A 1,128,525-nucleotide genomic window follows, 5' to 3' on the forward strand; every position below is an offset into this window, starting at 1 on the left:
AGTGGCTCCAGCAAGCTTGTGCTTGCCTGGAAAGCACAAAGAGGTGGCTGCAAGGGAGAGGCAGAGCCCTTGGGGTGCTGCAGGAACGTTGCAGGGTTCTGCCCTGCTCGTAGCAGCCCTAGGGATGCGGCTGCCTAGCTGCTGGGCTTGGCTGCCTTAAGCTAAGTGTGTGCAAAGCTTCTGTGCAAGCCACAGGCAACTGGACCCAGGTAGGGCGTTGGCACAGACTTGCCAGCTCCTGGCATCCTGGGAGGAGGGCAGAAGGAACTGGTGTGTGTATAAATGCAGAAGATGCTGAGGAAGCACGCACCACAGCTGCACCCCAGCTCAGGGCCACCCTGGCTGTGGGTATGTGACAGCAGGAGTGCAGCAGCGGTCTGGCTGCATTGCCACCTGCTGGTGGGGACAGACCCATTCCGAGGCCACCTCCACCCAAGCTTAGATGAGGGCAGCTTCGAAGCCCACTCCCATGCCAGGAGCAAGCCTAGCTGGGCTCCAGCTCATTCCCTGCGGCATGCAGTTCAGTCAGATCTGCTCTCCCCCTCCTGCATTTGCAATCTGCTGCCTTGTGCTCAGCTGGATTTTATCTTCGGGCACTTGATAGTGTTGTGAGCTGTAACTCCTGGGGGTTCAGTCTGGTTGCTGGCCTTCAGGTCAGGGCTTCCTTCCTGGGTGCGGCTGCAGGGACCAGGGCAACACTTTGGCTAAAGGGCTTGGCTGCTGTGGGCAGGAAGATCCAAGCAACCTATGTTGCTGTACGTCGGGCTTGGAGCAGGATTTGTGGTCTCACTGGGACTAACCATGTTCCCTTGGTTGCTACGGTAAGAAAACCCCACTCAAATTTGGCCAAGTTGTTGTCCTTTGGATGAAAAAAGTAACTAAATTAAGAGGGGAAGGGGAAAGGTGAGATTATGGTGGGGATGCTGGAGAAAAGTGGAGTCTGGCTGGGTAACTCATGTAAAAGAAGCCCTGTGCCAGTAATTTTCTGCCCTGTGTGGCTGCTTCTCCAGCAGCAGCTTTTTGGGGCCCCAAGCCTGCCCTGTACCCAAACTGAGTGTGGGAATGGGAGATAAAGAAAGTTGGGCAGAAGGAACAGTAACAGATCTGTTCCCTCACACTGTCTCTGCCTTTGTCACCTCATACATCATACATCACTGAGCCTGCTGTCATTTCTTGAGAGCTGAAACCACAGGAGGGTTTTGCGGGGGGAATGCACACCTGCAGATGCTGTTTGGCTAGCAGCATCTGGGATGTTTTTCATCTTATTGGTAGCACAAATGGAGCTGTGTGGCAGTGCCTTCAAGCTGTGGTTTTCATTTATTTCTTGGGAGTATGCAGCACTAGGTTTTTAAACCAAAACAGCACCATGAGTAACATAACGTGTAGTTCTTAGTCGGTGGTTAAATGTGTAAGCTTCTGACTATGAAGTCTATGCAACTACGGTCTCAGCTTGTTGAAAAGAGAAAGCACCTGTGATAAAGCTGCTTTGGACTGCTGCAATGACAGGGTCAAAACTGTCTAGTGTCCCAGCAGCATTTAGCTGCTAACAGCGTTCCTGTAATCCACAGGCACTGTCCAGCTCATGGATGCACCTGGGAACATTTCAGCAACTTCACCAGCGTGGTGGTTGTTGCATATCCTGATCTCTTCAGAAATAAATCCTTGTCACAAAGCGGAGGGAAAAAATAACCCAAAGCTTGGTCATTTTAATATTTTACTGAACAGCACTCCACTTGTCAGTTGTATATCAGCCCTGGTGATTTACCTGACCCATGTATGAACCCTGGGATGCAATGCTGCCACAACATCAGGCTGCATGAACCACCTCCTCTGCAAAAGGCTGGGTTTTGAAGAAGGTGGCAGCCTGCAGGGAATGCTTTCTACCCTTTTCGGAGATTCTTTCAGGTCTGCCTACTCCACTGTTAAAGAAGAGACTGCCCTGTCTTCAGACACACACGAGCTAGCTGTGAGCATGCCAGCTTTGGTCCTCAGGACAAGTGCGCTACGCTGGCTGGAGAGGGCTCGGACTGCTGCTGCTGCTTCACACTGCTGGCTTGGAGGCTGCCCACGCCGCCCTGTAGCTGCTCACCTGCTTGTAGGTGGCCTCGGGCAATCATCAGCTGCGCCCTTTAAAGACCAAACCCACGTCCACCCCTGTGCGGGCCATGGAGCTGCCATCAAACAGCACAAGGGAGTAAAGTGGAGTCAGTAAGGTCCGCTGTACTCAGCACTTGGGTCATGCTTGGTGCTAAGAAAGTGGTTGAAGGGGTCGGGTCCCCGACTGCCGCAAATTAGCGTAGCATCAGCAAAGGACAACAAAACATATTTATCCCTTGCTAGTGTGCTGACAGGCCAAACCTATTTAACCTAGGACAGATTTTCCAGCTGGATGGGTACATTTTGCATACCAAACTCCAGGAAGCAGTAACAAGTGACTCAAATTAACCAGGTTCAGGAAAGCTTATTAAAACAAAGCCTTTAAACAACAGCTACACAGGTAACAGGCTAAACACTGACAGAACTCAGTGGAATACATTTCTTTTCCTATGCTGCTGCTGGCAGCCACCTGTAATATACATATACAGTTTTAAAGAAAGATTGCAAAGTAAGTTTTCAAAGCTAAACAGCAGCAACCACACCAGCAAGCAGTCTTAGCTTACTTAAATTGGAGTTTTCCATTAAATGATCAATGGACTTGCACGGCAGCAAGTAAGCACAAAAACTAGTGGATTATTTATTCGTCTGTCACTGGAAAAAATGCACAAAAGAGCTATACATAAGAGCCTTTGCCTATAAAGCAGACAGGTGTAAATTCTGAACGAAGTTTTGGCTTGTCAGTTCCAGCTGCACCACTTGCAATCTGACATTAAAAAAGCATATATAAAGGCTCCACGGCCCCTCATATTCACTTCTTATGGAGCAGCGCAGCTCCTAAACTACCTACTCCATGGATGGTCAGAAAGAAAACACTTAAAAGCGCATTGCAGGGCAATGGTCTCAGTATTTCATCTTTTGTTTTCCAAAGGCAACTTCCTGGAACTATTTGTCAGCACAAAAGAAAAAAAAAAATTAAATTAAATAGGCAAAGTTACATTCAATATAAGTCTTTCTCCCAGAAAATGGGATACAGAAAATAGCAAAACTTTCTAGCCAACAAAATACTGTACATTTTTCCCCAGCTCCCGACTGCAGCCCCACATTTTCAAGAGACACCAGCAAACCCTGCATTCTGTGTTTTAAACTGAAACAACGCAATGAGATGACTAGAAATATTAGAGAACTTAGCGTGCCCTCCAAGGGATGGATGTATGTTCAGTTAGGTAAACAACGATGAGTTTGGAAGGAGGAGAAAACAGCTTTGTACTGCTCTTCCTAGTGCAGAAGGATTCAGGCAAGGAGCTGCCAAGCTCAGGTTTAGAGTTCAAATGCCGGGAACTTGGCCTTGGTTGGCACCAGCAGGTCAGCAAGAAAGTAAATGGTTCCAGCCATTCCTGAGAACAAGAAAAAACAGGCAATGTGCTTCAGGAGATTCTGTATGAGCACCAATGCTATTGGTTATCTAGGGTGTGAATGAGTCAGGAAGACAGAAGACAGGAAAACGTTTTCAGAAGGACCTAAGATAATTTCCAAAGTCTGAGCCTAGGTTTCCCAAGCAGCTTAGGTACTTCTGCAGGGAGAGCATTTTGAAGTTAATTAAATGTTGAAAAACACCTGGGAAAACACGATGGGTCTCCCCTCTTCCGGCTTTACCTGGCTGAAGAATCTGAACGTCTGCAAAACTTTGGACCCCGTGATACTGTTGCCTCAGATCCTCACTGATGCATCTGCCCTTGTTTGTTGGCCTGCAGCAGAACTAGGGAGACTTAGGTTACCTGAGGAGCCAGTTCTTTCAGCAACACCTGCTGATGGCAGACTTTTGGGGAGCCTTTAGCAGGAGTGACAAAGTTCTACGGGAGCCAAAAAGGCCTACAAAAGCGGCCCCACTTGTTCTTCACTCATGTTTGAAATAGAACTGGAAAGCCCATGGAGGATTTTAATCCTTAAAAAGGCACAGAGGAGAGACTGCCTGAGAAACCAGGCTATGAGTTACCATATGGCAGACTTTGGCCCACACCCATTAACGAATTCCCCTCAAGATCTGTGTGCAGAATCTGTGCAGGAGGCCCAAGAGGACAAGCTGCTCCCTCCAGCTGGAGCTACTGGCCTGTCTTACAAGAATCTGCTTCTGTGAAAGGGTAAAATCAGTGAACACAACTTCCCTCCCATTCTTTATGCTGAGTTTTGCAAAGACCTCAGTGGAACATGTATTCATTTTTTTTCAGTGCTGGACTGGCTCAGGCCCAGGAGCAAAACACAAGCTTAGAAATGGAGGTTACCTTCAAAGAGCGAGAACGGCGTATCTGGAGTCCGACACCCGTGTTGACCATAGCTTAAACACCACTCGGCAAACTGGGAAAAGAGGAACAAAAAGCATCTAAATTTTCTTGGAGATGTGTCTTAAAACAAATACCACCCTCATCTTCACATTATCCCTTTGCAGAACAAGGCTTCTGCTGGATATTCCTTCTGTGCAGGCTGTCAGGCAATGACTGCGCTGCTCAAGGACTATGCTGGTGGAGCTGGTCAGAGCTAGCTGCACTTCTGCCATGCTAGAAATGAGGCTTCAAAGGAAAGGGCCGTGATGTAAAATATGCAAAAGTGAATAATCCTCTCTCCCTTCCTCACGCAGGCTCTCACCTTGCAGGCCCTGTACAAGTATTTCATGTTCTGAGTGAGGTTGTACAGTGCTAGGAAACCGTAGGCATTGCCAGCCGTCCCATGACAGAGCCCGTAGCCTTTCTTCAGTAACCCGTACTGCCAGATCACTTCTGCGCACTGCAGGGCATCATTTAGGTACTGCTGTTCCCCAAACACCTGTAGAGATGAGAAATATTCCTCCACACTGAGCCAATTTCCTCCACACAGAGAGAGCATCCCTGTCAGGAGGCCTGGGTTAATTAGCTCCTCTCCTGCTTAACGGTACGACTTTGCTGCCTGTTTTGGAGGATGTTTTGATGTGATGAATGGGGCTGTGTGACCGTTACTTACCATACTACTAGCTATCACCATCAGCCACCTGCAATGGGACACCCTGCAAGGCTGATGGGTTATTTTCAGGAATAAATTAAAAAACATAATTTAATAATTTAGAAAACAATATAATTATAAAAATCATTAAGAAAATGAAGTCTTTAAAACATGATCTGCTTCAGTCAGTGGGCCCTGCAGGGTGATGATGTTATTTCTTTGTACGAAGCCATCCTGCCTTCAGTCGGGGGGGGTCTCATATGTTTTCTGCATGATGAAATTCCACATTTAGGGGCCCCCAAAGGATCTTTACAAGATTTCCGGTACCTTGTATGCCTGGAGAAGCATGTAGATAACACCCGGTGCCCCATGGCACCAATGGACGAGTAGGTCTCTGGTATCATCGATGCAGGGAGGGTAATTGCCCGATGGGAACTTGAGCTGGCAGACGTAATCCACGCTGGGTTTGACTGCGTTGTGCAGCTTTACTTGGCTCACTCCCAGGCCAGGCTAAAAGAGAGAAAGTGTTAAATCCAGGAGACCATTCTGTCCCTCCCTAAAAGGTCCAAAATCCACCTGAAAGGTAGAAACAAAGCCACCTATGGCTATGTCCCTTCTTGCTCCTTGTAAATGAAGTGTTTTCTTTAGTCCAGGCTTTCACGTGTCCCAAGTACCTGCTTGGCCCCAAGCTGCCCTTCAGCAGGGACTCGTTCCCAGATACCTAATGTATCCCCAAAAACAAAGACTTCCCCAAGAGTGTGATGCAGCCCTCAAAGCAAGAGAAGAAAAAAGTCTTTTCCTGAAGAAAAGGAAGAATAGTCTCAGGTACCCGGCTTTGGAGTAAAGAGCTAAATTGTATAAAAACAGCATTAAGGGTGAATACCAGGAACGATTCCTAGCACCTAGAGCACCTCAGCTCGGAGCTGCTGGGCCAGCCCCTCTGGCAGGCTGTGATGTTGCGTTTTCACAGATGTTTCTAGGTAATTGCAAGGCAGTGACTTCACCACTGACCTCAGACGAGAGCAAGGGAGAGGCTTCAGTGTCCTCTCCAAATGAAAACTGCACAGCTCTGACCTCCTGTGGCAGGCTGCAAGGAGGACTCCAATCTAGGTATCACGCAGTTCCCAGGCTGATAACTTGGAAATTAAAAAGTCAGTACTTGTGCTGTAAAAGCACTGGAGATAGGAGTCCAACATCCTCCTCTCTGTGTTCCCCTTGTCTGCTTCCCCCAAGGGTTTTTGTACGTTATGTTCAGCTCATCTATGCTCTTTGTGCTTCACACAGCATGGCATTTTATGGGAGACTCAGACTTAAAAAAAAATTAAACAGCCTAAAACTCAGTGCAAATTTGAGCTCACAGCACACTGCTGTCTTCCTTGCCCCCAGTCAACTGTTCTTTACTCCTGGGCAATAATCACCTGCCATCCTCTTCTGCAAATCTCCTTCTGCTTCAAAAGCACCAACGACCCCTTACTCTCTGAGTCATATAAGGGAGTTAAATTCACAGGAACTCCGCTCCTGTATATAGGCATTAACTTTGAGGCTCCTACTTCAGACCTGAAAAAAAGCTCAAGCCCTTGAAACCTGGTGAATTTTTTCCACCTGCTGTGAGTTAGGTCTAAAAAAAAAAAATACCCCAAAAAACCCACACCTATATCTATGAACCTTGCTATGTTAAAATAATTTGCATCGCTCAGTGGGCACGCTTAATGCTTTGAAGATGCAATGTTGTTTATTGCTGTTATTACAGAGCTTAAGCACTGTAAATTTATGCACAAGGTGACCCACACAGGGGAATTATCACGCTGATTTCAGAGCTAGGGAAGGGAAGATTCCTAGAACTCCACTGAGTCGCACAAAACTGTAAGAAAGACAGCATCAAAGCAAAAAGGCACTGCAGCTCCCAGCTGCTTTATGGAAGTAAAAAGTCCCACCACTTTAACGTTTAGATAGAAGGCCTGATTTTGGAAGGCATTTCCCACTTTTCTCCTATGCATATAATCTCTTTCACCGTGTTTTTCTTACAGATTATTGTTCTGTAATGATCTGAGATTGCTCCAAGTAACCAACTCAACCAAATAATGCAGAAAGCCTCCAGATACCAACAAAGGGAAATACATTATAAGTAATTAATACAAGGTAGGGATGCTCAGACCCTGCTGACTCACAGGCCTTCACTATGTGAAAGTGCTGGTATAACACAGATCCTACAGATTTCCATGGAGGTGGAAAAAACAATCTCACAAACTTGGAGAAAACCATCAAAACTGGTGATACAAGATCAAACACAGGAGTAAGCCTCTCAGGCAAGGGGTCTTGCCTAGCCTGACACCACCATGAGCCTATTCAGATGCCCCTCCTTGTAGGAAAGTGAAACAAATGCTACCAGCCTCTTCCCTCCAGGTGCCTCTTACCTGCATGAGATAGTAATAAATCCCAGCCAAGCCATGGGCCGCCCCGATGTAGTACTCCTGGTACCACTCGTACATCAGTGGGCTCTTAGTTGTAAAATTCCTCCTTTTGGCCAAGCTCTCTCCAGAGGCCACAACTGCTTCGCAGACCTGTGGGTGGGAGGAGATGTGGATGAGGGAAATGCTGCTGTCTTGGAGCCAGCACAGTGGGTATCCTGATAAAGAACAAAGCTGCTGTTAACTCCCCTCGCGCAGTGGGGAGCGTGGGTGGAGTGAAAGTGATGTCAATTCAGTCTGGGCATTTATATAGAGTAAGGGGGGGAGGAGGGGATGTACTGCTGCTTCTCTTAAAAAGAACAGCAGCAGGGAAGCCTCAGTGTGGTTTCTCACTTGTTGCCAGAATTGTCTGCATCTGGCACTGATTTTTTACCTGCTTAAAGGTGAGCGGGATGGGAAGAGACAGCTAACAAATCAGCAGGTGGCTAATTCAGCCTCCACTGTTGAGAAGCCATAGTACCTGCTGAATGTGACTTTGAGGGATCTTTTCCTCTCCAAAGTGCTTGTTCACAAAGAGCAGTGCATAGAGGTAGCCCATGCGGCCATACAGCAGTTCGTCTGGCACTCGAGGGTCAACCTTGTGTAGGTGGAGCAAACTATAAAGAAAAACTCATGAGGGAGATCAGAGGACAGTCAAAGCCGTGTACACAAGCAGTGAGACCAGAGCTAAAAAAAAACCACAAAACAGTTTGTCCCCCAGTCCTGCCCACGCCCTGAGATCTGTCAGACAAGTCCCTGTGTCTCAGCGTCCCAGTTATGCAAGGTGCAAAATCTCTCCTTCTCCTCTGCTTTTTGTTTGGCTTATTGCTTTAGTCTGTTTAGCTCCCTGCAATGCTGCATGCTAGAAAGTCAAGCTAGTGCTGCACATATGTGAAAAAAGCTCACCCCTTATTCTCCAAAGTCCTGATAGCAAAGCCCCTTTACTGCTATGCCTGCAGGTGTCCAGAGCTACGCTGTCAGTGGAGGGAGAGGTGCTTGCGTGAGCTAGAAATCTAGGTAAGAGGTGGGGAGAAGCACCTGGATACGTTGTTTAACATCAAGCTTCTGTAGGACATAGAAGAAACCTTCTCTAGGAAGAGTTAAACAACAGTGGACCGCTCAGGAGAATATGAGTGCTGTGGGCTGCCTGTGGGGCAGCCCCACAATGACAACTGCTGGGCTGGCACCAGACTTTAGCCCACAGCTGCAGAGTGGGAGCTCTGCTGGAGTCGGAAACTTTCTGAGCCATTTTTCTGTCTATTATCATGTTGCAAAGTTGGTGATATTTCTGTTGTGCTAATGGTGACAGAGCTCTTCAGGATGGTACTCCATAGTCCAATTCACTCTCAGTGCAACTCTTCTTTTTTGCCCCTCTCCACACCACCCTCACGGCTGGATGTCCTTCCATGTCAGAGCAGCAGGCAGGGCTGTGCCTGGTTCTAGCTTTATTTTCCTGTTCATCTCCAAGAAATGATGGCACTCTGAAAAATGCCATCACTTTTGAAACACCACCATAAGCAGCTTCAAGGCTGTTTCTTCAGCTGATTCCTGCTGTGGCTGCAAGAGGGAAAGGGCTAAAACACGAGAGCACTGTGTGCAGGGCTTCCCCATCACAGCAGTGTGAGGAACAGAAGAGGTGCTTTGGCAGCCCTTGCTGCCAGGCAGAACTAGGTGCTGCAAGGGAAAGAGGCAAGCAAATGTCCCCCAGAGCACAGAGAAGATGCTGGGCTCTGACTCCTTTTGGCAGGAGAGTCTCCCTTGGCACTGGACTCAAAGCGAGCAGAGATATCAGAGGAGAAAGGAGAGAACAACATCTCGAGGTGGATTGGCCCCGTCTCCTCTTGCATCGCTCCCTGGGGAGGTTTCTCACAGACTAAACCCAAGAGACAGCTTTTGCACACAGGACTAGGAATAATCAGGGTCCTGGCAAGCCTATCTGGCAGGGATCCTGCTCCTAGCTGCATGGGCTGAAGGGAAAGCCCCTCTGCTTCCCCATGTCCCCTGTCCCCATGTCCAAGGAAAGCAGATGACAAGGAGGGCTTCCAAGGAGGAACGCAGCGCTTCAGCAGACGGGCTGTGCCCAGCGGCAGGCTGGTAGGAACAGATGCTGTCTGGTGACGATGCTCAGCTCTGAGGATGTCAGGAAAATGTCAGGTGCAATAGCAGGAATGGGTGGCTGCATAAACAGTAACACCCATGCTAGGGATTTTCAGCAGTGTGCATGTCAAATCTTCTCTTACTGAGGAATCTGGAGCAGCTACTCTTCTTGCTCCCTTCATGTTACTGCTTCTGCTTCTAGCTGCCTTCCCAGCCAGGGCCATCAGGGGAGAAGCTTACCAGCAGTTTCTGTCCTTTAGATACATGGGGCAGGGCTGCACAGCATGTGTGCAGTGAGAGACACCCAGGGTGCTGCTGTACAGACTACAATCCGAATGTGTTTCTCAGGTGTGAGGGGGTAAATCAAGGGCCCTGAAAGAAAGAGCCACTGCTCGCAAATCAGCCTGTTATCTCAACTGCCAAAAATCACTAGTTTCTGGTCAGAGGGAAAGTGAGGCAGCTGCAAAGCAAGGGGGGGGGTTTGTACACCACTGGCTCTAAAAGCACACCTCTGACCTGCTGAAATGGTGCGACACAGCAGGGAAAAGAGCTCCTGGAACAAAGCTCAGATTTTCACATGGTCTCGGAAAATGGGCTGCCCTGAAATGTTACTCTCCAGAGCATAAAAGCACATTTCTTGGTCATGAACTCATTTAGGCGAGAGCAAGGGGAGAAGAGAAGTAAGCTCCCGTCTTTCCCACTGCAGGGAGAACCTGGCTGATGAATTCTCTCCTCAGTACCCAAAGATGAGGTGCTTTAAAAGGCAGAACAAAATGGAGAGAGGCTCTCCTTCTCCACAGCTGTAACAGAAGTGCACCTTCCAGACACTGCATAACTTAGCAACCCTTCTGGAACTAAACAGCATATTCAAAACCCACTTAAGAGCTTTGATCAAGGGAACTATTTCTCAAAGAGAAATACTCTCTTTTTAAAGGTAGCATGGTCAGGCTAACTGCTCTGGGAATTGGTGGTAGAGCAAGGACGGTGTAAATGTTCCTTCAAAAATGACACAATTTTCTCTTTCTTCCTCTCAGATGTATGAAGAAACCCATTTCCAAGGCTCTTCCCTCATTATGCCATTAGATGGCAGTGCAGGATTAATCACGAGTTTCCATTCTGCCACAACATTGTAAGCAGAACAGGGATACGTGAGGGGAAGATCTACAGCAAGAAAAATCATGGATTTTCCATAACTTGGGGCTTATGTACTGACCACAACTGGCTGGTAATGCTTGACAGATCGGTTGCCTTGTTAGCAAATATATTAATCATAGTGAGATTCACCACTTTGACACCATCTTAAGCAAAACCCAAACCACAGAGTATTTTAAGAATAAAAAAGGGAGATCTGTCTTCAGACTGACCATATCTATGTAATGAGGAGCTATTCTTAGTTGAAGGAGTGGGAACTGGGTGTCCAAGTCATACCAGACCCTCAGATAGCCATCCATGGTGTTTTTAATCCATATCATGCATGACGTGCTCATGGCTGTTTTAAGGACATTCAGCGTCATTCTGAAGTGCCTGGGTTTTGTCTTGTTTGTGTGCTGACCGCTCATAAACAGCATCTCTACGCAGGGCTGTTTCTCACCCTCTTAAACTTATCTCCCTTAAGCAAGAAAAGCTTGCAACTGCAATCTCCTCCTCTCTTTTTTTTTTTTCCTTCCTTTGCTATTTGCTGATCTGATTGTAGGACTGCTTGTATGTCCTGTTTTTTCTGAAGTATCCAACAAAAATACATTTGAAAACAGTTGAAGAAAGGCAGGAAATAGAAATAAATGAATCATAACCAGCTGCATTCAGCAGCTGAAAAGGATGCTGTCAATCATAGGTCTAAGTCAAAGCCAACTAACAAATACCAAGTGGAAGCAAGTGACACGCTTCTCCTTTTTATCAAAATGGCTGTGAAGCTAAATTTAAGGGTTCCGAAAAAATCCCAAACCTCCCATTATTTTTATTTATTTATTCTTTAATTTGGGCAATTTCTTCCCTGTGTTACCTGAATTATTTCTAAAGTGGCAACGACAGCTAAGCAATATCCTTGCTCCCCTACCTGCAGCCCCAGCCAGGCAAGCTACTTCAGGGCAGAAGTTTGCGTTGCCTTGCTATGTTAATGGATTCCCTGCCTCTAAGACTGTGCCAAAATCTACTCAGGCTTGGAGGAGAGGACCTGGAACAAGCCCAGACCAGTTCTACAAGCAAGTGCAGGATGAACGTCAGGTCGAAGACATAACCACGCGTTTTACCGAGTGATGCAGTCTTCTGACTGCTTCTGGTTCTGCAGTTTGTGGTAGACGACAGCAGCCACTGCCAGAGGCCCAGCGTCTCCGCACAAGAAAGTGATGGATCGTCTCGTCAGACAGCTCAAGCTCTTCTTCACGTACTCCTGGGCCACGTGGAGGTAGGCTGGGTCTCCGTACACATCATAGAGGTGCAAGTACAGCAAGGCAATGCCTGCAAAAGGAACACTAAGATTGTAACCCCCAGAAAAGTTTGCATCTTAGTTGCACCTTGGCTGCTTTAACAACCCCAAAAGTCTGGCCCTCAGCCTCATCTCAGGTGCAATCCCCTGCTGCAGCATCCACAGCTTCTTTTCCTGCTTTGTGACCTCTTTGTGCCTCATGCTGCTCCTGAGTGGGCTGCAAGTGGAGACAAACAGCAGTGTCTGACCCAGGAAGGCCTGGAGGACAGCAGAGCCCCTGATACACAGGTTACACGCTATTTTAGTAGTTGGGAGCAAAAGAGGAGACCTAGACAAACCCATCTAAACCTACGAACTGCACCTGGGACTGTGTTGCAAAACAGTGGAATTAAAAAAAAACAAACCACCAAAACAGCAGAAAACATCAGGCAAGACAGAACTTGTGGCAGAGTGGTGCTGAGGTGTTTCCCTGTCTCAACTGCTCTTTCCCATGCCAGGAGGTGAAGGGCTGGGTCCCTTAGCTTGGATTTGATTAAAGTGACAGATCATCAGCACTGAGAAGCATCCTACCTGGCTCTATTTTTTTTTATTTTTACCCTTCCCACTGGGAAGTATCAGCAGGACTGCTACAACTCTGTGGACACCAGCTGCTGATGAGCAGGTCCCGAGCCCTCCTAGAGGGGCTAGTGCATCCTACTAAAGGAAAGAAGCTGCACATTGTTGTTGAGAGTAGCCCTGGTCTGAAAAAGATAAGCTACCTGGAATGCTGGAAACAGCTGCATGGTCTTCCCTGGATGTTTTCAGTGGGGTGGGCAGTTACAGAAACAGCTCTGCTACTAAGAAGTCGCATCAATTGCTATCCCTGGACTCTGTCTGCCCTGCCTTCATCCAGCTCTTGAAGCTTTTAGTATGTAACTGTATTTGAAAGGTCTGCCACGTTCAAACATCCTTCTGATCTGGAAAGCATCCTCGAACATGCATTGGAGAAAGCTACTGGTCTGTATCCCCCTGAGAAAGGCTCCTTTCTCTCCTCACCAGCAACCATTTCTGTGAAGCCATGGGTTCTGTGTTTAAGCCTAAATTAATTGAGCCAACCTCCGCAGATTTTGGTGTTGCAAGGCGGGTAGGGTAGGAAGAAACATGCTGCAAAATTACTTCATAAGGTACCGAGGACAATTTTAAATTTAGATCACTTTCTCATTTTGCATGGGTAATCTCCAAAGCTTCGTGCTACAGACAATTCAATTTCACATGTATATTAAGGGCAAATTTCCATTTCCCACTGAAGTTAATAACCTTGTCCTCTCTCAAAGCAGTTTAGTGTCAGTATTTCCAGGGAGAGAAGCCCAGCTGCATGGTACCATCACTCAGGTTTATAAGGACATGGACATGAAGCCCTTCTTTAAAGAGAACCCTCCTCTTCCAGCCAGCAAATGCAAAGCGACTCTCCTTGATTTATTTAGCACCTAGCACAGCCTCTAGGCTCTTAATAGGCCTGATAGCTGTCTGCGCACAACTTGCACTCTTGAGTTATCTGCTTTAATATACAACTTTTTGCTTTCTAAGTAGCTTTTATTCCCACTGCCATCATACCACCCTAATTATGTACATAACTACCACACCAAGAAAGCTGCTAGGACCGAATTCCAAGAAAGTAAATGTCTCACCATTGTTTTCCTCTGACTTTGTTGCCTCTCCTCTTTTAAACATTTCTCACCATCCTTCCCTCCCAGCCCAAGCATTCTCCAACAATCGCTCTTTTGGAGAAGACTCCAAAAAACGTTAACCTGTATTAAGGGATGGGAGTAAAACCTTTGCTTGCCCAAATCATTTGTCTTTCCTTCTTCTTTAAAAAAGAAAAGCTGTCAAACTGCATCTAAAGACTATTTTCTCAACTCATGCCTCAAGGAACTCAAGCTCCCAGGTCGATCAGCAGGGCATGGGGCAGTGCTGCCTGCAGCTTGCTCTGTTGCTGCCTGTGAACCCAGAAGTAGGGAAAATCAGCAGAGGAGAGCAGGAGCATGCACAAAACCGCGGTGTTTACAGATGTATGTAGAAGGATATAAAACGCAGTCACCTGCGTGGGAAATGTTGCATACTGACCTGCCTGCCAAGATGCAGATGGTCATTTCAGAGGCAATGCAGTTTGCAGACAAGAGTTTCCCCAATGGCCTTGGCTCAAGTAAGCTGTGCTGCTCTGCAGAAGTTAACCCACAACTCTGCCTCAATCCCTCTCCAATACCTTCCTCACCCCAGCTGTGAGGTTTGTAGGGTTTGCAGGCTGACATGGTGGGTTTTTGGTATGCTTTCCATGCCATACAAACATTGCATCCTTGATCAAATGGGACCCTGCAGACAGTGGATCTGCTCCACTGCCATGCACCCTGGAGGTCTGTGTTCAGTGTCACAGCTGGAAATGTCTGTGACCTGCTTTGGTGACCTCTGAGACTCCTGATTGTTCCCAGCAGAACTGCCACACTGCAGCTGTCATCTGCTACTGCCAAAATTTTAGGGGCTTTGTTCTGTTTATCAGTTATTATTGGTCTTTCCTCTCTATACTTTCTCCAGACTTCATTTTTTTTTCTCCTTGCAGTGTAAGACCTTGCTGCATACCCACATGTGGCAGAGAATGCATCAGACATCACTTGGTGGTGCGGGACAGTGGTGAACATGTGAGCTATTGACAGCACATCCTTTTAGTAGGTCTCTGATAACCAAAACTGCCGTCCCTAGGGTGCAGGGAGCCAATGCACTGGAGACAGAATGACCGAGACACCTGCTAGCTGCAGAGAATCACGAGGCAAAAATCAGGTCTGTGTATCTCACATCAAAGCCTGTTTATTTAACATCTTCATTAGGATGGTGAGCAGCATCTCTCTCCTCTTGCCATCCTATATGAGCAGATGTAGAGGGTTGCTTTGTGTTAAAGACTTCTTTTGGGGAGGCATAGGAGGACACTTAAACGTATGCACTGGGAACAGATGTGTTTGCATCAATCAGCTAACGCTGATGGTCCTGATTTTAGAAGCCATTACCTCCAACAGAGCAGACATTGCTGTAGACAGAAGACAAGTTCTTGCTGAAGAGCTAAAGCACTGCAACAGGCCGAAAAAAAACCTCAATCATATGACCATTCTGTTGGTCAAACAGAAGTAAAGCTGTGTATGGACTTCCCCCCAGGTTCCTTCTGTTGGGTTGCACTACCGCTGCCAACAGTTCTGCTGGCGGGAGACAGCAGTGAGACAAAGCTTCCTCCTCGTGCTGGATGAAGATGAGAGGAAGCACTGCTTGGTGTCAGCTCTGCTGCAGCCCCCTTGTTGACAACACCAGCAGGGACACCCATGAGACTGCTCTGAATGCGCCTCCTTTCCTTTGTGAAAGGACCACGCTGGTTCAGCTGCTGGTGCCTGACAGCTGATTCCAGTTCAGGTGCTGGACAACACCAGCAGCTGACCTAGCGTGGTCCTTTCACAGATTTCCCCAGGTTGCCACAGGAGGAGATTTCTGGGTCACTCAGCCAGCCAGCACCCTTAAAGCAGGATGTCAAATTTAGAGGGAAGAAGCAGAAACTGATCTCTGCACATAGCAAGAAAGCCTGATGGTTTTTAGTGTGAAACCTGATGACATTTTAATGAGTTAGGCATGGGGTAAAAGTTACAGAGGGAGTGGAAAAGCTCTACTGCCCAGCTCAAAGGATAATGAGCAACTTTTCTGGTGCAGAGGTGTGGGATGTTATCTCACACTCACAAATGCATGCCAAAGGCGTGCTGAATGGGAAAATGAGCTGTCTTCTATAGAGGGTCTATAGTCCTGTGTTTGAAACTGCCTGGGGGCTCCCAGGTGCATTTTATTGCAGCTTGCCTTCCTAGTGTGTTGTGGGATATGGGGTGTCTCTCAGGATCCCTCAGCATCTCCGACAAGAAAACCTGGTAATAACACTTTTGTAAAACTTACTTTTCTCCTTCCAGGAAAAAAAAAAAAAAAACAAACAACGACAACCCTTTACCTCATCACCGAATCCTAGAAGAGGCTGGGTTAGAAGGGACATACAGAGGTCATCTGATCCAACACCTGGAATTACAGCCAACTTCAAAATTACACCTCATTGCTCAGAGCCTTGTCCAGTCTAATACTGAGCATCTCCAAGAATGGAGATTTCACAAAAACTACCCACCAGGCACCTGGCAGGATGTGGGTGACACAAAGCATTCTCTTCTCTCTCTTCAAATGCAGCCCCACTGCATCTTACTCTGTAGGGATTATCTGAGCGTTTCTGTTTTTCTGAACAGAGCTGTAAGGGGATGCAAGTTCTCTGGGTTATGAGGTTAAAACTGGGATATTACATTGAAGTGAACGAAAGGCATTTTTCCAGAACCTTTCGTGAACTGGTACTGTCAGAATTTCTACTCATTCTTAAGTCGCTTTTCTTTCATCTAGCGTGCCCTTTGAAGAGTCCTTTCAAAAGGCAGCTCAGCCCTTCTCTTCTCCACTTGCCCAGAGGCCAGCCAAAAGCTGCAGCAGGGGCAAGCCACCTGGACTCACCGGTTTGGTTCAGAGGCCCTCAAGCTCTAAAAGCCATGACTAGTATGCTGCTAGGGAAGGGAATGCTTGCATGGGAAACAAATCCCAAAAGCACTGCCAAAATATGCAGGCAGGAGAATCTCCCCCTTTTACAACATTTCAGAGGGCAGACCACCCCATCATCTTGGGACATCAACAGCCAACAGGGAGCAGACTCAGGAGCTTCCTAGCTTTGATTGTCAGCAAAGAGGTGACAACAGTGAAGTCTGACTTGTTCCATTTCTTTTCCACCATCTGTCCTTCCAGTCTAGGTAGTCTTTCAAGCACAGCTTCCTGCGCTACAAGAAAGACCAACACATACTGGTAACTCTTAGGCATCCTCATGTTTGAAAACAGGCAAGGGCGTCGTACTTCTGCAAGGATTTGAACTGCTTCTGATTCAAAATTAACTTAGGGCAGTTTACCTTTCCTCAGTCAATACTTTGATACTAGTGAAACAGATGAAGACTGCAAAAGCTTTTGCAGCAGTCTAGCTAAACTGATTATAAGACAAAATGGAACACAACAGCTTGAGCCTGATCTACAGCCAGGCACGTACCAGGCTTTGCCTACAGGGCCCTGATCCCTATGGGGAACTGAATGAAACCGTAACTAGCAGATTCAAACGTGTTTTGAGGGCATTCAGCTGTACACTGGATAATCTGGATCCGAAGTGCACTGTCACTGCCTCTGAGCTGAAAATGCAAGTCCTACCTTCCCTCTGCTCCAACTTCACGTGCCAAGAAGCTGTGGCTGCGTGGGGGAGCAGGGCTCTCAAGTGTGTTGGGAAAGAAACAGGCACCAAAGTAAAATGCCAGCATATGCTGCATATTACGGGGTGTAATGTAGTACGCTCAAGTATGTTACATTTCATGCAGAGTTTACGCTAAGAGAGGCACATTTCAAATCTCTCTTATTAGCGGTCACAAGAGTACGAGTTGATTTCAGGCTGCTGGGCAATGATTTACATGAGAAGATACTCAACAAGCCTCTTCTACTTAAGCAATTAAGGGAAAAAGCTGCTGTCTTGGCCCAATTAATTTGCTCTCTGGAAACCAGCACTGAATAAATTAATATAGCTAGGATTAGAAAAGAAAGGAGGATGACTCGCATACAGTGTAATATCTGCAAACTTCACTTCTCTGGCTGTGACCCGCAGGAAATCTGTCCACAGGCTTTTTCTAATCCTATTAGCCAAGGCAAGAAGGTTGTATGCCCGAAGAGGAATGATCCCAGGGAGGAAAAGAAAAGAGAAATGCCTCTCAAGAAATCGCTTTCTAAAATAATAAAAATTAATAAAAAAAAGAAAGCAGAAATCCTACCGGAGCTCACAGCCACTGTCACTTTCCAACATGAAGCCCCTTAAGGCCACCCTACGGAAAGAAAAGTGTTTACCTTCTCCCTGCAGACTTTCAGAGCACACCTAACATCAGCTAGCTGTCCTCCTGCTTTACCTCCTGAATTCCTCTGGCCAGAGGTTGACTCTACTGCCAAGCCAAGCAGTGTCATCACACCTGAAGGCCATCATCACATCCAGAGCACTTTTCACATGAAGGGAGCTGAGGGAAGGCTGAACCCCTCTCTCCCAGGATGAACTCAGCCAGTACTGAACAGAAATTCACACGCAGCAGCAGCAAAGTGCTGCCAGGCAGCAACTGAAAAGAAAAAAAAAAAAACAACAAACAATAGACTTCTCCCACGCTGGAATTCAACAGTGGCATGGTAGCATTTCTTATGAACTGTGTTGGAGTGCTCTTAGTGCCTGTTTACCTTACCAAAATTTTCAAGCTGCCATTTCTGGTGCTGCTTTCACCAAGCTGCAACATTAGCTTAGCGTCAACACAATGATCACTATTCTTCCAAGCAAACTGTTGGCATCAAGTTCCATTGTATCTAAACACAAACCAGCCACGCCCAGATTATAACATGGAAAATTACCATTTAGGATTGCAGTGTATTGGGGAAAAAAAAAAAAGCCACGACAGCAAAAAAATCCTGCAGCAGTCACAAAAGTAACTGCACCTATCCCAAGATCCCTCCCTAGAGCCTGGCACAGTGCAGAAAAAAGCACCTTGAAAGCTGACAAAGCACACAGCAGAAGCCAAAAGCCAAAGAGGATGAGGCAGAGAAATGTGTCCTCCCTGGCTCCAGGGGGTAGGAATAGGGTGGAGAAGGTAGGGCACGCTCCCAAAGTAGGGAGAACACATTGAAAACGCACCACAGGAAAAAGACAAGCTCCTGGAAGCTTAGGATAGAAGAGTTTGTGCGAAGAAGGCTTCCATCCATAGTTATATTTGGATTTCCGCTCTCTCTAGCAGCTCCAAGAGCAGAACTAGCCCTGGCTGAGTGGAGGGGCACTACCTGGGGAGAAAGAGTGGCGCAATTTGACAAACAGCATCGCAAGATAAAACTCAGCCCAAACCAAAAAGATGGACATTAGCTCAGGCTCTAAGCTCATGACTGCCACTCTGCAAGAAGGCCTTACAGGAGAATGGCCTACTATGCATATATGCGTACTTCACAGAGTAGTAATTGTAAATACCCTCACCTAGTTCCTACATTTGGAACTAGTCTCTTCAAAGGCTCCAATACTTGCTCTCAAGAAGATACGTTCCAATCTTCTGGCTTTATTTGTTGCAGAAGTTTGGCACTGTTACTCAAGATCTAGTCTTACTTACCCTGCAATGCTATGGTCTTCCCTCTGCAGTTTGAGTTCTGCTGCCAAAAAAAGGTGAGTCACTGAACGACGACCCCTTAGTTTAACAGATTAAACCATCATGCGGGAGAAGTGCCATTCATGATACAGATCTACTGTCATCAAACTACAAAGAAACAGGGGCTGACTTAGCCTAACCTTGAGGACAGCTTCAGCAGGGTCAAGCTCCCTTCAGACCAGATGGCCACCCTACCTGTCCAGCCAGTGTAAGCCGTGCAGTCCTGTGGGTCAGCAGACTTGAGGCCCCTCTCCATCTGCTGGAGCAGCTCCCTTATTTTGTTGTTCAGACGCTGCGTGAACTCAGGTGTCAGCTGTGCAGAATCAAGAAACACCAGAGAAAAGCAACATCAGCACACTGGGGAAGGACTTGGTAAATGGCTGATTGCATGTGGAAGAGCCGGGGGGGCACACACCAGGGATCTTCTCTAACTACTAGTAGCATTTACCTCCTAGCAAGCATCTGAGAAGTCTTTGCTGGCAACTGCTACCCCACCACCACCAGGGCCATGCCCTGCCCTGGGGCTGCAGTGCCAGCACCTGTAAGGCCTCAAAGCCATGCTGGAGGAAGATAATTTCTTCTCCTGGCTTTAAACCATGGCCAGGCTGGAGATGGGCAGGTTGGAAGCTATCTTGGAAGTCCTGGGCACCTTCTTCTTTCTGGAAAGCTCTGCTGGGATAGGATTGTCAGGTCTTTAACCTCTCAGGAATAACTGGGCTACCACACCAGAGAGAGTGAAAAACCTACAAAGGGTTTCCGTTACCTCAGGTTTTGCTAATGTCACAGGAGATGCTCCGATAACTGCCCACCTTGAAGGAGGACACAGCGGTCGAGCTCTCACCTTACCATGGGCACACGAGGACCACGACACCACACACACACATCCTCGCCCGCTGCCACCCCCCTACAAACAGACCCTCAGTACAAAACACAGTCACCGAGATCACAACACCTTTAATTATGCTTCAAAAAAAGAAGAGAAAATCCACATCTTTTTGCTGTTATTTAAAAAGGCCCACCTTGTGAACCACCCCAGGGCAGCCCCCCCAGCCTAAGGGGCTTCTCCCCGCAGCCACCGCCGGGCGCGGGGCCGCGCTGGCAGGGACTCGGCGGGCGGCCGGGGAAAAGCGACAGTCCCCAGCCGCTCCCCCTCACCCAGCCCGGTCACCGCATCCCCACTCACCCGCCCGGCGGCATCGAAGTAGCCAGTGGCCAGGGATTTATCGTAGTCCGCATAGGGGTTGGGCAGAGCCCGCTGCGCCATCATGGTGCCGGCCGCTCGCTGCCCGCCCCGCCCAAATGGCGGCGGCCGCCGTGAGGCTGCGGGAGGCCGGGCCGAGGAACACCGCCCCACAGTGCCAGCCCCGGCCCTATGGGGCTGCGTGAGGCTTCGGTCGCGGTCTGAGACACCTTGTGGGGCCGATGGCGTGGGATCTTAGGGTTTTAGGGGTCCTCTGAGGGTTTGGGAGCCATTTTGGCTGGCTAAGAGGGACATAGGACTGGGGAATTTGTGGGCCCCTTGCAGCTGTCTCTGGGGGGTTTTAGGGATCCTGTGGGACTCCCTGCAAATGTTCCTGTGGGGCTGGGGAACTCTGTCAGGTTTAGGGGATGCCTTTTGGCTGGACCTGTGTCATTTCAGGGTCCTATCTAGCTGGTTGCGTGGGGTTTGGAGGCACTGTGTGGTTTACGGCACCATTTAGCTGTCCCTGTGGTGTTTAGGGGGCCCTGTGAGGCTTAGGCTGTGTGGTAGCCGCATGAGGTTAAGGGTCCTGGTGGGGTTTAGAGGCCCCATGTGTCAGGTCCTGTGGGGTTTGCAGGCCCTGTGGGGCTTGAGGCTCCTTTCAGTTGATGCCAAGGGATCTGGGGGCCCTGTGAGGGTTTGGGAGCCATTTTGACCCTCTCTGAGGGACGTGGGGAATTCATGGGCACCTTGCAGCTGTCCCTGCAGGGCTTAGGGGCCCTGTGCGACTGAGGGGTTCTCTGCAAGTGTTCCTGTGGGGTTTGAGGTACATTTTGATTGTTTCAGTGGAGTTTGGGGACCCTGGGGGGTTTAGGGGATACCTTTTTGCTGGACCTGTGTGATTTGGGGGCCCTGTCTAGCTAGCTGCGTGGGGCTTGTAGGTGCTGTGAGGTTTGGGGCACCTTTTGGCTGGCCCTGAGGGGTTTAGGGGCTTCCATTGGGTTTAGGGATCCCCTTTTGTCTGGACCTGGATATTTTGGGGGTATTATGTGGCAAATCCTGTGGCATTTAGGGGGCCTTGTGAGGCTTAGGACGCATGGTAGCTGCATGAGGTTAAGGGGCCTGCTGGGGTTTAGGGGCCCCATGTGGTAGGCCCTGTGGGGTTTTCAGGCCCTATGGGGCTTGGGGGCACTTTGTGGCTGACCCTGTGGGGCTTGGGGTTCTTGTGGGATTCAGGGAATCCCTTGTGGCTGGCTCTGTGGTATATGCGGCCTATTGTAACTGACCCTGGGATTTAGGGGACTCTGGGGGACTTAGAGGCCCCATGTGACTGGCCCTGTGGATTTTGCAGGCTTTGTGGGGTTTGGGGCTCCTTTTGGCTGATCCTGAGGGGTTTGGGGGCCCTACAGGGCTTAGAGCCCCCATGCAGCTGCCCCTGTGGGGTTTGGGGCTCCTTTTGGCTGGCTCTGAGGGATTTGGGGGCCCAGAGAGTCAGGCCTTGTGGCATTTAGGAATCCCTGTAGTGTTCAGGCTGTGTGGTCAGCTGTATGAGGGGGTCCTGTGGGCTTTGCAGGCCCTATTGGGTTTTAGGAGCCCTGTGGGGTTTAGGATTCCCTTATGGATGTCCCTGTGGGATTTGCAGGCCTTGTGGGATTTAGAGGCCCCTTGTGGCTGGCCTTGTGGGATTTAGAGGCCCATTGTGGCTCCATCTTTCAAGCTTGAGCCCTGTGGGGTTTCAGGGGCCCCAGTGGGGTTTTGGGCCCCACATAGTTAACCCAATGGAACTGGAAGCCCCGTGGATGTGGTACCTGCCTGATGCAGGTGGTGACAGAGAGTCTGTCCCAGGAGCACGCGTTGGGCCTTGCTCTCCTCCAGCAGCAGCACTTCTTTACCCTGCTGTGGGGCCAGACACAGCACAGATCTCCGCTTGCTGCTGCTCACTTCCAGTGCTGCTGCTTGTTGCCTGTGCTAGCTGAGCTGCATCATCTCTGTGACAGAAAGGTAGGTGACCATGACTTCCAGCCCTGAGCAGTGCCACCTGTCCTGCTTTTTATCCCAAATGCCCCGTAGCAGTAATGTCCTGGTGTTTGGGGTCTCCCTGCAGCCCTCCTGTGATGTGTGTCCCTGTGCACCATGTAAAGTGAAAGTCTGTGAGATGGTGTTCATTAGCCTGAATTGGGCTAAGTTGCCCTTACGTGCTGTGTTTCTGATTCTGTCTGAGGTGATACTGTTCCCCATTCCCTTTCTAACCCTGCAGACCTTTGGCACAGCATGGCAGCCCTGCTTAGGGTCTGGCTTGCTGAAGTGCACGACTTTTTGGTGGCTTGTAGAGAGGTCTAAGTGCAGTGGCATCCTCCCATGTGGGAGCTGAACCCATCTGGGTGGGTTAGGGGGAAACATCTGCTTTAAGAATTTTCCTTTTGGTGGCGGTCAGGAACACCCATGGGAATGCATTAGGCGATTGCATTCATGTTTGGGGCAACTGCTTTATATTAGGGATTCTGGTTTTCTGACCGTATGTCTGTTTATTATAATTTGTAAAATCAGAGCTCAAAGAAAAAAAATACTGCAGGGAATGTTGATAAACAAGCACAAAATAATGTAGGGCCAGGTTCATAGCCTGTGTTAGTCTTCCATCTGCAGGTCAAAATTATATTTCCTACCTTCCTTCCCCCAGGCACAGTTCAATATAAACTTTTAGTGTAAAGAATGCTACTTCAGCTTTAGAATCTTTGTCTTATCTTTGATTCCTTCCATATTTTCTTTTCTCTTCAGATCACTTCAAGAAAAAGATGCTTCTCCCCTACTATGCTGCATGTTCTCACCACCAACTGAAATTTGTTTCAGTGTTATTTTCTAAACGTTTGTGGTCACTTTAGGCTTTGATGGAGTTCTTGCCCAGGATAAGTCCAGAGTACCTCACTGTGGCTGTCGCTTGGAGCCCAGGTAAGTGACTCTTAATAACTTGCCTATGCAGAATAGGGCAGGAAAGAAGCAAATGAGGTGAGGGAATCTGTTCCCATGTTCTTACTGCAATTTCAGTCACTTTGAGGTGTTAGGTTGTGGAGGGGGGGACTTTCTTGTTTTTTGCATCTGAAAAGGGTCATGCTGGATTCATCGGGAAAAAGTGATGAGAGAAAATATATTCAGAACACATCTAGAAACTACTTTTGTGTGGAAGCAGCTGTCAGAGTAGACAGAGAAAATGGAAAGAAAACAGGCTTCAGTTGGTCTTCCTGGCAGTCCCATCCCGAAGTTGTTTTTAGAAAAAAAATCTCTGTTCCTGAAGTGACTTGCAATCAATGGCTGAAAAGATGTCCCAGAATCTTTCTACAAGTGAGAAAAGAACAGCGTTTAATATTTCCTTGTCCACTGCAACAGCTAAAATACAAATCTTTACCATGTTTTAGCAGCATAAGAGTCCTGGGTGTTGGTGGTCCCTACCAGACTGGTAGCGTGCCTGTGGGTCCTGTAGTTACGTGACTAAAATTCATGTTTCACTGTTCTCCCTGAAGAAAGCATCAGGATGCCTGAGTGTGTGTTCCTTCCTTATCCTGTGATGATGCAAATTCCAAGTCTCTGCCAGTTGTTAGAGCTGCCTGCTGACTACCTGGCGTCCTGCCTGAGGACTGGCTGACCCACCTCCTGCCAGAGAGGAAATGGCTCCTCCTGGGGGCTCTGTTGGTAGGCATCCTTTGGGTTTGTAACCTCACCTACAGCTGATCTCCGGTCAGCAGATGGCAGGTTGGGCAGTGTAGATGCAGACTTGCATGTGGCCTTTCCAAAATGGTGGTTTGGCATCTACCTCTCCCGTCAGGGTCAGACTGACCTCAGACAGCGGCCTCCCTGCTGTGGACCAGATGGGCTTGGCGTGGTAACCCCATAACAATAATGCAAGGCTTGCTTGTCCTGGTTTTGTTACTGTGTGCTGGATGTGAGGGAGTGCTGTGAGCAAGGATGACTTGTCCTTCGGGGCCTCCTGAGATAGAAAAAGGAATTTGTGAGGCTCCATGTGGAAGTGTTTCACAGGGCATGGTCTGTGTGTGTGTGGGGGGGTATCAAAGAAAACTGCCCAGATAAAGCACTTGGGTGGTGGGAGGAGTTTCACCTGCTGAAAATCACCCCGGGGATGTCTTGGGGCTTTCGGAGAACTACTGCAGTACAAAATTTTGTAGTTACGGGATGGGATCAAGGTTGTATTCATCTCTCTATCTCTGTTTAGTTTTTTTATTTTTGTGTTGGCTCCTTTGCACTCAAGCTTCAGGCAGTACGGGGTAACATCATGAAGCTTCCCATCTGCATTGATCAGCCTCTCTTACACATTATTTATTAAGCAACATCATGGATAAAGTTACTACATAATTAGGCTTGGAGTCCAAAGTGTATGAAGACATATGAAAGATCAAAACCAGAAATGTCCTTTTCTTCCTTAAAAATTACAATTAAGAATATCGGACATTGGTTTCTCTGTAATACTGTGTATAAAACAGCGATAATTCTAGGAAAAATGCTATTCTTTAATACTAGAGTTCTGGTTCACCGTATTTGATCTCAATAAAAACCTCAAATTTATATTAAAAAACTGAAATTTTTAGTGCCATTCTGAAGCTAAGAAGACTTGCTTTTGGAAGGTAAAACAAGTATTGTATCTTGGCTTTATGATGACAAAATTTTTCATTTTAGAAGGACATCCAGCAGGGGGAAAACTATATTTTATTCTATTGGATTCATTCTTTCCAAGTACACTGTAAGCATGATTGCAGGTAGCATTGATTATTTTATTTTAGCTGCTTCTGTGAAGAGATCAAAGCCTGAGTATTGGTCAGAGAAGCTGAGCGAAGCTAGTCAATTATATTGATAGTGTATCTGGGGCAAACCTTGCCATGTCCTGCCCCCATTTATTGGGGCCAGATGGTAAGTTGAGAATTTGGTTAAAAAAAATAATCCCATCTATGCACACACAGTGGTGGGCTTTGAGCAGTGATTTTCATCCAGAAAAGAGACCTCGGAGATGTGGTAGGTGGTTCTACAAAAGCACCAGCTTTCTGCTCAGCAGAAAGTCAGTTTTTATTAGGAAGGGAAAAGAGAACAAAACTGAGAGCGCTGTTATGTATGTTGGTGGCTCACCTGCTTCTGAAATACCGCGTTTACTTCCTATCTCAAAAAGCGTGGCAGAACTAGAAGAGAGGTACAAATTACAGAACTGACCAGGCCAAAAATAAGTTGTGTGGAATGGCTTAATGTACACGGAGTAAGTATCCATGCTTAGGGCTGTTCAAACTGAAAGAGTCATCTAAAGCGGGTTCTAGGTGATGTCTGTAGTCTTTAAACAGCATTGCAAACCTGATGGGGAAAGGTGGCACGCTGGCTTTCAAAGCTAACAGACGTCAACTGAAATGACGGAGCAGCCTTCCAAGGTGAAGATTATTCACATCGTTAAGCTGTGGCAGGCTGTTCAGTGAAAACATACCGCTGTGCCTGTGCACAGGAGGCTCCTGAGCCACGGAGTTAGGGGATATCGCTGTGTGCCTTCACTATCCTGTTCCCTGAGCATCTGGCATGGAAGCTGGTGTGAGAGGATTTCGGTATGCCTGACGCTGTGTGTTTATATTTTGCTTTACATGTTAGTCTGGGTAGAGCAGTTAATAGCCTAAGGGCGTTGTAATGGTCTGTCTCCGTGCCAGCAGCAGCCGCCTCTCACTCCAGCTACCAACGCATCCCTAAGTGCGGTGTGGGTAGGTGTTAGCTGCGTTGCTGTGGCTGTGCCCTGCTCTTTCGGGGCTCAGCCACTAGGTGCCCCTGTCCCACAAGCAGGAAGCCGGAGGAGACTTTGCGGTGGGAAAGCAGCTGCTTCGTGTGGCTGTTTTTGCAGTAAGCAACGAGTGGAGATCAGTGGTTCTGTGCATCGGGCCACGGCTCCTTGGAGAAATGCATGTTGCAGTCCTCTGTGACATTTTGTCATTTGTCATTTCCACCTCTTTGAGGCATCAGCCTGCAGTGCACCCTTCGGTTAGGGTGGGAACCCATCCTTTCTTGGTGAAGGAGAGAGTTTGGAGAGCAGACCTGGGTGAGAAGAGATTAGGAAGGGCTACATGTGGGCAGAAGCAAGGAGAACCAGGCAGAAAGCTGCCGAGAGATGGATCAAGCTCTCTGTTTTGGTGGTGAGGTCAATGCAAAATACATCTGGAAGACAGTAAGTCTTGCTGTGACTTTAGTCGACTCTGCTCCCCGGACAGAACTGACATCACATCAGATTTATTTTGCTTTGCTGTGATGACTAACACAGTTCTGCATCAGACATTTACATCTTCAATGATGTCTTTAAAGTTCAGTGTCAGGATTGGATGTGATCACTGATGAAAACATGATATGGGTATGGCTCACTGCTCAGCCTGACTCTGTATTTGACATCTGTCTGTACCTGTGCTCACCTTTGCACGTCTGGAGGGTGAGCAGTGCACGAGCATGACTGTTGTCTTGTTTGCTTAGCTATATGGACAGTTTAGGGTGGCAGTGACCGGGGTCTTCATGACATTGAGCAATAAAATTAAGCTTGACAGGTGACCTAAGGTCTCCAAGTAGCGCTGAAAAGCCCCTGGTGTTTCATTTGCTACACTATGAAGGTACCTGGTACCGTATGCCTTGTAAAATAATGTTTTGCTCGCAGTGTGCAAATGTTTTTGGGGTCACATTTTTAATGAACCTTCAATATGGAGTGCCTGCCCCCCTGGGACACCCTGGCAGTGTTGCAGGGCCTTCTCTGGCACAGCAATTCTTCAGCACCCGTGCCAGTATCTTGATGTTCATTCTCCACAGCCACCACAAGGGCAATAGGTTTGCCTGGACTTGTCCTGGTCAGTAAATTTGTGGCTTCAGGTGCCAGGTTTGCCATTCAGGAAGGTTTTGAGTATCTGCCGTGAAAGCACTGGGCACTCTGCAGTTCTCTGAAGGTCTCTCCTTCTGGATCTTCTCCCAGCTGGTGCGCTTCGTGAATATTGTGGTCAGTGTTTTCAGAGCTAGAAAGAGAAGAGAAGGCAGCTGGTGAGGAAGAAGGGATTCCTGTTCCGACGCAAAGCAAGCCAGAGCAGGTGGTGTGCAATCAGCATCCTGCTGCCCGGAGACTGGTACTGATAAAATCCATAGCTCAATTTCAGCCCAAAATGTTTCCTCACAACTGGTATGCTAGAAGTCTTGCTGTAGCTTACAGAGGCTCTTCTGGCCGCTCTCCCTCCTGCAGGTATGGTCAGTAAGGCACGCCTGTGAGAGGCAGGTAGTCGTTGGCATCACTGGACAGCCCCTGTGCTGGAAATAGCTGCAGTTAGCTGTGTCAGCACACACAAGCCCAGAGGCAACTTCTAAGGAAAAGGTTTCAAATCCTACCCTCCCGTCTGTCTCCTGCTGAATACTCCAGGGACTAATAAGCTGAGAACTTCTGCTGAGCTCTTTTTCCCATAGCATGGCTCAGCTTGGAAGGGACCTTAAAGATCATCTGATTCCAACCCTATGATTCCCAACAGAATCAGAATGGCTTGGATTTGCCCCATGGTTCATAGCGGTTCTCTTTGCAGAGACTTTCTAGTGCTGGGTGTGCCCCCGTTACAGCTGGAGGCTTCTTGGAGCGAAGCTGGGCTTGGAGTTACCTGGGTTGTAGAAGATGGAGGTGGCGGCGTTGTCCTTTCTGACACGTTTAACTGCCTTGCTGGTTTTCCAGGACTGGAGCTGTAACAGAAGCGTGCTGGGATCACTGGTCGTAGTAGCTGCTGGGCATCTCAACAGGCAGGCACAGTGCGGCTCCTCTTCCTCAGCTGTGGTGCTGGGCCTGGTGCTGCTCTGTGCACTGCTGCCCTTTAGGCATGGCACAGAAAGAAAGTGGATGAAAAGGGCATTTCCCAGGGAAAAGAAATTTAAAAAAAAGCTTTGCTGGGGCTGGATCTCTCTCCAGGGAAGGAGCTGCCCCTGACCAACACACTGCTGAAATGCCAGCGTGGACATGGACGTGACCTTGGAGAACGTGGTCATACCTCGGCTGTGCAATAACCCTGTGTGGTTTTTCTCCTCATGACAAGCAAGCTGCGGGGCTGCTGAGGCTTTCTGGGGGGCTGGTCCTGGCTGGCACGTGGCCATTCCAGCTGCCTGCAGCTCAGCCCCGAGCTGTGCTGCCCGTGCCAGGGTGCAGCACCAGCAGGACATCTGCTGATGGGTCACTGCCTGGAACGCAGGGACAGGGCTTGCTCTGTGCTGGAGAGCTGCTTGCTGCTCTTCTTTTATGTATTTTACTATGTTTTTGTTTTCAGATGGGCTTTTTAAAGCTAAGCTTTTAAGAATTGAAAATATTTGGCAGCTCATAAAGTTGCTTGAAGCAAAGGGGCAGTTTTCTTGCCAAGTTTCCAACCTCATGGCTTTCAACCTGACACAATGTTTCATCTCAGTTCACTTTCTTGTGGCCTCTTCTTACAATGCAGATGAATTGAAGAGAAATGAACTGCTTGTGGTGTAGGTGGACATGTAGTAATGAAGATATTTCTCCTTTAGGATTTCTGCATCCCTCCCAAGGTGTTTTCAAATCAGCAAGCTAACAAGAAGAAACCTGATGCATATGGAGGGACTCTTCCCAAAGAAGGCTTCTGGATTCAGGGGGCAGCAGAGTGCAGATTTTTGACATTTAAAATGTGAGCCTGTCTGCAGGTTATCACTCGTTCACTTGACTAGATCGGTTGATATTGTTTCCTTTTGGAATGAGGAAAGTACAGCGACACAGTCCTTTACTGGCAGGCTTGGAGCAATCTGATGGAATCATTCCATACGTGTTATTTTAGGCACGTATAGGGCGGGAAAAGGGAGTGTGCAACACCACAGCATTTCCAATGTGGTGAGTTTGAAAGCTGATGACTGTCACAACATGAAGAATTTCTCAGTCCTTAGTTTGCTTGGATGATTTTTAGTTATTATTTATTTGCCCTTTGGAGAAACCTAAAAAAAAGTTGCATTGTGACATTTCTGGGGGGATGGAAGCAACAAAAGCAGGAAATTCATCTTGCTTTCCCTCCTGGTCATTTGTGAAGTGGGGGAGAGTATCTGTTAGCTGACTGGCAGGATGGATGAAAATATTGTCAGGGACCTTTACTGGAGATCTCTGTGGCTAATGTTAGTAAAATGGATGTGATCCCAACAGAAGGAATGTAGTTTGAGATTTAGCACATCTTTAGCTGCTTCTTGTGGAACCCATTTCCCTGGAAAAGGCAGAACTAGCTCCAGAAGGCAGACTGAATGGGCTGAGGTGGAGGTATAATCATAGCTGATGCTGGCATGGGTGCTTAAACGCAGTTCTCCATGTTTCTTGTAAAATCTTTGGGATTTTTTTTTTTCATCTGGGTTCTTGCTACTGAAGCAGCAGCCCTTCCTGCTTCTCCCATCCAGTTACTGAATCTTCTTGTGCCTATGAAATCTCCTTTTGTTGTAGGAAGCTCATGGAGGGATGATTGTGGTAAACACAAAACTAGAAGCATTTGGGGTGTACCAGCAGTGCTGTTCTACTTGCTGGATCGCACAGGTAAATGTGTTAGGGGCAGAGCTCTGATGGAAAGTGTGTTTTGCCAGGACAAGGTGTTGTGGCAAGGGTCAGGAGAGGAGCAGGGCTGGGGCAAAGCCAGGAACTTGGATGAGCAGAGTTGCTAAGCTTCATGCAAATCAGCAGAGGAAAAAGTTTGGGTCTTTTCCAAGGTCATTCTGAGCCTGGCTTGAGACCAATTTCTTCTGTTCTTGATGCTGGAAATCAGACCCATGCTGCCTGAAACAAGCTTCCAGATTCTTCAAAGCATACTCCTGGGGGTGCCATAGCTGCCGGGGGGTTGTGAGGGGCGGAAGGGAAGGAGAGAGAGAATTGGGTTGACTGGAAAAGTTAAATGTGATGGCAGGAGTGCGTGACTGGCTGGCTCCCTGACTGGAACAGGAAAGAGCTAACACTCATGCAAAGCACTCCTGCAGCTGACACTCCTAATGACGTTTTCATCCACACTGCCCATTGCCCAATGCGCTCTTTCCCGTGTCCTTTCTAAATCTTGTGTGCTTAATTCAGATGGTGCTTTCTGTTCCTGGGACTTGCTGCTCAGAGGAAATGTGTACATGCTATTCAGGTGCTGCCACTTCCGAGGGATCCACATTTTTCAGCCTTTGTTTCCTTCCTTTATTTCCTAGAAATCACAAGCTGAGGCTCTTCCTAACCACATGGCCTGTGTAAGCCAACTCCTGATCTTTGCTGAGGTCTCACAAGCACACGTTGTTGTTGAGACCTCTGGGGTTTGACTAATGAGATGAAAACTTTCCGAGCATATTTAGCTCTTGTGGATTTTGTCGTCTCATTGCATTAGATGTGGTAGTTGATGATTGCTTTGGTTATAATGGGTTGTAGCATGGTGGAACCCATAGGAAGTGGAAATAAATTAATGAAATTGATTTTATTTATGGCAGTAGATAAACTTGAAAATCTGAGTATTTAGATGACTTAAATCAATACAGGAAAGTGAATGTGCTACTTCTGTTCTGCTTTCCTTTACAATTTGATTGCTTATTTTGCTAATATCTGGTAGTGTTGTAATTGCACCAGTTCATGAAGTTAACTAGCTGAACACTTGACTCCTGTGTTTAGAGCTCTCAACTGAAGTAGGCATGGACAGGCAATTTCAGTCAGTGTACATTTGATATATTCACACCACAGCTTTCACTCTCGTGGGGCGGAACCAGTCCCAGATTTTTTTGCTTTTTTTTTTTCCTGATAGTACCATACTGTGTTGATACTGTTGTGAGTGGCTGTGTAAGGAGTTCAGATGGCTGTTGGGGGAGCATTAACAGATGGGCCTCTTCAATGTCTCCAGCTCTGTGGGAAGAGTTGCTGTGCTCTTATGCGGGGATCTCTGTGTGCTCGGTGGGAGAAAAGGCATCTTGCTGCTTCAGCCTTGTGAGCTGGGACTGGCGTTCCCTAGTTTTCCTCTGTGATCATCTGCTTTGTCTGTCCTGAAGGTGAATGAGATGACGTGGTTTAGTATTTCAGATCCTGCCTTCCTCAAGTGAACAAAGAGCTAGGACCCTGCTGCCTTTGGGTATAAAATGGATTTCTTCCCATGGGGTGGTTAATTTAAACCCTGCTGAACATTGGTTAGTGCCAGAGTGAAAGGAGTGACAAGGACACCCCAGTGCAGAACATCTGCAGGAAAAGGCAGTCTTCACTGCACCCAAAGCCTCCAGCCCTGGTTCCGCTCCTGTGCCCTCTGTAAAGGTGTGCAATAAAAGCCCCTGCTCAAAAGCACAGATTCTGCTTAAGCCAACTGGCCTTTGTGGGGAGAAGCCTGTTTCTGGGGGTTCCTCTAAGGAAAATGCTAGTGCAGAGGAGTGTGTTTGTTGAAGGGCAGAAACATTAGTATATACTGTTGGGTATAACACGTGATCAAAGTGTCTCCCATCCCCATGGATGATGATGCCGTTACACAATTAATTAATTCCCTTACTCTTAAAGTTTCTTCGTTGTTATAAAGATATTAGCTGAATAGACAGAGTTGCGGTTCTTGGCTTAAAGTCCTGAAAGCTTACTTGAGAGCCTCAGTTATTTTTTCAAACTTCTCTGCTCTCCTGCCCTAAAAAAAAACCATTTTCCAGTTTGTCAAAATCATGTCCCTTCTCTCCTTCCCAGCTAAATGGCATTATAGATCCATATCACCTATGTTTGCTGTCCTGTTTAAAGAGAGAGCCAACCTCGAGCAAGTGTATCTGCTTAGTGCTTAACTATCTGTAAGTTGAAGCAAATGCTTCAGTGCATAGCCCTGTGTACAGCATTTGAAGCTTTTTATCCTATTTTTTTCTCCCCCAGAGTAACCATAGGAAGGGGGGGGGAGGGGGGGAGTAGGAACAAGAAGAATTAAAAAAAAATAAATTCAGTCAAACAAAAAAACCAACCCAATTTTGCAAATCCTTCCAGTCTGGGGCACCAGGCATGAAGCAACAAGGCAAGTGCTGATTGATCAGGGATGCTGTATATATGGTAAGAGGCCAAGGCCACGTTAAGTAACACCTATGAAATGTTAACTTATGCTCCTACCAAACCCGGGAACATCCAGCACTGCCTGGGCTGGTGCTAAAGGGGGTAAAAGGGGAAGAAGGGAGGAAAAAAAAAGATACAAAACTAGGCTGGAGAGATGATGTGTATTTCCTTTTCAAAGAGTAACTATTTCTAAAAGGGAAGATTAAATGACTCTTAAGCTTTCCAACTTTGGGAAGAAACTTTCTGTGGAAAGCTTTCCGTATCTTCTCACATGACATTTGTTGCAGTAAAAGAAACGTTAGAGCCTGTTATAGCAGAGTATTTCCTGCTTAGGATGAGTTTGGTTGAATGAGGCTGGGAGATGAAATTTACCCAAATACTCAAGGTATTAGCCCAACAATTGGATCTGGACGCATATTCCACTGTTTCAGTGGAGCTGATGTGTTTTCCTGAGCCTAGGTTTAGGCCTGGCCCATCCGTATGTGCTGGGACCAGCAAGCATGTTGTTTTGGGAGCGTTTTAGTTAGTACAGGGGCTAGGTAGCAATAAACTGGCCTAGCAGTGGCAGTTACGGTGAATTGGATTTCAGAGCTGGCTGTGATGCCCTGTTGTTCTAGGAAACGTACGTCCATGACATGCTCTTCTGATCTGGTTCTCTTTTCTGGTGGATTCTTGCTCGCTCTCCTCAATTCCTGGCTTCCCTTTTGGGTCCTGGTCATAGCTCTGAGGTCCCAGCCCCGGGGTGGGTTGTGATGGGCCTTGCCAACATCCTCTGTAGACTTCCACCATGAAGTTGGACTGACCAGCCTGTACCACATCAAAATGTCCAGGAAAACAATTCGGTCATAAAAGTTTTGGTTTCAGTGAAGTTATGTTTAACTGGGGAAAAATGATTATCAAGTCAAAAAGAAAAACAAAACTGTCCCGTGTTGTCCCACAATGTGTGCTGGTGTGAATGTGCGCACACAATTTTGAGTGCATAAGTTAGCAGCTAAGGGACTGCTTACATTGTGTCCTTCGTTCCAGATAAAAATCTATTTATTTACAGTTTAATCAAGGGCAAGGCAGTTTTGTTTTCCTTTCCTGGAGCAAACACTGGGGTGTGATAACCTATCAAATATTCACCCATGATAGGACAGCCACAGAAGGCAGTGAGCACAGCACGGATCTTGAGCAAATGTAGCTAATCTTGCGTTGTAAGGTCATGTTATTTTTAAACTGGGTAAAGAATGAGTAGCGCAGGGGAGACAGTGTTTGTGCAGCCCTTTTGATTTGTTTTTATTTCTTAAAGCCAGTTTGGCCTTTTTAGTGGTCCATGGGAACAAGCCAGTGGAGTGGCTGAGCCTCTGTAACCACAAGGGAAAAGGGATGACTCCTAATCCTGGCCCTCATTTGTAAAAATGTCTTTTTACAAAATGTCAGGGAAGGAGAAATCTTGCGGGCTTCAAACATCATCCCGTGAATAGAGTTCAGCTCTGGACTGAAGTCAGACACTGCAGGACTCCTATCTGGGTGGCTCTAGGGCTCCTGGGGCTCGTCTCCCTTAGTTGTATCCCTGTGAAAATAAGAGTTGTGTTTGAGGTGTGGTGCTCAGCTGGGTGCTGGGAGCAAACTGCACTTTGTATGGTCATTATTACCCACGGGCAGTGCTCTTCTGGCTGCCCTCAGTTTTAGCTAAGTAAGGGTTTTCTGAAGCTGGCCTTTTGGAGTAATTTCAGATGCTCTAAGGGTTTGCTTTATTTTTGTTCCAAGTCAGCTGATCTAAAAGGAGCTGCTAATCCCAGTGGCAATGGAATTCGACCCATTTTCAAGACTTTGATTCTTTTTCTCTTGCTAAAGATAAGAGCCTTATCTTTGTCGAGTTTGGGTGAGGCATAGACTCCATATTCCAGACAGCAGATGAGCACGCCCTGAGATACTCAAGCCTGAAAGAAAAGTTTAATCTCCTTGAAAATGGATTTTCTCTAACCTGAGAATAGATATAACAGTCTTGTTGTCAAGCATTATATAAACCTTCCTGGTCAAAAGCTGTCTGGATCACAGCTTGTATGCAAAATTTGGAAAAGAAGGGAGGTGCCACAGTGGGTGCAGTTAACAAGAAATTTATCCTTTATTGTTTTGTACAAGCTGTCTCTTTATGTGATTTTGGTTTGAGATTTTCAATTATTTTGTCACAGTATTTTTTTTAACCTTTTACAAAGTCAGAAGTCTTTATTGTTGTTTAAAAGGATTACATAGGATGTTAAGTGAGAGTGTCACAGGGCCCTGGTGATCAGTGACTGTGTCCTGAATCCCTTTCGTATTTGCAGCTGCCCCTGGATACTTTGGTTATTTGGAGGCACGTTTCCTTTGTTTTGTGAAACCATGCATTGGCCATGAGAGTATGTTTCCAGAGCTGTTTACCTCGCAGACCTAAGTTACTACTAGCTGTCAGCTAGGCCAAACCAACGTTTCTGAAGAGAAGTGAAACTGCATTCCAGATTGGTTCTGATGCTTTTTGACATGTCAGTTTAAACAAACAAACAAACAGAAAAACCACAATCAAAATCTTCATTTATTTCCTAATTTGCTTTTTTGGTTTCTGTTTTGAAAACAAAAAAAGGAAGGAAATTTTTAATTTAAAAGGAAAATTATGTTTCTCTATTAAGAAAGAAAGAAAAAGTTCAGCAGAAGTTCAAATAACTACTTGTCCAAAATCTGATTTCAGTGAAATGTGACAATTCTCTTTTAAACATTTGTTGTTGCTGTTGCTTTGTTTCCTTGGATTCCTAAACTTTCGTTCAGAACTAGAAAGATGGTTTGAGTTAACAGTTGCTGTGTTTTCCATCCAAAAGTACGAAGGTATCTGTTTTCTTCAGACTGAGGCATTCGAGGCAAAGACCTATGAGGAAAAAGAAGCTGAATTTTGCCCTGCATCTCAAAGCCTTGCCAGCCTGAGTTTTGTGCATCTTACTGAAAGAATAATTGCATGTTGTGTTTTCCATTAATGTAAGTTGTCTCAGGGCTCAGAGCTGGAAGTTCTCCTTCACCCAGACACCCATGTTGTTGTCAGTGGGAACTGCAGCACTGGGATTTAGGAATAAAATTTCTTTGTGCTGTTAAAACTGGATTTCGCACTCTTTCATATTGAGTATTCCCTTCTGCATTGAACTGTTATGTATGCTTCAGTAAGATTCTTGCCATTTCTCATGCAAGGTCTGCTCAGCAGAGACGGGTGGTTGGAATGTGTCCTTGCAGGGAAAAGCATCAAATAAAAAGAATATGAAAACAAGGGGAAAAGGTGGGAGTCAGTTCTGCTGGTGAACTTGTACAAGCCAGTTACAGCTGTCAATAAAAGCTTTACATCTTTGTCTTTGGAAGCAGGTAAACTGCCCTTGTGTTCTCTCCATATTTAGCTGTTTTTGGCTAGTAAATACAGATGATAGGAAATAAATGAGAGTGAAGATAGAAAAAGGCAAACAAAAATTAAACATCCGATCGTGTAATCGATCTGAACTTGCTATCATTATGATGGCTAGGAGTAAGATTTTTCCAGATGGTTCTCCCTAACAATTTTTACTCAACCATGTTATTTTGTAGCTGCTTTTCTTCAACAGGAGGGCCTTTCTCAGAGACACTCAACTGAAAAGAGCAGAGCCGATCTTTTGAAACTCTCACGAGGTAAAACATTCGTCATGAGGAAACAATGAAGTGGACTTGTGGAGGACTGCAGAGGATGGTGCCCTGATGCATTTTAATCTGGTGGGTGAAAAGCTGCATTTAAAAGTTTATAGTTAAATGCTGCTGTGCTTACAAAGTCGTACGTGACTCTAAAGAATAGACCTGGTGAAGGCATCATGCTTATTTGTAAAGTAAGACATCAGCTGCCCTGTCAGGCTGATGTGTTATTGATTAACAGATCAGAGGGATCACAGAGATTTTTGAGGAATTACAGAAGTGTGCTGTAAAGCACCAAGGCCATCACTATGCTGCAGGCAAAGTCCAAAAACAAACAAAAAAAGCAACAATTCATTTGTTCATTTTTACTTTGTGTCATGTTCCTGTAAGTGAGAAGTAACTGGGGAAACTGAATTCCTGCAGACATGGAGGGAGAGTTCTTTCCTCTGAATCACAGGACCATTTAGTTGGGAAAGACCTCTAATATCATCTAGTCCAACCTTGAAGTGTGCTCAAGGGAAAGCAGCTTTCAACGCCCATAAAAAATGTGGTGGGCAGGAGGGTCCCATCAAGTAGCTGGGAGAAGGTTATTCATGTAGAGAAACCACAGAAGGAAACGGAGTAAAAAGCCAGGTCTCAGGGGCTGAAAAGACTAGGGAGAGGACAGGGCAGTTTGCAGCAGCACAACAACAGAATGGGGTGGCTGGAAAACAACCTGCAAGCAAGAGTGCACCTGGAAGGACACGGTGGGAAGCCAGGTGTAGGCGCAGTCCCTTCTTAATTCCTGTTCTTGCTTTCCTTGGTGCCTGGGATTGTTACCAACTAAGAAAAATAAATCATCATGGTTTCTGTTTGATCGTTCCTGTGTGTTTTTTTTAAATCAGTTTAGGATTAATTTGGTCTTCTTTGGGAAGCTCAGGGAAGAGTAAAGTTTTGAGAGAGTTCTAGGTTATTTGGGCTATTGTTGCATCAATTCTCTGCTCTGCTGAAACTGGAATAGTGCAAGGAAGGCTCACAGTTTACCCAAATGCAGTCAGGTCAATGATAGGATAATAAGTAAAAAAAAAGTCAACAATCAGCAATGTTTGGCCTTTTGGGTAACTGTCAGTCTCTCCATCTCTGAGTAACAAGCAGGTGGATTTTTAATAAGCTTTATTTGGCTTGTCACTAAGTTAGGCAAGCGAAGACAGTGCTTATCAATTTTTTATGCCACATGAAGGCACTCTGAAACAATAAGAGAGCACACAGGCTTCAGAGTGTACTGGTTACTCAAAATGCAGCTGAAACGGAAGAGGAACTGCTACAGGCAAACTTTGATCTCTCTTTTAAATCTGTATGTAGTAACTTCTGTCGAAGGACCAGTTGTCAGGAACTGTTGGGTCCCAGGTGTTGCAGAACAGATCAGCCATTCCCCCAAATCCTGACACACTAACTTGCGTGTATTGTTCTGCCAGCTTTCACGAACTTTCCCAGTCATACGTCTGCAGGTGTGCAGTGTAGTTCTTGTGAATTCCCGATGGCAGGGCAGTGCTAGGCTTGCCTTCGAAGCAGGTGTGGTGTTGAGCTGTGCACATGCAGGAGGCCTGGTGCTTCCACAAAACTTGAATCACCATGTGCAAGTTCTAGACAGTCAGTCTGTACAGGCAGAGAATACAGTCGGTGTTTCTAGCTTTGCAGAGACCCTGAACGGGTATATAAAATCATCAGCTTCTGCTAATGCAGGATTTTTGTCTGGAAAAGAGAGGATCTGGTAAGACTTGAATGTGCAATCGTTTGAAATGTAACTTTTTTTTTTTTAATCTTCTGTGCTGTGGTTGGAACTGTCCTGAAATTCTTTATCACATCTACAAACCGTTTTTACTTTTTCTATGAGAGCTTAAGTTCTCTAATAACGGGCTGATACTGTTTGGCTGGACTTCAGGAAAAAGGAAAAACATCAGGTGACTTGGTGAGGGTGAATCAGAATGCAGCTTCCAGATCTGAAGGTCTTCTTTTGATCTCCTGTGAACTTCTCCCATTAAATTTTAAAATGGTATTTTCCCCAGACCTCGTCTAAAATACAAAAAAAACTATGTGGGGGAAAAACATTCTGGCTGTCACTTAAATAAGAGAAGTCAGGAGAGCCAAGGGGTAAGGCTTGTACTCGATTCTTACTCCTTTCAGCTTCTCTTCATGTACTCAGGTGAAGATCAGCCCTACTTTTCAAATTCTTGGCTTGTGGCACTTTGCATCACAATTACTGTGGTTTTTAAACATTGTGGGTTTTGCTTGAAATGCTTCGTTTGATCTGAGATTGGCTCAGAGCAGCAGATCTGCAAGTGTGACTGAGCATGCTTTCTCTCCTGCAGCAGTCCAAGAGGAACAGGTGACAGGGGATGCCTGGATGCTCTTAGTTCATTTGCAAGGGAACAAGATAATTTTAGGTTATTTCCCCCCTCTGCTATACCAAAAATAAAAAGTTGTGCTCTCTGAGGTAACATATTTGATAGAGCTGTTAGCAGTGTGCTGTGGGGGAAAAAAAATGTTACCTATCTTAAACTTAGTGTTGTATCCACTGCAGTGATCTTATTTGATAAACACCTGATAAGAAAATGGATGGGAACGTTAGCATAACTCACGTGCTTTTGAAACTTTTCCTCCAAGTTCCTTGGGAAGCAATTGGACCTTCCCTTGAAATGGAAGGCAGCATTTCCAAATCACTTTGAGGGCTTTTCTGCTAGCTGAGGGGAGGAAAGCATTTGTCTTGTTCCCTGTGGCAGCAGAAAATTTCATTTTTGCTTCCTACTTCAACTACTCTGCTTTTCCCCTCACGATTTTTGGAGTGTGTTTTAGTCAGGGCAAGGCAGGGTGGTCAGAAATCAGATGTGGCCTGACAGATGGCAGGGGAGATTTTCAAAAGCATCTGAAGGACACTTGGAAAAAACTCCCCTCTGATCTCAGCTGCAAGGAGGGAAGTCCAAGCAATTCCTGTGGGCTGCTTGTTCCACTGATCCCAATCCCGGGGAGATTTGTGCCACTGGAGCTCCACTGAGTTGGAGGCAGTTACTTGGGACTTCCACTGGCGTGGAGCTGGGCCAGCGTGCCTACAAATGAGCTCTGATCTCTTGTCTTCCAATAAGAACAGAACGGATCATGGGATTTATTTATTTATTTTATGGAGAACTTGGAAAGGACAGTCTTTTTACTGTAATGGCTGTAAAAGTTGACATGGATGTGTGAATAGACCTGTTACTGGGTTCTGCAAAGGCAGCTAGAAATTGCTAACCTTGAGTGGGGAGTGTGTGGTAATCGCTGGAACAGGCACAGTCTGGAGAGTCTTGGCTTTTTTCCCCTTCTGTCACAGACTTGAAAAGTTGCTCAGAATTCAGAAATTCATAAAATTACCCTGTCTTCATTTTCAGAGTTGTAATCCAAATTTGCCCTTTCAGCATTAGGAGTCTCCATGTGTTTGGAGAACTTCCTCTGAGTTCTTCCAGAAGAAAGTACTGGGCTGTCCCTGCACATCCCAAACAGTGTAGGTCTGGGGAGTGCTGGCGGCTGTGCAGAAGTGTCTTGCTGCTCTCCTGCTCCTGGGTTTACTGCAAAGCGCTACGCTGATGTGGAATAAAACAGTGCTAAGCCAGAGCGAGGGACGTCCCCTGATGGGCATGAGTGAAATCACACAGGGCAACTACTCCTGTCTGCCATTGCCAGCATCTGCCACCGTGATGCCAGGCCTGATGTGATCTGCTACTACTTCTGCTGCAGGGAACATTGCAAAATGGCAGGTTTGCAGCATTTCCCTCCATGGAGGGCTGTTTAATTTGGCCTGGTGACAAGTTCTCCCCCCTTTTCCTTTCCTTTACCAGACACTTCCTACTCTCCAGGAGATAAGTGCTTGCAGCATGGAAGTCCTGCAGAGCTTGGTGGCTTCTAGCAGAGCTTCCCAGCTGTGACGAGCAGCTTCAGGAGCTCCCTTTTTGGGGTGCCACCTAAGCAGGGCCTCAAATACTCTCTGAGCACTTATTTTCTGAAAATCAGGCAGTTGGTTTTAAGCCTCTGAAAGCGTAGGCACTTAGTTTTCTTTGAATATCTTAGCCTTGGGGATTTACAAAGCTATAGACCATTGACTTTGATTTTACGGTACAGTGGTACTGTATGATGAATTTCATTTCTGGTGTTTTTCACTTGTAAACAGTAAGAAAAAACCCTTCATTTTAATGAGCACTTTCCTCTCTCTGCCCTATTCCCTATCTGTGTAGGATATAGAACAAGTGAATTTGAAACAAAATGCAGTCTGCCTTTCTCTAAACAGCTATGCCAAATAAATCCAATGGTTAGGAAGGCTAACTTTTGTTTACTTTTTTTGTGTAATTTCCTAGCATCCGAGCTGTTCTTGTCTGAGTGATCATCTACCTTCATGGCTTTACATTCCTGGCTTCTCTGATATGTGTCCTTCCTCCTCAGCCCCTGTCCAACCTTCATTTCCTGAAGAGATGATACAAATTCAAGTTGTGTACTGGCAGGCAAGTTTAAAGCCTATGTGCTCTGGTTGCATTTCCAGTAAAACCATTGGTCTCTGCTTTCCTTTCTCCACTCATCTATGTGATTTTTTTTGTTGTTTTGTTTTTTACCATCACCTCTACCTCTACGGAATATATTTGTTAAATGCAGCACATATTTAAGATCTGTCTAAGCCACAGAAGGCCTGTTTGTACGTTGACAGGCTTTTCTGAACTGAGGCTTCTGTCAGGAATACATAATACGTAAACTGTTGACTCTAAGGCTGGTAAATTATCTCTTTTTAGTGCACTGGCAATGAAATATATGGCTTGGATGCTTTTTCCTGGTTTTGGTAGAAGTTCCTTTTGTCTTGCATTGGTGGTGGAAGCTTTGGAACGTGGTTCTTGCACTGAAGGAATAACCCTCCTGATCTCAGAAGGTCTGAGGTGGGCTTTATCAATCAATTCTCATACAACATGGTTGATGAAAGGGAAAAACAGCAGGGTAAAACCCGTAGTAGTAGGGAATGTGACATCCTTGCTGTGGAGGTGATAAAGAAAAGCATTTTTTTGGCTGTTGTTCCCCCATACGGCACTTCATTTATAATATACGGCTGCCACAAGAGATCTGAGTATGTACTGCAGATCCCTGACATATTGAACCCAGTTCATGATGTGGTCTTACAGCTGTTTTCACCTGGCAAAAGGTGCTGCTCTGTCCTTTTTCTGCTCACTCCTGTCCATCTCCGTTCATGAACGGCCTCACAGCAAAAGGAAAGGGTAGGCTTTTTAGCTTGATCTGTCTGCGTCATGCAGCCACATTAAAAGTCCTGTGGTGGAAGGAGAAAGTGAGGAATTGGCAGTCAGGGTGTTTAAACTAGTAGCGTGGGCTGATTCTGGTTCAAATACACGTGTACCTGGCGCTCAGTGTGACTTCCCTGCTGGTAAAATGGAGTGCAGGATTCGCCCTTCGGTATAGCCATAACAAAGGGCAGTGCTTGTAACCTTCCAAACACCATGTGTGTAGCAGCGTAAAGTCAACGTAACGTGAATTGTGGCTTTAAAAGAAAACTAGTTTCTGAATTGCATGTGTGAATGCACGTGTGTTTGGATAGTAAGATGACTTTTCTTGTGCAAGGTGTCTTTGCAGTCCTTTCACTTATAGCTGTACCTCTGTTTTTTGTACATCTGTTCTCCCATGTGCATCTCCAACCTGGATCACTACAGGCTAAAGCCAAGCATGCAGAGGACTATTTAACAACAAACCAATTCCCAGTTCCCTGTAGATCTTTGCTGAATAAATAAATTCCATGTTTCCACATCTCTCAAGCTCCTTCTATGAGTCAGAACGATTGTCAGGTATCTTCCTGTTGGAAAAAAGTTTGTCTTTCCTAAACCATGCTCTAGTCCCCAGGAAACATTGTTGGCTTGCTTCTCTCAACTCTGCACGCTTGTAAAGCTCATGGTAAAGCTGAAGTCCTCTACAGCCTGTCTTCCACCATATTTCTATCCATCCCTTTCCATTGTCTGGATTCAGGCTTTTCCTATGCTTTTCTCATCCAAGTCTCCACTATGCTTTCCATCACAGAGGGCACCCAAGCCCATGGTCCTCTCTTCTGTCTTTTCTTCTGTGTGCCATGCTTCAGCTTGGTGCTATAATGAGCTGTGCAGGAAATGCTTTCATGTGATGCTGGCATCAACTCAGGCTAATCTCAACTGTGTACAGAGAAGTCCTAGTTGGTACTGTTGGTGATGAGAAAAGGTTACCTAAATCCTTCAGAGCAGCATGTGTCCAGCTGCGAAAAAAAGGGGGGGGGGGGGGCGCAAAAGAAAAAGCTTTTTTTCCTTGCTCTGTGCTAATTGAAGCTTTGGTCGGTCGGGTTTCAGAAGATGGTGCACCATCTTAGTTCATAAAGAATAATAATGTGCATGCTTCTCCCATAGCCTTTGTCTTCATTAGGCATTTTCCTCTCTGGCTAATGAGGACCACGATTCTGAAGACTACAGTGTAGGGTTATAGGAAATATGATAGTTCCAAAGGCCTGCGGTCAGTTAGGAGATGGAACATTTTGCCTTATTTCAGCTGTTGTCCAGTAGCATTTTGACAAAAGGTGTTTTTCCTGGTGCAACTGTTTATTTTTCCTATTGATGTCTTCTTCATTTTCTTGGGGAGAGGGGGCAGTACTTTGGGACCTGCACTGGGGCTGCTGGTGGCTATGTACTCAGAATAAAAGGACTACAGCTTTCTGCAGAATTCAGTCTTCCTGTTCTCCATCTTCCAGTACAAGAATGCTTCCAGCAGTCCCACTAGCTAATGGTGGACCCCAGATCACATGTTGGAGAGCACTAGAAAGCACACTATGGACAGAGACTCCTAATTTGCACAGACCACAGGCTGTTACAGGTTCTTGGTCTCTTACCGAAATGTAAGGTGTGTGTTTTGGTGTGTGAGGACTGTCTTCGTCGCTGTGGGTGCAATTTTTTTTTTGCTGTTCTTTTTTTTTTCTTTGCTGTCTTCCAGTAGGTGAAGGTTGTACCTGGCCTGTGACACAACCCCTGCTCACAGACAAAGCTAAAGAAAAGTGTTGCAAGGGCTCTAAGCAAGCACCCCTCCAAGGAGGGGCGGGAGGAGGTGGGGCTGCACCAGAGACTTTTAATGGCAGAATAAATGGGAAGGTGGAGGGCAGTGCTGTACGGTCAGTCCACCAGCTGTCTCTGTTCTCTTCCCCTGCATTCTGCAAGAGCGTATTATCTGCACTAAATCTTGAAGAAACACATACAAGTGGATTTTTTTTTTTACTTTTTTGTTTTCTCGAAACTTCAGTTACCCATCAGCAACTCTCAAGATGACAGGAATTTTGACAGCTTGCAAAGTGGTGAAGACTTTGAAAGGCAGATTGGAGTTTTGCAAAGTGTCTGCTGATCACTGGAGTTTCTCAAGGACTGGTACCAGGTTGTTGAGCATCAAGGTAACAGTAACTGCTAACAGGGAGCTACTGTGGTCTGATAGAGGTGTTTGGCATGCTGAGAGATAGCTCGCTGCAGATAACAGGGTTTACATAGGCATGTAAAACTGAACTGAAGGAGATTTGTCTGAACCTGAAGCAAAGGGTTTGCTTGGCTAAACAGTTCCATTAGATAAGCAAACACTTTTGTGTAGTCTGGAATGAAAATTATAGGGTAAATAGCACCAAAAGGTAGAAGTTCAAGGTTTCAGTTAATTATTATATAGTATTTTCTCTACAAACACCCCACCTTTCTATAGGACTGATAGCCTACAGAGCAGTTCTTTCATTCCACGTCATCATGAATCAATTAGATATTTAAAAGCAAGCATCACTTGAAGCATGCGGGCCATCCCAGTGGGTCCATGTAGGATCCATTTTCAATGTCTTGGAAACCAAGCTGGCTCAGCTTAATCAGAGAAGTAGATGGCTCTTTTTGAACGCATCATGGTATCAGCCCTTGATTTTAGGGGCTTGAACCCCTCGGTTCACACCCCCGGTTTCTTCAAATGCAAAAGCTGGATTTGACCAGCTTCGCTAGTGCAACTCAGGCGGGTGCAGCATGGCACAGTGGGGAACTAGGACTTTGTGAATTCCACAGTACTCGAGGTGCTTTGGCACTTTGCATGGAAAAGGGGCTCTTGCACGTTTCTGTTTGTGGATCACCAGTGTAATAGGATTAGCAACCTGAGGAGTGATGTTTCAGTGGGTAGTGGGGAAAATCTCTGGGAGATTCGGGCTGTGGATACCCAGAGGGTGCCACCTTAGCTGGTGGGTGGAGTAGAGGCCTGATTAATATCACTTCTGTCCACTGAGGGCTCAGGTTTCTCTTGCTGGTCCCATGGGCACTGATTTGCAATAAAAAGTTCTCTGAGCTCCTGGCAAAAGATGTGTTACTTCTTAAACGAAAATTGGCTGCAGAGAAAAACTGAACTAGGAAAGAGGCATCACTATTCTTATTTCTTCTTCTAGTGTGTGAGTTTTCAGTTCAGTTTTGCCTCATGCTTTTAAAGACAGTTTGTTTTGTTGCCAGTGTAGTTGTTAATGGACCCGTCTTCCCCTCCCTGAGAGCGCACAGCAGTTGTGAACTGCTACCTCGTTCACCATCTTAAAGCATAGCATGGTAATCTTCCCCTTCCTCTGCATTTAGATCTGGCTGAGAAAGATGTTTTTCCTCCTTGTGATTACAACAGGAGTCCTGTTTGGGAATTGTAAAGCCACCGAGGGTACCAGTCTTTCCTGCAACACTACTTGACGAGAATGTAGGTCTCTGATGTGGGAAGCAAGTTCCTCTGCAGTTCTGCAGGCTGCTGAAGCTATGTTGATTTGACAAAAATACATTAAAACTATACAAACCCTCATGTAGGGCAGTGCCATTTCTTACATCAGCTCTTCCAGGGCAGATGCCAGCTTCTGTGCCATTTTGAAATCTCAGCACTGAGCTAGAAAATGTCTGTTGGTGTGACAGAGCAACGCACTTCCAACCACCTCTCCTCTCTGGGCTTTTTGCTTCAGATTGGAATGGGCCAGGAGAAAATGGAGACACTTTTACTGCCAGTGTTGCTGGATAAGAGGAACTGTGAATGCACTGAGAGGTGCTGTTGGCAAAAATCAGTGTCTGAAGTATAGGAGGCCAGGTTTCCTACTTCGTAGCTTGGTTTATCACTGCTGACAGAGTAGAGCATCAGTATGCTGATGTTGTGTATCGCAGAACAGGTGTCCATGTAGATGCACTTAAGTCCCTGCAGATACACTAGACACTGTCTAGCCATCTAAGCAGGACTGAAGAGCTCTGCTGGAAGGCCATCCCTGCTTGTCTCTTGCCTTTGATAGCTATCTCGCTGCTTGGAGCTGGTTCAGTCACTTCTGCCGTGTTCTGTAGAGTGCAGCAGCTGGAAGTCTTGTGATGCAGAGAGAGGTGAGTTCACAGGCACTTCAGCCTGTGGCTATAAGTCTGCTACAGGAAGAGGTGTCTTCTGCTGGTAAAGCTGTGTAGCCCCTGGTTAAGATTGATGGTTCAGATTTTGATGAGATACCATCTTACTTTATACATCCCAGGATAATCCTGGTAGGCATCTGTAGCAGGCTGGATCTGATGTGTTTTTCTACTGATGGATTAGCTCGTGAAGTTTGGATTTGGCATCTTAAATGACAGATTGATGTGTTAGGTGGATGTTTTGTCACTCATTCAAGGACTGCACAGTGACAGACCCACAGGGTCATACCTCGTAATGCTGAGGTGCCCAGTTAAGAAGTTTCAGGCTCATGGAAAATTGCTGCTCAACTCTGATGGAGTTACAGCACCAGCTGGTCTAGCGTCTACCTAATCCTGTGCTTGTGAAGTGAGTGCTCAAAGCCAACACCACCAATTTCAATGGCGAGGAGAATGAATATATGTTTTAAAATCAAAAGACAAGGCCAATGAAACCCTTCGGAGCTATTTTAACCTCAGTGTCAGTGATAGCAAACACCCCCCAGAAGCATGAGACTGAATGGGGCCTGCTTGTATTTCAAGGTGTATGACAGGACCTATTGCAGGGTATCCAAGACCTAACGTGCACTACAAGTGCTGAGTCCAGTGGAGTATCTGCACAGTGACTAGCTGTGGTGCTAGCCAGCCAGCCCCAGAGGTGTCTTTCTGACATTATGTGCTGTGTTCTGCCTTGGCATTGACTCTGGGGAAAGCTGTTTCCATGTTGGACATGCTTATTTGAGTTTAATACTTAAAGGAGTTCGTGCTGCCCAAGTGGATGCTTGACCTCACAGAAAGCAACAGGGTTGATAACTTGTTTAATCTGAGACCTCAGTTCTTATTTCTAACTCCGCCTTTGCCAGGGGCCACACGTGTGTTTGAATTCAGAATCTGGTACACAAAATGTTGAACCTTTCCTGCTCGGGGCTTTTCTTTAAGGCAGTGCCAGGCTCATATACCTCCTTCTATGGCACATACAGAAGCAGAAGTCAGAGATTCTCTAATAGACATATGCAAGCAGTAAAGCAGCAGGCCTGAGGGAGAATTTAAGGATAAGTGGTCCTAAAGGGCCAACCTATTGCCTAGCTTTGCCTAGGAGCAAGGTGGTTGACTGGAATTGTGACACAAGTGGCTGAGTAGTGACTTACGGCTGGGTTTGGTGTTCCAGCCATCATTAAGGGTAATGGATATTGGTAAGAATTTTGGAGAAGGTTTGAAATGCAGAGTAATTAAGGTGTGTGGGCTAGTGGCGGTATAGGTAATGATCCTATTCTTGCATTATTGTAGGCTTAAATGAGTGTTTAGTTGCCTTTGATTGCTCTTTCTCAGTAGGCTATTCTAGGGAGCAAAACAAAATGCAGTGAAAACATAGTTCTGATCTATGTATAAGCTAAGTAAAGTATTAGAGAGCATGAGGGAGAGGTGGTAGGTTTAGTAGAGTGCCTAATATTTATTCTCCCAAGTCTGTTTTCTGTCCAGTTAAGCTCAGCATATGTGAGGAAACATCATTGTACATGAGCAGTCTGAGATACGGGGACTCAGAGGTTCGTATTCCCTTACTGCATCCCATCTGTCAGTTCTGCAGGAGAGATGGAGCATCCATGGGTGGAAGGGGGGCACGGGGAGCAGAGCTGAGACCCCTGTGGGCTCTCCGTAGGGCTGCTTTGCATCAGTGGTTTCAAGGTAATCACACTTCTTTGTAATTCAGTAATGGGCAGAGAGACCGCAGCTTGAAGCTCGTATCATTTAATGCTCATCTGAGGCCCGTGTAGTTATATGGGGATGTAAAGAGTAGTATGAGCAATAAATAGGTGGCTTGTAACAGTATAGCCGGCTCAGTAAGGAGGGGATTGGGAGAGCTATAAAAAAGAGAAAGAAAAAAGCACGCACCAGGAGCAAGCTAAAAATATAGCTAGAAATGAGAGGGAGCAAATTTTTGAGCACTGGCTTTAGAAACTATTTCAGATGACTGTAAAAGGATTCTTCAAATACGTTTTGAGGCAGGTGGAAAGTAACTGAGAAAATGACTAGGAAGCAGAGAGATGGGTGAGGAGGTAAAGGATAACTCACGTAATTCTGCTCCTCTCCCTTTGGAGGTGAAACTGATGGGGCTGTGTGTGAAGTGGGGCCCGTTCCTCCAGAGATGGGGGGAAAAGGGGGATGCTCATTTCCTCAGGTGCTTCACGACTTCCACTAGCTGCCTTGCCTGTCTTGGTTCCCCTTCCCCCTCTGATTTTTGTCAGGAACAACTATCCATGGCATTGTTGTGAACAGCCTTAAGAAGTTTTAAGAGTTCAAGTTGTAGGAAATGTGACTTTTCTGCCCTGGTATCTGTGGGGTGGTTCTGGCGTTGCTTTCTCTTTGACACGGACAGTAATGGAGCTAATCCAAAGCTTCTCCCTGAAGTTAGCCTAAGTGTGAATCATCTTGGGGATATACAAGACCTTGAATTGGCTCTTTATTCCTTTTTTGTTCCTTTCTACTTGTTAATTTTAGCCAGAAGCAAATATGATAATATGTATTTAAAGGAGGAAAGAAAAGGCTGGCAAAGGAAGTTGACTGTCAGCAATGTCCAGATGGATCTCCAGCCTGTGATGACATAGTACGCACAAGAAGACATTTTTCTAGCAAAGATTGTTGCTGGTTATTTGGTCTGGAGAGAGTGCAACGCAGCCCTGGCACCAGCCTTCTGCTGTGCTGGAAATCTGGTGGCTTTGGGCTTCTTCTGCACTTGTGATAAGCTGCCCATTATGCAGCCGGCCAGATCTGCGTGATCTGTGTGCTGAGAAGCGTGCCAGAGGCTGTTGTGCTGTGTGGAATCGTGGCCTGCCTGAGGAAGGAGGCATTTCCCCACCTTTGTGCTGCAGGGAAGTAAACTGGCCTGTGCTGAGAGCAAATCCCAGCTGTGTCCCTGCCACACACCAGTGCCCTCTGTTCTGGGCATACATCTTTTGCAGCAGCCCAGCGTTCAGGGGTCAGCTTGGCCTTGCCAAGACAAGCTGAGGGATTTCTTTGGAGAGGAAAAACTTGACTTCCTTGACTGTTTACTCTGTGAGGCACGTGTGGAAGAACGAAAATTACCTGCTTGCTTTCCAGAACAGGCGTTTATGGCAGACACACTTTAAAAAACAAATCATACTGCAGAACTTTTTGGATTCAGCAGATCTTTATCATCTATTTTGTAGATGGGAAGGGCTGCTAGAGCAGGGAAGCCAACAGAACTAAATTCATTTATTTAGTTATTTTTAACTGCTACAGTGCTTTTACCTCATGTGTGAAGTGCTTAGTGAAGCGGGACCTGAGCCAGCGAACTCTTCAAGCTGCTTTGGAAAGATGCACCAAATCTTGCAATGCTGCAGCAGTCACCCTTTCTGTTAGCCACCTCCGTCCTTAAAGCTCTTCAAGAGCTCTGCAGCCTCTCTGGAGAACAGGGACCTCTGCTGAGTTAAAGCCTCTGGTGTGTAGGAGAGAAACGGGATTGCAGCGGGGCTGTGAGTGGAGGAAACATTTAAGTTGGGACTACAGCGGAGGTCTGTACTAGACGGCATAGGGATGCTTCTGAGGAGTGGAGACAAAAGGACCTCAAGGCAACTCTGGGATGTTTGTTTATTTCTTGCTTGTTGGTTTGTTTGTTTTTTTTTACAAATGAAAATCTCTCCAGCTAATCCCCGATTGAGCCAATTGGCCTTTTTTATAGCCTGTAAATCACTTTTCACATTAAAAACAAAACTGAAAAGACAAGGTAGGCTGGCAGCTGAGGGATGTGGTAACACCTCTGCTGGATATGTAGGCAAGAATAATTGCTTCAGAAATGCTCAACAAACAAACTAAGCTCTTAATTAAGAATAATAAATCAAGGAGAGGAGGGATCCATCTGAACATCTATCCCTTCTGTAGCTGAACTTGCAGGCAGGTTATGGTAGCTCAGGGACATCCCTCTGCATTACCTGAACCCTGTGTAGGGGCTCTGATAGTACAGTGGGGCTTCTGTTTGGCAGAAATGATTTCTGTGCTGGTGTGGTGCAGAGACGGGCAGGAGGTCTGCGGGAGATGCCTGCGAACTGCCAAGATGAGGGCGAGACTTGAAGGTCACACTAATTGTGCTGCATTTTAGCCCTCAGGAGCTAGATGGGTTTTAGATTTCCTGGTCGTTCCCCCATTGTGGAGGATCCTGCCAGGCTGTGTTTGCAGCTGTGGCTGGTTGAAGCGATGACCCAACTGGCTCTGGGTGCTGAGACTTGCCTGAAACCGGAGTTGATAATTGGGTAGACTCCAAATATTTGCTCTGCTGAGGGGAGGGATCCGTCTCTTGAAGTCAAGCCTGAGGGAATCTGGTTCTTACAGTCACTCTCTCATGTTGGTAGTGTGGGCTGGATTTTGAGCAGGCTTCAGAAGAGGCAGAAGTCCTGCCCAAAGCTCAGTCTGAGGCACCCAGGTGCTCTTCCTCCATAACACCTTCAGTATGTGGCAGCTTTCTGTGGTGAGAGGCTTTTAAAGAGATTAGGGGGCTGGCCAACCTGTAATTCTTATTTGGGCTAGATCTAGGGCCATAAAAATTGTATAAATAACTGTGGGAGGATTGTGGTGTTGCTGACTATCCCATCCAATCATACAAGAAGGCTCAGAAAGTGATGGCTAAAGCTTTTGAGAATGACTCGATGTTTGACATTAATGAGGAACAAATGCAAGGCTAAAACCATCCCAGATGCACAGAATTCAATTACTTAGCAGTGTAGTTTGATTTTTTTAGTGTATTTTGCAGTACATTAGTAATTGATCTGTGCAGTATTTATAACTGCAGAAGAGTTCTAGATGAATGTTTGCTGTGATTGTTACAAAATGTTCAATGCTGGGGCTGAAATGTCTCCTTGCTGAGATTGTTCAACTGATTTACAGCTAATGGAAAGTAGCTCTCCTGCTCCTTTCTACAGCAAACTGAACTTAATGCTTCTTTTTAATAAGATTCCAACATAAGGAGTTCTGTTTAAAAAAAAAAATACAAAAAAAGAAACCCAGACGCACCCTGATATGAAGGTAAGAGCTACTGCCTGGTGGACAAACTTGGTGGACGATCAAGGAGATTGATCCCCTCCTTCCCTGGCTGGGGCTTGCTGGAGGGAAAAAAACAAAAACAAACAAACAACAGAAGTGTGATCTAGAGAGCTGATACCAGTAACTTGCTGCCTCACAGCATTTATTTTAAATTCAGGCACTGTACCTGTGTCTCCTTGCGTGATAGGAAACCTGATGCTGATCAGCAAAAAGCAAAAGCTGCTTCTGCCTTCAGCTCCCAACAGCACTGCTAATTTTGTTAGGGTTATCAAATTCTGGCAGATTATCCCATCAGAACCCAGCATCCCTTCTTCTTGGTTGGGACTCCATTCTGCTAAACACTTTTTGAAGGTGTTGCTGCTTATGGGAAGCTTTCCTCTAGGCTGCTCATTAGGTAGCTACCTCTCTGCCAGGACAATTTAATCCTATCCCTGAGGTAACTGGGACCATGAGTGTCTGATCCATGAGCTCCTCTCTTGCCGTGTCTTACAGCAGGATGGACTTGTATTGTGAATTTTGCCTTCTGACGCCAGTCCGCCTATGCATGCACTGCTTTTTAGTGGCTTAGCTGTACGGTTACAACAAAAGTTAAGCGCCTATAGAAGCTCGTGGCTGGATGAGAGCCAGTGTACTCAGCAGTGTACTAGCCTTGAGCAAACACTGAGGAGAGGCAACTCTTTTCCTACAGAGTTAAAATATTGGTTAATTGCAAGATACGCTGAGTGAAAGAAATGAACAAAGCGATGTGGAAAGAGCCAGGGTGGTCCAGTAGTAAAAGGAGCTCATGCTTTGCTCATGGTGAGGTTTGTCAGCTTCCTTGCCACCTCTAGGAGCACGATGTTTAAGTGTTAGAAAGAAAAAGAGCATCAGACTAGTAAAAGAGACAGTACCTTGGCAGCTGGGAATGGGAGGGGGGCAAAAATACATACAGCACGAGGCAGGAAAGGCAAGTGTCCTCGGTGTGACTTGTGTAAACATCAAGCCTTTTCCTCCTGTATTTGAGTCTCTTCATGTGCCTTTCTCTAGGCGCAGACAGCGAACTTGGTGCTGAAAGATGGAACGAAGATGAAGGGCTATTCTTTTGGCTATCCATCCTCCACAGCAGGGGAAGTCGTATTCAACACTGGTATTTCTGGGTAAGGCAAAAGCAATTGAGAAATAAGGAAGAAAACTGTTTTGGGAGCTTGTAAAAGTGTGAAAGGGGTAGTTGGTGCAGGTGCTTTTCTCAAGATTATAGGGTCCCAATCCAAGCAAATGATGTGCTGTACAGAAAACAACGTGCTCTAGGAATGCAGAGAGGGAGCCAGTTAACAGTAAGACTTCAGGCAGTCCTCTTGCATCATCACATTTGTGCTGATGGGCAACTTTAAGGACTCGTATAACTAACTGTGATAGTGAGGTGTGGAGAGATCTGCTCGTCTCCCCATGAAATGCAGCCACTGCTGAGTCAGAGCAGAGTTACTGGTGAGTAACACAAAACGAGGACAGCAAGAACCTTCATCTGATGCGTCGTTGTTCTCCCTCCCATTTCCAGATCGAAAGTAAAGGTTTGAAGTATCTGCAGCCTCCTGAGTAATGTAACTTGGCCTCTGAGTGCAAAATTCTTAACTCCTAATGTTCCTAAGTTGGGTTCTCATACGTGAACCATCCATCTTGGTGTGTGGTGGCTCACAGCACAGCTGGGGCTGTATTTGAGCCCTCTGCCCTTTCCAGGGATAGGGGAGGATCAAGTTTGTTCCTAACCTGGCATGACTGCGTGTCCTCTCAAGTGACAGAAGCTGATAGCTGGCTTAGGATTGCAACCCAGGGCTGCGAAGTTGAACTGCTTGAGCAGAGAGAAAGCTACCCAGAGGATTGAGGCTGTTGGTTAGGAGCGGGGTATGTTCTGGGGGGGTGAGACAGCTCTGAGGCTGCTGGTGCTTGAGCTTTTTCTGCAGCTATCCATAGCTGTCTTTGCCTGCAATCTTTCATAATAGTCTTTGCCCAGCTGCCTTGTATTCCCCAAATTCTGCTCTCCTTTGGAGAAAACAGTACTCACGGGATGAGTTTTAAATGATCTCATTGGTGAGGATGTTAAATAGCTGCAGAGGGGAATCTGTTTGCAAAGTTTTGCATTAGGAGGCAATTATTTAAGTATTTTGACAGCACTAATTACTTGCTTTGTTAATATACCTGCCAACAAACAACTGTTTAATATAGATCAGAGTGATGGAAGGCACCAGAGTTCTCTTCTCTGTGATGGATTATGGGCAATAAATCTTGTCACATCACAAAAGTCAAGGAGGACCTGATGGATTAATTTCCTCTCCACATGTTACTGTGGCAGCAGAAGCTGTTTGCTCATTTTCTAGTGATTTGGAGAGGATGCCTGTGAAATGAGAGATCTCTTCTGTGCTGGGGAGCATATGGGGATGGAGAGAACATTCAAAACATAGGGCTGCATCTTCAGAGTGCACTCCAGGAATGTGAACTCAATTGGCTTAGAGAAGAGGAGGATAAGAGCTTGCAGAATTGCTGCAGGTCATAAAGGTGACAGGATTTGCTACCAGTCGTGGCACTGCTGGCCAGTGAAAGAAACCCTCCGGCTCTGCCTCGTGCTCGTGAGCACAGAGATCAAGACCTCACGTATCCGAAGGACCCCGCTACCTCTCTTCCCTGACACAGCAGGAGGCTAAGTGCCTGTGAGAAGGAGGTGCTGTGCCAGGGCTGGGGCCTTTTGCAGATTGTCTGGGCTCGTAGCAATTAGTCAGCACAGCCAGCGGGAGGCTAGTGCAGGGGTGGTTTTGCCATGGCTGGTTTTAGGTCTCAGACCACTGCTTTCTGTGAACTGGGTGTTTCTAGACCGTGGGCGGAGTCAGTGTGAGCTCTGTGCGGAGAGAACTGGTGTGCTGCTCTGCACCTTGTCTCCTCATCTGGACTCCCACGTCCTGATCCGTATCAGAACGGGGAGGCAAAGCACTTTATGTACACCTAGCTTTCAGGTCTGAAGTAGCTGAAGCTGGCTGAAATGTTGTCAGATTACCCTAGACTAGAGGCCAGAGAGCAATGTTTTGGGGGTGCAATGTTGAATTTTCATTAGAAGAGCACGAGGATGAACTTCTCAGAAGCGTTTGAAATAAAAAATCCTAGCGTTTAGAATGGGGCAGGGAGAGGAAGGGGGGAGGTTTTCAGATGAGAGAAGAACTACAACCCGTAAAATGTTACCATGTTTGCATCAGCTCGGTAAATGCATTTGTCTCCAGTGTGCCACTGTGTGTGCCTCACATGATGTTCTGAGAGAACTGATTGATGGGAGTTTACTGAAGTCAGGCAGGGCTTTGGGCAGGCACAGCAGGGGTTGGACCTCGCAGCATCTTTGGAGCTCCTGCTCCCATCTGCTCCTCTCTGCTCCACGAGCGTTGTGCCTGCTTGAAGGGCATTTTGTCTTAATGCAGAGCTGCGCCTTCATAGCCCAGCTAAACCCAGTGGCTCTCTGTCCTTGTTTGCTGATTACAAATAACGTGCAAAGGTTAATTACATTGCCTTCGTCATTAACAGAGGCTTTTGGAAGCATAACCAATTGACTCGGAAGGAAAGCGAGATGCTAAATGTGCACGTCATGCGCTTGCTGCAGTTCTGTGATCACACTGCACTTTGTGTGGCTGTTTACCTGCAGCAGGAAGTATAGATCTGAACAGCAGGGGAGGCCTACCTGGAAATATCTCATGGCCATTGTTGATTCGATGTGTCATTTCTCAGAGCTGGCTGGTGTGCTGCGTTGTATGTATCTGCCTGCAACCATTCCGGGTTTTGTGAAGAGTTTCCCAGTGTTTGACAATTAATCTGCTGGCAGTAAGTCCAAAGCACCATAAAAATGTCTCTTGTGACTTGCTGATATCTGGTAGATGGCTGGAGTTGCCAGTTATGTACTGTTTAATCAGTGATGACAATAATAAATTATATTTTGTATAGGGCAGATTCATTCTGCAGTGTCTTGATGCATTTGGCTTAATATCTATATGGATAAGTTCATCTGTTTCTAAATTACAGCTGCTTTTGACTAGAAAGACAGCAAATGCTTAACAGATTGGTGCAACAGTATGCTAGAGTGTAAGGGAGAAAGTGAAGGGCTGCTCACATTGAAGCTGCAGAATTAGGGGCATGAGTAAGTAGAACATATTTACCCTGCTTGGGGTTGAAAGTGAGACAGGACCAACTGGATCCACTGGATCAAGAGCTGATCCAGTAGACTATGCAAAAATTGTAGGTTTGATCCTCCATTAAATTCCAAAAACCTTAGGTTCAGTCCTCCGTTGCAGGAGGATGTTCCACTGCACTTGTAGATCTGTCCTTGCTGAGAACAGTGCTCAGGCAGGTGCTGGAATAGAGTTGCAGTCTCTGGGGCTTCTTCCTCTGGCTAAAGATGAGGGCTTTGGGGCTATGGGACAAGCACGGGCTGCTGAATCCCAAAGCGTTTTCTTCAGCCTGCCTTCTTCAGAGATACATAAACCGCCTTCAAAGCACATAGGGATCTGGTCAGGTGGGACGTGGGGTGTCCCGTGGATGGGATCCAGGAGATGGCCTGGAAGGGATGTCAGGCCTCTGTGCTGGGAGAAGCTGCAGAATTGGTGCCCTGACAGAGCTTGCTGACAGAACAGGTAGGAGGAAAGAACCCAGAGAAGTAGTGAGGAATTGTAAGGATGGTTGTAGCTGCTTCCCTGAGCCCAGAGAAAAAGACGGATGTTAATTAATCTGCCTGTTCCCTCGTGGAAAGGGCAGTTACAGCCCCAGACATCTGAAGACTACAGGCTGGGGAAGGGAACAAGACTGGGCAAACAACTGCATTGTCAGCTGGCTTTTCAGTTTGAGCTTTCTACCCCTACTCAGAGGGGAAGTTCTTACACCACGTGGAAGGAAGGGATGGTGATGACAAAGCAGTGGCTGCATGGGGTGCCCAGGGAATGGCCAAGCCCCAGCTGTCATCTGTGGTTCAAGCGATATGTTAAATCGTAAGGGGTCCGAGTCGAATAGCTCTCGTGCTTTTCTTCGATGAAGCAGGAGAAGCAAAAGCCTTTCCTTGTTCTTGGTGTCAAATGCTTAATTGCAGATAGCAAAGATGAGGTGTATTCACAAGTGTGCTTGCTACTAAGGATGTTTTCACATAACTACTGTTTTTGTCTTTTGTCATATGAGAAATCAAAGCTGTCCTCTCACTGGCTCTTTTATTTTCTTTTCAACTCCAGAACAACATACTTTTTCTTCTGTTGCTTCTTCATCTAGATACACTGAAGCCTTGACAGATCCCAGCTACAAAGGACAGATTCTTACTCTGGCTAACCCCATTGTTGGGAACAGTGGGGTGCCTGACACAGCTGCCTTGGACGAAATGGGCCTCAGGAGGTTTCTGGAGTCCGATGGAATCAAGGTAATGGTGGCAACGCAGGAGCTGAGCGAAGGACGGTGCTAGCAGCCTGAGTGTGTGAATGTGTGTGCGCATGTGCAAGAATTTACTGGCACCTCATAGAAGTTAAAATAAATCAAAGATACTCAACTTTTCTCTTTCTTCCTCTGGGTGTTGTCTTCTGGAGAAATGCTGGCAAAAGGTAATCACTGTGCTTTCTGCATCTGGCTATGCGCTGTCTGGAAGTGGTGTGTTTCCCCTCAATGGTACAAATGACACAGTTTTTGTGAACTGCTCCCCTTGATGGCTCTTTTTTTCCTCACATTCATGTCTGCTTCATATTTATCTGGGTTTGTCCAGGACTGGTTTCCACAGGGAGAGCAAATGCTGTTAAGAATGAGAAGTTTCTCTGTGTAGAAACTCTTTTCCATATGCCTGTTCTGCCACAAATAGGGGAGGTGATACCTGTGTGAAGAAGGCTGTCCTTACTAGTGCAGGAACTAGTTTGTGCTTTGGTGACAGGGCACATGGGCTAAGATCAGGACTGTGTCCACGCTGTTGTGGCAGTACTGAAAAATGAAATAAAACCCGTGTAATTGCAGAGCCAGTGAAATGTTTTATCTGTCCTGAGGTGAAATGACTCCTTTATAAACTATCTAACTCCACTGGAAAATGAAGTTGACTTTTGAAATGAAATGTCACTAAGAAAGTGAAAAGCTTTCTTAAAAAAATGAATCAAAATGGAATGTTTTGTCTTGTCTTAAACTTCCATTTCCTTTCTAACAAGAACTGTTTTCTTCTTTCAATGTAATTTGCAGTTTTAGTTACTTGGAAGCCACACTATTCTATGGATTTCATAATTAAAATGGCCTGGGTACATTAATGACAAGCTGCTGATGTCTTCACCCCTTTGCCTGGTATCTCTTCTATGCTCTCCCACTGTGCAGTATCAGGTTTGCTGTCTTTTTGTTCTGTCAGAACAGCCACACCAAGTCTGCCTGGCATTGTGTCTTACGTGATATGGTTTGCAGTGGATGAATGTACCAGAAGGCACACGGCTAGTACAGAGTGATTCTTCACTGCAAAATCACATTTCTTCTCTCTGCAGGTTTCAGGTTTGCTGGTGCTGGATTACAGCAATGAGTACAGTCACTGGCAGGCTGCAAGGAGTCTTGGGGAGTGGTTGCAGGAAGAAAAGGTGAGAAATCCAGGGATAACTACGTGAAGAGAACAGGCCTGTGTGTCTGGGAACAAGGGAAAGAACAACCAGCTTTGAGCTGCTAACCACTTTTCTCTTGAGATGTCTTCACCAGTCTGTACTGGGCTTGTTCTGTGTTCCTTAGTTCTCTGGTTCTTTGGGGATGTTTGGTTCTTAATAAAAAAACAATCCACGTTCAATTATATTCCAGCATCTCATCAGATGTTTCTGTACTGCTGCTCCTAGTGACTGCCACAGTGGTAACCTCGAGCTGTTAGCTGCAGGAAACCCTCTGACTCGAAGCGGCGGGAGTTGAGGATATGCCAGTAGAGTGCAACTGACTTGTAACAGCTGGGAGGGTTAGGTGCTCAGGAGGAAGGAAAAATGTGGCTCAGAAATGAGACCAATATTTGCCATATAAGCTTTTTATTTTGAGCTTTCTAGTGCAGAAACTAGAAGTCTTGAAGAACCAAGCTATTTATGAGTGGGGAGTAGGGAGGAAAGGTAAAGAACTGCAAGTGGGGCAGCCTTGGCAATAGAGCTGCTAAGAGCCAGAGCCCTTTAACAAAGGGCACGTTCTTCTCAGCAAAGTGGTCTGGCTGTTGTCTTCATGTGCCTTAGCTGCTTGTTCTCTAACTTATATTTCTCTTTTGATTTCTTCAGGTGCCTGCTCTCTATGGGATCGATACCAGAATGTTGTCCAAATTAATTCGTGACAAGGTATGATCCCCTTCCCTCGATTCAGTTTCATTAACCTTGCTGTTTTCTGGGACATTTTTCTAACAGTGCAGCAAACCTGAGGTAGCAATGCTACTGCTGGGTTGCCTTGACCTCAGGTGCTGCTCAGATCCCCATGCTCTTCCAAAGGTTCTGTGTTTCTTATTCCACATGAGAGTGAACCAGCACGTGCTGATGTACATGAAACTCCTTTGGTAGTTGTGTCAGACACAACAGGTAGTAGTGTCACCTGCCTGTTGCCTCAGGTAGTAACAGAGATGGCAAAAATTCTGTGATATCTTGTGCATGTTAGTTCATAGACAGCACCAGCTTTGGTCAATGGAAACTTTCCGGTCCCTCAGAGACTTAAGGAATGGCTACGTTAACCTAACCTGGATTCCTAACTCAGGCTGGTTTTCTTTGACTGAAACCTTTCATTATTTTTAATAGCCATTACTTTTCTCTGGTTTCTGAGAGCTGACAATTGAAGGACATCAGTACGATTATGTTACTGAATGGAAGGTGGTGTTAAGGTACTTTCACATCTGCTCAGTGATCAAAGCTGTTCTGAAGGTAAATTGTTGTGCCTCGGAGGCTTTTCTTTTGTAACGGATTATTTGAAGCTACTCTTTTCTTCAGTTGACCAGTCTGCAATCTGTAGTGCAAGTCCACTCCCCCATTCATTCCACAACCAAAATATGAATGACCCAGCCTGAATAGAGGAATATTTGTGGAAATGAATTCTGATGGGAAGATAAGGGTTTGTCCTGCTCTTACAGACAGCAGACAAGTGCAGTTTAATGCAATGGAAAACGGCAATACATTTTTCTGCTTTCTTGAGACATACCGTTTAATGGATCCATGTTCCTTTCATCCAAAGTAAATACGCTTTCAGTGTTTATCCAGTAGCTTATCAGACAGTGTAGAGCAGTAATGCCCATTATAGTGGGACTCTGAGTGGTATTGGTTTATGGCTTTTAAAATAGTGGATAATGTAGCTTTGTCTCTTAGACTTCTCAGTCAGATTAGGGAAACAAACAAAAACTTTATAACTAGACATGGAATGAAATATTAATTGGGGGAGAGAACAGGGCTTTATTGTGACAAATGCAGAAATGAACAGCAATTTGTTAAAGCTACTCTAAAGATAAATGCAGAGCACCATTTGGCTGAGTAATCCAGTGGCAAGGTAAGACAGACTATTAGTGAGAAAGGCTTTAGGGCTTTGTCATCAGCTTTTACGGGACTGGCTACGCAGTGGCACTCGGTAGTTTCTGTGGCTCCCAAGAACTTGACTTCTTTAAGGTGATGCTGACTTGCTCGGCTGTGATGCACACAAAGCAGTTTGGAGCACCTTGTGGTGTAAGATGCCACCTCAAGGTGACGAAGAATGTCAGTCACTGTTAAGATCTGTCTTCAAAACTTACCCTTAATAGTGCACATGGCAATGCAAGGTCATGACACTTCCCTGTCTTAAGAAGCTGGCAAGGATACTTCAAGTATGACCAACCATGGAAGTATCTCAAGGAAGCATCACTAAAGCCAATGAGCAGTCCCAGCCTTCACAGGGCAAGCTGAATGTCGTGTGTTTTATCTTGACGGTGTGATATGTTAAGAGTTATCACAAAACACTGACTTCTTCTGCTTCACCATCCCCTTCCATCCTTGGAAAGTTCTGTATTGCACACCCTGTCCCCATGCTGAGAAGAGTTTAACCCTAGGTTAATCCCACTTATTCCAGGAGTGGAGCAAAGCCAAAATGGGGATTTTTTTTCCACTGAACTTTAATGAACAGAACACAGAGTAGGATGTGCTGCTGGCAGATCAAGGGTGTCCTAGCTTCTGTGAGGTGATAACAGCAGTAAAGAGCAGAGCTTGCTGGAGGTGATTTTTTTTTTTTTAACAGATTATTCAGCGAACAGCTGTGCTGACCTGCCTCCCACACAGCTTTGCTTTTACAGCTCTGCTGCCTTATAGCTATCCAGAGTATGTGGCTGAAGACCTCTCAGTGGGTGTCTAAAACCAAAAAGCTGCAAACTGCCTTGGGGATTACTCCCAGATCTTATTTGGGGATCTGAAACCTGATCCTCTTGGAAGGCAACCTGTTTTACTGTTATTAGACGGCTTGCCAAGCTGTTTACAGATTTTACTGGTGGCACTGCCTCTCCTCAGAAGAAGGATGTTGAAATTTGTTTTTAATACTAGGAAGGGATCATAAACTTCTGAAGATGCTGGAGGTGGCTATAAGCTGTCAAGAAACCATCTCTAACAGCTGTTCAGGTTGCTGTGCCTGTCAGCACCTTGCCCCAGTGTTCACAGCTTCTTTACTTGTGCTTCTTTGTTTACTGGTGTATTTCCACAGGGCACAGTACTTGGGAAGATTGAATTTGAAGGTCAACCCACAGAGTTTGCAGACCCAAATAAGCAGAACTTAATTGCAGAAGTTTCAACAAAGGTGAGAATTTTTTCTAGTCCCAGGTCTATGCACTACAGGTACTAACTGCTCCCCATTTGCTCTGGGGATCATCCAATTTTTCTAAACAATCTGGGGACCTTTTTTAAACCATTCACCTTTCTAGAGCTTTGGAGGGCTGTGACCTCAACATGGTCCTTGTATGGTCCCTGTGGCTTACTAGGTGCTGTGCTGAAGCTGTAAAATAGGCTACATTGAGCTGGATGTACTCTGAACAGTGCTCTGATCAGGGGACTGTCTGTTCCGAAGACAGGACTGAGAAGTATTGGGGATACAGTTAGACCTGGTGTGGTGGGCACACTTTCAAACAACTAACCAAAAGAAAGGTTGCTTTACTTGAATGAATTTCAGGAAAGCTCACATTTGATAGCTTGTGCTCAGGCATAATTCTGTTGAGGTGATTCCAGAAGGTATTTGTAGGCCTCAAAAACAGACCAGCATAGGAGTTCCCTGGCTCTAATATTGCTGGCATTAGCTGCTTTTTGTATAGCTGTGAACTGAACAGCAGCTATGTTTGTACTCCTGTTAGCAGGACATGCAAACTGTGCTCAACCACAAGCTGAGAAGAGCACTGTAACTTACCAGGTCATAGTAAACCAGGCTTACACTAAAAATGGTAACAGTTCTTCTACCAATGCAAGGATCAATGTCTTGAATCGTGGACCCTTTGGGGTTTTAATTATAGGATAGAGTGCCATAGGTGCATTGACTGAGGTGACAACTGAGCATGAGTCCCATTTGCAAATTCCATGCTTACTGTGATGCTTGCAATTCCTTTAAGATCACTGAGGCTGTGGAAGAGCTCTGCAAATAATTGCTTGTGTACAGTTCCTCACACAAGCTGATGTGTGAGTGGCATGGGTGGGAAATTGAAGTGCAAGCCTGAAGCCAGGCTTGGATTTACAATACTAACAGGTTACCTGAAATGCTACTGGAATGCACAGGCAGCCTTGCAAGTCAGGGATCTCGCCAACTTATGTCATGCCTCCACTGTATTTTGAGTTAGGTCCTTGTTGCTACACGGAAATATGGCAGTTGCTTATTGAGGTGTTTGTGATCTGTAATTGCAAGATGCAGGTGAAGTCATTTTGAGCAGTAACTTAGCAATAGGTAAGGTTGCTGATGCTAAACTCAGCAATTACTAAGACAGAATTGCTCTAAAGATGCTGAAAATGGCTTCTAAAAGGCGATATAATAAGATTAACGGAGCTTTGGTGATCTTATTATGTTTATAACTTCATTTTGTAGGCTTAAAAAGCAACATCACAAATGAAGCTGACAATGAAGTAAGCTGTTCAGTGTTGGTAGTTACTGGCCAGGATAATCTATCTGTTTCTAAACAGCTATTTTTGTGTTAATCAGAATACAGTAAGACCTGCTCATCAGTTGTACCTTTGGAGTGATTTTAATCATTTATTTTTTTCTTCCTGTCCCCCACATCTTTAGGTATTAGTGATATAGATTCTATAGACTAACACTACTTATACAGGGCAGGGAATGTAGAAAACTGCCAGTGTTTTGCAGGAACTTTTGTTGGAGATTTATTTTGGTGCCTGTGATGTTCGGGGTCGTGGAGCATATGAGAGGTATTTAAACGCTTGAAACTAATAGGTCACTTCTATCTACACGTATAGTCCCATGTAGTCTTTTTGCTGTCACGACTGTTGCCAGCAGGAGTTTCTCTTCTCCCTGACTGCTGGCTCAGAACCTTCCCGCATCATCCTCTCAGACTGGGAAGTTTTTTATAGGTTGTGCTGTGACCACATGAGGGAAATCCTCTGGCTTTAGAAGGAATATATTTTAACAGTTCCCTGCTTGAGTTTCTGGTCTAGCTTCTGCGTAGGCATACTCTCGACCAGGTGTAGGGGTCAGTGCTCTGCAGTACAGAGGAAGAGTAAGTGTGAGAAGTGGGGGAAGGCTTGTGAAGACAGCAGCACCTAAAATCAGTTGGGAAAGGTGTTAACAAATCATAGCCTAATTAATTGGACAGGGGGAAGTTTTGAGGAGGAGGCAATTAAAATAACTCAAAGAAGTTTTGTTCCACAATTCTCTCTGGCCCTTAGAACAGCCAAGGAGAACATCTGAGGGAGATCTTTGGTTCATAGTGTTTCACAGATTTTTTTTAGTAGGGGTGTTGTGAGGAAATGAGGAGTCCCCAAAAGGGAGATGGCTTCTCGCACCCCGGCTCTTTCACCTCTGCTCCTGAAACGGCAGGCAGTCACTCCTGATGATGATCCGAGACGTCCTCACACAGGACATGCACTTGCTTCCATCTTTAAAAGTCTCTTCTTGTTTTTTGAGAAGAAAACAATTAAAACAAGAACTTAATTAGGATAACACAAGGGGAGGGACTGTAATATGCTGCTAAAACTTCATCCTCTACTCCCTGTAGAGGGGATGTTTTTTCCTTCTGGCTGGTCCTAATCTCCCTTGAAAAGATTGTTTGTCACCAGCACCATGGCATATTGGGAATGGTCTTTAGCATCTTTTCATAAAGGGGCCCAGCTGTGAAATTTGAATGCCAGGGAAGCCGATTAAAAGGGAGTTTTTAGCTTACAAAAAAAAAAAAAGTGGTGTATTGCACAAGAGGAAGGACACTTTAGATAAAGTACACTTATGAATATCAACTTTCAGGAGCTGAGAATAGCTGAAGGTAAGCACAGAGTTTGCTTTTAGAAAGTAGAAGGCTGCCTTATATGCTTATTGGTGAGCGGCATCCCATGCTGGCACTAACTGCAGTTGTATAACCAGTAAAATAATTCAGCAGGCGTCAGAAAGAAGCTGTCCATAAAGATCCCAACATCAGTGCTAGAGCCATCTCTCAATGTCTCCATGTTGCAGTATCAAGACCCATAAAATAGATGGTGGTTTGGCTCCATCATCTTCCATCCTGGTTGCAACCAGGAAGGATAAGTGGGTGTACTGAAATGGTCCAGAGGCAGGGGATGTGTAGTGACAATTTACTTTGTGGGATGGGAACAACAGCTGGAAGAGAAGGTGCCAGAAGTGTAGTCTGATGTGTACAACTGCTGGTGCCACATGAACATATGTGATGCTCAGTGGCACCCACTGGAGGTCTGTCGCAGAATATATCATATCCAGCCACGCCGTGCTTTGGTCCTGCTGTGACTGGAGGCTCAGGGTTGTGTTTAATGTGATGGAGCCACAGCTGGTGGTCGTGAAGCAGCCTTGCTCCACTGGCATCAGCACGATGACTTCCCTTCAGCTGGAAACCTCTCCCCATGTATCTGGCAATTCGACTGGGCTGCAATGATCTGTGAGAACTGACTTGCTACTTCACTGCTAATGAGGTGAAACACTGGAAAAAAGGTTGTCATTAGCTATGGAAACAAGTGGTTTCTTAGGGATTGCTGTTACTGCTGTAATCAACAGTATATAAAATGGTATTGTAACTTTTATTTTAACAAAGAAAATATGAAGTGTTAACATGTGTGGTACTTCTGGAGATTTCTTTGTAAGTGGACTGTTAAGCACCAGTTGCTGCATGTTGGTGAAGAGTTATTTTGCTGCTCACCTTCCCTGTGTTTTGGGGGGCAGGAGGTGATCTGTCATTTACAGCATGGCCTTTCTTTTTGTAGGAAGTCAAGGTATATGGCAGAGGGAATCCAATTAAAGTTGTAGCAGTTGACTGTGGGTTGAAGTACAACATTATTCGTCTGCTGGTAAAGGTAGGTCAGTGCTTTATATCCTTATTTCCTGTTTTGCTTTGATAAGAACCTTGCCTGTACTTGGTAGCTTTCCTTTCGGCTGGACACATTCATTCCAGTAGCAGTCTCCCTCCTAAAATGAGGTACAGGTGGTTTTGTTTTTAGGATGATTTTTATGGACTGTGAGGTGTTTTCTGAATTTGATGCATGGTATTGAGGGGGGTGAGGAAGAGGAATTGTGCAGCAACCTTTCAGCCTTGAGGAATCCCAGAAAGATGATCTTTAGAGAAGCTCTGGTGCCTTGTCTCTTAAGAACAACCAACCCAACATTGTCAAAAATGAATAAATGGGAAGAATTTTGCAGTGAGAGTGGTTGGTGAATGGCTGAAACAGGGAACCAGAAAAGTTGTGGAATGTCTGTCCCCGAAGATGCTGAAAACTGCCCTAAAGTGGAAGTCACCCCTGCTTTGAGCAGGGATTGGACCAGATGACCTCCTGAGCTCCCTCCAGCCAAACTGATTCTTTAATTCTAGGATTCTTTGAAAATCTTTTCCTATTGTTAGCACTGAGATGAAGCAGTCCTTACTTCTCTAGCCGTACAGGAGGAATGAAGGTGGTGTCCTCTTATTCTCTAGATGCACAAGGTTTACTTGTTTTCTAGTTACTGTGTATGTTCATCCCCTTTTAGGTGTGCAGGACTATTGCTGGCATGTTGTAGAGGCTGAGAAGCCCTGTGTTAGCAGTTAGGATGAATGCAATGTGTAAAAGTGAATGTGTTATTTGTGTATACACACCTCTTTTGCATTCAGTTACTAACTTTTGATCTCATTAGTGAATTTCAAAAATACTTGGCAAACACTGAGGTGGCTCAAAGATGAAAAATCGTAGCAGGCTTGTGGAAATAATCTGGACATAATTAATAATAGCCTCGTTATCGTTCCTGACAAGGGAACGGCTGAAATCCCAACTCAGCCTGCAGACGTGCATTCATTTGTTCCTTTGCTCCCCTCATTGCTTGTCTTTCCCTTTGATTTTCTCCCAGCGAGGTGCCGAAGTACATCTGGTTCCATGGGACCATGATTTTATCAGCATGGAGTATGATGGCCTCGTAATTTCTGGAGGTCCAGGGGATCCGATGAATGCCCAGGAGGTGATTCAGAGTGTCAGAAAGGTAGAGTATGATAGCCACAGGCCATTTTTTCATGTTTATTTGCCTTCTTTTCCAAGTGTCTGAGGTCTAAACAGTTGGTCCTTCAGCACCTTTGTGACCTTGTGAAAGAAGAGCCTTGATTTCACAGTGCTCCCATTTGAAATAATGTCATGCTTTAATGTAAAGCATCCTTGCTCATTCCCCTTGAGTAGACCGAGACACCAAGCTGTGCTCTGAGCTTTCCCTCTGAGGAGAGGAGGAATCTTTCCTTTATAGGCTGTTGCCAGCCTTGCATTCCACTCTTCCCCTCTCCACTTCCCAAAGGCTGTGTGGCTGCTGTGAGGGAAGTGCAGCAGGGCTAGGAGCGTAGCTTGGGTTATGCTGGAAGTGCTGAACAGTGACACTCCAATAGCTTTTGAAAACCTTTTCATTACAGGTGCTGGAGAGCAATCGCCCAGAGCCTCTGTTTGGAATTAGCATGGGGCATGTGATCACTGGAATAGCAGCCGGAGCTACTTCCTACAAGATGCAGATGGCCAACAGGTACGGCATCTCGTCTGCTCCCCGGGGCCCAGACAGACCAGCTCAGTGCTGCACACACAGCAGCAGTGCTTTGCTTCAAAGTGCCTTAACAGGAGCTAGCTTGGCAGTAATGTTATTTCTTCATTCTTGCCATTCTCATCTGCCTTTAATTTAAACTGCCATGGTGTGCATTGCTTTTTTTTTTTTGAAGGTGCTTCATTGAGTTTGAGTAACTGGTCCCCCACCAAACTGAAGGACAGCAAAGTTTCTCCCAGGATTTATCATTTTGAGAATGGCTACCAGTCTTGAACAGCTACTGCTGAACTGCTATGTATAGTTCCTCAGCTATGAGTCCCTCCTAATTGTGGCTTTTAGACATATCCAGCACTTCTGTCCTCTGTTCTGTGACCCTTTCCTTCTCCCTTTCTCTTTCAGAGGACAGAACCAGCCTGTCCTGAATGCAGTGAATGGACAGGCCGTCATCACTGCTCAGAACCACGGTTATGCCATCGACAGCTCTACCCTCCCACCTGGCTGGAAACCTCTCTTTGTCAATGCCAATGATCAAACAAATGAGGTGAGTGCATGCTTTCTAGATAGCTACGCATAGCAGCCTCTAGTAAACAAAGACTGTCTCACTTTATTTTCCCTCCTTGAAGCTTGCTATCAGGTTACAATTAGTCCTCAAAACTAAACTTGATGACATGGCCCTTTACTCGGGGTCCTGCCTTACAGCCCCAAAGGGGGTGAACCATTATCTCTGTCCATGCTAGCCCAACGCGTAGGACTGCAGCAGTGACCTCACGATTTCCCTGGAAGTGCTGCCTTATTAACTTCTGTGACTTCCACACTGCAAGGGTGCTAGCCTGTGCCACTGTAATGTTGTGTCAGTTCTGTTTTATACTGCACAGAAAAGGGATATTACTGGAGTCTGATTTGTTTTGTTAATGTAAATAGAATCCAAAGGCCTAAAGATCAGGAGGGAGACAGGTAACTGCCTCTAGAGAACGATTTACAGGATCTGATGAAGAGGCCTCATGCCAAGTAATGCTCCGTGTGGAGGGGTCTTCTGTTTCGTATAAATGCCCCACATTGAGTCTGGCAGAATGGACAGTGCTGCTCTGGCATATCCCGGCTATACTTTGCAGGATCAAGGAGCAGTAATTTCCAGCTGATTGTTTGAGAGTAAGATTGTTGTTCATCACTTCGTGTTGTCTTTGTCCTTGCAGGTGTATTTAAGCAGAGACAAATGTTGCCAAACAAGGTATTAATACAAAGGATTTACAAGTGTCATTCAGTTTTTGAAGTGACTTTGTTTTGGCTGTGTTGGCACACTGAACCCTTCCATTCTCAGGCCTTTCATGCTTGCTTTAGCTGAATTTTGGGGACAAATGTCATGGTGTTTTTGCTTAAATCAGGTGGTAAGGCTGGACATGCTTCTTCTGGATCTAGAAGCATGATATTCTTTTATGTGACCTGAACAAAGCATTTCTGCAACCCCCAAAGCAGCATCAGGCTCCTAAACCTTTATAGATTTGTCCATATGGTGGAGAGGGACAAGAGACATTGCAGTTCTAGCATGGGGTGCACAAACAGGAACAGGACTGGATGGGCTCTCCTCTGCAGTCTGCATTCCTCTATTTGGAAGAGAAGAAACATTTCCTGTGACCGACCTGACACAACACAGTTGGACAGAGCCAGCACAGGTTTCTAAATACTGACAAGCCATGGAGTGAATATATTTTGAAAAGGTGTTAGTACAGAACTAGAAATAACATGAGCATTCAGGGAAAATGTGGCAGACTCAGGATGTTCTTTACTCTGAGGGCAGTAACTCTTACTGTGGGCAGGAGCTCATCTCATATCCCTGTCTTATCCCTGCAGCCCGGGATGGCACTGTTACTCTGTAGGAGCTGCTGGGGCTCCTTTGCCCATTCGTGAGGGTAACAGGTTTATATCTGAGCTATTTTTTCCGGGATTCTCTCTTAGAACCTCGGTTTCTTCCATCTGGAATCAGGGGCCATGAGCAGTGACAGCTACAATGTAGTCTGCCAGTGGACTGCACTGCCTGGTGCTGTCAGGCCATGCAAATGAGAGATTTGTTTTGCCTGGCTCCAAGTGGAAATACAAGCACCATCTCCAAACTCAGCTTAGGTCTTTCATACCATTGCTCATCCAGAGCAGTGGTCCCACTTCGTCACAGGCCTGCAAATGACCCAGGGCATGGCCTCGTGTCAGCATTTGAAGTGAGTTATGGAAATATAAAGAGCATGACCAAAATTTCTTTCTTCTGTAACAGCACCAGCCAGATCAGAGCAGTAAAAACAGTGAAACAGCCTTCTTCAAAGTGATCTTTTACTTGCTTTGCATGTTTTTGCTTCTTTGCCTGGTCCGGGATCCCCTCTGGAGGGAGACCAACCTATCTGTTCTGCTAAGTGCATGCAATTTAGTAGGGTTTGCTACTGTAATGGAAGTGATGTCTCTACCATGCTTCTCAGCCACGCACAGCTCAGTGGGTAATGCACGCATTGGAACATGAGCAGAAGAGCAAAAGGCTCCATAGTAAGGCTCCTCAAGTAGGACATAGTTTGAAGACTGTGCATGAAACAGGTTTCAATTTGGCAGCCACTATAAACATCTCAGCCCCTTGGCCTTCAGTGCTTACAGGGATAAGATCTGGCTTTCTGCTCTCTTGCCTACTTGCAAAGAGTCATCTACGATGATTGTTTTTATTCCCGCAGGGAATTATGCATGAGACCAGACCAATTTTCACAGCACAGTTCTACCCAGATGCAAATCCCGGGCCTACAGACACAGAGGTATTGTATGAGGATTGATTTGGGCTTGCTTTTAGGGGGCCCGGGGAGTGCAGATACGTATCAGCTACAATAACAAGTATTTATGTTGTCGATGGTCCTAAATCTTGTTTTCAGAGAAGTCAGAATCCTCACAGAGGACCCAGTCATGCATAGGCTTGTGTCTGCTTAGCTTGATCCACAGCTAATTACAATCAGCAGCAAGGCGTCTATTGACTTCTGTGTGCTTTGGATCAATGATTCCATTCACATGATGTGCATGCTTTGAGTCCTGGTGGGATTATTTGTGTGTTGGAAGTTACTGAAGTGCTTAAGGCTTTGCAGGATCAGGCTCAAATCTCTTGTACCTGGGGCGATTGCAAAAGGAAAAGGATTTCATCTTACAGAAAAAACACTAGCCAGATGTTTTGTAATAAAATCATTAACTTTCTAATACATTTTAGTTCCACTTTCAAATTTTATAATTACTGTAGAGTTATGTAAATGAATTCGCACTTCCTCACTCTGGTTCTCCTAAGTGAAATGAAATTTTAATCCCCCATCTGTGACTTCGCACAAATTCTATAACAACTGGTTGCATAGTCACAGAGTATGACTAAGCAGCAGCAGGGGATGTGGAAGGCAGAGAAAGTGCATCTGAACAGAAATACACTTGGCGTTTCTTGAGAAGGTGGAAGAATACGTGGAAGTGCTTATTTTAATCTTAATTTGATGTTGTTGATTAAACCTGCAAGTAAATCTCTTGATATCAAGACGTTTCCTACCAATCTGACCTGTAAATCTCAGAGAATGTGAAACAACCCTCGGCTCTGGCTTCTCCAAGTATGTGCACTTCCACTGCTTGGATGGATTTGGGAACCTGGACCCCTTGTGGGCCCCATCAGTCAGGTGCAGTCACAGCGTGCCTCGCTGTGTCCTGCTGCTGCTTCTCCTGTGGGATGAGGCACATGGAAGCTGGAGAAAACTTCCCTCACAGCTGCTCTGGGATCTCCTCTGGAGGGACCAAACAGCTGACACTTAGACACACCTGTTCAGACCCCAGCTCTGTAGCAGACTCCATTCCACATGGCTCGCTTGAGCTAGTTAAGCATCTGCTTTTCTGTATTTTAGCTTTCAATGCACACTCTTTCCTTATGCTGCCAGCCATATATAAGCAGAGCTCACAGACATGATTTATAAGTGTTTTCTCCCTGATATGACCGCACTTTCTTGAATGCAGCTTTGTCAGATACAGCAAAGTCATTATAAATAATGGTCCCCTCTTCTCTGGTGGTATGAATGTGCCTTCAGAAGGCAGCGGAGCAGAGTTGATAGCTTGAGCTCACAAATGGCCTGTTTTTTTTTCCTTCTTTGCATATTATTTGTTTAGTTCCACTTTGGAGATTAAATTCATGTGTTTATTTTTCCTAGTTCCTGTTTGACTCATTTATTTCACTGGTAAAGAGAGGGAAAGGCACTACCATTGCTTCGGTCCTGCCCAAGGCTGGAGCAGCAGCTTCTAGAGTGGAGGTCAGTGCACAGATGCTCTTTGTTCCTGCCTGTCAGTAAGGCTAGAAGCGTGCTGACTCCTGCTGAACCCACCGTACTAAATGGCATAAAAAGCAGGCCATGGAGGTCAGAGGATTCCTCCCTGTACAGAAGGCCTGTCCTAGAGTCATCTAGCTTTTCTTGTGTTGTTGACTCCCTTTTCTTTTGGAAATTTGTAAGATCTGACATTTTGTGTATTTTTCTTTCTAGTTCTCCCAAGAAAGGTGCTCTCACAGCAGTATAGGAGGTGCCCAGGGGTAATCCAGCCATGAGATCTTGTGCCAGCATCATAAATTGATGCCCTGTTGCTTGGCAAAGAAGTCTGAAATACCTAGCGTGAGCTGAATTTCAGACAGTTTTGCTATCTTAGAAGGCAGCTGGACTTTGTGGTCAGCCAAAATGAGGCATGGTTGTCTATGAGCACATGATAAAATTAACACATGTATTGCATGCCTTATGCATAAGCTGTGTTTCTCTAACCAGAGGGATATGGGACAATTCCTGTAGAAATATTCTTACAAGTAAAAACTGCAGAGTTCTTGGAGGTGACTTTTATTTTCTTTTTAGAACTTAAGATTTTTAATTTGAGACTGTTCTGTGCTGCACAGTCTCTGTTCATTTTGCTATCCACCACCATGGGACTGACTTTTTCCATACTGTTTCACACCTCTAGGTCTCCAAAGTTCTCATTCTTGGATCCGGGGGCTTGTCCATCGGTCAGGCAGGGGAATTCGATTACTCTGGATCTCAGGCTGTGAAAGCCATGAAGGTGAGACAGATACTTCAGAAATGCTAACTTTAATTTATTTTCCCTTGTCACAGTGAATGTTTGTCCAACTCTGTTATTGCAGGGGCAGGGAAGCTGGCAGAACAAATAATAAAATTACCCATTTTTGGTTTATGAATTTGTTGGTTGTGTGATCTGAGTTAACCACTCAGAATTATCGACTGAAGAGCGACATTCTTGAGGTTTCCATTTCAGCCTTCAGATGGTTTGTTATTTTTGTTGTGTGACTGATCACTCCAGGCTTGTCATATTGTCCTGCACTCTGGTCGAATGAAGAGAAGGAATATGGTTAGCAACACCTGAGCTGAAATCACTGAAACTTGTGGTGTGCTGACAGTGCAAGGCAGACAAATAATAACAGCAGCAGAGCAGTTGGCTGCTATCAAGACCATTATGCAAAAGATTTTGAACCCCTTATCAAAAAAAATGTGTTTATTTTAAATGGAATGAGTGCTTTAAAGTTCACATATGCCAAGTTTTGTTTCCAGAATGAATTCATAATTTTGAAAGGAATAAATGAAAAGTCATCCTTTTGGATGACTTTTGTCCAATAAACTTAATATCCCACTTCTGAAGTCCCCTTTCTGAAGCCTGGAGGGCTTTATTATTCTCCTAATTTGAAGAAGGAGAGACTGTATGGGTCCGTCTGACAGAATCAGAGCAGTTATAGCTGCTGCCCTCAGACAAGGTGATTACTGTGATCTGCACTGAAGCTAACTAAAGTCAGGGCCATTCTATTCCCGTGCTGACCCTGGAGTCAGCAAAGGGGAAAAAATCAATTACAGTAATCTTAAATACAGTCTGGGGTAGGTCTGCATCGGTCTTAATGTTACAACACATCTTGTATTGTATGTGCTTTGTGTCCTGTATTGCTATTGCTGGCTGCTAGCTTGAAGTGTCCATGTTGTCAAGATGATGACAAGTTAGGAGTGGAGGATCCCAGAGCTGGTGAGTGCAGATAATGACCTGGGTTGGACAAGAGGCCTCTCTGTCCCTTCTTCCCCTTCTTTTCTCTTTCATCCTTCAAACTCAGCTCTGGTTTGTTGGGGAAAAAAAAGTGTTTTTTTTTTTTTTGTGTGTGTGTTGTTTTATTTTTTTAATGATAAATCTCCCTAGCTTGACCTCCCACAGTGCTCTTTCCCTTCCTGCGGCCACCAGCCAGCTGCTCTGATCTGCTGCAGGCTAATCAGCCATTCCAGCAGCAACGCTTGCTCTTCCTGACCTTGCCTCTGGCAGTGTGATTTACAGCTGCATGCAGGAGAGAAGGCAGTTGGTCAGTAGCTGCCAGGAGAAAGCTGCAGAGCATGGATGGGAGAGAACAGGGACAATTAACAGGAGACAAAAAAAAAAAAGAGATTTCTTTCCCCTTAGACATCTTAGTTTTATTTTCATTTAAAAAATCGATATTGATTCTCACTGCTGGATGTTCTGATTCACTCTGCTATGCATTGCTGTTCTTCCTAGTCTGCTGGATGCCAGGTCCTTACAAGAAGGTGCTGCAGTTTACATTCAGTCCTACACAGTTACGTGTGTGCCTCTTTTTAGAGTAAGACCCCATGGAGCTGGGGCTGCCCCAGTCGGTGAATTTGTATTTGCAAGAATGTTCATTGAAGGCAGGAACAAACTATGGAGAGGGAGGCCAGGAAGCATCTGTGAACAGCGGAGCGTGGCTCGTGGTCATCTGAAAAATCTTCGTGATTACTTGGGCTGGCGATTCTCCCAACTGTTCTGTGTACAGGTGGCTATTGCACAAAAGGAAGAATACTTCAGGAAGACTCCATTATTAATTTGCTGTTTTAATTAAGTTGTGATAAAGATCTCCAGCTAGGATGGGTGGACATTGTGCATAGTGTTATGTGCATACAACAACAACAAAAAAGGAAAATTAAAAAGGCAGAAGTTGAAGGAAAGGGTTACAAGGGCAAACAGCAAGTGGATTAAAATCTAGAATCCCAAATAACTAGGCCTGGGGATGTGATATCAGTAAAAACTTCTCTCTTAGCACAGTGGGCATTAATTCTGCTCATTAATTATGTTCCTCATCACTGCCAGCTGGTCCTTAAGACACCTTGCCCCAGATAAGTAGGAAAGAAAAGGCTGAGATGCACAGATACACCAGCTTATTGGAAAGTGCTGTACCATTCCCCTCCCTGTTCGTTGCAGCAGAAGTATAGCTATGAATTTCTGAGCGTATTTATTAGAGAAGAATGTTATGGTCAGTGAGCTACCCTTCTCCCTCAGCACCTGCAAGAAAACTACCCAGTTTGGAGTCCTTAGTCTAAAACTGAAATCTTTTCTGTAAGGATTTTCTTTTTATTCCTTTCCCGGCTATGCACATTTTCAAGGAAAGCACAGTTCTCTGTTCAGTGGAAAAAATCCAACTTTTCTTGGGGAAAAAAAAGCATCAACAGAAATTTACAGTCAGTCTTTAAAGCAGTATTTTAAGTTATCAAGGGAAGAAGAAGAAATGTTACCCAGTAACTGAAATAAGTAATCAGAGAGAGCACTGAGTAAGAATCTCACTGCTCCAGGTGAGCTGTGTATTTGTTTCCCCAAACCAGTGGATCAAGCAATCTCAGAATGTTCTTGTGCTTTCTGTGAACAGAAGAAAAATAGTAATTTCTGTACCAGTCCCAGCAACTCTTCCATACCACTTGCTTGAGGAACGGTGGCTGACTTAATCTACCAACTCTTTTCCTCTTTCTTCTTACCTTTCTTTATTTCTGATCACAGTTCCTGTTTGTTCTGAAGGTTTCCTGTCTTGTTTCTTAGCCTTCACTATTCCTATATGTCAAATATTTCTCTTAAAATGTATTTTGCATCCATAGCTAGCTTTGTTTGTAAAGGGTTTATTCATCTGTAGAAGTTTATTGCCTTACCAGACATTGTTGGAGATTATAATGAGTTCCCATAAAAATGAGGCGTGCTTCCCAGTACGTCTTTTCAACAAAGCAGTAATGTGTTGCTCTTTATCTGCCTGTGGTTGGTGTGTTGGCTTTTTTGGGGGTTGGTTGGGTTTTGTTTTTTATTTTAAGCATGACCATATTCTGGCCTCTTTAGCCAAACTTGGTTGGCTTCCTCTTTATGCGCTGATATTTTGAGAGTAAGAAGAGTTGATCTGCCTGGCTCTGTCTTAAACTTTTCCATTGTTGAGCAAACTGTAGTGAAATTGCATCTGCAGCTGAAAGAGCTGTAAACCTCTTACTGTTATAGCAGGAAACATGATAAACTTTATTATCTCTTTATCTCAGTTTCTCATCTGTGATAGAGAAAAAAGGTTATAAAGTTTTGGCTAACCTTCCTCTTGCATATAGAGGCAGAGTTTATCTTTTAGTGCACACAATATCATGAGGAACCAGGCTTTCTACATTCTGCTGTTGATGGAGCTGCTTGTTGAACGCCTTCTGTCCTTGCTGCTGCTGTTAGCTCTTTTTCCATGTAGGCCTACCTAGCTTTAATGCAGATTTTCATTTTTTTAGGAAGAAAATGTGAAAACTGTCCTCATGAATCCTAACATTGCTTCAGTGCAGACCAATGAGACTGGCATAAAGCAGGCTGATGTTGTCTACTTCCTCCCCATCACTCCCCACTTTGTCACGGAGGTCATCAAGGCAGAATGCCCTGATGGATTAATTTTGGGCATGGGTGGCCAAACAGCTCTCAACTGCGGTGAGTACAGTACAGATGCCTCGGCAGCCCTTGCTGGCCAACTCATTGCTCTCACCACACGTTCAGCAGACTCCTCATGTGCAAATGTGCAAGACCTGTGTCTCTGTTGTGTTGCCTATAGGCACAGGCAGAGATGCTGACCATGGCAGAATGAGTAATTGCTAAGCTATGGACGTAGCATCTAATCACTATTTTCAGTACTTAAAAGTAAACCATTCTGGGAGCTCATCTCTTGGTTACCGTAGCTGAATTGGGGGTACTCAGACCATGCAGGCAGAGATCAAAAGGAAAGGTTAGCTTCAGGTTAGTCCCCCCCCGGGACTCCTTGACCCTGGCGGGAGGACAAAGGGTCTGGGAAATGGAGGGCTCCCCCCTGGTTGATGAGAGAGTGGTTCGGGAGTGTCTGAGTGGGCTCAACGCACACAAATCCATGGGTCCCGATGGGATGCATCCACGTGTGCTAAGGGAGTTGGCAGAGGTGATCGCCGAACCGCTCTCTATCATCTTTGAAAGGTCCTGGAGAACAGGAGAGGTGCCTGAAGATTGGAGGATAGACAATGTCACTCCAGTCTTCAAGAAGGGCAAGAAGGAGGATCCGGAAAACTACAGGCCAGTCAGTCTCACCTCTGTCCTTGGAAAGGTGTTGGAACAGTTTGTTCTGGATGCCATCTCCAAGCAATTGGAAGAGAAGAATGTTATGAGGAGTAGTCAGCATGGATTCACCAAGGGGAAGTCGTGCTCGACCAACCTTGTTGCCTTCTATGATGGCATCACCAGCTGGGTAGATGGGGGGAGAGCAGTGGATGTCATCTACCTTGACTTTAGCAAGGCTTTCGATACTGTCTCCCATGACATCCTGATAGCAAAGCTGAGAAAGCGTGAGATAGAGGAGTGGACAGTTAGGTGGGTTGAGGACTGGCCGAGCTCAGAGGGTGGTGATCGGCGGCGCAGAGTCCGGCTGGAGACCTGTGACTAGCGGTGTTCCCCAGGGCTCGGTGCTGGGTCCACTCTTGTTCAACATCTTCATCGACGACCTTGATGAGGGAATAGTGTCTGCCCTCAGCACGTACGCCAGTGACGCAAAGCTGGGAGGAGTGGCTGACGCGCCAGAAGGCTGTGCTGCCATTCAGCAAGACCTGGGCAGGAAGAAACCAAATGAGGTTTAATAAGAGCAAGTGTAGAGTCCTGCACCTGGGAAGGAACAACCTGACATATCAGTACAGGCTGGGGGACGACCTGCTGGAGAGGAGCTCTGAGGAGAGGGACCTGGGGGTCCTGGTGGACGACAGGTTGACCACGAGCCAGCAGTGTGCCCTGGTGGCCAAGAGGGCCAATGGGATCCTGGCGTGCATTAAAAGGAGCGTGGCCAGCAGGTCAAGGGAGGTGATCCTGCCCCTCTACTCTGCACTGGTCAGGCCTCACCTGGAGTACTGTGTCCAGTTCTGGGCTGCCCGGTACAAAAAAGACAGGGATCTCCTGGAAAGAGTCCAGTGGAGGGCCACAAATATTATACGGGGCCTGGAGCATCTTCCCTATGAAGAAAGGCTGAGAGGCCTGGGTCTGTTCAGCCTGGAGAAAAGAAGACTGAGAGGGGGAGATCTCATCAATGTGTATAAATACCTGAGGTGTGGGAGACAGAGGGATTTGGCCAACCTCTTTTCAGTGGTTTGTGGGGACAGGACAAGGGGCAATGGCCACAAGATAGAGCACAGGAAGTTCGCACCAACATGCGAAAGAACTTCTTCACGGTGAGGGTGACGGAGCACTGGAACAGGCTGTCCAGGGAGGTTGTGGGGTCTCCTTCTCTGGAGATATTCAAGGCCCGTCTGGACGCCTACCTGGGCAGCCTGCTCTAAGGAACCTGCTTTGGCGGGGGGGGTTGGACCTGATGATCTTTTGAGGTCCCTTCCAACCCCTTCAATTCTGTGATTCTGTGATTCGTTTAACCGTCTTGCAACAGTATCCACCTGTACTGCTTTGTCTCTTAGATGACTGCCAAGCAGTAACTTTAGTAGTAATCCAGTGTTTCTTAGATTTTAGGGAAGAGATGTTTGTGTAATGGTTCTGAGTTCTAATATTGACAAAGAATAATAACTGTATCTGTTGATGATGCCAGACAAGTGGTCAGGTAGTCAGATATCTTCTGAACGCTTTCTTCTTCATTTACCATCAGCCCTCAAAGCTGTGGCTTTGTTTGCTCTGCAGGAGTGGAACTCTTCAAGCAAGGAGTCCTGCAGCAGTATGGTGTGAAGGTCCTAGGTACATCAGTTGAATCCATCATGGCTACAGAGGATAGAAAGCTTTTTTCTGATAAACTGACTGAGCTAAATGAAAAGATTGCTCCTAGCTTTGCAGTGGAATCGGTAAATCAGACAATTTTGAAGATGTGATTACTATTATTGTTGCCAGAGTTATTTAAAAAAAATAAATATTTCTAGTTTTGTTCAGTGAAAGCTAAATACAACTGTGGATACTGTAGCTTGTGCACTTTCATCGGCACTTCATGGGGATTGGTGCTGGTTCGCAGTGATTTATAATGGATGAAAATGCAGTTAAGCACTTGGAAGGCCTAATCTAATTTATCCATTGAAATGAAGAGTAAATTAGGGTTGGGTGACTTCTGTGCGACAGTACAAAGGTTTAGAAAATTTCAGTGGCCACTTTTTTTTTTTTTTTTAAATCTTATACAAGCCATTTAGGCTTAGGATTTCAAGTCCTCAAAAATCCCTAGTTCTGAAATCCCTCTTGAGGTTGAGAGTGTGAAAAAGTAATTAGTTCAGTGGAAGGTATGTTTGAGTTTGAAGGAAACAGTCTCAAACCAGGATGTCTGTCGGAAGGGTTATTCGATGCTATAGTCTGTGAAGACAGACCAGGTAAGGACACGAGAAATCAGTGAGGAAGGCCACGGTGAGGACAGAAGTCACCTTCTTGAGCCCATGTTCCATTTTTTCTGCTGTTGGGCAGAACAAAGTAATGTTAAAATGCCAACATCGTTCTTTTCATTTTGTCTTCAGACAGCTGAATGTCTTATTGATGGGATTTCCAGTTATCAGAGTAACCTGAGTTAGTTGACTTTATTTATCTGAGTTGTTCTCATTGTCTCTGAAATGTATTCCCATCTCCTTTAAGATTGAAGATGCTTTGAAGGCAGCTGAGAAGATTAGCTACCCTGTCATGATACGTTCTGCTTATGCCCTTGGTGGTCTGGGGTCAGGCATATGTCCTGATGAGGAAAGTTTGCTGGACCTTGGTACTAAGGTAAGTCTGCGATTGCAAGTTCTAGGACTAGTCTGGACATCTGATTTTTATTTATTTTTTAATAGGTATTCACCTGATAGTCACAGATACTGGAGTTGTACATACCCTGCCTTTCATCTTACCTGTAAAATGTTATCCTGATTCCTTCTAATGCCCTTCTCTTTTTTTTTGTAATTCCTGCTACTGACTTGGGTAATGAAAATGGTTAAACTAGTCTTCATCTGAGCAAGTGTTTCAGCAATTTTAGTCTGGGAAGAATCATAGTGAATTATTTTCACCTGCTTTCAGGAGTGAATGGCACATGACAGATGTCAAGGAAGTCGAAACTTTGAAGAGCTCAGTGATAATGTAGTGTCAGAGTCAGAAGAGCTGAGAGACTTGGGCCTCTATTGTATTTCAGTCTAAAGTATTTTTCTAAGTCAAAAGCTGATGTAAAAATTTAATGGGATGATGCTCTTCATAATTTGACATCTACCAGCTGTGTTTGGCTGTGAAGAAACAACTTTCTGTTGGAAATCTGGGATTGTTTTCTTTAAATTTGCCGTGAAAAGTAAAATAATTTGGGAAGATCAAAAAAAAAATAAAATGCTTTTTTCTTCCGGCCCCAAATCCTGAATTTTAGGAAATAAGTCTCCATCAATGTCTTTAAAATTCCTGTTTTTCTCTCTTCCTGATTTTCTAACCTTCTTAATCTTTCATGTATCTCTAGGAAGAAATATTGCTGATGGCTTTAAGAGCTGTATGTGAAGATAGCTTTTTTCTTCTTTCTCATTTACACTATTGTCATGCAAACAAATTCTGGGGCCAGTGTACATAGTGTTTAGCAAACATCTGCTTAGGCAATGCCTGTCCCCGGGAGGCTCAGTGGACAGGACTGACAGATGCAGGAGGTGGCAGCGGATACTGTAACCCTATCTTATGGATTGATGGCTGAGGTTGGAAACACTTCACTCACCCAAGCTTACACACGGTCTTCTGTTTAGAGGAGGCAGAAATTCATCCAGAAAGCTTGTGAGTGCAGCTGTCTGGAAGGTTTATATCAAAATCTTTTTCCATAAGAGAACATGGTTTTGATCAGCACTTTATCCTTTCTGGTTCAGAACATCTCCATTTTTCCATGAACAAATGTAAAGCAATAGCTTTTCATAAGCATCTTGGTTTTGTAAAATTTTAGGAATGGAGCAGTTTCATATTTTAGGAAAATTTTGGTCTTTCTGAAACTTTATTTTTATTAAAAGTCTGATTCTGTTTTACTTTAAAGAATTTCATTTCTTTCAAAATTGATACTGAGAGCTTTAGCATTCTGAATGAAGAACCATGTTTCAAAATTGACAGTGAAAAACAGTTTGGGTGTTTTTGGATTAGCTCAACTTTAGTTTCTCATTTCAGCAGCCCAGCAGAAACACTCGTCTTCCCATTTCAGCTATGGAGATGGTCTGCAGTAATTTTGTGAACCAGATTTTCAAACACTGGACTCTGGGCAGGTTCAGACAACTGAACACCTGTGGGTGTATTTCTTCACAGCACAGCTAGCTCAAGTAACCTGGCCTTGAGTTCGTGTCTCCTGCATCAGCTCAGTTTGAGTGAGAGGAGGCAGTAGACAGTACCAGAAGAGAAGCATAGATTGTTCTACAAGCACGGTTAGGTGTTCCTGATACATCACCACAAATTCAGTGCCTCCTTAGACTGGGTGAAGTGCCACTCTTCAAACTATTTCTTTTTTTCTTGTGCGTGAGTTTGGCAACTGTCCTAAGGGTAGCATTTGAATAACAGCTTGAGCTGACTGCAGAGGGGACGAGGCTGAAAACTGATTCATGTGCCGCATTAAAAGAAGAAGCTTTGCTAAAGGATGGATTGATAATGTGCCTGTTGCTTTCTAAGTTTTTAAGCGAGATGTGATTAATGTTTTCTATCTGCTAATATTAAGGCCATTTATTCACTTAGATTATGCTCATTTACCAACAAACTGTATTTTTCATTTTTGTCTCTTGTGCTGAGGAGTGCTTGCAAGATTAGTTTCAGAATAAATCACGAATCTTGCTTCTGGTTAGTATGCCAGTGATAAGCAACATTATTAGTGCTATTAATTAAGTAGTGTTTGCTGGCACCCACACTTCCCATCACTTAGTCATTTAGCATTCTGCAGAGTTATCCCACTGAATTCCCATGAATATCCCGTGGGGCTGCCTATATGCACAAACAAAAGCATGTGTCTATTGTGTGATTGGAGCCTTAGATATTTTTGTATTCCTATTTGTTATTTACATGCCATTGTGAGCCCAAATGCCCTGCTTTTTTAACCATTTGATCACATAAATATTTTCTGTGCCTTTCGTATAAAGCTAATGATTTTTTTCTGAAGAAAAGCATGGAGTGCTTGTCATTGGTGCTATGAACTTCACTTATATTCATCTTTCAATTTTCATGTTGGCCTGGGATGTCTGGAGAAGAACAGAAGCCTTGAATATGTTCTAACAAGGTGTAACAAAGCGTGATCTAACAAAGTTTTCTTTTCTACTGTTCATTTTTTTTTAACATATTCCTAGGCATTTGCAATGACTAACCAAATTCTGGTGGAAAAGTCAGTTGTTGGCTGGAAGGAGATAGAGTATGAAGTTGTGAGAGATGCTGTTGATAACTGTATTGCTGTCTGCAGTATGGAAAACATCGATGCCATGGGAGTCCACACAGGTAGGCTTGGGCATAGAGTGGCTCACTGGAAATTGCTCTTGTTTATTTTTATGCAGTAGTTTATGTAGATGTGTCGATGAAGTGGGCTCTAGAAATGCTCTTCAGGTCTCTGATGCAGCCAATTAGTGTGTAAAACAGACATTGTTAGGCTGAACCTGTCCCCATGATCTCATTTTTCCTAAGATGGCGTTTGGCTTCTCCAAAATCCAGTTCTGGGACTCTGACTATCTGTATTTTTCATTGCATCCACACTTTTGAATGTTTGTGATAACTTCATTACTGGCAATGGGTTAGCAAAGGAAGTGACCTATGTGGCTAGAATTTTCTGTTGCTGAACTGCTTCTCATTTTTCTTCTCTGCTACCTTGTGACAAACAGGGGATTCTGTTGTAGTGGCTCCAAGCCAGACACTTGCTAATGAGGAATTTCAGATGCTGAGGGATCGTGCCATCAAGGTTGTCCGACATTTGGATATTGTGGGAGAGTGCAATATCCAGTTTGCTCTGCATCCAACTTCCCTGGAGTACTACATCATCGAAGTTAATGCCAGACTCTCAAGAAGTTCAGCTTTGGCATCAAAGGCAACAGGGTAAGTTTATCTAAAGAACAATCACAAAACAAACAAATGAGCAAACAAAAACTGAGTGGAGAAGATCAGAAAGAGAATTAAGGCAATGACTTGGTTTGGGGTATTATTTAAATACGTAAGTAACAGCTGCAAGGAAGAAGAGCTCTTGCATTGGCTGTCCATGCCATTAAGACAAAGAGGTGCAAGCTTAATTTGCAGGACGGAAGACTAAAGGTGGCTATTAGGGGCAACTCTGTAGCAGTCAGAGCAGTGAGATGTAGATTCCTGCATGGGAAGTTTCTAAGGATGGTGGTCCCTGTCAGCACCTCCTAGGAATGACCCTGGGAGATTCAGTCCTGCAGGGAGGTGGAAGAAGGGGTTAGTGAGCCTTCCAGGTCCATTTCTGCCTGCTGATGCTGTTGCTGCAAATGGAAAAACTCCCAGGAGGTGTGTGGGTGGAGAGCCCACTAGCTCTCCTTACAAAGCATATCCACTGTATCCATATGTTGGCTGCAAATCATCTCTGGGACCCAGAGGACACAGTTATTAACGAGCTGTCTGTCAGATTGATGCAAGTGGTATTGCTAGCTGCTTTGTTTTGTTGGCTAATCATAAACTAATCAAGATAAGGATGGTCAGAGCAGGCAGTTTAAAAATTGGCTTCCTAATTGCACTTTGCAGATGCTGTTGAGAGGTGCAAATTAATCTGTAATTTGCAGTTTTCAACAACTCCTGTGTTGTTGCAGTGCCATAGCAGAGCTGAGATAAGCCGGGATGCTGGACAGTGGGCGTTGGATTGTTTTCTTTTTGGATGACAGACTTGCAGCAAAACATACCTGTTTGTGTGGTCTCACTACGGGCATGATACATCTTTAAAATGGTGGCTTTGTGGATATTAAAGTGAGATCCAGACCTAAGTAGGTAGCTCTGCAATGTATTAGGGTAGGAAGCAGTACCCTTCTGTTGCGTTGAGGAGGGACAATCACCACGCATCTGGGATTCTCAAAAAACAACCAGGATCTCGCTTTTGAGTGATGCACTGGAAAGGCTGAAGCTGCTTGGGTTTCAGGCAGCTTTGCGCTGAGAGCTTGGACTCACTTTGGGTGTGATGAAGCACTGGGGGATTTCTGAAGAGCTGTTGCAAATGGATTGTGTGTGACTGGAAGCACCTCAAACAAGTCATTGTGAAACTGGCTTTGATGGAAATGTTGTAGGAAAATGGTCCTGAGGGAGGGAACTGTTTGTGCAGAGGAAGGTTCCAAAAAGCACATTTGGATTAGGCCTGTGACGCAATGCGATACCTGGATTCATCGAGCTAGAGGCTTCTTGCAGGTGGTGCTGGTGACTGGTTACCTCAAATATCCTTTCCAGTGAATGAGCAAAAGACTCTGGAAGATTTATGGGGAAGGAAATGCTTACAGTGTCATAGTTAGGAAGTTAGGCTGAGGGCTGTTTGATGTATACAGCACCTGATACAGAAGTGCTCTGGCTGCTTACTCAGTGTGTATTTTATAATGGAGTGGTTCTGCTGTCAGTACCCGTCATGAAAAAGTATGTGGCGTAAGGAGAAGATGTGGGGAATATTGCAGGTGATTTTTCAAGACGAGACTTTCCTTCTAATATTGGAATAAAGCAGCTTGTTTGCTGATGAGACTTTTCCAGCCAACTGAAAATTGTGAAGGATGACATCCTCAGCAAAATGAGAATAACAGGTAGGTTTACAGGCTGACTGCATTTCCTCCACTCCAGCTGGGCCAGCTTTGCAGACTGGTTATCTCCATTCCTAATGCCATCCTTGAACTAAGTCTAATTCTTTGTAGACTGTTGAAGCCCCCAGTATCATTTTTTCCTCATGTGATTCCTGTGTTCAAATGAAAAGTAACATTTTTGAGGCTTGGAGGAAGTCTACAACTTTCTGCAACAGTGTGGGGAAGTCACCTTTCCTTTTGAGGAAAAAGAAAAGGGAGAATAAAGAAGGGGCAAAAAAAATGAAGTTCATTTCCTTCATCTGCTAAATGAAAAACAGGAAAGGAGAAACACTGATCTCCCAGTTTTGGGGATCAGTCAGCCACGGTACCACACCAGGTCACTTGTGGTTGGTTATAGTACTGTGTATCAAACACCTTTTAACTGGGGTACAGGGCATCCTGTTTAGAGGGTCTGTCCTTAAGACTCTGGGGCAATTAGTCTGTGTTCTTACTGGTAGACTGCCTGTGACTGCAACCAAGCAGGAATTATGTCACCTAGCCACCAGCAAAGCATAGTCCAGGCCCTCAGAAGCTCACTATTTGAAGAAAGAAGAACAAAACCAAACAACTCATAGTTCTAATTTTACATGTGCGAAGTGAGGCAGAGGGGAATTAAGAAGTTGGTGGCAAAACCCAGGAACCTGATCCAAACGTCCTGAACTTTAGGGCTGCAGCTTAAGCTTGGGGCTCTGCTTTCTTTTCAACAGCTGATTTGTATCAAGAGAGTGAAGGCATGCAGGGTGAAATTCTCTCTGTAAGCTGATCTAGGAAGACGGTCTGAGTTTACACTTAACAGAAATGTGCCAGGAACATGGAACTGTTACAATTTAGTATTGCAAATACTTTAAATAAAGGAGGTTGAGGGGTTTATGACGTTTCCTTGTCATTTGAAGTACAAGCAAAATGCAAAAGCAAGTACTTCCCACTCTACTGTTCTCTACCTTTCCTCTGTGGCAGGTATCCGTTAGCTTTCATTGCTGCCAAAATTGCCTTGGGGATCCCCTTACCGGAAATCAAAAACGTGATGACAGGAAACACCTCGGCCTGCTTTGAGCCCAGCCTGGATTATGTTGTTACCAAGATACCCCGCTGGGATCTGGACCGCTTTCAGGGCACCTCTAACCGGATTGGAAGCTCCATGAAGAGTGTGGGGGAGGTGAGTGTGAGATGCTCTCCTTCCCTTCCACTGTACCACTCGGGAAAGACATTTCTCTTTCTTGAAAGTCCTCAGGATATCTATCTTCCTGGGCCCAATGGCTTTTGAAGACATTAATTCCATTCAGATGATTTGTATCCAGTACTCTATTTAACTGAAAGGAGTTTGGGCTGTATAATCTTAGATATCACAGTGAGGATTCATAAATGGTTTGACTATTGAAGGAAGAGACCACTTTGGATCACCTGAGGTTTGCTACATTCTTGACACTCATGACAGGACTCCCAGAGTTCTTTGTTTGGAGTTCTGTAGTGATGGTTAATTTGAGTATAACTTCAAGAACTGTAGTTTAAGATTTTCAGTGATGTAGATGAACAACAGCTCATAGTTGTTCCCGTAATTATTTGTCCTCCCTGTTAAATCCATATGCCAAACGTTGGCCTACTTCTGCTCTTGAAATCCAAACACAATGTGTGATATGGCTCTGAAGTTCTGACTTATTTATCTTCATGATTAAGTCTCTTATGTCTGGAACATGATAGTGGGACTTTTAAACCCTGATTTTAAGGTGTCTGCGACAATAGCAGCATTTTCAGACCAAGTTTTAAGAGGGAGGGAAATGGATAAATTACACTCTTAATTAGTTAATTACATTATCAGCTACCAAAGCAAAATAATTAATTTTGTGGTTTTTTTAGCTGCCTTTTTTTCCTAATGCTTTTCAAGTAGCTATTTTATTAAATTATTTTGACACGAGACCTTCCTAACATCAATTCTACCTTGCTCACACAATGAGCCTTCATCACAATTAGAAGGATTAATTAGAACTTCGTTTTTCATTTGCAGTTTTGGCTTTTAATGTCAATGAGCTTTTTTTCAGTGAGCTGATGCCTACTGATATTAACTCTTTCTGCTTAAGGGTTTTTTGGACTGTTCTGTAGAGCTGGAGCTCCTAAATGCAGTTGTCTTATGAACCATCAGCCGTATGGCCATCACTTGCGGGCCATAGCCATTTACAGGTGGAAAATACTGACTCCTTCCTGTGGCTGTCTATCACAAAAGCAGAACCACGTGAATCCCCTGTCCTTCTTATCCTTCTTAAAACAGGATGTTGGGTAAAGAGAGAGGGGAAAGAGTCCTGACTGTTCTGGTCTACCATTGCCGGGGGTGAATTGACACAAGGATGGAGAAGCTTAGGAGATGCAGCTTGCTGCTGGCAGAGGCACTCACCAAAAAGACTAGTCTCCGGGAGGAGAGGGTGTCTGCAAAGCAAAGGGCTTCTTGCAGCGTTGTCTCTATTAGTATGGCACAATCATCTTCCTAGGCCTGAACCTGAAAGCAGATGGCAGCACCTACTGCATTTTTATTAATTGAACAGTCTGGCTTTGCCTGTTTTGTTTTTTGTTTTTTTTCTTCTCCAGAGCTCTGTTGTGCTGGGCAATGGGCTCGGAGCTGTGAGAAAAGAGAAAACAATATTATTTTTTTCTTTGACGTTTTTCAACATTGTGTTTGAGAAGATTTTTATGTTGTTAGGGTTTTGCCGCACTGGGAAATATAAATGTAGAAATTTGAGAAAGGGCTCTGTTACCTCACAGATTTCCACAGAGAAAGTCTCTTTTTCTTACTGGACGTGAAGTCAAGATTGAAGGTGGGAAACCCCAGTGCTGCTGTGCCAAGGAGGAATAACACTTTAAGAGAGCCCTCACAGGGGAGTGTCACTGTTAAATGTAATTTACAGGAAGAGAAGCAGATTTCTTCCGAACCTTAAAATTCCCACTGTGAGTTTCTCCCTCTAACAGGTTGTTAAACAGAAATATCCTTCTGTATTACTACACCCGTGCTGCTGCATAATGCTTTCCGCTACTGCAGCGCTTCAAAGCAGTTTATGAGGAGAGCAGCAATTGCCTGTATTTTACAAGTAGGGAGACAAAACCAGATAGGAGTCACTTGTCCAAAACTCCCTGTCGGTAATTACTGGCAGAGGCAGGCCTAGCAGTGGGACTCCCAAGGCTCAGCCAGGTACACCTGTTTTAAAGCCAGTATGGCTATCTTGGGGAGCAGGTTGAAGGCTGTGAGCTTTCTGTCTGTCCATCCTTGTGGTTTAAACTTACACCCATCTGTTACTCAGGGGAGAGCTGGGCAGCAGCTCACCGTTACTGATGTGCTCTCCCTTACAGGTTATGGCTATCGGCCGCACTTTTGAAGAGAGCTTCCAAAAAGCCCTGAGAATGTGCCACCCCTCTGTAGATGGCTTCACTTCACTCCTGCCCCTGAGTAAAGCCTGGCCAGCCAGCACAGATCTCCAGAAGGAACTCTCTGAGCCATCCAGCACTCGGATATATGCAATGGCCAAGGTAACAAAAGATCAAAAGCCCTTGACTGATGTGCCTTGAATGATTGCTAACGGCTTGGGTCCACTGAGGTGGCAGAGGTCAAGCATTCCTCACCCCCTTGCTTTCCTCTGTCAAGCACACTTGAACTGTTTGTGTAGCATCTTCGCTGCTGCTCAAGTCCAGGTAATCTCTATCACGCGTAATTTCTTCTGTAGAGCACAACAGCTGGGGGGATATATTTCCTTTCTCTTGCTGACATCTGTGTTTTCTTGGATCTTCTGTATTCAGGTAACATGTTTGCCTTTTGATGCAATCCAAGTCCATGCTTGTTGTGTTCCTGTGTCCTGGCAGTTCAGTCTGTGGCAGTGTTGGTGGAAATCTGGATCGCTTGCTTTTGTTTATTTCTATAATACACTTGCTTGCTAAATGCTGGCCAATATTCAGCCCTTATTTGCACTGGTGGAAGCTACAGTCAAGTTGGCCAGTTTGGCAGATTGCCATTCCTTTTATGGAAAGGGATGAAGGAAAAAAACGAAGCGAACTGAAACAAAGGACAATGGAGTGATAAGCTGCAGTCTGAGAGTACTGTCTTTTTGCAATTGTTGCATTGGTATGGGCTTGAAACTTGAAAGCAATTAAGACTCCACGTTAAATTTAGCATCCAGGAATCCCCTGTTCTTTGAAACAGGCTCAACTTCTTCCCTAGTATTCTTTAACCTGTCTCCTGTCACAGTAGGCAAACCACTTCATCTTTCAAGGTTTCTGGGTAAGCGTTCATGTTACTGTAAGAGGAGCGAGGGTACGAAATTATTTCTGCCTTCAGTTCCATGGTGTTTGCCTGTCTATATCTCATGGTAAGTGTGGGGTTAGTCAATGTACAGAGTAGGGGCAATTTCACCTCTTGGCTTTTCTGCAGTTGACTTGTCCATCTGCCCACACCGTCTTTGAAGAAAAGGGGACAGTTGTCTTCTATAGCTCACACTTAAGACATTTTTTTTGTTTGCAAACCTTTTTTTTTTTTTTTTTTTTTTAGGATCAGAAGCCTTTCTGGTAGGAAAGCCCACTTACTGTGTTTTCTGTTGCTGACTTGGCATGGCAGAGTCTTTAAGACCCTTGTGCTCGTGTAAATAACTCATTACTCCAGTGGGGAGCTGGGGTTGTACTGTGTCTGTAAAAAGGTTTTCATGGTCTGAATGAAAAGCACAAGATGTTCTGTGGGCGTACGGCTTGTCCAGCTGTTGACTCTTGCTTTTCGAGCTGGGGAAATATGCATCTTCATAAGTGTAGAACATCCTTCAGCAGCTGCGCTTGGTCTCTATTACAGCTTTCTCTTGCAACTGAGGGAAAATCTTTTCTCATCTCTCTGAGTGGCTCAGGGGGCTTTTATAAAGGTTAATCTTAGCCCCATGTTAACACAGGGGATTTAGGCAGATAAAGGTGAGTTAGGGCCAAGCTTAACATTCTGGGTGTTCCCAGCTGGTGGCATTTTCACTGTCAACTATCAAAAAAAGCCAGATCAAAGTCTTAATCCCTCCCTGTAAAGAGCTGCCTCTGTCTGACACTGTGCACTAATTCATCTCCATTAATAACTGAGGCGAGCAATATCAGGAAGGGGTATCTCCAGCAGCTGAGGCAGTGGGCCTGGAAATCCCTTTCCAGCTTGCTGACATTTAAAAGCCAACAGCTAGTCCCTATTAGCCCTCAGCTTTGTTTGAAACCGGATGGAGCCTCATTGTGTGTCTTCTCCTCCCCTCCACAAGCCCCACTTGCCAGCTCTCCAAGGCTTTTTGCTCTTTCTCTCTCTCTCTCTCTCTCTCTCTCTCCTTTGTCTCCTTGACTGATGAAAACAGTAACTGTTCAGGTGAAAGAGAAGGCAGTTCAGCTGTCATTCAGAGTTACTGCTGTTGTAGTGAGACTCCCTATTGTAATGTGTTTTTTTCAAAAAAGAAGAAAAAGGCCACTGGGAGAGAGGCTGAAATAGATGACAATTGCTCTTTGAGCAGTGTCCAAGTGCTGCAAGGGTGTAGCTGCACCTGATGGGCAAGGAGGGCTGTTTGGGTTATGGCTTTTTTGTGACTCTTAGGGTTTGTATGTAAGTAGATTTATATGGACTTTTTTTTTGTTTGTTTTATGTGGACTCAGTCTGTACTGTTTCACACAAGGGTCATGGTCTCATAGGTGTCCACGCTGCAGACATGTTAGCTTACACTCGTGCTCCCATCCACGGACAGCTAAATACTTCCTCTGGGGAGCAGGGATGAGACAGAAGGAACAAGGGTGCCCTAGAGACAGCACGGGTGGCTGAGCTAAACTAGTAAGGTAGTTTAGTTTCTCTTCCCCTCCTCTGATGAAAGAGAGGTAGGCATTTGTTTTCTTCGGTTTCCCATGAAGGACTTTTAAATAAAGTATCCTAAGCAGAATAAGTGTGTGTGGTCACGTTACCTGTGTGTGTGTGGCTCAGCAACCCATGACTGAAGGTTGGAGATCCCAAAACCATGCCCATACTTTGTGAAAACAGGTGGGCAGAAGGAATCCCACTAACATTGCAGTGTGACCTCACCCTCCAAACACCCAGTGGCTGTTGGGTGCTAAGGGCAGGCTATTAATTCAGTCAGCAACTTACTACCTCTCAGGACAAGAGAGGGAGGCCTGGGCGAGCAACCTGGGAATCCTTTAGAGAAAGCAGAAGTTTCTTTGAGGTGGTGTCAGTATTTTGCAGTGCCCTATGAGAGAGCTGTCCCCATCCCAAATTAAATTCAGTTATTTAATGTCACCATGGAGCACAGCAGTGACATGGCCTACATTTCTCTCTGCTACCATAAAATCACCCTATCACTGCACCAAAGCAAGCGTTGATGGTACGACATCGTGTCTGCAGCCTGGTGACTGGGAGGAATGATGCCGGTGTGCAGTGGCTGAGCTCATCCCCGGATTACTGTTGGAATTTTCTTCGGTGGCGTTCCTCTGGCTTTGTTCCAGGGATGTTGCCCTGCAAGAAAACAATTAAGCACGGTAACAAATTAATGAGCCTGATTTCTTCAGCTCAGCGAAGATAGTGTGCTGGTATTATCGTCAAGGTTGATTATGGTTGTTTTATCAGGAGAGTTGTAGCCGTACACCACTGGTGAGACCCAGGAAGTATCAGTGATAGAAGATAAAACTGTATCCATGCTGGGGCACTGTCTAACAAATTTCTGAGTTTTTTTTTTTAAAACAGCGTGGTGTCCTGTCAAATGCTGTCTTTTGCATAGCTCTGTGAGGATCCTTTTAACCCCATTGTGCGGGTACTTGGATAAATATTAGAAATAAATAAAACAGCTCCAGCAAGACCACAGCTACAGCATAACTGTGGCTGAGTGTCACCCAGGACTGGACTCTCCTTCACTTCAGAAGTATTTCAAGGCCATGTGTTCTGAGTCAGTCTAGTTTTTCAAAGGTGAATTGAGACTTACGCTCCAAAGCAATGAGTTGCTCCACAGCTGAGAATCTGGACCTTCCTGCTTAATATTTGCAGGTATGAGGTGACAGTGGGATGGAGATTTAAGTGGCTTGGGGGTAAGGGGTACAGTTGAGGAGTCAGTTCTGCAGACTGAACGTGCCTGGCCAGAGGTAGTTAAGACACATACTCAGTGGCCACCAGGCCTTGCTGCCATCAGTTGAAGTTTGGCTGCTGGCTCTGTAAAAAGCAGATCCTTCAGCTCTTCAAACAGGAGCCAGCTCTCGTTACCGGAGGGTGTGCAGAAGTGGCTTGGTCCCTCCCTATGTCCTGCCTGAGGGGCACATTTTGGGTTCCCCTGGCAGACCTTTGATTTGTTGACCTGTGCCACTACGTATGTCTCTGTTCCACAGCTGCTGCTGCTGTTTGCTCTATTTGCGGAGCGTGTATTCATGCATGGTTGGTGCTCTCCTCTTTTTGGCAGGCTTTGGCTAACAAAGTCCCTGTGGATGTCATTCACAAGCTCACGGCCATTGACAAGTGGTTCCTGTATAAGATGCGTGGCATTGTGAACGTGGAGAAGATCCTGAAGGAAGCGAACAGGTAAGAGAAAACAGCTTTGTCCTAGGACACGTTGCTCTTACTAGGGGTCTTTCTGGTGGGAAAACCGTGATAGGCCCTGGGCACTGATGCAGTTGATGCTGAGGAGTTTATTTTGGTGCTCAGTGTAAGTGGAGTTGCCTTAAACCCCAGCTGACTGCCTCACCCAAACTGAGGAGATGTCTGAGAATGCTCTTTTGGGGAAAAGAACTTCGAGGGTTCGGGCATCTTGCTGCCCGTGGGGATTTTGTAAGTGCTGGTTTATTTTGGAAAATCCTTACTGCATCTTTGAGGCTGGGACTGGGGATGTGGATGGCCTGCAGTAGTAACAGCAGGCTGCACTCACGTACCTAGGACAGAGTTTGCCTTCCAACATGGGACTCATCCGGAATCACAGAATCATCTAGCTTGGAAGAGACCTCCAAGATCACCTAGTCCAGCCTCTGACCTAACACTAACAAGTCCTCCTTACTATACCCGAGGGTCAAATGCAGGGCTTTATTTGGGCCTGGCTGATGGATTTTTAAATTTTTCTGCCTTGCTGTGATCATGTGGTATGTGTTCATGTGGTACGTGTTGCTTTAGCACTGCACTTTCAAACACCTATAATTTCAGACGTATTTAAATGTAAATCTTCCTTCCTTAAGACAAATGACCATCTAAAGCTAAGTCGGAAAGATAGCAGTAAATTAGAGTGCTCAGCTATATTTCAGTTCCAGCCTCTTGCTGACTTGAGCTTTCCCTTCATGGTTTATGAGGTTGGGAGCACCTCCTTGCTGAGTTACTGGCTGCGTGTTGGCCTGCTTTTCTGCTTCGCATTTTTGTTGTCTTAACCACGATTCACCACATGATGGCACTGGGAGCGCACTGTAGCCAGCGCGTCACTAACTTCATCTGCTGTGATTTCTGCTTCTTTGACCAGCTGCACGGTTTTAATTGAGCAGCTCTCGGTCTCCTTTGCCCCCCGGAACAAGCTGGATCTGGAGCTAAACAGAAATAAATGTGGAGGGAGATGTCGGAGAGAAGGAGTAGCTTGATTATTTACAGAAGTCTGTTGTTCAGCTGCACAAGCTTTTGCCCTCTAACATCTGTGTCATGTTGCATTTGTCTTGAATGCCTTAAAAATATACGTGCAGCTCCTGATGAAGGAGAAAAAGAAAAAAAAGCCCCAAATCAGTTTGATTTCCTTGCTGTTGGAGTGGCACATTCGGGAATGGTGCACTCTGGACCCCAGAGGTTGGTCCCAGCCTCAGCTGCTCTAAATCCACCATCATCACTCCAGAGATGCTGATCATGCCAAACTGCTCTTTATCACTGAGGTTCCTTTCCCTTTCTCTGCTATGGGTGGCAGGAAATAATAGTTCTAGTAATGCGACGAGTAGCCAGTGCCATCCCACGCTGTTTTTCATCCTCCTGGTGACTAAGCAACAGGCTGCAGAGCTGACCTGCTCCAGCAAGCCCTTTTGTGGTATCCAGCCTTGCCTTTGTATCACGCAGCCAGTGTTGTGTCCCCTGTAAGTGGATTCATGCAACGCGGCTCAGGTGTATGAATACAGTCAGTTTTATTCACTGGTCAGTGCAGCTTTTCAGTCTGGCATCCTTACTCAAACCTTCCCAAGAAAACTCTTACCTCGCAGACTGCACTGAAGAGTGGGGACGGACTGTCCGGCTACATTATGCTGAAGGCACAATGGCACAGAGACAAAGAGCTGGGAAAAAGCACTCCTGACCCGAGCTAAGAGGCTGGTCCAGCAAGCCACATCAGGAAGCACATCTCCGCAATAGCCAAGGGAAAGCTAATTGAGTGATGCAAATGAGACTTGGCATTCCTGTACTCCTCCTGCAGCCAGCTGTTTCCAGTCCCCCAGCATGCCTGGCATCGAGTTTTACCTGTGCTGTGGGATTATTTCCAATTGAAAAGAACGGGCTGTGATACAATTGTCGCTCCAAATCTTTGTTGTTGAAATACAGTTACCATAAGCAAAAGCATTTTGCTGTTCCCAGGCACTGCTGCTGGTTACAGACAACACTTTTTGTTCAGCCGAGCCCATCCTTCCTTTTTGTCTCCTGGTTGGTTTGGGGGTGCTCTGTGGCAAGATTTTGGACGTAGTTGGAAGAACAGCTCTGTCCAGAGTCTTGGTTTGGGCCCAGCAGCGCTGTTGTAGAAACTGGTAACAAGGAGTTGGTCTCTGCCAAGAGGAAATTCAGAGCTAGAACAAGCAGGTATGGCAGGCAGGTGGGGAAGGGGGATCGGAAGCAGAGGGAGACCTTTGTGAGCAGTTCAGCAGGCAGCACTCTCACTGCGTGCTGCCATGCCAGACCTGCATGGAGTGATTAAAAAGGTAGCACCAGGCCTCGCTGATTTATGCAGGGAAGCTGTTTCCATGTGTGAAGTGTTATATGGAATAACGTTAGGGGGGCAACAGACCTTTCTAACTTACAAACATTTGTCTGTTCTCACTGTTGTCCTGGCAAGGCCAATCATTTGCAGAAACAGCAGAAATTGGGAAAGGCACCCATTGCCTCACTTACGTTTGTCCCAGCAAACCTCTTTCCAGGGAGGATTGGACCTGGTACTTATGAGACTGTGTAGGTTTGGTCATACTGCAGCAACGTTTCAATTCAGCTCTGCTTCTGGGTCCTCTAAGATGGAGGAAGCGTTGCTTCAGGTGTTGCAGTTTGTCTGCAGGAAAGCAAATGGCCTGAGTTGAATGGGGAAAAGAGAGACATTTTGGGGGTACCTTCAAGAATATCCAGTAATATCACACACATCAAACACGTGTTTCTCCTGTGACCTTTGTATTTCTCATTTTAAGTCATGACTTGCATTGTTGTTGTTTTTGTCTGTTACCTTCGTACCTTCAGTAAAGAAATCTTAAGTGCAGCGTGCCCCACTGCACTTACATGTGTACATATGCACATGGCAAGAAAAAGCCTGATCTCATGCTGCCAGTCCATGACTGGATAGTGGTGGACGGAGCAGTGGCGTGCAATAGGACGTGCAGTTAGCAGGAAATTCTTTCCCTAGGTGTGGCCTTGCCCGTCTCATGAAAGAAAATGGAGGGGAGGGCCCTGGAGTGACCCCAGTGGCTGTTTGTCACACTGTCAGCTTGTGATCGAGAAGGAAATTTGAACAGATGACATCTAGGTGTCTGAGACAACCAGGAGTGAGACGGGACTTTAAGGCCAGGGTTATGGATGGGCGAAAAGAAGGGATAGTGGGGTCCAGTTCTCTCCTGGGGTAAATCTGAATGAGATCTAGGGGAGGTTGGGCCGTCTTGCAGTAGTCAGAAGTGTGAGCATAGTGCCCCAAACGGAACATTTTGGTATCGGTAACAGGCTGTCTAGTTGAATTCCAGTGAGAGAAGAGGAGCATGATAAACCCCCACTTTGCAGTGGAGCTGTGAGTACAGACAGTAAGGCTTACCCAAAGTCTCAAAGACAGTCTGGCAGAGCAGGGAGCTGAACTCTGTCTCCTTAAAGCTCAGGTTAATATTAATAAGAACAGCAGATCCTCCATTTTGGTGGATAACAAATTTGCTAGCCCGCTAGCAGTGGGGAATGATGACACCACTGTAGTTTATAGTGTTGTACTTCAGAGTTTTGTTCTGGCAGAGAGCGTGTCCTTGCTCTGTGGACAGGGAATAAAAACACCTCCTGGCCTGTGGTGTGTTTGAAAGGGGTAGGTGCAGCCCTGAGCGTTGCCCTTCTCCTTCTTCAGGAGACACAGGCTCGGAAGTGGGGAAGCAGAGGAAAGTGGGAGTCCTGCCTCAGCCCAGTGTTTGGAGCCAGGTGCTCTGCTCAGCGGCCCGTGGTTTATTGTGAATTCCTTTTAGAAGCCTGTGTCTGTGAAAGGTGTGTTTTGAAAGCACGACTTGATTTCAAAATGTTGCTGTGGTGGAGTAGCCACAGCATTACAGGTGCTGGAATTAAAGCCCAGCTCCAGCAGGTGACTCAGGAAACAAACCAGAGGAAAAAGCAGACAGGCCATCGATAGACGGTGCTGCTCCACAGTGGTTGTTGCACATCTGCTCTCCTCAGGAGCAGTTTTTCCGCTGACTTGGGTGCTTTTGGGACAGGTCAGAGAGCCCAGGTCAGATCTTGCGTGGGTATACAGCAGAGCGGGCCCAGTGTCTCAACACGAGGCTGCACGGATTTGTGCTGTTTGAGGAGCTGTTACTGACATATTTGTTGTTTAACTAACTGGGAAGATTACTTTTGTCTTCCAAGTGAACTGGAGGGCAGGGCAGACTGAGGAACAAATTAGGAATTCAGTGTATGAGGGGAATACAGTATAAGTAGTCATTCAGCGCTGTTTGTGCTTTGTAGGATCCAACGCAGGATACTTTCTATTTGTCTTATAGAGCCATTGGTGTAACTTCACAGCTGTATTTTCCTTTAAAGCATCTGCACGTCTGTGGAAACTCAGTATGCATTTTCTTCCCTGATACTCACGATAGCCTGGCATTGCTCTTCAAAAGCCTTGGGGGAATCTCTGCTTCCAGTACTGCACATACTGCTGTGGGGAGTCTGTAGTGCAGCATCCCAGCAAACACCCCAAAGATCTCTCTTTACCTGGGGTGGGAAACAAGCTTGGAGGAAGCATCTAGGACCCGTTTTTTGGCAGTGTTGCTGTTTGAGCTGCTGCTTTAGCACATTGCTTAATTGTAGGTGTGAGTCGTTCGGGTCTTAGGGCACAACGTGAGGCTGTAACATTACTTAAATCGAGAATCTCCACGAGATTTATTAGCCAAAGATGTGAACGTTAAAGATGCAGAGCACTGAAGTGGTGATAGTTCAGTGAGTGAAGCTTGTTGGTTTACAGCTCCTGCTTTCCTGAACCCCCCTTTGGCAGCTTTTTGAGTTTCTCAGGAGGGGAAAGGTGGTAACAATCTGTCTCCTTGAGAAGAGAAGCAGGGAGGAAATTTACACACCAGTCTCATTATTTTAGTTGCAGGATGTTCAAAATTGTGTAAGAACATCAGGAGCATCAAGGAAGCCATTAGGAGTCTTTAGTGGAGAGGGACAGAGAGGGAGAGAGGAAGAAGACCTCTTTGTAGGCAGTCCACCCTGAAATCAGGTAGGCTCCAATTCTGTGACACTCCTGGGTAAAGAAGAGATCCCTCAGGAATCTTGGCTCCAGCACTTCTTGCTTTTGGTCTGCTTTGCTTGCAAGAACCAAACTGATGTTGAATTCACCCCCTCCAGGTTTAGGGGGAGCTGAGCTCAGGACTAAGCCGGCTCACCTGTGCAGATCCCCCCTGTGTGCCCGTACCACGGGAATAACTGCTGGGATAAACCAGAGGTGATCTGCAGGAGTGTCCTATGGGCGTACAGGGCAGGTGTGAACCAAAGCCCAAACGTGTCCCAGATGCTCACAGCCCAGGCTTTGCCTCTCAGTTCACAAACTGGTCCTGATTTTTATTTTTCTCTTAAATTTCGTTTTATTTTATTTTGCTTAAGGCTCCCTAGCATGTGCCTAGGTAATGTGCAGGATGGGCATAAACATGACAACGTACCTAAAATGAAGCAGAGCTTGATCTGGGGGCTAAGAAGAGCGCTGCTTTCCATATGGAGCTGGGGCTTTCTGCCAGCCCGTTTATTTAGCTTTACTCCTAAACTGGTGGATCAGATGAAAGCCAGTCAAGTGGAAGAGAGGGCCGTGCCGGAGCGAGCAGCCTCTCCTGGTAATTGCAATGCTGCCAGCATTCTTCCAGTCAGTTAATAGATTTCCCCAGGTCCTCTGTGCCAGGTGAAAATTTCCTCATTAAGGGGAATTTATTCCATTTCCTCTTATCGTTTGTTATCGAAGAAGAAGGGAGTAGATGGTGTTCCAAAGATGACAGGGTAGAATTTTAAACAAAAAGCAACAAGTCAACACTGGAAGCTGAAAAGGGGCACGAGCAAGATTTGGGAAAGGCTTATATTGTTTATAAACTGAGAAATGGGGGGGTGAACTTGGCTTTTTGAGAAATGAACGGCCACTAAATGATTGTGGCAGCGTGGAAGAAGGTTGATCGTCTGGTTTTGAAGCTCTGACGCTCCGGCCGTTTTGCAAAGGTGAATGTTAGGAGAAGGAGTGTTAGAGGAATCGTGGCCATTTCATCTTCCCTTCTTTCAGAATTGATTATAAATTAGTGAGGAAGTTCAATCTTTAGAAGTCTTTTGGCCTGTGTTTGAAGAGTAAGTGACGCTCCAGGGGAAGGTGAGAGGCAGCTGTGTAGGACTGGGTCATGTTTCTGGGAACAGCCAGAACTGAGATTTCCTCTTCTCATTTTAGTGCTGGATTTCTGGTGAGCTCTTGAAAGGGTCATACACACTCAAGCCTTCAAAGAGATCAGCCTGATAGTGCCCTTTCTGGCTTCAGTGTCCCCAGCAAGTCTAAAGGGCTGGGTGGGAGCAGAGGCTGTGGGAACAGAACTAGGTCAATGCTGGATCTGAAAAATCATCACCCCTTCACCTCTGTGTGTCTCAGTCTTGCTATTGGCAATATAATCATCACCCTACCGACTGTTTGCATGTTTCTTGATATTTTTCACATGGAAGTTGGGATGTAAATGCTAAAAATCATCAGTATCAGGAAATGGAAATCTCATGGCAGATCATCGTTTCAAGTAGTTGGAAAGCAGCACTGCTGGGTGTTTGACTTGTGCTGATTTTCTTTACCTGTTATATGGCAAAAGTCTTGCTTATATCCACGGGGTTCGGTTGTTACTTCAAACCTCTCCTGCCTCGTAGTGATCCTCGTGTGTTTCCTCTACATTAAGCTGCCTCCAGGGCAGTGAGAAAAGAGGAAACCTTTCCTGCCTAGGTGCTGCTTGAACAGACCTTCCCACCACATCTCTTGTATTAAGGATGTGTTGAAAGCCACATCTCTTACCTTTATCATGCACTGGGACTACTAGAGGAAAAACTCAGTTTCATCTCCCCTTTAGGTATTCAGCTTTTCTCTTGCAAGCTGGTTGGCCTGTGCAAAACCAGTTCCCTTTTTGCATGAACATCCTAACCCGACAAGGATGTGCCAGTAAATGTCCTGACCTGACTCGAGCTGCTAGCCCAAGGCAAGGAAATCGTGTTGCAAAATTATCACTGCTGCTTTTCTGCCCACCCTGCTGATGGGGAGGACAATGAATGATATTGTTATAATGATATATTAAAAAAAAGAGTTGAAACCAGCTGCAAATGAAGGCAATTTTCTTTCTGTTGCTAATCGGATGGCAGCCAGCAATGTGTGTTTCTGAGACAGAAGGGAGGGAGAGCAAGGGAGCAAACATGCATGGGAACTGGCTCGTCAGGTCTGCTCACTTGTACTTAAAGAATGCCGAATTCAGGAGAGGAATCAAACGTGGCTGCATCCTTCCTAACAGCTGGCGATGGCTAGCATCTGTTTTGCCAGGGAGTTGGCAGATTTTGCTTGCTGTGTTCCTATTGTAAAGCACTCATCCATGCCTTCAGTTCTGGCGTTCACACTTCACGTAAGAAGTCCTGCCTCTGAGCTGTAATCAGAAAGGAGGAAAGGCTCTGGAGAAGCAGGGCAGTTGTTGCAGCGGAGGAGTCAGCGCATGGAAACTGCAGGCTTTAATTGCTGGGGTGCTGGAAAGCGGATCTGTCTTCGGGAAACCTTTCTGCTTTTAGGACTAGATCCAAATCCTGGGAAGCTTACCCTGCTGGGTTAGGCAGGACCATTTCCTTAAGAGAGTAGCAAGGAGCAGGATCTGCTGGAGTAAGGAGTGATGTGATGGGGGCAGTTGGAACTCCTACCCAGGAGCTTGAACTCCAAAGTTTCTGGTCCCCAGTTCTGCTTTCAGAATTAGCTGGCTCGACACTTCTGTGCCTCTCACCTGTTTTGCCTGGCTTCACTGAGGGCAGTGGAGCTGCTCTATAAGCTGAAGTGGAAAATCCAATGACTCTTTCATGCTTCAGCTTCCTGACACATTCCAATAAAGCGGCCTTACCCCTCTCCTCCCACTCAAATAACATAATGCTATTTATTTAAAAATCCCATCAAGCAAAGGACATAATTCAAAAGCTCTGATTTAGGAAAATTGCTTGTTTGTTAATCATTTCCTTTTTCCTGATTCAGAGCTTGCTTGCTCATAAAATATTGATTTATTGGGCAGGCAAGGATGCTCTTGGCAATGAAGATGAAAAGCAGAAGTGCTGATAAAAATACATAGGCTTTTTATGATTTCTAAAAGCTAAGCTTAGAAAAGGTAGCTTAGAAACAGAGACAGGCAGGAACTACCAGGGGTATAGGTGGAGTCAAAACAAAGTGAAACAAAAAGAGCACGGGAGAAAAAAGTGTGCGATAGAGGGAATAAAGAGAGGATAGAGAAGGTGGAAAAATCAAAACAGACAAGAAACCATCGAGCTGCAGAGATGTCTGGGGGAAAGCAATGCATGTGAAATAAACAGCAAAAGTTAGGAGCGCTAAAAAGTGGGAGAACAAGAACATATGGAAGTAATGAGGGACCCTGAACAAAGATATGAAACCAAAAAGAGTAAACTGGGGCACCTTATCTCCCTCTCCCCCCTTTTCATAATGCAAGAATTAGCATAGGCGACATGGGGAAAAAGCCTGCTTGAGACTGGCAAAAGGGAAAAACCTACCTCTGCACGTGAGCAGACGAAGGCCATTTTTGCTATGCATCTCTGAAGTGACATGGTTTTTCGAAGCAGCGGCCGTATTCGAATGCAGAGCAGCCCAAAGAGCAGAAAGAAGGGCGTGTTTGGGATGAATTGTGGTGCTTTGGGGCAAGTTGTCCCACAGCTTGGCAGGGTCATGGGACATCTGAGTGGCTCACCCCAGAGCTTTAGGAATTTCACTGCTTTGTGTGTGGTGGAGGCGTGAGCATTCACGGTTACGGAGCCAGCACAGTGGGGTGAGGCCTATATTTTAAAATTTGGACTGGGAGGAGGAAGGTGAGGGAGAGACTCAGTTAAAGTTCAGACGTGGAGATGTGGGGATAAGGAATCCAAGAAAGGAACCACTGTGAGTCTTCTGTAGAGGCTGTAATGGTAAAAGGCCACACAGACATGGACATGGTGACCTTATAGTAGCTTGGTGGAGAATGCTGCTGGGGAGATCGCAGGCCTGGCATGAGTCACTCCTGTCTCAAAGTGAAAGAAATGCTTTCATTTTCAGCATCACTAGTCTGCCTGCAGGCTTTTTCTAGTAAGTATTTGCATGGGACATCCAGCCCAAGAAAAGATCTTTTGTGTATGAGGAGTGCATGGCTTAGCAGGGTTGTCTTCCTTTTCTGGCCTTCATGTGCATGCTCCTGTAGTGACTGCCCCCCAGTGCAGTATGGGAGACACGAGTACTTGTATGTCTTCTAAGTATTGCTGTAAAGCTTCATGCATTTTTCTTTGTTTGTTTCATACCAGTGAAGCCATTCCAGAAGAGACCCTGAGGAGGGCCAAACAGCTCGGCTTCTCGGACAAGCAAGTTGGGAAGTGCCTGGGGCTGACTGAACTGCAGTGCCGGCAGCTGAGACTGAGGAAGAACATAGCTCCCTGGGTGAAAAAGGTACCGGGAGAAACCTCACTCTTTGGGGTGAGGGCTTCTAAGGGGGCAAGGAGCAGGAGGCTTCTCTGCCCTTAGACACAGTCGAGGTAAACAAAGTGAAAACCTAGGCTCTGTTGTCATCAACGGGAGTTTTGACATTGACATTAGAGAAGAGCAAATTTCGCCCATCTAGCTGTTACCTCTGCACTGCACGCCTTAACATAGTGCCATCCATCTATAGATTGAACATCCCCAAAGAGATACAACCTATTTTTCATTTTCTTTGTGGCTGAGGTGGAAACACAGCTACCTGGCTTCAGAAAAAGGCTGAGAAGACTGATACTGGCCCACCGTGGGGTGACAATGTAAGGTGTAATATGTCTTTTGTCTTGGTAGTAACTTTTTACAGGGTAGCACTTTATTTGAAGCGCCCTATTGTTTATGGGTTCATTTGCTATTCATTGTAATAGTACTGAGTGTAATGAGCTCATCTAGTATTCATGGCAGTGTCACAAATGCTTTGCTAGGTGTTCTGTTGCTGCATTTAAGGTACGGTGGTATTAAACTGCCACCAGCTGGGATTTTTGTCCTTAAAGCGGGGGGGGGAAACAAACCAAGCTACTCAATGTTTCTGAAAAAGCCCATCTGTATCCTCAGGCCCAATTCCAGATGCCAAATCTCCTTCTGTTCCCCAGCTGCTGTTTTCCTTCTTTGTCCTCACCTGGCCTGCAGGAATGTGCCTGCTCTTGCACTACGTTCCTTCTTGCACATGGCACTGCAGTGCGGGATTGATTTGTGTGCCAAGGTACCCTTAATAAGGTCATTTGACTTACGCAGCAGTTGTGGCATCAAAGCATATGTTTCTTCCTGAGCCATGAAGTACAAGTTGCAGCATTAGCAGCAGTAATGAGCAGCAGACACTTACACAGCGCTAATGACGTAAGGTCACATTCTTCATTATTCACAAGGATTTGCGCTGCCAGTGGGGATTCATGAAAGTACTTGACAATTGGAAAGATTTTTAAGTGGTAGCATGTAAAAATTCATGTCAGGGCTGCTTTAACATTGTTCCCTGTTCAGTATGCTGTGTAGAAATGTTTCAGCTGTTCATTCAGAAAATTTGAGCAGTAGGGTGACCTAGATGGACCAGTTACTGTGTATAACATGCAGTAAGTAGTTGACACAAACAGTTTGAACAGCCTGGTAGGCAAATGATTTTTCTGGACTCTCTGGTAACTAATTACATAGGAGATTGTTGAAAACTACATATAAGGCGTGGTTGAAAATCACTCTTGCTTTGTGCACCATTTAATTACCAAAGCAAGAGGTATGTTCTAACATAACTATGGAGTACTTCCACTGCTGTCTGCTGCTCGGGGTGATCTCAAAGTGTTATTGTGTGTATGTTTGTGGTCAGTGTGTGAGTAAATGGAGCCAAGTGTGTAGTGTGGAGATCCAAGATGGCATAGCTAAAGAAGACAAAAGACCTGGATGAATAGAGGTCTTTGTAATTAATACTGCCAAACTATTCAGAGAATGAGGAAGGCTGAGACAAGAAGGGATTGCTAGAAAAAACTTCTGGGCTGTGAAGATGTTTTACCAAGCAGGTGCAGCGCTAAGTTTGCAGCTTAGAAAGAGATGGTAGAGCCTCTTGTTGGCTGAACTGCAAGGCCTGGGGGCAGGGCAGGCATTTGCTGCATTGCCAGCACATCACAGTTCAGGTCACTTTCTGAGGAAAGGCAAGGTGGGAAAAATAGTAAGTCAAAAATATGAAAAGAGGAGGGGGGGAGGGGGGGGAAAGGAAACAGTACATAAGAGTCTTGCACTGGACAAGTCACAACCCCTGCTCTCCTCCCCTACAGATCGACACGCTGGCGGCAGAGTACCCTGCAGTAACTAACTACCTGTACGTCACGTACAGTGGGCAGGTAGGTGCATTTGGGAACAACACTCTCGTTGCTGTCTAGTTGGATCTCTTTCCCCTGTGCTGCAGTATTTCTGGAGATCTTGCAAAAATGCCTCAGTCTCTGTAGCAATTATTTTGAATGCTATTACATAGAATCCTCTTTCAGCAGGCCTGGTACTGTGTCTTGCCTTGTGATCCAGTGCATTTGGTGTTAATGCTCCTGTGTTGTTATGACTCTGTCTTGTAATATCTGTACTGATATCCTCTGTGCACAGGTCAGGTGCTAGGAATGCAGAACTTGTCTCACTCATCTCGTCCTAGCATTTTTTTATGAAAACTTGTAGCTCCTTGGGCTGCTCGGATAGCCAAGTCAAAGGTGCTGGGTCTCCCTTGGTTTGGGTGCAGCACCACTAGCTCCAGTGGAGTAGCGCTTCATTTACACCGCAGTAAATTAGATCAGACTTGAGCCCTGAAGGATCAGGCTGTTGGATACGGGCTGAATGCCAGAAACTGTTTGTTCTGAGAAGCACGGAGTTAGGTGCTGCTGAGTGCAGGCCCTAATGACTTTTCTCCCTCCCTCCTCAGGAACACGATGTAAAATTTGATGACTGTGGAGTGATGGTGTTAGGCTGCGGACCATATCACATAGGTAAATCTTTCTTACAACTCCTCTGTTTTCCTTGCACCCCCAAGCCTTCTTTGGATATTCCTGTGGTTCATTTGTTCCTCTTCTCATATGGTGACAAAACCCTCTGGAGCACAGTGCACAGGACATCAATTCCTAGCAGAAAGTTTGCCTTTTACACTTGCTTGGAGACTTCATTTCACGCCCTGGAAAAACAGGAGACTCTTTGTTACTTGAAACTCAGGAGCATGTCACCTGGTTGTGATTTCCACAAAGTTTTAAAGAATTTTTTTAACCTTACTTTTGGCAAATGTTAAGGCATTCAGAATCTGATACCTCATATGGAAGTTTGCTGCTGCTGCACACATCTCAGATAAGTATACTGTCAGCTCATGACTACATTGTTGTACGTTATGCATTTTAATATTTTAAGTATAGGTGACTACAATAAAGATTTGGATAACTTCAGCTACTTTTGAGTAAGCAATTCTCTGTATGCAGCTTGTTTCAGTCCACTCAGATGATTGTGCAGCATAAGAGTTTCCTCATGGCTATGGATATTAGGTAGACAGACCATGCTGAATTCTTTATATGACTACTTTTTCTTTTCATGGATCCCTCCAAATAGCTCACTATCATTGACAAGAAAAAGATTGGTTGTTCTTCAAAAATATTTTTGCTCTGCATCTCGCAAGTAATGGTGATGGGTTTTGAAAGCTGAAACACAAACTGCATCCATTTGTTTTGCTTGGATGGATGGGCCACGTGGTGTGCTCCTGGTGCTGTTGGTAGGATGTCTTTTTTAACTCAGTTTCCAGTGTGAATGTTGAGATGAGTGAAATCAGGAGGAACGCTCCAAGATTGCACTTATTTTGTTGTGAATGCTTCTGCCAGTCAACAGGCTGTGTACGATGGCTGCAAAATGTGAACATGAAAAGGATGGCGGTATTGTTTAGTAACTTGATCGAATTTATGCAAATGCATTTTGTGCTGTTCGCCTAAAACTTGTAATTGTTTAGATCAAGCATTCACATCTGATACTGGTCTTATCTGCTCTGTAGCTGATTAAATCAGGACTTTGAAAGAAGATCAGATCAATCTTTGAAAGAGATTGCAACTAAATAAAGCCTGCTAATAGGGGAAACCATTACTTAACACCTCTAAAAGATTTTTTTCTAGGTGCTCTAGTCAGGTTGATTCTTTTTCTTTGTTATCCTCTGAAGGCAAGTGAGCAGCATGCTTGGCTTTGCTCTGCACCTTCTGAATTACAACCATAATTGAGTGGGATCAGCTGAGTGTTAGCTGTGGATTGCTTGCCCCTCGCTTCCTGCCAGGAGGGTATCTCCTGTCCTCTGCAGGGAACAACCTGATCAAGCTTTGTCTGTGTCAAAGGCAGGCCTGAGAAGAGTACAAATAAGCAATTGCACTGAGCCCCTTGACCAGCAGAATGCTGTTAATTGTATGGTGTACTCAAACATAACGCAGTTGAAACCTGAAAGTGAGTTCAAAACCAGGCCTGTACTGTAGTAATTACCTTCTATGGAGCAGCGTCTCGTTATGTTACACGAGACATTACAAGCATTACTAATGATTTGCTGTCTTCACTTTTCCCACTGCTTGGATATGACCCTTACTTGATGCAGCTGGATTTGACCTCTGCATGTTCAGCTGTTTTCCCAGGTAGTATCCAAGGCAGTCTGCTGGGGACTGCAGGTTACCATCATGACCTATATTTGAGGTTTCTTATGTATAAGAATGCCTGCATAATTGAGGTGGAATAAAAAAGGTGAACGGTGACCTTTCTGGGAAACATCCTGTTTCAAAATTGATTTCCCTGTCTTTTCTGTGGGGTTTTAGCTGAGGCCCAGGCATGTTTTGAGATCCCCGTTTGACAGAAGCAGGGAAATAAATAGTGTGCTTGTCAGTGAGTGACCTGTGCCAGCCATATGTTTGTAACTAGGTGTTGTGGAGGCAGCAATTAAGCACAGCTTGAATTTCCAATGCATCTTGTCACACAAATATATATATATATATAAATATTGTATCAGTGGTTAACGATCATGTAATGACTGTGAACATATCACGATGAGGTCAAGGTTTTCTTGTAGACCGTTAGCATAACCATTTAATGATGCTCTTTAGTATGCATCATTCTCTGTTTATGGTACCTCTCTTGGATGTTTGTGTGCAGAAATTTATAGGATGGTGGCTGTTACCTCATGTCTAGACTCTGGCACTGCCTGAAGCCTGCAGCATTGCCAAAAGTTGTGTAGAGCAGGGCACTTACAGAGTGCCAGTTGACTCCCTCTTTCTGCCTTTCCTTTGGAGGCAGGCACAGTGCTTACTCGGAGTTCAGAACAGTTAGGATGTGCCTGCCCCAGTGATGCCACAGTTGCTGAGGCCTTTAAACCAAGGTAAAAGGATTGCAGAGTGGCTTCAAAAGTTCATCCATCAATTTGCCTTACCTAGAGTCAGTGCTTGGGAAAGTCAAACTTTGTAATTTCTCTGCTTGGTTAACCACACTCTGCTTTTCTAAGAGGCAAAAACCACTCCAGTCTTCTGTTTTCAAAATAGCATCTATAAAAATACTTTGCGTTTCCTGGAGTAAACAGTGCTGCCTTGTAATGTGCACTCATTTTGGTCACCTCTAGGTTCTGCCTCTTGAGTCCTTCTCAAAGTGTGTCGGCTGAGAGGCAGCAAGAGCTGGAGGAGCTGAGCAAGCTTACCTGATGCTCTTGGAAGACCATGTTTGGGGATGATTAGTTTCCATGGGAGGACAATTGGATTTCTTGCTCTGAGCTGACAGGAGGCACTGTTGGCTTTTTTCCTCTTTTTTTTTTTTCAGCGTGAATGCTGAGAACGTCTGTTTGTTTTCTTCTATGCATCTATCCTTCCCTTGCACACTTTTCTGTCTCCTGGCAGGCAGCAGCGTGGAGTTTGATTGGTGTGCTGTCTCCAGCATCCGCACACTGCGTCAGCTTGGCAACAAGACCGTCGTGGTGAATTGCAACCCGGAGACGGTGAGCACGGATTTTGATGAGTGTGACAGACTGTACTTTGAGGAGCTGTCATTGGAAAGGATCCTGGACATCTACCAATATGAGGTAAAGAAAAGCAGAAGCAGCAACAAAAAGCCACGAAGTGGCCCAAATTTTTCAAAATTAATGTCACCAGCTTGCTTTGGCGGAGCAGCTGTGGGCAAGGAGGGGAGAGCTTGCTAGCTAAAGCTGTTTGGTTTGGATCCCAGTGTTGCATTTTACACATCGTTGATGTTCCTAGCAGACTGCTCAATAATGAATGCCAAATAAATATTAAATTATTTTGCAAGATGCCATATTGTGCAATATTTACAAGCAGATTTAATTTGCTGCACAGTCATTTATCGCACAAATTGTTCTGCCCTTGCAGTGCTGAGCTTTAGCACTTAAGTATATCCTTGACTTTAAGCACAAGTGCTCCCCCTGAAGCAAACAGAACAACACTTCTGCGTGCTCAGGAGCTTGCAGTCTTGGGCCTTACAGTACAGTAGCAGTGTGGTGAACATCATCGGCGTGCAGGCAGGCCAGAAGGGCAACTGAATCACCATCAAACTGAAAGATGGGCTGGCTCCTGATCCAGATATTGCCCTTATCTGCTGGGAGTTTTCAAGTGCTCAGAGCTGCCAATACTAAGAGACAGAGATGAGTCCCAGGGAGATTTGGTGATGGGAGGGTACGTGGTGAAAACAGGTGGTTTCACTATGGAAAATTTGTATTTCTAGCTGGTAACACACTCATCTTAGATTTTATCACTGAAGTTTTCAGAGGTGCTTGCAGGAACTTTAATCTTCCTTGAAATTCAGTGTGAGTTGTAACTTGCTGAAGCGACTTTGAGGAGCCCAGGTCATATTGAGCTTGTGATTTTTCTTGTCTCTTTTCCAGTACATGCCAATTTGAGCTCAGCCCTTTTGTGAATGGGAGATAGTTCTCAAAAAGGTTTTATAACCTGGCTACATTTTGATCATTCCCAAATACAGGACCAAGCAAAAGCCCATCACAAGTCAAGTCCCAGTCCCTAGGCTCTGTTCTTAAGCCATTTGCAAAATACTTTAGGGGGACCATTTTTAGATTGCATCTTCATGCTTTCTTTTTTCCATGTTGTTGTACCTCTTCTTTAAATTTTCATAAAGACAGATGCAGTTACTGCAAAGTGTTGATTTAGGGTGGGTTAAAAGACTCTAGTGGCTTGCTGGAGTCTTAAAGGCTAATTTTTGAATGCTTTAGGAGTATCCCCAAGGCCCAGCTCTATAATCATTGAACTCTTGTTTATTTAACCAAAACTGAACTTCTGAACTTGGGGCATGGAGCAAATTGGTGTGACAGTTTGTCAGAGAAATAACACTGATGAAACACAGCATCTAATTACTGCAGGATCAAAAGAGAAGGTAGGCATAGGTGATGAGGAGCAACTACTCATTTAAACACACAGTGCTGGCAATTAGCAAGTTGGGTAAGAAAAATATGTGAAAAGAATAATGCACGCGTATTGAAGCTTGCAGCATCCTGCTTGTTGCAGCAGGGTTTGGTGAGTTGGAAGTCACGTTTCTCAGTCTGTAGACTGACCTTGCTTATGCTGGGATGTGCTGTGGATCTCCAGGTCTAATAGCAGCATGCTGTGCTACCTGGAACTGAAGGGGTTTGCTCTGGAGACATTAAACCTGTTAGGGTCTGAGTCTAAATGTCCAAAGTTAGGGTGTACTGTCTAGTAAATCCCAAGAAGAAGAATAAGTACTTAACTGTTTTAGAGCGCTTCTTAAGTAGTGGCCACAGGGAACGGCATCATTATGCCTAATTTGCAAGTGAGGAAACTGAATCTCTGAGGAGGGGAGAGACTGCACAGAGTCTGCCAAAGGATGTGGGCAGACCTGGGGACAGACTCCAGACCTCCAGCAAAGTATAGACTAAAATACACTATTTGCTGTGTCATTTTTTAAAAATGAGTGAGCCGATTGCTAATGCCCTGTTAACAGAGTATTTCCTCAGGCAAGTGCAGCTGGAAGTTGGTCCCTACAGAAACAACCAAGTTAAAAACTTAGGATTTGATTCTGAGATCCCTCAAAGATCCTGCAAATAACCTCCTTCCTATCCCAGTTTAGTATGGAACACATGAATGGAACGCTGCCAGGGTTTCAGTCCAGGCTTTTAAACTTTGCTGCTAATTAGCTTCCTCTAGTTTTTCAGTGTACAATAAGTAGTGTCAGTGGGACAAATACTCTAAAAGTCCTGGAGCGTGGGTGCACCCTAGGTAGAACCACCAGCAAACAAAGGACAAAGCCCTCGTCCCCTAGTAGGGGTGATGCATCAACTCTCTAAGCGCTGTTAGGATTAACATCAAACCTTGGGCAACTACTCCCAGTTTTCTAATTAAACAAATTAGGCTACGTTGAGAGGTGGGTTGACTAATGAGATGATGGGGACCCCAACCTGCCTTCCAAATACTGCTCATAGCTTGGCACGGTGCTGTCCCAGGGACGTCCTCAGCTGCTGCTCCTCTTTCTGTCCCTTGTGTCCTCACATCTCCCTCGCTAGTTGACATCCACAGCTGCTCTGACACACCAGAGACTGAGCTCTGCAGACAGAGCTGTGCTTTGGAGGGAAGTTTAATTTACTGGGAACATGCAAAGTTAGGTGGTAGTCTGTGAGGACAAGAATTAAAAAAATATAAGATTAAAAAAAATTCCTTCCCTCAGATTTATTGGCTCTTTGTTTCCAGAGAAGATGTTCCCTTTTTATTTTAATATCTCTCTGCTTGAGGGCCTCTTCTGGTTCTTTTTCAGTTTCTAGGATCATTCTGAAACAATTCATAAAACTAAAGGAGGCTCTTAGGTACAATTTTAATGGTCTAATTTGTTTTCAAACTCAGGGAAAAAGAAAACCCAACTCTATTACTAATGACGTAAAAGCAAGGTAGTAATAAAAAGAGTGATTTTTATAATAAAGGGGAAAATAATTCTCCCCAGACTTCTTTCACTAGATTATGTACAGTGTATATTTTAAAGCTTTCTGTTGGCAAGGATGTTATTCATTTTCTTTATAATTAAAATATGGCTGATGACAAAGTGATATGCGGTCGAGTCCGTTTTCAGTCTGCCCGCGTTCCTGAGCAGCGCAGACCTGTTCCCTGCCTGGGCAACGGGCTGCTCCTTGGGCAAAGGCATTCTTTGGGAAAGAAAAGCAGAATTTTGAAGGAAAAAATATGCAGCAGCTGGGTCTCAATTTATGGGTCTTTTTGAGTAAAAATGAGCACCTGATTCTTTGCTATCTGCTTGAGAAGCCATCTCCTCTGTCTCTTTGGAGACCCCGATGCCATCCCAGCTTGGACGTGGGCAGCGTTTTGATTTTAGGGGTTCAGTGGCTGGAATTGTTTTAAAGGAAGAAATAAGCAGCAGCTGAAGAGAGGCTGTTAGCTGGGACATTTGTGGCTGAAATATGTTTGGGATACATTGTGATGATGGTTGACCTTGGCATCAAAGCTAGTTTGGGTTGTTATCAAACCAGAATGGTTCCAAGCTGCAAGAAGGGGTTTGCTTATTTGTTGTCTGGTTCTCCTCCATATGGGATGCTAAGTAGTCCAGAGACTGGAGATAAGTTCTGTATTTTGGATGGCTCTGGAAGCTTGAGGGGGTTTTAGACCCAGTAATGAACGGATTTTTCTTCAGAGCTGGAGAAGGAGAGCTCTGATGCCATGGGAAAGCCCCAAGTGAGCACCAAACAGCTTCTGTCCCTGCCCCACCCTCTGCTAACGAGGTGTTTTTCCCTCCCAGTCCTAAGCTCTTTCAGATGGCTGCTGTTGGCTAGCAGCTGCACGTCATCCCAGAAAGGAATGCATGGAGAGTAGGAAAAAACATCAGCTCCATCACTGTATATTATTAGCATGCGAGGCAAATGAGTAATCTTGTAGACCTTGGGATAATAAGTGCTGTTTAAATGCCAGGCTTTTTTAGTGGATTCTTATTATGGTAGGAAATTATCCACATTAAAGTTAAGCAGGGTTTGTTCTATCATTTATCATCTGTTTTTTTCTGAGTCACTTCTAGTCCATCCTGCTCACAGCTCACAGATCTTCCACTCTAAATCCCTTTCAATCCCTCATTAAGAAGTTCCTCTTCCAGGAAGGCCAGTGGGGTTAACCTTCTTCAGGAAAAACACACTTGTTAATTAAAAGAACATTGATACTGTAAAGGATAGAGCCAAACCGTGGATCACTGCGCATTGGATGTTGATTTATGCTTCTCATTTGCTAGAGGTGGTTGAAACTGTGTAAAACATATTTGGTTCAAAGGAGCCCATCACTACAGCTGTACTGCAGGCCGGATTCTCCTTTGGGCAAAGTTTCACCAGCTTTAATTTGGAATTAAAGTGCCCATTATTTAATTACCCTGAATTATTAAATGATCTAAATGTAATTCACATCCTTATAATCGTTGCAGGTTCTCCAAAGCCTGTTATTTTTACCGCTGAAAATTTCCCCACCAAACTCTACTGTACTTGAAAGCCTTCAGGGGTTTATGTAAGGAAAAGAGGAAAAAAAAAAAAAGCCATATTTGCACCCGAAGGAGGATGTACGTTTACGAGGAAGCTCAGCTGTCTCCTTGTTATTTGACGTTTATTATTTCCTTGCTTAAAATGTTGTGGTTACCCAGCCACAAACACAAAATGTGCCTTTGAGGCTGGAGGATGCTGTGTCACCTGTCCTGACTCATCTGCTTCCGGAATTTAAGTGCTTGCAACCAACCTGCATGGCAATGAGCATGTGTGAGAGTTCGGCTGAAATATTTTTTACTGTGGAGTGTGCTACCAGCAACAAAGAGCTAGGCACAAATAATGAAGACAAATTAAAATAAAGAGCTGAATGTATCCTGACTCACCACCACGGGCTGCCTGGTGGGTTGGGCTCTGGTGAGCTAGGCCCTGCTCTGTGCAGGACAGCAAGGGGTCAGCAGTGAGGGCTCCCTAAAGCTTGCCTTCTGGGGCTAGGGGAGGGTGTTTGCTTAGCAAATACTGCTCTTGGCATGGGAGGGGGAAAAAGAAGTCTTCCAGTTGTTTTCTGTTGGCCCTCTGCTGGAGGTTACTGCCTTGCAACCCTAGTACAAAAGAGTTTTTGTAAACGTCTGCTGCTCTGGCAGTCCCTGGCCATGGGAGAGGCTGCTTTCTCTGAAGAGCTGGTCTATGAGAGAAGAGGACCTAAAACATCCCGTGTGGTCATGCTATGGTGTCCAGTGGCTGCAGCAGGACTTGGCTGAAGTGAAGGTCTCCATGTCCGCACATGCAGGAGGAAGGGAGGGAGACTTGCCCCCAGTGAGCAGAGCTGTGAGTTTTCTTGCAGGCTGTGATATTCTTGTAGCATGGCTCCTTTCCTCTGCAAAGTGAGAGAGCATGTGTCAGCTCTGTGCTTGTTCTCACTGGGAAAGCAGAAGACCCCAGACATGACATGAAAATAAGGTAGTAGTCTGTGGTTCTGGCAGAAATGATAGAATCTTGGTTTGATATCAAAAGGGATGTGAACACTGCAGACTCCTTTGGTTTCCTGGGGAATTTGACCTCAAGTTACTGCTGCATGTTGATGACATCAAGGAGGATAGTGTGTTTTTAGAGAGGCTACGCTCTGAATCAGACTTTGCAATCTGGGTACCTCTGGATCAGAAAAGTTACCATCTGCCTTTACTCATAACAATCTAAAAATGAATAATCTATGCGCTGGGTCCCTAATTATAACAGTTTTTAATGTTAAGCTAACTTGGACGTGACTGTGCTTCTTTCTCTCTGCCAACAGGAATGCAGTGGTTGCATTATTTCTGTAGGTGGGCAGATTCCCAATAATTTGGCAGTGCCACTGTACCAGAGTGGAGTGAAGATTCTTGGCACGAATCCTTTGCAGATTGACCGGGCAGAAGATCGCTCTATTTTCTCAGCTGTTCTGGATGAGCTGCGTGTGGCCCAGGCTCCCTGGAAGGCAGTCAGCACTCTGGTAAGTTGGGAAATGATCCGGGAAACGATAAAGTGCCTAGGTGTTGCGAGCATCTGCTGGAGGGACCAACTTACTGATACGTTTCAAGATTCTGAAGATATTTGACTTTTTTTTGCTATCCATGTTGAAGAACTTTTTGATCCTTGCAAAATGCTGCTGTAGCTCAGGTATGGGAGGGGAATGGGAGCTGGAAGGGAAGTGTCTTCATATTATCCTCACACATCATGGGATATATAACCAGCAAATGTTAGCACCACTGTCAGGCTACTCTGGTTTATCCTGCTGGCCTTGAAAACTACTCAATTACATGGAGATTGCAAAGGACTAGAGACATGTCAGCACCTTTTTTTTTCCCCAGTGAAGCTCTATGGACAGGGAGGTTCTGAAGAGGACAACTCTGGAACAGAGAAGCTGTGTATTCTGTTCAGCCCAGCCTGTAGTCCCCTACATCTTTCTTTATTTCAAGTGCAAATGCAGTTAGAGTGATACTATGGAATGTCTTCAAAATATGTTCTTGTTCACAGCATGTTTTCCCTCCCTGTCTTTAGAGAGATGCAGTTGAATTTGCAGGCTCTGTGAGTTACCCATGTTTGCTGAGGCCTTCCTATGTTCTGAGGTAAGGCTCAAACATCAGAGCTCGTCAAGCTGGGGGGTATGAAGTAAAAAAGCCTTTTTGAGTCAAGGGAGAGAATTGTTTTAGGGGACTTGGAATACACTGTGCTAGGTACATGCAGCATAGAGCTGCCAGTCTTAACAGGTGGAATGACTGCCTGTACCAGTAAAGGGAGCCAATGGTTCCCTTATGTCCATCAGGCACAGATCAAAGGCAGAACACAATCCTAAGAATGTTTGTTTAGCTGAACTGCCTTCTTCATGTCTGAAGACCAAAAACATGAGCCATCTGGGATACTCCTTAAGGTTCCTGAGCCTACGTGTACAATTAAGCCAGAAGATTGTTTGCCACCAGGAAAAACAGAAGGCAGTGTGCTGAGGCCATTTATTGGGGTTGACATCTGTTATCAGAAAATGACAGCATGTCTTTTGAATTCGGCTTCTTATTTGCCAAGCTTCTCTGCTTACAGGCATGTTTTATGTCCCTACACTGTGGCAGCTGTTTTTCTTTAAATAGACATTGTACAGAACTGCACATTTCCAACAGCTAGACTTTTTGAAGAAGTTACATCAGTGCTCACACAGGTTTTGAATGATCACTCTTCTCTGTGAGGAGTTTCTTCATAGCTGACTAGGCACAAAGAGGCAGTTTGCCGGGCACAATTTACAAGTGCAAATAAATTGGAGACAGGATCCTTTTCATATGAAAAGAAACATATCAAAATGAGGAGACACAATATTCATTTTCAGGGGAGCTAAAAAAATCTTTTCATTTAAAACAGGGGAAAAAAGAAGCATTTCATATATGTTCAACCTCAAGAAAATATCTTTTAGAAGACTGCTGATTGTGACTTTTCTATTCAGTTTCTGAAGCTTGCAGTGGAGTTGCAAAGCAAAGTTAAAAGCCAGCACTCTGATCAGGAGGACAACTTAGAAAGTGCTCCTGATGTCACTTTCTAGATTTTTAGGGCACACTCCTTTTAGCCTGTTGTTTCCATTTGTATCAAATTAAGCATAGCCCCTTTCCATGTAAGTATTTCTTAACACAGTATTTCCAAGGTATTTTGAGCATTTCAAGGTTAGGGGAATTTCAGGGAGATGAAACTGCAGAATGTCAAACTTGAAGAAATATAGAGTGAAAAGCCCTTGCACAGCATATAGCCTGGCCTCTATTTGCAGAACAGCAGCAGGTCCACAGCTAGACTTCTTCATCCTTTGTACAGATATGGCCTTTAATATTTGCCAGTTGCCTTTGAAAACTAAATGCATTTCCCCACCATTTATGTACCGTGTGCACCCGTTCACATCCTCAGTGGTGCGGCTGACATAGGTCCCTGGATTTAATTGAACTCTATTGATCTACATCAGCTGAAGTTGTAGTCCAATAAAGTATAAGCATGTAGGTACTTATGGCTATTTATCTTAGGTTCAAGGGCCTGATTTCATGGGATAGGTCCTTCCTTCACTTTTCCCCACAGCCTCTGTGGGCATACCCACCAAAGCAAAGGGGAAGCTGAGTGGCAGTAGTAGAAGTGAGCAATGTTAGATCTTAAGAAATAAATTTAAAAAGATCCTGCCTTTCAAAGGGACTGAACTACTGTCAATCCATGTTCTCCCAAATCCCTGTCTGATACTACAGAGAGCTACATTTCAAAGTAGCTTTCAGACACCATGTCTGTATCTGCTGTGCCCCTCCCCTATAGTCTAAGAAGACAGCCAGCAAAGAGCAGTCAGTTGTCACCTGCATTTGTATTGTCACAACCATCACCAGTGGCCTGGCCACTGAAGAGCAATCAGGCTGACAGTGGGCAAAGAGTCTGTTTTGTCATGAGCTCACAGCTAAGCCACGCAATATGGTGAAGGAGGCTGGATCTTGAGCGGGGATATGTGGTTGACTAGCCACTTTCTCCAGCTTAGGGGGAGCTTCAAAAGCTTGGGTCAGAAAGGGGATTTCCCAGCAGTGCTAAGGCTGCACAGCTCCAGTTCGTTGCGTGATTTTTCGTCATGGTTCTGGAGGTCACCTGTCATCTCTGGAAGGCTGGTGGAGGTTCGTGAGGTACCAGCTCTGCCTTTCTTTCAGTCCAGAGTAGAAGGAGCAGGTAGCTTAAGCCAGGGTCTTGCTCAGCTAGCCTGTCACATAAAGGTAGTTGTGCTGGGGTGTCTAATGCTGTAATGTCTCCCTTACCATCATGAGGGAAGATGATCTGGTTTTGGTTTACCTTTTTTTTTTTTTTTTTTTTTTGCGGGTCATTCTTACAGTGGGTCTGCAATGAATGTAGTATTCACCGAAGATGAAATGAATAAGTTCTTAGCAGAAGCCACAAGAGTCTCTCAGGTACTGGTATTTGCCCTGCCACTGCTTTTGCTTTTTGTGTTTGCTGTGTTTGTTCCACCCGTGCTGTGCTTTCCTCCTGTTTCTGTATTGCTTTTTCCCAACTCTCTTCCTTGCCTGGGGAGGAGCCAGAGAAATTCAAGTTTGACCCCTCCGTTCATTCCCCAAAGGGTGGATCTTGAATGCAGGAACCTTTGCAAGCTTTTGCTATGGCATTTAGCTCTCCAAATCACGTACTGAGTTTCCGTTGGTACAGAAGCAGACTGGTGCTTGCTTACTGTTAATCCAGTGGGATTACTGATCTGCAGAGTATGTAAAGCAGAAGATGAAAGGTGTCAGTTCTAAATGTTTTTAAAAGTTATTTTTGCTTTTTTAGTGTCTTTCTTTCCAGCAAGGGGAAGGTTTTGGTCTAGAACACTGAAATTTAGAAAAGAAAAAATCTGAGCAATTTCCCAAAGACCTGAGTGCTTCTAAACATAGTAAAACAGCTCAAAGCCTGAGTTTTTTTTCTATCCTTGCTATCAGTGTTAGTGTATAAGGGATGTTTGGAGAGCTGAGAGTGTGGGAGGAGGAAAAAGAGAAATGATTGAGCTCGAATGAACAATATACAGAATTTGGAGTCTGACCTTTCAACAGCCTCAGAGTTTGGCTTGGCCTTTTGGCCTGTTTTCTTGTTCCCCCCCACCTCTCCCCCATTTTTTATTTTTGTTTTTTTTTTTTTTTGAATGATCCCTGTTCAGAAAAGTGCTGTAATGCCATAAACACTGCTCTCATGGGGAATCTTGGAGTTAAGTAGTTAGAGGAGCTCTCTGAAAACACAACTGGCTAAGGAAGCAGACACATTGCTGCTTACTCAGAGGATTTCTTAGGTGGTGGATTTCTTAAGTTTGAGCAAGAAGAAAAAAAAACAAACGTGATTTTTAAATGTATGAGGCAAATGATGGAAGTTTAACCTTTTGGTAAGAAAAGAGCTAGTCAAATGGAGAGACGTTGCAAAGCAGTAATATCCTGAAGGATAGGTTAATGTGGAAGAAAGAAGACCACTCAGTTTCATTTGCAAACAGTGGTGGAAAACAGATTTTCAGCGATGCTCAGCCACCCAAAACACTGAGCTTCTCTCTGTGCTTCATTTGTATTTCCCCATGCGCTCACAGAAACAAAGCAGACAGCAGTGCTCAGTGGGACAGAACACTTTCTGTGGGCATCTTTATGATGGTAGTGCCCACGAAAGTAACCCTTGGTCAGCTTAACTTGTCACAGCTTGATAAACTTTAATTGGGCAATGATGCTCTTCCTTGCTGAGAGGTCTGAGCCCTGGCACAGGAGGCCCCATGGGGAGCTGAAGGAGAGGAGCTGTGGGAGCGTTTTCCTGGGGAAAAGAGTGGGTGTTTGCATGGGGTCCTTGGGATGGCCAGTCCTGCTGCACAAATCAGGCATCAATGCGTGCTGCAAACACAACCAGCTGTACTTCGTGGCCACACCGTGAGGTTTTGGGTACTCTGGCCTTGATCCTGCAGAAAAGTATGCTAGATTTACATGCTAAATCTTTGCTAGTGTAGTCAGACTGCAAAGGGAAGACTTCCTTCTTCGTGCAGTATATTTGTACTGACAACAGCCTTAGTATAGTAGAAGCTAAGCAGGCAAAAAGCACAACAGAACAAAAGTACTGTATTCTGCTTCTAAATTAAGGAGTTTTTTTTTTTTTAACTTCGTCAAGGCTTTATAGGCCGTGACTGGTTCCACTGAATTACCTGTGAGCATAGAACTGAATGTGAGCATCTGTGTGGGACACAGAGTTCACCTTTCTAGTTACAAAGCGTTATCTATTTTTGCTCCACCCAACAAAGCATCTCCAGATAAAGTGCCTGACCTGCGATGTGTTGTTTTAGCCACTTTGCAGTGATGGTGTTGTCTCATTATGGTGTTTATGTTGTCAATAACAGTCCAAACTTCTTGCAAGAGTTGAGACAGACTGGAATAGACAAGGTTGTGTGCACATATAAAATCTCCTGGTGAAAAACTGCAGCAAGACAGAAAGTTACACGACACAGGCCACTAAATTTATGAAACAACATAGGCTGTGGCATTGTCCTTGCCTGTGAATTTACCCTTGCACTGATAAATGTAAGGAATTGTGTCTTGTAACTTTTGGAGTTGCTTTATATTTTTTCAAGAGGAGCCTTTTGAGCATGCATAGGCTGTCATTTATTCCATTTTATTCTCTAATAAATAACAGACAGTTAATAGTGGATGGGACAGATAAAATGTTGAGACGTAAAGCTGGCCTGGAAGAACGTGGATTAGATTTTTAACCATCTACTGGAGTGAGTGCCTGGGAGAAGAAAGCATTGGAGAAGTGTGTGCTGGCATCCCAGAGACAGGCAGAAGGAAGAGGAAGGAAAACTGTGTATACCAGGGAACGTGTTGAAACTCAAGGACGGGTCATTCATGGCCAGCTATAATTAGTGGCAACTTCTCCCTGGGAGACTTAAGAAACCGGGCAGATAAATGAGAAAGGAGTAGATAGGTTGACTAAAATATGTGGTTTAACTGAAATAACAAAAGGCAAGTGAGGTGCCCGTGAGGCTCGCAGACAAACTGAAGATCTTAGAGGTAAGGAACATCTTTGGGAGACAAGATCAGAGGTCCCTGGATCCATGCAAGTGTTCCACTATGTTCCTTCTGTCATGGTCTCACCTAAAAGCTCTTTGCATTTTTCCCCAAATATTCACTGTCATGGTGACACTTTATGGAGTGCTTCAGTGGCTTTGGGGAAATTATGCGAAGTTTCCCCCTATTATTTCCTTGGCAAAGTTCGCTAATCTTTGGAAATAAGGATATTAATAGATTGGCCTTGTGGGATTCTGCTTCCAAAGGTTTTGCAGTGATGAGTAGTGAGCACTTGGATGATCCACAAATACTCTCAACTAAAAGCTTGCTTCTTTTGGTTTGTCGTCATGACAGGATCACCCTGTGGTACTCACTAAATTTATTGAAGATGCCCGTGAGGTGGAAATGGATGCTGTAGCCAAGGCAGGAAGAGTAAGAACTTTTGCTTTTCATTAATATTAAACTTTTATTTTTTTTTAAAAGATCAACAATTTGCAAAAATATGTGGGTTTTAATGATTTATTTTATACAGCCATGGATTTGTGCCTAGAAGAGAAGAGAAACAAGAAAAGATGAATTCCTCTGAGGTCCAAAAACATTATGCTTGAAAAGCTCAGCCTACCTTATTGTATACACCTAAATAATTGTTTTAAACATTGTTTAACCACATGCCTGAATCCTTTAGGATATAACTTCTATTGGATTCACAAATCACTGGCTTCACAAATGACTTGTATCAGAATTGTCAGCATGTTTTACAGTATTACCACAGTTTTATTACTACAGCTTCACCTTGCATGTCGTTACTAATCAAATACAGTTTTCCCAAAAACAACCTCACAAACTTGTCATTTAACAGAAATACTGTTTTCAATATTCATTTTTAACCAACAGACAGGATCATTGTCTTTTTTGGATATCAAGGTAGTGCACCTTGATGCAAGTCATTTAGCTTAAAACCTTAGGGCCTGAGTTTCCCCTGCTTGGTTTTTCTCCACATTTAAAAACCCCATGAAAGAGTAGGCAAATGTTTACAAATGATGGGGAATGACAACTTGTTTGTGTTTGTGGCAAGGAGAACTTAAAGAGCTGGTTTAAAGCCTAATGAGGCCTTGCCTTCTGAGTCAGCAGTGTTAGAGGGGGTCATAGGATCTCCAGACTGTGGTAGCTTCTATCATTTTCAGTTTGCTTAACCACAGTATGAAAGACGCTAACATGATCCTCTTTTTCTTATGCCCTGTGTCTGCTGTAGGCCTGTTCTTCCCAAAATCTTGGGAGATTCCATTTTTGACCCATCTCTTTTGACTTTTGGATAGAGCTCTATTCAGGAGACTGCTGCTCTGTACACAGCAGAGGGTTTGGACTTGGGGGCACAGTTCATGAGAGTGTGTGAGGGGACTAATTACTGTATCATTATTGTATGCAGGTTATCTCGCATGCTGTTTCAGAGCATGTGGAGGATGCAGGTGTTCACTCTGGAGATGCCACTCTCATGTTACCCACACAGACTATTAGCCAGGGAGCCTTGGAGAAGGTAGGTTTTCCTCTTGCACTGAAAAGAAAAGGAAAATAAGAGTTTGAATCACCTTTCTCCTTGCTTGGGAGAACTTAGAGGAATTCAGGAGAAATCAAATCAACAATGCTTTTTAAATGTCAATATGATTTCTGCAAACATATGATTTAAGTGTGTACCCTGTGAATGGCTCTACTGTACATACTGCACTGTACTGATCAACTGAATTGTACCCCATTAAATTTAGGAGTAGAGGTACATGCTTTTAGATTTTTTTTTTCATCCTTTTTAGGACAAACTTTCATAGCAGTGGAGGAGTGTCTAATTGATGAGTATGCTGTGGTCCGCTTCTCCTAGTCTTTAAGTGATTAGGTCAGATGCATGAGTTTATAGCTGCCTGCCTTTTCTGGAAGGGATTTTGGAATGAATGAACCTCACCTAATTTTGACTTGTTCCTCTTTGAAGAATAAACCTGGTAATACAGAGTTAGCTGTCAACATGCATTTTCGAAACAAAATGTGCAGTCCTCTGTGACGTCATCCTGCCTGTGTTCGAACTCTATTTATGAAAATATTCAAGGCCTTGCTTCTTCTGGAAGCCATCTTCTGGAGCCAAGCTATTCAAACACTTGTACTGAAATGGTGTGATTTCTTGACAACTTGGAAAATATGGCCATAGCGTTTTCTCCCAATTTGTTCCAGAGTATTTCTGCTGACACACCTTCCACTTATCTGTGATAGGACAGGCTTGTTGGTGGAAGACTCTTGGGGTGCCTGTAATAGCAAGTAGTTAGTCTCGAATGGCAAAACATCATCATTCATTATTTCACAAAGAGAGTTATACAGGCTCCAGTGTGCAATGTAGGAATTACAACAGACAGGACAGGCTTTTATTCTGTCTTCTCTCCCCTTCTCACATGCACATGAAGCTGCGTTTTTACTTCTGCCCTCAAATGGAGCCCCAGGCTCTGGATTACCAGACAGATTTGACACTGTTTGCTTCTGAAAGATAATGCTCTTGCCAAAATGAGGGTATAGTGAAAAGCTATGCTATAGCAGAGAGATGGGATTTAAAGAAATACACGTGAGGTCATTTATTGACTTGTGGCTGCTTTGTAGGGTTTTATTTCATATATAATAACCACACACATACTGTTTTTTGTAGGTAAAAGCTGCTACAAAGAAGATTGCAAATGCATTTGCCATTTCTGGTCCGTTCAACATTCAGTTCTTGGTGCGAGGCAATGATGTGCTGGTAAGAGCTCTTGTGACTGTCGAAGGAAATCAGACTCTGCTCTGGATAGCTCGGTGCGTGGTTCCTGTAGTCCCTGTCACGGAAGCTCTGTGGCAGTCCCAGCTGTGGGTTTCTAACCTGCCTTGTCTGATGGTGTGTGGCTCACCTGTGTCATCCCTGTGACACGCAGTTCTCCCTGCCTGGCTGGGGGAGAACATCCTTCCATGCCTGTGCAGTGCTGCCACTGAGAGCGAAGTGAGTCTGGTTGCATTGTCTGCCAGCAATATCTTCATTTCACTGTAGGCTTTTGTCCTTCCACAAATCATCAGTGTTTAGTGTGATGGACAGCACTGAGACCTGTGTCTCATCCTATAAACTGCATATCATTGCTTTCAGCTCTGTTATACTCTCTGATCTTTAGCTGTTTTGATTGTTAAGATAAGTCTTCCGTGTCAATGGAAAGACAGACAGACAATTTCAGAGTTTAAGCCTTTAATATAAGCTGTTAAGATAGTTTCCTACGTAGTAAGGTCTTAGAAGCTATCAGTAAGAGCAGTACGGCAGATGTCTGACCCTTTATGGGTAACAGTTAGCTTTCTGTGGCTAATGGAGGAAGGTCAGAGGAATGCAACAGTTTGACTGAGGAAGCAGTGAATGGAAGGAAATTCTGCCATGGTATAGAAGAGTACTGGTGAAAGATTCTGTTTGGGCTATTAGTTAAGAAGAATGTTCTTAACTGTTCTTCACCTTCCTGAATAACCATGAAACAGAAGAAACTCCACAGAGGGACAGAATGGAGTCTTTCCTTCCTTGCTGTCCCTCAGTGGTGTTTGCCTTTTCTCTGGATAACCCCTCTTTTTCCTCCTGTCCTGGCTTACCTAGTCTTGCCCTGGTTCATTACCCCTTCATTCTAACTTACAGCAATTTCTCTCTTGCTAATGAACTCCGTGGTGTGCTTCTCAGCAGGGTGCAGAACTTCTGTTTCTTGCTTGGGTCACTGAATGACTCCCAAACGTAGATGAGGAAAGTCAGTAATGAGTGGTAGCCCAGGCATTCGGGAAGTAACATTACCATGGAAAAAGAAGGTGGGCTTCTAAAGCTTGTACCTAATACAGGTGCATAAATTCCCTTGCTTCTTGTGCACTATTTTAGGGTATGGTACAACACAATTTCCAGAGTGATTTCTAAATTAATCTGGGGTCTAATTTTCAGACAACAGAGCTGAAACTCAGCTGCGGAACCCTGGAGTCCTTCTGTCTCAGACTGTCCACTTCCCATTCCTCATTGGTGTCTGTAATACCAAACACCATTTCTGTGCCTCTTATTTGGCAATCTGAAGAGCATCTCTGCCAAGAGGAGTAAGGACTGATTTCCAGAAACATGAAGTAATCTGTTTTTTCACTGCACAGTGCCTGACCCTGGTATTTCTCCTTTATAATCCCATCAGGTGATAGAGTGCAACTTGCGGGCTTCACGCTCCTTCCCTTTTGTATCCAAGACTCTGGGTGTGGATTTCATTGATGTGGCCACGAAAGTGATGATTGGAAAAGAGGTTAACGAGTCAACCCTCCCCACGCTGGAGCAGCCCATTATTCCCTCCAAATACATTGGGATTAAGGTATGGTTTCAAAAAGCACACAAAAGAACAAAAACAATGTCAGCACTTATCACATTAATAGGTTATAGTATTGTAATGCCTGGAGAACAATTTACTCATTAGCCAAGGGCCAAATTGACCCTTTCCAGTTTCTGTTACAACGTACATCGGGAATTTTAGAGACATCAAAGGAAAAATTTCCAGTGCTTATTAACAAAATCAATCTCCTTTTATTTCTTACTTTGAACCCACTCAATTATGTTTCTAAACTGCCTGAAAAATACGTACTTGTGGGATTGAATACTGAAGTTCAGGCTTTTTTGTAACGCTGTCTGAAATATGTTTGGACATGCACAAATTTATGTTTTGAGTACCGCTAGATTTTACGTTCAGGATTTGGGGTGTGGGCTGTTGGATGCATAGGATCTCCCTTATATGTATGACCAATTAGTTAAAGGGGGTGAAAGTATTGGATCCTTTGCTTTCAGTGGGGCCAAGTTTTCCCTCTTCTTAATTACTGAGCTTATACGGCACCCAAGATACCAAAGTGTACTTTAGATGTTTTTGAAAGCTTGGTGGAAGAAAAAGAATTAATTGAAGTACCTAATCATAAAAATCTAGAACAGCAGTGCAGAAAACATGATTGATAATGAAAATTGTTCATACAGACGCTTTCCAGCTTTAATAGTTCCCATAGTAAGTGAAAACTGAGGAAAAAGAAAATAGCTAACATCTTTCTGCTAATAAAATCTTCAGACCTATTAAAATACAAGCCACATCCATGACCCAAGCCATCTCAGGTTATTGGCAAGCCAGTTAGCCTGGAAGTAATTTTACATTTTATTTTGATGCCACAGATGAGTATTTTTCTGAAATTCTAATCTGAGATTTTTTTATTCTTGAGTCTCGTTTCTATAGATTTCAATTATTTAGGCTTAGGGCTCCTGTGCTGTTGTTAGCTAACCAGTCAAGAGTTTGGTTTCTCCTGGGAGTGTGGGCTACAGAAAACCCAGCTACGTTCTTGAAAACTTCACTACAAAGGCTTTTGTACTGCTGGTGTTCTGTATGGATTTGTCAGATGTAAAAAAACTGATAATGCCTTTGGAAACGCTAAACTTTGAAAAATATTCCTGTTAAACCTGGTTCTTGTTATTTGAGCGTCATATTTTTTGTCCTCTAATGGTTTTATTGCTAGGAATATTTGCATGGAAATGGAATTTTGTTTCTCCAGCAGTTCTTAAGTGCTCTGAAAAGAGAATATGAAACTGGTTTCTTTCTCGATGTAGCTGCTCCTTTGTGAATTTGAACTTCCACCATTTTAGCTTTAGTGACTGAAATACTGTTATGCCATGTTTGCTTTCAGAGTGACACAAGTACAGCCTGACTAAGTTTAAATCCTGGGTAGAGCATCACTGACTAAGTTTTTAAATAAGATTTATTTGCAGTACCAGAGTCTGTTCCTGCTGATTCACGTTCATGCTTGTGGCAGACAAAAGTTTAGGGAACTGGTTGGAAGGCTTTTCTTGATTGTTCCCTTTCAAGGCAAAATATGCATTAAAAATGATCCACCTTGACTGTCAGAGCTTAGCTTAAGACTGTAGAGTTGGCTACTGTAAAATTTTTCCCTTACAGGAGAAACAAAACTGGTCTAAAATTCACCAAGACAGGTGATGTTTATCAACAAACCTTTCTCAGAGAAATTCTGCTGTCACATTTTAGTTGGTCATTGTTAGGTGTTGTGAAACAGCATCTGTCTTGTCTGCAGCATTACCTCAGAGACTTCCAAGCACAGAATTGTGTCTCTGGATTTAAAAGCAGAATATTTTCTAAGCATCAAGGATGTTGTCCTAATGTAAATACCTGTAGTAGTTTAAGATAGAGAAGCTCTATAGGAAGTTATTTGCTAGCAGCAAGTTGTTTTGGAATATCTGCAACATGTGGTCATTGGCTTTTTATGAGGGAGTTGTTTTGTTTTGTTTTTTTTTGTTTGTTTCATAGTCAAGTTAGATGAGATCTCAGAGGCTAACAAAGACTGCAGTGTCCTATATCCTCAGAATAATCATGAAGATAACCAGGAGTTATAACATATCCTTATGAAAGGTCAGAGAAGTAGTGATACGTGTTTTTTGGAGGAGAGAATAAAAAGACGTGAAAATTGTTTGCCAAGATTCAGCTACTTTCCACCAAAAGAGTGTGTTCCTGTGGAATGGTTTGATCCTGTGGATGAAAATTTCTCCCGGAGAAATGTTTTCTCAGAAAAACTTACTTGCTTCAGATAGTATCTCTTCTTGTTTCATGAATTAAACACTTCACACACTTCATGTTTCAAAATGTGTCTTAAAAATGATAGTGGGTTATCACAGATTAGAAATCTGCCATCAGGATGTGAGCGAGAGAGCAAGATTGCAATAGTTAAGAGGAAGATTTATTGGCGAAATAGGTGTTTATTTGTTCCAGTCCATCGAGATGCTGGGGAAGCTCCTTTGCCAAGTACTCCTTTGCTTATCAGCCTTGACCAGCGCTTCTTTTGGATTAATTCATGTCTGTCTCTTTTTGTCGCTTAAAATGTAGCTGTTTTTTTTTTTTCTGTACTGATCCATTAAATATGGTTCATCCCCTTCTCACGCCCACCCTCTTTCTCTTACCAGGCCCCGATGTTTTCCTGGACCCGACTGAGAGATGCTGACCCTGTTCTGCGATGTGAAATGGCCTCTACTGGGGAGGTATCTTTTAGATTTTTTTTTTTAACAGGTCGTCTGTAAACATGAATCTTTGAAAGTGATCTTATTGCTGCCTGAATCACAATGGCATCTGTAGCTTCTTCGGAAAATTGAAAACATCTTTCTTATCTGTAAAAACACATTGTCCTGGAAAACCCGATTGATTCAGCCACTGGATGTCCCTCTTTACTTGCATGTCGACTCACTGACTTGGACCTGGTTGGTGTGACAGTCTGGAATGAGTTTGTCTGAGAGCTGTCAGGTTCTGGGAGGTTCTCAGTGCATCAGTCCATTTTATTAATTACCTGCTTCCTGACAGAAAAGCAAGTTCAGCTTTCCAGCCCCCCCTTGGCACATACCAGAATAGCAATATCGAGATTCCAGGTCACAAGCCTTTGGTCTTGGAACATGCTAGTTACTTAAAGGCAACAACTACACGTGGGGATATTTTTGTTGTTGCCTGGTAACCATCAAGACATGTCCCAAGGCGCAAAAGGTGAGAAAGAATGAATAAAATGCAATGGTTGCAGTTTTGGCTGTCAGCAGGACGAGGGGGAGACGGGGCTGCTTTACCCGCTCTTTCTGCAGCAGGGCTGTGAGGTGCTTCTGAAATGTGTCTGGCATACAAACAGCACACTGTAAAGGCACAGAGCTGTTCCTCTTCCTGAATAGGCTCGGCACTGATGGGAGCCCTTACCTTTCAAGAGGTACATGTTTCTGTATACACCTTTTGAAGAGATACTAGCTCACATGGAACAAAGAGGTTTGTTTGAGTTCTTCCTGATCTACCAAGAGCTTCTGCAGACATATCCAAGATACCTCTAAACTTGCTTGCTCAGTTACTTCTTGAGAAGAGTTGCAATAACAGATTTTTCTCTGGAAAGCCCACTTGGGAAGTGATTAGATCATGAAGCTATTACATTAGGTCTTCTCTGCCATAGCTAGGCAGGTAGCAGAGCCTGGGCAGCTTCATTTGACATGAGCTTGGGTATGTCTCCATGAGCTGTTTTTGTTAGAAAAGACTTACCCTTTTAGTATGAAACTTCATTAGACCCAAATAGATGGTTAGAACAGCCTTAGGTCTCCTACATCTCTCCAGAATTACTTTATTTTGCTCTTTTTAACGTGTGGGAAATCAGTATTGCGGAAGATTTCCTTTCAATGTAGTTAATGGGCAGAAAAAAGCCAAGTGACTTCCTTATTTTCAGAACAATAATGACTACACGGAAAACATTTGCCCCCATCCACCCCCAAAAGAAGGAATAAAAATGTAACTAAGGGCAAGAATTATCCTTCTGTGCTTTATATGGAGTCAGAGATTACCTTGGTCATAAGGGAGGGATTATTAACTTTTATGAGTTGGAAAGATCCATATTCACAAATGCCATAAAATGTGACAGTTATGAAGGTCTTTCTTATGAGTGAAGTAAGGATAATAACTCTCCTTGGGTAAAATGCTCAATTATTCCTCAAAGACATTTTTAACACACGGCTTGATTTGGGCTTGAATTTGTCACGTCTACCTGGGAGAGATGTGTTTTACTGGAAGTCTCGGTTCCTATAACAGTAGCAGACACAGTCCTGGAGGGTCCCTTCAAGTTTTGTGGGTGTTTTGGTCCCCCTGTAATATTAGGTAATCCTCTCCTGGCAGGGTGAAAGCCCCTGGCTCAAGCATATAGGGTAGGACTCTCCACCATCTAGAAAGTCTAGGAGATGCATAACCCCTCAGGAAATCAGCACAGCAGAACATACTGAACACTCAAGGGTGAGTTTTTAGAGAGAAGCTGAGAAACAAGTTGTCATGACTTTTTTTTCCCTCCCTTCCCTTGTGGGATTTTTGTTTGTATAGTGTTTTTTTTTCCACTTCAGAAGATCTGGCAAATCACCATTTGTTCTTTGTACGTGACATTCTGGTTTTTGCTCACTGTGGTAACAGTGAGACCATGAATGTGAGGGCTCACTCTGTGATGGGAAGGACCATAAGAGGAAAATGGGAGAGCAATTCTCAATCAGCCTCTTTATCTCATCTGTATATGTGTGTAGATTTGTTATTTCAAAGAGAAAAAGCTGTGATGCTTTCTGTTTCTGCCTGTTTTTCAACAAGTGTGGAGTTGGCCAGAAAAGGCAAGGGCTGTTTTTTTTTCCTAAACTTTCAAAAAAACTCTTTCTGTCATCAGAATTCCAGATTTGGGTAAGGAACACAGCTCAGTTCTTGCAGAAATCATTATCATCTGATGGTCTGTAAGCAACTGAACTCCACAGGCAGCTCTGAGCGATGGAGAACTGCTAAATGACTGTTAATGATTTATCAGGTTTTTACTTGTAAAAAAAAAAATATCTTATGAATTGGCACATTTCTTTTTGTTATTTTCTTCAGTACATACTGGCATTTTGCTTGAATTTCATGAGTTTGTGAAATTCTAATGGAAAAACATTTTTATTTATTGTGGCTTATCTTCACAAGAAACTTCCAGGAGTGCATGACAGCACAAGTGCAGTTTTATCAGAGTTTGCTGTGTCCACACACAGAAGCACGCCTGCATGCAGAACACTCACTGGTATTTAAGCATTATATAACATTAAGCATTTTTAATGCACTTACAAACACTGGAGCAGAAGCTGTGTGCTGCATTCACATAACTCAGCAAAATCAATTGCTGTTACTCCTTGGTGTGCCGTTTGAAACTAAAGTGTTGTCTATTCCTTCGTTATTGCTTCATTAAAATTGAGATTTGTCTGCAATGATTTTCTGATTTATTTTTTCCCATGCCTGCAGACTCTGTGCAGAAGCAGTCTTATTCTGCCTGAAGAAGTCAAAAGAGCATATTTAAATATTTTCATCTTGTTGTTTTTTAAAGCACTGTTCTTGGGTTGTTTTTGTATTTATTTTTTCCCCCCTCATGCCTTCTTCTTTGTGCCTTTTCCTAGGTTGCATGCTTCGGGGAGGATGTGTACTCTGCCTTCCAGAAAGCTATGCTTGCCACTGGGTTTACGTTTCCTAAGAAAGGAATTTTGATCGGAATCCAGGTAACTCCTAAAAACCAAAGTTGAGGAAGGACTGACAGAGGAACTGAGTAATTGTTGTCTTGTTTTCGTTCACACGTCTGTGAATGTGTTCCTCTGCAATCTGTCTGGAAGTACATTGAGACAGAGGAACAAACACAATAGGGAGATCTTTACTGGGGCTGGCCCAGTGTTTTTTCCTGTGGCTCCTGGTGGTTTCTACTGAAAGCTGCAAGAGTTTGCTGAGGGCAGGACCCTCAGATCACTGTAAGCATAGGCTTTGAAAAATTAGAAGCCACCTTTCTGAAAGGAATAATGCATAAAGATGATCTGTTCATTGAAACCAATTGAAACCGCGTCCTGTCAGCGCACTGTTTCCATATCACAAAGCTGGACCTGCCAAGTTTTCCCCATAAATGGCAGATTTAATTCCAGGCAGAGCTGAAATGTCATCCAGCAGTGCGAAAAACATGCTGCTGCTAGGTTATTATGTGGCCATAACACTGTCAAGCCACCGTACCTCCACCAGGTATGGCACTGTTGCATTCCTCTCCTCACTGGAGTCACGACAGAAATTTTGGGACCACATCTTGGATATATACCCTACAGGTCCAGTGACTCCATATCAGAGCAGACCTTGGAGTCTAGGGTTTCATCTCTTGCTGTCTACATCCCTCACAGTTGCTATACGTGACGACAAGTTAAAACAGTGTAATTTCAGGAATGTCCTCCAGTGCAATGGCTTCTGCAGAGAGCCTTTACTTGAGTGAGTTCCCGATAGGTTAGCTTTAGGACAGCCCCATTCTCTTCATAGTGTTGTGTCAATAAAAAGGATATGCATTTCAGGATGGAAAGGTGGCCAGGCAGAAAAGCAAAAAGGGTTAAATCCTTATTGAGGCATAGTTACCAATGGTAGGGGATGCTGTGGGTAGATAGACTTATAAACTTTGAGGTGTATGTATGTTACTCAAAAAAAAATTAATCAGACATTTCCTCTGTAACTATAACATTCTTGGGCTGCTTAAAGACAACTGAATGCCTCCTGCCATATCCCTGTTGTGCTGGTAATAATTTTATGCCATGATTGCATAAAGCCAATAAACAAAAAAGTAGAGCCCATGAATTCTCCTGTCAGACAACGGGGGTGTGAAAAATGTGTTGGGCTGTCTGTTCCAGCAGGGGATGTAAGGGACGTGTGTGAAAAGTGGCCAGGAAGGAACATGACTTCTGCTAACACAGATCACCACTTAGTCCTTAAAAAAAAAAAAAAAAAAAAAAGAAAAGAAAAAGAAAAAGATACACAGATTGAAGCTGTTGCTCTAAGTTACATCAAATTAGCAAAAAAGTCTTTGCTTGCTACCTGCTTTAAAACTTCAGTATGAGACTCTGGGTAGTTGATGCCTGTATATCTAATCACTGCAGTACTAAAAAAAAAAAAAAAACCAGGAGAAGGAAGAGCCCAGTGTCTAAAATTTAAGCTTATTTTCCTGATAACAGCTAAAAGGGAACAGGCAGCAGAGAGTAATTTTAGCTGTGGAAAGCATTTATGTAGCTTTGGTGTCAGTGTCTCTTAAACTGAGCCAAATGTTCTTTGTACAAAGGTCTTAAGGAAAAAGTAATAAAAAAATCAACCCCAAAAGCTCAAGCCCACAAACCTTTTAAAAATAACAAGATTCTGTCTTTTGTAATGAGTGGTTTACAGTTCATTTTCTTGGGAAAGAGTCTGAAAAACAACAGGTCAATTGATGAAATGTCTCTTTCCATCTCGGCATATTTCTTACATAATTAAACTCTGAAACAAGAAGTGTAAAGGCAGTGCTGAGAAGCAGCTATTGCTGTACCACTCTGGAGTTTGTCGCCTACCTGCTTTTCAGTGGTCTGCTTGAAAATCTGCCAGCTCTGCAGACAGAGAGGAGAAATTAAACCTTGTAAGAAGGGAAGGTTGACATCCTGACCTGGACCCGATGCATAAGCTGTGAGTGGTCTTCCCTCAGTAAAGGCTGGAGAAAACAGAAGCCCCTCGCTGCACAGACAGGAGGCACAGGTTGGGCAGAGACCGCCAGCAGCCTGGTTCTTGTTTTAATCCCAAACATGAGGTCATACGCTTCAAAGTGCAAAGGTGGCAGTGCATCCTCAGAAGGGAAATACAGGTTCAGAAGGGCAGATACCAGGACACCAATCTCCATGACTGCTCAATATTTAAGACTGCATGGCTCTGAGGGCTGATGAGGTGGAGACCCTGGCTTTCAAGCTGCAGGTGCTATTATTTCCTCTGCTGTGGATGGTCAGGTCAAAACTCCCCTTTTGGAGACTTCATTACTTTATAATTAGCTACTTTCTCTGTTTTTTTAGGCTGGATTTTTAGGTCTTTCAGGAAGAGAAATAAGAAGCCAAATGGTGGTAAATTCTGCTTCCCTCAGAAGTGTCTGGTTCAACATACTGAAGTTATTCAGTGTAGCGCGCATTTTTGTCCTCAGTATTAATTATGTAGGGATGGGAGGCAGTTGCCTAAGCGAGGACAAAAGTCACATAGATGCAGTTAATAATAGTAGAGAGGAAGATCTTAGCTTCCTTGCAAATGTTCTGGTCTAGGGTATTTTGCAGATCAAGAGTAGTGAACTCAGGTACTGTACCCAGCCTTGCTGAGAGCTTTCCATGTTGATGTACTCACAGTTTGCAATTCCAGTGGTAATCCTATTTCAGTAGCCACTCAAAACTATTGCTAACAAAGCAGTCATCCTCAAGATCAAGCGGGCAAACACTCCTTCACATCTGCTGGCCAGCACCAGCTGGAATGGCGGCCAGCCTGGACCACAAGCCCCCTGGATTGTTCCTCAGTTGTGAGCACTGCCTTGCATTGCAAACATCAAGGTTCCCCAGAATTTTAGAGGCCTTGTGCCCTCCCAGGTTAAATGGGGCATGGCTTTCTTGTTAGACGAAAGAATTGCTGCCAGTTTGTGAGAGATGATAATCTGACCTCTTTTCTTTTCACAATTCAGAGAAATCTGTGATGCTAAAACCCTGAGTCTGCCATCAAATAATTTATATTTTATGCAAGAGGAGTTGAAAAGCTCATTTTATTTTCTTTCCTGATTGGGCTATTCAGCGCTATCTCTGGGAGGGAGTGCATCTGTCTTACATCTGTGGTGGTGACCACGAGATGCGGAAAACACTAATGGAGTATTTTATTTTTAAATCCCAGCACTCCGAGTCTGTTGTTTCAAGGTAACCTTCTCCCTTGGTTCCTTAAGTATGGAAAGCGTAGCATGCTCCACGGCGGATTTGGATACAGAATTCAAGATGAGCACAGAAGATGAGCTGGCTTCATTTTGAGCCTGATCTTAGTGAGAACTGGCGTAGTGGTGTTTAAAGAACTGAGGATGTAGCCCTCTACAAATAGCAAGGCATGCTAGCAAACATGAGAGAGAGGTTATAGCAGAACTTTTGCTATAATGGAAAAAGAATACAATTCTTCTGCAATAAATATCTTCCACTAAATAAATCTGCTTGTACTTTTCACCTTTAGTAACTAATGGCTTCTTACACAAGTTCTCTCAGTCAGCTTGTAAATCTGAGGCTGCTCAGATGCGAGCTGACAGCTGTAATTTCTTTTCATGGAGAGGCTGTTTTATGTGTCACAAGTGTTCAGTACATGTTTGATATAAGTTTATAATACTGTTGTGAAAGCCAGCCCCCTGACCAGAAGGCAGAACGGTTCTCTCTGGCTGGGAAGCTGCCAACCCTGTCACACTGTATATTTATATTCTCCAGTTAGTGTAGAAAGCAGGATGGCTTCAGAATGAGGTTCTTTCCAAAGCCTATACTGCTCAAAAAAAAAAACCCTGTTGACTCATTTTCTTTGTAGGAAATAGTTCAACCTTCAAAATGTTGCACTCAGCCATAAAGGTTAAGCCATGAGTAGCTTGAGAAGGGAGCTTGCAGTAATCTGACTTGCAAAATGGCCGTATGAGGCTGAAGTTATAAGCAAGGTTCAGCCAGGCTTGGCAGTGAGTAGGGCGTGTGCTGCTTCTGATCTTTTCATTGCTGTACCTTCAACGTCCAGACAAAAGTTATGCTGGGATCAAATGTTTGCTCATCAGTTGCTCTAAAGTGGCTTGTTCACATGCAGGTGTCTACAGGAGGTCATCTTATCTCTATTTCTTCTAAATGATGTTAGATCTAGGTGTGCAGCCTGAATCTTTCACGGGTGCCCGAAGTACCTGGCATTCACATCCTCATGGGAACAGGGTGTTCCTGTCTCCTGAGTGGTTTTGTGTTTGCCATTTCCATGTGGCCATGGGAGTTAAAAATGAACTTGTGTATATATGGGCTCTTCGTCATGGTAATCTGCAAACAGAGCATCCATAGGCAGCCCAATGCCTGTTCATGCTGTTTGCCAGAATAGAAGGCTAAATGTTTGAGCAGTGTTAGAAAAGATGTTTAATTAAGAGTAGAAGAGACTCTGGTTTGTGTATTTGAGAAGACAATTACTCTAGTATTTCATATACAGGGCTGTTTTGTAATTGCAGTAGAAATTAATATGGGAACGCCCTGGTGTTGTAATGAAACATGTCTTAGCTGAGAGTGACTCTGGGCTTTGGGATCCAGACAGTTTTCTTGGAATGGCACTGGACAGGCATGTTCAGCCATGTGTGCATACACATGCTGAGTACAGAAAGGTGTATTTGTCTCTGCACAGGCTGGAGGAACTCTGTGTTGGCATACAAAATCCTGTTTCTAAATCCTAGCTTTGATACTTCATCTAATTATTTTCCTTTTTCAGAAGTCCTTCCGCCCCAAATTCCTCAGTGTAGCAGAACTGCTGTGTGAGGAGGGCTTCAAGGTAGGTGGTTTCAGTTATTTAGAGCTAGAGAGTTTTCAAAATTTGAAATGTACTCAGCCTTCCATAGGAATGGGAGAACTTGGGAGTTTATTTGGAGACAGAAAAAAAGGAAACTTTCGAAGTACAACAGGGATTTTTGGCTGAGTGATCTGTCAAGTCAGTAGGTATCACCCAACTAAAAGTTTTCATGATCATTAAATTGAACAAGCAGGCCTAAGTCACAAGTCATGGCAAGAACAACCCTGGCTCTGCTATCTGCCAGCAGCCAGGGTGTCACACTAAAAAAAATAAGTTTTCCAAGAAACAAACAAACAAAAAAAGCCAGGAAGAGGAAGAAAGACTTTCTTGTTATATGGAGAGAAAGTCTTCACAGTGCTTCATCTTCAGTGATACTCACAAGCTGCAGACGTAGGAAATTTGAGGTGTTTACATCCCTTTTGTAATTGCATCATTTTGAATCCACATACTTACTGAAAGTTAACAACATGACCACAGAAGACTGGGGAGAGGTTTATAGTATTAAGTATTTAAGCACTATTTTCCTCAGTGGCATTAGTGTAACTACTGGATTTACAGTTTTGCCTTTCAAAACTTAGTGCCAGGCAGAAGAAAAAAAAAAGGGCAAAAAAAGTCATAAGCAGTTGAACGTAAGCCCTATTGAAATTCAGAGGGATTTAGGTTTTCCTAAGTCACTTAACAGTTTCTGGATGTGTTACTACTATTCACTGACTGTCATCCATCAGCAGACAATAGATAACAGAAAGTTGGGAAAGTCATGCTCTTCTGTGTGTGTCTCTTTATGTGGAGAGATGCCCTTGTGATGAAAAATGCCATCCAAAATCACCTCTGACAACAAGATTTGTGTGTTGGGTCATACTCACATGAGTTAAATGAAACGTTTCCGTATTATGAGGCACACGGTAACCTTTTCTTTTCCCTCAACAGCTTTATGCCACAGAAGCAACCTCTGACTGGCTCAATGCAAACAGTATCCCAGCAAACCCTGTGGCATGGCCATCACAGGAAAACCAGCATCCCAGCCTCCCTTCAGTCAGGAGGTAGGAGTGATTCTCACCTTGTTGAAATTGCATTAACATCCAGGATATCAAGTACAAGGGGCAAATTTGTGGTCCTGTTGGGATCACTTATAGTGATTTAACGGGACTTCAGGATTCAGTGCAAAAATTTTACCTGATCGTGCCTGGAATTGGGACAGCAGGGAGGTTTTAGCTTAATTAACGGACATCTCGTTGAACAGTCCTATTTAATACAGCATGGATGTATTGCTCCATGTTACGTTTCAGTGCAAAAGTATGTGGGATCTAGATATGTAGCCTGTAATAACTGTCCATCCCACCTTTAACAGAGTTGTTCTGAGCTGTGTGAAGGCCGAATATTGCTTTGTATCAATGAATAGAACAGAAATAAAGCCCAAATTCTCGAGTCCTGGCTTAGTGCCTCAACCCTCCCTTCTTGGGATGTAAGACTTGACATCAAAAACCAAATGCGAATGAAAATTTTCAGTGTTGTTTACCTGCATGCCTTTGTATTCATCACAGATTTTCATTAAGCAAGATACACTGTGATACTATCTTGTGCATTGTTTCTTCAGGCTGATAAGGGATGGGAAAATAGATCTGGTGATTAACCTGCCCAACAGCAACACCAAGTTTGTCCATGATAATTACATGATCCGGAGGATGGCTATTGACAGCGGGATTGCTCTACTCACTAACTTCCAGGTACTTCCCATGTTGTTCTTAGTCACAGGAGCCTTCAGAGCTTTGAAGCACTTGAAGCACTAGATTCCAGTATATTTGGACCCTCATTATTTCTGATAAATAATAATGTGCCAGAAAATCAGGGCAACACAATTGCTTGAGTGTATTTTCCTTTTGTTATTATGCAAAATAACATTGCTCAAAATCGAACATAGAGGAAAAAATTATCTTGGGTCCTGTAATGCAGCTGTAATTGTTGCTGTATCATTTTCAATTCAGAGCAAACTTATTGCACAGGATTCCCTGCAACATGTTTAAAATATGTACGGAAAGAATTTTTTAGTGGGGTGTTTTTCTAGTTCATGGTTCTTAAAGCTTCAAGCAGGATGTAGTTGAGCTTTCTTGAATGACCCATGGGTCAATCCAGTTCCAGAGTACCATCCAAACGGAATTGCTGCCTGTGTATTTAGTCCTGTTGTAGTCCCTAGTTGCAAGTTGTTATGTGTTTGTAGCTCCTGACAAACCCCATTCACGTACTGATAGGGGAAGGCATATTTAGAAATGAAAGTGGGACTCCTGCTGCCCAGGGTAGCTTGACTTCCTTTGCAAGTGGCTTCAACTGTCACAAAAAGACCTCATCTAGCTCTCACACAGCAGCCAAATTCCCCTTGATTTCACTGGGCACTGATGTAGAACCCAGTGACTTGAGCTTGTGTCCAGCTGTGCAAAATCTTCTGCTGTGATTGGAGTGAGTGGAGAGCAGAGGGAGTGCCAAGCTCTAAGTTCCTAGACAGGATAATGCCAAACATAATTAGCAGGAATGGGGAATTGAAGACCCATCCTCTGCCTCCTAGCAAAACACACACTGACAGCCAAAACAGGGCTTCTAGCCAAAATTTATTACCACACCTGCTTGATGCAGGTGAGCACTTTTGATTACAGAGTTTGAGTTTGAGAAGAACAGCCCTGTGTTCTCTTAAAGGCTTGGGTGGTAGGGGGAACAACAGCTCTCACGGGACAGAACCGTCTTGCCAAAGCAGCCCAGCAGCTCTACATCCCTCCAGATGGGCAGGAGGGCTCCAGCATGCTGGAGCCAACAGCTATGTGAAGCCACCTTGAAATTGGTATCAGTATGGATGGACTAGAGGAGTGGACCTGCACAGGGCAGTTCCAGGGTGACGGTGTAGAAGTGTGGTGCCTGCTCTTAGTCTTCTGCAGAAGGCTTTGCAATGCTCAGTCCTCCTCTGCTTTGTATTGACAGGTGACAAAGCTTTTTGCTGAAGCTGTCAAATACTCTGGGAAATTGGACTCCAAGAGTCTCTTCCACTACAGACAGTTTGACAATGGAAATGCTGCATAGAAGAGCTATGTCCAGCCTGCTATCTTACTGCTTCTGGCACCATGGGAGAGGGGATCTCAGATCGTACACCTAACCGTGCATTTTATAGCATCTGCACTGTTTGTCTTCCCAGCTTACACAAACTAATTCCCAGTGAATACTTCTGATTGTTCATTGGAAACCCATCCTCTCCTCAGCCTCTCCACCGTCTTGTCTCCATTTCCACTTAGGAACAAATATTACTTACTAGATGGGTAGATCTGGACACCACCATAGCAGAGGAGATGGAAGGAGATACAAATGCTCCTATATGGGAGTAGCTTTTGATGACCAAGCCTGTTTCTTAGAAAGACCTTTTTTGGGTCCATACTCCCAGCTATTCTCATGCTGAACTGCTGTAGCCTGGCCCCAAACTTCCATAGCAAGGTCTGTAGCTCCTTTATATAATATATACTTCATACAATGATTAGAAATCCTCCTGCTCAACTTATACCATGGACACCTGTCATGGTACAGAACTGCTGAGGGTGTTGGGTGTGATAGAAGCTCTTTAAAGATAAAGGAACACAAATTCCCCACGATTCCCTGCAGTAGCTAAGGGGCATGATTCACCTACTTTTGTTTGTTTTATTAACTCTGGCTAAGCATCTTCTTCTGCAGCCTGCAGATCTGATGAGAGACAGAGGCTACATGTGTGTACTGGAATTGCTTCCACATTTTGCTTAGTCCTTCAGGCTGTTATTATTACTATTTTTTAAATTCTAGCTCATCATTCTGAATTCAAGCTGCCATCACTGTATCATAAAAGCTCTCAGCTTTGTGTCTGGCTTCAAAAGTGGGGAACTCCCCAAAGACATCTTTGTACTGTGACTGGGCATTAAAATTGAATCTTCTCAGAATGAGGTGAAAGTGTCGCAGTGCTTTAACCCTTGCAGCTAAGCGACCCCTTCACTTTCACTCCAGCCTTCTCTGCTGCTTTTTCAGCTCTAGCAATGCCTGCAAATGCTGCCCACAGAGCAGACTCCCACTGTGCCACCTGTTGCACATTCTCATGTACTGGTAGCACAGCAGAAGGCTTTAGCAGCTCCATGGCCAACAGTGCTTCATCCTACGTATGTATGCAGCAGACGCTGTACCTGCCCCTAAGTGTTTACCAGCTAGGGTCCACACATTTGTCTTTTTTCCCCCATGTTGCAGTATGTGCACAGTATACCCTGGAGCCGGAAGATTCAAAGTTGGACTAACGCTAAAACATTTCAGGAAGGTTACTAAATCTGATGAGAGCTGTTACTGAAAGGTGCAAAGGAAGGGACAGAGGCTGTGATGACTTTGGGTACCCTGGAGACCCCCGAACAATTGATGCTGAGTGCCAGGACCAAATTTAGAGCTAGGTGTAGACTTTATTCCTGATCTGGTTGATATTCTAAGTGCTCTGATTGTGGGCTTGTCGTCAGGACTAACTTCTGCGATGAACACAATCCTGTCTGCTGTGCATAGGGAGAGCTTTTGCACTTCTAGAGTAGAAATGTTATTAAACAAACAAACAAAAACAAAATCAAAAAACAAAACCACCAATCCAGAAGAGGCCAGAGCCATCAACTGTTCACCCATTCAGCTGTGAAAGGAATGACTAACGGTGCTTAATGAAGCAGTACTCTCTAAATGCATCCTGCACTTTTTTTTTTCCAGTGGCAAAAATCCCATTAACAACTGGTGTCATCTCACATCTTCCCAGCCTGTCTTTACCTCTAGTACTGAACAAAGTGACATCTTCAAATGTCTGTATTCTCTTGTTCTTTTTTTTCTATTTTGTAACTTTCCTCGTGAGCTGAAAATGAAATAAATGCCCTGGATTGTCACAGCCACTCATTCTTGAAATCTTCATTTTTTTAATAAAAAGGTTTGTTGTTTTTTAAGCACTGATGAGAAAGCTCTACGTGTACATCTATCTATACAGTCCTGTTATTTATTGCAGCAGCTGCAGGTACTTAAACCAGAGCTTCTTTGGTGTCCACAGACTCTCATAAAATTAGAGTGGAATTTAGTAGAGAAACACACCAGGGCTGAATATATGCTGAGTACTCTGTAATTATGCATTAGGGTTAACATTTTGCTGCTGGTGCTAAACACCAGTCACTTTCCTGCTCCTCCAAAGCAGGTGTCACTAATACGCTCCCCACTTAAGCAGACCCATACATCATCCTGAGCTGTGCTTTCCTACATCTCCTTTTGGTGTCCCTTCTCCTTCCCCTGCTGAAGAAAAAAGTTTTTGTTTCCCCCAGCTGATGTAAGATAAACTGTACCTCGTGTAAAGGTCAGGAGGAGCCAGGAAGTCATCCCCAAGCTTACCTTGTGCCAACACTGAATGCTAATTTTTTCTCTATATCCTTTTCTTTGCAGTAACGAAGGGGCCGACACTATAGGAAAATTTTTAAATACTTACAGTTGTTGGGTTCAATGCAGATGTGTAAAAAAAAGTTACAATTAGTATCTTTTTTACCATGTTTATCTCTGCTTTCAACAGATTCTGCCTTATAAATGTCTGTCTTATTAATCTTGTGGAGAGTGACAATGACTGATGAAAGAAGATACTGTTCAGAGCAAGAAAAGGCCATTTGCTAATCTATGAGCTGTCAAATTGTTTTATGCTTTTTTAGTGTCTTCAAAAAAGGGATGATAAAGAGACACGTGAAGGTATAAGAGACTGAAGCACAACTTCTGAGATCAGCACAATAAAAGGTGGCAAGAGCCATGCTGAAATTAGGTTCCTTCTTATTTTAATAACAGGGATGTGTTTTTCTCAGTAGTCTATCTGCTGAGTCACTCCCTGGAGCTGTCTCTCTCCAAGGGTGCTAAGTGCTAGGAAGCTCTGGAGGCTAGACTTAGGGAGGTCAGGGTCGTCACCCAGTTCAGCTCCCTGGATTTACTCCTCTGCAGTTAGCATCATTTAAATCACTTGGAGATTGGAGCAAAGATAGTTTGGCGTATTGAAAGAAAGAAGCAAAGAGTGTAAGAGAGGGAAGACAACTCTGTGCTATTACTTTCTGCTTTCTTGGCAGAGGTCTTAGAACACAGGGAGAGGAAGGTGTACGCTTTATGTAAGCGAAACAAGCAGTGGAAATCTTGGGAAACTTATTTACTTCACTTGTAACTATCAAAATCAGGTTTCTGAAAGTCATAGGAAGTACACAAGTAGGAAAGACTTAATGATCTGAAAAAGCTCTTGGCAGTGAGCAGAGCAATGCCTTGTTTGGCTTTCAGGTTTTGCTGGGCTGCATTTTTAGTTAAAAAGCCTGTTTGTGCATGGGTTCTCTATGCTTGCATCAGAGGCATCTAGCAGTCTGGCTGGGAGCTTACCACCTCTATGTCTGTATGGTAAAGTGATTCATAAAAGCAGGGAAGGGATTGTTAGCACTATACCAAAACCCACAGCTGCAGTGTGCAGTATCAGCGGCTTGGTGCGTGCCTTCTGCCTGTATCCCTGCCAGATGCAAACAACCACGAGCAGGAAGTTGGGCTCGGGGAACAGCTGAGATGAGGTGGTAAAAGGAAAGAGCACCTCTGTCTCCTCCTGTTTATAGCATTTATAACACCAAATCATGGTCAGAGCAGCCCTTGACCTTGGGAAGCTTTCAGCAGACATAATTACTGCTGTTGTCTCTGCAAGGACAGGAGGCACTGCAATGCTATATGAAGCATGCAAGTGCTACTGCTGTAGCCATCTGCAGGACGTTGAGATCTGCTGCCAAATATTACCCAAAGCTTCTGGTTTTGTTCCTACTGCATCTTAACGTGTAATACTGCATAATGCAATTTATAGGGAATAATCTAGTTACAGTGGAACATTTGTTTCACTCTTACCATTGAATAGAATTTAAATACGAACCTTTTAATTTGTCCTAATTAAATGGAGAACATGATATTTTGTCATTAGCTAGGTAGGCTAAACTCTACCTCATCCTCATAATTAAAATATATTGAATTCAGCAGAGTGATAATACCAGTTGAGATAAACTCTTTTAATTCAGGGAAGTTTGCAAAGATGAAACTGAGAGACAAAAGCATTTGTTGCAAATCACGTTCGAGCGTTATGATAATGTGCTTTAGGGAAATGACAAATATTTGTTAGGGAGTAAACCAGTGCTTTGGGGTTATCACAATCTTGGATGAATGCTCTGGTTCATCTAAACCGGTATCCAAGAGCAGCAAGTACCAACTGCTTTACAGGGAGCTGTGAGGAGTGCTGAGAGTTTGTAGTTCTGGCACAACTCATTTTACCAGGGTAAGTTTCTTGTTATTAAAGGTCAAGCTTTTACTCCTGAAGCATGAAATTTCTTAAACACTCCAGATCTGGTTTCTGTCAGTCTCTACTGAGTTGCTAACACTGGTGCAAAGCCAGCATAATGTGCTGATTTTATGCTGCTTTTAGCCTCTGGTGTAAATGATTGCCCAAGTTATTTATTAAAGAGAATCAGATGCTTTTTTTCAGGAAAAAAAACATTTGCTCTTCCAGTTCTAGACAATCTGGTTCTTTTTTCTGACTTCCTGAGCATTACTAAATACTGCCAAGCTCTTGTACTCCAAGATCTCTTATAGTAATGAGACCTCATTAGAGCTTAAAATGGCCCCCTGCTATTCACCATCTCTGAGAGAGAGGCATTATAGTCCATGCCCTTACGACAGAAGCATCTTAGAGCAACTTTTGGAAAAGTGGGTTATGTTTTGACTAAGCATCATGTGGCATGGGATGAAATGTTTGCTACCTTTCATGATTCATTGGAGACAGAATGGTGAAGATGGGAAATACGATGACATGGTCAAAAGCTGACCTTTGCTGAGGATCAAACCTGAGCCTTTAGTCAAATTTTAAATGTATTGATGTGGCCAGCTGAAAGCAAATACATAGCGTGTTCTTACTGCAGGCAAGTCTGAGTTCTTAGTGTATCCTAAATAAGTGTAAAAGTCTTTCATAGTGCTTCCAGCAGCTATAAGGGTACCAGTGTTTATCTGTTTTGCAGTTTAGCCTGTTAATCCTGAACGGAAGGCCTCAGCAGTCCTGTATCATTGACATCTCCTTCTAAGATGCTACATGGACACCCAGCACATAGTGCCTCAGTAATATGGGGAGTGTCTCCTGTGCAGTGTTCATGCGGACAACAAAATACGGCTGTTAGATCTTGGCAGAGGTAAGCAAAGGCGTTCTGTAAAGGTGGAGAGGAGGAGGTATGTGCCCATGATATCACGGACACCAGTAACGTGTAGTACAATAATTAACTATCTGAACACTGTGCAGGTAGACAGAGAAAATGCAGACTCCTAAGGGCACTTAGGCACAGGTCCCAGAGGGCGTAGATAAAGAGTATTGGGGAAGAAGGACTGATGTTTAAGCTACTGGGCAGATTCCAGATTTGTTAGCTTACATTTATTAGTAAATGCTTTTAAGTCATTTCTGATAGATACAATAGAATCACAGTTTGAAAAGGCTAGAAGATACTTCAACTGCAAGAGAAGTCAGGCTCTGTACGTATCTGGGAGAGAAAATGAGTGGAGCATCAAAATGAGACATACCAGAGTTTAACTGATGGTCCTTCTCCATCCTCGTGCAGTTCAGGCTGGGTGAGAGGAGATATGCTGCTAGACTGAAGGGGAAATAGTTTATTTCAAACTTCTCAGTGCCATCAGGTCCAGGGAAAGAATGAATATGGGCCACGGCCCTGTCACCCCAGAGCAGGAGCTACTTGCTTGTGCTGTGTTCCGGGCTAGCAGCAGTGTTACTCCCCAACCAGAGCTCTCCTACAGCTCCAAAATGAGTGCATGACGAAAAAACCACTTGCAATTTCTGTTCTTACTAGCATGAATGTAGCTGAAATGAAGCTGGAGACATCCAGCTGTTCTGAGATGGGAGAAGAGTACCTCTGAACACATAATAAAGATCTGAAACCTCGGCAGAAAGGAAAATGCCAATTATACGAAAGCATATCCAAGAGCTGAGTTGCTCAAAGATTGTTTTTCTGTCCTGTGTGAATCTAACTAAGTGCAGTAGCACCATTTCATGTATCGGTGTAAGCAGAGTATAATGTATCTTAACTAAAAGATGATTTTTTTTTAATTAACTGTAGGAAAAACAGCCTCAACAAATTCTGTTCGCTATCTGCCATCAAGAAAAGCCTATTAACAATAATTGTTGGGTTTTTAGTTTTCAAAGAACCCATAATTAAATTTTATTGTCTCATAAGTGATTAGAATTAATTGCTTCCACACAAGCTCTGGTGCTCATTATCTGCTTTAAATTGGGAGTGGCTTTTTGAAGGATTCCTTCATTTACCACAATCCCTTTCTGTTATGTTCCTCACAGAGTAAATCCATTGCTCTGAGGAGTTACAAAAAAAAAAAAAGACAGGTGTTGATTTATCTTCTTCAACAGATTGGGATTAAGTGAACAGAATGGCTTCTCCCAATGTTTAAACAGAAATATTTTGTTTTGCAGGGCAGGTGATGGAGAAATCCACTCCCACATGGGTTAGGTTTTCACACTCATGCATTAGGACTGAGTGCCATATTTGAATTCTCCTTTAAGTGGTTTTGTGGTGCTAATCTGAGGATTAATCCTGCGTAGGGGAGAAAATGTTTTACACATTTGCTCATGTGCTGCAGTGTGGTAGTTGGCTTTAGTTACACTGTTACACTGATTTAAGACCCCTTTTTCACTAGTTTGCTGGGCTTGACTCTGCCCTTCCAATCCTTAGAGCTGTGCCTTTTATTAAACTTGATTTTGGGTACTGGGTGGGACTTGCAAATCCTCCAGCCCTGCCATGGCACCAGAGTATGCCTTGGCAGACCAGCCACATCTCATTCTTTGTCTGTACTCATCCCTTGCCTGTTGGGGTTTGCCTGAGAAAGCTCCTACTGCCCCTTGATTTGCAGTGTCCAGGGCCCTTCTAGCCAGCACGAAAGGATCAGGGTGTAATTCCTGGTCTTCCCCTGTTGCATGGCATTCATTTCACTGCTTGTGTTCCCTTCCCACCCGGTAACTGTTTGTATTGGAAGGTGTCTGGAAAAGGAACTTGGTTTTAATCCTACGTTAGCTCTCTCAAACACTATCTGGGCAGGCCAGGATCCCAAGCCTCCTGTCCAAGAGTCTCTAACCCACGTACCAGCTTCCAGGAGCCGCAGGCTGAGGGCAGTGCTTACAGCAGTGCTCCTGGGGCTCAAGTGAAGAGCAGGGCTCCTCGTCCTCACGTTTTTTTGTGGGTTGCTCTTCAAAACACACATCCTGCAGCCTTTCCCTCCACGCACAGTGGAACCGTTTTGCCTTACATCTCTGATATTAAAGTGTAGCAACAGGCAGCTGTATAAAATCTATTTAGACAGAGAACCCAATCCAAATTCATCCCTAGGCTACTCACATGTGGTTGTTCTCCACTGCGGAGAGGACAACTTAAGGATGCCTGAATCATTAGAGGGCACTGTGTAAGGCATCTGGTGAAGGGGGTTGTATAAGAACTGTATAAAATAGAATATTACAGTGTTTAATACAGTGTGACTTCACTCTTAGACTGTATTTTTAGAGGGTTAGAGTGCTTTAGAGGATGAATTTAGAAGGAGATGTTTTCTCTCAATCCAGGATGCTGCTCTTATGGAAAAATCCTACACAATTTTCATACACTTGTCATTATAGGAATTATATGGGCTCTTTGTTACAAACAAGGAAAATATAGCAATGACTTCCTTCCTCTGAATTGTGATAACTCCTGGAATTGAGTGGATTTAATTTTATAATCTGTCCTGTAGAAAGTTATTACTGTCTATTCAGCTCCAGGACACAGCAGAAGGTATGAGTGATTTGCTCTGTAGAAATGGGAGTATTAGGGGGTAAGTAGCGTAGTCACAGAGAATTTATGTGGACAGCTTCCAGTCCAGCTGAATTACTTATGTGAAGATATTAATAAAACTAGTTTCATTATGTGTAAGAGGCAGCGAGGAGTGCCCTCAATTGCTCAGTTCAGCCACTAATCTGTCAGCAGGGGCTTGGGTAAGAAGGAGCCTCAGGAAGACCAGGAGGTGATGTTCTGTAGGGAACCTTGCAAGGCTGTATGCGGAACATGTATTTACAGCACTTTGTGATTTAGCAGCATCACACAATCACTTTGATACCTGCGGGAGAGGAAAAAATGATAACCTTGAGCTCCTCCACAAGGAACTGAGGTCTGCAGAAGTTACCAGGTGGCATCTGGAGACAACCTGGCCTTTGTTGCAGTGCAGTAGCTGATGGAGTGTGCGTGCATTGCACATTGAAGTGCCAAGGAAAATGAGCCAGCTTCATGGACTGTTGTCTTTGGGGAACACACTGGCTGTTGGGACGTGTCTCTGACTCGGTGTCCTCAAGGCCACTTAGGTCTCAGGGCCAGCTCAGAGTTACTCCAAGCTCACTCCCTGGTGATTCCCCATCCCTTTTCCATGCCCCTACCTTTTTATCCCCCCCGCGTCTGTCGATTGTGCCACCAACAGCAATTCACTTTTCACTTCCCTACAAACCTTGCTGCAGGCAAGTGACTGCTGGCATCAGCTGAAAGAGCAACGTGCTGTTCCTAGGGCAGTAGGTATAGCCCAGCAGCTTGGCTGCCAAGAGGGGGCAATCTCTTTGATGACTTCATTGCCTTAAGCAGGTCAAACATTTCCATTCTTACCTGGGGTCACAGGGATCTTTGTTACCCCGGAGCAGGGTCCCAGAGCGAAGCTGTTTTTCTGTTTTGCTGACTGGTTCTCAGGCGCCCAGGGCCCATCTCTGTGGTCTTTCCTCTAGGCTGTGGTGCTGGCATGCCACAGCAGGCTCTGATGGGGGGAAAAGAATTCACACAGAAATCTTAACTCCTTTCAATGATTTTCTTTTTTTCCTCCAGTGTCTCTGTTTCTAAAGAACACAAGAAAACCAGGAAAATATTTAAGTCATCTTTTGAGGGTCATTTTTGTTTACATTTGTCTTAAAAACATAAAGAAAGAAGCTCCTAAAACCAGGCTCTTCACAGTAAAATGGGTAGCAAATAGTGCCACTTTAGTAAATGTTGCCATTCATTTTTCTATAAGTTACCAATTTATACTTCTGAATGTGGTAATAAAAAGAGATAAAAGGCCAGAAGAAGGAGGAAAAACTTGGAAGGTTTATGTTTACTGCCAAGCATTTGTTTTTATGTTTATCTCATGGAAAGTAACTCCGTATATCATGATAATTGACTTCACCAAGTACCTTTGGGGGGGTGAAAAAACAAACCTGCTACAAAACAACATCTTGTGTGAGAGGAGACTGTGCATGGTTTTTCCACTAAGTAAAACATTCTCCTTTGAATCAATAGTTTAAGCTTTTTACAACGTTCCTATTTTGTGGTTCATTTGCCCAGTTGGTGGCTGAGAACAAGCAAGGTCATGGCATAAATAAAAGCAAAATGTTTATAGTTCCCTTAAACCCCAAACAAATCATCGCTTATCTACCATCACTCCAGACTAATTGATTCCTGAGAACTTTATGGAGCGAAGGCATTTTCCCCCCACTGCTTGCTTCCAGCAATTTGCTTGTTCCCATTTCAGCTGCAGTGATTTGCAGGCAGCTCTTCGGTGCTCCCGACCAGGAATTTTGGACCAGAGTTGGCAGGGGCCATTCGATTTCTCCTTGGTGTCGTGGGGCTGGAAATTAGAATTGTTGAGCAGCTGAGACTGAATTTTTCCATTGCTCAACGCAACAAAAGCAAGATTCATTGCTGAGCTATTTTGGAAACAACATTTGTGGCAGCTCCTCTCTGAGTCAGGCCGGAGAGCAAGAGGATGGGATTGTGGCAGGCAATAAAAAATCCCTGCTGCTCCAATAAGGACTTTAATTGCTCACCTCGTTACAGGTGAGACCAAGGGAGGCTGGCAGCAATGCCAGCTCCAGCACAGCTGTGGAGGATTTGTCTTTCTCAATGATGAGTGGAAAAGGCTGTAAAAATACTGTACAAGGTTGGCTAATAAACTGTATTTTATTAGCCATACTTATTATGAGTGTTTACGGGCTAGTGTGCTGATAGGCATTTTGATGAGGTAGTACTCCTTAATTGCAATCATTCTGGGATTGCAAAACAAAGGCTGGAAAGCCAGAAAGCTGGAAAACATAGCACATGCATATGTCAGGTCAAGATTTATAGCCAGATAGTGAATAGCTAGCTTGGCAGCAGGTGTTTTAAATTGTTACAGCATTGGCTTCGTCAAGTCATTTGTGGCTTGTTTAAAGCAGATTGATGGTGCTGATGGGCAGATATGTGTGATTGCAAGGAAAATGCATTTATCTATAGGTCTCCTTGGAGCATCCCCTGGGGTCCTGTAGCAGACCAGTGAGCTGATGATGCTCTGTTGTTGTTTGACTTCTGTCCTATTCCTGGTTTCCTTTGGTGTCGTTGGGGAATGCAGACAAAGAAAGGAAAGCCCTGGGCAGCCTCCCAGCCCACTTGATGCAATGAACCCCTTGCAAAGTTGAGAGTTAATTTTTATTTTTTTGGGTCCTAGTCCAACACCACTGAGTTCTAACCTGGTTTTCCTTGTCTGGATTTATGGTACAGTTTACCTCTCCTAATTCCTGCTAGTGAGCTGGCCTCTTGTAGGTTGGAAGCGTTTTCTAGAGTGCTTCCAGCCCGTAATAGCAGCGAGCTTCCTGGAAGTGCCGCTTGGTGAGGGGTTGTGGTGTTCCTGTGTGTTGGCAGCGTTTTGTCTCAGGCTATGATATACCAGTAGCAACAGTCCTCTAATCAAAGTAATGACAAGCTAGTGGGAAATGAAGATTAATCTGAGAAGAGGCTCTGTGAAAACACCTTCCTGCTTATTGTCTTTGGCTCTCTGCTTATTGCCTCTCAGTCACACAACCAAAAATGCGCTCTGCTTACAAGCACAAAGGTTTTACTGAATTTTTCTCATTGTGCATCCTTTGTGCCCTCCCTCTTTGCTGGCAATCCTGCAAATCCAACCTGAGCCGACAGCCTCCTGCTGGTTTATTTACTCTTTATTCCTAATCTCCGGTAGTAAATGTCCTGCAGGCAAGTGACATCCTCAGTGGCATCTCTGCAAGCCCGTCGCAGGCTGACGATTCACCCAGTGCCCCCGCGTGGTGCTTAGGGACAAGCTGTGAGGCATGCAGCCAAGGAGCAGCTCCCTTGTCTTGGCCAAGTCTTGGCCAAGGCAGTCGTGCGCTTCTGACAGCTCGCCAGGAAAAGCGCTGCGGCAGCAGGTAGCATTCGGGGCAGTAGTCACCTAGGACCACGATTTTAAAGAAATGAGGTATCTAATGATGCAGATCAGTGGAAGTTGCATACTTTTGTAAATCCTAATTTGTACCAAAAGCTATTTTGGGATTCTTAATCCCATTCAGATCTGTTTTTTCATCTCTTCTCCTCCCTGATAAACAGGAAAAAGCAGGTATTCCCTGTTCTGCTGAAGAATGCATCTGTGAATATCTATACTGGGGATGCAGTTTCTGACCTGAAGCCCAGTAAATCCTCGTGGAAGATTTTCCATTAATTTCTTTGGGTTTGATGGAGATCTCAGAGGGTGACTTACCCAGATATGAAGGGATCAAACAGATTTACAGCTTCTCTTCTCTCCCTGAGCTGACGCTCCTTTCACTGTTTGCATCTGGGAAAAGAAGCAAGAACACACACACATATATATATACACATATGTCCTAATATTTTAGGATATAAGCAATGGCTTTAGGCTGTCATGGGAACATGGTGCATTCATGAATGGAGTAGTAGGTGCTCAGTGTGCTTTGCTGTGAAGCACATAGCACAAATGAGGTAGTCATCCAGGTAAAGATGTGGGCCATGCTACCAAACATCTCTGTGCTATGACAGGACAGGCAGCACCCAATTTCTGGTTGAGCTTGTGAGGAAATTTGCTTAGGGTGTAATTATGCTAAGCAGATTTTCACCAGAAACGCTTCTGCAGCATTCAAGTGGCTGATCGATAGGATTTGTGTTGTGAGGGCTTTTTTGTGTGTCTAGTTTTGGCAGCATCTTAGAGATTGCATGTGACTACTCTTATTTTGAAAAGAAATTGCTGTTCTCGTTAAACTTCAGAAAGTGGTCTGGGAAGTGGGTTTGGTTTTACAAATGCAGCAGAAAAGTTCTCAAATCTCTTAGTAAGAGTGCTGCAAGATGGACTATTTCGAAAGCTGACAAATTAAAGAAAATTTTCAACAGCTTTATTAAAATTACTTCTTTTGTCCCAGCGCTTTAGCATCAGGTCCTCAAACAGTACAAATAAGCAGAACAGCTGGACCATCTCACTGACACTGTACCAAAACCAACCTCTTTCCTCCAGTCAACTGCAGAACGGGCTATTGTTCGTCATTAACTCTGAAAGAGAAGGAGACACTTTATTGAATCATTGATACTCCATCTTTTCTTAAAGGTCACCTATATAAATATGGAGTAAGTTCAACCTTGTGCATTTGTAGGGCAGCTGGGAGTTATTTTTTGTGAGAACAATTCATAAAAAAAAGAAATCCAGTAGAACTGTCTGCATTTCTCACAAATCAGATGCTCGTTTCCAAATGGATAGTCATCGTGCTTCTCTTTTCAGTTCGGAGAGTGAAGTGGTCATTTGTCTAGCTGAACAGAGAAGGAAAATAACAAGAAGGGGAATTAGGGTTAGGACTGTCAGCCTGGAAGTACTCTAAAACTTGAAGTTACAAGCAAGTTGGTTTTGCTTGTTTGATGAGCACGAGAGGATAGTGGCCATATGTGTTAACATCTGCATGGGAAGATCAAGGACTAATCAAGCTGAATGAATGAGACTCATACAAGTACAACTCCATCTCCCTCTGTATGCTGTGTGTAAATTTGCAGGTGGCCATTATGTAGGATGTGCAGTAAGACTCGGTGATCTGCAGAGAAAGGGTTTGTCAGACTTTACATTTGAGAGAAGGAAAAGATTGAGACTAAACATCCAAAAATATAGATACCTTGTGGGAAAGTGGACGTTGCATGTCCACGGAGTATGCTGTACTGTATCTTGTGGTTTTCAGCACTGTTGACAGCAAGGGAAGAAAAGGAAAAAGTCTGCATGGCAAAACCTCAGAGGGAGCTTGTCCTTTGCCTAGAGGAGGTTGTGCTGCTCTGTGAGGTTCACGTATGTGTAGTAAGTTGGTGATTTATAGTCCATAGTCCTAGAAACCTTGGCACCCAAGTATGTGTCTGACTTCACTGAACTGCTTAAAACCTCAGCAGAATTCTCCCCATAAGGTCTCAAACCTGTCAAACTGAGCTGAGCTCTTCTAGTAGGCCACATTCTTTATGACCCAGCCTGTGCCTGCAAATTCACAACGATAGTGCTAAAAATATCATGCCTCTTTCTAGAAAGTATTGTCTTAAGGAAAAATAATACTGTTGAAGCCATGCTAGGATGTGTGCAGTGAAGGCAGGTATCTAAGATAAAACCTCCTGAGTGTAGCTTGCAGTCATTCACAATCGTTTTCAGTGAGATATGAAAGAGGAATTTGACTGGGGTTGATGCAGTGCTTTGAGGCTACAAGTAGAGAAGAGATACTGAGAGACTGAATCTCGGGGCTGCTAGGAGTTATTACAGAGATGTCACGATTGACATTGGCCTAGCAGGGCAAACTGTGGTGTAATGGGACAGATTTCTTCTTCCAAGCGTGTGCGACCTCCACGATAGTGAATGTGTGAGGACAGGACTTTGCCTCTACAAAAAAGGTTATATACCAAACGGCAAGGGATGCACTGTTACAAACACTGAGGATTTGGAGAAAGTACAGAGCAGGTCAGAGCCTGGCCCCTAGGCTGCAGCAGCCTTCTCAGTCTTTCTCTCTGTCACTCCAAGGTTCAGAAGAGGCTTGGGACTACTGAGAAATTTTGAAGCTGGTGGTCTGATTAGCTTGAAATCCCTCCCCCAGCAGTGTCCCTGCTTACAATTCCTAGCTATCCAACAGCTACTTTCTCACAGATTATTGGCTTTTCGTGTTGCTCAAGTGCAGCCTTTTCATCAGATCGCATATGTTCTGATCACTTTCTGGCAGTTTTTCTTATTGTAAATAGAGCCCATTCAGCCACGGTTTATGTAACCACCATCCAGATAATACCCTCCTAATGACCACTTTCCATGGAGAAAAACAATTATATCTTTCCCCCTTTCTGCAAGTTGCATGTGAGTTTGCCACAGAGCCAGACATGGCCCCACTATTGTCCTAGTGCAGATGGGTGGGAGCCACAAAAGCCCCAACTGGAAAATTCCCAATCTCTGGCAAGAGCATTGGTTTCCTTCTTTCCTCGTTAGGGGTTCCCACTGAACAAGCTGGACAGAAAAACCCTTCTGTACTTTCAGACTTCCTCACATGCTTGAAGGGACATGGTTTCAGGGGGGTTGTGGAAATTAGAGGGTTTGTGTGTAGTCAGCATGCAAACGGGAAGCATACCCCAAAGTCTGATGGTGTTGTTTGCATGGCCTGCGAGCTCGCTTTTGCCATAGGAATGCACTGCTTGCTTTTAAGACGACTGACCAAATTCCTCACCTGTAGATTTGGCTGCTTCAGAAGGGAGGTGGAATACTCCTGGGACTTCTGCTGAAACCCGTGTGATCTCAGGTCACCCAGAAGGCAGTGATAATTAGCCAAAATATCAAAAGAGGTGCAAGAATTTAATTGTGTAACTTTCATGCATAGCCAGGAAAATTGAAGGAGGAGGGCCAGAAAAGTCTGAGCAAGGGTGGTGCCTTCCCACGAGCAGTGCTGGGTGTGCTGGTACTGGTCTAATGCCATCCTTGCAAAGGTAAATGGCATTTGGCTGGTTTTAGAATAGGCACAGTGGCCTTTTGTCTGCTTGCAAAGGGTGATACAAATATTTTCTAAGAAAGAAAATGCACGTATGCAGATACAGACACGTGATTGTGGACATTCAGAAAGTGAAGTGCCTCTCAGAGGAATACTGATGTGTTTAGATGTTATTTTGGTTCTAGAGAAGCAAGGCAAATTGGGCATTTTTTCCCCTCTCAAGTCACTAAGTGTCCCTGCTTAGAAAGTGCAAAGGCAAGCTCTCAGATAAAGCCAAACAGAAGGGAAGTAGGGGGAACCCAAAATGGCTTTCAAATGCCTTCATGTCAATCAGAAAAACAAAGTTAATTCTCCTTCTGTCCTTTTCTGGTGGGAATAACTTATTTGCTACTTTTTTTTTGTGGGAAACTCCAGACCCCTTGCAGACAGTGCTTGTTGTCCTTGCTAGAAGAGCACAGATTGCTTGTTTCAGCAGAAAGCACGTGGACGAGGCAGAGCTCCTTGCCTCAGCCTGTGGATGCATGGCCCGAGGCTCTCAGTTTTGGCACGGGGACCCCAGGAACCGTGGTACGACCAGGACTGACAGCCTGGCTGCAAGTAATGCATGGCAGAGGTTTCCAATTAGGCAGTGAGAGAGACAAAGGGGAATCACATCTTGATACCTTCACCAGTTGTTCATCATGAGAGCCCGCTCTTCCTCTGCTGCTCTTCCTCGTGTTCGTTTCTTAGCACTCCATTGTAAGTACTGTGCTGTGTGCCATGCCTGTGCCCCTGGGGAGGATCATTACTGCCCACAACACATGGGTAATCTGGAAATTACATGACCAGACAAATGTTCCCCCAAACCGAGCAAAGCGAATCACCTATTGACTGCTTTGGGCTGCGGCAGGAAGCTCGCAAACTGTCACCAATGAATTTTAATGTGAAATACTTATAAATTCTTTTATATCTTTAACATTCTGTGGAGATGTGGCTGATGCTGCAGTTCTTAAAATTGCACTGAAAACGTGATATATGGCATACACAATGGTCCAGAATATTTCAGTGTGTCTCTCCGAGTCACTGCCAGCATGCTGGGGATGTTTTCAAGGTAAGTCTGTATGGGAAAAGCACTTCTGGCTCGGTGGTGCGGGTGTCAATGCCAAGCCTTGTGACGTTGGATCACAGCTCTCGTTGCTTCCAAATGTCCTGTTTCTGCTTTGTTGCATTGCCAGTGATGCCCCTGTGAAGAGAAATCATGGCCATACCTCCTTCTTGGGCCAGATGGCCTCTCAGACCTGAAGGTTGGGCTCTGATCTCACTTCCACAAGGCTGGATCCACTGCAGTGTCACGTCACCCTTCGTCTTGCTCAAGTCTCTCAGCTGATGTGGGTAGGTGACAGAGAGCCCCAGGTATGGCTAAATGATCAACGAGGTGTTTGTGGCTTGCTGCAAAGCTTTAAATCCCTCTGTGGGTCTTGCAGTGAATAAAACCCTGGCAGGAATTAGCCCCAAATGACTAATAGCAGCTGGCTCAGACAAAGGAGTCGGCAGCACTCAGGCTCACAGAGAAACAGCAGCAGGTTTCTGGTCCAGAAAAAAAAGAGGGAAAGTGAACCACAGGGCTCTGAGTAACAGGCTGGCAGAGAAAATATATCCCCAACAGCAAATGATTTAAACAGGCGCACTGATTTTGCTGCTCTCTTGTGTCAGCGTCATCTATCTGTTGCTTTAGTTATTTATTTATAAGGAGGGGGTTTGCAGGATAGCAGCCAAGTTGTAGAAGCTCCCGAAGCCCAGGGGATTGATTTTTATACTGCAAAGGTTGCTCCTGGCAGTGGGTCCCCCCAGTTGGATCAGACTCTGGCCAGCGAGCTCCTGAGTAGCGTGACCAGGATCCAACCTTGGGTTAGCTGGGCTGCAGCATCTTGCTCTGGGATTCCTGTCACGCTGGGCAGAAGCGCTCCCCTGTTTTGCAGATTACTTACTGCATGCCTTGTGAAACCCTCACATGGCTTTGTTCCCAGCATTTGCCCCAAATTTCAGATGCAAGTGGAGGTAAGAGAAGTTCTGATCCCTAATGTCGGTGCGCAGATACCACTAGTTGAGGCTGTCCCTACCCAGGTAACTTGGGCACAGTCACAGCTCCGTGCAGTGACTCCCCAGGTTTGGGTGGAAGATGCTGGGCAGTGCTTTCCAAACTTTTCCAGAGTTTTCAGATCCTGTTCTGCACTCACATGGCTCTATGGCAGAATAACCCTATCTGGTCCTCTTCCAGCAATCCCCAAGCTGGCCGTAACAAACCAACTTCACATGTTGCTACCAGGTAACACGGCAGCCCTGGAACTGGTAGAACGAGGTTTAACCTTAATTTACCCTTTATTTTATAAAGTTTTACCTCTCACTGTAGTCAGAGTACAAAGCCCTGAGTACAACACCTCCAATAAATCCTGTTCAAGATAGGCACCTCTTCCCAGCCCAGCTCTGGCTGTAAGAGAAATGGGTGATGATGAAGTCTTGTGTTTGTTCAGCCCTGTTTGGAATTTACAGCACTATGTAAATGATTTATTGCAGCCGTAAATAATTGATGCCTCTGGAAATGGATTCCTGTCAACAATACATTCAGACCCAGGCCTTCGTTTCAGCCTCATGGTGGCAATATGCATTTAATGGGGAAATTGGCCTGGTTGCTTTAGGTTCTTATTTATGTCTTGAGATGTAGTGCTTATAGAGCTGGTGGTGGTCCTGTCTGCTGTAAAAGGCAAGCTGTGGGGTGGGTGAACATACAGAGTCTGGGATGTCCTGTGGGTCGTGGCCTGCTTTGTGGAGGGCTGACACAGCTGCTGCGTGGGCTTTTAGCTATTCTGCGAGCCTGAAAAGTGGAGTATTCCCAGGAAAAGAGCAACCCCAGAAAGTCCTGACTGATTGGGGTGCACATAGACAGGGGAAATCCTTAAAGAAAATCTTTGCCTCTCTTCTCATTTCCACTCAGCCAGCCTAAGCTTGAGATGAAGACTCCTTTACTTTTGTTTCCCCTAAAAAACTTCTAGTTTTGAGACAGTTTCCTTTCATATTTGTATTTTGTTTTGGTCATCTCGTGTTAAGGAGGTTGGAGAAACATCTACTGTGTAGACCACGGCATGTCAGCAAGAGCTTCTGGACAGGAGTCTTTGTCTTGCAGGCCCAGAGCTGTTGCCCTGTTACTAGATTTGGTTCCTATCTGCTTCTTGTGGTGCCAGCAACTTCTCTTCTGTTGGCTGGCACTGGATGCTCCCTGCCAGCCTGAAACCAGGACCCTTGAGGGCTGCGGAGGAGCTGGCTGTTCCCCTCTAGGGCAGCCACAGTCATGGGAAGACATCAGCATGGAAAATACAGGGATATTGAAATCGTTCAGGAGTGGGCATTTGTCTGCAAACTCCGCACCACCATGCAAACTGACCGCAGAGGAGGAATTCAAGGAAGGAAAGGTTCCTGGCCAGGAAGCACAGATGTGCTGGGTAAGTTTGGGTTTTGATACTTACATTTTCAGCCACATTGACCTGTGGCCTCAGCTGTGGCAGTAAGTGTAGTTCTGTGAAGTGAAACACACTGCTTATGTATTTTGGAAGCTAGTTTAAAAAGCTTGTATGGATGTATGAATAAATGTAATAGAAAAATAATTCAACTTGTCCTCTGGAGTCAGTAATCCCAAATAGCCAGAGGTTAGGCATTTCACCTAGTGCCTGATTCCTATTTTCCATCATCTCATTAAGTGCCTGGTTTTGTGATGACTGCAACACATTACCTCCAAGGGGATTAGCACACTGAATACAGAGTAACTGAGACCTTGCGATCATTTTATCACAAATATCAATGGAAGGAAGGAAAAACAGTTATTTTTTTTTTAAACAAGATGCTTCAAGGGAAGGAATTGCCTTCCAAAAATAGAAGCCAACACTTTCAGAAGACACTTGTGATTTTAAGATGTCACTGTTTGATACATAACTTGGTACATCTTAAGGGCTGCAGATTTTAGAGAAGTGATGCCTGTCTTCACTGTGCTATTTACTGAGTTGCACGTAGGGACCAGCAAACAGTGCAGAGAGAATATAAACTTCAAATTCTTTGATCCAAGGGCCCAGCTGGGAAGGGATGAGGTCTTCCCTGGGTGTGCCCCTGGAACATGCCCTTGGAGAAGTTGGCCTGGCCTTCTGAGTAGCACGATGCCTTTTCTGGAGCTGCCTGAAACAAGGTGGAACAGACTTGATGCTCCAGGTGGCTTTTTTGCTTTCTTCTTAGGCACTCCTCAAGAGAGGTTTTTTTTTTTAATTTCATTTTGCTTGCGGCTCAAAGCAAAGCCACCTTTGAGCCCAAGGCATGAATAGATCAGCTGAGATTGGTCTGCTGGGGGCTATTCTCCGAACCCTTAGCCCTCCTTTTCCTTTGGGTAATTTTCTGGCTGACCAAGATCCAGTTTTCATTATTTTCTGTTATATGCATCATGCTGGTGGGTTTGTCTTTATTACAAGTCTTTCTTCTTGACCTCTAGGAACACTGAGGCACAGCGAAATGCTGCTAAAGACTCCACAAATCGTATCATGCCTACAGCACCTGCTGAAAATCCCTCCAAATGCTACCAAGAAGAGTCAAAGGGAATTCAGTACATTACCCCAATCCTAGCTTTAAAACAAGCAGGGTAAGCAATGCCTCACTAACTCAAGCAGAGGCAAATCAGGACATTTCATGGCATTGCCACCCATGCAGCCGGCTTCTGACAGCTCACAGCCTTGCTGTTGCGTTTCGCTGTTTGCCATGTTGTTGTTTTGTTTTTTTTGCTTCCAGAGATAGCTATGTAATTGTAAGCCCGTGGTTCCCCTGGGTGTTAGGTGCTCACATGTGTGCTCTTTGCTCCCGTCTGCAGCAAGAAGACAGCCGTGCCAATCCTAGTAGACAGCTCCATGCAAGTATGGAGTGAACATGAAGCAAATCCATGAACGAGGCTTCCCCGAGCGGTGCTGGTGGCTCAGTGACTGCAGCTTGGAGCCACCGTGCTGCTGATAGCTCGGTGACAGTTTCACAGGCTGTCAGTGACCGTTGTGCCTGAGTGGGCCAGCTGAAGGGTAATGGGATTTAATTGCTCTTTGGAGCAGAGGAGAGAGGGATTTTTCTTTTTTTTTCTTTTTTTTTTTTTTTTTTTAGTTTTGGCACTGTGGGATGCATTTAAAAAACTCTTAATGAGGTGAGGCTGGAAGGGGAGAGGGAGTGGAAATGGAGATATGCCTTTGTGGAGTGGGATGGAGCAGCTTCAGAAAGCAAAGAGAATTTCTTCGATGCATTTGGAAGTGGTTTTTGGACTGCAGGATTGATGTTCACCTGAAGCAATTGGACCTGGAGAGTGGAGCAAGGCGGGTTTGTCCTGTTGAGAATCTGCCCCTCTTCTCTTTGTATGCCCACTCCTCCTTTCCATTCCCTGTGGCTCCCAGGGATGAGGCTTTCACCACGGGCACTGCATCAAGGCTGCAAGGGCCCTGCTGCCTTTGGGCTCCCGACTGGTTTGACGTCTGGGGGACTCCGTGGGCCTGTTTTACTTCCATCCCACAAACCATCTGTGCAAACCAAAGAAATCGCACGGTAATTTAATTTGACTCCATTTCATGTGGTTTGGGTCTGTCTGTGCAGGGAGGAAACGCTGAGTGCATTGGCAAGGCAGCACAGAAGTGAATCCGACCCAGCGGTAGCACGGAGCCCCTGTCCACACAGAGTCTGGCACCAGCACAAGCTTTCAGCCTGCCCCTTAAAACTTCATCTCGAGGAAATAAAAAGAGATGTCTTGGCTCCGTTCTCCCCCAGCAAGCGTCCTGGCAATGGAGAAAGGTCGGTAAGGGTTTTCCCTTCCCTTCATCTTTCCTGTTCTTCTTGTTTGGCACGAGCAGCCCTGGCAAATCCAGTTTATTTTTTCATTTTTTCATTCTTGGTGGTGCAGTCGAAGCACTAACTACTGCCATGGGAAACGAGCAGTTGTAGAAGCCTGTGGGGACCTGGGGCCACCGACGGATTGTGCAAGTCAGGAGAGTAAAGGAGCAATGCTTTCCATACTTAAAGGTACCACAAAACACACTGCTTTGGATGAAAGCATCCAAAGAGGTTTCTTATTGGAGAAATGTTCATCTGTGTGATGAATATTCGTGCTTAGGTGTTTTTCAAAACCCTTTGCTATTTCCCTTTTTTAAGAGTGGGGTAAAAGAAATTCATTATCTGTGTTTAAACATTTCTTCCAAAAGCACCTTTTGAAATGCAGGGCTGTATTTAGCTTTACCCCCTGGCTTCTAGGTAATGGTTGTATTGTGTTTTGTTTTGTGCTTTTAAAAAAAATAATTTATACCAAATTAATCTCTTACGTTTCCATCTAGCCAGGAGATAATGAACTTGTATGATGGTCTTTTATGGTGTCTGTTAAATACTACTTTTGAAGCAAACTGTGCTAATGACACGGGTAATTAAACCTCATGCATCAGGATATAAGATGACTGGTGGCAGGCTCCGGATGGCTTTATTCCCACTGTCCCTGGGCCAATGTGGCTACGCACAGATGCCTGGAGCCAGTGTGTGGAGAAGTGTAACATTTCTCTGGAGCAGTGAGCTTTAGAAGAAAGTCTAGGGTTAACAGGGGCTAAGACATACCCCTGATCTGTCCCAGTGTGCCAGATGCCTTGAGTAAAGGTCTGGGTGTCTCTATAAACCTCAGTTCCCTGAAACGTCAGTCTGGGTCCTGGCAAGGGGATGCTCCTGCCTGGAGCAATTCCTGCATGCTTTACTGCCACGAAACATCTTTGGCAGGGCCTTGAAATTAAAGGGTGGCTCTTTCCGTGTGAATATTAAAGTCATCAGCTCTATTAGTCTATAGTAGCTGAAACAGTCTCTTTGGCCAAAATTAATGTTCACAGCCATACAGGCACTGACGGGCACCAGGAGCATCCGTGTGCAGATCAGGGATCAGTTGGCCCTTTGCTATCAAGAGCAGAGGGATGACAGTAATGAGAGCTGGTGGAAAAATCTCACCCTGGATCTTCTGTTTTCTAGCTTCTTTGGCTGTAAAAAGAAAGTGGAGCTCACGGTTTTTTTAATATTGCCTAGTAAATAGGTAGAGATTAATTCCCATCCCACAAAAGACAGAGCTTCAGCTTAAGAGAAGAGCAAGCAGATCATAAGCTGCTAGGGATGGGATACATGACTTGTTGGGGAAAGTGATAATGTTTCTTTCTTGACCGTTTGCACACTTTCCTCCTACCCCCAGCCTTCCTCCCCCAGATAGTTAAGACTGTTTAAGGGCAATTGGTGTCACCTATGTATGTCATTGACCTGTGCTTGCTAGCACTGTGGAGCATCTATATATAATATATATATGGGGCATATATATACAAGCTTATTTTACACAATTCAGACTAACACCATTCTGGCTGGGGGTATCTGTATCAAGTGGGCACTAAAGATAGCATCATTTAATTGTCTGGAGCAAAGAGAAAAGCAATGAAAAAAGCGACCCAAGGGAAAAGATAAACTGTAGATAAGTTTATATTTTCTATTCTGAACAATAGATCAGAGACCTTCTGTAACAACTACATCAGCATTTATTGTGTCTCTGATCCAAAAGCTGTCTGATAAATTCTAGCTAATTTCCAGACTTGCTTTAGAATGAAGCAGCGATCTCTTCTGAACCTCTTTTATATGCTCATTTTTATTGTAAAGCTGTAAAGTAATTTCTTTTAAATTATTTTTATGATTTGCCTTCTAATGTCCTCCAGCATTATGCCTTCGCCCATCGCATTAACTGCCACCCCGGGCTGCCACCCTGCAGCGTAGTCCTGAATACTGAAAGGCAGCACCAGGCGGTGCCTCAGGAGTCACAGGGCTGATAGAAGCTGTCACCCCTGTGCTACAGAAGGTGTGTAGTCCTGGTCCCCGTGTCCTCTGCAGGACTGGATGGCAGGCTTTCCCTGGCAAGGCTGTTCTGGCTGTATCTTTGAAGATACTGGCTGGAGTGGGAATTAGGCATGTAGATGCCTTGAGGCGTAATGTTCTTTCCTTTGTAATTGAGTCCTGCCCCAGCTGAAGCTGCTAGACACTGTCCTCATAAGAACTCAATAATATTTTCTAATAAAAATAGCTGCAGTTTTATCTTGTCATTATTTTATTACAAGTACTTGCAGCCAGCATTTTTAGACCATATTCTGCTTTATTTGCAAGAATTCATTATTAATGTTGGGTATTAACTCTTGCAATGTATTCCCTTAAAATATTTTGCTTTTCGTAGTTATATGCCCTACACCTTTAAACTGCCACTGTGCTTTCAGTCAACAAATCTAACCAAACCCTGCCTTCTGGTTGTGAGTCTTGTGCATCAGCCCCTGCTTCAGGAGCCAAGGGGGTTTGAGAGCTGTAGTGTAAGTGAGGCAAACCCAAAGCCCCAGAGGCACAGAAGGGTGCAAACTCACATCCTACCTGAGAATGAGGTGGTAGGGTCAGCTCTTCCTTGTCCTGCCAGGCAGAAAGATGGGATGTAGAAGGGAAAGACTTACCCAGTTTGGAAGCCAGGGACAGACATGAGCCTCCCCTGAAATGAACCAGTGGGTTGTGGCCTTCATTCTAAGCCCCAAGCCTGCAAGCTGAACGTTGGCAATGCCATGTCAACCACCTCTGAAGGGCTGAAGTCTAAAAACCAGCAAAACAAGACGCTCTCCTTCCTCCCACTCCCACACAGTTTCTGAATACTGTTACAGGGGATTCTTCAACACTAGGAAAAAAAAGGAAAAAAGAAGGAGCCCTTTCAAGGACTTGGTTAATGGCCCAGGGACTGAGCTATGCCCCAGGAGACAGAGCTGTCGTTCTTACACAAGAGCTGCAAAGGCTGCTGGAAAAGCACATGTACTCAAGAATATATTCATTATGGCTTTATTAAGCTCTATGCTCATATGCTGAAAGGTAAGGACAGAGTTGTACTAGTTGTGATTTCTTATCCCTTTTTCCCCTTCCTCCCACCTGTTTTTCCACATTGTAACCTGGAGTTCCTGGTGCCCACCAGCCCGGTGAACTTTAGAAAGTAGAAAAAGTGATCCTGTGTCAAACAGAAAAAATCACCTTTCCCCAGTGGGAACTGCTGAGGATCTCCTGTAATAGAGTGTAGGTTCAGTGAAGAAATAGTTGCTGTGGTTTTATAATATTTTGTTGGGAGAAGGGAGATGCAGCCCAGTGACACATCTCTAAGGACATGCAGCCTAATTAACCCCACATCTTTCATGCCATCTGCTGAGCTGCAAAGGCACTGAAGCATTTTTATTTCCTCCTTCATGTTGCTGTGCAGAATTCATGGAGCATCTTTGGACCAGGTGCTCTCTGGTGCTGGGGCTGGCAGTATGATAGCACAAGCCTCCACCTTATGGCTACAAGCCCAGGGAGAGGTGTGCAGTAGTTTTCTTCAGCTGTATAAGTAAGAGAGAAGTTACATATTACAAAATCAGACTGCTGGATGTTGTGAAGGTTGTGTCACTTTGTGATGAAGCCAGTTCTTCTCTCAGGAAGGGAGGGCAGGATTTCTGAAGTGCTGAGCAAGGTCATACATAACATCTTGTACTGGTGGCCGTTCACAGAGCTGTGTTTGTGCTTCCGACACCCTCTGCATGCAGAACCCCTGGAAACTCCCGGAGAAAACGGGACACCTGTGGATTGGGATACTCTGAGGATGAAATCAGCGTAGGGTGCAGAGGCTGGAAGACAAGAACTTTGCATAACGTGATGTTAATTTTGTTTGCAGTGTTCTTTGCACACAGCATAGTGTCAGGTTGATGAACCAGAAGTTTCACCTTCTCAAGTTTAACTTAGAAGACTTGAACTCAGTGTAATCAAGTATAAGCTTTTTCAGCTCTCACCAGCGAAGAGTAGACGTTCACATCTCAATCTCATTATCAGCCATCTCTGATCGGATCAGTGACCTGTGGCCAGGTGTCCCAGAGAGGTAGTATATAACTAGAAAACACTTTTCTTCCCTTCATTGTGCTGCTGGTTAATCAGTATAGCAAAAGGAGAAGCGGTTTGAAATGCTTTAGGCTGTTTTGTCATCATCAGTGGTGGCAATAAGATACCTACTGGGAAAGAAAATGGGTTAGGGGGACACTAAAAAGCTACGTGGTAGAGGAGAGTTTCTCTTTTGGAGCATGGTAGTTTGGCCCCAGTGCCATGTCCCTAGGCTCAGGAGGATAAGGCTTAGAGACTTGCTATTTATCTTTGTGTGTCTGATGAGCATTTTTAAGTAGAATTAGTGCTGTGGCTGCTTCCAACAATGGGTCTTGGTTGCGTGGAGCTAAGGGTGGGATGGGAGCTCCAGTTTTGGGGATGCAGTCTTGTTTCCAGCTGAAGTTTAGGAAGCAGAGTGTGTTTCCTGAAGCCGTTACTTCAGTAGATAATGACCAGGTCTCACCCAACTGAAACCTCCTCGTGCCTCAGCAGCTGCCTTCCCTTCCTGGGAAATGATGAATTGAGTAATCTGTGTTGCCGTGCTGCTGGCTGCGAGGTTGTAAATCGCACGCGTGTGCTCCCAGAAATATGAGATCCCACATTGGTTTTTAAAGAACTGCCGCAACAGTAACGCTGATAAAATCTGCCTCTCGCGGGGAATGCGCGCTGAACCACAGTCTGTGCTCAGACAGGCCCATGCATCAGCAGGTGACGAGCGCACGCATCCGACAGCAGACGCTTCCCTTTAAGGGCTGCTGAGCCGAGTGAAATATCTCTCCCCGAGACATTTTGCGGTAGGTTGGCGTGTTACTGTATGTGAACTATCGCCAAGGCGGTTGCAGGCAAACAGGAGCCATTTAGAAATGAAATGGGAATGAAACAAATCATAGAAACAAAGGCTTTCTGATTCAAAAGGATGCCTTTGTCTCTCGGCCCTGAGCATCACCGCGGATCGAGTCGGTAGCTGCCGCGTTGTCCATCTTCTTGCTTGGCTTGGCACCAGTCGAGACCCGAGGTCAGAAATTCACATCAGCAAAGCCGCAGACGTAGGAGTGCAAGAGCAGCAAGCTCATTTTTATCACCCTCAGCAGCGACTTAGTGGGAAGTCGGCAATGTCTGCCTCTCAAGGCAGAGGCTCTGCTTCTGAACGCGTGCCTCGTGCTGACAGCTGGGCTTCTCTGGCAGGAAAAGTGAGCTCACTGCCTCCCTCTTGTCCTCCGGGGGCCATGCTCTCCACTCATAACTGCACAGTGATGAGAGGTGGGGGCATTTCAGCGACTTCCAAAGGCTTGGGTTTTTTTGTTTCATTGGTTAGGGAAAACCCTGCAAGATGTTGTACTGGTGTAACTGGGGGAACTGGGAAGGGTTTGCCATGTGATCCTGGTGCCAGCAAGAGGACCAAATACCGACACGAGCCCAAAGAGAAAACACGAGGAGTGCTTAGCCCTGGAAGCCCCTCTCCTGGGATTGGCAGCTGCCCGCGTGCTGCCTGGCAGTAGCCCATTTCTGCTGGAAGTGCTCTCTATTTGAAATGAGCTCCTCTTCCAGAGTCGCCCATTTGGGTTTCCTGTTCATGGCTACCTCCAATTTTGTCAATGTGCCTGGTCTCATGGGTGCTAAATGCCCTGTCGTTCCTGCCTGCAGTCTAGCCAGGGCAGATTTGTGTTCCAGAGGGAAGTGAAAGGCAGCAGTAACCCAAAAGTGGGGATGCCATTTCACTCTTGGGCTGTTAGAACTGTATTTGAGAGCTGCTGATCTAGAAGAGAGCCCATCTCCATTTTGGAGGTTTGCAGGAGCCCTGACCTGGGCTCTGCTTTTGCTGGAGATGGTGTTGTGGGCTGGCAGCTGTAACAGGGCACACCTGGCAGTGGGGGGAAAGGTCCCCTCCTGGCATTCATTTCTGAAGAAATTTTCAGAAATGAAAAAATAAAGTAGGAGCAAAGAGAATTGGCTCCAGCCACCACAGTCACCACAAAGCTCTTTGTAGCTGGGCTGCAGCTAAGGGAGGAGCGTGGGACCTGGACTAACAGGGAAAGGGAGGTGATACCATACTCTGGGGGCTGCACAGGGTTGTTGTTTGCACTGGAGGCTTGGCCTCACCTCATTCCTCTGGGAAGCCACAGTTCGTGGTGTGATCTTGAACAAGGCCTCCCAGAGGCTGGCTGTCACCACCCAAGGATGGCTGGAGTCCTCCTGCTGCGTCAGTCCCCCAAGGAGAAGCCCAGGCAGCCTCTTAACTGCTGATTTGGCGATACAGTCCGGAGGGGGACTGAAGGAGCCCAACAAACCCTTTGCCTGCCTTAGCAGCACAGGGTGGAGCATGGCAGCAGCCCGTGCCCTCTCACAAACCACCGCCCGCCCCGTCTGACTGCTGGAGAAGCCGCCGTAGCACTGCTAGAGGGAAAAGTGACAAAGCCCCCATTGAAATGTGGCTTTTTCGAGCTCTCTGAATGACAGAAAACACCTGACATCCTGCGCTGGGGAAGGCTGCCTCACTCTTTCAGCATTCTGACAGGGGCATTAAAATGTATTTATAACAGCTGGGGATGGCTTGCCCTGAGGAGTGAACTTAATTCTTAGTCTGCCAGGCACTCTGTTGTGAGTGACAGTGATTTGTCCCCTGTGTGTTCATTCTCCTCCTTGCCCTCTTGCGTTCCCCTCGCGTTTCATAAAGCTGTATTTGACAGTCTAATTTCATATAACTAATAACATTATGTAGTGAAATGAGCTTGAATGTCCATTTCTCTGTTCAGCACTGAACTACTTGATGAACACTGGTCTTCCCACCTCTCCTGTACAGTCATTGCCATGGTTAAGTTTTCTGATCTCCCTTTAAAACAAATATTTGGATGAAAGAAGCGCTTCGACTTCTTTCTTCCGCACGACTGAGCCAGGGATGTGCCTCACACAGCTGAGAGAGGCGTGAGCTTTGATGACAAGCTGCAACAAGTAACTAAACACAAAGCTAACCTAAAATTGGTTATTTTAATTTTTCAGGTAGAAATCTTGACAGTACACCACAACCTTACCAGATCTCGATGTGTGAACAAAATAAGTGTAGAAACCCACTGAAAGCAGAGAGAGGGCTGATGCTGGCTTTGACAGACAGCAGGCTGTGCCTCTACAGCTTCTGGTTGTTCCTGGTCACCCCATCCTGCAGCCACAGAGATCTGGAGTGTTTTACCCAGGTGAGAGCGACCTTTCTTTACTCGGATGTGTGGTGTTACAGCCCCTGGGGAGCACAGGAACAGCTGTGGCAATGCAGAGCTTCAGGTTGGTGTGGGATGCCCGAGACAAGTGACACTTCTGGTTGCCTAATTTAGAGGGATTTTCTTAATAAGACTCACCAGGAGGTTTGTTGCTGAGGATATATATTCCACACAGGCTCTAACTGCAGAGAAATGAGTAATGGTTTTTGTAACAGCTTTTTAAAAAGATTTTGCTCTTGGCCACCAAAATACCTTGGGGCAGTCCATTCCACTGACTGAGTCTACGGGGAGAAATTTTCTTTCAGTAGCTCATCTTAATATAGCAGGGAGATGAATCTCCTTCGTATTGTGTGGAAAAGGTGCTAGCAAGAGCATATGTGTCATCATCAACTTCTTTATCCTGCTCTTGATGCTCTAAACTTCTATCATTCCCTTATTGTCCTCCTTAGAAATCCCATCTGCATCCACTGTCCCTGCAAGGAAGTTTCAAATGCAGGTCACTTCTGAGGAATCAGAACTTGCCAGACCCATTTTGAAGCTAATGCTTTTAAAATCCACCCCTTCCCCCACACTTTTTTTTAAATCCCCGAATCTTTACTTTTCTCATCACATTGCACCTATGAATAATTTGTTTTGATCAAATCTTCCATCAAATTCTTTTCAGCTAGGTGCAACAAAGCTCTTTGAGTGAAAAATGCATCTTTTACAATGTAACCTTGGCCCCTGGCCTCATTGTTTCCCAGCCTGGCTCAGCCATGGTTTCTGAATGTTAGCGTGGATTTTCCTGACAAAATACAGAGAGGAGGCACAGCTCAAAGTTGGCAGCCTCACAGACCTCTTCCATTCAACAGAACAGGGCAAATGACTCTGCTTATTACCTGTTTTGCAGGATATCATGGCACATCCTTCAGAAATGGGAGAAAGATATGGTTTTCTGCTCATTGCCTGTACCTTGCCATGAGAACACAAAGGGCTGTGGCTGGTAACTGTGCAGCGTGCCTTGCTCACCTGTCCCATCTCAGCATATGCAGACACACTTGGATATCCACACTTGGATATACGAGGTGGGTTAGCCCTACGCTTGTGTACAGCATGTGATAAAGAGAATTAAAAGCATGGAGGAGGGGATAGATGGGAGCACCCCAGCAGCAAAGCCATTTGCCCTCTGCCTTGGCCTTTGCTCCTTGTACACATGGGCTGAGACTCAGAGAGAAGTGGTGGTCCCATCTGATGTCTTCAACCACCCCTGCTCTATGGCTTGTTTATAGCCACAAAGAGGGTGAAATGAATTTGGGATATAGCTGCAGTTGCCAGTACTGGTTTCTCCTGAGCCACAAGACACTGGATGTTTCCTGCTCATTGAGGGATTGAAAGGAATGGGGATAATAGCTCCTCAGTGGAATTTGGGCACGATCTGCCTGTATGTTGTCCATCTTCTGCAATGCAATAAAAATGGCTTTAACTGAGAAAGAAGATCCCATTTGCTAGGCATTCTCTAAACAAGTACCTGCTCCTGCACCTGGAGATTTACAAGTAGCCCAAGGATAGAAGGGGGAGAAACTACCCCAGTTTATGGTGAGGAAGCAGAATCCTAGCAAGAACAAATGTTAGTTTTAATAATTAGTATAGCCATGTGGAGTAATTATAAAGATGGCAAGTGCTAGACTGTGAAGAGGTTACCTTCTGATGTTTCCACTGACATCAGTTCTTTTGGCTGGCCTCAAAATCACAGTTTATACGGCCTAAATTAGCAGAATTGAGCTGCAAAACTGAGAAAAGCTGCGGATTTTTTTTTTCTATTCTAGCATTCTCTATAAAGTTGGCTCAATGTTTTTTTCCTTTCACGTTCATTAATATACATTCTAAATGCTTAATTTAGAAACAGACACAGTCCTTGATCACCGTCCTGTTTACATTTCAACATTGCACTCGGAGCAAAGGGACCCCTCTTGTACTTCTTCTCCCTCCTCCCCTCTCCAAGCTTTGTCACCCTCCTTTGGGATCTCTTTTCAAAAGATCAAGAGTAGAGAAAAGGCTTCAGATGCCATAAATATTGCAGGAACCAGTGTTCATCAGAGAACGGCCTCCTTCAAGATCAATATGTCTTCCTGAGGGGGCATTCAGTCCTTCAAAGTAAACAAGCTGGGAACATTAATTCAAATGCTCTTATACTAAATACATATACATGAATTAGCCTGTGTGGCTGTGATAAATAAGTGTTATAAAAGTGAGGTAAAAACAAACCACACGTGAGAAAAAGCAGACTCTGCAAATTCACAAGGCACAAGCCAATTTCTACTGTAGATCTGATGACCGAGATAATTTTGTTAAGGGGATAAAGAGAAGTTCTCTTAACCTTTGTGAATAGATTGATCTGGGCTATCAGAATCTTTTCCTGAGAGAAGGAAAGCCATTATGCTGACGTGTAAGTCGGGATATTTGGCAAAATGTGCAGAATTTGCATTTTGCAGTCTGTCATTGTCTGTGTTTGGAAATGTGGTTGTTTCTCGGAGGGAGGATGGAGATGGGGTTACCTCAAGGAGGGAAGGAAAAGCCTATGTGTCTTTATTTCTTTCTGTGCCACAAATGGAAAACTGGCTCAGACTGAAGTCGGGATTTTTGAGCAGGTTTTTAGGCTGCCAGTCCTCCTGTGTGACTGCCCTGTGATCAGAACAGGAGCCTGGCATAAAGACTTGGCTTGAATTGGAGTTGGGCTGTATCTTTTGATTCTTTCATGATTGTAATAGCAACTTCCTTCCTCCTGGGGTCATAAAGTACCAGGACAAATGAAACTTGTTGGAGAAGGCATCCAGGGAAATTCAGGAAAATCAGAATGATCCTGAATGGACTATTTGGGCCTGTTTGTGTTCATGGTGGTGTGTGTCCCTCAGTGAAACCCCAGTCTCCTGCAGCTCCGGAGGAGGTAAGTGTTCTTAGGCTCCGTGTCATTAAGCCTAGACAATTGTTTCAAGAAATTTCCTCCCTTCTAAAGTATTACAGGAGAGAAAACAAAGAGAAATGTTTTGGTAGGGACAATAGGTCAGTCAGAAAAAAAATGTTATTAATTATGACACATTAAAAAAAATAAACATTTTAGACATGAATCTAAATGAGTATGGGAATTAGCAGGAAAATAGCCTTGTGTCCATTACTTCAGATCAGGCACAGCTGTTTATTAAAAAAACCTCACTTCATATGTTAGAAAACATGCTGGCTGGTGGCTAAAGCATGGGGCAAGAGGGGTATTTGTTGTTGTTGTTGCTGTTGTTTTGGTTTTTTTTTACACTGCTGTGGTCTGTGCCTTTTTTGGCACCCCTAGATTTACTTAATGAGCCACTAAAATGGGAGTTTCAATTCATCTTAACTCTACCTTTAAACTAATAGGCTGAAATCTCCAAGAAGCTTTCTTCTGGTGTTTCCAGTTCGGGGCTGTAACTCTCTGAAAGGAAGACTACGTGGATGTGAAGCTGCTAGCCAGGAGAGTCAGTTTTCATGTGGTCATTCTGGTCCTGACATGCAACAGATACAATTCAAAGGAACTTCATACAGGAGGGACAGAGGAACAAGCGGCAAATCCAGCAGGTCTGGTAAAGCGACTGTGAGTTATTCTTTGGCCTTGGGCAGCTCCACAATATTGAAGTGCATTTTGTTCATGGCCTTCCATCTCACAGATCCATCTGCGCTGCCTACTGCGATGGGGATAATAAAGGCTCCTCGCACATTACCCAGGGTCTGTGATACAAAAAGGCAAACACTCCTTCTCTCCATCAGCCTCGTTCGACACCAGTTTGTTGGAATCGGTCTGTTTGTTTAGAACTGTGTCCACTCTCTGCTTCTGAAAACGTTTGACAGTAGTGTTCCGCTGAAGAGTGTAGAAACAGCCATGTGTGCAGAATATGTGGAGGAGTATCAATTCAGACTAAAATCAGTATAATTACATATATTTCAATCAAGAACTCAGAAAATATTTGCAGTGTTGTGAAAAGGTGGGAGGGGATATTTGACTAGCTTTTGGACTTACTGAATGGACATATTTTACACTCTCTATGTGTATCTCTGGGAGATCGCTTGCTGAATTTACATCGTTCTCCTGCAAATAAGCCGTGAGACAAATTAAAATAAAGTAAAAGCATCCAAACAACCTGGAAGGGAGGTGTCTACTGCACAACTTATTGTGCAGGATAAGCATACGTGTCTCGCCAAGCAGTGCACCATCATTTGTTCTTTTGTTAACTCTAGCTCCTACTCTGTAATCACTGTTTTACTTTAATGAAAGCCCTTGATAGCTGCAATTCTTCCTTCCCAAATCAAATTTTGATCCAAAGCCTCCTGTAGTCAATGCAAAAACTCTTGCTGACTTCAAGGGTTTTGAGTCAGACATTAGTGAGTTTTCTAGACACAGAGAACAGCAGTTACAGCTTCTCCATCCCACTTTTCTCCCGTTCTTTCTCTTGGCTTTCATGGTGATGAGCTCGCAGGTGCTTTTCTGATGTGGTTTTTTCTTTTCAGAGGAGGAATTCCCTGTGCTCCATCCAAGGACAAAGAAACATGACATGTCCGTATGGTCAGTGCTGGCATGGAAAGCCAACTCTACCTGAGCAATGGGCTAATAAAATGCAAGCCACCTGCCTGGAAGCTGTGAAACAGGTTAGGCTGGGTTTGTGCCCAAGTGATTTAATTTGCTGCTAAAAATCTGTTCCTCAGGTTTAGCAGAGCAGTGGGTTACTGATACCAGTCCAGCAGGGAGCACATCAGGCTGCTGAAGGCAAAATGAGGCTTTGGAGAGCCTGAAAGCTTGATGACAACAGGCCAGATCCCCACCTGGATTAGCTCTGCACAATGCTGCCCTCGAAAGTTAGTTTTGTCTTTTCAGTTTTGGATTTTCAGTCTATAGAGAGCTGGGCTCACCCAGTCCTCTGAGGCAATGTAAGACAGGCCATTGCTTGGCAAATGGGACAGAGGAAAAAAAATGCAGCAAAGGGTTTCCTGGAACTTGACATTCTTTTGTAGTTCTGGTTTCTTCAGTTGGCTCCTGCTACCTCAGTGCTGTGACTACAGATGTGGGAGACACAAGCAGGCAGGCTGCAATTTAAAAGGTTAGCTGCAGAAAGAGGTGCTGGTGTATGGACAAGCAGAAGCCAACACTAAAAAAGGTCAGCTATTTAAATGGCCTGATTTAAATAAGGCACACGTCAGGCTGTACTGCCCCCAGAGGAGATTCCTTGTGTGAGTTTATGAACTCTGGGAAAGGGGCCAAGTTAGCCCTAATTATATTTTGTTTAATCAGCTCTTTAAATAGCGAACTGTTTTCTTGGCTCTCTTCCCCCAGCGAGATCACATCTTTATACTCTTGACCTTTTTATTTTATGCAAGAGGCTCTCTGGTTGGTTTGGACCATACTTCTGAATCCAGACAAGTCAGCTGCATTTAGCTTGCTCTTACATCACCTCTCTTCTTGGAGGAGAGAAAGCCCAAGGTTATTTATTTCCCATGTTCTCACTATTCAAAAATACAGAATTTCATTTTTTTCCCATTTTCACTATGCAAACTCAGGAAGGCCCTCTGGATTAAAGGGCAGTATGTCTAAAGTTGTAAGATAAGTAGATTTCCAAACAATACCAGGAACATCCCATATCTTTTGCTTTGAGCATTATTTGGAGAAAACCACAGCTCAACTATGTTCAAATTAAGTATTACGCCTCCCTTCCAAAGCTTCATCCAGCTGTGAAGAAATGACAGGAGAGCAAAGGACTTAACTCTCTGAAAGGTCCATGCAGTGTGCTTCATGGGAGTGTTCTCCACCATGAATACCGAGTTCCACCCAAATTCGGCAGGGTCTAGAGGTGTACTGGTTGAAGAATAGAAGACTGAGGTGATGTTCTTGCCTTTTCCACTCCCTGGTTTGGGAAGAAGTCAGATCTGGGCCCTGTGTAGCTTTCTTTCCAAAGAGCTTAATATTGCAGGTTTTATTATGGAACCCACCCACTGGCAGATAGAGATCTTCGTGTTATATCTTCATGTTTGGAAGATGGAGACAGTCCTATCACTGTTGTAATTTTCTTCAGAGTATTTCTAAGCATTTCAGTTACTTCTCAAGAGCTTGGAACACAATTTAATAACAATTGTGGATTTAACAAGAACAAGAAACTACAGAACAGCAGCCAGGTGGATTTTAATCTGGTACTTCAGTTTATCTTGTAGCTGGACTCTTGCTTAGCATTTGGAAGTGTTAGCAATGGCCTTTTAGATCTTTTGCCCTTGTCTGGGAGCAGTTCCTCTGGCTTTCCCTCTTTAAAAGACACATCCTTACAACAATTTAGTCCTCAAACCACCCATCTCATCTGGTTTTTAGTCCTCAAACCACCCAAAGAGATCTTTGCTATCTCACCTCTGTTTTGATGTGCTTCTGGTTACAGAAATTTTGAAAATAGGGTTGTCAGAAAAAGCCAGCTACCACCATTGATACTGTGGAAACATGTCCAACCAAACTGTGCCCTCTCTCTGCTGCCTTCTCTGCATTGCATGGGGTCGGGGAGGTTGGGCTGGTCTCTGGGAAGGCCACCACTCAGACTGCTCTTCTCTCTGTGAGCTCCTTGCTGGACTCAGCAGCTCATGTGCATTAAATCTTCCCCTCCGCAGTGCTGCAGGATGCTGAGTGGGGCGGTTTTGCCTCTGCTCTGGCAGCAGGGTGGGATTCTGCTGTCTCAGGAGGGGAGGCCAGAGCTTGCTTGTGCACCAAAGCGATGCATGGCCTGAGAAGTAACCAGGCTTTTGAAGAGGAATGAGCATCGCCATTTGAATGTCAGGACACTGAGGTGCTCATGGTACAAGTGCTGCTTTCTCAGTTCAGAGATCTAGGGTCTGCCATACAGAACAGCCAGTGAGGCATCTGGGAGCAGAGGGGCCGTACATACCTGGTGCTTGGCCAGAAGGCCCTGATTTCCCCCTGTGCTTCCAAGGGGGAGCAGAAAGCTGAGAAGTGCAGCAGTGGCCTCCTTTCCTAGGCAATCGCTGCCACTGCCTTTCTTCTCCTTTCTCCCTGCCCTTCCTCTCGTGCTGATGGGCACCTTTGGGAGGCATCTCAGGGAAAGGCAGTATTGTTTCCACAGGATTGGTAAATGCAGCTTTCCTAAGGGAGATGTCTGTAATTACTCAGTACCACGTGCCCCCGTCCCCTTGCCTGTGCACATCCCATTTGCACTCTGCTCCTGGGGGGACAGACGGGCTGAATGGAAGGGACAAAGCAGCACCAATCTGTACTTCGGCAAGAATAGTGGAAAACAAAACCAGCCTGCACTGAAGGGGTCTCCAGGCAGGGGAGGGAAGTACTAGTAAAAACCATCAGCTTTGGAAAACAGCAGAGTTCCCCCGCACCACACATTCCCTTCCCTGTGTCTCCGTGTCCCAGAGGAAAGCGGCTCCACAAGGCTGAGCCTGACTGCGCCAGGCCTTCCTCTCCCTCCTCAGCAAGGCAGGGCAGGCTCCAGGATTAGTTATGCATCTGACTGTGCCTCTAATAAACTAAATGTAATTAAAAAATAGAGCAGGGCCATTGCATTTTAACAGCTTGGAGCTTTCCCTGTGGAAGGATCAGCAAACAGTGAAGGAATATGAAGATACAGCTCCCCGGCACCTGCTGGGCAGCCTCTGTCAAGATTAACAGCATCTCGCCAGGTTATTAGAGTGAACATGAATACTTTGGAGGCTCTGTGGGTAGTTATGGTATCACGTTTTATTATCTTCCACTGAAATGAAATTACTTATTGTAATTGCTTGTCAGTCACAGGCCAACAAATCTGACAAAGGGAAGCTTTTGTGAGCGGGGAGCAGGAGACAGGAGGGAGAAGATGGACTGAGCCAAACTCTGCTCTCATTTTTTTGTGGAAAGTGGAGAGAAAATATAAACAGGGAGGGAGGGGAAGGGGGTCTGTTCGTTTCTTTACATAGTGAGCCGAGACAATTCTGACCAAATGACCTAAATTGAGCAAGTGTCTGTGGGAGCTGGGAAGGGAAAGAGTGAGCTAACCCCGGGCTGTGTGTTAGGTGGGGTGGGAGTGGCTGCTTTGTGGAGAGTGCATCAGCCATGGCAGCCCAGCAGAGTTTCTTGACAACATCAAATATTTTGACTCTTGGAGGCACTGCTGCGGTTTGATGCTGGGGGAACACCAAGCAGCAGGAGGTGTACGCCTCTCATGTTGCAGAAATCCGAGTCAGACAAGAAAATGATCCATTTGGATTCACTTTTGGATGGCTCGGTCCATACAGTTAGACTTAAAGGAGGGAACAGCAACTGGGAGCAAAGGTATTGGAGGCAAAGGGGAGAGCCGGGGAGTGCTGCAGGTATTTGGGAGTGAAGATTGCTGCTCCAGCAGATCCACGCGCTCCTTTGAAAATAGCTCAGGGAGCCAAGATTGCAGGAGCCCAATAATCACGCATTATCTGTTACGGCGCAAGGGAGAGATGCGATCATTTTAGCTGCAGGCAGTCAGCAGTTCCAGCCCTACCTGGAGAGCAGAGCTTGCTGCAGCTGTTGAGGCAGCAGTCACCTTTGCCATGAGAAAAGCATCTCCAATACTTGCCCCAGCAGAAGGCAAAGGCCTCAAGGTGCAGTTAAGATGAAAATGTGCTGCTGTCAAGGCTGGTGGCCACAGTGCTAGCCATTTGCCAAGAAATTGCATAAATCTGCCAAGTAAGTAACCATGTTACTCCAGCATTTTGAAATCGTTATAGTGATTTCTAATTTGTTGTGACAAAAAATAATAATTTGGAGGGACAAAATAAAGACAGGCCCTCCCTCCAAATCTCCAAGTAAAAGGGTGACTTTGAAAGGGCCCTGTGTCTTGTGTGCCAGCAGTAGCCACAGAAAAGGGTTAGGCCACAGGAACAAGGCAGTCATGTAGTACTTCCTGAGTCTTCATACTGTTTTTTGCCTTTTGCAGCTTCGACTTCCAAGTCAGAAGCATTGTGGTTTTGCATTGATGATGCTGATATACCACCACTTTATCCAGTCACTGTTAGAATGGGTTTCAATTGTAGGATCTGTAGTCTTCTGTGGTATTTGAAGTACGTCTCTATTTATTCTAAACTTGTTACTTCCTGACTTCAGTTGATGCCTTTCAATTCCTCTCAAAAGTAGCAATGGTCACCTAACTCATGAACCAGTTTTAACCATGGGAAATGGCTGCTTCTGGCTTATTCACATGCATAGAAGCAAAACATAGCCGTGCACCTCACAGACCATGTTGGAAGTCCAGCATCACGTAGATCACCAGCCCAGATGGTTCTTCGGTGCCACAGTTGAAGGATACAGTCCTGCATTTACAGAAATGTACATGTATTAGATGCTGTTCCAGAAGCAAAGTTCCAGAAGCTCTTTAATTATTGTTTTGTCTACTGTATTTAATTTCCTAGTGCATGAATCCCTGTCTTGAGATAGTTCTTGTTATGTAATTGCTGTTAACGATTAGAGCTCAGCATTAATTAAACAGATCAGTTTTCATTCTCAGACATTTTAGTTAAGATGCCTTTAGGCTATTAGACTGGGAGGGGGTTCTTTTTTTTTTTTTTTAAAGCATGTCTTCATTAGAGCTTATGTTTCTTTTATCTGCAGATGAGGCTTCTCTGCTTCGCACTGCAACACCAACCAGAGTACTATCACATTTCCCGCCCCCCCTAGCAGAAACTAAGCTCCAGTATTTTATTAGAGACATAAAGGGTGCCTAGTGATACAGTTACAGCTCATACATTTGTTATTTTGGTTCCTGTCCTACTGGCTGATTTTTGAATCATGAATGATAGTAGGATATCGACATACCAATTTTACATCTTAATCTTAAAACTAGCTGTATGATGTGCACCGGTGTCTTTGGCTGAGCTCTATTGTTTAACAACATCACCTCCTCCTTTTAAGTTTATTCTATGATAAAGCCTCTAAATGGACTGCATATAGTAACAATTGCAATTTGTTTTTTTTAAATAAAAACAGAGGAAGTCATTGCAGATGTTTGGATGTCATGTATAACACAATATGAAAAATGTCCTGTGATAACACCTACTTGCTCCATGTGAGCATGTGACTTGCATGTGAGCTACAGCAGGCCCTGATGAAAGTCGTGCAATTCTGATATAAAGTGGTGGTAAATCCATCACATTCCTATGTTCCTGTAGTTAATTATCTTCATCGCTGAAATTGTGAATCTTATTTTGAATCAGAGGCCCTATACATTTTCAATTTTTTGGTCCCTGAATCTTGTAATTTCTCTGTCTGATGTATGTAAAGTTCCCTAACCTAATGGAAATCTTCGCTATCATAAAGACAATTGTAGGTGCTCAAGTGTTATGCCCAATTTGAATTTCAAAACGGAAGTGATTAAAACTCTGTATGGGGAGGTTTGAATGTTCTAGAATTTCATGATTTTAGTAGGTAGGACATGATTTTAGAAGGTGGATTGCTTCTGGAATGAGATAAATGGTATCATCTTTAAGGGGTAGGAGTTGGCTCTGTAAGTGTCCGATCAGAGGATCTCACTGAATGAGCAGGGCCAGGCTGATTACATGTCCTATGCTGCTTATGCCATGCTTTTCCAGGAATGTAGGCTGTTGTTATCTTCCTATTTCTTATTTTGTTGTTTATATTATTTTCCTATTTTATTGTTATTTCCTATTGATCTTTGGGGTAAAGATGATAAGGTTTGATGTATCATTTTGTGCTGGGTAAAGTATATAACAATGTGGACATCTTGTTAACTGGGTATTGTGCTTTATAAGGTGATCTGATAGCCTGTTTGGTGTGAACTTGCTGACCGTGCTGCTTAGAGTCTGCTTAGAGTCTTGCCTTAAGTGGACTTTGAAGAAACCAGTAAGAGCTTGGGTGTGGCTGTGAGTGTAGAAGTGGGTCCAGATTTTCTGCTCTTTGCAGCAATGTTTATCCTAAGAGTTCTCCAGCTGACACCAGATTCCCCAAAGTGCCTTACATCTTGTGGCTCACAGGATTTTGGGAAAGGAAAAAATATAAAAGCAGCAACAAAATACAACCTTTCCTTGGTTTTCTGAATATCAGGTGACAGAGGCCACCAGCAACAAACAAATAAGAGAGCTGACAAAGTACTCCTGAATGCCACTGTCCAGCCAATTCCAAAAGTGAAGGGTTGTCCTCAACATTACATACTTGTAAGTACTTTGTCTTCCTTTGGATGCTTGTAAATCATATGGCAAATTTTTCCATTTCCTTACTGATTTCTGATAAGGCAGTTGGACTAGATAATCTTTGAAGGTCCCTTCCAATTGAACTGAACTGTTCTGTTCTGTTCTATTCTATTCTATTCTATTCTATTCTATTCTATTCTATTCTATTCTATTCTATCCTCCTTTTAGTCTTGTTACATAATACAAATTACAATTTACCTCTTTCTAGTTTCAGTCCATTGCATCCTTCTACAACACACAGAGCTTGGTCACATAGTGCACCTATTCACCTCCTAAACACTGATGGCTACTTGTAGCTGTACATATTTTTAACCTTCTCTTTAACATCCCCTCATGCACTGGTCTCTACCTCATAGAGGAGATTGTGTCAGAGTCATTGGCTAAATGTTGGGTTTGTTTTTGTTTGTGTGGGACAAATATCCACACTACAAGGCTGGGTTACAATTTCACCTCTCTCGTTAATGACAGTCTTCATGTTCACACTTTCTACATTAGCAAACAAGCATGTGGTATAGTAAAGTTGAAAAAGAGCTAGGCTGGGATTCTGGTCCTTGCTTTGCCCAAACGCTATAGCCAGGGCAGCCTTCACCGTCACAGTCTAACCCCAGGGGCCTTTTTTAAGGCTCAATTAAGTCAACTGGGACCATTGATTTAAAGTGATGAATTGGCTTTTCATTGCTCATGCAGGCAAGGTTACTCAACTGCTTTGCAAAATAAAGTCCTCTGGATGGAAGTAATGGCCAGGAATATAATCTCATCCTGATTCCCTGGTATCTCTTTCCTTATTTGAAAAGATTTATGTGATTTTTTTTCTTAATATCATTTCCCTCAGAAATGAAATTGTAACCAAATACATTGTGATACAGGTTTCAAGGCTCATTTCCTTGGTGGATAATCTTAAATCTCTATTGCTCTAATTCTTTAACACTTTCAGAGTCAGTAAATTACAATTTGGTGACAGCAGTTTTTGCTGAGATTTTATTATTTATTTATTTTTTACTGTAAGGTGTCTTCATAATGAGGGGACTGCCATGATAAAATAGTTATCTGGTATTTTAAAATTATTGTTTGTACGTGTTTTACCGCATATTCAAATGAATTGATATAAACAGTGTTCTCTGTTTAAAAGGAGATATTTAAAGCTCTTAGGAGCACAGCTGGCTTTCTTTTTTTTTTCCTACCTAATCAGATTAAGTGTAATATACAATGCTTTTCTGTAAAGAAAATTGGAATGCACTTCTCATCAATTTAAGAGGAGCCTGTGGCAGTGTTTAAAAAAATAATTAAAAGTTGTTCTGTTTTGAGGAGCCAGCCTGAAGCGTGGATCCTCCTACACACGTTTACATTTCTAAAGCCTGCCTGTGAGACAAGCAAGTACTTCTCTGAAATGCCTCAATCCTGCTCATTCACACCAGTGGTTTGCACTGTTGGCAGAGCAACTGAGAGTAGTGGGGGACTGGCCATACTTGAGAACACTCCAATGTTACTGATTTGGTATTTATTATAAGGCTCCACGTTGAGTTCCCCTCTTGGATCAGGAAATTTCATTGGGGGAAATCAGAGCATTTGTAATTAAGCCTCTTTAATGAGATCTAGTGCATGGGTTTCTAGGTGTTCGCTGTACCACAGAAGCAAACCAAACAGTAGACCAGGCAGAAGACGCAGAGAGGAAAAGGCCAGTCCAAAGAACAATGCAAGTTGCATATACCTTTGGAAAATCAACTGGGACTTTGAAGATCTGCATTTCTAGTCTCAGTGCCTCTTGGCATTCTTGGACATGGGCAAAGCGTTTGGTCCCACTGCTTTCAGTAGTACCTGTCTCTCTGAAGATTGTGAGAAGCCATTGCTATCCTGTCAGCTGACCATTCGGGGGCCAGAAAAAAAAAAAAGGAAATAAAAAAATTGTTCGTAGGAGCACTAAAGGAACTACTGCTTTCACAGGTAGTCTTTGGTTATTAAGAAACAATGTCCTTGCATTTTTATAGGGCTTGATGCTCTTTACTTGCCTGAAGACTTTTCCTTTCTTTCTTTTGTTCCCAAGGAGTGATTGTGTAGTTGAAATGTGTGGCATCTTGCTGAGAGCAAGGGGACTTAGCTATGTTTTCATGCAGACAATGCAAAGAATGCATGAAATGAGAAATCAAATAGGTGCTCTGTCTAAATTCTGTAGGTCTAGTGAAGGATCCTTCTTGAAGAGCAGTAGGTAAGGGAACAAAGTAAGAGCCAAAGAAATTGAGCAGCCTTGAAATTGGTCTACTCTCCTCTTCATGTTCCTGGGGCTAGGGACACTACATTTACACCGAGCGGTGTTCTCTCTAAAAGAAAACTAAATGGGGCGTGAACAGCAATTCAAGTCCCCAGGGAAATATAAGGAAACTAAATCAGATTGAGCATGTAGGAAAGAATTGTCAAAACCATCCCAGGTGATAGAGTTATGGGAGAACAAGGAAGGACGTAGACAAATGTGGAAAGGAGAAATAAATGTTGGGTGCTGGGAAGACTCCTGTGTCAATCCAATTGGTACCAAGGGCATCCTGACCTTCCCACAAAGGAAGGAAGTTGTTGGAGAGACTGGTGGCTGCTTGTCTTCAGCATCTTCAAAAAACAAAGCTGAAAAAGAGGTAGGTAGTTAAAAATGACAGCTAGGTAATTCTGACTGCTTACTAAATGAATGTCCTAGCCCATGATTTGCATGTGCCAGGTGAAGAAGCAGATGAGCGTATTTTCTGGTTACTGAGGGAATGAGATGTTACGTGATGTCACACTGGCCATGGCCAATATGTGTGTGCACTCTCAGGCCAAGTAAACCCAGCCAAAACAGGCTCACTCCTCTGCAGTCATTTCTGGGTTAGAAAAAGGACTATTTTATGTTCCAGACAGGGATCTCAGTTAAGGACTTCCTACTCATATGCCTCATATGCTATCCACAGATCCAGAAATTGAGATCAGTGCATCATTTGTAGCTATGACTGTGAGCAAGTCAGATTGCACAACTGTAAGAAATGAATTCTTTGTCAGTGAAATATATCCCTTTTTACTGGGCTATCTCAAGATCTGTATCTCATGTAAGTGCCACCTGTTTTTTGGCCTTTGCTAGTGGTGCGAATTTTCCAACAAATGCAGCTGTGAGTATTATAATTCAGAAAAAAAACACTTTCTGGGGAATGAGAAATCCCCCAGATGGATGACAATAGGTAGTCTGTTTTGTGGGAAGAGCATCACTAAATCCTAAGGGAAACCCTTAAATGGTATCTTTGGATGAGAGAAATGCAGGGAACAAAAGCAGCTACGCCCTCCTTGTAAGGCTACTTAGAGGTGACATTTTGAAGAAAACTGCCTATAATTGAAAGAGACATAAGAGAATGATCATGAAAAAGGAGCACCCTGTACGTGTAAGCAAGCAGGTGCAAAAATGAGAGTGGCAAATCCCTCCTCCCTTTCTCTGCTCCTCCATCCGCAAATAAGTTAAAAGATAAATTGTTTAGAAGGGAATAATGGACATGATGAATTAAAAATGAAGTAACAAAGATTAGAGAAACAGTGCACAGAGAGAAAAAATAAATTAAAAATACACCTGACTGCCATTGTGTGAAAATCAAGATCCATCATCTAATTGTGTACTTCTCTGATAAGTATAAGGGGTGGTATTGCAGATGGGTCTCCAAGTTAGCCATGTGGTTATGTTCAGAGCTGGCTGCAAGCTGGGAAACCCTTCTTGCAACCAAGTCCATCTACAGTGAGTTTGTATGGGATGGGTAAGTTTTTGTTTTCCATCTGAACTTGAATACATTATCTGACCTATTATTGAAATGGAAAGGGAATCCCATTCCATTCCAAAAAGAAGTATCTAATCATCTTGGATGAACTGCAGTGACAGTTTACAGCTTTATGGTTCTCTTCCTGTGTCATGGCTCTAGGCAGTGTGTATGAGCAAGCCTCCAGAATGTGCTTCTCCTCCAGAAGGACTGGTTTTGTTCCCCACAGGAAACGGGAGAGTGGGGGGAAAAAAACAAACAATAGTTACATTTGGCAGGGGAAAAAAAAAAAGACAACAGGGGGAGCTTTTCATTCCTGAGTAGCTATTTAAATTCAGGGCAAGAGAAGCCCAAAATCCAGAAAGGAAACTCTTGTTTTTCTCTGGTCAGGACACAGCATGGAATGGAAGAGGTACAAAAAAGGCAGAGAATATATACAATTCCTGCAGGATAAAGGTCTTGTCTCAGTCAACATTTACTCTCTGGATGAAGGAGATGAAATCATCCCAAATGTACACAGTACTCTATCTCTTCTTTATACCCTTTCCCAGAGGTACAGTCTGAGGTGTTTCAACCTGCAATGGTGGTATTAAATTGCAGAGTACAAGGATTTTCCTGTGCTTCCTTCTCTGGCGGAGAACAGTAGGCCACTGAGTAGGTTTTAGCAGCATGGATGAGCTCTTCAGTATCCTCACATAGCACTCTGAAAAGGGGGTTAGAAGAGGGGGAATCACTTTAATTGTGTTCCTTGTCCCAGATGGTTGATTGATTTACAAACACAGCAGATCATGTCTGCCAATGCCAGCCCAACAAGCAGTTGGAGCAGTTGGTCTAGTTAGATGTAGAAGTGGCTCAAAATTACCAGTCTTCATGTTTACAGTGATGGGTTTTATTAAATATTTATGTCCAAGATGCTGTCCTCCTCCAGAAAAAAAAAGTCAAAAAAAATCGGCTGTCATTTTGATTGAAAATAGCGGGGGACTACTGTCTTTAACTGGTGAGTTGGCTAAGCAAATTTAGCAGTAAAGATTTTTATAATACTTCAACTTTTCATTAAAAAGTGACAAATTAAAGGTGATGAAATCCTGCAGAACTTCTCCCCGGCTTTGCTGCTGTATTGCTTGGTTCTAGGAATTGCAGCAAAAGAGTTCCATAAAGCCCTTACACCACAGGGCTGGTGCAGGACTTGTGTGTTCACCTCTTGCCTTGTGTAAGATAACTGCTGAATTCAAAGTTGTGGAAGCATGGTTAGAAAAAATAACTTTGATATGTTTAGCATAAATCTGTGAACCAAACATCCTTTCAACTATGTGTTGTCCAGGTATTTTAATGCTTTCATTGTATTTGAATTTGCAATGCAATGTCTTGCTGCTTCTCTGTTGCTGTAGCTGTCTTGAAGGAAGAATTCAGTCCAGCCTAAATTCTTGCTGTTGGTACATTGCTGATTTCTAAGAGGAGAGAGCAAAGGTTGTTTTCAGAGAGGTTTCAGAGGAGTGTGTTTATTACATGTATTTCAAGCAGATATTTGCAGCCAGTAATGCACCTGCTTACCATAAATACTGAAGTAACAAGATGTCCATAAGGCAGCATGATTTTTTTGTCCATAGTATTGTATAATCATAGAATGGTTTGGCTTGGAATGGACCGTAAAGATCATCTAGTTCCAACTCCCCTGCCATTGGCAGGGACACCCTCCACTGGATCAGATTGCCCAAAGCCCCATCCAACCTGGCCTTGAACAATTCCAGGGATGGAAGTGTTTTTCTCCTAGACCATGACTGTAACAGTGCAAAATTGGCTGCCCTGGTGTTTGGGTAAAAACAGTGTTTTGGCAAATGGTTTTCCTGAGAGCCCAAGTATTATATATATTTAGTCCCTATCAAATCTCTGAGATTTTGTATATGCACAGATGCCTTTCAGAAAAAATCCTCCACGAAACTCTGTCTAAATATTTCCCATACTTGCTGCTTCCCGCATCCAGCCAGCCACTAATGCACTCTCCTGCACATCGCCATGTTTACTGCAGCCAGTCTCCAGACTTCATCCAGACAGAACATGCTGAGAACAGGCTGAAATATTTTGGAATGTGTACAGAGACATGTGAATTAGATTGAACCAGACTACGCAATAGGAACGACCCCTCTCTTAGAGAAGAGGGCTAACTGCTGTCTGTGCTGAGATCAAACAGCAAGAAGAGGGGTTAAGAAAGCTGAGTTTTGAAGTAATGGGGTAATAGGAAAATATATTCAGAATTAATGTATTCATATAAATATTGTACAGTAAATTATTTGCCAAATAGCATTCATTACTCTGCAGCAGAGGTCAAATAATGAAGAAAATGTATTTGTGAATAAATTATTCAACAATTAATGCAAAATATAGCAGCTAAATTATTCACAGAGACTAATTCAACCAGTTCTAATTCATTTCCACTTTGAAAGTGTTTCTAGGTACATCTACAGGAGCATTTCAGCTGGGGTCATGAGTGCTTTTATGAAGCATGCAGTTCCAGCATGCATCGCTGCATGGCCTCAGAAGCTGGATTTGGGGCAAGGTGAACTGGGAGATGCCCTGTTTTAACCACCCCAGCACGGTGAGCCCAAGTGATGGGAAGAGAGTTTGAATGGGAGCCGCTGTCTGGAGCACTGCTTTGGTATCAGTCCATTACTCCTGCCTCTGCATACTGCAGATTGCTGAATTTCATTCGCTAAGACCTGCGTAGAGCCTGGTAACTTTTGTTTAACTACATAAATCCATAAAAGTGTTTATTTTTGACTTGAAGACACAAATAACCTATTGCTTTCCTGGGCCATTTCTCCTAGTGTTTGACTACCTATGTATTGAAAAAGAAATCTGCATATTATTGTTAAATTGAATTTTGTTTCAGGAACATCTTCACTGGAAGTCATTATGCTCCTTCTTGTGAACCAAATGTTTTTTTAGTGAACCAAACCTTCTCTGCTTGTGGATCTTAATATACCTTTGCAGTTCAATAAGTGGTTCGACCTCTGTCAGCTTCAGCCTGCCAGATCATTTCTCGGTCCCTGAAATCATGGATCCTCTTTGCTGGGTGTGTTAGAAGAGAAGGTAAGCAGACCTCCACAGGGTATTTAATTACTAGTTTGACTAATAACATAGACCTGGAGTAGTGGCACTGCTTCTATTCTATGTAGCCTCTTTGTTTTTTCTAAGGTGGGGAATCCTCAGCCCCATTTTGGATGGTGTTGTAGCCAATCCCCTCACACAGAGCCCCCTGACTTCAGGTTGATTTTTAAGGGCTGGTGGAGAAATGCATGTCTGAAGGGCTGTGGGAGGAGTGAGGATTTCCTGGTGCTGCTGTGATGTCAGTCAAGTTAATAGGAGTGCAAGATGGAGATAAGAATTACATGCGTATTAAGGAGGTTACGACATGTCAGCAAAGATGACTTAAAAAATGTCATTTGCCACAGTTAATTGCAGTTTATAATAACAAGAAGCAGTTCGTGCTTCCTTGAGGTAAAATCTGAAGGCAGAGGAACACAAAAGACAAGCGTTTTGTATTCACACATTTCAACGCCCTGTATCCCTGGGTAGGAGTGAGCAGGCTGTCCCGCCAGCCATGCCCACAGCTCATGGGCCCACAGCCCACATGGGTCACTGGTGGACTCTGGCTGGCTTGAGGCCATTTTTTGGCTTTAATTTCATTGTGGTGAGTCAGGGTTTCTGGGCACCCTGCTGAGGATTTGGGCTCAGAAGGGGTCTGCACACAGGTAGGCCCCACCACAAGGCTGGCGGCCATTTTGTGCTCTGCGCAGGGGCAGGCTGCACGCCGGGCCTGTCTGAGGAGGGGGGACGTGGGGAAGGCGCTCCTGAGGTAAATGGGCACCTTGGGCAGCCCGTGCCCCGTCTGCAGCTGCTCTGGGGTTGTTTTACGGCTTCTGGAAAGAAATAGAGTGAGAATTGACAGGTTATCTAATGCTGTGTGTTAAAACACAGAGCTCTGCAAGGTCTGGGAGCAGGCTGCCGTCAAAGGCATGAGGAAAATGGCACCGGAAGAGGTGAATTTCTTTCTGTTTGTGGTGGTTTCCTTCCTCAGGAAATCATCAGTGACCTGTGATGTATGGTGGCTGCTATCAACAAGCTTTGTTTTCTTTTGAAATCTGCCTACTAACACTGTTTCCAAGTGTTAAATACTCGTAAAACCCCAACATTTTTAAACCAGACATTTTTCCAGAACCACATATGCATGTTCAGAAGGGCCTGGAAACCAGAATCTTTGTGAATTTTTGGCCAACAGCACAACATTGCGAGCATTTGTTGATAGCTGCTTCCAACACAGACAGGGCCTGGCGAGTTACATCAAAATACCCTGGCTTTCAGGAACTGAATCTGTGGTATTTATTTGGATTTACTTTTGGGATATGGGATTTAACATAGCCTTTGTTTGATATAGTGGGAATCTTACCTGAATTGAATGAACAATTTTATCTTATTCTCTATTTGAAGGGCATACCATTTTAAAATGGCTGCAGTCTTTCAAATTTCCTTAATAGATATATTTTTAATTTCTACCATACATCATAACAGAAATTTGGAACAGGTCACTTGTTCCATTGACACAATTTCTTATTCCCACTGAACTAGAATCCCCAAATTTGCAGTATTCATCTAGGCCTTCATTATGTGCCACTGAAGTATAATGAATACACAGATGCCTCAGCAGCAGACCCAGATGCCTTGCAAAATAATCATGGAAATTAACCAGCCCAGGCAGGAAATCTACTCTTGCCCTTACCATGATCGTATTGGTATTAATCAGGGGGAAAAGAAGCTATTAACTGGCTCACAAAGAGTATGAAAGAAATTATTCATTTCTAGTGAGTGAGATGCTGGAGTTTTCACTAGAAATCTGTGTTTTATGGTCTCAGAAGAACCACAGTTTGTGCTGCTGCCCAGACTCTTCTCCCATGGCCACTGTGGGCCTGGGGTGAAGCTTTTCAGCAGGAAAGCCTGAGGACAGGGTCTCAGCACTCAGTGACACGGGGGCACCAGCACCTGCTTGGGATGTGCTGCTTTATTCAATGCTTTTACAGGAAACTTAGCATCAACTTTTGTATGAAGAAATGCGTTAGGCTTCGTAGCGTTTCATGCTGCATTTTTCAGAGGTTTCCCAGCACTAAATCTGCTTTTGTGTTGCAGGTATCGGGAGTAACTGCTGAAGTCTCTAGTGCTACAGCAATGAAATACTGAAATTGGGTGTCTGAAAGAAAAGAAATCTGTTTCAGCTGAGCTCTGGCTCAAAAGCGGGTTACAGTGGCTTAATGAATTACCCTGTGTTCGCTGAACAACATGTGTCCTTACGTGAAAGGTGAGATAAAGCTACGTTAGAGAAAGTCTATTTCATTAAGGTTTAAAGCAGCTAACCTGTGTTTGCCACATTCTGAGTGTATGTCTGGCTGCACTCGGGTGTCTGCCTGGTGATCAACAGATGGCAGTGTTTCTGTGCGGTGGCAGCGATTCTATTGCTGGATCTTCATTTACCAGAGTGTCTGACAGAAGGGTGCTCTGACTACACAGAAATATACTTTTTATAATCAACTCTAAGAATATTATGACAGATGATTAATAATCTGACAGCAAAGTAACTATTTTTAATGGCTTTAACTGAACACTTTATTTCATCTTTGAACCAATCCTCCCTGTAATCCCATTACTGCAATAAAAGTTTGGGTAGCAGAATATGTACTGTCTTGCTCTGCCTGCAGTGCCTTGATGAGACCTGTGCTGGCAGGAGCAACGTGTTCAGCACTGACACAAAAGCCGCAGGGTAGAATTGACCTGCTGGAACACTTCAAAATTTATTTGAGGTGGTTCAGAATTTATTCTTTATACTTTTACCTTTACTGCTGAAATTTGGCAAGTGTGTTAGCAACTTAGTTAAGGACGTCTTAATTAGCCTTGAAGCAATGTCTGTTTCGTTTGGTGATTTTTGTTTGTCGATGCCAGAGGTGTGAGGATGTACACCTGATTTTTAAATGGGGACACTGAGGTGTACACAGTTCGCTCCAGAGTGCTGTTTTTTCTATTACTCAAGATATAAAATTTCATGCAGATTCTGCTGACTGAATGTAAATCGTTAGCAAAGTGAACATGGAGCATTCCCAGCAACTTCTGTGAGCTTTAGATGTGATTTTGCTGAGCCAAAACCTGCTCATTGGTAAATAGGCATTCTTGGTAAGGCGTCTTCTACTAGTCTGATCACTGGTATAGGCTTCTTTACGCCTGGTTTCCGCAGTTTTCACTTGAGAATCTAAAACCAAGTCCAGGGGAAACTTGTATTCTGATCCTTAGATAGAGCTTTTGAAAAATCATAAACAAAGCCACTCCTTGTCTTTAGAGACCTGTGTACCTTTCAGCTAAAACTATGGCACTTTAGCAAGAGGTTGAACTCTATAATTAATTATTTTTTTCCTGTACTGTGTGCCAGCATATAATGTGTGTATTTGAAGGGGGAGGGGGGAGAGAGGGTAATGGAATATTTTGAATGATCATTGGTAAATGTTACATTGTACATGGCTTAAATCTAGAATGTGACAGATACTGCAGCTGGCTGTGATTCAGGTAAGGAATATGAATGATTCACGAGGTTGGTAGAAGTAGAGTAGGTAATTCTTTCATCTTGATCATTTTCTCCCTGAAGCCAAATATCTCGCATACAGTGACAGCTTTGTAAAATAGTGTGATGGCCAGTAAGGATAGGGGGAGCTTAGAAGAGACCCGCTAAAACAGATTGGATTTGGATATAAGAGATGAAGCCTGTCTCTCTTTGTCTTGCTCTTTTTTTCTTTTTTCTTTTTTTTTTTTTTCCCTTCTCCTAGCATTCTCACTGGGCACGCAGGGAATTGTTAGGAAGGAAAGGTAGCTGGCCTAGAATGCTAATATCTCTGCTTTGATAAGTCTGAGAGATGTTTTAATTAGGAAGAGGATGCAAAGACTTAGAAGAATGTTGTTACTCATGTAATTTGAAAACCCTGGAAACAATCCTGAGTGGCAATAGCCTGAGGAATAAATACAGTTTATTTATCTGGCAAAATGTAGCCAGATGTAGCATATATATGGGGGTTTATGAGGTGGCCTGATAGGAAAATACCTGTGTGATTCTCTTTCAGTTGGCTGTTTTCCAGACAGAAGAGCCCTAAAATGCACTTAGCATGTTTTTAACTGCTGCTGCCCTGAACCTTTTCACTTGCTTTAACAATGTAGATAAAGAGCATCATTTTAAGCTGAGCAAAGCCCATAATCTAGCAGACATGAGATGTAATCCATGCAGGAGTCTGTGTGGTTAGCTGGAGGAGAGGGGATCACTTGTTATGTGGCTGAACATCAGTACAATTCATTGCTGGAAGCCAAATCTTGCCAGAGAGGCTTCTTGATGCCAAACCTGGCCATACCAGCCCACCAGAGGATTGCCGGTCACATCAAGAAAGAAAGACTGTCTCTGCACCAGCCTTAGTGTAAATGACATGTTTGGTTAAAGGTTCTCACGTCAGAAGCATCTTGTTCTTGTGATCACCTCGAAATCGCTCAGTACTCTTTATAGGATGATTTAACAGGACTTTACCTCAGTCTCTGTCTCTACCTCCTTTTTCTTTGCTTCTCTTTTTCTTCCTTTCTTAAGTCACCCTGCCTTCTTTTCGTTTTCCTTTTTTTTTTGTGTGTGTGTGTGTGTGTGTTTTGTTTTGTTCTCCTGTCCTGTGTTTTCGTTAGATCTAACCTCAGGTCACCAGCACAAGGCTTTCTCCAGGTCACCTTCTTTGCATCAGAAAGAGGAGCTTCATGAGCCAGTGCAAGGAAGGCATTGTTGCCTTCCCTCTTGCCTGCAGTGAGCTTCTCAATACAATGATAAACTACTTGTATTAAACAAGAGAATAAGAATTTTGAGGCAATAAATAAATCATCTCCCTGCAGAGCAAATTGGTAAACGTGAACAGGGTAAGCTTTAAGGACTTCCAACCTCAGGAACCACAGTGCGCATAAGGATTTGATCCAACCCTGCTGAAGTCAGTGAAAAGAATCCTGCAGGCTTCTGGGAGCTTTGGATGGGGATTTGTGATTTTTGGAGAAATGTGGACTATCAGTATTCTTATTCCCCTAGCTGCCTCCTACAAAAAGCTAAGCAAATCTCGCATGGTCTGGTTTCCCTCTGATCACCAGCTGGCACTCCGATCCTGCAGTGGCAGTAGGGCAAGTGGCAAGGTGGATGTTTGCAAATACCAGTAATACCACTTCTCCCTCCTTCCAAATGTTCAGTGGGTTATTTGAAATATTTTGTTTTCTGCTGCTTGTTAAGTTTTACATTTTGGCAATTTACATTTTGACTATTACTTTCAGTGACAGCACTTCAATCAATGTTTACTGTAATTATGAGCTTTGTGAGCCTGTAATCCACAATTTTGCATTTATTCCACCAGACGTTTGTTGGTCATGTCATTTATAAAGATGATCAGAAACTCAGGTTTTCTTTTGGACAGCGAAAAAAATAGCAGAGGTATTTTGAGAGCTTTGGCCTTTAAGGTTGCCTTACTCTATCTCCTTTATTGGCTCTGGTCACAGAACTTTTGTAGTGGGATGAAAGCAGACCTTACTAGAGGGAAAGGCATGTTTCTCAGCAAATCCACTTGCAAGAAAGCTCAAAAGCAATTACACTAGGTAAACAAGAAAGGGTGTTGTAGATCTTGTCCCTTTTTCTAGCTGGGTTCTAAATGCAAAGCTGATGGGATTATTTGATTTCACCCTTCCAAATCCTACTGTGTGTTATCTTTGCAGAATGACTTCTGTGTAATCTTTAGTGTGCATAAATACATATTAACAAAACTGATGCAATGAAAGCAAAATGGCAAGCATCGAAAGCAAAGCATTATCATGCAAACATCATGATTTATTTTTTCCCTTGAAGGCTAAGCCCATTGGCTTGTGTACTGCAGGAATTTATTATGTTCTTTCTCCAGAGTGGAGATTCATAAGAAATCTAATGTGGTACGGAAGCTGAACACATATTATTGGTTTAAAGGAATGAAGAAAGCTTTGTGTGGTTGTGATCATGATTTTCACCTGATCTAGTTGCATTTGTTCTCCTGATTTCTGTCAGATGTTAATCATAGAGCAGACTGGAGGGATTCCCTGCTTTGAGAGCTCCACCTCTATTTTCTTGTATGTGTCTGTCCTTGTGAGTCTTGCAGTCAACATATACCATAAATTTCCCCACCCAGTAATAAAGTGCATGCCATGTTCTAGAGGGCATGATGAGAACTTTCATCAGAGATTCCCATGGTACATAATGGGAGTCTTTCCCCTTTCTTCAGGGGAGTTCGTAGCAATCAGCAGGAGGAGGAGGAAATGCAAAGAGCTGTGTAGCAACCATGATGACTCTTCATTTCTTCCCAACTGCCATGCAGAGGGGCTGTAGTCCCTTCTTTTACAAGCAGATGGTGCCATGGCTTCTGGCCTGGAGTTTTTCACTTCTTTAACTCTGGAGTGTAACTCCTCAGAAACATTTTGGAAGGAAGCAAACAACGTCCTCTAGAATCAAATATACAAAAGGAAATTAACTAGATGTCTCACATTTCTGCATGCAAAGTAAAGCAAAAATGCTCCAGGAATTAAAAAAATGGGTTACAAATGCTGATTCCATGCTGGTGTCAGTCAAGTGCGTTACTCACTGAATGAGCATGCCACTTTCTACTGTGTCCATCTTCTGCCTGTGACTTGTACTGTGATACAGTGGGCATGCAACCACCTCTCCATATCTGTTGTTCAGGTACCAGCCTCACCTTCCTTATCCAATTGAGATGAGGCCCCAAAGTCATATCTAGGGAACGAGAGCTTTTCTTCCATGTAAAAGTTGAGGGAATAATGCCTTACATGATTTGAGTCTTGCATTTCCGATTGTGGATTTGCTTTTATGTTGGTGGAATATATTGAGGTTTAACGGCTTGAAAAACACCGTCTCCTCTGGATTTGCTTGCACGTTCATTGCTCATCACCTTGTGGTATGCAGTTTGCTCTATGGAGTAGCAGTAGTGCTATCAGTAATATCTAGTGTAATTAGCATTTGAAGATAGGAACGCTGGATTCAGGCCAAGCCACTCCAATTTTGCATCATGGCAGTGATAAACAGGAAAATTGCACACGCATGACATAATTTCACCTTAGGCTTGGGCAGCTTTCTAATTCCAGCACGATGGACCTTCTGCTGTCAGGGTGGATGAGGGGTGCAGGTCCACCTCACGGGCAGGAAACGCACCACGAGTACCTCGCTGCAGCAATGGCATCGCCATGCTCGTGCAGCACTCACATCATTCATAACTCTGCTGTCCAACTGCATTTCAATTCAGCCCCATTTGACATTTAAACATCTCACAATAGTAAATTCTATAAGGTGCCCACATGCTGCATAAAGTGGCGTCTTTCATTTGTTTGACTCTGGCACGCTGGTAATTTTATTGCTTGAACTCCTACTCTCGTATTATGAATCAGAAGAAAAAAGGAGAGATGGATCATTTCCATATTATGCCTTTCATAATCATAAATACTTTAATAAAATTGCTTCTAACTGTACTATAAAGTGAGAATGCAGATTTAACAGTGATTTACAAAAGAATTGAACAAAAAAGACCGTGTCTTTTTTTTTTTAATTCTTTATGATGGTTAGAGAACAGGAGAAAGGATTGGAGATGTAATGTTTTTTAACTTAATTGTAGCTGGAATGGAGTTAGAGAGAACACTGTGGGTAAAATAACAATTCAGTCAAAATGTTATTGTATCAAAGCTGGAGAGTTTTGCAGAGGCATATTTATTTCTAGGATCTTCTTGCTGGGGACTCTTGGGTCTGCGGCAGAAAGCAGTGTTTTACACGCTGACCTCAGATGCAGAGAACTTGTGTTGAAATTCTTTTTTTAGGATGAAGGAAAAATAAGAGAAGAAAAAAGGGGCTTTTAATTTGCAGTCCTGGAACTTTGGACCCGGGATTTTTGCACTGCAGATGTTCATACGTGTTATTTTAGAAAAACAGGCAAATGTATGTGTCCTCTAGTCTGGCAGGAAGGCACATTTTGGCATCTTAACTCTCACCTTGAAATAGCCATTACTGCCTTCTGCTCTGAGCCCTTCATCTTCTCTGGCTGTGCTGGGGAAGTTTGGGAAGCTCTGGGGGATGGCTGCAGAGCATTCCCAGTACCTGGGGGGTTCAGTCAGTTGTTTAGGAAAGATTTCTGTTAGTATTTGTTTTAAAGTATGGCCTAGGGGACCGGACAAAATTTGGATTCTGTGGTGCGGAAAGGGGGGCCCTTTCCCTGAGGAACCTGAGTCATAAAGTAGGTGAGGCAGAAAGCGCATGGCAGGAGGGAAATGCTCTCCTGGTTTTATAGAGGGGAAATGGAGATGCAGAGATATATAACGATCACCTCGAGCTTGACGGGAGCCTGCAGCTGAGTCAGAACTGCAGGTCTAAAATTGGCCAAGGCTCAGAGGAGTCCTTCAGCTCCTCCTCGAGCCTGGGGAGCCCCTCTGCCTGCCCCCTCCAGAGACAGCCAGGAGGTGCCTTGCAGTCAGCCAAGGCAGGTCTGGGGGCAAGAGATGCTCCTTTTATGTTTTCTGGTTTATTTCCTTATGCCAAATGGAGGTAAGCCATGCTGACTGTCCTAAAGCTCCTGATGAAATATACCCACCAGGTAGTAGCTGTGGCACCATGCAGATGAAGAGCTGAGAGTCTTTCAGCTGTGTCAGGTGAGGATGGGGTTTCAGAGAGGTGGAGGACAGGGCAGAGTCCTCCCCTCTTCTTGCTTGGGAGAGGACAAGGCAATGTAACGTGGTGACTCCAAACTATGAAATGCAGAAGTCTTAGCTTAGCCCTTCTCAAAACTATTGCTGCGAGTCCTTTGTAGACAAGTGCCAGAGAGTGGTGCTGAATATAGTAGGATATTATTAGTATGATAGTAAACTATGAATATAATGCAAATAATATTCATATAATAAAATGACTGAATAGCACAATAGAAAGTAAAGACTCAAGCATGAATCCCCAGCCTATTTTCACCCCCAGGTATTTGTGTACGTAGGTCTTTTCTCACACCTGCAGTCCACCAGGGCATACGTCTGACTACGAGCCCCCTTTCATTGGGCTTGGCAGCTGGCAACAGAAGGACTTTGGACTTCTCCTCTCAGCTTAGCAAGAGTTTGCACTGACTTCGCTGCAGCCAAGACTGCAGCTGGCACTGGTGGTTCGTGTCACTGTCAGAAATCCTTAAGCTGGGTCCAGAAGTGCCATGCCAGCGCCACAGCACTTCCAGGTCAGGGACAAGGATTATGACGCAGGATTATGCCAAGCAAGGAGGCTCTTTGTGCTTTCACAAGAACAGGGAGAGCAACAGCTATTTGTTACTGATGCGTTATCCCCATATCTGAGTGTTGATGGAGGGGGGAGGACTTCACTGCCCCTTCATTGCGTTTGCATTCTGCTCACATTGCTTGGCATGAAATTCTGCTCTGCTGCAGTTCGTGGGGCTGTTACCACTGATAATAAGATTTCACCCCTGGTACTTTCAGGGTGACCAGGGTTTGTGTTTGGTTTCCATGCAGAGATTTGAAGGACACGAGAGCTGGAAGGTGGGCCCGTAGCTCACTTTCCTTTTCCTTTCTGCAGGGCTAAAGAGAAACAGCTCCTCCTCAAAAATACCAGCTCTTCAGATTCTTTGGCTCTTTGCTTACCGTGAAATAGTCTTGATTTAAGGGACATTGAAGCAGCTGGAGTCGGGTTGATTTTAGACCTTTCTGAATTGTTTCCTAAATGTAATGTAAGTTGCAGGGAGAAATTTACAGCTGTATGAGAACAGGCATTTCAAAATGTCAGATTGTGTCTGTAAATTGCCATCTCTGGTAATAAACCCACCTGTCAAGTAACTGGCAATCGTAGCCTACTGGTGAATCTGATTTTGCTGTATGCCGTTTCTTGAATGAATCACAGACTGAGCAAAACTAGCAATTCTTTCTCATATTCTCGACAAATTTTTGGAAATTCAGGTGAGAGAGCAAAACTGGAGCTATTAAGTTAAATTCCCCAACTACAACTCTAGGGAAATAAAATTACAAAGCTATACCGTTAAGCACTTAAATCAGAAACTCTTTAAAGCAAGATTTATTCTTCAAACCATCTTCTTAGCCTGGTTGTATGCATAAGAAACAGTAGCCTACAAAATCGTCCTTTAAATATTTGGTTCGCCCTGGATTATTTTTCTTCCCGAGCATTTTGAGCACACACATGCAGTGTGATGTCTGATGGGCTTTAATTCTTTCAGCTCAACCATCTGATCTGAAGAGGGAAGCAAAATTATAGCCATAAAACTGTACCCTCTGATTCACCTTCCTGTTCTATTTATGATTTTTGCAAGTGGGATGAATAAACTCCGTAGTCAGCTTTCAGATGGGCGGGTGTATGGTGAGCTCGTTTCTCTGCACGTGTTCTCCAAACAGAATAGTAAATCTGCCTATTTTTGAAAACACTTCACTGCAATATTGTAATTATAATTCTTTTGGCATGTTTGTGTTTAAATGTGGTATGCTGGAGGTGAATGAGACTGAAAGGCACTCCTGGAGTGGTACCCATGAAGGTCGCTTGTAAGTTAATTAGAAGTCAATTACATTAAAACACTGAAAAGATAGCAGAGGTGCAAGTCCTCTGCATTGGTAATTATCCAAATCTGCTACTGGCTTTTCTTCCTCTCACCAGCATACCCAAAAAAAGGTAACCAGGAGAATTTGCAATGGGCTGTGTTTTTAAAAGAGCAACAATATCCCCCCCAAAATGGCTGATTTTCAGAAAAAGCGTGCCTGTTTCTCTGCTTTAATGGTTGCTGGAGCATCTGCCGCCCAAATTGAAAATAAATAAATAAATAAATAATATGTATATATATCTTGACCCTGAAATTCTGCCAGCATCCTAAAAAAATGATCTACAACTTGCCCAGATAGGTGGGTATTTGTTTGCTAGTTTTGTTATTTTTGATTTATTTGTTTATTTATTTATTTATTTAGCAAGTATTCAAGCTCAAGCATTGTCACTGCTTCCTTGGCAAGGAAAACCACAGCAAAAACATTGTCCCAGGATGTAAGTGCTACTGGCTGCATGTCAGGTACCAGCAGCCAGAGGGGGTCAGCCCCATGGTTTGCAGCTCTTTGTCCTCTTCGAGGCTTTGCCTGACTGGTGAATCTTACAGTGTGTATCAGTAAGTGGTGGAGACTCTGATATGGAAGGATTTATCTCCTTAATAGTATCTTGTTTCAGCATATCTCAGTCCTGGAGACTTTCTGCAAAATTGTGTGATTTCATTATTTATTTTTAGCCTCCAACCACCCCTTGCATGGTGATACTTTCTAGAGCTCTTCAAATTTCCATCAATAGTTCTGTGGTAAAATCTTTGTAGGGAAAGGGAGAAAAGATATGTTTTCTTTATGCCTTTGCATCAAATTTGGCAAGGAAAATTGATGTTTAACTGTATCTCTCAGGTTTTCCCCACTGAAGTTCAGGGGGATCCTGCAGTGCTGTTGCTCCTCTTGTGCAGTGGAGGAAACTGAGCCAGGGGAACTGAGCACATACAGGAGGCCAGGAAGGTCTCTGAACTGTGAGCTGCTTGTCAGCTCTATCCAGGTGCTCCCCAAAAGGACGTTCATTTGGGCAGACGGAACATCAAGATGTAGCAAATAATACACAAAACGGGGGCTGAGGGATTTAACCAGATAGCATCTTGTATAATCACTAATTACAATATATCCACAGCCTAATAAAGAACCAGATTGAACAGAATTGGGAGACACGCCAGCTCGGTGCTGTGCCAAAAATCAGCCTGGCATTTTAAACCCCATTTCGGTCATTCTTTCCCACTCAACAAAGCACTTTTACATGTGTTTACAAAATGCTTTGTTGCTGTGGGATGTTAAATATCCATGCCTGTGGTACGCTCCTATCCGCTCTCCTATACACGGTGCTTCACCTGCTGCGATGTGCTGGGGGACTGTTTTAGCACAGTTGTATTGCGGCAGAAAATGATAAATCTGGCCTCTTTAGGAGTGTTATAAAAGCACTTACACAGATGACATTCCTGAAGCTCAGTAATAGCACAAATGTATTGAGAATGTTTCTCAAGTATTTAATGATCTCATAGATCCCCCTCCTCCATCTCCTCTCTCACCCTCTACTTGTAACTTCTAGCAATGGGGATGGCTGCGGCAACAGAAAATAGATTTTTCCCTATTCATGATAAAGCATGAAAATCCAACTCACCCAAGGGAACCTATGAAATCACATAAGCTTCAGACATCTAAAGATGCTACAGATTTTACTGAGAATGCAAATGCTCTGGTGAAGCTGTTTTAGATGTTCATAACAGCAGCTTAATTCAATTAGCAGAGCTGGGAAATGCTGCCACAGCCGAAGAATGCTCCTAACAGGCATGCTGCCATTTCTTATAGGAAACCTAGTGGGCTGGGGATAAAGGAGAGCGAATCTTTTAGGGAGTTCCTCTAGGAAAGCTGCTGATCTATCACATACTTTTGTCCCTTGTTTGCAGCCCAGCCTGACAGGCTGTCGGCTAGCAAGTCGTCTGGGTAGTGGGAAAGGAAAGGTTGGGGAATGGCATTTGTACTGGCAGTGAGCCTAGAGAATATCTTAATTCTAGCAGGGTGTGTTTGCTAGTGCCTCTCTTCAGAGCCACAAATGTGTGCCTCGTAGACACACCTGACGTGGTATGTATACATAATAATCCCGAGCACATGCTGGCAGGTGTGTTTGCTAGAGATTCACACTGCTGTGCATGCACAACAAAATAGGTAACGTCCTTAAGCTGTTTGTAGCAGTAAGGCTGTAAAGAATGAAATCGGTTCTTCTCTTTTAAGTGACTCCACTTTAATCCAGCTGCGAAACAATAGCAGGCTTTATTGGTGCAAGGGGACTTCCCTTGCTCCTTGCCTGTGTAGTTCCTGTTCTACAAATCAATAAGAGACTGCAATATTTATGTGACATCTTGAAGTCCTCTATACAAAAGCTCACTCCAACAACAAATGTATGAAAATTCCCTCCACTTTATGACCATTAGAGCCTTCAGCTGGGAAATGTCAGGAAAGGACTGCTCAGCTGAAACATGACCTGCAGTTTTTCTTGAATGAAAGAGACATTGATGTTGCTAAGTATTGATGCCCTCAGAAAGATGTAGCTAAAGAGCATTTTTATTTACTTCACAATGTCAGCCTCTGTGCCAAGTGAGCGCCCACAAATTAAGTCATCATTTACTAATGACTCTAACACAGAAATAACCAGATCCTGCACCAATTCTCACCTCTAAGATTTGGGGAAGATCTCTGTTATCTCCACTGGAATAGCACTGAGAAAATGGGAGGTTGGTTTATGTGGGTCTTCTTGGTAAAGACCTAGATTTACTAAAGCTGTGCCATACGTTCTTGGTAAGGTTCTTGTTTTGGTCATCTGCTGTGTCTGTTACCCGATTCCCACTGTTTAATTTCTCTTGTAGATTAATATTAACTAGTGCTGATTGCATTTTTTATTGAGACATTCCCAGAAAAGAGGGGATGGGTGGAAACCCCGTCCTGCCCTCATATCTTGCACTTAACTTAGACCTTTAATTCTAGTATTGTTAAGTGTTTTTAGACCTAGATCAGAACGAGCAATTAGTGAGTGAAGTACAGCTATTGCAGAAGAGAGATGTAATATTCCTGTTTGCTCTTTTGCAAATGCTGTGGCATCTCAATTAAAGATGGTGGTGTTTTTTCAAAAGCTGCTGAACAGACTATTTTTAGATCCAGAATCTGGCACAGCCCACTAATGAGAGGTTTGTTTCTTGCTGCTGCTAGCCATGGCCTTTTTTTTTTCCCCCTCAAAACTTTGTTTAAAAGCCAAGTAAGTAAATATTGCTGGGCTCTTGCCTTTTTAATCTGAATATCAAATCATTCCCATGAGGAGCTTCTGTGTCTTCTTGTACAGCTGTACTCCTTAATAATCAAGGGCCAGCATTTTAAAGTGACTGTTACTTCTACATGCTCTAAAATCTGGGTGCTTAGTTTGATGTGTTTTAAAGGGCTTTTCAGATTAAAGGGATTTTCAGAATGTCCCAAGCCACCCACTATTGAAAAATGAGGTTCTGACTGCACAAAATTCCTAGCCAAACACTGCTGCTTTTTTTGTTGTTGTTGTTGTCTTATTTCATTTTGTCTTCTCGAGCATACCAATCAGATAAACTTGCATATATATTTATTTACTGCTCTGCTACTGTAAAGTAGAGATGCTGTAGAGATACTTCTACCATGCCCAGAAGCTTGGCAGAAGAAGTGAACTCCAAACTGCCACTGAGCAAGAGGTGGTCACAGCACTCATTTCCGAGAGCAGAACACTTTGGGGTCAGGGTATGGCCCTGCCAGTCTCTGCCAGTTTTGCCATCAACTTCTGAGGCATCTGGCAACGCCTTCAGTGGAGCAGAACTGCTTTCAGCCGGTTGATGCGGTTTTCTGGGCACCTTTATTTGCAAACCATAAAAGCATCTGCAGCACGAGGATGCTCTTACCACCAGATTTTCACCCGGAGTAAATCCCTGCACCCCCATGAAAGTCAGCAGAGCTGTGCTGATTAATGCCAGCTGAGCATCTGACCTTTACGGTACAACCTGCTGAATTCCTGGGCAGCGCCTTGATGCTGAGGGGACATTCAGCAGCTGCAGGAGATGAGGGATATGGCTAATGGGCTGTCGTAAAGACTCCAAAGCTTGCCAGAGAAAAGTGCTTAATTTCAATCACTCTCATGTTTAATACTGCATAATGGAGACAGTCTATCACCAGCGAGGCTTTTTACTAGTCCACTGCTGTTTCAGTGTTAAAGAAAGTATGGTTCATAGAAAGAGGCTTCTGCTGATTTTTCAGACTGTATGTGTTAAGATGAACAGCTTTTGATTTGTTGTGGAATTAGTCATTTAAAATAGATGGTTTCATAGTTAAGTGGCCTTACTCAGCGTGGATCACTGTGTGAAAAGCCACACAGAGCCAGCCTCACTTGGTGCTCCATGTGAATCTGGAGCAACACTTCATCAAAGTCAGTAAATTTAATTTAAATAAAGTAAATCCAACGTGAACGAGTCTGGAATCGAGGCTCATGTTTTCAGACATCTGTGGTGGTTTCAGACCCGGCTGAAGGCAGCTGAAAGACTGCCACAGGGTGATTTTAACGGCCCACAGGAGAGCACATCTATAAAGATGATGGAGTGGCACTACTCATTATCTGCAAGCTCTGAAGGTGAAATAGATAAACTTCACAGCAAAAAAAGAGAGCAGGACCGCGGGCTGTTTGTAGGATGTGTTGATGCAAGGGGAGGTTTCCCAGGTACTCCACCCGGCGTAGAGCACAGCCCTGCCCTTGCCTCATGCCCTAGAAGGTTTATGTGGGTACCACAGGGGTCCTACCTAGGTGCATGGGCCCCATTCCTAACGGGAGTGGGAAGAAAGCAAGAAAAGCATCTGGTTATCCAAGCAAGAGGTCACTTCAAAAATTTGGGTATGTGTTTGAAAATGTCTGTTACCGCCTTTTCTCCGCGTAGCTCCTGCTGCCTGGCCAGATGGCAAGTTGATTAATAGCCCAAGCAGCTCTGATGGCTTTTGCCAAGAGCTCAGGAGCGAAGCGATGCTGTGGTTTTGCATTCCTTTCTTCCTGCCCTCACTGGATGCAGTAGCAGAGAGCTGATAGCAAGGCAAAGCAAAGCACATTCATATGTCCTCTTTCCTGTGAGCAAAACTGTGTTGCCAATTTGTTGGAGGATTTCTGATTAGCAGATGCTGGCTAGAAAGACTTGGGCATTGTTTGCAAGTGGAGAGATATGGAAAACCCTGATGGCATTCAGTTCTGTTGATTTAAATTTAACCTTTATTAATTTTTTGTGAGCGATGCCCATTTACTGTGGAGGAGCAGAGCCTGAATTGCCTTAGCATGCTGGGCTAGGTATAAATCAGCTTGCCTCCCCGACAGCTAATATCCACCAGCCAAGGATCTGCTTTATTACCTTCCAGCTCTCCTGTGATAGTCAGATCCTGCACAAGCAGCAAGCTCTCCGGTGGGCTCAGGCAAAGCAGGTCCTTCTGGAAACGTTGCTTGGCAAGTGATGGCTAGCACAGTTCTTCCCCAGCATTCCTTGTGCTGACCCTACAAGTGCTCCAGGTGGGTTTGCTGGGATGGACGGAGCTGCTGCTGGTTCTTCTGTGGCCAGCAGAGACCTCAAAACCCCCTGTGACTCTGGAAAATAATGAGGTGTTGCTGTGCATTCCCAGCACTGGATGCAGCATGTGCTGGCGATGTGGCTGTTACCTGTGTGTGCGAGTTAATGACAGGGGACCAGAGACTGAGGTTTGCTGGTTGTGTCCCCGTTACTGGTGGTAACCGTGCTGTGGAGACCCTTCTTTGGGCCCTGGCCAGTCATCCGGGCAGAAGGTGCAAAGGTACAAGTTGTCTTCTCCTCATACATGACTGTTTCTCAGCACAAAAGTTCAAACCTTGCACGCCCGGGTGCCCGATGATTCCAGCGAGTGATCGATGAGCAGTGAGGGTTGGCTGCTGCCCTTGCATCTTCCACTGCTTTTTCAGTCTCAGAGTTGAAGGCGTGGTGCTAAGGTAAGCAGCTCCAGGGAAATCACTGTTCCCTATTTTCTTCCCTCTCACTTATAAAATTAAAAGGCTCTTGAAGCTTCTGATCCTGCAAATGAGAGCACTGCTGGGAATTTGAGTGCATCATTGGCTTTATTAGAGCTAGTCCTGAAAGTAAATTTACTTAGGTGTAGTTAGTGTTTGCAAAGGGAGGTTTTGCTCCTGTAAACTGTCACGCAGGGCGAAGAGGACTTCAGAAGCATTTTGAGGTAGAATTGAGTCCACAACAAGTGCACCTCTAAGTCATCTAGAAGCTTGTAACCTTCCTTAAAGGCTAGCACACCTTCAGAGCAGCGAGCTTCCCCCACACTGTGTCTGCCAGCACCTAGTGCGGGGCCCAGGTAACTGTGGCAGGGAGGAGCCGGCTGGAAGCGTCGGCTCGAAAACTGCAAATGCTGCATTCAGTCTGGGTATTGCTGACATAAATACGGCCGATGAGCATCTCTGCAGCTGCCAGCGCATTTACCCCAAATCCGCAAAGCCAGCATGACAGGGCTGCGTCTGGTGTCTGTCCTGAGTCACGTTGCTTCATCTTTTCATGTCAGGACTGTTTTCTTTTCATTCTGTTTTAGGTTAGTGTGCCAAACATTTCAGCACGTGTAATTTATTCCAAAAAAAAAAACAGCACTTGGATGATGAAGATGTGGTCCTAAGTGATTTTGAAGTGTGAGGTATAGCAAAAACAGGGTAGCCGATGACTGCGATACTTCTGACTCTTCTGGGTCACTGTGGCATTTCTCGGGAGTTGTATGCGGGCTGAAATAAAGCAGGTGTTTAGTCCATTTTGATAAGGAAATGTCAGCTTCAGTCTGTGACAGACAATGAAATCAATAAGCTTCACAAAGCACTGAGCCGAGGAGCTGGCCGAATAAGCAGAGGGTTGAATCCCACAGCTCCGCTTGCGCCATCGTAGCCGCTCTCCACCACTGCGAGGGCAAGGCGGTGCGCCGGGTGCTGGCGAGGGGCTGTGGGATGTCGGGTGCCGCCACAGCGCACAGCCCTGGATGCGCTGGCCTCAGGCAGCTCCAGCTCGGCTGGAACAGACCTCTGGAGCTCAGACGTTTCTTCAAAGCCAGCGCAAACTTCAAGGCACTCGGAGCGGTTCTGTGCGGGAGGAGGGCAGGAGTGCTTTGCAGACGTCTGCTGCAAGGCCTTTGTGTCCCTCGAAAGCCAGGAAGCATGCAGGCTTTTAAAGTGGGATCTTTTACAGGGTCTTTTGACTACGGTCATTAAAGCTTCCTAGAAAATTCACAGGTGGGGTTATTTTTTTGTCACTTTGAGTCCGTTATACAATGAAAATCAGATATATATCTTTTCCTTAGTCCTCCCTTCTTAGCATTTTCCCCACTGCCTTTTCTTTCCAGCACTCTGTAGCTTTGGGGGTGTGGGGTGGGACAGAGGGAATCCCCGGTTTTGCCAGCCTCGTGAATCTGGTGGAGTCAGGGCACTTTCTCTGTTCTGCTCCTGTGCTGCACGTATCAATGAAGCAATGGGCAGAGATATCATTAGTCTCTCCAGCTGCTTCTGCCCTGGCAAGGAGACATGACTGAGTTCTCATCTCCAAATCTTCGCAAGGGCAGCACATCTCAGAGTGCAAGCAAGGGGAAGGCCAGCTCTGAGGATCAGTGAAGATCATTTTAAAGTTCAAGGGAAAGGGTTTGTTCATCCTGTACTCTGCATGGCTGGTGCCCCTGCCTGTGCTGTGTTTTTGCCTGCCTTGCTACGTCACGTGCTTCTCTTCCCAGCCCAAACACCAGGTCAGAGAGGAGGTAAGGAACGGAGGGACCCACTCACCAAAGAGGATGCAGCCCTTCTGCGCGGTGTGGTGCTTGGGGAGGGCGGTTTGGGATCCAGGCACCTGGTCCATCCCTTGTACAGATCTGAGCACTGTAGTGATTTGCATCCCGTATAGTAAGCCAAGGGGATTTCAGGAAAACTACTGGAGCGTGTAGGAGGATTTTGATGTAGGGGGTATTATAGGGTCAGTTGGCCCTCTCTAGCTGTGGTGTGACTTTGTCTCTCACAAATGTTCTTGGGGTTTCACACAACGTCTTCAAAGTGTGGATACAACTTCTTCTTTGTTGGCATTTTTGTCCCCTCCATTTTTCTTCCTTTGATAAAACCACTGGATGGGTGGACTCTGGGCTGCGTCCTGTTCTCCTGCTCATGAGATTCACACTCTTCTTTCTCCGTGGATGCCAGTAGCATTGCTCTGGTTCACCCTCTTGAGGTGGGAACAAAATCAAGCTGTTTATCTATAAGGAGGCTGTGGACTCCTTTCAAAATAATCTATTTATCTTTTATTAAATTGCTGTTCAGGGCTAAATGCTGGGATTACTTTTTCCCTTTTTCTTTCTTGCTGGCCCTAGGGTCAGAGGGTACTGTCTGAGCAGAGCTTCTTGAAACAGCAGCCTCTGGTGAGTGGCTCCTGCTGCCTGCACGGAGAGCACTCAGCAGCGCCTCTCTTGATACTCAGTGGTCTCCTGCCACTTCCAAACCTCTGCTGCACGAGTCAGCACCCAGGCGAGCATGTTTGCACTGCCTGCAGCAGCACCTCTGCTGAATCTACTGATCAGTAGGAAATGCTGCAGCGGTGCGCGGTGTCCTTCGTATTGACCAGCTGATGGATGCGCATACACACGTGTGCACAGAGCTTGGGGCCGGCCAGCCTGCCAGTGCTAGAAGCACAAACACCCGGAGCTTCATGTACCAGAATGGGAAGGACAGGCTTCATACGGGGTTGTCTTAGTTTCCGCTTCTTATGTTCCCTGCTCTGTGGGAGTGTGTGCAGTTTTATTAAACGTAGCGTTTCATCTGTTGTTCCTCATGCGATGCATCCACATGCCCACAGAAATGTCGTGCTCATGGCAGGCTTATGAAACACGGCCGAGCAGATTAGATGCCTCAGTGTTCATGTGATGCAAAGTCTGCTTTAATTTCAGCTCCTTGGCTGCCATGGGTGACTCCAAAGAAATTTCCTGGCTTGTTTCCTACACTGTCATCTACCTTAGGGTGTTCTTTTGTTTGTTTGTTTTTTATTTACTAGCTATTGTCCCTTTCAGCAGGACTGTCTGAGGCTGGATGAAATAATACTGAGGACTCTCAATACCAGCAAGTATTACAGTTCCAAAATTATTTTCTGACATTAAATAATGTGTTATAACCTCATTTTAATTTAGTTCCACCTTCTTCTCTTTTCTCTTTCCCCTTCCCACCCTTCTCCCCCTTTTTATAATCTCCAGTATTCTCTGTACACAGGAAAATGTGCGTGATCTTGTCACAAAACCAATTTCTTCTTTTTGGACGATAGAATAGTAAGATTTCCTTCTGCATCTGCAATAATAACATAATTAAATAAAGTAATAATCATAATAATTCTGGTGTTTTGCTGTGATAATATGATGGTCATTGCTAGTGTGATCAGCATGGAGATGTCTCACTGCTAGTAAATATTTGTGATTAGCAGGGAGCTCTGTTTTTCTTTGTGCTGTTTTGTTGTTTTTTTGTTTACCCACTTTTTTTTTTAAATTCTATTTCAAAGAAATATAGAAAGGGCCACTGGAAAACTTCCTGTACCTGAAACTTCATTACCCACATTACTCAGCCTGTGAAAATTGAATTCCAGCCAGGTTCCTTCTGGCTGTTCGTGGACCTTTGCGGCTTGAGGTCTTAGGCATCGACATGCTGAAATTTGTAATGAACAGCCATTACTTATGGATGGCCTGGATGTTTTCCTCACACCAGAAGGCTTCAGTCATTCATGTTTCACATCCTTCTCCAGGGACGATGGGCTGGAGTGACCTTGGGCAGTGTGTACTCTTTGCTGCTGGAAAGGTAATTAAAAACGAGAGCTGGTAAACAGGGCTGTGGCTGGCTCTCAGTCGCACAGGAAGGCAGCCACCACTCCTGTATTGGATTTCTTCCTGGCTAGGGAGAATGTGCATGAACGGGAGCTTAAGCTCAGCGTGTTCTGCTAAATCCTCACAGATCATCAGCAAAAGTCCTCTCCTTGCTGTCTGCTGAGATGGGGCATGAGGTGGTAGGACACAGGAGCGTGCCTGTCTTCTGTTTCAGCTCATCCAGCAGCAAAAAGTAGTACACGTTGGAGCTAATATCTGTGTCCAGCTTTTGTTTTGTTTTTCATCTGTTGCTGTCTGAGTTGGAAGGAGTCATACAGGGACAGCGTTTCCCAGAAGCTCTTCTGGCACAGTCTGATTAAGTAATAATGCAAAAGGTATGGAAAGGAAGTAATGGGCATTGCTCCCACTAGGGCTTGCAGTGAAGATGAAGTGCTCTCAGCACTTGTGCTAGCTGGGTACTGAGCTGCTGCCATTACAGTGAGGATGAGCAAGGTGGCTGGGGGCTTGGACACCGCTTGGGTGATGAGGTGCATGGCCTGCAGCTGGGGGCTCGGGGCAGGAGTGGAACAGGCACATTTTGGCTGCCGTTGTCCTTCTGCAATTTGTTCACTTATTTACTTATTAACTTGCAAAAGATGCGTTTTGTGTCACGGGTCTCTGCTTGGAAAGAGGCACAGCCGAGACCGTTTCTGCCCCAAAATATTGCAGCTCCTTTCAGCTCCCACAGAAACAGCAGGAGCCTGGTACCACTCTGCTCGGAAGTACTTCGGTTGTAAGTGTGTCCACCTAGCTTTGATTCCTGGAGATGCTGAATCTCCGGGTTCAGGTTCCCAGCAACCCCCCCGACTGCTTTCGTGGCTCGGCATCCTTTCAGAAAAAGCCAGCATAGGGACGAACAGCCTGTGTGTTTTCCCTCCCATCATGCAGGTGAGCTGCACTGCAGAGTGGGAGGGGTAGCACATATCTCAGCGGGGCAGTGGGCACCAGCTGCCTGGCACCCCCTTCCTCCTGCCCCAGTGCCCACTGGAGTGCCAGTGCCGTGGAAGCATCTCTCTGGCCCCATAATTAAATCTCAGCAACTGCCTGGTATTCTAGAGCCTGTCCTCCCAGACCATCAAAAACCCATCACTCAAGAGGGATCCTATTAATTGCCTGTGGAGATGAGCAAGAGGCATATGCGGTAAGGCGTGTCGAGCTTGCTGCTCCCAGCCCACTGAAATTTGCTTCCAGAAGGCTGCATTTAGTGAAACTGATGTGTGGGGCCAGTGAGGACTCGCAGCTGTAATTTGCACTGCCTAGCATGAGTCAACAATGATGGGATGAAATGTTATGGCGGGGTATTGACCTCTCGCTGCCGCAGTTGTTCTTGCGTTTGGAGTAAACAAATGTTAACGTGGAGGTGGTGTTTCTCTCATAAACAGGCAGCAGGGATGCTCGGATGCTGTTTTGTGACAATGAATAGATCACGCTGAAAACAACAGATGCTGATTTCAATAAAATAATAGCATTTTCAGGCAATGGTTTTCTGCAACTTCAAAGTGCTTTGCAGGCCAGAATTAATAAGCTGATGTTACTGAGGGTTGTTGCTGCACAGCACAGCAATAGACCTGTTTCATTGCTCACTTCCAGTTTAACCCCTGTTCCTTACTTCAGCTAACATAAACTACTTTGCACAAAGGTGGCTTAAAAAACCCGTTGTACTGGCTTTTATGAATGGGCAGAACTCTGAATGACAGGGGTTCCAGATGCATTATCGTATCAGTTATTTAGTAATCTGGCTGATGGACAGCCCAGCGTGGTACTGAGCACAATGTGTGATCTGCAATTAATAGAGAGGTCTTTTTCAAGTCCTTGCAGTTGGAGAATGCTGATTGTTCCGGCCTCTGGCTCAAGCTGCAATCTCAGCACTGCTCTCAGCTGGGTGAATTTGTGTACTAAAATTGCTCCCTGCCCTGATTCACTATTCCAAGATCTCTGAATCTCAGACATTCCCTGAAGAGCAACAAAAAGCTAAAATGCAAAATTGAACAGGACAGTAGACTGGAGAATACAGAATGAGAATTTTCTTTTTCGTGGTAGCAACATGGCAGCAGATATCTGTCTCTATTTTTCTATTACGTTGGGGAAGGAAGAGAAAAACCGTTCTTTTGGGGTTACACTGTAAACACACTGCAGATTGAACAATTGTTTGGTAAGTAATTTGGTACAGAAGTCTGGTGGAAGACAAACAGTTTAAAGCTGTGTATCATTGCACAAAGAAAAGCATCAGTAAATGTTTCCTTTTCCATCCACCATTTTACTTTTCTCAGGGGTCTGGGACCTCTCTATCCTCACTGCCAGTCATTTTCCAATACTCACACCTCCTGGTTAGTGAGTCTTCATCGTCTGGGAAGTGCCTTTTCCTCCCAGATCTGTTCTGCAACATAAACGTTGCATGTAATTGAATAAAGAAGTCTGTGAGAGGTTTTGGATCAACAAGTAAAACCTTCTTGTAATACAAGCTCTGTGTTTTGCAGTCCCTTTTCCTGGCAGTGAGGTGGATTTCCTGACCCTTCGTGTGTGAGGTTGTTCCAGATCCTTGCTGCTCCAACGACTGGAGATGCTTTCCCCTTCTTCCTAAGCAGGTGCTAAGTCCTCCCTTCCATAAATGCAGCTGGGCAGGTAGAGCCATAGTGAAGTTGTGACCTGTGAGATGGTCTGAGGTCAAAATTAACTTGTTACTTCAGTGCTTTGAAGGGTCTCATATTCATTGTGTAGTGGCATCACTCGTTCCTTGTTTCATTTTTTCTGTTGTTGTTGCTGAAAGTTCTTTTATTATTTATCTACATTTCCTCTAGAAGATGTGCCCAGGTTTATTGGTTGGACAGCCCGGGCTCCATATGCGGGGAGCACTCCTGCCCTGCAGCAACAACAGCTTTATTGGCTTTTGAAAAATAAAAGGCTCAAATGTTTTCGGAGACCTGCAGATGGCACTGCTTTATTGGGCTATTTTAGCGCCGGTCGCATGTCCCTCTGATGGGCTCTGTGTAATCTTCAGTCAAAACGGCTCTTCTTGCAGCTGAAGTAAATAGTTCAAAAGCTCTGGCTGTGGGATGTTTTTCGTTAACAATGAAAAATAACATGGAAATTGCTAGGCGCCTTTCCCCTTCCTCTTCTTCAGGTGGTTTTGTTTTCTGGACTTCTGTTCTTTTTGAGGTTTATCTTCAAAGGGTTTTCAACAACTTCTCTGTACAGCTATTTTTTCTCCCCCTGACATTTCCCTGTGCCAATTAAGTACCAAACTGGCTGCGGAGTTATAACCTCTCCCTAGGAGGACCCTGCTAGCAGGGATCGGGGAGGGAGCTTTTTTGTTATCAGTGTTTCCTGGAAGATTCCCTCCACCCGAGGCAGAAATGCCCTCCTTGAAATGGCAACATCAAGGACAGAGTGGTAGGGATGCATCTCACGTTGCTGGTGCCTGTTTCCTACTGCTGTAATTGCTTTTTTTTGCACACATTATTTGGTTCCTGCAGCTTTTCCTGCAGGTTTGCTAGGTTTTGGGGCCATACATGAAGGGTATCCCGAATACACAAAGACAGAGCACTGCTGGCCTCATGCTTGCAGCTCCTTGACCACCCTGCAGCAGCACCCTGGTGATACACGTTGGTTTCCTGGGGTGCTTGCCCAGCCTGCGGGAGGCTGCTGCCTGTGGTGCTTGGTTCTCCACAGGGCAGTCCTGCACCCTCCAGGATGCTTATCCCGGTGTCTCCCAGTCCATTTTGATGTTGCCTTGTGTCCTGCACCATTTGCAACACGGAGAAACCGTGACTTGCTCAAAACATGCTGACATTGCTAAAGTCTGACAAGCAAATGGAGGTCTATTTTCTGTGATTGCTCTCTCTGGGATTTCATGGCGGCCAAAATGATTTGTTCGCTGTTGCAGCATTTAACAGAGGCAGCAGCTATCACATGTGAGGGATCTGCCATATTTCCCGAGAGTCAAAATAAAATTCATCCATGGTGAGGTGTTCTTGGTTGCTCTCCGTGCATAAATCCTCCGCTACCTTGCTTCAAGGTCAATCGGGTATTTCATGCCTCATAAGTGATTTGCTTTGTCAAGCGACTGGGAAGTAATGCTGCCCAGACATATCAAATCTCTGATTTCAGTGCTTATATTTCTTCTGAATGGAAACACTTGAATTCTGCTTTGCTTCATCACCGATATGACTAATAACATATGCACACGAGCGGCTATGGACAAGCTGCTTTCGGGATGACGGCCCCACAGCCGTTTATAGGGAACTCCATTTTGTGATTGCAGGTGGAGAGCTGCTGCCTGCATATATCCAGTTTTTTCATGTCTAGCTGTCTGGTGTGGAATAAATGTTTGAAATGCACTGGGGCTCTATTAGCACTCCTCATCTGGAGGATTTGAAAGGGAAGTTTCATTTCCGTGCTGCCAACAAACTCGGTGGAGTTGGCTGTTACACTGCAAAGTTTAACCTGCAGCATGAAAGGCAAACTTTCCACTTTTGATGCTTTAATGATTTTCTTGATTTCTAAATAGATTTAGTGTGGTTTTGTACATTTGTACGCACAAACTTAGGTTTGAGATTTTTTGCAAATCTCAGCTCCTGGAGACAAGTGATCAATGTGCAAACATCAGGTTCAGAACAAAAGGAGACTAAATCCCTGGGCTGTGAATAAAAGCCTGAAAGCCAACAAATGGTTCAAGATCCACAAGGCAGTCATCGGTAAACGCAGAAGCAATATCTTGGTCTGAGTGTTACAGTATCGGCAGCATCAAGTTGTTGAAAATTTTTCATTTGGACATGGCTTTCTTATGTAGCCAGTCATTTTCATGACTGCCACGAGTTAGAAGTTAGGTCACTATTAAATAACGGTGTTTTATTTCAAAGATTTCTTGTATCTTTGCCAAATTTAGGTGGGCGGTAAGCTGTACATCCTTGCCACAGTGCCTGCAGGATATCAAATCCACATTCTTGCTATGGTGATGACAATTTTCTGCAGGCAAAAGAACCATCTCCAGAATCATCACTGTTATTTTTTAATCTTTAAAACAGCTTTTCCCCCCTTGCTTTATTTTGGGAATAGCTAAACCGTTACAACTGAAATCCCCTCTCTTCCTCCAACTAAAAATGCTGCCTTGCACGGCACCTGTCACAGAAGGCTTCAGTCTGAATGGGAGTAGATGAACAGCGCTAATAACTAAATCAGGACATTGTAATATATTGGGAAAATTTTCCATAACAGTAGTAATCAGTGAACTTTGCCTTCAGTTGGATGGGGTCAAGCATTAAAATACTTCTTAGTTAAAAAATTAGTTAAAAAATTAAAATACTTCTTAGTTACTTCTTAGCCTTTCAAAAAAAGCCCTTCACATAATTTTGTCATCCTATTTTTGAGTACTAGAATGTAGAGATACAGAGAGAGGAGTAGGTGAAAGACATCCAGAAACATGAGCATGTCTAAATACATTTTTAGGGGCTCGATGCCTTTAATTCTGTCTCTCTTCTGCTGTTAACCTCACTTGTCCCATCTTTACTTAGGCAAGACCTGGAACACAGATCTTTTGTCTACTCTTCTCAGTGTGTACACTTAAATTTGTAGAAATTTAAGGTGGGAACAACAACCACAAAATTCTCGTCTTCCTACTGCTTCCTCGTTGTCCTTTCTTTTTTTTCTGAGGCATGCAGAAATGCTCAGCATTGAGCAGTCTGCTACTTCAGCAACTGGCGGCCCTCCTGCAATGCTTCTTCCCATCATAGCTACTGCACAGGTAAACTGAACTGGTGAAGGAGTTGGGAGGCACAGGGCTGTTTCTCAGCAAGTTCTGCAACACCAGGTCCTGACAATCATACAGGCACTAGCAGAGAAGGCCTCCTTACAACCGCCGGGGAACTTCCCCCAAGGAATGATAGAGATGTTGGTGTGCAAGGAGTGCACCTGTGAAATTCAAGACACTTCTGCCTGTGAATATTTTCTTGGAGTCATCTAATTGTATATGAACGTACAAGGAGGAGGACAATGCTGCTTCACCCTCCTTCACAAGGTCTGGGCTCCCACACTTGGAGGCTTGGAAGACTTGGGGTCAATAACAGACCTTTAAGAGCACCACATAAGAAATGCTGTAGCTTCGAGGCTTGGGCTGACCCACAGGGTCTCCTTCCCAGCAATCACAAGTGGGCACAGCTGCAGCAGGGCAACAGGACCCTGTCCACAGCCCAGCAGAGGATAGCTACCCTCGACTGAGGGTAGCGAAGGCCATGGCACAGCTGCAGTAACGTGCCTGCCTTGGAGGATTTTCATTGTAATGCTTTGGGAAATTCCTGGTTTGGGAGAAATTTTGGAAGGCTGCAAGTGGTAAGAAGATGCCAGCAACACTGGCATAGATGCATGTTTTCTCTCCTGGCTTTAAGCTAACGTCAAGAACAAATATTGTTTCAAAGGGCCATGCTTGATTTTTATATCTGCTTAAAATCTTGACTTACAAATGGGTTCCTGTTATATGCTTCTCTAAAAATTAGATTTAAAAAAACCTACCTTTTGAAGTTATTGACTTGCCAGCCCTGTCACTAAAGCCGAATTGAATCTAGCACCTCCTGATTGTTATCAACTGTTCTTGGTTGGCTACAGTGCATGATTGGTATCGATCTTGTGGGAATAAAACTAACAATGCTTTTGTTTTTGGATCCGGAGAGATATTTATCTTTTCATCTGTGACTATCATTTTCTATAAAAGAACGAATTCATGTCTGTAAATTCACACTGCAGTTACACATTTTATTATTTTCTACCAATGATTTTCATTGGAAGTATTGAGCAAGACACTGTGTTTTTTTGTTGTACAACTTTCCACTCTGTTTTTGTCTGGTAATGTTCCTGAGAGCTAATGGATATCGATACGTAGGATTCTGGGAGATGAAGAGGGGTGAAATCCTTTTAAAGCCTCGGTCTTCATCATCTATCAGAACTATATGATGATTTAGTTTTTATTGCATATATATTTTATTTGTACGTAGTATTTAGGTCAAATGCACAGCTCTTTAATGAGTGTATTGATTATCAGGTTTATGAACCTATCAAAAGGGGGGAAGAGACATAAATGTAATAAATAAGCATTACTCTTAGTTCATCCTTTCCCATCATGTCTATTCAGATGGCTTTTCTGCATCAAGCTCTATCTGAAAAGGGGGAAAATGGTCAGACCCCCGCAAAGTGCCAGGGCAGGAGGTCCCTGGGAAATGGAGGGAACACAGCAGCTGCAGGTGACCAGATCCCTCCATCTGCCATGTTTGCCCCTGTTACACCTAGCAAACCCAAACTGCAGGACACTTCAAGAGTACCGTGTGGCTTTGGTGGGATGAGACAAAAGGAGGCATCCCCCCTGTTTTCCTTAGCTGTTTGTTTGCTGCCAGCCTGGGGGAGTTTGCTGCCTGGACAAGGCTGCTTCTCACCACGCAGAAGCCTTCACCTCCCTGAGTTTGGTCCTTCCTTAGGAGCACATCACTGGACTGGGGCTGTAAAGTCCTGCCTGGAGCCCGAAAAGAAACCAGAAGGTAGTGAGCTGAGCATACAGATCACTTCAATCTGATGAGATTGTCTATGCTGTAGAATGAAAAAAAGGTTGTTTTCCTTTCAGGCTGGGTGTGGAAATTACCAAAGATAATTTGTTGTATCATTTATTGTAGTATTTGTTGCTCTGAACTCTTGAAGTTTCGTAGCATCAGTTTGAGTTTCATTTAAAATAGTTCAAAAGGAGCCCATGTCATGGAGCAAACTGAACTTTCCGTGAAGTATATCGATTTAATGGGGTTGGTTGGATTTACTTTCCTTTCATTAAGATGTGCTCTGCCCGATATGGCTTAATGGTTATTTACATATTAGGAAATAATATGTTATTTCTAAATTCATTCATGTAATTTCTCAATTCATGCATGTGTAATAATAACTTTTAACTCATTTTATGTCATTTCCAGTGAATAGGAATTTGAACACTGCCTCCCAAGATGCCAGTGCAATTTTGCTCATTGACCTAAATGCTGTACATAGAGAGGAAGTGTAGCCAGCAGTTTTCTGAGACATTTTTTTTTCCATCAAAATGATCTTTGCTAAATAATTTTTCTGGGAAAGTACGGGACCACAAAATTATCCCTGAAGTGCCACTGTCCTGGGAAGATGGGTTTTTGATAGCACATTATGAAAAAATATTATCAAGTGAACTTCATGTGGCACCAAATGAAAGCACCTTGAAAATGTTGTGCTGTTTTGTGGTTCAGGTGAACACCTGTAAAATTGTGAGCAGGTCAGGAATTGACTGGAAGCGTCTTCTGAATTCTTACTACCAAAGGGACAGTAACAATGGAAAATAAAGGCTGTGCTCACAGTGTAGCAGTGTACCTTTTTACACTGCATAATGCCATAAGAGACTCTGAACGATAGGCAAATCTGAGGGGGGGAAAAAATGGAAACTGCCTGGAGGAGGCTGTGATAAGAGTTTCAAAACACCTCTCTGAATTCTGCATTGCTAATTTCTTCGGTTTGTTTGTATGCACAGAGAGAGCTGGTAAAACAAGACAGAATAATCTGAATAATTGCTGCGAATGGCAAAACATGCAGTGAGGAGATATAATGAGAGATAGATGGTACGTTAATGTGTGAGTTGCAAATGTTATCAAAAGGTTATCTTCAGCTGCTGGTGCAAGCAGACAATGGGAACAGCAGCAGTGGCTCTGAAAGGAGGGCTCGTGCAGGAGAAGAAATGAAAAGAAATTCTGAGTTCCTGGTTTTCTGAGCTTTGCATATGGACTTTGGGAGTTCAGACAGCTTTCCCCATGTGAAAGGTTTGAATGATCAGTAGGAGATAAGGAGTCGATCTTGAAGGCTGCTAGGAGAAATTCTGGAGTGGTAATATTGTGCTCTCTGCTGCAAGTACCCAAAGGTCGTTAGTTGGTAAGCACTGTGAACATTTAATGACGTAACTTGATGTAAGTTTCATTGCCTTTTGGTGGAGGAATGGGTTCTTGGGATATGAGATAATTACACTTCTAGGTTTTCCTTCATCATCATGGATGTTTGAAACTACCTTTTAATGAAAATGTAATTTCCTAATCCTGTGAGTCTAGGAGCTGAGGTTTCCAAACTGTTTTGAGAGCCAGCATTAAGTTTGTAGCAATCAGGAGTGCCGACTAGTAGCTGTGGTCACTTTGTGCCTCTTCAGCCCTTATAAAAAGCGACCTTCCCTGTAAGAGAACTGTGCATAACTCATAGTACAGTCTGATAAACCAAAGTCTGTCCCTGCCTTGAAAACATGCATGTCTCAGGCAGCAAAAAAGTGGCTGGAAATAAGGCAGTAGAAGAAGCCAGAAGAAAAACCAGGTATAACTGCTGTTTGGCGTAATGGCAATTCTTAATTTTTTTTCTTCTTCTTTTTCCTTCCACCAAGGAAAACCATACTGTGTGAGTCGTGTGGCTCCAGCTGAGGACCGAGGCTGCTGTAACAGCAGTGACAGATCTGTGAACAAAAGTTCCAAGGAAATAGAAGCTTCAGAAGAGGCTGTTGGCAGGTACCTTGTTGTTCTGGTCTCCCAAGACCTCTTGGTCATGGCTATACATGCCTGTGTTTCCTCATTCCCTCAACATTGCCCTCTCCCATATTTTTTTTTTGATGTTTTTTTCTACTTTGCTAACTTCCCCCAATCACAGAATCACAGAGTGTTAGGGTTTGGAAGGGACCTTGAAAGATCATCTAGACCAATCCCCCTGCTAGAGCAGGAACGAAGCAGAATTTTCAGTTCTGATAGTTTGTGACTGTTTAAGACAGGCAGGGAGCTATATTTTGGGGCAAATTTTAAGTGCAATTTCAGTCAACCTGAAGCTGAGTTTGGGTTTGTTTTTCTTTGAACGAGATACACAAAATTCTAGAGCAAATAACCTGCTGGGAAGTTTAGCAGTTAGCGTATTTACTCAGTCTCAGCAAGTCTCAGGTTGGTTTCTAGCTTGCTGTGAATCCTCCTTTTCCTGTCCCTACCAGAGGAATTCATTTTCCTAGGGCAAGGTGTCCTCGCTCTGTCTCTCTGGCATTGTTTCTTCAGTAAATCAGTGGGCAGTCATTGCAGTCAGTGCATTCAGCGACGTGTCCTACTCACACTGCAGCGAGTCCTTCCCATGCCCTCTCTCTTTCCACGCTTTGTTCCATCACACTGACCAGCGCGGTGGCCAGAGGTGGTGGAGAAGACTCTCTCCAGAGTCCCCTTGCAGAAGAGGGCCGTCATTCACATAGTGGTTAAAACAGCCAGGCGAAAGGCAGGCTTCCGGCCTTAAATCAGGCAGCAGGTTTCCCTGATCCACCTTATTAAAGTTAGTATTGCCTTTCCTTTACACGCGAGCACGCAGAACAAAACATTTCATTTCCGAGCAAATGGAATGTCAAGTGAAATGATGTGGTGGGGGGATTCAGTTCTGCAGAGATAAAATAAATAAAATTTGATCCAGGGCTGTTTGTTTAATTTTTTATTTCCTCTCTGTATTTTTTGGTTCAGCATCTGAACCAAAAAGCCAATTCTTCCTACAGCTGTTGCATTGAGGGGGAATACAGATGCAACAACAACCATATCATTTTAATCTGAGCTTGTGATTTAGAGGTGGCAGTGGCAACTTTTGTGATGTATGCAGATGTCTAAATGCTATTTTAAAGAGTGTGATAGAAACATGAGTATTTGACTGTTTGTCGTTTGTTCATAGGTTAATTGCACAGAAAAATCCAGGCAGAGAATTGTACATTTTAAAATAGGAATTATGGCATTTGAACGTGGAAATTTAAATTAGTTTCACAGATTCTGTTATCTGACTTGCTTGTGATCACACACATAGCTTGGCCCACACAGCACCACAGTAAATTGGGTATTTTGGTAGTGGTGATTTACAGTGTGTTTTGAAGCAGTTTGTTCCCTCTGGATGGGAGACTGCCGCCCTGGTGCTGGGGCTGGCCTCATGCAGCGTGTCCCTGGGGAAGGCATCTCTGCTCCACGTGTGGCAGCAGTGCCCAGCCCTGGGCAGGTCACTTCTGCCACCTCGTGCCTCAAGTCTTGGTCTGTGAAATGGGCTTGTAGCTCCCTGGCACACTAGGTGAGAAATCCAGTAGCCCCTCAAATATACATAAAGGGGCCTGCTTCTTTGGGTTTAAGGCAAAACTGTTTTATTAGTTGTTTTGCATTTACAGCAACGAGTGGGGATATCCTGCCTCCCTGGCCTTGCTGCGTGCCTCGGGGCAAGGCAGGGGGCTCCCTGCAGGGCCTGACCATTTGTCCTGCCTGCGGGGCTGTTTGGAGATGAGGTGACATTGTGTAACCGCTGCTAGCTCCTTTTCAGCCATCAGGCTACTCTGTAATTCAGCCTAATTCTTGGTTTTTATTTTTTTAACAATTATTGTTGTAGGAAGGCATTATGGCACTCCAAAAAAAGGGGATAGGTGGCCTGGGGATTGTTAGCCTATGTCTGTAAATCCAAGTTAAATACAAGGCTGTAAGAGACTGAAATCATGTGCTTCTGCAGCATATGCTGTGATTTAGCTCTGTGCAGCAAATGGAGCCCAGAGGCCGAGCAGGGATCCGTACCCTGCCCACTATGTTTGCGACCAGAAGTGGGAACCTGGCCAGGTTAAGGATGAGGGTGTCGAGGCAGCTGCTTAGGTGGGATTCCGGGGAGGAAAGAAGCACAAAAAATATTGTGTTGTGGGTAAGGGGAAAACTAAGGCTGGGAGCAGTGTGGGATTGTAGATTAGGGATAGAGTTGGAGCCGTTGGGAGTTCCCCAAGTGATGTTAAGGGGCTGATAAGTTTCTGAGAGAGGATCAGGGTTGGCCTTGTATAGATTTTGCTGTTAGTTTCATAATTGCTCTGTAATTATTACAAAGAAGCTGTAATATTCATTTGTAAAAGCCTGGTAACCTGAAGAGCTAAGTGATGCAGCCTTGCAGCAACCCTGGAGCAGTGAGAGTCAAGAGTTATTGATCCAGACATCCCAGAGGCATTGCTCCTGTTTCAATCAACGACAACTTGATTTCACAGGGTCCGTGGCTTCATTGCAAGTGCACAGATGTTTGGCCCTCTTTTACGGTTGCTTTGTGACCAGTTTAGAGGCTCTTCTCTTTAGGTTTATCATGTAATCTGTGGAGAGAGCGTCCTCCAGAAGGCAATCTGGGGCTGTGAGTCATCCCAGAACGAAACTCGTTTCTGTTCACCAGCAATGGAGGCAGCCCAGGGGATAGCATCGAGTCAGGCTGAGTGAGTGCTCCCCACAGCAACCTTCTCCTGCTCCTTGCTCTGTTATTTTCCCATGAACTTTCATGAACAGTTTTACCAGTACAGGATGAAGCAGGCTAAGCAGGCTTTATGTCAATATACTTGGTATTTTTTGTAGTTTTGTTGAATGTTTTACTGCTGGGGAGCACTTCACATTCCATTTTGGGTGCGATGTAGTCTAAATCATAACGACCCTCCCTTCATCCGGGTATCAATGACCTCTGCCAGTCCCGACAACTTATTTGGGCTTCTGGGAGCAGCCTTTAAGTGTTGCAGGCTGGCCCCAGAGATGCTGGAAACTGAGATCTATCCTCAGTCTCTTCTCGTGTTTATTGAGCACCTATATCCAAGTGGCCAGTTGGTGGCCAGCTTTGGACAGCTATCACGGCTAAAAGCACTTCTGCAGGTGCCTGCAGTGGTGTGGGCACTGGGTGTCCGTCCCGGGCTACTCTGGGCTCAGTTAAACTTCACCCTCTTCTCTGCCAGGAAATGGACACTTGAGCAAATAAGGGAGCATCTGGAAGCTCAGTTCTTGTTTTTCTTGGCATTTTCCAGCTGCAGTTGATCTATGTCTGAGGAAAGCATGTAGCTCTTTGCTATTTTCTGAGGTGGCTTGGCTTTAGTCAATGGCTAGTCACAGAAGCAATGCCAACTTAAATTTTTCTTATGAGTCCAGAAATCCCTGTTTAATTAAATATTCCAAAGCAACTACTGAAATCTTTAGAGGCAATTCCTGTTTCTAAGACATACTTAGTGCAGTACAGTATTCCCAATTATGGGAAAACTCACTGTAGGCAGCTCTTCTTTAACTTCTGAAAGGGTCTTGTTCCTTTTAAAAACCTTCCATTACTGTCTAACTGCACTGAAAAATTCTCACTCTTCAGAATTATTTGCAGTGTATTTCAGAAGAATACTATGTCATTTATAATCCAATGAAAGCCCTACTATTGACTCGGGGGTAGTCTCCATTAAAATATTAAATTATAGAACCTGTCTAAAAAATCACTAGGAGAGATGCATTAACTCCGATTATTTCGATAGGTCAGTGTGACTCTAGTTACAGTGGTGGGGCACTGCAGTCTCGATGCCATCCCACGGCTCTTAGTGACAGCAGTCCTGCTCCCACAGAAACGAAAAGTAAAATCTCAGCATTTCCAAAACTCGGAGCCCCTGGGAATTTTACCATGCTCAGTGAGTTCAGAAGTTGGCATCTGTTGTTCCTAATTATTCCATAATAATTAGTGATGCAAATCCCACTTGGGGAGGATCTTCCCTGTGCTTTCAGAAACTAACAACAGAAGACAGAGCCCTTGGAGCCGAGGTTCAATGCTCAGTGAGGTGATTATGCAGTTATGTTAGTAAGGCATAGAAAGAGTGAGCCAGCTGCCTCCGCCGCTCCTGATAACACAAAGAATGATATTTTCTACTTGTTGTGACTTCAAGACAAAATGCAAAGTATTATCTGATGCATCAGTGATTTACAGCTGAGAAAGTCTATGTAGACCTAATCATTTTTGTTTTTAAATACCCAGCTACCCCCCCAAAAAAATGCTAGCTACGTTAACACAGCTGAATATTAGGATGATTTCAGATGAAAATAATTTCCAGTGTGTTGACAAAATTATTCCAGTAATTCTGTTCTTGATGATCTTATCTCAGATTATGTCTGTCAAACCTTACCGTGAGAGAAGATTTGGGCCCTCTGATTCCAGTCTTTTCAGTAAATGTTTATCTCAACTTTAACATTCTTGTAAGGTACAAAATTATATCTTTATTGTGGAGTTACAGTAATTACAGTATATCTCGAGAGATTGCGAATCGTTCCAAAGAGGACAAATGCTGTCTGAACAACAGTTATCCGTAGTGCAGGGTCAGAATAGCCTGGGTAGCACTGGAGGACCATGCAATTTGGATTTTAAAATTGGACATTAAAAAACGTTCTTCTGTTGTTTCTATCCCCAAGAAGAGGTGGATCTGATTTTGGGCTACAACTTCCAGGGGTATCTGCACTGTCTCATCTCCAACGCGGTGGCCAAATTTTACTCTTGTTGAGGAATGGCTGTTGGGCTTGCAAATAGAGAGGTGTTGCTATCTCATTGTGCCAGCCCATCCCTCTATCCCCTTTTTGTGTCTCTTTTTAAAATTGTCTCTCAGTAATATGTAAAGTCTGATTAGCCCCAGAAGTGATCAGCTGTCTAGATTGCATCAGGAAATTTCGTATTCATGCAAAAAACTTAAAACATGCTTCTTACTCTCTTAGATGATTTAGTTTCAGTGCACAGTGTATCTTCACTGTGTGACTGTTGCTGTCTCATGAAAAAACAAGAGGTCACAGAATGACAGCGGTATCAGCTTGGGGAGCTCTCCAGATGTCTCTAGTCCAGCCTCCCACTTGGAGCAGGACCGTCACTAAGTCAGCCCTGGCTTTCTCCAGCCAACTCGTGGAAATCTCCAAGGGCAGGCTTTCCACCACCTCTCCGGTAGCTGTTTCAGGGCTGCACTACTCTCTTCGTGAAATGACTTTTTCTAGCATCCAGTCTTGACCTCCTTATCAACTTACTGTGGCCACCATTCCATCTTTAACTGTCTGCCCCTGCCAGGAAGAGTTTGGCTCTGTTACCTTCATAACTCCATTCAAGTGGCTCTAGACAACTCTGTCAGACTGAACAAGGCTCTCCTGCCTAGGTCTTGTTCCCTGAACCCTTCTCCCTGGTTGACATCCCAGCACTGCCTGCCATTTGCTGATGATGCAGGAAGTATATATAGCCAAAAAAGCTATACAAGAAACAAATGCTTAGTACTGGATGCAAAGAAGAGAACCTGAAATGCAAACCATGGTTATAAAAAAAAAAAAAAAAAAAAAAAAAAAAAAAAAAAAGAGAGAAAGAGAAGAAAAAAAAGAAAAAAGGAAATGGAGACTTTTGAATATCTTTGACCTGCTGAAGTTACTGGAAAAGTCTGCCATTGACTTCAGTGGCTTTTGAGCCATGCCTGTGCAAGACCACTGCATGGGGTCCTGTTTTCCCATTCTTTATAACTTCCTAGCCTGTTGGAAATCCCTTAATTCTGCATGTAGACAACAACAGGACATTGAGATTCTTTCATTTGGACCCTGAACAAGATGTCAGTCACAGTGGTCATGCAATCAGAGCCCTTTGCCTGAAGGTTATACAGTGAAATTCAACTTTCTTACCTGCCTTTGTCAGTCCAGGCTCAGGATTTTGGTTCCTACACAGCAGGTAAGTGCTTTATCTGGCTAGCCAGTCTAACTCCTGTTTCTGCTCTGCAGCTCTCTGTTTTTCACCAGATATTTCATTCAGGACCTGAGGAATCCAGACCACAATGAACACTATTCAAACTTTTAGCAGTAAATAACAGATGCAATTTCAATGAGTCAACATTTTCTGACAGAAGTAAAATGTGATCAGGAAATCCCTGACCTGATCTAAACCTTACTGAAGTTTTGTTCAGTGTGTAAATTTTCTTCATTGCAGAGTTGTAAATCATCATTTTACTACAGACATTGACAAATTCTGCTCTCCTGATGCAGAAACAGTGTTGCCATCTCTTCCTATTAATTTTCATCATCTTTCTCATAGTAATTGTTGTTTTAAATCTCCTTCACCTAAATTCCTCTGAGTATTGCCTTGGGGTTTGTTTGGTTTTGATTGTTTGTTTGCTTGGGGAGTTGTTTTCTTTTGTTTTAAGCATGTTTTCTACCCATAAAAGAGAAAAACTTTAAAACCCAATTGAACTGTAAGAAGCAAAAAACAAAGTGTAAATGAAAAGAACAAATACCAATGCTCCCCTTCATTTTTTCAGCCAATTTCATCTAGCTTTAAAACATTTCAGTGTAGATACCAGCAACCTCCTGTTGCGAGTCAGTGTAGGATTCAGAGGATGGCACGCTATGTGTGTCATCTGCATCATCTACCTCTTACTAGACTGATGCTTTATTTCCCATGTAAATACTGTGACATTTTCCCTCTCTTCCCTGTTCTTGCTTGGTGCTGGCTGTTTTGGTTATGTAATTAATTGCAGAGGTATTTATTAAAAGAGGGTTTTTCTTTCAAGATACTTGGTCCAACCTTTGCTCTCCCCTGCTGTTGTCGTAGTAAAGCGCACTTCCACAATTAACTGTTAAGTGGGGATGTAAATTAAGCTGCTGGACTCACAGATAAATGAAACTGTCACATGTATAATCGTAGGCAAAATGGCTAAAATTTGAGCCATTTTCATTGGCCTATTATTGCAGTTTTCTATTGCTAAAATAATAAATCATTGTTTCGAAAGAGGTATGTTCCATATGAGAGAGAGGAAAAGAACTATTGCATATGCAATAAGGTAGGATGTTGGGAGATTTTTAAGCAGTGCTTTTGTATAAGAGAGCTTTGGCAAGGCCCCAGGCCCATTGTAAGTTAGAAAATAATTGTTTCAATGGGATGCAGTGCTGTGCTGGGTGCTCTGCCAGGGTGCTCGAAGGAGATGCGGAGAGCGAGTGCGGCGTGTAGGCAGGCTGGGGAAGCACCGGGCTTATGCTCTACCAATGCCTGCTCCCAGTTGGTGCCCAGGCTGGGTCTGTAGCTCCACGTAAAGTGTCCCTCAGTCTTGTCTGCTCAACTGTGAGTCTCCTTCAGGGTCTGCATCTTACCACGCGCCTGTGCCGTAGTTCATTTGGTGATTTGCATTGGGACATATGGCAGCACCGTGGTATAAAACACAGCAAATGACTTTAAAAATTCTTGGCAAGCTTTAATTTTTCCCCCCAAAGTAATTCTTCCGTAAGGTTTGTTTCTGTTTGAAAGCAAGTGTGGGTGTATTTGATCATTTCCTTTCTTGTGCGACATCCAAGAGACTTATTCATATGCCAGGTGACTAGAACATATCTTTCACTTAGAAGTGAAATGGGAACAGTTTGGTACCTGCTTTTGATGCCTTTTTCAGACCACTGTGTGTAACTTTAGCCTCTCTGTTATTGTGCAGGTATTTGGAGCACTCGGTAGTGCTTTTCTTGGTATATCAACTGGATGTTTTGATTAGTTAAAACTTCCATTTGAGGAAAACCCAAGATTAGAAATTCAAGTTTCATTAACTGTGCCTACAGCAGAAAGTCATCAGAGTTTCAAATAGGTCTCAGGAGCACAAGAAGCTATAAATCATTCAAGCTCGTTAGAAAGTTGTTTAAGCTCTTTTGTTTATTATCCTAAAATTCTCTATTGTGCAGTATTTTATCCTCTATGTAAGATCCCTGAAACTCCACATTATTATGAAAAACAAATGCAGGTCTTTGTAATTATTTGATCTGTTTCATGGGGGAAACTTTTGAGATGTCATATGAAGGACCTATATTGCACGTAGAAAAAAAAAAAAGACATTAGGCAGTTTTTAGCAAAGTTACTGAGGATATTCAACCCCTCAAAGAGAGAGATGTTAGGGAATTGATGGAAGCCCCTTCTTTAGAAAATTATGCCACTTTAAGGAGTCTCCAGGGGGTCACTCCAGCATACTGTTTGCTTCTAAAAGTACTGACCTTAGTGTCTCTGTTCACCCTAAAACTAAAATTTAAACCTTAAACCTTATCAGTAGTATTGATAAAGGAACCCTATCCCAGACTGCAATTCCAACTTTTAATTGGGGAATATTACATCCTGTAGGCTCTGAATAGGTCCAACGCAGTTGCAGATCCAATTCAATATGTGAAGTGTTTGGTCTTTCTGCAATTTCCCAATATTGCAATTTTCCCAGAAATACTAACAGATAAAGCAATTTTAGCTATTCCTCAGTGGCATTCTCTGTACTGATTTCAGGCTCTTCTTGAAATGCTAATATATCATCCTCACTGCTGTACTCTTGCAGCCTGTTCCCTGAAGGGGATTCAGATTGCCTTCTTAGTAGCAGATTATTTCCTGATCACATTTCTTATATCAGGGAATCCATGTATTCAGCAAGAGACTGAAGCACAGTGATCATTTTACAATTTAGCTTTATCTAGTCATCTATTAGCAAGTCATATGATATTTCAAGTCGTTTTAGCTTTGATGAGGAAAAGAGCTCGCCAAGACATTAATCACTCAGTAGTTTGTATACAAAGCAAATCAGTGCCTCAAAGCATCTGAATAAACTACTGTGTCTTTGCCTAAAAACCAGATATTCTCTCTATCAAGGGCATTGGAGGATGTTAACAGATGCCTTCCTGTGTCTACTTTGCTGGACCATTTAATGCTAATCTAGTGTTAGATTACCTTTCTGAAACTGCTAATAAAATCTGTTACATTACTGTGTTTAGCTGAGGCCCCAGGGCTTCGGAGATGAGATTTCTATCCACTGACAAATCATGGCTGGGTGAAAACTCAAAACAGATACTATTCTGCATCAGGTGTGAAACACACTCGCATCCTAATCCTCCCAAATGATGCAGTAATGGAGAGATGTATAAAACGTTTGTTTATTCCACAGAAAAGATTTCATGTGGGGATGAGGGCAGGGGAATACATATCCTTGAGCTATATGCAATTGCAGGAAGGCCAAAGTGGATGTGAAATGCTTTCTTTCTGGTATGTTAGTGCTTGGCACCCAGGGAATGCAGATTTTAAGGCCCATATACCATACAAAGTGGTAAAAGCTCAGACCCTATTTGTTTTTCCAGCCCTGCTGGTCTCACTGGTGCAAGCAGTCCAGGGAATTCAGGAACCCCAAATGGAAGAGGGTCTTGCTAAGAGATTTTCAGCTGCCATAAAGCAGTATCACTCTTATGCCTCAGTGTAATTATGGCTGTTAAACTTCTGGGGCAAGTACTGCAAGAGTCAGTAAGTAAAATGGACCCTGGAGAACATCTCTCCATATGGCAGCATGACTGGAAGACGATGAGATTTTTCCAAGACTAATGTGACCCATCAGAGCTTTGTGCTCACATTATTGATGGAGTTACTGTATTGCATTAACTGCCAAAATGTCTTCCCGCTTAACAAATGACAAACTGCGTTTTACAATATTGGTATTCTTGGACGATTCCCCTGGAAAACATCTCAGATTCCTTCGTGCAGGGTGCCTTTGGGGGTCTTTCATGTTTTGGATGGCTAGTGCTGGCTAGAGCCCAACAGGAATGCAATTTGGAAGGAAGCCCCCGAGTTTGATTTTTCACAGCGTTGTACTTGTGCAGCCCTTTAAACCTGGGTTCTGAGAGCAGGAAACAAAACACCTCCCAGGCAGAAAGTCAGGACACCATGCTGCCTTTGTTCACTCTGTGCCTTTGGAGTGCCACCTGAAACTGGAAACCAGCAGGAAAGAAAGGCTGCTCTTTCTGCTTTCCGAGCCATGCATCCAGTTCCTTCTACTTCAGATGGCAGCAGATGAGCTACTCATCCAGACTTTCTTTATAATCTCTGCTAAGAAACAGGCATTTCTACAGCATGATTCATCTGATCTACCTCAGATGCCTGCACTAGGAGGAGGTGGGACACACTGCTTCCCCCTGCCACCTGTGAAGGGAGGCTCTGCATGCCGAGTTCAGAGGTAGGCATCTAATCTCCTATGACAGAGATCTTAGCCCATATGTTCAGACCCTTCCCCTCACTATCTTGCTTGGACCTTTCAGAGAAAAAGGCCTTTTCTGAGTCAGACTGTACGTGTGGTTTTTGGCAGCTGAGCACTCCAAAACACAAAGCCCAGTGCAGGGTCCTCAGACTTAGAAGAGGAAATTCCCAAATTAAAACCTACATTTCTAAGTCTTGCTTCTTTTGGAGGAGATGTGCCTATCCCGGTGGCATCAAGGATCCTGGCTGATGTTCAGTGATGCTCTTCCAGCAGAAGTTCTGAGCTCTGCTGTGGGTGAATTGCCCTCCAACAAAGCGGGACCCCACACCTGGTGGGATGTTGGTTCCCACTGGGTGCTTCCACAAGGAGACAGCAACTTCCTTTCAGAAGCGCGTGTGATAAGTATAGCTGTGGGCTTGATTCCCTATTGTCCACCCTTGTTACAGCAAGGATCAATCCTACACATGGCAGTTTTCTGCCAGACATTTTGCTTCAGCAGCCCAACCCTCTCTCGGCATGGTTTGCCTGGGTGGCCAGGCTTTCAGCTGGTTGGCAGACTTTGCTGTGACTGTAATGGGAGAAAAATGAAGAATGACTCAAAGGCACCCGCTGAAATAAAGAGCCAAATAGCTTTGTTTATAGAGGGGGAAGGAAATTAAGGGTTGGTGTGAAAAAAGGCTGGGAAATGAAGTGAAGATAAACTAGAAAAAGGCAAGCAATCAGTAGACTGGATGGTCTTTTTTTGTTCTTGAAAAGTCTCTGCTCTTATGAATACCGGTGACCCTTGAAGGATCTCTCTGATTGATGGGACAACTCCAGCTAAGTGGGGAACACAGCTGTACATTTTTCATAGATCCTAGAGACAGGCCTGCTATCAAAGGCTCGGTAGCAGCTTGGATGGCTCTTTTCTAACCCTTATGCACTGCTAATAGACGTTCTGCAGGCTGCCAAAGGAGGGATAATGAAAATCAAGCCAAGGGAGGTCTAAAAACCTCATTCCATCAAGGACAGTGTCTGCTGTGTGAATTGTCAGGAAAGGTTTAGATATTGGCACAGCCTGCTCTCCTGGAGGCAGGACAGTCAGGCAACTGAATTCTCCATAAATTTTCCTGTCATTCATCTGCCAGTAGTATTTTTCAGAAAGGCTGCTGTTCCATCCACGTACTCCCTTTTGTAATCGAATGATGATTTATTATCTAAGCAATGAAGAAAAATATATTGCCTTGGAATTTATGAATGCGTAATGATATGTAAGCCATAATAATGAATCACTCCTTTCCCTCCCCTCCCTTCCCCATGTATATTTGGATGTTTATTTCCATATAAATTTCCATTTATTTATGTCCTCCTAAGTTCTCCTTCACAAAGGGGAATTCCCAAGTTAAGGTGCTGGAGCGTTTGAGATACCTGAGTTAAAGAACAAACAAACTGCATGCCTGCCAGCTTTTTACTTCCCATCTGTACTTGTTTCCCAATTCCTGATCCTCATCTGAGCTATTGCTGTCGCATCTCCCTTGCCGATGTCATTTTGACTCATGCAACTATTTTTTGCAGGTGTGGGTGCGGAGCATTGCCCAAGTGTGAGTGCAGACTGAGGTAAGCCATACTCCTTGACCACTTGGCTCCTGTTGTGTGGTCCAGCATGGACCAGACCAGGCACAGCCAAGTGCTGGATCCCCCACGGGCTGTCCTGGCGAGAGGTGCCCATCGTGTGTGCCCTCTATGCCACAGTGTCACATGCCTTAAAGGCTGTCTAGTCCAGAGTCTTAGGTATTGCTTGTACTTGTAGCAAGACTGAAGGAGCCAAGAGCCTAACATATCCCAGGCTGTGAAGAATAAGAGAAAAAAACCTCCTCTAACACCCTCGAGGGAGCAGTGTTCGAGAGCAACTGAAGCCTGCCGTGAAGTGGTATGACCCTGGTGATGTGACTTGAAGTAACTCCAAATTACGTGCTGTATTCAGGTGTTGAACTCAGCTATCGTGAAGCCTAGCCTTCAATGCAGGGTTATTTTTTCCACTTTAATGCATTATTCAATCTGGACCCATTTTGGAAGACAAGGCAGTGTTCAATGGCAGAGCCATTACGAAAGAAGGAATCTGTCTGAACTAGGTTGAAAATTGAGGAAGTCGATTCAGTGCAATGGCCTTGGCCAATGCTGCGCTCCACAAGATGGGGTACATCAGAGTAATTCCATGATGGGGAGGAGTGACACTGGTGAAACCACACCTGAGTTCCCCTCCACACACCCTCCACAACCTCTGCTACTGTTTGCCAGGGAAATTTCTAGCTAGGCTGACTCTTGTGTTTATTTTCTAGAGTTATTTTTGCAAACTTTTGTGTGCTATTTACGAGCTTCCCCAATTGGTTACTGTTATGCTGGGCTTGAAATTTAGTTAGCAAAATGTATTCTTTTATGCTGGAGATGTCAAAAGAGCTTCATGGAGGTTAGAGACCGAGATCTACCAAAATTCAGAAGAAGCTGGGTAGCTAGCACAGAGAAATGTCATTGGCAGTCCCTGGTTAGGCCATTTTGTTGTAGTTGGTATATTCAGAACATGTCACAGAAAAAAAAAAAAATTGTTGCCCATAAGAGCTGTAGGGAACAATCCCACAGTTTTGGCTGCTCTGTTAAAGTCTCATAAGGCAGGATAGACAATGCAGCAAGCTTCACCCCTGGGGGGCTACAACACGTGGTTCTGAAGGGATTAATAAACCCACTGTATTTCAATAGGTGCTGTAACAAGACGGTATTGCAAAAGTGTCTCAAATACTGAGTAGGACTTTGGCCAGAGGCAGGCTCTTCAGTGTCTGGAAGCGCGCACACACAGGCGCTCTTAGCTCGCTCAAGACTAAGTTGGTCTTTAGCAAAATGAAGACGTTACTGGAAAAACAAAACTTTATCCGTCCTTGCAGGCTGCATTTGCATTTGAATGGTTTTTATTCTTTTCATGCTCATAAAAAGTGTTATATTAAATATTAATATGGTATTTTTCTTGTGTTACTGTACACTTTCCACACACCTGGAAATTAACTCCATTGTAACCACAATAACCTCCCAAAAGAAGACAAAAAAACCTGTTTATACTAGTGGAAGAATATTGCAAAAGCAGATTGAAGAGTTTCATTTTTCCACCGGCCTGCCAAATTCCTTGACTGACATTACTAAAGATATAGGCATGACTATCTCTATGTTCCTTTATTATTAAAATGCAGCAGAACAACAGGGCAGGCAGCGCTTGGTAAAACACAGTGATAAGACTCCTAAAAACCTGCTTAACAGCCTTATCTCATCTCAGGGAGCTTCGCTCTCTGGAGGTAAGCCCAAATGAGCACGAACGTTTTGAGTCATGCTGCAGGGTGCCTTGACCCTGGCTTTTCTGCAGGCCTGGGACCTGTGCATGTGTGAGAAGGAACAGGGACCACGTGAATTCACTGGCTGGCATGCTGAAGGCACACCAGACATCCTTGTTCATGCTGCCATGATCTCCATGGCAGGCAGTTGCTGTTGGTTCTGGTGCGGTGCCTTTTGTGCTTTATGCTGGCTTGAGCAGAATTCAGTGCACTTTGCTCTCCATAGCAATACCAGTGCTCTGATTGTTTCCAAGTTTTTCAGCATTAGGTTCTCGTATTTCCAAGCAAGACATGAATATGTACATTTAAACTTGAATTTGGAGCAGCACGGAAAATGAAGAAGGCAATTTTCCATAGGTATAATGGACTTTGGACACATAGTATCTAAAAGTACAGTAATTGCATTTTCATGCTCTCATTATAAAATCTACCAAGGTATCTCAGCTGTCATCCCTCATTAAAGTGCTATTTTATCTGCATGTTGGCCATGGAAACTCCATGTCCATGTTTTAAATAAAAATAGGGAAAAGATTCTCTTGAGTGGGCCTGGTTTGCAATTTATACATTGCATACTGGCTGACTGGTCTTGTTGGGTTGACCTCACAGAGAAGGGAAAAGCTGAAACAATCAAGATTATCCCTGCCTGATAAGAGAGGAACTGCTGACTGGGCTCAGCCACGTGTTTGATTGCACATGCTAAGCTAACAGACTATAGTATTTACATGACTTCACTAAACACTTAAATCTATTTTGTGGACAAAAGGATTTTAAGTTAATTTATTTTGTTGAGAGAATAATTTAAGCAAATTAGCATTTTGTTGACAGAATTATGATGAAATTCATTTTGTCTACATAACTGATTGGACAGTTAGCAGAATGCATTTTCTTCACAGAATCCAGTATGTGCCACGACTGTCAAATACGGTTTCCTCCACGGTTTCAAGTTGTTCTGTCAACAGAATGAATACAAAATCCTTTTGTCTACAAAATGAACTTAGGTGTTAATTGTTTGTCAATAAGGAGTGCAAAGCCAAATGATCCTCTGTTGAACACTGATAAAAATGTACAGGGGTGTGTGTGCAGGGTTGTGTGTGCGTGCAGACATGCACAGCTGTGCCCCTCGCTTTATTGTCAGAGTCCAAATGTCACAAAGCAAGAGCCTGGCAGGGAATGGCATCTGATCCACGCTGGGGTTAGGCATGGTCTGGGTATTACGGTCGTGTTGGGAGCATCGTGAGGAATTAAGTAGTGTAGAAATGCAGAACACGGGGGCTGGAGAGCTGTCAGTATTGTTTCTAGCAGGGATTCAAATCCTCTCTCTGTGAGCATTGATTCTGGCTCTTCTTGGTATGGTACAGCACACGCGGGATGCAGAGGTTTTCCTACCTGGAAGAATTGTATCACAAATAGATGTGGCAGATGAGGAGCAGGGAGAGGATGTGTTGTATTCAGATCATGCTGGCTGGGAGCTGCGGCTTAATGAAATGAACTCATTAGTTTGAAGTCCGATGGGGAAACACCTCTTAGGGACCATGAATTGATTTGAATCCTGTTGAGTGCACAAACCATCCTCTCCTTCTGGACAGACACAAATTAAGGAGGTACACCATGAACTTTGTGCCCATAAAAGATGGAAATTTCACTTAAACCCTGATTTTAAACACAGTTGGGCTCATCTGAAGCCCACTGATGGCTTTCATTTTATTTTTGCCATTTTCTTTTTTTCTTAGTTTTGAAGACACACTGTTAGCAAGTATTCATATACTCAATTTTGAAGGTGCCATCTGGGATGTCAGCTCTCAGCACCTCTTGGGTAGACCAGGGAACATAATGGAGAAAATGTTGTGTGGTTTTCTCTGAAAATATTATATTTTTGGAGCAGCCTGCCTAGCAATAAATATCTGGAAAGGAGCAAGAAAAAAAAAGAAATATTCCCTCATTAAAAGTATCATAAAAATTGCACAAAATTATTTTTTTTCCTTCCCCTCTCCTCCTTTGTGCTTTTAAGAGGGTTAAAGTTAATGGAGGGTAGAAAAAATATGAAATAAAGCTATGAAGAAATATGACAGTGTCATAGTGCAACATCAAAGTTCAGCCCTCTAATATGTTTTCATGTTCAATCAGGACAAAACAACCAACTAATCCCCAAGTTCATTTATGCTGCTTAAAGTACCCTGGCTTTCAGCTCTGCTAATTGTCAGAAAAGCCAAAAGGAAAGAAAAGCAGTCCATTTTCAGCTGTGTTTTGTCTAAATATTCTAGTCACTGCCAGGGTTTTGAGGTTAAGGAGAGGTACATCGGGTATGGAGAGGCAAGGTTAAAGGCATGAAGGTTGTTTCTCCTAATGAGGTTTGTCATTTACAAGGGCATAATCATCTCTGTTTTCTGCAAGGGAACATTTATGTCAAAAGCACTATGTGAGACACTGTTTTCACGTTCTTTTGCAGAATGTGACCTTTCAGAGAAATGCAGACCCATACCTGACAGTTTAGGGCTGCTCAGGCACGGCACGTGTTGCAGCAGCGCTGGCGGGGGCTCAGCTGACGGTGGGACCTTCCAGCTAACGTTGGACACAAAGAGCAACTGACCTCACATCTCAAGGTGACAACTCCAGTGGGGCTCAAGTGCCCACTTATTTATTATTTATATTTATTATTTATTAGGTGCATTTTTTACAGAGCTTCCAAAACGTTTTGTTACTGGCTTTTGCCTTTTGCGCCCTGGTGTGAACAACTGGTCTGTGGGGCTGAGCAGGAGCAACAGTTGGGGTTTTGCAGTTTGATTATACCATTTACTCACACTTCTTCGGTTGAGTGCATTATGCTGCGTCCTGCAAAGAGGCACAATTGCTCTTGCTGCGGAAGGTAAAGCAAATCAGATGTGTCAGTCTCCCTTGTTGCTCAACACAGCCACTAATGACTGCAGCATATGTTGCTGCTTCCCAGGCCACTAGGAGCTCGATGCATCTGTTACTCCTGCGGGAGTAAAGCCCTGATTGTCAATACCATCATCCCCATGCTCTTTAGTCAGCAGAACCATGGTGATGTTAGCCCTTGTGTTAGCTGGTCCCAGGGTGGCAGCTCAAGAAGGATTGTGTTGGAGAGGGAGCGCTGGGAAACCCATGGAGTATTAGGTAGCAGCTGGGGACCATGATACACTCATCTGTAATACGCAAATGATGTAAGCACCTCACAGAAATCCCAGCCCAGAAATAAAAAGGTTGCAAATTGCAGATGTTATATTAACATAGGTTTGCAAAGCACTCACTGGGGGCTGCAGGCATAAACTGTCCAGGTAATAAAAAAACACAGTGCTAGTGCTGAGGGACCTCTTGCAAGCCAGGATTTTCAAAACCATGTGGCACCTGTCACGTGGGGTGTCTGTAAATCTGGTCAGTGTGCTATGAACTTAACACTGCAAGACCGCATGCTTAAAATGGCCCATACAAAATGACGAAAAGGGCTTTAGTCACCTTTGTATTTCACATACCTCCTCACTGCTCATCGACTCACATATTTGCATACTTGCCAGCAGATCACACTGCATTTCCTTTTTGCTCTGAGGTCAAGTCTGCGGTATAGGCAAAGTCCCACCTATTCATAAAACTGATTTTGCAGCCTGGTAACTCTTCAGGGAGAGTGGGATTTTAATGCAGGCAAAAGCAGGACAGTTGGAAAAATAATAAAAAAAAATCTGTACAATGTGCTATAAGGAGGAGAGAAGGGAGTATTTGCTATTAAACTTATGTTATATCTTATAATGAAAACAAAATTTAAGCCACTAGAAAGGGCAAACACTACTCTCTTTTGCCTACATGAATTTTTGCTAGTGGCTCCAGCATAATCATCTCCTAAATGACTTGGCCTACATTACATCTTGCTTTCTAGGTGAAACCGTAAGTGTCACTTTTGTATGTAGAGGTGATGTAACAGACCTCCTCAGTATATAAATTATTACCAGCTTCTTTTAAGGCCCTAAAAACTAAGTGCATGAATGACTACAGCTTCTTAGCAAGGTCTACCTGCAAAGGTCATGTAGCATTATTTTGAGTGTAAACCACAGAAGTGGTTCCTGGAAAGGCTGTGTGGTATTTTGATATGAGGAGCATAAATGGCAGTAGTTATTCCACGTGTATCAGAAAGAATGGAGATGCATGTGGTTAACAGCTTTGTGTGCAGCAGAGTGGTTAGATCACCCTGGCTGCATGCAGGCCACCAGTTGTTTCTGCTTTTCAGGGCATTTGCTCTTGTTTTGTCCGACAGAATCCCAAACTAATGGAGCTGTCACTGTAATCTGACAGGTAGCTAACATAAAAAGGGGGCAAGATACATGACTCAGAGAAGCACTCAGTTGGAGCTATCTCATTATTCACATGCAGGAAATCAATCAGAGAGTGGTGTAATTTGAAGGAAAATAAAATAATATAATATATGTATACTTCACAGTCTATACAGGTGAGCATTTTAAACCTGTGCTGGAGAGCTTTTCTTGCTCTGAGGCATTTTTTTCTGCTGTTACCACAGGGAATACCACAGGTTCCACTTACCTGGAGCTGTGTGTCTGCCAGGACCGTCTCTCCATTAGACACTCCCAGCACCCTCACAAAGCAGCTGATATCCTCTCTGGACCGCTCAGCACCAGATTAGAGTCCTGCCACCAGCTCCCTGTGTTTGAAAGGTAGTGGGTGCACACCTGGCAACTGAGGGTCTGGAAATGTACCACATTAAACTCTTCTCAAAGCAAAACACATTTTCAAACTCACCTTTAGCCTGATTGAGGCCCCACTATACCCACTTTTGGGAATGTTTTTCATTCTTAATGACCAAAGAAATAGCCTACCTTTCTTTTTTGGCAAAGAGGGCTCAATTATTTCATTGAGAGGGGCAGCATCAGCAGTGTTAGCTTTCTTCTCTTTTTATAGCTTAATGAAAAAGCATAAGAATGATGCTTAGAAACAATAGGGTTGACTCATAAGGGATGACTGTATGTGACTCATAAGATGTGAAATTATTCCAGAAACTTGAAGTATATGTACATGTGCTGAGACTTGGACTTGGGGGGGTTATTTTTCGTAACTGGAAGAAGAATACTTACTGTGTATTTTGAGATGTGCCTGACATACAGTAACATGTTCTGTACAATTGTATATGTGACTAATGAGATTCCGTGGCCTTTCTATGATATTCCCAGTCCTTGAGGAAATTGAGCATTAATGATGCTTTCCACATCCTTTGCTTTAACTTGGAAGGCTACTGCGGATGGCTGATACAGGGGGAACTGTAAGTTTCTAAAGAAACTTCTTTTGATACAGATAGCATGAGAAGGAAGTTCCCAAACCAAGGGTTAATCTAGGAGGATCCACAGAATTGTCCTAGGGTTTTTGCACTGATTGGCGCCAGCTTTGCCAGTTTGCTTTGGAAGCTAGGAAAGCCTGACTGAGATGTCTGTGCAAGGGAAGTTACACCCTGAGGGTTAATGGCTGATCTCTTTAAGCAGCACAATTACGCACCAAGCATCCCTGAGTGACAAAGATACCTTTTCACTGTTGCAGCCTAACAAATCCTTTTGATCCCTTAATTGTCTCGTTCAATTAGAAAAGAAAGATGCCACTTGCTTTCCCTCTGCTGAGCATGTCCTTGCGGTCAGTTGGGTGCAGGCATCCTCGGAGCAAGACTTGGGGTCTGAGCTGGACAAGCACTTACCCAGGGAGCTTCATTGGTTTTCCAGCCCAGAATAGGCATTTGCAGCTTTTCATTACCATGTGTTGGCAAGAAAATGGCATTGGGATAGATTAATGAAATGAGCCTGCTTGAATGGGGCTACTAAGCTATCGATCAGTTTCCCCTAAACCTGCTTGGTTTTCCTGGGTCATAACTGAAGCTACTTTTTCCTTAAAATGAAGAAAGCTCATGGGATTACATCTGCCAACATTATTTTCAGATACTGTGACATGTAGTGGCATCTTGTCCCATTAATTTGCAACTTGGAGAACATAAAGATGTTAAAAGAATAGGTCATGGTAGAAGGGGATAGTTCATAACACATCTGAATTTGAGGGACCTGTTATTCCACTCCTCTCAGGTTTATAGTTTCCTTTATTTGGCTGCCTATGACACAAACAGCAGCTTTTCCTCATATGCATATAGGTCCTTACTCACTGCCCTTGGACTCTGTGCCAAGGTCCTGTTATTGAGGTGCATGAACAACCTAACCTTAAGGGAGCATGTCTTTGGTATGGTTTTGATTTAAAATTAATGCTTCCTGTGCCACATACAATTGTTTAATGTGGGTTGTGGGGTTGCTATCTGAGAAAACCAACCAAGTTTGCAGTTAATGCAAGCAGCTGAGTTACCTTCTCTCCTTTTTTGAAGAGCAATCAGGTGGGATGGGAGGGAGACCATTGATGAAACTCAGGTGGTCTTTAGGCCACATCCCAGGTGACAGTCATTTCCAAAATGACCTTTGTATGTTGGGCTGTGCACATGCTTGGGTGGGAGGAGAGCACACAGCATTTTCCTGCAGTGCTAGAGGAGCTGATGTGAGATCATAGGTTGGAGGATTTTATTGGGAAAGTTGCACCCTGTGCCTGCCCAGAGAGCCCCAGCCTGGCTGATGTGGTTCTGAACATGCCATGGGTATGTGTTAAAGCACTGGTCACCTCTTCTCTCTGTACTCCACTTGCAATTGCTTATCAAAAGGAACATGAAGAGGCTGTCATAGTAGCATGCCATGCTATAAATAATGGCTTTGCTGTGCCGAATATGAGCCTTTCAGTGACTGGAGCAGAGACGGCTGCTGACAGAAGGCTGAATTGTTCAGCAACAGCAGACACCAGGATTAAGTGTGAGATTTGGAAACTGCCTCATAACTTGCACAGGAATGTTAATGTGTGACATCAAAGATCATCCGTGTTGTAAGGCATTCATTCTCACAGTGAACTTGCTGTAGGTAGGATTTTTCTCCTGGAAAAAAAAATTAAGAACACAGATTTGTGTAACTCTTTCCAAGTTCCTAGCCTATTTTAAAGATACGGTCTGTCGCTCCCCTTTACTGCATGCAGCCCTTATCCCAGCCCTAGTCTGGCTCCATTCAGCAATGCTTATCATCAAGTGGGCACATACCCAATACAGATGGTGTTTTAAAGAACAAGGTGTCTTCTGAAAAATCCTCGTGTTATAAATTTACCCTCTCAGTCAAGTGTGTGTCTGGCACTTGATTTGTCCACCAAATGCATGTCATACACAGAAACTTGTGCTCACATTGGGATTTAGCCTTTACTGGAGAGCTCAGGACACCTAGACTTGCACTTTGAGGTATGGACAGCTGGGGCACGAGAAGGGGGGAACCTGGCAGCCCCTCTCGGCAAGGAAACTGCCCCAGGCTCTACCCGGGGTGATTTGCTCTGGGGCATCCAGCCAGCAAGGTGCAAGTCCCAGCATGGCTACTGCTGTTCTGCTCAGAGTGGCCCTGAAGTGCTCAGGGCACCTGAAGCTGGGTGTACGACATCCTCATTTAATAAGGAAAGCCACTCTGTATTAACGACACCAGCTATTATAACTGACTATGAAGATCTGCTTAGATGGGAGAGGATGGGATGTGACATGAAAACACCGATGTCCTTGGTGCTGTTTTGCTTTTTACAAATAGCAAATCTAATGTCTTAGAGACTTTGCAGGGCACAAAAGTAGCTTTCTGTGGTAACTTGTTTGGAAAAAGTGACCAACGTTAGATCCCCATGGCAGAAAGTGCAGCAGTCCAACAGCTTGATACAGTGCTTACAACCACGGGTTCGTTCCTTCTTGCCTGTACCAAAATCAGTAAACAAAATTTATATCAACAGCATAAGAGATTTGGCAGCAGATCCAGCAGGTTTTAAAACCTTGGCAGGAGTTTAAAACCAATCAAAGTAAACCCACATTATTTTTTTTTTCATGAAGGCATTCATTTCAATTGTATCTCAACATACATTTGTACATGTACGGTGGGGGAAAAAAATGTTATCCTCCATTTTCCCTTGCCTAATTCCAGTCCATTATTCATCATTAGCATTGGTCAAAGAAAAAAAAAAAAGAAAATTTATTTATTTCAGGGAATTTGTTGAAAATCCAGTCATGCTATTCATTGTTTTTTAAAGGCTAATCATCATCAGCAGATCTGATGAAATATTTTGTTGCAGTTTTAAACAAGCAGTTACTCTAATCAGTGATGGGCTTTGTAACCTCGTCACCTTCTTTCCCTCTTCTTCAGCAGAGGCTTTTAGCAAGCACTTAACTTTTCCTACAGCCTAATTTCTCTGCTGTTTTCCTTGAAGACTGTCCTCTCCAGGGACGACTTTTAGAGAGCAGCCCCTTCCCCACACAGGTGCCTCCACCGTCATTACGGCAGGTGGCACCAGGTTTATTTTCAGGTGCCTCAATTCGTTGGATACTCAAAACACGAGCATTCAAAGGCCTCGCACCGGGTGGGTTTATGGATTTGGATGCAAGCCCTTGGCTGTAGCAGGTTTTGCAGCCCTGAGGGCAGGGCTCGCCTCAGGGTCGCCATTTGGGAGCGCTCACGCGCCTCTCCTCAGGGGCGGTAGGGCGGGAAGGCGCGACTCCTGCTGGCCACTGACGGTTCTGGAGGGTTCTGGACATTTCTGTCCAGTTCTGGACGGTTCACGGCAATTCTGGGCGGTTCTGTCCATTTCTAGGCAACTTGGGGCAATTCTGGGCGGTTCTGTCCAGTTCTGGGTGCTTCCAGGTGGTTCTGGGGGGTTCCAGCCAGCTCCAGAGTGTTGGCTGATGCCTCTGGGAAAGGGTCTTGAAGAAAGGGAAAAAAAAAAAAAAAAGCCACCCAAACCAGCAGGAAACAGCTGAGGGAACACAAAGATCAGTGGAGCAGGTGCTCCAGGTCCAGGTGTTGGAGAGCCCGCTGTGGAGCCGGGGGAGAGCATGAGGAGGAAGGAGCAGCAGAGGGGAGCCAGTAGGGGCCAGCTGTGGCCCCACACCCTGTCCTGAGGCACAGGTAGGGGTGAGGCTGGGCCCAGGTTAATGGGGTGTGAGGGGAAGGCGGCCTCTGGGTGCTGGTTTCCTTTCTTGCTCTGCAAATCTGTTTCAACTGGCAACAAACTAATTTTCACTCAGTCTAGTCTGTTTTGCCCCTGATGGTGGTTGGTAAGCGATCTTCCTGTCTTCGTCCCAGCCTGTGAGCTGGTGGGCACTGGAGTGGGCTCGCTGGGGTGGTGATCGCAGCCCCAGCGCTGGCGGAGCTCAAGAAGCGTTTGGGCAGTGCTCTCAGACACACGGTCTGATTTTGGGTGGTCCTGTGTGGAGCCAGGAGGTGGGCTTGAGGTTCCTTATAGGACCTTTCTAACTCAGGATGTTCTGTGCTTCTGCTGTCTCCCCTGACCTCTTTGAAGAGAGAAGGTAAGGCAGCGGCAGGGGGCGGCTGGCAGCCAGTAGGGCTGCATGGACACCACAAAAATACAGGGGGCTGTGGTGTTCAGAGGGGGTCACCCTGCCTGCAGTGTGACAAAAAAATGGAGGGACCATTTTCTCCTCTCCTGGTGCACAGATGGCAGCTGGGGTCTGCTTGTTTCTGCCATGGTAGAGGACTGTGCCTGGCAGAAGCTCAGCAGTTGGTTTTCAAGGTCTTCCTAAAGTCCTTGTGCTTGTCCAGGATCAAAATAGACCTGTTGGACTATGAACACTTGTTCTGTGGCTGATGCTTGGCTTTGGGGTCTTTGTTTCTGTCTGTGAGGAACCTTGAAGGGCTTTGAAGTTGGAAGCAGCGTCACGTTCACTGGGGTGCAAACTGCGTATTGACACTTTAAAAGCTATAGATAAAGAAATATTAATGAGGAATAAGCTATGTGGGTTGAGGGTGGGCTGTTTCTGTGTTAGATTTCCGCAGCACTTCAAAAGGCCTGAGAGAGAATAGTGCCTAAGGGTTTCAGAAATGAGTAGCTATTGTTTTAGGGATGAAATCTTATTTCTCACAGGAAGCTGGGAAGCAGAGGCACACGTCTTTGGGGATATCACAGATACAAAGAGCATTTCTGTTCATGAAGTGCCCTGGTCTGCACTGGACATAGTCCTGTAAGGAGTGACATCAAAGCCTACCTTTGCCTACTCAATATTTAAAGCAGTCCATAGTAGTTTAACAGCATAGCAAGCCATGAATCTACTATCTACATACAATTCACATGTTGCGTGTATGAAATTATGTATGTGCCTCTTTATAAAAGTATGAAAATATTGTCAAACCACTGCAATGTTCCTTTCCCTTCCTAGCAACTGGCTATGCCTCCAGATAATTTAATGATGTATTTACCATCTTAGCATAAATGAGTAGAAGATCCTAATAATAAAGGGTGGAATTAAGGTGATACTTGGACGAGTCTTGTGGGGGGGTGGACGGATGACTCCAGGTCTTTTTAATCACAAGAGGAGGGGGACAGGTGGCACTGAAGGCCTTACCAGGTGTGCCTGGTCCCGGTTATGAGTGTCTGGTCTCAGCACAGTGGAAGGGAATATATGATAGCAGGGAAGAAGTAATTTTATTCAGGTGGGATCTGACCATGCAGTGAGCAAGAGGAGGGTACAGAGCCATGGAAGAAAGCCTGGATGAGAAGTGACCCACAGCTAATTCCAGGGCTCCTGCCTCCACTCGCGGAGTCAAGCTAACTGTTGCTGATCCTGTGCAGGGCCTGACCCTGTAAGAGAGGATTGGAGCTGCAGGTAGTTCAATAAGGATTTGTCTCCTGCTTTTTTACAAGGGGTACTTTTTTTTTTTTTAATATATGTATATATTTTTTAAAAGTGCAATGGATGAGGGGAAGGGTTAGGCTGTTCCTTAAGCAGTGGCATAGCCGGGGATGCTGGAGGGACCAAGAAACGTGTTGCGATGTTACTTACTGTGGGGCAAGGAGGAGAGGATTGTTGCCTGCCACCCTGCAGGGAGAAGTACATGCCTCCCTCGTAGATCTCCTTTTGCCTACTCTCTGAGGTTTGGGGATAATTTCTCAATTTAAGGGGATTCAACTGCCACTTGTGTCAGGGAAGACTGAATTTACATGTTATGTATATCGAGTATCTTACCTGTAAGGGAAATGTTGTCTTGTTTTCATGCCAAAATGAGAAAGACACAGATAAGCGTGGAGGTAAGAAAACTTTCGTAGGCAAAAATAGGTTCAGTATTTATCTAGTGTGGGCAGAATGCTGGGAACAACTGTGTGTGGATTACAATAGATGTGTCAGTGCTTTCTTCGCTGTGGTTTCTGGAACTCACAAGCTGTTTTTAGTTGGTGGTAATTTTGCCAGACTTTAATTGCTTGGGTTAATCTTTTCTACAAACACAGCCGTAGGCTGGTATTCTAAAATTCCTATTATCTTAGTCAAGGCTGTTCACCTGTTTTTAAAAACAGGGCATTGAGAATACTGCTCTGAACTACTGCGCATCCTGAAAGATTCTGGAAGCTTGTTTCTGAGCAGCTTAGTTGGTGGTGGCTGTGGCACCCAGCGTGTGGCTTTCTGCTTTGCTGTGCAAAGTTAGACTAAGCTTGGTGAAGTGTTAGGGGAATAAAGTTTGCGCAAGGTGGAAAGACCTGTTGGTTTTAGCAGGGAAAAGCCTCTGAAGAGTTGAAACCATAGGAACACGTGCTATCCCTTTCCATCTCTTAGCAATACCTGCGGGTGCAGGGTTCGCTGCCACCAAGTGACTGCCTGGCCCAGGGCTACAGTGCACAGTCAGGGTCTGAAAATGCTGCAGCTGCCTGCCCCAGGAGACACCTTCAGTGCCCTGTGGGTCTGCATTTGTGGGTCCTGCTTGTTTTTGCATAGTTCCAATGCAGAGTGGAGGGGGGGCAAATAAAACTAGGCTTTAGTGCTGGTGTGCTGTGGCCTCAGTGCGTAATGTTGCAGTCCTAATAATGATAGTTACCGTGATCCCAAGCTTGTGCACAGAGTTGCACTGGGGTCAACTTTCAGCAAAGCTGCTCTGGTGCTGAAGTTCCTTTTTAAGATAGCTTGGACTGGAAAAGGGTCAGTCACTCACAGCTTCAGTACAGCCTTTCACTCTCAGAAGGGTTCACTTGTGCTGTATCAAATAGGAAAACAGTTTGAAATATGCAGTGGATTTTGAATTATAGATGTCCAAAGCCTGCAGAAACCACTGAACCCCTCTCACTTATCATTTATAGCATCGGATCAGAATGCTTTGATTCCCCAGAGAAGGTCCTGAACATATCATGCTTAAAATTTAAAGGCATCAGGAAGGCATCCAGAGTCTCTATCTTCTTGCTTCTGTTCGTTATTGATTTGCTTGTTAACACTGTAGATAGATTGAACCGAACCCAAACACACTTGCACTGTGGATCCTAAGCGCCGTGTGCCCTGTGGTGGGATGGGTGTGCTAATTGCTGCCATGGGTTCCTGGCTGCCATCTCCTAGTGGGCTGGTTGCTCCAGATCAGCTTGAGCTGAGTGGTGCCAACGCCACTTCTGCAGCTGGAGAAGCTCCTCAAAGCAGAAATATGCAAATCTTACTCCGCGCCAGGACCAGAAAAGATCCTCTGCAGAGCAGTAGGACTTTGTCTTGGATAGCTTTCCCCATATCTGTGGGTTCACTTGCCAGGGTTCTTGACTGCAGGCTTGTGGCTATCTGGGTGGCCTCCAAGGGCACGTATTTCTATAAAGGGAGCAGATGAGAGAAAACTTAACCTAGCTTTTTCCTCTTCTGAGGAGGGGGAGAGTGAATTGTTTTCTGGAAAACATGCAGAATGCAGGTGCTGACCTGACGTTACACATCCTAAAGCTGTGAGCAACCTCATTGCACATCTGTGCTGACCCTGCTTTGAGCAGATGTTGGACTGGAGAGCTCCCGAGGTCCCTTCTACCCTAAATGATCCTGTGATGCTGTATGCCTCCCAGAAGTTTCTGGTCCACATCACTCACCCTTTCTGCCACAGGCTTTGCATACTGAGTGGGACTGGTACCGAGCAGAGATGGAAGTGCAGCCAGGGTATGAGGGACTTTCACCAGGTCCTGGGTGTCCTGGCACCCAGACCCACGGGAGTGTCCCACAGCCTGTGTTTCTCTCTGCAGGGCCAGGTTTATGGCAGGGGTCGATAGTGAGAAGAGAGGTTCCTGTGCGTCTCAGAGCCCTAGGAGGGAATGGGTTTTCTCTTTGCTACAGCCCCTCTTTCCTTTCCCTCCCAGGTGCTTGGTCTGATATTGGCAATGCAGCTGGAGTAAGGCCTGCACGCTGTGATTATTACCTGTGATTAAACCCTGAAGGAAAAGGACAGCTTTTCCACATGGGATGCTGGTATCATCTGCTGTGAACAAAAGGTAGAAGTCAACCTGTTCAGGAGCAAATCAGTCTGGATATTTGTCACCCTTCCTGAATTCTAAATTCTGTCTTTGTGCATGCAGTTTATTCGTTCCTTTAGTCCCTATTCATCTTCCCTCCTTCCCCCTTTTTAAAACTATTTTTCAGATGCCTAAATGAGCGGCTTTGCAAAACACACAGTGTGTTTTCCTTATGTTTTTGCCCAGTCTAAGAATAAATTATAGCTTAAACTTGGGAATGCTACATCTGTCACTGGTTGTAAAGCGGCCTTGAAGAATTTTGCCTTGGCAAGCCATAATTGCTGATAACTGCTCCTTTTATGCAAATCTCGGCGTGCGTGGGACTGCTAATGTGGTGGTGGGCTCAGCAGAGGCACGCAGCTGCAGCAGGCAGGACAGCTTCGCGGGCGCTGCTCTGCATTGCAATGGGATGCCCCAGGAAGCTGGTTTTTAAATAATTGTTAGGTTAGATATCTGTAAACAAGCTCTGTGGTGTTGAATCCAGCCCAGAAAAGCTGACTTGTTTAAATTCCTCCTCATCCCTAAATTGGTCTTCTGCCTTTTTTTAAAAGGCAAGGAAATTACCTTTTGAGCTGTGGTTGCTTTTATTGCCTGGCTCCCTTGCCTTTGGTGGTAAATACAACTGCAGTACGATCGCACTGCCTGCCAGCTCAGCTTGTGGAGCTCTCGCTGAATTACTACTCCCTTCTTACCTGCTGCTCCCTCATCATGGGAGCACTTACTGCTTGGCAGAAGCTGGAGGTATTAAGTCATAAGGCTGCCAGTCCTATCTTTGGCCTCCAGATGTGGTTATGGTGCTGAGCGCGTGGCCTCGCAGCCTCTGAGCTGTAGTAACCACTGCATACCCTGCAAGAAATAAGGTGACTCACCATCTTTCTGCTCCTTTAGCAAAAGTGACTGCTTAAGGGGTGGTAGCTGGGAAGAGCATTAAGGTAAGGCTGTGTGCTTTGCGGAGCATCCTTTAGAGCAGTCTCTTTTTGCTTTCATGCTTTGCTGAAGTATATTGCTGGGAACCTGACCACACAGTTAGCAGGCTCAGAGACAGGTCCTGTCACAGTAACATCTCTGAGCATCATGTGCAAACCATTAGCTAGCTGGCATCTAGCTGCCGAGGTATGCACTACCAAAACCGGAGTGATTACAGAGCACAGGGGGGCTCAGTGCAGCGCATGAAGCATATGTTCAATGCTACATAGCTAATAGTACAAATTGTAAAACCTGACTTATCTGGAAGGGTCAGCAAGCAAGGCAGCTGGGCAGCTGCCTGGCAGTTGTGTGGCTGTGTCTCTGCAGCCTCCTGTCAAAGGCTGATTCCAGCATGTGGATGCTCCGCTGGGGCTGGCACTTAGCATACTTCTCCCCTTCCTCTTGCAGGGTACAACAGAGGTCCTGGTTGCCAGCGCAGGATGTGATGCAGAGGTGTAAACCCAGCAGGAGAAAACAGCTCAGGTTTGGTAAGTCTTTGTTCTCGGTTTGTTAACCAGGGAATGACTGAGTGGGTATTTGTTGTTTGTGCTGCAGTGGCACTTCCCTGGGTGCTGCTGTGGGAGGCTCCTCACGCTGGGAGGTGGGATGCTGGGCATGGATGTGCCTTGCACGTGAGAGCCAGGCATGTGGTCTCAGGGAAGGAGAGGGCTCTGCGTCATCAGCTTGGGAACGTGTCCTCCAGCGTGGCCCTGCTGGGAAACTGCAGAGTGAAACTGGCTGCTGAGTGAAACTTCTGCCCCTTTACAACCACTTGTAACCCCGAGTATGACAGATAACACTCTGCTGCAAATCTGTGTGGAGCAGTTGCCACAGGGAGGGAGATGGGGAGCTCTCAGAGGAAGCCTGAAATTAGACATCACCCAGATGTTCTGAATGAATCCAAGCCATGTGGTAAGTAAGCCATTTAAAAATACTTCAGGAGAGAGAGGCTATCCTTCCTTTTTACATGTGATGGGGTTGTTTTCCTTGGAGAGTGTGGTGGCACTCTATGGGACGCAAGGTAGTGCTGACCTCAGTGTGTGCATCTGCTGTACAGGGATATGTGTTATCAGCTTGCACCCCTGGGACTTCTGTTAGCTGGCTCCATTTGCATTACCAGCAGCTCGCAAGAGCAGAGGCAATATTTTGTTGCTGTAGTTGAGTTTGGTAGGTACAGTTATCAATGCCACCATGTTTGTGTCTTCTCATTTATCTGTTCATGGCCAAGCTCCTCCTACTTTGTCAGATTTCACTTGGTGAAGAAGAAATAGGGTCTTGATTGTACTCCAGTGTCTGCAGGGAGCATATCAGCCTGGGTAGTTCCTGCTGGCTCCTGCTCTGTTTCCATTGTCTGTGCTGCAGCAAGCTCTTTGCTCCTGTTTGCTGGCACACATGTGTGTGATACCACTGCTGCAGGCTGAGCTGGGGTACAAAGGCCACAGTAAAACACAAATAGCACACCTTACTTTTTCCTGGCTCTTTGCATCCATCTGGGGGGTGGTTTTCATCTGTCTGTTTACAGCACAACTGCATGAAAACTTTGGGGCAGCATTGCTGTACAGCAGCATGATGTGTGGGGCAAGGACGGAGGATTAAGATTAAATTAGGTTGTTACCCCCATCTGGTCCTCGTTCTGCCTGCAGTGCTTTCTGGGTTTGGGCCACTAATTTAGCTCTTGCCTGTGAAATTGAAAGAAGATGCAGGTCTTATCACTGCGCTGTTGCATCTGTCAAACTTCATACAGTGTGTCTGGGCTTCTTTGGAGGCAAGGTGCACACAGTTTGAACCATGCCTTTGCAAAACAGAAAGCAAAGGTGACAGTGGGGTCATCCTTGTGAACCCTGCTAACGAACTGATTACTGCCTTTCTAGTAGCTAGAATAGCAATGGCGGAAAAAAAAAAACTGTTTGAAAGCTTGGAGACAAAAATCCCTTGAAGGCAGGGTTTTCACAGGAAGGGCTGAATATGAGGTGAAATAAATTTTACTGTGATTCTCTCCACTTGTTCTAGACATGTAAATATTGTATGGGTAGCCTATATTAATTACCTAGGGGTCTTCATTATAGTCTGAGGAGACCAGGAATAGTTGGTAGGATTATGCCCATTAAGGAATGATTATACCCATTCTACAGATGCGCCATATAGATTCACAAAGGGAATCATTTTGCTTAACAAAAGTTCTGAGGTTATGGTAGTTTGGAGTCCTTGCTCTTCCCAGCAGTATCTCCCTGGCATAGGAATGCACCAAGCATTTTGCTTGGAGACTAAAGGAGAGCGTTAAGGGAAAAGGAGTATTGAAGCTTGCCAACCAGAAATGGTGTCTCATGTACCTGACAGAAGTCAGTGCCATCAGATGTCTTGGCTGGCAAGCACACAGCAAGACAAAGAGAAGCATCAGATCTTTGTGTGGTTAACAAAACAGTCAGTAGTGAAAGGGGGAGGACTTGGGGGAATTCTGAAGGGACAACACTCATGGTTAAGGCTACCAAACAGCTTGCAAAGGAAGAACGTTCCTTTGTAAGGAAGGAATTTCCCCCCAGCAGCTTTTTCTGCAGCACTGATTTCATTTCTTTTGCTCTGGAGAAGCTGGTGTGTGTGCTAGCTCCACCAGTGTTTGTTCTGAGTCACAGTGGTGCTCCTTGGGCCTGGCGTTTCAAAGCCTTTGCACTGCTGCCGTTACAGCACACGATAGATTTGCCTGGAGGAGAACATTGCATGGGCATACACTGAAGTGTGACTCCAAAATGCTGCGTTTAATATTGTCTAAGACCCCTGCAAAATATAATGAGAGCAGATAGCACATCTAGTCTGTTCCCCTAATAACCACGTATTCTTCAGCTAGCAGTAGCTCTGAGGCAGGTTTCTGCAGGATGATGAAATTAAGTAGGTAGTTTAAAATTCCTGGTGTAATCATTGATTTTTCCTGTTGAGACAGTCCTGGTTTAGACCAGGAAACCAGGGAGGTGGGAGCCTTTGTGAGCTCCTGTGGCAATGAGCAGACCAGCCAGGGCACCCGTGTGTAAGTGGAGGTTACCTCTGGGCCTGGAAGATCACCACAGACCTTACTGGGAGCTCAGTCTTGTCGCCCACGCTGTGTTTAGTGAAGAGGTCACTCAAGCGAGACAGAGGAAAAGATGCTCTCGATGGTCCAGCTCCCTGACTACAGTAGTGCATGTAATTATCTGGAAACAAATAGGGCTGTAGATACCTCCCATAGTCACAGGCAATATTGAACAAGTGGTCTGCTTAACGGGGGCTGTACATACAAAACCATCAGCCTATTCAGCTACGTGGATGACTGGGCCCTTTTTATGTATATAAATCTGCAAATGTGTAGTAGGTTGTAAAATTTATGAGCACTTCAGCCCTTATAAATTTTTATCAAGTGTGGCCTTTAAAACCAAAGGTTTTTATTAGTATTACATGCACATTTTCATTATTGTTAACCCTCTGCTCACTCTTTGCATTATGGAGGGAGTGGGAGTAGGGAGAGAAAATAAACCCTAAAGAAAAGGTAAAGAGAAGATTTAGTTCATTGGATGAAAGTAGTGTAACCACTTTCAGGCCCACAGATTGGTGGACTAAGGCCTGATATTAAAGATTATATAATCCAGATGGGAAGAGTTTGGAGGAGGACATTCCCATTAAATTTTAACTGCCCGATGTAGTGTCGCTAAAATAAAATGTGTATCAAATAAATCACTGTTTACTATAGCTAGATGGAAATCTAATGCTTTTTTTTTTTTGGCAAGAATTTAACTCAATAAAGAACGTAAGACATGGTGAGGTTGAAATAGGCTGGCCTGACATTTTGAGGAAGGGAGTAGTAACGTAAGCCTTAATTCTGCATCTTGCTGCTCCTTCTTCCCTTTATCTGTGACTTGGATGTCACCCAAAGGAGTCCAGCCAAAGCACATGCAGAGCTGGGGGTGCCTGAGATCAGGTGAGGATGAAGCAATGTAGAGCAGGGCTGCAGGGCAGAGGCACTGCAGATCACCAGGGACCCTGGGGAGAGTCACAGGGGTACACAGGACATTGGATTCTCACAGACTTGTTGATGGGGCACAGAACCTTATGCCAGTGCAGTGGGAGGATAGCCATGCTCTGTTGCAGGCTTTGGATCAGTTCTCATTCCCAGGAGTGAAATTCATAGAATCATGGAGTGCATCATATCGTAAAAGTTCATCATATGTTCTCATGCCTCTGTTTGTCTCTCTTCCTATGCTTGCTTTTTCTTCTGTGGAGTGGAGTCCTTTTTTTTTTTTTTTGGTAAAGGAAAAACTGCTAGGATTACGTCCTATTACTTAAAGTGCTTGTTCTGCTACATGTACACGGAAATTTAATTATATTGGGCATATGAAAGATGCATGAATGTTTGGTTTTGGGAAGTATGCCAAGGATATCTTCTGCATGTGTAGCTGTTTGATGTAGGCTTGTGCATGGTAATTGAATTACTGATCAAGTACTGTATCAATGAAATAATCTTGGTAAATTCTGTGTACTTGAGTAACTATAGCCTTGAGGCTGTAGTAATGGGAGTAACCCTGTTACTGATTTTTGTTGTTGTTGAATGTGCATATTTCATACCTTTTAGTAAGAATGCCCTTTATCTGTTTCTGTGTCCTTCAGAACTCAGGTTTTTCTTTCAGTCACTTGTGAAGGGTTTTCCTGTCACTGCTTATACTGGGGGACTTCTCAGATGTCCTTCTCACGGCCTGCTGCTGCCTTCCTCCTCAGCCACAGGGAATTCTGCTGCAATGTTGCTCCGGTTAAACACTCTCTCTGCTTTCCCCCTCCCCATCCCACGGCCCTTGTGGGACAGGAAAAGCAGGACATTCTCTTTTTCTTCTCACTGCTTTCCATACAAAAAGTCCTCGCTCTAATTCTCTGGGGTTTTGTGGGAAAGTCCATTTACATCTCCATTCTTTCTGCTCCATCTGTCCTTATCTACCCTTCACATTGTCAGGGAGACTTCCTGTTACAGGGCAGGGACATGGCAGTCACAAATGTGTCCTCAATGTGTCCCGGGTGAATTATTCCAGGCCAGAAGCGTGCATTGTGCCAGATGCGGGCTCACAGAGAAGTGTGTAACTCCTTACTTCATCTCTAAGAGACAAATGGGACCAGGAGAAGTGAGTCCATGAAGATACTGTTATTATTAGTATGGTTTCAAAAGTAATTAGTTTGTCTTTCCCCTCCTTTCTTGTATGTTATTTCTCTCCTCTCCACTAGGCTGCTCAGTAGGTAGGCTCTGGTGCAAGGGGCAGCTAAACTGATGTTCTTCACAATGTCACTATCTAAGTGCAGAAAAAAAACATCTGAAGAAACAGCGTCATCCTGGGATCACTTTCTGCAAACTGTTGTTGCAGATGCTGCCAGACAGCATAGGATGGCAAATATAGTAGCTCATGACAGTAAATCCATGTAGATAAGATGCAGCCCACTTCCATATGAGGACATGTATGGTATGCGGTGGATAGACTTGGGTAAAAGTTATTTTGCAGGCCTTCATTATGGAGTTGATCCGAATTCCGAAGTGAGGTCTGAGCACTTACTTTGCACTTTTCTTAGAGCAAAGCTGTTTACTTCACCCTTGTCAGTACTAGACATGACTTACAGTATAAATGGCGATAAACTACATGACTGATAAAGGTCATTCAAACTCAGTTTTGGACATAAGCATTATACATGAATTCCTATGGTATGCCATTGGCAAGAAAAGTGGTCTTAAAAATGGACCCAGAGCTTGTGTCTTGAAATGCATGATTTATGAAATGCACTCAGTCGATTCCTTTTGATATTTTAGAGACTGAAGATTTTAAAGAAAATGTCTGACTTCTTGAAATCATTCATTGTTCATTGCATTATGCATTGTATTGTTACAAGTTGGATCTGATGCGCTCCTTTAGCAGCTATAGTCCCTGGTGGCATGTTTCAGCAATTTCTTCATGCTTTCAGGAGGTTTTCCAGTAAAACTGAACCTCAGCATCATGCTCAAGAGATGAGGTGTGCAGAACCTGCCTTTGCTCAGCTGGAGCAACAGCGCTTGGGGATGTATTAAGAATTTCTCTTGGATGCAGCCGATGCATGGGGAATTGAGTGACCACTCTTCAGGTTTCACAAACAAAAGCTTGCCTCTGGATGAGAACCGCCTGATCACTGAAATAAATCCTTCAGTGATTAGAGTCTCCTGGCAAGAGCTGAGCAGGTCTTGGACTGCACAGCCTGGCTTGGGAGGGAGGAAGAATGTCAGGGAGATGTGGTGAAACCTCTGCTTAGCATTGCGCTGCCCTGTCCAAGGGAGAATCGCATGCTTCACTTTGTTGCTAATGGGTCTCTTTCTGCAGTTGCAGCTGCCAAAATCAGAGGGTCGGGTTTTATTCTTTCTCTGGGTCTTGTTGCTTTTGTTTTGTTTTTTTTTTTTCTTTTTTTTCCTATTTAAATAAAAGAGGAAAAAGAAAAATCAAAATAAGCAATTACCAGACATGAGTATGCTTCCACTTGCTGCTTCTGTCCACATTTTTGAGAACTCAGATGCAAATTCCCCACTAGCAAGAAGAATCCACTGTTAGTTCTTTGATCCCTATTAGGGCTGATGCGTGAAACAAAAGAGGGAGGAATGTTTGATTTTCTTAAACTTAGATGACCCTATAAAAGAGACACTAGAAACAATGTCTTCACTAATAAACTGAACAAAAGTGATGTAAATACTTCCAAACACCAGTTTCTAGATAGTGATCTAGCAAGCTGAACACTGCAACTGTTCATTCTTTGAGGTGAGAAAAGCCAACGTTTGACATTACATCTATAAAAACATCTTGTTTCTTGTCACTGATAGTAGGTGGTGCAGGAACTTAAATTTCAAACTGTTTTTTTCCACCTTCTTTTCTTTCCCAAACTACTTTTTGTGGCATTCCACCTTGATGCAATCAAACTATAGTTTCATTCACTTCTTTTTAATGTTTCATATTAAATAGAGCAGCCAAGGGAGAAAAACAGTCATCTGAGGCTATATTGTATCATTCTTGGTCCACTCCTTTAAGTCTTTGTTTTTTCAAATCTTCAGAATATTTAATTGCGTTTTCAGGTCAGGATGTTGTCAGGACAGAACCTGTAGTGGTTGCTTGAGTGTGGAGGACACTGCATGTGACGGGACGTCTCGGTCTCGCCTTCCTTAACAAGGGTGCAGGTGTGAGCCTCCCAAGCATCCATCAGCACTCGCCCTCTCCCTGCTTCCACAGACCTGGAGCAAGTCTCTGTTTTCTCCTGCTGCTTGTGTCTCCCAAATGTAAATGAACACAAATCTCTCGCAAGGGAGCGAGTGCTGCACAGGCCTGCTGCATCACCAGCATCTCTAACTGCTGAGAGGATGCCTGACCTCAGAGGAGCGTGTTGACTCAGAGCAGCAGGGGGCACAACCTAGCTCTCTGCGCTTTCTCTGTCTGCCGTATTAACTTGATTCAGAGTGGCAAGATTATGGTTTGGGGACTGCTACCTAAACACCAGGCAGAAGGCAGTAGCAAAGGTGCATTTATGGTTATTTTTACACAATTCCGTGGCCAATGAAAATTTCTGAAGTCTGTATAATGCTTTTCACCCAGGGTCACTGATGTACAGATTCTGCTAGACCTTTAAAATCAGCAGTGCCTCGGGCTTAGTGGTGCTGTCACTTCCCTTTACCCCTGGCTTTTTCCCAGTCTCGTACAGTTCAATACTTGCATCTCCCTCACCACTGCTGTGCAATTTGGCTCCAGTTGCACTAAAGCCCTGAGGCCAATTCTTTATAAAAATCAGCCAGTAGTATCACTGGGTGCTGTTAGTTAAAATGCAGCTTTGGCTAGCTTTTTGCCACAAGAAAACATCCCTGTATGACCTGGGCCTTGGAAGGGGTTGTCGTGCAGCTTCCCCTGGACTTCTGTGCCATCTGGGAAAGGGGAGTGAGACTGTGCCAGACTTGTGCCCTCTTCATTGCCCCTGTCCTCCTTCTTGGAAGAGGGGTGGTGCCCCTTGCAGGTAGGCAATCTTGCTCCTGCAACAGGGAAATAAATTTTCTCAGTGTTAATGAGATTTTGAGTCCCTTTCGTGTCATGGGATGTAATTTTAATAGCACCCAATTATCTGTTTTTAAAGATGCCTTTTAAACTATGCCTTCTCAAGAGGCTTTAAAGAGGCCTCCTAAAAGGCTGTGTTTTTTTATTTTTAATAAAATGAAAGTTATTTTATACTCCTGAAAATGCTCTGATTTCCTATTGCCTCCCACCTAGAGAAGATGGAGAAGAGATGCCCAAGAAGATGAGCTCTGCTTCCTCCTTTGGGAGCATGGTGAAGGGCTGGGCAGAGCTGGCGCTGCTGGAGCACCCCTGTGCTGGCCTGCGGGGAATGTGTCTGTGTCCTGCGGTGGCCGGGCCACAGGGGCAGCAGAGATGGGCTGGTGTTAGACTGCCCTCAAATCACATTGTACCTGATTATTATTTGCAAGGTTTCCTGAAGAGTCAGGATGTTTCCAGTGCACAAAACTGGCATTGAAGATGTGTTAACTTCACTAACTCTTTTCAGAGATTTATGGCAGGTGTTTTAAAAAGGGAAATAGATGGTAAAAATAACCAGTAATAAAGGAAAGAGAAAGAAAAGGAAGAAGCAGCTCCCCCTCTACCCAAACCCAAGAAGTTAAATTGTTCATGCAGAGCTATGAATAGATTTCAGGGAATTGCCGTTTTGAGGGATCTGCATTATTCTGAGATTAGAAAAAGCAGTAAATGAGTTTGTTAAATTTCTTGGAGATTCTGTTGTTGTTCTATATGTTAATTTCAATTTCTAATCTAATTAAAGTATTTAGTTTAAAAGTGCCGTAAAAGGAATTCTTGAAATGCTTTCCAAGGCGTATTTAAACATTAAAGAAAACAAAATGACAAGCCTTGTGATGCAGTGTGTCAGGTATGTTGTCTCAGAAGGAGTATTTCAAATAAGTGGTCATGTTTAAAAACCTATGTGAACAGCACCCTTCAAAAGCCTGTGGTAGAAAGGTAGTCCATGGAGATTGCTACTAGAGAAAATATTGCGCTGCTGATGCTTACTTACACTTTCCTCAGCAAAATGAGCTAATGAGACCGCTTCAGCTTTCTGTGCTCTTATGAATGCTAACTTCATTGTTTAAAATGTAAATAAGAGTGGGAATGTTATTAAATAAACATGGTAAACAGTTTGGCTGTCCCTTAGGGAGTGGTTGCTACTGCAGTGTCCAAGTGGAGGTAATGGGCAGGTTTAGTGAAGGGAAGCTATCATTAGTGGTTTCATTTCACATGGAGATTAATAACCATACTTTCTATTCCTTTCTTGTTACATTAAAATTTAGTTACAAAAGCAAATAATCTGTTTTTATGGGATAAAAAAAAACCAGGAGAATAGAAGCTCAGGAGCAACTGTCTTGGGGTAACGTGCAGAAGGATGCAGTTCCTAATGCAGATAGAGGAAAACATTTATTGGTTTCTTCACCCTAGAGCTGACTCAGTAGAAAAGTCTTGGCTAAATACGTGCTTGTTTGTGTGTATGTGTTCTTAATAAAATCTTTTCTGATTCTATTCTCCTTGCAGTTGTGGACTGAAGACAAATATCACTGATAAAATGAAGGTCAGCAATTTAACAGCTTCTTGCAGAAAAGATTTTGAGGTGAGTGAAATTAACAGTTATCTGAATGAGATATTTTGCCCATGAGGAGCTGAAAGCTCAAAAACTCTAATGTCACCCATAGGCACAGTCAGGATTTTCCAGAGTAGCAGAATTCATAATTTTGGGAACAAACAGAGGAACTGGGAGCTCTGTGACAACTCATGGAGATCTGAACTGATACAGGGGCCAGTTGTGCAAGATCATGCTCTAGCCTGAAAGCTTTTGGCTCTAGTCTCTGATTTACCAGGGAGATCAACTGTTCGAAGTGCCAGAGGATTTTCTTTCTATTCAGTAGATGTGAAATACTTAGAGCTAAGCTAAGTTTCAGATCCTGCTGGCTCTGAGGGTACAGGGACAAAAAGTGGGAGGTTGTAACAGCAGCTGGACTGGGACAGATCAGAGGTACCCCAGGAAGATCCAGGGAACTACAGAGTGGTGAGCTTCACCTCTGTGCCTGGGCAGATCCTCCTGCAAGCAGTGTTAAGGCACATGTAGGACAAGGAGGTGACCTGAGACAGCCAGCATGGCTTCACCAAGGGCAAATTGTGCCTGACCAATCTGGTAGCCTTTTATGATGGAGCAACTGCATCAGTTGACAAGGGCAGACTGACTGATGTCATCTCCCTAGACTTCTGTAAGGCTTTTGATACTGTACCACATGGCATCCTGATCTCTAAATTGGAAAGATACGGATTTGAAGGGTGGGCCATTTAGTGGATAAGGAATTGGCTTGCAGGCAGCACCCAGAGAGGGGTGGTCAATGGTTCTATGTCCAAGTGGAAGCTGGTTATGAGTGGTGTCCCTCAGGGGTCTGTCCTGGGACCAGTACTGTTTAATATCTATCAGCAACATAGGCAGTGGGATCGAGCGCACCCTCAGCAAGTTTGCAGATGACACCAAGCTGAGTGGTGCGGTTGATACAATAGAAGGAGGGGATGCCATCCAAAGGGACCCGGACAAGCAGGAGAAGTGGGACCATGTGAACCTAATGAGGTTCAACAAGTCCAAGTGCAAGGTGCTGCACCTGGGCTGGGGCAATCGGGGACATGAGCACAGACTGGGTGAAGAATTGCTTGAGAGCAGTCCTATAGAGAAGGACTTGGGGTTCTTGTGGACGAAAAGCTTGACATGAGCCATCAGTGCATGCATGCTGGGGTTGTTCAGCCTGAAGAAGAGAAGGCTCCAGGGTGACCTCATTGCAGCCTTTCAGTACTTAAAGAGGGCTTATAGAAAAGATGGAGAGCAACTTACACGGGCAGATAGTGATTGGACAAGGGGAAATTAAACTAAAAGAGGGGAGATTTAGTTTAGATGTTAGGAGGAAATTCTTTACTCAGAGAGTCGTGAGGCCCTGGCATAGGTTGCCCAGAGAAGCTGTGGATGCCCCATCCCTGGAGGTGTTCAGGGCCAGGCTGGATGGGGCCCTGGGCAACCTGGTCTGGTGGGAGGTGTCCCTGCCCACAGCCTGGGGTTGGAACTGGGTGGGCTTTAAGGGCCCTTCCAACCCAAGATATTCTGTAATTCTCTAATGCCTGTCTGGGCTGTCACTGTCAGGGGTCTGAGCTAGAGGGCACACAGTAAACATGACTTTGGGGAAAGTCACAAGTGGGAGACTCTGTTCCAAAGTCTTTCTTGCTGACTACAGGCTGCAGAATTTAAGTGATGCTTCATCCATCTGGGACAAAAATTGTTACTGGAAAAAAATTATATTACCTGTACCAAAGCAGCGTCTCGCAGAGGATACTAAAGGCAAGTGTAAAGCTGGTTTAACATATGATACGAGATAGTTAGCAGGAGAGAGTTTTGTGTGAGGCAAGGGCTGGGGAGCAGACACTAAAGGTGGAAGCTGCTCCAGGCCGGGACTTGGTCTCTGACCCCAGACAGCGCTTCCCTTTGGGTGACTGCTCCGGCTTTATGGCTGCAGCTCCCCACTCTCACTTGCTCAGACTGTCGTCTGGTACTGTAAGCTGCTTTTTGGGAAAGAGAGGAAACAAATTCTTCAAATGAAAAAGAAAGCAGAAATGTCCTGCGGCTTCCAAACGTCTGTGCTGTGCTGTATAGGAGGGTTAGTGCTGTCTGGGTGTATGCCACCAACTGGTGTTTTTACTTTGTTTTTACATTTGTTTTTCTGAGTGTGTGAGCAGGCTGTGACTCCTGGGAAGCAGTGCTGCTTTGTTGGCTTTGGGTTACAGCTTTGGGAGATACAGGCCTGTGTGAACAGCAGGAGTGCTGCTTGTTTTGGCTGTAGTTTGTTTTTAAGATGAGGTTATCCCAGGAGAGGCAAACACTGGTATGGGCTGAAGTTTCTTCAAATAAAGACTGGCTCGTATGTGGTTGGAAATGTGGGTTGGTGTGGTCGTGTAACATGTTTGTGTGTGAGGAGTTTACTCTGCTCTATCTCTGTTTGGGGAACCGTGTCTGCTATCAGCTGGAACACAAGCAGCATTTGTAACAGAAGAAGGTATGAAACTGCCTTAAACTGAGGTGGCTCTTAACCCACGAACTCGGATATGAATTAAAAGCAAAACTTGGAGTATTTTAGGATGGTCAGGCCTATGGTTTTACTAAGAATTTTAGGACTGCTGTAATAGAGACAACAAGGGGCTAAATTTTCGAAAAGTGCTCTCAATATGTCCTCTCAGTTTCATTATTTAAAAACTTCTGTGTTTAAAAAGCTTCTTTAATGAGGGTCTCAAAATACTTGAAAAAAAAATTCAAAGTAGCAAAATTCTCAGTTATGTTTTCATCATTTTAGGCAACTCCAAATCTCAGGGGTATTATGTCACTGCTCAGGTCTAGGTCCAACCACTGATTATCTGGATTCAGTAACTGCTGATCAATACAGCGTGTGGCTCTTGTGCATTATTGTACTGAATAATAGCAGTTCATAATCTGTATAGCTCAGTTCTCTATTTTGTGGCTCTAAAAATTAATACAGCTTTCTGCTCAGCAAATGCTATCATCACCTTCTAGTTGTCAGAGTAGTTTATCTGCTACTAGAGTAGGATACATGCAGAAATGTTATTAAAAATCTGGTATCTTCAAAGAGAACCACAGAACAAATGTAACGACAGTCATAAGCATTTGATATTTTCAATGCAGCCTTCACAAATAAGCTGCTCAAACACCATTTTGCTGCAAAACTGTAAACTGTTATGAAGTGCAAACGTTCCATCTCTAAGTAATGAAAAGGAAAAAAAGAGAAAAGAAGCTAATCAGATCCATCAACGCATGGTAGGTAAAACATTAAAAGGCTTAAACATCACCTGTATAATAAATGCTCTTTATTAAAGTCTTTAGATAAGTAGCCTGGCCCAATATGAGCTAACTGGGGTCTTAAAACACATCTGAAGTTGTTTTTTTTTCCTGTCTGTATGACATTTAATGAGAGTGCAGCTGCTTTTTATAAATATCTTTCAGAGGGCTATCAGTAAAGGGCCACAGTACTCTAATTTGTAGTTGCTGGGTCCCTAAACCCATCCATAACATCGTCTACCGCTGTCTGCCATGTGCCTTGCTTGCCCGCAGAGTCCCTTCATTCGTGACCACTTGCCTGCAGCAGGCTCCTTCCCTGGGAGCCCCGTTCTGTATAGGGTAGCAAAGCTGCACCCATGGAAAATTGAGTCTGAATTTGTTCAGAGCCTCTTGGATCACAGCAGACCAGAGAAAACAAAAATCCCTGTCTGCAGAAAGCATGCGGCTGAGCAAATGGCATTTACAGACTCTTGTAGCCTTTCTTCATGGTTTCAAGCTTGAAAAGAAGCGTGCAACGTTATTTCAGTGTGAAGTAAGAGAGACCATTTCCAATGTGGTCTGCATATCTGTTGGCTTCATATAAAATGCTAGGCGCAAGTCTGTAAGGCTAGTGGGAAGGGTTTACTACTGAAAGGTTGTAAAAATAAAAGGATTTGTAAAGATTCTGTCCTCTCATGTGAACTCACTGGCTTTGTGATCGATGTGCTTTACTTCCATGGCATGCTGTAGTGATTTGTAAACATTGGGATTGCTTATTGGACCAAGGCCCATCAATTTTTGCCAGATGAAATGAGAACTGAGCAGGTTTCGGCCAGTCCTTCCGAAGAGGTGAAGGTGGTTCTCTGTGCAGTCCTGTTACCTAGCTGGGCAGAGGGCTGAAGTTGTAGGACTTGGTCCTGCCTCCCCCGAGAAGGGAGCAGACAAAGGCCCTCTGCGAGGAGCTCTGCTAGCCCATTTCCCTCTCCCAGTTAATTACTGGGAGAAAGAGAAATGACAAGAGCTGCCTGATGTTTAACTGTAAACTAACCGGCTAGGAAGCCCGCTGTCAGTCTGTCCTGCTTTCTCCATGTATTTTCTTGATTGTTTTATCTGGTGATGCTTAGTATTCTTCATTCCTCTGTCATCTGATCTGTTGGATGATACTAGCAGACATCAAAAGCAAGGATTTTCTCTCAGAAACCCTATCGAGGACAGCACTGGCTTGATGTAGCAGAAGCAATAAGCTCTGCATCTGCTGGCGTGCCATGAGAACTCTCTTATCAATTAGTCCGTCACTTGCAGCTTTGTGCCGGCTTCCCAGCCCTGTGGCATGTGCTGGTAATAGCAAAGTAACGATGGAGATAACTCTGCTTTCTGCACTGGTAAGGTTGTTTTGCTGTAACTTCCTCCCCCTCTGTATTTCTCTGCACCTGTTTTCTCATCATCTGTACAGCTCTTTGGACAAGGACCATCTTAGAATTGCACGGAGGGCAGTGGTCATATGCTAAGAGCTGGGTGAAAATCACTACAGTGGAGCTTAAGTGTTGACATGCCCGTGGCTTCTGGCCAATTAAGTAGTCCTGGTCCCTCCTTGTTTAGCACACCACCCGGTACAAACAGTCTTAATCCCCCACTTAACATGCAGCACAGGTGCAGGAGTTTTGCTGCCCAGGTCTTGGTTCTCTTTCTGATGGAAATGGCCACATCCAAATACACAACACAGCTGCACCAGAGGCCAGGTAGGTGTCCCTCTGAGAGTTTCTGCCTGGAGGAAGGCAGGACAGGGGTGGGCTGCGTTGTGCCCGTGCGTGAGGTGCTTGGAGAGGGTGACAGGCTGCCAGCGCATCCCCAGCAGTGTTTTCCAGCCCCACTGTTGCAGGTCCAAAAGCCCTTCCCCAGGCGTTAGGGACTGGGGGTGAGGGAGACCGTCACCCTGCTCCTCCCTGCGAGCACCCCGTGTTGGAAGGGCTCGGGGTGTTGGGTGGCTGCGTGGCAGGGAAGGGCAGCCATTAATCCCGGCGGTAACAATAGCATCCGTTTCTATTTTGAGAAAACAGAAGTATTGAAAATTGATTTTTTCAGCTTTTAGAAAATTGGCCAGTTTTCTGGCCTGTCCCTTGACAGTTACAACCTAGTAGCTGTTTTTTGTGGCCTTCTTAGAAGTAGCCTGGTCCTACCCCTGGTTTCACTCCCGGGCAACTGAAAACCATGGCTGTCAGCATTGCTGCATGTGAGAAAAGGATTTCTTCTTAACTGAAAACAAGGGGCTGGAGGCCTGGGACTACAAACTGGCCTACTTAGAGTGTATACTGAGCTCCCTGAAAAACAGTGTTTTATAGAGTTGGTCAATAATAAAAAAAAAGCCCCAGCATAACACTATTAACTGCCGCTTGGAACTGAGCATTATGGGTTGCAGTCTAGACAAGCTCACAGACTTCCCCAGATCAATCCCATTCAATTCCATGCTGTTTTACAATGATTCTTGTAGTTCCCACAGATTTATGTGTTTAAATCCTTTTTCAAAACACATTAAAAGCTGAGCTCAGCCTGGGTGAAGGTAGACAGAGTTCCCACCGGAGTTTTTAGTAAGTACATTGCTTTGGCTTACAGGCCTGTCTGCAGGAAAGTGCTGCAAAGCGTTTAGCCTGATGCGTGTAGTACTAAAAATGCCATGGACAGGGTTCTCACAATATAAGCATGTGTGTCTTGGGATGGTTATCCCCATCTTGTTCCAGGTAGAGAGCCAGGTAGGTCAGCATACTGCTTGTTTTCTTCTTTACACCGGCAAGCGTTGGCACAACGTGCTCTTCATGTAGGCTGGCAGGGGTCATCGGCTAGCAAATGTGACGCCCATTTACAAGAAGGGCCAGAGGGTAGACCCGGGGAACTATAGGCCTGTTAGTTTGACATCAGTGCCAGGGAAGCTCATGGAGCAGATTATCTTGAATGTCATCACGCGGCACTTGAAGGGCAACCAGGCGATCAGGCCCAGTCAGCATGGGTTTATGAAAGGCAGGTCCTGCTTGACGAGCCTGATCTCCTTCTATGACCAAGTGACGCGCTTGGTGGATGAGGGGAAGGCTGTGGATGTGATCTACCTTGACTTCAGTAAGGCTTTTGACACCGTTTCCCACAACATTCTCCTCAAGAAACTGGCTGCTCGTGGCTTGGACTGGCGTATGCTTCGTTGGGTTAAAAACTGGCTGGATGGCCGGGCCCAAAGAGTTGTGGTGAATGGAGCCAAATCCAGTTGGAGGCCGGTTACTAGTGGAGTCCCCCAGGGCTCAGTGCTGGGGCCGGTCCTCTTCAATATCTTTATCGATGACCTGGACGAGGGGATCGAGTGCACCCTCAGTAAGTTTGCAGACGACACCAAGTTAGGTGCGTGTGTCGATCTGCTCGAGGGCAGGAAGGCTCTGCAGGAGGATCTGGATAGGCTGGACCGATGGGCTGAGGTCAACTGTATGAAGTTCAACAAGGCCAAGTGCCGGGTCCTGCACCTGGGGCGCAACAACCCCAGGCAGCGCTACAGGCTGGGAGATGAGTGGTTGGAAAGCTGCCTGGCCGAGAAGGACCTGGGAGTACTGGTTGAAAGGCAGCTGAATATGAGCCAGCAGTGTGCTCAGGTGGCCAAGAAGGCCAACAGCATCCTGGCTTGCATAAGAAGCAGGGTGGCCAGCAGGTCTAGAGAAGTGATTGTCCCCCTGTACTCGGCTCTGGTGAGGCCGCACCTCGAGTACTGTGTTGAGTTTTGGGCCCCTCGCTACAAGAAGGACATGGAGGTGCTCGAGAGGGTCCAGAGAAGGGCAACGAAGCTGGTGAGGGGTCTGGAGAACAAGTCTTACGAGGAGCGGCTGAGGGAGCTGGGGTTGTTCAGCCTGGAGAAGAGGAGGCTCAGGGGTGACCTTATCGCACTCTACAGGTACCTTGAAGGAGGCTGTAGCGAGGTGGGGGTTGGTCTGTTCTCCCACGTGCCTGGTGACAGGACAAGGGGGAATGGGCTAAAGTTGCGCCAGGGGAGGTTTAGGTTGAATATTAGGAAGAACTTCTTTACCGAAAGGGTTGTTAGGCATTGGAATGGACTGCCAAAGGGAAGTGGTTGAGTCACCATCCCTGGAGGTCTTTAAGAGACGTTTAGATGTAGAGCTTAGTGATATGGCTTATTGGAGGTCTTGTTAGTGTTAGGTCAGAGGTTGGACTAGGTGATCTTGGAGGTCTCTTCCAACGTAGATGATTCTGTGATCCCTGCTGTGTGGCAGGGAAGCTCAGGCTGCATGCACACAGGTCGCTGTTTCATCCCCTGTACAGCTTTGTTTAAGGACATTGATGCTGGCTAAACGTGTCCAGTGGAGTGCTGGATGTTACCGTGATGATCACCAGGATTTACACAATCCTTTCTAGAACACCTGCATTTAATGTCTTATATATAATACAATTCTAGTAATGCATCTTTGTCTCTTTTTTGTTTTATTTTCCTGTTCTGCGCTGGTAACACTATTTGAGTTCTCAAAGCAACAGGGTGGCTGGTTCTCTATATTAGAAAAGCAGGTATTTGAGGAAAAGCCCTTTGTTCACTGGCTGCCCTGTGCCCCTGGCAATTCAGCCCATACTCCTGGCCAGCCTCTGGCCAAAGTTAATCCAGCTCCTCCACTAGCTGCTGCAAACTTGCTGACAGGGGAGCTGAGGTGAGGGCAGTCCTCCCAGAGAGTGTTCCCTGGGGTTGCATCAGTGTCTTGTCTTGTCCCATCTGTACCAGCGCTGTCCTATTGCATTGTGTGGATGTCTGCTACGCTAATTACTGAGACCAGAGCTCCTCATTTGCTTTGGGACTGGAAAATTGTGGGATACAGTGCAAAGCACTGCCTCAAAGGCAAGCATGTTATTTCAAGATGGAGAGGCTCAAAGCCCGCTGCGATCTCAGATGGCCACGTTCTGTTCATTGCTAAGGAAAGTAGGAGAGGGGAAGAGAGACTCTGGTTGGCAGCTTTGAACGTCTCAGCTTAAAGCTGAGGAGTCCTGCTAATGAAATGGGTGGCATCTGTTGGCGTGGAAAATAAGAATTTTATTTTTGAACTAACATTCTTTGACTAACATAACATGTGCTTCCAAACCTTTTTTTCTGAATAGCCAAATAATGTGACATTTCCCAGGAACAAGTGTGACTTTCTCAAAGTTTTCATGTTCTTCATATTTTCAGCCTATATCCCCTTTCAGGCCTGTATTATTTGTCAGACTTGTCTCGAAGCCTTTCTCTGTCTCAGACTCTCTGTGTGCTAGTAGTACAGTTATTTAACAAGCATGGTATTTGTTTGTGTGCGAAGCTAGAATGCTTTCCTGGCATGGGAAAAAGCTCTGCCCCAAGGAGTTCAAAGACTAAGACTAGAAAGGCTGGACTATGAAGATAATAGACCGTTAGTCGTTTTGGTATTACAGCCTGACTCGAGTGACCAGATTATATTCTCCTGCAGCTGCAAACCCCCTGCTTGACCTTGGACAGGTGATGCAGATCCAAATTGTCACAGATAGGTAGACAGCAGTGATGTGGGCATTGTATAGCCCCACTCATCCCTATAAGAGGGCTCTGCTCCCACCTTCTTGGAGCACTTCAGAAATAAAAAACTTTCATATGGCCAGACCTCCAGATACTGTAGCAACAAGGAACAGATGAACTGCATTAGCTGGCATCAGGGAAAGGGAATCTCCTATGCAAAGGACCATCATTTGTTGCAAGCTGGAATTAATTTTTAAAACACAAGAGAGGTGGTTATGCTGAGAGCTCCTTCACAAAGCAAATTGGCATGTATTGAACCTCTGCTGGCACAGCTGAACAGCTTCCTCAGCCCAACCTTCGTCTTCTGTGCTGATGGATTAGCCCTTGCAGTCAGTGCAGGGGTTTTGTACCACATCGGCAGGCCAGACAGAAAGAGGAGATTGCAAAAAAAGTGTCAGAGGTATGAAGCAGAGAAGTTCAGATAAGACATGAATATTTACAAGACATGCTAAGGAGGGAGACGAAAAGGTGACCAGTAACTTTAATCCACGAAGAAGCTTTGTGAGGTGTTCAAGTATGTAGTCCATGCTGTATATTCAGCAGAGGTAAAATCTTTTTCTGCAATCCTCTATCTTTCAATGATTGCCTCACTGAATTTGGGTGGGTGTAATGCTGTGTTCCTTGCCAGTCAGCCTGGAATTGGCCATCTATCCAGTGGAAAATGACCACCAAGCAACAGCATTGTCTTTCCAAACTAGGGGTGCTGCCTGGGCTTTGAATTTGCGTGGCAGGCAAGATGCCCATTTCTTAATCAGGCAGCCTCAGTTCAGAAGGAATAGGGTTAAAATGAAGGCCAAACATACGGGAGTGAATATGTTCCTTTCCTGTAATACAGTCTGTCCTGCAAATCTCTTGGGGTGAATGATAGACAAAACTGGCAACATAATAGAGTAGTAAGGGACTACTTAGCCCAAGTAAAGTGGCAGAGCAAATAGGTCCAGGGCTAATGCTCTGCGTTTTGTATGTATACCAAGAATCATACCCTAAGGACTAGCAGGAATAGCATGTAGGAGATGTATCAGTATTACAGTGTTCCTTTGAGCATCCAAAGACTGACATACATTGACCACACAGCTGGGTAGATGCTGGCCGTGGTGAGCAGGCTGGGGAGGGCTGTGGAAGTTGCCATTGACAATTGGTATTTACAGTGCACTGTTCCCTCTTGTCTTCTGTTCAAGAACTCTGAGAATTAAATGGTTTTAAGCAATTGCCTGGTCTGTAACAATTGATTAAACATTTATTAAAACATCTATTAAGCATGTGTTACCCCTTCCTAAACCATTTATTAAAGGACTGCTTGTGCACTGTGTGAGTGTGTTACTGTTGCTATCCATATACTCCAGCGGAGTTCTTTTGGGCGTAAAGAAGCACAGATGATAAAACATCTCATTATGTATTAGCCATATACATCTTGGTTGTTTCTTCCACAAGGAAGACAAGTAGCAGAACAGAGTGGTTCAAGGAAAATGTGCCTGCAGCAAGCTGTCTCAGAGAACATTTTCTGTGAAAGGGGCCTTCAGTTTTCATTTTAGTGCAGCATGTGTATGCAGTGAATGAAGTAAAAATTCAGGGAATGGTCCATTTTAAAGAGTTAAAAAGGACTAGAAGGTCAAACTAATTTTTAGGTGACGTATATTGGGTTTCTACCTCATGTTATTTAATTAAATACAGTATTTTTGTAATGCCATTGTATCCTCTTTAACTACAATTTACTTGGTTATAGGAACCTTTGAAACATCTGCTGGCAAAATCTGATGAGAAGACAGTAGTGTGCTTGAAGCAGAAATTCTAAGAACGAAACTGTAGCCATTTCCAAGAGATGATAAGAAGATGCAGCTCTTCACAGGGAGGAACAAGTAGGTAATGGACTGTTTGTGGGGTCTCATTGTTACTGCTTTAAGATACAGGTCCAATGCCAGCATTGCATAAGCCATGATCTCTGCAGCCTGATGAAAGCAGGGACCCCCTTCACACATCTTTAGCCTCTGGGAGTCCTCTGCTTCTGTTGGCACCAAAGAGTGGGTCAGTTTGAAGTGCTTCTTTTTCTCAGAGTTTGGTTGTGACTAACAGCATAATATTAACTGACGTCTCCTGTAGAAGCTGTGATTTTTGTTGTGATGAGTATTTGCACATGGAAATGGCCAAAGTACCCCTCAACAGAAGGTTTTCTGCGCCTCTGATGGTCAAAATGTGCTCTAGGGGCAGGAATACCCATTCATTCCTGGATGAGACCCTGGAGCCTACCCAGTATGCCTTCCCTTGGGGTCCTCTGGTGCTCCATTGCCTTTCCACTCTTTCTTCCCCTGGTGACTGCCTGCAGGAGGCTATGACTCACTCCCTGTCTTTACCCTTCTCCATGAAAAAACACACCTCCAGGAGTCACAAGGTTGATCCTTCGCTGCCGTGTTATGTTAGTGATTTCAGGGGGGCAGCTGTACACCACCATGGGCCCTCCATGTCTTGTTGCGTGGGAGCACAGTCATACCAACTGGGCTGAGGTCTAAGTCACATTTTCTCTGTCGTACTTCCCCAGCTGCTGACAGGCTGCTGCAGAGGGAGCTAACCTAAGGAAACAAGGAGAAACGTGTTGCTTGCTCCCTCAGAATTTTATCTTAACCATTAACAGAGACTAGAGTTAAGTCCTGACATCCTGTGTGAAGTGATTGCTATAATGGGGAACATTCTCCTTAACCACCCGGAAGCTCTGTGTTGGTGTTAGCACTGTGACAGTCTATTAAAGTTAAAAATAAATGCTGCTAATGTGGGCAGACTTGTGCAGTAGTGTTGCCCGGGCTTTGCGCAGTGTGGAACCACAGGTCAGCTTAGCTCTCCGTGCCACACAGCCTGTGCGAGGGTGTGGTACGCCTGGCAAGGCAGAGGTGGAAAGCACCTTGTGGTTTGTCCATCCTGCATGGGCCGGGGCTGTCAGGAGCCATCCCTCTCTGCTGTTGGGCAAGAGGGGAATCTCTCTCTGTCATAATTAGATCCTCATTAGCCCTTGGCACAGCAGAACTAGATGTATTCTGTGTGGAAGCATGTGATTTGCACGGGGGGTTGTTCTTGAACTTCACTTTGACTTTACACCTATCTTACTCTCTGAAAGTCTTCCACAAAGATACGGCAGAAATCTGGAAGATTCTGTTTTCACGTAAATAGCAATATAAGGTGTTAGAGTGCTGAATGCACTCTGTGATGAGGCCAGCAGTGAATGTTCGCAGGTTTCAGGTATTTCCATTTGAATCCTTATTCAGGTGGCTTTGAGGGAACCAGCCATAACGTGCCTGAATTTCCAGTGCGGCCTAAATAAAAGAGAAAAAAAAGTTGGAAGCTGAAGTAATTAAAGTGATAGTTAAGCCCACACTGAAGGAAGTGTGGGGTGCAGAAAGTCATGTGCCTTTTTTATTTTTTCTGGAATTTTCCTTTTGTTGCTTTCTTTCAAGTGATTTCAAAGGCTTTTCAAAGGGAAGATAAGTGCTGTTCCTAAGTTACCCTCCAAGTTAGGGCAGTTGTGGGGGATTTGTTTCACCTGGAGTTCCTTGCCCAGCCTCCCAGGGCTCAGGCCCTCTGCCTCAAAACCTGCTGCCCACTGGGGTGTCCATCCATGACATGAATGCTGCTGTCTCTCTCTCCTGACTGTCAGGGTCAAAAGCAAAGACTGCAGATCTCTCTCTCTTCTGGCCATGCCTCTTTGAAAGGAAGCTGAAAACAAGTTTATTATTGCCTTTTATGTTTTCGAATCATAGATCCAACATCCTCCTCTGACCTCCTCCTTTTGCCTGCTGTGCAATAGGCTTTGCTAAGTAGTAGCTGGCACCCTTCAAAAAAATGCAAAACAATATTCCCCTTGGCTTCCTCGCTGGATCTGCCCACGTGGGTAGTGCTGGGGCTTAAGGCATGGTAGTCACAGGGGAGAGGAAAGAGACTGAAATGTTTCTTGGGCTTTAGGACTCACTGTGCTCTCAGGGGGAAAAAAAAAAAAAAGCATCAGCAAAGCAGGAAGAACAGTTAATAGAATTTGTAGGGGAGGCTTACAGAGTACAAATTAGCCATTGCGCCAAATACCTCATTTGATTGTTTTGTCATGCACTGGTTTTCAGTATTGCTGTTGCTGGTACCAAGCAGGAAATAAATGAAAACAAAGATGCAAAAGGAACATTTGTGTATGAATTAATTCAGTTGTCTCCAAAGCTACGTCTGTTCTTATATTTCAAAAGCTGCAAAAAGTGCCTGGATTTTTCTTTTTTCCCCCCTACTTCTACAAGGTCATTCAGGCTTCCCACTTTCTTGTTTCCTACCCCATTTGTATGAGTGAGCAGCGTACTGCTTGGTCAATACGTGGGAGTGCAGCTCTTACTGGAGACAACTCGAAAGAAGCTGGTATGACTTTTTTTCCCTGAAGCCGAACCCTTTGCATTGAACTAACATCATTTTACCAGTTTTTGGTGCCAAAGAAATGGAGATGTAATTATGGGGAAAACCACAAAACCTTTTGCCGCCTCTCAAGTCATTGAGCTCAAAAAAGTATGAACTGAAATGAACAGAAGCTCATCATTTCTTTCTCAATGAAGTGTCAGTGCCTCCACACATTCCTGCAGGACCTGTGCACAGAGACTTGTGTAGGAAGGGCAGCCTGCGGTGGATGTTAACATTAGGGTAGGGCTGGGGAGGTGATGGGCACCAGAGTGAGTGTGGGTGGTGTTTTGTTTTTTTTTCTTTTTGCTTGAAGGAGGAGGAAGAGAGGCAGATAATCACCTCATTCCTGGTATTGTTAATGATATTCTAGAGTCAAAGACATCAGTCCAGAAAAACAACCAAGCAGATAATAATAATAAATAGCTCATGTTGATGGTGGCAGGAGTATTTGTTTACTGTGAAGTTGAGCATGAGCTCGTCTTGCTGGCTGTATTCAGGCTCACTTTAAAATGTAAAGCATGTGCAAGTAAAGTTTTACAGAGCTTCTGCTGAGGAAAGGTTGGGAGCTGAACCAGAAACCTTAGAAATTTGTCTTTTATTTATTTCTTGTATGTTTTTTAGGTAGTCGTACATTACTTTGTGTCATAGCATAATAGAATTGATGTATTTTTATTTTCAGCTTTCTGCAGAGAGTGGGAATTTAGTGATGATTGAAATATTTAAGTAGTAGCTGCCAAAAATTATTTTAAAGAGAATTATTTAAATAGAGTATCATTTCATTCCAGTAAAACATGCCAGTAATGGTCATGTATATTTTGTAGAATGCATGTATAAATACAGAAGTGAAGGAGAAGCATGTTATTTGAAACTCATAATCTTTGGATGTGTTTGTTTTCAGTCTGTATGGGAAAGAAAGGAAATGTTGACATATCCAGATACTCTGCAGACCAGAAATCCTATCATCTAGCCAAGTCTACTGGTTAAAAGGAAAAGAACAGTGAAAGACAAAAAGTAGAAAGTAAACTTTACTGAGAAAAAAACAAAGTCTGAGGAAAGATGAGAGAGGGGTAACAGAGCTTTTTTGAAAATTAATATTCAGTGTTAGGCAAAACAGTCTGTGAAAGAACAGCGTGGTATTCCCATAAGGAATCGAGAGAAGTTCAGTTCCGCATATTGTACCTTTTCATGTCATAGTCAAAGCAGATATATGCCATATATATTTATTTTTTATTAATAAATGATGGCTGGATCCTGCCACTTCACTTGCAGCAGGTGAACAGTTTTACTGAAGTTGCTTCTCACTGACTGTAAGGTCTGTTTACATCAACCCGGGAGAGTGTAGCAGCCCTCAAAGTTACTCAGATCCACACAATATGGGTGAGGGAAGCAACTTCAGATCGAGTTTAAGCCAGATGTTCTCTACTTCAGCCTGGCAGAGTGTAAAATAGCATTAAGGGCAGGAATTCAGTGCCCAGGATGGGTGTTTGTGGATCCGCACGTCTCAAGGTCTCTCACTCTCAAAATGCCCACAGAAGAGGCTGCTGTCAGCCTTCACACAGGGCAGTGTCGGAAGAGCAGAGCCCGTTTCAGCAAGTCGTCCTTTCCTGTTCAGGTCACTAGTGGGACTCACAGAAGTACATGTTAAAAGAAACATTACTGATCTGTCTAATTCCAGACTTCCAAGTGAAAGTTGAGGTCAGTTATGAATTAGCCTGGTTGCTTGTGTCCAGTTGTCTTCGTCCAAGAGAAACAAATGGCTCTCAGCACCAGGAGCTTTCTTTCTGCTCAGTGAGAGTCTCCTGTCTGTGTTAGAAGTACAGATGCAGTGCAGGGTCTTAATTTGAGTCTGTTCTGCCCCTCTGGAGGAATGCCCACAGGTAGTTTTCCTAGCAGAGGGTTCAAAGGCCATGTATGTGCATATGAATACACTTGGGTCAAACCTAATACTCAGGTCCTTGCTCCGCTAATGCATAGTCACACCCTGGTGATAACGGCACTGTTTATTAAGGCACCGTGTAAATGCTCAGAGCAGGTATTGCTGGAGGAGAGGGCAGAGGCACTGCAGGGTGATGTTGGTCGGGATGGTGTGTAGTGATCCAGGGTGACAGCTCCTGCCTAGAAATCTCAGCGATACGTGCTTCTGCTGCCTCGGAATACGCAAGTTTGAACTGTGTTATTAGAGGAAGGGGTGGAAACCCTTCTCTCGGTAGTATTGACAGTGCTGATTACTCTGAATGCAGGTTAAATAGACAAGTACTCCCTCCCCATTCAGAGCCCTGTTCCTTGCTTTTCTTTCTTTGTCCCCATTTCTCTCTCTCTGCCTCCTGACTGAGGCTGGTGTTAGAGAAGCGCTTTGATTGAGCAGCCATGCAGTTTGTGAAGAACAGTGGGGTTTCTGGAACATCTTTCTTCTTGGAACATTACAAATTAATCACCACAAGATTCAATGATTTCAGCTGAACTTCACATCTTTCCACTTAATGGATAGCAAATAATGGTCAAAACAGGAATAAAAAGATTAGTTTGACTCTCACTGAAGTTTCTGCTACATTCCTTCACCTAGAATTTAATCAGGGACCTGACTGAAAACTCAGTGAGCTGACATGAAACACTGACTTCACTTGAGTTGTCCTCAAGCCCTGGCAGTATTATGCCCTTGGAAATGAAATTTGAAGCCTGAGTTTGAGGACAAATAGGAGGAGCACTGTAGAAATTGGAGAGGTAGGCCACTTACTGTCTGTGCCATTATTACTTGGTATGACAATGTTTATGGTCTCCCCTCATTCCTGTAGTCTTCATTAACTCACCCACCCTTTCTTCTGTATGTTATTACCCTCTTCTGCCCCCCAGATTTATTTATTTTTTTCAGTTGTTCTTTTGGTCTGAAGGTAGGGTTGATAGTCAGACATCGTTCATCCAGGAAAGAGACAGACATTGAAGGCTACAGAGAGCTCCAAGCATCTGTCTCTCTCTGCAGAAGTACAGATGCACTGTACCTCTATGTTGTGTGGCTCGGAGATCTCAAAGACCATGTTTCCATTCTTTACAGCCCCTCTTTTTTCCATGCCTTTCTCTTGCCCTTCACTGTCACTGGTGCCTCCTGCCTGCTCCTGGGAGTGAGTGCACAGGGAAATGCTGTGGGCTCAGTCTTGGAGGTGGCTGCTGCCAGGCAGCTGAGTGGGGTCTGTGGGGTGATGGAGCACCCTGGGAAAACTTTGGTGGTTCATGCTTACTCAGGGAGGGATGAGGTGCTTGTTTCTCCTGGGGCAGGCCCCGTATCCCCCATCATCTCCTTCTCTGCAGGCCCAAAGTCAGCGTAGCTGCAACAAATGTGAGTGAGTTTTATCAGCTGCAGCCAGCTGGAAGCCTGGCCTTGTACCAGATAACCACAGTATAACTCAGACTGCTTTCCATTCTCCCCTGCCTCTCCCTCTGTGAATTAGTAACCGTAAAGCACAGCTATGGGCAGCAGCAAATCTTTCCGTAATTTCTGCCTTGCAAAGCCAGGTAACGGTCCAGGTTTATCATCCCCTTTCTCTCCCCCTCTTTCTTGCTCTCTTTTAGGGACAGGTAACAATAATACTACACATTACATGTCCTCCTTACAGCTAGATAACTAATGATTGCCATTATATCTCTGTCAGAACTAGGTAACTGCAATACTCTTCATTATATATCTGTCTTAAAGCCAGTAACAGCAGTACTCTAAATTATGTACCTTTCTTCCTTTTTCTCTGTCAGGCAGGTAATTGTTATGCTCATCTTTATGTGTCTTTCCTGGAGCTGTAATAGTTTTCATTGTATCTCCTCAGAGCTTATTATGGTAATGTTCCTTACTGTATATTTCGGAGTTAGAAGCTGATATTTTTTAGAGTCACCTCTGTAGTATTTTGCCTTCTGTATTTCTTACAATTTGAGTAATTAAAATACTACTCTTAGATTAACAACTTTGAGAAGGATTCTGCTTTTCCTCTCAGGATCTTTCTAGGGACTGTCTTGGGGTTGGAGAGGTGTCCTGTAAAGTGGTGTCTGTGCCCTCTTGATCCCAGGGCTGGGCGGTGCCTTTCCCCCTTTGGATTTCAGCAGTGCCAAGTTGCTAGGACTGGGATTTTGGCCATGGAAGATGCCGAAAAGGCTTGGCATCCTCTGGCACTCGGGGACCATCCTTGGACACTGCCATCTCACGTCTCCACATTTCCATGCCCAGTATTTTGCAAATTGAGATGCTGAGTTCTCTGAGGAACAGGTTGCTCCTCTACAGTGCCTACCACAGTTTCTCCTGATTTTGATTTCAGTCTTCTTTCTTATGTCATAATATAAAACCTGTTATGCATGGGTAACTGACACAAATTTCACAAACTTGGCTATGACTCCTTGATTATTATTAAGAATTATCTTTCTGGGATTTCAGTGTTTGCTCTTCATTTTTCTTCTGACAGTATGATGTCTCCTGTGAGGACCTGATGGAGCAGAAATAATACTGTGTTTTAGGAGATCTTCCTCCTTGTAGCATGTATACTAAACAGGTTAATAAACCAGTAGCTGGTGATCAATTTATGTAAAATAACTCTTAAGCAGCAAGCCCGATCTGAAAATTACTTGATAAACTATTCAGTAAATGTTATCTGCATAAATAACACACAGGAATAAATTGGAACCAGTTTGAGACCATAAAAGGAGGGCTACATTTGCAGCATGGTTCAGAGACTGTAAATCAAATCAAACCAATTTTGTCTCCTGTTCCACCTTTTATTAGATAATCAAAATTCAGATCAGTCTCATGAAAAGATTTCCTTGTACTGCTTGAATCTCATAAGTAAGCCTGGCTCTACTTGCAAGTGAGTACCACCTCTAAAAGAGATGGAAACAGTGCCTGCTCACATCCCAAGTGCGAAATAGCTGGGAAGTAAAATACATTTCAAGAAACATTTTGTTTGAATTTTGAGATGAACTGGAGTAGAAGGTGCTTAGAAAAGTGATGGGAAGTGGCTCCATGTTAGAGGCATAACACATGGAGAACTCTTAAACTTCATGGGAAATTAACAGGCATAGCTGAAGTGGGTAATTTCAAGAATGCAGCCCTAGGAGTTGATGCGGACCTGCGAATAACATTACATCCAAAAACTGTGTTATTAAAATTAACACATTATTGACTAGCATGGAAAAAAAAATGACAGAGGAAATCCGTCAGCAGCATGAAAGTCTGATCATGACAGGCCAGCTCAAATGGCAGGTGTTGTGCAGCTTGGCAAGAAGCTGCAGGATCTCGGGGACGGCTTGGAGAAAAGAGCTGCTGCAGAAGAAACAAGTTCACTGCGAAGAGCACTGCACTTAGGAGAAGGGCCTCTAGCAGAGGCAATCTAGTGAAGCCAACTTCAGCTTAGACAAGAAAGATGTACTGGCAATATTTTGTCATACAGAAAAAAATTAAATTCTTACCCAGAATAAGGAGAAAAATAATTGAAATCTAGTGTGATTGTGAAATTCCCTGTGTGGTAATCCAATCTGGAGACAATCAGCCACGGACAGCTTTATCTGTCATTGCCTGACAAGCAGAATTTCCAAAGCAAAATTTCCAAAGGAGCCAGCAGCGATTGCTGTTAGCGGCATATTACGTCATCTGTCGTAAGGGCAGAGCCGAGCACCTCCTGTGGCAACTGTTCACGCATAAACTCATGTTGTTGGGACACAAGGGTGTTTGCTGTAAATTGCTGTTGGTTTCACTGGGAATAAAACACGCCCTTATAAAGTTGCTAATAGACCACACATTGACCAACTGTAACTTCCTTGGCTCTGTTTGCTTACACCATCAGCTGAAGACTCTGCATTAGGCAAAGTTTAATATGAAGTGACCAGCTGGGATCTCTAGTGGACAGGGCTGTAGATGTGATGAGCTTGAAAGTAAGATAACTACGTGCTGCCCAAGATGATGCACTTGTCTGTGCCTCTCTTTCTTGAATGAGATGTTTCGATGTCTTATTAGCCCATCGGTAGAACAGGATTGCAGGCACTCCTGTTGTGGAGTGATTGGCAGTGAGAGGCTGCCTGCTTGCAACAGAACTTTCTATGTGAAATGCTCAATTTATCGAACCGAATCAGAGTGTGAGTGATAAGAAGTATCTGCAATACAATTCTGCACAGTGCTCTGCACAGCCCATACCAGGCCAGTTTTAATTATCCCCAGAAACTAAACCAGACATGAGTTCACTTGGCCTGGGGCCTCCTAGGATCTGTGGTACACAGCACCAAACAAGGAGGTTCCCTGCCTCAGATGAAGCCCTGTTATGTTACAAAAAAAAACAAACCCTGCTTAGTACTTGTTACGTTACACTGACTACGTTAAAGGAATGATTTATAGGTACAGAGAAAAAAAAAAATAAGGCAAAGTGTGTGTCTTAACAAGGTCTACCAAGGTTACAAATTCTGATAAAAAAAAAAATCATTTACATTGAGGTATTTGTTTAATTTATTTCAGGTGAGGTCAAATCTTTGATTCTTTCTTTAAATAACTGGGAAGTTTTTACAGATTCTATAATGTGTTCAAGGTAGGTTATGCTTTTGCAAGAGAGCTGCAAATACTTATGTTCTGATGGAGGTGGTACTAAACAAAGAAGAGTTACATAAATGCCTTGTAGCATAGGCTTCATGTGTTAGGAATATTAAAAATAACTCCTCAATGCTCACAGGGTCTTATTTCAGTAAAGCGTGCTATGTTTTCCATCCTTTTATGCATGACTTCAACTACAAAACCATTATGGAATTGAAATGTATCTGAATATCCAATCTATAATGCCCCTTGGCAAAACCCAAGTGAAAATAAGGGGTCCAAAGAGGGAAAATGCATTTAATATTCATATACGGATTGACTATATAGTCAATACACCGGCTTGCCTTGTTGATTAGTCTTAAGTGTAACCGTTTTGTGTCCAATGTCCATAAAGCAGCAGCGAAGCAGCAGACAAAAAATGACATTTTCTTAAACAGAGAAGTGGTACCAAACGTAAATCTGACTTTGCACGTTTTTGATTGGCAAGATACATGGTTTGAGGCTTTCTGTTACGAGACCAGGCCCAGCTTCGAACACCTGGATGCAGTCTTCCTAAGGATTCAGGGAGGGTCTTGAAGTCACGCTCTCTTAACTTTGCTTTCCAATTTTATATGAAATGATAGCAAATCTCTTCCTGTCCTTTTAGCCTGGCTTCTCGTGTAAAATGGCTGTGTGTATGACAGTCTGTCCTTCATTGCACAATAACTTCTGAAGTGGTCCAGCTTCAGTGACATTTCCCCAGAAATCAGAAGCCTCAAAACATAATATTCTTATAAGCATAATGAGTATAAACAGCTGGATGAAGAAAGAAGTGTCCTCCACTGCAAAAAACGGTTGCAGTACAAATTCCTCATAGGCATCCAGGAATTAGGAACCATGAGAAAAGTTCAGGATAGAGCCCTTTTATTCATAAACATCAAAAATTTTAACCACAAGACATGGACTTACAGTAAAATAGGCTGTTATACAGCTGTATGGGATCTTTTACCTGTTTTCTTCGCTAGTCTGGGAAAATATTTTTTAGGTTTCAGCATAAGATTTGCTCCTATCTGAGACGAGCAAAGAGGATTTGCCAGGGTGGGATAGGAATGCAGTACCTTTGAAGATTAATGTGCATATGCAAACCAATTCCTCAAAAACTCAATAGACACGTGATTCACAGAGCATGCAGGAGTAATTGCAGCTGGATTGTAGTCCTGAAGAAAATGAAATAATTCTGTTGAAGAGTTGGGTTTTGCTTTTTTGTTTTTCTGATATATATTTTTAAAATCTAATTAATTGGGAGGTAGAGAACAGAGAAAGATCTCTCAGGGCCTTTCGGCCCTGTCTGGAGAAGAGGAAGAAAACCTAAGCAAATAAAAAATCTTGACTATTAAAGACAGTTTTAGGAGTTGCTGGAAAATTTGAATACCACAAATTACTTACGGGCAACAAATTCCCATGTTTTTGTATTCACAAAGGCCATAAAACTAACGCAGGAAACTTAATTTTCCTTAATCTCAAATACAGTGTATAAATCAAATACTGTTAACAGGAACACTGTTTTTAGCACATAAAAGCCTCTGAGAACTTCTGACTGTTTAAAATCTCCCACGTGCACGTACCTGTGCTTTCTGTTATCTTTCTCCTCTGCATGGCAAGCACTGGGTGCAGGCTTCCAGTTTTCATCAGACATCTCCGAGCCAAAATACACTGGGCTGGTGTCAGTGTAGATGGTTGGCACTCGTTTAACATAGCAGCTGAATATGTAATTATATTAGTTTGAAGTTTTACTTTAACTAGGCAGTTTTACTTTTAACAAGGCAGTGTTAATAGGTGTTTCATCTTAATTGCTGCCAGGACATGAGAAAGGATGAAGAATATTGGGGGAAGGAGTAGCCTTGGGACAGTTGCTGTGGAGGTAGCGCTTGGCTGACATAGTTTATGTCATTCAAGTCGGATTTCAGTAAAAGGTTTCCAATTCTGTTAAATAGGCCCAGCAACCAACAGTAAGGCTGAGTCTGTGTAAGGGAAAATCTCTTGAAATTAGTGTTGCAGTGGAAAGTAGATCATCAAGATATTTCAGGTTAGGAGTATGGTAAATTTATGATTCCAGAAGGGAAGGAATGAAGAGAGTAGTTTTCTTCTGCATCTGTCATAGCCCACAGCGAAGAGAGACAAGCTAAAGTTATAGCAGACACATGTTTTCCATGTGTCCCTCACGGTAAGGCTAGGGTTTCTAAAAGAAAGAAATGAGAAAAAAAATTGTGAATAATTTTTTCCGTGACCCTAAAAGCTAAGCTGGGAAATGGCATTTTTGAGAGAGAATGGCTTTATATGAAGTAAATTGTCAAACAGGACTGTTCACTTAGGTGCAATTTACCTAGTATTAAGGTCTTGGGTAGGATCTCTAAAAGAAAACAGCATGCTTTTATCCCGTATATGTATGTTTGTACTTCTGTATGGAATTCTCTCTATATATATATTTCAAGCATACATAAATATATATTTATAGGTATGCATTTAGTCTTTAGAGTTGCGATGAGAAGGGCCATTTTTCTGGAACATTTTTCTTGCTCTTGTTTCATAGCCTGTCTGTCACGGTGTAGTCGAAGATAAGGATGAAGAGGAGAATTGCTCCTCCAGCAAGGCACACAAGGAGTGCTGCTAGAGGTGAGTTTACCAGCTGTGAAGATAGCACAAAAAAATACGCTTATGGAAGGGAAAGACTTCTTAGATGTTTTTGTAGAGGCAATGCCAGCCCAGATTTTTTTTTTTCCTAGGGTTATGGTTAGGGATTTAGAATGAAAGCAGATGAGATCATTGTCTACAGATCCTGTTGTCACCAAATAAGATCAAATAGTTTTCTGTTGGTTTAGATACAGATGTTGCTATTGTGAATACGTTTTTCACTGTAATTAGAAATAAGGTTTTTAAAATAACGTGATGTGTAGAGCAGTTTTCATCCATGCATGGTACGATTTAGAGGAAGAGCAATCCTTGTAGGATTAAATGCATTTATACTATTTTTTGTGGGGGCACTCCTTACCTGGACGTGTTTTTTGCCAGGGATTTAGAAGGAAAGCAATGAGGTGTGAAGTTTCCTACTGATTATTTTATGGCCCATGGAATTAGGGAGAAAAATGGTGTCTGGTAGGAGCAAGCGGCCTCAGATTAGTTTTGATGCAGGGACTGCATAACTGAGTATGGTTTTCTTTGGGATTGCAGAGACAGGTGGAGTGCAGCTTTCTGAGAGAAAGGTGATCCTCCGTGACTTCTGCTGTGCCCAAGAGTGGGTTTTGTATGAGCTCTGCTGACACAAGGTAGGGGTTTCCAAAGGGGAGCAGTCAGGAGAGCATTTTTCTTCTGACACTGTTGGAATTGGATCAAGAGGGCTTCTAGGAGCAAATGGTGAATTGCCCTGGTGCTTAGAGAGAGGAGAGAAAGGGACAGTTGCAGGAATGGTTTCATCATTCTGCTGGGGCAAAACTGTTGTGGTTTTGGTTTGCTTGGCTTGCATTAGCTTTCTGGTCTTAGAAAAGGACCTCTTAGCTGTAGCAAGTGCTTGAAAATTCTTTCATGGTCTATATAGATTCATAAATGGGGAGCACGTCTGTGGGAGTGCATGGCTTTGTATTCGTATTGGTGTAGACACTGTTTAGTTTAGGTTTGCTTTCATTAAGTTTCACACACATCAGGTTAGGGTTTCACAAAGGAATCATCATGCAATTTTCCTCTTACATTTTTCTGTACTCTGGTTGTTAGAATGCAGAACAATGCTTTGTAGGGTTGAATAGATATTCTTCCTTTATTATGTATACCATCCATGCAGGTATATTTTGGTCAAACTTAAGGATAGACGTCAGGTTTCAGAAAGAATCAATTAGGAGAATGGTTCTCCACTGATGCTGTTTGACCCACAGCAGGTACCAGTTCTGAACGAGGTGATGTTTTTTGCAAACTGTAGTTACTTGAGTTCTGTTTTCCTCAGGATTTAGGTTACATGCATTAACCTGTAACACTATGAAAAGCAAATACTAAAGGAAGATGATCGGAATGAAAAATTGTATTGGAAGAAATGAATAGTTTTGATTCAGCTCCGTGAGCGATACTTTTTATGCTGAGTTTATGATTGACATTGGAGTTTCAGAAAGGGAGCAGGGAAGACTTCATTTTCTTAGAGCTGAGCATTCCACCCAGTTCAGATAAGGACCACTGTTCACAGGGTAAATGGCATTTACTTCATTTGAAGTAAATATCAGCCAGCCAGGTTTTAAAGTATCATAGGATTTAGGTCCTAGAAACAAGAAAAGAAAACTCTGGTTTTCTGCTGCTTCTTGTATCGGATAGGCTGTTTGGTAGAAAGCTTCTCCCAGTGCATTCTCTTGAATATGTGCTTGAGGATTTGGGGTTATTTCATAGCAGAACAGGACTAAGGGAGTGCATATATTTTTTGTAAGTCTCACTATTGCACTGCAGTTTGTGGCACCCTCCATCTGACTGAAGCAGATTACCTTTGAGAGAAAAGGCAAGAGGAGGAAAACCAGGCTGGTATGTTTCCAAGGAAAGCCATAGTGCTTGAGACTATGTGCTGAGACATAGCGCTGAGAAAGGCATCTCTAAAGGCTGGGCAGCCAAGGGATATGGAGAACCAGGAGCACTGGTCCAGGGAATGATCTCTCCTCCCCAGAAAGCCAAATCATACTCTGAATGAGACCCAGGGGTCAGATTCAATGTGTTTGCCCTGTGTCTTTCTTAAAACTGTCTGGAGGAAGCATTGGGGTGAGGGTTGCCCTGCTATCGTGGAGTCCTAAAGTGACAGAAAAGCAGGTGAGCTCTGTGTGGCCCTGCAAGCTCAGCAGCATGATGAAGGCTGGTAGGAGCATGCAGCATCCAGAAATGTGTGCAGAGAGGAGGTTATGAAGAGTCACTAAGAAATTGCTCTATAAGCTAAAGGCAAAGCCCAGAGAATAGAAAGGTGCAAATACGATAGCATTGTGGCATGGTTGCACCCAGGGGCTGATTCCAGGATATTTACTAGATTGTAATTGGCTCTAGGGTTATTAATGTGGGTAGTATGGCTTAGTAACTCCTAACACACTGAAGCAGGGACTGTGTGAGACCTTGCAAACCGTGTTGCCATCACAGCTATGCTTAAAGGCTTAAAGGCCGTAGAGCTTCCACATTGGCAGCAGATTTCTAAAAGTCCATCAATGAACAAAGCCAGTGAAACAGCTGAGTTCACCGCTGTCCTAATCCCCGTGATTATAGCAGAGTAGCACCGAGATGTGCTGGAGTGAAATGAGATCATTAAAAAAATAGCAGTAACTGAGCAGCAGCAGATGTGTCAGCCCAGGGAGGTAGCAAGAGCTACAGCAAGGAAGGGCAGGGTGGTTTGGGGACAAAGCCTGTGATATCCAGAGCTCTCACAAATGCTAGTCATTTTTAATGGAAGCTGCTGGAGCTCAGCAGCACTAGAGCTTGTCATTTCAAAAATAAATGCTGTAAAGGTAACGTTATGCCCTGTTTCAGAAGGAAATGACAACAGTTTCCCCTTTGGAAGACTTCCCAGAGCCAAGCTGACGATTGAGTTTTGCATGAATTAAGGCATATACAGATTCATTCAGAGGGGCAGTGAAGGTGAGAAATAAATGCCTCAGAGACGGAAAAAAGCAGAGACAGATGTGGTGTGTATGAGATTGGCAGCCCTACACAATGCAGCAGTGTAGGCACTTGGCCTGCCCAGAAATGTAGAGACTGAGTCAGAAAGCTATCAGAGCAGTCCTCGTCATCCCTTGGAGGTCAGAGAGGCTCTTAAGGATGGAGCTAAGCAGTGGACTTGCCTGCCAGCTACATCCTGCTATACTACAACAGCTAGCAGGAGGCAAATAGCATTGCAAAATTATCTCTGAAGGGGAACCATCTGAGCAAGGAGTTTAGAGACAAAGTGTCGGACATACAGGCCAGCTCTGAAAGAGAGTCCTCAGCCTCCTTTCACATTACACTGGGTGAGATTCCTGTTAGAAGTAGCCCTGTGGTGGATCCGTTAGGTATTGCAAAAAATGGTGAATACGTCTGCAGCCTTTACTGCAACAAAGTTCTCTTAATCTTTTTTTTATGCGTTTTATGGGAATTTGCAAGGACTGCTCCAAAAAACACATGAGCAAGGCAGATAAATCTGTCTGTGGTTTTGTGTAGTGTATGCAGTTGGTTTTCTGTAGAGGTTTCTAGTTGGATGTTATTTTGGGTAATATTGATTGGTGTTGTTTTGCTTTTGAGCCTGGCCAGGGTTTTGTAAAATCATACCTGTGTGAAATGAAGTCCCTCCTTTAAGGCTGAGAAGGGCTGGAACAATGATGGAAGAAAAGAGCTTTATGATTTTATTTTTTCCACAGCTCTGGAAAGCACCTTGTGCTTTTCTAAGTGGAAAGCTCTTATAAGAGCAGTGCTTTGGGGACAAAAGACAAGCCTGGAGGGCAGTGACCCAGCAGCCCCGCTTGCTGCTCCAGGGGCTGGTGAACTCAGTGGGGAGCCTTCCCTGAGCAAAGCTGTCCCCAGTACAGGGCACTCAGGGACACTTCACCTCCCCCTGTTCCCCACACTGCACTTTCTTAGTCTTTTTGCACCATTCCTTCTTCAGGGCACACACAGATGAGGCTCTATTTTGTTAGCGGTGCCACATCCTGCCTCAGCATGTACCACCTAACGACATCCTTGTGGGGGGGTAAATATATTTTATTTCTGGATGGAGAACTCTTTTAGATGTTTCTTGAATTACTGGAAGGTACTGCTTACCTGTAACAAAATGCATTAGTCGTATGTACAGCCAGTTCTGCTTCAGAGATTTCTCATTTGGCTATGATCATTTGGGTAAGTGATCTGTGATATGTACCTGAAGAGTCCTAGAAAATCTTTTACTGGCAAGTAAGACGTAGCTCTGACCTTCAGCAATTGGGAAAAATAGGGAAATGGAACTTAACAAATATATACATGTTTTTACAGTGGCTCTCTTTTTATTAACTCAGGGAAGCCATTTTCAAAATTACATTTCAGAGCTTTTAAATGACCATTGTCTCTGGACATGTCATTATTTTTGGCTTTTCAATATATATGTACTGTATTTTCTCCACAGCATACATTTTCCGGTCTTTTTTTTCTTGTTGGGAGAAATATTGATTTATTCAATGAAAGCTAATTAATTTAGGAAAAAAAAAAACACATCATCCACAAGGGAAGAACAGAAAGCAGGAGTATTTGGGCAGTGCATGTTTAATAGAAATCATTCTTTGTGTAGTTGATTACATTGAGGTTAAAGGGAATAGAATTTGGACATCAATTTGATCGCTGACTGAGGATAAGGTTTCCTGAATCTTTCTACACACCAGCAGCTGTATGGACATTGAAATGCTGCTGGTCTTCTGACACCAATCTGTGTGTTAGGTTATGGTCACAAATGCACTATACTGTATTTGTGTGTTTGGTGCCCACAACGTGTTTCATGCAGGATTTCAGCAAATGTCTTGAGAAGGAAAGAGTGAAGAAATCTCTCTCATGACATGCAAAACTCTTGGCATGATGAGATCCCCATGCTTGGTCGGGGTAAGAGATCTGCCACTCTTGTGCTCATTGCAGCTACCCAAGCCCCCGTGTGTGGTCCTGCCTCTTGCAGGTTGAGTGCTGGTCTGAGGTTGGTTATTCTTTGGGTGTTTGTGCCTTCTAGTGGTTTGGGGTGGAAATGAGGCAGGCAGGGAGGTGCTGGGAAGGGGGTTTGACTGCAGCCAGTCGGCTGCACTGTGCAGAGGGGTCGGGAAGTGCTGCTGAGCTGCAGTGCTTTGGAGTTTGTATTCACCTCCTTGGGCTGGAAATGGCTGTAGCACTCACAAGAATTTGGTTCTGAGTATAGAAATAAATATTCTGTTCTATACGGTTCTCTCCTGGGGGCCAGACAGATGTTTTATCCCCCATGATGACTTGTTTCCCCTTACTCTGCTGTGCTGATACAGTGAGTTGTGGGGCTGTGCTATGAACCAGACCACCGAAACCTTCTGGGTGAAAAGACAACCTCCTTGCCTGAACCTCCTTTTGTAGTTCATGTTGTTCCCATAGACATGGTGGGTGTAAACAGATAGCAGACTTTTGAAGACAGTGAGGTGTTATTGCTCTGAATTACTGATAATACACAATACAACAAGAATTTTACTGGCTAGTATGTATGTATGTATTCTAATACACACATATAGTTTATATGTATATTCCTAGATTTGCATCAAGCTTGGGGCTCACACAATAGCCAAAAGATGGTTAGTACAAGATCCCCTTGGACTGTAGGGCCTTGGAAGCATCCAGCACCAACACAGCTCGTCTACTCCTGGGAAATGATCTTCTCGTTTGCAGGCGGTAAAGCTGCAGTTCCGGTAAAACTTGAGCACAGATCCTGTTTGTTTTATCACTGTAAGTGGGGTTGGCACTGGAGTCAATGTTACCTGCCTGCTTTGGAGGTGTGCATAGTTTCCACTGGGGGACTTTGGGAGAAAGATATGAAAAAGGGGCATGGAGGTCATGAAAAAGGGTCATGAGGTCACGAAAAATCCTCTTTCCGTAGCAACCTGGATGTTAGATCCTGAGGCATACCCAGGCTCAAAGGTGCTAAGTGGGTCTCCGAGTGCTTCGGGCACAGCCTGCCCCAGCACAGTGCTGTGCCTGCCCCACTGCTGGCAGCCCACCTCATGAGGGGAGATGTCCAGCTTAAAAAGAGCCTGGGGTGGGAGAAGAGGGTGATGTTCAGTCGGATAAATCCCCGATCTGCCCCCTCGTGAAGGCAGCCTGCACAGCAGGCTGACGGGCAGCCAGAGGCAGGGAGAGGAAATATTCTTGTGCCCCTCCTGTGGCAGAGGTCCCATCTTCAGAAGCCACCCTATTTCCCCAGACTCTACATCTGAGCTATACAGGTGCCTTTGCTGTCGCAGAAAGTGCTGGGAAGGTATGTTTGTCTTTCATTGTGTGTGTGGTTTTTTTCTTATTTTAGGTATTAGTGTTTGTTCTGGTTTTCCTTTTTGAGGGGGGAAATTCTGTCTTGCGGAGAGATGAAACTTGACATGCTGCAATAAACAGCCGGTGGGCTAGCTATAAATTTAGACAATTTTGAAAACTTGTCATACCGCTTGTATTCTGGAGTTGTGCTATCTATCACGTTGGGTTAACAGAGAGCTGAAATAAGGGCTAGCTGCATACTGGGTGATCACAGTAAAAATACCACAGTGACAGTGGGCACCACAACATTTTCTAATGCAGTGTTTTGTCTTATTTTAAGGTGACCTTAAAAACAAGCCTGTATGAAGGAATGTGTAGGTTTAACGCAAAACGTGACTGAAATGGATGGATGTTTAAGAAGCTCCTTAGCCCTGCCAGGTGGCCCATTAGTGCCTAGCAGTTATATGGGCAACCTCATCTTCTTCATCTTTGTCACTGCTCTTGAATCCATCGAGTTTTGGTCCACAGTATAATAGCAGCCTAAGGGACTGTCTCTGGAAAGTATTTTATTTTATACTCTCAATCCAGGTGGGCTTTTTTTTCAGTATGACCTCTGGAGCATAGTACAAAGATTGAGGTAAATTTTCTCTTCTAAAAGACCAATAGTCTTTGTCTAAAGACAATCTTTGTCTAAAAGACAAAAGTCTTTGTTTGTGGCCAGAACAGTTCCTTCTATACCTACCTCCTTCACTGTCTGCTGGAAATGCCCCCATGCTGCACCATTGTTAAAGCAGCTATTTGCCAGTATGTGCTGATGGGAATCACACCAATTATCACCTGAGTCACTGGGATTGTTCAGGGAATCTCCTGGCTAGGTCAGTAACTGCAGTGAGGCTGTGGAGCTGGGCAGGGAGGGGAAACGCTTTGAATTCTTGGTGAACTTTTTTGTCTTGGATGATCCGAAAAGGCCAATCCCTCTCACTTCTTCATCAGGTCATATTTTTAATTCCATCTGTTTTTATCGTGATTTATTTTGGAAGAGATACAGAGGCATTTTGGAAAAGATGAGGAGGGATTCAGCAAGACAGTATGGTTTTGTTCCTCTGGTTTTCTTGCAGGCCTGCTCATTTTGAAGGGAAAAAGTAGAAAAAGGCTGTTTTCCAGGAAACAGATTTACCCTGCGAGACCTGAGACATTTTAGAGAAGGGGTTGGTGGGTTGTAGAAGTTTTTGCGTTTTGTGTAAAGGCTTGGCAAAAGTAGAGTGAATTATTTTAGGCCCCAAGATGAGAATATATGTGCGAGAGCTGGTCCCAGAGTTCATGAGTGGTGGTGCTTAGGTTAAGGAGCTAATGTAGAGCTTCTTTCAGAACTGTATTTGCAGTATTTGTTATGACAGGATGTGGTACTGAAAGGTCTACAGGGTTTCTAAGGCTGCATGTATCTTTTTATTTTTTTTTTTTGTGCCGTATGTGAGACAAAGCTATTAAAACCCATTTCTATCACAGTCTGTTCCCAGCATCACAAGGTGTAAATACTGTTGCAGCTAAATTTGATATCCAATATTTTGGTGGTGTGCAGAGGGCTGTTTTACCTGCTTCTTCCTGACTCTGAAACAGCACCATGAGAGCCATACATTCCTCTGCCAAAGTCTAGTTTAGAACTGTGAGAAGAAACAAATTATCCTTTTCATTCCTTTACGGAGATTCCTTTAAAGTGCCTTTCTCCAAATGGCTCGAGACAGCTTCCCTACAAACAATTAAAATAAAAAGAAAACCAGCAAGTCTTGAAACACAAAGGCTAACCAAAATAAATCAAAACTCATCTGCCTATGCAAAGTAGCCTTGACTAAAGCACATACTTTCTTATGAAGTGTAATTTACCAAATACTTAGATAAACAGCAGTAGTTTGTCTATTTTGCAGCATCAAAGGATTTCCTACATTTCTTGATCTTACTTCAGCTAGTACCAACTCCTCTCCTTAGTTTAAACCTGGAGGGGGTACTTCTCTTCAGAATCGAGGAATACGCTTGAAATGGTTTGAAATAAATGCAGGAGATGACTTTACTTTTTAGCTCAGTGTATATAAGAGATATCCAGTAGGATATAAACCATCCTCCAGAAGTGTCCAGCACCTGATGAATCTGGGTTGAACAGAGCAGCCTGGACATGCTAGGAGGGAAAGTGGTGTGTCAGGGGGAGCCCAGGCCTCCTTTGCTTTCAGTAAAGCTCGAATGCTCATCTACTTTCCAGGGGAGAGAGTAGAATGCACTGGGAAGATGAAAAATTTTGATGTATATAGAGAATAATAATATTTTTATTCTCCCTGGGTCTAGGCAGCTTGGCTGAAGGGGAGGAATTTGGACATTAGCGACAGCCCAGCTGATGTTAACAATGGCAGCTCTCTTGACTTCCATCACAACAGGTAGCGCCAACTGAGAACGGAGGCTGTGTTTGTAGCTCTTTGAATGATAAACCAGCCATCTTCTCTCAGTGCTGCTCCCGTCATGAGAAACCATCTCCCGGAGAATTGCTGGGAAAATCCACAAATGTGAAGGACAATGGGGTGACAGGAGGGGAGGCTGTTATGTCACCAGTGCAGAGGAGCTGCTCTGTCATCATGGGTGGCTGTGCAGGGAATGGGATTTCTCCAAGCTGAGACATGGTCAGCCCCTTCGCGCCACACGGGAAAGGGAGGCACAGCTGAAGCCTTTCTCCACGTGGTTCTTGTGATACGGGTGAGCTGAGCTTTGAAAGTATAGTAAGGGTAAGAAATAGATTCAGTTACTTGTGGCAGCCAGCAGCACAGGAAGCAGAGGGAGATCAGGTGCACAGGTTTGACTGTATTATCACTAAATACTGTGCCCTCAATTATGTATGTAGTGGAGAAGGGAAAGCAAGTCCTTTTTTTTCCTCCTTAGCACGAAGAGAACCTTCATTAGCTGTGCCTTGACATGGTGATTTCAGCACCAGTGCCTGCATTAAGATTTCAGATTTTATTAGGGCATCTAGCAAAGACAATAAGCCAAAGGATTTTCTTTCTTTTTTTTTTTTTTTTTTAATTTAAAAATTAGATGCAAATGCCTTTATGGCGGTATCAAAATGTGTTGCAGCTACAGTATTTCCCAAGTAGAGGGTAGAAGTTATTTACAAAAGCTTGTTTCAAAGGCTAAGGGCTCTGCACCTATTATCTTGTGAACTTCCTTAGATGACAACAATAAAAAAGGACAGACTCCTTTGTTCGGCAACAACCTGTGAATGGAATGAATTCAGGAGAGACACTTTGCTAAGGCAGCAAAGTCCTCAAATATTACAGGCAGTGTGCCAAGTTCAGTACAGCAATTGCATTCACAAAGGCTACTAAGAAACAAAGATAAATGATCACTTAGTGCACCAGAAGTGCTTATTTTCTCTTTCCCTTTTCCTCTGTTTCCCATGAAGTGTGAAGAAATGCTCTCACTTTGTAGCATTTCTGCTGGTTGTTTTAGTTTTCACATGGAAATCTACAGGTGTAAGGATATTCCTTATGCTTCTTCTCCTGCTGTCAGTGAGGCTGTCAACTTTGAGAACATTGGGGTAGAAGTAGGAGTGGATCCTTTCTCTGTAACTAAAAAATAGTCAGGCTATAGGAAGGCTGCAGCTCTATAATGTGCTCCGTGTTGTGCTCCCATGTGTTTTGCAAGAAGATGCTGGTTATTAATTGGAAAACATTAAAAAACAGAAAGACCGCTGCTTACCTCAGGCATTTCTTATGGTAAATACCGTAAGTTCTAAAGATGTGTTTCTTTACACTTTGAAATAGGTGTTTCAAACTCCAGATTTGGAGTTTCGAAAACTCTTGGAAAACTCTACCTTTTCCCATTAGTTAAAAGAGTCCCATAATGCCTCATGTTTTCTTCCCATTAAGTGCTCTTTCCACATTCCTGGAACAGTTGTGAAGTTAAAGGGGAGAGCACGTCTGTCAAGGGATCCTCCCCTCCGGTGCTGGGTGAAGATGTGGCACTAGAGAGTCCCACTTGCCTGTGCTGGTGCTGTGAAATGACAAAATACCTCTGAATTGGTTCAGATGCCTGGCACATAAAAGAAGAATCCCACTGGATCCTTTGGGTGAACAACCCTGCTCCTCTTTTGTGGCAAAAGGAATCCTGTTCTTAGTGGAAGGGTTAATAATTCATTCTTTGGACCTAATTCACTTTTGCTTAAGCCCTTCTCCTGCACAAGGAAAGATGTATCATTTTCTATTACCTACCCTATCTAATCCCAACCTACGTATTCCAACATGGAATAGGCAAGATCTGTATTCATTTTGTCAGTGGTAGTCATAGAAGGCAACGCATGATTTTGGGTCACGCTTCTCAAAGAGCATATTCCCAGATGAGCCCATAAATTCTGTATCTTAAAGCCTTTAGCATGTGGTAAATTTCCTTTCCTAGGCAGGTAGAAAGATGAGTCATAAGGTTTGAAAATGTAGATGGAAATTCATTAGGACTGGCAGAGAATTATTTGGATTTCTCACCTTTTGTTGGGTCGAGCTGGTGAGTTTTGGGTTTGACAATGAAAGATCTTGAGGTGTCTCACCAACGTGTTTGGGTATTTGATGTTTCAGCCATCCTTGAGAAATACCATCAGAAATTGGTCCGTATGGGGACATGTCTGGTTTGGAGTTCACAAGAGAGCTGTTGCCAAGCTGGAGCATGTCCAGTGGAGGACTGCGAAGGTGTTTGGAGGCTGGAGCACACCTGGCAGGGAAGTTGGAGGGGTGGGTTTGTTCAGCCTGGAGGGAAGAAGGCTTTGGGGGATAGGGTCAACTAGCTGCAGATTGCTGCTGCTGAGGGAGGGCAGTTACAGAGGTGGAGGTGCTAGACTCTTACCAGGGATGCACGGCGACAAGACGAGGCAGCAGGCACAGGTTGCAGCAAGAGCAATTCTCGTTGGGTCAGTGAGAAAGCTGTTCACAGCAGGAGTGGTTAGGCAAGGGAGCAGGTTGTTGTACCTGTTGGTCCCAGTTCCCCTAGCCTGGTGCGATTTCCATCACAGATTTTGAGAACTCGTCCAGAGAAGGTGCTGAGCAGTCGGGTCCTGGTCTGAAGTTAGCCCTGCTCCAAGCAGAGGTTTGACTGGAGAACTCCAGAGGCCCCTTCCAACCTGAATCGCTCCATGGTCGCTTGGTTGCATGCAGTGAGTGCGCTGCACATTGCGCACATTATTGTAATGCATGCTTTAGCCAATGGTTACAGCCCTTCAGCAAAGGCAAATAAGATCTTAAAGCAATATTATCATCACTCCTAATGAATTCACTTGCTGTGTAAATATTTATAAAAGTGTAGCTTCCACAATGTAGTGTTGTATTTTCCTAAAGATCTCTGGCTAGAAACAAAAGCCTTAAGAGCTCCCCTGTCCCTACTTAGCACGGCACTCTTGGCTTGATAGCGAAACCTGCCCGTTGAGTGCCCATCTGTATTCGTTCTGTCCCCCTGAAGTGCTAATCCTGTTTATCCTGTTGCCATAACCCCACTAAGTCTATTTATTTGCTGATTAGCACTAGGCTTTATTATTTCCTTTAAGTACTGACAAAACATGCTGAAAACAAGGTGTACACATGGCAAAATTTGGATAAACAGAATTATCAAGGAAATGCTAGAGAAAGTCCAGGACACAGCACCAAAGATGCTGAGGGAGGGAGAGATGTCTGTACACAGCTATTAGTCTTAGCTGGAAATCAAGGGGAGATTTAAGTGAATAATGTGGGAAAACTGGGAATTACATAGGTGCCTGAGATAAGGGACTTAGATTTTTCATCTCATGACAGCTGATCAAACTCCACTTACTTCAGTGGAACTGCACCGATTTATTATAGCTGAGGATCTGCCCTTGTGGTTTGCAAAATCACCTGTGAATATGTAATGGGGATGGCTTGTGTTTCTTCAGAAAATCTGAGACCTTTGAAATAAATATTCAGCACACTTCATCTGTTGCTAGAGGAGGACCAGTTGCAGGAGAATGGAAGGACCTCATACAGCATCAGAAATGACAGCTCGTACCAGCGGTACCCTGTGGCTTTAGAGTGACCTGGAGAATAAAGCAGCACATAGCATTTTGTCCTGTGCTCGTTCCTGTGTCAAGCTGATAACCTTTTCTGAGTTACCATGGAGCTTTTAACAGGCAGATGCCCCACCTAGTTTTAAAGACATCAGGTTATTGTATCAAGTCCCTAGTCCAATTTTTTCAATGGTTAATTACTCCTCACTATTAAAGGAAGATAATGCTTAATGAGGCCTGAATTTATGTGGCATCATCCCCTGCCCACTGGACCTTTTTACATCTTTGTGTGCTAGGTTAAGGAATTGCTGCTAGGTTAAGGAATTGCTGGTGTCTGAAATGTTCCCCCTGGATGGTTGGTTAGAGACCAGCAAGATTTGGTTAAGCTTTTAGGTTTCAGTTGTTGCTTTCTTACCAACGTTTATGTCTCCCAAGACAACAGGCTACACAGCTTTAAAGTTGACTATGCAGTCTGTGTTTACCTGGCTGAATTCCACCCAAACCCTTGTTTCCATTGGCTTCAGCCACCTCTGGCCCTGCAGGTCGAATTAATGACAACCACAAACATGTCTGGAGACAGAATTTAAACTCATGTCATCCAAAATAAACCCTAAACAAGGATGTCAGGGTCTACTCCAGACAGGATTGTCATAGCTTGTTTGGGGATTTCATTTGCCTGTTATCTCTAATTCAGTTACAAATAACAATTTCCTAAAATCAGTTCATGGGAACATACAGAGACGCTGTGCAGTAGTAATGAATTCACTTCGTTAGTGCAATGAAAATAGCAGTTGTCTTAATGAATATGGAAACATATTTATTTAATGCAGACTTCTGGTGGCAGACTTCTGCACTTTTTGGAAGTAGATAATAGACGTGTTATCTGCCCAATTTATTCTCTCTTCCATTTTTCAGTCTTGTGGTTTCTTTGGTAAATTTATGGCATTAAATGATTGGAACAGCTTCAGTCTGACCCACAGAGCAAAGCTGAATCTTACAGCTGTTCTGTGTTGCTAGCTCCCCACAAACCAGTCCGAGGGTATCAGTGCCTGTCTTCTACTACACTTGTGTGGTCTGCTAATGCAAATAACAAACGTCAGAGGATGTTCACTGCATATGGTACCACCTTTGGTGGCAGTACTCAAGCCTGTTCCAATTCAGATATTCATATTTACTGAGTTTTACCACTGGCTTCACTCTCAGTGCCTCAAACTCATCTTTGGGGAGGCTCATCTTTCACATGAAAAAGCATAAAGTGCTTTTTCTCCATTTTGACAATTCGAAAATGGTCAGCTAGATTGAAATTTGGGCCCAAATTGGACACGAATATATCATCTGCAAATACATCTCTTAGGAAGTACAGCTTTGCGTTGGGCATGGAGGGGTCAGACAAATTTTAGATCATATCCAATGTAGATCATATCCAAGTATCCAGAAACAAAGGAAAATTGCGATGAGTGAGAGGCAGGGACAGGCAGGGAAAGAAAGAAGATTTGCTCCTGTCCTCTCTTGGGCAGCATGCTGTCTCTCAAAGGTACTGATTTACCAGGAGTGCAAGCCAGGGTTGCAAGAGCTACATAGAGCAGGAGGATATTTTGCACCCTGGAGTTCACTGGACCTTATGTGTGGCACCTCTTACTTGTAGACCAGCAGATAAATATCGCCGTGTATTTTTAGCATCTTCTGCCATCGTGCATATGAGGCAAGAGAATGCCCATTTGCTCTCTACACATCAGTAGTTCCCCCCGGTGAGTGTTAGGAGTAATTAAACTGGCTGCTCCACAGTGAAAAACACATTGTAATGCCTAATTACAAGAACTTCTGAACTAGAAGCCATAAAATGCCTGATGCTCCCCACCTCCCTCTGACAAAGGTGTTACTGTGGGACAGACTTTGCCACCTTTCAACTTCCATGGGGAAGTCTTATCCTAATTGCCCCGACGTGTGCAGCGGTGTTTTCCCTGTGGGAAGCTTCCTGCCTTCATTTCATTGGAGGTCAGTAGGGACCTGCTGGGGCTGAGGAGGCAATAAGAGGGAATGTGAAAGGTCCACGTCCTGCTGTCCTGCTGTCCGTCAGTCTGGGAGGCACTTGCTGGCCTCCTTTCCAGCGTAATGGGCAAATGAGGCAGCGGTCTGGCTGCCTGCAGTACCCAGCTTCCTCTAACTCTTAAAGAATGCAGCAGAGTGCGATAACTTCCAGCGCTAATTGCTGACACAACCTAAATTATGGAGTCATAAACAGAGAACTTTTAGTATTGCATGGGGGATTATTTACAGTAGAGAAGTGTGTGAATACTGAATTCTCTGAGTGATTTCTGGGTGGATTTCACATTTAACTTACGATAACCACCTTGATAAAAGCCTTGAGAGAATAATTCCATCTTGTAGCTTTTTCATGATTGCTATTGTACGGGTTATAGATCTTACACTTTTCATTTAGATATGCTAAATAGGTTTTCTCTTCCATTAATAATGAGAAAATTTCCCCTTTTTGTATGCTTTTCAGAATTAAAATTAGTATTAACATTATTTGGCTATCTGGTTGTGAAGGGAATTTCAATGATGTGAGCAAGAAAGTTAATTTCATTTTTAAAAGAATATTACTGGGTGAAGAGCCATGCAAAGGAGAATTTATGGGATCAGTCTTCTCTCCAACACATTCATGAGTGGTCTACAATTCATTTCTTTTTGTAGAAGAAAAGTTTTGGACAACCCCAGCAAGCTTAATGTTTAAGTTTAGGCTGCTGAAACAAGCACGTTTTTGTAGACTGTTTAGAGACCTCAGATTACAGAATCATAGAATCATCTAGGTTGGAAGAGACCTCCAAGATCACCTAGTCCAACCTCTGACCTAACACTAACAAGTCCTCCACTAAACCATATCACTAAGCTCTACATCTAAACGTCTTCAGGGATGGTGACTCAACCACTTCCCTGGGCAGCCCATTCCAATGCCTAACAACCCTTTCGGTAAAGAAGTTCTTCCTAATATCCAACCTAAACCTCCCCTGGCGCAACTTGAGCCCATTCCCCCTCGTCCTGTCACCAGGCACGTGGGAGAACAGACCAACCCCCACCTCGCTACAGCCTCCTTTAAGGTACCTGTAGAGTGTGATAAGGTCACCCCTGAGCCTCCTCTTCTCCAGGCTAAACAACCCCAGCTTCCTCAGCTGCTCCTCGTAAGACTTGTTCTCCAGACCCCTCACCAGCTTCGTTGCCCTTCTCTGGACTCTCTTGAGCACCTCCATGTCCTTCTTGTAGCGAGGGGCCCAAAATTGAACACAATACTCGAAGTGTGGCCATGCCCTGCCTCAGTTTCTCCTGCACCACAGCAGAAATGAGTGCAGCAGCTTACAAGTGGTCCCTGCTGGATCAGAGCAGCTCTTTCTGGAGCTTTCCAAACTGACTGGGCAGCTATTTTTGAGTTTCATGGCTTCTTTGTGTCGCTGTTCCCACTGCCCTCAATGGACATCTGGCTTCCTGTGATGTGCCTGGTAACTGATTTTAATGTTTTTTAAAACAGCAGTTAGCAAATATGGCACATTATGGCTCTCTGGCATTAAACAACGAACTCCTTTCCCTGCTCTTTGTTCCCCAGGTTCTCCTTTCAGTTCCCATCCACGGAGCAAAATGTGGGCTCTCCCTGGGGAGCCCAGAGGGGAATGGTTCCTGGGTCCGTAGTTACTGTGTTAGTCCAGTGACAGAGCCTCTCCTATCCATTCTTAGCCCTGCTCTGAAAGGCCTTATCCCATCCATCACACGAGTAGAAAACAGGCTTTTTGCCATACCTGAAGGCTGTTAATGCATCCTGCCTCAGTTTCCCCCTTTTAGGGTAAACTGTTCAAATTCTTACAGTCCTTTCTTCCGAATGAAAGGAAAATGGAAAAAAAATACATCTTTTTTTCCCTTTTTCTCTGGACCTCTTACCTTGTTCGGCACTCCCAGATGGCATACTATTTTCTAGAAATGCAGAGCCCAAGTCTGGTGCTTCAGCCAGTGCTTTCCCCCTGCTGGAGAGAGCAGAAGGATTGCTTCATGTACCTCACAGGCAAAACAAACCCTCATTCCTGTTAAAGAGCATTCTGGTGTTTGGGACTAGAGCTCTCATTTGTTAAATCATTTTCAATTCCAGGTCTGTTCTCCAAAGGATGTGTTGCTCTTCCTCGATTGGCATCATCTGCAGACTTAATAAGCACACTCTCTGTTTTATCATCCAGATCATTAGTGGAAGTGTTGAATAGTCCTAGACCCAGGGCAGCTCCCCGTGGAGCACAGGTCCATCCCGCTGTTTTGTCAGTGAAACACTGGTAACAGCTTTCCATGTACTGCTTCCCAACCACTTTTGCATTCTTCTGCAGTATGAAACTCCCTAGCTTCCTTAATGCAGCTATGAGAATGCTATAAAAAACAGTGTCTAAAGTTAGGATATATGACATCTGCTGCTGTTCTATCTACAAAACCTATCACCCTCTCACAGGAAGAAATTACATTGTTTTGACACAATTTGTTCTTTAGAAACCCATGGTGGCTGCTACTCAAGTCCTTCCTTCTCCTAGGTACATACAATGCAATGTGTTCAATTATTTGTTCCAGTTTGGTTTTTCATTTTCTTTTCCCAGGATTTCATGTTACTCCTATGTCATTTTTCCTTTCAGAGAAGGAGCCGAAATCAAGAGCTGTGGATTTGGAGGAATGGACACTGAGAATGCCCGTCCCACATGTCAGTGCTGTTTGAGGTAGGAAAAGGGATGGTTTTGTGCAAGGGCCCGAGGCAGGAGCTCTCTGTATGAGTTTGCCACATTTGCCTGGGTGACAAATTTGAGTGACCTAAGGCTCTTTGCAGAAGGTTCACAGATAGGCCTCCCCCGCTCACACAATTCTCACTAGTGTTTTCCCTTTTTTTTTTTTTTTTTTTTTTTTTGCACTCAAGCTGTGAGTCAAGGACTACCAGCACAAGAACTCAAAACTGACCCTGATTTTTAAGTGTGATTTAGTTTCAGGTATAAACTTCACAGGCAGTTACAAAATGAAAGCAATCTGTTACAGAAAATGGTGCTGTTTTCTCTCTTTTCCTCAATTCCCTCCCCTGTAAACGAGGTCAGGAATGTTATGAAGCTAACATCATTAATGGTTGCAAAGTGTTTTGAGATCCCTGAATGGAAGGGCTTATATAAGTGGGAAGGTCTTATTAGGATAATTATAATTGCTAACTGCAGTGGCACGATATAGATCACTTAATGAATTATTTGGCTTTTTCTTTCTTTCTCTCTCTACCCCTCGGCTCCCCAAAGCAACATAAACAGACCGATTTTAATTGGCAACCTTCATTTCTAGCAATTGGATTTTTCACTGAAGTTCAAACGCAGCAGCAGCATTTAGAAAATGCAAGTTGGTTTCAGATCAATTGGAATTTGCAGGGCCACAATAAAGAGGAAAATCTCCACAGTCTTTCAACTAGAGAAGCACACACTGAACTTGCCTTTTGAATTATGAGCACTTCTCTCTCCATTACCTTGCAGTGTGTTCACTGCAAGAGCTGTCTGTGCTCAGCTGTTGACAGATGCTTGTGGCTAATATGATGAAGGTGAATTGATGACTTAGGCTGGTGACTAACATGATATAGCTAATGGTCTCTGTGGAGGAAAAGAAATCCCCTTTATAGCTTGATCTCCCACTGCTGTGATTTACTCCCTCAGCTTCACCAGCATTTCACTTGTGTTGGTTTGAGTGTGTGGTCTTCTAGAATTGACCTAGAAGTGGAACGAGGAAACCAGCCGTTGCTGTTTTATCAGGACTTATACAACTATTGGTAATTAGCTACCTTCCTTCCTGTAAGACAAAAGTCTCAGCTGCAGTAATTGCTCATGTTCATCCCTATGACTGAGAAGTGCCAACTTAAAGCTTTATAAAAATGGCTTAAGAAAGCCATTAAGCTTTAGGAAATTATGATTCCCCTTGTAGGTATTACTGCCTTGCAATCAGTAATATCGGTGCTTAAATCAGTAAGGGTTTACGTGTTGTTGAGTCCTGAAAATTGTTTCTAATGTGCAGTGTGGACCCATTTGGAAATGTGAAGTGCTTTGGCTGCTGTAGAGATCACCTTTCTTTACTTTCTTACTTCTCATGGGTTCATTAGGAGTGGTGCCAGTGTTTGTTGGCCCATCCATCGAAACACAATGCATTTAACTTGTACAATTGCCATAACAAGTAATTCAGTACTTCATTATTACTACTATGATACAATATCTATCTGGAACGTATAGCTACAGATTGGTCCCTTTCAGCTAAATGGCTTTCAAATGTGCAAGGAGTGAAATCTCCACTCCGTAAAACAAATAATGTGGCACAAGAGGTTGTTCCCTAGCTTTTCAAATTCACCTTCATTCCTGCTGTCACCATGGGGGGAATCACAGCTCTTACAGCATGAACCAGGGGCTCCTGGGCTGGGCTGTGAATCCTGGTGTTGAGAAAGTGCCTTTGCTCAGCTGTGAAACCATGAGGGATGGGTTACTTTGTTTGTCATCGCCTGTCCGGGCTTTACGCTCAAGGAGCTGTGAAAGAAATCCTCAGCACCCATGAGCAGCCTGAGGGACTGGGTGGCCCCGTTCTGCCCGTGTTTAACCACCAAGCTGAGAAATCCCTGTGGAATGCCTTAAGGTGAGGTGACATGCAAATGAGCTTATTTATGGCAACGTCAAAGGGCGGTGATGACAATTTTATATGTCCTGAGTGGTGTGGCATAGCCCTGTACTAGGCTGGGGGAGGAGACAAGTCCCAGTCTGTGTTTGCTGTGGTATCAGTGTTTTGTTCTGCACAGCGCTGACCACCCTTCTGCCCAGCAACAAAGTGAAGCCACAGCTACTAGTTAGTTCAGCTTGCAAGAGCAGCTGAAGTTGTTCATGCACTATTCTTTAGGATGTTGTGTTTGCCTCTGGATAAATCCCAGTGGACTGGGTCATGCTTTTAGAACACAGGAGATGTCAGATGGCTAAATCCTAAATTGTGTCTCAGTGTCCTCCTGAAGCAGCAAAATGGGCTGGGTTTTGCCTGGTCCCCTTCCCACCCCAAGCACACACTTGGCAGAGAGGATGATGTACGCTGTAGAGCTGCTGTCAAGTTTTTCCTAAGACAAGTTAAAAATTTAAATCTCTCTGTCTTCCTTCTTAAAGATAAAGCTGATGTTTACAGCCCCTGGAAGCCCTTAGATAAATGTACTCTGCCCGTGTTGCCTGCCTTGAATCCAAAATGCTACAGCAGGAATCACATCCCACACAAGACTATTAGCTATAGTCTTGCTACAGCAGAGACCTGTTGCATGTCTAATTAGCTTTGTATCTCGCTTGTATGTGTGTGTGTGTCAAAAAATGTCCTGACGTGGAAGTCCCAGAGTATCACTGGGTCTCTGGGCGATGCTGCCTCATCTCTGCTCTCTGTTCAGCCTCACACTTCCCACCTTGTGCATGCTATTCACTGTAATGTTCCTGTTGGGCTGGGATATTGTCTGGACCCCTTGGCAGGGTTTAGCAGAACATCTCAGGAACAGCTATGGGGACGTTTGCTTCGTGTACCTGTGTCTGCAGTTAGCTATTTTACTGTCAGAGCCTGGGGGCTGGGGAGATGCCTGGTGCCACCGTGTGCTGCTCTGCTTAGTGTACCCTGGCTGTGGCTCACTGCTGCCCCAGCAGCCCCATCTCCCTCCAGCCCTCCTCAGCTACACAGAGGGACGTGCATCTGCAAGGCAGCCCTCAGTGGAGAGTTTGGGTACCTCGAGATACCCAGTCTGAGGTACCCTTGCTCTGGTCAGCCATGCCAAATAACGGGAGGAAAGAAACTCCAGCTCTGTCTGTGTCTCAGAGGGGTGCACAACATGGCTTCACCTTCACTAGACCAGGTGACAGCAACCAGCCTAGGACCCTCCTTACTTACTCGGGAGCTTCAGTCATCGCTCCATCTGCAGGAGCGTACAGCTGGCTCCATTGCCGCACTCACAGGGTCACACACATACACGCCGTGGTGGAGCATAGCAAACTGGGCAAGAGCCTTACGGTATTATCCCCAGAGTGTTATCCCCGAGACCCCTTACAGTGTCCAGCTGGGTAGCTTGAGAGAACATAGCCTATGTGTTTTGATTTGGGTGGTTCCCACTGTTGCTAGTCAGCCTGTTTCTATGTAGATAGCGTCAAGGTGGGGTGCAGAGCTATATAAGCAGCACTGTGCCTGGCATGGGGAGCGTTTCTTTGTGTGAGAGGTTGCCAGTTGTGGTGACAGATTTCAGTTTTTCTCAACAAAAGGTTATTTTTGAAGGCCTTTCCCTCCAATGGAAACAGAAGGTTTTAATATTGAAGGTACATTGCAGTTTTTAGAAGCAGAGGAAGAAAGGGCTTTGAATGGCCAGTGGTGGCATTGTGCACTGTAACCAGTGCCACCAGTCTCCGCGCTGAGCTTGTTTTCCATTAACTGCTTCATCTTCCCGATGGCTCAGCGTCATGGAGACCTGCGTGGCGGAGCAGATTGCTGTGGTTACAGTCTCAGTGCCAGTCCTGGGGGCTCCAGGCACTGTGAGTGAGAACGAGGAGGCTTTTAATCAATTTGGGGACATGCTGCCTTCTCTTAGCATGGAATATTCCTGAACCCTTAAAATACTTAGTTTTTTGTTTTGTTTTGTTTTTGTTTTTACATTGGTTCTTTCACTGAGAACTCAGGTGGCTTTGAAAGGAAGGTTTGACTTCTGCTGTTCTGCAGAGGTGATGTGCTCATAACATCCCTCTTCACCTCCTTGCCCAGCTTTTAGGGCTTTAAAGAGGAAATCAGACCAGGACTGTGCATCAGAGGTGGGCCGGTGGATGGCACATCCAGGTGGTCCTTCCTGCTGCTGGCCAGAGACTGCCCAGAGTAGCTGCAGGAAGAGCACTTGATAGTGAATATTCCGGGCAATGGAAGAGAACTAACATCATTTACTGGTTCAGTGGGGACCTGGCAAGCCCCAAAAGGGGAAGAAGAAATTTTTGAAATTTCAGGTCTTTCTGATATTCCCCTTTTTATTTATTACTGTTAAAGACATAGGAAAAGCCCAGCCAATTCATTTGGTTTGCAAACAAAAGTTGTTCATTGTTTTGCTTTCCTTTCAAAAAGAGCATTTCTTTATTTAAATATTGACCTACCAATTTACAAGGAGAAGAGGTTTAGAAAAAAGATCAATAATTTGAAATTGAGATGAAGGATTTTGCATTGGACTGAATGGAGCATTTTACCCAAAATGACATTTTGAGGTGTTTTTTTTTTTCCTTTGGTTGGCTGAAAGATCATTCTTATTTGGACTGGAGTTAATTGTTTTGTTTCAGCATTACAGACTGCTGCATAATTCCAGAGAGACACAAGCAGGGGAGACTCCGATAATTGTTTATTAGCTATGGACACTGAAGCTAAGGGAATTAATTCTTAGACTGGGAATTTTTTCAGCTATTTTCCCATGCTTTATGCATTTTGGCTAATCTCTGTTTCTTGCTCCCTTGCACTAACCTTCCTTCTTTAAGTACCTGCTGTAACACTGCCTATGGTGTAACTGTGAACCATGCAGCATTTTTTTGTTTTCTCTGTGTGTGTTTGTTTTATTTTTATTGCTCCAAGTGCAAACCAGTGGAACTCTGAGGTATCTCCAAGGAGAGGGAGGCAGGGATCAGGAATGGGTATCAAGTGCTGCTGGCTCGTCTGTGGCATTCCTGAAGTTGTAGCAAACTGGACACAAGCAAAAGTAAAGGGAAATTATGAACGTTAGATGCGTTGCCATGGCACTTGGGGCCAAAATTCAGTTCAGGGCAGTGTTGTGCCCACCAAGAGTGCAAGAATTAGTCCCTGTTGTGGACACCTTGTACCCTAGGTAGGTGCTTTGGGATAAATATGTAAAGGGAGTGTGTTAGGTGGAGCTGCAGTACCGGGATATGGAGGCAGTTGCTGGGAGTTCGAGGGTCATCAGCAGTGCGATGCCGGTTGCAGGGCCCAGGGTGTGTGTGCCTGTGCTGCCAGGAGGGACAGGATGCTGGGAAGGCGCTGCAGGAGAATCCCCACTGTCCTCACCAGTTGCAAGCAGAAAGCCAGAAGGCAGCGTGCCATTTCGTACAGTCAGCCTGCTGTTATCCTGATCTAGCATGACAAATTGGTGTTCCCAGAGTGGCAGCAGAGTAATCAGACTGTGACAAATGGTTTACTTAGAGCAATTTGTTTTCATTTTACTGAAAATTTCCGCAGTCTTAACAAAAGGTTCCCCCCTCCCTCCCTACTTCCACCGCCTCCCTTCTTCCTTTAATGGCATTTGCATGATGTTGGGAGGGGGTTTTGGATCTGACCTGCGAGAGGGGAGCGTGGCAGCTGGCAGGTCACGATTCTGGGGACCCCAAACTTCCTGTGTCTGGAAGGAGTTGCTGGAGGCATCATGCTGGCAGGGACAAAGCTCCCCATCCCTTTGCTGCAGGGCTGTACATGTACTTTTCATCTGCCTGTCTCGCATGGGAGCTGAGCTGCCTCTCACCTTCATCAGGTTGGTTCCTGGTAGATGAAGAGGGTGTGTAAGCGTGGGTCCTGAGGATCCGAAAAAGGTATCTGCCAGTCTGGCACCTTTCACAAGCTTGAAGAACCAGACACGGCACCATAGCAGTGATGTAGCTGGGAAAGGGGAGCTGTGTCTACCTGAAGCGTGGCCAGACGAATCTGCTCCATCCCCATTCATGGCACAGCTGGATCCGTCTGCTTTGATGCGCCGCCAGAAGGGGAAAATGGCTGAAGTAAAACAATGCCCCAAAAGCCCTACTTAATTGGAGGAATTAGGGAGTGTGTGGGTCCCTGTCTTGCTGGTGCCTCCAGCTGGCCCTGGTCCTGGGCACCTCTCTGCCTTTTCTGCCTGGGTCTCAGCCCAGTCTTGTGTGGAATTTTTCAGTGCCACGGTGCCACTGCAAGGTTAAAACTTGGCTGGATTTGCCTGCAAGCCCTTCTGGCAGAGCTGAGCAGTGGGTAACCTGCACTGCCCATGTAGCAGGGCTCCACTCTGCCCTGCCGCAGGGAAGTGATTGCCTCCAGCCTGACATAGGAACAGGCTGAACTCAGGCTTCTTGTCTTCTGCCTGCTCCAGTGTCTGTAATTTATAACTACCTGCTGATTCCTGGTGCAGCTCTTGCAGTTTCAGCAGCCGGTGCTTTCTGTGGGCTGCAGAGAAGGGAGACGGGCTGGGGCCAGGGGCTCTATGCTGTGGTGAAAGAGGCCGGGAGGGCAGGAAAGGGTCAGGCCAGTGGCAGGGGACTGTGCTGCCGTGGGTGGTCTTAGGACATGGGTTATTGATATGACTGTCCAGTGCCCACCCAGTACTGTTCTCTGCGATCACGCACCAGGATGAACTTGGAGGCAAACCTTGACAGTTAGACCTCTGCCATCCAGCTCTTCTCGGGTTCTGGCTTCTTTCCTGCCTGGTCCTTTCCCAAAATGTGTCACTGCCCGGGGCAGGGTACTTGTGGCTCTGCAGATGCGACGTGTTGCTGCACACCTTTGAAGCAACACCTGAACCCCCAAAACTAATGATTTGGGGCATGCTGGGGTGCAAGCCTTGCTTCTAGGCAAGTGGTGGGCCTGGAGCACTGTGGAGTGAAGTGTTGGAGCCACAGATTTTCTCCATCACACTGCCTGTAGTTGCTGCTTTTTTTGTGCACGCTAATAGGATGAAATGCTCAGGCCACTCTTACTTATACGAGTGGTTGGACATGACGGTCTGTCTTGCTTTCATTTGGCTCCAACGTCTGCCCGTAGCCTCAAGGGCTTGACTGGGCAACCTGTTGCATTAGGTGCTGGTACCGTGGCTTGCATCCCTGTGCTGCTGTGCAGGCACCAAGCAGTGCAACGCAGTCACTGCTGCGTACCGTGCCGCATATTCCAGCCACCAGAGGAGACCATCAGGAGCCTGGCAGTGTAATGGCTTTCCTGGAATGAAATTCCCATTCTGTTGGCAACTTGTTCTTTGCAGAAACCCTTGGAAAGAGTGTAGCGGTGTGTAACTGACTGTTGCCTACTGGAACGTGTCCCCGGCCTTGGGTGGAATGTACTTTCTGGTATTTGCGCATTCCACAAAATGACTTAAGTAAGACCATTATCACAGCATGGATTTTGTAATGTATTAGCAAACATAATAAAGCGATGGAAAATTACTTGCACTAATCGGACATCAATAAATAGGCTCAAATAGTATGTTTGACTCTCAATTGGAGTGAACAATTTATCAGCTGATTAAATCTGATCATTTTGCACAACCTGCCAGTAGTTTTCCAGTGCATGTTTTTACTGTCCATATATCTCCATTAGATTGACAGATTTGGGTGGTTCAGAATGGTAATAGTCAGGGAAATGCCATGTGTAAGTAAATACGGCTGGATTTACAGCATCGGGGCACCGCTCTCTGGTAGCTTAAGCCAATGTGGGGTGATGTTACATATTTAAATAATAGCAGCTCTGCATCTCACATATGATCTCTTAAGACCTAGAGAGAAAGAAGGGAAAAAAAAAAAAAACAGGCACAGAATGTAACCTCACAGATGCTGTAGGTCGGGCAGGAAAGCTGCCCGGAGCTCCTGTGGTATTTGCTGGGTATAAGGAGAGCAATGGGGTGTAGTGGCAAGCAGAGCAGCTCACAGCGCTCAGCATTTGAGTCCCATGTTGCTGGTGGCGATACGTCCTGGTGGTGAACGTCCTTCAGACACCGTCTGTCTGCCTCCATGCTCCTCTGTCCCCCTCTTCTCTCACTCTACCTGCCCCCATCCATGCTTGCACACTGTCTGCACACACATGGGGATTTTCTGAATGTCGTAGTGTTTGCTTTCTTTCCTTGATGTTAAACTCTAGTTCTCTTTCACTGTTTGAATATAAAACGTTTCCCTTGATGACACAGCAAAGCCTGTATTTGGGCACAGAATCCCACATGGATGCAAAATTTCCAAGGAGATAGGATTAAAAAAAATGACGTCTGCGAACAGAATGAAATATTGGATGGCTGTGGAGTCCTTAGACAAAGTCTTCTGAGAAGTACGGCTTTACTGGAGGCCAAATCCGAGTGCCTGTGCCCTGGTTTGCTCTGCTTGGCCACCCCATCCTATACCAGGCAGACGAAGCTGCTGCATCCCCACAGCTTTAGAGGCTGGTGCAGGATCCTGGGGCGCTGGTCCTGCTCCAGTGCCCTGTGGCAGCAGGACCAGAGCTGGCATCATGCCCTGGTGTGGGCCGGTGCTGGGGAGCTGCGTGGGGCCAGTGGGGGGAGGTGGAGGCCCCTCTCCTCAAATACGTGCAGCTTGCATTCGGTCTGTGAGGTTGGAGGGCAGTCAGTCGAAAAGGGCGATGTTGATGCTTAATTGGTCTTTACTCAGCAAACAGGCTAGGCGTACAGAAATGCAAATACAAGTACTCTCCAGATCTGTTTGGCTGCTGCTTTTGCACTATGGGAACGTACCAAAGACCTGAGGAACACCGGTTGCAGTGCTTGGTGTGATTGTCCCAGTTCTGAGCTCCTTTGAGAACCCTATCAGTGAAACTCCCACTGTCTTCCCTTGGAGGAACGGGAGAAACTCAGCATCAGACAGTTTAGTTTGCAGGGTCGCTTAGCAGTAATTTAAGGGAATTAAAAGGAAAAGCATCAATGGGATGAACCAGTCAGCCAGGGAGCATTTGTACTGCAGGGCCAGCTGCATGGGAAGCAGGGCTAATAACTGTTGTCTTTTCCCTTCACATTTGTAGCTGAAATTTCCCTGCTAGCCCCAAAGGCCATCAATTCAGTTTGTGACTAAGAAGGAAGAACTGGGAGAAAAAATTCAGCACCAGATTAGTACTTTGGTTAGGGACTTTCCTGCAGGCAGATAGAAGTGCAGGTATAGACTAAGTCTAAAAGTCACTGTGTATTGCTGAATAAAAGCAAGCGTATGAAATGCACAGCTTTGGCAGGTTGATGAGTTAATGTTAGCATTATTATTTTGTACTGGGAATATTTCCTGTGCCTGCTTCAGAGCAGTGGCAGATTAGTACCCATAACAAGCAACATTTTTTAGGAAGAAAATGCATTTTTTTTCTGTATTATATTGCTGCAAAATTAGATCCCAGCCAGGACTGGCACAGAGCAGGGAAATCCTGGGGAGCTCCTAGGAAGGCACAGTGGTTTTTGAAAGGAGGGAGGGTCTGGATGCGCCAGGAACAAAACTGTTGTTCTTCACTCAGTGACAGGGTTGCTTAGTTAGAAACCCAGCATAGTTTCTGTAGCATTTCCTTTTTCTTTAGAAAATAGTCACTGTTCAGATTAGCCCGAAGCACAGCGTGGGTGAGGGTTGTGGCCAAGCAGGGAAGGAAAGGCCAAAGCTGAAGACCTGGCAGAGCTTTCTGCTGCTTGCATTTCTTCAGCTCAGTCCTGGCCCCAGCCTCCCGGAGGGAGTACTGCTGCTGCCTTCAGTGGGCCTAGCTTTTGTCCAAGCCTCTGGATAATTAGCACCGCTGACAGCATTATTCTCCTCATGTACACAAGCCAAATAATCACTGTCGTGCGGCTCTGGGCTGGCAAGCTGGGACACTCTGGGGATGTGATTCAGAGCCTGGAGCTGTGTCTTGCCTCTTGCCAGTCCTCACACAAGAAGAATTAGTTCAAACCCAGATTCACTGGATCAGGTCTTCCAGGAAAGCACAGAAGTGCTGATCCAGAGCAGTTTCTGTTCTTCCCTCCCTGGTTTTGTGTACACTAATGAAGCTGAGGGGGGTGTTAGCCCTAGCACATGCCTCTCTGTCTTCTGGTCATGATTACTGTGATATGAGGACTGGTTCTTCCAAAATGTCTTTCTTGGCTTGAAGTGGACAGTGTGGATCATCTCTTCCCTCTCACATGGAGATTAAAAAATGTTATCTTTTCCAGTTGATGGAGTGGAATGGCACGTGGGAGTATGTGCCAAGCAGGTCTTGAGAGAATGCCTCAGAGTTCAGGGCCGGAGTTCACAAGCTCCAGCATTTTCTTTACATCATTAAATATCAATCTTGAGGATGCTCCCTGGGTTTTGTTGCTTATGCATTGCTAGGATGACATTTGACACTTCAAGTAGGAAAGACAAATTGCAGTCTTTGGCGAAGCTGCTAAATGTTCATCAGTTAGTGATGAACTAGTTAGTGATAAGAAATGGATGCTCAGATGTTTGGGTAGTATCCAAAGCAAACGGATAAGGTCAAATCCTTTACCCATCCGCCTCAGCACACCTCTGTTGACTTAAGTAAGTGGGGTTAAGGCAATTTACCTGCTATGTACCTCCAAAGAGTATTTATTTCCTGATCTGTTCACAACAAGACCAGTCTATAGAAGACTGACTTAGCTGTGAATATGCAGTGTGTTCAGTGCTGACTCCCTGCAGGCTCCCATGTGCATGCAGGCAGAGTTCACTGCTCCCTCACTGCCCGAGGACATTTCGGCGTCTGTTTGCTGTGTGCTTTTCTCCTTCAAGCCTACTGGTGGGTTTACATGTCCCCTCTCTTCCTACCCTGGATAAGGAGACTACAAGCTTCTCAATCAACAGTGTTTTGTTGTCATCATTTAGAAAACAGAGACTAGCTGCAGGTAATGCCACAGTACGTTTGGACTCCTTTTAACGTGACACCATTTGAAATTGGAGGGGAAGGTGGTTATGTAAGGAAAACCACTAGGTTTTGGGTTTGGGCATCATCTCCCCAAGGAAGATACTGCGTTTGAAACTCAAAGAAAATGTTTCCAGTTACTACAGCCGTAGAGCCCAAAACCTGAGCCATTTAGCACAGCCAAAATAATAAACTCACAGGACTGAGGCAGAGGAGGAGAAGGAAGGTGCTATCCATCTCCTACCCTAGGCTGCTTGGGGAGAGGTGGACCAGGGAACGGGGATATGGAAAAGTGTATTTTGTCTCATTTACAGCCCAATTATCATTGACATGAGAGCTGCAGCAGTGCACAAATGTGTTTGCTCCAGGGACAAAACAGAAAAGGCACATTTTTGGAGTGTAGCATTGGTGCTTTTGCCCAGCATTTGCTATGGTGGGGCTCTGACCTGCCCTGATACAGGAACAGCTGGAGAAGGAGGATGATGTTTAATTTCACTTGTTACCCAAGGCTTGAATGCTCTTCTTCAGCCTTGTACACCTATCCATTATATGATCTACAGCCTGGTCCCTCCAGTGACCTGCTGAAGCCACATTGGCTTTAGCGCAGCATCGCTGTCTTCTAACATTGCTTTTAGGTTCATGCATGAAGGAGGGATGAGGGTATCACAGGAAGGCCTGATTTCCAAAACCTGGAACAATATTATTGGAGAGCTCTGGAGGTAACTACGGTACTGAGTAAGCCTGTGAGTTTGCTGTTTGAGCCTTCACCCCCTGAGGTGCCTGACTGTGCCTGGCAGGAAGAAGCAGTGGCTGGGTGTGCAGTGTGGGATTTGTGTCTCCTAAAGACTTGAGAACATACCAACCATCAAATCCAGAGGAGTATAAATAACACTGAAAAATGTAGACAAATAGTCGTCTTCATTCCCTCCAAGGCGGGGAGGACTGAATGTCTGAAATGCGGTCTGAAAGAAAAAAAATCTTCATTTTTACTCTTTAATACAATAAAACTGAAAGCAGCCCACATTGTCTCTGAAATGGGAAGCATGAGACAGTCAGTATTACATTTTCTTTCTGGATGCAAGAAAATGACCTTCATAGCTCACTTGAGGCTTTGTCTCTTTAGAATTATGGGCCATTTCCTTGTTAGTGGTAATAAACTACATTATATTCCACTTCACACTGATGGGGTCTTTCTACATAAAGCTGGGGAACTTCAAAAAAAAAAAGAAAAGAAAAAGGAAAAAAGGTCAGTGAATTTCAAAATGTGCTTTATTAAAAAGGATATAAAAGGGAGAGAGCTCGTACCACTTCTCAAATGTTATGTGTTGTATTAATAAGCCATTATGTTTTAAACACTATTTGTAAGCGACGCGCACATATCGTTTGGGGTGTTAGGACACCGTGCACATGGGTACCAGACGTTCAGCACGCAGAATGGGCTGGGACAAAGACCAGGGGTTCGGAGGCAGTGGCAGCTCCCAGTACCACAGCCTCTCCCAGATTTTGGGCCCTGTTTTTCAAAGACCCTGCCTGGGTAGCAGAGACCAGGACAGTGTGTTAGTGCAAGCCAGAAACCCTGGTGAGTTGGTGCTGTGCCTTTAAATAATGTTCAGAAATCCCCTTATTTCCCCTCTGCACTTTTGGCCTCCCGACAGGCCTGTAATTAGCACAGATTTTTCACATTCGTGGATAGATTGGAAATTTGGAAGCACTTAATGGAAGAGGTCAGTCACCTTGACCAGGCTGAAATTGCCATTAGAGGATGTCTGCGTGCTCCCAGGGCTGGCAGCACACAAATACATGAATATTAACGTGCTGCATGCAAAAATGCAAACACCGTTTGTAACATGGGCAGGGCTAGGACCTTGCGTCCAGCATGACACCAGCCCAAGGGCTTTTGCATCTTCTGGGGACATTTCCTCCTAGCCTTACTCAGGCAGGGCTTGCACACAAGCCCAGTGTCTAGAAATAGCTGCTTTGCGAGGAGCTGGGTTAGGACATGGCCCCAGGTCCAAATAACCCCAGATTAACCACCCCCTCATATGAGCTGAACCAGAGATGAGGTGCAAGCCCTGCATTCCTTTGTAGTACTTCCAGCACCTCTCCCACCACAGCTTCTGCATGGATCCCAAGGGTGGTGGTGCCAGAGCCTGTTTGCCAACAGGGTTTTGCCTTGGGGAGTTAGTTCTGATGGGAAAATAGGCCATGGTTTGGTTTGCAGTCAGAACCAGGAAGCTGGTTTTCCTGCTGCAGATGGTGTGAGCAGGACCAGGGGACCAACCCGCCTCTGTGCTTAGCCTGGGACATCATTTTTTGTGTTCCCTTTGGTTTGCTGACAGCTGCTGGGGTTTCCGTTTGTGTAGCACTGGTAGGGGAAGCTGCCTCCAGAGCCTTACATGTAGGCTCGAAGTGATTAAAGGAGTCCTGTGGAAATAGAAGGAGGTATGGGAAGCATAATGTGATTTCCTTTGTGTCCCTATAGTTCATGAGTTTAATGTAGATTTCTAAGACACTGGGCAGTAAGTATACAATGTTATTTTTATTTATCTGTTTTAATCTCTCAGACTATTTTAAATTATGATGGAAGTAAAATAAGAAACCCACACAGCAAATCCTCCAAACAACCGTTAAGTTAGGAGAGCTTGGATCCTTTCATTTCCAGATCTCCTAGGTGCAGTTAATACATAATGGGAGAAGAAGCAGGTCCCTGGCAATAATTATGCAGTTTTGAATTGAAGCTTATGATCCTAGCAGCAAGGATTCTAACAGTAAGGTGCAAAACAACATACCCCATTCTTGTAAAAAAAAAAAAACCACACACAAGAAAAACAACATGTATTTTAAACATTTACTGTGTGTGTTTAATACTAAAAGTGATTATAGCACATTGCTCTTCACCTTAATTGTTTGGCAGATGTCACACTGTAAAAGCAAATCCCTCTCTTGCGCTTCTAGAATACCGTGACATTCTTGTGCTGCCAAGGAGCCCCTGCAAGGTGCTTACAAGGGCCCCTTCCCTGTAGCACAGTTTGTGAGTATTTCATAAACCTTTCTACACCAGAACATCCTTCGGGGATGAAAAGATTATTTTATTCCAACTTCTTTTCCTGCTGGAGAACCGAAGGACGGAACAAGCCGCAGACCCCTTAAGGTCTTCAGGTGCATAAATCTCCTGTGACCAAGACAGAAGTTCAGCACACCTAACTTCAGGATGCGACTGACCAGAGGGTTGCGCTGGAAGTTTAATTGCCCTTAAAAATCAATCCTTAACCACCCAACCACTTTGTTGCTTCCCCTTCCAACTCGCTGCAGCCCTAAAGCTGGCTTACCCATCAAACGTAGAGCTGGAGCTCCAGCAACGCATGGCCAGATTTCCACAAGCCATCAGTGCCAGTTATTTGAACATCTGGCACCATTTGGATCTAGTGTTGTTTTCCTTTTTTTTTTTTTTTTTAAATAATCGTTCATAGCAAGCACACCGTGTTTTCATTAGCGTAGAAGAAAACCAAGTGTGATGAGCTGCTCTTCTTACTGAGGAGTAAAGCAGAGTAGAGTAAGGCCCACAGCACAGCATGGCCAGAGCTGTCAGAGCAGAACTGGCAGCGTTGTGATGAGCTGGATGTTAGGGCAGGGCCAGGGGCTTCTCCAGGACTGGCTTCTCCTCCGACTGCCTGTGAGGGTGCAGGGACAGGATGCAGCAATATGGTAGGTCACCACCAGGAAAGAAAATTCACGACCTTCAAACTCATTGCATGTGTGAAAGTTAGTGCCTGGCTAGCGGTGCTCTTTGCTGTTGTTTGCTGGTTGTCATTTATAGAGTAGAGCAAATAATCAGAGCTAGCGCTGTCTCAGGAGATGCCTGATTCCTTGCAAGATCAGGTTCTGAAAACAAGGAAAGGACTTTATATCACATTGACTGTCATCTGCACTCTCCGCTCCACTAACTGGATTTATTGTAAGGCTGCATCAAACAAATGGAGTCATAAGCTGCACCAGCCCCAAGGCGCCTGGATGAATTAAAACATCCAAGACAATGACGAATGCTGCCAAAGGGTGTTGATATTGGGCTGCCAGACCTGTGGTCTCTGGCAAAGCCCAAGAAACAGCCTTGTCACAGAGGGACTCCAGAGTTACCGTTCTCAGTGCTGGGCGGGGACTGAATTCCCCTCTCCTCTGCCTTTGCTATCCGAGTGGCAGCCACGCTCTGCGGTACAGCATAGTGCCTCTCGCCACGCTGTAGAGAATGAAAAGCTTTACATCTTGAAATTTATCTTCCACAGGTCTCACTGCCTCCTTCCCTCTGCTGCTCCAAAATTCAGCAACACAAAATACAATTGAGAACACATGGCAAAATCTGGAGGGCCCTATGCAGTTCCTGCTGAAATCAGCAGTGACAGAGAGAGCTCCTTGTTGCCGAAATGCCATGACATCGGGCATGTGCTTGTACATTGTGGGCTGGGCTCTTTGTGTGTGTCCATGCATGTGCATTGTGTGCTGCTTGTGCTTATGCAGATATGTACACTTAAAAGAGATGAGTATCTGTTAATCTCCAGACAGCAAATATATATATGTATGTGTACATATGCATATATGCGCGTGTGTGTGTACGTGCGCTGCTACCATATGTTTAAACTGGCATAAGGCCAGGCCCACACATCTTCATAAAGTCTGTATCCCTGCATGTGTACGTAAAAAGCCAGTCTGCTTTCAAACTGCAGAAGCCAGCTCTAGATGGAAGCTGTAATGCAGACCGTTGATTTATAAGACCTTCTCTCTTGGTGGCTGTTTGTGTAGGATTTCCGTGTGAGGCAAAATCTGAAATTGGTGATGGATTGTTATCTGCCAGGGTGCAAGGAGAAAGCGCCGTGTGTAGCCCCGTTGGGTACAAGCTCCTTGTGCAGTGCTGTTTTATTTGACAGGTGGCAGCGATCTGAAGGGAGACTTTAATTTGAGAGAGTCTGTACTTAACAGTAGCGGTCCAGAACCCTGCCATGTCCTTTCCATTGACCCCTTTTGTTTCAAAAAAAATGATAAGCCTTTCGTAGTGCTGGGGGAAGCCAAGGAGGGTAACAGAGTGTATGGACTGGCAGCAGCACTGGCCAGGCCCACCCCTGGCTGACTGCAGCCTTATGCTGGCAGCCCAGCAAATGATCCCTTGCTGGGGACATGGCAAAGGAGAGGGTTTTGGGCAACACCGCCCTCAGGCACGCGGCTCTCACCTTGAAGCAGTGACCCCAGGGAGGCTGAGAGTGGGCTCCCAGTCTGGGGAGGGAGCAGAGCTCACGCATGGGCCCCGACACTTGGAGAATTTCTCAGTGTAACAGCAAGGTGGGCAGTGCATCAGCTCCTACCCACATGAAGTGCCATCCATTGCACCTATGTCAGCTGTGCTGAATTGGTCATGGAGCCGCGGCCATGTGGTGCTGCACGCTCATACACAGCCCCATTCTCACCTGGTGTGCATCTTCCCCATCCGCATCCTCCTGTTTGCCTTTTTCTGTGTACAAAGAAATCACTAAGGGAGAGATACATTTCTTACCAGCATCATGCTGACCCCATTTCTCCTCCCCCCAAGCCTTGAAATTAATTAAATGATGTCACGCTTGATTTTATCTGATTTGGAAGCAATTCATCACCCTTTTGCTGGTTCTATTAGTCCAGGCGATCAGCACATTAATTCATTTGTGAGACGAAGCTCAAGGGTAATTACAGTGAGGAAGCTTAATGCCTAAACGTGTTAATGTCTGTAATCAGAACTATTTTCTCAGTGCGAAACAATTGTTAGACAATTACACTTGGATATGATTGCCCTGGTAGGCAACAGACGCTGTGTCAAGAGGGGAATAGCAGAAGCTTGTTTTGCAAGTACTGTGTTATCAGCAAATTCATCTCTTTGCAATCTCTCTTCTCCTGGATTCTGCGCAGCTGCCCCTCTCTCAGGTTTCGCATTATTAATTAAGTTGAAAAGTCAGCGCTGCCTCTTTTTCAGACTGGGCAGTGTGGGGCACAGAGGAAAATAGACACCTTTGCTTTTTTCTAACATAAATGTCACAGGCTTTGGCTTCTGGTGTCCTTGTTTATGTCTGCAGAGAGAAAGCATGGCTTTCATAGGCTGCCCTTTGCCTCCCAGTAGGCCCGATGTGCTTTTTTTTTTTTTTTCCATCCAGCAATCACTGCTTTCCAGTCAAAAGAAGTCTAGGTCTGGATGAATTTTGGGGTTGAGATTCTCCCTCTCCTGCCCTTACAGAGGGCTCTTTGTTGACCTCACGGTGGGGAAGCGTCCTGCCAGGGTGATGCTGGACCTACCTTAAAAGAAAGGTGATTGAGGGACCCATATGGGTACAGTGGGACCACACAAGCATAGCAAGGGGGCACAAAATCTTTGTTAGGTTGGTTTTCTCTGCTCTCCCCTCCTCTGCCTGAGCTGTCGGTGCACTTGTCTGACCAGAAAGCTTCTAGTTTTGTGTCAGGCATCCTAAACATGTTTTTGCCCTTCATGCCTAGCTCCAAGAGGGAAACAAGGAAACTTAGAGCCAAAATTACAAAGTTCTGCTTTTAATAAAAAGACACCTGCCCAGAGAGTGTCAGGAAGTATCCCACCCATGGGATCACCCTGCTTGTGCACCCAGCACAAACCACCCTTGTTTTACACTCGAATAACCCTGCCTGTGCTGCACAGCAGGCAGGTGTATGCGTGACATACATATGTGTGACATATGCAGGACAATGACAGGGGCCACGGCTGGGGGAGAGGCTCAGGAGTGTAGCCGTGAGCACGAGGCGCATGCAGCGTGGACCTGGGGAAGGTGGGGGAGCCACCAGCCAGTTCAGGGTAATTCAGCCTCGTGGGACTGCTGATCACCACAACTTTATCCCTTCCTCAGGCTGGTGTGTGCCATGTGCAGGCAGGTTTAGTTCAGCCTCTTCCCTCCTGGTATTTTCCCCTCTCACAGTGAGGATGAATATGCTGCAGCTGGATGGTGCAGCTGGGCAGCAGGACACCGGGGGCCCCACAAAGTCATTCCTCTTCCTCCCCGGGTAACCACGGTGACCTCTGCTGTCACCAAGCGAGTCCAAGCACTTGTGCTCTGCCGCTGGGGAGAGATTGTATTCCAGCTCACCCTGGAGGTCCTCCAGTGCGCCGGGCACTGTACCTTGGAGAAATTCTCATTTGGGGTAATGTCCTGTGCACCGCTGGCCTTGAAAAATGCATTTCTTGGTGTTTGAAGAAAAGCCTGTAGCTGCGCTGTGGAGTGGCAGCGTCCTCAGAGGCCCCTGCATTAGTCCTCAGCAGCAGGCCCAGCTTCCTGCCACAAATGAGGCAGAGGAGGAAACGAGTTGGCCATGATGTGTTTTGCAGATAAGGTGAAGCTGTGCCAGTGACAACCACAAGAAGAGCTCTCTGCTCAGATGGTTTCAGAGGCTGTCTACATCCAGAGAAAGGTAAGAATAAGTGTAAAGTTCCTGTTGCCATTAGAGATGAACAAATGTTTGAGAGAAATCCTCGCTGGTCTCCAGCTGGACAGGGGCTGTGGCAGTGACCTTCTCCTGTCTCCACAACCAATTTACCAGGACTGGAATTAGCACCTCCATGCTTTTCCAAAGCCTAGAATTTAACAAAACCATACTGGGGTGCTCCAAAGAGGTGTGAGTCCTCTCCCAGCAGCATAAGAGCAGGATGGGAAAGATGGCGTGGCCCAGGCCATTGCAGACCAAGCCCTTTCCTTGCCACTGACTTGCTTCAGTGAGAGCCTTCCCCGTCCAGACTTGTCCCTGCTCAAGTCTTTGGGCTGTTTCACTTAGGAGCTTCCCAGGAAAGACGACCAGCGTGCTGAGGGTCTCCTGCAGTGCCTCGCGTGTTGTGGCGGGTGGGAAACCAGCCTGGAGGGGACGAGGTGGCACAGCTTCTCTGGTACAGCATCCTGGGGACGGTGGTGACTCAGTTGCTGTCTGTCACCCCAGTGCAGTCTTCCGGGGCTCGCTGCAGGTTTGTCAAGGAGCACAGCACAGCAGGCACAATTTGTCAAAATGGTCTGAAAACTGACAACATATCTCTGGCATTGAGTGAGTTTTTAAAAAAGTAACATTCAGGGTAATCTGACATCTGTTCTCAGACAGCTATCGGGTCTGACAATAGGGAATGTAAGCACAATAGGATGTCACATGAAGAGGTCTGAATTTCACATTGTTTCTTCTCCTTTATGCTGGAATAACTTCTTAGCAGTGTAGAAAACCTACTTCTCACCCTTTCACATTCTCCTGGCAGATCTTTGAATATTAATGCTGTCTCTGGCATCCATGAGTCAAAGCACTCTGTGCTGGGTTGATGAGGGTTGTAGGACATGAGCGACATCCTCATCTCCTGCACAGGCAGCGAGCAAAGTCCCCGGGCTGCAGTGGCACCTCATGCTGCGGTACAGGGCAGCACTCACTTGGCAGGACCCTGGCCTGGGAATCGGGAGGCCGAGATTTATCGAGCAGCTCTGGCACTGGCTTGCCTTTTGTCCATGCTCTGCTGGTGACGTCAAAAGCACGGTGACTGTTCTTTAGAGAAGCACTGAAGTTCAGGACGGTTGAGCTCATTGTACCATCCAAGCCCTTCAACTTCTCCCTCTGCTATACCAAATGGCAAGCAGGAGCAGGAGACACAGCCCCACCATCATGTTATGGACCCTAATCCTCAAAATTAGTCCCAAGTTACTGTAGGTACCATTTAAAACTACAACATTCAAACAATAGCTTCTGAAATATTCACCTCCTCCTCCTCCTCTTTTTGTCCTTATTAAAAGCTATTGAATATTTCTAATGTGACAGGAAACATCCTCTGTTGTTTCGCCACTATATGTGACTGAAATGAAGCTGCTTGCCTGCACAGAGGTACCACCTGTGAATGCTTTGCTATTCTGGGCCCTGTACAGGTTGGAGCCTAACTTATTTTAACTATTGCAGTCTCGGCTACCTTGTAAAGTTCTTCCAGGCCATTAAAGCTTGATGGGGTTTTACCCTCTCAGCTAACAGAGACCCAGAAAAATACATGGATTCTGTTAAAATACAAAATGCAATCGGTTTAGTCAATTAGGAGATGAACTTCATCCTCTCTCCTGTGTTCGCTGGTCAGATGCTTTGAGATCCTTGCTGCCCACCAGGACATAGTCTCCTTCTCTGCCACCCTTTTAGACAGAGGTCATGGAATAACAGACATGGTAAGGACCTGGGGGGCAGCTCGGGTGTAGTAAGTCTGCATTTGATCAGCACTGGAAAATCACCCAGTCGTTACTCCTGCCTTCCATGCACGATCATTTTCTCCCTTGCGGTTATAAATACATTCAATCAAAATGAGCGTGTTTTACTTCTCTTTGTAAACAATGCAAATGCAATGCAAACATTTCACTGTCTGCTGCTCAGTATTTCTGCATAATCTGGCAATCCTGCACAGAGCAGATAAAATGGTAGGGAAGGAAAGTTCTTAGCTCATTTCTCTTTTCTGGCAAAGGCATTATGTCTAATGGCAGGACACTCAATCTGTCTGCCCGTGATACGCAAACATTTCATGTCTAAGTCTTGCTGTAGTGTCACCTCTGTTGGGGTCCTGGGAGGTGTTGCAGTCCCTGGTTCCTGCCACAACTCCCTGTTCCTGGTTGGAAGCCATCACCGCCCCATCAAACACCAGTTTTAGCAAATCAGCAAATTCAGACAGGAAAGTCTTGAACAATTACTTCTTTCCTGCTGCCCAGCTCTCAGCTCGCTGCCTACGTGCCATGATGCACAGCATGGCAGTGTTTTGGCAGGGGGCTTTCCTTGTGGGCCAGTTGCCTGTATGTCTGTGTGTGCACTCATTGCTCAGGCCCCCCATTCAGCTCCATAAATCACCCTGCTGCTGGCCGTAGTGTGGCACAACCTACAAGGTGCAAACACACCTTCTTGCAAACCTGCAGCTGCAGCGCATCCTGACAGGGAGGCTGGGGGTGTCTGCCAGCTCCGGGTTTCCCTGTAGCATCAGGGCAGCAGCTTTATACATGCCGTGTTACAGCCAGCAGGCAGGTGGGGTGGCTTTCATAGCGCCATGGAATAGAATCATAGCGGGCTTGTCTCTACTCAGCGTTAAACCACATTAAGCACGTAGTCCTTACGTTCATTTTTCCTTGGTTTGACAGGACTCCAGGGTGCCACAACTCATGTTTGAAACTTAAAGCAATGATGTGGCATTCAGTGCAGCTAACGATGGGCAGCCTGACCCTGCCAACTGCTATGTTAAAAAGTAATGGAAGAAGAAACCCAAACACCTATGGAAGCTGTTCCACGCATAGCAGAGGAGGTACAAAGGGCATAAAAGTAATACGGTAAGCTGCCCTTCAGGTCACCCGTTAAGTGTCATAAAGATGGGCCAGTCTGGATGTTTCCCAGCTCCTGCAGCAGTAGCATGGACCACGAGTTTGCACCAGGAAGTATCCAGCTCCCTCCTTGTGCAGACGGCTCATGGCATAGCACCAAGCCCAGAGACAGGTGTGGCGTGCCCCAGGCAGGCTGTGCTTTCCTGGCCAGGTCTTCTCCATCCCTTGGTGCTGCTCCATGCTCCTCAGAGCCTGCTTAGGACCGCTCACCGCTGACCGAAGCAGTATCGGAGTAGCTGGGTTCAGCTGCCAGCAGGCAGGGTTTTGCTGAAGCTGTGTACGTGTTTGCTTTCCTTGCCGTGCTGCGGTGTGCGATGCCTTCAGCCATGGTTCAGCTGCCAAGGAAAGCGGGGGGAGCCCCACGGTCCCCAGCCCCAACTGGACCAGCAAGGTCAGAGGGAGAGAAGCAGAGACACAGAAAGAGGCAGGTGCCAAAGCTGCAGGCCGTGAAAGAGATCAGCTGGCTCTTCACGCTGTACAGCTGTTTCTTTACCCCTCCTGTCCTCCCCTGTTCCTGTCCCCTGCCCAGTCCCTGTCCCTGCATTGCCAGGAGCACACGTTGGTAGAAAGGTCTGAAAAATCAGGACCATTTCTAGTCTGTGGGAACAAAGGGTTTCCTTTGTTGTAATTCCTCTGCTCAGCTCTGTGCAAGGCCCTCGCATGGGGCACTGCGACACACGCCCTGTATAATGGAGACAAAAGCAGATTACTGTGGGGATGCCTGAAAAGAAACTGTGACTTGTTCCCTTGTTGCTACAATCTTGTTTACTTGCTGTGCTTTGCAGGAAGCAATTCATACAGGTTTCTTTTGCATAACAATAGTAAAGGCTTTTTGTGGTGAAAAAAAAACAACACCACAAAATAGGGGAGAAGAGGGTGAGGATTTATCACAGAGGCGAACACAGCCTTGCCTGAAACAGTTTATGCTGTTCATGGCATTTATGCCAAATGAAATGATCAGTTTCTGCTTCCTTAATGTTGTCTCCCAGTGTCATGGCCCTGATGCAGCATGACAGAGGGCTTGAGGTGAAGGGCGGGAGGCTCAAAGGCAGTGTTAAACTCATTTCAGTGCTGGCCCATGACAGGAGAGAGCAGGGAGAGAGGGCAGCAGCTGGGCTTTGCTAAGGCTGGGCTGCTGCACATCTTGGCTTGGTGTTGGTGGTTTGGGTTTGTTTTTCGGCAAATGCTTGGAAGAAAGTAGGCCTGGGTTAAAGGTCAGGTTTAACATGCTCTTGGTGTCTCTTGTGTTTCTGCAGCCTCGTCTTGCTGCCTCCATCTCAGCCTGGCCATCTGCAGTCCTGGCACCTCTGCAGCAACTCTGGTGGCCTTCAGCAGTGTGCACAACAAGAGAGGCACTCAGCTTAGCAGGGCTCTTTTCTGCAAGGAAATGAGGCTTTTGCAGTTGTGCTGGATGTTCATCAGCTGTTCTCCCTGGAGAGGTGAGCACACACAGCAGGTTGGTGGCACGGAGCGGGCGTCCCTTCTGGAGGTGCTCCCTGAAATGAGGACCTCAGCAGGTGCCCTGTCAGCTGAGGTTAAAACCAGCCGTGCCCTGCTCTGGCACATGCTGCCACTTTGCAAAAGTAGGGGGAAGACGGGTTTGAATGGACAGTTGAAGATAACATGGAAAAAGGTTTTTAAGTCTTGCCATGTGATCATTTTTAAATAGAGACACACACAAAGACTCAGGATGGCTCTCAGCTGGGCTGAGTGCATCAGAGGCTGCACCCAGCTGCCTGTTTTTGGCAGCATCCCCTCTGGGAAGATGCACAGCCCCCCTGTGGTCCCGGGGCTCTTCCAGGGGCACATTGCTCTCAAGGACATTCAAGGCTCTGCCCGTGCAATTCAGTTTAATCTCATCATGCCATATCCCCCTTCTCCCGCTTTTTTCCTCCAGCTGTTGTTTCTCTGGTTGCTGGGACAAGTTGAGGCTGTCCCCATGCCAGTCTGGGCATTAAATAGCGACCCCTGGCCTGGTGGCTGCGCTGGGAGCTGGAGGTGGGTCAGGTTTGGGAACAGCAGTCCCCAGGTGAGCACCAGAGGTCAGTAAGGAGCAAAGGCCAGAGCTGTTCGGTTTGATGTTTTTGGCTCGCTTTTGAAAAACCTTCAAAATCAGTTTTGCCCAAGGAAGGAGCAGGTCGAGAACAACAGATCCTGCCTTGGGGCTGGAGGGAGGGGGCAGGGACACTTTCACAGTGCCCCTGCAGTGTCCCCAGGAGCCTGCCTGGGACATGGGGTCAGGGAGCTAAAACAACCCCACACCTGCAGCCCCTCCATATCACCAAATCTTCAAGAGGCTCAATCAAATGTCTTGACTGAGTTATTCCAAAATGCTCCCGGCATTCCAGCTGGCAAACATTTGGTGATGCTGTTGCAAAAATGACTCAGGAGGACAAGTTTCCAGCTCAGCCTTCCTGGGCTGAGAGATGTGGGCAATACGGAACGCTCCAGCCACAACCTTTCAGGTAAGACCTCAGCTACACCCTCTCACAGTACTGGTCCCAGCTAGCTGTTACACTTGCACATTGAGTCTTTTTTTTTTTTTTTCCCCCCTGGGATCCCCACAGAAGCTGCTCCTGGGCTCTTTTTCTACTCAGTTTATTTATTCTAATGTGTTGTCCCCAGATAGCCTTGCCTTTACAGGCAGGTTTGTCTTTTGCAGCTTTTCCCAGGGCCTCATTGCACTTTAACTAAATCAAACTTAAAAAAAACAACAACAACAACAAAAACAACCAAGCAAAAACAAAAAAAACACCACCAACAACCACCAAGGCATCGCAGCCTCACAGTTAAATACAAACATACACGGGAGGCTCAGGCCTTGAATCTCCTGGGGTCCATTGTGCCACTGGGCCCCACAAGGCCCCCATGGTCCCCATGGTCCCCATCCCAGGTCCAGCCCTGGGCAGCACCCCCCAGCCTTCACTGAACGCCGAAGGAGCTGGCATTTGAGGCTGGTTAAAAGCTGAAGAGCCGAGGCATTTCCTGGGAGTGAGCTCTTTGCACAGCCTGACTCTGCCTGTGTGATGGGCACTGTGTAATCCTGGCAGAGGAGTTTAGTTGAGAGAGCATTATGGTCAGACTAAAGTAGCCAAGGGGCAGTTCATTTGCTGCCTTCTGGTCTTCTGGTTTGACTTTTTCTAGCATCAGGCAGCAATGTACAAAATATTTCCCGGGCCACTCAGAGATGTACACGAGATGTATTCAGCCCCTGTGACTTAGCAATAGCTGCCGTGACTTCAGTGGTGCTGTTTGTTGTGGGGTTTTTTTTTTAAAAGTCTTCTGTTTTTTTTTTTTTAACTTGGTACAATCTTCTGTTTTGTTTGTTTTAAATGGGATATTCATCGACTTCTTTGCAGCTTTACAGTTGTATATTTTGTAAATTGAGTGCAAGCTTTAAAGAGCTTTCTCTGATTTGTGGGGCTGCTCCACTGCTACTGAAATGTTGACCCCCCCCCCCCCCCCCCTCCCCCCCCCCCCCCCCCCCCGCCTATGTGGTCCCAGACTTTACCGCCAGTGGTACGGGGCCAGCAGCTGCTGCTTGCTTTGCTCTTGGTGAGTGCAGAGCTCGGCAGCGCGCTGCCCGCCCGCGCTCAGCACCCGGGGTGCAGCTGAGCTGTGCTGGGACAAAATGCTGCTGCTGCACAAGGCAGCCAGGGCTGCTGCTGGAAGCCACAGCCACATGCTGGGCAGAGCTCCAAAGCCTGCTGCTGGTGTGGTTGTGGTGGGTCATCCAGCCCTGCAGCTAGTGTTTTTCTTTTCTTTTACTGCACGATCAACCTTTATTCAGAAATGAGTCTTCATGTCTGAATAATTTCATATGCACTTGCCCATCTGTTTCATGAAAGACATGGATAACCTCGTGCAGCATGAAACTGCCTGCAAAAGCTAAATTGTGCTTGTCAGCAGCAGCTTAAACACCTGAATTTAATAGCCTTTGCAGGCCTTGTCTGAATGAGTGACAGAGGGCTTTAAATTAATATTGTTTCAGAGGAAAATAGCTGGTTGATTAATCTTTTTTTTTTTTCTTTTTTTTTGGGGGGAGGGGCAGGTAAATCAAACCCACCTGGTGACAGTGAATTGGGGTGGGAAGGGTGTATTTAATAACAGACTCGTCTGTCTCGTGTCTGGAATTTATTTGTTCTGAAGCACTGCTAAACTTTTACAGCAATGATAGCAGGAGGTTTTCATGTTCATATCTCAGACTTCGCATCAGACACCATTTCCTCCACGCCGTATTAGCTCAGCCACAGCCTGTGACAGTGCACGTCTCCTGGTGCGCAGGAAGGACGCAGTGCTGCAGCAGCAGCCAGGGCTCGGTGCTCGGGCCCTGCTGGGTGCCAGGTGGCCACCCTGTCCCCAGAGCCCTCCTGGGAAGGCAGGGGCTTCTGGCAGCACACCTTCCTGCTGGCGAGCAGGACTTCAGCAGTCCCTGGGGAAAATGCGGGTCATAATCCCTCATAATTCATGGAGCATGCATGCTTAATAACATAAAACTGGCAGCTTTGCAGCAAGCAGCGCTGGCACTAAGAGCTGTGTTCCTGATGCTCTCCAGCTGACGCCTTCGTCTGCCTTTGCGGCGTTGACTGAAACCAGGCAGGCCTGTTCAGAGAGGTGCCACGTGAGCACCTGGCACAGCAAAGGGAATTGTACATGGCTGTGAAATGACCTTTCCAGGCTAGTGGGTATAAAATGTTGAGGTCATTCCTGAAACAAATAGTTGCAATCCAGGGAGACTGGAGTATTTTAAAATGCGCCTCAAAGAGCCAAATGACCTTTACCGTTTCGCACTAAATTTAAAATGCTCTCCAGAGTCCTGGTAATGCAGTTAGCCAGAGAGGCAGATTCAGGGCAGTGAGAGCATTTTGATGTCGGGTGTGTGCCAGAACCCGAGGGATTAACTCCAGCATTCACAGCAGACAAGGTGCTGGGAAGGGGCCATGGGACCCTGCAGGGTGGGTGCTTGGCTGGGGGTGTGCCTTGGGTCAGCCCCTTGGGTGAGGGCTGCATGCAGCCACCCCAGTTTTTAGCTGGCTGTGAAGGTGCAGCTGCCAAAGCTAGCGTAATGGCTTGGCCAAGGCTGCAGTGGTGGGAGGGTGGGTAACACAGTGGTGTGCAAATACTTATGCAGTCTGCATGCTTGAATGTGTTTTTTTTTTTTTTTTTTAATTGTATTTAAGGCATTGGGGTTTTGTGTTTTAATAAACTGCACCCTCCCCCCCCCAGCGAAGCTGTACACCAACCTGACTGCGGCTGGGGCTGCCATGGGGTTAAGGCGCTGCAGCAGGTCCCCATGCAGGTGAGCTGGCACACAGGGCAGCAGGACTGAAACCATTCACAGGCTTTGTGCGCATCCCATGATGGTCACAGCGCAGAGCCCTGTGACATAACAAGGTGGTGTTGGTGTTCCGGACACCCAGCGGCAGGGAAGAAGGGGGTTGCTGCTGGAGCTGGCCTTGGTGTCATGGGGGCAGTCCCAGGCTACCCGCATTGGAGTTTCAGTCATGCTGTGCTCCCAGGCTGCCATGGCTTTGGGGTCTGCTCAGCCTTGCTGACTCTTGGGTGGCACCCAGCTGTCCTCCAGATGCTCCCTGCCTGCAGCTGGGGAGGCCGCCCCACAGCTTGCTGGCCTTCACCTGGCTCTGGGCCATCCCGTGTGCGGGTGCCTTTCCATTTTGCCAGGGGGAGGGCCAAGCTCCCAGCAGCCCCCCAGGCAGCGCCGCCTGCAGGTAAGGACAGGGCCACCCCAGCCCAGGTGCCCTGCGCGAGGCTTCAGCACCCAAGGCCAGGACAGGAGCAGGGGCTGTGTTGCTGGAAATGCTCGATCCCTGGGAACAAATTCCACATGGACACAGAGGCGTTTTATTTCATATTTTATTGAATTTCATTTATATTAAATTAAAAATATATTTCTGACAGATTCATGTAACAAAAAGGCAGAACAGTTTTCAAATTGTTCAGCTGGGATGAGCGTGGGTTGATGCAAGGTGGGTCGCAGTCTACATTTGCCTTAACAAACAGATAAAGCTCTACCCCAAGGACCATGAGGAGAAACTCGGGACTGCACACGGGGGAAAAAGTATAACCACACAAAAGAGAAGATCCACAGGCTTCTCCCCAGCCTCCAAACAAGACAAAAGGGGAGGGGAGGGGGAAAAAAAAAGAAAAAACAAGAAACCATGAAAAGAAGGGAAATTATGCTAAAATATGTACCTAATATTAACCCAGGTCAGTAAGTATTTTAACAGTGCGTAATCCTCAATAGCTAAAATATGAGAAACAAAAGGTTAAAGTAACATTACGCCACACACAATTGGCATACCCTACTGTGTAAGCAAGTGCAGAAAGTCTGAACACACCACAATAGTGCTAAAACACAGAATCACACAGAATGCCAAAAATGGTATTTCTAATCAAAACCAGAGGGTGGGAAGGGAAGGAAAGAAAAGGGGAGGAGCGGCATAAATCACAAGCAAATTACCTATATACAAATCAACCCTAAGGACAATTATGTTCCAAATAATGGTGTCCACAAGGAAAATAAAAGCAACATTATCCTTATTTACAAATGCAACTAGCTGTGTCTTTAACAAGCTATAAAAATACTATTCACATTTTCAAAGTAACATACAGTAGTTTTTGTATTTTTGTTTCAGAAAGGCAGCTAACTCTGAATGCATCACTCTGCACGAAATGAGCGTCTTCCCCAACATGCTGATGCTTCTCTTCTTCTGAAGGTACTTCATAAGGCAGAAGTAGTTAGTGTGTAACACCTCTGTGCACTATAAACACATGGAGAATTGCCTAAAAACCCTCCCCATCCCTGCTTTGCCTATCTCCCGGCAGGCAGCTGTGCTGGTTTGGGAGGTGCTGTGAGGGGTGCCCACCTCGCAGGAGCTCTGTGCTCTTCCTGCTTCGCCTCCCAGACCGGGCCCAGCCTTGGATTTTGAGGGGGCAGCAGTGTTGTCCTCCAGGCTTGGGAATTTGAGCCTCACCAGGACGAATACCTAGTTTGAGACCGCAAGGTTAAGAAATGTATTTTGGAGAGGTTGTTTTGGATAGTCTGTTTTTAGAAACAGACTTCTTTTTCCCCTCAGTTTCCCCTCCATACACTAGGGCTGCTACCTCTTTAGAAATTCTAACTTAGGATGTTGGGGAAATTTCAAAAACTAGGCCAAAAAAAAAAAAGGTTAAAACCACTATGAATAATGTACTGAATGTGCACCAATTTACAACACGAAATGCTATTAAATAACGGTGATTTTTCTTTGATCTGCATTTTCTCCTCAACATACCCCACCATGAAGACACATACCCAGCAAATACCTTCAGTCCCCATCTCCAAAGGAACACTGGTTGTAGTGCATTCAAAGTTAGCTACCCCTTACACAGCTGCTCAGTTAATAATCGACCCATTTAACAACAGTACCAGTTTATGCTACATATGTCATAGTACCTTACCTCAAAAGAACGGCATACATATCTACACTTATAAAATACCATTCACAGTTTCTTACTGTGGTTATCCAAAAAGGGTTAGTCTTCAGAGTGCTATGGACAATACAGTGCTTTTATCCCTAAGAGGGCTCAAAGCCTGGGCAGGGCGTGGGGACAGTGGCTCTGCGGTGACAGCCAAAGCTGGATGTATGCACGTGCCCTGGTCACAGCAACCACCCCGAGCCGTCAGCAAGAGGGTGCTGTGTAAGGTGCACCTCTGCCCTGGTGGCTTCATGCACGATGCGCTTGGAGCACAACTTCATGGCTTTTTTTTTTTTCACTGGGGAGGGGAAAGAACTGGGATGTAACTACTCGCATGGCATAATACCTTACAAGCCTCTCTTTAACCCCCCCCCCCCCCACCAAGGTCCAAAGGGCTCTCTTAAAATAAAGGAGAAAAAAACCATAGCACTGACTGCTCTCACTTCCTCATTGGGAAAGCAACCTTAGCTGTCCCTCTCACACCTCCTCCTTTCTCAGCACAGCCCCTAACTGGAGGATGCCTTGGGTGGGACCGTTTCTTCAGCCTGGCACTGGTCACAAGAGGCACATGGCTGCAGTTCAGGTAAGTAAGTCCCACCGTGTCCCACCACCGCCAGGTGGGCTTTAACACCCGCCAGCTTCCCCAGAAGGTGCTCCGCATTGCCCAGCTCTACACAGTGATCACAGCTGATGCCACAGGGCAATGAAGACAGCTGTAGCTTCAGTCCTTTCCCCAAGAGCAGTGAGCCTACTAGCATCATCAAGTACTACTGCACAGAACAGTAGGAGTATGTGCTAAAATAAAATAAGGGTGGACACAAATCATTTTTGCACATTTCAAAGTGGTGCTTCTAACTGTGGAACTTTGTTATTTATTCCTGGTTTGTAACGGTGGCTATTTCTACTTGCATACCACTTAGCAAAAGAGAAAAAATGAAGTGGGGGCATGCTCCAAGCAGCCAAGCTGCAGAGGCTGCCCTGGTGGATGACCGTGCTTCCTGTCCCGTGAGGAAGTGTGAACCCTGCAGACCCCCAGGCCCTGCCCATTCACAGCCCTGGCTTTCTGAAGTAACATTTGAACCTAAATCCAGGACGTGTAACAGACAAGCTGTTTTGTCAGCAGCAGAGGTTTACAATCCAGGGTAATGGGAACATTACAACTGACAGATCTAGAAATGAACAGTCTTTTTATGTTATTGCATGTAAAAACATCTTTTAGAAAATACAGAAGAATTCCGGGCGATTCTGTCTCCTTTGAGGTGATCTTTAAGAGCCAAAGAGGTTACTGATAACCTGAGGCCTGAGTCCGGTTCTTGCTAAAACCTATTTTCTACCAGTCCTCCTCATGCTAAAGAGCCTTCAAAGCAGAACACCTACTTGAGCTTCCGAATTTTGAAATCTGATTGGGAAATCAAGGTGGAAAACCTGATTCTCCACTTGTGCAGAACAAGGGAAAACAGAGCCCAGCAGGCGAGTGGTGCCCCTTTACACTGAAGCAGATGCCCCAGCTGCCAGTCCCTGGGGCAGTGACGTTAACTCCCATTCCCTGCCACTGAATGGGTGGACGGACAGACACATGTACCACAGTGGCTGTTGGTTTCTGGAAAGATTCCTGCCCATGGTGCACAGGGCTCCTGAAGGCAGCCAGGCTTTGTTACCCTGGGAATTGCAGGACCAGGAAAACCTAGTTCTGACTTGTACCAAAGCCTCCTCATCTCCTGCACAGCCCAACAGAGCCCACGTAGGCCCTTTGTTTGCACCACCACCGTGACACAGGACACCTCCACAGACACCCCATCAGAAAAACAATACCAGATTTTTTGTTAACACCTGAGTTTCCCAAGGTCTAGCCTTAAAAAAAAAATAAAACCAAAGGACAAGAAACAATCAGGAACACACATACCAAAAAACCCACCCCAAGCTTTATTTCCAGACCCATGTCACAGCTGGCACTCCCCACCTGGACTGCCCGGCTCCAGCTGGCTGCAGCAGGTTTTGGAGCAGCTGGGGCCACGCTGGTCTTTAAGAGCTGCTGTTTTCCTTGTGTCGAGGCTGAGCCTGGTGGTGGCTGAGGGCAGGGGTATGCTCCTGTGTAATTCCCACCCAAATCTTGATTGGAAATAAGCGCTGGATCCACTGCATGTGTGCAGGCTGCCTGGCCCCTGCAGCACATAAACACAACTGCCCCTAACACTCAATTTCTGGGCTTACCAGAAGTTGCCCTGTGGACAGGAAGGGAAGATCTCTCCTCATTAACTCAGAGAAACACAAGAAATGAGATCACTGCATACAACTCCCACAGTCAAGAATTCATTTTCTACTAAGTGGTAAAAACCAGGGTCAACACAACTTTATTTATTTCTGTAGAAAGATCTCTGGGCTGAGCTTAAGGTACCTGACACAGATCCATGTGGTGGCTCCTGCTGCTGATACGCACTCAGATTTATTTCCATTGCTTGCTACCTGGGAGGGATGACCAGTTTGGAAACAAGTTATAAATACTCTGCTACATCTGAGCAAATGGCCGTGTAAGCACATCTCCTTAGCTATTGTACAGAAAAATTTGAAAAAGAACTGAAAAAGGAAGTCAGGAGAAGTTGATTTCGGTCAATTACGTTACAGCAAATCAATCCAGCTTCCACATCTGTTTGAAATAGCCCTCAGCTAGGCAGGTAACATCTAAGACAAGTATCACTGCGAGAGATTAGGTAAAATAAGCTGTTGTTCTCCTTCATTTAGCACGTGTGCTTTGTGCCTTGGACAAAGGCTGATACACATGCAGGTATCTGCTCTTGAAAAGTTATTCACTGCTCTTGCATCGTGCATGCTATGATAAGCAAAGGGAAAACATTTATAAATAGGTGTCTGCATTATAAAATCCATAAAAACTGACAGTGGTGTGTATAGATACCATTGTAGAGCCAGAGAATTTATCAGAGCTGGAGAAAATAATTCTGCCCATGCTCTCACCTACTGCTTTGTGCTGACAAAATGCAATTTGTGGGTGGAAATACCCCTTTTTTCCCACAAACCTGTGAATATTCCTTACAAAGCCTGAACTTCATCTTTCACAATGTAATAGGTGAATATTTGCCCTGATTTTCATGTACATTTGAGTTCCTTGCTCCAAAATACCAGCTATAACCACTAATGCAAACACACGAGTTATGGCCAGGCAGGTGTTTTTGCTGATTAGATTAAAAAAGCCAGTTTTGCTCTTAGTTTCACTGTTTTTCCTTTAACCATGGTTAAACTCAATTTTTGGCAAAGGGACAAAAACCTACTATTTCCAAGGAACTTCCGTTTCAAAGGACAGGTGTACGCTTATGGGCTGTGTTATTCTCATTGGGAGGAAGAAAATGGTTAACCAGGTGCTCAGCACCATGCACATCCATACACTGCAACAAAAGACAACTATAGGCGCAGCAGGAAATGCAAGGAACATTTTTGGCAATTGCAACTCAAACCAAAAGCTCGGAAAAAGAATGCCCATCTGTTAAGCTACAGTTTGTTGAGTTTTCCATCATCACAGACTGCTGTGTTCATTGATCCCTTGTGCTCTCTGCTATTCAAGGTGCATTGAGCACTGCTCAGCCTCACTTCAAGGAACCTCTGTGTTTCCACAATACCTAATATACTACATCATACCCACAGTCAACAGTTAAATTGAATAAATAATTCAAGCTTTCTAAGACGTGTTAAATTGTTAAAGAACACAATTATTTACATATTGACTATTCTAACACCGGTACTACTTAATTATCCGAGAAACAAACAGGCCTTCACCTTCCATTAGCAGCTACACCCTAGCACCATCCTTTCAGGGTTTGGAGATGTGAGCATCTCTCCCCAGTAGCTTTTGCATGCCCCTCTTTGAATTCAAACACAAGCTTACTGCCAGGTTTTTTCTCCATTAGGAGGTACTCTGTTATAAGGCCTTGTTCAGGGACAAACCATCCCATGCCTTCTCCCCTCTACTCCACCTACCTATATCACCTAAGCTGCTGCCACACTGTCAGGCATCTGTGCTCTTGCACCGGTCCTTGTCCCCAAGCAGCTTGGCAATTGCTGCCCAACCTCCCATACCTTTGGCCATACTTCAGATGATACCATGAGCACTACCAGCAAACCTTCCAGAAGCAACGTCTGCAGGACTTCATGCCACAATTCTGCCACCCAGCCCCTGCCCAGTGCCTGCCTCTGTCTCCTATCATGAGTGGTTACGGGAGGGCGCTGGGAGGAGACAAGGTCTCTGGGACGCGTGATGCTCACGGGCCATCGATCCACCTCAGTGCTCCGTGGGTCACTTTGTTCTGCCACCACACACCGCCTTGGTACCACCTGGCCCAACATCTCCTTCCAATAGCGTCAAAGCTCCATACTTGTCCTTGCTGTTTTCGGGCTCCCCAGCTCCGTACTGCATTTACAGGTCTAGCACCTGCCCCGCAGCTGGAGTGCAGCTCAGCTGGCTCGAGCTGGCCTCAACACACGCGGCGCAGAAGCAGGTTGTTGGCAGAACCAACCCTGATGACATGCATCTGCTTTCCACATCCAAGCCTACCAACCAACCCAGGTTTGAAATCTCTTCATACAAGCTGACCCTGAGCCACCAAGATTTGGGTAAATAGTGCATGTCTCTTACTCCTTCCTCTGCTCCCTTATGATTAAAGGTGGCAAGCTGTTCATATGGCAGGATTCTGGAGGAACTTGGTACAATTTCCAGACCACCAGATGTTGCTGGTTTTGTTTCCAGATTACCCCAAGATCTTGACTTTAATAGTACTGAAGTGCATAAACTGAAATACTGTTGCATCATTTAACACTGCCCTCCAACTGGTATTTTTCGCTTAAGATCGCCCTCCAACAGATATTATTTCTTCCCCTTTAAAAGCCTTAACGGATAGAGACACAGACAGATCTACAAGGGTACTTAATATGTCCTTAAGGTTTTCAGTGGGAACTAGGTATGCAAATGCTCTTACGCACAGGTCTCGGCACATCAGGAGCCAGCCATCAGTGTCACTGGCCCCTTCTGCACCCTTCCCAGCTCCATCTGCCTCAGGTCGCTAAAAGCTTTCAGCCACAGTCCTAGATGTTATTTCCAAACAGAGGAGGGTGTGTATGTGGGGTGTCTGCCTAAAATCTGAGGCTGATGAAAGCAGATCTAAGTGCAAGGAGACTGAATTATACTTATTTACACTTTTTGACTGAAAGCTCTGCAAGTCATGCACATTTTGACTTCTCAAACCTCGTATGCGCTTTCTTCTGTGCAAGAGTAATCCTCCTGTTAGAAAAAAGCATTCTGTGCTGTACTGCAAGCCGGAGCAAGGCATTCGTCTCCGCTGATCCCTTTCAGGGCTTGCTCTGCTGTCTGTCACGTGGCAGCAGTAAGAGGTGGTTGCTCCATCACTGTATTCTCTGAAGCAGTCAATGCAATGGCCTCTCTGAACTGGTGGACATTGTTCCAAAGACTTGGTTTGCTTCACTTTGGCATTTCCACAGTCACCCTTTACATATAATTCACTTTTTTTTTTAACTTAAAATTATTATTCTGTATTTTGCTGGTCACTTCCATATTGCTTCATTCAAAATCCAGAAAACAGTTCAAATAAAATCGGAGCTTAAGTGCAAACTAACTTTCCAGTGAACTGCTATGTGCGTTTTCTCCAGTCCAGTGTCTTTCTTCCAGTTTGAAGCACCCTTCCCACCGCCACCCCACAGAACACCAGCAGGCTTCATGACCCATACCGAACTCTCCAGTTCTCCATCTCGTCCTCAGTGTTGCCTGACAGCATCCCCTACTCCTGTCATGATTGCAAAGAAGAAAAAGAGGGAAGAATTTGTTTGGGTCTGTTTACGTACTTATGTTCAGCTGGTATAAACAGGAAAACAAAACTTTTTACATATAAATCTTGATTTCTTGGCCTGTCTTTTAGCTTCAAGAAGAACAGGTTGGAGATGGGGTCTTGTTACTCCTTTCTGAAAGGATTTTTCTCTTTAAAACATTTGTCCTGTTGGCAGATATACAAAAATGGTCATGTCATGCACCAGTTCTGAGCTGGAGTCCCAGTGGTTACCGAAGTGGCACAAAATCATGGTGTGGCTCAGAATAAGGGTTTAGCCGGCTATTAGAGTCACATCATCATTTCTTAGAAAGCCACGATGAAGATCTGAACGATTATGAAAAGCCAGGTTAGCCATTTCCGGTTGCTGGGATAGAAAGTGTTAGAGAAAGAAACTGGATTCTCAATCTCAATTACAATGCTATCACACGTGATATAAAAAATGTCCAATTTTCCCCCTAATAGAAACTGCATTGAGATTTCCAGGAATGCTGTACAGACTCTCATCAGTTCCTCCTGACAGAGACAGCCTCTCTGCGGCTTTCCCTGCAGTGGCTGGGCTGAATCACTGAGAACCAGTTCGACAGCAGGAACACTGCCACTGCCCTTACTGGTACTGCCTGGCTTCTCCGACCGTCTGACCCTCAGATCTGCGGGAAGCACCAGGTTGTACACTCCTCCTTTCAGTCTCTTTCCTTCCTTCCTTTCAGGTTCCCAACCCAATCTGCAAATGACTCCAAGACATCCTTTGACTTGGAAATATCAAAAATGAGTGAACTGGCAAGAAGAGGAAGCTCATGGGAGAAAGAAAGGGAGGTAGGGAGGGGAGAAGAGAAAAGGAGAGAGAGAAAGAGTGAGGCAGCTAGAAGGGGTTGCCTTTCCACTTCTGTAAGACCGTGGTTACTACACCACTGTATTTCTGTGTCTGTAGGGTGGCGGGGGCAGCACAGTGCCAGGCTTCAGGGAGAACTCAGAGAGGTATTCAGGATTCTCTGCCACAATGGGCCGGATCCGTCCATTCTGTTTGTAAAAGTATTTTGTGCTGTACTCTTGCAGGTAGTCCGGGTGCTGGAGGGTGCTTCGTGGGGGCAGGCTGTGATTCCAGTAGTCTGGGTTGTCAAAGGCCTTCTTGGCTTTCTCTGGCAAATTGTTCTTCAGGTACTCAGCATTTTCCAAGGTGTTTGCAAAAGTGTTGAGGTACAATGGCTCATTCACGTACTCATCCTCGGCTTTGGGCTGCCCGTTTGGAGCGTTGTGGTACTCTGGGTTGTCCACAGCTTGGAGATCTCCATTCTTTCGTCGGGAGACAAATGGGTTCTCTTCCACTGGGTTTAGGTAATCTAAGGAAAGATAAAAAAAAATCAATAAGCAAAGAGGGAGAGTTGTCCATCCATGTAGCAAGCCACCTTTTTATATAACTATGAGACTGCACAGGAAGCAGCCTGAGGACTAGTGCATCCTTCCACCCAGCCATTCCACCCAGCCATTCCACCCAACTCCAGATGACATCAGGTGCCAACTATGTTGAACACATACTTGCTAGAAGTGAAAAATTTACAACCTGAACAGCCAATATGGGTTAAAATGAAGATCCAGGACGCTGGGAGATGGAGTGACTCATCTAAATGACTTACAAAGCTGGAAACTGAACTACAGCTCGCGCTGAGCCATAGCCCATGCCTCATCTGATCCTGGCCTTCCTGTCCGAGTAAGATCTACAGAGCCAAACACGCAGAGATACTTTGTCTTTGTGGCTGACTCTCCATGAAGCCTTGGATGTATCTTCCATCCAGAAAGCTGTACAGAAATCTTAGTTAAGCCTCTCTGCACAAAGAGCATCCCCAAGGGCTAACTTCTAAGACAGCTTCATTTCTAACAGAACAATTTGCCTGATTAAAAACCTTCCATCCCTGAAGGACAAAGGGCCTTGAAGCATTATGAAAAAAATGATTCAAATGGGTCCTGGAAAGTATACGAGAGTGACATCAGCTCCAGAAGAGGAGCTGGAGCAGGTTACATACAGCTCCTTCAAAACACTTGCTGTGGATTAACACCACAAAAAGCTCTGGAGATAGGTCCAGACAGTGCCCTGCCCTGCAAGGAAATGGGCCCCTGCCTGCAGCTACTGTGTCCAGAGGGCCAAGGAAATGCCTGAGAAAGGACACAGGTGACAGAACTCCCCTTCCCCATACAGCGCTGCCGTGCTGCATGGAGATGAGAGGGTGGCTGTGGTCCTCACTTCAACTCTGTTTTTTTCCAGGAAGGGGCCAGAGATACTAAATGCCAATGTTCAAGGCTCAGCAAGATTATTTTGAACATGTAGCTAAAACTTTGCTGAATCAGTAAGAGGGAACAGGCACATATGGCTTGCCAAGAGTGCAGTAGGAACTCTGAAGCAATGCCAACCATATTGTGCTTTCATCTGAATCCCCCAAATGGCAGAGCGCACGCAGCATTGTGACCACACCGTGACATCCCTGAGTTTGTGCCCGGTGAGACAGGAAGGAGGTGCTTTCTCCTGGGCCGCCACTACTGCCTCCCGGAGGGCTCAGGCAGCTCCTGTGAAGCATTATGCTGTGTGTACAACACCTGTGTACGCTGACACTGCAACAAACTCAGGCACCAATCCCTTATTGCAAGGCCGACTGCTGAAGTGCAGAGCCATGAGTGCACTCCCACAATTGCTACTGCCCTGGGTCAGTCCCAGGACTCCCTCTATTTCCACCATGTAACACAATGTGGCTTCCAAATTCTGAAGCAAACCCAGTAGTTACTTGGCATTTACATCTGCATTAATTAATTTATTTAAAGCTAATGCAAATGTTTGAAAGCAAATCACTAATGACACATCCCCTTAGAGCAAAATGACTGCTGTCACTATTTACAAAGAAAAAAATGAATGAAGGCCAAGTGGGAAGTGTAACACTCCGAGCTGGCACAGATCTAGGCAAACTTCACCTTGCAGTGATCTCTCTGAAGCACATCATGTTCTTTCAATCCTAAACTTCCCCTGCGTATAAAATGCCAACTGTGTGTATTGGTTCTGTGATATGTTCAACGTGACATTTACCAAGCACAATGCCACGAAGATAAAGAAGATCAATAAACAAAGCAACGTGGAGACTACGGCTGGCCAAAGAAAGATTCTTCTCTTGGAGATAACCAAATATTTGTTCTTGGATAAGAAGTGAGTTTGTTGTTCATTTTTTGTTTTTAAATTCTTCCTCATTCCTCTCTCATTCCTTCCCAGAAACAAAGAATAAAGGAGGAAATACCAAAGCTAACATAGCACAGTTCAGTCTTTCTAAGTAGAAAATTAAGCAAAGAAAAGGGAATCCCTCTGCAAAGAAACATTCACCAGGTCAGAATGTTTCAGTCTTGCTGGGTTAGTTGATAAATCCATTTTTTGGTGAGAAGGTCCTGATACAGAAAAACATAAAATGCAGTCAGGCTAGACTGGGATCTTCTCTGGAAAGACACATTTTTACCTGTTTTAGGTTTGTCTCGCATCGGTGTCATGTACCCATCCTCATCCAGCTCTCCCCGGATGACCCGCTCAGGTATGAAGACTGTGGGATCAGCGCTGTACCTCTGGGTGCTGCTGTCCTCTTTTGCCAGGGTGGCCACTTGTTTTCGCAGTGTGCCGTTACAGCAGCTATCTTCAAAGATCTCTGCCGTGGCCCCTTGAGCAACTGGGGCTTCTGGGATTACGCAGCCAGGAGCTCTGTATGGCATCGGCACTCCTTGCTCTGCAGCATAGCCGCCATCTCTATACACAAACTGGTTCTGTTGGAAAAGAAAAGACAGCATGAGAAAGGAGGCTCCAAAGGGAGGCAAGATTCAACAGCAAGTCATGTCTGTGGCTCCCGTGGCCTTCCTGTCACATCTGCCCAATGATGCATTTCACCAGGCAGGAGAAGCCTCATCCACCCTGCAGACTGCTGCATTTCCAGCGCTGCGGGACCAGCAGCAGCACAGGCTCCACAGCAGGCCAGCAAAGCATCTGCCTGCCCAGTGCTACTGAGCTGGCTTCCCCCCAGGGAGGCACCACCACTGCAGCAAGGGCAGCAGGGAAGTGAGCTGGCTAGAAATGGGGCTAGAAAACTTGTCTCCTACCCAGACGTGGAGGTTGGAGATGAACAGCTCCAAGAGGCAAACGGAGTTTCTCCTCTTCTATTATTTTGGCAGCATCCCAGAACAAAAACCTTAAACCTTATGGTAAGGAAATCTTCTGCAAAGGGGGCCAGGGAGAGGGGACACCATCGTCTTTGACCTGTTTATTCCCAGGGGGCTACTTTTAGGGTGTCCTGCAGCACCAATCACCACCCAAACACTACGTAATCCCATCAGGCAGTCCATTTTGGGCTGGTGAGCCGTGCTCTCACTGGCACCTCAATGCAATGGTTTGATGCCACCTACCATATTGCTTGTCAGCAGGGGTGTGCAAGGAAATTTTGACATCATGACCTATAAATAAGAAGGAAAAATGGACAGATTCATCCAAGTGTGTTTCCTAAATGCTTTTTCAAGAAATGTTGGCAATCCTTTTGTGTGTGGGTCCACAGAGCTTGTGGATGAATCCAGGCTGAGTTCAGAGACCCCTGACTATTTGATGGCTTACATACCCACACTGCATTCACTGTTGGCTTTTGAGTTGTGTATGTAGGAATAAGGAGCTGGAAACAGACAACAGGTAGTGAAGGAAGGAGGAAAACCTAAAGGATGAAGGTTGAATGTGAAATACTTACTCCTGACATAGGGGTGTAGGCAGGAGGAGGGCTGTGTCCAATTTCACTCTAATAGGAGAGAAAAATGGAATGATGGATACTTAAAAAGAGATTACATGAATGAAACAAGTCACATGAGCTGTATGAGGTAATGGGGAGAAACATGCACATCAGATTTCCTAACTGAATCCAAAATCCAAAGAATTAAATGATGACAAATGTCTCACCAATGTCAGCAAGTTGTGTGCCCACCTGCCTCAGGGAGGGCTGCCACATTCCCCTTGATGGGTAAGAGCAAGTGCTGTGTTAACACCTACTGACAGCCATCCATATATTCTGCAAATATCTCCTGTCTCATTTTTGGAAAAGCAGAAAGAATGACAGATGGTGGACAGGGCAGCAGAAGTGAGAAAGCACCTAGCTCCAAGCAAGGCTTCCTATCCCAGGGACAAAGCAGGGAGGGCACGGGACTGTCATTAGTCTGTCACAGCTAGTTTGAGTATTGCTGGGAAAATAATCCTGAAGAGCTTTGGGAAGCCCAAATAGAACAACATCCCCTGGACTTCCACTTGCCAATGTCCCATGGTCCTGCTTTCAACACATATCACCCTTTTAACTTTAGCTCTGTATCACATGCTAACAGATTTTACCAAGAATTATAGAGGCTGCAAATCAATGTCTCCACGCAGAGATCATCATTTTGAGATAGTTTTTTTGGAACCATCTTACAATGCCCTGTGGACCTTGAACTGCTGTAACATCAACAGCACAGAGACTGTATTTATATCTATTAGTGCTGCTCAGAACTGGCCTGTTTCTCACTAAGAAAATGCTGATTTTTGGAGGTAAATCAAAATAAAACCTTTTATTATCATGTGTTTTGCTACTGCCAAAATGCTCACTTTGATTTCAAGATCTGTTCTTCATAACTACTTTGTTTCTAATTTTGCTTCAAAAACTTCATTGCATTTCCCTTATCTCCTAATCTGGGGAGAGAAAAAGCCAGGATTCAAAAAAAAAAAAAAAGAAAAAAAACACCAAAAAAATATTATCAAAACCCAAAAGGTTTAAAATTGAGACAAATGAAAAAAGACCACTGCTTCAGAAAATAAATAACCACCCTGAGAACACTCCACTTCAGAAAAAAAAAAGGTTTTCAAAAGCAACATCCATACAAGAAACATACCGAAGTTAGAATACACACTTCCTCAGTTTGTAAGGATGGCAGATAACACAGTCAAACTTATAAACTTCTTGCCAAAACATCAGGATGGAGATGATGGTGACTATTATCTTCCGTTATTTAAAAAGGGTTTTGGTTTAAGCTAAGTATCCGTATCAGGGAAAACCTTTAAAAACAAACTTTTTTAAAATGCTTGCTGGCTACCTGCCTTAAGCCCATTTCTATTGATCAAACATGCTCATTTGCCAGTATCAGAAAAATTCCCACAGCCATTTTGTTACTCAGATCCAGCACCTGGGGTCTGAGGCATTAGTGTGGTGGACAAGCCCTAGTTAGGGATACACTTTTCTCCATTTTCATGAAAATTCATTGGTGTTTAGCCAAGCTATGACCTTCTAAAAAATGCTCCAGGTTGCAAAATACAAAAGTGCAGGAAAACCTCTGTTAGGTGAATTGCCTGTCTGCCCCTTGTTGTCAAAGCCTGAACAGGACTCTCTCCGTACGTGTTTTGTCCCAGGGAAATAAGGTTCTGGAAGGAAGTGATGGAGAGGACCTTGCCTGCAGTCTCAGAGAACCCCTGCCAGTGCCCAGGGAGGAGGAGGAGGAAGAAGAGCTGTGAGGCTCTCAAGGAAAAGTGATGCTGGAAAAGCTGGCACCAGTTACGTACAGCGATGATCAGGAACCAGGGAACGGTGGCTTGCAGAAGATCATAAAGCAATGGCCAGTGAGAGAGACTGGGAGTCTCCTATGATTTCCAAGGTGGCTACAGACCTCCAGAGAGTGTGAAGAGCTGTGACAATGCTGTGGTAGTATCGAACGCAGGTCAGTAGAGTTTGCTGCTGCCCAAATGAGAAGCATGCATCCAATTTTCACAGACACAAGTGAATATAACCACTCCTTTCCTATTTGGTACTACGCAAGCTGTCTTAATCACCTTTAGTTTACATCCCTCTGTTTTCACAGAGGCACCCCCATGAATTTCCACTTGCAGTTCGCTGATTCTGCATGCGTAAGGGGAAGGCTGTAAGGGGAAGGCTGTCTTGAACTACGTTTAGTTCACAGCCCACAGGGATCTCTTAAAGGCAACTTACAAAAGCAAGTCTTTTGTCAACGGCCTTGACTTTGATACGCAGGGCTGTGTGCCTCTGCCAGTAAATGTTTAGATGATTAAAAATTAAAATTAATTCTGTGCTAGGATAGCCACATCATCTATCTATGGACATGCTTTGCTCCACCCTCATCACAAAAGGCTAAACCCACCGTCCTATCTTTAGATTTTCTTGGCCATGATTCTAGCCTTTAAGTACATACTATGCAAGTGTAACAACATAATAACATGCCCTCTTAGAATAACCCTGTCCCAAGACATCAGGAAACAACGGACCAGCATTAACACACTTACTGCTATTTTTGCTGATAAGACCCTCCCCAGCCAGTGAGCTGCCAACTGAGATCAGGGTAATGGTATTTTCTTCATGCCTCCCCTTTAGCTCTGTACTAAACATAGCTGTCTTGCAACAGCTTCTCTTAACACAGAACCTTACAGCTTGGCTCTTGTCAAACCGCTGGTGTCTGCACCCATTTTAATTCTATACTGTTTTTCCCCATGAGCTAATACCCTGTGGCCACTGTTCCAAAAAGAGGAGGCAAAGAAAACAGCTGCGGTGCCAATTAGTGGGGCTGAAAATGTGATATAATTGTTTAAATGTCTTTAAATTGCCTGCTAATTGCAACGTGATGTCATCATTTTGTAGGCTTCCAAGATAAGTACTGAAAGCCCCAGCCAACTTTTATTGGTCGGTACACGAATCACACTGTGAGCAGAAAATGCATCTGGATCTTACCAAGAAAAACTTAAATAGCTTGATTTGTATGGGTGAAGCAGTTTACTTTGTTCTTTTTTTTTTTTTTTTTTTTTTTTTTTTGATTCAGTTGCTTTTGCATTTTAAATGCTATCTTGAAAGAGTAGCCTATGTTCCTTTACTGAGAAGACATAGGTTTTTGGATTTCTGATGCTGAAATTCTGACCTGAATGATCACTGTCTCTAGCTTGTTGTGATGGGACAAGGACTTCAAAAAAAAAAAAAGAGGAATCAATCACCCTTTTGATAGTGTAATATGTGTTGTATCTGTTAGCTCCACAGTGTACACATCCACCAACACTAAAGCTCTATGCAGCCTCCAAAAGGAGCCCAGCATTTTTAACTGTCCATGAGCAGCCCTAACCAGAAATGCCTGAGATTTCTTTCTTTATACTACATGATTCAATTTTCGGCACAAACATGACATCGGGGAGAAACGATTAAAAACAAGCAAGTGTGCCCTAAAGCCTTTTTAAAGGCCCTTTGGTATTAAACACCAGTGATGTTATCAACTATTGTAACAGCTAATGCATGTGTAAAATGAGCCTTGATAAAAGAGAGGTAAATAACACTTTCGTGAATATTGGCTTGTGTTATTGCTTTCTATTCATTAATTGCATTTTCCAATTCCTTGCTTCTGAAGTCTCCCAAAAGTAAATACCTCCTCCTTCATAGCAAGGACATAACATTGCTGGCTGCCTATTAAACCACAATGAAATCAAAGCCACGTTGGGTCCTGCTGCTTGTATGTACGCGGTTGTGTGCCTCTGCCTTACCTCTTTTCATTCGGGTCCGGCGTTGTGCCTGGAGGATGGCACCCAGGGCCGTGTTCCCGCTCCTACCTGCACCGCAGCTTGCCTGCACCAGCCTGATGGTGACCACGGCCTCCTCCAAAGCTGCACCCGATGCAGACTTCAGCTGGAGGAAGTGCTGAAGGTCAGTGACAGTGCTGCTGGGGACTATGGGTGGTTGGAACTATCACCAAACAGGTGACAACTTTACTCTCCAGCAGGATCTGGCACCCCCACGACTTGCTTGCTAGCATAGCCTCCCAGCAGCACCCTTAGTGCTGCGAGCTTGTTTTCCCTGAACCTGCTGAGATTATTATCATTCCTTGTTCTTTAAGCAATCTGCTAAACTCATGTGACTGACAAATTTCTCTTTACTCAAGGCAAGGCTTTAGTAAAGTGCACACACACACACCTGAACCCAGATAGTGCTCCTGGTCACACGAGCACCCCTTTCACTCCATCTGCTCTCAAACACGAAAAGCACCGAACCAGGCAGCAGGAGCAGAACACTCCCCCAACCTTCTTAGTCCCCACACGTACCGTCAAGGGGCATCTCGTGGTCCTTGCTTCAGGCAACTCAGTGACCACCTGTTTTGATTGAGCTCTGTGTGCACTTAGAAGTAACTCACTTTCGTCTTTACCTGATTAGAAACCAAGCCAAACCAGGTTTATCTGATTTAAAACCAAGTCAATATCCAGGCTCAAGTCACCACACTGCAGCCCCCTAGCATAGCAGGTCGAGCAGATCTTGCTGCAGCAGTTTGCCCAGAAAGAGGACAGCTGATTAATGCAAGTGGGTCTGAATAATATGCTCGGGATGCTCTGGTGGGGCTGCAGGCAGAGCACACCATGCAGAGCCATACCACCAGCCCTGAGCAAATTCCAGTTACATTTCAAGGGAGCTGCCTGGTATTTACAACTGATCTGAACTGAAATTCAAATAGGAAAGACCACTGCAGGAGAGCAGCCATGTCTGCTCAGGAGCAGTCCTGCTTCCCTCTGCCCTGCCTCTGAGAGCAAACATGTCTGAGATGAAAATCAAAGGGAAAAAAAAACCTGTACCACAAGACTGTTGTGTAATGCTACACAGAAATTAAATGCCGTTTGTATAGTGATGGCTAGAGGGCTTTGCAGAGCTCTGGAGGTTTGTGGTCCTAGCCCCTGCTCAGAGCCAAGCTGTATGTAAAATGAAAAGTGCAGCCTGGCTTGACAAATCCAGCAGACCACTCACATTTGCAGAGTCACACACGTTTGTTGCTCCACCAGCACTCACGCTGCTTCCTCAGGTCTGGAGAGAACAGGTGTAGGGAACCATTCTCAAGAGGAAAGTTTTGCTTCCTGCTGTCAGAGCAGCAGTGAGCAGAGGCAGGAATGCTATACACACAGGACAGCTTACCCCACACCAGAAGACCCCCTTGCTGGCAAAGAGCTGGTGCACAGGTAAAATGGATGTAGTATGCTGGTGATCCCTGCGTGGGTCCTGCAGGAGCTGAGGGTACTTGAACTTCGGATTTTGGATGCTACCACTTGGTATCTTCAAGCAAGCCTCAGGGCTCACATACAATTAAATCTATTGACTTCTACAGGGATGGACAACTACCCTGACTTAAGGAGCACCCATGAGACTATGTGAGCTTTGTAGTTCATCCTCTCCTCTTCTGAATCAGGGAAGTTTAATTTTCTACAAAAGTTTCCCACCACTCCTTCCTAAAGATGGGTAAGTCTGGAGCATGAGGCAAACCAGAGAATCCTCAGTGCTACTGGAAAGGATTGCTGTCTGCAGGTATGGTTGGAACAAGGTCTGGGAACACTGAGGTCTATGTTTTTTCCTTCATCGGCTCGCTCCTTCCATGCCTCCACCGCGGAACCACAGGCACTGCTCAACTGGTATGCAAAACGAGATCAACCAAGGGGCCCTGGGATGGTAAGCTGTCACTTCTTTGCAGCGCTGGCTGGACACAGAAGTTCATGAGTCTGACATTCCTCATGCTCTCTCTTCTGTCCAGCCCAGGCTCCTCATCGTACTTAAGAAAACTCCCTTCTCCACTAGGCACTTTCTCTAGGCCTGTGAAGAAAAGTCCCCAGGTGAGACAGCTTGGTATCAGGTATGGGTCATCACTGGCACCTTGCAGCACTTTAGCACACAGAAAAACAATCACAACATACTGGAGACGTACATCTTCTGAAACCAGTTTGGGATCTGTGCATGTCTCACATCGGTTTTCTCAAGCAGACAGACAGAAATATGTCCTTGGCTCAATGGTCATGAAGTCCCACTGGGGAGCAATGAATCTCGGTTGGAAATTACAAATTCCCAGCCACTTTTCCAGCATTAGCCTTTTTCAGAATATGGGTAAACATTTTAACTTGAATATCTATGCACTACAAATATAGAAAAAAGTGTAAAGCACCATTCTGTGTTAGCTCTCATCTCTGATGTCTGCCCCTTCCACGACCAAGGTATAATCCATCCAGTTTAGATCAGTGAGATGAAATTGGAAAAACAAACAAAAAAAAAAAAAACAACCAAGGACTAAGTCTTTTCTGTATGTATGCTTTTTCTGCTTGCCATTTGTCAGAAAAAAGGTAGGATGTGCAGGCAGTGTAAGCTCACAGAGGCTGCGGGTATGACAGAAATATGCCAGAGCATGTCCAGGCAGTATGGTGGGTTTATGACATTCCTGAACTTATTCAATATCAGTACAGGCAGTTCACTGGTGACCTGGATTCAGTTCAGTACTGACTTAATTAATAGCTGCAGGTGACTCGTAGATAACATCTGTCTGTTTTCAGACTTACAGGTTCTTTTACAGCAATCCATGCACAGTGGGATGCCCAAATTTCAACAGAGCCTTCCAGGAGTAATATGGTATAGACTGTGAACAGTAAATGGCATAAATCATAAATGAAACATGCCTAACATTCTTGGCATAGGGGTATAGGAAATGAGATACCTAAATACTGCACAGACTATTTCCTGTGCTATTACTGGAAAATACCAGACATACACCCTCCTTTTTCTGTCTAAAACCTCACCAAGTAAGGGAGTCAAGGATTAGAAGACGGCTGATGAAAATAGCCCATTAAGAGATGCAAGATGTGGCCACAAAATCGTTTCCAAGCACACTGGCACGGAAACATAGGTGAAGTGCTCTGCCATAGCCCCACCTTCTGTACCTAGCTTGTGAATAAAAGCTGTGCCCTGCTATATTGGGTCAAAAATCCTCCATGGAACCACCCCCCAACCTCCAAACTTCCCAAACCTTTGTCTGCCTGAGCTTCAGGAGGGTTGGCAAACAGACTTCAGCTGGCAAAATCTGCGATTTGACATAAGCATGGCACAAGAGTGAAGATGCAAAAATTTCTTTCCCCTGCTGTTTTGTATGAACACACTGGAGTGTCAAGCAGACAGGAGAGCAGGAAGAGAGGCAGCTTGCATGTGTCTATCTTCCTCCTTCAGGCTCTTTTACTCCTGTATCCTCCCTGTCACCCATGACTAGTTTTCTGTCACTCCTTTTCTTTAATACACACTCTTGAGACATTTTGCAGTAAATGGCCCCTTTTAACACTGGGCCAGTTCCCCACTGTTTGGAAGAGATGACGTACCATCGCCTAGCTACTCACACAGTTCTCTGAGGGAGAGAAGGGTCCAAGCACTGCTCCTGCTCATGTAACATCTGTCCAAAACACAGGAGCAGTGGCAGCTCTTTTTCTGTACAAACCTAGAGCTTCAAATCCCCAAACAGGGAAAGGATGGGGAATGGGACCTTAAAGCCCACAACAGGGCCATGATTTGTGATTGTGATATGGCAGACCAAAAAAAAAAAAAAAAAGGCACAAAAGAAAGTTGATGAGCAACACTCTGAGCAGCAGCCCCCTCCTATGCTGTGCGCTGCATCGCCATCTTCCCCAGTCTGTTTTATACAGTAATCAAAGGATATTCTGAGCCTCTCAAAATGCCATCAGCCCTCATTGAGAATGAAATAGAGCACATCTCCACTGAAGCCTTTACAGCAGTAATCATTACAGCATGCTGGCCTGAACAGGGAGCTCTTACAGACAAAGATGGGTTTTAAAAATAAAATAAAAAAGCCTCCCTAAAATCTGAATAGAAACTTGATGATAATCTCCCAATTTTATTATGCAAGGGGGAAAAGAAACCCGTAATTGTGCACTCTTGGTCTCTTATAGCGAAGAATAGGCTTCTTGATGAAATGCTGAGTTGATTTAGAGCAGGGCTGAGGTTCTGGTGGCAATAATACTCTAGAAGAAATAACCATCCAACTGATTTGGATAAAATAATCATTTTTTAACATTCTAAATCTAAACTTCATCTGTGCCTCCTCCCACTTCTCCCCACCACATCTTTTGGAGAGTCTTTTTATAGTTTCCATAATTTTTCCTCCCCCCCTTCCAAACTACAGCATTTAACAAGAAAGACAGACTCTTTACTCTGGCTAACAAAAGGAATTTTAGGCTGTGTTGGCATTTATCCCCACTGAATGTAAGTTTAGAAAGTACAGTATTTGGCACAGGATGCTCCCGAGTCCTCCTGCTACCTTATGCTCCAGGCGTTATCACACGAGTCCCGTCGCTGTGGGATGCTGTGGATGTTGCTCACCGGCTCGTGAGCACCAACCATCACGGGCAGACAGGTGTTTAAATGACAACTCCTTGGAGCCTTGCCAGGTGCACTTCCAAATCACAATTCCTTGTATTTTCAGGTGTGGTTATTGTTTTAACAAAACCACGAACACGATTCCACAGAAGCAGACTTCTTCACTAGCAATTTCTGTTTCAAACCCAGGCACTGAAGGAAAATTTTCTCCCAGCTCTCATAATTATTTCCTGACTCTTAGTCCATTTTTCCAACTACTGAATTATGTAGAGTTGTTTAGCTTGCTTTTTTCCAAGAATGCCTCATCAGTGAAGTGTAGAAATATTTATTACTTATTCTCTTTATATCTATTGACTTTTTTCTTTTTGGGAAAGAAAATGGATCAGCTGTGAGCTCTCTTGACTGTTAACAGAGCCAGCTGCTATTCATGGATTAAGCAGATGCTGCCTGATTTTAAACCAGTTTATACTGAAGCTCAGTAAATTTACATGTCAGATATCAAGGTTTGAAGCAACAGACAGCTACTGTCTCTTCCACTGATTCCACTGAGTGTTAACTCGCATTAGGTCTCACCAGGAGTACTGTGAGTTGGTGACTTGTTTTTGAACATGCATTAAATTCATAGAAAATATATGCTCAAACCCAAATGCCAGCCAGCACTTTCAGATTGTCTGACTCTGTATGCCTGTATTCAGGAGCCTGCGTTCCGACAGAAAACAACTAAGACGTTTAAAAAATCCTGTTAAAAATTCCTGTTTTAAGGCACTTGACCTGCAAATCACGAGGCAATTTAAGAGGCTGGTCCTGATATTCTATTCAGGATGAGAAGGGCTTGGTCCTTGAGAAATTTCACTGATTTCAGCTGGCCTGGCTGCAAAGCAAGAGACTAATTGCCATAAAACAGGTTTCAAAGATTTCTCTGTGAAGAGCTGGGCATCGTCTATTCTCTTTGAGTTCTCCATATGAATTTTCTTCCTTTTTCCTCTGGCAAACTTAGCACGCTTTAAAAAGATATTTAAATACTCGTATTCTAAATACACACATTTTGAGAGAAGCTTTCCTTTTTCATGTAAATTATTAGACTGACATGATTTTTCATCTAATGTATTTTACAGCCTATTTTTGCATGTTTATTCTTCCTACTTCATTCACCCTGAGCAATGGAATAATGTTGACTAGTGCCACTCTGGTATTAGTCCTGCTTTTCATGGACTATAAAATGGCCTGGTGCTATCTACATTTCTAACAAAGACTAGAAATAGACACACTTTATAGAATACTTGCCAGAAGAAGAAAGTTATTGTAGGTAACACATTTGTGATGGCTGACTAGGCACCAACAAAACACGAACAGCTACTGAGAACTTCATAATGGAAAAGGCAGAGCAGAACAGACAGGAGCCTCCCACCACCAGGATGTCATTAAAACTTAGGGAAGCACAAAACAGGAATGAGAGATCTTCCAGGAGAGCTTGGTGGGACTTGGAGAATTACTTTGAAGGTTTGATGGCAGCAATTGCAGTATTTGGTACACTGTTAAATAGACTCTACTAGGAAAATAAACAAAATGTAGTATTTACTGAAAGATACAGAATGGATTCATACAGAGCTTGAATATTCCTAATGAATCAAACAGTTTTTCAAGAAGCAACAGAGCTAAAAAAGAGGTAGAGTCAATGTAACCTTCTGAAATGCTATGAAACCCTTTGATACAACCTCTAGCTAATTTGCAAGTTCATCAATTATTGCAACACCTGCCTAAGGAAGAGAGATCCTTGCAGAAACACAAAAGAAAGACTACCAACATTTTCAACATTTTTGATCACCTTTTAAGGAATTAGACACTGGACAGAAAAGTAAAACAACAAAAATAACAACAAAACCAACAAACAAAAAAACCCACAACCCAACCCAACATGAAGCATGACATCTAAGGAAAGATTTGGTTATTATTTGGGGGAAGATATTGCAGAAGCAGAGGGATGGCAAATGACACAAACAAACCTAATAAAAAGGAAACATCAGTGGTATTCTGCCCTAACACCAAACATGTACAAATGATGCTATCCTACTCAGCCCCTTAGGCAGAAGAGATTTCTGGTAACTGGCAGTTCCTTAATCTAGCACAAAAAAGGTGTTTGGTGGACAGTATTGAGATCCAAACCCTGCATAAGTCCATGTTAAATGCCCACTGAGACTCTTCTAAACTGTGATGTATTTTCCATCCCAAATGATACAATCAAGATAATCTTTTGGGAAGACAAATTGCACCTCAAAGAGCATTTCTGCACTTGAAGTAGAAATTGGGAAACAAGTCCCTGGCTGATGTTATGCCAGGAGGCTAGACAAAATGCTTGTACGCCTCCATCTAGCCTTGATACCTCTTCATACAAATTATCTATTGACTTCGGGATGAAGTAGTTTTACTGCTATCAGCCCCACACAGCCAGGACATGTCTGGAGAAAAAGTCCACTCAAGAGCAGGGTCAATTAACTGCCTTTTCTTACAGGAAAAGAAGTGAGGACCAGGAAGACACTGATTGCTACACCAAAGCCCTGGGCACAAGGAGAATCACAAACAAATCATGACTCCCTCATGAATTCCGCTTTGCCAAGTGAAAAGGATGCTAGCTTTCCCCACCAGCAAGGCCAGTACCCCTCATACAAGCTCACCTGTGCTGGCACACTGGGAAGTGCCCTTCCAAATCCTTACTGCTCTCCCAAATCCCTCCTTCCAGCTCCAACTGAGGAGAGTGGTGCTTACAGACCCCACCTGCTGGATTTCAGTCTGTAAGGGAGGTCATTATTAGACCTCAGATCTGATCTTCTACCACTGGAGCACTACAGGTACCTAAGAAATTCAGCCCTGTTACTTAAGAGCCTAATTAAAGTCACTGAATTCCGGCAGCCATCTCGTTGGGTGAACAGTCCCTGTTGTCCGTGATAAGCTTTGGAAGGGAAGATGCCACACCAACATGAAACGCATCTAAAATCACTAACAGCCTTCTCCTTTATAATTCTGTAATTTGGAAATGGCTACTTTTCAAATTCAGAAACCAGATCAAATTAATCATAAAGGTAACTCCTTGCCCAGTTTCTCTCTGGAATGATCTTTTTATATACAGACACGTACAGATGTTCAGCCATGAGACATTCCCAGCCCTAGAGCTGTGCCAGGACTGCTGGGGTGGCATACCAGACACTACTCAGGGAACTAAAAGCTGGCTTTTGGCATACCAGACCCTGCTGTAGCCAAGCGGAACAGTCTCCCTGGACATATGAATTAGACCCCTCTCCTAAAAAACTAGCTTGATACTTAATTGCAGTGTTGGCAGACATTCCATGATACACAGCGAATGGAGTAAAATTACAGAGACAGCATCAGTGAGTAACAAACAGTATAGACGTTTTTCAGGAGGAATTTGCCAAGGATTTAGAGCAAAAAGCACCACTGGGTACACAGAGTGCTTTCTGTATTAGTTTTATCTCTGTGCACACAGGACAGTACTTGTTACAAATACCTGAATGAATCATCTAATGGCTGTGAATGTAGGACACTCAAGCACTAACTGGGGTACCGTGCTCCTGGAAACACTGCTGAGGATTCAGTTTATCTCTCAGAAGCACAGACCTTCTAAAACTCCATGTTTCTAGAATATCTCTAGACAACGGAAAATAAAAGCTGGAAAAATCCAAAGAGCTGAAATTGCAACTGAAGAGTTCAGATGCCATGAAAGAATTCAATTTAGCTTAGGATGCTAATTTTTATTTCAAAACTGCATCAGTCTCGGGATGGACTTTGTAACACAGGGCACTATTATGGGCTTAGAGTGTGGGCAAGCTTCTGCTCCCGGCAGCACAGGTCCTAAAGAAATGCTGGTACGAAGCCAGTCTGGGTGTGATGCAAGTGCTGAAGCTGTGCCTGCGCCTTGCACCTTCAGTACATCTCTGTAATCCCTGGAGGAAGAAGGATGTGGCACTCCCTGTGGAGCTGGAAACTTGCCACGAGGTTTCCCTCCTTCCAGCCCTCTTTCTGTGAGCAGCAGCTCTGTGCTACCAATTCACATCCAAATAGCTCTCACATGGGAGGGAACAGGCACATGCTGCTTTATGCATCCAACCAGTGCTTTATGCTCAACCAGTGGCGCCTCTCCCAGGCAAAAGCTGCAAGGATTTAGGACTGAGATCAACCCAGAGAAACTTCAGTACTTTCTTTAGAAAGTAAATGCCCTTTCTCAGGCCTTTGGAGCCTAAGAGTGGGGAGGCTTATCATCTCACTGCTTTCTCACTGCAAACTTCTGTCCCCAGCCTGTGGTCCTGTAATGTTTGAGTACAGCCGTCAGAGGAGTACAACACCCTGCCACCATATAACCTGCTTCTCCTTCACTAAAATGACAGTCAGAACAACTAGGATGTGAAACGCAGTATCTTTCAAGCTTCTCATCTCTGAAAATGACAAGAAGATTATGTAGCTCTTTGTGTGTTTTACTTCACCAAATTGCCTGGCAATCTCCCCATAAAATTGAATTTGCCAGACGCAGTGAACACAAACTACCTAAGCTGTATCAATTCATTTGGCATTTAAGGCTGCAGCTGTACCATAATGAGTTTGTGTAATATTAACGTTCACTATACCAAACAAGCACGAATTGCAAACTATCCAAAGGAAACACAAAGAAAGACATAATCGGGCAACTGCAGGTGGAGAGATCTGCCTGCATGTCAATTCTGTGTGATTCTTATCGCTGACGTTCCCTGGTACTGCACTATATACAGTAAGTGCACAGTTGCCTTATAGGACCTACTGGATATTTTGTTTCAAACCAACACTAATCTTCACAGGAAGAACAGTTAACACACCAAGAACCTGAGTGTTTTCGAAAAACACAAAGGCACGTAGCTTTCTGTACAGAGAGAACACAAATGTACTACATCCAGAAAACAACAACAACAACAACAAGAACTTCCAGCAAAAGAAACCAGGAATGCAAAGATTCTGTGGGGCTTTTGATGCAGCCCCAAGCCCCTCCAGCAACTTTGTGCTGTGGCCTTCCTGCAGTCTGGAAGTGCATGCCTGTGTGGCAGTACTAACAGTGCATTCAGGAGATGCAGGGCTGTTAGCAAATAAAACTGAGACTTATACTAATGTGAGACACTGGACCAGCCCCTCTATATTATAAAGGTTAATATTGTTACAGGTCAGAAGTCAGTCTGCAGCCACTCCAGCAAGTGCTATTATAAATCAGCTGGGAATTCAGCGGCAACTTCTTTGCCCATCTGTTCTTTCTGCCTTAAAAATTACCCGTCCGTAAGGAGGCTTCTGCAAAGAAGAACACTACGAAGCTGGAGGGGGTGCAAAGCCACAGAGCTGAGTGTGAGCCTCCTGTGCCCCAGCTGCCCTCTGTGAGTTAGAAAACCTTGCTCAGAATCTGGAAACTTTTGGCAAAGGGTAATTCCAGATTTGTTTAAGTGTTAGACTGTCATATGATTCCAGAGAAAAATTCCCAGCAGTAGGAGTTACTGAAAGCAGGATACAGAGTTGCTATTGTCATTAAATTGAACTGCAAAGCAAAGCTCCCGTTGACTAAGTGGGACCAGATCACAGTCTCAAACCAAGATGGGAAATTGCAAGCTGCAGAGAAGAGACATCACATCAAGAATGTGATGGAGCCTCTCTGTGTGACAAAATGAAGGCCTGGGGTCTCCTTCTGCAGTTCTGCTGACTTCAGGGGGATCACATGTGCAAGCAGTGTGGCTGCAGGTTGGGCAGAGGCTGTGAGAAAGTTATTTAAATTTTCGCACAATAATAGTAATACATTTCTGGGTTTGCTTGCCATGAATTTCTCAGTGGGAGCGTTGGCTACCCTGTGTTGGTCTAAGTGTTGGTGTACTCTGCTGTGTAAAACAAAGTTACAGTGATTTACAGCAGTGCACAAGTGAGCAACTTTTGAAGGTAACTATTGTCATTTCCTCCTTTTCTCAGAAGCTGGCAGCAAAGGAAACAGAACCTCCCCAGAGACAGCTGAAGTAAAACTGACTTATTTCAGATCAGCGTCAGCCCTAAAAACTCTCGTTGCAATAAAGGGGAAGTTTCTTGTTTATTGCTAAATCATGCATCATTCGCCTCTGCACTGCTGTCTAGCGATGCAGGAAAAGCACTGGGTGAATCCAGCTTAGCCATTGGGACTACAACCCAGCCTCTTCCAAACACTTATCAAGTCTCCTTGCCTTTAAAAACAGTAGCAATTTCCTTATGAATTTATCGGATATTGTTTAAGGTTAGGCTTTGTCTTCCTTATTCCAGAATAATTTACTCAGGAGAGGTGAAAGAGCATCATGCAGAGTACAGTCAGGACATGAATACTGACCTGGTTCCAGCGCTCTTTGCTCCATCACTTACCTCCTCCCTGCCACACATGGTGTAATCAATGCATGGAATCACAGAATGGTTTGAGCTGGATTCAGACCAGGGTGTGAATCTGGGACTATCTACACTATGGAGAAATGTTTGATAGAATTCTAACCCATATGGAATAAATACCAGCATTTCAATGAGACTGCACTTAATGTTTCAAAATGGGACTTTCCACTAAAGGCAGAGTGGAGAGAAAAATCCAACCCAACAAGGGAAGTCCCTAATTACGGAATATATCTGATGCTTGTGCAAATGTCCTTGCATCAGCAATGACATTTCACAATTTCTTAGTTTTGTGAGAAGGGGGGGCATCTACTAACTATAAACTATTAAAAGGCCAGAGCCAAATGCAGCACTGGGCAGAGGTCAGAGCTGCAGACAGGAAACTCCAGAGTGAAAAGGAATTCAGGAAACGTGCACTCAGGTCCCACATACAGCAGGGCTCCTCTCATGCTGTGGCATTTACAGCAGAATTAATTTCACCAGACCTTGTGCACCAGGTCTGAGACTGCTCTGGAGCTGTCAGCAGTCAGTGGATAGAGAGAGACACCTCCAGAATGTGACTTATCCCACTGTAAATGTCCAAAGCGAGCAGCAGTCATCACCCCCTGGATGTTCAGGTGAAGAGCTTAGATTGTATCTCTATCTTTTTGATGGTTACGGTTAAGCGAGCTGAATTCCACCTGAATCCTCTCTGTGCCTCAGTTGTCCCTGTAAAATGAACATCATATCCTTCCGTAACAGGGATGTTACAAAGATCATCATGCCAAAATCTCTGATATGCTCAGCCAAAACCCATGCTTGTGGAGGCAGGCCCTGAAAGCATCACGTATAAACAGGGAAAGGGGCTGGGTCTGAAATCTGGCTTGAGACACAAAAGCAGCATTATCTATATATTCCAGCTGCCCTCAGTTACATCAGTGCCAACCCTGTCAAGACGAAAGGATTGCAGGGACAGAGAATGAGAGCTATGTACTTCCTGGCCAGGATGGTACACAACTGAGAAACGACACTGCCTGACTTCACAAGCTTCAGCTGTGCTTTCAAGACAGGCAGTTCAAGTCGAGCCTTTGTTCACTCAAGGCTGAGCTATTAATTCAAAATTCACTTGGGCACAATGAACAGGGAACCCAGTGACAACATTTTTATAGTCACTCTCCTTACAATGGAAGCTTGTAATTCCCAAGGCAACTCTCACCTGTGTTTGATTAGTGTACTTAAATCTTCACCTGTGCTTTTATAATAACCAGTATTTTCCGTCAGAGCTTGCTCTTACCCTGTTGGAATCAATTCTTGTCCTGGAAGTGTAGATGGGAGGAGGGATATTGAAGGCTTGAGGAACAAGATACTCTTCAGCATCCATCATATCTTCCAGGTCTTCTTCATCAAGAAGGTTTTGAAAGAACTTACTGTCATTTGGACTTGGTAGTTTCATACGATCATCTCCCTGAATAGGTTGTATGGAGAGAGGAAAACAGCAAAGAGATGGATTAATTTCCCAACAGGGAACTTAGGCCTTCTTCATGCCCTAGCAGCCAGGCTGCAGGGACCGCACATGCTGTTTTGTTTATTCTAAAGCACCACATCCACATCATTTGATTTTTTTACTGAGAGTATGATGACAGAAAGGGAATAACTGCATAAATCAAGCAAAGCCTTTTTTTTTTTTTTTTTTTTGGCATTATTGTGACCGAGCTTTTGTTCTTTCTTCCTTTTCCCATACAAGCTCAGTTTCTGACCCAAATTCTGTCAAGGTCTGTTGTATTTTGTGAAATATCTCAGCTATTTAGGCTTGCATGTTGGGGAAAATAACATGGCAACTGCTGTGTTTGGATGTTTGCTTTATTTTCATTTGTATTTTTAGGGACTCGGTGGGCTAAATTTCCCTCTCATCCATATGGAAAGTTCTGCGGAATGTAACAGAGCTGAAAGCAATAAAAATCAAACTGGGTAACAACAGCAGCAACGATGATAAGTATTTTTTATTGAAATGGCATCTACAAGCCAGAGAGGCAAATCATGGCTGTGCTTTGCTCAGTGCCAAAAACCATCAGAAAAGGCAGCTCATGCCCTAAACGCCTAACTGCCCATAGAAATGATACTAAATTTAATTGCATGGATCAAGAGTGGCCTCCCCCTCAAGAATTACTCTACCACGTGTGAATTCAGCAGGGAATCATGGCTGCACTACAGCATTCATACAGACCTGTTTAAAAGCTCAACAGCAAGCTCATCATTCTTGATGGCCTCTGGAGGGAAGGGGGAATCATAATGGCAGAGATACCAGTGCAACAGAGTTACCCTGGTTTCTCTTCAGGATGTACATGGCCCATATTGTCTGCAATGATCACTGGAGAAGCTTAACGGGAAGGAATACCCACCAGACTATATGTAGTTGTAACAAGGGAGGGAAAGGCAGGGGAAAGGAAGGCGGGGAAAAGAGATTTTGAATGGGGAAACATGTCCTATCTAATGAAGTATTTAATCAGACTGATTTTTTCAGAGTCACTCATAACAGCTGAACCTACGATTTAACACAGTGGGGAATACCACAGGAGAAATAAAGCACCGTAATTCTTCTTGACCAACATTTTACTTTTTAAATTTATTTTATTTCTCCTCAGGTTGCAGGAGAGTAGCATATGTTGGCACTGTGCAATAATACACCTTTAGCAGGCTAGCATGCCTACAAAGTGAAATGAAACGCTGTATGATGAGACTACCACTAGTCCCAGAAACAGTCAGGAGGCATGGAAGTGGCAGCCTGTACTTCTGGAGAATCTTCAGCTAGGAAATCTTACCTCAGCGTGAAGCTAAGAACCAGCTGGACTTATCCCCACACTGTACTCCATGATGTGGAGGCGATATATGAGTGTAAGAGTAGCTGTGTCGAACTGATTTCACGCTTTGGTCTCTGGTGTTTCAACATCACCCTACTTTTAGTTTTACTTTACTTCCATTCGCACTGCTCACACACTAGGACTATCCAAGGACTTTACCAAATGGTCAGATTCGTTTCCCATGGCTTGAGATTGAGATGTAATAAACACATAGCTCTAGGTTTCTGCAGGGTGTGGGAGCAAAAGAAAAGTCTCTACACATGCCTGTGTGCAGGGTGTACACGGTTGTAGCTAGATTAGTGAACAGATGTGTCTGTGCTGGTATTGCCACTGTCACAGTGTGGTTTCATGTGATGAAGCATGTTGGTGTGTATCATACAGCCTGTGAAGCACTACAAGCTGCACAGAGCCTACACAGCCTCTCCAGCATGAGGCACCCATATGACACAACTCCCTGCCTTCTGAGAAACCTTCATGTTTAGGCTATGCAAAAAAAAAAAAAACCCACAATCTCAACAGTGCAGGGAAGTTTCTTTTCAGGGTAATCCCCTGAAATTTAGCCTAAGCAACTGCACAACCAAGCAAGTCCTTGCTCTAAAGTAAGTCCACTGATGGATAATTTTTTTCTCCCAATTTCATGAGAGAATGCAAACTACTCAGCAGCTTGCAAAGACAGAGCTTGTGCACGTGCTCACAAACACAGACTTAGGAAGTGAACTTCAGGTGTTTCTCCTAACTTCTGAGATACCGACACTGGCTATTCTACTTTACTACTGTATAGTACTAGTCACTGTGTTTGATTTAAGTTCAAGAGCATTCTGAACTCCCAAGATTCAAAGGCAATCCCCTTAATAATCTGGTTTGATAGGCAGAATTCTTTTCTCTTTTCCCCTAATGTTGCTTACCTGAATTACCAGGTACCTTTGAGGGTCTCGAGCCATTCTAGAGAATTCAGCAGCCAGCTCCTTGAATTTAGGCCGACTGTCAGCATCGATCATCCAGCCTGGGGACAGATCAAAGACAACAAAGTAAGCGGTTACTTGTCAAGGAAAAAAAAGCATTAAGTTTTTAAAAATGCACAAGTTTGAAGTGAAATGATGTCCTTGATAGTTCTTGCCTAGAGAAAAGATGCAATAAGGAACCCGGGAAAACCGGAAAGACGGAACTCTATGATGCCTCTAAAACGGAAAACATCTGGTCCCGGCCAGAGGAGACTGGATGTTCCACACTGCAAGGGTTTCTTAATTTGCTCTGAGTTCCTGTTCCCCATCCCCAAAATAGAGTCAGTAACATGGCCTTGTAATTTTCTGTTTTTGCCCGTTTAGATGGCAATTCTGACCATCTTATATTATGGATCTGCCCAACCTCAAATATAATTAATCCCCGATCTCATCTGAGCCTAGTGGGTTTATTACAAAGTTACTGCTAAACACATTTCTTTTAACTGAACTACTGTTCCACAGTGGTTTACATTACAAAGAGCTGTTTGACACTTCTATAGGACGACTGACTTCCCATCCTGCCTTTCAGTTAATTCTCTATTCATGTATCTGCATCATTAACACAGACCTCACACAAGGCATTAGAAGCTATTTTAATTGTGCATGGGTGATTCTTTGGTCCTTCATTCTCCCAGAAACATTCATTAAGAACAACAGTTCTCAATCTCTTCAAGTGTTTTCTGCAAAACAGGCAAGTAGCATAGGCAGTCACTACTACCAACTAGTTTATCTCAGCGTCAGCTTTTTCTAAGGGAAAATTCTCTCAGCAACTCCCCAAGAACACGTTCTCATTTGTCAGCGAGGCAAAATGAAGCAGGCCTTATCTCCTTCATAGCCTTTAACTGAAGAAGTGACCAAAGCAACAACAACAACAGAAGCTATTATAACTTATAAAGAACTCCACACACGCATTCCAGAACAGTCAGTCTGCTAGGACTTCCTTTTGTTCTCTGAGAATAACCTCATGCTCATTAGAAATCCTACCAGCTTCGATATATTTGCACTTGACCAACATGAACCCCTTGTACAGTTCTGGTGATTTCCCTACCTGCATGCACTTATGTTAAAAGGTCTGTGATAGTTCAAGCACCTTTCCTCTCTGTTTCCCAGATCTGCCTGAACATGTTGAGACTGCTAATTGTTGTATGCATGGTTCTGCAACATTTATTCATAAGTAACAGGAGAGTACTGGTGTACTAGTCTCCATCCTGAAGTCACCAAGATATGGTTTAATTGTTTGGCTTCTTTAGTAAGACTCAAAGAATTGTCTTTAGGGTAGGAATGTGATATGAAGGAGAACTGATCTATTAACTAATACAAACAACTCTTTTCTAAGTAACATTGTTGGTTACCAAACGCCTTCTGTCCTCGTATCAGTATGTAACAGTAATGGATAGCTGATGTAGAAAAGAAAATCCCTCTCTACCTCCCTATCACAACTACCTGGCTGTAGGAACCCAAGGGGGTTGGCAGGCACCAGGCAGTGCTGGTGATTCAAATCTTGCCCATTTTTGGTATGCAGAGCCTGAATTACATTAAGCCACACTGAAAATTCCCCCACAGTACCCTACTTAAGTGTTTGATGGAGTCATGTTATTCCCCAGTCTTTGAACTACCCTGAGAACAGTCCTTTATAGGATATGGGCAGTTCTTTACTGTCGTAAATTTCGACGTGTCCAAAACTGAACCAGCCCATACTATAGATGTGGTGTTCAAATTCTTCACCACTACTAAGCAGTGCAGAGCTCAATACTTTAACAAAGGGTTGGGGTAGGAAAAGAAGAGATGAAATTCTGCACATTCCAAATGCAAACTCCTGAATTAGAGAGGGTGTTCACACTACCAGCTTCATGAACTGCTAGCAACTCTAGCTGTATTCAGAAAAAGCTTATTTACCTCTGTTAGTGTTATTTTCTTTGTGTTTTTGTGTACAAGGCAAAAGGGAAAGGTCCATAGAAGATGGATGAGGTAGCTGTATGTTAATCTCACTTAAATTAAGTCAGAAACACCAGAGAGATGTCCCTAATTCTTTTTAAATTAGAAGCATAGCCTTGGAGAATATAGTCACTAGTGTAGGTATCTTGAAGATAAAAAGGGTAGGAAGAAACCAACTACAAGTTGTTTTCCATTTTTGCTGAAGTAAAAATATCCATAAATTTTTATATTGGACTAAGAATGACAGATCTCCTTTCTGTATTATTCCTTATATTAATTTTGCTTTTTATTATTACTATTACAATCATCAATCCTTTACTAACAATAAAACATTCACGCTTTCTTTCCTCACTATTTGGAACTAGCATTTCTCCTCCCAACCTTCACTGGCTTAGTATCCATGTACCATAATTATGTTTAATACTATCTTTTTTAACATCAAAATCAATTGTCATGGAAATGACAAGGGTTTACAATAACAATGACACAATTTTGACTTCACAGCAAGAATTTGAGATAGCATCTGACAGTAATAAGAAGCTAACTCAACCCTTCACGGCTGAATTCTTATATTTTGCAACTGCAAAAAATGTGTACACAGTATTTAAATGGAATTTACTGTATCTTGGGAAGCTTTTGTTTTGAAACAGCTTGCACTATTACCCAGCACTGTCAGAGAATATAGATGCAAATATTCTAAAAGAGGATTCCTCTCACACTGAACATGGATATTAAAAACTACAATTACTTACATTTCACCATCACCATATAAACATCAATAGTGCAGATTGGAGGCTGGGGCAACCGCTCTCCCTTCTCCAAGAGGTCAGGGATCTCTCGAGTTGGGATCCCATCGTATGGCTTTCCACCAAAGGTCATAAGCTCCCAGATAGTGACTCCTAGACAGAAAAGAAGAGTGTTAATATTTGAAGTCATACTACTTAGATTGCTACCCAATTTCTTACAGCTTGGTATTGTGGCCCAGTTCTGGACTGCAATCTCTTCATTACCAGGGCCTGTGAAAATACTCAAATTTGGTTTGCCATTTAACAAGCTCCAGAAAATGGTGAAATGGCACTTACTGTTAGGCTACAAAAGCAACTTCCCTCATTTTTATTGGCATAAGAAGCAGATTATAGACCTGAAGCACAACAGAAAGGTCTAAGACAAATAAACATTGGGAAAGTAAATGGATGCAATATTAAAAGAATGTATCTTGCTCTTTTATCATATCAAAAAGGCAAATGAATAGCTGATGTACGCTGTTATTTTAAAGGGAAAAAAACGAAGATGTTCCCTAACTCAGAGCATCAATTTCTCACAAAGGTACAGCACTGAATAGTGTTATGTCATTGTCTTTGCCTTGTAAGTCATTCACAGCCACTTGTATTATTATTTTTCCTTAAAACACCTTATGGATTTGAGTTATGATACTGCTGTGCTTCAAAACCAAGATTCTCTTTTTGAATAGCCATAGGATTGGTTTTGGCATCAGAGCTGGAAATAAAGGTCATATATCAAAAGCAACAATTTGTCACCAAACAAAATCTTCAATATTGAAAATGCTTCTTTCACACCGGTTTCTTTGGTTTTGTTCTTATTTTATTGCAAAGGTCATTTAAAACATGCCTCCAGATCAGTAGCCATATTTTGACAGCTGTCATACTAATGTGAAAAGCAGTGGGCAAAAATACATTACGTATAAAACACGTATTTAGTTCACCCTCATTCACCTCTTTGCTGATGTTCAATAACTGTAACTTGTCTTTTTGGTTTTGTCCTTTCTGATTATAGATATTCTAGGCTTCCTGCATTTAAAATGAATTTCATAAATGGAGGCATATTTTTTCTTAAGTGATACAGGTAGTGCAGAATTTGAGTAGAAAGAGCAGCTTTACATGATCAATTTAATTCTCATATTTTTTCTTAGCTGAATAGAAGAGGGCAGCTACTCAGTCACAGCAAACAGTGTCTTTTGCTGCTACCCACAGGTAGAAGTGAGTAATGAATAGTTGCATGGCTTTTTGTTTCAAAATGATATGGCAACAAGAAATGCAAATAGGAGTCTGTAAGCCCTAGATACATTCCACTTACAAAGGTATATAAGATTTTGTTAGTAATACCTGTGTGAAATAAACAGGCAGAGAGCTAAACACATGTGGCACAGAAGTTCATCTGGATAACACCGTTTCCAACATTAAATGAACATCTCATTCTCAAAGGTTATTTTTGTGTGTGTGGAGTTCACATGAACTGACTAACCAATTCCAAAGTTATCTGTGAAATTAAACCCATGCGTGTTTTAGTTAGCTTGGAGAGACTGTCTCTTTCTCTTGCTATATTTGCTCTGTATTATGGCAAATTCCCTTTTATCTGACTGTAGGTACAGAAATTCCCATAAGTCTGAAAATATTTTTTTGACATTCATGACTTTTATAGTTAAGATTTTCAAAGGACTGCTGGAAATTATGACCTGCAGCTGTATTTTTATGAATCTGTGGCTAAGCTGAAAGAAGCCTTCTTCTGTCATAATAATCATCCAAATTTCTACCTGACCAGACCTTACGGCAGTCATCCCAGCAGGGATGTACTTTTTGTGAGCAGGGAAGTAAGGTAGGAGACAAGTAACAATTGCTATTTAGAGTTACACATTATTTAAAAAAAAAAAAAAAAAAAGTAAAAACTACTAGAATTAACTCCTCTTTCCTTTCTGAAAGAAAAAAGGCTATCTGTAACACAGTAACACAACTTGGTTTAACACATTACAAGATACACTTATTTAAACTAATCACATGAAGATTTACCGTAGCTCCAAACATCGCTCTGATGGGTAAATTTCCTGTAGTGTATACACTCCAGAGCCATCCACTTAATTGGCATCTAAGAAAAGACAAGAAAAATGCAAGCTTAGAAATACAATATTAAAACAATAAAGCTGGATCGTGTATGTACGTAACAGCTTCCTCCCCATTTTCTCTTTCAAGTGCAAGCTTAGAGAAAAAACAGCACTACCCTGCAGCAGAGGAAGTGGTCGTCCCTGGGCTCTAGAATGGACTTTGACTCAGCGAACATACAGAGGTGACAAATGCAAACCAGTTACCTGCAGAACTTTTCATACCATCTGAATTTCATTGATTCAGGTACAGGAGAACAACTCGCTTTTTCATCATGCCTGTGTAAAGTTGGGAACTATGTAAAAATTCCATCCAATCCCCTTAAAAAGTGCAGCAGAAGGTAGAACACAGAAGCTCTTCTGCCCAACAGTTTGCAAAACCTGGCTCTGCTATCTTGATTGCTCTCTAATGAGGCTAGTTAATAATGCAACGTCCATAATACTTCACAGTCTACATAATCATCATCAGGGTAAACAGGCAATAGGGAGGATTTACTGTGCTTAATTTCTAACTTGTAATATTCATTAGGAACTTAGCCTTCCCAATTGTCTGTATCATTACTGCAGTGAGAACTGTTGCTCTACAAAACAAGTCAGAAGTCCCAAGATAGCCTCTGGCTGTGAATCATCACTGGGGGAAGCTTCTCTCTTTCCTGATAGGAAAGGGTGTGTAGGCAAATGCAAAACTCGGTTTGGAATTAGGGTTCTCCCTCTGGAGTTTGTGTTAAAATGAAATTCCTGGTGTTTTCTATTTCTGAGCTGGGCCTTTGAGGCACAGTCTTGAAGTCCAGTTATTTCTAATGGACAGACACTTAAGTGAATCTTACCTGGCATGGACCTGTACTGGTCCCCTCTGATTTGGAGCTATGCAACATGTAGTGGAATAAATTGAAGAGAGATCTAACTGCATGCAAAATCTGAACAGATGGTGGGTGTAAAGGCAGAGGATGTGTCTTCTTTCAAACCCTTATGAAAACACCTTCCATGAAGTTGACTAATGAACATAACCTATACAGTTATGGCAAAAATAGCGCTCTATTAAATGGTGGCTTAGCACTTGCAAAGACAGTTCATCCTCCTCCACCAAGTTCCACAGAAGCGTACTGCTTTCATTCCCATTAAACATGGTTGGGTTGTTTCAAACTGGAACAACTGTTAGAAAAAGCAAAGCTGCATTGTTCATCACAGGATAACTCAGCCTGGAAGGGACCTCAGGAAGTCTTGAACCTCAGGCTCAGAGCAGGATCAGCAATGAGATCAGACCAAGTTACTCAGGGCTTTAGCCAGTCTAGTCGCAAAAATCTCCAAGGATGGAAACTGAGCTGATCTCTCTCAGCATGCTTACAATACAATGTTAAACTGCAAGTGTTTTCTGGATCTAACAGCATATTTCTGTGGAACTGGGAAGTGACACATCTGATGTGTAAATCCAGCTCCAGAACTCCCAGCAGCATGACTGGCCTCACAAAGTCCAAGACAGGATATAACAGCTGTCAGGGGACAGCTGGTTTGGAAGGACCAGCTCATTTTCTGTCATTCACTGCCTGATGGAGGCAAGAGACAGAGAGGAGGCAGAAGGGTTATTGAAGAAGGGATGAGAGAACTGAAAGCATCAGGGAAGAATGCCAGAACTCCACCTTCCTTGCCAGGAGGTCTCTTTACTGGGGGAAATGGGGAAGCACTGGTGACTCCTCTCAACCTCTCCTCATTGACTGAAATGCTGATGTCACCCATGCAACAGCTGCCAGGGGCAGCAGCCACACAAATAAGGCAGCAGCCCAGCCAGGAAAAAAGCACAAACTGGCAACAGCTGTTTTTCTCACACAAGGGCATAAATGAGCACAGAAAAACACAGATAGAAAGTACATGGAAGGCAAAATGAACACTGGGGAAAAGGAACGACAGGAGAGGCAGAACCCCTTGGGATTTTGTGACAGGTTGATACGTAGAATTCCAAAATGTTGAGGGAGCAGCTGACATCAGTAAGCAACTTCAGCCTTCTGAAATTTTTAATGTATTAATCTGAAAGCATTAAAGCTGGGGCAAGGCACTGTATGGAAGTTCTGCTGTATGCAGAAAAGTAATATGGGAAAATATCTGGTTTCAAAATTATCCTGAGGAAAGCTTTTTAGTGGCCTGGCATCCAGCATGGTATTGCAGACTTGAACTTGGATGTGAGAAATAGCATCCACAGGCTCTTCCACGGTGACAGAAGGGGTGGCTCTTTGCTAAGCAGATGTAACTCTCGTATGCTACAAAAACAAGCATGGACTGTGGCCTTCCTTTTTGTTTTCCGTAAAATAACCTGTCTGGGAACCTGGGACTGCAAGTTGTTGAGGTCCATACTGACCAGAGAACGGGACTTGGCAGAAGTGCCCTAGAACATCAGTCACTCATTGAACTGACTTCAGAAGTCTTCAAGACAAGATACAAAATGGAACTTATGAGCAAAAGCTAATGAGTGTGGAAACTGTTCTGACAATATTATTTCTGGACCTGGAGAAGTTCACTGAGGAAAAATGAGCAGCTTTCACTTGTACAGTTCACTGCCAGAAGACAGGGCTTTGCTAAGTCACTGTCAGACTTCCTTACAAAGATACAGTCTGCTGAAGATACACCATCCTAACAAGTAACTTCAGCAGATTTCTAACAGTGGGATACGTTTAATTCCAGACAAGGAAAATCCTCACCTTCCCTCCATCAGCATTATACTCCTTCTCATCCCCTTCCAGAAGTCTGGCCAGGCCGAAGTCAGTGATCTTCACGTGGTTTGGTGATTTCACCAAGACGTTACGGGCTGCCAAGTCCCGGTGCACAAGTCTCCTCTCTTCCAGGTACATCATTCCCTGAAGGACAAAGAACAGTAAAATAATCTTACTTTTTTCTTTTTTAAAAAAAGGAATCTTGTAGGATCTGGTTCCTTTAATATTGTTCACAGTAATTAAGTAACAAACAGAAATTCAGCATTGCCCTTGCTCTGAGCAGGAGGTGGGATCACATGACTCTAGGTTCCTTCCAATTTGAACGATTTTATGGTAATTGCCAAAAACTAACAAAACAAAACAATCAAACAAAAAACAGCCACTGGTATCTTACTCAATCAAGTTTAAAACCTGGGAAGGTGAGACAAAGGAACTAAGTATTACAGTCCCTAGTTTTCAGACAGGAAATCTGAAGACCAGAAAGATTAAGTGACTTAGCCAAAGCCGTAGGGAAATTTGGCCAGACTAGGAAACAATCCCAGATCTTCTAAGTTCCAGGCAAGCACCCTCAGTTCAAGACAAAGCTTCTTACCGAATACTTTGAGCTGGACACAAATTTTCAGTACTCAAAGTGGATTATAAGGAAAACAATTTCTTATCCAAGGGTTGCAATCCACTTCCTTTTTTACTTCCTTTAAATGTTGCATGTAGTAGTATGGTAAGTCACTAGATCAATAGATGTTTGATTTTTCTTGTTTGTTTTGTTTTTTAAATGAGCATATACGTTCTGGTACAAGTACTTTCATTAACAAGCCCATCCAGTTGCTTGTACATTTAAGGAAATATGCCTGGCCTTAACCTTTTTCTTACTGTGATGAAAGACAAACCACATACCGTCAGTATGGCACACAGTTGAACACCACAGCTTGGTCTTACTAATTATATGACACATAAAGGATAGTCAGGTAGGGTTACAAGCCTGTTATTTTTATTAAAAAGCATTTATGACATTAACCATCATTATAAGAACCTACAGATGAAATTACACACTTGATAATTACCCTTAAGGTATCTCTTAATATGTTAGCTCTGTATAATATATATGGTAATTTTAAAAAAGTCATTGTTGAATACCAAAGAGATCATATTAGCCCGTAATACAGATGATAATTCAGAAAGTCACAGGCAGTGATTAAAATAACCAGATTACTCAGTGTCATGGGCTGGATTTTATTCCCTCTAGCAACAAAAGAAGCTCACAGATCCCTATCCCTCTAGATGTTAGGAGGACGGTGCATATGAGTAAGCCACTGCTAATGGTCACCACGCCAGAATGCAGCCCTTTCTGACAGAGTGTGGATGTCTTTATGAAAAGCATCAAGTGGAGCTCTGAACTGCTCTGGCATTTAGGTGAAATATTTCAATGCAAACACCACTGAAAGATTTGAGAATGTGTGGGAGATCATTTGGCATAAGCACTATTTCATTTGTTAAAGTGGTAGGCTTTGCTACACGAAGGTGGTTTGAAAGAGGACACAGGGACTCTTTGGCACACAGCAAACAGTTAACTGTTTTTAAAAGCACTGCTCGTTGAAGCAAATGCCCTCTTGCCAACTGCAAATCAATGCTTTTGGCTGGTTCTGTTCTGAGAACATCACAACTCTACATCTTTGAAAGCTTAATGGCTTTTGACATCAAATTAAAACCCGTTGGAAAAGGACAAATAAATCTCAGAGGTCAAACAGTTGTGAGTTACACAACCACATCATGAAACCAGAGGCACCAATGGCTTAGCAAAACAATTGCCAACTGAAGAAATCCAACCAGAAAAAGACCACATGGTCAAACAGCAACGACACAGTGTAACAGAGGAATGACAACCACAAAAGTGGTCCCGTAAAATCCAGATGAGAATTCATATGAGTCCTGGTTTCGCATCTCTGATGCCAGACAGTAGCCAGAAATGCCTCAAGGCAGCATCAGCACTGCTCAGAAGAAGTACTTTGTGAGGCGGGTGGAGGACGGTGGCCTCTCAGCCTCACGTCCCTGCCTGGCATCTTTCACTGCAACAACAGAGCTTGTCCCAGTGCAGCACGTCCAAGGTGCTGCTTACACTTCCTTTCTACTTAGTTTGGGAAATAACTCACATTTTTAGAATGAACAGAAGTACTTCTAAAGCATCAAAGACTTGAGAGAACTTCCCAAATCCTTATTTGGTCAAAATTCTCAGAAACACCTCAAAATGAGGGGGAAGAAAATGAAAGGCCCAAACTTGTAGAATGGTATTTGCAAGCAGAACTTGATGAGGACACAAGACCCCAGAGAATCTAATGAGAGAGTTCTGTTGATATCAGAACACACTGGACCCAAATAAAATTAACATTTTTAATACATTAATTTGTACCTATAATCATTGAAATTATATGAAGATATTGCAGATTTCTTCTGGCAGAAAAGAAGAAACAGTATTTCACTCTTGTTCAAATAGATGGCTTCTGCCAAGGTTTACCCTCTCATCTTTAGCTAATGATGACAGGAATGGATGATAAGGTGTCTAGAAACATCCTTCACTGAAAGAGTTAAACAACCAAACCCTTAAGCATGCCTTCTTAGCCTGATTTTACCATCTTTACATACTTAATTGTCAAGCATGTCTTAAACCTGTAGAGTAACACTTTAAGATATTTCACTGTTTATTCTACTCATTCATTTCAATCTTACACTATTATTAAGTACTTTCGTAGTAAAACTACATTTATTCAACCTAATATCATATTATGTTATGAACTAGACAGATTTCTCATCAGCAACCTGAATACTGTTCCTAACCAATACCACACCTGTTTTTTTTCTTCTGTGCAGGAGGAAAGAAATATCTGTGTATCATCTTCCTTATAGTTTACTTCACCTCTGTCAAACAAGCTTTTCGGGACTTTTTCCCACCTGTGTTATTTGCAAAGCCAAAAACAAGCTGTGTAGAATTGACAGCTACAAAATCCTCTGCAGGTCCATGACCTGCAGAAATGTAAATGCTCTTAGGAATACCCTGTTGTGAACATATTTGATTTTCCTGCTATCCTACCAACAAGTTCTAAAGGTGGATGGTGTAGGTGTAAGAGAAGAAGTGTATCTATAATTGTTTTCAATAAATTAGATTATACAAGCAGAATGAAAACAATCTAAAACCAGGAAGCTTACAGTATTCACTGCAGCAATAGTGTCAACACATATACTGTGACAAGAATCATCATTTGAAGGCATTTTCAAACCTGGCAGGAAAAATGCTCTATACGTATCTGTAATCTTTTTACATGACACACTGAAAGGGTAATGAAAAAAATACCATCCGTATTACACAGCTGGTGCCACCACCACCCAGCAAGCCTATGATCAAATACCAACAGGACATTTTATGAGAGTTACAAATAACCTTAGACCCAGACAATGAAAAGGGATCTGTTTGTAAAAATGACACTTTACAGCCTGATCCAAAGGACACCATGCTGTGCAATTTGCAGTGTGATCTGCGAGGCTGGGGTTCTCCAGCTCCACTCACGACTTGGTACATCCAAATTAGAGCTATGCAGATCTCAGAATTATTGAAGTATAAAATGTCCAGACAGTAATAAATGTCACACCAGTATATTCATCAGAGTATCCACAGCAGAGTGGGACTTTTATGTTGAAACCACCAAGAGGCAAAATGCCATTAAGCCATTCAGGATCAGTTGTCCCCTTACCTCTGAGGCCAGATTCATCTCACACAACCGCAGCCATCAGCCATGAGCCACCCATTGCTGATACTTCCTCATCCCCGTCATGACACAAGTTTCCTTGCAGAAGATGTCACTAGAAATGCAATTACTGCTAGGACGCCTTAACATGAAATCACTCTCTGAATCAGCACCTACTGCTATTAAGAAGTCAAACAGCCACTGCAAAAAGCTGAAACACAGATAAGTTGAGAAAGCCCCTTTGGAATTGCAGTATGAACAAGGAATAGCCTTTTATCTTCCTCAGCTGCACCCCACTGCAAGAGTCATGTACTATGACAAACCTGTGCTATACAAATCCTTACCTAGATATATGTAGCATTAAAAACACCCAGATCCTTTCTATTCACGTGATAATGCAACTGTGAAAATGTAAATTCTCCTTTCAGAAACACACAAATGCCTTTACCAAGGCTTCAATTAGTGCTAAAGGTCTTTTGTCCTTGCCTGCACAACTACTAACCTGACCTGGCCGGTCCACGTGTTATACATTTCACACAGCACCAGGGAAACTAATAGCAATGCTGAGGGGCAGAAAAACAGGCTTTAAGTGAAGGCGGCTTTGTTCCAAGAAAGGAGGTGGATAGGAAAGATGTAAATGGCCACTAGGAGCTTAACTCCACTAAGAGTTTCCTTCCTATCACTCTGCAGCCTTGATAATTTTCTGTATAATAGCTAGGGGAAAAAATCAGCAGCAAAACTAGCTGAGGTGAATCCCGCTCTCTTCCCATTGGCTTACTCTCAGAGCTGGCTAGGAATAATACAGAACAGAAATTGCCTTGTTGAACAGACAATGAGTTAGTAACTGAGAGCTACAGAAGAAGAAAGGCTTTCTGGTTTTGTTATGGGTTGTTTGTGAAGTCTCCAGGACTGTGAACAAACAGATCAGGTATGGTCATTTCAGGACAGTCAGGTATGGCCATGCTCTTTCCACAAGAAAAATGACAGCCCGGAAAATGAGGTAATACGTAAATGGCAACAAACAGAGGTGGGACAGTGGAAAGGAGACTGTGTGTCAAAAAAATCCGAGGGAAGAGAGAAAAAAACATGATGGGACAGTTCTGTGACCTACCAAGTGTTGTGCTGCAGCAAGAAGTATCAAACTGGTTCATAAAATACAAGGCCTTCCAGTGCTGCGGGCATCTGTAGAAGACTATCACCAGCGTGGAGTTTAGTGGTGGAAATAAAAGAATGAAAGGACTTTTAAAAAAAAGCAAAATGAAGCTTTTCTGGGAAGTTATGACTCTGTTCCCTAGGATCTCTTGCCTTTAAGATGTGGTCACAATTTGCTGTTTTCTTACTTTACCACCAGCATTATTTTCTGCAGCTATCATTTGTCTCCCAGTTCCTGAGGGCAGTTTTTGAGCGCAGCCTCCATTTGTACAGCTCACAGTGCTAAGAGCTGCAAGCACAGACTGTTTCAGGTGCTGGTTTTTGATTTCTTTCACTTCCCTGGACTTTTCAGAGTCCTACGCTCCAGCTGAGGATGCTTCTGGATTCCTTACAAAGGTTGCAGCTGCAGTTCAGGGGATGTCCAGCTCTCCGAATTGACTGAGCCTCAAGTGAGACCTCTTTCCATTAGGCTCATTTCAGGAAAAAGGGTATTCATTACTCAGGACAAATTTTAAGCAGGTATGTACTTTCATTAAATGCAAAGTCCCTTTGGGATAATTACCAGAGATGAACTGAAGTGTGTTGAATCACTAACTAAAGTTTAAGCATATACATATGGCTTTGCAAGATGCGAGATTTAATTTTGCAAGACAATTCCACTGAACAAAATAAGTATAGAGATTCACCTACCCCAAGAACTGTAGCAATCAATACTAGCAGGCAGGTGTACTGTAAACACTTCCTTTGTGTGGCTTTTCGCCGATTTCAACAATAAACATTACTTTCTCTCTACACAGAGAGAATGTTGATCTTAATCCATCTTCAGCAAGCATAAGGAAATTAAGAACAGACTTTCTTCAATAATAACTTCCACCCAGATAAGCCAGCACACATGGCAGATCCATCAAACAGGTATGTGAAGAAGAAAATTTTAAGCCCAACTCAAATCTCATGGACATTAGTCTCCAGCCTTGGAGACTGCCCTCTTTTCATCATAATAACTTAAGGCTAGCTTAATAACAGGAATCACTACAGAAAGCTTGAAATGATCATCTTTCCCCCTGCTCACCCCATGGAAGAAGTATAATTTTACCCGGGGCTAAATATGCTTTCAAGGAAAACGCAGTGCCCTTTGTTGTCATGAGCAACCAGAATAATCTAAGTAGCTGTTACTCCAGAGATAGCTGTGGGAGGGAGAAACTGACACTGCTCTGAAATACACTGACTCAGCTGCAGAGGTGTGATTTGGTATGTAGGTCTGCGTGTGAAGCTGGGTCTGAAGGCCATCCTCACAGCCAAGGGGAAGCGAGGAATGCTAACAACTTCAGTCCAAAGCTGGCAGACTGAGCTGGGGACTTGCGCCTTGTGCTATGTGCTCTTCCACTGGATTAGGTGCCAGGGTTTTCTGAAAATGTCCAGAGTTCAGCCAACTCAGGTAAAATTGGCAAGGGAGATCCACTGCTGCATCCTGGCCTGGGTTGTTGGCCTTTCTGGTAAATGGTAGACAAAGAAAGCTTCTGTGTAGCATAGTACATAGACCTGGCCAGGAGCAGACAGTGAAACTTTGCAAGACCTGCATGCTGAGCTGTGTGACATGAGCAGCGTAAAAGCTGTGTATTCATAGCCACTGATAATCCCTTTTCTCAGATTCCTGCAGTGGCTTTGCTAAATGGCTCCTGGACTACACGGTTCAGAGAACAGAAAAGCTATCTCAAGCCTATCTGTACTTGACTTAGGAGACAGGATGCCAGCACAGCTGGATTATTACCCCTATGGAAAGATAACTAGTATAAATACAACTCCTGGGCATCTAACTCAAGCTGGTTCTGCCATGAGAAATTAGCAGTGATGTTCTGCACACAGGTTAATCCTGTATCTCTCTTCTGTCCGCTCACAAACAGGAGTACGATCACACATTGCCCAACTCAGCCGAAGCACAGTCGGCTTCTTACCAACCACAGGAGAACACGTGCTACCTGTGGCAGTATAAACATGCTGTCTACCCATCAAAAGAACAAACTTTTGGGGGGAAGAAAAGTCTATGCCCAGGTCTGTGCTCTGCATCATGCACCTGCTGCGGTATATCTGATCCAGAAATAGGATTCCTAAAGCACGATTTACTGCTTTGCTGAGCTATGGCCCAGTGCACAAAATAAAAAAGATACTAAGGCATAACTCATCAAAACAAAGTCAAGAAGCAAAAAGGAAGGGAAAGAGGCAATGAGGCTAAAATTTAGATGAGAATTACAGGACAAATGCAGGCTACTCCACAGTGACGTGTGATTCATAAAGGGGGATGAATAGGAAGAAAAAAGAGGAGAAGCAAGTTCATAAGCTTATGGCATTTCCAAGTCTAACTGACTCTGCTGAGCAGCCATTCTGATGGGCCCAGACCCCCTTCAATCCTAAATTAAAATCTCTGGAGCGTGTCTTCTCAGCCCCTTCAAAGCACAGATAAATGGGTTACCGCTGAACTGAGGTTGTAGAGTCCTTAAAACTAAGCTATCTGTCCCAGGTGGGTGTTGAGTTCCTAAGGTGTCATCAGAAGGAGAGATCGTTCCACTGTCATCATCAAACATCTCCCTTGCCTGACCTGCTGCGAGAAGTATGAGTTGTCTCCCTGCCTCCCTCAAATTATGCAGATATCTAGATGAGCTGGTGCTGAACATAAAAAGTCTGCAAAGCACTTCATGTTCCTCCCATGAAAGATGTTAAATAAATATATAAAGCAGCATAAGTAATGAGAGACAAGGCAGGCATTTCAATACTGCCCGCATTTTGTGTCTCCAAGTTCTGGTCCCATCTACAGGCACAGCTGCACAGCTGCTACAAGGGCTTTAGGAGTGGAGAAAACCATTCATTCCTACACATGAAATTCCTCTGGGAAGCTGTGGAGTTGCATCCAATCTCCATTTTGCAATTGACCCAGACTCTTATCACAGTGGTTCCTTAAGACAACTGAGCCCAAGGTGCTCTCTTACAGCAGTTTCAGAGCCTCCACCCTGAGCAAGCCAGGTGTGTGACATGTCCCAGCCTCCTGGGCTGTGTGGACACAGGCTACAGCAGTCTCCTGCAGTACCCTCCTCCTATTCCCAAAGTGCTCAAGAGGACAGGCATGTTCTCCTTTAACCTCTGAGGAAAATGACCACGGCTCAGCTTACTGCACTGCAGCCCCAAGAGGTGAAAGAAATTGCAGCTTGTGGCTCTGCTTATACTAAAGGTAAGTAAGTAAGGACGCAGTAATGTGGATACAGCTCTGCAGCTCCTCCACAGCCTCGCTAGGCCAACAGAGATGAGATGCACAAATATGCTGTGCAGCAGAGACATGACAAGAGAGTTTCTGACCCTCCAATTACTGCCCAGGACCAACAACTGTAATAGCAAAAACTTAATAAAGTCAGGGACTCGTGAGTAAAGGGTCACCCTGGCACTTTGATAAAGTACTTAGCATCTGATGCCTCCCTGCTAGCTCTGCAGTATCTGCTTCTCACAAGGGCCTATGAAGGTGACCACACAAACCAGTCAGGTGTTTTCAAGAGACTGTCATTTGGGTGCACTGCCCATGCAAGACGTGAAAAAAAAAACACAAGACAAATGTACCGAGGGTCCCTGTGTAAACAGAGGAGCAACTGCTCAGACAGATTTCTGTTCTACCACAGGGATGCCCTTCCCCAGGTGTACCGAAGGACCTGGGCTCTGCGAGTCAGAATTTAATGCCTGCTGTGTCTGGTAACACTAACACAACTCACCTTCGTCCAGCAAGCCGAGAAATACTTAGCACTGCTTCAGCTGTTACGTGTTGCCAACATCCTTCTCTGTAAAAGAAGCCTTTAAGTAAGAACTGCCTAACAAACCAACTTATCACTGCAAAACTCCCCTTGCTGGGCAGTAAATGCTCACTGCCAAGTAACTCCAGCTAAGAGGCCGGCAGGAACACAGACCTTATGACAAAGGCTGGGAATTACTGTTTCCAGAGTGAATTCTGGTAACTTGGGCTACACACGCCAGCAGCAGAATGTACCTGTCCTCTGATCTGGGGAGTGCTCGGAGACTTCAGGTGTCAGCTCGCAGTGGGTCACCAACTCCTGACAAGTGCTTGATGCTTTTCAAAGGGGCAGCCAAACGGAGAGCTATCAGTGCGTTAGTGGTTTCAAGGAGTTTCTAACTGCTGTTCTCTCTCAGCCTCAATGCTAGGGCTAGCTGAGCTCCAGCTCCTTGCTCTGAAGCAGCAGACAGACCGAGCTCGGAGGGCTGGCAGTATCCGGAACAACGCATTGCCTTTCCCACCCCTACACTGCCCTCCTGCCAATACAATTACAATCGGGAGAGTATATTGTGTAGTGCGTTCACTCTCTCCAAGAAAGTGTATTTAAAATGGATTACTTCTGCTCCTTAGGCAGGCGATCAATAGAGATGTGTAGTGCAGTAAGTACAGAGATGTCTGTGGGCTGCAGCACTTATCCTTTGTGTCTCTTCAGAAATTAATTAAAAATCAATGAAGTGTGCAGCCTATTAATAAGGAGCCTCCACATTAACCAGTACAAGCCCAGCCTTCCCTCAGTTTCAGAAAGAACGCAGCCACCATGCAAACACATCAGAAACTGAGCAGTGCTTCAGACAGCACGGCGAAGACTGTGACCTTGCACTGCTGTGCCCTGTGTCTGGCTGCGCTGCGATATTCTCAGCTTTATGCACCCCTAATAAACTATTGGTGATTTGTTTCAAGCTGGTTAAACAGGCAGACTTGGGGCAAGCATTTAGTCTTGAGAGATACTGTGCTGGCTTTCTAGCTAACGGTTGTGACAAAGCACAGTCAGCAGCACAAAGATCCAGCAACCACCTAACGGAGGGCTAAATGCACTTTGTAATTCCTGGAGGTCACCTGTGGGATCCAAGAGTAGCTGACGCATTCAGCTATCTGACTTCTTTTCCAGCAACCTGAGGACTACACCTTGCCACCTGCTCAGTGCTTAATTACAGCGAAGGATGGAATTTGCCTGGACTTAAAAGCATCTGGGCAGGGGCTGGAGAGAGACATTCCTGTCACTGGTTTCCAACAGTCAGGCCCCTAACTCTGCTGCTCCTTCACAGTCCAGCGTGTGCAGCGTTAGCACACAGTGCACAAAAGACAGTGCAACTTGTAATAAAACCAGCAGTGCCAGCCCAGCCCAGGGTCCCTGTTCAGCAAAGAGCAACACATAAACAGAGCACGAGCTTTTCCCTGCTTCCTTGAGATGAGCTTCTAATAATAATAAACTATGTTAATAAACACAGTAATATAATAAATAAACACAACGTTTAATAAACAAGGTTTTAGAAGGTGAAAGACCAAACGGCTTAATGGGACAGAGCCTGGGACTGCTCCTAGGTCTTGGGAATCCCTAGTCCAACACCTACCTTCTCTTATTTACAAGCCCACCTTTTACAGTTTTTTGGGAAAAAAGCACTGACCCAGTATCAGGTAATCATTTCCCACTGGAAGTGCACTGATCGAATGACAGTATCATTTGGATGCAAGGTCTTCCAGTACTCACCTTAAGCTGCACGTTAAGGTAATAAATATGTGACAGAACAGGTCTTTCCTACACTCCATGTACTCTGCCCATTCAGATGAGACATTTCTGGACAGCTGAACTACTTATTTTCCCCATCTCTTGGGCAGTGCCCACTGAGCGTACAGGGAACGCTGCTACCTTGTATGTTCAGATGAAAATCCTGCAACAGGAGCACACAGCAGCTCTCAGCTTCGCACAAAGCAAATATGCACATAATTCCACCAATGCTGCTGGAATACCTGAGAGGGGAGTTTTTTACCCTTTTTTTTCTCGTTAAGCCCTATCGATTTTTTTTCCCCTTAGCAGACACAGCATAGTTGGGGCTGAATTTCTGAGGCTGGCTCCTTTACTTGAGAGATGCCCCTGAAGCACACCCTGCTGCAATGGCTCTGTGTGACCACTTCTGAAGGCATCATTTCTGCATAAGCAGGCACCCAACAGAAGGGAAGGGCTGCTTCTAGAGGAAGCCACCGTCTTCACAAACTATTCCACTGCAAGAACCGCTGGGCTCTGCAGGAAGAAAACTGGACCGGGGTATGTTTACCTTCTCCTGATACCATTTTCTTCTCACGTGAGCACAGCCAACAGTCAGACTACTCTATATGATGGCTTCTGCTTAGGATCCCAATATTGTTTTACAAAATAAAATGGTCTGAATTTATTGCAGATGCTTTTGATACTCTGATTCAAGTGAGTTCTTGAATAAATTAAAGCTTTGAACTTCCAAACTCTGTTGCCACTGGGTTTCTGAGCACTTCTTAAAAACCCACATCACAGGTAACCATAGTTACCTATTTCATACTATTTTTTTTTTCTTTTCTAATTGAGAAGCTTATGACAGCTGACAGAACTGGAGAGACCAGCTACATAAACAGTGTGCTAGCTAATAATGGCTGGAGAAAACTGCTAAATAATCCATTAATATTATTCAATAAATCCAGATGAATGCTAGAATGGGGTGGGTGAAAGACAGAAATTTGATTTTGAGAGACAGGTATTTGCCCCCAGGTGAAACGTCACATTATTATTAATGCTTCGCAGCATCGCTGTGTTGACAATGAGAGCCCACAGAGCATGAGTCAAACTGCCACTGTGCCCCGTGAGCTACGTGCGCTCAGCCTGAGCATCCTTTACTGTGTGTGGGGGTTAATCATTAGATACGGCTTGTCACTTTTCACTTCAGGATGCTGAGGAAGATGTTTGTAACAGATAATTTATCAAGAGCTATATGAAATGGCCATATCCTCCTTGTGCTTACCACAGCAAAGCACAGTGACTTTGCACTTAGGAAGGAAGCTAGAGCCAAGCACTGCCTCTTCCCTGCACGATAGCAGCTCAGCCCTCCCTACACAGTAACACCCGCTCCGTGGACATGTGGGGATAAAGCATCCAGAGCAAGGTTAGAGAAGCCCTTACACTCTGACAGGCATACGTCACTCACACTAAGTAAAGCCTACTTCTACCCTTTAGAAATACGGAGTGACTCGGGTAATTACAGAGCATGGACTGCAGTAATGTTCTGTGCTGTACAGTTGCTTCTGCAAAGTGGGTCTACTGCTTTACCAAGAGACCATGATCCTACACAGATGAGAAAATATTTCTGAACTTGTAAAAGCCTAAAAAGAAGCCTTCATAATGTCTTCAAAAGAAAACTGGTTATCCTTTTTGCCTGCATCCCAGAAATACCTAAATGCGGTTTGACTCAAGCTTTCAAAAGCCATTCCGTTTTACGGTGAAACCCAGCATTACAGATTTCAGTTCCCAAATTTGAGAACCTTCTCAGGGAGTGAGAACTGGCTCTTTCAGTTGATCTCTGTACACTTCCTGGCTACAACAAGTACTTCAGGTAAAGCTCCATTTTTGTCAAACTGTCTCAGGAGTCATGGATGCCATGATTTATTCAGAAAGAAAGAAGACAGACTCATGGCTTTGACATCTCCAGATTTCAGCACGTGGGTGGGTGAATACATTGGAAATGTGAGAGCTGCTGAGCTGAAGCAGGTGACCTGAGTAGAACTAAGAGAAATGAGAACAGGTGCGTTTCCACTGACACTAACATCCCAAGCGTCTCAAGACTCAGCTCCTGAATCACTGAACTTAAGAGGGAGCTTTGCCATTTATTGCAAGAGAGGCAGGTTCAAGCCCTGGGCCAGTGCTGTTCCCACTGTGCAATACCAAGCTAGAACCTGCAAAGTGTGTCAAAACGGTTTTTAACCATTGGCAAAGTAATTCACCAGGGAAGCAGAGGAAACCTCCCCCTCCTTTGGGATCCTTTAGAGTCCCAAATTCTGAGAAGACTGCAAAAACTCCTATTTGACCTTTCTCCCCAGCAGTAAATCTGTACCTTTTTGCCACTCATTCTAAAGCACAGCCAAGAATTTGTGTATGATTACAATGACAAACTGCTAGACCTGCCTGTGGAGTCTGTGTATCCTCGAGCAGTCAAAGGCCTTTTAACAGGAATCAACTTCTGTCACCAAGACCTTGTGGGACTGGCTGCTAACACCCAGCCTAACAAGCTGTCCCTGCTCCTCCTGCAGTTCTGCAGCAGCATTTCCATGCTCAGACTATTGCTCCTGCACTGTCAATCTGCCATACAGCCAGTCATTTTACACGAAGATTCTTCGTTAGCTATTTTCTTACTACTGAAATGAACAGATTCATAAGAAAGGGTTTGCTTACAATAAAATTATTGCAGTGTCTCCTGTTGATTTTGTTTCATTTGCATCAGGTCCAAATACGTAGGAAATCTCTGGGCAGTTTCCACACCTCTCCTGGCTCCAATTTTTCTGCCATACCTCTGCCTCTTGGCTGCTCCCCTCACAGTTTCCTCCCTCTCTCTCTAACTGTCTGGGCGTTTTGAAGGCTTGCCTGTAGAAACTCACCATTTCCCCAAGGACCCAATCATGCTGGTTTATTTTTTCCTCTTCAATTAAAACTAACTGGCACCAGGCTTAAAATGTTTCTGTATCTTGACAGAAACACATTGATTAAAACAGAGGCAAAGGTGCAACATGACTCTCAAACAGAAACACCTTATAAAAGCTCTTTGCACTAAGGATTCTTTAAACACATGGCAAGGAAGATTTATCTATCACTGAGGAAAACATAAAAAAATCACATCAATAAATGCTGCACAGTCACCAGGTGCCACGGATTGTAATGGTGAGAGCTTCTTTTCTAGAGGCACTGAGAATGCCTGGAATCACATATACGCACTTATCATCTACCTTTTGCACATAATATTATTATTAAAACTCATCTACATATGATTCAGGCTCTGCCTCTCTAGAGAACTCATATGAGCCCTCCAAATTGCACCACTAAGAAAAATCACTTTCAACACATCAGTGCACATAGCACAGGTCATACATGCACCTCCAGTCCCAGACCCTAGTAATAATTATGACTCATTTAATAACTTCTAGCCAAACACATACAATGAATGGTACCAACAACTTCCCCAAACCTCTGCTACATCTGCTGGGAGTCACAGCAATGAGTTAGGATGGAATGCAGCGGCTGGAATTCTTTCAGAGCTCAGAAATGACCACTATCCATTTTCACATGAATTGATATTTACAATTTTTTCCCCATTTGATCTACTTTTAGCTTGGTTTTCTAAGGAATCAGGCTGGTGCCATCATGATGTGTGTGCCTCTCTGTCCCTCTGCAGGAATTTTTGATGCCTTTGATGTGTTTCAGCCTGATTTGGCACGATGCTTGTCTCAAAAGTTTTGCATTCTTATGAGTTTCCTGAAAGCAGATAAGCAAGGAGAGGAGAAAGACTGCAACAGTTTTCCTGCTATTGTGATCACAGTCTTTCCTGGGCACTTGAGACTCCAGATAAGAGAGAAACATTATTGGGGATACTTTAACTAGCACTAGGAACATATTAAATTCTAGATAACCTAATCATGAGACATAAATCATAGGCAACCAGCTCTCAGCAGCTCTACTGCTCATAAAACTGCTTTTCTTAAGAGCTCCAGGGGGCCTCGTTGATCACAAATTCCGTGAAGTTCTACTGGAAGAAAAAAATACAACCCTATTTACATACACTTACCCAGACTAAAGCTAGGGCTCGGTTTACCTACTCTGGGGAGCTGCAGGCCAGCACCCGACTCTCTACAAGATGCTGACCCCTCTTTCCTTTCAGTTGTTAATAACATTAAAGGACAGCTACAGAGGTGCTAGCAATGGGGTCAGGGAGTGCCTTTCTTCAGGAAAACTAGGAAGAGTTTTGCCCTTTACAAGGCAATTTGTCATCCTCACCCACCTTGTCTGAGCTCTTGTTGTATGAAAACAAAGTATGGTCCCTTACGTGGTGGTATTCCACACGGATAGTGTATTTTCAGGAGCACAAAGATACAACCAAGCACTGCTTCCAGTTATGAACTCTAAAGCTGAAAGTACAGGCTGGGCATGCAGCTTAGGAAAGCCAAGGCTGGATGCAGTGCAGCTGGTTTAGCCTCATGCAGTGTGTAGGTACGGAAGGAGCTCAGGTCTTCTTAGCCTGGATACACCATGGCAGCAAGACAGGACCCTGCAGCTGGATCAAGCCAGGAAGTCCTTTATGGTGCCATACTGCACTGCACAGTCTCGCCTGACGGTCACAGTTCCCACTGACTTGTGCATTTCTGCACTGTCTGCCAGATTGCAGAGGGGATACAACCTGCAGACCTTATGACCTGCAGCATGATAACATCCCCAGACCACAGAAAGGCTTCATGAAGCTTATCACATATTTAGTCCTCCTTGAAGACCTTGAAGCCTCTTCCAAAGCCAGCTCAAAGCCCCCTCTGAATTTTAGAAGGCTTTGAATCAGTCAGTTTTGGGAGAATTAGACAGACTTCTTACAGTGAGGCCTCTCTAAAGGTCCTGATGTGTCGTGTTGATGCTGCAGGTGCTCTGGTATCCTCCTCTAACAGAGGCAAAAGACATACGTTCATTTAACTCTGCTGCTCTTACCCCTGGGCAACCTGGGTAGGAAAAGAAGTGGGACAGGTGGGACAGGAGCAGGTGGGACTCTGAGACCACCTGGAGGCAGGTTTTCTATGTCAGTCTCCCACATGGACTCTCAGCTGTTTAATAATGTGGTTGAGCCTACAGTGTCTGTCTTTCCTTTAGCGGGAGTACTAATCACAGTCTCATCTATCTAGATACCTATTTTCATGAAACTCATACAAAGATAATATCTTTGAGACCTTTTCTCCCTTGTCAAATCTGAATAAATTCAACCAACATTTTGAAAAGTTATTGCAAGGGAAACTGAAGACAGATATTGAGATTGCAATGAGGCTAATTTCCATAGAAAACCATGCTAAGCCCAAAAAGTTTTAAGAAAACTCAAGCCCTCAGACCTTCCTTTCTTTTAAAGGAAAACATCTTCCCTTCAGTTCTTTTAAAAGAGATTTACAATAACCATCCAGCCCTGTCCCAAGGGGGAAGAAGTCTGAGCTATATAAATACACCCAGGGTCTTATTTTATGGATGACATATCTCACATAGCTCTGGTAACTTCCATTGCTTCATCTGAACTGTGAACTGCTGTTCAGCAGAGAGGTCACGCTGGAGCATCTGCATATCGCAGACTGAAACAGAAGCTCCCTGGCAGATCCAGGCCTGCAAGCTTCGGCAGTATCCACTTTTTTTTTTCTTTCTCCAGGGACAGCTCTCCGATCCTTTCAGTAAGTGCAGCAGTGCTGTAAATCCCCAGCAGCGAGGCCTTCAAAGAATGAAGTCCCTCAGTACTCCAGGAGGTTGAGCAACACACCTATTATTTAGGTAAGTTTCACATCTCGGTATGCTGGGTAATTACAGCCAACGTAACAGACACAACACTGCCGACCTTAAAAACCAAGGGTCAGAGTCTCTAAAAAAATCAATGTTTACACTTCCAAAATCCTAGTATTGAAAGTACTTTGGGGGTTCTGTTCTTATTTGCCCTTTGGCCTACAAGACCTCAGGGCATACTTTCACCCTGTTTGCAGGCTCATCCGATGATTGATTTTACTTTAAAAGAAAGCAGAAAATCTCTGTGACTGGCTAGAGGCCTCAGAATATCTTGACGAATGGTGGTGTATGACACAACCATTGGCAAGAAGGTGGATGCGGAAGCAGACGTACACAGATAAAGATACTCCCCATATGACTGACTCTCAAACTTCTTGAAAGATCCAGAAGTTTAGTCCATCTTTTAAACCTGTTATAATTCATACTGCAGTATTCATACTATCCATTTTCATTTTTTATCTCCTAGCCTAGACAGCCTTTTTCTGACAATGAAAATATAATCCCAGGCCAATACTAATGCATTTGTTTACATTTCAACATGCAAATAGCTGAGACTTGGTATGTGTTGGACAAACAACAGGTAAATCTCAATGAGCAGCAGACCCAGCAAACACTAAATGTTTTGGAAGCATCACGTTGTGTGCATTTTGAGAAAGAAGTTGGTTTTGCACAGTTCTTAGGAGTGTATTAAGAGAGGAAAGGAGAATGGTAATACTATCCCAGGAGCTGCGTGAAACAGCACAGAAAATAGCTTGTGTTCAGTACGAGCGTGAGAAGGGGTTCAGTCCACTGAATGGATCAGATGGCTGAAACAACAGAGGCCACCATGAGGAGCCGAGCTAGGATGCTCAAATGTTTTCTGCAGGGTCAAAAACAGACGTGGAGTCATGGAACTGCCTGAACTCCAGCTGGCTTTCCATATGACAGTAAGGGATGCTACGGAATGACACTCAGAAAGAAGGACAAAGAAAGTTAGAACAAGACTTCTAGCATGACTCGAGGGGAAAACCTGAGGATGACTGCTTCTGCACTGAATTCAAGACTGGAAGAAGCCAGGCACTACCTCCAGGGCAGGAGGGCTTTTCTATATATTCCCAAAATCAAGTAAAATTCATTAGGAAAATCTTGAACATCTCTCTCCTTTATGCTCATGGAGAAATCATAGAAGATCTCAATTAGTGTATGTCACTAATTACTAGTGTTCAGTCTTTGCACGTCCCCGAGGTTATGAGGCACCATGACACAATGAGAAACACTGTTCTTGGCAGAGGGGTCATGAATGTTTCTCAGAGACAAATGGAAGAAACACTTGCATACAAGCTGCCCAAGCTGCCAAAGGGTGTGGGATTTCTCAAACGCAAACCCAAACTTCACAGTCAACTGCTATTTCTAGTTCTGACAACACAAGTGGGGTAATCGTAGCTCTTTTCTACCAGCTTCATTTATTCTCCTACCTTGAATGCCTAGCCTCCTGTGGGTCCTGTCATACAGCTGTATTTTCTGCTGTGGGCAGCCCTGCACCTGCTTATCCTGCAAGGTGCATCAGTCCCTTCGGAGAGAGGGAAAGCTAAACAACAAACAGCAAATGAAGAGTTGGGGTGGGGAAAAGTTCAATGTTTTTGGCAGAACTCATTTGGCTACAGGAATGTTTTTCAGTAACAGCCAGCAGGATAGATTATAACATCTGGTTAAAAGTTCCTAGCTGAAAAGAAAGAAGGCAGAAGATGGGAAGGGAGGAAGAAGGAGGTGAATTTACAAGGGCAGCACCTTCGGTTTTCGAAGGCTGTCAGGTAAGGTTGTTTTAAATGCTTACCACTGTGAAACTAATCGTATTTTCTGCTGTAATTAGCTGAGTGTTGGAATCAAAGCCACACAACTTCCACAGTTGCAATGTGTTTACTATTCTGTTTATTTGTTTTCAGTATGTCTAATGCAGTTGTAATACTTTTATCTTTTTTGACAGGACTTGGTTCAGACCAAAATAATCACTGTATTAGCATTTTTTTTTCTCATCCATTCAAAGTAGTTCATTACTGCAGAAACAGCAAGCTTCCCCAGTTCGTCATTAATTCCTACTGTTTTAATTATGAGAAAGAAAAAAAATTCTCTATGGAAGACTTTATGCATAATGACACTGTAAATACAAATCTTAACGCAAAGCTATAAAATACAAACTAGACAAGTCGGCTGCTAAAGTAAGATTCTGGTAAAGATCACACGTTTTATTTAGTAAGAACTTCATTTTTCACTCTGCCAAACCATTCTTATGTTGCTCTAAACCCTCTCAAATTAAGTGCATCACATCTGCCTGGAGAAGAACGAACCCCTTAAAGCTGTCCTAACAATGAGTTCAAACTACATCCCCATACCTTAATTTGACAAAGTTCAGGGAAATGTCAGCTCTGAATGGTGTAGAAAAGACCTATTTCTATAATGAGCATGAATCGGGATTCTAATTCCAAACAACTCTTCAACGTGGGGAAAGTTTTGATGGAGATCTTAACTTGGACTCATTTCTAGTTTGGGCTAGTTTCCTTGGGTACTTTCACAACAGGAGACAAACCAATAAGCCCACCGCTTGCAGACCACATCTGTAATAATACAGATAAGCTGCACATCTAAGATGGATGGGATTTCCATAGGTATGAACAGACTTAATTATGAGTATTTTAACCTAAAGGCTTTTGGATCCAAAAATGAAGCATAAGACAAGCACCATAACATAGAAACCACAGGTCCGTATTTTCAAAATGGAATGTTTAAAGACAAGCACATACATAATTGGTAGCTCAGAGAAAACAAGTTTGCTTGCAAACTAGGAAATTCAGGAAACTTAAGCTGATGTGGACGGATGTACTACACAAATATATCCAAATGTGAAAAGCTAGACTCTTTTTTTTAATTTGACATTAAGTGGCATAAACATCGTGATATTTCACATTTCAAAGTGGTGAAAATTAGCTAAAAGAAGCTAATGTGGGGGAAGAAAAAGCAACACAAAACAAAACAGTGTTACACTGAAGTTCAACGATTCCTCTAGGTCTAGATTTCCATAAACACTGGCCTCTGAATCTTCCAAAAGGAAACACCAATAACCACAGATAATTAACATGCAACCCCACAAGACAAAGATATAAAATGAAATACTTTGGGTTTCCATTCCTAATCCAGCCCTGAAACCTTGCTAAGAGTTACACCTGACTCAAATTTATTTGCTTCCAGCCACCACCAAGTCCTCCAATACTGGGAAATGGATGTGATTAGACAAATACATAAGAACCTCAAGGGATCTTGTGAATGGTAGTTTTTTGCTGCTTATTCTTGACTATTTTAAAAGGATACCAGCAGAAGCAAAAAGGACAGCAAGAACAATTGAATGCACACTAATAATAATGCAAAATTAAGCAAAATCAAATAATAAATTAAAGCAAAACCAGTATCAGAGAAAAACTCTTCTCTTAAAAGAAATAAAATTTTCTTCTACTATCCAAAGTTCATTACTTTTTATAACTAACAACTGCTTGCACCAGGACATTTTCTTTGCTTATACCCTCATTACACTATGTTCAGCTGACCTGCTGAATGAGCTAGCAAACTTACTATTACTGGAAGTATTACAATTTTCTTCAGGTGACAGAAAGAATAAAGCTTCTTGCATGCATGCATCTTTCCTGATCAACTGGTCTTGGCAGCAGCATCTGGAGCAACAGCGACCATTCCAAATAACTCCCTGAATAATTATTTTCTCATATATATGCACTAAAACATCCCCAAACAACTATGAAACGTTTACTGTGACACAGAAAAGCTCTTGAGAACCTGATCTGACATCAGTGAAAAGACTTTTTAACTCCTGTGGCCTTTGGATTGAAGTGAGTAAAGTGAAAAAGCTGGAGAGCGGCTGAGAAAACGCATAATATGCTGTCACAATGACCTTCAAATGCTGCATAATTATCAGGTTCAGCTTTGACAGATCAATACTTGAAAATAAAAAACCTCAAATTCTGCATTGCTACTGGATACTTGCTGACAAGTCCACAGCAGATTTTGCCACGGGCTTTACCACTTATATGAAAATCATCATTCAAGCTTGACTGTATCACCAGTGACCAAAACCATTAATGGAAATTGCTGCATTAGGAATGAGCATCTTCATGGCTTTTGGCATCTTTGCTGGTGATGTGAATTGAATTTGGCCTCTGTACTCAGCCCCTACCCCTTTGGCAAACACCTGGGGAACGTGGGCAAAACGAAACTTGAATCTCTACTGGACATTAGGACAACAGCCCCCAAAACCTACAGTCTTCTAACAGTTACCACAGGTTCTTCCTTTGGCTTCATCAGGTGGAGCCAAATCAGACATCAAGTCGTTTCTGCTTCTACATAAAGCCCAGGTGCACATTCCCAGTGCATAAAGCAGCATCTCTTGGACTGAGTTTCATTTCTGGCCTCAGGCACGTCTGAACAGCAATGCTCAGGAGCATAGGCTGGCCGGAGTCAAGCTGGCCAAGAGCTTGGTCTGGTAGGACCACAGTTGGATCTGCCAGTAAAGCGTGCCATGAAAGGGATGTTTTCTAACAAAAACAATAACAACAAAAAACATGAACAGTTTGTACACAGATATGAGGGCTAGGGCTGACTACCTCCTTCCTGGAATGTTACTCTCCTTCCCGATCCTAATTAGTAGTTATTCTGTGATCAAGAGGCTGATCAGACCCAAGACTCCAACAGAGCCTATTTGAGTGTATTTCCAGCATGGATGTAATGCCAATCAACATTATGGAACAAAACCTATCCCCAGTTGGACAGAAAATAAAATTCTGCAGCCCAGACCAATTTCTGGACAATACTTTTCATGGAACATGCAGTTGATGATGGAGTTAGTACAGACACTTACTACACAAAAAGCAATAGCTTGTACAGGGAGACCACCACACTTGGAAAGAAGCAATTTAAAACCAACCAGCCAACCACAACAAAGAAAAAGCAGTGTTCTGGCCTTGAGCTGTCCCTGTCAGCCTGCCTGTATTTCAGACCTCTTTCCATAGACACCCTCTTCCACAAAATCTAGAGACACTGTTCACAAACATGCAGTCACTGTGAAAGCTGGCATGGAACAGACCTTGAGAGACTATTTCAGAAAGCCTGGAGCCCAAAATATCAATAGAAAAATACTGTTAAGATATAGTTACAAGCAGCCCCTATTTTTTCAGGGATAGAAAAAAAAATAGCAGAAGAGAACCTTCCAAAGCTATGTTCATAACTGCATTTATTAAGATACGACCTTTAGAAAAAAGAAATGGAGACTTTCTTTTCATCCTTCTCTTGTAAAGCAAGTTTTCTTTCTTACTTTGTATTTACCATCTCAGGGCTCAGAAGCGGTTTTCAGCAAGATGAAGAGTACTGGCATTCTTTGTGACTGTCCAGGGGACCTTCCAAGGACCTGTCTCCCTTTTCTAGCAGCCTCACACAGCTACTGTGAAGACACGCCAGGCTAAGGCCTAGCATGGGCATTAACACCCTGCCATTTCAGACAAGGAAGCCCATTCACTGAGAGAGGCCCATTTCCAGTTCACGTCTTAATTTATTTTTTGAGCTCCTATTCACAAACAAACATTGAAACAGAATTTCAAGGCCGAACAAGTCAATAGGAAAGGTAACGGATCAGGACTGAATTCATTTCCAGGGGCCTCCTCTTCTCCCCTTGCCCCAGTTCTAATTGCGACCATGGTAATTGCCACTGTGCAGTGGGAAGGCATCCTCAGGGGTGCCATTAGCTTTTTGGGATGAGTGGCAGAAGTAATCATGTCAGCTATTAGGGGAACAGAAAGAGCAGCCAGTTCTCACAATGCTTGTCAAAGCCACCTGAGCTGCTCTGTCCCCTTCCTTTGCTCAAGCTATTTGCTGGCTGGCTGGCAGAAGTATGCCACTGATGCTTGCTAGCTGGTTTGAAAACATTTTTCCAAAGGGAAAAAGCACGCTCCCTTCACCTCTTCCCCGCCATGGCCGCCCCCAGCTCCCAAGCAGCCATTCAGCTGCTGGGCTGCCTGCTCTCCCCTCTCCTGCCCCCCTCTGCTTCTCTTTGACGGGTTTTTAAATCCCCTTTAGTGTGTTTCCTTAATGCACTGTCACACATTTTAATTCCAGTTCTTAGTCTGTCAACAATGAACTCTGCCAGCTAAACAGAGCTGAAAGTGCTTGCAGTTGGCGGTAAAGATCTATTGAAGTGGGGGGTAACATTTTTTCAATAGCAGGCTTTCATGTAAAATACTAAACTGTAGTGCAGTCTTTCTACTATAGACTGAGATTAAACTGTAATTCCCTGATAGACTTATAGCCATGATTTCTTACCAGCTGCTCTGGGAAATTATTTCTGTACTTCACCCAACAGAGCTGTTATTTAGATGGCGAACACCACAAATGCACATTCAGATTTGCAGTGCCAGTGGCCAGAGGGCAGCCAGGGCAGGTTTCTACAGTAGATGGCAGCAGCCAGGAGCTCTGAGGCTTTCCTGGCCTCGTCTGCTGCCTTACTTCAGTTCCATACGTCCCCATACGGGGATGTGCTCCTCCTGCCTGGTCCCGGTTTTCAGCAAACAACTCAGACTGCAGGCCAAAGGCAACGAGATGTGAGGAAGGAAAGAGCAGCAGACAACCGCTCCCCATTTTGCACGCTGGGTGTGTGGCACGAGCTGTCTGCAGTACTCACCCACTCTGGCACGGAGCTGTGTGTTAGCACCTGGGTGACACCTCCTAGCACTCCCTGATGAATGCAGGCCAGAGGAACAGGAGCCATCTCCTTCCTGAAAGACTCCCACACTTGGCTGATTGACACTGACACAGGTTAGGAAATTGGCACCAGTGGTGGGGTAACAGCCCCAGGGGAGGTGACCCTTTCTGACAGCACAGGCACAGCCGAAGGGGACTGTCCCCCCCACATGCACACCTACAGCAACCCCACTGATGCTCTGCTATGCGCTTTCCAAGTGGCAGTAACACAAGGGATCATCACGTTCCCCCAGAGTAGCACCTGTATGTTTTTAATATGGAGATAAGAGTACTGAGGCCCTCAGAAAAAGGAAGGGATGGAAAGGAAAAGAGCAGAAAAGAAAACATGGTGATGAACATACAGTTCCAAAGATAGAAACAACAAGGCATGCTGCTGTACAGCAACTGTCTGCTGGGCACCTCTGCACTACAAGGAAAAGGGCTGTCAACACAAACCTGCCATGAACCACATTGCATCTAACAACGGCCACCACATGAGGCAGATACAGTTTTAATGGAAGAGTAAAAAGACCCAAAACTGCAATTTTAACAATACTTACTTATCTGGAACTTTTCCCACTACTACTGCCTTTTCAAACCTCAGTGCCCCAGTTCCTGCTGATGTGGCAGCACAGGTGTTAAGAGATGTGTAGTCACGCTGGTATGTGTTTAGGGCAATACTGGGTGTTTGCTTTGTCCTCCAGATTGCCATGGTATAGAAATACAGCTAAGGAAAGTACTGTAACACAAGACCAGCATGACTAGGGAAGGTTAGCACTACCAATTTAAGTGTGCATAAACTGACTTCTTAGTACAAATGCAGAAGCCATCCCTCCCGCAAATGAAGACCTATGACTGTTTTCCCAGTGCATACCTGCTGATTTCATTTTAGGCCTTAGCTTCTGTGAGGGCACTTCTAAACCTTGTTTTAAGTGCTCAGACCTCTTTTCTGTCCTCTGCATTCAAAGGTGGTAGCGTAGAGACTGAAGACACAGAAGAAAGGGAACAGAGTGCTGTATGCTGTGGCTTTCATTCTGCTCCATTCTCAGATGAATGCAATAACTTTCACTGCCACTTTGTCAGTGAGACAGAAATATGCAGCATCAAACATGCCATGTTAAAGTGGTGTCTGGGATACGAGCTGAGGGAGCTTGAGCCTTTGCTTGTGTCAACAGCATCTTTCACATCCCACAGGCATGGGAAATGAAGGTCACTGAGGAAGAGCACTTGAATCAACAGTAATCCAGCTGACAAAGTCAAGCCTGAAATAAAAAAATTACTCCTGATTTTTTTCCTCGTTTCTGAACAAAAAGAATAGAACAAAAATACCTATTTAAAAATATCCTACTGCTAACAGCATGTCGCCCCCAAAACACCTGCGCCTTTACAATAACCACAGTACTCTGCCTCCCCAGGACCTTAGCAAATGTAAATGCTCCCAACTCCCCTGCCATAGCTGGCACTGCACACAACGGAGTGTCTGGGACTGGAATGTGGTTCTCTTTAAAGCCACCTTGCCAGCCAGGCATTCATTGCTGCTGAGAGAAGTCCCCGTATGATATATCCAGTGGATTATCAGAGTGACACGGGAAGAGAGGAATGCATGTTGTAGGTCTGATCCAAACACCATTTGAACAGGGAGGAACGCTCTGAATGAACAGAGGATCAAGTTCTTTTTTTTAGTGTGTGCATGGAGGTGAGTTTTAAGGTTGAGGTCCAAATATGTATCTAGTTTTAAAACATACATATATATATGTATTCAGTTTTAAAATATGCAGATAATATCATTGGGCAGTGATAATATACACCTAAAATGTCTTCCACAAATGACTTAGGAGACCATAAAAAACCACATAATGCATCACTACTATTGTTTATAAATTAAGCAGATAAGGCCTGCTACTGGCATTGCACAGAGGGGATTCTGAAACACAGAAGGAATTAGGAGGCCTGCAAAAGGTGAGACAAAGTCCACAAATTAATCAGAAACACTGCTCCCAATCTTGTGCTGTTATTGCTGCCTGAAGGCATCCCACACTTACTGGACATTATGATCTGCTCTTGATACAGCACAATGTTAACAATGTCAACTCAAGAGTGGGAATATCTGTCTTCTGAAGCACTGGGAGTTTACTCCCCTCCCTTATAATAATCAGCATGATAGCTACTTGAACGTACCATCAGAAGATTGTAAATCCTAGCACTCTACTTCAAGAGAAGGCTAGATCACAGCTCAAAATAAAATTTCACGTTTACAAGATATTTTCAGACACAGCTGGCTCTGTGGAATATGGTCTCTTGTTAGCATTTAGCATGGAAAAAATGTACAGTCTCTGTCACATACCTTCAGCACCCATCACAGTAACGGGGGTAGTTACACTTATTTTTGCATTATAAAACTCTTCATTTGCCACAAAACCAGATATAATCAAGTACAACTCTACATAATGTTGCCCACAGAGTTGGGGATTTCCTTTTCTTCCAATACTGCATTCTCTTGTAAGATCCATGCTGACTGGGAGCCCAAAGCTGGGGAAGGCATCTGGACTGGACTGTCAGGGATCCCCACCCAGAATCACAGACAATCCCGCACCATAGACAGAGGATGACTATTACAGCTCAACAGCAAATTCCAGCCCCCTGTTTTTTCATTCCCTTTGCCAAAGGAATATATCCCAAAGCACGTTCCTTACCTAAATATTAAGTGGAGACAGGAAGACAGAAAAGCAACATGCTGCCAAGAGAGTTTTGTTATCAGGGCAATGTCCCAACACCATCTGGACCTCATCATCACAGTTCTGCTCCCCTCTAGATGAAAGGAGACAACATACAACCTCAAGGCATGAACTCACAATCCTTTGCACATTTCTCACCTGAAGGAAAATTCACATTGCAAAGAAATGCCAAATTGCGAAACTGAGTTTGGGAACACTTGGTTCAGATAGCAGGACTCTGTAGTGTTTGTCTGAACATGACACTGAACACCAGTCAGCAGCACACCCTTGTAGCAGACCAACCACAAACCGGGCTTGTATGAGCAAGAGATAGCCAGCAGGTCAAGATCAGACGTTATTCCTCTCTGCTTATTTGAAATTCCTTATGAAATCTCAGGTACCTCTCTCACAGATCACGAGAGAACTGCCAACAGACAGGAGAGAGTCCAGCAGAGGACTGCTAACATGGCTGGGGAATGGACTGAATAAAACACTAAGAGAGACTGAAGAAACTGGGTTTCACGTACTCTGGTGAGAAGGCTGATGGGGGAACCTAACTGCACACTTTCAGTACCAAAAGGAAGGTCACAGAGGAAAACAAAGCCCAGTGTTTCACAAGCTGACTTTGGTACCATTTGAATTACAAAAAGAGAAATACTGCAGGGCCCCAGTTACTGCAGGTGAGGAAACTACAGCTAAACTACAGCCTTTGACATAAAGGAGTGACTGCCTACATGTAAACCCCTTCAAGTATCAGTTTATTATTAGTATTATAAACCAAACACCCACTTGCATATCTATGCAGTATGCTTGTACATACTAACAAAAAACAAACAGGAAGATTAAATGTAAATCTGCAAGCAGTAATGCAATACTTTGCATAGATAATCTGGTAGGAAGATGGCCTGTTAGAAAGCTACTGGCCAAATGATGGCCTACTCCAAGACAACGTGAACTGTGCACTGCACTTCAGCTTTCTACCTCTGAGGAAGGACGCTTCTTTGAAATACAAATATTTTCAAAAGCAATGCAATGTCTATTAATGTGAAAGCAAGAGAGCTCAGAAAAGCAACAATAAGATTCTGTCATTATGATCTCAGGTGCCACTGTTCACACATTTGGCTTCAGCCACTGATGTTCTATTCCCTTTTCTTGGAAACCCTGCCCTGCACAGGGTACTGAACTACGCAAACATGTTTTTCCTGACATTTGGCAAAAGACTAAAAGCTGCAAGGTTATGTCACATGTGAGAAGATGGGTCATCACAGAAGTATGTGGGGGTTCTTCTCATCTTGCCATAAATAAAAAACATTTCAGCAAGTGAGGCTGAGCAGCCCTTGAGAAAGGTTTTATAAAACCTTTACACAGAATCACTTTCCCGTTGTAAGTTAGCATTGTTGTTCAACACAATGGCCTTCACTTAGCAGGAGCCAAGGGTCAGCAGTCTTTTTGTGGAAGGTAAGGAAGGTGCCTCAGCACTACAAGCAGTTAAGTAGATAAAACATTTTAGTTGAAAGAGAAAATACCTGCTTGCAATGACATATGAATGGTTTTATAGCTGGTACTTTGTGTGCAGCTATACTGCAACGTTGAGTTCTTCTGAACACTCATTCAGTGCTTAACACAAGGGAAATGGGCAGGTTCATAGCTTCCTTGACTTCATGAGCTCATCTCAGCTGGGTCTGAGGTTACACGGTCAGCGTACAGTAATGATGTGACTGCAGCCAGGTTTGCCTTATGCCTGCTCCTCCACTGTCTTCCTGCAGTTTCTGCAGTGTCATGGCATCTCCTTGTCAGATGTGCAAGGTTTGACAAGGCCTGGATTTCACCTTACCTGTTTTAGCAACTCAAGTTTTGTTCTGTTCTCACTTCCAGAATCCCTCAATTCTTAGAATCAGGAAAAAGAGTGGCTGAAATAATTAGACCACTATCACAGTTACACTTCGGTGGAGAAGGCAGAGCCTTTTTAGCTATCACCCTACATAAACTTCTAACTTCAAAAAATGCACTGGAGTATTTTAATAGCATTATCTTGGGTATACTAGTCCCTTTCTCTGAAAGGAGCTAGTCTATCAGCAGGCTCCCTGAAAAGATGACTAACGTGAAACAGTTTCTGAGTTTTGCTTCTGCAAATCCAATAATCCAAGTAGAAGGTTCTGTGAAGAGTTACAGCATGAAACAGCACCTTCATATCAGCATTTCCGCCTCCCCTCTCTTAATTACTGCACTCTGATCCCATGCATCTGAACTTTATAAACACCCTGCAGAATGACTTTGCATTACCTACATAAATGTGTTTTAGCAACTTGAGTGATACACAGCAGACGAGAGACTTCCCACAGAGAGACAAAAGGCTATTAATTCTATTTAGTTGCACATATAGAATATGCAGCAAATAACAAACACGTGTGCACATACACAGCCCTCCCAGAGGACAACACTCAAAAGTAAAAAACAGGAATGACAGGAAAAATACTTCTAAATCTTAATGTTTTTTCAGCAGTACTATAAAGATCAAATGTTTGCCTGTGAGAATAGGAGAAAAAAAAACACACAGCAGGATCAGAGAACACTCTCTTGTGCATGGGGCTCCTGCCATGATATGGAGCAAGGAGATGATGTTCAAATGAGACGGTTATCTTGACAATAAGGAGTATTGTGCTAGTAGGTGTCTCATATGGAAAGCAGGAAGTACTCTCCAAACAACAACTTCGGGTGTCTGGTGGCTAGCACTAACATTTTCCTAGGTATGAAGGAACATATGGATGCCTGCTTTTATGATTATTTGTTGGGAAGGAAGGGTATCCAGGATACTCACTGATAAAAAAAAAAAAAAAAGAAGTATCATGGAAGAAGCTGTCATTATCCACCAAATGACAAGGAAGTTCAATGATAGCGACTGACCGATTGAAAAATGAAATTTTTAAAAAAGAATCAGATGGATATCTTGTACAGATAAAATACTGCAAACAACACATAGCACACCAGGGGATTTATTAGTAAAACCAATTTAATTTCCTAAGCCTAAGGTAATTTAGAACCTGCAAGTGAATAAGGAAAAGGTTCTTCTCCTCTAGAAAGTATTCTGACAAAAAATAGAGAATGGAAAAAAAAAAAGAAAGAAAAAGCCCACTAAACATCCCCCACACAAAAGCCAAAACAGAAAAGGAAACAGGAAAAAAAAAACCCTTAAGGTAGCAGAGCTCTATGCTTCATAACTTCATGTACTGTGTTGTCAACCAGACTGGCAGATATGAGAAAGCTGACAGCTCTCCAGAGGACCCTGGCTGAAGCCGCTGTGCAGAAGTCTGGAACAGCACAGACCTGTTCCCGCATGTAATGAGACTGCAGAGAGCTGGAAGGTAAACTCCCTCCCCCGGCTGCGGGAAGGAGCAGACGGGCTGTCTGCCAGAGCCTCCCGCATGCCCCCTGCACACGCAAATGCACGCAGGCGGGCATGGGCCCTCCTTCCAGGGTGGCGTTGCTCAGGAGAGGCGTCCTCGTGGGGTGGGCCAACGGGGAGGTTTGGGTTCTGCTCATCAGAAACACACTGCAAAAAGCACTGAATTACATTACATTAAAAAAACTTGCACTCAAAGCATCTGACACATGGATCCACAGAATACACAGTCAAATCAAGGAAATACTGACATGTCTGAGCTCCTCCTTTATGCCGTAGGTTAAGCACACTGGAAAAGCCTCATTAACTGGTGACAGTTTTAGCTGAAGGTCCTGTGCACCAGGCTGGCTGAGAATATTAGGCCTCATTAAATTTAAAAAAAAAAAAAAAAAAGGAACAAACATAGCTGCTCTAATACTCCAGTCAGTTTGTCTAATTCCACTTTAATCAGTACCTATGTACGTGATCTCTTGCAGTCATTGTGGAACCATCCCAAACACACATGTTTCATGCAACAGAATAACTGAACGCAGTCCACACAACCTATCAACTGATCTTTTTTTTTCCCCCCTTCTTGCAGATATTAGCCCTTCAGGGCTCTGGAGGAACAAAGGGACTGTGGCTGATGATTTGGTGGCAAATCTGGAGGTGCATAGCTCAAAGTGAGGTGTCAGAGCAGCGATGGACAGTCAGTAGCTAATAATTTCCCCTACTTGTGGTATGACACGACATATGAGCGCTTTCCCACTTGCTGCAAATTCACCACCACCACCACCTATAATGAACAACCAAATCCTAGCAACACTACGCGACTTCTCTTATTGAATGCATCCCACTACTGCGCTGAGGTCAGTTCACAGCACTCTCAGACTCTCTCTGATCTATATTGGAAATAAATAGCCTGCCTCTGCAGGCCAGCTACTCTGTAAATCCAGAGTAAAGCTGCTGAGGAGGCCGAGGGTGCTTGTGGCAAGCTAAAGAGAGAGTGAGCCACAAGTTGATGCCGAGTTTTGTGTTTGATGCCTACAGCAGGAACTATCTTGCCGTATCTGCTCATCATTTCTGACTTAATGGGATGGAGGCTCAACAAAAGAGGCTGCAAAGAACAGCTGCCACCCCAGTGTAATGCAGGTATCAGATCACTCCTACTTCAGTGAAACACTTTGTATTTCCAGTGGTATGCTGGCGTAAAAGGGACAGAATGGTCATGGGTCTGCAATCTTTATGCTCATTTCTGACAGAGAACCAGCTTTTTTACAGGAGGGTCACACTACCTCCACATATGATGGAATTCATAAACAGAGCTGTGTATTAATATACATACGCACCTAGACAGCACGAGCACAAGACAGAAGGCACAAGAGAACATCTGATTCTTTGCATAACACAACACACACAGATGTGACTGCGTTGTACCTCCCCTGACACACGACCTCTCTGACTGCATCGCAGAGTCGCACCTTCCTTGAAGGTGTGGGAATTCCTTAGGAAAGGGGAGCAGGGCAGGAAGAAGCCAAAGAAATCAGCATCAAATGGAGACAGTGCTGGCTTGGAGTTTTTTAAAGGTAAGTATCTCATTGGCATTCCTTTGTGTCCAGTATCGTTCAATTAAAATCACTCACCATGCAAAAATGAAAAAGAATAGAAATATCAACAGGAAAAAAAAAGACTGATTTTATACCCTCATGCTTCTGGTGAGTGGGATGTATGTGAGGATTATGGTAATTCTAACAAAATTAATATGAATCAGCCCTCTGCAATTTGGGAAAAGGTAACATATTACTAAAATATACTGCAGATGACACTAATAGACCATGCTGTCACCTTGGAACAACGGATGGAAAGATTACGGCCAGGTCTTTGATCCTCAATCAGGGCTCTGAGGGCTGAGTGGCCCTGCCTGGCTGCACTGCAGGACAGCCACACTGATCCCACCGATGTGGGCAACCAGACCCCAGGCTTGTAAGATTTGTCTATCAAATGTCTTTACAGGTAGTACAAGGAAGAGTCCTTTTATTCATCAAGAGTTTAAGCTCGTAAAAAGAAACACTTGAGGAAGAGAAAGGAAGCAGAACTTCACTTTTCAAAGTGCTGAGACAGAACCTTTTATTCCCATTAAAGAGAACTTCGGTGGCATTGCCAAATGACTTGAATAGGGGAGGGAGTGCGAACTTTCCCTCTGCGCAGCCTGACAGACCTAACGAAGGTAGGCGACCCAGCACATGCTTCTTACTGCACATCATGAAACCAGACTCCGCAACTTTTATTCATGTGCTCATTCTTGCTAATGTGCCATGTTCTCTTTTTCTACCCTACTGTTCTTATGTCTTGTTGCTGCCTTTTCCAGGAGATAATTAATGCATGAATTATAGCAAAATTAAACAATCAGAATACAAACACAGAAGTAACAGTGCACTGGAAGATATTAGTTATTCCTTTTAAACATCCATCTGCACATTCATCTGGCTTCCACCGTCCAGAGCCAGCCTGGCCTCGACCACTTGGACCAAGAGGATACTCCTTTGGAGCAGAGGTTCCCAGGAGGGAGAACACACCAACGGTGATGACAACGTTTTGACGTATACGATGCTTCTGTGGTGTCACCATCACCCTCAGCCAAGTGATCTCAGACACTCATGCACGGCATCCTCCGAACCAATCACAGAAGTTGTAATGCTCCTCCTTTTCTTGCTTTCCCTGTACCCAAACAGACCACCTCCTGTGTACGGGAGCGTTTGGGCAGCGCTGGGTGAAACCACCAGCCTGGGGAGACTGCAGCTTACTCACCTCCATCAAACTGCTCCCTGCCTTCCCTTGAGCTCATCACTTCGCAAGTCACTCACAAAAGCTGACGGTGGCTTAAAGTGCTTTCTGCCTCTTCGCTTTCCTCAAAGCCACCAGAGAGACAGGCTCGTTCAAAGGACTGCTCAGAGCATGCCCCTGCTACCTGTGTTCTTACTGCCCCTCTGCAAGTGTGCTTTCTCCACCAGTTACACAGGGGCAAGAGGGCTCTGAGCCTCTAGGAGCGACTTTCTGTGACACCCTCCTGTACTGTTTGGGCACCTGCGCAGCTCTATATGCCCCGATGCGACCCTCCCTGCTCCACCCCTACGTACCAAGGTGTGCACACAGACATGTAAGCATTCCCGGTTTCACTGCTGCAGCTTAGGCTGATGAAAAGAGCAGCTTTACGGAAAACCCCTCTGGGACTGACTGTACATTTCTGCAAAACTACCTCTACAGCACGTAAATAAATAAATAATGTGGTCCTTGTTTTTGATTTAGACAGTAATTTCCTTTTTAATAACTATCTGCTTTCACAGCACACTCACCAGCTCAACAGTATTTAACAGGAGGCTTGTACTATTTTCAGGGGACTTCAATTATGAATTAGACTGTAAACTTCTTCCTCTTTTTTTTTTTTTTTTTCCTTTTCTCTAACACTTCACCAAGTGCCAGCATATTCAAATTCCTCTTCAAACAGATGTATTACTTCAAGTTTGTACATAAGGGAATGGGGCTATTCTCTCCCTGCCTGATTCTACTGTTCTCCTCAAGACCATCAGATTTGAAAAAACAAAAAAAACAAAATGAGCAAAACAAAAGAGCATGCTAAAAAGTCCAGGTACCAAACAAACACTGAGATGAATCCCTTGTTTCAATCATCCAATGTTCCTTCATCTGGCTACATACAGCGTATTTGGTTGAAATGATCAGAAATACTTTAATATCTCTGTCACCTCTGCCCATTTTAAATGCTAAAACATATTTGACTTTGTAATGAACTGCAGAGCTGTTTATATAACCTCCATGTTTTAGAATTAAGCTATCATCCCCACAAAATCACTCATTACCACCAAGTTTGGTCATTAGAGTCTATGGCAAGCATGAGGGCAGTTAACTCTCTAACAACACGATTGTTAAGTCCAGAAATGACTTATTCCCAGAGCCTTCTTCTGTTAGATGCTCCATTCCTTATAGTGGAGAGTTTTATAAAACACTTTAAAAGTTACATCTCCAACTAATCGTGAATTAGTTAACATCAAAACTAGATGGCATAAAGTTACCAGGAGAAAGCTGTACCCTAAAAGGGCCAAACAAGAGGACAAGCCTTGTTTAGATGTCAGTCACCACCTGCAGGCCAGTAACAAGAAACCTGGTGAAGGGGAAATGCTGTCACAGAAAACCACCCACAGCACATCCAAATCTGGCAAGAGAGGTCAGAAGTGAAGCGATGCTCTCACAACACCACTGCCAACAAGCACTGGTCAGGCACAATGGGGAGCCAGCCAAATCCTCTGGCTTTCCACTCCTACAGAAGGCTATTGATAGCAGACACAGAAAGCAAAGACATTCCCAGCCGATTGAGCTCCTGTGCATTGCTCACATGACAATCTGCTGGTTAAAAATGTTCAGCTGACTGTCTCCCTGGAGGCCAAAGCAATAAACCTTACTCTCAGTTTAGGAAGAGGGTGGAGATGTATTTTGATACTGAAAATGAAGCAGAGATGAGTTACGCTTCAGGACCTCATTCACCACATGGTCCGAGTTTTGAGAAGGAGAGAAATGTGAAAGGGCTTGTATTTTGCTTCAAACCCTAGCAGCATCCAGCTGATTAAAGGGGAATCTGTCATCAGGTGTCACTGTGGGCCACGTGGTTGGAGCTGACTGCAGGTAACAGGCCAAATTCAGACTGCATTTGTGCAGATGGAACTCAAGACAGAGAGATGCTTCCAGTTGAAGTTGGTCTGAATTTTGTTTCCCACTCTTCATTAATCACAGGGGTTTCGATGGCAACAAAGGATGCTGGCTTCCTTGCACAGGGAACTTTACATCCATTCTATCACTTACTGAAGGGAAAGGCTGGGTTTCGCTGGGTTTCCCACAGCCCTGACCTTTGGTCAGTCATTGGCAGGACTGCAGAACTGTGTCCTGGTGTGGCAGGATACCCTAAAAAGTCAAATATGCCTTGATTTTTCTGCCTGTATGAATATCTCATTAGCCAGCAAATGCCTCAGTACATGCTACAAAAGGGGGCTTATTTCCTTAAGTCTACTGGGAACTGTGGGGAAAAGGCAACCCATGTTTTCAAGCATGGCAGGACATATAAGCTGCACTTGTCTGTAAAGCAAACTGCTGTAAGACAGATTTACAAGACTACCTTCAGAAAAGGAGTCAGAGGCTGCTGCTTTGCTACTTAAACACATTTCTAAGCAGTGAATATGTTTATAATTTTGTTCATCTTATGTTCAGTTAACAGGTATATATAATTATACTGTTACATAAATTTCAATATTTATATACTATTTATATTTTGTAAATAAATGTACGTTACAAAAATATTCTGCTTTATGTTCATTTAACCAAGAAGGAAGATTTGCCTTTCAATTTTAATTTTTACCCTCTCAAAGTTCTTTTAATATTAATATTGGATCTGAGTGACTCTGCTGGAGAATGCAATGCTGAAGAACTACCAGGCTTTTAAGACGATGGCTCCACGTCTGCTGCTACCAAGCTTTTAAGACCTTGGTTCTCTGTAAGTCTATTTTCAGTTTTTGTGTTATACACCTGGAATCAACCATATTTCACAGTCCTGATACTAGTGCTCAGACTACTTATCAGCTCAAAGTTTAATATCACGTGATAACATCAGTGTGTGCTGTCAATGGAGTCAAAATACGAATATATTGCTAGACAGCAGGAGGATTTATTTTCATCCTCTCTGAACACAAGCAAGCATGGCTATATGTATGGTACAGACAGGTAGGGAGGGAGGAGTGCTTTTTCAAAGATACAAAAGGAAACTAGTTGTCCAGTGCCTTCCCATTATATAATGTATGCATTTTGTATATGCTAATGACACATCTGTGTATTTAGCTGCTCTAGAGAGAACAATATATGCACTGCCACCCCCCACCCCATTAAAAAAGTGTCTGTAACACCTCCATTGTACTAGCACTTTCAAATTTTTCTGATAGGAAATGAAACTCAGATAGTAGTAGGAAGTCTAAAAAAAAAAAAGCCTATTTTTACTCTACTACCGATGTGGAAAAGAACAGCTGAGAGCAGAAACCCACACAGCAGAAACAAACCCATCAGGCAGTGACAGAAACAAAATTACTTGATCTCTTTCTGGTAGACCACAACTTCAAGGAGTCACCAGTATTAAGTGGCATTTGTACATTTTCACCAGACACAAATGCAGGTTGCCACTCACTTGAACTGTTGATCTGGTAGCTGAGCTTGATAGAAGAACAACAGTGCCTTTTAATTCCACGTGGGCCGAAGTCGAGCAGCAAGAGAGCATTATGCTATTACTGTAAATTACACTGACAGTGGAGGGCTGCTGGGGTTATATGGAATAAGCAGTGCTGCACAGCCGCCAGTAGTAGAAGTAATTAGCTGGTGTAATGAAGAGCGAGAAAACGTAGGAGAGCGTTGGACAGCAGTGTTGTACTGTCAGCATTATCATTCTCCAAGGCTTCAACAGAACAATGCACTGCTGAGCCTCTGGTAATCTCTACACATGGCTACCCATGAAGATAGTAATTAAGAAATGTCATTGCCTCCTTGGGAAAATACCATCGCGTCTCAAAAGAATGATGATAATCTCTGTAACAGCCCTGTTCTGTCTCTCTCTTCTCTTTGTTTTGGTGGGGAGTAAGAATGCGTGACAATGCACTCTAAGCTAAATGTGCTTTTGTTCTTCCCTTTGTTACACATCAACCCAAACAAAGTGCGTTGAGCCAAAACAAAGCTAGATTTAGAAGCAAGTGCATGCACCCTCAAAGACCGTATTACCAGGCAAAGCCAAATCTGTGGTGGGCATCCCTACTAAAAAGGGAGAAGAAATTTTAAATTCCTGTAGAAGGAATTCATCATCTTACCCATGAGAGGCAAAACCTTACAGGGTTAATTCCCTGAAAGGAAGGCCTTTAAAGGTACTTCTGGATGTGACTAGGACTGAACAATTTGGAGAAAGAGGCAGAGCCACAGCCTTCATCCAAGGGCCAGAGGAGTCAATGCGGGACCCTTGTTTCAGGCCTGACTCCAACTGAAGAGAAGCATCCCTGCCATAGTGTTCTGTGGCATTTCCCAGGAAAGAGATCTGTACTTCCAGGCCAACACAAACAAGGCTAGTTTTCCAGTGCTGGTCCAGAACCACATCATCCTTCACTAAGCCACCTTTGTATCATACTCATTCTTTGTCAATCTGTCACACAGTGCCTGAAAACCTATAGATAAAATTGATCTTAAAGGTTACTACCTAAAGTTTTTCCACGTGAAATTTTAAAAGAACTTCCATACTGCTTGGGAACAAAGCAGGAGTCTGTGTACTGCCAGAGAGCAAAGCAAGGCCATTGCTAGGATTCGCTGAGGGAGCTAAAAACATCTCTGCCATTCTGCCTCTCCCTGCCTACTTGTTATAAACCACTAGAAATGCATCAGAACTGACGCATATCTTGCTTGTCACAGTTGTACTTGTATAAATATCAGAAATCCCCTTACAAAAGGTATGATTAATTACACAAGCAAGGATTTCAGAGAAAATCAGAGAAAAAGCTTTAGTGCAGCAGTCTGCTAATGAGGCTGATCAATTCAAATACTTTTTTCCTCCCCCAAAATTTCATTCCAGGTTGTTTACTCTGCTCTCTGAAATTAAGCAGTTGTGTCTACACAGCTAACATACCTTTGATTCTCCAGTTCACTGGTCATTTGGATTGTACTGGAGGTAAATATTTGTGGCTGGAAAGTAGACAGTTGAGAGTTGAAATGTAACAATTGCTATTTCTGTTTATTCCAGCCTGCTTCTCAAAGAAAATGGAAAAGGTGAGATTAGAAACACTTTCACATAAAAGGTTGCTTTCAGGTTCTGTTACACAGTGGAAAAGGTCCTGGTTCCTCACTTGGGCTTCTCAAACACTTCTACAACTCACGATCAGTACTGCTACTCACACATTTTATTCTACAAACCTTTGGGCAGAAACACAGCATGGGTTGGTGTGTTCTGAGATTCTGGGCAGTTTTTCTGCAAGCGCGATTACATACAGAATGTTGGTGACATGCTGAAGGAATAAATGAGGGGAAAAGAATAATATTTCATTTTCCAGCCTCAACTGATTATGGTAACTGTCATTCTCCAAAGGAGCCTGATGCAGCCCTGTTAGCTATCTCTAGCTTCCTAATTTCAAGACATTATCCAGTGACACTGCTGGTTTAGTCCGGTATTCCCCCTCAGGATACATCTGAAACCAATCAGGTAAGTAACTAAGCAAAAGATAATCACAGCGAGGTTAAAAATATAATGGAAAAATGAATATTTAAAAAGAGCTGAACACACAGTTTGGAGAATAATGGAAAATGACATATCTTCATGGGCAGATTCAGAAAAAAGGGGTAGAAAAAAGCAAGACTTTTTTGACGGCTATTGGAAGAGAGGCTAAGTATTTTTAATTTTGACATTAAATTATTGCAAGTATAGTTAAAATAAAATAAATTTAAAAAAAAAGAATAAAATCTATTAAAAAGTCCAAATGGAGAATTGCTGCCACAGTAGACTCATAACCTTGCCTGATAAGAGTTGCAATCCCTGCAAAGGCTGTATTAAGGGCCCTCCTCTGTATTTTTTCTTTCCCTCTATCTATAACAAACACCATTTTTTCTTCAGCTACAGATTATTGATTTGTACGTATACAGAGAGCATTTGGCATGCAATTCCCATATGTTAATGATGTCTTCGAGACTTTTCCTGTGAAAACTGCAGAAAAATAGAGGTATGACAAGGACTTACTGAACTGATAAAGGCTGAAAGAGCTGCAAGGATGCTAAACCTCCCTTTGATTTCATGTACAACATAAATGCTAAAGCAGTGGGCTATGTTCCTTCCTGCCCATTTCCACTGATCTCTGTTGTTCTGCCATTGACTTTAATGGAACCCTCATCTTAATCCAGGAATGTCCAGATATGGAAAAAAGGAAAACCATTTTTCCTCGGATTACTAAGCCTGAAAGTGAAAAATCTCCCCAAGAATTCATGTGCGTAAGGCCCCCAGCCTGGTTCTAAAAGCCAGCCCAGGCAGTCTGGATGAATGCTTATAAACCACAACTGATCAGAAAAGTGTTCTTCACAATAAGCGACACGTTTTAACACCTCTGGCAGGCCTAACCTCTAGTAGTACTTTCTTAGCTTGTGCAAATCCCCACAGATGCTTTGACTCCAGTGAATTTGCACCTACAAGGAACTCACATATTTTGACGGGGATTTACAATAAGACATAAAGCCCTGAGTCTGCATTATTTTGACTAAATACCAGACTGAATGGAAGATCCAACTTGATCCTCACCGTTCTGTAAAGCCACTCCATTTTCTGTGATGGCTCCCCAGGAGCAAAGAAACAGACAGGTTCAAAACGACGCAGAAACACTTCTCTTGAATACTCCAGGCCCCAGTGAAACAGACTTATTTTGTGGGCTACTTCACTAGGATGCTATAAAATGGAGAAAAGAGAGAAGGCTAAAAAATGCATGTGGTGGAAGGGGGCAGAGGGGAGTTATATTTAATAGGCTATAAAATTCTGCCCAACTCAGATCAAATGCTTCTGTCATTGCTGTCAGGGAAAATTACAGCAGATCGGTATTAACAGTTCATTCTTTTGAAGCTACAGTCCCACTTCTTATATTGATTTGTGGCAACGGGTCAATACAGAAACCACTACAAAATGCATTTACATGTGCATATATGAATCGTAGCCAGCGACGTTAAGTCTGTGTGCATGCATGTGAGCATTTTGTTTCATTTTCTCCCATTTGCCACATGAATGTCTTTTCAAATACATTCATTATTGTGACAACAGGTTGAATCTGCAATTCACCATCTGCCTAAACAGCATTAACCTTCATGCAACCTCATATTATCATTGTTAGGCTTTGTCTGAAATTTAAAATCTTCCTAATATAAGCTGGGGGCTTAAGTTCCATTAAGCCGTCCCTTAACATCGTCCCTTCTATGGTATGCACAACCATCCTCAACCGCAACTGGAAACCTGCATTTGAGGCTGATTTTATTTACAGAAATGTGCTGGGTGTTAGTTACTGCCTTGTACCACTGGACAGTCTTCGCACACCCAACTCTGTCTTGCAGTGGCTACTGCTTCTGAGCAGTGCTGCTGGGCTGCAGAAGCATATCACCTAATTCCCTTTCCTCCCCTTCTGGAGACACAGGTACAAGATTTGCCAACCACTTTAAATAGCACAGTGCTATTCCTACCGAATCTTTTCAAAAGACTGCAAGTAGTTCTGGCTATTTAGAGTGCCCTCTGAAAGACAGAGTGAAGCCCCTCTTGTGGGAGCATTAGCACAACTTTGGAATGCAAGGTAAGCACTGTAAGGCAGTGGGCACCACAGCCTGTGCTCATTCCTTGCCAGCAACGGTACAGAAAGAGCCTGAGAAAGTTCAGGGAGCACTTAACTCACCCCACCTTTTTTCACAAGACCACAAAGCCAGACCTAAATCTAACCCTCCTGACTGAAAGGTGATGACAGAAGCACTTACAGCATGTGCACAGCCGAGTAAAGGATCAGCTTTGTTTACAAAAAAACAAAACCTTGTATCAAAGACAGTATTTTAAATCAAAATCCAATTCAGAAACGTGTCTCTAAAGTGCCTCACAGTTTAATAAGCCAGGTTATAGCATCTCTGCATCACTGTTTGAGAGGAGGAGGACGGTAAGCACCTTCTGTGTTTCAGACACACAGCATGTGCATGGCCCAACCTGCAGCTGGCATGTTTGCATCTGGCATTCACTCCCAGCATGATCCAGTCAGCAGAGATTCCAGTTCAGATAAACACCCAGTATGTGAAGGGGCACATAAAGCACATGCTTAAGTTTGAGCACTTGCTCAAGGCCCCTTCCTCAATCCCACCCAAAGTCAAAGCTCACTTTTCAGTTAGTGAATTTAGAAGCACGTGAGGTGGGAGCACAGCTTTCTCTGACCTTCAGCCAGCCAAAAGATTTCACAGCTCCACCTTCCTGGATTCAGTACACAACGAGACAGAGACAACCCTGCACAGTGCTACCTGCTATTTCTCCGTGTCTTTCCAACTCAAATTGCCTACACAAGGTAGCACTGGAGATTGATTTTTTTATGGTCCTGGGCACAGTAGCTGAAGAACCACTGACAGAGCGAGCAGCAAACAGCACATAATCCCCAGCCACGGTGCTGCTAGTCCCCTGCTCAGTTCTAAGCAGTCCTTTCCACTGTTGCTACCAAAATCCATTAGCAAAATATTGCCGTACTTACTGTACAATTTATTTTCACTGTCCATTACTAGCCTGTACTTTGTATTCAGAAATTAAGTTGGTAGTGAATGGCTCCCGTTCACACTACCTTTGAAATCTAACCTTTCATCAGTGTGTGCCTTGGATGGATTTTTTCCACTGATGAGGTATGATCTACTAACTAGCTCCAATAACTTAATCGATGTTTACCACCTCTGAGCAGTTAGGGAAGAACATGCAGGCCAATGTACTCCTAACTGCTCCAATATTACCATTTTTCCCCTTTGTAACTTTATCGGCGTAAGGAAACACTGCTATGGAAATAAAATAAAATAAAAGGTAGCCACTAGAATCGATCTCTCAGACATTCTTGGATCTTTGGGAAAACTGGATCTGGGTCGAAATTCAGCAATTTCTGCTCTCTGGCCTTGATCAGAGCTAAGACTTCCTGCACTGAATGGAAGTCATCACACCTACCAGTAATTAGTGCTGCACAGGGAATGCTGGGGCCTTGGTCCTGCAGGGGCTGAAGGACGCATCTGAGCATTTGGATACCAATGATGGCAAAGATGTGTCATTTTGAAAATAAACATCTTTGTTTTGTTTCTGCATGCTTGTTGTCTATAAATGTTTTAGCTAAGCCTCAATAGCTATATTTCAGTGGGAGAACATTATCTGTTGACAATTATGCAATTCTATTAACATCATTGCCTTTTTAATCTATGAAAGGTTACATTAAACAGAAAGAAGGCACACAGGAGACTACAGAAAGGAAAGTACCTACCCTTTTAGGAAAAAGAAGATTATTCAAATGATCATCCTGACATTTATTTTTATATGAAGGAAAATAGAACAAGAAACACAGCAGGGTATTTTGGTGACCTGAATACCAACAGAAAGTAAATTAAAACTCACACAATAAATGCAAATGACAGGACAGACTCTTTCCTCTGCTCAGAATTGTTTACAAGGGTGGGGTGAATAAGGCAAAGTGAAAAATGGTTATTTTGTAGACTTGTCTGCACCAGCTATGGCTCAACTGCATGACAAAATAGGACGAAGATTGAAGGCGACGGTCTAATGCAAGCTACCTTACTGCAATCCCTTAACTGTCCATAGAAGCTAGGAAAACCAAAAGCAACAGCTACTTTTGAACTATTAGTAGTCTATGAACACATAGAAAGATACACACCTACCAGCTGACACTTAAGCCCTGCAGTGGTTGGGATTTCCAGCACAATTTCCAGCAGCAAAGCCAGGAACACAGCCCTTCCCATGTGCACAAGCCCTGGAACCAGCTCTCCAAATCCAGGTACCTAAGGGAGCCTCCCAGAGTGAAGAGGAGCTGCAGAGTTTCTCTGCACCTGGAGCTGACGTGTTATACTGCTGATGGAAACATGATGTGAACGGAAAGTTGCTGTTTCTTAGTTCACAGAAAGGTGGGAAAACAAAGCTGTAATTAATCTAATAGGTTATATAGTCTGAATACTGCGCTCAACTCTACCCAGAAGGCTCCCTAATCAGAATTACAATTCAAAATTGTCTCGGTGTCTGAAAAAAACAAAGCTTTAATTGCTTCAAAAATGCTGCCTTTCAGCTGGAGTCTCTGTCTGCAACAACACACTAAGTTCTGGAAAGTGGTAAATGCCACTCTTACTGAGTACTGGTGGCTTGCACTTGTTAATCAACTCTGGGGGGAAGAGTGGGCAAATATATGGAGAAGAATGGTGCATTCTCCTTTCCAAAACTGAAATTCATGTGCACATATGTTTTTCATCAAGCACAGGCAAATGACAGTTTAGACAGCAGAGAATTTACTGATGCTTAGGACACTCTGCAACTGACTGACTTTCCTACCTTAGAGACCCCATTAGTTCTTAGCGAGATTTTAGAAAAATCTGTTTACTACCATTATCTATTCAAGTACATCTGGATAAGCTTGTGACCTATAGTTAAATGGCTCTTTGCATCACTCAAGTACTCTATCTTCCCTTTCCAAAGCTATGCTTCCTATTGTACTCAGTACAGGAGGGATTTGTAATCACAACCCAGACAGTAGAGAGAAGGGGGTTATTTTTTGCACGTTCTGCGAGTGCTTGAAAGACTGTACGCTGAACGGAGGGGGCACCTGAAGCGAAACATGAGGACATCTTTCTTGAGAGCTAAGACTGTGTTTTGCAAAAGTTGAATGATGACAAAACTTCTAGAGAATTCTAGCAACTGCACCCCCTTTCAACATTAGGGCAAAATCACTAAAAGCCAGATGAAGACTTCCTACGGGTGGAAAACACTCTGCTCCGCGGGTATGAGTAGAAGCATTATAAGCTGGTTCTTGGAATTCACACCCCTACCAAGGAAATCACATCTGTAAAAATGTGCGTATGCAGACCTCAGATTTTTCACTGTCCCTCACTTGCCCTTTTCCTACTTCTCATCTTCCAACTTGTACTCTGGCACATGGCTACTGTCAGATAGAGACAAAGAAGGATTAGTAGTTAAGTATGCAGAGCTAAGGAAAGGCGGGAAAGTATAGGAATATTTTTTATAGTTCATTTGGTAGCTATCATAATGGCTATTTCTAATGGTGCTCCTCACAGAAGTTTTTGCTTGCCTTTTACTTAACAGTTGGAATTACTCAGTCTGGAACTGTACTTTCTTGTCCATTTCTACTCTACCTGAAATGACTGTTTAAACCTATTTGTAATATAAATGATGGGTAATGCCTACTGCAAGTCAGTATCTACATGGACCCAGTACTCAGAAAAAGCCTGCACAGAATCTTATTTCATTTTTGACCGGAGGGAGTAGGATTCAGGCTTATAATAAATGCAATTACACAACTGAAAAAACTTACATTGGCCTGCATGTTCTTCCCTAACTGCTCAGAGGTGGTAAACATCGATTAAGTCATAGAAACATCAGTTAGAAGGGAGGTCTGGACGTCCACTACTCCTATCTCCTTCTCAAGCCACAACTATCACCAGTGCTCACTAGTTCTACAAACCAAACTACTAATTTGCAAACACTGTTTTATAAACAATTCTTTTTTTCACGGATAAGTAAAACATTTATAAATAAAACCATCCCTGAAAAAAGGCCACCCCCCAGCACAGTGAATACCCTCCCTTTATCGTTACACAAGCACAGAATGGTCTAATATTGGTCTAAGATTTCAGAGAACATTGAATTTGGCATACCATTGTCTTTACCAGAAAGGCAGCATTGATACTGCCCTCACCTTACACAAGCCTGAGCGAGGGCCAAGCCCTTGAGATCTGTGCAGTTCCCAGGAATGTGTTCTCCTTAAGTGCATAGCAACAATCTAGGATTGCTGCTCTACGAAAAGGAAGGATTTAGTCATTAATAAGTTTTAAAAAAAGGTACTAGAGATTACACATCACTGTCTAGCTATGAAAATGCCTTTTACCAGTTCTTTGAATGGACTAATTGCTGCCATTACTTTAACTTACATTGGCTCAAATCATAATCCAGTCTGTCTGGTCCTAAACACAGAGAAAGCTGGCTGAGGCACACAGCCGTGTTTGAGTGAACAGTCCTATGCTTCTCCGTGAAGAAGACAAGGCTACACCACTGAGTCTTGCTTATGTTCTGGTCAATACCTACCAAGCAGATCACATATAACCACTTAAGTTCATAGAAACAGCCCACTATGTACTGAAGAACTTTTTCTATGAAAAACAACATTCCCACTTGCATTCATGCTATTTCTAACAAACTCTGCTCTGAATAAAACAGAGAACAAACTACTGGCTGCATCAAACAACAAAGCAACGTTTAAGACCAACAAAGACAAGTAAGCTCTGGAAAATAGGCTTAGCTTCCACTAGTGGCTGCCACATTTTCTGTGGCTCTAAGCTAATATTTTCACCCAAGTCTAAGCTATTTAGGCACTGAAGTTTTGATGAAATTCCAACAACTGTGTTGGAGAAGGGTCACTAACTTGCCAGCACCACCTACACATGCCAATGGCCAATAATCATACACTTAGGCAACATTATTACAGCCTATAACTACAGAAAAAATAACTTAGTCCCTGTGGGGGTATTAGGGGGCTATAATTTCAGTTCAAGTTTCTATGACAATAACAGCCAAGAGACTGAAGTCTGAATCAGACTGAACCTACTGAAAGCAATGTGCTTTGGAAAGCCATCTATAACTTTTCTTTTAAATGGCACGCTGTACTAACAAATGAAATAGTTTTATATGCCTTTTACCAGTTTCCACTAAGGCTACTTCAATTTCAGAACTCATTCTTTAATTGTGATGCTGAGAAGAAGCCTTTCCAAACACCAAGATAAATGAGCATCAGCAACGTGATGGATGAAAAACGGAACTTGCTCTGTAGAAAGACATCAGTGTACAGATACAGATTTAATTAAATTACATTTACCTGCACTCTTACATTCCAGTCCTGCTATTAGGTCACCATACTTAAGCCCCAACACCTACAAAAGATTGTAGCTGGCCAGGAAAATCTGCTTTGTGAAATGAGAAAAGTTTTGGATACATAAACTTACAGATTAAGTTCTCCTCTGATTGCTAACTAGAATGAGAAGTGCCATCCAGCTCCATATGCTATCCAAGCACATCAGCAGCCTTGCAGCAGGATTGCCAGACTGGTGTAGTAGAAAGCGTGACTCTTCTGGAGATTGCTCATTTTCAAAATGAAGGGTTGTCTTCCCCTCCCACCCCCCAACCTTTTTTTCCCCCTTTCTTCCTAAAACAATCAGGAAAAGTACTTGGCAATAAGCCAGGGATTCTGTTTTAGAAACTGTACAGAAGATACCCACATGAAGATGTGGTTTTTATTATTGAACCTGTACTGACTTTCAGTAACTTGGAAAAAAAAGTATATTACAGATCTGCTGAAGTTAAAATACCTGTTGCTCCTAACAACCTCCAATTTGCTGTTTGGCTCAAAATATACATTAGCAATCCCTCTTCAGGGCACTACAAATTAGACTATTATAAAGTAGACTGCTTACTAATACCTGCTATCCATTTGTGGTAAGTATGTTTTTTGGCTTTACAAACCAACAATGGACTGCAAATGATGTATTATGTCAACTGTATCTGGAAAGCCAAAGGTGGTGCAACGCCACAGATAGGTATCTGTGTTGCTAATCATTCTTACCCACAGTATTTGTGAGCATCATAACTGGCTCAAACATTTTTGACTTTACCCAGTGGGAATAGAGAGAGAATGAGATTTTAACAAATGACTGAGATAGAAATAAAAGTATGTCCATGTATGCATGAGAAAACTGGTAACGTGACATATTCAACGCAGAGATTTCACCCTGACTTTTATTCATATTCCACATTTTTAATACAAATACTAGCACATCTCAGACTTACCACCTCTCAGCTCCGATTTAACCTCACATAGTCACTTTGCTTTGTGAGTAAAGAAACATATAGTTGGTTACCATACGTCAGCTGACAAGTGGAAATGTCTGAAGATGTGCCAATTCATATACTTTAAGGTAATAACAAGGGTAAATGATTTGTCTGAAAAATGGAACCTAATCGCCACAATTATCTTCAGGTTAAGTTAAATAAACAAACCTGTGACAGGTCTGTGATCCATAATATTCTGAAATTCTCTTAATCTGACACAGTCAAGCAGTAACACCTGGCACTTCCATAGTGTTTGTCATGAGAGGACCTCCAAATGCTTTGCTTCATTATGGGCTGCAAGCTAATATGCTGGAAAGAGTTTTACTGATGTCTCAAACCTCATACCAAAAAATCTATGGAAAGGCAAGGAATAGAAGCCAGTCCATCCTAACTCTGCCCTGCCTTTTAACACAAAATGACTCCTATTTGAATCACTTTGCCTTCCGAATCAACTCTGAGTGCAAGTGCCAATAAAGAAAGAACACCAGCAACTAGCTAGAGTAGGTTTCTGCCTAAGAATCAATGGCATTTTGCTACCCACTGCTTTAATTTAGTGATCTTCCCTTCACCTTAATTTGCTCTGGAGCAAAAATGTTCATGTGGAAGATTAAAAGTCTCTCTCTTTTCACTGCATGCAGCCTGGACAGAGTGAATGATTTTCATTCATGAAAATGATGAGAAACTGGAAAGCACTTCCCGACAGGTTCTGCACACAAACAGACTGAAATCAAAAATGGGCTAAGGTTACCTTTACTGTAAGGGCCCGATGACTTCATCTGGTTTACTCTTCAACTGCAAGCCACTATCCATGAATCTTTAGCGTAATTCCTATACGGCATAAGCAGGTGGCATACACTTAGCACTTATGCAAAGTGCTCTGTACTGCACCTGCTTTTCTGTTTCTCATTTTGCAGATTTCCAGTTTAGACCTATTCATTGTATCAATCAACAGAACATCTGATCTTACCAAGAAAGTTCAGGAATGTCACATATAATTTCTTTCTTCATTTGCTGAGCAAAAACCAAGATGTCTAACACTTTGCTAATAGAGGCATGTGCATGTCCATGCACTTAAAGGAAAGGAGAAAAGTAAATGAATGCATCAGGGGAAAAAAAACAGAGGTTGAAACATACAGTTAATTAGCAAGTTGTAAGAGGATATGAAGATAAGCTACATCATTCTAATGCATCCCACGTGTCCATCAGGATTTTCTAGACAATAATACAGGTAAATGTGCTCCGGAGCACAAATATGGTAAATCAGGTATGCCCCATGTGCATCATCCATACATGTTCAGATCAACACTGTTGATTTGACACGTCCTGAATGTTTTGCAGCCTTGGGCATACTGTGCAGTCTGCATGTGTCCATAAGTACAGGATTTCTGGACTCCCACAACCTGGAGGTGAGCTGGCCCCACAGAGCACCCACTCTGCAGTGGCTGAGGACTTCAGCCTCCCCCAGAATATTGCTGCAGGGTTTTTTGATGCTCTACACAGCTTTTGGTGTAATTATTACAACTATTCTGGCGTACAGTACATCATTGTTAAATCCTGGTATTAGTCCCTCATATGCTTAAGCGCTTTCAACATTTTTTTTTATTTCTCTCCCTTTCATCAAGTGATTGTGTATTAACTTCGTATTGCTATGACACATCACAATGTGACATCGTATCATATCAAGTAACGATAAAATGTAATAGTTAAAGTATCAGCTTCTTTTTATGAAATTTTACAATATTAGCAAGCATTAAAGGCAGCTGCTACTTAAAGCAAATTGCAAAAGCTTATTTCTTTGATCAAAGCATCCCCTTGCTTATACTGCAACAAAATAGGATCTAATCAAAAGTGTCTTCAAAAGTTTTTCAGGTATTATGTCAGAATCAAATGTGTTATTGCACGATACACATGACATACCATATTATACCTTCCAGGCAATAAAGTAAGAATATGAGATGAAGGTATTTAAAATGATTTTTCTTGAGTTTATTTCAAGATGAGATATGCTAAATGCATTTGTGGAGCTTAATTTTCAAAGCGTAATCTTGCTCATTATTCAAATGTTGAAATGCTGTAATTGGCCAACTCTATCAGGAAGAAGGAGCTATGTTTTTTATCATTTTTTTAAACCCATGCATGCAGCGGCTAAGGTAAAGCCTAGAAGTCAAATCAAAACCAGCTCCAAACAAGGTCAAACAGTATGCAAACCACCTTTGAGATTTCTACAAAAACATAAACCAGCAGCTGAACTGGATAAAACCACAAGCTACTTAAAAAGAACAGTTCCCAAGTCTTAGGTAACATTTTATTCCATAGAGCAGGCCTTTATAACTCACTTTTAAGAGACAGAGGGAACACAGAAAATGGGCCTCGTGTAGGACTGCATTAGACAAAGGGTTAAAAGCCTGCTTTACAGCTGACTTATTATCATTTTCTGCAATTTAATCACGAAATAAGTGTATTTCATGAAATCACTGGCTGACCATCATTTAGCTCTGTCACGGTCCGTGAGAAAGAACAGTGCTAAACCAAAAACAGTTTCTACAAATACAGACGAGCAGCTGAAAGTCTTATCCTAGCAAAGGGGATCCCAAATCTCCACCTAATAAGCAGGGAAGTTTGGGGGTCGGGGGACTGCTGTGACTATGTCACAGATTTATTTCACCCTGAACCTTTGATAAAGGGGAGGGAGAGGAACCACCGCTCAGTATGAAAGGTAACCACCGGGGGGGTAAAATCCTGCCTCATTGGAAGGAAACGAGACAGAACTGGGTCTGCTTGTGGGGCTGGGATTTCACCGAGATTAAAACCCCAAGAATGTTTCCCCCAGTGCAAAAGACAACTCTGGCAAAGCAAAAGGAGGCTGTTAGTGGGTAACTGAACTATTTCAGCAGCTTGTTTCTGCAGGACTGTATTACAACGGTAGAGATCAGTTCTCCCTAAAGACAAAATAAAAACTTTCTAAAAACTGTCACCTCAAGATTAGTTAAAACACGGTGAGGAAATTGCAATAAAAAGTGATTGATTCAAAGGTAGATAAAGTATAAAAAGAAACAAAGTAAAATGGTTGAACTTCAATCATAAACTCTGTTTTAGTGTGTAACTGAGACACACCAATGAAAGGAAGCTCTGATGAATTAGATTTAAATAACAAGACTTGGCACTTTTTGAATAAACGTACTGTTGCTCTTCAACTATCAATTTCTCTAAGTGGATGATCCTAAGGAGGCTCACAATGCCTGGCTTGTACTAGAACAGAGGTTCATGAGAAAAAGCTTCATCTGCCATGAGTCTCAGATTCAAGCTGAAACGTACTTCTAAATAAGGTTTGTTTAATGCACAGGTACCAGGCATTCCTTCCTGCTAGTGTCCTCTTATTTATTTTTTTTCCTTCTTATGTTTACATGAAACAAGTTTAAAGAAAAAGTAGCTCACTTAAAACACAAGGAAAAAAAAAACCTGGATCCCAGGCCCTCGGGTAGCATGGGACATGGTCTCACGTGACATTGCCCCCACCACATACAGGTGTCTGTATCTAGCCCCTGGAAGTAACATCACGCAACAAGACTGAGCTGTGTCTGTGTACCAAGGAATCTGGAATATTGTCCTCTTTCTCAACTCTAAGTTCATCTGCTTCAGAAGCACAGGATGCAATTGAAAGACATGGGATGTGTTGCTTTGTTTATTGTAGCGATGACTGCAAATGAATTTGCAATTCTCTATGAAAAAATCACACAAATTAAATCAATGCTTACCTCAGTTTGGGAGAAAAAGCAAAACAATCACAACATAATACCAGTATAGAGCTGTCAAAACAAAGGTTTTTCACTATTTCTATGATTACATTTCTTTTCTTTGTGACATTCATGGTTTTGAAATGAGATGTAAAAAGAATTATTTTAAGTCTTGCAGTTCAAGATACACAGCACTGCACAGAACACAACACTATTATTAACGTTTTAGTCTTAAAAAGACAGAACAGTATATGGGAAAGTAAGTCAAAGTAAGAGCAAAATTGGAAAGATTACAGAGGAGGAGGTAACAAGGTGTACTTGTAAAAAGAAAAGTAGAAAAGAATTCATAACTAATGGGAGGGAGGTAAGAACTGTGGCAGACAAAATACGAGTCATTATGCTGTGAATGCTAGTATACCATGAAGATGTGTGGGACTGAACATCTTATGAGGAAAATAAAGAGAGCTGGAAGGCAAAATACAAAGGAAAAGACTGGGAGAACATGCAATAAATTCCCTTTTCAATAAAAAATATTGTCCAGGTGGGTGAGCTCCAAACTATAATGAAGAGTTTTTCAATATAGACAAAATCAAAGACACTGAATCTTTTTTGAATCTTTTTCCTGAACCACCAGTTTTGCAAAATAAATGTTGTGGGTCATTAGTTTCTAACACAAACTAGAACGCTTACGTTTAAAAGTAATAAAGCCTTCATTAAATAATTCCATTATGAGTGTTTTCCACCTACTGTACACATACCATGAATTACTGATAGCAAGCCCTAGGCAAAGGGGAAAAGAGGAGAGGAGAAGTGAAAACTTCATTTTTTCTTTCTTAGGGTGAAGCAGGCTGAACACACAGGGGATTGATTCTGATATGTTTACTCACAAGAATAGCATCATCACTGCATGAATAGGCTTGCTGATTTCAATGAAAACTCACAGAGTAATGCATTATTCAGTTCAGCTAATGGAATCAGCATCTGATTTAATTTGAATTAAGAATGAATAAGGTGAGCAAATAAGAAAAAGAAAACAAGAAACAATCCAAAGCGAAAAACACAACTCGATCTCTATCTCCCAAAGTCCCACATCTCAGGCCTGGGCTGTTCTCCCAGCAAAGCATGGGAACGTTGCCTGTCCTTGTTCATTCTTGCCGGGTTACTCAGCTTCAAAGCGGGGAACTAAAAGCTACCGCGTCACCAAACTCAGCCCCTCGAAAGCAACCACACCATTCAGTCCACATCTGCTTCATCAACACAGCAAGCTCCCTCATAAAAGTCATTCATTATTTTGTCTGTATTATTTCTACCTGAAGGTTTGAGAACCTTACTGCTACAGTAGTTAATAACCTTCTTTTAATCTCCACTCTAAATTGATCCATAGTCAGTTAAAACTCATTCATTCTCATGTCAGTGTCATCCCTCACCTTACATACTTGTTTTCCTCTTGGTATTTGATCATTATGTTTATAGATAACACTCAGCACACAAAGCCTCATCTAGGTAAACTAAATATACACAAATGTTTTTTCTCATATAATGAACTTGGTATACCCCCAAAACACTAAAACTACTGCAATTTGATTCTCTTTTTGGGTAATGAGATGATAAGCTAGAGAAGGTAGAGTCAGAGCTTCATATAGTGACAATGACACATCCTGCCTCTATCAGAAGAGACCTGACTGGCATATTTTAGAGTTATTAGCTTTATGTGGGGCTCCAACGTTTGTATTTAAATCCACACACAAAATGGGTTTGCCATTTTGGGGGGGACTCTATTTCAAAAACCCTCACCAAGTGAACCAGCAGGGTGCACGAAAGCGGTGCACAGAGCCCCCGCACCACCGAAGTACTATGTGCTCCACCATGCATGCTGGCAGCCCAAGGTGCCATGCTAATTCCAAGGAGGCAGCACACCACGGCACCACACTCTTATTTCTGCCACCTCCAAACCTTCCATGTAAAATTTCCTGTCACCTGCTATTTGTAGTGTTGCACTGTACTATTCCAGCCCACTTGTGATGCCAACCTCCTCCTTCACTGACTACTAGGTCTTTAACTTTCTGAATTCCTACACCTATGGAAATTCAGGTACTCTCTGCCTTTTCAAGTCCAATTCAGATTGCTCACGCTTCATTTCTTTCTCCCTATCTAATATATAGTGCTACCACACAATTTGCATTTGGTTATGAGTGCTGACAGGGGAGACATTGCTGTAGAGAGGTCCCTAAGTAAAGGGATTCACAATACAAGTAATGTATCTTGAGTGTAGAAACAAAACTAAATTCTATTAGCATAACATTTTACTTCTGTACATAGGCTCCTAGGAAATGCTGGTCAAAACAATTTATTTGAAAAAATAAAGCAGCTTTCACTAAAATTGACTTTTGCTATTTTTTGAAATATTCTTACAAACTAACATTGAAAAAAAAACCAAATCTTTATGAAAGTCAGATGGATTTCTGTTTCAAAACAATTTGCTTTAGAATTAAAAAAAAAGGAAAGAAATCAAGTGTGAAGCCAAAGCTAACATTTCAAAGGTTTTGGACAAACGGCTTAATTTGGAACTATTCAGAACTGTTCAGCACTATTTTCAGTTCAGGGCACTGCATTTCATTCTTTGTGTAATGCACAATTTTTTTTTATGGGATAGATAACCCCGTCTTCTATCACCTCCTCCAATCAGAAGATATTAAAGCACTGCAGGACTGCAGGTCTGAATTGTGTACTGGGTGGAATATGATCCTCTGTGTTTCTTTGCTAACACGGGCAGTTAGTAAATAAAAAACAGAAGCAGCACAGATTTTCCTCTGGCACACAGACAAGGGTAAAGTCTGAGGAACCAAGAAGGTCACAGAACGAAGAAAGAAAACCAGCCTACAGTGAGAACTGCTGCATACTGAGAGCTCATTTGCACAAACAGGCTGGACAGAAACAGATGGGAAGTGGGAAAGAGGGAGAGTGTTGACTAATGACACCTGACTGCCAGATGACCCTGCAGGTTTGAGGGCTGGCATGGCACCTGAAACCATGCCAGCAGCCCCCAGAACTGTCCTCTCCCATTTCATGAAACAGACTAACCTTGGTCTTCTGCATTGCACAGAGATTACACAGCATCCTGGGAAGTGTATTATTCTTCCAGCTATGCTACCCCTTTGTAGGGGAGCTGTGTAACTGAGTGCCGTTCACTGCTGCTGCAGGATTCACCAGCATGTCTCAGAGGATGGACGCATCCTGCTCTGGTGTGTCTGTGGAACTTTTCTTTGGGGTGGAAGGAGTCTACCCACAAAAGTACCAAGACATAAGGTGCCATCTTCAGAACCCATCCATGGCTTGAGATGTGCCTCAGAAAGATTTCGTGAAGGGGTAGCGAGTGATTGCTGTTCCCGTACTTCATTCACAGGCCTCTGATATAGCAGGTCACGCTGGGGCAGGGCAACAGGCTTCAGCCCACTACTACTCCTGGCTCCCACTGTTCTGATTTTTAAGACACATCTGAATTTCGGACACAGACAGTAGCTCTTCTGCTAACAGACATCTGCTAGGTTTGATCTCACATTTATAGACTGCAGCCCTCATATGGACTGGCTTCTTCAGGGCATCTCCCTTCCCTTTCAACAGGCTAGTTCTTTCCTTCTTTCTGAGCACTGGATTGCATGGGAGAACTCTGAAATGCAGCTCATCATGAAAGCTAACCTTCACTCAAATGTGGGCACATACTGCAGAACCCCACTGCTTTTTTCAAATGGCCTTGCAGAGCTTCCTCAAGACTCTTAAGTAGTTTTAGAAGCACATTACTGTTTTTGTGGGGCATGTGCACACTGTGTCACTTTGTAAAAATAGTGTGTCTGTGTGTCTTAACTTTAAACATCAATGCCTTGGCCATCCAGTTTTTGTAGTTATCCAAGCATGATAAGTTACTTTATGAAGTAAGATGTCGAAAGAAAGGCATTCACTAGGGGAAAAAAAGAGTTTTAATTTATGTGTATAGAAAGCGACCCAGCTTTTGTTTCTCAACTCCACCAACTTAAAAATATCCAAATACATATATTTCTTGAATAATAAAAAAAAATATGCTTGGGGCTGAGACATTTTATGCCAAGTCACAGTCCAGAGCAGAATTTTATGGTTGAGTTATAAACCTGAAAAATATGGCTTTGTAATGGAAATCCTGACAGAACCTAGTAGGTGCTCCTATAATATCCTGAATCTGATTTAGGAGAGGTTTTCAATAATGCTTTCCCAAGCCAGTCTGTTGGGGACTGCTAGGAAAAAAATCTAATGGCTGTTTTTTTTTTCCTCCTTTTTTCCCCAGTGGAGTTGAGTGTACTTGATGAGAGTGCTGGTCTGGTCAGGCCAAGTCAGCTTTCGGGCTTTTGTAGCCTGCAGCTGTCAGGTCCCCAATATCAGAGCCCCTATAAATGTCAGCACTAAGTGTACCTTTCATTTAACAAAACAATAAATTGTCTATCTCTGTGCAATAGATTGCCCATTTCCGTGCCTTTGCAATGGCTGATGTTATTTGTAAATGTCTGAAAAATCTCTTGGCTGTTTTTCTAACAACCATGAACTGTGGAACTGCTTTTGGGAACACGGGCATTTCAAGGGAGGGGGAAGCCTCAATAATCCACAAGGGGTCGGATCAGGGCTGAAAACAGGATGACTGCTGCTCCTTATAAACCCCTTCCAGTCACTGGCAAGCTGAAAGCAAGATAGCATCGCTCCTCACAGGCCCTTACACAGCAGAGCTAGGTACAGCTCCCTAACACAGTATCTACCACACTGTGCGGAAAGGAAATCCAGCAGCTCTAATGTGGGCTCTAAGTTCAGACCTTAGCTTAGTGCTCTGGTACCTGCCTTGTCCCAGATTCCCCATGTGTTCCTGTCATCCTCATCAGCCTGCACATTTATCCCCCCCCAAATTAAGCTGTCAGAGACCTGCAAGGTTAGCCCACGCTTGTCTCCTAGACTCCCTCTGTAGTCACTGGAGAGAGACGCTCACCTTCAGAGGTTGAGTCATTCCACCCAATGTAGATTCCTCTGGAGCTAATGAGCAAATATATATGTGTGTATATATTATATTATACACACACAGAGCCATAAACAACTTGAACACCATCATCCGGATGTTACTATAGTATGCAGCACAGTCTTAGAGAATCACATGTCTGAGCACAAAGCTGTGAAAAAGGTGTCTTTAATTTTTTTTTTTTTTATGTAAACCCAATCTTTTATTTTTGCCTGATGCAACCTTGCAGATTCAAATATCCCTCCCCTACAGGCTGTAGTCGTCAGCTAGTTAGCACTGAATCCTCAAAACCGAAAGCATTGTTATGAAAGAAATGAAGAAATTTAGGTCCTCTCCTAACCCTCTAATGAGACATGACAATGTTGAAACTGGTGGCGGGCATCATGCTGCTCCTATGCTGGTTTCAGAGCACTGAATAGCCACCAGCTAGAGGGAGCCAGGCAGCCAGAGAATGAGGGAGGAGTGATGACACTATGGAAAGATCAACAGCAAACAGGTTGATACAAAACTGTGGAAGCTGAGGAAAGAAGTAACAAAATGGAAGGACAAAAACACAGAAAAAGTGAATTTGGTGCGCGGACAGTATGAGATGGAGGGGAAAAGAAAGGATAGAATGAAAGAAAGGAAAAAAAATGTGCTCTACAATTCAGTTAGTAAATTTTAATCGAGTAATCCTTTGTTTTAAGGCTTTTCACAAGGAACTTGTCCTGTGGACAAGTAGGTTTGCTAAAAAACATTCAGAAATTTCTAAAATGGCTTAAAACTGTTCAATAATCCAGATGAAATGACCGGTGGGGAAAAAGTGGAAGAACTGCATGAAATTCTCCATAAATATGTACATAATCATGCAGGGAAAGGAGGAATACTGTGCTGGCCAATGAAACACGCAATTAAAGTGCAGAGATGCTGTAATTATTTCTAATGGGATCCAATTCCCTGATTTATTTGGGGAATTATTTCCAGAAAGAATGCAAAACAGCCACGCTAGCAGTCACGTGAAGTCACCAGGCCTTGAGCCCATGCCTCAGTGCACCAGCAGTGGCTGCACACAGCGTCCACCCACGTTCATCTGAGCATGGCAGATCGGACACAATTACTGAAGTCCTAATGTTTATTCCCTGTCTTTGATTAAAAAATAAACAAACAAAACAAAACAAAAACACCACACAACACTTTATAATCTAAGAGGACTGAAAGAAACTTCTTCAGCCTCTCACAAAACTCCATGCATTCCAGATGACCACAGCAGGGAAGAAATCTGTCCCCTTCTACCAGTCAAGAGCTAAGAGGATTCAGAATACTTCTGAAAAGTCCACCTGAATTTTGTTCCAAGGGCTTCTCAAGTTTGTGTGAATCTTTACAACCGAGTGAGCAACCCAGCAGGGTACCAAAAAAGGCCCAGGACATGGACAGGGTGGGGTCATTCCCCTCTGGCCTTGATGACAGATCCTCCTTCAGTGACAACCCTCCAGCAACACCAGAAGAAGTGTCCTCGATTTCAATCTGCCATCTGCATCCAAGCTTTCCAGCAAGTGTGAAAAAGTCATGATGAATAGGAAAAAGGAAAGGAAACTGCACAGAGGGATTCAGGAGAGTAAAAGTATGCTTTCCCCACCTATTTTGATTTTGCTCCTCCACACAATTAAAGTCTTGTCTCAATATGGCTTTAATTTCATACTCCTTGGTTTAGATCCTACTCTTCTATGCACTGCACTTCCTAATAGAGCAGCCCCATTAGTAAACTACATTTATGCTAATATACTTGCTTGCAGTGATAATTATCACAGCCCTTAGCCCTGGTCCTTGCCAGTGTGAGCACGTCAGGAGGGGTTGGTATAGCATTATAATTATACAATTAGCCTTGTCATGGCACAGAGCTCTGGGAATAGCGACATCTTGAAGCTTAAAATGTGGACAGCTGATAGATGACTGTCATTAAGCTCCTTTGTTCACTCCGTGATGGAGTAGTTGCTGAGCTGTAGGGTAGGCTTCTTTAATGAAGAAGAAAGACCTTGAACCACAACCACTATCCTCCACCTCTTCCCAACCTGTCCAGCCATCCCCATTGCCTCCCACTTCATGCAGCTTCCATCTCGTGCCCCGTCTGCAGGAGAATAACAAAAGCTGTCTCTAGCGAGTCACTCCTAATCCATCACGGCTTGATGGAGGAAAAAGGCTCCGCTCCTCGCAGTGCGGCTGAATGAACCTCATTTGCCTCCGGCTCTCCCTGTTTAGAGCCTCTCTCCCCCTGCACATGAGGAGTGCAGGCTGGAACCAGTTTAATTTAGGGTGTGAGGTGAGCCCTGTACCAGCTTCTGGGGCAGCTTCTCAATTGCATAATGCAGCACAGATCCTTTGAATTTGACACAGCCTGCGAATTTACATCCAGCTGAGAAGCACTGCCCTGGGCAATAATAAAATACGCCTTTTCTAAAAAACCTGGCATGGAGAGAGGCTTCAGGAGCAGACAGGCTATCCTTCTTGCCAAGAGAACCACAGAAGGCCACAGAGGCCTGTAATGTGAACCAGCTAAAGGGGGAGATAACAGAGGCACACAAAGCAGCAGCAAGGCGGTTTTGCAAGTGCCTTTGCTTGGATGGCTCCTGTAGGCTGCTCCCCCAGCAGCAGATCTGCACTCCTGGTAGAAAATCCTTGAAGAAAGCAGTGAGTGCAAGCGTGCTGGAATAACACGCGGCAGACAGACGTGCATCTGCACTTCCCCTCATAAGCGCCATTAAAACTCCATCCCTGAGTTCCCCTCCCTTCTTTCCTACAGCGTTTTCAAACATTGTTTTCTTGCATACTTGGATAACTGATGCCGTGCAGGGCTTTAGTTAAGGTAATTTGAGAGTTCTTTTATATTGAAAAAGTATAAAAAGTAATCCCCCTTAAGTACTTGATTTTCTTTCCATGACATTCCACTGTATCAACCTACTTTTGCCTTACCTCTTTACTATTCTGAGGTGATATGAATGAATTATGATAGCTCACACCACCAAAACCTGGTCTGGCAGTCCAAAGGAGGAGTCAGAACCTAACAGAATGGGGTACCGGCTAAGACCCAGGAGAGCTGAGCTCCTTCCAAATGGCAGGTGACCTTAGGTGTGCTGCTTTGTTTTAGGAACATTGCTTCCTTTCTCCCAGGGCAGAAAAAGTTCCTCTGCATTCCAACACTGCTCAGCAAAACTGGTGCACATGTAATGTAAGTCACCAGCAGCTGAACAAAACCTTAATTTTTGCCATAAAGGAATAGTAGAGCAATAGATGTGGCTACCTGGGTTGAACTCCTATGTGGAATTTAGCAGGCTTTGCCCGCCAAGTTACAGTATCAAAAATCTATTTCTATTTGCTCGGGAGACAGCCTAGCACAGCACAAAGGCCCACTATAATAATCACAACAGACACAGGCTTATTTTTCCATTAGAATACCAGTGAGGGGATACAGGCTTAAACAGATGCATCTTAAAGGTAACCTCCCCTGGGGGCATGGTGTAACCAACTCGTTCTGACTAGAAACCCCAAGTTCATCTATTCTTGAATGTGTTTCTCTAAGAACCACCTCACCTCACCACCAAGGTGTTAGGCAGAGAGTTTAGGCAGTCCTTGTTGACAGAAATTGTATCAAACACTGAAATATGAATGCATAAAGTACTTCTCTCTTTTTTTTTGTTGTTTGTTTGTTTAAAGTCTTCCTGATTTGCATGCATCTGTCATACACTGGATGGCAAGGTCAGAATTTATCTACTGAGAATTCACTAACCTTGCAAAATTTGATTCTCTATCACTTTCTCAAGCAGCCAACACTATGGATGTTCATGAAGCATTCCTCCATCCTTCCGTACCCTAAGGCTAGCAAGCTTGTTACTCTTATTCCCACTCTAGGGATCATCTTGATCTGCACAGGTAGCTTACTGCCTAGCTGGACACCATCTCCACACAAAATCACTGAGCTAAACTCAGCCAAACTCTTGAGCTACAAGGTTAAACATTCAGTTCCTAAGCGAGACGCTACACATGCAAGCTAGACACACGGAGATGCCTTGTGTCTCTGCAAAGCAGAAGGGAAGAACCCCCTCAGACACAGCTGCTGTCTAACAACCATGTTTTATGCAGGATGCTTGGGGACTACTCTATTTTTATAACTTTCATCCATAAAATAAGAAGCTAAAGCTTCTGGAAAGAGAACACAATTACCTTACAATGATCTAACAGTCAGAAAAAATTCAACACAATCTGTATAAGCAAAAAGAAAAAGTCACCCAAGCTTTTTTTCTATTGGCAGTAGATAATACTTAATAACTGCCCTACCGTCAACCTTCAGAAATGATCTCCAGAGCCATATGCAGGTTGGCAACCAGGCATAGTGCCTAACTAGTTTTTGTATCTAGTTTTACAGAAGTAGAGACATATGGAAATGAACAGCCTGGCAGAACAAGTGAACTCTGAAGCAATGACTTCGATAAATAAAAGCCTGCATACTGGCAGATGGAGAAAAGCACAGTAGGGAGGAACTCTATTGCAGTAGCAACTTGATTTTAAATGATTCACAAAAAAATCAACCTCAACTTCGGAACCAAGGCATTTCCAATTCCTCCCATCCTACCCTTGCTGGGGAAAATTCTCACCAGGAAAGGAGGGAAGGGGAAGCTAGAATGATGTTTCGAACAAAGGGCAGGTACCAGGAGATGTTTCAGGAAGCAGAGAACAGAACTGGGAGAACACTAATCATTTTCACCTCTTATTATGCTGCTAATCACGTTTTAGGTGCCTTTCTGGAAGCTACAACCAACAACTCCCCAAAGCCTGGAAAAGCATGATGTGGTGACGCATTCTCAAGCTGAATGCTGGAAACCAGAACGTGAGCACAGGGGGGACAGGTACACAGGATACATAGACCTCTCCCTCAGCAAACCACAACTTGTGTTCAACGCAACCACCACCTTCTGCACTCACTCCTGTAGAGACTGGTCTGTTTGCATGCAAATCAAATCTTTCCTATTTGCAGGCTGCAAAGTGATTCCTAGTCACTGTTAACTGTAACAGATGAGTGGAAAACAAGCATTACTACTCCCACGCTGCTAGGCTCCAACCAGCACGCTTATTCCACTTTTTGGAGTAAGGGGACTCCTTGTCTGGTGATCTCAAAGACTCTTCTCCCCACTCCTTCTGAAACACCTTTTCATGTACTTACTGCAGCACCAATCCATATTACAGTCTGGGAGCTAGTAAGGGAAAAGGCATCCCTGTATCCCACCAGGAAGTGCAATGCAATGCAGAGAATTCTGTGCAACCTTCTGTGCACATCCCTATCTCTTTCCTAGCATCACTGATAGCTTCCTATATAATAATAAAATTAGTTCAATCTATACATAAAGATACATGATGGGGAAGATTTTCAACACCCAACTGTCACTTAAGGTCTCCAAAGACAAGAATAAAATAGAGTTAAAGGAACACAGTCTTTGAAGTCTACTTCTGCAATAAGATAGCATCATGGCGTGCAAGTAGCCAGTACTTGTGGTGACCTTGTCGACACTAACAAGCCATCCCCACTAAATATCACTGATCTGCATGCAAAAGCAGCAGAACATCCTGTGGGATAAGTACTGATTCTCTTCATTCCCACTACAGACCACTGCAGTAAAAATAAGAGAAGGGAAAGAGACATTAAGGAGCTGAGGAAAAACTCCCAAATTGTGATTGTCCAGAACTAAGAAGCCTGCCATAGGTCCCGAGTACTGCAGCTGTTCAGTAACACAGTCACTCGTGCTGTCCCCAGGTAGTTGGGGACAAGCTTCAGGATGTAATGCAAGGCCAAGGCAAAATTAACCTCCAGACTATTGTGATGCAGAGGAAGATGAACTTAATTGAATTTCAATGAGCTAACTGAACTTTACTAAACTTCCCCTCAACAATAGGCCACCTTTTCTTATAAAGCATCTCCCTTTCTCTTCCTGACAGTCCATCAGTTGGTCTTATGCATATGATCTCACTTCTTCACACCGTTTGGTTACCCACCACCTCAAAACCCAAACATCTCTAACACCTCACCTGCTCCTCCCACAGCCCACACAGATCAAGACCACCAGCAGGCAGAGTTTTACAAATGAATGTAGCTAAACCACGGATCTGCTGGCTCTATAAGCCTCTAGTATATAGCAGGGCTCCTCTCCTTCCCTGATCAGCTGCTCACAAAGTCCAGAGCAAAGCTAGCACAGTTATTAGCACAACGAGTCGATGGCCGTATGCATGCACAAATGGAAAATAAAGGTGGATTAGCTGTTCATGTGTGGCACTGTGTAAATGTTTTGAAATAAACAATAATGGCCACTATCCATCAGGAGAGCAGCGAACAGATGGCAAGGAGGCTGTGTTGCAGGAATGGTCTCAAACAGGAGTATGTATTTTCTCCCCTACCTTCCTTGTTCTGATAACAGTTTCTATCTGCTCTTGCACATCTCCAGATACAGGCAATCCCCATTACCATGTCCTAACATACCGTGCAACTCTGGCTGCTTTACCGTCACAGCACTGCAGAATCATAGAGAGAGCACACATACAAAATGTTGCAACCTCAGAATGGGGGCATTTTTTGCCCTATTAATTTATTTTAGGGTGTTTCTTTCTTCCCAAATTACTACCTTCCATCTCCCCATGCAAACTCTGAAAGTTTCACAAGTTAGTCACAGATCACTGCTACGGATGAACCCCCCTACCAAGCATTATGGTCATTTAATCTACTGTCAACCTTTAGGATGTGACAACAAGATGTAATCCTGGGGGGGGGAAAGAAAAAAACACACCTATTAACGATGAGCCTCAAACACACCTCCTCCTCTTGAGCAAAACCTCAGAGCTAGCTGAATTTCTCATTTTTTTTTCCTTTTGTAAGGAAGTTTTTTAAAAGAAGTGAATGCTTACTTGACTGCTAATACTCTGTCTAGAAAAACAACTGCTCAATCTCCAGGTTTTTCTGCTGTTAGACATTTAACGCTATAACGTGAATTAAAAATCGTTAACGGATATTGTAACATTCAGTTAAGGCTGCAGATTTAATATATGAAGACAAAGTGTGGCACATGTTTGTATGGAACAAGCATTCTCACCAAAGCAGTCAAAAAATATTAGTGATTTCTAAGCAGTTGTGAGAAGTGAGATCCAGATTTCCATTCATGGTAAGTCCATTGTACGCAATTCTGGTTGGACAGAAGAGCCTTTAAAATGGATAAAAACCACAGCCCTCTACACTTCTGGAACTTGTCACTTTTTGCAATTGATTATCAGTAACTTGTTAGTACAGCACTGAGTATCTAAACATATATAAAAACACACATTGAATTCTGTGCAAGGATTACACTAGGACTAGTTTTATGACCTGTTCTGCTGTTCCACCTTAGCTGGCATGCAGCCTGTATCTGAGTGGTAACGGCTGAACTCTTGCTCCTAAAACTCCCCAGGAAGGCAGAGAACATTACGCTAGGGCACGCAAAGCAGGATCTGGCCCCTGAGCATTCCCATTCTGCAAAGACAAGTGATATTACCCTCCAGCCTCAGCTGTTGCGATAGGTCTTAAACACAGCAGAACCACAGTGGTTCCCTAAGGACTGACATGAAGTGACTGTTTATCTTCTCAGCAGTGTGTGGGCAGACAATGGATGGCATATCAGAATTTAACTGGTAATGCAGATTCAGAAAGGTTGAAAACTACAATATACTACAGTATCTACAGGCAATCAACAGCAGAAGAGGCTGAAAAATATTTCTGTGCTCAACCCCAGACATCATCATACCAGGGGCTTCTTTCCTCGCCTTTTTTTTCCTCAAAGGTCCCCTTAGCACTGAGCTGGAAAGGCAGTCAAGAAAAACACTTTGGTTTACATATTGAGTAATCTACAGTATTGTAGAGGCAGCCAAAACAGTACACGTTTCCAAGACTACACACTTGTGAAAAAAAAACAATCTCCCCCCCCGCCCCATGGCACGCCATTTGGCTAGTTATGAAAATAAAAGAGAAAAACAAAAAAACATCATCAATTACATACCTTGGCTATTTGGACACACCAGTTTAGCAGAAGCTGGGAGCCAATATTATCCTTATGTTCATGAACATAATCCAACAGGCAGCCATGAGGCATCAGCTGAGTGACTAGTTGAATGGTCGGGCTCAAGCACACACCCAGAAGTCTCACCAGGTGGGGGTGGTCCATGCTAGCCATGATCAGAGCTTCCTGTAACAACAAAAGTGACCCAGTTACTCCAGTGCGCTTAGAAACCTTATGCATAGATTTCCCAGACAGCACCTGAAGGGGATCAGTGACCTCTAAATACCATAAATGTTTATTGTCTTTCCAGTGTGAGGCATACATAGACAAAATCCAGTCTGATATGATGTACGTTCGATATAATGAGCCCCAAGTGACAGAGCTCAGACTATCCAAACAGATCCAGAGAAGGTTCAGATCAGAAGTTCTGCACTGCCTTAACATTCCCCATCCTGTTACAGCCCCAGAACCAAAGATGTATGACACACTTGACTTTGTTTAAAGATCTCATTTTTCTTATTTCCCCCTTAGTTTCTTGAATTTATTTTTCCAACTGATGGTCAATGCATTAGGCACCAACTTTTTTTTGTGCAAGCATCCTATGCCACTCATATAAAGTTACATCCCCAGTTTGGCCTTCTCTGTTAAGATTTTTGATTAAGCTGTGTTGACATGCTTTACAGGATCAGAAATATTATGCTTAGTATTTTACAGGCTTAAGTGTTAACATTTAACTAGAAGCACTTAATGTTGCCTAAGGTATGCAGAGTCCTAAAGTGCCACAAACAAGTGGCACAGGAACTCCTTGCAAAAAAATGAACATCTGTTCGTCCAGGTAATGCTGCCATCACAAACAACTGGCATTGCAAAAAAAACGCAGGGGGAAAGCTTTTCTCCCTCATTCACGGAGCTGAGTCCTCCATTTCAAGACTACTTCATCATGGCAACAGAACAATGAAAAGTGAGATGAAACTGCAACTTTGTAAAGCTATTTTGGTTCTCTTTCTCCAAAAAAAAAAAAAAAAAAAAAAAACTATGTGACATCCTTCTGACAATTTAACAGCTATAATAGTGCCAAAGAAGGAAAGGAAAAAAGGATAAGAAAGTTGGCATCAGAGGAACACAGCATCTTCCCCAAGTCCTAAGTCTCTTTTTTCTTCCCTGTATTAAGGGGAAAAAAAGTCCTGGCAAGTAGGCTGAGTTTGTATTAAAGGAAATTGCTCATCATAGTACAAAGAATATTTGAAACCAAATTGCAGAGTATTTGCATAATAGTTCCCTTTCTTTTCGTCTTTTTTTTTTTTCTTAAAACCAAAAGATGAACGACACACTAATTGTAGGTTCACCCCCCACCCCACCCGATAAGAAAAGAGCAGATGGACTCCACTGGGGGAACATCTCCTTCGTTTTTCTTCCTAAACATATGTGAAGAAGTAAATCAATCAATAGCAGCTATGTGATTGGAAGACTGGAGGAAGAGCTCTGAGGAAAATTCCAATGAAACTGAGATAAGGAATCATCATTTAAGAACTTTTTCGCTAATTCAAATTAATACAGTTCTGTCTTATTCAAGTAGCATGTGTGGGGTCTCCTTCAAGCAGTTTTAGCCTCTTCTGTGATCACCAGAAAGTGTCAGTGAAGGCCACCAGAATAAATGTGTTGACAGGTGCATTACCCATTTTCAGAGAGCAGAATGACTGCCTCTTTTTATTTATTTTAATTCATTCAATTTTTCCCCTGCAGATGCATAAGGGGATAGCACTTGTTGCCCTCTCCCTCTCAGAGTGAAGTTTCTCCAGAATTTCCAGTGGGAGCATTTTTCTTTATAATGAAGACTGATTAGAACAGAGACAATATATTATTTTTCCTCACCAAGGAACCAGATGGAAAGCTTTGAAGCATGTGCTCCATTAGTCTCCAGCTACTTGCCATTTATAAGTCTATCTGAATCCAAAGGAAAGACACTTCCGTACAATAATAAAAGCAAGCAGTGCCATTTGTCTCATTCTGGTGATACAGGAAAGCACATATCCTTTCCAATAGTTTTGGGCAACAGTTCCACAAAAAAATAAAAATATCATTAATAAAATATTATAGACTGCTCTGTGATAAATTAAGACACACAACAGAGCAGGGAAACCTTCGTTATAGATCTAAGTCACTAATGAGTATTAATTTAGCATGAATCCTGGCTTCACATAGTTATTCTCATTAGTAAAAGTATTGTTATTTTTACTGCACTAGCTTCTACAAGAGAACTAAATTCAGGGTTATGTCTATCTGGCACAGCATAAACACAAAGTAAAAGAGATTGTAATTGTTCTCCTAGAGTCTAATTAGACAAAACAGACAAACAACAATAGAAACATTATGACTTAGTAGCATTTTAAAAATCTGTTCAGCAAGTAGCGAGTAAGAGTCCCCCTTTTTGGGGACTGAAGACCCAGAACCACGATTTCCATGACACTTAGGCACCTTGCAGCGTGGTTCCCAATCACGTTTTGTAAAATAGTTATAAGGTAAGGCACCTAACTCACAGACTTGACTGCCTGACATTGGCACCTCTGAAAACCAGCCTCTGGTTTCCCATATCTCTTGGTAGCCTTGTCTGCAGATCTTGTCTCTGTACTCAACTGGAAGAATTACACAAACGATTTTGAAAACTGTACCTAGTAACATAATTTAAAGGAGAGGAAACTGAGGTACTATCCGGTCACATAAGAAATCTAGAGCAGAATTGGAAATTGAGCCCCAGAACACTTTATCTTTCTTTCCCGATACACTTTATCTTTCTTTATCTTTCTTTCCCCTTTGAAACCTGAAATACAAAAGGGGTGAGAGGAGAGAAATGATAAAAAATACTTTATATTTCCTCCAGAAGTCAGAGTCTTTCTAACATCGCATCAGCATCTGAGAAATGGCAGGAGAGGGGACTGTTTTGAAAGGCTCCTATCAGACATCAGGCACTCTCCATCTATCTGCAGATGCACAAAATCTTATCACAAGAGGAACTCCCCAGCCAGACCAGATCTCTTCCTGGAGTTCGTTTACACAGCTGTCCTTTCTTAGGTATCAATTATCGCAGCAGCGCATGACAGTCAGACCCAGGACAGCTGTAAGCCAGCCAGCCTGGACACAGGTAGCACTTGGGGAGCTCAGCTTGCCCTTACCTCTAAGATGCATTTTACCTTCTGCAGTGAGCCCTGACCAGCGGAGACTAGGGTACTACAATATGCCAGGTAAGTTACTTACCACCAAGGCTATGTACGTATATTCTACTCACAGTATTAATGTATCTGAGGGGAAGGGGGATAAAGAAAGGCTTTGATGCAGAAGGCCTCAGGTAGTAGCTATGGTATTTTAAAGAAATCTCAGGTTATGTTGGTCATTCCTCTCCTCTGCCCCTTTTGAATGTGTTTATATTATTTCCACCAGATACATTAAACTCAGCTCCTGTGATTTATATTCACAAGTCCATATTAAACAGTTACAGAAGCGTTATTTTAATGCTCTACACTGATCCGTCTGTCATATGCATTCAGTAACACAGTGTAGCACCCAACAAGAAAGGTGAGCATGTAGGCTCTGGGGAGCCATTGCCAGACCTATGGCTGATTTCTCTGTGAAGGTCTGAGGAGGACAATTGCTCATCAACAGAGGCCAGAAGCAGCCCTCTGAGCACATGTCATTAGAACAGCCAAAATACTCTTAGACAGGTAGAGCTTATTTAAGTCATGCGAGCCAGCCATCAACATAATAGTGCATAGTTACATCCAGGCTAAAAGCACCTGTCAACACAGGTGATGAAAGGAATTAGCTGCTCACGTCTCACAGGTCACTCAAGTCACCTTCATTCCTTAGATAGCTTTGAAAATCCCAGCTAAAATGGTTTCTTGATCTATCCACACAGTGCAGTCCTGTTTGAAGTGTCGTTTCTGAAAAGTAACTGAAAATCCAAATAAAGATTTTTATTTTGGCCTTCCATGAGAAGGAAGACCAATTCTTGAGACTGTGGGAAGGAGGTATTTCCACAGCGCATCAACACCTACAGGACATCTTACAAAATAGTATTTAACTTCCCCCTTTGCTTCTCTGAGGTGTTTTTGTTAACAATTGCAGCTCACAAGTAAATGTAAGTACTAGCCAGCACACTGCCTCCTGAAGAGCATGCTTTGCCGCTGGCTTTGTTTCTCTGACCCCTGAATTTGTAAAGCAATGACTCAGCAAGGTGCCCTGGGCCACTAGTGGTAAAAATAATGCCATACTGATAGCCATGTTGAAGATTTATTCTCCACCCAGAGTGGTCCAGGACACAAACCTCCTCCAGTACTAACTTCTCTGTTAACCTCCTCCAGTACTCTGTTAGTACACCAGGAAGTAGCTCACTACATGGTCACACATCCCCAGCCAGACTGTTCCCAAGGTGCCAGAGATGGCATAAAGGCCATGTAGAGCTGACAGCAAGCCACCCCTTATGAAGCGCAAAACCTGGCTTGGAAGGCAGTATGATCATTTTAGTAAGTCAGAAGACCTTCCCTCTGCTGCTTGGGGAGGGTATGAATCCTGTAAACAGGCTGTCTCATTAAGAGAGCCTTGCACCTCTTGGTGGATCCCAGAACTTCCTAATGCAATGCTTGATGACCTTATTTTCTTGGTTGTCAAGACTTCACCTAAAAACAGAATCCACAGGTGAAGCAATATTTGTTTCCTTATACCAGACTTAAATACCTGGCAGAGGAGAAAAGCTATTCTTTCTGGAGACTTGTTCTTTAACACGAGCTTCCTGAGTGCCGATGGCCATGCAATCCAGAGCACTGGGAGGAGCTCGCTGACATCGAGCCCATGTCCCCTTCCAGTGCTCCACACACACCCACCACACACCATCCCTCTGGGCCAGTGCAGGAGAAACACGGTTCCCATTCCAAACAAGTATCAGGGGTGTGCTGCCCCAAGCTTAGCAAGCTGAGAGCAAATTCTACTGCTCCAGATGAACACACGCACCCAATAGAGTTTGGTAATTCGGGCCAAAGTCTAAGAAATCTTTGGTTTTCTTCTAACTGTTCTTGCCTTAAAATGCCCCAAAAGAAAACAAGGCAAAAAAAAAAAAAAGAACAAACACCCCGTGGTTTTCCTCATCATTGCTGAGTACATAAAAGTACTTAAAAGCTTGCTTCTTACTGTGTTGTGCATTTTTCTGAAATCATAAACTGTGCTCTGGTAACAGGAGAGATACTATTGTGAATACATTGCTTTTTTCATTCATTTTACAATGCTTCTAATGGCTAGAGCAAAAACCTGTCTGGAATGCATGTCTGACCTGCTTCGGGGCAGATCCAATTACAGCCCAACATATTTTCAATGCATTTTGTTTGTCTGCTAGGCCTTACAGATTTCTTAGGTTACAGCCAACTTAGCATATGCAGTCTGCACAAATATTTAAGCTGAGAGACAGCACAAGACATATGTTCAAAAACATATATGCCCACGTTTATCGTTTGACAATGATACCCGTTGTTTCATTTCCCCTATGCCATACGTAGCTTTCAATTCCTTTGCAGCACTGCTACACATCCAACCCCTGGGCTTCCATTTTTCACCAGTCAGGTAAATCCTCTCTGCAAAGCTCCTGTCGAAACACCTCGGCCAGTTCTGAAAATGAAATCAGAGATGCAGCAACAGGAACCAACAAAGGCTGTCAGAGCCCCACGGAGGGACAGTAGCAAGCAGAGGGAACACACTAACATCATTAACTGCCACAGCTATTTTTCCAGGAACTGCTCTACAGTCATTAGAAGCAGATGCATTTAACAAGGCACTTTAGGGCAAAAACTCTTATTTGGAACCTGACAACAGCTTATATAACCAACACTACTGCTCTGTGATACAGTCAACAGCACTTCAATGCTTTGAGGGCAGACTGAGCCCTGAGGTTACTAGGGCAGGACTGAGCTACATGCTTTAACCTGGATCATGCGAGTACAGTGGTGTGTCCTGTGCCCTGTGATGAAACAAGTTTCTGGCCTGAGAGATGGTGACAACGCATGGCCAGTACAACAAATTCTCTGAACCGCAGTGCACACTGGAGTACAAGTGTGTCGCACCACAAAATGGTGAGATTAACTTACTCCTTCAGAAAAGTCAAAAAATACAGCCGGCAGGTCTGCCATTACACCAAAAACTTCCAAGGGTAAAAATTAACAATGCAAAAAAAAAATCCACAGCAGGAACCACACACTGCCATATACCATACACCAATGTGATGGAAACACAGCATCCAGCAAGAATTGCTCAGTTGGTTCTGACCAAGGTAGTGCTGCACCATGGGCAGGGGTGCAGCGCTCTGCAACGTGACAGGAAGGGCGCTCCTGCATCCAGGAGCAGAGCTGGTTTCCAGCTGGGGCACTGCTGTAGGGGTGCACAGCCTTTTCTGGAGGTGGTATGTGCCTACGTGTGCCGTATTTCTCAGTCCACTCACACCCTCTGAGTCTCCTGTGACAGCACTCTCGCACAGCAGAGAGGGTACATAGTCTTACTGCCTCACCACCACAGAGGCTCAGCCTGCACTGTTGATGCCAAATGCATGCGATCACCCCGTGCAATTCAAACCCATGGCAGAGATACCCCACTTTCTTCCAGACACTGCCTTGGAAGTAGCACAATGCAGTGATAAGAAAGCTCTCCCTCCTGAAGGTGATGATCACAGACTGCTGGGTCAAACATTCACCTCAGAAGAGCAGCAGGTCCCATTCTTGCAGTAACAGATACGTTCATGTGTTTGTAGAAGCCAGTCTGGCTCACTACATATTTTTCAGAAGGTAATTAAATAAAAAGTATGGCGATCCCTGTCCTGCAAATACCAAGGGCACGGACAACCATGCTGATTCCAAGAGGGCTCAAGTGCTTAGAGTTACGCATGCGCTTAAATGTTTGATGGAGTAGGAGATAGATTTTGCAAAACCCACACACCACATGCTTCTGACTTCTCCCTGCTGCCTTTGTATCAATTAAGTCTCCCGATTCATCAGAGCCTGTGTTAAGACAGCTGAGGAGGAATCTCGAGCCTAAAGGAACAGACCTCTTTGTGCACAAGCTAAGTGAGGATTTTCCATCTAACATCTGGTCAGAGGACAACTCCCACCAACCTTCCTGTGAGCCTCGCCTGTAAACATTTATTTCTGGCAATTAGAAAGTAAAATCTTGCCTGCTTTCAGTTCAGTTTCATGCATAGATGGCCATGAGTTCAAGACCTCAGCAACCTCAACAAACCCTTAGTTAAAAATTTCCTTGGAAAGCAGTTTAGAGAAGTAACAGCAGATTTCAGACTGGCAATCCTCCCAGCAGATCACGTGCAAGTGGTTTAACAGCATGCACACCTCTCTGTACGGATACAGTTTCATTCTGACATGTTTTACTTAGTTTATGACACGCATCATTATTTGAGAATAGTCTGTCAAAAGTGTTTTCTTACTATTTTCATGCAACTACAAAAAAAATAGTTTTAAAAGAACACTCTAAAAAAGTAATCATTTCAGCATTATTGGAACAGAAGGGTAAATCAACCTAAACACAGACCAGCTGAAAACCATTTCCAGCCTTATCTGCAGATTCCTTTCAGAAGAAGGGAGTTGCTCTGATTTTTGATGTGAGACAAGTGATGGCAAGGTCTCAATGATGAGTGATAGAGGGGGGAAAAATCAAGTTCTCTCCTTTTTGAAGAGTCTTAGGACACCGCTTTGAAATTTTCTAATATCACTGCAAAGTTAGACTTCACAATCATGCACTCAAAGCCCTTTCCTCCTTCAGGATCAATTTAAAGGGACAGCATCAGACTGAAACCTAATTTCATCAAGTGTACTATCAACAGTAAGAGTTGTTTTAATCAAAGATACATTTTACCCATAACCAAGGTAGTTCATTGATCACAATTGAGAATTCAAAACAGACTACTCATTTTCATGTTTCCCCCTCATCTATATTCAGTTGTGTAAGAGCATCACACTCAGGACTCAAGTACTGCAAAAGGAAGATTATATTTAAACAAAATAAAAGGTTTAAATGGACTGTTTGGCTCACCGTAACGTGTTTTTTTTTTTTTTGACCATCCTGGCATCACTGAACCACAAACTCATCAAAAGCTGACACACACTTCCTGTCTTATTTCATGTCCACATGGAGACACATGTGGACTGCCACCCACTTTTTCTACACTAGCTCAACGAAATGTGCTTATGGCGACACAGTGTGCTGTACAACACTTTCTGGAGCTTTAGGACACACTGAGATCTTGCCAAGCCATCATGTAAACATCAACATTAGTAACCTTTGGTAGTCTACAGTTTCACTTGGATCTATGTTCTCATCTGAACGACAGCACTGTCAAGAATGCAATTGTCCTCTCAACTGAAAGAATAGAATTAGAGAAGGACCAGAAGCATCTCCTGGCTCTGCTTAAAATCAGACAGGATGCTACATTCAGATCCTCAAAAGTGACCTAATACTGAAAAATAGCTCCCATCCCTTACTCAGCTTCATGAATTCCCAATACTCCCCATCCTCCTCCCTGTTGTCCACAACTCAATCACAGAAGAAAAAATATTCAACATTCCAATTCAGATTTGACCACATTTTTGTCTTTATAATATACATGGTTTGAATTTTGAAACTGCTGATGACCACAAAAGGGAAATCCACCAGGGTTCATTCAGAAAAGGTCAAAAACGGTATTTCAGTCACTGTGGTATATTTCTAAAGCATCTTCTAGCTGAGGAATTCACTGGAATTTCTGACTGAAAAGCTTCAGCAGAAACAGTTATGTTTAGTTCGAGCAATTTAATGTATTTTAAACCTTGGATTTATTTATTTATTTTTAATTTTGCCAAGAAAACATTTCACAAAAAAAAAAAAACTCGCATTCTTGCCCCATTTCAAATGCCTTTTCTTTCCAAACATCCCCCAAACACTTTTGTTACTTAAGTAACTTACCCGACAAAGTTCCTTACATTTTCATCCAAACTAACAAAGGTTCATTCATAAACCAACTGTTTTGCCTGGTTTCAGGAAACATACAAAAAGCTAAATTCCGCTTTTATATCCACATATAAATCATCTCACCAACCTCCAAAGGGCACTGCCTAGTTAAAAAAAGCATCCTCGACACCAGGAACATTTCCAAGTAGATTCAATCTGGTTACCCATCCGCTGACATTACCTCCACTCAGTACTGACGCCCGGGGAACTGTCCTTAGCAGGTGCCTGTTTAACATACCCCTCTTGCACTGAAGTCTCACATTTCCTTCAGATAAAGTGCTGCATGACTGCACCTCAGCTGTTTCCTTGATACTGTTCTATATCACAGGATATACCTCCGCAAGTCAATCATCAAACACTTTTGAAGCTAGTATTGAACAAATTCAGCACAGCTGCCATTTGTTAACATAGCTGAAAAAATCACAATTATTTCCTCAAACATTTCAGATCATCTGGCTTGCAAAGCATTAAGAAAATGGTAAGCCCTGGTCCATATGAACACTAATTGTGTTTCATACAATGCTGATTTATCTATGCATTTTAAAACTTCATATTCTATATAAAGCAGAATCCTTTACAAAACAATCATAATCACCTTGTAAGTAACTAAGAGGTAAGAATACCTGATTTCTCTTCTGTTCCCAATTCATGATTTGCCTTCTATCAAGTGTAATCTAACTTCTTTCAAATACCTGACTTGTTGGCAAGCACTGACTGATAACAAGAGGCATTTCAAAAGAACATTTCAGACATGTTCTCGGTGGGTAATTAGAGAGAACAGCTTTGTTTGAAAACAAACCTCATATCTGCTTTTCTAGGCAAACAATCCAAGCCAATTTAAAACCAGAATCTAATTAAAAAGAAAAGATAATAATAACCATTAAAGAACTTGCTCTGAGATTGCGAGCTCTATCTTGCAATTCACAGAGTCCCACCTATGAATGGTGGATAATAACAACAATAATCATTCCTCTGCCCATTATCTATTTTGTCCATCTTGACTCAAAGCCTTTCAGGGCAGGGACAAGCTCACCATGGTTTCACAGCACAAAAGGTTTCAGATCTTAATAGGGCCAAGTGAAGCAGTATGTTGCAATAAGCATCAACACCAAAGTTAATATAGAAAATACTGCTGTGTAAAATCTTTTTATTTTTGGAACTATAGTTCCAGTACTGGAGGACCAAGCATTTCAAGCCAGCAATTACTGCTCTGTGATCTCACAGCCACATTGCGACCTTAGCTCCACCTCTGTTTATCCTAGTTATTGCACTGAAGTCTGAAAGGTACTGGCTGAATATTACAAAGATCATCAACAACCCAGTCATGCACCAGATTTCCTCGTCTTATTTCTTACAATACAACTATGTAACAAGCAGCGACAGGGATAGTTGACTACCACCTGTAAATAATATGTAGAATATTAATATGAGCAGATGTTAATTATTCCATTTTTGTCAGTCCGTGACAGTTGCTGATATATCTGAGGTGTTAGGATCAGCACTGAGACACGGAAAACAATTTAACAATTTATCTACAATGAAGAAATAAAGGAGGAATTCCAAACTTAATTTTCTTAGCAGATTTTAAGACGAAACTTACTTGATCAGTGATACATCAAGTTCAGTTCTTACAAGCCTGCACTTCCCTACTGTTACACCTCTATTAAAAATGGACACAGCATGAGTATTTGTATGTATAAAACTGTCCTGTTTTCCTCCTGCCCCTCACTTCAACGCAAAACAAAAAAAAACTTGTTCTTCCTTAACTTAAAGTTGACTTGGCAGTATAAAACCAAGTATGACAAATATAATGCATTGATCCTTCAGGGTCCTTAGCCCTCACTTAGGTTGTGCCTTGCTGCTGATCTGTGAGTTGCAGCACGTGCTAGTGCTCACACAGCCTCATCAGCCAGTTTTCATGAGAAGTCTGATATGTAATAGCCTACCCATCTGGCACCGAAGTAAATCATAAACAAGTATACTTCAAAAATGATCAGCCGGCATATACATACAGTTTTACAGCCAGCTCCTTTGACTTAAATATCGAGACATTTCTTATTCAGTCTTTCCAACAAACGTCATTAGGCTCACAGTTAACCTTGAGCTAGAGATGGCTTGCTGAGGGTGTAGTACAGTTAAGTCTGTGGAAGCAGTACCTCCTTTTTATTGGCAGAGGTCCCATAAAAGCCAGGTTATATATGGGGGGGTTGTGTGTGTGTGTTTTTTTTTGTTTGTTTGTTTTAAATCAGCGTGGCAACTTTCTGACATATGCACTGCACTTTAGAAACTTGATGTGTGCTTGTCTTATATTGTTAATGTGAGCAGGAGGCACAAAAAAAAAACGTAAAGCAATAGGAAGTTTCTTAAATACATGTTTTCAGTTTCTTTTAGTCTTAGGTCAGCATTAATTGCCCAGTTTTTGGTACCGAAGTCTGCTTTAAAATGTGCTATGTGGATCAGCTTCTAATAACGTATCACATTATTCAATAATCTTATCTTCCATTTTACCAAGTTTTGTCATAGTTTTTTCTGCACTTGGCATTTGAAGATGTCTGAAAGGCCCTGCAAAGAACTCCCGTGGTCCCAGTCACTTTGCATATCTTTAAGGAAGGCTGTTTTGCACATGTGCAAGTATGTTTTTTTAAAGCTGATTTTTTTTTTGGACACACCCACTTTGTTCAATTTTAAAATGCTTTTTAACAGAAGGCTCTCCTCTCATGATCTTCATAACACATGCAGCTACGCAAACAACTGCCTTTAATTTACACTCCAAGGAAAATGTACACTCGAAAACAAAAGCTACATGTTACTGGTGTACCTCTCACCTTTTAAAAGACATCATTACAAAGTGTTTCCATCACACATGCCCTTTTACAGACAATACTACTACTTGAATTTCATTATAATTTTTAATAGTTTCAATTAACATACATCTTTTCCAGCAAATAAACTAAACTAGCATTCCTTCCTTATTTTCTCCCTACTCCCACGTTTACCCAACCTTATGCAGGGTTTCCAAGTCATTGTGCAATGCAAACTTTAAGTAAGTATTTCAGTCACTGCCATCAACCAAAACCTTCCAAAGGTACTTCCTAATGCATTCAGGAATACCTTGTAACATCAGCCCCTCTCTAAAGCACGTGATTTTCCCTTCAACTTGGGGCAGCCTTCTCAGAAGGATGACTGCAGAGGCTAAGACCTGGCCCTGCTGAATTCACTGGCAAATTCACAACTCCATTGATTTCAACAGCGCTCACTTCCTCCCACCATCAGCAGGAGCAGGCAAACTCTCCCTCTCTCACTGCATTTTTCAGTTACGGTGTTACGCCAGCAGGATTGTTTCCAAACAGCCTGTCTTGTCTGGCTATGCTTATAAGCTCAGCTTGTCTGGATGTGCTTATACTTCATCTTTTCTCTGTACTGACACATGTTCTTGCATATGGAAAATTAACACACACCCCTGCAGACGCACACACATCTTACCCTCACATACTGTGGAAGGAAAAATTATCGGAGTAAGTAAATATTTAAAGAGAAAATTGTTACTTAAGATGGAAATTAAAGTTAACATGGCCTTGAAACAGTTAATCTTCAGATGACTAAAAGCAGTTAACCTTCAGTAAAAAAAAAAGCAGTTAACCTTCAGTAGTGATCAGATTTCCAGCTTCTGTAGAGCCTGATCACTCTCAGGGCCTGTGCACGGTATGCAGAGTTCTCAAGGACAGCTTGATTTCTGGCGTCTCTGGACAAGTTGGAAATTGTAATTGCAATCACAGTGAGCTTCTGTGCCTGGAACTGACAGGCAAGCAGGTCCACCTCCTAAGAGGCTACACTTCCAGTTTGCGTTAAGTGAGAGGAAGAGGGGAGACTGCACAAAAGGGAATCTACAATCAGATGAGCTAGGTCACCCCTTTGCCCCTCATTCCCAGCAACTTAATGTGATGGAGAGAAAACTGTTAGAATTGCAGCTGAAGCACACTGCCAGGCAGGTGCAGCAACACCACTGTTCATTAGCTGCTATTTTTACAGAGACCCCTTATGCCAGTTGGAAAGAAAGATGTTTACATAAATGACAGCAGAAGAGGGTAAGGAAAAATGTCTCGCTACTGCCATAAAGAATTTCATTGATCCTAAATCTGCCCTTTAAACTGAGGTTCAAGATTAACTCAGTGGTGTTTCCCAAGCAGCCCTGCAGTCAGTGGAATGACTGTGGAGTGCCTGCACGTACCACCCAACCACCATGACCTGTACTCACTTTTTTGGTCTTTCTGAAGCCCCTACAGGGACTGTTGAAGACCTGGGTCAAACACTTTGCTAGGCAGCAAGAGATGCATATAAGAAATTAAATGTAATTCAATGGATAGACAAGACTATTTCCACCATCACCCATATACTCAAAAGGCAGAATCATACAAGGGTCCCCAGTGTAAAGGCAGTGGTATTGACAGAGAAACTTCACATCCCAGCATATCTAGGGGAGCTCTAATAATTCTGTGAAAGCTGCCAAGGGCCAGGGAAGGGACCCAGGAGATTCAGTTTAGAAGCCTGCTGTGTCTGATGGCCACAGCAGAAACCAAGAGAAGTCTTCTCTTGCCTTCCCCACCTGACAAGCTGCTGTACTTTCTACATGGCCTCCAGACATGCCTGATGAAACAAAGTCAGAAGCCAGACCTACCCAGATCTTACCTGGTTTCCAGCTGAACCTTTTTGGCTGGTCAGCTATGTGACCTGTTCTCTTGAAGCCTCTGAGCCATACGTAAGTTTGGTATGTCTTTAGTTGTCTTAATTTTAAGAGGGGCTCACAATTTAGGAGAAGCTATTTTACCTTTGTGCAGTATGTGAAGACTGACCGCTTTGTTCATTTAGTTAATTAGGCCATACATACAAACACGATGAAATAAAAGATGTGGGTATCAGCCCCCTATATGCAGCTTTGATTTGTTTGCTGCACGCCTGGTAGAGGTCATTGTCACTTACTACCTTTATACTTTGCTTGACAAATGCTCTCCTGCTCAATGAACACTGCTACTAAGGACAGCAGGGAACTACACTAAGTCCAGGTGAAATCAAGAAGCCCCCTGGATCTTAATTATAAAACCATAAAAGAAACCAACTGCCTTTGAAGCTCTCTACCAGGAAACAAATGAGAATGGGAAATTTATTTCCAACCATAAATCCCAAACCCTTCAGTTTAATTTTTCCCAAGTTAACTTTCTCACCTAGCTAAGCAGCACTGCCTGCTATTATTAGCTTCTGGCCCAGTATCAGCTGACCACCATTAGTCAAACTGTCTTCATCTCAATGAGCTCAGGGACTCCCAAGGAACTCTGTGTATGCAGACTTGTGCTTGCAGCCTCTAATTATTTTCTAACAGATAATGGAGCATTTAAGTTCAGAGAGAATAGATTAAACTTGTAAGTGGATCAAAACCCTGGACAGAATCAGAGCTCACAAGATTACTTCCTGAAAACACCAAGCTTAGAGGGCTACAAAAGAAAGGCCTTCATCAATTGTCTGTTTCCCCAAGACATGTTAGTTTTAAGATATTTTTTAGCCTCAAAGATGGTTTGCTACGCTTTCCAATTGACGCATGTCTCTGGAATGTATTACATGATTAGCCGAGCGTTTGGTTTGATGTTAAACCATCTGATCAGGCCAATGGCTACTTGACTTACCAGATAATCGTAACAGTCAAATAATTTGAGGTTAAGGAGGAGAAACCGTTTTCATAAGTGAAATTACAACTCCCTGTTCAACCATCAAGTAGCCTCTTAGCTGATTATTTGACTTTTCTCAGAGTAAGCATCTTCTTGCACCTCCCCAGCACCCAGGACCTTTCATCTTTCCTTACAGCTGCTGGCCTCAGGGTGAGAAGCAGGATATCCTTCCCTCCCAGATACCCCTGCATCCATCCACTCGCGAATCTCCTCCCAAACATGCTTGCAGGCAGGACAGTAGCAAGAATGGCTGCACTCTGATTTCCAGCTCCTGGGCCCTTCTGGGGACCATGAAGTGTGATTAGCTAGGCATCGAGGAGAAACAACGCCCCACAAATTAAGCACCCAACCATTTCAACACCTGAATGAAATGCTTTATACTGTGAAATTATTCCAGACCTAAATGATCACATATTTGAACAACTTCAGAAGGAACTGGAAAGAAACGCAAGCCTAAATTTTACAGAACAGTGGCAACAACAATGGTGAGGTTAAAAAAAAACACAACTAAAAAAAAATTTTCTTAGTTCACATGTACATTCTGTTTCTTCCCTGGAGAAGGCAATATGGGCTACATAGTAGACTTCGGACTGCTTTGTTTTAACAGACTACTACAGTAAAAAAAACTATATAAGAGAGCAAGGAGCTGAGTAAAAGCAAGACATAGTTGGGGTTTTGCGGAGAATGCATGGAAAACAGACTCTGCTGCAATTCTGTGAAGAAAAATTCCAAATAGGGGATGTACTTTTTGATGACGGCCCATTCATCATTCCCCTGATGGGAGGGTGGGAGGTGTTTGGCCATAGCAGGTGCTAACATCATGCATTGTATCATTATAGTCATTACAGATCCATTAGTGGGTGTTCAAGGTGCTGAAATGACAGCCCAGTAGCCAAATTGTTGTTCTTTACTCTTTTAGCATAACATTTAGCAGAATTTCAGCAGCTCCCAGAGCACTTTAAGCACTTAAATTCCTCCAACATTACAAGTTTAAACCAGAGCCTATGCACCATGCCACTAACTTCTCTCCCAGCTATTTCCGCAGGTGGTGCAGAGTAAGTGTCCCAAGTACCTTCTGTTTACACAAACTGGTGTGTACAAGAGGCTTTACATTTTCCAGAGCCTCTCTGAAAGGAATACCAAGTTCTAGTTGCAAGTACAAGGACATATACAACTGTGTAGAGTTGCCAACGAAACCTCATCTGTATTTGACAAGTTCAAAAAAAATGAAAGCCAACTGAGTGAGACTCACGACACCTTCCCAATGACCTCCCCTTTCCATTAATAACTGTGTCAGACATTTCTTTACGTCAACACCCACCGTGCTCCTAAGCACCATTAGCCACCTATATACCTTTAAAAAGAATCTGATAAGACTGCTTTTGACCAGCAAAGACCATTCATAACACTCGTCTTACTGGAAGCACAACTGATGGATTTTGTTCTCATATGTACTTATGAATGTTCCTAATAAAACAATGCCAATGAACAGTTTCAAGTTTTATCAAGCATACTTACACTGACCAAAGCCCGTAGAAACAATGCATAAAACAGTTTCCTGCTATACCTTACTCTTCAATGAAAGATAGACACCTCCTCATAGTATCTCAATTTAAAACTGCTCTTTCTGGGACAGAAAGGAGTGGTCACATTGAAAGCAACTATCCCAGGGCCCTTTTTTTACATAAACATTATCTCTTAAAATGCTGGTTGTTTCAAGAAATATATGGCTGGGTTAGGAGGTGAGGAAGGCAGAAACTTCTGTAAGATTGCATGAAAAACTATTTCCAAAGAGTAAAATTAAATCTGCCCTCTCATCAGTTCTGTACAGCAAAGGATGTTACAGACCACTGCATATATATCAAATGCAGCACTGATACAAAACATCTTATTCCTTCTGATTGTCACTTACACCAACTGATGATGAAGTCCAATTCTCTTTTATTATTATCAAAATAACCTTTAGGTTGTTATTAACCTTTAGGACTCACAATGAACTTCACTATTCCCCCAACTTGTTACAACTGGATCAGAGGCTTATGAGAGAATGTTAATTTAAAGAGAAACCTCTCCTAGCATAGCTGTATGTTACACAGTTAAAATCCCCACAGTGTCCAAAAAACATCATTTCTGGGCTGTTCATCAGATGCATGAACTGGAGGGAAAAGAGGTCCAGTGAATTAAGTCAGCTGATCAAGCTGAGCTATGAAACCTCATACTAGCAACTGTGCCTTTTAACAATGACCTTACTTTTTCTCTGTACAGTGCATCAACATTAACATCAAGTAAGGAGCCATTGTTACTAACTTCTCGATCAGAAAATCAGATCCTCCTCCGGTAGAAACAGCAGTTCCAGTGACTTTCATACAGTGACATCAATTCCCTCTGCATCAGTGTCCACTGCCATCAGAGTACATCACAGCTCACAGTCAGTGGTCTTCTACTCCCTGCATGTTCACTTCAACAGACTGCTGAATACCAGATCTCTTTCTAGAGCTCTGCCACTAACACTGCTCTTCACCATTATTTTGTCCATTAAGTAAATATAATCCTCTTCATCCCTTTAGTGCAACTCATCTCATCCAAACAGAGCCATTTTTTAATTTGTGCACAATAATTATTCAGTGTTATCAACATAAATGTGTAGAGCTCTGTAAAATGCAGTGGAAGCACCTTGATCTGTACAGCGTGAGGTCAACTACCTGAGAACTCACGTATGATCATTTACCTGAAACAGCTAAAGCCATAACTGTACATTCCTATTAATTTCTAGATGTAGGAGTAGATTATATAATGGGAGTACAGTCTCCTTGTGGTTTATAGTCTCATTAACGCTAATCAGATTAAGCCTATACACTGAACAGATCTTTAAGATTTGAAAGTCCTATGTAATTTTCAAGTTCATGAGAGCAATTTACAAAAAAGTACAAATTTCTATGATTTGTTCAGAAACTGAAACTGAATAGCACACAAACTTTCAGCGTCAATGAGGCTTGGTTTTGACACAGAACTCAGGACTCAACATAAAATATCCATGAAAATGATCTCGACCTCTTGTTAAAAAGTATTTTAGAGTAGTAAGGCAAAAGGGATTTTGACATCCAGCATACTTTGTTGTTTTTTTTTCCTCCCTGTTATGCTTTATTTCTGCTGACAGCTCCCAGACTCTCAGTGCTTAGTTCCCAAGGAAACTGAAGCAGAAAACAGTTAAGTTTCTGTCCCTGCACCAGTGGAGACCCACACACAGCAAGATTTTCCCCCGCAACTGCTCTCATCTCTAAACCACCACAGAAGTGGAAAATATCTGGCACATGAGACATAGTTGTTTCAGCTTTCCACTGATGGGATGACCACCTGTAAGAAAACTCCCAACGACCTACAGTCCATGACTTGCACACTGAAAAACCCAGCCCTCCATCATGTTGGCACTGAAGTTACCCTGATAGCCCACGTACCTGCGGTTCTGGAACACGATTATCTACATGCAGTAAGCTGAACAGGGCACCCCACTGCCTTATACTGATTTGTCTAGTTCTTCAACTTCAGAGAGACAGCACTGACCAGATGAGGTGTAACCTTGTTTTCCTGTTAACACTGTTGACACAGGAAATGCTATGGATATGCATTAACACAGCTCATCAAGGACTAACAGAAGAAAGGAAATTGACGACACGAAAAATCCCAGCAACTGGTTTTCTAGGGACACTGTGTTGTAGCACTCATTAAACATCAGCACAATATTGGTACTGTGTACAAATCTCCTTGTAATATTTAAATGTAAGAAAAAAGAACTGACAGGAATTCTTCTTTACAACCTCTGTGGACTGAAGAAAGATCCCCCCAAGACTCAAAGTAGCTGATCATCTCCTACTTACATCCATAAACTCCACATTGGCTTTGGGACCAGTGGTCTCGTTAAGGATCTTAATGGCCACAGGAATCTTTACGGTTTCTCCCTCGGGGACCCAAATACCCTAGAAAGACAAGGAAAAGGGACAGAAGACTAATAAGACAACAATCATAAAAATTTCACTAAGTTACATTTCTTTTTGATGTATTTTGTCACATTATGCATCATTATGCAGTTCAGTTGCAAACATCAGAACTGAGAATACACAAAGCAAGCTATAAAAGAAAAAAGGAAAAAAAATCTCACAAAACTATTTCTTACACAAAAACTCAACCCTTATGTAAAGTGGAATGTTTTATGCCAGTGAATGCCCTTCTTAGGCCCCCTTAATTTTCTTGCTCACAACCAGCTTTATAGGGAGCAACATATGCACGTGAAAGAGTTTTCCACTGCCTATTGCTTCCCATAAAATTGAACAAGAATCTAGATTTTCTGTTCTGGAGTTTGATGTTAATCCCACTGATACTATTGCAAACTCCCACTAGTGAGTATCACCAGCAATTAGGTCATGCCATCATGCAGAAGTAGGACACCTTGAGAACAATATATTTGGATTGAAATAGTTAAATGTTATTTCTCTAAGTAAGTGTTATATAAGAATTAAAAGCTAAGATGGCTAAGAAGTAAACCTTATAGTTACAATTCAGCCTGTTTCTTGGGCTACTTTACCATCGCTCTTATCTAACCTATTCTATGCTCCTGGCAATCTTGTGTTACCTGTCTCTATCATTTATTTTCAAATTTATTATTTGAAAAGTATTGTGGTGATGTTGTTGTAGTCATCTGATCTGTACTTCTTCCATTTCCTCCCCCAGTTTGGAGACAGACACTGTATCTATGCTCCTTCACTGCCCTGAACTATCACCTTGATTTGAGAGGTCTGAGTTCCTCCCAGAGGGTTTAGTGATTGGTTTGACTTGCTCCTTAAGCCCTACTTCGTGTCTTCAAAAATTGAACAGGACCAACAGATCTAAAAAAAAGTAAATAAATAAAGTCTTTAAAGTATTTTTCCCTTTGGGTTCTGTTCTTTTATCCAGATTGTTCTAGAGTGCATTAACATAACTAGTATTTCCTATGAAACTGAAAGAAACAGAAGGTACTAAAATTTAGCCAATGATAATACTGTATAACATCATATAACAGCTATTACAAAACCTATGTGACATTTGTGAAATGAGAGACAAAGTTTATCTAACTTGCTAAAACTGTACTGTAAAGCCATCGTGTAAGAACAGAACAGCCAACATCAATACTGCATTTAAAATCAGTAGCAAGACGTTCCAGCTTGTGTGGTCCTTTTGCATTCAAGGATGCTCATGGCTGACACTCCTTTTCTCACCAAGATGTCTGTGAGTCTGCCTAACACTGAAGTCTTAAGTCCACTGTTCTATCAGTTCTATCAGCCAAATATATAGAGCTCATGAATCCACCTGCAGTAGAAGACGCCTTGCTGCAATGCAGAACTTGACTGTTCCCAAGTTAAATGAGGCCAGTCACTGCTGTGCAGATGGGACTCTTACCTTGTATACAGTTCCAAAGGCTCCAGAGCCAAGAACCTTGACTCGTTTCAGCTCAGTTTCCTTCAGGATACGAAGCTGTGCTTGGTTGGGTGCTGTGCCACTCGGAGTTAAGGGTTCCACAAGCTATGAAAGAAAGTCCTACAGTGTTAAGTATCTGAAAGCGTGAAAACCCATCAGAAGTTTATACTGAAAGCAATCAACCCAGTTTAACACTGGAATAAGACAGTGAGGACTACTGATCCGCCAACTTCTGCAGGAGTCTCTCACCTTTAAAAGTAAATCAATCAAATGCTAAGAAACTGAGTGACATGATAAAGAAAGTCCTCACTCATCATGTGCTAATTTCCACCAGGAATTGCATGATGGAATTATGAACTGGAAATTGAATTGGTGTCACAGTAATGCACCCAAGGACTTTTACTAATGGAGGCAGTATAAATATTTTCCACATGACAGAAATACAGCATTTATTATCAGCACACCATATTCTATTTTTGCCTATTTTAGTGCCTTTTAAGTTGGCCATATTTCTTTTAAATAACTCTGACTTAATGGATCATCACATTCTTACTCTGTTCTGGGGAAGGGACTACTCTTCTGAACTTCTGCTATACTGCATAAGAGGACAACTTTAAGGAGAAAGCAACTGAAAGCAGATAAGTAATTGTAACAACCACTAATTTACTGGGGGAAAAAAAAAAAGCACAGTTAAGCAATTTGCCCAAGATGACAATCATGTCCAAAGAAATCTTTATAAATGAACCACAATGGCACATTCAGTTAAAAATGCTCTCAGAAGTCAACATGGTACCATGTTTGCCAGAAAAAAAAACTATGGTTCTTTAAAAATAAATTAAAAATAAATGAAAAGGACAACATTCTAAACAATGAAAAATAGCCTGTTCCTTTACAGGATGAGAAGAATAATTCAGGGCTACTCCTACTCAAATTGGTTTCACACCGCTGCAGTATTTCAAAGTTGTCTGTTTACAAGGCTAAATGCTCTGTGCTCTGCAGTTTCCCAACTACTGCTATGGCTCTTTGAGCATCACGGACTACTTCATCAGTTGACCAGATTACTCTGGCTCAGGTAGGAAGACTGTTAACTGGAAATTACTGGAGTATAGAAACATAACAAAACCAAACAGAAACGAGACAGGTTATCATAGAAATAATTTGTGAGATGCATTTTTTTTTTAATAAAATAATTCTTTCGTCCTTCCAGTTTACACACCCAGTGCTAATGCAACAAAGGAAAGAGGGCTCACTATAAAAGAGAACCAGGCAGACTGGAGGAATGCTTCTGTATTTTCAGTTTGTGAAGGGTGAAAACAACTTCTGTGCTAGTGCTACAAGCCACCAACACAAGTATGGCTGGGAGAAGTAGTATTGTAGGGCCTAAAAGAATTCCTTGTAGAGTATTACTGAGAATGACTGATAGAAAGATAGGCCTGTCATAGCCTGCAGCTAGAAAGAGATTCTAGCTGAAGCTGTGTGTGTTTATTTCAGGATACTCATGATTTTCATGATTTAATTTTCTATTTCTAAGCCAAGACAACAGCCTCCCCACAAATTCAGTGGAAGACTGTAGTCCCTCAGTAAACACTGTCAGCCACAGCTTTTATCTGATCAGAGAGCAAGAACTGGACTTCAAAGCCAGTACCTCACTTATGCAACAGTCTACTTGCTTTTGCTTAAATAGGGGCTGATATGATGTCAACATTTACCTATCTAAAAGCACTTAGTTAAGCTTTCCATAAACCTGAACAGTATTTAACAAACAACACAAATTCCAGGCATAAAGGTATTTAGGAAAACAGATTAGGGATGCATAAATCATTTGCTTCAAGGCACTACAGTGGAATTAAGTGGGAGCAGGACCCTTAAAATAACAGAGAACAGCACTGTTAACAAAGCCCTATTGAAGTATTGGTAGTTAATAGTATTTCCAAGCTTTATCATCTCGCAGGCAGGAACCCTTATTTAATATCATCAAAGTGTCTCAAAGTATAGGACTGTGTACATGGTAGTAACCACTTCTGCTGTAACTGACAAAGACTAAATATTATGTTTAAGAATATTTCCTAGATTGCCTCCTCCACTACCTGCAAACTGAAGAGCAGAACAGAATGGACATAGCTTTCTGTCCTGTAGAACTGTTACATGCTTTTGGCAGCAGAACTGTGAATCTTATTTGGTTATGTTCTGGAAAGTATCTTGGCTTATTAAAGCACATTATTACTACTGAACAGAACTAGAGGCTTTGACAAAATTTGGACCACAAAGGCAATACAAGTACTGGAGAGCAAAGAGTGAGTGACAATATCGGCATCTAAGCATTCCTGATGAACTTAAGTTTTTACCAGACATCATTAAAGTAACCTACTTCAATCAAAGTTGACTTCAGTATGCACTGGATGAAGTCTTGACATTTTAAAGCATGAGAGCTACTGAATGTATTGATGAACTGGGACAGAATTTCAACAGAGAGTAGGATAAGAGCTTAAAAATCTGGTGGAACATGGCTATGTGATCATATGGATCTTTTTTAGATATGAAAAGCCAGAAATCCATGTATGTACGGAAAATTAGCACATTGAAATAGCATCATTCACTTCATCAGTTTAGTCCTGCAGGAGTTAGCAAAAGATTTCTACGGACCTTTACAGTAACTGGATTAGAGACCTGAACATCCTTAGTACCGAAGCAGAACAGTTCTGCACACCTTCCCAAATTTGCAGGTATTTTGTGAGAAGGAACACACGCTCACCTCAGTCTCCAGGAACCTTCGCAACGCTCTCTTCTTTTTAATGCTCTTGCGCCGAACATACACAGCAAATGTCAGGCCCACAATGACGATGATGAAAAGGCCACCAATAACTCCAGCAGCAATCAGAGGGGTTCTAGCAATCAGAATCAGAGACTTTATTGTTAGCTAGGTGACAGACCAAAGAATGGCTAGGTACATAAAATATAATCACTTGGAAAACAACTTACGTTGTAACTGTCTTACGACAGTTACTTAGTCAGTCCAAATAGCAAGTCAGGGGAAACGCATTAACATGCGTTACAACTTTTCTTGGTTTTTTAATTTATATACCAGGTTCACTTTTTTTCAAACTGCCATGCACATGTGAAGAGTTGTGTGGACAAGGAGACACAACATGCACTTCGATGGCAAACGCAAATCTGCAATGGCAAAATGAGGATGCAAGCATCTACAGTTCTCCTGCAAGAGGTTTACCCATACTTACTTTTGGGTCCAACTAGATTAACTCATGGGTTTGTGCATTTAGAAAACCAACAACCAACTAACAAAAATTGCCTAACCTACAAACATGATGTGCCTTCCTGAATCTAGGGAAGTGAGGAGCATCATACGCAGACAGTTTGCTCAAGTGGAAGATATTTACACTTGAAAAAAGTAATTCATTACTAGTACCAAACACCCTCAGTTCACTACCATTGCATAGGACTATTTTGGTGATGGTTGCACCCATCTGGTTCTGCTAATAGCAAAGCCAAATCCCATATCAGAAGACAGCTGTGTGGAGCCAAAAAACTCCTGTGTGTAACAACAAGCTAGGGTCAGTATTCCCACAAAAAAGTAGTCATCCCCCCATAACTCCTGCAACACCTTTCATCTCTCCAGGACCTTGAGCAGCATCAGCTGCAACTACTAGCTTGTTTTTCCCACAGATGTAAGATATAATAGGCTGGCATGGTGGTAGATACTCTACAAGCACAAAATAAAAACTGTCTCAGAGATTCACTCTGACTTAGTTGTGCACATTTGGAAATCCCCCCCACAATCAGTGGAGACGAACAGGTTCCTGACAAAGAAAAAGTGAAAGCAGCATGTGCTCTCAGTTTTGTTTATCTTCCCTGCCTCTATAGGGTGTGCAGTAGCCTCCAAACCAACACCTTAAATTAGGCATTTTCACAGAATGCCAGCAACTTACTAACATAAACACTTAATGTTTAACATCCCAACAACAATGGCTGGACAGCAGCTGAAAAGAGGGCTAAAAAGGAGACAGTATGACAACGGCAGAACATAAATGGTGCAGAAATCACTGCCTTTTAACCACAGGAAATAGGTTAACAATTGTCAAGACTGTAGAAGTATCACTGCTGTGGTTTAACAGCCTCCCCCTGTTAAGCCTGGATGATGACGAAAGATACATTATGGACTACTACTACTAATAAAAAAAAAAGGTAGCATACAGGTATTGAAAATTTGAAGGAGTCACTGACAGAAATAGTAAATTGATTTATCTGACCCTTATTGTTCTTTTATGTCCTATCACACAGCTGAGCAGTGGGACGCAAGGTCATCTTACCTGGTTTGCTCTATTAAGGTGTATTACCACTGCTGACCATTCTGAAGCCCACCTCTGAACTGTCCTAACTGCCCATCATTGCTGCACTTTGCTTCAGAGAGATCTCAAAGCACTCAACCTGGATTCCTTTCAGATACCAACCAGAAACGTATTTCTGGAGTGTATTTAACATGCTCCAACTCCTAACTGCCCTTAAGCCCATGGGATCAGACTAGAACTTACGCAAAGAAACATTCCCTGAAGCAAATGTAGGCTAGAGATTTGGTCCATCACCTGCTTGGTAGTCCAGATCCAATCCTGTTGTGGCACTCACTTGACGTTAACGCAGAAAAAGCCTTATACTGGCACACCTAGCTATTGCAACACTCTGTTTGAAGCACCATTACCACATTTTCTCAGGTAAAATGCATTAGCAACATAGAATGCTTTAAGGCCTATTATAGTTCAGAGACTACTATGGAAACCGTAATGCCTGCAAATACAGAAGCTGAATGTCGTTTAGGTATAAAACAGATCATGATGTTTTGGAAGTACAAATCCAGTACCGCTAGACACTGCTTCTTCACCTAGTCTGTCCTTAAGACACATCTTCCTTTTTAGCCTCATCGATTACTCTGCCAGTAGAGTGCCAACACAGGTTAAAGGTCTTGACATATCCACCCATACACAAGGAAAATCTACCCCAGAGGGTGTAAAAAAAAAAAACAACCCCTCCCTGCTAGGTGTTTCTAGACTTTTATGCTCATCAAAATAGACTTATAATTTCAAGAAATAGGGCCCTGAATTGTAATTCAACCCCACACGATTTGCTGTCCCTCACCCCTCCACCAGCTGAGGACAGAATACCCAATCAATGACTGGAAAAGAAAGCAGCAGGGGAGGTGGTGAGAGGGGAAAAAATTCACTACATGTGAAAAACTCAGCCTTCTAAACTGGAAGCGGCATCTATCTGTGGCTGAAATTTGAAAGTAAGATTATAATATTCCCTTAGGAGAAATAAATAATATATTTTTCTTTTTAAATGTACACAGTGTTTTCATATTTAGAAGCATGTAATATCAACTCCTGCGCACCAAATTTGAGACAAGAAGTTCAAAGTTACCGTTCCAAGATGGACAAGGATGCCCAACAGGGGAGCTTGTATCATTCCACTCCAAAACATCAAGACATCTGCAATTCCCAAAGTGCAGAGAGTCAGGTATTAAAGCCTAATTACTGATTTCGATGAGTACATGGTCTCATACTCTAGACTGGAGAACACAGCAGCAGGAGGAAAGGAAATAGTATTGTGGTCCACAGAATAAAGCTGAGAAAGAACACCTGTTTTTGTACCTTTGGCATTAACCCATGTAATACAATATGTAAATGAACTGAGCTTTGAAGCCAAGCTGTTAGAGAGCTTTCAGTTCCCACCTCAACCTTCCCAGCCTTCCCCACTTTAAGATTTTTTATCTATACATCCAGACAGAAATCATTCTAACTTTGAATATTTGTGAAGTGTTTGCTGCTTGGAAATTTTCTTTTTCAAGGTAATCTTTCTTCCTGATGGACAATTCACACATTCTGCATTCCTCTCCCCTTCCCTCAGAAGGGAATTCAGGCAACTTTCAAGCTGCACTTTCAGCGATTTAACAGATTCTGCTAATCCTGGAACAATAATCTTTGTATTTAAAACATACAAGATAAACAACCAGAGTGAGAAGCAAATTTGAGTATGTTTTAAGAGCTTCTCTGCTGTGCAGCACTTCTCTGGCAGCCCTCTACAACCGCAATTGCTCACAAAACAGTGCTCCTCAGGGCAGGAAGAATTCATCTACTATTCTTCACATCAAGATGTGCTCTGCTTTATATTTTTTTTTTCCAAGAACAAGACTCACTTCTCCCTTTTCCCGTCTAATCCAAGGATGTTTAAACACTGAGCAAAATGTTACCTCTTACATGCAGATTAGCTTTTATCTTGTTTCAACACAAATTGTAACAGCTGATCTCAGGATGACTACCAATCCGACATTTAAATGTAGATATTAAAATCTAGATATGGGCTAAATGTATTCCATCATACCATCAACTAGCTGTAGTTAAACTCTGGTGCCAGGTAGCTTTACCCACGACTTTTCAACATGAGCACAATGTTGTAGTCCCCATCTAGGTCCATTCAGTAGTTGCACGCTTCTAGATCACTCAAATCATGCGATTCAGAATTTTCACCGCCTTTTCCAGCTGAGAGCCATTGTTCTTAGCCACGTACAGAACAGATGTGCCACTGATCAAGATGTCTTGTTGAGAGCAACTGAGCAATAAGGATGCATCAAAATGTTTAATGCAGTGAGTGACATAATTTTCTGAAGGCTTGTGCATATTTTGGTTATCAGAAAGTGTTTGCTGAAATGACAGTTAAACAAGACAAGTAAATATATCGTATCTATTCCTTGAATTGTTAAAGTATATCCTACTCAATTTTCAGTGCGTTTTTATTTTATTTAAGCAAAGATAGGATTCCTTATTTCACTCAGCAAAATAAATGGTGGAAAAATAAAAATTGAGGATAGCTTTTAAAATGAATTCGGGCTAGAATTCTAAACATTAATGTGTACTGAGAATAATTTTTTGACATCTTTATTATCCTTAAGCACATACAGTGCACACTGGATTTCTTTAAAACTAGTTTTAAATCCAAATGGTGATTTAAGTAATTTAGGAGAACAACGATGTTCCTATTTTCACCTTAAGTTACTAAGAACTCTGTTTTACCTCCCTGTTAATATAGCTGACTGGGAATAAATACTGAGATTGCTCTAACTGCAGTATTAATACAGAGGCTTTTTGTGGGCTTCTCTCTCCATATAACTGAAAGTCTACCTGACATTTCTTGCATCCCTGATATTTTCAGGCTGAGATTTTTCTCTTTTGCAACAACAACAACAAAAAAAGGAATGCTATTGTTAGGAACTTGCACAGTGACTTTGTTTTGAGGCTTGAGCTTTAAGTAAACGGATTAACGTTCCTTGTAAAATATGCCAAGTCAGGTCCCATATAATGTGGATTGATTTATCTGTGACAGAAAGCCAGTTAAATCCACTGGACTGGACTCACAGGTGAAGCCAGTTCATCAAGTAAAAGAACAATCCTCTTTATAAACTTGTCATATTTCCCATTTTCATTGCAAAGAGTAATATTTTGCTTCAAATAAAGAAAACCAGACCTGTAATGACCATGGGCACTGATGGACTGCTCTGAAACTAAAACCATGAACATTAGCTTAAGGAGTCTCTCTCTGCATAAAGCATTCCTGTTAGAGGCAATAAACTCAGGCTGCAGCACACAGGCTTCTCTGCAACTGGTTGTAGTCAACAGGTTCTACAATTATTTCTGTGTGCACGCAATTATTAATAAGAACACATGCTTTTCTCAAAGAAGCATAAGGTGCATTCTCCTGTATATGTTGAGAGACCAGTCTGTCTGGCAGCACTGCTTTCTGTTCAGAAACCATCGAAGCCAAAAGCACCACAGAGCTGAAGCCAAACACACCACACAGCTTGGGGAGCTGAGAAATACAATGCATTACATCAGTAGGTAGCCAAACTTTCAACAGGGGCTGGCCAGGTCAGACAGAGAATAGAAATCTTAGCACAAATTTGGCCACTGAAACCAGTTAGGAACAACTCCTTCACTGTGCAACTGGCATTCAGAGCAGATTTTATCATGTTTGCATCATGGTTACATTTTGGTACCTATTGTATGTTCTAGCAGTCACAGGAGGCCCACTACCTTCACCCTACACCTGTACAACTTTTCAAGCAGACAGCCAAACTCAAGTCTTGATAAGCTCAATGTATCTCAACCTGCTTTCAGTTTTGCTTCACTAGTGACAGTACAGAGGAGTGAATACTGCAGCCAGCACTAACAGCAATTCATTAGCATTTCAGGTGACAGTTTGATTCAGTCTTGTGTGCTCTTTCATCTTTACACATAACAAACAATCACAGAGGTGTCTGCTCACACAAATATGTGGGAAACAATGTGTGGAAAAAAAATCTGATCCCTGAGGACATGCACTCATGATGAATTAGTCATTCACTACTTTATTCTCTACAATATCTGGAACCCATTCCAAACATCAGGGGAAATTCATTTCAGTTGGGCGGTAACTCAAACTGTAAAGAACAGAGACCAAAAAGAAACATTTGAGAGTATTTTAACTAACCAAGAGAAGTAAACCCATACGAATACCGTTCTCTTATTTTTCCTCAACACTTTCCGAATTCCACTGGTAAGTGGAGTTCCAGGTGAACCTTAGGTGTAATTGAGCCATTCAATACATGAAATACCCAAATCCATACATGACTAAGTGAAATTTTGCTTGTAAGACTGCAGTGGTCTTTCAGAAGATTTAAGGAGCACAGCACAGTTTCAATACGTATTTAGCTGAGTGGTTGTGCACAGCAGACTCTTTCTTGTTTTGCTTTGAATCATCTGGGGCAGTGTTTGCTTGCTCAAGCTCCAGGAATTTTCATGGCAGTGAACTTTTAAGGACTGTATTTGGGGATCAAGTCTGAGATTCTGTCATTGATTGCCTCTCTCTGAAGTCTTTATGACTTCATGTTTCTCAGAGTCTGCTCATTAAAGACAGCCCCAACTCCCACCAGGCCATTTCTGGTCCAGCTGTGCATCTACACTTCTCTGAGCAAGCCTCTTCAACATGAGTGAGCAGACTAAGGTAGTACTAAGTTCAGCACTGGACACTGGCAGAGGGGGAAAAAAGCCAAAACAAAATGGGACATGATAAACTGATGAGAACAGAACTGTCATGCTGTGTTCCTGATCTTCAAGCATCCTGTCATATCCAATCACTTGTTCTGTGATAAATGGAGAGCTTACATGGGTTTCAGCTGAGTTATTTTTAACAAGGGGTGGCATTAGATCATCTTTGGGACCTATGTTTAAGATTAAAGTTAGAGTGCACGAAGATTTGTAGGTTCCTTTTTTAACAGTGGAAATTTGCACCCATATATTGTGCATGTATTACATATATAAAGGACTAAGACTTTCCTTTGAAGTCTAAAGCAAAATACTAACACTTGATTCCACATTGGCATACATGTTCTCTCGTATTTGAGGCATAAGTGCCTCAAAAATGGCCATGTTTCTGCTGTTAACTTGAACATGTATTTTAGCCTCTCCTCATTAGAGTTTCTAAATATGCAAAATTTATCTTTGTGGAGCATAGGAGGGAATAAATGCGGCCAGTGCTCATAAATATCAAGCAAAATCCAAGGTAGATAAAGATCAGGGCATAAGGAATTTTTATTTGAATATTCCTGATGCTGCTTTGGGATTTATAACTGTAATATTACAAGGATACTATCATGTCTGCTTAAATGCCCTACATAAATTACATCAATCATTGGAAAATCCCATTTGATTATGAGGAAAAACTGGTAGAAGAAAACTGAGATCCTCACTTTGACACAAGGCTTAAACTGGACTCCCCCCCCCACCCCCCCAGCAGGATATATAATATACCAGTCCTCTCCAGGAGTTCTTACACTGTCAAGAGGAACAAAGATAAACAAGTAAAACCTGCAACTCCTCTTACTTCTAGTCATCATCACACTACTAGCATTTCCCTACAGACCACTCCAAAAAAAAAAAAAAAGTTCAGCTTAGAAGCTCCAAGCCCACCCACCTTCACTTATCTGCTCCGTTTGCACAGCCACCCAAAGGAATCTATTTCACTTCACTGTCTGTAAAGGCTGTTAAGGGAAACCAGTCTGTGAATATTATCCCTACCTTCTATTCTCAGCCCTACCAGTGATTTTTGTGTCCATGTACGCAGCAACCTCCTATCATCCTGATAGTCACAGATGTGACTTGATTAGAAAAACAGCTTGTGTCCATGGTGAGGATACTGCTGAGCGTAACCTAGACTCTGAAACAGCTGTTTTATTATGATTAGTTTGCAGTACAGTATGGCCCACATAAAGGCCAATGACGATTTAGCACAACAGCTCTGCTTTCTCCCAAATTTCACTACAATATAACATTGCAGAATTTATTACAGATACCACCTTACCTATGCATCTTCCAAATATTTAAAATACTTCTCTTCCAATAGCTGTTAAATGCTCTGAATAGAGCACACCAGCATCTGGGGAAAAAGTGATCCACATGAACACTCAGAATCCTGTACAAGATGCACAGAAACCTGCATGTCACTAACGCTGCTTTTGAATGCTTTGCAACTAAAGGTGTTTTTTGCAAGGTACTGACCAGAAACAAGAGCACATAGAAACCATGTTGCAGAAACAACTGAAGAACACCACATCATTGTTTCTGTGAAGCAATTTCAGGGCGTTAAGATTTCATTAAAATTTACATCAGACTGGAAAACAGGGTCAAGTTGTTTTTTTTTGTTTGTTTTGACAAAAGTATAGTCATCCCAAAAGAAAGCTTCACTTTTGTAAGTTACATATAAACTAAAAATAATCCATTATCTAGATACTGTGCTTCCTAAACTTCATGTTACCAAAGATGCTACAAAGCATCTATTCCAGGAAAAGTGGGGAAAGATGTTAAGAAGAGAAAGAAAAAAAAAGGGAGGGGGGGGAGGAAGGGAAGTTTGTACTGCAAAAAAAGTATTAGATGCTTAGTACTTTGCTAGCATCTAAGGCTTAGAAAACCTGATAGAGATAAAAATGTGAAGATCTCCTTTATCTATGTTATTAATGTCAAAAATTAGTCATGGAAAACAACTTGCTTTCAGTTGTACCACACTAAATAAAAATGCTGAAACACTAGCATGTAAAAACCCTACTGCTAACTTTATTCAAAATAAATGCACGGTTGAAGTGAAAAGTCACAATGCAAAAGAGCTCAGTCAAACAATTAAGATCTCAATCAATTTCTCCCCTCCCCTAGCAAAGGTTAGTTTGAAAACTCAGAAGTCCTTTAACTGACCTAACTGCGAATCATCAAGAATATGGCCAGTACAACACAAACCCTGTGCACAGTCATTTGGAGCTCTCATTCTGTGCCTTAAAGCTGACAAGAATCAAATCGAAGCATTCAGTAGCTAGATCTGCCAATACCAGCAATCAAAATTCAAAGAGGAACCCTGGGTGCTAGGCTTAGAACATGAGCCAAGAGATGATCAGAGCAGGAAGCTATCATTGCATATCTGCAACTGTCCTGTCACGCTGTAAACAAGGACAGAAGGAACCAGTGAAATCCTCCACCCTGATACCTGCACAGCCTACAGGCTTGGCACAGATCGATTCTTTCCAACAGCACACACCTGCAAGGAAAAGCTCCAGTTTTGATTTTACAAGCCTAATGCTAGAAAATTGAATGCTACCAGGGAAAAATGACTCCAGGGATTAATAATCCTTATTAAAAATGCATTGTCATTTTGCTACTTTGAACACATCCGTCTTCAGATTTCAGCCATTTTGTTTTCTCACAGATTCCCTATCCTTTTCCCTCTGCTAGACTAGTGCCACTTGGTTTATCAAACCTGGAGAAAAGATGGCCATGAGGCAAGCTTACTGCTCTGCCAGGTCCTGAGGAGGGAAGCACCAGTTTCTGCTCCCTGGTGTCTGATGACAGGATGCGCAAGAACAGCACAAAGCCGCATCAGGGCTACTTCAGACCACATACATGGAAAAAATCCTCTAATCTGAGGTTTGTCAAATGCTGCAACAGGCTGTTCAAGAGACATTTGGACAATGCCCTCAGTAATGTGTTGTCATTTTCATTTCTGCACAAATGAACATGATGGACTATGAGCTATCATCACTGACAAGTTATCCACTAGTTCTGATACAGCACTGGAAAAGCTGTTGCAAATTAACTGAGAAACAGAACATACACTTGTGTAAGAAAAAAAAGTGACATAAGTGACATAATTTGCAAACTTCTTTACATACAAATTGTCACCTGCATTAAGTGCTCATTCCAAGAAGTACTTACCTGGTTTTAAATAGGCAATGGAAAAGTGTGCATGTGGGGGGAGTTCTTGCGAGATCACTTTATAGATATTAGAAAGGAATAAATCTACCCCAACTCAAATACAGACCCCCTCCTACAGTGGATTACATGGTAGGAATTACTAACTGATCTGAAGTAACACTATTAAGCAGACTTTCACTGTACGCATGCTTCCAACACAGGTACAGTGCCACCAGCATACTGTCCTAAAGAACCCCTACCAAGACTTTGCCATTTATTGCAAGAATTGCAGCTCCTTAATTACCTGATGGGTCACGGTGAGTAAGCCAGAATGCAGAGAATTAAGTCTTGGCTGGACTCTGAACTGAAATACGTTTGTCATGTAAATTGTCTAAATATGAAAGAGCGACAAATCCTGCATTATGCAGGTAGATTGGAAGTAAGACCGCAAGCTTTAGTTCTGATTTATTATATATTAAATATTAATGATTTATTAAGAAACCATTCACTGAGGTTTAAACAACTCTACATCTTACATATTTCTAAAGCTCTACAAATGTATTTTTAATAATAGATAATTAATTTATAACAACATTGAATCTAAATTAAATCCTCATTTCAAGCCATAAAAGAAACCCACTGGAGAGTGGTGACATATATACTGTTGCTCTATAATAAGGTCACTTTTTCCCGATACCATTTTATTTCTCCATCATGTATTATTTGCTTAGCCAAACCAGTACAGACACGCCACACAAAGCTTACGTAGCTTGATGAGTACGAAAGGCAGTGACCTCTGCAATAGGACTGTGCGTTGTTTTCCATTCTAACAAACCACCTGCAATTTGGAGTTTCCTAAATGCTTGCCTTTCAACAGTGATCTATTTGGTCTAATATTTCTTATTTCTTCTGCTCTAAGTTTCAGCACAGTAATTTGCCCAGTTTTTAGAACAAAGACTCTTCTTATTTTAAACGTATTTTAAAATATATTTTGCAACTCATGCAACTCAAAGAGCACAAAAAACAAACAACCAAAAAAAACCCACTATGGTATCACCACATCTGAAACAGACCAAATACATGTCACTGTACATTTCTGCAAGAAATCTGCTTGCTTTTTAAGACTGAATGGTGCACTTACGTTCTTTCAGAGCTCACCAGCTGAAGAAGACAAGTGCTGGGATGCACTGCATGATACAGTAAGGACTGCTGTACCTATATCCACAAAGTGATATGCTAAGACAACTTCTATACCCTCGCTGTAGCATTTCTGTTTGGCATGCACCACTATGCATTAACAAATTATTACTCAAACCCAGTAAACAGCTCTGCTGCTGAGAAACCTGAACTTGGGCAGCAACAATCTCAACAGGCAGCAAGAGCATTCCACTCATATTCCACTACTTGTAGAACTACAACAAACACCAGATTTCTTGCCTTATTCTATCTTGTGCAGTCTAAACAGGATCCTCAAACTACTGGAGCCACTGAACGGATTTTAAAAGGCACGTGCATGATGACAGTTGCCTCTGGTTCCTTCACACAGGGAGACTCGGACACATTCCTCCTAAAGCTCCAGGGAGTGAAATGCTGTCATGACAATGAAGGTGCCCACAGCGAAGGTATGTTTGAAAACCAGTTTAGTAGCAGCAGTTCTCACACAACACAGGGATTTCTCTATCCAACTGTCCCATATATATCAACTGTAAGCTCTATTTAACCCACAGAGACAGGACAAGAAACAGTATTGTTTCTAGTCTTGCTTCTTAAAAAAAATAAAATATTTTAAAATAAATTTAATATTAATATTTAATACTAATATTTAATATTAACATTTTAATAAATATAAAATATATTTTAAAAAAATATATTAATTCTTTCTTTAACTGCTCTGTTCTGATACAGCAGAGACCACCATGTTAGAAGTGTCTCAAGAGCAGCATCTTTTACCACTCAAGTTAAGTAATGCGGCTTAGTTCATACTCACAGATCCTATATTCCCTCTTATTTTATATAGAAATTCTCCTCCTCTTCCCCTCCAGAAGTTACTACGATTATTCTATAAAAATACAGAGCATATGGAATACTTTCCTCCAAGCAATGGAACAGAGCTCCATAAAAACAATGAGCATTACCAGTTTATTAGAGGTGTTTCCCTTCCCCACCATCTAGGCAGAACGGCTGCAAAATTCTATTGAAGTCATACTGTGCATGGGTACAAAACAGCTATGAAAGGATTTGCCTGCATTACATAGGGTTTATTGTTAATTAGCTCTTGTACACACACAGTACATAAAAACAGGTGTTTTTTTTTGCTTAGGAAGTGATGATTTATTGAGAGAACGTCCTTTGTTGATACAAAGCTAGCATTAGGATTGCAATTTGAGTTAACACCTACACTTCATTTTATGTAACCATTTGACAATGGTGGTACTGGCTAATTAAGTTTCTGTTAGTTAAAAACAAAACGTGAAGTTATCTTAGGGCATAAATCAATAGAGACATCAGCTTACTTAGACCAGGGCCATTAAGGTGTTAGTTCTTTCCCATCATAACCACCGCATGCTTCCAATTACGCCTTCAGATTTACAATCTCACACACACCAGAAAAAAAATAAAATTCACTCCTGCTTTGATAATCTCTTCCTACCTTTAAGTTCTATGAATTACAGAAGGATAAACACATTCAGAATTCATACTTTAAGTCAGAAACGTTGTCCACAGCCCAGCTTCAATAACCAAGTTAGATAATTTTCTGGATCTGGGGTGCACAGAAGAACCAACCTTATGTGAGCAACTACAGTCATTTTCTTAATGGATGGTAGAGCACTAACAGTTTTTCAGTCTTCCTTTTAGGCAATGGTTATCCAGCTCTTTGAGGCAGACTCCTCTTTTTGTTCTCTGCACTGCACTCACTGTGGCTCATGCTGTATCCAGAGCCTCTAACAACTATGCTATTCCACTCAAGAAACCGCTGAGTGCAACTGTCAGAAGGTATTGAATGGCATGTCATAATAGTGACGGGTGGGAAAAGAGGAGTGCTAACTCCTCTGGGCACCCTGGGAGATCCCAGCCTTCACCTGCTCCTTTTGTGCCACAAATGTGAGCAAAGGCTTTCCCTACCAAGAGTGTAACAACAGCTGGAATTTGCAACTAACCACAAGCAAACGATGCGCTTGGTTGTCCCACACTTCTGACCATGTACTGGTTCTCTTACAAAGACTTTTACTTATTCACAGTTTGCACTTTTCCTGGCAGTTAAGAATAGGGTGAAAGCCTTTGTGATGAAAAACTTACACTGAAAGTAAATGCAGGTTCTCACAGGAAAAAATAAGAGCATGAGATCTGGCAAGTCACCTAACAGTTATCTGAGAAATCTGTCACGTTGTGTAGAGGAAATGAGGTCTAACAGCCCTTATAAATCGCACTAAGGTGGAAATAGGGAAATAAAAGGGTTTCTTCATCCTGTGAGCTGCACTCTACTGTAGGTAAGGGTTAAAAAATAAAAAGCTATGCAGGAAGACATGGAATAGCAAAAGTAAGGATTTTTTCCACAGCACATAAGGGACAAAACGTAAGCAGAAAAACTAAAGTTTCACCTGTCATTTGGAAACAGGCCATGTGATGCACATCTGATTAATCTTTATTAAACATGACAGTAAAAATTCCTCTGCTGTTTTACCATGCTCTTACAAAAGCCCTCAAGTCAATGGATCATGGCTAAACCAATTTGCAAAGTGCAAAACTGTAAAAGAAAAATGGAAGAAATTCTACTCAATGGGACACGGATGAAACTAATGATTAATTTTAAAGTCTGTTAGTCTAGGGAGGTCCCACAACTTTTAAAGGGACCCAAAGAACGTTCCATTTAAGTAGAACATATCCGTTTTTGATTTACATCCCTTCAGTCATAATAAAAGGTATCACTTTTGCCAATGCAGTTTTGCCTATTTTCAGCCCAATCACAATGGATCATTTTCACCAAAAAAATGTAAAATTTTACAGATCTAATAAATACAGAAGCGTTAAAGCCCTAAAACCTCCTTCATTGTTTTGAAAGGGAAAAATGCACACATACTAACATTTAATCACATTTACAGTGCACTAGTTTTCCTAAAATAAATTCAGCAAAGTCAAAACAAACGAAATCCACGAGATCTAAATGACCATTTGAGGGTCCCTCCCTTCTCATACTGAATCAAGCAGGAAATGCTTTGCTTGAGCAGAGTAAAACATTTGCTTTACTTCCACCTACTGAATCATTTGCTTTCCTACCTGGACAGTAGATTCAAGACAAAAAACAGAATTTGCACAATGTAAAATGCAAAACAAACACTGCCTGTTAACACATGGCTTCAGCCTGAAACCTTATAGTCAACACTTTCTTTAGTGTTGTGATATCGCGTCCAAGGTCCCAGGGGCCAATGTAACATCCACTGTGATTAACAGGAGTCTTTCCCTTAACTTCAGCGATTGCTTGTGGCACCCACAAAGACTTCACTGCTACCTGACCATTTTCAGAACAAAGTTCTGGAGCTGTACCACAGGAATTAAACAGTGAATAAGGTCTCACTAGCTTTTGGGCTAACAGAGGAAGCTAGAGCAAGCAGACCATAACACTAAGTTACAAAAAAAGTTGTCTTCCTAGTATTAAGCCCTTAATATTCCTTCAAAAACTAATTGAAATCCAATTGATGAAATACGTGTTGTTTATAAATTGATTACTAAAGTAACGAATGTCAGCATGGTCCTCATTCCCTATAGTCTGATACGCCCCTTAAACTTATACAACTAATAATATATTTTCTATATTTGTGCTTTGAGTAAAGTTGACAAAGTGAAGACGTTTAAAACTGATAGCAGGTTTTCAGTAACTCATACTCATTGAGTACATCTGAAAATGGGTCCCCCACAGAAGTATCTCGAACTAGACACCCCATAACAGAATGATTAAAAAAATACCATAATAGGAAAAAAAAACTTAAGTCTTCTTCCATTGCCTAATCATTGGTCTAAGAATTAAGTCAGAACTGATACCCATTTCATTACACAGGTATACCACCTGATAGCATTTAGATTGTTTTTCAAGCCTAAACATGTTCTCCCTCAGCAGCTAGAAAACAGGTATCTTCACGCTAGGTATGAAACTAGAAAGGAAAAGTAACTTTAAAATCTTTTCTTAAAGAAAATAAAAACAAAATAAAATGCTCAATGAGATGAAGCTGACTGAAAGGATATATTTCTTATCTAATCCTAACTCATGACAGTAACCCCAAAGCCTGGAAGTCATACTACCCAGTTTGATTTTAAAAATTAACAAACTCAATGGCAATGAATGGCCTTCACAAAAATGAATGTGGAATATAACTGCAGTGTTTTGGGATTCCTCTTGCATTAATTTGATTTGATCATCATTACTGGAAAACAAAATTGCTGCAAGGACAGTTTTTTTTTTTTTTTTTTTTTATATATAACAGAAAATTGAAAAAAAATCAAGACAGATAAATCGAGGGAGAAATTAAGTTTTGCTTAAACATTTATTTTTTCCCCCCACGGGAAAGTATGGAAGAAAAAGCTCTGTTAAGTTCTGTCTTTAAAAAATGCCAAACAGAAAAAAAAATCAACTTTAACCAGAGGTTTTCACTGTGTTTAACTTCTAGTAAAATTTCATCAAGAAACATGTATTTCTGCTTAAAATTCCAGAATTGGACAGTTTTTGCTTTAACCTCAGGAAAAAAAAAACATGCTAAGATAAACAGGTAAGATATTCAATTGGCTTTCAAATAGAGAAGCAAATTTGAATGTTCAGAGGCATAAATTACTTAAGAACACATTATATTCTTCCCATATTCCACATTTCTGAACAAACTGGATAGCGTAACGTTCCTATGGTAACTAGGGAAGGACCTAGTGTACAAAAATGGAGAAGTGGTGGATGTTACCTAGCATGTTGTGGTAAAGTGGACTGTCGTGTCCATGGATAGTAAATGCAGTCATGACTAGCGGGACCTCTACACCTGCAGGCAATTACAGAACAAAAGACGTCATTTGCCATTCACAAGGACATGCACACGCATGCGCCCTTGTCCACACGTGGAAGATGGAAGACACACAGGGAACGATCACTCAGCAAGTACCTATCCATCAGGCCGACGCAGTCTTCAATACGTGGACCTATGCACCTGCAGCAAATCCAAATTGAGAACAAGGAGAAAAAGAGAAAAAAAATTATTTGCAGATCCAAGGAAGCAGGAATCCCCTTTGTGCCACATTCTTAATTATAATTCTCAAGACATACCCAAGTCACTACTAAATTATAGCTTGTGACAAAAACAAGCTTGTGATGGGAACAACAATAGCAACGTAAACAGTATTCCAAGGTTGGACAAATCTTGGCTCAAACAATACTTAATGTAGGTTTCACCTGCGTACGTGGGCAGCCTGACAATAGAGTTGCTTTTTCTGGATGTTTTTTGAATCATCAAACCAGTGATTACTGCATGGAAGCAGTTGATTCGCAACACGAGACCTCTGGGAGCAAAATGCAATATTTTTTCTTTTTTCCTTCTTTCTGTAATTGATGCAACTGTTCATTCTGTTCTAAGTTTCCAGCTAGGGCATATATTTTGGAAGCTGACTGTACTCATCAAGGAAGCTGAAGATTCACATAAAAAAAAAACATCAGAGCAAAACGCTGTTTGCTGATTAAGGCACTTCATTCTGCTGTCTGTAGATGCTGCCAGAAGTCCTCCACCTGCAAATTCAGCAGGTGCTCACCAAAGGCAATGGAATTACAGGGAATCACTTTATGCAGCAGCAATGAAGCTTAACAATGGGGAAAAGAGCCTGTGTGCAAAACACAGGTATTCAGGTATTCGTGGACTTTCCATGCTCTCATGAAGAGTGGTAATTGAAATGGTGTACTAGGCCCCCTCTGCATTCAAAGAGAAAGCCAATTATACCTTTCACACAGCAGTTAAGATTATCAAAGACAGATGAAATTAAGCTTTCAGGGTCTGAGACAAACTGACACCCTTTAGTGCCGAATGTCCAGCCAGTCCCCCCTTATCCATAACAAGCATCTAGCCCTCACAATTTTAAGGAAAACAAACCACTAATTTCAACTCTTTAACAAGATCTTGGGACCATGTTATTAACAAGCACTTCAGCTGCGAGGCTATTGATGCATCAGATAACCTGTTCCTGTGGAAGATGGATACTCCCTTCAGTTGAGGCATTTTAAATCTAAGGCATAATCCCCAATTCTTTTTTAAAGTCTCCTGCTTCCAGTTTGGCTTTGATAAAGGGAGATGTCAGAATGTCTAAGAGTTCATATATGCTCCTGAGAGATCTCCATTCCACTTCACCATCACTTGCCACTCATCAGTTTTTGCTGCATTTAAATTAAGCTATCACTCTGCCCTTACAACACAAATTCAGCAGATTCAGTTTCACCATCTTCCCGCTCCCATCTGCTCATCAGGGAGAGCAGAACAATAGTGAACCCTACCTCTTGTTTGTTTACTTGAATTTTTATTTTTACATAAAAGCTGTGACATGCAAACAGAGACTTTGTATTTCCTCAATAATGTTTTCCTTCAGCAAATGTGCGAGCAAAATGGATTCGTTAAATACCCAGGTGGCCAGATAATGCATGAAGTGGAAAGGGTAGATTTAAAGACAGTTCAAAAACTTAGAACTCGACAGATATATTTTTTTGAAATTTCAGCTGTCCTGGCCTTTACAAGTCTGAATTCACTCTCAGACATGCCCAGCGTTCTTCCTTTATGGCATTCTCAGCAATTTGCAGAAAACCGGTTCAGTAATGAAGGAGGCTGAAAAAGTTGTTCAAGATCTTCCATTTCCTAGCATGTCAAGAGAAGCTGAATTCAGACTCTTGCTATAAATAAAAAGAAGGTCCTCTTCAAATTAGAGGTCGGAGAGCCCATTACTAGTTTAGACAACTGGCAGACATAAAGAGCCTATTGTCTTGAAGTCATTTCACATCTGCACATTTATTCTTGCAGACTTTTGGAGAATAGGACTTGAATCCAGAAGAGGAGAGGTGTTTGGACCTTGCCCACCCAAAGCTGAAATACCATTGATTTTTATTTAAACCTGTCATCGTCTTCAGTGGATTTCCCAGCCTCAAACAGAAAACTCTGTCTAGGTGCAATTTCTGTTACTCCTAGTCATGGTGAATAGCTACATACTCTATTCTGGATGTCCTGATTTAAATGCAGTAAATACGATGTGAGTAATGGCAACAGACACTTAGTTCTATTAACAAGTTGATTTTCACCATGGAGTCATCAGTTATTTTTCCTCTGGAAATAATTTCCTTGGTGTCAGGCTTTTTGACACATGGAAGTACAAGCGTGACACAATCATGCATCACACTGGTACTCCACTGACCCCCAGGCTTCCTCCTTCTGCTTGGAGTCTGGATGGTATGTTTATTTTCCAAGTTCTCTCTGTAAAATGAACTGGTTAATTGATATGTTACAATTTATTAATGACATATTCTGTACCTTACAATAGTCCAATATAACTTATAAGACAGTTACACTTGGAGCTCACCTTACGTTTACAAAATCATTTTCTGAAAGAAAAATTGTTAAAACCATTTTGAAAATTAGAATAATAATTTTCTCCTGAAATAACCTTTTTTCTCTCCAACTTTCATAAATATTGTCTCATCAGTTTTCCTTAACTTTGAGGTAGGGTCTTAACTTTTCTCAGATCTGGAGTAGCAAAGGCATTTTTAGTCAGGTGAATTCTCAAAAATCCTTGTTATTGAAAACAAACAAAATTGATTATGAGATAATATAAATGGATTAACTCTGGACAGAAGAAAACCTTAGTTATGGCAGTGACCTGCTCATCAGGTCCATATTGCTATGGATAAAGCCGGATGAATCAAAACCATGGATTTATTTAGGTAACAGGGAGTAAGTATATGCTGACAGTGATAGTAAGGAAGTTGAACTGGGGCTGGGGAGAGGGAGAGAATTTTCATCAACAAAATAGTAACACTGTCTTAGCTAGAATTTGTTGCCATTGAATTTGCACTATGGTGCCAACTGGAATTCAAAACGCCTTTGGGGCAAGACAGTCCTTGTGCCTTCAGATCCCTTCTGGACCGCGCATACGTTGACTGAAGCTCCCATGACTTCTCTAGTTTTGGCTTAGAGGGATAATAAACTCTTGGTGAACAGTAACACCTTTCCTTCCAAAAAAAGAGCAAGAAAATATGTGATGAGAAGAGGTGTCCAGTGAAATCTCCTGTTTGTGTCTTGCCCAGGGAGGAAGCAGACTGTCAGATGCTATTATATAATTAGTATTTTATTTCTGTGAAAGTGTTCCATTTTGGCTAGCTCAGCAAGGAAAAGTGCCAAATGCTTTCTGACTCTCTCGAATTAAATGGGATAGCTGTCCTACGGGCCTCAGATCTGCTCCAAACTGGCTTCAGAGTAGCTGATGTTTATCATGGGAATGCAAAGCCAAAAAAGCAAAGTTGTTGCATCCAAGGAAGTCACTCCTCGATAGTTTTCTTAGTCAATGTAAGATCATTAACAGGACTGCATAATGACACACCTATTAACAGCAGTCATTATACTTGAATAAAGGAGAACGGTGTTATCTAATTCCATGCTCTAGTGAGCGATCGTCTGCAAGTACTGCTACAAAACTGTGCCAAAATGCTCACAGAAAACACAAAGGTGGGACAGGTATCTTCCCCTGTGACAGCAAGAGCTGGAGATGATAAAAAAATCTTATGGGAACTAACTACGCATTTTAGCGAAGACCCTGATTCACAGAGCAGCACTGCAGGACTTAGACAGTGCCGCACTGGCAGCAGTGCTCTGCAGCAGCTCAAGACTTTTTGACAAGCACCTAAGCTGTACTGCTAGGGCACTGGTTTTATTCCAGCAATTGGTCTGACAGAGGAGAACGCACACAGTAGATGAAGTAAATTTATGGTTTCTCTGTACCATTCAGTTGTGAGTCAAATATCAAGGTATGTTCCCTCCACAACCTATTTCACTGAAGAATCCTGATTGAGGGGAACTTAAATATTGATTTCTAAAGGAGGATATGAAACTAGAGAATGCAGCATTGCAGGAGAGACTGATTTCCTTTTTCTCTGTGGGCACATTCAGTCCCTAACAACCCTGGCAAGAAGATGGAAAACCCATAAACCCCAAACATCTGGGGCAATCATTAACAGATTAACATAATCACATGCCAGAAAGTCTTTAGAAATACTGGAAGAGAATATCTATGCTTATCCAGACTGGGGCATGCGTGCGTCGTTTTCATGAGGGGTAACAAAACACCTAAGAACAGACCCATCAACCTTTTAGTAAAGAGGATGAGGATTAGTATGTGACTCATAGTAAAGGTAGAGCTCTTCATCTGGGAGATAACTACATTTTTGCATATGTAACCCAGGAGAAATCTTTGGCCCTATTACCAGCATATCTCTGCCATTTCTCTGGGGATTGGCATACTAAGCTAAATGAGACATTCTTTCACCTATCAGCTGGACCAGACTTCTGCACAAAGTAAAGAAGGGAAAACAAAGTTCAAGTATTATATGATATCAGAGCTTAGCATAAAGGAACCCTATGAACTAGAACGTCAGATTTCCACCAGAATGTGTATAAACCTCACTTCTTGATCCCATTCTATCCAGTGAGACAAAACCAACCACTTGCACAATATTGATGCATATAAAGAAGCGATAAGGAATGGAAAACTTTCTGCTCCCTTCCTGGTCTCCAGGACACGCAGCTACTCCTGGACAATTAATTACAGTTAGATCTCCCCAGAAAAGGGGATGGAACGGGAAGAAGGGCCTCTTCTGAGAGGCCAGCAAAGCTGCAAGGTGCTTCTTATGCAGGGCAGACAGTAGATCTGTCATCCATAGCTGGGCCTGTCAGACTCCCTCAGAACTGACATTTCCACCACCTCTTAAAGCCAGAACCAGAGCTCCTGAAGTGAGCTCATCTTTTCAAATAGTTTCTTCTAACACTCTTCTTCTACAGTAGCAGCATTTTCCTTCTATTGCGTAACTGATTTAAAGGGTCTGAGGGGAAGACAAATGTGTAACAGATCCTGGCTGTGTCTTTGCTATCTCACTTTCATTTCCCTAATGGCTCTATTGTAATTAGATTTGCAAAACCAGCAAAAGGTCTCATTTTGAATGGCAACAGCTGTTGACATCAAGATTACATTGAATAATTTACTGGTTTAATTTTAGCTGCTAAACAGTAAGAGCCTCTTGTGGAAGATTATTTCACTGGTTGAAGTTTTCTCTTTTCCCCCTGGCTGCCTCTTGCTTTCTTTGTATGCTGGACATCACTAAGCATCTCATCAAAAAGACACTTCTAACTGATGCAGCCCATGCAAAACAACAGTTATGTATTTGACTACTGTTATTTTGTTACACGTTCTTAATTCTGGCTCAGATACGTGGTCTATATATTTCCAAATGTAAAAAAGTGATCGTGGAGATACTTAGACAGGACTTGAGAAATTGATCATCAGATTCAGGTTTCCAATAAACCCATTTCATCAGTCCCCCTATGAAAAAACGTGACACTAACATTTCAGTCTCATGAACGTGCTGCAGGGTTACTTCAGCAATACCAAGGAACTGAAATGAAAATTCCATATACAAATAAATACTAAAAATAAAGTCATTGTACATGTCTACACTTGGGTGCAAATGGAAGCATTTGTTACAAAGCAGAGCTAGCTGGTAGGAAAGCTAATTGTGCATCGCTTTAAAAAGAAAAAAAAAGTTCTGTGCGGTTTTCCAGAGAGGTGTAAACTTATTTTCTGATAAGCTGCTGGACTTTTATGACTGGAATCTGAATGTTGTGAGAAATCCTGGAAAACAAGCTACACATACTGCTGTACGCACTCCATTTTCAGGAGTGGAACAAGTGCTTTAACAAGCCAAACTGTAGCTAAATCAGTGGTCTATAAACAGTGAATAGAATGGCTCACTTCACAGAGTTTGTACTTACCCTTGGGTGCAGTTTGGATGACATGGATGGCACTCACGATCCTCATCGGCATATTTGAAAATGAAACTGTTTGCCCCCTGTAAGCCATCAGGACATTTCTCCACACAGTTTGGACCATCCTTAAAATGGAAACACTTTGTGCAGTGGTCAGGTCCCTGGAGAACATGGAAGAAATGCAGCACGCACTCAAGTTACTGTGTCTTCTCCTGCTGCACTAGGATTGCAGGTCTTAGCATGACAGCACACTCAGCAGTAACTGCAGTAGCATTTCTTTCCCCATGAACAGTGAGTTACCTGCATGGCCCCAGTCACTGTTCAGGAGCAACATGCGTAAATCCTGGCAGTTCTGGGCAGAAACTTATTCTGTAAAGCTTAAGACTTAAATTCTAGCTTCTGAACAGGTTTCTCTACATTACTGGTGTGCTTAACACAACAAACTTCATGCCCACTTTAAACCTACACGAGAAAAATTTCCTGCAACACTAATCAATACTGAACTGTGCTTGCAAAGCAAGTGCAATGGTCTTTCAGTGGGATACGCTACCTCTGCGACCCAGAATTATTCTCCAAACTGCATTCTCCCTGCAGTATCTAGTCACAACAATGCTGAAGGACTACAAGGTCTCCTTCTTAATACATACATAGACTGGACTGTTAAAGGCTATAAACCAAGGCTCCTGGAACAATGTAAACTGAACATTTTAAGCCAGTGGAACGAAACAAATCTGGTGTTCAGTTTGGGCACTGGTTTATGATTTTACATCCAGGAGTCCTGCTACAAATCCAAATTCCCCTCGTTGGCTGAAAACTTGCAATGTTAGCTTCTTGCTTTGTAGTATCAGAAAGCACAGTAGTGCAACAAAAATGATGATGAGAATAATTAGCAGTGTAATGCCATTTTTTGTTTATAATCAGTAGGTTAAGTCATGGAAACAAAGAAATAAGCTACACGTTAAATTTTCTCAGTGATGAAGAGCCTAAAATACAACTCCTCACCATCCTGCATGCTTCTTTTAATCTTTGCAATATACAGAAGACCAAAAGAAAGGAACGATTTCTGTCTAAAAAAAGAGCAATAGCCCTTGAAACAGGACTCGCTGGACATATAAAGGTGACAGCTGCAGTTAACATTCATTTTAGGATGCACTCAAAAAAAAGCTGTATCAAAACAACGTCAAAGACTGGCCTATGTAGAAAAAAAAAAATGTCGCTCAAGCTTTCCGAGAGATTGTGACAAATTCCCACACTTTTTGTGAAAAAAGTCAACTGAAATTACAGTAAACAGCACAGAATTGAATATAATGAATAAAAACAGTGATAAAAGAGGACACTCAAATTGCAACTGAATACCTTCTGTCATTTAAAGACCTGATGCATCTACACAGCTAAGGCACTAAGACAACTCATGAAAGAAAAGGGCACGCATTTTAAAACCATCTTAAGGAGACTAATCCAAGGGAGTTTACTCCTAGCATCTGTTTAACATATGCAGAATTCCGTCCCACATGGAGAGTGTGTGTGTATATATATATATATATATATATATATATATGATATATATATATATACACACACACACACTTTTTTTTTCCTCTTTTGTTAACATTGGTTTTCAACAGTCACTCTAAATTCTCCAAGCAAAAAAATGCCTGTGCTTTAGCACACTCTAACAACCAGCTAGCCCACGATACACCAAAGGTTGCTCTTACCGGCCCATAGCACGTGATCATGTTGTCTTCCATCTTTTCACACTGGGGATCACACTCAACACAGACAGATCCATTTGCAAACTCACGGAATTCCCTAGAGAAATATTTTGCAGGCAGGTTAGGAGAAAACAGAAGTGAGACTGAAACTGAGCTAAAATGGCTGCCTCTTCACCTGGTGGAAACCAGCTTCACTAATGCCAGTGGACTACACCAGTTGAGATCACTTCTAATTGCATTTTGCTGCTTTACAACAGCTGAAAGTTGGGCACCATCAGCAACATCACTCACAGGCACGTGAAACAGTGGACATCTTGTTTACCAGTATCAAACCTCAGTGTTTTTCTCCTTTTCCCTTAAGAAATAAGATCCTCATTCACACTAATGAATGTAGTAGATGAAGTAACTCATTTCTCTGTTTTTATCTAAGGTTCAGGAAGACATTCGTTACATGTAAGACATCGCTATCAGATAGGAAAACATTAGGAAGTGCATCAATCATGGTGCTCTTTATGTTCTTTTAGTTAAGTCTCTGCAAACACTCACACTTCAAAGACTTCTCCAAAAAGCTCATAACTTTATTTTCATAAACAACAATTCTAGACTGAGGTCTGAATCTATAAAGTGTCAAAACAAATACTTTTGCTCATTTATTTCATGTATTCACACACAGCTATCAGCTAAGGGATCTTTTTTCGTCCTTTTTAAAATTATTATTATTAACCACTTATAAGGGGGGAAAGAAAAGGTACTGATAATAGTTGGATAGGGATTTCTTCCATCAAACATCAGGTGTCTCAATTCAGCTGCTAGCTGTCTTTTACAAAAAGCTCCAGCGCCTTCTCAACACTATTCACCTCACCTTACTCTAGACCGAAACGAAGCAACACCTGAGGTGTAGCCTCCCTCCCCACTAACCGCAGAGAAAACCTACGTGATAAGCTCAGACTGGACACCTAAGCTTTGCAGATGGATCCCATCTTGTTGCACTATCCATTTATAATATTTGCATTAATTAAAGGTGTGCTGCCCACTCATGCCCATGGGCTCCACTAATATTAAAGGGTGAAGGCCTTCGCGCTTTGTTTATTGATGCCCTCCCTCTGCCCCTCTACAACCATCAGGATCTACTGCAACAATACAGCTAAGGAAAACCTCACTTGACCATTCCGATTAAGCTCATCCTTCTCTAGCTTTGGAGACAGAGCTTTCCTGTTGAGGACTTAAAGAAATCAAACGCATTTGACCCTACCCTGAAATACTGTTGTTACCCTGCAAGATGAACATGCAGAGCTCTCAATCAAACAAAAATACTTCTCCCCAAGCCCAGGTCACACATCTCATATTTACTGAGGAGTTGAGCCTGTGTGAAGTGCAAATACCACTCCCTAGTCAATACAGTTCAGAACATCCCATCTAAAGGGCTGGTTAAGCCATCCAAGCACAGAGCCTCCTTGCAATCTTACCAAGACAGGCACCATGGCAGGACCAGCCACCAACTGCCCCAGGATTTGTGCTCAAATATGTTCTGGTGCATATAACACACTTGTGATCTGCAACTTTTTTAAGCATATAAAATGGTATTCTGTCAATGCTTTTTGCATGCCTTGTCCAGATAGAAAAGTTTAGATTATTTTCTGAAATAATCTAAGCGGGTATTTACGGGAGTTCATTTAATACTCTCCCCATAACAGTTCCATGAGTTGGCATCCAAGGCAGGAAAAGAAAGAAACCATGCAGTGATATTATTTTCAATTAGCACCTTGAAGGAAAAGATGTAATTAAAATCATTTTTCTCTTTTTTATTTATCTTTATTATAAAAGAAATGCTAGGGACCTTGCTATACTGTTATACAGGTAGTGAAATTCTACCTGCTTCCCTCCACAAACTAATTATGAATTTCTTCTGCTGCGAGTCACAAACAGCTTAGCTCTACTTCCCTGTCATAAGGCAGACTCTGCCAGTGTTGTCTGTGCAGCAGGTAGACTATCCACCCTTCGGAAAAGATGGTGCACGTGCACAAATGGGAGGAAAAAAAAAGGAGAACTCATTTTGGTTTTATTATTGCTATTTCTGTGTAGCATACAGAATGTTTCATTTAAAAAAAAAAAGTTGTCCTACTTTAGGGTCCTTACTCAGAATTTCCCCACTACATGCCTAAATCTAACTCATCTGAAAGAACATAACCATATATTTTTCTTAATAGGGGTGTCAATATTCAAGTAGGGCTAAATGTTTTAAGTCTTCATCTAAATCAAATTGTTCACATTATCAGGAGTGTAATAGGTGTAACAAACTAATGTTGTATGAGAACTTTAGCAAGTACAATACTAGATAAATCCTTCTACACAAGTTCACATTATGAAATAGTTAAAACTTATCCCATAGTCTATTTCACTCAAAAGCAGTGATACTGGCAATGGAACAGATACTGCTTATTGTACAAATGAGTTAACTTACACATTGGAATCCTGAACAACGTAATCAAGCAGCTTCAGGGAAAAGTGCAAGGGAAATAAAAGGAAATACCTTACCCATCATACAGGTTACAAGTCTCTATGCAGGTCCTTCCCCTGATGAAGCGCTTGCAGGAGAGGCACTGGTCTGGCCCTGGTCCCCAGCAGCCATCACTTGAGCATAACTCATTACACACCATCCCATCAGCAGCTGCAGAGAGAGAGGATACTGCCATTTAATTACATAGTCCTCTAAAATCCAAGGGATATTTCATCCACCATTCAAAAAACCAAGATATTCCCCTCAGAAACATATAACAGCAAAATCCCTCATAAACGAAGACCCAACTCTTCCTGTGCACAGCATAAGCCAGTGCACACAGTACACAGACGTGCTGCAAAATTCCACTTGGATTCTGACTGTGTTTGCGGAGGGTAAAAAGCCTCCAACTTCAACAGCCTTGAAGATGTTACTAAATTTCAGTCTCTGAAAAAGAAACACTTCCTTCAACTGCATCACTGTTCCTCCAGAGCAGCGATCTTTCTTTTGCCCCGATGAACAGTCTTCTCAAATCAAGCCTGGAGTAAAATTAGTAGAACTATTCAGCACTGAACCCTTACAATAAAGGAGCAATGATGGGTCAACACCACTGTTACTAAAATGACCATTCTAACTCAAGCTGTCTGCTGACAATCCATCAGAAAATGAGTTTTCATTGTTTGAAGGATGCTCTTCTGCAATTTTAGAAATGATTCTAGAAAGAAGGCTGAGGGACACATGGATGTATATTACAGAAAAATAGTGATGACTTCAGTAATGAGAAGTCATGCCTCACAAAACAGAAAACTGTTGCTCCCTGAAGCAGTCATATAGGCAAGAAGACCTGCTTAATATAGAGTGGTAAATGTGAACTGATGCAGATGGGAAGAAGAAAAAAAAAAAAAAAAGCTATTTTCCATACAGAATAATGCTAGATTAAATGCTTTTCTCTGAGCTGACTACTACAGCTGAACACAAGAATTTAGGATTAACATCAATAGTGCTATGAAACACCAATTTGATATGCCATGTTCAGAAAAGCATACCCAATGTTCACAATTTCTAGAAACAGGATAGAGGGAAAAAAACAGAAGTTAACATCTTACCACTACAGAAACCCGCTGTGTATCTACAGTCTGAGTACTACACCCAGTTATGGTTCATTCCTTTGAGAAAGGATAAAGTGAGAAAAAGGGTGCTGCAGGGTTGATCAGAACTAAGGAATAAACAGACTAGTAGCCCTAAACACAGATGAGGAAAGACATAATAAAGCCCTATGAAAATGTGAACAAGAAGAAGATAGGCACAAAACAATTGTCCACTGCTTCTTCCAAGTCCCTCAGGAGCATTCAAAAAGACAGGAATCCAATTGGGTTCAAAATGGAGATTTTTCTTACTACCAAGTATAGATCAAGCTGCAGAATTCCCTGACACAGGACACGGTAAATGCCAAAGACTTGCAAGATTTGAAAAGTCAATTATCCAAGTCCACAGAAAAGCTGTTAAACTAAAATATAAAGCACTACAACTGAACCAAGAACTCCCTGAAATTAAGTTTATGGATGGTGGGGAAGAAGTTGAAGTATCACTATTAATTGTGTCTTTTAAAATTCTTTAGTGTAAAAGCACCTGAATAGGCAAAGAGCTTTTTATATTAAACACACACACACACAAAAAAAATAAAAAATAAAAAAAAATTGTCCCTGTCTCAAAACCAAAATTTATCTTAAATAAACAGAATGAATGAAGGGTGAGGGAAACGTGGTTTCAAACAGAATTGTGTGGTTATATAAATACTTCACTTTGTAAATGAAAGACTGAGAAAATGAGCAAACAGCAAAAGCAAAACCCTCTCTCTCTCCAGAATTTGGACGTCCATTTAGCAAAACAGTAGCATGTGGAAGTGTAGACGTCATAATTTGACTTCACTCTTTCATGAGGAAGCATTCTACGCAAGTAGCTTATATGCTAGATTGAGTAGATTAAAGATATAAAAATCTCCTAAATATCAGAGATGGCAAATACACATACACCGATAAAACAGCAACTACATACACACGGCACGCCTTTGCAGAGGGGCAGTAGCATAACCAAGAGCAATTTCTCTCACAAAACACAGATAGCCCTCCGTCACCTTTTATTCAATAAAAAGACAGTCTTTTTGTACACCACTTTTCTACACTTCTTCCAGTACAGCAGCACACCTGGGTGACTGGAAAAAAAAAAAAAAGCCTTATTTTCATTTCAAAATACCTGATGGTCTTGTCTCCACCGTGTCAAGGCTGGAATAGGGCAGGTAAGTACTAGATGGCCATGCAGTCTACCTTAACAATTAAAGAGTATACTGAGTTTTATTACCTGAGAGACACTAAGTCCTTATAAATCGTTAAAGAAACAGCAGAAGATGCTTTCTACACTCTGCAGCATGTTTTCACACTGGTTATTCTGTGCTATGGTGTATAACATACCACATTTGATCCAACTGAATACTTGCCATAGCATCTAACTGTATGGGAGAGCACACTGCTCCTTAATCGCTGTGTTTCATCATGTAGCATTGTTTGATGTTGGCACAAGGTTCATCAAGCCCATCTTTCTTATCTATACAGCACGCCTCTATCTTCTTCTGTTCCTTCCAAGGGAATTCATACACCTTCTTTCGCCTTCTGAGATGCAAGAAGTTGCACCTCAACTTCACCGGCAGGACGCTCTCTTTTGATATGCATTGCTTGTCCTGTCGCTCACTGTCATCCTGCTTCTGACCACTGAATTTATTGGAAAGCACTTCTTAGGAAGAAACACACAACAACTGTATGTGTGGCACATGTAAATGTTTCTCCCTGGCTGCAGGTAGCAAGTAGGCAAGAGGACTGAGGAGGACTGAAGCATCTTCCTTATTTCCTTTCATCTTGCAGTTGGGTATTTTGCTTTATGGAGATTGAGAATGCCAGCTCCTCTCTTCTTTTTCTTCCCTGAACACTTTCATAGTTCGGTGCCAAAAATGACATCTCGTCTTTACTTTGTAGCAAGTAGTATAGGAACCCAAAGATTTGTTGCCCTCTGGCCCTTGCAGGCAAACTGACCCGCAAAAAAAGAGATTCATACCTCCTACTTGTGCAGCACTGCTGTTGACCTTTTGCAGCTCTGCTACACAACGTAGTAATTCAGCAGGTAGGTGAACACTACTACATGGTCACTACAATACCACAAGTAACCTGGGATAAGACAAGTCTGCACACTCCTGTCTTTTACACACATACATATACATGTACATATAAATATCGAGGCTGGGGTGACAAAATACATACCACATTTTCTTAATGACAACAAAAAAGATAATTCTGCACGTTTTCTGGTTGTTGTCCTTTTGCATCAAAAGTCAAGTCAGTCATAGCCAAAAAAAAAATAGCAGTAACTGCAGGTGATCATTTAATTTCTTTTGGACTGAACTAATTCCTGGAGGTGGCAACACAGCAAGAGACCGGAGCTATTTAGCTTTATGTCACTGCATAAAGACATCTCATTCTCTTTGCCTGAAGTCTGCTGTAAATCAGTAGTCATTCTGCTGAAGTCAAAGGAACCAAAGCACACAAAGCCACTGTGAGCACAGATGAAAAATGTAGTTTTACAATACTGTCCTAAACCTTTTTTTTTTAATTTTTATTTTTTACAGCATGACAACACTTATAGAAACTAGAAGTCAATAATTCCACTATGCTGCTTCTGACCAAACTTCATAGAAGCTGGAGTTTGGCAGAAGTTTTACATCTGTAAACGCTACATGTAGCCTACATCTCCTTTTTCACCTACTTTTAGACGTTTCAGTCTGATGCTGGCTTTGTACAGTTGGTCCACAGAGGCACTGACTTGGTACTGAAGGCCAGTTTGGGCCTGTTTCATGTTCATTGCCTGCAGAAGCACCCAGCAAAAAGCTCGAGGTGATGCAGCTGGTCATTTCAGGGGAACCCCAGTTATGCCATGGGATTTTGGGCACACTTGAGGCCTCCCTTAGAGCAGACTCCTGGTCTGCCCATCTCCCTTGATCTCATACGTGCTGGTGGTGACGTGTGACAGACCCAGACAAGACAAAGAAATGAGCCCTGCCTCACACTGTCTGCCACAAGGACATCTGGGATTACCAGACAGCTTCAGGCTCAATCCACAGAAAAAAAAAAAAAAAGAAACTGCTGCAATCCAACCGCCACCTGCCCTGAGCCCAGAAACTATCACATTTCAAAATAAGCAAACCTTTTATACAAATAGTCTTATTTTTCAGTCAATGACTGGCTTTAAGTAGTAGTCAGGCAACTAAAAAAAAAAAAATTGCTTTAGAGATACCTTTGTTCTCCTTTTTAACCCTAAGAATATTTTAAGTTCTAATACCGTTTTACATACTCTTGTCATCAAAAGGCAGTTTCCTACTTTTCTCAATTTTTTAGTAACCTGAAATCATGCTTTTCTTACTAGCCATTTCCTTTCCCCCCCTCGACTATTAGAGTACTCTGAATCAAGAATTTATTTACAAAGTGTTGCACTAAAATATTCCTTGAAATAGCATGGAACACTATTACAAGATCACTCAAAGTATACTGAGTGAATGTTATGCAAATGAAATGAGAGCTATTCAGTAAAGAAAATCAAGATTATCCTATTGAAATCTAGCCAACAGTACCTGCAGTTTACGAAAAAAGCAACAGCAGAAAATAGTAATTAAAAAACACTATTTCCTTCTGCTTATTTCTAAGTCTTTTAGAAAACTTTTCATAAACAAATCCTGGCAAAAAGGGAATTTTTTTTTTGGACACCTTATAAAATCCACTATGCTTGTGGATATGCTTTCTTCCTCATCTTCAAGTATATGGATGGTTAAAGAGATGTTTCAATTTTAGATGTATTATTTGGCATTTTCACCCACTGAGAAAGTTCTAAAGCTCCAGCGTATCACATGGCCATAGGTGCAAGGAAAGAACAATAAAGCTTTTGACAGGAACTCATTTTGATTGGGTGTTTTAGAACAAATGCTCATTCTTTATCAAAGGGGTCACACAGGTTAGAAGTAGAAAGGCTCACTGTTTTTCCCCAAACCAGTTAGAACAGAAGAAAGTAAGCTAAAAAAAAAAGTTATTTGGCTATATACTTAGGGACCTGATCCAAAGCTCCTTGAACTCGACAGTAAAACTCCTGCAGCCTTCAGTTAGTTTTGCATCAAGCCTGACAGTCAGTGGAATCATTTATTCAAGTTGTTAATTGGTGGCTAAATTGACATAATTCATAACAACCACATTTGTAACAACCTTTGCCTGGAAAGGTTTCTCCATACACTGCAGGTGTCAGTGGAGCTGAAAGCAATTATTTAAATAACTTGGTATAAAAAAACATTTTTTTCTGGATTTATTTTGTGTGCTCTCATATTCAACATGAATCACCTCTAACTGTTCCATAAAATAACCATGCTGGGCAAAAAAGGCCAATTTTTGACTTCAGCACAAAGTAACAGTAAAATCTAACCACCAGAGTACATTCCCTAACAAGTAACTTTAACTCTGTGTTAACCATCTTCATAACACAGTAAGGTTTATGAACATCACAGGCTATAGCAGGAAACAATTAAAATTATATATTAGATGAGAAGACCCAAGGGAACGGCATGGACCTGTGACGGGAGGTTCAGGCTGGGTGTGAGGAAAAGGTTCTTCACCGAGAGCTGACCGGGCACTGAACAGGCTCCCCAGGGCAGCAGTCATGGCCCCAAGCCTGATGGAGTTCAAGCAGTGTTTGGACAACGCTCCCAGATACCTGGTTTAATTTTTAGGTAGTCCTGTGTGCAGCCAAGAGTTAGACTCAATATTCCATGAAGGTCCCTTCCTACCAGGGAAATTGTGTGCTTCTCTGAGAGCTCCATGCACTGTATTTTGGACAAATACTCTCCAATTAATTTCCTCTATGGTTAGCCGTTTGAAGATACCCATTTGCCATGTGAATTCTTAAACAACTTTGGGAGACACTGTCAGACTGTGCTAGAAGTGCAACAGCTGTTGAAGCCTCAACTTATCCTTCCCTCTTCTCTTGTAACCAGCCTCCATGCCTAGGAATCTGTCAGGGTCCATGTAGTTCACAAGTCCCTCACTGCTAATCACACCCTGCAGCATTTTCCACTCACTGAAGCCCATTGTCATCATTCTCATTGAAAAAAAATCAGACTTGCACCAAACTGTTAGGCCAACGCTACCTCACAGATGAAGCACTACTATAGACTGAACTTTTCGTTGAATATTTAACTTCCTCAACAATTCTTCAGTGTTCAGCAGAACACAATATTAAATGGTATCAAAAAGATGCATCACCATCTTGTGATGCATAATAAAAGCCACTTATTATATGAGGCTGACCAGATGATCTTAGGAGCTCTCACATGCTCACACGCTTTTTTTAAGAAAAGCTACAAGTGTATTAAATGTTTGCTGTCATTTGTTTTAAGGCAGTAATAATCACTAGGCAGTGAAGAAAGCAATAACAAGCTGATAGTGCCTCAAAATATACAAAGGATTAATAATAAGCACACCAGAGTGTGGCTGTAATAATTAACATGGTCTGGATTGGTTTGTTTTGTGGGAAACCATATGAAAAACAATCTTTAATAGTTGTTTTTATTAATAATTGACACACCGCTTGATACCATGCAAACAGATAGCATTTCCACCACAGAAGCTAGATTTCAATCCTGCAAACACTTACGGATTTACATTTGCATTTACCCCCCCCTATTCAGATTAGCCTTGTTTGTCACTCAGAGAAGCTCGTGCATATGCACAAGCACCCACAGGATCAGGGCCTGAAACAGGCTAAACAACCAGAAGGCAGACATGGAAACCCTAGCGGCTTGCCCTCAGCTAACAAACATTCAGACAGTGGGAGATTCAGAGAAAACTCCCCAAAACCCATCTGTTGCCCTACCCTGAAAAACCACAGATGTTTCAAAGAATGCTGGAGAAATGCATCTGGCTCTAAGGAACACTTCTGTCTTACTCAAAGTAATTGTGAGGATTTTAGTTAGACATCTAACCTGCAGCAGAACCTATTTAACCCCAGAGAGGTGCTGACTGACAGGCAGAGTTGAAGCAGCAGGATAGCTCTTCTCATCTACTGCTGACTCTCAGAAGGCCAAAAAGCATTAATCAATTCATTCACACAGACATGCACAGAGAGAACCACTGCTCCCTTTTAAGATTCAGGAAGTAAGCAGTCTAAGACGTTGCTTTCTGAACTGAGTAATCTGGCCCACAGCCTATGTTCATTAAATACAGTCCATTTAATGAACACAGGTTAGAGTCCATTTTTAGAACTAACCCCTTGGTAGTGTAGCTTACACTGTGGCTTCTTACGGAGAAATAAGAGAGCTCTGTTTTCCTCATGAAGATTCTCTTGGTGTTAAATTTCACAAAACATCTTTAGTAGTAGTTTTCTTCCTAGAAAGTAAAAGCCTCTACTAAAGCAAATCCTCAACAAGCTGAAAGTCAAATAAAGTTTACATTTTCCCTTTGTGTGCAACTGTACTGACAAGACAGTGCAAGAGGACCATTTGACAGTCTCTTCTCATTTCCATTTGCACAGGAAGTCCATGTTTCAACAGCTGGGGGCACTTCAAACACACCCAAACTTAGTGATCATAGTAAAGGGCAAAGATATTTGACAAAGCAATCCTGACAACTAGTACAGGACTATACTCCTAACTGTTGTTTTCAGCTAGGTCTCCAAGCTCTCCAAACCAGTCAAGTAAAACACTGCTCCATGAAGGAAAAAGCACTGTACAAAGTTCACCACTGAGTAGTTTTTCATTGTCTTCTAACATGTGGTCTATAAGTTATGCAGAGCTTGAAGCGAAGAGGAAGTGCTACTGTATGAGATACAAAGACTATGCTCTACTCTATTACTGCTTTATTTTCATACTGAATTTCTCTGGACAGAAGAGAGCCAGTTTTGTTGTTTCCTTAAATGATGCATCATTATCAGACAGCTAGAGCCAATCTTGCTATAAACAAGCAAAGATGTCAAAACAGCAGAGAGCACCAGGAACAAGATCCTTCTCCCCCAGTTAGAAGTTTTTCACATGGTGGAAAGGAATCCTGCACCTTCCTCTAGAAGGTTCATAGGTTCTTATATCTCACAGCAAGATTGGACCACTAAGATCCTACTGGAATATATTTCAGTAGCAAAAGACAGTTATTTAACTCATTGGTAGAAAAAATGTTAAACAGCCAACAAAATCCCACATAGAGACATACCGAACAAGGCTTTACGCTTCGTGAAACTCTCACCCAGCAGAAGAAATGAGAAAAATAACCAAGCAGAGGCGATAGATATTGGAAGCTACCCTCATACTACAGCAATGAGCACAGCCATAAAGTCTTTCAAAGCAGAACAGAATAGTACTTCAAAGGGAGAAAAAAAAAAAAAAAAAGAACTAAAAGACTAACTTGAAAGTAAGACCACAGCCTGAAGAAAAACCCAAAGCATACACTTCTGGATGGCCAAACCCCAAAGAACAGACATGTCATTTAAACATACAGCAATTTAATGAACTTCCTCTCTGGCAGCCTAACAGATGCTCAAAATGAACTATGTTGCTGCTACAACATGACTGTATTAATGCAAGTCGCTGTGTCATTTCTGCCTAAGCACACTACTTCATTTGCTACACAGCACTGTTTTTCAGTACAATGACCTTAGACCAGGTGTTAGCACATAAACCTTCCTGAAAGACAAACAGCCCCAGCTGAAAGTCTGCTAGTAACCCGGTATCAGATAGGCTGAGTACAGAAAGGAGAATTCCATTACCAAAAACAGTCCCCAAAGCAACCTTTCTGGAGTAAGATAGGACCACTCTGATGAAGCAGAGCAGGAGAAGCAAGAGATGCTAAACTTACTCCCATAAGAAGAGGGCTGTAATTTTCAAAACTGTCAAATCAATGCCTTCCATGAACACTGTATTTGATACACATTTATAGCCTTCAGAATCCCGTTTAGGAAACTGGATCTCTTCTCTCCAATGTTCACACCACAGCAAGGAAGCAGTGCTTTCTCTCCCCTCTCATTCAATTCCTTCATACCTTAAAACACTATATTTGCCTATAAATCTCCTCAGAGAGGCTGGGCTGTATTTACAGATTCTGTAAATGATCAATGATCCACTGATGTTCATGAAGCTCATGCCAGGTGACACCAGGTGAATTCTGGCCTGCCCACAACACCCTATCCTCAGTAGCTCCACCATTTTCACCCCAATCATAGCCAGTTATAAGCAAGAAGGTCTGCACTGAGCAACAGTACTTACTGCAGTTCTCTGCTTTTTTATTTCGGTGAATCACTGTCTTTTGACTGGGCGTACTGAAAAGGCTGGTCCAGTTGACTGTGTGGTAGTAACACAGATTGCTGTTGTCTGTTATGTAGATGTTGCCAGCACTGATTTGCTTCAAGGACTGGAACTGCAAAGAGGTAATGCCTTGTTGCTTTAGGATGAGTAAGGAAAGGCCACTGTGACAAAAACAAAAGAACAGGGATGAGCCCCAGGAGGTGGAACTTACAAGGGCTGGTTGAGAACTTCCCACTAGAATTAGTTTCTAATGGCAAAATGATCTTTTTTTGCAAAGCTGAAATTTGGTCAGAAAACATGTCTTTAGGGGTGACATAAATGTTCTGTGAGTCAAAACCCTTTTTTTGCCCAGAAAATTACAAGCCCTGTCAGAATCATGATAGCACAAACTGTGAGGCTCAGGACGCAGCCAACAAAACCACTCAATTAAGTCAAACACAGTTCAATTTCATATGCTAACTTTTTTTTTTTAAATGAAGTGCAGTTAAGAAAACTTTAGAAAAATCTGTTCCTCCCCCAAGACAACAGAATTAATACTATGATAGTTTATGTGCTAAAGAAAAATTGACAAAGTCATGCAAAATGTATTAACATCTTCTGTCAGGCGTCAAATTAACGTCATTTATAGTAATACATGCAGAAACTGTTATTTTCAAGGAAATTTTTCCACTCACTTTCTACATTTCATTTTTCTTTTATTGTATTATATGGTTATCTCCTTTCTTCATCAAAGGAAGAGGCAAATGATTGTGTGTATAATCTGTGAATGACTGCACATATTTTATGACTGCTGATGAGTGAAGACAACAGCCAGTTTCTGGGCAACCTTTAAGTTATTGTATTTTAATGATTGTAATTGTTTTCCAGCTGTTCTAAATAAAAACTGCTGCTTACAGCCCAGCGTTCTGTTTGGAATTCAATCTCAAGGTTTCACTGCTATTCATAATCTGCTTGGCCTGCTGTTTAAGATGCCAGCAGAATCCCATGACTGATTTACTACATTTACACAACTGGGAACCAGAGTTTGCTCTATACATCATTCAGCTATCTTGTGCTCCTCCATTACTTCTCACTGCATTTTCTTCTCTTCAAAATCAATTCCTCCGTACGAGTGTTCATATTGAAACATCTTTGGTAAAAGTGGCACTACACAGCTAACACGCGCCCCATCTGCTAAGTACTTCAGCGTTCTTCCATGTATTTATCTTTTATGGCTCCTTAAGAGCAGATCATTCTTTGGACACATGAGCCTGCACCTCCGTTCACACCCATAAAAGCTTCCAGATAACGAGGCTAAGTTTTAGCAGTTTCTTTCAGCTTACGTTTCACATTCTAACATATTTTAAAATCGTAAGAAGTTTTTTCTGAACAATGACTTAAAAGCTACGGGAATGACCCAAGACCTTCTAAGTTTTTTTTTCTTTTAGTTTTTTTTTTTTTTTTAACATAACTACATTCAAGAGCTATTGCCCATAAAAAACAAGCGCTTATCGAAGATACTGTTAACGAATAACTTGGTAACAAAGAAAACATACCAGTTTATGATGCCTTTCCAGAGGGATGTCGCATTCTGAGCTACCAAATAAAAGGCTAATAAAAAACAATTCCATGAACAGAGAAAGTACCTTACCTATACAGAGCTCTTCCACCAATTGTAACCAAGTTAGAAAACACCCTGAAATCTGTCATATTCTCAGGCCACGACTGTATGTTCAAATACCCTGAAGGAGGTAAAGGCAAACAGGAACATCAGTCATTTCAGACATAAAGACCGCTTGATCACATACATGAATGAAGACAGGCCTAACCTTTAACTGAAAGACAGTGCTGGCTTGAGTAAAAGAAAGAAATAAGTAATGAATGCTGCACGCTACTGTGTGGGAATTCATCAGCCTGCTCCACACTGTTTCCTCCAGGAAGGCAAAGGAAGACTTCAGCAGTGTCACAGCAGCAGTGTCATAGCACTAAGTCCACTTCCAACAGCCAGACTTTCAACAGCCTAAACACAGGCTGCAATCTGCAAGGCCTGCCAGCCAGCCACTTCTTAGCAGCAGCAGACAGAATTAGGATTAGGACAGAAATTAAGAGATCCTTTTTGATGCATACAAAGATAAGACTTTCCTGAAACAAAGAACTTGCATTCCTTTCTGAGTGTGCGTGAGGATCAGCCACCACTGGAAAGCAGTCTCTGCACAGGCAGAAAGTGGAACTACTTATTTTATTCTACAAAGATTTCTATACATGCAGTTCCCTATGATTTTTCAGTACATCTGTAAGCACAGGGATAATGCCACTTAAGTGGCAGAGCAGACGCTGTCACAACTGGTGTTTGCAACACTTGTCTCACTTTGCTAGCACTGTGCCAAGACCCCCAGCCCACTCAACAATAAGGTCTTGGTATTCTGGTGTCTGTGTACCCCGAATGCAATGTGCGCTCTGTACTCATTAGAAAAGGACAATACACTTGTTAATAATAGCTGATACTGGAGCTGTTCTGTATTAAACTTTGTTAAATTGACAATACACTGAGTTTTAAGAAAAACGCATGTGTTCTTCAGAAAAACCAACAAATCACAACCATTAATGCAAAATGAGAAGAAATTCAGATTGTACAAATCAGAAGTGTTTGTTACCTGTTATTTCTCTCACTGTTTGGAAGATATTTAATTTCTCCGGATTAATAGCGGCGATTGTGTGGTATGGATCCCTGAAAGATTAAATGGACAAAATGTGATACTATGAATAAACAAAAAAAGTCACGTTCACAAAGCTATGCCACGTAGAAATTCTTTCAGAATAGGAAGTCAACACTTGGCTTTTCAGTAGCGTATGTGGCAGGTTTCTGCAGACTGTTTTCAATTTTGTCAGACTGTTGATTCTACAGAATCTGTAGAAACTTCTCCCAAGTCACCTTGAGGGGAAATAACGGTGCTCACTATCTTGAAGGATCAAATCATCAATATTTGAGTAAATACTTATGCTCTTGGAAAATTAATGGATTCTGAACAACTATGGATGATATCCCTAAAGAAAAGATGTATGTTTTCAACATTTTTTCCAGGAAGACAAACTTAAATGATAGTTTTAATACTGCGTTGCCAGGACTGTACTTATAAAATCGCTACTGAAACAAGTAACAAGCTAAAAACAGAAGAAAACTAAGAGCATGCTGGCGGTGCCTGACCTTGGAAGTTACAAGGATGCACTGTTTAGAAGGTGTAAAACAGGGAACATCAAGAAGCACAGATCCTTGCCAAGCTGGTTGGTCATTAGAGAACTGAAATACCCCCGTCAAACATAAAAATCTCTAAGTTAGGAATGCTATAGCATGAAAAGATGAAACTGACTGATTTTGACAGTGACATTATTTAGCTTTTTTTTTTTTTTTTTTTTTTTTTTCTAATTTTGAAGGAGTGAAGAGCATGTGCCTGGCCAACGTCCACTAGGAGGAAACATACTGTGACACTCCCATTATTTAAGGAGTAAAAGCCTAACTCAAACAAAAAAAGGTCCTTTAAAAATACAGGAAAAGGTTCTTCTGTAACATAATGTTATGGTATTTTTGTACGGTTTGTGAGGGTAGGAAACATATTCAGTAAAGGTGCAACATACATTTCCATCTCTCCTCCTGCTTTCTAAGAGCAGAACTCCTGGAACTGGAACATGTTGGTAATCAACCAGGCTGTCTCTGGGGACAGGCCTCACCCGACTGTGCTGTGGCAGGCTGATGGGGTCATTTTAACTATTGTGGAGGTGACTCCAGGACAGTAAAAACAAATTAAATTCTTAAACCTCAATATAAAGCCCAGTGGACCACAGAAGCATCATATAAATGTAATTTCAACAATTTGGGGCTCTCAAAAGTAGGTGACAAATTTGTACTACCTAACACAAACACAACACTTCGCTTTCAAAATGCATTACTAAAAAGGAAACACCATGACTGTACTGAACATGAGGCTGCTGAATTTCACCTCCAAATCCTAAGATAAGGTGGTCTTTAAGGATACAAATTTAAACCCCCTTAACAGACAAATGTCTGACATGTTTTTATCAACTTCTAAAACCGCAGACTAATGCAGTTATCTACCATTCTTAGCAGAGACAAGATTTCTCAGTAGAACAGGCTCAGCTGGACTTCACAGCTCCAAGAATAAGAGTTTCAGCTGATTGTGGAACTGCAGACAGACAACTAAAGGGAAGATAAAAAGCTGACTAGCACTGAGGGCTTGTTGCTCCTGCTACAACAAGGAGCATTTGCTGCTAGTTAAGGCTGTCTGTCCTCAAACTACACCCCTCACAGGCAGCAGCACATCCAAAAGGCAGCTTGGCTTTTTAGGACCCCAACCACACGAAAACAATAGAAAAAAAAATTGCACCTGAGCTGTAGGGTTCCTACCCATTTTCTAGCCAACGTGCTCTGTCTCAGGTCAGAGATGCGGATCTTTAAGAAAATCACTTCATCCACACACTTTGGCAGAGTACTACCTCAAAAGAATGAGCACTACCAACTTACCAAAATTTAGGCCTACCTTTATTCCACTTCACATCCAGACTCTAATTAAAGTCAATTCAGAATTATATAATTTCTACATATACAACCATAAATAATTAACCCTGGAAACAGTTCCTACCTAAACACAGTTTGCATACACATTGTAACAAAGGCATAGAGACTAAGTTTAAGAGCTCGGACAACAGAAAGGCTACAAAATGATAGGATCAAAAATATGACAGCATCAATTGTAAGTACAAAGTTACCAATCAAAACAACAAAATCCACTCTTAGCATCTTTCACTGAATTCTCTGCCACTACAAAACATCTGTCAGTTCCCCACAGACAGCTAGACTTGAAGTGCCTACAATCTGAAATGCTGAAAATTCACACATAGAAGCCGCAGTTCACTGAGTAAACAACTTTGTAACAGAAGTTAACTAGAAGTTCAAATGGACATTTTTTTTATTTTATTGTTTTTGCTCTATACTCCCCATCTATATAATAAACTGCTTCTGTAGGTAGCTAGTGCTTTTTTATTTCTTTTGTGTACTACTGATTTGGAAAACGTAACAGAAATTTTAAACAAAATTCTGTCCCAGAAATGCAAAGTTATTTTAGCACTCGTATTTTTTTTAGTACACACTACCACAATTTATGCTGTGGAACAATTTAGGGTTGCAGAACTTCGTGTCTTCGTGCTTAAGACTGGTTGGAGTGAGTTTTGTTCATGAAGAATGAGACAAAGTTCTACACACTATCAATATTAACTGACCTAAAAGTTTTTCTTCTATTAAAATACAGCAACATATTTTAACTCCCTGCTTTATAGTCCATAATTTAGTTTTTCTTTTTCCCGAGGGACATGGTTTTATTCAAGATTGGTTTTGCTCCTTTTAATTTTAACAGATTTGTTAATGTGACTCACCTTGTAACTCTACAATTAATGCAACTTTTGCAAAAAGTGCTCCTCTAATACTGAAACTTGCATTTCACTTAATACACAGAGAATTGCTCAATTCCTCCAGCTGCCTACCTTGCATTTATTGAGTACTTCCTGCCAGGTAGGATTCAACAGATTTACAGCCAGCCTCGTGGCCAGTCATCTGGCCAGATGAGGAAGCATTAAGGTGCAAGCACTGACTCCTGCATGACCTTCTCCAGGCTTTCGCAGGTCCAAAGCAGCTTTTCCTTAAACCATTCAAACTAAAGTGTTTCAAACTATGCTACATTAACCTTCCACACTGTACTCCCTGCTGGAGAGATGAGAAGGCCAACTATGCAGCCAAAGCTCACATTTGCTGGCCTTTTGAAAATGAGCGAGCTGCAGAGCCACACTGAAGCAGATTTTCAACCTTCAAATGGCTGGAGTCAAGCTGTAGGTGAAGAAGCATTACAACCAATCACCACATCAAGTCTAGGAAACAAGACATTTCTTTCCACCTCACCTAGTAGGTAAATTTGAGCCATACAACCTAGCGTCAACCACCTTAACATACCTGAAGGTAAGACCAACAAAAGATCTGCTGCCAGAATTCCACTTCAGATCTGCCTGCAGAAGTTCAGTTCATCACTCTCACACTATGCCATGAAACTGCAAACATGGAGTTAATCTGGGAATTTATTTAGTATCACAAATCTTGACAACCAGTTGCAACCAGTACTGAAAGCTCTGAGAAGCCTAAAAAGCATGATAAAACTTCAAGACTATACAGTGGTAGAAGTACTTGAATACTTTGTACTGTTAGTGTACAACAAAGCATGTGTATACCTATTATATACAGAGTAGGAAAAAGGGTTTCATCTTGTAGCACATTTTGAGACTTCTGCCCATTTTAAAAGGGCCCGAAATACCTCAAAGCATCACATACAATTTACCATGGCCAATTACAGTATCAAGTATGAAGTACTTGAATTAGTAAGAAAACGCAGCTGTATGTGAGCGCTTTCAGTGACAAAGAATGCAAAGCAAGGAAGTGGCTGCTTGCAATAGGCCTCCCCTGATCAAAATAAATTAACCCTGCTTTCCCTGGACACATCCCATCCTTGCAGAATTTGCACCATGCATTCACTTCTGATACAATGACACAAAGTGCATCGAACTATAAACAGCAAGAGGCCAGGTATTTGGCTGGGCTCTTTCCAAAAGAGACATTGGTGAGATTTCCAAATACTGGTTCTGTACCTCCACATCACCTGTTATTAAGACTTACTCAACATACAAAGATATTTAAACCAAAATACCGTGTTTAAGTACCCCTGAGTTTTGCACATCTCTGCAATCAAACTTTTAATATACATAATTTAAACCAATTGACTGTTCTTTTAAACATGCACAACAACCACCAGCCAGGCTCTGACAATTTACAGTACCCAAAGATCACAGTATGCTTTTCTCCTTCTAGTGCCATCTACTTCATCCTTTCTTTTCCTATAGATTGAATCGTAAGCATCCCATTAACAGTTTCCTTCACAACTAAGTCAGAAAACTTATTTACCCTGGATCTGCTGTTGAGCACAAGAAGCCTGCAGCCATAAGTAAAAGGTGTACACTCCTGGTTTCGGCTGGCACCATGACATAACATCTTACCATTTTGTCACTTACCCATGAATCCCAGTAACGAGGAAGATAAGGTTGCCATTGATCTTGGTACAGTTTATGAACTTGTCAATATTGCTGGAATCCACTGTCTGAGCCGACACTAAACTCCCTGTTCCAATGCCATCACATGCTGCCAAAACAAGGAGTTGGTGTAAACAACTAGGAAAAATGATTACTGAACCAGAACACATTGGTCTTCTAAACGCAAGTCTTCGTTTCTTTCAGAGATGAAGCTGAAGAGAGGTGTCAAAATGGTACTCCACCCATATTCCCCAAAACCACGCGTCCATTCAAAACAGTAAGTCTAAGTACCTGTCAAAGAAGGGCATCCTGGCAAACACCTTGTTTCACAGTGCTCTCAAGGCCAGTATGAACCCCAAAAACTCCCTCTCAAGCCCTCTGTGAACAGAGGCATGAGGACTTGGCTTAGAGCAGCTGGCTGGGTGGTCTATCTGCACACTACTCACTGCAAAAGGAAGGGGTCTGCTAACTCAGCGGGTCCCTTGGCTCTGGGGGACCTGGGAACTTCACCATTCACATGCCAGAAGGCGCCTTATAAAGGAAGTACGAAAAGTTCTTTCCTCATCATCTCAGTAAATAAATAAAGAGGCCTGAAGAAATTTTGGTACCGTGTGACAAAACTTCTCTGTCTGGCCTTCAAATGTAATTCAGCTACATTTTCTGGGACACGTGATGCACACATGAACAAAACCTTCACAACTTCTGTAAGATAATGCAACTATCTCCCTAATGAAGTCCTCAAATGGCAACTATTAACACCACACCTGAACCTTTTACACACATGTAATAGCTTCCCTCTGTCCCATTAAGCAAGGCTAAGAGCTTGGCAAGAACAATACATATGTATCGATGTGCATGAAAATGTACCTTTCCGGAGGGGGGTGGGGGGTGGAACTGTTTACTGCAATTAGGTTGAAGGGCAGGACACTACACACACTTAGAATTCAGTGTGTAACTTCCCAGCCTTGGCAGAAATATCTGTGTTTGTCTGTCTCAGCCATGTGGAGTGACTGCTGATTTAGAGTGTTTTCGTAGCTTCATTGTGAATTCCTTTTCAGACAGGGCTTCCACTACGACTGAAAAACAGCATAAGCCCATGCGGGAAAAGTGACGGTGTTTTGCTCCTGAGACATTCAAACAGGGAGCAGAAAGCCTCACCTAGAGCTCAGGACAGCAAAGTAATCTGTAGTACTGATGAGGACTGACACCTGTCACTGAAAAACTTCTAGTCCTCTAGAAAGACTAGAAAACAGTTTTCTGTTTTCTGGGAAAAGGAAGATATGGGAAAAACATAGATATTCTGGGAAAACAGAGATATTCTGGGAAAACAGAGAAAATAAATGGAAACCTAATGCTGTAGTGACAAGTGGGAGACACACCATACACCAAAGACAGAATTTTAGTGTAGCCTCCTTTGGGATGACAAAAGGAGAGTTCCAAAACTCCTCCAGGAAATATGAGTCATTAAAATGATATAATAAAGAATTCTTTCAGATTTCTCTAAAACCAATGAAGAAATCCCCCTCATTTTTATCTAAGCAAAAGTAATTGGCTTAGTTATATTACCATTATAACTGAATAAATTTTCATTTTGTTGTATTTAGGAACACATTTCACACACAGCCTACATAGTTCAAAGTTCTGTGGATATCCAAAGGCTATTAATATCAAGTATTCTACAGCATACTCATACATATTTCATGCCAAACTAACAACCTGCTTTGGTCTACCAGAGTATAGACTACATTCAAGAAAATTTATACTAAATTACTGCCTACCTTTAGGACAAATGTCAGTGCAGGGCTTGCACATCTTAATACCATTTTCTTCAACCTCCATCTTGGAGCTTGGACATGCACGAACACAAGAACTGGAATCGACCACAAAGTTGTCTGAGCAGAAAAAAGAAGATATTGGTAGAAAGTGAACCACTGGACTAAACAATACTGGAACATATGGGTTTGGACTCTATTATGTCAATGTGTATTCTTATTTACCTCAGTACTTCCACATGAACATCAATGTTTAATATTCAGTGTTTCCAGAAACATCTAAATAAGGAAGTTAGGCATGACTTTGGTCACTCACGAAAATTTATGAATTGTCAGTCCATAATGCCCCCAGCCCACTCCCACCCCCAATTTGATTTTATCATCATCTGTGAAATAAATAAAAAACGAGTTATGGGAACTGAAGAGAAATAAAACAAGATGCTCTGCTCTCTTTCACACACACAGAAATATATTTGTCTGGGGTAACACTGCATGGGACAATGACAACTATTTCAATTTTGCCTTGTCAAGCAACTGCCAAAGGGGCTTTAGACTGATCCTACTTGATTGAAAGCTTAATGTCAAAAGAAAAAAAATAAGTCAGAAAGTTCAATGATGTATTTAGACAAAGGATCACAGCCCTTAAGTAGTACATGATATACCAGTGTTGTTAAAAATAAATATAAATTTAGTTTGCTTAGAGAAGTCCAATGCTATTATTAGAGACAGAATTAAGCCTTGACAGTCCCAGCCTCATCCTACTGTCAATGAGGACTTTGTCAGAGAGATTCAAAATTTGGATTTAGCTTTGTGTTGAATTATGACACTATTTTTTATAGAACATCCATTTTTCTCATGGATAAATTACACATAATTAATTCACACCACAACTAGAAATCTTGGTGGAAATTAAAGGGAGAGCAAGAACACTGTCTCCCTTATTTTTCTAACTAAAATGTCTACGTCAGACTGTATCAATGAGGACCCTCTGTAAGTATTTGGGACTTGTCATCTGGCCTGCAGTTCAGAAGCACGTGTTTTTCACATGCAAGGGATTTTTAAAAAAAAAAACAAAAAAAACCTCCTCCCCGCCACTATAATTTGACTCGTGGCATTATTAGTATAGCATGTCTTTTTCCTCACTGGGAAAAACTGCAGAAAACATTTATGGTAACTTGATGTCAATCCATCATCATTCCAAGAAGAGGGCATCAGCATCATGAAAGCGTTTGCTACCAGGTAGTACTGGTGGTGGACTAGTTATTTTTCTGAAACTGTGATTTCTACACTTTTACAATCCCACTAATAAATACAGCATTTGGCGCTATTTTAACACTTAGTTTCTAAACATACAAGGGCTAATCAAAACCATGACTATAACAAATAGTCATGAAGACAGAAACTCAGTGAATTCCCTTTCTTTAAAAAAAAAAAATCACTCTAGTATAAGACATTTGGAAAGTGTCAGCAACCCAGAACGTCTCTGTCTTCAGTTAACATGTGACTGAGTTACTAAAGGCTGCATGCACACGCAGAGCTATTTCAGACAGTGCACTATTCACTTAGCTCTCATTCTCTCATTGTTTCGCGAGGTTCTTGAAATGCAACTCAAAACTTTCCATCGCTGGAGGAAAAGGCAGATAACACAGCACTTACGTGGGCATTTTTTGACGCAAAAAGCCCCATACGTGTACTTGGCATTGTGATTATGTTCTAGCTGGAAGGTGGTAGGATTGTACACAAATGTCTGCGGGCACTGCGTCACACATGCACCACTGTCATTGAAATTCATGCAGGCCTGCAAAGCAAGGGAGAAGAAAAAAATCAGCTTGATTAAATCATATAATTGGCTGTGGTTCGTTTTGTTTTTTTAGCTTAACAGTCCTGATTGTTCAGAAGTGTTGCAACAATGAGAAATAAGACACATGTTTTTCTAACCCCCATTTTGTCTACTTAGATTTCTTGCTAGGACCTTGGCAAATACATGACACGTAAAGGGGGGCTCACAGAGACCCCTTAATTTGAAACACTGCTGCCTGTTACAGCACTTCCTACAAAAACATAACAGAACCGTAATTTGTTTCATAACTATTGTTACTACTAGTAATCAACTAATTCACAACTCGATGGGACATTCTAAAACTACCAAGAGAGAACAGCTATTTATCTTAGTCAGTCTAAACAAATGCTAATGACTTTTCCTTAGAGGTCCAACCTTTTGATTTCTTACAGCATGAGTCCATAGTCCAGCTGAAAACTGAAATTCCCAATTAGAAAGCAAGAGGGATAAGAACTTCTTTTGAGGTAGCACAGGAGGGGGTCATTTCCCTAAGTGGCAAGTTTAACAAGGTCAGTTGCTTCACACACTGGGAAAGGAAAATAGGACTTTGTATCACTTAGCATTCAAGCTCAGCCACCCACAGCTGACAGGGGACAGGGCCCTGACAAATGAAGAGGCAAGCGCGTGGATAAAGAGAGTAATGGTATGCAGGGAAAATAATTGACTGTGAAAGGTTGATAATTAGTAATATTAAAAAAAAAACAACACACCACACCACTGATTTTGACATTCCTTATCACCATGAATCGTATCTATGGTTCTAACCACAGCTTATAAAAAACTGTTTGAGTAGCAATCACATAGCAAACTGCAAATGCCTACTGTCAAATCTCGTATGAATATGAAAGCTGTAGCCTGGCTTGCATCCCACTAGCATTTTAAGCAACCCCTGCTACTGGATTCTGCCTCCCCATTTACCAGTCTCTCGAAGCCACACTGCCTTAGAAATTTCAGTCCAGAGATGAATCCTAGAATTTTCCTGGTAGTCAGAAATACCCAGGTGAACCTGAATCTTTACAGAGTCAGCAAGTACACCAGTGAGTCCCTCCCTCCCCACCAAAGGCTGGAACTTTAAGAAAAGTGAAAAAATTCCCCTGTTCTTCAGCTTATCTCCATTCAGGTCATGAAGGAGGTTACCTGTCAGGTCAGGAGATTTCAGGAAGTTAAGGCTAACAAAGTAACAAAAGAGAAGGACACACACTGCTGAAGAAAGGGACAAATGGGGAGTTCCATGATGAAGGCACTGTCCTAGGCTGAATATGAACTTCCACTGTCCTCAGGAGCTTGAAGGTAGGCCAAACCAGTCCTGTCTTTGCTGGTTTATTAAAAGTTGTATTCAAAAAAACAGTAGTTCCTCACAGAGCCAGAACTATGATAAACACAGTCAGTTTCTTCCTTATCAAGAACCAGACAGGAAGTCCACTCTATGAACAGGGTTTTCAGATTTCCGAGTATTTAGCCAGGCCCTGCTATGCATTTCAAGTTTTAGATCCAGTTAGGTTTTGAATACAAGATAGAAAAACATGTCTAACACATTGTTTTATCATGTTTGCTTGCAGTTATGTCAGATGATGATTATTGTCTTGCTTTTATATAACTGAATATCCAAATGATCGCATCGCAGCATATGGAGGAGGAAGATAAATAATTTTATCTAGAAATAATAAAGCCGTATTTAAAACAGGATGCTGTTACAAGCTGCCATACACTGAAGGATTTTTAATGTTCCATAAGCTGTGCTTTTGCTTATTAATAAATATTATTTTAGTTTGTTTCCTCAACTTACTTTACATCCATTGTTGACTTAGGAAGTGCTTTGTCAAGTACATGACAATCCTCTGATGATGGTGTAGCAAATGCAAAAAGTCAAGCACATCAATGCTCTTCACAGAGATGGCACTTCTCAGGAAAAGCCCACGTGGAAGACTGGAGAACTTTTAATTCATGACCGTAATATTTCATACACATTTGTAATTGCTTTAGTAACATAAACTTCTAGGATGTGGTGCTAGATGTTGCTAATATGTGAATAAAAGTACAAGAACGCACACAGGGAAAAAACAAGTTAAATGAGTTGTATCCTTCAGCTGAAAACTAAGCACAGTTGTTCACTGCCTAAAGGGTTCCACTTTTCACCCAGTGTGGTGTAAGCAAGTAATGGCTAGTCTTGAAAGACCCCTGCTGAATTTCGTTTACATTGCTCTGGGGCCAGGAGTGAATGAGACCGATGCCCTGGGTACTTCTCTGCAGGATCAGAACAAACATGTTAGCGTGATTTTTAGCATACACATTTCCACAGCTGCCACTATTCAGGAAATCTAACTCATTTCCTTTTCTGCTGTGGTATTATAGAACACGGACACACAAGTTGTGGGTTCAACACCTCAGCACTGGAAATGTTCCTCAGCTGTCATTATGGAAACAGTAGCTGCATTTTTACCTCTTTCCTTTACATATTGATGTTGTATGATGACATGGGCATGGTGTTGTTTTCGCATCTCTTGTCCAAACTATTACAGAAGTTCCAACAAGCTTTGGATCAGGCCTATAACACACGCTGGTTATATACGGTAAAGTCCCAATTACAGACTTGACAGTGATTGAAGGCCATCACCACATTTCCTCAGCAGTAAAAGAATACCATTTAGAACGTGTTTTGGGAGCACAGCACCTACCACCATCAAATGTTATCTGAATAGTGAGGAAGTTTGAGTTCCAGATAGGAAAAGATTCATTTTTGCCTGTTTGCTGCGATCCTCTTGCCTAGAGTAGCAAAACATTTGCAATTGTCCAAACCATATGATCTCTCCTCCCAGTCCTATCTGGCAGATTTTAGAAGGAGCCCACCCAAGTTGGCAGATGTTTGTCTCCTCAATCATTTGGGTACCTCCAAAGATCCACTTCTCTGAACCCATTCTAGCTCTCGGCTTCTTCAGGCCTAGGTTTGCTACCCCTGAAAACATGAGCAAAACTTGCCTCTGTAACACAGTGATGAGCTATATGTTTTTTGAGATCAGTGTGGGGAGCTGAAGCTGCTGATACTACTACAAATACAAACAGTAAACAAAATAAATATGGCTAAAGGCCTGTATGTACAGAATGCTTGTTTTTTACGGAAAAAATAGCCTTTTCTTCTTTTTTCTTTTTAATCTTAAGCACATGTAGTAGAATACATACATTTGAGGTAGAGTATTTTGTGAACTGCTTTTCTTCCCTGTATGGCTAGTAAAAAAACTGAGTTTAAATCAAGCCTGGCAGTAATAGGAAACATCTTTCACAGAGAAGCTAAATTGTATTCTTGACTTTCAAATAAAAAGCACACCGAGCAGCAATAAAAGCTATGCTCAAATGTAACGATAAATACTTCTAAAAATTCCCTATTACCGCTAAAAGTTAATTTTAGGAAAGCAGAAGATAAAAATCACAGAGATTAGCATATTAACGTTTCCCAATCTATATTTACAAATCTCATAAATCTGTTAATGGGCAATATTAAGTAGATAAGTGATGCTAATATAACGTGAAAAATATTAAATGCTAGAGTTCACAGTCAAAATCTGAGAATGTGCATACAATACATTATAAGGGGCAGAACTGTGAATTTCATGGATTAAAGCATTAAGAACTTGCACTGTGACTGCCAGAAACGAGAAAAATGGGAAGTCTCACACATACAAAGCAATCAGTGTCTTTAGGTCCGGAACAGCCTCCAGCACATTCCCGGTGGCAGCAGTCGCTGACGTAGGGCCCATAGCACCGTCCATCACACTGCTCTGCGCACACTGTCTTGGTTACTAGGAGGAGGAAGGAAAAATTATCGTGTCAGCATCAGAACTAAGGAGACAGCTCTTCAGCTGCACACTGAGGAAAACAAGCAGAACAACACCGTACTGAAAAAAAATACAAGTTTCAAGGCAATTTTTTTCAATGGCAGTAGTAACTGTTTTCCTCCATTATACCTTTACAATACCTTCTTCAAGAATGTACCATTGCCAGAAGACTGCAAAGGAAGAATTTTTTTATGGTGTTTATTTTCACCCTTGGAAAATAATGTAGAATACTATTTTCAAATGATTGAAGTTTAATAAATAGCTGATGGATAGCTATGGAGAGAAAAAAAAAACACACCAGGAAATAACAGAAGAGCTCACCAGTTCCACACGAGCTTTTCCCTGTGAAAAACTGCAACACTGAGTAAAAAGCACGTAGAAATTCAGTGAGGCCAGCAATCTCTGAGCCAAAAGCTGTTCTTGATGGCAATCAATTTGAACAAATTGGCAATGAGAACAGAATACAACCTTCAGACTGGAACATATTTCAAAATACCACTCATCTTTTTCTAGTAACACAATCCAGTCTTCACTCACAGGTAAACAACTACAGTCTACCAAGTGGCAGGTGCAGCAATTTAAGAGGAACCACACTGCTGTACCTCAGGGCTTAGTTTTGGGCAAAGAATGGTCAGCAAGCGGAGTAACTTCCTCCCCTCAGCCATCTATATCTTCAGTCTTTATTTTACAGGAAAGGGAGTTAAAAGTTTCTGCAGGACTATACCAACCACCTCCTACAGAATTTGAGGAAGCTCTGCTGTCAGCTCTCTTTTGATAAAGAGCAAGGAAGTTACACTTCTCTAATTAAACTTAACCAATTATTTTGTTAAAAGCATTTCACTAGTTCTTTATGGAAAACACTTTTCAAGAGGCGAAAGAACACAGAATTTCATCCAACTTCTTGCTCCATTCTAACGTGATGCATCAGTGATTCTTTTTATTAATTTTTCCAAACTGAATTCCCTCCACCACTTGCTGGAAGTACTTAAGGTAACACCAAAGCTTCTGAATATACGCAGTATTTATTTAGGAGATAAAAACGTAAATAACAAAAGAGAAGTCATAGTTTATAATCTACAGAATAAAGTAATGCACTTTAAGAGTAATTCCAACTCGCTGACACCAGAGACCACACTAGAAAACACTTCTGTGCCTCACACAATAAGATTTTAAAAGTAAGGGAATTTTTTGTAAATGCACTGACTGACAATGTTACTAAAGAAACAGATTTAAGGTTTTTACTTAATAACTGCATTGATACAATGTTAGGACAGATAGGAAACAGTATCATAAAGTAACCATGACAGATGCAGACTCTCCTCATGAAAATTAAAGACTCAGTAAGTCTGTGTCTGCACATTGGCTTCTGCCAGTTCAGAACCTGGTCTATTGCATTTGGGTTTAGACTGGATTGGGCGCTACCTGTCTTAACCTTGAATGGAGGTGAAGCCTCCTGACTTAACACAGAGCCCTGTTTGCTAGAACCTATTTGGGTCCCAGGACCCAAACCACCTGCATTTATCCATGCCCCTGGGCTGGGCAAGCCAGGTAAGCAGTGTGCTGATGATTGCCATCAGGCTACCAATCTATTCCAGCAGCTCTGCAAACCGCCCCAGGGGGCTGGAAAGCCGCCGGCCACGCCTCTTCTCAGACCAGGAGCCCTCAGACGAGGAGCCAGCCCCGAGCCACGGCAGCACCCCCCATATACCCTCTCCATTTCACACAGCAACCGTTCAGCAACAGGGTTACCTCAATTTTTAACCCAACCTCTCTCCTTCAAGGGCTGGCCGCCCACCTGCCTGGGTTACGGCTGCCAGCGGCGAGGCAGAGCCTGGGACCGCCCCGCCCCGCCCCGCCCCTCTCCTCAGGAGCCCTGCAGGCATCAAAATGGCGGCTGCACCTCCTTTCCCCGCGCCCCCTTCAAGAACGTTCTAGAGTGGAAGGCGCGGCCTGGGGCTCTCCCTCAGCAGTGCCCACCCGGCGCACCTTGAAAGCTTATTTCCTTTTTTTTTTTTTCTTGTTACTAAATTGCACCAGAGGGCCAGAGCTTTGGAGCCAGTTGTATCAGGCAGCTACAATTAATGCTTTCAATTGGAAAGGAGGGGAAATCGTGGCACAGCAAGGCCGCTTTCCTCGCTGCTGCTCCACTGCAATTTAATGTTTTGTTTAAATCTGGAAAGTTTTGGTGCATGGTACCTCTGTGTAGAAAATTATTTTGAGGTACCTAATTAGCTCAGTTATAATTTCTTCCCCTGAGTGCAGCTGCTGTTGGGACTTGGGATGCCCACCAGGACTCTGAAGCTATTGCTTCCCTGGGCAGACGGCTTCCTGGCAGGCTTTTCCAAGGGCTGCTGCAAGTGCCACCCTGTCAGCTACAGAGAGTACTGGGAATCTGCAGCATCCCCCAAAAACAGGCTGGGAGGAGGTGAATCCCCACCTTGGCCATGCCAGGTGTCTCCTCACCATGCCATGCAGTGTATCTAGATCTTCCAGTCAGCTCGTTGGCTCTTACGTTGAGCAATCCCAGATCTGCATTTTAAAGGATTTCACAATTCCATCAAGCTGTGCCACAGGTCACAGCACTTCCCAAGGCTGCCTAGTTTAAACAGCAGTAGGAAGTGGTCTCCAGTAACAGCAATAGATTTAAGCAATTTACTGGCACCTTTTCAGCAGTTTTTAGCCTACTAGTCTAGGCTCACCTAAACTATTCACCCTCTTCTAGAGCCCCCTGTAAGTCTTCTGCCATGTGTAAATTTACAGATACTGTCTTTTATATTTATTTATTTATTTTTACAGTCCTTAGCATTTTAAGAGACTACAATTTATTCCAGAATATGTTTCCTTCTAAAAAGAAGAGCAGGAGCACGAGGACTGATGTGGAGGAGCACAGCCCCTTTCCAGCACAGGACAGGAGCAGAGTGCCCTCACAAACTGTGCTCCTCTGCTTGTGAGTAGGCACTGGTTTCACGCAGCCTCTAGCAAGCTGTTCAGGATAGGGCATGTTTTGAGTTTTCCTGAACACTGCAAAGATATAAAGTGGTTTGCAAAATATATAGTTGCGAAGGCTTGTTGCTGCTTCTCCTTAATTGTTTATTTCATGTTTATTTTACTGGGAAAGCAAACTGCCAACAGAACTGCCAACATTTCATTTTAGGAAAAGGCCACAGCACACCTTATTTATCTTTCGGAGAAGGAGCCGTAAGGTATCTTCAGTGGCAACTTACAAAGACAGAAAAAAAACTTAGCTTTGAATTTTTGAAGGACTTGCTCAAGACAGTTCACAGCGAAGGGTGTTCCCCAAAACAAAACAACTACAAGGCAATACTATGTAATAATAATCTGATTGTTCAGACTCCAGTAAACATAGCTCAACAGTTCAACTTTCTGCAATCATTATCACAGTGTAACCCCACAGAAAATGAACTTAGCTGCACACGTTTAAAACAATGGCAACCTTTCCCCCAAAACTTCCTCCAAACACAGACAATTTATTGTACAGCTGCAAAACAAGACCTATCCAGAAGAGCGAAATGTAGAAGCAGTTATTTCCCAAGGCATCAAACTGCATGTTCAGATCACTCACCTGGGCTTCCTCCTCACTGCAGAGACAGCCTGTGACATGTAGCTGTGAATGCTCCACCAAGCTAGCTTGCAGGTGGTGCATTTCGGGCAGAACTAACAGGTCTGTGTAATAGCCCAGAGGAGCCTGCAAAGCCACAGGCAGCATGGCCATGGGGATGGTTGGGAGAGAGAGGGCTTGAGGAGCAAGGTGGTGTTGAGCAGAGGATACAGAAGATGCTACCTGGGAGCTGCAGAGGTGGATGACTGCAGCTCCGAGGTGAATATGAAAGACCACTGCTGGTGGATGTTGCTGGGTGGCTCCTAGGGGGGACACATGGCTCGAAATGGTGCTGAGAAGAGAGTGGGGAACTGGGCAACGGCTGCTCACAGGCAGCGTCAACCCAGAGCAACCCTGCTGCAAGCTGAATGAGTGGAGCAATACCAAGCTTCTCCTGCTAACCAGCACCGGGACTGTTTACAGGGGAGCTATTGGACAGTGGTAATTAGGAGCCCTCACTGCACGTCTTTCTTGCAGCCCAGACACACAGGTAAGATCCAGGAGTTCTGGACAGGGGACCCTACAGGCAGATCAGATGCCAGTTACTCATTTCTTCAGCCAACACAACTGTGAGGAGAGCCTTCACTAACAACTAAGGCCCCAGGTTTCAAACTAGACTTTTGTAGGATAGCACAGTTACCTGCCCTGACACCTGCTTCATGGGATCACTTGAGGCTTCAGCTGCACAGAACTGTCATGAAGAGTAGCAAACACCAAGGTCATGACAAAATGTGCCATGCATTGGGGCTGGTTTCTGGAGGGGAGAACAGAATGCTGACTGCCAATCTTCACTAGTAGTTCACTATGATAGCAAAAAGCTGTGCTGGGCATGGGGTGGAATGGGCACTTCAAGTGTGTGTGCTCAATTAATCAGTCTCTCTTATTGTTTCCCTTCATCTTTAATTATGTCAGGGCACTATAAATCTATGAAGGAAAAAATGGAAAGTAACTGAAATCAATGAAAAAGTCTTATGAACATGCAAAGTTATTAGTGAAATACAAGGATTTTAATTAAAGATGCTGGCTCCAAGCAAAAATGCTGGGTTACCCTGATTGATCTAAGCTGCTGGTTCAGCTCTTTCCATCTCCCCCACCAGGCTCCCGCTTGCCTTTTGCTGCTCTAATTGGGTAATTCCTGCATCGGCACCTTCTTTTTCTCAGCAACATCAGCTGCAGAAAGACTGTATAAATACAGTTATGCTCAGGCCAATCTCCTGTACACATACATAGTCACACAGTATTTTATGTTTGCTGAATGTTTAGGTTTGGGGCCTGATTTAAAGGCTATTTCCCTTTTTTGCCTCCCCTTAGTTTTAATTTAAATTATTCTCTTTCAGTTTCAGTCCTCTAGGATAAAGTGCATAATCTGTCATTTTAATAAAATAATGCATTCAATTTATAAAGCTTTCAATTTCTTTTCATATGAAAAAGAAACAAAAAACATTATCAGACATCAACAGCAAAAGCAGTAACAGTCTAACCACAGATTTTCAAATTTGACTAGAAACTTCCAAAAGCTTTTGTTCTTGTGCTTATTTTTAAAAGGGGTTTACATAGTGGGTGTGCCCAATACTCTGAAAAACATTCTTTTTAAGAGCTATTCCACGTTAGCCTTTCCTGACACTAAAACAAAGAACACTCTCTAGCTTTTAAGTGTTTCATATTAATATTTACTAATATTTTAATTGTAAAAGAAAAATGGGTTGTTAACTGCATAATACAGTATCCTGAAATTATCTCTGTTCTAAATCCTAATGGAACAGCTTATTTAAATTTTCCCATTAATTGCCTTCCTAAATACATACATTTTCTTGTCACATTTAGACAGATGTTAGGATAGAGTTAGATGCAGGTGGTGTATCAGATAGAATTATACATACAGAGAGACATAGCTGGAAGGCAACATAAGACAGGTAGATGATACTCATGCAAAAACAAAAGGATCTTTGTTTTTTTCCATATGTAATTTGAAATGAAAGACACGGATTAAGATCTTTCAATTTTTTATCTATCCTTTTCCTAGGAAAATAATTTAAATCTTATCTTGGGAGGGGGGCTCATCAGAATTTTTTCTTCAGTGACTGGATAAAAAAATGAAATTATTAAATGCAGACATGCTTATGTGCCTTCTGGTTCTAGGAACAAAACTTTTTGACGCTGGGAAGTAATAAGGCCAAAGTCTTTTCCTGCAGGTGTTTGAAGGCCACCCATCTTCAAGGTGACTAGGTGAAGGTATAGGCTATGTTTGTGATACCGTTCTTCCTGTCTCCAGCTTGTATCTAAGAATCGCATTAATTAGACTGAAAGCCAGGGCAGTTTTTTAAAGTCAGAAATGAAGGCAGCAAAATCTTAACACCACTTGGATTTTTATGTTTTGATTTCCTACTCATATTCTAATTCTTTGCTTTAATGTTTTTTAGAAAAACAAGTTTTGCGAAAATGTGATGAATAAATGCTCATTGCTAGCCCAATATTCACTCTTTTTATTAAATCCTGCTGTTTACCCAAGGCAGTACAAGGTCAGGGAGGCAAAAGGAAAGCATACAACCTAAAATTAACTCCTGTCCCTGACAATTGCTGCGGGAACTATACTGACAGTGTGTTTCAAGGTAAAAGGCCATAAGTAGCTATTTCAAATTAGGAATGTGTGATCCGTGCATCTTCCTGGAACTTAGATAACATATGTCTTTGATAGTTTATTAATCCATGGTCATGCCTTAGCCTGTCCCCACTGTTTGGATTTGAGAGGGCAGTCACTGTGAAGAAAGAGAGAGCTGTCACTCTGGGAGCAAAGCTACTGTGCAGCTCTGCTAAGCTTCTGACTTTGCAACACTGCAGATAAGTTTTGCTCTCTCTGGTATTATTACATTAATCCACCAAATCGGTTTGGTTATCTGAGAGCAGCGCTTTGGGGAGGTTGAGACCATGTGAGATGATCCTGCCACGTGGGCTTATGCAGCCACGCGGAGTCCAGCTGGGCTGTCCAACACTGCATATGGCTGGAGCCTCTGCCTGCTGGAACGAAGGCTTGAGCCAGGATCAGATCATCCTTATCCAACAGAATCACCAAGGTTTTGCACTATTCCCCAATGAGATAACCACATAAGGCCCAAATAAGCCTGTCCAACTCGGGAAGAATTACCCAGGTCCTTGCAGAGATGGACAAAACACGCCTAAGAACTATCATTAATTAATTCTAATTTGGCCATAATATAAAATCATTCCAGCCACCTAGAGTTCTGTCCCTTTCCTCTATGTCCTTCAGTATATAACCTCGCTGTAAGGAGGTTTTCTCAGGACTGACTTCTTTGCAGCATTCATAGACTGCTAGAAAGAAAGGAGAGGTACTAGCTCAATTCAGACAAACAAGAATACGCTTCATTATACAGTTACTCCTGCAACCTGTCCTGAAGCACTTTTAATCACACCCGCAGATAACGTTCAATATGAAAGAGCAATATAACAACGTGTTAGCTTTAGCAGAGCTATAATTGTCATCAGCTTTGCTAGCAACATCAGCTGATGTACCTGAATGCAAAGGAGCGCAGCAGGGCAGAGCCTCTGCAGGCACGCAGCTCTGTCACCTGCACCCTGTGCTTTGTCACGGGCAGGAGGTCGGATCAGATTTCCTCATCGTGGTCAACCCTAAAATGTTCATGTCAAACTATCTGCTGTTTCCAATTTCCCACAATTTCTTGCTCTGAATAGTGGGGGAAAAAGGCATTGTTGCACTGTTTCTAATATTTCCAATAAAAAAGATGGCTAACATTGGGCTATCGTAAGTTCAGAGAGTTAGCTGGTACATCTGCTTGGTAGCACTTAATTCCCGGCTACAACACGGCCAAGAAAATGAGCACAAGCCAGAGCAGTGCTAACTCATGGGTGTGAAGGTATCAGCAACCATTTCGTTTCCTGGGAGGAGTGACTCCAATAAACCCAACCAATTTTCACGATCCTGAAGTTCAAAGAAGGAAAATGTAAAGGATAGCTCTATTGCTGCAAGAGGAAAAAGGGAGAAACTTGTAGGAAAAGATAGCTCTCAATTTTCTCCTCTTTTATATTTGCTAATATTGTAACTGCACTTCTAACTCCTTAGTGCCTGTCTGGAGGAGCTGAAAGCACACAAAGAAGAAACTCTCTCAATATAGTTCTTTTTTCTTACTCATTTTAATGCCATCTAAATTCAAGAGGACAGACAGACATTGTGAACAACCCTTCACTTGCTACTTCCTTCACAAAAAATCATTATTCTCTTTCAGTATAACTCAACTACATTCTGAGTTATTATAAAGAGAACAATTCTGCAAGATAATTAATACTCCCAGGCTCCCACTGAAATAAACAGAGTACTCTGGCATTAGGAACTTTGCAGCATCAGGCCATCATTAAACATCTCCAAATCCGCCTTGTAGACTTTTCTATTCCTGCAGTATTCATTTCAGTGTATTCCAAAATAACCATCAATATTCTCAGGAGCCATGCTCCATGTTGCCGCCAAGAAGTGAAAAGAAAATTCAAGTTAGCTTAAGCATTTTTAGAAAGCACAAGGGAGGAAAGAAAAACATAAATTCACATGGGGGGAAAAAACAAGATCATCAGTTGGCAAAAATACACAGAAAAAACCTTGAAATGTTTCAGAACTGTGCTAAAAAGAAAATTTATAGTATCTCTTCACAATAATAGTAATAAAAAAAAAGTAGGATCCCTGTTACATCATTTTTCAGTCCTTTGTTTCTCAGGGTCTTGCATACTTACAGGTCTGACAGTGATTCTCTGTGGGTCCCCAGCATCGGCCTGTGCAGGATTTGTGGCATCGACCACCTTTGGGAACGAAAGAAACAGGGAGATTAGAAATGTGGCTTCCTTTCATTTCTTTAGCCTTCAACAACCACTAAAGAGAAGGGTCCATCTTGCCTTTGAAGAGCTTCTATGCTTTACTAAGTTTGAAACCATGTCTGCAAAAAAGTCCAGACACATAGACAGAATGGGTAGCAAACATATGGGTACTTATCTAAGTGCTTTATACCCTAAATCCCTGTGTGCTACAAATAATAGCTGGAACATTTTAAAACCAAAAAAGATGAAGTGTGGAGGAGCAAGGAACAATTTCACCACCCGGTGCTGTTGCTCTGTACATCCTCCATAAGACCCGCTCATTCCTCCCGTGGGACGAGAAATGGCTGAGCAAATATCCATCTCATCTTGTGTTCAATTTCACCTGAACAATGGGGCAATAAACTCAGTGCCTTGGAAGAAAAGTGATCCAAAACCAATCCTCCCCCCTAGAAGACTGTACAGTCTTCATGTCCAAAATCACAGTGAAGGAAATTTGCTCTGTGCAGCCACTTCTCCACAGTGACAGCTAAACTCACAGGACCTTGCCTTTTCTGACTGCAGAGTCTCTAGCTGCCTGTGGTTGTGGTTCTTCTTCTGAAGGAGCCTCACCTTGGAGGAGATCCCACCTTGGAGATGCTCTGCATCATCCTTCCACGTGCTGACAGTCTTAATCCCTCAAGACAAAAGGGAACTGAAGGTGCTTGCTTTGCAAAATACAGATAGGGAAGGTAGAGTTAACAACAGTACCTTTTCTAAACTTTTACAAACTACCTGGTAATTAGCGACTGAAACCTTCTTGCACTGAGGAGGGAGAGGAATTCACATCTTCCATTTCATGGCTAACCACTAACCACTGTGCAAGGAAGCGGAAAGCGGTGGAAGGACTGGCACATACTCTCGCTGCATCTTTTGTTACCTGAGAAAACACTCAGCCAGTCCCATGACAGTTCTGATGGTGAGCGAAGGAGATCTCATCCTGCAGTTCCACAGCCAGAGCTCAGCCATGCTCCTTTCTCCCTCCTGAAGTGCAGGAGCCTTACAGCACCCCAGGTCCCAACTGCTATAACATGGGTGCTGCTGGAGCAAAGCCCCTTACAGGGAAGCAGACCTGAAGTGATGAACTGAGAAACCTGACACAAGCATTGGGAATGACGCCGCACAGCCCTTCCTGCTGCTCTTCTGACCTCAGTAACTTGACCTCGCCTCAGATTAAACTTTTATTCATCACTGAGTACTGCTGAGAACCTATTAAGTGAATTTCCACTTTGAACCTGAACCTGAAGTCATCAGGAACCTTTCAATCCTGTACTAGCAGCAGTAGCTATTAATGCTGCTCCGCTGCACCCTGCACTAAACCACATACCGCCCACAAGCTCCCACTTGGGAAACAACGTTGGTGAAAATGCAAAGCAAAGGTTGGATCACCCCAAAAGACAAGTGTACCTACCAGTTGTTACACAGTTAAGCAAAACCACAGTTAGAGTCGCGTAAAGTCAGACTTTGTGTCGCTACTTTTGTGAAACCAGTGCTCTCCTCTCAGCTCTCACGCAGCACTGATGGTGCTATTGATTATGTTGTGCAGTAATTACGTGCTGTATGCCAACTACCTTGTTAAAACTGCCGGCTCCTCACTGCACTCATGTTCGTTTCAAGCAATTATACTGGGGGAGCGTTGGTGCTGACATCACCAGCACATAATTTGCTGTCACATGCTGCCATCTGTTTATTTAGATCACAGATATACTATAACTACTTAATGCAAACTCATTCTGGCTGACAGAGAGGGGACTCCATCTGGCATGAATAATGCAACTTTAATCAGTAATAACGATTATTATGATTATTAAGAGGCTACTGGAGCCCTGTGCAGAAAGCTAACACATCCATATTGATTTATAAGAATGGAAGTTTAAAAAAAACAGGTGAGGTAAACAAAAAATCAAGGAAGAACTTTCACAGAAGAGAGCCTTGAAACGACACAGTTTGTTTGCTGGGTTCGGTGCTCACTTTGCTGAATAAAAATGATGCCCTGGAACTGAGTGTTATAAACCCTGACCAACCGAACAAGCGGGAAGGAGAAAGGGCAAGGCAGGGAGTGCACATTTCCGTACCTGCCTCAGCATGGCCTGCACTGCAGCATCGCTGCTGGGGGAAGGTAGGGAGGAACCACAACCCAAGGACAGCAGAGCCGCCGCCTCCTGTAAGGCTCCATTTTATGCCTGACCCTAACTTATGGTCAAATCTGACATCTGTCTAGCTCAAGGGGGCAGGGATTCAGGGAGAAAGCTACAAGGCTGGCAGCCTGACACAGGGAAAAGCATTGCACAGACCACTTGCAGCCACATATTCCTGAGGCAGAAGAAGGCACGAGTTCAGTTCTTTCTGCCCCAGACTTCTGCCCTCTTCCAAAATTTACTGTAGGCACTGGGCTTTCCTTTGCAGTTTGTGCACTGAGATAACGGAAGATACTTCAAGCATCCTTCCAAGAGACCTCTAACTAGAGAGGCCTCCCACACTTCTGCACAAATTACATTTAAAATGAAAATCTTCACATTTCAAACTCCTTGGTGCTGAGCTGATCCTCAGCAGGCAACCAAAATGTGCTCAGCCAACTCTACTCCTCCTGGAAATAAAAGTGATCCAGCATCTTCAATAATCATTATTTTTTTATTTAAAATCTTGCACGCCTGCTTCCTGGTACATGACTTTGTTTGTCAGTGTCAGATGATCATTTGCATTTAAATAGAGATATTTAACAAAATAGCAAGAAAAGGCTGCCAGTTTTCCTTTTTCTCATTGGGAACTCAAAGTCTGTGCTTCATTGTTTTCACTTTTCTCAGCTGCACAGACAAAACAAGGAGCCGAGCTTGTAGGCAGCACACCTCTGAATTACATTACATGTCCTTTTGAAGGTCAAATATACCGAGAATTAGAGTCAAAAAACAAACTCCCTCCAAACAGTGTCTCTATATTGGTCTGTTTGTTCAAAAAGAAAAATAACTTTCTTTGCTCTCAGCAGGAACTGGTCCAGATTCTGCCCTCCAATAACTCAGTATTTCACCTGGTTTTCCCACTGTAATAAGGACAGATTGCTACCCATTAAAGATCAGCTCTGTAAATCTTATCACAAAAATAGTCCCATGGAAGTCAACATAAGTAGCCAGGAGCATAAGGAACATCCATGTGAGGAACAGTTCTCATGATTAGATCCGTATGCCAGGCTTAAACAATAATAAATCGATCAGCTCCGAGACTGACAAAGTCCTTACAAAAACTGTACTACTTCTCACAAATCTTTCCATATGTATTTCTTCTGATTTTTAGATTGCAGCAAGCCAACAGAGATTTGAGAAAAAAAAATCAAACAATTCCTGGCATAAAATAGATGATTCCTTTTATTCTTTGTGTCTCTAAAATATGCCAAAACCTACTAACATATAGAAGCAACGTGTAGGCGTAAGAAATAATGAAGAAACAGCAAACCATGAAACTGCACAACTATTTTTCCTTTCGTCTTGAGGCAACAGCTAATAAAGAGAGAGAATTCCTTCCTGTGATTTCCACCGCTGGTCCTTGGCATCAAGATGCTGAGCAAACTGCAGTCTTAATGGCAACCAGAGGGACCTAGGAACACTCAGTGCTACTAGTAGAGCAGCCCAAACTGCGCAAAAGGAGTACGAGTTCACCTGTAACGATTCCTCACACATATTCTTATTATAATCAAATAGTGATTCAAGAATTAGCTGGAATTTGCCCAAAGAAAGATTTCTAATGGGCTCTACCTTGTAAGTGCAACCTTACCCATTCGCTAAATTCTTGCACATTAGTGAAGGCACATAAACAAAGAATTTTTTTCTTTCCTAGTGATATATGGAAAGGAAGAACCTTGATCATTCTCCTGCCGTCTTTACAGAAGCGATGCTAGAGTACAGTTCTGCTCCTGAACAGTAGCACTGCTTGGAATACGTGATGACATTTGATTCAATAGAATGCAGAGGAGGAGGGAAGGAGTTAACGGGAGGCTTACATAATTTTTACAGACTTTGTTATGAAATCTAAACTTAGAAAGGGAAAATTCCCACTGGAACATGAGAATTAGTTTTGCTTTGGCAAATTCCATGATGCAGACAACCAATGGCTCATCTCCTGGGCTCATCTTCCCTTGGCCAATACTAATGCGACTTACCTTCATTATGGAGTCCAGCGCAGAGTACCAGTTGTAACTTCCAGGGTATTTTATTTTTTTATTTGTGAAAGATGCCTCTACTCTTCCTGCCTCTGCTGGAGAAAGTCACCAGCAGAAAGCCTTTGCTCGCTAGGCTGGGAAAGACCAAGGTTACTTTATCCTTGTGCTTTCCCGAAAATTGAGAACAGCTTTCCTTTGTCTCCAGACTGACTTTATTATTTGAGGAACAGTAAAACCACAGAGGATTAAGTTACTGACAAGACAAGAAAAATGAAGTCCTCCTCTTAACTCTTAGCTCAGTGTAGTACAGAGAACGCTGCTTCTTCCCCATCAGCTATCCCAGCTGCTTTAAGCAGACCTCTGTCTGTAGGGGAAGGAAAGCAGAAGTAAGAGAAAAAATGGTCTCACCTTGTACAATGCTTGCATTTATGGATGGCTTCTACCAGGTAAATAAATCATTAATAAATGTTAGCATATCTGTAACACACTGATATTGGAAGTGTGAATAAACAGCCAAAAAAACACGGTTTTCACGGTTACAAGCAATGGTTATAAGCAGCCTCTTTACTCGTCCAACAGTCTAAAATAATTAACTATCAAAACATCTATAAATCATTTATTAGCTTCTGTAAGCTACTTGTAATCTCATCCTTAACCTAAAAAATCAGTCTTGCAAAAATGCTAGAGACATCCCACAGATGTTTCTGGACATAACTCCCTCTAAGATGCACAAAGTTCCAGGTACACTCTGCAGTAAGACCCAGTCTCCTTTCTCCATTGCTTAGACAGGACAGAGGGTTTAAATAGGCTCGCATGTTGTATTTCTAAGCAGCTAAAACTCTTCAGTTATGTGTGAAAAGATAACACAATCAAAATATAATTCAAACACCACGGCACAGCATTAATGAGAATTAAAGATACTATTGTTGTGATGGATTGTTCTGCCTTTATCAGGCTGTAATGCCTTCCGTGTCCTTGTCTGGCAATTCCTATTGTCACACACTCATTCATTCACACTTCTTTGTTAAGTAAAAATCATTTTACATTTTCTACCAGCCCTGAGCTAGCCATCAGATCTCTTCTATTGATTTGAAAGTTAATTACCTAACACAGACTCACACGTTTCAGGATTTCCTTCCTTTATGGCAGAAGAGAGATGCCTCGTAAGAGAAAGTATAGCTTTCAGTAAAAGAAGAAAGCATCTGATAGGAATATCTAGCGCTCGTTTTCTCCTCCTCTCTGTGGAAGAGTTATGGGATATAGAAATCTAAGGGCCCGATCCTCTACTGCCATCAAACTATGTTGCTTTCACTGATTTCACATGAGCTCACCTCGGGGTATTATCGCCAAATAGTTTTCCAACATGGGATTAGAAAATCCCATAAAATCCAGGCTTTTCTCTAACAAGCTGTTCTTGCGCTAAAATTGTTACTTTTGTTGTGGTAAATGGCAGCATGTTGACTGACCTTTCCACCTCACACCTGTATCACTGCTTCTACCCCAAAGTCTTCAAGCCCAGTACAGGTACCCTGCACAAATGCTGGAGGCGTCCCTTTACAGTGAAAACTTGTTTGGACCCATGAGCTGAAAGCAAACTGCTAACGATCATTTCCAACAGGGACTTCCAAGTCTGCCATTCAGCCCCATTCAACACCTCTCTCTTCCCCTCGGCTTCCTCGGCAGATAGGAAGAGAGATGCACACAAACGGAGAGGGACTCGGGCACAGGCAGCTGAAAAGAAAGTGGCATGGGAAATAGGTCTGCGAAATGAAAACAGTCCAAGAGATAGGCACTGAAAGAGCACAGTGAGAGATATGGGGACAGCACAAGGGAAGGCAGGGGAGATGGAGCAGAGATAAACACAAACCAACCCAGAAGAAAACAAAACCTCTGAAGGGGGATGCATTTTCGAGAGTAATGTCTGATGGAGACAATGCTCGCATGCGCACAGGGACTGGGAATCTGTAGAGAACTCTGAAATTACAGAGTATCGCTAGATACGCTGGTGGCAGGCACTTTTGATTTTAAGAGAGATTGGCCACCAGAGGTAAAGGAATAAATGGAAAGCCAAGAAGAGCGTGTCAGCAGCACTGAACAGGCTCAGGCCAGTGAATTTGTATTTATCACTGACAGCTCCGAGCTGATAGCAAGCTCTCTGTAATGTGACTTCAGCTGCTACAGAAAAATGTCTTCAGGCCACAGTAACGACTACAGGAAGGGACCTGAGGGGGGTAATGAAGACACTAGTTATTTTTCTCTGCCTGGAACTGACAGCACTGGTAAGGCTGTACAACTTGATGCATTAATTGGAGGTTTACTCATCCACACAACATAAAAACGTTCACATATGACATAGTGTAAAACTTTACACTGATTAAGCAATTAGGAGCTATTAATTATCACTGCTTATAGCTGTTAGCACAGAGCAATGTAAGTGAATTCCCCCCACTGTGGTGGTGAATTAGCTCCAATCAGCATCAAATGCATTTCTGAACACACACATAGGGATCCCAAGCAAATTGGGAGACACAGCCAGAAGGCAAAAAGGATAGGTCAAGTTATACCTGCTGCTTGGCAGGCTCATCAGGAACAACAAGCCCTCAGGAATCTTCCCTTGTAATCATTACTATTAAGAAAATATATTCCCCTCTGTGAGCCATAGATAACTGCACAGCCTCGCACACTTGCAGCAGGACATCTGCTACTAAATGGCCAGGCAGCCCCATTCCTGGCTAACAGGGGTCTACACTGGGATGGACGTGCAACACCATCCCTCATCAGGCCATCCCCACAGCACACAGAGCAGCAATCGTGGATCCCTTCAAAACCCAGGGGGATTGCTCATTTTGCTTCTCCTCTGCGCAGAAGGAGGGTGATGTTCCAGCAGCTGCAGCTACTACCCTTACCAGCCCAAAAGCAGAGAGCTGGTACAGCACACGACTGCTCAGTCCTTACGTGCACAGATTGCCTACCTACAAGGCAGCCGTAGCAATGCCTGACTTGGGACACCCTCACTCCTCCTTGCTCCGAGACACACCCAGTGGCTCGCAGCCCCGGTGCTTCTTATTCTGGCCCACAACAAGGGCTGCTTCAGTCTGTGGCATGGCGAGGCACGATTCAAAAACCACAAACAAGCCAGGCAGCAGCAGACTCCTACTGACAGCAATCACATGTGCCCATCATCACACTCTTACACCATTTTAACATGGAAAGCTGAGGTGCAAGTTTATGATGTCCGCTTGTGCCTACCTTAGTGTCTGTAATAAATCTTAAGCCAGATCTCTTTCCTCAGATGCACCAGCAAACTTGCTGCCTGATGCCTAATCTTGGCTGAAAGCTGAAGGATGCAAATACGGTTTCTTTTTGGATCCAGTGTGTAACACTGGGAGAGAAATCTCGTTGCTGTTAGAGGGGATTTTTCAAAGGAGGTGCTCAGCAAACTCACGACACATTAAAAAGTAAATGCCAAAGCTGGGGGTGTTCAAGTGCTTGTCTAATACCAACTCCTCCACCCCTCAAACAGATCAACTAAGTCAATACCGCATAAATCAAAATAATGCCCTGTAATAATGTTCCTGTAATGCTGCCAAAGCAGTAATAAAGTTTGAACAGAGGGGCATACAGTTTTCATTTTTTAAACAAAGTAATAACCTCAGAGAAAGGAAATGAGAAGTTAGAATTGAATTGGCTTTTAAAATTCATTTTACTTTTTCTTGATGCCATGTAATATTTGGAGAGTCTGACTGGGGGCAGTTAGGTGCGCTGACATTTTAACAAACTTTTGACTCAGCCAGATGGAAATGCTAGAAAGAAAGTCCCCAGTCCCATGAAATTTGGAGTCCAGTTTTAAACAAATTCTGGATAAATATCACAGTATGCTTATTCAAACATAATTGTTTATTCAAACTGTATCTCTGGCTGTCTAAACAAAAGTGATTATTGCAAAACAATAACTGGACAACAGAAGCCCTTTCTTTGTAGGAAAACAACGCTCGGGTATATACTCTACTATTTACATTCAGTGTTTGCAATCCACAAATGTACAATGAAAATAATCATGCAAACGGATTTCAGCATGCAATTTCCTGGATAATCTTCAGTTACCAGAGCTCTGCACAGAGATGACCCTGTGGACATCCTACAACTGTCACAGAGATGTAACGCAATGAATTGGGTAGGAAGCCAAACTTTATACATAGCCATTTGTATAAAACAACTTGAAAACCCTGAATTACCTTATCCTGTAACTATTCTATACTTTTCGACTATGCTGTAACACTTCACTAATGATGGTTTTTATGAGGTTTTGAAAGTAAATTACAAGTTCCTACAAGGGGACCAGAAAGAAGACTTAAGAGCTGTGAAGGACTCATTGAATACTGGCTCACAGAGATGCGAACACGGAGCTCCTACACACAGGCACAGTGTGTGTGTGACGGGCTGCAGGTGCACAAAACACACTCCTTTTTTTGCTTTCCTACTTTGTACACCATGCCCATTGCTTAGACAGAAACTTCCCTCCAAGTCACTCAGCACGTGAACGCACAGCACTGCCCACTTTCCTGCAGGAGGCAGAGGGGATCAGAAGGAACCTCCTGAAACAGCCGTGTATTCGTGCAGCCTGCTGGTCCAAGCTCTTGAACCAGGCTGTCCATGAAAGCTGGACAGGAAGGTTAGTGACAGCGCCGAGAACTTCTACTAAAATAGATGTGTGGGACAAAATCCTACAAAAACCCAGATGTGACAGCAGCAAAAGCTTGGGGTGTTTATGTGTGTCATGAGAGCAGCAGCCTGCCAGGAGATGGCCATCATGAGGCCAGCCGGCCAGCCCCCATGGCAGCCCCCCAGTGCCGTCGAGCAGCACGCTTCTCCTGGCGCCCCGCACAGCAGCACGAAGTGAGCTGGCTGAGCTGGTGGCTGGGACGTGCATGTTGCTCAGCGAACAACAGACAACTTCAAAAGGGTGGGAGGCGTGCAGCAGCTTCAAGAACTGGTAGATGCAATTAAGCGACTGATTTTATAGACTTTCTTTTCTTCCTCTTTCCCTAAGCAGCTCTTCAAAGGCAGCTAGCTAGAGCAGCTGCAGCTTGCTGTGAAAGACCAATTCCACCCACCCACCCACTCACTACAAATCTGCCAATTACCATTCAATTAGACTATTTTAACTATTCCGAGTATTTGGGGTTTATTTCCTACTTTCAAGAAACACCGGTGTTTGTGATAAAGCAAGCTGCTTATAATGGAAAGGGATGCTTTCATTTAAACTAAAAGTCTCCCCCTTGTGTAATACAGTGTTTAAACGCCAATCTGCTTACAAACAGGTGGCATACAGTAATATGTTAAACACACACAGGTTGCCCTTAAAAGATAAGTATTTACCAAGAGTTGCCACACGCTACTACGTGGAGCACTACTTAAATTCTATAGCTACAGAGCAAGTACCACTTTGTAATATTTTTTATACAGTGGCATGATAATCTGTCCCGCTTGATGGGTGACTTTCTCCCCACAGCTGCGGTAAGGAGGGAAGATTTTTCATTGCAAAGAGATGCTTGTGTCAGAGCTTCTTCGGAAACTGTTAATTGTGTCTTTCTCAGTGCTATCCTTTCTGTGCCCATTACTCCTTAAGATCCCTGACTCTGTAGCAGTTCCCTTGCTAGATCCCTGGATTAGGCTCCAGCAGCCTAAGGACTGCTGTCCCTCACGCCATTATTTATTCGCATTAGCCAGGTATGCTTGTGTTTGTTACTTCTTATTCAGCGAACTCAACTGTTAGAGGCATCGTATTTCCATTAAATGCCATGTCGGCATGCCTTTCAAATCTGTTTCAAGGACATCCACCAATTGACAAATCCCTTCTGAAAACACTGGCTGAAGGTATTTATTAGGAAACTAAACTGATTCCCTTTATTCAAAACACACTATTCTGAGTTGATGAAAACATTACCATCACCTTCAGGCAGTTCAGCTTTTTATACCAAAGCAAAACAAGTCCTACATCTCATGTATTCCTCCATCTCCAGTTATATAACCTGGCAAAAGCTATTTTTTAAAATAAATTCCTTCTGTTACTATATATGTCTTTCATTTCCAGGTAAGTAAACAAATTCTGTCCTGACTGGAGATTCCTTAATGGTAGGAAAAGCAACCTCCACGTACACTGAACAAAAAGCGGTTGCAGGACTTGCTGGCTGCCTATATTCAGCTCTGATTTAAATTTTCTTTCCAACTGAGATATCCATGAAACTGTAACTGCTGCTTAAATGCCATGTTGCAAGCCTTTGAAGCGTGCTCCACACAGAAGGAGCTTTCACAAAACGGTTTAGTTATTTGTGGCTTTTTACCTGAAAGAACAGCTTCTCCTCCTGGCTTTGCCCTGGTGACACCTGCAGCAAGGAATGTATTCTGTGCCGAGACCACCTCTCTGCAGAGGCCCCATTCGCTGGTCTCCAAACATACATTTAAAATGTTAATTGAACTTCAAGTAATAACCTCAGTGAAAGGTTATAATTTAACCAGCTCCGCAGTAAAAAAAGTCTTCAGCACATACTTTCTGGAATGCCATTTACTCTGTAGGTAGTTTCCAATTTAGATGTACACCAGAAATGATATGCTAGCTATTCTGAAAGCTGGCTTTAAGCATGAATTAGTCACTTTCCTTCCTTCCTTTAGCCAGGATACAGAAACATACTGCTGTTATTCTGGCCTTCTTCAGAGCAAAATCCTTGTGCTTCGAAAAAGAACACAAAACCTTGCAGGACTGACTGGACAAAAGGCAGTTAGCTGACGTGTGCCTCGGTACCAAGGGCTAGGGGGTTGATCTACATGGATTCACAATAGAACATGAGGCATCTCCTGGTCTAAAGGAAAGCTTTCCACGTTCTTTTATCTACACAGCATTCAGCTCTCCCGAGTCTTAACTAACCAACGGCATTTTTGCTGTGACACCCGAGGAAACGGGCCCCATCCTTGCTCCCACGCTGACACCTGACTCCCAGAGTTACCAGGGTGGCTTCCAGATGGCAGCAAATGAGGACTGGTCCTGCCCGAGAGTGTTCTGAATGGTCCACTTGGAAAAGCTGGTGTGCACACATCTAACTTGTCACACAATTCAGCCACAGCATACCTGAGAACTTGTGGAAGGGTGGTATTTTTGGGAGAGATTGCAAGGATCTGAGGTACCCCTGTTCTTCATAACTATCACATAATTAATTCAGAATTAATTACCCCATGGTTTGAACCAAGTATAAATTTCCAGATACACCACTAAGGTAAAAATAATCCTCTTCTACTGTTGAGACTACTCGTACCAAAAGTGAGTTAGTGTGCCCTGTAACCAACATGGCCACTGCTGAACACTACACCAGGGGCTGGCTACCCTGCAGACCTCCTTCTGCAGCTGTAACGAACGGCTGGACACAAATCCACCCACTTCCCTTGCCAGCCACTCTAAACACTGATTTCTATTACTTGATGGAGAACACAGCTTTAACACTTACACAAAATCCCATGCAAATATTAACTCATGCATTTTGCTGAAACACCTTATAAGAATACACAATGTATGCTGAAAGGCGTGTACAGTAACTACATGGCTGATTTCTACTATGTCAATTTAAAAACAGTACGGAACTTTTGGCCTCAAAGTAGGCTGGCATAGAGAGACAATTTTACCGAACTAAGTTTTTAAGAAATTGTCCCCATTTCTGCAATATTTCAAGGTATCCTTTTGAAACTGTATTACTCTTTTTGCTAGCATGTGGGAAACTCACAGGAGAACATGGTCCAAAAAAACCCTCCGGTATCAGGGCCAATGGCATAACAGGTTAACCTAAATAAAACAACTCACAAAGAGAGTACAAAAGAATAAAAGAGGAAGGAAGAAAAAAAATTTACAGAGACAGCACTGATTTAAATCAACCGAATGCACCCTGTACAGAGCCGGGTATGTCGAACAGCTGTACTGCTTCCAAACGCACATGCACCCAGGTAAGGTCAGTCGCAGCCTGGGGTGTCTGCTGCAGGAGAATGGAGAGCTGACTTCAGAAGCCACTGTGCAACTGGCTAGTCCATTTTCTGTTCCTTTAATTAAAATGCAAAGCACTGTCTAACTGGTAAACATCTAATTAGATTTTTGTCTATGTTTCAACACTAATAAAACACGTGAAAATGCATTTAAGTGCCAGCTAATTGGGGACTCTCCAAAAGTAGCTGTAAATGAGCAATTACAATGCAATTGGGGTGTGGTTCCCCAGGGATCAGCCAGCACAGGACTGATGCTTTTTAATATTCCAGACAAAAGTTCAGAAATTATTAGAAAACCCCAGGCAATAAAACATACAGGTGACAGGAAGACTGAAAGCCCAGCAAATAACAGTGAAGAGCATCCAGTATTACAGAGGCAGCCAGGTTGGCTGCTGGTAAGCTGGGGTCCCTCACACCAAACACCTTTCCTACAGCCAACTGTAAGCCTGCACACTTCAGAATAAAGTGTACAGACTACATTTTCTGGAAAATAGGGAGTCTCTAAAACACACAGGTATCACAACAGACTATCAGGATCCTCACATGAAGCTCAAACACAAAGGATACAATTTTAACTTCCACGGGGTATTGGTTAAATTACTAATAAAACACTTTGTATGCTTTGCTTTCCCCCTTCTGAAAGAACATTGGAAAATATTTTACATCGAAGAGCAACTGAAATTATACTAGAGTTGGAAAGAAATTCCTCACAGTGTGAGCCACGAGACCCTCCATCTGTTTAGCTTATGAAAAAAAGATCAAGAGGTGAGCTGATTGATTACGCTGTACAAGCCGCTACTGCGGGGAGAAAACACCGGGTACTCAAGAGCTCGTTGAGCTAGTGAAGGTGTAACAAGCACTAACATCTGGAATTTAAAACTGTGTTCAAATCAGACATAAAGGCACCTAGCGTTATTTCTTTTAACAGTAGGGAAGTAATAAACTTCTTGAGGGACAGCTATGACTTCTGTAAAGCTTCAGGGCAGTGCCAGGAGGATGCATAGGGCCGAAGCCCCACGCTCGTGCAGCCAGGGACTCTAGGATCTTCATCCCCTCCTGGGGTCAGGGCTGCAACTCAAAGCCAGGTTGGAAGTTATGCCAGGCTTCAGAAAGCTACTGCGCTCAATGCTAGGTCCTCTGCAGAAAGGAAATCAGAGCTAGTGATGTTTCAAGGTTTCTTTTGCCCTTAAGAAATCTATGAATCAGTAAGTAAAAGAGAGGAGAGAAATTTTAAAGGAGTCTTTCCGTTGAATACAACATGGGATTTATTGAATCACAGGTACACAGCTGAAGACTAAGACTTTTCTTCCCATGCATCATGTTAAGAATGTAGAACTACTACTGCATAACTCAAGCTGTGGTTTTATGGTATCAGGTAGAATTAGATAGAAGGCAGTGACAGAGAAGGACGATGTTATGAATAAAAAGTGACTGAAGTTTCTGCGTGAAAAAAGTTCTGCAGATCTCAGGGCACTTCAGAATCTGAGCAGAAACTCCAGTTCAGGACAATACTTGAAACTGGGCCCAATTTTCAGAGTTCGGTTGAAGCTGGACATTAGTTAACTTTTGTCCTACGTTTTTCTGAATAGTTTGTTATAAAGCAGCAATTTTTTAAAACTTGAAAATGGCACGTAATCTTTTAATCTTTATTACGCAGACAGTTACCAGCTCCATCATGAATATGCATCCATAGATTTCAGTATTTTTAAATGCATTGTTGATTTATTTCAATCTATGCTATTAGCTACACCCAGTGACCTCAACTTGGTAATTCAAACCCTCTGGGCTTTTCTGTGAAACAAGAACTCCACGTAAAGCTGTGCTGAAAATTCTGATTTAATACTACAGTCCTTGTCAAAACCTGCAAAGGAGCTCAGCTGGAGCAATGGGGTTCCAGCACACTTCCTGCTCCGACTGAACCAAGGAGGTCAGTGAGGACGCTGAGGACACGGATCAAAGCAGCTGAGTTTTCAGGTGTGCTGCGCTTAGTCTCAGGCTGATCAGAGAGGAGGAGTTCTACCAATGCCAAGTCATTTCAGGCAAGAAGTTTACTCCTTATTCCCTGCTTTATTTCTTGCACCATTGTGGGGAGCTGCACCTTGGGTTTCCAGCTCCAAAGGGCAGATCCCTACCTCTTTAATTACAGGACCAAATCCAACATCTGGATGTGGTAACAGCGGAATGTGGTCTTGGAAGTGTGGCTTCAGCATGCCTGGCTAATGCCTGAATCCATGGCTTACTTTTGGAAGGAGAGAAGACAGATTTTCTGCACTGAAGAAACAAACTGAGTAACATAGACCTAACAGGAAAATTTCGTTCCTTGGACAGTTAAGCATTTTTGAGACTCCCAAGTGCCACGTGTGCCTAGCTTAGAAACCTCAGGTTGAAAACATTGTTTTCAGTAAATGGAACTGAAGGCTATTTTCAATTACAATTAACTGTAAAAGCTTCATCTGCAAGATACCAGTCTGGAAAGGCTCTGCAAACAGTAAATACTCGTAATATCTCAGCACATGAGTCAAAATGCCAGGCACAGAGGAACCTGTCCTCAGAGAGCTGAAGTACACATGTCCCCTAGTACAACATTTGTTTATGACACTGCAGCAGTACACACTGAGCTTTACACCCGCAGCCACCGGCTCTACTCATCTTAACAGTAAGACTGTGTAAATTCCAGGGCTTCTAACATGAGCCTTTCTGCATGCATTTGATCAGAACATGGAGCAACATGTAGAACACATTTTAGGTTAAAGAACAAGAAAAAGGTGAAGCAGCATTTAGGATTCAGATGTCTACAGCACTCCTACTATCGTGGTTAAGACACTAAGGCATTTTCAACTGGCTTCTTAACACTGATGTGACAATGAAAGAAGGGAATTGGAAGAATCTGTATCCCTGGAGTTCACTGGCCATATCCTCTTCTGCCTAGCATTGATCTAAATGAAGGGGAGTGCCAGAGAGCTGGCAGATCCAAGGTATGAAACAAGCACAGAGACAGAGGACTGATTTTATTTCAAAGCATTTTCATTCCTCTCCACCCTTTTGTCTTCCTCCTCTGCTGATTGCTGTGGAGCAGCAGGGAGGGCTGCAAGTGAAATTATCCCTGAAGTGGGACCATAATCAGCTGTTCGTTTGGCTGGGGAAGAGAGCACCGGCAGGCAGCTTGCAGCACTGGCTACTGCAGCAGGGATGAGGCAGGAAGAGCACAGCTGAGGCCAGGCACATGCAGGCTGGTGCACCAGTGCTCCTGGTAGGACTGGAGTCCGGTCTGGCAAAGTCGAAAACCCAGCAGGTGCCGCCAGGCTCCTCTCTGAAGGTGAGCCCTTGTTCTGGAGGACCTTAGGGGATATTTCATGTCTGTTACTCATGGCTGGAAGCAAAACTAACAATGCTCCAATACTAAATCATGTTTTTAGGAGCTGCCCAAAGTATTAAGCATCTGACTCTGACACTCATGCCAGTTAGCATCCTTTTGTCCCTACAATATTCTCTGCCAGGGAGGCCTACGGAGGTGGTCACTGTGAAATAGCCCTAACAATTTCTGGGGCAAATGCTATTCCTCTGTTCATAGCAGACAGGGATAAACATGACACGTAGGTTGATCCATCTACCAGGGTCTTACATCAGCACGTTTACACAGACTTTCCTAAATGACTACTAGTACTGATTTTGTTGAGCTTGACACGCAAGATCTGGCTGGTTTACATTCACAGATGGATGAAGCCCCTCTGACAGACCTCTTCCCTTTCCTGTGAAGGTTTTCAGAAAAGCAGTAAAAAAACACTCATTCTTTTCAGGATACTCTGACAGAGAATGTCCCAGAGGGCCTTCCCTGACATCTTTTGCACTTAGTGTATTCTCAGTAACACCAAACAACGTGTGCTTACTAAATTCCAGTGGACTTAGTCAAGATTTGCATTTGATAGAGGCACCTGAGACTTCAGGCAATTTAATACGTTTGTGTAAAATAAACAATAAAAATATATGCTGGATCCAAAAAGCATGACTCACAGTCTAAGCAGGAAAGTACCAAAGACTTTGTGATGCACTGAGCATCACTTGCAGCAGTGGAAAAATAGTAAGGCTGGGCCCAGCAAGCACCCACACTGCTTCACAGATTCTGAAAAGTGACATGTGAGCCAAATTTGAAAAGCATGTACCTTACTTAATGATACTCTATAGAGATTTCCATTCTAGGGTTATAATTCAATGTTCATTTCTCTAAATCACTTCTGTACCAGCAAAAGTAACTTGCTTTCATTGTTTCATAAACTACCATTGTAACATATTCCCTTTCTCCTACCTCTTGACAGGTAGTAATAAGGTTCCACCATTCTTTGAGTGATTTTATTTGAAGGCTTTATTATATTTATGTATATATTAATACACACACAAGAAATACACACACACACATAGACAGCTATTTAATTTTAGGTGTTTCTAAATGGTGATCCCTGTGCCTAAATTCTTTGTTTCCCAAAGCCTTAGCAACTTTATTAAACCATCTTACCCATTTTTGGACTTCTGTATAACCGGGTTTAGATTTTCACCTATGTAAGTTGTGAAGACAAAAATAGTTTGGATTAGCTAATTAAATAAAATTTCACAGGACTTGTGAATACTATTGAAATAGAATCCACTTTCTTGGAGAAGGAGACTTATGCTTATTAAATTAAATACAGTCCAACTGGGCTCTTCTCAATCCCAAATAAGGGAAATAAAATTTGGGTAGCTGTCTTAAAGAAGTTGCCTTACTACACAGCCCTCAGTCTGAAATAATGCTGCTTATCAGGATTATCAAACACAAATGGCAAAGCACAAAATGTTCCTCCCTATGTTTCAAAGCAGCTCAAAAGGAATGATTAAAAAAAAAGAATGTCTCCAGAAAACTGGACTGAGATACATACATTCTTTTATCCTGCTGGGGGAGCTAGCATTTGCCTTTATTACTTTCTGGTTGTGATTCCAAAAGTACTCAGCGCTGACCTTGTTCTGATTCCTCTGGAGCTACCAGCAGAACTTTTGCTAGCTCAGAAAGAAAGTATTGATGTTGGTTGCTTTTTTAAAAGAGCTTATTACCTTGGTATTGCAAAAGCATTTGTCTTGAGCTGGCAAAGGTTAAAAGAAAACCCAATAACAGAACAAAACAGAATAACAACCAAGTCTTTTTCGTGTTGAAGTAATGATTCATAAAAGGCTACATACCGGCATTCCTTAACCTTCAAAGGCTTTATTAGTTCTGCTTAGAACTGATCATCACCAGTGATGAGATTTTTAATATGCAAATAAGATAGCTGGCTGCATTACAACTATGTCAGGTTTCCAGCCAGAAGGCAGAGGAGTTGAGCCTCAGCTCCGGAGCTGGCAGACCCAGGACAAGTAGAGTTTGGCAGGCTCCCGCAGGAAGCTGTGTCTCAAGTAGCTCTGCTCTTTATTTGCGGGTAGCAGGTGAGACATACAAAAGCAAGCTGTCCTTACAGAAAACAATTATACCATAAAACACTTAAAAATCAGTTAAAAATCATTTGCTGCTTACAAATTATGGGGATTCATCCAATGGCCTTTACCCAGAGTTTTATCTTTTTGTTTAATTCCTAACATACTACTGAAGGATTTAAATTCTTTCTTGGTTGTTGTGGCAGCTAGAGACACAATCAGCGATTTATACATCCTTGAGGGACACACCTCAGGATATGGCAAGCAACCCAGAATGTCCCTTTATCCAGAATGCCCAGAACAATGTCTGCTGTGGTATCGCGCCTGACATCGGATATAAACTTCTTCCCAGCCTATACCTGAACTTCAATCTCAATACATCCTGAGGGTACTGTTTAATGGCATGATAATCATTTTGAATACACTTTGCTGTACCAGGGAATATTTAACCTAAACACTTTGTACCGCTGTATCACTAATGAATTCACTATTGCTCCAAAAATCATCAAAATACTACTGGAGGTGAGTAACTCCAGGGAAGGGAATTAGGGAAACAGGCCAAACAGATTAATGAAATTATATAGATACTACAAGTTCGAAAAAGAGAGTATTAAAACAGAGAACACACTAAAACCAGAAATATTGGCTGTATTGTAAAGACCACCCCACCCTCTGAGTATTCTGTTTCTTTACCAGTACACACAACACAACAGGCTAGCTGTATCTTTGAGGTTCATTTCTTATCTAAAGTCAGAATAGCCGTGAGCTTGTACCATAATTACTCCAGCAGCTAATTATGATGCCATAGGCAGAACACTGTGACTCAAGGACCAGACTGAGCAGCAGGAACAAATGCAAAACAAACAATAACGTCCGTGCTTCCACAGTAGCACAGTAGCTTTAGCAATAAATAGAAAAAAAAGAATCTGCACAAGAGAGAAAGCAGATGAGAGAAAATTCAGAAAATGCATGATGTTCACAAACACGCTTTACAAAGTGTTTTTAAGATTAGACTAAGTGTTCCTATAAGCAGCACACAAACTTCGAAGAATGCAGTAGGAGGGGAAAATTTACAAATACAATTCTCCATAACAGAGTATCAGGGAAAAACTTGTGGTCATATTTATACTGTGTCATGCTGTGCTGATGACAAGACAAAGAATTAAACTGATACTTACATCCCGAGCTGCCATTCGTTGGAACCAAAGTGAAGTTGGAGGCCCAGGGGTTACGCACAATATCCTGCCAATGAATGGTGTCTGCGAAGCAAAGAAATTTGTTCTGGCCAACATACACCCCTCCATTCAGTATTTCTGCACAAAAGAACAAGAGAACATAGTTATAAAGCTTTAGACATACAGCTAATTAGGTTTATTGCCACTGGGTGTACTGGAGAGAGAGGGCACGAAATTCAAATGCAAAGATTCTTACAGTAACCTCACCTAATACTTCGAAAACTGGATGGCAAGTAACATACAGTATTTGTAAACAGGAACCATTTATTTATACACCGAAGAAACCTGATGAAGACAGCCACACAACTGCTAGATGATTTATTGGGCTTACTTGTTGCTCCAGTGTAATCATGTGTAAGCGTATTGTTATTCGTGGGTAAAATAACTCTCAACATTTAACTGACTTTAAAAAGCACAAGCAGTCAATCATACTATGCTGCATTGCATTAATACATATGAATACTTAAAGCACATAGTAAACTGATACGCTCTCCTGGGGTACGAATTTTCTGATCCCGGAGTAAATAAATAAGGAGGGTTCATTTGTCAGGATGTCTGGAAAAGCACCCCCCCTGACCACACTGCCCTGCTGGTCAGCTCTGCAGTCCACTCTCTTCTGCGCTGGCTCACACATTTTTTTCTATCAATGAATCACTATCAACCTTTCAAATTTCGTAGGACTCCCTTCTCATCAAACTTTTAGTCATAAATCCTATTTGAAAAGTCAATACAGAGACCATGTTCTTCTATTAATCCCAGGCATCTACCTATGCAGGTTATAGCGACAGAGCGAGTCAGGGCGACAATCACAGCCAAAGCAGGACCCAAACTCGCATCCTAACTTTTTTTAATGCTACAGCATCTATATTCCTTCGTCACAAAACACAGGCATTTCAATTTCCTGCCCCTTCAGCCGTGAATCTACTTTCTGAATTTCAAGACTGACCATAAGTAGTTTCAAAACTGCAGAAGTGACTCAAATTTAAACATGAAATGCCTGTTTTCCAGAGAAAACTGTATTTTTTAAGTTCCCTCTTCCCAAATACTGTGATCCCAAACCCCCACTGAAACATCTTGCTGGGAGCTTTGCATCTGAGGGAGATGGTTTCTGAGCAGATGGAAGTTCCCATGATAGGCCATCACAAATTGGGGGGGGGGGGGGGGGGGGGGGGGGGAGGGTTCTTTGAAGGAAATTTAAAAATTTGATAAGTATGGAAAGGTATTAGTGATCATTTCTCTATTTCGATGTGGGTTTTCCTTTTTTTTTTTTTTTCTAAATCATGTTTATTGTGTTTATATCAGTTGGTTTTTAAAAAATAGCTTGTTGCTCTACCTCGAAGACTTGATTTGTCAAATCTCAACATAAAAATGATCTTATGGCTGTTAGATGTAGCACTGGGGTCTCCTTTGGAGCAGTAACTTTTTTTTCACCCTCTACACTCTTGCTCATATTCAGCATTCCTCTTTTTAACCTGGCTCCTGTATTTCCAAAGCAGAGGATAATCCTTGTGTCTTTCATTGAGGTTAACAGGAGCAATGCAGCTAAAACCTCACGCACCGCTTAGTGTCAGAGATTCCAGCCTCAGCTAAGAAATGTTGAAGGTTAGCTACTAATGGCACTTTGCAATGACATTAAGTGGTGCTATACAGCCAGGAGTGTCACACTTCTTACAGAGACATTAAGAGTGAATCTCGACTACCGTGGCAATGACTAGGTTGTCTGATAGTCCTCACCTCCCACAAAAACCTTTAAAAGCTGTAGAGGGAATACCGAATACCAACACTGACCAACAAGGAAGGAATTACTGTGTTTTTCTTTTAACATTTGAGTTTACAGGCCACGGCATGTGGAGGAGGTAGCCCCTAAGAAAAGAATTATTAAATAAAGGATCATCTGTAAATACATCTTTCCACCATATTAATCAGTTCACAGTATTAATACCTATTTCTTAGAAATCTCTGGTTTAAAAGCTTGGCTTTTCATTGAAAAGGGGCTTAAAACCAAAACCTGTAATAATAATCTCGTACAGAAGAGAGTCCACATTAGAGATATAGCAATGATCTATCTGTATGATATTCTTATGATCCCTGAAGAAAAAAAAACACAAACCCATACAGCATCTGTTCGCAATTCTGCTCAGGGGAAAAATTGGGACTCAGAAGCACACTTGAAAACATGATTAGTGATGATTTCTCTGTGTCGTCCCAGCTACACAGGATTAGCTAATCCATGATGGCCCAGATTTTGATTAAAAATAACATCTAACAAGCCATGAAAAACTGAAAAATCTACATTCAGAGCTTCTTAACCACTTGCACATGATTCCAAATAGTGTCACTATCAATTGGTACATCTGAACACCTGCCGCTGGCATAATTTCTGCTTTTTAGAGCATTCACTCATGACAATACCTATCAAATTTTCTCTTTTCTCCAAGGAACTTTGATGTATTCTTGTATATCAGGCACCATCTCACTCTAAAAATAATTCTAATAGTTTCAGTTTGTGGAGAAATAAGTTTTTCAGCATAAAAGTGACCAGAAACTGGCCCCTCTTTACCAAAAGCTTTCCCTGTGGTTTACTAGGAGCAAACATGGGAAATGCTCTGACTTCCCTCATCACTGAATAAGAAACATTGTACCTGTCGTTTGAGCCACAAAACCTGATGTGATGTATTTTTCCCAAACAGTACCATTTTTTACAGGTGATGGGATTAAAGTTTACAGGTCTGTTCATGTGGTGACGTTCTGAGAAACCTGGGCTCTTACAGACTTTTTAAATAACCAGGAACTCAAAGTTTAGTACAATCCTTAAGGTGCTTTTGCTCAACTCTTCCCATTCTGTTGGATCCAAATCCAGTCTCCTTCTGCCTTCCTTCCCCGCCTGCTATTCCACTTTCCTTTATGCAAAGTCCTCGGCACGTGTAAATCAGCACAGATGTATTGGCTACACTGAATTAACAACCTCAAATGCATTTTGCACTTCTCTGCCCTCTCTTAGCACGAACAATGCCTGGAAATACCTAATAAACCCCATTACATGTTAAGCAAATGAAGCACAAATGTAATCAATATACAATGGAGTTACTGTATAATGAACTCATCATCATAAAGTCATCATCTCCTTTTAATTTACAGCACTGCAAGTGAGAGATAAAGTTAAACAATAAACAGGAGGAGAAAGGCAGGGATCTCTGACTACGCAGCTGAGCTAGGGAATGAAGCCAGCAGAAGAGCACTTCCTTCTTCTCATGCAACAGCAGAGGAGCCTTCCTGCCTTCAGAGGCTGCAGGAGGAACCAGAACAAGTCTACCAGTGGATTTTCTGATTTCTCCTGCGAAGAAAGAAGCCAGTTCCTGCCAAGAAGCACAAAAAAGGACCGTTTGCAGCGACATATACCTTAAATATAATTCTAGGGAGAGTATTTTTGTCTTCTAACACATTTTTTTGTGACATTGGAGAACTGCTAATCTAAGTCCACCACCACTGCCTGGGATGGAGAGCAGGCAGAGCACTCAGCTCTAGCAACCACTGCCTGCAATACCACCTGCTGCCTGCAAACGTTACCTTAGGGCTTCCACACTACTTGAGGACATAGAGTTATAAAGGGGGATTTTGAAGCACGGGTCCTACTGGCTTTCATTGGGAAAGGAGCTCCTAGAGGTGGCAGACGATTCTGGAAGCCTTCCTTTTAAGCTCCTGATAGCCACACTTGAGTCTCACCACCTCCCATTATGGCACCGAAGCTGCAGCTGGTGCTCTGAGCAAAGGAGTAGCTCCAAGGTCTTTTGCCATTTGATTCTGAAGTGAATGCAAAATCTTATCATCTTCCTTATTAGAGCTACTTCCCTGGCTTAAAAGCAGTATAATTCTGTCACCCAAGTTATGTGAAAATAAAGCAGCAAATGCACTCGCCACTGACTTGTGCCATTATTTTGCTTATTGTGTGGAGAGCTGCCAAATGATTCTGGGGAACTTACATCTGCATATTATTAAAATTCTATTAAATGGTCATTTATCCAGAGACTTGAATCAGAAATACATTAACTATTTTATCTGCTATTTCCTTGCTTCCATTAGCCAAGTGATGAAGCAGAACTATTACCACATAACTCTAGTAGCCTACCATACAATACCTAAAATACTAACACCAGAGCAGTGATACATACAGGTCTCTGGCAGTCATCAAACATGAGTATCTTACATTTCCCATAAAGTGCCATGCAACATGGAGAGATACACCATGTACAACTTATACTTAGTCTGCTAAGTTCAAAAAGGGGCAAAGTCCATAGCATTTGTTGCAATGAGATGAAGGGTTTGGGTGGGGTCAGTGAAACGGGGGTTATCAGCCACCAGAAGCTTGAGATCATTGTAAATAAGGCAAAAGGACAGTAGCTCTGCATGTGCGTTGTCTGTTTAGACCAGAGATGGAGAGAACTTTTATTCATCCATTTGTCAAAAGGGCATTTTCTTCAGCTTCTTTTTTCTTCTGTACAGTGTAATCCCTCAGGGTCTGTTATCTAACTTCTAACATGGATTATATTGGCAAAACATGTTCACATTCTGCAATGTATCCTTAAGTGCAAATAACTTGCACGTTGATCTGACGTGGGGGCTGTTGGCAATTATTTCACAATATAATCTGGTTCTAAAATTGTTCTAAAATTGGTTATAAAATTGCTACTGTGGCTGAAGGTTACAAATTAAAAGCTCCTCTCCAGGAGTATGAAGCCAGCAGCCACGATGAACTGGAAGAAGGCACAGTGAGAGGGAAAAGAACTAGCTCCAAGTTGAGCAGAGAAAGGGGAAGGAGCTGATTAGGAGAACTGTTACGAACATCCACTATAACCACCTCAAAAGCAAAACAGAAGATACCTTACACTTTCCACGGTGATTGTCTGCTAACAAAACAACTGTCTGTTACACTACACTGTACACACCCTGCACATACCTATAATATAACGCATATTGATGATAACTTAATTTCCAAGGTCAGCCTCTGTTAGAGCCGAGACACCGTTGCATGCTGACAGTGCTTCCCCATCATCAGCCAGATGACAGGGATTTCTTGTCAGATACTGTACCACTCTCAAAACACTGTCAAATTTCTCTCTAGATGCTCAATGCATTACCTAAAAATGGCTTTGGCACGGAAATTTCATGCCAAACCGTCTTTTGATCTCTTAGCACAGTAGATTGCGCTGATGACCCACTGGGAAGGCACTTCAGGTCTGTCATTAATAAGCTATGTCTCAAAGGGTAATGAGAACTGGGTGCTTTAGCAGACAATAGCTCATCCATCATCAATCAACATCTGAAGTTTTTATACAGATGATTTAAGAAGAGTTGGACTGTGTAAAATTGAAATGTCACATTTGTATTGGGAGACGGGGGGAGCTTGATAATGAAAATGAGAGTTTTAACCTTCTTCATTTCAGCTCAATGACCATACTCAAAACCTCATGGATGTAGAATCTGTGTACCAGCTAGAAGCCCCAGACAGCCTTCGATCTCGATTATACAATTTCAAGCAAAGATTATTTGGGTCATTAGCTGGAAGTCAGTTTCAAGGCTTGATGGTAACAGCAAAATACTCTTTATTTCTATCAAAAGCATTCGGTGTTATGTGCGGGCTGCGGGTCTGTACTTCTAAGTGCTCAATAACTAAGAACACTGGATTGTAGCATCTGAGCATAAATCTTCAAAATCTACCTACCTATTTTGCTACAGAAATAAGAATGGAGTAATCTTATTACTTTTCATTGAGGTTGATGGGGTACCTTTTCATCATTTCACTGCAAAAGTGTGTGACTATGGATTCATGTAGTCCTTGTGAGTCATTTAGCTACTTCATTAAAGGACAATAGGTCTGGCCAACTCTTCTTTAGCCATCTCCACAAAGCGAGTTTCTTTCATTAACAGGTTCAGCCATATTAAACTAACTCAAAGAAGACATTTGTATCCGCTCAGATTATTCCTGACTTGGTGCATGCCCCGAGTTCTTCTTTCTCACAGACTTACAAATTTTAAGGCATCATAGCACATAACTGGTTAATTCCTAAAAGGAAACAACAGTGCAGATTATTCCAGATTTACAATACACATCCCATGCCTACTCTACTCTTGGGGAACCGCAAGTCAGCGTGTGGCTCAGTGTCAGGGTGATGGGTTGCATCTTACCTTGTGCCCTAAGCAGCTACTGAGACTGCTGGGCACATAAAACACAGCCACATGACCCCAAGAGCTTCAGTGTATGGAGAAAGGCACCCATGGAGGATGGTAGAAACAGCTAAATGAAACAAGTCACTCAAAAACCCCTCATCTATCCAAAAGGGAAGAAAACACTTGGATACAAACTCAATTTAAGATGTCCTTTTTTCATAAAAAGTGAAAGTCTTGTTCTTAGGTATAATTTTCTTTACTAAGCACACTTGTCTTGTGCTAAAAGAAAGGGTATGTCTCCATAATCCAGCTAGACTGACTTGTACTAGTGGCCACTGAATTAAATACATTTCACAATGATCACTGCCGCTTCTGCCTACTTTGATCTCGACTCCTCAAAGTGTTTAAACCCAAGTTTAAATTTAAATCATCTCCTTCCCCTTCATTCTGGAGGAGTTATCCTGCTCCTGTAATCATTTCTTGGCTTTGATAATGGAGAATAAAAGGATGTACTGACTCCAACCAACGCAACTTTCCTTAAGCACTTACCTGCCACGAGTACCACAGTACCCTTGATGCTAACTCACAAGAGGGTAGGCATAAAGTTGTATGATCAGCCTTATCTCTGGCGTTTCCTTTGCAGATGTTATCTGCAGAAGCAGCGGGAGCTGTTTATGATGTTACCCACCTCACTTGTTTGGTTCTGTTCCCATCACTCGCTTCTGAAAGCTGTTTGACCCTGTTGACTTTGCAGGTGAGCAGCTTTAATGTAGCACATTGACTCTGTTACAAGGATATTAATTTTCAGGAGATGATAACTGCATCACTTTTCTGTCCAGTCAAATCCTAGTTGTGGGGTTAGCAGCCAAGCGCTTGATTTACTGTTTTCTTAGTATAATTTTGGGGGAGAACAGATTTACAGTATAAAACATACCATTGTAACAATTCATATGACTTCTTGTGGTGTCACCAAATCAGGGAGAGAGGCTGAAAAGGGCCTGGCAGCCTTTGTGGTGGACATATCAGCAATACACCCATGCATGAAGGGTAACCATGCAGTGGGTGCATTAGCAGGAGAGGGAGCTTGTTATGCCCCTCTGCTGGGTGTTCACAAAGGTTCATCTCAAGCACTGGGGCCATTTTGCGGTACCCCAATACTACACAGCTGCTGCCAAACTGGAGAGAGCCCAGGGAAGGGCCACTACGGCGTTTAGGGGCTGGAGGACTTGTCGTATGAAGAGACGTGAATGGACCTGACCTTGTCTGGCCGGAAGAAGGCAACTGTGGAGGCGGGAACACCTGCCTGCAGACTGCCTCTACATACCAGAGGGCTACAGGGGAAAACTGAGCCAGACTCGTCCCAGAAGTGCTAAGTGAAAGGACAAGAGGCACTCGGCACAAGCTGCAACACAGGAAACACTAACCAGACATCAAAATAAAAAGTTCTTCACTGCAAGACTGGTTAGGCACAGGAGCAGAGTGACCAGGAAAGTGGTGCTGTCTCCGTCTGTGGAGATTTTCGGCACTTGATTAAAGAAGACACTGAGCCATTTGATCCTTGTCTGATGTCAGTCCTGCTCTGAGCAGAAGGGCGAAATGGATGATTTCCAGATATCCCTTCCAACCCTCATTATTTTGTCATTCCACAACTATTAGCCATCTACTACCACCATCCTTACACTGTTCCACAAGCAAATCTACTGATGAAAAAGCACATGATGATGCAAAACACCCATCCAGAGTAAACCGTATATTTAAAAGCATGCCACGTGTGTGTATAAACAAGTATAAAGTATAAATAAGTATAAACAAGTATAATGTGTATAAACAAGACATCTGGACCTAGATGCATTTTAGTTTTCATTACGAAAGAAGTGCTGCCCTTTGATTTTTAGATTTGTTAGCAAGAAAAAGAAAAATATCTTCACCTAAGTCACCATACTGAATTACTGATGAGTTTCAAATGACTGTCTCTGGAGGGCATGACACACTGCTGGTTCACCCCAGAAGACATACTCCTGCACTCAGCGAGAGCAGTTACACCCAGCAGTCAGCAGTGAGCAGCCGTTTCGCTTGCAGGAGCCATAGCTGGACACACAGGTGACAGAGCACTCCCTGATGGGGAGAGCTGCGTCCCAATTAGCAGTGACTGTGTGCTCAAGAAGAGGTAGTAAGTCCTGCAGTGTACTGCTATGTACCTGTAAAGCCTGATAACGTGCCACCGTTTGGTAGCTCTTGCCTTCTGGTTGTTCAGAAAGCCATACCTTGGAGCATGGATTTCAGCAAGGAAACAGCCGTGGGCAGGTGATGATTCAAAAGGTACTAAAACCTGCAGAATCCTAAATAAATCTCCCTTCCTCCCCACTCTTAATCTTCAGCAGAAAGCCAGCAGAAGGCGCAGAAGGGGGGATGATGTACCGAGTGCTGGCTGCACCACCAGGGCAAATACCAGCCTCCCTGGTGTCCCAGCTGCCTCAGTGTGCTCCAGAAAGCCAGGAGGCTCTGCTGGATATTCCAGTACTGGAATTAATTTCTGCTGCCTGATCAGCTTTAACAGGGAGCCTCCTGTGGGACATAATCTACTGTAATGGCCCAAAGCAGCTGTATCAAGGCTTGCCTTTCAGCCTTTCATGACACAGCCTCTGCTTTGTGTCAGGCACCCTCCAAATCCATTCAGCAAAGCCTGAGCAGAACCCAGTGTCGCTTCTTCTGCCCTCTAGAAATGCGACCTGTACCCAGAGGCTGTACAGCTGCATCAGCTCCCTCCTGTCACTCTGATCAGCCTCTGTGACAGTGCAGTGACAATCCACGGCCAAGCCACCTGTCCTGCCTCACTGTGCTGGTTCCACAGTTCTCTCTCCTCACCACTTACCCACAGCTTGTGCTGCAATTGAAGCGTTTCTGCAGATGTATGCTTTCTGCTCTTGAGGGGCAGTACATTATTCAACAACCCTACAAGACTCAGGAGTGGCTCCCAGAAAGGTTTCCATGGGCATGCAGGGTTTCTCCAGCAGCCAGAGATTTACCCATAAACTCTACAGAACCACCAGTCAAGACTTCTTGGGGGTAAGACAGCAAACTGATCCTCCAACCATCCTCCTTCACCTACGACCAGTGTTTCACTGATTCAGAGCCATGGTGTCTGACACTGGGACCAAAACCTTACTGCCCCACTGCTCCAGCTGGGGCTCATCCCACCTCCTCCCTTCCCCTTTCTCAAGAGCAGGCTGCCAGTGATGAAGGGAGCCCAAAGAAATGGCCCGAAGAAGAGCAGTGATGGAGAATGTCCTATTTCAGGACAGAAAAAGTGGTAGCTACTGCTCAAAGCATTACCTTTCATTTCATACCAACTATGTGAACCAAATTTGAGAAACAGCACTCAGCACTTACTTTTATTCTTTTCCCTAAACTTTTTCCAAATTTCTCTATTCACAGGATGTTCATATCATTTCTCCATCCATGATAAGGATATGTACTTTGATTGATTCAATTCTGTGTTGCCAAGACAGACACAAGCATTTTAAATGCCTCTCCTTGTCAGGACATTTGGTGTATAATATTTTGATCAAACCTGAAATGTTTCATGTCTGCTGGTGGCAGCTCTCAATTTATCTTTCCCATCTGCAGAGATGTGTAACTGTGAGACTACCGCGTCCCTGTTCTCCTGGCATCAGCTCTTTATAGGAGGCATCTTGTGAGTAAATGTTGCATGACAGTTTGTATGCCACTGCTGCACCCTTTCCAAGCGTGCTTTTCACGGGGAAGCTGAGCAGCAGCATGAACAGAAACTTCATCAGGGCCAGGGGCATCTGAACACAGCAGGGTTTCCCTGAAGCATCCCCAGAAGCTTCAACTCTGGCATTATTTGGTGGTATATTTTTTAATTCTTTTCATCCAACCACTGACAAATTCAAGAAGCCTGCTTTCTATCCCAAGCACATCTGGCACTCAGGTTGCACGCTTGGCAAACAGACTGATGGCCTTCTATCTTGGAGCGTTAGTGCCTCAAGTACATCCTGATTGGCATCAACATGCAGAAATTCCTTCTCCCTTCAAAAAAAAAAATAGTTAAGATCTGGATGTAGTGGTAATTTCCGCCATTTTCTGAAAGGCTGTAAAAAATTACTGGCTCCATAGAGCCCTTCTCTTTCAAAACTGTCATAATGTGGCTTGGAATAATCCTGGAAGAGTGCCCAGACCCGGGTCCAGCTGCATCCTGCGTTTCAGTACAAGCATTTGCATAGGGGCTGGTAATTGGCATGCAGCTAGTTTGATGCCAGCTACAGCAATTGCATAACCTAACTAATCTTTTTTCTGGGCTCGGAAGAGGAGCCTGTGTCCACTGAGCTTAAAATTTCTATATGGGATCTGTTCAAGTATGCTCTCACATTTCTATGCCACGTTCTTAACCTCTCCTGAGATACAACATCGACTCTTCGAAGAGGAATTTTAATTGAAATCTGTCTGAGGTGGGAAGTGCCTGTGCCTTTCCCTGGCTTTCCCGTGCTGAAGCTGTGCAAATGACATGCTGACAATCCTCCTCCTGCACACAGGGCTGCCAAGTGACTCTTGCATGGCTCCTATGAGCCCTAAGGACCTTGGATTGCATTCGCTCTCGCACTGCTGTGGCTGGGGACAGGCAGGTAGCTGAAAGAAAGTCTGTAAGCTGAGGAACATGAACGTTAATTACAGCAATCAGGAAAGCCTTCTTTGTAAGTTAATGAGTTTGATAAGGTCTGAGCCTCGAGTATCCCAACTCACTCTTTTTTCTCCCTCTCCTCTTTTGCTTCTGTAATTGCTAACAGGTCACTGTCAGCCCTGCTTCTTGCTTTTGCACACGTGCTAAATCCAGGTTTTGAATCTGACAGGCCGTCAGGGAACCCATCCATGCTGCTGAGCCACCGACCCTGTGGGCATGCAGCTGATGTGTTCCTGCTAACTCTTCTCCAGCCCCAAAACTCACACAGGTTCTGGGATTGCCACATTTAGCCACAGCCCTTCTGACCTCAGTTACACTCATGTTCTGTGTACCTGTTGAAATCTGATAGTGAAACAGTGGCAACAACTAAACTGTGGCTGTTACAGGGGGAAAAAAAAAATACGGAATTCAGGTTAGTTTTCCTTAAACTATCAACCATAAACTAGACGCTTAGGGGAGGCAAATAAGCATGTTATTCATGCCTATATAACCCTCTGGTCAGCAGGAGATAGAGCAACAGGTGACAAGGTCGTCAGTACAAGGGATAGCTCAGGGTTAGTTCATTCTCTTTCTTAAGACTACCGTCTCTCTCCTGGAGTGTTCTCCAGTTCTTCTGCCTGCTCTTAAACAAGGGCCCTTCTCACCTCCCACCAGTCCTTTTTATGAACACCTCATCCTACCTATCCAGCTTCCTAAAAGCCACGATAAATGTCCTCTTCTTTCGTTCCTTCCATCAGTGCTGTGACTGCAACCTATGAAGCTGAAGCCATTCCCAGCACACACCTTTTTCTCTTCGCAGCAGATGAACTGCGCCGAACCCGACCTGCTCTCCATTACGATGCAGTAGATCACAAGTGACCCCATGGCCCAGAGCAACGTGGAAGTAAAACCGCAGTGAGATCTGTGCCTGCATTAGCAGAGGACATCCTCTGCTCACAGCAGCGGCTTGTGGCACAGCGGACAGGCCCTTTTCTCATTTCTTTCTGCTCTGTGCCTATGCAACCTTGGCAGTACCGAGGGTTGCTTTCATTGTCATATTTGATAGCAGAACAGTGCTTTCTTCCTGGAAAAAGGATGGGTTTGCCTCCAGCACTTTCCCACTCTGCAGTTAAACTAGCCCAAACAGTTTCTATCTGCAGGCAGCGGAAGTGCACAGTTTGTCCTTGTCTCCATTCTAGCTAAACTGCGTCTGGCACTGATTAATGATATCTATTTCAATGAGATCATTTTTAATAATGTAGACAACAGGAGGGAAGAGTAAGTGCCCAGACCCACCAATTCTGTCATTACAACTGCTATCCTTAGCATTAAGAACAAGTCTCAGCAAGTTTTTGCCAAAGAGCTTCCCAGCACAGACGATGCGCTGAGCAGAGAGGAGCTGAGGGCTGAATAAAGAAGCTGTTCTCCTACCTTCAGGGCTCGGCTCTGTGGTGTTCCAGCCTGACTCTGCACCCTGCACTGCCCAAGCTTTGCAGCTTTTCTTCCCGTTGCCTTTTACGGTCAATGCATCACAGACACAATTTGTAAATCAATAAATTAGCAGATGAGATATCCTGAATGATAATTTATCTCTTGGTCCGCTGAGTGCTGTGGCCCAGAACCACATAAATGTTGGTAAAGGGACAGAGACGTTCATTTAATCAAATTTGGGGTGGGGGATATATTCTTCTGAGATATTATAACTCCCTCTTTGGCTTTAATAGCTTTTCTTTCTCTCAAGCTGCTTGCTCAAATTGCACATGAAGTCAGTGTAAGGCTGCAGAAATTACATACCTGGTCTTCAAAGGCTACAAAACATCTGTTGGTTGGCAAGAGCAATTAATTAGTGAAAGGGAAAAGATGGTTCCTTTGTACAAAGGCTTGGATGGAGCAGAGGAGGGGGGACAACTTGAGAGAAGCCAAGCTTTGTGAAGGCCTATAAGCTGCATTCCTCTGGGCAAATTCCCAAGGCTGAAATCTCAATGCATTTAATGGTTCTTAATTCCACAGGATTTCTAATTACAGCCAAAGAAGGTAATGAGATGTGATGTCAATGTTTAAATGAAAATAAATAAAATAAAGAAGCCTGTCAAGCTTGCTAGCCAGTCTCAGACACACGGCAACACTGGCCATCCTGGGCAGCCTGTGCGAGCAGCCAGGCTGAGCCCCGTGGCACAGATGCCCACAGGCACGGCACATATCCAAGAGCACCTCCCCACGCCGCCTTGGAGACCAGTTCCTAACCAAGAAGGCTTTCTCTTCCCGTCTGCCTCTAGATCTAACAAATTTTGGTGGCTACAACAGCTCTAGCCTAGAGCCTCCCTACTTTCCTAGGAAAATCTCCTTCCCATCCCAATTCTCACTGCACGCCAGCTCGCTGCTCTTTCCTAGGGCCTTCTCCTGGCTTCGGGGATCCCTCACAGCCTCCCTGCCCGCTCCACGCTGCCCCCGACAGCCCAGGGAAACTTGGAGCTTTCAGGCACGGCCACGCTGGGGGCGCTGTGCTGAGTGAGGGCAGGCAGCAGAGCCCATCTCCGTGGCGCGCAGTGAAGGGAGGCAGCCGCCTAAAAGCCATTGCTGGTGTCTTGCCTGCTCTGTTAAGGGCTGCCATTTTCCCGTCCTACTCTTTAATGAAGATTCCCACTCCTGCAGGGCGAGGGACCTTACGGCCATTTGGGGAATCCCAGCGCTGCCAAGCACATCAGACAAAAGGCTGAACTCCGTGGAGCATTTGTCAGGGAATGGATGGGAAAGGGCAGTGAGGCTGAACGCTGTGGTCTGCGCTAAATCTATGTCAGGGCTGTAAGCCTGTTCGTTCTTTCACTGGCTTTCTTTTTTTAACGTACAGGAGGATCTTGCCCTTCCCTTTTCCCTGTTTTCCACCATTTAAGAATTAAATGCACAGAAAAGGCTCCTGCCAACAATCCACGCATGGGATGGAAACACCTGTACATCACCAGCATCTACTGATTGTTGACAAGCAAACAATCCCCCGAGCCCCGACATCTCTTCAGACATGAGCACCCGCGGAGGAATCCCCCTGGGAGCCCAGCCTGGGGCGAACACGATGGCACAGCACCGCTGCTGTCCTCCGACAGAGCAGACAACATATCCACACCATGCAGCAGCTTGCAGGACTGGTAAAAAAGGGTCCAAGAGATGCACCATAAAATCTGACCTCGGTTTTCTGGGCTGTGCCATTAGCACAAATCCCAGCCTGAAAAAAGTAAAAACAAAAAACCTCTCCTTGCAAATAGTAAGTGTGAGGGGGTGTAACATCCTAAAATGTGCAACTTGCAGGAACCTCTCATGTTGTACCAGAGTGAGAGAGAGCACATGCAGAGACAAGGGCATGTCCGGATGGTCTCTGTAAAGCACGCTGCTGGTATGTGTGCATTAGCTACCCTCAGGTGAGTTAGCCCAACATTCACTTACAGCCACCGTGGTATTATGGACTTAGTTACAGGTTTGGAGGGTCAGCACTTCTTTTCTTTTTGGTTACTTTTTTTCTTTTTTCCCCAAGGAAAATCCTCCCACTCGTGACTGTCCATCTCCTGTCTCTGCACCCTTCTAACAGCACACCACCCAGTGCCTCAGCAAAGCTCCCCCACGGGCACTGCAGGGGGTGCACGCGCGTTGCCATCTCATCTCTGCAGCTTTTAGATGTTAGGTTGTTTTGTCACTCAGAAGCTGCCAGGTGCTTTCCAGGGGAGTTTAGAACTGCTAATAACAGGAAAAGGAGTTCTTGCAAGCAAGAACTCTCAGAATCGTGTTCTTTACAATGCAGCTCAGTGCTGCACAGGTGCAGCCAAAGCCGAGCCCAGCTGAGGACATGAAAAAGGGGAAGAGCACCATCTCCATGGCATCCACCTCTCCCCTTAATTTGCCTAGAGTAAGGCTGTCTCTAAGGGGACAGGCTGGACAGCTGGGGAAGGAGGACTTGACCACAAGAATTTCGATAATGCAAGCTCAGCCCAGGTTCGTGTCTCTCCTTGAGCCCGTGAAGCACTCCAACTGAGAGAATGTCAGCTCAGTCTGAGCCATCTCAAGCCTTGCTCCTTCCCATAATGTGAAGAGAGAGGAGAAAGAGTCCTTGACTGCCTGCCAACATTTGTCACGAGAGGGACAAAGTACTCAGGGCTCCGACAGGCACTCTAAGATCTCTGGATTCATACATTTACTGGCCTAGGTTGCAAAACACAGCTCCTGCTCCGAGCAGCTCTAAGCATAGGCTGTCAGCATCATCAGGACCCAAGGGCTGCTGCCACAGGCGCTGACGCCCCGCTTGCACTTGCTGTTCTTTGCCTGCTTCTGAGTTACAAGAAATGGAGATTTAAGTCCAAGCAAGACTGAACCTGAACTTTCTGTTTGCATTTCCCTGAATCTGACAAGAGATGAGATCTGGTTCAACAGATAAATGCAGCTGCTCCAGCACCAGCTGCCTTTCCCAAGTCCAACGTGTGCCATACTGGATGCGAACTGCAACAGGCTGAACCCTCCTGAGCGCTGCCCACCTTGTCGTGCACCACACAGCATACTAGGAACTGCCTCTTTTCCAGGAGCCAAATCCTCTGTTTTACCTCTCTGGCAGAGTAGACAGACATCGGAAGTCCTCACAGCATCTACCTCACGGTGTGCCCTGTTGAGACTTAAACTCACACCCTTCAAAAGGGCAGCACCAGCAGGCTGTGGTAGCATCCCACACTGTAAATTAAACCTACCATATGGCACACAGATACTTGGAGGGTCTTAAAGAAATCTTAGCTACAAAAAACCACAAAGGTACGTATTGCACTCATTTATAAGAAGGCAGGAGGAGAATATAGCCACGCACCATATATACAAGAGAACAACCTTATGATGATGAAACTTTTAATTACAAATTTAGTTTTTTTTTTAATTTGGTGATTTTGATTCCCTTTCAGGAATAATTAACCTTTCTCAGAATATGAAATGCTTCTTGCCAGACTAGAATAAACAGGAGATTGAATATGTCTCAAGGCTGAAAAAAAAATCAGATGCTTCTGTTCAAGCATGGGATTCCTGTACGTTTTCCCTTTAAACACATAACTCAGTTTTATATTTACTTTGTTAATTAAAACTGAGATTTATTAAATTTGTAACTTAAAAATCCAATAAAGGAGAAACCACAATAGGCAAAAGCATTTCCCTTGGTATAGCTGTTAAAGAAGTCTACCAGTCTGCTATGAACATGGATATACAAATTGACTGTGCCTATCAGAAAATGATAAAAAAAACATCCCGCTGATGTAGGAAAGTTTTGCTTATCAGCAGACACAGACACAGACACAGATTTCTAGGTTGGAAGAGACCTCAAGATCATCGAGTCCAACCTCCGACCTAACACTAAGCACTCCACTAAACCATATCGCTAAGCTCTACATCTAAACGTCTTTTAAAGACCTCCAGGGATGGTGACTCCACCACCTCCCTGGGCAGCCTGTTCCAATGCTTAATAACCCTTTCGGTAAAGAAGTACTTCCTAACATCCAACCTAAAACTCCCCTGTCGCAACTTTCGCCCATTCCCCCTCGTCCTGTCACCAGGCACGTGGGAGAACAGACCAACCCCCACCTCACTACAGCCTCCTTTAAGGTAATGTGTCATTATTGCCATATAATACAGAACCATGTTCCATACAATCAAATTCAAGGATGAGATCTTTTTCCTCTAAGGTACCTCCTAGGCTGTATTATTATTCCTGTAATAACTATCTCAGAAATTAATTCAGTGCAAGCACCCTGGATGTGGGGAAGTGGGAGTAGATAGCACTCTATATACATAAGGGATACTAAAAACATGATGTTCTTTACCTCAGAATTTTTTCAATAATCTCGAATTGTTCATTAAATAACCAATACTCTTTACCTGGGAGAGTAAGACATGGAACTAAAAAGAAACCCTGAAGAGAAACAGCGTAAACCTGCCCTCAGAGCTTTCACGTGCTTCCTGACGCCAAGGGGGTACGGCGAGCACTTGCTTGGGATGAACGTATCGTTGGGCTACACAGCAGGCATGGCAGAAACTGGACGGGATGTTAAGAAGTATTTCTTCTGTGCTCTGCCCTCGCTGCTTGGAAAATACTAAGAGAGAGGAATCTTTAACTTTTAACCTTGCTATATATTTGCAGAAGGGTGTACCGGCTTCTGAAGTTTCTGGTTGTTGATCCCTTGTGTAATTAACCTTCTGCTTACAATTCACTGAACTGCAATAAAATCCTACAAGTATGCCACTGCCTTGCTAACTAAAATACACTCAATGTTCTTAAATGGTATTGTACAAGCAGCAGTGGAAACCAAAGCCTGGCCTAATTATACAAATTATTAGAGGAAATGTTTAGGACTCAGTATGGCATTTGTGTGGTACTCAACAGTGGGTGGAACTCGTAATGAACTTTACCCCTTCTCTCGCATGAAGAACTAACTTCTAGGCTTAGAGTTTCTTCACTCCCCATGCAAGTAAGATTTCTCAAGGACTACGAATGTGTTTTGCCGTAGCTCCCAAATGCTCTCACTCATTTGTTGTGATTGTTTGTGCAAGTAAATTCCTGTTCCAGAGAAAACCAGATAGTCTCACAAAGGCCCCCATAAAAGAGCCTGCATCTCGGTTTAAACCAGAGCAATTCATGTGGCTGCCCTCAAATGTCATTGACTTCCTGTTCCTACTCATGGGACTTTTGATCCCGGCACCAAGCACCAGAAATAAATGCCGTGACCAACACAACCAGTCCCCATGCCCATCAAATGCCAGCTAGATTTAACTGAAGCACAGTGGCTTTATTAGCACCTCCTAGCTAAACCCGATCAGCAAAAATCTGCTGTGTTATTATGATTGAAAGATAATATCATGTTTAAAGAAGTTTTACAGGGATACACCACAGGGCATCAACCTGGGTGTAAACTATTCCAAGCCACAGTTGCATCACATCTTCACGTATTCTTGATCAGGGGGTCTCAAGCCTACTTGCACTGCTCAGGCACACCCCTCTTAACATTTTAAATGTCCTTTATCTTTTCATCTGAAATTAATATAAAAAAATAGTGGGTAACTTAAAAATAGTTCTACCACCAATGAAGATTTCATTTGCTGAAATGCATCACTTCCTAGGTGTTGTACTAATGGATCGCTTATTACAAAATGGACTTAAAGGCCAATAAATGGGTGGACCCATTTAAAGGCCAATAAAACACACCAAAGCAAATAAAGATACAAGGAACTCATGTCAGTTTTTAAATAATCAAGGCTTTCAGGAAAACAAATTAATACCCAAATAACTGTCATTCCTCAACTGTTTCTTAGCCAAGATGACTTAGTGACTCAGCTCCCAGACTGGCAATTAGAAACTGGCAAAGTACTTGATTGATACAATAACAGTACTTAAATTAATGAAGCAGATAACGCCTATAATCAAGGAGAAAAACCTAGAAAGGGTGTAGGTAGTATGTTATTACACCACAAAAGAGTTGATTTGTTTTGATTTCAGTTGTGCGTCAGCATGTTTACTAAATGTGCTTCATTTTATAGGGACTTGCATCTATTTATGTACGCTGCGGTTTCCATTAAAATGCCAACTTGGTTAATGATAAATCCCAGAGAATCTGCAAGTTTACAGGATGAAACTTACAGAAAATGTTGGTTGCCTCTCCCTAAAAGGCGCTGCTGACTAGTTGATGGCAATCAGCTTGCAGACCAGAATTTCAGAAATGCTTGGATCTGGTGAAGATCGAAAATGCACTGATTGATCTATAAGTCAAAATGACATCTCTGGAAATTGTCCCTTTTTCTCGGTGACTTCAAATTCTGTTCTCAAATGTTTCCGACAACTTAGCACACCCACAAATCTCTGTAAGCATGCTGTATTTTCATTTACAATGGATTTTAACCCATGCCTCATCTCAGAGATGGGAACTTTCTGTAGATTCTTGCTGGGGACTACTCCAGGGCTTATTGCAATTGCCAGCTTCCCATAGGGAAAGGGGACTAACTGGAGAATAAGTCACCAGGCCCTGTCACTTCATATTTCTCCATCACTTGCAGGACCATCATCCTTCAAAAGTCTATTTCCAGCTGAGCTGTCTGAGAAGAATGAAAAATCATTCTTCTGAAAAGTCTAAGCAAGTAAAAAAAGATAAATGGATTTGATCTAATTTACCAGTTGTCAAAGATGTACAATGACATGAGAAGACACAAGTCCTGGTTCATTTAGTACAGCATTTAAATGCCCATCTTTGGTACATGCAGGCAAGTGGTCTTTTCCAAAGCTTTGCTTCTGCGTGGGGTTCATTATTGGAGAGATAACCTTGGTACAGATACAGCGTCCTTTGCTCTAGCACCTGTCACAGATCCACTTTCTTGTCTTGCCAAGCTCTCAAGGGGCTTGCCTGCTCCCTGGAGTAGCAAACGTAAGGCATCTGTCAGAGTGCCAGACGTTGTCATTAAACACAAACGGAGAAATAACGACAAAATAGAGAAACACCTACTGTTGGGAACCTCGGCCAAAAGCTCTCCAGTTGAAGATGTCACTCCTGCTGTAACAAAAGGACTAGATGGAACACGCATTCCTGTTTTGCTGCCTCCCTAAACTGCTGGATTCGTTCCTGGTTTTATTAATAATCTAGTGCTCTGCTATATTCATAGATTAAATACCACTGCTCAACTCCCCCTCAAACATCATAACCCCTGTTAGAAGTTTATTCTTCAAAGGATGCAAACTCATGCCTTTCTCAAGTAGGTAAACCAAGTATGTCACATAAGTCTTTAAAATCTAATGTTACCCTTTTCTTTACTTTATTTATGTCCAGAAACATAAACAGCAGTACGAATTTACCCTCCCCCCTCAAAAAAAAAAAAAAAAGAAGAAATTGTGAGAGAAAAGAACAGTTGTGCAGCCACTCAGAGCTTGAAAATACTTCACCTTTACATTATGCAGACAGAGGAAACCCAAAGGATTCAAACTAACAATGGCCCCTCCTGTAATCCAGGCAGATTACATGATCAACACCATCTAACAGGAAGGATCCATTCAGATCACGTCTGCCAAAAAACATAGGGATATGCAGCACCATCACATTAGCTATATGATCTATGGATTTTTTTCCTCCTGCCATCACTCAGCTGCCAGAGGCCAGAGCCCTGGCATTCCTCTAGTGTTGCTCAAGTCTTCCCTCCACTCTGTGCTTCTAGCAGCAGGAGCAAATACCCACATGACTGAGGCAGCTGGGCTGTATGGGCTAGTGCCGAAATACTACCGTGCACAGGCTCCGCTCTCTGGGGAAGCTTCCTTTCCCTCAGCGGATGCAAAGTGTTAGCTTCAAAAGACTGAGATGAAACATGAGGTCTCTGAAGCACATCCCAGAAGCTGGCATCAATACTGCGGTCAATAAGGAGAGAACCAGTTCCCTCTCCCCATCAGTAATACACTGTACTTTCAACTCACCGTGCAAGCGCTGCCAACTATCCCTGCGTGCCTCACCGACGCACATCCAGAATGAAGCTCCCATTGATTCCCACTTTCTACAGGCTGCTGGATCAAACACTGTACCTACTTATTTATGACCAGACAGTTTTAGGTAATAAAGTAAAGCAAAACAAAACAAAACTCAAAAACCATTACATGTCCTCTTTTCTCCTTCTCCCTTATACACACCCACTTAGAAAAACTTGAGCCCAGGGGATCTGAAATCCATTCCTCCAAGCATCACCTAAGCCAGTGTGTTTAAAACAGGAAGGCTATAGCTACTGTAATCTGTATTGTAACACTTTTTGCTTAACACTACTTTGGGCAGACTTCCTAGTCCAGAAAGCTAAACTAGGAGCCATTTACCTGTGGTGGGTCTGGTGCAAAGGCCACAAAAAAGCTGGTGAGAAGACCCACTGTGAAACAATTTCTAACATTACCGTCTCATTTCAGTGTTCTTCAACCATTTCATAGTCGTACACATTAATGAACAACAGAAGTTAGAGCTGTAGGATCACTATGAGATCATGAGAAGAAAACGCTCAAATTCTACAGAGTAGTTTCTGCATGGGATTTCCCTTCTTCCTCTAAAATTCAGACTGAACTTTAAACTCTGAAGCAAATAAAATAGCCTCTAAAAGAACTCCTCTTGGAGTGCCAAGAATATCAACATGCATACAGTGAGGAAGCCATCTCCTCCATCCTCCGGACTCAAAATGAGGCAAGTTTTATTAATGGGTGATGTACAGTATTTTCATAAAGGTACAGATGTCTGAAGTAAATAAAGCTGGTTGTACCTTATATGATTTTAATTTCTTGTAATAAGAGGCAGTAGTTATGATTTGTACACTGATTTTATCGTTTCTTTAGAAGTAGGCATACGAAAGGTAGCAGCACCAGAAATTTGTAACTTTCTGCAGCTCGGGAAGAGGAGAAACAGCTGATGCAGCCATGGAACCAGATGTTCTTGAGAGTACTAGTAAAACTGAGCCGAAGCCATCTGGTCTCAGTGCTTTGCCACTTGGAAGATGTGATACTGCATTCTCAATTTACTCTCTTGATATCATTGCTTCTAATTGAGATTTCTACTCCTCCGAGGGTCATGGGGTGTTAAGTTTCTCCCAGAAATTATGCCCTGGTTCAGTAATGACATTTCCTAACGTAAAACAAAGTTTGAATAAAAATGAACTAAGACCCCTGTCGCCCTCTTAATCTCCGTCCACCCTAGAGTGGGTACCGCTGGTAGAATTGGAAAGCGATAGCAAAATATCAATAACAGACTGGATTTTGCTCCAAAACTTACTGCTTGCTTTTGCACTGCAGTTCAAGTTGACACTTTGTGGTCTTGACATCCCGAGGTTGGGAAGCAATGAACTTTGGCTCACAAAGCCTGGAGAGTTATTTTAAGACCTTCTGCTCTGTGTCCAGGCCGCCCTTAAACACTTCTGGCTGCCAGGGCTGTCCTGGTGGAGTTTGTTATCTCATATCAGAGTCCTCTTTCACAGGGGTTCCTCGTGTGACATAACACTCCCAGGGCAGCCCTACCCTTTGCCTTCCCGTATGCCAGCTGAGGATTATCACCAGATAAAAGACCCGTGGAGGGGCTGTGGTGGCTACCACCTGGCTCACTGGAGGCCATCAACGTGCAGCTTTAATCAGAGCATCTCTGCAACCGGGAGGACCTGCATGCCTTTATTTTATCAGTGCTGGAGCCTTAGCATGGCTGAAGGTCACACTGCAGACCGTGGAACCATGCTGATCTACATCATTTGCAAATTGCGCCTTACTTCTTTTTCTGTGCCCTTCGAGCACACATTTTTGCCTTCCGATGCCCTTCTCTGTGATAGCTCACAGGCTCCCACTCAGGAAGAAGATGCTCAGTGAGGATAAATGCCAACTGCCCTTTAGAGGTACTTGTAATAGAGCAGCTTTCGTGCTGGATGTTCCCCAGCTCCGGTCCAGACATGGACTCTGACTCAGGACTGCATGACACAATACCTGGGCACGTCAGAGGCAGCACTGTATGCAATTTACTGTTACCTTTCGCAATATGCTATGCTTTGAGCAGTGCTTCTGATTTCTGTTTCTTTTACAACTGAATGGGCTACACTAAATAAGCATCAACCTAATGGTTCATAAAAACACTTTTCTAGAGAACAAACGTTAACCGTTCATCACCACTGAGCATGAAAAGTTCCTGCTTTGCATCTGCACAGGCTCCAGATGCTGGGCTCCATGGAAAGGCCGTTCAGGAGCTGGAGTCTGCAGCACACTGACACTGGTAAAAAACAACCCACTCCCCAAGTGCTTTCTCTGGGTTAACTTCAAATGAATCAGGACAAAGGATTTTTGACACTTGTGGAGTCTGTATCACTGCCTAGCAGGCTTTATGATTGGAAAATTTTTTCCTACTGAGATTTTTTCGTGGCCAGTTGATTCTGTTACTTCTAGTTACAGTTCGTTCCCTGTGCCCAGGCTTTATCTTGCTGAATTTCAGTGAAGAAACAAGCTAAGCTTTCATTGCCGCGGCATTCACAGCCCTCCACAGTAATTCATGCAAAATTGAAGACCTTCCAAATGCGGATTCTTTTTGAGCTGGAAAAGTTCTACCAACATGAAGCATTTTCTAATATTCCCTGCTGCCACCCCCTTTCTGTAATGGCAGGCTTCCTTCCTTTGTAGTTCCTTATAACAAGGCAGAACAAAAACCACAGCGCATCAGGATGAGAAGTGTTGCCCATGTACTGAGAACATGCTGCTGTTCCCACATGAGTGCATATTGTTTCAGAAGAGCTTTGATGACATGGTGTCAGAAATAAACCAGCGGAGAGACTGCTCCTGTCAAGTAATCACAAATACCTAATTTTAGTGCTGCAGGATGTTTCAGCTCTAACAAGCCCCTGGACCAACCAGAGTGAAAGCTGTACTGCTGGAGGCTCTGCCCCTGCGAAGTTTAGAAGACAAAGGTGAAATCTAAGGTGAGCTGAGATCGCTGGCAGAAAGGATCTGTGCTGAATGTCAGAACTGCAGCTTCCTGAGAGTCAAAAAGTTGATGAGCACCCCTTGAAAATATTAAGCACTGTGTGCATTGTGCTTAACTGTAGCTTTCTCTAGGGAAATAGGCTGGGGAGGGAGGGGAGCATTGTGGTAAAAGCCAAAGACCTGGTAAAATGAAAGCACATCTTTTGAATGCCACTGGAATTTAGCAGAATTCTGCAAAATATGAGGAGACATGGGCTTGGATAGCCTGTCCAAGGCCTCCCCAAGCTCCAGTGGTGTGCCATGTGCTGCAGAGGAAGGGGAGAGATCACCATTAGTATGCTGCCTGCATGCCCACTTCTCATGGCAGAAGGGAGCACACTTGGGATGAACTCCTCATTAACTTCTTCAATGTTACATCACATAACATTCAAATCCACCGCATCACTCAGATGACAAACTACCCTTGAGATGATTAATTCCTGAAATCAATTATAATACTCGGGGGAAAGAAAAAGGATGTCAGAAAATTGAAACTCTTAGAGGAGAATTTCTCTCCTAGACCAAGAAATAGCAGAGACAAATGAAAAATGCTTACACGAACAACAGGTTAGAAAAGCAAGAGGAGCTGATAGAAGAGGCACAATCATACCTACAGCCAAGAGGTTAGATGCTTAGCAGAGAAGCACAGAGGTCTAGATCCTCTCTCAGAAATATCAGATCAAAGCACAGAAAGATCTGATTGATTGAGTGCAGTATAAAACTTGTGAGATTTAAATAAAAAAAGCACCACAACAGCACAGAGGCCAGATGAACTATTCTTTCTGGGCTTACCCCCTTGTGGTAAATTGCAAAGTAAGTTTCACTGATTTGTACTGGACAGGTGAATTTTAAAATAAGCATAACCAGTAACTGGTATTTAATTTATTTGCTAGCACTCACCAGCAATCTACCAATATCCAGTATGTAGCACTGATGTCTGGTACTACTGCAGTACAAATAAAGAAATCACCATATTTTTCTGGATGCTTTACAGTGAAAACAGTAAAGCTATAATGAAAGAACAGACCCATCTATACAGGCACAGGTCAACACTGACTGCTGGATGCTGCAACATGGGAGCAGAAAGCAAGGAGGCTTATACAAACACCTCCGAGATCTGGCCAAAGCAATAAACAAGTGCAGGAACTTTATTTCATGGTATTCCCAGGAACTCCCAGGCTGGCCATCCCAGCAAGAAATATGGAGTTTTACTGTTACCAGCACTGTGCAGTCACACAAAGGGCACCTGATTTAAAAATGCCGGGAGATGCAGAGTTGGCCAAAGCCCCAGCAAACTCTAGTGGTGCACCATGAGGTCCAGAGCCCCAAAGGAAAGAGAGCTGTTTTTATCACATGTATTTATAAGCTCTTTTGACAAATCCTGCTGCATTCAGACAATGCCAAAAGTGCTGTCTTAATTCTATTTGCCCATTACTTTTTCTATGCTAACAGGTTTGGCTAATGAAATATCCACTGCACAGGACTGCCGCAGGATGGAGATAAATCTTTGAGTGATTTTTTGATTTGGGATTAAATCATCATCATTATCTGGCCTAGTTTCCTGAACCAGTAAGTGAAGAGATGTTGGTTTAGATCAGAAAATAATCCAGCTCTAGAGCTGCAACATAGAGGAAACATGGGAAAGCATTTCAGAAGCACGTTATGTGAAGGCTGAAAGACCCGTTTTCAGAGGATTTGGAATTTTGAAGTGAGACTTCATTGTCTTTTAAGCTAAAAGTCAAAAATTTTAATTCCTCTGACAGAAAGATCTCTGTCTTGGATTACTTAGAGCACTTCACTTCAGAAAATGTAAATATTTCCCTTTGATTTGCCCTTGGAAAAATTTGGTATATATTACAAAGGAAAATATTCAAAGCTATACGTATTTTTAAAATGAAAAGTTGAAACAGTACTTCATCAAAACTATCTCCAGAGAGTCAGGAAATACCCAAAGTTACTTCTGCTGAAACAGCCGCCCTTAAAAAATCACTGCAGCTCTGATGGAGGCACCTCCTGACACTCAATGTGATTCAGCCGCAGCTTTGCCAACAAAGTACCACTTAGACATGTCCCAGGCATTTACAATCTCCATGGGACGAACTCTGAAAAGATGTGTCCTTCCATCAGTTAGGCTGAAAACATTCTCTAGAGCATAATGAAGAACAGAAGAACACGTTTCCAGGGAAGATCGAACAAAAGAGGTAACTTCTAAAGTGGGCTACTGTAAAGCAAGGACTAAATATCTTATGCAATCAGAAGAGTATTTCCTACTATTTCTTAATTTTTTTTTCAGTACTCAAAGTGTCCTACAAAAGACTGCAGTGTATGAAATCTGAAATGAACAGGTTTTACATTTCCATCATGTCCAGAAATAATTCTAATTTAAACCTTGTCTCAAAATATGCAGAATCTAAGAAGAAAATATGTATTATCTAGGGAAACTAAAAATATGCTTCCCCAGGCAATAGCAAAGTTGTGCTGTCAGAAAGCTCCCTCCTGCCTTGAAATCTTGACAAGAGAATGTGATGATGAACAGGGTATTAGCAAATGCATAATAGTAGCAAAGATGACTGAAGTATATTGTGTTATAAGAGCGTCAACTACTCTTTCACATTATCAGATCAATTAGAACTGCATAAAAAGCCTGGAAATGTTTACCTCATCACCTTCACAAGAGAGGTCGTGAAAAAGCTTTCCATAGCCTTTAAGATGAGGGATGGCAGTGCTGTATGAGAAATTCTTATTTTCAAGATGTTGTTCGGGATATTTGCCTGAAACTTTTGCATCTTTGCGAAGTTAGGCATGTTCACTCTGGGTAAATTCCAAGCTGCTAGTTATAGATAATACACAACAATTTTGCACAGCAAGGTTTCGAGTTTTCAAGAAGATACCGTTTTCAGAACATTACTACATGTCTTCGTTATCCCTGAAGTGAGGAGAGACGCCAAAATAGCTGTCAAGACACCTAAGAAGAGTTCCTCATGTGATGATGCCTTTTGGGCCATAATAACTTGCAGAGTAACTTGTTCTCAACTACCAGTAAATTCACCTCCATTTTTACTAAATGAACAGGAGCTGCAGTTGCCACATTAGACAACTGTAGTTGCCTGAGAGAGCCTTAAGTAACTCCTGCTCCCCGAGCGGGTGGCAGGAACACTTCTGCCAAAAGAGGTTAACGGATAGCAGCTTCCTGGATGAGCTCGGGAATGAATAATCCCTTACGCAGAAAATCATTAAACTTTCAGAATTCCTGAACAGTTTCAGTCTCCCTCCCAGAGTGAAACAAATAGTACAACCTCCCACAGAAAACTCTATGGGAAGCGGCGCATGGATTTGCAACGATACACGTGAATCGGGCCCTTGCTGGTGCCACCATCGCGTGCCCAGTGCCAGCACTGCGCTGTTGGGTCAGCCTGGTGGCCCAGCCTGGCCAGCCCCTCCACACAGCATGGCCTGCAGGCTGCCCACCAGCCACAGCCGCTCTCCTGGGGCTGCCAGCTCCCTGCCTACCTGCTTGGGGACCTGCTCTCCAGGACTTTGTCCAAGCCCTTCTGAGCCTCCAGCTCTGCCTGTCTCCCCAAGTGTTTGTCACCTCGCAAGCAAATAATTTCTTCTTTAACCTCTTCTAAACCAACCTCCTGCTCATTTCACGAAGTGCCCCTTGCTTCAGTATTGTCAGGTTTGGTGAACAACTGTTCCACATCCAACTTACACAGAGCCTTCATGATTTTGCAAATCTCAATCACAATCCCCCTACAGCCTTGACATTTTTTTGTTGTTTAAATTTGCTTCCCTACACATCTTGTAAACAAGCAGCTCCAGAAATCATGCTGCAAGAGGAGAGGAGATGTATAATCATGAGAGGATAATGTGTTGGCAGCTGGAGCAAGGTCCGGGACCCAGAAGATCCCAATGTAATTTTCTTGCCAGGCCACAAAGTTTTCTGTGCCCTTGGGCAAGCCAACCTTGTCATGGTCCTCATCAGTACAACAGAGACAGCAGCAAAACCCTGACTCCTAAAGATACTGTAAAGCCACAGACATTAACAACTGGAAGATCCTCCATCAGCCAAATCCATACAAGTACATTAAAAAACAAAAAGAAACAACAACAAAAAAAACACCACAGCTGCTTCATCAGAGAAGCAAGGACCAACCTCCTGCCTGCAAGACCATTCTAAACCCTTTGTCAAACGTGTAGAACAGGTCCCTGGGGCCTGGAGAACAAAGAACATTATCTTAGCCTCAAATCATCAAGTGCTCCTTTACATTCTGGCTGTAGAAAGGCTGTACCACAGGCTACCAAAAATCTGGAAGAAGAAATATGTCTCACTGTGTGTGTGACAGGTGGGGGGAACAAAATCTATCTCCTGTTCTTTATGAAGCACTTGGATATCTCTACACCAACCACCTACTAATTATTTATTGTTCCCATTCTCGAAGTGCACATCACAGTGGCTCTGGGGAAGGTCTTTCATCTTCAGTGTTGTATATTCCTCTGAGGGCAGAGGCTTTAGTACCGCAGCGCCTCGAGACCTTGGTGCTCCCACAAGAGCAACAGAGGTTCAGCACTAAAACAGAATTATTAAGTGGTCTTATTAACTTGCAAGTTTGCTCATTGGCTAAACAACTAATATGCACCTTGGCTCCTTCCTCCCTGGGGGTTCTTGCTGTCTTCAGTTCCCTAAGAAACTGGTTTATTCATACCCACATTGTTCTGGGAAGGCAATTGTGATTGCTTTTAATATAACATTAATGTTATGAAGTTTTGATTAAAGCTAACTACCATTACAAGAAGATCACTGATTTATTTATTTTTAAATATGTTGATTACTTGTCTGCGTGCACAGCCTATGAAGAGTGTAATGGTGAGCAATTTTAGAAACCATACTTCCACTTACTCAGTACAGGGCTTATCAAATTTTAACAATCGAAAGAGAAAAAGCAGTCAACGCCTTTCAAAACAAGTTACCATAAAACAGCCTATGAGATGGTTATTGCCCAATACCAATAATGGGAAATAATGCACCTCTTGCACTTTTAGTTAACAAGCAACATCCCCTTTAACTTCCTCTGCCAAATAGGCACCCAGCAAAATGTTTTGCAGTTTTTCTCAAAGGCTGATTTCCATCTCAAAGCAGGCTGCAATCTGATATATGCATAAACATTCAGTTTCTGAAGATGTTCTTACAAGAAGTGGGGAAATGCAGGATTATTTACTGTAGCAAGAGGTAATGAAATAAAAATACACAAGAAAATATTCTTTTCATAAAGCTGGATTTTAAATTAGGACTGTTGTGTTTCATAATATACCCTACTCCTTTTCACATTTAACATGTTTTTTGTTTAGTTGAAGGCTTTGAGCTCTTTGTTTTTTTAAAAGCAGAATGACGACTGATTCATATTTCTCAGTATCTCAGTTCAATGATTCAGTCCAAAAAACACAGAAACTCCCCTTGGGAATTTCAAAACTTTTTCTTCTTTAATTGAAGACAATATTCTGTATCTACCCTATAGGCTAGGGTTTGAAATTAATGCTTTTGTCTTTTTTTTCCCTGCTTCTAGCAAAAAACACTAGAACAGAATTTGGAAACACAGGAATAACTTCCAGACAGGTCAAAGAGGAATGTTTACCTAAGAAACAAAAATTGCTCATATTGTACCTGTATGATTTATAACATCATTGACTTCCCAACCTGTAATTAAATCTTACTGTTTTGATTGTTTTAACTTTTTTGCTATATACAGGAAATCCTCTGCTGCTTCTTCAGAAAATCAAGACTAATCAGAAATGGAAAAAAAAACTCCAGGGAAGAAAAGGTACTCAAACTAAAAATAAAACATAAAATAAAACCCCAAAGCCAAATAGCTACAGTTTGTTTGCTGTAGCTCAGTACAACATCAGCTGCATTAGTAAGAGCACACAATCGTGTCCTGCTCCAGTAGTATTCACCAACATTATTACACAGTAATATGAGATGTAAGGGGAAGTGAATTCCCTTCCAGACAGAAAATCTCTCTATTCCTCTCCTCTCCTGCTTCCTTACCAGAGCCTCACTAGCAGTGTATGTGAAAAACCCTGTACATGCCACGATAGCATACGCACAAGAAATAACTGGAACTGCTGCACCAGTGCTGATGAGCAGGTCTGGATGCTGAGAAGAGCTGGAGACTGCACAGCCACCACCTCTGTATTTCCCCACCTCTAACCACATCAGCAAGACCCAGAGGGTCTCCCTCAAAAGCAAAAAGCACCTGCAATTAAACTTGCTCACCAGATAAACATATTTCAATGTCACCATCAGAAACAGATACGGCAAGACAGTAAATCCTGCAAGCTAATGGCTCTGTGAGCCATGAGATGCATGTCTGCAGGACTGCTACACGCCTCACTCAACACAGCTCTGCAAGTCCAGCTGCAAAAGCTTCACCAGCAGCTGGCTAGAAGCAATGCTCACTCTGCTTCCAGATCAGGGCCACCACAGTCCTTGAAATTACTGACCTAAGGATTTAAAAAAAATAATAATAATTGCATTCTACACAAATAAATCATTTTACACTGACAGTGGCTGAGCACAAAAGCGCTTTGGGAGGCAGCAAACGCTAGGTAGTGGCTGGGCTGCATTACTTTCCTTCAGCTTCTTCCCTGTTCAACGACTCCAAAGGAGCTCTGTTTCCTTAACCTGCTGTTGACAAAAGACACTTTTCATATACAGGATCCAACGTTGAGAAATATCGAGTTCTGGAGCAGTTCTGGAGCCTCATGAGGTCTAAAGTGGGGAAATATTTTTCCCCCTGAAGGAATTCAGCATTGATAACTATAATTCACCGTCAAAGTAAGCAAACAGAAGTAGGAATGTCACAGACCTAATATTTTCAACTACACACATTTTCTTCAAGTAGTTGTACCCAGCTGGCACAGCAGTGTTGTACCATACACAGCAAAATAATCCACTTTTCCTACCAAGGCTAAATGAAGTGAAGTGAACAGCCTGCCTGCCTGTGTTTACAAAGCTTGCAGCACAATTTCTGACACTGAGCCAGTATCTTGATTTTCTGGTGGGAACTATGGAGTAGCAGGCCTTCACATCAACTGTGCCAGGTTGGCTAGTTTCTCATCTTCTGTTTCTTACCATGCAAAAAGTCTTTACAACAAGGATATTTACCACGGAGAAGCCTCCGTGTTGTCCCTTGCTGGGAGAAAATCAGCTCTGTTTATGCTGCCCTGACTGCTCCAATGTGGCCGTGTGCTAGTCGTGGGAAGAGGTGCCTCAAGCTCTCAAAAGCCAGTGAGAAAAGCTTGGTGTCAACACTGCCCTCCCAGCGCAGACAGAAGTAGCACCTGTAGCTTGACTTTTCACACAGACTGACGCTTCTGAGGACCATTAGGTCTGTCAAATCATGCTCGCCACCTCAATTAGGATTGCTGCTCTGTGGGAGATCAGAAGCACTGATTCCAGACTGGCGCTCTACCAATGCGCTCCTTTCTTCCGCCTTGATTAAAGCATTTCTATTCCCTGTAAGTACCTAAGGGAAGAGCTGCTGTGCCTGGAGCACTGCCTCCTGTGAGCCAGCACGGCAGGAGAGAGCAAAACATCACCGAGGTGTTCACTTCAGGAGTTAGCGGCTCATTTCAGAAGGCTGAAACTTGAAAAAACACGAGCATTTTTTTTACAAAATATACATTCTTCTACCCGAGATGGAACATACGGTTGTCCTGCATAATATTCTCATAAGCAAGCTAGAGAAAAACAGTCCTGGTAAAACTTGGAGGTGGGTGAAAGCTGGTTGAATAGCTATGCAAAGAGAATAGCTACTGCTGGCTTAAGGTCAAAACTGAGCGATGTCATGGAGCCTGTCCGATTCTCTACAAGTACTGCCCAAGTGATGGATGACAACGTATGCTCATATGTTTTCAGACAACGTCAAGCTGTGAGAGACTTCAAATAAATGGGGGAATAAAATTAAAATTTGAATGGTCCCAACAAATTGCAAAAACAGTCTGAAAAGAACAAAATTTCCAGGGGACAAGTGCCAGAGACTATCCTCCGACAGAAGTAATCCACTATACAAACACTGAATGACAAAAATGGACAGGAAGAAGTTCTTCAGAAGATTTTGATGCACAGCCCTAACTGTATTGCTGCAAGCAAGCTGTGACACCTTGTCACAGGCCTTGTCACACACCTTGTCACAAAATCAGCCAAGCCCATATTGCAGCACAGAGAGAGGCACAGAGCCCGCAGTGCTCACCAGCTAATGCTCCGATGCTGCCCAGCCCCGCCAAGCCTGCAGCCCAAATACTAGGCGGAGGTTGAGTGCTGCGCTTCTAAACAAGGTGGACTCATGGAGAGCACTTACAGGAAAGCAATGAGCAGAGAGCTGCAAGGGGAGGTAGGAAGTAAGGGAATGGTTTGGTCTAAGGAAATGATGATAAGGAGTCTGAAGAACGCACAGAGGGAGAGAATTATCTCCTCTCATTCTCCACGGACAGACATGGAGTAAAGAGTGACAGCAGAGAGAAGGGTTTAGGAAGAGCGAAGCACTGAGATCATCTCCAGCTTGCCTTGAGGAATCATCTGGGATCTATGAGCACCTTTCATGTGTACCGCTGTCAAGGTGATTTCCTCCATGCAACCTCTGCTAAATCACTGCTAATTGTACAAGATGCTTCCTCAGCCCACTTCTAGCCAGGAGACTCAAACCTCTTAGCTGAGGAGACGTGGTGCCTGGCTCTGGAGATGCGAAATGCTTGTCTTCCCATCCTCTTAGATTTAAAATGATGCAAAACTAATGTGAAACAAAAAAACAGTGCTCCCAGTGAATGAAACCTCACCCATCAAAAGACTGAAATTTAATGAATCACATCATCTGTAAATAACAAGAGTACAAACCTGGTTGGCAAACTCAGACGTTCTATCTTGAGTCTTCTGTACTTGCAAATAACAAAATAAACAAAAAAAGGAAAATAACATATGTATAGCTAAGGTAGCTTTTTATACATGCTTTGTCAAAGCCCTCGGGTGAGTTTTTGGCAACTATCAATTACTGTATCACCCAATCCAGACAGCAGTTCTGCAAAGCTGGGAGACAAGCAGCAGGTCGTAGGAGGGCACTGATTGCAGCCCACAGTTCATGCCCCTTACGGATACATACCACAAGTGCAAGGCTTCATTCAGCACAAACAAGTCCAAAAGGTTACAGTCACCAAACAGAAGGGGGACTGTTATAAGCCCTTTATGTAAGAGTACTTTTCAAAGCCATCTGCAGTGATGGGTTCTTTTCTTCCTTGAACTTTATTCAAATTTCAATTAGTTATTAGTTGCCTGGTTAATTTGTTTTCCTTAATCTCTTTTGAAATTAGAATAGCTTAAGGCTAAATTTCCCATATTGTTTAGTACCCCTAATTAAAAGCCAAGGTTTCAAAAGAAGTCTTGTTTATGCCACTGGGCCAAGATTCAGCAGTGATAAATAACAGTGGACGGGGTAAGCTGATGCACTGAGAGGGGGACCAGTTTTTAGCAGGGGAAATAGCTAAGTGCCCCTTGAAAAGCAGGCTACTTTGAGGAATGTCAGCTCAGACCTCCAAAAATGCAAGTACCTTACGAAAACAGGTGCCCAAAATAGGTCAGTGTGTTACTTGAAAAGACCTGTTTTATGACAGGAGACATTTGCTGAATGTTTCTGCAAAGAATACTGTTATTTACATGCCTAAACAAGAAGGGAAATCTACTGAAAACCTCACTTCAATCCTGAATGATGAACAACTGATATTCCAAGTGCAACAATTTTAAAAATCACACTTTTGCAACCATTCCTTTAAACAAGCCAGCTTGAGGTAAGCGGGGACAAAGCACAGCAGTATCACAATACTATTCAGGCACAGTAATTGAAGTAAATCATATAGGACTAGTAAAAAGGCATTTTAGTTTCCTTCTGCTGTTAAATGTTTATAACTAAACTCATTTTCAATGGCTACAAGATATATTAGCACAAAAATATTAAAAATATAGCCCTTCAAATGATTTGAAAACCCAAGGTCCTGGCAAATTAACCTTCATCAAAAAACAATCCTCCAGCAATTTTCCTCAACCCAGAAATACCACACGCTCCTGCCCCTCCACTGATTACGCTGCATTCGAGAGGATTTCTGTACTTTCACGTGGTGTGATTCTCTTCCACAACAGAGGTAAACAAACAACTCCCCCCTCCCATGTAATTGTATTTCAGCCGTTTGCAGTGAACCCTTTTAGGGGATCAAGGCTAGCTCCCTCTGAAAACATGGGCCCGGTGCCAACACCCCATCTCCCAGCAGCAGGTTTTTATCCTTCCTATAAACCAAATTGCATTTAGGACTGAAATATGCTACCTGTGGAGCTGTTACTCATACATTTTTTTTACTGAAGCAAATTATAGGAGCAAAAGGAACCTGCATATAAGTAAGATGTCTGATTAATGGTATCTATGGGAGCAACAAAGGCTTTAAAGGAGAAACTGGTTTCCTGTATAACAGTCCCCAGAACTCCTAAAATATTCTGATTCCTCGAAATTTATTATAGTGCAGTAATTAAATGTTCTTCCTTCTTTTCACCCTAACTGTATTATAATTTGTGAAATAAAAAGACAGAAGAAGGACAAATACCACATGGCCTGTCACAGCTGAGGAGAAGGCCAGTTGGAGAAAGGTTGTTTTGCCAAGCTGATGTTTTGAAGATTTCAGACTAAATTTGAGGGCAGGCATCAAATCTGCAGAGAACTGATAGGCACCGCTACCTCTCCCCTTCCTAGCAAGACCGTAGCTCCCCTCTCTTCTCCTAGAGAGATATTCTCCTTTGGCCCGCTTCATTTCCTCCCTTCCTGCTGAACGAGATAAGCCCAGGGAGCAACAATATCCATTAACAGGGTGAGCAAGGCCAAGCTTAACTTTTCAGTGTAAAAAGGCCCCCAAACTCCCAGAAATGGTTCAAAATTTAGGAGCGTTTTTCTTTGTTCTTTTTTTTTTTGCCTTTTCACTAAAGACAGAATGTGTTTGTCATCTTGTTTGTGAGCCTTTGAGATATAGCCTGCTTTGTTTCTTCTGCACCACAAAGCGTGCTCCTGCTTTTAACACAAAAACCGAGCGTTGCCACCAGGGCCCCAGCACTGCTGCCTGGCTGTCAGGGCTATGGCCATGCCCTAAACCAGCATCAGCACGGTACTTGTGTAAAATCACGGGGCCTGGGCAACAAGCAGAAGGGAATTGCTTTCGGAAAGCACCCCTAGACCCAACTTCACAGCTCTCTCACAGCCAATTTGGCTTGAATATGTATCACGCTGTTTAAAAATGGCAGAATTTGGGCACCCTTCCTGCATCCCCCCCTTCACGCTTCCATATGAAATTAATAAAATGCATTCACTGACTGACTGCAATGATTTGCAACTCCAAATTACACACTAGGTTTACTTGTTGGTTTAATGCAAGCACCTAATTATATTTGGGAAAAGTTGAACATTAGCCTGGGCAAATCTTAATTTTTAATGCATGTCAGAGTGCCAGCTGTGCATTCCGAACCTAGTAATGATTATTTCACATGGCATTAATATCCGCAGAAGAACCTGCAGTATTATCCTGAACACACTGAAAAGCAGTACAATTCTCACATTTGACCACTATCTACTGGAAATTGCTTATTATCAGCGAATTGCTGCTAAGGGAATTGGCTGTTTCAAAAGCAAACCTATCTGACCCATCAGAATTAGGCAATTAGCTGATTTGGTTTGCTACGAGCCGCTGCTGCAAGCAGAGTGAAGTTTCAGAGCAGGCTGGCCCCTCTGCCTCCAGGAGCAGGGGGATCACTGGGCTGGCTTTGGGCTGAGCACAATGCTGACAGCTCAGCCCTCACATATGTACATCCCAGAATGGAGCAACACTCGCAGTTATCTCCCTTTTCTGCCCTTTATTTCCCATCACAGCAGAGCAGAGAAGAGGTCAAGAAAATGTAAAACTCTCACTAGAAAATTATTGCCCAAGGACCTCAGTGATTTGCTTTTGTGACTGCTGCTAGCAATGAAGGGATGACAGGATTAATGGATTTTTTTCCAGGCAAAAATAATTATGCTCCTGTATTTTTTCAATCTTTAGCTCCTATGAATTACACAAGTTCATTTAAATACAAGGGCCTTAAGGATCTTTTTATTCTAACAAAAAGATACCGCTAAGCTCCATCTCCATAAGCACTATTATTGTAAGCAAAGCAATGCCAGACACAAGCAAATCCAAATATGAATTATTAGAGCCTAGCAGAGGACCATGGCTATCCCAGCTGCATTCTCAGTGATTTGTAGAGCTCTGACTTCATACTGCCCTATCCTTGCATACTGGCCAGTAAAAGCAGACAGTTTCACCCCTGTGGTGGAAGGAGAATACAGAATGATGGGGGGAAAAAGTGATGAAAGAAGCTACTGATTTAAAACGAACAAACAAACTTCACTCCATTTGTTTACAGGCAAGACTGATGAATGGGTCTAGAAAAATGGCTTGCCCAGGTCCTACCACTGGCTTGATGGCATGGCATTTTTTCCACTCCACTAACAAGAAAAACGTCAGCCTTTGCATCTGAAGCCTTAAGTTTTTTGAGCTGAATGCTTACGTCCACCAACACCCTCAGAAATTAAGATCATAAATGCACTCAGTCCACGTGGGTCCCCACTGCAAAGGGCTGATCCACCAGGCCCAGATTGCAGAAATGTGGTTAGTGAAGATGGCATCTCATACGCCAGGATGGAAGTGCTGCGGGTGAGACTGGCAGATCAAGCCAGGCCTTTTTATCCCTTTCATTTGGTGCAGTGCTCCATGTGAACAGTTTCAAAGGCATCCATCACTTCCTACTGTATATGGATAAAAAGAACAAATAAAGATTCCAAGTGCCAGTGCACTTCATCAAACAGAAGATATCTGATTAGATATAATGACAGCTCAAAAACATTCCCAGCACAGGCTCAGCTTGGTTCAAGGCTAACAGCACACACACAAACCCATTTTAAATTCCTGCAGTTGGCTTGGAAAGACCTTCCCATGACTACAGCATTTAAGATTCCAGTTACAACCAAAGCAGTCCCTTTTTTCAGGCTGTATCTGTCACTCTGCTGCTGGAAAACAATGAACGAACCCAAATAACATAGCCAAGGGTATGAGATTTCCTCCAAGTCAAGTGTATTTGGAATGACTCCTTTGGATGTCTCCATTATACAGAAAATTCCAAATTTCAAGACAAATCTAAATACCCCATGGGATTATTAAGAAATAAAGGGAGGAACAGATATAGATCTGCAGATTTGACTACAAGTTCTGCCTAACTTGTACTATACAGAAAAGTAAAAATGTTTTGCTCCAACTTGGTTTTAAACCAAGCCAAAGGTTTTGCACAGGCATCAACTTTTCTCCTGCAGTGTCTGTCTGCTGCCTAGATACAACACGAAGGATTTCCACCCCCAGGCCCCAGGTCTTTGGGGCTTCTTTATCCTGAACAAAATCCCTTTGGACTTTGCAGTGTTCCAGGGGGAATTCACCCGCCTGCTATGGATTTGGAAAACGCTGGCATTTAGAAATAGCAGCAAACCTGATACATCTACTCCAGACTTAGAGAAAAAACCTCTCCCCCACCCCATGTTGTGTGTCTAATCAAAGGCACTAGATAGAAGTAAAAGAAATTAAAAAGTTCTTTCCCCAGGCATTTTTTTCTAATGCTGCTTTTGTTGTTCAGCTCTTTAGTTCTGTTCTCACTTTTAATGGTTTGTGAAGCTTTGACTAGCATAGAAATCATGCTAAGCATACTTTAAAGTGGTGTTACCTACAAAATATTACATTTACAGTTTTGGAACACTGGGAGTAAATAGTTTGTATCATCTCAAAACAACAAAACAATTACTAGTTTATTTTGTACCTGGCTGAGTCACACATTTCAGCCCCAACAGCGTGTGATGACCTGTTGCTTACACAGATCAAAAAACATTAGCCAAAAGCCATTCCCCATTAGCACTGCCGAGATCACCCCCTGCCTACCACAGGCGTCCTTAAAGGTGCACCCTGATCCAAAATGATTTTAGTTACTCCCTTGGCTAAACCCATCACTCACTCTGTGCTGTACAGAAGGTGCTTGCTGGAGCACGGCTGAAATCTGGCTTGCAAATGGAGCTGCTGTCTCCAGGGCTCCTGCGAGAGCCTCACTTTTAGGGGTTAGGAGTCTATGATTCTGTACTTAAAGGCTCCAGCATGTTGTCCACGCTCCTCACCACCAAGGAGAACAGAAATGATCGACTCTCCTGATCCGTGTGCGTACAAGTTACTGCTCACACTTTCAACCTCATCAGAAAACCGAGAGAGAAAAGAAGCAAAGGAAAACCTCTGTCCTCCCCCGTAATCATTGCAGATGAACTCTTTTTTAGTTACAGCACTGTGTTGTACCAGCTCCTGCTAATACCCTGCAGTTTGTTCACCTGTAGAAGCAATTGTCCCTTAGATCTCTTCTCTCTTGTCCCGCCTTCCCCTGGGCTATTTTGACTTAAGACATACCGCTTGCTAAAACAGACAAGATTAATATAGCTTTCCTACCAAATTTAGGCAAGAATATTCAGATGCTTTAGCAGCTGCCTGGGCTTCTTAAGAACTCAGTAATCCTTTAATCTCCAGACACTTTTTTTTTTCCATAAAAGATTCACAAGCAAAACAAATGCAATACGGATCAAAAATTCAATCAGAATGCTTAAAATGCAATTACATTCATCAGGGTGTTCTGTTAGGTTGGGTATTAAATCTGGGTTTTATTCAATATCCTCCTTTTATTATAAAGCAATATTTTTCCACTCTGTAAATCATCTGATCCCTAGGCTAAAGTCCTCTTTGCCCAGAACATATATAAAAAATAGAGGGGAAAAAAAAAAAAAAGAGGTGGTTAGAGATTCCTGCACAAGACTGCTTCAGTGGATGCGTAAGAAACAGACAAATAAGATGGTGAGCAAAGACATTTCTACTGAAGCAGGGAAGCTAATTTCAGAATTTGAGATTCTGCAGTTATGGCTTTAATAAGTAGTTGTCAAATGAGTTCCTTCTTTAACTCCATTTTCAAAGCAAATCCATGTGCCTGCTTGCACCTCTCTGTGCACATTTTCCCTTCTTATGGTTTTAAAGCAGTTCTGAAATTTAATCACATTGTTTTGCACCCGAGCTGTTTGGAAATTTTCCAGCCCAATGGATTTTTCTTGGGGAAATGCCAACCTGTTTAAACCAGGACTTGTGAAAATACAACTTCAACCAAGTCTTTCAGCTCTTCAGACTTGGGAGGGAGCTCCCACAGAGACCCCCCTACCCAGGCAGTACCTTCACAAGCAGCTTGGGTTCAGGCTTGAGGGCAAGGGGACTCAGCCCCCTCTCCTGGGACAGAGCAGGGTCCTGTGTGAGGTGCTCCCACGTTCAGACCCACAGCTGGAACACGGAGCTATCTGGGGAGCAGGCAGTAACATATCTGCCTCCGCTTCCCCTCCTGCCCCCTCCTCCTGTCATTCCTCCTACCAGAAAGGAGCATTTGGTAAGGCTCTACGCTTCAAGAATCTACAGCTAAAGAACTCTACAGAGTTCCCAACAACAGCCTGAAAGGTCTTTTCCCGTCCCTGAGGAGGAAAGCATTTACAGATGCCCTGCAGGCTGTCACCATCAGCTTCCCACAGAGCCGCCAGTGCAGCCAGCCCCAACCTGCTGCACACACACAGCTCCTTCCCCATCCTGCACTTCGAGTTCCTCAGCATTCAAACACAACCAAAAGCTCGCAAGTAAAAAGGATGACCAAACCCCTATGCTAGAAACAAAACAAAAAAACAAAACAAAACAAAACAAAAAAGGAAAACATCTTCCTCTCACCTCAACAGTATCTCAGAATAGATGGTCTTACAGAAAAAAATCTGCTCTGGATTTCCAGGAGGAGGAAGTCAATCCCCAGGCTGAACAGCATCATTCTCCCAGAGAAGTGGCTCTACCTCAGGGCTGTAAACACCGCTCAAAGTTGGTGTTGAAGTGCTCGGTTTCTTCCCTCAGTATCCAAGGAAGCCCTGACAGGTGCCCGTGGCTAGCAGACCTGACTCCTCCACCTTGGGGTTTGTGATACCCAAATGAAGGCACACTCAGACATCTCAGCTGGAAAGGGTCAAGAGGAAACGCAGGCCAGGTCTTAACCTACCTCCCTCTTCTTAAGGACAGTGGGAGCACTGGTTTTCCTTTGTATCAATGCACACAGGTTACCTTGTACTGCCCTTCTGCTAGGAGGAAGGAGCAGTTCTCAGTTGGGTGGTGTTTTAAGAAGACTACTACTTCTCCCATGCTAGCTGATAGACCTTCAGCAGCTCTTTGCCATGCTCAGTGCATCAACAAAGAGGTTTGAGCACTCAATAGCTTGCTGTGCACAACAAGAGAAGGCCAGGGATGGTGCTGTGACTTGGATAATCTGCAAATTAGGGCTCAGAAATTAATCTAATTAACTTTGCATTGGCCTCTTTAGTGATTTGAGACAGGCTGGGTTGGTGTTTTATGACTGGATTAGGCAACATCCTGCAAAGTATGGGTGGGATTCCCCCTGCAAATACGTAAAGAAGTCCACTGTGACTTGAGTGGTGCGGTGGTGCAGAAGTTAGAGGCAATAACTTGTAAAGCCTTGGGAGCTTTGCATGCTGCCCTCCCACTGCTTCTGTACAAAATTATACTGTGACGCTGTCAGGTGCCTGAAATTTGCTGTCTTCTGTGACAGGTGGGCAAAATTTAGTACAGCTACATACAGCAAAGCACAATGGTGTTTTACTAGCTGACATTCATCTGAGTTTGACTGGCAGCTGTCACAGTCCAGCGTCTGTAATATCTCCGCTTGGCACCATGGAAGGGACAAGGATCTCTGAGAAACAGTTGTGTCTGAGCATACTTCACCAACCTGCTTCCATCCTTTGTACAAGCCACCGATCAGCAGTTTTGAGGCACAAGATATCAGCATCCTAAAAGCTCCTTCAAAAAGCTGTAGAATTGTATTTTAAACTCTCCAGATACACACTGAAGTACCCTCTTCCACCTGAGACAACCCGCGCTTCTCTTCATAGCTGCTTACTGTAACTCTCTATTAGCAAGGGCAACTGGGATAAAGACTTCTGAAGATTTTAGAGGTATCCCAAAAATACATCATTGCTGTGATTAAAAGCTGAAGATTCTGTGCCATCTGCAAGACCATTTTTGAAATAAATTATTTTGAAATGAAGATACCAAGTGTTTTGTTAACCTGAACTATGATAACTGGCATTTCCAGTTCACCTACTTTAATAACTTATCATTCAAAACAGAAGGGTCATTTTGGGTGACAACAATTTTCTCCATTTAAAATTCCTGTTGACAACAATTAAATGAGGCAAATCCATCAAGATCAACCCTAACCTACACAAAATTTTGATTTGGTCAGATTGACAATTTTGAGGGAGACACTTTGTCCCCCTGCTGCTGGACATGTTGCTCTCCTGGCTGCAGGGCAGGGCTACGCCGTAGCTGCTACAGCCCAAAGCTGCCCTGAAGCCCTGGGAGACCTGGGCTTCCTTGTCAGCTATTCTGTTGAGAAGGATGAGAGATTCTCTACAAGGGAACTGTAAGTCTCATCTCCAAATGAGCGATAAACTATAAAAAGGTGTCAATGTAGCCAGATGGAACAATTTGAATGTTGCTTCCAGTTAAAGAAACTACTGCTGTTCTGTAATTCTCTTCTGTTTATCTCTTTTTCCCCTTTTGTTTGTTCCAGAAGATGCAAAGACACTGAATTAGAAAAAGAACTTAGGTCTCCAAACAAATAGCTCTGCAAGGAGCATAATAAAGATGCTTTTCTCTTTTCATAGCTGAACTCATACATAGAGAAGATGGAAAATGCCTGCTTTCCAACACAGATGTATTAGTGATCAGTAACAGTGTGAAACACAGAAAAAAAATAGTATTAATTATAAATATGCTGGAGAATATATATATGGTATAACATAAAATCAGTTATATATGGATAGAGTTCTTTGATAAACTAGTTGCTAGTAGACATAAAATGAACTCAGCTAAAACCAATAGCTTAGAGAGTCTGACTTGTTTCTCTTATAATGAAAATTTTAACTCTTTTTTCAGCTGCTAGGTTGTTACTGTCACACATGGAAAGGGTTACTCCAGATTTACAGATGTGGTACAGTACTTATTGCTTTTAAAAAATTGCTTTGCAGAAATAGTCAATGTCCTAAATTAAATATATATATATTCCATGAACGTAACTGAAGAAGGTCATAGAGTCTGGAAAACCATATGTAAAATAGCATCTCAGAAACATGAATATTACACTAGGTCCCTTCGATAAGGTCGGTGGATCACCAGTATGGCAGAACAAATTGCAAATCTTCATTACGTTGTTACGAGAGATAAGGATGCCCTAGAACAGCTAACGCTTCAAATTCAAGGATTCATGTGATGTGAACCGTCGCCCCCTGTGCTGGGTTTCAAGCCAGTCTCAAACATGAGTGAAAGGTACTAGATGTCAGCCTCAAGTCAAGGGGAAATCTTCATCGGAGTTCAGTGAGAGGTGGTGCACCAGAACCCAGTTTGCTAATCAGCCTGCCTCGTGAAGCCAGATATTACTAATGCTTTTAATACGTACATTTCCTACAGCGCAGCTTTAGCTGTTCACCTGCATAACCTTACAAGGTGCAGCAAGTTCCCTTTGCTTCATTTTACCTTTGCCTGCACCATTTCCTTCCCTGTTGATTTACAGCTACATCAATAAGGAGGCAATCAAGGTCCATGAGGAGGTGAGCTCTTCCACTTTCCTGACCCTTCCGTAGGTGTTTCCACACTGATCGCGGAGCAAGCGATCAGGCAGCGCTACAGGCCCCCTTCACACTATTTTAGTGAGGTCTAAATGCACACAAGGTCAGTGTTCACACACACCACAGCTCAGTTGCTCTCTGACCTTCACTCCTGTCGTCTCTTCACAGCCCCTGCAAACTGGAAAATGATCTTAAACCTGGAAAGTAGAACTCACATTAACCTAATTCACTGGCAGCAAAAATCCCTGCACAAGATGCAGGACAGAACCAGTCCTGACCCAACATGCTGTTCTTGCCATGGAGTCTGAACTGGGAGAGTGATTCTGCCGTGCTCCTGAAAGCTGGTCTCCAAGAGAGTCTCATCTCCCTGACAGACAAGTTTCTACCACTCAGAGGTATTATGATACACACAATGAGCCCTGAAAAATAGCTTCAGTGTTAATGACAATCACATTTGTTAAAATTTAGTAAGCAGCTGAAGAATGAAATTAGATGTTCCCTGGCAAACTAACTTGCTTACATTTCACCTTCTGTGGCATCCAATTTACAGAACTTCCTTTATACTGTGCTTCATTTTCACAAACCTTGCTTTCTCCTGCCTGAATCTTTCCCTTCACATCCGACAGGGTCGCTGCTGAATTCCAATTAAATCATAAAAAAGAGAGAGAACAAAAGGAAGAGCAACATAACCAATGCAGACCTGAGCAGGTGATGATGACTGCAGACTGGAGCTATCACAGGAAGGTAGTTTAAAAGTATGGTGTCAAACCAACGAACTAATTACAACATGCCTTCAATTAACCTGGGACAGAATTTTATGGCAGAAAAACACCAAGTCTAACATAAATTTGAAGGCAGGAAGAATAGTTTGTATCCAAACCAATGTTCCTGCAGCTACCTCTGGAAAACAACCTAGCTTGAGTTAAAGGTATACTCTCAGAAGGTCAAACAGGTGCAAATACAAAAATTTGGTCACAGAGTATGAGAAGTATACGAGCACAAAAGCAATCAACCCAGCTTACACTGACTAGGTTTTCTCCTATGTCCTTCCTCCTTGTGATGTTACACTGTGTTCCAAAGAAATGACAATTCTTAGGGAAGATTAAAAAAAAAAAAAAAAAGAGGGGAGCTATGGCAGTTTAATGCTCTGAACAGCACTTTAATGGTGAAAACTGGTATTACTGACAAGAATGGCTGCCCCATTATCAAGCCTGCTACGGTCTTGACTGCAGCAGGTATTGCAGCAGTTGCTCCATACATAAGTGATTAGTCTACAAAAGTATTTATTATTCCCTGTTTCATATTTGTGGTATAATTCTTTCTCATCTAGATTGTGAAAAAATTGTGAATAGGAGTGTTACAGAGGCAGTAGTCTTGCTTGCTTGGTCCATCACTAAATTGAAGAATTACCCCAGTACTTCCAGTGGAAGCCTCCCTCTATGCAAGTTTCTTGGCTATACTCAGCCTATAATATAAAACAGAACAAAATACAAATCTTCAGTCTCCATCGCATTGTGCACAGATTTGTATGAGGTGCCTGGAACAACGCACACCTTTCTAGGTAAGAGTGACCACTTGGGGATGGTACAACCGCTGATCAGCACTGTAATCAGCTCATTACAAGAGCTGCAGCACTTTCTGAACTACTTAAGTAGATGTTCTTTACACATGTCCTGATTTTTTTTCCCTTAGAATAACTTTGGGTAAAAAAAAAAAAGCAAACAACAACAAAAAACAACACAGATGTCTTCACTGAATTGTTGATCCTTTGATAACAAAGCAAGTGATTCCTGCAACAGCCTCGGGGAAATTCACATTAGTTTTTAAGCAATAAAGCAAATTAGTACCATAGCTTTAAAGGTTAAGAGATAGAATAATCCAATTCAATAATGAGGGAAAAAGATGAAATGATTTAAAAAATCAATTTGTTGCTGTGTTGTGATGTTGTTTATCATCAATAACAGCATAAAATCGTCTCCTCTACATTGCATAAGGACCTGATTCCTGCACATGCAGTTACACAGAACAGACTCTGCTCTGCACAGCTCACACAGGGAATGGCAACGAAAGTGAGAAAGGCATGGAGGCACAGGAGAGCATCGCATGGTGGTCAGAGTGGCAATAGCAACACTGCCTTTGGATGTACCCCTCAAGAGACAACTGAAAACCCCCCAAATGCCTGTCTTCTCTATCTACAAAGAGCAGCGTGGTACAGACAGAACGCTGTTTCTTGAACTGCCGCCTAACATCAGAAAAGATCGTGTGGTCCTTGAACTGAGAAACACCCGCAGCTCCCCAGGCTGGCGTGGAGTAACTAGCTCAGGGGACTGCAAGACAGCAAGCTGGCGCACAGACAGCTGCTTCAAATGGGATGATTTACTCTTGCAACAGTGTGGCTGTGCTTGGTAGCTAAGCTGGTTCATTTAGAGATAGTTCAGGTACCTTTCTAAGTAGTACTCCTCTGATACAGATGAGCAAGCTTTACCCGTGCTCCAAAGCCCCTAAAAGCTGCACAGTACCAGACCTGGGCTAATACATTCTGACGCACAGCTCAGCATGCTGTTACTGAAGGGAGACAGCTCAGACTCAGCCGTAGGCATGAGCAAAGCAAACTCATACTGACCCGTAAAAGACTGCAGACATAACTTAAGCAACCCCACAGTTAGCAGCGTAAGCAGATCCCCTCCTAAGAAGTCAAGTCTGATTAATTCTCTAGCACTCTTTTACTGAAACACCAGGAATAAAAAGAGAGCAGGACATTCTCCTCCGAAAAGCACACAACCCCCTCCCATATTACCCAAAACACCTTTGGAGCATCACCTCAGCTCTAACACACGGACATACCCACCACTGCAGCCTGTCAGAAAAGGCACATGCACAAGAACAAAAAAGGAAGAACCACAACCACTAAGGAATCTCCCTTTTCCTCTAGTGCATAGCAAATACACCCTGGAGCAGACCCCTTCCTTTTTCCCACCACAGCTCACGAGTGGCTTCTGACTGTAAGACAGCAGCACATTTCCATCTCCTTTTCCTCAGGCCCCGATTCTTCTTCCCCTTCCACCACTAAGCGCTAGAAAAGGACACTGGGGCACAAAAACCACAGCACTGCTCTTCACCACCTGCCGTGCAGGGAGTAGCATGAGGCTCAGCTACGCCACTGCTCCTTGACAGCTTTGGGGAGCCAAAAGGGAGGGCCTGCTCTGTCTGACTGCTTTAATTGTTGGCCGCCCTTACCCAGCGCCCTGCAGCGCCTTTCTTTGCTGCTCCCTACATGCTGACCATGCTTGGACTCACTGCGCTTGGGCACTGCTGAGCCTCAGGTGACGTAGCTCCGGCCAGCGCAGCAGCGTGCTCCTTTCTGCAGTGCTGCCTCTGAGATACCAGCTCAGGAAATTCTCACCTGTGCTGCAGCTTTTATTTATTTTGGTCCCTTGACAAGCAGCAGCAGTTCCAAGTTAAAATGAATAGCTTCATCACAGATTGGGAGCTCCCAGGCCCTTGCACGGGGACCTGCAACATCTCCATGACCCAGGGTCCCTTTAAGGCAACAAGGTGCTGTACACTTCCACTGAACAACCTGTGCTCCCAGAATGGCTGCTTATTTACTGGTCTGCGGGTCAGGGGTTTGAAAAGCTATCCCTTCTGGAACATTTAACAGCCTTGGTCTTCCATACCAATGATTTTACCATATCTGAAAACTGCTTGGTCCTTCATCCCACAGCAGCTTGCAAGTCACAGTGTAAAATAAAGTTATCTTCTTCCTGGATGGATAAAATATGCTTGTCTTGAGGAGTAAGTTTGTATAACACAAAGTGCCAAAACATACTTTCTTTTCCTTTTTAGGATTTATTTTTTACATGGAGAGAACTACTAGCATTGCCTCACATGGCGTAAAGAGGAAAGAAATGAGAAAAGGGCAGCAAAGAGAGCAGAAAATGCCGCATACGAGAGAAAAGAAAATGTTTCCTTTGGCAAAACCAAGACTAAGTACAAAGAATGAGGAAGAGATGAATGACATCTCAAAATGCAATGTGATGGGCATGGTGACATAGCTTAGAGAAACTATTAGCTTTAGGAATGGGAAACTGCCAGGAGCCTCAGCCGGCTCCACACCCATGAACAAAGAGAGTTCAGAGCCAGCTTGGTGCAGATCTGCTGGGTCAGAGCTGCTAACTGACTGCAGGAGGAAGAGCTCAAACACAGTGCAAGGTACCTTACCTTACACCCAACCCATCGGGAATGAAAAAAAGGAAACACAATTTGCCTGAAAGTTACACTTACACATCCCTTCTCCCTCACCACACGCACACTTTTGGACATAAACATTTTTCTGAAGGAGTTACTGTTTTTACCCTGCTGTTTCTATACTTCTGATTACGAGGACAAAGGATGAGACCTTGCATGAAACTGGTGGCGGTTGAGGCCGGACCCTCCTCTCTCCAGGTGCCCTTTCTGCCTGGAATGTTCAAAGCTGCACTTGCAGAAGTAGATGAGGAGTCCCAGAGACTGAGAAAGCCCTGACTGGAACAGCACTGGGGCATGTAGTTCAACACATCTGGGACTCTCTCCCTCCTCAGTTTGGGCACTGAGCTACCTGGAAGAGACCAAGAGCGAGTCAGTGGCAGCTGAGAGCAGTGCCTTCATCCTGTCCCTGGCTGTACTGAGGCCAGTTTGACGTCTTACCACTCCTTCTTCCTTCATCTTAGGGCTGTTTGCCATGATGCTTGCATATTTGATACACTTTTGTGGTAGGATCGTGCAAGAAATCACACTGCTGTGTGACTCCCTGCTCTACTGGCACACCTTCAAAGCCTTCCACACTGAAATATGTAGGGAAATCCTTTTCTGAACATGTATCATGCGACAAACTGTCTCCATGCACCACCTTCTAAGTTTTCATTTAAGCTACTAACGCAGAGTTTGAAGTAGTAGTTGTGTTCTTCTGGCACCTTTGAAATCAATGGAGTTAAGCCACCCCCTCTGCACTCAGCATTGGATTAGTGCCTTCAGTATTACTCTTGGAGTAACTCTACAGGCACTCTGATGATCAATGTTCATCTGCTCTGCCATCGGACAGCAGCAGAGCTGGGTCTGTGCCTGGCCCTTGCCCAGCCCAGGAGCCTCTCCCCACGCTCCCCAGCACCGCCTCTCCTGCCCCTCCACTGGGCTCTCAGCTACGGGGAGAAAGAAAGACCATACTGAAACTCCTGGTTGCCCCACAGTGCCCAAGAGAAACCACACCCACAGGCAGAGTCTGGTACTCCTTCCACACTTGTTCTGGTAAAAGAGCACTGGGATTATTGAGATTTCTAGGATGGAACTGAAGGTACGACTGCCCCACATGAGAAACTCTGTATGTGACAAATCCACTACAAAAAGCCATGCCAAGTATTGGTCTACTCCTTTTGTTTTTAATCTGTAATGAGCAAAGGTGTTAAAAAATAAAGCACAATAGGAATAATACAACGTTTCTAAGGTAGCTTTTTGCCATCTGTCAATTCTGTAATATTTTCAAACTACTCTCCAGCGAATTACTAATTCATCACAACATCTCTCCTCTTGTCATATGATAAAATAGAATACAATTGCTAATGCAGTATATTTAACCTCTGTCAGGAGTTTGTATATTTGTGCAGAACCATAAACTGGTTGTTAAGTGTGTGCCAGAAGGCTTCTGGCAGCCTTCCTAAGGATTTTTCAAAAAACAATTTGGATCCCCATTCCAGTAAATATGGAGCCGCAGACCAATTGTCTGCGTATGTCATAATCTTGTCAAAAGCAGCCTGTTGCGATAATACCAATCTAACATGGTGGATTCAGCGCAGTGGACAAAAGTATCATGTCTTTTCCCAGTGTCTCCGCAACTTGATAAATATCACAGTTTTTTTCCTCAATTACCCAAATTACCTCCTGATAGTTTGGCAGGTTGCTGACTGCTTTACAGAAGCCTTTTAAAATTTCAGCATGCTCATGTCCACAAGCTAACTTGGTGCTTCTGGTGGCTGTCTCGTGATTGAGGTTGGCACTGGGGAAACAGCACAGAGCAGGTGGCTCCACCTCCATGTTGCCTCTGCCTTAAGAGCAGTGCCCCCAGGGTGCCCCAGCTGGTTCTTCCAACTGGATTACCAGAAGAGGTGCCATTTGCTGCAGCAGCAGGCTGCCCGTCAGCCTGGGGATGGACTAACAGCAGCAGCTGGCCTTCTACAGCTGTGAACACTAATGGGGATGTCTGGCTGAACAGGGCCACGAAGATGCAGGCACCGGCAAAGAGCACTGACCTTCTGCTCGCTGCTGACCTGCGGTGAACGTGACCCAACTGCTGAGAAACAAACAGCTCTCTCACCCTTCCTTTGGTTTCCGCAGGTTCTTTTTTAGAAGTTACAGGCTGCATCCTCAGCAGATATAGATTTGCATAGTTCCCTTATAATCAGCAAACCATGTCAGTTCACACCAGATGAATACCTCGTCCTACACTTTCAGTGGCTTTCCACATTCAGATGTGCTGGAAAATTAAGATTTTTCAGTTCTGAATGCATTCCCGAACCTCTCTTCTTTCTAACATGTTCCCCCCCACTTCCCTTCCATTTTAACCTATGATTTTTCAGGTCATTTAGTTCAGAATGCAAACACAGATGACTTATTAGGAATTGAATATTGCCAACTGTGCATGTAATGTAACTTTGTTTCACAAGGCGTAATAAGCATATCTGCCCTAACACAAATAAGGACTCACAGTTCAGAAAGACATGATACAATGGAAGAGGATTATGCAATCTCACAAGCAAGTGCTCTTTTGCCTAAACGCCTGTAGGAACTTTTTTTCTGTAATTCTGAACAGAGGCTATAAGATGAGAGCAGCAGAAAGGGCCAGACCTGTGGAATTAACTATAATTTCATGTACTGCCACCACTACATCGTTGGGATGAAAAAAAGATCATTTAAAGGGGAAAGGGTAATAATGAGGGTTCTTTAACATGTCAACTACAAAATACTGCAGAAACGTTGAGGCCTGGAAAAGGGCTAAGCTAAAAGGAAAAGGGCGATGGTCGCACAGGATTAAAGGTAGTAAAAGCTGACCCCTAAAAAAGTGCCATTTATTTTAGACAAGCTGATCCTCCGGGCTCAAAATTTAACTTGGTTTTACTTCTGTTTTATTACTTTTTCCATTTTGTCATGACAAGCTAATGATTTTTGCAAAAATGTACCATGACAAATCTGCCCCTGCAGGTGGTTTTACACACACGCTGTTCACAAAAGACTTTGACCTCTCTTCTCTTTTAATTTTTCTCCTTGTGTTATGGGTTGGTGAGTTTGTTGTGTGCGTGTGGTTTTTTCTTCCAAAGACAGATTAAAGGTGAGAAAAGCAGACCCTGAGGAACTTGCAGGTAGGACACAATCCAGCACAGTCCAACTAAACCAAGAGACACAGGGCTACAGGAGGCCCTGCAGCTGGACTTCCTTCCGCATCCTCTCCCTGTTATAACAGCAGAGGGTCATTTTCAGACCTGCTCGCCAAGGACACTCGGTGCAACACTTGTAGGTCACAAGGCACTGAAGAGAGAAGCCAATCCCTCTGAGGAAGAATAATGTTGCTACCTGTCCGAGGCTATCCCACGTGCTGTCAGGATGGCTGAAAATACAGGCAAGACAGCTCTACCGAATGGAGTCATCTCCAGGAAACCTCCAGGTAAGTCCTTTGGTTGTGGGAGCTCTGAGCGTGCATCCATGGCACGCCTTGTGTATTTCTGATCTCTGTGCAACACGCACAGCACCAGCACTGGAGCCGTGGCGCTCCACCTTGGAAGCTCCACGTTACACCGCCGTCAGGACATCCAGCCCAGCCTCCCACCAAGCCCCAAGCAGCCGAGCACCAGCCCTGCTAAGGCAGCATGAGCTGCCCACCTCCTCAGAAATCCAGGCTTTAACGCGCTGCGTCATATTCCCTAATATAATTATTACCTGATACCTCTGAATGGCAATAACAACAGCTGTTGCGCAGAGGCTGGAAAGGGAAAAGGGAGGGAGGGAGGGAAGATGGACTTTATAAACACTTATAGCTTCTAAAGATTATTCCTTTTGAAGCTAGACATACATTTTAATCAGCTACTTTCATCACTATTCATGAATGAATTATTAATTAGTCCTCTTGACTAAAAATATCATTTCCAGATTGCTGCAAAAATACACACACACACACACAAACATGAAAAAATAATACAAGAAAAGGAAGATATTCCACATCATTAGCACTGGTGTAAAGGATGGCTATTTGATCTTGGTTTAATTATGAATGCCTAGTTTGAAAGAACACTTCCACACCACCAGTCAATAACACTGATGTGTGCACTTGGGTGTAAGATACGTAACAGGCAGTATTGGCACTGACTTACTTTGCAGCAACTTTGTTGACTGACTGCTGCTAATATGTGCATGTGCTAAGACACGCACTAATATATCTGTTGTTAAATTGCCCTTTGTCTTGTGACTTCATATTCAAAATTGGGAAAAACCCAACAACTCACCCTTGTGGTTACTCCTGGTTCCACAGCAATCCACGGCTTCAGCTGTTTTAAGAACTCCAAAGAAAAGACAAACCTTGTCCCCAAACTTAAGTGAGGACAAGGAAAAGAAAAGGAAAATCACAAGAGAAGTACCACCATTTTGCTTTACAGATGGGGAAGCAAGGTGACGATAGTGGAGATAACTTATCCAAGTCAGAAGTAATGCCTGAGCCCAGATATCCTAAGGAAAGCCTTTTAAGCTGCATGATTCCTCTGATATTCCTACCTACCTACACCATTCAGCACGGGAAACCTCTCCACAACACGCATATTCATTCCCTCTCCGATCTCTCCTTTCATCCACAGGAGTGTGGCTGTCTGGAAGCCCTGTTTTGCCCAGAGGGAACCCCAGATGGCTCTGTAATGACCAATGCCATGTTTCCTGTTGCATACGGTATACCATAAGGAAGCATCTTAATGGTGGTGTTGCTCACATAGCTGCTGGGAAGGGGAGAGCAGGGAGGAGAGGGCAGAAGGTGGTATCTGGGAGCCAGCAGACAGGGATCAGCTTGCAGGATCTTTTTTTTCCCTGTAAAGGCAGAGACAACTAACAATCACACCTTTTTGTTATCTGAATTGGTTTTCTTGATGAACACATCTCTTCAGAGTGTCTGCAACGTTAATTTCCTAAATGATCAAAAAGCTTCTAAACTAAGAAAATGCTGTATACTCAGTAAAAGAGGGGAAGGGTTCAGAGGAATTGGAAATGACTTGTTATTCTTCACAAATCTGGGCCATCCTCTGAATGCTGTTATTTTAAAACAGCTTGTGTTGTACATATGTGGAAGTATATAAACACTTACAGAGCTAATGAGGTTGAATGACTCGGAAACACTCCTGTTTTGCCAGAGGCCTAGAAAAAAATTTAACTAACAGGCTTCATGAACCTTGTTTGGGCTACGTTAACTGTTACTGTATTATGTTTGTATCAAGCCTATGGAAGTCTCCAGGAAAGCAGCAGGTTCTTAATATTTATTTATCATGAGTAGGGCAAATGATCTGACCTTACCAATCAAGACCACATCCAAGATGCTGCTTTCACCTCAAGTTATGTGAAGAGTCCAAGGCCAGAGAAGTACTGAGATAAACACACCCATGAGGGAGGGATTTGGCACATCTCCTGGAATAGCAACTGTTCACCTGCACAGCACTGGGCGCTGGCTGCTCTGAGGGGGCAGACGATTTCTAAGCTCTGCCTGCAGACAGCAACAAGCAAAAACTACCTCTGCACCTTCCCAGGTCCTGGAGTTGCAACTCGTCCTATGCTGGACTGCAATTTAGGGCAGCGTCGTTGCAGCTCCAATATTATGTACAAAGGCTTTTCAATTTTCAAAAAGTTGAAGAAGAAAAAAAAACACAACAGCAGACGGAGAAGGTACAGCCCAAAAATGCAAAAGCAAGGGTAGTGAACAGATCAATAAATGAATATTTGCCTAACTGTACAATTGCTATTGAGTTCCCCGGAAGAACTCTAAATATTTAGGGAAGGTGCTTCAAGGAGAAGCTGCTGAACTTGGGTGCTTGTGCCTCCCAGGACTGAGACGGGCTTACCCGGCAGTTCCAGCTCTTCAACTCGTGTTTACAGTTCTCTCCCTTTTCCCTTTTCCCCCAGACCTCAGAGGAGATTTTGTTCATTTAGGTTTAATCTTGCCTGGCATGCTCTTTCAGGTCCATTTTCGGCTCAGCAGGTTTGCACATCGTGCTCCACTGCCCACACCTGACTCTGCTCTACCTGTGGATTCGTACTTGCTAACCCAGAAAAATCCCTCCCCGGGGCCCTGGGCTTGGCACGCTCGTGCCAGTGCGGGGCACACACGCACTGCCCTGACTACTCTGCTCGCAGAGCACAGTAAGTGCAGAGCATTCAGGTCAGGTTTTTCCAAAGTGGAATCATACACATCGCTTTGGTTGTTATTAATATTTCATTAATTTCCCAGCTACAGTAGCTCTCCCTTGAGAGATCATTAATAAAATACCACCCATATCAGCAAGATAGCAGGCAAAGTGACTAAACTACAAAACAAGTTTAATTACCTTGGTGTTATACCTTTGCAAGCCCTAGCTTTAATTTAAAGAATTGTATAAACTGAAGCTTTGATGATTATGAGGTCTTTGCTTCCTGTCTTGTCATTTTAATTACTTCTCTAATTTTGCCCCACTTCCCTATTTTGTTTGGAAGAAGAATGAAAGTGCCTGTGTAAGTTAATGGAGGGTTGCTGAGGGATTTGAGCAAAACTTCCCCGGCACAAACGGCTGACAATGGAGCCACCCTGCCCATACGCAAACCTCACCCTGAGCTCAATGCTGCCCAAAGCAGCAACTCTTTCAGGGGTAAAGAAAAAGATGAAATCGCTCAACAACTTAAACCCTATTTCCCCTGAGATTAGATTTTGCCAGATTTAAATGTAACCTGACCAAAAAAAAAAAAAAAAAAGCAAAGAACATTTCTTCGGTCTCCTCCCAGAAATGACACGGCAACTGACCAACTAATGAGCAGGGGCTATACAAAGAACTGCAGCAAGGGGATGAAAAAGCACAAGATAATTACTGCTTCCTTAAAAATATATTAAAATAGTGGCAGTACCACATACTAACAAACCTGCAGGAGATGCATGCTCCTTCTGGCAGGCTTTGGGCTACGGCATATACGAACAGTCCTTATGAAACTGAGTTCTTTACAAGATTCAAATCAAGTACGTATGGAAATGCTTCAAAAAGCTCCCATTTCTTTAATTGCAGATTTTCTCCAGTTTCCTCTCCCCACTGGTCCCTTCTTCAGTTACTAACAAAAAATTATCTCATAGAAATTAGTTATCTATCTCGTATTATTTCTATGTCTCTCTCTCCAACAAATATTTTCACATTTTATTTTTTGATCTCTATCTACTTGTGGAATACTCAAAATTGTATGGGTCTTTGTCCAAAAGTAGTCTACCGCGTAAAATTACACAACGTATGGAGCACTGGTGCAGACTGGATTTTAAGGGTTTACAACTGAGGCCCTGCTGCTGTGACAACCTGAAGCAGCTGCATCTTTCCACTAAGGAGGAAACTCCACCTCTCCATCGGAACTTGTGGTTCGTAACAGAGAAAAACAGAAGTGATTCCCTGGCACACTCACATTACCTGCATTTAAAAATAAGTTCATATGGAAACTATTTCACATCGTATTTACTAATCACTAAAGAAAAAATGCTTTCCTTATCATGCATTAAATCCTCACAATGCAAAATATCATCAGCATAAACAAAATCGTCAGAATTTGGCCTACAATCATTCTAATGCTAATTCCTTTTGTGAAAAAATAAGCAAGAGAAATGCATTACGCACTGATTCCTTCTAAACCTAAATAGCACTGTTTGTAAGTATCATAAAAAAATACACGCCATGTACGTGCATGCACCTGGCTGTGTGGGAAGTTTATTTTATAGAAAGTTCTATTGAATCTGGAACAGAAATAAACATGTAATGCTGACATCAAGCCCTGCCTTAATAGGGAGAGGGAAGAGGAATATACACTGATGTAGATCTCCCTTACAATTTCTTTTCTCTTGGAAGCGTTCTCTGTTTCAGCCTGGAATTAATTTACCTCACAGTAGCCCTTACCAAAAGGTACGCTATTTAAGCCTAGCAAAGGAAAAATAAAGTACATTTGTTATACACAGAAGAAGCTGAAAGGTAAGCACTTCTTCTGCCAAGACAGAAAGAAAGTCAATAAGTGAATCTTTGATGGTTTACTAAAAGAGCTGAAACTTCAGTGACAGAATGGTGAAACCATTTTGAAATTGTACAGATTTCAACAGAGGCAGCTAGAACAAAGAATAATAAGAGATTGACAGATGAAATAAAGAAATAATTGTTGTAATCTTCTCTAATGCTTAGCGTGACTTTGATCATCTTCAATAACTCTTGTGATGCAAAGCAAAATCATTTCCAAAACAAATTTGCATACAGAAACTTTTTTTTTTTTACAGTGCTCGAGATGCATTTCTTGAGCTAGACCAAAACCAACAGCAACAATTTAAAGAAGAGAGCAAATACACGGCACCAACCAAGCACAAAGAGATACCACCAAGCAAAGCTATGTTAAATTTTTCTTGCCCCAAAGAGGACATTAACTAGGTGGTTGCACAGTGCTGAGGCTCCAGAAAACCACCAGTCAAGCACACATTAAAAACCTGACAGATTGCTCCCTAAACAACGTTAATATAGCCCAAAGTGTCAAAGGATGAAGAAACAGGGGTCTGTGCACAGAGGGGGCTGCAGGAAGCCAGGCTCTCAGCATGACCAAGGGCTCACACAGGAGCCAAAGGCAAGTTCCCCACTGAGGGCTTTGGCTCAAACAGCTAATGAGTAGTGCTGGGCTTGGCCCAGTGGGTCCTTGGAGCTCTGTGCCCATTTCTGGTAACCAAACTGGAATAAAGACAGAGTGGATAAGGTTCAGAAATGAGCCTTTATGGTTAGAAAGCATAATTTATAGTGAAAGGCTTCTGGATCTCCATCTATTTTCTCAAATAGACCTAAGCACTGACTTTATCACAATCTATGCACGTGAACACAGGGAACAAACACTTGGTAAGAAAAGGCTCTTCACACTCTAGTAGGCAAGCATCGTGGACATGATGAGTGACGCTACAGAAATTCACACAAGAAGCACTGCTTGTGCTCCAAACAGGACAAGCTACCAACCAGCCACGCAGCCAGCCAAGGCTGTAGCAGCGCTCCTCTGAGGATGTCTGCTTTCAAAAGACAGAGGGACCACTTCCAGTACACACACACCTACGGACATGTTCTGGATTGTTCATCCACGAGATTTAACAACATAACCAAACACACTTTGCAGGCTTCAAAACATGATCATCCTTGGAAACCACAAGGAGAAATGAGGCTTAGAATTCCAAATATTTAAGCATTTGAAATAAAATATGCAAATAACATGGAAATCTATGGGCCTGCTCCTAGAGGCAAATCTTTGCTAGACTGTGCTTATACCCTGCAGGACTCACTGGGGCCAGCAAGTAAATCCTCTCCATTTCCAGCTCCTTTACTGCAATAAGAAGCTAATGATACTATAATTATGTTTTCTAATACTGCTGCTGTGGTCTGAAGGGTGATATTTAAGGGACTGACCCATAGGACCATGGCCGCAAAGGGAGATGATTACTGAGCAAGACTCGTTAGGGTAGAAAGGAGCTGAGAAGTCCTGACAAAGAAAAAAACAAAACAGTCTTGCATCTTATAATATGGTCTCACAGGAACTGCCATGCCTGAAAAGTACAAACACAGCAAGAGGTTGCTTTCTTTTCCCCATTGTGATCACTGCGCAGGTGTTTGCATCTACACTGAAAAGAGAAATACAGGCTTCTTTTGGAGTCAAGAGAGCAAAAAAATCACCTGATATACTTACTCCAGCCTTGTCCTTCAAGATGCTAATGGTTCTTCCCTCTCATTAAAAAGGGTGACTACATCCCAAGAGGCTGTGGGTGGCTGGAGGGCGACTCCTGTGCTAGCTCAGCCTGCACCCATAGATCCCCATGCTGTAGGGGCAGCATTTCCAGCAGAGATGTAGTGAGATTTTCACCAGGGACTTGAACGAAGCAAAATCCTGCCAGAATGACACCAATACTGATCTGCTTCGAAAATCCTGCATGAACATAAATTTGTTTCATCCTGCTTTCACTATGTAACATGCCTTAAAACATTACCTTAGAGAGCCTGAAAAAATATTGCAGTGATTACACATTAATTTATGCAAATTGCTATGTTAATTTTGAAATAATTTCATTCTATAAAATGCCTGGAGTTTTTAGTGTCCCATTCTGAGTTGGCTCTCGAAACACTCCTCCCCAGGCGTGAACAAGCAAAGGTGTGTGAGTAACCCTGCAGCACAGTGCCTCACACAATGCTGCAGCAGCAGGGAGGGAAGGAAGCAGATTCAATGCATTCTCAAAGAGGGAGGCCCGAAGCATTTCGAGCAGAGAGGAAACCACAGCTGTTCTTTAGGGTCCCACAGTATAAGAGAAATGAAGAGCAACAGTATGGTGCATTGGGAGCAGGAACACCCAGGGCTCAGTGAGTTGTCTGCCATCATCACACAACCAGTACCACAGCGAGGTGGCATTTCTCTAACAGGAGAAATTCCTTTTCTGCACCTCTTCCCACTGACTTCCTAACTCCTCTGGAAAAACAGAGAAAACTAAATTCACCTCTTGCTTAACTGGACTGAAGTTGGTGAATAACAAAAGCTTTTACCTATACTTTGTCTATCATTATAACCAGATCTACTTATACAAAATGTGTTCCCCCTTCTGATACGAACTATTTCCTGTTCCCGTATCGTAGTTCTCATGCCCTGAAGATCCTTTCAGTGATTTCTCCCAGTTTCAGTCAGGTTTGCTGGTAGCCACTGTTCATCCATGGGCAGCCTGTTTTAGGTCAGTGGTGAAGCAGGGTGGGAAGAGGACGGCAGCCCTCCCCGCAGCACACAGGACTTGGGGAAGTCCGAGGGGAAAGCCACTCCCTCAGCAAGGAGCAGAAACTTCTACCTGTTTTTAGTGAAGGAGAAGGAATGAAGGGGGTTACCCCAGTCTGCTGCAATGGGTTGGTCTTAACCACTGGGAGAGGCTCCATGTCCAGCGGCCAGAGACCAGTGGACAGAGCAATTCCCCTCAGTCTTGATTTCTGTGAAGTCCAAATTCTAATTAACACTGGTTAAATAATAAACTCACCAATTATAACTACTTAGTCATTGCCTTGATGGAAAAAAACTCAAGGCATGTAAGAAGCATTCACATGTTTTGAATAAGTCAGTTAAGAATAGAGATTTTACTGAGCAGCACATTAAAGCAGATGGACATAATGGAATAAGCTTCCAGTCTTAATTAGTAAGGAAAACAGTGACCTGCTTTCAATTTAAAAAATATACATAGCAATAATTTACAGGACACAGAGCATACCATGGCCTAAGTAAACTCCAGGTCTGGCTGACAGTGAACCATCAGTACAGTATGACTTGCTAATGCTCAGAATATGCTTTTAATATGCTAAATGTATCCCTAAAAGGATACTAAAAGCCTTGCATTAGCATATTCTGGATGATCTTTGAATATGTGATCAGTGCAAGACAGGCAGAGACTCACTGTCATGGCCTAATTAAAAATGAATGGTATAGCATATTGACCTAACAAAAGTAATTTCTTCATCTCAACTTATTTCTCCTGTTCTTTCTAGTTCTTTGGCTGGAGCCAGTGAAGAAAGTCAAGCCGAACTCCCGCTAATAGCCAGCAGCTTTGGGGTATGAATTTTTCATCTCAAACAATCTTCACATTTTGCTAATACCATCTTGTGTAAACTAACTGAATGTATCATAATTTCCATTGTGAACAATATTTAGTGCACTCATCAGACATCCCCCGATTGTGCTTGCAGCACTCGGGAATGAGGACATTTTCCTCAGCCAAGGATCAATGCTTAATCCATGCCAGCAGATGCATAATAGATCACCTCTAAAGTGCCTATGCATCATCATAAATGGAAATTGAGTAACAAATGGCTGTCAAAAGCAATTCACCCCAAGTTATGTGGAAGCAGTTTCTCCAGCCACTACAAATAAGAATGTCGTTTCTGCCTAAGTCCTGGTGACCAAGCATACCTTTTTTAACTTGCACAACTCCCTCAATGTCAAATCTCCTAAATATGCCGGTGTGCATGGTAGGAAAACCCCACGAGCCCTTTGTATATGTCCCATTTCCTCGCTGTATGGGTGACTACAGTGATAGGGGAAAGTGTGGGAAAGCAAGACAGAAAAACCACCTGCCCCTTCCCTCAGCTGCATGGAAGGATGAAGCAAGGACCATCTCTCAGGCTTCAGCTTAGTCTCACCACTATGCATTGTCTCGAGGCACAGACAGATACCCTATGTGGGGAAATATCACTTTATAGTGATAAGATGGGGAGTAAAATCAGGTCTCATTTGCCATGGTGACACTCCTCTTCTCAATTTTCCCCACTCCATAAACTATTTTTTTAATTAAATTATAAAATAGTAAAGGTGAGAAAAGTAAATTATTATCCAGTTTATAGCTATCTACTCACAAGACTAGAATTTGTAACTACTTCCTCTCCTTTTCTCTTATGCTCTACTTTTTCATCTCACAGCCAGCCACTTGCATCTTCATTATATACCCATCATTACACAACAGAAGAGTGAAACCCAGACAAGACTTCGTCTTTCTTCTTAAACAGGGTCATGATGTAGAGGTGCATTAGGTTTCACAAATGTCTTATCAGTCCCTAGTACTTTCTGTAACTGGTTTTGAAGCCCAGTTCATTTAAAAGTCAGTCATTTGCATCCAGTTACATTAAGAAACACTGGGATGAATGCTGACATGCAACATAAAGAAAAAAAAAGTTGCAAATTTATTATTATGTACCTGTTTCTTAAGTTAACCAGAACCAAGCCACCAGTTTTTGCTAAGTGACATCTTTGCCTTCCTGCTAAGAAGAGAGCAGCTAAGCTAGCCAGGTACCATGATCCATGTAATTCAGGTCTGGCTCTATCTGCTGAACTGCTCTCAAGGTGTTGGAACTTCCGTGTCACAAATTAAGCTTTCAGGGATATTCAAACACCAGTTCCCAGGTTTCTCACATATCAGAGCTGGCTGAGAATGAACTGTTTCTCCACAGCTCAGTACTATCAGACACTGAAATCATAGCCAACTATAATCTTCAACCCCTGGCAAAGAAAAACACATTTTCATTTCCTGCCAATAGTACTACTTCTTGTCAGCACTCCAGTAGTGGTTGTGGCACTGTCTTCCACACACCAAGTTGTTTTTCATTCTATTTTAAAATAAAAACTTGCCAGCTTCCTTTGTCTGAGGAAAATATCAAACCTTAAAGGGCTTAATCCCGCTCAAGAAGGCAAAATATACATTGCATTCAATGGAGTAGAGAGAAAGCTGCTAATATTTAGGTTCACATTGTACCTGGGGAGCTACAGATGGGTGCCTTGGCTTCACGTAGCATCTATCACCACTGTGGTTTAAGCTGTGCAAATAGTAAGGCTGAAATACTGTTACCTGCAAATAAGCAAGGAGTATGGAAGCAAGTAACAAGGGGCACTTTGAAATACTCCAGTCCTATTCACAGAAACCACCACAGATCTTTCCAGCCTGCAAAGATGAGGGGGGAGCACCCCATAATAAACTAACACTGCATGACAAGGAAAAGGACTACAAGTCTAATTCCTAGGCAGCTCCTTGGTGGGCATGGCTCCTTTCCAAACTGCTTTTGGAAGAGCTGAGGACAGTAATTCATGATTTTGTACTCGCAACACAAGTATTTTTTAGAGCTTCAAGCCTGAAAACCTAGCAGGCTCCCCGCATGCAGAAGATACAATGCCCTATTTCAGATTCAAGCACCTTCCTGTACGTGCTTTTACACAAGCATCTGATGCCACTTTCAGAATCCAAACTGCACCTCATGTAGGTACCACACACGCCCACATACAGGTCTCTGGCTTGCCTAAAATCAGAGATCCAGAGCTCAGCCGCAGGGGCACATGGGGATACTGATACAGATGCTGTGGAGACAAGAAGGCTGGCCCTTCCCACTGAGCTACCCAGGCGTGAACTGACAGCCTCTCCCCTCACAGGCAGTGACCAAGGGAACCAGGTGGGCACTGACCTTACACATTTTCTACGTTTGGTATTTATACATAGCAGAGTGGCACTCTATAAGCAATGCAAAGAATAACCCAGTGTCTGTGACAAGGAACAGGAAAGGAGAATGCATTTTCTGCACATGTTGTCAAAAAGCCACAGCATAAACAGCTTCGACACAGGTACGAAAGCTGTGGAAGTGTTACAGTTGTGGAGATATTTCTTCTTCTCCCTGACACAATGAGCTCGGCTGGGCTGGTTTGAATTTAGCAGGACCTGTCAAAGAAGTACAAAAGTGCTGTTCGCACTAGAATCGCCTGGTAAGTGACTGGGCTTAACATGTCACGAGCAATAAAACGCAGACAAATTCAGCCTGCTTATGAGCAAGATGCATGCTCCACGGTGGCAGAGATGTCCACGCAGACACGGCAAAGGCACACTTAGCTTCACTCCGCTTAGCCTGGGGAATAGCTCCCCCGACCTCAGCGAAGCCCTGGGTTTTTGTGAGAGCAGGTTTCTGTCCCTCATCCCTTCCCCAAGCCACTGTGGTTCAGCCTGCACTCCAGAAGGTGCTGCTCTGCGCCTGTCGCTCCGTGCTGGGGTCACCAACCTGACCGCCAGCAGCCACAAGTGTCCTTGGGCTGAAAGCGATCTCACCAACGAAATGCCTGCGAAGAGTGGGAATTCCTGAAAAAGGCCCTTCTCTTGGCTTAGCACTCTTGTTAAGTGGCATCTATTTCTGGGCAGATTACAAACAGCGAGGACAGTTGTTGCCACATTTAAAAATAGCCCCGGAGGAAGGCTTAACTGTTCCTTGACCAGCAGTAAATTGTAATCGCTATTCCTAGATTAAAAAGACAATTATTTAGTGCATCTTAGAGAGGAATGAATGGATCAGGAACACCTCCACGTGAGATTCTTTCAGGAGTTTCTCACCCCACCTAACCCCAAGTCTGCACCCAAATGACTGTCTCAGCACCTGAGCCCCAGAATCAAATCCTCAGCTCCTGACAAGGCTGTAGCTACACTCGTCACGGTCCACCATTCACGCTTACAGTATTTATAAACCTTTGAGAACAGCAGGAAAAGTTCCTTGAGTTTGAAGCCCACTGTACCTTACATCCATCTGGTATTTTACTTTGCAAATCATTTAAGCTGTGGCTTTAATACCAACCATTTGGTTCGTAATCCCCGTTTATAAGCAAAAGGCTTTACCTGTCTTAAAAACTAACGCTTAGTGGAGCTGTACCACTGCACATGAGCAAGGGCAGCATCCTGAGCAAGGGCTTGTATACGCACGGTGCTAGCTCCATTTGAACTATGAAGTGAAGGTGGTACCAAAGCAGAGTACGGTCGCTGTGGATAGTCTTACAGAGCATACAAGTAGCATCTTTCACTATATATTTAAGAAATCAGGAACAGTTTTTGTCTGTTAAACAAGCCTCTCTCCTATTGAAATTGCAGTGACTATACAGTCTTACGCAAGTCTACCTCCAATAATCTAAAAGCTTATCTAAGTTACACCAGTCACCGCACTGCAAAATCTTACTTCCGAGCTCAGTGTCAAGTACCAAGATCACATTTACAGCAGAGTGGCACGCTATGCATGGTTAACTACACAAGTACATCCGTGGAAGGTGGGAACCCAAAGGAAGCATCTCCCAGCCCCACGCTCTTGAAATTCCTGCCAGCCTCACATGAAGCTGCTTGACCAAACAGCTAAATCCAACCCCCTTCAGCTTGCTGTGTGAGCAACATGAGCCTGCATTTGCGAGCCAGCACGCAGTCTTCTCTGTTCTTCTCTCTCTTTACATTAAATATAATGGAACTGCACACTGAGGGACTATTTAAAATACCTTTCCAGGAATAGGCTCAAATAAATGCTTCCCCTCCTATGATCGGATTTTAGAAGGCCTTCTTGAGCTACGAGTTGAAAAGCTTGGTCCCTGCCTAGTGCTGCAGGAGGTAGAGCTCCACAGCATGTGGGGTATCACGCAGCCCCAGACACAGCCCACTTGGCAGCTCACACCCCAGCCCCGCGCAGCACCCAGGAACCACAAGAGGAAGCAGCTTCCTCACAAGAGAAATGACTAAAAACTAGCAGCAAGGTTTTCCATAACAAGCCATGGTACATGGGCTAGCTGTAACAAAGGGTACTTCAGAATATTGCTTTATTTGTCTTTTGATTTCAGGAAGCATATATAGAAAAAAGGGAAAATATGCATGTAAAGCATACGTATACTTTTAGTAGATGTGAAAGTTTTTTATGTAAGTACTATCAGTAAGAAAAAAACTTAAAAGTGTGTAAGCAGATACACAAATCTTCCTTTGGGGCAACTATTGGCCTGCCTTGATTCAGAGACCTGCAACAAAATGAGCTCATATATAAGCTAAGACACTAACGATGGGACCTTGCAGTCCCAAAGACTGTAGGAACGCTATACAGAGCTAGGGAAAGTTTAAAGTAATAGATGCAAGAAAGGAAGAAGAGATGCAATCCTGAAAGCAAGAGGTCCTTTGTGCACACAAATGCTGTGGTCAACTGGACACAGCTTTACTAAACATTGAAACACCCCAGAGATCACAAAGACTGGATCAGAAGAAAATCATGCCTCTGAGCATGAAATGCCCCAATGCTCTGAGGTCTCAGTTTTTAAAATAGATGTAACACTAGGCCAGAAACATGCAAGTAATCTGCTTTATATGTACTGAAAGCGGGTTTAACAGCAAGCTCCTCTTCTGGAGCATGAATTCCACAACCAGTGATGGTTATGAAGTATTGGGGTGAGGTTCAGCTACCCATTTCCTACCCTGGGAATACAATCAAGGTACTGCCACTGCGTTCCTCCTGCCGCAGGCAGGACAGCATCTCACTGCGGGAGCTGACAAGTAGATAGGACTGAGAAACTGCCTCTTCAGAGCAGGAGAGGAAAGAGAAAGGTATATTCCTGCTACCAGCAAAGGCAGTGCTACAAGCTTCTGAAACTGCAACATAAGTCAAAGAGTTCTTCATTTCTTCTGTGCAACTTCACTGCTATTCCGGGACAGAGCATACTGCTCAGCAATAGCGCTGGTGACATGCAGGAAATAATTTCCATGGCAGTAATCTGAGCAGACTACTTGAGCAGGGATGATACATTTGTCCCTCTTTTGAAGATAAGTCTATACTCTGAGATACCGGCTTTAAAATATATTAGGCTGGCTGTGGGACCGCACTGGATTAAACTAGTTTTGAGCCATTTGTGAACTTGTAATCCCTTTGATATAGCCATATTTATCCTTTCTTCACACTGCTTTGGTAATCGGGGAAGGTTTAGTATACTGCTGCATATTTTCAGGAAAACTCTGGGTTTTCCCAAGAGCTGGGTGCCACAATCTGTTTGCAGGAATAGGCATTCTCCCACCAAATGTAACACCTTTATTTGTCAATATGAGTTTAGAACCAGAGAAGAAACATGCTGTTGTCATTAAACACTTGCCCTACAGAAGGGTGGTCAGTGCCTACACGATGTTGGTATGCACCTGCACTCTGTGAACCTCACAGGAAACTTGCTTTTAATTAACGCACAGGCTAAATGTACTCTACTGGCTAAATGTAAGGCCCAATAAAGAGAAGCAGCTTGCCAAAGGCTGTACAGAAAATGGGGGTGCATGCCCACTACGGCAGCCTGGACACTGCTGCCTGACACACCTGATTGCCAGCCCCTGCACAGTTTTCAACTGCAGGTGAGATGAATTGGCAGAGTACTCTGCAGTGGCTCTGAGCATATATGCAGCCCACAAATCTGGGAAGCAATGTGGTCAGGTGATTTCCAAATAAAACAGGTTTTATAAAACCTGTTCTTTAGCCAAACAACTCCAAATGAGCATTTTCTGGTGACATTTTATTACCTTTTCCATTACTGTGCTTTCATGGTAAATTGTTCTTGCCGATCAGTGTCACAGCATCAAAGAGACTGTTAAAGACATCCGCCTGAAGAAACCAGAGATAAAAGATTTGACTGTCTGCATCTATGAAATAGGCTTGTTCTCATTTTTCAGTGCAGCTTAGTGTCCTGATTAAAATAATAAACCAATACAATGATCAATGAAGGGAATGGAGAAGTGAATATGCCAGTCAACACTAAAAGCCATGCTACAGAAATAACTCAAAGTAACAGCAGCACTGACTAAGGAGCAGCCTACCCTGAATGTTATACCAAGGATTCCTGAAATTTATATTTTTACAGTGGCACTATTAAGCATTTTTAGACCATACTGATGAGGAAGGAAAGACCATCAAGGGTATTTTTTCCCCACCTACATTCTGTAACAGCATGAATTACCCAATTTATTAATTTACAATTACCCCTATGTCACAGAATAGTACCCTCCCACAGAAACACCGATGTTTGCACCTTCACAAAGTTTCCAAAGATTTAGGAAAAACCTGGTGCTTAGAAACAAAGTATGTTTATATTGCCCTCCCGTACATTTTAGTTAATTGCTTGTCAACGTAATTGCCCAAGAGAATGTCAGTGGAATACACATTTTATTTTCACTTCTAAGAGATTACCCCAGGGTCACCCACTTCGCCACACGTGTGGGCCTGCTCAGCGAACACCAGGAACCTCTTGCCGTGCCCTCCTTCTCTCTCATACATTGCTTCGGCGCTGCCAGGCCCTGTTAACCATTTGGAAAGCAAGCCTATCACGATGTTAGCAGTTCACTAACTGCTGTTCCTCAGAGCTAATAAACACGCATTAGCTGAATCCTACATTGCAACTGACTGGCAAAGCTCAGCTCTCCCTGTTGCATTCCCTGGCCATCACAAAGCACGGTGCACTAGAGTAATTAACGCGAAAACACACGCTAATTCTGTTGATATTTGATATAGAGCAGTGTTGCCTCAAAGTGGTTGTCAAAACCATGTTTGCTGATAATAAACTGTTCCTATGCGAGTGAGTGCTGCAGCCTCCAGCCGCGGTGTTTATCATATTACAATGTTGCAGGCTCTCAACTCTGAATATTCATGGTCCGAAATTAAGCCATATTTTTTGAATGCTAACAGTAGTTGATGCTTAACATCGCTGGGTTTTGGCAATGCTTTATGTTGTATGAGAAATAATAAGCTAGACACATGATCCCTTGCTAAAATAGTAACTGAAAGCCAGCCACTTAACAGGTCACGTTTAGGTACCAAAATAAAAAACAGCCATCCACACATACAAACAACCACATATTTCTAGGGTTTAAAAATAAACAAAACAAAATACTTGGGAAACTACTATTGCATCTCAATGCCTCATTTTCAGCACTCAGTTTTCTAAACCCTAGCCCCATAGTCAGTTTAAATACACCTAAGCAAATAACAAAATAAAAGAAGAGGATGCTATTTACTCTGGAGATGGGTTTATGGCCTGTTTACAAATGGAAAGGCCCACATTCCTCCAGACTGTGTTTGTTAAATGCTCTGAAAAGATTCACTTTAAACAAACTGTAAGCAGGATAAATAAGATGTGATGCCTGAAATGTCCTTTTGGGACAGAATCCTCAGGGAGGAGGATGGCACACACAGCAAAGACCTGCAGTTCTTCACGGTAGTCAGAAGAAGGTCAGAAGAGGAGTGTTCCCACAGGAAGGGCTTCCCTACCCCTCTAGGATATTTGACAGATCAGAGTGTTATGTGAGCGGCTGGGAACTACCCTATACGCTTTAAACAAGCACTGTACATGCACATACAATGAGGTTTTGCCTATTTGGCTCAGTGTCAATCACCAGATGATAGCAGAACTGGCACACCAACAGAAAAGGAGAATACAGCATGGACCTTGTAAAGCATGAAAGCTCACAGAAGGTGACAAGTCTGCTGTCCATTTTGTGAGCCTCAACAGTTCGCTGACCTTCTGGTGTGCCTGTCTTCCCTGGCCCCAAAAGTAGCTAAAATATCCATATATCCAAAATATCCAATATTTCAAATGCCTGAGAAATAGCATCCCTGAAAAACAGTTACTAAAATTAGGAAACAGAAGTTTTCCATAAAGCAGGTTCTCTAGGAAGCCAGTCCCATCACATTTCATTCTTCCCTGAGGTCCTCAAGAATGTGTCCTGGACATGGTGTTGTTGCTTTATAGAGCTTGTTGCTCCGGTATCACCCCAGAGCAACAAGTCTGTGGCTTTCAGTTGCTATGCAATTTCTAATCGTAATAAGGGGGTCCTTTTCTGGCATTGCTGTGTTGCTAAGGAATGTATGGTTCCTATCCTAGACCACAGTTTCTCACAGCAATCCTATATTCCCTTGGACAAACACATAAATTAAAATGTCATTGTGACATTTCTTTCTGCATGAGCTCACAGTTTTGTTTTTAAGAAGCACGCAGCAACAGGGTGGGAGAAAAGCAAAAGTGGGCTACAGGATGATAAGAGCATTACTAATTACATCTTTCACCTGCCTGCAATATTGCTATACTACTGCAATGTAGACAGGAGATCCAGCACAAGCAATAGGCTGCGTATGGGATCCTGGACACAGTCCAGCTCCCTGTGTTCCAGAGCCACTGATCTGGATGACTTTTAAGTTGTTCATGCCTTTCAGCTCTTTGTCACAAGGTGCGGACAGAAGACAGAGATTGATTTAATGGAGAATGAATGTAATGCTCTGCAAGTAGCTTAGGCTGCATCAATTAATCAATTATCCGAGTACATTCCACTTTAAAATATTCATTACTATTCTCATCTTTAATCAACTGCTCGTTCCACACACTGTGCGCTTCCCGTGTCTCTGTCTGTGAGAAGAACAATATTCCCTTTGCAAAGGAAAAACACCTTTTCTAGTGCCAACCACAGAAAACCAGAAGTGCACTGACCGCTGTGTAATGTGAACCATCTCCTAACTAACAGCTTACAGACTACACTGGCACTTGCTGTGCCTTTGGCTGCTACAACCCTTACAAATTTTTATTGGAGATTTATAGCAGAAACTGATCTGAAGGATGTTTTCACCTTCATGTCTCTGCTTGACATATGCAACACAAACTTCTACAACCAGCTACCCTGTTTCTGCAAGCCACAAGAGCTTTCCAGCTGTGATTTTATTTTATTTTTGAAAAGGAGGAGGAAAGTTTGAAAACTGCATCACCTGCAAGTCCTCAGCTACATCACTACCCTGTCTCTCCCCTCTCCTAGCTGCAGTGTAAGGTAACTCTACTCCCAGAGGAGACAGCCCACCCCAGCAGGGCCTGATCCAAAGCCTCTACGACCTCTCCTTTGACACCAATGGGTGTCAGAGTATACCCGTAACACCCTGCTGATCATTTCTTGATCCACTTATTCTGTAAAATGAACAACCTCCATGAGACCACTCCAAGTCCTGTCAGTCTCGCTGCCCCCACAGGAATTTTGCATAGTTGTTCCGGTATAGGAGGGTTTCTGCCACGAAGTGCCCTTAACCACCATCACCAACCAGGAGCTGAGGAAGGTCTTTCTGTAGGACAACCTTCTGTAGGACAACAACATCAGTATGCAGTGAAGGAGTGCTGGTGACAGAAGACCTGTGGGTGGGCTGGGGGAGGAAAGGAAAGATCTCAGATTGAAGGTAAGTGGATCAAAAATATCTGCAACAGTGAGAAAAATGCAGTTGTTGATAAGTCCGGTGTTTGATGTGCATACATACTTTATTATCTAGCCTTTCATCAAAAGCCAGAGGATTTATCCTTCAGGGACGAGAGATGGAACAGCTTAAAATGGTCAGTGACCACAGAACGGATTAGCACTTTATTATCTTTTTAATCCACAACATTTACTTTTTCAGGATTTATTGGAGCTAATACAAAAGTGATTAGTGTTCTGGTTTTGCCAAAGTGAGAGGTTGTTTATGACGCCATTCCCATACACGGCCTGTAATAAACCGATAGTGCTGACTGGAAAGTGGCCAACTGGAAAGTTTCGTCATCTATGAAATATTCACAGAAATAGACATGACTTGTGTAAGTCCTAATAAGCACCTGGACCTCCTAAAAGTAAAGCACGAGTATGTTGCATTACACCACCCTGCAAGCACACAATAAAAGGTTGTGTGCAAAGTTCTTGCCTTTGCTTGACTTGTGCTATTTTTAAAAATGCGGGATAACCAGCCCCCAGCATTCCAGGGTCTTAGTCAACCCCCAAGAAGTCATGACTAAAAAATGCTGAGATGTTAAAAATAATCAATGTTATTTTTTGTATGTCTATCCTAGCTTCTGAGAATTCAGGATTCAGATTTTTCATTTTCACTCCACATCTGCAATGGCTGGAAATGGTTATTTGCTCTTAATTGAAGCTGAAATTCTCAGGCCATTGCAAAACTTGAACACCTAAGGTTTTAAGAAGAATTGACAAAAAATGACTGTCTCAAGCACGTCTGTATAATTGAAGATGTTAACCTCTTTTTCAGAATAGCATAGGAATCTGGGACTTCAGGATTGTGTTTCCCACCCTTTCCAAATTGGATTTGTGTTCCTAGAGCGCGTACTATTTTAAAAGACATTTAGATGGCTAAATCCTACTACATTGAGTAGCTGCTTCTCTCTCTTTTTTTTTAATACATCGCATACTACCTTTTGAAAACAGAGTGTATTATTTTAGGTCTTTGTCTGCTTTTGAAAGTTATACCTAAAATATTGTAGCATTAGCAATAAAGTAGAACAATGCTGTTAAACTGGAAGGATTGACAGACAGGCATATTTAGAAAAGTAACAGAACATTTTCTTCTTCCCATCCTTTTATTTACACTGATTAAATTTAGTGCATGTGTTTGGAGCAGTCTTAGAGAAGCAGAATTTGTTCTTGTTTTGGATTTCAAGCAGAAGTAAGTTTCCTGTAGCTTCTATACCAACCTGCAGAGTCTCTAGTTAAGTTCTGGATATTTCCCTAACTTTCTCTAATGCTTCACAGAATCGAAGCAAATTCCACAAGTGTAACAACAGTCTTCTATGTATTAGTACATTTCAGCTCTTAAAAGACTGAGACGTAGAAATGCCTTTTACTCTTGCAAATGGCAGGAAGTTAAACCAGGCAAATAGCACAGCTTACCCCTACAAATCTTAGACTGCGATAGCTTTGTCTTGCGATCGATCCTCTTTGGTGTGTGATAAAAACAAGTACTGCGTGCCTCCACATACACAAGCCAGTCAGAATTCTTACTCCACCGGGTATTTTAAAACATCGTCCTTAGTGAATTTGCAATGAGTACCTCTATTAAACCTCTCCAGCACGTAAATGTTCCTTCCTTAAGAAAGATGCTAAAATCAAAGGTGAAGAAATTTAACTGTGGGGCTGATTTTGCTTTAGTTCCTCATTCACCTTGAGGCTGAAAGGACAAAAGGCAAGCTTGTGAGAGCTGTCTTTTCTTCCTCGGCTTGAACTGCAGATCAAATGTGAATTGCTACAGAACTTTGAAGCAGATTAGGATTTCCAAATGCCTTGTTCTCATTTACAGGTTACCTCTGTATTGCAATCACAGTGTCTCAAGTAGATGTTCTGGGCTGACTTCAGACTACTTAGATCTTGTACTGTGAACAGTGTGACTCGTAGCCTGAGATGGCTTTTGGCCAGCAGCCCAAATATTTACTTAGTATCTGGGGAAACTTTTGTGAACTGTGCGAGGTTCCCTTGCTCCACCGCAAGAGCTGCTGAGCCAGGCAGCTAGCTGGGGTTTAAATCCCTGGCTTCCGTAGTGTAGACATGCACTTCAGCACTTGTGCTGACAAGACAGAGCATACAGCCACCTTGCAACCATCAGGACACAGAAATACGAGATTTTTCATACATGAACGACAACAACAAATGCCCTTCTTCTGCTCACAATTACAGGTTCAAAGTTCACCATTCTCATCTTTAACCTGGCCAGGTGCTTTGTGTCATGTATGCTAATGTTCTACGTCAGCAAACACCTTTGGCAACCACACACATCAGTGAGTCTCAGTTTGGACAAGCCCTGCATGGTGCTGGACGAACACGTGGTGGTTATGCTGCAAGAACACTGCCCACTCAACACTAACCTTCCTTTTCCATCCTTGGTGCTGGTGCAAGGCGCCCGACTCAAAGGGAACTCCCCTGTGCTGGGCAGCTGCCAGTTCATCACTGCCAGAGCTGCCCAAAGGGACCAGGCAGGTGCCGAGCCACCCCTGGACATCAAATGTAAGAACATTTATAAAAGATTTAAACTATATTTAAATCAGTTGTCACTCTCTTTATAGCCCCTACATTTCTGACTGCATCCCAGTTTCCATTAGGATCATTTCTTGCAGAGTGAGGTTTTTAAGACAATAGCACAAAAGCCTCTCACAAGAATCCAGGTAATACACTTCTCAATCACACAGCAGACAGGTGAAAAACATGAAAGAAGAACAGTCAATAGCTGCTTGCTGTCTCACCCCCTCTGAACTGCAAAAATGTCTTAGGGAGCTGTGAATTACTCCCCTATTGTTCCTGCTATATCATTATTTTGAAGTGGTTCATGCCTGTGTCATTTGGTTGCCTGCTTTGTTTCCTTTATCAGTTTGCTGGGTGATGTATAATTAAAAAAGCCCTGTTTTACCACCTCACTCACAGATCTCTTCAGATAATACAACAAATGTGATAGCAAGAAAATCACAATATAGGCTTCAAGTTCTGCAGCTTCCCTGCGAATTTATTGAAACTTTCCCCTCTGGGATACGTGCATTTCATCAGAAATGGGTCTGTGCTCCGAAAGCCAGTATTTATTTCCTGGTGACATCAATGAACATGACAGTTTGTTGACATAAGAAAGCACAGATTCAGATAGCAGGTGAGACTGGACAATCCTCCCCAAACATTCACCATCTGCAGCTCCTGACAAAACCTCCCTGGAGGTACTTTGAGTTTGGAAATACACCTGGAGATTGTGATCACAGATTAGAGCCAAACCATACATTTCTAAGCGCAGATACTCCACAGATGCTTGCTCCAGAGAACAAGCTCTGCAGCTCTCCTCCCACCAGCACTCTCTCCTTTGCCCTTTCAGCCTCAATAACCAGCACTGCCAACTGCCCCACTACCACTTCCACCAGCCCTCTGGAGTCACCTTCTCTTTTGACCTATTCTCAGCTCGGGAAACACAGTTGATACCACCTTTGTTCTATCATGGCCCTTTTGTCTGTCGCTGCATCTACAGCTCCTGTCCAGGCTCTTCTCGTGTCTTGACAACACCACCTCTGCTTTAAAAAAAGAGTTTCACTCTTCCCAGTTTCCTTCTAAATTCCACTTCTCTAGCTCACTACTCTAACCCTGCCTTTTTCTTCTCCCCCCATGTCGTATCTCCTCATCACATCAAATAAAAGTGGATTTTATTCACTGCCCAGATCTTCCAAGGCCTCTCATTCTCTCATACACTATTTATGCCTTCTCCCACCTTCAATAAGCCCATCATGCCACCTTTCATCACACACAAGACATTTTCAAACATCTTTTGTTCCTTCTCCGTGCTGCATCTTATACAAAGATGCGGACAGCCAGCAAGTTATCTCATTGACCTCTTTGAAATACTTCCCTCAAACCTTCTTTGCCTTCACACAGAAGTGAGAGTTGGCTGCCTCGGTAGATGTGCATGTGCAGATCTGATACTACCCTAAGAAGCTGCTCTGTCTCCTTAGATTTGCTTTGCCCACCCCTCAGAGTCCACTGGCAGCCTCCGGCCTTAATCACGCTCAGCTATTTAGGGCAGGGGCTATTTTTGTCACTCTTCTTTAAGTTTATGAGCCATGACTGGGAGTTTACGTGCTGCTTACAGACAGAAAACTAAATGATGACCCATGTTTCAGAAAAAAAAAAGAAAAAAAGAAAGAAAAACAAACTGAGGTCTATAGATTAATATTTACAAAAGTTGACATTTACTTATGGACTTGTTACTTAAAACATGAACACTGTCCCTAACACAGAAACGTCTGTACAGAAACACTATTTTTTAGTAGGTAAGAGAAAACTCAACATTTATCAGAGTAGTTTCAAGAGCTTGCGCTGCTGCAGTTTAACACCATCCCATCATCAAGCCTTGGAAATGTCATAAAGCTATGCAAAAATAAGGCAAAACTTTCCTGTAAGCCATTTTGGGAGAAAAGAGCATATACATTATCTGTTACTGGTGCTCAGCTGTCAAATGATAACTTACAAGCAAGCAACTTGTGAATCTGCAGTAACTTGCACACCTGCAGTCATCTTCTGCATCTGATCTTCAAGGAGCATGAAGCGGAAGCGTGACCCTCGCTCCAGGCCCAGAGGTCAGATCAGGAAGATGATGGGTTAGATTTCAATTCCATGCCAGCAGAGCAGTTTTGGTCACAGTCTTCTCGAGTGCGAGTTTGGGCACTTAAGATTAGCTCGTGGTGGCCAAGATAAAAGCAGCCTGTCAGCTTAATGGTTGGAGTAACCCTGGTGTATATAGGATGAGGAGTACATAAGCACAACCAAAGCTGAAAGACACTGTATGGCAAGAGAAAGAAACATTTGCTTAAGGGCTCTTAACTATTCTTGCTAGCTTCAGGGGCATGAGGTAAGACTGCAGAGAAGTAGTTTTGCAAGCCCTCGTCTCTATTCCTCTCTCCAGGCACTTAGGTAACAGGGCACAGGAGAACAAAATGATTAAATAAACGGTCTTTTTCCAATAGCTGCCTTGAAGAAAGAAGGCTGATACTCAGCCATGTGGGCAACACTAGCACCACTTCAAGTTGAAAATAAGGGACAAGGTTAGTAGGGTACCAGAGCATTACCGTCAGCAGGGCAAGAGATACATTTTTCCCCTTCAGTTGCATTTAATTTTCCCCTAAGTTGTCATGTAGCTCTTGGTCAAAGCAGTAGCAACAAATAAGAAAGGCCGATTCTTCACACAAGGCTTACACTGGTTTAACTATAATCAGTTTTGAAGCCAAGTCTGCTCAGTAGGTATGAAATCCCAAGTGAATGCACTCAACTTAGTGCACAGACATCAATTTAGCTCATCCGAGTTACTGAAGTAGGCTAAATCAATACAAGGCACTTGTAAATGGATATAAAAGTACATTCATGTGGGGTTTGTTTCAATTTAGCAAGTTGTGTTAAGGAACAATTTTAGTTAAACCCAGGTAAGTTTTCTTTGCTGGTTATTGTTAAACCCTAGATTATGACACTAATCATCCATATCAGAAAGCAATCCTTGCACCTCCAAGCAGGCTACCCCGAGTCTCTGCAGCACACCCCAGGGAAGATGGATGTGCAACCTGCCATCTGAGCCTTGTAGCACAAACCCCTCATTGCTGGGGCAGCAAAGACACCATCATGCAGCACCATGGCACATCAACACCAGTCACATGCTAACACTGGGACAGAACCAGCAACCTCCTCCAGCAACCTCCTCCAGCAACCTTCGAGATGCCACCAACAGTGCAGCTTCCTTCTTTGAGGCTATCTATGTGCGCTCAGGAGGCAGCAGCAGCAAAGCAGCTTTCTCATGCTGCTCTTGAAAAGGACTCGGACTTGATTTGGACACCAACAACAGATAGGAACAAGAGCTTTGAAATGGCCTCGTAAGGCATGGGCAACCAACACACCCACCTTGCTGTAAACTGCTGCTCACAGGGACTCAGCACCAATCTGAATGGCATCTGCAGGCACAGAGCTGTCAGAGTGCCACATAGCGCGTGAACTCTTCATCGCATCACTTGGAAAGTGCGAAGGAAGCTCCAATTCCTTTTGCCTGGCTTGCTACTCCCCTCCGTGAATCCATGCCTGGCCTTTGAGAAGGTTATAAAGGGATTGTGTATGATATAATGCTTACCTGAACCTGACCAGCCCCTTCCAACCCTCCTTTTCTCAATAAGAGCATTCTTTCCACATCCCTTAGTTTCTTTCTGAGGACTGAAACAGTAAGGTAACCTGTGACAACGCGTCTCCATAAAAGCTTCATCTCTCTTTCCAGAAACACCCGAAGAAAAATAAGATGGAGGACTGCTGACTCCAGGAAAGGATGCAAGAAAGAAGAAGAATTAGCAAACAGGGATGCTGGAGGACATTCCTCATGGCCAGGAAGCAGGTGCTCCACCGGACCCACCTGCTGTGCCAAGCAAGCAGTAATCTGTCCCACCCAAACACCATGGGATGGACAGAGCCCCAAGCACAGAAACATACAGGATTCATGGCCACTTCTTTCTCAGAAGAAAAGCAGTAAGGTTGGACAGGCCCACTGGTAAACCAGTGATTGCAATTATATGGTTTTTCTATTTATATCAGAAACTACATTAACAGATTAATGTTTACTTCCAGCCGCTGCTACCAGCCTGAAGGGGAAATGGAGCAGAATGAGGTCGGCAGAGGTCATAGCTCATTCAACCCATCAGTACAGTCAAATTTGCTCAGCAGAGCTTTGATTACTTTTCCAAACTTCAAGGGAGGTTTATGGTAAGATTTGTTTTTTAAAGAAAAGGAAGAAGAAAAAGGCTAAAGCTAAGGCCAAGTTAAGTTATTAATAAATCTCTCAACTAGCAAAAATATTACCTTTATTTGGGAAGCTGAATGTTTCTGAATATTAAATCAAAACCATTCAGCTGTGTACATGCAGAAGTCTTGCTCCTGAATGAAACTGGGGCTGCAGTGAGATTTACTGAGCTTGCATGGGGCTAACCATACAGCCCTTGGGATTACTCCATTATGTAGTCACAGCCATTAAAATATCCCTCTCAGCTCTTCTTCCCACGTACACTGAGGAGGAGGATGCCCTCGCAACCTTACTCTATGCATATTTTAGCTCAGTGCTTGCTTTTAAGTCTCACTTAAAGTCTCATTTAAAGATCAGCCTCTGAGTCCAGTCATTGCTAAAGCTTTTCATCACCATCACCTTTACCTCACAACTACACTGAAGCGCACACCTACACCTGGTCTGGATTACCACCTCAGCGTGCTCACCAAAAGCATGGCTACCACAAGTAATCATTAACTCAGCAGAAGTAAACCCCAGCCACAGGGCCATAATAGCATCATTTAAGACCCCCTACATAACCCTGCAAGGGCAAAGGAGAAGAAAAAAAAAAAAAAAAAAGACAAGTTAAGTCCTGATCCACTCAATCAATCCATCTTGTAGTTGGAGTGTTTCTGAACAATCATCCCCTCCACCTGTGACCGCCCTACCTCTCCCTGGCACAGCCTCGGCAACAGCTCAGACAACCTCACTGTCAGTGCTGGTCGGAGGTGGCTGCCTGTACCTGCATAGAACTGCTAGCAAAAGCCAGCCGGGGACAACCCTTGGTAGCAGGGCTTTTACACCTACCTGTAGGGTAACACAGCCTTCTGTTAAAGAAATAAATAAGCAGCATTATGATCTGTAAGAAGAGCCAGCAGCGTGCTTAACATTTTCTGCTTTACCTTTTATTTAATTATATTACCATTGCTTGCAACAACGTGCAAAGGATCTGTAACTGGCTAAGGCTTGTAAGGAATTCAAATATTAGGGGAAAAGAATCATTATTATTTCATGGAAATGAAACACAATTGTTTTAACTCTAGCGGAGAGGAGAAACCTGTCTCCTCTTTTTTCCACTTAGCTTCTCGTATGAAACAAGTAAAGAACAATTTCAGCAGGATGTGGACTGGGCCCTCAGACCAGGAAATAAACTCAGCCATGACCTAAATCTCAGCACAAAGTTTGCCACTATCTCAAGGGTACTTCTTTGACATTGCTTTGGCTAAAAACAACAACAACAACAAAAAAAAAAACAACAACCACCACTCCCTACTCCAGAACCAGAGACACACTGGGATCCCAGTGTGAAAAGCATGGACACGAGGGCACTGCATCCACAAGTAACCCCACGAGTGATTACAGCATGCTCTAGGGACACCCACAGTAGTCTGAAGCAAGTACACTGGGGTAAGTTCAGGCACCACAGCAAGCAGCCCTGCTAAAAAGACAATTTTCCCTGCCAAAAAAGCAGGTACCTCACATAAAACTCCATGTCAATACACTGGCACCACAACCTGCGGCCAAACTCACTCATTTAAAACTTGCTCTGTATGTCTGTGCCATTGGACACATTCTTACAAAAAAGCAAGGATCTTATGACTGATGTTGGGATGAAATATGAGTGGAAAGCCACTTTTCCAGCCTCTAAATATTTTCAAGGATTGTGGAAACCCTTCATTCCTTAAACCAGGTAAAGAAGCCAACACAGGATACTTTTGCAAGCTGAAATCTGACAGAAAACATAGTCTACGAAAGATTCAATTACTTTTGTTCAAGTATCACCAAACATTTCAATTTGGTTGAAAATGCAAATTAAGCTATATAAAAAGCATGAAAAGCTATTTACTATCATAAGCCATGTGTGTTCATTTTAAAATAAAACATGGCGCCTATTTCATCACTTTTCCCTCCTTTCTAAGCTCCTCTATTCTTGCAGAAAACTTCCCTGATAACAGATATTTCATTTTTAAACAAGTGTCAAAAAATACTTTTGGCAAAAACATCTTGAATTCTCCAGTTCCACTCAGCCTCTGTATCCTGCCCTCAGCTACCCGTGGCCCCTTAACCATTTTTGAAGCTGACTGATTCTGCAGCACTCCATTCAAACGCTGGTGATAGAACCAGCTCCCAGAGCTGTTACAGCCTTTACCATCAATCTGAATGCATGCCTAGCTGATCCATTTAACAAAAAACAAACACACACACAAAAACCATCCAACAACACAATCTCATCTTTCCAGCAGGGCAGAAAGAACCGTGTTTGATGCTGCCCTTCCCTCCGTGCTCCCACATCAGGGGTATCTGTGGTTTCAAACTCAAAGCATGTGGCTATGCTACTTCTGAGGGGCAGAAGCAGAAGCCAGCTCCCAGGGGAACTCCAGCATAAGTACGGTGTTTGTAGGATGATTGGCTGGATGGACATCCTCTCTTCTAAGCCTTAAAGAAATGAAAGCACATCTATGAAAGTTTCACCAAGGGGGAAAAAAAAAGAAAAGAAAGAAAAAAAAAAAAAAGGAAGAAGAAAAGAAGAAAAAAAAAAGAAAGCAAAAGAGTTTTAGAGAAGACAGCCCCTTGAGCAATTTCCAAACATCAAAGAAAAAGGCCTCCAGCGTGTTCTCCTCACGTGATACCTTTGTTCCCCCCTCCTCGCCTGCAGGCGGGTCCCTACAGCCCCGGACAGCTCCGCATCCACATGAGTTACCTGCCTCCTGCTCTGATTGCCTCCCGCTGTCACCTCAGACCAATCAATGTTCATTTTGCATGGAAAGAAGCTCTAACGAAGCAGGTGGGACCAGCTGGGGGGGGTACCAGAGAACTACAGCAGTTTTGTCTCAGCCACGTTTCTGTGCAGCCTGCCTGCTCCTTCATCCATAACACAGTTACTGCTTAGGTGGGTGCTTCTGCTTTGCTATTAGACTGTGTGGCACATATTTGGGTGTTTGCCACTTTCTCACCTCTCTTCGCATGGTGACTTCCCTTGTTCTACAGGACAGTATTTCTGGTTTTATGTTCCCCTCAAGGTTATTTTTTTCCTGGGCATCTCTGCATTTGTCTTAGCAGCTTTGCAGAGGTGCAGGGCAGTTGGCTCTATGTTTCAGTGTTTAGAAAGCAGAGCCTCAACCACAGCACTTCAAACTGTCCAGAACTGCTGCCCCTGTTAGCCTCCCACAGCTGTGGGCAGGGCGGGGATTGCAAACGAGGCAGGCCAAAAAGGGGCTCTGGAGACAACTGCAACTGTCAGTCCCTTTTACTTCCCCCAGTCACATCAGAAAGCTCCTGAAGGAAAACTCCTTCCTCCAACAGGAACCTCTGTCCAGAGGAGGGCGACGAAGATGGTGAAGGGCCTAGAGGGGAAGACGTATGAGGAACGGCTGAGGTCACTGGGCCTGTTCAGCCTGGAGAAGAGAAGGCTGAGGGGGGACCGCGTTGCAGTCTACAACTTCCTCGCGAGAGGGAGTGGAGAGGCAGGTGACCTATTCTCTGTTATCACCAGTGACAGGACCCGTGGGAACGGTGTTAAGCTGAGGCAGGGGAAGTTTAGGCTGGACATCAGGAAGAGGTTCTTCACCGAGAGGGTGGTCGCACACTGGAACAGGCTCCCCAGTGAAGTAGTTGCTGCACCAAGCCTGTCTGAATTTAAGAAGCAATTGGACTGTGCGCTTAGTCACATGGTCTAAACTTTCGGGCAGACTTTTGCGGTGCCAGGAGTTGGACTTGATGATCCTTATGGGTCCCTTCCAACTTGGGATATTCTACGATTCTAACAAGAAAAAAAATACTAAAAAAAAAAAAAGCGCTGAAATTAATGTCTCTTTCATTCATCCGAACTGAAGAAGATAAACTACCAGAATGACAAGGATTTCCATTTCAAATGACCTAGTCTAGACCAGACCCTGGCCTGAGCAGTGGCATACAGCTCCTTTTTGTCCCACGCAGGACCTGGGATGCATCTTTTCAGCAGTGCTGCCACTACAAGCCACGCAATTTCTTCCTGACTGCAATGCTTATTGCATTTTACTTAAGTTATAGTGTAGCTCAGCACAGATCTGTCTGCCAAACTTGGATGTTTTGAAATGCCACCCATTCCTGACCTGTGTGATTGAAACGGAGGGATTACTCTGTTCAGATGTTTAACTCACTGCAAAGCATGTGGCCAGAGAAATCCATGTGCTTTTAAAACTCTCAAGTCACTGAAGTCAGGCAAAGCTACTACATTACTAGAAGGTTTCAGCATTACTGGATTTATCTTGATTGCCCATATTTCTAAAAAAGCTAAAGGGTGTTTCACACATCCGAAACCTGGACAATTTCTTACCTCATAATTGAAAAACGCACAGATAGAGAACTACTGCAGAGAGGTAAAAAGGAGAAACTGCCAAGAAAGATGGGACAAATGACATTATTATTTTACATGGCATTTTCAGGTGACAATAGCAGCACACCTGGATGTACTGTGTAATAACATTTAAATTAGCATTTGACGGTGTTACAAGCTAAATTCCACATCACCTCAGATCCTCCCTGACTAACATTTTCATACCAAACAAAAGCAGCCTAATTAAAGTGGCAAACGTTATTGGCTCTATTGTAAAGATGGTGATTCAAAACAGAAAGCAGCAGAGGTGCAGGTTACCATAGCACTGGGAAGGTTTTCCTCTATCTGCTCTAGTCTCCCCCCCTTCCTTCTACCCACTCCACTCCCCTTTACACAGCAGCCATTTAATTAAGATCCAGGACAAGGTGCTTCTGTTTCCAGGTACCATACTCAGGCAGGAGCAACCTGCTGGGTCCACCTTGCTGGGTTATTTAGCCCAGGCACAGGACCCCAGTGATGCAGCTACACTAATTCTAAAGCCAGCCAGCCTGATGCTAGCTCCAGGTCCTGCACAGAGCTCCGCGGCATGGTGCAGACATGCCTTGAGTCAGCTATCATTACCTGGTATTAATCCTGACAGAGCGTCCTGAATACAACATCTTTAAAAGGGCTTAAGTGGGAGTTAGGCACTAGTTGACTTATAAAGTGTGAATTAAATTATCCACTGAAGAAAGCAAGGGGCAATTTGAATTTCATTTCATTACAAAGTCAAAGGAACCATGCCACTTTACACCAGCTAAGGATTTGGCCTAGCTTCTCCTCCCCATAATTTTAAGCCCTGTTTTGGCTGCTGGAGGGGCTGTGTGATGTGACCTTATCCTGTTGTGTGATACTGGAGACTTGCAGGGAACACTCTGTAAACAACTTGCAATAAACTGTTTTAGTCTGCTTACAATACACAATGTGCATTTCATAGTTTATCTGAAAATATTGGTTGGGCTGGGGGGAAGCAGCAAACAGCTTTCAGGGAGCAAAGGCAGGAGTTTAAGATAATCCAGTCTGTGGAATCCTTTGAGTATCTGATCAGAACACATTTACCAATAAATCATTACTATAAGCTTTTACTCTTCTTTTAATTCCTTGCCATAATCATTCCAAACAAGGTCGCACATTTCTAACACCAGAGACAGAACTAAAAACAGTAAAGTGCTTTGAAATAAAGCTGAGCATAAATTAGTGAAAAACAGGTTGCAAAAAATCAGACATTAGTTATACCATTTAGCATGACAAAAGCATATCTGAATCCTTTAGAGACTGTAAAATTCTAGCCTTACTGAAATTAAAAATCCAAAGCTCAGCCATTGTTACTGAACATAATCAACTCATGAGCATAAATCTCATGGAGCTCAAAATCAGTATTTATTTCTGGCCGGATACAATATGCCTATGTGCCTCGATACCACCTGTGAGCCATCTTCTGCTAGTCTGAGGGGGTTACACCTCAGCCCTGTGGGTCCCTTATGTGGGATTCCTCGGGGCCACGTCTGCAGCCGTGCACCGAGGAGCGCCTGGAAGAGCTGCCAGGCACTGATGCCAACTGGCACGGCACAGCCCGGATCCACGCTGGTAGGAGTCTCTGTGCTCGGCACAGGGTGCGTGCACGCTCCTGCCAGCAGAGATCCGTCTCCGGACTCCCCTGGCTACATGCGACAGTGTCAGGGGAGAGCATCAGCTGCAATGGGGCAATTTTTTTTCTAACAGTGTCCTGGAGGAGACGGCTGCTTGCTAGCTGGCACATATGCATTTATTAGCATAAGGGCAGTCACAAGCCTTGGCACTTCTTTCCATACAGGTGAGACAGGGGAACCTGTAGCAGGTCCTGCACCATGCCTCCAGGGGTCTGTGCCACAGCACAGAAGAGCTTTCCTTTCCCAGGGGAAGAACAGCCATGCTCAAGGTGTTCCTCTCTTTTCTTCTACCTGCTGGAGAGTCAGCAAAGATGTGCTGGGATACAAATGCCTCTGTGGTCTGTGCAACTCCAAGGCCACAGAGAAAGGAGCACTCCCGGGCAGTTGCTGAGCTATTGCGGCTTCTTCTGGGCAAAACATTTTAACTCCTGCAGCAGCCCTGACTGCAGAGGGTACCAAAGGGATTTTTTAAACAAATTTCTCATTCCTTCACGTATCCTAGCAACACCTCTCCGAGGTTAGAGATGCGATGCCTTGCCCACCTGTTGTATAGGAAGCCTGAGGCAAATTACATATTGCTTTCTTCCCAGTTCGCCCCACTAGTAGGAAGCCACAGCAATTAAGGAGTACACCACAACCAGCACACCCCAGCCTCATCTGCTCAGGCCAGATGTCATGCTCAGGCCTTTGCATCTCTAAGCACTGTGAACTCAGCAGTGGCTCACGCGACGTGTGCGCGCTCCAAGGAGAGGCAATAGAAAGGCAGAAGTCTTACCCCTCCAAAAGAACGCTTGATGTGCAGTCACACGGGGCTGAAGAAGCTCAGGCCCTGCGCAGGTATCTAAGGAAGATTCCCAAAAGCACCTTTGGTCCCAAATGTGCAGAGTCAACAAAATCAAAAGAAAATATGACTCCTCCTGTGCCCTTCCCCCAATCTCGATTGAGCTGCAGTGTAATGATAGTAAATGAACAGTGCTTGTTAAAAAAAAAAAAAAGGCAAGAAAAAGATAGAAAATCACTGACAATTCGCCTTTTCTAGAGAAGTGGTCATTCTTTTTTTGACCCCCCCCTCCAAAGTACCCTTTAGTATTTTTGATTTCTTGAGGAAAAAATATATTGAAAATGTTACAGAAATTATCACAGAATGTTCAAATTTTGTTTTACAGAACAATTAAAAATGTAATCAAAACTTAAAAAAATAAAAATAAAAATTACAAAGATCTGTAGGAGAAGAGGAAGTTTACAATGGATCACTTTCTACACCCAGTGAAAACAATCCTTTCCCCTATGACTTTCCTACCAATCAAATGAGATTTCCTTGGCTATCGCTGGCCAAATCCTTTGGGCTACATCATGCATTTACCACTTGAACCATAGTTGCCTTAATTTAGCTTTTATCTCCATTCCTGAAAGCAAGCAAGCAAGAAACTACAAATTTTCCTGCTTTTACGTGTTATCAAACTAAGCACTCCTAAATCTGCTTTAGTCTAATACATTTAAGGAATTCCAGGGGAACTTCTATTTCCAAGGCCAATAGGGAAGATGATGACGTTATCTCTGCTCATTCAAAGATGCATCATTTGCTGTAGATCTCTGTTACTCATCTTCACTCAGAAGAAAATATGGGATACTTCATAAGTGGTTCTGGCACTTGTTAGTTATCCCTCCTTCCCAGCTCATGAAGATAAATGCCATAATGAAATGCAGCCATCAGGTATTCTCTATATGTGGAGTACTCAAAGTGTGAACAACGATTATGCCCTTTCATTGGATAAGTTAAGGTTGACTGCCTAGCTACATAGGAAAGACAGGAATGATTTGCAGTAGCTCATAGGCAGTAAATGGAAGAAGGTGGCATACCCTCAGCATCAGTTATTCTGCTAATCTCAGCCTGAATAATACGTTCAGTATGTCAAAACCGCATTTTATTTTAAGGCTACTTGGCAGCTGAATCTGCAAGCTGAGATGAGTCCAGCTGAGATGACAGCAGCCTCTTCATTAGTTCAATGTCTTTTTGTTTTTGACACTTGTGGAATCATTGACTAAGTTATTATAATAAGTGAGAAATAGATTTTTATAGGCAAGACTTTCTGGAAGTGTCACATGAATTTTAGGACCTGCTCCTGACCTGTCCTGCACAAACAAAACTCCCTCTCAGGTTAACAGACATCGTGAGTGAGAACTGAATCGTGCTTTCTGTGCAAGATAAAACTTACTGCCTTCACAGTTGTCTTTTACATATATATATATATATATATCTTAAGGGAAAAAAGTCAAGCATTTAAAGTTACATTTAAATATGAAAGCGTGATAGACATATCTGACAATAAAAACACAGCTGTTAACAACGCACTAAAAACAATGCAATTGTACGTCACAGAGGGATGAAATCCTGCCTCTGGTTAAGTCATAGGATAACCTGCAGGTGAGAATAGCCTCCGCATTTATTTAACACAGAGGGTAGTGTTTGTATTTGAACACTGTGCAGTAACAGACTGAAATAGTATCAGGATCCCTGCATCCAGACACTGCACAAATAAGAACAGAACCTCCTGAGCTTTTGGGAACATAAGCCCTGGAAAGACAGTTCTTGTCATGCAAGGCAGGAGTTACGTTTATATTTTACTCCAGTGAAAGAAATGTACCATTCAAAGCCGGTCTCTTTAAATTTGTAGTGGACTAGAAGCTTGATGGATGCAAGTTCATGGGAACCACTTCATCTTAAATTCAATGCAAATCACTGGTTGTTTCTGATGTAAATACGGAGCGGTTGGTAGGCACAGGGAAGACCCAGACACAGCTGATCTTTTGTGGCCTTGCAACATCGCTGACTCCCGCAACCACCACTTATTTTTATGTAGTTATTAAGGCTGTGTTACAAAAATGACTTAACTATTAATACGCTCCAGGGAGAGCATTTGAAACAAGAAGCAGGTTGTGGGTTAAAATAGCCAGGTGCATCTTAAACGGTATATAAAATGGTCAAAGAACAGCTGCTGTAGGGACTCACAGGGTCCTGGCACATGCTGTCTAGAAAATATTAGAGTATTTTTAAGTACACACTAGCTCATATTCAGCACCCAGAAGCTATTTTAAGCTTTCAGCAGAGACAAGCTAGTGTTATTAGGGAACTTTTCTTCCAAGAGACAACAATATGTTTTGAGCCAAATAATCCCATCAGAGGGCTTTGTAAACACCTAAATCAGATGAAGTGGTTGTGATGATCTCATGTTAGGGAAGATTCAAAGGCTGAGCTAAGGCAGACTTTCTCACAACACTTGAAAAGGCAGTCAAGCTATTTGCTGGACAGTTTTGGTGTGGTGCCTATCACATAAAAGCAGCTTCCAGAGAGAACCACTGGAGTCAGATGAACTGTTCATTGGCACAGGGCAGCTAGTTCAAGAACAAAATCTTGAGCCGGGGCCTAAAAGATAAGGTTTTTCATGTTACTGAGCAGTAAAGCCATGGCTAAACAAGCACTGAAAATATAACCCTTGCTTCTTGGCAGAACAGCCTCTAGCCCAAGAGAAAAGGGTTCCAGTCCTTTTCTGGCCTTGGCCTCACGTCACCTCTCAGTCTCAATTTCACCCAGCCTAGTGTCTTTTACAAAGCATTTTGAGACTCATAGACAAGAAAAGTATATGAAGAAGTAGAAAATTAGTACATGATGCTGTAGCTGTGCTATGTGAAGGTACAGGCAGCCACAATGAATACCCTAAATTATAAGTGTGGGGAAAATGTGGGAATAGAATAGGAGAAAATTGGATTATGACAATGATAGAGAGAAGCGCAGCAGGGATTTGGAGACTTTGGGAAGCGCACTGGTATCATCACAATGGCCTCAGTAAGCAAAAGTGTTAGAAGTCTGACCAGAAGAATGAACCTGATCAGAAAGTCTGCTAAAATTGTGTTTTATTCTGTAAAATAGCCAAAATCTCATTTTCCTTCCTATTTTTGAAAGCATCTCTGTACAACCCAGAGAGGCTTGAACAAAAGGGAACTGCAGGCACTTGTGTACCACTGAATACACCAACACAAAAAAAACAGGAGTGAAGGGTGCCTTAATATAGTTCAAAACGCTCCCACCTCCCTGTACTCAGGTTCAAGTCCAGGTCATGTCAGTGTTTGCACTGAACATTTAGCCACTTGCAGAAATAAGGCCATTTCACAAACACCAAAACTTAGAGTACAAATGATCGTAGCAGACACCCCTCCCTTCACAAGGAACCATGTACAAATAAAACACTTCTAGTGAACTCCCTAAAGAAACTTTGCCACTGCCTGGCCTTTATTAAGTTACAGTGCAATATATGATATGATATTTAGCCAGCATTTAATCTCTCAAACCAGTTACTGCAGACCCTCATTTGGGAGATATGAAATGCTGACCTACCCCATATCATTATCCATCCAGCCCTGAATTTACAAGTGACCACAAAAACATAGACTTAGCTTACATTTTTGCCTCAAAAAAATATCACTATATATAATAAACTTTTTTATTGGAAAGTGGAGGACTTAAATTAAATACACCAAAGATCCAGTATCCCCTCTCACCCACCTCTCTTTCCCCCACCTCTGTGAGAGCAGCAGCAATGTTGACACAGCAGCAAGAGCTGAGGCTGAGGGAAGCCAAAGCTAACTTGCCAGAAAATAGGTAACACCTGAAGCAACATAATAATAACCAAATTTGTGTTCTCAAAACTAAGAAAAAAGTGCGTCTTTTCTTTCAACAATTCCTTTTGTTTCAAGTATGCTCTTGGCATGAATTTCATACATAGCATTTGAGTGGTACTGGAAAAAGTTCAGCTGTGATTCTGAAAAGGAATGAAATTAAGTACCAATGAGCCTTTCAAACAGCGTATAACTGCCAGCCTCTCATGGTACCTATTATTTGCACAATGTAAATGACTGAGGACATTGATGCACATGTTCAACAAGCTCTTTTTTTCCCAACTAATCCACTGCATTTACAAGTTTCACTTACCTGTCAAGTTCTTCAAGCCAAGTTCCCTGAGTCCAAAATTACCATCCTTTCTGTAGTTAAGAAATATCGCCAAAGCATATCGGTCTTCATAGAGTTTGGTCCCACGAACGATGCGCAGGTTCTCCAATGGCAGGTATTCAAATTGATTCAAAGCCACCAAAACATAGCCTGTGACTTCTCTGATAGACTGAAAGACAAAAATGAAATAAACACATTAGAAATGGTCCATTTTTAATTATTCTGATTTTTTCACGTAGCAGTTGCTTTAGTATGTGATACAGGTATGCCAGGAAAAAAAAAAAAAAAAAAACACACCCTTCCCCAAAGAATTCTGTTTCAAGTTCTTGAATTTAACCACATTTCTCTTTCAATGCAACTGAGGTTATTAGACATACTGGCTTGAAAAGTAGAGAACAAAGGGGTAGACATTCTTTCCAGTTTTATTAAACTCGAGCAGAAATTCACAGTAAGCATAAAAGATGCATGAAAGGATGACTTTGCACAACTCAAAGCAGGCAGCAGGTCAATGGTCTCTTTAGGATATGAGCAGAATCCACCATAGCAACGCCACAGGTCAGATAAGGTAGTCTGTCTGTGAGTAACTCCGTTGTACAGGATATTCCAGGGTAAGAGTAAAGGACACAACATGGGGGAAGGGAGAGACCACTGGAAGAGCTCACCATCGAATAGGAATGCATGATAGAAATGGAGAGCACCTTTTGAAAGAGAAAATTACAAAGCACGTAAGTAATATCACCACCTTGTACTTCCAAGTAAATCAGATCAATCACTGAACATTTGTAAAGATTCAAGTTTGATTTTGAAGTGCTGGTATTACAGATATACCCAGATTTTGATCAAAAGTAGTATCAAAACCATTAGCAAAATGACTGTTGCACTTTGGGGCTGGCTGAATACTTTGTTTGCTTTAGATAAGCTATACAACAATTCTCTCCTGCTCATACTCAAGACTTGATTGTCTGGGTTGTAAAGGGGGAAAAAAAAACACAACAGTTTTTCAAAGTCCAAAAGATTAACAGTACTAAGATGTTTTTTAAAAAGAAAAATGTTTTAGAAAACAAAATTATTCCAAATAATTCAAATAAATGACCTAGAAATCTGAAAAATGTCATTTCAACATTAACCTAGAGCGTCAGTGTCCTTAGCAGGAGGGACAGGTTGAAGGATGCTCCTGCCCAGAGGTGCTCCCAGAAACACAACCTCTGTGTTGGAAAAGGTCTCTCAAATACAGTTTTCAAATCTCACCTAATTCCATACCTGCAACAGCTTGCAATCACTGCGTATGTTTATATACCTATGTGTATTTGTGTATTTAATGGACAGAAATTGACATAACTACAAATCTGCTTAAGTAGATGCAAGCACTTTTTTCTTCCCTTTGGCAAAGTAAATACCTTAAACAATACACAGAAATAAAAAATTCTACTTAGAATAACATGCCTGAACTATGAGTAACACAACAGGGACGCCAGTCAATGCCAGAACAAAAAACACACAGGCAAACAATGGCAAGCATTGAATTAAATGCGTTGCGCATGTATTGTTAATAAGGAAAGACAACAGATTTGCAGAACAAAGGACAGCTTTTGTTTTGCTGGTTCAGCACTGCTGACAAGATTTTGCCTGGAAGTGTGCAAGAACCTTTTAATTAGGTTTATAAAAGTTCATAAGATTATTGCCGAATGTGGCAGTATACATAATGAAAGATATATATATGCCACGGCAGTAGCTGTCCTTCTAATGTCTGATGTCTCTACTCAGCTGAAGCTGCTAAAAAAGATCTGGAGCTATTTCAAGAGTTGCTTGGCTTCTAAATAGAGCACAGTATCATTACAGCACTTTGATGAGAACCCAGTGAGTTTAGCTAGGTTGAGATGTACGGTTCAGTAGCTCAATATTAAATGCAGAGCTGCATTATTCCCTGGGACACTGATTCCATTATAATCAGAAGCTTTCTAGCGCTTCCATGATAGCTCTTTTACTTTCAGACATTTCAGATTAGCCAGTTTGGTCAGAAGTTTGTTTTTCATCGTATCCAAAAATTTCCGTAAGCTGGCTTTTCTAGCTTCTCTTCAGAATTCAGGAAATATTAAAATTATATTCAAGACATGAATTTCTCCACTGATGTTCCAGAGATACTGTGATTGTTCTAATTAATTTAAAGGGATTCTAAACTTGGAATAGAATTAAAAACAAAAAAATAAAACAGTTCCAAAACTGCATCTAACCAAGTCCTCCCTGCCAATATTTTGTCACTTACAAACATCTTTTCTATTTTAAGGTTACGTTTTATTTCCTCCGTACAACAAGCACACCTGAAATGACAATAATTTCGCATGGCACTTCAGTTACACACACACACTCACCAGCAATTTTCATCACAAAGTTTGGAAAATAAAAAACAGAGGAAAAAATAATAAAGTTCTGTTGTTGATATTTGTGGCCAACTGCCCCCGTTTGGTTTATCCAACTGAAATGACAAATTATGGCAAGTATTTTGACAAGAGCCAGAGGGTTCTTTCCAATCCCATCAGTGTTACAACACCTTTTTCTCCCCAACAAACATATTTGCTGGAGAAACAGCCACATTAATTTAATTCTTGGGGAAATACAAAAAAGGGTGTCAAAAAAGGTGGAGGGAGGTTGTATTTGCTAGAACGCAGCCTTCTGACTAAGTCTAGGGCCATAGTATTTCAATTTGAGGTTTCTTTCTTTATTCAAATTTGAATGAAAAAGACAGAGTAATGACAAGCTTTGCAGGATGTTTTGGTTTTTGACTGGTTCAGCTTGAAAAAACGTACTGGGAGCGCAGCAGGCGGCCCAAGTTTTAGCCACTTCTTGACAACACTGTCAGTTTGCAGTCACTGCTAGTTTTGACATGATTCCTACTGAAAGTGGACACCTGCATGCTTGGAGCTCACTCCAGGCACTGTTGGAGTCACTGCAAAGATATCTGTTGGCCTCCACTCAGGTTCTCAAATCCTCACGTCAGAAAGGATCATCCAACTCTTATCTCCTCCCCTGCAAGTCATGCCAAACCTAGGCATGTTTTGAACATCCCATCCTTTCATTTTGCACAATTTTCCCTTTCTCCCCCGTTACAGCATCAGTGTGGCTGGAAATTCCCTGCTGGCATTACTTTGCCTTTCTTTGCCATCCTTCCAGTTCTCGAAAAAATAACTTCGAATCAGCATGCAAATTGCCACACCTCAGGGTCCACCCCAAAACAGCAATGGCCACGCCTCAGGAACCGCCCCAAAATGGTGGATGTCGCGCCTGAGTAACTGCCCCAAAATGGTGGCCACCGCTCCTCACATCTGCCCTAGGATGGCGGCCGCCGCGACCCAGTAACAGCACAAAAATGGCGGCTGCCGTGCCTGAGTAACTGCCACAAAATGGCGGCCGCAACGCCACAGTAACTGCCCCAAAATGGTGGCCGCCCCATCTCAATGGCGGCCCCAAGATGGTAGATGCTTTGCCCCTCAGGCAGGCCCAGCAAAGCGCAAGAAAGTGTGCAGCAAACACTGCCGCCGAATGCTCAGGGGACAGCTTTTCCTCTCTAATGTACGCATTTTTCCTCCATTTGCAAAAAGAAAAGCTAAACGGCTTTAATGGTGTGAGTTCTGGGTTGTACTGTGTGAAATTTGTGTCCTTTCATCAGTGACAGCACATGGAAACACTAGCCTAGCTCCCTTCAAGGACAGTTTCGCATGCATGTCTTGTTTAATTTCTCAGCAGCTAATACTGGCACATTATACCATGCACAAGGTGAACAGAGAAATGGGATCTCAATATGAAAAACACAGGGTTATTTTCAGAGGTACCTTTCTAGAGGATGACCTGTAAAAATTAGCTCCAGACAACCTGTTCCCTTGCAACGTATAACCTAGGAGCTTTAATTACAAATAATACTAGCTGAGCACAGGTAAAGCATTTTAAGCTCCCAACAGCCAGGCCAGAATTATCCTGTCAGCAGGGATTAGAATACACGATTGTTACTAGTGATCTTGGTGTCTGGTTCAAGTCAAACGAACCCGAGTGAAACGCAGCAAAATAACAGGTAACTTCATTGTGCTGCCCAGAAACACAGGTCAATGACTGATGAAGGAACCTAGGGCTTCTCATAAACGCTACCATGTCCTTTAAACATCTATCGTGGAGGCTTTGTGAGTTTTTTTCCACCAAAAGGAGAGAAATAGAAAGGGTGGATAACTGTAAATGAGATATATGTCAGGAATAAACCAAGGGCCCACTTTTAACGCCATCAGTTGCCAAGTACAGTAAGCTCTATTTTGAGGGAATATCCATTTCATGACGCATCGGCAAGGCTCCTCGCACGCCTCAGCTGCCAGCAGACAACAGACGTCTGCTGAACCTGGTCCAAGGAGCTCGACTGACCCTCCAACGTGGCCCATGTATTTTGTCACATTATGTTAAATCCCAAGAAAGCTGGATGTCTAAGTGACACAAAGGGGAAAATATTTCCTAAGTGCAGAGACCTTTTTTTTTCCATGTTAATCACAGTTAACATGCCACAGCAGAGTTGTGAGCACAACTACTGTGAATAGTTACCACCACATCATCTGTTTCAGAAGCTTTTCACATCTCAAGCTAACTTGAACAGCATATTCCACATTTTGCTTTTTGATCAATTAAAAGGTAAGCATTATATCTGTTAGAACAAAACCAAACTGGATAAATTTGTTTCCTGTAACAGGGAAATTCAATAGTGCCATAAAGAGAACACTTGCTTAACTTTAAACAAGTTTCCAGGGCAATCATAATAGCCACGTTCACAAAATGCAGTCAAGCATGTTAGTGAGTGTGCTGATAACCTAAAATGCCATCAATTAATTTTCTTTTTTTTTTTTCCATACATTTTCACTGATGCAATGCACTGTCTTCCATTGTGACAATTAAAAAAAATTAGCATTTACTGAATTAGCAAAAAGTGGTCTCTAAGCAGCTACGGCAGTTACAGACCCAACTCCAAGGGAAAAAATAATAACTGAAATGTAGCCATGTGGAAATAACCAGGCTATTGCAATTTATGGAGCTCAATTAGCTGTTCCATGCATTGCTCATTGACAATTATAAATATTAATGGCAAGATAAACTGAGATTTTCAAAAGAGTTCGGGAGACATATTTTATGGGATTCAGGCGCACGGCTGCTTCCAGCTTCTCTCAAAGCTGTTCACAACCATGAGAAATATTTAGCACATACTGATGTTTCTCATGTCTAAGAGGACACTCCATTTAGAGACAATGTCAAAACTAACACAGAGCACGCACGTCAGGAATTTTGTTCCAGAACAAGCTCATGTCTTGTCTCCTTCCACGTCCTGTATTCTTCAATTACGTCAACATTCATGAAATTGTGGTGTAAAGCCCTTCTGAGCACCGGTGGCTTTTCTGATATGCGGTACAAGCTTCAATGAAAATCCCTCAAGTTTGAGCATACTGACAAGTATCAGAACATGGATAGTGAAAAACAGTTTTCTGGTTCCTGATCTGGAAGCAAGTAGTGTATCGCAACCGGAGTTGTCTTGGCAGCTGCAGAGAATTTATTGTCCAAAACACTAAAGTTGCAGTTTAGATTCGGATTTGTTACAAAAAAAAAAAAAAAAGAAAGAATTTTGGGTAGACTTTTAGTTTGCTTTAAGTTGTACTAAAGGAAAAGGATGGGCTTGGCTGTAATTTTGAAAAGAGCTGTACCTGAGGAGCCTTGTGCTGCTGCATGACTGCAGAACTGAACTGTGACTGAATATTTAAGACAGACGGTAGAAACTTTAAATCACTCTTGTCCTCACTGACACCTAGACTTCTTTGTTAATATGCACAATAATATCTTGAGCAACAAATCAATGGACTGAAAGTAAAATTAATTTTCCTGAAATTTAAAGTAGCAGTCAGTGAGGAGCATCTTTTGTTAAGTCCTTGGAAATTTGTAAGTGAAGTTTTTGTGACAATTTATAGAAGCCACCCTTGGAGTGTTTGAACTGAAGTTTTGTTTTCTGAATGGCTGGTCTTTACATTTCATTTTTTTCAGGAGTGGGCCTCTTCATACACAAAAACTGGAGAATTAACTGTATGGTCATTATGTAGTTATTGACTGTAACAGAGAAATCACATTGCTGCATAGGTGAAGCAAGTGAGGCTGGGACTGAGCTAATATACATTACAAAAAAGGTGATGGAGGTCTTGGATACAAAGCAAATGCCAATTTTAAATCCACTAAACTGCAGATCAATGTCCAAATCTGGCATTTGGAAAGGAAGCTCCATAAATAATGTATAAGCGACAGCGATGGATAAAAATGTAGGGGGGAGCCTATGAAATGTGTATCTTGACTCATTTTGCAAAGCTTTCCTGGGAAAACAATGTGGGATATGGAAGGCTAAAATAATAACAAAATAATAATGTGGGAATGGGAACAATAAATCTAAATAACAGATAAATAGCGTGATAAAAAAAAACTCTAGCTTTCAAATTTTAAATATAGGTTCTAGAGACATAGTCAAATATTTTTCCTATTGACTGAGCTAGACTTAAGCTCATGTCAGCTGTCACCATGTGTCTATATCAATTTTTCAGCTAAAATATTGTATGACTAGAGAAACTGATTAGGCTTACATCAACATCTGAGTGTCTTTCTAACATTTTCTGTCTAAAACACAATTCCTCTGTTAGTGTACCTGCTTAGGAGGCGTCTGACTTTCAGGTATACAGGCTGCCTGAGCACATACAATAAATTCTCAGCTGTTTAAATTGAACTACATTATGACCAAGACAAAGCCTCCACTCTGTAACAACCCAATCTTCAAAGCTAACATCTTACTGTCCTGAGGAAAGCTAAGGATGACTACGTATTTAGCAAGTCAATAAGAATTTTGACATTATATCTGTAATACCTGATTGGCCTTCAACATATTTGCGAGTGGTTTCCAGGAGATTTTATTGTATCATCTCCCAAGGGAAAATTTAGTCATAAATTAGATCGGAAAGATTAAAATGAGAACATTATACTGTTACAAAATGCTTTACCATTTGGGCTGTTTAGCAGTAGCTACATTTTGCAGAAACTCAAAGCACATCAGCTTATAGCTGCCCAGTTACAGAATTTCCAATTGGAGAGATTAATGCCTTTTGCTTTCTTTGCATTTGGGAGCTTCAATCAAGTAAATCTTGCTTTCGAGGCAACATAAAAGTGCACAAACTACTACCTCATAAACAAAATAATGCCAACAGTCTGGAAGGATTTTAGGAAAGTAATAACCATGGGAAAACACATTGCCTTTTATCAATTTGCCTTAGACAGCTATAGTCTATAAGAAGCTGTGAGCACGTTCAAGGGTCTTGGGACACCCACCAGGAAAGACAAAGTGATCGCTGGCTTACTGAGCGGATGGGCTGAAACTGCTTTAGAGAGGCACTGCGGGCTAGCAGAGCGAGCACTGCACTGCGAAGTCTGCATCCCCTATCAGCACTGACATTTCTGTTTTGCAGTTGGACAGCACAGTCCTCGGAGCAGAGGGGTTTTCCTAGCAACACAAGGAGCCTTAACCCCAGTTGTAACTTTCACTGTACAAGGTTTCATGGTTGTATTTACACCAATTGCTGTCTGCACTGCTACAGACATCTCGAGATGATGTCAGTGCACTGAACCAGGTTGATGTATTTATTTTGGCATAACAAGATGTCATCCATAAAAAGAGAAAAAAAAAGTATTTGATTCCTCATTGCTCTTAACTGTGAGGCTATAAATCCCCATGAGATTTCTGCTTGTGTCTAAGCTGAACTAAACGTCAGAAGCTTGACTATTTGGTCCTCCAGGTCAGGAAATGGTTGAAGCACACCAGGGATCCCATCCAACTGGCATCCCCGAGCCTCCTTCCCAGGGAAAGAGAGGGAAGACAGAGAAGGAAGAGGAGGACTGATGCTCACAAAGTCTCTCCCAGCAAGTGGATGAAATTTTACACAGACAATAAAAAGAAGTGAAAAAGGATGTTTTTCCCACAATGGTTATGAAAGGTCAAGGTACTGATCAGAAGTCAAATGGAAGAATACACAAAACAAATACACTACAGTCTGTAACAGTGTGTCCAGAATTACATGCTCCTTAATGGAAGCTGCCTGCAGAAATCCAAGAAATGTTTTGTGTGCATTTGACAGTAGAAGGTGGTTTTATTTGTTCATCTAATAGATGATGAGCAACAGGTTTTGTGCATCAGACATTGTGATTTTTTTTTCCTTGTATACAGCCATGTTAGTTGGTATGAATTACTGTAAAGGCTATAGTTAGCCTGATGAATTACATACATTTATTAAAATTTCTCCACCACCTACTGTGGAAGCAACAGGAGCCACTGGCTGGCATGATTCCCACTCCTTGGACCGATGCAGAGTGAATTAAACATCCCTCAGCTGAACAACAGGACTGTCACATTTTCCTATTCAAAGTGCAGGTGAAGGTGCCAGGCCACTCCGCAAAGCAAAAGGCTGTTTCTATTTCTGAACACAGGAAGCAACTGCACGTAGTGAAGATGTGGCAACCTTGTCAAATTTCAGCTAAACATCCTCAGTCTGAGCTTTGGGTTTTTTTTGCAAGAAGCAAACGACTGGCTGTTCAATCCCGAAAAAGCAGTTAGCTTTTTCTTGGAGAGCTTTTCTTTCCCAAGAAAATACTTCCTTAAAAACATGCTTTCAGTGTGTCTCCTATGTACAACAATCACCTCTTAACGAGTATTTTAAATGCATTTCCTGGGAGGAACCAACTTTATTGGCACTGCAGGACATTTTTGCACACATAAATTACCGAATATTGGAGTTGCTGCTGTTTGTCTCATTTTGTCGAAGAAGAAAATCTTCATCCAAAAATTGGATTTTAGCAACTCTGTTTCTAGCTGAGCACATACAAATAACACAATCTGAGCTCAGCATCACACCTTCCTATTGAAACTATTTCAGCCTTTGTGACTCTCTAATCTTCAAGAATAGAAACCCTGGAGAGATCCATTAATCGCTGGCTTTTGATTAGGTTTATTTCTATTAAGATAAAAAGTGAAGAGGCTTCTTGTTTTTAAAGATGTGGCTTTGTTTTGTTTAGAAGTGGGAGAATAGCTCTGTTATTCAGGCTTTAATGGATTGTTAAAGTCTCCTTCAAGGATAGATCCCTAATTTCTATGAGGTAAGGAATTAGTAAATGCAACTGAATTTAAATTCTGAAGCATTCTTCAGGAAGAACATGTAAACTTCAGATTTTGAGATTATGAAGGGTGACAGCAACCAGAAAAACAACCTCTAATCTTCAGTGACTGAGCTAACTATCAAGATAAGATATTTGCATTAATTTCACTACTTTTATTCAAGGGGGCATGTTACAAACTTATCCCACTCAGCAATTTCAATGTGGTTCCTGAACAATGCAAGATGCTCAACCTTAGAAAAGATGGGGAACTTTTTTAATTTTTATTTTTGCTATGTCCAAAATTTTTAATAACCAGATGCCTTAAATATACCATTATTATTACGTGCAGTTATTGAAACAATTAAGAAAATGTTGGTTCCTTCAATGTTCACAAATTACATTTTCATTTAAATTATAGGTGAGTTTATGGGGATGGAAGGCACTGGAAAATTTCTGCATAAAATTATTTCTCTTCAGGAACAAGACCAGAAAACATTGTTTGCTCTTGATATAAAAATTCTAAACATCATAAGCATTAGGACTCCAGAATAAATGGTAATTTTACCATCATATTACTGGGATTTTAAAATTTTATAATTTTATTAGGGGGAACAGGTCAAGTGACCAGAGAGGGAAGGGGAACTGTATGTGATTGGGAGCAAAGAAGGACAGAATTTATGGTTCATAACAAGCCAGGAAAATTCAGGTAGCCATAATTCTGGCATTATCTATTTTTTGAGTGCTTGAGTTTGCAATCTTACTGCTTTATTTTTGTATCATTTTGTTCTTTTGTTTCTCTCTTTTTTTTTTCTTGGAGCCTGGCGGGAAAAGTGTGATACTCAATGTAAGATATAATTTCTTTCAATACTTATCACCAGCAAATGATTGGACCAGCAATTTCTTTCCACCGGCTTAATTAGAGGAAACATCTATATTTAATAATGCTCCTTAATGTACTGAACCACACACAATAGCTTGTTGAAGGAGAAAAAGCAGAGTGGTTATTGTCATAGCTAAGGATGGAAGAAAGGTTCAGACATTAAAGTCATCACAGAAACAATGTTATTAAACTGCGCAGGAATAATCTCAAAGGAGATCCCAGGTGATTGACAATGATAAAGTAATGCAGCAAGCTAAAAAGGCCGTTCTCTCTTCACCTGTTTTTTATTAATACCCTTATTACCTTTCCCTCAAAGGCAGCTTTTCAAGAGCTATTATTGTACTTAGTGATAAATAAAGTTACCTACCCCCTAAATTGAGGGCAGTCACCCGTGCACCCCTCAGCTGGAAGCTGCCCTTCAGCAGGAGAGGTCCTGCAGCCAGACCCACAAAAACCCTCCATCCATTCGTGACCCTGAGATGCTGAGAGCATCCAAGAGAGCCAGGCTGTATCCAAAACCCACAAAAACAGCAAAGTCTGGGCTGAGTGGACTGAATTTGGCCACTACTGCTTCAGACTACTTAACCCCACAGAGCACGCTGGGGACATATCCTCCCCAGGAGAGCATGGGGTTGAGTGGTCATCGAAGACCAGGCTTAAGCATACACAATGGAGACTACATCAGAATGCCAAAAATGGTGTTTCATACCTATTAATTACTTTGCAGTCTGCAAAATATATAGAAAGTGTCAGCTGCTGTAAACTAGGACCATCGAAGGTCAGATTATCATGAAATCATTAAGGCAACACTGCTTTCGCTTAGCATATAATTGCTGAACCTAAGCATACTCCATATAACCAATAGGAAAATGAATTATTTAAATACTCTTAACAAATAGTATTACCATTTTAATTACATTAGTATTAATTTAACTCTAAAAAGTGCCTTAGGATTTTGCAGAATTAAATTTTGTTTCTCTTGAGTTTTTACGAATTTCAGAGCTTCTACAGGACATACATGTATGTGTATATATATAGCATTTATATGTATTTACACATATATATTTATATGTTTTTTAAAAAGTGTGTTTTTATTCCTGCAGGATTTCTTATCTTCAGGTATTTTGGGTGTCTAAAAATGCAATCCTTTGGTAGTTTCCTCACTGAACTGCACGCTACTGCAAGACAAGAAAAATCCTGGATAAAAATGACAGCTTTTTCTCACTTGAGCAAACCCAGCTCTCATTCTCACAGCACCCTGCCTGACTTTAAGGCTAAATAGGCAGGTATAATATCAAGTTGAAGTTGCAGGCATTTCTGGCTCCAAAGGATGTTTTTTTTTTTTCCTTTTTACCCAATTCTCTTCTAACTTGTAGCAACCAGTGCATTTGAAAACCAACTGGGAAAACAGAAAATGGTAGGTCAGGACGTTTTACTTCTGGAGATGTAATGCGAGCGCATATTCAGTACACTCAGTGCCAGCCCCGTGTCCATACATGCCATTTCCTAGATAACTGTAAGATTCCAGAAGATGCAGCCAGACAACTGCTCTCTCCATATTGCTCCACAGCCTCCATTTACCCCATTATTTTTAGCTAGTTTTGATCCTCCCTCTTTTCTCATGTGGCCCTTGACAGAAGAAATACTTTGATTTCTAATAGCTCTTTGTTCACAGCTTCTCTGAATTTCGGTTGCCTTCTTGTATGGTCCCACTAGTCAAGGGCTCTGTTCGCCCTGTGCTTTGCTTCCTGGCCCAATCTTCCCAAACTGAGACTCCCTACCAGATGCACCACAGATACCTCTTAGGCCTCCAAAATTTCTCACTGAATGAATAAAACCATTCTATTTTACTGAATTGAATTCATTCAATAATTCTATGTATTGACTACATATATTTGGAGAGCATTAAGTTGAACGGTGTAAGTCCTGACTCTTGGAAGTCAATAAAAATCATTTCATAGGCTTCGGATCGTGCCCTTAATTGGCCAGGTCTTCTCCCCCCCCAAAAAAAATTTGATCATATAACAACCTTGCATAGATATTTCCAGGAGGTCTTCAAAACAGACTCTTCTTTCCCTTATAACCATGAGATATGACTGGTGCAGTGCAGACTGCAGAATGACAAGCTCTAACACTTGGGAAAGTTTATATATGTAACTTTACAACCAGCCGAACACTGGCATGTTTGGTTGTCTGCTCATCTGAAACACTGCGTGTGTCTGAGTGTGAGCACTTGTGCACATTGCACTTGATACTTTCGAAGTCCTACATGCTGGGGGCAGAAGTGGCTCATGTTTAGCTCTGTAACTCACAGATGCAGCAATGTATTCACAGTATTTCTCCTAACAGGTTTCCGTGGATGGTTGACCTTTCAGCTGAATACTTTGACATCCCACTTTCCCCATATTTGTTATAATACTTTTCTATCCCCATTTGACCCTGGCAGTCCATGAATATTTGATACTAAATTAAAGCATTACAAACCAAGAGATAAATTCTGCTCAGGATGCAACCCTTGCAGCCCTTAATTACATTTGCCAGTGTGAATGTCATTGCAAGAGCTCTTGGCTTTGGCTACTGTTGAACCAGAGCTTGAGAAAGAAAGGTACTGTCACCTGCCCACACCTTCTCAATACCAAAGGTTTTTTAATTTACTTGACATTTGCTTGTGTGCCAGCACTTTCCTTTAGTTTGAACTGCTCCCAAGTACACACAGCAATTAATACACAATTTGGGGTCTTGTTTTGCTAACTAAACAAGCCGAACTTAGCCCTTCTAGTCTCTTCTTTGAGAGGCTCTCTATTCCATTCAATCAGCCAAGTAGCTCATCTCCCTGATTCTCTATTCCCCATCTATGAAAAAGAATTCACGACGTATCCACTGCTTAAAATTGCCTCTTTTTTTCCCTCTCTCTTGTCCATTTAGGCTGTAAAAGGGAAAGATCTGTGTCATATGACGTCCTTATAATACATAATGAAATTCTTAGCTGAAAATAAGTTGCAAAGTCAGGAGTAAAACACGAATTATCAGTAGTTACAAAAAAAGAGTCGTGATCTTTGCAAGTCAATGCTTAAAGCTCAGTAAAATGAGCTGGAAAGTGGCAGTTCCATATAAGCATTTATGTCAAATTATTCATTAAAACAGAGCCTACCATGATGCCTGCACACCCCGTACTACAAATGCCAGCAATTCCACAATTTCCAGTGAAAGTTCATTGGCTTTCCCATCTTGTCTTTCTAGCCCTTCATGTTGGGCTCATGTGGAGCCCAAAGAGTAAGATCAGCCTGTCTCACCAGCATTTAAAAATATTATCAAAGTGGTACAAACGGTAATCCGTGACTCCAATAACCCAAAAGACCAGATTCACAGCAAATTTCAGGGAACAAAAAACTGACCCCCTGGCTCTCGACACAGCACTGTAATCTAAGGGATAACATCTGCTGAGAAGCTTCACTACAGCAGCCTTTGCCACTCTCATTGCAAATATTAGACTGAAGATACAGATGAGATACGAAGATCTGGAAGACACTGGAGGCTAAACCTCCAGCTCATTCTTGCATCATTTCACATTCTGCTGTTTCCAGCACGGCAATCTGCATTTTCCTTTTCCATGCAGGAGACAAAGTTAATTCACAGGATGCCTACAAATTAACACTTGTCCTTTACTTTAACTGTTCTCGATGAGATATATAACTAAAGCTGAATCAATTAAAACAGACAGAACTCTAATAAAGCATAGCTCTAAGCCAGAATTTTATCATTCCTCCCCTAGGGACCAAGAAGTGGGTGGAGATACCTGAGGCCAAATTTACCTAATTGTTCCACAATAAATCCTTATGTTTAATCACAGGCTGCTTCAAAGGAACTCCCAATAGCTTTAATTAATTAGCTTCATGCTATGTCCTTTCATGGAACTGGAAATATTTCACCACTGCCATCTCCGCCAACAAACCACCACTGTTTGGCACTGCAGGATACCTGCAGGACCGGGACTGGTTCAAGTGGACAATGGGATTACTCGTGTCTACATCGATGTGCCTGCAAAGGGGAGCGCTACAGGATGGGTAGCTGGAAAAAGAGTTCCACTTGCTTTCACTGCTCCGCACAGCAGGCATTCTCCTTCTAGCAAAATTATGCTAGGATTAATTTCAACTGTACCTACAAAACTGCATTTGTGTTTCAGTATTAGCAGTTACATGGCATGTCATTAGAAGGAAATGTTTTCCTTTCAGAGAAGCAACCAGGCTCAGAGCTGATCCAGAGAGCTCCTGAACTGCCGTGTAAAATCAGGAACTCCCTTGCCTATCCCCAACCCTTTGCTGCACTTACCAAGGCTGTAGCCAGCTGCTCCACAATGACATTAGTCTTCCTCAGCAGCATCTCATTCTCAAATTGGGTAGGAGGATGAAAAAATGTGTTAAGACCAGCTACAGCCACATTACTTCAGCTGAGGTTTTCAATAGGAAAAGAGTGGACCTGAATCTCTAGTACTGTGGGATGGAGGCATGAAGCATTGGCATAGACTGGAAAGTCTTTTCAAGGTGAAGGATGTGCTTAAATGCTTTCTCAGTTGAACACTGGGCTTGGGTTCAGCTGTGCCTTTAAAAACGTGCTCCAAACCACACAAGTCTTGGGGCTGTCCCTGCTCTGCAAGCTACATAACCACATGCAGCTGCTGCTGTTGTAACGCAGATGGAAATGTCTTCTTTTCTGCCTCAGGATGCCCTCCCTGGGTGATGTCAGCATGTCAAACTCCATCAGCCTTTCCAAGCTAACAGCATGTTGAAGGGAAAATGATTTAGTCGGAGTAGCAGCATCTTTGGGTAAAAAGTTTGTGATACCTTTCTTTGAAGCTATGCTTTAACGCCGAACTCCAGCTGACTCCTGTTTCGGAGGCAAATGTCTCAGAAGACTGCCATGGTGCAGAGGTTTAGGGTTAGCCCTTCCTTGTATTGCCAATAGGCAACAAGAAAAAGGTTGAAGAAAAAAAAATGTCAGAGCCTTCCTTCTTTAATACCAAGATTCATTTGCATTTTGTATCTAACAGAGCTGACCTTAGCCTACCTGTAGTCTCTTTCCTGTCTGAACACACCTCCTGCTTTGTTGGGAAGCAACTTTTGGTGGAAGCCTGGAATGAGTCTGGATAGCAGCCCTGGCTTTAGGCTTGGAGCATCCCAAGTCGCACACTGCCAGAATCCAACTTGGCCTGTGCAGCAGAAGAATTACTGCTTTACTCCCTGAAAATTAACTATTAATCACAGCCTAACACAGTGCATTGTTGTGGGTCATAATCAATCAGGCTCCAGGCCATGAGCATCAAATTTTGCTACAGGTCAAGGTGTAAGCAAATTATCAGGGTCACAACTCTGCCTGAAGGCATGTTCAGAGCCTATATGATCAGCTCTAGAAATCACTGTGAAACATTCACCTCTCTAAACACACTGATCACACAAAATCAGGAGATAGTGAAGGACAATGAGGGTGCTGAATTGCTGCCTGCTCCTTGGCTCCCAACACTTACCCTGTTCAGCATGCTTAGAAATTTATGGAAACAAAGTACAGAACCCAGAAACTGCCAGATGAGGTTTAGGAAGCATGAACACAGACACCAGAAAGATGCTATACTGGCTATGTGTCTTCATCTTTTACAATTATTGACTGCCTTTCCTGGTCCTGCTTTTCTGAGCATTAGTAGGAATCTCTCTGCTAGCTGTTGAAGAGCTGATCGTGCATGGGGCTGCCAAAATTCTCCCTGCTCTGATTGAACTTTTCTCCTCAAACCATGACACCTGGCTAATCAGCATCATTTACATTTCCATATATACAACACTTGTTAGTTCTGAGGCACAGCTGAGAATGCATCTCCTTATCAAAGCTACTTATGTATGCAAGGAAACCCACTGCAAGGAAGGCAGGGGTAGGATAAGGAAGGAGGGGAAGAACATTGCCTTCTAGGTGGGCAAAAAGGCTGACGTGACAAATCTTCCCCCTTAATCAACTTATTTACTTTCCTGAAAACTCATGACGACAAAGTATCTGAATCTGAGAAGCTTGGGAGCTGATATCCCTCAGTGTCCATTGCAGTAAATTATTGCCTGGCTCTGCTGGTGGAGATAGAGGTGATAGAGCTCCGTAACAAAGGATAAATGGTAATACCCACCATTTCTTTCCACTCTGCAATCAAGCTGCTAGTACAGAGTGCTTAGATTAGGAAGTCATGGCTATTAAAATAAAATGGCTTTCTCCCTTTTTTATTCTCTCCCTAAGGTGAACAATAGCTATAAAAAAAGCCATAGATTTCCCAATAAATACTAAACCTGCTAGAATCAGATAACTGAGTTTATGCTAACTTCTAAAATACATTTTTTGGCAACAAATAGTCATTCGGATATCAATAAACATTGTGCACTTTATCATCACCCTGCTGGCATTTCAGCTGGCAAAAGAGCTGTTTATGTAATGCATCTTCAACTCCCAATTCCTCCATATCCTGTTGCTGCTATTCCCACCTTCTCCTCATCTCCGAGATGATTTTTGAATGGCACACGTGATGCTACTGAGACAACTCTGCTCCTTTGTACTTTCTCTGCACATCACTCAGCAAATAAGCTTCTGCTCATCACGTCACGGCCGCAGGCTGCGGAGAAAGTATTGGAAACTGTGAACAGTTCCTACCAGTCTGGAAATACTGATGTAACTAGAGATAACTCCATGATGTGGTTCCACTTTGGTAGCTAAGGATTTAATTACACACTCCAGAAGGACACGACCATTAGCATATCCACGAAATGCAGTATGTAGCCTTTTACGAGATGTCTGTAACTACTGCAAGGTGGGAAACACGTTTCAGGGAGTGGTGTGCAAGGGAAAAAGGAGGCAATGCCAATGCAATATCGAAGTAGCAAAAGGAGACGGGGATCATGATCCCTCCAGTCTGCAATGCTGCATGGAGCTCAGCACAGTAAAAAGGATGCAGTGAAAATGTTGATTAGAAACAGTGCACAGCATCTTTCTCAAAAAAACAAACTGATGCTTACAGAGATCGAGCTGAGAATCCTCTTGTTTTGCATAATGCAGTCTATCAGCAGGGGAAAAGTGCTGGAAAACCTGTTTTGATCCTCTGTGGTGTAAATTCTGAACATCCCTTGAGGTTGGCAGCCACGCTGGCCATCCCCTGCTCACCGCCGCAGCCGACAGCTCCCTTGCTGCCACACTTGACTCTGCCGAGTTGCAGCACGGCAGCTCCTGGCAACAGCACAGAAGAACTGCACTGACTTCTGGTCTGCACTGGACCACCCCACAGTCTGGTGCCACGTGGCTGTCACCAAGAGGACGTGCTGTCTTAGGAGCCAGAAACGTGAAATTACTGAAGGCACTGGTGACTTAATTGCTGGACAGGTACAGAGTAACAGGGACCCTCTACAAAGAGCAAAGCAGAGTGGCACTGACTTATCTGCCCAGGTGGTCATTTTCACAGTCCTTGTCAGAACATAGTATCACCAGAAACTCTGCCTGTCTGACAAATGTGCTTGAAACCAGACAACAAAAGTTAAAAGGGACGGAGACTGAATAACACATACTTGTAACCCCTTAAGAAATCAGGCTGTAAAGGGGCTGGGTAAGGGAAGCAGAACTAAAGGCACAACAAATGTCTCTACCCATTTACTTTTCTCCCTCTTCACATGACCAGAAGCCAACACGTACTGGAGTGAGCTGACTCAAGGTCGTTTACGGTCTTGACCTCCAGCTTGGAATGAAATTCAAGCAGCAGTGGTACCATGCTAACAATGCAGGAATATTAAACCCATAAACTGAATCTCCTTGGACAATGAGGATGACCAGTCCTGGAAAACTACTGCAAATAGATGCGGATGACCTGACTCGAGGCTTTGAGCAACTGACAATGTCAATGGTGATGCAATTATGTGATGGAGGTCATCCAGCACTTTCTCCAGGCACTTCGGACAGCAGAAGGTTGCAGAAACCAGGTAGGACCTGGAGGAGAAATACTTGGAAAGCAACAAGCACCTGCCTATAGTACACACTGGAGTAGTGATGACATGGTGGCAAGACACACTCTTGTATCATCAAATGCATAAAAGTCCATCCACAAAATAACCTCTGGATCAGGAACAGCCCCAGGAGCCAGGGTGTCCCCAACCCTCAGCCTAACGCTGCAGGTGCAGAGGGGAAAGGTAAAGGCACTGAGGCTGAAAATGGCCCAACACCATAATGCAATGCTGGAGCCAAGGTATCAGTGCAACAACTGAGTGGTTACTTCAAGCCTACGTCTGGCCCTTACATTCCTCAAATGCCAGATTTACTTGGATGCCTTCAAAACGTGTTGACTATAAAAAATGTCAGTGTGATTGACTGACCAGAAAAATGTAAATAAAAGAGCCCTAAATTGCATCATTTGGGTAAATATGTATTTATACAGTTTAGAAAGAAAAGCCTTGTTATTCAACTGTTGGACTGCAACAGCGACACAGGAGCTGTTCTGGTTTATAATGCAAATCATGTAATTTAGGACACGCATTATGTGTATTAAAAATGCAAAGTAAGATCCATGTGAAATGCTGTTAATTTGCAGTAGCCACTTTTCAAAGTATAATTTCTCAGGCATTTACATATTTTTTCAGTAAAAAAAATAAATTAAACAGTATTTAGAACATTTGCCATATCTCATTTGTTGGATCAAGATACTTTTGAGCTACAGAAACACAAAAATGGCAATAGAATCTGGTAAATCACTAATTTCCTGCTATTTTTTTTAAATCAAATATAAATTAAATATAGGATCCTCATTTTCTAATAGGCCAAACATTTTTATTTACAAACAATCTGATTCCAATTGAATTATATGATCTTCTTTGCCAAATTCCAGCCCCTGGAATAATATTTACGGTGATAAAAGAGAGGCACGGAGCTTCCTGGAACAACATCCAGTAGCAAGAAACTTCAGTTCGAGGCAGAGTTGGGTGCTGCAGGTCAGCTCCAGACCAAGCAACCTCATGTGAGGACCATGGGGGACAAGGACTGGTTTTGACCTCCCTAATAGCAGGACTTGGTCCTAGCAGACGTCTTGCAGTGGCTCCAAACCTTTGCTGTAATTTTGCATGGTTTGGCTCTGCTCCTTCCTCTCCCCATTGAAGGAGCTTCCAAACAGGATGAGCTGGAGGTGCACATAGCCATGCCATGCTGTGGCTGCATATTTTTCCTACAGTTACCTCAAAAACCTCTGAGCCTTTTCATGTCAGGGACACTCCCACTGCTGTCTCCTGCAGGGGTGGCGGTCTTCTAACTTCCTACACAAGTGGCAAGTTTAATCCCTACATTTGCAGATCCTTACACGTATCACAGAGATGCTTCTGAGGGATCCAGAGGTCTGCTCTGGGCTTCTCCTTGCAAATAAATAAATGGCCATCAGCTTTGTGAGGCTGCTCTCCCTGGTCTTGGGGGGAGTCTGAAGCAGGGGTGTTCCCCCAAAGGCAGCTTGCTAGCCACAGTGTGAGAAGGGGTTTCCAGAGAAAATAAAGGTCAAATAAGAGAAAATAGTAGGTTCCCACTACAATGCCTTTCCAGGTCATTACATTTAAGAACGTAATTTTTCATTGCCATAAAATGCGAAAACAATTCATATGAATAAAGTTTAAAGAGATTTTTTACTTTCAGATATTTTTCTTCTCTTTAATTTTGCTGGAATTGCTCACAACCACTCTTCTGAACAAGCTGGCTCGCCAGCCTGGGCATCTCCTGCCTGTAAGCCTCCTCTCGTAGCAAAACTGAAGGGCTGCGACCGTCAGGGCCCTCCCTGCACTCGCAAGCAGCCAGAGGCTGGTCCTTCTCCTGCGTGATACTAATTCCCTCAGCCTAGCTGGAGTATGGAAATAGGATCTCTGGGCCTGAGCTCTAACCCAGCTCTGCGTAACCCAAGGCAAGCTGTTTTGGCTTGTGCCCCAAATTGCACGCTCTTTAATCCAAATCCCGCCGTACTTGCTGGGGAGCAAGGGAATCCACAGGCTTTAACAATGCTTGGATCGTGCCCAGTAATACTTGGGAGCACTCTTGGAGGTTATCACAGGGAAAGTATTATTTAAAACTAACTACTTTATTATTTTCCCAGCAGCACGTCGAACAATAACCCCTGGAGTAGTGAAGCCAAGCCATAGTCTTTGTCAGATTAACCTTCCTAGAGGCCTTCTAAAATCAATTGTAAATGTTAGCTCTGAAGGAGCAGGCAGATAAAAACCAGTTTCTATCCCCCCCACTAACCTTCATTTCAAGTTGCAAAACCAATCCAGAGTCCCTTTACAAATCAGATCTGAAAAATGCTGCTTGATTATTTTTTAAAGAGCTCAAACTAGGTCACCAAAAATAGAGTCTCTAATGGGCTAAATGTGGAAAATGACTGCTCAAAATTAACAAGTTCCTGGGCTCCAGTACTACACAAAAGCTTTTTGAGTAGATTGCTTGCAACTACACAAACTGTATCCTCTGCCACACATGGCAGAAGCCCAGCCTGCCAGATGCTAAGTGATCATTTTCGCAAAACATAAAGCAGTTTTCAAAAAACCATGAAGGAATTTTTATTCTTAGAAAATCTCTCTCTAGCCTCTTTCCCCTTCACGAGGAAGCGTTTTACCAGCGCCGGTCCTGAGGCTGGCTGCCTGGGCCACCGCAGGGCAGAGGCTCGTGGCTCCCGCTGCTGCTCCCAGACTGCTCTCAAACGCATGGCAGGAGACAGCTTTCGGCCCCTGGCATGACAGACCCTCCGGGTTTCCCTAAGAACACGACTTCCCAGGCAGCAAGAGGTCATCGGGGACAATTTTGCAGGGCAGCTCTAAACAGAAGCCCCCGTAAAACGGTTAGCAAGCCCTACAACATCACTTTGACTCCTTGCAGCCTTGACTTTGTCCCCATACTTACACCCTACGTTATTTTCAAGAGCGATAAAGAAATAGGAAATGTCCTGCTCTGGGGACGACCCCTGGCCTCCATTTTGCTAGCACCCCTGTGGTGGTGCACAGCATCTGCAAACCTCCCAGGTTGTCTGTCTCTGTTCTAATCTGATGTAATGCAGAAAGGGATGATAAAGACCCTCAAATTCCCAGTGCGTGAAGCTCTAATAAGGAAAAAACGTTATGTACCCTGACTGCTTACTCCCAGGAACCTTCCATCTTTTGAACAAAAACTTCCACGGATAAAAGCAAGTCCTGCCAAGTTAATGGAAACAGCAAACACCCTTCTGGGAAGTACACGCAGGCCTCAGCAGTAAATAGATGTGCTCATGTTTTGGCCATGAGTCACCCTCTGCACAAAGCTCCTCAAAAATCGATCAAAGATGAGGACAGTCTTCCTTCAGGAAGAGCCTGGGTTAGACACACGTTTTGGAGAGACTGTCTAGCAAGGCCTGAAAGCCAGGAAGCTGCAGTGGTACTTCATGGCCCCACCTTTGCCAAATAGTCAAAACACTGAGTCTCTGTTTGCCTGTTTCTTCTCTTAACATGAGAACTTGGTATAACAGCCTAAACCCTTGGATAACAGATGCTTCAACACATAGCAAACAGGATCGTGACTTCTGCATGGCCCACCTGCACAGAGGATCTGACTTGGAGGCTCTCAAGGCTGGGCTTACTCACTCGAGAGCACAAGTGGGGCTGATCTGGTTTGTGCTGCATTTTGAGTTTACTGTACTTGCCTTCTACGGGACTGCATCTGTCACAGAAATGTCACTTTCCTGCAGATAGACTGACCTTTGAAAAAAAGTGAAGCATTTCAAAAAATATATAAAAATCTCTGATTAAAGCCCAACCATATGTTTCAGAGAACTCCATCTCTTCAGATTTTCCACCTACACAGTGAACACCTTACTGCACTTGTCCTCTTGCATTACACTCCGTGACATGATGGAACAAGACATCGATAACAGCATGATGTGAAGTGTAAAACAAAATGAGAAGGCTCTAAACGCATCTTTCTTTCGAAAGGCTTTTGTATGTAGAAAGTGGTGAGCTCAGGGTACTGAAACGCAGAACGGTTTCCCACCTCTGGGTAGGTGGCATAAAAACAAACCGGGAAAGCAATGTGAAAAATTTGGTGCCCCCTGCTCTCAGCGTGGGGGTGGAACAAAGTGGCAGACTCGGGTGTTACCCAAGGGTGAGCCCAAATGACCCCATGTACGAGCAAGCTGGCAGCTGGTCTTGGGATGTAGGCAAGGAATAAGGCACACATTTATCTGCTTGCTCCTGCTGCTGGTATCTACATGCGACATCCCAACCGGGAGGAAGGCTGCGGGACAGTGGCCATGGGTTGGTGTGGGCTCTTGCAGCTGGCGGTGGAGAAGGACAGGCACGTGGGTGGGTGAGACTTGCCTTGTTCTTTTTATAACAGCTATGAAATTAGAAAGGCACTGGAAAAATAAAATGGTTTTGCTATTGTTTTGAAGGCCCATCACCCTAAATTGATGCCTGTTAGCTCACATTGCAATTTTATCTTTAACTAGGTCAGTAGAAATACTGTGTTATTAAAATTACAGAGACATTCAGACACTTTTGTCTTCAATCCCTGCAGTACTGTCAGCTGTCTCTCGCTGCACAGGGTGTAGGAGTCCAGACAATTTCCCCCCAGTAAACATCAGTGTGGCTTTCCAGTGTGGGCAGCACCCTGCAGAGCTCTGCAGAAATTCATGAAGGGTTCGTGTGATACATTTCCATCAAAAACGTCTGTGGGATTAACATAGTTTACACTGTAGGCATTAGTGTCACTTCAGCATACTTGCATGCGTATGTGAATACAGTTCAGCTGGCATTCATTTTCTGCACGTGGCTGTAGGAGTTTGTACAGGGGTAGATTAATTTCTACAGGACCAGAGCCTGAAGTCTCTTCAGGCAAATCGCCCACTGGACTCAGGGAAAGGACAGCCTGCATTGCAAGTGCTGTCATCTTAAGATTTTTGCTCAAAGACCCCTCTGTCTTTCTATGAAACTGCTACCTTTCAGTATAGAGTAACTGTGACATCCTTGTTACCATACAGAACTCCTTAAGCTTTATAAGCAACAAGCAGTCGTAGCTGCAATACGGTAGGAAGGCGGATGAAGGGGATCGGGTGAGGATTCAAGCTTCAGTCATTAGGGCATGGTGGGAGAGAACTCAAATTGCCCCAGCCTCAGGTCTTTGCCTTCTCTTCTCCCACCTTCCAAACAGCATTTCCCTTCCCTTAGCTAAAGACCCCTTTGCATCTTCCACTGAATGGCTTTGTACAAAAGTAGCAGCTGAAAACCTCGATGCATACTCTTGTGGCACAAGGAGGGGAGCCCAAGATCCTCAGTGAAGCTTCAGCAAAAATCCCAGATTTATACTCTGCTTTTACACTGCTAGTTCTACAAAGCATCACCGTGCTCAGGCTCCCAGCCTGCTGTACCCAGGCACTGCTACTAAAGAGGAAGATGGGCTGGAGTTTTGCCAGCCGGAGTACACAGCTCACCTGGTAATTCCACACATGGACGTTAAACTGGTTATAAATAACTAAATTTTACAGGGACCTAAAATCAGGAATTACGACTCATATTGCTCCTAGATTGCACATGAGGACTGAGACTTCAGGTGGGGACCCACAAACGTGTCATGGTGCCAGAACTGCTCATGAGACACTGGGTATGGCAAATTTTAATGATTACTCGATTTGTCAACTAGATTAAAAATTAGCAGATTCTCTTTTGCCCCTAAGTAGATCTCCTGGCTCCTGCAGAGGCGAGCAGAGGGCTTTAGGAGAGGCAGAGCCTAAGAGGCTGGTCTGGCACCTCTTGCTGGGAGGGATGGGGTGGCCAGGACGGAGCTGGTGACCACCAAACGCCTTCCAGCCACGTCCACAATCAGCACTGTGAAAGCAAGTTATTTCTAGTGCCTGAGACTTGAAGCATGCAAGCTTTTACCATATGGCAACGCTGACAAGGGCTCGCTGAACAACCTTCTCTCCTCTTGTGACTCCTTCCCTGACAGCTGTACAATGAAGCTGCACTTTCAACTCTCAAAAAAGAGACACGGGGAGAGCGTCAGTGCTTTCATTAGCCATTTTACTCGCAGGAATACTCATCAAGAGCTGCACAGGCAGTTCTGAACTCGGGCAAAGCATGCCCTCTCCATAAAAGAGTAAATAAATTAGCTTTTCCATCAATGCCTCTTGTTTTCCTGCTTTACAAAGAGTAGTTGTTCATTACTCAAACTGCTTTGTGCATTAGTCAGTGAAGTTCCAAACATTAAATTCTGCTCAGGAGTAAGAAAAATGCCGCCCAGATAACTTTTCTTTTGCAGCCTCTATTGTCAGAACAGAAATGTTCTTTCAAGGCGCGGGCATTACAGAACGGTCCCATCTCCCTGCAACAACAATCCGCACGCTGCAAGGTCTGTATCCATTTCTCATCACTGCCATCATTAACCTCGAACAGATCATTAGATAAAAAAATACCAGCATCCCCAACACCTGCATGTTGCTGACACACAACAGACATCCGCGTCCTTTTCTAGACAGCAGTACAACACCTTCCTTTCTAATGCAAACTTCCACCCACCCACATACCACACATAATGACTCAAAAGCAAAGGCACCGGATTAATTATGCCTCTGATGTTCTACATTTTTTGTTCTCACCATTATCCAATTCAAAAGATTGGCATCCCTAAATTCGCAAAAAGCCTCTTTCAGGGGATGGCTGCGTCTGTCAGATGGCGGGCGACAGAGAAACGCCACGGATGCCAAGAGAGCCACACGGAGATGTTCCCCCGCAAGATCCAGCCCCGTGGCTTCACGTATTCCGTTCGAGCAGATTTCTACTGAATGCATTTTTGTTAAACTTTTGTTAAACTGTTTGTTCTCCATTTTCTTTCTGCCTTTAGAAACCTGATTGCTCCAAGATTAGGACCAAAAGTGCATGAACCGCCTGTAAGTCTCTTTAGCAGTGCAGAATATAAAGACAGCATGTTTCTGTTTAAAGGGATGATGAAATAGGCAAGATCAGATCCCTTTATGGCATCCCTTTAAAAGCAGAATAACCGAAAAACTGAAGAAGTGATTTTTTTAAATGAAGGTGAAAATTATCTCTGAAACATGTAAACAGATACAAAAAAAAAAAATATATATATATATATATATAAAGCTTTCTTCTCTTTTGCAAAGAAGCTTCTGCTTTCATGCTTTCACTGCGGGCTCTAATTTTTTAATACAAACAACAGCCAATTCAGTCTTGGTGCTGAACCATTTGGGGCTTCAGTTCTTATCAGAGGTTAATTTTGGAGTTTTGCCATCATTTTGCTGTATCTACAGTTTATCTGATTTTATTGATTCCTTTAATTAAAGTGACTCACCGCACAATGCTAATTGATTTTGTGATAGAACAATTAATAGCAATTAATTCATTTTTGTAGTAATTAGCAGATGTAATTTTCCTCCAGCTGTCATTTTCTGCCTCTCAGAAGCCATGCCCTTAGGGCAGGAGAGGTAAAACAGCGAAGTTTCTTTATCCAGATGTCCACAGAGGAAGCAAATCTCTTCCCCTCATCTGAGCGCCTTTTGTGAGCACTCTTTGGTATTCTGATCACTCCTGCATCATCCACAAATATTATCTGTGTTTCTATCCAGTGCTCATCAGGCAAGTTTCCCAACCTCTCTCTGAAAGAAATGGAGAGGTTTTCAGTAGATGCGTTGCCCAGGAACTGCTAAGACACTGCATTTTAATTACCCACTCTTAAACTATAATCATTTGCCTATTGAGAAAATCATACACGCGCTATAAAATGAAGGTAATTTTCCCCCTGCTCCAAACATCTTTCTCTCTCCTTGCCCTTCACTTCAGTATATGCACTGTAAGTCACGGATGAAGCAAGCATCGCTATTAAGCACATCGGGATTCTCCTGAAGAGAGACCATACAGTGCAAACTCATGTCAAGTGCTTCTTACGGGCCTAAGACTACATGTTCCCCAGTGTCTTATTTTCAGAGTGAACTCCCCAGTCGCACGCCAAATAACCTATAACTTAGAGTTGAACTCAAGCTTCTTGCTCGCTTTTGGCAACAGGAGCTGCACACCCCGTGTACTTGCACACGCATGTGAGTGAGGCAGGAGGAGATGTGCCTGCACCTGCCACGATGCCCAGCGCGAATAATATTCAAAAGCCATTTTGTTGGTACCTGTGGACCCTGATGCACTGCACTACAAAAATTTCTAAAACTTGTAATGCACTGAAGAAGAAGGCAGGTGACGTGAAGGTGCCAAACAGCCCTTGACCCCTGCAGTCACCAGCAGAAGGAATTAAATGCATCACCAGGCCCCATGGCACTGCCAAAAAAACACTGAGAAAACACTGCGAAAAATGCTGCCCCAGAGGCTGTGCTGGGCTGTGAAGGATGGAGAATAAATAGAGCTGGCCCCACCAGCAGCTGCTTCTTTAGAGAGACCGGTGGGGTGGTTGTGGTCCCCTTACTGACAGCACCCACATCTGGTCCCTAGACCCATCTTTGACAAGCTACCTAAAAGCAAAGCAAATTAAATGACAAATTTAGGCATTTAGGTAAAATAATCTTCTACCCTGCACATTCCTCCTCCAAGATAAAACAGAAAGAAGCTCGTTATTTTCAGATTGTAGAAAAGCTCGATCCCATCCCTCATGTAGAACACTTTCTCCAGCACATTACTCCACAATTACACGGCAACTCGGTGCTTTAAAACATTAAGTAGGATAAAGCATAGCAACAAATTCACTACTGTGCAACTTCTTACTGCTTAATCAAATTATTTAAAGGAGATTTTATTCTTCTGCCACTTTTTTCCACACTTTTTTCTAGACAGTTTTAATAACCATGGCGAGCACTTCGCAGTTTTCAGAAGCTGATATCAACCCCCGTGCATACAGAGATGTTTTTAAAACGCTGTTGTCTCCAGAAAACAACATGCTGTCTTCAGAATAGCTGCCTTGGTGTCTCAGCCAACTCCATTTTAACACACAAGAACTTGCAGCCCCAAGTGCTCAGCTACCATTTCATATGGGCAAAATTCAGAATTTGGGGCATGCAGATGTCCCAGCTGTAACCAGAAACCAGTACTACCAGTGTAATGTCGAAGACAGGATCAACACAAACCAGCTTAGATCCAGTTGCACGTGACCTCCCCGAAACAACCAAACGGCGGGGACAGGAGCCCAGTCTGCCCAGTGTAAAGAGACAGAGGCACCATCGGATGGAGGTGCTGACCACCCAGCTGGCACCAAGTGAGGGACACACAAGTTGGCGAGGGCAATCATGCCTCTTAGCTCTCAGAAGACTAAATTGGGATTTTGGCACTGGACCGTATACGTAAAAGACTGGTAGGGTGTGGGAATGCAGCGGGTATATAAGAGACAGGGAACTGAGGTGCTCCACGCACCGTTTCTTGATATTGCACCCTACAGCTTATGAAAGTCAGGAGATGACTAATTGGCTGTAATATGGCATTTGCAGTTATCTCACCTGCTGCACTGATTGCCGTGATTGAATGCCTGGCGTTTTAGAAAGGGCTCATTAAAAATAACGTATAAAGACATGTATTGCTCAAAGAGAGTGCCTAGAGTCTCCCTTTTTATAATCTCCATTACAACTGGAAATCTTGACTGTTACTGCCCTTCTATGCTTCTCTCTATGATGATATGTGACCACAGATTTTATTTCATCAATAGACTTTGTATCTTTGGAATGGAAGAGACACGCACATAGATACTGACATTTAGATAGATCTCGCTTGTATAGAAGACAAACATTTTCCTTTTAACTGTTCTCTCACCTTACCAATTAATTTTATTGCATATTTTTTGTATATTCTAAGAATTTGTTTTCAAGCTTCTACTGTTTCATTTCCAGTGCAGACATATTTCTATGTGTTGTCTAGATCTAGAGTTACCTTTGCCCAATATTGTGAACTTTTGACACCACAAAGCTGAATTATAATTGCTCTGGACACTGTTTCTCATACCAACTCCCTTCTTTCCACATACCTTATAAATTCCCTTTTTGACTGCTTTTCTCAAAATGCCTTTGTGTTTGTATCCAGCTCTCTTGTGCCCACAGATGTCTCAAGAAGTTGTCCCCTTCAGAAAACCACTTGTTATCTTCAGAATAGCTGTCTTGGAGAACTTCATCCAGATTTATGACAAAGGAATTCACAGCCCAAAGGATTTGCTTGCAATTTTAGATGAACAAAACCCCAAGCTCTGGGCACTTTCGAGTCACAACATCATGAAGGCAGGCAGATTTATACATAACTGAAAAATCCATTGCCCTTTGTGCCACAAGTTTCGTATTCGTTCATTATGTGCATTGACTTTCTCCAGAGGGGGGAGAAAAGGGCTCGAGCCTGGCACTGTGTGGTCTCTCAGCATTTTGCAGGGGGATGAACTATGCTTTCACCTTCCAGTTTTGTAATTCTTTCTGCTCAGTTTTGATTCCCTCCCAAATTTTCCTGCGAACAACAAGTATAAAACCTCTTCCCACTTTGTCACAGATTATGTAAAATAGTGCTAAAGTGATAGGAACCTCATACCCTGAAATTGCAGCAACCACGTCATGCGTATTTAGCCCAGAAATGACAGTTCCCCATTTCCTTAAGGAAGGAAAAGGCAGGGGAGATGGATTTCAAGCTCTGAGCCAAACAAGCTCCACTGACCCAAATCTAGCTTCTCAGCTGTGTCTCTTTCTCTCCCTTTTATCCTTTTATTTACCTGATAACATTTATTTTCTACATTTTTTTTTCTTTTGCAGTAATTTTGTAAACTCCAAAGGGAAAATGAATGTTTTGGTTGAACTCAGACTGAAATATTTCTGATGAGCTGGATTGGACTACCCTGCTTCAGCTCAGTTCACCCCTAACTGACCAACGTGTTGCCTCATGGCATTTGTGATCCAGAGCTTTGCTAATTTTAATGCTGAACTTGCTACTCAGACAACATCGTGATGCAGCTGGTACCATCACACCTCACAACACAATTCATTTTGTCATTGTCAATACGCTTCTGTATGGGCATTTCATTTTGCCAAATTTCTGCATATTTTAATTTGTTGTCCCAGATCAGAATTACCATATATGTTGAGAGAGAAGAGGTTTCCCATTAGGCAGGAATACCAATGTTGCATTTAGCCTTGCAGCTAACACTGCCACTGTTAGTGGAGAAGTCTTCTGCTGCTGCTCAATATCTCATTATATCAAAATCGTTCAGCAATGCGTACTTTAAAAAAATAAAAAAATAAAAAAAATCGCCCTTCCAAGATTGAAAGACCAAAGAACTAAAAGAAAAAAGCCATTTGGTGTTGCTGACCCTGCAGCTAGTGAAAATCAACACCAAGGTGATGGAAGGAGGAATGAGTTGTGACAAGATGAGAAAGTACCTCTCCCTTAGTTATAGGAGAAAATCTATGAAATGCCCAAGGAAATAAATAAAATCTGCTTCACGCAAGAATTATCAAGGGCTTATTATGTCAGAAAAAAGAATAATTCTCTCCTGCTTTCCTCCCCATCTCCACCCTGACTGCCTAAAATACAGAAACACAAACTAATGATGAACTGACCTGAAATGGAGGGCTTTTGACCAGCTCAACAAACGGACGCATTTTAACTGCAGACTGACCCCAAATAAATCTTTCCTTATTTCAGTTTTTCAAACTAGTCTTTAATGAGATTACAGGAAACAAATGGACTTTAGACTCTTCCATCAAGCAGGAGCGGCATGAAAAAAGGCATCAGGACAATAATACAGACAATGTGTCTTCTTCCCTTCACACAGCTTCCCGACCAAGATTCCTTACCAAAAATGTATAAATAAGCAACACAGCCATAATTACCATTGTTGGGCCTTACTCAGCTGTCCTTCTTCAAGAAGGCTCTCACCAAGTCACCAGCCCTGAGCAGGGGCCATGCAGACATTACTGAGTCTGTACCACGCACTGGCAGAGAGATGTTGCATCTTGAGAGAGTACATGAGGAAGACCGAGTTTTGCACCAGATTAGTTGAAATAGATCAAAATAATTAAAAAGAGCTAAAGGGAGAAAAGGATTGAAAGGAATATAACCAGCCAACGCACTGGATGGCACACTATAGCTAGAGCAAAGACAAAGGCAGGAGAGCTGTGAAAGAAGAGGAAAATGCTACTAGCAAGCTTGGAAACATCACAAAATTCACACGTCCATAATTTATTCACCTTTTCAATGTTAAGATTTAGATTTAATATTACCAGACAGCAACAAGTGAATGCCATTCATTTATTTATGCCACCCTTAAACACTGAGCTTAGCAGACTGATTTACAGAGGAAGTTTGACAGACTAAGTCACCTCTGTTCAAGGGAGAAGGACAAGCTTGAAGCCATCTTCTCTTGGGCTCCATTCCCCTGCCCATATGGGACCATTTAAAACACAGACTCTATTTTGCAGTAGATGGTGTGAGGCATTTAAATCTACGTTTAAAGGCTCTAGAAAATGACTGAAAATTTAAGGAGCGGAACAACTTGAAAAGCTCCTGAATTTTACATTCAAGACTCAAAAGATTGACCAACCTACGTGAGCACTCCCGGCAGTGACCGGGGCCTCACCAGGCCAGCCGCGTTATGAGAGCTTGTGCTTCAAAGGGCTATGCAATAACAACTCAGTGTACTTATACTTAATATACTGGAAATATATATATATATATATATACTGAAATACATACTGAAAATATATGCTAGAATATACAGACATGGGGTGCCCCATGCCCCTTCACCAGACCAGCGGCCCCGTGTGAATCCAGCCCAGCCTTAGCCAACCTGCAGCACCTTTTTGCCAATCCCCTCGCAACTGCCTGGGTAGGCCTCCAGCCCCATCCCAGCTCCCTGGAAATCCATTTGCAAACCCGCTTTGTGATTTCTATCCGTAACAGCAGACACAGTTTAAAAATGTAATGAGAGGTTCCCATGTATTTTTGTGAATCATAACAGCGAGTTTGATTCACCTTCATTTATTGAGTCAAGTTTAAAGAGCATTTGAATAATGCTCAAAAAACTATTTGCATACTTAATAGTTACATGCGTTTTAGCGCACATGAATCTCCATTTGATGATTCACACAATAAACACGTTATTTGTCTTCAGCAATTTATGAAAACTGTTTTAAAAAACAGTTTCAGTCCTCTGGGGAGAGAACAAAAATGATAAAGGAAGGCATACGTAGACAGCAGCAAAGATCGGTGTGATTGAACACACCTTGCCAGAAGAAAAGAAAAAATGCCACAGTTAAATATCCCTCAGAATAGATTGTTGCCAACTCGCAGTACATGAAATATTTTTCCAAAATGCAGTATATGGCAATTTCATATAAATACCAGAAATGTGGGAAGAATATGAAATCGGCCATGAGCAATTTGCTAAGCACATCAGGAGCAGAAATCTCAGACCATTCAGGAATGATCTTCTGTAATATGAAAGTGCTTAAATTCATCTTTAGTTAGCATCGTGAAGCATGTACTTGGGTCCCAAAGGACAAAGAAATCTACCTGCATGCTCTGGGTTAAATAAATGTCAAAACGCTCTGCAGAATGGTCTGCCACTGAGCCCAGGCAGGAACGAATGGCCAACACATCTACGAGATGGACTTGGGGTATGACCAGAGATAGGAAATAGCAACATGATGACAAATACATGCAGCAGTGGAGATAATATGTGAAAATGGTGTCAAAGAGCCAAATGTGTTGGATAGGTTCCTGGCGATCTACCTGTTCTACTGCATCACTGCTTTTTAAAAGGGATCTAATTCACACAGAAGCCTTAGCTCCAAGTGATACAACTCTTACCTGCCCAGAAAACATTTGGGATCAAATTAATGAAGCCTTGCAGAAGTACAGAAGTTCAAGACTTGGCACCTCGGCAAGCCCTCTGCTTAACATTTTGTTCCAGTAACGTGGGGAGGTGATGGGCTAAGCAGTCCAGCTGACATGTTGCAATAGAAAAGCTCTTTCCACCTTAGAAATAACTGCAACCAGGGAAAATCCTTCCTCAAATCTACTTTTCCGTTTCTGGACATGTATGCCAAAGTCCTTAACATAACGTAGAGCCTTACAAAGTAGGATTTCCTGTGGTCTCCTTGCCCATAGCAGGGATCTCACGCAGCATTTCAAGAAGCTTTGCAAAGGTCAGTAATATTCAACAGGAGGGATAAAGCATCAAGGTTTCTTGCTCTAGAGAATAGATGTTCTCTCTAAAAATTAGCATGCGAATAACAAAGTACTGTAGCTTGTCAGAAGGAAAACATTCATTTTGAATAGAATTAACAATGCCTGTTACGGTGCCACACTGTGCCTTCCCTCCCAACTTTTCAGGGATGTGGCTCATCCCTAAGCAAGAAACAATCCTACCAATTTCAGCCAGCAGAGACTAGTACTTAGGGCCACAGCTCTTCCTAAGTGCCTCACACTGTCTCTCAACACCATCATTTCATTCAGGCAGTGCAAGGGGAAAGCACAGACTGGGGAAATGTTCACTGCTCACAGGTTCCTTGAAATATTGCAAGGCACTACATTTGCTCTCTGAATCTCCTTTCCAATTTTTCTTTATGTTTTAATCTATGGGAAAAGAAAGGTGTCTTACATGTTTTGATATTAAGCACACATAGACTGTTTATCTGTGTCATTATAGCACAGCTTTAAAGTCTTTGCATATTTTAAAAAAAAAAAAAAAAAAAAGGATCCACCAACAGCAACTGGATTTATGAGGCTGGCATAGATTCAAAGCCAAAGTTGATCAGAAAAAGCTTTGAATGCAAGGCGTAATAACTAAGCCAGTCTTGAGAAGCTTTTGATAGATGTGGTCTTCCCTCAAGCCATGAAATCCTACCGGAGAAACTTCAGCTTGTCATGCTCTTTTAGCAAATATCCAGAGGCTCCTCAGGCCCAAATCCCTTTGGAACGGTTTGAGAGCATCACCCATGCTAAGCGTTATCTTCTGCTCCGTGCCTCTAACTCGAGCTGCTCAGTGGTTATCTCAGTGCTGCAAAGAGGCACTCGGACGTGAACGCCGGGCTGGAAGGCAAGCAACTTCCCCGGGACGCACGTCTGGAATGGTGCAGCAAGTCACGTCAGGAGCAGCCAGCTCCCCTTTGGCAGTTTTGGGGAAAGATCGTGCTTTACAAAACAACAGGGGTCACTCTAGTGCTCAATTCCTTCCAAGTGCCAAAAATAACCACCAGCCAATGAATAAGCCAAGTCAGAGCTGGGTTCGTTTGTGTTGATTTATCATCACACAAAACGAGTCCTGGCCGAGGCGTGCTGCAATCAGCCAAACTGGGGCTGACACCGCCCCATGCATCTTCTCCCTGGTCTTGCCGGAAAGTCTGGAGGTTCTTTCCTTTGGACAGAGCAGGCTTGATTGTGATCACAAATGACTTCACATGATTCACTGCCCCTTCTCTTCCCAAATTCTTCATGAGTTTGCAAAATGAACATGGGTAATTGCATTTTACTCTGTTCCTAGGCTTGTTAACTTACTACAAGAGCATAAAAAGGAGCACTGGCAGTCAGAGCGACATCCCGACATCATTCAAAGTCACATACTTCCTCTGCTCTCAAGTTTTTCTTTATCAGTGAAACAAGGGCAGAGAGTCTTCTTCCCATTTCTTCATGGAACGACCCAAAACCCTGTAGTTGTACCTGGGTGCACAAGTACCGTAAGGACCTGAGGTTTGCTTTGCACCTTGTCGTATCACTTCCAACTCCCAGAATACGGAGGTAAAGGTAAATCATCTTACTTCTTACAAACCCCAGAAAAGTTCGACTTGAGCTCAGATGAGCAAGGACCCTGCCTACCCTACCTGTTTGCCCAGCTTTGGTATGGATACAGCGTGGCTAGCATGCATCCCACCGGCCTCTCAGACCTGCTGGCTATTTGCCCTGCACAGAGCACAAACACAGAAGGCACCTTTGGTGCTTACCATGAGCAAACAGCTCATTCAAGGCTTGCAGAGCACATGGAAATGCAACAGAACCGGGGGAGTTTCAACCCAAACACAAAGCCACCAGTGCAGTTGAAGGGAAATAAGGTCAGTGTCAGGGAAATCTTTCCAAAAACACCGTCTGATCAGCCGAGTTTAATGAAAACTTGATGGTTGCTGAGCCCTAAGTTGTCACCAAAGCCAAGCAGGCAGAGGCCAGTGAGGCTGTGACACATGGGTACAGAAAGAAAGACAAAGAACATCGAAACCACTCTCACAGCAAAACACCCGCCTGCCTTTCACCACACAGCTCTTTGCTGGTGGCTTGGTGAACTCTCATCTTTTCTTGCCTTTTTTATAGGGATGCATGAGTTATATGCACCTTCTTCGTGCATTAGATAAAAGTAAGACTAAAAGAGGTTTAACATATAGCTCACTTTTTCGTAGGCTGATTTATCTCCCTGATTGGAATACACCTTTTGCACTGTTAGTGTCAACCGGAGTGTCAGTGAATTACAATGACACAAATTAATTACAGAATGAATTAAAGCAGCACTGGGCAAAGAAACATCAGAAAAATTAAAATAAATTAGAAAAGCTACCCCCTGTACAGTGCATTTTTAAGGTTAATCAAGTTGCCTAACACAAGCTAGCATAGCTACTCCGAGTCCTTCTCCAAAGGAATTCAGCCTCCAATGCAGGAGCAAACTTGCACTTGCCACCAGCACCCTCTTTGTCTTCATACGCACCAAACACGAGCACTACAGGTCCCTGTTCAACCGAATTATCAGAGCTGATGCAAACATTAAAGCATGGATTAGAAAACTGCGAACAGATCTAGTTTAAAGAAACAGATCTAGTTTAACGAAAAAAAAAAAGTCAAGCAAAGATTTTTTTTCCATCACTAACCAGAGTTTTGAATAAATATTTTTATTGCTCCCTGGGAAAATCATGCCTGCCTTGGAAATTACTGACTCTGAACTAGAACACTTTAAAAAGAAAATAAAAATGACTGCAGCAAGGTTTTTGGGTTTGTTTCCTATTTTTTTCTTGGCTTTAAAATCTGTGGAGATTTGAGTGGCGAATTTTTGCTTTTCATATTTTTTTCAGTGCTTTTGTTTGCCTTTTTTTTTAAGAGTTTTTTTTTTGCCCTTTTTTTTTTTAATCACTCAGACATTCCAGATATTAACTGATTTCACTGAAATCCATTCTCTGATCACTACAATCAACACAAACTCTAATCTGCTCCACTCTTTAATAATGTAGAGATCTCTTTGTGCCCAGAGGGACAGACTTCAAAGACAGACTCTTTGGAGACTCCTTCATTGCCCATATCTTCAGCAGACACATTTCTAACCTATTCCTAAACCCCCTAACAGCATTTTCTATGGACCTGATACAGAGATAACTAAACTGTCAGCATCTATAAAGAAACTTTTTTGTAGCACTAAGTCTTGCATATGAAAAGACACCAAAGAAAGTGAAAATAAAGTCACACAGTCTACAAAATTCAGTTAAAGCATATTAAATCCTCACGTAGATGCTTTTATTTGTATGAGGGCAGGCTTGAGTTTGGGCACTGTGAGTCTGTGCCAAAGTGATGGCTGAGATCCCTGCCAGCTTTCAGGGAATTATAATTTCTAAGATTGTAATTTCAGAAGGAAGAGTGGAAGCTGTGTGTCCCACACCACTGTGAAATCCTGGGCAAAAGAGCCCTGCAGAAGGTTTCATTGATGCAAGGAAGAAAAAGAGGAGTTAAAAATCTCAGCACTCATAGAAAGTTTCATTTCTGAATCCTGATTCAAGGTTCTTGATAACAAAGCCTAGCTTGCTCATCCTCGCTTAAATGCTGCCTGTTCACAGCATACTGTCTGAAAAAAATACTGAAACTGGAGAAACTAATGTAAATACACTTCATTTGGGGTAATTTCCTGAAAAAGCAACCCAAACCAGTCATTTATTCTATTTTCAAAATGCAACACTTCCTGGCAAATGCCAGGGATTGACAGGATGAGGTTTAAAAATGTAAAAGCAGTATTTAACCACAAAAAAACATGTACGCTGCCAGAAAAGTGGCCAAGAAATGCCGGTTTTTAGAAACACAGACTTGTAAACCACAAAGACCTTCAAGGAAGAGTAAAATGCAATATTTTCCTGGTGAAAAGAAAATCTGCACCAAAAGAGGATTTGGTAAGAACCTTTGTTTTGCTCCAAAAAATAAGTTTCATTTAAAACATTTGGAGGAAAAAATCACCCAAGTGGATAGTCTCTATTTTCCCTTTTTTTTCTTTTTTTTTTCTTTTTTTTTTTTTTTTAATAGAGATCACTTAATCAGCTTCAAGCATGTGCAATGCCCCAGGCTGGTTCTGGGGACACCGAACCACGTACGAAGTGACGGCGCTACCTTCCACGAGACTGCCTGCAGTTGGCCTGTGCCTGGGAAGAGTTTGAAAGCTTTTCCTTACCCTTTAGCTGAGAACCAAGGAAAGCATTCCGCATCAAACAGAAGAAGCAGGATCACAAAGTGCTGTCTGCACTATTAAACCCTGAGGTATTTTTCCCCAGTGCTCAGCATCCTCTAAGTGCCTCCTCTACGAAGAAAGAGCTCGCAGTTGCTGAATCGTGACCGCTCTGAACCTTTAACTGACCCATTTTAGTTATTACACACTGTCCTCTCACAGTAGCAAAGAAAATTATCAAATTTACTGCTTTTGATAAGTATTTCTTACCCACCCAGACGAGGAAAAAGGTGCTTGAAAGAATAAGATGATCACGTCTTTGTTACATTACACTGCTACGGTGCGTTTCTCACCATTCATCTTTCTATAAAGTTCTCTCCGCCTTTGGAAAATGCTGGCTTTTAAATTGCACATTCTTTGCAATTACTGGTTATTGTTTTACACTACACAAGCTAGGTTTCATGGTAGCAGTATTATCTGGTAAGTTTTGCAAGCCCTGACCCTGACAAAGGAACATTTTATGAAGCCAACTAAGTGCCACTGGTCTGTGGGGACACGGTGCCCATTGGTGGAGGACCACTCACAGCCCTCTTTGATCCTCAAGTGGAGTAGCTCCGATGTTGCTCCCAGCCTTTGCAGGATACAGACATAGCTGGCTGGGGGGGCGAGAAATACCAGGAGTTATCCACAAAAGGCATGTTCCAGGTGAGTGGCAATCCAGCTTACCATTTGCATGCAAGTACCATAGCTCAGGTAGCGCCCAGCTCGCCGTTGCTTTTATTGACCATTTTCCCAAAATATTTGCTGGTGCATGCAGGTGTCTGCTTAGGTACTAGCCTGTCACTGAAGCTAGGTGGATTTCAGCTGGCTTGGTCACAGTCAGAGGCAAAGCAAAGGAAAAGATATCTAAAGGCACAAAGGAAACTAATGGAGAAATTCCCCTGGACAACTCCAATGCTGCTGCATTTTCAGCAGAGAAAGCATCCAGGACTGTGGCCTCGCATGGCATCAGCCCTTCTCATACCATGAAATGGAATAGCAGAGGAGCACATCACCTCGCTTCACTCACCTACTTATTCCACCACCTCCAAATATTTACTGAAACAGGTGCACCGGGCAGCTGCTGCAGGGCTAACTATCGTGCTTTTTCACACCGAGGAATGCTCACAGTTTGGATCCTTCCAAATTTTGGAAATCATTACAGCTCCCCAGCACCCTGGGCAAACCATAGCTTTAAAGAAACAGCTCTGGTGCCTGTGAGCTCCTGCTCTTACAGCAGGGATGAGTTCAGTCTACTGCAATCTAATATTGGCTCTTTCACACCAATAGCAGTTAAGCCTCTGCAAGGTTCGAAGTTGAGAGAGATCCCTGTGTTTTAGATGCTTACCTGAATTACCCTGGCCTCTGCTGTCTGCAGCAGAAGCTCTTCACAAGCAATTTTTGGTATATGTTCTGCTACTCCTGATGCTTTTTACTGTACCGGGTATTTTTGACAGGGGCAGAGAAAAAGAAAAGAAAAAAAAACCAAAACACTCCACTTCAGCCTGTTGCCTTATTCTGTATTTCTTGTGGACGCTATTTATCACCTGCACTGCAGCAGTGGATGGGAGCAACATCAACCCCAAAAGTCCCCCCCTTGGGCAACTGACAGCCAAACTCAAGAGAGAGACATGACCAAAGCAGGAGACGCAGTGACCTCTCAAGAGAAGCACAAGGAAAGCTCAGTGATGAACCCGAAAAGCACCAGGGCAAGGGAGAAAGTGCCCAAACATCCCTGTGCGTAGGGAACTTCCCTGCCAGCATCCTGGTAGAGCTGAGTCTTACAGAGAGGTCAGAATTAAGGTGACATTGCAGATTTGGGGGATTTCATCAAGAGCTCCTCTGCCACCAAGAGGGTGGGAGACAGCATATGAAGGACACATGGGTGGAAGGGCTGGTGGGTTACAAAGCACAGTAAAGTGAAAAACAATGGGAGAAGGGAGGTTAATTAAATGCTTTCCAGCCTTTGGAAAGGCTGGGGTTCCCTGTTCAGCAGAGGCAAGACTTTGTGATGGAGCAAACCACATCTCTCCTGCTCCTGAGCTGGTTTCCAGACTTACTTAGCATTGGTGTGAGTTAGTTCTTCTAAAACATTTAGCTATGTGGCAGCCCCAGCGCCTTCTCACACAGCACGCTGTTCTAACAGATCAAAAATCTGTTGTTTTTAAATTCTCATTAAATATAAATTCCGCTGTCAGGCATTAGTGCACATTACAAAACCCAACCTGATGTCTGAGACTGGAAACCCAGCCCGACGTGCTCACCGTGCTGTCCCCTGGCTTCTTCAGAGGACTCTCAGGAGCGGGTGATGTGCTGCAGCACATTTGCTGTAACACCAAAACGCAACAACGGGATGAGTCAAAGGCAGAATTGTCAGGTCACATTTTCCAGGCTTAGCTCAGGATTTAATTGCATTTAGAGGTTTAAGGCAGACTTTTACAACTGCCTTGAATGTAATCTCTGCAAGTGGGAGGGAGCATACATATCCCGCAGCCAGGTACACCTGCTAGGGTGCTCTGCTGCTAACCATCATACTGGGAGACCCCTTTCCTCCTTTTTTACTGACTGCTGCTGAATTGTCACACTGCAGCCTGTAAGCCTTGACTGAGGTGTGTCTGTCCGTCCTAACCCTCATGACAGCTGTGTTTGTCCACGTTTAGCACATTATCCATCTGCAACCATGATGCTGGCACCCTCCTGCTCAACCTGTCTAGTGTTCAGCCCGTCCTCTCCCGGAGTTTTCTGACCTTCCCTACCACTCGCATGCACACGTTCACCTATAAACAAAATAAATCATAAAACAAAGGAATAAATGAATACAACAGCTCTTTGCCCCAGTACTGCCACTCCGTAATTCCTAGACCAAGGAGCACTGGGTGGACACTCAGACATCCCTGCCAGGTCTTCTGCATGTCCTGGGGCCTTCCCACCACCACGCAGCCCCTCCAACTCCCTGGACTACTTAGATGGGAACACCCCAGAGCACAACTCCCCCTTCCAACACGCATGTTCACTGTAACGATACATAGGTGAGGCTCTTTGGACTGCATCATGCAAACACTCTCCAAATCATTACAGACCCAAAATATTATTTGATACTTTTTCCAAATTTAAAAATCCAATTTCTCCCACCCAACTTCTAACTCCTCACAATAAAAATTGTACAACAAAAAAGGATGAGCCTTCTTTGGATGTCTGGACCAACTAGCTCAGCAAAAACTGTAATTTCTTCTCTCGATCTTCAAATAGCTTTTGAATTAAATGCTTGCTGCAGCGTGAGGAAGTTTGGTTTGTTTTTTGTCATCAGATTTGAGATCAAGAAGAGATGGGATGCTTGAGGATGAAAGGCGGAAACGCCAGATGAAAGACAGAAACCCAAAAAGATTCAAAACAACTCCACAAAGGCGCTGGGAGGAAAACACAGATAACTCTGTAGTGCTGGGCTTGGTACCACCACATGGGCTCTCCATCCCTTGTGCAGGTTGGGACGGACATCCCTTGCCCCCAGTGTCAGCTTCAGCTTGCCCAGCCCTAGCCCTAACCCAAGGTTTATGGTGTGGGGGATTTCCAGCAGCAGCTCCCCTTTGCCTTTGGAAGCCCATCCTGAGCAAGGCTTTTGCTGAAGCTCTCTCCTTTTGACAAACTCTGTCCTCATCAGGTGTCCGTGCTGAGGTGATGCACAGGCTCCTGGGCACCAGCCCCTTCTCGTCTCTCTCCTGTGCTGCTCCTTGGTGGCCTCGTCCTGGCACCTGAGGGACTGGAATTACGGCTGCGGTGCAGGTGCAGCTTGGTACCGTGCTCACTAAAACAGCTACACTGCCAACAATCACCTTCTGTCTGCTGCAACCCTTACTCCCAAGTCATTTCGTTGGCTGGATTAAACAGATCCACCCTGGTGGCACCTTGGATACCGCAGAGGAGATTACGCAAACCTCGTTTCCATCAGTGATGAAATGTGCTCTGTGTGGGCTGATAAAGAGAGTACAGTGTAAACGTCTTTTAAATGCTCAATATTCTTCTCGTGCAGAGCATGCTCTCTTTTGGGGGGTTTGTTTTAAAGTTCATTTTTCAATTTACAAGCCCCCTACCTGCTTTTCATCAGGATCACATCAGGGACACCCTCAGTTAATCAGAAAGAAATGGGTTCAGCCTAGGAAAAGCTCCGATAACCTGTGGGAAGTAGCCTAAAATCCATAATAACCACACACACACACAAAAAAAAACCACCTCAAATCAAGGTAAATCAACAAAAATCATAAAAGATTCAGATTAGAAATAATCGCTTATTATTGTAGAGAAACAATTTCATGCCAACGAAAGAGAGAAGGGAATATTTAAAAAAGAAAAAAACAGCCTCCAACTTTAAAAGATTCAATTCAGTTTGTGTGGGTTCAACATCTTCACTGTTGACCCAGACTGAAGCCTTTCCTCAATCTGGGATAAAACACCCCAAAAACACACCAAAATCTCTTGTTGAGGTCCACAGTGCGTCAGAGCGACTCCAGCTGGTGCTCACAGCCCTGGGCTGGGGCATGCAGGGAACGCCTGGGGCTAACGGTATGGGGCCTGAAACACCTTTCAAGCACTGCTTTTTCCTTCATTTTCTTCTTTATTATAGCATAAACCAGTTGTTCTTGAATAACTACCCCCCAAAAATATCTTAAGACAGCCAAACAGTGGCATTTTTTTGTCTGTGCTTTTTCCTCTGTGATTCACTCAGTACCACTGGTAAATTCAATGGAGGTGCCTAAAATGCTTTTAAAAATTGCTCTTAGGCGTGTCTGAACTCTGCCCACACTCTGTTCCTTGCAAAACCCCACTACTGAAAGGAACAACGTGCCTAAGAGCCGGCTAATTCTCATTTGCCTGAAGAAGTTAAACAAACAAAATCACAGCACCCAAATACTCCAACTTATAAGCAAACAAACATTATAGAATTAACAAAGAGGTGCCAATCTAATTAAAATCAATCCGCTGATACCTCTAAGCACCGAGGGAGCCTGATTAGTAGCTGTTTATAGTAACTGCTTAAGCAAATTGTGGAGGAGTAATAAAACGGATCTCTTCACTTGCCAGGAAGGTTTCTCTCACCTCCAAAACACACTTTCAGCTCCAGTTTAAGCCCACATTTAAATCAATCCAGCACCTTCTGTGCCACAGCTCCTTGTGTCAGAGCGAAGGTGTGCTTGCATTGCTGGAAGACCATGGTGATGCTCTTTGGAGGTGGTTGGACATGGTTTGTCTGCTGCCCTTGCTGTTCCCAGCCACTATGTGCCTCTGGTAGCAGGATTCAGGCACAGGGAGATGCCACACACAGGGACAAAGATGTCCCTTGATGGAAGTGGCAGCACGTGGGCTTGGAAATCGAGCTGCTAAAAAGCCCTGCACCCACCTGCTGTGTTAACCTCCAAACTCTCCCCATTGTTATCACTCATGGACCTCTTTTACTACCTTTTCACTCTGCAATGTCTGGGTCAAGGCAGCAAGGAAAGAAGAGGAGCCTTTGAATCATGCTGTCTGTGGCTGCAGAACTAGAGCACTGAGCAGATTTGGCTGACTGGAAACACGGCATACATTACACCCCAAACGAAATGAGCTTCTTCCCCCCAGGCTCTTTTCAGGGGTTTCAAGCAGAGCACCTGCTCAGGAAAGGGAAGGCATGAGTCCCAAACCCTAAGAGAGAAGAAATTGGGGCTGAGAGAGAATGCTTTCAGGAAGGAAAGTGTTTTTTCACGTGGACACCCAGTCCAGGCTAGGAAATAAGGGATTGCTGGACAGAGATGGACTCTGTAAGTCAAGAGGAAAGCAACGAGCCACAGGAAAATTTCCAGACACCCATAAGATCAGCAAATCCTCAAAACTCCTATGAGACATGACAAAGCTGAGATCGAGCACGAGGGGAAGGTAGGTGTTCTCCCCTTGCATGACCTGGGTATTTCGTGACACGTCTAAAGACAGATTGCATTAAAAATCCCTTTGACAAAAGCACCGAAGGGAGCAAGAACAGAAGTGGGAGACAGAGCTTGTGCTAGATCCTCTTCAGGACCACCACATCCCTAGAAAAGATGGGGATCAAAACACAGCACCCTCTGGATTGTCTGACCTGGAGATTTCACCTGGCCCAGCTGATCCCCAGGACCTTCTGAGGCCGGGATGGACACAAGAACACGTGGGCACTTCAGCACTCACGTCCCATTTCTGCTGTGCACAGCAAGACTTTGCAGCCTACAAAACCTGTCGGGAGCGCAGACAACAGAGCTCCTCCAGCACACAGACCCACTCACAGCCCCGTAATCTCCACTGCAGCTGACTCCCATATCTGTGACCGAGCTGCTTTATTTCTGACCAGCCCCAGGACCAGCAGCCCCACAGAGATGCTCCAGAGATGCCCGTGCTCTCCCACCTCGGTTGGCCAAGCCAAAAGGCAGCAGCAGCAGAATATGCATGCTCCGGCGATGCGGGCCATCTGCAGCCGCGAACAATACCCAGCTGAACAAATCATTCACTGCTGCTCTTTTCGGCGCTGAGTGGGAAAGCGAAGTCTACAGGCTCAATCTGTGGGTGCTGCCCCTCCCCTGCAAATGGCACAGCTGCTGAAATTCATTTGTTTTTAGAAAGAGAGAAGGGGAGAAAAGAGTTTTTTCAGTATCCAATTCACAGAGCTCTGCTTTTTCTTCCCCCCCCCCCCCTCTTTTTTTTTTCTAATGTGAAAAGTGCTTTGTGAATGGGCCAGCTAAAATTATTTATAATGAGCTGATTTCCATAAAATTGGGCTAATTAATTTCCATGCTGCCTGATGAAAATTGCTAACATCGGCTTTTTACTGACAATCGAGGTCCTGCAGGCAGTCTCACACCCATCTGACTGGTGGAGGTCCAGGCTGGATCCTCAGCTCGTGTAAATCAGCAGATCGCTACCAAAACAAGTAGAGCTGGGGGCTGATTTACTCAGGAGAAACTTAGTCTGGTTTCTTTTACAATTTATATGGGGTTAATAGTGTGTGATCTTCAATTATGGGCATACGGAGGTGAAGAGGAGGAGGAAGCTCGTTCTTCAAGCTCCTGAAATCCAGGCAAAGACTCAGCCCAAGTAAAACTGTGTTCCCCCACTGGATTTAGGGACAATATCAGCTCAATAAAAGATCTGGAGTGACACGTTCCAGGAGGACGCGCCCCTGAAAGTGCTCGAAACACACAAATCCTTTCCAAATATTTCCCCTCTCAGAATACTCGGTGTATTCCCACCTATTTATCGAGCAGTGAAAATGGCAGCACCTGCTCACAGCTCCACGTACTGCTCTCGGTCGAGTCCATCAGTCCTGTGGCACCACTCAGCTGGGAAGTGACAGCAAGGACAGCTTGAGGGGAAAATAAAAACCAACCTTACCAAAGCGCTCCAGTGGCTCGGGGTTTCACAAACAGTCAAGGGGGATCCGTGCTCCTAAGTGATTTACATGTGAAAATTGACATCAAAAGGATTACGACTACCCTTCTAAAACCCTTTCACACAGCTTTAGAGGACTGGAGTCCACCCATGGCTACTCCTGCTGAGAGCAGTTGACTTGGCAAAACAGCATGATGATGTCCTGCATCAATGAGATTTCACAGGTATAACTGAAGGCACGATTTGACTGGTCGTAGAGGCAGAAAAGTGCTCCTCACAGCATCTCTGTGTTGTGGGCTACACTTTGACAATATTTTCTAAATCACGTTAGGCAGAAGTCCCTAAGCCCACGCGCCACTGAAGGAAACTCCCGTTGGCATTTAGAAAGGTATTGTAATCAAGCTGCAGCATGGGCTTGAAATGGTTCTTGGACTCCTAAGAAATATTCTGTTGATACTCTCGAATTATTCCCATCTGCACTTTCCTGTTAGCCCAGGGGTGTACGTCTGCAATCATCACACCTCCTGTAACGTTGATGTCCGTACCTGCATCCTCTCTGACCACAGAGATGATCCTTCCCAGATATAAAATCTTTCACATTAACACTGTGGATCAACTTGTTTATCATACTACAGTAAACCAAAGCAAAGCTAAACCGAACAACTTGTTTTTCCTGTCTAAATACTGCTAAATGGTAATGTATCAAGCTAATTTTGCCTTAGGCTTATTAACACAAATTGAATTTGCCACTAATCAGATATGAAGTTGGTATGCAATATGGAAATGAGTGATTTGCACTGACTGCTGTAAAATGTAGTAATTGTATTTGTGCAAGACACGTATCTTGCAAAAACCACACAATTATTAGTAGTCACACAATGTTTGTGACTTATTGGATACCGTCTGAGCAATTTATCTGCTCTTTGCCTCAGGACTACACTTTCAAACCATCTACATAAATTGTAGGGCAAATGTTTCAGGTTTTGAGTTTACCTTGTGCCCCCTCATCTTCCAGAACTTAGGCTCTGCATGGAGACCTGTGGCTTCCAGGACACTTCTTTCCATCCTGAGAAACCTGGGAAGGTCTCACCGGGGGTACCACGGTCACTTTTACAGCGGGAACCTCTGAAATACTCCAGGTTGGTTGGTGCACTGCAAGCCTGTATGGAAGCCTCACACCTTTTGGGCTTTTAGAGCCAGTTGAGATGTTATCCTCTGTTGTCAACAATACACTTCTCCAACCACCTCCATCTCCTCTAGAAATTGTTCATAACTCCTCTTAAAAAGCTTTTAAAAGCAGAGTGCAAGCATACACAAAGATTTTTAACAACAAACCCTTGGAAACTCCAAGCCATTGAACCACAGGGTGAGCTGGTGTTAAACTGTGCTGCTGGTACATATACAGCCCTACGTCAGAGGGAAAACACGATGACAGGGACCCAACAAACCTGCAGGTGAATTAGCTGCAGCCCGGAGATCTCCCAGGTCCCCAGCACTGTGTCCTGATGGCACTATGGAAGTCCAAAAGCTGTGACTTTCAGTGCTGGCCCCGTGCTCACAGCGAGCTGAGGTTTACAGGACGCGATGATCGGCCCTTCCATGGAGGCATCATCCAGGGCAAAGTTTACGCTATATACAGGACTGGCACAGAGCAGTGTCTGCCTGCAGCTGCGATGTGGTGGCCACCTCTAAAACCTTCGTGGGCAACCATGCAGGGCAAGGTTTCAGCAGGAGGAAGGGTTGAGGGCTGCTGTGTTGATCTCCTGGAGCATCTGCACACTCTCCCATTTGAAACAGGCCCAGCTGTCCTGGCCCCTCTGAGGTAAATATTTTGTTCAACCCACGTGCACAAGGCTGACATCTCTTTTTCAGCTTCGTCTACTATTATCTACTACTGCAGATAATTTTGTTACTGATACTCAATCCCTTTTGCAAAACCCAACCCTATATATAAGAGGTCCGGAGCTACCTACTGCATTGTGACACATAATGCATTTAATACACTGCATTCATAACATTTTTAATAGCACAGCACTAAGCCCTCAGTTTGCAAGTATTTATATAGTTTATATGAGTTCCCTCACCACGAGGAAATGCAGCTCCATGACCCCTGCAACTTTAATACCCGAAACTTATCCCCACCTCTGACAATCAATGGAAACTCCTTAAGACCTCATTCAGAGGCTTCACTCCCCTACTGCCTTTATGCTCCCTATTAGTCACACGTGCATACTAGGCACAAATGCAGTATAGATTTATGTGAATATATATTATATAGCTAAAACCTTGATATATGTCAAGCTAATATCTCTTTCTCCTTTTATTTCCACTCTTGTCCTTATAGAGACACTTTATTCTCCTGAAATATTAATTACGATTTTTCTTTCCCTGGATGTGCCCACATTTGTCTTTTGCTTCTATTTACTGCTTCGTGACAGCTCCTGAAAAGACAGTCAATAACTCTGTTTTCCACTCCCAGGCAATTTGAATGGATGGCTTATAAGAAAATAAATTAAAAAGGTGTATGATGGTGGCAGCGGGCAAGAGGACACGAATATTAGGCCACGGTTGTGCCAGATGACATTTTCCGAAGGGGCTCCTCTAATTGCTTTTTAGCTTTTAATTCAGCAAGGCATGGTCTCAGCCCGGCTTTGGTGTCAATAGCAGATGAACGCTCTTCTAGAGAGGGAAATAATGCCCGCCAATGTGTTTGTGTTCCTGCCTCAACTCAAAAACTCCCTGGCTGGTCTTTTAAACTCCACATATGGATCAGTCAGAAAAAAAAAAAAAAAAAAAAGGCTGGAACAAAGCAGTACTGGGGAAAAGAAAGTGTTCTGATCACCATCACCTGCGAAGAAAATGCTCTGTGAATGCAGCAATGATGGGCAAAACCACCCGAAGATTTTGAGCACCCATTGGATAAAGTTTGCAGTATCTACCTGCCCTCTAGTCCTGGATGGGGACTGGATAAGACAGGGATGCTCATATCAGCCAAACCAGTCACAACACGACAGACCCCCAGACTAAGAGCAGATCCTCGACTCAGCACAAACCAGGGCAGTTCTCAAGGGGCCGGATCCTGAGCAAAGAACTGGATTCCCACTACTGGAAACATTGCATATGGTGAGGTCTGAGCTCTCTGCATAGCTTCGGCCACAATCCAGCCAAAGGCTTGCTCCAGCTCGACACGGACCAGCCTAGACAGGAGGTGATATCCTACGGCATTCCTCGTTTACTTGAAAGGAACTTTTCTAGAGTGCTCTTACTGTCACACACAGCAGCCTAAACAGACTTGTTAAAATAGCACATTCTCCATGTCTGCAACTGAGGTGCTCACAGCCAAACAGCACAGTTGTTCAAGACAGAAATAGGTTTTTATCAGAGAACAAGCCTCCCAAAATCTGAGCAGGAATGGGACAACCAAAAGAATATGTCATTCTGCTCAATAAATGTGTTTTTTGCATATTGAGGGAAATACATTCCCAAAATATTAGTTAGAGTATATGTCCTGGTTTCAGGTAGGACAGAGTTAATTTTCCTCCTAGTAGCTGGCAGGGTGCTATGTTTTGGATTAGGATGAGAAGAGCGCTGATAACATGCTGATGTTTTAATTGTTGTAGAGCAGTGCTTACACCAAGCCAAGGACTTTTCAGCTTCTCGCTCTGTCCTGCCGGCGAGCAGGCTGGGGATGCAGCAGGAGCTGGGAGGGGACAGACCCAGGACAGCTGACCCAAACTGGCCAAAGGGGTATTCCATACCATCTGACGTCATGCTGAACAATATATAGGGGTGGCTAGCCGGGGTGGAGGGGGGGCCGGCTGCTCGGGGATAGGCTGGGCATCGGTCAGCGGGTGGTGAGCAATTGCATTGTGCATCACTTATTTCGTACACATTATTACTATTAATACTATTAATACTATTATTATTATTATTATTGTTGTTATTCTTTTCCCTGTCTTAATAAACTGTCTTTATCTCAACTCACAGGCTTCACTTTCCCGTTTCCCTCCCCCATCCTGGAGAGGGAGGGGGGAGGGTGAGCGAACGGCTGTGTGGTGTTTGGCTGCCAGCCGGGCTAAACCACGACAGTATATTAAAATATTTTTTTGATGCAATAGTTCATCTCCATTTCACCTACAGTATGCACCACTTTATTTTAAGGGTAATACTTTCCAAAGATGTAGGTATCTGATTTTCATTCATTTTTAAGAGGAACTGGAACTCTACCTTCAGCCACACCGAAGTGCTCAGTCAGAAAGCACACTGGGCTGGGTCTGGGTGCATTTAACGCAAGGCAGCGTGCTGTGAAAGCCCACTCACTGCCATGCCCAGAAGGCTGCTGCAAAGCCTCTGCCATCTGATGCGGACACCTTGTTCTAACCTACACTTCGTCCATGCACCTGTACTCTGCCCTTTTTAGTATTATTATTTTTTTTTTTACTCTTCCTCCTGCACCAGCAATCTTATTTCCTTTCAGCCCGCTCTGCACTGCACTGAAGTAACCTAAATTCACCTCAATAGGATCCCAGCCTGCAATCACAACATACAGCACACTGCCTGTCTTTACAGCCCATTCAAACTTCTGAGCTCCTTACAGCTCAACTCACCCAAATCTCACTTGTTTAGGCTTATTCCATCTCTGTTACCATGCAGTACCCATCTCCATGTCCTTCACCAGAAGCGTAACACCATTCTGCTGCATGCCATTATTTGCGTTAAGATAACAATTTAACATCTCATTTCTTTCTGACACACCAAACACTCCATGTTTTGGTGCATGTAACACTATGCCATCATGCCTGTAAAGCCTATAAAGGGCAGAAGGGTGCACCCCTCATAAATAAAATGTAGTAGGGCACAGAAGTTCATAAATGATTTCCTAACTGCATGGCATATCAGCAGGTCACTAAATGAACTGACCAAAGCAGCTCCACCACTGCCCTAATTTCATCAGAAACTGCGCTGTTGATGATGCCAATCAGTGTGAGGCAGCTTGATTTTAAGTAGAAAACTATCCTGAGGTGAAGAAGGCAGGTTAAGCTAAAAAAAGAAATAATAATAATAATAATAATAATAATGGTGATGATGATGATGATATAATAAAAAAAAAGATGTTATCAACAACACCATGAGCTCTGTGGGGAGCTGGGCAGGCTGCAGACTTGCAGATGGTGTTGGTGTCCTGCTGGACCAAGGGCAGTGGTCAAGCCCACCGTGTTTCATCAGTGGCTTCTTCATGTGCCATGGGCTGGGTTTAGATGTGACTGGGAGACACCTGGACCAAAATTACTGACAGCAATATTTTCACATTGAGAAGGGAATAAGCTCTTCTGAGGTTAATATGCATACTATGAAGATAAATGTTTGTGGTCAAGTGCAGCTGCGTACGTACAGCATTGCTCTAGTACCTAGAGCACTCCTTAGGGGTGCAGAAGACAGGTAGAAAATCCTAATTTGTTGTCTTTTGGGTAAAAGACAGGAAGGTGAGTATTTTAAAATAATGTTTATGTTGCTGTGACAAGCTGGAGTTTCAGCCCAAGATACAAAGGCCCTTCCTATTAGCCCTGTACAAAGCTGAACCCAAAACTCGGGCTGTTTCACCAGCACATCAAAAACCAAGCCCAGACCCCTCACTCCCCCCAGGGCACCGCTGTTAGGCCTGCTTTCATCCCGAGGGGCTTTTCACTACAGCACACAGCCCACGGGACAGATCTTACATCCCTCCCCAGGGCACATCAACAGCACATCGCCCAGTAGTCCTTACTGCCTGTGGTGCTGGGGACAAGCAGCAGCTCAACAGCGTCCCTGCTTGAGACCCCGCTGCTGGGTGGATTGAACCAGATTAAGTAAAATCTCCAGGCTGAGAACTTTGTAGCAAGAGCCAAGCGAGCATCGCTCATCCCCTGGATTTTGGGGGTGGCAGGAGCAAGATGCAGGCACAGAAAGAGCAGAGGTGCAGGGCACCAGCTCAGCATCCCTGCGGGCACCCCGCAGGTACGGCCTCAGCACCCTGCAAGCATTTCTACAGCGAGGAGAAACCTGTACATGCTCTGGGCAGCGGTTTCGCTCCAGTACTCCCGCGAATGAGTTCTGACTGTGCTGAATAGGTATCTTTGAAGGGAGGTTAATCTGCAGCAGCAGCCGCTGCCCTCTAGTCCCAGAGAGCCGCCTGCACATCGATTGCCTCCAGCGCGAGGAGGATCCGGCGGGGTCCGCAGGGTAAACGCCTCCAAATACCGATTGCTGCGCTGCCAGACCGCGGTGCCGCACGCTGCCTGGCCCCTTTCCCCCACCCGCTAAAACACACGAAAAGGAAATAAGAAAATAACAGTATCAATACGGAGTATCACCTTCTGCGGCAAGCGCGGGACAGCAGCCCCAGAGCGTGGAAGGCATGTCCTTCAATATTTAACTTCTTCACTCTTTGTTCTCCGTCTCAAGTTGAACAATACGTTAATTACCTGATGAAGCGTTATAATTACTCTAACAGCTCTACTCTTAGTTATAATTACTGCATCAACACTTTCCTTTTCATATGCTTCAATCTATACCTATTACATTGTCATGATGAAGACACATTAACATTATAATACCGTATAATTAGCTGATGAGCAATTAAATTATTCCACTGCTCTTGTTCCTCTTTGCCAAGAGGTTGCTTTCCAAGCGCTATTATCTTCTTTTTCTCTGGCTTGCTTTAGAGGTTGTTTTTTTATTCCATTTTTTTTTAAAGGACCTCATATACTTTATTCAAACAATTTCATTTAAAATTCCAAGCGAGTGCTGTGGTTAAGGTCCTAACAGAAGCTAATTTGTTCAAAATATTTTAAATTTCTTTCCTCTCGAGTTGAAACTGGTTTTGTTTTTTGAAAGCTGGCTAGAAGAGGAACGTGTCAGAGAAATATGTGGAAAAAATAAATAAATCGTTAATCGCTCCTTTAGAACACTTAGAGCCACATCGCGGAATTATGCTAATGAGAAGGAAAAAGGAAAAAAAACACATTATTTATGTTACTTTATGCCTGAAGGAAAAGATCAGAAGTATTTTCCACTGTTTTTGGTAACATCCTTGAGAAAAATGTTGGTAATAAGCTCCACGTAACTATTTGAGGATCTGGACTCAATCTAGACAGCGGTAGCAGCGAATTCTCCCAGTGTACAGGAAATCTTACAAATACTCTGCAGCACACAATAATGCTGCACTAGACTTTTTTATCTCTAGCACTTATCTTGATTATTAGCCTGCCTTGTAGGTCTCGTTTTCTTTGTCCTCTCACTTGTTTTTTGCGGCTGAAAATCGCTCATTTGCTTTTCCATCAGTGCGGGCAATTCTTGGGTTACGATACACCCTTTCCCCTCTCCTCCTCCTGGTTAAAATCATTTTAATATGGCTGTAAAATATCAACAGCGCTGCCTTTGTGGGAACATCGGGCCCATCGCTTTTACACAGCCCTGGGCTGTCTGGTTCTGGGGATTATTTCTGACTTTATTTTCTCCACGCTTTTCTGCCGTCACTGTTGCTCTTCAATCAATGCTTTGTAATCAGATGGCTCTTTCCATGTAATAACACAGAAAGATGAGCAAAACACCTCGGGATGACAGCAAGACTGACCCAGGCGACGCAGTCTGACCCCAGAAGGCTGGGGAGCAGCCTAGCATCCCTATTTTCCCCATCTACGTACTAAGTTTTGCATGGGGGCTTTCCCCACCTCGCTCTCTTTTGTTTTTAGTATCAGAACCCCTCAGTTTTCATTTGAAGATAGTGGCAACTGTGACAAATCCCACCTGTCATTTACTTGATTAAATTCCTCAATTTCAGAGCTACTTACCACGTCTTCTGCCACCTCCCACAGCAAACCTGAATTTCCCATCCTTGTGCTCAAGCTGTTACCGGGCAAAATTCCTCATTTGCTGTATGCACCATCCCTGGAAGCACTCAGGCCTGTGCTTGCACTCCTCTCTACCCAAGAAAACCCTGAAGGACCTCACTAAATTTGTCCTGGTGAGGATTACTAAAAACATACGGAATCTGAACAAACATCCAGAGGACTCAAAGCTGTCAGGAAGGTTTTTTTGGCTTTTTCCTGATGGCTCCCTGTCTCTGCAATACCTACATCAGCCTGGCTGCTAATAATGTACTCGGCAGTTTCCATCCTCCGCCCAGGCTCCTGTCAGCCTCCGTCCCTTCCTCCTGCTCTTCTTCCTCCAAGGCGGGTCCAGGTTTCCGTTCCAGTGGCCTTGCCCACACCATGGCTTCCAGTTGGCTCACCTCCTCCCTGAAGCAGTCCTAGCACTTTGGGGTGAGGTGCGTGACTTTGACAGCTTTGTCAGATGGGAAAACGCTGGGACAATCAGCACTGATCCTCTCCGATAGCCAGCATTTATCCCTGCTGCTGGTGCTTCCTGCAGAGCTCGCTGCAGGCTGTGTTAGCACCAGACAAAGGGACTGACAGCTCGGGTCTTGCGGCCACGTAAACACATGAGCACTTCTCAAACTTTCATCTGTTCTCCTGCATTTAAGGTATTTTTAAACTGTACATATCAAGCACTTGCTGTTTAATCACCCTCTTACTTTCCATGAAAACTCCCATTTATTTTCTGCAAAGTTCTTTGCATAGACACCATGAAAGCACAGAACTGCTAGACAATAAACCAAACTTAAAAGAAACGCAACGGAGCTGACGCTTCCCATCCTCCAATTTTGTATTCCTCTGGGAGGATTATTTGGGAGGAAGCTGGTCTAAAATGGGCCATGCTAAACAGCCCTTCGCTTCTGCACAGGGCTGCAGAGCGTTGCTGTGTGATTAAGCCAGAAATAAGGCAGTGCCAGAATGACCTTTTTCCCCACCGTTTTCACGTAGCAGGTAGCAGTGGCATCATGTGCTATCTCCATTACTTGAAGTGGGGATAGAAAGCTCAACATCTGGTCAACCTCCTGTTGTTTCGGGTTTTTTTGGCCATGCCTTTTCCCAAAAAAAGCCCTTTGCCAGATGCAGTGCGCATGTACCTCCAGCCAGGTCGTTCGTTTTGCCCTGATCTTTACTCATCCTCCGAGGGCTTTGCAAGAGCAAGATACGCACCTCAGCCTGCGAGGCTTTATCGCCCCAATTTTGTGTCTAGCAGAGCTTCCAGAGGGACTGCCCCAACACGCAGAGCTGGCCACGGAGCCAGGAAGGACGTTCATGCAAACATCTCCCTGCTACCTGCATCAAGGAGAAAATCTCCACTCTTACATTTTTTCTCATCTCCACCCCGAGCATTCCCCTGCAGGGCTGTGGTCTTGCTCCCACATAAGGTCACGGATTCGGCTTTTGCTCTGGTAGCTGCTCGATTCAGGGACAGCTTTACGGGTACCCCTGCCAGCCGAAGGGCTGAACTTTACCCCTTATTTCTGGAAGAAGTGCCAGCTTCAACCTCTGCTGCTTTACAGGACTGATCCAACCTCCCTCCCTCCCCACAACGCGCTTGTTGTTCAGCGATCGCAGCTTTTCGGCTTTAAAAAGCATCTCATCATTTTTGCCCATACTGTTTATTTCCTGATGTTGTTTTAAATTGTTTGCACATGGCCCCTGGTATCTCAGCGGGGGAGCACTTTACAAATAAAATGATGAGGAGGGTTAAAAGGATGCGACTTGCTAATACACACTAGTAACAGCCAGATGTCTTATTGCCTTGGAAAGAAACAAAAAGGAGAAAAACTGATCATCCTCGTGTGGATTTAGTTGTATGTAGAACACTTTAAAAATGAAAGCCAAATAATATACCAGATGCAAAAACTGAAATTAACAGAAGTGGGTCTGAAAAGCAGACGTACAGAGAAATGAAGGGAGACGTGCTTCCTCACGCTGCTCTCCACAATCGTACTGCACTCCGTAAGATTTTGGTAGCCTAAATCTTCTAAACAGTGGCGTTTAAAATAAAACTACCACATGTGGTATCAAGCCAAGTATGTAAGAGCAGGGGCCCCACACACCAGGCTGGACCAGTCAAGCAGCAGCCACCCGAGCAGAGGGCTCCGGGCTCCATGGAGAAGCACGAGAGAGTCCTTGGCATTTTTATGTGATCATCTGACACCGAACTGACCCCAAGGGACAAAAAGCCTCATCTCAAGATCACACAGTCCAAACAACGAGACCAAACCCTAGGAAACTATCTGAATGGCATCACTCCCCACGCCCGCTCTTTGGGCATGACGTCCAACACCCAATACATGGGGTGTTGGTGGCCTGGGAGAGCGGTGGTGCCAGCAGCCCCCAGAGGCCAGGATCTTGGCTTCTGCCACCTCCCCATGGACCACACCGCAAAGCGGGGCCTGGCCACAGGGCAGGCCATCACCTCCTGTGCCACCAAACAGCACTCGTGCTGGGAAAAGTTTCGCTGCTGTCTCATGCTGGCAAGGGGAAAGGCGGTGGAGGCAAAGATTGCGCCCAAGGCACTGCAGAAAAACAGATCTGTTCCTTTGGAGGAGCTGTGAAATGCCATAAAGCATTTCCAGCAGCACGCATTTCAGGGAGCTGGGTTTAGCTGTAAGGCACGAGGGGGGAGACAGCCATGCACAGGTCTCGTAACTGTAAATTTGATCACCTTCTAAAAACCAGCTGGAGCCTAGTGTTAAGCCTAAATCTAGTTCTGCCTCAGTGGCAATAAATAAAATAGTAAAATACTCCAGGTAGTGGACAAGTTTAAACCCATAGCGAGAATAAAAAAGTGACTTTAGCATCTAAAGGTGTTCTTTTTTCTTTTTTTTTTCCCCACATGTTAATAAAGAAGAAAGACATTCACCAAGAACCCGAGTTAATGCTCCTTGAAGCCAATTTTCCACTGAATTTCACAAAGCTGTGGATTTTGCTCCTCTGAACTTGGTGGTAGTTTCAAGAAAGGCCTCTTCAAATATACAGGTTGCAGGCTGAAATGTGCCTCTATATTTTCTTAACCCTTTGACATGACACTTAGGAAAGTTCAGGTCAGTACTCACGGATGAAGTGTGACCACATTCCCTCTGAAGTCACACCTGAGATTAGTCTGTGGGGTCTCAACTCCAAGAAACCAGCTGCTGAGCAGATAAAAACTTGCACAGCACCAGCAGCATCGGTTGAGCAAATTTACACTAGCAGCAGACCTGGCCTTTAGCACCTGGTGGTATTTGCTGAAATCCTAGCAATCGTTTGGTTTGGGCAGAGCTCGTGTGCCTGGTATTGATAGTAGGATAGGAGCTGTAACACATCCCAGTAAAATCAGGACACCTGCTTTTGCTGTTCTATAAATTATTTAGGTTGGACAGGGTTAACAAGCTTGCTACTAGGATCAGGGTTGCTACACACCCAAATAAAATGAGGAAACACTCAATTCTTATGATTCTTCCTGAAACGATCTTGATGAAACAGTAAATTTTCAGCTTTTAGTGTGTGTCACCCCAAATGCAATTCCTGCACCACACCTGGCTGGGTCCACGCAGCCAGCAAGGCACTGCTGGAGTAAGAACATACAGATACAGCGCTAGAGCTGAGGCCATCTCCCAGAGCTATTCATTTCAAACAGAAATCACAGAATGGTTTGGGTTGGAAGGGACCTTAAAGACTATCTAGTCCAACCCCCTGCCATGGGTAGGGACACCTCACACTGCATCAGGCTGCCCAAAACCTCATCCAACCTGGCCTTGAACACTACCAAATCCCATCCTTTACCCAGGACAATTAAAAAGAAAACAGCTGCCAAAATCTCAGCCACCTTGACGCAGACACCTATGTTCTACTGTGACTTTTTCACCAGAAAGTGAAGCAATCCCCAAATGTGACACAGCTAACACCACAAGAAGTAACTGCACATCCACCGCAGGCTGTTTCTCCAGTAGCCAAGGCTTGCTGAGCGCCCTGACCAGCACCTCCATCCCCTACATGCTGACCCTCTCCCTCAAGCAGCAGCTGGTGTGGACATGCTCCCACCCAGCTTTCACAGCTGGACTTCCAGAGCACAGCTTTACTCTATCCTTCCATAAACATTTAGCAGTATTTCTACCAGATCGAGGCCCCATCAGTGTGCCAGACATTGCTATTTTCCAAGGCAAAGGAATTCATCACCCGTTCAGTCTCCAGATTGTGCAGGGAGCTGGAGATAGAGACAGCTATTGGGCATTTCTTCCCATCCCCGCCATTTAATGGATGGCAGCATGCCTTCGCCGCCACCACTGCGTCCAGCCCCCGCCGCATGGGAGGCGAGAGGTCTGCAGACAATAAATGCCGAGAGCGGTGGGGCCAGACGCTTCCCCTCCATTGGGATAAACGGGAAAACCAACTGGGGCCAGTGACCGGAGTGCGGCAGATGCCACCGAAACAAAAGGCGCAGGCAGGCGTGTCTTGGCTGCGGGGAGAAGGCAGAAATACCAGGAAAGAGCCCCCATAATTAGAGAAAGCCCGGCCCTATGCAAGGTCAGCATGTGCTGGGCTGAGCAGCGACTGCTGGGTGAAGCTTGGAAGAGGAACTAAAGCGATTACCTCCTCTGAAGCTTGAAATTCCTCCTGCCTTCAGGGAAACAGGGCTTTGGGCAGCGACAGATGGCCCCTCACGAGCCTTGCTGTGGTGGCTGGAGGCTTTGGACGCGTCCAGCCTGCCCTTCTGTGCCACGGCCCTGCAGCAGCAGTGTCAGCAGAAGGCAACCGGGGACCAGAGCTCGCAGCCCAGACACTTCCCAGGAGGAGACCGCAGGCGCTCGACTTCAGCTGCCAGCGGAGGTGGGCTTTAGCTCACAGCTCGGCCAACAAAGCAGCCCAGGGACCAGGCTGCTGGTGGACACGGCTTAAAGCTCCGCACAACAAACTGCACCAAAGCAGGGCTGCCCGAATCCTCTGTGATTTCCATATGGATAAATGTAACCAGGAAATAAAGGTTCAAAAGGCCTGTCTTCAAGAACTATTTCTCTTCTTGAACAAAAGCATCATCAGACAGAAATCTGGGCTCCAGACACCTTTTTTCCCGGCACCTCCAGACCTAAACACCTACCTTCACCCAGATCTCCTGGAGCAAGCTGCTGGTCTGCATGGGTGCACTCTCAGGCACGCACAAAACACCACCTGCTTTACGCCAGGAGGCCTCTGGGCAGCGTTATAAGCAAAATGCTCCACTTGATGAAGCTAATAACAAGGAGCTTGGCACCTCTCTGAACCTGCCATGTCAACATCTAGTCAAACAGTGTGCCCTAATCAGCATTCTTCCTGATGGGTTTATACTGTAATTGATAAAATTAGATTGAGTACTATTGTGCCAAACAGCAGTATAATTTAAATACCCTCTATTTAAAAAACTGCTAGCTCTTGCACAGAAAGTACTGTGCTTGAGGTAAGCATGTTACTTTTAATTCCCTACTTACCTATTGTGTCAAATATTTTCTTGTGGTTAAGATGACTCCCAGGTTTATTCTGCTATGTAACCCTTCTTGTTTCATTCATCATCATAAATCTGAAATGAGGCACTTGAATGTCATATTACTCGATACGGCATCTTCATTTACACCTGCTTATGCGTAACTCCCCCAGCAATCCAAACAGTGCTCTTCAAGTAGCACATACCAACACGTACTTGGAATTGAAAACTCAACAATAGAAAAAGAGAGAACTGACAGTGCCCAGAATCACGAAACAACAGGAAATATTGAGAACGGCAAGCTACTTCCATGAGAAGTACAGAAGAAATGTTGCCTTCGCCATCAGAGCCATGCTCGTAACAAAGATGGTGCTGATGCTTTCTTGGGGACAAAGAGCCCCAGAACTGTGCCTTTGTGGTAAGACCATCAGCTCATCTCTTACGTAGGGAGAATAATAAAATTTCTACAGAAATAGTGACTAACCAGTAAGGAATAAGCTGCACTGAAAAACTCAAGTTCAGAAAATAGGTTGTCTTAAGGAACCATGTAAAAATGTATAGCTGTATGCTCTGTAAATTTGAATTCAGTATAAAGAGAGATGTTAAAAGTTGCCGCAGATTTTATTTTTTTCTTCCTTCTTAGCCATCCACTTCTGGGTCTCATCTATAGTCAGAAATAAGTGTATTTCACATCATGCCAGCTAACAGCAACACTCAAAATACCTACCCAGCACACTTCACTGAATTAACAGTTACAGGCTTTTCCTATGTTTTAACATCATATTAGGGCTGCTGTGTGCCTATAATGTAGGGTGAATAGACCTGGCTGGAAAACAGTGTTTCTATTTTTTGGAGATCAAAAAATCTGTTTGCAGTTTGCACTGGCACAAAATCCCAAGCCCATATTGATGGGTTTCTGTGAAAGATGTCAATTAGAAAAACCCAATATTTTCTAACAACAATAAAAAAAATAAATCCCCAACCCTCCACTTCATGGGAGGAAACAGAAGCAGTGAACTGGAATGGAAACAGCCTAGTAGGCATTAACCCCAGGATGTGGTCTAAGCCTTCAAGAAGCTGCACACCACATTCAGCAGGGAAGTTCGGCAACTGTTCGGAAATTCTCCTTTTCAGTGTACTCACTGAAACAGCTATGTTTTTGTCAAAGGCACAGATTAAAAAAAAGAACTTAAAACTTAGCTTACAAAAAAATAAGCAAGCACACCTTTGGGCCTGCGACTTTTCCGTGCCTTAGCACCACCTTTTTAATTTAAAAAAATATACATATATATTTTTCCTTTTGGTAAAAATCATATATATGAAAACCTCGTTTAGCTGAAACAGCTGATTTTCTGTGCTTTATTGCTCCTTACTTATTGATATCTGGCTAATGATTTCTCTAAACAAAATCCCTTTAAGGCACTTGGCATTAACGCCAGTGATTGTGTCTTGCCATACGTGGGGCTGAAACTAGATGACCCAAACCATTCTGATTCTATGCGTCTTAAAAATACATTTGCATATAAAGATTTCAATGTGCAAATAGTAGCTGAGAAAGGGTAATGCATGGGCGTACTGAAAACGTAGCTTTGCCCCTTTATCTATCAAACAGCAGAGATGATCTGAGTTATCCCCTTCCATGAGCTTGTGAGGTCCATGCTCAGAAAGCCGGGGCTCTGTGCTCACTGCCACCAGCCGAGGATCTGCCCCTCTGACCTCCCTGGCAGCTCTCCAGTAACCCCTACATTTGAGCAGGACAACAATGACACCAAAAAGCAAATTGGGATCGTGACTTCGAGCCCAGACCACCCCGGTGCAGGTGCAATACTGCTGCGCCTCTGGGGAAGGAGCCAGGGAGAACCAGCACAGCAAAATGCCAGGGGGACAAATGAATGAAATGCTGGATTTGTGGTGACAAGTGTGAGATGGAGGAGAATTAGCAATCTTAGCACAAATTACAGTTGGGAGGACAAAGGCGACCTGGTTTTGGTCACAGCAAAGGTGATCAGACCAGAGCTTCTGAGTTAAGAAAGCGCACATTTCTTTTCTCAACTCCCTGATGGCTATCAGCTCTTTTCTAAGGGCTGGGTATGCTAAGCATGCATTACGTATATACACACGGCTCTGCCACCCTCCCTAATTGCTCTAATCATGCACTTCATTATTAAGGCAATTTCTAATGGCACACACTGCATTAACTGAGTCTTTCAGTTTACTTTCTTCCCCGCTTTTAACTGAGAAGAGGAGACCAAGGAGGAAGGGGAGAGAAAACTGCCCCCGTTGAGCACTGCAGATTGCAGTCGATTTCTCTCGGGCCAGGTTTGTAGGGCACAGGGAGCTCGGGTCCCAGATGGCTGATGACAGGGGCTGGGAAATGCCGACAGCCTCCCTAGCTCCGGATAGCCATGCTCGCTCTGCTGCAAAGGCAGCCCCCGGGGCACAGAAGAGGACGAGATGAGCCCCTCCGATGCCACGGCCAAATCCCCGCGACTGTGCGCTGGTCCCTTCACAGACACAGAGCTCTCGGCATCTCTGTAGGCCTACAGATAACCAGACTTTATCCTGACTTATTGTACAGCGCTGACATACAAGCACAGAAGCAAGCTGGAAAACAGTGAAGTGCTCTTTTCTAATCTTGCTAGCTTGCTAAGGACACTTCACTCTAAGTGATAAGACAAGATCAGTGGTGACATTATTCATAACTGAAACCAAACATCCATTATCTGGCTTTCAGTGCCTTCCTTGGCATGGCTGTTAGGTTTTCCTCATACCTTCGCAGAGCACAGAGCAATCTAAACTTAAGATGCTATTTCAAGCAGTTTAATGTTAAAAGTGTTTTTACAATCAAAAAGCAATGCCACACAGCAGCTGTTAAAAGCTCTGCCCATAGGACTCATTGAACAGCAAAGAAAGTTACGGTTATGAAAAACACCCCTAATGCTCCACTGAAGGTGAAACTTCACTTATTGATCACAAACCATGCCCCCTTTGCACCGACTGATGCCTTACGGGACAATCAGAGCCGGACCACACCACCTTCGGGCAGCCAAATCTTCGTTTCACCCAGCCTGTGCAAGCATCGGCAGCTTGGCCACTTGCAGCCTTCACTTCTGCTGCACAGCCACGAGCAGCCCCAGCCACGGAGTCCTGAGACCGTTTTCCATCCCAGTGCTCGGCAGCAGCAATGTGATGTCCCACCTAGAGCCTGCAGGGGTAAACGCTCGGCTTCGTTTGCAATTAGTGCCCTGCCCCAGACCAGGCTGTGCAATTAAATACTATGTGACCATAATTTTCTGCATCTCTGGGGAAAAGCAGACAGGGAGAGAGAAGGGGAAGGAATGGGAGCTGCAGCATTTAACAGTGACTGCATGTTCAGGCCCGGGGCCAGCACTAAGGTCCCGGGCAGCGGAGATGCTCCTGCCTGCGACAAGGGAGGCTAGGAGAGCCCCAGACACTAAAACTCACTGAGAGCCCTCGATGCTGAGCTGGAACAAAACTGTGCAGGCGCTGTGCAATACAGCGAAAGTAGCTGTAACTGTGTAACAGGATAAACTTCTTCACTAAGGAGCTTAGTTAGAAAATACAGGTCTCGGGAACATTGTGCAGGGTCCCTCTGCGTGACTCAAGTCAAGTACCTGCTCCCAGACACCCTGCGCAAAAAGCTTCCCAAATGTTAAACGTTGCCTAAACGAGGATAAATTTAGGTGCATAGATTGACTGCTCTCCACCACAGGATGACTGACAGCTTACAGAAACTACGGAGAGAATTAATGTGTATAAAAGTGCCAGAGTAATCACAATATATTTACATTTTTCTGACACATTAGTCAAACATTTATCATTTCTTAAAATGTGGCTATGATACTTTGTCTAAACTGTCATGAGTCACAATGTAATTACATGGTAATCATATGGCAATTAATTTATATGATATTCATTTGAAACAGAGAAGAATTAGGCTTGTGATAGCATGCAAAATTAACAGGCACACCAGACAAGGAATAGAAATTAAGGCACTGGAAAAAAAAAGTCAGAAAATAAATGTTAAAATCAATGTTAAAACAAATTGCTCCAAGCTTTAGGGAAAAGCTACGAGAATAAACCAATCAATTCTATGTTTCCAAATTTCTTTACCACAGTCTCCCAAAAGTTGTTTTTCACTTCATTTTAACCCCTTGTATCCATCCTAAAGGCCATTTCAATCTTCCCTCAATCTGTTCACGAAGTTTCCAACCAACAAACAAGAGACCAAAAGCAAAGGACCTCTGCATTTGTCTGTGCCCTGCTTCAGCTGAGGTTTCGGGTCTCCAGATCACTGCCAGGGCTTCTGGGCACAGATGCTATGATACGGCGTGCTCCGGTGATGCTCACAAACTAATAGAAAACCAGTGGCAATCCCAAACTCTCCTTGCTTCAGAGACCTCCAGCCCTGTAATCTCTTCTCCTCATTTATTAGGTAACTCCAGGGCAAAGCTGGGCACTGAGCAAAACCCTACAGCAACGGGAAACTGGAAGGGCTGGGGCTGGAGGGAGACGACGACGATTTGGGCATGGTTATAACCTTGGCGGTGTTCAAAACACCCGAGTAGGATGCTGGATGAGTGGGGAGCAAAGGAGAGTGGCAAGAAACGTCTGCCAAACAGAGAAGCTAGAAAACCAAAGGGCCCACCTAAAAAATAACTTCTGAGCTTCAGAAAGGCTTTCAACAACAACAGAGAGTAAACAATAAAAAAAGAAACCTATTTCACAGTGAAGAAAATTAAGATGCCATACACGGTGAATTATTCCATTTACAGCTTCCTTTTAAAAAGTCGTACTAATTAATGGGTTTAACTAATCTCATTCTTATTCACAAGACAGCCTGTATTTATTTTGCAAAGAAAATGTTTAACTGGAATAGCCTATTGAAGTCTTCCTAACTCATCCTCAGCAGTTGTCTGGGGAAACAGCACTGTAGTCATATTTAATACATGCACTGTGTACAGCAACTTTGATGAAAAGAGGAATAAAGTTATACAATTATTGCATTAATTATACATTATACATTTTTGTTCAGTGGCCCTTAGTGCCTTGCAGCCTAGCTGGGTCACCTGGAGAAAGGCTGCATGGAAAAGCCATCCCGCCAACACCGCGAAGGCGGTGCCTGGGACACTGTGAGCAGCAGGAAAAACGAAACCCAGCCTCTACCTGAAAATAAAAGCGGCCAAGGAGCAGGGCTAGGGGACCAGGGTCACGCAGACGGCTGCAGAATGGCCTTCCCTCTTAGTCTGCCTGGGTCAGCATCTTGAAAATGCCCCAAAACCCACCCTGAGCCTCACCTTGGGATGCTCTTGAAGCGTGCCCGAAGCTGCTGCTTTCTGTATAGCACTCCAAAGCCATTCTGACACGGTGCTGCTGTCACTCTGACCTCCTGCCCAGCCCCTCTGCCATCGCCCACTGTGACCCAACAATGGGGTCAGGCCCAGCAGCCCTGCTGCCCCGGGAAATGGGAGCCAGCCTGCACAAACGCCCCAAACCCTTTTTGAGAAAGGCGCAGAGGAACAGTGGCTGGTGCCACCCTGGGATTCTCCATCCACATCCACCTCTGGGCTGGTGGAGCTGGACACCTGCTGCAATGGGACACTAACCAAGGTGCGGGGGACCCCAGGAGATGGGGTTAAACTGGGGACTGAGGGTGTCCAAAGCTGCTCCAGGTGAGCTGACTTACAATTATGTGGTGCCTCGCTTGCACGCATGTGGAACAGGGCACAAATCATCTCTGACCATCCACCAGCACGGAGCAGAGGATCTCCTTCATGGCCACAGATGATGATAAATGACACTCGACACCATCCCGTCACTTCTTATATATCCTAACTTCACTGTTAGCTGTCGTACTGTGAAGCTGCTCCCAGGCTCCCCCTCTGCGCTATGTGGAAGAAAATGGGTATGCCAAGTTCCTGATCCCATTTACTACGTGGCTGTCATATTTGTATGGGGTAAATACACCACGGCTTAAGCAAATAATGAAAAAATAATAATTACCTAATGAATTCTCTGATTGACTCGATAAATGCTCTTCAAACATATAGAGGAAAATGGAATCATAAATAATGCACCCCTCACTGATGGAAACAGTTTTGAATAAACTTGCACACGTCTGGCAGTGTTTACTGAGAGGGCTCCAGCATGTTCCCAGGCACGGTGCCTGCCAGGAGCCACCAATGGGAGTTTGGGCGTGATGTTACTCTGTCTGATGCTAAGTCTGGGTTTTTAGGGAGCAAGGAGGAAGGTGTGTGAGGGAGCTGATATCCCGAACCCCAGGCAAAGGAGCCTGCTGGCCTGCAGAGGCGACACATTGCACCTCCTGCCCACCAACATCCATGCGTACAGGCACGCACACATTATATGGTGCTGAGTTTGTGTTTACAGATGGGCAGAGAAAGATTTCAAGTGGCTATGCCTGGTCTAAAACCTGAAATCCCACCTGGTTCAAGCTCAGACACACCAGAGAGCTGCTGCGTGCAGGCACAAGCTGGTACCTCCATGCAGCACTGTGCACCTACCTACGGCCCAGACAGGTCTCCCTGATATCCCCAGCCTTCTCCAGGCTCTGCGACAGATCCATCCTCACCTCCTTGGTGCATGCCTGAGGTGGCCCAGCTTGGAGGACAGGCTCCAGCTGAAGTTGGTATTTGTTCCTTGCTGCCCTCCCTGTCTGCAAAGCACACACTCGGCTTTCACTCATACCTATGCGAGGTGCATACAGAGCAGGCTGGGAAAAGTGTCAGCATATACATTATTTATGCATCTTATTGAACGGGTTTGGCTTGGGTGATCGATATGAAGAAACCCCCAAATGCTCTGAAAAGCTCAAGAAGCCAAGATCTGTAGATCTGCCAGATCAGTCTGTGTCAGCCTTTGCAAGGACTGGATTCTAACTCAAGCATTTTTGAGATCTCAGGTAGGAAATAAATGAAGACCTCTTCCACCTCGTGTGCTTCCTGCCCCCTTTCCTGCAAGGGTGACTCGCAAGGACCGGACACCATGCACGTTTCTGCCCGTGGACTCGTCCCGCAAAGCAACTCCCAGCTCTTTCTCAGCTCTCTGAGAGAAACCGTTAAGCCTTCCGAAAGCAAGACCAAAATATTGCATTTCCCAGGTTGTCAGGAGGATTCTCAATGCGTGTATACATAAATTGAGTGTTGCTGATTTCTTCTGTACAACTCCCCAGAGCTTTACCACGCTGGCAGGCTGTGGGCCAGACGAAAAGTATTTTCAAGACTTACCAAAACTACATTTATCTTACTCGTGCTTCATATGCCCAAAACAGTTCTCACAGATGACACCTGATGGAAAATGCTTTAATGGACTATAAATTCTGCCAGCTCCTCTATGCCTGCTGCAGGCTCCGGTTAAATATAGCAAAGAAGAACTATTTGTACGTAAATAAATTATTCTTCTACGGATAAAACCAGTCAATGTGGGAGATCGGATCCAGTTCAATTAGTGCCTCCATGACAGTAATGAGAAAAATACTCTACCATGACCTATTGTAAATCTAAGAGAAAAGGCTCCAGCAGGGAGTTTGCAATTCCAGTGCTAATTGTACATAATTAAACAATGTAACAGCACCACTTACAATAATTTCAATGAAGTTCAGTGATACACAAATTTACTAATTTTATTACAACATCTGTGTATCTTCATTTGGTTTCATTTATTATATTTCTTACGGAGGCAACAGCTCTTTTCAGTAAAATAAGAATTGACCTGCATTTTTATGAGTAACTTGTTTCCATCAAACCTCAACCCAGCAAAGAGAAGGCAGATTTGATGAAATATCACAAAAAAAAAATAATCTATCCTTATTAGGTTGGAGAAAGTTCTCAAAGAATAAACATAGCAGCAAAGGGAGAAAAGGATCAATTTTTGGTTGACCAAAGTAAATCGAATATTCATCTTAAGTGTGGCAAGGAGCTCCGTCTGGGAAGGGGAGGGAAAATGCACTCAAAAAATAAGAAGGTGCTCACTGTTTTGCAGTTTACCAGCACGTACTGGTGCTCATACTTGTCTCTCCAGCAGTGCTGGGCTTGGCATCGCCTTAGTCTGGCCTCCGTGACAACTTTCAGCCAACAGCCCTGACAGGGTATAGCCCCCGAAGGCTCTGGAGTGTTCATGGAGAGGTCAGAGTCAGAGCTAAAATGGAATCATTCCTTTGACTTGTAGCATAGGATTTCCCTGCTCACGTTAATATCTGGTTGCTGTATCTGTAGCGTCTCTCTGTTTCAGCCTGCATCAGTGGCTCCTCAAAGGTGCTTAAGAAAAACAGCTTTCTGGTTAAATTTGCCATTGCTCCAGTGGAAAAGTTTTAGAGGTCTCCTGGGGAGGATTAGGAAAAAAAATAGTAAGGTGGAAACCCCTGAATGAAAACAAGAGGAATTAAATTAGGAATCTTAAATGTAAGGATGATTAGACACCCTCTTATATTTACAGGATGAAAATCTTTTTCTGGGCACCCAGAAAGGATCAGAGGTCTGAATGTAAGAGGAAATCACCATGTGCTAAAGGTGAACGAGATGGTGAGACCTGGATTTCTGCCTTTGAAAAGTCTTCACAGACCCCAAACACATGCAGGAACAAAGCTGTGTGTGAAGCACAGTCAGATATCTCATTTGTTGTGATCCCTGGGAGAGGAATCTGCATTCGGCCACCATCCCAGGCAAACCCTGAAGAAACCAAGTATATGCTCTTTAGCAGAGGGCAAAGCAGTTTCGCATTGACAGCTCCAACATAAGGGACTGCATTTTGACTCCTCTTGTATTTGGAGAACCAGCACATACGTCCTACCTGCCCTACTGTTCTCCTACCAGCCTTGTTGGAGCTTGCCCGGTTTACTGCCTCTCCTTGAAGGCAGCAGACCTCTGGGGAAGCGTATGGAGCAAACTGCAATTAGTCTTCATCATAAACAAAGCAAAAAATCATGGCTACCCACAACAGCTGGCAACTCTTCCTGCAAGTACCTCCACCAGCTGCACCACGCAGACCTTCTGCCTTCTCCACTTTCTCTCTCTTTATCCTGAGAAGCAAGCCAGAAAAACGAGAAGTCCAAGAGGAGGGGTGGGGAAGGAAAGCAAAAGCGAAGCTCAGAAGTAAGAGGCAATGAAATGTGAAGAATAGCCTTTTTTTTTCTGTTACTATTGTTCCAAGGAGTTCGGGCTTGCACAAGTAGAATCCCTTCCAGTTCGGCTCATCAATCACCTGGAGACACCACCCCCCTCGCACAAGAGCGAGCTTCAAATTGGCTTCCACCAATAATAAAAGGTAGCGAAGAGGGACATTCCCTTTAGAGGACTGTTTAATAAATCTTACCCAGACAGGGAACATGAGAAATTGAAAAGATTTCTTGGAAGACCATGGCCGCTCCGTCCTGTGCTGCTTTCATATTACTGATGCATGCTTTCTGCAACTGGTACTTTAATGTGAATTTTCGTAGTCTGATTCTTGTTAGCTGGTATCATCGAAAATTAACCATTAAACTTGAAATATTTAAAAACATGGCAAAGGTAATGAGTTATGTTGATGGAAACTGCATGCTGGCACCATTCCTGCTGCTTGTGCTTGCCTGGCTGCAAAAACACCAAAGAGACCCTGTTGATACTCCTCTATTTTCAGCAGTTGCTGACATTTTGCTGTAATTTATTCTCATTTTCCCCTCTTCTTCTTAAAAATAACACCACCGCTACTCTTCTAATAATAAACCAATAGCTTTCAAGTCCAAAAGACCTTTCCGCAGAGGACCATTTCTGCTGGTAAACAGTGACTAAGTGCGGCTTGCGGAGCATCTCCAGTGTAAACCCCCCCAAGGCTGCTCATAATATTATGCCTAGCATCGTGTTACCCTTGGGCTTCTTACTCATAGGTAGCCTGTCCTTTCCATTGTAGGCTTCCAAGCATCAGCAGCCAGCAGAAAGCCCGTTCCAGCCTGGATCTGGTATATTTTTGATGGCTTCCTCCTCCGCTTTTATCTGTCAGAAGTGCTGAAGGCTCCCACAAGCTGCGAAGCGTTTCTGACATTCATGGCTTTTAGATCCAGGGTTTCAAAGAAGTGCTGAAGGTTATGTTGATTAAGCCCAAAGATATATTTTCAGAAAGCTGTAGCTTAAATAAAAAAGGTGTTTTGCTGTCACAGTGATCAGCCAAAACTGTTACTGAACCAGAGCATATGGGAGACGAAAGCCATCAGAGGAACGTGTGATGTTACACGCTGCTAAGATTTGCTCTCTCCAGCAGAGATCAGACGCAGCAATAAGGCAGAAGAGACATTTAGCTCAATTAAAAAATAAATAAAAACAAAGACCTGCATTGAGCGACATGGCAGCCGATTACCCACCAGTTAAGTGGGGGCTGAGAAAAATCGTTGCCTCTTAAAAGCGCTATCAGACAAGAGACCTTTTTGTTTTGAGAGCCCCAGAGGGGTACCGAGATGTGCCTGGAGGATGGAGCCGTAGATGTTTATTTAAGGGAACAAGAGGTGCCTTTGCTGATACCTTCCCTGAAATCCAAAATGAAACCTCCTTCTTTTGCTTCTGGGAAGTTCATGCTAACCAGGCACAACGGGATTTATCGTTCTGGCAAATTAACATCCAGTGGACACCGGCTGCAGCAGGTACGACAAATATTTGCATCGGCTTTGAATTTGCAGAGTGATGCAGCATTAAAAATTCATGGGAAAAAATATAAAAGTTGCTCAAGGAGCTGTCAGTTCTGGGCTCTTCACAGTTGCTCTAACAGTTACAGGCAGCAGTCATTTTAAAATGACTAGCAAAACTTAACGGACGTAAAAAGGTGGTGTGTAATTCCTCTGCAGAAGTCAGAGCTACAACCCAATGCTTTAGGTACAGCAAAACAATTAAAACTTTAGAAGAAATGAAAACAAGAAATGAGATTATGGCTCATACTGGAGACATGTTTGGAGGAAGGTGAGATTTTATGGGAGGAGTCGAGGTGCAGAATTGCAATCCAAATTATTTCTTTTCAAGCCAAAGTCTCGGGGAATGTGTGAACTCTATTCAAAGTCATTTTAATAAATCGGAATTTTATAACTCTTGGCTGCAGGCTTAGCTGGCTCTGATGTGTCTGTGCGAGTACGTGCAGATCACCTTATTTGAAATGATTTCCATCCAGCGCTGATCTTTCTGTATGCACATTGTGAGGCTGACCAAGGGGAGAACGTGAGCCCCGGGACATGTGCCCCAGGACTAAGGAGCACCACGAGGTCTCCTGGAAACAACTGCTCAGCACTTCCCGAAATGGGGCCATAGGAAACCACACTTAAAACGCTCCCTTCTCCCATCACTCTGCCTAAGGACAGAGAGAAAAACTCCCAGTGCGGGTTGCTCCAAATACCACCTGAGAAATCCCTCTTCAGAAAACCAATCTACCTGAGGGTGGTTTTACATCTCCCCAGCGTGCACGTGGCAGCCACTGATCCTGCTGGGTCTCTGCTGAACAAATCAGGGGTCTCGCTGCTGTGACAGTCATCTAACAAAACCAAGAAATTATGTTAAGAACATCATACCAGGTGCAAAAGAGTGGGATGGAGAGGGATTCATATATATATATATATATATATATATATATATATATATATATTTATATTTAATTAACAGAGGCTGGTTGTACTCCCTAGTAGGATGTGCCCTGAACTCCTGCCTTGAGCTCTCTGCTCTCCATCACCCGATCAAAGCCAGACCCTGCAGGACAGCTCCCAGTGCAGTGTGAGCACCTTCTCGTTCCCACAGCACCCTTCGGTGTCCTCACATGCTGCTTCCTGAGCAGCACGTTTCCACCAGAAGCCAAAAAATGAAAAGGTTATCACAAGTATGCAGAACTGAGCGCGCAGAAAGGCCAGGAACTACATTCATTAAACCTCTGCCTACTGAATACATAACATCGAGGTAAATGAGACATAAAAAGAGCACTGCCATTGAAGCTGAATAAGCATTTCATCCGATCTCAGGAACAGCAGAGAAAAGGACGGGCGTAAGGAGCCAGCCCCACTGGGCAGGAAGGGGAACCTTGCTCCATAAGCGAGAGCACACGTACAAGAGCGCAGGTGACCTGCAGGTGCCTGGTTTTGATGCTCTCGGTGTACAGCACGTATAAGGAAATCCATTGACATAACCTTATTTTTTCATTGGGACTGAAAGCCTGGAAAACATTTTCATGCATATCAGCACATGATGTGCTATATTACCGCAACCCGTTAGGGGATAACTGTGGTTATCTCTTCTATTAAATAGAGAGCAATTGAGAAACACCACGTTTTGGTCAAGCAGCAGTATCACAAGCCAAAGCAAAACACCTTTTTATTTTAATAATTCACCTGAAATCTGCATTGTGAATACCTGCAGCCAGCTCTCTTCAGCCCTACACTGCCTGGCCAACACACAGCAACATAAGCTGAACTGATCCTGAGGCAGGCCTGCCACGGGGGGTGCAAACGTATTGATGTGAGTGTGGATTTAAGTCTGCCAGGCCTACTCTGCCCAAGAAACACCAGCTTGCCTATTAGGGACACCTGTAGCAATATGTTATTTCAGCATTTCGGGAATTTGTCATTTCATCAGCCTAGGCTAGGCATGTGCCAGATGGATAGATCTGCAAGGTGAGGGGGTCAAGACTGAGGGGTTGGAGGATGAAAAAAATTAGACTAACTCTTCAGAAGGGATAATTTTTTTCTTCTTAATTAGGACTGCACAACTGCCAACTAAGATCCTCCCTTCCCTGACCAGAAAAAGGAAATGCCTGCTGCAAAGAGGAGCAGAGCAGAGCTCGTGCTACGCTACCACCAGCTTTTCCATCACACCTTCCCAAACTCCCGAAGAGCTTCCCAAGCTTTTCTTTCTCTTTGGGGGCTGGGGGAAGATATTTTTGATTAAAAGGTCGTAACAGCACCAAGAAAAAAAACAGCATGAAAACACTTTCTTTGGTATGACTAAATTGCCTCTAACATGATAAACATCGCCTCCCAACAGGCTCTAACCATACGTATTTGATTTTGCATTTGATCAGTTTGAGTGATTTTGGTGTCACCCAACCAGGGACACTTATAGGCTGCACAAGAAATAAATGTCCTTTTAGCCACATTTTATTCTTATATATGCATTGTTCTGTTAAAATAATTCATTGTATCCTAATGAAATGAGCATGACTGGCTGGAGGAATGAACGAGCGCTCGCTCCCCGGTGATGGATATTTATGCGCATGGATGGAGGATCTGTAATGGGAGATCTATCATTAGTGCCTCCATCAGTTTTGTCTTCATTTCACATGCTATGAGCGAACCGAGTGTTGTTTTTGGGGTGTAATTGATCTATAGCCGAAACAAATCAGCTCCACAGCTAAGTGAGGAGATGAAGTGGTGGATAATCTGTAGTTTAAAACCAGCTGTTCTGCTGAGATCAAATGATTGCTTTGGCACTGAACTGATTGGCACTGAACTGATTAGCTGACACGGGAGCGTGTTTCAGCATCCGCCATCATTACCGGGCATCGCCTCCAGAACCTCCGGCCACGCCGACGCCGAGCACCGGAGCTCATCGATGGCACGGCTGGGGTCGGCTTGCTGTTAGCTAAATAGACGGACCTCACCTGGCCTCAATTACAAATATCTGCATTTTCAGGAAATGAGTAGGCAGGAGGGGCAGGGAAGGAGGATATCAGCCAGCAGTCAGATAACCACAACTGCAACAAATCCCAGCAAAATGTTTCAGGTTTAAGCTGCGTGGCTGTTGCTGTTCTCTGTTGGTTTAAAGGCAGCACAAATATTTGCAAGTATTTCCTTCTTATTTCTTTCTGCTTGCACGTCTCTGTCAGTTACTGAGCACTGCAATTCGTCCCATCCCTTGCTGCACAGTCCTTGCGTAGAGATGGCTGCAATAGCTGTTTTGAATAGGTTTCCCTTTTTCAGGTAAGGCACTTCTCCACCAGAGTATCCCATGAAAGGGACAGAAATAAAAGGAGGACGGGGCTATAGGTGTTGAATTTCTTCCTTAATCATCTTCTATACTTTTAACTACAAGAGCCTTTTCCAAATCACTTGAAGATCCCTGAGGCTGCACAGCAGCTGAGATATAAACATTTTCGCAGAGACCAGCTGTCCCAGAAGCACGTACGCTTCGCCCTGAGCTCACTGGCAAGGAGAGTGGGAAGGCAACACATCTGGAGAATACCCTTCCTTCTTTTACCTAAAAACTCCCCTGTCTGCAGAGAAATTAAAAAATGTTATTTTAAAAGTGAGAGCAATCTAAGACCTATTAGGTCATGTTTCCCACGCCCTTATCAAAGCTAGGCTGTTCCTCACAGCAGACGCATTTTCTAGTTGATCACTCTGTGGGTTTGAAAGGAATCCAGCAACATCATCTGCTTCCTGAAGAGGTTATTCTACAGTTTTGCAGAGACAGCCATTAATTCCCTGATATTCATTATAGATTTTCCTTTCTCGGCCCTTCACTCCACACGGTGTTTTTGAAGGATGAACTGCCATTATTATTCCTGAGGTATGTATTACACGGGGTTGCAGCTTTTGATTTATAGCAGCCATAGGACACATGCCTTGCCATCCCTTCTGCTCGCCACTGCCCGTTGGTCCTTTCTGGAGGGGACACTGTTTGCAAAATCCCCCTTCCAAATTCAAGGCAGGAAGGGTCTTTCTACATGTAAGCAACGCTGGTATGAAAAGGGGTTTAAAAAAAAGGGGGGGTTAAAGCAGGAGTTTCAAGCAGTAGCCAACATCTCAAGCTTTCCCATTTCAAGGGAGCAATATACCACAGTCACCCAGATTACCCAGACATAAAAACAATAAATAATGTTTCACAACTCCCTTGGTGGCATTTAAGACCTGAATCAGTCCCAAAGTACCAGACATCAGAGGGAGCTCTGGCCCATTCAGTTACCTATTGCAATCCTTTTCAAACTGAACAGCATTTATTCAAGGGTCTCTTGTCTCCATTTTGGGCTTGTTAAGGTTGTCTTCTTATAGCGTGAGCATAAACTCTTTTACAAAATGCATTGTTGGTATAACCTCTCCTTCCACTGAGCAACATTAAGCAATCATTTATTTTCCCTGCACAAAACAGTGCAGGTGTTTCAAAATCAGCATGATATTTCCACCCTCCTTTTGACATTTTCCCGTTTACTATGTTCTCACAGTACCTCAGAGCACTTCACTCTTCCTCTCTGGCAGGACTAATCACCGCAAAAGGGGGAAAAGGAACCTGCTAGTCAATACAGCACGCAAACACTATTAGCCTCCTACTAAACTTCAAACCCCAGCAGGAGAAGGCAATGGGGACGGTTGTGCTTAGCCACCAGCACAACTACTGCCTCGCACTAGATCCTCAGTGCATTAACCAAAACCTCCCAATTCGACCTCTCTGTGACGACGTTTGACACCAGGGACATCTCATCTCAGAAATACATCATCTCATACCCCGCGGTTGAGCAGACAGAGCCACCATCAGCCCCTGGAAGATCCAGCCACCCGGCTCCTCAAAACAGCCCAGCACAACGGAGCAGCTACCATGAGGACACGACCTTGGGAACACCTGAAATGCCCCCGGTGGGTGCTCAGGAAGGCTGCTTCTCCCTCTGCCCGCACCCTACCCACGCAGGATGCTGCGCGACACACGTGGCTCCACGACGGCCTCGTACTCATATCGGGGTTGGGGTGGGAGTGCTAATGCTGCTAAATGTTGCAATCTGCACAATTGTGCTGACATTTCTGAACTATAAAAGCCCTCTGGCAGGCATCTACAGAGGAAACCTTTAAAATTGATCTGGTTTAGCACAAAAACTGTTGGCTAAGCCTCCATCCATCCCTCTGCTCCTCCACCCCTTGACAGAGCTTACAGCAAAAGACTTTGGTTTCCCTTTCATATAGCTTTTAGCAGCAATTCAAGCCCATTGATCCAGGACTCTGAGTCGGTGTATTACAATGCAAGATTATTCAGCTCTCTGACAGTCAGTTGGTTAAATTTCATTTTGTTCCATAGTAAAATGGGATTGGAGGGAGGGAGAACTAAAGGAAAAATTGGCAATTCATTTCCTAAATGCTGAGGAAAATGGAAAAATATCACTCAAAGGAAAGCACAAAATGCTTTCACTTAGTGCATACCACTATAAAACAATTATATATATCTGTACCTACCTATACCTTGCCTGGGCCTCTCTTGACTTCAGTCTCTGTGGAGAAGATCTGAGAGGGTGGGTGGACGAAGAGGAGAAGAAATAAACCTTAAAGACACCTGAGCACAGTTCATCAGGGAAAGGCGTGAAGTGGTGGAGTTTACTCCAGCTCCAAGTTAGGGTTAAGATTAGATTTGAAAACTCATTACACTCACCGCTGACGCCAAATGCGGATAACCTCTCTTTCTGTGGCTGGAAGATAAGTACTCATTTGCTTTATAACCTAATAAATCCATTTAGAATTTAAAAGTGTTTGCAACTAGTCTTTTGTTGTAAGTTAGCTTAACTTTACCTCCCTGTTTGATTTTGTCCAGCTTCAATGAGGCCAGCACTTCCTAGGGGAGAGGTTTACATTTACAAGAGTAAGATCATTAGCAGCGTAAGGTGGTTGAAAGGGAAGGCATAATTGCTTTCACTTGCCTAGAGGGCAGATCAGCTTCTAAGAGAAACACCACCTAATTAAGAAGGTTTGCACTGTTTTATTTTTAATAACGTTTTCCTTCCACCACCGGTGTTTTCACAGTACCTGTCCCAGCAAGGTTGGGATGCGGGCTGAACCAAACGCACTTCACAGACACGCAGGAGCTAACAGCATCAGAACCCATCAAGGACTGGCAGAAGAGTGTGACGAGATACCAAGCAATTGGGAAAAAAAGAAATTAGCAGTCTATAGCGAATAAAATAACAACAAGCCTGGGCAGAGTGATGAATCTCAACGGTTGCATTCGTTTATGTTATGAATCTGGACAAGGACAAGGGTGATGCTGCCCTGCATCGCCTCCCGGGTGCTCTGCGAAATGAAGGGCGGCTTCGCTGCAGCCACGAGAACAGGACAGTAAGAGCAAAAGGTATTACTGATGTTGAGCATGTGCGTGGGTTTGGGTTACTCTGAATAATTTAAGTCAGGCTTCTTTTATCTCTCAAGAGTTGCTATCACTGCCGTGCGTATGAATCAGACAGGCTTCCCGGGCGGCAGGAGGTGGGGCGCCTCCACTACAATGGGAGCTGAAAGGGAAAAACTACAGAAAATTTAAAGAGACTCTTTAATCACCCTGGACTTCAAATCTCCGTGTGTGATACAGCTGACGGATGTTCACCCAAACTGAAGGCTTCACAAAGACAAGGGCTGCTAGGAGCTGGGGAAGCTCTTGACCAACATGGGTGGTGGGGAAACAAAGCCGCAGGTTGGGATCTGTCCCTGTGTCCACCCGGAGCCTCTCCAAAACCTCCACAAACAGATGCCTGTGCTGCTGACAGGCTCATTGATGCCACCTGCTAGTTGCTCCACACAGACAGCAGCTCGTGCCTTGTACAGCAGATTGGTCACAGAAAAGCAGAAACAAGTGAAAGCCACCACCCTGGCCTCCTGCCCTGTGGCAGTGCCATCTGATGGATGATGCCATCCTCAGCAGGGCCACGTTCCCCTAGAGAGGCACCACCTGCAGCCCTGCACCTCCCCAAAAAGCTCTGCCTGGGGAGCTGCACAGCACCTGGTGCACACACAGCCAAGGAGGGCAGCTTGACAGTCCCTGGATCAAAACAGGAGCCTGCATTTATGCAGCACACTGCTCTTCTTGCAAACAAGTGGTTATTTCAAGCTATATCTTTCATACAAAGCCACCAAAAGTAATTGCTAAATTAATGGGGCAATAACAAATGTACATATATTTGGTTATGGCTTGACAAATTCAGCTCGAGAATTAATTGTATATTAATTCTCTTCTCTGTTTGTTCTGCAGAAGCTAAAATTTTAATTCAAAACAGAAGAGTACCAGCTTGCACAGTCTGTAAGTTACACTTCCAGCCTCAACACCAAGCCAAAAACTACACTGCAGAGCGCTTCTAGTCTGGTTTTGCATTACTGGTGGGGAAAGGAGGAGAGCAGAAAGAGAGGTTCCACTGGTGGGTTTTTCAGTTCATTGTAGGGACACGAGGTTGGATTGTGTATGGAAGAGAAGCGATCCTCCCAGCCCATTACTCGGCCTGTTGCAATGCCCTGGACAGCTACAAAAATAAAAGAACAGAGATGGGAGGAGTATAAAAACAGAGCCAAAACCTGGCTGGGGGCAACTACCAACAGCATGAACTGCGTGGAGAGACGGAGCTGCTGGGTTTGTGAGCAACATGAAGAAATGGTTCTGCGAGAGCCGGACAGGGATAGCTGCGTACCACGGAGTCAGAAGCGAGAGCAAATGCATTTGTTTAACCCCGCGCTCCTCCCACTGCTGCGGGTGCTGCCGGGGTTATTGGCACCCTCAACAGGCAAGGGTGGCCAGGCACGATGGGGAAGACTTGGAAGAAATGTGGGGAGGGAGGGGGGCAGGTGGGAGACCAGAGGCTGCACGGGCAGCTTTTGGGAGGGGAGGGAAGCTGCAGGAGAGGGTTTCTGGAGCATATGAGGAAGGGAGGCACAGAGGCAGCTACGTGCAGCGTGTGGTGTGATGAGGATGTACCTGTATTACACACACCTGGCCTGGACAGCACGGGAAAGCAGATGCTGCAGGGACGTGGATGTTCTTGTATCGATGCCTCATGAAGGGGGAAAGCACAGGACTAACACAGTGCCTCTACACACACTGAAAGTACCCGGTGCCTTTACCTGCCTGCTGGTGAGGCTCCAGGAGCTGTGGGGTTGGGATGGAGCTGGGGGAGGTTATGTCAGGGACTATGCAGCTGTAATATTGGTCTTTGGAGCAGCAGCAAGCACCCAGGTGCTGGCTCACTCACCTACGGACAAGGTAAGAGTGAACACCGCTGGCTGGCTAGCAGCAAGGGAGAGGAGCAGGACAGCATCGTGAGAGGGGATGAGTGTGGCTTTAGAAATGCCAATCCCTGCCCTGAGGTTGGTGGCACTAAATTATATATATATATATTTATTTTTTTATCACCTCACTTCTTACTGTACTAACACACTGCACCGTGCTCTTCGTAGCGGCTGCAGCACGGACTTGCCACTTGACCACCCGTTTCTGCAGGCAGGACAGGTCTGGAGGGCCACATGAACCCAAGCCCTTCCTCCCCTTTGCAATCGATACTCCCTGGCTGGTTTGAGACCAGCTTATACTGCTGAGACTATTTTAAGCCATGGTTTCTGCAAAAGCAAAGGGAAATGAAGAAAAAGGCATCCTCCCGGAGAGGAGCTGTATCACAGATGCACCGCGCAGCTGGCCTCTGCTCCCACTCCACCCTCTGAATTTGGGATCCAACTCGCTTCAAACACGGCTCGGGTTCATCCAACACAGTTGGCAGCTGATCACGGCCGGTGTAAAACATTTTGTCCATGCCAGGAGCAGGGCCTGGCATGCCCCTGGCCTCCTGTAACCCGCCCAGCGCAGCAGCTGCTTTTATTGCCGTGTGTGCAGGACGCCTCGGCCAGATTTAGGCAGCAAGTTGGAGGTGTCCTCTTTCCTCCAAGATCGTGTGTGTGTGGCACATGCAGCCCTGCCCATCACGCTGCTGCCGGAACACTATTTGGCTCTTTATGCTTTGTTTCTTATGGGTAAGGTCCTGAGAGGGCAATTACAAATAAATAAGGACATGTATTTGACTTCCAGGCCTATAATTACCTGGTACCTGTCCAGCCAAGGACAACGCATGCTGGTGAGGCTGTCCTGATGCAGCTCACTGCAGGAGAGGTGCCATTGGGCAGCTTTGCCCAGCAAATCCTCCTCTCCCCAGATCTACTAGGGCTGATGTGCAATACTTCCCAAGCACGGCTGGGGAAAATCCCCCTCCATGTAGGCAGAACCACTCTAGAGCCTCTCCTTTCTGAGGACTCCTGACAGGCACTACTCCCTGTCCCACTCCCTTTCTGCTGAGCTGGGACCCTCTCCAAGCCTGTCAGCTGGGAATTAAGATACCATTTTGTTGCAGAAGAGGATGCGGGCTGTTCTGCCAGGCCTTCAGGAGCCGTATCTATCACTGCTGGGATCTGCTGAGCAAACTGGATGTGGCACTGCACTCCTGTCTCTGCATTCCTCAGCCCAACGCGTCTGTTCAGGCCGCAGGCTCTGTCCCTGCCCTGCCACTGGGTCGGCAAGGCAGCCAGAGCTTTCAGAAGGATCTGCATAGACTTGGTTTGTTACAAGAGAGCAGAAAGCTTCCTAAAAATACAGATTTTTTTTTTTTTTTAACCAGAAGCAGTCCTGAACACCCAGGGGCCAGGCAGCGAGGTTGGCAAGCAACTCTTCCCTTGCTTGCTCAGGCAAGCTGCCTTCCTCAGAGGGGCTCTGTCTGACCCAATCCTCCTCCCAGACTGTAACGCAGCCAGAAGCAAAAAATTACCTATATTCTTGATATAACACCCAAACCCTCGAGCTCCACCTGCCACAAAGTCTAAGGGTCCTGATTTTCACAGCCCACCCAGTTCTGTGTGTCGACACTGAGACAACGTGGCTATACATTGCTGCAGACACAGAGCAGCTATAAAGCTGCTTGCCGAGCTCGGTTAAACAACACACAGATATAACTGCTAAAGTTGCTGTGGGTAAGGGAACTACAGAGGTAAATGAACAAGGAATTTATCAAGCAATGGTAGATCATTTCCGAAGGCTGTTGATTGCAGTTAGAAATAAGTTTCATAATCATTTGGGAGAGTTATTGCAGTGAGCAGTGCAGAACTTCAGTCATGTCTTCAAAAATAAATAATCTGAAGTGGTTAAATAAAATCCAGGGACAAGAAAACAATTTACTGCCTGCGAATTGCTAAAAGGCTAAGGATTAGTCTAAGATAACTCTTGTTTACTAAATGTGTTTAACAGAAGAAGAGTGCCTGCAGAAGACGATTTTGTGGTATACTAATTGTGTTTTTCATTCAGAAAATTGAACGCAGAGATGCCATTAAGAAGTAAGAACTGCCCACAATACAAGCTGTCAGTTTTGCCAAGTGAAACTAGAATAAGGTCCTGTTTCCAAAACCAAACCGTCATTTCCAATAGGAACCAGTGCATAGCTGATCTTTTCCGAAATCCCAAACAAGGAGGTAAATCTCCGTTCTGGCCTCGGCAAGACTCAAGCAGCAGAGCTGGTGGAGCCAGAGGCCGGCTCACGTGAAGGACAACCTTGGGCTGCAATCGCTCTCCCTCCTTTTGGCCACCCACGAGCAGGGGATACCTAGCTCCCAAAACGGCAGGATGAGAGCATACAAGAGTGCTGGGAAAAACTGGGGGAATATACAAACCCTTCTTATGTGAGTGAAGCTGCTCGTGATCTCAATGCCACGCACACGCTCTCAGGCTTCAAAGTTTGGTGGCTGAAGGTTTCGTTCAGGTGACAGACAGCCCTTTTTAGTCTTAATCAGCAGATTAAGTGAGCTAACTCATACACGTAAAGCAAATCTACTTAGGGAATAAATATCTGAATATATATGAAAGATGGGATGCTGATCTTTTAATCTTCCTCGGCACAAATAAAATTATTTGTTCCCCCCACACACACTTGAATTCATTTATGGCATTCATTTATTATTGCATGATAAGAAGGTGAGCAGGCCTAGTTTGCTAGGTCTTCCCTCTAAGCTGGGGGCTACCGAGAAGGCAGGTGGGCACAAAGAAACCCTGTACTCCTCAGACAGACGTACAGACAACACAAACCATCACCTGACTGCTCAAAGTCCACGTGGTGGAGAAAGAGGGCAATTTTTGCAAGAAACTGGGAAAAAAGGGGAGTAGGCCAGAGAAGCATCATATGAGTTGCAGGATGAGTTCACCACACTGAAGTCTAGGAGAGATAAATAGCCCTTCATTTAGTTATCTCCCATCTGCCACCTTCATTTGGCAGTTAAAATCACTTTTAAAATGATAGAACAAGTAATATTGCCTAACTAATGAATGTTGAATTATCAGCACAAATATGCCAACATTTGTTTATTTACTTGCCTCACCGAGAACACGTTCTCCTGTTTGGTTTTCTATTTTAATGACCACAATTTATCACATTACATAGATTTGCAGTTTGCTGGGGTTTGTTTCAAGTTCTGCTTTCTGCTGAGATTTCAGTGAGAGTGCAGTCTTAAGTAAGATAAGCAATAATGCTAATAAAAATGCAATGGTAACTGTTGCCAAGAAGCAAATGTAACCGGACAACCTTTGTTTACTACACAGGATCCTTTTTTGCTCTCATTTGCTGGTTTTACCGTCTCTCATTTGCTAAGATTTTCCTCTGCTTGCAGCAGCTCCCCACGAGAAACAGTGACTCCCTAATTCCCAATTAATTTGCTCTCCCCACCTACCTGTTGGTCAGCATAAGAAGGATGGGAAGCTGAATGGGTGAACTATCTGCGATGAATCTGATGAATTCAGAGGCATGCACAACGGCCCCATTGGGAGTTTCAGGAAGCATCTGAAACTCCAGCATTGCCCAAAGCAGTGCAGGGACCCTGCCCTTTCACGAGGACTCCGCTGCCCGTGCAGTGCAGTGGGAACCGTTAGTCCAGCTGCCCCAAGGCTATCTATTTCGGAGCTCAGGCACATATGTGTTTTCCCCACCTGTCACAACTGTGAAATGTACAGACAGCATTTACTTCCTAGGCATTCGTCGCTCAAATTAACAGGCAACCTGTTAGTCTGAGTGCAATTAGCACCCCAAACTTCACTCCAGACATGTATCTGGTAGCTGAATTTTGCTTGCAGATCTTTTCACAGCCTGGTGTATGCTTTGAGCAAATATAGGCTGATGTATAGAGCAGAAATCCTGCGAAACCCCCAACAAATTTAACACGAAGCAATGTTAAACACACTGTCGGAGACTCTGCTTTGCCTTTGTTAGAAGCCGTAACGGAAAGCTCAAGTTTTTCTGAACTGAAACTGAGCACAAGGCTCACCCAAGACCTGGCAAACCAAACGCCCGAGTGTAACACAACCTGCGGGGCTGCCGGATGAAAACTCTGCTGCTCCCCTACGTGCTTTTTACAAAAATGCCACTTACATGCAGACACGCATCTTGCCATGTGACAGGAGCGTTTTGCAGAATGATATGCGAGCGATACCATACGATACAGGCAACACAAATCCTTATCCATGTCACGGCTTGACTTCTATTTGAGAGCATGACCCATGCAGTCTGTAACCACACCACCACGGGCTGTTTTCAAACATGGTTCTCGCACCAATTTCATCTATGTGCATTGGATCACTCCTTTACCAGGGTATTTTTTTCAAACATAATCAGTTTTGGCATGCCAAATCACGATGGGTTTAAATTCTTTCTATTTGGCATTCACCTCCTACTCCTTGTAGTTGCTACCAAGTTAACAGGTAACGCAAAAACCATGTTGAAATACTCCTTCACAAACACAAAGGCTAAAAACACGATATTTAAACAAAATAGGGAAACCTCTAAAGCAAGAAGCTGGCGGATCACACAACCCAGGCTCCACAGTGAAGGGGGTTTTATGTTAATTCAGTAAACACCTTTTGTTTCAGAGTTCTTCCCTTGTTTACCCTACTAACCAGTCCACATATGACATTTTATCAGGACAAGCTTGTCCAAGCCACCAGTGCTTATCTGCACTGCTCCAACCTCCCTACACCCTATTCTAAGAGCTCCAGACCCGCTGGCAGTACGCAGCCATAGAGACTGGTGTCACCCTCCTGCGGCGTGACACGGCTTTCTCCCTCACGTCCTGTACACATGTAAATGACATACTCAGAGCATCCGTCACAGCCACGACATCGCTCTTGTGTTCTGTGCATCTGTGACATTTTATTAGCCTCTTCTCCTGCAGGCTCTGGGAGGTGGTGGGCAGGAGGCCTGCCATCCTCCAGCCCAGCGTTGTGGCTACTCCCCTGTACACAGAAGATGGAGAGGAAATAAAGAGAAGGTTGCTTACCCGCAGGAAAGAGAGGTCTCGGTTGTGCTCGATGCTGGTGATTTCCAGGTTGCCCATAACTACCTCACAGTTCTCATAGTACTTGCGCAGGGCCCGGTATTGCTGCTCCAGGTCCGAGAGGGAGCTCAGCTTGTTCTCGGTGCCAGCACACACTGCAACAAACCACAAACGCAATCAGAGCGAGTAAGGAAGAGGGGAACAGGTGCAGAGAAGGAAGGAAGGAAGATTTATATCCAGGGATAGAGGTACCTGGAATAAAAATTCTGAGTTATTCACAGGATTGAGTACCAGCAGCAGAGGTGAGAAGGTCCATGATCATCTCAGCAATTTAAATACCTCTCACCAAAGTGACCAGGTGCTGGTATTTACCACTGAACATCCAGAAACGTGGAAAATGCAAACACATAGGGCAAATGGAAAACAAGTTGACCGCAACACATCAAGAGCAAAAACCAGGACCAGGTGAAGTCCCTGGATACAGGATGCTGAATACTAGATGTTCACAAATTTAAGGATAAGAGGCCAGAGAGACCTGTGCATCTGAGCTGACATGTGCAATCCACCATTTTTCCTATTCAGCTGACACCTAGAAGGACCTGTCAAGAAACCAAGAGCAACCTGGCCAGAAGGCTTGTACCCAGCATCATTTTCCCTCCTCTTTCCTGAAGTCCCCAGCTCTCCCGAGCTCTGCACAATTAAATAATAAAAGACAGAGCAAAAGCCTACTGTCTTTCCGCAAGTCACGAGACTGTGATCTGAATGCACAAGGGAGCTGTGTCAGACGAGTTAGGAAATACCAGCCAAATACAGTCAGTTTTCAGAAGATGTTCTTTAATATTACAGTACTCTGTTCTGAATCTTCAAGTCCCGTTCAAAGCCAGTGCCAAATCACAGCTCTGCTCAGTCTATTAGATTGCCGTGCATCAAGCAGCGACAAAAATGAATCCAGGAAAGAAACACAGAAGCAGGATTTTACAGCAGCATTTTTTCATGCAGCTCTCAGCCTGTCATAAGAGCAATGCCACTTAAATGTTTGAGCATGGGGCTGGCCTTTTCTTTTTTTTTTTTTTCACATACACTTACTTTTCCTCTCTACTGACAGCTTGTGGGCTGTTCTTATCTGCGAACAAATTAATCTGAATCTATCCGCACTTTTGAAATGGGCATTATATTATGCAAAACGTGAGCCAGACCAGAAGAGCATTTCTGGAGCCATTCCCACTGCTGGATTAGATCAATACAAACAAAACCCTCCATGACTGGAGGCCTAATCAGTAAAATTGGCTAAAATATGCTCTTTTGAATGATGCAGGTCCTTTTTCCTTTAAAAGACCAAAAGCGATTAGGTTTTGGAGTAGTATTATTATTATTTACTTACTACACCCTTTTTGTTTTGTTTTGTTTTTTTAATAGAAATGGGAACAATTCTCATCTGCGTCCTCTGCTGCCCATCTCGCCTGCTGCAGAGCAATCTGCTCCGGTGCCAGGGCGATTCGAGCCTCAAACAGCCAGCTGGCGAAGGGCTGCGGGAGGCAGCCAAAAGCCCCCTGACTGCTCAAAGTTTGCTCCCAAGGAAACTCCCCCTGCCCTACAAATGGCAGCGGAAAGCTGCTCCTCCTCAACTGGGATGCCCCACCAGGGAGCAATACCAGGGCTGGCATCACTATGAGCCATTTGTGGGCTCAGGGGTTAGCAGATAATTCTCGTTTCTTGCGTTTCTAGCAGCTGAAGCATAGACGAAAGCAGAACAGGCACTACATAGGACTGCTTTACCATGTACATGTTTGGTCTAGTTACCAAAGGAAATAATGCAAGGGATGTAGGTTTTTAATACTTTCTATGACTTACTCAAATTACAATTTCAAAGTTCTCACTAAGTTTATAAACTTGAAATGTTTGAAATACATTACAGTGTGCTGCAAAACAAAAAGTAAAAATACTGTCTGGTTTACATGAATTTTAAAATAAATACTACCTGATTTCAAGCCGTGATTTAAAGCACGAACATTCCTGCTTTTGAAAGTTTTCTCAGAAAACCTTACCATTTAGAGTAAAACACTCCAAGACAGGATTTTGTTCGTAACATTTAATGGGTATTTTTGAGGATTCCCAACTTGGTAAGTGGGTAAGCTGGAAGGATCAACCACTGCTGCATCGTCCTTTCTGAAATACAAAGCCCCATCCTATCGTGTATGCAAAGCTTTGTTCAGATCCAGGGGTCACAGAATCACAGAACAGCTTGGGTTGGAAGGGACCTCAAAGACCATGAAGTTCCAATCCCCTTCCATGGGCATCATAACCCTTCAGGAAGATTCCCACGTGTCCCTGCCAAAAGCCTTCGGAAAATGTTTGCTACCGATTACAAAATCAGTTTGTTTGCTTTTTCCTTGAAAGCAGCAGCATCTATAACACCAAGATTGACTGTGTTTCCAGCCGAATAAGTATTATTCTGTCTTAAGGCTCCCGAGGACTAATAAATAATTTCTGTTCCATTTCGCAATCGGTGCTAAGGATCAACATAGCTCAGAAAACAATTCCAGCAGCTCAGCTAATAAAGCTATCCACCGCAACACTGGTATTTCATGTCGCACGCACATTAAATGTTTCACAAAAGCTAATTTAGCCATTTTTTGCTGTAAGGAGGCAGAACATTTGGAGCCTGCTCTTGCAGCAACAGGGGTGAAACCAGCCGAGATGTAAACCAGGGCTGGAAGTTTTATTAGAGGAAGATTAATTTTGTACAACCAAACCTTGCAGTAACTACTGCCGACTTTTGATAATGCTATGGAAATCAATTCTTCCAGATGAATAAAATCTTAAAAGCAAATTTAGAAGAACTCACGTTGATCTTCTAAATTTATCTCGCAGTGATTCCAAGCATTTAATTTCTGTCTTAGAAAAACGAAATCCCCTCTGGTGCATAAAGCCTCTCCTTGTGCCAGCTCACACCTGGGCCTCTGCTGCTGGGGGATGCATGGCAAAAGGTGGCCATCTCCCCTGCCAAGGGAGGAAAATTGGTCACAGACTGCCTCAAACCAAGCAGTAGTACAAGACAGACTCTCCTGCGTGGAAGGGGGATGTAACAGAGCTAATATTCTGCAATATGTACCCGAGTTGGGAGAGCACCTCCAGCCTTTGCAGTCTTTTGAAACAGTACTGGCACTCATGTGTTGTCTCAGCTCTTTAAAATAAAGTGCCAAAATAAACATGAGCACAACAAAACATCATGTCGTGTGCCTTGTCGTGCCATACAAAACCGCTGTAATCTCAATTCCACAGAGAAGCACTTCTTCAAAGCACTTGGTTGTACGCTGGTTATCTAATACAGGCCCAGAAACTGATGAACTGTATGAAAACAAAGACCGTGCGTTGAAAGCAGTCCCTGCACCAGATTCTCTCTTGGTTCATAAAAAAATACTAATTGGTCTGTCTCTAACAGGGTCAGCAAAGTACTAGCTCAGATGCCTCTCCAGCCTGTAGCTTCTCCCAGTGGGGAATGTGAATGTAAATCTGCCTTGGCCTCTGAGCAAGAGCACTCCCAACTTGCTCAGATTTTGCACAGGTGGCTCAGAGAGGAAAGCCCTTCAGAGCCATTTCAGTGCTGCACAGAAAAATCTGACAACCCCATACATTTTCTCAGACAGAAACACAGGGAGCAGCTGACCTGCGCCAAGCTACCCTGGTGCCATGATGCTCACAAGTACATTTCTTTTCAAACACGCTATCTGCAAGCCCTTTGCCATGCCCTCTCCTAGAATTATGGTAACAAACCTTGCCAAGTGCTCGCACACAGATATAGAGAGCCACCACTAACATCATCCAAAAGCTGAAGGAGTGCCCCTTCGTATCTGGGAAGCCCTGTGCCTGCTCCTCATCTAACCCCCAAACCTGGGTGGTTTGGGGAACTGCATCCTCCTGCAGTACAGAGTGCAGCCGGTGAAAATGAAAACAGAAAACTTACAGATTCCTGTTCCCAGTGACCTGGAGTAAATCTCTGGCTTTTCATTCTAATTCATTTTATTGACATCTTGTAACTCTGAGGACCCTTTCCCATGCTCTGCTGCAATCCAGAAGACAACTCATCTAGCAGCTAGGCAGCTGAGAGATGCCTCCCTGCAGAGGAGGGTGGAAATGGGCATCCAGCTCCCGAAGCAGTTGCCTACGCTAGGCAATATGCAGGTCTCACTGGCAGAACCACCAATTCTCACTGAAAAGGGGATTTTAAAAAGGAAAAAAAAAAATTAATTCCAACACTACTATTATTTTGTGCCCACTCTGATTGTTGTGATGGCTTTTCCCTGTCTTACCCCTCTCCTTTGGGCACCTGTGCAGAAGGGAGCAGCTGGGGGACCCAGGCATGTCAGGTGGGCACCGGGGCACAGCAGTCTTGGTCATCACAGCACTGGACCCCCACTATTACCCACACATTCATGCTTTAGGTTCGGTTGCTTACTTCTCCCCAGCTACCTCAAGTGACAGAGAACTGCTTCGGCTCCTAATGGCCCCAATTACAGCAGTCATAATTGTCCGTATTGAAGTGAGTTTACATTTTTCATCAATATTCATGCATATGACTCTGAAATTAATTTCCCATTGACATTTTTTTCCTAACGAAGCCACGCCATTTGGATGCTCACTCAGAGACAGGAAATAGTGGAGGCATTTAAAAATGTCCTTTAGTTTCTGCTTTTTAGGCCATTATTGTGCTCAGCTCCGCTGATGACAAATCTCTCTGTTATATTACAAAATCATTTCGACTCAGTCTAATTCTGGTTCTTGTAATTCTAATTGATTTTATAATCATCCCAGCTCAACAGACAAGCTGACTTTTGGAAGGAGGGCGACAGGTTTCATTTTTTTATGCAGCCCCTCTCTGGATTTGCCGACAGTTTGAGTTATCCAGGAGAAAATACCGTCACCTCCATGCAGCCACCCCGATGTCTTGTGTGTTCAGCCAAGCAGCGAGGAGGCATCACCTTGAGCATCCCGATATATCTCAGGATTCATCACAGCTGCTCACAGTGCACCCCATGGCCCCAAGCTCTGCCTTTCAGTCTTTCGAATTACAGGACATTTGAGGGAGGAGGCAGGAGAGCATCTCTGCCTGCACACAGCACGACCTCTGTTTGTTGATGCATTTGTCAAGCAGGCCAAAAACACGAGACAAGGATTAAATGTTCCGAGTCACTAATTTTTCTTTTTTTTTTTTTTTTTTTTTTTTTTTTTTTTTTAGGAACACAGAATTATATGTTCCTTTATCGCAGCCAGGAGGAGCCTAACAACATTTAGCACCTCTTCCTAATGCAAGCCTTTTTGTACTTCCCCGTAATTTATTTACTTAATTAGCTGTCTTTATACAGACAGCACCATTACCAGGGTTTCTTGAAGGACAGCTGAAGTAACTGTTTATTAATAATTGCAAACACTCCTGGCAACTTGCTAGATCCCCCAGCTGGGGGGGAAATACTGGAGCCCCTTAACAAACAGCTAATTACCAGCAATTTCACAGCAGCCCCCATTCATTTCCTTCGGCTCCCCACTCAGCACTAGCCTGGGTACCCTGTGCCCGCACAGAAGAAGGGTAAAACAGTTTTAATGCTTTCATTACCTTACAGCTCTCCTTAAATGAGCTGCAAGCCCTGTGTTTTCTTGCAATTAGGCACATCCTAATGAAGGGAGGGCCAGCCTGCCTGGCCTTACAGCCCTGCAGATGGCTCCTGGGAGAAGACAAACACCTACTGCAGGTCACCACCTCTCTTCCTTTGACCCCATCACCTTCCGGAGAGCGTCTTCAAACTGGAGGCTTCCCTTCCCTAGGTGAGAGGCCCTAATGAAGGAAAGCATCATTTTTTCTCTACTCCTAATTAAAAGCTCAGCTGACACAAGCGTTTTCCTTCCATAAGGCCTGCTCCGTGCTACAACACGGCCATCCCCTCTGAATCCCACCAGCTACCATGGCCCCTGGGTCTGGAAACATGCACTGAGCCTCCAAATCTTGTCTCCAATGGTGTTGTCACAAAAGGAGTGGGGCCGTGCTTTATGAGGATGGCCTCACCTCCGATGGAGGCTCATCAGACACCATCTGCAATGGGCAGATCTCTCCCAGTGTTACGAACACAGAATTGAATAGTCACAGTGGAGACTGCCAGGGATTGTAACTTCATCGAGAGGGATTATTTATGTGCGATGACAACTTCCTGAGCTGATGGCACCCTGTCTTTGCACCGAGCTCTCCAAAATCTGTTTGGTTGCTGCTACGCACTTTCACTGATGTAGCACTCGTGTTTGAATCAACCAAAAAATGGCATCAAAACGTTGACTAGATTGATACTGCAGCATTTCAAGGATAATTGCCTATGCTGACCGTGTCGAGCCATTGTCATCTGCTTGTTTTATGCTAACATCTCCAGCGTTGCTTTTCCTCGTGTCCATGCTGCAATCGGAAAGGACAACATAGGGAAGACGTGCTGCAGGACCTAAGTCATGCAGCTACCACTCAAAAAAAGCCAAAAATAATACACGAGGCTTTGCCAATGCTGTTGTTTTTTTCCATGGGTGCATACCAATCTATTTTCCCTGGGTACTTCCCCTTCCCTTCTTCTCCCTGCTCTTCACAGACATACACTCACACTCTCTTTCCTCATTTCATCATATTTCCAGGGTAAATAGTTGCTCCTTAACTATAATGTAGGTACCGGACTTGACAAGCAATTAAAGCAAACAATTTCCACTCGTCTAACTTTGCCAAATTAGTCATCTGCCATCTGCTCCATCATCTGGCTCTCCTTGAGGTCTTGCTGGGAATCTGGAAGCGCTCACTCCAACAAGGAGGCAGCAGCAATGCCTCCAAGCTGGCAGGAACCTGAGGGATGGGGGGGATACGGGGGGACACGTGGCCCCACGGTGCTCGCCGCCACCCCCGGCCAGCTGCCCCGTCCCTGCTGCAAGCAGCTTGCTGGCGCTGGCAGTCAAAGTGGCAAGTTGCAAGTCGTGTTAAAAAGAAATCTTGAATTTTAAATGCTTTTCTACAGCCATGTAAATAAATGCTTAGCGAGGATGAATGCATGGAATAGAGGGAGCGTGGCATTTTCTTACCAGCTGCAGGATGCAAAAAATAACTTTACTGAATGTTTTCAGCATTTACAGTTTTTCTCCCGATGAAGTGCCAGGCCAAAAGGAGCAATTAATAGACATTATCTAAGAGAGACTGGAGTGGTCTCTGCTTCCAGCACTAGGCTTAGTCTGGTCTTAGATCTACAGACAGCCTGTTCCCGCCTCATTTTCTGTGCGGTGCCCAAAATTAAGCTTGTGAATGCAACTTCTAATGCCAAGAACCCAAATCCTCCCCTACAGCACCAAAATACAGCCTATTACCAATGCCTCCCAAGATGAACAAGTCTGGAGATAATTGATTCTGAGTGATACAAGGCCAGGCATGCTAGGGCAGCTAGATGCGGAGCGAGGTGCCAGGCTGAAGGCACAAGTTTGCAAATATTGCCCTCCCTGCTTCCCAGCCTTGTCCTAACTGAAGCAAAGCGGTGCAAATGATGGAAATGTCTACGGCAAAGCCAGCTCACAGCAGCAGGAAGGCTTTGGGGTGCTTCTTCAATGCTGGTACGTTTCTAGAGGAAAGCCAGGTAACTGCAACTCAATTTAGTGACACCAATGACATCTGCTGCCAGGTTGGCCCCAGACCTCCTTCCCGCTCATGGAGTGGGGACATGCAGCAGCTCTCCTGGGGCCGGGGGATGGCACAGAGCAGTGCCCACTGCTAAGAAGCAGTCGCCCTCGCCGGCAGCTCCAGCTGCCCTGCTGGGACTTGCCAACAGCCAGGGGCTTCGCTCGCCTGGCTGCCTGCTCCTTCCCCGGAGGGGCCCCAAGTGCCGCAAGCATTCGCTCAACTTAAATGCATTTTAATTAACGCTGTACAAACACACCAAGCTGGTGCGGGCACAAGGGAGCGCATTCATTCAGCGTCGGCCGGATCCTCATCCCCAGAACTCCAGCGGGAGCCCTGGCAGCCGCTGCAACAGGAAGGGGATCTCGGTCCTCGCTGCCAGTACGATATTGAAACACTTGGCCAAATGGGAACCAGCCCTCAGATCCTGCTTACTGCTACTTAAGCACTGTTTGCATAAAAGATGCAGCTCAGGAGGGGTAGGTGGGACAGGTGCTTTTATATCTACCCATGTAACTGGGACAATTACTCACCACTGAGGCACACAGCAAGTGCCCCGTTGTTACAGGGTGTTTATGAGCCACTGAAATCTCCCTGGAAATCCTCCTGACATCTCCCATTGAAGTCATTCTCCCTTTGCATCAGTAAATATCGCATAATCCAAAGACCACCTATTAAAATTATTAAGGTAACTACGGAATTGTAGCACACAAAGAAGTGGACTGCTTTGGAAAGATCAACCTCCCCAAATTCTGGCAACTCTGCAAGAAAAAACTGCAGGAGAGGGTTAAACAAAGCTGCTGGACAAACATTTGGGGAATAAGGAAACCCAGCACCCCTCTGGGAGCATGCTGGGACTGGGAGCCCCCATCCAAGGGGCAAGAGTGAGCCCAGAGCCACAGAGCTGCTTTGCCCAGCTTGCTTCAAGGGGACGGGGTAATGCAACAGAGTGCAATTAAAAAAAAAAAAAATCACACTATCTTAGCAAATATGCACCTGTCTATTAAGCTGAAGCTGCACGCAGTTTATTTTCATTGATGAAAATAACAGGTTCTCAAGCAACACACGATATCCTTGTCAAACAGCCAGGAGAAATCAGCTCGTGGAAGACAGCTGAAATGGTGATTACTGAAACCTGGAAGCCAGGAAAGGTTTTGCCGTGTTGATGCTGGGGAGCTGTGAGGGCTGATGGCACCGACTGCCCGGAGCCAAAATGCTGGAGCCTGGCTATAGAGAGGTCACCAAGTTGAAGCACTGGTCTCAAGGGCTCTCCTACAGAAGCCTTCCTTGAACTGATGACTGTGTTTTCCTAATTGCCCATGGCCACACAGTGCAACAAAAACTGTATGTTATTAAACCAAGTTCAGATATCAGTTTATAGGCGGGAAAAACAAACTTTCAGCAATTTTTCTATGCAAGAACCTTTTTTTTTTTTTCTATACTGTATATGTAAAACACACAGCCTGGTTTTAAGATAGTGTTTTAGGCTAGTATCTTCTGCCACATGCACCCTTCCCCGGTTGTACTTCCTGCACGTTGCACACAGCTTGGCACGCATCACTGCACCTCCCCTGCACGGCACCCTCACACTTACCAAGCTCCTGCTTTCTCAGACCTGTGTGCTTGGAACTGAGACCCTGATCCTACAACATAAGCACAATCAAAACAAAAAGCTAAAAAAACCCACCAGCCTATCCTTCAGATGTGCTGAGCACCCAGTCAGGTCTTCTGAGGCCCCTGAGGGCTTCAGCTCTGCCAAACACAATGTATAAAACCTTACCTCTACTGCTGAGAAGCTTTTGTTCCTATTAAGAAGTAAAGGGACTGATTTTTAACTTCACTGCGACTGTTGGCCTGCACTGCTATGAAATCAGTACAGAGGGACATGTATTTCAATTTATGACCTGCTTGTATAAGAGCAGCGTATTCAGCGCAGTGCTGAAGCTTCTTCCTATTTTACCTGGAAAGCGAGGGCTGCAGGTCTGTGTTGTATGAGCTCCTCCCTCTGTCTCCTCGACTGCTCAGAAAACACACAAGCCAGTTCCTGAAATCACAGCCGGGCTGACTTGCCCCTTCTCATGTAATTTCTATTGAGTCTTCTCAAGCAGCTTCATTTTCTGAGGCTATAAGGAGGCGGGGGTGTCGCAGGTGCTGGGAAATTGCTCCCCAAATGCACTTCACCTGTAGTCGAATCAGGCAAAGCATCTTCAAAATCTCCAATTGTTTTCCAAGCCCAACATATCATTTGTTCTGGATTTTCTATAAGGCATGTTTGTTATTTTTTGTCTCGTGTACTTTCAGAAATCATCCCAAAAGACAAACTCTAAGTAACTGTAGTCAAAACTGTGTATTATGAATTCTTTATGGATCAGTTTTCTCCAATACGCTCCCTGTTTATGTTGCTTGTTCTTTCTGTTGGGCTTCTTAAAATGCACTCCATACATATTTTATAAAGGTCTGGGTTTCTTTCCCACCCCCCCCCAAGAGACTGCCCTTAAACTTCTGTCCATTGATTGTGCCGATATCAATTTGTAAAGGTCAACAGAAAGCTGCTCTGACAGCCCAACTCAGAAAGCAGTTTTTAAATGAGCTGTTTCTCTTCCTCTACAAAGAGAGATGCCAAGAAAATCAAAACCTGAGGTCTTTATTTCACTGGCCTGACCGGTGGCTTTGATAGGCTTCGCAGCTCTGATGGCCACAGACGGCTCCTTGGGAACCTGAGCTTGTTTGAGGGTTTTAAACATCATCATCTGAACAAGCAGGTTTATGATGAAAAGAAGCACATTAATTTGCTGCTCCTCCAAAAACCCCTGCAGGCCTTGGTTAACAGAGCTCCGAGGGTTCACCGTAGAAATGCCACCGCTGTGTGGTTTTGGCCTTGTGCATCCTGTTATCATACACGAACACCTCACATTTCACACTACGAATGCCCCACAACTGGCTGTATGCAAGAAGCAGGCTGTGCCAACCTACTTGGATGCTTGCTTCGGATTTGCACTGAAAGAACTGGTTATTTTGTCTGGGGTTGTGATCAAAAGCCTCTTCAAAAGGCTTCCGCCCTTTTTCCCCCATCCCATAGTTTACTGAATTCCTCAAATTTATAACCACTGAAAGTAGGGCTGCACAATTTATGTTACCGCTACACATGAAGAAAACCGGCTGTAAATCAAGGACAACAGTTATATAAATGAGCATAAAAGTGCAGGGAAATGTCACAAGATAGCAATAAAATACCTTCCAAATGGTAAATCCCAGGAGTAGGAGCACCATTAACTTGAATCCTCCGCTCCACAGCAGTAGGAGTGTTTTATCAACGGAGGCATCGGTGCTGGAGCTCGCCTCCCTTAATAACAGTAGGGCCTCAGGGTGGCAGGGGGAAGTGAAGACACCGCGCAGACACAAAACCACCATCCCATGCTCCTTGCCCCGCTGCTAAGCCTACGTAGAACAGGAGCACAGTACATATTTTGGCATATATGTATGACACACACATAATAAAGTTGGTCTTTTAGGATTCTCTCTTTTCCTAGCCCTTTTTCCCTAAAACGAGGAACCCGTGGAGGGCTTATCCTTACTTTACCCAAGATGCTCACCCCACAGTGGCCACCCAGGTCTCCTCCGCAGACGTTGCAAAGCAGCTTTAATAGACACAGACGGGACACACACCTTGCCTGGGGATCAACCAGCCCAAATCCGCCAGCCAGACCTCCCCAGGGGTCCATACAGCAGCCGGGGAGGGAGTCAGAGACAGCGCTCTGGAAAAGAGTGGAGTGAGGGGTTTGTCCCGGTAAGCAGCCATAAAGCCTTCCACTGACTTGCCATGAGATTCTGGCCTTTTCCACAAATGCTACCAGCAGGAGAGTGGGCATTTCACAGCAAAACATCCAGAGATTTGTTGGGATGAAGGCAAGGCGATGCCTCGTACACACCTGGAGCAGCTCCAGGAACAGCTTAAATGTGAGCCACCACCACCCCATACCCTTGGGCAAATCTCTTAGCTCTGTGCACAAGCCGTTCCCCTGATCCTTTTTAACTACAGCTAGGAAAAATCCCAAACCTATTTCTGACTTTATAAGAGGACACTTACAAGCACCTTTACCCTGCAAATGGAAACTGTTAGCTCTCTATTAAAATAACATGTCCCAGTGATGTGCCAAAATAACCTGTTTTCTGGTTCTTAACCTAACGCAAGGGTGAAAAAAAAAAAAAAAGGAAAAGGCACAGCAGATGTCTGGTTGCTTTTTTTGAAGACACAGATGACATATTCCCACAGACCGAGAGCAGCTTTATATTCCCGTATCCCACAAGACGACACGGCGTTTCTGCCCAAAGCTCTCCCCACCCGGTTTTATTTTCGCAAACAAACATGGAGAAAGGCGGGTGAGTGACAAGCGCCCTGCTCCTCGTGGCTGGGTGGGAAGCAATGGGCACGTTATCAGCAGCCTCATTAAGGAGAAAAGGCCAAGAAGCAATTTTCCCAGTGCCGACAACACTGCTCCCGGGGTCCCCGATTCATTAATACCTTCCTCCTCGCTCACTCCACTTGATGATCCCATTAAATTGAACCTGGGAAAGGCGAGGAAGGTGGGAGGGGGAGCCCGGTGGGATGCACAGGGCTCCCAGCATGTGATCCCATCCAAAACTTGTGACCGGGGCTTTGGCCATGGCCGCACGCTTAAGTGATGCAGGAGCACGTGCAGGGAGAGCAGCTCAGTGCAAATTTACCCACTGCGAAATGCCCTTGGAGCTGCCTGCCTGTGGCGGGTAAATGGCATGGAAGGTCAGCGAATCTCATTTGGCAGCAACGAGCCCAGCTCTACACTGCTTAAAAACCCCCTTAAAAACACACACACCCACCCCAAAACCAGCAAAACCATCTCATGGGGTGCAGAGAACTTCCTGGGAACAGGGCTCCCTTGTTTTCCCTCCTTAATACCGGCAACCGCTGCGCTTACAGAATGTGTTTGCTTTTTATTACAGGCAAAAAAAAAAGAAAAAGAAAAAGCCCAGCTAGGACCGCTAGGAACAGCTTAATTAATAACAATTAGCTGCAGCACAATTGTGATTCAGGTGGCGTTTTGGAGCATGAAGGAGAAACTTGACACTTTTGCTTGTGTGCACGGACATAAGAAATTCCAGGCAAAGTTAATGGAAAGTGAGAGGCTGAGCAACGCCGAAATTCAAATGTACTGTAAAATTACTAAATGATTTCAATGTCACAGGAATGCGCCGCGCTGCTTCTGGGATTATCAGCCCTTGCCGAGTTTTAATAACATTTGGTCAAACACCTCGGCAGCACGTTGCTGGGAAACATCCACATTTCCCAAGGGAGGGGAAAATCCCTTTGTTCCTTACAAAGGGAGAGGACAGCCCGGAGGAGATGCCCCAGGGGTCCGACGCCAGCGGGTCGGGGGCCAGCCCCGCGCCACCCGAAGCCGCACGGCCCCCGCAAAGGGGAAGGACGCTTGTAGGAAATTGCAGTTGTCTGAAGCGGTCGAAACACCTGCCAGTCACGGCGGATTTCTTGGCCGCGCTCCCCGCAAGGGGGGCTGCCTCCCAGTGCCTCCGCCATAATTAGTGTCACCGCAGTCAGATGCAATTTATGGTTAAATATACATGGGGAATATGAAGACAGTCCCAGCGACTGCTTCCAAATGGGAGGAGAAAGGTAGAGGCTTCGAAGTGTTCGGAGGTGAACAAGGAGAAGGAAGTTCTTGGCTGGCAAATAAATGGGGCCTTCTATTAATGAAGGGAGCTCAGCACCAAGGGTGCCCTTGCCTCAACGTGGCTGCCTTCCTCCTACTGAAAAATAAACACATCAGGACAAAATGAAGCTAAAAGAGCAAGTTTTAAAAGCAGGAAAAGAGCTGACATGGGAAGATCTACCCAGATTTGCACCTTGTTGTCAGCACACAAACCATTTGTGCAGAGCAACCCGGAGAGCTTGGCGCATGCTGCACACCCAGGTGCGATGCTGGGCCAGGAGGACACGGTTTGGGAGGCAGTTGTGGTACAGGTGTGATGCCACTAGAAAACCAAGTGCTTCGGGCTCCTTGCCAAGAGCAAAACTGGCATTTTCTAAAATAGGCAGACCTAGAAAGGGGGGGCTAAAATTGGAGATGAAGGCAGGTGGCCCCTGTCACAGCAGAGCACCACCCCCCAGGGGAAGCTGCTGTGTTCACTACCGTAAGCTTCCCTCATATTTAAAAAATCTAAGCCATATTGTTGGAAAACTGTCTCTCAAAGTATGAAAACTGTTCCAGGGTTTCTGGCAGAGCCTGCAGACAGATGGGCCAAAAATACACCTGTAGCAGTGGGAACACATCCTGCTCATCCCTAGCATTGCTGCCTTGAGGGCACGCAGCCAGTCTGTGCGCCGCTGCTACCTGACGCCCAGAGCTGAGGAGATGGAGACCACCATGTCCCGAAATTACCGCCTTGTCCCTGCACCTGATTGAGTCACAGAATCATTAAGGTTGGAAAAGACCTCCAAGATCATCTGGTCCAACCATCCCTCTACCACCAATGTCACCCACTAAACCATGTCCCTAAGCACCACGTCCAACCTTTCCTTGAACACCCCAAGGGACGGTGACTCCACCACCTCCCTGGGCAACCCGTCCCAATGCCTGACTGCTCTTTCTGACAAGAAATGTCTCCTCATTTCCAACCTGAACCTCCCCTGGCACAAATAATCTCTGCCCATCCGAGGCCAAAAGAGCACCAATCCCATCATCTGTGTAGTGGTAGTGGGCTAAACTGGGAGCTACTCCCAACACCAGAAACTCAGATACCCCTTGTCACTTGCAGTGAGAGCGTGGCCCCCAATATTTAATTCCTGTGGGTTATCTGCAAGACCCCTCCCTCAGCCACAACAAATTCCCATTAAACTGAAGTTTGACATGAGATGTCATCAAGAGAGCTGCTTAGGGCATTGGCCCCTTTCCCACTGCTCGTGTTGGACAAGAAATACAGCATTTGAAAAACAGCTTTGGACCCCACTGCATTACCTACATCGGTCTGAAAGGTTTGTGGCTCTCCAGACCCAAGGAAGAGTGAAACAAAAATATCCCTTACAGATCATCTGGACGTAGAGAACCCAAGAAAACCTCTCAGGCACTCCTCCAACTCGACATACTACTTGCACATTGCCAGACATTTATGCAGGTGGTATTCCTCCTTAAGAAAAGCATCTCTTTCAGCTTAGCTGCCTTGCTTGTCCTCAAAGGACAAGGAAAGGAAAGGTAGGACCTGAACCTGAAACTAATTGCCCCTGCAGTCTCAGATCTTAATGAAACAGATCAAGTTCAAAATCAGGTTTAATGCTTGCTCAGCTTTAGCCTGATGTGCTTCTTCCCAACAGAGATTACAACTGTTTGTTGTTTAAAACACAGTGCCCCTAATCCTCCTGATAGGTTGCAGAAATCATCCAATATAGACACCGTGCTCTGCCAATTTGCCATCTGGGAACTACAGACACTTACGGAAATGACTAATTCTCTACTGCCCTTGTCTCTAGATGAAGGGAGGCAAATTTCTCCCACGGTGCCTGGAGACAGTTCGAGGCACCACCGAGGAATTAAGGACCTGATAAGCCCACCTAAGACTGGCACCCCAGCCTGGGGGCATGCTCAATGTGCCCGACTCACCTGGGAGTGGGTTTTCATCCCGTCCTTAAAAGCAGAAGACACTTTCCAAGTCCTACAGGGATGTACTGAGCTGAATTCTTCCTCCTGCTCTTCCTTCTGCTGAAGCTGGCGGTACAGATTATTATCGCATCAAATTTGTCTTTTTATAATATCCCACCGATCTTTCTTTTTGTAATGTTCGCTTTCCATCAGGTGACAGTTTTAGTGATTCCTCCTTTATTTGCATGTCCCCTTGAAGAAGCTTCATTTCTCCTTCTAATCAAGTCATTAATTTTCACAAAAATCATTCCCACCCCGAGATGGCTGGATTCTAATTTGTCTCTGTCACACAAATGACAAGTATCACCTCATTGCCATGCTGTGATGTTCCTCCACATACCTGTATCTGAGTAGGAAAAGCACCAAGATTATTTTTCCACAGACGTAACTGCTTTTCTCTGTGGCAGTTTGATTCTATCATGATCCTTCCTTTGGGTACTTTGTAGTAATATTATACAGCTGCTTGCTTTTTATTTCAAAGCAGATCTTGTTCATGACTTTTTTTTTCCCTAATGGGAGAAGCAGAAGTGATGGTGGAAAAATTACTTCTCCTTTTTATCTTCTCTGCATCCTGTTTACAAACACGGCTGCCTACCTGGGATGTCACTGCATGGCCCCTGCTGTCAGCATGATGCAGCTCTCCCACACCTCTTCCCCTTCCACAGCACTGGTGGCACATGGGTTTTCACGTCCTTTACTAGTTTCACATATGGCACTAAAAAAAGCTGGATTCATAGAACCAGGAAATACCCCAAGTTGGTGGGACCCTCAGGGATCATCGGTTCCCCCAAGGAGCAGGGCTGAGCCTCAGCCTGATCCCCACCGGAGTGGGGAGACGCCTTACCCCCATGGACAGGTTGTGACAGCAGCTGCCAAGCAGGGACTCGTGCACGTCCCTACCCCAGTGCCTGCTCCTCAACCAGGCTCAGCAGCTGGGGACAAAGGGAGCAAAGCTCATTGAGGATCTGCATACAGGGGCCTGTCACTACCAAACCAGGAGAATTACTAACCCCACCTCCCCTTTACTACAACACGTAGACACCTCAATCACAAACATGTAAGAAACACGGGGCTGAAAAACCAAAGTCACCAAACTCCTTTGCCAGTGTTCCATCCCTATTCTCTTTTTGTCCATGGAAACTTCCTTTTGATAAACTCCCTCCGCCAGTGCCAAGCCTGCCTATGGATGGGAACTTTTCCAGGGGAAAATCTTGCTTCGTGACTCGAAGCGTATCTGTGATTTTCTTCTGCCATTTACTAAGACACTAACTCGATGTTAACATCAAAAAAACCCTGGCCTCTCAGAGATCTGAAGAGCACTGATCGAATTCTCTCTCATCCAGCTCTTCTCCTTGCGTAAGCAAGCCTCAGAACCACCCCCAAAATCACATTTGGAAAAAGGCTGGGGCTGCAACTCCTGCACCAGCTACTCCTGGCCTGCAGGATATTAGATATCAACAAATTCCAATCCAATACCATTGAATAAATCAAATCTCTCTCTTAAAGAAAGCTTACTCGTGCCTCATTAAAGCTGCAGCGTGGTATATGCACCCTTGAGGACTGCCCTGCCTTTTTGATGTCCTCTCAGCTGTTTTGCTTACCGTAGTGCCTCGCACTGAGCACCACCAGAAGCGATAGGAAAAGAAAACTGGAATTATTCACAGAGGATCTGAAGACCTTGCAAGTTTCTTTTACTGGCAACTCAGCAGATAATTTCCACCAGTGGGGCTGGACTGCCTGGTTATACATTCACGTGCTGCCCGGGGTTTGTGCCCTTGGTATGCATTACCAGCAAGCACAGCACTCCAGGGAGAGGGTTACCTCCCAGTGCAACCACCCAGTCCTTACCCTCAAGGTTTCTCAAGACAATGCCTCTCCTTCCTCTCCTACCTCCTCCCTGATCTCCTTTCCTTCTGCCCTCTAGTGAGGCCCAAGCATTGGGTCCATCCGAATCCTCTGCAGCTGTAATCCGTGAGGCTGCCCCGCTTGTTCACACCCCTACGAACACCCCACGTCTCCTCTCATCAAGCCAAATATGCTAGAGTGAAGAAAGAAATCTGTCAAGCAACAGCAACGACCCAAGGCACCCGAATTATGCAGCGCTGTCGGGTCGGAGAACTCCTTCGGCAGCCCCACTCCTTAGGATGCAAATTCAAACACCCGTTGGTGCTCATTGTGCTGGCAGGAGCAAGCTCCGAGGCACCAATTCCGCAAATTACAGAAGCATATATTCAATTGTAAGTGTTCAAGACTCGGCTAATGGAGGGGTGAACTGTGACTGAAAGGACTGATTTTGTGCAATACCATCTCCTTCCCTCTCCTTTTACAGGCTGTTATTACTTAGTGGGCAAACACTGGTCAAATTTTGCCAACATCGTAATTGCACAAATCAATGGGATTTTCAACCATAAAATGGGAAAGCAGAGGAGAGTTGCTTAACATGTTTCATCGCTAAAGAAACCAGAGATCGAACAAACTGTTGCACTATCTCAAATCCTAACTTCATTAAAGAAATTATTACTTTTTAAAAATCAGAATTAAACTGACAGCAATGGTTGTGTTTTGTATTTCTACTGGGAAATGCTCAGAATGTATTTCATGTCTGGTCTGAGCTGCAATGCAATAGAGGTAAAGCAGGTGGGCAGGGGGAAAGCGTGTACTTTTTAATATTCCTGAAATAAGACAGGTGGCCACTTGCAGAACAGCAGAAAAAAAATGATTTCTAGATCCGGAGATAACTGCGTTATTTGAAAAGGTTCAGTCGGTCTTGAAAAGAAATGTATGAACTGCAGGAAATCTCTTTTTCCCATCTGGGAGAAATTGCTATAATTCTTATAAAGTCTTACAAGAAATAATGCGAAACAACACTGAGCAACAGTACCCGGCAAAAATTCAGATTCATTTTGTATGATGGATTTATCTTGTTGGTCCCCAGACTAAAAACTTTTCATCAGCTCTAATTTACTCAGCCTGACTGCTGGTTTTATAGACATGCAGCAAACTCGATACAGATGAATCACCTCGCAAAGAGCAGACCTGGAGCACAGGCAGAATAAGTCTTTGTACTGGTGTAAAAGCAAGAAGAGAGGTTTCCACGTTTTGCAGGCCATTGCATTTAATCCAAAGAAAGTTTAACTGAAATTCAGACATTTTTGCTGTCTTCTCCACCCGATCATTGTTACTGGCTATATCACTTAATTCTACAATAGTATGCAGCTTAGGGGAAATCATCTCTGATAACACATTTATCACTTTAGGTGTATTCTGGGTGTACCAGCATTTACTGATGGTATTTTGCCTTCAGGGCACCTGACTACAGATTACTGCTCCCTTACCTGTGTGCAAATACAGGAACACTGTCTCAGCAGGGATGTGTTTCACAAAAAAAATCAACAGCAGCATCTCACCTGGGACCAAATTTTGTGCTGAAGTCAAGCCCTCTCCCTGGATGGCTCAAACTTGTCTCCTGAGTGCTGAAATCAACCTCTGCTCCTGGGGCGACCCTGGCAAAACCCCACATTCAAATGCTCTGAATTCAAGAAATCTCCAAAATACTAGAGGAAGGAGAAAGCTAATGCCAAGGGGAGAATCACAGGTCCCAAACCAACCCCCCGGAAAAGAGTTCAGGGGACAGACTCGGGATTCTCGATACGAAGCCATCAAAGATGTGGGGTGCCTACGCAGGAGGAAAATAAAACAACCCGTGGAGGAATAACCTGTTAAGAAAGCAAGCAGGATGGCAAGGTGGCTTTAAGGTTGACAAAGAGCAAGCTGGCACCACATCTGAAATGAAGGCATTTTAGTTACTGTTTTTGAAGCCTTTTATTCAGTGACCTGGCAATCAGTGATAACAACAGGGTTTCTTTTCTTATTTTAAACAACATCAACTAAATTAACCTCTCTGTAAGAATTCACACCTCATTGTAAAACTTGAAGCCTTTCTGTGTGTACTTAAGGAGCAGTCAGGCATTTAATCACTGTCTGGATTTCAAGTAGTGCAAAAAAGCTGTGTCCCATTGATTGAAGCATGGTGTATCTGAAAATACGTTTGATGGAAAGCAAGAAAAAGCATAGAATTTAGGTCCTATAATACCTGCCTCAGAGTGTCAGATCTTAATGAGTTATACAGATAAAAGCATTTTGCAAATGTGATAGAAAATCTCAATGAAAGGAAGGAGATCTTTGAGAGAATTTGAGTCAACTGCTTCCCAAAATTAAAAAAAAAAAAAAAGCTGAAAAACATTAAGTCTTATTCACTTTGGGGAGATGTTGTGGTTTAGCCCGGCTGGCAGTCAAACACCACACAGCCGTTCGCTCACCCTCCCCCCTCCCTCTCCGGGATGGGGGAGAGAAACGGGAAAGTGAAGTCTGTGAGTTGAGATAAAGACAGTTTATTAAGACAGGGAAAATAATAATAATAATAATAGTATTAATAGTAATAATGTGTACGAAATAAGTGATGCACAATGCAATTGCTCACCACCCGTTGACCGATGCCCAGCCTATCCCCGAGCAGCCGCCCCCCCCCCCCCCCCCCGGCTAGCCACCCCTATATGTTGTTCAGCATGACGTCAGATGGTATGGAATACCCCTTTGGCCAGTTTGGGTCAGCTGTCCTGGGTCTGTCCCCTCCCAGCTCCTGCTGCACCCCTAGCCTGCTCGCTGGCAGGACAGAGCGAGAAGCTGAAAAGTCCTTGGCTTGGTGTAAGCACTGCTCTACAACAATTAAAACATCAGCATGTTATCAGCGCTCTTCTCATCCTAATCCAAAACATAGCACCCTGCCAGCTACTAGGAGGAAAATTAACTCTGTCCTAACTGAAACCAGGACAGGAGAGTACAGAATTGAGGAAATACCTGAAAGTGTTCTATTTGCTGAAATTAGTGAAAAGAAAGAAAAATATATAACTACAAATTAAAAAAATAAGAGTCCCTGATTGAAATATACAGAATCTTGTGTTCATGTCAGCAAGAAATTTCTTAGGGATTAAGGTTACATTTTGTTCGGGATTATGTGAACTCACTGCTGTATACCATCTGCACAGCACTGTCACTATCACCACATAAGTAGCATCCCTACTATCCTATTTTAACTTCAGGTTGTTTGGCGAGTGGATGGAATATGTAGTTTTTCCTCCACTGAGGATAACAACAGGAAAAATAGAAAATTTTCATCTTTGCCTATGCCTGCAATTTGTTTTGTTGTTGCTGTTTGCTTGCTTTTGAGCTGCCACAGAACCGATGCTCCCTCGGATTAAGTTGCGAGCCCTTTGTACTTGGTGGTGATTGATTTCAACTCCACCACCTCCGAGACCCCCACGCCCAAAAGCAGCCACTTACGTTTTCATCTCGTCCTCAGCTGAAGTTGTCTGGGGGAGAGAGAAGGACAGGGCTGGCTAGAGATTGATCAGCCCGGCAGTGGCATTTGAGGCTTCAAGCTGTGCCTTATCGCCAGGCGCAGCAGGGAGGATGCAGCAGCAGTGGCTTTGCAGACATCAGCAGGGGCTACCTGTTCGGCTAGCGAGTTTTCAAGGGGTTTTAAATGCCTTTTGAACACTGCTCATTAGCAGAACGGGTATCCTTGACTGCAGCCCCTGTGGAGGCAAATAAAACCAACATCTCAAAGAGAGATGTAACAGCACCTGCCAACGTCCACCTGCTTAGGAGGGAACGTGATAAGGAAAAATCAGAATTGAGGCTCCTTTAGGCATCAACCAGGGCTACTGAAATGAGCTGGGGACACCAATGATGCTAGTATGATTTTCTTATACATATTGCTTTAGAGGAGGACTGGGACCAAATAAGCTCAAATAAGATTTTTCAAGAGTTGCTCCCAAACTGAAAACATGCATTCTTTTCTGTGCTTGCAAATGAGGGAGAAAAGTTCTTTTCCATCTATAATTCAGTGCTTGTGCCAACGCACTGAGGTCGCTAGGAACAGAGCAGTGCTTAGAGCCAACCCTGTTGGAGTGTTTTGTGGAATTGGGTCAAACACCTCTGACCACAAGTCGCTCAGAGATGAACTTCCCTTATCAGATGCTACTGAGAGGCTTAAGGGAGAAAGAGAGAACAACGCAAGCACGGAGAGGGTAAAAGCCTTGCTTCGGACTAATTCCTAGCAAATCACAGCTCCCACTGCCTGTCCCGTAACTTCAGTAAGCACGAGGCCATTTAGCTGGACCGTGTCCATATGGAACTGCTGGAATCAGGTTTACAACAAGAGTTTTGAGCGAACTGCACATCTTCCAAGCCTGACACTTTAAAACAAGCTGCTCCGTTGCTGTTTACAGTCAGCAGCAATAATTCTATAGCCTCCAAGTCAGAGCACTGAGGAAATAATATCTCACTCATCACTGTATCAAGGACATAAGTCAATTTGTGCTGGAACAGCATGTATTTCCATTTTGTGACCGCAACAAAGGTGAGTACCCTTGAACCGGTGCAAGGAAAGCCTTTCCATTTTGAAATTCAGATTCAGACAAAAACTAAAGCACAAGATTGCTGTATCTTCTGAACAATCCTGAAGTTCAAGCACACTTTCTACAAGAGCATGAACATCTCAGCCTGTGGATCCTTAAGCTGCTAACTTGGTGAAATAATGGAGAGGGAGGCACTCAGCACTAAGGTTAAATAGGCTACTTGGGTGGACATGGAAGCACACAGAGCACGGCAAGACAAGCAAAACCAGGACATTTTACAGCACAATAACTCTCAGGAGCTTTTTCATCACAGAATCAGAAGAGTGGGTCTAGAAGGGGACCCGGGAGGTCACTATGCACAGCTACATAATCCCCCCCCCTTTATGACTTGAAATGATCTGTGTACTCATATGTACTTCTGAAGATCATGATGGCTGCTGGATACATCTTGCTATAAGGCCATGTGAGTACCTGAGGCCACTGACTGCACTGTTAAATGAACCTAAGTGCCCATGCCTCTCTGTTACAACCCTGCCGACTTCTGCTGGCCATTCCATTTGCCCCTATTTACTCTTTGTTGCCCTAACTGCTATTCTGCAGGTTGCTGAGGACCTGGAGCACCACTATTTGTTTGCATAGCACCTGTAACACCTATTCCCTTTATCAGCTCTGTAATGCATCATAGTGCGTTGCAGTGAAAGCATTGGCAACCAAACCATTTCTTTTCTCCCTTCTGTAAGCACAAAGAAGGACATGTTACCTGTTCATCCCCACCCCACCTCCACAGCTTTTCTGCAGCTACCTTCATACCAGCAGACACAGTGATAAAATCTTCTCCTGCTTCTCTGACCCCTGGCTTTTGTGCAGGTGAGTCACTCCTTCCCACCAGACAGCAGCTGAGGACAAAAGGTGCCACAGGTTTTGTTCTGATGTGCACGATACCACTCCCCACCTCTTTGCGTCAATCCACACATTTTAAAACCTTAAGAGTTAATCCCAGTTAAGTGACATTTGGGTGAAGGTAGGGATCACCAAGGGCATCATCATAGCTTCATTCGCCTCCAAGTGCAGCCTGGTGTAACTCCACCATAGTGAATACCTGAAATTATTTTGTGCCAGGAAGGGATTTTTTCTGGCTGGAGCCTTTTTGGGCAGTCAGAGCCACAGGGAACCTGACATTTGCTGGTATTTACCCAAACCACCTCTATTTATCAGTCACCAAACTAGAGGAAAACAAACACATAACAGAAATTAGCAACAGGCTACATCCAAGCAAGTAACTCAAAGATGAAAGATGCAAAAGCTGGGAGAGCCTCAGGAAACTCCCTGTCCGCTGCCAGGGGGAGCAAAACCTGCAGCCTGCGGGACATGAGCAAGTGCAGGGGTGAAGGCTGTGCTAGGATGGATACAAACATGCATGGCCATGCCTTCCCACGTGTCCGGCAGCAGCCAGAGAGGGGGAACAGCATGGCCAAGAGCGCAAAGCAGTGTCTGAAGTCCTTCCCAGGTAGCCAGGGAGATAAAAGACGACAGCTACAAAGCACGCAGCCTGAACGATGAAGGTTAAATATGGGCTCCCACTGCCATTATTTATCCCCTGAAACAGCTGGGAAACTTCCGAAGTAGTTAATATATCACAGGAGCGGAGGAAGCGAGACCGACTGTATAAACACACCTCGGGGCCTGCTACTGTTCCCATTAACTGCCTGTCTCTGTAAAGGTCTGCTATTAGACAGCCTCCTGCTGCCACCGCTCTGATTGAACGCTGCAGGTAGGGCAGGGAATCAGAGTGAAGCGCGGCTCTAAAGATGACTCACAGGAGGTTTTTCGGGGAAACAATATTTATGTGGCAGTTTTGGGAAGGGCTGAGCAAAGCTGCGGCCACTCGTGTTCAAACCCCTTGTTCTCCATCCATGCCCCTGCAAAGCTGCCTCTGTCACATCGGCACATGGAGGGGATGCAGTTGTGCATTAAACAGTAGAAAAACTGCTAGAAGCCGATAGCTGAAATACCTTTTCTTGGCATTACCATCACACTGCCCACCAATGCAAGGCGGGTGAAGCTGCAGAGCAGACCTCACCTTGCAAAAGCTGAGGGGTAACACTCCTGGCATGCTGGTGCTGTGAACTCAAACACGGAATTGAGTTAAGGTAAACCAGCAAGTTTTGCCCCCCCTTGGGACAAAGCCTGGTGGGATTATTGAAAACCCTGCTTTATCTCATACCATACCATCTAGTGTCAGCAGAAGTGCCCATCCCAACCTCACATCTTGCTTACTTGCCTTCTTTTTGTGTGGCGAGTACCGTAATCTTTCTGTTGAGTTGCTTGAGGACAAGTTCATCAACTCACTTGACCAAAGGTCCCAACAGAGACAAAATACATGGTGGCGTGGCGACACATAAGAGACATAAAAGCAAGTCAGAAGAGCTCTGGAGATGCCGGAGCTGTACATCTGTCCAGCCCTTTGCTCTGGGGCAGCTCCCAAACAGCACAAACTGCTCAGCCTTATACCAATAGGTCTGCATCCACACCGGTTCTCCTGAGGGCGTATCAGCTACTTGACCTGCCCAAAAGAAATGCCTGAAGCAATTCAAGGTAGAAGGGAAAGTATTATGGCAAAGCTTAAAGCACACGAACAGAGCAGAAACCTTCCTGCAACCTTTACTCTAGAAGTCACTATTACTGATGTTTTTGAGAACAAAAGGCAATGCAAATGGTAATACAACACATCACAACGTGGGTACGCCAGACAGATGCCTTTGAAATGAAGGAATGGTGATAATTACTGTGTATAAGCAAAAAATTTGGTTTTACTGTTCAGAAATCTTCTTCCCTTTTATATGAGGGAATGTAGCATCTGCTGCTAATATAACGCACCAATAATTGAGCCATATAGCGTATACTCACGAGAACCATCAGGCTGTTTTATTTATTCTTGGCCAACTGCGTAGATAAACAGATTTCACCGAAAGCGGTGCATACAGAATCCCATGTTCATGGTGAGTCTATATATGTCTGCAGGGAGGTAAGTACTGAAATGCAACAGTCTCCATTGTGAATGCTAATGGCACGAGCAGAAAATGAGGTAGTACCATCAAGTTTAACCTTGAATCTTCCCTCTGTACAGAGGACCGCCATCCTGGCTGTCCCAGTGCCTGTGAAGGGAAGGGTTTTAAGGCTCCTTAGGAGCCCAAGCTTCCCAAGTCAAAACTCAAGCTGTGAAGTCCAAAGGAAACATAGGCTCTTGCTTGAAATGCTACCAAAGTGGGCTAGATTCAAGTTAAATAAGCAGCGAGTGAATACAAGTCCCATTCCCTGCCACTGCTTCCTGCATAGACAACGTATTCAGATACTGCTTAATCCATACTAGAGAGAGCTCAAAAAGATGAAAAACATATTAAAATAAATACACGCATACAAATAAATGCAAGTTCATAGGAAGTGGCAGGTGGTTGGTGACACAGATGACTGGCTAGTGGTCGTATCCATGAATTTATCTTGCATACAGGTGTTCCATTTCATATTTGATGGCCAGCCAAAAGGTGGACATATTTTGGGGGGGATCCCTGACAGTCGTAGCACAGGGACACCAGGAGGCAGAGCTGCCCGCATCACCTGGCACTAACTGCAGTAGCCCTACCTTGTTGCAGGCTTCAGCCAGACCTCTCTTCACTCTCGTGTAATGTGATCAAAAACAAATCAGTTAGGTAATCTTTCAGACAATAACCCTAACCCAGTATTTGCTTTCTCCTCTTCCTGTTGAGCTAAATGCTGCTGTCTTCACCCGATGTGACTAGCTTTTTGTTTACTATCCACAACAGCCTCCCTGCTCACAGTGGCTGTTACAGGGAAACCCTTTGCTTTCTCACCCATTCCAACACAAGGCGCCAGATGTTTTACAGAAAGGTCCTGCCACAGACAGGATTTGGCTCCAATTGTGAAATTTGCTGTATATATAATGGATTTTTGATCTGTCAGGCTGAATATACCTGCAGCAACAGTACCTCAAGGAACCGCTTCCATTAACACGGCAAAGAATATAAGGTAAAGAGTTTACCGGGTGAATCCCCTCGTGGGTGCTTCAAAAACTAGTCCGAACTACCCAATTTAGAGATGATGCATTGGTTTCTTCCAGCCTCACCTAAGAGCCAAGAAGCTCCCCTTGCTCCCCGGCCGATGAGCTCCCGGTGCCAGCAAGGGAACAGAAAGTGGAGGGAACGGCGCAGCCGCTGCCATCGCTCACCGCCACCGGCCTTGGCTCCTCTGCCCGCTGCCACCTCGGCTCCATCCCTCCACCGGCAGGTCTTATCTGATTTACTGATCTATTACCCATTTATATTAGGAGCTTCTTCAGGACAAAATTGAAGCCTGCGTCTCCGTGAAAGGCTATAAAGAAACCCACACACATTCAAGAATCATTACAGGGTGATATTTTACTCTGTTAGGCCATTAAACAACAGATGAAATACTAGGCTACTGAAATCACAGCAGCAGGGTGATTTCCAAGACACAGCCCTTAACAGGCCATGTTTCTTTTATTCTCAGGATTCTCAGCAGCTGTATTTTTTTTTTTTATGTATTTCAGAAGACATCATCTGCAGAAAAGATTTTATCTTATCGCCTTGCAATGGCAAATCTATTTTCAGTAAAGAATGGGTGTTCAGAGGCTACCAGTATCACTACTGCTTGCAAATAGTGGCACTACAATGGTAATTCCTCTCTGAGCGGAAGGATGAATTACATTTAGATTAACAACTGAGGCTCCAAAGAACTTTAAAGTGCATTTCCTGGGCGTTAGTTAAACTTGCTTTGTGGCTTGGATCTGTTCTCCGTTCCCTGGAACTGTGCATCAAGGTCTGTCTGTGCCAAGGAAACGCTTCACACGGCTTTTGCGCTAAAGCAAAAATCACGTAACGCAGCCTAATTGTTTCATAGAAGCATCCTTAGGATGATGCATGGTTTTCTTCCCAAGTCCCTGGAAAATAGCTCAAGATAAATTGCCCTATTCTCACCAACACGAGGCAGGCAGCCCCCCGCCGAGCAGCACCCGTCTCGCTGCCGCCGAGCCCCCGCATCCACTGGGCGCTGCGCCCATCTGCTGGTGGCAGCCACGGCATGGGGACACTCGGGCAGCTTGGGAGGACCTACAGAGGACACCGAATTTGTGCAGCTTGTAAAAAGAAGGAAAAAAAGCCATTTTGGCTGCAAGCAGCCCCAGGTCCCAAAGTTGAAACTGCATCTCCTGCAGTCCCCGGTAAACACTGAGCCTCCAAGAAGCTGTGTAGCTCTGCCATGCCCATAAATCACTTTAACCAAGCTGGCTTGGAAATCAGGAAAGTTTCCTGTTGAGGGTAGGACTGGTTACATTCACAGTCAATCCAACCCATAAATACGTCATGTTCTCCATCCAATTCCTTCCTGAGGTCCTGATGCTTTAGAGAAGCTTTTATATGCTGGTTTTACATCCAAACAAAAGCGGTACCTTCCAGGAATCCTTAAATACCTACAGCAAGGATTTATTCAGAGAAGTTTTTACACAACTAACCTTCCTGCATTTCCTCTCTCCCTGCCTCCTGCAAACTTTTGTCTCTACTCAGATGTGTTATAGCAGTTATGTTTCGTGACTGACAATTATCTCATAATGAAAAACAAGTCACAATTAATAAAGCTCAAAACTAATACCTGCTAAACTCATTTAATGATTTAATGAAGTAGGAGAGAGCCTTATGAAAAGATTTTAAAAGCAAGGGACTCAATTTCCAATTAGAGCTAACACTCATTTGAGAGCCTGCAGGCTCCCAAGGTAAGAGATGAGGAAGAAAGGGAGGAAAAAATGTTTGTTTGTTTGCAGTTGTTTTTCTCCCTGTACTTCCGAAAGGGAAGACTCACTTCTGAGTGTCTCTCTGTGAACTGGCGTCTCCAGGTGGGACAGTGTGGTCCACTGGTTTTAAGAGCCCAACACACACACACAGAGCACATTGCCACGATTAGAAACACTCCTGGCTTTTCCTGTGGGTACTTGTGGTATCCAAAATGTGGACACGTGAACCGAGCCCTCACCATAAGCACGTCCAGCCTGCCCTCGTGCCCTGCCAGGCTGTTGTAACCTCGGCGTGAGGTGACACGGCGAGAAGACACCCGCTCCGCAGGAGCAGGAAACACAGCACCAGGAAGTTTAAGCAAATTACCAGATGGCACGTAACTCCAAAGACAATGCAAGTTCAATTTACGATGGTAGATTTGATTCCTGAATGCTGATACACCTTTAAACATTTCTGCACTCAACCAGCTTCGCTAATAAGTCTAAAACTAATTTAATGTTGTGCTATTCATTAATCACTATTATGGAAGGGAAACACAGAAAGCAGGAGGGAAGGGCACACCCTACAGAGGATTTTTCACAGTGGTAGTCTTCTACCAAGAAGTCTGCAACATTATCCCAGACACTATGGCTTAAGCACCCAAAAAAACCCACTCATTTCAGGAAAAAAAAAAAAGCAGAACTGAAGGAAAACAGCAAACATTGGCATCAAATTATCCATATTTTACAGAGATGACATCAGCCCCCAGTTTGGTTTATAAGGTCTTGGAAAAAAAACAACAACAACAAAAAAACAGCAGCTTTGATGGGCTTTGCCAGAAGCTGACAGCTGACAGCAACCAAGTGGAGGGGAGCCCAAAAACGATGGATGTGGGTGAGTCAGACCCAGCTCTGTACCATGGCTTCAATACATAATGGACACTTTTATTCTTTTAAAACCATTACACCTGCAAGTGTACCCTATCTGGGATATATCCCATTCTCCATCTGCAATGGTAACCCTCATATTTATCTACTTATTTTCCCATAAAAAGCTAGTGACTACTTTTGATGATTAGTTTAAGGTCTCAGTTCCAGACCTGTCGGGTGTCACCTCTCTGATGTCTTCAGCTATAACAGGAGCAATGGTTTCTAGCTGAGCATCACAAAGTTTCACAACCCTACAAGTTCAAACCAGTTAAGTGACTAAATCCCTCTTATCTGCCATGAAACTCTCAACTGCTGGTAGTTTTTTGGGTGAGAAATCCCACCATTAATGCCCGGGAACTAAGTCCAAGAAGCCTTAGTCCCGAGACCAAGTCCAAGAAGATCAACAGAGGATCTGCAGGATTTTTACAAAGGGAAAAATAACAACCAGAGATAAATTTGCAAAGATTGAATCAAATCTCACCTTCCATTCCTAACACGCTCACAAAGCTCCCCTTGTTTGCTGCCTTGTGCTCCTGCCAGGCAGGATCTGCAGGGCTGTTCCCACCTGTGCTGGGACCTCGCCAGCAGGGAGCCGCTCTCTGAAGTGCTTAACAGGGACAGGAGGGACAGAGGGGCAAACTGCACTCAGCCTGCCGGGTTGTTGAGAGCTGTGGCTCCTCTCCCTTCCCTTTTCAGCAGTGATGCTCTATTTTCTACTTCTTACCTCCTGTGATCACCGAGTCCCCTCCCATAGAGGCAGCCACCAGCAACATCCAACTCCCCACAGCGCAGCTCCCAGCTGGGAGCATGCTCTTCACCAGCCTGACGTTCAGATGAGCTCCCTGCCATTCAGGCTATTATATTTATTATCCGGCTCTGTTATATATCTCAAAAAATGTAAATCATTTGACACTCCTTCATTTTGAGGCTGCTAAAGGTCACCGTGCCTTGCGGGCTGAGAAAATCCTGGAAAGCGCAACAGAAATGGCACATGCAGTACTCCCTGTCCACTCTTGCCCACCTTCTCCCTTAAAAAAAAATACGTTTGAAAAGTTCACAACTCTTCTCCGTGACAAATGCTAGGGCTCCATCCAAGCCCTGAAAGAGAGTAGACGAGCCGCCTGTGCTCCTGCAGTTATTACAAAGCCTGGGGAACCACAGTGCTCCTTACAGACCTGAGGGTACACGCAGGTGATTGAGCCGAGCTGTAAATTGCTGGAAACTCCATTTACTCGGATGGCTCACATCTGGCTCAACAATGATTCAGGCTGCCTCCCGTCTTGCCAAGTGACATAGGATTTTATTTTTACTGGACCTACAGGAGCTTCATAGACTTAAAAATAGAATATGCTTCCATGCTTTTAGCCAGTGACACATATATGCAGCTCCTGTACATGTGTACCCCCACGGCAAAGCCCACCTACCACGCACAAACCAAGCTGTGAAACCAGACTTGCTTCGCTCGTTCTGTACTCTCGTTACCCTTTTCCCAAACATTTTCACTGCTAGTTCTGTTAACTTCAGTTGCCACCAGGAGGGATGACGTGACTTCAGACCTGTGCAACACGATGCTGCCAGACTCACTTTTCCACCAATTTTCATCCGAGTAATAAAGAAAAAAAAAGGCAAAAAAAAAAAAGCATCTGACATAATGAGTGGTTCTCCCCTTGAATTAAGGACTTCAAGAAATCAGGTGAGTTACAAACATGAATGTTTGCTAACTAAAATACAAACTTACCAGCCCAACGCTCTCACAAGGGTTGGCAACAGAAGTCAGAGCTGCCAAAACAGCAGGTGTAACCTTTTCCAGTTTGGGGGCTCCAGAAACTCCACAGTGAAGGTTTGCAGTCACAGACAGGGTTCGCCTGTTAACAGGAAAGCTCTTTTCTTACTTGTATTTTATGCCCCACCTTGGAAATAACACAGGGGCCACTATGAAGACAGGCCACAATTTGAAAATCTTGTTGTAGACGGATCCTCAACTGTTTACAGGGCTACTGTCCTGTATGTACTGTATGTCATATATACAACCTTTATATCAAGTGCTTATTTTACAGCATACAACCCTGAATTTCCATTCTTCTCTCTGAAGCCAGATGTTCTCCAAAAGAAAAGAACTACAAGCAAATTCAAAATCTGTTACCCAAAACTTCCCTGAACTTTCTCAACTGACAGAAGCTCAGCTCCGAGTACTACACTGGATGGTGGCAACGCCAGATGCCTTGGACCCCTCCAGCTCAAGGGGAGAAATTATCTCCCCCTCCTCAGTCTGCAACAAGTAAGACTCAGGGAAGTCTTTATATGGTTCAATCACGTCCTTACTCTACGCCTAAGAGAACAGAACCACAAAACCATGTATTACCAAAGGTCAGGCAGAGTCAGAAGGAAAGCGCAGTGCAGATCCCTGCTGCAGCCAGGAGCACCTTGCAATAGTTTTGCCGGTGAAGAAGGGCAGGCACGTTCAGCAGGTGAGGGCTTGGAAGGTTCTTCATCCCGGCTGGCACTGAACGCAGCAAGACAGCACCACAAACCTCATGTGCAATAGATTAATGTTCCTAATGGCCTTCCACTGTGCTCCTAGCTGCTCGGACAGGGGAACACCGTGATTCTACACTCCCCTGCCACGTAATAAAGGTGAACTTTATGCAGTGCTTCACTTCGGAGCTTCACTGAATTGCTGACCCAGGACAGATTTAAGCACCGAGATGTTGTTGCTTAACCAAAGCCTGTGTGGGATTGGAATTATTAGAGAAACAATTCCGTGGTGCCCCAAGTCTCCAAATGAAGAGCACCGCCTGAGTCTCCTGCCTTCTCTTCCAAGGCTGTCTGAGGAGCAACAAGAAATATTTTAAGAAGTTATTTTCCTCCCCTTTTTAATAAAATGTTCTCTCCCCTCTACCCTCAAATCAAATTTAAATACACAACAATAAAACATGCATTAGTCTTCCTGTCAAAAACTGCAATCACATCTCAGGTAAAGAATAGAGACTCAGCCCCAAGGCTGTAGTTAGCAAGGTTTCATTTGACTATTATGTTCTTCAGGAAAACAGAAAGAAATCCATCTATGCTGACACAATCGAGATTGCAATAGCCAAAACAACACAGCTGTTCTTAGAATATTTCAGATAATGCTCTGCCATTGATGATGATATTAGGACTGCCTGTCTCTTCCAGTGCTCTGCTACAACAATCAGCACGCCAACAGGAATGTTCGCCACCCCTCCAGAGGAGCTTCTAAAGATGTCAGTTTGATTATTTCCTCTCTGTGACACTGTATTTTTGCATTGCAGGCACTAGAAACAGAGGCTACTCAAGATAAATGAAGAATTTAGCTATCCAAATGTAACTAAAAAGGAGGGCAAACTTGGACTCCATACACTGACCTCTTGATGCCGTAAAGTATGTCAGCACATGCTTACATAGAAGTATGTGAGTGATTTCTGCACCTTCCAAGTGACTTTAAAATAGTGTCTTTAAACCAGACACACATTTAGGACCAGATCTGCAGACACACCAAGTATTACGTCACCAAAAAACATAGCTCTACATCTCAGGTGCAGCATTAGAGTAGAGGATGGATGCAAAAAGTATTGGTTCACACACCTGTGTTCAGATGTCATTATGAAAACGTTATCTATTAAAAGTGTTTTTGTTCGTTTGTTTAAAAAACCTAAATCTGCATGTATTTTAACTCAAATTACAGGTTTGAGCAAAAATTAAACATGTCCAATTTGGGAGTATTTCCACCACCACCACCACCACCTCATTTGTTGTGGAAGTAAAGGTATACAACTCGAATTTCTGTTCCTCTTCTTTCTTTTAGCCAATAACCACATAGGCATAAATACTTTATAAGTTATAGGACTGGTTTTGTCACTTCGGTTTCTTCTGCAAAATCATGGTGAAACTGAGAAAATAAGGGACATTTTAGAACAACAAAAGGAAAAGAATATTAAGAAATAATTTATTATATTGCCTTCACTATTAAAGGAGAAGTTATAAAGCGGAAGAGGTCAAATTTAAAACAACTCTATGAAAGTGATGCCATCACAACTGGATCTTCAAGTGAGAGATGTCCTTGCATCAATCATTTTCAAAGACCCAAACATTCACGACATCAGTGATATTTATAAAAGGCCTATTTGATCTATGCTATCTTTCCTAGAGCATGCCAAAGTTATTATCCGTGTCACTCTCAGGGGCTCGCTGAAGCCTGAATTTTTGTCTCGAAATAGCGTGCTGTAGTATTTAGAAATGCACCGACAGCCTGGACTGAACACGCATGACAAAGAAAAGGAGGTTTAAAGAAACAGTTGTGTAGGATGTCTCCTTTAGATGTAAAGCCTCCTGGCTTGCAGTGAATGATGCTAAATTGCAACCTCAAACAGTATTTCCCTCAGCTGTACCCTACTGCACAAATGCCAATGAGTTCACTGCACACAAACCAGCAGATTACTCTGCAGTATTTAAGCGTGCCTTGAGAAACCACAGAAACCCCATAATATATTACTATGATCTATACAAAGCCTTCAGTAAAGAGGTTAATTATGGATTAAGCGGTCATGCTTGCTCGTGTGTCTTTAGGCTAGTAATTCTTAAAACACAATAATACAATCGCAGAGATCTTAACAGGAGGAAGAGCGGGACTCCTCCTGCCCACTGTTAGCCATCCAAACGCGGAACAGCTCTGCTAGTCAGTTTTGCCTAGTCTGGGAGGGCATGAGCTACCAGAAGTGAACAATTCAACTTAAAATGATGGGTTTAGTGGGGATAAAATCACCCCTAGAGGTATCCACAGGTGAGAGAGGGAGCCAGGCATGCTGTCTTAGCTAAAGTGCGTAAACAAAATTATACTTCAGCATCTTCTACACATAACTGAACTCAGCCTTCCTCGTTTTTGAATACAGGTTTATGTAGATGGCAGCTTTTCCTTGAAAGGAAGTTGCCAAAAATCATAATGAGCTGTAAAGGCTGGGATTCAAAGTCCACCCTTCTGCGATACTGCAGCATCTCCCTGCACCCTGTTAGTTTCATTCCCCTCCTCAGTTTACCAGGTGGTGCACAGGGAACAGGGGGCTCAGCCTGAGCAAGGTGTCCCTGCCAGGACAGGCTGCGCCCAGGGGACAGCTTTCATGTCCTTGCCAGCTACAGACTCACCACCCCGATTTGTACAGGGAAATGAATGCTGTGCGAGTTAGGTCACTTTAATGAGTTAGTAGTAATTTGTAATTAATTTTGTGCTTGCTGCAAACCATTAATTAGCATCTTTCAAACAACACTTTCCGAGTACGGACTTGCAGCTGAACAGCGATAGCTTCCCCGTAAACTGATTTAATACACTGCTCTGACACGTGTTACCGGACCCGCCCGCAGCAATCCCACATCCAGAGGCCTGGATGCTGTTTCAGTAAATACATGCTCTGAGATGTGCTCAGCCCACAGACATTTACATTTCTAGTCCTGGGATGCCACAGTTTCTTTCCCGGTCAAGACAAAGATGGCTTTCATCACCCTGACATTTTAATTTGGGATCCTACTGGCAATACCCGTTAAAGTGGCATATTCAGCACTGGCAAGCTGAGGTAGAAATAGAACAAGTTCAACATGGTTTGGATGCTGCTCTCAGAAAATCCTCTTTACCTGGAAGTAACATGATGCTTACAAGAGAAACTTCGGTTCCAGCAGATTATGGTCACAAAAAGACAGGAGCCCTGTGCCACCGAGGCAATTCACACATTTCTTCACACACCTACAACTGACCACACCAATTCTCACAAGCCAAATTCATACAGCAAAATCAGTGCTGCTGTTGCCCAACACATTTTTCCTGAAAATCGTCTGTGTGCTGTGACAGAATGTCACATGATACAGAGTTAACAGTGGAGGACTTACGTGCTGTGCTTGTCTTCTTAAATTACTCATTAATTAGGTACCAGAAAGAAAGTCTACAGACCTTAATCCTGGAGAAGCCCAATGAGTGGCAAGGCTGGGATCTTCTAGGAAGGCTCTTACGGTACTGTGCTAACGAGTGCATGCAACAAATACTCGTACTTTTGCTAGTGCGCACAGATGTGATGTTTGTATCTGACTGTCAAAGACAGGTTGACTGAACCACTCCTGTGGGCCTTCTGCTCCTTTGAGGCAGAGAAATAGTCACATTGCAATAAATACCAAATTTCTGAATTAGTCTACATTTCAAAGTACAATGCTTAGACTATCGGATTGAAATACTGAACCCTACAGTAATTTTGGAGACAGGTTTGCAATGATAGAAGTGGAAACGTGTTTCATAGTAGTATGAGGAAGTCTAACCTTGAAGAGCAAGTGGAGATGAAACACACAAAGATTACTCCAGAAACACTGAAGCAAAATACCTTGGGAACGTTTCACTGAGCCCCACTCAACTGTTCCATGTGTTTTAACCATGCAGAAGATCAGTTGCCCTCTCTTATCCTAGCATTCTCCTTGATCTAGGGCTAGGCTACCCATGTCATTTCAGTTTGGGTCTCTCTGTATGTGAATTGTGCTGTTGTCATGGATGCTTTCTTGAAATCAGCTTGTGACTTACCTGAGAAATTGCTCTGATCTGAGAGTGGGAGAGAAACGAGAAGAGAACATTAATGGAAAGAGAAATGCAACAGCACTGCACTGGGAGAGGCATCTACTGACTAGCATCGACTCCCTGCCTCCTACCCCAAAAGCAGGGGACTGTCTCATTTGTGGAGGTCCCATCACAGCCCGCCCAGGAGGGCCAAGGAACGCGGCAGGTACCAGCTTGCAGAGCAGCTCTATTTATATTCCCAGCCAGTGCACCTGGTTTCTGCAAATTTTGCAGTTACACTGCAGACAGATCAATGCTGTGATTTGCTTTCAGCAGGGAGGTGGGAACCCCCTCTGGCACTTCCTATTTTTAAACAACTGAAGTTGTTTTGTATTTCCTAAACCATATTGATCCAAAGGCTAATGATAGTTTTTATTAAAACTCCCTTTTGTTCACTCACAGAGGAAACCTTGGAAATTACGATTAGCAATATGGAAAATGTTTGAAATCTATTTTACTGTACAAGTCTGCTGCCAGCTACTACATGCAAAGCAGAATGACAGTCACAAAATCTGTCCGTCCTGCACAGAAGCACAGATGACCTGCTACAGATGTAATGGAGAGGGCTCATAAAGAGTGCAACAGCTACAGACTAGCATGCACCTTTCATTTACACCATCCTTTCCATCTTATAAATGAACAGTAAGAATTAGATAGGCATAATCCTGTATTTCAAATATATTGAAAATATTAATGAAGAGCAGGTGTTGTCTTTGGTACGCTCTCTCTGTTCTGTGTGCTTAGGGAAAAGGACACCCTGTTTACAAGTGGCCCTTAGGGCTGGAAGGTAGCTCCTCGCAAAAATTTAGTTTTCAGTTTGCTGATGGAATGGAAAAAGACATTTGAAAAATAATTCCTCATCCTCACAGCGTGAAAAAGTTTAGATCAATCGAAGCATTTTGTGATCATGAATGGCATTTGTCAGAGTAAAGGCATGGGGAAAGGAGTGCATCTCTGACAGACGGACCAACACAAAAAGAACCAAGTGCTGCTGAAACAGCCGCACCGACTCCAAACTCACACCCAAACCTGGCCGAGGTCTGGTGGAAAGCAGAGGAGAACGAGCAGGTCTGGGTCACCAAAAGGTGTTATTCGGTCCCACTGTGCACAGCAATGTTCATGTCTGCCCAGTGCTCGGTCATGGTCTGTGCTGAAAAAACGACGACCCTGAGTGTCTGCTCCTGTCACCTTCTGTTGTCACCTGGAGCTGTGAAACGCACTTGCAAGACAACTACAGAACAGTCACGTTTGGGTGAGGACAAGTGAAGAATTACCCTCTTCCCCTAAAAAAAGTTTTCCTAGTCCAGACCTAAAGCACTGTTTCGCCTCCAGAGCGAATGTAACACACATTTCAGTAAAAGGGTACGGCTAGGAATTAACAAGCTAATAAAAGGGACTTTAAGGATGCATTAAACTTGGGTTGGGGAACTCTCTTGCATTTGCAGCATAAATGCTAATAAAATTATAAATCTGTTATTAACTTTTTATATCCCTGCCAAGTGATAAAGACTTCAAAAAAAAGGCATTAAAAAGTCTATAGATTTAAGTTTTAAGACGAAAAACCAAATAGCCCATACGATGCAAAAATTACTCACACCATATCAATTCTTCATACCATTTCCTTCCCCTGAAAAAACACACACTTATCCCCCCAGGGCAATCTGGGATTGGTATCTGATACAACGTGAGGACAAGGGAAGAGGAAAAAAATAAATAAAAATACTAAGTTGACTCTTCCTTTTATAGCTGATTAAAGCAGGATCCCAGCAGTTGGTGCCGGAGGGGCAGCACTACTCCATGCCTTGTTTACCTGACAAGAAGCCGGCTCTGGCAAGCCCTGCTCCCCCATTACAGCCCTACAAGTTTCCTGCTGTACCAAACACCCCAACCTATTCAGCGTGTTCATTGTTTCAGCCACTAACAACAGCCATCTAATTGCTACACGTGGAAGGGAAATTAAAAGGACGGTCCTTTGGGACTGCTACGTCTGCTTCCGAACGAATTTAATTAGCAGAGGAGTGGAAAATATTGTAATTGCTTCAGACTTACTGGGATAGGAAGGATTTACAGATGAATATTTCAGGGAACAAACAGTCTGCTAGTTCACTATTTGGGAATGCAGAGTGACAACAGGCGAAGGACTGGGCACCCCAAACCTCACCGTCCTTCAGGATGGCAAAAGCAAGGCAAATTGACAGAAACACAACTAGAGGAACGCATCAGGGAGATGAGATCGTGGTGCTTTTGGGTTGCTGACATCAAGACCTGCTTCTGTGAGGGGCTGGGACCTCCCTGAGGTGTCGGCTGAAGCACCTCATCCAGTATTGCAAAAAACATGTTACTACAGGAGATGGAGAACACCACAAGAAACTCTTTCCAGCACTGAAAAACATCATCATGCTCATTTGGTAGTGCAGGTGGCACAGAGATGGGTACCTTACAAAACCCCAGACAGAGAAGACCAAGAATCCAGCATCAGAAGAGTTCCTCTCTGCTGCAGGAGGTAGCATTGCTAAATGGTAAACCACACTCCAAAGCTCTTTTGCAGAGGAAGTTTTGCTGATTCCAGGGTTTGCAATACATGCTAGCAGCTCCTCATCACATCACTTGGGGGCTGGAGAGCTCTCCTCCCGCTGGGACCCCTCTCGTCCCACCCTGAGCACACACTTCTGCTTCAGCCCGAGCCATGCTGCCAGGAAGAACTAAGCCAGGACACATCCCCAGACAGGATAAATGCCTATTTGGGCACCAGAGTAAAGAGCTGTATTTTTTTTTTTTAAAGTCCTTATTAGCAGAGAGCTGTCAGATCTGGGAACTGCTGAGAGCCATGCAATTTTGAAAAATCAGCTCGTTTAAGTGAATTAATGGCTGCTGAGTAGCTGTTCAATCTGACCTCAAAAGTGTGTGTTGAGGTTTTCAGCTTCTGCCCAACAGTAAAAATAGCGGTGCCTTTAATGGACCAACTGATAACAGGAGGAAAAAGTAGACAGCGAGTTGGGAAAGGAAGGCTCAGCCCCAAAGAGTTGTGTCCATTTTCTCTAAGTACTCTGGCTGCCTTGAAACGTTGCCCCCTTCCCACTCAAACCGCTTCCTTCATAGCCCTCAGCCACCACAGTTAGCTTCCAAATCTGATCATGAATTAGCACATTCATGCTTTCACAACGAAAATTAGTTAAACGGGATTATTTTACTCCACATTTCCCCTCCAGTCATCAAACTACAACCCAACTGTAACATGCTGCAGATACTGTGTGGGTATTTGTCTCCATACAACTCATATACCTATCATGCAAATCTGGCTAAAAACCACTTGTGCCTAAAGCTAACTTAATTTTTCATTAGCTTGATGAAACATCCCTTCTGCTGAGCCCCTTGCTCACACAGCAGGTACCACTCCATCACACGTCTCAAGCCACACACAGTGCGCTGCCAGGCAAACACAAAATCAGCTGAAACGGGCACTCACATGGTCACAAAGCCCCCATTCCACCACAGTGCTTCCTTCACCTTTCCTTCCTTCAGAAAAGAGGGGGGAAAACGTGCTGGTATCATGGTTTAGCCAAGCATGGATGTCTACAGCTGTTCCTCTCCCCTCACTGCTCTTCAAAAGGCCCCCAGACCTGCTCTGAGACAAGTCAACATCCAGGGTGGCTCTGCAGGAGGTCCCACCAGGTAGGGTTTCTCTGAGGCTTCAGGCTCTCATCAGGTGAACGGGCAAGTACATTTCATCCTTGAGTTTCCTTCAAATTCTGTGTATACGTACATGAATAAGAACATGTATGCACTTGGGTATATACTTGGTATGTACAAGTATACACTTGGCTTCAAGAAGCCACCAAGAGCAACTGGCCTCAGGTCAGCACCCCCAGAGCTGTGCAAATCCCTGCGTCGAGCCCCGCCGTGCAGCAATGCCTTTCAGGCTTCTGGTTCCCTCCTTTTGACTGACACCACTGAGAAGTGCCAGTCAAACTCCATTTCTCAAGTCAAGATCTTCATATAAATGCATGGCTAAAGAATGCAATAAAAATGACAAAACCAAGCCAATAAAAGACTGCTCGATTTTCTTTTTTTTTTTTTTTTTAAATTTATTTATTCTATGACTCTAGGTCATGTTAAATCACTGGTGGCTTCTCAAAAACCACACACACAAGCAAAATTACCTCCCTCCTTCTGCTTACTCCCCACTAAATGATTGCCCTGTGTTGCTGTGTTTTAAACAGGCTTCAAAGAAAGCAGCATCCAGCCCAGAAGTGTTCGAATATCTAAAAATACCGTTATTTTGCCTATAGGCTGGTTAAATGGCAAATTAACTAGTGCTTCACAAAACCATGCATTACACATACAGCAACAGTAGATTAACACTTCAAAGAGCTTCAAAGATACAAACCTCGTAGTCCTGTAGTAAATACGGACTTTGGCTCAAAGATGTTGAGCGTGAAACACTACACAGCTTTACAACCAGACAACTGATCTTAGGGTAACTGCACAACGAGGCACGGCATCGCACCTCGCCCTCTCCAACACCAACTCCTCACGGCAGCATGGTCCACAGCGCCACTACGGCTGATGCACAGCACAGTGCCTTCATACAGCATCCTCATTGTCTTAAGCTGGCCTACTTCTTGTCTATGTCTTTTTGTTTAATTCACAGTATTTCACCCGGAGTCGTTCCTCTCTGCATTGCTGGGGACTGAGCTAAAAGGTAGCAGTAGTCACCAGCTCTCCACCTGGATGGGTGTCTGCCTGATACCACGTCTGTTACACTCCTCAGTGCTGCCCCATGAAAACAAATGCAGAATTGGACAAAAAATTACCTGGTTTCCAGGATTAAATTAAACAAAGTCAGAGCTCCACGTTGCTAAATACTAATTACATTACTACTTATATACGCTTGGTGTTAAAGAGGGTACTTCTCTGTAATACATACAAAATAAGCTTTCAGGGTTGCATGTTTTTAATCTAATCTAATTTCATCAACAGTGTTGGTTTTCACCAGAAACAAGCAACTACAGGAAGATGGAATTAAAACAAAACAACACAAGACACAGGAAAGAGGACTCTTGACTTTCCTCTTTAAGTTCCTGTCTCTCTTCACTTGTCATAATGTTTAATTACCTAACGTCTGTTGATAAATTCCCCTCTTTATTATCAGCTAATCAACATGCAGCACTGACTATGCCAAATTACCTTAAAATGGTTAAAATCAATGGAGTGTGTTGTTTTTCCCCTTTACACTACATGAAGTCCTACCTGAGAACAGCTTCAGAAGACACTGGAGATAGCCACCCAGTGCAAAGGATCAATTATGTACTTTGATCGCGGTCATGTTCTGGAAAGCCTTTGTACCAAACTTCTCAAGCGTCCTGAGGACCAAGTGGTTTCTCTCCACAAACTTACCACACTCTGCTGAACAGAGCACAGCATCAGGTCACCACTAAGTGCAGCACTTCACTGAAGAAAAACACCACCACCAAAGTCTGGACAAAGTTTTTCAAGTTGACTTCCTTCTCTCTTTCACCACTCTCAGAAGCAAAATAGTGCGCGTTATCACATATATCATTCAGATTTAAGTAAGTCCTTCGAGTAAATCAGAAATAAATATATTGATGTTATAAAATTTGTTGCACAACATGTGACAGCAAAATTTCAGACAGTTCTTGCTGCAAAACAGCTGCAGCACTGCAGACCCTGTTTTGATGTGAGATAAATTGACCATAACTAATGTAGTTATTATGCTAACTCTTCTATTTCAACTAATTCGCAAGAGAAGTAACGCAGCCCAAATTGGGAGTTTGTTTGTGGTGCCTTCTATTAAAACAGATTAGAAAGCAGCAATATTCCCATTAATGAGATTATGCAACAGATATGCATTCTTACTCTGCCGACTAAAGATATAAAGGCACATTTAAAATGACTTAGGGCTATGAGAACAGGAGGAAAAAATCAGACAGTCAAGGCTCCTTCACCTTAGTTCTGGGATTGAGCAGTGCTGGATTTGCAGTACACCCAGACAGGATAAGCGGACAGCTCCAGAGAGGGGAAAAAAAAGCCTTCTAAGAGAGATTTTCATGGGAAAAAGGCACTAAACTGTTAACATGCAGTTTTCCTAAAATACCCCAGCTTTTCTCTTGAGCGGAAAAACAGCAGCATTATGTCAGACGCTGCCAGCATGCAACTCGCTCTGCCTCGTGTTCTCCGCAGCATGGGTGAGCCACACAGCCATCATCAATACGGAATTAAACACATCCTAGCAGATAAAACCCTGAATTTTCTCATTTTTTCCACTGCTTTTGTATTCCAAGACTAATGGATTTACTAAATCAATAAATGGCATAGCATTTGATAAGTCTTTTCCTTTAGAGTTTGTAATTCATTATCAGACAATCTGGCTGATCTGCAGAAACATATGCAGATGTTTACCAAGCACTCTTCCAAGACTGCTGGTAGTTAAAGAAGACCAGAAAACAGTTATTTACCTATATGATCTATTTTCAAGCACATCTTATTGAAAGAGAGCAATAAAGGAGATGCTATAATATATCTAAATGAGTATCGTATCCCAGTGACTATGCCAAAGACACGGAGAAGTGTTGCATACATCATGCAACAGAGCGGCACAATCCTAAAGTCTTGGGGACAGATACACATATATATAAATAAATATAATAAACACTGATTATTTTATGAGAGCATTTTAAATGAACTTGAGGTGCTGTCTGCAGGCAGCCGTTACATTTTTATTTCCCCAGACTAGTGCATTTGATGTACTGCCACCCAAGGACCACGTTAGATAAGGCGCACTATTGGGCAGTTCTTATGTTGTGATGCCATTTGTGCATCACAGAGCAGAGGTTGCGTGTAAAGTCTAAACCAGTAGCCTCAACTAAAGCCACATCAGTTTTCCATCTGAGTCAGGGCAAAGCTACAGTAGACTCATCTTCAGAAGCAGCCTAGAAGGCGGCACGAAGCTTTGCCCAGCAGCACTGCTGCTCCCAGGCTTGCAGCTCGCTGGATCCGTCTCCCTGGTGGCTGGTGGGAGATTAATTTCCCCGTTCCACTTCGCCAAGTCTACAGCAGTCTCCACAATCACCTCGCCAAAAGCCCAGAAGAAAACCAGAGTAACAGAAATGAATATGAGCACAGGAGACATGAGAACTATACATCAGTGCCAAGATGCTAGCAGTCGCACAGCCCTCACCATTTCATCATCCCGACTCCCATCTCGGAGCTGCTTTGAGATACGTGGCGGGCCTTGCCTTTGGTGTTCCGGCCAGGTTGTTTTGGCAGGACTGTGGCCTGGCTCCACGCCAAGACATTGCTCGGCCTTGAGATCAAGGCATGATATTTGTTTTTCTGCCATGTAGTACCGGCTTAAAAAAAATAATAAAAATACGCAGACAATTTCTGCCTTTTTCTAATCAGATGAAAACAAGCAACACTCCCACACAGATCACACATGAGACTTTGTGGGGTATTAAAGACTGCCTTTCATTTTGCTTTTTTTAGTTTATTTTCCTTTTCTGTGAAAACAACGTCACCTATGTCAACAGACTTTGGCCAAAAGCAACCAACTGTGAAATCCTCGCTGAGCTGTTTTCAAACAACATTCTTCAGATGTTACCTTGCCAGATAAGACACTCAGACTACTGCAGTTCAAGAACCACTGAACTCAAGGGCCAGGGGTTAAATGTGGAAGCACGCTTCTTCTTAGGGATAAATAAACTCTTCCACACCAGCCACCCTAACTAAGGATGTTCTAATGCAGCACAATTTGTGGACGAAAAGATTTAAGTAAAATCAGAGTACGCACTGGCATTGCCTGCCAAATACCAAGGGAAGAAAAATTAGATGGGAAACTGTAACAGACTTAGTGTGTTGGACACCAAACTGATCCCCACAACGACTGGCCTGGTGTGCCAGCGAGGCAGAAAACACACCGTAGGCTCTTGTCCTCCAGGTCAGCAGGCCAGAAAACCAATCAACAATGAACCAGGAAAGGTCATTCCAGAAATAACTATAAATCCTTTAAAAGACCTTAATAAACCTCCTGAAGCAGCAGCAACAGCCAGAAACTGTAACCTGTGCGGCTGCTTTATTGGGATATAAAACTGGAGAGGGGTCAGGGCAGAAGGCGAGGGATGGGTCAGGATAAGCAATGGCAGGTGCTGCTGTTTAGTGTTTTAAAAGTCTGCTTTAACTGTGCTACTCATGTAGCTTTCGGGCACCTGAACTAAGCACAGGAGTTAAATTGTGTCCGTGGGACTCTGGAGGTTAGGGCTGAGGGGCTGCTCCAGTGCTGGGGGCTTCCCTGCAGAGGTCCGGAGCCCATGGCCTCCGACCCAGGTCTCTGATTGGGGCCGTACAAACACAACCACTTCTTTTCCACATGTCCATCAACTTCGCTATCGATAAGCCACGGCACACAAGTGCCGGGGAAATAACTACCCATTTCTAGATGCGTTTGATTAGGACTAGTCAGACTAACTTGGACAAAGACCTTTATGCTCCGAAGACCCAGCATTTCATCCAAAACGTCACAGGTTGACTACAGGGAATTTCCCAAGGAAATGGCAAGCTACATAGTCCCAGGGCAGAAAAATTCCATTAAAAGCTGCCAAATCAGGCAAGCCAGAAACTTGAACTCTGGTCCTTTCTATCCCAGATCATTATTCAGGTTATGAAGGCACAGTTACTTCAGAATAGTTTTGTAGTAAGTCCTATGTCTCCATAAAGTCTTTAGGCTTAAACAAAATGACAGATAAAGCAACTTCTACCTACATGAGCTACTTCTAAACACAACATTAAGGAGCTTTTGAAGAGCTTAGGAGAGTTTGCAACAGAGAAAGAAGAAAGCTTTGTGGCTCAGAGGGGTGACGTTGTACAGTTTTGCTGATACAAGAGGCCAGGTCCTTCCAGAAGTGACCAAATGAACAGAATAATTTAAATTGCCCACCAGAACCCCCATGTTTTTCATCTGACAGCAGCAAACAGCTGCTTGCTTGCTTGCTTTGACTGACAACATTAACTTTTACCACGTCGTTTTGGCAGAACACAGGTTAAATAAGTCTCAACTCTCCGTTGAGTTCATTGCACCTAATGACTTTGAACTTGAAGGCCTGCTAATGCTAAACACCTATCATCAGGCAAACGTGCTGAATTGCCACAGGAAGGAAAAGGTGCCTTGAAAGAAGGAACGGCACGGATTGATGCCAAGAAAACTGGACGTCAATGAATATTGTTGGACTGGTCTCCGCAACACCAGGTTTCTGGCCCAGACAAACATGTTTCCCATCTACAGTATTTATCTCCTGCCAATATAAATCCAGCCAAACTGGCTCCATCTAATTCTCACTCAATATGTCCTTGCAGAAACAAACAGAGAGAAGAGAAGTCTTTATCAAGAAATAGTCCTGCATAAAGCAGAGCAACTATCAGTCTCATTTCAGGCAATTATCTCACCATTTCAGGCACTTCCCTTTTATCGACAACTCAGAGGCACTACTTACACAGTAAGGACCGATGACATAAGGACTGTAAGGCTCAAAATTTAACAAATCCTCAAGCACAGCCAAAATCACTTGACATCTGTTGGCTGCTCTGGGTCTCTGAAAGACAGCTCAAAACGTGCCCTCAGTTGAAACGCCAGGAGTGTTGTCTTTTCCACCAAGACAAAGATTACAGGCGCAGCACTCAGAAGCTGTCGAAAAACATGTGGATTAGAAGGACAGGGCATATTTTGCTCTCTGATCACTTACGGTTGGTACCATCCTGCCAACTGCATTCACATGTGAGCTATGTGAAGACTTACTCCAAAGTAATGCCAAAAAAGAAACATGATTCCACTATGCACAGAGGTTGAGAAGCTCCACCAGTGTTTAAAACATATCTTCAGGACAATGGTTCAAATCCTATCTCAGAATTTACAGTTTCTAAATGAATGAAAATGATTTTATCAGTTGTAAAAACATGCCACTACACAGCCAGTGATGCACACAAATGACACAAGCATTTCTGAAGTGTGAAGGCGACATCTCCAAAGTGCTCCCCATCAACTCCACAGCATTTTTCTGAAGTCTACAGCACATTCTGAGAAATGAGAGAACACTGAAACCCCGTCTGTGCTTACTGAATAACACAGTATTTATTTCTATGACATTTTGTTAAATAAACTCTCATAACCAAGTTGTTTCTATCATAAAAAAAAAAAAAAAAAAAACACAAACATCAATGGATCCCCTGGTGGATAGAGAACTCAGCCACAAGGAGCAAGTAAATAGAAACTGTGAATTAAATAAAATTACTTTCTCCCCCTCTTTACATCTATTTTTTTTACTAAAGCATAAAAAAAAAAAAGCTTGCATTTTACCACTTTTGTCTTGTTAAATCCTCCCAGAGAAGGCAGAGGGGGCAGCACAGCAATAATCCTAAATGTGGTGACGTTCCTTTGGCTTACTCCTCTCATTACCCAATGCCAGAGATCATACCAAGGATTTGGGGACAAATCACGTTTTTTTTTTTTTTTTTTTTTTTTTTTTTAAGCAACCATCCCTGTTAGTAATTTGAATGAACAAGGCAACAGAGATCCCTCCAAGCCTGTGAAGTTTTTATAAATTTAGCTTCAAGTTTCTTGCAGATAAGTGGGCAGGGGCTCATTTCCACAAAGACGCTTTCAGTTCTCTCTTTGCTACGTTATCACTAGCGGGTCCCTGAGTGGTTTCAATGCCCCAAAGGTTTGGGAAAGACTAGATTCAGAATTGTCTCGAATGAGTCACCCTCACTTGCAAGCGGGGGTCCAACGCTTCACTGGGCATATCTCAATGGAAAACACGGTTCAAGAGCTAGTACTTGCATCACCTGTAGTGTCAGTCCATTTAATCAAATGAAACGTGTTCCACGATTTTATAAGAGATCACTACGCACAAAGAAGTTTTCTGCTCGATAACTTCGCTGCCGCTCCGCAGCACCATGCTTCAACAGTGCTCTGACTGTGAGGTTAGCAGTGAAATTGTTCGTAAGTGGATGTAATACATTCTGGGACACGTACTATCGGCTCTTCTCTTTGTGGAGAGGCAAACACAATTTTTCTGCTGGAGCTACGCTTGGAAGACTTTCTGAAAAATCTTACAGCAATTAAGCTAATTTATCCCTGCCAAGCAGATGCCAGAAATTAAAACTTGCAAGAATGACAGACTTGCATGATAGCTAAAGACAGAAGAAAATTGCAAGATCCGAGATTATCATTCTCTTGCCTGTATAGAAATGATTGTAATTATTGTTTGGTTCCCAACTATTCTGGGGCAGGCACCAAGGAAAGACATCTATCAAGACATTTGGATTCATTTAGGCGCCCTGCTCTAAGGGGTAATAAATGCGAGGCTAAAAATACCATTGACATTTCAATATTAATAATGATGTGTGCTCAAGTATCACTGTAGCGATCCTTCTGCAATAGCTTTGCAATGTCTCTGTTTACTGCTGGCTTTCATTTACCTTGCAGCTTCAGGAAGGTAATCGGCACAGTGTAGGAGTCTGAACCACCGCTTGTCCCAAGATTGTCACTCAATCTGATTCCCGAGTACAAACGCCTTTTAACTTGCCTGTTCACAAAGTCTGTACTTTACATAGTATCTATCGTACAAGATTGTAAGAAATTAAAAACTGATACAATAAACGCAAGTGGCTGCTGTAGCTGCTCCCAAGCTTGGTATTACTCGTTCAATCTTGCAAAGCAACATGAAGTAAGAGGAAGCAAAGATCCCAGTCCTTCTGGGTCCTTAAAATGACTCCCAAAAGCATCCCTGTCGTATTCAGCTTTCCCTGAGCTTTGAGGAAGTGCTTGAAAGGCGCTATAGATGCTGATTTGAACACACGTTGCTTGAGTGCTACATGCAACTGTAGCTCATATTGAAATAAAAACCCTCTCCGAACAGTAGAATTTCATTGACACCTCTCACAACATTGCTTAGCACTCGGTAAATAAAGATACCCATCTTCAGACCTGTCCCAAACCCCTATATTCTGACTTTCATCCCATGCACCAAAAACGACAGGTGTATTATTACTATTTTTTATCTTTGCCCATTCTACGAGACCTAGACATCCATGAGGGTGTGATGCCAGGACACTCAGCACCTCCTGTAAAGGTGATGCAGGACAGCTGTAGGCTAAACTCTGGCACTCTCAAGTCCAGACCTTCCTCCTCCCCTCCCAGGTGCGGGCACATTGGGTATGCTAATTGTTCAGAAATAATCAACGTGGAGCTTGATGCTGCCACCGTTGGACCGGTGCTTTTCCACGTACGATGGCACCTTAATGAAGAAGCCCCTGGACTTAACGTTGATTGAGCAGTTTCTAGAGCAGGGATGACAAAAGCGTATTTATTCCCCACTGCCTTATTTTAATCTCTGTGTTTTGCAAATTCTTTGTAATTATGTATGCAGTTCAGTTTTAACTGTATCACCCTCTCCCAGAACTGTGAGCATATTAATAAAAATAAATAAGCCTGGCTTGCTAAAGGAGCTTTAAAGAGGTGGATGTCCAATTAAATTCCCAGGCTCCTTTGAAAATCCTAGCATTTTTCACTGTCAGGTGCCATTAGAATAAGAAAGGTCAGAGCCAAAGCAGGATCTCGTGTAATTCCTTGAGAAGAACGGAGTCTGCGACCAGAAAGCATTAGGGGATGTGGCACTGAATGCTTCCCAGTAGAAATCCAAATTTGCTTTGCTAAAATATATTCATTCCACTGTAATATTTATTTGTCACAGCTAGGTGAGGACAAAGTTTTTGGAACATTTTCTGAAACTTTTGCCAATGTATTGTTCAAAGGCAGACCAACAGAGGTTGCTTTTCGACTCCTGTATTAACAAGCACAAAGACAGCGCTAATTCAGTCCCTCTGAATGGCATACACTTGGAAACCAGGAAAATAAGTGTAGACAGAAACAGGGACAGGAAGACAGATGTTTTGTATTTATCAGCTCAAAGAAATGCTTCATGCGACCTGATCAACAAAGCCTTGTGGGCTGTTTTTATAGTGTAGATCTATCTGGAAGGTTAAGTGAGAAAATGAGCTTTAGAAATATTACTGCTCAGCGCGCTGCCACGGCGCAGCTACCGAGTAGGATTACGCTGTGCCGAACAAACAACATCAGCACAGGAGAGAATCCCATTAGCAAGTGAGAACCCGTGGCCTTGTTGCAGGTGCCGTTTGCATATACTGCAATTGCACAACCTTTAAAACTGCAAATTGGATTTAGTTCTCCCCTGGCTACCTGCCCATTTTTTTTTTTCAAATTGATTTATTAATGTCCACTGTTGCTTTGCAGTTTTATCCTTTTAGCAATAATAGATGTAATATATCACAAAAACAAATTTTTAAGAGTACATCATTAGAGTGATGTAGCGCTGGTAATAAACCCCTTCACACTTGGATGAACTTAAATCAGTTTCTCTTTATTGATTTTTGGTCATAACATAATTTTAAAGTTCAACTCAGTTAATAAAAAAAAGATTTGCTCTGGTGTTGCGCGTAAAATACTTGTGTTGTAAGTTTTCGCGTCATCTGTTGTAAGGGGCTTTACGGATTTATACATTCCCTCAAACGAGGGTTCATCACTACACAGCCTGCCTTATCTTTTTCTCACTGACCTGCATTTGTCTGCCCAGCTTTATCACTGCACAGCTTAGCACATAATAGATCTTTGCTCTACAACCACCCATTTGAACACATGCAGGCATTTTACCTTTCTAGCAGTATTTTGAGTAATGGTCATTTGCATTTTTACCAAACTGCTACTTTTCCAAGCACTATGTGTGGACAAAACCATTTGTGGTGGGACCCTTATTTTTGTTTTCTTCCAGTAGAAAATAAACAATTCATTTTTTCCACCTAACTGTTTTGAAAAAAATATATATATATTTTTTTTTTAAAAGAGTAGAATATTTGCAAACTGTTTTTTAGTCTTTCAAAAGCAGAGTCACCCAGAGTAAGTTAAGGACAGCTGAGCTTAAGGATTTATCGGGCTGTAGCCGTTCTTGGTAAGGGAGCATACGGTTTGTGACAGGCATATAGAGCACCCACCTTTGAACAGAACTCATGGGTCTTTATGCTCTCCACCCTGTCCATCAGCAGCTCTGAGCTGTAATCTGGGGGCCTCGGAGCCCTCCCAACACTTAAGATTGCACTGGAGGAGCAATCTGCAAGGCTGACTGTCGCACAGAATACTGCACAAGCACGTTACTTAGTTTCCATTCTCTCTCATTTAACACATCACAGAGAGTCTCCAGACTGGTTTCTTACAGACATAAAAAGAGGGTGATTGGTGCTGGGCAAGACTGCAAAATTGGTGAAGACTGATAAGGTATGTTGTGGTTGAAAAGAAAGGCCAGACTGTGACCCCAGATCACTTCAAACAGATGCTGTGCGACAAACTTATCAGTCCAAGGGCTTACCTAATCCAGCATTTTGTCTCCAGATATCCTTGAAGTTTTTAGAGTCAGCCGATACATAAAGCGAGCAAAAATGAGATCACTTGGAACCGGTGGCCCATAAGGAGCCTATGATTAATGAAGCGAGTGGGTTGCTTACGTCCTGGATGGTGAATTAGTCACATATACATTCATCTAAAGGGAAACTTTGGGCCAGGGAGTTACACACTTACAGGGACTTCATTTACAAAATTTGTGTACTTAATAACCAAAGAAATTAATAGCCAAATCATTATCATCGATCTTAGGTGCTACCCACCCAAACAAACTATTCTTGTAGCAGTAAGGGAAGTCTTACCTCAATACATTAGTACTAACTTCAACTCAAGAAGAATAATTCATCAGCCAGTAAGCATATATTTTTGTTTTTCTTTCACTAAAAGGGCTGTTTGTGTACAATCTTAATGAAAACGTACACACACCCATGCACGCCAAAGAACTGTACGCAATATTCAAATCAGTATCACGTACACATAGCAACGTACAGGTAAACTCTGGAAAGTGAAATAGCTTGTTCTAAGGTGCCTTGACTGGTTAAACAAGGGCAGAAAGAAAATTAAAAAATAAAAAGGAAGGTTGTTTAAGTTTTATATTTCTAATTTCCAGTCTGTATCACTCTTCTCTAAATGCATTTAGGGTTCATTCCTGCCTAGCGTTATCCTGGAAGATTTAGATCTGGAGCCTATAAAAAAAGAATATCCCCTACATGGCCCATAGCATACAACAAGAACGAACACTTCGGATACAGCCTTAAAAATGAAAGCCACAAAGCACCAGGCGGGTGCGTGCCCGATTCCCCCCAAGCAGAGCGCTGCATTTGCCAGAGCCCTCGTCCGTGCCCCAGCACGGCACCGCTCCGTGCACCCCACTCCTTCCCAGCCAGCTCCGTCACGAACTGCTGCTAATGAGGAAATCCATAACCTTCCTACACCAAATGCTGAGGAAACCCTCCTTCTTGATATGTAATAGTGTATTGATTTTTCATTTAAAAATATGCAAACATGACATTTGCAATAGTGACTCCACAGACACAAGAGCTGTATTTTTGAACTTTTCGATCTGTATCAAGTTTTGCAAGCTCTCACCATCAATAACCAGGCAAAAGAAACCCAACCCTGCACATGAGGGGTTTTTTGCCTACAAAAATAGTACTCACCAGGGATTTCTCCCTGAACAAAAACACTCATGGAAAGCGGATGCAAACAGGCGCATGTAATGAACACATCAAACCTCAAGGTTAATTTAACAGCACAGTGATAAAGGTATTGCAGATGGGGCAGTACCTCCGCCTCGACTTTCAGAAGACATCTTCTGTTATAAGACAGAATCCAGTAACATCACATGGGATCCTACCTCCCTTGCTGGATGTGTGCCCCCTAACATGGCTTGCTTCCTCCCCCCCCCCTTTTTTTTTGGAAAAGGTGATGGTGGAAATGCCAAAGTGGATTTGTCATTAGCAAGAACAAGTCTTAAGAAAAAAATATGCTTTGCACCTGTAAAAATAATTCTTATGACTGACTTACTGAAAAAAATGAAAAAAAATTATCACCACATCCATTTTCTGGAATGGGTCCTTAAAAGCGGGGAGGAGGAAGGGCACAGAAGGAACGCAGAGGTCACTGCAGTGCCAGCAATGCGTTTTCAATTAAAGAAGTCATTCTGGCCGTACTGTACAGCACGACCTATGCCCACTGGAAAGATGCACCAAGTCAGGAGAGATGAATTAGAGGCTCCCGGGTCAGCACAGAAGGGAATAAACAGGGCCAGAAGAGAGAGTGGTACCAAATCTTTGCCCAGGGCTGGGACACATCGCTTTTGTGTGTACAAGCCCGGGTTTGTGGGCAGCACAGTCCCATACCCATTCCCTCTACCAGGGGGATGCTCAGAATTAGGAGGAAGGGGTTGCTGCCCCCTGGCTGGGCACAGCTTCTACCCGAGCCATCACCTGCTAAATACGGGCAGGTGGAAATGCCTTATCCCCACTGAGCACCACTGCTATCGACACAAAAAGCAAGCCAGGTAATTATTTTTTTCTGCATTCTGGATAAATCCCATAATAAGCGCTTGGAAAACCACTGAGGAAATACCCATTAATTCAGTTCATTAAATGATATCTTGATTTCTTATGAACAATCATTATTAGCTCAGAGACACATGGGGGAAAAGAAGCAGCGAGCTACTCCTTAACGTCGCCCTCACTGCTACCTTACACTGCGGAGGCAAATATTCAAGTGGTTTTTGGAGTCCCCTTCCAATTTCACATCACTGAGCCTCTTCTTTCCTCTAATGCATACAGATTTGTACCTACAGTAGCAAAGACAGCTTTGCCCCGTGGCGAACACCAGCCTGACCACCGTATTTACAAGGAAAAACAGTCTAACAGAAGTAATAGGGATGGCTTTGGGGCAGCCCCCCAGGTGCCACTGCAGTAGGAGTGGTGGCTCCAAAGAGGACAGGAAGAGATGAGTAAAACATAAGTGCACGTGGGACAACCAAAAATAACAATGCTCAGAGAAGCCCGCAGAGGAAACCTGTGTCTATCTATAATCTTGCTGTTTTTTGAGCACACTGTTTGCTTGCAGGCAAAAACCTGGAAGAGGTGACTGGGTTAGTGACAAACCACCGAAATATGGCAGAACGGAAAAAATACCCATAGGGGACATCTGCAGCTGGGATAAATGGGCTTGGCTTTCCTGGCTTCAATGGAGTGACATCCGTTACACCAGCTGAGGATCTGGCCATATACTTATTTTTCAATTCTTTGCTCATGTACTTAAAATATCTTCTTGGAATCAATGTCCTGTAATAAAACACCATCCCAAGAGCACACACACTGAATGTCAAGGAGAGGAAAAAAATGCATCTTGCACCGACTTATGCCATGTTCATAATCATTTGCTTAATTTTTAAGCAATTCAAAAGGAAAAATATGCTGAATATTTCTAACGATATACCCTATAATCTTACAACATATTTAGAATAGGAAATTAAAGCTGAGCTAAACTACCAATTGTGTCAGCAAAAACAGCCTTTCATGGCAAAATGACAATTTTCTGTCTTTGAAAGCTGCCTTTTCCAGTTCAAAAAAAAATATAAAAAAATAAAAAAATAATCAGGCAGGAATGAAAAGTGTTTTGCCCTTTTATTGTGCAAACCAGCAGAAATACATTCCCTCCCTGCAAGAGTTCTTCCAAACCAGATCTGTATTTTTTACTGTGACTCTCCTAGAGATCAGCCACTTGGTAGCAAAACATGAAAAAAAAAAAAAACAGCATTTAACTTGACAAAGGCAAATAATCAAGCTATCATCATTTTGAACAGCTACAGGTTCATCCAAATATTCAGAGGGTTTATTTTTACCTTCCTCTAAATGCTCTCACTGCGTGCAGCTTGACCCCATTGTGTAAAATGGCACGAGTCCATCTGACTTTAGCACAGCTCGTGCTCAATTTGTAAGTCGCCGGACCTTACTCCGAGGAATGTTTAAGGACTCCTTTAAATGCTGCAAAGTAAAAGGTATCAGCGTGGCACAAGCGATTTAAAAGGAGCATCACGTTAAACAGCTTGGTAACCCCGTCATTCTCAGCTCTGCCCCACACCCCTGTGGCACCACAAACATTTCAGTACAAACCTTGAGGCTTTTACAGTCTGGCAGGGAATTCAGTTTTGTTTCATTCCCGAGATTCTTTGGGTTATTCTGTACGAACAGAGACCCTCACCCCCAGGCACAGGACTCTCAACGGGAGACGTTAAGAGTGCGGTTTTGTAGGACGAATCCCCCAAAATGCTTCTGTACAGCTGTGTATTTAAGTGATTTTCACTGCAGGCTCACGATACTCTCTCATTTATGTCCTAGCATGCTGCCTAAATCACAGCGCCTGTGACCCAGGTGCCTGTGAGCAAGGTCTGGTACCAGCTCTGCACCCTTTAGATGCTGGAGGCTCTAAAACAGAGCCTTCGTGCAACAAGTATATAGGGCAGCCAGTTATTCACAGTACGCAGATAATGCTGTGTTAGGCTCCTGCAAGACCCGAGCAGCAACACTTCTACATGAGCCGTGAGTCAGTGAGAATGGAGAGCAACTTACAGAGCCAAGGCTGTAGATATAAATAAAAATCAAGTGACCTTCGATTGCTAACTCAGCACAAGGGGGCATAAAAATTGGGGAGAACAGAGTCCAAAGCGTTAACCTCTTTCCAAGGAAGAACAAGCAAAGAAAAGGCAAAACAAGCACTTGGATCTTGCTGTCCTGCTGGGGCTGGCTGACCACAGCACCAGGAGAGGCAGGGACCGTGGTCCGGGGGGTGCAGGAGGTGGCAGTGACGGATGGCTCACCCATGTGTGGCTCTGAATAAGATGCAAATGTATTAGGGAAGGGGTGGCGGGGGGTTCTGTGTGTTCTGCATGGGCAAAGAGCAAAGCTTGGGGCAATCGTGACCTCCTGCCCTTTATTTTGGGCTAGTGGTTTTGCTACCACACCTGCCAGCAACATGCCTGTGCCCTGTGGGTAAAGCATGAAAAGAAGCAGCTTTTAGCCTGGCTCTGCGTGGGTCTCCTTTAGCTTAATTCAGGAATAAGAAGGTCAAACCCTAACAAAAGCAGGTATTTCTTTGCCTGGACAGCATTTACTCCTGTCCTTTAGCACCACTTAACGAACCACAGCCAAGACTCCAAAGCATTACACGGGTCCTGAGGGCACACCACATCTGAACTGCTGAAAACAGAAAAACAGCAACATCACTTCATCATTTGACATGTGCTCTGCTCCCCGTGTTTTCCTCGACTTTGGGCTAGCATAGATCCCAGTGGGATGGGCATGTGAGCTTGGTCTATTCCGCCAGCTGCATTTCAGGATTCAAATGCCAGGAATGCCAGAGCAACAGACAACAGAGGAAAAAAAAAAAGCAGTTTCAGGCAGTTGTATCAATACGCAAATCCCAAATTTGTTTTAATGACTTTTAAGAACAAACACCGGGGGGGAAAAAAGTTGAATCATGGAAAAAAAACAGCATCCTCAAGTCATGTAAGCAAGCTTTAGTATCAATTTCCATCTATTAAAATACTAAGTTGAGCATAAAAGAAAAAACCGACAAGCCCAAACCCAGGCCCAGACTGACTAGTGGTTTCTACTTGGAAAAAAGTCATGGTGAAACCAGAAATTCAAATTAAAAAAATAATAATAATTAAAAAAAAAATCAATGTCTATGTTACCTCATCAACATTAAATGAAAGAGAAGAAGAAGAAAAGAAAGAAGCTGTTTCCAACTGGGAGTAGGAAAGCTCCCCTTCCAAGATGTTCCCACCGAGCCCTGCATCATCCAGCAGGTCCCTCCTGCAGAGGACAGACGTGCTGCTGACCCCGTAGAGCTGAAGCTGGCTCCACCAAGCAGAAGGGACGCTGCATAACCTCCCCGTGCCACCCAGCCAAGCACTTAAATCTCCAGCAGTACTTCTAAAAGACCCCTAGGTTCAAGAGCAGCTCACGGCAAGTATGCAGATAATACAAGGACACAACTGCGATAACGAGATAAGCCAAATCAAGGGCAGGGAAGCACTCTCTTCTCCAGAGGTCTCTGGCTCGGCCATGGCCTGCTTTCTGCCCCAGGCACACCCCGTTACCCACTGCCCCACACCACATCCCTCCGCATACCTGAGAAATCCCCGACCTCTCAGACCTCACAGGCTATCGGCGTGCTTCATTCCCCATGCACACGCTGTACATGTGGAAACAAATTATCTGGCGAGAGGAGGTTTTAGCTGTATCAGATGGGATCGCAGAAATTAAACTTGTTCCAACGCGTTGGAGCCATCCTACTGAACAGCAAAGTTTCACAGAGTCCCCACTCTGCTGAATACCTGCACTTAACAAAGGAGATTTGCTGCTGATTGGATTAGAACATAAGTGAAAATTCATGCATATTAATGATAAAATCCATTATTAGGGGTAAAGATGAATGTATAGTCATGGGGCATATTAGTAACTAACTTTTAAATGGAGATTATTTCTCCAAATTAAGAGACAGAAATAATCCTCCCTAAGCCTGCTTCATTTTAAATAGGGGCTGTCAGCAGCTAGATCTGCTCGCTTCCCCTCCTGATATCCCCTAAAACCTTCCAGCTTGTAATACACCGTGCATTTGTCGCATCACTCACCCAACAAAAATAAAGGAATAAATCCGAACATGTAAAACTGAAAACAGGAAAATCATCTGTGGAAAAAAAAACAAACTAGTGGTCAGAGGAGGTCCCCAACATCTGGGGAAAGGCAGGAGGGACGGGGGGGCCTGGGGAGCCCTGGGCTCACCCATCGCTGGAGGTGGCAATGTCCCTGGACCTGTCTCACTGGGGAGGGGACAAGGGACAGGTGGCCCCCAAAGGGCCCCTGCGGTGGCGCCGCTGCCCCTCTGCAGCCCAAGAGGTAAAGACTTTAACGGCGGCTCTGCGAACTGCTTATCCTTCTCACTCTAGGACTCATGCTCTCTATCACAGCCAGGCAAGAGAATGAATAAATTTGCCTTCTGTCAGGCGGCATCAGAGATATGAATAAAGCATTACAAGGCAATTTCAGTACCACACAGCTTTGAACTGGGCTCCGTTTTCCCATCACTATGCCCCTGCCCACCATGGTGGAAGCAAAATTCCCTATTCATCACGCTGGGACTTCTTTTTGATGTTGACTGCAGATAGAAGAAAGCGCATGCAGACCTTGTGGATTAGTGGTCAGTATCTAAAAAACTCCTCACGGAAGATGACTTCTGCCTGAAGCCCTGCACAGGGTAGAGCAGGATAAATAGCAGCAAGATTTGTGGCAATGAGACACCCTGTCCTCTGACATTGCGCTGCCCAAGTGATGACGAGAGGCAGCTGGTGGCTCCCTGCCAGGCTCCCCCTTATGCTGACGAGGGGCTGCATACAAAAGAGGAAACTGTCCACCACTTGATCTGTCTAAAAACTATCAGAAAAACCATTCCGTTGTCTCTTCTTCTGTCCTTTTTTTTTCTCCTTTCTTTTTCCCTTGGACTTCTTCCCCAGCTCTTTTTTTTTTTTCTTCTCTCTTTTTTAAGGTTTCCCAAAGCAGTCACTGGCTCACCTAGGACGATAGATGTTACAGACCCTGAAGTTGTACTTAAGTATGCTCAGAGCCCACAGACACAGTCACCCCAAACCACAGGCTCCCTTTGAGCCCACCAGGCTGACTCCCCACCTGCCCCCCCTTTTCTTTAGGGTCTCACCCTGCACTAACATTCCCACACAGTCCCTGTGCGATGTAACAGGGCTGCCTGCAGCAGCAGCAGATACTTGTTTCCTAGACCAGGTTTCCTCTCGGGTCTCAGTCCTGTAAACATTCAGAGCATGTGAGCAGTGCCCTTGATTTCAGGGAGCCGCTCACATGCTTAGAGATGCACAAATACCTCGGAGCTGGCGGGAGCCAGACGTGAACAGGCATAGGGCAAGCTTGGAAAAGAGGAGAAACCCCATCAGTTAATAAATTACTTGTTAACTGATCCTCCGGTTCAAAACACAATGACTCGAGGGATTTAACTCTGAAACACCACCAGAAAACATGCACTGAGGGTCCAGCTCTGCAAGACCTCCGGTCCTTCCACTAAGAGCCACTCCAGGAACAGCGCACAAGGTGCCCAGCCTGACCCACGGCCAGGTGCTCTGCACCAAATGGGATCACCCTTTAATTCCTCCAATCACCTCAGTAACTAAAAGTATCTCTGAATCTGCCCGGTTTCAGACAACAATCAATACACTTCCTGCAGCAAACCCAGTTATTCTTCACCCAGGAATTGCTCTTAAGGACATCCCACTGCATCTCTGCATCTTCATTGCCAGAGGCAAAGTCTGACCACATTGGGATCCAAAACCACGGGGTGGGTGCCCCAGCATCACTCACTCCATGCGCATATACAAGCTGGAGTTTCTCTTGGCTTGGTTTAGACATTTGATGTTTACATTTTCCTGTTCCTCTGCGATTTTCTGTTTTATCAAAGCTGAGATTCTCATAAATCACACAGTTCCCGGCGTTGGGGTTTAAGAATGCAAAACACCACAACATTGATTTTAAGATGAAATAAAACACCAGCTGGAGTTAGGGGCATATGCAGCTACTAGTATCTGAGTATCAGACCCGGTGCTTTGCCATGGCACAGCTTACACAACCATTTCATGCGGTTAAAAAAGAGGCCACGTGGTACCTTGGAAATAATTTTAAAAGAAAAAAAAAACAAACGGGCATTGTACTTCATAGCTGTTTAAAGTTACAGAAACTTTTACCATCACTGCATCCAAACCTCCTTCCTTGGAAAAACGGGGGCTTTTTTGGCTGTGAAGTGACGATGTCAGCTCTGCTTTGTGATGGGCAGGACCCAGCACCCCCTTTTGTAAGAGCCAGGTGCCCAAGCGCACAGCACAACCACCACTGGCAGTCGGTATTTCTCCTGCTCTCCTTGACTTCCATCAGCATGCTTCCTAAAATTGTGCACTTCCAGCAACAGCTCCACTCGTCAGTCACAGCTCAGGGCAAATCCCCTTCCGTGGGAAATGGTCAACCCTGGTTTTAGGGGCGCTTTTGACAAGACGAAAGGTTTTCCAGAGGGAAGGGAGTGGTGAGATAAACGACCCCACCAGCACCCATTATCTAAAAATAAAAGCACTGGGGGAAACGATAACAAAATGCTGTCGAGACCATTGGGCTGTTCGCTGATCTTCCCAGCACATAAAGCACCACCCAGCCATGGCACAAAGGGAAAAGGTGTCTGTAGGGCAACACAGCGGCACCGGGAGTAGCTGAGAAATACTTGGAGAAGGTTTTGTGCTACAGGACTGTGCCTTCCTGTGTTTCCTCTGTCCAAAAAAGTAAGGGTTCTCTGGCCAGAGAGTCCTTGTGCCCCATGGCACCTGCCTGGCTGCCTTGAAAAGGATGCAGAAGGCAGGACTTGCTGAACGGGGCAATAATGTCTGGCACCTTTTAAAAAACAGAGAGGGAATAACGGTGGAGACTCCCTAGTCCCCATGCCTGAAGGGCCAGAACTTCACTCCTCCCATTCCTTCGATTAAATAAAATGCCACTTACGGATAATAAAATCTTGCTGTTGCACACAGTCTCAGTGCCTGATTGCCAAGTATAAACACGTAATTCTCAGTCTTAAATAGCCAATTTCAGTTTGTAAAAAGCATTGCCAACAACAACCAGAAAGTCTAGCTTTTAGAGCAAGTACTCTTGGCAATTATTTGTGATAATCATGTCTCAAGCTGGTACAATTTCATAAGCACAGACATCTCTCGCACAGCAAGGAGTAACGCTTTTTTTTTTTTTTTTAATACCCCTCATGCAAACAGAGTCAAAATTATAAAGAACCTCTGAGGGCTACGCTAAGCAAAGATGATACAAAGATGATGGAATGGTAAAATACCTGGGATTTAACTGAACACCTTTTGGGCGCTACGCAAAAGGCTCTGGTAACAAACTGTAAGAGCACAAGAGCTTCGTCTGCTGGGGGTCAGGGCTTCTATAAGTCTTAAGCGACGGACAAATTGCATAAACTTCTCTAGAATACTTACAGTGAACATGCAGAAGTCCACATCTATCATACCAACTCCACCCATACATCTGCAGGTTGAATGCCCAGCAACTGCCTAAGGACCATTCAGTAAGGCTTAAGTCTTCCCGGCTTTATACGTGGCCCCGTTCCTTCTCCTTGCTCCCGTACTTCAGCTTCTCTGCTAAAGACGCCATGCCCCAAGCGCAAAGCAAAGCCCCAGCTGTGCTGAGCATCCTGCAAGTCTCCTGTACCACCTCCCGATGGCTGGGGGAGCCGGGCCACCTTGTCCTGCAGAGGTTCTGGCAAGGCAGGACACACTCAGTGGGTCAACACGAGCCCCTTTGTATGGACCGGTGCTCTACAACCTACCAAGCTTTCCCACTCTGCTTCAACACCTGTTTTCCACTTGGCTACTTCATAAAGATGAAGGAGGCGGCACTGCACACAAAGCCCTTTTGCTGCCTACCCAGTCCCCAAAGGGACAGGTGTTTTTCCAGGCATCTTGAAAGTAATGCTAATTGCATTACACACAGGGGATGACGAGGTAGCTTCTAATTATGTATTATTATTGCTTCCACTGCTTCTTGTCCTCATTCTCTTCAGAGGATGAGGAGGCAGCAGCCCTCCTGCTGCGCCATGGCAGGTGAGCCTCCAGGTCACATCCCCTCCAGGAATCTTCTCCTGCCAGCTGGGGGCACAGCCCCCTTTGCGAGGATTTTAAAGGGGTTATTCTCCAACACCAAGATCAAACAGCCCATGAAACCTTAAAAACTTTCCTGGGGCTGGCTGGCTGGCTGTGAGACCACGGTGCTGCAAGAGGACAAGCTGGCACCCAGCACCCCTCAGCTAGCAGCCCTCACGGCTGCATCACTCACGTGCACAAAATACTCACCACCTTAGCAAAACGCAGTCAAGTGTCAAGTTCACAGCCGACATCCCCTCTCCTCTCTGCTGAGCCTGTTTCTCACCCAGCTGAGGGTGCCTTTAAACCATATTTACTTAGCTGGAATTTAGTTGTAAGCACAACTGAAAGGATGTTCAACACAGTTAATAAGTGAATGCTGTAAATCCCACGGTGAGTGTATGTAGTCATATATAAATTATATATGATCATAAAACCTTATTTATACATGCACATATGCAAACTACTTTTTCAGGAATTCCTTTTGTCATTCCCTTGTAAAACTGGAGAGGCTCTCTCCTCCATCGTTTCTTTAAGTTTATTAAACCAAATGCTTTTCAGATGTCATAAGGATAGATAGTAAAAACAAATGGATATAAATGTTATTTAAAAAGAAATAAAAATAAAAAAGAGAATACTTCCCTCATTTTAGTGTCATTTTTGAGCTTTCAGAGCAGAGCCTGGCCGCACCCTGGGGGCACAGGGAAGAGGCAGACCCCTGCTGCACAGCAGAGTAGGGCACATGGGTGCAACCATGTGGGGACATGGTGACAACATGGCTTGCAAAGTTCAGGTGACAGCAGGGTGCACGGATACAGGCACATGGTGACATTTTAGGTGCTCTCAGACACCTGGCCGGGCCTTCCCCATCACCACAGAAAGGTACAGGACTCCTATGGGTCCTGGGCCATTTGAGTGCTCTGCCAGTGGCTGGGCACCCCGAGATGCCTAGCAGGCAGCAGAAGCTTATTTTAGCCGCCTCAGTCTCTCCAGACCCCAAAAATCAGATCTGCCAGGGATGCTCGGTGGTCCGGCCAATCCTTAACTGTATTTCTTCTCCTCCCCTCCACATGCCACAACAACTTGGCACAAGAAGGCCCCTTGATGACTCAGCTCTTCGACACCGAGAAGCTTCAAGTCAGTTCTCCACGCAATTTATTTGATGATAATGCAGCAGTGGGCGGTAGGCTCACTAAAAGCAGCGCAGTATCTCTCACCCAGGCCCAAGAGATTTTCAGAAACAAAATTCTCCTAAGCCAGCCTACCTCGCTGGACAGCCCGTGTGTGCACAACGGATAATTTAACTTAGGGCTGGCGTGCTCAGAATGCTTAGCATAGAGATTGCTCTGACGGGCTGTGTCTGAGGGTTCTTGAATTAGTAGGAATACAAGGAGAACGTGTATCAATTATTCAATATTTGCTGGAAATACTGAAACAAATTACTATCAGTAGAGGTCAATTTACATTTTTACGTTTTTAAGAAAGACACTAGATTATTTATCTTCCTACTAACATAAAGGGAACGAAGCTCGCACGTAGCTCGGTTAGTGTCTCTGTAGCTGTACACAACAGACCCTAGAGTAGTCCATACAGAAAGCTCTGCTGGATCTAATTGATAGCACTAAAAGAGGCAACACATGAGGTGCTAGAACGCGAGCTGGTGCTCCGGCTCCCCTTCTTGCTTGCAACATGCGCACAGAGTTTGGGGGCAGCAGAGCCTGTTACCGCAAGACAAATTCAGAGCTAAAAGGATATGGCAGCACTCCACACTGTAGTCTGATTGCATTAGACTGAGCACAGCACAAGAAATAAATATTTAGACAGGGTAGATGGCACCCTGAACACATCGAAGTGTCAGTTCCGATCTCCAGCAACTGAAAAGCACCCTTCTCTTCCTGCGCTCACGTGAAGCTCGCCACCTCTTGCTGCCTTGGCCAGATGGTGTGCGGGGAGCTCTTCTGCTCCGTTCCTCGACAGCTAAAGCACCAGCCAATCTGCCACGTTATTTCTGTCGCTGCACTGGCTCATCTATCAACGCCAGTGCATCTACTGTAGTACACGCTCCTGCTCTGCTGCTGTTTACAATTAAAAAAAAATAAAGAAGAAAAAAAACCTCCAAACCCTAAATTACAATTGTGCTTCAGCTGCACAGTAGGTAATTAAGAAATCCGGGAGCTTGCAACTTCCCAGGAGGTAGTGGACTTAATTAAAATTAAAGCATTTCATTTGAAGAGGGTGGTGTGACCCTCTTTTCTGCCAGACTTGAGGCCCATGGAAACCCCTCACTGGTAGCTATGTAAGCTCCAAGTATTAGGATAAATGTTTTCATATGCAAAGTGAGCAAGCATTCCTCAGCGCCCTGCCTACGGAGCTGCTTTATGGCTTCTCCCATACAGTGGTGCCCAGCAAACAATAAAGGGCAACCTGTGTTTATAGGGCACCGGCCTGGCATTCAAGAAATCCACATGCAAAATACTCAGCTTTGCCAAATGTCAGCAATGTGATGTGGGCAGGTCAAACACTGCTCTGTCTCATAGTTCCCCCATCAGGAAAAATGGGAACAATTTGTACTTCTCTCCCACTTAACTGATACAAACCCATACACTTTTCAGCACAGGGACAGAAAATAATTACACAGAAACCCCGTAGCAAATGACACAGGCGTCCTCTCGTCTTTGTCTGTGCTGTTTCACAGAAGGGAAAGAGCAAATAAAGGCACCGAACCGGGTGCCCCATCCTCTCCCTCCTGCTCCTCGGGCTGCCACACACCCGACTCACACCAGTCAGTGCAACGTGCAGTCCTGCCTGCTTCAGGGGGGCTCGGCCAAGCGGGACGCGAGGCCCCGTGGTCCCATCCATGCGGCAGTGTTTGACCCAATTACAGCTGCTGACAGCAGGATGAGGGAAAGAAAGCTAAGCTGCAATTTGTGACAGCAGAGCTTATGCTGGATTCCAGCTAATTGCCCACCATTAGCTGTACCTGGTGCACATCCTCCAATGCATACAAAGCCTGGTTTTATTTCCGAAGGAGAAGCAGCCACAGCTACAAGGGGTGAAGCAGTCACAAGCACGTTCCCTCCACTAATATTTGGATGGGAGTGCCCTCGAGGTTGCCACACCAGTGCCAGCCACGCTTCCTCCTCCGCTTGCCCTACCCACATCCTACCCTTCATCACCCACAGCAGAAGACGACACAGAAATTTGTACCTCCTAAAAACACCAACTCTGACCAGGAAACAAACAGGTAAGGAGCTGAGCACTGTCCATCAATGCAGGTGAAGCCCAGAGCACCTTGAGGCAGTGGATAGCCTAAAAAAGCACTAGAGAAAGGTTGCCAAGTGATGAGATATCGTCTCACAATCCTGGATTTGATCAAAAAAACAGAAATCACAGACTGTAAAGGAGGCTAATGAGACACGTGGGCAAGGATTTTCACAAGGAACCCTGCCTGCTTGAACACGACACAACCCGAAATGGAAGCTGACAGCACGAAGGGAAGAAAAATGATCACAGTGACACAACCTGAGGTTGGGGCTGCCGAGCTCCCGTTCTGACATCTGAAAAAGCACTGGCCCAAAACAGCGAACCAGGACAAATGAATTGCTGTTTCAAGGTAATCACTATCAGTTGGCCATTTCTCCTTCAATACGCATTAGCCCATCTGAGCTGTTTTGATTCCCCTTCGCAGCCTCCTGGGCTCTCCAGCACCGCCCCATTACAGCTTAGATACAACAGGGTCGTCTCAAAAATCATGGCAAAATAATAGGATCAGGCAGCGCAGTGAAATACCCAGCATCCATAATGATGTCTTCCACACAGCTTTTGACTGTCACTCAACTTTCTTGGCAGCCGTTCAAGTGTTCTCACAGCTCAGCTATTGCTAGGCAAGAGCTCTATGGTGGAACGCAGAAAAGATTAAAATTTTGGGAAGAGAGAGTAGTCAAGTTAAACATAAGTACTCTGAGTACCAAGAATTAAAAAAAAAAAAGACGACATTTCCAAATCATGTTGGTGGGGTTAAGAAAAACTGTAACAGATGGAGGGTCTTCTCCTAAATTAGCAGCGTCAGCTTCTTGCAGCTTGCAGAGCTGACCGAAGGAACTCAGCCGTTCCTGCCCATTCCCAGTAGCAACGGCGTGAAGCTGCCAGCCAGGGTATTTGTTCTTCGGGAAAATGCCCGAGTCTTGGATAACCTGAGGCATTCCCATCACCAGGACATTGGGTGTTTGCTTGCCTGGTTCCACGTGGTTTAGGGATGGGATGAAAGGCTAGCTGGACTCTCAGACGTGATCCACCTCTGCTGTTCTTACTCCATGCACCTGAAGCAAGTCGGCACCAGCAGCAGATGTCTGAGTGACAAGGAGTCTGCAGTCACTACATCTAAGGAAGTGACCTTCTCCTTACCAGCAAATTACAAGTAATTACTCAAGAGAAATAGACTCTGGATGAAGGAACACCTCCACTCAGGATTCAAGTCTTTATTGGCCAGAGCACATGGAGGGTACAAGGTATGCACCTTCCCAGAAAGTCTCTCTAAAGACAAGATTTGTTTCCGCAGTGCCCTGTGGTTGCTGCTCAAGCTGATCCAGGATCCCCCACCCCATACTGAATGGGCAACAACTTCTTTTAAGCTGTTTTTGCAACAAAACTGTAACAACCAGGGTTGTAAAAGCCCTTCCTGCACACAACAGGTCAGCACAACCCACAAGGGAAGCTCTCCTCCGAGAAGGGCCGGCTCCCTACCCAGAACCCAAACTCAGCCCACTGAATTACCCATCTCACTTCCCGTATCAGTTCTGCAGCATCATTCCCCCGGCTCTGCTGCAGAATTACCCAGTAGGCCGGACTCTTTCACCAGGGATGAAAGCCACTGACCTTGGACCTTCACCTGCCGTCGCTCAAAGACGTGGAAAACAGCTCTGCTTCTGCCTAATTTGTGCTGTGACTGAAGTCGTCAGGAATTGAGACAGATTTTCTATCTCTGGTTCCATGTTAGGCATCTTAAATCGACAAGAACGTATAGGAAGGAGACTATGCATAAACCCACAACGCATTAGTAGAAGAAATTGAAAGAAAACAGGCTAATTCACGCTAATAAAATCATTCAAACAAAGCAGGTAGCTGCCAATTGCTCTTGTTTAATAAAGCCCCAATTAAATGTGGCAATTTTTCATTTGCAGTATTTTGATTGCGACGACGTGCACTGGCACCTGAATTTCTGCAAGGGTGAAACCGCTCATTTTGTCAGTGTTGGTGTGTGAGAAAGAAAAAGGAAGCAAACCTCAGGCTTTCTTTCAGCATATTCCTACTCAACTAAGTGCTTCACTATTGTTTCAGACCATTGAAGTCCTCTTCAGTCTTCATAAGGCCATTTATTCCATGAGGTTCCCAAGATTTTGGCACGAACACTTTTCCTGCGTTGCATTCTGCTTTTAATGGGGTACACGATACAGAAGCCATCTGAGAAAGCCTTCCTGAGGCACTGCTAAGCACAGGTGAAGGAAGCAATGCCACTTTATAGAAGGGACCAGTCAAGTCTGCATTTTCAGGTGCTTACCTCAAGTCTGGTGTCTTCACAGGACATTTTCCCTTTCAGACTAGAGTTGGAACAAGCCCAGATCACCAAGCAAGTTGTCTGACAAGGCCGCGTCTTCCATTTGTGTCTCAAAACATGTCACGTAAAGCAAATTTGACAAAATTACAATGGAAACTCCGAAGCTCATCCCCCAGGTACATCATGGATGCAGGGAACACTCAAGGACAAATTTCTGACAAAACAGTGCAATTCTGCATGGTGTCTGCCTGCAGTTTTCAACAATTTCCAGTACAACCGCTGTGGGGCTGCAGGAGCAGATTTTGAAGCTACCGAGCCAGAGGGAAGGCTGGACGGCTACCTGAACAGAGGACAAGGATTTATTTCTTGCCTAAGGGCCACTTGTGACCTCCAGCTCCAGCTGCCTTGCTTGTCCAGCTATTTGCCTCCTCTGAGACACTGGGGCCGGTGCATCTTCCCAAAGGGCTACAAGCGTATTAAAGAGCAAGAGACAAATTACTAACCAGCATTATTCCTCCTTATCTGCTTATAATTAGCAGAGTTTGTTTTAGAGAGATAAGAGTTGCTTTGAACACAGCTAGGACTGAGATCTTGTACCTCAGACAAGAGACATGGTCTTGATGATCAAAATCCCTGAATTGTAAGGACAGAGTGGTGAGACAGAAATGCAAAACCTGGTGAGGGGCTCATTTACAAGGATGCTTACTTCAATTCACCAGTGGCCCCAATTAGCCCGCAGGCTGAGGAAACGTCTTCAGAGAGCACCCTTTTTTTTTATTGCCATCTCCAAAGGAGCACGATTAAAAGAGTTCAGAGTCTCTTTGCCACAGTAGGAGTGTCAAGTCATATGTGAAATATGCAGGGAAGGCAAGCGGATCACGTATTTACCCAGAGAGAAAATGATGCACGCTGACAGGCTGATAAACCCGCTAAAATCTGATCCCGGTAGCCACATGGCAGGGCCAAATAAATCCAATGCAAATCTCTTCAGCATTTCCTACAGCTGTACTCCAGGCAAAGCAACATCAGGTACGGATTAAAAGAAGAAATTAACACTCTGACACAGTAGGAGCTGAAGGCTGTAACATTTAGGAAGTCTTTGAAACAGATTTCCCCACCCAGGTACTGAAAGCCAAAAATCCCTCCCAGGAAGTATCACACACCACACGGGTTCACAGACCGGAGAAAGTCAACACACGCAAGGAGGCCGCTGTATAAGAGAAAACAAAAATGCAGCTCTGTGGAGGGAGATGTCTCACTGACCGGACTGACATTTTTCATGGGACTGCCTTCACTGTGATGAACACAGGAGCATAGTCAGAAGCCCATGCTGCCCATCTGAATGGAGACAGAGCTCGAGCTCCTTGATAACTTCTCACATACAGAAACAGTATTTCTGCTCCTTTAGGTTTTGACACTTACAAAGCAGCTTAAGGTGAGCTGCCCACCCACGCTACATCCGCTGTTCATTCTTCCCATCCAGGCACTGGGGTTTGGGCTCTCTTTGTATCTTGACCACTGGTTGAAGCACAAGGATTTAGGCTGCGAGGCGCAGCTCCCAGCTGCCTGCTGGCCCATGGGCCCCATCCAACCCATGCTGAGGGCCTGGACCACCTCACCTCACCCTAGACATGTGCCCAAGGCAAAGGGGACTGCGCTGAAAGCCACAGCCTGCCTCACTGGCCCCCAGAGAGAACAGCACTGCGCTGCCACCCCAGTGACCCAGCAGGTGCTGATGGAGACGGCACATTTCAGAGCTCCTTGTTGCTGTTCAGCAAGCGTTGTTGCTCATTTTCGGCATCCCCCTTCATCTAAACCTCACCATACACAGCTTGTTTCTCTGTGCTACTGCCCTCCCAACTTTCCTGCTTTAGAGTCACCTCATTAACTGCTTTCAGAAAATCAATAGCGGCATTTCACCAACGCCAGTGCTGGATATTCAGCTAGAAGAGCTGGTTCTTTGCTCCCTCTGCAAGACTCGGGAGCCATGATCTTCCCATTTGGGGTCTCTGCTAACCCCAGAGAGGGAGAGGACACAAGTCTGGCACATGCCTCAGGGTGTCAGATCCTAGAGTCATACGTGCGTGGTGGATGGCACAGGACAGCCGTTGGGAAGCTGGCAACTGCTGCAGAAACAGCCCTGGTCCCCCAGCACAGCTGTGAGGCACCAACCACAGCACAAGCACTTGCGAGCAGATGGGATGCGAAAACTCCATCCACGCACTGGACACACAAATACTGACTGCAAACACTGCCTGTGACACTGATCAAACTGCCTGGACTTTGGGCATCGACTTTTTGGTTTTCCTTCCAACCAGTCTGCAAGGCACTTAGTAATATAGGCTGTCTTCTGTGCTAGGAGCCCACATCTTGGTTAGGGTGCTCACCTGTGATTAAAACAGGTAATATACTTTTCAATCCTTCACATTCATCTTACAGATTTTCCAGAGCCCAGCCTTGATTTGCTAAACTGTCAGGTTTGCAAACCCTCCAGACAGGCAGCACAGTCGCTTTAGACCATCATTAGCTATTTTCGGGGCTGGGACCTGCAACTAAGAGGAAACCTCCCCGTGGGCTTTCAGTTTCCTGCTCTGCAAGGAGCTGCGAGTGTTTAACCTCTTGCACAGACCCCTGCAACAAACGCACCTTGTCAGAGAGGAACAAGCAAAGTTGTGTGCTTGCTCTACTGCAGGCTGTTCTGAATATGACACACACTCAATTTTCAAGGAACCAAAAGGCTGAAAGCCAGGGCCTGCAGCTCAGCTGGAAGGGCTGGCGCTGAAGCGCTCGGCCAAGGAAGCCATGTGCATCTGAGGTTTACTCGGGCTCATTTTTCATCGTCAGGCTGCCGGGAGAAGGGGATGCCGCTGCCTCCCGCACAAGCTGCCAAGGGAGGCCGTGTACTTGGCCGGCGTCTCAGCACAAGCAAAATGGCACCGGCCGGGCGAGAACCAAAGAAACGCGATTTAAAATGGATTTTTTCCGTCGCTACCCCCAGCACCCCAGCAGCCATGCCCACCCTGGCCCCACCGCCACCAGCGCGCTGTGTCCATGCCTCTCCCTCTCAGCTGGCCCCACTGTAGCATTTAAACCGGAGCATCTTCCTCCTTTTGGCCAGTTGCAAAGCTACAGGGCAGGAAAAAACTGCCCTCATCCCTTCATTGCAGGTCCCCCAGACTCCTTCCCAAAAATCTAGACAGCCTTTTAATTCATACGCCCAGTGCTTCGAGGCAACACGGCACACAACTAATAAAAAAAAAATGTTTCAATTAACTTTTTACGACTTCTTGAAAACCATCTGTGTAATTTTGCAGCATTTCCCTTTTAATCCCACTGACAGAATTATGTTCATCTGCCTGAAACCCCGCATTTGTTGTGACTATCACAAGACCTCATTTGGTGGACGTCACGGCCCATTACCTGTTTTTAATAGCGGGCGGCCGCCTCGCCTGGTGGAGCTGCTCTCACGTGATGGCCAGGAGCTGGAGCTGGAGCAGGAGCAGCCCCACAGCTCTCCCACAGCCCCTGTTCGCTGGCCCCGAGCCTCAGCACTGGCTGCAGGGAATAAGGAGAGTTTTCCCATGTGGTTGGGTGCAGGTACTCTCAAGTTACATATCTGCTTCATTCCTCTGGGCAGCTCTTTATGCCCTTGCAAACGGTGTTTTCTGCATTTCTCACCCACTTTAAATGAATGCACTGGGACTGCAGCAGCCTGGTTGGTACCTGCTAAGCCATGCGGACATCCCTGGGGATGGGGCAGGACCCCAGCAAGAGGCACAGAGGCTTTACAGGCGCAGCCCTCAGCACTGTATGTCCCTGCAGTGCAAGCAATTGCGGTGTGCAAGTTGGAGAAGCGGGCTGCCTCCACTCCCTCCAGCTCTCCTACTGAAAAAGCTTTACCCCCCAATTTATTTTTCCAGCAGCAGGGCTGTCCTTGAGGGGCTACTTTTCATTTTACGGTCTTCTGCTGGGTTTTCAGTCTTCACAAGGAGGCTAACAGCAGGACAATAGTTCTGAAGCCATATTAAAGAGGCAATTGTTCAGGATCGGTCCACCTGCTACTCCGGGAGGCATTTCGGCATCGCTAAATAGTGGGGATAGCGCAAGTGCCTCCGCTGAAAGCCAGCCGCCAGCTGACAGAAGGAGTTAGAAGACTGACGTGAGCTTCAGCCGGTTCCGCCTGTCCCCGGGCTCCTCAGGCAGTTTGTCAGAGCACGCCTGACACCCTCTGATCGGCTCCCCCGGATCTCTCTATCTGCCTGTCAGAGGGAATAGCGGGATGATTTTTTCAGGTGTCTGTCTCCCTCGCTCGCATAATCACGCAGCCCACTGCTACGCCAGGGTTTACCCGTAAACAATTAGGTGGCTGTTGTTGCTTCTGTGTGAACCTTTGAAATGGAGATTTCTTGAGAAAGTGTGGTGGTTGTTTTTTTTTCTTTTTACAAATCCAAATGCCGTCTGAATGGCAAGTCATAAAAATCAGCGATAAAAAATTCATAACAACCCCTCCAGGCTAGAAGAGCGGCTGCTTATTGTATTTACTAAGCCGCTGTCTGGGAGCCTGAAGCCTGATTTCACACCAATCCACTCATTAAACATCTAGATCAACATCGCACAGATTAGGGTGAAATGCAGACAGCAGCACTGGATCTGCCTGCAGAGATCGCGGCACAAAGGAAACAAAAGCCCTGTGTTTGTCTTAAAAAAAATAAAAAAATAAAAAAATCACCGCTTCAGCAGTACCAACAAACATCTTGCTCTTCCTTGCTGTGTTGTTTCCTCTCCCCCACCTGCTCTGTCAGGTTTTGCTGGCTCGGGCCCTCTGCTGAAGGACCACCAGCCCCATCCCGAGCCTGCAGGTGACATCTGAGCCAGCCAGGGCTACCAACGCTGCACGTGACACCGACTTTTCATGAATCCACAGTCTCGTTTAGTCAGCGGCTGAGCAGTTTCTCTTTCTAGAGAGGAAGGACTCTTTGCTGAAAGCTGAGAACTGTGCAGTTTCCCCTGTGTTTTCTCCATCTTAATGAGTTTATGCAGTAAATGCTGAAGCTAATATGAGAGATACCAATCGCTCACAATCATGATCTGATAGGGAGAGATCATCACTCTGAAATAGCTTGTTTAAAAGGAAGTACCTAATAGCCTTACTAAAAAAAAAAAACATGGAAATTATTTCAGAATACATCCTATCTTTAACACTGACAACCCTTAGAAAACAAAATGGAAAATAAACACACAGCCTCAGCTTGAAACTAGTCGGTTTGAGGTACTAAGGGTGTCAGCAGCTTGACTTCTATGTTCACGGTTCACTGCTTTTACAGGGTACTTTTTTTCCTCCTCTGTGTTGCAGCCTGGAAGAGCACCACAAACACAAGGAAAACTAACTTGGCCACCTCGCACAGAGAGAGAAGAGTGAAGCTTCCTCTGCCCTAGGACCTCCAGGACTGCACTGTCCTATGTGCATAGAGAGGAGACTCCTAGCAACCCATAACCACCCCAACAGCAGAAAGGGAGCGCAAGTGCTAAAAAGCAGGACAGGTCAATAACATGAGATACCACGCGCATATTTTCTCCTAAAAAGGCCCAGCTTTCGCTTGGAAACCCACGGCGTTGTTTTCAGGATGAGGTACCACCCACGACAAACAGGGCTCTGACTGTCCATGTCTAATACCTCCGGCAGCTGCGACACCAACCAGTCTGCAGAGCGGCTCGCACGCAGTATTGATCCACCTCCGCAGCACCTGTAAGCCTCCCTTCCTGCAGCGGCTCAGTCCTTGCAGCCGCTGCCAGGCCATTCCCCCTGGGACAGCACAAAGCCACTTGTTCTCCTTCAATAACAAAGGCCCAGAGAGATTTTGCAACTTTCCCAAAATAAACACTACATCCAGCCCTGCAGCTTCCGAGCTGAAACCAGCTGAAGGCAGTAATCAAACACCAGAGCCCACCCTCAGCGCTCGCTATCAGCAGTGCGCCTGTGATCCACTGCGCACAGGAGCAGGTAAATGTAGTGCCCAAGATGCAGGAGCAGGCCCACCTTGTGTGACCTCCTAATTGCGCGTGCCTTCGCTTAGATAAGACGAGAAAGGGAGCTTATTGCCACTGCACTAACAGCAATACATTGATGCTACAGATCAGGGCTCTCTTGTTTGTATATCCCGTTACATACAGGTATATCCCATTCAAACACACACACATATATATAAACTCCTTCCTCAAACAGCTTTAAGTCTCACTATGGGACTAATGGGCGGTAAGGAAGACCTCAGTATGAAAGGACTAGTCCCTGGAACAAAGATGTGCCGCATCAGGCATTAGCACCGAAACCTGCAATACAGTCCGACAGAGACAATGCAACAGAAGCCTGCTGCCATAAAAATAAATAGATCAATGAACGCTTCAAAGAGCGCAATGAAAGCAGACTGACGATCCAGGTTTCCTAGAAACCCATCAGAGAGCCCGGAGCTGGCAGAAGCATTTTGCAGCCACACGGGAGCCGCGATCTCCATGCCCTCCTGGGGGGGGTGGCACCTCCAAGGACCCAAAATCCACACAGCCGCTCCTGGGAGGGGGCTGGCGGGCACAGCCAACTCCCTGCAAAGCCTTGTCCTGGCAGCTCCTGTCCTCCTGTAAGGCTGCTGGCACTGTTTTTAATAGAGAAAAGGCGAGCGCATATTGTGAGTAAACAAGGGCTTTGCACCACCCCTTCCTGCCCCCTTTTCCTCAACAAAATTTCTCTGTGCACCAAGAACAGCAGCTGTCCTCTGGAAGTGTTCAGCAGCAGCCTGCCTCACTGCAAACAAGCTCAAGTGCTCACATTTTTAGCCTATACCCAGAAAGTGCTACATCATTCCTCACCACAAGAGTTCTCATTTTTCAGACTGGGGTTTCCAAAACACTCCACTGCATAAAATCCAAGAAAATACTGTGGGCTCTCTTTAATTGAGCAAGTCGGGCTGTGGGTGGAAGGAGAAAGGCTCCATCTCTCTCGAGTCCTGATTTGGGGCACTGTTCATCCAACAGATGAGTTTTTGTTGAGATCTGCCCTTCCTACAGGTTTCACAGCCTTGCAAGCTAGCCACGGACATCTGACATTGTCTGAAAGAGCGGCGGAAGGACAAGATGCATCTCCTCCTTGGTAGCAAGGACAGCAGCTACTTGATAGGTACCAAAACAAAAGACTTCCATGTACTGACAAACAAAAAAATCCTCTTTGTCTGTTGAAGCCTTCAGCCTACATATCCTCCTCCTTCCCTAATTGTATTTGTTTCCACATTTGTGCTTGTCTGAAGATGTGTGAAACAACTCATTATCAAGACAAATGACCTATAGCACAAACCTCCCCAAGTGACAAAAGTGAAGGTTACACAGTGCTGTACACAAACCCAGGTTCCTCTGCCACACGAGACAACGCAGTGGCAAACCAAGTCCAGAGTCATTTCACATTTGGTGCAGGTTCCCTTCCATACCAGCACCAGGCCGGATAAAAGCGGAGGTTTCTGCAGAGGTTCACAAGCACCGTGCTCAGGTTGAGCAGAGGCAGCATTTCCCCAGCCCAACCCCAGGCTGCCTAATTAAGTGTGACCGCATGCTGCTCCAAGAAACACAAGCTTGCCTGCCTTCTGAACATCTCACTTTTTAAAATCCAGCTGCTCGTGTTTTTAGGAGAGCAGAGATGCTATTGATTCAACAACCCAGGATTTTTGGGGTCACTGCTGAAGTTTACTTTTACTTGCCCCGAGTAAGAAAAACACAAACACAGCACCACCAGCAGAAGGAAAGAAACTGAGCTCTCCCAACTCCACAATTAGGGAAGCGTCAAGAATGTGGCGTGCAACACCACTTCCACAGCATCTGCAACTTCTTTAATCATCTTTTTGTTTCTACAATTGTATTTCAAGTCTGGAGCAATGCTCTCCAGCAAAGTCCATTTCTTCCTTGAGCGGTCCCAACCCATGCTTTTTGGCACAGGTCAGAACCTCCGACAGCACAGACTTACCCTCATGGTGCACCTGAAGGCAGGTATTTTCCTTACTCACAGCAAGGGGCTGGCTCACACTCAAGCTTTCAGTAAAGACTGAGGTTGGGTTACGGCACTTCTTATTTCCCCATAGAGTGGCTCACTGTCCCTTAGTCACGGGAGGAATGAAATAAACTCAAATCACCATTTTATCTTACAAGTCAATGGAGCTCTAAATTGCCATTAAATCTGAGGTCTGGTCTACTCTTACTTCCTACTCCTCATACAAGAGCTTAGAAATTTCCTTGCAGATTCTCTTCCCGAGGGCCCATGAGACCGTGTGCAGCAGAGGTGAATAATTATTTCTGCTACACTTGTTGTTCTGCTGTGAAGTACAAAGATTTGTGCGGAGGTTTCCCAGCGAGGATCCTGACAGCGTGGGGAAGGAAGGTGTGCTGGGCCCTGCAGCTCGGTCAGCCTTGCAGCTCAGGCACGCTCTGACCTTCTTTCTTGCAGCAGCCTTCTCCCAGGGATGGGGCCGTGGGTGCCGGACATTCAATCGTACACGTGCTGGAGGAAGTAGGTAAACCCACACCTTTTGGTTCGCCGGTTGTTGCAGGGAGCTTAAGCACCAATTAACGCTGCTGGAACTCCATGCATTTCCCTGCCAGGTCTAGTTATCAAAGATATTTTACACATTTGATGAAGGATTATTTTTTTTCCCCCAGAAAATATTAAATCCTCTTTGCAGCTCATGTCATTTCCATGTCTAATCTGTTCCCTTCTGCCCATCAGCTCAGCCCAGCATGCCCATTATAGCTGAACTGCCTGGTCACAACAGCCAGACAAAAGGCACTTATTTATTGTTTGGAAAACTCAGATTTCACATATGAGGATGCCTGGAGATTGTTTTTCTCGCTTGTTTGTATACACAGTGAGATGCAAAGCCTCAGTTTATATTTTACTGTGTGCCATTTATGGTTTTGCTGCAGGTTTAAGTAAGAAAGCAGCAAGAAAAGTGGCGTTCAATCCCCTTGCATCACATGCGATTAACATGTTGGCTAAAACAACGCTGGGTTGTGATTTTATATTCAGCATTATTCCTCTGAGCAAAATGTTACTACAGAAGAAATCCATGGTCTGCCTTTTATTATTTTATTTTGCTTTACCCATTGAGAAACATGCTGGAGATGGCAAAGCACCAGTGAAAACACCATGAAAACCAGTCCCCAGGTAACATGATAAATCCCTGCTGGTAACACTGAAGAGATGCCTCCAGTCAGGGCTGGGTGAAGGATTAACCATGATCATTTCACAATATTTGATGGAAGAATGCACGCGTGTCTAAACAGCACATGTAAATAAACGAGGAACCACAACCCTTATAAAAACACTCTCCATGACAGACCCTGCGTAAGCAGGTCAAGCACCATCAGGATGTTTGTGTACTTATTTCAGCAGGCTCCTTCATCCGCTGTCGTCTCATCAATGCCTTTGCCAATAACTTTCAATGCCTTGCTGCGTTAAAGCCTGCCCAAGTAAGAAGTTTCTCAAGAGACAAGACTCATGCAGTTAAAGACTACCTCACACTGCGTTCGTTAAAAATAAAAATTAGGACTGGGTTGACCGTGAAGTTCCTCAAATATTTTCCAAATGCTCACCACCACAGCCCTAGTGCTCTTTTAATAAGGTTTGTGGGGTGGATTTGTTCCATTGCACATCCTCCCTCCACTCACTCAAACAGAATAACGCAAAAAAACGTTCTGGCACGATTCATTGATTCGTTCCCCCAGCCTCACACTGTTCAGAGCATGCGGTGGGACCAGCCACGTTACAACCTCCACACTGCCTTCCTGCTAACTGGGAAGCCCCCACACCCACATGGAAGGGAAAGGGGCCAAGGCAGCACCCTGCAGCTGGACACTTGGATCCCAGCACCACCTCTCAAAGCACCCAACAGCAGAGGCAGCCCCACCTCACATTTACCCAGAGGTGAGACCATGACCAGGATGAGTTACTTCAAAGCAACTGCCAGGCTGCACATCCAAACCCTCATCCACCTGCACAGCACAGAGCTCCTCCCCACGTCCCACGGCAGGGATGGTGCTGCAGCAGCAAGGGGAAGCTGGGTTTCAACACAGAGGTCTCTCCCTCCATCTCCTAGACCAGAAGTTTGCCGGGAACACGTTACCATTTTCCGATGTGCTTGTCACATAGAAAAGCACTGAGTTTTTCTGGAAAGGAATTGCAAAAGCTTGGCTCTTTAGGGAAAGATGTACTGCTGCCCAGAAATAAATAAGAAAAAAAAAAGCTGGTTAGAGACTGACCACTGCCAGCCTAAGCCGTGCAAATGGTGAGTCATCCCTCTGGTCAGGTCCCGAGGGAGGTGCGGGGGTTAAAACAACCGGCATCGGCATTTCCCGAACGCAATGTTCCACACATGGCAGCAGCAAGGAGGAGCTGCTCCTTGGACCGCAGCCTTTTAATAAAATTTAAATATTGTTTGTTTTCAGGAATTGCAACTCAGCCAAATACCTCCTAAATTATTCAAAGATCTTAAGCCCTGGAGCCTTTCATGGAGCCGTGGTATTGCAACCATTTTCTTTTGTTAATTTTATTAATAATTAGCCAATTTGTTAAGTAGAAATGACAGAAAGTAAAGGCCACGCTTAAACTATCCAAAAATATGTAATTCTTTCTAAAAGAGTAGCTTTGGTTAGAAATACGGACAAAGCTGAAGTACAGAGTACCTCGATGTGCCCCTCTGAAACAGCCACAACACCTCCCCCAGCAGCCACCCGACACGTTAGCACGTTCCACAAACCTCATGCCGTACTCAGTAACACCAGCAGCTCGACAGGTTGCATGCTTTAATGTTATAATGTGGCTGGACAGAGCACCTGCACGCAGGCAGTGCGTGTGCAGTGCTGCAAAATGACATTTCCTTGGGCTCCGCATCGGCTCCCTGAAAAGCCCTGGGGCCGGCAGGCATCCAGGGAACATCAGATGAACTCGAGCAGCAAATCCCACAAGAAACTCCTCTGTGCAACTGATACAAACAGCAAAACTGAGTTAGATTGCTTTAAACTGATACCACTTGCCTTTTTTTTTTTTTTTTTTTTTTAAACAAACCAAGAGCCTCACTCCCATGCAGATGCCCAGCTGAGTAACCACACAGTTTCCACACATCACACCCCGCTTGGTAGCCACGGGGCTCGTGCCATTTCCCATTACACACAACTGAAACACGCTGTAGCTTCAGGTTGCTTCCCCTCTTTCATGCGATTAAAAGCATACACTGAAAACCAGCTTGCTCACAGACAATTTTCTCTAATGGCCAGAGCAGGGGTCTATAAATTACAGGATCAAGACAAGGAGATCAATAGGCCCACTGAGATGGGGGAGTGAGAGGAGGAGGAGGACTTCTCCCACTATATTATCAATATTCAGACGAATTAGCATCGCATGCTGTGGCAGGACTGGCTCTACAGCCCAAAAGCCAAGTGGGACCTGTTGATCTGGCACTCCTGGTCTGGTGCAAGAGAGGGCGTATACACTGCTGGATGCATCGCTCCTTCGCGCAGGGCAGCGCCTTCAGGACACAAAGGGCAGAAACTTTCATCTTCTTTATAAGCAAATATTGGGGCCATGCAATCAGCTACAGGATCTCGTAGCAGCATCACAACTTACTCTGGAAGGCTTGCGAAAGGCTAAATGTCAAAACTGAATGTTAATTTCCTAGAGGAGACAAACAAGGATTAAAGCACACGTTGAGCTGTATACAGTAACTCCCCCTGCACTTATCACAAGCATTAATCACGAGGCAGGGATGATAAAAACTTCCCTACAAATAAAGCAAAGCAAGGCAGAGCTGCTCACAATCTGATTTGTTTTGACACGACCGCATTGTTGAACATTTGCCATTGTGCTTTTGTACAACGAGGCGTTTAGTGCTCGGCTCACTGTGCTCATGTGCCCCTGCACTCTCTCCCTGACATTACACTGCTGTTCAATGGCAAGCAAGCTCTCAACAAAATGTTTAATTTGCAGGCACGTGCGATTCCCTTTTTGATTATCCATCTCCCCACACAATAAAATCCAGCTGATGCAGAACTCCACTAGTGCTGCCAAGTCAAACTGCAGGGAAAGGTTCATTTAGCAGTGCAGAATCACCTCTGAAATTCTCATTTATTGGATTCTGCTGCCAATCACGTTAATTCCAGCACAAATGTCAAAATAAGATTAAAAAAGTTGCATGATTAAAGAAGTGAGCAACACGGAAGGTTCTCTACATATAGTTTTTAAAAAGGGTGTTGTGTTTTTTTTTTCCCCCAATCAGTTTAAATGAAGCAACTCCTTTCCTGTGCCTGCATCAGCAGGCACATGCAAACTCTTGAAAACAAGAGGCAATTACTGAGTCTGGATAAATCAGCAAGAGCTCAGCATGGCCAGCTTCAGCTGCTTGTGGTAACTCCAGCCCTGTACAAGAAGTTCCTCACAGTATTTCAGTCTGACCGAGACTAAAAGGAAACAAACATCTAACCTCCCAAGCACGTATTGAGACATACAGCCTCTGCACCCCAAGCCCACCACAGCACAACCTCAAGTATTTAACACTGAGTTTGACACACGAATGGCTGAGCAAACACCAGCCAGCACCTTTGCCACATTGACTATGACTGGATCCAGCAGCGTCGTGGAACTGGCACCTACCATGCAGCCCACTAAAATGTGAGGCAGATGATGGAAAGGGTCTGAGCCTCTTCTCCTGGCATTTTAGTGGTTTCAGCATGCTCGTGATATCATTTTATCTGTATCACCATCATACCCTGTATAGGTTTGGGTTATTTTTGACATATATTGGGTCACTGCCTTTGTGACCTGGAAAATGCAAGGAAGTCTGTTCCTGAGAAGAGACTGTGTACCTCTGTGCCAGTGAAATCTGCAAAAGAAAACCCCGTAAGCAGAGCCCGCGACACCTGCGCAGAGTAAATAAACAGTAGCAGCCCTTTTTCTGCTGTATAAATGCATATACTTCCTTTGTATTTTTGCATTCACGTCTTTGTTTTTATGCATGTGTTAATAATATTCCTTACTGAAAGAGACATTTTGCTAAGATCAGGTCACGAGGCAGTACAATTAAGGTAGTGCATCCAGCCACAAACTCTTCTTCTTCTGCATGTACATTCTGATGCCCCCTCTGCTAATAAAATCAAATTCATTTATAGGATTCATTTCCTGCAGGCAGGTCCTGCCCGAACCCAGGGCTGCTCAGGGAGATGACCCACAGCTACCCGTGTTTCTCACACACATGACCTCACTGCACACATACAAGTCCCCTTTTCAGCTGACAGCTTACCGACAGGCACGGGTGGACATCTCTCTCCAGCACAGAGTGCCTGACCAAGCTCTTCTCCTGAGGTGACATCTCATGGAAGCCCTGCAGATCTGGCTCCTGCTCTGCTCAGGCCTTCTGTGCTCATGTCCCTGAGCCACTGTGCAAGAAGAGGATGGAGGACAAGAGACTCTTCAGGCCACGTAAAACACCTGGACCTTGAGTAACTTGCACTAAAAATAACCTGTGCTTGCATAAATAATTTGCACAAAATCCAATGCTGCTTCCCCAGTTCTGAACAGCAGGTTCGATTAGGAGAATAGGCCCTCAAGGCACCTGGGCAAGTCCCTGGTGGAGCAGATGATCTGCCCCACATGTACCTAGTTCCCTCTGAAACCTGCCAGGATTCCTCCTCCCAGTGCTCCTAATGGGAAGCTGCTCCAGAGTTTTGCTCTCCAACTGGTTCAAAGCCTCTATTTCCCACCTAAATGAGTACTTTAAAGGTGGTTCTTCTCCTCATCGGTATTTCTTATGTAACTCTTGTTTTATGATCACTAGTGAAATCAGGTTTATGTTGCTAAAAAACACAACTGTTTACAGAAAAAAAAAAAACAAGGCTTCTTTTGGAGTGCAAAATTCCCATCCAAGTCAACATCAGTATGCTCTGAAATAACAGGGAACCATATGCCAGGACAACTCCAGTCTCCGCAAAGACATGAACAGGGATGCTCTGGCCTGGATTTGGGAGCATCCAGTTGTTCCTGGGCTGAGGGCTCGCTCTAGCACCAGTGGGAATTAAGCCAGCCTCTGAACTAAGTGCCATCCTGACCGACAGGGAATGCATCATCTCGCATCCACACCCAGAATCCCATCGCCTTTGCCCCCCTTTCCAGTTGATTCAAAATTCAACGCATTCCCTCTGTCTCCCCCCGCCCCATATGGGGGAGGACTAAAGCAGACCATTATCCAAGCAGTTCTGCCTAAATATGTTTCATCAATGGAAAATAAACAGTTTCCTGTGTCACAGCAGCATAAAAATGCCTCATGAAGTTAAGGGCAGTTCAACAACAACAAGAAGAATCCTCTACATTAAATTGCCAGATTGATCAATCGCTGTCTTTGCCAATTAAGTAAAACCAGAGCTCTGCTTTCTTTTAATATAATAACAACTGTAAACCACAGGGGCTCAAGCAAAGTTCAACTTCTCTCACCTTCATATCCTACCTTACAGTAACCACTGAAGCAGCATTTACTATATAGGACACAGAGCCATCGTGCTAATCGGTCCCTGCAGGCCTTAGGGTGCACTTTGCTGCAAAAGCAATTTGAATTTTTTAACTCCAACACCTTCTACATGAACAATGTGCTTTTGAACTTGTTTCACACCCTGAGTCACGCGGAGCAGGTGGCCCTTCCAGTTCCTTCCTTCTTTTCCCTTCCTTTTCCTTGAAACGCTTCAGCTGGACACGTCTTCCACTGCAAGAGCAAAAACCGCAGAGAGCACTTCAGAGGCTTCTCTACCTGTGTCTTCTCCCTTCAGAAACAAAGATGTGGCACCGAGGGGCTTGGGTAGCAGGAAGATCAGATCCCATTTGTTAGGGCACGGAGCTCCGAGAGACTTGGTCAGTATGAGAATATGCTTTGGGGCACAGAAAGAGCCAGATCCAGCCGGTTTGTTCACAAGTGTTTTGACATAGATTTAGTTTAAATGAAGAAATTTTCTTTCTCCTCTTTTGCCATGTAGTTAGTGCACTTAATCAAAGCTGTAAATTAGTTCAGTAGACACAGAAGCCCCACAAGACTGACAACTTTAAGTGAAGAATAATGGCATTTTAAAGCACATCTGTCCCCGCTGTCTTTGCGCTTGATTTTTTTAAGCAGTTTGACTTCTACCAAAACAAGGAATAACATTATTTCTCTTTCATTTTGCAACTTTTTTGTACAGCCTTTTTCCTCCTCTCATCCTTTAAACTCATTTCCAAGAAACGCAGGTAGATCAGGCAACGAAGTCAATGTTTTGGCCCTTCCTCTGATGGCCACCAGGACAGATGCTCACATGCTTATCAACAGCCTTTGCAGTACAGTGAGAAGAATTATGATAAAAACACAGCCAGCCCCAATTTCTGGTAGTCTGGCACGGGAGTCTGGCTGCTGCGGGAGTGCTTGCCAGAATACAGCCATCTAAACCTGTCCCTAAACGTCTCTGCAATATTGTTACACGGTGAAACAAGTGAAACAAGAACGTGGCATTTCTCCTGATCTAACAGGCAAACAATACAAAGCTGAAATTCAAACCGCGTAGGAAGATAATTTTTCCTTAATAAATCACTTTCCAAAACAAATCTTTTGCTCTAAAACAAGCTGATATCACAAGACCTTCCATGCCCGGAAAAGTGCCATTAGAGCTAGATTTGTCATAGCTATGTTTATCTCACAGACGTTGGAGAAGAAATCATAGATGTGCTTCCCACAGTGGTGACAGGCGTTATTTTCCCTATAATGCTGTGATAATGCAACAGCACAGACAGTTACTAGGTACCGTGTTTTTAGTTATCATGCCTGGGAGCAACTAGTCAACTCCGCTGCAGACACGAGATTTCACTGGACTTAGGCTGGTGGGAGACTGAACCTGAACAGAGGTGATAATATCGTTATTTTCAAAACACTTTCAATTAAGCTGCCTACTCACACAGCGCAGATTCATTTAGAACAATACTGAAGGCTTACAAATATATATTTAAGAGTCCCTTGGACAGCCAACTATAGGAAATCTATTGGCTTAACATAACTTCATATTTGCCTTTCTTTTTCATTAGGAAAATGACAGCAGTGATTCATTTATTTCTGCTAACTGCAAACACCCCGTGCTTAGTGTACGATCCAAAACTCAGATACCGCAGGGACAGATCCCTGATCTGTGCCTCCGAGCCACTGACAGCTGACAGAGTAAGCGGTACATGATTCACAGTCTATACTGAGAAGTTTTTAGCAACCCTACTTTCAGGCTGTGTAGATTAGCTTTGGTACACACTTTGAAAGACATTTTGCACTCGTTTTTTTTAAAAGGTCAGATACACACGGCCTGCGCTTGCCCGTTTCATTGGAAAGCACCTCGTACCGCACATGGCAGCTGCGTTCATGACTAACACAAGAGAAGCCAAGGCAGGAACCCCTCCAGCCTGGCAAGCCCCACAATGCTCCAGCTACGACAGCAGCAATGATGGGAATTTGGGAAACACATCGGAGGAGACGGTGTTTGTGCAGGACCACACTCACCCTGCAGCACTGCTGACAGGGGACATCACTGTCAGCACGTCCGTCGCGCTGGTGCTTCTGCGCTCTCTCCTGTCTGAATCTGTGCCACGAGCAGACTCTCTCCTCTCCTTCCTGATTAGATGGAGGATTTTGGCCGGCACTGCACGCACATGGGTGCCATAACAGTCAGCAGCTCTATGTACGACACTGGAAAAAATTCAATTATTTGTGTTACCTCTTCAGCGGGTCCCTTGTCTTTGCTTAGTGGGCTTGGGAGAGAGTGGGCCCTGCGTGTTATTCAGAGCATGACTGCTTCGCTCTGGCTGGCTTCTGAGCCTCATATAATGCCATTCTTCATGAAGAACACTTCTTTTTAAAGCATGCTTTAAAAGAAGAAGAGGGAGGGGGAGTACAGTCCTCTAACACAGGCCTTGCTTGCTTCAACTGTAAAACCTGACGGTATTCTGAGCACACAACTGACAGATCAGCTTGTCTCATCTGCAACACCCACATTAACTTTCATATGCTGCTAGAAAAATAAAGACTCAGCTGTCTGATGAGCTCTCAGGTGGCTACTACCAAAATATACCAGATACCCACTTTCTCTTTTCACCGTTATCAAGTCTGACACTCCCCCTTCCCAGTGCAGCCAATAAGAACCCAACTGCTCTGACACAAGCCCTGTTCAGTCCCTTCGGGGATTTTTTTTTTTTAAGTAGACAAATCAAAATTGGTGATTGGTGCATCAATTCATCCTATTTGATTGACTTGAAATGCATTTTACATACAGAGCTGCATGGGTTAGGGCAAAAGGCTTCCCTTTCGGCATGCAATCACTGATGGAAACTTTCCTTGGCCTCCAGTTTCTCTGTCAAGGATTCACACACAATTTTCTTCTGGTTTGAGTGGTGGGTATCGAGACAGAGAAGCCTTCCTACGCATGCACAGTTGTGCTGCCCCTTGCGTGCAGCCTTAGTCCAAGGCAGCAAACAGGAGATATGTGGCAGCACAACAAAAAAAATCCAAGTAAAGCAGGCTGGGCCTGGAGTAAGCCCCGAATGTCCTCAGAGGGCAGGGATGGGACACCAGACCCCAAGCCCACTCAGCACAGCTATCAGCTGCAGCAATCACCAGCCTTTGAGCCAAGCAGCCACAGAGCTATCGCAGGAGGCTCTGCTCACCAAAAAGCCCCCAGAGGATGCTTAGGTAGGAAACAGAAATCTCTTGCAGTGTGGCCAGACAGCACAAGATAAATAAAAGCAAAAATCAAGGTCAGCCTTTTTCAGGCTACTGAACTGAGCCTACAGCTAGAAGGAAACCAAGGTCCAAGAAATTCTCCTCGTGACCTCCCAGATGCAGCAGGGAACAGTTCCCTACCCACAGAGGTGCTTTAGGATGCACAGCTAGCACAGGCACGCTGCTGCAGGACTCTGTTCTCCCCTCTTCCCTTCCTGGAGCTGAGGGAAAAAGCGCCCAAGGTTGGCTTGAGCCTCGGGGAACTCACATGCACATCAGATTCCTGTACAGCAGAGGATTTTTTTTTTTTTTTAAACAACAAACCTAGAGCCCAAGCCTGCAGCCCTTTACCAGCGCACGCCCTGCCATGCGTGAAGGCAACGAGCACTTACCCCTCTAGAGGAAGCACCAGCCAGCCAGCCCCGCAGAGCATCCCCGCGCTGCTGGGCCTGCACCAGCCAGCCCCGCTCTCTCAATACCAGCTGCACCAAAGAGCTGCCCCAAGCCCTTCCCAGCTCTTCCCTTGCCCTCGCCCCCAATGGGCTCCGTTTCTGCTTAATTTTTTGGTTTTACTATTTATTTAGTTTAATTTCTTAGAAAAGCTAGGTCATAAGCCATCTGATGACTTTGTAAATGCAAAGGGCCAATGTTGTGGAACAGACAATCTAATGACATAGTGTTTAGTGTTCCCTAAAGCGGGAGACAGATGAAGAGAAACGGTGAACCGGCAACCTTAGCATAATTAAGACAAGCCTGAGTGCTTGCTGTAGTGCCATTACATTAATCTCACATCGGTGGCACCTGGCTAAAATTTATGAGATATGTAAAAAGGGCCTTTCTGACTGACCTTGATAAGACAGTGTTATTTATCACGTGAGGGAGCAGGCAAGGATGCGAGGTGGGAGGGGGCGGACGAGAAACGAGCCAGGAGGGAGATGAGAAGCCACGGACTAAAATCTGCTTACAACTGAAATTTTAAACAGGAATATGCCTGTACAGTACGCGCGTCTGGCAACTACAATCAATCAATGCAATTCTGTATTGCTACGACGGCACTGCAGATAACACCAGGGCAACTCCGGCCTTTGGCACATCTCGGCCTTGTGAGGTCAAGCCTCAAAGCAGGCAGATTTTTCAAACTGGCAGATTTTACACCCAAAAATTTACTCCTACTTTTCAAAGTTCCCCTATCAAAAAAGAAAATGAATCTTGCACATAAAATAGCGACCTCATGTTGGAAAAATATTTCTGCATGAAAATTATATAGTGTATAGAACAGCATAAAACTAATAAAAATACATATATATTTCTTGATGCTTTTCATGATGTTCTAAACGTACAAAAACTGAGGATGAAACTTTAGGACATATTTACTTCCCACAGAAATGGTCCATATAAAACCTCAAAGCATTGTAGTAAAACAACTTGAGAGTCCCCAGGAACCTGCCATAGCCAGTGACTGCGGCTGCAAACAGTGGCTGTAGGCAAAGCTGAGCCCAAGATCTCAATGCAGCTCCCTGCAAGAACAACACGTGCCTCTCATTTCACAGAATGAACTGACCAAGAGGTTATTTCAGTCCCAAAGGATGTCTATCCAGAGCAGGACCAAGATTAAATGCTGCATTTTTAGAGAAGACAATATATAAAACCACCAGAGACACCTAGGCCAAACCTATTCTACCTCATTGAAGCAGAGTTTTCAAGTTGGGCTCTGAAAGCCAGAAGGTTACAAAAATACCGCTCTTCGTTTTGGCTAGTATATTTGCAGACTTCAGGGGAGGCTGTTCATGTAAAGCCTTTCAGACAAGACATTCAGCACGTGGTAAGAAGCTGCAAAGAGCAGAGTTGCAGTCACCACTAATGTTTCCCACCAGACATGAAGAGCAACACGTATGGTCCTGCATGGTCACAGCACAGGGCAACATGGTACAAGAGATGCTGTGTCCAGACAGCAAGGCCAGCAGGGGATAGTGAGACAAAGTAGTCATTGCACCTCAAGTTCAGAGATGGTAACTTTTCCAAAAAAATCATCGGAGAACTTTCACTCTTCCTAAAAAACAGGAATGAAAACCACCAAGCACTAATATTTTGATCCACATCTTTCCAGCAAACAATAGCAGATTGCCATGAAAAAATGTAGTTGTAGTGAAATACCCTCAAAAAAAAAAAAAGAAAATAATTTGTCCCCAGCTGAAACAGGATAAAAGGGTGTGTGATTTTTATCCTTCTGCAGTCAGTCACAGGCTGGGTGACAGTCACCAGTTAAGTAACAGCCTATGCTAAGGCTTCTGCCAAGTTTACACTGCACAACTAGCACTGTCCACTTTCACAGGTTCACCACATAATAAGTTTCAGCTTCTAACCTGATGATTCTTTCTTCTTCGCTATTTGAGCATGGACACCACTTCCCAAATGGCGCTTCTTCAGACAAGGTTGCCCAAGGACTTGGAAAATCTAAGTGCCTGTCTGCCTTACCTCAGAGACCTTTCTCCTCCCCGCCTTCCTTTCAGGCAGGGCACTCATACCCCCGCTGCTCCCTAATGAAAGCCTGGGCCCATCAAGCCTCTCAGACACACAAGCTTGCCTTTCTCTTCCTCCATTAAAGTGACGTGGTCAGAAATGTCCATGTGCTTTTATTGTTGCTGCTGAAATGTAGACTTTTCGTTTTTTTTTTTTAAACTGCAATCAAACGGATGTGAAAGTCAATAGTTTCTCACAGACCTTTTCAAATGCAAGGATGCTGCTCTGATGCAGTAAAGGTAAAGGAAACTACCTGTGACCCGTACTTCTCAAAACACTTAGTGGGGAAAAAGAAAGTAATCAATTTCTGATGGTTAACTACCATGCCCAGGCAACATTACTTTCCCTGGGGAGGTCTTACATGCAGGTGAAGTAAGAGCAACCTAATTTTAAGCCTTGAAGTGGTATCACCAGGGAAAGAAGACGGTTGTTAGCATTTCCCCTAACCTGAACCTCTTGACAGCATGGGTGTACAGCAACACAATAAAAATATTAAGTTACTTAAAAACAAACTCCAGAATCACCTCCTGTAGACCAGCTCATTATGGGACACACATAACCCAGTTTGCTCTCACACAAACGTACTACTGGGATGGAGAAAGGAGAGTGAAATGTGTCCTCTGCTTTCCTGCCTAACCGAAACAGCCCAACCAAAATGAGCTTGCCAAAACCAGTGTTCTTCCATAAGAGTGCTGCTTCCTTCGAGTACTTTCCAGTGAAATATTTGCTAACTGAAGTCTGGTGTTCAGGCAGCTCCTGTCCACCTGTTTCTAAGGTGAAAGGAAGAAACACAGAACAAAGTGCTGGAAGAGCCCTGCTGGGATGACTACCCCAAGCTGACCCCCTGCCTTCCCCACCCCATGGCTCTGGGCTTGTTTCATCAAAGAGCATTCCGGGCAGGGGACAAGAATACTGCCTACCGGAGTCAGCACATCCGAGCAAACACGGCAAGGCTCTGATGTATTTCTGCTGAAACTAGAATTACGCTGTCAGATGCTTCATGCACTCGGAGAGCCCAGCTCCGATCTGATCCGGCCTCCAGAGTGGCTGGCTTTGGTTCCAGACGGTGTGCGCAAATTTCAGGAAGCAGCTCTGAGACACGGCACTGCCTTTTCCTGCTTCACCAACCCCTCGTAACAAGGTTTTACGGCTCCCTCTGCAAAATGACACTTTGTCAGATTAGCCAGCGTGGCTTCTGGTCCACACTTGTACACACTTACAGTCCCAGGTCTGGTGTCAGAAGGAAGAGGATGATTCTCTCATTCTAAACAAATCCCAAAAAGCACAGGGTTTTTTTTGATCCCCTCTCAGTATAAATATAATTGCACAACATCCACCAGCAAAATTCAACAAGGCACAACTATTTTCAGGGTCAAGAAATAAAAGTTTAAAAAATAAAACATAATCAACCCAAACTGGGATTTGCCAAAGATAATAGAAATGCCTTGGCCTGCTCCGAGCTACCCTTCTATTAACATAAAACACAACAGAGTTACTGTGTTATCTCTTGCCCTGAGGGAGAACTTTTTAAGCTACATTCGAGGAAAGAAGTTAAGACTAAGCAAAGGTTACTGAAATACTGTTATTATTCATGCCTGTTAATACTTTTGCATGTTTCCTTACAATGCATCCATCTTAATCCTTTCTTGGTCCCACTGAATTTAGGGACTGGCCTTCATGAACTAAACACACGGTCTTTTTCTGTCATATTCAAACAGCTACTGCTTCCTTCATCCGACAACAGGAGCCCACAGAAGGCAGCAGCTGTGCCAAGCACAGCAATAATGGCAGACACCATATACCTGACTGCACAACAGGCAAACAGGATCCTCTACGTGCCACATTTGCCCTCGTGCAACATCGTTCTCACCCGATTGCTGCCAGCAGGGATATTTCCTCTGGAGAAGCCCAATCCTTCTCCTCCTCCCTGGTCTGCTCTCTGGACTCCTTCCTGCTGCTGAAACACCTTGGCCAAAGCCTGTTTTTAACTGGTGTCTGAGAGAGGCTGAATGGCAGATGGAAACATCATACTGTGGTGAGAAGTCTATCCGAGGAAGATACCATGAATAGCAAATTGCAACAAAGAGGAACTATTTACACATAAAAGGGGTTTATCAGAAGTTGCCATTCAACTTGTCTTAGTCAACAGGTTCAGATAAGACTAAGTCCTTCTCACAGGATAGGCTCCATCAGACCTTCCAGTTTAAATAACCTTGTTTGTAACTCCTTTTCATCACCACACAAAGATCCCATTTTCTTTCTCGCTCTCCTTCTCTCTTTGTTGGTGCTGTTTACTCCCAAGTCTGCCTCTGAACTCTGTCTAATTAGCTCTTGATAGATCTGCTGCCCTGTTTCCACAAACATTTAATTCTGCCGTCAGTCCCATTTACATTACAGCATGTTGCATTGTCTTTTACCAACCTAATTTTGTTTGAGTGAATGTAAATCCCATTAAGCAGTCACTATGTACCTATTAGACTGTGGCATATAAACTCCAAACCCTCCTTATTTACAAGAGTGAACATAAGGCCCAATTCATAAAGGATTTCTAGGACACTGCAATTTGTGCTTTCTTCCAAACTACAGAAAATTCTTAAAGGCTGCAAAACTCTTTTCTTCAAGGTAGCATTGTTGGACTGCCCAAAACTCGACATGTTCCAACCACTGCATAACTGACAATAATGCTTTTATAATTCTAATGAGTCCCCAGGGAGTGCTCACTAATTAGAGCACTGATTTAAAGTTGTCATTATGAGTGCTCTACGTCTATTCTGGATTTTACTTCATTTTTTTGTTTTGAGAAGAATGCTCGAGTAAGCTGCCCAACTGTAACGAAACAAACCCCGACACATCGCTCTTTTTCCTCAGCTAACTACCGTAACACGAGGAAAGAAAAGCCTGCATGAAACTCTTGGAGGTGATCAGTATGGGACTGAAGTTTCACCTGGGGTGAACTCTCATTCAGAAACCAATCTCCCTCTTGCCAAAAGTCCTGAAAGCTCAGCTGGAGTCAACTCTTCCTCGAGGTTTGCCTCTGGAAGAGAAACATTGCCTGCCCACAGGACAATCCAGGGTATTCCCAAAATACCAAACCCAATCTAGTTATACCCATTTCCTCTGTTAGAAGCCAGCCTTGAGAGAGTGAAAAGCACAGAAAATTGCTAAGTCTAATACTACAGAAAAAAGCAAGTCTTATGCAGTGACAAGTCAGCGTTAGTTAATGGAACTACAGTTTATTTAAAAAGTCTGGCTCAGCAAGTACAAAGCCCAAACAGCAATAATATTCCTTCCAGAGTAATCTGGGATAACTGGTTTCATCTATCAACACTTCTTACACTGTAACAGAATCTCAAAGTCAAAACTCCGAAGTAGCTAGAGATGGAAATATTCACACAGACAGCTTCCAAGTTCAGCATACTAAGAAATGCAATTCAGTCCCAAAGACAGCACAGTGTTTTTTTTCCTGTTGTGATTTAGTTCCACCTGAAAATGAACAAAACAAGCCAACCTACCCAATTATGGTCACTTCTAATTGCAAAATTCAGTAAACAAGTTTTACTGTGGCCAATGAAATAAACATTTTAAGAAGTTGTAATTAGATACAGAAAAAAAAAGCACAGTTTCAGGTTGAATTAATTGAACAGGAAGAATATAATGAAGGAATTGTAAAATTGCCGAAGTGTTGTCATGAGTTTTGATTTTCTAAATACTGAAGCATTAAAATGTGTGCAAATGGGTTTTTTTTTTTTTGATTTCCTTAGGAACTGACACATTTAAGAAACAAAGATAGGACCAAGTAACTTCAAAATGAAACTGCATCAGAAAATAAGACTATTAAAAATAAGTAAACTTCTCTTCGGCCACAGCGCAGCAGTTCCATTACGCACCTACTCATGCTCGAAAGGCAGCAAAGGAAGCATTTCAGACACTGGTATTTTCAAGTAGGGTTTATGGCACTTCGACGCACAGTTGTTATTGACCTTCATCAAAGGGTAAGAAGCGCAATTCCTTTCCTGAATAAAGCTTAGGACAAGTGCTTTCTCGATCTCTGCCACCTCTTAAATTATCTGAAAGAAGGATGATACAACTTGAAACATTAACCACGATGGCAGTAGGTACAAAGGAAAAGCGTACCTAGTGGCTAAGGGTTTTGCCTATGACTTGCATGCGATCAGATGTACCACAGTGCAATTAAACCAAATGCCAACTATTTTTTTAATGCAGATAGAATGTTTCATTTCAGCATCAGAAGTAACTGAACAAGCTCAACAAGATGTTTCGAGCCCATGTTCACATTTATTTCAGGCTACTCACTGCCTAATTTGAAAGCCCAGAACACAAGAGGCAGATAACACCTCCAGGTGTACGGTACAAGTGTGCGTTTCTGTGGCAGACTGCTAATTTCTTTGCCACATATGCTTTAATTTTGGATAATGGCCTGGCTTGAAATTACAGCTCACATTTGATGGATCTAGCTGATCAGCGTTTCCCCACTGTTTATGTTGTGAGAAGCAGGAGGGAGCAAAACAGAAAAAAGAAATGGGATGGAAGGGTCACCTCAGCCGCAGGCTTCACAGATGACTCAAGTGAAAGCTGCCCCCAGCACAGTTTGGGAACAAGCAGCTACTGACAAAATCCTACAATTCTCCCCACTTCACCAGGACTACAGTAGACTGGCACTCTGCTTCACGAAGACCTTCAGCTGCTAAATGAAATACCAGGACTCAGAAGCATGATGTCAATCCCGACGCTAATTGATCGCTAATGGCCAAACAGGGCGTTGATTGGCACTAATTTGTTAGTTATAGACTACCAAATCCTACGGGATACTAAATCAGCGTGATGTACTTTACCATGCTATAACAGCACAGTCTTAAAAAGCTTACCTGACCCTGACACAGCCGTCACAAACGTTACACTTAAGACAGTTAGTCAGCCAAGTAACACATATAAGAGATGTACGCTGGAATTGAGAGAAATATTACCCCTAAAAGCAGACGGAAAAGCTGTTCTTATCCCACCTGCAGCTCCCTGCAAGTGGCTGTTCTGCAAAAGGAAATTGGATGCCATTTACATCCTGCACAGAAGTATTCAAGAATCCATAAAAATTGAAGCTTGCAACTTTCCAACTCTGTTCCCCCGGTGCAGAAAGGAACTTAAGTGTTTATGTCACTGAAAGTGGAGTTGAAGTACTGCATTCTGTTTCCCTGGCACGTTAAGCAAAAATCTTCGTCATATATTCGGGCAGGAGTTGTCTCCATTAAACATTTATCCAGTCCAATGAAATGCTCACCTCTGGGTGTAAGCCCTCATGATCACAGGGGATAATTTTGTAAGAAACATCCAAATCAGAGCCTTTATCTTTAATCCCAGTTTGGAAAATAATTGGAATTTGAATGGTTCTTTGGTCTACTTCTTGTTCTTAACTACTTCTAAAGTAGTACAAAATGTTAAGAAGTGATGACAAAACATTCTGGGGCTCCAATTCACTGAAATCTTAAGGGATCAAGACATCCTTCCCAGTCATCCCTTGAATATCATGTTTCATACATAGTCCTCTGGGTGTTCCCAGCTCTCAGACCAAGGGAGCTGCTCTCCAGCCTCGGTCAGCAAAGCTTCTCTCCCAGAAGCAGGCTGGGATAAGGCAAGTGGATATTTTCTCAGCACACCCTGATACAGTGGTGTTTCCTCCCTTCCAATGCACACACATCCCCAGTTGGTTACCTCTCCACAATCCACGAGGATTATTCTACGACAAACTGCATCCTATCTTATTTAAATTATGGCTTTAAAGACAAACACAAAACTCCAGTTTTTCTGGTCTAGTTGCTTGGCATCGATAAAAGCTAGTCCTAATTCCATCAAGACTTCTCAGACTCTGTATCTGATGCCATAAAACAAAACACATTTTAAAGGCTTTCCGCATAGCGGTTTGTTTGTAGTGAAGTCAGTGTAGCTCTGATAGAACAGTAAGAAATTATGGGCCTCATATTTCCTATGCTTCAGAAAAATAAAACTGTTGTATTTTTATTGGGATCATACCTTGAAATACTAAGTTTCTGATGTGAAAAATGTGTTTCATCTACCAACAAACATAGCTTTTAGCTTTCCACCCCAGACCTTTCCTGCCTGACTGCATTTCAGAAAATGTTTTCTTCAGCAAGCATTTGAAGTCCTACTTCATTCTCTATTCTTTTATCCTTGCTATCATCTACGTATAATTTACAATGTCACTATTTATTGTCTCTCTCCCATGCATTCTTAATTTTTTTGTGCTATTAAAGATACACCTTTCAAATAGACACATTTCAGTGATCCCTACCCATTCTGTATTTTTTAAGAAATGCATGCTATTTAGGCATTTTGCATCATGCCTTTTTTCCCTTTTTTTTTTTTAAACCACATTTGTGCAGACACAGAGTAGAGGACACTACAAGGAGAGAACCCCACTCTGCAAGCTGCACATGTGCACATCGCAGAACTAGGAACAAACTCTTTGGTTACACTCACACAGCTCAAAGAGAGAGGTCAGCAAGTGAACAGCCAGAAGGGCATGGTAGGGTGCTAAGTCTTGGAAACCTCTTCAAGGCAGTCCTCTAGCAGATTGATTTTCATGTGCCTTCAGGCTGACACAAAGCCACGTGTGAGAACCTCTCTCAGTTACCCAGTGAACTGGGTCATGTGTGACAGTATTAGTTAGATGGTCCTAGGATGTGACAGCAGAGAGGGAACCAGCTGTCCAAGGCTAATGTGCCATCTGTGCCTAAAATATTCTGCCAATTGCGTTGGCAGAACATAAAAAGTGTGTCCCTTTATCAGACTGTAAATCACAAGCAGGTCTTGCGCATTGTCAATTAAATGCTGATATATTGAGCAGCCTAGATGCTTCATTGACTTCTGGGCTTTTGAGTGTGACATTTGGTGGTATGACCACTGCGGAGGTCATTAGCTGCAAACTTGAAGCACCAAAGCAGCCTGAGCAACTCCCCCGGTGACAGGTCCATGGTTTACCGCCATCCAGGAAAACATTCAGTCGCCTTTGGTTTAACAACTTGGGGAAGAAAAAAGAGCAGCATCTATGGCAAAACAAATTATTATAGACTTTATTACTGTACTTCCCTCACTCCCGGAAGAGCAGGTAGAAAAAAACCTAACCTTTCCAATTATAGCCATGGGCAGAGACATCCAACCTGCCTTCTCACAACTGGTGTTTTGGGGAGCAGCTGCCAGTCTCACAACTTCGGGCCCTGAGACTGTACAACTCAGGTGAGCTGGGTTTCACATACTCCACGGCATTCTTCCACCAAAGCCTTAACCCAGGTCAAACCATGCAGTGCAGCTGAGGAAGCAGTGACAGCAGAGGCCAAGCACCATGCACTCAAGTTGTCACTGCACAGCAGCCCCTGTGCAGGGTCAGAAGAAAGGGCCAGCTAGCCTTTTTCTCTCTGATCACAATGAGGCAGATGCCTACAGAGGACAGAGCATGGCAAGCATACAGCTCTCCCTTCCCCGCAGTGAGCCCCAAGCTCTGGAGCCAGACATGGGTTTGTACTCATTTTTCATTGCTATGTTATGTTGTGTGATCACTGCCTTCCACCTAACTGATACAGTGTGTAACTGGCATCACTGCTAATAAGATACACAGGTATTTCCAAACAGAAGTGCTGGGGATTCACTTTGAGTTGCCGATGGAAAGAAAAAGGAGGAAAAAGCAAAAACTGAAGTCAGTTTCTATAAGACAACACCCCAGTGAAAAGCTACCAACTTGGGCAAACAAGGCACTTCTTTCTTTCCAGCTGCCGACTGCAGTACTTTAGGTAGATAACAAAGCCTTGACACCCAGAACAAGCCACATTTTACAGTACTGCCCTTGCAATTGACAATGCCATAAAATACGGGACCAAAATCAGTCATCCTTAACTTGCAGGTACTGAATATCTGAATGGCTGGCTAATATGCCCTTTCTTTTAAGTTGCTGATAGAAAACATGAAGCGATCTTGTATTGCCCTTTTTAAATAAGGAAACAACACAAAGAAGTTCAAAAGCAATTGGCAGTATTACTTAAGTCTCGCTTTTAACAGAAGGAAGTATTTTGACATATTTTGTAACTGGGTCCCCAATCCTCCTCATCTCTCCGCACACAGAAGTGGAAAGCAATCACCCAAAGAAGTGCATTTTTCAGACCCTCGGAAACTAACCAGCCCTAGTGCAGATTAATATACCACTTGTATATTGCTTTGTCATGAGCTACTGCTAAAGAGAAGTGGCATCTCTAATTGGAAGAAGCTTTGATATCTCCCGAGAGAAGCAATTTAGCATACACCAAAATAAATATGAGATGCCAGTGCCTTAACTACAGTAAGTTTAAAAAAAGAAAATCGAACCTTCAGGTACAGTATACACCTGGTAACTCCAATCATGCCGTTTCTGTGAACTAAACTGCGAACCTTCAGAATATTTTCTTACCAAAAGGCAAGACCAAGGGAAATTCATAATAAAAGATATGAGTAGAACAAAAAGATCTATTAACTGTTGATGGACATATAGTATTTTTCTTTTCTTTTATTCTCTTTGTCTGTGTTCGGTCTGCTCACAACAGACTCAAAATACACTGTTGGACTTGGAATTAATCTACTGAACGTGCATTTTCACTTTATCTTTCTATTTTCCCTTGTGCTTTTTCTGTCAGCTTCCTGTTTTTCCTTGCAGATTTAATTCATATCTCTAGGCCTTTTAACAAATATGCAAAAAAAAAATCTGAAAAAAAAAAAGAATTAGGGATGAGTTTACAGAACATAATGGCTGTATAGGCTTACAACACCTACTGCCAAAATCACTCCAGAGATCTAACATTACGACGCTGTCTGGCATTCCCTAGCAAGCCCCTAGGCTAAGCACAGAGATCTGCAGTAACGTCATCTGCTGGCAAACAGAAAAACCACAAAGACTTTAATTGAGAATTAAATGTCATTGAATACTCCAAAGGTTGCTGAGAGGTCATCATCATCTTCCATATGCCAGGAGGTAGAAGAAACCGAGTCCAGCCTTGAGCAGAACGTTTTTCAAAGGTTCACTCACATGAGGTTAACTAATGCTTTCCAAGTTCACCTGTGCAGCACAACTAAGAGGAGGGGAAGAGGCAATGTCAGTATTTGGCTTTTGCTAACACCACAGCAGAAGCTGTAGTGCTAAATCCTGGAGAGCTTTGTTCTATTTTGGGAGGAAAAGTATGTAATTTTGATACAGAAAATATCTTGAATAATGAAAAACCAAAATATTAGTGGTATAGTTATGCCAGAGCATGGCATTACAAAAACATCCTGGTTAGTTATTAACGGCATTAGTCACTGAAATGGAATTAGTGACTGAAAGAGGTAAGTGAGACAGTATGAGTGATTACAGCAGATACGTTTTTCTGAAACAGGTGATCGTTTCAAATTAGGAGGTTTCACCAGAAGACATGCAATCCCAGGGAGTGGTAGAATATTTACCACTGGTAGTATATATACCAGTGAATGGTATGTTTTGGCTTTATAGCCAGTAGACACAGTAGTTTCAAACCAAACACTGTGTTGTAGATCCAAGTTGCACAGCTCCATCAAGAGGCTCAAGCACATCAGAAACCACTACACACTAATTTTAGTCTGCTCCAGTACATAAGGAAATCAAAACTATAACCCTAATCCCATCATTTTACAAGGATTTGTTAAGAGGCCAAACTGCACTCCTCTTTCAGAGAAGCCTTTAATTAACCAGAAGGGAAAAAAGATTGACTTACTACCAAGCAACTAGTAATCAACCTGTGTTTCTAGGGAAAGACTTCTTTTAAGAGAGCCATGGCAGCTGGGCACTGAGTTCCCACCACCACTCAAGCCTAATTCTCTGCAGTGCATGTGGAAGTCTCCCACATGACTTGTTATGCTGGACCGCTACTTCCTTTCCAGTTAAATTTCAGAGGAGCTTTTGGGTTTTGTTGCATTCGTTGCCGTCACACTCACACATTAGGCAATCAGGCCCATTTGAAAAAAAGCCATTTAAATAAAGATGAAATTCAGGCCTTTTATAGGTAGTTCAAAATCAGATTCACCTAAAACCGCTATAATGTGCTTCTCTGCTTTGGTCAGGCTTGAATAGCCAACAGCACCTGCCTAAACGTGCTGTATGTTCTCATATTAATTGCATGCCCTTCCCAAAATACTGAGTGATTCCTCTGGAGAGCTCAAATCGGGGCTTATTATTGCCAGCTACGCAAACCAGTGTTAGATACCCAGCAGTAATGACACTGCGTTATTCTGAGATAACATCACCAACACTATCTGTGCCCAAGCAGTGCAGCAGGCCACGAGGACGAACAATGGGCTGTGAAAATCCTGGACGCTGGGCACAAATGAGCAGGGAGAGCTGACGGACATTTCTGTTGTGTGAAAAGATCACAGAGTATTTGCAGTAATTCTTTTTTCTTCCCCCAGGAAGCATGCTGTTCTTCCAGTTGAGCTAACTTTATTTACAGTAGTTTCTTTATACCCAGCATTACACGTTTGTTTTTAGCCTCACTGTTTAGCTACAGTAGGTCCTAGATTAGATCAGCTTGCTTGCTACTTGCATTTGATTTACAGGTAACAACTTTTCTCCTATGCACATACATACTCTGCATCATCTACCTTGGCTGCTGGAGCAAGCTGGGGGTTGTCTTTACATCAGCAAATTGTTTCCCCTAAATAGCAGCCTCAAAAAGCAGGTTAATTTGCACTGTTCAAACATAATCGCTCTAAAAAAGGAAAGGACTCATTATTTTAGTGATGTTTCCTGGTCCACTGCACCATTGTTAGAAACTGTCAGTAAACAAATTACATGTAACACTGTGCCCTTTCTCTAAACCGATCTCCTGAGAATATCTTGTTATGCATAATGCTTTCTTTCACTTCTGTGCATCCAGCAGAGGAACACAAGTATCTCTCTAGAAATGCTCGATGCTTTTCTCCCATATTTTCCATCTAAAAAGAGTAAATAAAGTGGGAAATAACTAAAGCTCAATACTGCAAACTCGCTTTCAAATGGCAATATCAAAGAGAAGGATTTTTTCCAATAGTAGCAGCAATTTTTGATACTTAAACAGACACAGTCTTCAGAAAGTGCTGAGGATCTCCTGCCTGAAAAAATAAAGCAGACATTTTCTTAACATCTCCGCATTTGGGTGATGCTGTATTTGGGAGTATTTGCACATTTCAGAACCACTGACCAGATCAAACCACCAGGTTCACCTGAGAAGAAAGCTAAACCCCAACATTATGGGCAACTTCCCTGTAAACTGATAGCCAAGACCCTGGAAATAGCCAACTTTCTGGGAAAGACACTACTGCAACACTATCTTAAGCACTGTTATAGTTTGAAGATGATTTTAAAGGACAGGTGGAATTTGCAAGATGTGCTGAAAGCTTTGTTGGCAACCAACAAAGCTTCCCCTATAAGCTCTCCTCTGACCCAGAGGTTTCAACAGCACAGGGATTTCACATATTGTTAGGATACTGAAATTACAGCAGTTAGTTATAATGGACTAATGCAATTTCTTTGGACTCCAGTAGGCTTGTGCCAGTGGCTCAGATCACTGCAGTTGCAGCCATTTAAATGGCTTATCCCATGGGGCATTTTACATCAAATCACGCACCCATCAGAGGTTACTAGATGGAGGCCATATCGTGAGGCTCGTCCCATACGTGAGACCGCAGACAGCACTGCTGACCCTCTTGCTGGGCCCAGAGGGACTTCTCTCTCCCCCTCTGCCCACCACTTATCCCAGCAGGAACAAGGCGATGCCAAATGGTTTGGGACATCCAGTCCAAACAAGTGCCACACAGATCTTTAAAACAGGAACTTCCAAGAGTCCATAAAACAAACATGTGGCAGTAATGCTTCCCAAGACAACCATATTTTTTCAAAAGCAAATGCATTAGAAAACTCCTCTCTCCTCCCCTTGCCTTTGTGCAACACACCTGCATTTCAAATTAATAGTATTGCCTGCAGCCACTGCCGATATCACACAAAATATAAAAACTCTGTACGCAAACCAGGGATAGAGGGGAAGGGAGAAACGTCTTGAAGAAAGCTATTTCATATAAAAATGATTAATGTGGGACCTGTGTAAGAAAAAAATTAACTTATGAAGAAAAATTACTGAACCACAGACTTTTCACTACACAATAGGGAAAAACTTGCTTCCCCAACTCATCTCTCAGTTTTTATCTTTCCCACTGTACCTCCACTCAGTGTGTCACCACAGCAACCTTTAAGACCAGCAAGAAATGGTAGAGAATCTGGAAACACCACTGGCAGTTGTGGCCAGAACATCACTGCAAGGAAAGCTTGATTTGAAGACCTGCTCGGAGGGCTCAGGGAAGACCCAAGGCTATGTCTGATGTCCGGATGGAAGCTCTGCTGGAGAACACAGCAGAGTTGGCCATTTGCATAAAAATTTGAGACAAGAAGCAGTCATTAGGAAAAACAAGTTGGCAAGTTGGGAAGGGGAAGCAGGAAAGGAAAAGAAAAACGAAAAACAGGGAAAGGCTGGTTGGGAAGCAGAAGCAGTTTTGCCGTACTTAGCAAGCAGGACTATATTATAGGAAACAGCGAGGGCAACGAAAATGCCACTCGAGTCCAAATGCTCCTAAAGGGGGAATAAACTACAACGGACAAAAAAACTTTAGCACCAGCAGGTGAAAAGAGCTGCGTTTAACTCATCATTGTAATTCATCACAGAAAGCAATAAAACATCAGCAGGTCTCTGTAGGCTTTACCTGAGCCTCACCTGCCAGCTCACAAGGCATTCCGAGTGACCTTTCTGCTTGCTGGAGCCACAAGGAAAGTCTGTTTCCAGCTGTTCTTCAAGGCAGAACGGGAAGCCCATGGTAAACTTCATAAATACTCACCCAAATTCTCCCAATTTCACCAGCCCCCCTAGAAAACGGAGAATCAGCACCAGAGCGGCACAAACTGCCCAAGATCCTCCAGTTCTGACGCCAGCAGAGAGCTGCTGAAATGAAAAGTGATGTTCACAAATGGACACACCATCATCTGAGCACCATTTCTGCACTGATTTGTGAAGCAAGCCTATGGTTTGGGAGAAAGTGAGCCACTAAATGTTACTACTATATCTATAGGTAATTTAGAACAACCTGTAATAAGGCTCAGGAAAGAGATCAGACAGGACTGAGGCATGATAGAAGGATGAAATTACTTCCCAAACAGACCTCTTCAGTGTTTTGCCTTTAACTTTTGCAAAGGAGAGCCTAGGTAATTAAGGAGTAAATTAACGTTCCATGGTGTTGGGCAAGACAAAATAGGGAACGAATGCTGCATTGTGCAAGTGTGCCCCAGTGGGTTCTTATATCACAGTCATCATCATTGGTTTTGTTCCAGCCACAGAAGGTGCTTTTTGGAAATGGGCATTTCAAAGCAAGCATCAATCATTTTTAATTGAGTCAGGCTTATTTTATTGACTCTGTACTTTGAGTTTTCCTTGGACACGCACATTACTTAAAACAAGAGAAACTGAAAAACGCTGCCTTTCTGATAGGGTGAGTAATCCTGCATATATTCAGAACGTATCCATCCAATTCCTCTGACAAGACGCATTGACGCAAGAGTAATCAAAACATACAACGATGTCCCTTAACCTCTTTGACACCGGTCCTCGGTTTTATTTCAATATGTTGTGAGCTAAAAATGATGAACGCCAGAACTGCAAATGCTGAACAGGATAACTAACCCTAGTAGTGAAAAGCAAAACACATCTGAATATGAATCGGCATTCTCAAGTTAAATAGCTCTGATTTTGATAGCTAGTAAACATATTTATAATCATTCAGATGCTAAAATATGTGCTCTATTCCTTGGATGAATAAACATGAAAGCTGTGCCTGTTGATAAGTACTTACACATTCATTTCTTTAGTTGGAATACAAATCATACTTTTAACTTATTTTCTTTTTTTATTAAATGGGCTAGGTTTCCTTCAGCAAGTCTATGCCATTGTAACACCAACTATGAGAGGTACACGAAACCATTATATGCAATTCCACTGGCATTTTGATAAAAGCCTTTCATGCAGAGATAAACCCTCTTCAGAGCATTTGCTACTTGGATTGAAAAAGGACTGGTTAATTCTTTATTATTTTTAAAATGAATATGTGTTCGCAATTCAGCACCTTGTTTATGTACAAAACTCACGCTTTTCATTATACCCATAAAGAATACCAGTTTTGACCAATATATGGTTAGAAGCTTAGGGAGCAGAAATTTAAAAAAAATAGAAATCCAAGCAAGACATAGTTCATTCCAATATTTAAGGACATTAGTTACACCAGTGGTTAAAGGGCAGAAGAGGAAAAAAAAGAGGGCAGAACAGAAAAATAGGGCTGCAGCACTGAAAACCTAGAAGCAGTTGGAAGAAGAGATCACTTGGCACGATTCTGCTTTCCTCTGAGTCTGAGCAGGCTGAGTTTTACCTCCCATAAGTTTTGGGAGTGGCAGAGCTGACAAGGGAAGTAAAATACACCAATCCAAATACATACTTGGACACAAGGATTTATCTAAAGAATGGAGCAGTTACGTCTTTGTGCTCTGACAACTGCTCCAGGATTCCCTAAGAAGGTGAGCAGAGGGAGGACCATCTCCCCATGCAGACATCCACATGTCCAGGTCCTAACCAAGCAAACCGGCACGGTCTGAGGTGCTCGACCCTCGCTCCTAGAAGCAGAAGATCAGGGCATTACAGAGGAGCTGGCAAGTACTTATCAGAGATATAAGAGGTGGTGTTATACTTCTTAATAAAGTCAGGAGAGGGTCACCTTAGATGATCAGGAGCAGAAAGAAAACAAAAGGAAAAGAAAAAGAAAAGGAGACATTATGAAAGAAAAAAAAAGAAAAGAAAAAGAAAAGGAAAAAAGAAGAAGAAGGAAAAAAGAAAAAAGAAAAAAAGAAAAAAAGGCAGCTCACAAAGCAGCCAACTGATGCTCTAACTGCTGGAACATCTTTCCTCTTCTTCACTCCCATGAGAGCCTAGGCACTTTACTCTCCTCCCTAGGCAAACAGGGAAATAGAGTACCTAAAATTCCCCCTCAGTATCTATCCCTGTCTAACTTCCTAAATTTTTGGAAGATTCGCAGACATTACTGAATATTATGCAATAAGTATGCTACTATTCAGAGGTTTCTAAAGACACAGTCTTACCAATGGATAGTCTGCAAACCAGTAGTCAAGCTGCTCAAAAATAAAACTAAACTGACCCTAAAAATATGAAATTAGAAAAATCATTGACGATTTAGTTATTATTAGTTCAGTCCCCCCCATTTTTTATTAATTTTTTTTGCCATATGGTTTTGGAGCCTTTCATTTTCACTTGTCATATTTTCCCCATAACCACAAAGTCCAGAAATGAGTTTCAAGAGAAAAAAAAAAAGGTGGAAGCAGAGATTGCCACATAGAGAAACAAATCCAAGAGCAAAGATCTCCAAGAAAATTAAATGTTGTGAGATGTAGGAAAAAGAGAGAATGGAAAACAGTAACAACATTATGTATGACTAATACTTAGTTACAACAACACTTGTATGACACCATAATTTTCTCAAGGATGTGATGGCAATCACCTCTCACCGCTCCCCCAAAGCATTAAACCAGCAGTAAATCCAGAATCAATTCATGCTCCGTCACTTCTCTTTTAAAGTTCCTTCAGGACTCACAACGATGCTGTTACCTGTTTCATCACACATTGCACTTGACTCATACACGTCTGCAGTCAAAAGGTACCTAAACAACCTCAAACAAGATAAGCACTCCAAAAATTTAAGCCAACTCTGGTATTCTGGAAACATCCTCTCATTGCTGTCCTTGCACCCCAACAGCAAACTCTGCTGGAAAACTCATGCCAGGCCCAGATGCTGCTTCTTTGCTTGGACGAGAGGCTTGAGGAGAACAATAGTCTATGTAAAGACAAGGATGTTTTGAAAACTTGTTCCTCTTTCTCCAAATGGCATGATTAATATGAAGACAAATGCAAAACTTTACAGCTTAAATTAAAATCCAAGAGGAGAAGGAAAATATGACACCCTGTATTTTAAAGCATAATGTTATGCAGGGACTGGACCACTTTTACCAGCCAAGCAAGACATGACATGAAGTTTAATAAATATTCAATAAAAAAGGGAAGAAATATGAATTTGATGAAGTTTGCAAGCAATTAGAGCAATTTATTTCACTATTAACGTGACAGACTAAATGGAAATCAGCTATGGGTGAAAATGCAGTTTTATTGCCCAGCATTCAGACCACCATGTAATTAATAATGAAACAGGGGTGAGGGGCATCCACAATTGACTCCTCCAGCAAGGCAACCATCCATCACAGCCTTACCTCCTGCCAGCGCAACACTGAGACAGTGTTTGGGGTGGGGGTGGGTGTCTGCCTGCATCTAACACTGCAGAGGGGATTTCTTTCCACTGTGCAAAGGACATTTCCCATGCGGCTAGGTTATCCCTGCTTCCGCTACATACAATCCAGTACTTCAGGATGAATTTCACTCTTTATGCATGTTAGCCAATGCCCACGTATTTCCTTACCCTCCTAGTGGCAGGTAGTGCTCTGAACACTTCTAGCGAATTGGTCACAGCCACTGAGTTCCTGAAAGACTCTCCAGCAACGGAGTTTGCAGTCAGCTATATTTGAGAGGTTGTAGATCTGTTTGAGGTTAATAAAATGCTTCCTTTCTAAAATAGCTGCTTTGTCTGGCAGCACAGTGATAGATGTGCAAAATGTTTGCTCTAAATAATTCCTCCCTTTGCCCATCTTCCACTCAATACTGTCTCTTTGCGAAAGATTTTTAAAAAACCTGTATACAAGCCTGCTTGTGAGCTTACATCATAAAAATAAAATAGGCAAGTTTAAAAGGTGTGATTTTTTTTTTTTTTTTTAAGAAACTTTAATGGGATTTTCTTTCAGGAAATCTGCACAGCATCAAGGTTTCTGCAAATAAAGTCTCTGCAGTGACTCCAGCTGGCCACCCAAAAATTGCAGATACATTTGAAAATCTATTACTAAACTACTCTATCTTGCAACATGTTACACACAACTCAGTTATTATTACTTCCAACTTCAGAGTTGGTCTATCCACTAATAGCCATCACCATGGGAACAAGGAAACAAGCACCAGTGAGAGGGAAAATATTTTCTTAATCCTTGAAAACCTACAGAGATGTGCCTACCCTGTCTTGGTTGTATTTCAGCAATTGATTTATTACTGAAGCAACATGTAACACTGAAATCAATGGTATTCCATCTAAAATTAAGAATGCTTTTCTGGATCAGAATTTCAGTTTGAATAAAGATACCCATTTCTGCTCCCACGACAGCAAACATGCTTTCCAGATCTATTTCAGGTTCAGTTTCAAAAGGAAGGAGAGAACCCTGAAAACTTTGATCTGGCAGATCTTGAGAAAACAAGTATTCTGTGGTGTCAATACTCCCATTTATTTTACCTTATATTTTTTTCAGGAAAGGAACCACAAAAATGAAGGAAACTATCCCAATTAAATCTACTCCAATTAGCTTAACTTCAGCTATGAATGTAACAAATTCACCTATACAGCAAATAACACAGCCAAGTCAACGCAGCATTAATACATCCTTACAGCAGACAGTGCTATATCATTGATTTACAAGACCTGACACGGTTGACTTATTATGTGTATTGGTATATACAGTGGCAAAGGACATGCACATGATCAAAAAACACGTGTAGGTTTTAACAGTGAAGAGCCAGCATACTAATTTGTAATAACAATAGGTAAGAACCCGGCCCTATTGTACTCAATTGAAAGCTTATGACAGTCTTCATTGTGGCCAGAACTACAGCCTGGCATATTCTGAAGAGGCGTGCATGGTACAAAAACCTCCATCATTTCCTGAAATCAGACAAGCTCCTTAGAAGGTCCACTTTAATTAAACCCATTAAGGAGTAAGAAAAGGATTTGATGCACAAACCAACTCATGAAGGATCTATGACACTGCCGTTAGACATGAAGTTGTATACTTGTTTAAGAAGTGTATGGCACTGATGCATTAATTACACTTAAAAAAAAAAAAAGAGCAAGACAGGCGGCCATCTTCTATATCAAGAGCAATGCCTTGATCCTGACTTGCAGCTTTGCTGCCTGTTAGCTGCTATGCTTTTCCCTTGTCAGGACATCAGAAAGCTGCCTCAGTAGCAACGATCTCATAGCTATTAATTTTTCATAGGGAATACATATCGCCACAGCACTGTGAGGAGTTATTGATACGGAGAAATGAAAAATCAAAGAGAAAGCGAAGCATCTTTAATTCTCCCCTCGGTCTCTGGTTGAAAATTGAGAGCACCTCAGTAAGACAACGCAACATTGCACAGGTAACGCTGTGGGAAGTTCCCTGGTGCTGCTCCATGAACTCAGCAAACATGACGAGGCAGCGTTATGGACAACACTTACACACAGCTGAGCACAACACAGCAAGCCGCTTTGAGTGGGAGGATAACAAAATGCTCTGTCTGTGGTAAAGAAAAACAGGCACCTGCTCTCAACAAACCCATCTTGTTACCAAATATTTTAAAAGACTGCAATGGAGCAGCGCAGCAAAACAACACACACCAGCCCTTTTCATATTGACTGTGTATGAGCACACAACTCATTAGAAATCTCAGGAGACATCATTCCCCCCTGCTATTAAGAGAATGCATTAATAATGACATTATTTTAATGCTTTTTCAATTTGCATTTACCCAAATGCCATCATGTTAAGCAGTGTTAATTACATGGTTTTGTCTGGGACATAACATTTTCAGTAGCATCTGCTGAGCTCCTGACATGCGAGACCTGTCACATTTCAATTTTTTGACAACCATCATGCTCAAGCGGTGGCGATAATTCATGAGGGCTTCTCCAAAGTTGTAGAGATGCAGCAGCTCCTACTTTGCATACCCTTTTTACGTCCCCTCCATGTTTCTCTGAGCTATAGAAAAAGCTATATGGGAAAAAGATCTCGTCTCCAAAGCTCTTTATTATTATTTTTTTATGCTTCAACTAAAGGCAGACCTTTGTGTCTGTGAACCCAACTTCAGGTACTCAGTACCTGACCACAGTATCACATACCTGTACACCTTACCACGAGGTATCCAGGCTGAAAAAAAAAGTAGCAATTTTATCAGGGTTTTGGCTGAGGGGGAAGCAAGCAGTAGGACCAAGGGCAGGAAAGTGACAGCACCACATTTTCTCCGTCAATATACGCTCTCCAGGATGGATTCAAACAATTTCCTTCCCCTGTGGGCCAACACAGGTGATTTTTCTACTGGGCTCCAGTTTTGCCTGTTTTAAACTCAGACCCCCCCAAGCCGCTCAGGCCTGGGGGCCACCCGCCACAGACATTTTCCTCAGTAACTTACCTCAGAAACTTACCTCAGAAACACCTCAAAAAAGCCCCCAAACCCAGAGGTCCCTTCAGGGGAGGCCAATGCCTGACCACTGGAACACTCTCCAAGGAGAAGGGGGGCTGTGGGGCCCACTTTGTGCCCCTACAGGGCAGACCCTGGCCCTGCTGAAACCCCCAGGAGAGCATGGAAGCCACTCACCATTTCCTCCCCAAGAACCCCACTTTACTGAGTGGCCCTTTCACAGGAAAAAATGCAAAGAAAAGGAACTAGAGACATACCTGAAGGAGAAGGAAATCTTGCAAATGCTCCCAAAGTCTGTGGAAGGTCCTGGCCCGCCTTGTTGTATGTAAATATTCAGTGGTTACCGCTGAGGGGTCGCTGCAATGGGCTGGTGGAGCTGCCCAGATGCCCACCAAAAAACACAACACGAGCATCACCCATGAGCCAGGCACCACTGGTGGATACCCTTCTCTCTGTCAACGTTCTGAGGTGAAAATACTTCCTGAGGAGAACAAGGTGCTGCCCCTGAGGCGGAGACCTCCTGCCTCCTCCCAGCTCCTCCATGAGGAGAGCCCGGCATTGTCCCTGAGGGCAGCCCCTCAGCAGGACCCCCCAGAGGCAGGGAGAAGCTGCAGAAAATGGTGGGGCCAGCTCAGAGCTGGAAAAGCAGCACTCGGGGATGGTGAAGCCAAAAGAGCTCATAAAAGCCCCTGCATCGTCCACAGCTGCTGAAGATATTAAGGGAAATCCCACACCCACCGTCTAATTTGTGGCAGATGGATCAGAAAAGCTACCTTTAAGCAAAAAGAATTTACAGCAGGCAGCTTGAGGCCATGGTGGAATTCACCCCACAGTTGTGGAGGAACTTGGATGGGAAAACACACAAGAGCAGGCCACAGGGTGCAGCCTCAGCACCTGCAGCTGCTGGGCCATGTAATGGCAGCTGGACAGAACGAGTCCCTTCTCCAAAACGGCCGCCAGGGCATCCTAGGAGCTGGAGAGCTCCGAGCCCAGTTTACAGTCCTGCTAGGATGGTAGAGCTCTTTGTAAAGAATAAAACACTGGTCACACAGATAGAAACTTGTGGGGAAACAATTAGCCTGTCTCCCAAAACAAGAAATCCTTCCTCAATAAACTGGACGCATGAGACAGTCGGTGTATGGATGAAAGGAATTTTCAAAAGGCCTTTCACAAATCCCCCCATGAAAAATAATTTTAAATATTTCTTCATTTTATACTATTTCTAAATATTTTATATTTTACATTATTTTTAGTGTTACATTATTAAATTAAGCTACCATGGGCCTTAAGGAAAGGCTCTTTTATGGACTAAAAGCTGGTTAAGAAGCAAAAGGTTTTGGGATAAAGTAAAGCTCACACTATGGTTTCCAGGGATACATATTTGCAAGGACTTAATTCAACACCTTCCATCAGAGACATGGAGAAGGAAGTAAATTGTGAAATCTTAAGGCCTGGAGATGAAACTAAACCATTCTGGGTAGTGAAATGCTGCATCAACAGTGAGGAACTCCAGCAGAAACCCAAAGCTGAGTGAGTGAGCAAGAAGGAAACAGCTGAGCCTGACTAGTTCAGTTCATTATCCTTAGCTACTTTAATCTAAACAATGCCTACGTAATGCTGAAAATGAGGGCAGTCACACCTTCAGATCTTGGAGTCATCGCTGACAGTTATCTGAAATCATCAGCTCATTGTGCAGTGGCCTCCAAAAAAAAAGTCAACAAAATGCGGTGAATCATCTGGAGGAATAGGGACAGGTGAAAGGGACAGGTGTTGTTCTGCCACTTCACAAACCCCCCGAATGCCCTCATCCTGTACGCAGTCCTGGCCTCGGGAAGGTTGCAGCAGTTAGCCAAGGGCAACTGATGTGGTAAAGGGGATGGAGCTGCTGTCTTGAACGAGGAGATACTACCCAGCTTAATAATGAATTATTAGGAGAACAATTATTATTATATGAAGAGAAACATGAATTATATGCGGAGAAACCTGAAGTGGAATTGTGGTTTTAGGGTTTACAAAAATCATGAACGCAGTGGATAAGCTTAAGGAACTGCACTTCGCCAAGTGCTACAGAATGAGAAGCAAGGGGAATTGGTAAAAATTTTGAGAATACTGACTTTCTAAGAGATAAAAAGAAAATGTATTTGCTCAGGAGGTGGTGAACACCTAGGACTTGTTGCCCGCCCCATGAGGCTGAGAAAACAGGCAATGCCAGGGGATTCAAAATGAGTCAGACAGTAGGTCCACAGGCACATACCGGGAGGGTAGGCAGGGACCTGATCTCCCCACAACAACTATGGATGGTACTGAGGAGAAGCTCTCCCGAAGCACCAGCCTTTTTAACATGCTGAGGGACAGAAAAGTGGGCTGGCTAGACCACTGGTCTGACTCAACAGGCACACTGATGGAAATGCAGAGCGCTATACAGAAGGACCTTATAAGACCCTCCTAAATGCTTAAAAAAAAAAAAAGCCATTTGAAAGATTTTCCTGCTAACCAAATCTTTGCACAAGCCTCAGATTTTTCAGTACTGATGTGTAAACAGAACATTAATGTGTCAGGGCACTTTAAAACTCATTTGCATCACGGAGGTAAGGAGGGAAAAAAAGGGTTGGAGAAAAAGGAAAAACAAGAAAGAAGAACAATGCCCAAATAATTGCATCATTCCAAATGTTCAGCTGAAGTCTCCAGCCAGGTCTTCAGTGCCCTGAGTGCTTTCCTCATCCTCGGTGTGTCAGTATAAATTATCATCAACATTAATTCTTCTGTTTCTTCCCTTTCCTAACAGATGTAGTAATCACGCTTTTGGACACTGGCAATATTTCTAATTGTATGATGGGAGCAGAGTTAGAATGAATTAATGATCCAAGTTAGATAGGAAATCCGAGTTAATTTTGTGCAGTTTTTTTGAGGGGTTACTTATGGCTGGAGGTGTTCTTGTAGGCTTCTAGCTTTGTCACAGGATCTAGCCATGCATGCCAATGAGAAAACAGGCATTGCAGGAAGAGAATAGGCCGGATATTGAAGGACCCACTGCCACAAAAGTACTTTCTTAGTGGCAACAGGCCTCGGATAGTAGCTGGAGTCAATGCAAAGCAGTACTGCCAGAAATTAAATTTTCCTGCTGGGAGCACGGTAGAGTGATTCCTTTTCAGCATTTCTTGGTCTCCCCCCACAGCCCCTGTTTTTCCTTGTCTATTCACCTATCTGACTGCTTCCTGCATATCAAGAGACAGCTGCTTTCCAGAAAACAACATGAACAAGTCACACATGCACAAAAATACAGAATACTTCAAGTACAATTAAAATGATCAAGGCCACCCCAGTCTTTAGGCAACTGTGCAAGCGAACTGCTAACTGGAAGGAGATACAAGCTCCAGAGCTGATGTGGATCAGATGCCCTGGGCCTGTGAGGAATGAGTATATAGCTCAAATTATGCATTTTGCCACTGGGGAGACAGTCACAACACCTAGCTAATCTAGACAAGCACACTGCCAGCTTTTGCAGGCGGCCACTTGCTGGAGGTATTGTAAGCTGTCACAAAAGAGGCTGAGACAAAGGAAGGGGAAGGAGCAGAGCACATATTAATAAAGCTTGGTTTCGTTCAGGATTACAACTCTGTTCTACTCCAGAAGTTTTAAAACTAGTTAAATTAATCTACCATAAATCATACATCAGATTATGCATCTAGCAAAATTGCAACTATTCAGCTAATACTGGAGCCTCAAATGAAGTTGTTAAAGAGGCTATAATTCTCAAGGAAAATCATTACGTTCACAGTTCTCCAGATTAATAACAAGATTTAAAATTTTTCCATGTGTAACTATTTTGGGTGGCTTCAGTTTAGGGTATGAAATTTGCCCAAGAGGCAAACTTTTCCATAAAGAGTTGTGTCCCATATCTGAACTGACGGTTACTTTCTAGAGTCCGAATTCCCCACTAATATATATGCATTTTAGAATTACTCCTGCTATATTTCTGCACGTGTTTCCTGAAGCCATTACCAAGACTTCCAGAAGAAAAGACCACACACACAATATTGCAATGCAAATATAAGCTTTACAATGGATGTAGAGTCACATCTGATGTAACAAGAAAAGACTCAGTTTTATCCACCATCATTCACTGGAGTTATTGCTACTCATCAGTAAAAAGCATTTAAACAGCACGAAACCAACCCAAATGCTGTTTCTCCACGTGACCAGTACAAAAAAGTCCTATCCACATGACATGCCACTTGTATGTAAGAGACTGACCCAAACCCAAGGCTTCTCCAACCTGCAGGGAACCTCGGCTAAGCTGACCTCAGCTCCAAGTCCTGGAGCAGAACTGAGCTCAGGTCTGTATTTACCCCAGCACTGGAAAATACATTTAATGCTCCTAATGTAGTGCCAGTCATGTACACTGGTTAGCAACAAGCTGAATCAAGTCGAAGCATCCACAAACTGGCAGGGCTCAGCTTCTACAAGGGATGAGAGGTCCCCTGAGGGCTGTATGTATATTTTATGATTCAACTTCTCTAGTTCAGGTCTTGAATTCCTATTTTTACTGTCATGACAATTTTTTTAAATAAGCAAAAGCAGTTGACAAACACTGCGCTCACTGCCTTGCTCAGCAAATTACTGCGCTTAAATAACTCTCACCATATCTCAACTTTTAAGCAAGACACAGGTGAGAAGAACCCTTTTGGCTCAGACACCAGCACCACCTCTCTCGACAGAAGTCAGCTGGCCAGCCTTTTGCTATGACAAACATCAAGACTCCCCAGCATTGCCTTTCAACAGATTCAGGTACTACATACTTGCAGCAAGCAAAGACTTGCTCCAATTCCCAATTCACACTCTTTCCTTTATCATTAGATTTCTCCTACTCAGTGTACACAAGCTGCATGGCAACTCTCACTCACACCGAAATAAGCTTTCAGGTGAATTTACCTTGGAGTCCCCCGTGATTGTGAGCAAGTTCCCAATCACTCTCTCTCAGAATTGCACCCACACTGCCCCTGGCATTTGGATAAAAGTGGTTTGTCAATAAAGCGCTAAAAGAAATTGCCTGCTTGGAGTGTGTAGTGTCAGCTGACAGACAGGAACTGAGCAACTAGCTTCTCCTTAAAAAACAGGATAATTTTTAAGTGTCAGGAAAAGAATGCGGGCCCATTTGGTTCCTTCTAAAAAACACCGAACAAAAAATCCATTTTTCTTTCAGCATTCCAGCTTGGCCTCTCTGAAGAGGAGCAGGAGATTTTTCTTTTTGGTTTGAAAGCGGATGGTGATGTTTAACAGGTTATATAGCTGCAGGCATTATTATTTTTCAAGCTACTAGCAGCTTCGACGTGCCTTTCCTTTCACTGTGGCATTCCAGAAATGCCGAGCTTTAACCTTACACACTGAGACAACAGACCTGTGTCTTTGCATTAACTCGGAGTTACAACTGCTGCTGAGTTACAGGAGTATTAAAGATTAAGGTTACCATGTCAGCTGGCCACAAATCTAACTAGTGACAGCTTATTGTCTCTTTATAATTAGAATTGCCTAGAACCTTTGCAAGGAGCATGACCTGCAATTTTTGCCCTTTTTTTAAATCACCTTTTCATTTATCCTATATATACATACACACAAAATGTACATGTGTATGCAAGAGTCATCTTCCTACTGCTGGTATTGAGACAGCGCAGCTAATAATCTTGTTGATACATCAGCTCACTGATTTCAGTTATTTGCCACAGTGAGAAGACAACTCTGAGAAGACAAGTGATTGCCTTACATGAAGGAGACAAATGCTGAAGGGATATATAATGTCATTTCTCTCAAACTGGAAAATTATACGTGGAATATGCAACTACATACCAAGCAGGACATGCCTGAAAGTGTCAGACCTCTGAAGGAACAGCTTGCAAATCACACGGCATAACATGGAAGAACTTCATATAGAAGAACAAATCTAAAATATCAGATAAAAAACAAACCTGGTTGCCTCAGATAACTGAGCAGGGTTAAGTTTCTGCACACCATTTCAGGCAGGACTAAGAAGACAGCAGCTCTCTGAATTCCTCTCTTTACACCTTGTAAGATTTATCCCCCTAAACCCCATTTAGCAAAAGCAAAACAAGAGAATTTTTAAGAGTAATGAACATCTTTTTCCAACACCCACTCCACTCTGTCCTTCAGTTTTACTGCTGTTCTTCTTTCCATCATGTTTGTACTGCTTACTGTTAGCATACAGAAAGCAAACAGTGAGCTAAATCAACCTCTACCTGACATTAGGGAAGTAGATGACATTCCCTATCACGCAAGAAGTAAGATACATGTTGATGGCCATCCTTCACCCCACCCAGATCCAGCAGACAGCTGGAAGACGGGTGGCTCAATTCCCTCTCCATCACCGATCCGAGGTCAGAAGAGCAGCCATGTCTGGGCTCCCCGGCATTCAAACGCAGGAGCCCTGAACAGAGGGGGCACATGGTGACTTGACAACACTCACCTCTTTCTTCCCCAAAGAATATGAAAAGATGGACTAAGACAAGCCTTGTGCCAAGCTCTATAATGCATTTCTAATGACATACGCTGAAAATCAATGCTTCTCCAATGTCCTGCCATCTCCTCGGGCTTGCCAGCAGAGTGGAAAGCAGATATTCAATACTTGACACAGATTACTTCTGAATGTTAAAATATATTAACAAATATATCCTGCTGACATAGCATATCTAGTTTCGGGTGTTTGCTATAAGAACACACCAGTGTTAAAAAAACAAACACACACCCCACTCCACAGCCCATCACTAAGTTCAAGTGTTTTATGCAGAGATTTGACACATCCACAGACACCAAGAAATTCTTGGCTCACTCAATTCATCTAGTTAGCCCCTTTATTTCAGCACATGTAATTTTTTTTTCCTCTGTTGTGTCCCTTTCTACCTCACATACTTCATCTAGCTTCTAGGAACAATGCAGAAGGTGTTTTTTTTTTTCCTTTTAGAGAACGCTGTTGCCACAGTTCATTTGCTCTCTGGGGATAAATATATTAGAGATGGGACAGAAGAAATGTAAAGCGTTCTTAACCTATCACGACCTCTGAATTAAAGCCAGCACACACAAACTTTTTGCTCTTTCATTAATTTGGGACAGAGTCACTGAAGTCCCTCATATAAAATGAAAGCTAGTTACTCCAAACAGGATGCCACCTCCCATTTCAACACAAGGACTACGCTCTCAGAACTACTCCACATGGCGTTTGAGACATTATTGTCAGTTTTAAACTGCATAGCCACCAGCCAGAGTCCAAACCCACGGGTACAGGTGGATGCATGTCTACACAGGCATGCACGTTACTGCAATCCACAGAGAACCAGAATTACAGCCACATGACAGGTTAATTCTCATGAAAGCAGCAACCAAGGAGCTGGCAAGGGGACGAGAGCTGTGGGGAGCTGCCATGGGCGAGGGGGTGGCAGTGCTGGGGCCGGGGCGGCAGCTGGTGCAGAGCGGAGCAGCCAAGCAGCCCAGATGTCTCCTGCCAAAGGAGGAAGGCGACTGCGGGGAAGGAACAGAGCCAGCTGCCTCGCATGTCTCGCCCCGTCTGATGGAAAGGTCCCTGGGATTTTCGGCATGCTGCCCCCTCCCCAGGCAAGGCCTGAGAGGGGGAGAGTGCACAGAGAAGCAGGAGAGACCTCAAGATCACCATCACCTTCAAAGGCTTCTGCAGAGCAAGTGACACTCGTCCAAAAAAATAAGCATTCCACTAAAAAAGAAGTCAAACCTTCCACAAAACCACTTTGTAAAGATTGGTAGCAATGGATCATCTACACCAACAGACAGGAGCCATGGCACACGCTGAGAAAAACACCAGAACTGCTGACAGGGAGAACAAGGGAAAACCCCCGTTGGCAAAAACAGCAGCTTGGATTCTGCGGCTTACCCTCTGCTTTGCATAAAGTGCTACCTCTGGTATTAGTTAAATATTTATGATCCCACATACACACATACCTGCACAGGAGACGCCAGGAGTTTGTTCTGCCATCCAATAAAGTGAGGCAGGAAACAGAAAATAAATATGCCAGAGATTTTTTTTTTTGTTGTATATATAATGAATGTGATTTTGCCAAGGACATTTATGACTAGCAGAAGAAAGGCAACACAGAAACTGAAAGCAACTTCAACTGATAGGAGCAGAAGAGAAGTGCCTCAATATTCAGCCACTCATCATTGTATCACATTAATCCAACCGAAGCGGAAACGTAATAGCAAGGTTGTGGCTAGGTACCTGTAATGTATTTTCCTTGCTTTTATTTTTACATATCAGATTTTCTGCCCTCGACTTTCAGCCTCTCGTCCTGTTGCACCTCACACACCGAGGGACCTAGATGGAATCAGGCACTGGTGTTAGGTATAGAGGCATATATTTGCCATTGCATACAGTTGAATCACTTCTTTGTGCTTCAGTCAGTAACTGAGGGAACTCTTATTTCATATTTTCTTGGGGGAAATCAACCCCTTTCAGTCACACAGCCTGACATCCCCTTTGCTTTCTTGCTGTGCAAAATCCCACATCATCAGCAAACAAACATGACTGGCTTCCACATCGCTACAAACATAGCTGAAGATGAATGCACGCAGCTGTATGAAAGCTCCATAGGGTACAAAAGCAAACATCAAGAAATCTGAAGAAAGCTGTTCTGTGTCACAGGGCAAAGTGCTGTTACTCTTTGTGCACAGACTCTAGGTGGGGACCCAAATCCTACCTCCCCCATCTAAGGGGTTAGACAGTGTTTTCCATGAAGAAATGGCAGTAAGACTAGCAAGCACAGGGATCTGGACCTGCTTTTCCCATGCACTAGCTGCCAGACTTTAAAAACAGCGTGATAAAGAAGACTTTCCCCTGCTGCTGCTTGAAATGTTTACTATGGAAATAAGACTCTTTTCTTAAGAAGGACTGATTGAACTGACTGAAAATTTCAGCTACTCGATATTGGGGTGTGTGTGTGGGAAAAGAGAAGCAGAAGGTAGAAGTCATCCTGAACAAGAACTTACACATCCAATTTTCCTTGGAAATTCTGATGCCCAAAAATATCACTTATCTGACTGTGAAGAAGTAAGTTCTGTATGAAATATTCCAGCTACTGGATTACTGTGCAAAACCTCTACAGCAACTACTTGTAAATAACAAAACGCTCATACTACTGTGCCACATAACTGTTGACATATACCAACTATTTATGGAGTCGTGCATCCACAGACTGTGCCGTCTTTTATAGGAAACAGGGGTGCAGCACGTCTGAGGAGATCTTTCATTCTAAACTAGCTCTGCAGCCCTACAGTACTTCAGTTCCACTGTGGGCCCTATTTTTGATGTCTTATCCCTTATGTTGATTCAAGTCATTTGGTTTCTTCTGCATCCTTGGGTCTCATTAAGTCCATCAAGCTACAAAACACACATGAAATGAGAATGGGCCCAAAACACTGTTTGGGATCATGAGAGATACAAATTTACACAATCCAGTCAGTTTCAATGGGAGTTGGCCACCCAGCTCTTCTGAAAACACAAGATCATGCCACTTGACCTTATTAAGGGAAGAAAAACATTGTATCTAGATACATGAGACAAGTATCAACTCCACCTCCCTATCAGGAATCCCTGCTAATTACCCCACTTCACATCTCCCATTATTTAAGCATCCAATTCACTAAAGACTCCAGTAGGTGAAATGACAGAGGAACAACAACAAAAGTAATGGGGGAAGGAATTCCAGCAACCCGAAACACAGCAGGCCTATCGTTCGCCAGCTGCAGGCCCAGAGCTCAGCAGCACTAATTAATAAGGTAATGCCCAAGGTTTGAAAACCATTCTCTAGACACCTCACATTATAGCAGCATCTGCTACTTGGTCTGCACGTACACAGATATTCCTTGTAGGCAACACCCTTAAAGAAAAAAAATAGCAATATTTGATGTCATCCTAAACTGCTAAACTCAATTACCTAGTCAAGCCAGACTCTTGTTCTAAACCAGACAGGATTGTTGCTGCAGCTTTACAGCCTGGCACGATGAATCAAGGTTTATATCCTGTTATCAAACACCAGTAACAGTGACCTGGCAAGGTGGGAACTCAGCTCTGCCACCAGCCTGCTGGGTGACACTGATGGAGCTCTCACCTCTCTGTGCTTGTTTCTCCTCTCCCTCCTCACCTTTCTGAGCTGTAAGCTCTTTCTAAAGCCTGCTGGTGTTTGCCCTATACCCAAGAGAAGAAGGCCTCAGCTTCATTTGGAGAATGAAATGCAACTTTTACTCTAACACGTGTGAATATGTACTATACACACAGAAATCTTGTGGGCAGAAGTTGTCAGTTTTCCTCTCAGCCCCCTTGCCTTTACCACCCAAAATTGTCATGAGAAAAGATACAGAATGCTAAACGGTTAAACAACAATCTTTAAGCACTTATAAAAAAAATAAATAAGAGATCTTAGCCAGTTAAAATTCATATTTGCACACGCAAACACAGACACACACTACAGAGCTCGCATCATATTCATGGCATGCAGCGTAACCATTGGGGAAGGCTTTATTAGATGAAAATAGGCCTGTTGTAAGAGATTTCCTTGCAATTATTCTGCTGCCATTATCCTGGCCAGGCATTCATGCAGCTTTTCAAATTAATATGCTTAGTTTTCTGAGCAGGAGATCAGAACAGTGGAATTCTATGGGGAACTCAATTACCAAAGAAAATGATTGCTTGAACATTCAAGAAATTGGAACTACATCTAATTGTGAATAGTAGATTATTATCTGGATTATGGAAGACACTTTGAAATGAACTCAGACATATAGCTATATACATCTCAAGGATGGTACCTGCTAAGGTTTCTAGGACTACTATCAGACAAAGGGGCTGGCTCTCCAACAGAAAACTGAAGCTACCAACGCATTTTGTTGGCTTTCAGGCAGGAATGCAAAAAGCCAATATCCCTGCTGAGAAGTTAAAAAGCAGAGAACAACACCACCAAAAATCACCGAGGGAGTTTGCCTGGGACTTGCTCCTTTCCCATTTTGTATTCCTTTGGTGTGGACGAATGTTAGCCTGTTTCTGTTGCTGTAGGGTTGGTGGTTTTGCTTTTGGAAGACTGCAGATTGCTGGGTGCGTTCAGGTAGTGGCCGTACTTGGAGCAGCACAGCTGTACTGCCTGACATTACAGTGCAGAGATGAGCTTAAATGGGGGAACGGGAAGGCAAGAAGAAAAGGGCTTAAGCCCAAGAAGCTTGGGATTGTTCAGAGTGCAAAATGGGACACACTGTAGGGGAAAGATCTGAGGATTCTGTTCAATTTCTCTCTGAAGATAAGCAAGTACCACAAGGGAGAAAAAGATGATAGCATTGAGAAAACATTTGAGAATTACAGCAGACATGAAAGGATACAGAGTCTATAGGATGCATACTGAGTAAATATCTGGCAGAAACGATGCACGAAGCATACCTTGCAGATTAACATCAAAGAAGTATGAAGACTACAGAAACAGCTGGGAACGATGCTGGAGCTCAGACAGTAGGAGTAAGGATATAACAGCAGAGAGGCAACGTGGACAACTGGAGACCTGCAGGTACTTATGTGCAGACTAGATAAGCAGAATATCTGTGGCACAAAGCAAAACAAACAAAAGCGCCAGTCCCCTCTTCCCTCCATCCAGGAAACGGGAAACTGAACTGAGGAGCAAGCTGGCTGCACAGGAGAGCACACTGAAAAGCCAAGGTGAAGTAAGCATTTTTTATTTTTTTCCCCCACAAGAATTCTATGAAGAACCTAGTTGCACCATAAAGTGCGACTCTCCAGAGATGGGGGAAAGACCTTTATTCCCACCCTGGTGAGAAAGGCACAGGCACCTCCTCAGTAATGATCATTTCATGCAGGAAGAGGCTCAGAGGCAGCCTATCCAGGTAGCAGGGGAGCCCATTTTCAGAGGGGACACTCAGAAACTGAGATCATTCAGCCTCAGAGAATACAGGCTAAGGGAGCATTTAGTGTTTACTACACTGACATTAAGAAGAAAACACGTATTTCCAAAAACCAACCAGACAGAAACAAAGTAGTTGCTTAATACAATACTGTCACACAAACAAACAAGAGTAAGGCACTGAGAGTAACACCCAAGCTGGAAATAAGGGTTTCCTAACATCCCAGGAACCCCTGAACTTTCCTACCAGACAAAGCAAAAATGGCAGCCTAGTGCTATAAGACATCACAACGAATGTGTGGAAGGGATTGCATGATACAACAGTTGGAAACTTCAAAGGACTGAACTGGATAGCCTTATGGTCCATCCATATCAGGAAACATCTTAGATTCTTCATACGTAAATACATTTTTACCACCATAACCTCAGTTTTGTTCAAAGAAGAAAGCAAACTCTCTGCCTTGTAATTTTGCCCACCAACTTGTAATATGGAAACCCTTGATTTACTATTCAAAACATAGCTAATCTCCTTAAAAATACCTTCTGGATGATATTTTCTATATCACGCTTCCAGGTATACAACTGAGTACCTGTTTTTTTCACAGCTGGTCAGAACAGAAGTGCATTTCAATACAACATCACCCTTCCAGAGACACTTTCCAGACTTGGCTTTGTAGTACCTCGCAGACTCATCAGTAACTCTCTCCACCAGCCCTTAAAATCCATCAGAGAGCGCTCTATTCTTTTTACACCCCTATAAAACTTGAGTTGTGACCCACCACATTTTGTCTGCACTCTGACTTCAGATAGTTTGACCGAGCCATTTCAGCTATATGGCTTTCTGACAAAAAACTGGTGTTACTCATACATTTTGAAGGTTACTGCATCACTGCCTGCCATTTCCTACTGCAGAAAAAAATGGCTTCAGCCTTGAGACTTCAAGCAGGGTGCCATGAGAGATCTCAGAGGAGTTTAATGCAGGGGCCAGCTCAGAAGGAGAGAAAGGCCTGCTTATGAAGTTACTCAACAGCAAGTGTCTGCTTTGAGGCAAATTCTTTGGATTTGGTGAGCTTGGTTCTTCATTTAATTGCTGACAGGTATCAAAACTGGTGACACCAGAAGCAGGACCTTCTGAATTTGTTTTTATTTCTAACATTGCTCCCGGTTTCATCACCCACTGAGCTACACTTCAGAGGCCAGGTGTAACCATACCACAAAATGCAAAGTCTGTGATCATAGTCCATCACCATACAGCCAAACAAGAAACCAGCTCTTCCTAAGGCCTGCAAATATCTCCCACTTGCCAACAGAGCTCTCAGCTCCATGGCAGCTGGGACTTACCTCCACTCCAAGCGAGTCTGCCGCCTCTTTCTCCTTTCCCTGCATTCCACCAGGATAATTTTCCTTTGCTTCAAAGCACAGAGTGATTTGATGAAGTTGTCTCCAAATTTTTTCCCCATTCTTTTAGGGAACATCTCCTGGCCTGCCCCCAGCCTGGGAACAAGGGCTTCTGGCACAACTGGGCTGAGTTACAGGTTCCCCAGCCCCACTACACCCTGCTAGCTCCCACGGTCACAGGAATTGACCCCAGCTGAGCCCAGGGCTCTGCCCCACTGCAGGTGTACTGCAGTACCAACCCTCTTAAAAGAGCAATCACTCCCTGTGACAAAAACAGTGGTTTTCCAGCTTTTTTCTTACATGAGGAGGTTGACCTGGCTGCAGGAAGGGAGCTTGGCAAGGAGAGTACATCCCATGGGCTATTCAGGAAAGCTCAGAGCAGTCAGTCTGCACTTAAGGTTCTCACCCCACAACAGCCACCCACTGCCAAAATACCCAGCCAACCCCTCCCTCACCCCCCACTGAATGCTTCATGGACACCAGTGCTGGCCTCATATACCTTCGGGGGGCATTATGACCTGGATGATGGAACAGAGTGCGCCCTCAGCAAGTCTGCTGATGGCACAAAGCTGGGAGGAGTCACTAATACCCCAGAGGGACCTCAACAGGCTGGAGGAATGGTCTGAAAGGAACCTCAAGAAGTTCAACGAGAGCAAGTGCAGGGTCCTGCACCTAGGGAGGAATAACCCCAAGCACCAGTGCAGGCTGGAGGGTGACCTGCTGGAGTGCAGCTCTGCAGAGAGGGACCTGAGGGTTGTGGTGGACACCAGGCTGACCATGAGCCAGCAATGTGGCCTTGTGGCCAAAAAGGCCAACAGTATCCTGGGGTGCATTGAGAGAGTGTTGCCAGCAGGTCAAGGGAGGTGATCCTCCCCCTCTACTCAGCCCTGGTGAGGCCTCACCTGGAGTATTGTGTCCAGGTCTGGGCTCCCCGGTACAAGAGGAACTACTGGAGCGAGTCCAGAGGAGGGCTATGAAGATGATGAGGGGCCCGGAGCACCTGTCGTGTGAGGACAGGCTGAGAGAACTCATGGGCAGTTGCCCCCTAGTAGTGAGGGAAGGAGGAACTTGAGCATGGCTTCAGCATCAGCTCACGTCTCAAGCGTCAAAGGATCAGTTCCCTGTTCCCCCGGTGCTGCCTTCAATGTCTGGGAAATCGCTTAGCTTGTGCCTCGCTCCTCGGCCTGTAACAGCACTAGACATGTAGGCTCATGTTTTAATTACTGGAAGAGATTAAGATGCCACTGGAATTACTTTTTCTTTCTGTTTAAGAGCCACAACTTCCCACTGTTCCACTACCATGACCAAGGACATCTACTGCGTCGCCATATGTGGACACTGCAAAAATATTTGGCTTATTGAAACTGCAGAGAAAAAATACACTGACTTTATAAATGAATTAAAACAAAACATAACGACTTCAGTATCAAACTGGATGGAATTAGGTAATCATGCAGATTGTTCTGCTGAGCCAAAATTTCTGTTTCTGGACTGAATGATGCTTCTGCATACTTATATGAATAGCCCCAGTCGCTTATGGGAGACTTTTCAGAAGGCTTGCAGGAACGTTTAAGTCCAACAATTACTGGGTGCAAGTGGCCTTGTCTACTCCTGGTCCATGAAAGGCAATCACCAATTGTTTTTACATGGGCAAAATGGGCTTATCCATTTTTCTTGAAGGTGTGCCAACAGCTGTGGCTGCTGCCCCCCACCAGGAAAGTCCCTCACCCACGGTGGGCTGAAAGCTAAGCTCCGCTTCAAAAGTTTGTTCACCTTCTGCCCCATTTTGCCTCCTAGCACGTTGTCCTCGCAATTTCAAACCTGGTTTCCCACTCTGAATGACTTGATGATCCTTGCTCTTACCCTTCTTGAGATCAAAAAGGTAGAAGACGAATGGGATATTTCTCATGTAGGCTCCACAGAGACAGAAAATATTGCTCCATAACACTCTATGACCCTTATTTTCTTCGACATATCCAATGGGTGATCAGAGCCTACAACAAGTAAATTGTACATAAGCCCTTGTGTAGGAAATTGCCCACCAAGATCACAGAACAAGGTCTGAAAGACAACCCAAGGAATCAAGAACATCAATTTTCACAGTACCATGGCATAACATGGTGAGCAAAGAGAAACTTTGCATCCCCCAGAAGCACATTTAACACTGGCTACTGAAAGGAGTATCATTTTCCCCACATTACTAATTGTGGGTAGGCTCTATTCATTTTTTACTGATGTTTCATACAGTAGCAGTGCAGTAGAAATGCAGGAGGTCTGCTGTGTCTCACTCCAGCTGACAGAGCATGAGGATCTACGTCCTGAAGTAAATGCCATCTCTCTGATGCCATGAAAGTTTTGGTTTCCAGCCTACAAACACTGAGAGTCCTCAAAGCGTCCCGAAGATAAAACAAGACGCAAGATTTAGTTCCAAAGTCATGGCTAATGACAGCACATCTTGGAAGGGATATTAAACTGTAAACCTTGGCAGAGAAGCCAGTCTCTTGCTATTAGGGATCAGGGTGAAGCCTATGGCAATATTATCTGATATGTCAGCTCCACAGGTCGAACGCTTTCCTCCAAGCCTCTGGCATGCTGTCTCTGAGAGACACAGGGAATTGGATTTAATAGACTTACATGTGACACAGGCTGGCAAAAATCCTATATTCTAATGTGTTTGAAAGTTTAAAAAATATATATATATAGTAAATAATAGATCTTCATCTGTTATTAAGGCATCAATCTTTAGGGAAGATGCTAACACTGCCAGGTTATTTCCAAAGGAACGAACTGATTTTACAGATCCGTGAAGTGTCACATAACAGTACTCTATTTATAATCCTTATTTTCTTAGCCTACTAAATCCGTGTCTCTAAACAGTTTTCGAACCCAAGCTTTTGAATCCTTCCAATTACTACATTAACTGACTTCAAAATTTTGAGTAACTAGCAAGGGTTTCCGGAATCTCACACAAATATGCGGAGTGTCACAGGAATCACGTGGCTTCCAATAAGCTGAAGGGAAAACAACCAGAAATAACTGACTTTGTTACTAATGCTCCTGTTTGGAAAACGGAGCAGACCACGGTTCGCTGAGAGAAGGGCTGGCTTTTCAGCTAGCTGCTTGTTCATGTCCATTTTTCTGTCCTCCCACTCCAACAAATTTAACTAGCAACCTTTATAAACCCGCCAATGAATTACTGTAAAAGGAGAATATACTTCCTGTCTCAACAAATAATAGCTGAAAAGTTCCTAATGGGCCTTTTACGTGGGAAGAGACTGGCTTTGTTCAACACACTGCATGTTTTTTTCGTAAAAAACAGAGGCTTCATTCAACCGGGCTCCTTATCTGCACCTGTGGTTGCTGCAGCTTGGCAGCTTTTCCACGGTGGTGTGCCGTACGTTATTTTCTTTCGAAAGCTAGAGGTCAAGCCTGCCCAGGGGGTGCCAACGGGAGGTGGCTGCTGCCGCGGCTCAGCATCCCTCCCCTGATCTCAGCATCCCTCCCCTGATCTGGCTCCGCATCTCCCGGCCCCTGCCGAGCGTGAGCTGCTGTCTGTCCCAATCCATGTGGCTGCACCTCCCGGCGCTGAGCTCCGGCCTCCCGCGATGCCCAGTTGCCCACAGGCTCATCTCAGCACAAGTAATGCTCGACACCGGTCCCCTGGAGTCCCCTTGGCTCACCCTCCTCCCTCGGTGATGCAATTCCCACATCTGTATTGTGACAGTTTCAAGATTTTCTCCTTATGTAACTGCGCTACCTACTGCTTTAGCACCTTAGGAACAGCCCCAGTGGGCAAATACACCAAAAAAAATAATAGGAATCTACACAGTTGTTTTAACTCCCACAATTTTCTTGACAATAAGTAGAAATTAATCCTGCAAATGCTTTCACGTGAGTCACCTTATCCTGAGAGGGGTACGTGGCCCAAGCTGAGCAAAGTCTTTGATGAATAAGAGAGACTCAGAAAGTGAAAATACTGGCAATTAGGCTGTCTGTATTTTAGAGCAGTATCTAGCCTGCTGGTAATTATACCATGCTCAGCTTTGCACCAGCTTGGCCCTTTAAAAAGCCCCTGCCTTTCACACATCATTAACATTGTTCATGTCATGTGCCAATGCAGGCTACAAATGCAGGATAAACAACATTAATGCAATGCAACAGCTACACTTAAAAATATACATTTATTGTCAGATAAGCCCTGCTCCCTGGCTGAGTAGCATACGCTCTAATCTACTACAGCAGTTGCAGACAATGCAAATGCCAAAGGATCCTAAGTGGAGCACGTCACAGGACACTGACTTACGGCAGGCACAGACATCAAAAGTTTGCTGGAAAAAGTGGTCAAAGGCATGTGTGTGGTTGACACAACGTACAGCTCCTTCGGTGACATCACTGATTTCACACTCTCTAGTCACCTAGCTAAAACTTCCTATTTTCAACTAAGCAGCAAGATTTAGCAGACTCTACAACAGTTGCAGTAAAGGAAACCTACAATTTAGGAGCCTCCCACCAGGAGCAGATGTCACCGTCGGGAGGTTTGCAAAAATCTTCATCAAGACATCCCAAAAAGCATCTGTAATTAGGAGAAGGGATGAAAAGAATGACTACACCCCTCCTATTAATGTCAGCTTGAGCCGTCTTAATCTCCACGTACAGTCTTCAAGAGGTACTCCTACGATTCTTACTCAGCTTATATTTTTCCCCTGATTATTGTGTTTGCAAATGATCGCAATTCTGGCTTCATACGCACACCCAGGTTACAAAATATAGGGCACATTCACCAAGACGGGGATGATCTCACATCGCCTCATCTCACATACAAGTTACCTCCAAGCTGAAACGATGACACTTCGGCGCCAAGCATGCTCAGCACCTCATTTTGGTTCTGGGTACGTTTGAAAGCAGCATGTCACCCTACCCCCAGCTCCTTTATCGCTCAGCGTATCACCTGGCACCAACAGCTTCTCCTCTCAACCTTGTTCGCAAGCCTTCACAAACGCTTCATTATCTCTTCTGAAATAGAAATTGGTACAGTAATACAGCTGTTCACCGTGTCATCAAGCCGTGTCGACCTTCGACTGTACGCAGCCAGTGCTTGCAGAGCGTTGTCTGCTAATACAGCACATAACACACAGCGTGGTTCAGACCAGGTGGTGAACTCTGCTTTAGAGCAAATAGGAAATTGCGGCTTCGGGAGCCCCAGTTCTCCTCCACAGCTTTTTTCTCCATGTTTTTTTCCCCCATCTAATCTACTCCGTTCCTAGGATGCCTCTTCTCTGACTCCCTTTGGTCCTTACCTTGCCTTTGGCACATTTGTGAGATGCTACTCTCATTTGAGGTGGGTTGCTAGAAAAAGATTAGGAAATATATTTTGGAAGGAAGAAATCCCTGCATATGACTATCATCATTGCTTAGTAACAGTACAGTACAGTAACAACCACAGACCACTAGGGAAGGAGAAAAACCCTGTGAGATTCCCTAAAGCAACAGGAAAACTCTCATCTTTTCTCAGGTGTAAAGACTAAAGATTTGTCAAAAAGTGGAATTTCTTCCTAAAGCCCCATTTTGGAACTTAATAAATGGAAAATGCTGGTCTTCTTAAGGAAGAAAGAGAAATGAGTCCCATTGTCGCTGTTGTCTGTTAAACCCAAAGCCCCAATATCCAAGCATCTGTGCAGGCTCCAGATCCAGATCCAGGTTCCCTGTCACCCACTGGGATGGCAGGGCGTGAGGTTTGGCCACGGGACAGCCATCACCTGCAGGCGCCCTGGGACGGACCTCTGTTTTGCCGGGAATTCATCAGGAGCAATGCCCTGCCACAAAACAGCTGGCTTCAAAAAAAAAACAAAACAGGTGTGTTTTTTTTTTTTTTTTTTTAAAAAAAAAAAACTAAAAACTAGAGTTTGATCAAAAGTGCCTTCGTAGTGCTGAGGACAGAACACCTGAATGATAAGTGTGGGCTTCCACACTTCCCTGCTGCAATCAGCACTGCCCAGGCTAAATCTCCTCTTCAACCTTTCCTCTTCAGTGCTCTTCTGCAATACAAATATGTTTATAATGGGACACTCCAATTTTATGCTCTTTCATTAGTGGCCAGGAAGTGAAACAATTAAAAATATGAGTAATACTTTAAAAAGTATAAAAAGTTATTTCACTTTGTACTGAAAACTGCAGGTAAATTTCAAAGCAAGCAAAAGGGCTAATATGATTATTGCAGCATTTTTTCAAAATGATGACTGCCTACAAAACACACCAAAATTTAGAGTTTAATCTCTGGATCACATACAAAAATGGATGTGTGTGTCAAAACAACCAGCTCAGTAGCATTTGGACAAGAAAGTACCTTTAAGATATGGCTGGTGGGCCCTGCAGCCCAATTTCTGTCATTAGAAAATTCACTACGCCGCTCAGAGGATGGGGCAGCTCCAAAAGGAAGTGCCCTGCATTGGAACAACAAAAACACCTCGTGTGAAAGCAGTGAACTTTAAAAGCGTTTGAGAAATTCAGAGTCTTATTTAGTCAATCATACACCACGGCGCTGCCCCCAGAGCTGTATGTCATTTTGATAAATTAGCTTCAGAGACGCGGAGCATAATAAAGTTAAAGCCGGGCCCCGGACTCCAGCAATCATGCCTGAATGTGGCGTAAAATACTTCCCACAATAAAAGTCACTCTTGCTACTGTTTAATGGTTAAAATAATTTTGAACCTGATCAAGGTCAGTGGCTGCATAATGTGTTTGTGCTTCTTTTGTTTTCGCTGCGTGTGGTTGCTTAGAATAGGAACCATGCTAAAAACGTCGACCTGGAGGGAATTCCTGCCTCACCCACGAATGCAGCTGAGGATTCAGCATCCTTGCAAGACAGCTTGCCAAAATATATATATATATATATATATATATTTATTTATTTTTTTTTCTGGAAGAATTCAGGAAAAATACGACATTTTATTCCCTTGAATTTCTCCATAGACTAAAGTTATGCTGCACCACACATGAAAAGCGAGACGTGCTGCAGACAGGATGGCACTAATTTAACTCAGGGAACAAAGGAAGATTGCTGAAAGGACAGCACATGCCTCCATAAGGAACACAATAAATATATGAGAAGTACATATATGAGGCAGAAAACTGGAGGTACAGAGCCCCTCGTGCCAAGCACCCTGCATCTCTCCAGGAACCACTAAGTCCAGAACTCCTGAGACAACACAGCTCTGTGAGCCCTCCTGCCCTTGTCAGGGCACTGTGCCCTTGGTCTACCTTTGTTGGGGTGTTTCTTTCAGCCATTAAGAGATTAGTAAGTAAAAAATATTTACTTAAAACATATGCAACCAAAGAAAGAAAAGCTATGATGTCTGCAGAGCCACTCACACATCTGACTGCTTCTCTACCTCCTGGTCTTTCTGTATCCTGCACTTCAAAACACCTAAGGACATGAGGGTGATATATTTTCTAAGGTTTCCTGATGCTGTTTGTGATGAAAACAAACATTTACAGCAGATTTACTTGGATAAGACTACTTTAGAGGGATGCCATTAGCCTCTGCAAACAGAGGGTGCTTTGCACAGTTTAGATTTGTGCTGCTGCTCTTGGCCAGGAACATGGCTGCCTGAAATATCTGAAAACAGCATGACTGCATCAAGCCGTCTTTGGCATTTTTATTTAACTTTGCTAAATGCACTGGTTTAAAAAAAAAAAAAAAAAAACTCCACCCAAAACCAAGGAAGTGAAATTAATCTGCCCGGAGTCACAAGGAAACCCTTCTTGCACACTTTTAAAACACAAACACCCCCATACTGGGGCTTCTGTTTCCCTGACTCTCAGCTGCAGTGGGATGTGCAGACCTTTGAAGAGGATTTTCCCAGCGGGGACAATACCGAAGGCGGGCGCACCCACACAGCCAAGGGGTTTCTCCGCAGCTCACGTCCAGCCCCTTCCACATGAATCAGCATCTGTGCTGGCCACATCAATAGCGCCTGTGTCAGCCCAAATTCACTATTGAACCCCAGGGAGGTTAAAATAGAGCCTGGCTAAGGCAGGGAGGAGGGTGGCAGGCACTACACAAATATGTGCATTACCCCCGCGACAAGGAACGCCTGTCTCCTCTCCATGGGAGATTATGGCTGTAGGGTGGGCTGTTTTTCCAGGTTTTTATCTCAGTTCGAGAACACTGGTTTGTGAATGTCTCAGCTTGTGTGTTATTCCTAATATTACAGATCTGGATCTGTGGTTATTTTTGAGAAAGGTTAGTGCTACACAGCGTACCACAACGAGCCTCTTGTTCTGACTACCCAGAAGGGGCCATGTTTTAATTTGCTACCGATGAAACAAGGAACAGGCCATTTCTATAGGAAATCACAAGAATTAATTAACCAGAACTCAGGACCCCTGCTTCCAAGCAACAATTTCTCTTTGAACTCAAGGACATCCTGATTCCTGTGCCTTGACCACCAAGTCTCTGAAGAAATGAGTCTATTTTGGGTATACGCAGAAAGAGGCGGCGATACTCGACATGCACATTAGGAAGTGAATTCACACCCAGCAAAGTAATGTCAGTTTATTAGTGTGCACTCCTTCCCAAAGCATGCCTGTTGAAGGTTTTCCAGCCACTCCTTGTGGTCAATAGGTCTTATCTTTCCTACCTACCTGGTGGATTAGGCACCAACTTCTCTGTGAGACAGGAGCCAAGTAACCACAACTATAAAAATAAGTCTGCAGCCTTCAGACATTTCCACCAACCTTGAAAAGCTGCTCGGGTCTTTAACTTTCAAATTGCGTTGCCCTTTACCTCCCACTGTAATTAATTTCAAGAAAAGTCCTTGATTTCACTTAAAAATAATTTTAAAAAAGACATGTAAGGCAGATGTCACTTCAGCTTTAGAATACCATAATGGCTCAGATGGTTTCCCTGAGAAAGCAGGAATATCCTCAAACATTTTTGAATGTAACAGTCTCCCAGTTTTACTTAGAGAGACCACATTTCCACATTGGATGATTATTGCCATGAGACTTCTCTGGGTTGGGGATGCTGAGAAAGAGGGCAGGGACAGCCATTCTTGCTCAGCAGCGCACTGTTGTGTACAGTCAGCTCTCCCTGCTCCTCAAACCAGAAGTGAAGCCTTCAAAAGGTCTGGGGTTAAAACACGTTTGCACACATGAACAAGGGAGTAAGACCAAAATCACTTCTGGTTGTTCCAAATAAACAAGAAGGCTGGATGCTGCAGTGCTGGAGCTAACCACAAAATAAGGTGCATGGGCCAGGATCTGAAGGCCGTCTATAGCTTGGTTTAAGCTACTGAGTAGAAAATATTACCTTTAATAAGCTTTATTGAATTGCGGGCACAGTATTCACCCCCAGATTCTGGGTTCTGCACAGTTCGCAGCTCTAAACCTCTTTAAAGGCAGCAAGAGCCTAGTATTTGTGCAACAGCTTTAAAAAGCCAACGTTTGTTTGAGCTGACAAACATACATAAGTCTGTTCTTCAAACAGCAGTTGATGAAAACAGCACTTCTCAATTAAACTAGCATATATTAACATTTATTAATTTCCTCTCGCTCCTTAGGCTCAGGCTCGGGGTGACAAACAGCCACAAAGACATTGACCATGGCTGCAGGGGAAGCCCAGGAGGTGCACTGCTCCTTGCTCCACAACATCAGCCCCTCTCTCCTGGAAAAAAAACCCTTCTGCTGCAATTCAGGGGGTTCTGGTTTCTGTGGGTACACAGCATGTCCCCAGCAAGAAATCCAACCTGTGCCACAGCTGCACACACAATTTCTCTTGTACTTTGAATAACCCCAAACAAAAACACGGCGCAGACAGGAACACATGCATTTTTGCAGCATTGTGCAACACCTCTGAATAATCAAAATGACTTCTTAATAGCACGGTCTGACTTTATGGCACAGAGAGAGAGAGGCTCCCTCCCACCAGCCCAGCATTTCCAATGCAGACAAGTGGCTTTCAGTCCCCCAGCTGCGGGTCAGCAGAAGGTGGGTTTGGGACTCCCTTGCCCTGAGGCTCTGTTAGCTGGCGAGCGAATGGCTTTTCCATTTCTCAAGCACCCCCAAGCAGGATGAATTTTTCAAGAACAGAGGAAAGAGGGAAAAACCTGTCCACGTAGTCTGAAAGCACCTTACATCTGAAAAGACCTTACATCACATTCAGCAAACAAATAAATGATCCACACTGTGCTATGTCACGTAGGCACTCCCGTGCCCTGCCCCTGGGCACCCCACACGGCTCATTTTAACTCCCCAGGGCAGCAAAGGAAAGCCCAGATTGCTGTGACATCGACATCCAGAAACCTGGCTAACATGCTTCGAAAGATAGAAACAGCACAGAAAGAGATGCTAAGGCATCCCCAGTGGGTGATGAGGTGCTCCACAAAGCACCCCAGCAACACAATTTCTTCTTCTTTTCTAGCTGATGAGGTCATGAGAACATGACAAAGTCAAGAAGCATGCTAGGAAAAAAAAAAAAAATCTGTGATCACAATGGATGCACAAATATACAAGTGTAAGGTTTGCCCTTTCCTTTTTCTACTCGATAGTCTACAATTCAGCTTCAGCGTCGCCTCAAGTTCATTGTTGTTTTCAGAACAAAGATGATCTAGTGTGGAGTGCCAAAAACACTTCCACAACTGAAAGGAAAAGGTGTTTCGGGAGCAAAAGCGAATAACACATTACTGCATAATGACACGGCGTATGCTGAAGAGGAAAAGAAAACCGAAAACTCTCTTTTCTTTTTTCTCCTGAAGTCAAGAACGACGGAAACCCTCGATCAACATAAGTAGCCTTGCCTTCCAGACAGCATCAAAAATTGCAGTCACTGAAAAATATACACTTGTAGATGACCACAATAAATCTTGTCCTCCAGGAAAAGAGAGTGCCAGAGAGTTTTAAGGTCTTGTTGAGGGAGTCATGAGAGCATGTTCTCCCTTTCCTTTAAACTACCAAGAGAACCGTAAAGCTGATATACAGCATCATCTACAAAACCAAATGCTTCCAGCCATCAGAAGTAGTGCAATGTAAACTTAAATATTTGATTCCTAGGAGCAGCCATATAACAAGATAAGGGAACATACCTATGAGTGCAGAGTAAACTCATAACCACATCATTTACAATTCTGCCCCCGAGCTCCTCTATTTCAATATATAAAACAGAAAGGTAATTTCCATATGGCTTTCTTTTCAGAACTTAAACAAAAAAATGTCACAGCCAAATGAACGCATTTTATACCCACTTGGTATGTTATTTCCTATCTCGTATTGCAGAGTTTCTTTTTATTTCCCCTGTTGGAGGTGGTACTTCCCCCACATCAGCTCCATTGAGGAGGTCCCTGGCCCATAGCCATAAAACCTCCCCAACCATTAAACCAACAAAAAGGGAAGGTTTTGGCCTACTGGCCTGACTGCTCCTCATATAAATTGCAAAACCCCAGTTATTAATGATAATAAAGAAGCAATGTGAAGTCAGGGGGAGCAGTGCTTTGTTCCCAATTAAGTCGATAGCCATTTTATCACTGACCATGGTAGAATAAGGACGCAGGTCACTGTAATTAAATTCTTTTTTTCCTTTTTGAAGTTTGGGCTGCAATATATCAATTTACTGTTCATCTGACAGGACATTCCAGCTGCAATTTATTTAATGAGGAGAATCAGAGGAAGAAACAAATGAGGCAGGACAGCAGAAGAATCATGGTGGGTTGAAAAGAGGAAAGCAGAGATGTGATTATCTTGCTACTGTAAGAAGAACTGAAAATTTGAGCAAAAAGAAAGGCTTAAGAAACTGATGGAGGTGTAAGAGGGGAAGCAGTTTGCTTTCCCCAAACAAAATCAGATCAGATGGATTTAGTATGGATGTTTTCTTACAATCTTGCAGGAAAGCAGTAATAAGCAGAGTACAAGCAGTGAAACAACGCCCACAGTGAAAAGACAGCATAAAAAGACACCTCCTCCTTCATCCTGCCACAACACACTGGAGGGAAATGCCTAGCACAAGAAAGGCAGAGACAGCCAAAGTCACTCCCTTTCCCTTCCCAGACTCACCGCATGTCCTGGGCTGCAGGAACAAAAAAGAGCACCCAGCACCTGACCCCGACAGCACCTGCACTTTGGAAATTTTCATGCAGACCTGGTCCATCCCGATCCCAGGGCCTAAATGCTTGTGAGCAACGAGACGGCCTTAAGGGAATTTTGGAGCACATTACCCGGTAGAATTTCACCCCAAAGAAAAGCACCTGGTCACAGCTTTGTGATACCAACCAAAGCACAGTGAGTAGGGACAGCCTGGAAATTCGCTTCAAAAAAGCCACTCCAGATGTGACCTGGAAGAGGAACAAGCAAATGCCTCTCCCTTGAAAAAAATACAGATGTATTGCCACAAAGACATTACTTTATCCTAAGACATTTGTCCCCAAAGGCACATTGTTTTCTCCACGCAGCTCGCCGAGCTATGAGAACAACATGCAAAGAAATGCTCTCCATTACAAGTGCAACCAAGCCCATTAAAAAGAACAAAAACCTGCACCTTCGATTTCTTACATATGTTTTCACATAGGCTACTGCCCTGCATGTTCAAGAAGCAAATAAATCAAATTGTGTTGTTCTTCACACAAAGGTTTCAATGCAGGAACACACTAATAGAGAATTTACTCAGCACAGGGTCTCTGAAGTCAAAGATATGCCAAAGCAGGCTCTATTTCCACGGTTTGCTTCTCTCAGGCACTGGCACTACACATCAGTAGGGCACATGGTGCTGGGGAATACAAGGATGGTATTCGGCAGCATGGTTACTACATTGGCAAGGGAAATGGTGGGATCTCTGCTTTGCTCCTGCCCCAGCTCTGAGTCTGAGAAGTTCTCTCTCATGGACAGACCAAATCACATATTACTAGCGGAAACAGACAGATCTTATAAATCTTTACATCCCATACCAACTCAAGAACAGTGGGACAACACTCAAAACATCCTCCATGAAACGTTTCAGGTGGTGGTTATTTGGATGCTTGTGCGTCTGGTTTGTTCTTTTTGCCTTTCATACTAAATGTTCCCAGGAGAGTTTTACGATAAAGATTTCTGTATGTTATTGCATACCTGCACATTGCTTTTCCAGGGAACCCCTGCCTAAGAGCAATGCCAGTACATCACTAAACACAACCTAGAAGTACAAAAATACAATAACATAAAATACACTAAGTAAAGAAATATATTATCTTAGGTTGCATTGAAAATATATTTGTTAGTGGGGTGTTAGATGGGAAAATCTTCCTTAGAGCCGAGTAGATGAAAAGTTTATGTACTCACGTACAAAAGGTAAGGGTAGATATCGCCTGGTTTTCATGAAACCAGAGTCCTTGTTAAGACACTATCATCTCACCCACTTTTCTTCCCAGCCGGCACATCATTTAACTCCATTATCTTTTCTTGCAAAGAGGTTTACAACAAAGGAGCTGCTGAATGCCTTTGTGGGAGAAGCAGCTAATAAGAGAATGTGACCAACCGGCATTCAAGTTTTTATCCATTTCGTTTACAGTTAGTAAAGAAAATGGAAGAGCAATTACCCCCATGCCGCATCTCCTCCAGCAGCCCTGACTGACAGTCTGCCTGTGCTTCATCTTTGTAAACCAACGTGATGGAAATCACAGCAAGTACACCCAAACAGCGAATGCTTTCTGTGCTGGGAACATCTGAGACGTGCTGATGCCAGCAACAAGGTAAGTTAGAGCTATCTTTAATTCCTACTGGGCAAAATATTAGAGACAATGAGGATCGAACGGGCAGCCCACAACTGGCAGGCAAACAGACGTGTGATTCATTGTCCCAGCAGAGACTCTCCAAATTGTGCCTGAAATTTCTCCCAGGGATCTTCTGCCCTGCCAGGATCTCCCAAACAGGTTTTTCTGCCAAAGTAAGCCAGGTCTATGCTGGAGCATGAAGAATATCCTCAGCCAGACAATTCCCCCACAACTTTCTGGAAAAGCACAGATTTACCATTGCGGTTGTTGAAGAGCTTTCACTGTAGATCTTCAGTAGTGCCAGAAAGTAACCACTTCAGAGTACATCTTCGAAATAATTGCTCAGCGGAGGAGTTATAGGAGAAGGACCCCACCACAAGTACTGCAGCTGCCAAGCAAGAGGAATGAAAGCTCTGATAGCAAAAGCAACACCCATCATGCAGCAAAGCCAGGATATCCAAGCACCAGCAGTAGAGCCAAGATGTGGGGACAATACCCTACAGGAAAACCCTCCCAAATGCCACACTGCTTTGTTATGGAGCAAAGGGACATGGACACATGGGGCACACCTTCAGCATTAGAAAACAGCAGTGCTTGGGTTTTGCCCTTGGGAGAAGGCACCTTCAGGAGATGATGGCTCACATTACCACCACCACCACCACCCTGAACCTTTGCTTGAAGGTTTGAAAAAACCTTTCTGGTGTGCCCCAAGCAGACTACTGGAACATCATGGCTTGGAAAGAGCAGGACAGCTGAGATCAGCTAACTGCTTTCCACCTAGATGCTCCTGTGAGCAGTTTTGTCTTCAAAAACTAAATATAGTAACTTTGCACAGATTTGTCGACAGTTGGCTTTCCGTGCTCAAAAATTATTAAAACAGCAAAACGGAAAAGCTAATTGCTTCAGAAGAAAAATGCCCTTTCTGCAATCACTTAAGGTTTAAAAAAAAAAAAAAAAAGGCCTCTAAATTTTGAGCAAAGCACAAGTAGGTGCTTTGCCAGTTTTGAGGAACCACCAGGATCTATTGTGGGTGTCGCAGCTCCATCGGCAATGACTTCTCCAGGATCTGCCTCTTGCTCATCTCCCTTTTAGCACATGCAGCCTCTGGCATCACGTCACTCCAGGGTCTGGCAGAGGCACCTCTTATTTCCTCTTTCTTGCACCCTCCTCTCTTCTGTTTCTCCCCCTTCCCTTTTCTCCAGTTTTCTCCCTATAGCTTTTCTTGCTCTTTCTTTCTTCCCTTGCTCTTCCCAGACAAGTCCAGTCAATGCATTGCACTCACCCAAAAACTATTCTCTCCTCATTAGGAACATGGGATTAGGCCTCTGTTATTCTGTGTTTACTTTAATTATATTATTTAGCAACCAGATGTCTTTGTAAGATCCAAATTCATCCATGCAGAATATATTCCTTGATAATCAAGGGAGAAAAAGTTGCAGCTCCAGCTGTGACTCAAGGAACTCAATTTGTTTACATTGGTAGGTACTTATTAAACACCACCTTACTAAAGAAATCTCCAAATCAACATTTAAGAACATTTATTTTCATTGCTTACAGGGGCATCTCAGTGAAAATACAATTTGGACAGCAAGCTACCACCTAGGATTTCTGCACTGTACTAGGAGGATGCCACAGCCAATGATGCTGACAGCAAGTGTGAGGAAGAAAACTGCTATGTGCAATCAAATACTACAACTGAATGCTGAAATTTTAAGTCCACTGAATATTGATCACATTTTTTATGCTGTCATTAAACCTCTTGAAGATACCATAACACTAGCCTCGGCTCCCAGAGAGCATGTACTGTCAGCAATTACCCACACAACAGCACATAACAGGTTCAGACAGAGCACCGCTCACTTACCCCCTCCCAGTGCGAGCACAGCGGGGGAAGAGCCCCTCTTTTGCTAAGTGCTAATTTGGGTAATGGATACAGACATCGGTGGCTTAGGAAGCAGCTTCTACCTGATGCACTCTGTGGCTTTACGCATGAGCTGACTTTCTGGATGTTCTTGTTGCGTTATTACTTTCAGAACAAATTGTCTTATTTTTATACAGAGGTCAGACCCTGATGGCCTTAGTTCAGGTTTGTTTTTTTTGTTTGTTTGTTTTTTTTTGTTTGTTTGTTTGTTTGTTTTGTTTTTAATAGTCACTCCTTGCTTCCCAGGTTAAAAAATGAAGCCAAGTCCTAGGATCCAGCCTTAGACGCAGCCACGAGCAGCGGCTCTGTACTCCTACCCACAAACAACCCAGGCAAAACCACACTGCCTGCACCAAGGGCAAGTGCTGCCTTTCCCCCATAACCCATGTGCTCTGCAGGGACCGCTGCTGTAGCCCACCATTTACAAGCTCAGATGCACAAGGATGCAGCTGAATTATTACAGTTGGCTTTTAACATGGTCTCTGAGCTTAGCCTTGTTGTTGGTCACCTCCTCATGCCACGCTGTGCCAAGAAGCCCCCAGGCTCACCCCCCTGAACATCCAAACCTGCTCTGCAGTTCCTCATCAGGCATCCAGCTGAAAACAGAGTGTGGCTACAGGTGCGTGAGCACGTGTGCCGCTGGCCATGCTAAATCAATCTCCCTTCAGATCACAACTTGGCACATGTGAGCAGGCCACGTAGCCCATCTGGTGCGAAGCAGCTAAGTTATCACAGCTAGGTCTAGAGATCAGGAAAAATTAGCACCATTTCCACTGAAGACAGGGATGACACCTTTCAGAGGAGGGCTGCTGCCACAGAATCAAGCAGATGCTTTCAGAAGATATGGCAGAGCCTGACCTGCAGTAGAATGAAGATGAAATCACTTCCCTTCCCCGACTGCTGTAGAAAGGGGTGCAAGCACGGTATGTTTTTGAATGGGGATCGGCCTGTGCCACATGCAGGTTGAGGGACCAGAGAGCGAGACATCTACCACATGTGGGCCATGAGACAGCCAAGGACCAAGGATGAGGCACTTCCCAGCCGGGGCAGCAGTTGTGGGGTGCTCACGTGGTCCTTGCTCACCTGCAGGACACTGCCAGGGGACATCCTGATTCCTGGGAAACACCATGCAAGGCACCACACAGCCTCTGCCTCCATCAGGGGCGATGCAGGACCATAAAACAACCCCAGACTTTACATAAGCTGGGCAGACAGAAGCAAGGAGCATGACTGACAAGATGACAGAATAAAAAGACAGAGAAGATGACAACAGCAGCTGTGTGAGACCAAGAGCCCTCAGCAGCATCTCCCAGAGCACTTGGCTTGCAAAGTGCCGGAGTGGCTGAGCCCCACGCACCGCACCGAGCTCCGACCACATGCAGCAGCGAAGCTCTCTGCGGCTGCTCCTCGCTGGGGCCTCCTGTCAGGAGACTTATTTACTAAAACAGGGAATAATACATCTCGTCTAACTTAATTTACTGCACAATTTCACAGCACATCTAGAAAAACTCGTCCTGGTGTCACTATGATTACCAGCCATGATTTCTGTGTCTGGTGTTTTAGTTGGATGCTGCTTTTTTGCTATTTCATCCATAATTGGAACAGAAGAGAAATCAGTTGTTTCACTTATTTTTTTTTATCCCCAAAGCTAATATCCCACTACCCTTCCCCATCATTTCATAAATCCACAGACACAGGTCTCTTACACTGATTAAATTACAACACATAGTGATGGACTTTTTTCAGCACAGGAGGAGTCGAAACACGGCCTATAATTGCTGGGCAATTCTTTCCCCTACCTGGGGGTTTCTGCAAGCTAGGTATCTGCATCCAGCAGCGAGGACGTGCTAACAAGCCAAAGAAATAATACACACCGAATTGCTGAACATGGATTTCCATGGTTTCCTGTTGGCTTGCACAACCCCGTTCCCCACTTTCCAGCAATTCAGCGAAGAAGAGCAGAGGGCTGGAAAGCACTGCTTTAATTATCGCCATCAGTCTCAGAGACAAGGCATTTAAGAGCTTTAGCTGCTGTAAACACTCCCTTGATAGCAGATAAGGAATCTGCTGAAAGAGGGTTTTGTGGGGGAAAACCTCAGGGGCATACCAGTTAATCACTGCTGCGCGCTGGATGCACAGGGCACCAGCCCAGCCGTGCAGGCAGCAAAGCCCACCTAGGGGATACAAAATGGGCATAAAAGGTGGCAGAAGAGTGTGTGAAGAATATTGGCTGGCTTTGCCCTGTTGTAATGACCCTGAAGTCAATGAAAGTCCACTGGGGATGTGTTTGGAGCAGGTATTGTCATTCATCTCTTTCTAAGGAAAAAAAAAATTAAAAATAAAAGAACATGTTTTCTTTTTGGTAGGGCCAGCCTTCCAGGGGCACATCACAGAAGGAATCAAAGTTAATGTAAGAGCATAATTCCATTATATATTACGGCCGGGAGAGGCCCAAGGAAAGACTACACAATCAGGTCAAAAACGCTGTATTTCTGCAGATCCTCTCCTGGTCCCCAGCAGCTCGTGCCGAGGGAGCTCCCGAGACACAGGTAGTTTCTCCACATTTAATAACCCTCTATGGATTTTTCTTCTATGAATGTGTTCCTTGGTATATTTCAAAACATGTCATTGATTTGAGTGGTGTTTAAATGAACTCGAGAACTCGGGCTTAAAGCTGTCACCAACACAAATAACTGATTGATACCAGCGATGAGTTGTGCCTACTCCTGTTAGATATTAATTTGGCCCATGCCATTCAATGCAGACAGACAAGCCAGCTTTCCTGCAAGAAGCAGCTGAACTTCGTGACTTTCCATGCCTGGAGGTCAAGCCTTGCTTTTGGCAGACAGAGCCTGAGCTCCTGTGCCGCCCAGCCTGCATCTCTTCACCCAACAAAGTCATGGGGCCCCAGGGAACGAGACAGCTTTCACTGAAAAGCCATTTCCTTGCACAGATCTGGACAGTTTTTCCACATACCTCTTTACTTGGATGATACAATTAACCATTCAATTACAAGACATAGAAAGATGCTTAAGCACTGCTTTACATGTAGCACTGGAGTCCCACCTCTATCTATTTGAGAACATGAGGACTTCAGCACGAAACTCTGGAACAAGTCAACAAGCCGTGGCTGAAGAAACCGGTCTCTAAATCTCCTCTTCTCTATTCACTCCCCTTGTTTTGCACCTTTCTTTGAATAATTAATGTATTAACTTCCCTGGTAATGGAGTTAAAAAGAAATAGTTATGCATCAACAGCAGGGACGTTTTACATAAACATATTTTTAATCACTCTACAGCATGTCAGTTTCTACATGCCAGCCACGAGACAGCTTTTTACTGGGCAAACACCACAGGGATTAAGAGCCTCAAAATATCGCCCATCTACTGCCGTCTTTGGAGGCCTGGGATTTTTATACTGGTGAAACCTCCCTCGAAGTCCTATGAGAGTATGTGTATTTTTAACCCTCCTGCAACATGGCCTCATGTGCCTGCATGCCCACACCCAGCAGATTTCAGCACAACGTCAGTAGCAGCTCATAGGGTAACTCTTCCACAGACCTCAGCAGCCTTTTTCCTTTTTATTTTGAAGGGGAGCAGCTGAAGATGAATGGTTATGAACAGAAGAGGAGAGCCACCAGATCATGCTGCTGTCGAACTTGCCGGTGGCATGTTTTTAATGACTAGCACCTCAGGTACAGTTTGACTTTTTATATGGAAAGCACTTAAAACAGTTAAACCAGGCTCTAAAGCAATGGAGTAGAAGCAGCATCATGATGCATCTCAAAGGAGGGCTCAGAAACCAGATCCTGGGCTCAAGCCACTCTGTGCCTGCTGTCCTCACACATTCCCGGCATCAGGGAATGCTCCTTCCCAGTTGTTTCCAACGAGACCTCCTATTTTATTTATTAAACACAACACCACCATGCATTTCTGTCCCAGTACCCCCGACTCCTGCTAATAAAGCAGCCTCGTCAGCATCCTCGCAGGCTGGGGCAGCCTGCCTTTACGGAGGGAAAAAGAAGAAACACAGAAAGAAGGACTAAAAAGGCAGATGAACAAACAAATATATATCCTCCCCTGAGATTCCTCTTTTGTTTTTCCCTTAAAAGAAGAACAAAAGAACCAACAAAACCAATTATTTTTTTCTGCAGCTGAATCAGCTCCTCCAGTGCATCACCCCCATTTATTACAGCAAAATACACTGTTAACTGTCTACAAGGCACGGGGAGAAGAGTTGCATGGCTTTTTAGATGGGATGGGGCTGAAATATGGCCATGATCACAAATATAAGGCTGGGAGCAGGCTCTGCTCAGCCCGCCAGCTCACTTCTGCCAGGCAGCAAGGTGCAGCATGGTGGGAAGCTCAGCAGCTTTTCATGCACACATGCAAAGACCACCATTTCTGCAGCCACCTCATCACATGGGCTGGGAAAAATGTTTTCAACCTCTGCAGAAGAGATCAGAAACAAGACGAGGTTTTCCTTTTTCCTCCAGAGACCCTGTGAGCAGCTGGGCTATCCCTTCTATTTTTGCAGTGGCTGGATGTCTTGTCTGAAAGCACCACAGCAGCTGATATTCTTCCAGTCAAACTTAGGGCACAAGCACGTGAGCCAGGTGTGAACAACCCAGGCCAACCATTCATGCTGCTTACCCCCACACATGGCAAAGCCTTCACCTGAATTAGCACTCAGTCCATAACTGATTCAGACACCTCAACATGACAAAAATTTCCCGATTTTGCCCTCACAGCTTAAAGTGAGAGCAAACATCCTCAACTGCTGCCAGGGGACAGCTTAACGGGTACAGGTTGCCCCATAAAATTGCCATAGCAAGAGAGCTAAAGCACAGGTGCATTTACACAGCACTGTCCTGAGCACCAGCAGGCAGCCAGATTTCTTTGGCCGTAAAATTGCCTTTGAGAAAAGCCATTATTTATCCCAGATGTAAAACACCTTGCTTCCTCCACGTTCCCTGATAATTTGATGCCACAAGATAATAATAAAGCATCTCCATATTTTATACAGCAGCGTAAAAATTTACAAGTGAAAAAGAAAACCCACTGCGGTGGCAGAGATGCCTAGTAAAACAAGTGGACTGTTTTAACATTTCTGGGCTCCTCTACGACACTGCACCATGTTTGTGTTGTTTAAATGCACCCAAGGCCCACACGCCTCATGCAGGTGAGGTGCTCCTCACATTTCATGCGCTAACAGATATTGCAAGGTGGATAGCTCGCCTTGACTGGCCCGAGCAGCTCGGTGTGAACAAGGCTGATGGTATCACTTTCACGAGTAATTTAATCTATTTTGTAAAAGGTTAGGACAAAATTAAGATTAAACTTTGATGCTCTCGACACTTCTCTTTTTTTTAAGAAGGTATTTTGAAGAAATTATTACCGTAATAAAAGAAAGGACAAATATATGTCAGTAATAGAAAACAAATTTATACTCCTGCTGTGACAAATGGGCCGTGCCGTGCCGAGCAGCCCCGTGCCCTGGTCGGAGGGGACACCCCGGCCTGGCCTCGCTTAATGGAAACTTCTCATTGACTTCTGCTGGGCCAAGTTTCCACCTAGAGATTTGATATTTGCCTTCATGGCTGCTTCTTAATCAAATAGGGTACTTTTAGAACGAAATTACCGTGGCTGTATTACGGACAGAAGACATCTCACTTCAAGGGCATAAGCCAACCATTAAATGATGGACATTAGAGAGAAACTTTTCTGGTGAGCAACTTACTGCACCCCCACGGCGCCACACGCGATTCTGCTTCGAGAATGACGGCTTTGCTTAGCGCTGCCTGCCTCCTCCCAGGCCCACGGGCCTTGGTCCTTCCTCATCATCTCTTTCCCTGGGGAAGGCCACCAGGATCCCCAGGCACAGCAGCCTTTGTGCACTTCTCCCCTTCTAGGAAGCAAGCAAGGGCAGTGAGAAGGCCTCACCGGTCCTCTCAATGGAGGGACGGGAGGGTGCCCTTCACCCCGAGGCCCTGGGGTGGTCTGTGAGGGGGTTTCTCCTCTGTGTGGCCTGGCCTCCAAGGAGACTGCTGGGGTGTATTTTGGGTTGAGGAAGGCTCAAAATCGTGACAGGAGTCATGGTAGAGGATTCAGTGTTTATAAAGAGCAGCTCAGATCCTGCAGCCCCTAAAGGCTGAAGTTCCTCAAGCCTGGACAGATCCCGAGGAAGCCCCAAGAGCTTCATCACTGCCTTGGGCCCCAGGGGTAGGAAGCACAACCCTCACTTCTGGCCCGGAGACACAAGCACCTACTTGCATCCCCAGGGACGGGAGCAGCCCTTCTCTCTTCCCTTGCTCTTCTGTAGCCACACATCCTCGCTCTTCTTGGTCATTGACACTTTGTAGGGTCATGAAACCACCCAAAGCTTTCACTGAGCAGCTCCCCACCATCAATTCCGGGTTCTGCATGTGGGCTGGTTTCTGGACAAGATTTGCTGAAATTAGAGCAAGCAGTACCCTTCTGTAGCACCTTCCTTCAAACTACCTTCAAACACCCACTTTGTGGCAGATTCCAGCCAGATAAGGTCCCACTGTATGCAAAAGCAAAACCAAATGGTTCGCTGAGAAGGCAAGGACAGTGCTGTACACGAAGTTATGGGCCATCATTTGTAGTGGCGTTTCTGTGTAGTTACTTTCAAATGATTCATTATCCTAAGTTTTCTTATTCTCCTAGCTTGAAGATAATTCAGAAATAACTTGATTACATACACTTGCCATCAGTGGAAACAGTACTAGAAAAAAAAGTGTTTTACTTGTTACTGTCTAGTGCTCAATTTTCTGATTTGATTTTTTTTCCACAAATTTAATACAGCTTGTTAAGTAGTAATATAATCAAGAATGGCAAGTATGGATGCCAGTTTTACAGAGATTAAATCATCTCTAAAGAAACTAGCAACAAAAGAGTCAAAAAGAAAATCCGATCCTGCTGGAAATCCATTAGTTTTAAAAAGGACACACTTGCTCGAAAGGGCACTGATTAAATCAACTGAAGCATTGTATAAAATAATTGGGTGGGAGGAAATGGATGGTTAATTATTATGCTATAAATATAGTTATTGCTAACCTAAGTAGTTGCACAGATTACAAAGTCAGGTGGTTTATTTTCCAGTGATCAATCTGTGAGATTTCTGCCTGAAACAACAGATGTATATACAGAATGCACATGCATACACAGTGTATATACATATAAATATACATATAAAAAGCAGATTAATTAATTTAAAAAATACAGAAACAGCAAACAAAAATCCAATGCTAATGCCTTCCAGCAGTAACCAGCACGACGATGGTTACCAACACTTGCAGAAAAAGTCCTGCTGCATGAGGTGATATCCTGGGACACAGAGCAGCGCCCATGCTGGGAGTGGGGCAGCCTTTCCTTCTCTGACACCCCTGGGACCTGCGCCCCAACCTCAGCAACAGCATTTAAGCTCTGATCTCAAGGCTACTGGACAGCCATGACTCCCACGAGGTCTGCCATGGAGAGAGGTCAGTACTTTGCAAAGCAAAGTCCCTAAGCTCTCTGCACAAATCTGTCACTTGAGGATACTGGTAGTTACTCCTCCTGGTAAAGCTCGTGGAGATCCAGGAATGAGGAACCACGTCTAAGCCAAGAGTACCTGCATGACTACAGACATTACTTCCTCCACCCACGTAACCACTTTCAATTAATGGCAGGTGGAGTATCTCTATGTTGTAAATGCAAATGCAAGGAACAACTGCATTATTTATATAAAAATATTGTGTTCTAAAGGTTCTAAAAGAAGACATCCTATAGTTATGCAAGTAAAAGCTTAATATGCATACACTTCTTAAATACTGCAAAATTCTCACTCTTACAAGCCATTTCTTGTATTACCTTTCATTTCTTTGAATACTTTGCAGTACTGTTTTATTTTTTTTTTTATTACAAATATTGCCTACACTCCATTGCTGAGCAGCATTTCAGACAACAGGTTAATGTGCCTGCACACACCCCTTGAAGCAGCCCAACATCTGCTGTCATACACCAGCAATCAAAGTCACATAGCTGATTGCTTGACTTCAACAAGCGAACTGCAAACAGTAGGAGCTAAGGTTCTGGGACACGTGGCACTCAGAGAGAGCCAAACCTTTGGGATTTTCCTATGTTACATTAGATTACACCATAGCAATCAGATCTTCATTATTCTTTAAATATTGATGTTAACATCAACCACAGAAGGCCAACAACAGCCAAATCGACCAATACAGAGAGCATCTGTTCAGCAACAGATGTGTTGGGAAACTATTTTGACTGGGTAGATTATACATGTACTTAGGTTTATACATATATAAATGCATATACACATATATATTTAGGCACACAGACACTGAATCCTTGCATTAATTTCCAGGATGTAAAAAAAGAAAACATAAAAGGATGCAGGCTTTGAAAAATATATACAAGACAGAGAAGGCTTATGATGGATGGGTGGCATCCTTCCCCCAACTTAAGTAACTCAGATGGTGCTCAGTCACCAGGAAGGTTTATTCCCAGAGTCAAGCTAAAAAACCCTGAGATGGTTTTGGTCTGAACCACTCATAAAATAGGTAGGCTTAAAAGGAGGACTGTGAAATTTAGGTAATATTTTTCACCCCACAGCTCTGCTCCCTGACCACAGCCTGTATTTGGATGCTTTTCTCTTCATCCAGCACCCAGGGATCTGAATCGGGAAGACCTCTTGCCATCCATTCACACAGATGCTCTCCACACTTCTTCCAGAGAACGAGAAATGGCATTTCGCTCGCACAGAAGTCCTGCCCCGTAGCAGCCATCCTTCACAGCTACAGTACAGAAAGAGACTGCATGCTTCAAGCTTATGAACTTGCATGCAGAGGCTCTGCTTTACCAAAACAAGCCGAGGAGGCTGCTTTTGGCAACAGGAGAGGAAAAGCACAATAGTGGGGAAGGGGAAAAAAGTGTACCAGTACTAAACTGGGAAAACAAATCAAGAAAAAGCATTTAAAGTAAAAAGAAAATAGCAGGATTGGGGAAACACTAGAAAATTTTCTATGGTTCCCAAAGCTTCCTACAGGTAGTCTTGTTTCTAGAACTTCTCTATGAAACAGTTACTGTGTTTTCATAATATTAGCATCACTGTCACTGCATTGCATCCTATTTTGACTTTCTGTAATGCAAAATCTTTCCCAAACCTGAGGGGTTCCCAAAGGCACCTTGGGACATTCGCAACCTAAAAGCTATGGGGAGAGGCCAAGGCACCACAAAGGACATAAAAACACCCCTTAGCATCGCATCACTGATCTCTTAATAAAAATAACTTGAAAGAAAAAAAAAACATATGTAGCAAATTTCTGCCACAGCCCAAGAATAAAACCGCAGTAAAGAGAGAAACAGAAAGATAACAGTAGAACTGAGTTAAACTGCATGGGGCTGGGCAGGGATGCTCCCCCAGCAAGGCACCCAGCCTGCAGCTCTGCATCGGGAGGAGACACCTCTGACAGGTTGTCATTAGCGCCCTGATCCTGCTTTCCTCTGGTTTCCGTATATCTAGGTCATTAGCTTCAAAAATACAGCATGTAGGATAGGGAAAGGGCTTATAAGAAAAATAAACACATCTTTGTTTGCTTGGAAAATGGAAACTCTAGGATTAAAGGTATCTGTATAAAAACTAATATCACAGATGAGCTGAAAGCTTTTTTGTTTTTCAAATCAAGAGAGTGAAGACCCAAAGGTATGCACTGTGCTCTGTTAATCCACCAGCTATTTGAATACCCGAATCCTTTCCTCTGTTCACCCCCTTTCTTTTATTTTCTTACCCTAGCTACTTTCTGTCTCTTCACAAGCAGCAGTCTTTGCCATAGCACAGATCTCCTTCCTGCTACCTGCAGTATTTACCCTGCAACCTCTTGCTGCTACGAGTTAGCTGCAAAGATGCTCCTCAGCCTAAAATCCGGATAATTGCAAAAGACCAAAGTGAATGAGCAAACACTGCCTTGGATTACACAGACTGGCTTATCCTCAAACATGCTGAAATCCAGCAGCAACTGGAAGCCTGAGGCAAAATTATTCAAGTCCCAGTCCCAGTTTGACCGGCATAGTGTTGTCTTCAAGGGCATTAAGCCCTGCTGCCCACTCAGGGGAAGGGAAAAAAGAGCCACAGGTTCAAAGGTGCTGTGCTACCAAGTTGTTATTCCTATTTGGTGACTGCTGCCTTTTCTTCTTTCCCCCCTCCTTGTTATTTTGGTTATTCCCCCTTCAGTCATTTCACAGTGAGATGCTAACAGGCTGCCAAATAAACCCTTTGGAGAACATAAGGATGTTACATGCTTCATGATTCCTAAAGAAAACATCCAGTACTGTACTAGGGATTTTACATAGTTCAATTTAACTCTTGTGTACTTGCGCTAGGCACCCATGGACAGAGACTGTCCCTCTGCATATTGCAAAGCCGTGCCCTCTGCTCGCTTTTTTCAATTCTTCCCCCAAAATGCTTCCATCAAACCTTAGACTGGAGCAATCCTTAATCTAATGATCCACGGAGGACATCGCTGCCCAACCCTGGCAGCTTCAAGCTCTTACCAAATGCACGAGCTGCCTCTCCTTCCCCATGAAGCAAAAACATCTTATAAGGCAAGTGACAGCCATTCTGACCCCACATACAGCTTTTTTTTACCTTTTTCTTTTTCTCTTTTAAGGCACGTTTTGCAGACAGATGGAGCCACAACGCTCCTGCACCACCTCATTGAAATTCTCACCCAGTTTTGCAGCAGCTTGAGGCTGCCCCTGATGAACAGGAGCAGCCCCCACCGAGGTACCCCAGCACCCTCCAGGTCCCCTCCACTACTCCACCCCAGGGGCAGCCAGAAGAGCATGGAGGCAAGGAGCACCTCGGGAAGCCTGTGGGGCTTGCCCTGCTTGCTCCTGCAAGATGCTTCCCAGCCCTCCGAGGAAGTTCAGATTTCTGCCTTGATTTTTGCTTGATTTTTTTTTTCCACTTCGCTTTGGAAAAGCCACAAAAAGTCCCTTCCCTCCCTGAATTCAGAAGCAATGCTTTTGAACTGCTACTATTATTCTTTAATAAACTGCGCTTGTCCAAAATGGCAGGGTATTTAAGAGAAAATGACACTAATTTATGCAAAAGTAAATGATATAATTGCAATATTCATTTCCACCTCAACTCAATTTTCAAGGTGGTAACGGAAACCAATATGGCTTGAATGGGAAACATCTGGCAGGCAAATCCAAGGAGAGATGCTCAGCACTAAGAAAATGCAACGACTGCGAAGAGATTGGGTGAAGTCTGCTGCAGAGGCAAAGGCAGCCAGAGCCTTGTTCACAGGCTGTCTGGAAAACACGGCTTGCTTCTCCATCCTTCCTCCTAGATTTAATCCAGGGAGGAGAGAAATGCAACAGAGACCCGGATATGGCACAGAAATCAGCACAAGACACAGCCAGGGAGTTAACCACATTAAGCAGAAGAAAGTTTCAGTAGTATACCAGATTATTTTTTTCTAAGAATCACCTTCCAAATACTCTGGATAGCCAAACAAACAGCACTAAACAGAAAAGGGACATAGAAAGGACTTCAAGCCTGGCCACAACAAAGGAAAACCATTTCTACTACAGTCATAACCGATAAAAGAGGTTGCTGGAAAGAGAAGTCTGGATGCCTTTTGTTGAAGAAACACCAGTTTATGATTAATACATTGCAGAAACTGTTCAAGAACACTGTGCCCATTTGAAAATCCGGACTCTGTAGTGTTTTACTACCAAGGTTAGAGAAAGCTGCAAGGAATCAATATTCTTTGCGCATCCACTGCATAGTTCAAAGCTGCCTGTCTGCCGATTTCAGACTGCATACAGGTCTTTCAAGAACTCTAAAAACTGCTCAGAAAAAAATAATATAAAAAGTTTTAAGTCTGAATCAGTTTTCTTCCCCTTTTCTTTCTTCTTTGCTTTTAGACCATCCCAAACATCCCTACAGCACTCCCTCCATGCATCTAAGGGTTTGGCTCCTTATAAAAAAGGAAAATTTAGCATTTCTCACTTATTTCAGGCAGCGTAATATTGGAAAATGCCTGAAAGTCACCAAGACTCCTAGGGAAATCCTACACTGGGCTCCTCTGGCATTAACAGCTGCAAAAAGGTCCTTGCCAGCAGACTCCTGATATGCCTAACTTGTTTCATCTTGATCTGGAGCATCACCTCAAAGCCCACGGACAACAGGTTTGTTTTAATAAGTTACTTTTCCCAGGTCAAAAACTATCAAAGCATATGGTTCATACAGGCATGGAAATTCAAGGTCAAGAATGACTGTAGCTAACATAAAAAAAAAAAAAAAAAAAACATGAAAAAAAAACTTTTGGGATTCTTTGCTTTCTGAGAGCACAAAGCAAATCTTCTGGCTGATACAAGATGACAGGATTCAAGACACTTGTTGCGATAACAATACGAGCAATTAAATCAGCTTTATCCTTCTGAAATAACTTGGTATGATCTGTGGAAATGTCACACTGGATTTCAACTCAGTGACTATGCCAGCAAAACATTTTTTGGATTAATTATAGGAACGAGTCAATCAATCTGATGTTGCTCACAGGGAGAAAATAAACATAGAAAGCATTGAGGTATACTCTGATCTAGCATAGATGCCTCTGTGTTAACTGTCCAAAGGCTGAAAAAGCTCTTTTACATCTACTGCAGTTAGGGATACCATGTGAAGCTCAGATTTATAGTCAACACAGACACATTTTGAATAGTAACAGAGCTTTAATTTACAATGCATATTGGATTAAAGAAAGAATTCTGACTATGAAAACTTTCCAAAGCTTCACAACCGCTGAGGATTTGAAGCAAAATCTTTTTTTTTTTTTTTCCTAAAGTGACATTTTTCATGAACATGACCAAAACACAATCCAACAATAAAAAAAAATCCACCATCATCACATTGTATTTTTGTGGGGAAGTCAGCTTGAGTTAGCTGAGAAAGAGACACAGCATTATTTGCAATTAGCCAAAACAAGAGGCTGTCTATGGGACGGATGCTGGGCTGCGTTATAGCACCAGCTTCTCTGTTTCCAGCATTAGCAGGATTGTTCCACTCCATGATGGGCTGACTGACTTCCTGCTGACTTCCACACCTTGAAACTCACAGCAGTTAAGAACTTAGATCACAAAAAAGTATCAATAATCAGAGTTTCTGACTTGCCATTTCTTTGGGAAAAGCCTGAAACTCAGACTCAGCCCTGCATCCCAGCTAGACGTAATTACACTAAAAACAAAGGAGGAAAGAACACACTCTGCTTTACCCTGGTCTCCTTAGCAAAGCACAGGATTTGCAATTGTGCTTACAGTACACTAAAAAGAGGCTGAATTGTTCAGGTAAACACAAGTCCTAAACATGGAGAGTTTAGAAAGGACACGATCAACAGTTCACATCAGACGATTAGGAAACCCAGACACTGATCACTGGCATATTACAGCAAAGACTAGATTTAGCAGTACAGTTTTTCTGTCCTTACCTAGTTTTTAATTGCACAAACAGACCCTGTTTGCTTTGCTACCTGAGTATGCCCTTGGCAAACCACACTGGAGATGGTGATGTGTCTTTACTTATAAATGATAATTTACTTATAAATAATTAAAAAAAAGGCACTGACATGTGGTCTGGGACCGACCCAATGGTCCCCACTGCATGGGCTCAGCCAACAACCCTAAAGCCATCAATCGGTTAAAATGGGGTGTTACAAAAACAACTTTTTTTTTTTTTTTTAAACAGGAAACTACCCAGCACACCAGACAGTAATAATGTTCATGTTACAGTTTCTGAGGAGTCATTTGGATCTGGACACATCCCCACATCTGCCTTTATCTCAGAGTTACGCAGTGACCAGCAGGACCTGAGCAACGCGATATGTCTGTGTTGGCCCCACTAGGGGCCAGGGTTGGACCAGATGACGTCCCATGGTCCTGTCCAAGGATGTTATTTTACTACTCTGAGTACAGGAGCAACAACAGCTCATGACCCAAACCCACGGGGCCATTACTGATGCTCCACTCCTTCAGCATCCAAAAGCTGAAGCTCTCAGAGGGCTCTGAGCCTCCCTGGTTTTCTCCCAGCTACTTATGGGAGAATCCGTGCATCTCGCTGCAAACAAGAATAGATCTGGGGGCATTACTAAAGGATTTCCATCAATTCATTATTTTAGACCACAAAAACCACACCTAACACATTAAACTACCAGCCAGAAAGACAACCTTTGTAAAACTTTACGCAGTAATCCCAGAAAGACTGGTCATCTCCTTGGTGCAAGACTAGAGGAGAAGAGGGACAGAGGCAAACCCTGGTTGAGGACTCCCATGTAGTTTGAGGAGAAGACAGCTGAAATGTCTCCGACTTGAATACTCAAAACAGCTTCCATATCATACAGCACTTACATACATACTGCTAACTGCAGGCTCAGTCAGGTGCTGTTTTGACAGTTTAAAACAAGAGAAAACATTCTTCATGAAGGAACTCGAGCTGTACACACCGAATCAAAAACCAGCTCTTTCACACTTTGCACATTGCCTATCCTACCAGTCCGCCCAGGCCTTAGAAATAAAGGAGAAAATGAGAGTAGCGTGACATGCTATGATATTTTTTGATTATTAAATTCATGCCACATTGTTGATTCATCTATAATTCATTGCAAAAAGCATTGCAAATATTCAGCAAAAGTGCCATGATCTTGGGAAAGACACCTCTTTATTTTTCCTTTAAACAAACCAAGACCAGAAATAAGCAATTCACACCTAGTCCATCATGCAGGAACAAGAAATAGTTATTCGCTGATTAAATTCATCCAAATCTACTGAGCTCCAGTTCTAGGTATTTGGGAAAATCGGTTCCCAGATCCTGTGGATCTGGGGTAAGAACTACAGGGCAAACTAGTCTCCAAAACTGGGAGGATTCCTTCAGGAAATGCATGTAATTGGTGCATGTCATTACAAATTGGAGAATGGCTTCATACATTCAGGCATGCTATTACAAGATTTAATCCACTGAAACAGTCTGCAGAATTGCTCTATGGCTAAGCAAAGTGTAAAACACAGTCAGGTCAAACAAAAATAAATATTCAGTAGTTAATTCCCCCCAGTACATCATCTGGACATTCAGGCAGGTGGTTTAATGGGAGGCTCAGACTTGAATGAAAACTTGTCTGAAGTGCTGCTGAAAGCCATTTTCCAGACTACACAGGCTCAAAGGTGGCCCAGAGAGCTTTCTTTCTGTCTTTAGAGGTCAACGCCCGCCAGCAAAATCTGTGACATTATTATCTGTAGCCTACAGAGACCACCAGCTACACTCACTACCAAGCCGAAATGGAACTAGCTATAATCCCTTGTCCCCCGCAGGAATGGTATCCTTTAATTTTTAACCTCCTGTAAGTTAGATTTTGCTTAATTATGTTTATCATTGCTCTCTGTATGCTCTGGTGCTGTCAAGCTGTTGAACTGAAAGAACAGGCATGACTTCAAAAACAGATAACACCTAAAAAGGTCTGCCTTAGAGGTTTGCTGGTGTACTTGCAGGTTTAGACTTGGCCATTGGAGTTAATTCTGGACGTGGGAGATGAAGCAAGATGTTATCTTTCTGACCTTCCCAACCCGCTGAGCATGCCAGTCCACCTGAGCACAGGCTGAAAATCAGCTCCAGCTCCTGACGAGAGTCCTGGGGAAAGCCCTGTCCGTGGCATCCAGCTTCCACTGCTGTAACGGGGCCAGGATTTGCCCCACTGTATTTGAAGCAGAAACATGCAGAATGGACTTTCCCACTTGGGGCAGCACTGCTGCAGCAAAATCAGCAGGATCTGTCCCACGTCAAAGGCTGCCTTCATTCAGAGGGGCACGCAGGTGTCCCCCATCACTGCCAAAAGGGTGCCAGCTGTGCTGATGCTGGCCAAGGACGCACAGTCCTGCATCAGGCATCCTGGCACCCACGGGGGCTGCCCAGCACAGCCAAAAAAACCCCAAGCCTCACCAGCCCCAAACCTGCATGAGGTGCTTCAGGGATGCTCAGAGGTGTCTGCAAGGGGGACCTGAGTGGCAGGAGGTCCAGGAGAGACCTGGCACCTACCAGCTGGATGCTCACGGAGGACAAACTGTGTGCGTGTGTGTGCTTCTTGCTAACACACCCCCTGGTTATGGTAGAGGACTCGGTGCCACCACACTGCTGATTTTGGCCGCCTTGACAAAATGCTTACTTAATACAATCCGTCAGATATCCTGAACTCGGTAGACAGAAAATGGGTTCTCTGCTAAATAAGTTATATCATATAGGTTATTGCTGCCTTACTGGCAGCTTTCTCAGGATAGACTGACAAACCAAAAATAATTGGATTCCTCTCATTTATTGTCTATCCAAACAAAATTTGATTTTCATACACATCTTAGCTGGTGGAGTAAAATATTTCACATCTCTGAATGCTCTCCAATGGATCAGTCCTATGCATGCTCAGGGTCCACTTCTGGAAGATAAATGTATGTAGTGGCATATACATGCTTGGTCACACTCAGGCTGTGTCAGTGCCCCTGAGCAGATGATGCCTGCTAGGAAGATAAAGCATTTAATAGGTAACGGCCCAACAGTGGAGCAATCACCTGCAGAAACTGCACAGAACATAAACCATGTGCCACTGTATTTGCTCAAAATAATCAGTGCCACCTTCTTTTATATATATATTGATATATATATATAATACATATACACATATATAACATGCTTCTGGCTGTATAAATATTACTCTCATTTTTAAACTAAGGTTCAGATAAGGAATACTTGCTTTTGCCTACAATTATTTGAGGGTTTTATTTTTTTTCCTACAGAATGACAGATTATATTGTCTTTTCAAACTGACAGAGCAAAAGAGATTACTGTGATAATCAGGTTACCTTACAGATAGATAGAAAGAAAAGAGAGATTCAGAGATATTCTTCCGCCTAACAATCCCCAGACTTAATATTTTCATCTGCTGGGTGAGCGCTATCTCTGTAAGGTTTATTTGAACATATCACTTTCCTACTAAAGCATTTTCTTGCTTTTTTAGACTTTCTCTAAGGATTTTCAGCTAAAAATAGATTAGAGTTTTAGTTTCAAAGCACAATCCTAACTGAAATTGCAGAAGATAGATCATAGTAATTTTGTTTACCTTATAATAAAAGAAAATGGGGAATATTCCACATATTTGAATAAGAATTTAAAAACCTACCAACACTAAAAGATAAAGCAACATCTGTCCAGCAAGTCCGTAACCAACCTCTGCATTAATTACCCAGAAGCATTTTTAAGCCATGAGCTAAGTGGGACACCAGAAAGGCCTGGACATTTCTATTGATAAAGATGGTCACAATAGGAAACATTAAGAAAGAGTCTCTGAAATTAAACATTATGAAAGGGTCTCTCAAAAATAAATCAATAAATAAATAATAAAAACCCCAACCTGATTATCCAATATTAACATTTATTTTGTTTTGTTTTTAAACTGTTGCTCATGAGGTACTAACATGATGACACAGTAATGATACAGGATGTCCAGAAGAGGACACCATGAGAAACTGGGAAAACACAGAAATTATATGCAGCAGAAATTATAGTTCCTGGGGCTCATACAGAGTCCGTGGACCTTTGAGCCATGGAAAAGAGGAGCCCCCAGACCCCAAATGACTACACTGGATAGCCTCCCCCCCGTCCCACAGCCACAGTCAGGGTTCGGTTTTCCTTTGTTGTGTTTCAGGTGATGACTTCCAAGCTCAAGTCTCCAAGTTTCACCAAATTGGGCTTTTTTTTTTTTTTTTTTTTTTTTTTTTAGCAGACAACTCAACTGTAACTGCTGCCACGAGTTCCTCCCTAGTAGATATCTTAATAGAAGGGGACTGTATGGGAGCAGCATCTATAGACCTCTAGGATTGGGTTAGGCCCCAAAGAACATAATGGGCTAAAATAATAGTATCCCGATCCCCAAAACCCAATCAAGTCTCTCAGCTAGTGTGTCTGATAAAATGCTTTCAGAGCACCTGCAGATCCCAAAGGAAAATGTAAAGCAATGAGAAGATGCTAGTTTTCATTTCATTTTTCCAGGCTCAGCAACTCACTTCTGGATCTAACACCAAAATGGAAGCAGAGATCTGGCACCCACTGGCATCAATTTCAGCCTGTGGAGGATCTGGTTCTTTCAGATTTGATTTCTTAATCAGCTCAGCCACAATGCTCAACAATTAGCAAATGCATTGTTCAGATGAGAACCCTCTGCTATCATCCAATTAAAAACACAATTAGAGAACAGGGAAGCCATGTCCATGCATCTTCACAACCAGGACAATCCACAGAAACTTAAGCCCATTTCCAACCAACATTTCTAGACCTGGTAAGGCTTGCTCACCTGAAGGGTACTTGCCTTGGACTTCAAAAATGGACCTGTCCTCAAGCACAAATTTCTAGGGCATGTCAAACTACTCACAGGACCTGACACCACAGTAATGCTTAGCAAATTCAGGACAGAGTTAAATGAGCCTCTCAAGTACATTTGATCTGCAGCACCAAAATTTATAAAAAAAAAGCAAAGGCTTTCCCAATATAACACCAGGTTGGGTTCACAAACAGGTATAATTTATCAATGATACGCATGCAAACCTCAATACTGTGGGGCTGATCCAAACAAACTGGATAAAATGGATCATCATTCAAATTATAATCATTTAAAAAGTTAAAAAAAAAAAAGTGTGTAAGTATTGAGTTTCAAATCATTAAAATGGAGTGGAAGCTAGTTGATAGCAAAATACCAGGCCAGAGACCTACCCCAATAATTAAAACAGCCGTGGGTTAAGTCCTGCTCCACAGGCTTGGATGTCAATGAGCATTAAGCCCCTCAAGACTTCTCTTTTTGCCCATCAGCAGTTCCAAGGGAAGGGGACTGTACCACCAGCCACTGGGAGAGCCGTGGCAATGGGCACACAGAGATGCATAGCTCAGAGCTGGAGGAAAAGCAGGTCTTTAGTTTGCCTTTATTTTCCTTTTCCTCTCCAAGACATAAGACAGACTCATCAGCTTCAATTTCTTGTTTCCCTTTGCTGAATTTATGAGCACATTATTTGTATTCATAAAGGTTGCAGGAGAGCCAGCATCAGAAACGCAGCTCGTGAAGTATTTATGTAGAGGTCTAACCTAAAGAACACCTCCAAGGAAAGTGTCCCAGGGCTGCCAAGATTCAGTCTGTAGCTCTAAACTAGACCAAGATCTTTTTCAACAAAACATTTTTTTTCCCCTTTGCTGAAAATGCAGATTCCTCAAAACCCAAGCATGCTGGGTGTGAGGAAAACTTCATTAGAAAAGCCCGTAATTTCAGTACTGCAGTGTGTGGTCAAAACCAGAGTGGAGATGAAAAGCATCTGAATGCCAAAAAATGATGTAGGATAGGGAAAGTAATCCCTGTTGCAGGAAAGGAGGGTGAGACAGCCCCAGGCCATGGGCTCCCAGTGCTATTGGGGTGCCAGTTCCCAAACCGGCCCACGTGTCCCCTACAAAATCCCGGCACTGCGAGCAACGCCCAACGGGAAATCATTAACATCTTGATTTAATGACTCGCTACGAGTGCTGAAATTACAGCCGCTCTTCTGATTCCAGAGATTAAACTTTCTGCACTCATAAAACCTCTTCTCTTCACTTGGTTGCTGCTTTTGGTGTCTTTTGGTGAGTGATGGACAGTGTTATCCTAAAGGGGATCCAGTGATTTCCAAACAAAATATGCGACTGATGCTGACTACATGATTTGAAAAAATGCTAAATCAGATGAAGCCAAACGACCAAAAAATTATTTCTTATTAAATTTCATATTACATTTCTTCATATGGTAATTAAAAAGCTTATGGCCAAAGATATAGAAAGCACTAAAAATGATGTATACGAAAAGATCTTACTGAACTTAACACACCGTGAAATTATTCAACGGGCTGGTTTAAATACTTTGCTGTAAAAATACACAGCATAAAAGCATGTTTCACTACTCTTTGTTTAATAGTTGAGATAATTAAAAAAAAAGACAGTATTTCCAAATATAAAAATCATGTATTTATGTTCTCAGAGAGTTCCTAGAAGTACAATTTGGAGAATATAACAGCACTAGACACATGGAAAATGCCAGGGACTCACTTCTATTTTGCAATTCTCTGAAACCATCCTTTTCAGAATAACATAAAATACTGAAAATCACATTTCTATTCTGATTGACTTTTCATTTTACCAGGCTCAACGTGTTTAAACTACCATCTTGTTACGACCTGAAATATTTCAGGGTTATGGTTATTTTACAAATGATTGTCAAGAGCAAATTTACAAATTAATCCTAAAGTAGCAAAAAATGACTGCTGAATAATTTCAGCGACTCTCCCCAATGTTTGCACAATTCTTTGCTTAATTCCCACTAGCTGCATGCCTCCACTGGCACAAAAAACTGGAGCTGTAGCACAGACTGTGTCTACATTGCATATTCTTGCCAAGTAAAGAATTTTCTTTTTTTTTTCTTTTTTAAACCCCATCTTATTAACTCCTCCAGTGCTGACGCAAAGACATATATTCCCATTAAATGTTCCTTTTTCAAGCTTAACTGGCTCTTCTTCAAACAGCCTGCTGGCCACCCTGATACCATCCCAAAAGCCCAACATCCGACATCACTTTTCCCACCAGCGCGGATGTTTGCAGAAGCAGAACATCTACCCACAAGAAAAATATGCGTTTTTATCTGGGTTTTCAGAATAAGAAAGGGAGGGTGCTGCCCTCCTCCATGAGGGTAAAAGGTGTCTACCGCCCTTGCTCCAAGCACAATATTCATGTGGAAATTAATTCAAACACGGAAAACTGCCTTGAAACACCAATTAGGTGACAGGTCAACCAGCAAGGGAAAGCACCCACCCTCCCACCTCAAACCTTCAGCTCAAATTTTTATAGACGTGAAAAAAAATGTTCTTTTGTGGACTATATGGTACGTGAAGGGTTCAATGGGGAGACACATTTTCTTGATTTCCTCTGGATGTAAATCATTACATTCAAGGGAGGACTCAAGCACCAACCAATGTGGAATTATATGTATTTTGACAGCAATGATCATAATTCATTTCCTATCTTGCACCATGTCAGATGGCTGGTGAGGCCGCATACTAATGCATGTTCCCTGCCATTTGCAATGCATCTCGTCCTTCTGACATGCTCAGCCATGAGAACGTTCACGATGAAGTGAACAGCATTTCTAAAATTCAGGAGGAAAGTGGATGTAAAATAATTATTAAGGAACCAAATTAAGGAGGCAGAATGTGAGTTTTGCCACAGAGCACTTCAGCAGCAATTTTAAACGTGGCAAAAGCTGTCAAATATTATGTTCATCTTAATTTAAAAAAAAAAAATAAACAAACTTTCTGTGGACAGAATACTGAACTGGCAGCTTGATCCATGTTGTTGGCATCACTCCCCACGCCACTGTATGCACCAACCGCTTCCTTTTCATTTAAAGCACTTCAATATGCTGTTCTACTGTGCCTTTTTTTTTTTTTTTTTCAGTGGGACAGGGAGATAAAATAACACTATGGATACCTATTTTCCAAAATACTCTAATGAAGTCAATGGAGAATCCAGGAGCTCAATACCATAAATAGAGAAAAAAAACAGAACATATCAATCAAGCAAACCCAGCTTGAACTGCATCTATAACAAAAATAAGGAAGGAAACAACAACATATTCAGCAGGGGAATAGCTGAGAAAATATTGACTTGTTAAAGAGAAGCTACAGACATATTTCGAGCTCTGAGGAGGCTGTAATTGTTTCTAAATAAAGCTAGAAGCCCAACTGCATGGTCAGCTAGCTCCTGAATGGATTTGTAATTCTGAACTACAAACGTTAGGTGGGATTTTTATCATCGTTTCTGCTCAGATTCTTTCTTGGAACAAAAATACCAATACCCACTAATTTTCAAAAGGAAATACAATGCGTGCAATTGGTGCTCTGTTAATGGCCACTGACGCTTCTGTACCAGTACTGCATTTCTTTCTGCTTTTATTGACCTGCCTGGGTGGCCTTAAAAAGAGCCAAAAGCATAACTAAAGCTGTAGCACAAGCCCAAGGGTTTCCAACGCCCATCTCCAAAGCCTGCCCCAAGCAGCCAAACCTACCCGTACAAGCTTGGGTAGAGGAGCACCATGAAAACCCAGCGGGGACCATCCCCGAACAGCCCTGTACTGCTGGGGAAGATACCTGCTAGCTCCTAGGGCAATGTTTTCACAGTGCTCACACATGCAACATCCACAACGGCCTCTCTGAATGAACCTGGTTTCGTTTTTGGCAGGGTGTACATTAATTACTGGTAGGACAAGCACTGTGGCCCTCCCTCCCCTCCCCAGCACCATCTTCTCATGCTCAGTGCTGGGCTGCAGCAGCCGTGTGCCGGCTGAGAGGCAGGAAAACCTCTACTTATTCAAGTGGTAATTATAATTCTCCTTATTACAATAAAATCCATTCTGTGATTAAATTTCACTCTGAGAAGGTTCATTTTCCCATTTGTGGAGATTTTATTAGTTTGTGGCAGTGTCTGCTTTCCTTCCTTTGAATCTATTCTGAAATTGCTCTCTTTTTTCCTTTTTTTTTCCCCTTCCAAAATCCCTCTCTTTCAAGTGACATTTGCCAACATTAGTCTGATTTAAGACCTTTTATCCAAACCATTGCCTTTTACTTAACTATATTGCTTCCAAGACCACTGGGATCTCCAGGCATTAATCACTAGCACTCACACTGAAGCTGGCTTTAGGCAACGAGTTACCATTTCTTTGGGGAACACCGTGCACCATCAGCTGAAGTGCACCGAATGGTTTGCTCTGTTAAATTAACTCTAAAAGCTAACTCTTCCCCAGACCATAAATGCCCATCTTCTGAAAGTGCCATTTCTGCGGCAGTGCCAACCAATTGCATGACTGAGCTTTATGACAAGGAAAACAAACCCAACTTCATTTCTTCCCTTCATTTAGGCTGAACTTTCCCCCATAGGACATGGGACCCAGTCTAGGAGCAACAGGTCAACCCCGCTTGCTTGGCCAAACCAGTAGATGCCGTGGTCCTGCATCCTAGAACTGGATGGTTCTGGCTGCAGCCCAGTGGGGTTGGAAAGCCCACAGACCCTTGGGTGGGAAGGGCAACATGCTACCAACAGCTGTTAAACTCGCAAAAATTGCTTTACGAGCTCAACAAGGTCACTCAGCCAGGCAGCAAGGAGACAGGGACAGGGATTAGCATTGCCTAACGAGCGCAAGGGAGACAGAGCAGCAGCTCTGAATGCGAATTCACATCTGGCTGGTAACCAAGTGCTCCCATCTGGGCACCCCATGCATGGTCCCACACTGTTGGCTCCTCCTAAGTGAGGGAGCACCACGTTTTGGACCTTCCTAGACCCAAAAGGATGCACAAACAAAGCCAAAGTCACAATGCCACTTTTAAGATGTTTCACACAAAACGCAAGTTTTCCAAGACTAACTATGGAGACAAGTTGTGCTCCTCGGCAGGGTTGCCCTTGCCAAAAAGGGCAGAGCCCAGATTCCCACATTTTGCAGAACTGCTTTGACTCCAACCTGTACAACGTGCTGCATCTTTTGTTTTTCCAACAACAAAAATTTCCTTTCTCCTTTTGCTTATTTTGAGTGTCACAGGGAAATAAAACAGGAATAATGCACATCAAGATTAACCTCGCTTAAATCTGTTGACATCCACCCCATCACAAGGGCCTTGCACGAGCAGCATTTGGCTCTGTTCTCCTGCAACCCCCCTGGACAAGCGGCGTTGGGTTTGTTTGTTCCCTGGGTGTTTGCCGTTGGAGAGCCGAGGTCACATTCTCAGTCACAGTAAATCAGCGCGGCTCCGCTGCTTCCAAGGGAGCACGGGCATTTGCAGAAGGCGAACACCTAAGGTCGTCTTTGCAAAGGCATCATGTGGAGGTAAGGGAGGGGGTGCGGGCAGGCACCCAAGCAAGGTTTTCCAAATGGCACGAGCTCATCTACAAGGTGAAATTAGCGCGGGGTAAATCAGAGCAGGAATTGAACACGCATTTGTAATTCCACGCAAATTCCCTATGTGAACAGATTTAATCTGCATTACAAATGGTTTTTCATGGCTGAAGTCAACGCAGAGCTATTCTTTCAGGAGGAGCAGAAATCTAAGGCTCTATTATTATATGTTTCAGCTCAAGTTTCTGGCATATTTTTCTTGACCTAGGAATGTGGATTTATAAATACGCTCCTGATTTCTGCAAGCCTGAGCCAATGCATAACTAATATTCTCAGGCATCTAATAATGCAAGTCAGACATGCTACCTACAGTAGTTTTTTCGAAACGTCATTAGGCGGCTTTGAACCTAATAGCCATGTCTCTGTTAAGTTTTTGTGTCTTTTCTCTGCGATTGTGGCGTGAGGTTCAAAGCAGCTCTCAGCAAATTCAGCTGCTTCAAGAAAATCAGCTGTACAGGCCAAACATACACGTACACACACACACGCAATTAAAATCAAATGCCTAGATGATCATTTCAGTTTTAATTAGACTTTACCGGGACTACGAGTTAAGTCAAGACTGCAGGCTGAGATGTCGATTTAAAGCTGTAGCTAATGTGTTTTATTGCCAGATTTGCTCATAGTCAAAGCTAATTATCCCCATTATGTTTACATGATTTTTCAAACAACAACAAAAAAAGCATTAAACAGGCAAGCATGTAGAAAGCAGATTGGCGTGCTAGTGTCTGTACATACGTGCACGTGCATGTGTGCTTTTACCAACTATTTAAAACCTCTCAAACAGGAAAAAAGAACAAACAGGTAGCAAATGAAGTAAGCACGGTACAGTTAAACAAACATCTCATTGCATGAAATGGTTCCTGGTGGGCCTTGGAAATGAGAACGTCCTACATTATGCCCAAATACATTGGTATTGCAGACTGCATGAGGTTTTTAAGTTGACTAAGAAATGCTGAGTAATTTTTCACAATTATGTCTTGGAAAGTAAGAGGAAGCTAAAGAGAATTTTTTGTGGTTTCCTACTTGGAATATCAAATACTGATTTTCTTAAACAGGTTCTCACCGTTAATATTTCTTAATTTTATCTCTAGGGAAAGGACAAGTGGAAATGTTATATAAAAAGAAAACACAAATTTGAAACTTTTTACATTTTTATTTTTTTGCTTTTTTTTTAAAGAAAAAAAAAAAGAAATAAAAACTCATTTTGAAGTAAAGCCTTGCCTCTCTACCTCAAGAATGAGCTTGGATACAGCCTGAAGAAACCTTCTCTATTGCTTTTGCCCCCGTCCCTGAGCAAGGACCAGGAGCATTCCCTCTGTTTCACCTCTCTACCCACGGCTCATACCCTGAGCAGGGCCCGGTGCCTGCCACTCGCTTCCTCCGCCACGATCTCCAGCTACCAGAGATCCTCCGGTGACACACAGGGCGTTTGAGGAGACGCCCAGAAGTTCATCTTCCACGTGTTAAATCAAAACCAGCGTGCGTACAGTCAGCCAATTTTTTTTTCCCCTCTCCTGTCAGAACAAATTTCATTTTGCTTTTGTTTTGATTTTAAAAGGAAAATATTCTGGAGGGAAAAAAAATGCTTAAACATTGGAAAATGACAGCTTATTTGGAATAAAAATAAAATAAAGAACAAAAACAACCGGAAACCCAACTACTGAGACTTCAACATGGGTTTGCACAGCCTCATCGGTCCCCTCTAGAGGAGGGGCCCCCCTGCACTGGGTGGGGGGGGACAGCCCAGGTGAGCTCAGATGCCTGCAGCAGCACTTTTGAGCCCAAAAGCATTTAATATCCCTTCCATACAGTGGCTGGAGCTGCCAGCCAGTCCTCTTGAAAAACTGAAGATACTCCCCTCACCACTTCCACAGGGCATCCCCGAGCTGCTTGGAGGCACCTGCGAGGGCTGGGAAGCCGGAACACAGCAGAAAGCCTACAAAAGCAGCGAGTTTTAGGGCATCGAGCCAGAAAGGGAAGATGCCTCGTCTTTTCTGAATGTAACACCGCATCGCTAAATATACAGGTGGGTTTTCACTACTTGCTTGCAGCCAGGACGTCTTCTGCTTTATCAGTTTTGCTTACTCCCCCGCCACGTGCAGGGCAGTCACTCTCTGGCCATCCTTCCCATTCAACCCACCTGAGCTAATGCAAGGAAGCACGTGGTAGGGTCTCCAGGGACCAAAGCCCCAAACACTCACCCCATGCACCCACCAGGTACAACACAGGCTCTGTGGTGCTGCCAAGGCAGCAATTAGCTGTCATTAGGTAAGCAAATGGCTTTCTTGGCATCATTAATCCAGCAGCAAAGTATGGACTACCTGTATATCTTGAATAACCTCACGTGCACAGCCTTACAAGACATCCAGAGAACATCATGGTAGTTTGTAAAAGCTTTGTGAAAGGCTAAAAAGAGAGCAGTCTTTAATAGTTTCAGCGCTTTCACATTTGGTAAGTTCGGGCTTTGGCTAGCAAGAGGACCCGATACACATTCCTGCTATTAATTGCTTCTGAATTCACAATCGTAAATCTCTTAAAAGCAATACTCCAAACAAAACACTTCCCGATCTTCTGGCTTTCTTAGCATTAAGTAAGAAGAGGGTGGGTAAGCACTCACAACCCTCAGATGTTTTGCTAAAACCATCTGCTGTGCTGCTTCAGGTCAGCACCGACACCAGAACTGAGGCATCGCACAGCCCGTCTGGCCTTGGGGCATGCCCAGAAAATTATTACTTCTCTTTTTCCCGGGGGGTTAAGCATGGCCTATGGTCACAGTGTGTAGGAGCATCAGTGGGAGGCTGCCCAGGTGCATGTACAGGGCTGTGGCCATACCTGGAGGCTGCTGGACCATTCCACTTCGTCTTCACTGCGGCAGCTGCTCTTGCTGTCACTTGCTTTGAGGGAACAGATGGGCTTGCTCAGTCTGTCTGCGGATTTCCAAGCCCATCAGCCAAGAGGGGCCAGTGAATACAGCAAAGGAAGACTCCTCTTGGAGAGCCTCTCCTTGGGCATCCAACAAAAGAGAAAACGAAGAGCTAACGCTGGACAAGACCCAAGAGCTCTTTGTGTGAAGAACTACTGGTGGGAAAAACATGCCCTTGAGGGACCGAGCCAGAGGCAAGTGGTGGCAATGGCAAATAACCCCCCAGGCTGGAAGGGCTGGGGCTTATGTGACAGCCCAGCACGCCCGTGGCATCAGATGGACAGAAATCCTGGCGGATTTTGCTCAGCCCACTTAGAAACCACACCTGCATGTGGAGACAGAGCTTTTTGTTCTTCTGCTTGCAAACAAAATGTCCTTTCAGCAACACCTGGCTGGGGCTCCTGCTTCTGTTTCGCTCTCCTGGTATTTTCTCAGTCGCACTGAAGCCCGCAAGCCCTTTAGCTTTCAGTCCACAAATGGAAGGTCAGCCACTGTTCACAGAGGCCAAAGTCTTTGTTTGCAGCCCCAAATAGGATTGCATTACTTAAGCCTTAGCTGCCATTCTCAATTTTCTTCATTCACACTACACACTGGCAGCCGACTTGGTTGAAAGAAATTTGGCAAGTGCTCTTGGACCATCGTCCTCCACTGTTCCCTTTTCCCCAAACAGTTAAACCAACTGTTTTCCTTTGCTATTAATGAAAGATACTAAAGCATCTCGCTAGCGCATAAGTAGAGCAAACAAACGCGTGCCTGTTCGGGAACCACTTGGCTCGCACGTGAGGATCTGATGGCAATTAATGCCTCTGCACTTTTTAATGCCTTCTTTTTATTTAAGCTTTTTCAGATGTATCACCGAGCACATCACCACCCAGCATCCTAGGCATAAGCAACAAGGTGCACAGGATTAGGTATCTGATACCTGCACTAAGCAAAACACAACTTCAAACTCCTCCTGCAGTTGCAGGTGCACTGTTTAAAGGCTGCAGCATGAAAATACATAAAACCCCCTGGGAATGCTTTCTACTGGAGGAGACCCTTCTTTTCCAAGAGAGAGGCTGTCAGTCTCCTACTTGCCATGGCCATGTTGATGTTTTTTTTGGGGAAGAAAGTCCTGCAATGGCAGTGAGGAGCCTTGACCGAACACAGCTGATGGCTCTCCCTCCTCACCTCAACAGAAGCAGCACTCAGAAACCAGTTCTCTGCAGTGATGAAGAGCTTTCCTCCCTATTAAGTGACAGCTTTCCCTGGATAGCTTCATCTGATGTCACCCGCCAGCACCAAACCTTGCAAGTAGCTGGCAAGACGCGAGAGGCAACAAATGCGTCACCTCATGGACTGCGCCACCAGCACTCACTTATTACTAATATCTGTTTCTAACGAGTAAAACAGACCCTGTGTAAGTTGGCACACACACCTAACGTGTGTAGGTGGCGATCCCCTGGAATCACAGGCTGACTCACCGACGCGAAAGGCACATGCCAACGCCTCCACACCCCGGGGCCCTCAAGCCTTTCTTGCTGGGATGGGAAGGCAGGCTGCACCGAAAGCAGTCACAGCTTTAATTTATTATATTCTGTTCAAAAGCTGTCCCAAGTTGGGTTAATCCAAATCATGCTGCCTGCATGGTTTTGTACATTCCCGATGTTTTATTTATACCTCTTCTGTTAGCAGAACGTATACTGGGTTATCCATGGGTCCCTGGTGCCAATAAATGTCAGGACTGGAAGTTGCATTGTTTGTTCAGCTCGGTAATGAGAGGTTTGTAACACAATCATTCAACGCTGACACCATTTATTGACTCTGTAAAACAACCACTTTTCGAACTCGTTATCATTAATTGATCCCATGAAAGTCAAGCTCAAAAGAAAGAAAGACTCGTCATATTAGCAAGGTGAGGTTTCACACCAGCAACGTGCTGATGAATCACCAATTGGATTATTTCCAGGCTCAACCACCAGAGTTCAGAAATCCTTTTGCTCCCAGAATTGAGAGCAAGGGTGAGCCAAACTGTGTTGCTGACTGCTGGCCCTTCCCAGAGAGCTCCCCCAGCACCAGCTCTCCCGGGCGAGGATGCACCAGCACTGGAGGGACTTGGAAATGTGAAACACAACCTGATTTATTCAGGATTTAGTTCAGAATTTGTTTTCAGAATCAGAAATGAACTTCAGACCACATGAAGTTAGGATCTAAAACAGAATACACTCAGTATCAGTGGGATTCGGGAAAGTGTTCTTCCTTCCTTCCATTTCTGAGGACTAGATTTTAAAAATATTCAGATACCCAAGGATGCAGATATACCTAAAGCAGGATAATCACCATGCTTCCAAAAGCCCATTAAGTACCTGACTGCATCTTAGGGTAGCAAAGACAAACTTTAAATGTCTCATTAAAATCTTTACTGAATAAGGGTTGGACTTGACTCTTAAACTTCTCCCTCAATCAACAACATTATTAAAGAGACAGGTAAGAGATGCTGATCCATATCCAGATGTCTCCAAAGACTTGGCTAGATCTTAATACAGGTCCAACACTTGTCGCTACCTGAAAATACTGATGACACAATGATAACTGTATTTCATGCTTTGTAATGGCAGAGACTCACTGGCGATCCTGCACAGGGTTATTAGACTTGCAGCAGAACTTTAATATGCCCAAAATGCTTAAAATCCTAAGAGCGTTGTCAGAATTTTAATATCGTACCCACTGAAAAACAACCCACCTTCAACAAAATACAAGGACTTCAGTGGTATATAGAAACTCAGCAAAAAAAACATACCGGGTAAAAGTCCAAGATCATTGTTTCTACTTTTTCATTTCCATACTGTCAAAACATGTCTTTTCAGTGAGAACAGAGTAGCTTTGTTTCAACTTTGCCATTTTATTTAGACAAGTACATTACTTGAATTATATTTCTATTTATTCTACTAGATACTGTTCCGTTTATATACACACCTATGATTTCCAAATGATTTTTTTAATACTTGCTATTCCATATATTTTAAAAACACCACATTTCCTTTCCAACCTTGAAGCCTCATTTAACATCTAAAGACATATCACGGAGCAGAAACTACAGTCCTCTGCCAGCTCTAGCTCCTGAGCTTTATCCAGTGCATGCTACGTTTTTTTTGGAAGAAATATAACCGATTGTGGGGTTGCACCAGGAAAAGCCAGTTCTCTTTTCTATTTGACAAGTATTGAAGATGTAGAGGCTTCCAGAAGGTAGAAACAGGGAAGCATAAAATCAACAGCAAAGGATTTAAAGACCTCTTAGGGGTCTCAAGGGCAAAACGGAGCAATGTTCTCCGGATATGTGCACGGGTGCCCTGTGTAAAATGGTTTTGGCTGATGGGCAGCGAGCTGTCAGTCTTAAGGCACATCTGAGTGGGTTCCCCAAACCTGCACCAAGACTACAGCCTCCCACAAAAGGACTGCGAATTTATTCATTTAATGCTTCCCAGCACCATGCCAGGATCAAAAGCCCCAGCCCAAGGGCATTTGCTCATTTTAAATGAGCATACTGTGCTTTTTGTCTTTTTTTTTTTGGTGTACAGTGAGAGCTGGGCATGAGATTTATGCTGAAGGAGGAGCTGAGTTAATGTGTCAATGACTTCACAAGGTTATTCAAAGGTCTCATTTGAGACACAGGAGCATCTTGAAGGCCTCTCCCAACCTAGCAGGTTCCATCACTCTATAATCCCACCTCAGCTCACGGCTGCATCCCACAGGCAATGAGCACAGGCCGTATTAACACATGTTTGTGCCACTCCTGCCAGCACCTCATAGGGACCTGCCACTACACCCAGCAGCCTCACCCTGCTGAGCCTGAGTTTCCTCATTTTAAACAAAATGTAAATATGGGGTGCTTTTTACCTTTGCAAAGTCAGAAAAACATCATTCTGATTGCAAGACATGGGCTTCTAACCCTAGGAGGATGGATATCTTAGCATCCAAGATCTGACATATAAAGATTTCATGCTTTTCTTGAAGGCAGAGTCAGAATTAAGTGGTTTTCATTTTTAAAAAATAAGAAGCACCATAAGTCATCTGTATTATTATAAAAATATATTCCTATCATTTTTCTTTAACCACCAAAGTAAATGTTATGTACACAGAGGAAAAAAAAGAAAAAAGATACATATAAAATAAACAACGCTACCACAAAATAAATACTTCAGAAATACGATGATGTGATGAGGCATCTTCCTGGCTACTTTTTAAGATGTCAAGTGTAATTCAGACTTGACTTCCTCCTACCACCAGGAATGTTCATCAAGAAAAAATGTAGACCACACCACCTAAAGCTCCCCACATATAAACACCCAGAGAATGCGCAAACTGGATTATAAAAATTTAGTGCTCTCAAATTCCAGTGCTGCAGCCAGCCAGCCAGACACAGGGCGTATATCCTGGATCGAGACTGCAACGTCAAATTACACTAATTATTTTCTTGGAACAAAGGTTCTGAAGAGTCCTGGTTATGAAATGTCGAGGCGTTTCATTCCCCTCTGACAGGCAGTTGGCCGGATGCCACCAGGGAGACGGGGAGGGCTCTTTCAGCCAAAATCTCGGCTGGTTGTAAATGCTTCGCCGTATTTATCATAACATCCACCAAGTGCCTTGAACAGTGCAGACGGGGAGACGCTTTCACCATATAAAATGGAGAAGGGGCATGCTAGCTCTTCTCTTTTTCTTTTTATTACAGATATCAGAAACCAAAGACCACCAACCTGGACAGCAGGGGTCACAGCCACACGTGCCACAGTTGCGCACAAGAGGAGCAGATCAGTAGGTCCAAACCATCGAACACCTCCCTGCATAGGAAGCCCATCAGTCTCCCTGTGCACGTGGACTGCAGCTGCCTGCAGGATGGGTTTGGACCCTTTGGTCTCTCTCCATCAGGGAGCACATCTTTGGGGGGTCCCAAAGCAGAGCATCAGAGCTTCTTGCCTCCAAAAGCAGTTTAGGATGCATACACCACAGACAGGCTGTGAAACAAACTAGCATGCTCTAAGTGAGGGTGCTGGAAGGATTTGCCTTAAAACTATCCTTCTGCTCTGAACCAAAATACCAAGTGCTACTGGAATAAGAACTAGGGAGGTGGCATAACAGCAAAACATGTGCTGAAAGCCATGGCATAGCAGGAAAACCAAGCAGGCTCACCAAGTACATCGAGGAGACAGATTTATAGCTGCACACAGACTTGCAAAGTCATTAGAGACCCAAATGCGTTACAAAACAGAAATATAGAGCCAAAATGATCCTCCGAGCTGAAAAGGTATCTTTACTTTTTTGTTTTATTAAAAATATATATTTTAGCTGCTGATTCTCCTTCTCTCCAATTTGATCTCTGGCTTTCCCCTCCCATAGAGGAAAACTCCTCTGGATACAGAGGCACCCCTGGCAGCAAGCTCACGCATGAGCCTGGCCCTTCACTGCCTTCATTCACCGTTCTGCTCCCCGTGAAGCCAAAGGATGCGACTGATGTGCCCAATTCATTTGTTTTCTCTCAGTCTTGTTTTTTTGTTTTGTTTTTGTTTTCTCCTCCAATTTATGAAGACCTGAGTCATTGCAGGAATTAAGTGACAGGAGAATAGGAAGGGTTTGTTTTGTTTTTACCCAAACACATGGAAATGTTGCACCGTGCTGAGCTCTGCCCGAGCTGTGTCAATCCCAGTCCTAAATCAAGCCCCAGCCAGCGATGCTGGGAGGTGCCCAAGCCAGGGACAATTCTTAGTAAGGACTAGTTTTCCATCAGAAAAAAAGAAAAAAGTTAAAGATAAGAACCGTAAAAGAATCGAAGTGGTAACTTCCAGGGCGGGACAAGGAGAGCAGACATCCAGCTCCTCACGTCCTGCTTTCCTGAGCTCTTACCTAAGCAGTAAGAGAGGAAGATGAAAGGGGAAAACCACCACTAATTCTCGGTGAAATCTAGTTCTACGTGAAGCATCAGGAGAGTTTTCCAGGAGGCTCCAGCAGCTGAGCTCAGTAATGATACCTGCCTGCATCAAACGCCACCCGCACGACTTCCTTTCTTAAGGGTACATTTTGTAAAATTTCACGAGTGACAGGTTCATAGCCCTATTCACGAAAGGTCATAAAAACCTGTATTCTCATTTTCCAGTGCTCTAACCGATAGCTAAAACAGCCGGCGTGATTTAGGGGCTGCAGTTTGCTGGTGTGATTGCTGCTGAGCCGAGGAAGAGCCTTCGTGCATACCGATACCAGAACTCCAATTTGGCAGGCTAAAAGTCCCCTAAAATTGTAAAGTGCTGCAATAACTTTATGTGACTTTATAGGACTGCGTTCCAAAACCCCAGTCATTTCTAAAATAAAGCGCCTAAAGAAATTTCAGGGCTCCAATTACAGTATTTAAAAGGAAATGTACCGCTCAAGACCTTGCAGCGCTCAGACTCAGATGAAGCACTCAACAGCCTCCAAATTGGTTCCCACAGAGTGAAGTTACTGGAAATCAGTGCAGCATTTTTCACTCCATTTTCCAGCGACTTTACATGGCCGAGAAGGGAGAAGCACATTGAATGGATTTACTTGGATGCCCAGGGAAGGAGCCTGGTGGAGGACACAGCAGGACACACCGACTGAAGCAGTGGCAAGGCAGAGCCCTCCTGGGGCTGGTGGGGTTCTGGTGGGCACTGCAGGGTGGGGATCCCATAGAGTGCAGAGCTGCCAAGCTGCACACAAGGGAAATACAGACAGACAGAACCCAAACCTTTCATAACGTCCTGGACTAGGAGGCTTCCCTTGCTCTCCATTAGGACACAGCTGCTGTTGGTAGACCAGAGATCCAAGACGACCCAGGGGGTTCAGAACCAGAGAAACCAGCCAAAAAGATGTTGAGGAGTTAATAATATTTAAAAAAAAAAAAAAGAAAAAAAAAAGAAAAGACTATTATGGCATAAAGGAGGCTCCAGAAGCTGGGAGCAGCCCCTGAAAGCAGTTGTGTTTCTGAGCAGTGCCATCTGCTGAGGTTTTGCTCCTGACGGACTCTGTGCCAGGATAAGGCTCTTCTTCAGCCTCAGCCTCGCAGCAAGTTGCACGTATCTATTTTAATCCCTGAGTAAAAATACCTACACACATGGAGCTTAAAGTGGGAGAAATTGCCCAAATCCTTTGTTGGTAGAGATTATATAAATACCTACAGGGAACGTACAGCAGGTATTAATTTACCATAAAATATGGTTACTTGATTGAGAAGAAAATTTCTGTCAAGCCTTTCATCTTGTAAAAGTTGTTTTCCCCCCTCCCCCCCACTTTTTTTTTAAATAAAGGGAAAAAACAGTCCTATTGTAGTTGAAAATGCTTGGTTCCTAGAAAAGGAGTACAATGAGCCCTAAACCAAAGGCCCTGACAGGTCTGATATGGGAAAAAATAAAAATAAAAACAGGAAAATATATGTTGGGGAGGGGTTTCAACAGAACTTCAGTCTTTTCAAGGGAACCTCTCCTGCCGGATGTTTGTTTTTCCAACTTACCACCTCTCGGATGGGGTCAGCAATCTGAATACCAGCTGCTACACTGACAAATATGAATCCATATAATTCTACAACAGCATCAGCAGAACGTAATTCAAAATTGGCTTAAAACTATCCCACTAACCCCATTGCTACATTGGTGCAACACCTTTGCACGACCACACAGTGCCCTCCATCCCCTCACTCCACACCTCTAGGCTTGGCTGATGCTGAAAAATGCTGTTGTTAAATGGTGTACTGGTGGTGGAGAATCCCCCCTCGCAGCCAGCTCAAGTCGTGATGCTCAGTCACAGCAGAAATAAATGCAACTCCTAAACGATGGCTAGAGGATCTGCTTTCTAGCAGCATTTCTGAGTTTCTTTAATGCACAAGATAAAAATCGGCATATTGGCATCCTGTGCTTCACTGATTCTGAACCAGGAATAAAAAGCTGGATTGGTTTCAGGTTCCTCTGGCCCAGACACTGCTTGGAAAAGTCCCGATAAGATTTTATTGCAGATTATTTTTCCTGCAGGGAAAGCGAGGCTGACAGAGAAAAATACAGCATTGTTTGTGCTAACAGGAAAATTAAAAAACTTGCAATTCTCACAAGATAACATCCAAGGGACATACTCAGAGACACAGAGAGCTGCTGAACACATGGGGAGCTCTGCATTCATGGCTTAAAGGTTATCAAGACCTAAAGTAACTTCAGCTGCACCTCCCTCTCTTTCTTGTATGGCCTTACAAACTACTACTGTTCCTGTACTACATGCTACTCCTGTAGCATGGGTGTCCAACTGGCTGCTGCAAAAATCATGGTACACAATGCAAAGGAGCATCTGACATTATTATAATTTAAGGATTATTAAACCTGATCCAGGTATTGTCTTAAGTCCCATCTTGAGTTTAAATACAGTATCCTTGGTGCTAAAATCCACCAAATACTTACAAAAGTAAAGATGCACGGTTTATATTAAATATGCTTTTTAAGCTGTTCCTATGAAACCCCATTAAACATGCAGAGAAATGTGCAGGTCAGCCCATAAACTCCTTTCTGGCAGTCCCTGCTCACTGATGCTGAAATCGAGGTGTTTCTGCAGAGCGTTGCACTTGGTTACAGCAGATTTTAGGGGGAAAGATGCACGTGGTGCGAGCGATTAGTCACTGCCAGGCTGCTCCTGACCCACAGCTGAGAGAAGGGTGAGGGAATACATAGGTTTTATATAAGTGGAATAGGTTTTTCCACTGGGGTGCAGATGTTTTCCTCTATTTTCATTGCACATTTCTCCAGCACACGACTTGTGTGTGTCAAGAAGAGAAGCACTCAGGGTACCAGGCTGTTTGGAACTGTGCATCTTTTAAAAGTAGCTGATTATAAATAATGCAAAGGAGCTGCAGGTGAGGGTTTTCCCTAGAAAGGGGAAGTGAGCTTACCTTAACCGGGGAAAGCTTTGTGTAATGGAGCTGAGACAGTGAGGAGGGTGAAACAAAAGCCAGAGTGGCTCTGTACAGCAGCCTGTAGCTGTTCCTACATTTTGGTCTTTTTCAGTACTTGTCTTCATTTTCATTAAATGGCGTAATTTGCCTCTTGTTAGTCAACGCACCATCTAATCTCTCCCCACCACGCTGCCTACCACAAAGAGCCCCATCCAAGCTGCCTACCACAAAGAGCCCCATCCAAACGCTGCTGAAGCTGAATTCTCATTTGCTTTTTTTTTCCCTACTAAAAGCAGTATGCTAACTGGCAGAAAAAAATATTTCTTAGAAGAAAATTTAAGCAACTGTCCTGGTTCCTCCTGATTAATAAGTCTTCTATTTATTCAGCAAATCATTTTAAGGAATGCGTTTACTTCCCTCTCTCTGTTCTAGACTTCAGATTTATGGTGCGAGGCAGCAGCAGCATTTGTGGGTCAGGTGTTTACCTCGTTAGATGTAGTTTATGAAAACTTTTATATCAAGGTCTTAAAAACCTTTTCCCAATTCTGGTACTTCCCCAACAAAATCCTTCAAATTCATCTGTTTAAGAGGCAATGAAATGAGACACAGAGAAGCCAGACTGCTTCACCCAGCCCCACATCACCATGCTATCCCCAACCCAGGTGCCCAAACCACTGAACCTCTACCTTCACTACAGCCTGCGCTACAAAGCTCAGTTTTACCCAATCTCTTTGAGTCTGACACCTTTCAGATCAGATTTGGGTGGTTGGTTGTTTTTTGTTTTCTTTAAAAAAAAAAAAAAAAATCAACAACAGGCAGCTTGGCACCCTCCGTTTGACGTGCAAAACAGATCAGACCTTAAAGTTATCTGTGTGCGACTCCATTGCCTTTAAGTCATGCTGTACTAACGTGAAGAAGGGACAACGTAGTTAGACAACTATAACAAGAACCGTGATTAAAAGCAAATGCTCTGCTTATGAAATGAATATAACTTGGTAAGAAAGTGCGTGGGTTGAAAAGATCAAATTCCTTCATGTTGGTTTTCAGGACATACGTAAAGCCTTCCGACTCCTTCTTCAGCTAGAGAAGCATGGCCAGGCTCCTATGTTTGTCATGGCAAATAGCATTTCTGTTGTACATTTCCTCAGAAGTACACCCCTGTATCATTATACCACAGGACAAATGTTTATTGACATTTCAACTGTACTGTATTGGGTGTTTTAATAACAAAGTATGTTTATTCCATTCACAGTAATAGTCACACTGAGTCATTGTCTCCTGTTCTCATAAGTGGCTGTGAAGCCAAATGGGGGAGAAAAAGGAAAAAGCTCCGCACAGCATGTTACAGTAATTATAATAGTTGTCCTATAATACTTATTTGTTCTGTGTTATTTCTCCTCTAGATCATTTCCATTTCAAAATATAATGTTCCCATCACATTTGGAATATATATATGTATATAATTTCCATGTTTTGTACAAAAAGTATGTAACAAATAATACCCACGGTAAAGATGGCCCTGGGATCTTGGGGAGTTGTGCTAGAAAGTCACAGCAACAACTTCTCTTTTCTACCTTAACATCTTTATTTTCTGTCAAGTGAGAGATGTCATTCCCTCTGGCTGAACAATTTGAATTGTATCTTTAGGTTGTGGTCTGGGGGGCTTTTTTTTGCCACTGTTTGCTTCCTTAGGTCATTTGCAACTGGATTCTATGATTCTGATCACAAGTTGCCCTGCACCATTACCACTCACTGACTGCACACATTAGCAGCTCGCTGCCCAGCACATCCTGCACCAGTAAGCACACCATGCCCCACGCATCAAGCACCGCAGAGCTCCAAGGGGTGGTTTGCTCAGAGGAAGCCCAAGATGTGTGCTACTCCTTTGCTCTACTCTTCATTAATGCCACTTTTGGGATTGCTTTCTTGGTCTGTTACCAGCTCACCAGTTCACTGCCTCACCTCTCCTCATCCGTTAGTAATGCTTAAATTGCATCCTATTGCTACAGAAACCCAACACCCAAGTCCAGGAAACTTCTCTGCTCCCAAGCCATTCCCTAGCTGCCTGTAGATAAATCTCACCTTTCCCTGTATTACTCCTTCTAAACCTTAAGTAACAAGAGCATATAGAATAATTTAAGACAGTCCTGGAAGGGGCACCGAGACAATGGCTGCTTCGACCTCCCCACACTACAGCTGCCGACTGACAGCTGCTGCCACCATCCCCGAGCCCCCGAAGTCTGACAACCCCATTTCTGACCACCTCCACGATGGTATCGGCACCAGGTGGGGCTTCACAAGCCACCAGGTCACTGTCCATCTTGGGTCCAGCATTCCTGCATAAAACTCCTATCATTCATCCCCTTCAGAAAAAAAACTGCTTCTGCTTTGATGCCAAGCTCTTGTTGACTACCAAGAACAGCAGCAGGATCTCAGCTGCTCTTAGTACAGCTACCCTAGGAATAATTAATGGAAGTTGGTTGTACACTCAACTGGTACGAATCACTGCCACTTCAGGGAAGTCAAGAGGCCAGAACCTCGCCGGCATTAAAAATATATAGAACCCCCGAGTCCCCTGCTGACTTTTATCTGCTAGTTATCTAGAACAGCGTTTTCTGACTAATCCTTCAAAGTCATGCTTTTTTTCAGCCTCAACAAATTCCTCACACCCATTGTGCTGCTGGGACTTGGTAGCTCACCCCAAGTCTTCACTCGCTCAAGACATGATGATTCATCTGCAGCCCCCTTTCTGCCTTTGTCTGGTTCCCCAACGATTCAAAGTGGTAGCCAAAACAAACACAAAGCTTTTCCATTAACCAGTTTGGGTAAGTACTGTCCTGCCACAAGTTTTGATTTGAAGGCATTGGTCTAGCTGGACCAATTGAGATGGAAATAAGCGTAATTACCAGCGTAAACAATCTGTTATGTTCCATACAAGTCAGAGCATAAATCACCACTGGTCCACCACATTACCATCTGAATAGGAGGAGGTGGCTAATGGGCCATATGCTAAAAAGCAGGTTACTCGCATCTTCATTTGCGAATGAAAAGCAAGAATGACAGCTGGAGAGTGAAGATATGACCACTGGTCCTATTGCCATTCCCAGGACCCCCACGTAGAAAACCCACCTACCAAACCACCATACAGGCTGTCTGCTCTGAACACTGTCTACTTCATGACGAGGCTCCAAAAATTGCTTGTAATACATCAAGTGCACAACCCAACCCAGCTCCAGCTCCATCTAGGAGGTTTCTGGACTAATTTCATACATTACAAGATAGCATTTGAAAAAACTAGACTGGAAAAAACTACACGTTTACCTTCCCAGGTTGTAGTGTATGCCATCGGACCACAGCTTCCCAAGAGAAGAGTGGGGATGATACAAAACAAGCACTGTGCATTGGCCGAGGCTCATAGGGACCACCAGTAACACCACACGTATACCCCATCTCCAGCTCTCAGGCCCGAGCCATACCCAGGAGCTACACGATGCCTTCAGAAGACCAGGCACAGCAGATGGGCTAAGAGAAGCATGCGGACAGCAACTACAGAGGATGACTGTGCACTGGGAGAAACACCTGCCTAAGCAGGTGTTAACCACCAGGTTCAGATGCCACAAGTGAGCACAGGCAGAAAAACCTTCAGCTCCACAACAGGAGATGTTCAATGACAAAGCTGAATTAAGGAGTTAGCCCTCCCTACTTGTTCACTGCTTGTTCACAACAACAACTGTGGTAAAACAAAGAAGGGAAAACAGGGTGTTTTTTTCAGCCCAGTTAGTTCATGCACCAAGTTCCCAGAGCAGCCCCACAAAGAGCTCCATGGACACAATGACATGGTAACTGAATACCCAAATGCCACCAAACCCAACCATTAATCCTAAAACAACATTACCTACTTCATAATGGCTTAAAACAGCGCAGAGCAAGGTTTCAGGTTTGTTCTGCCTCAGCAGCGCTGCTGCCGCCAGCACCATTTTACTACCTCCTTGCAAAGATGTTACTTTGTTCCTCGGCAGCAGGACTTTCTCCCCTTGGTCTGCTGGTTGTGCCCTGCCCGTCAACGCGTACTCTTGACTTAGTACTCTAAAAAATAAAAATGAAAAGCCTTAAATTGAGAAGTCAAGCCGCTCTTAAGTGCGCAAGCAATAGGGCTCCCAGAAAGCAAACTAATTACACTGGAAATGATGAGCTAAACAGAAGCAGCGTGACACCAGAAACAACCACTGAAAGTGCACTAATAAGCTTCACCAGGCGCATTATTTCTTGCTCACGAGGGTGCCATTTTGTCCCACGCCACCAGCTTCAGCCCACAGTCCCGTCCCCAAACAACGTGCTCTGTAGGATGCTCCTGAGAGCCGCCAGCCCCACCCCAGAGGGCAATCTCACTGATAACCCTGGGGGAAAACTAAACCTAACTACCAACTCCGTGGTATTTTCCTCCTAAAGAAGTTTTTCCTCCTACTTCACCGACTTCAGAAATGATCTAACACATCCTCCCTCGGCAAGGAAGAATGAGGCAGTCAAATCACAACATCCTGGCATTTGTAGCAACTAATGGATATAAACAGCATCTTCAAATCTGTCAAAATAATTTACGTTATCTCCCAAAGTTTCCTTGCAGTATCCACAGTTGCCGAGTTAAATGGTTTTACAATTGCAAATCATTTTTTTGGGAACAGTCTAAAGAATGAGGGCATTCATCAATAGGTTTATTAATACGGGTGGAAAGAATAATGGATGCAATATCTGCTACAGGGACATCACATTATGATACATGCTTTAACTAATCTGCAATCTAAAAAAAAAAAAAAGAAAAAAGAGCATCACATCCCAGGGAGGCTCTTATCATTTGCCTACTGCTCTCTCTTTAGGTACTTTCAGCACCTGATTAATTAATAATTGCTGCTTGGCTTATGCTGCTCGGCAACTTCTGTACTCTGGCTGTGAATCATAATCTGGCACTAAAAATTTAATAGGTGCATTGCCACGCTATCTGAGATGCACCCTGTTGAGTGTTAAATAACTTATTTTTTGTAAATATAGTGGTTTTTTTTTTTTTTTTTTTTTTAAGCCTGAAAGCAGCATTATGCTTCAATAATTCTACCTGTCACCAACAGCAGTAATTAGCATTTGTGTTGCTTCATTGGGAGGTTACCTGATAGGATCTAATTAGGGATTTTTTTTTCCATTGTTTTTTTTTTTTCCAAAGCCATCATCTACAGCACTGCTTTTCACCAGAACAACTGGGTTCATTAAACACAAGTGGTCAGTTGGGTTTTTTGGCGCCGTCTGTAAAGGCTGAGCCCTGCATTTGGGGCAGTAACAGCTTCAAAGCCCCGCAGGTACTGGACGCTGCTGAGCTCCAGGTAACAAGGCTCTCGAGGAAAAAATACCTAAAATAACCATAACAACCAATTCTTGAATAACATCAACCCCTTCTCCCTAGTGCCTGGCATGAGTGCTGCTTGCTGCGGCCTTTCTGGACAGAGCTGAGCACTGCACAGCACAGGTTTGGGGATTACAGAGAATTTCGGGGACGTGCACATCACGCAGGTAGGTCTGAAAGCAGCACCTTCTGACAGCCACACAGGAGCACAAACACTCCCAGCCATTTGCCTTTGCTTTTTGCCATCACTTGTGCAGAAAGAGAACAGGGAAAAGAGTAATAAAGATTTTAGTAGAACTAATTAAAATTAAATTACTCACAATTTACAGCCTTCTATATGTCCAAAAATAATAGCAGTAAAAAGACAGATTCTGAAATATTAAAAAAAAATTTCTGGTTTTTCCTTGCTTTTATGTCAGCCAAGAAAAAATTAAAAATACTGCCAGTATTCCAGCATCATCATCAGCAATAATTCTTGACAAAACCATTAATCATGAAACATTTATTCAACATTTTGCCTTTTCTACCTACATGAGAATAATCCACAAATTAAAAGGAGACCAAGCAGGGTTACCACCACGATGATTAAAAGCTTTGGAAGAAATACAAACACCTGCACTTCGGGGCATCAGCTGACCTCTGGAACACTGGAAGAGCTGAGCCAAAACTGCAGCGAGTCGAACCAAAGCTGCCTTCAGGAAAAAGGCTTCCCTGAGCTGCTAGCACTGCCCTGTGTCAGGCAGACCCCATCTTCGGAGCTATTTGGGCAGGCATTTGCACCACACACAAAAGACTCCTTGTCTCTGGGTGACAAGGTAAGTGTGGATTTTGGATAACTGCTTTAAAAAAAAAAAAAAAAAAAGCCGGAACCCAGTAAGAGGATGGGATCAGCTGCTCAACAGAAATGCTTCTCGGTGCATTTAGGAGACAAGCAATTTGGTGAAAAAGTGAACTCTCATCATCCCCAGGAACATTTTCCTGACATACAGCCAAAAATATAATAATAATAATAGTCCATGATGCATGAAAATCTCGCAGAACACATAATTCACAGACCTGTACAAAGCCAGAAAAATCCCTGTGATCCTGCAAGTGCTTTTCAAACCAGCAACAGAACAAGGAGGAAGTACACAAATGCGACAGAGCTGAAAGGAACTCATGACAAATGCTGAGTATCGATGCAATGACTGAGGACCTGAGCAAGAGCATGAGAAAAAGGGGCCAAGATGAAGAGCCCCATGTTTCCTGCTCCAACAGACATCCCATCGATGCTGCAAACACTGTCAGACACCTTGCAGGGAATTAACAGGAATATGATCTGTTTCGGGAAAGGCACAGCTTTTCTTCTGCAACCACACTAGGAGCACAGGCGTTCGGGTTCGGTTTTCGAGAGGGCTTCAGCTCCGCTCCCAGACGTTTCCTGTGGGTTTTTGTTTTTGTTTTCCCTCCTCTTCTGGGTACAGTCAGGTATTTCCTTCTGTCTCACTGCAGCAACAACACCGAGCTTGTTAGGGAAAGGATCCTAAAGCCCGTTGCACAAGCTGCCTGTATTGTTTTACAGACAGGGAAACTGAGTCACTCCTGCTTGCACCAGTAAAACCCCAGGCACCGAGCCACAGGCTCCTCTAATTTAAACCCTCCCCTTTCACGGAAAACACGGTGACATCTAGCCCGAGAGATGTTTTCTACTGACTTTAAAGCTGCCAGGAATTTACTCCCAGCCCTCAGCTTTCTCGGTTTTGTAGCCTGTAAATGGTGTGTGCTGCATCCTGGCACAGAGCAGGGACCCAAAACCATGACTTCAGAAAACAGAAGTTTGTTTGTCACAGCTCTTAAAGCAGACACTGGCTGACCTCTTCAGCAGCGTTGGAGTATTTTTCTTTTCTGATCTATTTGCTGCACTGTCTATTATCTTCCCATTTATTTTAAGTTCTGCTAAGCCCAGTGCAGAAGGTTCGCAGTTTATATTGCACTTTGCTGATCCTCCTGTTTTGTTTTTCTCCCTGTAACATATGGCCACTGAGGTGATAGCTCTCTTTCACTTCTGTGTCTTGTTTTACCACCTTATATTTTTTTTTAATACCAAAATCTATACGACACTTCTCTCTTCAGCTATCTCCTATGTGTGAATAGCAGTTTTATCTTCACCTTCCCCCCCTGCCCCTGCCCTGAACTGCTCTGGATGCCCACCCTGTACCAGTGCAAGACTGTGACAGCACTGGAGGCTTCTGGTGCAAAAAGGAGAAACGAGTGCTTGTGCTCAGGGTGGTATTTTAGGTATTGCTAAAGTTTAGTAATAACAGCAATTTTATCCTCCTTTACCTTTGCTTCACATCTTGGCAGTATAAGAAAATCCCACTTGATTTTCCACGTCTTTTTTTCCAAGCAATTTTCCCTTCTGTTTCTCCACAAGTTGTTCAGTAACACTTTCCACCTGCATTCATGCGCTGATTCCCTCCTCTTCCATCACTTGCATTTGGTGGACACATAGCTCCTTCATTTACAACTGCCCTACCGAAATCCACCCCATCTATCATGTTACCTCTATGATGAGCTACAGAGCTGGTTTTCATATTCCTCCTGAGAAGCTGCCTCACACGTTGTCTCACCCACTGATAGTGTCCTGCCAGCCCTGCCAAAGGCATATATTGGATATAGATAGCAAAAATGGGTGAGGAAAAGCACAAAAAGTGCCTCCTGGGCACTACCTGCTAGGCTGAGCACAGGTACCCGGGTGGAGAAGAGCTCCTTTTATTCCCTTCCCTGTACAAGAGTACAAGCTGAAGACAACCATTTTAACGCCTGTTAAAGAAGTGAGAAATGATGCAGCTTAGAACTAGGGAGAAAAAAAACACTCTCCGTCTACAAAATGTCAAAGGTGGAAGGATGCTGTCCTTTTCATTTCCTTTCTTCTCTTGTAATGAACAGGAATTTATCACCAAGTGCTATTTTTAAACAGAAGTACAGGAGTTAAACAAACAGTTAAGGTTTGATCTCCAGGTAATGTAAATCAGAGCAACTCCATCAAAGTAAAATCTATTTATACCAGCTGCGGTCCTTGTAATGTAATTTCAAAGCATTCTTGTCATCTGCTACTGGCTTTACCAGGAGGAAGGCAGAAAATGTACCGAAAGCCAAAGCAAAAAGATAGTAATAGAGATGTGTTAGCGATGATTGCAGAATCAATACGACGGCGCTGGAGACTAAACGGCTATGAATCATCTCGTTAAGCCCAGTCTGCAGGACTACCAAAAATAAATAAAAATAAATAAGTTAGCCACCAAACAACCCCAAAACCGACTCAACAGAGTGGCTCCTCCCAGCCGCACAGCCGCCCAAGAGGGAGCGCGGGACAAGGGGGACATTGTTCCCCCCGGCCTGGTTATTGGGGGCAGCTACAGTCATTCATTTCAACTTAAAAAAAAATAAAATAGAACAATAACAATGCAGAGGGAGCGAGGGAGAGCGCCCAGCAATGACATGGGCACAAGGGTATGCGGGGAATGAGGAGGAGGAGGGACGGGCCCTGGGTCCGTAAATCACACAGGCTGCATGACCTTTGGGGCGCTGGTGGAGGTTTCTGGCAGGCAAAGTTCTCCTCTCTGCTCGGCTGGAAGAGGCAAAAACAAAAGCGCAGGCTCATGAGTTATTAAAACACGGCCTGATCGCTAAAGCTGTTTGGAAAAGAGGGGGGGAAAAAAGGTACGGGAACTTTACATAAGCAAGGACGCAGGTCAAAAGCCTCCTGAAGGGATGGGAGGCATGGGTCACGTCTGTGTGCTTGCTGCTACGGAGGGAGGGCTGTTAACACTAGGTACCATGCTCACATCGGGCCCAGAAAGGGCAACAGCTCTTGTCAGAGGGGTTATTTGTTTGTGAAGAGAAAGCAACGGGAATTTCATTGGCAGCACTTTATAGAACAGCCTTTCTGATCTGAACGAGCACTGAAGTGGTGGCTTTCTTCTCCTTGCCTTTTGCCACCACCACCCCCAACGATCTCAGCCTGTTCTGAAGGAATATTATGAAACTAAAGCCACTGGACTATATAAATTGCTCTTTATCTGTATCAAGCATCTTTGGTGCCAAACTGGAGCAGCTCCAACAAAAGAAACTGAAGTTTTTTGTGGACAGTATAAAAATAAGTTCTCTCCCCTTTATACATACATGTAAATATATACATTTCATTTGTACGTATATATATATCTATTAGTTATCATCTAAAGGGCCACATTTTCCTTTCAGAGCAAAACACAGGCTTTCAGGCTTCCCAATTTTTGTTTCACAGAAGGAAGATTTTCTGCAGAGACTCGCATCTGGCCGATGACTTCTTGTAGGAAGAAGCTAAGCTTCTCAACAGGAAGGGTTGGCGGGGCTGGGTCCCCGCGTAACAAACAGATGGGCACAATTTTCTGGTTGGACGTTATTTTTAAATGTGACGGGATCATCGAGACATTATATAGTAATTGTCACACCATGAGTTCTTTGCCTGCCACAGATCAGGAACTGTAAATAAACTCCCAAGGCAACAGAAACCCTAGTGCTGGCTTTAATCTATCAAATCTGGTAATTGTTAGCACAACCTAACGACTCGCTGGCTTGCAAATTAATCACTCAGTCTTAGCAGCAAGGTGCATCTTTTTATAAGCAATGCTTGGCAGGTGAAGTGTGGCTAATCAGATGCCTCTCATTTCAGAGTCTCACCAGACCCCCCTCAGGGAGATAATTGCCCTCACTGATGGCCTCCATCCCAAAAAGGCTGCAGAGCCCTGGAGAGAAGAGCGGGGCAGGACAGCAACTTGCCAGTATCTGTGTCCTACAGGACCAGGAAGGTCGTGGCCGTAACATGAGCTCTGACCCAGCATTTGACCTCTGGGAGGTCAAAATTAATACATGAAAATACATTTGAGCAATACATTTCCAACAATATGGGTTCAAAACCTGTCGGGTTTGACCATGCTTGCAGCTACTCCTAGAAGCATCTTCCCTGATATCTTATAACCTATATATCACTGTGTATGAACATAAAATTTAATAACATACAAAATTCAACCCCACTGTACTATTTTCAGCATATAACTGCTTGTTTAGGAAAAGAATAGCGGATCTTAATCAAGTCAGTTTAAAGGACAAGCCCACTGTCAGCTGAAGCTGCAGCTATTCAGTTGGCATTTGCATTTTCAATTTAGTGTTCCATTTCTTAGATAAACTTCATATGCTACATAAATAAGCTTCGTATCTTTTTGAAAAACAAGGGGTAACTCTTCATTAAGACTTATTTTCTTAGATTCCCATTGCTCCTGGCTTCTCCTGACAACCTTTCTTCTGGCACCAGCTCAAGAACTTCATACCTGTGTCTCTCTACCAGAAGGTCAGTTTTATAGGCTCTGGGAGCAAGGGAGAAGAAAAGCTCGGACACAGTTCTTTCAAACTGGGGACAACAGCCACTGTGGATACTGCACCCTGTAAGAGGCAATTCCCAAATTGTTGACAAAGTAGGTGAGACAGCACACAACTCTCCTCCAGGACCAGTGCAGCCACACGCCACGTACTGGTACTGATATAACAAGGGAGCGTGCAACCCAAATGTCACACCGTGTCAGAACGCCTCATCCGACCTCTTTGTTCCAGAAACTTTGCTTCAGGTAAATCAGAAAAAGGGAAAAGCTGTAGTTCCTGTAAGGGCAGGATCCCACTGCCTCAGTGACCTTTCCAGGAGAAGCATGGAAAAAAAAGCATGTCCCTCCTCTGCTCGCAGCCCAATCCCCTAAAGCCTTTACACACACTTAAACGTATCCTTCCTCATACAAAGCACTTACGCTGAGCTTCAAGCACCATCTTGCGAACCATGGAGGCTTCACAAGGTGCCTCTGGAGAACCTGGTCCTTGACTGAACTGGGAACTGGGATGGAGGATGGGTTTGGAGTATGTTCAACCCCAGAAGGATTGCCACCAGCAGAACCAGCCTGAACACAGCAAATCTGATGTGTGCAGTTAGATATGATCAATTTTTTTCTCCAAGATAAATCCCCAATGTCCCGTCCCAGTGCTTTCAGACACCTTCTAGCACAACAGAGTGCTCCATGCAGGCTATTCCTAACCTTATGGATCCCAATCCCATGGACCATGACATTAAAGTCCATCCACTGGAGAGGGCAAGACCATAGAGCGATCAGCTGAAGACACCCCAGCATGGGTTTCCCATGGGTATCTGCTCATCTCACACAGTGAAGACAGGTCTTCCCTCTTCATGTGAAGTTTTGGCACACCACTTCTATACGACGAAGTGATATTTAGTCACTAATTGCTCCAATTTATTACTGCTGCTTCATTCAAAACATCATTTGGACCCAAGTTAGGAGCTAGACTGCTAAATATGCTTTAATCATAGTATTCTTCAAAGAACAAAACACAGGCAGACAGCAGCCATTTTGCCATCATCTGTCTTCTCCTGTTGCCAAAGCCCTTCCAGCCGCTCCTCCATTTATCACTTAGATAGCAATCGTTAGCTCTTTTCATCCCAACTCCTACAGACTGATGAGGGTTGTTAGACTTTTTGATTTACTTTTTTTTTTTTTCTAAGTATGCACAGAGCAAGCTCTATAATAACTTCTGCCCTTTTATGAAAGTTATCATTTAAAACAGGAGCACTGAAAATCATATATAGCCATATGCAGGCTGTATAGATACACGCCCCTGGATAATGAACAAACAAGCAGATTTTAAATTAAATTACCTTTAAATTAAAAGGTAAGCAGTCAAATACTGCAAGTGCATCCCATTGACAAAACCTGGGTTTTACTCTCATGGCATTTCAGTAATCTTATTAAATATACACACACATCTAAACAAGTCATTCTAGGTTAGAGTTGTAGTTATTTGCTCAAACTTGAAAGGCATTTAAATTTAAGCTTCAAAGAATGTGCTAAGAATAGAGATGTAGATGTAATCCACAAGGAATTTTATTTTAGAAAAATAATTATTTTTCCCCCTTTTAAAAGAAAAACGTGCCTTCACAACCAAAGCCTAAGTTTACATTCAAACACCACTTACTTTCCAATTTTATGAAACATTTGGATGTCCATTTCAGAATGTAAAGATGTTTTATTTCACTTTTGTTTAAGAACAAAGACTCAAAGTTGACTGAAAAGGGTAAAAATCAGTAGTTTCCTTCCAGTTTGTTGTGGTTTAGCCCGGCTGGCAGCTAAACACCACACAGCCGTTCGCTCACCCTCCCCCCTCCCTGTCTGGGATGGGGGAGAGAAACGGGAAAGTGAAGCCTGTGAGTTGAGATAAAGATAGTTTATTAAGAGAGGAAATTAATAATAATAATAATAGTATTAATAGTATTAATAATAATAATGTGTACGAAACAAGTGATGCACAATGCAATTGCTCACCACCCGCTGACCGATGCCCAGCCTATCCCCGAGCAGCCGGCCCCCCCCTCCACCCCGGCTAGCCACCCCTATATATTGTTCAGCATGACGTCAGATGGTATGGAATACCCCTTTGGCCAGTTTGGGTCAGCTGTCCTGGGTCTGTCCCCTCCCAGCTCCTGCTGCATCCCTAGCCTGCTCGCTGGCAGGACAGAGCGAGAAGCTGAAAAGTCCTTGGCTTGGTGTAAGCACTGCTCTACAACAATTAAAACATCAGCATGTTATCAGCGCTCTTCTCGTCCTAATCCAAAACATAGCACCCTGCCAGCTACTAGGAGGAAAATTAACTCTGTCCTACCTGAAACCAGGACACAGTTGTTAAGCTAGGTCTGAAAACTCAACTGTTGGGGAAAAAATGAAAAACAAACAAAGCCAAGAAGAGAAGTTTTCTAGAAGACAGTAACTTAAACCTAACAAGATATCCTTAGTGGGGAAGTTATTCATGCAAAGAAGTTTGACCAGCTCCAGAAATAGCTGAAATATGGTAACAGACCATTAAAGTGAGCAAACAAGGCAGACAGCGTTCTCTAAATATGGATTTATGGACATCAACTTATTCAAGGTCATGAAAATACACAAGCTGAATGCTCATCACCTTCAATACCTAATCCACTGCCTCTCATCCCACGGACCCACGTTCGGCCAGCAACAAGTGGTCCTTCTTGGGTACACCCCTCTTGCAGGGTACTACAACAGAAAGGAAATTGGAGGAAAGCACCCAATTCTCTCTACCAAAAACCATCTCATCTACCATAAAAAAGTGTTATATAGGCTGAAAACTGCTGACTTACACTTTGTTCAACTAATGTCCAATTATTATTCAATGAAACTGTAGGCTTTTAAAAAAGGAGTCTAATCAGAAAGCTAATGAAAATTAAGTATTTTGCAAGGAAGTTATCTAAGCATAAAGTCAACTAAATACTGCATCCATTTTCAAATCCAGGGGCAGCATCAACTTGGGAAAGTTGGCTTTCACACAGGAGCGAGCTCTCAGATGTGGAAGAAATGGAGCAAGCCAAAATTTTCCACACCACCACTCTCACCACGATCTCTTATTTATTCAATACAGCGCAGGGCTTTCCATAAAGTACCTGGAAACAGTTCACTGTGCAATGTTTTGAATCAAAATTAATGCAAATTAATGCACATCATCAGGATGTGAACTATTAATCTGGGAGCAGGGGGGAGGTCTGAAGGACCATGAGCTGCAGCCCTGAATTCTTGAGGACGAGAGATGCTTCTGAGATCTTCCACCTGTTTGCAGCTCCATGTCCCACACAAATGAAAGGGGCAGCAAATTGTTATACTGCTTATAATTCACTACTTTTTTCATTTTGACTTTTTCTTCTTGATAACCTCAATAAAAGCCTCTGCTGCGCTTGACTGCGGACAGATTTCACTGCTACTCTCTTCACTGACATGAGGCATAAAGCCACGCTAATTACTCTGAGAGGCTAATGGGAAGAAAAAAGGAAAAAAAGCACACACACACACACATCCCTAGTGAATCGTCATGGGTAAAAGCAGGATAGAGCCCCTCAGCTCAGCCAGCCCTATTGATACAACAAAGGAGCTTCTGGCTTGGCAGCAGACAGCCAAAACTGTATGGATGCAAAAAGCAGAATGGAGGAAAAAAGAAAAAAAGAAAGAAAAGGAAGTAACTCATTCTTGTGTTGTGAGGTCCTTACTATGCAAAGCTTTCATGCTGCAAAGAAAAGTGCTATTGAGGGAAGGTGAAGGGGACCAAAACGCTGGGAGGCAAACGAGCAAACACACTGCAGCATGCACTGCGAGGGGCCAGACCCTTCAGCAGCGCTGGCAAACACAAAAATTACATAGTGCCTACTTTTAAATTGAGGGAAACACTATTTTCCTGCCACTATCAGCCTGCAGGTGCATGCCACCTCTGTGCCTCTTGAGCAGAGCCCGCACATAGCACAAGCCATCACAAGACGATCTACCACACGCAAGCGCAGCGCTGGGATAGTCGCCTACACTAGATTTGCTTTCCTATAAAAACTGAAGAGAGAAATTGAGTTATGAGAGAATAGGATTCAGGCCAATGGGTAAAAGTGACATGAAGGCTCCACATTTCATCTAAGCCGTTGAGAAGCCACTGGCATGCAGATCACTTTGGAAGCACGTTTGGGAAGCCCTCCATGAAACACGAGCCCTTCCTTCGCACGTGCAGCACTTAGCTCCCCATTTCTAAAATCCTGAGATCTTCACAAGTGACAACTAGCCATTTTCAGCACAAAGAAGGAAAACATTTCCTGGCTCTCCTTGCTAATTATACTTTAAAAATATGTAAAATGTAGCCACGGAAGGAAAAAAAAAAGCGATTAAAAAGAAGTCCAGTTACAATAGCCATGCATTGACAACCTAACAGACACAAACTAATTATTTAGCATCTCTCCCAGCAAGTTTCATTCAATTAGCTGCACCGCCGAGTTCAAAAGGTGATTAACTGAGGCCTGTTCTGGTTTATGGAATCACTGTTGCACAATGATGTATGCGAAGACATGGGGAAAATCTTAGATTTTGGCTCAACCGCCTTAACTAAATATTGAAAGAAAGAAGGCGGGGGGAAGGAGGAAGGCACTTGGCATTCAGACCTTGTCTGCAGAAGAAGTGATTTCCCACTCTGCGAGGACTGGCACAGTGGTGTAGCACGGACAGAAATACCTGTCCTTCAGCACTCAACACGCCAGGCAGGAGAGCGCTGGAAAACCCCTCGATTTAACCTCCTGGTGCGATGCACCAGGCACCGAGGATGCATTGAGCACAGCCAGCATCCTCAGGACGGTCACTGCTCCACAATCCTTAGTGGCATTCCGAACATTTAATGACTAATTTTTCAGACTAATAGCATTTTTCTTGCTTGCAATGTTTGGTTTTTTTTTTCTTCAAATTTTTGCTATGTTATTCGGTGATTTCTTAACCTTCTTCCTTTGTTTATCCATCCCAACAGAGGGAAACACATGTATCTGGGAGCTTTCTGACAAGGAAGTCACTTGGGATGCTCAGGACACTCCTTCCCCCTGTGCTGAGGAACAGGAAGACTTTGCCAAGAGCCACCCCGCCTAGGAGCAGTGACGCAGACTGAGCTGTTAGCTCTGGCAATGGCAGCCAAGACAGCAGAAGAATGAAAAAAAAAATCAGCCCGAGAATAACCTTGAAAAACAAAGGACTGAAGTAAGTCTTGAGTTCTCCCAGGCTTTGGGGACGGATGTTGGAGCAGCAGTAGGGCTGGGCTAAGCTTTCTCCCTCCTGGTAGCACTGGATGCCTGTAGCCACAGGTTTTCCTTGGCATTTCATCAGCACAACCAAACCCAGACCTACAGCAGCGTTCAGAGCAACAGCAAAACACCTCTTGGGCATGAGAGCCCCGACTGCCACGGGCACTGGTCCCCAGGCAATGCCCAATGCCCTGCTCCAATCAACACCAGATCACTGGAGTCTCACATCAGACGAGAGCAGCATGGCTCTGGGTACTTCCTAGGAGCTTCACGCATTTCTTGATGGGAAGCTCTTTTTAGCTCTTAAGGACTCTTGTGCATTATTATTGACTCGTGCATTATTGATTCTTACCCATAAAGCCAGAACCGCTCCGTAAGTGCTCGTGGCTGCGGGGTAGCACCAAGACCAGGCACACCACACATACATCACCCCAGAGCAGGGACATTGAACACAGCACAGCCACCACACAAATTCATCCAAAATAATCAGTGCGAACAGAGGTGAGCTTTATTTTCAGTGCCTGTGATCTTGGTTTTCCTGCAAGAAGGCGTGGAGTGCACGCAAGCATAACATACCCACCATATCTCAGATGATCTGATTCAGAATACATAACAATACTATAAACTTGAGGGTATTGCTCTAGCAAATTATTTAAAATCCAAACAACAGCCCATAATGAACCTAACGGGCTGACTCAATGGCAAACACATTTTTCCTTTATTCATTTCTGTTAAAACACATGCAATGTTAAAAGCAACAGATGATTAAATAGATGAGCAATACGACACTAGGTAAAAGGGAGCCACTTAATGTATCGGTAATTAAAGTAATCTTTTCATTATTCTTGCTTTATAAGTATCGTTGTCTTTGCTCTAGTAAAGCACATAGCTTTTGTATTCTGCAGCTTACCATTTGCTTCTACTTTCTTTGCTAACAGCCACTGGCACGTGCAGGCTCTATTTAGGCAATTACCTGCTTTTCAGGTACAAGAAACTGCACATCAGATAATCAGAGGAAAACACAGATTGAGAAATCCACCTCCATGTGCAATGTTTACACACAGCCCTACCACCTGAGACCACGTCTTTCCCCCTGGAAAGATTATGCTCAAGTAAAATGGAATAAGCATATCCAATTTTTTATTAGAAAAAAAGCAATCTTTACTCACAATTAAAAACCACCAAGTTAACAGTCATGTTAGGATTCTTATCATGGCCAAATCTAGCAAATATAATGCACATTGAAACCAACCCTCAGCGCTCTTTACAGCACGATGCACTTTGATTAGCAAATTAGCGAGGCGCGTGCATTCGATCTGCTGTGCACTTGAGAGCTCTCCCTATTGAACCATCCCACTTCAGCCCAAAAGCTTTCTTCCACGCTTGTGCTTTATAAACTGGAGGAAAATAAGAAAATGAAACAGGGGAGCAGCTAGAAAAAGGTCTGCAATAATGTCCTGATAGCATGCAACAGGTTGTTATTTCTGTCAAAATCTCTGAGCAGCCCCTGTGCATGCACATGCACTAACCTTACACCACCCCAAAGAAGTTAAAAGGAAACGGAAGATGTCTGGGTGACAGGTTTTAGTGCAGTGTAGCAGAGGGACAACCTGCAGCTTAAGGATGCTCTAGGATCTGCTAACATAAGGTGTCCAGATGAAGGACATGACCACCACCACAGCTTCAATAACAGATTTCTGTTTTCTGGCTCGGTGAAGTAAGTCCAGCCATGACAAGCCACTAAATTCAAGGAATGACCACTTGCCACAACCTGGGGCTTTCACCTGGGGACCCCTGAAACAGCTGCCAGCATAAACACATGCAGGCTATAAAATAAAATAAAAGATTAAGTTCTCGCCAGCTTTTAAGGCTTGGCTGCATGGTGCTCGATGCATCCTTTTGGTCCACATAGAAATTTTGGGAAGGTGCAACATGTACCTTTGCCCAGAGCTTCCCAGGGACTACAAGAACTACACAGAGGAGGCTGGACAGTGCACCAACACCAGGGCATGCATCAAGCACCAGCCACATGCAGCTATGTGACCAGTCCTCCATCAGCACCTTCCAAAAGACGGATATGTACCCTTATATTGTTTTAGAAACAAGAGAGGAAAAAAAGGCAGAAAAATAAAGAAAATACGGACAGTAGGAGAAGTCCTGTGGCACACCTAGTGCCCATGCAGGAGCAGAGGCTGGAGCATGGGGTGGGTGCAGCATGCCACGCAGCAAGGAAAAGGGATGTATACCAAGGAGCAATAATGAAATATTGATGCAAGTAGGTATGCAAATATTTTGCTGATGACAAAGGAAGTAATACAGTATTTTTCCACCTTTTTTCTTGCGGTCAGAAGCTCTCCTTAGGGGCACCAAATAGCTACACCACAAGCAGCACCATCTCCCTTGCATTCAATACTTTAAATCCATACGCATACCCCAGTGCACGTACATGCACTTTCCAGAAACCAAGTGCCACCTTCAAATATTTCCACTTTCCTTGCTTTGAATCGCCGGAGATCAAATGAGTCAATTAAATGCTGTGTCTTTTTTGTTCGGAGGCGAGATGAAGGTAATTTGCTGCTCCATGCATCTGTTTCCTCATCAGCACAGTAAGGACCAGGCTAATTATGGGAGGAAAACAATATGGTCATATGGATAGGCCAGATTGTCTGTCACTCAGCGGTTCAGCGGGCAGGTTGTGCTGCGAGGACAGCCAGCAGATGAGGAGTCTTCGTCACCTTCCTCGCCATGCCTCAGAAAAAAGGACTTCAGGCACTCAGATGTCCACCTGAATGTTTTTAGCATAGCCCCACAGGGTTCCTGCCATAACCCACGTGTCAGTAACAAGTGTGGCTGTGCTCTGCTCCAGCGAGGAGCTGAGCAGGCAGGTGCCAAGGTTTTTGGTTTAGCAGCTCACCAGCACCAAGGTGGGGCACCCACAGCTCACCTGTAAGCATCATTTGTTACCAATTAGCACGGAAATTTCCTAACATCTTCCCATTGTTTTTCATTTCAATAGATTCAATCAGCTGTACTAATTCATTCCTAAATGCCTCTGATTTCACAGCACTGCAGAGCTGCAGACCTCGATGCAACAATGATCACGTGGGTGAGCGCCTTGATTTAGCTGTAAATCACTAATCCCAAATCTGATGTCCAAAATTATTTTGCTGGTGAACTGCAAAACATGCAAGTGCATGAGGAGAGCAACTTTAAGGAGACGAGCTAGCGATAAGTAATTCCCAGTCACTCGTATGCAATCCCACTGCGGCGTTGCTGTTTATTAGGAGAAGATATGGAATATCAGAGGAAGTTCATTTATTCACTGGCCTGTAAAATCAAGCAGTAGTATACATTACGTTTACTACATGGAGGCTTTATTTGCTACCACAAAATGAAATGGTAGAAGGTAGAGAAAACAAGTTAACTCATATTGAGCACATCATAAAGGCAATCAGCCTAACCAAGGGCTTTACATCTCCCTGTCAGCTACCACAAGACACGGACTGAGCACTGCATACTGCAAATACAGCATTTTTTTTTTCTTTTTTAGAGTATTCCCAGCAGATCTCTGGTCTTACGTTGATCAGAAACACGCCAACAAAGTCTGCTTCTCAAGCAGAGAACAGTTCTGCAGGGCTTGCTAAAAAAGCAACCAAACCCAGAACAGGATTTTAGTGGCCATCTCCCTTCTCCCCGGCTCACCCACAAGCCACCTAAAATCCTGCCAGGAAGCAGCTCAGTGCCTCAGCCCAAAATAAATCAAGTTTCATCCCAGATTTTGGCACAGGTCCCACCCTAGCCATGACCCAACAGCTTCCCTTAAAGGGAAGCAGCTTTTCACTCCCATTCAGAGGGCTGTGAAGTTTTGGGTGAGTCACCAATTAATCTAGAGCCCTAAATCAGCAGACATCCAAAAGCATGGATCAGACTGCAGAGATCCCCCCCCAACTTCAGCTCTTGACCTCACCAGATCTCACAGAAATTGTGTTTTCTAATTACGAACCCTTCAGTTCATAATCTATGCAAAACCTACATCTCCAACCCTGATGATGTACATTGGTCAACTTCACATCAAGAGATAGGGGCCAACACCTGAGAGTAGCTATGATTATACTTACTTCTTTTCACATATGCTACTGTGTAAGTCACCTTGCTATGTACCCTATAGGAGCGCCCAAACTACTTTAACCACAGCTTTATTGCACCAGGACCCCACAAAATTATGGGCAGAAGCTACGTTTCATACCTTGCTGCTTTCTTAAAGCCATTTACATTGTTCCTTCTAAGTGTGTAAATATTAAAACTTGTCCAAATGGCATAATCAAATTCAGCAAACTAAGCAGAAAACGTCAGCGGCAGGGACAGCAGCGCAGGCTATGTGCTCCATTAAGCAAATCCAGGCAATAAAACGCGTCCTCCCTGGGAGCAAACACTTGCTCGGAGCGGGGCACAAAGACCAAAAACTCAAAAACTCAGAGGTGCTGCGTCCTTCTGGCAAGTGAAACCGAGGGGCTAAGATACCGAGCACGAGCCCTGGAAGCCCAAAAAGCGAGCCACAAATAGCAACTGGCTGAAAGGAGCGCCGGAGTTTTAAGAGACGCCTTCAGCCCGGCCAACACTGAAGGCATTTAAATTCTGGCAGCTTCAGAAGCGAGTGCCAGCTTGAATTTAGATACTTGGAAACATTCAAAGTCTTCCAATTTCAGTTTCACCAGGAAATAATGAAAGCATACACAATCAAATCATAATAAATAAAGTTTTTATGCTCAGTGGAAGACAACGCTGATGGATTCATGATCTGTGCTGTTGTAATAGAGATAGTAATAATTTTGATGTATTGATTTATTATTCCTTTTAAAAAAAATCTCAATTTCTGTAAGGAATGCCTGCTCAGGAATTTCAGCCGAGCTGAACACTGTATGTTGCTGACATTGTCACTATGCTTTAAGTCAATTAGGGATACCAGAGCCAGATGGCTGAAAACGACCAAAATTACACAGTACATTCTGTTTATTAGTTAGGATTATTATTCAGGCCATAATTGCTTTTAGCAGATTATTTATCATTATTAACATTACAATGATGTTTAAGAAAATTACAAAGTTATGAAAAACATGAGTTTTCAATTGCTTCTGTCTCCGCACTGGTCTAAACTTTTCTTAAATGCCTGAATTAATTCTTAAAAACTAAATAAATAAAGTACAACCTATTTTTATCAGCAAGTCACGCTGATTTTAGACTTGACTGAAGACTGCAGAAAGATGCCAGCGGAGAGGAGTTTTCTGATGGGGGTTTGCAGTGCCCGTACAGGGATGGGAGGATGCTCCGTGCATGCGACTCCCCCAGGGCCGCCTGAGCCCCTCCACAATCCCCATTGAAAAGGGCACCCTCGAGTCCTGCCTCCACGAGACTCATTCCTCATGCACGCCAGCCAAACAAGAAGCCACAGGAAAGTCAGCTTTCACACGGACTAACAACAGAAAATCAATCAGCAGAGGCATCCCGGACCTAATTTTAAAACTGTGGCAAATACATTGCTCTGGCAAAGGCCAGGGCTTGCCCAAGGCAGCCATCAGTTATTTATACAGTAGATATTAGATATCTCCCTCCCTCCTTCACCAGCTGAGACAGCCCCTCCAATTTTATTTTATTTTTTTAATAACTCCCTTGTAATATTCAAGCCATCACAGCCAAAGCAGGCTTTGAATCCCATAGGAATTCACTGCTGGGTGGATGCCACTGAGAAGGGAAACTCGACTGAGCTCATTAATACCTGCAGGTAGCCATTAGCCCCGCTCCTTTGGTGCTGGGAACAGTACACTAAGGAAAAAGTACGTGCAACACGCAAGTTGCTTTGTGTGTCAGAGATCCCAAGATCATAGCTACAGCCATCACTTGTGACAATGAGAGTTATGTAAATTCCAGTCTCTTAAGCTTTTAACTGAACAAACACACAGCAATTATCTGAAGACTTAATCTTTATCCTACGGTCCTTGGGGGAGAAGTTAGGTTCAGCCTTCCACCGAAATCCCAAAACATGATATATACCACATGGCAACTACAGTTCAGCCTTGAAATACAATTCCCTCGCTACAGAAACAGGTGCTTTAACACACTATTCACCGTTTCCCAAGGTAATGACACCTTTTTTAATGCCACTTTGGCATGCATGACCTAGAAAACACACCTTTATGGAAGGAAGCCTGATAGATCTGAGGGTCTTCAAACTCTCGTCCCCACCACCCACTCTGGAATCTCAACTGTTGACACCATATTGAGCACGCATTGCACATATATAATAAGCAACTACATCAAAACATGTTAAAAGTTGACTGATTCTTCTCAAATTAAGAGTTTATTTTTCCCCCTACAATTCAAAACGCACACAGCAACTACAATTTTGCTTCTTGCTGACTTACGCCCAGAATCAAGGGTCTACCACTTGAACCCCTGTAGTAATAATCACAAGGCACGGGTTACCCAATACATCAACTTTTTGGCAAGAAACCTGGGTTAAGATACTTGTTCACCCTGCCAAGTTGCCAATTCAGTTTTGTGCCCACACAACTGTTCAGGAGGCTGCTGGGAACCAGCTGCCTGAAACAACCAACATAAGCCCTGTGCAATGGTAATAATGAGCACCCACGGGTGGGGAGGGAATTCCTGCAGCACCTTCACCACCAAGGGCAGTGCGTTGTGTTGTTGCATCCCGAATCAGCACTTGGCTCATGTGTGGGTTTTTCCAATAGCCCCACTCTTCTTCTCCCTCCTGATCATATAGACAACTAACTCAGCATCTCTTCCCACTGAGGAATAACACTCTGCATGTTTTCAGTTGCTGCTAGGTTGGATTAAGCCCTCTAGTAAATGGAAAAAAGAATTACACATAAAGCGTCCTTCGAGCTGGACCAATGCATGAGGCACCATTAAGAAAAGGGCACTAAATGAGAAAAGCATCACCGTGACCCTTGTCATTAAGCTTTGGACAGAAGAGTGAGAAATGAAAGGAACAAGTACACTGGCTAATCAACAGGTATACCATGCAGACACCCATTAAAACTATATTACCTTTTCTTGAAATCCATATTCTTCGTGTTACTTCATCTCTCCCCCCACCTGCCTCCTCATTGCCCGTAACTTCTAATAGCAATGATGACCTTGGCACCTGGCATTTTCTTAGAATTAATAGTTGGCTGGTGTTAATGGCCCTTGGCTACACCTTGGGCCATCAACTCCTCCCAGACAGTCATTAATCCCAAGGAAATACCCTGCATCTCAACCGTTATTACTTAATTAGTTCAGCACATCATCTCTGGAGCTGTAACACAACACCAAAGGCTCGACACGTAAGTTATGAACAAGAAAACTTTCAAGTCAAAGGATTCAAGACACCGCACCAAAACCTAATTAAAGGAATTTTAACACGCTAATAAATAAAAGGATGATTATTTTGGGCCTGAATTGGCTACTTCTGTAAGTAGAACAACAACTTTTGATTCAGCAGAGAGCCAGACGGGTTACTTTATTTTGCAGCACCATAGCCCATGCCACGTTGGCCAGCACGTTTCTATCTGGAATAACAGCCAGGCTATTCTGGAGGGCCCCTCTGGTCTACCTTCAGGTCTCCCTGGCAGTCTTGTATACCACTAATCCTTAGAAATTCAAAGCCAGTCAAAGATTTTCAACCGTTAGAAGCTGTAGATCCAAAGACAGAACAAAAAAGGTAGCCTTGTATGTGGATTTATTTACAACCCAAGGCATGAGTTAGGTTCCATTCTGACAGTCTTCCTTGCTGAACATGACAATGCAATGTAAGCCCTGCTTTGAGCTGCTGCACTTCTGCACTGGAAACGGATTAAGTTCACCGTAGCACAGGATACTCTTGCTCCACTGCAAATGGTTCCTTGCACTACGTGGACAAGATGAATAACCCCAGGTTACCAGAGAAAACAGATGAATCGAGCAGGGGCAGCAATGGTAGGAGCCCACATCCTGGCTTTATCCAGACACAGACAGGCTCATGGAGTCTGTGTCCCTCAGCTCTCAAGGAAGAAGAGTTCTGTGTCCTCACCGTGCTTCCAGAGCAAATGCACAACCCCAACCTTGCACATCAGCAGCAAAGTGATCATTTTTCACAAGTGGTAAATTGCACTGCTTAACAGTTGTTTGCTGTTAGGGGGAGATTTTGAGGAGGATGCACCCAGTGTTACAAAAAACAACAAACTGAGGATTTGTGAGCCATCTACAACATGCCAGGGCTTCATACACAGCCTTTAAGTGGCTTAGAAAGAGGGGGAAGAAAAAGGTCAGCTGAAGTGCCCCAACATGGAAGGCTACGCAGGGATGCAGGGGTATGACCTCCTTCCCAAATGACTTACAGAGCCCTTGTTTTCCCTGATTTACCCCTGGTGTGCATGCCACTGCCCAACCATTATTCTCAAGCTTATTAAAACCTAAAATACCCTCACTGAGCACGCTGTGGAACAAGGCAACATCAAAACACAACAAAATCCTGTCATTAAAGGCTCCCCAAAGCTTTCCTGAATACTTCTGTAGAAGTAGCCTGTGCTGCTGCAGCTCCTGTTCCTTTCATTGCTCCTGTCACGTACTTCCACCACCTATAGGGCAGGTGTTTTTCCCAGATTACATATCCTTTGCAGAGCCAATTATGATTAATTATGTTCTTTCATTATCAGAGCCACCCAAAGTGAAAGCAGGCCTCGTGTTTCATGATGCTGCATTAATATCCCCATCCCAAAGGAGACCCAACCTCATCACCAGCTAATTCAAGCCCAAAGCCTCTTCGATCTCCTTCCCCGCTCCTCGAGGACAACAGGGAAACCGGTCCTGGTAGCAGCAGAGCCGAGGGGAGACAAACAGCCTCGTCAAAATAAAATACAATAAAAGACTGATCCACAGAGGAAGATAAGCTCGAGGAGACAACTCAGATGAAGAGGACGCCCGATGATTTAAACGTGTGGCTCAAAGGGAGCAGGAGATGTCTGTAATTATGAAGGAAGTATCTTTTCATTGCCTGGGCTGTTATTAGCTGGGACAGGAAGCAAGATGACAACCGAAGACTTCATCTATTAGCTCCTTGGTGTTACACGAAGCCCTGCCTACATATACACCACTCAAGAAGCGTGCGGCCAGCAGACCTCCAAACCAGAGCATCTCCCACACCCCACTGCTTCTCCTCCACACCACAACCCACCAGCCGGGCATTTTGAAGCTATTTATTATCACTCACACCACCAGAAGGAGGAGGGCTCATGCCTCGTGAGACTTTCCTATGATATAGGTTTTCCTTTCTGGCCTGTTTTTATGGGTTTTCCTAGCAAGGACCTGCCCACACCGCAGAGCTTTCCTCCTCCCCACAGCCTGGCCACCGTGCTGCCATAATAGCTGCGTAATTAAAAGGAAAGCCACTCCAGGTAATTGGCAGGCTTTGCTAATTGAAAACTGTGTAGGTAATCATTTGGCCCGTGGAAAAGTCCCACTCATACACTGTAATACGGACCACCATCTGTCTGTTAAATTAATCACAGTGAAATATTAACATACAAATGACTGATGCCAATTATTTCTAAGGAGTTCGCCTCAACAGAGGATACTTCAGCACCTCTCTGAAGCCTCCCCCATGACAGGAGGCAATTTCTCTTCCAAGAGACTCAGATACGGATGTCGCCAAACTTTACTGAGCATAAAACCCGTAGCTTGCTGGCATTGGACCTTCCCAGTACCTAAAAGTTACTGGGATCAGCATCCTCGGCTCTCACAGCCTCGAATGAGCATTCGACCCTCCTGTCAGGCACAGGTTCTTCTCTCCAGGGAGATGGATGGCCCTGTACACAACAAGGGCAGCCTCACACCTGGGGTCACCTCTTAATTCACTATGATTAACCAAATTTTGGGAGATTAAGGAATTCTCAAGTTCTGTCCCACTGTCAAACACTCACCTAAAAGAGAGGACACCGCTTCTTCATCTCAGGGCCCACAAGGCCGGAGCAAACCAGCATGCCCCGAAGCTGATCATCTGCCTTCAGCTGCCACCCAAGCCAACCCCTCCCCACCCAGGGAACCAACTTGGCCATTCCAGCAGCTGGTGGCCAAACCCCAAATCCTCACAAACCCAGGCGAGGAGCAGCTGAAGCCAGGACTGCCGTGGTGACAGCCGTCGTGCTGCTCAGCAGGGAACTGGACACTGGGACACGCAGGGACCAGCTCATGAGCAACAGTACAAAGGTGCTGTGCCGAGAAACCGGAGGAAGACCCCCCTCCTCTTCACCCCCTTCCCAACCCACACACACTGAGCGGAAGGCACGCCACAGTAAATTAAAGCAAGGATGCTATTCAAGCAAGGAATCTAATTTCGCTAATTAAAACTGTAACAACGGCTGTAAAACAAAACAACATTAAAGCACGCAGTATATTTGCCATTTACAAGCTCCCATCGAATCGGGAAGGCTTCGCTTCTTCCCCAGCACTGCTTATTCACTTAGGGGGAGCAAAATCGACAACTACCACCACTTCGTTTCCTCCTGGGTTTGCATCTCTGTGATTTACCCCGTGTGGGAATCTGAAGGACCAGAGCTACGTAAAGCACCCCAAATTCAGACCCCATCACTAGCCATACTGACACACAGGTGCTGTAGGGATGCACACACAGCTGGATGCAAAGAATCATGTAGTATAAAAAATAAATAAAAATAAAATCAACCAAGAAATCCAACACAGAGCTCAGAATTAAAACCTGAGCACCTTTGCACCCGGTATTTTAATTACCGCTGTCACATCACTGTCCCAAACGCTCACTCCGCCCTTTGTAAGAGGTCTATTTTTATTTTTGCTTAAGCATCAGAACAAGTAATGGGCAAAAGTTTGAGGAGAGGATGGGCGAAGCTCCCGAGGCAAGAGCTCATTTGTGACTCACTGCGGTAATTAACAGTCGAGCTGGCCCCATCAGGAGTCAAAATGCATTTTTCTGATGGAAATGGAGCACGGCTCCAGAAGCCATGCAGGTTCAACACACGCAACCACACGGGTGGCACCCCCGAGAAGCACAACCGATCATTGCAGACTGCATTTATATCGGGACATAAGTAAACAGCAGCAAATAAAGAAAATAATATCTGTGTGATGCCCTGATACATCTCCCTCAGATGTTTTCAGGTGTCAGCTGTAATAAATGAAGCGTTTACTGGGTGCAGACGACACTTTAAACAAATCAGCGCAAGTCCCTAAAGGAAACAAGCAGCAGCATATTCTGTAGTATTTCATCATTTTGGAGCCCGCAGAACGGAGCTGACAAGTACACAAGATAAATACTTTGTTCTGTCACGCTGTGTCATGTCGGGGAGAACAGAAAGTGTTATATGACCTTTGGAGGCACAGCCCAAAGAAGCCTTCCCGCTCGCTTCCACGCCGGCGTTTTCAGAAGAAAAAATATAAAAAAAAGAAAAGAAAAAGCAGGAACACCCCTCCAAGGCGCTGCCTGGCAGCAGCTGTAGCTCAAGGTATTTCACGGCCACATTCCTGGCAGATTTTGCTGCTGAAGCCTGAAAAGGAAGAGCAGCCCAAGTAGGAGGCAGCTCTGCAGCATCTCCTGCTTGCTGCAGCCATGCAAACCAGAGGGGGAAAAACAAGGTGATGCAAATTAGGTACCACTGACCACTATTTTCCATCAACAGAATCAGCATCTGTGGGTCCTTTGTGTTTTGTTGTTGTTTTGTTTTTTATTTCTTTTTATAAAACAAAACCCTTATGCTCTTGGTGGAGCACAGCCACGGCACAACCCATGCCTCTGCGCCTCAATCGTTTCACCAGACAAATCCACCCCAGGACACCCCTGCTACCCTTAGAGCTCCCATTTCTAAGACAAAAGGTGAGATAACTAATCCAATAAAAAAGAAAGGATGGTTGCAAAGACACCAACGTGGGCAAGAGGACTCAGAAAGGAGTTTAATGTGCAAAGCCAGTTTCAGGCATTTAAAACAAAAAAAATACGTATCAAATTTACAGTTTTACTTAAATGAAATCACTTTGCATTCTCAAATAACTGTAATAACTAACCATAGATATTGTATTAAGCATAAGTGTGGGAATGTTTGACATTTCTCCCCTCCCCTCTCTCTCATGAAAGATGGCAAGCAAGAGCCCATCCTCATTAATTACTGTCACTTTTCCGTAATAACCTGCAGTTATGGGATCTCCGCTATAAATTATATATATTCACATCAACTTACTAGCTTTCACGCTTGTGTATCTACTTACTATGAAACAGACAAATAGGTAATTAAGCTATTTGCAGCCAAAAGAGTCTGGAATTAGTGGTGTACAGAGATAAGTAGGGGAAAGCTGGCCGATCCCAGGTTTCCTCCAGTACGCGCAGTAGGAAGAAATAATATTAAAGGCAGACAAGGTAAAAGTGCATGCGTAATTATTAACAATATGCTTAACATTTGATTTTAAGTGTCACATTATTATGAATTAATTTAACATTCATTAGAGCCGCTCTGATCATAATGAATTCGTTTGCCAATTGCTGTGCCTTCAGATAAGGCTCCTGCAGTTCCATTGGAGCCCAGTTGTTGAGCGATAATTAACAAACGCTCAACAATGGAGCACTAGAAGAGGAGATAGATAACAAAAAAAAGTGCTCTGACCTGCCAAAAACACTGTAGAGCCCCAAATAAATAAATAATAAAAATCTGGGGGAGAAACAATCTCTTCTGCTCATTTCTGGGGGCCCAGCAGGATGCCACGCAGGGAGAGGGTGAGGAAGAGCAGGGCTCTCGGGTCACGGCGACACGACGGCCATAAGCAGCATCCCTCCAGTACCAGATCTGTGTGTTCACCTTTCACTCCCTGCAAATTGCCACCACGCCACGTCTGAAGTATCACACCAAGTAAAGCAGCACGATACCCCACGTTAAAAGCAAAACACTCGGTGGGAAGAAATGAAAGGCAGCCCCAGTGATAACAGCTTATTGTAAGTGCACGTTAACTAACGCTGAACTGTAATAAAACACCTTCAGAAGTACACGTGGCATCCCCAGGAATGCTAAATGGCTTCATTATTTTCCACTGCTTACAGACTGAATAACAAAGGAATTCACAATAAAGAATTGCTGTAAGGAAGCACTGCCCCGCAAGGGAACAGAAGCGGAGGGGGGATGGCTTTTACTGCGCACCTTGCGGTCTCCTGCACCTGGGAAGGCACAGGAAGGAAGGGTTACGCACCCACTTCTAACACTGGGGCTACCTGCAGGTGAAATTTGGGGGTTGGTGGGTGCACGCATCTATTTCTGTAACCACCTGCTGCAGACCAGAGCATTGGTGCATGTTCCCACCCCTGCTGCATCCTCACACCCACCTCGGTGCATGTTTGCAGGCACGGCACCCCCAGCACAGGGAAGTAATGGTGCTGGTGCTGTTTCTCCTCCTGCCTCCCTGTCCCCAGACCCCAGGACCTTTTTCCTTCTGCCCCTGCAAGACAAACAGCCAGGAGCATCCAGACAGGGAGAGGGGAGGCACCTGCTGACACAAAGCCAGTGCAGAATAACCCTGGCAAAGTAAGATTTTTTCCCTCCGTGCCTCTTGGGAACTTCATAAACAATAATCAAATACTCCAAAGAGAAAGTAAGGAAGAAAGCCAGTCACAGATATAACAAAGTTTTGCAAAAAACGTACAGAAGTACATGTTCCATCAGTCTGTCTTCCACCAGCTCCCTTAAATGCCTTTTATTTTTTTCCCCTTTAATTTGTTAACTACTTCAATTTGCAAGAAAGCTTCCACTTTATTTTAACTTCCTAATAAAACGTGACAACTCAAGGAAATAAAAAATAGATTGCAGCAAAGCAGCCTGACCACACTGTGCCTCCTTATTGTGAAAACCCCTTTCTTTATTTTTCCATTAAAATATTTAAGCCTTCCAAACCTGTCTTTTGCCAATTAAAAGCTCTGCTAATACAGTTTCAGGCAGCAAGAGAAAGCCGAGGACCGTACTTCATGCTCTGCAGGCTGAATAGCTCGAAGTAACACAGGCAATACGCCGCTTGCAAGAACAGCCAGCGAAACTTCAATCTCTCGCAGGCAGCCTGTTCCCTACGAGTACGAGAGCGACTCCAAGCCAAGGTCAATTCTTTTCTTTAATTCCCTTCTTCCCCCTTTTTTTCAAGGCATGGGAAGAGAGCTTAGTTATTTCTGCATGGATGCAAGGTGAATGAGGCTGTCGCTTCTCATTGCAGTGCTATTTATTACAGGTCCTGACATAATACAGCTTTTTTTTTTTTTTTTTTTCCCTCTCCCTCCAATACCAGAAAAAAAAAAAAAAGCGGCAGAGAGAGTTCTTCAGCATTGTCTCACTTACTGGCTTCTTTGAAGGGAATATATGAGCAGGTTTTATTTATTTATATAGTGATCTGACAACCCCTATGCATCAGAGTGTTTTCAGAGGCCTCCTGCTGAACAAGGCGAGTCGCTACCCCATCATTATCAGGTTTAAGAACCCGCGCGCATAATAAAACGTAATAAAAGAAAGGAGTGCGCCGGGGGGAAGAAACTGCAAGATTAACAGGAGGCGCCAACAAAGAAAGGGAAATTTACCCTGAAATCAAATGGGAGGCGGGGGGAGTTTTGCAGGCTTGCTCTTGCATGAACCAGACATTAATAGGGAAAGAAAGAGGGCAATAAGGGATTGGGCTCCTGTCCCTCCAACCACCTTGGCTGCAGCAGGAGACCGCTTCCCGAAAGCCTGCCTGCTGCAAGGGCTGGCTCTGGCCTCTCATCAGCAGTTCCTCCCAGTTTAACTCAGTTTCAGATGAAAAGATTTTATAGATCCCTGTTCCGTCCTGAGATGAGTTTGCCTAGAGCTCCGAGCAATAAATTGATGATAAATCAATTCTCCTGGTCTGTGCTTTGGAGCCCGCTTCTCTTTTCCCATACAGTGCCAAGAGCTGCGTATAAAACACATCCCTTGTCCTTAAAGGCAGGCTAATGCCTTTTAGAAATTCAGGAATACCCACACTCTGTTTCCAGGCCACTAATGGCATGCCAGAACTACCTTAGGAAAAAAACTATCAACAATTAGCAATCACATCTAATACTTTATTTCACAGCCAGAACGGAAGGTAAGCAAGTCCGTGCCAGCAGCTGGGAGCTGCGGCGGTGATTTTGGAGGAGGCAGAGCCAAGGACTCGCACATTAACATGAGAAGTCTCTCCCTACAGCTCCCAGCTTTCAGCTCTTTCACTGATAATATAGGTGGTATCATAATTTACGCAGCATGTTTTTTTATCCTTTCCTATGCAGAGATTCTTTACCAGCTCATACCCTTCCTCACAGGGCTATCAGCCTGAAGCAAGGCTGTGGACCAGAACTCATGCCTCTGGAGAGCTTTCGAGTCTTCAAGACTATTTCCCGATCCTCAGGACTCCCTCATTGGCCACCACCAGCCACGTCTAAAGGCTCTCAGCAGCCCAGCAGCACCAGTGTCCCATTGGGGAGCCACCAGCTGCTGCCACACATCCCCTACCAAGGACCCATCTCCTCCAGAGCAGGGCAAGAGGATGACAGGTTTCTACACAGAGGAATGAAGAAAAACAGTCACTTGCATCAGATTTTGGAAATACCCCGTTTGTCTCTTAAAGCACCTGCACAATATCTATATATGTACGTATATGCGTGTGTCAGCAGTTTCTGCAGAGCAGCTGGTGCACGGGGTGCTCAGGCAGACCTCAGCAAGGCTCACACACCCTGACTCTGCTCCCACCTGCCCTGCGTTTCGGGGGCAAACCTTCACCTGCACATTGGGCTTGCAAACTGTGCTTTTCTGATGCCATCTCCTTCACCCCCCTGTGGATGCACAATCATCATAGCCACTGAGAACACACAAGGAAGCGTTTGTGAGTTCTGGCTTTTATGCACACAAAGCCAGAAACACGCAAATTCTGTGCACAGCAACCTGCGACTCCCTGCTCTTCCTCCCCCGAACCTCCCCCAGCTGCCAGCCCAAACGAAGTAAATGGCACGCTGGCATAAACAAACAGAATTACCTTTCGAAAGACAAGCCACGGCTTAAAACCAGCCTTGCAGATAACATCTGTAGTGCTGACTGCACCTAGCGCGCAGGGTGGTAACTCATTTTGGTCCCGCAAAGGCAGAATCAATAAGCCACAAGGAAGGCCGAGCCTCTCTGTTTACATTTCAAATTAAAAGGACAGCAGCTTGCAAGTGTGACTTGGGGACGGTACAGGGTTGCAGCTTGGATTTTCAGCGAGCCAACTGGTGCAGGAGAGCAGCGCATGCAATGCAACAGCACCCAGGAAGCGCCGAGGGATGCTGCGGAGGATATCACATCCTGAAGTGACTACAAGGGAAAACTGAGACCTGTTTATACACCACCGAGCAAAAACCTTGCTCACTGCAGCTTCAGGCTCGGACCTTTGCACAGATTTTACAGCAATTGTGTTAATGCAGCGTGGGAGGGGAAGGCTGCTTTCTAGTCCAGGCTCTCTCTCCCAGACCAGCCACCAAGGCTACCCAACACACTTGCATTTGCTCTCTTTTCCACCACGTCCCAAGCTGTGAAATTAATATGCACAGAGGATATAAACCTCTTGCTTGGGAATAAAAAGTGACCTTAAAATGCTCCTGCTTAATCCTTCCCGGGCTACAGCGCTGCTCTGGGAGGAGAAGCCAGCTTCAGGCAGGGGGTTTCACCTTCCCGAAGGTCTCCTCCTGCCCTGCTCTGTGGGAGCAACTTGACATCAGCATTTTCCTCGGCCCAGCCAGGAGAGATGCATAAGCACCTGCCTTAGACTAAAGGCACAGACGAGCACCCCCTCCCTGGAAGCAGTGCCAAATTTTGATAACAAATCAGCACTGCTCATCTCGGGGGGCTAAAGCATGTACACACGGGCCAGTTACATGATTCACACCTGACAAACACAAAAACAAATAACTGAAGTGCTCATACACACCTCAAACAATCGATTCTGCAGTGACAAAAGCACCACATTACTTTCTTTTTAAATAAGTAAATTCCTGAACAATAAGATTACACGTGCGTTAGTAGGTCTTACACCTGTGCCTGTGTATTAAATTTAAGACACACACCCTTCGTGGCCTTTTTAAACAAGCGTCACAGATTCAGACCACAATGCCAAGGTGAAAGCAAAACCCCAAGGGCACCGGACACCAGGAGAGTCAAATGCTACTTTGGGCTTTGCCCCCTGCTTGTGTAACCATGAATGTGTCAACTCACTCCTTGCCATCTCTGATTTTTCTTTTGCTCTTTGGTTTTAAGCTTAGAAGCCTTTGGCACACAGGCTTTCTGTCCTTTGCTTCCAGCATTTCAGTGAAGAGAAGGGCACAAGGCTTGTTGGGGAGGACACCTCTGTTAGAGGAAGGTGAGAAGGTGTGACACAGGCAGCCATGTCCAGAAAGCTGCATTTTCTGCCATGAATACTCAGAGCCCAATTTTCAAAATTGGTTAATTTTGCGTGCAAATGGACAGTTACACATCTAACTGACCATTTGTGCAAGCAATTACACGCGCGATTACCTGATTGCATAATTGTGTGGGCCTAATTTTGAAATTGGGTCTTACAATTTCTGTTGAACACGAGTGCTGCATTTAATAGATAGATATTGGCTACTTTTGAAGCAAAATCATGAGGACCTACTGACTCAAAACCAAATATTGACAAAATACGTTCAAGCGTGTCTTTACCCAAAGCCTATCATGTCACACGGGCATGGAGCGGCACACGCTTGCCAAACTGAGCTGCAAAAATCCCTGCGGAAACTTCTGGGCCCTCACATTGGGACTGCCAGCAAAATACACATCCAATGTAGGCAAACATATCTGTACAAGCAGGTATCTTCATCCAAAACACTGGGAAGTTTCTTACTGTGAGTAATTTTTTCCGTGGAAGACTTGTTCTTGGGCATTCTTGCTGCTTAGGTAGTATTTGAGAAAAGAAATTCAAGTAAAACCACGTTAAAAGAAACCTCCCATTAGCTGTGGGGTCAGCAACTCATGAGCGTTGTTTTACCAGATGACCCCTGAAGATCAGGCAAAATTCAGGCTTGGAATTATTATTTGTCATGCTTTTTTTTCCTTTGCATGTGATCTGAGTGGTTAACGTCCCAGGCCTTCGCACTGCTGACCTCTAAGGAAAGGTTTCCACGCAAACTTAATTATCCTCAAGTATTTCCAGCCAACGTAAAGAGTATTTTTCTTTTATGGAATAATCCTGAAGACCACCAATTTTCTCGTGAATGTCATCCACAACTCTCTATTTTACATGTCAAGCACAAGCTCTTTAAGATTAGCTGTCAGAGGCCTCCTGTTTTGGCCAAATATCAATTTTCTGTGTGGATGATGCATTAAATTTAAGACGCTCATTGCTACTGCGGGCAAAGCAATATAGCAATTACTAGGCTATTTCTGGCTTACAAATCCATAAGTAATCATATCGTTGGAAACCCAAACTTGGTGGGAAAGAAATGAAGTAGAGCATTAAAAACAAAGCCTAACGCTGGTTTAGTAATTGCCAGCTTCCTCGGGATGCATGGCGGTGAAAAGAAAAGCACCAGACCTGGTATCACGGTCCTCAAGCCACACGTATGTTTGCTGAAGACTGAGAGGTTAAAAAAAAAAAAAGTGACTAATACTTTCTAACCTGTATTTATGCCATCACACCTACATTTAGGCTAGGGAGAAAATGGGTGAGAGGAAATGTAACACAGCTGGGGGCGAAGGCAGAGATGGCTGCACATGGTTTGCACCCACCAGCCCAGGGCTGGGCTCAGACTGCCTGTGCTGTCACTTTTTTGCCATCCCGCTCATTGCTACTGCCCCTCCAAGCACCCTCCAAGCTTATTATCCCGAAGTCTTTGGGTTTTTAGGACCACCGAGCTCAACGGCAGCAACACAGACCACGAACCAGGACCTCTCCAGGACAACTTGTGCTGACCTTTGTGGTGCTCCAGCACCGTTCTTCAGGAAACCCAGGCAGGTTTCTCCCAGCTACAACCTGAAGATCTCATTTCTGAGTAAAGGCACCATGCTTAAAGCCCTTCTGCAAATATCTGCGTGGCTTTCTTTGGAGGGCTTGCTCCTTTGTGCACCCTTCCCTGCTACTTCAGTTCCTGCCTCTTACATTTACTTCTCTTGCACCTCCGCAAGCCACTGATGCCCTGTATTACCTGGTGCCCAGATACACCCTCCTAACAGAACTAGTCGGGCTCCTGTGATCTGAGAAGTGAAATTGTTCCAGCACCTCATTCTCTTGACTCCTGAAAAAAAGCCTTATCTCACCTGGCAAAGTAAGACTTTGAGCCTGTGCCACCTGATAAGCATGGGTTTTATTCCAGATATTCCTAGAAATGCAGGAGTGCTCGGGTTCATACAAGTTCTCAGAGAATTTAAGCAGAAACCGGGTTAAGAAAACACTTACAAGGTTCAGTGATGCTAGGTGTGATCTGCGAGAGTCAGAGGGGATCCCAAAACACCCCAGCACTTTGGCCCACACATCAGCACTGTCCAAGTCAAGGAGCAGCAAGGCAGGCAGCAGACATCCATCCCTCCTCCCTGCCCAGCACAGCCCCAGCACCCTGAGCCCACCACCAAACACCATCACGCCCCAGGAGACCCTGGCATCATCAAGGCTCAGGACCCACTATACGAACCCTTAACTTGGCCCCAGCAGACCAACCGAACAGATCTACACCTGACACATGCAACCCAATGCAAAAGCTCCCTGGTTGCAGGAAGGAGCCAAAAATCAATGAGACGAAAAGGAAGCTCTTACAAATACTGATGCCATGAACGTGCCAGCAGCTGATGTCATTTTGTCACATCACTGCATCAAGCAGTCAGGCTAGACCCCAAAAAACAAATGGAAACGAGCACTGCAGTAATTCTCACGTAGCCTTGGACAATCTGGACACTCTTAACCCAGGAAAAGCCCAGGGCAGATATGGGCAGAGCCAAAAAGCTTTTACTCAAAGGGACAGGACCAGTCTGGGATAGACAGGACCTACAGAACTCACACACCACGGGATGGCCCCTACTTGGAGAGAGTCACTAATTATAATGCCTCCCCCCACCCCTTTTCTGTGGGCCTTCAGCATGACTGAGATGATTCAAGCTGACAACAGAAATTTGGCAAGATCATTTTCCAATACCAAAGGACACCCACCTGGTAATTGTTCTACTGTAGCACAAGGCATAACCCATATATTTTAATGCCTTAACCACACATCAGGGCAGCAGGCAGACTACAGCTATTAGGTTCCTAATAAACCCAGGTTTCCATCCCCAAAGTCACCAACGTTTGCCAGACACTGGAAAGCCACGAGACAAGCGGCCCCTGCATTAAATCCTACAAATGAGTTTAAAACAGTGGGTTACAAAAACAGTAATTCTTAGACTCTCCCCCTCCTGTTTCTTAAGCTACAGGAGTTTTGACTCTTCTTCACTTTTCTTCCCCTCTGGGAGGATGAGATTCACACAGCCCTGAGATTTTAGGATAAAATTAACACCAAGAAACTTGCAGCCAACAACACCGCATGAATTGAGTTGTAAATCTTCCAAAACAAGAAGGGAGAAAAAAAACTACACACCACATTCTCCTACTGTCCCCAATCCTTTGTTACTACAAGAACGTCACCGCTCATAAGAGACTATCTGAGAAGCTGCTATATCAAGGGCTAAAGCTGCACACCGAGACCCTCAGGCAGCCAAAACCACACGGTACAGACCTGACTTTGACTCCTTTCTAGGACGCTGGACCAAGGGACAGCAAACAAAGCATTCCTGTCCTTCTCAGCAACTCCCAAAAAGAAAAATCCCACCTGCACTGCATGCACCCCATTAACACCACAGCAGCTGCACCTTACAGTGTGCTGTAACAAGCTTTCACAGCAGCACTTGATGCACTGCTAGAAGCAAACCCAGCCCCTGACTTGAGGTGTGTCTTGCAGCGCCGGGACAATTAAAGCGCTGCAAAAGTTACGGCCACTCCTCAGACTTTAATAATGCCATATTTTTCTAATATGATCTTCCCAGCAGGAAATACAGCCCTGGATAACATCAGGGCTGCGTGGCTGTGTGAGCTGGTCCTGGCTTTGGGCATGTTACCCGGGAGCACCCGAACATGCGTGATTTTAAGGGCAGCTTTAAAATCTGGGGCACAAAGAGGCAGCCCCGTGCTGAAAAGCATGGAGAGAAACCCACAGTGATGCGGGTGCACCGGCACAAAGGATGGGCTTGCGGAACAGACAAAAGGAGAGATTTTGACTTTGACTCCCTATTGACTTTGAAATTTTCCGTTTTCTTGGAAATTTCAGACCCCTGCTTGCCAAGCAGAACCACTACGTTGCTCGAGATTCGGTTTCTCCCGCTCGCGACGAGCTAATTCGGGCAGCAATCGCTGCAATACGTACAGACAGAGTAACACGGGTGGCTTTCAAATAAAGCAGCCACATACATTATTTTTGCCTCCTTCCTACACAATTCCATGGCTTTTTCCATACTCTCCCATGCATACATCCTCTGAGCATTATTAATAGCTACCAAAGAATATTATCTGCCTACCAATCACTTCAGCTTCCTACTTAATGGCAAGCACATTTTTAGAGCATCAAATATATCAACGGGGACAATGGTTGCTAAATTTGAAGTCAACAACAACTGGAAAACGCTCGCTACTTCACTGATATTTTTATGCACTACAGAAATATCTCTTGAAATAAATGAGCCCTTTTTTTTTATCCTTTCAAAGAGATAATAAAATAATGCTGAATTCTAAATACTGTCACATATCCTTAGCAAACAGAAATTTAAATTTAGATCTGTACATTTTTGCTGCCAAAGGTAACAAGCAAAAATATCCACAAGGCAACCTTGCAGAGAGGATCAGGGATTTTGGAGTTGTAGCTGGATAGCAGCGGCAGCACAACCGATAAAGAGTCACCAGTATATGGAAGATTTTGGAAAAGGGGTTAAAGCAAAGTAACTCAGGAACCCTTATCCCTGCATCTCTACCTGGCTGCTACACTAACCTTAAAGATTTCCGAAATACTCTATTAGTGTACTAACCATGCTCCATAAACTTTTACGCCCAAGACGTTCGATATTTCAATGTAATTTAAATTAATGGAAATTGAACATTAGGATGGGTATCAAGTTAAGCATGATGATTTTTTCTTCCTGTCCGTGTGCCAGAGCAGCTCCATCCTGAACATCCTAGAAAAACCAGATGGGAATGTCCGGGAACACCATTTGGGAAGGAGCAGCAGGAGGCACGCCACGCTCCTGGTATCAGTGGGATGTGGGCAGGTCCTGGAGCTTTGCACCATGCCCCAACCTTCAGGATCCGGTCCTGCAATGGGCAGCAAGGAAATCCCCTAAATGCCATGCTGCACATGTACCCCATAGCCACACATCCCTATTTCTGGGAGAAAACTTCCTGAGCCCTGCATCGCTGTGGGACAGTCCTCAGGACCCATGCACAGCCAGCTGGGTTTTGGGAGATGCCTACAGAAGTCACATCGGCATGCAACAAGAGCACGGGACACGTTGCTGGTTTATTAGGAGAAATTTAAGGACGACCAAGTTATAAATGTCTGCTCGGGTACTGTATACCCAACTGCACAGACATCAGCAGAAAGAGGCAACGAAATCGGTATGTTTTAGAAATCTCTGGCATTGACCTTCAAGAAAGCATATATGGTGACTGAATATTTTTATAGCTCCAAGAACTGCATCTGCTGAAACTCAGGGGCTTGCTTTCACACTATTTACTTCATTTGCCCATCTACTGCTCTGGCAGGAGCTAGATTTGATAGGCTTCAAAGATGGAAACAAAAAGCAGGTATCACTGGAAAGCATAAATACACGTCGATATCCTTACAGTTAGCATTTCTACTGTCATATTTATATTCTGGTTTTCTGACAGTGCAAATCGTACGTGCTCCTGTGATTCGAATTACAGACTTGGCTGCCCTAATGCCTGCCAGCATCAGACCCCTGGTATCACCGACGCACACGTGAATATTCATCTGCCCTGGACTTTGCATCCCGTTTACGCAGTGGGGAGAGTTTTCCTGGCAGGCTGAGGAAAAAAAAAAAAAAGGATATATATATATATATATATATATATCAGCAGCTGTTCGAAGACTTCAGGAGGCTTGGCATCTGCCCGTGTGCCCAGCAGAGGTGCCGAAACAAGACCGCTCGTTTATCACGTGGGCACGCAGGGAAGCTGCCACCGAGCGCAGCGTATACGCAGCTCCTCCAAACCAAGGAGTTCCTGAACAAACACCACCTGAAGCTGCCAAAACGATGAATCTTCCTGGCAGACCCCAGTCCTCCTGTGGGATAATTCAGCTACATGGCCGTGCAAAGCCCAGCAGCAGCCTGCGCTTCTGTGCAGAAGGAGAAGCTTTGAGTCAACAAAAACAAGGGCCGGTTGTACATGCCAAGGGTGCAGCCCAGCAGGGCTCACCTCCCACGGAGAGGGCTCCTCGTGGTGCCAAAGCACCTGCCTTTCCAGCAAAGGACCACTTCAAGCATTTAAAAAGGACAAAAAAGGAGAAAAAAAAGCTATACCCTCCTTTTGAGCAAGTGCATGTGTTTTTATTGCCTTTTCCCTTTCCTAGCTTGCCCCAGGAGTTATTACACCACTAAGAGCACGCACTTAATGTGAACTTGCCAGCCCTCAGCACCCAGACACCAGTCTGGTTCTGACTTACGGGGCAGCTCAAGTCCTCTAGGATAAAACCCACAGTCCTCTCAGCCGCCTGAGCTCCCTTTGCCGCGTACTCGAAGCACCGTGTAGTCTTTGAATTATCCTCCCAGCTCGCGGCTACGCTTTCCATGGGCGGTGGGGATGTGGCCCCATGGGATGCCCCGTTCCCTGTGCCTCCCACTCCAGGCTGAGCCCCCCAGAGCTGCCCCCAGCCCCAGCAGAAGGGATCCGGGGGGAATCAGGGCCCGGGAAATCCCATCTCCGACTCCGGGCTGCGCGTCCCGCTGCCGGGGAGCTCCTGGGGGCTGCTGCCACCTAGAGCTGCTCACACGGCACGGCTGCGGGCACGCCACCCCGCGCACCCCACGGCACCCCATTACAAAGTTTTGCCACCCATACGAGCGGCTGTGTGGCACCAACAGTGACTTTTGAGGGAATTTCTCCATAAACCCATTGAACACATGCATGCTGCCAAACAGGTTGTTCTTTCTAGGTGCAACTGAGCTTGCTGTAGTTTGCTTAGATTTACTTAACTAAAAAATAATGGCAATTCTAGCATCCCTTAAAAACTAGAAGGGGAGCATTGCTCCTGAGCAAAGACAGGGCTTCTCCCTTTGCCAGCTGCTACTGCCAAGTCTCATTCTGCTCACTCGTAGGCATGTATTTCAGGTCCTTATTACTGTTTTCATGTTAATTACCAGCACGGCTTTTAGTGCCAGCATCCGTACACATATACATCAATTACCGTCTCCTTAAAAAGAAAAGAAAAAAAAGTCACGAGGAGGTCAGTGGGGCACGCTGCAGTGCCGGCGAGGCAGGCGCACGCAGGCAGGCTGCACGGCGTGACCTGGCACCGATGCCGGTTGCATCCCCAGTCCCCAGGGATGCCCCGAAAGATGGAGCCGGACCCGATATCCTGCGGTGAGCGGCGCTGGCCAGCGGCACACTTGGGGGACACCTGGGGACGGCAGCAGCTCGGCCTGGCCACCACACAGGGACCCCCAGAGCGGGGACCCCCAAGCATGACGCGGGGTCCCCACCAGCACCCCTTCGGTACCCATGCTGCCGTGGGACGTCCCCTGTGCAGGGACCGAGTCAGCCGGTGGCAGCGTCAGGCTGAAGCTCCCGGTCAGTGCTTATCGTGCCTCCGCAAAGGCACTCGGAGCTCAGCCTAATTTTAACCTCTGGACAGACATCGTGGCGGACGGGGCGGGAGGGGTGCCAGGAGGGCGGCTGCACCTCGCCGAGGGCACACGCGAGGAGCAGTGGCATGAAATTAAAGCCTGCACATGCACCAGCCCGAACGGGCTCCTCGCTGAGGGGGAGAGGGGGAAAAAAATAAAATAAAATATTGCACTGCCAAAACATTTGAAGTACAATTAATTTCTCAGAGCAGTTGAATACTTCAAACGGCGCTAAGTTAATTTGGCTGTAATTATTTAACAACTCAACAGCCCCATATATCAGAAAAAGGAGTTAATTTATCAGCTATTTCCACGCAGAACAAAGACTCCAGCTTCCAGGTAACAGCCCAAGCTGTTTGGCTCACGTGACCCCAAGCTGTGCGCTGCAAACATTATATGCCCGAGCACGGAGAGAGCAGAAATTGAAAAAAAAACATGTATTCATGCCTCGGCCGACGGACTTGGGAGAAGGAAATGAAAACTTTGGGTGAGAGCGGTGGTCTTCATCTCCCTCGATGTGCTGAAAATGCAGGTGGCAGCCAGAGCCCCATCCTCAGGCCCCCGAAAGCCGGCAGAGCCCAGATTTTTGGGGGGCTCCTAAACGTTCCCAGATCGAAGCTCACCTGTCCGACCCACGCTGCTGTTTCGGCTAGCGCTGAGCAGTGTGAGCCAAGCCTTACAAGCCGCTGTCACCCAGAGCAGCAGCCCCCGAGCCCCTTCTTGTGGCGAGGGTCCGGCCAGCCCTGGCATCCCTGCGGACGGGGCGGCTTTTTTGCGCGGCGCAGGGACCGGAGGCTGTGCCGTGACAGGGATCCTGGCGGCCGAGCTCGCCCGGCTCGATACTGTCTGTCTTTGGTGGGGGGTAAATCCAGCAGGGCTCGCTCGGAGCGGGAACTCCTGGGAAAGGGGATGGGGAAAGCGGGAGAGGGGCAAAGTAGCGGGTCAGGGGCTGAGGGAGAAAAGCCAGAGCGGGGCTCGGGGAAGCAGGCACGCAGCGCTCCTTCAGCTGGGGTTTCCCCGTTCAACACCGCAGGAAAAAAAAAAAAAAGGAAAAAGAAAAAAAGAGAGAAAAAGAGCAAGAGAAGAGGAAAGCAGCCTTCGGCCCCTGCCGATCTGAGGAACTGGGAAGCGATCGCGGGCAGGGAGGCGAGGGCCGGCCGCTTACATAAAGCCGAGCCCAGCGTGCGCCCTCAGCACCCCGCGCCCGCCCGGCGGGCCGAAATTCCACAAACCCCCCCAAAAACAACCATAATTTCCCCTAGATCCCCCCCCCAACCCCAACGACGGCCGGGACACCCCCCATAACGGGGCGGACAGCGCGAACCGGGGGCCGAGCCGCGGGGTCCCCTCAGCGCGCTGCGCCCCCTCAGCGCGGGGCGAGCCCCGCCGCGTCCCCCCCCCCGGCCCTACAACCCCCCGGAGCGGCACCCCACAGCCTGCCGCCCGCCCGGCTTGGGGGGCTAGGAGCATCGCTGCGCCGATAAGTTTGGGAGATCCCCCCCAGCCCCCGCAAACAGCCCGCAAACACCCACCTGCCTGCGCCGCAGCCGCCCGCGGAGCCCCGGCGGCCGCCGCCAGCACGCAGCAGCTCCACCACAGCAGCCCCCCGGCCGCCGCCGGCATCGCGCCGCCGCCTCCTCCTCCTCCTCCTTCCTCCTCCTCCTCCTCCTCCTCCTTCAGCGCCGCCTCAGCCTCAGCCTCGCCGCCATCCCCCGCGCAGCCTCCCCAAAAGTTGGCCCCGGCCCCTCCGCCGCCGCCGCCGCCGCCGCCGCCGCCCCCAGCGCCGCCCCTCCGCGGCCCGACGGGGCGGCCGCCGCTGCGGGACGCGCGGAGCGGAGCGCACCGAGAGCGCCGGCGGCAGCAGCAGCAGCAGCAGCAGCAGGAGGAGGACGGCGAGGAGGAGGAGGAAGGAGGAGGAGGTAGAGAGGAGGAGGAGCGGTGGCGGCGGGACGGAGCTTTGGCGGGGGAAGAGGGGGATCTGACATCCCCCCCCACACCCCGCCCCAAGCAGCTGGGGGGCTGCTGGTGAGGGGGTGTTCAACAGGGGCACCCCGGCCAAAAGGGGTGGGAGGCTGCTCCGAGGTGAGGTGGGACTCGCCCTGCACCTGCTCTGGTCCCAGAACATGGGCAAGCCCATGTGGAGATGCTCGGATCCCCCCCTCGCATCAGGCTTGCTGTCTGGACAGTTTCCCCCAGGAATTCCTGCAGACCCCTCCCTGCCACCAGCCTGCACGGCCTCGTCTCCAGCAAAACCCCGGCCTCGCACCCCGAAGCCAACGCCAGCGCTTTCTCCAACCTTGCAGCTGGAAAGAACGAGCGGGACCCTGCAGAAAAGCGGCTGCGAGGGGCTTAGTGCACGCTTCAGCGCCCCGTGGCAGCAGGGAAGCAGAGCCCTGCTACGAAGAGGAGCCTCAGAAGAGAGGCTGCAGGATGCAGGCAGCCTCCAGCCCCTCAGGACTTGCAGTTGAACCACGGTTTGGGGCAGCCCAGCCTGGAGCCAGCCTCTTCCCTTAGCATCTGTCTCAGTCAAAACGCCGAGCTCCCCCCCGTGCCACCCGAAACGGAGGCCGTGAGCCCAGACTCCCTCTGATTTAAATAAAAAACTCAGGCTCTGGCTGCCTTTGGCTACACGTGAATGCGTTGCTCGGGCTGGAAGGTGCAGCTCGCACACCGACGGCTCCTTCCAGAACGCCGCCGGTACATTAATCACTAATGCTTGCTATGCAAATCTTGTCATGCCGAGCAATTATTGCGGTGCCCATCCTGACCTCATGTTTATTTATTGCAGGAGCTCTTTCTTTGAACCTCGCCTGGGCTCCCTCACCGTAAGCCTGTTAGCGTGGGGCTTCCGAAAGCAGCCGGCTGAGAAATTGCAGCTTTACGGTGCAGCTCCGTTTGGTGGCCAGGGTGTCCTTAAGCCCCAAATATTCTCTTGCCACAGGAGTTTTCTCCATGTGATTTAATATTGAGCAACAGTGGCATCCGGTGGGCAGCGGGCTGCCTCCCGAGCAGCTGGCAGCAGCACGCTCCCTCTGTTTCGTCATACGCTTTCTCTAGGTGCTTATTAAATACAAGTTCTACTTTTATCCAAATTTCAAGGTCTTTTTCACCCAAAAGCTTACACACTCCAGCCTATCTGAAACATCTCCCCCCGCTCCACGTAATTCCCTTTTATTGTACTCCTGTAGCTTTTGCTAATTGTTCATGGGATGACATTTTTTCCTAAAGTAATATTCTTGAGAGGTTAAATTAAAAAGGGGCCATAAATGATTTCAAAGACCAATGGTAATTAATAAAAATGAAGCAATAATTGGGCAAATAATTGGGCAATATCTTTAAATGTGTATGCCTAGGGTCCAGCTCCTAAATCCACATTTCATTTAGAGCAGCCTGGGATTTTTTTTTCTCCCCTGAAAGAGGGCAGGACACAAAGAAAAGGATGGGAAATACTGTAATCGGTGGGGAAACCTCCAAAAGTCCTGAGGGATTAGTGATGGGAGGGCAGGGAGCTTGCTGCTGCCTCCTTCCCACGCTGAGGTTTGCGGGGCTGATGGACACCTCACTGCTGGCAAGCAGCACAGGGAACCTATGGAGCACCACTGGGCACCTGAGCCCCGTGGCATCCACAGGAAGCAGACGTTTAAGGGCAGGACGGTTACGCTAAAAAATAAAAATAGAAGCAATAAAAGTCTTCTGTGGCTCAGAGCATAAATCAGCCTTTTACTGCTTCCCCTTTTAGCGTGTTCAGCCACAGATGTCTAGCTCAGGGGGGCTGCAACTGTTTGCGAGTACCTGCAAGAGGCCACAGCACCACATCCCCTGGCGCCACCCCATGTCACTGCCCATGAGCATTTGATTTACAGAAGGTGCCATGCCTTGGGAAGGAGAACACTGCAGAAACAAACACACTTTCCAAACCCCTGGCTTTGCACATGCCCAAAGTTGTGCAGAGACACATCCCTGAGCCTTGTGGAAGCCACAAGGTAGCAAAACAAACACGTTGCACTGGGCTATGAGTTTGAGAGCGCAGAGCAGCTCCTGAAGATGCTTTGTGGAGCATATTTGAATGGTACTTGGGTCAGGGCATCATTTTCTGCTCACCACTTGTTGCAATGTCAAGCGGCACAAAGAGGGCCATGCTGGTGAAAAATATCGCCAGCTCCAGAGGGGGAGGCTGGGTTCCTCTCCATCACGGGGTGGAGGAGGACGTTTAAGTCACAGCAGCAAATTGTTCAGCTGCAAGCATAGGAGAGAACTTGTGCCTTGCACAGCAGCATCCTGTGTCATCTAACAAAGCAGGCATGTGTCAGCTGTGTGACAGAAACGCTCCTTGTCAGCCTCCTTGAACGAGGAGTGCTCAGCATCAGGCAGCACATGCGGGGCAGCATGGGGCTGAAAGTAGGCACCCTGGTGCAGACTTCCAGACCCCCTCAAAGGAATGCAAGACAGCTAATTATTGAGGGTTTTTAATAAGTGCAGGCCTTGTCCTTCACACATCAGGAAGCAGGACAGTAAATTCAGGACCTACATGCATATACCCACATGAGCAGTGCCTTAAAGGCACATCTCCCTTGTGGATACCAGTGGCAAAAAAAAGTGGGAAGTATGGCACCCCCCTCCTGGGGGAGGAAAGAAGCTCTGCCACTTGGCTGTTGTCCCCACAGCCCACATGTGCGCCTCGAGGACCCACAAAGGGAGCAGTGTGGGGTCAGCTGTGCTCGCAGGGCTTCAGAGATGATCTCACAACCCAAGGGGATGAGCAATACAGTAGTTGGTCTTCCCCAAACAATAGCTGCAGAGAAGAGGGAGAAGAAAAACTCCCCTAGAGCATGGTATGTATGCTGGGAACCTGAGACAGGCCAGCCAGCTAGACCGTGGAACAAGTTATGCTAGAAGCATGAAATTTCAAAAGTAGTAGGTAGCAAATACAACACAGGCTTAATAGCCATGTTTTCTGGAAGGAATCAGCTCAAGAAAGGCCACGCTTGATTTTTAGTGTTGTTTATATCACATTCACAGCAAAAGGATTCGAGTACACTCTCGGTTTAAGGCGACCCAAAACAGGTCTACAAGGTCCTCTCTGAGTTAGGGCATCATGTTATTCTTTTTTTTTTTTTTTTGTCCTCCTGCATGTGTAGATCAGCCTGGGAGCCTGCCTTTACCAGGGCCTCGCTCACACCTAACAGCCCCTCTCTGCTTCTCACCTCCATAGAAGATGCTGGCTTTTTTTTTTTAATCCTTGTCCACATACAGAAAGGTGTGCTGGGGTTTTCCTCACACCAGGATCAAACACAGCATCCTCTTATCCAGACCTCTCACACATCCTTCTCTCCCACCCACCCCCTGCCTTCTTCCTTACCCTGATGGTGAGTCCGTGTTACTCACACCCTGGCAAACTCCTTGCAGCCCAATGATTCCCTGCCATATTTCATGTCTTTTTTTTTTTTTTTAAAAAAAAAGTGTTTTTTTTTCTTCAGAATGCAGTATAGACAATACAGAGGTCACCTACTTCACAACAGCAGAGTTTCTCCTTGCTCACTAGTTGGTGGATGGTACTTCAGTCCGGTCCCAACACATCACTTTTCAAGTGATACATCACAAGCATGTCAACATACTAATAGCATCAGTATTTGCTCATGGGGGCCTCAATTTTGCAAGGCAACCGAAGCCAACACAAGCTGCAAGTCAGCGTTTTGCAAGCCTGGTGCTTTCAACTGACAGGAGCCAGGCTAAGATTCCTCCTCTGGGGTCAAAGCACTCACTGTTCTCAGTGCATTCAGGGTTGCACCTTGATAATATTAAAGGAGGGGGTGACAACTAAAGGATATTCACCAATTCCCCAAAGCACATTTGAAGCTCCCAGTCACTTATTTATGAAGCATTCCGATGCTTTTTTTCCCTCCTCATACAAAGTTTTCCTATGAAAAATTCATCTATACAGCACAGAACGTATCTATAAATAATAGACACTCTTGCTCACCTGCCTCTTTACATTTCTATGGGCAAGGTGAGTTCCACTTAGAGCGCTGTGGAGAAAATTAATGGCATGGCATTATCAGCACAGGTTGCTGGTTGAGCACCATGTGCCGGGTGGTACCATCTGCCCAACAGCTTGCTATAGCAATCCCACAAAGAAGAATTCTCCATTGTGCTTGAGGACAAGGGTGCTCCCAGGACCTTGACAGCTGTATTGACTCAGCATACCTACAGATATGTCATCCTCATCATCAAAAAACAGCTGCCAAAACCACTTCTTTCAAGTTTGGCCATAAAGATATCCAGGATGAGGTGTTTGGTTGCTTCCAGGGGACCATCCCATTCACTTATAGTAAGGTTGAGTTTAATTGCAGGAAAGAAGAGCTAACTTGACCAGCACCATCCTTCTGGGCTGTTGTTTCAAGCAGTCCTATCAAGTCCTAATTTTTCATGTCATGAACCTGCTGAACACAATCAGCAGCAGTCCAACACCCAGCAACTTTGCAAACAATCCTGGAGAGGACCACAAAACTGGTTTATAGGTTTGCCATTGACGATGCCATCGCTTGTCCTTAAAGGTGGCCAAGCCAGAGGCAATGTGGCCGGGCTGACTTACACCAAGGCAAACCGGCAGCGAAGCCCAGAGGCAGCCTCGAGGTGCTGCTTAGCAGGCGGCTCACACGCGGGGTGCTTTCTCATGCAGAGCACCTCCACCGGCATCTTCCCGTCGCCCGAGCCCACCAGGAACCGCAGCACAAAGCCGAGGGGGATTTCGACATGCTGCTGCCAAGGCCATGGCAAAGCTTCCGCTGGCAGTCCAGGAGCAGGCACGAGGCCAGTGGGGCTCCTTGTCTGCAGGCAGCCGTGCAAATCACCTCCCGAATTTTTTTTTTTTCTCCTGGAATCCAGCCATTTGAGAGGTGAATGCTCTCTTCTTGCACTGCCTTTTTTTTTTTTTTTGAGGAGAGGGCACTAGGAAAATAAAAGTTTTAGCAAACACTATGTACTACTTTTTTATTATTATTATTTCACATCCTCTACTGCTTGTCTAGCAAGAAAAAAAATAAAGAAGTGTGCTACTTCAGACTATGCCAAAGGTCCCACCATCCTTACAACACCCAACAGAACAGAGTTGGAACAAGCCATTATCAGAATTAGTCCTGATGCATTTTGGGCCTTATCCTGTGCACAGAGATCCTGGAACATCCCTTAGAGAGATGCCACCTTGTGTCTTATCACCAACAAAGAGGAAAGGAAGGCGTACGACCACAGGTAATTCTGGCATCTTTTCTGCACTGATGAGGGTACCTGGTTGTTCTCACGAGGCGTTTTGTTTCTAGCAGGAACCTGTCAGCTACATTCTCATAAGGTAATGGATGGTCTGGTAACAAACCTTCCCCTGCTCACGTAAAGAGGAAGCCTGTCATTTAGCCTTGTTGAACCAAAAAAAAAAAAAAAAAAACAGTGCACACAACCTGAAAAGCTGACTACAGCAAAGCCAGCTGTGTGCATATTGCATTGGCAATGTAAAGAGGACGTTGTATTGACTGGTGGAGATGGTTTTCCAGCTCCTCATCAGCTCTGACTTACTGTAGCCCCACTGAGATTGCTGCTAGCCACAGCCATGGACTCAGACCAGAGCAAATGAGCATTATCCTCCCCAGGACAATGAGGTGCTGTACATTTGCCAACTATTTTATTATAATGCAGAGCCTATCACCTTTCTCCATGACTTTTTAGCTTAGAAATTTAACTCAAATTTAATAACAGCAGTTTATTTAATCTCAATAGACAGACAAAAAGTGAGCCAGATTCAGAAGATCATACTTTTTCCTTTTTAAAGCACAATTAGCAATGCCATCATTGGAAGATTATCCAAGGAAAAAAAAACTAGCCAAAAAAAACACCCAGATTTAGAATAAAACTCCAAAATTTGTTATGTTTCAACTCACCAAACCCTCCAGCCCAAACAATGTGCTCCATGCCACTTTTTGCCAGGCAATAAAAAGGGGTGTTAAACTACTTAATAAATCATCTAAGGCAGTTCTGTTGCAGGCTGCATCTTAGAGCAAAGCAAGACCTCACAACCCGCCAGTACCACCTTCTTAATTTCCTAATCGGCCAACCTTAAACATGTAAGAAGTGACTCGAGCCCAGACCTTACCTAACTACCCATCACACAACCCATTCAAACACTTACAGCGCAATTTCTTGGAGGTTTCCTCCTTTATCTTCTACCACCAAACAGGCTCTGAGATCCCGACCGCTCCAGTTTGCCAAAACGCAGCACGTGCCCGAGGCTTGGAGACATTTTCCTCCTCCGTGGTGAAATCCTGCCACAAACCCATCCATCTCTGCAAGCGGGGAATTGCTCCGCGCTTCCCTCCTAAGGTTTAAATTAAGTCTTAATGAAGACTCAGAATTTAAGATTAAACATTCAGCCCCTGGCTAATTATGTTTGTAAGGTTCAATTTGCTTGGCAAGCATCTGAGTTGGAAAAAAAAAAGAACAGCCCCAAAACATATTTACATGATTGGAAATACTGGGAATCCTCCCTTGAAGTGGCACAAGAAATCCACGCAGAGCTCTGGCATGCTTTTGGGCAGCCTCTCTTTATTTTCAAGAATTTTGTTTACTCCCCACTCAGGTCTTTCATTGCAATTCCAGCCATTGGCTGGATCAAATTTTCATTTTTATATTATTTCTTCCCCCTGTAGCAATGCCTTGTAAACAGCCTGCTTATTTATGACTACAAACAAGATAGAAAAACCAACAAATATCTTGCAGTATTAAAGAAAAATAGCAGTAGTTATTACCTCATACAATGCACATGATAAATTTGAATAATCTGAGTTTTGATCGCAGCAGTCTTTAAAATGAAGAGCTACAATTTCCTTTTTTTTTCTTTTAATAATGCACAAAAATTCTAATAAACAATTTAGTCTGAGCCACGGGGAGAAATGAGCAGCTGTTAAGATGTAGTGACTTGCTGGATTATTGAGAATGACTGTGGCTGCACCTACTTTGACTTGCCAATACATCTTTTCCCTCTTTTTTTTTTTTTTAAAAAAAGTAACTGGGTCACTATAGAGCTTTTATCAAAAATGAAGTGTTTCCCCCCCCCCCCCCCCCCAAGAACGGAAATATTCCTGTGGTTTGGAGAAATACAACTGAAACGACGAGAGCTTCAACATAACTAGAGCCTACCATGTGCAGGTTTTACATTTAAGACTTGCAGAAGTCTCCCTGCCTGTCTGAATTCTTGTGACTTATCCGCTAGCAAGATTTTTTTCCCCTTCTGCGGATCTGCCGATCAATTTTTCTCCTTCATTATTAATAAAACTCAGAAATGAAACATGAGGCTTGAAGCATCTCTGGGAACCTCTGCTGCCACTGTGTATAACACAGATGTAAATTTAAAGACTGTCTGCTGTGTGACATTAAGCAGATTACGCCTCCCACTATGCAGAAAAGCACCAGCATCAACATTAAACCAACTTTTTAATAATTTTTAAAGAAATGCTAGCTGGATCTTATTGAAGATATCTACGGTTAAACACAAGGGAAAAGCCTACCAAGAAGTGTTTCCCTCCGACTGGTAGCACCTCTGTTTACACACACTCAGCGTCTCTCCGTGAGTATGCAAAAGCCTAACTGTGACAACCAATCTCCCATACCATTACTGACAACACACGATGTTTTAAATCAATGAATGATTAGCTGCGGGAGGCAAAAAGAGGTTTTGTGGTTTGTTGTTGCTTGACAAACAGGTGAGAAATCTTGCTCTCCAAACACAGTTGTCTCTGCTGATAGAGTGATGCATTATGGAAAGACATTAGCCACTGTAAATCCTTCGATACCCAACGAAGATGGATTTCAATAAAAGTCAAGAATCATTAAACTCACCCATCCTCTCTTCACAGGCTCAAGCTTTAAGATGAATGTTATGTGTTTCTGATACCATCTTGTTTCTTTCAACTGCCCTGAAAATACTGCCCAGGGCTGAATCCCACACTCACTGAAATGCCAGTTTAGCATCTCTGAAGACCAGATATTACCTTCATTTTATTTTGAGGTTGTTTTTTTTTTTGACAAAACACTTGTACCACAAACAAGCAGATCACTTTCTTCTGAAATATTTACTAGACTTATTAAAGATGAAGACAACCAAGCTTTCCTTCCCCCTCTGCATCAGGGTCCAGGTAGAACAACCCATACCTGCCAGCAAAGGGGGCTGCTGTATAACTTGATGCTGGAAGGGGCTTCCTTCAGAGCAGCTTCTGATCTTCATGAGGCTTCATATCCTTTTTCTTGTGAGCCCTCAGTGCTGAGCTCTCCTGTGGGAGCAAGGCTGGGGGAGGCACCAAGGGCTGGATGTGGCCCCAGCCTTCCAGAGCACCCTCCCTGCAGGGGGTTAGTCAACTCAAAAGCAAGATCCAGTCTCAGAAATAGCCCTTATCCTCTCCAAACTTTAACCTAAGGAAGTTCAAGGGGAAGGGTGGAGTCGTTTGGTCTGGTCATTCACTTTGCTTTGTCAGACAACCATTGCAGAGAGGTACAATTTAGATAAGAAACCCCTTTAGACTCTCTCTTCATTGCTGGGGCTGTTTAGTCCTTATTTTTTTGACATATTAAAGAAATCCTCTAAACACAGATGGCTGCAGGGAAATAAGAGGTTGGTTTGAATATTAAGGTCCCCATGTAGCGTTATGGGAACATGGAGAGATGGTCAGACCATCCACCTTCGTGAGACCTGCTCTTCCACCCCACCTGGCAGGCACCTCTTCAGCTGCTGCAAGGCACAGCACTGGGCTTGCAAAATTTGAGCTTTCCCTCTCACTCTTAATATTCTTGTCATACGGAGTAGGAATCTAAAGTGAGTAGGTGGCTTTGCTACAATAGTACAAGAGAAATCATCAGCTCCTCATTGTTCGACCTTGTGAAAGAAGGGTGAAGTACTTGAGCTGCTGTTTTCCTGACTTGAGATGTCATTTGTACTGATAAGTAAATTTTCGCGAAAGAAAGGTAATTATCTGCGAGCGCTACGGAGTGGCTTGGATTCATCTGTCCTGCAATGTCAGATAAAGGTGAAGGCAGCCAGCTACCGCGTGCGGTCAGGTCCTGTATTTCACAGCTATTGCAAGTTTTTGGTTCCAGTTAACTAAAGGGAGGGAGGTAAGAGCAGATCACCTGCCATCACTTAGGGTTTGAAAAGCCAGGCAAAGCACAGCCTTCCCGCAGCTGTCGCAGGTACTGCCCTGGCACACAAACATGCCCACACGGCAAAATGCAGCCAAATCCCTGGTGGAGGCTCCGACGGTGCCGAGCCTTGGGGATTTTGCAGGTGCTTCCCCCCCTCCTCCGCAGCTTCCTCCTCCTGCAATACAACACTGCCCTCTCACGGCTGCTCTGCAGCCAAAACTTCACATCCACGGGGGCACACGTGCAAGCCCGACCCAAAAACCCGGGGTAACCCTCCCATTGCTCTGGCATCGCAGAGGGATGCTCCTTTTTTTCACCCCATTTTGCATGGGGGCAAGCACGCCGTGGGGATTCGTGCTCTGATTTGGCATCCAGCTGCTTCCTGGAGCAAAGGCAGAGTAGGGGGGTGCGATTCCTTCATTTCTTTCTTAATTTACCTAAAAAAAAGTCCTTGGCAGCACCGAGCCAGCACTAAGCTCAGGTCAGGTGGGACATGTGTCTGGAGCAGGTGTCTGCTGCAGGTGGGTACTGGCTGTGAAGGAAATAAACTAAAGAAAAAACCTACCTCCCTGAACACCTCAGACACTTTCACCAAAGCAAAGGTGCAAGATACTATTTAAAATTGACCCTAACGGATGACAGACATGGTCACTGTCCTCTCCACAATGGCTCCAGCTGGATAATGCTCGAGCCATGATGCTGGTGGAGCATCACCCATCAGCACCCACCTGAACAACTCGGAGGGGTCTGATAAGAGTAGGATCTCGCAGATTCATTCCTGATTAAAAATAAATCACAAGCAAAGAAGTCATGGGACAGCCTGTTCAGTTCTAGCTGTAAGCCACGACCATGCAACACGCTGGCAATGGAAGTAAAATAGATTGTGAGCTGAAGGGTGTATGATAAATAGGCTGTCACTCAATATTTACTTCACAAATAAGTCACCAATGCAAGCTAATGATGTAGCCTCAAGCCAAGAGGCTTGAAAGCATTTTCCAAAGGCAACCAATCTTGAAATACTGAAAAAAAGAAAGCTGTTGGGAGAATTCTCCCACCAAGCAGACAGTGCCTTTATGCGACCAAACCAAGCAGAATTGGGGCATTTGCCAATCAATTTCACAACTACCTTTCCATTTAGTGCACAGGCAGTCCTCTTTCCACTTCCCTTTGTGATGGATAAGGATCGAAGAGCTCCTGGAGGTCACATCTGGGGGGTTCAGACTATTTGTACCCCTTGGGGCACAGCCAAACTGCTGTAATCTCACCCCAGCCACCGAGTCCTCCCGCTCCTTTTTTCCAATAAAACTTCTTCTGCAGGTGTAATTATTCAGTGGCTGGGTTTAGCCCAATGCTCTGGAGGATGAAGGTAAGGTAATTGGCTGTATTCATCATTGTGTTTCTTCTGCAGCTCTCCAGGTTTATAAATACGTGATAAAATATTACTGCAAGAAACCAATATTTAGCAAAGTGTCAGGCAAAGCAGGGAGACTTCTGAACGTGCAAGGATGCTGCACCGGGAAGTCTGGGGAGCCCTGTGGTATTAAATAACCTTTTAGCATCAGGAATGGAGATTCGAAGAACAGATCCAAAGGGAAAAGATGAGAATTTTGTCTCCTGCAGCCTTCTCAAGCAAGCCCCACTCATCCTGCCACCCCATCAGTCATGCTGCCCATCCAGGCACTGCCCCAAGCCATTCCTCAGACTAAATCTGGCTGCCTGGCCCCACTGCTCACCTTCTGTGTTTGACATTACTCTTCTCTTCCCACACAAATGGGGCCAGATGACTCTTCTGACATCTCGCAGCTCTCAGATTAATTACACGGTGACGAGGGCAACATCCCCACCAGGACGCGTGGGACACGGCGCTGGTGCTGAGCTCCATGAGGAGCAGCAGAACAAATGTCACCACAGAGCCACGGGGCTGCCATGAAAGTCAAGTGTTCGTAGGGTTAGGAAAAAGATTACACGTGCAATATAGGTATTCATCGTATGCCTGCTGTCCCATTTACACAGGAGGTGTTCAATTGGATCTAATGAAAAAACATTTTTGCTGCTTTTGGAGAAAACTGCAGGTCTCTGAAACAGGGAAATATTTGGTGTAAATGTTAGCACAGGACTTTTCATCCAGCAAGAGAAATCTGCTGTACTGCTGGGAGACTTCCTACAGGGAAAGTAAGGTTTAGAACTAACTTAGAAATGCAAAACCAGATGAAACAGATTAAAATATCCAATTCCTGCTTTTCACGTAGGTAACTCTTCAGCTTACATTCACTTCCTACTCTTTGTAAAATTATTGGCATTTGCAGTGTCATATTTTCCCCATAGCTCCGTTTACAACCAATAAGAAACTCAGGGACATTTCTAAAACAAGAGATACCAGACCACGCTACCCAACTGAAACCAATGAGGTGCAATGCTTCAAGGTTTCCTCCACGGCTTCTCTTCTGGCAGACAAATCACAGCCTCAGCTAACCCAGAAAAAAAAAGGTCAGCCAAGCCATCAAACATTTCAAAGCACAATTAAGACCCTAAATGAGAGGAGTTAAAGTTTAATGCTGGAACTTCACTGCCGGTTGATGCTCACCAATTACAAGGGTCACTTGAAATACGATCAGCAGAGCCGCTGTGTGTCAGAAACCAGCCTCCGCTGATGGGAGTTAGGAAATGTTCTGGCGAGGCAAACAACCTTGCTCTAATAATATGACTGCTGCCATAAAAAGAAAAAAAAAAATCCTGTTTCTGACAGCTGAGAGCTGCTTCGGGTCTGAAGAACTTGAATTTGATGCATTTTGAAACCCTTAAAGTAATTCAGCTCCCATATGGGTGTGGTTATTATGAGGAAGCCAGAAATTAACTCTCCATCCCAGGAATATAACATTAGAGGATAAATCTAAGACAGTGGGAATAAACCACAGAATAGTCTAATTCAAAAATATCATGCAATTTCTTTTTAATAATGCTGTAATTCTATATTGATCATCCTATTTCCCAACCCCATGAATTCTTCACTGTAATATCCTATACTTAATATTAAAACTAAAAGCAAAGTCAAAACTAAATCAAAGAAAGTTCAAGAAAAGCATTTCAACAGCAAAATGCACAGACAAGAAAATGAAGTGTCAAATATGCAATCTCCTGTCCGTATGTGATTTAGTCTGACACACTCCTGTGTTGTATTTTATTTGAACAAATATCATTGTTTCCAACAGCAGAACACAGCTCCTCACTGCCATCCCACCCATGCCCGATGAGACCATTTCAGAGGGAGGACACTGAAATACTGTGGGAACAACATGGATTTCATAACAGCACACTCATTACCAGCAAAACAGGAACGAGTTTGGAACTAACATCTCCAGTACCCCTCCTGCCAAGTCACTGCAGCAGGGACTGTCTTCCATTAAAAACCAAGGGTTTGCCAGGATCTGGCTTTCCCCAAATCAGCCAAGGAAAGTATTTTAGGATTAAATCAGGCTTGCTCAGACTCTAGCTCCATTTTCCCTAAGTCACACAAGTCAAGGGAGTGAGATAAGGAGTTGCCCTCTTCATGCATCAAAAATAAGCAAGTAGAAGACTGTTTTTGGCCAACTAAAGATCAGCAGCTTACTGAAAACATGCCAGGAGATAAATAGTGGTCATGTAGTGACTTTTGCTATACTACCACCTACCTCACACAACAGGAGTCGCCAGATCAAATCTAGATCTCTGTTTCTGGAAGGGTCAAACCTGATGCTGAGAGACACCCATAAAAGCTACCTATTCCCTACATTTTTTCCTCAAGTATGACTTCCCATGGGACATAACTTCATGGGAATAAGGTCTGGAAGGGATTCCTTATAGTTACTAATAAAACCCTACTCAGAGAAGCTCGGACACTTGCTTATGGGCCCACAACACTCAAAAGCCTCTGTGGTCCAGTGCAAGATACTAGGAGAAGGAGAAAGTGAGAAAGTCTCAATTGACACAGGTCACTGTTTTAGCTGCTATCAAACATTCACTGTAATAGGGCAATATCTGCCATTTGGCACAGACCTAAGGTCTATCAGATGCTACGGAGCCCCATGACGGTGAGAGGCTGTAGCACACAGTGCTTCACCTCTTCTGCTTCCTCTCCAGTCTTGGTAGATTTTTGGTGGGAGGGAGGATGAGGAAGGGTGGAGACAAGATAGCGAAGGGAGAGTGAAATCAGTGACCATCAGCCCCATGACTGAAGGGCAAACCCAACTTCAGGCTCTCCTCCTATTTGAAGGAGCATTGCTGGGGTCCACACCAACTCAATTTTCATCTCAATGACACATCTGACAGCATTTTAAACCACACCTCCTTGAGATGCTATTAAAAAAAAGCAACAGCAAAAAAAGGAATCAAAAGCAAATCTGAGCTTTACAGGCACCATTTCAGCTGACAGAGAATGAGCAAAACACCATGGAAGACAATCATGTTTGGCTCCTTTTTTGCCAAGGCAAAAAATCATGCTTAATTACTTCATGTTCTGACACATGTTGCAAAAAAAAGTCCTTAGCTCAAATGCCACCTTGACACATTAGCTATCGACTTTCATTATATTCATCTTCATTTCTGGTGTATAATCTAAGTCGTAACATAAAGGTTTCTCTGTGGTAGTAAGAGGTGACATTATAAGACATTGCACCGCAGTTTATAATGCCAGTGGAATAATTTTGCATCAAGGGTTACAAAAAAATTCTTGAAAGAGAAAGATGTTATGAGAAGTAATTACTTCCCCCCTCCACTAGCTATTAAACTTTAATAACTCAAATATGATTTCAGGTTTCTTAGAAGACAGGTTTGCGTAGAAAGTTTCCATAATTTATATTTTAGTGGGCAGAATAAGAGTATCCAGCAAATATTCTCTATTTCATTTATGCAACAAGTAAGAGCTGCAAATGAATCCAAAGAGGGTTGCTCATGGCAGACCAAAAGAAGGCCTTTTTCCTGAACTTAGGTCCTAGATACCAAATCTCAGCTGATGGGCAGTTTGTGTCAGCTAATCCCATAAATATAGTTAGTTAGACTAGAAATTGCAAGTGACAGATGACTGCAGATGCAGGAAGAGAAATCTAGGATGTACTTAATGGATTATATGGAAACCAGTGACAAACACTATAATTATTCCAGGCAGTTGCACTGGCTCCTAAGTTGATTTAAAGACTGAGCCACCTCCTCTGAAGAAATATGTATACCTAACTATGGGTATATAGACTTATAAAAATAATCCAGTAAATTTGGCTCCCAGCCCATGCTACAGCCTCATCTTTCTGCTTCTGACAGCACAACGGCACAGCACAGTGTAAGCAAGGTGAGAGACATCTGTAGTGTAGTGTCTGGGAGGTCCCATGAGCCTTTTTGGGGGACGGCATCTACACAAAAGGAGTTTGACTTTGTTTACCATCATACCTAGAAACACCACAGTCATCTGTAGGAATAACACCTGAGCTAACGTTCTCCTTGCTCGGGCATAGCCACCCACTCAGAAACCTGCATCCTCTCCTGGGTGAGAAGCACTGGTGCAGGAGGGGACACAAAGCTGGTGGCACTACTAAAAGAATCGTGCAGAAACAGCAAGCACTGGCAAAAGTCAACTAAACTTATGTTGAGAATACATGGTATTTAAATGGCCCAGTTATGAGAGTAGGAACCCTGTAATTTCCTACTCACATCACAACCAGCCCTTTTAAAACCAACTTCAGATGGTTTCTGTACATGGAAGTATTTGATATTTTTTTTCCTGCATCACTCAGTGTTTGCAATGTAAGCTGTAATAAAATATTTAAGATGCATTATCAGCATGAATGTGAATTTCAAATTATGGTTTATGATCTGGGGTCTTTTGCAGGGGAAGAAGTGTTTTTATATGGTTCATTCACTGCAACTCAACCTACAAGGAGCAACACCGCAAACTTCTCTGTGCTTTTCTCTCCCATGCTGGACTGAGCTGTGTGTATCTGCACAATCATCCTTGCAGAAGGACCAAAATTCTCATTAAGGATAAAGCCAGGGGCACAAAGGGGAAGTGGTACCAAAGCAAAGCAAAGATTTCTTCTGCCATTTTAACATTAGCCTTAAAAGATGCTGTATAAAAGAAAAAAGTTGATTTTAAAATATTGGTTAAAATTTAGTCAGCAGGTTCAGGAAGGTATCTGTGCTCTCCAAGCAAGCCCAATGCCCCAAACGAAAAAAAGAACAGCTCATGGTGCCTGAGTCTCTGAGTTGAACTGGTTTCTGCAGGGGAAAGCACATGGGGAGGAGGAACTGACTCTCCAGAAACAGGCAAACTTGTACCCACCTTAAAGGGAGGACCTGAGACCCTTCCTGTTAACTCCCTCCTACTATTAAGTTGTCTCAGCAGGAACCTTCCATTCAGATAAATAAACCAGAAAAAGCTAGAGCAAAGCAAAAGAAACATAAGAAAAAGGCAAGGCATTTTAATGATGCACTTAGCAAGAACAACATTTTTAGCAGACTTCGCACAGGCTTTTTTGTAGCAGGAGAAATTACCAAATCTAGGAGCACAGCTGTAATTAAGGGTGAATTTTTTTTTTTTTTTGATGGGCAGTTTAAGGAATGCAGCTGAGAGGAGGAGTGCTGCTCCCAGGGCTGTTCGTTCCTGAAAGCCTTGGTCCCTGGCACTGCTGGAGAGATTCTTTGGAAGGGTTTGCTGGAAGGCACCATTAGTGCAGATTAGCAGGAACAGAAGAAAAAAGTGATTCCAAAGACCCATGTAAAAGTAAAGGCATAAAATATTAAGATTTTAGTAATGAATGATGCCTCTGCTGCTAACAGGAGTCCATCAGCTGGTAACAACTGAGCAGGGAAACTCGGTGAGACTTCCTAAAGAGCATTAGGAAATTCACACACAGATGAACAAGCACACATTCACCCAACAGTTACTAGGAAAAGACAGAAAGGAGAAGCCCATCTGAAGAAAACTTTTTAGGCTACTTATCTAGTAATAAGGATAAGGTAAGATCAGGTCCCTTTAAGGAACCGTGTCTATCAGCTGATATTTGGCTCAGCTTTTCCTTCTGTCTGCTGTAGAAAGTGAAGATTAGCAGTGGCACAAGAGCAAGTTCGCATACACAGCCACAAATATGTTAATCCCGAACTTAGAAACAGATAAGAGAACCATGAGAAGCATCTATTTATGGAGCAGCCCTCTACAAGGAATAACACAGGGCAGAGGAGAGCCACCTCTTATATGGAGCTGGACATAGCCCTGCAAGGAAGCGCTTGCTGGAGATTGACTGCCAGGTCCTCAGCACAGAGGAGTCCTGTCCCTGCACACTTAGGCTCAGAAAATAAGAGTGTTGCAGTGGTACCATATGAAATCTCTTAAAGGGATGAAAATACCTCTTCATGTATATACATATACAAGGGGGAGCGCTCCCCCCTGGCATGACATCCATTTTCTCTCCAAATACCAACCTGCAGGTGAAATCCCATTCAAACCTCCCTCTGACTAGACTATCCCCAGGCCTTCCAGAGCTGCCCTGCTCTTGGGACCCAGCCCACAATGCGGGCAGGTCAGAGAGACCTGGCCAGCTTTACCTCCTGCACTGACAGACTGGCATATAGGAACAAGGCTGCAGTCCTGTAGCAAGTTTGTCTTTTGTTGGGCACCAGCTACTTCCAGCTGGAAGTTACTCCAGCCAGTTCAAGTTTCTGAGCTAATGCAATGCTTCAGTCCGGATTTATTTATCAAAGTCCAAGACTATGCATTCTTAATGACATGCTGCTTATGATGCTGTATCTCAGGCTCACCTCTCTCCTATGTGCTGGCTTCCCCAAAGCAGCCACGGGATTTTACTTCAAATTTTACAATGTTTCAGGAAAAGCCTCTGACACATGGGGTCACCAGCACCCAAGCCACCATACAGTGAGGCATTGTCTCATATGGGTCTGCAAACACAGCGCTGAAACTGAAGACATTTTGGGTGCTTTAAAATAAACGTTGAAGTAGGCACATTAGCAGAGCCACCATTACTTTAAAAATAAAAAATAAAAATCCCCTTTTTCCATTATGTTCACCACTGCAATGGGTAATGACAGACACCACCAGGTCAGTAACCACAAGGACTTGCCCAAGGTTAGGTTAAGGAACATTGCTGACCCCTCGAAGTCGCTCCTCCCTGCACCAGGCAAGGATTTCCCAGCTCTCAGATCTAGACCTCAAGGTTTATTTTCTAACTACAGCCATTTTTTGGTTAAGTGCCTCAGCACTTATTAGCCTCAGCAGATTTGATGAGCAACCTGACCCTGGAACTCCCTTGCATCTGGCTCAGCTTCATCAGCCTGAGCGCTGTCCCTCCTTCCTCTTTATATCCCATGTTTAGATGTGCTACATTTCTGTCTTTTAACACAAGGAATCTGAGAACACAGCGATAGATGCCATGTAGGTTTGGTTTTCCTGTTTGAACACCCCATCTCTGGGATCCCAGAGCAACCAGCTCCCAGCAGACAGAGACCTTCCCTTCCCCTTTCACCCCTTCTCCGCCAGCCACCCTCCAGCTGCATTTTGTCCCATCAAGTGCACAAACCAGCCACTTCTTTGGCTGATCCAGAGCCAGCCCATAGTCATATATCCATAATACTGCTGTCCAGTCCATAATGTTGTTGGACAGCCAACCCTGTCTGTGATGGAAGGAACAGGACTGGAGTCTTCATGCATGTTTGGATGCTTTGTTTTAGGCACTAGATGTCAGTGTTTTACCTACACTTGTAGAAATTTCCAGTCTCAGTGGAAGGAGAATCTCTAGTAAATAAAGCTATACATAAAAAGCTAAGTGTCTTTTGTACCAATGCCCCACCAAAACTGCAACAAACCCACCTTCCCTTTCAGATCTAAGCAGTACTTCTCCCCACCCCAAATTTGCCTATGCATGTAAACAGTAGTTTAAAGCAAAGTAGCTAAGCCAAACAAATGCATGACCTAAAAGGTGTCTTAATTCTACTTCAGAGAGTACCTGCCAATATTAGCTAGATCTAAAAAAAGGCACATATTTGCTAAGAAATGCTTAACAGATCTAGCCAAATATTTTTGATATAAGGAACGTAACACAAAATTAAAAAAAAATAATCAAAGAAATTATATTATATTCATTAAAGTTTTGACTTGGAATAACAAAGTCAATATACATATAAATTCTATGAAGAAGTTCCACAATTTTGCCTAAAGCAATTTTACTAAGACCTTAAATTGCTTTTAAATTCAGATAAGAATATGGGTTCAAAAAACCATTGAAAATATTAACTGAAGCTGATATCTTTAAAATGTGAATTGAATTAGAAAAACAAATATCCCCCCTCACCTCCCCAAATAATCAAAAACATTTAAGCCAAGTATATTGCAGCCCATCGTCATCTCAGCACCAGATTAGCTCTACCTTAGCTGGTTTTAAATAGTCCTACTCCTTTTTGTGCACACATGGTCTGTCGGTGCAACCAGCTTTCAAAGGAATTTGTTTTAAAAAGTGGGGAAAGTAGGGGAGGGGAAGAAATAAATAATTTATAAGCCTTTTGCTTCTGTCTCAAACGGAAGAAAAATATTCTATCAACACCAAGCCTGTGCCATTATCTCAAAACCTAACTACTCCTTACACTTTTTAATTAATATATCAGCACACCTGCCACCCTGCCTTCCCCTGCTTGGGAGCACATCCCACTTTTGCTCAGCTCAGGTCTCAGCCAAGATTTATAGCAGTTACAGATAGGAGAAGCACTGCATTAGCCCCCTGCCTGTCAGCTTTGAGATATAGCCTCAGCCTGTGGAACTCCCTTGGGAAGGGAAACATCTTCACTCACCACCTGGAAGCTCAGGCATGGTTTTGAAGAAGCTGCATGTGAGCTTCTGTGCAGAAAGTAGCAGCAGAGCAGAGCCTGTGCCACCACGAGCCATGCAGAGCTCCAAGGTAAGTCTACCAAGACCTTTTCCCTACGAAGAGCACCCCAAAAAACATCCATGGCTGTGTGCCATCTGCTAAGTGTGTTGCTGTTAGCCAGCATCAGCAATGGTACCTGGGGGCACAAAATCAAACTGAAATCCAAATATATGCAGCCAGCCCAATTTCAAAGTTGGAAATTCTTATCAAAAAGCTGTCAGATACTGATGCTCACGCACCATGAGGTTACTGCTTAATTACAGTTTCCTTGCAGATCATCCTGTGTATGGTTATCCTTATACCAGTTAAAGTTGTATCCTCCTGAAATCAAATTTTGCAGTCTTTTAAGATATAATAATAAATATACGTTGATGCAAATTGCCATGCAGACTACTGGCTTTCCTGGGGGCTGGACTTCACCCCAAGACAGCTGAAATTATCTGTACAATCTCCTAAAACACCAATAACTTCTGGAATTAGCAGATCTCCTAGGTTTCCAGGGGAGTTACAGTCCTGGCTAAAGTGTCAGCTTTCTGTTCTTCTCCCCAGTTACTTTTTCTCCCCGACAAAGGGCTGAAGGAGATGGACCTCAGCTCCCTCTTTGACTGCTCAGGGCACTCTGTGCTGGACCAGCACCACAGACTACCAACGCTGTTCTGAGTATTCAGATGTTGGACAAAATGAAGGACCTATAATGAGTAGCACACAAACCAAAGTACTCCAAGAAATGTGAAGAAAACATGTTAATTTTAAGGGGAGCTTCTGTTATCTTTTGTCCATCAGTATGTGTACGTGCTATTTTGCTTTGCACCTGTTGATCTAACAATGAACAGTGCACCGTCCAATGAATATAATGACAAAATAAATAAGCCCCTTCATTTTTATTTATTTATTTTAAGGATTCCTATGCATTATGCTGAATATGGAACTTAAGTGTGTGGCACTAGCACTGAACAGCAGCACAAGGGCCTCAGGGGAAAGGTAGGGAACTACCTTTGCTGCAGAAAGATCAATGTTAATCTTGTTATGTCACTACTCATAAACAAAGAGTTGCAAAGGTCACCCAGACTCCAAGCAAGTACAGAAAACTGTAAAACTTCACTGAAAGAACAGGGATAGACTCATATTTGAAATTAAATCTCAGGCTAAGCTGCCCTCTAGAAGAATATATCAAGGACCTTTGCACTTTAGAGGTAGCTGGTAATGATACAACCAAATACAACGCTACATTTATGCCTTATTTTTAGACAAAACCTACCCAAAAGGCGAAAAAATTAAAGAAAATCCAATTTTCTGGTCTGCTTCCTGAAGAATAATAAAACCCCTATCAGTGACCATCTAATGATCCATCCCATCTCAAGCACTGAAAACTCATTAGTGTTCCTCCAGCCTCACGAATCCAGGCCTTGAACCAGTGCGGTATGAACAAGTCAAAGCCAATCTGATCACTCTGCGCTGTATTATATCCTGACACGTGTTGGGGGAGATTGGCACCTATCACTGACACTTAGCAGAGGGATTTTTCAGAGAGGAAAGCATATGCTGGGCAGGAAACAAGACAGAGCCAGAAGAATGGGGAGGAAACAGCAAAATGTTTTTTTTTTTTTTTTCCCTTTTTAACGGAGAGCACTGCTTTTCATTTAAAGAGCTTTTGACACAAAGAAATTTCTTGAAAGACATGGATGATCACCCCAAAAAGCATGCTGTATCAGTGTTTCGGAAGCCCAACGTCCCAGCTACTGCAGCAGGTGTTTGGAGGTGGCTCCTGTCTGCTTTTGTTCTGTGGTTTTAACAGCGTCTCAAAGAGCTGCTATTAATTCAGGTTTGAAGGAAAGATAATATAAATTAGTGCTTCAACTTTTGTACCAGCTGGAGGCAATAAATCAAACAATCCACCATAAATCAACCTAAAATCGCAGGACAAAATGTCCATTTGTTTTGGTGAAATCCATTCTCCTTAAGCAGTCAAGTCAGCTTACCGGGAGAGAGAGAGAGCCAGAAGACAGATACTGCAGGAGTTGAACAATCCACAGGGAGTTTATTTTTAAACCATGTTGGGAACTGCTTGTCAGCACCTAGCCCATGGCTTGCTACGGCTGCAACTCCTGCCACCAACCAAAAACACAAAAATCCAAACAAAGCACTGCCGAAAGAAAGCTGTGACCATGTCAAGTTTTCTCTTTAAGCCAAAGGACCCAGACCTCTGAAGTCCTACGAGTGAGCCATCAGCCGTGCATCTTTGGTTTTGCAGCCACTGCTAGCAGGCAATGCAGAACTGATCTGCAGATTGCTCACTTGTCATAAGCTTTTCCTTGTAACCAGGCTAGCTCAGCCATCCCACCACTTAAAGACACTGTTTGCAGAAGCATCTCCTAGTCTGGAAACCACTAAAGTGTAGAAGAAATAGAATTTACTAAGCCCTGCATTGGCAAAAGGTAAAAATCAGCGTTGCTTCATGCAACTCAAATTATGCTGGTATAAAAACATATGCATCAGCCCCAGGATATTAACCTCTCCTTTCAAAGTGTTACTCAAGATTCAGCCCAAGCCTGTGGCAAATAGCAAGTGTTTTCCTTCATGCCTTGTCCCTGGGAAATCACTGATGATTTTGTCAGTGATTTCAATGAGAGAACAATTACTGCAAAGCTCGACAGGCTGCTTAAGCAATGGGTTCTCAATCATTTTATGTAGGGCCATTAACAGCTGCAATTTCAGCTAACTGCTACATATTTGCCAGAGTTTTATGTTTATATTTTAACTTTAAAGGTTATCCCCCTCTCTAGCATGTTCAACACCATCTTTCTTTATTGCAGTACTTCAGAAAGGGGCCACTTTCCATGTAGCCATAGCTAATTAACACTGGATGAGCAGCCAGATTTTTTTTCTGCATGATAGCAAAAGAAAAATTACCATGTTGTTACACATTTCTGCTGGAGAAACCCCACTGATACCACACAGAAGACCACAGAGGTAGAAGATGTTGAGTCAGGAATGGTTGATGGGGGCTTAAAATAGGGTGGGAAAGGGACAACACAAAAGGCTGAGCTCAAAACCAGTATTCTGAAAATGTCTCCAAAGGGCCAATGTTCAGCTAGTCCTCTGACTGGAGCCCACTATCTGTGTTCGCACTCATCCATCCATTGCACTAATTTCAAGACCTTTACTTATTTTGAGATTTTGGGAAACCCATGGCAAAGGATTTCTAATGAAGTCTCCAACAGAGGAGATAACCTCAGGAGGACAGCCTTGTTTGCATCGGCCATTGAAGAGTTTCAGCTCTCCGGTTTCAAAACTTGGCTGCAAGGGATCATGCTTCCATTCTTACATGCACGCCTCCCTGCAGGATGTGTACACACTCCTACCTCCTTCAGCCTGTTATACAGTTCTCCTTTCATTATCAGGTGCCTGCAAATGCAAGGTTTACTTGAAAATATGTGCACAGATTTCACTCTGAGAAGCTACCTGTGTGTTTTGTACAGCTCATTTGCTCTTGATTTTGGCAACTGCCACGCACTGCAGCTTATTCTAAAAATAGAGCCAGATATGCTCTTTCCTACTAGCTTCGTTGGTGTTCATTTCACCTGGAGCATGGCACCTTTTGGACAACTGCATAACGTATGGCTAGGACCTACAGACCTTGCTGCAACCTGACCCCAAAGGGGATCTTGCAGCATAGAGCACCATCACCTGGCCCCATCCCTGCACCACATTGGCAATGGACACCCTGTGCAAACCCCAGTGATGCATACTCCAGTGCACAATGGAAGTTAACAGTCCACTGAAGTTTACTTTTTCTCTTTTCCTTTTTAATTCACAAGTCTCCTGCATATCTATCACTTCCTCAGATATGACCTGGGTTTGGAGTTATCCCAGGAACGCTCTGCCTGAACACCTTTTGACTTCACATTCGGTCACAAATTGACTGCAGGAGTCTGAGATTTCACTATTGATTGGACTGGGTGAGCTGAGAGATCATTGTTTTGTAACTCATCCAATATCAGAGCTTCAAATATTCATGTAATCAGCTACATTTTAAGATTTCTTGGACATAAACAATTCTGCGTTTGGGCAAATTTTCAGCCATCTGAATGGGACAAAACAAGGATGCAGACACAAAAGTCTTTTTAGTATTTGCAGAAATATCATACCGTTCCCACTTCTGTATGCCCAAAACAGTCCAGGAACCCAGCCACTTAGTTTCCTCTCTAAATATTAAAAACAGCTTCTTATAGCATCACATTATCACCAATCAATTTACTACCAGCTGCCATCCACCAGCTCTAGGAGAGCAGAGGAGGTCCTCATTTCCCATGCCTTAGTCTTTGGTGTTTGCAGGGGATGGATTCAGCATTTTCCAGACTCTCCATCTGGCTCTATCACCCTCATGCTGAGCAACGAGCGTTTCCTCCCACTTGCCACTCAGCCACCACCAGGCACATGCAGCAAACACATCCTGTGGCCATTTCCACTTGCAGAAAACCCACATGCTTTGACAATATGCTTTATTCTTGGCAGTCTCCCAAATGCTCTGCCACAGGGTGTGATACACAGGTAAAACCTTATAAACAAATGAGCAGGTGAGTTTTGTCAGGGCATTGGTCTTTGGTCCCTTTTGAAATCAAGGAGCAGATAATCTGCTCAAAGTCCTCCTGGAGCTACACATCAGTGTCCTACAGCCAAGGCAAATGTTTTCTGGTTTCTTGCATGGGCAACCCTGATGTAGTTTTATCAGCCGTAGCAGACTATAGTGCAAATTACAGTTAATTTTGAAGAAAACAAAATGGATAATTTCATGCCCCGTTAAACTAATAATTTCTTTCTGCATTGGTGGAATTGGGAAATGTTGTTCTCATCCCTGCTCAGCTTTCTACAGCCTCATACCCATTACTGTGGAGCAGTCTTAATTAAATACAAGTGTTCTCCTCATCGAAGCACTGACTAAGGAATGTCAAGCCTTGTCTCCTCAGATGCCATAAGGTGCCCATTAAGTTATCTAAACACTTCCAGAAAGCATTGCAAAGCACTGCAAATCTCTGTGTTATGAACAGGCACTCAAGGTGCTCACACCCATAGGCTCCCAGCCCCATAAGATGCACCACCAGGATACATCCATAAGGGTGGATAGAGGCTCATCCCCCAACAACAATGGCATAATGTGATATTTCTGTCAGCCTTAGCATAAGACCAACCTTGTACCAGGTAAGGAGATGTCTCCTGTTCCACATTCATACCTTCTGAGCAGGCTGCTGGCTCCGTATCAGCTTGTCCTCCTCTGCTGGAGATGCCCCTGTGGCATGGCAGACCTGATTTAAGATACAGGCGCCACATTTCAGCAAGCTCTTCATAGCTTTGAAAAAAATACATAAAAGAAGTCTTAAAATCTTAGCATACAGACAAGAAAAAATACACAGCCACCTCCCCCCCCACCCCCCACTTAAAACTCACACAGGCAAACATGAATGAATAACCACCTCCTCCTCCTTTTATCCACACATGACCCTTCCCATCAGGTAACGTGCAAACCTTTTTCACCTGCAGTCAGCTCCCAGTCAGAAGTCCTGGCCTTTCCTCCCCTTCTCCTGTCACAGAAGTCTCCTGTCACCTTGTTGCATGGCGCAGCAGTAAGGCCCAGTCAGAGTCACTTGAAGGGACATGCATCCCTGGGGTCTTCACCATCCTCTTGTCTCACCCTGGGGAGCATGGCAGTCCAGGAGACTTAATGGGGCAGCACATATACATCTGGCAGAGTAAGAAAAACACTGATTGAAAGGGAAGGCAAAAGAAAAAACCCTTGACAAAGTCATTCCCTGCAACTACAGACTTGTTTAGTTGCAAGCCTGGCATCTTCAGCATTAAAAGGTTCAGTAGGAAGGCTGTCAGCCCTTTTTGGGGCTTCAAGAAACTCTCCAGTATTTCTCCCTGGGGCTCAGGAACAGTATTGGAGAGAGGGCACTTGGTTTTCATAGAATCATAGAATATCCCAAGTTGGAAGGGACCCATAAGGATCAAGTCCAATTCCTGGCACCACACAGGTCTACCCAAAAATTCAGACCATGTGACTAAGAGCACAGTCCAAACGCTTCTTGAACTCCAACAGGCTTGGTGCAGTGACTGCTTCCCTGGGGAGCCTGTTCCAGTGTGCGACCACCCTCTCAGTGAAGAACCTCTTCCTGATATCCAGCCTGAACCTCCCCTGCCGCAGCTTGACACCGTTCCTGCAAGTCCTATCGCTGGTCACTAAAGAGAACAGATCAGATCGGTGCCTTCGCCTCCACTCCCCCTCGTGAGGAAGCTGTAGGCCGCGATGAGGTCTCCCCTCAGCCTCCTCTTCTCCAGGCTGAACAGGCCCAGTGACCTCAGCCGTTCCTCATACGTCTTCCCCTCTAGGCCTTTCACCATCTTTGTAGCCCTCCCCTGGAGGCTCTCCAACAGTTTCATGTCCTTTTTGTACTGTAGTGCCCAGAACTGCACACAATACTCGAGGTAAGGCCGCACCAGCGCAGAGTAGAGCGGGACAATCACTTCCTTCGACCGACTAGCGATGCCGTGCTTGATGCACCCCAGGATACGGTTGGCACTCCTGGCTGCCAGGGCACGCTGCTGGCTCATATTCAGCTTGCTGTCAATGACAACCCCCAGATCCTTCTCTGCGGGGCTGCTCCCCAGCGTCTCATCGCCCAGTCCGTACGTATAGCCAGGGTTGCCCCATCCCAGGTGCAGGACCTGGCACTTGCTCTCGTTAAACTTCATGCGGTTGGTGATCACCCAGCTCTCCAATCTGTCCAGATCTCTCTGCAAGGCCTTTCCACCCTCATCCAAGTCCACAACTCCTCCAAGTTCCGTGTCATCAGCGAATTTGCTCAGAACACCTTCTAGTCCTACATCCAAATCATTTATAAAAACACTGAAGAGGACTGGCCCTAAAATGGAGCCTTGACGGACCCCACTAGTGACCATCCGCCAGCCTGACGTGGCCCCATTTACCACAACCCTTTGAGCCCTGCCCATCAGCCAATTGCTCACCCATCGCATGATGTTTTTGTTTAGCTGTATGCTGGACATTTTGTCCAGTAGGATCCTGTGGGAAACCGTGTCAAAAGCTTTGCTGAAGTCCAAAAAGATCACATCAGCTGGTTTCCCTTGATCGACTAGATGGGTGATCTTATCATAAAAGGAAATCAGATGTGTTAGGCAGGACCTACCCCTCATGAACCCATGTTGGCTGGGACCAATGGCTGCATTGTCCCCCAGGTGCACTTCAATAACTTCAAGGATCATCCTCTCCATAATTTTACCAGGCACTGACATGAGACTGACAGGCCTGTAATTGCTAGGGTCTTCTTTCTTGCCCTTCTTGAAAATTGGTACAACATTTGCCAGTTCCCTGAGCAGCCTGAAGTCTGCTCTCCCCATACCCAGGGCTGTTTTCCTTCTGTCACCAAAAGCCACATCGGTGACTGTGGCTGGAGAGGCCGCAAGAGTATGCAGAGGCCATGGTTTTCTGCCTGGTGGATACCACGGCCGGGCTCTTCACGAGCAGCTTACAACCACGGTTGGGAAGGACCGCTGGAGGAGAGCGCTGAGGGGGCCACCCCTGCCCGCCCTTCCCGCGCAAACGGCCGCGCCGTGCCCTGCCTGAAGCGCCCCGGCCTGGCCGCCGAGCTCCCCAGGGCCGCCTTTGTCCGGCCGGGGCAGGGGCGCTGCCGGCTCCGCCCGCGGCTCCTCAGCCTCCGTCACAGGGCTGCCGGTTGCTCCCTCGGCTGCCTCGGGCGGCCTCGGTGCTGGAAAAAAAGCCCTGCCCGCCTCGATCCCCCGCTCCGCCGCACAACCCGCCCGCCCCGGAGCCGATCGCCTCGGCGAGAGGCGAATTTGATTCTGAAAAAATTCTGAATGCCTGCAATGCAAGGCAGCTGCAAATTAAACCACGTAAGTAGCTCTCAGCCGCCGGGGCTGGGAGCCAGGAGTGCCTCTCCAGCAGGTAACTGCACCTGGGAAACTTGTCAATACCTCCAGGGAAGTGCCAATGAAAATTTAGGGGTCTCAGTCCCAGGAAAATTGACTTCTCCAAGCCTTATCTTCTTACATTCTTTTTGTATACATTAGTAAACACATATATATGTACTTGGGTACCTCATCTTTTTTTTTTTTTTTTTTTTTTTACTATTTTTTTTTCCTGTCACAGGCAATTGAACTAGCTTCTCTGGTGCTGCAACACATCGGGGATGAGCCACCCTCATCTCCTTTCCACACCCTAGCACTACCCCGGACAGCTTCAGTTCTCCTTGATAGAAAGCTTTTCTTTGTCCTTCCAGGGTGAATGTCTGTCCCATCAGGAAGATATTTTTGTGGGCTTGCGTGACTCACCTCATTGTGTTTGACCAGAATTTCCCATCTGAATCCTGAAAGTCAAATTGAAAACCTCACACCCTCTTCCTGCTCCCAGAGTCAATGTGCCCATGGAAAAACCTCTCAGGAGTTGGGCCTGCTTGTAGCACGGTCATAAAATGCTCTGGGAAGAGCTTCCAGAAGCAGAGAAAACAACTGGGAATATAATTCTCCTTTGGGAGCCTCTCCCTCCATCCAAAGTGGATAACCTATCTTGTCAAAGTCTGAGGACAAACGTTTTTCCCTCCAAAAGCGTGGACATTCATTGCCAGTAACAAATATATGGACCTGCTGGCAGGCAACCATATAAATGACTGTTATAGCAGCATCCCATACATCCCTTGTAATAGAGGCTCTCAAAAAGACTTTGTTTTTTACATCATTTCAGACCGTCTGACATAAGATACATTCCTGGTGCTATTTTTAGTAAACTAATCTGTGTTTGGAGGCAATTTTTCCCCTCGGATATTTCTGGGTGTTTGAGAACTGACACAGCCTCCACAAGCTAATCATTTGTCATCCTTCACTAGAGAAGGTCACTTATGACTATTTTAGCACCTCCCAGTACTTAACTGTCATGAAGAAGTGATTGTTCTCATTGAAGTTCAGCAAATAAGTTGGCATTAAGTTTTCAAGACCAATTACTCCAGACTATTGGTTTCATATTAGGTCACAGGAAAGCAACAGCTCCTGGTTGGACTTTGGAGTGTGCTGAGGTGCCAAGGCAAAGAATGAGATTGAAGGAAACCAGGCTCTTCTGGTTTCCATGGCCAACAGAGCCATCCACTTCATCCGCTAAGGTCTTTGTCACACCACTAAGATTCATGCCTTGAAGTATTTTCTGCTTTCTCTAAGTGCCACATTTGATGAAAGCAGATATCAGGGATTCAGCCCACAGGAATTCAGCAGTGCACAGCTTCTAACAGTGAAATGAAGCATGGCTGAGTTGGGTCCATGCTTATCCTCTTGTCCAGAGCACCAGAAAGGTTGCCAAAGATGTTTCCCCTAGCTTCTGCAAATGCATATCCCTCAGTCGCACAGCTTCTCTGTTGGGTTATTCTGTGGCACTGACTCCCAGGAGAATAAGGGCTACCCCAGACAGCAAGTCTCGTGGTGACCAACCAAGCTCAATCACACAAGACAGTAGTGGAAAACACACTGAAGTATTTGTAGAACAAGGTTTATTCTGGGTGAGCCTGTTCCTGGTCTGGAGAAACTTTGCGTTGCAGCCAGGAGTTTCAGAGCAACTTTGAGACCTACCTGGTTCTGGAGAGACAGAATCCAAATGGAGATTATAAAAATATTTGTAACAAAAATTTGGTACACAAAATGCATGCCAGCCAAGGTGGGTGCAAATGGGTGTGGATCCGCTTCATGCCCATGGACAGGAAATACAGGAGACAGCAAATTCTGGTCTGCTGTATCAGTGTAGCTCAGCAGTCAGAGCACTGACATCTGATTTTAAACCGCAGTCATTTAAAACTCAGCAAAACTCATACCGCTGTACTTCAGCCAGCCATGGTAAGTGGAAAAAGCTCCTAAATTATAGCTCAGGTGCCTAAGAATGATGACACAGCCCATCCCGATTTAAAGCGCTGGAGTGAGGAAACAGCTTACCTGAAAGCTTTGATGTCCTCGCAGTGCTCAGACAGTTGCAATTAGGGTCTCCATCCTATTTATCCTCCTAGTTTGTCTAGCGATTGAAAGAAATACTTAGTCTGTTTTTGAGCATTATTTCATGTGGCGCAAGAGAAATTGGTTCTGTAACTGTAAGAAGATTACTTCTTACCGAGGACCCTGTGTAAAACCTCCGTGGCACTTGCTATTATCCCTAAGAGATGTTCATTTTACTTGTTATCCTGCATCCAAAATGCGGATCATTTTAAATATCCATGTTTAACTCGCGTACATAATTTTTCAGGATTTTAATAGGATTTCTCCTCCTCTGCAAAGCACCATGAAATGTGATATTTTCCCCAGAATGGGCTGTGAAATGTGTCTACCTTATCAGCAATTTATGTAGAACTTACTTCTTGGATTGTTTGACTCAGTGCCTGCCTCGTTCCTACATTCAGTCTGTTGGATTGGTGTTGGAAAACACAGAGTTCATCCTTTTTTTTTTTTTAACGGGAGTTGCAGTCTCAGAAGTGATACATGGCATTTTAATGTGTGTGTACATGTTTATGTTTAATTGCTGGAGCTTAAGGAAAGACATGATGTCTGATTTTCTGCTGGAGTGTTTTTGTTGAACTGTACACACAAGCACACAGCTATGATACCCTGATGTCTAGAAACCCCACATACACCTTGAGATCCCTGAACCAGAGGGTAAAAAGGTCCCTGCTCCAGGAGTTTAGGATCAAAGCAAACAATAAGGCCTCTTTGTTAGCCCAGACTAGCCATTTCAAACAGGACCGTGTTGGTTCCTGTGACCAGGAGCAATGCCAGAGCAGCAGTGACCTATAAATAGGCGATTCCCCCACCCAGAACATCCCCAATATGTAAAATACCAGGTTATTCACGGATTTGAGGCTTGTTCTTCTGAAAGAGCAACCTCTAGGAAAAAAAAAAAAAAAAGTGGCTTCTGATGATTGCCCCAGACTATAATTTAGTCTTGTATCTGCAAGTTTCAGGTTTTGTTCAAGTACATAATGGTTCGGTGGAATGCTTCCCAGCAGTCCCCCAATGCACACTCCTTAATAACAGAGAGATCATTTATTGGAGAGAATGAGCATATTCTTGCATAAGCCTCTTTTGTATGAGAAGTTTCAAGGATATGAAAGCAGCAATTATCCTCACCTTGGTTAATACAATTAAGAAATTCTGAAGTACCAAGAAAACTCCGGTGCAATTAGACTTGGAAAATTGTCTAACTATGAATTGTCATTTGCCAGTGAGCTATAGTTAGGTTAAATTAAACCTGAGATGCAGGGAATGATCTGAAAGCAGTCAAACACAGTGGGGTAGGATTTCCACTGCAGTTTGTCCAGGAGCAGAATCCAAACCCCCATCAGCTACCACCATGAGTTACAGACACTCAGGAGTTTTAAGGGCGTGAATCACACATTTTTTTTTTTGCAAATTTAGGTAGAAACAATAAATTTTTAGTGACAACCATGGAACCAATTCTACTCCCAGTCCAAAGGAAAACTGTCCTAGGTAACAGGAAAAATGCTGCTTAACTTAAATCTTTCATGCTGACTCCAGCTTTTGTGAAAGAGGTAGGTTAGTCCTTACAACAGGATCACAATTTGAAAAAATTGACTGTGATATCAGGCAGAAAAAGCTCCTGCAGGATTACTGCAGCTTAAATATCATCAGTGAGAAACAAAGCAGTCCTTGGATAAGTCCTGCACTCAGTTTAAGGCAGTAGAAGGCAAAGACATGGACTGCAGAGGAGCACAGGCAGGAGCAGGCATCCAGAAAACACGATCCATAAGAAGATGGTGGAAGATGCGATCTGAAGAAAAGGAGACAATATAAAAAAAAATCCTTACATGACTATTGTTAAGAAGGGAATGACTTCTTCAAGGTGCTTGCAGGTGGTAGAAGCATGAGAAGTTTAAACTTACATTAGGAAGCAGGTGTCTAATGAGGAGAAGGAGGAAGCACTGGGTGGCTGGGGATGGTGAGCAGCCTTCATCAGACCTTCTTCTGGCAGCTGTTCTGTGTGGCTGTTTTTGCCTCAGCAGAGAGGGAGAGGGTGACACTTGAGAGGCTGTGATTTCACCGTCCTTGATCCCCAAAACGTGGGGATAAAACACATCAAGCTTCAAGCCCTTTGAAAGAGGATTGGTATCCACTGTGTAAAACAAACAGTATTTCCAATTAATTTCAAAAGACAATTAAGTGAAAAATAGGATGAGTCCTGTCTTCCTATTGGCTTAGTTATACTTGATTACATTTGCCATGATATGCATGTAATTTCAGATTTCACCAGGCAGGGTAATGAATGCAAAGCTCACTCTGCAGCCTGCTGAGGCACAGCCCTGCCGCTGGCAGAGCTCAGCAAGGGGATGTCCTGACAGTCTTGTGAAAGCTCTCCTTCCACCCTTTGCAAAGTTCCCTGCCTGCACGACTTTATCTGATGCTAATCAAAAGTGCTTTTTCAATGGAAACATCTTTTTGTGCTTGGTGAACTGGATAATACTGAAAGTGTGGGGATTCACCCAGCCTTTGGGATCCATCCAGCTCTCATGCTGAGAGCAGTTTACCCTCTACTCATTCCCCCAGGCTCCCTGTTATCTTGGTGATAACATAACTTGTGAAGAACATTACATTATCCTTAGCAAGGGAGACCCAGGAGATCTGAACGTTTGTCCTGCATAATCTCCCTCCTTATTAACAGTAGACTTATGCAGGCATCGGTGATTCACCTGTAGTTAAATGGGTAAACGCTTTAATTTACAACAAGGGATTTATCTGGAAAGGAAGGAAAATAATTTCACATCTCATTGTTTTTCCATGATCCCATTACGCCAGGGAATGAGGCTTCCTTTATATCACTCAAATGTGAAATAGGAGACAAGGAGCAGAGGAGGGATTGCTCTTGAACCCCTGCTTACACAAGGATGGAGAATCTGGCCCAGGCTTAGTTTCAGTGCTAAATACTTCCTTCCACCCCCCCAGCTACAAGCTTGTAAGCAGCTCTGGCCTCTGAGGAAGCGAGCCAGATACACCAGCTCCAGACTGATGCACAGGCAGTGCCAACAAGAGGAAATTGTAATGATAAAAACACAAAGTTTGTGAGTATGAACCTAGGACTTTCAAACTAGAATCTCAGTGTCATAAATAAGGGGGACAAAAGGGGTTAAAAAAAAAAAAAAAAAAAAGGAAGTGGGACATGCTGGGCTATGCACAGAGTTGCTGGAGAGTCACTGCAACCAAGAAACCTGTGGTACCAAAGCAAGACAAGGACATCTGCAAGCACCTTCTTGCTCCTGCACCACCAGAGATGAGTGCTCTTGGTGTATCTAGAGGGTCCACCTCCACAAACAAGTTCAATACAATGAAAGTTACAGGAAGATTGAGACTATCAGCCGCTTCACACCAAGTCAGAGAAGATGCCTAGAGGCACAGCAGTATGTCTAGGTGTCATTATCACCGAGAGAAGAGTTCACGTGGGAGGGACCTACAAAGATCATCAAGTTTGAGGCATTAGGGTGAGGCTTGAGATAAGCATACCCCACTGAGGTCTGTTTTCTTCCTCTACGGTGCCAGAACAGGCAAGTGGTTGGAAGCAGAAGGCTCCAAGCCTTTGATACATCTTAAGCATGAAGAAATACCTTCACACCTGAATGAAGCAAGGGCCTGGGGAGGGGGCACAGCCGTCCACAGGCTAGGGGGAGCCGAACGGTACAGGAGAGAAAGGCAAGGCACTAGAGTAGCCCAAGGACCACCCACTCTGAGCATCAAAGGCTTGCTGAAGAGCGGAGGTGTGAGAGCTTTTCACAGGAGAGGTTGTCAAGATCTTTTTATAGAAGGCAATCAACACAAAGAGGTTTCGAGCAGGTTTTTTTTCCTCCTGTACAGTTGTACAAACAGTTTGCTCATCGAGGTGAGGAGCCCGTTCCACCAGCAGCAAGATTCCTCAAGTCTCCATTACTAAGTTGTTGTGTGTTGCTGATATTAATGGAAGCTAAAAAAGATGAAATCACCTTGGGAGCCTCTGTGGGGAGTGCTGCCTCATTCAAACCAGTGTCACAAGTCCTGGAGGAACCATGGATTTGACAGAAATCAGCCAACAGGTTGTAGCCTTCCCAAGAAATGACGGGGTGGCTGCATGAGGACACAAAAATTTATTGTTGCCCAAACACTGTAGCTCAATGGACAACCCCTCCTTTGTATTAGCTGGAGCACTGTATGTTGACACAACACCATTTTGTGCCTCCGTCAGCAGAAAATGTAGCACCTAAAACCTATTTTAAGAGATGAAAAAAAATCCAATAGGCTCCAAACAGTTTGGCACTTAAGTTATCTCTGTAAAATGAACAAGGCTGCAACCTTAAAATAGTTCACGGGCACTTGGCAAGTTTTTTCCACTGCACCCAGATACACATCTCCTCGACAAGCGTGCTGCTGTCAGCAGAGCCCCACTTGGTTACACAGCACCCTGTGTGCTGAGGCTGATTTGTAGCTTTTATTTTTCCTTTCCTGTCTTCATTCATTTTTTTCTGCTGCTCTCATACTCCCCAGAACAAGTCTTAGCACTCGTGGGCCTCTCTGAAGAGAGCGCTGGTGGCCTTTGAGCATCTGAGGGCACCACCACCAGTACTTTGATCTGTAGGAGTAAAGAAGTTAAAAAAAAATATATAAAAAAATAACAATCACAGCCGCCACACACCTCCACCCTCAGCCACACAGGCATTAGAAATGACTAAGAGCAATCCAACTGCCCTTTCCAATTTCAATGAAGAGGTTTTAGTCTTCAGTGTGGGCACTGTGAAGACAGTACCGGGTTCTTTTGGGTGCAAGAGCCCTTTCCATTATGAATCACCGTTTCCTGATTCAGCAGCAGCTGGGCTTTCTGCCAGGAGGGATTAAGAACGAGGAGGTGACACGGCTCACCTTTGAATTACCGTACTTCCCCAGGATGATTTGAGCCAGCCCACCTTCTGAAACCAGCATCCTCCGACAGGCACAGGACAGGGGAGCAGCCGCAGCTTCCTTCAACTAAGGCAGCCTCTGAAATTGTTCCTAAACCAAGATCTCATGCCAACGGTAGCGTGCAGCACCCTTACACAACGTCACCTTCTGACAAACACACTGGGAAAGTCCCACAAAGCTCCACAGCCCTCTCAAAGGGCTTCGTGATGAGGCGAGGCGCGGGCTGGAGCCCCTTTCTGCGGCACTGGCCTCGTTTTCTGCTCAGCTCTGTTCACCCCAAGCCCCCCAGGGATACTCCAAATTAAATTATGTAGGCCATTTCCATTCCAGTGGAGGAAGACTTCGAGCAGCAAACCACCTGGATGTCTTTTGGAATTTGTATTTTATCATAGCATGCATGGAGAAGACAACCTTGATTTTCATTTTGAACCTACCCGTGGAGCTACTGAGGCAGCTAAGGTCTTCCTGAGGACTTTCTGTGAAATTTCAGACAGAGCTGAGGAATGCTGCCATGATACTGCAGGTTGCCACTGAGAGCTGAACTGTCCCACCAGACCCAGCACAGAGCTGCAGCTGTGCCGCATTTCTCGTGCGGTCCAGCACAAAACCCCAACCCCATGGCCCCACAAGCACATCCAAATGAATGCACCAACCCTTGCCTACAACATTTATGAGCTATGACAGTGGTTTTGGGACAAAACCAGCATTTTTTTTCTGGAAGAGAGAGTTATCAACCTTCCCCTCCCCACCTTCTATTCCCAGTCCTCTACCATTTCCACATTTTACCTGTCAGACCCATGGGACATTATTTAACCTGCCAGGAGCCAACAGCCTCAGCCAGGCTCTTGGGTTTTATTTGTGATCAGACTGGGCTGGAAAAGGCAGTGATGAGCAGACTAAAACTTGCGGCTGGTTCACCAGCTGCAGCCAATTTCAGAAGTTTCTCCAACCTGAATAAATCACAGAATCACAGAATTGAAGGGGTTGGAAGGGGCCTCGAAAGATCATCGGGTCCAACCCCCCCCCGCCAAAGCAGGTTCCTTAGAGCAGGCTGCCCAGGTAGGCGTCCAGATGGGCCTTGAATATCTCCGGAGAAGGAGACTCCACAACCTCCCTGGGCAGCCTGTTCCAGTGCTCCGTCACCCTCACGACCCCCTAAAGGGTCAGAGGAGAAACCTGACAAGTTTCTACCTCATTTACGGGGGGACACTTCTTCCTGCTTATTTGTGCAAAACACCGGAAGGACTGATAGACCCAAAACAGAAACCAAAGTCAATGAGGAAACCCCCGTGGATGCATAATGGCTCTATGGCTAGGTAGGCAGGTGGCCTAGTTACGCTCCTCGCTGCTATTAATTTCATTCTGAGTGCAATGGGGCCCTCCCTTTCCACATGAAAGACAGAAGTCAGCATCACAAGCCATGCAAAACCACAGCCGCTCTTGTTTTTCTCTCAGGGGTGCCCTAGGAACAGTGGCATTGCTCAGCTGGACCCAGGCACCATCTGTCACACAGCGGTAGTCTTTCCATGAAGCACTAGTGCAGCTCAAGCCTTCACACCCTGGTCGTTGTGCTGGGGCTCCATCGAGGTGCCCTGGAGCAGGACCACAGCCTGACCTGCTTTATTTTGTTCCTAATGTCTTGCATTGCGTCATTTTCAGTTCTTGTACTGGGATAGGTCTATGCCAGCCATGGGATGTGGACCCGTCCCTACAAACTGGGGAATGGGACACAGGGACATGAGCAATACTGGCTCTCTCAGGCAGCTGAAGGCAGTAACTACTGCTCCTGAGCCCCACCAGCCCTTCAACCCAACATGTCCAGGAGGAGACCCCAGCAGTGGGAGCCTAAGCAGGACAGGAATGAAGTCTTGGGCTCCCCTAAAACACTTGAGCAACATGAATTAACTGTAATTTGCAAGTGTTTAGAGCTACACAGAAGACAGGTCTTTAAAAAGCACCTGAGGCTGTTTTGGACAGAGTCCCATTGAATTTCAAGAGCAATTTCTGCTGCTGCATGCCTTAGGTGCAGAGAAATAAAGCAACACAGGTGGGACGGGAGCCCACAGCTCAGCCTCCTGGTTTCTGCTTGCCATTACCTTAAGCTCAGCAGACTGATGTTGCGGGGCCTCATGCAAAGTTCCTTTATCTGTGATGCACCTCGGAGCACGGCCTCCGTCTTGCAAGCTCTGCACTGCAGCACTGCTCCGTACAAAGACTCAGAAAGAAACTCAGCTGCCACCATTTCACCACGGTTCCAAAACGTGCTGATCTTGCAGGAGTTTGGGGTGAAAATGGTCATAGTTCAACCCAGGCTACAGCTAAGGGGGCGATACTGCAGCCCTGGTTTGGGATGAAATGCCAGTCTGCATCTCGAGACTTCGATCTTCAGGCACACTGAGCCTTTGATGTAAGACGCATCACTTGCGTAAATGCACTTGCATGCTTATTAAAAAATAAATAAATTACTTGTGTGCCTTTTTCTACAGATAAAATGGGTGGAGTGCAGGTTTCCACGGAGCACGCTGGAGCGATTTCAGTGCTTTGTAGCACTGACTAAAAGAGAAAAAGCTACCGGATGTAATAAGCAGGACTTTCCACCTTATCCTTTTCACTCCAACCCCATCCTGTTGTTGCCAAAAGTCCTCCTGGTCCCTCTCTGTCCATTAGCTTCCCTCTCCCCTGTCCCCTTTGCAAAGGAAATGATGAGTGCTCCAGCTGAGCAGGGGAAAATAGGGTTTCCCAGTGCCACACACTGCACAAAAATGCAGGAGTTTGTCCATCAGGAGCCCTTATGTCACAGCCAGGTGGGAGGGCTCCCCAGAGGGACCAAACCCCCACCTCTGGGCTTGGCCAAGGCTCAGGGATGTAAGAACCGAGAGCCGTGCCCGTATGGCTGCTATAGGTGCCACAGGAGGGGAGGAAGCCCCGGCGTGCTCCCAGCACATGCAGCAGTGGCTGTGCAGCACAAGATGTCGTTGCTGTGCTACTTTTGTCCCTCCTGCTCAACACCTCGCAGGGAAACTCGGGGCCTTTCCCGTACAAACGTGCGTGCCGGGGCCGGATGGACGCTTGGGCTTGCTGCAATGCCAGCCTTCAGGAGAGGGCTCGCCCAGCCCCACCGCTTGCTCTCGCTGCTCGTCCCAGCGCAGGATGCTGTAAGGGTGGGTGCCTGTGTTTGCACAGCACCCATGGAGAGGGGTCAGGGACTGTGCTTCATTACCAAGCTGCGGATGGACAATTTTAGAGCTAATTCTGGCTCTTTGACAGCTTCTGGACTTCTCGAGCCAGGCTAGCAGACACCACTAGTTTGTCAGTACCTGGGGAAGGAGCTCAGCTGCTTTCCACCGATGGGGGGGCAGCACAGACTGTGCATGCCCTGAGAGCTGCCAGTGAGTTCCTGCTCAGCTTGGGAAGTCTGGAAGGGAAAGAAGAGGCACCCACAAGGGTGAGCAGCTGGCTTGACCTCAGAGAAGAGAAGACAGGGTTGCTACATAGGCTTCTGCAGAGCTTACGGTCTCCTGTAGCTGCCCTATGACCTTGCGTGTCCTACTTCTGGATAAAATCTCTTTTTTTTTTTCCATATCATAAATATAATCCATGTAAGTGGTATTTGGCAATGCTCAACACGAGGTTTTTCTGGGATGAAGTGCCTTGTGGTGTAAATTCAGACAGCACTAAAAAAAACACAGGTCCCCTGAATACCTGGCAGCAACCATCCTCTCAAAACCCGCCTGCCCAGGGGACATTTTACTCATTTCAGAGCAAAACCCACACAGCCGAAACCACTGCAGATCTGACAGTATTTGGGATATCTATTAGTCATATTGATGGTTTTCCCTCTGTAATATTCATACCAGAATTTCTTTGTAAGAGCCACCTGGCAGATGGTATTAGTTACTTTTAGAAGAATTTGTACAGCAGCTACGCTAAAGCTCAGCAATAATTATTCCATAAAATGGGTTTCAATCACAAAAAAACCTGTTTCCTCCTAGGCAGTCACCAGCTTTAACTTAGGTCAGGGAAGTTTTTATGCAGGGATTCAATCCACAGCTCTTAACTCCAGTGCAAGGGCTGTCCACATGATTGTGTTGGACTTCTACTAAATTCACATCAAGAGGTTTTAATGAGCTATGTATTTATTTATTTTAATGTTTGAGGGGACTTCTGGGATGTGTCACACAGATCCTTCCCCAGGGACCTTCAGGGCAGAGAACTCCCTAAGGACCACCATGAGGTTTGGTTGATCTTCACGTGCTACCTTAAAAAATAAATCCAGATATATTCAGGATATTCCTTTAGCTGTTTCAGGCACCTTTTAGCGAGCTCCCCTTCCAACCCTTCAGCAGTGCTGCAGCTCACTCACCTGTAAATCTTGTTTACACCTGGTGAATTAAGCACTGCTCAACTTTATCACATTCACTTGTTTTCTGGGTTCCCAGCTCCCTTTACGCAGCAGGAGAAAGCTCCTTACCCTTCTTGCTCCTCTGAATCCCCTCTCAAAGGCAATAAGCATCAGTTCAGGTGTCCTTTACTTATTTATTTTTTTTACAACCTGCCGAAATCCTAGAGACACTTTACATCCTCGGTCGCCCTTGGGCAAACGGCACAAAATAAAACCGATCGTAATCCCATCCGTGGCCCAGCACGATGAGAAAGGCAGAGCCCCTCGCAGGTTCAGCATTGCACTGCTGCCAACAGCAGCCGTCTCGGAAAGCTCGTTGGAAATAAATGAGATTCCCCGGCTTGCTTTGCCAGAAGCAAGAAGTTTGAGACACAGAGCGGCCTCTGCAAAGCCACCCGAGGCTGCCTGGTTAAACACAGGGGGCTGCGTGACCGTTCTGGAGGTGCTTTCTGCAAACCTCACGCCGAAATGTGAAGTCACCCCCATGTGTGTGTTGCCATCCCCAGATCAGAGGAGAGCACGTCGTAAATGCTGCCAGCGCCTATTAAGGGGTTTCGCTTTACTGAACCTGGCAAACACAAATAAGCATTTGAGAGCTGAACTAGCTCAGAGAGCTTTAGCCTTTGGATTACTTACTAATGAACTCCCCGTAGTCAAGCCATTTAATTTCATTAAATTGCCAAGACAGTTCCAGTTAAAGGCTTGGGTCAAGCGACATACTGCTGTTTTTTCAAAGCGACCTCATCAGGAAAAAGCATATTCCTCTGTTTAAATAGATACAATTTTATAAACACCTGCATCGAGCAGTAGCCTACACGGGCTATTTTCCCTCTGCACATCACTGGAAAACCCAGCAGGAATCATCTAGAGGCAGAAGCAAGCATTGTGCCTTTATTTTTTTTTTAATTTCTGCTCCTCAGACCAGAAACTCCCCTCAGACCCTGCCTACTCAGCAATGCTCTCTCATCTCCAGTTATTGCTCACATTTTCCTCTGCTCATCCCACCTGCATGGACTTCAGCCCACAGAACCCGGATATCGTAATGGGGATCTGCACCCTTGTTCAAGGAGAGACACTTGACCCTTTGGCTCATTTTCAGGGCCCTTGAGCGTTCAGAGGGTTTGGGCTTTTTGTCGTGTCTCCCAGGGGAGAAGGACCTCCCTTTGGGACCCGATCAAAAGGCTGCCAGAGCCCTTTCTCACTGATCTCACAGGTTTTGGACTCAGCCCATGATAACCTGCATGGTCAGCAATCCTTCGGCAAGCGAGCAGCAGGGCTGCCAGCCGAGGACAACTGAGGGGAGTGAAATTTAATTTCCAGAAGGGATGGCTGTCAGCACCATGTCCCACCAGCTGCATCCCAACAGGGATGCACAACACCCTGGCTCCAGGCATGATGCTGCTGCAGTGCTGCCTTGCCTGGACTGAGCACACACGGCATCAAATCCACTTAATAATGCTGATTTATCTCTTTTTTAACCTCGAGTTTTAGGATCTTTCCCTTAAAACAGAGTCAGCCTGGCTGTTCCAGCCCTCAGTGAGCTGCAGAAAAGTTTCACTGCCTGGTCGGGTGCTTCTGGGGATGGGGGACCTGGGCAGCAGCAGGGGAATAAATCCCCTTCGTCTCACCCTTGGCCACTCAGGGCTTGCTGCCCATACGGTCAGGGAGTGCCCTCTGAAAAGGAGTGCAGTGAGCAGAAAATTAGGGTTGAGGCTCTTTGGGGTAACACCATACATGCATACACACACAGCAGTGAGATGTTTGTCCCAGCACAGTAAAGGAAACCTTAAAAGACAAGGCTTAATAAAAGAAGTAAAGGACCTCACTGGGTCCTGTAAATCCCATACAATTCCCACCACAACATAAAATAATTACCCAGCAAAGCCAACATCAGCCAGACTCACCCACCCACAGTGGTTGGTTTCAGCAGGCTTCAAGCCCCTTTCCATTAACAGTGTTGGTCCAGAAGGCTGCTAGACACCCATGTTCATATGGTGCTTTAAGACACTGGTGTTGAAAGGTAACCTTTAAAACTTTTTTTTTTATTATTTTTTAAGTTTTAAGAAGACAAAACATAAACATCTAAATTCACAGCAGACACTTCTATTAGCAGGGACAGGGCTTGAATTTAGGTTCAGAAACAGGACAACATCACCTTCAGATAACTCTTTCCAGATGTTAATCTTGCATACAGAGATCCATGCACTGTGGAAATACAGAGGAAAAAAAAGGACAGTCAGGAATAAATTGCAGCACGATAGAGTGTGCCTTTCTCAAAGATATGCTCTGGTTCAGCCACAAGTTACTCGACTGAAGCTTTGTGTCCCATGCTGTGCAAGGAGTGCAACGAGCTGAGCGTGGTGCTCCCTTCACCCTGACAATCCCCAGGCTCCCTGCAACCTCCCACTGCTGTGGGACCGCTGTCAGCAGCAGAAGTCCTTAACACCCCCTGTCAAGGTTCTCAGATGTGGATCTCTCCCTTGCAATTACAAAAGCGGTGTAAAGAATGGAAATAAAAGTCAAAAAGTCAAACAACAACAACCAAACAACCCTCACGGCTGTTGCAGATTCCTCTTGGAAGTGAAAAATCAATAGCTGGCTTTTAAAAAATGATTAAAGGTGAAATACAGAAACTGCTTCTGTGGTGTCCAGCCTCCAGCCCCAGCATGGGGATGCTTGTTCCTGTGGAGGTGTCACCAGCAATTTTGGTAAAACTGCTTGAAAAGCATGGCTTTGTACAAGGAGGCAATGCGAGTCTCAGCACAGAAAATGGCTTGGACTGATCGTTAGTTCAATCCTTATTGTAAAAGTTTGCTTGGGGTGGAATTACTTTTGAAGTAGCTCTGTTACTTCCTTATTTACAGCTTTCAAATATTCACAGAAAGCTTCTCCTGGGTCAGTGTGTGATGTCTGAATACCACCATTCTGTACGCACCCTTCGCGTGAAAAAATGAGTGGAGCTCTTGCATCAGTCGCACTCATCCTCGGTCTGGTAAGTTTGAACAGGGAGGAGCTTGGCGACTGCTGACAGAAGTTATTTGGACACAGAGAGACTTCCATATGGAGACACCGGTCAGATCACCTTTAGTACAGTTGGAGAAGAGATTCATAGCCTGAGAGTGACATGGGAATGACCAACACAGCACATCTTGGCCCACTGCTGGAAGCTCCTTGCCCCATTTCATGTCCTCTGCATTAGCATCCACTATTTCTTAAATACCCAGGAAAGGAAAAGCAGGGCTTTGCCACTCCATTTTAACAGAGCCAGTTGAAGTCTAGCAGGGGTAAGCAGATCTTCCTTTGGCACAACCCTACAGAGCCAGCAACTCCTGTCAGCGAACTATGCAAAGTCCCCAGTCCATTGTTCACCAATCTGGGACGGGATTTAGTTCATTAAAAATAGTTAATGGAATGTTAATGGCACTTAATTGTATGCATTGTGCTGGTTTTGCAGCGATTTTTTTCCCCTTGATTCACAAAGATGGGATTAAGTGCTAATGTATTGCAGGCTGCTGAAATGTATAACCTGCGGTCATGATTTTAAACACATGTAAAGGTGCTAATTGCATTCAGTTGACACAACTGTAGATGGGAAGATCATTTTTCGCACCTTATCAGCACTGGTGAGGCGCTAACTGCATTCAGAAGACACCACTGCTGTTACAAAGGTAATTTCTTGCACTTCATCAGAGCTTAACACATGCTTAGCAATGCGGCTAGCCAAAAATATCATACCATCGGAGTTAATGAGGTGCTTGCACATTCTTAACGAATGGGAATTGTAAGAAAAAAAAAGAAAAAATCACTTTTTTTAAAAAAAATAAAGAGTAACAAATTCCTGCAGATGCTACGTTTTTGGAGTTGGTGGTTGCTTACCTTGGTGTGATTTCTGAGCGTGCTGCTAATGCCTTCTGGTGGATGGATGCCAATGCCAATCAGGTGCGACTCTCCTTCTGTGAACTGCGGAGTCCTACAACCCAGCAGAGCAGGTGAAATGGCCGCTCCCCAATTTCTGAGCCTGAAAAGAAACTATTGTTAACAAACTCTGTTTAATCCCTAAGGTCTGGGCTGTCTATGCAGCATGTTTTAGCAAGCCAGCCCATCCTGGGCACTAGACCCAGCACAGCTCTGATCTTTGCACCTTGAGGAAGGACAATATGCACACCTTCTTGGCCACACCTCACCGTACCAAGGAGGTTTCCGTGGTGTCCAGTATTGCCTTTATGGCAATACTGGACACTCCATATCATCTCTTGTTCTTCTGCTCTGCCATCTCTAGCACCTCTCTTTGAAATGCTGCTGGTAAAAGAGATGAAACGTGATTTTCCAGGAAGCCAAAGGTTATTTTCAGATCCCAGCTCATCATTTTATGCAAATTCAACTTATTTTACTATAGCATGAAAACCATTAATTGTTCTCCTCCCCTTTGAGGATGCCCCTTGACTATGCTCTGAATCTGCCTGTGGTCTTCGACTGAAACCCTCCTGCTCCCAAGATGCTGAGGCCATTCGGCTGGGTGGGCAGCTCGTTTCCCAGCCCCATGGGGAGGGCTGGCCTGAGGCAAAAAATCCTGTGGAGAGGAGTCTCTCGCTGCTTTATATGAAGAAGCCTATGATGAACCAGTATCTTATACTGGGAATAAATAAAACTTGCTGGTGGGAGGGCTTCCCCATGTTCCTCTGGCACAGGATGACCAGGGACCTCTTGTTCCCTCTCTCCAAGCTTTGACAGGGCAGGTGGTCAGGTTCTCTTTCTTGCATCATTCCCCAAATTAACGCTGGGTTGCATAGAAATGCAAGCAGCAAGAAATGATAACTTAGCCTTCATAGCCACACATTGCACATCATCAGATTCAGTGCAGGAGGACAGAGGGTGCATCACCAGCCATGCTAGCAGAGGAGAGCACACTGCACAGCACGAGCACACCCACACAAGGGGTGCTGAGGGGGTGCAATTGTTGCACGTGTCCTCAGATGACTCTCCTGTACCTACAAGACAGCAGATTTTTGGCAGTGCTGCTGAGCAGCACCCACCTAGCCAAAGCAGGGTCCAATGGCCAGCAGTCAGAGCAGTGAGCAGCAGAGATCTGCCCACAGTAGGGTGACTAGCTTCAAGAGAAATGATCTAAAAGCAAAAAAGAATTGTCAGCTATCCTGAAAATACCCACTTTGTGTGCTTGCCTTGAGTGACATGCTGGCATGATGTTAACAAAAGGCAGAAATTCCAACTAATAGAAACATGAATATTCCCCCACATTACCTCCAAAAATCCCCGAGCAAACAAAGCTAATCTGAAGACACAAAGGTAGATTTGCAAAGCAAATTTACCCCAGCAATGCACACAAGCCACTCCCGGGGAGGGCGACGTGAGCAAGCGGGGCGAGCACTCACCCCGAGCACCCTGACCGGCTGACACCCAGCTCCCCGGCGCTGAGCCTGGGTGAAAGTCACAGCCTCCAGCCACAACCAGGGTCTTTTTATTTTGCCTCGTAAGGCTTCCTCAAGCCCTCCCTGCAGAGTCAGTCAGTATGTATCCTGATCTCTTTTTTTTTTTGTTTTTATAAATAGCTTTTCTTTGCAGCCTGGTAGCTCCGGAGCTGCATTTTTTTTCCATCCACCTGATGAAAGGTTCCTTTAAACGTGCCCCATCTGATGAAAGGTTGTCTTGGAAAGCGGCTGGGGCTAAACAAAGCCAGGCAGACTAATCCCAAAGGCTGTGGGTGTAACACATCCTCTGCAATTACCTCCCAGGGCAGCAGCCTGTCTAACCAGCTGGTTTGGTGGCAGGACCCTCGCCATCACACCAGAGTCCAGGGAACCTTTCTGCTGCTCTCCCGAGTGTCCCCGCACACCCTGAGCCCTTACAGGTGGCAATAATCAGGGCACCCTTTCTGCACATCCCTCTTTGCTACTGAAGACACCACATTTATAGAGGTCTGAGCATGGCCATGCATCGGTCAACACGTTTTTGGTTTTACAGTGCATTAAGCAGATGAAAAGGATTTGCTCTGTAGCATAAATTAACACAGTCCTAAGGCAGCGTTCATTTGCATTCAATGCCACACCTTCCCAGGGAAAGGCTTTTCTTACTAAGCATGTTTCGGGTGGCAAAGCTCGACTTGCACTGCGTTCGCGGCTCCCGAATTCAGATGCAGATGGGGAGATGCCGTCATCCCGGGGTGACAAGCAGGGAAGCTTGTCACTGAGCCCGCCTGCAGCACGGCATGTCTTGCAGCTGCTCAACTCTTCTGCCAGAGACAGCACACAGACGTGGCACTGCGAGCGGGCAGCTGGAGGGGTTCCTTGTGTCCCCAAAGGAGAGGGCATGCTGTCAGTGGGCTGTCAGCACCCAACCTAGGGAGACCCCTTGCCTCTTCCTCCTGCTATGCTCCCAATATTGACACTACATCAGTCACCCCGGTGCAAAGAGCTTCCTTTCCCCACTTTAGAACGGGAAGAAGCCTCCTGCTTTCCTCTATTATTCTTAGCCACATCTGTATCTCGATATCTATTCTTTATCTATTTATAATAGGATGCAGAATTATTCTGAAGCAGTTGGGCACCGCCTGGCCAACCCGACCTCTTTGGGATCGTCAACAAGGCCATCTCAGAGATCCTTGTCACTGTCTTTGCTTGGGATCTGCCAGCATTTCCCAGCACAACTAGTAACTAACAACAGGGGGGGAGCTGAGGACTCTTCCTCCGGGGGAAGAGATGCAACCCAGCTGACTGCAGGATGAAATTTACTGCGATATGAAGGGATCACCATGGAAACCTCTTTATTTTATTTCAGCCAATCTTTCTGTGCTGTCACTGACAATATCACCTTCTCACTAGCCATAAAGCAAGGATTCCCAAAGAGGTTTGTAATCCTTGCTGGCTGGCTGAGCCATCTGCCCAGGACGACAGTTTTTCTCCAGGAAAACCATTCTCGTGGTTTCCTCTCCTCTCCAGATGTAACTTTGCCAGCTCACCATGCAAAGGATAAGGCACTGCTCCTGCACTGTGCTGCTGCTTGAGCCCCTCTTTTGTGGTGCTCTCAGGGTCCTCATTTCTTACTTTCACCAATTTGTGCTGAATTGGCGCTGCCCTCTTCGTGTCCCTAGTCCTGCCACCAAGCTCTAGTAAGCCAGGTGTCCCCATCACTTCCATTTCAGGGGACAAACGTCCAGATGGGGTAAGACCCCTTTTTACCAGCTCAGATCAGCACTGCTCACCCACCAGATGGATGAGAGGATGTCAGATATATAAGCAAGTGAAGCTCCACATGTGGCTTCTTTGCAGGAACCTATTATTGGAAAAAAAAGAAAAAGAAATAATACAGTTTATCTTCTAGCTAGTAGGGGGAAGGGAACTGCTGTCTCTTTGGAAAAACTTCATCTCCATATACAAATATGCATAAGAAAAGAAGCTCTTTGCATGGCACAGATGTATTGTGGTCCTGTGGCTGCAAACACACAGCAGTTTCAAACTCCATGTCTTGTTTGGTAATGCTCAGGATTTTGGGAAAGATCTTGTCCCTTCAATTAGAACACAAACCCTACTGGCAAAGCCTCTTGTTCTGGGGAAGATATCGCTCTGTCTTTCTTTGGGATGAGCAGAAGCACCTATTTGCAAACTAACATCCTGCCAGATGAGCTCACATCCCCAGGCTCCACCAAGTGGACACCGAGTGGCCTCCTGCACCCCACAGGACACCGCACGCACCCGCAGCCTCAGGGACATCTTGTGGTGTGCCACCTTATTGAGCTGCATGGAAGAGTGCAGATCTCAGTGACCTGATTTGCTCCAGGAAACACAACTCCCAACAGCAAGGATGGGTTTGTCAGCCAGCACAGCACTTGAGAAGGCCGCGATTAGCCAGCATCCCCATGCCTTCTGCTGCAAAATTGCCTCGCCTCTAATTGCTTTGTACCAAGTAACAGCCTCCAATATATCACAAGAAGCAGAGTCCTGAAGAGAGCTTGCTTACTGACAAAGCCCTCAGATAAGTTCTAAGAACAGCGGCTGCTAAAGCAGCATCGCCTTGTCTTTTAGGCAAGAACACATTATTTGCAAGTTCTACAAGCTTGCCAGTAAGTTCATGGCAGGGAGGATCCAGCTGCAACATGAACCATGGCAGAAGAAACTCAAGTCCAGAGCACTTACACAGGGTGGCATCAAGAAAATGACACTGATGAGGAGAAATGATTAAGTATGTTAATCAGTCCTGGGCATTTGGCAGGCAGCAGAGCCCTAAAGGTGCAAAATCCGAGGGCAGGCTGGAGGCAGCGCAGTGAGGGCCACAGCTGCACCTTGGTGCTCAGCAGGACCAGCCCCAGGTCTTACCTCTGCCTCCACATGCCAACCGATACAAGGTTGTGGCCCAAATCTTGGTCATTATTTCGGCAGTATTCCACTGAAAAATAAAATATAAAACAAACAAACAAATAAATAAATAAAATGGAAAATAAAAAAAATAACAGCTACAGATGCAGACCCAGTGCTAGGTGTGCATCCTCACAAAGAGGCATAGCATAAAGTATTGAAACTTACTCCAGTGCTCTGGGAAAACTGCACATTTTCAGTTATTTTTCCCCCAAAATAAATAAAACATAGTAGACACCTTTAAATAAAATGAGCCTGTAAGTAAGCTTGCCTTCTTAGCTTCAGCCCTAAAGGACTAGCCTCACTAGCTCTGCCTATAAAAAGGGTAACTATAGCCATCACCCGGCCAGTGGGCCAGCCTGACCTCGAACCCTGCACAGATGCATAATTTCAGACATACAGGAGGTGTTTCAGTTTGTATTTGCTAAACAACAATTTAATAGCCCAGCTTTTTATGATGGATCTGTCATTGTGGTTTGCAAGACAGGAATGTCCACCCACTGAATGAATAAATTTAGTCATCCCCATTCCCTGTTGGCTCATCTTCTGCTGAGTTGCAACATACAATCCGGGACACTTCTGGATCTGCTTCCTTAATAAGCTAATTCCTCAGTACAAACACTGAAGTAAAGCAGGAATTTTCTACCTCTCGTCCGCAGGCCAGACAGGGAAAGATGGGGATGAATAAACAGAAAACAGTGAGATACTTTGGAAGACAGCTTAGATTTGTCACTCATATTCCACCACTTCCTTCTGGTGGTCTTGGGATGTCCTCTACTCCTAGTTTTGTTTGCCTCGAGTGTCAGGTCTTCACTGCAAAGACCATCTCCCGTCACAACTTGGTACTCTACTTCACGCTGGAACAGCCTGTTCCCAGGCAAGGCCATTCAGTACTTCAGTAATATAAATTACGGGATCTCAAGTCTATTTTTGACATGATGTTATATTGTGTAGGAAGTCAAAGAACCATTATTCCCTATGAAGTGCAGTTAAATAATTTAGAGAAAAGATGATAAAATCACAGACAGCAAACACATCTGTTTAAAGAGTTCCTACAGAAGAGACGGACAGAATTTGATAGGCATGGGCTTGTAGTCAGATCCGGTGGATTGGTCTCTCCTAAAACCTTTTTCTCCAATAGAAGAAATCTTTTTGGACTGAAAATATCAGCAAATCATTTCTTGATTAAGAAGCACAAACAAGCTTTTCAAAATCTTACATTTTGCAGAAACTGCAAATTTTCTTTGCAGAGTTTTGCATTTTGGTGTTCATTTGTGAAACTTTTTTTTTTTAAAAACTATAAGCTATATTTTACTATAATACCACTGCCATGAAAAATCTGATGTAGAAATTATTTAATGAAAAAAGACTATTGCAAAATGCAAGTCAATGTAACCTTTCAGGAGATTCAGGCATCAATTTGGTTCTACATATCCTGGAAAACTTTAAAAGAATATTTCACTTCCCAATTTAACATTTGTTAAAAGGTTTTTCATATACATCAATCACTGTGTTATAGAGGCTTCAGACAGAAATCAGTAGAAAGGAATAGAGATATATTACAGGCTTACTTACTATGATACTTACCCCATGCCATAGATTTATAGTGCTGTTACCACAAGCTTATTTTGTCATAGGTTTCTTCCTGTCTCAGGAAGCGTAGAAGTTTATTGGGAAACACCTTGAGGACAAAATCTACCATAACACAATTCATAATAAAAATAAAATATACAAAAGCATGCTTCAAAATCAGTAAAGGCTGCATATATTCATGAGCCCGTCACACTTCATTTTTTTAAGATGGAAAAATGGTGGAAACGCTATTTGTTCAATGTTTTATTTTAAAAAATGTTTGTTAAATTATGCCATCATGGTTAATCTATCACCACCAATCTGGATGCTATGAATATTAATAATTATTCTTCAATAATTCAATTAGTAGTTCAATAATTAATGGGAATCCTAACCTTCATTAATATTTTCATCATTTGTTCAGAGTTTCTCCATTCTCCCATCTGCATAGCTGTGCAAAGATCCTGCAGGGCAGCCGTACATGGATCTGAAATGATGCATTATATGAGGGCAGATGCAGAATGTCCCAGCTCGTGCCTTATCCCAAGGTCCCAGCCCACCAAAACATTTATCTGCACTCTTGGCTCTAGCAGCAAGAGCAGCTCACCAGAGCTACCTTCGTGCTCTGGGTGTAGGAGTCTGGTCCAAGCTCCCACCACAGCTTTTGGAAGCATTCCTTCTGCTTTTTCCAACCTATCTGCAAAAAATTGTCTGAAATACTGTTTTTGCAGCCTAAAAGATCACAACCTCATACAATAGCTTGTTCAGAAATGTGGAGGGGAACACGGAAACTGTGCATCCTTACCACACATATCATTACTTTTGATCTGCTCCTGAAACAGCGCAAATCTCCGAGGGGACTCCTGAAGAAGGATTGCTATGGGGAGCTGTCACAGAGGGCTGCATTCAAATATTTGCCAATTTCTCCTTTTCGCTCTCCTTGCACATTCCAAGCGTTGTAGTGAAGATCAAAGCCTGCAAATTGGTTGCTTTCCCCCAAAAGGCAAACCAACCGGTTTGGTTCCCCAGCTAAATTTATCTCAGGTAGTTGTTAGTGGAGATGCAGGCTATGAGGGGGGAAATTTGGCAGGCTTCTCATACTCTCTTAGAAGAGAGAAGAAAGAAAGAAGGCAGCTCACCAAGTGTGTTAGCCCAAGGAGTGTTCAGGAAAAGTTAACTCTCACTATTTTCCTGTACTGTCCCTTCCCAGCATCCAAGCATCCTTCCCATTGCTGCTAAATGGCGTGAGAAGCAAGCACAGCAGTGGCATCCACCAAGTGGATCTAGAGATTGCCTGGAAAATAAATTTAAGTGTAAAAACAGTGAAAAGTTGTCCAGTGAAAGCTGATCAATCAGAGGCTGTTGTAGAACGTGGTTTATAGCCAACAGCAAGCACTAAGCCTCCCTAGGAGAAGACTCATGGCATCACCCCATGGTAAATCTCCGCAGGAGATGCCTCTCCCTCTGTGCACGGCCCACGGGAGCCTAAGGACTGTGCTTGACCAGACACTGTGGTTTTAGACAGCTCCCACTAGGAAAGGTGAAGCCCACCTGTTAAAGGCTCACGTCAGGATTCATCAGAGTCCTCCAGCTTGCATGCACGTAAAGTAACTTGTAAAGTTACTCTGTCCTCTCCCTGTCTGAGGTTAATGTGCCAGGCACGCAACCCAAAAGTTGCCAAAGCCCATGTGAAGTCTGCGTGGCTGAAGTTAGATGGCTGGAAATTCAAGAATTAGCAGTTGTCTGACAAATTTATTAAAGCTTACCCACCTGTCACAATTTAATGAACATATTATGCATTGGTTGGGCATATAAATGGTAGCCATAGAGAAACAATCCCATATCTCTCCAGAATAAACAACATTTCACAGTTTTAATTGTGTCCTGATGTTATAACGATCACAAGTAAACTGGGTAATCATTCATTAAACATGAGCTAATTCTATGTCCTGCTATAATTATTATTGTTTCCTGAATATATAATGTGTAGTACAAGTACAATAAGTGCAAACTGAAATATTGCTTTTGGAAGGTTATTTATTACTACCTTCAGCTGTAAACATTTATAACTGAAATTTATTGGTCCACGGTCTCTACATATAAATATTTTATGTTCAGCCTCAGGGATCTGCATCTTCTTGTTTAAATGTCTCAGTCCTGGTGTCTGCACCAGCAAAATAATCTCAGGGGAGAAAGTTTGCTGTCCTACATTATTTGGCCATCCTGCTGTTAACATAAGGCAGCATTACTTGTGTTATATATTACCTTGCATAGGTGCATGCAGATGTGAGATAGCAGCAGCCTTGGTGCATTACTCTGGCTTGCTCGTTTGTTAGCGTATCACTTGTAGCACTCCTATGTGCCATAGGGTAGCACCCAGTCATTATTTCTAAGCCTTTTATTGAAATAAATAGTCCTGAGAGGAGTAGAAGGAAATGTCAGAGGTGACCAGAAAAAATCTGTAAACAGCAGTGAAGAGGGAGGGTTTGTTGAGAAGAAGCTGATGTGCGATCAGCCCCTCTCTGCTCTTATTCCTATTCCCATGCCAATAGGACAGCAAGAAGTCCCCTAGAGCAGAGAAGTGAGGGTTGTTGAGATGATGGGAAACAAGTTTCAGACCTGGCCCTGTCTCAGCTTTATAGGGAAGACTCAGAGCCAGCTAGACATGGGGCATAGAGGGCACCTCAGCGTGATACCAAAATGACTAATGCCAAGAGTACCCTTGTGTGACCAAAAGTATGAATATGCTCATAAGGCAGCACACAAAAGGAGAGTCACCTCACCTTCACCACTCCAATCCAGAAACCCAACACACTTAAGGAAGACACGAAGCAGAGACAGAGCCTCCTACTTCACCTTGGTTTGTTGCCTTCATCCCATGGCCACACACCTCCAGCAGGTGATGCTGATCACGCTGCCCCATCCCATTGTCTGGGTCCCACCATCCCTCCTGCACCCGACATGGGGACTGGGCTGCTCCTGCTGATGGAGATGTACATATAGCAATAAAGAGGAGCCTGCTCAATCCCCACCACTGAATTATAATATATCATTTGGGTTTCCATGGCACCCATCCAGAAAAGTTGAAGGAACTGAGAATGAAGTAGCTGAACGGCTCGCAAAAATAATGTATGCTTTTTAGTGATAAATTACAGTTTCTACAGTAGAGGACTGGAAGGGGGCCAAGTCCATATCAATCCTTTCAAAAGGAACTAATGGTTCTCCCAGGACTCCCGAGCCCTCCCCACACTACCAGGAAAAATAGCAGCAAGGATCCTTAGAGAAAGCTGTAGAGCCTCCTGATGAATATAATATGTGAAGGGTGAGCCAGCATGAGATTTGCTAGGGAAAAAAATCACTGTGTCCTACATAATAAAAATTTACTGAAAGAAGAAACAAAGTAATGGCTGAGGGATAGGCAGGAGACATGGTGTGGACTCTCGCAGGGATTTCATCTTAAGTGCCCCAGAAGACTATTAACCCTTGGAGCATGACACGTAAACTCATGTTTTCAGCCCTCGTTTTCAATTACCTATACTGGGGGACTGCTGGGCGCATTTGCCTCTGGATTCCTGATTTTCATAAATGGATAAACATGCACACGGGTGCCTCTCTCCAGTGCCTGTCCCCGTCTCTGCATGGGGAGACTTTCTATCCCTACAGCCACCACGTGGGGTGCTTTGCCCTCCTTAATTTCTCAGCTTCCAGCAAGCCATCCTTTATCACAGAATTTTTAACAGCTCTGAAGTACTCGGTGATACATCACTTACAGCATGTAACAGTTATTGATCTCTTCAGTTCATCCTTCTAAGTGGCTCCCATCGAGTGCCGGGAAGTCAACCAGCTTGAGCTGTGCAGCCCATCCACCAAACTCAGGATGAGACGATTGAGCCTACTCGGAAAATGTTTTTTTCTTCTTTTTATTTTTTCTTCCTTCCACTGGGAACCAGAGTGCATGTGCTGTTAACACACTGTGCTTGCATGCCCTTAAAAATAATTTTATGGCCATACTGAGTGCCTCCAAACATTAAATATGTTTTGTAAATAGTTAGCTAACTAGCTGGGCACGCTCTAAATGTGGCAGTAAATAAAACAATAAGAATCTAAATATCAGCTATATTTCATCATCAGGGGTACTTCTCAGCCCTGCAGTAATTCTCAATGTTAAAAACCCTGATTTCTATTTTTGAAGCTATGTTGTGACTAGAATTCACACCTAATCTTTCCAAGTTACGCTGACTCTCTCTCACCTGCTTAATCTGATTATGTTCCCATGAAGAGGGGATGTATTTTGTACCAAGTGGGTAGAAACGGTTTCTTATGCTGGAAATTCACTTCCCAGGTTTCTAAATGCAGCAGCAGCATTAACCCTGATGCTGCTTGCTTTAGGTCCAGGTGGCACTGGAAAATCCTGCTTGTCTGATGTTTTCATTTACTGTATGATCGCAAATTCTGCTGGCATCACTCATTTCACAAAGCCATGCTCTGCAGTCAGAATAAAGTGCATCTGCAAGAAGGGGTGACAGGTACAGCATGAAGGGGAATGGTCCAGATTAACTTGTCCCAAGATTTTCTGTTATGTTCAGAGGTTGACATCAAATGCAGCTACACCCTTCACCAAATGTCTGTGACTCCATCATCTGTTGGCTTCAGACAAGTGCCCCCAGTGAGGAGGAGGAAGAGGCAGAATAAAGAAGAGATGAAGAAAAATTCACCCATGGATTGATTACCCTCCCTAGTTTCTTTCTGCCCATTCTGTGATATTTTCTGGAAGCGAGAAGGGCGAGGAGCAGCAGGACAGCATGAGGTGACTCCTGCCCATCCGACACTGCACATCCATCCCCACCTTGCTCAGACCCACCCCGCTGTTTGGGTGCAGACGATGTGCTCAGGACAGGCACCCCAACATCTCCGCTGAGCCACCTGTTGAGCGGCTCCTCTGCTGCCAAATGCAGCCCGTAAATCAGAGCGTGAGGATATGAACCAGGACTGAGGCATGACTGCAGAGTGCCTGAGATCCGAGATCAATATTCATTTTGCAAACCTCTCTGGAAGAGTTCCTTAATTAATTGTTGGAATTAAAGTCAAAATTGACCCCTTGATTTGTTCCTGTGGCCTTTAAATCAATTTTCTTCTCTTTGTAAAACGTCATTTTAGGACCGGCAAATAAAACAGTGCATTTTTTAACAAAGTATTTTTCTCCGTAGACGCCATACCCACATTCACTGCTCACCCCTCAGGGAGGTTGGCACATGCTGAGCTGTTACCTGTGGAAGAGCTGCCGGCAGCAGCACGGCTTTTTGGTAGGAACGGCTGAGGCTGATTGGCAATTTCACCCTGTAACCACAACCATGGCTTCCTAAGCAGCCTTTATTTTCTATTTCTTTACCAAACCCTAAATGACAGCGGCTCGCACCTCAGGTTACTGAGGTCATGGACCCCCTTATTTCATGTCTCCGAATAACTGCTATAACTCTATAAGCTCCCACTGAATTTATCCCCACCCTGCAATCCACAAGGCAGGGAAGGGAGAAGATATGATTGAGGAGATGCAGGGGCTTTCCTGCTGTCACCGAAGTCCCAGCTCGTGCAGGCACTACAAATGTAATTTCCCTAGCTTGTAATGCAAGCTTCATAATCCATATATCACCACCTTCTTGTAATGTTTCCTGGATTCCCTAGCGTTCATTATTTTTCTGACACTTTCAGGGAATTGCTAGGAAAAAAACAACACAAAACTGCCCAAATTCGATAAAGCTGGGGCTTAACCCCGTAGATTACTTGCTGGTTACATCCTCCTGGCGTTTCATAGCTGGGTCCCTGTATAACACTTTTCTGTGGGAGAGCAGGTGGTACCCAGCCATCAGCTGGGGATGCTTTCTCCCTGATGGGACTCTTATCTTGCATACCCAAGACCAGATAAAGACGAGTTATTTTTCCATCCATTGTCCCCCCAGCCATGGGAATTACCTGCAAGGCCCCGCTCAGGATGGTGAGGATGGGTTTCATGTCAAAATGAGACTTCATCCTGATCTGTAGCTGTATCACGGGCTGTCTCCTCAGCCATATGTGGGCCAAAAGCCCTCTAAAACCAAGGATGAAAGGTGTGTGAGCTCAACATAATGCATTCATCTCTGAAGGAATTTAAGTTGGCAGAAAGATCAGAGTTAATCAGTTCTGATGGATTTTTAAAATGTTATTCAGAATCCACCTATTTAGTTGCACTTCCTCACTATAATTAAGAGAATTACTAAGTAAATACACACATAATCCGCTGAGTCAAATTTTTGGAGGCTGTGGTGGGGCCGCCAGGTCAGCTCTGGAGGCATCCAGAGGTGCTGGCACATGGCACCAAGTCACCTGTGACTTGCCAAGGCACCACAGAGATGGGCAGTGGAAACGGGCAGATATCATGCCTGCCTTTTTTTCCTGTGCAATTTTTTTAAATTGATAGCTCTGCACAGAATTCACAGATGAATACCATCTGGTGTAGTGATTTATTGCCCCTGAATTTCTCAAGTTACTTTTTTTTTAGTTTTTTTTTTTTTTCAAACTTTTCTCATCTTACCTTTTCCTTATATTTTCTCTCTACAAAAAACATTTTCTATAGAAATGCAGTTGAGAGAAGCATTTCCCTAACATGCTATTTTATCATAAGATAAACAGTGGCCTGTCACTAGACAGACAAACGAACAACTGATGCATGGGATCCATTTAATCTCTCTGCAACTCCAGAGGCCTTCTGGTCATATATGTTGTTGCTTTCCAATACTGTAAGAGATGCCCATAATTGGTCACGTGAGAAAATTTACATATAATGACAGCATTAAAAAACATGTTTTAATGCATATACACAAGGAGAGAAAAAAAAAAAAAGGTGTTCTACAAGCAGTCCTGGCCCTGGCTCCTCCTAACTTTTAAAAGGCTGAGGAACACAGTAAACTACTTCTGTTGTAACTTTGCTCATTGTAGTGCATATAAAAATTTTATTGTAATCTTCCTAACGTTTATTTATACTTTATTTCCACCTCACATCTTACCACTTTCAGTATGTACGCTGTCCATCACCACAGTTTCCAAGTTCTTTGCAACCCTTAATGGAGTTGGTCTCCTACCAGTTCCGCAAGAGGAATGTGAGGACCAGCACGATGGTACTAAGAATCAGCAGGGATGGGAAGGAAAACCTGTGTTTTGGGAAGGAAAAAGCCATTTGTGTCAAAGCTTTAGATTTTGGAAAATGAATGTCATGGCAAAATAGTAATTTCCCATGATTCAAGGTGCTTTAGCTTGGTCAATTATAGAAACAGGATCAAGAGTCTGTAGCAGTCTTATCACCATCAATGAGCCCACATCCCCAGAACACCAAAGCATGGACATGTGGTCTGGAAAAGGAAACTTGAGACACGGTGAAGCTCTCCTCCTGATCCATATAAGCATAAGGTAACCAAGAGCCAGACCTTTCTGCATGACACTCTCCTGCCCTTCACTCTTCTTTCAAGAGCTGTGTCATCCTGCACAGGATAAACTGTTTCATTAGACATTTCATTTCTGATCTCACAGAAAATGAAACATTGTTTTGGCCTGGGCTTTATCGGATTACCTTGGAACCAGCCCCTGGGTATGTCTTTGACATAATACATCATAGCTTTAATGAGACGATTTTCTCTGTGTGCTAAACAGACCCTAGAAGAACCCGATACTTTAAGCCTTAGCAGGACCTGTATGGTGGGGAAGGGCTGGGAAAGATACCTAGGGCTTAAACCTGAGCTGAGCAGTTTTAAGCAGTGGGTTTTAGCTAACAACTTGCCTGAAGTGAGTTAACAGGAGGGGTAGGCACTGCAGGATGCCTGGGAGCGGAGCAGGCTGGGCGAGTAGCTCCGTTCGTTTTTCACTAGGGAAAAATCAATGCCGCTTTAGGATTTTATGGTGCTTGGCCGCACTTCAAGTACTTCTTTTAACCACCGGTTGAAAGCTTTCTATGCTACTTAAGTGGTAGGGGCGCGCATCACTCCTTACTGGATCTGTGCTTCGGAGCAGTAGGGTGGAGTCCAGCTGTTGTAGGAAAAGCCCATGAACAACTCCAGCTGGACTCTATGGGGTATGGGAAGACCTGTACGTTGCTCCTTTCACATCAAAGGTCTTTTAAAAACATCTTAATGTGATTTTTTTCTTTTTATCACTGGAGACTAATGAGCTAGATTTATGGGAAGCAACTGCTGTTACACTGAGGAACCTCGCACACGTTTGGGATTGGGTGAGAAACCCAAACACCTACCAAGTTCACCAAAGGCAATTTTCTCCCACCATGAAAATAATCCTGCTGTCTCTGGAGAGAGCTCTGAGCCTGCCTAGTCATGTGGGACCACCCATACCTACATATCCAACACAGAACTGGGCACCTCAGGGTCCTCCCTGCACCCCTACTCCTTCCCACCCCAGTCGGGAGCTACCTTTGATTAACAAAACTCAGATCTCTATGAGCAATCACAGGCATAGCAAAGAGAAATTGGGTTGACCACCAAGAGGAGAAACCCCACCACATTACTGGTAGCAAGGAAAGGGAGATGAGGGAAGAGAAATTCCAGCCAACTTCTGCAGGGCAAAGGCTGTCAGCTCCAGGTCCCCAGCAACAGAAAATCCTTGTAACAAAGTGACTCTATCCTCTTCATTAAACTCTGCTAAGGTTAGAAAGTCACCCTCAAATCATGCTTGAGAACTAATGGCTGTGCTTTTACTTACAGGACTGCTCTCCTCCACGAGATGCCTTTCACATAGCCTTGTCTGAAGGCCGTCAGGGAGCTCCGGCACAAAGAAGGACTCGACGCTGAAAGCCCACGTGGCTGGATCACAGCACACACCTGCAAAGACGGGGCATGGGACAGTCTTGCAGATTATTTTCTTCTAGGACTGAGGGAAAATGACCTGAGCAAAAGCAGATACACATTTTTAAGTAACAGAAAAGAGGGAAGGACCGCTTCTGTCCCTGTTGCTCTTTCAATACCAAAATAGTAGTATGAAGAAGAAGCCTTGAACTATTTGTAATTTTTTTTGTATACAGCTACCATATTAGACAACCAAATCACACTTTCAGCCCTACTAGGAGGAAAAGGATCCCTTATTGTTTAAATACGTCGGACATGAACGAAAACCAGACTATAGGTTGTTTGCCCTTTTATTAATAAGAAAGTATAATTAGAAGTCATGTTAAAGTTGGAAGATCAAGAGAGTTTGTGATAGATAACAAGCTCGGAGCTGTCAAAACTGTCAGGCCATTAAAAAACAAAATAATTCACACCCCAGTAATTGCTTTTATGCTCTTTTTCTTATAAATCCAGGAGACATGAGTCATTAGTCCTTACAAAAGAGCCTTGTTTATCAGCCTTCAGTATGCTATATTGCACTTTTACTTTCTGGGAGTGTTTGCCATAGGTATTGTCCTCTGAAGGCTTAAAGAAAGCGAAGGGGCTGTGTTCAGTCTCATTTGAGGAGACTCTGGAGGCTTTCATTGTCAATGAAGTTTAACAGACCTCCAAGCTGAAATCCTCTCTATTAATGCCCAGGCAATCACAGTGCTTAGCATCACCACGCTGTCCCCAGCAGGTTTTGTCCTGAATCCCTGCAGCACGCTACAAAGGTTTGGCTTTGCAAAACAGCACGCAAAGATTTTCCTTCCTCCTGCCCAGCTCTGTGATTTCTTTGCTCTGTTTGAGCTGAGACATGCCTGAGCTAAATAAATCATGCAAGCAAACATTTGGGAGTAATAGCAAGATTTTTCCAAACTTTTGGTTGCCTCCAGGCTTCCCCTTAGCAGCTCTGGTGTCAGGTGTGTTTGAGGGAGACAGGCTGATTTATGAAGTTATGCCCCTCCACTAAGAATTACTTCCACATATTTAACAGGACAAGGAATAAAGTCATCTGCAAAGTTTTGCTTTTTATCCAAAACTGTTATTTGGGGATGGGGAGGGGGGAAGTGGAGTGAGGGATACCTTTTACATGTTGGCAGTGGTTCTGACCTCCAGGTTTGCTCCTGTGGGTTTCTTTGCGTGACGATGGAGATGAACCTGTTTGAGACAAGAGGGCTGATTTACGCTGATTAGATTACAGTGTGTGAAACGCGTTGTAATGCCACACTTACTCATATATTATTCAGCCACTAGATGCCCCTGCAAGCCACACAGTCTTCTGGGCACGGTGTGTGATTTGGCAGGCAGAAGAGACAAAGCTGAGCAGAAGGTGGATTTTTTTTTTCTTTGCCAGGGCTTTGGACAGTGAGCAGTGCCCGTTTAGCCAGCACTGCTGTGTTATATCGAGGGATGTGGGATGCGTGTGCAAGGGGACTTGAGAATAGACCAGAAATCCTAACAGTACTTAACCTTCACCTGCACCAGTAGCTGTGCTATTGCACAAGTGAAGGTATGTCTCCTTTTTCACCAGCTGGTTTGCATGGTGCAGAAGAGCGGTATGGGGATATGCAAAAACCCATCTCATGCTGTAAAAGGCTCTGGGTGTCATTTACTTACTGTGCTGCACTGTGTAGCATCAACTCATTTCCTCAGACGCTCTCGATGCTGCCTGTTCAAGGAGAATGATGTTGTAGCACAGACTGATGATTACTTTCAACTCAATGGTTCCCAGGTCCCCATCTGTTTTCCATACCGTTTGCAGGGTAACAAAGCCCCTCCAGCTTTAACTGTCACCTTCCCTCCATTAGGCAGGATTGACTGCGTGCTCCAGAAGAAAAATTAAGGAAAAGTGAGCAGAACACCTAAACACACAGGTATTTATGGATCAAGGTGCTGCCATCATCAGGAACGAGGCTGTGCCAAAGCTGGGACAAGCTGTCCCTAGACCACACATTGACCTGCTGCTTTCCCAAAGCCATTTTTTTAAAAATAAAATAAAATATTTTTCTGCAATTCCTTTGAGGATCTCTGTATTCTCTGCAGAGACCATCTCAGCACGCACCCTGCTCCCCCTTGCGCAGGGCGCACGCCGGTGCCTCACATCCCTGGGTTTCGCTATGAATTTCAGCTGCAGACCTGGCCACTGGGCTCTGTGCACTTACAGCAACTGAGATTTGGGGTTTGGATCTGAAGGCTGATCTATATCAACACGTACCTCCCGCGGATGAAGAGATTGAGGCAGGAAGCACCTGGTGACTTATTTAGACTCTCGCCGGTCTGCCCAACACAGCACTGCCAGAACCATCTTTCATCGGCTGCTCGAGCTTTTCTCACAGTCTCATGCTTTGAGCGGTTTTGCCATATCTCAGCAGCACTGTGTGCGCATTGTGTCCTTGACCCTGAAGCCCAGACCTTCTCCTTTATTCTCTGCTTTTGGGACAGTACCCATAGCCATCCCTTTATCACTTGTAACAACCCAGGTCCTTCCCGCAGATGCCATCAAAGGATGTAAAATCCCACCGGGAGCTGCTTGCCCAGCTCACACCTTCACTTCGCTCAGTGGGCTTCACCTTCAAGACACCTCTTAGCCCACAGACAATTAAAAATGCATTTACTTGAAACTCTCTAGAATCATCACCAACATGCAAGAGGTGGGTCAAGACCAGCACCACACATGGGAGAGGGATGGAGGCCTCACCCACTGCTTGCTGTGTCGGGAGGATGAGTTTTCCAAGCAGCCCTCCATCCACCTCCCGGGGGTTTTGCTGCTGTGGATAGCTTAAAAGCTGGATTTTGTTTTCTGGTGGGTCTTAAACCCAAACAAACCCAACACAACCAAACACAGGAGGCTGATGCTGGTGGCTCCACGAGGCCACCTCGTGTCCCCTGGCTCCCCGCCCCTCTGGTCGAGCCGCCAGGAGCAGCCTCCCGTAAATATTTGCTTAAGGGAGATCCTCGCCGATAAAAGAGCTGGGAGGCTGCTTGGGGTGACCGCAAGGGGAGGATTAGGGCTGGCTGGGGAGGGATGGGCACTCTGGGAGGTGGTTTCCATGGGGAGCAGGAATCTGGCCCTGCTGGTGCCCGGCCATCCCACGGCGTCCCGCTGCAACCAAGACCTGCTCCTGCCCACCTCTGCAACGCATCCCCCGAAGGCTGGGACACACTCAACACCACTCAATACACCCTGAGAAGAAGAAAAAACTAACTGCATTCCTTCCCCCACCCTGTTTTTTTTTCTTTTTTTCTGTTTTATTTTGTTTTTAGAACAAGGGCTCTCCCAGGCAGAAACTGCCCTCTCCCGTTTGCACAACCCGCCCTGTCCCCCATGCTGGCGGTGACGGCGCTGGGGCAGAGCAGCGCCACCGGCGACGGGGAACAATGTGGCTTTGAGGCTCCCGGTGCGTGCAGGGCAGGGGAGCCGGGCTCCCCCCTGCCTGTAATCCCCCTTTAATTACTGTGCAAACACAGCGAGTGGGCGGTGATTTCCATGGATTCACACAGCAGCTCATCACCACAGGCAGAACATGCTTTCTGAACGTTTTGGCTAAAAAAAAAAACAAAAAAACCAAACCCTCACATTTTTCTCAGGTGGGACTAACATACACCCAGCTTTCAGTATTTCAGCAGAGATGCTGTAATTTACACAATGTCGTTAATATCAGTAAACCACTAATGCCGACACAGTTACATTAAAAAAAAAAACAATGAAAAAAACCCTGTTCATTCATAGAAATAAACACGTCTATATAAACAGTCATAGCCCTGTTGTACCACTTTTCCCATACGGATGAACAAAAGCAGCCCGAGCAACATGCACTGAGCAGCCCCCAATTACCCTGTGATTCTGCAAATAAACAAACTTCTCAGGTATCAAAACGTATTTCCAAATTTTAGAGCGCTGGGCAGGCATCATGGAGCTATAGAAACAGCCCTCAGATTACAAAACTGGAGAGATTTCTTTCTTAAGAAATTGGTTTTTAGAGCATTCAGGTGGGCTCTTAAAATCCCACATAATCCAGCTACAGTCAAAACTTTTTTCTTGCAATTGTTTTTTTCTTGCAATTTGGGTTTTATCAGAATTTTCCACAGAATAAATATATTTTTCAGTGAAATATCTCTCTTGAGCAATGAAACAACATGACTCAAAACTGTGTCACTGTGTCATTTTTTGTCCCTTAAGGCTTTTTTTTTTTTTTTTTCTTTCTCTCTCCCCCCCCCCCCCCCATTTTGTTCTGTAGCCTGAGGTTTTGCACGGGAATTCAGCAGACCTTGAAAGCACGAGACTCCTCTAGCTTACACACAGCCTCTCTCTGTCTGCGCACATCCTGGGAGCTGCAGGTGGCAACAAAACCTGGCCCAGAAAGGAGAATGGAAGCAGAAGGTACTGAAAACCACCATTCCCATGAGACGTGCTAATGCCATTGTGCATCAAAACACTTTGGTTGTCAGCCAGAACAGCCTGGTTGCCAGTAGTATGATAATACAAACACTAAGATACGGGGTGGAAAGCAGATGCGCACGTGAAAAAGGTCGCTTTTAGTCAAAGACCCAACTTTGCACCCCAAAAAAACAGAAGGTTGGACCACAAATTTGACAAGCTGTACATCTGGGTGAGTCCCTGTGATGCCTGAGCGTCCCTGGGAGGTTTGCTGTTCACCACACTGGGTTCAGGACATCAGGATATTTAGGATTTTAAACCCTGCTCTGTGCTCACTGAAAGTTCCGCTATCAAGCTGTGCCTCCAGCTTGTCGCGCTTTGCACATGGAACAAGAGAAACATCCCATCACAACCTTCTCATGACATAACTATAACAAGGACCATCATGTTTGCATTTTGCCGCTCTCACATCATGAACTTTCTGAAAATCTGCAAATCTGCATGGATATGGAGAGGAAGTAGAAGACAGACAAGTCCAAGGAAACACATTTTTTTATTTACACACATCCCCACTTGCCTCAGGCCTCAGAGTGACCTGTTCAGGGCAACCAGCTCCACTGGAAAACTTTGTGTCCCTATCCAGTCCCTTACTTGATTTTCTGAAGTTTTTTGAAGTTACTACGTTTTTCTGTAGCAACAAGTGTTGCTGCAAGGGTTGGTAGTGGCCTGAGATGTACGCCTACTGTGGTTGCTCAGAGGGAACATTATTTTAATTTAAAAAAATCAGGCATTATAGGAAAGTGCTTACAAAAGCTGAGTGAAGCACTCATTAGGTTTGCACACGTAAATATTCAGAAAGATTTGAAGCCCAGGGATACACATGCCTGGCAATCTGTTTTCAAAGGTGAAATGGCCAAACAACCATTTCCCATAAAAGATAACCTGTTCCAAAGAGCTGCCTCATGCCGAGGGTCTCTCCGAGACAGGACTAACACCTTGCGTCTTGGCCCTCGCTGTGGCGAGACCAGCCCAAGCACACAAGCCGGGGTACAAGGCGTGCCCTTTCCATTTGAATTATTCTACCTAGATGCTCCAAAAGAAGTTGAGGGCACACCTACTTTGTGAGTCACCAGGAGGAAAAGTCATTGCATGTATGGCCTGTACAATGCCAAGCTATGTTTTTGTACCCGAGAACTGTTCCTTGGACCCTGCTGAAACACTTTTAGTCAGACAGGAAGATCGATATAACAAACCAGAGAGGATGTCAGTTCCTGATACAGATGCTCTTATAGTTTAGGATGCAGCTGGTGTGTTACTAAAGGACAGATTTTGGCTACCTTGCAGGAAGCCTAAGAGAAAATCTGTCTTCCTTTCCTGCTGTTGCTGCGAGGAGGGACGCTGAGAGTCCCTGCTTGTGAGCGTGCCTCTCACACACACACAAAGTTCATCAAAGAGTCCCAATACCTTCTGATAAGCAAGTCATTACCTACTGGTGAGTCACACCTCTGCCCGGCCTTGGCAAACAGCTCTGTGGACAGGCTTTGTCGTATAAACTGTAAGCTTATACTGATTGCACCCAAAAGTGTCTCATGCTCAAAACTGAGAGCAAAGTGTAGTTGGCTATCATCCTCATACACTTCCATGGGTTTCATGGAAAACTGCCACAAGCGAGAAGTATTAAATCACCGCGTGCCATTAATACATAAACAAACCATAACCATTAGACCACGAAACCATAAATTTGGAGGGATGAAGGCCTCAGTCTGAGTTTTTTCAAGAACCACACACGTGAACACAGGCTGCAAGTGCTGTGAGGGTGCGACGAGCAGCATCCATCCTTAACATGGGTTGGTAGAGACACAAAAGAGACAACACAAACCACGTTAGCACTTTGAGGAGCTGACAGCGGGCAGAGAGAATGAATAGCAACATATCTTCTGCTATACTTCAGGAGAGGGACTGTTCTGAAACATAATTCACATGCTGCTCCCAGAAACCAGATGCTGTGTGGGTCTGGGCTGCCTGCAGCTCCCATGGGTGTAGAGAACAGCTCTGGAGTGTTCCCTCCTCTCCTTTTTCTCTGCAGACGAGGCTTTTAAGGATGGACTGGAGACAACACTGCTACATGGCTCCCCTGCACATTTCCATTCATAAACCAGTGAGCTGGTAATTTTATAAGCCGTAACTAGACGTTTTCTGACACCTAATCTGCTCATGCGTTTATTTTAACTTTCTGCACTGAACATGCAGGACAGGATGATAACCTCCTTGCTTGCTGCTCACCAACTCCACAAGGAGAGCAGTTCTCTAGATACTAGTCCTCTAGTTCTCTAGCTGGATCACCCTGTTATAAAAAGCAGGCAGCGTGTAGCAGAAACTTGGGAAACCCCTCCTTTCCAGCAAGTTCCTTCCTTTCCCTCTTCCTTTTTTTTTTTCTTTTAAAAAGCAAACCCAGCTTACAAAACATGCTTTGCTAAGCTCAAGCAGACTTGGTGAGCCACAGCTCCTGCAGCCTCTTCCAGCCCCTGGGTTCTCCAGGGCCCCAGCTCCATCCCGGCGACCCGAGCATGTCCCTAACGGCGGAGGCTTCGCCACAGACGCTGGCGGCACATGTCCCAGCGCTGGGATGGTTCAGGGCTGTGCAAAGTAAATACAACTGACAATGTAATTGATGTGGGTTGTTTGTTTTTTTTTTTTTTTTCCTTTTTTTTCCAAGCAAGTCAAGAGAGTTTTGTTTGTCTGGGTTTGAATGTCAGATGGCTGCAGCTCATTTCATCGGTGCATTATCAAATTCCTTTCTTCCAGGTAAGAGAGCGCAACCAAATCATGGCTAAGAGGATTACTGAACATGTGCGGCACCTGAGTCTAAATTAAATTCAGGTGAGAATGAACCAAAAAAAACCTTCATCATCTAATGACCAGATATCCACAAAGCATTCACTATTTCCACCAGAGCAGCCAAAAACCGGTGCCAGATGCCAGCAGTAGTCCATGTGAATCACCCCTGCGGTGAAGCTGTAGAACAAGATGTTGGTTTGCTGTGTTCCTGCTAGATAAATCACAACCTTACAAATCCAGGGAAAGGCAGGAAAGCTTGCCTGTCACTCAGCATCTCTTGACGTGGGGATTTGGAGGTCTGCAGCAGGGAGCACGTCTTTCTGGGAGCACCACATGGGAAGGATGGTCTCACTGGACAGCAATGGGGCCCAGAAGTCCCGTTCCACCTGTAAACTATCACAATCTCGGTGATTTGCTTCTTTTAGCCTTTTCCTCTAAAAATGGAGGTAAATTCTCTCAATGACCTAACAATCTGATACTGACCAAAGTCAGTCTCGAAACCATGGTGATGTGGCTGTGCAAGGAACGGAAGAGATATGCTAAATAAATAGCTGAAGGATTCAGCCCAAAGAGAAGCATATTTGTGGAACATACCAAGGGAGGCCACCAAAGCAGCAGCAGAACTGCCAGCTGATATAAACCAGTGCTGATGGGTTGGCTTTTCCACTGGCAGTTTGAACCACGAGTAAAATATCTGTATGTGAGCTCAGAGAAGGGAAAGCAGCTGGGATTTTATGAGGATAAAGCCCTTGTCCCCATGAGGCATTGCCAAGGAGGCAGGTTGGCCACGGGCACATGGGATTGGCACCTGCATTTACTGTAACCTGCAAAGGAGAGAGCTGTGGATGAGGAAGGAGATGTTAATTTACTCTGAGGTGAGCAGGGACCCACCCATGAAGTATCAGGTTGGTTTTCTGAAGGGATTAAGGCGTCCTCACCCTTTTGGGAATTCTCTGTGCTGTTTTTGTTGCTGTCATCCAACAAAGGTGTGGCAGCGGAGAGGTCACAGGAGAGGTGAGCAACGTGTTGAGCGCTCTGCTTCCCCCAGGATGGAGCAACACGTAGCAACCGAACCAGGTGAGTCAGAACAGGGGGAAAACAGTAGGGAAGACTTCAGTGCAGCACAGAAATTTGTGTCAGAGCTTCCTGATCAGAGCTCTGTCCCTTATAATCCTTTACAATCGATTCTGGTAGCTACTGAGTTGCATATTCCTGAAAGAAATGGAATTTGTCTTCAGGTAAGGAGCTTGCCCTGTGGGCTTGCAAGGAAGCAGCTTTCTCCCCACTGAGAGCTATGCCGAGGGCTGCCAAGAGTCATTCCTGAACACAAACACACAAAAAAAAAGGAAATTCCTGCTACCTTCTACAGCCAAACTCCTGCCCACACAACTTGAAGGGGAGTTACCATGATGATGGCCAAAGTGTTCTTGGTAATGGCCAGTAGGGGTGATGGCCACTTCTTGTGGCTGATAAGGTGCAGATGGAACAATAAGATAAAAAATGCATCTCTCCTGGTGTCATCCTGGGAAGCAACGGGGTCTGCTCTTCTCCAGTTCCTACCAGTAGGCAGAGTCCCCCTTCCAGCAGCGGGTTGTGCCCAAGGAGCTGCTGGAAGGGACTGAGAGCTGAGCCATGCAGGGAGCCCGTTTGCCCCACTGGCAGGTAAGAGGGACAGAGCTGGGAGTTGAGCTTTGCAGCCATTATCCTCTTCTGACCACCTACAGGGAGTCCTTTTTATGCAGCACTCAGCAAATTAAGATGTTTCACCAGGAAACTCTGGGAACAACTTGTTTTGAAGCCCAAGATGACCACCCACTGCCCTGCTGCCCCCACGTTGATGCTGTAGATAATGCCGTTTTGTAACTCCTAAGGATGCTCTTTTGCTGAGGCCACTAGAAAGATGCACTTGAAGCCTTCACATGGCAGGAAAAGAATGGCTTTCGGCATGAGAAAACCGATACATGCAGCAGCTACTCACTGGGCACATGCTTGGCTGTTAGCAACTCCACGGATGCCGCTGGAAATGGCTGTGGGATTTTTTAAGGGCACATCAAATTGATTTGGATCTGTTAAAACCTAACGCCTTGAGCTCCATCTGTGTTTCAAGTGTCCCTGCTGGAGGAGCAGAGGGAAGAACAAACACAAGCAGAGAACAGGATTTTCCTTGCCTTATCCCCAACCAAGTATGTTTGTTTAACAAGATGGGTGGAACCGAAGCCATGCATGGGTGAAGCTAAAAGGAGTCAATGTATGTGCTTTACTGCTTCACACTAGCCCATTTGCACAAGCACATTTCCTTGCAGTACAAAAACCCGATGGAGTCCACGCAGTTTGCCCAGGTCAACACCTGATTTCTTCTGAAAAAACACTGCTTACCACCGAGGCCTTTAAATTTAGCCTTTTCCCCTATCGCTATTTCACTTCTTCCTGCTTTCAGTATCCCAGGCAGTGGGTTTACCCTCCTTTTGTCGCACGCCACCTTTTAAAAGGGATGGTATGGGGTGGGGACGGCTGCTCCGTGCCAGCGCCCGGAGGGAACGCCCCAGCCTCGGCGCAATGCCTCAGCCCTTCCTCGCTGCTCTGCCCACAGAGAGGGCGAACACGTCTGCAGCCCGTCCCCTGCCAATCCACGAGTCCACCACTTGCATAACCTCGGTCTAAAAATGGGCTGAGTGAGAGACAGCTTTGCATGGCATTAATACAATTAATTTCAGCAGTAAAGTAATTCTGCAGGAATTCAGCCCTGTACAAAGCCTCCTTGGCATCCCTCTGCTTTCTGCGAGCAGATCTTTGGACCACATCAGATACCTAAGTCAGCCTTGCTGGAGCAAAGGCAGGAAAACATGTTCTGCACCCCTTGCCAAGAGCAGACCAGACATTATTTACAGTAAGGGGGAGATGTCTCCGGTGTCCCTGGATCACAGCACTGTTCTTTGGAGGATCTTAATCTATTTAAGACCTTTGAGAGCACCGAGCCTAAACCATGCCCACCAGACTTCAGGTAAAGGGGCTGCTACACCAAACCAAGAGAGGCACAGGTATTTTCACCCTGGAGTAACTCTCCTAGAACAATTTGTGAGTAAAGGGGTGATGTCTGGAGCAGACAGCATTGCTTCACCATGTCCCCAGAATGCTCCATTGCCACCTGCACGTGCCTCTCCAGCACATCCCAGCCTGCTGCTGAGCAGCCTGGCCCCCACCAGCAGCACCACGTACTGCTGCGCAGGCACACGTGCACCGAGAGACCAGGAAGCCAGGGCTAGAGTGGATGGAGAGTTTGGAAATACGTCCTCGGTGAGTAAACACTCCTTTCCTTGAAACAAAACTGAACCTAAAACAACAACAAAACAATTTATTCACGCTCTTTGGAAGATGCTAATTAAAGTTTACTTTAAAATACTAGCAGACATGAGTGTGGGCTGTAACAGGAACATGCTGTGAAGTGACAGGTCTGCAATAATCCCATGCTTCAGCCAAGTCTAATTCATTCTGATCACACACAGGTCCGAAAATCCAGGGAGGCTCTCGGAGCAGGAGCATGTGCACTTGTGGGAGGTGCAAGAAGTGGCTCCGGAGCTCTGGAGGTGCGATAGCGAGAACAGGTGTGAGAGCAAGGGTTAATAAACAGGGGGTGCCAAGGAGCCCAGCTCTGCAGAAAGCAGAAGGAAAGCTCTCCCCACCCTGGTGCAGCAGCATGGCACAGCTCTCCCTCGCTCACCAGCTCGGTAGAGGCATCTCCTCCCAAGGCTTGCTGCAGCACTGATGCTGAGCAGCTCCAATACTGACCGACCACATGCTCCTCAGTGAGCCCCAACACTGGCCTGGAGATCAGGAGCTGGGGAAGAAAGTCACTGGCACCACAGGGCACAGGGCAAGGCCCACGCTTCCTCCAGGAGCAGAAGTCCTCCACATTCTCCATCAGTTTCCTGAGGTCAAGTTTGGGATGAAAGGCCAAATGCTTACAGAGCAACAAAGAAACCCTACTGCCCAAACATGAGGGCGATATGGAAATAAAAATTAGTTTGTTCTGGTGATGCATGTTCCAGCCAAGTCCCTTATCTCTTGAGTGGCACCAAAGCATTTATACCCAGAAGGTATAGGATGTTGAGGAGAAGGCTGATAAGAGATGGGTTCCACGTCCCCGATCCACAACATGCTTGTCTAAATTCATCTAAAGGGTCCTCTGCAGCACAAAAGGACAGAAAAAAACACTCATCACAAATCAACCAGCTTGGGGATAACACACGCAAAGCCCCAGACCTGCATTTATTCACCAGGGGTGGGGATGAGGAGAGAGACACCGGGCGTAATAGGGAATCATGTCATCTGCTCCCTGCAGCCAGCATCATTTATTTTCATTCCATCTTTCCCCCCCGGCTCTACATGCCCTGGGAAGGCGTTGCAGGAGTCAGATTTCCCTGGGATCCCACCTGCGCTCGCTGCAGCACTTCTCTCCCAGACAGGCTTTAATTAGATGGGGCCCAATAAACCATATGTCAAAATGGGTGATTTGACTTTTAATTACGTTTTCCAAAACGTAATAAATAGCTCCACTAAGGTGAACACGAGCAGCCAGGCACCCGCTGGTGTCATGTCGTTCCACCGGGCACCCATTTTTTAAAAAAGGGATAAGCATCCCCTGAAGTGACTCTGAGACTTGGAGCACCAGAAAAAGGAGGAGTCTGAGTTTAAAAGCTAGCAGGACTCACGTTTTGATGAGCCTCTTAAGCACTTGGGAAAAATCACAGCCTTTGTGCAGGGATGGGGCTCGCTCAGGCTGATTGCTGCCCAGCACAACTTGCAGCCAGTCCAGGAAATCACATCCTCAGACAACATCTTTAGGAAATAATCCTCACAGACACTGAGGGGAGAGGCTACCTCACCTCCTCTTGTTTTTCTTGCAACCTGCAGCCCAAAGGTTTTGACACTTTTCAGCAGATGAACCTGGTGCCCCACTTCTGGTAATGCTGCTGGATGCAGCCACACGAGCAAGGAACAAACCTGAGCTTCTTCGTGTGCCACCAGCCCTCTCACCTGCAATTATGTTCGTGCCCATACGACACACAAAATTGCTCTCAGACCCTTCGCTAGTAAACAAAGTTTCATTCATGTTTTTTTTTTCCTTGTCTGTGAAATCCCCATTATTCCCCGAGAGATGAATACATATAGATCCTAAAAACTAACCCGACAGATGGGAAGCAGTATAATGAAGGAGCATTACTTCTTACAGAATCTCAAGCTTTCTCCTTGGGCCTCTGAAGAGCTGGAAAACAAGGTCAGTATAAATAATTTTGTATCCCAAAGCTGTTTAATAAAAACATTCCTCTGTTTACCAGACTGCTGCTCAGCCGTGCTTGCGCTGACATCCCCCTAACTGGGGAGCAAGAACGTCAGGGTGGCTGCTTTGCACCGAGCAGGATTTCTGGCCAGAAATCCAGGTCAGATCAAATGTTGCATTTGCTGGGGTTGGACTTCTTTTTTCCCATATTAGGAGCCTCCTGTTCAAGCCAAAGTATTGCATTTGAAAATAAACATTAGCGGTGAACATCAAGTGGGAACTGTAACCCCCAGGGGAATTCTTCTTAAAAGCCTGGTTAGATCTGTATCAAATGCAAGCTCCTGCGCGCACTCCTCACATGCCTTGTGGTCTTGGGGGTGACAGGGACAGCCACCTACAAAACCCAAATGAGACAATTTCATTTCTGCCACCAGGTAATGGCACTCAACAACCAAGACTGTGCAGACCATATGGCCTGCCCTTGCAAAAAAAAGAAATAGGATTTGCACCGTGATTCCTGACCAGCTAGAGTCACAGACCTGGAAAGCTCCTGAGAAATGAAGCCCAGCAGCTCTCTCTCCCTCTGTGCTGATGTTTAAGCTCCACACCAAAGCAGAGAGGCAGACCCAAACCTTCAGATAACTCTCCAAGGTGTTTGTCCCCCCGTGCACATCTGTGCACAACAGAGGAGACACATCCCCAAGCACGGGCTCTTATTCCTGCCTAAGCCCTCCTGAAATATTTCATCTTTTCTACCTTCACAGCTTTTAAGGTACCTGAGTAGCTTGTAACTACTTACAGCTATAGTTTACAACCATATGTAGCTTATAATTATACACAACTATAAGAGCAGGTACAACACATGCCTTCAGAAGCATCTAGCAATGACGAGATGGGATTTTGAGGCCAGGCTACCTTCAGTTTCCCTAAATAATACTATTACTGCACTTGGATGTGGCATTTTTGAGCCTTAGTCTATGAAGAAGAACATGGAGAAATGCTTTCAGGTGCAAAAGCGCTGAGTTACACACCTGCACAGATCTCTGAAAGGTGGACATCAGCACTATCAGCTTCTTCATCTCTACCTGAAAAATGCCTTCATGTTTCATAACCATCAGTTACACGTCTGACTAACTTCAAATCTAGAAAGTAGCTCAAAATCCAATTATTTTACACTTTAAAAGAAAAAAAAAATATCCACAGCTCACATTAGGCATGAAAACTCATAGTCAAAACTACAGCCTGGTGGGGAAAAAGGGCATAAATACATATTTTGCTTAATCAGTAAAATGGGTAAATAAACTTAGCCAAATTTTAACTATCCAATTTCCAGTTATGTTAAATGACTATGAAAGAGCCCAAATGCCTGATGTTAATGTTTTTCTAGTTCAAATGTCATTTTTTTTTTTGTTCTTTCTTCATACATCACCTTATCTAATTGGTCACCCAATTATCCTTTATATGTTTGGGAAGGCGTCCCTCCCAGAACAAGGCTGCATAAAAATCACCTCAGGCTTTCCTCTATTTATGTTGCACTATAGCCTAAACTGGCCCCAAATCACCTCTTTCTCTGAAGATTTATTAAAGTGTGAAGTTTTAAAACTCCAGTTGCACTGCTACAGAAGCCTGCATGAGAAGTCATTGCCAATGCACAGCACACATATAGTTCCCCTCGAAAACAGCCACAAAAATCTATCCATCTTCCGTGGCAGGAAACCTCAGACAGTCAGGGTCTGGGTGTGCTGCAGACCAGCATCCCGTACCTTAATTACTGGTACACATCTTGTAGCATCCACCCCTTCCACACATCCAATTCCCCCAAAATGTTTCCTTGCCAAGACATGCTGAAGGCTTACCTGGCCTCTCGCTGTCCTTTTCATTGAAGAGGGGAGGAAAAAAAATCAGTCTGGTATTTCCAGTTGCTGTTACTAGGAGCAGGTGACAGTATTCCTTTGGCATTTTCCACTAGTAAATCTTTGAAAAGATGAACGTTGTGGTCCCATGAGATCAGGCCTCTCCATCCTAAGTGTCCTCCCAGTACCTGCAGCTCCTGCAGGTGAAGCAGAAGAAAGTTTTATTTCCGCAACTCTTCATATCCCACAGAGAACATGCTGTTAATGCTGACAGGAAAAACTGCTGCTTTCAAAGGGAAATCCTGTCCTCAGCTCCATCAGTAAAGAACAAGAGAGCAGGATTTGATGGGGCACATAGAAAAATCCCTATCATCTGAGTTAGACAGGACCATTGGCAGCTCTTTTCTCCCTCGTTTTGATGGCTCTCAGCTGTTGTCACACCTGGAACGAAGTCAAACACATGTTATCCTGCTGTGCAAAGTCATTTCAGCTTCTCTAATAAATCAAGGGCATTAGCAAAACCTTACACAGGCTGCAATAAAGAACCAGCCTGTATTTAACATGAAACAACTTCCAGCTGAGATTGATTGTGCTCCTTTTTAATTTTCATTGCTTCATTTTAGGCCAGCTCATCCCCTCCTCCTTCCAGGCCTGCTCATGCCAAATGCCAGCATCTGCTCCCTGAGGAACTGGTCTCACCTGGGTTGCTCCTACTCAGTTTGTTGCTAACCTGGAGAAGCCAACATGTGGCTTTATGTTTTTAGAAAACTCATTCGCAAAACCCTCCTGGCCAACCCCAGAGTACTTCTCTCCATCCACACGTGCTGCCAGCTCTTGGGACCTCCTCCATTCCTTCCCACCAGCCATGTGGCTTTGCCTCTCTTGCAGCTGCAGAAGAGATGCTGTGGGTAGAAAGGTGGAGATGCAGTGATCCCACATGGCCCCACAGCCAGGAGCAGATGAGCACATCAGCATTTTCACAGCAACACCACGATGCTCCTCACCATAACATTAGAGAGAAATATGGGCAGGAGCAGAGTCTGAGACACACAGGAAGCAAATCTTCATCTACAAAGATGGGTCCTTGCTCAAGTGTGTTTCATCTCACACACCACGACCCAAAAAGGCCATTTCCCTATGGGTCGGCATCCAAAGAAAGAGGAGGAAGCAGAGGTTGACTGAACATCACCTTTACATTAAGGATGAGAGACCTGGAATCATTTAATTCAGGGAAGGGACTGAGGAAAGCTATACTGACACCACCCCCAGCATAAAAAACAATTACATAAAAAGAACAACTTGTTCCTCACACATCCAATGCTGCTGGAGCAAGGAGGAATGCACTTGGATTATAGCATGGGAGATGGTGGATGGGCATGAGAAAAACTCCCCTAGCAAGGAGCAGGGTGGGAGACGGGTCAGGGAGGCTGCAGGAGCTCCATCACTGGGATTTCCTGCAAATGGGCTGGATAAAATCAGCTCACGGGGACACAGGGTCCGTCCTGGTCTGCTTTCTCCTCCTTCCTGCACAGTATCGTGCCTCTGGGCCTTTTGACATGGTCCTGTGCTCCAAGGATGGCAGCTCTTTACAGGTGATTTCAGCTGTTGTGGGCACCGTTTGAAACAATATTGTAAACCAATTTCCAGCCAAACCAGATTTTTACACATGCTCACTCCTCTCCACAAGTCACACGTTGTGGAGCTGCAATAGTTCCCTGGTGCTTCAGTCAAGTTAGCTTGGAAAGTTTGAGCAAACCCTTTCAGGGAGTTTGGAGAATAATTAATTCAGCACATACTGAAAAAAAGCCAGAGAAACAAAATATCCTGAAGGCTGCCATTTCTGCAGTTGAGAAAAATGTTTCATTGGCGATCTAACATCATCTACAAAAAGTCGTGAAAATACTGTGCAGTTCTGAAAAATGGGGACTGATACACCTTAAGCTGCTGCTGCAAGAGGATGATGAACGCTTCCCCTTCAGGATGATGGCAGCAGTCCTATATTCTGGCTCAGACCTGAGTATTTCATATGAGTTGAGAAATCTGCTGCACGAAATAAAATTATAAATGAAGGACTGAGGAAAGTCTTGACCTTTTTATGTCCGTTTTTCTGTGAAATTTTGTCAACTTTATTAGAGGTAACTTCCTGCATTCACAGAAAGCTGCTTTTCTTCGTTAATACCCCAATAAGTCTGCAGAACTTCGTCAGAGCCAGAACTGCTGAAGAACTGCTTTTAACTGTTTCCTTTCTGATAAATGCAATCACCTGCTCAAGTGCATTTATTGTAAGTCAGCTGAAATCTTTTGTCATCTCTTCATGGGCTGTGTCCCCACTGCAGTATGAACAGTCACGTAACCAACTGGTGACAGCAGGAGATGTGAACTTCGAATAGGTTGACTGTGTCATCCCAAGTCCTAGCTCCACAGCACTAACTTTAATTGCCAGATATTTTCCACCTGCTCCTCTAAAATTTCGTATGAATATACAGAAGATTTCCACTATGAAGTAGCTTTCAACACCATATGGGAGACTAAGTTATTCCCATTTCAAAGATGAGTCTGTGAGACCAAGAAAAACAGCTTGTTGACACTTGAAAATTGACTGGAAGAGCTTTTCTGGATGCTCTTAAACTAGAATAAGAAAATAAATTAAGTCAAGTTAAAATAAATCAACTCTTCTTCCATATAATGAGGGCTATTATATTTTGCATTCAGTACATCAATTATAATGGATGTACTTCTAGATATAGATGAGTCCTCCAGTTCCCAGAGGCAATGGTTGCGCTTTCATTGACTTTGCTGTCAAGCTTTTGACAAAGGAACTGAAGGGATGCAACCATGAGCCTTTGGGAGAGTTTACAAGAGGTTGGTCCCAACAGCAGAAACAGAGATGTCCTCTGTGCTGCAAACAGGTAGGAAGAGCTGCTTGTCTCAAAATTAGATCCTTTTAAGCATCACACCAAAGGGCAGCTGCCCCAGCTCAACAAAAGGAACAGGAAACCTTTGTTGGGGAATGATGAAGATGGAGGTATCTGTCATCTCACCTCTCCATAGCTCCGTGCTCCTGGGATTTTGTCTTGCTTGAGATTCACTCCTCAGCGTAGCACTTCCATCTTCCAGTTTAAGAATTTGAGCAGAGTAACTCTCCCTTGCAAAGGAGAAGAAAGAAGCTGTCATTCAGTATCTTACCGGTTAAAGCATTTTTGCCCAATATAAGACCTAATTTCAACCTCTGAATGAAGATCAGATGCATCTTTTCTGCACATTGTAAGAGTGAAATTATCACTCAAGGATAATTCATCCAGGAGAAAAGGTAACTTTCACGATGCAGCCTCCATCACTCAGTGAGACTTGAAGTTATCTGAGGATAATAACTTGAACATAAGTACTCATCATCCAGGCAAATTATGATAAAGTTCGCAGAAGGCTGAGAAGCTCAAAGATGACAAGATGAGCAAGACTGTGGTGCCCAAATCCCTAATACGCTTTCATACACCCCAGCTACAGCTTATCACAGAAATACCCTATGGAGACTGTAGGCACTGTGTAGGTTTTCTAGCATTAACACTCCCCATTTTAACCACTTGTTTAACCATCAGCAAGGACAACCCCTTCAAAGCTCATTTATGTTGTCTTTGACCACCCTGTTGGAGCCTTTCTTGACAGAGTTGAGACCTCCCCCCCTTTAAAGAGCCCCATGACCTTAGAGAAAAGCTCTCCCTCGGTCCCAAGCGATGCACAGCACCTTGGGGCCACCTCCCGTATGCTCAGCACCTGCCTGAAGTCAGACGCCAGCATTCACCACACACCTGTGATCACTCCTGTCACAAACAAGATGCGCCTTCAAAATTCTTGCCAAGCATGAATGAGACAACACTGATAAAGTACCAATATTAGAAACTGTCTCTGTGATGACCACCTCACAAGTGAGACAAAAAAAAGCAGCTGGGGGAGAAATCAGCCAGCAAAACCCAAAGAAAATGGAGCGGTGAATGGCCAGGAGGAACATCGGGTGGCAGAGGGGACCAGGGAGATGGCCCCAACTCTCACACAGCTCTGGGCAGTGCTATTAGCCCCGGTGCTTAATGAGCATGAAGCACACAAACGAGCAGGCTGGCAGCGGGACGCGTGGCCTGATGGAGCAGCAAGCAGGTGAGCTCGGCTGCTCCTTACGTAAGGATGCATCTCATGCCTCAGTGCGGGAGGGAGCACGATTTTTTTCTGCCAGAGAGAGTACTCTGTGAGAAATTACAGGTGTGTTTCTCATGCCCACAGAGAATAATAATGATAGCTTTGGAATTCCTGAATTAGGCCAATCATTCATCCAGGCGGCAAAAAAATACAAATCCTGCCTGACAGGCTGCCACCCGAAACCAGAGGCAGGCTCTTGACCTAAAACCAGCCCTCTCCAGAAAGGCATCTGAAGGAGGTAAAAGGAAGCTCTTTGTTTTTGGAAAGACTTCTTTTTTCAAAAAAAAGAAAAAAAAAGAAGACGACAAACCACATGGATCTTCAAAACAGCTGCATGACTGTTAAGGCAGTGTAACGTGAGGGGTTTCCACGGTACAATCAGAAAAGGATTGTGTCTTTGCTATCTACACACATATCAACAGAGTTTCTCTCCTAACGCGCTCGCAAAGGCATTAGTATACTATCTGAAGGCCTAAAAGTGAAACAGGGTTTGAGTTTTTCTTTTCATCTCCACACAGTAAAACTTCGATGTACCTGGAAAATATTGCATCACCAGAGTTTCGTTTCCCCTTCTACTTCTTCAGCCACAGCTCTAAAGGCAGGGAAAACACTAGATAGCAAGCAACAAGGAGAAATAAAAGCATGGAAGAAAGGAAAATCACAGACAGTAATTAGGCTGTTGTTAGTTTGTGTTTTCCTTCTGTGATGAATGGAAAGGGAAGTAAGAGATGGAGAAAAAATGTTATGCCAATTTTTTAAGAAGCCCAGGCCCTTAAAACTGCTGCACATTTCAGCCGCTGTAGAATAAAGCACCAGCTGAAGCCAACCACAGACTAATCTGCTGCAATCTGCAAACTTATTTTTCTAGCTATTTTGGTGAGTGCTGAATATGATTAGCAAGACAGCACCTGAAAGTACCCGTTTCAGGTACCCTGAGCCTTGTCCATCGTGGCACAGGAGCCCTTCTTGCACAGGAGCCCTCCACTGCAGCCATACTGAACACAGGTTTGAATGTTTTCCAGATTTTATTTTATTTTTTAACTGTGAGGGTTAAAACTGTTCATGCATCTGTGCAGTGGTGTTGGTCTGCTTGATCTCCTGCAGTCCATTTGAGCCCTGATCTTCTCTGCTTCTAACTTATTGTTGGAGCTAGGTAAAAAATTGTGTGGGGAGGCAAGGTGGTGGAGCAACTTTTGCCACTTTTTATTTATTTATTTATTTAGGTGTGTGTGTGTGTGTGAGACTAGCCTTAGAATGATCTCACATCAAAATCTCCACTAAACCAACCCAGGCCCCCGGCTGGTGCCTGCACCTCTGTGCATACAGCAGCACCGTAGGTCTTTCAGATGCAATCGATGTGTCAAGTCCTTTCTTCTCTGAGCACACAGCAGGTTTTCCCCTCACTGCCTGCTCTCCCCAGTGCCTTTCATGAAATGCTACCATACCATTGCCTCTTCTCACCCGAGAGTGCAATTGCATGCATGGGTGAATTAGCCAACCCCACCCAGTCTGCCGTGAGCAACCCTCAGCTATTAATCACCTACAGCTCTTCGGTGAACTTTGTGAAATTTGACTGTTTTCCTCCTCTCCTCGATTCAACTTTTTTGTGTGCTTGTGCCTACCTGAGGGGAGAAAAAATAAACCACCACTGCTGCTTTAAAATTCAACAGGGCTGCAAAACCCCAGCAGCAAACCCAACAGCATGCAGAAGGGCATCCTGCTTCTACTCTGGTGCATGTCCTGGTCAGAGGAGGAAATTCAGGATCCACTCACCTGTGGAACCAAGCCCAGGTCCTGCCCGAGGCGTGGTGTCTGAAGAGGCTGGTGCCTTCAGGGGTGGATCCATCTCGCCCCAGCCTTTGGGACTTGGCATCTGCCAGCTGCTGGTCAAAGTACAGCCATGGTGCAGATGGACATAGGTGGACCTCTTTCATCATCACGTTTTTCATCAGGCTTGCCTGCAGGTAAAAGCAGAGGCTAATTATCAGATGAATGCTGATCCAAAAAATAAGCCTCCACTGGTAGAGTTACACAGCAGATTATACCGAGAAACAGCAAAAATAATTTATTTCCTTTTATTTGAGGTCATTCAACAAATTTTTGTTTACCCTATAGATGATGCATCTAAATGTTGCAAACCCACTCAAGCCTTACAACAGTGAAGTGAGAACCTTTAAAGTTCTTCACAAGAACAACTTGAATCGTGTCTTTTTCACCAGGCTTGATTACTCGATACTGACCTGCTTGGTGCCCAGGTGGGACAACACTTGTTGTCCAACCCAGCTCTCAGAAAACAGGGGTCCAAGTCACACATTAGGCATGTGACAGAGATGGTGGCATTGGAGAGGTGTGAGGCTGACTTCTTCCCAACACACATGCATTCAGGCACCAGAAGAGAAATGGCCATTTTATTGGGATTAGACCACTTTAGCCTTAGAAGCCTTTTCACAACTACAAAAAGTTCCAATTTACATGATGGAATCAATAGACAGGTAAAATTCTTTCCAAGTTTAACCAAATTCCAGTCTGTTTCAGCCCAAGCCCCAAGCAGATCACCTGATGAGGAGGGCCACGTACCACCACAGGAATCATTACATGTGTCCCACTTCCTCTGCTCTTCACTGCTCACGAGATCTTTATCACAAGAGATCGCTTGCGCTGTGCTGTTTCCTCTTCTTGTCACAATCTCCTGCACAACAGGGATTTCTCAGAATTTTAATGCTTAATAATATATTTGACCTTTTGATTAATCCTGGTTTTGGTTGGCTGTCACATTAGCTTCATTTCTTTGGGTGGCACACATTGCAAACCAGGTACAAACAGGCACAGATACCAATTCGCATGAGAAAATACTGTAAAAAAAAAAAAAAACAGGTTGAGGTACTCCACAGTTAGGTTTCGAAGAATTTGTGAGACATGACGATTTGGAAATTGATACCACCTTTTATTCAAAATAAAAATGGAGCCAAGTGTGTCAGAGATGACTAAGTTTTGAAGAAAAGAAGACATACTTCTTACCTATTGGTAGAAGCTAGACTTAAATAAAATCATGTTATTTGGTGTTGCTAGAGACCGTGTTCCCTCACCGCCTCTGAAGCACAGAGCAAAGAGCAGCAGCACAAATGTCATTTGGTGCCAGGACACCACCACTTCTCACTTCACCCTTCTTGACAGCTCCCAAGAAACCAGCCTTAACAGATACTTGATTTGTGTCTCTGCAGCCTGGTTTTGTTCTTATCCATAAGCTGAACTACTCTGACAGCAGTATTTCATGCATCAGTGTATTAAAATGCCTGCCTTTGGTTCTCTTTTGAAACACATTTTAAACTAGGCTAAATCGAGATACATTTATTGATTCCATTAGTATTGATTTACTCTGATTCAGGGGCTTATTTGGGACCAAGTAAAGCAAATCAGTTTTATTTGGACTACTGTAGCTTTTTATATTAACCCATTCCACCTGTGGGTGATTTCCTGGCTTCTACTTCCCTCACTCCTCCACAGAGATTCAATGCTCGGTCCATTATTTTGATGAGGATAGCAGTGATGGCAGCCAACTGCCTGATGACACTTGTCCAGCCCAGTCCAGCTTTTCTTCTGAAATACCCTTTCTGGGTCACACTATGTCTTCTCCGGGCATTTTCCACCATCTACATTTTTCTAGAACTCCTCCACAAGCAAAAGGCAACCTTAGAGCAGAGTAAAATGCTGCCTTTGGCTGGAGTTCACTTCTGTGCAGCACCCAACTTGAGGTGACACGTGAAACAAGTCCAACTAAGCCTTCAGTGCCATGTCTCTGGGTCCTGAGTGGTACCAGAATGGTCCACGCACCCAAAATACTTCTTTTGACTTCTCAGGCTGCATTTCCATACCAGTGACCACTATTTTTGTGCACTGTGCTTCTCTCAGCGTGCGTACAGACCCCCCAGGCTTCCTGCATATCTATATGTACTTAAAAAAAATAATAGGTGTAGACACGCATTAGGTTAGAAAACAAAACAGTGAGAAGACCTGGGAAATAGAGATGGCCTGTTCTTCCCCACCCCGAAATAAGGGGATTAAAATTAATTGCTGTTACAGCGTCTGATATGCACAAGGGACGAGCTGGTGCCTTTATCATGTCATCACCAGCTTACAGCTACCAGGACCTGTAACTCTCCTATTATGTTTCCTCCAGGGGTGACAAAAATCTGTTTCAAAACGTTCCCAGCCGTGGTTTGAGGCTTTCTTGCTCAGGGCCCGTAGATAAGAGGGCTCCCAGTCGCTACCACACGGCAAGCCGAGAGGAAGGCCGTGCGCTGCGGCTCTCCCCTCAGCCGGCGCCGAGCAACATGAGGAGCTCGGCTCTGATCTTATCCCACTGGCGCGTGCAGCTCCTCGTGGCCATCCTCCTTCCCAACCCGCTGCTGTCAGCGCCCTGCTTGCCTGCGGTTTTATCTCCTCACGGTCTTCTCCTCCATGCAAGGTCTGTGGTCCTGGAGGGTCTTTTCCTGCTAGGCCTCTGGGAGGGAAACTCCAGCACTGACAGGGAATTGCTCCCAGATCAAGGCCTGTCCCTTGAGGCAGCATGACTGGTTCTGCTCACTTGGTTTTCGCCAGAAACCATTTATTTTTATTTTTACTGTGTGGATGGGCAAACATAGGGTGCCCAGAGAGGCTGAGGTGTCTCCAAGCTTGGAGATATTTAAGGCCCAGGTGGACACAGCCCTCGTGGCCCAGCTTGAGCAGAAGGATCAGACCAGGCCACGTCAAGGTCACCCCCCTCATGCCCACCTCAACCACTCCGTGGTTCAGAGGACTGCAGCGTGCTTCAGAGCACAGCTGCCACAGGGAAGATGGTTCCTCTTTAACATAATTACCACACTCATGGTTTTAATGCAAAACCACCTCAACTATCCACCAAGACCTGGGAGGGCTAGACCCTGTACAAACTCTGAAAGGAAGATTTTACACCTTTCCTCTTTCTACTCCCTCGTACAGACCAAATTACATTTTAATAAGTGTAGAACCAATTCTCTGCATAATGAAGGTAGCTTCATTAATGAAAGTGTTTAAATTAAACGTCATGGATGGGATATACTAAAAATACTGGTTGGCAAAAATGTTTGGTTTTGTTTTTCCCTCTCCATCGTACCCATCAGGTGGTGCCTTGTGAGCAGGAGATCTCTGGGTGGAGCAAGTAATTAGGCACAAATTAATTTTAAAGCGACAGTGAATAGCAAGAACATGAGAGGTGACGAGCAAAAGATTTGTGATACATGACTGCAACTCAATATGCCAGCATAGTGAAATCATAGCTCCACGCTGGCTAAATAAAGCAGGTATCCTTCTTCCTCTCCATCCAAGAATGAATGAATACATGGAAAAAACTCAAAGATGACATGGTGAAATTCTCCCTGGGAAGCAGTGGGTGTAATGGTGATGCTTGATACAATTACCGAAGTAACGAAGGTAAAGGCAAGAACGCCAAAGGCTGTGTGCCATGTAAAGATGCTCACTAACCAAATGCTTGTTTTGCCATTTCCCCAAAGGAAAACCTGGTGACAACCCTTACAGCTGGACGTGCCCATGATTGCATCCAACTCTTTCCTCTCCCTTGAGCTGAAACTAGGAGGCCAACCAAGCATCTCGTCACCTGCATCTTGGCAGCCACCCCACCAGCCCCTTAAATTTTAGGAGGAAAGGGAATGCCCTTGCGTTAGTCCCACTTCATAACTCTGTCTTCAAATGTTTGAGTTACCATGGCTGTGTCCCAGCAGTCTATCCTGGATGGTCCAGAGCCTGCAATTCAATAATCTCACTCACAACTGCCAGAATTTTTATCGTACCTTGTTTTGCCAGGCCATCCAGTGGCGATGCACTAACAGAACCATCTCTATCACACCACTGCGTTTATTTGCAGAAGAACATTTTCCGGGTGGTCCCAACCATGCTTTGTAGAGCTAAGAACTAATACATAAAATTAACAGATAGGAAACTGGACAGATTTTTACTTAACTACAAACATGGTATCTCTCCAAGAAACTATCAGAATTAACACCAGTCAGCTACAGCTGATAAAAACATTTTGATAGATAATCATTCACTAGGAAATGGCTTAAATGTACCAGCTTAATTCTAAAAAGATTAACAAACAAGCCTGCATTGGCTGTAGCTGCCAGGGGGCTAAGTTCAAACTGAAATTTGACAAAGTATTTCACTGCCTTGATTACCTATATTCAGTCCTTATCTATTTTTTTTTTCTTAGGCTCATAAGGTGAGCAGTAGTCGATTGCTGTTCTTGCTAAAATATTGATCTCATAGAAATTGCTTTGGCTATGGGGAAAAAACAAACAAACAAACAAAAAAAACAGTCCTGTTGCTATTATTATTATTTTTAAACAGGCAGAGGAAACAAGGTGGCAAGTGTCAAAGGGTTCACAAAGTTATGTTGTTAGGAGATTCTGAAAAAAAAATCTTAAAACCCAGCAATGTGTATTAGCCAGCCACACCAGAAATACATTCTCAAAACTTTGTCCATAGATAATTTATCATCTGATTAAGAATAGAGATTTCACTCCTAATTATGTAAGTGGGGAGAACTTGAAGGGTTGTTCACATTAAAAGAAAGCGAATATTAATCACGAATCACATCCCCACCCCCACCCCGATCCTTACAGCTCTGCTAAAAGCAAGAAGTTAAGTGGGTCAGGAGAAGGGTTATGACAGATGCTGCAAGACCAGAGATAAGCCATCAGGCAGTTAGAAGGGAAAACATTTTATCTAGAAGAACAGGCCTGCCTTTTGTTCCATCTAGATAAGGGTTAGAGCTTCTCTACGTGGGGAAACAGCCCAAAATGGCTGTTGTGGAATACCCCTGCCCACACACCTCCCTGGGCAGATTCGCGGTGTTGAACTGCTTTTTGGTCCTGCACGGAATGGGATGAGCCAAATGGTGCAGTGAATCATTTTTTTCCCCTGAAAATAAACTTTTTGATGAGGGTTTCTGGCCGTCTGCAAGCCTAGCAGAGGAATGGGGCAAGCGACTGAAGACAAAATTATACCAGAGGTCTTCTGCAACTCATTCAGCCTAGCTTAGGCTTGCACAGGTCAGCCTGAAGCAACAGCCAAGGTTCCCCTGCTAGCAGCCCAGGTGTCAAAGAAGTCTTGGCAGTGCAGCAATACACGGGGTGAAATGAAGCACAGCAGTGCCTTCACCTGAATTTGGCAGGAGAGGAGAGTCAGAGGTCACTAACAGATCAGGAATTTCACATGAAGCTGAATGAGCTGGCTAGTGATGCTATCTTCAAAACCATACCTTCCCTAAGAGCTTGAGTTTTCTTTTATAACTCTGTCTGTCCCAAATGCAGAAAGCCCTTCACCTTTCATCTGTTACAGAAGGTTGTCTCCTAAGGGCGGCAGAAGTGTCTTGTACGGGGCGCGTCACACCAGCTTCGTCTTAAACGCTTCCTTCCCAGCAGATATGACCGGCATAGAAATGGTATTCTATCAACACTGTTATCGCTTCCTCCCTCTGGAGAAAGCAAAATCAATTCTCACGTATTAAATGGATGGCAGCCCATCTGTGTACCTGAGGAACTGAATAGTAGGAACTGCAAAGGGCATCACCCAGCTGCAGTGTTTCTAGCAGGGTCCCATTTAGCTTTGGTTTTGACCCAGATCATTTAATATCTTATCAAAACATCTACCCAAAACTGGAGAAATAGAGCTGGTAATGTTCGCAGATGAGACAGATCTGTGAGAATATGATAAAGACTAGGACAAGTCAGTTATCCAAACCCATCCGGATCTGTTGGGCAGCGGGACTCATTTGACCAACATGTGCTTCAGCACATCTCGGTTTCAGATCAGACGCCTAAGGACCAGCAATGTAGGTCACGTTTATAAGGAGGAAGGTTGTATTCTGGAAAGCGGCTATTCAGGCAAAGCCTAGAGCTAAACTATACACACACAGCACGCGATTGAAAGCACAGCGCCCTGATACACAAGAATTGAAAAGTAATTCTTGGAAACGCAAAGAGATATTTCTCCATAGCTTTGTATTTCTGTATATACCCGTATATATATTATGTATATATATAATGTATTTCCGTATAGTCTCAAGAAGCAGCAAGATGTTAGTCAGAGGGACAGTAACTGGCATACTGTCTCCAAGCCAGGTATCCATGCTTTAACAGATACAGGATTCAGAATAGCATTACAAAATTATCTTTCAACTTCTGAAAATGAGAAGAAGCTTGGTTTCTTTTTATACCTAGATTATAAAACCTTTAGTGTTATCTGGGACCTATTTTTTGTTCGGTGCTAGTACACCACCTAGCTCTGAAGGACTTCTAAGAACTAACATAAGACATATATAAATATCAGCCTGGACTGATTTAAACCTTGCTCTGTTCTAGTGTCTGCCGACAACTTGCTGTTTTCTTACTGGAGGAAAGGGAAAAAAGTTGAACAAAAAAAAATAAGAGAAACTCTGACTGAGAAATTCATTCTTTAAAAAGAACTCCCCAGAAAAAGCACTGTAAATGCCTCATCATGGCCCAAAAGCAGTACTATATACTGCAGGCAGCTGAACTGTGCATTCACTGCTTCGGAAATGCGACCATTGCCCAAATACTTCGCATTTCTCCCACTTAGCAAAAGGAGCAGCTTCTTGGGCTGGTAGGACTTGGCTTGCTTTCAGGTCAGCCATTAGAGCAAGATGCAGTTCAGCTTTTATCTGCAGGTGAGCGAATCAACCCATGTGGGCTCTTCGGCTTGAGACCCAGCCTCTGTTGTTATCCCATTCTTCTTTTGGTCATACTACCTGGTGTGGTCGTGTATTTATAACTGACAAGCGGCCACAATGCTTTTTTTTTTTTTTCTCCCTGCATTTTTCTCTAAGGCAGATGTTTGACATGTTTTAAGCATCTCATTGCTACATGACAAGATGCAGAGGTTGCCAAGGACAGGTAGATTGCATGCTGGCCAAAATGGGCAAGCGTGGCCATCAGTCTGGAACATACAACATGCAACACCTGAATTTAGATATCAGGAAGAGCCAAAAGTGAAACAAGGCACAACCTCAGGCATGAGCACACCGTGGGCCTTGAGCAAACCACCCAGGTTGAAATAATCTCTTCAATGACCGCACTCCTTAAAATCTATACCTGGATTTATCCATAAATGAGGTGTGGACTGAAATTGACTGCTAGAAGTCAAGTTGCACTAACGCAAGCCGACACGATCTCCAGCTTTTTGTGGCTATAATGACTGTCACCAGAACAGACACATATGCATAACCTGTGCATAAGAGCATACACATATATGAGAGCACATCCACAAGAACACGTGCAGAAAGATGAATTTCCTGTGACAAGCAGATGATTGAAGAAGGGCCCAGAGGGCTCAGAGGAGCACTCACACCTCACGGAGACTCGGGCTGAGCGCTCACACAGCATAAATCAGCTTAGCTCCAGTAAGAGCAGATTTGCAGCAGCCAGGAATCTGGTGCTGTACACCAGCCCCACAAGAGCTTCTGACCCCCAAGTGTGCCTTACACAACAGCTTGTACTTCGTGGGATGAGAGTGGCTCAGGAAAGATGATTTTGGAGAGCCAGAGCTTTGGAGGTATTGCTGACAGGAGGCTGTGAAGTTGCCACTTTGCAGTTTGTGCGAAACACAGCGGTGCTTCAGACGTGTCTACTATGACTATCTCAACAGCTTTACTCAAAACCAGTAACAAGCACAGAGCTCCGTTATCCCTGTTTCTTTACCGTCATGAATCACACCCAAAGGCAAACCTTAAAGCTTTTTTTTATATATATATAAAGTCAGTTATCAAGAGACAGCCGCTGGCAGGCTACCATCGGAGATGAATTTGAAAAGGGAGGCCAGTCACATTTTGCAACGAACTGATAAAAACAAATCAACCACAGAAACAAATTCCTCTACTCATTTCAAAGAATAGGGAAAAAAAATAAAAGAAAAGCTTCAAGCAAGATCTCCCCCCACCCCCAGTCTCATAGATTTCAGGGACTGCTTTGAATGCTTTATTTTAGTAAGGAATAAAAGTCCCTGCTCCTGATAGATTGCAGTGCTCTCTGCCCTGAAGACAGATCAATATTACAGATCACAAATAAAATAGTCAGAAGGATTGAAAACAGGATTTACAACTGAATAGCTACCACACCTACATGAAAATAATAATTTACATTCCTTACCACACCCTATAAACTACACACAGGCAGCCTGAAACAGGAAAAGTAACAAAAATAATGGGAAAGAGCAGCAAATTGCGTCCTAACATTATTTGAACTGATATGAAAACAGCTGAGGGGAGGGAAGTATTTCCTCTTGAAACCAAACAAAATAACCCAGAAACCTTCGGAGGGTTTAGAGTTTCAGCCTTTCTTCCTGAGAAAAGAATCCCCAAATCCTCCCAAATCTATGAAAAGCAGACACTTTCCATAGAGAAAGCATTCACCAAAAAAAGCAATTTTCTGTTAAAAATCAGTTTTGACAGGGTAGCTTCATCCAGGCTCAGATGCTGGATGCGAGGGGAGCATTTGCCAGGAATAGAAATGGGATTTTGAGCGCCCAAGTACCAGGCAGATGGGGTTAAGGACTTTTTCTTGCCTTGCGGAGAGGTTTCTTCCATCCCAGGAGTGGCCTTGGCTGCAGGAACAGTTCAGGAGGGATAGAGGTTCATGATTTGCGTGGGAGTCCTGAATAATCTGTTCCTATTTTAATGTGAACATGGGTGGTAACGTGGAATTACAGCGTGTGGAGGCGGGCTGGCGCGCATGGATTAATGAAAAATAATGAGATAATATTGAGCATTCATGTCGTCTCATTAGAAGGGCTAAATTTCTCTACAAACAAAAATCTCTGGGAAATGTTGTATTCTGAGACTCCATCCGTAATCTCTGTAACGGGAATTAATAGGACACAGGCCTATTATTTCACGAGTATATTCATTTGAAAAGAGCTTTCATTCTCAGCCTTAAATTTTAAGCAACCGAAGTACTTACACAGTAATCCTTTCACCTTGCATTTCATCGTATCCAGAAGTCATTGTGGCTCCTAAGGTGCTCTGCTGTGAAAAAAAGAATAAATACTAATAACTGCATGCTGGAAATCATGCCATGCTTATGCGATGCACCAGGAGAGACAAAATAAGCACCGAAGGGCAGGAGGGTAGAGCTGAGTTTACTGAGGACTAACTACATTAGGACTGACTACAAAGAAAAAATAAAAAAAAAAAAGTCAAGCACATTCAAAGTGCAATCTGAGCAAAAATTATTTTTAGCCCCTCAATTATTGTGAGTTTCATAATGCAATTGGTAGGGCCTGCCGTTCCTGCACGTGAGCACCATTGTCCTCGATGCGCCGTGGTGCCTTAGCAGGGAATGATTCACTGTAGGGCTGGGATCTCACATTCAGGCACAGAGACAGATAAAGCCAGCTTTGATTCACCCATTTCTAAAAACACAAATTTGCCCTCAGATGGAGCTTCTGTAATTTCTTGGAAGTACTGCATGAAACTGGAGATAGAGCTATCAAGGTGAAAGACAGGAACATAATATTTATTAACTAGGGAGATGATATTGGTTTCAGTAAAGCTGCAGAAGGCACGTGTCAAAACTCACTTGGGCCGTCACTGCCTCTTGGTGGCAAGGTGAATTTGAGCTTAATCCCAGCATGCTGGACACGTGGGTCGGAAACACGCTGCTTACCTCACTACTAGGCTGACCCAGTCAATGAACAGAGGGTGATGCTGCAGGTTAAAAGACCTGCTATGACTACATCATTTGAGCCTGTAAAGACGACACACAGAAAACCATGAAATATTTTGAATCTGCCTCACCTACACCAAATTCAGGCTTGGTAATGGCAGGTAAATGGTACAAAACAGGCAATGGTACACCTTCGTGTGACTTGTACCTGGACCACGCACAGAATCTTACTCCCACAGACAAATGACTTGGTAGCCCTAATAATTATGGCTCATTTAGCTTCTGCCTACGGTTCCCCTCCTTGTCTTTGAATCTTCTCTGAAGAGTCTGAAGTCAAGGAAAAGATCACCACCATCTGCAGTAAGTCTTAGGGCAGGACCTCAAGTGGGTCAAGTCCGTCTTTTCAGTCGTAAAATTTTACAGCATGACCTGATGTCTTGTCTATGCTTTAAATAATTGGATTATCACGTTAGCTGAATCTTGGGTCTTTCTGAAGAAAAACCAGTGAGCTGGCAATCCCTAGTGAAGTAAAACGGGAATTTCTGCCCGGCAAGCAGAGACATTCCTCAGAAACAACATACATCAAGCAACTTAAAAGAAGATTAAGTTTTATTCAGATGATATCTGAAGGAGTTTCCATTCTCACGTCAATGATGAATACTTTTATTAGTGGGGAGAGGCTGGTTAATCTATAACCAAGAATTTACAATTCTTAAAACAAACAACGCAACTTAAGAAGCTTCATAAGATCTTCCTTTTATTCTGGAGTGTTCCCCCCCCCCTTTAAGCCATGAACACCACCAGATTGATAGCTGTGTTACGAAAGAAAGAATGAGTTGGGCAATGTGAACTACCCCATAAATCCATACGGCTAAGATCACCCCTGGACACAACACAGGGGAACTCAGCCAAAAACCCAAGCTGAGGGAAGGGGTCAAAGTCATTGCCTACGTGATCTGAGCATTTTCCCGCACAAGTTGGACCTCAGGCCACTGACTCATTTCAAAAACAGGGTGGACCAAGTGGCAGGTACCTGATGCCACCATTTCACGTAACAGCATCTTAGAGGGAATACTACTCTAACTCATGCTGAAAAACTTGATGTGCTATAGCTGGTGGACAGATCCTAAGTTTCAACATACTCCTAAAGTGGATCTTGGCCCCATTCCTCAGTCTCCTAACGCATACTCATAACCCCAACTCATAACTCGTTCAGCCTCTCTAGGTAGTTAATAGGATTTGTTACGAGGTAGAAATGTGATTCCTCCGAGGTGCAAAATTACCACTCATGGTTCCTGCTGTAAGAAAGAAAAATGTATGCATACACCAATGTTTCCAGAAAGCTTGAATGGAAAACCCTTTCATGTCAGAAGTTTATTTTTATTGGTAAAATATTAAATAATATACAGAATTAAAAACTGCACTTACACTTCTGAGAAGAAATAATTCTTGGACAAATTATATGCTTGTTCCTGAGATTCCCTACATTTATTCCAGTAGCTGTGCACTCAAGACAGTACAAACCTTTATAATATAATCCTTTTCACAAAGTATTACAAAGTTTCTGCAGCTTTTTTATTTATACACACATACAGACTCACACTCTCACATGGCTGTACAACACTCACACATGTACAGAGTACACACATACAGATGTGGAACCATATGTATGCATGTACGCTAAGGAGAAAAAAATAACAAGTCCCATAGTTCAGTCTACAGCGGCAAAACTCTTTAGCAGGGGGATGCAGGTTTACATTGGGGTTGCTCACATGCACCACTGTGATTGTTTCTGAACTCCAATTTAACAGTATGTTCCAATGGTTTTGGAATAAACTTGGATTTTTGTTTTTTTTTTTTAGATTCCTCAATTTGAGTTCAGAACATCTGTTGCAGAACTAAAAATCATAACCTGGGGGAAAACTTTTTTTTTTTTTTTCATTTGCCAGATTACTCACCAAATCTTATCCTGCTCCAGAAAACGACCAATGTCCAATTCGGCACTAGAGTGGGCAGAGTGCAACACTGCATGAGTCACAAAGATGCTGACAAATGGGTCAAGACCAGACAGCCTGAAATAGTGCTCACAAGAGCTCACGTGCTTTGCTACGATCCCACTGCTTCAGTGCGGTCCCCGTTTCCGGGAGGACCTGAACAACCTGCAGGACGTTGCCAGAATTTGGCCCTAAGAGTGTGACCCCACGGGCAACTGCGACAGTCACCCACTGAATGCATTTTTCTGCTTGAACTCAAACAGTCCAGTCTGAGAAATTATTTTGGCAATCTGTCAGAATGGGGTATAGTCTCCTCACCTTTGCTGTTATTAAAGAGGAGTATCTTAAATAGAAATTTAGAAGACAAAAGTGGCTACTGTGCATGCGCAGCAACTGCCTTTCAAAGAATCTCAACGGGATTTTTATTACGTACCTAAATACATATTTACAGAACAGCGGTTTCAGTCTACTGGGGTGGAAAAAAAAGGCATTAAAAATACACTATATATAAATATGTATGATATGTAAAACAAGTCCCATCTAAACATATATAAGACAAGGACAACTCTAAAGAAGCTTTTCTGGTCTCTCAGGTAGATAAAGGACACAAGTCCTGTAATTCTTTTGCAGGCAAATCTCTCCCATCAGAGTAAATGGCAGTTTTGCCCTAGCTAAGAGCTTAGGCCTAATCCAAAATCCATCATCAAAGTCACAAGAGTCTCCACTGAGTGGGTTTTGGATCAGACCAAACGATCTTTTTATTTTTTGTTATTTTCAATAAACATCAATATTAAGTGCTTATTTAAGAGGAAAAAAAAAGAAAGCTGCAATTATAAAAGAAAATGAAGGAAGAGGCAAGAACACATTTGTCCTTATTTCAGACCACTGGATGTGTTTCAATGTCAAATAAAAGCCAGAGTTAAGGTCTGGGCTTTAGCCTTAACTTACAGTTTCTCACCTTTTGTCAGTCAATCTTAATTTACATGGTTACTTGACGCTTACCTTTGAATGTATTTAAGATACAGAATTTCATTTCACTGATTTGTATTGACTGAGGAAAGAAAAAGTAAACCCTTGTACATTAATAAGATGTCAGGGAAAGTATTGCACTTGAACAGAAAGATAACCCCCAAAGGGGGTTTTGTCTTTTTTTTTTTTTTTTAAACTAATATAAGCAAATCATCCATATCTGCAATGAGCATCTTTAGAAAGCAAGATCCAAGAATGAAGCATACGAAGGAAATTTGGGGTCGGTAACCCCCACCCTGGAATACAACAGTAGCAAAACTTTTTAAAGCATTTTCTTCCAACAGGAAAAAAAAGTTATATGACTTTTTTTTTTTTTTTAACTTTACAATTTTTAAATCTTTCTAAACATTTGCATTAAAAGTTTCCAGTTTCTCATAAAAAGATATACATTTTAGGAAAAAAAAAAATACAACCAGAAAATAAAACCAACTAAAAAGGCAAATATACAGTATTATAATTACATCACTGTGGAGTCATCTCTGAAGGTACCCTAGGTCTTTAAAGTGTTACAAAGAGTACGTACCTTAATATTTTTTTCTCAAATCAACTTTTTTTCTTTTTCCTGTTTTTAATATAAAACTACACTCGAGTACAAAAATATGTAAACAGACTGTACAGCCAATGAACAAAAAACCCCCAAAAACCAAAAAACCCTAGACAGCCCAAAGCTACAGGAGATAAGAGCAGGCCCAGACTTAAAGCTAAGAGAAGGAAAAGGGGGGAGAAAGAGAAAACAATTGGAAACCGGAGGAAACTGCTACATAACAGAGGAAGTGAACACGTTCAAGCTCTGAGAACACTTGACAAGTAGTCAAATAATTGATCACAGTTTCAGAATCTGAACTACTACAAAAAATAACCAGAAGTCCTTCCCTTGTTACAGCGTGTTCAGAAGTGAACATCCATTTCCAGTAAGCAATGTCAAATCCCAGTAAGTGCATAGTCGGGGATTCAGTGACCTCTACCCCTTCAAGAAGCTTTTCTTATTCCATGTCACTTGAGGTAAAACTAAATGGCCCAATTTACTGCAAACTGGCCTCTTTGTGCCAACAGTGGAGTCATGCTCTCCCCTCAGCCTTGCAGGAGGCTCCTGTATTTTACCCTTGATGGATAATACAGACTACAGGCTACCGGTATGCGCATACTGCCGGGCACGAGGGATTAAGGCTACTACACCAACGCACGTGAATTCATGCTCACCACCAAACCCCACTGCCGAGTGCTATCGACCATGGACCTTGCCATGCTGTACCAAGGAGCAAGTAAGGCCCTGATTTAACAAATTAAGCACATGGTTAATGGTAAAGCTTCCATGCATTTTCAAATTGAATCAAAGGGATGACATGGGGCTCATGGCGTGCTCCTATACTTCCTTGGGCTGTGGTGCAGTGGGCTGAGTCAAATGGCTGCTGCTGGAAGGAAACGTCAGCCGTCTTCGGCAAGCTTTGGGTCAAGCTGCTGCCCTTCTCCCAGTGGAGAACACATAACACAACACCCTCAAGACATGATCTAATTAACTTCATCATCATTCACTCTGTAAAATACTTCATGTACTGCTAGTGAATACACCACAGTATTTTTTTTTTTAATTGTAAATAATATTGGGATTTACTACAGCAGTGTACATCTTTGCTGAAATGGCTGCTGCTGTCCTCTGACCAATGAAGTCCCATGATTTTTATCTAAACTTTTTAGAGCAGGGGGGTGCATGGACAGCTGTACTCCCAGACAAGGATCCAAGTAAGAAGACCAGTAACAACCCTTCCGAGGGCTGGAAGTGAACTGGAGTAACTGGGAATGTTGTTTGAGCCTAGAACAGAAACCAGTAATGTTCTTGGCCTATCCTTCAGCACAATTCTTAATGGGACGAACGGGAATACATTTGCTGTGAAGCAAACTCTGCATCCTCTCTGCCTAATTCCTTGTTCCTGCTCCCATGTCCTCACTGTGGCTGCCGTGGCCCCAAGCACAGAGGGATGGTGGGTGGCTTAGACCCCGTGGGAGATGTGCTGGGGACCTGACCTCCTCCCCTGCCTGCACCCTCAGATGCTGCACCCGTGCAGGGTAAATAACCAGACCTGAAAGTAGGTCACCAGCCTGCCAGGAAAGTACCAAAACAATACTGCACTTTTCACCCAAGCGTGCCAGCTAATAAAGCCCCACAGAGGAGAACGAGCTTGCCCCAGCCTCAGTGGTGAACATGCCCCATAACATCACCCCCCGGTGGGTTTCTCTTTGCTCCATGTCAATGATACAGGCGGCGTCACAGTCAAGCAAAGTCCAGTGCTGCGTTGGTTGGGACCAGCGCCGAGACCAGCTCTGGCTGGAATGCACTTCGCTAGGGCAATGACAGCCCTTCCCATTCCTAACACCAGCTTTCAGCAGGAAATCTCATAGCTAAATACTAAGACAGCCTTCCCTCCCAGCTGAGCTACAAAAAAGGGCGCAGAGGGGGACCAGGATCTGCCTTGCCACGTCGTACGAGAAGGGATTTTTACTTTGGGTTGGTTTTTGTCGTGCATTCTGAAAGGGCAGGGAAAGATATCACGAATGACATCATGAACTTTCAAAATGCATTAGAAAAAGGCACATATACAATAAAGCATATATCTAATTATACGATACCATATATATAAATATACTTTCTCAAAATCTCCAGCTGCTCTAGACCACACGCCATCACTACCATCCACCTTTGTTTTGAAAGGACACTAAGCCAAGCTAAGATGCACATTTCTAGCGCCAAAGCCAATTTCATCACACTTTTCCTAAAAACCTCAAGTTGAGTTTAGGTGATTTAGGTAACAGTGCAGACTCCCTTCTCCCTCATTATAATATAATGCACAGAAACAGTTATGTAAAAGAATATCATCTAGTGCAGGAACCGTATTACTGCTGCTCCTGTCCTTGGCTGAAATATGCACCTCTCCCTAAATTGTCTCCAAAGTTTCTCTCAGGAGGAAAGATTGTTTTCTGGCTTCTTTCAATGTATTCTCAAGTATGAAAAAAAAAAAAAAACAAAAACCACAGCTCAGGACCCAGACAACAGTAATAATGTCCTATTAAAGATCAGTTTTGAAGGGTTTGGTTGAATTCATGGCCTCCTCCTCTGCCTGACAGCTGCAATTTAAGAAGGCCCTTGTAAACAGAGAAATTTTGAAACGTTTTAAAATTGAGAATTTCTTCACTTTTAAGTAAATATACTTTACTTCCACGTGGCTATTATGTAAGCTGTCCTCTCAGACTGTAGAAACTACTACCACAAAAAAAAAAGGCCAATTTACAGATTTAGATTCTTTCCCTCTAATACAAACCAATGGAGGTTAATGCCTAGACACCTTTCACATCACTTCATAGATGGAAGCACTTTTTAAGGAGAATAAAATTGTTTTAATCTCATAGGTTACTGAGTAAAGAGCTGGCTTTCCTGAAAAATGCTATATATTTTGATGTGCACTCCTAACTGACTGCAAAGAAAGGTGGCTGTAAAATTCATTGGCCATAACAGCAGATATATAGATAATGCCCTTTGCTCCAAGAACATGGATCATATCAAGAAGAGAATAAGCAGGCACACTTCTATTTAAATTAATAGGCATGTACTACTCTAAATTGAGTCAGAATCTTGCCATTTTGGATGTAAAAAGAAGTGAAAGGGTTTACTGGCAGGGATGTTTGCAGAAATGGCTTTTTTTTTTTATAATGAAAATGGGGAATGTTTGCAGGAAGCCAATTCTAAATTTGCAAATGCATGTTTTTAACTGGAAACCCAATTCCAAGAATTTCAAGAGAGTCCAGTAAAAATCAGCCAGGTTTGATTTCAAACACCAAATACTTAGAACAAATGGATCTGCAGGCCAAGGCTTATCTACTCAAATTCCTAGTACACTTTGACTAATGGATTTGACAAAACTCAAGAGCTTTTCTTAGATAAGTGCAGAGAACGAGCAAGAAACAAAACAAAAAAACCACCAACTCAAAGGCCCCAAATTTGCACGCGCCCATGTAGGGGCAAAGTGATGTATACAAAACTCTCTATTAATTTTCCCTAGATCAACCAGGCACCTGATTTTGAAGAACTGGGGACTGCCTTTTTTTCCTACTCTCTCCCAACAAAAATGCCAAGTGGGAATTCAACGTTAAAAATAAATACTAGTCGAAAACTTGGTTTAAAACTTCAGTTGGAATTTAGTCTTTCTTCCTTCCCTAGTTCTAGGATGAAAAAATTCAGTGAGCCCTAAGAAAACCCTAAGAAAAGGACACTGATAATAGAAATTAATGCAACCATTCAGCTTCTTGCTCTCTAAAAAATACAGGTTTTGGAAGGTAACAGTGAGTGCCTTTCTCACTGTCTCTCCCATCCTCTAGTTCTGTGATATCAGGACAGGGCACTGCTCACAAACTGATCTTGAGTGCTGCTATTGGAACAAGAAGTTAGGCTTGACTGAAGCCAGCTACAAAACCACCGAGCCTCCCTGTCTCATCTTTTAAACATCTCCAGCATATACACTGCAGGAGGTATCAATGAATCATCAGTGACTGAAAGTGCACACTCACAAACTGTGGGTATAATCGCAGACAACTTATTTGTGGATACACAAATGATGCTCCTCCTTTCCCTGTTCCTCTGGTTTTCCATACATAGGCTTTTTTTTTTTTTTTTTTTGAATACTCGCTCCCTAGTGCTAGCTATTCCAAGAAACCAAAGCCCGTTCTCTCCATTGACCATAGGGAAGAATGGACTGTTATCCCCCCAAGACTGAAAGCGATTCTTGGCCACCCTTACCTCTTGCACATACATGGGGCTTTCTGGAGTCCCATGCAAGCCTAGTGACCTTCAAGCCCAGCACCTTTCCCCTTTGCACATTGTTCCTAGAAAACCCTTGCTGCCTCAGAAGAAGTCGCAACCACCTTCCCCCTCCCCAACCCTTGTTTTGTGACATGCTGTAAAAGCAACCCCCTTTTTCTTGATTTCCAACCAGGATGATGCAGCATGCAGCCAGCCACCTCCTAAGCCAACCTTCCTAGCTCTAGACAATCAGCCATACAAAACCTAAGTGATGCCCTCCAGCATGTACCCCTTTTTCTCCTGCACAATCTCCTTCGGTTACACCAAGTGCAAGAAAGCAAGAAAGGGCTGGAGGTTAGTTTGCCTGAGTTTCCTCTGCATTAGAAAGAAGAAAGAAGGAGGGGGAGGAACCCAACGACATTAAGAACAATGTTGGGAATAGATCTTTAAATCTGTCTCTCCAAAGCCCGTATATTCCCAGCCTTGATAGCTCTCACATTACACAAGATGACATTTCTCTCCATATTGTATTATAATTAATAGGCTACTGCAAGACTTTACCAGCTCCTACTTAATAGCATTTCAGTGCTGGGAAGCAGTCATCAGGTAATCTGGCCATGATCTACTGTATCCTTTCTAAACACAGGTTCTAGCTGCCAAGAATGTCACCATAAAAAGATTTCAATCAATACCACTCAGCTCCTTACTTTTAAACGCTCCAGGTCTAGGAAGAGAAGAAGAAAAACCCAGTATCCTCAAAACAAACAGCAAACTGGCATATGCATAGTGTATGCAGATTGAAGCGAGCAGATGGGAACTCATTATGGCCTGATCTTGCTCTCTTCTTTTATACTTTAGTAACTTCATACGTTGGAAAAGGTCTCGCCAAGTGCATGGGGACCGCTTGCATGGAGGGGGTTAAACCCATGCATTTCTTTCCATTCTCAAGCTGCGCTCTTGTTGCCAAACAACAACATTTCAATTGTGATTGGTACAAACAGTTGGGTTGCAATGGCAATCTGTCACATAGGTTTAAGCCCAGTTTTTACTGCTGCAACCTGCAACTTGGGTGGTTGCTGGCTTTGCTACTTTTTGGGAGAGAAAGAAAGGAAACAAAACAGATATGTGGTTTTTCTTTCTTTCTTTCTTTTTTCCCTTGTCCAGTCCGTAGCTCAAGGAATTGCTCTGGAGTTTGTTTCTTTGTTTTCTCTACATTGAAATTAATAAATTATGAATAAAAATGAAGTATGTGAATTGAAATCAAAAGCACAGCACCTGCATATCTCCACACATCAACTTCTAAAGAAGTAGGGAAGTTCATATGAGATCTGTTTGTTTGCAAGGCTTGTGGGCTCTCCAGGAGCAAAGGCTATCTAGCAAAACCTGCACTTTCACCCCTAAATTAAAGAAGAATTGATGACAAGAAAACAAAGAGAAATCACAGTTTCAGTTAATAAGATGTCAACAAGAGGAAAAAAAAACGATCAAGGCTCAGATCTTGACGTAGCTGAAATAGTTGGGTTAGTTCCATTAAATTCAATGGAGCTAAGAGGATTAATGCTGGCTGACGATCTGGCTCCTAGCGTTTTCTCAGCTGCAAGTCTCAAGTTTAGGCTGTTGCCAAGAGGTTAACACTGTGATAATAGAATGAGAAAGTATTTATATAGGTATATATAGATATATAATTATATTTAAAGAACACTTTGCTACCAGTACTTTTGTCATTTTAAAATCTGTAATTTTAAAACAAAATTATTTTAGAAGAGCAGCAGAACCTCTTGAGTAAACTACAGACTCTCTCGCCCACTCCTAGGCCACTTACTGTCCTAGAAGCAAGTTTAAATGTTATTTGCAAATGATATTTCTTAAACCATAGGGTGCAACTAAATATGTAAGGCTCCCAAGGGTCTCTAAGAAGCCAGTGAGTCAACACATAGGCATGGAGTAATGGCAAATCAACAATTCTAAAAAAGGTGCTTCATAAGTTAAGGAAAATAAAAGTACAGAGCCTCAGACTTACCACAGAAGGCCCTCAGGACTTATGAAACTAAACTGCTGTTACGTGGTACAGTGTTAAGACATACATTTCTTTTTTTTTTCTTTTTTCTTTACCTTCTAGAGGGGCAAGACACACTGAACCCAGAAAAGCAGCTCACCCTAGAAAGTAATTTTGAAAAGAATATTGACTTTGATTCGTGCTCCTAAATCCCTAAACAGTTTTGCTTTAAACGTAATTGTTCGTTCTGTAGAATAAAGATCCCCCGGTCTTCTCCAACCACCAGAACCCCCCACCGCATCTGCACATTTGAGAAAGGCTCTCCTCTGAAATGTTTCTACCTATTTGTCTGAAATTATAAATGAGCGGCAACTCATCATGACTTTAAAGCACCTAGCAGGGTTGAGCAACATCCCAAAATAGGACACGATATACAGCTGATTGAGACAGACTGCCTTTCAACTCCCACAGAAAGCGAGTCAGGTCACTCACCAAAAAGTGACAGCAACAACAAACCCTTCTTTTATCCCTTCCCTTCCTTCTTTCCATTCTTAAGCTGGGCAGAGCAAATGAGGTTGGGTCCACAAAAAAAAAATAAGGTTAATAATAATAATTAAACAACAGCAACAACAACAACAGCAACAATAACAAAATAGGCGCATCAATGTCTGAGGAAAAATGGGATTGTAAGTGCAGTATTTCTTCATGTGCAGTTCTTCTACTTCATAAGAGTCCCCTTTGGATGAGAAGGCCTAGTGGAATGTGTGCTCCCCTCGGACAATGTGCGACGAGAACTCATAGCGGTCCTGGCTTCGGTAGCCACAGATGTTGCACTCTAGCGGGTCCCGGTAGCCGTGGCAGCCCATGTGGATGGTGTACATGACATGGTCCAGGAAAAGAACGCGACAGTGCTCACATTTGAAAGCCCTAATCTGCTCCCCTTCTCCATTGATGACCTTGTAGATATCCTTTAAAGAGCCCTTAGAAGCTTTTGTGGCATCCAAAGCCTTGGCGTCCTCCTTCATATAAGCCGGGCTTGGCTTCCTCTTGGGATTTAAGGCAGAGTTTCCTTGGTAGGACTGGCGGTCTTCGTGGCTGCTCTCTGAGTCAGTAGAATCCAGGCAGCTATTGCTGGGGGAGCCCTCTCTATCCTGGGTTCGACTCTTTGGTCTGATGAGGGAGATCGGGCCATCCATGTTGTTCTCGTGACTGTCAGCTGTTTCCCTGCTAATGGGCCTTTCTATCCTGTTCGGATGATAGACCTGAGCGTAAGCTGAGCTGATGACCGGGGCCACCTCTGCAATTGTGCTTGGTGTGTGCTGCATCAGGGGGTGAAGTGCCTCAGCTCCAAGGTAGGTGATTGCATTGTTGATGGCTTGGTCCATCATGTGAGACTGCATCAGCTCAGCCTCCTTCTCATAGGGTAGGTTCATATCAAAGTGTATGTCTGGATAGCCAAATCTCATGAGCTTTTCACCTAAGGGACAAGAGCAAATCAGTGAGAAACATCAATGCAATTGCTCCATGGTTTTACTGTATGAGGGGTGGAGAGGGACAGAAACACCTGGCTTGAAGCTCATTCCAGAGCCCAAAATTTGCCTCCTTCTTGTTAACAGAGCTCGTACAAAGTTTGTCTTGAGATGGGTAAAACAGCACCTTCACCTACAGCTTTTTTTTATTATTATTATTATTATGGGTGAAGCAAGCAGCTGCAGTGACCTCCAGACCGTTTCCAAACCTTCCAGTTGGCCTCCCTGTGCCCACACTTCCAGTTAGAAAACACATGTGAACACGGAGAAAATGGGATTGTAATGCTGAAGTCAATGAAGCTTTACCAGTTGATAACTTTAGACATACTCTCCCCAAATTAAAGGAGGCAGTACCACCTGTCCCCCCCCACTCTACAGTGTCTCATACCTACCTTACATCAGGGCTGCGTAATCAGAAGTTTAAGCAACCGCTACAGAGGGCTGGTAAGGTGGGGACCTAACACCTTTAGAGCCACAATTATATAAATCTTTCATCCAACAGAAAAAAAAAAAAATGTGACTACACTTGACGACAGAATGCAGCAAATAATTGGATCTCCTGACATCTTGTGTTCAGGGTAAAGCATTTTTGCAGCTCATCCCCTCAAAACAAGAAACAAAGCCTTCCCCAACATTTTGGGCTGAAGAAAAGGACAAAAAAGAACACCTTCAAGTGGCTGTCTAGGCAGGAAAGCAGAATAGAGAAACCACATGTACAGCTAACTTTCATTTAGTAAAAGGCAAAGGCATCTTTCATTGACATAGAACAAACAAATATATAATGATGATGAAAGCTGGCTGATTCATTACTATGTGAATCCAAATTTAAATCTTTGTAGCCTTTTAAAATCAATGGCATTACAGATACACAAAACCAGAACCACAAACTGGTAAATTATGCTAGTCACAGGGCACGTTGTGTATGGCAGATCTCCTTTGAAGTTACAAAATCACAGCTACTTACATCAGGGCTCAGCTTAGCAGCACTGCTTTTCCTGTGACGGCTTTAGTGTGTTAGTTAGTACAAGGAAAGTTCATTTAACAGCTCTTAACTAAATATAAAAGATTATATGCTTACTGTATGCATAAAAGATATACACACTCACATGTTCACGCATTAATATTAGTTAATTGTTAAGAGTTAATTTTTGAAACTGATTTTACAAGTCTGATAAATAATTTTGGTGGGTTTTCATTGCCTTTGTTACTTTTTGGTGCCCCAGAACATAAAAGCACACTTTTCTTCAATAGTGTAAGCTAATCAATTCAGGGAGTCACTACATACAACTGGTTTGGCTATCCAAGCATTAAAAAACTCAAAAATCTTGTGTTACCTTTTGCCAAAATTGCTTGGAACAAAATGTGTATAAACCAACATAAGAAAGAAGCAGAACTGTAATCCCAAATCTCTTCCAAATAGCATTAGTACATTTCAACATAGCTATCATTCAGTGTTTTAGTTTTGACTATAATAATTCATCCCATTTAGTATGGCTTATCTTAAAGTGATGCATGAAGAGGGAAATAATTTCACATTACCCATGAAACAATCAGGTTACCCTTGGAGATGATGCATTGCTTTTGCTTGGGAACTTAGCCCTGATTAGCAAGGTAATTAAATGCAAGTTTAAAGTGAGGCACGTGAATATTCCTACTCTTTGGCAGCACTGTTCATGTGCTTCTGATTAGGGACCACGTTTGTATATCTCATTACATTTCCCTACAGCCAGCTGTGTTACACTTATAGCTCACTGAAAGCAAGCATAACATAGAAAACCGTTCCTTTGTTGCACATTAGACATTTGGCGAAAAATAGGGAAGGAAGAACCAGCCAGTATTGCAGTGATGGCCTTTGTTATCTAATGTGACTTAAGGATGATTCCTGTAATCAAACATCCCCTTTTAGCATTTCTGTCTTGCTGTCAGTTACGGCTGTCCCGCCACAGATAGGATGGATGACTCTTTAATGGGAGGTGGGTACAGTCCCACTCAAAACTGAGCAGCTACTTCCCAGGTAGGGCCAAAGTGTGACTGGAGGAGAGTTGCAGGAGATGTGGGATACCTCTGGCACAGTGAGAGAAACAAAAGGAAATGGAAGAGTCTACTGCACTCTGACACACACTCAGGGCAACTGTATCGCTCCTGTGTTTGAATAAGGAATTGGATCTGGTGAAAAAGGGTCCGATCCAGTCTCCAAACATGCTGTCAGTCCTTTGAAAGCCAGATAGATCAAGAAATAGCACCTGTCCTTTATGGACAACTTGGATGAACAATGCAGACCTTATTTTGATTCCTTTTACCTTCCATATTTAGCGACTCCACCAGACAGCAGAGTAGAGAAAATAGTAAGTTGCCAGTGATCTGAATTATTCATTCCTTTAATTATGCTTCAAAGATGTCAGAGCCTTAAAAATGGCATGTGACACACAACAGTAAAATAAATGTTAACATGGAGAGAAGGGGGCATAAAACACAGAGCTCAGAAGAAACATTAACAAACCAATCCAACATGGTTTTCTATTTCAGCTCCTCTTTAGCCAAATCTGGACTTAAAACTAACTAATCAGATTCATCATTTTTAATTTCTTCAAAACTATGCTCAAATTCTACGCATTCTTATCTTACATTACTGAAATGGAAGAAGAAATTCTCCACTGTGGTCATCTTATCATATGACATCCAAAAAAAAATGCCCCACAAAACAGACATGGGAAGCTAGATCAAAGAACACAGACATCTGTCCTGTGTACCTGCAGTCCATTTTGTCAAGTATCTACAGCAACTGCAATTTCAGACACTTTGGAGAAAGCTGTAAGAAACCTTGGAGAAATCAGATACAGAATTTACCACTGGGTACATTTCTTTTGACCCCCATTAACTAGAAGCTGACCAACTTTGAAGCAGGTTAGTCTTCATCTGTTCTGAGATGCCTGCACATTTTTAATTCTTACTATAACAACTGTGGTCTTATCGTTAAGATGTATAAATGTCTTCTTTTGTATCCTGCCAAGTTCTTAACCTCAATGACAGTCTGGGACTGTGAGTACAACATTCAAATTAAGAATATGTGAATCTGCTTCATGTGATCAGCTTGAAGATAGCTTTAAACGCCTGGTTCTCCACTGAAAGAGAGGCAAAAAATATTCAGACTCCTGTGTATCTTAAGTTATATTTCTGCCTCCACTATCTCAACAGAGCTAGCAGGACTAGTACCTCAGTGACAGATACATAACCAAGTTCCTCAATCAGAAATTAACTCTTTGCCGTATGCTGCTTCCTCTCCTCCCGAAATTTCAGCTAAGAGTAGAGACTGTGGTCCGTAACCAAGGTCCCTTGGAGACTGCTGATCAGAAAGAGCAGTAAAGCATTGATAGATGTAGCATGCAAAGATTTGAGCTTACGCTTACATGACCTTCTCATAAACACCATTAAGTTGTTTTGGACAAGTGCCATACTTGCAGTATGCACAGGAAAATTTCCTGCAAGCAAGAGAACCATTACAAGTTCTTCCTGATAGAGTTGAACAATATTTCATTGGGGAGAAAACGGGAAGAAAAGTGAGGTCATGGTGAAAAACAAAGGTAGCAAAGCAGAGAGACTGCTGGTTTTCAGCTCAGACAGTGCTGCCAGGAAAGATTAGAAATGGCAGAAAAATACAATACAGTAAATATGAAAGAGGACACTTTTCCCCTAGAGCTGAATCTGGATAAAAAGCTGCATGCCATGTGAAACCCCAAGTTCCTAGCCTCAGAAAAATGGAATGACAAAGTCATCTGTTATGCCTGTAAATGAAACAGGTTCATCTTAAAACAAAGAAATATACCCTACTGAAGAGAATAATGAAAAGTTTTAGCATATCTCACACAAGGATTTCCAAGCAATAAGTTTGCCTTTTAAGACAGTAACAACATATGACCAAATGCATGTGAGTGGACAAATAAAATAACCTTTCTGGTCTAAAAAAAGAGGTCATCATCTACAGCTTCCAAAAATTGATGGGATTTATACCATCCTCAGTTGTGAAGGACATTGGTAAAGTTTTACTTTAACAAGTAAAATTATGCTGCTTCTGACAGCAGCATAGCTACTCCAAAATTTAAGGGGGAAGGGAGAGAGGTCTCCAGTCCTCCCAGATGAATTCTGTAGCCCCTGAAAAGGTAACCTTTAAGAGGTGCTGTAAATACAATTATGTCTACATCTGTGGACAACTTGAGGGAAAAAAAAGGGGAAAAAAAGGCAAGAGTGAGAGGTGCGAACTGCCCTTCTTCCAAGGCTGTAATGGGTCTAATGTCTAGTACACCAATTTAAAGTCGGCTGGATAACTATTTCACTGTTGATCACAATGTGCAGGAAAGCACAGCACTTACTGAGACAACACTAAGGAGACCTGTTACGATGGAGCTATGTTTACTGTATCACATAGCTGGATTTGGCTTGTCAGCATAGAGCCCCGCTCCTATTGTCACCCTTTTCAACCTTAACTAGTGCCACAGCAGTAGATTAAACCATCCTCCAGTTCCTATTAGCTGTACAGTAACTCATTTCAGAGCACTCAAAGACAATAAAATAAGAATTAAGCTTTTATCTCAGGAGGACTAATAACAATATAGAAAAAAAAAACAACTGAACCCTCCTAGCATTTCTTGTGTGGGTTGGATTGTTCCTGACCTAACCTGGGCTTAGAAGGAAAAGAAAGGACATGAAAATTTTTAATCAGTGCACAGAAGAAGCCTCACACTGGTATTTGGGCATGGTCAGATGACCGAGAGCAGCCAGGTCAGTGTGTCAGCACCCCTCAGGTGAGAAGCTGCATGCTGTTAGCCCCCTACAATTCAAAACCATGTGGGCTAGCTTAACATCACCCTCAGTGGTGATTTAACAAATCTATCTAAATCTCCATTTAGCTGAGGGGCAATGACTTTTCCAAATTGCTGTCTTAATTGCCTACAGCCCTCTGGATCCTCTCTCCATAAGTGTCCTCAGTGTAGGCAGAATGAGTATTTGACACCCTTAAAATCTGTATGACTGTCCTTACAGGGAGTGAGTGTGGAAAACACACATTACATTAGGTCAGAATCTAGCAGCATACACTTACCCCAAATAATTCTGTCCTACCTCCCCTCCTAAGTAGTTTAACACTGCCTCAATAGCTGTGAAAATTACCTTTAGCTGGACCTCAAGTAAAATTGTCAATACTGTCTCCTGTTACTAGCAGAACAATTTTAAGATGTAAAGATACAAAGCAAAATACAAATTTTCGGGCTAGGATTCTAAATTTGGTAACCAAAAGTAATCCAATGCTGTTTTATATTCATGAATTAAGTTTATCGGGTGCAGAACACGGCACTTGGAGCAAGCACTTCTTCCAATACAAGTGATGTGATTTTGCTTCCTCATGCTGATATTATCAGACCAGTTGTTGCCAACTCTCAGGAATTTAATACAAGTTACAAGTCTTGTGATAATTTTTTTTTTTTTTTTAACACACACATATGTAGATGGATAATTATATGAGTTTTATATTTTACTTGCTGGGGTGAAGAGAGGGAAAGATGACAAGTCTCTGTCAAAAAGACAAAGGGCCAGAGAACCATTTAAAAAAAACGGACTTGAGGCACAGGGAAAAGCTCAAGATCTTCTAAGCCATTTTCGTGATTATGGGGACCTCAATTTTGAATAGCCTGGGTTGGCAAAACTAATACCATTGTTTGCATAATTTCTTGCTGTGATTAACCATATTAGCTGTTGCCCCGCTCCATCACATCCAAGTCCTGAGAGTGCTACTTTTCCCCTTGTTCTTTTGGCTATCGTTCACAAGTTACAAGCAACCTATACCTACAGGCTAAAAATAATAAAAGGCGTATCTCAAGCTTACCCACAAACTTCTGTGGGGTGGAGCTTTTACGCTTTCCCATGTTGCTTGTCAGCTTCTCTATAACAGCAGGTCTCTCAAAAGGCACCAGAGAAATATTGTTGTCCATCACAGGCTCTTGTTCCTTACAATCTTCCATAGGAGGTACTACATAAAACCAAAAAATTGTATCAGACAAGTCTGGTCTACACTTCACAGACAACAACAAATCATTTGAGCCTTGTTGATCGCGCAACAAGTGCAACGCAAAACAAAGCAAAGTGCAAGAACACAACGGGCATCAAGACAGCATTCACCCTTGAGCAGTCAGAGCCACGCTTTTCAATTCCCTGTCTTTGGGACCATCTTATTTTGCAGAAGCCCAGCTTTAAGCGTTTATTAAAGAACTCATTTTGTTCTGAATACCGAAGATGCCCAGCGAGGTGGGAAGAAAGCTAATGGTGCACGGCACTTTTGAAAACTCCCTCTGCAGATCCCATTTTCTATTATTCTCCCTCCAATATGGTCCCATGACAACCTTAAAGTTACACTGGTAACATTCTTCATGCATTCATTTAACATCAAGCTTATCACGTGCCATGTTTACCCATCTTATATCCTTATCGCGCTAATCTCAATGACTAGAAAACATACAAGGTGTTAGTGATATGAGTTTCCTGGGCCTGGCTTTGCACTCCCCAAGACAAAGGCTTACAGAATGAACAATGTTTAAGGTGTGTTTCCCTTTTTCTATACATGACACCAAAAATTCACCAAACAGCATACTGAAATTGCAGGACTAATGTTATATGGAGATTCCCTCTAGAATCAGTGAAAGAAACTAACAAGTTTTTGAACTAACATTTTCCCCTTCACATGCAGACCTAACAGCTGGTAAATGCAACTCTTCTTCATCTGTCTTCTCACTGTTTGGGACCAGCAGAGAGCATCCCTGTGCTACCTGTGCTAGGGGAACGCTCAAATATTGTCTTTGAAACAATAACAAGAAATTAATGACCACTTCTGTCTCCTCATTTCATTCCTCAGTGCTTGCTGGGTTAGGAAATAAAGTGCTAGTGCAAAAAAAAGTACTGGAATTCCGTGGGCTACCAACCAAGCTAGGGTCCAAACAGCACTTTATTTTTGTCACTTGCTGACATACTGTTCACTGAATATCTACAAAATATTGTTTTTGTTGAGCATCCTCTTACAAACACCAGAAGAGTCAGTGGTAACATGCTGAGGATTAAACTCAGAAACCCCGAGCCATTTGCAATATATGTCAAGTGTAGTTATTCCCACCACTCCGCAGCAAGAAATTTCATACATGGCCTGACTGTTCCTCATTCATCTCCAGAAAGTAGCAAGAGAAACATGAGAAGGATCATCCGCTACTGTCTGTGTGCTAATAGGAAGGTCAAGGTATAATAATGAGAAAATTATTTGAGAAGAACGGATGACACAGAAATAGGATTTGGGATAATGTGGCAAAGAGTTCCTATTTCTAAGCTGTGAACATCCCATCACATTCCCTCTATTAGGTAAAACTTCCAGTGAAGTCACAGGTGCTCTTGCAGAGGTAGTAAAAACAAACCACATCTTCTGTTAGCTCTTCCCTGCTGTTTCTGCAGCAGCCTCGCATGTCATTTCTCATTCACAGTTACCTTTTCTCCGAGACTGTGCCATAAGTGAGCACCGCCAGCCTGCTTTCCTCCCCTGGAACTCGACTGCCTTTAGGATCCTAATAGGGAATAATCACTTGCCTGTTCTTGAACATGCAGCTGTTTGCTAGCACATAATATATGAAAAATGAGGTGATAAAAGCCTTGTCTTTGCCTTCTTTCTAGTAAGGAAGTGCAAATACCAGGCAATCACAAAACAAGAATATCTGCTCAGGTGAACTTCTCAGTTCAGACATTCATAATAAGAAAACATGGCAATTTATTCATTTGATTCCATTTGTGCCTCTGCTGCTAGGGAAAGCTGAGTACTTGGAGTTTTAGAATCTCCCATATGCTATAAAGTGATTTACTCTGCTGCTTTTTTATTTGTACAGGATGCTCCCCCTGAGAAACACAATGGTTTCTCATTTACAAGGCAGTCCTGCTGGCATCAGTGAAAGAGAGGAAGAAAAAGCACAAATATGAAATGAATCTAATGTTGCAACAAACTGGGATGCAGTGTTCAAGTGACCTAATTAATACCCAGTGCAGTCTGGGAGGTCTGAAATATTATAATAGATATGGCTAAATTCTTAAGGTTATGTAAATGCTCTGCTTGGGCCACAGCTCTCCGCGCTAGCCCTACTCAAGTATTTACTGGGGAGATTTGTAAGAAAGGAGTGATTACATCTGCTGATTTCCACTGGGAATTGGTGTCTGACTGTCCTTTTGGCTTAACAAAAATCAGCATATGCAGATGCACACACGCTCCGTGTGAAACCCTGGATTCCTGCTCAGTGGCAATACCCGTCCTCGCTGTGATGGGATAGATTTGTACACGAGGACCACTTCAAGGATTTCCAGCCCTTACCTGTGGGATGCACAGGACTCGTGGTGAGAACCTAAGGAGGGGCAGAGGGCTCTAAATCCCTCCTATGAAGACCTGCAGCCTTTGAAGGACTGCATGCCCACAAAATCAATTCAAAGCCTCCTAATTACTTTCATCGCTATGTGATTAAGCCCAAAATGTAGTGACATTTGTATGTCTTATAAAGATTAATAATTGAATAATTTGACTGTTGGGCATATGTGTGCAAAATTTCGTAGATGGAATTTGAAACCTTTCTTCCACAAAAAATGAGTAGTGCTAAAAAAGACATCTGCTCTTCTCTAAGTCAGGCAAAAATTCTGCTAGGACTTCTAAAAGTAAAAGCATCACCAATAAAAGCATTTTCTTTTCTGTATTTGATCCTGCAAGCTCTTTTTCCCACCTCAGAACATAACTCTATAATCCAGGACACGTTTTTTTTTTTGCAACAGAACCGCTCAATCACACCAATATTTGTGTTAGGATGGGAATAAGTTACCAGAAAGCATCTTGTTGTAGACTTCCTGGAAGACGGGAGAAATGGAAATAGGCTACTTTCCAAAACTATTTAAAGCACATGCAAACCTGGACCAAACAGGAGAGATGTCACAACTTAGAAACCCAAAGAGTTAAGCTAAAGATCACATTATCAATTCCACATGCATTAATTTTCATTTCAGTTCCAAAATATACAGATGAAGGTCAAACAGGTCTGCATCATTTTTTGAAGGAAAAAAAAAAGCATCAAACCAATCCCACAGAAGCAACAGTTAACACTGATCAGCTGCTCTGTGATGGAAGCTCACATGCACACGTTTATTCTGCAATAAATGCAGTTCCTTTTGCGTTGCATTTCATTGTGCTTCATCGCCTTGGGTAGTGGGAGCTACTGAAGAACAGCTGACACGTTATAACTACATTTGATACCACAACTTATTTTATCCTGTGAACTTACAGTCTCAGCTCAGGAGGGCTTTTTAATCCCAAAAAGGAAGTGTCCAGTTCATGAAATGCCCATGCTTGAGTCTGTTTCTGTTAAAGGATGTTCTTCTTCCATTATCAGGGGGCACTCCTGGACTGCCTGTGCGAATGTTCACTGACACTGCTGATGTCCTCAACTGCAGTTAACACCAAACACGGTTTTTAAGCTCAAACTCTCCATACACAAATCTGGATGGTCTTCAGAACAAAGTCTTAATTTTCCTGAAGAGATTGGTCTCATGGTCGTAGTGTTCAAATTGGATTTTTTTTTTTTTTTTTTTAGTTTTTGCTTCCTCATTTAAAAGAAACCACACACACTATTAAAAAAAAAAAGTTCATGCTCTTCCAAGGAGGAAAGAATAGGGGAAAAAACAAGGCAAAACTTACCCAGCATGTGTTTTGCTGATAAACATTTTTGTGTGCAGACAACAGACACTGGGCTAAGTCTCAGCTGGTACAAATTAGTATTACTCCGCCACCCTCAGTTTCCTTTCTTAAGCTCACAATATTGCTATTTTAAAAAGTGCGTGTGCACGCACTGAGAAATGACAGGCAATATTCCCATGGACCCTAGTGTGAAGTATTCTGTGGGACTAGCATTTTAACTACATTTCAAGCAAGTATGTAAGAGGGAAGGACACAAAGCCATTGTATGTTTTATGTGGAGCTGGCCTTTGAGCCTTTCACAGCCTACGGCTAAACTCCTTTCTCCTTCTCCTAAAAAGAGTATTCTTCTCCACTTTAACAATTTCCCTAGACTTTTCCCTTTGTAGAGATGAAGAAGAATATATATATGGGTATAAACCATAGCTGGCATTTACCTTTTTTCCATACTTGTTCATGCAAAGATCACATTCTTTGCCTTCAGAGACTGTCACTTGTGTCACCCCTCAACACACCGCTAGCTAATAGACTGCAGACTAATTTCTACCACAAGAGCCAGAGCTGCTTAGCTGAGAATTGCCGCCGACAACGTCACGGGAGCTCTTGTGCAGCAGGCAGCACGAGAGTGAGCCGCTGTGCTGAGCTGGGACCGGGACCCAGCCACGAGGAGGGGCAGCTCAGCAAGCAGCCGGCACCCTGCAAAAGGATGGAGAGAGCCCCAGTGCCAGAAACTTGTACGTTCCTACCCACACGCTGAAACTAAGCCTCTCTGACTGCCTCTTGCTTCCCCTTGTGGCTTTGGTCAGGTGATCTAGCCATCTGCAAGGCAAAGATAATTGAAATCAAAGTAAATATTTGCAGCGTGCCTATAATTTGACCAAGCAGAATACAGTGCTTGAATAAAAAACCCCGAACTCTCAAGGGGCTGCCCCAAGTCTATCGGAATTAATCTCTGCAAGAATAATTTAGCTGATGTTAAACATGGGCTGAAATGGTTGGGACCCAGCACTGCCACCTGCACCCTTAAAGCAGAATGCTGGTAGGAACGAGCAAATCCCCAAGTTCACGTACTCTGTGCTTCATGGTGTTAAAGGTGTGAAGAGGAATCACACTGACATGCATTTGGAGGCTGGTGTGAACGTACAGATCCAGGTAATCCAGTTCTAGGAATCGTTGCAAGTGGCTGCAGAAGGTCCTGCTCCCAGCTGGGCTCAGAGCACTCAGCAAAAACAAGATTCTTCAAAAGAATTTGGAAAGAGAGTAAGGCCAGCTTAATGCTCTTGTGATGCAAAATAAAGGAACGGTTGAAATCTCTAAAGCACACCCTCACTCAGCCTCAAGAATATCTTTTCAAAGTGTGACACAGGAGAGGAGGAAATTAAAGCATGTTTCAGAGTCAGACTGAGACCTAACTTCAAACAAAGAGCAGAGAAATCATTTGTGTGTCATTCCCTGGTGATTTTATACTCCCCAGAGGAAGGACTTGGCCGCAGACCCGTACGGTGTGGTGCTCACAACCCTCTGGCACACACAGAGCTTCCCAGGCGGGAGTACAGGGATGCAAGGTGAGATTTATTACCGGTGCCCAGCCAGATCTGCGGCTCCCTGTCGCTGCCCAACCTCACTCTGCCCTCTCTAACCAGCATGATGCAAAGTGTGGATCAAACATCCCTGAAATGTTCGCCAGGGGACTTTTAGGCATGTTTACGAAAGGGAGAAAGAGGCACTAGTGGAATTCAAAGTGCTGTTTTAAGCTAATTTTTCTGAGAAAAGTGAACTATGTGCGTGAACGCTTCTATTTTAAGCCCAAGCAAAGGCAGTCAGGCTGTAAATAAAGTAACTGTCCACATGGGGTTCGCACTGGTTTAACTTCAGCTGGTGGAAAAATCAATGCAAGGTCAGCCATACCAGCTTCTCTGGGTGGACAAGGTTAGGGACTTAGCCCTCTTGTGATAGCATTAAGCAGCTTGGAAAAACCTTTAGATTTCCTCAGAAGTACACCATCAACAATAGTAATCCCATTTTGAATAAGTAACTTAATGATAAACCTAGAAGTTGAGTGGAATTTGGGCAGAACCTCCATAAAGTGATCTCTGAAAGAGTCTGGCTGTCGCAATGCTGTTGATCGACTGTTATTTCCCTAAGAAAAGGCTGGCTGATACCATCACCTAGCTGGTTAATAACACACGCAGACCCGTGCAGAGCAAAGAGCACGTATTTTGTTGGGAATGGAGTAGGTGACTAAACTCCTTCTATCACCTAAAGTGCTCTAACAGATGAAGCGCGCAACAGGTCCCTCCAAATAGTAGAGCCCTAAAATCAGTCTTCCCACTGACTTTTACAAGCATAAAGTAAGGCCTAAAGTAGATAATCACTACCTTCAAGGACTTTGAAGTCATCCATTGCATTTTAAAGGTTGATTTTAGTCCCCAGCCTACCTAAAAGGATAGTACTTACTTAATAGAGCCGTATGAACATTTTGAGTATATGTACAGCATATATTTTGAATGCCTTTATAGATTTGAAATTTTCACAGAAAGGTACTCTTTAAAATATTTTGGTGATTATTTTCACCAAAAAATACCTAACATTAGAAATGTTGAATAGATTTTGTTTCAGCTTGTCTTTTTAGTTTTTTTTTTTTTAGAAATTACCTCTCAGAACTTTTACCTAATTTCCAAATGATGCCAGATGACTACACTCAACAATGAAAAGCAAAATGAAAAAAAGTTTTCTCCTTTTTCATTTACCTACTGTCTAGCTTTTTGATATTCTAAGGATATAGTATTTTCTACTCAAAATTAAAAAAGGATGTCATTTTTATATTTCTTTCAAAGTGAGAAATTTAAAATACTTCCAGTACCAAATAAAGATAATCTTCAAAAGTTAAAAAGACGTTCAATTTCCAAAACACTAATTTTGAATGAAAAGATAATTTTTGGACAGCTACTATTATTTAGCGCTACAGATATACCTATAACCCCGCAGTCAGAGATGCTATGCTCGTTACCCATACCAATAGCTACAGAAATTTCTGAAAACAAATTCAGAGTTTGACATTTCTTGCTTTCAACAATCTTTTTGGCAATCTTCAGTCTTTCTGTATATTAACACATGTAGTGTTAGTTAGCATATTAATACCAACACATGTAAATGCATACAAACATTTTTTTTTTTATGTATAATTACTTTCAACACTGTTGACTTCCATGCTGCTCTGTAGGCTTTTACATCCAATTCCCCCCTCCTTTTTTTTCCTTGATGGAATATGTTATTATAAGGAATGGAAATAATGACCTCTGAATACCTCCACCATCCTTACTTCGCAAAATTACCAGTCACCATCACAACAGGGGGGAAGGGAATTCATACATTTTATACATGCCTTAGTTTTTACAGTAACTTTGCACAGGTGACTTTGATCACTTAGAAGTCTGCATATTTGTACAACTGAAAAAGTGAAATACTGACTTCAAAGCAACAACAAAAAGCCAGCAAAAAATAGCTGTTAAATCAGAGTGAGGATTTTAGCCCAGCTTTTTTCCTCTTGCATATCCAAGTGCAAGCAATCTATAAGATGGAAGCGACGCAAAGCACAAAGGAAGGAAGAAAAACAGATGGAAAAAAAAACCACAAGAGATGCTCCAAGTCCAAGAGACCTCAAAACGCGGTTTCCACCCACCGTGGTGACTCATGACCTGCCCGGCAGCCTCCATGCTGACGTTCTGCAGATAGTTGTGGCAGCGTTCCTTGTGCTCTTCCAGCGAACTGCGCTGCTTGTAGCTCCGGCCGCAGTAGTTGCACTTGTGAGGCTTCCCCACTGCGGAAAGAACAAGAGCTTCAGGTCAAATCCATGGCAACCCACTTTTGCTATCGACATCGCATCTTCGCAACAAACCCACTCTCGAGATGGAAAGACGCCTCAGAAAGGTTACTCAAGTCCCAGGCCTTCTTCCCAGCCCCATTTTCCCACCACACACACCTCCTCCCACCCGCCGGGTACTTGGCCCCATCAGTTTTTCACGCTAACACCCGGTATCGGCAGAAGCCAAAAGAGGCGAACTCACTGGTCGCAAAGCAAACAAACAGACTGCAAGAGGGGAAAGCAAACCAAATAGCTGAATCACACCCCAGCGCTGCCCGTGTGTCACCAAGCCTCGTGGGAAAGAGACTTCTGAGATGTTTTGCCCACGGTACGAGCAGCTGCCCTCGCAAAAACGTGCTGCCCCAGTGGCTTCATTCTGCTCCGAACCGGGGGAAGCCATCGCAGGGCACAGAGGGGTTCTTTCATCGAGACAACTTGGCCAAAATTACCAGGCGAAGGTTTAAAAAAGAACACAGAAGAGACAACAGAAAGTAACGTTGGTAACGGCCTCCGTTACACGCCAGGGCTGAGCTGTCACCAGTAATTCACAGAGACTGGATAATATTAAAAAAAAGGCCGAGTACAACAAAAATCGAGCCAGATGAACGCAAGACATAACTCCAATTCTTTTGTGTGTGTGTTTCACTCAGCAGCAATATGACTAAATGGCAAATGCCTCTTAATACATGCAAAACCTGGCACCAGATCCCCATAAAGTATATCCCTTTCATAGCATGTCATTAAGTAACCACAAGAATGGCCTAACCCAAGGCCAGAAAGCTAGCCAGAAGTGTAGTTTGCCAAGCCATGCTAATAAAGGTTTTTAATATAATTCCAACTTGTAGAACACAAGCATTTATTCTCTAATAACTAAAGAGCTATTAAGTCAGCGCTGCAAGTCCAGTAAAACACCACAGGCTGAGGTTTTCAGAGCTGCCTGAGGGATGGGGAAAGTCAAACTTCTCACAGAGTTTTGCAAGTCTTCAGTAAGAACTTCAGTTGCCAGCCAAAGAAATAGAGAATATCCTCTGTTGGATACTATACATGTTCCTACTGGGGTTTGTCCCAGTCCTGAAAGCTTTTCGCTGTCATTTACTTCATGAAACCCAAGCTGCACTGATGGCAGCCAAGAGGCACCATCATCGAGGGCTGCCGGTCCCTTCCTCCTGCTGTGGGACGCGGTGGCACGACGGGACTAACACCGGTCCCAGAACCTCCAACCCAGCCAAAAGCTGACTCCATTACCCCTCCACGCTGCTCTCCATGGGCTTCCAACCCAAAAAGCTTGGGGGTGCTTCCCTGCTGGGATGGGAGCTGCAGGGGACACGGTGGGAGGACATCCATGACCAACAACAAGTCAGACAGGCAACTTCTTGAGGTAGGGCTGAAGCCCTCAACACGGAAGACCCAGAGGCAGGGAAATTATTTTTCCCCCCCCACAGGGGAGAAAAAGCTGCTTTTAATAAGCAGCCAAACTGTGGATTTCTCTCTCTTTATTTGGAGATAAAGTTCATCCTTAGGGAAGCAATGTGTCTCAGACCAAAATAGATTTTTCATATTTTTCTCACATTGTTGCCCTAACTGGTATTGTTACTGGGAAACTCAGCTGAGGCCAAGGATGCGAGGCTCGTTATCATTCCCAGAGTAATTGCCCTTGATGTGAACAAGTTCTGGATCGAGCCTCAGCTCTTAAATGCAAACCATCTGTCTCATCCTGCAGGCACCTTCAGGATAACGTACCAGTAGCGCCCTGAAATGGAAAAACTTTCATCATCACAATTAAAATGTTTCGTCATGCATCTAGATGGCTTTAACGTCCGTCGGTCTGATGCCTTTATTAGAAGCTAGCTTAATGTCTAATCAAGAAATCTAAAGCAGTTGGAGGGATTAAGTTAACAGAGCTGAAGCAGGTCTGAATTAGCCCACCCAGTTCGGCTACACCAGGTTCTCAAACAACTTAGATAAACTGTAAGACGCAAGGGAAATGGATGATTGCTTTCAGTTATTCCAGAGGTAGCTGCTGTTAATTAAACATATGATCACTTAGCAGCACAGAGAAACATTTTCCTGCAAGCTTGCAGTACAAAAAAATTGATTCAACATAAAAAAAAAAAGCTGATATTTTACCTCTTCAAATTTCTGTTCCTTGCCTTGCAACCATTTCACAAACTGTCCACAGACAACAACACCGAGCTTTTCCAGTGGTATCTGGGAGAGCCAGCCACCCAAATTCCATCAAATTTCAAGGTTCATAGGAGATGATAAAAGCTAATGATAAAGGCAAGATTTCTACATGCAATATGGGATTTGAGGAACGTAACTCCCCAAGGAAAGAAATACTCCAGCACACAAGCTCCTTCCTCTGGGGAGAAGATAAGAGAATAAACAACATGTGACAAATATTAGTCATGTTGCCTAATACGCAACTGGAAGTTGCTCAAACACAACAGGGAAGAGCGAAGTTTGTGCATTCCAGTTCAGTAGACTTGAATATAACTCCCTTGGGTTCACTTGCCAAGTTGGTCCCCAGGCTCCCCCGGCTCTATAGATGCAATCACACCATAGCACCGCACGTGACACAGGGCAAAATGTGATTTATACTATAAAATTACACAAAGCGACTGCAACTTGGGCCATGGTACACTTGATCAAGACAGATCACAACGGAGTAGGTTTGGGTAGCAGTAGCTTTTGTCACCAGCTACACTCGCAATCCAGTTGGTAAGAAGCGCGGCTAGCAGTGGAAGCAATTGCGGTCTAGATTTTAGGAACCTGGTCGTTGTGATAAATGCCAAGACATTGAAATAGCTGCAAATTTCCCCTCATACTCTCATCAAAGCAGCTCATGACAAAAAATACGTTTGTGAATATGAACTTTGCCAGTGGGTGTACATTTTTCCATATTTTGTGTTACCCAACAGAAAGCTGTAAAAGCTTATTAGAGAATTCAGTTCTGGTGATCTCCTCAACAACAACAAAAAAAAATGTATTTTGTTCCACGTAACAAACCACCAAATGAAACCACATAGCTGCCAAGAGAGTCTTCAGCCTTTGTCATATATTATATAGTAAGTAAATGCTAATAGGCATGAGTTGCCCCCAGAACATAATGCTCATGCTACTGGGCTCAGGGGGTCCTGGTCTTTGGGCCAGTGCCTTGAAGGCAAATTGTTCCTCAGAGCCTACCAAAAACCTCCCTGGGCCCCACCGAAGGAAGCTCTTCCAACCATCTCTTTATGGAGCCACCCAACTTTTCGTTTGGCTTGCTTGGTACCAAAAGTTGCCTCCTCTGAGCTCCTGACTGAGGACCCTGGTGCCTGGACACGATGTTCGGTGCTGGACATCACCGCTGCTGCCAATGGCAGTGGCACGCCGGCAAACGCAGTTCGGAAATTCCTGGTTAGGGGTAATTGTTCCTATACTACCTTTTCAGGGTAAGTAATCAGATAAAAAATTACCATCACTCATTCTCATAAAAATGACACAATATAGCGAAGGCAAACAAACCCAAAAATCTTGAGAAACCTTCGATTTGTTATTGAACTGGGAAAGACCAGGGCACCGGGCAAAACCCAGCGGCCATATCTATGAAACAGCTGACTTAAGAATACAAAAAACACACTTCGTATTTCTTTCTTAAATGTCAGAGTTTCCATGCATTTAAGCTCAGATTCATACAGATGACAATGTGGCACAGAAAACCCACAGTGGAGTCTCAGCCTCAAGTGGAAAATATTATGACAGTCACAGTGAAAAAAGATATTTCAATTTGAAGTAGAATTTTTACCATGAAACAGGTAAACCACTCGCTGAAATTCAGAGCAACCAAGTTTGCTTGTGAAATTAAAATGTTCGTGTGCAGAGAGGAGGGGGAAGAGGAGGAGTAGGATGGGACAGGCAAAGTGCTCATGAGTTAGGAATACTTTGAGTCCTGTGGGTGAACTTTGATAGCTGAGAAGTCTGCAAGCAGTGACAACGAGATGGTGCAACTCTCAGGTCAATATTCAAGACAGAAAGCAGACTTGGGCCTAGGGAAACTGCTTTTAAGTCATAAAAAAAGGTCAGCGAAAGAAGAAGAGCCCGTAAGGCATTTGTGCAGCTTTTTGTTCTCAAAAGAGATGGGAGCACATAGCAGAATATAAAGTAAGTCCAAGGGAAATAACAAGGCATCCCAGGTAATACCTTGCCATGAGCACACAACATGAAAAAGGCTTACGGAACAGGTTCACTAAGCTAAAACCCTGCCTTCATTAACACCAGTGACAAAACATTCACTGGTTTCAAAAGGCAGGATTAACTACTCCCACATTCCCCTGTTTTGGGTATCACATGCTTTTCTGCAGCAGCGTGGAGCAGGATTCCTTCCCGTCCGTCTGTCCGCGTCCTGAGTCCCTGCAACAGCTCAATCACTAATAGTACCTGCTTGTGTAGGGAAATGCATTACTATGGCTGTCTTGTGTGGGTCAGCCCAATTCAAGGGCTGTTAAAGCATCTTCCAGCCTTTACACTAAGCTTTGTATCAGCATTTTCCAACTATCTTCTCAGAAGGAAAGCCAGTTTTCTGGACTAAGTGTCCATCTTTGCACCTGATGGAGCCCTCCTGATGGCAGCACACCCAGCGTGACTCAGGTCTATAAAATCTGAACTCCCACTCGGCCCCTAACACCTCAGGGCTGGAAGAAACCTCCATATTCCCCCAAAGAAGCTTTCTGAAGCAGCTTCAAAGAAGTTTAAATGTTCTTTGGGGCTAAGACACACAAGAACGAGGCTGTAGAACCCATTGTCACAACCATAACCAATATTAATTCATTAATTCTCCTTTCTTCCCTACATCTGGAAGCTGCCTAGGACAGGGGAGATGCTCTGCACATATTCACTACCTACCACAAAGCAGCCTTCAATGGGACTCGCCATACCAAGAGCAGTTTTAACACAGCAGTAGGAAATATGATTAAGGCACTGGGATGGGACTAGGGAGCCTAGGGTTCAATTCTTAGGCTACAAATTTTGTGACTGCAGGCAAGTTACACTGATTTCCCATGCTTCAATTATTCATACATATGATTAAGGCAATAATTCCCTTCTTTACAGCATGTAAATGAATTCAGGCACTTTGCAAGATGCACAGAGGATAATTCGGTGGAGCTCATACAAGTAGGTAGACACAGGAAAATACGGTCCATATCTCTACTGAGAAATTAAGGACTTAATAATACATTGATTTTATTAGATATGGGAGTGAACGTTAAAGAGCAGGAGGAGATATTTAGGATAGCACAGAGTAGAGGATCAAGTGGGAATAAGAAAATCAAAGAGAAAAAAGTAGGTGGCATATTAGGCAATTTGCAAGCATGGTGTCCTTTTGGGCTGTGAAATGGTCAGCCTGGAGAAATGTAAAATGCTATTTAGCTTGGTGACTTTTACCACCACAGACAACAAAAAAAAAGAGTGCTGGGGTAGTACTAAGGTGTTGGCAGGAGGACTGAGGCAGCAGACGCACAGCAACAACTGGTCCCCCGGGTCACAGCTGTAATGAAACAGTGCACCTTAGCTTTTCTAGAGGTGCACATCCCAAAGCTTGACACACAAAAACATTTACATGAGGAATAGACCCTTGAACTAATCAGAAAAAATAAAGTGAGACGTTAGCCTGTGCTGGCTCTGAGCAGCACGTAGCTTTACAAAGGAAACTGCCTCCCACTCCAATGCTGTATCTCACTGCTGTGCCTAATGACTGTAAATGTGTTCATTGAAATTCACAGGGGCTCTTTGTTTTGTTGTTTTTTTGTTGTTGTGTTTTTTTTTTTTTTTAACGTACAGACACAAAATAATCAGTCTATACCCAAGTTCAGAAATAACAGCAAGTTCCACAACTAAACCAAGATTGTCCATGACAACCTGCATGCAGAAGTCACAACATGTAAACATCTAACACAAATCTGCAGGCTGCCAGAGCACACAAACACAGACTTGAGACAGTGTCAGGTACCTCCACTTCTGAGCACTCAACTTGTGACATCTTAACGCAGCCTGACTTTCAGAAAGAACCCGATCTCTATTCATACTACGAAAACTTTGCTTTAACCTTTTAATGCTTGTCAGTCCAAACAGGAAGCAATTCCTGCGGTACGTGTTGCTGTCTCAGCACCTGAGTGGCAGCTAAATGCAGAGATACTTTGCCTTATCATGGCTCAGAATTAAAGCCCTGCTTACTAATAAACTGTAGATCCACTGGAAGGAAGCCTCCTATTGTGTGATGGGTGGGGAAGGGAAGAAAGACAAAACATAACAATAACTTGATTACAGGTAACACTACAGGGGTTGCTTCTTCCAACTATTCCCCACCTCCAACAGCTGGTGAAGTTCAATCCTGATTTTTTGCTTTTTTGACTTCTGGAAAGAGAAGAAAGCTTTCTCTCTTAAAGATTCACTGTTCTAAATGAGATGCAGACTCCATTCTGGATCTCATGGAGTTCTGACATCTCTGTTTGCTAAGCACTTTTTATTGTATTTTGGGCCAAGTATCAAGGTTTGTGAGGACGTGCTAACAGACAGGTTCACCAAGTCATGCAGTAGAGGAGAGACCATAGAGATAGATCTGCACTTACAAACATTTCGGAATACTCTGGAAGCCTCAACAAGTTCAAAAAATACAATGCAGCAGGACAACAGGAGAAGCCTCCACACACACCATTAAGCAACTCGTACCTTCCTGACTTGGCACCTGAAATAGTGCATTTGACTCACTTCACAACCTCACGGCCCAATGCCTCTTAGTAAAGATTATTATCAATTGCCTATTGATATATATGTGACTGTTTAAGATTTTGTGAGCCTCCCAGCGACTGAAAAACAGCTCGTCCTGCATTTCTGCACAGTAGCAGCCAAGGGTAAGTTATTTCTGCCGACAGCCACCACGTACTATTACGGCAGCCCCAGCCAGCTAGCAGTGTAACACCACTGGATGCTTGTAGTACGTCAGCACGCAGTAAAACAATGGCAAAACATTACACCTACACACCCTTTGTTTTCTAGACATGCCTGCCTTTCCTATAAATATCTCCGGGGCACAAAACAGTGGCTTGACACCTGCACCTACCTGCCAGTTGTTTATGGTATTGTAAAGCAAGTGGCTAGCAGTGCAGTGCTGCGCTGCCATCCAGCTCTTCCTCAATCTTCTGTGGCGAGCGGCGTTAAACATCCGATTACATATAAACTCCAAAGACTTCATCCGTGCTACATTTTGGCTAGAAGGGACCCAAGAAAACATGTGCAGAGGACAAGCAAATACACTAGTCAGTGCAAACTTTCAAGCAACTATACCTTCTCTAAGTGTAACGCACACCAGCCTGAACGTGGTGTAAATCAGTGCCCGACAGCTACGGCGTTGGGGTCCTTATTTGTACCTTCAGGATGGTTCTGTCTGCAGCTTTTTTTTTTTTATTACTTCACTAGTTCATTGCGATTTATCTCACAGCTACTGGCAGTTATTGGCTCTACTGTTTAATCTGATTCATCAGATTGTGTTTATTTATTAACTGATCTACACAGTTTTACAGATAAAACAATGTTCCAATCTGCCACCAGGGTTATAAATAAGTAGGCAGCATTTTTTGTGCCAGGAGTTTAACAAACAAACAAACAAACTCCTGTTCCATTGGCACCATCACAATTACTGAAATCTCCCTAGCCATCCAGACACTTACAGGGCTCCTGTCACAGTCTCTCAGCACCCATTAAATCAATCAAAACCAGAAAAGCAAAAAGCTTGCACCCCATTTTCTCCCTTTGCAACACACAAGACAAATAGTTTACTTTGCAGGTTTGTATGCCGCATCTATGTAAATGTATGTATGAAAACAGAAGAAAGGTCTATTTGTCTAAGTGAAACCATGTAAATAAATTACACAGTAAATCAAGGAAAACACAGATAAGGACATCAGGGTTGTACTAAGTTCTGAAAAGGATGTAATCCACAGTTACTTGCTCTGAATTCACGTCCCATAAAATATCTGTTGCAACAGATAGCAGCTCTCTTCACATATTTCTCTTGGCTTACCTCTCTTACCTTCAAAATAAGAGCTTCAAAGCTGGCAGAAAGGACCCAACTTTTTCAGTTGCTATTAATGGCAATGGAGCTCTAAGGTCCCCCCTTCATTTGGGAATCTCAGCGCAGATACTCTACAAGCCCCCTGTCCTCATGCCCTACCAGCACGTCCCAGTCCTTCGGGCACCCCTGGCACTGGGTGGGGGTGTCCCCGGGAATTTTATAGCAACTCTGAAATGGTTAAACACTATTAAAAAGAGCCTGTGTTGAAACAGCAGTGTGGCGGTGAGATAAATAGCAAAAACCAGGAAGTCCACAAATAACTGGATGTTTTTTTATCACCTTGCCAGCTTCAAAATTGCTTAAAGGCAACGAGGTTTGCTGCAGCTTACTTCTACGGCGAAGATGCCCTGCAAAAAATACGAGAGGGGACTCCTCAAGTTTGATGGTCTGTTCAGGACAGAAGCCTTCCCCTCTATCTGGATGTGGGTGGAAGTAGGATGGGGGTTAAATCTTAACTGCATTTATGGGCTCGGTACTTTCCACTCTGCTTCAGACCTTTAACATTATGTTAAAGTTGACTTGATATGCAGAGTGTTAATCCGTTTACGCAACAAAAGCCTTCCAAAATATGCTCTCTTCAGTTCAACCTGCTCCAGCGACACAGCAAATAGGAAAAAAAATAAGAGAACAAGTTTAGGTGGGTCTGTTGTTCTCTGTCCTGTCCGCTCCCATCAGCGGCACAGCGAAGCAGGAGCCGAAGGAGGGGGACCCAGACGTCACTGCGAGTCACACTCGACAGTGGCTGGCTCCGAGGGGAGAGGAGCAGCTCGCACACACAGCACAGGGTGGGGATGCCTCACTTCGGAGCAGGAATGCTGCTGGACAAACACTCCCTCGAGAAGCGCTTGTTCGTTTTGTTTTGTTCCCCCCCCCCCCCCCCCCCCCCCTTTGGGGAAAACAAGCATAGACGTTGGGCTAGATTTATAGGTGGTGTAAATGGAAGTGATTCCCTGAAGCCAATTTACATCAGCTGCTTACAGTTTATAGTTGTTACAAGTGCAGCCCCTTTGCATATCTTGCAGAAGCCCTTTAGCATTTGACTGTAAAGTCAACACAACCTATGAATTATTTGAAGCAAGCAGTGCCAAACATAGTGTTACCAGTTATTTTATACCGTACAAACAAAGAGACAGGGAATACACGACATCTAACTTTCACTATAGCACTAGAGAGTTTTTTTCCTGCACAAAACCACCAAACAAGCCCTTAACTCTAGCCAACTCCTCATCCCATGGCAATGACTTCCACCTACACATTCCTGCACAGGAGAAATCTATTTCTTTTAGACTTCTAGTTTTGTGTCTGATATTAGGATAGAGGAAGAACAACTTCCCATTTCCCTTAAGTTTTCTCTTTTCTAGTCAATGCCATAACCAGAGCCTTGGAAGCAGACCATTAACAGCAAGCTGTTGTGAACATAATAGCAACAAGGGAGGAATAATACTGACAGCTCCTCTGCTTTTCCCAGCCATTGAAGCTGGGAGTTTTCACTTATTTTGATCAAGGCCAGCAAAGAAATGAACCTTGCTTCCAAAAAACAGGTCAGACAGCAAAACTAATGGGTTCCTTTGGGACATGAAGATTTTTAGTCATACTTTCCCCGTTGCCCAAGAACCAGTGCCACTGTGTTAGTCCTGTAAAGATCTGCTGTTCAGAGGTTTTGTCATCTCTAGCACAGATGTCAAATGAGGGCAAACTGAAAATGAGCCGACCGACTCCTTTTACCTATGCAGCTTTCTTTACCTATGCAGCTTTCCTACCTGCTCGTGTTGCTCTCTGCCAACATGCCTGACAACATATACATTCAACACCAGCATTACAGAGGAGCTTAAAATAGGGGGGTGAGACTTTCCTAAAACAGACAGTGCTAAGCCCAGCTGTGCTGCATAGTGCTGAAAACCACATGCTAAAGGCTCTTCCAGCTCACTGTTCTCAAAAACTCTTCCGACATCCAGAACACTTACTCCAGCTTCATTAAGGCAAATGAGCTCTATGCCATGAGGGCTGGACAGACAGCTCCTCTCCCACCATGCTTGCCACCACCACAGAGATTTGGAATTGTGCTGACACTTGTGGTGTTCACTGCTCCACGTTCCAAGTCAACCACAGCATTTAGCAGGGGGGAAAATTAGGCTCATTTCTTTATGAGAACAATTCTCAGCACAACAAATATTAAAAGTATAATATCTTTTAAAAGACAATGGATCCTTTAGCTGAGAAATGAACTGAGGCTCCTGGACAGTTTCTGTTCTACTGCAAACCTCTATATATCAAGTGTTTACATCTGACATTGAAGTTACATTAATCCCTTTTGGGTATTAAAATCCAGCAATTCCTGTTAGTCTTGATATCTTCCCTAGACTTTTTTTTGTAGCAGAAAAAATAAATAATGACAGTTCCAGAGCACTTGCAGTTCCCTTGATTTTTTTTTTAAGGTTTGGTCAGCTGAGAGAATGAGAAAGGAGGGAGAGGAAGAAAGGAAAGATTTGGGGTTTTAGGGTGTTTCTTTTTTGGTGTGATTAGTTTTGCAATACAAGCCCTGGATAGATTCAGAAACTGTATCCTGGCTGAAAGAAAGGCAGGCGAAATGAAAGGAAATTAAATATGGGTGTGAAATTAAACCAAAAGAAAGTAAAAGAAAAGAATGAAAGCCCATCTACTTGGGCTAAAAGTAGACAGAAAAGCTAGAAAACACAAGACAGCTCTCTAAACATCCAGAAATGCTTTAAAAAGGTTTCCTGTAAAAACAGGGAGTTTAGGAAACTCTGAATACATTTAATTGCATTCTTTGATGAAAGGAGAAAAACTCATACTGATGGCTCCACTACACTATTCAAAACAAGCGATTTCTCTGAGAAATCTGAAGCAAGAATGAAAGGGTATAAAACTTCTTATTGCACAATACCTGGAAGAAAAATTTTTCTCATTTTCTTACATCTATTATTTTTTTCCTTGGTGTGTGGAGAGCCTTGTAACAGAGTAAGGGAATGGGAATTTAGGACATCTGGGTTCATTCCCATCTGCAGCACTGATATCTTGAATGTTTTTGGCAAGTCCCTTTTTGCCTGTATTCTAGGTTTGTCCTCTGCAGAATGTGGTCGGGCAGTAAGCCTTCCTGTCTTTTTGTCTTGGGCTTGAACTCTGAGAATTGACTGTTACAGATTACCTGACACAAAGTGGTCCTTTCCTGTCTCTTTACCAACTGTGCAATCCTGTCCCAGCAACTGCATGCCAGCCAGCTCAAATTCATCCTGGAGTTTACGCTGATGAAGGCAGAAATCTCATGCATCTGAACCAAATCTGCACTTGCAGTATCGTGAAGTTGGCTCCTCATTAGCCCTTGGGACAAACTCATCGTTTGCAGAAGACTAATGACATGAACATAATGGATACATTTTTCACAATATAGCTACCGTGGACATTTTACTGCGGCACATAAAAGTCAAACAAAGCACTTTTTCTGGTGGATGATCTATTCTTTGAATTTGAGCAGCTTCATTCCAACGAAACATGCCAAAAATCCATCCTTTGGTGCTGCTCAGTGGTAACGTAGCTATGGATATTGAAACAGATCTGACTCTACAGCGTTACCAACACCTGCAGATCCCCCCAGGTCAGATACAACACTATTCTTTCCTTCAGCTTCCACCTCCTGAAGTCAGTTGACCAAAGGGAAAGGTTAGCTTGCATGTTTTCTCCCTCCCTCCCCACTCATGAAATAAGTGTCTTCAGGTGAATAAAAAGGGCAATTTAGCACCTTGCACTCTCCTCATTTGTAAGCCTCTGTGACCTGGAGGATCCAGATTCATCATTTTTTTTAATTCCTGGGGTTAGAAACACATCAATAATGTACACTCTGAGGAATTCTGCCAATATCAGTGGAGTTTCTTCAGATTACTACAGCTACAATTGATATCAAAGCACTGTCATTTCTTTCAAAAGCACATTTGTGTACAACCTATTTTCGTACTGGAATTTTCCACTCTCCTGTTGTTTTAAAATCCAGTGCAGCTGAGATGCCTTTCTCCCTAAACGTGCTCTTACTTATACCTCAAATCATTTCCCCGTTCCATCCTGGTGTTTTATAGGAAGAAAACTAATCTTATAAATGAATCACAGAATAAAGTGCCTCCTACAAAAGACATCACTCTATTAGGAACACATTAAGTGGCACATTTACTGTGCATTTAATTTTCATTTACAGTATGTGCTCTATACCCAGCACACTGCCTATATCAGCTTTTGTTTTCATAACCTATTCCTGACACCTAACAAGAACTGGGAGTGCTGCTCCAGGATTTGGCAAGAAGGAACAGGTTGTGGATGAGCAGGTTTCTCTGACTCACCTACACGGATCAACAAGGAAAAATAAAAAAGGGAGAGGGTGGAGATGACAAAGGAAAGAAGAGAGAGAGGGGGGGGGGAGTGACGTGTTCCTGTGGATGCGGTGTGTAATGCAGCTGGCAGGCCGCCCGCTCACAGTGCCACCAAGTTCCAGACGTGCCAGTCCAGCTGACTCAGCTCTTTGGAAGAAGGAAAAGGGAAGGGAGCAATTTCACAAACATTTCTGGTTGCTGAGGGACGGAGGTTGCTGGACTCTCCTCGAGGCTCTCCAAACCCATCTTTCATACCTAGGATTCGCGCCGTGTCCCCAGAGAGGTACTGGGGACAGATGCTCACTCAATAACCTCGTACAGAACCGGTTACACCGTTACCAAATGATGCCTGTATGGCTGCTGGAGAGCTCAGCAGCACAGCTTTGCCCTCCAGACCTGAGACGCCAGGCCTCTCCCCGCCAAGGCGAGCTGCTCTCAGACGAGCCACTGTCTCCAAGGAGACGAGCAAAGCGCATGCAGATGAAGGGTATCCAAGTGAGAGACAGTCTGTGGCCTGTGTCGCTTTTCCACACAAAAATCTCATCGTCACTTCTCAGCAGCAGGTCCTTGATACGTGGTTTATTTTCTAGCCCTTAAACAGCCCGGGCTCTGCCCACCTGTGGGAGCAGCTCTGTCCCGTGTGTCTGAGGGCTGTCAGAAGGCACAGGCAGCCCCTAAATCTGACTGAAAACAAGCAGACCTCAGGGAATTTACAAATGAGGGCTGAGGTGAACTGGCCCCAAAACCAGCACTAGGCACTGAGCTTGTCTTAGATCCCCGGCCAGGATCCTCACCACAGGCCCTCAGCTCCTTCAGAGCACGTGGGAGCATCCAGGCCGGCCTGTCACAGCAGAAGGGAGGGAAGGGACACATGTGAGGAGCACACTGCCCCGGCCTTCAAACTGACCAGCCGGCTCCCCGGGCACGAGGAGTCTTGGGACAGCAGCATCCTGAGGAACTCTGTGGCCTGACACCAAAAATCCTCCCAAATAACACTGCCCCACCAACTGCTCACAGAGGTACAGCTGCTCTTGCAGATTTAATATGAACAGAAGGAACAACATTGAAGCAGAGGCTTTTCCAAAAGCAAGAGCTTGTGAGGGTACAGATAACTGTGCGGTCGGGGAGTGTCCCAGCCAGGTGCTCTTTGTCAAAGTTTCAATAGGCAGGGCCTCAGCAGCATTTCTCCAGCTTCAGGAATGAAGATAGAGATCTTGTCTCTGTTGCAAAGCAAGGAGGGAACTTGGGGCACCCTGTCTGAAATCAACACAGCACAGTTATGCAAAACATGTGTGCAACTGGCATCTCTTGTGTAATCCTCACTGTAATCAACCTCGCTAACTACTCCAGCAAAGAAGGAGGGGCAGAGGGTGGAGAAAGTTCACACTTAGATCAAATAAAAAATGGGAAAATATCCAGAGAGCTTTAGTCAGGTAAAAACACAGTTCCCTCTCATGGGAAACCTCCAGGACAAGTTTCCTTGAACTTCATACAGGGTTATAAATAGGAGGAGAGTCACACAGAGTTCAGTACAGGTTCACTATAAAAAAAAGTAGACATTCTCATTTTCCTTCTTGAGTGATATCCATCAATATCTTAGCTGTAAGCCAATTCATAATTACAGGTTGCTGAGAGCTCAGAAGAATACAGCAGTAGCAGCTCTCTACAGCTCTGCTGTGGCACGGTGTTAACCACGTGTTTTTTTTTTTTTTCCTTTAGTTTCTCTTGGCTTCCTTTCCAGATGGCAAAAATACCTCTCTTACACCTTAAAGCACTCATATATTTTCTAAATGTCGGTGGCAGTTCTCCATTTTACATTGCCCCGTAAAAAAACTGAGATAGCAATGAAAGATGGCCTCAAACCAGTCCGTGATTCCAAGCTCCAACTTTCTTAAGCTGAAGGGTTTCACAAGCTCCTTCAAGAACTGACAAAGGCCAGCTCCGAATGCTGCATTTCCTTTCCTCAGAGGCAAAATGCAAAAGCTTCTCACCCCTGAAAATAGTTTTCTCAGGGGAAAGAAAAATAGGTTTTTCCTCCTTAGGGCTGCTGTGGTATTCTGCTGCTCAAACAGAGTACGTGCAAGAAGCGGTTGGTCTTGGTTTTGCTGCGATGTGGCTTCATCAAGTCAAAAAGTGTGTTCTCATCTCAAGTGCACGAGAAAGCTCTGTCACCCCCTTGGTCCTCTTGTTCTGCAAGAACAACTGCAGCTACCTCAGAAGGCTGCTTCTGGAGCAGGGGGACTCCTGATTCACTGCACCACGTCCCTCAAGGGTATTACAGTGCCATGAGACACCCAGCTCCCAGAGGAGGTCTGAAGGCTGGCTGTGCAATGCCTGCGTTTACGGCTGCACCTTCAATTCCAGTTTGGTATCCAGATGCCAATCTGAGCCTACAAATATAGGATTTGTGTAATAATCCCTGCTGACAGGGAAAACAAGGCCCAAAAGAGGCCTCTGTAGGTTGAGCTTAGAGGAACTAAGAGACTACCTATCTTTAAACATCTCAGCTATTAGACCCTCACCTGACAGCCTGTCCATAGCAGTGCTGGTACAGAAAGACAAGTAATCTAAATTAAGCTACCTCAGTGCTTAGATACCTGATTTTGCAAATTGGGTCTCCTAGGGCTTTTTCCTATTTCATTTTCCCATCATTGAAAAGAGAGGCAACAACACATACCCACTTCACACAGGCTTTGGGCTGATGAAATAGATAGGGTTCATAAAGGAAACAAGACGCAAAAATTGCAGGCTAAGTAGTAAGTCCTTTAGTATTATTAATAATCACCTTACTATTGTGTCTAAGATAATCACGCAGGTATCAGGGTATAATACCTCAGTGGTTATGGTAACAATACAAAGTTATTATTCCTTCCACTTTGTAATTATCTCATTTCACTATTGAACAAAGGATACGTAAAACTAAGGAGATAATACGCAATGCTATGCAGCAGGGGCGCCAGCAGCACTGGAGTACTCTGCTATGTACTTACATGACCTTCATTGCAGCAATATGCCTGAGCCTTGCAATTGCTCGTGCATCCTGCCCTCTCCCCATCACGACAAGGTTGAGAAGTTCTCTTATTTTGATTTCACTGATAGGCAACTGAGGCAGAGATGACGTTAAGGGGTCTGCATTTGTACTCGTCTTTGTTTCCCCAAGAGGAAAATGACTTCACAATTTAGGTCCCTCACAAATGAGTAGCAAAAAAAAATAATCAAAATTAGTAATAAAAAAAGATGAGAGGATTAGAAAAATAAAGAGAGTCTAGAACAGAATCAATACTGGACAGATGACTGTAGACTATGAATGCTGTCACAGTATAAACTGAGTACAGGAATTCTCAGTCACAGAAGACGGTGTTAGCAAAAGCAATAATCTGCAGCAGAAGAAAGGATAGTTTAGGTTAAGTATAAGGATGAGAGTCATAGCTATAAAAAGCAGATGGGAAGTGGAATTGTCTCCCTAGGGAGGCAACAGAAACACAGCCTCCCTGGATGTTTAAAGAACAGGTTAGGCGTGCTGCTTAGCACTGCTGCTCTATAATCAGAAGCCTTATCGTGTTCATCTGCCTTTTTGGTGCTAGTGAAATCCCACATACAGTGTCGTGGCACAATCAACGCCTAGAGGAAAGAGAAAGTCACCATCACATTTGCTGCTGCAAAGCAAGATGACTGATATAAAGACTGGCATCACTCAGCAGTGGAGAAGCGTCCATTTTCTCTCCAGAGCACACAAAAGCTGACCTGTCCCACCAGAAGGATGTGAACTGCTAGTACGGAGGGGAGACAGAAAACAGGCAGAAAACTGGACATCAGCAGTCCTGTACCAAACACACACTTGCATCTTGGCACTGGTGCTACACATGAAGAAGGAACAAATTGAAATTAATGAGGGATGATGCCATGTGAATCTTACACTGTGCTGAAGACGTCTAAACAAAAACCTTAATACCCCCAAATACTGTGGTGCTGTCCGACCTTCTGACTATGTTGATAGAAGGTTCAAGAAGTCTGAAAAAAAGGGCAAAGGACATGCAGTCCCCTCCTTGTGAGCATCCTGTCACATCACAGAACAGAAATCTGCCCTAGGAACTTTCCTTCGTGGTAAACCTGAAACTCTGGGGACATTAATATTCCATTTTCTTCTCCAGTTTGGGGTGCAGGACCTCCTACCTTCACAGTAAACTCTTCCTTGCTAAGGGTCCAGAGGCTTACAGGTCCTGACACCACATGTACAACTCTGCAACCCTGGCTCATTAAGGAGAGGAAACTTGATGAGTGACAGGAGGAGACAGGGGAACTTCTCTCCAGACCTTCTCTCCCTGCTTCTTTCTGCTGAAAAAGGGAGGGCTTGCTGGGAAACCTGCAGGTGGCAGAGACCTAGCATGGCCATGCTCCACCAAGATATACCAGGAGGCACAAGCCTCGTCTCACAGACACAATAAATCTTAGCATCTAGTAATCTTACTGTGAACTGACGTGGAAAGAGAATATCCCCATGGTACTGGTCTCATCACTAGTAGGGGGGTGAGCCTTTCTTTATCCAGTCAATTTACAAGCAGCCCTGAAGCACTACAGGAACAGGGCATCCCCTGCTTACACACAGAAGAAGCAGGGAGCTGTACAGCATCTGTTCCCCTGTCAGCTCAATTGCATACCCTGGGGAGAAAAAAAAAAAAGGGAGAAAAGCTCATACCCACTGCTAAGAGAGATTCATAATGCTGGTATATAGCACGTTCACCTTTGCTTGCCATGACCACTTCTCCTATTTCTGTCTTATCTGCAGGAAACAGGTCTCTTGGGTTGAACAGTCAAAGATTGATTCATAACTGTTGCAGATAAGAGGGAATCTTTATGGAATTTCAAGACTTTTAAAGGTCTGACTAGCAAAAAGTGAATGTTTCTTGCTTTGGGTGGAACCTTACCTTTTAGTAGTTCCTCCTGAACACAAAGTCCAAATGTACTTTTTCTGGAAAGAGCATGGTCTTACAGCATCTTGAAATCAAAGAGAGTTTCTCATTGATAATTACACTCTGTAGAAAAGGCTTACCATAACCAAGCTTCTACACTAAGATAATTCTGAGCACATAAAAGATGCTCTTTTCATATAGCTTATACTGATACTGGTCCAAGTAGTGCTCCGGAGGTGAAAATGACCCCCCCCACTTCAAGGACCAGCTTCAGATTTAGTGAAGCATGGGATACAAGTTGATTCTGCAGAAGATTAAGCTTCAAAGGAGGGTGCCTAGGGTTTGAAAGACCTTGCATACCAATCTCCTACCCTTGTATATATTTTGATCTTCTCACCTTCCAGTGTTGCACATATAAACAACATGGAAAGCAGAATACTAAAGACTTCAGAGACTACAACACGGACTGAAGGCCTCTAGGTACTGGAGGCTTTAATGAGAAAGCAGAGCTGCTTCAGTATTGTGCACATGCTAATAGCAGTTTAGAACGTGGAGTCTGATAAGAAAATAACCAAATGATTCTGTGACGAGATTAATTCCACCGAGCTTAACTGAAGCAGTGTAAGAAAACCTGAGAGGAAGAGCAGCTCTGCCTGATTAAATAGAGCTCTAAGTATTGGATCAACAGAATAAATGCCCACTGGCTCATCACATCTAAGCAAAGATGCTGTTTGCTAGCCTATTTGCACAACTGGGATTTGTATGCAAAATATCGCCTCCACCCCTTCACATACTTGTTTCATTTTTCAGATAGTATCCTTCTTGATCACATTTAAATTTTTTCCCCATTCATGATGTGCTTGAGTCAGTCCAGCTCTGAGTATAATGAGAATTTCAGGTCCCAAGACTGTTGTAATTATGATGTTCTCATCATCAAAAATATGGTTACAGAATAGATACTGACCTCACCTGGGTCTTTTGAGAGCGGAGGTGTTAATAGTGATACAAGTCTTTTTAAGATGAAAAAAGCAATTTTAAACATAGACTTTTTACAATTCTCAATAGCCACCTTTGCCATTCTTTCAGTAATTTTCACTGGCTTTTGCCAGGCAGTGCCTCAAGCACAACAGTTTTTCAGCACTGTGCTTGTTCTTCCGATTCTTTAGCTGGACTGAGACATGCACAGGTGGGATGTCTCTCTCAAACATCTGTTGGGTCAGGTGCTTCATAATAATTAAGAACCAGGTTCCTTCTGCCTCTAAGCAGCCACACGCACGAATATCAGTGCTCCAATCCCTTAAGAAAAGGTTCTGCTGACACAAGCCATGCAATTGCAGGCATACAGGACACCTCACATGGCTTGCTACAACACAAGGAGCTGAGAAGAAAGCCCTTATAGATGAGAACTGCAAAACAAGAAATGTGAAAAGAGTTACTCAATTACCTTTCCATATACAGGGCATTTACCTTTTTAATTAGACATGTCTTGTGCACTGTACATAGCTTTCTAAGATTGTGCTTTTGGGAGTTTTTGCCTAAGCTTTGCTTTTCAAAACAAATGCTTCACTGCTTTTCTTTTGCAAATAAAGTGATACCATTAGTTCAGTGTTACTGCCCAGCTCCTCAATAGCAAAGTGCAGCAGCAATGCAGGAAGAAGAGAGGGAAGAAAAAGCAAATATTTGTTAAAAGCAGAAAAAGGAAAAATCATTTTCTAGACAGGGAAGAAGTAGCTTGGAAGAAAATTTTAAAATGTATTGTGAGGAAAAGCTTTTGTGACAGGAAAAAAATAATGATTTGACTACCCATTTTTTAGGAAAAAATAAACAGTAAAACTGCTTTCATATATGAATAACACTTACTCCCACAGTAAGGGAATGTGATTGAGGTTGCCAAGATAAAGACAGAAAAATCAGGAAGTTCCAGAATTAAGGATGCCTGAGAAGGCTTCATTTGGCCTGTCTGCATATGCATGATGAGACACATCTTTTAATTACAAAAAAACAAAATAATTTGTGCACAGGACCACCCTTGCTTATTGCAAAGGATGGATGGATGCATTCCACTTAATGAAAACCTATTCCGTGTTTTGTTTTCCCCTTAGCAAGTGATCCTATCCTTCGTTTACTGCTTACTGCCCAAGCCCTGCTCTGAAAACTAATGCACTAATGTTTTCGATGGGCTTTTCTGGATTGCTCATCATTGCAGCCTTGACTTTTTTCATAACTATCAAAGCGTCTCTGTTTACAATAGCATTAGGAGGGAAAGGCTGACTTGGCTCCATTTTAGATATGAGAAATTCACATCAAAATGTAATTGATAATTGTACGTGGCCTCTTGAGGATGCCTGGCTTTTCAGGATAAAGGAGCATCAGGTTGCACGTCACATCTTTCAAAGCACAGAGGTCAACACCTAGGTGCTTTAACCATCAGATCTATCCGTCAGAACAACTGTCCTCCTTAAAATTTGTATTTTGTTCTCTAGTTGCCTACAGCAGAATTTGTCTCATTTGTGTTCTATCTGCCTTTGTTCATTTGCGCAGTTCTAGAGATGATGGAGGGTATGGGCACGTCTCAGGGTGAGATGGCAGGTATTTTGTGACTTCCATCAGGATAGTGGCTTTGTCTGGATATTTTTATCTAAAAGAGCAGACGTGAGGCAAGGTGAAGCCAATGCTTGCTGTCTGGTCGCACAAACCCTGCACAAAGGGGCTACCAACTTTTGCCCCTGCCCTCTACAGCCTGTCCTTAGACTCACGTCCTGGAAGCCCACTCAGGCACCTCTCCAATATCATCTGTGTTGTGGAGCTACAGAGTTAATTCTGAAAACAACATCTGAAATTCCTGTCAGTACCTCCAGGCTCAAGCCCACTCTTAGTGTAATTCTCTGCACGAATCTCTCCCCAGGCATTATCCCGCTGACGTCCTGAAGGCATCATTATATTGCTGAAATCAAAGAAGCTGCATGTGGGAGGAAAATATAGACACAAAGTTCATCAGAACTGCATATGTCAGTAAAAGGTAAATAATCGCAGGAGTAAATAACTGCAAGATAAGTCCTTAATTATTTAGGGTTAAACAGCAGCAGCATTACAGATGCAAAGTAATATTTTGCTAACCACTCATCCTGGGAACACTTACATAGAAAGATACTATTCTATACGACAAAGGTAGGCAAAATGTGGATTATGATGCTCAGAAACACCTGAAATAAGTAGGAAATAGTATTAAACGGCATGAGCAAAAAATCCCTCTATAGCAAAAAAAGAAAAAGCTGTCAAATTATTTTTTTTCTTAAGCTAATAGTAGTTTCAGCTATTTCAAATCTCTCCAAGATGTTTCTGCTAATTTCTCTCCACAATTACATTTCCTTAGTTTTTCACCTTCCCTGTCTCACTGTATGAAAACTCTACACTAAGCACAGGAAAAATTGACTAACTGGCAGTACTGAGAGGGTGTAACTGACTAAGTGGTGACACAAACAAAGTGCTTTCAAATTCACAGATCAAACTAGCTGGCAGAAAAAAAGATAAAAAAAAATATTCGATTCCTTTCTTGCATATTCTGCCTTACATAAAGAATGAGCAGTTTAAAACATTCTTGATTTTTTTTTTTATTATTATTAATAGCACTCTCAAAGTGGAAAGGGACATACAACAAAAAATTAAATTAGTCTTGCATTTATGTAATCATGTGCCAGATTCTCAGCTAGCGCAAAATAACACTACTTGCCTTGCTTAGGAGATGTAATTACAATCTATATTAGCTAAGCATCTGATCTAAAGAGCTTTCCTTTTATAAATATAAAAACTTATTCAGACTCACCTCAATTCAGACATAAACGTACCAGATTAAAACTGGATTGAAGTCTCATATTTCAAAACAGTTCTCACCCTTTTAATAGTTTTTCTACCTGATATCCTCTTTTCTGGTCAGAAATAGCAGATGTACATATTCAATGAAGTTTACTACGTTTTGCTCTGGTCTTCAAGATTTACCTGCCAGACTCTGATGTGTGCTTTATTAAAGCAGAAAGTGCTTGCATAGTACACTGATAGAAAATAGTATAAAACCCTATGGAACATCTATACATCTCCATGAAGCAGGTTCACAGATGTGGGCATAAAACCAACCAACCTACGTGTCAGGGATGGACAGACACCTTAACGTCCATGCTCATGTTGGCCTGGTATTTCACCTTTGTATAGGTGGCTGTAGGTTTGGGGGTAATATCCCAGGTTTTTAACTCTTCACCTACGAGTGATACACTAAGAATTGTCTTGGAGAGTACTGTGGGAGCTGAAATGCTCCTGGGCTTCTGCTCAAAACGGTTGTAACTTAGAGCGATGACTCTCTCTCCATTGAAATAAAACATAAAATCAACAAATCAGCACAGCTACATCAGTTAGGGAAGGAGCTCCAGGGGGACTTGTATGACAAAGCAGCTTAGATGCCTTCTGAAAATCCCACACCTTAACTGTGTTTCATCCTCATGCAAAAAGCAGAAAGATCAGCCATGCACTTTTCACACAGGAAGAGTGAAAAATTGCTATCAATGGCTGTATCTAGGTAACAAAAAATCTATATTCATAATATGAAAACAATCTTCAACCACAACGTTCATGTTTTGTAATGTGGGTTATTTTATGTCACGATTCCCTTTTTAATTTAATTGTGAATATTTTTATCGTGTTCTCTTTTTTACTAAATTTCAAGTTGAAACTACAGTTATGGTCAGATGTGCGAAAATTACAACTCACTGTTCCACAGAGACGTCTTCCCTTCTAACTTTCAGATCAAATCCTCTCAGCTGACAGCTCTCAGGCAATGCTCCTTCAGCCTAGTCCCATGTTTGCACTCACGTTCATGTTTTCTGTCAGAAGGATGTTTGCAATAATGCAGCCTCCTGCATACTCTGAAGTCTACCTGGAGAAAGTTACTAGCTTATCCTTTATGATTCTCAGAAATGTAAAGACAACTCTGGATCCTAAAACCAATCTAATGCTCGTAAAACAGAAAGCTCCACTGAAGTGAGGCTGACCCTTAGAAGAAATGTGTATTAAGAGTCAGGAAGCTCCACAATGACATTTTCACATGCAGTTTCTGCCTGCAGCTGCACTTCAACCACCGTGTTTCAGTAGTCACACATTTGCTAACACCTTAAAAAAAAGTTCATCTGTAATCCTGTCACTTCTAACCAGTCCAATTATCTCTGCTCAATCAACAATGAAAAACAGAGTCCCCTATTAATGGTCTGGACATAAAAGCTGAACATTCTAGGAAAAAAAGAAACACAGCAAGCTAAGATCTTACTCAAGAGTCCTGCACAAATGAGTAAGCAGGCAGAATGCAGCCCACCTTGGGGTAGCATACAGAGACCAGAAACACCCCCAATCCAGACCATGCGGGCTACCAATGTGTCTACTAACATGCAATTATGTGACAGGTATTTTTTTAGATCCCATCAAAAAACTATACCAAGGAGACTCATGGCAAGGAAAACCCAGTCTCTCTTTCCCACCTTCTGCTCTAGGGTAAGTGCTGTGCCTCCCACGAATTAGGACTTCACAGCGAGAAATAACCGAACTAAAAATCCAATTAGGAGGATTTTGAAAGATGAACAAGTATGAACTCTACCAGCATATGGCATTTATTAGATGAAGAAATGGGTACGAACTGCAGAGCAGGCTTCCAAAAGCACAAATCCACTCTCAGAGATCTTTGGAATTTCACAGTCACTTTGGGGCCCAGAGTGTCAGAACAATCTGCCAGCCAAGTCTGGATACACCCAAGGAGACGTTCAAAGGGAAATGTGATAGCATCAGCAGAGGAGCACAGTTACACAAAAGGAAAGGTGTGGCCGAACCACAACTTCACTGATTCACATCGAGGCTTTTCCAAGGTTCAGAGCTATGCTTTCTGAAGAGGCAGCTACAGAGCCACCAGGAACATACAGTTATTTTCACAACCTTCAACAGTAAGGAGAAAGGAAACAACAGGATAGAAACGACACGGTGGGCTCACCAGAGTGCGTCCTGAGGTGTCCTGTGAGGGCGTCCCTCCGTCGGCAGGCATAGCTGCAGAAGGGACATTTGAATGGTTTCTCCCCAGAGTGCAACTTGATGTGCCTCAGCAGGTTCCCCTTCTGGGTAAAAGAAGCTCCACATTGGTTACAGTGGAAGGGGCGTTCACCTGGAAGGGAAAATGGAAGGGAGAAAGCTGTCAGGAAACGCTAGAAGGTGCAGGGAGCCCGTCACCTCACCCTGTGTAACAGCGCCTCCTCACCCAGGCCTGCTCCCTCCACCACCACCTTGACTCCTGCTACCACCATCTTGCAGCCCTACAACAGGCAGAGCCTCCGGCACCGACTCGGGGCTCTCCCCGTAATGCTGCAGCACTCGAAGTGCTGCACAGCCTGATTTTCCTCAAGTTCTCCACCTCAGAAGTTTCATCCTTCGTAAATGATGAGCTCTGCTCAAAATTTAGATCCATGACTGGGGTTTTGTGGTGTTTATCGCTATGGTTTTCCCCTTATTTTTAGTATCAGTCTGATCTAGATGAGTATTTAGAACTCATCATGACAATTTGATCTGGACAGATGTTAAGGTCTTCGCTTCAAACCAAATCTTTCGCTTGCATTACAATTAAATTGACATCCCCTCTTAAAGGCTGCTTTCCCTTGCTGGAGTGGCATGAGGAGAATTAATGCAAGTGAGGATCAGGCCCACAAGCTTTGGGAAGTAGCAAACAGAAAAATCTCACACCATTAAACTGAGAAATAAGCAAACTGGTGTTTGAAGTAAAACTAATGGAAAAGACTTGCTAGGTGAAAAAAAAATTAGTAGTTTTAACAGAAACTCTACCCCTTACCTGCTCCCTTCTCCCCAAACATTCACACACACACACACAGATTAAGTTGATGTTAATCATTCATATTTGCCCTTGACAGTGGGGATTGGGTCCATGAGCATCCATTTTTTATTTCTTAATTTAAAGAGGAAAAAACATACAAGCTGACACAGGTTTTGTAAAGTATTATTAAAACCATACTCTATGTCAACATTTGCTGAGGACACTCGGGTCTGTCTCAGACCCTTAGGACCACAGTCAGCTGTAATCACCTACTTATATCTCACTGGGTGCAGTGCAAATCAACAGGGCCCAAGTATATGCTCACATTTGCTATTTGCCCAAGTGCTTTACTGAAGCTAGGCTTTCAATGCTGAAATCACTTCACCAACCAGGGCCCCAGTTCAACAAGGTCTTGAACATCAGATTTCAGATGTAAGCAGAAATTCATTTTTTCATTCATTTTTTTCAGTACATCACTTATTATGGAGCCTCAGTCAAATCCTGGTGGGACTTTGAGGTTGAATTCATCGGCCTGAAGCACAGTTCTCATGAAAAATAAACATGCTCTGTGACCTGTCGCATCTCTCCAAACCTTTTTTCAATTGCCTTAAAATGGTTACTCCCTTGCTGTACAAAAATAATGCTCTGTTTTTATCAAAGTAGTTCACGTGTCTGGTGTAAACTCCAGCATCTGCCTTTTGATTCAAATGGAAACAGAAGGATGAAGAGCGCTCTTAGAGATGTCCTCTAGCAATTCTTTGCAGTGGTTTAAACCACCGCAGTGGTGTGGTCCTGCAAGGAGGGCACCAGAGGTAGGTGTGCCACGTACATACCAACCCTCTGCAACTTCATTTCATGTGTGCGAGCTAGAAACTACACCTGAAACCACTGCAGATGCACTGCAGAAAATACTAAGGTTTCTACATTCTTGCCAAGAATATTATGGAGTAATAATAATAATTTAAAAAAATCTCAGCATAAAGCTTTTCTTCCAATATACTGAACACGAGCTCATTGGAATTGATAAAGAGTTTGTGGTTTCCCTTTTAAACTCCCACAATACACTTAAAGGATCTGATTAGCCATTATCTTCTGTTATATCATTTAAGATGTCCATAACATAGATATGTAAAGAGATTGCAGTAGACAAACGTGTTTTTTTCTTTTTCTTTTCTGTTTTGCTTTCACTGTCTGAGAAAACAGGCAAAACCCCTTCCTTTGACACATTTCTCAGGAATGATAGCTTCAGTTTCAGGATGACAACATTAAAGGCTGCAGCAGGTTTCTTACCAAGTCTAAAGACTTGCCTTTTACTCCTGCTGCATTTAAAGCTACGCTGTTAATGTGTTTTACCCAACTGATCTTTGATATTCTTGGAGGCCATGTAAGAGCAGGTATTATTATTCCTCAGTAAGCAGGCAGCTGAAGGAGGTGCTGAAAGCCTTCAGTCAGGAATTCAAATAACCACTGCACTACAGCTCAGTGGCAAAGATGACAAAAGAACATCCTTCACAAAGTCACCAATAGTCTGTTCCTTTCTTGCCACATACACAGTCTGCTACAATAGCACGGTTTACCTTCAATAACCTTCAATAATCTATTTAAAACCAGCATGAATTCATTTTCCTTATTGGCTTAATTCTGAGTAAATAACTGCTTTGATCTGTTTATTGTACTTTTGGCCAATCACTTATTTTCTGCTCCTTGATTAAACTGCAGGCTTCTGGGATGACCATTAATTTCAGTCATTCATGCTGTCGAGTAGCAGCTTTTACATTTAGTACAGTTAATCTTAGACACAATTACCCAATAGAAGGGTGACCCAAAAAAGTAAAAACTGAATAATAAGATTTTGCTGCCTTCCCAAGAACTCTCCTGTCCGATGCCCACTTCAGATAAGCAGTAAACCAACTGTCATCACTTCACTGCCTTATGAAGACTGCTCCTTATTTTTCCTGCTGCTTTCTCCTAGTACATCTGTAAGCAGTTCTCCAGCATTATTATTACTTCCTAACAAAAAATAAATATATTAAAAAAAAAAATCCTGGCATCCTTATTCAGTTCCCTTACACTTCTGTAAAAAGGTTTTTTTATTCGTAAGCTGAAAATTGATCATATTTCTAACTAAACGTCCACTGATAATAACTCTGCTATATTCCCAGATTCAGTTAATAATAATTAAAGCACATCCTTTATGAAGGATTATCAAACCAGATTTAGGTAGAGCTGTAAGTCTAGGATCAGACAGCAGCAATCTGGTCTCCCCAAGGTGTTGGTTTGTGCAGCAGGAGATCTTGGTGCAGCAGGGTCGCTCCGATTCTACTGCCCCAAGCCTCCACGGGCACTGCGTGATGCATGGGATAACCTACCTGGGCAGCCCAGATATAGTCTGGGCAGCTCCACCGCCCACTTTAAAAACTCTTGACTCATGAAAAATCTTCACCTAAATACATTTCCTCTCTATTTTGCACCCCCTGACTGTGTTAAAGGTATTTTCCAGTCCTTAGGGGTGACTGCAGCACAGACGTACTAGAAACTACAGACCTATTAAACAGACTGCATGCATGACTACAAGAGGCTATGGACAATTATAAGCACGGTGTATGTTTCACCATTTATAGCTATCTATGTACTTGCCTTTTGACTCTATAAACTTGTACTGATTTATTAAAATAAGAACTCCTAAGAAGGGCATGTACTGAAATGTAACTAAATGAGCTTTTTGCTTTTTAACACTGGAAACTACGTGACTGCAAAATATTTTTAGTCTACTGTTACATTACTAAATCTTTTCTCTCTTTTAAAGCTAAAATGGCAGAAAAAAATCTCAAACCTTAGTGATTAAAAGAGACTGAGTTGCGACACTGAGAAGAACAGCTAACCGAAGAAAAAAAGATGTTTCCTTTCCAGTTCCAGATTTAAGACCTTAAGTCAGACAAAACCAAGAATGCCTAAAAAGCCCTTTTCTCCTGCACAGAGAATTTAATTATCTAAAGCTACTTCAGGAATGGACAAGGCAAGGTAAGGCAGAGCTGCCAAGTATTACCTTTCCTAAAGGCTTAGGAAGAGGGGCTTGTGCCAGGAAGCAGTGCTGATAATTAAAAAGAAAAACAGAACAAAACCCAAGGGAGTTTATCATTTTGTAGTTAAATAAAGTATTAATTACCAGGTATTATTTCACATACTTACATCTAAGTTACAGTAAACTACTGATGAAACTTCACAGTGCATTGCTTAACATGCATCCATTATAGCTATTTCTTCTCCAGAAAAAAATTATAATGAAATATCACTGCTCTTTAGATACACTAGTGTCTAAAGTACACAAGTTGGCTTGCTGCTGTGTAAACAAATACTGAGATGAAAAATGACGTGGACAGATAGAGTCGGGCTTATTAGCAGGACATGGTCCTTTGGTAAGTATCTTTAATATATGGCTCCTGGCTGGAGACTTCAGGGCAAAAGCTACATGTGCTTTCTAGCTGATACAACCTGAAACCAGGCAAATGAACTCATTAACTTCCTATTAATAGCTGCCATATTTTACCATGTATATGTCAAATGTTATTTCAAAAAGCAAACCAACCCCTTTTTCTGCTTAATTGGAAGCTTCCCTGTACATTGATTCTCCTTTACCGCCTCAGCACGGAAGCGCTGCGTAGAAGTTTCGGTATGAGTTATCCTTCTCTGAATTTCGTACGGCTGCAAAATACACCAGTGACATTTTCTGTATCAAAACAGAAATAGAAGCGAGGACAAAGAGCGTCCAAAACCGTTCTAACACTTCTAATGTGACTATCACAGGTAGTTGGCAAAATCTGCACAAAAAAACGTGTAACTCTCCTAAGAAAGAGAAAATATTTGAAGTTAGCTCCATTTTAGATGAATTGTTTCCTGCATCAGAGGTGTCCTGTTGTGCTTTCTACAGCTTAAAACCTTTAAAAGGTAAAACGTGGGAAAGTGAACCATCAATTTCCTGGATCATGTGTTTTTCAAACACACAGACCTCCCAAGGAAGAAGACTTGGATTTTCATAACCCTCACCTGATAACTTCTGTTCCTTTGAAATCAAATGGAGTGACTCACAGACTAATACACATTAGTATACACATTTTTTGTTAGAAGAGAGGCCTGTTTACTTTCACAGCAGTGCGCAAGCTCTTTCCTATGAATGTTTTAATTACACTTTCAAAAAACACTGTTTTTAAAGACTCGTCACAATACATATGAAAGCCAGGATAAAGTCTTTATAAATATAAGAACCAGGTCCAATGGGACTACATTTCACATCTGTCCTAGTTAAATATATACCTAAGATCTCGGTCCTTTCTTTTTGGCATGTATTTTTGATACACAAAGTATAACTTAGGTGCCTGTAAGACAGGAATTTATTTTCTTTTAACCTCTTAAAGCAACATTACTATGCACATGCTGCCATGAGAAAGTATTTAAATATTTGCTAATACTAACAGCAATGATTTTCACCCTTCCGTAGTAGATTTTTTTTGTTCATATTCTGGTAAAAGGAAACATTTCTTCAGATGCTGCATCTGCTATGATTATGCTCTGTCCCAGGAGCACAAATGAAAAATTAGTTGCACTGCTAACACCCTGGCAGGCAATGAGTTGCATCGTGCCTTCACCCAAGTGAAATACAGAGCACCAGACTTGGCTCCATTTCTGTGTTTGTTATTCTGGGGACTGTCTTGTCTAAATACTTACTTACTCTTCTTTTAGAGTCACTTAACAGTCTGCACCTCACTTGCAATTAGTGATTTTACTAAGTTTTTTTGTTGTTCTTGTTGTTGGGGAAAAAACTGCTTCCAGATAGGGCAATTTATTATAAAATAGTAGTGATGAATCTCTCAGGAAAAATTCTTGGGAAATCTTGGGTGATTTCCAAGCGTCCTCTGTACACAAATTTATGACCGCATTCTGAAGGGAGAAAAATCCTTTAAGTGAATGGGCAAAAATATCCAAAGGGTCCAGCTACCGAGTACTGCAAGTAAAACACATCCTTATGAGGAGAGAAATTTCAGAAACCTAAGCTCTTCTTTCTTATGCCTAAGTACAAAATGAGACTTTAAGAAAAGTTAGATTATTCATTTAGGAATTTAAGTAGAAAATATTACATTGAGAAATCTGGCCCTATGATTTTTGATTCAGTGCCAACGATTCATACTGCAAGAGGTAGGAGCATGCAGTAGGCTACAAATCACAAATTAAAGCCAATAAAACTTTTCGACTAGAAGAATTAGTCAGTTTAAGGGAGTTAATCGTAAGGTGTTAATATGACCATTTGTTTAAATTTGTTCCTGGTTAGCTGCTTTAGGCAGAAAGGTTTTTGATACTGAAAGGTATGACTGGGTTTTTCCTCATTATTGATAGTGACTTAAAATTTTACGTGATTTTTTAAAATTATTTTTAATTTAGAGTTCCAGTGTTGCATATGTTTGATTATAACACGATGGATGTTAAAGTAGAACCTGGAGGTGTTCCTCATTGGCATGTAACTAATCCAGTCTCACTGACTTGATGGTCCTGAAATGCACGTGGAAAGCAAGCAAAAATCTGAGATCTTCCTGCGGTTAGCACCCCACAAAAGCTTAAAAGTAACACGATGGCAGCCAAAACGGAGAGCATGGTGAGAGCTACCACCTGTGCCTGCTGCGTCATACCCAGCGCCCCAAGTCCTCTCCCCAAGGCTTGGGGCGCAGCGGCTGTCCTGCTGCATCAGCACAGCAAATCCCTTAACCTCTGGGTGTCTACCACTCCCAAATCTTACAACAATAAGTATGGTCCCAACCCTCTCTTAGAAATAAGAGGTGTTTCCAAATCCAGCAGTGGACTCAAGAAAGGACTGGATGTTATCGTGGAGAAAAATCCCTATTGACAATGCAACATGTGGAGCTTACTTCTCACAGCATGGCTATAACAGTAAATAGTTTCTGCTTTGCCAAAAATGAGGAAATTTTAATTCAGACCCACTAGTAGAAAGCCTAAAGAGGTGAGAAGTCTTCGGCGTTCCTTTTCATTACCTCGGACAAATTGGATTATTGAACTGAGCTTCTTCTTCTCCCCGTTCCTCAACATGCCCCAGCACAAGCCCCTGGAGTATCCAGTGGCAATATTACTGACTCCTCGCCTCCTGCACTAACTAAAAACTGATAAAGACGCTGCAACCTGGGGCACTTGCTGTGGAGTATGAAAACTGGACCAAAAGGAGATAGCATAGATAGTATGGGAGAGGAGGAAAGTAAATCGAACCTGACACTTGCTGTTTTTCCAACACGAGCACATGAGGAAGGGGGTGTGGAGTTACCCAGCTTCCTAAAGCAGCAAGTGCATCACACAATTCTCACATCGAGCACTTTATTTATTTTCTGTCAGCGATGACAAATAAATAGAAAGGCCTTCTGCTGATGGCCACGCAGATTACCCAAACGCTTCACCTGAATTGTCAGCGTTTCAGAGAAATGTTGTGTTCTGTGCTAGCAGGTGAGCAGCTCCGCTACGGAGGGGCCGGGGAGCACAGCATCCCCTGCATCACATGCCCAATGCTTTGAAGGATGAATGGGAAATCCCTGGCTCTATTATGGGAAGGGGCAGCCACAGACATCAGGGGAATGGATGCTCCAGCACATGAGGATGAAAGATGGGACACTGAACTCATCTGTTTTGACCTTACCCATGGCAGAGGTTATTTTTTCCATCCCTAGATGTGTTTGACTGAACTATCATAATGTGGCAGGGGAAAGACAACTGCTCCTCAGTAACAGATGAATAACGTCTGCAGAAAACCATCTCCCTTTATGTGCACAACACAGCCAAAGCCATATGGCACAGCTTTTCACAAAGCCTCAGTCCCTGGTGTAAGGAAGCCACACTCTCGTCCCAGTATACATGCAAATTACAACCTCTACCGTGACCACAGCATTTTGGGTGATTTACATAGAATGCTGTCAGGCTTCTGGGGAAAGGAAAAGGACTTCAGTTTTTGCCAGTGCAACCAACTGGCCAGACCGTGCTTCGGCTGCGCACCGATAAAGAGGAGAATGAGGCGAGATCCAGCTCCCAAGACACATATGAACTGGCTTCAGAGGTACGGATTTACATGCCAGTTGCATTAGCTGATAAAGAATATCATCAGTTTCCACTCACCAGGGACAACCCCCCTTCCCTCCACCATTCTCCCCTGGGCTGCAAAACCAGACAGCCCACAGGTCAGGGCTCATTCCAGAGCTGGGGTCAGCCCATTTAGTCCAACCGCTGAGGAAGTGGCGATATATTTTAAAATACTGCACTTTAAGAGAGAGATACCAGTAGGTTAAAAATACTCCTTAAAATCAAGGATGTGGAAATCCAAGCAAACTTCTCCTTCTGTTGTGGACATTGAAGTAGCAGCATGTATTAAAAAACAAACAAACAAAGCGGGGGAAAAAAAAAATCCCCCGCAAAATTTGCCAACTGGTTTACTGAGAGTAGAGCACCAGGCTGCACACGGAAAGGAACGCCACTTCTATAAAGCTTGAGATCATCTATATAGAGCAGTGCACCAGAGCTCCTCTGCTCAGATGGGAAAAGTCATGGCACAACGAAGTGCCACCAGAAGGAAAAAGCTCCTGGTTATGCAACTCCTATCAATTTACTCATCTCTAGTGGTCATCGCCTGCACGCAGATGACATTTTGTCCTACTCGTTTAGAACTTGCTTGTTTTCTTTAAAATGAAAAGGCAGCTCGGCAGTATTTAAAGATGTGCAAGCTATCTCCAAAAAACACAGACTATTTAATTAAGTACCTAAATCTAAATTTAGTAGGCCTAATTTATCTGTTTAAGTTCAAATACGTGGACTCTGATGCACCTACAATACATATGCTCAGATAGATGCGAGTGCCAGTGAAAACTTTTCAGGAGGTTGAAAGCTGGAGACTCAGTCTGTTGCCTTCTCTGCTCCCTTCCCCTTTCCTAGTAATAGCACGTCAAATTGTTAATCAAGATTTCGTTCCTATAGCTAATGCGTTTCCCCTGTCGTAATTGCTGTCTAAAATCATGACTGCATCATAAACGATACTGCAATGCTTTGCATTATACATTTATGTTAAGTTATTATCAATACAGCTTATATACAGGGCATTAACTATGTAATATATATTTACTATTCCTCTGTACAGAAATTCTATTGACTTCTTTCCCATCAAGCACACACTACTTGACTGCAAACTACCAGGTTTACAAAGGGATTAGACAGTCTTCTTCTACTCTACCTTAAAACCCCACTTTTCTTTTTATATCCTGGCAGATATCTTGCAGTTACAGTGGGAGCCACTCACCCCGTTAAATAACAGTAGGGAGAGATTAAAAAAAAAATAAAAATCTTTTAGTTTGTCCACAAAAACATGGAGAACAAACACCCTCCGAGGCTCCAATGTAAAAACGTGCTTAACCTTAGCAAGATTTAAGTGTGGGTCTCAATTTAAGCATATATTATAGCACTTCAGGTGACTTAAGCATGTCTTTTTATGCAGTTTAAGCATGTGTAAGTGCTTTTTTGCATTAAAGGCTCTGGCCAGGCAGATTCCACCAGACCCAAGTGCTGTTTTCTGGCAACGCCTGCACTTTTGTCCTGTCAGAGGTAGCTGTTGCTCCCACCTGAGCAGCAACAGCAGGGGTGAGTGTGTATCAGCCTCTGGGCACCCCAGTTTGCTGGATTAGCCCCAAACTCCTCCAGAACTCCCTGTTTGGAACTCGAGGGCCCATCTTTTGGTCCCAAAGACCCACTCAATCAGCACATGGCAAAGGTTTTCATCTGCCACTTGACTTCTCAAATCCTTACGCCTAGTAAGATGTTTTGATTTCCAAATAATAGCAGCACTAATAATAAAAATAAACAAAAGGAGAATGCATGCATTGAAAGATGCCACAAAAGTGCTATCTGTATGGTCAGGAGGAAGAAGCACTAGCCCATGAGAGCGGTTCAAGTGAGGTTTCCCTGCTGGAGCTGTCACCCGATGAGCAGCAAGCCCACCCCAGCCCCAGGATCAGCATTCCAGCATGAGGTAATGTGTTCACTCCATGGGTTTACCAAGCCTGAGTTTGGCCAGGTCACCCAGCAGCAAGCCCAGCCCCTCGTGCAGGAGGTGTGTGTCCCCCAAGCTGCTGGCCTCGTCCAACTGTGAGCAGTTCCAAGGGAAAGCTCTCTGAGACTCTCTGTAAAGGGTCAACAACCTTGCGCACATGAACACACACCCCATGCTGGAGAATTATTCTTGACATATTCCCCCGGTTAAGAATAGTAAGAAGACTGATTTCGAGACTTGTGTTGCATTTTTAAGAAACAAAGGCTGGAAACCAACATCAGGAAGCACCACGCTTGCCAGTGACATGTAATCACCAGCATCTGAGGAGCAGAGGGAGAACCAAAACAACCAAGCCCACCTTTCCCCTCCCCAGCCACCTGCTACCCCTGAATGAAAAGGGAAGAGAGAAGAGTTGTCAGGTAACATCAACATCAGACGCCACGGGCAGTCATCAGATTTTCTTTCAGCTGCTTACCAGTGTGGCTCCTTTTATGTACCATTAGCACATTGGGCCCAATGCAAACCATGCCACAGACGTCACATTTCAGTTTACCATTCGGAAGCCGGATTCCTCCCTCGCTCGATAGCTCCTGGATCTTTCTGTTATCCGCCATCTCGTTATTCTCTGTGAGGGGCTCTTCCAGGCTGCTTCCTTCATCATGAGCCCTGACCTCATCTTCCTGACTCAGAGGCTTCCTGTCAGATTCCTCATCACTTTGCATTTCTAGCTTTACTGAATTTGCTGAAATAAAAACATAAACAACAACAAAAAAAAAACATTAAAAACATGTACTTTCTAAGTTCCCAATTGCTAATATGGAAAGTTGCTACTATTACCAATACTAAAGCAGAGGCTGAAGAATCAAAGCAACACGAAGGCCTTGAGGTGGTAACAGTAGCACAAGTTGCGACTGAATCTTTCCTCAAGAAATTTAATTCCTGGTTTTCTATCCCTATTTTCCAGCTTAGAAACTAAGACATGGAGTGAGCCAGAGACCTACCAGAAGCTGCAGAGACATGGCAGGCTTAAAAACTGACCTCCTGCTGCTCAATGTGAAACACAGGAGCCCCCCTTCCCTTCGAGGGACCCAAGCACATGGGTAGGACGGAGCCAGATGCCTCCTGCCCCGAGTTAGGGCAGTGAGCCCCAACCTTCCCAAAGCCACAGCTAACAGAAACGAGCACGCTTTGCAGACAGGATTGTTCAAAATGCAGGGACCTGAGGGAACAGGGCCGTGGCAGTAATCTCCACAGCACCCTGCCTGCACAGGCACGTCTCCTGACGGAGGGGTGAGCATCACCACAGGAGCCTTGAGTGCTTTTCTGCCACCATCTTCTGATTCACCTAAATGGGACATTGCCAAGGCAAACAGGTCTGAAGCGAGACGTACACAGCTAGCTTACTTATATCTGTAAAATGAAGTGCAATTCAAGAGCTTTCTTGTCTGCCTGGTCAGGCCCATGGGCCCCCCGCTGATTTCTGTGATCCTCAGGTCACAGGGCAAGTCTCCTAGAACTAGCAATGGCTCATGGGATCAGCAAGTCTTGAACGAAAATAAGTGTATCACGCTTTTTTTTAAGCAGGGGGCCTCAGTGCAGGGGTGTTTTAACCCCCCAGCCACCCATGTTTCAACATTTCTACAGTCGGTGGAAACTGCTGAAAGGCCTGCCCCATAGTCACACTCTCCATCCGCACCGCCAGCCAGAAGGCAAGCCCACATGCCACTTTCCATAAGCCTTGATCCTGCTGAGGGGTTTAAAAAGGAGGTGATTCAGCCTTCGTACCTAAGCAGCCTCTGACCTCGGTGCTAAGGCCATTAGCCGATGGCAGCAGGGGATCTGAGCGCAGACACGTGGCCTCGGAGCACCTGGTGTCCCCAAAGCCCTGCTAGATGTGCCCCAGAGCAGCACCCACCACATCTGGGAAGTGAACAGAAGAATTAGAAAGAAGTGTGTCTGATCGCTGTGAGTCATCACATTTTCAAACAACTGGCTTGGTAGTATCGGAAGAACTAACCCTACTACTTCAAATTGCTCCTTCGTCCTCTCTCCTCCTTCCTGCCCCCAAATTTATGGTTACAGAAAACACAAGGTTCAGAGACTGATGTTGTAATTCTAAGCCATGACTGTTACTACCAGACAGAGCGTAATGAAAGGGACGAAGGCACCAGAGACCAAACGACATTAAGATGCTGCTTTTTAATCATAAAATTGTTGAAATGCATCTTCCACTACTCACTGAGGCGCTAATGGGAGCTCAGGAATGGAAGCACGATTGCAGCAGAGCCCAGCCCGAAGGAGGACACAGATCACAGCAGACTTGTACCAGCACAGGCACTGTCATCACAACACTTTGCAACTACACAACATTGGAGCAGGCCAAGGGGAGGCTGGGCACAATCTCTGCCAACCTCCTGGCCAGGAGGCCGAGCAGAAGGGAGGACGCTGGTGGGGAGGCAGCCGAGGTCCTCGCCCCATCTCCCTGCGCGAAGCACGTGTTGGTGATTTATGGACAGCCTGACTTTAGAGCTAAGGAATGGCAGTTCTCTCTAATAATAGCAGCCTTTTGGGGTATTCAGCAAGTCGGAGAATGGAGCCCGAGTAAATGGTTCGCTGTCCTCAGGAGCGGGATTTAATACACTTGGCCACACAAGTAGCTACAGTATGGCCAGGAGCAGTGCCGGCGCTGCTCACCCGAGATCCCGGGTTGCTGCTACAGGACCGTGCATTCTCCTTGCACAGTAATGCACAAAATAGCCAAAATACTTCATACCAACTGTGTATATTTATATGTATCCTCAAGAGAGAGAAAGTATCATATCTTACGTGTCTTCTTGCATTACGTTCAGAAATTTTGAGCTCTGTTTCTGACATGGAATAATAATCACTTGCCTGCAGCCGTGCCCGGCACCACTAGCTCCCATGCGAGCCTGCGGACCTCTGGCTGCTCAGCCCCTATGAAACTGAGGCTGTAAGAGCTTATAAAACTGGAAGATCGCTTACTTTGTCTTGCCCCAGCATTTCTTGCTGCCGAATGCTGGCGGCTGTCCAGCAGGACAAGCAGCACAACAAAGCGGAGAGAGCCGTTTGCTGCAATACAACCTTCCAAAAAGACGCAGTGCTCCCAAAATCCAGCAAACAGAGCTCACGAAGTCCACGGAGCTTCTGAAGCACCTCTCTTAATATCCCAGCTATTCTGCAAGGTATTGCAGGCTGGTTACCGTCCTCATTCCCCTCACCTTCACCCTCACACTGAGCACTGCCTCTGCCATTCTCAAAAGCCCTCTGTTAGCTTGTTGCTGCGCAAAGGTTTCCTTGGGCTGGGACTGCTCGCAGGTCTCCAAGGAGGGGATTGCTGGTGCAGCAGGATCTCCTCGGCTCTTTGTCAGGGCTTGGCTAAATCAGGTCATCTCCGCATCACACTGGTGCACGGCTGTATACTAACGGGCGCTTAAATTGCGCACATTATTTTCTCTGTTCTCAGCCAGCCTTTGAAACTACAGTCATTTTTACAGAACTGCCTTTGTTTTCACCTGCAGCCACAAACTTACAGAGCGGAATGAACCGTGCTACAAAGGGAGAAGAAATATTTAAGGGATGTTTACGGCTACGATGCATCGTTCGCTATCTCCACGTCAAGCTTCACCCTGGGTTCCCTTGCCTTTCTTGCTCACCCACTTGCTAAAAGTGGCAGGCTTTCTCATTCCTTGGCAGAGCAAAGCATAAATAAGTAAATGGAAAAAATTTAAAAGTCTTTTGGCACCTTTCCTAAAAATCACAGCAAATGAGATAGCGAGGATGAACTCTAATCCAGCTTGCTGCAAAAGCATGAACTTGCAGTCAAATCATTTCCCTCCAGCTAACGCAAGTGCCTCCCACTTTTTCCCTGTCCAAGACAACATCTCGTGAAACACACACACACAAAGAGAGGTGAGCAGTCTCAAAAGCTTCTACCTGTGGATAAGAAGCCAGTGGCACACGTTCAGCAGACCACATGGCAATATTTTTTTCCAATTTTTTCCTTCTTCTCTTTTCCTATCTCTGAGCAGCAAGCAGCTGATCCTGAATCACACCTTATCCTGAGTGGCCAAATTGAAAACAATTATTGTTAATGTCTCCTAAGTGCTAATTGAACTGCAATTCCCTGTTAAACTGCATTTTGGCAAGTTCTCAGTACCAAAATATTTCCTTCACCCACAAATTAGTGTAGCTACGCACCAGAAGCTAGAAGTTCCTCGTGTTTTGTCCTCTATCCTAGAAATTTGTTTCAGTCAAAAGTGAGATTTTGGGAGAAAAAAAAAAACGCACCAAACCCAAACCACCTCCCAGCCTCGCTGAGAGATGTGATGCCCAGGTGGGCTGTAAAGGACAGCTCTGGTCACCTTGTCCTAAGCAAGCAAGGCAGAGGGCAATTCCTGCTCAAGAACAAAAATCCATCTGTCCAACACACCAGGGGGCACACAGCAGGACTGTGCCCCTCCATCTCCTCGGCTGTCTGCTGTCCTAGGTCGTTGCTTATTTTGTCTGTGGGCTCGGAGAAGCAGGCTGGCCGCTGTCACCAAGGGACTGTGGTCTCCAGCTGGAGGTTAACTTTCCTGGCAGCAGCAGCATGCCACTGGCCTCTTCCTGCTGCCCCCGGAGCAGCAGAAAAAGCAAGCCTGACCCTTGCCTCTTCCCCGGCTCCTCTCCTCTCACCAGCAGGAAACGAAGCTTTGGCCCTGCTTCAGATCCTCATCCTTGAGGAGGCAAAATTCGAATCTGCCACCCCCGAAGAGCCTTGGGGTGGCTCCGTGGGCGAACGCAGTGAAGGACGGCTGCAGCTCGGGCGGACACGACGTGTTCCCTCCCTGGCCCCGTGGGACGCAGGGGGCAGATGGTGCAGCAGCTCTCCCAGGGGCTGCTGCAGATTCCATGTCCATAACGCAAAATAATGCAACGTTTGCTGCCAAGGTCTGCCCTTAGCTTTGATTGCAAAGAAATTAAGCACGGTTACGTCCCTCTGGAAAATGAGGCCGGGCTCCAGCAGTGACAGCCAGGTACAGCACAACCTGCTGCACATCGCCTTGCCAATGGTCAGCCAACCTCGCTGTTCCATTCACAAACCTCTCCTAGGCCGTAATAAACAACATTGCTAATTGGCAGCTCAACACAGACAGAAAATGACCCAACTTCTTCCCCTTTTCAAACCTGGGTACCTAGTTCTTAAACACGGCAACACTCGGATGTGGAGCCCCTCTTCCACACTATTAAAAGCACATTTTTTTTTTTTTGAAAATTCAAGGTAAGGAATGCCAAAACTTGGAAACAATGAGCCCTGACTCTTACTCTAAGAGCACTCCAGTGGCAAAAAGGGTCCTTAAGGAGGGTGTTTACACCTCTCTAGGAGCGTAGTGAGACTTCAAGGCGTGTTTCAACATACTTTCCTCCTGGAACGGTACAAAGGAGTCTCAGTGAATAGAAAACTTCATCACTGAGTTTCTTGCTGCTGGTACAATTTGGCTCTTAATTAATGAGGCTTTTCAAGTCAATTTTGCTTAAACAGGGAGCTATTAAACATGTAAACAAGGGAGCAGGACACGTCTACAGAAGTGAAGCTGTCTCTGGATGGAACAAATGAGGGTGAATGTCACCTGCAAAGGAAGGGGAATTACCCGAGTCAAGTGACAAAAGCCTGAGCAGGGCCTCTTACGTTACACCTGGACATCCCCGATGCTGGGTGTCAAATTTGTTTGTCACAAGCTGCCAAAAGATCCAGCTTCTGGCCACCGAGCTAGTGCAAATTGTAGCCGGTGACACCATGTTGTCACACCGACTGCAGCAGAGCTACAGCTACTCCTAGCAGTTAGGTTGAGCCAAATAGTTCACAGCTAATAAAAAGGAGGAAGGGGGAACACAAAGATTTAAAAGCATCGTGCCGAGTCCTTTTCTGCATGCTACAAATGGGAGCCTTCAGGCATGCCCACATGGAGCTGGTTAACATGCCAGAAATTCAGCGAGAAATCATCAGCTTATTTAGGCAACCTCAGAAATTTTTAGTTTCCACGTTGAAGGATCTCAGTTTAAGCCTGCTACCTCTGAAACCCATTTAAACCTTCGCAGAACACGGCTGAGTAGTTATTTCATATCTTCTGGAGGTGTTGCGTGCACCAAGTGTAGACTAACAGGTCTGTTACACCCAAGTGAAGCTTAAATTAGGATGTGGCTGCCTCGCTAAGCCAAGCTTCAGTCTGGCTTTAGCTGACACAAGCCGTTGTTGCCGCACTCCCGTTCCCCACCCCTTCCCCTCCTAATCCTTTCTGCTGGCACCAGTGCTCGGGGAACTGGGCGGTAAACCAACACCAACCCTCCCAAAGAAGCCACCTCTTTTCAGCTGGATCAGGGTTCCCGTGCCATCATGGGAACGGGGGGCTGTGGGAGGCCAGGGGGAGCCCACCTGGGATTTTCAAACCCTGATGGCTTCGATGATTTGAGCCCCATTCAGCGAGAACCCTGCTCCAGTCCAAAGGCCGAGACGCTGACTGAGCAGCATCTCGGTACCAGCGCGGACGGCAGCGTCTAGACCACAACTTGCCCCAGATGGCCAGAGTTTAGGCATGACTGCCTGCTTGCTCACGGCGAGTCAGCCGCGCTGCATACCTCCACCTGGCAGGGGCACGAACTGCTAACTGAACATACACGGCTGCTCTGTGTCGCAAGACTCCTCTCCAGAAGAACCTCGGGCCAAATTTCACCCGCAAATGCACTTATGCAACTTGTACTTACACGAGTGAGAGTCATGTATTCATATCCCAGGGTAGCAAAAGCACTTCTGGTGACCCATCCTCTCCCTCCTCCTCTCCCTCTGCTTCCCAAGTAACTATGGTGCAACAAATATTGTGCTTAACACAACACCAGGCTTCTGCTGCCTGTCTTCAGGTGCAGGGAAGAGCCTCCTTGTCCCCACACCCTTGTAAATCCGTGTGCAATGTCAGAACCTGATCCCCAGGAAAGAAAAGCAGGACGCAGTGGTACTGGGCTACAAGCTGCCATGTCCTCTGCCGGTGCCTGAGCTCAGACAGTTACTAGGGTTGGATTCGTGGATGATTTTTCCCTAAGGTTAAAATGTTGGATGCCTGTTTGCTCTGCTCCTTTTGGGGTTCTTTTGGTGGGGACAGAGGGGTAGGGATTTTCTTTTTCCTTCTCTCTATGAAACATGCTTTTCTGGTCGACTGTCGCCTAGCAAACTTTCTGCCTTTCAGCAAACCTGGTCAGTGCCTGCGCTCCTCTGCATACTGCAGCCACCAGGACTTGCTGCCTTTGTCTTGCTGCCCTGATGCTTGTTACAGGCAGGCAGGTGATGTCTGGGGGGGCACGGGGGCTGCGGTGCCTAGCAGGTGTTCTCCAGGGCCCCTTTTCATTGTAAACTCTGGTTTCACAGCTCGGCTGAACTGCAGGAGGCAGGGCTCAGTGACGTGGGTGGTCTTTCACAGCCCTTCCCCTGGCTGATCTAAAGCAAGTCCCCTACTGTCCGCAGCACGCGCGATAAATACTGGAAGCCAGGCTCCTCTCTCACCACCGCTCCTTCTGCCTTCAGTACAACTACTTCCAAAGTACGCTGGAAAGCAGGGAGAGGAGGAAAAAACAAAATCAGGCTCAGCCCTTTTGTGAAACACTGCCTCAAAGCATTAAGACCATGAACACCTTTTTATGTTTAAGACTGCTTCAAACTCTAACGAGGGAGCAGAAGAAACCCATACTCATTGAGCAACGACACAGGATTCACCTCTAAGAGGATTTTCTAAGAGCCCGTTGAGAGCTCTGCATGGTACCCAAACCTAGAAATTTGTAATGGAAAATGCTGACAAACTTCGGCTATATATGGATCATCCCTTATAAACAAAAATAAGGTGATTTATAACACCCCTTCAAAGCGACCAAAACCCCATTGCTCACTCATTGTCATCTCTGCTTCTTAGAAAGTGCCTGACTTCCTAAAATGCTTTCTAATGTACGCACGGAGTAGTAATTATAACAGTAATGGCTATTTCATTTTTAAGGAACTTTCCACAAGGGATCTGCACGATATTTGAAAATACAGCCAACAAAGTTCCTTGAAGCACACGGAATGACTTCTAGCGTCTGGACCTTGGTTCATTTTCTGGCATTGTCACTGCATTTTTAGCACCAGAGACATTACTTTAAACAAGAGAAAGGCTTTGATTACACAGCTACTTTATCGGATCCTTCGCAGCTTTCAGGAAAAGATGCATTTGTCTTTAATTGTACCAACTCTAAATCATCTTAATGCAAGCTGACCTAGCCATGTCCTCCTCCTCCTCCAAAGGAGGTGCCTCCCCTGACTCATCAGCCCATGGAAAATTATAGGATAAGCACCTGTCACAAAAATATTTTCTGTCTTTGTCACCGAATTGTAAAAAGGGGATTAACAAAGAAACCTGTCTCATTTATTTATTTGAGGCAGAGCCTTGTCTGCACCCTTGGAGGCAGGTGACTGATGCAAAGCCGGGGCAGCTCCCCAGGTACAGGAACCCTCCGGTGAGCTGCAGGGGAGCAACAAGCCCTTGCAGTCCCAAGCACTGTACAGGGACTTCTCCCCCCATGTTTCACAGTCACTGCCGTGTTGGGCTCTGCTGTGATTAAAAGCAAAGAGGGAAAACAGTTTTGCCTAACCACGTTGTGCCTGCATGAAGTTGAATGAAAACTCTTAAAAGCCAACAGTGCCTTTGTAAGCGCCACGCTCTGTCAGCACAGTGATGCTTTGAGCCATGTGTTTTCACTCAAGACACACGATCAAGTGCCCTTCTCTTACATCTTCCTCTTTACCGGTTTCAGATACCCAGCGGGGGCCAGGCTTTTGCAGCGAGATCCCCTCACGTCCCGAGCCCCCAGCAGTATGGAGCTCTGTGCATGCAGGCAGGACCCGGAGCATGCAACTCCCCTCCATCTGAGGGTACACATCAAAGGGCTGCTCCTAGAGCCAGCCACGGGTGGTATTATAAGGACTGCAGGACCCGGCTCAGTCCCTTGACTCTTCCAGATTTAAAGGACAGAGCATTTTACAATCAATTTCCCCTTTCAGAAGTCACTTTAAGAATCTAAATCTGTTTAAGCCCCAAATTTAATATATTAAACATGGGGGGAAGGCTATCTCTGGTGCCTCCTTCCCACAACTTAAAACACACCAGCTATGAAAGCAGCAAGATATTTAAATGACTATTCATTCTGATTTTTATTTTATTTTTTTAAGAAATGCTAGGCTTTCACCTGTATCATTATTATGTAGGCAGTGACAGATGGCAATAGAAAAATATAAAATAACTCAGAGTATTAACTTTTTTTCAGTACCGTATGTGTCAGATTCTTTAGCATAAATAAATGGCATTGCACAGTCTCATTAAATCTATACATCTGTGTAGTAACTTGCAATTTATGGATATTTTCTGACACAATGTTCAAACCAACAGGTTTAGCTCACATGTTTCTTTTCTCACCATGCCATCTCCAAGTCACCAGAAAAGCAAACAAAAGCTAAACCCTACAGTAAATACTCCTGAAGAACTCTACGAGAAGATTTGCTATTCATCAGCTGCATACGTTTAAGGGAACGGGAAGGGAAGAGGGTGGTGGGGCCACGGGAACGAAGGGGCTGGAGGGAGGTGGCAAGTAAAGCCTTGTTCAGCCTGGACCTTGTCCCCAAAGGGACTTTCATTGGGACACAATGAGCTATCGTTGGGAGCCCTGCCTTTAATGTGACGGCCCACTGGCACAGGGCGGTGAAACAAGATGCAGCACCATCAACTGTTGCTAAAGATTCATTAAAGACTTCAACAAAAGATAAAATCCATGAACAGCCACAAGGATGGTCAGAGAACAAGCCCATGCCCCAGAGGAGCACAGCAGCTCCACAACTTCATTCCCGACTGGTTTATTTTATAAAGTACCTCCTTTTTCATCTGCCACAATAGCACCTTGGGAGCTGCTCTCCAAAGATCTCCAGCAGATCCGGAGAACTGTTAACACCTCCAAAACAGCACAAACATCAGGAAATGCTCCTGCCGAAACATCAAGCCACATCTTGCAGACGAATGCAACGAAAGCTCCAATCTAGCATTAGCTGCAACTTGTGCACACCAACCTTTTGTCTCCCTGGGTGAAGGATCTGTTGGAAGCTATTTACGTACTGGCTCCTTTCCTCTAGGAGGAGCTGGTATCTCTGCCTAAAATTAAGACTGCTTGACACTTCCTACGATAAGGCCCTGTTTTTTACTTGCTTCTCTCTTTGCCAAAAATGATTTAGGCTGAAATTTGTAGGAAATATTTTTTTTGTGCGTGTGAAATTGCCATCACAACAGTTCGCCTGGCTCTGACAATGAGATGGGAGCAAACACCACCGCTGGCTCTTCAGTTAAAACGAGTTGATCCACGACCAGCCAAATTAATGAAGCCTGTGCTTTTCTACAGATTTGTACAGTCTCCTTCAACCCCTCTTACCTTGCAGTAATCCCATTTCAGGTACCTGCTACCAGACAGAACAAGTAGCATCCAAGTCTACCCTTTTCCCCTCACTAACAAGGGCCAGCAATCCCAGGGGATCCTCTGACCATTCCCCAAATTTCATCTCACCAGTACACCTCTTCTACTTTATCAACACAAGAAGTGTGAGATCCAGAGACACAAAACATCACCGACATACTTTACTTAGTTTTTGAGGATGGGTCATGTGCATTTAAAAATCATTACTCACTGCAATGAAGGGGGGGGGGGAATAGGAAAGAATTTGGCATCCTAAGAGCCTCGCTAAAGCTCTTTAAAGTGCATAATTCCATCACCGTACTGTACATAGCACACAATCTCTGAGGGGTAATTATCCATGGGTTGGAAGCCAGTGTGAATATATGCACAGTAAGTCAATATGATGTTGTGCTTGCTGCTGCTGCTTCTCTTTTTCTTTTTTTTTTTTTTTTTTTATAAATCAATTTTAATTGTTGTGGATCTATTTCTGCTAATAAAAGAGAGTGAACCGATTCTGGTCGGATGGATTTCTGGATACGGAAAATGAGTGAGCAAAACATGTGAGAGTACTTACTGTATTACCAGAAATATTTATAAATGGCTCTTCCCTCCCTCGGCTGGCAGAATATCAAAGCAGTGAGGAAGCAGCACGGATGGCTTTTGAAGGGATGGAGAAAGCACAAGTCCACTCCTCCATCATCAACATGAGAAAGCAATGCCACAGGGCTCCAGCAGAAGCGCAGACTGGAACTGCTCTAGCAGTAACATCTCCCCCTTGACAAAGGGCAAGCGTTCGTCAGAGGGCAAGCTACACTAGGAAGGATCACAATGAGCCTCTATGGGGAATATACAACGTGCCTGCTGGGCTATGACAACGGAGCAGCTGGAGAGCAAGGTTTTTTTTCTCTCTTTTTTTTTTTCCCCAGTTTGGATAAGATTCCCAGGAATGTCTGTCCTTCCAGCTGAGGATGGTGATATTCTACAAAGGCTTGATGCCAGCAAGACCAACCTAGACTCTGGGTTTGACAGCAATGCCACCTTTTTCACAACACACCACGCTCCCCCAACACACTGACACCAGCAATATACAAATGCAGAGATGAGCACATTTTCAAGAGGCACGTGGAAAAGCATCCATGCCCTCGTGTGAAACTTTGGCTGGGACAGAAAGGGCTCTGCACCAGGCGCTCCTGCAAACAGGGTTTGTGCACAGGTGTGCACAAACACATCCCCATACAGGGATGCAGATTCCTGCCGTGGACGTGTGCTTTTGGATAACTGCACACAGAGCGACGAAGCTTTCTACAACTGGATTAACCAAATGAAGACAGGCCAGCCATGGCCTGCAGATTTACCTGGTGGGACGAGCCCCTTGTTGGGGTGCTGAGCTCCCAGCTGTCCCCATGCCCAGCCAGGTACCTGCAGTGACAGCTGGGCTGCAGCAGCGCCTTGTTCCCATCCGAAGAGAGACGCAGCAAGGCACACCGATTCCCAAATCAGCTCGTACATGTGAAAGTGCCTGGGGGGTCCTGATTCAGTGCAATACTTAAGCAATCACCGATCTTTAACGTTAAAGTCAACAGGACTTTGGTACATACATAGGTAATTACATGAATTCATCACTGGGCTGAGCAGGCATGTTCCAGCTCACAAAAGCAATGAAAGGACATTGTGCAGGAAGAACGAAAAGCCTTGAGGAAAGGATTAGTAGTGTCACAAGTTAAACATCTCCTCCCTGATGACATACAGGATCGGGTCAACTGTGCAGACAAGCGAGAACACTGCAGCATGAAGCTAGAGGTGGTAATAGCCTGCTCAAACTACTGCCTGTAGTAGCAGTTCAGATAACGAACAATACTAATGTACAATAAACATTTTTAATAGCTTTCCTGCAGAGGGGAGGTTGAGATTTTTTTTTGTGTTTAACTGCACGTTGTTTCTACTCCGCATCTACTTGCCTATTTTAACTTACCTGACAGATTTAAGTGTAAGAAATAACAATAAACTTCTCTCTATAACCAACCTCTGAAATCCTGCAGCTCTCGCTTTACAGTTCTAAAAATCATAACCTAGGAGGGCTATAACCTAATAGTGATATGCTGTCATTAACAGTCCGCTGAATTACAACAAATAATGTAGAAGGACCTGAGTGGCAACGTCGCCCCACTCTCTTAAAAATAGATCACAGAGGTTTGGTGACAGTATGAATGTTTTCCAGTGATATTGTACTAGGTAACCAACCATTAGTTATGACCAGTCTTGATCTTGGAAAAAAAAATCAAAATGCATTATTTTAAAACTCTTCTTAATCTGCACTATATATCCAAGTACCTCAGGTGATTGTCTTCTCCTAAGTCTAGGAAATATCAAGAATTTACAGTAGGTCATGTGAGCACCTTCACTCACAGTGAGCACAAAAGAGTTCAGTGCCTGCTGAAATAATTGCCAAGCAAGGATGAGATAAAGATATAAAACAAATTTATTGGCTGTCTAGCAGACTTTACATTCAATTTGCTCTTGTCACATTCTCATCAAGCGTAGGTACCTGCACAACTCTAGTTGCAAAGGTTACGACCAGAACCACGCCAGACCCAGCTAGCTCAGTGCCAGATTCAATCTGAGGGGTTCAGAAAGGCAGCACACATACCCCCAAGTACGACGTATAATTTTATATATCACACGTGATGCTTCATTTATCTGCTTTTATGTGTGTATCGGATCCATTGACTTCCTTTAATGTTCCCAAACATTCATAATCACTATTATTTATGTGCATATGCTAAAGGCTGTTCGCAGAAAGTGACTTGTTCATATAACCAATTCCTTGTTACTACTCTGCTGTTTCTCGCCTGGGGCTTTGGGAGCACTGGCTTCCTTAAAGATATCGCCCACTGGGGATTCTCACTCAAGGGAAAGAATAAAGCATCCACTGTGAGGCAGAGCCTGAGACACTTAAAGCTCAGAGGTTTATTTTAGGCACCTGCATCCTGCATGTATGCAGAGGGGGAATGTCCCAGTCTCCAACTCTCAGTTCTGGTAGGAGACATAAGGAAAGAGGAGATTTTGCATTGACCATGGAAGGCAAAAAGAAAGAAAGAATCATATGGGTTAAAGCAAACATTTAGTTTGCTATTAAAATAACTTGAGTTGACTCAAGACATTTATTTGAGCAAAGAGAAAATAAAACATTTTGGAAATTGTGTAACCTCCCTTTCAAGGGCTAGCCCTTTAGAGCTCAAATAGATCATCTTCAAGCAAACATGGAAACATTTTCTACTTTTAAGCAGCAAAAGCCATTTCAATGTCAGGGAAGTGTTTTCTCCCCCAACATTTTCATCAGACTTGACTCAGATTTCATTTTGGTCCCGCTCGCAGGCTGCCTTTTTGGACACATTGATTGCTTGTTGTTTCTACCTAGCAGTTACCACAGCATATCGTTCCCAGCAGGCTGGAAGGATGCAAACCACTCTCAAGCTAGTCTCCTGCATCAAGAAGTAGGGAATATGTTTAAGTCTAGGAATTTTTGGAACAGGCATGGTTTAAATAACAAAAAACAAACAAACACAACACAGAAACACAACTAAAACCACCAAAAACTAAAAGACGTGAAGCATCTCTATGTCCTTAACTATGATGACCACACGTGATGGCACAGATATGTAATATCTGCATTTAGAAAAGCCCCTCGCTTCTCTGGACCTTAAACCTCCAATGAAAGTCAGCTAATGTACCTCCGTAAGTCTTACTCGGCACCTAGCTGCATCTTGAGATGTCTAAACAAACCTTTAAACCAGAATCTAAATCTCTTTGCAACTCAGTTCATCTACAAAACAGGCTGTAACTCCTTACCTTATGGAGGTTCAGCGACAATAAACTGATTAACAGTGGAGATTAATGTTTGTGCACTGAAGTCAATGGAAGTAGAAACAAATCCTAATGCAGCCTAAGTGGCACACACTGCTTACAGGAATCCCAGCATTTGTAAAGCAAGTGCCTTCTCCATCAGAGACGGGATACATCTGCTTGCAAAGGAACTTGCACAATTTTCATTTCATATATTTTGGCTCAAGCTAGTAGTAGCAGCCTGCCTCTCCTATGAGCCCTTCAGAGAAAAAATCTCTCTGTACATCCTTTAAGTTCTCTGCTGTTGGGTTCAACAGAATTGATGCAGAACAACTTGGAATGTAAATTCTTGCGACAACTGAAGTTTAACACAGGCTGCAAGAAAAAGAAAGAAAGGCAGGACTTCGCATATGTTTGCGCAAAAGAGAAATTGCTCAAATTAAGTGGGAAAAATCTTCTAACACTAACATCTTATAACATGACCGTGCCCATTGAAATGTCTTTCACAAAGACCATGCTGAATCCACAAGTCACTATTTCCAGTGTTGGAAGCATGGCCAGATACTGCATGAAGGAAAATTAATTTGTATCACTACAGTGAGTTTTTCTTATACTGCAAACAGAATATATTGATAAAAAACAGAATCTAGATGTTAATTTAAGACAAAATATGACATTAATAGTAATTTGGCAAGAAAAACCCACTACATCTGCTAAAATATCTATTTCAATAGACATGGAACATGTCTGACTTAGTCCTTCATACATTTTATCCTCTCCCTCTAGTTAAACACAGGGCATGACTAGCGCTGGCTTTAAACGGGGGTTTTATTACACAGAAAATGTCAAGGCTGTCATTGAGAAAATCCTGAAGATGTAAGGCAGGCCCCAGCTCCAGCAGAGTGAAGAACTCTACCCCCTTTAGGGTCTTCAGTGACACTTGAAGCATTTGCTCAGACTAACTGAGCCCAAGCTCTCTGTGGCACTGCTGCATCCCCTACCTTCTCAGCTGGCAAAGGCGTTTTGATCAGGAATTCCATCTGGATGTTAGAAATCTTCTCAGTTTAGAACTCATCCAGACTTGCACACATCTGCAAGAAGCTTTGATTTCTAGACACCAAAGGCTTCCTGCAGGAAAAAAGCTTCTGCAAGTAGTTTCCCGCCCACTTGAGCAGAATGGCTGGTAACAGACCCATTTCACCGGTGCTTTTGGGTAGAAAAGGTACACACACACACACATATATAATATACACACACTATATATATATATATACACACACACACGTTCCTGCTGGTGAAGCTACACTCTCTCCTTAGTTTGGGTTTGGTTGTCCCTGCCTGAAAACATCACAGCATCCTGCGCTCATCAGAGCACTGTCCATCCTACAGGCTGAGAAATGCCTGTGATGGTTCATTTGGCATCTCCTCCCGCAGCACGCCTGCTACCATCGAGAGGAATATTGCCAATGTACGTTATCAGAAAACATAAGCCTTGAAGAGCTGCCAGTTATTTTCCCTGGTGGCACCAGAAGTGCTGTCCCAGGGCTTTGTTCCTATCGCATCTTCATCTGCCGGCGAAAGAAGTTTGTGCCAGAGCACTGCCTTTTGGTACCTGGCAGACGTCATCAGCCACTGGCGAGTCAAGCAAAAGGCAGGACTGAATGAAATTGATTTGACCAGAGGTTACCAACCTTCTTTCAGCCAAACGCTCTATCTCTGCAAAAGAAAACGGGATTATTATCCTATCTGCCTTCTTTTTTTTTTTGTGGAAAAAGTGAGGGCAAACTTTCAACCTTCTTAAAAAGGCAGTGAGCTTTCTGCATTCCTGACCTTTCACTCGCAGAGGGAATGCTGATTTCTTGCTGAGCTATGGCTCTGATCATCCTTGCCAAAGCTAAGATGTACACGAGCTGGCTCACCCTTGTTTCCACTGGCTGCTGGAGCATGCCAAAGAGACTGTGTGCCCTACTGCCTTCAGCACTGAGCCAAGCAACGTGATACTTTTCAGAACCTTATATAGCACTTTAAGAGCTGTATAGAGGAGCTCTGCACAGGATGGCATAGAGGGCAGTGGTGCAGGGAAGTTGAGAAATGTCTTCTGCTTTTGCTGTCAGGAAGATCAAACGGTCAGTTTGAAAGTGGGGCATGATAAACTCCCTAAATTTTTGGAGTCAAAAGTTAGTTGAAAGACTAGAATAACACAGAGTAGGAGGGGGAAGTGGATGTGCTCACCCAGAGACAAAAAAAGCAGCTTTATTCAAGCACTGCAGTATGACAATCATGCATTGCAAATGCCCCAGTGAAGTGAAAATGTGCAGTCAATACGGGAGGCCCGAGGTTTCAGCACTCACAACGTGAGCCAGCGAACAGAAGCCCTGTGGGAGCCGCGTTTGGCTGTGCCATTGCTCCTAAGAAGCCCAACAGGAAACACTCCACTGAGCTACTACTCTGAAACACCAAAGCTTCTGTTTGAACGGCCATGCTACTACCCCTTCCATCAGAGCTGTGCCTACAGACCCCAAACGAGGCCTGGCTCCTATCCTGCTCAGTGAGTATGAAGAAAAAGTGCAGCAGCAGCAGCAAGGCAGGAGGTCTGTACCGGCAGTGCCCTGCCCATTTATCCATCCTGTTATTTGCTGTGCTGCCAATACATGACATAACCCTACCACTCCAATCTTTACTTCAAAATTAGTAAAAAGCCATCAGTTTCATTTCATGCTCGTTCCAGCACAGAGCTGGGGTGCTCTCTATCAATATCAGCACAGACAGACTGTATCTTCAGAATTTGGCCCAAGATGTTAAAGGGTTATTTTAAGGAATGCTTCTTTTTTTTTTTTTCCCCTCTCCATTTGTTTGTTTTGGAATTGATACCAGGAAAAAAAAATGTAACTAGGAAACAGAATACATAACTGCCTGAGGTGATGTACAAGAAGTTTCTTCGCATTCTCTGACTCTTTCCTGGTTAAAACCAGTTTGCCTGGGGATGGGCCAGCTGGGTTTCGGCTTCCCCTGCTTTCCCAGCATCCCACACACTAACATGACCTTCATTAACTCAACACAGCAACTGGATCCAGCTAACAAAATCCAACACATGTAGGCACTTGTCCCCCTTGTCCTCAACAAGGATGCAGTTGTTCCAAAACTGGCCTTGCCGTTTCCAATCCTCATCCTCGCGTAACCGATGCTATCGGGGCTGCTCGCTGCTGGCCAAAGGCTGCAGCAGCTTCTTGGAACCAAACTCTGCTCACTTTCTGCTCTCTGCAGAAGGATTAACCAACAGCTACTCTCTTGAGGAAGCGTGGACCTAGGGAGGGAGCTTCGTGCCAGCTTACAACAAGGGATACAAAACTAGTAGCCAGGCTTCTGGTGGCTGGATGTCAGAGCGTTTGCTAGTGAGAATATGGAGTTGTCCCAATTAACAAAAACGACAACAACCAAGCGACAACAGAAAACCTCCGAACAGTAGCAATCAGGCAAAGTTGGAGAGAATTTGGGTGGCAAAGGAGGGAAAGATCCAGGCTGCAAAACCGCATGTCTAGAGATGCAGCAGAGATAGTGGGGAAGGTACTGATTACAGACTAGCCTCACGTTATTTGTTCAATCTCTTCATGTTTTCAGCAGAAACTCCACTAAAAAAAGGCCAGTAGCTATTGGCAGCAGACAGCAGGACACCATTAGTAGCTAAAATAAATAAAGTAAAAAAAATAAAAAGAAGGATCTCTCTCTAGATCATTCTAAGGACCAACACTCATGAGCACAGACCCAGCCGTGGCAGATATTGTATGCTGCCTGCAATGAAACTGCTTTTCTGCACTTACAGGCTGGTGAACCTGAGAAGCTTCAGCCCTAATAATTCAAATGTTGAAGTCTGCACCTGACCTAGAGCAGAACACTCCAGTAAATACAGGGACTGTGTTGTTTTACTGACTGATAAGCTCTTTGCTGTATATCAGGCTGTGCTATTACTTGTTACAGGCCTCCTCCCAACAATCTTAAAACGCCAAATTGGATCTTCACCCACGCCTGTCGGTGGAAGCAGCCCTTTGCAAAGTGGCTGTGCTGTCTTAGCTACAGACCCGGAGGCAGAGCTGAAGCTTCGCTCCAGATGAAGCCTGAAGCCCTCCTGAATCAACTCGACTGTAAATGGATCTCTGCTTTGTCCGAGCCAGAGGCAGCTGGGTGTGCTGCCAGCCCAGGCAGGAAGGAAACAAAAGCTGGCACAGCCCATGCTTGGGGGCCAGGTGAGAACGAGGAGGACCCTCAGCATGTTACTGACCATGATGCAGGTGTAAGGCCCTCTCAGACTGGGGCTCTTTCTGGCATTCCCTCTTAAAAATCACTGAAAGCTCCACCAAGCCCACAGACCAAGTAACCAGCACAGAAACAGGCAATGGGAGATGGCGGAGGTATAAAGTAGTTGCACATGGAGCATTATGGCTTTGGTGGGGTTGGTCAGCTTAGTTTGTCATACCAGCAAAGAGACCAGTGAGAAGTGCAAGTGTTTCTTTATAATGTTCAGTAAATAACCTCTCACAACTCTGATCCTTGGTAAGGATTGTATGTACTACAGAAATACCAGAAGGAATCAAACAGTATCATCAAACTTGTGCAGCAGTAGCCTGGTAGGTGAGATGCCCACCCACACCACTCCAACATCACTGCTATCCCCTAAGCTTGCACAAACACCCTGCACCAGTCTTCCTCTCTGCCCCTCGCAGACGTATGCCAGAGTGACTAGACTCCAGACTGTGTCTCTGCCACCTGAAATGATGGAGAATGCTGTCACCTTGATCCCCAGCTTCATCTTGGGTGCAATCACCTGGAGGTGCTCCTCCATCACGCACGGGAGCTCCACGCGCAGACAGCACCCGGCTGATGCTATGAAGATGGTTACTGTTATGAGCAATGAGCATATCAAAACAACCGCTGTATTTCAAGTTACCGACATGAGAGGTGGCCTCGCCACAATCAAATTCCAGAAGGGTTTTGTGCCTGCATTCTCATCTTTGTCCTTCCCCGTGGTGAGTTTAACCATCACCTCCCCGCTCCCTGCTGCCAGGGCAAATTTATGCCACCTCTCTTTACACATCTAACAGCCAGTTAGCCAAGTCCCCGCTAGCACTGTCTAGGCTCCCTGTGAAGTCAATCCAAATAAATGCGCATCTCCAGAGGGCAAATAATTTCATCCCACCTAATCTGCGAGATGATTTCTGGAGGAGCCTACAGGAGCTGATGAAACGACTAGTTTGAACCAGCCATCTAGCCTCTGCACGGCTGAGGTTCCTGGAGACAAATTCCACACAGACAGGACTCAATTCAGCACACAACTCCTTAGACAGAAAGGGGAAAATATCTTCCACTAATCGTGTCAGCTGAAGCCTTTTATTACTAAAACAACAGCCTTAAATCACCTTCAGAGCAAGTCATCCTCACTAGACAACGAGCAAAGCTGGGTCATATCACTACGCCTTTTCATCTTCCAGGTGGCTGAGACTCCCCACCACCACCTCTCCTCTACTTTATTCCCTGTTTAGTCCCCTCAAAAACCCTAAAGGACATGGCTCACCCCTACCTTCATTTCTGTGTTTTACACATGATGCTGAAGTTGAGCTCTTCTTACATTATTATAAGTCCTGTTCAGATTTGAGAAAGTTTTAGGCAGAGTATTTTACGTTAATAGAATTGGTTACTCCAAATTCCCTATTATAGATCAAGGGTGAATTTATGCCAGGAAAAAAAATAATCTTGTACTTATTTCAATTACTTTATTGATTCTCAGAGGAATAAATAAATAAATAAAAATTAAAACTACCTCAAACTGGGACTAGGGAAAGGTAATGTGCACTTCTCTTCCACATACAGCCAAATCTCCAGCGATGCTGGTTTTAATAATGCCTTAAGTCTATTCTTCTGCTCTGCAGAGGTAAAAAAAACCAGACCCTTTTCTTTTCACTATTTCCACGGGAGAAGCAACTACAGAGAAACAGAAGTGAAAAGACGTGGAGAGGCACACACTCATAGGAAAGCTTCAATATATTACAACTTCACAACAAGGTTACAAGCATTCATGCCACGCATCGTATGATGGCACAGAACCTCCCATCAAATCTTTGTGAAACAACAAAAGGCAAACTACCAGTAACGAAGGGGGTAGGATGGTTTGAGAAGCCCAGAGCCAGGCAGGACTCAGACACACGGAGGTCAGAAGAGGTTGTGAGGTTGTGATCTCGCCTGCCATCTCTAGCCACAGAGCTTCTCCCATCTGTGCCTGCACAGAAGCCACAGCCCGCTGGCTGTCACCTTTCCCCAAACCACTCGTGTTCCTTTGCCGCCGGTGCCACACGCAGGTAGTTCAAAGGTTTCTACCAACTCGTTTCCCTCCCTTGTAAATGACGAGCACGTTACGTACACAGCTCCTCCAAGGACAGTCCCCAGCTCTAACGGTGTAACCACTGCAGTCGTCTCCGGATTCATTACAGGCACGCTGTGTGACCCACCCCAAAAATACCAGCATGTGGCTGCACCTGGCTGTCCACCACGCTAAGTCTTTCTGCCCAAGACACCGAGCAAGGCAAGGTTTAATCCCGGGCTACAAGAGAGGAGGAGAGCGTTCTGCTGGAAAGCAGCACATCAGCAGGAGCTGGAGTTTTTCCCAACTCCACCAGCACTGCGAGGGCACAAGTCCTGCAAGTTGACTCGCATGGCTTCCCTGCCCTGCCCAACAGCAGCAAGCTTGTAGAAGGAACTTATAAACTTAATAGAAAAGAAACCCTATGTTTTCTTAAAGGGCAAAAAATGAAAGAGAGACAAAAGGGTCCTAAAGAAACACATAGGGAATTATAGGTATTGCTTAGATATTTTTCATTTCTTCCTACAGTGAAACTGTGATGGAGCAACAGGTTTTCTGTGCTACTTAAAAGGGAAAAGATGACTATTTGGCTTATATTAAGAATGGCTTCTCTTATGTTAGAGATTACTCTAATAGGCATTACCACCAGTTGGTTTCAGTGCTGGAAAACAGATCCATGTTCCCTGCAATAAATTGACGGCTGTGACTCTCAGGAAACCCAAGGTGTGGTCCTTGCTGGCAGGTGGTGAGGTGTTTGTTTGCCAGCCTTTCCCCAACTGGAGGAAAGGTGCTAATAAGGTAATGCTGTGGAAGAAGAGCAAAAAGTGAGAGACAGGATTCCCTTAAGTGAATTTCCCACATTCAATGGGCATACATGTTTCTGCCATGTGACCAAAGTGTGTGTCAGGGCAAAAGGAGACCCACTGGCCAACGGGGCTCCTATCGCTCTGCACTGGCACGCACGAGATGGTCGACTTTTGCTACATCTCCTTCTTCGGAACCGCAGGCAAACAGGTTTAGGAACAAAGGAAGCACAGAGCATGCATACATCCTCTGGACCGACGACGGAGTGAGTGAGGACAACCCACTCTTTCCTATCAGACTGCTGCTAACAGTCACCAGAAGACATTTACGTCCTGTATGATGCCATGCTTCCAAAGATTTGGAAGGGATTTAGTGAACTATTCTACCCAATGCTCGCCGCGTGAGGCAGGCGGGGAAACACTCTTACCCCTTTCCTTGCAGTGGTGAGAAAAATGAAACAGAAAGGTGAAGCAGCTCGCTGAAGTCTGCCCCATGAGCCAGAACTAGATTTCACCACCTCCTGCCTCCCAACCCTGTTTTCATTCCTGCAGACCACAGCACCTCTCAGATCTGCTCCAGGTGAGCAGATAACACACGTGTACTTCATACCACAGAGGAGGAAAAGTCATAGCGAGAAATGACTCAAGGATTCAAAGGTTTGGCGTGATTTACAGCTAAGCACCCTGGGAACAGTGGAGGCTGATGATACTCGAAAGTGAGTAGGTAAAAGCAGAAAATTAGGACTGGGGCAGAGGTGCTGGGCTGAGCACAACGACCTGACTGCAAACAACAACTTTTCTCACTTCCCCAGTGCCCTCAGAAGCCTTCAGACACAAGGCAATTGGCATTTCATTCACAAATCCCTGGTACCATGCCCAGCTAACAACTCAGCACCCTCTCTCCATGGCCAAAGATCAGTTATGATTTTCAGGGGAAAAAAAATAAATATCTTTATCAATGGGATCATTCCTTAGGACACTGCCAGTACAGACACCCAAGGGATGTACAATTAAATCCTATTGTCCTTAAGTCTTTTATAGTGGATTTCCTAGGGTTTTTGGTCACTGAAAGGTTCAAGTGACAAAAGCCAGCTCAGACTTACCCTTCATGCGTGTTGTCCTGGTTCTGACCTCCTAAAACACAACTGCTAATTCCTCCTAGTTAGAAATAGGAAGCTTTATTAAACTGCCCAGCTCTACCTCAATAGCAAGGGGCACTGCTTTCCACTGATATCTCCCCCAACCTCACCAAGTTGGACTTGAAAATAAATCTCAGACTCTGGAAATAGAAAGCTATCATGCCTAGACTTACAGCAGTTGGAACAGCACAAGTACTCCAAGGTGAAAGGCAGTATGGCCAGAGGCGCTGAAAAAGTTGAGATGCATGCTTAACTTACAAGCCCTGAAGTTACAGGCTAATTTCAGTACTTGGTGAATCTTAAAATAAAGCCTCCATGTAAGCCTTTTTAGGCTCGTGGCCCTCATTTGCGTCTAACTGAAGAAATGAAAACTATCATTATACGAGCCTAGCTCTGGAAAAGGCTTATTCCCAAATAGATCCTATTTACGGGCCAAGCTCTACCCTCCCATGTTTACACGCAACTCCTATAAAAAAATTAAATGCTGTCCCCTGAAGATCACGAGATCATGCAAATACACCCAGCCTCCCGAGCACGCTCGGGCTGGCCGGAGCCAACTGGAGGGAGAATCCTGGAAGCTTTACAGAGAGAGGCGGCAGCACCCGCTGCTCCCTTTGCACCGAGCTGCTCCGGTGGGGTGGCAGCAGGCATCACAGCAGTGCCGGGGCATGGTGCTGTCCCCTTCCATGCTGATATATGGGCTAACTTGAAGGCAACCCAAGCAAACCTGCAGCTGCTGTCACCCCTCCAACTGCAGGTGTGCTTTAACAGGAGCAGAGGATCCTGAATTCCTTCAAAGAACTAGCCTTTAATGGCCTAATTTCAAATAGTAACATTTTCATGTATCACAGACAAAAATCTAGGGTTACAGCCAAATAACTGAGTTCCCATCACCACAGGAAAGGTGCTGTATTTTAGCTTAAGATGTTAAAGAGGACAAGCGTTTTCCTCATCTCCCTGAAAGCACCACCTCAGCCATATATTGGTGAGCCAACGTAGCTAAAACCCAAAGGGCATGCCAAAATTTTACATCAAAATCGCCTTTCAGAACAGATTTCTTGCTGAAAATTGTTTTCAGTTTCTTTTATTAAAAAAAAACAAAAAACAATAGTTTTTTAAATGTGAGTAAGCCAATCTGCCTGGTAGCCCTCCTCTCCACAGCACTGCCCAATTTTGATTACACAGGGAGGATGGGATGGCTGCTAACCTCTCTGTCGTTGGGTCAAAGTCACAACAGGCAGCTCCTCCGACAATCCTACAGCTCCTCCTCTACCTCCACTTGTTTTTCCAAGTTTAATTAAAATCCACAGCAGTTTTCCCCTGCTCTGTTGCGAGGGCTGAGCGTCTCTGCCTCGCTTCTGCTTCTGGAAAGCGGCAGGAAAGGAGGGGTTAATACTATGCATTCAGAACAAAAACCACAAGGCTGAGGCAAATCTGCACTCATCCAATCCATTCCCTGACAAAACTTGTTGCTAGTCCTGTCTGCACCATCCGAGATCTCCCAGGTTTCACTGGCCTCTAGCCAAAAGTGTCGTTTTACTCTCAAAATGAAGGGGGCCAGAAGGATTTATCTTTCCCAACCTCTCCCTGCATTATGTCCATCCCTGCAGAGCAATCTTCTTGTTTTTCCACATTTTCTTGCAGTCTGAAACCCTCCCAAGGGCATATCCCCAAGGATCTGCTGAGATGGAGGGCTTCTCAGCTTACAGCTTCTGCCTACAATGCTGTATTTAGCCCATTAAAAATCCCAATAAGGTTACACATAAAAGCTCCTTCAAAGTTTTGGCCCTGACGCTTTACTCCTCGCCTTCTAAATCAAGTTATGGCTTATTTGAAAATCTTTAGAAATTGTTTGGAGGAGCGAATGACCTATTCTGAGGCTTTAAAATTAGATCAAAAGTATAAAGTTGCTTCCTCCCAAGCCACTGTATTACTAAACAAGGAAATGGTCACACAATAAAATTTCCACAAAAAGAATGGAGTCTGTAAACTGAAGCTGTCACAGGTGATGTCGTAAAAGAGATGGAAGAATGAGGTTTCGATGTTTGTTAGGGCCTAAAAGCTAATTCAACAATATATAAATTACAGTTCCCAAACTGCAATTCACATGAAGAACCCCTCCACATGTAACAACCCCCCTCCCAAAAAGAACAGACCCAAACATCTGGGGTAAGCATGGGGTCTAAGTGCATGCTGAGAAAGTAGGGTTAATGGCGGAGATGTCAATTTTACCTTTACCTGCTTAAGTAGCGCTGAGTAGTTATTCTGCCAGAGTTCAGGGATTACAAATACAAATAAAATCTGCCCATTGGATCTTTCCTTATCCTTCCTTTTCCTTCCTTTTCAGTCTCTTTTCTCCCTACAATATATCATGACCAAGTTAGTCACAATAATCCCAATGACTCATTAAAAACCACAAAAAGCACTCCAAACACACCTGAAAAGCAACGAAAATCCAGCACAGCACAATACTATGTTGGTGTTCTCCAAAATGATTCATTTCCCTGGGCCTGGAAGACGAAGATATAAACTGGTCTCCTCCTGGCCCACGGAGAAAACCCAGCAGTAAAGGCTCTGCAGCTGGAGTTTAACAAGCAATCCCAGGGATGAGGAACAAATACCTGTTGTAACGTGGCAGGTGTGGCTGTACTGGCTCAGTCAATACTCTGGTTGGAATAGAAACCTCCTTGATTTTTAGGCAAAGTAAGCCAAGGCAAGTCTGCAAGCAAGGGGAAGGATCCTGAAGCCAGTAAGGGCTATTTTTACACACTAATTGCTGATAAAACCACACTTAGGGAAAGAATGAACTTCAGCAGCACTTCCATTGTTCCCCATCGCCATGGTCTACTGAAGGGAATCTCAACTAGATTGAGCCTGCCTTCAGCTTTACTTTGTGTTTTGATTCCAGCTTTGATAAGGTCACACCTTAAAAGAGCCACGCACAGTGTAACAGATGGGAATAAAGCTTTCAGCTATTCCCAGATTCTGTTAATAGCATTTTTTAAGAGAAGAAAAATTAAAAAAATAAAAAATAAAAAATTGCTGCCTATATAAATAGGTCTGGGTTTTCAAGTTACTTTTGCTCCCACCTCATCCCGGCAGCCCACACAGGGATGGTTTCTGCTGCAATGGAGGTGTAACAGCTGATGGTGCAGAGGCAAATACCCACTCAGGCAGACAGAGTGCCCCCCGGGCTGAGATCTTGCCTGACTTCCTCGGTGCTTAGCCAGTCGCCAGGGCAGCACCTCCTATCCGATCCTTAAATCCAACCTACTCCTCCAGTGTCAAAGATGAGTCTGTACTCTGGCTTTCCTTCCCAGATAACCCACTGGTCCTGCTGTTCCTCTGCTGGCACTGCCTTCACACAGCAAAGTCACCCCTCCAAAGCTTCAGGCCGTCAGCCTCCTTCCTGCTGCCAGCTTGGGATCCAATCCATCTTTGGTGCTACCAGTAAAACAGCAACAATGGCAATTACAGGAGATACTACAGGATTTAAAATTAAAAAAAATAATAATAAGAGAATAGTGAGGTAATGGTGACCTAATTTCCTAAACTGTCTTTCTGCTAACCACAACTTTAAGGTTTCAGAGAGTTTGGCTTGCTATCAGCTTGCTCTAAAAATGCCTTTTCTGCAAACCAGAAATAACCATATTACATCGCTTTCAGATAATACCATCCAAAAAAAAATGAAGAAATGCCACAAACTTGCATCCCCCTGAGTAAAAAGCCAAAACGTTTTTAATTCATGTCAAACTTTTATATAGAAAGGCTCCTATTTCTTTTAAAGTAGCTGAGCTCCTCTTAGTCTGTCGCAATAACGCACAAATGACCCTGCATCAAGATTTCTACAATGCAGACTTAATCTTTAGTGAATTATGTTAGAAAAGCCTTCATTTTAGTACCACTTTGTATCAGGTCAAGAAGTAAGCAGCAGCACTACTAGCCAGAAGGCTGAAAATCAACCGCAGGGAGAAAGCTTGGGAAGCTGCATGCCATAAGAATGATACACCAGGAAAACATGGAGAGCAACTTGCCCAAGACTGTGCTGGCTGGACGGAGGCAGAAGAGGTCACGCTTAGCAAAGCCTCTGGAATTCCCCGAGGACAGCACTGCAATGACGTGAAGGAATTTCGGGGGCTGTTGTATACTCACAGTGTTAAAAAGCATTTCACAAGGTTCTGCACCAGACAGCAACAGCTAAGGAGAAGAGCTTTGGAAGAAGATCTAAAGTGGGAGCCTATACAGTAAATAGAGTTAAGAGCAGAAGCCAAACGGTACCAGAAGTGAAAATACTTCAGGGTGGTATGAAATCAAAAGAACGACACTCCAGAGGTCAGTTTAAATCTCTTAATAAGGCTCTTGTTGCATATTTATACATTTGATATAAGCAGAAGTGGTTGTGGTTTGCTCTTCTCTTCCACGTTTCAGTGCATTACATTTGCACATCATGTTATCATTACTAAAAGGCAAAAATAATACAAATAAATTGGAACAGGACTAGAACAGTGAAGGAACGGAGCCATCATACCCCAAATGATGTTTGATAGAGGCAAACCTGAAGCAGTTAAATCAGTTCACAGTTACATGAGCCTAACCCGTTGATAGCTGGGGAGTTGTGCACACACAAGGACCTAAAACCACAATCCAGCACGCTGGTCAACAAAATAGATTAAGCTTTATGCACAAAGACATTTCTGCTGGAAACTAGACAAGTTCTAGATATGCTGGGGAGGAGAGGGAGCAAAAAGCCTCATCAGATTCAGCGTGGAGCTTAAGGGAACTGAGACACTGCTGCCTTCACAACAGCTAAGGACAATTTCACAACCAGAAGAGCACAGGAGACAGAAAGGCTCCTCCGTTCCTAACTAGGGCTCATGACAGATGCATGACTGAGAAATTCCAGTGCAATACACAGGAACCAGTAAAAAGCAGACAAGGTATTTGGTTATTCTTCTAGAAGGCTTCACTCAACAAGGCCGTTGGGTGCACACTCAAATCCTGTTCACACCAAAGGGGTTTGTCAGCGTCTACGGACCCATGGTGAATTACTCAAAGAGAGAATTGCTCAAAGTTGAACAAGTGCAGAACTGCTTAATTAAACTGTGTGCTGCTGAATTCAGATCTAAGACATTTGAGGAATACCTGGGTTGATGAACTTGTATACATCTCCGTCAGTTCCTCGAGGATGTTTTATCACTACCCTTCAAACAGTTCAATGAGAAGTGGGTCAGGAAGATGCCAAATACCAAAACTCCAATGTTACGAAGAAGAATTGAAGGAGCTAACTTAAATTCCACAGAAAGAGAAGATTTCTAGGACATGTTAGAAATGTTTATTGGTACAGGAGGGTCAGACACCTTTCACATGCCAACTGTTTCACAGTGGTAAAAGGTTCAGAAACAAAGGAGCAGTGCAGAAAGAAAAACAGAAGTAAACAGATTTGCTTCAATGCCTGCTTAACTCAGACAAACGTAACCCAGAGAGAACTGAAGTTTTTAACTGCGCTTAGAGGAGACTTACTACAGAGCAGGTCAGACTGAATCCACCTAAGCTCCTGGATCAACAGTTTTCTGTTGGACCAGTCTCTTCTGAAAAGCCAGTTAACAGCAAAAATCCAGCTCCAAGGGCTCAGAAAGAATAAGAGAGAGCACCCAGGCCACTGAAAACCTTTCTCTCCAAGGGAAAAAAAAAAAAAAAAAAGTGAAAAAGCCCTATTCCAAAGCTTGTCTCCTTCCTTCAGTTTTGGCAGTTCCACCACCACTACCAAGCAGAAAAAAGCATCAACTTTCCTCATTCGCACTGGATTAAGAGCCTCAAATGCTGCAGACCACTGACACGGCTTAATGGGAAACTTAGGTCCTTATCACACAGCTTTTCTAACATCCAGCTAAACACTAGCAAAGCCTCCCAAAATACCCTATACCTGAATTGCAACTGTGAGCTTCTCCGACACGTCACTGCAGTTTGCCAAGTGATTATTCAGCAGAACTACCATGAGAACAGAGGAAGATATTTCTCTTTACTTCCTGGCTTTCAAATACACTTTTTTGTTGTTGTTGTTTTGGTTTTAAGTCAACTGTTTTGCTGTTCTCCAGCTTTACCGCAGGCCTAGGGCACAGAAAATCGTGGACCTGCCTATCGCTAAAGCAATATTTAAAGGCTGCTGTATTAAACTGAGGCCTACTGGGGCCCACAGGCCCCAGACGCCATTTTGTAGCTTGCCTCCAGCAAAAAAGTTCCTTGATAAGAAAGAGCCGCATTAGGTTCACCTTTCCATTTAAAGGAAATGGGCAAAAACTCGCTCAGTGCTAGTTTTTAACCAAAATGTGCATTTCCTTCCCCTTGTCAGGCAGGCCTTGTAGAGATAGCAGCCCAGCAGTGGAAATAAGGCTAGATTTTGGACACAAATTTGCAGGAACTGAACCCTTTTTGTCACCTTGTCAGTGACACATTGAATTATCATATTCCAAGGGCCAAACTCAGAGCAAGCAGGTACTAACCTGTGGTGAACCTTACAAAAAACAAACACCAAAATTATATTCAACACTATGTATGCAGAATTTCTTATTGTTCGGGTCTGAAAGACAAGATCTTGAGGTAAGGCTGATTAGAATAACTTTTCACCTGAAACGCACTACAGATAGCTTCTCCTACATAAATACAATGAACATATTTACCTCCTAGGAAAGCCCAGACTCTTCCACTGTCACATCAGGCAGCCCAGCACCATGAGAAGTCTGCATTAAAATGATAATTTTGAAGTAGTCCAACATTTATTTTAACCACCTGTAGCAGTTTCTCCCAATATGCAGGTATGATCAAAACTTAGAGCATTGGGAAATTGCTATTTTTAGCCTTTAAAAAATGTAGTCAGTCTTAAACGTGCATCCAGAAAACTTCTGACACTTAAAAGTATGTTTTCATATCAGCCCATGGGAGGTACACACACAAATCCCATTATTTGTTAACAGGATTAGCAAACACTACTCAGAAAATATATCCCAGAGCGTTTTAGCATTTACAAAAAAAATTTACAAGTCTCAAAAACATTATAATTAATTCTTTATAAGAAAACTCTTGTCCAAAGATCCAGTTAGCCAGCCTCAATTAACCTCTCGTCTCATTTACTATCTGGGCAGCATATTTGGTTTGTCTGCCAGACATGGCACTACACCATCCTGCTTCATAGCAGAGGAGAGGTACATTGTTAAACTGCATTTTGATCATTGGAGTGAATTCACAATTTCTAACACACTACAGAAAAATGGAATTCCTTTCCATCTGAGAAATATAAAGGAAAATAAACCAACTAATAGTTTATTATGGAGCTTTATGTCCAATAAAAATGACGTTGAGTTAGTAAACTAAAAGTCAGGTGCTCTAAATCACAAGTCCTATGCTGGATCTACACTTACAGCAGTTTACCTCAGCTGAAAATTTGGCACCAGACGACATTTTGGTTCTGTACGGACATCTTGCATAAAAATCAAAGCAAATAGGCCAGAATATTTACACACAGCTTACAGTAGCTTTTATAAATATATATATATATATATGGCTTGGCCAAAAGTTGAATGGACTCCAGAATTTCATTTATCCAAGGGAGAGTTAAATCTCCAGTGCTCCTGAGCCCTGATTTCTGCAGCTATTCATACATTTGAAAATCAAAGATGGGTCTAACCTTGCCCTTCACAGAGCGAGCCGGGGAAAAAACCTGCACCCAAGTGGACTGGAAACAGGGACACACTATGTTTTCAGAACCTGCATATACTGTCATGTGGCACCAGTGAGAAATATCTTGATCTAACTTCTTCCTCGTAAAGTACCCGAGAGGAGGTTCTGAGTAGAGGGATACAGGAAATAACATGAAAGTAACGTAAAACATGCATGAGGGGCATAAACCACTAATTTGTAAGTTTCAAGGGAAAAATAGATTAAAATCTTTGTATTTTAATGGCATTTGTTAGGAAGAGACACATTGCTGAAAACGATGTTGTTCTCTATTTTCCCCTCCTCAAAATGCTTGCTGCGTGGCAAGTCTGAATAACATGGGTTATTACAGAGCAGCGAAGTCTCACCCCACCTTGCTTGAAGTGGCTAACAAAAGAGGAGCACTGAGTGGTACCAAAACAGCAGCACATCGTTTAGACACTTCACAGATGCTCAGTAGGATGACTTTCCTTAAGTAAGAACAAGGGTGGAAGTGTCTGAACACTTCCATTTTTGCACTGCCTTGGCTGATGGCACAACAGGAAAAAAAAAAAAAAAAAAAGACAACTCTTAAGTCCTAAGTTCCTCCAGCTCTGGAGTAAAACATGGGACATGTCATCCAGCTCAGGGGAGCTCATAACCATGCCTCCAGGCAGCCCAGTGCTTTTCGTTGTCAACTGTTTCCCTCCTATAGACGTACTGCAGTTCTTGCCAAGAAGGTTTTTCTGCTGGAGCTCACGTCAATTGACAGGGTAGCAAACTCATGCTAGAGCTGCATGAAGTCCTGAGAAGTACATAAATATGATGGCCCTGTTGCTGCACAGTTAAACTGTGTGAGACTTCGTGTAAGCACACAGGCATCGCAGGCCTGGGTGAGGAGTAGCAAGAGGCTGACACCAGCCGTGTTTAAGTGAAAATTTAAGATGAGGAAGGCGTTCTCGTAGCTCCAGGCAGGCCACACGACTGGTGACCTCTATAAAGAGCATGGGTGCCTCGATGTGACATCTCCCCCTTCCTGTGTTGTTCAACAGGCACAACCCCCTCCCCTTTCTCAATGCTGACCTTACCAGGCTGACAAGACTTGACCGAAGGCACCTTCGTTTCCTGACAGAGAGGAGAGATTCCCGAACTAGTCTGAGAAGGAGCTCACGAAGTGGAAGATGTCTAGTCGCTGCGGCACAGACCTCTGCGTGGGCCTGGCTACCTCAGTTCTCGGGCTTGTACGGCAGCGTCAGCATTTCCCATCGCCGCTGCAAACACTTCACCTGTGATATCACAGCACGGCATGTGCCTTCTTCCTAACTGCATCATATCGGTGCCTGACAGACGTCTCAAGTCGCCTGAAAACATGCAGACCTTTCTGCTCCTCTTTCATTTTCAGCTCCCAGGCAAGCAGGTTACAACAGATTCCTGTTAGTCCCAGTGTGCGCAGCCCCGCACGGTCACGTTGCAGCTTATTTTCACTGCCCAAGCGCCTCAACTCTTCCCGTGCAATTTTCTGACTCCCCTTCATGCCGGCATCGCCTTCTGATTTGACTTGGAAGTCAGATCAGTAACTCATCATTTGTAATGGCAAATCATTAATGACTATTTGAAATAAATCAGTTCTGAGTCTGAACTTGAAGGAACTTGCAACCTCCTTGTCACCTGATAATTCCCATCTATTACGGCCTGCCATGATCTTCTATTTAGGCATTTTCTCCCGCACTTTATAATAGCTGCATCAAATTATCTTCTCAGTTTAACTAACAGCTTTCTCAGTAATAGCATATCAGCTGCTCTAAAGAAACCTTAATAGATTAGCTATACCGTGTTTTTTCTGATATATACACACATGTATATTATTAAGGAAAAAGACCTGATGAATCAGTTCATAATCGAGTCATTTCAGTCACCTTTTAAAGCTGGCAATTAAAAAAAGTAAGCAGAAAACTTCAGTTTAAATACCACAGCATGACCTCGTGTCCCATTAGGACTTCTCAGTCGTTTTCTAAACAAAAATTAACTATTAGCTACAGAAACCAATGATTTTGCAAGTAAATCAGCTCCATAGCAGATCAGACACTTCTTTTTGTTACCACTTTGCGCTCATTTAAACAGCTTCGCACTCATTTAGTCACACGTTTGTTTTACATGTTAATGCATTAAAGTTAATTAACATTTCCTAGATGATTTTTTAAATCCATTATTTATGTTGTCTTCATCCTGAACACAAATTTGAATTGGCCTCAACTTCTCAACCAGTTTTTATTCAACAGTTTGCCAAAGAAAAAAAAAATATTTTTTTAATCTCCTAACTATTTCAGCTGCTTCAACTGAACTCTGAATACACTGAAGAAAATACCCCTGTACCAACAGAAAAAGCAGCAACTACAGCAATAAAACATTTTCAGCAACAAGCTCTGCTTTTAGGTGCTGATTTTGTGGCATCCCCACTTTTAGCAGCTAGACTTCCTTAAACATTTCAGCCAGAAATATTTAAGCAGTACTTTCGCAGTTATTTATGTGATTTTTCTGTTAGAGTTGATTTATTAAAGCGGGTTATCTCAATTTCAAACTCAGGAGGGGTTTAAAAAAGTTATCAAATGGAACCTGAAAATCCAATTTAAACTTTAAAATTTGTTTTTAAACTATTGGACGTTTATCTATTGTAATGTTTGGCCTGCTCACAGCCTGCCTTTGGACAGCCGTGGGTGTACATGTTGCTGAAGGCACCTTGAGGCATTTCCCCCACCTCGACCTCTCTCCCTCTTTTCTTTCCCCAATTCTTTGTGCTACTGTGGTCAAACTAATCCACCTGAGGCTGCCCACCTCACCTCTGTTCTGCAAAATGACAATGGATACTGTGCCATTGCTGTGAATGGTACTTGTTAAATTATGCCTTCATCCTCATTTATTTATTAAAAAAACACAACAGGGTTGTATAAAACGCTATCAGCTAAGAGGAAGTACACAGCGTTTAATAGACAGGGATGGGCATGTTTTGCTAACTGGCTAATCAGACTCAGAAGAGCATAAACCCATGTAAAACTTCCTGGTGCTGTCACAAACAGGCAGGCAGTGGCGCACGGAGGAGTCGCTCCCGCGTTGCTCTCCCTTCTGCGTTTTCTGCTCCACTCACTGCACGGGATCCTGCTCTGATCAGAACGGTGTTTAAGGCAGCACGAGCTGTGCCGGGCGGTCAGTTCAGACAGCTTCGCAGGGACACGCAACATCCACCAGCCGAACGGGATAATCCTGGAGTCCTGCCCAGCATTCCTGCTCCTGCATGTGTTAGCATCCATAAATTAACTGGCGCTAATGAAACGCCCATAACTGGACGTGGAATACTGTTGCGTGCCTAATGCCTACCTTCAGGTGCATAATTAATTGCTCTGCGAGGCACCGGGAGGCAGGGGGAATAAAAGCCCAGCTAAGTGCTGATACAACAGTCTGTAAAGCCAGCGGACTAGAACAGAAAGGCCTCTGAGATCAGTTGCTTTCAGCTAAGACTCCCGCTAGCGATATGCAGAGGACTAATTAGGATATTATTTGTTACCATTTGGAGGAGCAGCTTCTCTGTTTGGTTAGAGGTGAGCACTAATCAGCTGCTGAAATCTAAACTGATTATGTCTGAAGTGTCGACAGATGCAGAGCTCCCTGAGTGAAGAACGAACATGTGTCAGCTTTTTGTGACAAGCCAAGGGAATACTTGTTTAACAGAAGAAAACACCCCCCACATTATTTAATTCTGTGCAGCCGTCATGTACAAATAGAATGAATCATGTGAAGAGCAGTGGGATTGAATGTACCAGTCTAACACCCCAAAATAATTACATAAAATGTCCTTTTTCCTCTCAACAGAACCCAACTCTTTCCCCACTGATGCTTTTATCTTAGTAGAGATCTAGGGGGTAAGTGAGGGCAGAAAGAAAGCAAAACCTCCCAGACTTGCCAGCAAAGCATCCTGGTTCATTGCTCCGCAGAATGCAAGTTAACACTGTTGTTTAAACACGTGTTATAAATAAATTTTGCATTCCTAAAATACTAAGCTCAAATCCTTTCCCTGATCCCAACATCATCTGTGCAGTTGCATTTCCACGCAGTAACCTATCAACACCCAACATACCTACAGCCAACAAAAAGCAATCTTCGCCCCAAGGAGTTTACGAGGGAATTTAACAGCAATACTCCCATCCCTTCTTCCAGGCAGCTGAGAAGTAGCAGAAAGGTCCCAGTGCTAACAGGACAGCCATGAGGGCAGCCAGGGGAGGACTGCCTGACTCGGCAGGCTCTAGAATTTATTTTTTTTTCCACGTTTTGCCAGAGGGGCTCTCCATCCTGATTTTAAAAATGCCATGAGACTGAAAGGGAGTAAAAACCAGCCCACTGCCTTTGATCTTCTCCCCCAGAGCAGCAGGGTCTCAGTCAAAGCACTTGGTTGAGTCAGGACTGAAGAGCTCAGCTCCTCACAGGAAGAAACATCGACACCCCACTTGTACCGAGTTAGGCAAATGTGTCAGCATTTGCAGGACTGGGGCTTCAAAGACAAGATTTGAGAAGTGAAAGGAACAGAGGGATACAGCATCAAAATGGCATGTTGTAGCACAGTCACCTGTTCACAGTTACCAGACACAAGACTAAGCAGTTGCAGGAGTCACACCAAACGCTTCAGACAAGCCAACAACTCGCAGGATTACCCCGTCCACGTTTTGCTGGACCAGGTACGCAGTTAGTGTTATGCGACCGTCCAAACTGCTCCTCCCTAAGTAACACGGCTGTCGAATTACAAAGACACTGCAAAAGCATCTCAACTACATAAGGTGCTGAGCATATATATGGAAAGAGACAGCCCATATCCCAAAAAGCTTTAATCCTCCTGAAAACTAAAATCCAAATGAACGTGTGGGTTTGAAATGTCATTGTTCAGCACCAGCCAATGAGATATTCCAGTCTGAGTTTCTGAACCATCTGGTAAAGCATCACAACAGCTTTAAGCATCCAAGGATCTGTCAGGGGCTTTAGTTTAGAAATACTAATAATCCCATCATGTGCAGCTCCTGCTGAATGGAAGGTATACCTACTCAATGATTTACTCCCCCCTCCTCTTCCCAACAGAGCTGGCAAGAATTAGCCTGAATAAGATTGGTTACGATTCCTCCATCCAAACAGAGCACTGCTCAACTGGTGTGGAGCTCTTACCCTCCTCTGCCTTACAAGTCCTGGAGAGGAGCTTTGGTGGGCCAGAACTGGACGAACAATTTCCAGGACTAGCATTTAAGGAAGAAAAAGCATTTTGCTTTGAACTACTTAATTCTATTGATTTTATGTTACAGTGTTTTTTTTTTTTTTTTTCTTTCTTACAATTTACCTTGACTTTTAGAGGTGACATTTCAGAAAAAAAAAGTGGAGGAAGCTCTATGAAACACATTTAACACGCGTGTGCAGCCCACGGGACAAGAAAGGCTGGTCTGGCGAAGCCAACTCCTGGCTGGCAGACAGGCATTTCAGCTTCTATTTGTGGCTCTGCCATTGACTCATGTGGCATGTCACTGACCAAGTCACTCTGGACCAACTCTTCAGGAGCTGTGCCCAGCTTGATGTGTTCCTGACCCATTTTCAGACCATGTAGCAACCCATGCCACCTGTGGAAGCCAGACCTACAACACCCCTGGTGAGGCATCCCAAAAACAGGGGCTTTTGCCAAAAGAGTTCTGTTCGCACCTCTCTTTGCTGAAAGCACCAAGGCTACTGCCCTATCACCAATCAATGTCTTTGAGACCTTTGTGTGAAAGGCCCTTTCTGAACCATTGCCTGCTAACACTAACGTGAGAGTCGGGGCTTCTTCATCTCTTCATTCCACTGTGGTTTCTAAACCATGCACAGAAGCTTGAAGTTAAATTAGCAGTTTAGGACCATTGGTCTTAACCCCCAGTCTGTGGTCAATGTGTTGCACTTGGTAGGTTTTGATAATGCCCACAGCAACAGAAATTGAAAAATAAGGTGACACGGGACTGAATACGGTAGGTCTGCAGTCCTGTTACTGCCCACGGGCTGACAGTGGCTGGGGACTGTCCTCCAGAGCAGCAGTGTGCAGCCACTAGAGCGTGGAATAATCCTAGGGGCACACAACAAAAGGGAAAAAAAATAAATGCAAAGCTGCTATTAAACAGCTTTAAATTCACTTTGTGAGATCCATAGCTGAAATGTAGAACGTTTTAGGAAATTGAAGAAAATTGAATTAATTTTTTTATTTCAATAATCATTAAGAAAAATAATGGTTTTTGAAAACTGGCCTTTGAAAGTAGCTTAACAGTCTACTAGAAAGGCACTCTAAACCTAATATGCAGAATCTTCAGGGGAATGGCTTAAAAATGCTTTGTACACAGCCAATTAACTCTAACTTATTGATTGAGATAGCATCTCTTAATTGTTCACTTGGTTAAGTATTTCTCTTTGGAGAATTTTTGTTCCACAGAACGATTTTCACCAATTTCTGTAAGCTGCCATTCAGGCTACAGGTGGACACACACACAGTCATAGTAGTCATATAGATGGTGGTGAGTTGTTAGTAGTTCAAAAAATAGCAACAACAAAAGAAGCAGAAGAGGTTTGTCTCAGAAAACCACACTGGAAAATAAACACTTGCAGGTAATTCTAAATAGAGGCTTGTGAAGCAAAGACAAACGCAGCTGAGAGCTAATAAAGCCCTATCTGTTAAACTCAGCATCCTGTGAGCTGATATTGGGCTTTTAGCACTCACCATTCTGCAACCACTGGAAAAAAATGGTCATGGGTAAAACCCAAAAAGATGTGATAAAGTCTTGCTATTTCGCTGAAAAGCCACACGTCATTTGCATGAGCACTTGAGCAAATCATTGCAGAAAAATCAGCTGTCAATCAGCTGCTGCTTCTGTATCACCAATTGACCAGAGGGGGAGAAAAATTAATAAATAAATGAGGCAATTTTCAGTAGTAAGAATCGTGTTGATATATAAAAGACATTGATCGGTACGTGGGCCAACAGAGAAGCGGTACGAGTTACGAGGTATTGAACTAAGGCAAGTCAAAACCCGCAGCAAAGTGCCAGCCTTTGCTAAACGCATATGCCACCAGCAGCTGAGCATCAGGGAGAGCTTTGCAGAAATGAAGAAGTATCCTTGATTGATGGGAAAGCAGCCCAGAGCGGGGTTTGTGGCCTTAAACAAGAAAAACGTAATTCGACAAAAAAAAAAAAAAAAAAAAGTAATTCAACAGACAAAAAGCCAAAGCCTCTAAACGTCCAGTTTTTCTCACCAGCAGCTCCTCCACACATCTCACCTAGGATGCAAGCCTGTGAATGCTGAAATACACAAAAAATTCTCCCCACGTAGGTATTCCCGTGGCCTGTTCTGGTAAGCCAAGGTACCCATGAGCCAAATCAAAGGCAAAAACCTCACACTTTACACGTGCCAGCCTCCGGCCACAACCTGAGACTCTTATTTCCAAAGGAAAAGCGATGAACACTTTGGCCTTGATCTCCCTCTGAAAGCTGAAAAGACTGGTGAACGTCACGCACTAGATGATGACTTTCAGAAGAGTAAAAAGCAGGTACCAAGTTATCACATCCTCCCCTCACACGTGGCTTTTGTTGGGGTAGATGAGAAAGCAGACGGGGAAATTAGAGCTGGACAACAAACACCACGAATGTAAGACACAAAGCTTATCGTTAAGGAATGTTCCCGTTTGCAGCAACGGTTGAGCTGGCTAAAAATAATAGTAATTTAAACTCAAAAGAAAAATGGAGGCGTTTTCCATTAAAATTGATTTTTCAACTTGTTCTAACAAAAGGTAGAGAAAGGTTGAAAACAAAGGACAAGGAAATATAATATTAAAGTACTCCAATGCTTTGTAGCTCTTAGCTAAGGTCTGCTGAAGTCAGTAGGTAAGTGCCTTCTTACTGGTGTAATTGCATCTTCTTGCCCCATCCACAATTTCCTCTGCAAGATCAAAACTGGACCAGCTCAGCGCCTTATGCTGCACAACCCAGCCTTCCACAGAGAAGCAAAAACGCTACTCCCAGCGTCCCTTACAGAGTCTATTATTTATCAGCTACAAACACCTGTACTCTGAGATAAAGCAGGTTTCCAGCTCTCGAGATCAGAAGATAACTTACAACAGCGTTTTGAAAACACGTTTGCCCAACTGGGTGCAACTCAGAGCAAAAAGGGAAGCCCTGCAGGACGCGGTGGCCTCTGATGGTCGAACCCATGTAATGTTAAACAGAGACCGAATGAGGAGGGGGAGCGAGGAAAAGGAAGTGTGCACACACCACGGCTTTGCACTTACATAACGTTTCCTCTCCAGAGTCCTTTACAGAGAAGCACCACCTGAATCTTCATCATCCCCATCTCGCAGGGATGAAACTGAGGCAGAGAAGAGGGGGAATTTCCCAAGATCAAATGGTTGCTGCGATAAAGGAAAGGTCATGCTAAAAGTCTTACGGGCTTTCAGGATGATGCTAACACTATTATCCCCGGTTTTCCAGTGGGAAAGAAGGGTCCTACCATGTAATTGCTTTTCCAACACTTCAAAGGACATTGAGCTTGGAGTTCAGGGAAGAGGAGGGTGTGGAGAAGGGAAGACGAGCCTAGTTTCAAACCTTTGGTGCGCATTTATAATGTCGTACAGAAACTGCATTTCAGGATGGAATGATTATTGATTTCTTAATGGATTACTGCTGCACAAATTTACACTCCCCCCAAAAACATCAATCTTAGGATAATAATTATAAACCTATCACGGGGTATAGAGCCTTCTGACTGAGTAGAAACTTATCGCTATCTGCCGGGAAATGGCCAGTTTTCTGTTTCTCCTGCTCCAACCACATTACAGCACGGTAAGGAGCTACTGAAAAATACATGCCACTATAAAACAAAGTTTGTCATAGCCACAGGACACACCTCCAGTCAACTTTCATTAAACGCACTCTTTTAAACGGCCGCCCTTAAGACAGTGCTTGATCCATTAATGAACAAGTTAATTAGTTATTAGAACCCTTTTATGTTATTTTTACCATAGTAATGAAGCAGCCACAGCACAGAATGAGACTCCTTAATGGGCAACATACATTCACAAACCCACACACACTCACTTTTTCTGCTTGCCAGCCTACAGTCAAATGTTTCTGTGGCTTTTTTATTTATTTTTTAGGGAAGGCACCCATGGAACAGACTTGCTACAAGCAGCATCACTGCAAAAACTACTGAATTACCCAAAGGACTCACATTGACTTCAAGAGGGGACAGACCAAACCACTGGAGACGGGCACTATGCAAATTTATAAATGGTTCTAAAACAAAAAAAATCAAGATCCCACTATGAATACCACCTACTTCCCATCCCCTGTTTAACCAGAAACATCACATGAGGTTATAGTTCACCTGTGGCCCCCGGGCTGACAGTGATCTGCGAAGGGCTGGCTGTGAAACCAGTGCCTACCTGCTGCTGGTCCCATCTCTGTGAGGGGCAACCACCCCTCGCCAGTCGACAGAGGAACAGAGCAGCCAATTCACCACCTCCTTGCCCCACAGGGATACCTCTGAGCTGAGATCTCTGAGCTCCAGCCACCAGCACAGGTCAGTGTACCTTGCCCTCTGCAGAAACTCCAGCACCAGGAGCTCCCAGCCCTGCTCAGACATCACCTTGTCCCTGTGAGAGACCATGTAGTACACTGATTGATTCAAGCTAAAAATACCCCCATTTCTGTTTCTTTATTTAAAAACAACCAAACCAGCCAGCCTGACAGAGAGCAGGGCATGTTTAACTCTACCTTAAATGCAAGCCTTAAGGAGAATCATCTCTGTTAGAAGGGCATGCGGGCCACCTGGCAGCCATAACATCTTCAAACTGTCTTAGATAAATTGCTCAAAGTACTAAGTGACAGCCCACAAGTCCAACACCATTAAATCAGGTGAAATCCTGGCACACACCAGCTTATTTTCAAGTGCCTGCCATGCTGTTTGACTGCTGTTCGCCCCAGTTGCGCCCTGTTCAGCACCAGGCCCACTGCACCCAGCACAGAGCCTCACTACAAGCAGGGGTAATGGTGTCCAGAGAAGCCAAGTGGCAGAACTGAAATGTGAAGACAAGGTAGGACCTGATTGTAATCTACCTGCTCCCTTCTGTGCCTAAAAATGTCACATACAAATGTAGCCAGTTGAGGTTTCCCCCAGAGTAAGCTTGTCACTACCTACATCTTGCCTCCACGGTGTGGGTCTGCTCTAAAGGGGGCGGAAACAGACGGAGAACCTTCAACTGTGGGCTTGGGATCAGGTCCTCAGTTACTTCTGACAAAGCCCTCCAGCTACATGGCACAGGATCGTCACCTTAAGTCCCATTTATCTGAAAGGCTACAATTCAATTAACGCACCAACTTCTTCCCCTTTCTCAGAATCTCCCCCCACCCAGGACCTAGACACAGCCACCATAGGAAAGCAAGAACATCTCCAACACACATCATGTTCTGAAAAAGTGGTTAGCAAACAACAAAAAAAAAGTCACAGAAAGCAGCATTCTCCAAGGTACACAGGCCACATAAAATAAAAACAAAGGGCCCAAAGCGTAACACTTGCCATCAGCTTCAATTAGCAGCAAAGTGGGGTTTGGGAAAACAAGGGCCTCTTCAGAGCTGCTATAGGGCAAAGATGAAATCCCAGAATTAAAAACAAAATCCCCACATGCACATTAATATTCAGAGGCAATTACCTTTCAGCTTAAAGTCAGCCAACATGCATCTTACTACAGCAGCTCTTAAAGCAATCTTGTTTACAATTGGAAATGGATTACATTATCTCAGCTCCGCCTATCCACATAATGCAGAGCAAACTGTCAAACATAAAATTACAAAATGGTTATTGTAAGGTATCCCCTTCAGCATAAGAATTAATTTGACCTATTTTATTACTAAATTATTACTCCCACACAAATTTTCTATCACAGATATCTATCAGCGCTGACATTTATATTCCAGCGAGGCACTCTCAGATGCATATTTTCTTCTTCTCCATCTCAAAGGTGTATTGAGCAGATTTGATGTAAACAGCCTCCTGCCAAGCTAGTTAAAATCTTTAAACTTTATACATACAATTAGATTGTGACAATAAGCATTCGCTTTAAAAAAAAGAGATCTACACAGCTTCAGATTCTGAAACAAAATGCTTCACAAGAAATATTAATCTGCATTTAAGGAGGACCTACAGATATTTTCAATCCAGCTCTGGCAGGTTGTTCTGATTGTCACCCAGAGACATGATTTGACACAGTGGCCCTGATTAACAATGTGCTTAAGTCCTATTAAAGCCAATGGGAGTTAATCAGCTGTTTAAGGGCTTTGCTAAATCAGGACCAGAACAGGAGATGTTTCCAAAAAATCTGGGCCTAAACTGAACACACACTAATTAGCTGCACACACCAATCACATGATTACGGATGAAACACAGTTGTTTAGCATTTACAACAGCACACTTTGTGGGGAATCATTTAGAAATAACTTCTAATTACCATTCTGTAGCAGGTCCCACACTGCAGTATAACCCACATATACCATGGTAATTGTAGTTGAGGGAATGTTTTTTTTGTTGTTTGTTTGCTTTTAAATCCTGCCATTAATATTTGCCCAAATTCTCAAGTGGATCAAGATCTGACCCTTTTGGAACTTTGCTGTGTTCGTAGTGGGAACAGCTGAGCGCTCAAGCTCTCCTTTCTTACTGCTACTTTTTTGCTTGCAGACAGTATTCACTCTTGCATTTCCAAATGTAAGATTTGTACTCTGTGCCGCCTAACGACTTAAGCTGGGCGCTCAGGAAACAAACAAATTGGCACAGATTTGCATATTCAGGATTACAGATACCAGCAGTGAATTTCTAGCAACTTACTGTTCCTACAAACCAGGAATTGCTAAAATTATCAATGATCACAGCAGTTTATCTGTTTGACATGAACCAGGATTGCCAAGTCTCACTTTCATGACCGCTAGCCTGCTAGGTACTGCTTTTTCTTAGCACCAAGTGACTATAAAAATCTAAATATCTAAATAAGATAATATCTAAATAAGATAATATCTAAATCTAAAAAAATCTAAAAAAAAATCTAAATCTAAAAAATCTAAATAAGATAATATCTAAACAATAACATCTAAATAAGAAAAAAAAAAAAGCATTCCCAGCCCTAGAGGTTGCTGAATAGCCATGCCTCAGTGGAAAACAGCTCAGAGACAAGAAAATACACTGAAAATTACATTTATTAAAACAAACAAACAAAAAAAATCTCATGGCATGTAAGGCAATCTTGCAATTTAAAACTTGACTCATGATTGTGAAAGTTTGGAGTTGGCATGCCAACTTGGTGAGCCATCTGCTCACCAACAATTTATAAACGAGACTGCTGCCAAAGCCACCCGATTACTCAGTTCTAATATTAGTGATGCAACTAAAACATGCTTGTAGGATTTTTTCCCCCCTGTGAACCAGGAAGCACAGGAAAAAATTACATAGGAAAAGTTAAAAAGAAAACAGGGAAAATGTGTTTTTACTTCTTCAAATCTGATTATTAGGAACATTCAAGATTAATTCAGACCTTCAGAACTGAAGGTACTCTAAAGCAGTCAGAAAGAAAAAAAAAATCAGTAGAGATTACAGCAATGAGAAAAGGTAAATCATGTACTCTGTATCCAATGTCTATTTCTTCGTTAGTGATTCAAATGATAGTTAAAATAAAAACACATTATGCTAAAAAGCAACTCAAAATAGTATTTAATACATTTGAACAAATGAAAAAATCCAACAAACTGTGTGTGCAGGCTAGCAGGTACAACTGCTGATTTTACTACTGATGCTAATTTTACCATTAGAAATGGGCAATTCGGGATAAAAGCACTGCTTTAAACAATTTCTTTCTTATTAAAATTCCAGGTTACGTACAACAGTGAAAAACTGCTGGAAGTTAACCTATAGCAAATAATCCTTGGGGCAAAAGATACCATAATGAAACTGCATGGAAAATTACTCACTCATTTTTAAAACATGAGTCACAATTCAGTTTTGTTGGCCTGAAACTCCAGATGCATCTCCATGGCAAGCCCGCAGCAAATCCCAAAGCACGGCCCCTATTCCCCGAGCTCGGGGATGTGCTGCTACAACAGTAACCCAGGCACACGCAGCGCCAGCCCTGCCACACCGCGTCGTCTTCCCATCAAGTCCCATCACAGCCGAACCACCAGCATCATTGTCAGCAGAACTAGGACATTTCTGAGTGCTTTGCAGGGCACAGAAGCAGAGCTGAAAGCACAGGGAACCCTGGCTGTATTAATTAATAGGACAATGACAGCAACGAGCTTCCTGCTTTACACCTTGCTCTGTCGCTGCCAAAAGGGGTAGCTTTCAAATCTGCGTTTTGAAATTAAAATGCATCATCATTACACAATTACTGTTCTAATTAGCCTCCTCAACAACAGATCAGCTTTATTTACATTTAATTTGGGTTAATGAGTTAGTTGTAGTTTTATCTGAAGGATAATAGGGGAGAATTAATAATTGCTTAATCCACACAAAATTTTGTTGTTCACATAGTGCATAAAATTCTGAAAAACGCTTCTGAACCCTAGCCAACAACCACCAGCATATTTTCACTATCTGAAAGCAGCCAAAGCTCAGCAAATGTTACCATATTACATTAGAGTAGATTAAACTATTTATGTATATAATTAGAATTATTATTATAAACTACCATCGTAATTATAAATTGACATTTCATTGCCAGCTCCTAAGGAAGCTTTCTCCCTTCCAAAACACCTGGCCAGGACGATTGATTCAGGTCATCCCCTTGCTCACCTACCGAGACTTATTCCACTTGGAGCTGCACGAGGAGGTCACACAGATGCCCAGGCCGGAGAAGAAATGGGCTTCTTGCCTTCCCCATGCGTCCTGTATCTCTCATACCTTTCTCCCCAGGGAACCCTAGTCTGCCTCTGAGGCAACTTGAAGTCCTCGATGTTTAACCATGCATTGGTTTAAAAAGATTTTCAATTTTTGATTTACAGATGAAGTTTTGTGCTGCACATTCTCAATTTGGCTAGGCTTCCCCTGCGATAAGGCAGACCTTACGGGCTGGCAGGTGGGAAATTTTGCAAGAACCCTTCGGGGGTGAGTAGGAGAGCCTGAAGTCAGACCGCATGTCCTCGAAAACACTTTCCTGTTGGCAAGCCCAGCCTTCCTCCACCCAAATCTGAGTTCTGACCCCACCACAGGAAACCAGTCAGAAATTCCTCGGTGTATGAGGAGGGAATCACTTACACCACTGGTTGCATAAAGGCATTCAGATGCAACAGCAAAGAGAACCAAGCAACATTCAAGAACTTCAGAAAGTAGAGCAGAAGAGAGGGATCAGCATCAGCACAGTGGAACAGACACCCTAGCCCATCGCTGAAGCCTTGCGGAGCAGACACGACTTAAAACTCAGGGATCTCCCTGCATATAATCACTAAAGAACCTGGGATATGGCAACCCTCTTTCATGTTCCTCAACGAAAATGTTACTTTTACTCCTTTCCTGAGGCACTGGGCAGTGCTGTTCTAGGCTACGCTGCCTAAAAGAGGGTTCTGCTGCAGAAGTGGTTGCATTTGGGACACAGATAAGGTGTCTCGACATGACGATGAGCAAGTGCTCTACAGAGCATCGTTATAGATTATTTCCTGGAATGCACTGCAGTTCACTTTGGTTTTGAATACAGATGTGATATATATATTTACTACAGCAAAAATCTCACTACTATCGATCTCTTTATAAATATTTAATGGTTACCAGTCACAAGCTAAATTTAAATAACAATAGCACTAATGACATTAAATAAGTGAAACGCTTTAAAAGTGTGAGACAAAAAAAAAAAAAGCGAATGCTTTTTTTCCAGGACTTTAACCCAAGAGCAGCAAGACGGCAACCTGAAACCACGTTACGTGCTGATGGGCTGAGTCATGTCTGGTCTCACAGTCCCACCAGCGAGGTGATTTTGCACAAACATCTAATCAAAAGTAGGTTCTGCGAGCAGCAGGCTTCGCAGAGACTGGCTTCTAGCAACTTTTTCCCATGCAGATCCTTTGACATTAGAAAAGGGTGGTGCTTAATAGCTTTTCCTTCAGTGGAGGCAGAATTTACATCTCTCCTCTCTTTCTGGCTTCCTAATTTCATAAGGCTTGCATGATTGTAATATTTTTCAAGCCCGTACATCTCTATTGTATTTGACCGAGACTCTCTAAAAGTGCTTTTACCGTGGATTTACACACATCACACATGCACAGGCTTGTCACAAACCAGCGCTGGACACATTTCAGATTGTTTTCGCCAGCTGCCTGCCTACCTCCCCTACCTGGTGTTAGTTATTTATGGGCAGCTGACTGGTGACAGCATTTACACCCTGAGAGTGCTCTGCCTTGGGATACATATACAAGCATGTGGGAATTTTGGAGAAATACAGATATTGTGCAGCTGATAAAATACAAGTTTCAGAGGGCGCAAGAATCAACTCAGTTCTCAAGTACTTGACCCTGTGATAGGCAGCTAGCACATCCTTCTTCTGAACTCGAGCTACCTATAATCTGCCATTTTAAAGTCACACACGAATGATGAAGCTGACTGCCTCCCACCTATAGGAGCTGAATTCATACTAACACTAATTTCTCTAATTTATCTCCACCTCTTCAGCCTATAATTTTGTTCGCCCATTTGTATCTCTTAAACTGGCACCCTTTGTGAAGCTCTGCAAGATTTATTGTTGAAAAGGCATGATATAATGAGGAGATATTACCTTAAACTCTAAAAGAATAGATTATCCAAAGGATAATACCTAACAGTGCTGGGGAGAGAGGCCTGTGTATTTAAGCGAGAGGAAATTTTCAAACAGGGTGTTTCAAGTAAAGCTGATACCACAGCTTGTTCCACTGCAGCTGTATGGAGATGCACTAATCTCACCCAGGAGCCACCTGTGCTGGTTCAAGGTCAAAACACCTGGTAACAATAACCCAATTTGAGGAGATACAACCATAAAACTATTACATGCTGTGCCTAGAACACGTCTACATCTGAAAGGTGATGAGGGTCAAGGCATGGTGTGAATATAAGGCACAAAGGTGTATTCCAAAATATTTCTGCACTTAGGCAAACACAGCACATGTGCCAGATGATCGCAGACTCTCCAGAGAGCCAGGGAGAAAGGCCCCTCACCACAATATTGCACGTGAAATACAAACACCAAACCTAGGAACAGACAATTAAAAGAGGTTTGCAAAAGTGCTCATTAAGATTCGCTCCCCTTCTGAAGTCATTACCTGGACAAAGCAAAACATACACTGCAGGATGTCATTTTTTTTAAGAAACCATGAGGTAAGTTTAAGAGATTATAAAAACAAAGCACGACCACGCACCAAAACCAAACCCTGTTTTCTGCTTTTGCCTGATCCTTCTCCCCTTATCACACAACTGGTTTGCTAACCTGAACAAGGTCTTGACTCTACTGCAACTCTTTCCTGGAAACTTTTAAATCATCGATGACTTCAAGAGAATAGCTATTCTTCCTCAGATGAATAGACTTCGTACCTCTTCTGTGTAAAAACACTTGCTGTTTTCATACAGAAAGAAGCAACCTCTTTCATTTTCAAAAGAAGGGAATTCACACCACCGCACTTGCTGCTCTTTGGACAGAAGGGGGTGTTTAATTCATGCTGCTGGATTTTAAAGGATGCCCAGATAACAGTTACAAAAAATTCTCTAAGTTTGTGTTTTACGGCTAGACTGTTACCTAAGAGAGCACATTTGCTTGCAGAGGTAATCACAAAATGTCTGGAGGCTGAGTTAGGAACTAGGAGACAGTAGGTGTGAATTCTCACTGCACGCACAAACACCACACCTAAAAGTAATCACAAGAAAAATTAGTATGGATTTGGGCATATCAGAGGCTTCTCCAGGCAGCTTTCTGTGCTGCTCACCCCCATAACTCTCACGGACTGAGGGAACAGACATCCCCTGAGAAAAAACAGGGCAACACAACTTCTGATACAATTAGGGTTTTTCAGAAGTTGAGGGAATGCAACAGAAACATGGCCAACAATGAACCAAGAAGGATCCATCCTGCTGTGAAGGGCAGAGCGCAGATATCTTCAGGATAACATTTTTGTTGTTGTTCAAGGGGAAGAGAACAAAGGGGATAAAAAAAAATATATATATATATTCCTCATCAGAAACTCAGGCTTTGTCATGTATGTGCTTTAACTGCAGATGTATCATCCCTATGGTAAGCCCTCCACAGAGCTTTCATTAGCTAGAGATGAAATACAGACTCGTCTTGCTGTCTCACGTGGGAAGAAACCTCATTAGAAAAAAGGTGATAGACAGGACAGGAAGATAGGGTTATGATTTGCTGTGCTTCACTGTGTCCTACCTTCTTTGGAAACTGCTTCAGACTTCTGCCCGCAGGACAAAGGGTGACACCAGCAGCACCAAGATGCAGTCGGGTCTTTTACCCCTGCTACACAAAGCTGCAGTTTGGACAGCAGAGCTGAGTCCTCAAAATGCCTTCTCCAGCCCAGCAACACCGAGGGAAGAGATGTCAACTTTTCCCTTCTCTCTCCCCTGCTGTAGCAGCTACACTTGTGCCCAGGACAGCCTCACAGGTGGTACCAATACTTAAGTAGAAAGAGGGGGACAAAAAACCAAAACAAAAATAACAAAAACACAAAAGGTCTTCTCCCAACTTCTCCAGGTAACCTGAAGCCACGGTCTGTAGTGAATCACGCTCCTCTGCCCATGCCTCGTGCAAAATCCAGAGCTTGCTGAGGACAGGGATTCCTACCTGTCTGGGGAGGTGATGCACTTAAACTCCACTGTCTTTTGTTCACCACTGGCTGGTGGATGCTGAATTTCACCTGCTCCACACCTGGAGCTGTGTGGCCCTAGGACTGACCTCCGATCACCTACAGATAACCAATGCCCTGTTCCTAGGGCACAAGGGGATCCGACCGGCAACTTCAGCTTCACCAGGAGGTGTCCCCACATGCACCGCAAGGGTACCAAGAGCTCTGTGGCCTCTCCGGATGTGCAGAGGACAGAGCAATCGTGAGCTAAAAGAGCAAATGCAATGCACACAGGTGGTGCTCTGCTGGGCCATAGTGGGGGAGTCAGGAGAGTAATGGAACATAAACCCCAAAACTGGAATACAGAGCCTCAAAGAAGAGGTACAGAGAAAGCAAGAGCCAGTTAAAAAGCAGGAGGTTCTGGTTCACAGAAGTTCAGCTGACTTATCTGCACACAGATGAGGGGGATGAATCAACCCCATGCTTTTCCAGGAACAGCGTCTCCTGCTTTACGACAGGCTCCAGCGTACCACCTGTAACACCGCTCACAGGTGACCCTGCCAGCCAGGGCCGTGCTTGCAGCAGGAGCTTCTGCCAGCACTGCTCTGCCTCTGGGGGATTTGCAGCTCTCCAAAGCCACAGGCTGACACGGCGGTGCCAGCAGAGGCCGGTAATGTAGAGCTGGCTCCAAATCAAGGGCACATTTTGCTGGGCAGTGTAATTGGGGTCTGTCCACGCACAGACCTGGTAAGGCTGAGCTGGATGAGAAGAGTTAAAATGTTGTGGCTGCTGCCATGTAAGCACACTGAAACAACAGGGGCTTTAGGACTATCACAATTACTCCTGTGTGGGACAGGAAATAAGCCACACTGGTACTGAGGTACTGCTATCTGTGCCTAATTGTGAGGTTGTAGAAATGAAATTTAAATCAACACCTCAAAGTAGATACTGTAACAGAATTCCTGCTTTTGATGAGGTCTAAATGTGTGCCATCCAAACCTCCACCCTGAGTGATATATGGCCTCTGTGATTCAGGAAAAAAGAGACACAAAAACATGAGAGAAATCCCCTGTGATGACAAGAGTTGGGAGAAAAACTGGGCCCCCCATCCCCTAGCCCAGAGCCGTACCTGCGAAGCCTCGCTGCTCCTCGCTGACAGCCCTAGCTGTGCTCCCTTCCCTTGGGGTGAGCAGCCAGCTGCCAGCACTTCATGGCTCTGGGCGAGGGACAACACGCTGTGGCACAGGCTCAGCGCCACAGGCTGGCAACTGGCCTCATCACTACAGGCGTGCTGCGCTCTCTGAAGTCTTCTACGGAGCTGCCTCAAGGCAGACCCCCTGCAAGAAGTTTCATTCACCCCAATTCACCGAGGAAAATGCAGAAGAGGGGTATGTCATTCCCTCCTGGATAAACACCACTCCTTCCAAATTCCCTCTCTGCAGTAGGAGGACAAGCTCTGCTCACCCTCAGCGATGCGTAAGGACAACACAGGCAGCTGCACTGCCACCTAAAAAGCCTAGCCCTGCAAACAGCCATTTAGCTAGTGAAGGAGACAGCGCCAACGGCCCACAGGAATGGGAAAAAAGGCCTTGATACAATTTCCCAAGAGAAAATACCCATTGATTTCAACAGGAGTGGCACCTTCCCTCATATCTGGGGATGGGAGGGACAGGGCGCTCCGTAACGGGTATCTAGTCATCCAGCCGCTGTCGAAGCGCTGCGCTTCAAGGAAGAAGACTGCTCTTTTCGTTGGCGTGTCTGAAAAGGAACTGAAATTCCAGAAGCAGATATTGAAAACATGCTGACTACGAAGCTACCCAGAAGAGCGAGTGTTGTAACAGGGTGTGTACCAAGGAAAGTTAACCGAACCTGACAGTCCAAGAGAATAACAGAAGCTCCCTAAGAAAGGTGTGTGCTGCAACAAAGCCCTGGCAGATGACCTCTCAAGAGAGTTCCATCAGAATGAATAAAAACCTATTTAATGAGATTAACTGATCAGTTCACTCCACCCTCATTATAACACTCACCGAGAGGGAGGAATGTTTTTACAGCCAAGTATCTGATCCCGTCGGGAATGCCAGAGACACACTGAGAGAAGAGACGAAAAATACACAGAAGTTTCAGCAGCTCCTTGGTGTTTGTCTACACGCAGGGTTTGTATCACAGGAACTATTTCAAGATTATAACCATAACCCTGTAAAGGATCTAGGCTGATGTGAATGAAGCTACAGCCCAAACGGCATCCCAGCAAATGTTTCATTTCCTGGTACTTTTTTTTTTTTTTTTAAATTAAACGGGTGCAACACAACTGTGCAGAGCTTCAGTTTCTTATATGTGGACAAAAATGTAAAGCCCAATCATCACCTTATTCCCCACCTTAAACTTCAAGAAAGGTAATTGGGTTTTGTGAATATTATTCCCCCCAAGCAATTCTCAGGGAGTCTGAGGTTACAAGACTGAAGCAAAGTCAATGCTTCTGTAAGTGTCAACGTAACTCACTTCTTCCAGTTCCCTGCTGCACTTTATCGAGCTCTTCTCACGTCTAAGCTTGTCTTGGTGTAGCATGTCTTTGCCACCCTTCAACCTGAGAAGCCACAGGTATATCTGTATTTAGGCACCACTGTGAAATTCCCCAGCTGACCTCTCTAAACATCACACTGCCAAGGTTGGCAAGTCAGACACAAAGGTCTGGAGGATGTGTCGAGCGAGTCAGAAGCCCATCTCCCTGCACTGATAGCCCAGACCAGCAGATGTTGCCTACCCTGTTCCTTAAAAAGGCCTCCGAGGAAAGAGATTCCTCAGCACCATGAGGTAATCCAGCCCAAGTTTTTAGCACCATATGCAGTGTTTCACACTTTGCATGTATTTGGAAGAACTAGAGACCCAAATCCCCACTTGAGAGCGCGACAGTCGGGCTGCCAGAATCCTTCACGCACTGGCGCCTGTGTCAGGGGAGTGACTGCCTCAAAGCACCGACTCGATTCCTCCCCCTGCAGCCCAGCCCCGACACCCCAGCCACCAGCCCCAAGGAAAAACCTCCTGCAGAGGCTCAGCCACCCCACGCACTGAAAAAACACACACTGAGCCAAAAGGAATCCCAGCGCGAGGTCCAGCCTCACTTGCCTGGGCAGTAGTGCTGGCAATGGCAAGGCTTGTTTGCTGCGTAGCTGAGGCATGAAGCAATCTCTAATTTTACCTGGTTTCATCCCAAAAGGCAGACTCTGTAGTTACGTTTCTTTATCCATACAGATGTGGTGCTGATACAGTGGTGGTACATGAAATATTTTGCTCGGGGCAACACAAGTGTGACAAAACAGGGCTTGTATGACAGTATACAGCGGAAAACCGAAAGTAATCAAGAAAGATGTGGGGTTTTGAAGCTACCAAAAATAAATAAATAAAAAGCAACTAAGAGTCCACCACAGTCCACCCCAACTGCTGGGAATCCAGCACTCGCTGCTTCATAATGAGACCTTGCCTGAGCTCTCTGCAACAGACTCTGGCTGTAAATACTGTTAGAGGAACCACTCGCGCTTAACGTGGCTGTCCCAACAGCTCTCTTGTCAGAAAGCATGATCATTCCCCACCACGCAGAAAATGGAATCGTCTCGTTATGTTCAGCAACTGAGTCAGCCAACAATGCTATTTTCTTAATAAATTATACCTCATAACTTAGTAACGCTTCTAAGCTATTATAAACACATCTTGAAAGCGTACCACAATTTTAATCAGTTCCAACCATCAGATGTTGGGTTTGATATTTATGATTGTTCTGCCTCCATTTTGTTTAAGGGCTCCTTTTGTCTATGAAAGCAGAGATAAGAAAGTTATCTAGGACGCCCACTGTAAAGTCTCTAATTTAAGAGTAAATTTCCTCTGTCCCTGACTGTCAGATACAACTAGCTGCTGTTACTTTCCATAGCATACCAAGCAAGTGGTCTTATAAGAAACAGCCTTCATCCTACACAAAGTGGTCACCAAGTTAAGTATCAAACAACAGAGCCTTGCGGCTTCTAAAGGGGACCCTCTAAGCCCATTTTAACCTACGGGGGAAAAAAAAAGCAGTAACTGTAGTAAGAACTTAGTGTGGTATTAAATAAATGATTTCCAGCCACCTCCTTATAAAAGCCTCTTTTATAACGACTCCCCATCAGCCTTTAAGTTAGCATACCAGTTCCTACTCTGAGGTTCCTGATCGCTTGCAGCTCAGTTCAACACCAGAGGCAACAAGTCTGACTCCCTCGGGCTTTGTGGGGTCCAGCAGGCAGCTTAAGGGCACCCAGGGAACTCCTCAGCACCCAACGCAGAGTTAGTTGAGCAGGCCTTTGGCACCCATCTCTGCGCTTCACCCTTTGAAGGAGTTTTCCTACAGAAGATCCGAAGAAAATCTGGACTTCCAGATTTGGGGCTACGTGAACACATCATCTGTAATCAGAAAGTACAGCACTAATTTGTCTTTTGCTATACAAGAAAGCAAGATGATCCATCAACCTATTCAGTTTGACTATTTACACACATTTTAAATCTTTGCTTACATAAAACTACAATAAAGTATTTTAGAACAGAGCATCTGCCAACATGCATATAACGTTCTGCTAAAGGCAGATGCATACCGTAAGGTGTATGTAAGATCATTAGTTAGCTATGACAGGTGATTTGCTGTGATTTATCTTTCAGGATCACCTCATTCACAAGGAAAATTGAGTGTCGGCCCCATCCATAAGCTATACATGCAGTCTAGATACTTGAAAATGATAATAGGTTAAAGGATGCAGCAGACAACTCTCCACGGCAAGCCAAAATATTTAACCTGAAACCTTTTGGAATAGAACCTGAAAACATCAGTAGCCCAGCCAGAACTCCTACTAACATGGAATAGCCAGGGGCTAATGAGCATAGAAAACTCTTTACCTAGCACATAATTTTACTGTTGCTGGGAGAGCACTGCTCAATTGTTTCGGTACAGATCCAAGAAATTTGCTTCTTATGGTTTTGTCTCTGTTTGAGGCAGACACAAATTAAAGCTAAATTAAGAGCTGTGGTTCAAAGCGAGTCAATGGAACGCGAGAACAAAGGTCAGAACTCAGAGCTCTACCCTGCAGGTGCATATCCCGAGCGCTCAGAGAAACAGGGCCATCCACCTTCTGCGGACAGCTGACAACAGAACTGGGAGCAAAGCCTTTGGAGCCCGATCTTCGTACCACCTCCTCCAGTGGCAAACCCTATGCAGCTGGGACAACGTGCCCTGAGCTTCACAAGAACAGGGGGCTGACAGCAGCGCAATGGCTCTGCTAGAAATTAAGGGGCACTGTGTACAGCACGGCCATTTCCTCCCCTCACGTCCCATCGCTGCTTCACAGGCCTCCTTGCAGCACCACAGCAGGATGGACGATGGCTCATTCCTGTAGCAGTAACTGAAGTCATACTTAGTTTTACAAATTGCCTTTCCTCCTTACTCTCCTCTCTCTAAAAAGGTTTCCTGAACACCACAAATCAGGTGGAAGACTCTGAAGCACAGCCTGGTGAGTTAGTCTGTGCATGCTAGATTCAAGATTTGCCCAAAAACCTTAAGTGAACCACCTTAACAAATGCCACAAAAGCCAACAACCTCTGATCGATACCTTCCATGTTTAACACAGAAACTGCCTCTCCCCAAACCATTCCCAAGCCTGCAAAGAATAACTAAGTGACAACAAATTTAAGATGCTCTTGTTTTGCATGGCTTAAGAACCCCTGGCAGAGCCCCTAATTTTCCAACAGCAGCATGTGCTTAACAAAAAACAGCGACGATGAAGGCAATTGAGACACCTGTGAGATACCACAAAACACATTAAAAAAAAGATATTCACCAAGGCTGTAAACGCATGTGTGTTGCATGAACTAGCGATGCTTAAAAATCATTGAAAACGTTAACACAATGAACATGAAAATATTGAATGCGTTAAAGTATTTTTGCATGACTTCATCCTAGATCTTTTTATTCCCTAATTTGACTCTGGTTTTTAGTCTAGATTATAAAGAAGATTTAAAATGTTTAAAATGGAGCTTTTTTTTCCCCCCTTCCAATGAAGCCTTCCCATTAATAAAAAGGAAACAAAGAAAATGAAGAAAGTGAGTAGTAAAACTTTTACAACATAATAAAATATATCAGAATCCCAGTGCAGCAGGATTGGAATTGTCTAAAGATGCTGAATTATGATAGCTTGTCATATAAAGTTCAGTCCAGAGTATTAGCAATCATATTCTCTAGCAACATGTATATAATTGGTAGGTCTTCATTATAACCCTCAGTTTTAAAGGCTCATAAAAACTGCGTTTTACTCGTAATTTGCAGGAGGAAAGAAGAAATTCTTAAAGGAAAGGAACATCTTTTTCTCAGGAAGAAAGACCTTGAAGGCAATGCACCGTATTTTAAAGCAAGCAACTCTAAGTGCGCTCTGTTTCTTTTGCATGTTTTGATGGGGTATTATACGGGCAGTTTAAAAAGATAAATACATATCTATAGCACGCAGACTAGAAAGAAAATCAGTATCACATGCTATAGAGAGGAACCTTCTGAAAGTATACTGTAAGCAAAGCACACCACGTTATTTTTGAATACAAGTACTGAGGTACTCTAAGGTAAGTATCTCAGTGCAGAATTGTAACCAAAAGTAAAACAAGCAAACAAAAAAGAAAGGAGGCTACTTTATCAAATGTATATAAACTACATTTATTCGCCTCAGGACTACAGCATGAAAAATAATTATAAAAGTATTACGAGCACTTGACACTCGCAGTAGGCTCCTAAATCTCTCCACATTTTCTCAGTTTCTTCCTCGACACTCTAAAACAAAATCCTTTCAGTTTGTTAGCAAGTCAGCTACTGAGTGCCATAAATTTCCAATTATCCCAGCCATCCCTGGACTTGCCAAGGCAAAGCTACGGTAATGAATAGGATGCTGAAGCTTCTATATGGAACAGTAAAACACAACTTGCCGTCAAACCCAGACATTTTAACTTTATACTTTTGCCAGAGTAAAGCCTTTTTGTAAATAGAGCGTGTTTGTTTTCAAATAAAACTACTTCAAGCTGTTTCTGGAAGCACAGTAAATAGTAAAAAAATAATAACAGCAACAATTCGCATTTGGATTTCAAACCTTGATGAAACAAAGCCAGCACACGTCAAGCCTAGCGTTTTCCTACCTGGAACAGGTAAAGACCAGCTCTCAAATGCCACCTTGGGATAGCTCAGACTAGTAATCCCGTTCATGTTTAGATGAGACACCAGCATGAACAAGAAAAAAAAAATCTACCCCGTCCTCTTCTTTTATTAGCAAAGCCTAGAGCGGTGGTTAAGACACGGAAAGCAAGCTGAGGACCCGGACTAACCCAAACACGCTGCTCGAGAGAAACACGTTTAAAAGAGACTTACTGCTTGCCATGTGACTTGGTGAGGTATGCTGCCCATTGGGTGTACTGGAGGTGAGGTCAATAGCCATGTTGGAGTGCTCCCTTTCGGGTGAAAGCTCATTGTCACCTGCTTTCACAAAACAAGTCACCCATAAGTTTCTGTCCCGCAAAGAAACCCCCTGATTAAGAGCTATGCCTCGCTGGCTCCCTGCGCCCGTGCCCATCCTCCCTTTGCGAGGGGAGCCTTACAAAGCCTGTGCAAACTGGGTTCTCAGTGGCCACGAGTACATATTTAACTGACTGATTTTAAGGACCCCCTCAAACCTACTGTCACCAGTCTCTTATGAAAAATCCTGCCCCAGCTGCTTTGTCTTAACAGAAGCTAGGATTACTTCTCCGTTTGCAAACACTGAGAATCAGGACGGGGCAGGAGCGGGCTGAAATATTACTTTACAGGAGAGACCTTCCCCTCAGAGGCTCCAGCTAACTGACAGTTAAACAACGCACTCAGAAAGACGCTTTGCTCTGACACAGAAAACAGGAGAAATGCACAGTGAAAGGCATTAAAAGTTTCTGGCTGCGATGTGAATTTCTGAAAATGAGCTCTCTCTCTCTCTCTTTTGCAAAGTTCATTCATCCTCAGCAAATATTTAAATTGCGAGGTACTCACCCATGAGCCCATACCCACACATTTCTCAGCCATACACCAAGTTTATGTTTAAATGCCATTAATTCAGCGGCATCTCAAAGCAAAGCCCATACAGAAGAAAGCCAAAGCTTCAGGTGTCTGCATGACAAAAAGATAGTGGGAAAAGGAAAGTAATTCAGAATAATCAAATAAAATGACTACTTACATGTTATATATCCATCAGCAGCCTCTGCTTCCATAGTCAAAGTGCAGTGCTGCAAGGCAGAAAAGTACACCCTCAAAGACGCCTGTCAGTATCAACCATTAAATGATTAAACTTACTTAAAGCCCTAAGTAGTTACCCATTTTACTGCTGTTGCAACCATTGCCTAGAGAAACACACAAGTGTAGTGCATGTGCTTGTCTGCGAATCACTGAACTCTTCCTGCAAATTATCTGAGCAGAGAAATCCAGCTGTCCCCTGGGCAGCCTGTGCTGGGATCTTCTTGGTCTGGCCAAGAGCTGTCCCCCACTCGCATTTTTACCTGATTTGAATTTTCCCTCCCCAGACTTTCCACTTGTTTTGTCCAAGAGAGGATTGTAATTCTTTGTCAATTATCAGCTCTCACAGCCAGAACAGAGTTTGAGGAGATTGCTACTCTTAACAATTGCTCTTTTCACACATACTCCGGGAGACTCCATCCCGTTCTGAACGAAATAAAGCCCTCCGTGCCCATGTCCCTTCGAGAGAGTCCTCACAAGCCTTTGTCTCATGCCACCACCCTCACACCAGCGCACACACCTGTACACGCACCTGCTCCTTCTAACCTTACTGATCTGCCCCAGCACGGGGCTGAACGTCACACTGGATGCTCCCAGATCATGCATTTTTTGGCGTGAAGCAATCTTAAAGTTTCTGGAAGCACTTTGCTGACACAGAACAAGCTATTACTTTCCAGAAACCCAAGTAACTGTATAGAATGACACCCCCTAGCTATCATTTGATATATATTGAGAAAAAGAAAGAGAGAGAGAGAGAGAGAGAGAGAGAGAGAGATCAATAATCATAACTATGTTCTTTTAAGTGGAAAAGTTAAGAAACTGACATGACCAGAGGAGAATTTTATTTCCTCTCTCCCTCCATGGCCTCTTTTTTGCCTTTAGTTTCAAAACTCTCACTGCACCAGGCAGCTAAATTATTCACAATGAGCCATTTCTGTATTGATCGCCAAGTATATTTAGCCCTGGCTCCTGGAATTTCTCCATTACTTACTGGAAAACAGGCAGCTTCACTTCTTGTCTCCAAAACCACTTCCCTCCCCCTCCTTTAACCCGCTTTCCTCCCTCCCCGACCCCCCCGTCTTTCCCCCAATAAATAAATACTTTTCTCTCTGTTCTTCCTTGGTATAAAGCAGATCAAATTCCCAAGGCATTCAGCACATAACACTTAAATTTCAACCTGCCCGGCTGCTACCAAACTCTCTTCGGTTACTGATTTTTCACATGACTTAAAAAAAAAATCTCCAAAAAGTTTCCAAAACAGGTAAGCCGTTTCCTCAAGCCCTTCAAAATTACCTTATCTTCCCCCTAGTCCAGGTAGGCAGGCACACACTGAGAAAAAGAAAGAAACATCAGAAGCAACAGGGAAAGATCATCCCAGCCAATGAAGTGGAAGGAAAGAAATGGGAGGAAGGGAGGAGGAAGAGAAAGGAAGGCAAAAAAGAAACACAGAAACATCCGTAACCAAAATTAAAACATGGTTTGGCTTTTATTTTTTATTTCTCCAAGCTGGGAGGAGGAGGAGAAGGGAAGGGAGGGGGAGAAAAAAAAGTTCGGTCACCATTTTTAGGCTGCGATGGCAAATCCCGGCTGCTAAGCTCTCCTTTCCACGACGAATGAAGGGAGAGGGGGGAAGAGACGGAGAGAGAGTTTTTGGGTGTGCTGAGGACACAGCGAGATAGGGAAAGTTTAAAAAATAAGGAAGGGGGGGAGAAAGCCGCCCCCGGCACTTACAGGTGGGGCATGCGGAGCCGGGCAGCCCGGGGTGAGCCGGCGGGGACAGGCGCTCAGGAATGGCACATAGTTTGAGGGAAGATGAAGAACAAAAAGGGAGAGGGAGGGAAGGAAGGGGAGAGGGAGGGAGGGAAGGGGAGAGGGAGGGAGGTCAGCCGGTGCTACAGCAATGCGATTAACCAGGAGGGAGAGAGAAAAACTTGATCCACCGGTTCCTTCCCGATCGGCACGGCAACGGGAGGCGAGGGGGGGATCTGGGGGGAACTGGGGAAGGTTTGAGGGGTTTGGGTTTTTTTTTTGGGGGGGGGGGGGGGAGGGGGGGGTTCAGCACCCGCACCCCCACCCGCACCCCACCCTGCGAGCCCAGGCCAACTTCCCCGGAGCGTTTAAAAAAAACCAAAAAACACCAAAAAAACCACTACAGCTCCTCATCCCTGCCTCCGCCAGCCCTCAGCACGACCTGTCAAAGTAACCCAAGTCCTGCCGGGGGGATTTTATTTATCGCCCCCCTCGCTTTTATATCCCCCCCCTTCCCCAAAGGGCTCCTCAAGGCAGGTGGCGGAGGGAAATGGCAGTTGTGGCCGGGGAACGGCCACCGCTTCTCTGTTTTATCGTCATATTTATTTATTTTCGGGGGGACACACACAGCAACAAGTCGCCCCCTCAGCGACAGGCACTTGGGGGACCCCCTGGGCAGGGGGAGGGGGGGGGGGGAGGTGGGAAGGGGGCAAGAAAAAAAAAGAGAGGAATGGAGGAGGAGGAGGAGGAGGAGGAGGAGGAGAAGGCAGGCGCGGCTTTACCTCAGCGAGTCCCTTCCATCCCCCTTGTGTGTGTGTGCGGGTGTTTGTGCGGGGCACGGCGGCCGGCTATGGAAACTGAGGCAGCGGCGCCGTAGCTAAGGGCGATCCGCCGGGCGCTGCCGCCTCCATCTTCGGCGAGCGAGCCGGGGGTTAGCCCGGGACCGGCTGGTCAAACCCCGAGAAACCGATCCGCCGCCGACCTCCGCCGCGCTCACACCCGCCTCACACGCGCCTTTACACGCTCACACGCAGCCCGGCCGGGGGCGCGCAGCGTGAGGGGAGAGGGTGAGGGAAAGGCGGGGAGGGGGGGGACCCGCGCGCGTGCCCGCGCCGGCATGGCCGCTCAGCGCGCTCGGCAATCGATTAGGGGACGAGGGCCGCGGAGGCGCGCACACGCGCACGCGCGCCGCCCCCTCAGGGCAGCGCGGCGGCAAGCGGGGCGCGTCCTCCCCCCCCCTTCCCTCCCCTCAGCCGTCGTGAGGGAGGGGTGGGTGGGTTGTCGTCGGAGTCATGATTCAGCACTTCTGGTTTTAACCCTCTTTCAAGTGTTTCCCTTCGGAGCCCTGTTGAAATAAAAGCGTTTCCAAGCGTTTTTCAGTCAGAAAAGAGCATTTCCCCAACCACCCACCCCAAAGACCCTACCTCACGCTCCCACCGAGGACACCGAGTCACAAGCGACACGCCGGGCCTCATGGAGGGCCCAGGCAGAGGTGCAGTGGTGAACGCTTGGGGCACAGGCACCCCACTGCCTTCGTCACGTCACCACAGGCATCCTACTGCCTTCATCATGTCACCACGGACACCCCACTGCCTTCATCATGTCACCACAGGCACCCCTCTACCTTTGTCATGTCACCACAGGTACCCCACCGCCTTCATAACGTCTTGGTCCAGTGCCATAGGATCACCCCTCGACATCGAAGCTGAAGGGAGGGATGCGGGCGAGTGTGGGGTGCCAGTAGGCACCTGGGTTAACGCTCAAATGCTCTGGTTGTGTGTCATGTGTTACATACACAAATATTAAAGCAACTTAAATTTGGAAAGTCAAGTGCATAAGCATTAGGAAGCATCAGACTTCAGGCTGCACGTACACTCCACCATTACACCCAACAGGAGCTGACAGGGAGTTATCCGTTACCTACACTGGTCACCAAAGGGGAATACCGCACATTTTGCCAGAGTTTCAAACATTTCCTGACTAGAGTACCTCCACCACTACATAGCCATACTCTCTGCGTATTTATGAACATGGCAGGGCTGTAGGTATCAGCAAGTCTTGCGTTCAAACAAAATCTTAACTACATCCTCAACTCCTGCTCCAGCTATGTGCAGGTGTAATGCTGAGATCCCATTGCAAGAGGCACTAAAAACCCTCCCTTATTAGTTTGGACACTTCATATCGAATGACATCCTGCTTTGTAGTGACAGAGCCACCCTATCCTGAGAGAGGGAGACAAACTCCACTTTCAAAAATACATTAAATTATTCAGCGAGCCAAAAAGAGTGAAGTTAATAGCTCTCTCCACAGCGCTACAAATTTTAGCCAATTAGTCATTACGCCACATCTGTGAAGTGGGTTAATTTAACTCTTCTCATTTTGCATAGGAAGGAGGCAGAAAGGTTAGGGGACTGGCCCAAGGCCACAAAGAGCTGTACTCAGAGCTGAGCCTAGAAAGCAGACTTCTTGTTTCCCACGCCTACGTTTCAACAACTAGACTTGGCTTGCCTACATCAGAAAATAGACTGGCATAGCTATAGCTGTGTAATTATACCATAACAGCTCTGCCGGAATAACTCCCCTTGTGGACATTCTCCTCCAGATGGAAGGTGACTTCCCAAAAGCCGTCCAAATGAATTCACTCAACAGCAAACACTTTGGTCTTGGCATTTTTTTTTTCGTTTTGGGGGGCCAAAATTCCTAAGGTACAGGTCTCAGCAGTGCTTTGAAGACTTTGATGGCTTCTACAGGACACTGAAAAGTAGGAATAAATGCGAGAAATGTCGCTGAAATGCTAGAAGTTTTGTTGTCGGGATTTTTATGATGCTTTTCACCAAAATGGTGAAAGCTGAAAGCTTCCAGCTGGTTCTCCTTACAGGTAATAATTTAATAACTAACAGCTCTTCTCCAAAGCTGCTGGAACTGGCTTGAGTCGTGGAAGCCGATGGGAAAAGCCAGACCCATCCTCTACAGTAATTATTTCTGGTTTTAATCCTGCTGCTCCGTAAGCTCTCAAAACCAAATGAAGCTGTGAAAGCAAGCAAGAGTGACCAAAGGAAAAGTAGGGGACAGGCAATAAAGTGAAAGAGTTCACCTTTAAAAATCAATATGTTAACTCCAAGGACTGCAGAGATGACAGCATCTTCACTACAGCAACACCGGCATGGGGGTGAATCACTTTTTTCATTGCAAAATTGAGCTCTGCCTCAGCTCGGGCTGCAGTGAGAGCTCCAGCGATTTACATCGACCACACACTCCTGCCTCCTAATTACACTTGCTGGAGTAGCTGTGATGATCTTGAGGACCAAGTGATGGTTGAGGGATCAGGAGAACAGCATTCACATCTGACCGTGGGCAGAGGTCCTCTGTGTAATTTCAGTCAGGTCATTATTCCTCTGCATTTCAGTTCTCTGTTTCTAAAATGCAGTGAATAGTGCAATGAGAGCATTATTCCCCCCATCTCACGGGGATGCCGGGAGGAGAAATTAATTCCTTATTGCTCATCAGTAACATGCTTCGATAGGTCAGTGATAGGCTTAGCCTGTTTTCAGCAAAGTATTTAACTTTATATGCATTTAACTCTTGTGTGTGCGCGCATGCATGTATGTGTTAATTATTACTCAAAAAAAAAAAAAAAGGCTTTTATGTAAACTCTGCCTTATATTATCTAATTCTTCTTTTTCATGGGCCTTTTTATAAAGGTCAAAGTCTTCTAGGAGTTAGCTCCCAAAAGCCTAGTGTTAGGTATTCACCTAAAGAATAGCTTATCGCACCCGAAGCTTGCTCCAGGTTTATTTAGATTTAGCAAATTTTTAAAAGGCATATCTAACACCATTGCCTATGAACACCACAGAGCTGCAGACCCCCGGATCAGCTTTCTTGCCTTTGGACTGAATCCTCTCTTCTCTGCCCACAGAAGGGGCACTTTGAAGACAGGCTGGACCAAATCCCAGTATACTTTGAACAGGACAAATGTAGACCTTTCTTTACTTAACTGTGTTGGGCAATCTAAAACCATATAAGCACTAAACTACTCATTATTCCATCTCCTCCTCTTTACTACAATAAGGCACTGTTTTATGCTTATACGCACCAATAAAGAGACCTATAAAGAAAATAATGAACATCCTTGAATATTTTCAGGCCATACCCTATTAATTTTAAAAGGGACTCAACATACTGCACCCCTTGTATTTCACCAAGATAAAAGCCTATAGATTAATTCCTATTAAAACAGTTGGTATTTTCAGGACATGCAGATGTAATTTATGGAGAAGCACAATACTCATAATAGCTCAAAGGCCACAGAAACTGTAGATCTGTGTCTGTTACTGTAGTTGTACAGGCATTCATTGTACAGAGAGCAGTTGAAAAGACAGAGTATGTAATCTGAATACTAAATTTGTGAATAGTTTCTCACTTGGGCTGGTTAGGCTTTTCAAGAGCAGCGGATGCTTTGTGGGGGACTTTGTAAAACATTCCGCTAATATATCACATGGTTGCTGTATTTTCTTCTCTTATCTTTACTGTTGGAGCTTTATTCATGAAGACAGTATTTTATTCTTAGAAGGCACCAGCTCCTGCTCTGTACTCTCCACCTGAATTCAGCGTGCTCCGTGTGAGACAATTTTCACAACAAATACTGCTTCCTTCTACAAAGTGAACAGCTATAAGTGTATATAAACCAAAAGCATACAAGAAATCAAGATTCCCTCTCCTCCCCACCACATACTCAGACTGCTTGATACTTATATCCAAGTTAACTTGTTACTTATATCCAATAGCTGTTAACAATATCCAAGTTGCTTGGATAATAGTATAATATTTTACGTTTTACTATCAACAGTAAAAGTATACAGGTTTTCTCTTTTATTATAGAGATATAAATGTATACAGATACATCACTTACCAGGTAGGTGGGACAATTCTCGTGTCCTAACATTTAATTATGACTCAAGCTATGAGCAGAGAATCCTTGAGCAGGGGATCATCTCTTTGTACAGCACCTAACACAGCGAGGATTTACACGTGACCAAGCATCCCATTTAGTATTTCACCAAAATTAAAAGTCAAAAGTGAATTTTGCTTTTGACTGGAAATCTCAGTACCAACAGAACTACGTACACCCAATACTGAACAGAGAACAGCACAGCAGTATGATGTTCATTAAGCAGCTGATACAAAAGTATGCTGGATCTATTCAAATTACTGGCGGGTGAGGGCAGATGGGCAATTGCTTCTCAAGCTGAAATTTAGTACAAATCACAGGTCTCTGTTATGTTTGGCATTGCAAAGTACCAGGGAACATTCAGGGACAAATGACTGGACTTATGGCTTTACAGCATCTGGAAATCTGTCAGGAATGGAGTCCTCCTGTTTCTCTGTGGCAGAATTAACATGAATCTCAAAAGGTCGTAAGTTCCCAGCTGGGTTTGAAGGGGCTTCTCCAGGACAGATGACTTGGACTACCTGCCAGAGTTCAGCATAGGCCAGTGGCTCCTGAGGGGCCAGGAAGGAAATCCCAGGCAGGAACCCCATCAGCCAGGGCCCACCCCACAACCCCCAGGAAGGGAACGGGAGTTGGTCAAGAGCCCTGGTCTTTGAGAAGGCCTGCAGGGGTGAGGCAGGTCTGGTGTGTCAAGCCAGGAAGTCAATCTGCAAGTTATTATCAGCAAAGTCCACAGCTGGGGCCAGGCTGGAGACCAGCAGAACCCAAGCGAAGAACAATCTGAAGGTGCTCCTGGCCTTGTGGCAGGGGTGTGGGTGGAGGCTCCAGCCAAGGCTGGCCATGGCCCTTAGGATCTGTTAGTGCCTCCAGAGTGCTGACACCACACAGCCATCTTCAATGCTGAGCAACTTTGGGTATGAGCTTTCAGACAAGCTGCTGTGAAGGAAATGAAGGTAGATGCTCAAATAGATTGTGCATGCTTCTGCTCAGCTGTGGCTGTTGAGCATCCCACTCCTCCTTTGCTGGAGTGATGCTGTGCACGAGGGAAGTAACTGGCGTCTTTTAAGTTCACATCTCACTTTACCTTGCAGGTGCTGGCCGACCTGCCTGGAAGTTAAACAGGCCATTTTCTACCTGGATGGTTGCACAGTTTCCCTCAGTGTCCCACAGCCTTACTTCAAAACACACAAGGGATGTCCTGATTATTCATTTCGCTCTTCACTTGCCACCTTTCCAAAAACTACAATACCTTTGTTCAGCGTGCACGGCAGGGGACAGGCAGGGATCAGCCCCCCTGCACCCTTCACCTTAGGCCAGTGCTGCTCAGCACAGGACCGCATCTGCATTAAACACCAGGGCTGAAAAACTGCCATCCAGACCAGTCTGTTGATCATTGCAGAAACAGTATGTCGTCAGTCTCATGAGTAATGAAGTCAGAGCATAAAATTGTCCAAGAAAACAAAACCGCCCAGCTCTCCACCTCCCGAAGAGGCATGGCTGAGCCAGAGGCTGACAGACACCATGTCATCTCGGAGGTGACGCACAGCCTGGAGACTGAACGTAAACCTCAGTGTGGGGGACTCACCATCAGCTCCTTGCTCTGGAGGAGGATTTTCATCTCCCCCTCCATTTACAAGGGGCACACAGCTACAGGCACCTCGCTTGGCCTCGTATTCCCAGGCTGCTTCTGGAGTCCATGGAAAAAGACTGATGCATCCAGACTACAACTCCAAGAACAAAAATTAGACTCCTGCCCGTAGTCACTCTCCAGAGGAGCATTTCTTTCCCCAGTGACTACACGGGGAGGCTGGAGGTATCAGCTGGCTAAATTACACTTCCAGTGGGTGAACATCCTCGTTCATCCTTTAGCTCTTCACCTAGAAAATAAAGCTGATGATATTTCTTCTCCCCTGTCAACTGTGCTGAGAGTCATGCAACACCGCAGTGAGAGGGGCAGAGGCCTGGATACAGCTGTGATGGAGGCCAAAAGAGTATATGGGGGAAAGCATTTTAAAAATAGGGTTTTGTACATTTTTTTTTTTTTTTTTGCCGGTGTCATCATACAAGTGTCTTGACGTTTGATTGTGAAAATACGGTCACCTTAAATTAACTGGCCACATAATCAGTTTAAAGTGGAGCTGGGTTAATTTTGATTAACTCCGGGCAACAATTTAGATCATAAAAATAAAGCATTAGCATCTTTTTACACTGCTCTCAGTGTTACATTAAGCAGTGTTTGACCACAGCCTTTTAGAGCTGCGTGTTAATTTTTATTGCGACGCATTCTGCTGTCTCTCTCCAGCAGCAGAGCTGACGGAGTGGCTCACGGCCTTTTTTCAGAGACTGTTTTGTTTGGTGGTAAGAATTTCTTCATTTCTCAAGGTTTTATTTATTATTCTTATTTTACTCCAGTAAAGGAACATTTCTCTACATCCAGACATTACCCACACATAACTGTGCAAGCAAAGAAAACATAACTTCATTCTTGTGGTTTGAAAATGCCTCTTTTTTTCCTGTTTGTTTGTTTGTTTGTTTTTAAGAGGGAGGTGTTTCCATTTTTTTTTCCATTCTCCTTTAGGGATTTAAATCAATAAAGACATAATTCAGTCTATAGATTAAAAATAAAATCTTTCCCTCCCGGCTTCTCCTAAAACACTGTCATTCTTTCTGAGATCTGGAAGAACAAATGTTACTTTCTGTTTCCTGACAACATGAGGGAGTCTTTTAATTAAGATTTTTGTTGGTGGAACAATGGCTGAAGATGTCATGGTATCAGGTATTTTTTTTTTTGCTGCACAGGCCTGAGCTTACACCACAAACATCAATAGAAATTTTCTTACTGACTTCAGCTGAAAAGACCCAATCTAAAGCCTACAAAAGTGAAAAACAAAGATTCCCATTTTACAGGATTATGAATCAGGACATAAGTAGGTGAAAACTTTTGCAGATATTAAGATCATCATCATATTCATGTTAAGGATTCTTCCCTGAATTGCTTAGGCCAGCTTATTGCATCTTTATACTGCAAAAGACTTCTTCCCAGAAGAAAACTTTCCTGGTGCAAAACACTCACAAAGTTTATTGTGAAGCCATATAGAAGTATGGTTCTCAGCTTACTCACTGCATTAGAAAGTCAAATGCTTTTAGTAGTGGCTTGTTGCTGTTTGGGGATTGTTGGCTTTTAATTCAACAGGGGTATAATTTTGCATTTGGCTCAGAATTTTGGTTAAAAATAGCATTGAAAATGATCCTTAAAATGCGACGTTTTTCCACGGACATTGTAACCTAAGTTAGCCATAGGTCTTTAGCACTGACTCGATCATAAAGTGATTTCCACGCTGTACTGAGCTGCCTTCGCTGGCTGACAACAAAATCACGACCCTCTTGTGAGGTTATCATCGCTGGTTCATGCAAGGTTTTGGAACATTTGCACATATGACCTTTTGAAATAAAGTGTTCTTCTGTCTGTGGATGGTGCCTTTTTCTTTGGAGAGATGAAAGATCTCTGTTGAAAAACCCTCACTTAGTTGTCATCACCCTAAAATTGGAGGTTCTGAAAGAGGGAAAACTAAGACAAAGCCTTCCCTACAAATTGTTATTTGCAACTGCTTAAAGCAGTCTGAGCTATGGCAAGAACAAAACGCCAGGCTGTGGGGCTGACCTCACATCTCTCCATGGCAATGTTCTTCCCATTTTTTTTTCCACTGCCTCCTTTAAGAAGTAGTTTCTTCCTTTAGATAAGGGAAGCTCCATCAGCTCCTGCATGGAGCAAAACTGACACCCACTGGCCACCCCCAGTACTTGAAACGCTGTGAGCCAGTGAGCAGTCCTCGCCTCGGGGTGCAGCCAAGGTAGGAGGAGATGGAAGAACCTCCTGGTGCATCTCAGCAGCAACAAGTCCAACAGCAGCGCCAAAACCTCACCACCGTGAAGTGGGACAATGGGCACCACGAGGCGCAAGCTGCCCTTCCTTCCTCTCCTATCGTTGGGGAATCAGCCAAACAAACTCCTGCTCCATGACAAAATCCCTTTCTGTAGAAAGATGGACCAACATTACTGACTTTTTTTGTCAGTAATGACAAAAAATGACAAAATTCTGCTCCCGTGGGGGGTCTCTCTCTTCTGCATCCTGAGCCCCTCTTCTTCCTCCTCACCCTGCCACCTCCGACCTCTGCAGCTTTATTTCCAAGGCTCCCAAAAGTAGCATTGCAAACCCAGCACCATCTCTGTGCCTTGTGAAGAAGTGTCCCTTTCTGCCTCCCAGCCGCAGCACAGCCCAAACCACATTGGCATTTATACACTTATTTTTCAATCTCATTGCATGCTTATGTCTGATTTGCTATTCACTTAGGCACTTTCAACATGATTGCCTGGTAAGTAGCTCCTTCCTACCAAATATCTTTGTTTTAGATTATATTTATCTCCTCATGGAGAACTTCAATCTTCCCCGAGATTCAATCTAATTCTCTTATTTCTGCCACATGTCATATATCATCATGTGCTACCCTCTGGTATTATTCCTTGCTCCTGTCTGGTCTTGGAAACTCTCCTCACTCTGTTATATGTTACTGGTTTCATATAGTACATTATCTTCTACATGGAACATGTCACTGCACTGAACGGTACATTATTATATTTTATGTAACCAGCGTGCCCTTTTATGCCTGCGTGATCACTTTGCACTTTAGCTATTTTAAACATCACGGTAGTACATTATTCAAAATTTAATGCACGGCATCTCCAAAGCACTGTCCTGTTTCTTATCACCCTTCCCAGGCAGTAACTTCAACTGTTAAACGGGGAGGAATTTTTGTTAACGCTAAGCAGCTTCAGCCCATGTACTTTTCTTTTTTTTTTTTTCTGTGCCACTAAGCTGGCTCAGCCTCAAGGGAAAAAGGAAACTGGGGTAAACTGTGCTCGCCTTTTCAGAACACTCACCCGTTTAGCTTTTCTCACAAGGGTTTTCAAGGATACACAAGCTACACTCGTATTTTAAATAATTGTATTTGGGGACTTCCAACAGAGACTAGTGCTCTGACTTCAGTGTACATTTTTTATTTTAACTTCTCCAGGTGAGCAAAGCATCACCTTGCTTTGCGTTATTTTAAAGGAAGCTGATGAGGTTACAAGATTATTCGGTGATGTTTGATAGCTGGTTAATTAATAATTTGAAGTCAACACATGGCAGCAGCCTCTCTAAGAAGAACAGAGGCCACGGTGTTGTTCTGCATTTTGTACAACACTATTTACATCCACTTCAGCCTCAACTTGTTCTCACACATGGCCAGGGCAACATCAGAGGGAACCAACCAAAGTTTTTAGGGTCACCCATTGCCACGTGGCCTGCATAAACACTCTAAGGGAGAAGACCTCACCTTGATTTTCCAAGTCCAAATGCTTTGAGAGGGTCACAGCTGTGCAGTGTTACTTGTCATTGTGCAGGGATGCTCTGTCTGCTGAAGCCTTTGGGAGCAGCGGGGAAGGAGCTGGAGGGACAGCCACGTCAAGCACTGATGTGCCAGGGGCCTCCAACAGCATCGTTCCTTATCACAGCTCACTTTGTTTTGGCTTGCCTAAGTTACAGTTTCTCCCTGACTAAAACACGCAGCCCTGTGGTCAGAGGACCAGGTGATTACTTGGAGAACATGGAGCCCTTCGATCCCCAGATGTCACCACTTCACAGAGGTGGTTTATATAGAGGAACCTCAAGTTGTTTAACTTCCAAATTTCACTTTTCAATGCAATTGCTGAAAAAGCACCCACCCCATCACCCTCCTATTTGCTTACTCGAGGTCTGCAAAGAAGTATTATGTTCTTTAGCTCTCAGTGCAGGGGCACACAAATAGGTTACTTGTTTGCAAATTTGCAAATTCCCAAGCCAATAATAAGCATATTGTGCTGATGCACCACCTTGATCTTGCTATGTTTGGCTTTTTAAAACTGTGGATCACGTCCACTCTACCACATCCTGAGGAGACTTCTTCAGTCAGCCATAACTAGTGAGGTTAGCATCTTACTACCTACCCATCCTTCCACCTTCTCACGTTAGTACTGAGCAATATATCAGCAGCAACAGAAGCCATCATCTTTCCTACATAGCAACAACCGATTCAAGGACACTTCTGAAACAGGAGCCCTTTGCAAATTTACCCTGACACTTCTGAAGGTTTGGATTCTGAGAAATCTGCCAGAGAGGGAAAATATGGAATGCCTTCAAAGTCACCTCTGAATATATTTCACTGGGATCAGACACACGGGTGGAAGCAGTACGATGGAGTTTATGCTGCTGGGTGAAGGCTAATCACCTTCTCTGTACTTTACTGTATGTTTATATATGTTTACTTGTTGGCTCAGGGTTGGATATGAAACAAGAGGAACTTCAAGACTTGGAAACCCTGAAAAACATCAAGAGCTAACAGCCTTCTGACGTCCCATACCTTCAACAAAATGTCTCAAAACATGCACAGAAACCCAGACATCCAGACTAGAGGCACAATCCAGACACTTCTTATAAGTGATGTGAATTCTTGGAGGAAATCCCAAGAGCCAGTTTTAATGGTACTTTCAGCACAAACTTGTTTATAGAGTCACAACCAGTATTTCCATGATTTCACCAGCTACGTTTCTGTTGTGAGACACCTGCTCGTGTTTTGCTTTGATAACTATTAGTAAGAAGTACTAATATATATTTTTTTCCTGGTCTTTCAGCTTTCCTTTCAGCTGAGTGAAACATGTAGACATTTTCCTTTCAATTTTTAGGTTCGGGTCCCAATCCAACAACGCACTTAAACCAATAACTCCATTTGCAGCTGGCCCTGTCTTGATCAGGAGGATGGATTAGATGAGCTCCAGAAGCATCCCTTCCAACCTAAATTCCCCCATTACTACTTCCACATTAGTACTAATGGTGCCTTATATTTTGAGTCCCCCATGGCCCTCAGAGTGCTCCCGTGGCCATCAGAGAACAACCAGGCTCAAAGACATGACAGCCTATATATACAAGAAGCAATAGATATCAGAGGCAGCATAAGATACAGAAAAAGAGTTGGTTTCCAGTGGTTTAATCATTTTTGCACTATCACTGACATCAAGGAGAGGTTTCAAGGAAGTTCTCTACTCATCCCATTTTTTTTTTTTTTTTGCCCTTCATGCATATTTAAAATCCATAGACAATTTCCAGTCTTTCAATGACTTGTCATTTTTTAAAATTATTTTATTTTTAAAGGTATTTGAAAAATACCCTGATCAAAGGGCTTTGTGGAATTGTAGCTTGCTTTCTACCTTTTCATAAATAATGGAAATACACAGCTGAGGCATAGCAAGCGTGTGGCTGTACTATTTATTGCTTTCCTCTGGGGAGCCATTTATCTTAAAACTACTACAGTTTACTTTCTAAAACGTGTCTGATTGTAACACTTGCAAATGTAGATTTCAAAAGTTGGCTCCGATAATTTATGCTCTCACGCTTCCAGATCACACATTATTTTTGAAGCTTCCCTTTTCACAACGATGTTCCCCATTTTCACTAAAACAAAGCAGAGGAAAAAAAAAATAAGCCCACCTATGATATAGCTAAAATGACAGCTGTGGAGATGAAATTAAATTTCCATCACGTTGCTCTCAATGTCACATTATTCCTTTTGGGCCACAACCTATGCCACGCGTACAAAGACTGAAAAAATAGGGGAAAGGTGGAAGTTAGTACAAACTGCTCTACATTTACCGATATTATTAGTTCAGAATAGGAGAAATGTGGAAAATAAAAAACTAATCACAGAAGCTTATAGTGCCTGAAGACCCATCCTTTACAATTTACTACAACAGAGAGAAAAACATGCAATGTGATGGACTGCTTGCCATCAAAAAAACAAACTCCCCCCCCCCCCCCCCATTTTGGTTTATACCTGTCAAACTTGAAGAAATGCCTATCCCAAACGTAACTTTTCTACTTTTGGAAACATATTTCTGGATCTGGGATCTTCCATTCTCTTAATAAAAAAAAGCATCATGCTGAGTGGAAATTATTTCCCTGTCCATATTTTTTAATTAAAATTCAAATTTTCTGTTAAAAAAAAAAAAGGATGGAAATTTTTTGTCTAGTTTTAACCTTTGTTCTTGCTTTTAGTCCATAGCTGCAGGCAAGACACCAGACTGCAGAGGACAGAAAGAAGAAGTCCCCAGCAAAGGTTCTGGGGAAGGAAAACAGATGCAAGATAATTAAGGAATAACATTATTTGCCTTATTCTGGTCCAGTTCCTCGTCCAGAGTTAACAGCACTCAAAATTCATTGATTTCTTTCCCTTGTGTTTAAGGAATGAAACCAATGGCAGTGTCACAGATCTGGGGGCATTCCAGATTTACAACATGCTGGCTACCATGAACTAATGGCAGATGCTTTTAGGTGTGCATTTTGGAAGGGGCAAGAGCAGACAACCACACACTGCAGTTACATGTGCTTGCATGTGGTCTGCAGGCACGTGCAGGGCATCAGATGTCCCACATCCCCATCCTTCCTGAGCTCTTCACCATCCTCACGAGCGCCCCCGCTAAAACAAGAGCCTCTTGCAGTACAGAATTAGGGGCCTGGGGGCTGCTTGCTGCCTCCTCCAGTCGGAAATCTGCCCCCTTCAAAAGGTTTCTAGAGCAAGAAAGAGAGGGGTAGCTTGCACAACAGAAGCCAAAACTTTCCACTACCCTTCAGCTTTCTTCTTCTGTGGTGAAAGGCAGATGATTTTGATGTTTATTATCAGTTTTTCCTATTGTTATTGCACGGGCTTAATGTAACTGCCATGCTATAATAATATACATCTGCTCTTTGAAATGCTCCGGTGAACGTCAGTTAGGCAGCATTTATGCTTCTCATGGTGTCAGAGCAATTAACATCCCCTTCTTTTTAAGTAAGCGATGAAACAGTACATTAAAAGGCCCCGCAGAACAAGCCAGAAAGTGTTCAAACTGTAGCAAAAAAACTAATCATAAAGATGAGGCACAATGCTCTGGATACATAGAAGTTCAAACCCATGAACGCCGGGGGCTTTAAGCAAGGGTGCCAGGGCTACGTGTGGGTGAGGGATGGATGGTGTACGGATGAGGGATGGATGATGTATGGATGTGGCCCCTTTCCATTCTCAGGATCTGGGGAGACTTGTGGTGGGGTGGGAAGGGAAAGCAAAGCACCCGATGCTCCTGGAAGGGAAAATCCCCCCTTAGGGAATCATAGAATCATAGAGTATCCTGAGTTGGAAGGGACCCATAAGGATCATCAAGTCCAACTCCTGGCACCGCACAGGTCTGCCCAAAAGTTTAGACCATGTGACTAAGTGCACAGTCCAATCGCTTCTTAATTTCAGGAAGATTCATCCTGAAGCAGAGGCGCTCCCTGCACCAAATCCCCTTTGTAACAAAGTATGGGACATCACCTACATCACCTGCAGAGCCTCTGGACTGGCGACCCCTGAGCTGCTTTGATTTCCTTTTGTTCTCCGATCCCCTCGCCCACCCATAAACCTCTCCCGTGCCTTTTTTTTTTTTTTCCTACAGCACTGAGTTTCATTAAATGTTTACGATCCTATTACAGGATACTGCTTGAGATTACTATTATAAAAGGGAGTTGATAAAACTTCATTATCTGTGGTGGCAGAGGAAGAATAAAATCTTACACCTTCAAGTTTGTCCATAACATTTGTTGTAATGGCTTTTTTAAAAGCCAAAGCACACACACACAAAAATCCCCAACAACCAAACCCGCCGTAGCTGACACCGGTGTCACGAAATGTCACAATGCTGGAAATTGGCTGCATCAAGCACATCAAGAAAACTTCACGAAAGCCACGATTTTATTGTCACTGCATATATTATTTCAGGGCAGCACTTTTTTCGTTTCCTGTGTTACTACGGTGGGAAGTACCCAGCTATTAAAGTACAGCAGCATAACCTCAGCAAGGACCAATTTATACCCGAGCCTGGGTGCCGAGCTCTGCAATTCCTGTGATCTTTTCCTTTAAAAAATAAATTGCCGGTACTTTAATCATTTATCAGAAGGAAGAGAGTGTTTGTTTCAAAGGTGCAGAATAAGGCTTTAAAATTATACTCTGCTCATCCTTGGTTTCTGAGTGAATGCAGAAGTAATAAGGTTTTTAGGATCTGCAGAGACGTTTTAATTCCTTTACGTTCTGCAGGTAAGAAAAAAAAAAACACCTCTCTTCCTCCTTCCTACCAGGTGTACAAGAAGGGACATTTTGATAATAAAAAAACTGTTTTCAGTGTTGAGTTCTCTAAGAAAAAAAATACACCAACGCTAAAACTTGGTACTGACAGCCTCTGCAAAATACTTGCCTCTTCCCCACCCACGGCGTTTTAAGAGCCTGATTTCACTGCAGAGGGAAGGAGAAGCAGCAGGGCCAAGGGAGATGTCCCTGAGGCCTATGGGCGAGACCTCTCACCAATTCGTATTTCTTTTGCTTCCTTCAATTTCCCCTTTTCTCCCCCAAAACCACTGCTGTGCGCCCCTTTGAAGGCAGGGCCCCGCTCACCAGCTGTGGGCTCCAGATGTGCTGGGGGGTGGGCACCCACCTGGGGGCCTCTCCTCTCCCCACCTGCCCCTGTTCAGAGCCAGTTTCCTTTCTGCTCTCTGGTTGTGCAAAAATGAGACCTGGCAAGGCCGGGATCTCCCTGTTCATCCCCTCTTTTGCAGGAGAGGTTTAACAGGAAGGCAGGAGTGCCCCTGCTGCTGATAGTCCCTGTGCTCACATACCCACCACACTTTGAGCATCAAATTCCTGTTCGATAGTTGGGATGAAAAGCACTCAGCTTGGAAGAGGCATTATCACACAACTGCCATTATCAGGATTTGGGGCTTTCTGCCCACGTGCAAGAGAGTGGGAAGGTGTTTTGAGGTCGTCCTTGGACAGGTCAGTTTGAGAAACAGCTTTGTGGGACCTCCTGGGCTTTAACCTGGTGCAGCTCGAGCCCTGGGGGTGAGGGGCTCAGCGAGCATCAGCCACGGCTCCTCAGAGCTAAAAATGAAGCTGGAGCCTATTAGTCAGAAACCACCTCAAAGCTGCTGAGCCGGAGGATGCTGAAGCCCCGGGTGTGCTATTTAACACCTGCCAGCTCGCGCTGCAACTGTATCCTACCGGGTTGTTTCCAGTTGCATTTGCGGTTAGCGAAGCAAAACCCCAAATCTTCAGCAATGACTTGAACGCCTTTTGGCTCAGGCTGCTGCTGAAAAGCTCCGTCACTTGGCCACCTATAGCCCCAGTGCAGAGCTGCCTGTGAGAAGAGCATGGGTTGGATGTCCCAACTCTGTTTTAGGGATGCTTTGGTTTTGGGAGTCAAAGAGGGATGAGGTTGGAAGGGACCCCTGGAGGTCACCAAGCAGGGGAAGACAAGCAGCAAAGCAATGGGGATAGAGGGGAGAGGAAAATAAGCTGTAGGAGAAGGACACCGCTAGGAATGCATCACTTCCTAAGAAGTTCAAGTCACCCTGGATGCTCAAATTGTTGTGCAAACCCACAGCTGCCAGCCCAGGAATGCACCCACAGCTATGGGGACGTGGTTATGGGGCTGCTCCGTGGCCCTGGTCCCTTCCAGCCCCTCTCCCTGCTCCAGAGCACAAGATGCTCCCGGCACCAGGTGGTTAACAAGCTCTGGAAATGGAGCAGTTTTATACCGAGCGTCCCCTGGGTATTCCTCTTTTAAAAGAGAAACTAGAGAAATCAGCCACTGGGGAGCAGAAGCAAATATTTATGGATGAGATGCACTTATTAAATTCCCTTTCATGGCTGACCTCTTTTTTTTTTTTCCTTCCCTTTTAACGGGTTAAACAGCTTAAAACCGAGCCCTGTTGGGTGCAGCGTTTCATGCCCAGGTCCTCCGCTTCCCAAAGGGGAAGGAGCCCTGGCTCCGCCGCACTGCAAGACCTGCCATATTCTCCCACGACCGCTGGTGTAAGCTAGACTGCATTCCTGTCTTTCAGTTGTCAGGAGAGTGCAGAAAGAAGATATTTATCACATTAGCCCTGCACGATCAAGGAGAAGGCTGGCTGTTTAAGGATGCTTTATTAATGAACGCTAGAGGACATCTACCCCTCCTAAGGTACGAGTGGCTCGTTACTGAAAAATGCAGGGAGATAAACAGCCCAGTCCTCTGTCTTCTGCGGCTCTCCAGTAGGTGTGTTACACTAGACATGGGTTATTTATGAGCCTCAGATAGTGCCCAAGGCTAACCCTACCACTGCCATTAAAAAATAAAAGCCGACGTAACTGACAGAGCGCTCTGCTGCTGCTGGTTTAATAACGCAGGTGTCTTTCACATGACTTGAAAGGCCCAATCCAAAGCGTATCAAAGTCAGGGATAATTTTCCTATTGACTTCAAAGACGGAGCAGCCCTGGGGGGCGCAGGGCTGAAACCCCCTCGCGGGCTGCGTAAAGCCCCACGTCCCAATGGAAGCTTTTCCCCCTCCAAAAGCAAGCATTCAGGAGCTCTGCCATCAGGGAAACCCTTCCTAAAGCTCACTACACCTGTTTTTTCCAGCCCTCCAAACCCTTCCACTGCATCTGACCCCTAGATGGAGGGGGGAAAACCCACCTAGCTCGTAAATCCCACTTTGCGTGAAACTATAGGATGATTTTACACCCAGGGCTTTCCTGGTCCTGCTACAACTGGATGAAGGACAAGCCTTCTGTGAGACCCTATAGCCATCATACACCATCCTATAGCACCATCACGCTCTGGCCAAGGGGAGCAGAGAGGGCAGGAGACCCTCTTGGGTCCAGCAGCACACTTTTTGGGACAGAAGCGTACTGCAGAGCACAGGACATCCGACTGCAGCGGCTTCCTTGGCAGAACCGCTCTCTCCCAAAAGCTCCCCGCACACTCTGGCTGCTTGCTGACAACACATTGCAGGCGCTCTGCAAAATGCTGCTCACTTGCTCTGCAGTTGCTCGCGACAGCTTGGTTTGGATGGGAAGAGGGAACAAGAAGCGCCTTCGGAAGGAGAGGAGCTACCTGCAGCCGATGCCACCTTGCTCTTCCTTTCTTTTCGCTCAGAGCCGTGCCGGGCTATCCCCATGTGCCAGACATGGGCACACGCAAGGGTTAATCCAGGCCTCCCTCCCTAAAATAGAGAGAAACTTGTTTTCCCCAGCACCAAACTCCTGCCGTGTACGGGTGCGCAGACAGTCATTTTAATGACTGTACGCTGTTGTAATGTTAGCAGATATTTTAAAGAGCATATCGCTCCAACAGAAGCCACTGCCATCTGTGCTTCCCCAATTAGGAATGCAAGCAAATATGTATTTTACAGTAACATCAATAAAATGTAACGCGCAAGTGATGCATCTTGCCTTTTTTTTTTTTTTAAAGCCACAAATTGGGGAAGCAGTCAGTCTTGAAGCTGTGGAATTCCCTCGCATGAAGAACAGGATTTTTGAAACCAAAAGCACCATCCACGCAGGGATCGTGCAAGGATTTTTATTTCTAAAACCAGGTGAACTATGCAGAATAAAGGTTCTGTAATAGTTTATGCTTTTTTAAAGATTATCACTTTTAGAAGATGGCCTACACTTCTGCTGTTATTAAAAAAAAACGATTGCCAGGATATTCATCAGCACGCATCCCGTGCCATCCACCCCAAAGCTACCTGATGCCAGCGGTCCCTCGAAATCCCAGCTTTCTTGCTCCAGTGAGGGACCCTCTGGCCCAAGCTGGCAGGGATCAGCCCTTGGGGGACACAAGAAGGTCCACGTGGAGCTGCTGCCAACCTCCTCACGAGTTCACTTTTTTTTTTTTTTCATGCAATTGAGTCTTGAGATGTTTTTTTTTTTCTTACACACCCTGAAGGGAAGGGGACGAACCCAAACAAAGTGAAAGGCAGAGCAGCTCGCCTGCCGCTGCCAGGCAGGCATCCCCTCCCTACCTGGTGCTTAATGCGATAATGAACCTTCCCCGAGGAGCTTTTGTGGTTTAGGGCTTGCTGCATAAGAACGCAACGCAGAACACACAAAGCCACATTTCTCTCTTCCCCCCCCCACCCCACACACATCTGATCAAAAGCCAGGCTGCAATTAAAACGCAGCACAGTAGGTTTTTTTTTTTTTCCTTATACCACTAGATGGTCTTTCATCAGCAAACGAAAACAGGGTAAATATTTTCTGTGTAGCGGTAAAGGTTATACTTCATAACTGTGCTTTGTGCTTCAACACCTCATCCTTTTAAAAATAGTTTACGTTAAAACACTGCCAGACAAACCATTTGGTGCCACACAGGAGGATTGCACCTGCTTCACAGCAAAGGCAGATGAGTGCAGGACCTGCCCTGCTCTGCCCTATGTTTCCCTTTCCAGTGGTCCCCAGCCCTGTCCCTAGCCCAGGGGTGGCCCAGTGGCACTCACGTGCATCACCGCCACCAGCAGCACTCACCCATGGATGCTTTTGTCCTACAAATGTGTTGGAGCATCTCTGGGTGACACCTCAGGGACCAGGAGCGATGGGTCTTGCAGTGTCAGGTGGAGCTTCCAAGCTGCTTCTGTCTTTTCCCACATTTTTTTCTTAAGAGACCAGCACAAAAGATGGACCTTCTAAGGCCTCTCCTCTGCATGCTCCAACTCGCTCTCCACATGCATATTAAAGCACTTGAGAAACTCCTTGGAAGATTTGGAGTCTCTGTAGCACAAAGAGGAACAGAGACCAGGTAAGGAATGAATCCACCAGGTCCCCACATCTCCTCCAGGATGGTTGCTGCGCATTGTGGCCGTGGAGAAAATAACCTGTGGGGTCAGAGCATTAAATCCATTTTCCACTTTTTTTGTCAAAGTGTGGACAACCTATTGGGCTCTGGATCGAGGTGTGGAGGTCCCAGATCCCACCCCTGGGTACAGTAGGAGCTTTGCTGTTTCTGTCACCTCAGAAATCTTCAAACAAAGTGCTAAAGTAAAATAGGTCACCACAATTTCACTTTTTTACTTCACTGTACACCAACAGTTATGTTCCTCCTTGTGGGACGCAGATGCAGCATCTCTCTTGAAACCCTGATAGGAGTCACTTGTACACACAACTAAAATTAATTACAGAGCTGTAGAGATGTCCCTGCACCGTGCTAATAAAGAAATAATTCAATTTGTCCATCACCTTAATTTCTATCTTAACCACAGCGTGTAAGACTGGAAATACATGTGTTTCACTCGCATTAATTACTCTGGGCACACACAGACACGTGCAATGCAATTAATTACTCAGAGCTCAATACCCTTCTTAGGGACTCCACCACAGCCTTTGGACCAATAAAAGGTCCATCTCCAGTGCTCAGCTATTGATTTCTGCCTGGGGCTGGCAGATGTGGGCATGGTAGGGTTGGGTGTGCTGAAGGCCATGGAGAGAAAGTCATTTGGTGCTTGCCCTCCTTGCAGCCACCTCCAACCTCAGCTGAAGACAAAATACCTGTGAGAAGGGTAAAATAAGCTGCCCTTATCTCCTGGGCTGAGAAAGCCTTGGCAATGCTTGCTCTTCTACTCAAGCCCAGGTTGAAGACAACTATCAGGACATTGCAATATCCACGATGGAAGTCCTGTAGCTACCATTCAGAAGATGCTAGTTGCTGCTTTCTGTTTATTTTGAATCTAGAGGCTTGTGCTTAGCGACAGGTTGCCCGTGTCCATCTGTAGCTTGTTTTTTGTTTTCACGCACGCTGCACATTTGTGTGACAAGACGTGGGCACATTCAGCGCGGAACAAACCCGCTTGTTTTTCACCTACAGTCTGCCCACAGGGGGGGCTCGGCAGAGCCCAGGCCTGGCAGCATTTCTCCCAAAGGCACCTGGATAAAAACAGCATCCCCTCCACTGCCCACAGTATGGGGCACCCTCTGCAGGAAGCCTGGCCAGGAGGAGCAGCTCCCCAGGTCCCGATGCTCTGGAGGCATCGGGATTGCATGTTCTTCGGGCTTCAGCCCTGACACACATCAGACCACTACACTTCTCATTGCCTCACACAGTGCAAGACAGCTTTACTGCTGTTATTTAAGAGCTAGGACCACATTTTGGGGGAAATTTGGGTGTTAAACCTGACCAGCCTCTCCCAGGCTTGCAGGATCCCATAACTAGTGCCTCACAACCACTGACCATCCCAGAGGAGACTCAGCAGGATGAGTACAGGTGTAACACCTGCCAACCCTCACCTGGCTCTTCCCATTGACTCCAGTAACCTCCCAGCAGGCCTGAAGCTGGCCCTGCATCTATTACCTTGGTCAGTTAATTAAGCATCCTAATTTACTTCCCTCTCTGAGCCCTTTTCCAGCACTTAGGAAAAACTCTTACACACCCTCATGTCCATCCCAGCTGGTCTCACCTGTTTGAGCTTCAGGCTGCCCACAGGAGAGGAGACCAGGCTCAATTTTGCAGCAGATTTCAGGGCTATCACCACCCTCTGAGCAAATTCAGGAGCTCACCAAGCAGACACTTCACAGTTACTTGTGAAAAACCCTGCTTTAAAGTCCTTCGGTGGGTGCCAAGCACTGCACAAGGCAAGCGCTGCAGTCAGATGGCAACGTAGGAGATCCAGAAGTTGTGCCAAGGCTTTGACTGGGAGGGGGAAAGGGAAAAAAATATTGTAGTCACCCACGCTGTGCAGCCTTCCTTCTCATGCTCCCTGGAAAAGCATTTTGTGTGCCCTGAAACAGCCCCAGCAGCACCTGAGCATCCCAAAAACAGCAGAGAGGAGCCCCACAGGCAGCTGCTTTGCCAGCTGTTGGCCTTGGTAGCGCAGGCCTTCTTTGTGTGACAGGCGGTTTCTAAGGAAAACCTTAATCTCTGTCCCTGAGCACAGAAGCTGACACTTCTGAGGTTCTTTTCTCACTAAGTTTTTTTGCAAAAGTTCAGGTAGGGGAAAATATAAATTCACTGCCATCAAGGTTTTCTATATCAAATCTCAAAGACTCCAGCCAAAACACCTCAAGGAGGTACAGAGGTCTCTGGTCGTGCCCCCCAGTATTAGCAGGAGGTGAAGAGAAAGTACGAAAAGAAGCAAGAAAAAGTGTTATGTTACAGGATGTTCCTCCCCTGTGCAGGCAATGCAAGAAATGGCCGCCTACTCTCCCCACAGCAGCTACACATGTACATGGGTTTGTATGTATGTAGTAGATCCTATGTATGTAGGTACTGCAAGGACAAAACCCCACAGCGCTGAAATTCTTTGAGGCAGAGACTCTGTGTATAGAGCATTTGGGAGAACAGGGCTGGGGGATATCACCTCAGCTGAGTTATTTTCCACAGTGGTAGTGACGATGATGTCCTGTGTCAGTCACAAGCTCTGTCTGGCCAGAAATCTGGTTTGTTTGCTAACACCCTGCCAGCTCCTACCTTTGGCACGGGGAGCTGCTCCCTTTGACCTACACACAGTGGGAACCCACCAATTTCAGAGGCTCTGAGTAAAATCCCCAGAAGGGTGATCAGCCCTGGGTGGGATGGAGAAGACTGATGACTTTGGGAGCACCAGCAAGGCTTTGCTACCCAGACTGTAAGCGGGCCGAAACATGGCTCCACAGCACAAGGAGATGAGAAAGCTGGGCAGGAGGCCTCTTCAGGAACCAGAGGGGCAAGTGCTAACCCAAGCCAGCACAAAGAAAGAATACCATTGTCTCTTACCATTCCTGGATGCCCAACATGAGGCTTAGGCCGCACTGTTGGAGGCAGGCCTTGTTGTGAAGGAGGCAAAGCCCAAGATGGGAAGCCTAGGTGGAGGTGACACTTAGGCCGTGCTCTACCTGCAGCCCCCAGAGCAGCACTGCTGTCCCTCAGCTATCTCCAAAACTGCCTCCCAAAAGCAGACGATGATCCAATAGACACCCCCAGCACCAAGAACCCCATGTTCTTCAGGCACCAGCTGCACCCAGGACCAGCCAGAGAACAGACATCCACATTCCCAAAAGGACAAATGCAACACGACTCACCAAGCAGCTTCAGGACCTCAGATGGACAAGAGCCCTGACATCACCATCAGGGCTCTCCTAAGTGGGATGCAGGGGGCTTTTAAACCAAAATACTCCTCCCTTAAAAAGCCCCTGGCCTCACGACATGGCTGGTTACAACAGAAAACTGTTAACATGACCACCATCAGCAGCAGCCAGATCTCCACGTTGCCCCAGGTGAGTTTGTCAGTTTTCAGAGAGGCCAAATTGTAGCTCTTGTGGTTATGGAAAACCCTGGTGCAGCAAAACTTAACAGGCTCAAAAACCCAGAAAGGAAACAAAAGCCAGATCAGTGAGAAATCCTGCACTTGGGGGTGCTTTTCTGTAAAACCACTGACCTAACTTGTGTGGCATTTGACTTGTAATTTTTGAACGTCAGGAAGAGCCAAATTCTGCAGGTTTGGGAGCCAAAACACAGGCACAAAGTTGACTGCCCCGGTCCCAGCCATTCCCACATCCTGTGCTACCTCTCATGCCCCAGAGCTCTTTCCAGCTATGGGGCCACAGCTACCACTCCCTCTGCAGGATGTGTGCCCATATATTTAGCTATACCCACATACCACTTCTTGTTCATGCCCCAGGTCCTTGAGAGGATTTTGTTCTGTGTTTGCACCCTTTTCTTGTCTCAATGATGAAGGAGATATAAGTACATTGTATGTTCTTATAACTGTCTTTGTTGTGCCCCTTGTTTTGCTCTCATGGTAGCATTACTTGATCGAGACTTGAGCCTGAGTCTTGCGACACCCCCCCCAGCTTCCCTGTTATCCCACTTTTTGTAGTGATAAACCCCATTGTCAATGTATTTTTACCTCCCTTATTACTCTGAGATTGCAAAGTAAAAGCTAAGCACATTCAGGAGGGAAAAGCTCTTGAAAACCCAACTCCTAAAAGGTGATACATTGGCACGAAGAAAAAAGGTGATTATAATGGACTGTTTTCTAGTTTGTAACCTCTTGCTGCTTGGTGACTTATGCTTTGCCTGCTTTGAATGCTTGGTCTTGGCTGCACACCCTGCTTTGCTGTTCAGGGTAGGAGATGGGGCAAAACCACTTGTTCTCCTTCTGCACATGGAGTCTGGCAGCAGCCGCAGCCCAAACAGCTCAGCAATAACAGCCCCACCAACATGAAGCTTGGTATAGGCACACAGGGCTCCTCACTTCAACACTTATTTAGAAATAACAGCCACTGATCACATACTACCCCCCTATTTTTGACATGAAGAGCACAAAGCAGCTCTGGATTTCAGAAATGGCACTTGGGAGGCTGAAAAGCCTCAGGTCACAGCCTTGCTCTCACAAGGGAAATCTTGAATTGGTTCTTAAGGTGTTTTCCCTCCCTCACTTAAGTATGGTAGGCCAAACCCTGAGCTAAGAGTTTCAAACATTATTAACCTTTACTTGCAAATGCTGTGAGCCAAGAGACATGCTGCAGGCACCACGTTTCCATTCCTGGACACTCAGGGCTTTTCCTAAATTCACTGTAAATGCAGACTTCTTACAGGCTTTCAATGTTGTAACTTTGGCTTTCATCAACAAAAACCCACACATTTCAGTGTAATAAGCTGGTTATTAGAGAAAGTAAAACTTGAACACTCCAAGGATATGCCTGCAAAGTTTGCTGCCCTGTTCATGGGAGAGACCCATGCAAGGATTTGGCTTGCACTGGTAGGTATCAGTGTAGTTCTGGGCACCATTTCTTAGTCCTAGAAAATAATCAGTGGTGGGGCTCCTGGGACACCTCACCAGACATCAGGGTGCATGCAAAATAACCCTGCTGACTTTATTTTCACCTTTTTTCATGTGTAGGACTGCCCAAGCTCTGCAAGCCTCGTGGATTGTGCTCAGCTAGCCCGCTTATGGGACAAACCACGTGTCCAGCTCTCACCAAAGTACGTTTTGTTCACTTCTGCCCACAAAAAAAAAAAAAAAGGAGGGAGCAAGCACCAGATTATGAAAGCCCTCTGTTCATTGAGCAACTTCTGGCAGAAGCTACACTCTGGCATAGTTCAGCTATACTTCTCCCACTAGACTACCCAGCAATTTGATTACTGTTGCAGTTAACTTCTGAAAAATCTGGCCCAGCTGAAGAGATGTGAACAGGCCTCCTGGTTAACACTCATGTAAAAACAGGTAAATCCCCTCCCCTGCTTTCACCCAACCTACTCCACTCATCCCAGTGCTCCCCCTTTGCCCCATGCCCAAGGTGTTATTCTTCAACTCATACTCCAAAGGCTGCCCTTCCTGCACCCCCTGCCAACACCATGCTCACACAGCCCTTGAAGAACCTGGGCCACATCAGCAGCAGCACAGGAGTTATAAATGGAGCCCAAGGACAGAAGATCACTTCATTGGTAATTCTGTCCCAGGAGCTGCTGCCCTTGCCCCTTTTTTCCTGACGCACCTTGTTAAATACCTGCAGGAAATTACCTGTTTCCCCAGTGTCTGGTTCTCCACTGCTTTACATGAAAGCAGAACAAGAATAAAAACAGTTATTAGGCTAACCTGGTTGTCTTTTCCACCTGCCTGCTTGAGTACACACAACCGCAGGAGGTGTGGGGCAACAGACCCAAGGTCCAGGGCTCATTTTACATAGTTTTAATCAACAAGAGGCAAAGCCTCTTAAAAAGGTGAACCTGGCTGAGGCCCAGAGCAAAACCCCACTGAAACAGGAATTAAGACTCGCTGCTGACCTCCAGCATTGCTCCCATGGAACGATGGGGCAATCTGTTTTATATATAATAATCCTCTTTTGCCTTCAAAAGTAGCACATCCCTCATCCTTCTGCACAAACCAATGACTGGTGTAATTAAAACCAACCCAGACTCATCTAATTTGACACTCAAGCAGTTCAGACGTAAAATATTCTCTTGAAAAAAATGCACTTTGCTGTTAAAAAAAGCAGCACATATGTTTACATATGGATAATGAGCCTTGCTAGCAAGGACAATTAAGTCTCCTGTAAGCATCTGTGGTCATTCTCCACCTGCATTTCAGAGGAAGGCTGGCTGCAAGTTATTTGCCATCCACTAAGGTAATTGTTGTGTCCCTTGTGCTTGGCTCCTGTGGCTGCTACAGCAATTCCAGAGACTGTTCCTTGCCTTTTTCCTGATGCACTACATGTCTTGAAGGAGGACAGCTAACATCTGAAGAATTGGAGAGCATTTCCTCTTCTTTCTTCCTTTACATCACGTTTCTGACTTGGAGCTAGTTCTTATAAAATAACCCTGAAGACTGGTTTACCAAGTGTGACCAAAATATATCTTGTAGCAGCTCCTTTGACCCAGGTTTCTCCACCTTTTTCCCCAATTTAGCTCTGCTGCTGGTGACCAGGCTCACATGGGAGCTTTATTCCATGCAAAGTAGGACTGAACAGGACCAGCTCTGGTCAGGGACAAGAGATCCCACGGTGCTCGGGTGATATCACCCATCATTGCTGCCAAAGACAGCCACATTTCTGGGTGCTTATGAGACTTCTTAGCCTATTAGGTAGGAAGCTTTCCCCTACACCTGGAAAAAAAAAAAAGTTATATTGGACTTGGCATATCCAGTTCTCAAGCTATACCTATACTTGACCTAACCATCATTTAAGGAACAGCATAGCAAGATAGTGGCAAAGTAGCTCTGTGCAAGTCAGCTTTATTTATTTTTTTTAATATTAAAAATATGTATGCACACATGTTTGGGGCAAAGAACAGTAGTGTGGTCATGAGCAGTCCCCTTCTGAAAGCATCTTTGTTCACTCACAGCTATTTTGCAGTAATACCCTTTGGTGTTAAACACAGCAGGGGGTTAAAGCAAGCACACTTGAGAGCAATTATGCAGCTCTCAACCAAGCCATCCACCTACTTGCACTCATCTCCACTCCTCTCCCCCCCATTATATTTTCAGAATCTCTACAGCACACAGAATTATCAGCAGAAGAATGTAGTCCAGAGCAAGAAGCCTTCGCACAGCAGCTGGGGTTATTATTAAAGGACCAACCTTGCAATGCTGCACAAAGAGCACCCACACTTTCGTGCATGGGTGCATTATTACTTAAGTGTGCAGCATCCCCCCCATTTTTTTTTTCCAAGAGGATTCTATTATTCTCACTCTGAAAGCCGAAGCAACCCTAGACTCAGGTGAAAGCAACAGGCAGCACTAAAATATCATTAAAAATGATAGAAAGTTCTGGGTCAAGTTGGCTATTGCAGATAAAGCTACTATCATCTACCCTTAGCGATTGGGACTGAGAGCCAAGTGTTTTCATTACACACTGAGTAAGAAGTACTTTATAAATCACAATAACTCCTGACATGCAATAACATCCAGTCTTATTAATATAAACTGCAGGGATTTTTTTTAAAGTCTGTTGGCAGTAAAACCACCCCTTCCATAAAACGTTGGCATTCGCACATGCCCTGCAGCTTCTCACAGCACCTTTAAGTACTAAAGATGTTCATTACCTCATACACACAAAAAAATAGGGCAGGATTATATCATCGCTTAAAAACACCCTCCCCTGCTTCTGCCTAAATGCCAGGGAAGTCGGCAGGGCCAGATGTGGGCACCCCAAACCCCGTGGTGGTACGGGACACAGGGCAGGAGGACACCAGCCCAGCACCACACTGTGCTCAGGCACTCAGGCAGGGCTCCGTGCTCTCACATGGGGTGGAAGAGCATCCCTCTCAGGGCTTTTTTCCCCTCTCCATTTCACCACAATTGCATTTTATTGTTCGTTCTGGTCTCCCCCAGCAAACACGTCCCAGGAAGCAAACAGAGCTGAATTACAAGTATTAGAGTAGAGAAACACTCTACAAGATACCATTTTTCCATCTCATAAAGAGACTTTTTATGGTTTCCCCTTTCTTTCTAATTCAGTCAGGCAAAACAGTGTGGAAGTAGAAGGAAAAATGTTGCTCCTCAGGATTAAGCAACATTAAAGAAAGCATAAAAAATAGATTTTTGCTT

At 44.0% G+C, this 1,128,525-nt stretch overlaps 4 protein-coding genes and 10 long non-coding RNA genes across 45 annotated transcripts; 7 read left to right on the top strand and 7 right to left on the bottom strand.

The window, feature by feature from the left end:
- Positions 1 to 2,710: 2,710 nt before the first annotated feature.
- On the bottom strand, positions 2,711 to 20,642 carry LANCL1 (LanC like 1). The gene is made up of 9 exons (XM_040561418.1): positions 20,491 to 20,642; positions 19,503 to 19,620; positions 11,858 to 12,065; positions 7,996 to 8,131; positions 7,482 to 7,628; positions 5,395 to 5,577; positions 4,738 to 4,914; positions 4,377 to 4,449; positions 2,711 to 3,491 (listed from the first exon to the last, which is right to left on the bottom strand). The coding sequence occupies exons 1-9, from the start codon at positions 20,572 to 20,574 to the stop codon at positions 3,415 to 3,417; spliced, it is 1,203 nt and encodes a 400-aa protein (XP_040417352.1). The 5' UTR covers positions 20,575 to 20,642; the 3' UTR covers positions 2,711 to 3,414.
- Positions 20,643 to 20,706: 64 nt separating this feature from the next.
- On the top strand, positions 20,707 to 40,676 carry LOC121072134. Its single transcript, XR_005821025.1, has 3 exons — positions 20,707 to 22,488; positions 36,115 to 36,259; positions 40,537 to 40,676. It is a non-coding gene; the product is annotated as an uncharacterized LOC121072134 (long non-coding RNA).
- Positions 40,677 to 43,487: 2,811 nt separating this feature from the next.
- CPS1 (carbamoyl-phosphate synthase 1) lies at positions 43,488 to 136,808 on the top strand. 2 transcript variants are annotated; one of them, XM_040561827.1, is made up of 38 exons: positions 43,488 to 43,625; positions 51,712 to 51,821; positions 55,945 to 56,089; positions 57,174 to 57,263; positions 57,927 to 57,983; positions 60,343 to 60,435; positions 64,053 to 64,142; positions 65,164 to 65,292; positions 65,708 to 65,814; positions 66,229 to 66,370; positions 68,535 to 68,612; positions 70,020 to 70,118; positions 70,810 to 70,905; positions 74,403 to 74,592; positions 76,798 to 76,955; positions 77,722 to 77,850; positions 80,397 to 80,541; positions 80,919 to 81,129; positions 83,814 to 84,012; positions 86,190 to 86,366; positions 90,266 to 90,384; positions 99,769 to 99,910; positions 101,752 to 101,817; positions 102,381 to 102,444; positions 105,343 to 105,524; positions 111,232 to 111,426; positions 111,975 to 112,042; positions 114,298 to 114,373; positions 117,335 to 117,412; positions 118,407 to 118,514; positions 119,658 to 119,747; positions 121,174 to 121,344; positions 123,972 to 124,046; positions 126,972 to 127,070; positions 131,830 to 131,889; positions 132,835 to 132,947; positions 133,502 to 133,631; positions 134,872 to 136,808. In XM_040561827.1, the coding sequence occupies exons 1-38, from the start codon at positions 43,503 to 43,505 to the stop codon at positions 134,968 to 134,970; spliced, it is 4,503 nt and encodes a 1,500-aa protein (XP_040417761.1). In that variant the 5' UTR covers positions 43,488 to 43,502; the 3' UTR covers positions 134,971 to 136,808. The 2 variants fall into 2 exon arrangements, with proteins under 2 accessions (XP_040417761.1, XP_040417762.1); XM_040561828.1 differs by lacking the exon at positions 43,488 to 43,625 and adding an exon at positions 49,847 to 50,113.
- Positions 136,809 to 181,457: 44,649 nt separating this feature from the next.
- On the top strand, positions 181,458 to 211,038 carry LOC121072612. Of its 2 annotated transcripts, XR_005821344.1 has the most exons (4): positions 181,458 to 181,746; positions 181,869 to 181,930; positions 183,072 to 183,240; positions 210,922 to 211,038. It is a non-coding gene; the product is annotated as an uncharacterized LOC121072612 (long non-coding RNA). The 2 variants fall into 2 exon arrangements; XR_005821343.1 differs by having other exon boundaries at positions 181,458 to 181,930.
- Positions 211,039 to 216,769: 5,731 nt separating this feature from the next.
- LOC121072531 lies at positions 216,770 to 231,623 on the top strand. Its single transcript, XR_005821289.1, has 4 exons — positions 216,770 to 217,016; positions 222,865 to 222,906; positions 227,110 to 227,263; positions 229,186 to 231,623. It is a non-coding gene; the product is annotated as an uncharacterized LOC121072531 (long non-coding RNA).
- A 1,475-nt stretch (positions 231,624 to 233,098) lies between these two features.
- On the top strand, positions 233,099 to 269,020 carry LOC121072593. Of its 2 annotated transcripts, XR_005821331.1 has the most exons (7): positions 233,099 to 233,123; positions 233,510 to 233,668; positions 237,861 to 237,992; positions 239,388 to 239,467; positions 248,570 to 248,645; positions 259,154 to 259,286; positions 266,283 to 269,020. It is a non-coding gene; the product is annotated as an uncharacterized LOC121072593 (long non-coding RNA). The 2 variants fall into 2 exon arrangements; XR_005821330.1 differs by lacking the exon at positions 233,099 to 233,123 and having other exon boundaries at positions 233,130 to 233,668.
- Positions 269,021 to 270,960: 1,940 nt separating this feature from the next.
- LOC121072592 lies at positions 270,961 to 317,606 on the top strand. Of its 5 annotated transcripts, XR_005821328.1 has the most exons (9): positions 270,961 to 271,042; positions 288,032 to 288,112; positions 306,361 to 306,443; positions 307,267 to 309,340; positions 310,648 to 310,830; positions 311,289 to 311,420; positions 311,740 to 311,856; positions 314,618 to 315,120; positions 316,048 to 317,606. It is a non-coding gene; the product is annotated as an uncharacterized LOC121072592 (long non-coding RNA). The 5 variants fall into 5 exon arrangements; XR_005821325.1 differs by having other exon boundaries at positions 311,289 to 311,856; XR_005821327.1 differs by having other exon boundaries at positions 311,289 to 311,856; positions 314,618 to 314,690.
- A 3,580-nt stretch (positions 317,607 to 321,186) lies between these two features.
- On the bottom strand, positions 321,187 to 896,221 carry ERBB4 (erb-b2 receptor tyrosine kinase 4). Of its 6 annotated transcripts, none has more exons than XM_040562312.1 (29): positions 896,104 to 896,221; positions 683,502 to 683,653; positions 602,146 to 602,332; positions 516,219 to 516,353; positions 497,313 to 497,378; positions 488,784 to 488,902; positions 484,925 to 485,066; positions 483,275 to 483,388; positions 481,479 to 481,605; positions 477,011 to 477,084; positions 476,008 to 476,098; positions 474,339 to 474,538; positions 465,046 to 465,178; positions 462,514 to 462,607; positions 460,805 to 460,959; positions 454,709 to 454,783; positions 439,247 to 439,379; positions 436,477 to 436,599; positions 434,922 to 435,020; positions 416,303 to 416,488; positions 353,668 to 353,823; positions 350,889 to 350,964; positions 348,837 to 348,983; positions 346,054 to 346,151; positions 343,585 to 343,755; positions 327,462 to 327,509; positions 327,133 to 327,180; positions 326,202 to 326,499; positions 321,187 to 324,053 (listed from the first exon to the last, which is right to left on the bottom strand). In XM_040562312.1, exons 1-29 carry the CDS (start codon positions 896,192 to 896,194, stop codon positions 323,617 to 323,619), a joined length of 3,975 nt encoding a protein of 1,324 aa, XP_040418246.1. In that variant the 5' UTR covers positions 896,195 to 896,221; the 3' UTR covers positions 321,187 to 323,616. The 6 variants fall into 6 exon arrangements, with proteins under 6 accessions (XP_040418246.1, XP_040418247.1, XP_040418249.1 ...); XM_040562313.1 differs by lacking the exon at positions 454,709 to 454,783 and adding an exon at positions 454,904 to 454,948; XM_040562315.1 differs by lacking the exon at positions 327,462 to 327,509.
- Positions 655,569 to 665,484, bottom strand: LOC121072594. Its single transcript, XR_005821332.1, has 3 exons — positions 664,762 to 665,484; positions 659,451 to 659,539; positions 655,569 to 655,758 (listed from the first exon to the last, which is right to left on the bottom strand). It is a non-coding gene; the product is annotated as an uncharacterized LOC121072594 (long non-coding RNA).
- A 151-nt stretch (positions 896,222 to 896,372) lies between the features above and the next one.
- On the top strand, positions 896,373 to 898,271 carry LOC121072366. Its single transcript, XR_005821158.1, has 2 exons — positions 896,373 to 896,490; positions 896,758 to 898,271. It is a non-coding gene; the product is annotated as an uncharacterized LOC121072366 (long non-coding RNA).
- Positions 898,272 to 901,446: 3,175 nt separating this feature from the next.
- Positions 901,447 to 921,312, bottom strand: LOC121072365. The gene is made up of 4 exons (XR_005821157.1): positions 921,178 to 921,312; positions 920,877 to 920,992; positions 902,748 to 902,933; positions 901,447 to 901,519 (listed from the first exon to the last, which is right to left on the bottom strand). It is a non-coding gene; the product is annotated as an uncharacterized LOC121072365 (long non-coding RNA).
- A 15,828-nt stretch (positions 921,313 to 937,140) lies between these two features.
- On the bottom strand, positions 937,141 to 940,182 carry LOC121072595. The gene is made up of 4 exons (XR_005821333.1): positions 940,072 to 940,182; positions 939,218 to 939,334; positions 938,915 to 939,056; positions 937,141 to 938,120 (listed from the first exon to the last, which is right to left on the bottom strand). It is a non-coding gene; the product is annotated as an uncharacterized LOC121072595 (long non-coding RNA).
- A 1,867-nt stretch (positions 940,183 to 942,049) lies between these two features.
- LOC121072277 lies at positions 942,050 to 945,462 on the bottom strand. The gene is made up of 3 exons (XR_005821101.1): positions 945,372 to 945,462; positions 943,186 to 943,435; positions 942,050 to 942,325 (listed from the first exon to the last, which is right to left on the bottom strand). It is a non-coding gene; the product is annotated as an uncharacterized LOC121072277 (long non-coding RNA).
- Positions 945,463 to 985,499: 40,037 nt separating this feature from the next.
- Positions 985,500 to 1,101,790, bottom strand: IKZF2 (IKAROS family zinc finger 2). 20 transcript variants are annotated; one of them, XM_040561303.1, is made up of 9 exons: positions 1,101,450 to 1,101,790; positions 1,100,212 to 1,100,247; positions 1,098,863 to 1,098,911; positions 1,098,031 to 1,098,138; positions 1,042,879 to 1,043,145; positions 1,032,497 to 1,032,664; positions 1,008,896 to 1,009,033; positions 1,001,344 to 1,001,487; positions 985,500 to 995,416 (listed from the first exon to the last, which is right to left on the bottom strand). In XM_040561303.1, the coding sequence occupies exons 3-9, from the start codon at positions 1,098,894 to 1,098,896 to the stop codon at positions 994,692 to 994,694; spliced, it is 1,584 nt and encodes a 527-aa protein (XP_040417237.1). In that variant the 5' UTR covers positions 1,098,897 to 1,098,911; positions 1,100,212 to 1,100,247; positions 1,101,450 to 1,101,790; the 3' UTR covers positions 985,500 to 994,691. The 20 variants fall into 20 exon arrangements, with proteins under 20 accessions (XP_040417237.1, XP_040417242.1, XP_040417236.1 ...); XM_040561308.1 differs by having other exon boundaries at positions 1,098,031 to 1,098,135; positions 1,101,450 to 1,101,789; XM_040561302.1 differs by lacking the exons at positions 1,100,212 to 1,100,247; positions 1,101,450 to 1,101,790 and adding exons at positions 1,100,477 to 1,100,518; positions 1,100,650 to 1,101,366 and having other exon boundaries at positions 1,098,031 to 1,098,135.
- Between the last annotated feature and the right edge of the window lie 26,735 nt (positions 1,101,791 to 1,128,525).

Source organism: Cygnus olor, chromosome 6, assembly GCF_009769625.2.
Source record: "Cygnus olor isolate bCygOlo1 chromosome 6, bCygOlo1.pri.v2, whole genome shotgun sequence".
NCBI classification, from domain to species: Eukaryota; Metazoa; Chordata; class Aves; order Anseriformes; family Anatidae; genus Cygnus; species Cygnus olor.

Excerpts from the sequence above, each read along its gene's own strand:
- IKZF2 (XM_040561299.1), bottom strand. Across the intron at positions 1,032,665-1,042,878 it reads ACATAAAAGGAGCCACACTG|GTGAACGCCCCTTCCACTGT; the intron begins GTAAGCAGCTGA and ends TTTCCCTTCCAG. Across the intron at positions 1,001,488-1,008,895 it reads GCAGGTCATGAGTCACCACG|TACCTCCTATGGAAGATTGT; the intron begins GTGGGTGGAAAC and ends GGTTTTATGTAG.
- CPS1 (XM_040561827.1), top strand. The coding sequence starts at position 43,503 with ATGACAGGAATTTTGACAGCTTGCAAAGTGGTGAAGACTTTGAAAGGC. Across the intron at positions 65,293-65,707 it reads TGATTCAGAGTGTCAGAAAG|GTGCTGGAGAGCAATCGCCC; the intron begins GTAGAGTATGAT and ends TTTTCATTACAG. Across the intron at positions 81,130-83,813 it reads TTGGCATCAAAGGCAACAGG|GTATCCGTTAGCTTTCATTG; the intron begins GTAAGTTTATCT and ends CCTCTGTGGCAG.
- ERBB4 (XM_040562312.1), bottom strand. The coding sequence starts at position 896,194 with ATGCCGGCGGCGGCCGGGGGGCTGCTGTGGTGGAGCTGCTGCGTGCTG. Across the intron at positions 454,784-460,804 it reads CATCCAAACTGCACCCAAGG|GTGTAGAGGTCCCGCTAGTC; the intron begins GTAAGTACAAAC and ends AATTGCCTGCAG. Across the intron at positions 343,756-346,053 it reads AAAGGTACCTGGTAATTCAG|GGAGATGATCGTATGAAACT; the intron begins GTAAGCAACATT and ends CAACCTATTCAG.
- LANCL1 (XM_040561418.1), bottom strand. The coding sequence starts at position 20,574 with ATGATGGCGCAGCGGGCTCTGCCCAACCCCTATGCGGACTACGATAAA. Across the intron at positions 7,629-7,995 it reads CTCAAAGTCACATTCAGCAG|GTCTGCGAAGCAGTTGTGGC; the intron begins GTACTATGGCTT and ends TCCCACCCACAG. Across the intron at positions 4,915-5,394 it reads TGCTTCTCCAGGCATACAAG|GTGTTTGGGGAACAGCAGTA; the intron begins GTACCGGAAATC and ends TCATCTCTACAG.